The sequence below is a fragment of the Balaenoptera ricei genome, chromosome 7, assembly GCF_028023285.1.
Source record: "Balaenoptera ricei isolate mBalRic1 chromosome 7, mBalRic1.hap2, whole genome shotgun sequence".
NCBI lineage: Eukaryota > Metazoa > Chordata > Mammalia > Artiodactyla > Balaenopteridae > Balaenoptera > Balaenoptera ricei.
The window spans coordinates 5,262,125-6,415,557 of NC_082645.1; the positions used below are offsets into that span (position 1 = coordinate 5,262,125).

Sequence of the window (1,153,433 nt, forward strand, 5' to 3'; positions counted from 1 at the left end):
CTACCATAATATTGACCTGATATACATTTTTTTCCAATCAATGAATCTCTTGGTGATATTATTTCAATGGATCTTTTATAAAATTATTTTTATATTTGCAAGTTTGGATTTCAGTTCTGTAATAACTGCATATTCATACTTATTTATGTTAGCTTATTTTAAGTATTGTATTCTCTATGCAGTATTATTTCATTTTTATCTTCCTCATATTTTCTTGATTAAAACAAATTTTCCTCAATTTCAATTTATATGTTCTGGTTTTATTATCCTGCTTTATTCTCTCAACTTTTATAGCCCCATGCGTATGTTTATCTTTCCTTATTTGTTTACAAACATATTATTTATCTATATCTGTATATCTATATCATCTATTACCTATCTATCTATCTTTCATCCTTTTTCCTCCAATTAAGGAAAGTTTTTTGCATTTTTACCACTTATCCTCCTTCCTCTGCCTGTCGTCCTTATCCCCAAACAAGTTTTACTGGATATCTTCTTTTCATCATTGCTTTATTAACATTAAAATTTCATAAGTTATTTACTTTTTCATATTCCCCATGTTTCTTTGCTTTTCACTGCAGTAATTTCTTTAAAATTTTTTTCAAAGAGGATTTTAATCAGATGAAGTTTCTGAGCTTGTGTAACTCAGAAAACCTCTTTATTTTTAAAAAATAATAATTCTGATAGACATATATTTTTGTTCAAAGTCTTTTCTTTTTCCTGGCATGTACTTCTTTGTAGCTGTAAGCTTTCTTCCTCAAGAAGCTCTTAGAATTTTCTTTTGATATTGGATATTATTAAATTTAATTTTGTATGTTTCCAAGTCTTTCCCCCCACTCCTTATCTTTTTGGTTCAGTATTGTTAGAAAAACAAAATTCAACTCAGTAAATTTTAAAGGTCTTATTGGCTTTATTCAGTGATTCATGGGCAGCATCCCATCTAGCAGATAGAAAGGAGATCTGAGGAGTTGTACAAGATGAAATATTTTAAAGGCAGAAGGGAGCAGGACAAGGAAGTTATGCTAGCAAAAAGTGGATTCATTGTGGCACCGTTACTTTTCTTTAGGAACAAATGGGCAGGGGTCTGTCAGGAAGATTACCTCACTAGTGATTCCTGAATGACTGGTTTAAGATTCCATTTCTGGGAGAGGCCAAAACTGTAATTAACTCTTGGTTTGGTGATGTGGGGCTTAGCCTAAGTGACTCCATTTTGGGGTCTTTTGTTTTTAAAAGTGTATTGTGAACCCCTTTAATCTGATGTATTAGGCCTAAAAAAAATAATAAAAATAAAAAACTTGGTCATTATCTCTTCAAATATTCCTCTCTTTATTTTTTCTCTCCTGAGATGTTATTAAATAAATATTAACATTTCTATTCATATCCTTCATATCTCTTACCTTACCTTTTCTCTCATTATTTTTATTTCTTTATCTCTGCCTTCTGGAAGAATTCTTGGACTTAATTGTTCAGCTCACTAGTTTGTTCTTTAGTTAAATCCATCTGGCTACTTAGCCCTTCAACTAACTTTGTAATTTCATTACTTCTTTCTCCATACATAATGTTTCTATTTGTTTTTCTTCTTTAAAATTGTTTTATATTTCTAATATTATATTTCTAATATTACTCCTTTTCTCTATAAGCATATCTATAATGCTTCTGGTGGCTTTAGGAAGAGAGTTAAACACTTCAAGACAGAGAGCCCGAAATATCAAAATGTGAGCTGAACCATTTCCATTGTTTTCCCCGCAACCCATCATTGACAATCTATTTTCCTCAGGATTTTTTTTTTTTTTTTTTTGGACTACTCTATCAAGTACAGCTTTTCTTTCTGTGGAAAGAGACAGTTTTACTGGAAACATACCTGGTATACCTGTAGCTGTTGTTAACCCTTCCCACCCCAGGTGGGCTCTAGGGTTTCTCAAACTTGAGTGTTTGTCAGAAGTACCTGGTAGGCTTGTTAAAACATAAGTTATTTACACCACCCTCAGAGGTTTTGATTCACAAAGGCCCAAATTATTGGGGCCCGTATGTTTGCATTCTAATATCTTACCCCAAATTCTCAGGTTTGATTTGGGCTAGTCCTACTATTTTTTTTTAATTTTTAAATTTTTAAAATTTTATTATTATTTATTTATTTATTTTTGGCTGTGTTGGGTCTTCATTTCTGTGCGAGGGCTTTCTCTAGTTGCAGCAAGCGGGGGCCACTCTTCATCGCGGTGCGTGGGCCTCTCACTATCGTGACCCTCTCTTGTTGCGGAGCACAGGCTCCAGACGCGCAGCCTCAGTAGTTGTGGCTCATGGGCCCAGTTGCTCCGCAGCATGTGGGATCCTCCCAGACCAGGGCTCGAACCCATGTCCCCTGCATTAGCAGGCAGATTGTCAACCACTGCACCAACAGGGAAGCCCCAAGTCCTACTATTTTTGTTTCTGTTTGCTTTCTCTCTTTTAGTGCTGATGACAGAGGCATTGATTCACCAAGTGCAATGGTGAGTTGGGAGAGGGAGGAAACAATGTGAGAATTCTGCCCCAGCCTCAGCTCTGGACAACTGCATAGTTTCTCCCATGTTGACACTCATCCATCTTTAATCTCCCCAAAGGGCTTTTCACAGTTTTAATGTTAATGTCCATGATCCATCAAATTCCCTCTTTCGTGGCTTCTCCCTTTAGAGTAGATTTCAGGGTAGGAAGCCAGCAGTCTATGTTGGATCATCATCTTTTCAGAAATCTGAAGGTTAATGTAATGTAAAGAAAATCCTGAAAAAGCCATTGAACACTATGTTTATATCCATATGTTGTTCAATTACTTTAGTAACCACTTGAATTTAAAGTAACCTTTCTTAGCTATCTATAGCTAACATAAGGTAAATTCAACCCTATCTTGTCTACACCAAACAATGTATTTCAATGATATTATTTCTTTCAACATCCTTAAAAGCCTTTTGTCATTAATGTCAAATTGCCAGTATGACTGTTTTATGTAAGCAGAGAAATGATGATTTGAATATAGTTCTTTGAGCAATTTTTAGATTCTAACATCTGTACTATTTAGAGAACCTCTGAGTTTTCTATCCAAACAATGTGCATATAGCACACTATTTATTTACTTAGTTTCTAAAGGGACAATATTACCAAAAGAAAGATATGTTTTTCCAGAGCCTGAAAGATTTTGCCAAATCGGTGATAGGGTTTCAAAATAAAATGTTAGAGTCTTTTCAAAGCTGGAAAATAAATGACGTGGAAAAACAATATATGACAATGAGACAGATGTGAGCTCATATCTGGTAATGAGAATCCATAGACCACTTATTTGGTGGGTTGGAGTAACATTTACGTTTATGTCAATTCTATGGATTATAAGGAAAGCATCTCTTGTTGGGATGACAATAACGAGATACAATGCTAGAATGAAATCTAATCGTTATTAGCTATTGCACTGGAATGTCAATGAGGGGTTGCTTTGTTCAAAAGCAGGCATTGGTAAAGTTATTAAATTGGTTGGTTCATCAGGGAATACAGTACATTAGTGAACTATTCAGCCTTACTGAGTGTACATATTAGAAAGCAGGCCTTTGTAAGTTCCCAACACCATAAAGCAAGGTAAGATTTAGTCACAACACTCACAGGAAGGGGTGATTGTATATTTAAAAGTGTTAGCTCAAGTAAGCTAAACCTTCAATCATATTTGGGTAAATATTTTATTTTCATAATTTGCTTTATACTATTTGGTATATTTACTATATTTGGTTCTTGCACAGAAAGTTTAGAAGGAATGTGAACATGGTAACTGAGTGATAAAAAACAATCCCTGCAGATTTCTTTTGATTTTCCTCTGTGCTTAGTAAATAAATTGCACTTTTTTGACTTTTAATTATATATGCTTAAAAAGTGATTGTAATCAACCAACTCTGTGTTTATTTCCCAGGGTGATTCCATAAGTAATTACACTAGATTATTAGAAGTAAATCAAAATATTGTAAAATACCCCAAAGCTAGACTGAAAGTGAAGATTTTTAATAATGAGAGAACAGAATTTTTTAAGTAATAAAATAAGAATTTTATTTCTTATTTTATTTTCTTGTACTATTCCAGCTCAAATATCTCCTTCTTTGATCAAGTCTTCTCTGGTCTTTCCAATCTGAATTAACATCACAGGTTTGGTTTTACTAATTTGCTTTACATTTGTTAGAGCTCTTAACTCATTTGGCTCATATTAGACTTTTTCACGTACCATCTCCTTTACTGTGCTGTTTGCCTGCTGCGAGTAGGAAGCATACCTGAGTAATTTGAATACTACCTTCTCTTTCCCCTAATTACACTAACAGATATTTAAAGTCTCAATATACTTTGTAAGAAAATTAACATTTGTCTGATATTAAATATAGGACAATAAAATTTTATCAAATGCATGTTTTGGCTTAGCAATAATTATTACATTAAAACTGTATTCCTTAAATATTAACTAATATAAGTCATTTACTGTGATTAGAGATATAAACATATTAGTTGCCAAACTAGCTTACTAACATCTCAATAGAAGATATTTTGGGGGGATTATAAAATAATCTAAGTACATAGTCAATATACATTGTATATAATAAAGTTCCCATGCATACATTTATAAATATAAGTGCATATATAAAAATTATATTACATAAGCCCACATATGTATATAGAAATAATAGAAATACATTCACCAGAAACACTTATACACAAAACAGCCTTTTTTAGGTCCAGCAATATATTCCTATGCAAACACACATAAATACACCATTTCTATATTGTTTTCATGATAAAACATGAACATGTTAAAGACAATGTGATGTGTTAATGCAATAGCCATAAGATTTCAGAAATGAGTTCCAGTCTCAATTACAACAATAGTCATTTAGAAAATATTCTATTTTCTCCGGTCTTAGATATCCTGCCTCTAAAATCAGTGTATGAAACTCTCTGAATCTCTAAAATATCTGTGTCAAATGGAAGGGTCTGATCTGGTCCTAAATATGCCTCCAAGGCTACTGTGTTATTAGCACCATGCTAGAAGCTCTTGGTGTCTGGGTGTCTATGGACATGTGTGTGAGTACAGCATGGGAAAGGGGATGGTAAGATAGGAAATACACACGACGTACACTCTGTCCTTCAGGAACTACGATTTTGCTGACATAAGTGTAGGTGCATACTATTTGCCCAACAAGAAGTTGTGACATGCCCGGAGTTCTTTAGATTCTCTGGTCAAGCCTTTTGAGGATGTGTTTGCCATCTAAACTGAAACTTAAAGGATAGAAGGCATCACACCTGGGCACGAGGTAAAGCTCTTCTGGCAAATGAAACAGAGACTACAAGTATGTGAGGCAGAATAGAGCATACTGGGGTTTTTTATTTGTTATTATCTTGTCCTATATCTCTGTAGGTTATTGAGAGAGAATGTATCAGGCCCAATAATCCAAAAATCTTTTATAAATAACATTAAAATGCTAAGTAATGTATGCAAACTTTAACATTCCCATCTTGCTTAAGCTAATAAAACAATAAAATTTTAGAACTGCAATAAAATTTTACCGGCATAACTGAAGCCAGTGGTTTTCAAAGTCAGTACTATGGAACTCTAGGCACAGGGTAGCAATTACATAAAGCATTTAGTTAAAGTTATATTAACTTTATATTAACACTATCTATTTTTATTATATTTAAAATTGTAGTTTTTTAAAGGCACAACTTCAAATGAATTTTTTAAATTAATTTTTATTGGAGAATAGTTGATTTACAATGTTGTGTTAGTTTCTGCTGTACAGCAAAGTGAATCAGTTATACATGTACATATATCTACTCTTTTTTAGATTCTATTCCCATATAGGTTATTACAAAGTATTGAGTAGAGTTCCCTGTGCTATAAAGTAGGTTCTTATTAGTTATCTATTTTATAAATAGTAGTATGTACACGTCAATCCCAATCTCCCAATTTATCCCTCCCCGCCCCCTTTCCCCCTTGGTAACCATAAGTTTGTTTTCTACATCTGTGACTCTATTTCTGTTTTGTAAATAAGTTCATTTGTACCCTTTTTATTAGATTCCACATATAAGCGATATCATATGATATTTGTCTTTCTCTATCTGACTTATTTCACTCAGTACGACAATCTCTGACATATTGGGCACCATCAATATGACAACTTGTGCTCCAGTTTGACTTTTTTATTTTGTGAGTGTGAGAACATCAGAATAAAGCTTTTCCTGCTCTCCCACCTGTGTGCATGTTTGTGCGCCCATGTGTGTGTGTCATGTTTAGTACTAATTTTTATTTAGAAAGGTTGCAACTTGGTATTATTCTGAATCAAGGCCTACACATGTCTACTCCCATAAACTATGAGATAAATATCCTTTTATAGCATGAACATGTTATCTTTAATTGAACTCTAGGTAAAGTTTGGACGCAAATTTTTTGTATGTGCTATAATTACAGTTAATAAATTGTTCAACAAGTAAATTCAAAACATTGATTGTCTTAATGAGATAATATTTCAGAAAGTTCACAGTTTTAATGTTTATTTTTTGGTATACTTTGATTCTACTTTTGTTTTTATGATAAATAATGTGATTTTTTTTGGAAATTAAAAGCAGCAAAAGTTTCAAATTCTAGAATCATTTAATTGAAAAGGTACACTAATTACAAATCAAATTGTTTAACCATTTGCAACTATTTATTTGTATGGGTCAGGACTTTGTGGAATTGTTCAGTCAAACCAAAATGTAAAAATACAATAATTCATGATGATGCTGTTATGATTGTAACTTTAAATTTTGAATTGTTGTGATTCACAACTTTCTAAATTTTGAGGTTATTGGAATAGTCTCATTGTTTAGCTGAATGTTTTAAAATGAACAATTGTAATGACTTTGACATTATGAAATTAATTTGTAGTTTTAAAATATTACCTTCATGTATTTGAGTTTCATATAAGGAATGCTTTTTTAAATTTGCACAATTTGAGAAGATTGTAAATCGCTGAGCTAGACCACCCTACTCTTCCTCCCAACTATATTAGAGGTAAAGCAACTGATGTTCAGATGGGGAAAGAGACTCTCACAAAGACTTCTACAAGCTGGTTGGTTTGCTTTTTATTTAGCTGGTTAGGTAGTTATTTTTTTAACAATTTTATATACATATGATTGATATCCCATACAATTCACACATTTAAAGTGTACATTCCAATGGTTTTCAGTATATTCACAATCACTAATCTACTTCCTGCCTCTATGGATTATGGATTTGCCTATTCTGGATATTCATATAAGTGGAATCCCACAATATGTGACTTTTGTATCTGGTTTCTTTCAATTAGCATGATGTTTTCAAGGTTCATTTGTGTAGCATGTACCAATACTTCATTCCTGTTTATTGCCAAATGATATTCCATTGTTACTATATACCACATTTTATTTTTTCAGTTATCAATTGATGGGTATTTGGGGTTGTTCCCACTTTTATAAATAATGCTTCCGTAAAATTTATGTGTAAGTTTTATTTGGACATATGGTTTCATTTCTCTTGGGTCTATACCTAGGAGCAGAATTGCTGGGTCTTATGGTAACTCTACATTTAGCATTTTGAGGAATCGCCGAACTGTTTTACAGACTGGCTGCTACATTGTACACATCCCCACTGATTATGTATAAGGATTCCATTTTCTCCACATTTTTATCAACACATATTCTTCTCTGTTTCTTTTATTATTATTATTAGCATAACTATTCTAAGGAGTGTGTGGTGGTGTGCCATCTTGGCTGTGATATGAATTTCCCTAATTATTAATGATATCAAATACCTTTCACATGTTTATTGGCCATTTGTACATCTTCCTTGGAGAAATGTCTGTTCAGATCTTTTGCTCATTTTTAAATCAGATTAGTTATCTTTTTATTGTTGAGTTACAAGAGGAATATATGAGGGTTCTACAGACCAGTTTAAACCATGGTCATCATTTTGTGTAGCATGTGTACCCCATTTCTAATTAGGAAAAAAATTAATCAGACCTCTGGTGCTAAGAAATGTTCATCATCAATTGCTGATAGTACTGCCTGAAGATATATAAAACTTCATCTCCTTCCAAAAGGCAAGGTAATTATTGTTTTATGAATTTTCACTCTGAAAAAGAAGGAAGTTGAAAACAAAGATGTTGTTACTATAGCTCACATTAACAAAAGCCTATTTCCAAAAGAAAATGTTTGCAATGGATGATAGAGGAATATGCATTTAGTAAATACCTCCAGTGTCTCTGGATGTGCAGAATGTATTTTGTTCTTACACACTTTTGTTGGATGAGATATGACAAGTTATCTGTGGATGTAACTGATGGAAAACTAAGGTAATGGAATTTTCTTTGCAAAGTTAATATTTTTTACAGTTATTAATTTTACTCGTTTAAGAAAATTTAAACAATATTATCATGCATTTATTCCAAATAGCTGGGCCATGAGAAATCTAAAATATGATTTTGCATTTTTAGGTTATACAGGTGGAATCACATTTCATCTAGCCTTAAGACCATTTAAATGAATCAACCATTTAAATGAATGAACCATCACAGTGGTGATGGGTTATATCCATAGAGTTTCTGCTCCAGTGAAATCCCATTTTAAGAAAATACTGTTTTATATCGACACACTGGACATTCATTGTAATGGAATGTCAGTTGTATAACCAATATGAATTGTAACCTTCTGTCAAGTGGACATGTGTTGAAGACCAGGTGACTTTGAGAAAGATTCTGTACATGGTAGCTGACCAATGTGCTGGCTATACAACTCAAATAAGTTGGGTAGCAATGGTTGATATCCTATCAAAAAATGACAAGAATAAATTCTAATTAAAGTTTTGTCTAGATTTAAGTAGACAGTATCAAAATGCCAGAAAATATGTGACATCTGCCAAGCAATGACCTTCTGTGTACTCTTACAACACCTTATGAAATGTAATCAGAATACATATCACACGGTATTTGTATCTTTGTATATGTTGTGTGTTTGAGTGTGTGTGTGTGCGTGTGTGTGTTTCACAAAAACCTGAGAAATAATTAAGGGTATGGAATGTGTAGTTTATTTTCATTTTGCCAGTACGTAGTACACTCTCTGGCATACAAAATATACTCAATTCTAGCTCATGAATTGATTACTAAGCCTCTTATTTTTAGAAGGGCTGCTGTTGCTACTAATACTTTTCCTACTATTGGTAACTATTATTTTTTGAGTGCTGATTGTATGTTATGATCTGTGTACTTTATCTCATTTCATCCTCACGTGTATGTATAATATCAGTAATCTTGTTATCCCAATTTTATCAATGAAAAAAATGCAGCCAGAGAAAATAATGCTGAGAAGAGGTTAAACATCCTATTCTCAAGGTAGATTTTTTTGATTTGTTTTTATGTTTATGTATTGGTTTATTCGTGTTCTTTGCATATACAGTTTCTTCAGAACATGTGGAGGTAAGGAGTTAGGATCTAGCATGTGTTTCAAGAATAAGTTATAGTTAGTGAGACTTGACCACATGGGGAATTACTCTATCCCTCGTGTGTCACTAAGAGAAGGAGAAGGGGCATGTGATTTTTGGTTCAAGTGTCTAAAAGGAAAGATCACAACTTCTTTTATTTGCCTTTCTGCTCCAAATCCATATTACAAAGCTTGTCCAGAACGAATACTCACTAAATATTATTGATAGGCAGTCTGCCTGCCACACAATGTCTGTGTTAAGTGTATCATAATGAAAATGCTTTGGGTTATCATGTCTGCCCTTTGAGAGAAAGAGTATTTAAAGTAACCACAGCCAACCTCAGCCTGCTGGAGATATGAATCTCTCGGCACCTGTTAGCATAATCTACTTATGGAAGAGATGTAAACTTGGAGCTAAAGGCCTGCAGAATGATTTCCTGGGCACTATTGCTAAGCCCTAATTTAAATCACTTTTTTCTCTCAATTATTATTCCAAAGCCTCATCTGAATCCTTCTTATGCTAAATGTACTTTATAGAGACAATATACTTCCATAACTTACAAAATCTTTAATGTAAGATTTATATATCTTCAGTGAGATGGATAAGAATAATTACTGTGAGTCTTGGTAAGCTCCTTTGAGCGATCTCTGACAAATTTGTACAATAGAAGGAATTAAAATGTCATGCCAAGGGGGGAAAGTGGGGTGGGGGTGGGATGAACTGGGAGATTGGGATTGACATATATATACTAATATGTATAAAATAGATAACTAATAAGAACCTGCTGTATGAAAAAGAAATTAATTAAATTTAAAAAAAATGTCACAAGATGTATTTCTGAGTGTAACAACCTCAGCATTTACAAACATTCTTAAGCACAGTATTTTTAAAAACAAAATCCATGGATTATCTTTGTGTATATTTACACATGAGGACAGTAAGATTTTCTTGAAACTGTTACTTGACACCTAGGAATACTGAGACCCAGATTTTAGGTTCATTTTAAGCGTGATTACTTTACGTAGAAGCAAACATTTTACCATAGTCATAAGTGTACTGTAGTTTTAAACAAACATGAAATCATGCCATCAGTCTCTAGATAAGCTTGACAAGAATGGATGCAATTTCAGTATCTGGCAAAAGAAACACAATTCAAAATTCATGCCCTTTGTTAGTAGAATCACTTTTTTACTCAAAGAGAGAGTGTTTTATATCAAAGAAGGGCTTTCTTTAAGTGCTATCCTTCTCTAAATAAAGATGCTTAGACTTGCACGCCAGGAAAGAGGTACTAGTTCCATAACATGGTGTAATTGCATTTACAATGACGAAAGCAGCTAGAGTCAGAACTCTTCTTGGTGCTTCACCGAACATTCGGATCCTTGCTCAGCTACTGTCTTTAGAAATATACAAATTGTTATGCCTGATGTCAGTCTCATTTAACTTAAAAGTTCATTCATGGATTCATTGCATGTTTGTTAAGCACTTATAGCGTGTCAAACACTGATCTAAGTTCTGAGGGTACAACAGTGAACAAAAAAATACACAGATACCTGCCCTCCTAGACCTTATTTTCTAGCAAAGGACATAAGACAAACAGGTGAATCATGGTCCAGCATTTGGCCTTGACTCCAAGTGAAATAGTCTGATGAACCACTTTGAACAGAGGAGTGATACAATGTAACTCCATTCTAAAAGGTATTCTCTAATACAGACCAAAGGAGGAACTAGGAGGCTACTGCAATAATTCAGGTGAAGAGAGGATGGTGCCTTGGACCAGGATGGAGTAGTGCAAGTGGTGAGAAACAAATCAGGTTACTCATATGTTTTGATAGTAGAGACAGTAAATCTGAGTGTGGATCAGAACAATTATGTAAAGAATCAAGGGAGAAATATGCTTGCTTCATTTTCAACTTGCTTGATAGAAAATATTAAAATTTTCAGTATGGATTATTTTATTTACTAAGACAAAGATCAAGCTATGCATTCTACATGATAAGTGTCTAGGGAGCCTGAGATGTGTATGTTTTCATTTGCTCTTCAGCTTACATCTAACTGTTTCAGGTTGCGGGAACAAACATGACTTTGCGCGTGGCTTCACAGGTTATAGCCATTTTCGCACATTAGCAAGATAATGTTTTGAGTCCTGAGTAGAGTATATATTTTTTAAAATATATAAGCATGTTTGGGGAAAGCATATTAGTCTTTTCAAATTGAGGAAGAATGGTCAGGATTATTGTGTAGGTTAAAATTGTTTCAGGTTAGATTGGTTTGTGGTCTAATGATTCTGCTGTAAGTATATGTAAAGGGATAGTGTACAGTGTTGTTCAAGAAGAACACTCTGGCAACTCCTGGGTTTACATGGTACCCACACAATAAAGGAAGGGAAAGTCAACAGATTTCTGCAACTGCAGAGGTGAAGCAAGCTTTCATTACATAGTTCTCTCGAAGATAAGGGTCCAGGAGCACATGAGGTCAGATGTTGAGCAGAGGAGGGAAAAGCTACACAAGATTTGCTTTGACTCTTTTCCTCTCATTGGGGTTGTAAGAAAAATGGAGAATGAGCGACTATAACTTACATGACTCTTCCAAATGGAAAGGACTTGTCTTGCCCATGATCTATTAAAATAACAAAGTAGTAGCATTTCAGATATTAACGAAACATACTTGTTTCAAATGTCAAAGATTTTCATGACTTCATTCATTCATTCATTTATTTTTCCTCTAAAAGAAAGGACTAAAGAAAATGACCCGGATTCAAAACAGTGGTCTCTTTAGGAAGAATTCAACTTTAGAACATGAATAAAAGTTCATACAGCATTTATTATTTCAGCAGAATCAGATTTATAATGCAGTGTTGGACCACTCAGTGTTCAGTCAGAGAAGCAGAACCATGAAGAGATGTTATCTTTATCTATATATACATATACACATATATACACATGTATACACACATATATTATATATATATGATATATAGAGGTTAGATATATGGAATCTATATTTGGAATATATATGGGATATATATACATATACATATGGGATATATATACATATACATATATATGTTACATACAGAAGCTGGAGTCCTTTATGACAACCTAAGCTCACACCTGGCCCAGGGTTGAGGAAAGCTAAAGAAAGATTCAGGAGAAGGTAGAGCGGTTGTGAGACAGGCTAAGACCTGGGACCTGGGACTCTTTGCTGCAGTGCTTGCACCTGGCGAGCACCAGAATACAAAGAACCTATAAGGGACTAAAAATAACTGCGTGCGTGCCCAGTTAGGGAAAATTATGAAAAAGACCCAAAAAGACCAAAACTCCAACTGCCGCTTCTGAGGAGCCGGGAGCAAAAGCAGGGTCCTGCACATGCCCCCTGCACACAGCACCACCAAGGGAGTGGACAGACCCTCAAGCCACCCCTCTGGCCCGGGCCCTGGACCTGCCCCCTACGCTCACCCCAGTTAAGGGACCAGCTTACTCCCTCCCACCCCCTCAGGGAGCAAGGGAACCTGTGATTTGTTTGCGCGCCCCCCCTCTGCAGCACCAGTCCCAGTAAAGCCTTGCCTGAATGTCTGGTGTGCCCTCTTATCCATTTCTATTGATTAAAGGGTCCAAGACCTGATCGGTAACAGTTGTAGGCCCAGCCTCTTCCTCCCGCCAGCAAGGTGAACCAGGCGATCGGCGACACCATGCATGATCCTTAGCAGTGCTGCTTCTTGACTTCTGCTCTCCAATCTCCCACCAAAATTTCTCAGGTGGCCCCTTCAAACTGAAAAATGTGTAGGAAAGAGAATTCTGGAAAATGTAGTTCAGCCTCGTCACCACGAATACAGTGTTTGGGCACGTGGGCCCAAGAACAGAAAAATTAGGCTCAAGTCACAGCCCCGTAGGGGCTGAATGTAGGATTTGCCCAGAGTCATACTAACACTCTGTGCTTATTTCGTTAATCTGTAAAATCTGGTTAATAATGGATAGTTGTGAAGATTAATGTAGATGCTGTGTGTTAAGCACATTAAAACAGTGTCTCTGGCTGATTCTGACAAGTAAAAACACTGATTTTATTTATTCATTCCCTATGAAAAAGCAATGGACATAGTGTATTTCTTAGTTAACTTTTTAATAGTAAAAGAACATATTTCCAAACAATGTATAAACTGGAGTTAAACTATTCCTGAGACTCCTAAAATATCTCAGTTTCAAAGAAAATGAGTCTTTTATTAGTTAAAACATCAAATGAGAATTTTTTCAAAGTATAAATAATATCCAAACGCTTTTAGTAAATAGTTTTAAAATCACAATTTAGAAGCCATTGAAAGAATCCAGATTTATCATCTGTTTTGAAGAAAAAATAAGAAAGATAATTTAGGAAAAAAGAAAAAGCCCCGTGATCCAATCATTAGACTGAATATACAAGAGGGGGGAAAAAATAGTTTATGACACACATACAACCAGAGGTGTAAAATTTATATGGGGCACTAAAACACCACATTATAGATTCCCTTCTCTCCATAACCAGGCTGATGCTCTGGGCCAATGTAAATACTCTGTTATTAAAGCTCCTGGTGCAGCAAAAAGTAAAGGGATCCAGAGTAACTGCTGCCCTCAGCTCTCATCATGGCTGCCTCAGCGGGAGTTGGACTGAGCTTCGGCGTTTGCAGGAGTGACCTGAGACTTCCAAAAAAGCAAAGAGGAGGCAACTTTAACCAGACAGTCTTGTCACGAGGGATTTCCTAAAGATCAAATTCTGAGGACCCAGCAGAGCCCTAGAGATAACTGTGAAGTGGAGGGTTTAAAACAGAGACCTAGCAGAGCTGAACCAGGGCAGGGCTTTTCAGAGGTGAAATCTGCAGACAGCCCTTTGTCTTAGTCTGTTTGGGCTGCTATAACGAAATACCGCAGATTGGATAGCTTACAAATAACAGAGATTTATTTCTCTTAGTTCTGGAGGCTGAGAAGTCCAAGATCTAGATGCCGGCAGATTCTGTGTCTAGTGAGGGCCCGCCTCCTGGCTCACAGATGGCCATCTTTTGGCTGAGTTCCACGCTCCTGGAAGCAGGAGAACTAACAGAGTGTAGAGGCACGGGTGCCCTGAGCATGGATGTGGTGGGGAGAGCTTGTAGAGGCTCTCTGATGAGTGATTTTAGATTCTCAATGGAATATGAAGCTGAGAATAAGGCTGATACTGAGGGTTTAAGGACATAGCAGATAGTGTGAGAGTGAGAAAGAGGATGGACCAGAAGAACATAGTATGACTGCCCGACTGCACTATGGACCCAGTGGAAGTTAGTACTGGTAAAGTTAAAGTTTCCCCATCATCACTGCTTTGTGCTTTTCTCCAGTTAACTATTTTCAGCTGTGAAATGCAGGTACTGTATGGTCGGGGGACTGGGTTTAACCCCAGAGAATTGTATATCAAAGTAAATGCAATGATGTATTCAATACCTCATAATTACCTATAATGGAAAAGAATCTGGAAAAAAAATATATAAATATAACTGAATCACTTTGCTGTATAACTGAAACTAACACAATATTGTAAATCAACCCCAAAGCATCTAATTTACGTTTAATTATGCATGCATGTAGTCCTTGGTATTAATGAGGAAATACACTTTGAACATTACGGCTCATACATTTGATTAGCATTTTCAGTCATTCAATATGTTTGTGCTGTCACGTGGTATGAGGATTAATAAAGTAACATTTGTAAAGCAAAAAAATAAATAGGACTTCCCTGGTGGCGCAGTGGTTAAGAATCCGCCTGCCAATGCAGGGGACACGGGTTTGGGCCCTGGTCTGGGAAGATCCCACATGCCACAAACCAACTAAGCCTGTGTGCCGCAACTACTGAGCCCGTGTGCCACAACTACCGAAGCCCGCGCGCCTAGAGCCCGTGCTCTGCAACAAGAGAAGCCACCACGATGAGAAGCCCCCGCACCGCAACGAAGAATAGCCCCCGCTCGCCGCAACTAGAGAAAGCCCGCGTGCAGCAACGAAGACCCAACACAGCCAAAAATAAATAAATAAATAAATAAATAATAAAAATAAATTTCTAAATAAATTTAAAAATAAATAAATAATAAGTACAATGAAATGTGGGGTGGGGGGCAAGGCAGTGAGAATACATGCAAAAGGCTGATTATGACTAATCATTTAAGCAACATAAAAAAAAAGGGAGAAGTGAAGGGAGTGGGGGGTGAAAATGAAGGATAATGAAGAGCTGAGAGATTTGTGCATCCCAATGAGGTAGAAGAATTTTCTCTCTGTTTTCAAAGTTCCTACTCGTACCTGAGACCCGTCAGTCTTAGTTATTCCATCTGCTAAAACACCTTCAGCTTCTTTTTATCCTTATTGCCACTGTCTTATTTCAGGTTACCGTTATTATTCCTGGGGCATTTTCCTTGTCTCTAATCCAGTACTAATCAAGGTATGGTTCATAGACCAGCAGCATAAGCATCACTTAGGAGCTTATAAGAAATGCAAATTCTTGGGCCTCCATTTAGGGATACTGACTAAGAATCTCTCGGAGTGTGGCTCACATGATTCTTTACGCACAAAACATGGGAAAATTACTGCCCTGCTTCAATCCATTCTTGTCCAGCTACCCAGGGGATTTTTCAAATAAAGAAACCTCATTATGTTAGGCTGACTCAAAATTTTTCATCGGGTCCTCTTTACCTAATGCATAGTATATAAAATTCTTTCTGTAGTCTATTCCCTTACCTTCTACTCTAGTGTTTTTTTTGTTTTTTGTTTTTTTTCATATCTTCATGCCTTAACCTATACTACTCTGTTTGCTCTGAATGGTCTTTTCTGTCTTGCTACACAGACAGAAACAAATGCTACTACTCACTCTTCACATTTAGTCTGAGACCTCTCCTGGTTCTCCTAGGGTGGCTTAGGTGACCATCCTTCTTTGCTTCCATTGAACTTCATACAGACTTCTGTTTTTTTGTTTTTAACATCATTATTGGAGTATAATTGTTTAAAATGGTGTGTTAATTTCTGCTTTATAACAAAGTGAATCAGTTATATGTATACATATATCCCCATATCTCTTCCCTCTTGCGTCTCCCTCCCACCCTCCCTATCCCACCCCGCCGGGTGGTCACAGAACACTGAGCTGATCTCCCTGTGCTATGTAGCTGCTTCCCACTAGCTATCTATTTTAAATTTGGTAGTGTATATATGTCCATGCCACTCTCTCACTTTGTCCCAGCTTACCCTTCCCCCTCCCCATGTGCTCAGTCCATTCTCTACATCTGCATCTTTATTCCTGTCCTGCCCCTAGGTTCTTCAGAAACATTTTTCTGTTTTTAGATTCCATATATATGTGTTAGCATACGGTATTTGTTTCTCTCTTTCTGACTTACTTCACTCTGTATGAGAGACTCTAGGTCCATCCACCTCACTACAAATAACTGAATTTCATTTCTTTTTATAGCTGACTAATACTCCATTGTGTATATGTGCCACATATTCTTTATCCATTCATCTGTCAATGGACACTTAGGTTGCCTCCATATCCTGGCTATTGTAAATAGAGCTGCAATGAACATTGTGGTACATGACTCTTTTTGAATGATAGTTTTCTCAGGGTATATGCCCAGTAGTGGGATTGCTGGGTCATTTGATAGTTCTATTTTTAGTTTTTTAAGGAACCTCCATACTGTTCTTCATAGTGGCTCTATCAATTTACATTCCCACCAACAGTGCAAGAAGGTTCCCTTTTCTCCACACCCTCTCCAGCATTTATTGTTTATAGATTTTTTTGATGATGGCCATACTGACCAGTGTGAGGTGATATCTCATTGTAGTTTTGATTTGCATTTCTCTAATGATTAGTGATGTTGAGCATCCTTTCATGTGTTTGTTGGCAATCTGTATATCTTCTTTGGAGAAATGTCTATTTAGGTCTTCTGCCCATTTTTGGATTGGGTTGTTTCTTTGATACTGAGCTACATGAGCTGCTTGTAAAATTTGGAGATTAACCTTTGTCAGTTGCTTTATTTGCCAATATTTTCTTACATGCTGATGGTTGTCTTTTGGTCTTGTTTATGGTTTCCTTTGCTGTGCAAAAGCTGTTAAGTTTCATTAGGTCCCATTTGTTTACTTTTGTTTTTATTTCCATTTCTCTAGGAGGTGGGTCCAAAAGGATCTTGCTGTGATTTATGTCATAGAGTGTTCTGCCTAGGTTTTCCTCTAAGAGTTTGATAGTGTCTGGCATTACATTTAGGTCTTTAATCCATTTTGAGTTTATTTTTGTGTATGGTGTTAGGGATTGTTCTAATTTCACTCTTTTACATGTAGCTGTCCAGTTTTCCCAGCACCACTTATTGAAGAGGCTGTCTTTTCTCCGTTGTATATTCTTGCCTCCCTTATCAAAGATAAGGTGACCATATGTGCATGGGTTTATCTCTGGGCTTTGTATCCTGTTCCATTGATCTATATTTCTGTTTTTGTGCCAGTACCATACTGTCTTGATTATTGTAGCTTTGTAGTATAGTCTGAAGTGCAGGAGGCTGATTCCTCCAGCTCTGTTTTTCTTTCTCAAGATTGCTTTGGCTATTCGGGGTCTTTTGTGTTTCCATACAAATTGTGAAATTTTTTGTTCTACTTCTGTGAAAAATTCCATTGTTAGTTTGATAGGGATTGCATTGAATCTGTAGATTGCTTTGGGGAGTATAGTCATTTTCACAATGTTGATCCTTCCAATCCAAGAACATGGTATATCTCTCCATCTGTTTGTATCATCTTTAATTTCTTTCATCAGTGTCTTATAGTTTCCTGCATACAAGTCTTTTGTCTCCTTAGGAATGTTTATTCCTAGGTATTTTAATGTTTTTGTTAAAATGGTACATGGGTGTGTTTCCTTAATTTCTCTTTCAGATTTTTCATCATTAGTGTATATGAATGCACGAGGTTTCTGTGCATTACTTTTGTATCCTGCTACTTTACCAAATTCATTGGTTAGCTCTGGTAGTTTTCTAGTAACATCTTTAGGATTCTCCATGTATAGTATCATGTCATCTGCAAACAGTGACAGCTTTACTTCTTCTTTTCTGATTTGGATTCCTTTTACTTCTTTTTCTTCTCCAATTGCTATGGCTAAAACTTCGAAAACTATGTTGGATAATAGTGGTAAGAGTGGACAACCTTGTCTTGTTCCTGATCTTAGTGGAAATGGTTTCAGTTTTTCACCATTGAGAATGATGTTAGCTGTGGGTTTGTCATATATGGCCTTTATTATGTTAAGGTAAGTTCCCTCTATGCCTAGTTTCTGAAGGGTTTTTATCATAAATGGGTGTTTAATTTTGTCAAAAGCATTTTCTTCATCTATTGAGATGATCATATGGTTTTTCTCCTTCAATTGGTTAATATGGTTTATCACATTGATTGATTTGCGTATATTGAAGAATCCTTGCATTCCTGGGATAAACCCTGCTTGATCATGGTGTATCATCCTTTTAATATGCTATTGTGTTCTGTTTCCTAGTATTTTGTTGAGGATTTTTGCATCTATGTTCAACAGTGATATTGGCCTGTAGTTTTCTTTCTTTGTGACATCTTTGTCTGGTTTTGATATCAGGGTGGTGGTGGCCTCATGGAATGAGTTTGGGAGTGTTCCTCCCTCTGCTATATTTTGGAAGAGTTTGAGAAGCATAGGTGTTAGCTCTTCTCTAAATGTTTGATACAATTTGCCTGTGAAGCCATCTGGTCCTGGGCTTTTGTTTGTTGGAAGATTTTTAATCACAGTTTCAATTTCAGTGCTTGTGATTGGTCTGTTTATATTTTCTATTTCTTCCTGGTTCGGTCTCAGAAGGTTGTGCTTTTCTAAGAATTTGTCCATTTCTTCCAGGTTTTCCATTTTATTGGCATATAGTTGCTTGTAGTAATCTCTCATGATCCTTTGTATTTCTGCAGTGTCAGTTGTTACTTCTCCTTTTTCATTTCTAATTCTATTGATATGAGTCTTCTCCCTTTTTTTCTTGATGAGTCTGGCTAATGGTTTATCAATTTTGTTTATCTTCTCATAGAACCAGCTTTTAGTTTTATTGATCTTTGCTATTGTTTCCTTCATTTCTTTTTCATTTATTTCTGATCTGATCTTTATGATTTCTTTCCTTCTGCTAACTTTGGGGTTTTTTGTTCTCCTTTCTCTAATTGCTTTAGCTGTGAGGTTAGGTTTTTTATTTGAGATGTTTTTTGTTTCTTGAGGTAGGATTGTATTGCTATAAAGTTCCCTATTAGAACTGCTTTTGCTGCATCCCATAGGTTTTGGGTCATTGTGTTTCCGTTGTCATTTGTTTTTAGGTATTTTTTTATTTCCTCTTTGATTTCTTCAGTGATCTTTTGGTTATTCAGTAGTGTATTGTTTAGCCTCCATGTGTTTGTATTTTTTACAGATTTTTTCCTGTAATTGATATCTAGTCTCATAGTGTTGTGGTCGGAAAAGATGCTTGATATGATTTCAATTTTCTTAAATTTACCCAGGCTTGATTTGTGACCCAAGATATGATCTATCCTGGAGAATGTTCCATGAGCTCTTGAGAAGAAAGTGTATTCTATAGTTTTTGGGTGGAATGTCCTATAAATATCAATTAAGTCCATCTTGTTTAATGTGTCATTTAAAGCTTGTGTTTCCTTATTTATTTTCATTTCTGATGATCTGTCCATTGGTGAAAGTGGGGTGTTAAAGTCCCCTACTATGATTGTGTTACTATCGACTTCCCTTTTTATGGCTGTTAGGATTTGCCTTATGTATTGAGGTGTGCCTATGTTGGGTGCATAAATATGTACAATTATTATATCTTCTTCTTGGACTGATCCCTTGATCATTATGTAGCGTCCTTCATTACCTCTTGTAATAGTCGTTATTTTGAAGTGTATTTTGTCTGATATGAGAATTGCTACTCCAGCTTTCTTTTGATTTCCATTTGCATGGAATATCTTTTTTCACCCCCTCACTTTCAGTCTGTATGTGTCCCTAGGTCTGAAGTGGGTCTCTTGTAGACAGCATATATACGGATCTTGTTTTTGTATCCATTCAGCCAGTCTATATCTTTTGGTTGGAGCATTTAATCCATTTACTTTTAAGGTAGTTATTGATATGTATGTTCCTCTCACCATTTTCTTTATTGTTTTGGGTTTGTTATTTTAGGTCTTTTCCTTCTCTTGTGCTTCCTGCCTATAGAAGTTCCTTTAGCGTTTGTGGTAAAGCTGTTTTGGTGGTGCTGAATTCTCCTAGTTTTTGCTTGTCTGTGAAGGTTTTAATTTCTCCGTCAAATCTGAATGAGATCTTTGCTGGGTAGAGTAATCTTTGTTGTAGGTTTTACCCTTTCATCACTTTAAATATGTCCTGCCACTCCCTTCTGGCTTGCAGAATTTCTGCTGAAGGATCAGCTGTTAACCTTATGGGGATTCCCTTGTATATTATTTGTTGCTTTTCCCTCACTGCTTTTAATATTTTTTCTTTGTATTTAAGTTTTGGGAGTTTGATTAATATGTGTCTTGGTGTGTTTCTCCTTGGATTTATCCTGTATGGGACTCCCTATGCTTCCTGGACTTGATTGACCATTTCCTTTCCTACATTAGGGAAGTTTTCAACTATAATCTCTTCAGATATTTTCTCTGTCCCTTTTTTTTCCTTTTCTTCTTATGGGACCCCTATAATTTGAATGTTGGTGCATTTAATGTTGTCCCATAGGTCTCTGAGACTGTCCTCAGGTCTTTTCATTCTTTTTTCTTTATTCTGCTCTGCCGTAGTTATTTCCACTATTTTATCTTCCAGGTCACTTATCCGTTCTTCTCCCTCTGTTATTCTACTATTGATTCCTTCTAGAGAATTTTTAATTTCATTTATTGTGTTGTTCATCATTGTTTGTTTGCTCTTCAGTTCTTCTACGTCCTTGTTAAACGTTTCTGGTATTTTCTCCATTCTATTTCCAAGATTTTGGATCATCTTTACTATCATTACTCTGAATTCTTTTTCAGGTAGACTGCCTATTTCCTCTTCATTTGTTTGGTCTGGAGGGTTTTTACCTTGCTCCTTCATCTGTTGTGTGTTTCTCTGTCTTCTCATTTTGCTTAACTTACTGTGTTTGGGGTCTCCTTTTCGCAGGCTGCAGGTTCGTAGTTCCCGTTGTTTTTGGTTTCTGCCTCCAGTGGCTAAGGTTGGTTCAGGGGGTTGTGTAGGCTTCCTGGTGGAGGAGACTGGTGCCTGTGTTCTGGTGGATGAGGCTGGATCTTGTCTTTCTGGTGGGCAGGACAGCATCTGGTTGTGTGTTTTGGGGTGTCTGTGACCTTATTATGATTTTAGCAGCCTCTCTGTAATGGGTGGGGTTGTGTTCCTGTCTTGCTATTTGTTTGGCATAGGGTGTCCAGCAATGTACCTTGCTGGTCATTGAGTGGAGCTGGGTCTTAGCATTGAGATGGAGATCTCTGGGAGAACTTTTGCTGTTTGATATTACGTGGAGCCTGGAGGTCTCTGGTGGACCAATGTCCTGAACTCGGCTTTCCCACCTCAGAGGCACAGGCCTGACACCTGGCCAGAGCATCAAGACCCTGTCAGCCACATGGCTCAGAAGAAAAGGGAGAAAAAAAGAAAGAAAAAAAATAATAATTAGAAGAAAAAATAATTAAAAATAAAAATAATTAGAAAGTCATAAAAAAAGAAGAAAGAAACAGAAAGAAAGAGAGAGCAATCAAACCAAAAAACAAATCCACAAATGATAACAAGTGCTAAAAACTATACTAAAAAAATATATAGGACAGACAGAACCCTAGGACAAATGGTAAAAGCAAAGCTATATAGACAAAATCACACAAAGAAGCATAGACATACACACTCACAAAAGAGAAAAAGGAAATATATATATATATCTATATATATAAAAAAAAGGAAGAGAGCAACCAAATCAAAAAACAAGTCTACCAATTATAATAAACTCTAAATACTAAACTAAGACAAACATAAAACCAGAAACAAATTAGATGCACAAAGCAAACCCCAAGTCTATAGTTGCTCCCAAAGTCCACCACCTCAATTTTGGGATGATTCGTTGATTGGCCATGCCTCTGCCTGTAGGTCACCTGAGGGCGTCTGTTCTTTGCTCAGACAGGATGGGGTTAAAGGAGCAGCTGATTAGGGGGCTCTGGCTCACTCAGGCCAGGGGGAAAGAGGGGTACAGAATGTGGGGCCAGCCTGCGGCGTCAGAGGCCAGCGTGACGTTGCACCAGCCTGAGGCATGCCATGTGTTCTCCCGGCGAAGTTGTCCCTGGATCATGGGACCCTGGCAGTGGCGGGCTGCACAGGCTCCCGGGAGGGGAGCTGTGGAGAGTGACCTGTGCTCACACACAGGTTTCTTGGTGGCTGCAGCAGCAGGCTTAGCATTTCACACCTGTCTCTGGGGTCCCTGCTGATAGCCATGGCTCGCGCTGGTCTCTGGAGCTTGTTTAGGTGGCACTCTTAATCCCCTCTCCTCGCGCACCCCAAAACAATGGTCTCTTGCCTCTTAGGCAGGTCCAGACTTTTTCCCGGACTCCCTCCCGGCTAGCTGTGGCGCACTAGCCCCTTCAGGCTGTGTTCACGCCGCCAACCCCAGTCCTCTCCCTGGGATCTGACCTCCGAAGCCGGAGCCTCAGCTCCCAGCCCCGCCCGCCCCGGCGGGTGAGCAGAGAAGCCTCTCTGGCTGGTGAGTGCTGGTCGGCACCAATCCTCTGTGCGGGAATCTCTCCGCTTTGCCGTCTGCACCCCTGTGGCTGCGCTCTCCTCCGTGGCTCCGAAGCTTCCCCCCTCCTCCACCCGCAGTCTCCGCCTGTGAAGTGCCTTCCTAGTGTGTGGAAACCTTTCCTCCTTCACAGCTCCCTCCCACTGGTGCAGGTCCCGCCCCTATTCTTTTGTCTCTGTTTTTCCTTTTTTCTTTTGCCCTACCCAGGTATGTGGGGTGTTTCTTGCCTTTTGGGAAGTCTGAGGTCTTCTGCCAGCATTCAGTAGGTGTTCTGTAGGAGTTGTTCCACATGTAGATGTATTTCTGATGTATCTATGGGGAGGAAGGTGATCTCCACGTCTTACTCCTCCACCATCTTGAAGGTCCTCCTAGACTTCTGTTTTAATAGACATCTCATAATCTCATTATTTTTTGCATTTATTTCTCTTCACTAGATAGAAGGGTCCTTGATGGTAAGGATATTCTTCTTTTTTCTTTTACTCCAGATATTTTGCATTCACCATATGTTCTTGGAGGATGAGTGACTGAATAAGTTATTCCAGAGTAAAATGGTTTCTGAATTCAGATGCTATGCCATGTCGAAATCTGATTCACAACAATTTAGTACGTGTTGTACACAGCCAGAAATAATGAACAATCTGTTTATAGAATATCTTTCTTTGTACTGGGTCATTTATCGCTATATTAAATAATAAAATATTTACAATACTTTCATTCTTCATATGGTAAAACCAAACATTTACTATTTTTCAATAAGACTTTGTGATTTGAGTAAATTATTTTTCTTGAACTATGTAGAATATTTTCCAAGTATTCAGATTCTTTCCCCAAGTGTACCTTTTTGGTTCTTGAAAATATTTGCCTATTACTTTGTCAGGGCAGTACGCCTAGTGGTGTTGCGACAGGGCTTTCCAATTTGAACAATGACTGAAGTCTTAATAATTATCTCACAAATTACATGCTCTGGACCACTAAGCCAACCAGGCTCATTCAGATTTGTTAAGCCATTCATTTCTTGGGCTGTTCTAACCAACACTTCACAGTTAGTCTCCAACAGCTGGACCACGTGACACCTTTACCTAAATGATAAGATATTCTTGGGCAATGGAGATGTAAAATGATAGAACGATTAATTTGGGGATATCTATATCCAATAACATAGCTTCATTGTTGGTGTATTAATAGAACTGTCTGGCAGGTAAACCATCAGAGATTCAACAGTTCTGGCTCATGAAATATACTTTTCAAATAGCAATGCAGACTCATATTAGCCTTGCATTATTACAGCAAACGTGTGACTCCTTTAAGAAATCAAACTACGTAATACTCCTATTTTAAGGCAAATGTAAAGTATGGGACCATTACTTTTTAGGAAGAGGATTACTAACTGTACAAAGGGATTCACGCGGCTTCCTGAGTAGTATTTTTACAATATAATTTCACTGTTTAAATTTTGGTTTGCTTCCACTGTACAGAGATTACAGCTAGGATATACACACATACACATACACACTAAATTAAATGAACTTGGGGAGGAGCGTTTTACAAAGTTACATTGCCCTGAGATCGATCCTTCTGAGGATTATCTGCTTGACTTTTTGAGATATCACAGGTGGCAGATTATGTCAGTACTCACTGATAACTCCGTCGTTCCTCTTCCTGGGCACAAGCTCAGCCGGGTTTTCCAGCAGCCTGACAGTAATGTGTGGCCATATGATTGACATCTGGTCAATGTGATATGAGTGCAAGTGAAATGTGCCTCTTCCAGGCAAGGCTCAGAAAGCATCCCTAGCCCTCTTTTCCTGTTATCTGGCTAAATGTACAGAATTCCCAGGACCTAGGGGAAGCACCTGGCTCTGAACTGTTTCCATGGAAAACAACAGTCCACCCCTGGTCCCTATTGCATTGCAATGTGACTTTGAAATTTGAAGTTTTAAGTCACTCAGATTTTAGGATTTGTCCTTTATAGAAGCTAGTATTAGTTGCCTTAATTAACATCACTGGAATCTACTCTCTATGGCCCAAACTCAGTCTTCTCCCAGCCTTGACTTTACCTCAACTACAGTTGAATGTCCAGACTCGACTTGGCAAAGATGATTTAGACAATAAGAGAGCAAAACTGGGAACTTGGGCAGGGTCAAGGCAGAATATGGCCAAGCTTAACTTGGAGCATGTGCAAGCTTCTAACATGGTTGGTGGCAGGCTTAGTCACAGCCTATGGTGAAATGAGTGGAAGGTTAAAATAGGGAAATAAATCAGGACTCAGGAATCTAGATATGGCTTACATGAAGGTGAAGTCGGAGGCTAAAAGGAAAAACTGTTTCTCTACTCACAACACTTCTGACACCAAATGTGTGGAGTTTTTCCTCACACTAAGCAATTCTGACACTAACTACCCAGAGTTAGCCAGACCCCACAAGTTAAGGGCTCAGTCCTAGAAGACTGTCCCTCCATATCAGATGCCAACTTCAAGTAGAGGGTCCCCAGGGTACCCACACTTCTGTCCAGCTTGGCTACAAATCTGAGGTTCCCATGACTCCCTCTGAGGTTTGATTACTTGCTACAATGGATCATAGAACTCAGGGAAACACTTTACTTAACTATCACTGGATTATTATATAGGAGATTATAAAGGATATAAATAATCAGCCAGATGAAGAGGTATATGGGATGAGGTCTAGAAGGGTCCACAGAGGAGGAGTTTGGAGTACACCACCTTCTTGGCATGTGGAGATGTGTTTATCAACCCAGAGTCTCTTCAAACCTCTTTGTTTGGGTTTTGATGGAGGTTTCATTACATAAACGCAGTTAATTAAACCATTAGCCATTGATAAATAATCTCCAGCCTCTCTCCCTTCCCCAGAGTTCTGCGAGTGGAGTTGGAAGTTCCATCCCTGTAATCACATAGTTGTTTCTTCCAGCAACCAGCCCCCATCCTGAAGCTATTTGCGTCCACCAAGGGTCACCTCATTAGCATAAACTTAGAAATGGGTTTATTATAAATAACAAAATATGCCCTCTCACCCTTATCACTTGATAAATTTACAAGTGTTTTAGGAACACTGTGCTAAGAACTGGGGACAAAGACCAAATATATATTTCCTATGATATCACAGACGCAAAGATGAAAACTTTTTCTAGAGGTATTTGTACTACAAGGGTTTACTGATCAAAACAATTTAGTAGCTGGGGCCCTATGTACCTCAAACATATTTTAAAAGCCTCCCCTTTTAAAGGTGAAAACTATTTCCTATATTGATAGTGTTCTCATTTCTTAAATTCTTCCAGTATGCATTTGAGGAAAGTTATATGTTGTTTTGATATACTGAAGACAGACTGATGGTAGGGACACAACATAGGCAGGACAGATAGTGGCTAATCTCCTAGCACCTGGGATTATCATTATCAGATTATCTTCTCAGGACAAGGGATAAAGTTCCAGGCATCTGAGTTTTGCCTGAAACCGCGGCAGCTAAACAGAACTCCTTTCATTTAAAGTTTTTTGTTGTTGTTGTTAACTATTTATATTTAAAAATAATGTGTTCGTAGCTACAATGTATTAATGCAGCTTTGTTTATTTCACACCAAATTAAATTAGGAGTTAGCAACAAATTGATTCAATTTGTTTATTCTTTCCTCAAAGCCCCAAATTATTGATCTCTGGTAACTGGATCTCAGCCCTCAAGGAATTCAAAACTTAATGGAGTAGATCAGGAAGAGATGGATGACTGAGTTAAACACAGGCTATTAAGATAGCACATAGGGTGTGCTTCTAACCCAGATTAGGAAATTGAAGGATAGCAAAGAGAATTAGTTTGTTTAGGAGTCCTTAGCATACAAAGATAACCTAACCAGCTAATTCAGACAAATGTATTTTGCAAACGTCACCCAGACTTTGTGGCTCAATACATATTCAATTTAAATAAAAGAGTGAAATTTGAGCACCTTCTTTGTATCAGACACTGTGCTCGATATATTACTTGTAGTAACACATTTAGAGCTCATAGCAATTCCACAAAGTTGACATTCAGTATGAGAGATAAGGAAACATTCAAATTTTGAGTCATATTTGGATACCATAATTTATGGTATGCTAGCTACTTTAAGAAACTAAATTTTTACAGACATAATTTAACTTGCTACCTTACTTTATCTACCTTTTCACCTACTGAGATAAGAGATAAACTAGATTATAATCACATGGTACCATTAATGGTCCCCTGGAAGAGGGTTTTCACTACCACCTACTCACTTATAATTTGAATCTTCATTAGAAGGAATAAATCTTCCTTCTATTATTAGAACTATGGCTTTAAATGTAAAGTCACCACTGGAAGAAGAGACACAAATTTGATTCACACAGAGATAAATGAATGCCAAGCTTCATTCAGTTTGCTGTGACATAAACAAAATTATACTTTAGCTACGTTGTGACTAAAAAGTAAAAGTTGGAGAGAGGAAGTAGACAGTAAAGAAACAGAGAGAGAGATACCGTGAAGTTTTCCAGGAAACACAGGCAAAGAGGCAAGGGGCAGTGAATAAAAATCTGAGACTACTTTCCATTTTCCCTAAGGGACAACCTATTTAGATGTTTAATCTTTCATTGTTAAAGAAGATAAACAAACTTTAAAAATAGTTGTTTTTTTAGATTATTTTTATATCTATTTTTCATGTTGAGACAATCAGTTTTGCTCACTTACTTCCATACTAATAATCTGCAGTAGTAAAATGGCTGAGGGGCATTTCTGGTTTAGTCATGAACTACTATGAAAATCAATCCGGCAAACTTGAATTCACTCCTAAGAAGAGCACAATTAAAAACCAAGTTAGGGGCTTCCCTGGTGGCGCAGTGGTTGAGAATCCGCCTGCCAATGCGGGGGACACAGGTTCGAGCCCTGGTCCGGGAAGATCGCACATGCCACGGAGCAACTAAGCCCGTGCACCACAACTACTGAGCCTGCGCGTCTGGAGCCTGTGCTCCGCAACAAGAGAGGCCGCGACAGTGAGAGGCCCGCGCACCGCGATGAAGAGTGGCCCCCGCTTGCCGCAACTACAGAAAGCCCTCGCACAGAAACGAAGACCCAACACAGCCATAAATTAAAAAAAAAAAAAAAAAAAAAAAACCAAGTTAGACTACTATGAATAAGTTGGCTCTCCACAATTTATTCACTGTTTTTTTAAAATCCCATTTAGAATGAGATTGATTTAGATGGTAATCACAACTAATTGCTAACCGCTGATCACTCTTTGGGTTTCCGTTTTTATTATTGTCCTGGAGTGTCATCAGTCTGGAACTTGTTCTCATTCATTTTCCTAACAAGCGTTAGTTTGCCTAAAAATGGTTAAGTCCGCACTCACAGTCAGTTTGACTGAATTAATTTGAAGTTAGGGAAGCGTCTGATGAGTGTAAACCTCTAATTTTCACAGATTTGGTATTCAGTTTTGAAGATTCGCAAAGATTGAAGGTCCACGGCCTGAGGAGTTTGTGATTCTACTCAAGTACAAATTTGAGAATTGTGTGTTATTTAGGTAGTTAGAAGGATCGATGCTCTCAACTAATAAATGAATGTGTCAATGAGGGTGTTTTAGGTGTCCCATTAACACAGTTTCACACGCAAAAAGACTTATTTGCTCACCTGAAAGGAGTCCAGGAATACAGGAAGCCATGGGCTTGGCAGCTTCGTCAAGTCAGTGCCATTAAAATTGACCACATTTCTCCCCGCAGTGCCAGTTTTGTCCTGTATTGATCTTTCCATGGCTGAAGGATGGTTCCTTACTAGCAACTAGGACTATATGTTTCCTTGTATGTATCGAAAGGCTGAGGAAGAATGTTCCTGTCCAGTATTTTAATTAAGAAAAAGTTCTATGATGTGACCTGATTGGATTGCCTAAGTCACAGGTCCACACTTAATATTGACTGTGGTTGGGGGAATGAATTTGCTGACTGTATTTCTTTGCAGCTCTTGGGCTCCATGAAAGGGGAGGTCTTAGTGTTCTTCGGGAAGGAGGAAGGGATCAATTTGTGCTAATCCCACAACCAAAAGCACTACCCAGCATCCCAAATTCAGTCAGGATTTTCCTTCCATTGCGCTTTTGCTTTGTGTTTTGTGATTTTGTTTACTTATTTTTAATTTCATAGTCCACGAATAGTAATATGATGTTAGTAATATATATATATATATATATATATATAGTAAAACATAATATATGATAACAAAATATGGTAATAAAATGATAGGTACTTATGGAAAGATGAAGTAATGAAATATATTACTGAATATATTAACACTGTTAATATTTTTTTAGTGAATATAATTTCCAACCTCTTTCTATGCATATATATGCATATAGAAGAATGACTAACTAGATAGATATACATATATAATAAAAAAAGTAGAGCAAAGAAGTAATTTATAAGAATGAGGTCATACTTTACATTATGTTTCATAAGGAGTACAGTGGAGGCTTTCTACGTAGACATCCATTTAACTGGCTGTCTATGGGGTAATAGACGCTCATCATCAGTAAGCACCTCTCTAGTACAACCATACATTTAGGTTCCTATCAGTTGAGCTGTATGTTAAGAGTCAGATAGGTTTGTTCCTAAACCTGTTTATGCAGGTTATACTTGTTATTTCAATTTAATATTTTGACAAAATATTTTATAAGCTGATGAAACATGAAGTTGGAAAAATATGAGTTGTATTTATGAAACTAAATGGAATGCTTTTGAAAGACTTAAGTTTTTACATTTTTTTGCAAAATTAGTGTGAGAGAGGCAACTGTAAAACATATGGATAAGATTTAAGAAAAAAATCTGGAAAGATTTGCAATCAGTCTGTTTTGCAAACATTTTTAATGTTAACATCTTGCTCTTCTTTAAAGAAAATGAAATTGAAAATTGTAGAAAATATGTTGTGGTATGATTATTCTGAAAGGAAAATTTTGAACTTCAGTTAGTGGCCGTGTACTCAAAAAAGAAACATTTATCCTACGTCAGATAACTAGTGAATAGGGACTAGTGAAAATATCTTTTAGGTTAATATTGAAGTGTTGATATGCTTTTTGTTCCTTATTTAACTTAGTGTTTTTAAATTCGGTGACCAGTTGCTTTAAATGAGGGTACTTTAAATTAGAAAGTTTAAATAAATCTACAATAAATCAAGTAAATTTTACCTGATTTTAATGGAAGTAAAATAATTTGAAGTAAAATTGAAAAATTGCTGAACTTTTACATAAATGCTTTTTATTACATAAACTTCGGAAAAATTGCTCAGAAAATTTTTTTAAATTATGAAAATTATTAACATGATCAATTTAAACTACACATTGCATTTTTACAGTATCAGTTGATTCTTTGCTTTGAAAGACACAATTATTAACGCCTTTTCTCTCCTTGTTTCTTTCTCTCACCTTTCCTCCTAATTTTGTTTCTTTATTCAGCATTTATATACCAGTCTATGTCTATAATTTTCCTACCATTTTGTCTAAGTGTTATATTTAAGTAAATCCAAATCTTATCACTAGCTCTTCTACCATGGTGTCCCCATTTTTTAGTAATTTATTTTAATTTATCTCCTAGCTGAATTTCAGCATTGGGCAGTTTTTTTCTGAGAAAAACATGAGTGCAATATTTCCTGAAGGCTTATTCTGTTCACGTTTAAGCACAATATTTGAATATTCCCTGTTACCTTTTTTGCTTGAATGACAATATAGTTGGAAATAAAAGAGAATTACTAAATTATACTTTCCTTTTTGAACTTTCTGGATAGTATTTCATTGTCTTTTAGCATATAGTATTTCAGTGGAGAAGGTTGAAAGTAGCCTACTTTTTCTCCCTTGTGACTTGTTTTCTGCCTATAGAAGAGTAAAATTTCTTTATCCTTGAAGTTCAATAAAAAATTAACTAGGATATATATACATACTAGTTGTTCAGTAAATGTTTCTGTTATTTTATTTATTGTACCTATTTAGTCTGCAGGTTCAATGCTCCCTTATTTCAGGATATTTTTCCTTGTATTACCTTCCTCGGTACTATTTTCCACTCTATGTGTTGGATTTCTACTTTGAGAACATCAGTGATCTTTATGTTCAGTCTTCTTTGTCCACTTTCCATGTGTGTCATCTTCTAATTGTTTTGATGCCTCTGTTTATTTGCATTCACTCTGATTATTTCCCACCATGCTCTCTTTGGTTGCCACTTTTAGATGTTTATGTTCACATGCTTCTGGTGCATCTTGACAATTTCTTTTGGATTGGTTTTGTCATTTTTGCAAATCTGGGAGAGAGAGATTTTGCAATACTGCTTCCTTTTGACAGCTTGACCCAGAATTCTCTGGTCCTTAAAGTAATACTGATCATGACAAAAATGAAGTAAAGGGAAGAAAGTAAAAAAGTGAGGGTCTTAGAAATTTTGGAATAATTGAAAGTAGCATGATAAATTCAGCAGTTGTTTGGATTATTGCCATGATAGGCAATGTTATCCAATAGAAATCTTTATGATGATGGAAATGTTCTGTATCTTTACTCTCCAATATGGTAGCCACTAGCCAAATGTGGCTATTAAGCACTTGAAATATGACTAGTGTCATTGAAGAACTGAGTTATAATTAATTTAAATGTAAATCTAAATAGCCCTTCTGGCTAGTGGCTACCATATTGGAGAGCTCAGCTGATGGTTCTCACATTTTAGAATACATAACAAATCTGCATGAATTCCCAGGCTCCAAAATCAGTGATTATTGTTGAGTAGGTCTGGGATGTGGCTAGTGATGCCATAATAATCAGTGATTATCGTTGAGTAGGTCTGGGATGTGGCCAGTGATGCCATAATAATCAGGATTATCGTTGAGTAGGTCTGGGATGTGGCTAGTGATGCCATAATAATCAGTGATTATCATTCAGTAGGTCTGGGATGTGGCTAGTGATGCCATAATAATCAGTGATTATCGTTGAGTAGGTCTGGGATGTGGCTAGTGATGCCATAATAATCCGTGATTATCATTGAGTAGGTCTGGGATGTGGCTAGTGATGCCATAATAATCAGTGATTATCGTTCAGTAGGTCTGGGATGTGGCTAGTGATGCCGAAGCTGCCAGCCCAGGGTACCATACTTGGGAAAGCGCTACTTTAGATGACAAGTCTTTCTTTACAGATTAAGAACACACCATTCATAAAATTGTCACAGGGAAAGTACCAGTTGGTGCCAAATAGTGGTATTTTACTATATAGAGATTCTCAAGAAACTCAGAACATAGCCTCCAGTAAAAGACAAAACACTACTCTCTGTTCTTTCCTCATAGAAAATAACCACCTTGACTGTTCCCCAACCCTTTCAATTTCTACCTGGTGTCCTGTGATAACAGGGTCTCAATCTTCCAAGTCCTGGTTTGTGTCTTAGAAGACCTTTAAAAAGAAGAATTGGGTTAGTTTTCAAAGAGAAACTCATGATACTAACATATATACAAGTCCTCCATGACTTTGCTAGGCCATTTTATCAATAATAAAAGGCACATCTTTTGAGAATGGGGAATCTTTATTTTGTACATGTCCATCATCATCGACATTGTAGAGATTTCCTCCCCTCATATCTACCACTAATACACTGTTGACTTTTCCATGTTGCTGGACCATATAAATCAGTATGGTTCATCTCACACAATTAAGGACACTTTGTCACATTCATACACAGAGAAACACATAGCCCTGTATTTCCTAGATAAATAAAATTGGCAGCTTTTTCCTCCATTGAAATAATCTCATAATGTATTTTTATTGGTCCAACAAATTATAATTTTTCATAAATCAGTTGGATTTTGGAACCATTTTTCAGCAGTGTTTTGTGGAGATACGCTCCAGCTCTAATATTTAATGTAGGAAATTCCTTTATCTGACTTTATTAAAATGTTAACAAATGCACATGGGGAAAGAGAAGACGATGAGAACAGTATTTTAAATGTTTCATTTAGGAATTTTTATTTTTAATTATGTGACAGATCCCATCAGTTCTTTCTGCCAGTTTTGATGTTTCTTATCATCTGTATTGTTGTTTTGTTTCCTATCATGTTTGTTATTATTATATTTGAGTTTATTGTTTAGTAGGCTTTCCCTCTTCTACCTATGGATTTGTACTCAGTTATCATAGATTTCTATCACTAGTTGAGTGAAAGTACTTGATATTTAGAGGTGATTACTGAACAGTCTCTCATACTTAATAATGTGTAAATATTATGGATATGTAATCTCATAATTTGAAAGGTTTTTATTACAAAAGATACACTTTTAGCCCTGAAAGGAGTCATCAGGTGAGATTTATTTAAGGCTCATTCCAGATTTTTGCATGCATGAAATACTATAAAGAATAAATGATAAAAATTAATTAGTAAATATATAGTAATTAGTGGCAAAGGATCACTTAAAACATATAAAATACAATTTTAAATATCTAAACTGTGTTTAGATATATTTCTTTTATGATACAGGTGGGCACAATCAAATATTAATTTTCTGCCTTCTGGCACAAATGTCAATTAGTTTCTTCCTAAAAAAATTTTGTCAGTTTCTGTAGTCTTTTGTAATCACTTTATACCACCTAATGAGTTTTTTGTGTGTGCTAAATCTCCATTAATCAACTATAATGAGGATAATCTCCCTTAGAGTTTTTTGTTTGTTTGCTTGTTTTTCTAAGTAACTTTATTCCCTTACCTTCTATCATTTTTCTTGATTCTTCAATCAGAACACCCCTCTGAGGGCAGTGAAGTGAAGACAGTGTGTGTCTGTATGTCTGTTTTATTGCTTTATCCTCCGTATCTAGGAAAACACATGGAAGCAAGTGGAAAGCACAACATTATATGAGTAACTATGACCTGATCTTAGTTATCTTTTAATAATTAATATGTTCACAAATCTTACGCTTTCTAGTAATATCTGCAAATGACTCACAATACATCTTAAATGTCACTGTTAAATTACACTGGCACTAAAGGATATGGTTAAGAGGCATTATCCCACAGTTACCAAGATTCGGTAAACAAATATCAGGGACAAGTGATGAATCTGATAAAATTATTTGTAACCTATGTAAAATACAGAAGAAAAAAAGCCACACTTCATAAGGAGCCCCTAGAATTTGAAAAGTACAAAAGGATACTATAGAAAACAAAGGATATGATTAGGAAAATTCCTAAAATAGAAATCCAAAATGGCCCAAATTCAACAAAGAAATGCAAGTCTTAACAATGATGACATGGCAATTTTTAACCAAGACTGACGAAATGTAAAGATAAATGATACCTAATGTTTCAGAGAGCATGAGGGTAACAGGCAATATAATTTACTATTGATAGGAGAATAAATTGGCCCAACCATTTCAGAGAACAAATTGTCTATATTTCTCAAAAGTTTAAGTGCTCAGATTCATTAACTGATTAATCCTATATCTAAGAATCAGTTTTATAAAAACCTTCACTGGGGTTTCCCTGGTGGCGCAGTGGTTAGGAATCCACCTGCCAATGCAGGGGACACAGGTTCGAGCCCTGGTCCGGGAAGATCCCACATGCTGCAGAGCAACTAAGCCCGTGCACCTCGACTACTGAGCTTGTACTCTAGAGCCTGAGAGCCACAACTACTAAGCCTGTGTGCCACAACTACTGAAGCCCACACACCTAGAGCCTGAGAGCCACAACTACTAAGCCTGCGTGCCACAACTACTGAAGCCCACACACCTAGAGCCCATGCTCTGCAACAAGAGAAGCCACTGCAATGAGAAGCCCGTGCACCGCAACAAAGAGTAGCCCCTGCTCACCGCAAATAGAGAAAGCCCGTGCGCAGCAATGAAGACCCAACGCAGCCAAAAATAAATAAATTAAAAAAAAAAAAAAACCTTCACTGGCACTCAAACTTGTCTGTGCAAATGGCCCCTGAAACACTGTATGTAACAGTAAAATACTGGAAACAACCTCAGTGTTAATCTTTGGTAAAACAAATTGTGTAAAATCATTAAAAGAATTACTGGCAGCCATCAAAAAGTAAGAAAATTTATCTTTTACTGAAAAAAGCAAGTTGAAAGACAACAGATCTAGTTATAATTCTTTTTTTTACAGAAAAGATATATACATACATACACACATATTTATGTATAAACCCATATTTTTTATAAGTGAAAGGTCTAAAATGGTTCATTTCAAATTGTCAACTATGATAATGTTGGGGAGGAAACTTTTCCCTTCTTCCCTTATTTGTTCTTTGGCTGGTCTAATAATCAAACTGACCTAAAACAGAGTTACAAGAGAAAAAAAAAATGTAATTATATACGTACGGGAATCCTAAAGGTATGAGACTTACAGACAGTCAGGTAATTGAAGCTTATATGCCATCTTGAGCTAAGAAGCTAAGAAGAAGGGAAGGAAGACAATTCACAGGGAAGATGGGAAGAGCAAATGTTTGGTAAACAAATGTTTGCCATGAGGTACAGATAAGTCTTTCAAATGTAAAAAGTTATCTCTGGTATTAGCTCTCTTCCTGGTACAGGCCCTCTATCTAAAATTCTTTTAAGCAGTTAAGGGAGAGGTTAAAAAAAAAGCAACCTCTTCTTAACACTGTTAGGCCTTGATTGCCTTCATCTCAAAATAACCCCAATGCCAAAGTGGCATATTGTAGGGTCGCATATTCTGCTCTTCCTCAGTAACCTCTGGGAATTGGACCTGGGTAGCTAAGTGAGAGACTTTGACTTTTCTATTTATTATTATTTTTTTACAACGAGCTTGTGTTATATTTGCAATTTTTTATTTAACTTAATGCCAATAACATTTTATATTCATAGTGTAGAGCAATTCATTATTCTTACTGTTCTTTATTTCAAGAAAAACTAAATAAATGCAGTTTTTATCTAAACATCTAATGTCATTTTTTTTTGCTGTAACTGAATAACATTGTCAGTCAACTTGATTATATTGAATATTTGTCATATTAAGAAAAATTTCAATACCATGAAGCAAACTTTTCTTTGCAGGGGAGGGTAATATATTAATTTAAATGATTAATGTTGGGCTTCCCTGGTGGTGCAGTGGTTAAGAATCCACCTACCAATGCAGAGGACACAGGTTTGATCCCTGATCCGGGAAGATCCCACATGCTGCAGAGCAACTAAGCCCGTGCGCCACAACTACTGAGCCTGTGCCCTAGAGCCCGCCAGCCACAACTACTCAAGCCCATGAGCCTAGAGCCCGTGCTCTGCAAAAAGAGAAACCACTGCAGTGAGAAGCCTGCGCGCTGCAATGAAGAATAGCCCCCGCTTGCCGCAACTAGAGAAAGCCCACACGCAGCAACAAGGACCCAACACAGCCTAAATAAATAAATTTATTAAAGAAAATTATTAATGTTTCTTTAAGCATTGTAACTAAAATAGGTTTTAATTTATGCCATCGTAGACCATTAACATTTTCTATTGCTTATTTTGACCACTTATACCAATATGTTTTAGAGAGTCTTCAACTTTTCTTTCTCAACACAAAGTTTATAATTATCTATAAAAATCCATAGGCCCAGAACCAATAAACTGTGATAAAATCCTTTATCACCTTCCTTTGGTACCAATCTCACACATCTTATTGTTGTAGCAGTAGGGATGGTTGAAGTAAAATAGTGACTAATTGTAATTATTTTTTTACTTCAAATATAATTTTTCAAATTAAACTTTCAAATCTGAAAGATTATTTGTATTACTTAAGCATTATTGTCCTACTAAAATATTATTTCTATATATTAAGTATCCTCCAGTGATTTTAGGTTTGATATCAAAACCCATTTTCTTTGAAACAATATTAATGACATTCAGAGCTAATGGTACATTACACATTTGATTATTAATTTTGTGTTTGTTTTAAGTGAATGTCAAAATTGGATATAAAGAGAATGCCAGTGGTTTTCACTGTTGCAGAAATTTTCTTTCCATGAATCAGAGTTACTAGATGGTCCAATCTCTCCCTAGAAAGATTTAATTAGTTACACTTGTTGAAAAGTTTGCCCTAGATGCTTTATACTTAAGACTATTTTATAATTAAATGTCATGTTACAAAAGCTCTTCTTGCTTCTGAATTAACTTATTAATGGATATTGAATTAAATATCATAAAACTTAATACTAACTGGTGAATATTTCTTGAATCTTGACTAATAAACAGCATATGAACATCCTCATTGAAATATAGAACATTTTTACTAGTGAATACAATTTTCTATTTAAAAGTTTTTATGCTGATATAATATAATTGGTTCCATTAAGCCATTATAATATAAATTGCATTCCCCTAAGGTCATTTTAGCCTTTACACATGGTTAAGGGCTTTCATCAGTTATATAAAATTGAGAGCTGTCAAAGAATTTTACTATTGCCTGGGGGACTGCCCAGTAGACTGAATAACTAAAAAAATGGAGAAAAAGCAAAATAACGCAAAAAGTAGGTAAAACTTATATTGAGTTCACACCAGTCATGCACTTTTAAAATTGTCACATCCATATTAAATCATTTAATTCTCATTATAATCTAAGAATTTGAACCTATTATTATGCCCATATTAGAACTGAAGAAACTGAGGCTCAGAGAGGCTAGGTAATTTACCCGGTGCCATACAGGTAGTAAGGAATAAACCTAGTGTTTGAGCCCAGGTAGTATAGTTCAACAGGCCATGCTCTGACTTAACCATTAAGCTATACGACCTCGCTATACAAATTAGCTTTGGGTAACTGAAATGGGTACTTGGAACCACATGACATATAAAGCTGCAGACACAGAGGACCCAAGATTTCATAACTTTAATTTGCTGCCACAGACCCATTTGCCAGTACTTGGAAGTTCTGGTTTCTCTACTTATTTAATACTTTAATAGATTACACCAGTAAATCTGATTTGGTTCCATTTTGCTGCCACTCAGTATTAAACTATAAAAAGATGTACTTGCTTGCTTCTAAACTCCTGCCAGACAATTAATGCACAAAAGGATAAGCTTTCTCATCAAAATCACTGGTGCTTAGCCTCATTTTTCTCAGCCTTTTGCTAGAATATGTGTATTTCATTTTAAATACAAACCCTGGGCTGTGGAGTGGGGTAAGCCTGGTGCACATTTGTGACAGCTGCCTTTGGGTTCAAAAAGCCAGGTTGAACGAGGAGGAATATTACCTAAGGTAACTGTAGTTTGTAGCACATTTGAACAAAAAGAGAGAAAAAAAAGGAAAAGAAATTGTCATAGTTGCTAGTCAGCAGAGTGTGTCAATCCCATAGGCATGTTAAGAATGAAAACAGGAAAACTACTAGTAAAAAACCCAAAAGTTCACAGATAAAAATATGTGTTAATTGTAACAAAAAGATCTCCTAATTATCAGTAATACCAAATCCTTTTTTTTTTAAATTTTATTTATTTATTTATTCATTTATTTATGGCTGTGTTGGGTCTTCACTTCTGTGCAAGGGCTTTCTCTAGTTGCGGCAAGCGGGGTTCACTCTTCATCGCGGTGCGTGGGCCTCTCACTGTCGTGGCCTCTCTTGTTGCGGAGCACAGGCTCCAGACGCGCAGGCTCAGTAATTGTGGCTCACGGGCCCAGTTGCTCCGTGGCATGTGGGATCTTCCCAGACCAGGGCTCGAACCCGTGTCCCCTGCATTGGCAGGCAGATTCTCAACCACTACGCCACCAGGGAAGCCCCCAAATCCATTTTAAAAAGCTTTTGTATTGTCCAATGTATTTTTCTGCTAATATTCTTCTCAGTGACCAAAGAACGAAAGGGTGAAAAAGGAAAAAACAAAAAAAATAACCATCAGGCACTATTGCTCTTGTCAAAAACCTAGCATTATCTTAGTTTCTTCTTTCCCTCATTTCCCTACTCTTGACGTCAGAGCCATTTAGGAAGCCCTGAGGTTCACCATGAAAATAGAGTTAGAATGAAGCCGCTTCTCCCAATTTCCCTTCCACCAGCTTCGTAGTCAGCATGTGATCCTCTCTTACCTAGACCGCGGCCAAGGCCACTGCTGTGTGTGGATTTCCATGCTTCCACTCTGGCCCTCCCCCAAGCCCTAATGCATGACACACTCCAGAGAATTTTAAATTAGAAATGAGATCCTATCACTCTCCTACTTAAACCCTATTTTAGTGAAAAAAAGAAAAATCAGTGCTTTCATATAGGCCTTAGAATAAAATTTGGACTCCTTTTCAAAGCTCAATGACTGAATGATTTTGTCTTTCTCTAACCGCATCTCGTTTTTTCTCTCACTTCCCCTCCCTGCCCCATGCTAACTTATTTCCAGTTATACTCTTCTCCTTTTAGTTCTCCAGTTATTCCCTGAACTCTCTTGTCTCAGGGTCCTGGCACATTTTCCCCCTTCTGTGTACAATGCTCTTCCCAAGCCCTTCAAATGCCTGGCTCAGTCCCATTCGGGTCTCCACTCAGTATCACCTCCTCTGAGAAAGCTTTGCTATACAGCTGCTTGAAAGAGGGCCCCTAAATTACTTCCTATCACACCACCCTGTTTATTTTCTTCCTAGCAATTGTAAACAGTCTACATTTTCTTGCTTACTTATTTAATTATATACATGTTGTTTCTTCCACTAGACGGTAAACCTTACCCAAGGGGCGGGCCCATTCTACCTCCTTTGGACTGTGCTAAATAAATAAAAAGCCTGGTGTAGAGTAGGCATGAGATAAATGTCAACTGAAAGAATGAAACTGGTGGTGGATTAGGTCAAGGGAAAGAGTCCAGGACTGAGACCATGGATGATGAACATTTTCTTTGCATGTTTGTTAGAACAGAAAGACAGGCTGGAGGAGTCACACTGAGCCTCACCTCCCCAAATGTAGTAAATGAAGACGACATAGTAGAAGAATGACTGTCTTTATATATATATATATATATGTAATCAAACTGTATATGTGTCTAATATATAGTTTTATCCTTTCATGAAAATGTACATTGTATTTGATAGTCTTCAAATTTAATCATAACATGGCAATAATTAAAATAGGAAAATAGATTTATAAAATTAGTTAAAAAGATAAATGCACACACTCCTCAGTCTCCAGAAGTTGAAACATTTAAATAGGATGCCTTGATTCCCCAGTGTCAGATTAACCAATGAGATACTCTGTGATACGGCTGTCAAATTACATGGTTAAGTAGCCTTTGTAATTGAAATGCTTGCATGTAATTCACGTATCATAGTTTGAGACGATAAACCTACAGAAGCAAATGAAATAATTTTGATTAAAAGTGAACCTGTCTTTTTGGAAGTAAAAATGATAGAATAGTTAAAATACGACAGTTTAAGAAGTGTCATATTTACTCTTTATTTTCCTTTAATTGAAAGTCCAGTAAACCTATTCCAGAAATCTTTATTACACATCACAATGTGTAATAAATTGACATCAAAATGGCTATTATTTGTGAGTGTAGGTTTTCTTTTCGGTTTGGGCTGGACCTTGAGTTTATGGTAATTACCACAAAATTAAGGCTTAGGAAGCTTTTAAGGAGGTCATTGCATTCATGTTCTTTCCAGAATTCTCAGCAATATCATTTTCACCCCCTTCCCTGAGATTCCATCTCATAAACCCCTTCTGGATATAATTATGTAAGGAGTATAAGAATCTTTGCAAATTACTCCAAAAGCACGATCGTGACTTTAACTGCCACAACCAATCAGGTCTAAAGAGCAACTTATTTAATAAACACATGTCCATAAAAATAACAGTGAAATTACCAAACTTATCATTTAATAGCAGAAAGGTAAATAATACAAATAAATAGCATAATTAAGTAGTAAGAGGTAATGAGAATCTAGACGTTTAAGAGTATCTGCAAGTCTAAAGATGACTTTTACAAATGCGTTGCTGTAGGATAGATTTTCTAATTGCCATTAAGGGTCTTTGAAAAAAATTACATGTCAAAAACTCATTGAAGTGTATACTTCCCTGGATGAATTTTACATTATGCAAATTATACTTCAGTTAAGCTGCTAGAAAAGTTATATACCAGAGTTTTTTTTCTCTACTCCACATCTTCAACTTTTTTCACTCTATGTCAGAGACACTTTCTTCTATACTCATCATATCTTTCACTTCCCACCCTTCTCCCGAACCTAAATTTCATCACCTGTTTAAATAATTAATTCTTCTGGAGAGAGAAGTGTTATTCTGACTGGGCAGATTGGTGGGTGTTTTGTGTTTATTTTTCTCCTTTTTTTTTAAACATCACTGAGTTTTGAGTTAATCACATCTCTCAGTTTATGGAACATTATCAGTATGGATCTATGCAAGGCTCTCACACTTCATTTCTTTACTCCCTGTAACTTCACTCTCCACTGAGGAAAATTTTATAAAGGAGATCATAAATGACCTGGGTCCTGGGTGAATGGATTGGAAATCCACAGTCAGAGGAAGTATACGATGCTCCAAAGGAGAGAGAAGGAGAATGTGGGAGCTAAGAATCGATTGTTGGTTAAGTCTGGAGATAGTGATAGCATTATGTGTCTGGAAAGGTTGTTGTAGCCAAGTTGTAAAGGGCTTAGTATCTTGTGTTAATACAATCAGTAGCGTCATCAAAGGATTTTGAGCAGATAAGTAACTAGATCAGATAAGGTCATTCTAACACAGGTATAGAAAATCAATGTGAGAAACTGAGCTAGGGAAATCAGTTTGTACAAATAGCTTATTGAAATCATAGTCACAATTACAATTTAAGGCAGTGTTTCCCACTGGTACAGTGTTTAAAATAAAGCAGAGGTCTGCATGCAAGTAATCCTTTCTCGCATGCTGATATTATAGGCTTTATACTAAAATTCTTTTTAAAATACTCATGCTGTCCCTGTAAACATTTACCACTACTGGAGTTTTGGGCTGCCTTCATAAATATAAGAACAAACTTTACCTGTTTATGTGTTTCTAGCACTAAACCATAACGGATCATGTTGTAGAGTGGAAGATTCAACTTCCTTAACTTGCCATGTATCTTCCGTGACTTGTTTCCCTTCCTCCTCCTCCTCTTTCTCCCCACTCTCCTCTTTCTTCTCCTCCTTCTCTTCTGTTTCTTCACTTCATCAAAATCATTCTCATCATCCCTAGTAATGTGTTTCCCTGGTCTTTGTTTTCTTGTAAACTGTTTTTTTCTTCCTTTCTCTGAATTAGTTGCTATCAAGGTGAATAAACAATTAATTATTATTAATTATAATTATTAATGCTCCTTGTACCAAAGCTAATTAGTTTTCTTTTGTTGCACAATTTAAGTAGACTGAAGTCTTATAAAAAGAAACTGCTGCTTTCATGTAAAATTAACATGTGTGAACATATAATCATAGTTTGGGCATATCAACAATGCAGTTTTCAACACAATCACATAGAGAAACTGGAAATGGGGAGAAACTAAATCTTCTGTGATGCTATTCTATTAAAATCCAAATTGATATATAAGAAAAGTCCCTTGACTACATGTGTCTGTCTGTCTGTCTATATATCTAACTATCTGCCTATCTACCATCTCTTGTCAGCCTTCCATCTACCTATTTTACTGACTTTTCATTTGTTTGTGATTCTCCAGTTTCCTTTTTTCCATATGTTATATTTATCAGCAGCTGAGATTTGGGGCTTGAATTTGCTCTGATTTCTTTATTATTCTAAATACAATCTTTTGGTAACAATGGTTACCCCATAACTATCCTTCTATTAATATCCCTTCCCCATTCAAATATTTAAAGGAATATCCTTTTTCCTTTTTCCTCTTGGCATTTTTCTATGAAAGAGCTTTGACTACTTTCAGTTTGGGAATCTTTCTGGTCATAGTTCAGACACCCCTTTGAAGTTAACATCTTGTTTATTTCCTGAAGATAGTTTCAACTGCTTCCTCATATTATTTGACCTCAGACCAGCCTTCGATAATATATTAAGTTTGCTTTTTCTTGTACTGCTTCTGCTGCTATCCCATTGCTGTTTCTCTTGCTCTGTGGGGACTCAAACTTTTCTTCTCAAAACATTATAGCAGGCTTTTATTAGCACTTAACATTTATAAATAGCAAATAGCCAACCGCACTTCTGTTGCATGTGCTAGACAATAACCTTTCTATACAATACATTTGTAAAAGGATAAACTTTTATGATGTCTCTAACAAGTGAATAACAGTTAAGACCAAGTAATAGTTATACAAATTGTGTATATTTAGGAGTATTTAGATTATTTAGATACTTTTCAGAATGTTTCATATTTTTATCAGTAAATGTAGACTTGGCTATATACTGCAAGAAAATATCAACCCCCAAATATCAGTGTCATAAAGCAAGAAAATGTTACTTCTCTCCCACGTCTTCTATAGACCTGGCCAGCTGTCCAGGGAGGGGTCTTCTCAGTTGTGGTTCGGTAGTCCAGACTCCACAGTCATCAAGAAAGGAGTGGAGGGCTTCCCTGGTGGCGCAGTGGTTGAGAATCTGCCTGCCAATGCAGGGGACACGGGTTCGAGCCCCGGTCTGGGAAGATCCCACATGCCACGGAGCAACTGGGCCCGTGAGCCACAACTTCTGAGCCTGCGCGTCTGGAGCCTGTGCTCTGCAACGAGAGGCCGCGATAGTGAGAGGCCCGCGCACCGCGATGAAGAGTGGCCCCCGCTCTCCGCAACTGGAGAAAGCCCTCACACAGAAACGAAGACCCAGCACAGCCATAAATAAATAAATAAATAAATAAATTTATTAAAAAAAAAAAAAAAAGAAAGGAGTGGAGAGTTCTAGGTATTCACACCAATAATTTAAGGCATTGGCCTACAAGCGATGAAAGTTACTTCCACTGAAAAACCATTAGCCAAAATTATTTATAGGTTTTCACTTAAGTAAAAGGCAGAAAAGGACAAGGAAGAATAGTGTCCTTGAGTAGCCATATAAATTGAGAACCAGATATGGGTGCTGACTAGAAATTTCTACCACGTTATACAATGGACCTCTATCTTAGTGCTAGCACCATATTAGTTTTGTTTGTCCCCATGGCTACAAACCCCAAGGGGTAGATTGAATTACTAGCTAGTATTATGGGACAAAAGAGAGAAAATTTATTATGGCTGAGGCACTCCAGGCTTGATGAAATTAAATAAATTATATGGGACTAGAATAAATAATGCAAAGACAAGGAAAATAAAGTGGATATATTCACTGGTGGACAGAAATCATTTTGAGAGCTTTTTGGAGATCAGCCTGAGTAGATGGGAGAAATTCTATGGAGGCTTGGTGATAACTATTAAAAACACCAAAAGACAGTATCTGAATAAGCTCATCTTCAGGCAAGTCCACAGATGGGCAGGGACCTAGCCGGAGCAGAAAAAAAAGGATGGGCTGTGGAGGTATACGGGAACAGGTCACCAGCACCCCTGTGGAGCGAAAACCACGTTAGGTATAGCAGTTATGAAACCAAAATCAGTGGCCAGAAAGCTGACTCACGCCCTATAAGGCTATTGCAGAAGCTGGGGTGAATATGGAATTGTGGTTGAGGAAATGAAGAAGTATCTGGGAAAAGGGACTTTCTGAGGTCCTCATAAGACCACTATGAGTGTCCAGATTGAAAATATATTCTTCTGCACATCTGCTTACGGTTTCATCTGGCTTTCCTTGTTTATAGTCAATAGAATTTTAGGCATCTGCCTGATTCGTAAGATAGCCACCCCTGACTCCCTGTTAGAGCTCCCCAATGGGAAGTTGTTGAACCTGAGATACATTAATGTCAGCCTCCTACAGAGAACGTCTACAGACTCCTGCGCTGTGGCTTCTGGACCCAACCTAGGTCCTGCCTTACACCAGGCTGGTGTTTAACACTTACTCTGTAAAGGATTGACTCCAGTCAATCCTTTTTTTGAGTTATGTTAGCCAGAAGCAGTCTCTATTGTTTGCAACCAAAGAACCATAATTGACTGCCCTCTGTGCCCCACAAACAGCTGAGATTTCTGCACCCACGCAACTGAGGAGCATCTAAAAATAAATAGCAGGTTTCAGATCCTAGCCTAGACAGCAGAGCCAAGAGACAGTTGTAGGATGGTTTGAGGACTGAATTGTTTTAGTGGGGAAAACAATTAAAAAAGCAAAACTGCTAAAAAGAGGGCATCAGAAGAATGTGATACCATCAGTAATTACGGAGCATTAGCCCTGTGAACTATTTGTGGATAGTCAGTTGTATCTACAAATGAATACTTTATTTACTCCATAAACTTGGGTCTCGACAATTCCACAAGGTAAATGGGGCATATGGTTCCTTCCCTCTCCTGTACTGCTTTTCCTCATGGCCACTCTGCCAAGTACACCCAGCTGTTAGCAGTTCTCTGAATATGTCAGGCTCTTTAACATGCTTGCATCCGTGCCCAAGCTATTTCTCCCTTGTTGGCGTATCTTTCTTCTCCCGTGTTGGAGTGTTTTTCTCTCCCTTGTTTGTACTTTACTTTTTGGATCAATTGTCACTCTGGAATCTCAGAATCAACACCAAGAACAACTGAAGAAATAATTGCTCATTGCCGTTTTCCTACAGTTCCTGGAATATGTTCGTAATATTCCATTTGTGAAATCACTGTCTACCATTTAATGTGTCTGTTCTCTCTCCTCCACAGTGAGATTCTAGAAGTGGGGCTGTGACTTATTCTTCAGTGCATCCCTGGTATTTAGTATAGGTATTTGCTATAGTCAGAGTGAGTAATACTTTTTTAAAAAAAATTATTATTACATGGATGAATGAATAAATCGGTGATCTACCCCTGAGGTTTTTCTGATAACATGTACACAAAAATTTTTAAACCTTTAAAAAATCAAGTTTAAATAAAATCAATAAGCTGAAAATGGTACTATCTTGTTATATCTAGGCTGTCGATTCAGTGTGGATATTGGATGATTTCTTATTGTGTATTTCTGTAATGTGATTAATGCTTTAATATACATACCCATTTATTTTTACACAAAGCCAAATTTTATCCTATGCTTATAATTTGCATTGAATGCACGTACTTGCAAATAATTCACGTGATCTCTGTTTAATCTACTTGAAGGTTGTATGATCATCTGTGTGCATGCTGATGTGTGTGTGGGTACACATGTATGTGTGCATGTGGGTTTGCATAGGTAAGTGGATTTTAAAAACAGTTGCAAAACACAGTGGAGTCCAAATTGACTCTCCAAATGTTTCCATGACTACTGAGTCATCAATCTCACCATTTCCTCCTTGATGAGCCTCATCCCTCATCCCTGTCCTCTCAGGTGTTGCTTCATGTTCTTGATCTGCACCTTTATTCCCTCATCTTCTCTCCATTAAGTTTACTCTTCATGGGACTAACTTAGGCTTTATTTTAGGACAGTGATTTTATTTTCATTAAACCAAGCTAGAAAATACACTTCTAAAGATTCTGGCTTTTGTTGTTGTTGTTGTTAACTTCTGTTTTTGTTTTGGTTCTGCATAATCTAGTGGTTAGCATATATGTATGCAATATAAAAGGGCATTTTACATGCATTGAAAAAGTGCATTAAAACTCTGGGTAGAAGGTGTGTGTTAAGTGTAATTATTATGTAGAGTAGCACAGTAATCTCAAATTACATGAGAAAATTACCTAGGGAAAAATTCTTTATATATATTTTTAATTTAAAATGATCATGATCAGAACTAAATCTCAGAAATACTGTGAAGCAGTAGAATTTCTATTGGGCACTTCCATGGTTGCCTTTTTACATCCATCCCTCCCCTTTCCTGCAACTGGTGTCCTCTGGGTATCTCGCTCCTCCCTCTCTCCCCACCCTATTAGAACCTACTCTAAGGAGAATTACCCATCATGGAAATGGACATTCCCCAGGTACATTCTTCGGGGTCTGGCTCCCAGTTTCCTGTCTCAGATCCTCAACTGCCACTCTTCAGCACTCCTGCCGTCCTTGCCACCCACGTCTGCACTTGACATACTATCATATGCTGACCCTATAGTTCCACTTACCCATTATACTCTTTCCATATATTCAGTTCCCACATATTCGCAGTATCTGAAATGCCCTTACCTTCCCTGGGGGTCTGACAAATGACCATGTGTCTTTAAGTCTCAGATCTTCTGAGATTACGGGCTCCAGAAGCACTCCTCTAAGGACATAGCAGTTATACAAGTTGAGTTACATGTATTTGTCTACCTTATTAATTCTAATACTGTACTTACCACACTGCATTTATTTCTGAATATAGTGTTTGTGTTAGATTGAAAAGGTGCGAGATTGAAATGCATTACGCCTCCCTGTTTCCTTTTGTAATCTTGTTTTTAGTATCTGCTCACTGGACTTTGAGCTTGACCATAGTATCCAATTTGGCCAATGCGATGTTGGCAAATACAATGCAAATGGAGGCTTGAAAAGCACTTGCACACTGAGGCTTATTTGCTCTTGCCTTTTGCCATTGCCATGAGAACCTTCGCAGATTAGCCTGCTGAAGGATGAAGGACACACGGAGCAGAACTGGGTTGTCCCAGTTATCTCGGCCACGGCCACCTCAGACCAACCGACAACCAGCTGATCAGCAGATATGCTTGTTATACAACATTACTGTGACAAACATAACCATATGATTGCTTTGACTCCACTCTGAAATGCTACAGAGTGAGGACTCTATGCCATGATTAATTCTGTTTCTTTCATAGGTAGAACAGTAGTTGACCTAATATGTTTCGGTTGAACTGAACTTGATGAAAGCTATTATTTTCATTTTCTCAAAGGAAGTGATGTGTATCTTATTTCTAATAGGTAAATTTAAAAAAATAATTAAAAAACTTAGTCTCCTGCTTAAAGAGATTCTAAACAAAAATAAAGGTATTCAGAAGAGGATTGTATAATCTCCCTAAAGTAATTAACATATGCAGATGACTAATTCACCTACCACTATAGCCGATCTTAAGCTTGTCAAAGAGAGTATGTATTTTTCCTGAGTGGCCTTCAGGTAATGATCTGAATTTCTCTAAACATGATTGTGGTTAGGGAGGGACAGGGAGACCAGCTTTGAAAACAGCACCAGTGTTCTTTTTCCATCTTTCCTCTAGTGAACATATTTAGGCTCTGTCCATTTTCAATGTAAACTTCATGTATAAATTTTCTCTCCTGTTTCATGAGCTCCATAATGTACTATTTTTCATATTTAGAATAAAAAATTACTTGTAAATTTACAATTCTGGCAGGTGTAACCAAATAGGTAAATCTCTCACTTCATATAAATAATCAAAAACATACCCTCAAGATATGAATGCAGAAAGATTAGAAATTCTAGGATTCAGGCTGTTTGGAAAGATTGCTCTGATGCCCCTGCACAAAGGACTTTTCTTTCAAGCTTTGAAAGAATCAATCTATGTAAAGGTATTTCTCTAAGCTGCTAGTGTAAAAGTAGTAAACGTCAAGCTTACGGACAGGTGTGGAAACTGAATAGCTTTGCTTTTCTTCTAGGGATTTAACTTATTTTTAATATCACAGGTGGCTTGAGGCGAGGTGTAATCATCTGTCACGCTTCAGTTAAATGATGTCCCCTCACTTCTGAAATAGTCTTTGATCTCCCTACCTGGAAATCGCATTCTACTTTCTCTGTCATAGACTGCAGTATATAGATATAATAATGGCATTATAAATTGCTCAAGACTATGGGGAGTATATCCGTTTAAAAGATGACTGAGAGACAAAACACATGCAAACATCAATTCAGACATTCCCTTTTTTTACGTTTTTTTCTTCTTTTCTGACTTCAGTCGCCAGAAAATAGAAATTGTATGAAATACAGGTTGAAGACAGTTTTTAATTTCTTTAATTTAGAAGACACCAGATTTTTTCTTTTTTTTTTTGCTGGTTTTATATTTTAGCCAATATTAGCACCTTAAATCTGTAACTCTATGGTTTTGAATATACAGGTTTAAATATTCAGGTTATCAAGTGGGCAGAAAAAACTGAAGTTTTCTAGATACATACTACCATATAGTATATAGATATATATATAGATATAGAGATATATACTACCTCAGTATACTATGAATTTTACTTGTAGTAACATGTCTTAGTTCACAACATAATTCCTAAGAGAATCACTGGGAATTCTAGTCTATGTTAGGAAAAGTCATAAGTGGAACACTAGTTTTTGTTACTCCAATATAAAAGGGTATCTCTATTTTCCCTAGTCAGTGTAATCATTAAATAGTTTATAAGAAATTTAAATACTGCAAAAAAGATGTCAACTCTTTTGGATAAAGGTCAGAGATGGGGGACGCATTTTGAGAAACATCACCTTGCAAAAATTGTAACATTACGATTATAACGATACCCACATTTATATATATTTTACAAGAAACAAGAACTGGTAAAATGGAAAACAAAAGAAGTCAATATGAAAACAGTCTTGGCTAAATAAATCATAAATCCTGGAAATGGGAATGGTGGGAAGGAAGGAAAGGCTTCTATTAACATGAGGGAGGAGAGCTGGAGAGAAAAGGGAGAGTGATGTACAATCTTTGTCTGCTTTCAATCTTGAAGGTAACAGAATCTTGAATTTGGTATCGCCCTGCTGAGTGACTTTTAAATGATGGGGTTCCTTGTGTCAAGGCTCATTTCTTTTCTCTAATAGAAACAATAATCACTGACACAGAAAATTCGAAGTTTTGAACGGGTTCAGAACAACTCATTTATGAGAGTTTACAGAAAAGAACTGTAACACTGATCCAAACCAACAAAACTATATAGGAAGAGTGACATGAAGCAGCTTTTTAATTTCTAATATTTGATACAGTTAGGCTAAAACTGTGTCTATGTGTATACAATGATCCAACAGAATTCATCAGTTTGGTCAAGTCCTGGCTCTGGAAAGGAACCATATTACATGTTTTTGTCAAGTCCTTCCTTTGAGAATTCTTATTTATTATTTGTATGGCTGACTTTACCTACCTTGAAAACCACAAATCGGACAGAGTCTGGTATCTGCACGCCTCACAAGTTTTTATGGAATATACTTGAGAGTCTAGTAGGCAAAGCCTGCCCCAACTGAGCAGAAATTCTTTATGGACTCATAATACAAAAGCAACTTTAGCTCAAATCTGGGCTTAGAGATTACAGCCTTCTGGTGCTCACGTAAGGCAGTAGGAAGGTTCATAAAGCAAACCAAAATCTGTTGTCTTCCACAGGTTGTCTTATCTCAAGAATACCTAGCTTTGAGGTAGTACCATGTTTTGTTTTGTTTTGTTTTTGTCTTTTGAGCTTTGCAAGAACTTTATAAGGCAGTACTTAGGGCATGTAAAATTTATAAGTATTTTACAGATGACAGAACTAAGGCTGGTAGTCAGCTGCCTTGACCAAGGTAAGAAGTTGTTCTCTAGTCTATCACCAAGGCTCTGTTGAATAATGGCCTTCTCCCTCCATTGTCAACATCTAATTGGATAGAATACTGAGAACATAGTTTGCCAGTATCTGTAATGGTGGGTTACAAGAGACTCCTGAACTAAATGGTCAGCAAAAGACACAGTTTCCAGTTTTTTTGCAAACAGTACAACATTTTACATGGACAACGGGCTAGTCGCCAGGGCATATGCTAGAATATAGTGCTTTATCGTGCCCATTGGAGACATTCATGGTATTTTCAGGTTACTTTCTAATAAAATACTTCTTCTTCATTTAAATTCTGTCCTAATATTTATGTTGTGAGAATAAAAAAACAAATATATTAAAGGATGTAAGACTTTCAAAATAATTTTATTTGCATTTTTGATGGCTTATTTCTCTGAATACTATGAACTCTATTTCCTGATTCTTCACAGTACTTTTTGGTACATTGCTTCAGACTCTTAATCAAAAAACTGTTAATCTCTGGGTTAAACGGAATTTCTTGCTGTTTTGGGCATCATGCTTTTAGTTGGAAGTTTAAAAAAAAAAGATGAGAGAGCTAATTCGTGGTACCAACAAGGGATAGTGCAGGAAGTTATCACCACACTTAAGTCTGAAGAGGCAAGAACAGAGCAGGGAAATTCTAGAGGGAAGCTGCATGGGAGGACCCTCAACAACTAGAGGGACCTAGTCCTGCTGACCTCATTTTCCCTCCTACCCTCCTGTCTCCTGCCTGTTCCTCCCATTGGCTGAAACCAATCAGAAGCTGGTGGACCAGAGGTCCTACATCTGTAAGGGTCACCTTCCCAGGGCACAGAACTAAGGGGAAGCTTAGCTAAGGGAAAAGGGGGAAGAGTGATTTAGAGGCACAAACAAAAAATTCAATAGATTACAGCTATTATGAATTCATATGAATTCTTTTATATTTTATTATTTTATAATTAGTTATATTCTCCAACAATTCTAAATAAGACAGGCACTCATTTTATAATCAAGGGGAAAAACACTTTTTACTTACCCTGGATGAAGCATGAGCATAGACACAGAGAGCCAGGCTGAATTCCATATGTTCCCCACTTATCACCAGATCCCCAACCCAATCCCTCAACACACACACACACACACACGCACACACACACACACACACACACACGTTTCCTAGACATCTCTCATCTTCTCATCTCTTCTTAAGGGACGACTTCTCTGCTTTACAGAACTCTGGTCCCAGCTCTGCCAAATTGCTCAAGGACCATGTGTAAGCCGCTTAAAACCTAGGCTTCAATTTTCTCTTCTGTACAAAGAACAATCTTCTTTCAGTAAAACAATGACTGAACCAATCTCCCCGTAATGTCTTTTTTCAGGCACTAAGTTCCCTTTTTTGTTCCCATATCTGGAGTTTAGAAATTATCTTTGATTTCAATATTGTTCTATATCCATGAAACACATCAATCTTATAGTTTCCTAGGACACATTGCTTAACACAATAATTCCTCAAAGAAAACATACTTCCTAAGATGTCAGCTATTTAATATAAGTAACTTAATGTCCAAACTCAAGTAAAGTCAGTGATAGAGGAAAAGTATGGACACTGAAACCAGAGTTCACTAGGTTCAAATCCTAGCTTAGTCTCTTTACTGCCTCAAATGAGCACAGTAGCTTAAATCACTGAGCCTCCGTTTCCTCATCACTTAAAAAATGTAATCATAATCCTTGTGTTAGTTTCCTATTACTGCTGTAAAACAATTCCCACAAATTGAGTGACTTAAGCAACACAAATGTGTGTTCTGAAGATCAGAAGCCCAGTACAGGTCTCAACAGGCTAAAATCTACATGCTGGCAAGACTACATCCCCTTCTGGAGGCTCTAGGGGAGAATCCATTTCCTGTTCACTCAGTTCTTGGTGGGATTACTTCCATGCAGTTGTACAGCTGAAGTCTCTGTTTCCTTGCTAGCTGTCAGCTTCAGCTCCTAGAGACCTCTCTCTGGTCCTAACACATAGCCCCCAACGTCTCAGAACCAGAAACAGAACTACTTCTCAAGCTACCATTTCTCAGTCCTTTCTTCTGTTGTCACAGCTGTCTCTCGGACCACAAATGGGAAAAGTTCTCCACTTTTGAGGGTTCATGTGATTACACTGGGCCTACCTGGGTAACACAGGAAAATCTCACCATCTCAATACCTTTAACTTAATTACGTCTGCAAAGTCACTTTTGTTATGTAATATAATATAGTACCGGATTCTGGGGATTAGGATGTGGACATCTTTTGAGGAGTCATGATTCTGGCTACCCCTGTTCTGAATTTATTACATCATTGTAAGGATTAAATGAGCTAATGCATGTAAAACATTCAGGATAGTGCTTTGCAGAAAATAAATTGTCAATAAGTGTTGAAACTGTAACGGTACATGTAATGTTATGAGTAGGAAAGCAGTTAGTTAACCTACATGATATAATTTCAAGAAAGTAAAGTGTTTGTTTTTATTTTATTTATCTATATCTTATCCAAATATCCCACCCTTTGTCTTGGGGCTTGAAATGTCACCAAAAGTCATGTTTACCTTTAGGTCCTGGAATAACTAAGCACTGAAGCAGACATTTCGTAAAGTGTGAGGAAGTTAGTTGTACTATAAGGATGTCACAACCTCGGTGAGAGTGGAAATGGTTTTGCTTACTGCTGTATCCTCAGTGTTTATAAAAGGAGCAAAATAAATATTCGTTGAATGAATGAATGCATGTGTGAATGAATGAGTGCAGAGAGCAATCTTGAGAGAAATAGCTGTGCTCTTTGGGGAAGAGAGAGAGGCAGGCTTCAACAGTACAGCCGCTGCCTCTTCCAGAGACGCTCCTCTCTCTGCCAGATTGCTTCCAAGAGTCCGTCCGAGTCCTTCTGAATTGCACTCCTCTCCAATCCATTCCTCATTTTACAACTGGAATGAAATTCCTTTAGTCAGAGCCTATCACTCACGAACCTGGTTAAATTCCAAGTGAAGTTTCCTTTTGCCTGTTGAGTAAAACCAAGTTCCTGCAACACCCTTTAGAGATCTGGCCCTGGCCACCATTTTCCTCACGCTTCGTTCTGCAGCTGCATGAAAAATTTGCTCTTTCCTTGCTCACCTAGTGTCCCTACATGACCTAAGGTCTTTGTTCATGTCAATTCTTCTGTTTTATAGACTCCTCCCTCCATCTCAGGATGCCCTTTTCTGCTATCTTGCTTTAGTTTTAATACTCAACACAGCTGCTACGTCCTCGATGTTCCCTCCCCCTCTGGTGGGACCCAGACTTTTTTTTTTCTTTGAAAAGGAAATAACATGTTAAAATCAGATGTTTTTGCTATTTTTTAAAAATTTTGTATTTTTACACAATTTTTAAAGGTTACTTTACATTTACAGTTATTACAAAATATTGGCTATATTCCCTATGTTGTATAATACATCCTTGAGCCTGTCTCACACCCAATAGTTTGTACCTCCCACTCCCCCACCCCTATATTGCCCCCCCACCAACTGGTAACCACTACTTTGTTCTCTGTATCAGTAAGTCTGCTTCTTTTATGTTATATTCATTAGTTTGTTGTACTTTTCGATTCCACATATAAGCAATTCATACCATATTTATCTTTGTCTGACATATTTCACATAGTGTGATGCCCTCCAAGTCCATCCATGTGGCTGCAAATGGCAAAATTTCATTTCATTCTTTTTTATGGCTGAGTAGTATTCCATTGTATATATATACATGTATATAATTGTATGTGTATATATATCTCTTCTTATCACACCTTTTTAATCCACTCATCTGTTGATGGACACTCAGGTTGCTTCCATATCTTGGCAATTGTAAACAATGCTGCTATGAGCATTGGGGTGCATGTATCTTTTCAAATTAGTGTTTTCATTTTTCAGGTAAATACTTTTTTTTTTTTTTTTTTTTTGCTCTTTACCATTAAATGTGCCTGGAAACACATTTTAGAGTTTAATCTTATCTTTCCATTGTTATGGTTTATGGGCAAGCTAAGGTCGGCTCTAAAACGTTTGCTGGGGAACTTGGTCTAAAATGAACCACCTTCAAAAAGGATCACAAAAAAGGAAAGGGACGAGTGTGGCTAGTGGTACCCAAGTGGGTGGCACCAGAGTGCACAGTCTGCTTTGGCGTGCATTTCTACACGGAAACAGGACTAAAAGTGCCAGGACAAGTCTCAGATTACAATTTCGGGGACTTACCAAGTGCCACAGCCTCTAAGAAGCCCCCCTAGCACCTGAATGCCAAGGTTGCTCCTAGAACACCCTGTGTAGCTTTTTCCCACTCCAGAGGACGCCGCATGTAGTTACTTGGATAGTTACTGCTATCCACTTCCTTTCCAGGACAAAACTTTGTTTCTCATACTCCCTTTGTTCCTTTGCACTCAGCACATAGGAAGTGTCTAAACAAAAACATGCGTTCAAAACAACCAAACTACAGACATCTCACTTTGCATAAACAGACATTAAGAAAGCCAGACATTAAAAATATAAGAACTTAAAGGGCACATTTCTGCTTTGAGATAGCATACTGGTGCTCCCAGGAAACAGAAGTGAAGAAAAAGTGACAAAGATAAGTTTATCCTCCCTGTTTTGCCATTTTGTGACACCCACTAGCAGGCTTAACCTCCAGCTTCTTTCTCTTTGATATGTGTAAGGTGTTCCCCAGGAGGGGAAAAAAAAGAATCCAGTAACAAATGTTTCTTCTCTCCTCTCTCCCAGGATTCAGCACTATTTCCATTGGTGGGAAGAACCCTGAAGGGTTCTATAAAATCAGAAAATTTGACAGCCAAAGTTGGGAGAGGAAACATGTTCTAGAAAGCATGATATGGTCTAAGATTGTGAGATCCTTAAACGCAGATAACGATTCTTGTTTCTCTCTGTTGCCCGGGGCCTAACCTATGGCTGGTAAATGTTTTGAGCTTTGGTGTTCTCATTTGCCAAATGACGTTAATATCTAACTGCACAGAATTGTGATAGGATTATATGAGACAACAGCTAAGAAGTCCTAACTACCAGCTTCATATTATATGCATATAGCTCCTGAAATTTATTTTTAAGCAGCAAATTTACAAATGAGTAAATGCAAATAGATATTAAATCCATGAAAAGATTCTCAAACCTACCAGTCAGAAAAATGTAAATTAAAACAAATAGGAGATACTTTTTTTTGTCCTTCAGATATTCAGAATTTTTGAAGGTTGATATAATCTGGTGCTAATAAGAAAATTATACACAAAACAGTTAGTTATTGCTGGTGGGAACAGTATTGTGATATATCTTTTAAAAAAGCAGGCTTTCCAAAATTTTATTTGAAGATTCTGATACTTAACATTTTAAAAGATATACGAAGTTATCATCATGAGAAATCAGAGTTGTGTTGGATTTTCTTACATTTCTTTACTGTTAGTTTTGTTTTCATTTAAAGTTACATATGTGGCAGTAAGGGAAACGATAAGATTTTCAGTACCTAGAGTCCAAAGTCTCTTTAACTTTGGGTAAAAATTTAAGTTGCTATAATCTGGTGATATCAGTTATCATTATAAAATGTTCGGAATATTTTACCCAGAGATTCCAATTAGAAAACTATTTTATGGCTATACAAGCCTAAATAAATCATTTTACATAAAATACACTTGCTGCAGTATTGTTTGAGGACAAAAATCTGAAATTGGTGGCGGTGGGTGGAGGTGGTGGTGTGATGAATTGGGAGATTGGGATTGACATATATACACTAATATGTATAAAATAGATAACTAATAAGAACCTGCTGTATAAAAAATAAAATTAAATTATCCCCCCCCCGAAATCAGGCATATTTCATCAATTAAAAAAAGCTAATAAATTAAGGTAGGTACATCTATTTTTAAAAATGAGAATGCGTGAGCATTAATCTGGAGAGCTGTCCATGGTGTGCAATTCAGAGAAATGGAAAAGTAAAAGAAAGCAAATTGCATAGTAACGTAAATGGTAAAATCACATTTAAAGAAATACAGATTGTATATATGTGATAAGTGTTTAAATAAATACAGAGATAGGTTTGGAAAATTATACACATCAGACTTCTAATCTGGAGTAGTGGTGAGCCTAAGAGTACACTGTTAGAGGGAATATTATTAGCTTAAAAATTCAGTCAAGTTATATTTTCTAATTTCAGAAACATGTATTACTTTTTGATTAAAAAAATCTAATAAAGTTTAAAAACAAAGTTGAAAATGGTAAAACTTGCTACAGGTGGGAGTATTGACTGAAATGGGGAATGAGAAAAATCTCGAGGGTGACACAAATGTTCTTTATCTTGATTGTGGTAGAAGTTACACGGGTATATATATTTAGCAGAGCTTATCAAATTGTACCTTTAAAATGGGTGGATTTATGATATATATATTATACTTCAATAATTTAAAAAATGAATTGGGGAGGAGTTATAGGATTTTTTTTTTAATCCTCCACCCCCTTACTCACAAGTGCTCCCAAGGTTAGTTGAAAGTATTGTTCTCTGGCAAAAGAGTGAACAGAAGAGTATAACGTATTTATTACTCTTTCTACTAATTCAATCCAATTCCCTGAGGAAATGCTACATACATATGTATGTATGCATGTATTTTTCCTATTATTTTAAACAACAAATTTTTGGGGAATTAATTAGTCTCCCTTTTCCCCTTGATCATCCCTAAGCTCAGAATCAAATTTCCAGCTCAATTATATCGAATCTAGTGTACTTTATAGTCTTCCCACGTTTCTCTTCTAACTTCTCCATCTCCTCTATTCAAGAGCCTAATGTTGAGCACCCCTTTATAATTAGATTTTTCCTATTTTTATGTATCTATTGGTCATGTACTTTCTGAAAAATAAATTGCCTACAATTATTTGTAGATTCATCAAGCTTTAATTTAGTGCTTGTACATCTAAGACTGCTTGGGGCATAAAGAGAAAGAAATAGGCACCGACACACAAATTAGCAGACACAAATCCTAAGTTGAGAATTTTTGCTATCAACATTTTTCCTTTTTTGAGGATTAACAACTCGGGGTGGGGGGAAGCCTTCCAAAAGAACTGTATTCTGTAATGTAGAAAAGAAAAAGAAATATAATTAGTTCTTTCAGAAGATTTTTTAGTACCTGTAGTTAAGAATAAATTTGTATCTTTTATATTGGTTCCTTTGGTCATTACAGTAAATAGCCTTGTGTGGTTATAACCCACTCTATTGCTCATAAAACAGGTTTGATCTGTGTTTATCACTTGCTCTATGAGTAGCTCTTCATTTCTGTTTGTTGTTACTATGGTCATAAAATATACTACTATAACAGTTCTTAAATGCACACTAGCACTATAAAACAGTACCTCTGTTGCAATGGTAAATGGTAGTGTTTCCTTAATTTCTCTTTCTGATTTTTCACTGTTAGTGTATAGGAATTCAAGAGACTTCTGTGCATTAATTTTGTATCCTGCTAGTTTGCCAAATTCATTGATTAGCTCTAGTAGTTTTCTGGTGGCATCATTAGGATTTTCTTTATATAGAATCATGTCATCCACAAACAGTGACAGTTTTACTTCTTCTTTTCCAATTCGGATTCATTTTTCTTTTTCTTCTCTGATAGCCACTGCTAGGACTTCCAAAACTCTGTTGAATAAAAGTGGTGAGAGTGGACATCCTTATCTTGTTCCTGATCTTAGAAGAAATGCTTTCAGTTTTTCACCATTGAGAATGATCTTGGCTGTGGGTTTGTCATATATGGCTTTTATTATGTTGAGGTAGGTTCCCTCTATGCCCACTTTCCGGAGAGTTTTTATCATAAATGGGTGTTGAATTTGTCAAAAGCTTTTTCTGCATCTATTGAGATTATCATATGTTTTTTATCCTTCAGTTTGTTAATATGGTGTATCACATTGATTGATTTGCGTATATTGAAGAATCCTTGAAATCCTGGGATAAAGCCCACTTGATAATGGTGTATGATCCTTTTAATGTGCTGTTGGATTCTGTTTGCTAGTATTTTGTTGGGGATATTTGCATCTATGTTCATCGGTGATATTGGCCTGTAATTTTCTTTTTTTGTGACATCTTTGTCTGGTTTTGGTATCAGGGTGATGGTGGCCTCATAGAATGAGTTTGGAAGTGCTCCTCCCTCTGCTATATTTTGGAAGAGTTTGAGAAGGATGGGTGTTAGCTCTTCTCTAAATGTTTGATAGAATTTGCCTGTGAAGCCGTCTTGTCCTGGACTTTTGTTTGTTGGAAGATTTTAAATCACAGTTCAAATTTCAGTGCTTGTGATTGGTCTGTTCACATTTTCTATTTCTTCCTGGTTCATTCTTGGAAGGTTGTAATTTTCTAAGAAATTATCCATTTCTTCCAGGTTGTCCATTTTACTGGCATATAATTGTTTGTAGTAGTCTCTCATGATCCTTTGTATTTCTGCAGTGTCAGTTGTTACTTCTTTTTTATTTCGAATTCTGTTGATTTGAGTCTTCTCCCTTTTTTCCTGATGAGTCTGGCTAATGGTTTATCAATTTTGTTTATCTTCTGAAAGAACCAGCTTTTAGTTTTATTGATCTTTGCTACTGTTTCCTTCATTTCTTTTTCCCATTGCACCAAAAAAGAATAAAATACCTAAGATAAACCTACCTAAGGAGGCAAAAGACCTGTGTGCAGAAACTAGAAGATGAAAGACTTTCACTGATGAAAGAAATCAAAGACGATACAGACAGATGGAGAGATATACCATGTTCTTGGATTGGAAGAATCAACACTGTGAAAATGACTGTACTACCCAAAGCAATATACAGATTCCATGCAATCCCTATGAAATTACCAGTGGCATTTTTCACAGAACCAGAACAAAAAATTGTACAATTTGTGTGGAAACACAAAAGACCCCGAATAGCCAAAGCAATCTTGAGAAAGAAAAACAGAGCTGGAGGAATCAGGCTCCCTGACTTCAGACTATACTACAAAGCTACAGTAATCAAGACAGTATGGTACTGGCACAAAAACAGAAATATAGATCAATGGAGCAGGATAGAAAGCCCAGAGATAAACCCATGCACATATGGTCACCTTATCTTTGATAAAGGAAGCAAGAATATACAATGGAGAAAAGACAGCCTCTTCAATAAGTGGTGCTGGGAAAACTGGACAGCTACATGTAAAAGAATGAAATTAGAACACTTCCTGACACCATACGCAAAAATAAACTCAAAATGGATCAAACACCTAAATGTAAGGCCAGACACTATCAAACTCTTAGAGGAAAACCTAGGCAGAACACTCTATGACATAAATCATAGCAAGATCCTTTTTGACCCACCTCCTAGAGTGATGGAAATAAAAAAAATAAATAAACAAACAGGACCTAATGAAACTTAAAAGCTTTTGAGCAACAAAGGAAACCACGAACAAGACGAAAAGACAACACTCAGAATGGGAGAAAATATTTGCAAATGAAGCAACTGACAAAGGATTAATCTCCAAAATATAAAAGCAGCTCATGGAGCTCAATATCAAAAAAATAAACAACCCAATGAAAAAATAGGTGGAAGACCTAAATAGACATTTCTCCAAAGAAGATATACAGATTGCCAATAAACACATGAACGGATGCTCAACATCACTAATCATTAGAGAAATGCAAATCAAAACTACAGTGGGATATCACCTCACACCAGTCAGAATGGCCATCATCAAAAATGCTACAAACAATAAATGCTAGAGAGGGTGTGGAGAAAAGGGAACCCTCTTGCATTGTTGGTGGGAATGTCAATTGATACAGCCACTATGGAGAACAGTATGGAGGTTCCTTAAAGAACTAAAAATAGAACTACCATATGACCCAGCAATCCCACTACTGGGCATATACCCTGAAAAAAACATAATTCAAAAAGAGTCATATACCACAATGTTCACTGCAGCTCTATTTACAATAGCCAGGACATGGAAGCAACCTAAATGTCCATCGACCAATGAAAGGATAAAGAAGATGTGGCACATATATACAATGGAATATTACTCAGCCATAAAAGGAATGAAAACGAGTTATTTGTAATGAGGTGGATGGACCTAGAGTCTGTCATATGGAGTGAAGTAAGTCAGAAAGAGAAAAACAAATACCATATGCTAAAGCATATATATGGAATCTAAAAAAAGTACTGATGAACCTAGTGGCAGGGCAGGAATAAAGACGCAGATGTAGAGAATAGACTTGAGGACACTGAGGGGGAAGGGAAAGCTGGGACAAAGAGAGAGAGTAGCATTGACATATATACACTACCAAATGCTAAATGGATGGCTAGTGGGAAGCTGCTGCATAGCACAGGGAGATCAGCTAGGTGCTTTTTGATGACCTAGAGGGGTGGGATAGGGAGGGTGGGAGGGAGGCTCAAGAGGGAGGGGATATGGGGATACATGTATACATATAGCTGATGCACTTTGTTGTACAGCTGAAAATAACACAACGTTGTAAATCAGTTATACTTCAAGAAAGATATTTTAAAAAACCAGTATCTTTGGTAGATATTTAAACAATTTTAATGTTGAGGCAAAATAATTTAATTTCCCACCCATATGTTGAATGTTCTAAAAAGCATTTAAGAAACTAAAACCCTCATATCTGAAAATATCCCCAATTCTTCTCATCTTATGAGGCTTATGAGTAATTCCAAAACCGCTCAAAGCATTGTCATTATACAAAAGGAAAATGATTAATGCATAGTCACTTTCTCCGCTATACCTTGTTTCAGAGCTGAGAAAATGAATGCTTATTTCAGATCTTGGTTTTGTGACATGTTTGACTTTTAGGGAGCAAGACAGTAAGTAGAACCTATCAAATAAACTTTGAGATCCATTAATTTGTCATACTCTACCTCTCACATTTTCTATAGAGCTGTTAACATTCTTTGCATTGTTATATCAATAAAAATGTTATGTTGGGCTTCCCTGGTGGTGCAGTGGTTGAGAATCTGCCTGCCAATGCAGGGGACACGGGTTCGAGCCCTGGTCTGGGAAGATCCCACATGCCGCGGAGCAACTAGGCCCGTGAGCCACAATTACTGAGCCTGCGCGTCTGGAGCCTGTGCTCCGCAACAAGAGAGGCCGCGATAGTGAGAGGCCCGCGCACCGCGATGAAGAGTGGCCCCCGCTCGCCGCAACTAGAGAAAGCCCTCGCACAGAAACGAAGACCCAACACAGCCAAAAATAAATAAATAAATAAATAAAAATTAAAAAAAGAAAAAAGTTATGTCTACTTATATTCAAGATCTGCCTTTCTTCATTTTCAATGCTAACTATCAACATTTAAATAACTAATGTTAGATTTTGACATTTTTACCTATTTAAAAAAATTTTTTTAATGCCATTATTAAGTGAATTGTGTGACATCTTTAATTTGGAAGTTAAATATTTAACATAAGAATATGGAGCCATTATCAAAAAATCTAGAAACAATAAATGCTGGAGAGGGTGTGGAGAAAAGGGAACCCTCTTGCACTGTTGGTGGGAATGTAAATTGATACAGCCACTATGGAGAACAGTATGGAGGTTCCTTAAAGAACTAAAAATAGAACTACCATACGACCCAGCAATCCCACTACTGGGCATATACCCTGAGAAAACCATAATTCAAAAAGAGTCATGTACCAAAATGTTCATTGCAGCTCTATTTACAATAGCCAGGACATGGAAGCAACCTAAGTGTCCATCATCAGATGAATGGATAAAGAAGATGTGGCACATATATACAATGGAATATTACTCAGCCATAAAAAGAAATGAAATGGAGATATTTGTAATGAGGTGGATGGAGTTAGAGTCTGTCATACAGAGTGAAGTAAGTCAGAAAGAGAAAAACAAATACAGTATGCTAACACATATATATGGAATCTAAGGAAAAAAAAAAAAAAAGGTCATGAAGAACCTAGTGGCAAGACGGGAATAAAGACACAGACCTACTAGAGAATGGACTTGAGGATATGGGGAGGGGGAGAGGTGAGATGTGACAGGGTGAGAGAGTGTCATGGACATATATACACTACCAAATGTAAAATAGATAGCTAGTGGGAAGCAGCCGCATAGCACAGGGAGATCAGCTCGGTGCTTTGTGACCACCTAGAGGGGTGGGATAGGGAGGGTGGGAGGGAGGGAGATGCAAGAGGGAAGAGATATGGGAACATATGTATATGTATAACTGATTCACTTTGTTATAAAGCAGAAACTAACACACCATTGTAAAGCAATTATACTTCAATAAAGATGTTTAAAAAAAAAAAGAATATGGAGAGTTGTAGAACATTTACATCATTTATGTAACATGAGTAACTCACAAAAAATTTCAAAGCATACATAATTCTGAAAACAGCCACAAATTACTGAAAAAAATTAAACATTATATATTCATGTAGATTTTCACCAACATTTTCTCATTATGTAGGAATTGGTGAATAAACTTAGAACAAATTTTGGTAGCAATTATAGACCTTGCCAAAACTATAGACTTGTTTCCTTGTGTTATTGTAACAGTATTGTATTATTAATATATTACATCTTATTAGTCTATTCGTCAATTCAACAAATATTTTCTTTGCCCCTACTACATGTATGAAACTGTGCTAAGCACTGAGATTATAGAACTTAGCAAGGTTAGTTTTGGCCCTTCAGGAAATTTATTTTAAAGAAAATAAAATAGATATTTAGAATGCACTGTGATATTTACTTGGATAGTGAGTGGTAGGTCTTCCAAAACTTTCCAGTTTATCTATCTTCAGTTTACCCTCTACTTGATTTTGTTAAAATAAAACATCATTGAGTATCTTAGTATTTTTCTTGCTGATTTTGTCATTCGTGGTTGATTTCTGCAAGTAAATAACTTCATGACTTTCATAAATCTTATTTTAAAATTTCTATGCCCAACCAAGTAAAGGTAATTCAGAAACCTAAGGACCAAGCTTGTAATCGATGTGGTGGCACACTGTGAAAATGTGTACACATGTATGTAACAACAGAATCAAGTTTTAATTTATTCCTGCTGGTAGGTAATAACAGGAAGTCAAGCAGACTGATGTGTGATAGCTATTTATCCAGCTGTACGTTGTTTGTGCATAAGCACAACTCATGAGAGTTTCTTTGTGCCTCATTAAATAAGTTAATCATGTAAATCAGAGAGAAAATTTTTAGAAAATGCGGGTATAAGTTTAAACATAAATGTTGCATTTGTCATTGCTGAACATAAAAACAGATGTGACAATGCCCAGGTGTCAGTCACAAAATGTTATCATTCTTTAATATCTAATTTGAGTAAGAAATTAAAAGGTCAAATTGATAATATACTGCTATTTGTAGAGCATGGTCACCAATATAAATCATTCTGCATAATTAAAACAAGTCTAAAGGGCTGCAATGCAATGATAAGAATTTAAAATGAGATGAATATCATTTCTGTAAATTACATTGAGAGACTTTTTCAACAGAAGCTCCCCAAATCCATCATTTAGTCAATGAAAAATCCATTAATATATGTTTAGTGAGTTTATGGCAGTAAACGCAGCATGCCTGAATCCTTTTATTTTTCCCAGCCCCTCAATGTTCCATATGCCTTCTACTATTATAAGGAATAGTAGCCAGACAGGAGAGGCAACATCTAAAAAATTGATGGGGAGAAATGGAATGAATAGAGAAGAAAATGTAGAAACGGCCATTACAAGGTGCATAATTAAGGCAGTGTCTCTGGAGGCAAATATGGGCCTGAATTCACGTATATGTTATATTTTCATTTTCAGTCAGTTCAAACTATTTTCAAATTTCCCTTTTGATTTCTTGTTTGATTAGCAGTTTATTTAGACATATTTTATTCAGTTTCAAATATTTGGGGACTTTTCTGCAAATATTGTTACTCATTTTAAATTTAATCCCATTGTGGTCCAAGAACATATATTTTATGATTTTAAACATATTAGATTTATTGAGATTTGTTTTGTGGCTCAGAATATGGTCTATCTTGGTAAATGTTTTGTGTATACTTGAAGAGAGTATGCATTCTGCTTTTGTACAGTGTTCTATAAATGACATTTAAGGCACATTGATTGATAGTGTTATTCACATCTTTTATATTCTTACTACTTTTCTCTCTGTTCTGTCAGTTATTGAGAGAAAAGTCTTGAATTCCAAATGTAATTGAAATTAGTCTATTTCTAACTATACCTATATCATTTTTGCTTCATGTATTTTGCTTCATTACTAGGCATATAAACATTCAGGACTGTTATATTCTCCTGATAAATTGTGTCTCTGTAATTTTGCTAATATTCTTTGCTCTGAAATCCACTTTGTCTAATAGGAATATAGTCCCCCCAGCCTTCTTTGGTTTAGAGTTAGGATGTTATGTCTTTTTTTATTATCTTACTTGTAACCTACTTGCATATTTATATTTCAAGTGGGTTTCTTGTAGACAGTATATAGTTGAGTTTCAGTTTTAATCTGATTTGACAATCTCATCTTTACTTGGGATTTTTAGTTCATTTATGTATGATGTGGATATTAATATGCTTGCCATTTGCTTTCTATTTATTCTTTTTCTTTTTTCCTGTATTCCTATTTTCTGCCTTCTTTTGGATGAAATGATTTTTTAGTGATTTCTATTTATCTCCTTTTTTGACTTATAAGCTATAACTCTTTGGCTTATTATTATCATTATTATTATTATTATTATTATTATTATTATTATTATTGTGATTGCTTTAGGATTTATAGCATTCATACATCTTTACATTAATTTAATTCAAGTGATATACCTATTCACATATAGGATAAAAATATTCCAAATGTATGCTTCCATGTATACCATCCCAGCCTTTGTGCTATTGTTGTTATATATTTTATTTCAACAATATATTAAACTCTTCAATAAGTTATTGCTACTTTAGTTTGAACAGTTAACTGCCTTTTACAGAGAATTAAATAGTAAGAAACAAAGGCTTTTTATTTGTTCACATAGTTACTTTTTTTTTTTTTTTGGTGTTTTTCATTCTTTTGTGCAGATCCAGGTTTTCCTCTGGTATCATTTTCTTCTGCCTGAAGGGCTTCCTCTAATAGTTTTTCGAGTACAAGTCTGCTGGTTATGAAATTCAGCTTTGATATGTGTTAAAAATTCTTTTCATTTCACCTTAAATTTAAAATAAAAAAACCTCTTCAATTGATCTAGAACTCTTGCTTGACAGTTGTTTTTCTTTTTTTCTTCTCTCAGTATTTTAAATGTATTACTTAACTGCTTTCTGACTTTCATAGTTTCTGCTGAGAGGTTGGCTGTCATTCTTATTTTTGTTCCACTATGTATTGTTTTACTCTGGCTGCTTTTAAGATTTTATATTTATCAATGGTTTTAAGCAATTTAATTACGACATGCCTTGGTATATTTTTCTTCATACTTTGTTTGAAGTACTTTGAACCTCTTAGACCTGTGGGTTTACAGCTTTCATCAAATTTGGAAATGTTTTGGCCATTATTTCTTTAAAAGCTTTTTCTGTATCCACACTTCTCTCCATCAGAGACTCAAATTACATGTATATTTGGCTACTTGAAGTTGTTTCACAGTTCACTGATGCTCTGTTCATTTTTTTTTTCTAATCTTTTTCTCTTTGTGTTTCATTTTGGATAGCCTCTATTTGTCTTTATATTCACTAATCTATTTTTCTGTAGTGTTAATCTGTTTCTAATCCTACCTGGCATTTTTCTTCTCAAAATTGTTTTAATACCCTTGTAAACCATTTTATCACGGTGTTATTTCTGGGAATGTTTTAACTGATTTTTGTTCTCTTTATGAGTCATTATATTCCTGTTTCTTTGAATGTCTGATTTTTTTATTAGATGCCAGAGATTGTGAATTTTATCTATTTGGGGTGCTGGATATTTTTTCATTCATGTAAATATGATTAGGCTTTGTTTTGAGATTCAGTTAAACTTATTTGGAAACAGTTTAATCCCTTTGCATCTTGCTTTTAAGCTGTGTTTAGGGGACCAGAACAGTGTTTATTCTAGGTCTAAGTTTGCCCCACTACTGAGGCAAAATCCTCTGAGTACTCCACCCAATGCCCTGTATATTATGCATGGGTTTTTTTCCTAACTCAGGTAGTTTCTTCAGCTGAAAGCATAAAGCAGATCATTGGAGTGCTCTGTTTATACAGCCCACATCTTTGCAGTACTTTGTCACACAAGCTTATGCAGTCTTGGCTGTCCATGACTTTCAACAACTATTTTATCAATTCAGGGAGACCTCAGGGTTCTGCCTAATTTTTCTTCTTTGTACCATGCCTTGGAGTCTCTCTAGAAGGTAAGCTCAGGCAGTCTTAAGACTTAATTTACTTTACATTTTTCTGAATCACTATTCTTCATTGCCTGATATTCAGTGTCCTGAAAACCATTGTTTCATATATTTTGTCTGGTTTCTTGTTTTTACTTTTGTTTGGTTTTGTTTTCTGCTTTTAGTTGTTTCAGGCATGATGGTCAATCTGACCCCTGAAGTAGATATCTGAATTCATTGTGATATCATATTGACCTTAGGCTACATTTTAGCTCCTAGGGCAGGGTTTAGTTAAGAATATAATTTTCCAAAATAAGAGTCAATATATAATGCAAAGTATTATTCTCTAATATTTAATTAGGATATTTTTTCAGAATATAGTCTCACAATTCTTGGGATTCCATTGTCATTAAAAATCTTTTGACATATAGTCCCTGGCTGGAGGCTGCTTGGGTGTAAAGAAACTGCCATTTTTCTGACTTAAAAATTTCTTATTTGGAAGCAGTCTAAACACCATGCAACACACTACTTATATACTCAAAAGTCCAAAACTGTCTCATAACCTCTTTTTCTCCAGAAGAGTATGTCTCAAGATCTTTGACTTAGAAAAATCACTTAGGGAGAATGATTTCTCCTGTCAATTCAGTGTATATTTGGAAGGAGGGAAAAATAGCCTCAAATAACCTGGTGAAATAACGAAATCTGGACAGCATCTATTGGACATCATGGAACTGATTGCTGTATCTTTGTTGACACCTGATTCTTTCAAGATGTTCAGCTGGCTTCTCATAGAAGATGCCTAGAGTTTGGTTGGTTTAATTGTGTCCAATCAGGATGCATTTGCAATCTAATTAATTAATATTTTTCTCACTTCTGTTGACCTGTAAGGAAATAAACATAGGAGACTTCCTAGATCATTGAATTATTGCTTTCTCTAAACTGAAGTCATTCTTCTGCATGTAGATTGCATATTAAAAATACTCAGTTTTACAGATGATTAGAGTGCTGATAAAAGAAACAAATAAAAAAGATAAGAATTTGTTCTGTTTATCCTTTTCTCCAGTGATTTTTTACAAATCTTTATAAAAGCTCTTAAAAATACCTGAAGAATGGCTTCTTATAATGTGAACAATGCGGCTTTTGGCAGTTTAGCATTTCTAACCTTGCTATCTGACTTGGGAGAGAGGGAGAATCTCTTTGCTTTCTTCATGTCGGGTTTCTCATCTGAAATATAGCCATAATGTGTTTTGCTCTTGTATGGACTACATAAGTTAGTTGTAATATTCAATTTGAAAAACAGACTACCTATTACAAACATAATATACAACCACAGTAATATGTGTTATTGCTGAATTATTCTTCTGCAAATGCTTACTGTAATGGTAAAATGCAAAGTTTGAGTGTATCATATATAATTTTATTATAAAGAAGAGTCAAATAGGAGAACAAATTACTCTTTGACTTTGATGTACTCTGCATGAGAGTGAGAATAATGTGGTTAAAAACTAAAACAAATGGGCAATATTTGCGAACAATAGAAGGAAATATCTTGGAATCTGTTTTTCTTAGCAATGGGAAGAGGCCTTTTCAAATCATATTAACTCTGGAAATTACCTTTCTTCCTATTAAAATACCAAGAGTATCCATATAGCAGAGCAGAGACCATGCAAAGCAGAGAAATCATTCCCAGGGTATATCATTGTAACTGACATTTTGCAGAGGGATGAAGTAAAAACCTAAAATTTTAATATTATACATTTCTATGTAGATATTAGAAAGAGTTTATATGATTCTCTAAGTCTGTACCTTGAAACATTGCATAGACAAAGACTAAAAAAAACTCTGAAAAATAGTATTTGTGATTAGTGTGATTCAGAATAAGAAGATATTTCCCTTAGCAACAAATAACTGTGTTAATATTCCATATATATATATCATATCTTTATTCAACCATCAACAGGCATGTAGGTTGTTTCCATATCCTGACTATTGTAAATAATGCTGCAGTAAACATAAGGGTGCATGTATCTTTTCGAATTAGTATTTTTATGTTCTTCAGATAAATACCTAGACATGAAATAGCTGGATCATATGGAAATTCTTTTCTTAATATTTTGAGGAATCTCCATACCACTTTCCACAGGGACTGCACCAACTTACATTCCCACTGAAAGTGTATGGAGGTTCTCTTTTTTCCACATTCTCTTCCACATTTGTTATTTTTTGCCTTTTTGATAATAGCCATTTTAACAGGTGTGAAGTGATATTGTGGGTTTTGATTTGCATTTCCCTGATGATTAGTGTTGTTAAATATCTTTCAAGTGCCTGTTGGCCATCTGTTTGTCTTCTTTGGAAAAATGTCTTATTTTAAAATTAAGTTGTTTGTTTTTTTGTTGTTGAGTTGTATGAGTTCTTTATATACTTTATTAACCCCTTATCATATATATGACTTGCAAATATGTTCTACAATTCGGTAGGTTGTCATTTCATTCTGTTGCTTGTTTCCTTTGTTGTTCAAAAGCTTCTTAGTTTGATATAGTCCAATTTGCTTATTTTTGCTTTTGTTTCTCTGCCTGAGGAGACATATCCAGAAAGATATTGCTAAGACCCATGTCGAAGGGCATACTGCCTATGTATTCTTCTAGAAGTTTTATAGTTTCATGTCTTACATTCAAGTTTTTAATCCATTTTGAGCTAAATTGTGTGTATGGTGTAAGATAGTGGTCTAGTTTTATTCTTTTGCATATAGCTGTCCAGTTTTCCTAATACCATCTATCTTTTCTCCAATGTATGTTCTTTGCTCCTTTGCCATAAATTAATTGTCCATATACGTGTGGGTTAATTTCTGGGCTCTCAGTTCTGTTCCATTGATCTATGTGTCTGTTTTTCTGCCAGTACTGTGCTATTTTGATTACTGTAGCTTTGTAGTATAATTTGAAATCAGGGCATGTGATACTTCCAGCTGTGTTCTTTCTCAGGATTACTTTGGTTATCTGGGGTCTTCTGTAGTTCCATACAAATTTTAGGATGTTTTTGTTCTATTTCTATAAAAAAATGTCACTGGGGATTTTGATAGGGATTGCATTGAATCTATAGATTGCTTTAGGTAATGTAGTCATTTTAACAATGTTAATTCTTCCAAACCACGAGTACAGAATGTCTTTCCATTTCTTTGTGTTTTCTTCAATTTCTTTCAACAATGTCATAGTTTTCAGTGTATAGGTCTTTTGCCTCCTTGGTTAAATTGTATTCCTAGGTTCTTTTTGTTGCAATTCTAAATAGGATTGTTTTCTTAATTTCTCTTTTTGCTAGTTCACTGTTGGTGTATATAAACAACAGATTTTGTATATTGATTTTGTACCGTGCAACTTTCTGTATTCATTTATTATTTTTAGATTATTTTGGTAAAGTCTTGGTTTTCTATACATAAAATCGTGTCATCTGCAAATGGTGACAGTTTTATTTCTTTTCCAATTTGGATGACTTTTTTTTCTTACCTAATTTCTTGGCTAGGACTTCCAATACTATGTTGATTACAAGTGATGAGAGTGGACATCCTTGTCTTATTCCTGATCTTAGAGGGGTAGCTTTCAGTTTTTCACCATTGAGTATGATGTTAGCTCTAGGTTTGTCATATATAACCTTTACTGTGTTGAGGTATGTTTCTTCTATACCCAATTTATTGAGAGTTTTTATCATAAATAGGTGATTACAAATTTTCTTAATAGTTATGTCTTATTACTTTGCTTGTACTTTTTGAATATTATTATTTATCTGTAATGAAGAAGTAGAGCATTATTAAGGAAAGACATCATCATCATCATCATCATCATCTAAATTTATTGTGGAAAATCTTTGCAGACTCACATATATTACATACACATGCATGTGACAATTTTTTGTTTGTTTCCATCCACATTCTTTCTAAAATTTCAGATGAATTTCTGGCCTATTTATTCATTTTTCTTCTTTGATTTATAAAATTAATATACATTTAATAGCCACTAAGTTTCAGGGAATCTGCTAAGCATGAAAAACTAAAGGCAAATAAGACTGCTCTCAAGAGGTTTGTGTTTCTTGTTTAGTGATTTTCAAAGTGTAGTCCTTAGACCACCTACGTGAGAAGTACCTTGGGTATTTGTTAACTCTGAAGATATCTGATGTCACTCCAAATTATAATTTCTGTGTATGCGTTTCCAAAGTCTATATTTTTAACAAGCACCTCAGTTGATTCTTTTGCTCTTTAAAATATGCACACTGAACTACTGCAGTTCAGCATTTCCCGTTTGAGCATTTCCCACCCCCCATACCTTCTGAGTCTACATTTTAAGTTGTCATCAAGGGCTTTTTCCACTTTAAAGTCTGAGAAGCATTGGTATGGTCTATATGATTTCTGAAGCCAACCATACGATGAAGGTATGTGATATGATTGAAGAGTGATGTGGGAGACACCAACTAAATGTTCTCAGGAACTTGAATTTCACTGTTACCCATTATTCTATTTTTAACATTTCTCAGGTGAATCTGTTTACTACACTTTGCTTGGGTTTCTTGTTTGTTTGTTTAGGTTCCAATTGACACTGAAAATTTAAAGAGTAGTGATGCCCCGCTTGTGCTGATCAGTTAGTGTCTGGATACCTGTTATCAGCCTGATGCAGGGGCATGTGGACAATTAATATAGCTAGAAGGTCTGTATTACAAAACTAAGAGAAACCACAGATGTCAGAGTTAGTGCAACCTGTCTTCAATCATCCGTTCGTTAATTTTATTCAGCAAATACTTATTAAGCTTTTTCTACGAGCCAGGGATTTAAATAGCATTTAAAGTATGAAGAACAGCAAATATTTATAGACCAGTTTCACTGTGTATTAGTGACTCTTCTTAATTGTCACATGTGTTATCACATTTAATTGTCACAATCCTATAAAGGAGGGAATGTGATCTCTTCTGTTTTGCAAACCAAGAAGCTGAACCTAAGAAGAGTAACTTGCTTGAAGTCGCCCAGCTATAATAAATACATTTTATTGGGAACTTGAATCCACCTCTCTTCCCTTCGAGCCCTCCTTTTTAACCTCTGTGCTGTATTACTGCACCAGACGCTAGGAATTAGATCATCACAGTGCTTAGTTAGACACAAAGGTGAAAAAAAATATGACAAGCATGCTACATTTGAGGCATACTGGAGGTTCAAAGGAAGCATAAGATGAAATAAGAATTCATGGGGTCTACCTGTAGGAGTCAGAGAAGGCCAGAAGATGTTTCCTTGGTACATGCCAGGAGACGAAGGAGCAACATTCTGGGCGTATAGAGCAGTATGTATAACAGCACAAAACATTAGACAACGTGCCATGTTTAGGCAACTAAAATTTCTTGGTTTTGCTAAAGTGTATGTTTTGAGGTAGGAGAGAAGTGGGAAATGACAGAGTAGTAATGTGCCAGATATTAAAGATAATTATATGTCATGCCAAGAATCTCAGATTTATCTTATAGAAGATACAAATTGATTGGTTTTAAATAGATAAATCATTAGATTTCAGTTCAGAGAAATTAATTTTTAAAGAATGGTAATGAATAGTGTAAACTTTTAGGTAATAATGAATCCAAATATTTCGTTGCTATACTTCTTAGTCTTCTGAGAAATACATAAAAGAAACAGCGGTGTTGCTGAGAGAGTTGTAGGCATTCTGGCCCCAGGGAAAGGGTGAGCATAACATGATTTCTTTTTTTTTTTTTAATAAATTTATTTATTCTGTTTATTTATTTTTGGCTGTGTTGGGTCTTCATTGCTGTGCGCAGCTTTCTCTATTTGTGGTGAGCGGGGAATGCTTTTCCTTGCTGTGTGTGGGCTTCTCATTGTGGTGGCTTCTCTTGTTGTGGAGCATGGGCTCTAGGCGCTTGGGTTTCAGTAGTTGTGGCACCCAGGCTCAGTAGTTGTGGCTCATGGGCTCTAGAGCACAGGCTCAGTAGTTGTGGCGCACAGGCTTAGTTACTCCGCGGCATGTGGGATCTTCCCGGACCAAGGCTCAAACCCGTGTCCCCTGCATTGGCTGGCAGATTCTTAACCACTGCACCACCAGGGAAGCCCAACACAATTTCTTATACCAGAGGGCAAGACCTTCCCAGCAGTGTTTTTGACTTGGCAAATTATGTGTGCACACTTTTTTCCCATGACTTAGTGGGAGTTGTTATTCTTGTAGGTCAGGTGCATTAAAAAAAAAAAAAAATTATTTTCTGTTTACCTTCATGAGCATGCCTAATTTCTAAGGCATCATTTTTTGGGGATAATGCCTAGGTTGTTTGGTACTTTGGGATCCTAGAGGCTACATATTGTTGGACACAATAATTAATGGTGCTGGACTCTACTGAGGTACAAATGTACACCTCCATCGGCACGTGTGTATAGGGCAATTTTCAAGCAACGCCTTACTAACAACATCAGTTTCTAGTTACAAACCTTTCTCTGACAAAGCCATCCAAATAACCATTCAAAGATCTTGCAAATATCTTGCAGGGCAGGAATAGAGACGTAGACATAGAGAAGGGACATGTGGACATGGGGTGGGGGAGTAAGTGGAGTGTTGGACGAATTGGGAGATTAGGATTGACATTAAAAAAAAAAGATAATGCAAATATCAATATATCAATAGATGATGCTAGGATCCTATTTTTTCATCAGGTTCATTCAAGCCACACACACACACACACACACACACACACACACACACACACATGCATCTTCTTTCAGAAAAATAAATACTTTAAATGTTCCAATTTCAACCTGATTTTAAAATGGACTAACTTACAATTGACTAATTTTTTTTTTACTTGAGTAAATTTAGTCACAATTTCCGGTATAAACCAAGGGGAAAGGAGAAGACTTTACCAACACCCCAGTCACATCTATAGCAGATAGTCATTCTTTGTTTTTAGTATTCTGTGATCATCTGGCAAATGGAATAAAATTACTAACTGATGCAATCCTTTCCATTAAGTAAATTTCAGGGAATACCACTTCTGCTCCCACGGATATGATTTCCAGTATCTGGCACTTGTATCATATGTGACAAATAATCGTTGATTTCTTACTTTGAGTTTGGCCTGGCATTCACCCAGGAGTGAAGGGTTTTTCATCATTCTTCCTCACCATGAGATGTTGCTTATGTGATAGGATAAAACAGAGAACATCTCCAGCTCATCAATTTTTATGACCCAAGTCAGGATATGAACTTAAGGATCTCTGCCTTTATGCATTATTAGGCCATATTCTTTATACATTTTTTTATAGGAACAGTGATGTTTTTTGTTGTGTTTTTTATTTGTTTTTCTTGCTGTTTCTTTACTTTCCCTCTTTTTCTATCACAATGTACTTCACTCTGTTTATTCCACACAGTATATCTTTCTAGGTCACACCCTTGCTGCCTCAAGAATTTTAACGAGAATTATAAATCTACTGTGTCCACACACCTGGGAATCTCTTGCTGACCTTATCCTTCATCATTTTCCCATGAGGATTTGTTATGATTTTGAGTATGGTGTGTTTTAAGAAAACATATTATATAAGTAGGTGTTGCCCTTTGTTACACAGTGAGGATGCCACGAGTCTACTGGCCCTCTGTCAATAGGCCATTCCGTTGTTTGTTGGTTTTCCATCAGTAGAGTTGTCATTATGAGGCTCCCACCTCCTTTTTTCATAATTAAGCTGTGTCTTTCTTGCTGTTACTTCTCTCTCAATCAACAACCTATGATTTAGCTGCAGGAGCATTTAAAATAAAGAAAAGGCAGATTTGAATTCCGGCTTAGTCACCGACTTTATGTAATACAAGTAAAATGTTAATATTTTAGCTGTCCTAGAATAAATTCTCAAACACACCTAAGGTTGTTGCTGCTGTAATATTCTGAACACAAGTTACTCTTGACTGTTGACGCATGGAGTGTTGGAATTGAAACATTTCTTAATTTTTACCCTCATGTTGCAGATTAGGAAAACAAGGCATGGGAAGGATGTTGCTCAAAGAGCAGAGGGTACAAACAGAATGAGCTGTCATTCCCTTATCATGATACTTCAATTTCAAATCATGCCAGAGTCGATTTTACTACATCCCCATGTAGATGTTTTCCTACCAATAGCATTATTCCTCTTCTCACTTCATAGCATGTACTTGTGGACCATTCTGAATTTGAACCTAATCATCAACGACTCTGTCTAGTTCACTAGATTCTGTCTAATGTTTCATGTGAAACCCTTGGGTTTTGTGATATTTTTCATGTTAAATAATTTCATAATTTTAATAGTTTATTTCAATGATGATGTATGCAAAATTATTTCACTGAGGGGACATAGCAAGTTTCCCTGTCTCAATGTGCTGGAATATATTTAAACCTTGCTAGCCAAACTAATTAAAATATTTTGTTTAAGGAGTTCTGAGGGCCAACTACTTTTTGAGTCTCTAATGAATACTTCATGGGCTAACAGAGAAAAAAATATTGTGTTGATTTTTTTCTCCTTAAAATATAATGTGATGTTGCATGATTGGTTTAGCCAGACTTGAATATTAGAAAATGATGTACAATCACATGAATCTTGGAAAAGTCAGATTTAGTTAAAAAATAAGTTGATTGGATTTAAATAAACTCATTTTTCAAGATCACAAAATTTGAGAGACCTCACGGTTTTGCTAAGCTGTTATTTGTAAGAGTTCTTATCACAATATGTAGACATATAAATATTAACAAATTATGTAGTTCATTTAAAATTTCTTCCTCCACGGAAAGCACATCAAGTTTCATAATTTTAAGTTTCTAATACCTATCATATCTGACTACAAAATATAATATAGTGAATTCTTGATTATTCAGAGATTGACTAATCACTTGGTACATTAATCGGGTTTTTGATTTTTCCTTCTCTCTCCTTGCTGCATGCCTTTTGGTCACATCAGTATTCACTAGCAACTCAATTAGAATGAAGAAAAGAAACTAAAGAAAATCCAAATTTAAATATTATCCTTTGTTAACAAATTACCTTTTTAATTTAAAAATTATAGAGAAAACATTTGAAATATTGGCTTTTATTTGAAGTTTTTAGACTATCTGTATATTTAATATATCAAAACTCTTCCTCTTCACTATTTCTATGGTGTTCAAAGATATATTTTGGCCACATAAAAAATGGATGCAGATGATAATTTTGGTTTATCAATTCTGTTAGTTCATAGGTTTTTTTGTTTTGTTTTGTTTCGTTTCATTTCTTTTACTAATTGGATGAGTGATTATCTCAAGTTGTATATGCACAAGAGAGGCTTTTGGTGTGTGTTGAAAGACTGTGTGTGTGTGTGAGTGTGTGTGTATGCATGTGTGTATTTTGCTTAATGTTAATAAATTCAAACTATCAGTAATTTTGAGTTGGCCAGCTGTTTTCATGTAGAAGCAATGACAATAGACATTTTAGGTAAGATTAAAAAAGAAAAAAAAAGAACTTAAGCTTCTAGCAATCAATCAAAGTGTAAGCAACTTAAAATTGTCTCCATCTGTAAAACCATCATTTTCACAAATCATATTGTTTTAAAGCAATGACAGAATCCAGCTTTGGTTATAAAACATATAAATTCTTATCTAATGAAATAACGATAATTACTCCAAATCATACCATTTGAATTCCCAGAAACTTTAAAGCTTAACTATTGGATTCCTACTCTTCACACCCCATGGGCATTTTTAATAAGCCACATAGTATGATTCTAGGCTTGGGTGGGGAAATAAATTAGGAATCTCTCTCTAGAGGGTACTTATGTATATTACATACAATTAGGTTGTTTCTGTGAAATCATCCTAAATCATAGTGGATGATACAGTTTGTAATTTTCAACCACAAGATCCATCTTAGTTTATAACTTCAGTAGTCAATGTCTGGAAGCATATCGTATAGTATATAGGAGACATCTATCAAATACCTTGTAAACGCTGAAGACCAAAACATTCGGTTGTCCAAAAATACCAAGGAGAGAAGAACATATCCAAATATATTTAATGTAAACATACAATGATACTATATTTACAGAAAAATTTATTATTATTATTTCTCCAGTTCTTTTCAATCTTTGCATAAATTTACTATATATGAATGTTTATTATTTTCATTTATACTTTCTGTTCTTATGTCCTGTATTCTTTTAAATCAGAATTGCCATTTTAAAATATTATTACCGATTCAAATATGTGGCTATGTTTTGTATTTTAATTTTGTTTTTGTTTTATAAGCTCCATCAGCAAAACACCATCTGGTACATATTAAACATGAACCATATCCTCATTTAATCTGGTTGCTGTTTAGAAACCAAAGCTGAAGAGACGTCCCTCTACATTATTTTTTAATCACTTGTTATTTACTAGCATTTGAGAATTTACAATTTTAATATTACTAACGTGTGTATATCATTCCAATGAACAATTAAAGTACTCCTTGATTCATAGAACACACTGAAAACTTTACAAATTATAAATATGCTGAATAGATAGGTGACTTTCATGCCAATGTTGAGTAAATCAAATGTTTTATCATTCTCGTGATTCCTCCAGTTATCTGATTTCTACTAATATATTTACACTGTACCTTTTTAAGCCCATTCATAATGTCAATGCTGCTCTTTGCCAGCAATACGAATGTTAATTAAAATTTCATTATATCAATCACAATGACATTGTGACTGAAAAAATACTGTGTATTCAGTTTAATCTTAATGTTGCTCAATTTCAGAAAATATTTGTCTATGATCATATTTTCAATAGTAAGAATTATTTCCAACTGACTTTTAAACACTTCTCTTTCATTCTTTTAAATCAGTAAAACTTCCATATTATTCCTTCTTTCTTGTTTTATGAGTCTAAATGTAGAATAACAGTAATCAATGTGATTCATACACACATTTTAAAATGTAAAAAAAGGGCAGCAACCTTGACATTTGAGCAATAAATTAATAATGAAAGAATATTAGACATGAAAAGAAACACTCACCTGTATCTTTCAAATAAGATAGAATAAAAAATGAACACTTATTAATGACAGTTCCTAAAATTAGAAAATCTGAAAGTAATACATATTATAGATACCAGTAATTTAAGAGAAGCTAAAATATTTCTTACTGATCTTCAGTTACCACAAAGATTCCCTACCAGCCCCCAGTAAATTCCTCTATTCTCAAAATACCAATTACCCAAATCTGAGTTCTTGCTCACCAGATAAAATTTGGAAAATAGCAACATTGTTTTTGTGAAAAATTAGGCAGCAAAATAAGAATGTAATGGAACTTGCTCATTTTGATAAAGGGCATTTATGAAAAACCCACAGCTAACTTCAAACTAATGGTAAAAGATTGAAAGCTTTTACACTAACAGCAGGAATCAGCCAAAGGTGTCTGCTCTTACCACTTTTATTCAAAATTCCCTGGAAATTCTAGCCAGAGCAATTAGGCAAGGAAAACAAATAAAAGGTATCTGTCTTGAAAAGTAAGACACAAAACTATCTTTATTCACAGATGACATGATCTTATATACAGAAAATCTTAAACAATCAGCAGAAATACCTATTGGAGCTAACATGAGTTCAGTAAAATTGCAGGACATAATATTAATATACAAAAACTCAGTTGTATTTCTATACACTTGGAATAAACAATTTAAAAATGAAACTAAGAAAACATTTCCATACATAATAGCATTACAAAGAATAAAACACTTATGAATAAATTTAACCAAGGAAGTGAAAATTTGTATACCACAAAGCATTGTCAAAATAATTAATGATTTAAATAAATTGAAAGACATCCCATATTTATGGATTGGAAGATATAATATTGTTAAAATGGCAATACTCTCCAAATTGATCTGCAGATTCAATGCAATCCCTGTCGAAATTCCACCTTCCTTTTTTTCCAGAAATGGATAAATTTATTCTAAAATTTATATGTATTTGCAAAAGAACTCCAAATAGCCAAAACACTCTTAAAAAAGAACAAAGTTGGAGAATTCACAGTTCCTGATTTCAAAATTAACTTCAAGACTACAGTAATCAAAATAGTGTGCTACTGGAATAAAAACAGATATATAGATCAATGAAACAGAACCAAGAGTCCAGAAATAAATCCACATATCTATGGCTAGTTGATTTTTCAACAGGGTACCGAGACCACTCAATACGGAAAGAATAATTTTTTTTAATAAATAGTGCTGAGACAACTGGATATCCACAAGAAAAAGAATGAGTTTAGACCCCTAACTCATACCACATATTAAAATTAACTCAAAGTAGATTAAAGTCATAAATGTAAGACCTAAAGCTATAAAACTCTGAGAAGGAAACATAGCTGTAAGTTTTACTGTACTTGGATTAGGCAGTGGTTTCTTAATTATGACATCAGAGCACAAGCAACAAAAGAAAAAATAAATAAACTAAACTTAAATTTTAAAATTTATATTTCAAAGGACATTATCAAGAAAGTAAGGAGACAACCCATAGAATGAGAGATAATATTTGCAAACAGTGTATCTGATAAGGGTCTACTATCCAGAATATGTAAAGAACTCTCACAACTCAGCACCAAAAGATAAACGACACAATTGAAAAGTCGGCAATTGATCTGAATAGATATTTCTCCAAAGAAGATATACAAATGGCCAATAAACTCGTAAAAAGATGCTCAACACCATTAGTCATTAGGCAAAAGAAAAGCAAAACTCTAATGAGATATACTTCACACCAACTAGAATGGCTATAAAAAACCAAAAACAAAATGGGGAAGTTTACTAAGGAAGTGGAGAAATTGAGATCCTTGTACATTGTTAGTGATAGTATAAAATGACACGGCACTGCGGAGAAGAGTTTTACAGTTCATCCAAAACTTAAGCGTAGAGTCCAAAACATAAACATATGACCCAGCCGTTCCACTCCTAGGTATAACTAAGAGAATTGAAAATATATATTTGCACAAAAACTTGTACATGAATGTTCATAGCAGCATTATTCACAGCAGACAAAAGTTGGAAACAACCCAAAAGTCCACTCACTGACAAATGGGTAAAGAATATGTGGTATATTTGTGCGATGGAATATTACTCAGCTATGAAAAGGAACACAGTAGTGATATATGCATGAAACCTGAAGACATGATGCTAAGTGAAAGAAATCAGACACAAAAGGCTACACAAGATTCCATTAATATGAAATGTCCAGAATAAACAGGCAAGTTCATGAAGACATCAAGTATATTAGTGGTTGCAAGGGGCTGGGGGCTGGGGAGAATTGGTGGTGACTGCTTAAAGAGGATGGGTTTTCTTTGGAGGGTGATGAAAATATTTTAGAATTAGTGGTGATCATTGGACGACATTGTGATTTTACTCAAGATGACCAAATTATACATTTTAAAATGGTTAAAATCATAAATTTTATCTCAATTTTTTAAAATTAAAAAAAGCATTTCTAATAGACATTTTCAAAATGAATACAAATATGGAAATTAGAGTATATCTCATGGCCTATTGTACATTCAGTATAAGGTTTGGTTAAATGAAATCTTCATTCTCTTAAGACTTTTTCTCTGAAATATTTAGCATGTTATATCAGGGTTCCAGTATGTTTTTGTAGAAGATAGTGAAATGTGCTAACTCTCCTACTAGACTACATGCGCCTTGAGAACAGAAACAATTTTTCATTTAATTTAGTTTACTGTTTGCAACTAGCTAAGTCGCTTGTAACTGATTAACTGATGAGCACACCAATAGTTGTTGAATGACTTAATTAATTATTCTGGCTGAGAAGAAGGAAGTTAACATACTATCACTGGCGATGCCTTGCCTAATTCTTGCCTTCAGATCCAAGTACAGAAACCATGGTTTCTTGTCATTGCTGCAAATGGGATGGAGCGGCCATCGCATGTTAGTTTCAGGGAGATCACTCAGCTGATGACCATAATACTAAAATGTGCGTTAACTTAATTGTCTGGCACATTGCTTTATGTAAAAAATGCAATTTTCTGAAAACTTATTTTCGGTAGTATGATCAGTTATTATTATCTTTGGTTTCAATACTAAATGCTCTGTGGTCCCTCAAAGTCCTCAAATAATGTGAAAGAAGACAGGGAAGTGATTCACTTTCTACTCACTGAGAATTTCAAGCCGTTATATAGTTGACACTGATGAGCATTATATTTGACTGTTGCTTCGTAACTGCAGTTTTTAAAAGCATAAGTCTGTTGAACTCAGGTCTAGCCTCATTTCCATACATAGTGCTTCATTGCAAGTAACACAGCGGACTGTCACTTCAATAATATTCTTAAAAAAAAATGCAGTATTGAGTTCATTTTTGTAGTTTCTTGTAGCAACCTAAGTTAAACTGAAGTTTTAACTGAACAACTAAAGTTAAAATTCACTTTCTTAATTTGCTTTTGGTCTATGATATTCTTATGCCTGATCTTTATTAGAAATATGTATTATATTTGCTCTATACAACTTCTTCTTAAAATATCATGTGTTTGGTTTCCACATTTTAATGTATTTCTTTGCTAGCATATTCTTATTTTATTTCAGCATTCTTTTTGAATTGCCCACTCTCCTTTAATAACAGTGGTGCTATTTATTTTTGTGGTGCTTGAAAGAAAACTGTGCTATTGGTGCCTCTTCTGCCATTTCTCATCCAGCTTGTTTTCTTTCTGTGAGTCTAGCTTTTACTGAAACAAAAAGATGACACAAACTACTAATGTCTAGACTATTCCAAGCCTCTATAAACCGCATTTTCCATTATTCTCTTGAAATTCCATACAAACTGTCCTGGTTTTAATCTGTTTTTTATAAGTGGCAGAGCCATACAATTCAACACAGGAAGTAATACAAATTAAACTCACTCCAAAACTACCACTGGATATTTTTTGTTGTTTTGAACCTGACTGTAAGTGATCAATATAACAGGATTCCCAATAATATATCAATGTCATGATTGGAAAAGTGGCTTTCTTTTTCAAGGATGGTAGAACTCACTTTCTTGGACAAAATGTTTGGCAGAAGATAAACAACAAGCTAAGAACCACTTGAGCAGGTAATTTTTGAGGAGCTTTTCAAATTTGAAATAGTATTAATCTCCCAAGTTCAAAATTTTTATACTAAATCTCAAAAATAAAATGGGTATTTGATGAGCAAAGTACCTCAAAATGTTTATTTTCTGCCAGTTGTCCAAGAGTGATGTGAAGGTGACTCTTCACAGTTACTGGCAGAACTGGCATAATTTGTCTGCCACCCACTTCTAGAATGGAGGGCTGACTGCATCTTCATGCACCCAAGCCACTGTAAGGGAAATTTTGCTCATAATTTCATATGTTAATATTTTATACATTTTACTCTCATAAATATTTGCTATTATTTGGGCTTTCCTGTCATATAAAACATAGGGTTTTGTTGACATAATATTAAAAATGTATCATATTAGACTCACTCTTTTAAAAAGTAATGCCCCATGTAGCATTTAAGACATATAAAATTTATAAAGAATAAAATAAATAGCCATATCCCCTGCCCAGTTTAGTAAATAAAAGATTACCAAAAGTCAAATCTCCTTTGTTTCTTGCTCCCTGATCATCTCCTTTGGAAGTAAATATGATTCTGTATATGACTCTCTCGAATTTCCCTATATGTTTACTGTGGATATAGATATAGATCTACAAACAGCAGCCTGGGTTTGAAGGTTGGGGTATATAGGCTACAATTTACAGAAAGAATATATGAGTCAAGGGCACTGTGGTGTGGAGACCAACATCAGCAGAATAGATCTGAGTTGCTATCAAGATACTGTTATGTCCAGAGTCTGAAAAACATGGGTCATTCAGGAGTCCCATGGTTCTCAGGTCCTCAATAACCAAGAACCATGTCAATGTAAGTTCAGTGCTGCATATCTTCTCTCTCCAAATAGCCCAAAATGGAGGAGAAGGAGTAGGACACCAAGACAGAAGAGGATGAATGGGAGGAAGCGGAGGAACAGAGGGATCCAAATGGGACATCAACTCATAGTCATGCCTACCTTTCCAACAGCCCTAATCACTGAAGTGGCCTTCATCCCTTTGCCTCAAGAAAATTGCCTAAACCAGTTTATAACCAAGAATAGGGGATATGGTTTTATTTCATTACTTACCACTATGGCATCTAAAATTATGTGTCCACAAATGAAAGCAGATTGATGATAGAAACCACTTCATTCTCAAGGTTCATCTTCTCCATGTACCTTTAAAAGAAGAGTACCACCCCCAAAACAACAACAACAAGAAAATTGCATCTTCTTTAAATCTTTTCTACCAAAGCTCATATCTGGAGAGATGTTTACAACTGAAGCTGCTATTTCTTGACCCCATTAGACGTGAGATAATTGAAATATGCTTTATCCCAGCAGTACACCCTGACCCCCCCGTTCACCCACTCCATGTGCCAATCGACTCGTTCTGCTGTCTGAGTTGGGAGTAAAGTTTTGACTGCAAAATATCCCTTCTTCTTGCATTTGTTATAATTGAGAAAAAATGTTTTAGAGTTGAATGGTGGAATGGAGCAATTATAAAAACAAAGCTTTACATTTAACTAAGGTTTTATGAGTTCCTTGCTTTTTCACATTCAACATTTCAACTACAAAAATAGGCAGATGGACCAGACCCATTTATGAGATAAGGGAACCAGGAGTCAGTGACTTCCTACAAAGCTATAGAGGTGCTGTTTTTACTGGGTGAAATCATCTTTCTATGGAAGAAGACAGAAGGGACAGAGTTTTACTTTGTTCACTTTATTTTGGTTTTTAGTAAACGTGCATGTGTTTGCAAAGAACAAAACAGCAAGAATGCAAGGAAGTGGTAAATTATTCACTTTAGGACTTCAAAGAGCATAGATCAATAGATAATAGATCTGTATAGATCAATAGATAATGGGCATAAATAAGAATCATAGAATTTCTTGAGGTCATTCAGAGCAACACCTCCCAAGGGATGATATTGTTCCAACATCTCTGAGAAAAGGCCAGGCCTCCCACTCTGGCCTAAGTTTGAGTTTGGATAAGAATTTTCACTTGGACTCAGGGAAAGCTTGCTTTCTCTTTGGTTTCTCCACAAAGCAGCTAATAAGCAGTGCAAAAACCGTACAGGAGTTAAGAATGTGTTGGGTCTTAAACTTCTTGCTGTGATCACACAAGGGCAGTGTTCTCTTACTTGCACCTGCTCTAGACGGCTTGGGAGATTTCTTATTTTGTTCCATCAGGGCTTTCCATGGGCAGACTTGTTCATGACCGAACACAAGAAATAACTCAGACTCTGTGAGAACATCCCCCAAAGAGGTAGTTGACAACGTCATAGTGTTTTGTCTTCCAGTTTGGGAAGTACAGTTGTCAGCCTTTCTTCTACAGCTTTCATGTTGAAATCACGGCTGGGTTTGCAGCTTACACTGCTAAGAGATACAATCCTTAAAGACCTTCAGCTTCTACTGCTCTGTTAGCAACTTCTTCCTTTCATTGAGATAAGAAAGGCATCTCTTAAGTTTCCAGATCTTTTTACTGTTTTTTAGTCTGAAGGTGCACAGAAAAAGTCAACAACCTTTTCTGCAAGACAACCTTTCAAATATTTCAATAAATTACCTCCCCCTCCCCAGCTACTCCCAGGGTTGGTCGTAATATTAGTTTTTCTAGTCCCCAAATTCTGATCTGTCTCCTCCTAGAATATAGATTCTTTTGCCTTTGTGTGCTCTCACCAGAACATTCTCCAATGTGTCACATCCAGTTTTAAAATGTAGATCTCCTAGCAAACCCCAGCTGAGCCTCAATCATTCTCTACAAGGGATTCATTCATGTCAAGACTGGAAATCCTCTACTGTCAGTCATTCCACAGATTGCTCCATTTAAAGGTGGTAACAAAAGAGGGAGGGAAGGAGGGAAGGAAGGAAGGAAGGAAAGGAGGGAGGGAAGGAGGGAAGGAAGGAGGAAAGGGGAGGGAGAGAAAGAGAGAGAGAGGGAGAGAGAGAGAAAGGAGAGAGAGAAAGCGGGCAGGGAGGGAGGGAAAGAAAAAGACCCCACTGCTCCCAAATAAGAAAATGAGTCTGCTGTGGTCTGTTAAGTCATACAACTTGTAAAGAATTCCCTTCTCTTGTCCTCTAGGTTCACACAAAGTATTTGATAAACACTGCAGTAGATATTTGTTGTTTGCCTACATAATATCCATTCTCTCTTTTCTAATAAGAGTGCCTTCATTTCCTAATGGATCCATGCTCCCTCACTTCCCTGGAAAGTGGTTTAGGAGAGCTCTGTCTAATGTGGACTTCAACAGAACATGTGAGATTCTGGTCTGAACAATCAAAGCACTCTAGTCCTCCATCCATGATATCTGTTTCATGATATCTGACCCATTCAGAGCCAATAAGAACTAAACTCAGAATTTTTACCAAAAATACCAGAAAATAAATTATATTTCAACAAGATTTGGAAAAAAGCTTGGGGCTGCTCGAGGCTCCAGTAGGAAAAAAGAAGCCAAGGTAGGAAAAAAAAAAAAAGAGCCAGGAGATGGAAAGAGCTTCCTGATAACTTGGAAATACAGGGCACACACCATGCTAGAAGTCAGTTGTACCAGTGAACTTTTCAGTTACTGACACTTTTTGTTTAAGCCACTTTCAGCTGGGTTTCTTTTATTTGCCAGAGAAAGAGACATGAGGAATAACATTTATTTTCCCAAAGTAGACATCAAATTTTACCAGAGTTTCCAAAATTAATTATTTCCAATTACAAGCATGAGGATCACTTATTTTTTTAATCCTTACCCTTAATGTAATTTATTAATCATCTAATTATTTGTTTAGCAGCTCTCTCCTCCAATGTTATAAGCTACATGAGAGCAAGAAACATTGTATAAGACAAGTTATATGTCTAGCACAGTACCAAGCATTCAGTTAACACACAGTAAATACTAAGATAGATAGATAGATAGGTATAGATAGATATACATAGATGATAGATAGACATTATTACATGAAAATTCTGTCAACTCTCCCATTCTCTACAATTCAGCATTTGGTGGCATATGCTTTGGGAACTCATTCATAACACTTTCTATTATTCTAATAGCTTTGACCTTCTGATCACATGCTGTCCTAAAATCTTTTTCTCCCTTCTGATTTCATCCTGGATTATTAATTGTCCTATTTAAGGAATGTTCATCTTATGCTAATAATAAGCTGAGTTCAGAGAGGTGCCCCTCACGCTCTTTAAGCCTAGAAAATGTTCCAGGTAACATATGGAGATGGTGCTCATCCCATGTGGGAGAACAGATATAGTATTTCCACAACCATACATTTTATCATATCTCTGAGTGTCCATGCTTCCTGCTGCAGCCCAAGAATAATTAGAAATTCCTTGTGATGCCTTACTCTCTTTCAAACAATTAATCAGAATCTTTTTGATTACCTTGGAGACTCTTTTAAGACTCTTAAAATTCTATTTGTCTCCTCCCTAGCCATTACAGATACGAGGCTATGAATTACCACAATTAACAATATTGTTAAATGCTAGCAAACATTATTCAATCACATAAAAATAATAGACGAGCAAACACAGAGATTTCCTTCCTATTTAGGTACTTATTTAAGAAGCATCTGACCCCTGCAGGAGCTTCTGGGAAAACTTTTATACTTTGTCTATTTGTTATTAAAAATTCATAGAAAAATGCAGATGAAAATGACTCATTTACTTTTTTTCAGTCATGCCAAAATTAACCAAATGGCTTTTGAATCTGATAACTTCCAGTTGCTTTGTGCAATGGACAAGTGATACCACTTTACAGGGCTGGGGGAAAGCATTATGGTGGTATCTAATAATGCAATTTAGGTAACAATTTCCACACAAATAACACGTTGAGTACCCTCTATGCAAAAGCTAAGCCATCTGCAATTTGTAAATATAGATGACTTACATTGATTTCAAGCTTAAGAAATTTAAAAATGCATGCTAAGTAAATAAAACACATAGTATCTATAAATAGACAACATAATAATAATGATGACGATGATAATAATGACAATAGTTAGATAGCACTTATAAATTGATTTTTAGTTTTACAAGGGTACTAGGCACTTTTGTAAATGCTTTCTACAAATTTATCCATTTAATCCTCTCAAATACCATTTGAGGTAGGTAGTATGATTATCCTAGATGAGAACTGAGAAAAATGTTATGCAGATAAGGTAGTAAACAGCAAGTGCCAAGGGTCTGAGATGCGAATGAGCACAGCATGTTGGAGAACCCAAAAGAAGATCACATGTTGATAATTATTTTTCACATAATAATATTTTATAATTTCAGTTTTCATATTCTTTCTAGTATAAGAGTTATTTTTAAATATATTATAATTTCCAAGGAAAGGATATTTGTTATTCTTATGGCTATTTTTGACTGTTCCTTTTTTTTTTTTTTTTTTTTTTTAATGTCTGAAACATTTATATTAACATGTTTCCATACAAATAACCCAATGAAAGTTTAGTATTAGTTGTTTTGTTTGTTTTTTTATACTGCAGGTTCTTATTAGGCATCAGTTTTATACACATCAGTGTATACATGTCAATCCCAATCGCCCAATTCAGCACACCACCATCCCCACCCCACCGCAGTTTTCCCCCCTTGGTGTCCATATGTCCATTCTCTACATCTGTGTCTCAACTTCTGCCCTGCAAACTGGCTCATCTGTACCATTTTTCTAGGTTCCGCATACATGCATTAATATACGATATTTGTTTTTCTCTTTCTGACTTACTTCACTCTGTATGACAGTCTCTAGATCCATCCACGTCTCAACAAATGACTCAATTTCGTTCCTTTTTATGGCTGAGTAATATTCCATTGTATATATGTACCACATCTTCTTTATCCATTCGTCTGTTGATGGGCATTTAGGTTGCTTCCATGACCTGGCTATTGTAAATAGTGCTGCAATGAACATTCGGGTGCATGTGTCTTTTTGAATTACGGTTTTCTCTGGGTATATGCCCAGTAGTGGGATTGCTGGGTCATATGGTAATTCTATTTTTAGTTTTTTAAGGAACCTCCATATTGTTCTCCATAGTGGCTGTATCAATTTACATTCCCACCAACAGTGCAAGAGGGTTGCCTTTTCTCCACACCCTCTCCAGCATTTGTTGTTTGTAGATTTTCTGATGATGCCCATTCTAACAGGAGTGAGGTGATACCTCATTGTAGTTTTGATTTGCATTTCTCTAATAATTAGTGATGTTGAGCATCTTTTCATGTGCTTCGTGGCCGTCTGTATGTCTTCTTTGGAGAAATGTCTATTTAGGTCTTCTGCCCATTTTTGGATTGGGGTGTTTGTTTCTTTGATATTGTGCTGAATGAGCTGTTTATATATTTTGGAGATTAATCCTTTGTCCGTTGATTCATTTGCAAATATTTTCTCCCATTCTGAGGGTTGTCTTTTCGTCTTGTTTATGGTTTCCTTTGCTGTGCAAAAGCTTTGAAGTTTCATTAGGTCCCATTTGTTTATTTTTGTTTTTATTTCCATTACTCTAGGAGGTGGATCAAAAAAGATCTTGCTGTGATTTATGTCAAAGAGTGTTCTTCCTATGTTTTCCTCTAAGAGTTTTATAGTGTCCACTCTTATATTTAGGTCTCTAATCCATTTTGAGTTTATTTTTGTGTATGGTGTTAGGGAGTATTCTAATTTCATTCTTTTACATGTAGCTGTCCAGTTTTCCCAGCACCACTTATTGAAGAGACTGTCTTTTCTCCATTGTATATCTTTGCCTCCTTTGTCATAGATTAGTTGACCATAGGTGCGTGGGTTAATCTCTGGGCTTTCTATCTTGTTCCATTGATCTATGTTTCTGTTTTTGTGCCAGTACCATATTGTCTTGATTACTGTAGCTTTGTAGTATAGTCTGAAGTCAGGGAGTCTGATTCCTCCAGCTCCATTTTTTTGCCTCAAGACTGCTTTGCCTATTCGGGGTCTTTTGTGTCTCCATACAAATTTTAAGATGATTTGTTCTAGCTCCGTAAAAAATGCCATTGGTAATTTGATAGGGATTGCATTGAATCTGTAGATTGCTTTGGGTAGTATACTCATTTTCACAATGTTGATTCTTCCAATCCAAGAACATGGTATATCTCTCCATCTGTTGGTATCATCTTTAATTTCTTTCATCAGTGTCTTATAGTTTTCTGCATACAGGTCTTTTGTCTCCCTAGGTAGGTTTATTCCTAGGTATTTTATTCTTTTTGTTGCAATGGTAAATGGGAGTGTTTCCATAATTTCTCTTTCAGATTTTTCATCATTAGTGTATAGGAATGCAAGAGATTTCTGTGCATTAATTTTGTATCCTGCAACTTTACCATATTCATTAATTAGCTCTAGCAGTTTTCTGGTGGCAGTTTTAGGATTCTCTATGTATAGTATCATGTCATCCGCAAACAGTGACAGTTTTACTTCTTCTTTTCCAATTTGTATTCCTTTTATTTCTTTTTCTTCTCTGATTGCCGTGGCTAGGACTTCCAAAACTATGTTGAATAATAGTGGTGAGAGTGGACATCCTTGTCTCGTTCCTGATCTTAGAGGAAATGCTTTCAGTTTTTCACCATTGAGAATGATGTTTGCTGTGGGTTTGTCATATATGGCCTTTATTATGTTGAGGTAGGTTCCCTCTATGCCCACTTTCTGGAGAGTTTTTATCAGAAATGGGTGTTGAATTTTGTCAAAAGCTTTTTCTGCATCTATTGAGATGATCATATGGTTTTTATTCTTCAATTTGTTAATATGGTGTATCACATTGATTGATTTGCGTATATTGAAGAATCCTTGCATCCCTGGGATAAATCCCACTTGATCGTGGTGTATGATCCTTTTAATGTGTTGTTGGATTCTGTTTGCTAGTATTTTGTTGAGGATTTTTGCATCTATATTCATCAGTGATATTGGTCTGTAATTTTCTTTTTTTGTAGTGTCTTTGTCTGGTTTTGGTATCAGGGTGATGGTGGCCTCATAGAATGAGTTTGGGAGTGTTCCTTCCTCTGCAATTTTTTGGAAGAGTTTGAGAAGGATGGGTGTTAGCTCTTCTCTAAATGTTTGATAGAATTCACCTGTGAAGCCATCTGGTCCTGGACTTTTGTTTGTTGGAAGATTTTTAATCACAGTTTCAATTTCATTACTTGTGATTGGTCTGTTCATATTTTCTATTTCTTCCTGGTTCAGTCTTGGAAGGTTATACCTTTCTAAGAATTTGTCCATTTCTTCCAGGTTGTCCATTTTATTGGCATAAAGTTGCTTGTAGTAGTCTCTTAGGATGCTTTGTATTTCTGCAGTGTCTGTTGTAACTTCTCCTTTTTCATTTCTGATTTTATTGATTTGAGTCCTCTCCCTCTTTTTCTTGATGAGTCTGGCTAATGGTTTATCAATTTTGTTTATCTTCTCAAAGAACCAACTTTTAGTTTTATTGATCTTTGCTATTGTTTTCTTTGTTTCTATTTCATTTATTTCTGCTCTGATCTTTATGATTTCTTTCCTTCTGCTAACTTTGGGTTTTGTTTGTTCTTCTTTCTCTAGTTTCTTTAAGTGTAAGGTTAGATTGTTTACTTGAGCTTTTTCTTGTTTCTTTAGGTAGGCTTGTATAGCTATAAACTTCCCTCTTAGAACTGCTTTTGCTGCATCCCATAAGTTTTGGGTCGTCGTGTTTTCATTGTCATTTGTCTCTAGGTATTTTTTGATTTCCTCTTTGATTTCTTCAGTGATCTCTTGGTTATTTAGTAACGTATTGTTTAGCCTCCATGTGTTTGTCCTTTTTACGTTTTTTTCCCTGTAATTCATTTCTAATCTCATAGCGTTGTGGTCAGAAAAGATGCTTGATATGATTTCAATTTTCTTAAATTTACTGAGGCTTGATTTGTGACCCAAGATGTGATCTATCTTGGAGAATGTTCCGTGCGCACTTGAGAAGAACGTGTAATCTGCTGTTTTTGGATGGAATGTCCGATATATATCAATTAAATCTATCTGGTCTATTGTGTCATTTAAAGCTTCTGTTTCCTTATTTATTTTCATTTTGGATGATCTGTCCATTGGTGTAAGTGAGGTGTTAAAGTCCCCCACTATTATTGTGTTACTGTCGATTTCCTCTTTTATAGCTGTTAGCAGTTGCCTTATGTATTGAGGTGCTCCTATGTTGGGTGCATATATATTTATAATTGTTATATCTTCTTCTTGGATTGATCCCTGGATCATTATGTAGTGTCCTTCCTTGTCTCTTGTAACATTCTTTAATTTAAAGTCTGTTTTATCTGATATGAGTATAGCTACTCCAGCTTTCTTTTGATTTCCATTTGCATGGAATATCTTTTTCCATCCCATCACTTTCAGTCTGTATGTGTCCCTAGGTCTAAAGTGGGTCTCTTGTAGACAGCATATATATGGGTCTTGTTTTTGTATCCATTCAGCCAGTCTATGTCTTTTGGTTGGGGCATTTAATCCATTCACGTTTAAGGTAATTATCGATATGTATGTTCCTATGACCATTTTCTTAATTGTTTTGTGTTTGTTTTTGTAGGTCCTTTTCTTCTCTTGTGTTTCCCACTTAGAGAAGTTCCTTTAGCATTTGTTGTAGAGCTGGTTTGGTGGTGCTGAATTCTCTTAGCTTTTGCTTGTCTGTAAAGCTTTTGATTTCTCCATCAAATCTAAATGAGATCCTTGCCGGGTAGAGTAATCTTGGTTGTAGGTTCTTCCCTTTCATCACTTTAAGTATATCATGCCACTCCCTTCTGGCTTGCAGAGTTTCTGCTGAGAAATCAGCTGTTAACCTTATGGGAGTTCCCTTGTATGTTATTTGTCGTTTTTCCCTTGCTGCTTTCAATAACTTTTCTTTGTCTTTAATTTTTGCCACTTTGATTACTATGTGTCTCGGCGTGTTTCTCCTTGGGTTTATCCTGTATGGGACTCTCTGCGCTTCCTGGACTTGGGTGGCTATTTCCTTTCCCATGTTAGGGAAGTTTTCGACTATAATCTCTTCAAATATTTTCTCTGGTCCTTTCTCTCTCTCTTCTCCTTCTGGGACCCCTATAATGCGAATGTTGTTGCGTTTAATGTTATCCCAGAGGTCTCTTAGGCTGTCTTCATTTCTTTTCATTCTTTTTTCTTTAGTCTGTTCCACAGCAGTGAATTCCATCGTTCTGTCTTCCAGGTCACTTATCCGTTCTTCTGCCTCAGTTATTCTGCTATTGATTCCTTCTAGTGTAGTTTTCATTTCAGTTATTGTATTGGTCATCTCTGTTTGTTTGTTCTTTAATTCTTCTAGGTCTTTGTTAATCATTTCTTGCATCTTCTCAATCTTTGCCTCCATTCTTATTCCAAGGTCCTGGATCATCTTCACTATCATTATTCTGAATTCTTTTTCTGGAAGGTTGCCTATCTCCACTTCATTTAGTTGTTTTTCTGGGGTTTTTTCTTGTTCCTTCATCTGGTACATAGCCCTCTGCCTTTTCATCTTCTCTATCTTTCTGTAACTGTGGTTTTTGGTCCACAGGCTGCAGGATTATAGTTTTTCTTGCTTCTGTTGTCTGCCCTCTGGTGGTTGAGGCTATCTAAGAGGCTTGATGGGAGGCTCTGGTGGTGGGTAGAGCTGACTGTTGCTGTGGCGGTCAGAGCTCAGTAAAACCTTAATCCACTTGACTGTTGATGGGTGGGGCTGGGTTCCCTCCCTGTTGCTGTGGCGGTCAGAGCTCAGTAAAACCTTAATCCACTTGACTGTTGATGGGTGGGGCTGGGTTCCCTCCCTGTTGGCTGTTTTGCCTGAGGCAACCCAACACTGGAGCCTACCCGTGCTCTTTGGTGGGGTTAATGGCAGACTCTGGGAGGGCTCACGCCAAGGAGAACTTCCCAGAACCTCTGCTGCCAGTGTCCTTATCCCCACGGTGAAACAGAGCCACCACTCGCCTCTGCAGGAGACCCCCCAACACCAGCAGGTAGGTCTGGTTCAGTCTCCCCCAGGCTCACTGCTCCTTCCCCTGGGTCCTGATGCACACATTACTTTGTGTGTGCCCTCCAAGAGTGGGGTCTCTGTTTCCCCCAGTCCCGTCAAAGTCCTGCAATCCAACTCCCACTAGGCTTCAAAGTCTGATTCTCTAGGAATTCCTCCTCCCGTTGCCTGACCCCCAGGTTGGGAAGCCTGACGTGGGGCTCAGAACCTTTACTCCAGTGGGTGGACTTCTGTGGTATAAGTGTTCGCCAGTCTGGGAGTCACCCACCCAGCAGTTACGGGGTTTGATTTTACTCTGCTTGCGCCCCTCCTACCGTCTCACTGTGGCTTCTCCTCTGTCCTTGGACGTGGGGTATCCTCCTTGGTGAAGTCCAGGGTCTTCCTGTCAATGATGGTCCAGCAGTCAGTTGTGATTCTGGTGCTCTCGCAAGAGGGAGTGACAGCACGTCCTTCTACTCCGCCATCTTGGTTAATCGTAATTGATCTTGACTGTTCCTTTTTAATTTTACTTTTTAAATATTTTGTTCAGAGAATGTGGACTTCTGTTATATAATTTGTTCTGATTTTATTTGTGATCTACTACATGAAATTTTTAAATATCCTTTCATGAGTATTTGAAAAAAATGTAGTATAAGAGTGCAGCTCTCTCTCTTCCTGTCTCTCTCTCTGTACATATAACTATTAAATAAAATTGTTAATTGTTTGAATTTTACTATTCCTCTTTATTTTGAATCTATTCAATAGTATCGTCATCAAATACATTTGGAATGAAGTATCTTAAAGGCTCTAACATTTAAGGATAAGTTCTCCTTGTATTTCTATCAGGTTAGTTTTATATATGTAGCTTGATAATATATTTTAGGCATAAAAGGTTTCATGACTTTACTTTTACCAGTAAGACATATTTTTAGCTTGTCCCATTTATCATTTTGTTTTCTGCTATTATAATTGGTTTTACAGTGCTGGTGCAATGAGTGGTTCTTGTTGTTAAAATTTGCCGTATATACTTTTTCTATTATTTTATTATCATACTTTAGGTTATATTTTTAACTCTCTCATGCTCATACAGCATTAGCTAGATTTGAGATTGTTGTTAATCTGGTTTCTTTCTTTTATTATTTATTTATTTATTGCCTGATGTTAGGGACTTTGTTTTATAACAAGGAAATAAAACTTAGTTTTATTTGTTGTACCTACTAACTTAGTTAGCGTTCCTTACTTTGGGGTCCCCAGAAAGGAGACCCAGAAGCAAAGGCTTATGTGCTTCTGCTACATTAAAGAGTGTGATCCCAGGGAGAACAGTGAGGTCAAGAGGAGGAAAGAAGGGAGTCAGTAGAGAATGCTTATTGAGCTGATGCTTGACCTTCAGAACCACTCTTCCAGAAACTGTCTGACTCAGAACAGTATGCCCTAGGGAGAATGGGGTGAGAATTTATCCACTCGCTCCTGTTGCCCACTACTCAAAATTCTGGCTGATGGGATATTCATTCCCCCTTGCCCTGTATTTTGGCTGCATATAGATGGGCACTGAGCAAAAATCCTTAGCTTCCTGCACTTATATGCAAAAGACAAAATGCTGGGAATAGGAGGCAGGAATGAGGCACCAGGCAAGGGCATTGACTGCTGTGTGGTCACACCTGTAGAAGTTGGTCTACATCTACAGAGCCGGTCATCACAGAGGTGGCTGAGAGAAGAGCAGGTGGGTCTGAGGAGGTGAATGAATGGTACATACGAGGTTTTTAATACTATGGTCTTTAGCCTGATATCTGTTTGGGTTTCTTTAATTTTATTTTACTGGGTCAAATTGTCTTTTCCCATTTTTTCTAGTTTTAAGCATTGTGTATCATGTTTAACAGTTACTCACCACTGTTTAATACACATGTTTATACTATAATTTTGGAAGGATAATTTAAATTAGTATCTATTTAGAAAATGACCATGACATACCTTCACCGTCCTTGTACCCTGTGTATGTGTTCCATCTCCACCAGTCACCCTATGATGACATTCTCAGGGTTTAATTTAGTATTAATAAAATTTTTTGCAATATTCCTGGATTATTAAATCATAACTGTGTCACATATTTATTTTCTGCATCCCTGGGGGGAAAATCCATTTTTGAGCTCACTAGTTTCTTTTATAGCTCTATCCACTTCTCAAATCAACCCATCAATTGAGTTTTCTATTTTATTTCAATTGGAAATTAAAAGCTTAAAGCAAACTCTTGTTAGTGGCAACTGCTTGTTATAAACTGGGAAGAGATGAGGAAGCAGTGGCCCATCTACTCTAATAATTACGGTGATGAATGGCCAGGTGGCCTCTGGATTAGGATCAAGGAGGTCTCCTGAGCGCTACAACGTAAGCACAGGATTGATACACAAGTTTGGGGCTCTGGTTTCTTATGTTTGTTTTATTATCTTCATAGGTCTTTCTAATCTCCTTTCTAAATTCCAGGAATTCCTCCAAAAGTCTGGTATGCTAATGGCATCCTCCAATGTTTTAGTGCTCATTTGAAGATGTTTGGGCTTGTGTGTGTGTGTGTGTGTGTGTGTGTGTGTGTGTGTGTGTGTGTGTAGTCTCTTTTCCTAGTGGTACACCCTCCTGGTCTACTTCTCCCTCTTTCTCTCCCTCATCCTACTTTGCTTTCTGGGTTTTTCTCATTATGTGGAATTTTGAATAACAGCAGAGTGGAACTGTGTACTCAGTCTATTCTTTGTTTTGGTACAATCTCCAGGACACGTTCTAATTAAGTACACATTTTTGTTACTCTTAGTTTTCATTAAAACATATTTACCAAAAAAAAAAAAAGGAGATAATTGGGTTAGTATACCTGAGTTTATTTAGTGGATAATCTTTTAATTTTAAACTATGTTAACCTTAGCATGTGCACAGATATTGCCTGCCATCCTACATTCCGCTCAGTTTCTGAATCAAGGTAATACTTAAATGACACATTAATAAACAGCAAAGTTTTTGGACCTACCATCATTTTAAATTGCGTGACTTGACAAATCGCATGGTATTGCTTAAGATAAACATTAAATACATAAACATTTAAGGTAAAAACTGTATTAGTTTAATCTAGCAAAGACATCACAAATAAATCTTTATATATATATATATATATATAAATATATATATATATAAATGTCTCATTCTTTGTCAATCATTTTACAGATTATATGCCGTTAGGATTGAATACCAGTTGTAATTTTTGTCACAGCCATGGCTGCATGTGTGCCTACTTTATACCTGCACATGTACACATTTACATCTCTACATTATTTCATTACTATGGGTAATTCAAGGATATTCAAAATATGAGAGAAATACAAATAAAAATATGAAAGGAATTAATGTGGTTATTTGCACAACGTAAATATAGAATTAGAGCATGCTTTAGGGATCTAATAGGATCTTGGGATCCATTACTTGGCACGATTGCTTTAAAATTATAATGTCTCTCAAATTTTGAAACTTAGAAGTTACCCTCAACTTAAAGCAAATGATAATGGCAAGACATTACAATAACATATGGCACTAACCGATTGATTCTAAATGGCCATCTGTTCCTAATATCTATAATTTCCTCAACAGATAATTACTGAGTACCTGCTGCTCTGTGTTAGACACTACGAATATGAGGATGATTAAAAGAACAAAATAACAGCCCAGTATGATCCTTATTGTTTCCTCTCTCAAAAATATTGGCAAATTAAAGAGTAGTAGTATTGTTGTTTTGTTAAACATTGGGTTTCAAAATCCAAATAAAATAACAAACTCTCAAGGTAATTAATGGATGCCTAAAACAAGTTTTCCAAGCAGGTCCAGGAACCTTAGGGATCTGTGAAAATCACAGTGGGTATCCTGCAGACTCTTCAGTCATTTCCTTACAGAAATCAATGTTTTACTCTTAATATCTTTGATAAGATCACAAAGACTAACTAAAGGATCAGTATTTCTTTGCTTTTGTTGGAAATGTATGAACTCAGTTTAGCGTAGTGATAAGGTGATAAGTGATGGGTGATAAGGCTTTGACGTGACACAGAGCCAGATTCCAATTCTGGTCTCTTAAATTACAGGCTGGTGAATTTAGGCAAACTACTTCTTTGAAAAAAAAAATTTTTTTTTTCTCATTTGGCAAATGAGCATAATAATCAGCAATCTAATGATTATTTTGAGGAATATATATTTATATGCATATAAATATAGAGGAATATATATATAGAGAGAGGAATATATAAATATTATATACGGTTATTTTATGCTGAATAACCTATATATCTATATTTACATTTATATAATTCACCATAAAATAACCATACTTACTTGTAAGTGTTCAGTGTGGTGATTCTTAGTTAACAAACCTATGTGTGTGTTTATATAGTGTTCAAATTTAAATAAAATAGGATTGAACTTAAAACCCTGGTGGATAGATTTATATCATTGTAATCTATTGTTAATATGTGGATGCTCTAAAATAAAGAAACACAATGAAACCCCGCAGGCTTATAAAAGTATAATGAGAAATACATTCTGTGGTGATAAGAGATCATATGTCATGCAAATGTGGCATTGCATATCTCTTTGTGTTTATGAATATGTTCGTCAGCTATGCCAACGCTAGCCATCATTTCTTAACATACACTGGTCCTTAAACAACACACAGAAATGGGCTCTATATTTCACTCATTTAGTACATTGTAGTATTGTAATTTTTAGATAAAACTAAAAAGAATTAGATCACAGTACTATCTTTGATCAATGCTCAGGACAAATGTATGGCAGAGAATTATTAAACTGCACACTTTTTCCCAAGGGCAATAGATTATTCAGTACCGTGTCAAATCACATAAGCTAATTCAGATATAATAGATTACAGTAAAAAAGCATGCTGATGTTTTGTCCCTGAATTCTAATAATGAGTGTAAAACAGTGTTAACTCTAGTCAATCAGACATTTATTAACATGCTAACAAAGTGATTACTATAGTATTGGCTACCAAACAGGTAACAGTGTATGATTGTAAAAAAGATATCAACATTACTTACAATATGTGGCTTCATTTATTCTAGGAATAATAAGCATAAAGATAAGTGTAGAAAGACTAATTTGTTCATAAAATGTGTTTTAAATTCACAGTTGCTGACACTTACTGGCTGCTTCTCTTTGCCTCCCTGAATTTTAAATAAAAAGGGCCTTAAATAACTGAGAATTTTCTCCAATTCATCTATCAGTGTATTAGCCTCCACCTAATAAAAATATGTATTTGGTTTCAGCATGAAATTTCCCAGATAGTCCAAAGCAAATCTGCCAAATCGATGCCAATAATTTTCTAAGTATTTTGAAAATTAATATTTATAAAGGGTGAAAGTTTACTTTCCTAACTTTGCTATTAAATGAATATTTTCTCTTCATAAATAGAAATTAATGAATCAATGTTTATGTAATTGTCTGGTTGCCAATTAAACACTTTTCCTAGAATTCATAACCGTCTTTGTTCATCAAGGAGTCAGCAATAGAGAATTCTTTCTTTTTTCTCTCTTTTTTTTTAAAGATTTAATTTTATTTATTTTTGGCTGCGTTGAGTCTTCGTTGCGGTGCGCGGGCTTCTCATTGCGGTGGCTTCTCTTGTTGCGGAGTACAGGCTCTAGGCGCACGGGCTTCAGTAGCTGTGGCTCGCGGGCTCAGTAGTTGTGGCGCACAGGCTCAGTAGTTGTGGTGCTCAGGCTTAGTTGCTCCGCAGCATGTAGGATCTTCCCCGACCAGAGATCGAACCCGTGTCGCCTGCATTGGCAGGCGGGTTCTCATCCACTGAGCCACCAGAGATGTCCCTCTCTCTCTCTTTTTTTAATGACCTTTCTTCTGTCAACTTTTCCTTTATTCTTCATCCTAACAGTTTTTGCTCATCCTCTTTGTTTTTTACTCCTTGCCCTTTCCTTTTCTTCACCGTGCTCCATCTCCTGCGCAGTGAGGGTCTAGTGATGGCCTCGCGTGAAGCGAAGTGGGGAGCAGCAGGTAAGGGTGTGGCTGAGACACAGGAGGGAAGCGAGGTTCCTAAAGCTTCATCAGCCTTGTTTACAACATTTAGAAGCTGAGATGGAGGAAGTTTCCTGGCCCAGAATCTGGGGACTCAAAAAAAATTTTTTCCATTAGGTTTTTCTCAAATGAACAGAAGATTACATGTTCAGATTGTTCAGTGTCATTGGCAGTGATGCCGAGGAAATGCCAGAGAACGAAGAGCTAGAAAGAATAGGAACAGCAAGGAGGAACTGTCCAGTTGTGCACAGGAGAGAAGCTGAGTCCAAAGCTGAGATAATGAGTGTGGATCTGGAAGAGACAGGGACGATCGAGGGAATATAAAGAAGAGAGACCCTGGAGGATTCAGCAATCAGTTGCAGGAAGGACAGAAATAAGATTTCACATTTCACAGATTGGAAATGTAATAAATGCACATTTATGCGTTCTTTCCCAGCTGTTTTTTTTAAAAAAGCACATATATCACCTGATGGTTATCTGAACGAGAGCCCTGCTGAAGAGGGTGGCAATCAGACTAAGCCAAGCAGACAAGTTACTCCGCTATAGGGAACAGCCCTAGAAACAGATTTTACGATTTAGCATAGATATGTCTTTTTTCTTAAAAGAAACAATCTCGGCTTACATTTTATTCATAGAAGCCCTTCTTTATTCTATTGCCTTGAGTGATTTTGGTGATGAGTAGATGTGAGGGTAGTAGCTTTAAATGCACCTGTGCCCTTGAAACAGCAGCCTGCATAACATTCAACATTGTTACCCTGCTGCTATTCTGCCTTCTGTGTGAGCCCATCATGAATCTCCTCTTTTCAGAAAATTGTATTCTGGTGCTATTATTGAATTAACACTTTTGTTTAAATGTATACACACAGACACACTCACACACACTCTCACATCTCAAAGAGAAAGTGTAAATAACCGAAGGACAGCAAAAAGGCATACTCTCTATGAAGAGCTTTTAGAGTGCCTATAATGTCCTGCTTACCTTAGTTGCAAGAGAGATGTAGGGACTTATTAATAGCGAGTGGACATGTTCTATATTAAATAGGAAGTCAAAGTATATATTTGCTTTCAGATACCAAGCATAATGTTCCTGACTCGCTTCCCACATTAAAAAATAATTATTGTCTGTGTAAAACGTAATGTTCATTTGTACACTGAATTTAAAAAATGATGATAACATTTCTAAAAAAAATACGTGAGCTGTGCTTCCCAACGTTATCTGCACATCCAGATCCTCTGGAGAGGGGTAAAAATACTGAAACCTGAATTCCACCCTGAGAAATTCTGATTTTTAAAATTCCTCCTAGTCAACTTCATGCATAGCCAAAGTGGAGAATCCGTGTATTCGGGCCTGCCTGTGGCTGAAAAAAATAATCTCTCTCCTACCTACATAACAATAAAATAGGATGTTGGAGGAAACTTCCTTCTGAACCTTATATGTGAAATCCATCTCATCCAATTTACAATTCTGTCATTGAATTATCCTGGTAATGAGTTAACCTGGGTCTCCCTGCTTTGAGAGAAGACAGCCTATGAAGAAGAACAAGAATTTTGGAACAAGAGAGACTTCAGCTGGAATGTTGGGCCAGCCATTTACCTGCTGAGATACTTTGGAAAATGACTGAATCTCTTGTAAGTTTCCTCATCAATAAAGTAGAAGTGAGTAAAATATATGCTCAACTCAGAAGGTGTTTAAATTAAATGAAAGGTAATATGTATAAGACTTGCCACATAGGAAATATTCAGTCTGTGATTTCCTTCTCCTTTACTACTGAATTGTAACCTTTCCTGTTCTCTGGTGCTACTTTAGGATAAAATAGGCAAAGTCAAGTGAAAGTGATCAACATCAAGTCAGTCTGTTTACTGCTTTGGCAACAACTCTGTAAAGTCTGGGGTGAGGCACTTTTAAGGTTTAAGGAAGGGAAATGATTTTTTTTAAAAACACACAAAGCAGATATTTTTGTCTTAACAAGTACTATTCAACTTAAAATAGTTGGCTATGAGAACTCTGAGGTTATTACAAAGATACTGCTGCTGCTGAAAAAAATTCATACACACATGTGTGAAATTGTTTTCCAGGATTTAGGGCACTAGGGCAGGATGACAATATAATGCAATTACAGAGTTCTGGGGATACAGACCTGAGAAAAACAAGCTAGTTTTCTGACTCCCTGGTTTACCTTTTAGAGGAAGATGGATTTTGATCAAGTAATTCTATACATAACTGAAACAAGTAAAATGCTCCAGATAGGAGGGAAACAAATGTGGATAGGGCAAACCATTTACTAGGTATTGGAGGTTGTCCAGGTGAGAGAGATGGTGGTACCCTGGACTAGGGTGGGTGGTGGAGACAGAGAACAGATGATCTGTATGAACTATTTGGGAGAGAGAACCAACAGGATTTGCATATGGGGAGTATTTATTTAAGTACTGTTTTCTAAGTAAAATGAATAGGATATGAAAGAGAAGATTATGTGTGATACCTATATTTATCTATGACTTGAGCAGCCAGATGAATGATGCTACTATTCAATAAAATTGGGTGTACTAAATACATCTCTCATTTGGGATAGCAGATCATGTTCTGGACATGAGTTTGAGATTCCTTTGGAGTATCCAAGATGAGATGCCAGGTAAAGAGTTGGAGATGTCTCAGTCCCACAGAGGAAAGGTGTGGGAAGCAGATAGACACCTATGGGTTATCGACTATAGACGGTAAGGCAGCAAACGGAGTGATGACTGTGGAAGATCATATTGGGATAAAGAACACAAAGAGAAGAGTGCACATGTTTGTACTAAGAGCTTCCTGTGATAACACTACCTGCCAATCATGTTAGTGCTTTGTGTACAATAGCACAATCTAACCCATAGGTCCTCTTTCTTAGAAGTTGTTTGCAAGTGAAAACAAAGCTGCTCTTCAAGAAATGTTGCATATACAGTTGACTCTTGAACAACATGGGTTTGAACTGCGCAAGTCCACTTATATTTGGATTTTTTTCGATAGTAAATACTATAGTACTACATAACCCAAGGTTGGTTCAATACAAGGATGTGAAACTGTGAATACAGAGAAACCTTCGATACAGAAGAACTGCGGGTATGGAGGGCCACCTGTAAGTTATACACAGAGTTTTGACTTCAGGGTTTTGGCGCCCCACGTTGTTCAAAAGTCAACTGTACTTGGAAGCCCTCACAAGAAAAGCCAAAATTTCCAAATGGCCCTTGGATGCAGTCATTGTGTAGAAGGGTCAAGTAACAAAAGCAGACTGAGAATTTTGAAGATTGGCCATTTCAGTTTAGAATCCAGTCCAGAATCCTGAGATTGTTTTAAGTGACTAAAGAAATGGTTATCCATAGAGGTTTTGCCGAAATAGTCTCCTTAAGAAAGTGATTTTCATGTTTGTCATCTATAGTCTGCAATCTAAAATTTAATTAGGAATTCTAGATCTCTCTTGAACCTCTAATAGTCTTAGCAGTTGTAAAGACACTTGAAGCTTACTAGCTCTGCCCATCTTACTGCAGGGAAAAGAATGAGAACGCAATAATGAAGGATTTTTCCTGTGTTAGGCAACTCCTTCCCCTCCATATGCAGAGAGACACCTGCTTTTTAGTTAAAATTCTACTTCTATCCACCTTAGGCAGAGCAGTTAAATTCTTACTATTTGGGGACAGTGAATCAATTTAAAACTTTAACAAGTAAAATTTAGTCCACCGTTTCTTAAATGTAATCTCACCTTCCAGGGTCAAGAGTGCTTTAATAATTAGGGTTCCAAACAGAGTGCAGGAAGCAATTAAGGGCAGTGCTGTTGTGAATCATGCTTCGTGTTCAGAATCAAAAGACCCAGGTTTCTACTCACCCCACACAGCGCACAGGATGTGTTGTGAACTGAACTCGGGGCAGCAGAGAAAGGTTTTCCCTTTCCTAACTCTTTATCTTCCCTATAAAGATTTGGTCCTTTTTGTCGTTTTTGTTGTTGTTGGAATTTTAAATTTTACTGTGGAATATTTCAGACATTCAAGTAAGAATAAAGTGCCATAAAAAGTATTATAATCAGCGTTAGGCTTCATTAAGTGTTAAATTAGGAAATAATTATTTCTGATTTTTTTAAGAAATTGAACATTGCAGATAGAGTTGAGGTTCCTTTTGTACTCTTCCCCTGTATCGTTTCATTCCCTTCCTCCTTCAATTTCACTATTCAAAATTCAGTGCTCTTAAAAAGAATGTTTTTGTTTGTTGGTAATGACTGAAGGTCTCCCAGACCCTCACCTGTGTCTGTAGAGAGAGGTGATCAGAGAATGTACTAAATCTATATTTACCAGCCCTGTATATGTTAATAACAATTTCTATACATGTTATATTCTGTATCTCATTACATAGTTATGTATTCAAAAACTTATATATGTGGTTTGCAATTTTTGTTACCTTTATTTGAATAGTATTATACTACATATAACATTGTACGCCTTAATCTTAGTATTTTGTTTTTGAGTTTTATCTGTGTTGGTAGCAGTAACTCCATTTCATATGGGATCAGTACACGCTACTCCAAAATATGGCACCTTGGCATATTGACTATTTTAAGCTGAAGGAGTTTCAGAAAATAGCAGAGGCAGGAAGATCACTCTGACCTCCCCGCCTTCCCCTGAAACCTTCCTATACCTGGAGAAAAGGAGCCTCTTTTTCTCCAAAGACAAGATATTGAGCAGAGTCCGAACAAACAGGCTTTGCTAAGTTTCCCCCAGTTTACTCCACCTATGTCATACGCTTTGACCTATATCATATTTCTCCATGACTGTTGACTCCTCATCAAACCTAATATGCAATACTCACCATTTCTTTGAGGCTTTGTATCCTTATGAAGGATAATGCAAAACCTATATTAAATAAATATGTACATTTTTCTCCTGTTAGTCTGTCTTTATCAGTTTAATTTTCAGACCCAGCTAGGAAGCCTGAGGGTCAAGGAAGACTTCTATCTCCCCTACACTAATATTCCATTTATGAGCATATACAGTGTATTCTTCCATGTTCCCATAGATGAATGTTAGTTTGTTTATAATTCTATTATTATAAAAAATGAAGCACTGAGCATTATTGTTCTGGTACATGCCTTCTTGTGTTTCTATGTTAGAGTTTTATATGCAGGATATTGATTGTTTGATATAGGTTATAACATTATTAACCTTTATGTCACATTGCTAAATTGCTCTCTGAAGAGGTTGTAAGAATATATACTCCCAGGAACAGTGGGAATCCTCACTTCTTCATTTCTTTGCCAACACCTAGTATTTTCTTTTTTGTGTGTTGGCTCAATTTTATCTCAGACTTTTGTAACTAAGTCTATGAAAAATCTTCGTACCACCACCATTGTCATGGATATCCTCCCCATAGACACTACCAGCTCCCTGATTCTTTCATATGAGCAATTCTTAAGCACTTAGTTACGATGGAATGAGCCAAATACTTTGTGAGGTAATTTGCTGTTGTAATCAAATATATAACTGTGCCTAATCAAAACAACAGGAGTAAACTCTTCAATCTATTACATTCACCATATATTAGCTAAGTAGTGACAATGAGAATAATTGTAATTCTGATTTAATAATGAAAAGTAAAAGGATTACACAGTCATTGATGAGAACACACCAGATTCACCATGAACTTCAAGGAGAGATACTCAAGATTTTTATGCTCCTGCTTGGGTCAGATACATGCATTTTACGCCACTGATAAACTAGGAAATTGGTCAAATCATCAAATCCTTCTTTTGCTCCCTATATTCCCTATTCAAAATAAATTTGTATAATTTTGAATTAAAAAGAATATATTAACAGTTTTGTCCAAGCTCCTTAATTAATCTTTCTAAAGGATTTTTTCAAATTTTGAGGCCTTGATAAAGTCACATAACCATTAACCTTATTTACCTGACTTTTTGTCAACCTAGGGTCCTACAGTGTGGTGACCTGTCCAAACACACTGACTGTGAAGAGCAACTCAAATGATCAAGATTTTGCTGTCCCAGTTACTTACTGTAACATATCACCTATTTCGTCTCTATTATTTCAGGATTTTCCTCCTTGCTAACCAATCTGGTAACTAATTAACCAGTACCCACCATGGGTTAATGTCCTATCCACCCTGGAAAATATTTACCTTAGAGTGAAGTGTTTCATCTAGTTTCTTTCTAAGTCTCTCAAAATATTACTCTATAAGCATCAAACTACGCTTCTTAAATGTAGTGGGGGAACAAAAATAATCTTAGACTCTTTTTTATTTTAATTCACTTATGTACCCTTAAGAAAACTCCCACACCATCATCTACCTACCCCATAAAGGCCTGAGACAATCATGCTCTCCTTTTTTTTTAAAAATCATTTATTTATTTATTTATTTATTTATGGCTGTGTTGGGTCTTCGTTTCTGTGCGAGGGCTTTCTCTAGTTGCGGCAAGTGGGGGCCACTCTTCATCGCGGTGTGCGGGCCTCTCACTATCGCGGCCTCTCCTGTTGTGGAGCACAGACTCCAGACGCGCAGGCTCAGTAGTTGTGGCTCACGGGCCCAGTTGCTCCACAGCATGTGGGATCTTCCCAGACCAGGGCTCGAACCCGTGTTCCCTGCATTGGCAGGCAGATTCTCAACCACTGCGCCACCAGGGAAGCCCCCCATACTCTCCATTTAAATTCAGAACCATAAGCACTGCATGCTAATGGAACCAAGGCAAATATGTAGGTAACAGTTTATTTTTAATGCCTATTAAATATTGTCAAATTAAAATGAAACATTTAAGAAAATATAAGTGACATTCAAATGAACACCAAATGATTTCATTTCACACAAGTCAATATTAAATTAACTCCATATTACATGAAAACATTAGACTTTACTGAAATAAGCAATAAAAGAAAATTATGCTGTAACCCACAAACATATTATGGTTAGAAATTTGTTATTAAAAAATAATAATAAGGCTAATATTGTAGAACTGTTTTAAAGTCATTTATTTTTTTAAATAATTAAGGGAAAATAACATCACACCGGTAGTTCCACTATGTGTTTTAAATAAATGAACAAAAGAAGCACACTAAAATGTTGGCAGGCATAAACAAATTGCTATTTGTACCATGCAATGCCTACTAAAAGTTATGTAAGTAGTATCACAAAACTCTAAAAAGCATACAGGGTCTATAAATTCTAACATTTAGCATTATGTTTCAAAATTAAAAGTTGAAATAATTAACTAAAGGGATTGCTAACCTAAACCATCCTGAATTTGTAATATACACATATAATTGGTCAACTGATATGAACATTTAAATTGTTTCAGATTATGGGGTTGATAAAAAAGAAAAGTTTCTTTCATCTTTATACCCATTCCTATTATTTCCACATATTCATCCAAATTAAAGATGTATTTAAATATTAGAGATAATTTAAATTACTTAAGTGATTAGTAAAATTGCTCAAAGAGTTAACACCATAATTACTTTACAATAATATTTTGATTAATTTGACCTCTTGATAATCATACTCAATAGATATTTATGGGTTACTTGATTAATGGGTGATTTTGATTTAGATCTATTCTATGATAAACTGAAGGTTGTCCAGTTTGGGTGGGGTTTTTGGTTGTTGCTGTTATTCTTGTTTTTGCTTCAGGCAATAATTCTTTAAAATGCACACACACTTAATTGAGTGCCCACTCTACACCATGCTGGGACACAGAAATAAGAGATCCTCCAGGAAATCACAGCTTCATTTGACAAGCAAGAACACACTATGTGGCCTGCCATGCTGGGGGATGTTAGCAGAGAGCTGTGGGAGCCCAGAGTGCTGAATTTGGGGCACCATCACTTTTCGGAGCAAGCATTGCCTGGACTGAGTCTTATAAGACTAGCATTTGCCAGCTACACAAAGTGGGGATGAAGAGGGCAGTAAAAACAGCCCACGTGATCACACAGCAGCAGCTGGTACACCATACACAGGAGACCATGGTCCTCAATTTAAGTGGTGAGATGGGCTTGAATGGAGTGGGAGAGAAGTGGCTGGAGAGGAAAGGGAAACACCAGACCACAAGGACCCTCGTGTCATTGTAAGGAATTGGGGCTTGATAACCAGACAGAGAAGTCCTTAAAAAACATAAACAGGGAAATGGCATGAGCAGATTTGCCTTTCAGATAGCTCATTCTAGTTGCCTCATTGTTGCTGAACATTTCCTACAATTAGAAGAGTTAAGCGGAAACGAAAAGAAGCTGTGTAATAATCTCCAGGGCTTTCCCTGTGACTATAGAAGGAGGGCTCAGAGTCTGTGCTGAACTATGACTACTGGCCTTATATGTGTTAAACTACAACAGGAAAGGAAAGGATGTGAACTTATCAATATTTAGTCCTTAGCTGCTTCCTCCTCAGCCCGGGGGTAAACCCAAAGAGCTAAGGAATAGAGCTGTAAGTTCACTTAAGTGAGGGATCAGCAAACCATGGCCGGGCAGGCCACATCTGGCTCACTGCCCGTTTCTATAAACACAGTTTTATTGGAAACCAGTCACATTCTCATTCTTTTATATATTGTCTGTGGTTATTTTTGCACTACAACAGCAGGATACTCATGAAAGGGAGCATAGAGCATGCAAAGCCTACAATAGTTACACTCTGGACCCTGTATAGGAAAAGTTTGCCAACCCCTGACTTAAGAGATCACTCAGTCCCAAACATGTATTTTTTCCACGTAGTTCTACTTTCTTTGCTCTTTATTCTTTCTTTTTTTTTTTAATTTTTATTTTATTTTTGGCTGCGTTGGGTCTTCGTTGCTGCACATGGGCTTTATCTAGTTGTGGCGAGTGGGGGCTACTCTTCATTGCAGTGTGCATGCTTCTCATTGCAGTGGCTTCTTTTGTTGCAGAGCATGGGCTCTAAGTGCGTGGGCTTCAGTAGTTATGGCACGAGGGCTCAGTAGTCGTGGCTCGCAAGCTCAGTAGTGTGGCACACTGGCTCAGTAGTTGTGGCTCACAGGCTTAGTTGCTCCACGGCATGTGGGATCTTCCCGGACTGGGGCTCAAACCCGTGTCCCCCACGTTGGCAGGCGGATTCTTAACCACCGCGCCACCAGGGAAGAGCCTTTATTCTTTATACCTCAGACATATCTGGGATCATTTTCCTTCCGCCTTTAAATTTTCTTCTGTACAAATCTGCCATGCTGACCCCTCTCAGCCTTGTCTGACTGAAAACATCTTTAATCACCAACAGTCACAAAACGTTTTACACATTAAAGAGACGATTCCTCTATCATACTTTGTGGCTATTAAGAAGTCAACTGTCAGTCTAATTCTTGTTCCTTTGAAGATAAACTTTCTTTGTTGTTTGCCTCTGGCTTCTCTTAAGATTTTTCTCTAAGCCTTTTCTTCTTTTCTTTTCTTTTTTCCTGCAGTTTCAATATAATGTATTTAGTTGCAGGTTTCTCTTTAATTATCCTGCCTGGGATTTGTGGGGTTCTTGAATCTGCAGATTACTGTCTTTCAGAATAAAAAAAATTTCAACCACTATCTCTTCAGATATATCTGCTGTCCCACCACCCTTTTCTCTCCCCCTAGGACTCTGATGATATATCCAGACCTTGTTATGGTGTCATCCATGGTTATAAGTCTCTCTCATGTATAGTCCTCCTTTGGCCTTTCTGGATTGAACCCTAGATAATTCTTTTCAACCTGTGTCCATATAGACTGAGTCTGTCTTCAGCTCTCCTTGTGTGTTGTTAAGGCCCCTCACAGAGATTTTAATTTCTACTATGTATTTTCTCCAGAAGTTTTATTTGTTTCTTTTCAAAGCTGCTGTGTCACTTTTTACAGTTCCCAGTCCTCTGCAGATATCTTTAAGTTGGTTGTTCTTTTATTTAAATATGGTCAGCAGCGTTGTTTTATAGTTGATGTCTAATTATCTTAACATCTGATATCTTTGCCTTTTGCTGTGTTTCTGGTTTCCTTTTCTGCCTTTTCTGCTTATCTTCATAGAGTCTAGCATGTTATCTTTTTTATCATAACCTAGTTATCATTTTTGATGTGATAAACACTGTATTTGAAAAACTGTTTTAGGGCTAATATGACAGTTTTTCAAAGACAAAGTCTATCACTGCATCAGGCTCAAGACTTGATCCAGATAATTCAGTACATGACTATAATTCTTCCCAGACTCTGCCATTTCTCCTTCACCTTCACCCTTGGCCTGAGAGTAAATTCTTTAGGGTCTTGGCTTACCAAGAAGAAGGAGTCCTATCAGACTTCTCAGTTTAGTTGAATTCTAGGCTTTGATTTTAGTCCCATTCCCAGAAGCCCACTGCCAAGAAGTCAAACACCTTCAGGGCAAAATCAGTTTCTGCGCCAGCATAAATCTCTGGGTTTTCATTATTCCTACACTTTAGCCTGTTAATTCCTTACTGTCCTGCTGTCTGTGTGATGCTTTTAAGAAGCTCTTTTGTAATATTTTATACAGCTTTTCTCATTGTTTTCAGCAGGAGGGTACATGCCAGTAACCTTATCCTCCCATTACTGGAAACAAGAAGCCTTTTGAGCATGCATTTTAAAGGTGAGGATATTAGGTTAAATGAGGCCTTAACTTTCTGCTAAGAAGAACACTTCCTCTGCTGCCTTGGTGAAGCAGGGGAAGTTTCTCTCTTCTTAACATCCCGTGGACTTAAATAGTTACGGCAAGGCTTCGTGCTCTTTTTGCTCTGACATTATAAAAAGCTCATGCTAAAATAATTACTTGAGGCCATTTTTGTCCGTACCGGGCTGTGGCTCTGGCAGATAACCAGAATTCCAAGAACTCTTTGCTTGTGCCGACGGTAGATTGAGAAAATGGCAATTCACTGCAGCTTCTTCTATCAAGATGTGGAGTCTATTTCCCCACCCTTTGAATCTGAGCTGTTTTGTATCTTACTCTTTAGATACAATGCTACAGGAAGGATTTTCTATGTCTTCTGAGCAGGGCTTCGATAATCTTTGTGTACGTCCACTCTTACTTTTGGAACCCTGTGAACTTCACATGAGCAAGCCAGTGATAGATGCCTGGAGGATTTGAGACCACGTGGATAGATGCCCCACTCACACAAGCCAGGGGAGCTACCAGCTGACTACTGACCCATGAGCAATCTCACCTGAGATCAAGTGAGGTCAGTCAAGTCTGCCCAGACTAGATCAACCACTTAGCCAAGCCCAGCCAAGCTTGCCAACCTATGGATTCATGAGCTAAATAACTCGTTGTCTTAAGCAACTAAATCTAGAAGACATTTTGTTTGCAGGAAAAGCAAACTTGTATAGCTTATAAATGATATATTACTTAATTAAAAGTATTCTTTTAAAGTCACTAATAATCTCTTTTTTTTTTAATTAATTAATTTATTTTTTATATTTATTTTTGGCTGTGTTGGGTCTTCGTTTCTGTTCGAGGGCTTTCTCTAGTTGCGGCAAGTGGGGGCCACTCTTCATCGCGGTGCGCGGGCCTCTCACTATCGCGGCCTCTCTTGTTGCGGAGCACAGGCTCCAGACGCGCAGGCTCAGTAGTTGTGGCTCACGGGCCTAGTTGCTCCGTGGCATGTGGGATCCTCCCAGACCAGGGCTCGAACCTGTGTCCCCTGCATTGGCAGGCATACTCTCAACCACTGCGCCACCAGGGAAGCCCTAAAGTCACTAATAATCTCTTAATGGTCAAATCAATGAGCATTTTTCAGTTCTTATCTAACAAGATCATTTTGCGTCATCTAATGGTCTTGATAACTATTTAAAAATGTGTACTTTCTTGATTTCTATGACACCATACCTCTTGCTTCTACTAGAATTTCTGTACTGTTCTTTCTCTATTTCTTTTGTGAATTTTATTTTTTTGTTTGTTTGTTTCTATAAGTGTTAGCATTTGCCAGGTTTCAATCTTCTTCCCATTTCTCCATCCACAAACTCCCATGCTGGCTCTCCTCCATTTTTATTCTTTCAAAGTCCACCTGTGTGATTATGATAACATAATCTATATCTTCATAAAGTACCTCTTCCTGCATTACAGACCTGAATATATAATCTGACAGCTGACAGTAAGATATATGTCCCCAGACCTTAAGATTCAACATAACCCAAATTGTATAATCATGTTCTTCTCTGCTATCTGCTGGTTGGCTGGTTCTCCCCCATTTCACACAGTGTCATAACTCAGCATCCAGCAACATGCTTGAGAAACCTCGGCTTAACACTGGACTCTGCTAGACTCCATTCTCTTCATCATATTTGTGTCCTCTCTATTCCTATCTCACTGCCCCGGTTCAGGCCTTCCTTTTCTCTCTCTTGAAACACTAATAGATTCTTGACTAATCTCCCTAAATTTGTTCATCTCTCTTATAGTCATCTTAAACTCATCTGCCAAAATAAGTTATTATAAACAAACAAATAAAAAATAACTTTTAGAGGCTTAGTGCTTACTGTAAGAGATTTGGAAAATCATAAGCACATATGCTACCACAATTATTTTCTCTGCCTCTGACAGTCATCACTAAGTGATTTCTGCATTATTTTCATGTGAAGCCTAGAATCCAACTCTACACAGATGGCCATTACTATTGGATAGGAGATAGCTTTAAGACTGAAATCTTTTTGCCTTAGATTGTCAAAGATAAACAAAACTGGACACCAGTTAAAGTGGTAAGGGCAGATTTTAATTGGTAATATACTGTTGCGATAAATGGTATTACATGAGCTACGCTCAATTTCGATTGGTATGGAAGTGACTGGGCTTTTTAAAGGGAGAATGAGGAAGTAGGAAGAGGGACAAACAGGGGCTTAGTAGAATCAGGGAAGTGAAAACTTACAAAGAATTGGTCAGTGTAAATGCCAATTAGGCCAGCTGGGTCTGTTAGCTGGCAAATATGGAAGTTAGGATTCTGTCCTCCCACAGAGACTGGGAGACTGAGGCAACATCCTCGCTGATAATCACATTTTAAAGGGATGGCTTTCACGTCCTTGAGAAAGATACTCCTGAGTTGCAGCAGATACATATACATCTCAAAGGGACAGAGCAAAGAGTCACATTTGAAAGCCCTTTTCAGTAAATGCTCTAAGAAAGGGTCTTCTGGGCCTATCTTCAGATGTTGGCTAAAATAAACAGTAAATTATTTTGGGAGCCTTGAGTTTTCTCAGGCAGGCACTTTACAGGAGGCTAGAGTCATTCAAGGGATGAGGTCTTTTGTTCTGTGTTTAATGTGGGAGGAGGAGAGTGGACAATAGCATATGTGTTGAGAGTCTGTAGTTTTTATAGACCAAGGCTGAGACCTAGTCAGTAAGAGGGCTCAGAGGAGCCTGGCTAGAGTTTGGTCAAGAAGAGAATCTTTGTCAGGGTTAACATCTATACTCCATAACACTATATTTTAAGAATAGGGTATGCACTCAGTAAAGACTTAATGATTGTTCCAGTTAATTATATTGCTGCAGAGCAAATAGCCCTTAAGCTCAATGGCCTATAGCCACAATAATGATTTATTTCATTAAAAATTATACTTTGGGCAGGGCTCAGAGGTGAAGGCTCATCTCTGCTCCATACAGCACTAGCTGGGGCAGTTCAATTGGGGCTGGAAGATTTACTTCCAAAATGGTTCATTCACATGGCTGGCAAGATGGTGCTGGCTGTCTAGTCTGGGTTCTTAGCAGTAGGCGAGGAACTTCTGTTTCTCTCTATGTGAGTCTTTGTGTGGGGCTGCTTGGGCTTCCTCATAGCATGGTGGCTAAATTTTAAGAGTGAGGATTCTGAGAAGACTAGGCCATAAAACAATTTTTAGGACACAATCTGGGAAGTTCTAGAAAGTCACTTTCGTCATATTTTGTTGACCAAGCAAGTGTTAAGGCCAGCCGTAATTCAAGAGGACGGGATTCTACCTGTTGGTGAGAAGAATGTCAAAGAATATGTGACTATTTTTCATCTACTATGCTGAGTGCTTGAATGAATGGAGTCAGTGAAAGATTCTTTATTAGCTGTCCCCCGTCTATATCTTCTGAGTTAATGTTTAAATTCCTCTTAAACATATTATGCAAAAATAAACAAGGAAAAATCTAACCACTTGTTGCCATTCTCTTAAATCCTCCTTTCTTTGCCTCTGTGTCTCTACTGATGCCGGATCCTCAGTCAAGACTGTCCATCCTTTCTCCTACTATTCACTTTCTATATAACTACATCTCTTTTAAGAGTCAACTAAGTTTTCTTTCAGGTGTGCTTTTATGAAAGCATTCTAGATGCTCCTCCTTTGTGATTCTGTCCAACCCTGTATGGATCCTTCTAAATATATCTGCATACAGTTTTGCAGATTTTTAATGATGTATCCATTTATCTCATTAGAATTCTGTGATGCCAAGTACTGCATCTTAAATGTCTTTATATTTCCAACATTTAGCACAATTCCTGACAATTATAGCCCCTCAGTTGTTCTAAAATAAAAGACACTTAAAAGAAAACAATGACCTCTCCAAACTCCAACAATACTTGTGGACTCAAATCATCTGAGAAGTGCTCGTTCAGCCAGGATTATGAATCCAAAACAACTAAGGGCTCTAGGCAACATTTTCTCTTACCTCCGAGAAATCCTCAAGGAGTCTTACTCTTTGAAGACAAGTGTTGTTTGACAAAAAGTTGTGACATCAGGTTCACTGCTCTCTCAAATTCTGCCTGGTACTCTGATTACAGTGCCTTAGCAGCTTGAATTTCCTGGGCAAGAGTACACTATGCTGTAATAATTCAGAAGCTGTTTTTTGTTCTTGAAACATATGGTGTTAGCTCAGATTTATCTTGGGAAAAGCTGGTCAGGAAGAGAAACTGCTGAAGAGCTGAAATCTCTCCCAGCAGCTAAGGAAACGATGGAGGGGCACTGGCGTCCTTCCTTGGAGAGCTCGGGCTCTCTGCCAGTTTGTGGTCCATATGCTGAACCCAAAGAGCTGCTTCAGTTCTAATAATGATTGCCTCAAGTTGCATGGGGCTGTTATTACCCCAGAGGGCTCACAGTTTCAAGCACACTTAAATGCACTCTGCTAGAAAACAGAGCCTCAGAAAAATGGATTAGCACTTCTAAGAAAAGAGTTTATTTTTATTCTTCCTGCTTACAGAGTTACAAGTTGACTTGTTCAGAGAGAGTTCTGTTTTTGCTCCACACTGATATTCAGTTGGGTGCAACGTTTTCCCTGGGGACAGCACATAGCACAGAATGTGGTGATAGAGAAAATGCTGTTTCTTGGCTTATCTCTTGTAGAGAAGTTTTCAATGGGGCTAAGACCACCTGAGATGAATAACATCCTGAATATTCAATCTGTATCCACCCTGTGATTTACTATTTCATTATAATAGACTGAATTTGAGCCAATGGTTTGCTCAGGAAATTAAAAAAAAAAATCTTACTTGATTTGTTTTGTGTGCTCTTTTGAAATATTTGCTTCATCTACTCAAGTACCCCCTGCTCCCACTCTCCCTCCCCTGCCCCACCCTTCCCTCCTCTCCTCTTCTTTTATTCTCTTTTTCTGTATATGTGTGTCTGTGTTTGTATAAATTGAATATATAGTTACATGTATATATAACATACACTATTTGCATATATGCATATTCAGTACATGTGGTTGAATGAATACACTACACCTTATGACTTGAATATTATACACTCAGATTCCTTCCAGACAGAAGAGTAAAGGTTAGTTTCCTAGCACTCAGCAGAGAAAGATAGGCTAGTAAACATGTGGATACTCTGTACCCAGGGGAAAACGTTTTAAGAAAATATTGGCACTAGTAAAAGGCATATAGGAAGTTGGAGAAAACACCAAACTGAAAAAGGACAAAAAGATTTTGCTAAACTTTTATTAGGAGGAAGAGAGTTCTATGAATATTGCATCTTTAGTTATAATAATGGATTAACAATGGAGAATAGTTGGAATAAGAAAATAGTCTGATTAAATATTTAATATTTTTAAGTGGTTTTATTCTAATAAAGATAAATCATATTTAATGAAAGAGGCTGACAGAGTAAAGACTTGTTTTAATACATTCATAACACTAATTTGTACTTGGCTTCTCAGGGGATGCATGTTCTAGATAGGATACCCTGATTTCCTCTGTATGTAATACAGTTTTCATGTGTGTGTGCATGTGTGTTTGTGCGTGTGGGTGTCTGTTTGCATTCATTCTGGTATGATAACTGAGAGTGTGTCATTTGTTGGAGCAGGCTAAACATTTTCTTTTAAATATTAGTAAGTTTAGAAAACTCTCTTTCAGAAAGAATAAAAGTGATAATTTCAACTCAGTTTTTCCAAATTACAATAAATTAATCGGAATAACTGAATTTGTAGTACTATTTAGAAAAAAAATAGTTAAAAGGAAACATTCTAATAAAATTACAATTCACAAAATGCCAAATTTCAAATTGAAAAATCAAAAATAGCTGTAACCTGAATATCTGGCCAACACTATTAAGATATAAGTTAGGAAATCACACAGTTCCCCATCCACCTCACTCACCCACCCCCTTCAAAAAAAAAGTGTTTCTCCAAAAAATATTAAATCAGCCTTCCTAGCCCTGGCTCATTATAATACTTTATTTACATTTTATAAAATGTTTTATAAACAGCTAAAATATCTTACCTTACACCATATAAATAAATGTATTGCACACACATTTACACATATACACCCCTCCCCCCATACGCTATCTTCCAAGCTGTGCTTTCAACTCAGGAGAGCAAGCACTGCAGGGTGTGTAGCCTGTTCTAATTCCAGTCACGGGACAAATGTTCACAGCCAATAAGCACTTTGTGTTCCAAGTTGAGTGCCTTCTCTAATATATTTTATTTATTTTGCTGCTCTCTCTTGTGATGCCTCCATTTATTTTATTTTGTGGTAAACACTTTTGACCCATAATGGTTAAGAGAAACTGAATCTGCCAAACTGAAACACCTAGCTGAATATGCTCGATGTTAAAATGGCAGTGTTAGGTTGGCTATATGTAACTTCAAGGAATGGTTGAAGGAAGAGGTGGATATCAAAGATTGGTAGAAATATTTTAACGGTTTTATGGGTGTCAAAAAATACCACTTGATCAATTAGTATAAATCACTTGTAGAGCAGTGGTCCTCAAACTCAAGCATGCATCAGAATTACACAGCGGTCTGATTAACTACAGATTGCTGGCCCCATGTTCAGAGGTTTTGTTCTGTAAATCTGGGGTGGTGCTTGAGAATGCTCATTTGTAACAAGTTCTCAGGTGATACCGATGCTGTAAATTGGGGAGCACACTTTGAGAACCATTCTTCTAGAGCAACACCTAAAGGGTTCTTCAATCTCGATTTATCATAAGTACTGAAATATTATTTGAGAATTGTTTGAAAAAAGCAAAAATGGTGCTACTAACATAACTTCCACAGAAAGAATAAAAAACAACTATATATATATATATATATATATATATATATATATATATATGGTGAGGTTTATATTAATTCCATATTCCTTTTCCACTAAACAATTAGTGAAATATTGAGTGAAGCTTTAACCAAATTTAGCATGATCTGAATCTTCAGAGACAATATACATTTTTCAGTGCCCTCCCATTTTGGCTACTCACCCCCGGAGTAACACCCTGGAAAACGGTCATCATCCAAACCTGCTCTACCTCTTACATCTTAAATTCTGATCTGTCAGCTTCTTACAACTGTCTCAAAGTTTCCAGGCTCTCATTGCCGCTTTTTCTTTTCTCCCCCCTCTCTTCTCAATTTCTCAGTTCATTCTCTTCTGCCTTCTTGTTTTTCTGAACACACCTAGACCTCAAAACCAATCACCGCAATCATCAAGAAATGACCGTTTCTTTCTACTGTTAAAAACACCCTTGCTTTCTTGTCATTCTTCTCCATACGGCCAAAATCATCCAATCTAATCATCTTTTCCCCTTTGATTTACTGATCATCACTAGAAAAATTAATGGTAAAACCGCCATGGGTATTTGCAACTGAAATTGTCCAATATTAATTGGACAGTAGTCATACATGTCTTATTAGTCCTCTCTGCTGGTTTTCACAATCTCTATTTCAGATTCTCATCAATGAAGTCCCTTTCTCACCATCCTCTCCCTCACACTCTGGAAAAAGATTTTCCTTCCATATTAATAATAATAATAATGGCCACCAGTTAGTTTACACCTTCGACTTCCTTCACCCTTCCCTATGCCGGTGCTTGTGTCTTCTGTCATCTGTGCCTCATTGCTTCCTGCTTCAGAGGAAAACAAGAGTGGAAGCAAGAGCCAGCACACAGGTAGTGTGGGATAAGTACCCCATTTCCCTTTATATTTCTTACCACCAGAGTAGTGCCTGGGAAAGTAGGCAACACTTAAATCTTCAGAAACAAAGCCCATCTATCGCACTCTGCACTTACCATTAAAAACAGAAACAAAAACTCACTCTGTTGAAATCATTTCTTTCCTGAGTTGTCTCCTAAACTAGACTGTGAGGCTTTTCGTTCCCTGGAACTCCTACTCTTCACCTCCGTCTCCAACAGCTAGCTCAGTACCTGGCGCAGCACAGGGACTGCTCAGTCAATGAGTCAATGGGTCATCTGTCTGTTTTCATTGCCTCATTTCTGCTAATCCTCACTTTGGGCTCTTAGTTATCTCCCCTTAGTTTTCTCCTCTTCACAATTATTGATACTTTTTTGTATTATCTTTCATTTGCTTATCCAAATGTTTACATCTTGTTCTTTAAAATATAAGCAGGACATAAAAGTGCAAAGAAGAATCCGACTCATGTAACATGGACATATATACACTACCAAATGTAAAATAGATAGCTAGTGGGAAGCAGCTGCATAGCACAGGGAGATCAGCTCGGTGCTTTGTGACCACCTAGAGGGGTGGGATAGGGAGGGTAGGAGGGAGACGCAAGAGGGAGGGGATATGGGGATATACGTATGCCTATAGCTGATTCACTTTGTTATACAGCAGAAACTAGCACAACATTGTAAAGCAATTATATTCCAGTAAAGATGTTAAAAAAAAAAAAAAAGAATCCGACTCACCCAGAGGTAACCTTTGCTGGCATTTGTTAAGTGATATTCTGGATACAGCTCTATGCATATTTAAAATTTGCAGTCCCTGGGTATTTTACTGGTTTCTTTTGGTTTCTATTTCAATGGGGGAGGGGGTGGTGTGGTGTGGTGGTGAACTCTCCCTGGAGCAGCTATCTGAAGATGAACAGAGTGGGTATTAAGGTTGGGGGTGTCAGGGCTTGTCTTGGAACAGTCTAAAACTTCAGTGCCTGTTTATTGTTTCAAATACCCTCTCACAAAACCTGTTACGTCTTCCAGCTTAGGAGTAGCTCTGTGCTTAGCAGTGAAGTCCTGTGATGGGAATCAGATGATCTCTGCTTCCCTTCCCTTCTGGTTGTCTATGTCCAACCATCTCCCTGTGCTAAGAAGCAGGATTGAAGACAATAAGATGGCACATCAGCAGGATCCACTTTTAGGAGCCCCTCTCCTGTTCTGCGCTGTAAATTGGGCTCTGCACAGGGTCACTTTCCCGTCCTCCCTCACACCATGCACCCTTCTGTACCTTGGTAGTAGGGACACGCCTTTTCAGGACCACGTTACTCTTTTTCAGAGAAGTCTGTAGTTGTCCAAAGTCTGAGGAGATAAATATCAGCTTTAAGCACTTCCTCACTTTTGTCCAAATTTTAGTATATGATAGGGATTTTTTTTTTTTTTTTTTAGTTTTAGGTATGCAGTTAGGGTCCTTCCTTGCCACACTGAAACTAATTTGCTCCCCTTCCCCATGTGTATATATAAATATAAGTAATATAAATATAAATAATAATAGAAATATTTATATTTATATATACACATAGGGAAGGGGCAAAATATATATATACACACATATATCTATATATATCTATTTCTATATCTATCTATATATATGTATATATATTCAGTGATGCTTAAAGGACAAGGGTAGAATAAAGATTGCTTAACTCTGCTATTTTTCATTGGAAGCCCTACCAATTTACTTTGAAATTGTTTTTATGAGCAATGTAACAGAGAAGCAAAGTTAACAAAGAAAAAAAACCTGTTTGTCCTTATCCTTTGCTCTGGGAAAGGCTTCATTTTATTGCTGTTTGACCTCATCTCAGTTTCTCTCCTCTTTGAGGATAGCCCACCTGCCTCTGCGCTGTATTGTCTGGTGTTATAGCTTGTTTGCCCTTTAGTACTGAGGGAAACATTCTGTTAGAAGTGTAAGATCTGATGCTTTCTGGGCAAGGCTGTTACACAGTCACCCTGACGCCAGCATCTTGGGACATTACTGCTGTGGCCATTGAGTGCGTATGTTGAGGACATACGTCTTGCCAGGCACTCTGCTAAGGGCTCCTATACATTGTAATCACTTCCGCAGCCTGGGACCCACATTTTTAAAATAAAGAAATGGAACCTCATAAAACTCAAATAATTTGTGCTACTTCATCACACTAGTGGGCAGGGATTGCTCACTGTTTGACTCTAGTCTTGTCCATATTCTTGAACACTCTCCAAACTCACACCAAATAACTCACTTTCTAAACAATTTGTGTCCATTATCATGGGATTCACACATTATCACCTCATTAATTTGTTCATTTTATTGCTCATTTCCAGAATGGTCTTGCTGCTCCTTTTAACATAAAACATCTCACCTGTCTTAAGGAGCCAGTTTATAGTTCAACTTGCATCCTGTCCTTCCCCTGATTATCCCAGGAGGAAGTAATGTTTCTTCTACTATTACACTCAGGTGTGTTTGTTTCTAACACTTTTTTTTAAATTGAAGTATAGTTGATTTACAATGTTGTGTTAGTTTCAGGTGTACAGCAAAATGATTCAGATATATATGTATTTTATATATATATATATATATATATATATATATATATATATATATATATATATATAATTATATGTATATACTTTTTCAGATTCTTTTCCTTAAGGGTTATTACAAATTACTGAGTATAGTTCCCTGTGCTATGCAGGAGGTCCTTGTTTGTTCTCTATTTTATGTATGGTAGTGTATATATGTGAATCCCAAACTCCTAATTTATCCCCACCTGCACCCTTCCCCTTTAGTAACCATAAGTTTGTTTTCTATGTCCACACTTATTTTAAATGAATCAGTTCATGTCAGAAATACCTGTATCACCTTTAGTTCTCAGAATTGTAGTTTGCATCTCTCACGCTATCTGGTACAAGACTGCTTTTTTTTTTTTTAATTTTTGTTTTCAGTACTTGATTTCAATAAATAGAGTGAAAAGTGGAGGTTTGATCAAATGAAAAAATAGTGTAGCATTTACTATAAGAAGACTAAAGTCCAAAGTCCTAGCATTTGCTAGCTGTGTGATATTAGAAAATGCGACGGGGGCCCCTGGACCTCATTTTTGTCATCCAGAAAAATGGTAGTAATGATAAAACTACTTGTTTCACCTTTCATTGAGTTTTTAAGAGGGAATCAATACCATAATAGATATGGAAGTGTTTTATAACTCATAGAGTTCTATGTAACTCATAGAGTTCATGCCAAATAAATAAATTTATTTATTTAAAAAAGGAAAAAAAAAACTCAGTGGGAGACTTTTAAAACTCCCCTACTGTGTTGTAGGGGGGTGTCAATTAACTATGAAGTATGGAGTAGTGAACTGTGAATGATGGAGTTCATGTTTCTGTTAAATGTAAAGAGAAAAACATATAGTAGGTACTGTTCATATAGTAGGTTTACTGTTAACGTTACATAGTGATGTGCAAATCAAAATCGAGAAAGTGTCACTTAAATAGGTTTATTCTATTCAGAGTTAAAAATATGACAGCAGCTGACCTTTATTGTTCTGCTTTATTGCAACAAAAGCTTTTTGGATGTTACTCAGTTTCTAGTGTGAATTCACTAAAACTGATAAAAGAAGTCAAATATCTAGACAAGGGTATATATTTTGGGAGACAGAAAAATTACTTTCTTACCTTCAGCAAAATCTTTCGTTGATCACAAAAGGCAAAAGTCAATCCCCAATGTTCTAACTTACAACAATTGTAATACATAAAATATACTACTTCAGTGGTAATACATAAATGAAATGTAAAGGTCGTATTCTATGAGTAAAATGAAGAGATTCTACTAAATTGTGAGCTTCTTGTCTTATTAGCTTTTACATTTCCTGGACCTAGCATAATACCTATTTTGAAATAGAAGCTCCATGAGTGTTTATTGAAGTTAACAGAATTCAATTATATAAATTTAAACATAGTTGAATTACGTAAGCAATTAATTTAGCTTAAGTAGTTTTCTTAACTGACAGTGACAAAGATAGCATTAAAATGGGCACAGAATAAGTATACCAGAGTTTTGCAAGCATTTCCTGTAAAGGGCCGGATAGTGACTGTTTTAAGCTTAGAGTATCAAAAAGCAAAATCGAGGATATTATGTGGTATTTATATACTTATTTTAAAATGTTGGGCTTCCCTGGTGACGCAGTGGTTGAGAATCTGCCTGCTAATGCAGGGGACGCGGGTTCGAGCCCTGGTCTGGGAAGATCCCACATGCCGCGGAGCAACTAGGCCCGTGAGCCACAACTACTGAGCCTGCACGTCTGGAGCCTGTGCTCCGCAACAAGAGAGGCCGCGATAGTGAGAGGCCCGCGCATCGCGATGAAGAGTGGCCCCCGCTTGCCGCAACTAGAGAAAGCCCTCGCACAGAAACGAAGACCCAACATAGGCAAAAATAAATAAATTAATTAATTTTTTAAAAAAAGAAAACTTAAAAAAAAGTCTCTAAATACATTTAAAATATAAATGTAAAATAGAGTATAATATAAATATAAAAGTGTAAAAACCATTCTTAAATCATATGCAATACAAAAACAGGCACCAGGCACATTTGGTCCATGAGCTATAGTTTGCTGACCCCAGAAGGAGACCTTGTGCAATAAATTTGAAGATTTTTTTCACAAATTCGACCTAAATATTTCTGTAGATTTGGTCCTTCATGATGCAAATTTATAGACAAAATGGTAGTGCGGTGATGGATTGAAATCAATTTCTTGTGAATTTAAAGTAAACAGTTGCAATAAATGGTTTAATTATGCCTTTATTTTGCCACATAAGTTAGCAAAGTCTAGGAGCCTCATGGCTGATGTGGGTATTAGGGCTTAAATAAGTGTGGAGAGTCTACTGAGAATGACACCATCAGGAGAAAAAACACCAGTGGGGTTTAAAGTGCGCCTCAGAAAAAGAATGGATTTAGGTAAAGGGAAAATATCCTTCCCGGCAGTAGGAGGAGATTCATAAGCAAATGGGCTTCGTGAACAATGTGTGGGTGAGTTAGTGGGAGCAGGAGTAGCTGTTTGCTCTAGGGACATGTCAGGCCATTGTCCTTGAAGTCTGCCTTTTGACATAAGAGCATCTAGCATGGAAATATTAGACACAAGTGCGATCTATTTAGGAAACTGTGCTATCCTTTGCCGGAAGGAACTGTGCACCTCTAACAGGACAAAACATGCAATAAAACACACATGAGTAATGGAAATTAACTTTAATCAACTAATTTCTGTATTTTAAATGAGATTAGACTGTGGTCTATTAGTGTTGCCTTTTAAAAAGAGCCACATGCCATTTTCCAAACTATAAATTATCTTACATATAGTACCTTTGAGCAGCATCTTAGTAAAACTTAAAAGAAAAACTGAAAAATTATGAAGAAAGGCAAGGCCCTTAACCTTTCTGAGCCTTGGTTACCTCATGGGTCAGGTGAAGAAATTTTACCTAATGATTGCTAATGACCTACTTTTAAAATGCCAGGAAGGCATGAATTTTCTATAAGTTAAATATCTAAAATGCAAAATTACTCACTGAATCACCCAAGGTACAAAGATGTACACATACATACTATTTTAACACCTAGACTCATAGTTACCAAACTGTGTGTCAAAGTGACCCGGGGCACCACAGTGAACTCACAGAGACATCTGTCAGACTCTGTGCAAACTACTGGATGGTGGTAGATCAGTTTCAACTCTTTCCTTTTAACCATGTCACATCTTTCAGGAACTAGCTTTATGGGAGTTGCTGTGACGAATGGCAGGTACCATGTGAAAATCAGTGTGGAACAGGAAATGAGAGTGGTGGTGTACGATCTGAGTCTAAGGTTTGAGAAGTTGCCCAATGACCAACAGGTTGTAAGGACGTACACAAATATTGTTTTAAAAAACATAACTACATAATAAAAGGATGTTAGATATTTCATTTGTCTTGGTGGCATCATGAAAATATTACTAAGGCACTAAGCAGGCTGTGAGCCTAGAAAGTTTGGGAACCTCTGAGATTATCTATAAATCATTTCTGGGTCATGCCTTTCTAGTACATTTGATTTTTCTCAAGCTAATTAACCTAAATATTAAGTATCTCTGTCCTACTAATTGTCATTCAAAAACTCAATCACACTTGCTTTCAATCTGCAGTGTTCCAACCACAATTCCACATTGTTTACAAAACAACTCCTGACCCTTGAGAGATAAGGGTTCTTAGAGATACATGTGCATCCCTAAAACACAGTTTTTCCATAATAAGATGGTAATAGTGGTGTGGAAAGAGGAGGGAATTTTAGTCATACTCAGGAGACTTACATTTATTATAATCTTTAGTATTATCTGATATTTCCATGTATTCCTATGATACGACGAGAATTTAAAAGTTTGGGATCAGTGGTGGTTGGAGAAAGTGAGTGAGCAGAGGGGAATCTGAACAGGCTGTCTACTGGAAACTGTTAAAGTCATATTGGTGAATATAATTCCTGGCAAGGAGGTAATCAAGATGAGAAAATAGATGTGATCAGGGAGTAAACTGGCCTTTGCATGAAGGTATGGGCAATCTTTTCAAGGAAAGGGAAACGTCAGACTTCTCTTAATGTTGTCAAAGGCAAGACTGAGCTTCCTGCTGGAGAAAAATTTAACATCATAAATAATCGTACCCAGTATACAAGGGAAACTAAACTCAGCGCAAATTAAAATACGGACCAAAGTAGCAAATACAAAAAAACAAAAAGAAGAGTCATGGCTTTTCTAAGTGGACATAGAAAAATATCTTTTCAGTAGCATGATGCAATGCAATGGACAGGTGCAATGGAACAGACCATAATAAGCCACAGAAACAGAGAGATAAATTAGGAGTTCAGGATTTGCAGATACAAGCTACTATATATACATATATATGCATGTATAACCGAATCACTTTGCCATACACCAGAAACTAACACAGCATTGTAAATCAACCATACTTCAATAAAAGAAGAAAGAAAGAAAGAAAATCAAATCAACACGAGCAGAAAGGCTGGCGTCTTAAGAACTGATCTTTGCCATGTGCAGGAAGAGTCAGAGGAGCCCCATAGCAGGTAAATTTCTAGGGCATTAATAAGAGGAAATATAGTCCAGTGAGATCCAAGGAAAGGTTAATATAAACTGAGCTCCCAAATTAAAATGCCAAATAAACAGGATGGGCAGCAAGAATGAGTGGACATGGATTGCGTGAAAAACAGTGAAGTAGAGAATGTTACTTGGTTAAAACGTGTCAGCAACTTTCCAGTTGTTTTGGATGATTGTCAGGTGGGAAAGAGGTACATTTATTGTCAGATCTTCTAATTTTAGATAAGCCAGATATCAGATTTTTATGTGAAATCTACTAATCTTAATATATTGACAACTAATTAAAAATAAAATTTTGAAGACCATAGAGATCAAACAAACACGTGAAGACCAAAGTGAAATTTTGGTCTTGCATTTCTTTTGCTAAAATACTTCACCAAAACTAGTATGTAAAGATCAGTGTTTATTTGATACACAGGTTTTTTATTATACACAATATATATATATTGTGTGTGTGTATCTAGAAAGAGAGAGAGAGAGAGGAGTACAATTACCAGTTCATCACTAATACTTACTATTTTAGTCTCTTTGGGCTGCTATAACAAAATACCACAAACTGGGGAGCTTATAAACAACAGAAATTTACTTTTCACCGTTTTGCAGGCTGGAGGTCCAAGATGAACGTGCCATCACAGTCAGGCTCTGGTGTGGGCCCCCTTCTGAGATGCATTCTGCCAGCATTTTGCTCTGTCCTCACATGGTGGGAGGAATGAAGGGAGCTCTGTGGGGATCCCACAAATAAAGAGTCCACTCCAACCATCTAATCACCTCACAAAGTTCCTGTCTCCTAATACCATCACATTGGGCATTAGGATTTCAGCATATGAATTTTGAGGGAATGCAGACATTCAGACCACAGCAGGTAGAAAGTTTTGGTTTTCCAAATGTCTTCCAAGCTACCTCTTAAAGAGACATCAGTTTCACTGCTGGCCATGAACCCGGACCAACTCTTGTCTGAGAATTCTTGGTGACTTAATCAAATTAAATTGCACTGAAACTGAGTACTGTTCGGGGAAGGCTTTCATAAAGAAACTGTCCATTTTTGCTTTAAACCCAATCCTAACATTATTTTAAATGTAATTTTTCAGCCAATACCTAGAAGCAGAAAATTAGAAAGAGGAAATAAAATCTGAGGAGATTGCTAAACAATCATAGAATTTAGAAAGATCTGTTTGATCACTTGGTTTAGGAGCGACTGTTCCATATAACTACACGCATCAATAACCCCTGAGGTCATATAACTACACGCATCAATAACCCCTTAGGTCATATAACTACACACATCAATAACCCCTGAGGTCACTATTAGAGGCCTGTATAAATAACAGTAGAGAATGACAAAGCTATTAATCAATATAAGTTTAGTTATTATCAACATATTCTATATAGGAAGACAGGATAAAATTCCAGAGAGTAGTGAAAATTTTCTACCATAAACATTTGTAAGTTTTCATAGATTTGTACTTGAAGTCCTGGAAAGCATTTTTATATGGAACGTTTCATTTCCTGAAATTGCCAGGTAATATGCTACCAATGCAATGAACTGACTGCTCAAATGAGTGAGCCCAGGGAAGACGTGCAGAAGAACTAACCAAATAGACTGAGCCTGAAATGCCAACACTCAAGATTCGGAGCTAGTAAATGACTATTTTAATCCATGAAGTTTCAGGATGGTTAGTTACACAGTAAAAGGTAACTAATACAATGTGTATCTATTAGGGGTCAGCAAACTTTTCTTAAAAAGCCAGATAGTAATATTTTTTAGGCTTGTGAGTCATACAGTTTCTTACACAACTACTCAATTTTGCTCTTGTAAAACAAAAGCAGCCATAAACGATATGTAAGGAAATGAGCATGACTGTGTTCTAATAAAACTTTATTTACAAAAAGAGGTGGCTATCACACAAGTAGTTCTAGTTTGCCCAGCTCTGATATATATACATATATATTTGTATGTGCACATTGAATATGTGTGTTTATATGCTCTCAAGAAATCTACGAATATATGAAGTGTTTTGTGCTTTGTGAGTAAGATAGAAAAGTAGATACTTAGGTGCAGGATGGAGAGAAAGAAGACAGTAGGTAGATTAGAGATAGCCTGGATCAAAAAGAATGAAGACCACTAGTCAGAGCAAATAGCTTAATAAGTTCAGTGTATATATATTTATTGCATATATACTATTATATATTTATGTATTTATAAATATTATATAATATTTATATAAAATAGAAAACCATTATATAAAAGATAAAATATTCTATCATCTATAAATATTTATAAAATATTTCATATTTTACTTATATAGATACATTATATAATATATTATAATATACATTAAACTATTTTGTATTTATAATCTATATGTGTGTATTTATAAATACACATATATATACATGTATGGATTAATGTCAGTTTCTCTAAGAAACATTGCTAGCAAATTCATTCTTCATTTGTGTCAACTGCTCATTTCAGATATGATAGATATCTAGTTTATATTACTCTGAAACTTGTTTAGGAGAAATAAATCAATGAATGTCCATTTTAAACCTCTTTTTCAAGTTTAAACTCATTCCCTTGGTTCTATCTCTTAAGTAGTAATAAAAGGTTTTGCTCAAGTTGAGCCTGCCTAATCTAGACATTACACTCTTGTAAAAATAACCACTTTGATTGTAAGGAGACAGCTGGGCTGCTACAGATTCAACCGAGACAGCTATGTAACTGTGTGGCTGACATTCAATTGGCCATGTTATCAAGACCCAAGATGTTATAACAAATTTTTAATACAATTAAAGATGATGCTAGTAATAAGACTTGCAATCTGGCTAGCAGAGACCTTCAAAAAATCTTTTCTGCTTAAATAAATGTTTTTCTGACTTCATGTTAAAGATTGTGTCTCTGATCCCAGTTAAGGATCAAATTTTAAAAATATAGGTACTTCAGATCTGTATCTGTATTGAATTCTAATGGGAAGATCTTTGCTAGAATGCTTTGAAAGAGATTAGAAATATTGATTCTCCTTTAAGTACTCTTAGATCACCGAAATCTCACCAATGAAGAATTTCTTTAGCTAATGACCCCTACTGGCTAGTTAACAAACTATATCATGAACGTGTAATACATTAATCCCTCAGACATGACCTGAAATCGCTAAATGAGATATCGTTTGGGTGGGCACCCTGCTCTTGGAAGCTGGGTCCGCACAAACACCACCTTCAGGCTGCAAGCCTTGGTCTCCCCACCTTCTGGGCTGCAGCGATGCAGTGACCTTGACTCCCGCTGCCTCCAGCCCACTGCCCACGCTGCACCCCGCGCCCAGTATATGACTACGTTTATGGAAGTTTTGGCAATACAATTCTTTCAGAAACGTAGTAGGCATATTATCTATTTTATTCCAGTCATGTAATCACATCCAAAGTTTTTCCTAGACATATTTCTTAAGGCTGATTGACTTCTCTAATTGTTCACCTTCATACTTTATACCTCAGTTAATGGTGATGATTTTGGGGCTTTCTGGCATAACACTTTTGAGAGAGATGACCACAGCCTTAATCTGATCTCGGCTTCAGGGCTGCAAATGAATTGTCCTTTATCATTCAGAATTTCTTTTCTTCTTACGTGTTACTGTTAGTGGCCTAAACATAAGCTTTGATAACTATTTGGCACTCTCACATCTGTACTCTTTAATTCCTTTTTATTTCTTTTGGCAATTCAGCCAATTCTTTCCCAGAGAAACTTTTTATTATATTACTATCTCAATACACACGATTACTCTTACCCTTTCCAACCATTTTCTCTAGAGATATAGGCTCAGTGGGCCTACTATGAGTCTACTTCCTAAGTTACTGTGGACAACAATTTTACCAAATGGTTTACAGCTGCATAGCGTGTGTCTCCATCCAAACTGCTTCCAATATCAGTGCCTTTGCTGCTTGCTGCCCAAGCACTAAGCCACTGGAGTGTATTTTAGATTTTATAACAAGACCTTATTTCCTGGTACCAAAATCTCTGTTTTAGGCTTGTCGATATTACTTCTCACTCTGAGAAATAATCATGTTTATTTCTTGTGTTTTCTTGTTTATTACCTGCCCTTTCTTATTATTACATGAGTTTTATGAGTTTACTGTTTATCTTTCATCACTTTATCTCCTGCATCTAGAACACTGTCCGACTCACAGAACACACTCAATACATAACTCTTTAATATATGAATAAATAAGTAGTTTGTTTTGCTTGTTTCATAGCCAAGATTGTATTTCTAGACCTAAATAAATGTATTTCAAATGTTTTACATGACCATAGTATGAAATCTTGGAGCTATATATATACACACACATACAGTAGCAATCTATAGTATCCTTAGTAACAGTATATATGATCTCCTTGGTTCTTCACACTTTTACATAACACCAAAAATGTCTGATTAGCTAAATAAAAAATTTACTTAATCTTATCTTTTGTTAGAAAAGAATATGTTTTATAAAATGATCGACAGACATAGAGAATGGACTTGAGGACACAGGGAGGGGGAAGGGTAAGCTGGGACAAAGTGAGAGAGTAACAATGATGTATATTCACTACCAAATATAAGATAGATAGCTAGTGGGAAGCAGCTGTATAGCACAAGGAGATCAGCTCGGTGCTATGCGACCACCTAGAGGGGTGGGATAAGGAGGGTGGGAGGGAGATGCAGGAGGGAGATGCAAGAGGGAGGGGATATAGAGATATACGTATGCATACAGCTGATTCACTTTGTTATACAGCAGAAACTAGCACAATATTGTAAAGCAATTATACTCCAATAAAGATGTTAAAAAATAATAATAATAAATTAAATACAATGGTTGTCTAAATTTACTGCATTTCCCTGGAAAGAATCTAATTTGCCAAAAATGACTCAGAATTGATTTTATATTTTACCATTTGTCCTTAGCACCCACTCAGGCCTAGGTCTGCCTCTCTACTGACTGTGCTTTCTTATACTATTTCTCTTAGCAGACCACTGTGTGATTCTAAAAATCCACACAATGCAACACATCGAAATGTGCTAGCACAGTTATAGATCGTTGACTAGATGACTAAGTCTAATAAGTTAATATCAATCCTAGACAAACAAAAATTTATATTTTCTAACAAAATACGTGCTGAAATTGAGCACAGTCATCTGGTGAATCATTCATTCTTCTGTTTGTTGTTTCTTTTTAATTACACACATTTTCAGTGATTATATTGAAAAATACTCAGGCAAAGACTCCAAATAAATAAGTAAAAACCCTTGGAAGAGATACTACATACTGATGGCAACCCAAAGGTTAAAACCTTTGTGACTTAAAAAATTAATAATTAATTTTTATTTTTGTGTATGACTTAGCTGCTTTAAAACACAGGTCAAATTAACTACTGACATAATCCAGTTTTTTAAAGTCTGTTTTCTAGTTCTAAAGACATGAGCATACATATAATTTCCATCACTTAAAGCTATTTTGGCATCATTGTGATGGCCTGCTGTACTTCTGCAAATTCCTTTATCTTCCTTACTGTCCTGTGATTCTTCCTGTCAATGCCGTGTCTCTGATAATGTCACTTTGAACAGTGATTGTGTGAATGCTTGGAATTACTGATAATTTCCACAGGCAGCATCTCGTAGTAAAGCAGTAAGGAAATATTCTTCTATTCTGTGCAAGTGTCTTACAGTGACTGATTTCCTGCAAGACGGCTTTCTTCGTATCCAATGCAAGGACTCTCGTCCCAAGAGAGAACTGTATGCACAAATGAGAAACGGTTGAAAAAATTTCTTAAAATAGAACTGCATTGGAAGATGCATTCTCTCTTAACAAACTCCTGAATTTTTGTAATCCCTAATTAATAAGGATTATCATAATTCCAAACACAGAATTTTTTGAGGTGACAGACATGTAAAATCTTTCATCTTGATAATTTTTATAATACTTTATTGATTGTTATAACTTGAAGAGAATAGAAATTCCTTTCTATAGAAACTACCTATTTGACAATCTATTGCTTAGTCTAATTGTTTACAAAGCTGAATTACCTTAAAATATTAAAACTCTTAAGTTTAAAAATAAAATTCCTTAGTAAGAGAAAGGGGAAACAAGGGAGTTGATGGGAAATATAATAAAGAAGGAGCAATAAAAAGGGTTTTGCATTGGTTACAGCTTTTGTTTATTTTAATTTCATTTCTAAGTGCTATTTCAACCTTATTTTTTATAAGGTTGACTGTATGTCAGATAGCTAGAAACTTTAAGTCTATATGTTTAAAACCAGGCCCATAAATTTGGACAGATACTGTTTTAACAATGACTCAGATTAGCTAGACAGGTGCATAGACAGACAGGTATAGATAGATAGATAGATAGATAGATAGATAGATAGATAGATAGATAGATAGACATATATATACATTATGAGATATATATATATATATATATATATATATATATATATATATACAGTGCAACATCTTTTTCAGTTTAAGTCAAAATGCTCTTATGCATTACTATTTGATCATAAACTCAAAATGTACTCTAAAATGCTAATTTCTAGAAAATATAATGCCTAAGGCAATTTTACAGAACTTGTGATTTGTGCCATTACTTTCTTACTTATTATAATTTCACAAGATTTATAGAACATTTCTAGTCAGTCTTTTTAAGAAAACCTGAACACACACAGTTTAAAATAAGAATTTTCATTTTTTTAAAGAATATATTAATATATTTTCATCTCTGTTTAGAGGGGAAAGGAAATTGAAGGACATTTATTTTATTGAAAATTATACATATCTTGATTAATATAAGCTTTTGAGATTACTTCATACAAGATTAATCTTCTCATAATTATCACTGTTAATCTGATAATGCAGGGTAACATTGATTCACCCATTGTTTTTCATGGTGCTTGCTTTCTCTTTCACCAGGTTATTTCCCAGGGTGATACATGGGCCCTTTTTGAATATTGATCCCTGGAAAAAATAATCTAACCATTCCCAATATGTGTGTATCTTAGCTAATGTAGATGAAATATACAGAAGTAAATTGCAGATTTGTGAATCTGGAGTAGGATCAATGGGTCATAGCACTTATAGACTAGGGTTTTCAAACTTAGATGTCAACAGAGGCTTGGTAGGTAATGTCAATGGATTGAACAGGCAGGGTATAATCTGATAGACTGTTATGAATATGAAAGCCTATCTCCCCTCAAAAATAGAGACTATCTACTAAGGTGAAATAATTGTTTCCTTGCTGAAATGTAGACTAGATAGTGCAGCATAGGAAGAGAAGTCAGAAATCCATTTTTTGAATGTCTTCTCAATTCAATGTAGGTATCTAATTCAAATTATTGAACAATATACAAACCATACAAAATATATCTCTGTGAACTATCAACAGCCAGTTTTAAACCTATGTATAGATCATGTGTAAAGATGACAAACTTGCTATAACAGAAAGACATATGCAATATTTTAAATTGAATTTTAGTATTTTTCAACACTAGTTAGTCATGGGTCCTATCATTTCTTATTATCTTACCTGTCAGCTTTTAAAATTTATTTCCTTTTGGGCCTTTGAATACCCTTGAGATTATAACCAAGTTGGTGTCAAAATCCCTATGACAATGTCAGTGTGACCACTCATCAGTGGAAGAGAGGGTGGGTGTATGGTTGGGATGGGGGTGAGAGATTTAGGAGATTGTTTGACAGCTTGTATTGGGGAACTGAGGCAATTCCTCTTCCCTATCAAGCAAGGCACCTCTTCATCCATTTGGGTATCTCTAGCTATATGGAAAAAACACGAATTCATGTCACTAAGTGTGTTTTATGTTAAAATATCAAGAGAATTCTAATCTAAAATATTAGTCCTAGGACATTAAAAAAAAAAAAAAAAGAATTGAAACCATGTCCAAAATTTGGTTTGAGAAATTAAAAATTTTGAAGGCAATAATTAGCAGAAGAGGCAAATGAAAAATGGCCAGAAAATTGAGGTAGACAGAATTCGCCTACTGGTGGAACTATTTTTGCTCCTGCATTTCTCCTGAACTCATCCCCACCCCGACATGGGCTCTGCTCCTGGTTAACTTATGGAATAAATTGAGATGGTTTCAGGATGGAAAAAAACATCCTCAGGGGATAATCCTGACATGGCTAAAAATGTAACCTCTCCATGGAAAATCAAGTTTCGGCTTTATATCTGTTCCACCTCTGCTTCCTTGAACTGACCTTGTTAATGGTAAGCCATTTCTCAGTCACTGAGACTGATCCTGGAGACAAGTTGGCTTCTGGTAAATCCAGTCCCTTGGGAGACAGTTCTAAGCAAAGGTTCTGTGCCTCAGGCAATGAATCTCATCACACTGGTTTCTCATTTAGAGTCACTCACTCCAGTAAGTGATGCCTTGACCATTTTAATACTCAGCTGGCATGTCAGCTGTGTCCCATGCTGACAAACACATAGATGTCAGTAACTGAACAGCATTCTTTTCTAGCTTCTGGCCTGAGGGCCCAAACAAACCCACTTACAGGGCTGACAGTATTAGCAACCTTTGAAATCACTGAATGAAATGCCTTCACTTTTTTTATTCAGTTATATATTTACAATGTATATTCCACATAGTTTTGTTTCTAGCTAAAATCATATTTTAGGTTACAGGCAGCATTTTTTTTTAACATCTTTATTGGAGTATAATTGCTTTACAATGGTGTGTTAGTTTCTGCTGTATAATAAAGTGAATCAGCTATACATATACATATATTCCCATTTCTCCTCCCTCTTACATCTCCCTCCCACCCTCCCTATCCCACGCCTCTAGGTGGTCACAAAGCACCGAACTGATCTCCCTGTGCTATGTAGCTGCTTCCCACTAGCTATCTATTTTACATTTGGTAGTGTATGTATGTCCATGACACTCTCTCACTTCATCCCAGCTTACCCTTCCCCCTCCCCATATCCTCAAGTCCATTCTCTACATCTGTGTCTTTATTCCTGTCCTGCCCCTAGGTTCTTCAGAACCTTTTTTTTTTCTTTTTAGATTCCATATATATGTGTTAGCATACGGTATTTGTTTCTCTCTTTCTGACTTACTTCACTCTGTATGACAGTCTCTAGGTCCACCCACCTCGCTGCAAATAACTCAATTTCATTTCTTTTTATGGCTGACTAATATTCCATTGTATATATGTGCCACATCTTCTTTATCCATTCATCTGTCGATGGACATTTAGGTTGCTTCCACGTCCTGGCTATTGTAAATAGAGCTGCAGTGAACATTGTGGTACATGACTCTTTGAATTATGGTTTTCTCAGTGTATATGTCCAGTAGTGGGATTGCTGGGTCGTATGGTAGTTCTATTTTTAGTTTTTTAAGGAACCTCCATACTGTTCTCCATAGTGGCTGTATCAATTTACATTCCCACCAACAGTGCAAGAGTGTTGCCTTTTCTCCACACCCTCTCCAGCATTTACTGTTTGTAGATTTTTTGATGATGGCCATTCTGACTGGTGTGAGGTGATACCTCATTGTAGTTTTGATTTGCATTTCTCTAATGATTAGTGATGTTGAGCATACTTTCATGTGTTTGTTGGCAATCTGTATATCTTCTTTGGAAAAATGTCTATTTAGGTCTTCTGCCCATTTTTGGTTTGGGGTGTTTGTTCTTTTGATATTGAGCTGCATGAACTGCTTGTAAATTTTGGAGATTAATCCTTTGTCAGTTGCTTCATTTGCAAATATTTTCTCCCATGTTGAGGGTTGTCTTTTCATCTTGTTTATGGTTTCCTTTGCTAGGCAAAAGCATTTAAGTTTCATTAGGTCCCATTTGTTTACTTTTGTTTTTATTTCCATTTCTCTAGGAGGTGGGTCAAAAAGGATCTTGCTGTGATTTATGTCATAGAATGTTCTGCCTATGTTTTCCTCTAAGAGTTTTATAGTGTCTGGCCTTACATTTAGATCTTTAATCCATTTTGAGTTTATTTTTGTGTATGGTGATAGGGAGTGTTCTAATTTCATTCTTTTACATGTAGCTGTCCAGTTTTCCCAGCACTACTTATTGAAGAGGCTGTCTTTTCTCCGTTGTATATTCTTGCCTCCTTTATCAAAGATAAGGTGACCATATGTGCATGGGTTTATCTCTGGGCTTTCTATCCTGTTCCATTGATCTATATTTCTGTTTTTGTACCATACTGTCTTGATTATTGTAGCTTTGTAATATAGTCTGAAGTCAGGGAGGCTGATTCCTCCAGCTCCGCTTTTCTTTCTCAAGATTGCTTTGGCTATTCAGGGTCTTTTGTGTTTCCATACAAATGTGAAATTTTTTGTTCTAGTTCTGTGAAAAATGCCATTGGTAGTTTGATAGGGATTGCATTGAATCTGTAGATTGCTTTGGGTAATATAGTCATTTTCACGTTGTTGATTCTTCCAATCCAAGAACATGATATATCTCTCCATCTGTTTGCATCATCTTTAATTTCTTTCATCAGTGTCTTATAGTTTTCTGCATATAGGTCTTTTGTCTCCTTAGGTAGGTTTATTCCTAGGTATTTTATTCTTTTTGTTGCAATGGTAAATGGGAGTGTTTCCTTAATTTCTCTTTCAGATTTTTCATCATTAGTGTATAGGAATGCAAGAGATTTCTGTGCATTAATTTTGTATCCTGCTGCTTTACCAAATTAATTGATTACCTCTAGTAGTTTTCTGGTAGCATCTTTAGGATTCTCTATGTATAGTATCATGTCATCTGCAAACAGTGACAGCTTTACTTCTTCTTTTCTGATTTGGATTCCTTTTATTTCTTTTTCTTCTCCGATTGCTGTGGCTAAAACTTCCAAAACTATGTTGAATAATAGTGATAGAGTGGGCAACCTTGTCTTGTTCCTGATCTTAATGGAAATGGTTTCAGTTTTTCACCATTGAGAACAATTAAAGGCAGCATTTTGATTCTGTTCTAAATGGCAGAGACATCAAGACATTGGCATTTATTTTTTTGTTTTGCTTATGTTATTATGATGTCAAATAAAAACAAATCTGGATCTAGATAAAGAGAAACTTTATTGGAAAACATTATTGCAAAGGAACTGGGGGATGGACTTTTACAGTAGGAAGAAGGGGGCTATTGCAGTAGGAAGAACATGTAACCATGAGGTCTGCCAGCTTCTCAACGGTTGGTGGGAAAGGTTCTTCTCTTCATAAGGAGGAGTAAACAAAGCTACAAAAATACAGGTTTGCAGAAGTGAATAAGCAAGGGTGAGATGGAAGGATGGTAGAGCGGAGACTGTTTTATGTTGCTGTCTGAACTATTCTGAAGATGGGATCTTAAGGAGGGGTTGTATACAGGCTCAGGCTAAGGATGGATCAAAATACAGAGGCCTGGGTGAAGAAGAGAAACTTAACCAGAGTTTGGTTACAAGCATTTTGTTCTGATTGATCAGTGGGCACTCAACAGTTCATCTAATCATTTACAAGGCAAAGAATGAGAATTTGGAGGTTCTGCCTCTGACTTTGTCAGAGGCGAACAAGAGGAACATCTGTAGTCTTACCTAAATCATATGGGGATGGCTGGTTCCTTGCAACAATCTTTTACCTCAACACGAAGGGGTGGAGGGATTGCTTAACCATTGCTACTTTCCAGAATCACAGGGCTCAGATACGACTCAACATTGACAATAAGGATTTCACAGTTAGGCACAAAGGGAAAGTTTAAAATAGTCTGAACTCAAGAAACTAGAATCCCATTGGAGGGATGTTCCCTCACATAGCTTAAGAAGATAATCCATACCTGCAGGGCAGTGGTTCTCAGCTGGGGTTGATCCCTTCACCTTTCACCTTGTGGACACATGGAAATATTTCTGATTGTCCAAATGGAGGTAAGGATGCCACTGGCATCCAGTGGGTAGAAGCCAGGGATGCTGTTAAACATCCTACAATACACAGGAGAGTTCCACAAGAAAGATTTATCTAGACCAAACTTTCAGTAATGCTGAGGTTCAGAAACTCTGCTTAGGGAAAAAAAAAAAAATTGAGAACTGGATAATTCTCTGCCATTGTCTGGCTATGTAGACTCTCAAAAGTCAGTTAGCTAGTTTGAGCCTAAGTTTCCTTATATGTTACCTGGGAACAATGCTATTTATTTCATAAGGATTGTTGTAAGGATTAATGAAGGAAAATCTGTGTAAGCACCTACCACAGGATCTCGTAAATAAAAGTCAGATAGAAAATATTAATTACTTATCTATTTCCCAATTTTCCTTCCATCTACTTTTATCCATTTCTCATATTGGCTCCTCCAGACTAACTTTTTTTGTCATCATCCATGTCCCAGTGTTTGGGCAGAGAGGCTAACCTCAAGAACCTGGGGTTGGGAGGACAGAGAACAGAGCTTGAGTACCACCAGGATTAGCTTTATGAACTTAGGTAAAACAATTAACTTACTCTCTCTGTGTTTTAGTTTCCTTAACTGTCCAAAGGATAAAAAGACATTTTCCCTTACCTGTCTCAGGGATGAAAATAAATAAGTTAATAGGGAAAGCAATGGCTTGCCCAGAAGGGATCAATAAATGATTTTTTGCTTCAACAAGATGTGAAAGCACTTTCAGAAGTTATGAGCATTATCTAAATTGAGAGGTTTAAGTGGCCATTAAAATGTATTTCACTTATAATTTATTTACCATCTTTTGATTGTAAGTGTTCTTTAATTTTTTAAAGTTATATTTTAAATTAAATAACTATCTACAAAATTTTAAAAAATATGTATAGATAAATCTCAAATTAAGAGTACAAAATTCCTCACATACTCATATCCATTTCTACTCTGGATCATTAATTTCTTTTCATAATTTCCGAGTTTTATTTCTTTGGGTAGTTTCCTTTGTATATTTAAAATAAGTATTTTGATTTTTCATGATTTATTAATTTTAGACGGTATTATTTGATTCCATTCTTCAAAAGATTAATCATATAGTGACTTATCCAACTATATATGTCTCTTCTCCTTCCTCTCCTAAAGTTTATTGTTTATGTTATTATTTTAAAGTTTCAAAGTTTATAAACTTCACATTTGATATGTAAGTAGTGTGTTCCAGCTTTACTTTGGGTTGATTTCAAAAATAAGTGTGGTAAAAACAATATTTGCAGTTTTTCAATTATGTAAATATTTTAAATTATATAACTATGTAACCCCAAAAATGAAATTAAAACCATAGAGAAGGGAATGCAGTCCTATGAAACTGACATGCTAATGCTCAAAGGAGAATGTCCCAAGCATCTGCATCTAGTGATGCTTCCTTTGTATTCTTTTGAGCTTACATTTTTTCCCATACATTTTCAGTGACCACTAATTCGTAATCATCTTGTCATTTTCTTTCTTAAATGCTTTTTAAAAATATGTTGCTCTGTAGGTTTCTGTTGCAGGTTGGTTCCCCAGGTAGCAGACTGTGAGACAGAGATTTGTGTTCAGAAAACTTATTGAACCTTGCTCCTAAGGATCGACCTGGTGTGGGATGAGAGGAAGGGGGATGGGTTAAAAAAAAAAACAAGCAGGATTGGGTAAAAGGAAAGGCTGGGCTGTGAAACATAACAAAGTCTTCAACTGATCCCAGGAGGAGCTCCTGAGCTGAGATGCCCCTTCAGAATTTTCCCAAATTGGGCCAAGGGAGTAGGCGTCATCGGTGTGGGTTACAGCAAGGAAGGGGCATGATGTTGTGTACGGTGGGTGGTTCCCATCAGCAGGACAGTATTGGGGCGGTAGGTGGGGAGGATATCAGCTGCAACCTATCAGCCACCAGTAATCCCAGCAGCAGGGGGAATGCACGCTTCAGACCTGAAAGGGGTGACAGGGAGAGGAGGAACCTGGGCAGCACACAAGGGAATCCAAAACCGTCCCCAAGGAGTCATTTCTCATATGAGATCCTTGAACATGTGAAAATCTAGATTCGTCTTTTTCTTTATGCTTCACTGGTAATTTGTCTGAGTAGATATTCTTTTTGTCAGGTTGTTTTTTTATTGTCTTCTTAGCACACAGTGTTCGGATAAGTCAGTCTGCCCACCAGATGCTTGCTGTATGTTGTACCTATTTTTTTCTCTCTATGGCAGATTGAGGAATTTCTCTTCATTCTTGAAGTTCTGAAACTTCTCAGGAGATGGGTCTTTTTTCATTCTAATCAACATTTCTAAGTGTCTATGGTATGAAGATGTGTCCTTTTCTTTAGCTAAAGAAAATATTTGTAAATCATTTATTTCATTGTTTCTTTCCATTTGTCATCACAGTTCTTTTCATCTACAACACTTACTGAATAAGACCTAGAATCCTGGGTCTACCATGGCAAGAATCTTTCCTCAGACTATACTTCCTTTTGTCTTTTTTTCTCTTTTTGTCTTCTGAGGCATTTATCCAATTTTTATCTTCCACATCAGCTAGATTCTTAGCTTTATTTATTTTGCTTTTCATTCCATACGCTGACTTTTAAAAATATCTAGGTACTTTCTTTTTCTATTAATACCCCTTTTCTCTGGACAGCAATCTCTTTTTTAAATGAAATAAATGCTTGTTTTCCTCTGAATACACTAAATCTGTTTTGTAGATGTTCTTTTCTTCTGTGCGTCATTTCTATTTCTGCCAAGTCAGCTGTATGTTTCCTCACCCTGGTATTTGCTTTAATGTTTTGTTCACATGCTTGGTGATTCATGGTTCATTATTTCATGAATAAAAACACAACTAATTTGACTAGTATAGGTTGTTTTCATAGGTTTACTCTGCAGATACTTTTAAATCTGTTTCCCTAAGTGACTAAGTTACGTATGCATGGTGTGTGTGTGTGTGTGTATCACTGTGGACTACATTTTCAGTATAAGTATATGTATGTATATATACTTAATATATAATTGTATGTATTTATATTAAATATATATATTAGTTTGCATGTGTTTATATATACTATATATGTTGATATATATTTATATATGCTATATTTTGTCTTGTTTTATATATTTTACATGTTATGTTTTATATGATGTATATGTTTATATATATTACTTATATATAGTGTTGTAATATATATATATATATATAGCCACACTATGTATATGTGTCCTCTTCTTTTTTAATCTAAGTGACCTGAATGTTTTTTGCCTCCAAACATCTTCTCTAGTAGCCTCAAATGCTCATTATTTTCAAAACGTATATTTTTGGTCATATTTTCTGCCCTTTTCTTTCCATAAGCATCCTGGTTTTTACTCCTCAGTCCTAATCCCACACCTTGGCCCCAGGAAGATACTTTTAATCTGATTAGTCAGCAATGAAACCGTAATTAAGTCATTCTCACTAATGTTGAGTGTGCACTAAATCATACACATCTATCTTTTCTGCCTCTATTTTTCTTCTATCTCTTCTCTATTTCTGTGGTGCTTATATGTAGGTGGAAGAGCCACTAGTGTCTAGTTTTCCAAAACTGGCCATCTTATGCTCATTTCCTCTCTTCTTCCTTTATCAGTGTGACAGTCTGAGGGTGGTAAGTTCTTGAGGTAAAGACTTTTGGGCAAAATATAAAGTCCCACGTAGGCTACTCAAATCTAGACTCTACCAGAGCTGCATATTAAGATATCAGGCTTTTATGCAGCCCTTAAAATTGCGGTTTGGTTCTTCTATAGCTATTATTCCTTTTGTGTATTGCCCTATTGAAAACATAGACAAAAATATATATATATATATAACGGGCAAGCATTTGATTTAATGAAATCCTCACCCTAAATCCTAACAATACCCATTCATACGTTCTGCTATGTCTACATGAATCCATTTACAATGATATATATTTATGAAGAAAAAAACCCATTTATCAATCAGCATCCACCAATGTTTTTTTCTCAAAGGATTATATTCACAATCTAGATCCTCTTGTGCCGTCAGACCCCCCACCTTTGCTCCCCAACCTGCTCAGGAGACTGCTTTTTAATTATGATGCCACTCATTTCACTCCAACTAGGTAAAAATAAAAGCATATTTCAATAAAAAGTGAGTATTTTTATACTGATAACATTGATGAAAGTCTAATTTAACTAATAACATTTCCTTCACATAATCTTTGCATTTTATCTAATATTAGTATCTATTACTAGAATTAGTAACATTACTTTCGACATGCCTCTCTCCTTGTTGGAGGAGGTCATTGAGAGGACATGACCGCTGGTTGACCCTTGGAGCTGGACTCGGGACTCGGGCAATGGAGAATCCTTTCCTCCTCCGCTGTCCTTAGAAAATACGTTCTGCTCACTGTTGCTGCTCTAGGAGCTACTTCAAAGATGCAGCCTTAAGAGAGTCATATGTTAATAAGACCATGTGGACTGTATACAGGATAGCCCCATTAAAGCCTCTACATAAATTCTTAAAATTCTAGTGGGCCGGTGTGGTGATCTACCTGTCTTGAGGTCTCCCAAGACACGACTCATGTAAGTTCCCTTGCTCATAAAAACTGCCACCTACCAGTCTGGAGGGGTCTGCCTCTTTCTTTGGTTTCTCCTTGCCCACTGTGTATGGGGGTCAGTTTTAAATTTCACCTGGGCAGTTCCTGAGATTTAGGAAAACACTTCTGACTATGACATACCAATGTGTTTCTACTGATATTTTGAGACTTAGGAGTGTAGCATTAACACATTAGCATAGATTAATTCCTTGATTTAATCAGAAAGCTCAAACAAAGGAAGAGGGACATAAACGGTTTGTTAAGAAGGAAGAGGATCCAAAGCATTCCATTACCTGCAAAGGGTGTGCTTGCCTATGTATACTGTCGTGTGTGCACTGGGGACCTGGGCAGAGGGAGATTCGTAGGACATGTTATAAAAAATTGTCCCTTCTTCATAATTTTGCCAAGAGCTTTTGTTGATCCCCAAAGTCACTGTGTTCAGAGATAGTGAAACCGCAGAGCATTGTTTGAGGAAATGACAGAGCTCTGGGAAAAGTGTAAATGCCCCAGAGGACAGAAAGGTGTGAAGTGGCTTGCTTGGGCTTCAGAGTCTGTCACTCTGTTGCTGAGGCAACCAATGCTAGCGGAGAAATAAGATCCATGGTTACCTTTCTGGTCGTGTTGAGTTGTTGGGGAAAAATTTAAAAAGAATTTGGATCATCCGTTCCCTGGAGACCCATTTGAATCATCGAAGCTTAGTGTCATTTGTCTGTATTTCTTTCAGCTATGCATTCCACATATCAATTTGTTTAAATGGTGGGTGCCTATGCCAAATCTAATTATCCTTTATCTCACAGAGTCATTAATCATTTCTATCCATTATGCATTGACTACTGATAGCTACTCTAATCTTTAGTACATGAAACTTTAATATGCATTAGAATACCATGTTTATAAGTGGCATTTATCCCTGAAACGTACTGCATGGCATTTCTTAGTTAGATGAAAGATTTTGGCATGAAAACTGGTGGTGTGCTTTATGTTGCTCCTCTAATAATCTATACAAATAATAAAATAAAAACAGTATGCTAGAGACAGTTGCGAAGCTGCTGATAATTATTCATTATAATGTTAATTAGCACAGTAGAGTGAAAATATTATACAACCTAAATAGTATCCAAGAATCTCAAAACACAGCGAAAACAAATTATAAATTATCAAAAGCATCAGGGGGCGAACGATGTGAGGGGAATATTTTCCTAGTTAAAGTTTAAAAATAATGTAATACTAGGGGTAACTATAGCATTCTCTAGCTGTTCAGCATCTTCAATTGCTGCATTCTACACAATGCTTATTGCCCCATATGTATTTTGACTTTTTATTTTCCTCCAAAATATTTGGTAGTATTGAAATAGATGTAAACAATGATCAAGTTCAAAACATTTTTTTTTTCAGACACTTAGAGAGTCTATTGCACAGCAGAGATTTGAACTCAGATTTCATGACTCCAACCCATGGCTATTTCATCCACGGATAGTAAGGGATGTAACCAAAATTTTTCAGTGTCTCCTACATAACCAGTTACTATACACAGTACCATTACATATTATTTTCACTATTGAGAAGGCTAATTATTTATCTATACTGTATCTATATTTCCATCTGTAAATCTGTCATCTATCTATCTTCTTATTAACATATCTATCTATATAGAAAACAATGGATCTGCCAAGATTTGAATCCTAGTTTGTCATATTTAAATTGTAATTTGAGTATTTCCAAACACTCGACCTTTTTTAGTTTCATATAATGCTGGGGAAGTAAAAATAACATTTTCTCTATAATGAAAACTAACGTTAAATTAATGTTAAATGTCAAAGATTTCACAGAGACCTCTTAATCCAATTCCCCTATTTTAAAGGTGAGAAAATGGAGGTCCAGCAGAGGTTACTGCTTTGCACATTTATATGATTATTTTTACTGTTTCCTAACTTGTAATCTTGTTGATATATTTACTACACCATCTCACTTTGCTCTTGAGCTGCTCATAATTGGAATATCATCCCATATTTTCTTTCATTTTCTCTCCTTGTAGTGAAGATCTATATGTATTGTAAGATTGAGCTTGAAACCTTTGTCTTCCATAAATCCTTACAAAATTTCATTATTTAAAATTTATTTACTTATTTTTTTGGAGTTTCCTAAAAGTTTTATTTTTTTTAATTAATTTTTATTGGAGAATAGTTGCTTCACAATGTTGCATTAGTTTCTACTGTACAGCAAAGTGAATCAGCTATATGTATATATATATCCCCTCGTTTTTGGATTTCTTTCCCATTTAGGTCACCACAGAGCACTGAGTAGAGTTCCCTGTGCTATACAGTAGGTTCTCATTAGTTATCTATTTTATACATAGTATCAATAGTGTATATATGTCAATCCCAATCTCCCAATTCATCCCACCCCCCTTCCCCCTTTTCCTCCTTGGTATTCATACATTTTTTCTATGTCTGTGTCTTTATTTCTGCTTTGCAAATAAGATCATCAATACCATTTTTCTAGATTATACATATATGCATTAATATATGATATTTAGTTTTCTCTTTCTGACTTACTTCACTCTGTGTTATAGTCTCTAGGTCCATCCACATCTCTGCAAATCTACAAATGACCCAATTTGGTTCCTTTTTATGGCAAATATTCCGTTGTATATATGTACCATATCTTCTTTATCCATTCCTCTGTTGATGGACATTTAGTTTGCTTCCATGTCCTGGCTATTGTAAATAGTGCTGCAACGAACTTTGGGGTGCATGTGTCTTTTTGAATTATGGTTTTCTCAGGGTATATGCCCAGTAGTGGGATTGCTGGGTCATATGGTGGTTCTATTTTAGTTTTTTAAGGAACCTCCATACTGTTCTCCATAGTGGCTGTATCAATATACACTCCCACCAACAGTGCAAGAGGGTTCCCTTTTCTCCACACCCTCTCCATGATTTATTGTTTGTAGATTTTTTGATGATGACCATTCTGACTGGTGTGAGGTGTTACCTCATCATAGTTTTGATTTGCATTTCTCTAATAATTAGTGATGTTGAGCATCTTCTCATGTGCCTCTTGTCCATCTGTATGTCTTCTTTGGAGAAATGTCTATTTAGGTCTTCCACCTATTTTTTTTTTTGATTGGGTTGTTTGTTTTTTGATATTGAGCTGCAGAAGCTGCTCATATATTTTAGAGATTAATCCTTTGTCAGTTGCTTCGTTTGCAAGTATTTTCTCCCATTCTGAGGGTTGTATTTTTGTCTTGTTTATAGTTTCCTTTGCTGTGCAAAAGCTTTTAAGTTTCATTAGGTTCCATTTGTTTATTTTTGTTTTTATTTTCATTACTCTAAGAGATGGGTAAAAAAGATCTTGCTGCGATTTATGTCAAAGAGTGTCCTGCTCATGTTTTCCTCTAAGAGTTTTACAGTATCTGGCCTTACATTTAGGTCTTTGATCCATTTTGAGTTTATTTTTGTGTATGGTGTTAGGGAGTGTTCTAATTTCATTCTTTTACACGTAGCTGTCCAGTTTTCTCAGCACCACTTATTGAAGAGGCTGTCTTTTCTCCATTGTATATTCTTGCCTCCTTAGTCATAGATTAGGTGACCATAGGTGTGTGGGTTTATCTGTGGGCTTTCTCTCCTGTTCCATTGATCTATATTTCTGTTTTTATGCCAGTACCATACTGTCTTGATTACTGTAGCTTTGTAATATTGTCTGAAGTCAGGCAGCCTGATTCCTCCGGCTCCATTTTTCTTTCTCAAGACTGCTTTGGCTATTCGGGGTCTTTTGTGTTTCCATACAAATTGAAAAAATTTTTGTTCTAGTTCTGTGAAAAATGCCACTGGTAATTTAAGAGGGATTTCACTGAATCTGTATCTTGTTTTGGGTAGTATAGTCATTTTCACAATATTGATTCTTCCAATCAAGAACATGGTATATCTCTCCACCTGTTTGTATTGTCTTTGATTTCTTTCATCAGTATCTTATGGTTTTCTGCATACAGGTTTTTGCATCCTTAGGTAGGTTTATTCCTAGGTATTTTATTCTTTTTGTTGAAATGGTAAATAGGATTTTTTCCTTAATTTCTCTTTCTGGTCTTTCGTTTTTAGTGTATAGGAATGCAAGAGATTTCTGTGTATTAATTTTGTATCCTGCAACTTTACTAAATTCATTGATTAGCTCTAGTAGGTTTCTGGTGGCATCTTTAGGATTTTCTATATTATCATGTCATCTGTAAATAGTGACATTTTTACTTCTTCTTTTCCAATTTGGATTCCTTTTATTTCTTTTTCTTCTCTGATTACCGTGGCTAGGACTTTCAAAGCTATGTTGAACAGTAGTGGCGAGAGTGGACATGCTTGTCTTGTTCCTGATCTTAGAGGAAATGCTTTCAGTTTTTCACCATTGAGAATAATGTTTGCTGTGGGTTTGTCATATACGGCCTTTATTGTGTTGAGGTAGGTTCCCTCTATGCCCACTTTCTGGAGAGTTTTTTTAATCATAAATGGGTGTAGAATTTTTTGTTGAAAGCTTTTTCTGCATCTATTGAGATGATCATATGGTTTTTATTCTTCAATTTGTTAATATGGTGTATCACATTGATTGATTTGCATATATTGAAAATCCTTGCAGTTACAAAATTTCTAATGCATAAAATTTTTTTTTCTTGGAACTAAGAGAACATATATATGGTATAATTAACCTTTTCTTATTTACTCTATCTTTTTATTTATGCCTCCTTGTAATCATTCATCCTTTTTTTTATTTTTTGCTGAGACATGAAGAGAATTTTTATTTATCACATATGTTAATACTTATTTTTGCTTGTAGAACAGAGTCACAGATAGAAGAGTAGGCTGTTAGTAGGTATTAGTAGGGTTCCAGGGTCTAGCATAGCATTTAGTACACAATAGGTTGTTCAATAAGGATGAGTCATAGTTCTCAAATGCCAACTTCAGGTACTGTAAACTGTCAAACACTTTTTATGTAGATGCCTTGGATTGCTGATACACTACATTTTCTTCAATTAGGGATTAACTTTTTTTGTAGTGTTTTCTTTGTTTTGGGGGGTTTTGTTTGTTTTCAGTCATCTTTAGAAGTTAGGTGGTAGGGCCCCGTCTCCCCTTCTTTCCTCCACAGCAACAGAATAGTATTCTTATTAGAAGTTCCTAAGATGGGCAATTCCAGCATGCAAAGTGGGATGGGACATAGCCAGGAAGATGAGAAATTGAAGCCATCATCTAGGAGTAATATATTGCATCACTGTTGCTCCTTGCAGCCTGCATGTCTTCTTCACAGCCCTCTCCATTAAACCCATTAACATGCGGGATCTTTATTTGCTTCACAGTGGTGCTTTTACCAGATTCTCCAACACCCAACCCCCTGGTGTAGGGCAGGACTCTCGGAAAAAGAGAGAGAGAAAGAGAGAAAAGGGGGCGGGGCAAGAGAGCAGGCGGCCAGGGGAGGGAGACCCACACCTGGGTCGCCACAGCCCCGTGCCCCATTTTGGGCACCCAAGCCAGCTGAATCTTTCATCCTTTTTCAAACATGTTCATATATTGTCTCACCAGCTGGATAGAAAGTTCTGCGAGAGAAGCTTGTCCACTTTCTTGTAGCTCCTCCGACTTCCCAATGTATTGACTTTGCCCAGGTAGGCACTCAGTCAGTATTTGGTCATTACTTGATTGATGTTTGGTCATGACAGAGAGCAAATTGTTTGGTTTATTTCATTTACAAGGTACAGCAAAGTCAACTAATATGAACTTTTATCACTGAAAAGGGAAAAGAGAATTACAGACATTGGAAATTCACTGCCTGCTACCACGGAGGTGGGAAGTCAAAATAGCAATTTTTCCCACCAGCTTTTCCATTTGTGTGCTTCTAGGCCAATGAGCTCAATATTTTAACATGAACTGCCTAAAACTAACTGCCAGTGTCCCTATTTCAAAATGTGTCCATATTTCACCTTTGGAGCACTGACTCATCCATCAATTCCTGAAAAGCTTTTGTAAGCTCAATGTATACGATGCTGAAGACTGACCCAAACATGTTAAAAACATTGGTGGACATATAAAATAAATAGGTACAATTAGGCAAGGGAGATTAACAGAGGGAAAAAGAACTCAAATGCCCCCTTTCCACTTTGGTCCTCTCGTAATGTACCGATTGCCTCAAATACCTTCAGAGTAACCATGTTGGGGGCAAAGTGGGAGAACATGGAGAGACAAAATACTGGAATATTCAGTAAACATGATTCCCAAGTGCAAGAATCCTCTAGGGCAGCGGTCCCCAACCTTTTTGGCACTAGGGACTGGTTTCGTGGAAGACAGTTTTTCCACAGACAGGGTGGGGGATGGGGCGTAGGGTTTGTTCAGGTGGTAACGCAAGCAATGGAAGGGATGGTTCAGGCGGTAATGCGAGTGATGGGGAGTGATGGGGAGCGGCAGATGAAGCTTCACTCGCTCGCCCGCCACTTACCTCCTGCTGTGCGGCCTGGTTCCTAACAGGCCGAGGACTGTTATTGTCTGCGGACCAGGGGTTGGGGACCCCTGCTCTAGGGTAGCTTTTCAGAGATGATTTTGCATGATAATAACTTCTGCCTTAGCAAAAGCCTTCTTGACTAGACTTGTCTCTTCTCTGGAATAAGTTCCTATTTTGATAAATGGTCACCACCATCTACCCAGTTGCTCAAGCCCCAAACCTGGATGGTACCCTTTATCCTTTTCTCTTCCTCACCTGCTACATCCAATCAACCACCAATTGTTGTTGATTCTATCTCCTAAAAATCTCTTGATTTTTTCCACTTCTCTCTAATCTGTTACTATCACAATAGTCCGAACCAACACTCTCTCTCACCTAGATGATTTACTCCTTCAAACTAATTTCCATCCCTTTCTATTACCAAATAAATATAGAGGTTAAGACTGCTAGCTTTCAGATTGCTCACTGATTAGCTATGTTACATTGGGCAAATTGCTCAAGCTTTTTGTAAAGTGGAAATAATAATGTTTTCCACCTCTTTGAGTTGTTATGAATACTAATATTTGAATACATGTAACATCCCTAAAAAGATTTGGTTTATAGGAGGTCCTTATTGTTGCACTCAACAGACCTAGTGATATATAAAATGAATAGCTGATCATTCCCTTTTCCAGCTTAAAACCATTCAATGACTTCAAATTATTTTTGGAATAAATTCCAAAATTCTTAATATGGCTTCAAATGAGTTTCCTTGATTCACCCCTACACACATCTCCAGCCATATCTTTGCCATTCCTGTGTTCATTATCTGATCTCTAGCAGCACTGGTTTAATTCACATTTCTTAGACATCCAAGACTCATATTGGTCTAAATCTTCACACATACAGCTTTCTTTTACCTTCCTTGGGCTGGATCATCTCTCATCTTCCCTTGACTTCTGATGTTCTTTAAGAATCTAACTTAAAGAACACTTCCTTGGGGATACTTATTATGTGACATTATTGTGTGACTACTCAAGACTAGATCAAATCCTCCTTTATATGCAATTTCATACTGTCTAGAATTAGAACTAATTACTTGTGTAAGTGTATATTTTTGTTCCTTTCTGTGATGTAAATTTTATTACATTAAGTGTGTAGTGAAACAGGCAATGAAAGGATTAGAAAAATAATTGTAGAGTGACTCTTATTCTGTTCTTTGACTTTCTAGAGACTTCATCCTGTATCTACTTACCAGGAGGAGAGCCAGGGATGCCTTAGAGATAATTCATCATAACCTCTATTTTATAGATAAACCCACCAATTCCATGCAGCACTATGAAAGGCTCTCTCCACTTTTCTCCTGTCAAAAGTTCAATTGCTTCCCTATCTACTGTCACCATGGAAAAATTCCCAAATATTAACCTGGACATTAGTGGAGATTAGTTGGCTAATTTATAAAGCTGTGCATTGTAAAGAGTCCAAAATTTAAATGGTAGAACTAATGAGATCAGTAAAATATTGGTATTAAAAAAAGTCTTAGGACCATAAACAAGCACTCCCCCTATCTCATCTGATTAAAATCATTCCTGGGTATGAAATATAAACTGTGACAGATATTGTTAAAGATTTCTCAAACTACTTCTAAACAGGAAAAGACACGATAAAGGATAAAAACTTGAATTTTGGCAGGTGCCTTAAAACCTGACCTGTTATTGTTCTTGCCAATGTGGGAAAAAAATGACATCTCCAATCTGAAGAAAACCAAGCACATTAAATACAAACTGGGAAATCAGAAAAATTGGAAGTCAATTATAAGATTTAAACATATGTTTTATTTGTCTGTTTCTTTCAATAGTGAGACACTTAAGGGCAGTGGATCCATAGTTCAATTTTTTTTAATATTTCAATTAAACTTTTAAAAAGTCATATTATTAGAATCAATAAAAGGTACTTATTTCTGGATTGGAATTGCATCTATTTACAATGACCAAATACGAAGCTTTGTTGAAAGAGTTCCATTTGTTGAACATTTCTGTCTTATATAATTTTATGCTAGTCTACACCATCATTGCTATTGACTAAAATTATATAGCACTTCATACATTTCAAGTTATTTTGTGTTTTCTGTGCTTAGGCAATCTTGACTGAATATGAATGCTCTCTTTTTGTCAACCTGGAGTAGTTGAAGTATATTTATTTAAAAGCAATACTAATGACATAAATAGATACAAGTATGGTAACACCTGGATAGGCATTTTCAGGGAAGAGAAAAGTTTATATTTGAAGTGGAGGAGATACAGTATATATTTTATGAGTTGGTTTTTACACTTTAAGTTCAACTGTTCTTTTTGTTCTTGTTCTTCAGATGATCTCTCTCTTGTTCCTTTTCCTGTGTCACAGACATTTATATTCCTTTTTTCTTAATCTAACCTTTCCCTGATTACAGACATTGTGCTAATTACTCACCATGATTCCAAGGTTCCACACAGCCAGCTTTGTTCCCACTTCTGCAAAGGTACACAGTTGCATCAATATTCAGTAGGGAGTTCTTTAAAATAACCTAAGTGGCACCTGGGAATAGATCTTCCTCCAGTGGGTAAATACCTATTCAAATCAACAAAATATACATTCAGTAAGCGTATTTCTGAAATGTTACACTTTCCAAATGAGTCTTTTTACAATGAAAGATTCATAATATGCTAATACAGATGTAAATATTGTGCCAGGTCACATCTAAAGATGGAAAAGTCTAGTAAGTAAAAATGCCCATTACCCTGGGACTTCAAGATTTTTCTGCCCGAGGTGATGCACGGTAGTAGCATTCCCTAACTGCAAAGAACCAGGAAGTTTTGTTGCTGTTGTTTTGTTTTGTTTTGTGGGTTGTATCAGCAAAAGACACCAACTGTAGAGTGCTGAGTGTATTTTGTTTCTCTATAGAATTCTGACTCTCTTGTTAAAATGATTAATTCCTATTTTAAAAAAAATTCAGAAAATATCACGTAAGTACTGGATTTCTGTCTTCTCTTGAAAACCATGAAGATCTGCCAACTCTGGGCCCCATTTCTGCTCTGCTCAGCAGAATAGCCGCTGCCCAGTGGTACCCTTACCCTCAGAGGGAGCAGAGCTCTCCCATTCAGCACGCTTCAATGTCTGTCTTTGCCTCCCATACACTAAGGCCTAGAGTCAGGGTACCATGTATCTATTGTTCTCCTAATGTAAGAGTTAAAAACTATTTTTTTCTTTTATCTATATTTCCATCAAATGTGGTAAAATTAAAAACGGACCTATATGCCAGTATGTTTCAGATAAAAGGGGTGCAGTGTAAGGAGCTAGTATATTTCTTCGTGGAAGCAAAGAACATTCCATATATTTAATTTGTAACGGTGTCTCTGTGAAAGGCTGCATCTTTAACACCTCGCTACTCTCCCCTGCTGCACACATTTATATTAACTTACTTGCCTCTTAGGAGTTGAGTTTACAGCCACTATGACGTAGTGTGAGCTGATTTTTGTAAAATGAGTGTGTGAACATGTGTACACTTAGGAAGAATTGGCATAGGATACCCCCAGTGTCACTGCACTGTTTCTGGTCGATGGGGTTATGAGTGATTTTAAGTTTCCTCTGTTTATTTTTTTATGTTATGAATTTTTCACTGTGTGCTTGTGTTATTTTCAAAAACAAACAGTGAAATTTTTAAAAAATTACAAAGTGGTTTGGGATGTCCCTGGTGGCGCAGTGGTTAAGAATCCACCTGCCAATGCAGGGGACACGGGTTCGAGCCCTGGTCCGGGAAGATCCCTCATGCCGCAGAGCAACTAAGTCCATGCGCCACAGCTACTGAGCCTGCGCTCTAGAGCCCACGAGCCACAACTACTGAGCCAGTGCGCCTACAGCCCATGCTCTGCAACAAGAGAAGCCACCGCAATGAGAAGCCCACGCACCGCAACGAAGAGTAGCCCCTGCTCGCCGCAACTAGAGGAAGCCCATGTGCAGCAACGAAGACCCAACACAGCCAAAAATAAATAGATAAATAAATAAAATAAATTTAAAAAAATGGTTTGGTCAGAATGCTAGAGACCTATTCCCTATTTGTTCCCCTCTGGATGCAATTAATGCATATTTCAATCTTCATAGAACCTAACCCAAAATGCAAGGGTCTTTATAATCAGCCTTGCCAAATTGATTTTCACTAAATCAAAACCTTCCTCTCCAGGCATATTGATTTTCTCATTGTCATTTAAACACACCTGAACTCTGAACTGTTTCCTCCTCTACATTTTTATTTATTCTGCTAATCCTCTCAACTTGCATCCCAACCCAGAATATCTTATTTTGTCAATGCTCAAAGTACTCATATCATTCAATGCCAGCTCAAACTCCTCATTGACGCCTTCCCTAGATTTCTGAAGCGAAGTGATCATCTCCCTAATTGCAATTGTACTAAACTGACTTTTAATCTTTACAATAATATTCCCTTATTTGTCCTCTGAGGAATACTAAGTCCTTGAGATATGAACAGTTTTTATGATATAAAAAATCCAATGGTTTAAAAACAAAACCAAATTGTCAGAAACTTTGGTTTAAACAAAGTTAACCAGATTTATAACTGCAGTGATTCTCAGAATAATTAAAATATGCACGCTCTCCTACTTATATTGAAGAAATGAAGTTCTAATATATGGTATTTTACAAACTCTTATCAGCATCAGACTCCTTTTTTGTCTATATTTCCTAGAAGAATTTGACGGAAGACTATTTCTTCTGCAGAAGACTATTTGGGTGATGCTGGTTTATACTGTAGTTTTATGCTTATGCCTTTCTTCCAAATCAGCTAGAAAATTTCTAAAGACACTGAACTTGAACTTGAACTCTTAACTAATATTTTTGTGCTTCAGTCCTTGGATGGCTATGAGCGCCTGGTACGTGCTCAACCACCACAGGGTGGTAAGAATGGCACTCAGGATGCATTGTCCACTGGCTGAGATAGTGGAGGGACAGCAAAGGGGAAGTGGTGGTGAAGAGGAGGGGGACCCAGATTCTGTAAACAGGAGGACATGCCTAAAAAAGCACTAGGTAATCTCTGACCGTCTAACCTTGTATCTCTCTTCATGACAGTAACTCTTTGTGTCTCTTCTGTCTGGATCAAATAGTTTCAAATCCATGCTTCATGTGACTCTCCACTATAAAGAGGTTTAAAGAGATAGGATCCCTTCCATTCAAGGTGCAGCCTCATTTTCCCCTCTCCTATTTGCAAATTGATGGGAACTTTACATGTGTCATGTCTTCTTTTAAAGATGAACATAGGGAAGGTGGACGATAATGCACTCAATATTTATTTAGTTTCAAAATGAGCGGTAAGGTGAAAATCTTTCATGAAGTCTTGATCCAAAGAAATTAATTCAAAGAAATATTCGAGCTGTCTACCTACCCATCTCTAACAGGTTTTGACCACTGTTTATTTCTTTTTTTTTTTTAATTTAATTTTATTTATTTATTTTTGGCTGTGTTGGGTCTTCATTGCTGCACGCGGGCTTTCTCTAGTTGCGGCGAGCAAGGGGCTACTCTTTGTTGCAATGCGCGGGCTTCTCATTGCGGTGGCTTCTCTTGTAGTGGAGCACGGGCTCTAGGCACGTGAGCTTCAGTAGTTGTGGCACGCAGGCTCAGTAGGTGTGGCTCACGGGCTCTAGAGCACAGGCTCAGCAGCTGTGGCACACGGGCTTAGCTGCTCTGCGGCATGTGGGATCCTCCCAGACCAGGGATCGAACTGCTGTCCTCCGCATTGGCAGGTGGATTCTTAACCACTGTGCCACCAGGGAAGCCCGACCACTGTTTATTTCTGAAGCACTTACATGTCTATGTATTAATTAACATCCTTTTTGTTTATGTTTTCTTGTACATATCATAATATCCTTACACTATCTGAGACTGGACTTAACGTGCCTCGTTCTATGCTCTGCAAGGAGAGGCATATGCATATTAATTGAGAATTTAGTACATTCTTAATGAATACATGAACTATTCATAAAGTGCATTCTTGGTTGTTCCTCTTTGCCATGTTTAACCATCACGTTTTCTGTCTTTCATCAAACTATGTCCTTATTTTGCACGTATTCTGATTACACCCAAAAACCCATTTGCCTGAGTCTACATTCCTCTATGTCATTATTTCTCAAAGTTAAGTCAGAGAACCAGTAGTATTGGCATTACTTGACAGCTTGTTCAAAATGTAGAATCTTAGGTCCAACCCAGGCATAGTGAATCAGAATATTCATATAAACAAAGTCTCTTGGTAATTCTTTTTTTTTTTTAAGATTTTTTTTGATGTGGACCATTTTTAAAGTCTTCATTGAATTTGTTACAATATTGCTTCTGTTTTACATTTTGTTTTTTTGGCCACGAGGTCTGTGGGATCTTAGCTCCCCAACCAGGGATCGAACCCACACCCCCTGCACTGGAAGGCAATGTCTTAACCACTGGACCTCCAGGGAAGTCCCTCTTGGTAATTCTTATTATCCTTAAAGTTTGAGAAGCTGTGCTCTAAGTGTCTTCTGGATTTCCACTGTGGTCTCGGGTACTTAGCTTATAGACCTCTTTCTCTCTCACTGTTCCTGTTGTCCTGGGAGATTTCTCCAACTTTTCTCTCTCTCTCTTTTTTAGCAAGTCAACTTGCTTTGGGAGCTCTAAACCATCTTCATAATTCATCTTCTGCCCCGTCAAAACTCTCCTATCTATACATCCTCCACTCTCACTCCAAAGATAAAAAGTTTCCTTGAACCTGCCTTCCTTATAGCTAGCTAACTCAGATGGAATTTCATTCTCCTTCAGGTTTCTCTGAAGAGGCGACTACTCCACTTTCCAGGCATGCTTCGGCTCATTGTCTGCCTTCTGCTGCATAACTGTCTTAAAACTCCTTCAAATCACAATTACTTAAAGTTTCTGAAGATATTGAGCATTTCCCAAACTTCAGTTGATGTCTTACTGCTCAAAACTCTGTTTTCCCTCAGCTTCTGTGGCACAATCTTTTCTGATTCTACAATGACTCCGATCTTTCATTCTCATTTTCCTACCTTTGCTTTCTTATGAGATATATTGTCTACAGCCGCCATCCATCCTCAACTTTGCTCTTTTTCCTCCCTACAAATTGTCTACACATTTACACATTACCTCCTCTCAAGGATTGAACTCTCAAAGTCAGCGCTACTGACTCTTTCTGTCTCTGGCCATGCCTTCTCCTGGGCTCCAGACTCATGCCTGTCTCTGCCTGTTACACATCTCTCTTTGCCAGTGTGCCCCAAATTAAACTTATTTTCTCCTCCCTTTTTGCATTCTCTATTCCTTAGCTGGGTTGGTAGAATTGAAATGCCCTTCTCAACTCCTCCTTCCCTTTACCCTCTACATCCAGTCATCTCTGAGTTCCGCCAATTCCACTGCCTTAATCGCCCTCAAATGCATCCCATCTCCCTTATCACATTGTTACTGTCTCAGTCTAGCATTTCTTCGTTATTTCTTACTCACATTGTAATAACTGTCTCCTACTAGATTTTCTTGCTACTCACCTGCAGGGCTTCATCTTTCTCTCTTCCTCCGGAGTGAAAAAGCTTCCTTCCTCAGACTGTAGTCACCCCAGTGGGTTTCTGCTTGCATGTCCACAAAGGGCCAGGAAGGTCTCCTGAGGCTACGACAATGTGAAAGGGACAGGAAAGTAAACAACTCAAGTGAGATGTGGTTTCTTAGGCAACATTTCCTTCTATCATCTATGTATAAATGAAAATAAGGCAAAGGTTTAAATTGATTCTGGGTCAAGAACATGACTGCAAATTGTTTTTAAGACTTTTTCTCTTAGCCTTTGGCCAATGATTCTTAAAATAAACCCCACTAATTGCCCATCCAATTTAGATATGCTTCATAGATGTGAAACATCTTCCCCCATTTACGTCTCTGACTTATACCTAAAAACTCTACTCAGGGATAACCTTCTCTCATTTCCACATTCTTCACCCTCAGCTCCCTTTTTCTTTTCTCCAACCTACCTCTTCTGAAAGGGAGGCTGGAAACTATCCTATAGTTTGAATTCATCGGCTAGGATCAGGAAAAAGGAATTATTCCAGGAGTTTGTGAGGGATTCCAAAATCTGAACAGAGAGAAACTTCAAAAATCACCCATTTTATGAGCCAAAGATTGTGATCAGAATTACTGAAAATATCCTTCATGACATCAGTGCCAAAGCTAAGTCCTATGAAACCAGCAATCCAAGATGGTGGAAGACAAAGAGCATGTACAGGGAGAAAAGTCTGTGGCAATTGCTTGTAATTACTGTGCAACATTGTTTGGAATAGTGGCCTCTGCCTGGGACTGGCATTCACATTCAAGTACTTAGTGGGTACGGAGGTCAGCCTGCCATGTTTACCTGATCTGGACTTGGCAGGCGCCTTCCCCTACACCCTGGCAATGTGAAAGAAATGCCTTTCATTACCATTGTATGCCTTGTTCTACATTAGAAATGTGAGAAAGCCTGACCTAAATGAGGATGCCCATGGGGTTCTCGAGGTTACTAATAAGGGTGACAGCAATTCCAGGCAGAGGGCCTGACAGGTCCCTGAGATGAGGAACTATCTTATTCAAATCTGTGTTCCCAGGGTCTGTCACATAGTAGGCCCTCTAAATGCATTAATATGTGAGTCTAGAAATTTGCAATGAGCAATTCTATGTGTCTGCAATTAGCAAGTAACAAACATGGGATAAATGCTGAAACCAAACAAATGACCATGCAGTTGAAACAAATAGAACAAAGATGAAACTCATGTAGATTTGCCTATAGTTACTGTTCTGGTATTCATTTGGTTAGCAGGGCTTCCATGGATCAAAAATATTGCTTAATTGGATGCCATTTGGTAAATGGGAAAATTTCTAAATGCAACTGTGAACTATATACATCACCAATAGAAGAATAAGTAGCCAAACCTGAAATTTCTTACCTACTTGAACTATAAGAAACTTTCTGTCTATTCAAACCGGTAGATAATCAGATATTTTGAATACACACTCATTAAACCCTTCCATGTGGACAAATTTGGGACATGTTCAAAACAGCATCAGAGTCAGAAGAACTAGAAGCATTATTAAAGAATCCAGTAACATTTCCACAAAAGTCAATGTGCAGTGCATTACTTCCTTTGTATTCAAATACAGAAACTAACAAACAATCCATTAATGTTTTATTTTGCTTTCCTCAATGCCAACATGTAAACATAAGTTCACACATGAAAAGTGATATTAATGGATAATCCTTAAAAATACAGATTGACAAGGGACATGTCTCTTTAGGGACTTAAAGATCAGGGAACTGAATCAACACTGAATTCTTAGTAGATTCCAAGATCTGTTGTACACAGGCATTTAGGTAGGCTTTCTCAATTGATCTTCATAAAAACTCTATAAGTAGGTGTAATCAATAGAAAGAAAAAATGAGAAAAAATGAATTAAGTAGCAGCAACTTACTTAATGCCAAGAACTTTATTAGGCATGTGGGTATCTGTTATCTAAAGCTCATTTTGCTGATGAGGGACGCTGCTGAGATGATTGGTGACCTGCTTACAGAAATGCTACTCTTAAGTGGTAAAGCAGGGAGTACGAAGCTTTGCTTACTTGACTTCCCGGCCTGAGCTGCTTTTATTACAAACACCTACAGTTGTTAAGATAAGTGAAGACCTTCTGGGAAGCAAGTGAACTGAACTGCTTACCTATTTGTTTTTTAATCAGGTCTGTCTGCAAAGATGTCTGCCTGCTATTTTGTATTTGTCCACAATACCTAGCCCTGTGTTCTGTCATACTTGACAATCAATAAATGCTTGCCGAATTGATGGATGATCTTTTGTGTGCTGTTAAAGAACACTCATCAGACTCCAGGAACTGTTTGTCCCCATGTGAATGAACAACTGGTTATGATGAACCTTTTAAAGAAAATTAAATTATTCTCCTCCAAAAACACATACATTTAGTAAAAATGAGAATTTTATTATTATTTGGTATGATTTTGAGGGTATTGATCTTAAATTCAGTTAAATGGCTAGAAGAATGGGAAGAGGGTTATGAAAAAATTCCTTTATGAGCCATGATAAAGAAAAATAATTATTTGACATGTAGATTTAAGTACAAATTCACAGAAATCCTTATAAAATATAACTGATTTATTGTCCTATGCTTGAGTATACAATAAAATATCTCAATAGATAATTTGATATAAATGCTATACATATATAATAAGTATATACACTTACCCTAAGTAAGTATAACAATTTTAGCCCTATCCTCTAGACATCAGGAAAGGGGATGACATTTATCATGTCTGTTCTGCATTAAGCAGCTGGCTGGATAGTACACATCCTCCCTAATGAAGATGTTCAAAACAATCATATGAAATATATGTTATCGTAATCGCATTTAGATGGAGAAACGAAGTCAGGAAGACTTAGTTAGTTGCGCAACTCACCCACCTTACTTATTAAGGCCAGAGTTTAAACCTGCCTGTCTGATTTCAAAGTCTTTGTCTACTCTACTAATGGTACGCTAACCCCAGTAACTCAAAATACAAGGAAGACACAGTGATGCAAATAGAGCCTTCATCCAAAAGGATCAGAGTAAAAGGGTAATGGATAATAAAATATTTACAACATCTGCAGGGTCAAGGATAAGTGCATTCTGGGAAGAAAAAAAAAATGAATGGAAGGAAACACACCACAATGTGAATAGTGGTTTCATTGTGTTACATTTTGTTATTTTAGTAATGGAAAAATTTAAACTCATAATAAAGCAGGATGAGTGCATTGTAGGACAAGGCTTTATATCAAATTAAAGGAGAATTCTGGGAGAGGAGACTTGTGAAGCCATCGTGTAGACTGGGAAGGGGGAAGGAAACTTGCAAGCTTCTGCTTTGAATAAACACAGAGGAGAGCAGTCAGCACTCATTTGTGAAATTACACTTTCATTTCAAACCCAGGGTAAGAGCAGCAGTTGTGGCTGGGTGAGAATGTTGAGGAAGAGAACAGTGGTGAAGCCTTCTACTTGTCGTATAGGCAGGCAGGTACCAGACTGACCAGGCAAGCAGTATGCCAGGTGCTGGAGACAGAACGGTGAAGTCACGTAGGGAGGCTCAACACGCTGTGGGACAGATCGACCTGCTCCCTGAGGCTCCTACTCCTTTACAGCTCCCCTGGGAGGGGGTTCTTGGGCTACATCTCACTGTATTCATGTCCCTTCTCCCTACCATGTTGATGACGAAGCACCCTCCAGAGACTGTGGAGAGGAGAGGAGACTGGTAATGAGAGCAAATAGAACTTCGTGGTTTTTCTTCTTCCTTCTGCATAGCTTTTACTCCTTCCTTTCTTCCTTCCTTCATTCCTCCCTTCCTTCCAAATATGCGCATCCTGCAAGAATTCCCCATTTACCTCCTAGTACACTGGCCAGGTTTGGAGAAAGTATTGACTAAGGCTTTCTTTGACAATAGCACCCAACTCCTCTGTTTTATTTAAAATAAAAAAACACTCAGGTTTTATATTCCATTTTTAATGCCCCAAAAGAAAAGAAGTCTCCAGCATCGTGAGAGTGCTGCTAGATCGAATGGCCTGCCCCTTAAAACTGTTCGTGATTTACAACAGGACATTTTAAAGCCTGGTGAAATCATTTCTGGTCCCCAGTACAATGGACTTTTGTTCTCTCACCTCCTGAGGAGGTCGACCTGAACATACTAAATGAGGGTCCTTTTAGTTCTAGTGAATGTGAGTGGTGATATCGAGCCACCAACCTAGCCCAGGAGATAACTTCCTGTGAGTCTTTGAGGCTGGGTATTCAGTCTTTCATGTTTTACACATGATCCCAGACCATTCTGCAAAAAGGCTTCTTGACTTCCATTTCAACAATCAAAGGCAAGTTTTTCTCACGGTTGGTGATTCTTATGCCATAAATGAATGTGCGGGAAAGTCGCAAAGCTTTTCTCATTCCCCTCTTTACCTTGAGCAGTCAGGCTTGCTAATTTGACCTCCTACTGTCATTCAGAATCTTCCACCAGGAGAGTTTTTTAAGAAGCAAGAGGCTGAGCACTTAGGCATGGAAGATCATTTTAATTATCTATTTTTATGGAATGGAAAGGACTGAGAGAAAAAAAGAGATGTGTCCTTTTTTTTTTTTAATAAATTTATTTATTTTTGGCTGCATTGGGTCTTCATTGATGCGCGGGGCTTTCTCCAGTTGCAGCGAGAGGGGGCTGCTCTTCGTTGCAGTGTGTGGGCTTCTCATCGTGGCGGCTTCTCTTGTTGTGGAGCACGGGCTCTAGATGCGCGGGCTTCAGTAGTTGCAGCACGCGGGCTCAGTAGTTGTGGCTCGCGAGAGCTTAGTAGTTGTGGCACACGGGCTTAGTTGCTCAGCAGCATGTGGGATCTTCCCAGACCAGGGCTCGAACCTGTGTCCCCTGCATTGGCAGGCAGATTCTTAACCACTGCACCACCAAAGAAGCCCGAGAGATGTGTCTTTGAGGAGTATTTCACGGATGAGAAACGTTAGGGTACAAAACAGCAGCTACTTGGTTTATTCCGAAAAGAAAAAAAAAATGTGAACACAAATCACGATGCAGCAAAAACTCTTAAGGTGAATGCAATACATACCCAGATCCCTCTAAGCATACCTATGTGCGTTAGATTATCTCGCAGAGAAAATATGTTGGCGTTTATGACAGGAAAAGTGCACCTGTGTGAGTTCTGTCTTACTATTTCTGTGACAACGTAGATATGCCATGAAGTTATTTGGAACAAATGGCAATGTTTTTCTAGCTCTTATGTATTCTCAGAGTATTTGCAGGAACATGTCAACTGGGTAGAGTTGCAGCTATGAGCAAGAAAGTAAGGCCATAATATTTCAAAAATTATTCTCCCTAAAAGCTCACGTATACATTCTCAAGAGATGTCCTCAGCCACTCAGTCAGAACCAATGTATTTTTATGTTACGACCTATTCTACCAAACAAGGCTATCTCGTCTCCCAGGTCTAAACAGATTAAAAGAGAAAATGCTGCTAGCAATCAGCAAAGGCACAACATGCATGCAAAGGGATAGACGGCAAAACCATAAAGCAGATACAGGGATTTACAGAGCCAAATAATGTGAGGACACCTATTTCAGGAGCCAAAATCTATGCTAACAGTCTCTGGGGGCATAGCACAGAAACAGAGGTTCTGAATGTTGACCAAAGTCATCATATTTAAAATCCCCAGTGTAAGAAAGCAGAGAACAATGTAATAATTCTAGAAATCTGTCCACTCAAAATAGATGCTTAAATATTTTCATTTAAAGAGATTTTCCTTCTCAGTGATGTGGAATAAATTTGGTCCGAGGTTCAGTTAACTCAGCGTTTTTAGCATTAGGTGCAGGTGGTGTCTCCTGCCTTCCGTGGTCCGGATGACCTCACTCTCTTTCAACAAGACGGAGCCAGAGCAGTTGCCATGCATGCAAACCACATGCAGTGGGTGGGGGGGGGGGGGGTGGTGGAGAAGAGGAGGTCCTCTGTGCTAATGGAAAGTAAGCTCGAAGGGCATATCCGGCATCACCTTCATATGTGAGAGGCATCTATTCGGGTTTTCATTTTCTGATAGGGAGTGATAGAATTACAACTAATACAATAAATAAATAGAGCTTTAAGAAGTGCAACCAAAGCATCCCAACCCTGGCCAGTGATTTGATTTGCTCTAGCACATCTACCTGACTGAGCCATCTGGCAGGGAACCAGGGTTTCTGCACAGCAATGGGTTGGAGCCTCGAGGCAGGCTAGCCCCCTTAGCAAAGAGGATGGTGGGAGAGTGCAAGATGGGGCAGGACTGAGTGGCCGACTGCAGAGGCTCTCATCAGAGGAAGGGAAATGAGGGCTCCACACCACTTTGTCCAGTGTGTTTGGCCAGGCCAGGTGTTGGAAGGGGCCCCGAGATCAACATCAAGGAAGGTCTAACAGCAGGTGGGCCAGGCAAGGAAGGGAAGTTGGGTTTCAGTTAAGAAGACACTGACTGGCCCTGTAGTTTGGAGAGAAGTCCATTCACAGTGAAAGGAAAGGGGTCACTGGAGGAGGTAGAAAATTTCCCCAATGGGAAAGCCACTGATGGGACTCCAACTAAGAAGGCAGATCAAGGGACTGGAAATCCAGATAGGTAAATAAAGCACGGCTTAGAGAAGGTTGTGATTTAGAGCCGATACCAATTACATTCCAGACACAGCTGTGTATTAGACTATCAGACAAAGAACCAAGTCAAAGTTCTATTTAACTATGGGACTTCGGCTGCCCATTCTCTCCACAATGTCACATGGGGCTAGGCCAGACTTACACTGAGAGACGAGGGTCACCAGCATAGAGATACAGACGTTCAAAGCTTAAGAATAAAACTGTAGAGGATATAGTGTAGGGACTGACCGAGGCACGGGTATGCATTACACTGTGTTCAGATGGACCTTACGAAAATGGAACAAATAGGTTTTCTATTCTTATTTGCTTTTCCAAAAGTTATGTACTTAAATGCTTGCCTTGCTTCATTTCCCCTCTACATGGGGGGCTGGGGTGGCTATCTGGAGGAAAAAGAAAAAGGTTTATCAAATTTTTTTTTTAGTACTCTATTGAACACATCACTGCATTTTAATCTGGGGCAGAGGGTGGAAAATGGCATCTGGTTAATCAGAGGTTCATAGATTATTTGGTGATACAACTTAACTCTGTTGATGATGAAATGAAAAATTGTGTGTCTTCCCTAGAGCAGCATTATAAAGCATTCTGCTTGGTACTTAAAATTGATTGTGCATTATATTGGTTAAAGGGTGGCATTTTGAAAATAAAATTAAGGGTGATTTGCATTTGTGTTGAAACAGTTGCACGTGCATTTAGTACAAATAGTATTTTTCTTCTGGAACACACTTACAGTTTGCATTTATATTAACTCAGTGTTTTTACTCAACATTGTTTTAAAAGATAAGATGAATATGGATATAATCATTCACAAGGAAAATAACTCTTAATGTGTGAAATTGGTTGCTATATATTTCATTTAGAAAAATAAAATGCAAATGTATTTTTTATTAATTAGAGCACAAGCAATACCACAGTAAAAATACCAAGGTCATTTAATTTTTTTTAATTGAAAGTTTTCATAACGCAGTGGGAAGCATTATATATTATTACGTTTCACATCTAGAGTTGCATTTATAGATGCTATCAGAATCCTGGATTGATATCTGTTTATTAAGATTTAAGCTCCATGACTTTGGTGCATTATGTTTAATTTATGTGTATTTCCTTGATTCACCATCTACAGTAAATTCTTATTACTTGGATCTGGGCAAAATGTCTTTACAATTATCCATAACTTCCAGGTAGTAGAAAAAATGAATTTCATATTGGTGGTAAAGGAAAACAAACTGCTACCCATGCGTGATGCACACAGATTTATTATTTTTCTGTCTTTATTCCTCCTTCAAATATGATTGGGAGTTATATTTTTTCTAGAAAATTTCATTTTCCAAGAGGGTGTTTGCAAAGACATCAGAGTAGCAATTAAAATAGCAACTAGGCCAGTAATTGTAACAGAGAACTTGAAAATATATGCAAACACAACAGAACAACTATATTATTTAACTTATGGTATATTACGTTGTATTTGAAAAGGGACTGAGGAGACTTGGTGTTCAAAAATTTTAATCATATAAGTGAAAAATATACTGCTGTTATAAAATTTGTGTTATAAGATGGTGTCAGAGACAAAAATAATAGGGGGGAGGAGAGAAGATGGCGGAAGAGTAAGACGCGGAGATCACCTTCCTTCCCACAGATACAGTAGAAATACATCTACACGTGGAACTGCTCCTACAGAACACCCACTGAACGCTGGCAGAAAACGTCAGACCTCCCAAAAGGCAAGAAACTCCCCCCGTACTTGGGTAGGGCAAAAGAAAAAAGAAATAACAGAGACAAAAGAATAGGGACGGCACCTGCACCAGTGGGAGGGAGCTGTGAAGGAGGAAAGATTTCCACGCACTAGGAGCCCCTTCGCGGGCAGAGACTGCGGGTGGCAGAGGGGGGAAGCTTCGGAGCCACGGAGGAGAGCGCAGCCACAGGGGTGCGGAGGGCAAAGCGGAGAGATTCCCGCACTTCCCGCACGGAGGCTCGGCGCTGACCAGCACTCACCAGCCCGAGAGGCTTGTCTGCTCCCCCGCCGGGGCAGGTGGGGCTGGGAGCTGAGGCTCGGGCTTTGGTCGCAGGGAGAGGACTGGGGTTGGCGGCGTGAACACAGCCTGAAGGGGTTAGTGCGCCACAGCTAGCCGGGAGGGAGTCCGGGAAAAAGTCTGCAGCTGCCGAAGAGGCAAGAGACTTTTTCTTCCCTGTTTCCTGGTGCGCGAGGAGAGGGGATTCAGAGCGCCGCCTAAACGAGCTCCAGAGACGGGCGTGAGCCGCAGCTAACAGCGCGGATCCCACAGCAACAGGGGCGCAGAGGGAAAAACGGAGAGACTCCCGCACAGAGGCTCGGCGCCGAGCAGCGCTCACCAGCCCGAGAGGCTTGTCTGCTCCCCCGCCGGGGCGGGCGGGGCTGGGAGCGGAGGCTCGGGCTTCGGTCGGATCGCAGGGAGAGGACTGGGGTTGGCGGCGTGAACACAGCCTGAAGGGGTTAGCGCACCACAGCTGGCTGGGAGGGAGACCGGGAAAAAGTCTGCAGCTGCCGAAGAGGCAAGAGACTTTTTCTTGCCTCTTTGTTTCGCTGCGCGCAAGGAGAGGGGATTCAGAGCGCCGCCTAAACGAACTCCAGAAACTGGCGCGAGCCGCGGCGATCAGCGCGGACCCCAGAGACGGGCGTGAGACGCTGGGGCTGCTGCTGCCGCCTCCAAGAAGCCTGTGTGCGAGCACAGGTCACTCTCCACACCGCCCCTCCCGGGAGCCCGTGCAGCCCGCCACTGCCAGGGTCCCGTGATCCAGGGACAACATCCCCCGGGAGAACGCACTGCGCGCCTCGGGCTGCTGCAACGTCACGCCGGCCTCTGACACCGCAGGCTCGCCCCGCCTCCTCCGTACCCCTCCCTCCCCCCGGCCTGAGTGAGCCAGAGCCCCCGAAGCAGCTGCTCCTTTAACCCCGTCCTGTCTGGGCGGGGAACAGACGCCCTCAGGAGACCTACACGCAGAGGGGGGTCCAAATCCAAAGCTGATCCCCAGGAGCTGTGCGAACAGAGAAGAGGAGGGGAAATCTGTCCCAGTAGCCTCAGAAGAAGCGGATTAAAACTCCACAAACAACTTGATGTGCCTGCATCTGTTGAATACCTGAATAGACAACGAATCATCCCAAATTCAGGAGGTGGACTTTGGGAGCAGGATATATTAATTTTTCCCCTTTTCCTTTTTTTTTTGTGAGTGTATATGTATATGCTTCTGGGGGAGATTTTGTCTGTATAGCTTTGCTTTACAATAGCTTTATTTTACTTCACTATATTATAGCTTCTTTCTTTCTTTTCTTTCTTTCTTTCTTTCTTTCCTTCCTTCCTTCCTTCCTTCCTCCTTCCTTCCTTCCTTCCTTCCTTCCTTCCTTCCTTCCTTCCTTTCTTTCTTTCTTTCTTTCTATTTTTTCTCCCTTTTACTCTGAGCCGTGTGGACAAAAGGCTCTTGGTGCTTCAGCCAGGCATCAGGGCCGTACCTCGGAGGTGGGAGAGCCAACTTCAGGACACTGGTCCACAAGAGACCTCCCAGCTCCACGTAATACCAAACGGCAAAAATCTCTCAGAGATCTCCATCTCAACATCAAGACCCAGCATCACTCAATGACCAGCAAGCTACAGTGCTGAACACCCTATGCCAAACAACTAGCAAGACAGGAACACAGCCTCATCCATTAGCAGAGAGGCTGCCTAAAATCATAATAAGGCCACAGACACCCCAAAATACACCACCAGACGTGGACGTGCCCACCAGAAAGACAAGATCCAGCCTCATCCACCAGAGCTCAGGCACTAGTTCCCTCCACCAGGAAGCCTACACAACCCACTGAACCAACCTTAGCCACTGGGGACAGATACCAAAAACAACGGGAACTACAAACCTGCAACCTGTGATAAGGAGACCCCAAACACAGTAAGATAAGCAAAATGAGATGACAGAAAAACACACAGCAGATGAAGGAGCAGGGTCAAAACACACTAGACTTAACAAATGAAGAGGAAATAGGTAGTCTACCTGAAAAAGAATTCAGAATAATGATAGTAAGGATGATCCAAAATCTTGGAAATAGAATAGACAAAATGCAAGAAGCATTTAACAAGGACGTAGAAGAACTAAAGAGGAATCAAGCAATGATGAAAAACACAATAAATGAAATTAAAAATACTCTAGATGGGATCAATAGCAGAATAACTGAGGCAGAAGAAAGGATAAGTGACCTGGAAGATAAAATGGTGGAAATAACTACTGCAGAGCAGGATAAAGAAAAAAGAATGAAAAGAACTGAGGACAGTCTCAGAGACCTCTGGGACAGCATTAAACGCACCAACATTCGAATTATAGGGGTCCCAGAAGAAGAAGAGAAAAAGAAAGGGACTGAGAAAATATTTGAAGAGATTATAGTTGAAAACTTCCCTAATATGGGAAAGGAAATAGTTAATCAAGTCCAGGAAGCACAGAGAGTCCCATACAGGATAAACCCAAGGAGAAACACGCCAAGACACATATTAATCAAACTGTCAAAAATTAAATATAAGGAAAACATATTAAAGGCAGCAAGGGAAAAAAAACAAATAACACACAAGGGAATCCCCATAAGGTTAACATCTGATCTTTCAGCAGAAACTCTGCAAGCCAGAAGGGAGTGGCAGGATATACTTAAAGTGATGAAGGAGAAGAACCTACAACCAAGATTACTCTACCCAGCAAGGATCTCATTCAAATGTGATGGAGAAATTAAAACCTTTACAGACAAGCAAAAGCTGAGAGAGTTCAGCACTACCAAACCAGCTTTACAACAAATGCTAAAGGAACTTCTCTAGGCAAGAAACACAAGAGAAGGAAAACACCTACAATAACAAACCCAAAACATTTAAGAAAATGGGAATAGGAACATACATATCGATAATTACCTTGAATGTAAATGGATTAAATGCTCCCACCAAAAGACACAGGCTGGCCGAATGGATACAAAAACAAGACCCATATATATGCTGTCTACAAGAGACCCACTTCAGACCTAGAGACACATACAGACTGAAAGTGAGGGGATGGAAAAAGATATTCCATGCAAATGGAAATCAAAAGAAAGCTGGAGTAGCAATTCTCATATCAGACAAAATAGACTTTAAAATAAAGACTATCACAAGAGACAAAGAAGGACACTATATAATGATCAAGGGATCGATCCAAGAGGAAGGTATAACAATTGTAAATATTTATGCACCCAACATAGGAGCACCTCAATACATAAGGCAAGTACTAACAGCCATAAAAGGGGAAATCGACAGCAACACAATCATAGTAGGGGACTTTAACACCCCACTTTCACCAATGGACAGATCATCCAAAATGAAAATAAATAAGGAAACACAAGCTTTAAATGATACATTAAACAAGATGGACTTAATTGATATTTATAGGACATTCCACCCAAAAACAACAGAATACACATTTTTCTCAAGTGCTCATGGAACATTCTCCAGGATAGATCATATCTTGGGTCACAAATCAAACCTTGGTAAATTTAAGAAAATTGAAATTGTATCAAGTATCTTTTCCGACCACAACGCTATGAGACTAGATATCAATTACAGGAAAAGATCTGTAAAAAATACAAACACATGGAGGCTACACAATACATTACTTAATAATGAAGTGATTACTGAAGAAATCAAAGGGGAAATCAAAAAATACCTAGAAATAAATGACAATGGAGATACGACGACCCAAAACCTATGGGACGCAGCAAAAGCAGTGCTAAGAGGGAAGTTTATAGCAATACAAGCCTACCTCAAGAAATAGGAAACATCTCGAATAAACAACCTAACCTTGCACCTAAAGCAATTAGAGAAAGAAGAACAAAAAAACCCCAAAGCCAGCAGAAGGAAAGAAATTATAAAGATCAGGTCAGAAATAAATGAAAAAGAAATGAAGGAAACAATAGCAAAAATCAATGAAACTAAAAGCTGGTTCTTTGAGAAGATAAACAAAATTGATAAACCATTAGCCAGACTCATCAAGAGAAAAAGGGAGAAGACTCAGATCAATAGAATTAGAAATGAAAAAGGAGAAATAACCACTGACACTGCAGAAATACAAAAGATCATGAGAGATTACTACAAGCAACTCTATGCCAATAAAATGGACAATCTGGAAGAAATGGACAGATTCTTAGAAATGCACAAACTGCCGAGACTGAACCAGGAAGAAATAGAAAATATGAACAGACCAATCACAAGCACTGAAATTGAAACTGTGATTAAAAACCTTCCAACACACAAAAGCCCAGGACCAGATGGCTTCACAGGCGAATTCTATCAAACATTTAGAGAAGAGCTAACACCTATCCTTCTCAAACTCTTCCAAAATATTGCAGAGGGAGGAACACTCCCAAACTCATTCTACGAGGCCACCATCACCCTGATACCAAAACCAGACAAAGATGTCACAAAGAAAGAAAACTACAGGCCAATATCACTGATGAACATAGATGCAAAAATCCTCAACAAAATACTCGCAAACAGAATCCAACAGCACATTAAAAGGATCATACACCATGATCAAGTGGGGTTTATCCCAGGAATGCAAGGATTCTTCAATATACGCAAATCAATCAATGTGATACACCATATTAACAAATTGAAGGAGAAAAACCATATGATCATCTCAATAGATGCAGAGAAAGCTTTCGACAAAATTCAACACCCATTTATGATAAAAGCCCTGCAGAAAGTAGGCATAGAGGGAACTTTCCTCAACATAATAAAGGCCATATATGACAAACCCATAGCCAACATTGTCCTCAATGGTGAAAAACTGAAACCATTTCCACTAAGATCAGGAACAAGACAAGGTTGCCCACTCTCACCACTATTATTCAACATAGTTTTGGAAGTGTTAGCCACAGCAATCAGAGAAGACAAAGAAATAAAAGGAATCCAAATCGGAAAAGAAGAAGTAAAACTGTCACTATTTGCAGATGACATGATACTATACATAGAGAATCCTAAAGAGGCTACCAGAAAACTCCTAGAGCTAATCAATGAATTTGGTAAAGTAGCAGAATACAAAATTAATGCACAGAAATCGCTTGCATTTCTATACACTAATGACGAAAAATCTGAAAGTGAAATTAAGAAAACACTCCCGTTTACCATTGCAACAAAAAGAATAAGATATCTAGGAATAAACCTACCTAAGGAGACAAAAGACCTGTATGCAGAAAATTATAAGACACTGATGAAAGAAATTAAAGATGATACAAATAGATGGAGAGATATACCATGTTCCTGGATTGGAAGAATCAACATTGTGAAAATGACTCTACTACCCAAAGCAATCTACAGATTCAATGCAATCCCTATCAAACTACCACTGGCATTTTTCACAGAACTAGAACAAAAAATTTCACAATTTGTATGGAAACACAAAAGACCCCGAATAGCCAAAGCAATCTTGAGAACGAAAAATGGAGCTGGGGGAATCAGGCTCCCTGACTTCAGACTATATCACAAAGCTTCAGTAATCAAGACAGTTTGGTACTGGCACAAAAACAGAAATATAGATCAATGGAACAGGATAGAAAGCCCAGAGATAAACCCACACACATATGGTCACCTTATCTTTGATAAAGGAGGCAAGCATATACAGTGGAGAAAAGACAGCCTCTTCAATAAGTGGTGCTGGGAAAATTGGACAGGTACATGTAAAAGTATGAAATTAGAACACTCCCTGACACCATGCACAAAAATAAACTCAAAATGGATTAAAGACCTAAGTGTAAGGCCAGACACTATCAAACTCTTAGAGGAAAACATAGGCAGAACACTCTATGACATACATCACAGCAAGATTCTTTTTGACCCAGCTCCCAGAGAAATGGAAATAAGAACACAAATAAACAAATGGGACCTAATGAAACTTAAAAGCTTTTGCACAGCAAAGGAAACCATAAACAAGACCAAAAGACAACCCTTAGAATGGGAGAAAATATTTGCAAATGAAGCAACTGACAAAGGATTAATCTCCAAGATTTACAAGCAGCTCATGCAGCTCAATAACAAAAAAATGAACAACCCAATCCAAAAATGGGCAGAAGACCTAAATAGACATTTCTCCAAAGAAGATATACAGATGGCCTACAGACACATGAAAGAATGCTCAACATCATTAATCATTAGAGAAATGCAAATCAAAACTACAATGAGATATCATCTCACACCGGTCAGAATGGCCATCATCAAAAAATCTAGAAACAATAAATGCTGGAGAGGGTGTGGAGGAAAGGGAACACTCTTGCACTGTTGGTGGGAATGTAAATTGATACAGCCACTATGGAGAACAGTATGGAGGTTCCTTAAAAAACTACAAATAGAACTACCATACGACCCAGCAATCCCACTACTGGGCATATACCCTGAGAAAACCATAGGTCAAAAAGTGTCATGTACCACAATGTTCATTGCAGCTCTATTTACAATAGCCAGGACATGGAAGCAACCTAAATGTCCATCGACAGATGAATGGATAAAGAAGATGTGGCACATATATACAATGGAATATTACTCAGCCGTAAAAAGAAATGAAATGGAGGTATTTGTAATGAGGTGGATGGAGTTAGAGTCTGTCATACAGAGTGAAGTAAGTCAGAAAGAGAAAAACAAATACAGTATGCTAACACATATATACGGAATCTAAGGAAAAAAAAAAAAAAAAAAGGCCATGAAGAACCTAGTGGCAAGACGGGAATAAAGACACAGACCTACTAGAGAATGGACTTGAGGATATGGGGAGGGGGTGGGGTGAGATGTGACAGGGTAAGAGAGTGTCATGGACATATATACACTACCAAATGTAAAATAGATAGCTAGTGGGAAGCAGCCGCATAGCACAGGGAGATCAGCTCGGTGCTTTGTGACCACCTAGAGGGGTGGGATGGGGAGGGTGGGAGGGAGGGAGATGCAAGAGGGAAGAGAAATGGGAACATATTGTATATGTATAACTGATTCACTTTGTTATAAAGCAGAAGCTAACACACTATTGTAAGGCAATTATAATTCAATAAAGATGTTTAAAAAAAAAAAAATCTAAAAAAAAATTAAAAAAAAAAATAATAGGGAAGTTCATAGATTGTGTTTTCAAGTTTTAAGTTATTTAGTGTAAATAATCAAAGGACTCTAGGAAGACAGCCTCAGTTTCCCTCTCTCTCTCTCTCTCTCTCTCTCTCTCTCTCATATACACATACACAACCCCCTTAAAAGCTGCACCTTTTAAAAGGCCAGGCAAATGCTACTGTAAGACAGTGAAATATATAGTAAGCATCTGGTTGTAAATTTAGCCATAATCATCTAGAAAGTTTGGTTATAAAATGGACATTTTGGGCCGAGTATCAAAGGTTTAATAAATTAAGCTTTGTCAGGCAGGAGAAGGAATTGAGTTTCAAAGCAGCCCAGAGGTGAAAAGCAAGTGTGGGTAGATACATCTAAAGGTCTAACTGAATAGTCTTTAATTGGAAGATAAATCTGAGAAAATAATAAACAAGATCTTGAGACTATTTTATTACAAAATAACTTGATGATTCTGTGTTAATGATACAGTCATCAATCTCTGACCATCAAGACAGTGAGCTTGGTCAGTGAACTGGCTCTAATTTGAACCTCTTTGCCCCAGACAAATGGTTCTAGGCCAGAAAATCTAAGCTCCAGGACGCTGGATCCCACTGGAGAGATCAGAGCATTCGTGTATCATAATATATATTTATTAAATTCTTTGTAAGTGGCAGACCATATGCTGGGTACCTAGGGCATGGAAGTGAACAAAATAGACAAAGGCCTTGAGGTGTGCAGTTTGTTAGACCAGGAGAAGAGAGGTCATAAGCAGATAAACAAATAAATAAACACATTGCAGATGGTGATGGGTTTTTTTAATCGAAATAATGAATCAGAGTAAGTAACAGAGAGAGTAACAGGGTTGCTATTTTAGGGAAGATAGTCAGGAGAGATCCTCCTGGCCTTGCAGCATTTGACAGAGACCGGAAGGAAGTTAACAGCGAGCTCTATGGGTTTTAGAAAAAGTGTGCTCTGTGTAAAGGAAACAGCAGGGAATCTCGGGTCCTGTTTAAGGATCAGCAAGGCTGTGGAGGTACGAGCAGAGGCAGAATGATGGGAAATGATGGCTCAGAGGTAGTGACAGCAAAGCGGTCAGATCAGTGAGAGCCTTTGGGGTCACTGTAAGAAATCTGGCTTTTGCTTTCACTGAGACAAGAGGTCACTGAACAATTTTGAGTAGGAGAATGATATGGCCTGGCTTCTCTCTTAAATAGCTCATTTTGGCTGACCTGAGGAAATTGAAGAGAAGCAAGGTTGTAGGAAGGGATAAGGGCAAGTTTTTGCAACCATCCACACGAAAGATGATACTTGGACCAAGTTTCTACCAGTGGAAGTAATAAGAAGTGGCTGAATCCAGGATCTATTTAAAATGGTCAACAGGATCTGCCGATGGATTGGATATGGTGTGTGAGAGGAGAGAGAAGTGAAGAGAGGAGTAATTGATGACTCCAGGTTTTCTAATCCACGTAATTAGAAGGACAGAGCTGTCATGTACTGCAGTGGCGTAGATTATAAGAGGGAGATAAATCAGGAGTTCATTTTTGGGCATGATAATTTTGAGGTACCTATTGGACATTTGAGCACAAAGGAGAATTGAAGTATTTGTCTTTGCAAGTAGAGAATAAGTGGAATAGCAGAGTATTGTAAGATTACCAGATAGCCCTAAAAATCCACCAGAGATTGTGATTTTCCCCAATGGATTCTGATGTTCAGCTAAGAATGAAAACTGTTGAGTAGGACAAGAAAGTATGGATATTCAATGAAGTGATTAAGGATATCAAAATCCCTTGGAAATATTTTGCCGTCTACACATTACGGTGGTATTGGGTGGTGGGGGAAGGCTGGAAACTGGATGGCTTGGAAAAGTTCCTTAGACGATTCTCATAGGTCCTTTCCAACATGGAAATCACTAACGTAAATCAGAAGAGAATTGTTTTCTAGCTTCTTTCAGGAGCATTCTCAGACTAACACCCAGAAAGTTAACATTTATGAGGGAAGCAAAGGAAAATTCCAGAAGGCATGTTATGTCCCAGACACTGTATTTGCTGCTTTGTGCATATTATCTTAATTGACCCCTCCAGCATACTGTTGAGATGGAGACTCGGCTGTATTGTAGGGATGAGGAAAATAAGGTTAAATAACTACACCTAGGTGACAGGGGTCGAGGTAAGATTTTGCCTTACCTACAGTCATTTCTAGCTGAAGAAGTTGAAAGATGCTTCCAAGTATTTTGTTATAAGACAGGATTTTAATAACTTGTTTAAAAGCATACTATCTACACAGTAATATGTTAGATTCTGGAAAGAAACACTTAAGGATTGTAAGCTTGAAGATTGAGTCCACGATGTGCTGTATGCAGGTGTATTATTGTATTCCTTTATTCATCCAACATTCATTTAGAGCTTATGGTGGGTAAGGAGCTAAATAAGCTAAGTAACACATAGTTCTTGTTCTGAAGGATTTGCTATTCTATCAACAGACTCAGGTAATAGTGCATTGTTTCTGCTTTAAAGCCTGTGCTCCTCTAGCCTGTTTAATATTCATCAACTGCCTATAATCCTGGGCTTTGCAGAAATCATTCACTGCTTTCTGCAGTGATCAGTTAATCAAGCGGAGCCACAAAGGGGCTCAAGCAAGGGTGGTAGAAATCTAGATTCTAGAATTCAGGAAAAGCCTCTGCTAGCCAGAGCCCAAGGTTCTAAATACAGACCAAGTCAGAGGCTGGGAACAGAGCAGTGTGTGCTCATAGGTAGCCCGAACCCAAGGGATTAGGTATAGGAATGGAGACCAGATGGAAGCCAACACTGCTGGTTTCAATAGAGGCAGAGCAAGGTTAGAAATGCCAGCTCAGAAGGTCAGCTGTTTCAAAGAGGAGAGTTACTGCTGAAACGTGTGAACGAAAACGAGGGCTCAGAATCTCCCAGAGAAAGAGAGCTGGCTGGGGTGCCCCGCTCTGGATCCGTTACGTATCAGACCCTTCAGCGTGGGCTCTACAACCTTCTCTATCAGCGCTGCTCCGTGGGAGTACTGACTGCGCCACCATCAGGGAGAAGCAAAGCTACAGCCCTCCAGGTCCCTAATCTGAGTTCCTTGAGAGTCCTTGGTCTACTTCAGTAGAGGGGCAGCAGGCAGAGAGCTGCATCATTAATACTTACTAGGAGAGTCTTTCGCTAGCGCGTGGCTGGGCTCCTTTCAGAAGCTAGAGGTTGAGGTATTAGTTCTGAAACTAACGAATATATATATAAGGCAGCCGGAAGTGGTGGTTCATTATGATTATTAAACCACCACCAACAATGACACTTCCCAGGCTAAGGAGCTATTTAAGGTATTGTAAGATGCCTGGGTAGAACAGACTTGCTCAACAGAACTGAAAGAGTAATAAAATATGAGGTGAAATAAAGGCAGAAAATGAATGGATCTGATCAGTGAACAGAGCACTACCCAGGATACAGAGTAATTTCCACAAGGCTATGAATTCTAATGGTAAGGAAAGCGCAATAGGTTTAAAATGCACGGGGACCCTAAGTGTGCCAAATATGTTGCCAAATCCAATAGACTTGACCCTGCTGAGGATGGTCATGCCTCAGTAGAGTTTAGTCTTCTGAACTTCAGATCTCACTCATTTGATCTGAGGGCATAATGGTATGTGGCATCACAGGATCAGCACATTTTTGAACAATCTTCCCAGTTACCCAAGGGTCCCTGAGCACATCTCATTCTATTCTTTTATCACAGAACAAGTAAGCGGCAGAGGCCAGAGAGACAATCAGATGCTGCTTCTGGCAATCCAGAAATTCCTTCAGCACATCTTCACAAGTCTCAGGCAGATGGTCTTTGTTTCTCGTAGCCCAGTTCCAGATCCTTTTTGCATTTTATCAAGCAAAGTGGTGGGAAAAATGCAGAGACCCTTGAGGCTGAGACCCTTTCTGCTGCAAGAGACCAGAGAATCATAAGGGCTGTGTACAGCCTAGAGTAGAATCACTTGGTATATTTATTAACATTTAAAACAGTACAAGTTTTTAACATAAAGCTATTTGGCTCATTCAGTTATGTTCAGGAAAGTGAGAACCTCATTAAAATATTGTACAAGCCCTCACAATTCTGGGGGAACTCAAACATTTTCTTAAAAATACCAATGCAAAGGAAATAAACATTATTACCCTGGGACCAGTATACCTCACTCTGACCCATACTTCTAACACTGGGGTAATGACCTTGCCTCTTCCTATGATTTCTCTTTACTAGAATTGTATCTTATTCTTTGACCATTCTAATGTGGATGGACTGTTTCCTCCCCATGCACAGGTTAGGATTCAGAACAAGGAGTCACTTAGCTCTTGTTATGCAGAATGGTTAAGGGTCCAGAATCTTGACTTTTAAAAACTTTAATTTTCACCCTAGGCCAACACTCTTATCTGGGCTTTTTATTAAAAGCATAGCCAATTGATACTTGACTTTTTAAAAAAGCAAATTTTGACTCTTTATATATAGAAGAGGAAGAAAGAGTAATATGCAGTTGTTGAGTGTATGTCCCATAAATATTAATTAGGTCAATACGTTGATGCTATTTTTCAGCTCATCTCTGTCTTTACTGATTTTTTTGTCTAGTTCAATGAGTTGCTGAAAGAGGACTGGTAAAATCTCCAACTCAAATTTTATATTTCTCCCTTAAATTCTTTCAAATTTTGCTTCAGGTATTTTGAAATATGAGGCATTGTTAGGGGCTGAATTGTGTTCCCTCAAAATTCATATTTTGAAGTCCTCACCCCCAGTACTTCAGAATGTGACTATATGTGGAGATAGGGCCTTTAAAGAGGTCACTAAGGTAGAATTAGGTCAGATGGGTGGGATCTAACCCAATATGACTGGTATCCTTACAAGAAGAAGAGATAAGATAAGAACACAGACACACACAGAAGGAAGACCATATGAAGGTAAAGAGAGAAAGCTGCCATCTGCAAGCCAAGGAGAGAGCCCTCAAAAGAAATCAAACCTGCTGTCACCTTGATCTTGGCCTTCTAGCCTTCAGAACTGTGAGAAAAAATTTTCCCCTTTGGTTTAAACCACTCAGGCAGTAGTATTTTGTTACGGAAGCCCTAACAAATATAGCCATATATAAATTTATGATAGCTATGTCTTTGGTGAATTAAAACTTTATCAATATAAAATGCCCTTCTTCATCTCTGATAATATTTTTTTTAATAAATTTATTATTTATTTTTGGCTGCACTGGGTCTTCGCTGCTGTGTGCGGGCTTACTCTAGTTACGATGAGCGGGGGCTACTCTTCGCTGCGGTGCGCAGGCTTCTCATTGCGGAGGCTTCTCTTGTTGTGGAGCATAGGCTCTAGGTGCACGGGCTTCAGTAGTTGTGGCACGTTGGCTCAGTAGTTGTGGCTCACGGTCTCTAAAGTGCAAGATCAGTAGTTGTGGCGCACGGGCTTAGTTGCTCCACGGCATGTGGGATCTTCCCAGACCAGGGCTCAAACCCATGTCCCCTGCATTGGCAGGCAGATTCTTAACCACTGTGCCACCAGAGAAGTCCCTCTGATAATATTTTTAGTAATTGATATTAATCCGGGCACTCCAATCTTTATATGCTTACTGTTACCTTCAACCTGTTTGTGTTTTTATATCTAAAGTGTATCTTTTATAAACATAAAATAGTTGGGTATCTTAAACTCCATTTTGACTCTTTCTGCCTTTTAATCAAAAGGATTAGTCCATTGACATCTACTGTAATTATTGATATGGTTACTCACCATTATCTTTTATCCTCAAAATGTCACTTTTTTCTGTTTCTTCATATGCTAAATAATTTATTATATTCTGGAATTCTGGACACTGTGTAATGAAGACTCTGGAGTCTATTATATTCCTCCAAAGAACGTTGATATCTTGTTTGTTTTATGAAGGAACTAACTTAATTGGACTCCAACTGCAAATTCTGTTTGTTTGTTTGTTTTTTGGTAGAAGCTCAAAATTCAGTAAAGTCCTTATATTCTTAGGTCACCTGTTTGGAGTCTGCCCTAAATGTGTGTAGTCTATGGGTCAGCGAGAAAATTAAGCAGAGTTTTTAAATGCTGCTTTAACAGCTTTACAAGGTACAAGCTGAAGTCTTCCCTCAGACCAGATGCTCTGAAATGGAAAACTCACTCAGTGCTGCTCCCTTCTTCCAAGTGTTGACTCCCTTTCAGAATGTACCTGTTGTTGCTATTCTCCTCCCTTTAGGTGGTTGTTTTCCATAGCTGTTTTTCCAGAGTTTATAGTTATTATTTTTGGGAAGAGCAGTCCAATGGAAGCTTATTCAAGAAGTAAAATAAAGATAGCAAAAATGCATGGGAGAAGGGAAGAAAAAAGAAAAAAAGAAAGATTTCTAAGCACACAGTGGGTACACTGGAAAGACCTACGAGCAGGCGACTGAGATCCAGTCCATCAGAGCAAGTGACATGAAGAAACAGAATAACAATTTCATATGGACCTGAGCCAGATTGAAAAATGAGAAGAGATAGTGGGAAAGGGAGAACCCCAGACACTAGTAAGAGGTATGTGACAGACACACACAAGGATGACTTCTAATAATCAAGCCCTATGTAATGCCCTCCCCTTGAGTGTAGGTGGAACCCATGACTTATTTCTAACTCATGGAACACGGCAAAGGTGATGGAATCTCACACCCTTATTTATGTTGCATGATATTAGACTCCTGGTGAGCAAACCAGAGTGAGATATTCTCCTCCTGACCTTGAAGAAGCAAAGAACACTGCTGTAAACTGCCTATGAAGAAGGTCACGTGGCAGAGAGTAACTGTGGGTTGTCTCTAGGACCTGAGAGCAGCCTCCAGCCAAGAATCAGTTAGAAACCAATGTCCTCGTTCATACAGCTACAACAACATAAACTCTACCACAAACGGAGTGAGCTTGGAAGCAGATTTTTCTCCCAATCCCTTCTCCAGATGAGAACACAGCCCAGACAACGTCTTAATTTCTGCATTGTTAGATCCTAAGCTGAGGACCCAGCTAAATCATGCCTGGATCCCTAATACATGGAAGCTGTGAGATAATAGACGTGTTCTGAGATAATAGTTGTGTTCTAAGCCCCTAAGTTTGTAGTAATTTGTCACATAGCATGGACCACTAATATAGGGTATAAGCCAAAAAGCACTGTTCTTCAATGTTGAGTATCTCACAGGAAATCAGGGAAATGGCTATCTGAACAGGACATCCAGGAATAGGAGGAAGAAGGCACACATCAGAGAGACCAAGCAGGACCGACTCTGACTCAAGATTATACTGGCAAGATACCAGTAGAGGCTCTGGAGGTGACTTCGGTCAGAGATGGTGATTGGGAAAGTTCAGTATAAGAGGGGATAGAATTAGAGTGAAGTCAACAGGATTAAACTGGCCTTGATTTTATAGTAGAACTCATCAGGGGAAAAGAATGATAATGAAAAAAAAAATTTGGCTGTACATAAGAAAAGTAATGAAACCCACTACAAGAAAGTCAGGACATTGATGACTACCAAAGAGTCATGCTAATATTTGGAAGGACTATTGTATACTAGAAATTTTGCTAAGCATTTCATAGATGAGCACTGACCAGTAGAAATATAATGTGAGCCATATGTATAATTTTAAAAAAATTTTGTAGCCACACTAGAAAAGTAAAAAGGAAGATGTGAAATTAATTTTAATAATAGATTTTATTCAGTCCAACAAATTATTTCAATTAGTAATCAGTTATTAAATGTATTAATGAGACTGAAATAGGTTCCATTCTTTTCTTTCTTTTTATTTTTTCTTTGTACTAATTCTTCAAAATCTAGTTGTGTATTTTTCACTTAGAGCATTGTCTTGATTCAAAACTAGTGTTCTTATTTCAATTTCATGTTTTCATATTTAAGCACTCAAATAACACCTACATTTTTTGTTTGTTTTATTTTGTTTTGTAATTATTGAGTTTATTTTTAAACGCTTTTTTGTTTAACATCTTTATTGGAGTATAATTGCTTTACAGTGGTGTGTTAGTTTCTGCTTTATAACAAAGGGAATCAGCTATACATATACATATAACCCCATATCTCCTCCCTCTTGCGTCTCCCTCCCACCCTTCCTATCCCACCCTTCTAGGTGGTCACAAAGCACCGAGCTGATCTCCCTGTGCCATGCGGCTGCTTCCCACTAGCTATCTATTTTACATTTGGTAGTGTATATATGTCCATGCCACTCTCTCACTTCGTCCCAGCTTACCCTCCCCACTCCCCGTGTCCTCAAGTCCATTCTCTACACCTGTGTCTTTATTCTTGTCGTGCCTCTAGGTTCTTCAGAATCTTTTTTTTTTTTTTTAGATTCCATATATATGTGTTAGCATATGGTATTTGTTTTTCTCTTTCTGACTTACTTCACTCTGTATGACAGACTCTAGGTCCATCCACCTCATGACAAATAACTCAATTTCGTTTCTTTTTATGGCTGAGTAATATCCCATTGTATATAAGTGCCACATCTTCTTTATCCATTCATCTGTCAATGGACAGTTAGGTTGCTTCCATGTCCTGGCTATTGTAAATAGAGCTGCAATGAACATTGGGGTACATGACTCTTTTTGAATTATGGTTTTCTCAGGGTATATGCCCAGTAGTGGGATTGCTGGGTCGTGTGGTAGTTCTATTTTTAGTTTTTTAAGGAACCTCCATACTGTTCTCTATAGTGGCTGTATCAGTTTACATTCCCACCAACAGTGCAAGAGGGTTCCCTTTTCTCCACACCCTCTCCAGCATTTATTGTTTGTAGATTTTTTGATGATGGCCATTCTGACCGGTGTGAGGGGATACCTCATTGTAGTTTTTTTTTTTTTTTAAGATTTATTTATTTTATTTATTGATTGATTGATTGCTCTGTTGGGTCCTCGTTTCTGTGCTAGGGCTTTCTCTAGTTGCGGCAAGTGGGGGCCACTCTTCATCACGGTGCGCGGGCCTCTCACTATCGCGGCCTCTCTTGTTGCGGAGCACAGGCTCCAGACGCGCAGGCTCAGTAGTTGTGGCTCACGGGCCCAGTCACTCCGCGGCATGTGGGATCCTCCCAGACCAGGGCTCAAACCCGCGTCCCCTGCATTAGCAAGCAGACTCTCAACCACTGCGCCACCAGGGAAGCCCCTCATTGTAGTTTTGATTTGCATTTCTCTAATGATTAGTGATGTTGAGCATTCTTTCATGTGGTTGTTGGCTGTCTGTATGTCTTCTTTGGAGAAATGTCTATTTAGGTCTTCTGCCCATTTTTGGATTGGGTTGTTTGTTTTTTTGATATTGAGATGTATGAACTGCTTGTAAATTTTGAAGATTAATCCTTTGTCAGTTGCTTCATTTGCAAATATTTTCTCCCATTCTGAGGGTTGTCTTTTCGTCTTGTTTATGGTTTCCTTTGCTGTGCAAAAGCTTTTAAGTTTCATTAGGTCCCATTTGTTTATTTTTGTTTTTATTTCCATCACTCTAGGAGGTGGGTCCAAAAGGATCTTGCTGTGATTTATGTCACAGAGTGTTCTGCCTATGTTTTCCTCTAAGAGTTTTATAGTGTCTGGCCTTACACTTAGGTCTTTAATCCATTTTGAATTTATTTTTGTGTATGGTGTTAGGGAGTGTGCTAATTTCATTTTTAAGCTTACAGAAAAACTGATTGAAAAGTACATACAGTTCCCATATACCCCTCACCTGCCCCATATACATACAGTTCCCTCATTATTAATATTTTGCATTAGTGTAGTATATTTGTTACAACTGATCAGTCAATAATCGTATGTTATTATTAACTAACTTCCATAATTGACATTAGGGTGCTCTCTTTGTGTTGTATATACTATGGGTTTTGACAAATGTATAATGACATACACCCACTGTTGCAGTATCATGCAGAATAGTTTTACTGCCTTAAAAATCCCTGTTGCCCTCCTGTTCATTCCTCTCTCTGTCCTTCCCTGACCTCCTAACAACCACTGATAGTTTTTGTCTTTTCCAGAATGTCACATAATTAGAATTATACAGTATGTAGTCTTTTCAGATTGGCTTATTTCACTTAGCAATATGAATTTAAGGTTCCTCAATGTGTTTTCATGGCTTGATAGGTCATTTCTTTTTATCATTGAATAATATTCCATTGTATGGATATACCACAGTTTATTCATCCATTTTGCCTACTGAATGGCATCTTGGTTGTTTGCAAGTTTTGGCAATTATGAATAAAGCTGCTCTAAATATCTGGTGCAGGTTTTTGTGTGGACAAAAGTTTTCTACTCATTTGGGTTAATATTAAGGAGTGTGATCGCTGGATCATGTGGTAAGAGTATGTTTAGTTTCATAAGAAACTGTCAAACTGTCCCCAGAGTGATTGTGCCATTTTGTGTTCCCGCCAGCAATGAATGAGAGTTCCTGTTGGTCCACATTCTCACAAGCATTTGGTGTTGTCAGTGTTTTGGATTTTCATTATTCTAAAAATATGTATGTAGCGGTATCTCACTGTTTTCATTTGTAATTATCTAATGTCATATGACATTGAGGACACCTACATTTTAACAACTGCAAATACCACCACTACCATTACTTGCTAACACTTAATTATCACTTCCTATGTGCTAGACCAAGCACTTTTCACATACTTTCTCACATCATGTATCAGATACCATTATTTTTAGGCATTTTGCAGAAAAAGAAACTGAAGTTTAGAGAAGTTAAGTACATTGCTGGTCAATGTTGAATCTGAGACTCTCTGGATTTTCTGATTCCAAATTTCATCTCTTAAATACTAGTATCTGTTTTGCCCTCTCTCAAAGTGTGACCCCTGAATCTCTTACTTCAGAACCAACTAGGATGTGGATAAAAATTCAGACTCCCAGACACTACCCTATTACATCAGAATCTTCACAATGAGGATCTGGAGGGGGAGATTCTGAGGCACACCTGAGATTGAGAATCACTACACTATCATACAAAGATGATTCAAAGTCCAAATGGAAGTTTTGATATTTTGTTGTATCTTGCTTCATGTATTTCTCTTCGAAGCATATTTACAAAAATACAATTATTTATATAAAATAAAATATACTGGAAACAGTGAGAGAATATCTTCAACGTAAAGTCAATAAGTGGTTCACTGTGTCTCCTCATTAGAGAATACATGAAAAGTTTTCCCCACAGATTTCCAAGCTTGTAACTGAAAATTTCTACCAAAGATTCTTATTATTAGTATGAGCACTTGGGGACAGATTATAAAATACAGGACCTCTCACTTAGATACGGATTTTAAAATAATATATCTGAATGAGGAAGACTGAATAAAATGAATAGTTATAATAAGGATCATGGGAAGCATAGACATAATTTTGAGAAGAGAAAAATGTCCATTGAATAACTACTATGTATCCCTCTGTGCTAGATAAATTGGACAAAATCATACAAAATACTTCTAGTGTTATGATAGACTTATCTAACTATATGTCTATTTATTGCCTTTTTTATTGGGTATATATACATATTATACACACATGTACAGTTTATAGTATATTAAACAGCAGCTTCAGGCCAGGCAAAAATCAACATAGCAGGTACTCTATGAAAATTGTGAATTAAATTAAATAGACACATATTCCTTGTGGCTTTTGATCTGAGACAAGACATTATTAAGGATATTTGCAATAGGATTACCTGTGTTAAAATCCCTGTTTTGCCTCTAAATAGGTTTGGAACCTTGGATATCAAAAGACTTGGTCTACTTCATTCTAAATGGAGGTAGAGATACATCTACCCTGTAGAGTTGCTGCATTAAAACCATTAGACAGTGCCTGATTTACATTAAGCAGTCCATAAATGTGAGTTATTATCTTAACTATTATTATTAGTCACAGGAAAAATTCGAAAATGGGAATGGACTCAATAGAGTACTAGAGTGGAAAGATGCTATAATGCTAGCATGATAGCTAATGGTATCAGGAAATAAATGGTATGTGACAAATGCAGGATGTAGAAATTAAGTACTCTAGGAATGGAAAACAGAAGAAATCACTTTTCACTGGAGTGGGCAGGGATGGCTTCTTCAAGAAATCTAAATGAGTTTGCAAATGTTTTTAGGTGGAGAAAATGTGCATTTGGAGGGAGTGTCTTTTCGGGGATGTACAAATTCAGAGATTTTAGCACTTCTTCACAGATGGAAGAACTCCATTTGGACTCTCAGACACAGACCACTGTGCCAATATTTGGAACGTAAGCAGAGAGAGTTCCAAGGCAGGTGCTGCATAAGAAAGAAGCTTGGACCCAAGTGAGGAGAAGGCGTCTTTCTAATGCTAACTGCAGCTCACCTTGGATAGCAACTACACACCCATTTGTAGCTAGAAAATTGCGGGCTGAGGACAAAATAGCCCTTTAAACAAGCATGCCACTGAGTTTGGGAAGGGAAGAGGCAGAGCCACCTGAAGACACAAATCCTGCTAAGAAGAGCATTAATTGTTCTCTATATCACACAGACTTACTTCTGCAATCAATAAGACAGAGTGGGCTCGGACTGGGACTCATTGTTTTACCAGGTAAATTTGGAATTGAACAATAGACCTCAACCTCCAGTTTTCTCCATGGTGTGGAACACAAGCTAAACTGATACAGCATTTAACAATATGCAAATGAGTTAAATGGCCTTGCAAGGAAGATCCCAAAGAGGATCCCCAGCAAAAGATAAACGCCTTTCTCCTTGCAACCTCCTTTGTCTATCCTGGTGTTTGCTCACACTGAGGAGTTCAAAAAGCGTAAACAAAGTTAGCATTTCACTGTCAAGGCCATAAACACATTCATAAAGGCAGGAGCAATTTTGTAGCTGTACATACATTGAAGAGAGAGCATGCCACTGAGAGCTGGAGCTCTACCATCACTTAAAAAGAAAAACGAGACAACAACACAATTTGGAAGGAATTGTTCTAAATGCAGTCCTATCTTTTATTTTATATTCTTTTATAGCCACCCTTTATTGAGTGTTTACTAAGAGCCAAGAACTCTGTTAGGCATTTTTTAAACTTTATTTTAAAATAAAATACAAATACAGGAAATCACACAAAATTATTATAAAGCAAATACTATTTTAACCACCACCCACATGAAAGAATAAAACATTCTTTGAAACATTCAGTAGAAGCCTCTCCCTCCAAAAGAAGCTCTGTTCTCTCTCCCTCCAAAAGTAAACACTGCACTGACTTTTACAGTAATCCTTTCCTTATTTTTCTTTATGTTTTATCACTTAAGTGTGCACTGTAGCTTAGTCATCAATTTTCAAGTTGATATTTCCTTTAACTCCATTTTAATCAAGTCATCCCTTTCTCCTCCCCCCACCAAACTCCTCCTTTTGTCTTACTTAAAATGTATCTTTTCTTCTTGAGTTTGCTCCAGGGTGGAGTTGCTAATTGCATATTCATGGTGCAGCTTTTCAGGCTCTCTTTTCTGTATTGTGGGGAGCAGGACCCCTGGTCAGACTCAGCTTTGATGTCTTTGGCAAGGCTATCGGTGGTGCTGTGCTCTTTTTTCAGGAGACACACTGATGCTTAACACATCAATCCATTGTTTTATTAGAGATTCCAAAATGGTAACACTCACAGTTCTGTCTACTATTTTTATACATTTGCTTGAATAATTTTATGTATAAGGAGATGCTTCCTCTCATCTACAAGTTGGTTACCCAGTGGTATAGTTCCAAAAAAGGCAGAATCAATGTGTGATTCTTTTCTTTCATGTAGTTTTCATGAGAATAAATTGGTTTCCTATCATCCTCAGAAGGGGACCGATTAAGATTTAAACATATTTGGTGAATACCCATCCACTGTAATTTCTATCCTTATGGAAGTTCAACGTTTTCTTTGGCTAGGTAGAGCCATTTTAATGTTGACTTTTAATTCCTCTTAACGTTGTTCTAATAGTCTTTGATATCTTCCGTGTTAGCTTATGTCAAAATGTTCCAGGTTTATCTGGTACATTTCTTATCCCAGATTCAGTTCAGCTGTGTCTCTAAGAAGCTCTCGTTTCTTGTGTGATGACAATATGGGTATAGGTGATATTCACTGCTACTAAGGTTGCTAGATTTAGCAAATAAAAATACAGGACACTCAGTTAAATTTCAATTTCAAATAAACAACAAATACATTATAGTATAAGTATGTCCCCAAATCTACACAGGACAACTTGTACTAAAAAAGTATTTGTTGTTTATCTGAAATTCAAATTTAACTGGACAGCCTATATTTTATCTGACAACTGATTACAACTAGGTAGTCATCTCTAGACTGTATTAGTCCAGGCCCTCTGAGAAGCAGGTATGATTAGATGTGCAAGAGAGTTACTGGAAGAGATCCCTATGAGGGAACAAAGCCAGGGGTTTGAAAAGGCAGGGGAGCCCTCTGGGGTGACGGCAGGCTTGACTTCTGTGAAAGGCAGAGGGAAGAAAGGAGAATAAGATAAGCAGAGTCTCAAATTACAGTTCAATTCTAAGAAATATAAATATTTATAAATACATAAAAATCTCTGGCTCACATGTTATTTTCTTGAATATCTTAAGTATGTAACTTTATTTTCCCCCCTAAGATAAAGTGTTGTTGTGGAAAAATCGAATGATAATATAATATTATTTACTTTTTAAGTGGTTTTTTGCCTAGATGCCCCAATAAAGTTTTTTTTTCCTTTAAGATCCCTTAATTTTACTTGGTATTGACTGCGTTGTGTTAATAATCTCAGGCATACTATATGATTTTTGAATAAGTAGTTTAAATTGTTTTTTCAATATCCGGATCACTTTCTTAAATTATTGTTTTTAGTATTTCTTCCCCCTTACCCGCCCCTTGATTTGTTCTCCCACTCAGGAACTCCCATAATCTGTATGTTGGATCTTCCTTTCCATGTACAATATTTGTTGCTTTCTCTTGAACATCTTTCTTTTTTTCTTCACTTCTCTTTGGTTTTTATCATTTTTTCCTTCCCACCTGATTTTCCTTAGAGTATCATTTGCTGTGCTTAGTTGCTCTTATATTACTCCTAGAGTAGTCTTTATTTCTAATGACTTTTAAACAATTTCTAATTCTTTCTTGAGTTCTTCCCTTTATTTCAGAGTTTTAAAAATTCTGATTGTTATTTTTCATATATTGTATGATTTTCTTAATCTCTTTTAGCTCATTTTGCGATGGTGTGTTTTGAAAATTTTTTGAGCATGCCTTTTTTGGCAAACTTTCTTTGTCAATAGCAGAAGTTGGTGAAATTCCTGTAAAGTGCTAGAAAGTAAATATTTTACACTTTGTGGGTCATTTGTTCTCTGCCACAATGCTTTAACACTGTCATTGCAGCTTAAAAACAATCATAGGCTATGTATAAATGAATAAGCATGGCTATATTCCAATAAAACTTTATTTATGAAAATAGGAAGTGGGCTGGATTTGTTCAGTGAGCTATAGTTTGCCAGTCCTTGATCTGTTGGGATATTATTCCCTTTCTTTCTTGTAGGAAGTTTGTTTTTTAAGGCTAATCTTTAAATGGAATTTGATTGTGATAGTTTTTCATCTACTCATTTTTATATATGAATTTAGTTTTCTTGAACTTTTAGATAGTTAAAAGTTCAGACAGGTTTTCTAACTTCAAATTAAATCTTTTTTGTTTTCAGGTAGTGCTAAAAAAAAAAAATATATATATATATATATATATATATATATATATATATATATATATATATATAATGGCTTGTGCTCTTAGATTTCCTGGATCTGTTCACCTTTTGTCTGTATTTTCTCTTTCCTTCACCTGTATTATTTTTATTCTGCTCAATTTTGATTCCACTTCTAGTAATTTTTCCTTATCATGGGGTCCTGTATTGGAAAGAAGCCCTGGCAGGTCAACTTTAAAAGTTCAAAGGATCTAGGCTGCTCTAGCCACCTTCGACTTTGACCCTGGCTTGTTAAGAGCTATGAAGTGTCTGAGGTTTTACAAGGCTTACAAGCTAACAAGTTAACCTGCCAGTTTTATGGATATTTTCAAAAAATATGAGACTCTTGGGTCAGAGGCAAAGAACTTTACTACTTTAGTACAGCAAAGAGCATAAACATCATCATATTTGTGTGAGCTCTCTTTGTCCCCAAGTCCCATGGAGGTGAGTGATTGGACCCAGATGGATGTTGGTTCACACAGCGGGTTATAGTAGAGGAATCCTAAGCTTAAGAAAATCAAATCTCTTACAATGGGAAGAAAATATGCTTTCCCTTTGTTCCAGAGGGAGACACTGTTCCCTCTTTCCAGGATAATTGCTATACAAGTATTCTTTCAAAGATACTCTAGAACAAAAGACCATTTCTTGCTAGTGAGACCTGCAGAAAGGGGAGAGATCGATGGGAAATCGACTCCCAGCAGAGCCCCTTTCACTCACTATTGGAATGCACAAAACCTCTCCTAGTTATTTTTATATTGACACACTGTGCTTTCTGGTGAATATCCACTGACTATTTTGGGGCTCTCTCCTTGAATATTTTGGGATTGTAGGTATGTCATTTGCCCTACTGCTTCCCTCTGCTTTCTCCCATATAGATACCAAGGGCACTCAGGCTGTGTGGTTTTGGGTATTTAGGGATTAGTAGAGGTGTTTTCTGATCTGGATTTGTTGTAAATATTGTGCTTTTGGTTTTGATGTCTAGTTCTCATCCAGCCTAAACGCATGCGGGCATCACCACAGTCCATCTTCCCAAAGTAACCTTGTGTTTTAAAGAAAGTATGCCAAGCCAATTTTCCTTTTTTTTTTTTTTTGAATCCTCATTTTGACCATCAACTTTACTATGCTATAGTATGGTTATACTCTATGATCCTACTGAGTTGCAGAGGGATGCTTGCCCCTTTTTGCCTCCCCCCACAACACTAAATGGTACTAAGTTGTTCTATCATTTTAAGTGGAGGTCCAAATCTTTTCTTTTCTATTTATAAGGTTATATATTTTTCCCTTCTTGCTATTATTTGTGTATCTCACCCTATGGTAATTCCTATTACCCTCTTTTTAAATATGTGGTCCAAAGACTAGTAAATCAGACAAACAACCTTGTTTAAAATATGTGCAGAGGATGCAAAACAAAAATAAAAATGCTCTGAGATTGAGCATAATTCTAGAAGATTCTACCGACCTTGTGGTAGTTTTGGCATTATATGGAACAGGCTATAGAAATTCAAACTATATTAAGATGACAAAACATTGTATTCAATGTCAACATTTCCTCATAATTTTACCCAGTATAGCTCCTCCTTCCTCAAATTCAGTATAAGATTTATATCCTAGGGGGAAGATAGAATACCTTAAGTGCGGCATTGCCAATATAACGCTTATCTCCAAATTCATTTTTCCCTGTGAGTTCTTGGCACTGGAGGCTCAGCACTGTAAAATAGTATGTATTTTACAACACATAATATCCGCTCATAAGCAGTGGAAAATTCCAAGTTTATTTGTTAATGTTTTGAAACACAGCAATATCTGGTGAGCCTTTACCCATATCCAGACTCAGCAGATCAGAGGATTATCAAGATTATATAATTCCTACATGTTAAATAGAAAAAGGTAAAATATTCTGAGACAACAGGGAGACAGAGAAAAGATATTTTCCCTGGGTGACACTGTTCAATAAATTAAATAAAAAATAAGTTCATAGGAGATTCTGAGAGGGCTTAATATTGAAGTGGTGAGGAGAAGAATTATTTTTTTCAAAGTATATTTCCTCCAAGACCTCTTTTACTTAAGCAACGAGACTGATGTAGACTCCTACCCACAACCCCTGCACACACACAAACTGTACCTCTGCCCCCAACAGGATTTCTCCCCCTACCCCCGCAAATTACAGTGTAGTAGAAAGATAAAATGTCTCTTGTGACAATTAGAATGCTGAGCAAGCTGGTACAGAATAAAGGCATAAATTGTGCAGTGAGGTATACACTAGAAGAAGTGTTAACGAGGAGTGTCTCTGTGAAGTTGAGTTAGGAAAGGATGTGAGAGGAGCTGAGTCCTAATACATCAACTTCATTTGGGAAGATGGACAAGTGAGTGGATGGCTTCTCCATAAGGAGGGGTAGGAGACCACAAGAGAGACTGCCATCCATCCTGTGAGGCTATTTTGATGTCATCAAGTAGGATTAAACACTCATATGAACACTGCTGACTCAATAAACTAGCTAATTAAATGGTATTTCTCTAGTCATTGATTTGTATAAACTGTGATATTTGGTATAGATTCTCTCCACCTCCTCCACTGATGCGTGTAGTCAATTGTTAAGTGCAAAAATGATAAACATTACAAGAAAATAGGCTTGATATTGATTGAAAAATATCAAATATAAATCAACTAGAGAGGATAAGGAAATTAAAATTTGGACTATGCTTTCTAAAATTGTATGAATACATAAAATAAAACCAATGGCAGGAGCTATACTTAAGACCTAACCAAAAGGAATTCAGGTATTTCACAATTCTTATGAAAACATTAACAAAAATACAAAAGACTTAATATACCCATATATCCCTAATAGCTTTAGAAATCATCCTTTGGTCTTTTTCCCCTCTTTTTCTCTTCCCACTTTTCCTTGATCTCTTCTTCCTCTTTCTCCTTTTTAGATTTGAATAAAAATACATGGAGTTAATAAATATTTAAATTGATAAGATAGATATTAAGTGACTCAATTATCTTCCCAAATATTGATAGATATAGGTGACAGATAAATAGATGAGTATAAGGATATAAGAAGTGATCTACAAAAATAGCAGGCAACCCATCTAGGCTGATAGGTTAAACAGAGTTAAATAGTGGTTAGTAATGAGAGATGTATTTTATGTGTCTCATTTCAATAGAGGTCACACCCCAAGATATCCTGGAACTATATTTGTAAAATCTAAACAGATGACTCTGGGGTGAAAGGACTGGCTGGGAATCCAAGGACTTGGCCTCAATTTCCTTTGGAGATGATAGAAGAAGAATTTCTAGTGGTAGAAACTCTAGTGGTAGTAGTGGGAGAAGAATGCCAGGGGCCCTTTAATGTTAGTGGATCGTCTGGCGCCTTTTCACCTAAATCTTAGACTAGACTATCTTTTGTTTTCAGGAGGAAAATTCATAAGGGAGTTTGAATCTAGTGCTAAATTCTTAAAAATACATTGAGCATGGTGAAATTGGCACAAAAGATGGAAATTCTCTCTTCTCTCCAAAATTAGTCAAGATCTCACTGTAAAAGTTTTCTCTTTCAATTTATAAAATATTTCTCTGAATGGGAAATGTGCTTTGTGCTATTCTGGGAATTATATAAGGAAAGAAGTTAGGTAACCGTTATGAAGTCTGAGTGTAGGAGAAGTCTCAGTAATAATGTACTTTCCGAGGACAAAAGATAAAGAGGTAATTTTGAATCATTAGAAAATCAAGCCTTGGTTAGAAAGTGAGAAATAACAGGTTCAGAGAAATTTATCTATCACAGACACATTATCTGAAAAGAACAAATGTTATGCCAATGTTTCTAAGTACTCTTCCACATCTGATAATCTTTCTGTCATTTGTGGATAACATCTGATTCAGGAAAGTTGATTTCATTTCTAAAGAAATAGGAAGATCAGGAAAAAAATTATCAACAAAAAGAAAGAGAAGGTATTTTTTTACAATGCTAACAGCCAATTCATTAAATAATTACTCTTTAAAAAATCAAATAAATAAACACAGATCCCTTGTAAAGCATCTAGTAGGTAAAAATAATCATGATAACAGGTAAGTTCCCCACATTCTAGATGTTTTGGTGTTGTGACTCAGCTATACATTGGAGAGAAAATATTACATGGGAAAAGTCATGTTCATTGTTTTCCTGTCTTAATACCCTTATATATGATATGTCACAGAAGGGCTGTTGGGGGTAAAGGAAGATTCGAGGTGTGTTAATGTAACAACCAAGGGGACTGTACAGCGCTGGGTCTCAGTGCGAATGAGCAGTTTGTCAATATCTTCCGGTCTCCAGTGAGTAACAAGAATGGCTCTCAGGATATTGCAACTCTGTCTGCTTCCACCAGAGATCATAATTGGGCTATGAATTTTTACAACAGGAAAGTTCCTATCATAGACAGATACTGACAACAAGTTTAGTTAAATTAATGCCAAGAGCATCTTAGAATAGGATGAGCAGTGGGCATGGATATCACTCAAATACGTAGTGACGCTGCTTCTTTTTCTTTCTTTTTTATTAATATATTTTTGTGATAGTTTACTGGTTAGAGCTTCTAATATATATCTTATTTCTGAGGATTGGTCAGCATACTGGTTTTCTGCCCAATGACATGATACGCACTTTGGGGAATTCAAGAAGCCGACTGAGATGAGTAGAGATGATTTATAAATCGAAAGCAAATGATAGCGGAAGATGTGAACTAAAGCTATTTCTTGATCTCCGAAAAGCTAATTGGGCACGTTTCAGGCCAGGTCTCTGAAGGCACAGCTCATGAACTGTCTTTCTGATGCTGTGCTCATTATGGACACTCAATAGAGGACCGGCTAATGCTAGAGAAATCCCCATCAAACTGGCCTTTATGTGACATTGCAGATTTACTTCAGGAAAGAGAGAGAAGGAGAAAGAAGGGAGAGATTTCAGGCAATCAGCCCTTACAGAGTCCTATTTGCCTTAAGTAATTGATCTGAAACCGAAGAGTTTGTCTGTGAAAGCTACCCGGCTTCATAAATTCTCAAGGGACTTTGTCTTCTTCTAACATATCAGGGTTTAGCCAGGCTTTATTTGTTACTGGTTGTTGGAGGACATGTGGGATTTTATGGTCCTGGGTCTACTCTTTGAAATGGAGGACTGAATACAGCACACATGACCTAAGTATTCTGGAACAACCCATGTTTGCCACTGATGCTTAAGCGTTTTAGTGGTAATCTTCAGTGAATTTAATTATTATCTAAATCTCATAACCTATCCTCAATTATTCCTATTAATAATTCTAGGTAAAATGAAATGTACTGCATTGGCATCACACTTTTAAAGAATCAAATATCAAGGAAAGAAAGACATCACAAATGTTCACAATGCTGTATATGGAGAAAGTTTTTGAGCGACTTGGGAAATTTAAATCAATATGTTGAGGAAGCAACATAGTGGGTTATGTCTACATGGGAACCTGAAACTAGGATTTGAGGCAGTAAAAATTTTCAGAAGGGAATAGTGGAGTCTGAACCCTAGAAATCTTCCTGAATAATATGGCCGCATGTTGCAAGGTTTGGATATTTATAAAACAAAATAGAGGGGATTTTGCTGAGCAATCTCTTCAGGTTTTTGTAGTTATAAGAGTCTGATTCCATTCCACGAAATCTGCAGGAAAACCTTTATCATTGCCTGAGTGTTATAAAATGAGTAGTTGTCCATGAGCTAGCTCATCAAAGATAATATATGAAAAAACTACTCAAAAATTTATAAATCTGGGACTTCCCTGGCGGTCCAGTGGTTAAGACTCCGCCTTCCAATGAAGGGGGTGCGGATTCGATCCCTGGTCGGGGAGCCAAGATCCCACATGCTTTGTGGCCAAAAAACCAAAAACATAAAACAGCAGCAATATTGTAACAAATTCAATAAAGACTTTAAAAATGGTCCACATCAAAAATATTTTGTAAATCTCTATAAAACTCTCCTTTAATAGATCTTTACTTTTCAGAAATGATAATCTGTAAATAAATTAATTTTAATTTTCAGATTTCTAAAAATATTATCAAGACAAGAATTGTTACTATACACTTATGTGTAACTAGAGAGCAGGGGAAAGTTTGGTCGATATTAACGATCCTTTGTGAAGTAATTTACTTATCGACTGATTTTTTTTTTTGGTATTTGTATAAGTACTTAATTGTCTCACTAAGTTTTAAACATATATAATTTATCATTCCGATGATAGTCTTTTGCTCCATAAAATTAATATATAGTCAAAGAAATTTAGAGAAAGAAGACATTTTAATGGTCACCTAGTCTAAAGTTTTGAATTTTATCATATAAGGAAGCAGAGGCAGGACATAAGTGACTTTACCCTGGCCCATATCTCTATGTGTGATGGGGCTAGGGTGCAACTGCCAATCTGATAACATCTAATCTGGTACAGGTCCTCTTCTCTACACTGCACTAGAATTATACCTCTCTGAGTAGTTGTAAAACTTTGTAGATGTTTGATTGTAAATTAGTGTTTTATTTTTTTAGACGATAATCTATAATCAGAAATCATACAAAACTCAGCAGGAGACATTCTCAGAATGTAAGGTATTTTTTTTCTTCTTCTTGAACAGTAGACATTTTTCTTCAATAAGAAATGAAGTAGAAAATCCTACATTGTAATTCAAGGGCATCACATTTCAAAAAATAAGAGTATTTAAGTTGGGGACATCAGTTTATCTGTGATTAAGTTTTAATTAATGCCCTTAACTTAGATCCCAATAGCTACAAAATAATGTTCTTATCTTAGACAAAATAAGAACCCACCAAAAAGACACAGACTCAAATTAAATCAAAGAAGCTTTCCTTCAAAAAAAAATGGCACATGTACACAAATACACATTATACGTGAAACATACAACTAATATCTTGAATTGTGACCCAAGTGAACTTTATCTGAATACTGAAAATGGATGCAAGTTGAACATCTTAATTCAATCAAATAAGTAATCTTAAATAGAATGAGGATAATTCCCTCTGGTCTATACTTGTCCCATGTGGACAGAAATCTTTGCAGGTAACTAAATTCCTGCAAGTCAAGTCAATTGTCCGAAATAGAAACACATTCAGAGGATGAATACCCTGAAATAATAAACAGAAGAGCAAAATATAAAGACAGAAATACTTTTAATGTAGCTCCCTTTCTCTCAAAAGATTACGTGAGGGAAAATCTGGATTGTCAGATTTAATGGATGAATTGCCCAATAGCTATTTTACTATTGTTTCATTTGAAAATTTTGTTTTGTACTTTTACAACTAGCAGAGTTATTCCTATCGCAAAGTTATTTCTATCAAAATGGACCAACACACTATTACAGGTCACTAGTAATATGCACTTCACTATCTGTTTTTGAAAAGCAAGCTCTCTTTCCATTCAAATACTACCTTTTTTGTAGAGAAAGTCATTTTATTTTTATTCTCTAATCTACTCAAATCTGGTGAACACTGCTTTCTTCAAGAAAAAAAAAAACATCTTAAAGGCTTAGGACAGTTCATGCTTAGGACAAGTGTGACAATGCATATTTCAGGAATTAACAGGGCAGGAGCTCAATTCCTTTTATCCTACAACATTCCCTCAGCTAGGAGGTGGCTAGTTCTTGGACTTAAGTGACTCGGACAAGGATGGGGTTGGTCCTTAGCCAATAAAACATGACTCAAGGTTACTCCGTTCCCCTCCCCCCCCACATATGCTAGGTCCCTTCTGCTGAAAACTCCTCACGACCCATGTTCTAAGTCCAGCCATACCGGATATTTAACTCCTCCCGCCTTGTCTCTGGTCAGCCTGTGCCTGAGACTCAGAGAATGCTTTTTGTCCATCTGCTTTGGGCGGGTCTTTTCTAGCAGCCCGGGAAAGCCACGTGCTAGCGCATATGGATGAAACTGATGGACATTGTCTATTACACCCACAGGAATTCAGCCTCCAAAGAGCTACATTGACTCATTGATTTGTATCCATGCTCCGGGGTCCTGGTACCCACACCATAACGTAAACTCCCTGCTGGCGGGGAATTTGGAGAGTGTGTTTGGCACAGGATAGGTGCTCAATAAACAAACTTTGAAAGGGAGAGAGTTGTGTTGAGCGAAGGGAAGGCTGCAAAGGAACTTAAAATTTGAAGGGTTTTCTACGTGTCCAAAGAAAGAGGGAAAAAAAAGAAAAAAGTGTGAGTACAGAGTATCATCATTATTGTTTTTATTCAACCTTTAGGAATTCCACTGGCATTATTCACCAGAGAGCTAGCAGGGGAATCCAGGCTGGAGGCTAACGGACCCCTGTCCATTGACCCAAATCAGGAGGCGCAAAGCCTCGGGTCATAAGCTATGACACCCTCTTGGGTCCCGACAAGTGCTGGTGGCCCGGATGGGGCTCTGGACCCCCCAGTACCCCGCTGCCCCCTGCCTTCTCGGAGCGCTAGAGCATGCCCAGTGGCAGCGCTGGAGCCACCGAGGGCTTTGCACGCTGGCACTCCGCTTCTCCGGGTTTTAGCAGGAGCCTGCGGGGGGATGGGGGGGTGAGGGGACCCGTGGAGCCCGGCAGCCTTGGTCGCGCGCGTGGGGAGCTGGCGCGTGGCGCAGGGCTCTCTCCTGCGTTGCGGTTACTGGGGAGATGCTGGAGCGCGGCGCCCGGCTGCTCCACCTGGCGGGCTGAGCGCGGCGCGGGGAGCCCCGGGGGGCGGGCGGGGGGCGCGGACTGCGGTAGAATGCGAGCCGGGCTCCTCCGGGACTGCGAGACAAAGCTCGAGCGCGGTCAGGGGCCGCTCCCCCGCCGCTCGCCGCTCCGCTAACTTGTCTCTTGGTGGTGTCCGGTCTCCAAGGCTCTCAACGCTTTGGGGTGGTGAGGGGCGGGGTGGTGGGGGTGGGGAGTTAGAGGGTCTGCGGCAGCCGGAGGAGGGATCCTGCAAGGGGGGAGCCTGCCTGGTGCCGCTCTTCCTCCCTTCCCTGTCGCTCCCTTCCCCCCACTCCGTCGCTGCCGCTTTCCCTTCCGCCAATTCGGAGAGCGTCGGGCGCCTGTGACATGCGATCGCTGCCAAGTGACGGACCTCGAGTCTGAAGTGCCCGCGAGGAAGTGAGCCCCTACGCGGGCCGCCGGCGATGACAGCCATGAAGCCGGAGCAGCAGCCCACCCCGGGGGCCAGGGCGAGCCAGGCTCAGTCGGCGGACCAGGTGAGAGTTGGCAGCTGCGGCCAGGCCCGCCAGGGGAGGGAGGCTGCCAGCCGCGCTCCCCCCGCCCCTCCTCCCGGGCTCGGCTCCCACGCCTCCCTCTCCCCACCCTCCCCCCGCCCCAGTTCCAAGGCTCTCCTCAGCTCACGCATGGACTCCGCAGGAAGTTAGAGCATCTGAGCGCGCTCCGGGGCCGGGCGAGAGGATGCGCAAGGTGGAGAGCCGCGGGGAAGGGGGGAGAGAGGTAAAGGCTGGGGTGGCCCAGGGAACCCCAGCGGGAGGGCCCCCGAGGGAGGGAGGGAGAGGTGGCCGGGGCCAAGGAATGGGGGCCTCTTGGCTCCTAGTAACGCACGTTGGAGGAATTGCTGCGCGCCTGGAGGCGTCCACTTGCTGGGTTCGAGCCCTGTCTTCACGTAGCTCGTGAGACGAGCGCTGGCCAAAGCTACCCCAGTAGGCAAATGACCTTTAGGCCGGCAGAGTTTTTCCTTTCCTTTTTTTTTTTTTTTTTTTTTTCCTTTGAGGAGACGGGGACGGGGGCGCACAATGGGGGAAGAGAGTATACCACTCATCTGTGGTCTGCTTGGAACGGAGCTTGGAGCAAAAAGGCATAATTAGGGGGAACTGGGAAGATACTGGCTTTAGTGATTTGTTGGGTCCAGATGTGTTGTGTCTGCAGAGATGAGGTGCCCTGTGCTGACTGAGGGTTATTTTAATCGCTTTTCCGTCCTTCCGCTCCGGCCACCCCCTTTTTGTTTCGGTCTTTAGGGATCTGTAGCATAACCATATGGTGAATCTCCATCTCGTTTCTGCCCCTGGATTGGGGTGACTCGGGAGTTTGGTGTCGCTTTTTCCCAAAGTTGGAGGGTCGGGAGCGCCGAGGTGCCCTGGCAAAGAAGAGGGCGGCTGTGATAAGCCGGGTCGAGGTGCTGTCACGTTTACCTGAATTAGAGAGTCTGAACCTAGAGGGTTACACTGAGGTCAGCGGATAACTGCGGAGCTGGAGAACGGAGGCGCCGGGGTACAGAGATGGTCCCTTTGCCCCGAGTGCACTGTTGAAGGCCGCCCGACGCATTTCTGTCAGAGACACTCCTAGCTCATTGCTAGACATGGGTGAAGGGGGTGCAAACAGCGAGGCTCCAGTAGCGTCTCGGCTCTTCGCATATTCTAAGCATTGAGGAGCTAGGGAAGGGGAGCTGTCCAAATCGTCCTGAGTGTTGGGGAGGCAGAGGAGGCGACGCCAGGGCTGCTGTGATTAATATTCTAGTCCTGGTCATCGCTCCTGGCTAGTGGCCTCTCTCTTCTCCTTTTCTCTCCCCTTCTCATTTCCCTCACATACGTTTCACACAGGTGGTGAGGATTACTCAATGCCTTAAAGCTCCCCATCCCTTTACTGGGATGAATGTTGCAGTTTTTACAAAGCAGTTGTTTTCTTAAACATCCTCTTTGCTCCCTACCCTGAGATAAATATGAAAATATTAAAACATTTGTATTACATTATATGTCCCTTCCCCTCATACCTCTTTTCCCTGCTCCCTCCTGCACACACCACAAAGTAACAACTGGTTAGCAGATTATAAAAATAATTTCAGGAGAGGAACATGGATTTAATATCCTCTTTCAGACGGACAGCCCTTAAATTTCATTAACAAGCCACTGAGCCTCTCTTACTGCTCTTGGAGTGATGCTACCACTAAGAACGATTAGTCAGGCGAGAGTCCCCACGTGAAATCTTTGCTCACTAACCTGTGACACCAGCTGGTTACTTGAGGTGCTGCAAACAGGTCAGTGATGGTGGAGGTGGGGAAGAAGAAGCAAAGCAGAGCACACAGAAGCTGAAAATGTATATGTAAATGGTGGGCAAGCAGTATATGAACAGCAAAGCCTTTTGTCAGAACGAATCTGGTACTTAAAATTCATATAAAGACAGAGATTCAAGTTTGAATCCGTTGTTTCTCTTGTTAGTGTGCATTTTTGTTTATGGTCACTTCGAATAGTCAGGGAGTGGCCATTTGCAGAACTCTTGTTTTAATTGAGTTTTTTAAAGTGCCTTTCTGATACTGACATGTTTTTAAAATGTCAATGGTTTGCATATTACGCTTGAGTTAAAATGAAAGGGATTGATTTCTCAAGGGAAAAGGAAGACTGAAATATACATGGCAGCATCCCATTGGGGGTTTTCCAAGCACTCCCAGAAAATACCTATATGTAGTCTATTCTTTGTCTAAAGCTTGACATGTGAAACGATCACCAGATGATGTGGACAATTGCTGTTGAGTGCTTAAGCTATTTCTTCTAAGATTACTAAATTTTTATTAACAGTATTAGTCATTGTGATCTAATTCTGTGATTGTCAGACCACTCTCATGTGGTCCTAGATATAATACCTCCATATAGACATGACTGATTGTTCAAGTTTCTGTGATATTTCTGGAAAGAAAAAGATTCACAAATTAATCTAAAACTGTAGCTTTATGAAGTTCTACTTAATGGTTAAATAGGGGGCGTGTTCCAGCTAGTCACTTAGTAGGTATTGATTTTCAGTGATTTAAGCTTTTGAATGTTATCAGAAAGGTTCTTCGCTTTCTGTGGTAGAGACGTTTATGAAACCTCAAAGATGCCTTGTCCTGATGCCATCAAACGCCCATTTCCACTTACAGCGCCGTGGAAGACCATAGTCTTTCCTCTGGGTGAAATGGTTATGAGCCACATAATTTGGTTGTTGTTATGGTCCTTTAGAGAGCCGGACATCCCTGTTTCATCTTATCTGCTCTGGTACAGGGCGCCATGACCAGAGGCAGCCCTTCCTCTGGGAGCAGCTGTAGCAGGAATAACAGGAACTGAATATTTTTATTAATGTTCCAAATCATTGGAGATATTTTTATCATCTCAGTAGTCTTGCCTTTAAAGCTTCATTGATTAAATAAATGTTTATAACAGTTACTTCTGTTGTTTTTATAACACTCCATATTTACAAAATGTCTAAAAATAAATGCTTTGCTATTGGTAGAAACAGTCATTCCCACTTAGCGTATAATCAATATCCATTTTACATGAAGGGATACAAAATCTTGAGTGGCTAGTTGTAACTTATTATTAGGTTTGGAAATCACTTCCTGAATGCTTGCCAAGTGCCCAGTACGGTCCTCTGGGTTGATAAGGTAACATTCATTGAATGCATTTTTCTGTTTGATCCTCAAAGCAACTTTTTGAGTTAGGTCTTGTTGTTATTCCTGTTTTAGAGATGAAAAACAGAGGATTAAGGAAACTAAGCACCTTGATCAACCTTGACTTCATAAGTGGTAGAGATGAGACATAGCCCTAGTCTATGGCATTTAAGAAAAATAAGCTCATTTAAGTCTAAAGCTCCACCTTCTGGACTTCCCTGGTGGCAGAGTGGTTAAGAATCCACCTGCCAATGCAGGGGACACAGGTTCGAGCCCTGGCCCGGGAAGATCCCACATGCCACGGTGCAGCTAAGCCCATACGCCACAACTACTGAGCCTGCGCTCTAGAGCCCATGAGCCACAACTGCTGAAGCCTGTGCACCTAGATCCCATGCTCCTCAATAAGAGAAGCCACCACAATGAGAAGCCCGCGCACCATAACAAAGAGTAGCCCCCGCTTGCTACAACTAGAGAAAGCCTGCGAGCAGCAACAAAGACCCAATGCAGCCAAAGATAAAAAATATATAAAAAAAAAAAAAGCTACACCTTCTAATCTCTACACAGTTATAGTTCAACACACTCTGATTAGCATAATGCAGAAGAATTGCAAATATTATGTATGTGTGTGTACAAATTTACCGTGATTAAAGTAAAGAATTTGTTTAAAGCTTTAACTATAAATGTAAATAATATCTCTTGAAATTTAAAAGTTAACTTAATATCTCTTCTATTGATTAAAATAATATAAAAAGAACCAGATATACCCTGAAAAGTACATAGGAACTGAAAAAAAAATTTTGTATCATTTGCCCTTGGTAATGATGAGACTTTCAAGGCTTCTTAACCAAGTACATTTTTATAGTTAGACCTGGTTTAGAATTTGCCCACGTTGCCACCAGGTGGCACCCTTTTGCTGAGTCCAATGGGGAAAAGTATTTCCTAAAATGTTTGACAGTCCTCAGCTCCAAAAAACTGAAATCAAACAAAAACAAAAACAAAAACAAAACAAACAAGGAAAAAACCCATAACTTCAGTTTCTTAAGTATGACTAAAAAGTGTATTTTTATAAACAACTCTTTGTCTGTAGAGGCCGCATTAGTTATGCATAAAAAAATAAACAAACAACAACAACAACAAAACTCATTCTGGTAGAAATCCAGTCACTTACAGTTCAGCACATAGCAGCCTCTTGATGAAATAATTCATGGTCAAAATTGCGATTAAATATGTAATGTATAAAATGCCTTTTGTACAATACCGATGGTACTTTTGACTTTTATGTAATATTAACCTAAAATGTTTTCATAAAGAAATTAGAATTCACTATTTTTATTTCAACTTTGGTCTAGCAAACCTGATTAAAATTTTCAAATGTATGCTTAATGAACTCATAAAAAAGTTATTCTTCCTTTTTTCCCTTACTAATACATAAACATGTTATAATTTAGTTTATAAAGTATTGTTTTTAACGCAGAACCTCAAAAATAGCTTTTAGAAACCATGTTGAAAAACTTTATTTAATAGAAGGTTTATTACTTCTAAGCGTTCAACATAAAACATATAGTATCTTATTGGTGGAAGAATTCTATATGATTTGGTTATGAAAGACATTTGATGCAGGTGCTATGTAGAAGTCTTTATAACTTAGGAGATATTATACGTTTCCTACTATCCCTCAATTTCTTATTATATATATTTTACGTATATCTTATTGCATATATATGACATTGTATCTACTGAGTTTAGAAGATACCACAAAACATTCCTTGCTTATAAGCTTCTAATTTCTCTGTTTATTTTAAAGACTGAGCAAATTGCACATTTAAGAAAGATTAAACTATATTAAAAACAAGTTAAAGAAAATTGTATTATTAAATATTAATGCTGCATTATCTTATGAAGTGCATTCCGTTGGAAACAAAAACACTGAAACCAAATTTCTCCCAGTTTGAGTAAAAATAAAGCTATTTCCCAGTTTTCGTTCCTTGAATCAGTTATGATTATATAATGTTTTAAGCTTCTAGTACTTATAGGCATATTTTAGATTTATTTACAGTTTACCAACATACACAAAACTAGAATGTTGCAACTAAGACTGTGAGCTTTTGTGCCATCAACCAGGAGTATTTCTTTTTTTTTTAAATTTATTCATTTATTTATGGCTGTGTTGGGTCTTCGTTTCTGTGTGAGGGCTTTCTCTAGTTGTGGCAAGCGGGGGCCACTCTTCATCGCGGTGCGCGGGCCTCTCACTATCGTGGCCTCTCTTGTTGCGGAGCACAGGCTCCAGACGCGCAGGCTCAGTAATTGTGGCTCACGGGCTTGGTTGCTCCGCGGCATGTGGGATCTTCCCAGACCGGGCCTCGAACCTGTGTCCCCTGAATTGGCAGGCAGATTCTCAACCACTGCGCCACCAGGGAAGCCCTGAAAGATTTTTTTATACACATTTTTCTACAGTTATTCCTATGCAATATTTAAATACGCACAACATTTTTGATGTTGCGACTATTAAAATTACCTCCATATATTTTCCTACTTGCTGAGTGACTTCGTGTGTTCTAATCAAGTCCACGTCTTACTGAAATGTTATAACGGGGGTATGTACTAAGACATACGTCAACTAGCAAAGGGTGGAGCTCTTCCCATCTGAAGACCTGTAAAGGCTCCAAAAAAGGGCAAATTAATAATGGAGGGAATATAAACTTCTTCATAAACACGTCTTCATGTAAAGTTAGAAATGTTTCCACCCTCGTGTATGCTTCCTCGCTTTGAGAAGTCCTACAGCTCAGTGTTGATTATTCCCAGCACACTCTTGTGTTAAAGTTTATGCTTGACCTGATCCACAAGCTTTTTGGCAATAACTAATCTCCTTTTACTTTTCTCCATCTAGACAACACCTGTTTTCCAAGGCTTTTAAATTGTGCACCTGTCACCCCCACTCCCCGACCTGGTAGACATCCTTATCATTTGTTACGTATTAACTAAAGGAAGGCTTGTCATTTCCAGGATGGTAGAGAAAGCTGGGAAGTCGGCTCAGTGGAAAGAATGGGACACTTAAGAGAGAGCTCCTCTACTGTAGATTCATTTTAGTTAAGCTGTCCTAAATCTCCAAGGTTTCAAACATACCCATATGTGATGGTAAATATAACACCCACTGCCAGGCCAAATACAGAAAACTGACTTGTATCCAAAGCTGATTAAAATAAACATTTTATTTTAAACTGTAATTGATGTTAACAGCACTCTTGGTAATATCTTCTACAGAATAAAAAATGATTTTCATTTTCTTTCCAAGTTTGTCATCCCGTGGTTTATTTGAAAATTGTTAAAGCACTAATAATTTTTAAACCAACTTTCAGATAACATGCTTATTCCATTAACCAGAACAGTATATTTTATTGTACAATATATTTTGGAATTGCCAAATGATTTTCAGATTTAATCATATTCTGGGGAAGAAGGCAACATGAGGTAAGGTTGAAAACAGAGTCCAACAGATTGCAGGTTGAATCCTTCTTCTTCCCTTTATCATGCAATGTAGGGCACATGCTTTAACCCCTCTAAAACCTTTTCCTCACCTTTAGAGGAAGCAGATGGGGAGAGTGCAGCAAGGGTGAGAGACAGTCTGTATGAAGGGCTTGTACAATATCTGGCCCAAGGCAGCACTTAGTATTTTTATTCTTATCGCTACTATGCTTCTCAATCATCTGAGAAGATTATTTCATTCTTTTGCAAGGGTAATTTTGCATTTACCTTGATGAAAATGCTGAATATATATGTATGTGTGTGTGTGTACATTACCATATGTACACGCACCATGTACACGTACATACCTATGATCTAAATATACTGGGTGTTTTACAGTTGGTTTATTGTAAGGCATTAGGTAAAAAATTTTAACAACCTGACTGATTTCTACTGTTTTTAGCTGCTCACCTGTTTAGGATCTTCTTTGAAGTGCTCATGGTTTAATATTCTCTTTGCAAAAGTTTGGTTTCCAGAAACGATTGAATTTCCTTAGAAATTCTTTGCATATGGGAACCGATGATATGTTGAGTTGAAATTTAAGAAAAGTGCATAATCAAAACTGACTTCAGATCTGGAAGAGCCAAGTCAAGCTGCCTGTGTATTCTCTAGCCAAGGTGTATATTATCTGACTTGAATATTCTTGTAATTTATCATACTTATCAATTTTTCACAGGTCAATGCAAAAACCTATGTATCAGGTTACAAGAGAGCAAATGAAGAAAAGTGAGGAAACAAGCCATGTTGATTACCTTTATCCCCAGCCCCCTTTTGAGATCTAAATGAAGATTCAATTTCTTCTTCCATTTGAAAGTCTCTGCTCTGAAAACATAAATATGACAAATCTGAATTATATCACTGAGAACCTGAATGGCAGGCCCTCCTGTGATTTATTTTCAAATAATGGACCAGAGAGACCACTCGAAGTTGCATTAATAATGCTTGTACAGGGTAGAAGCAGGCCTTTCCTGTTACTGGTACATGAGTTTACTTTTTGCAAGAGGAATGGAGTAAGTGAAAATTCTGATACTCACGCTTCCATTAATCACATCTCACCTTCAGGAAAGGTTTTAATATGAGTTAATTAATGCAAGACATGGACTTCCTTTTTTTTTCATTTCACATACTTTGAAACAAGTGCTAGAAAGTCTTTGTTTTAAAATAAAGCAACCCTTTCAATCAATGTTTCATAAACTTGCATAATGATTCTTCTCACCTAGACACAGAATCCAGGATTAAGAATCAAGACACCTTTTGAATAGAGGTCAAAAATCTCTAGAAAAATCTGAAATTCATGTAGAATTTCTAAAATGTAGAAATAGGTCATTTGGTTTGCGAGGTTAGCATATAATTTACATTTCCTGGGATCTATGAATTTATGAATAGATTTTCCTATCTACTCCATTAGCTTTTAGTGATTTTAAGGAAAAAGACCATGCATTTCACTGGTTTGTTTCTTTTTAGAATACTACAAAACGTGTTTTAAGATATAAAGAAAATATAGTTTGAAGGTATATTCATCATCTTCATAAAGTTATTCCTTTTCTCTGATCCTATGAATTAAGCGTATTCTGTTTCTTGACAGTCATGTTGGCAGTGATAGGTAGGTGTGAATTGAACCTGGAGTTGGAATGGAAGAGACTCACCCTTATTCACATCTGTGGAGGTTGTTTATAATTATTCTAATTGAGGTTTACCGAACATTAGTGCCACAGTGGCATTACGGGTGTTTTCTTTTGCATCTGCCACTCCTTACAAATGTCTGTTTGCTGGCAGAATCAGTGCTTCTTATGTTACAGGATTGTCATTTTGATTCCTTTGTCTCCCTTTGCATCTGTGTCATCTCCAAATCCAAATCCAGTTTTTTCTACCTTTCTATATTTCTGAGATCCAGTCTCTGTCCAAGACTGATTCCCTGATGTCTAAACTACTGCGATGTCCATAGTGGCCTTGCTCTTCCAAATTCTTCCTTCAAATAGCCATAAAGTCATAAATGGTGATAACATTTTGAGAAACTGTTCTGATTGCTGAATCTAATGCCTTTGTTTTCAAATCAGGAGACAGTCAGTGCAGAGGTGAGTGGCCCGTCTCAGATCACACAGTTGGTTAGAATCAGAAGCAATAATTGACTTTGGGTCTTTTCAGCGATGGCCATTTTTCATGTGTCATGCTGCCAGAGTCAGCTATTGATACAGAGCCTTTGATAGTTTCTTGGTGGCACTTTCACCTTCCTTAGCATTTGATGTCAGAGTAAAATTTGTTTTTTAAATTAATGTTCTTAAAAGCTTTGAATCTGTAGGCAAAACTCACTTGACATTTCTTGGTTTCTCCAGTGTGATGTGTTGGTTCTAGGCCAGTGGTCCTTAGACTTTTGGCACTTGGTGGCAAAACTTCACAGAACCACATATGCATCTTCTCCAACTTGCCATGGCAAGAAGTCACCCCAGTGTCCTAAAGCCATCCTGAGAGTAAACTGTGAGATGCACTCTTCCAAGGAAATGACAGCATCTCTCACTGTACATGAAGACACAGGCATTCTTAAACCTCTTCTCTTCCTCTCAGCATGAAAGAGGACCCATTGATCGTCTTTCAGCAGTTGAAATTGCAATTCAGTGATGAATAGACGAGTGATTGGATGAATCCCTTTTTAAAGAAGGAGGGATGCACTTGGCACTCTAGAAAACACGAAGGTGAATTTTAGAGCTTTCTTGATAAGTTAATAGCAACAACAGGCCTCTGATTCGCTGGAGTTCTTGGAAGACAGGGCTGCTTCTAGAAGCTGTGGTAATTTTGTCAGAGTCCCAAGTTCTAATACCAGACCAGAGAAACTTTTATCTGCTAAATAAATAAACAAGAAGTAGTTTTTTTTTTTTTTTTTTAGGTTACAAATACAAATTGACTCTTTTTTTTTTTTTTAATTTTATTTATTTATTTATTTTTGGCTGCGTTGGGTCTTCGTTTCTATGCGAGGGCTTTCTCCAGTTGCGGCAAGTGGGGGCCACTCTTCATCGCGGTGCGCGGGCCTCTCACTATCGCGGCCTCTCTTGTTGCGGAGCACAGGCTCCAGACGCGCAGGCTCAGCAATTGTGGCTCACGGGCCCAGTTGCTCCGCGGCATGTGGGATCTTCCCAGACCAGGGCTCGAACCCGTGTCCCCTGCATTGGCAGGCAGATTCTCAACCACTGCGCCACCAAAGGAAGCCCCAAGAAGTAGTTTTGAGTCACACAGAATTCTTTTTAGTGGAAAGAACTACGGCTTTCTATTAATTTAACCTCAGTTTAAACTCTATTTACTAGTTTGAGCAAGTCACCCAGCCTCTCTCTGAATTTAATACTCCATCTGGAAATGGGATGGTGCTTACCATGCAGAATTGTTCTGAGGACTGGCAATGAGATAGGTTTATTCAGCAGGGGATGCTGAAAATGGCTGTGCTTTTTGTTGTTGTTGTTATTGATGTGTATTGTGTTGCTCTGCCAGACAGAGGCAAAGGGATGGGCAATCAAGCTTCACTGGATTGGAGGTTCCAGCTTTCAAGCTTTTTTCTCTGTTACTTTGATTAAACTTCAGAGCAACTTTAATACTGAGCTCTTGTTTTATTTTTTTTTTTTTTTTTTTTTTTTTTTTTTTTTTTTTAAGAAATTCACGTTCTTTTATTTATTTATTTATGGCTGTGTTGGGTCTTCGTTTCTGTGCGAGGGCTTTCTCTAGTTGTGGCAAGTGGGGACCACTCTTCATCGCGGTGCGCGGGCCTCTCACCATCGTGGCCTCTCTTGTTGCAGAGCACAGGCTCCAGACGCGCAGGCTCAGTAATTGTGGCTCACGGGCCCAGCTGCTCCGTGGCATGTGGGATCTTCCCAGACCAGGGCTCGAACCCGTGTCCCCTGCATTGGCAGGCAGATTCTCAACCACTGCGCCACCAGGGAAGCCCTCTTGTTTTATTTTGACATGGAGATTATATGGATTCATCCTGGCTCCAAAGCAAACGTGGATTAGGAGTTGGTCAGTAAAATGTATGGCATCCGTTTATTTTTATATTCCTTGTAAGTGCAGAAAAATCAACAAAGTTTGCATTCTGAAGCTAGAGAACTGAATGTGGATTTGCCTTTCCTGATTTCTTCCCTCCATTGCATGGTTAAAATCCTTCTCATGCTTCTGGTACATTCTACATTTGGAGTACTGTTTCATTCTTATTCAGAGCTAGTCCTTGAGCTGTAATGGCGAATCCAAAAAAAACTAATATAGAATCACAGACGGTGCAAATATTTGAAAGTAGGTAAATACAATCTAGGATTAGCTGCTTGGGCTCAGAAATGTCAGCTTCGTATTGCTTATTCGTCACACAAGGCAATTTTAGTTAAGGGGAAATCCAGGACAAAAGCATCATGATATAAAATTGCTGGTTTGGAGCTATGCAGCCCATAATTGTTATATAAACTCCACAATGAGTCACTCTGTAACAAGGAAAGGTGTTTCAGAGAGGTCACAAAGTACCAAGAGGCTATATAGGTGATAAAAAAATTAAGTAAATATGATAACATGGAACTGCTATCGTTACCGTCTGCTGAATTATATTTAAAGCCAATTTTTGAGGAGAAAATATCCATTCTTATGAGTATGCTGCAGTTTCATATTAAATGACCTGAGCATGGGAACCAATAGATTGCCAGCATAAAATCCGTACATGGTAATTATTAGTAACAAGCGCTATGTGTCCCTGTTTCTGACTCTGAGCGTTTTAAGCAATATAATCTAATTTTCCTTTAGTTCTGCCCCTATAAGAGATGTGATTCTTTGAGAAGAATCTTAGAACTAACTATGGTGATTAAGTCACCTGGTCTACTGATAAGACAACTGAGTATGATAAAGGCTAACTTGTTCAAGGTCATACCCACTGATGAATTTAGAAACCAGAGTAGATTAGAAACCAGAGCTCCTCACTTCTAGGTTGGGAGTTGGTAGAAGGAGACTCACTCAATCATGGGATCATGGAAGTCATTTCTGGTTGTCTGTGTTCTTGTCAGAGAGGTAAAGGTGGATGAGAATTAACATGGGAAGGTTCCAGCTTGTTTAAAAGTTCTTATTTTAATTTAAAAATTTTTTCTAGGCAGTAGGTTTAATAAGATTAGATCTATTATATATCAATCCTATCAGGAAGCATCAAAGAGCAGGTAGTCATGTGTGTAAAGATTGTGTGAAGCCTCGATTTTCTGCGGTTTCTCATTTCTCAGATGAAGTGGCAGAGAATGAGAAGAGATGCTGTAGATTATATACGACCTGTAAAGCAGCACTGATCCCTATCAAGTAAGAAATCCTGGATCTCATATAAATATACAGGGAACATTATGTCAAGGACTTAACTTATTAATAAAGGAACCATCAAGATGGTAAAGCTGGTTTACAAAGCATTTGAGGAAGAGAGATTTATATAGTCAGGAAAACAATAGCATACAAAGTTTGCAAAATTAGATAAAAAACTATTCCGTATTGGATATTAACCAAAACTGGTTAATATCCAATAGGGAATTTAAATGATAACCTTTGTGGTTATCTTTTATAGCAGACAGAGATTTTTTGTAACTTATCTATCTTCTACAATTAACATCTAACTTTACAGACTTTGGATCTATGTCAAAAGTAAATGGTAAGTCTAAGAAAGAGACATTCTCGTTAAATTGTATAATTCTTGTGTGGGCTGATTAGAAATTCCTCAGTCTTGACATTAGAAGGATGGACACGCAATCATAATTATGTTTTATTTCCAAGTTCTCAAAAATTTTCTTAACATCCTGACCTTACAAAAATGGTGCAGTCTGGGTCTACACTTGATGTTGCAACCAACTTCTTAAGCAATTTGATCATAGCTTTTTACAAGCCCTGTGGAGCTTCGAATGTCAGACCCGATTCACCAGCAACGAAGTTGCCAGTCAGCCAACATTGCTTGTCAGATTTGTCCCAACAAATTGGTCCAGGTGTTTTTGAAGGATGGAAGAGAAACAGTTTGATAATTTCAATAGCTCTCTGTGGAGAAGATGAAGTAGAATAATTGCACACAGGGAGGTGAAAAGCCATTCTCGACAATTTAGCAAAATAAAGTTCTGATCAAGTTGCATTGTGGTAGTGGTTCCTGGGAATGGCGGCTTTCAGAGCTGCCCTTTGTTTGTTTTTCTGTTTTTATGACGACTATGGTTATACTGCACTGTATATTTGAAAGTTGAAAGTTGCTGAAAATCTTAAAAGTTCTCATTACAAGAAAAACATTTGTAGCTATATAAGGTGATGAATGTTAACTAAACTTGCTGTGGGAATCATTTTGCAATAAATACATTTATCAAATCATTATGTTGGACATACACCTTAAACTCGTGCAATGTTACGTTGATTATATCTCACTAAAGCTAGAAAAAATTAATTTAAAAATGATACATTCTGGGTTTAATTTCAAGTTTGAAAATTCCTAGCCATGTGAGGTCTATTCAAATATTTTATTCTGAGCCTTTGTTTGCTTATCTGCAAAACCTGAGGCTCTAATTAAAAACAAATAAGCAAGCAAACAAACAAAACCGAGCTGCCCTTTGGAGGCGAGAGATACTGTAGCCCCCGACACAGTCTGATTTAAGATGTATCCTAAGTGTTTTTTCTCTTGTCACTCACTTTCCTGACTGCCAGTCAAGAGAAAGCTCTTCTCATCTGTCTGAATATATCTGAATTCCACCCTGACTCCCTTTGGTCTTTCAGCTTTAAGGCTGAGCAGGGGGTGGTCATGATTTAGGTCTAACTGTATTTATTTGATATGCCATGGTGACTTGGTAGGCTGTGTCTTGAGAACTGATATTCAGGGCAAGAGGAAATGAGGGCTTTATGAATGTGAGGGGGTGGTGACAGGAGGAAATAAACATAGAAATAGGGCTGGGAATCTCTGGAGAGAATGATCACCTGCACGTGGGGCAAGCCACTTCCCTTAACTGACCCTCAGTTTTCTAACCTGAGTGAAAAAAAACAAAAGGTAAGTTCAGATGAGTATTTTTGTGCTATGGATAAAGGCGTTTGGTGGAAAGTTAGGGGTTTAAACAATCTTATTGGATTACTAAGACTTATTTTCCTAAAATATCTTTTACTACCTATAGAAAAGTATCCTACCAAGTATTAAGAAAGATGCTCTAGATCAGTATTGTCCAATAGTACATTCTGGAATGGTAGAAAAGCTTGTATATGTGTGTTTTCCAATATCGTAGACACCAGCCACATGTGGTTATTGAACACTTGAATTGTGTCTAGTGTCACTGAGGAGCTGATTTTCAGTTTCATTTAATTTTAATTAAACTGAAATAGCCATATGTGACTAGGAGCTACTGTATTAGACAGTTATTTCTAGACCTTTGTTTTTTAAACATTAACATGCATATGAATCATTTGGAGATACTGCTATAAAGTCTAACCTGGTGAACCTAGAATGGGGTCCAAATTTTACATTTATAACATGATTCTAGTCTTTGGACCACACTCTATGTAAAACTTTATTTCCCAGCATCAGTGATTCTTGAATTCTAATTTATGGCTTTGCCCAGGCTGACATCTGTCATAGAAGATAAGTCTGATGGGCCTGTAGCAAAGTTACAAAGTAACTTTAGAATTATAAAAGGAAAATAATTTTAGTGATAAAATTATTGCATTTTTATTATCACTGACAGTGGCTAAAGTTTTGAGTACTATTCATATATACCATGCAGTGGTCAAGTGCCTATATCTCATTTAATCCTCACCATAATTCTATGTAATATATATTACTTTTATTCCAGCTTTGCAAATGAGAAGCTGCGGTTTGGAGGGTTAAGAGAGTTCCAAGGTAGCACAGATAGTAATTAGAGAAGCTATCTTTGGTCATATACAATCATATATATTATAATAAGTATCAGTTGCTTTCCTTTATCAAAATGAGGCTGTGATTTGCTGTGTGTGGACGATCAGTAAATCATATTTGATTCTTTTCCACAGATAATAGTAGTAGTAGTAGTAGTAGTAGTAGTAGTAGTAGTCGTAGTAGTAGTTTTACTCGTAGTTTCAGTAAAACTTCACAATTTAGAAAAACTTAAGATTGTCTCTCCTGTCTCTCACAGTAACCTTGAGCAACACATGGGCTTCATTATTTTAATGAATGAAAAGGTGAATGTTTTCACCCTGGTTATTCAGCAGCCGAAGTGTCAGATCTAAGCCTTATTTTGCAGAGTTCTCTTGTCATTTTGTTTAGTTCAATGACCAATGTTAACTGAGTCTAGTTTTGTATTTCCTGATTTTAAACAAGCCACACAATCCTCTTCATTAATTTCTGAATAACATATTCAGTTAGTTCAAACATCAAAATCAGTACATATACAGTGAGATGTCTCCCTCCTACAGTTGTTCCCCAGCTGCTCAATTTCTCATTCTATCATTTTCTTAATAGATCATCACTATTAATGTTTTCACTTTTTTCTTTTCTTTGCTCCAGAGACATTTGTGGTATATAAAAGCTATTCCAACTCTTTCGCCACCTCCCTTTTTACATAAATGGTGGCATACATGTTTGTTTTAAAATGCACGATATTTTTGTTATTTATGGGTATTATCAAAATAGATTCTTTAACAGTTGGCTTCTTTAACATATTTTCCTCTTTTATTCATGATGAATTAGAGCCCTTTGTGTCCCATAAACTGATAAGCAGTCTTGATGCATGTGTGTGCCTGTGCACTTGTGTGCATATAGACGGCAAGAACCATGATCTTGGAACTGCCTGAAATACAATATATACTCACTAAACACCTGAGAAATTGTCTAGTGGAGCACATAAGAGCATGAACTATAAAAGCAAATAGCCAATATGCTTTCCCAATCAGCCACATGAAGTAAATTATTTAATATCATTTATATCACTTAATATTGTTTAAATATTTAATAAATCATTTAACCTCAGTTTAATAAAGGTGAGCAGTTGATCGTTATTGTGATATGTATGATTGTATGTGACCAAAAAGACATTTTCTCTATTTACTAGCTGTGATACCTTGGGAATCTCTTAACCTCTCTGAATCTCTTAATCTCTTAATCTTAGCTCCTCCTTTGCAAAATTGGAATTAAAGTATTTAATTTGTTGGCATTCACTTTGGTGCTGCATATCTATGTATATGTATATTTTTATCTCTATAACCTTGGTCTATATATGTTAACTAGATTCTTGTAACACATTGAAAAGAGAATAGTGTCCTCCCCACCTTCAAGTATTAGACTCAGGAATAAGTGCCAGCAGCTGCATGTTCTAAAAATTTGCAAATAATTGTTGAGCATTTCCCAGTGGATAGATAAAAGGAAAGGGACATTTATTGTCATATGATCACAGACAGATTTATATCCAGTGAGTTACATCATGTTAAGGAAATAAGACAATATTTAGAAATTTTAATATAGCATTTTTAAAGTACCCTGGGTTTTCTGTAACAATAAGGAAGATTTTCTATTACTAGATGAATGAATGGGTACTGTAAAGCATAAAGTCTGCCAGTGGACAGGACCCAGTGCTGTGAAAATATTGTTTCCTGTAATTTTATTAAGTAATATGGACACTTTCAATACGTGATGATGAATACATGTCATGCTTGCATTTTCTTGCATCCTGGGGGGTTAATCTAATTTGTAAAATGGGAGACATCTCTTTAAGGAGTGTACTATACTTCATTTTCATCTCTTATTTAGCCTAAAAATGCTATATGTTGCCGTCAGCCACCGTTAACTTATTCTCCTAGTGAAGAGGAAAGAGAATAATCATAGTTGAGGGAGAGATGGAAGACCTTAGCCTTTGCAGAATCCTTTTTTATTTTCAAGATAAAATTACTTCAATAAATTATAAATTCATGACTTTTTATGTCCTTAGAACCTCATATAATGAAGAAGCTGAGAACCATTTCAAACTCAGAAATTATCTATTCGGTCAAAATATTCCCCTGTGTTCCACCAAGTAGTATTGAAAATTATTAAGAAACACACCAGGAAGAAAAATGGCAGTGAGGAAATGTTTTATTGATCCATTTAGGATGACCAGGTCTTCCAAGGCTCCATCACTTTCACAGAGGGAAGTTTTAGTTAAACGATTTTTAGCAATAGGGAAAACAAAGTTTTAAAATTTCTTTTAAGATTCCATAAAGATTACAGAGCTGTTTAAAATCAAATAACTCCTTTTCTCTGAAAAATTTTAAAGAAAAATCAATTCTTTACAATGCACTTCCTGAATTATGGCAGGTCATACTTGGTGGCAAGTAATCTTTAAACACTAAGAAAAAGCATTTCGTTTCTAGTGGTTTTGGAAAGTCAAGCTACTAAACGGGAGGCAGTTATTAGAGTTCAAAACAGGCACTAATTCTTGATGTTCTGCTTGGGATATTAGAATGGGGGCACTGTTTAGGGGGTACATTGATAGAAATCAAGTAGAGCTTTCATAATTCATTTTTCTTTTCTTTTTTTTTAATTTTTATTTATTTATTTATGGCTGTGTTGGGTCTTCGTTTCTGTGCGAGGGCTTTCTCTAGTTGCGGCGAGCGGGGACCACTCTTCATCGCGGTGCGCGGGTCTCTCACTATCGCGGCCTCTCTTGTTGCGGAGCACAGGCTCCAGTCGCGCAGGCTCAGTAGTTGTGGCTCACGGGCCCAGCTGCTCCGCGGCATGTGGGATCTTCCCAGACCAGGGCTCGAACCCGTGTCCCCTGCATTGGCAGGCAGATTCTCAACCACTGCGCCACCAGGGAAGCCTAATTCATTTTTCTTGATCTCTAAATAACCTAGTCAGAAAAGGTATATGAAGCAATGCCAGAAGAATTCCTGATTTTATACTAAGTGAATGAATATGACTTAAAAAAAATCTTAATGAGTTAATTATTACATATTCATACATGAAGACTGGGTAGTAGTACCATTTGATTTTATCATGAGGAATAAACCCTTCTGTGCATTTTAATCCAGCATCTTTTAAGGTAGATCTATTGCTTTTCCAAATTAACCTGGAAATCTTAGGTCAGATAATATGATTACAGTGAGACAGAGAAGTTTATCAGGAAGTCAGGGTTCTCCTGGTCCCCAGGATGTCACTGTGTTAGGTGGCACACCTAACTCTCTGTTTCCCTAGCTACCATGAGAATCTCATGACATAGCCAATAGATGAATTTTAAGTTTTGCCCCTGGCAAAATCTAACTTTATCATCCCATCAATAGAAATACGTATGTATGTAGACATCCAGGATTATGCTCCAAAAAAAGCTCTTCTGAATGGGGAATGTTTCTGCCTATTCACCTCAGTGTCTGTGGAGTTAAGTGTCTACTTTGGAAACTCTGAGGGTAACCCCAGGCACACTTCCTTACGCTAACCTACCGTCCTCCTTCCCTTTCTCCTTCCTTCTTTTCATCTTTTTTAAGTAAAGAGACAGGAGGGAATACAGAAGTAAATAAAAATGGTTCTCTTCTTGAACTTAACAGAAACTCCTCACCTTTGTTTTGATTTGTGAATATGCAACATTTCAACGCCATTTTCTAACATGAAACTGTTTTACATCAAGACCTTGCAAGGCACATCTGTTCTTTTTATCCTGGACCTTGAAAAATAATTTTCGGACAGACATTCTGCTACAAAAATATTCAAGTTAGCAAGTTTTATTTTTTTAAGTCACAAAGGAGAGTCTGGTGAATTATAGTGCTAACCTGGTGGTATTCAGAATGTATCTTAGGCAGATTCTGTTTTAATTGTCTATGATTTCATAACCCATCCCTCCATCACTTGGTGACTTAAAACAACAACTACTTTATTTCTCATGATTCTGCTGGTTAGGTATCCTGGCAGGGCTGGGTGGCAGCTCTCCTGTTCCCTGCGGTGTCACTAACTCGACTAGTAGCTAGGCTAGGCAGAAGGGCCAAGAAGGTGTCACTCATGCGTCTGGTACCTTGGGACTCGTTCACACGTCAGTTTTCTCTCTCCACACAGATAGCTTGGCCTTCTTGCCAGTCAGTTGTCTTCCAAAAGGGAACATTTCAAGCAGTGAAGGCAGCAATTAAGATCTCATAATGATCGACCTTAGAAGTTATAGAGCATCTCTTCTGCCACATTTTATTGGTTAAAGCAAGACACAGGGTCCACCCAAATAACAAAGGGAGAAAAAATCCTTATCTCCATTAGAGGTGTGTAAAGAATTTGCAATCATCTCAAAACTACCACATAATAATAATGTTGGTAAAACATAAAAATAATGTTGGTAAAAACTATAGACACATATCTGAGTATAAATATTCACTATATGACCATGGGGAGAATTTAAAGGTGTTTAAATGATGAAAAATATTATAAGAATAAAAGCGATACCATGAGATACAGAGAACAAGCTGGTGGTTGCCAGAGAGGAGGGGGAAGATGAGTGAAATAGGTGAGTGAGATTTATGAGGTATAAACTTCCAGTAGCAAAATAAATGAATCATGGGTATGAAAAGTAAAGTGTGGGGAAAATAGTCAAAAACCACGTACTGTCTTTGTATGGTGACAGATGGTAATTAGATTTATCATGGTGATCATTTTGTAATGCATGAAAATATCAAATCACTGTTATATACCTGAACCTAATATAAAAAAATTCATAATACCTCTTAATTTTTAGGGGATGAGGATCAAACTAGGAATTTGAAGAGAAGCTTCAGTGTCAATAAAAGTAAAAAAATAGTGATGCCATGGTGTCAATGCTGTATTTGGCCATAGTCCATCAATGTATGCCCCTTTAGAATGTGAAGGCAAGTTATAATTAATAGAAAACAGTGCTTCAAATGCAGTGATACTTAAAAGGATAAGAATTTATTATTTTCATTTTAAAATAGAAATAGATATTAAACAATCACCTTTATTGAGGTATAGTTATGAAATATATTTATTGGGGAATAAACTTAGTGGACTGTTTGTTTGAAAATGTGGTATGTTCCAAATAAACTTTTAACTCCAGGGAAATTATGACCATCTAGAGTAATTTGGTGCCATAAAGTAAAATATATATGTAGAGGTCTGAGAAGGTGCACATTATAGAGAGACAACATCGTGCACAGAAGTTGGTTATGATGGCTATAAAGGTACTTTAATTCTGAGATATCTAATAATTACTTTTAATGAATTCTGCCACCGTGAAATAGTTTATATTGCCACATTTCCTGCTGGAAGAAGCAGCTAAGCTGGGATTGGTGGGGTTCGAAAGATTTCACCTAAAGTGAGCTTTTTCAGATGCGGGGGACATGATCCAGGAACAAAAGCTTTGGGGTTCTCAGGAATGCAATATCATCCTCTATGGAGTATTTTTAAAAAACTGTTCCTGTCTCTCCTTAGACCTTAAAAGTGGAAAACACCCTCTTCTCAGTGGTGTAACTTTTAAAAATGTACTTCAGTGCAAGTGCAGATACACCTGTCCATGGTGTATGTCCCTACTTATGATACATTTCTCCTTTATTTACCCCATGGATCAAGCAAGAGTAATTTAACTAAGGGAGAAGGTGGGGAGGCCATCGCAGAAGACCCCTATTCAACCTGAGTGATGGAAAGTTCTTTCTTGTGCTCTCCACTCCTCCATACTACCTGTTCTGCTTTAAATACTGCTTTACATATCCACCTTCCTTCATTTTTCAGGGAGATGTGAATGTAGAAATCAAGATGACCTTAGTGGTAAACTGTACCACCCCAGAAGAGTAAGTAGTGTGGCTTATACCACATGGAAAAATTTACACACACACACCCACACACACACACACACACACACAGACTAGCGAAGGAAAAATAATAACTTACTTGAAGATTTCTCTTGGCATCATAACCTAAGTCCTGCAGAACTTGCTGTGATCACAATGTAAGCCACTCACTCTTTCTCACTCAGAGCAGAAAAGAAATAGAGGAAATTATCCACTGCTATAGTATAATGTTGTTCTACCCCCAAAATGCCATGTAAGAATTCCTTCATCTTTTAGAGATAGGTTCTTCCATTAGCACTCCAAACGCTATGGAAAAAAAAAAAAAAACCAAAATGTATTCTTTTAAATTGATGCTGACTTGTGGTTCTTGGGAATAAAGCTATATGTGGCATTTTAAGCATTCCTGTCTTGGTGGTTTCTGCTAAGTGGCCTCCAGTTATAATGCGAACCTTTCTCTCGACTCCATCATACTTTGAATTTACCTGTTTCCTGGTCTCTCTCCAAATAGCTACCTCTCTTAAGGGCAAGAACTGGGCTAATTTCGAATCATCAATGAGGAGGTTTCAAAAAACCTTTGTGAATTTGCATTTGTGGTAGAAATGCTCTGAAGAGAACAGAGTCTGGCATTTAGAAGAGGGCCCGCGGTAATCTTTATTAAGATGATTAGTATCTATAATAGCTCGCAGTTTGTGGGTACTAGGCAAGGTGGGCTAATGAAGCCTAGGAGAACTCACTTTGACAGGTGGAAGGAACATTCAGCCTTTTGTTATATAATCTCACAGGAAAAAGTCTAGAGTGAGACGATGCACAGCAGAAGGGCAAGAGCTCCAAAAGCTAGATCAAAAGAGTGTTAAAGAAACTTGGAAGAACAAGTCTGGAAGAAACAGAATCCAGAGGGTACCAGGCCGGGAGGGGGTTGTGCTGGAGACTTCCTGTGCAGCCAGGTGGCCTAGAGCATGAGCTAAACTGGTGAGTGAATTACATTAGTTTGAACTTCAAGTCCAATCAGTAGCTTTGGACTTGAGGTTCAGATAGGGGGAGAGAATAGGCAACTCAATGACTTTTCTGAATAAGCAAATGAAAGAAAGTCTATAAAACCTATTAAGAAGAATAGTGGCCCCAAGGGTAAGGCCTATCCTGAGGGACCTCAAGAGTCAGAATGGAAGCAGTACTTTAAACTCATGTCCAGTCATCAGAATGATGTAGTCTTTGGCCATTATTATTATTATTATTTTTCACTATAATATCGTTTATCAGGAGGAATCCTTATGTTGCCTGATGAAGATTAACTGTGCAGCTGAGCTGACTAGGCTGGATTGCATTGAATAGGGCAGAAGAAGAGGAAATTTCAAAAAGGAGGAAGGAGAGAAAAGTGTGAACATCTGTGGATGATGTGTGACATCAGATTTCTTCCGTTTCTTGGACTTTATAAAATGATGGCGGCAGCAACCAGGAACTTGATAAAGAGTAACATCCTCTTTGGAGGCTGCTCTCCAGGGATGCTCCCATTTATCACAACTGTACAGAAGTCACATATGGGAGAGCTATAACAGGCAAAGCCAAGCCAGCTGTAATTAATGGCTCAGGCCAATATTGGTCTTTGAAGTACTTGGATATTAATAAATGTTAGATAAGAAAGGCAGCTATTTATCTCTTCACCCAGTACAGTTTCAAACATTTGTACAAGAGATAGATATCCTAATGTAAACATTTGCAGCTTCTCATATTTTCGGAATCTCTGAATTGCAACAGGTGACAGCAGGTTACCTGAAGTATTGCAATGAAACAGAATAATCTAGTAGAAGCTATTATCCTAAGTAATATATTTTCTGCAAAACAGAGTTAAGAAAAATGAATAACGGTTTTTAGTAATGCACACTATGAAGTCAAAGAAGATATTGAAAACCTTAAAGGATGTTCTATTGCCAAGTTTCATCATTGCTTGAGAAAAATTAAATTTCATATAGTAGTCTTTTGCTGTATGTTAGTCAAATATTGAAATAAGTTATAGTAGGAAAATAAAATTGCTTGATATTTTTATTTTTAGAATTAGATCAGGATTATAAAATGAGGTACCTCACAGCTGGTTTATAACTTTTGAGTTCTGAACTCTTATAAACACTATAACATTGTTGTAAAAGTATCCCATGCTTAGAATTCACAGCAAGTTAACTGGCTTGTTCCGATGGCTTGCTTTTATATTTAGGTTTTGTTGTTGTTTGTTTGTTTGTTTTTTAACTCTTAGACTATAAGCACGCAGTGAATGACAGGAGCCTCTGACCTGCTTGAAAAACTTTGGAGCCTGAACTGCATTATATTAATGGGAGAGAAGTTAAAGTCAAGAATTTAAATTTGCAACACTCATTAACATATATGTAGAGCATTTCAACAAAGAAATAAATGAAATGACAGAAGTTTTAAAGTATTATGAAAGAGTCTGAACTAAAAAAGAACTCATTAAATATTAACTCACCATTTTATGAAATTCATTCTGCATAAAAATTATTGCTAGAGTCCTAAAAAATGATGGATATTTTCAAAAATAAAAAGTATGTAAAATTTAAGTTCTTAGCAAGAAATATTTTAAATTTATGTCAATTTATACTAAAGCTGCAAGTTTATAAATTTCTGAAGAAAATTGCATTAAGAATGCATGAAATATTTTAGAGTTATGATTAACAAACCAAGAGGAAAATAACATAAATATAGATATTTAATATTATCTAATTGGGCATAGATGGATGTGACTCTCAGTGTAGCAGGAACTCTAGGAAGCTAATTTTAACAAAAGGTTATAAATCTGGATGATATTACATATGCAGGTCACCGTATTTAGAGGTAATTAATGTAATTATAAACCTATTAGTATAGATTGTAATGCAAGGGTGTTCTACTGGAGTTCTCCAGGAATTGTCTGCTCTTCTATGGTGAAAAATATTAGAATTACTTTCAAGAATAAAGCTGACTACAGTATAAGAGAGCAACTCCACAGTACCGCTACCTCACAATAAATACACCCCATGATATATTGGTTATGAATTTCACAAAATTCATTAATTGGTTGAATTTCTTAAAAGTCTATTATATTAACTTAATTCTTTCTAACTCTTTTGCAAGTGAATAGAAAGTTTCTTTTATTTCTTCCCCTATTCTCTCTCTTACCACTCAGTAATTCCATTGTTTTTATTTTCTTCTTCATTCCTGGTCTTAGTTCTCCTTGCTTGGTTCTATTTCACCTGTAAACTCAGTTTTACATGAATATATTTCTACGTAGAGAAAATATAGTGTATTTTATACGCTTGGGACAACAAATACACACAGATAGAACCTTATGCACCAGGAACTGTGCTAATTACTGGATTTACAGTTTTTACATGATAGAGCTCTCAGAGCCTGAAGTGAAAAAAAGGCAGAAACAGACCAGTGCAATGGTTTGGTGAATGTAACAAAGTGTGCAGTGAATGCTGCAGGCCTCTTGTAAGAGTTTTGCTCAGCCCATCCTTTGGTGTGGTAGGTGGAAGGGAGTCAAGCAGAAAATATGCCCTTTGACTTGAGTCTTGAAACAGGAGCAGAGAGAGGATAAGAAGGGGGGATGGTAATCATTTCAAGAAGAAGGCAGCGTGATGCACAAATTGTATAGGTCCCGATTGGTACCTATGGGGGAATTACAAGCAATTGTATGTGATTGTCATGTAAATTTCAAGGAAGTGGTATGTGATGAGATTGGAGGATGGAGGAACCATGTCCTAGAAATGTCTTTACAGGATGCTCACAGCAACTTGGGCTATTCTCTAGAAGATGCAGAGACTATTGGAGGGCTTTAAGCAGGTGACTCTCATGGTCTATTTTAGATGTTTCATTTGGCAGCAGTATGTAGGATGGGCTTACAGTAGTAATACCCTAAGGTGAAGAGTCTAGCCAGGGGCCACCAACAAAGTTTAGATGAGTTAACAAAGCACCTGGGCTAAAATCAGGGTTGTAAGGAACCAACAGAGTAAAGAGTTTGAAAATACACATAGTTTCAATTTATCAGAGCTTGGGAGTCAATTAGGATGATACATCTTCAGGACTGGATATTTGAGTGTGGAGCTATTTTGAGGGAGTAGCATGAGTCCAGAATGCCTCCCAGGTTTTTCACTTTATTGACTCAGGGACGCGGTAGGAAGACTCTTAGAATACACGAAGAGAAACAAGTGCATCTGAGAAGTTCGTTTTTGATATATGAAGTTTGAGGTACTTTTGGGCATTGCTGAGCTGAGACTAAGTCTTGAAAAAGACAGGAAAGAAGACATAAATTTGGGAACTACCAGTATAGATACATATATTTGTGAAAATTATGAAAGTAGATGGAGAATTTTAGGTTTAGTGGATATAGTGGGCAAGTTGTGGTTAGTGAAAGACCCATAGGGAAAAAAATCTAGTGGGCAGATAGAATTAAAGAAGTCCACAAGGGCTGACAACAGCAAATGGCCAGAGAAGTAGGAGGAAAATTAGGATACTGGCATCATGGAACCCAAGTAAACATGAGATTTCAATAACAAGGGAGGAATTTCAGTGTTAAAGGCAGCAGTGAGGTCTGGAATTAGAATCAATGCATTTATGTAGCCTTTTGGGAAGTAAGGGTGGAAATGCAATGGGTTGAAGCAGGTGGGAAGTAAAACTTCAAAAGAATTTTGCTGAGCAAGGAAGGAAAAATACTAATATGAGTGGCGGAGGCATGGAATTCAGCAGTTTTTCTTGTTTTTTAAATTTTGTTCTCTATTATTTGTGTGAATTCTCATCTTATTTTTTAGGTTAGGGAGAATTAAAAATGTTTATAGGCTGCAGGCAAAGAGTCAGTTGAGACTAAGATTGGAGCTATGGGAGAAAAGGGATTATTAAGGAAGCAGGGTCTTGGGAGAATGTCAGGTAACTGGATCTTTCTGTGTAAAGAAAAGTGGGCTAATATCTAGAGACTACATTATGGCTGTTAAAATTTCATTGAATTTAACTAAAAAGAACCATGACTCAAGTAATTTTAAGCCTACAGAAATGTATTAAGGAAACAGGCAGCACTTTAATATCTCTTCAGAAAATTCATGGACCAAATCATAAAACATAGGAAATCCAAGATAGGTTGATGACAGAAAATGGGTAGAAAACAGAAATGCAAAAGCTTCCTAACTGTACATAAAGATGCTCATATTTTCTCATAAAAAAGAAACAAAAATTTAAATTACACTGTAATACCAATTATCACCTTTCAGATTGGCAAAAATCCAAAAGTTTGGTAATACATACTGTTGATGAGGCTTTGGGACTTGCTGGTGGAAATGCAAATGGAATAGTTTTATATGGAGAAGAATTTGGCAGTATCTAGTAAAATTATGTGTACTTTTGCCTGTTGACTCAGCAATCACACTTTTGGAAATCCGTTTAAAAATACGTTGGCAAAATATAAAAAAACAAACAGTACACCCAAGGCTATTCACTATAAGTCTATTTATAATAGCAAAAGACTGGAAACAATCCAAATTTCCTTTAATAGTATTGTGATACATCTATACAGATGCAGTATTTTACAGTTATAAAGATGATTAAGAGATATTTCTATTTAGTATCGTCATTATATATATTATATATATATATACACGTTAGAGAAAAACATTACACACACACACACACAAAGTAGAGAGAAGTGTGTATTGTATACTACCATTTTTTCAAGAGGGGCAGTATGTAACAGGAAGAGGGCAATGATGTGAAAGGTGACAGGAAAAGAAGTATATTTTTCTTTGAATATACATTATCTTGTAGAAGTGATTTTGGATCTCTATCAATAATTTACACAATTTACATAACGACAAACTAAATCAAGGAATCTTAAATATTAAAAATAAAAGCTACTAACATATCTAAATATGTATCCAGTAGATCACATAGTCGCACAGGAAAGAGCTATTCCAAGTGACTTTAAAAAACAGTAATTTGAATATTATATGCCTAGTGGAATATCCTTGGGTTAAAAAAAATTGTCAGAAAAATAATTCTTTAAGTTACCTTATTTTTGGAGTATTGCTATTGTTATTCTGAGACTGTGTGCGTAATGTGAGCAAGATATTATGATTCCTGGTGTGTGGATGATGAAACTGAGGTTTGGAGAAGTTTGTAAACTTGTCAAATGTTACACATTGGCTGAGCTGACATTCAGAAGGAGGTCTGATTTCCGACTAGGACATTCTAGGCTCTTCCACGCTGCTCTTGTAAGAGCCTGAAGTGATTTTCAAGCCATTGCTACCTGCTCCCTTTACAGCAGGCTGTGAACACTTGCTGTAATCTGGATGGCAGGGGATCAGAACGGTCATTTATGTGTGACGTTGAATACACTTATCTAAGATGTTCAATGCAATAGGAAATTCTCAGTGTTGCATATTCTTGTCAGTCTCAGCAGATGCAGTATCCCAGGTCCCCTCAGGAAGGCAGCACTTCCTGAAGAGCTTCCACTGTGTTATGCACAGAAGGAGAATTGCGTTGGTCAGCTTCCTAGTGTTGTTTTCGCCTGTCTGATAAATCTAAATTGGGACAGTGTCTGATGTAGATTTGGGGGTATGTTTTGGGCATTCAACACATGTTAGTCACTATCACTGACTGGGCAGACTTACCTGAAGAAGCAACATGTAATTAGAAGATGAGGGGCGCTCTGTAATTCAAAAGCCTATTTCACACTCGTGAGACATTGTCGGGGATTCTAATTCTGACTCTTGGTGGCTTTCAGGAAAGATGTGTCTTTAAGATCATGTGATCATTGTCCTGCTCATATTTTATCATCGCTGTGTACTCTTAAAGATGTTAGGAGTAAATGTGTTTTTATGTTCTAATATGCTGAAAAAGACTCCCCCCACCATACACACGTACCTGTAGACATGAATACTTTGTTGGGCTTGCAACTCCGGAAGGGAGAGGCTTATTTTGCATATGTGTCTCTTAGAACTGTGAATATATTTCTAGGTATTACTTTGAGCTTGTGCTTTAAAATCTACCCAGTTATTTACTTTGGCCCCCAAGGAGTCTGCACACGTTCACACTCTCATGTCTGCTTGCGTTAATGTGTTTATGCCATTGTTCTGTCATCATAAATATTGCTTTGGCTACATGTACCCAGAAATTATTATTACATTTTTTTTGATACTGAAAGTTGGATAACAGTTCAAACTTGTGGGACCTCGCTTGTTCGTTTAGAAGTGGTAGAAGCTTTTAACGCTTTGTCAGAATTCTTAACAGCTGCTTCTCCCTTGGTTTTGTGGCACAGTAATCCTTCGTTTAATGGTCCTTGCGGGGTATTTTGTGGCATTCCATCCTTAATAAACAAGCAGCTCTTCAGTGGGCACTGTAATTTTCTCTCACTTCTCTTCCACATTTACTGGTGTACCAACATACAGTACATGACTTATTTTATTACTTCCAGTTTGGTGAAAAAGTGGGTTTGACATGACAACCAAGTATTTAATGGAACAGAAGTGTAGATAAAGAACACGTCTTAAAAGAAATACAATAAGCAGTATTTCATGTCAATCTGAGGTGTTTTCAGCATTGAGGGGAAAAATATGTGCCATCGAAGTGCCATTTTTTCAGGGACCAGAGTTCATTTTATTTATTAATTGTGAACAATCCATAAAGCACAGCAGTATTTTCCCAGAGATTTCCTCCTGTGGTTTTCTAATTTATTTGAAATGTAGAAAAGAAAAATTTCAGCTGGGGCAGAAGAATTAGAGTTCAGCTTAAATGTATTTGATCATTGGAGCATATTCTTTCCTCAGATGACAAATGTTTAACAGAATATATTAACATCTGCCTTGCTTGAATCTCGGATTTGTGTGCTTCTCCTACTGGGGTTTGTTATGTTGACAGTGACCTACTAGATCAGTTATTCTTCTCCTCTATTCTATGAAAGCATATTTAAAACTTATTACTATAAGATTATATTTATAGTAAACACTCTCCAGTTAATTGGGGTTTCAAAGTTTTCTGTTTCAAAATATATTTATAATTTTGTTTTAGTTGTGCTGGTCCACAATAGCTGAAACTGAAGCTACATTTAAAAATATATATATACTAATATTTCCCTTCCTTCTAGTGCGTAGCTATCCCCATGAAAGATGACTTTTTTTAAAAGATTGACTTTTACTTTTCTTATACTGTAAGTAGAATCATGGTCAAGACCTCTGACCATGTCTTCCTAGTAAAGATTGACGTATCTTTACTGAGCTCTCTGCACCTCTCACTTTGCTAGAACATAAGAAGGTGTGAGTATGGTGTATGCAAAGTAACTGTCCTAAAGGAGCTTATCAGAGAACATGTAGAGGACAAAGCACAATAAAACTGAAGCATAAGGTTAAATATAATTACAAACTATGATGAAATATGTGGAGCTGAAAAGAGAAGGGCTTCCTATTGGGAGTTGCTTTATCGTAAAATTGGAACTTAAGTCACATCTTAAAATATGGATGGATAGACTTAGCCTGGTAGAAGTGAAATGATGGATAGTACTGGTAAATAAATACGATATGGGCAAAGGTTTAATCACAGAGTCTTGGGGAAACAGAAAGGAGACTGGGATAAATGGAGTTGGGAATATGGACTCATAAACTTACCTTCAGGAGTTGTCAAGATACCACTACTGGAAGCTGGGAAACTTCAACCATTTTCGTCGCTGTAATTTAGCTCAGAATTCAAATTGTAGGGTAAGAGATCTTATTGGCTGTATCTTCAAATCTTTGGAGGCTAACGTCTTATTTTATCTACTGCATTTAAAGTGCACCATAAACCCTAATAGATGACTTGATTCATAGCCAGGATTTGGGATGTTGGTAAATCTTGGCCATAACATTTGAGAGTTGGCTTATTTCACATACTGTTTGAATGAAGCAGCAGGACATTGGGGTCTTGAATTATGCTTAAGAAAATGAATATACTGTGGCATTTGTAGTTGGTGTGATTCAGAATTCAGCTGGGTAAACTGCATGTGTCTGTATTCTTTAGGATCTCATTACCAACTTTTGTAGCACCCTTCAAAGGGTAATTTTAGTAATTTGTGATGTACCTATGGTCATGATGAATGTTATTACTTCCCCATGACATGTACTAGCTCATCTACTCAGTGCTTTTCACTGTGAAATATTTACTGAGATTTGCTCATTGATTTAGTGCATTTTCTCTAAAACTTTTTCTGCATTCCTCATTCACTGTAATATCTCATTACAATTTAGTGATTATATCAACCCTATTTTCTTGGAAATGATTCGTATAACTGCATCAAGACTAATTAAAATAGATATGTCTGTCCTAAATGATTGGGCTAAGACTTAAATGAGCACTCCTCAGCTTAAAATCTTCCAATTTTTCCTCATCTTGCTCAGAGTAAAAGCCAAAGTTCTTTTAATGGTTTATGAGAACGCATGTAATTGAACACCCTGATACTTGTCGGAACTCCTCTTCTCCAACTCTCTCTTATGGCATTCACCTTGATGTACTGCTCTGGATTGTGGTGAAGGTACCAAATGAAATTGTGTGTGTGTGTGTGTGTGTGTAACTGTGTACTCTCACAGATGGAGGTTCTATCCCTTAGTATAACTGCATGTTGCTCCATATGTATACCCTGGATTTTTTGCTGTCCCTCAGTCATGCCTTTCCCCATGCTGTTCCATTAGTCTGGAATTTTCTCTCATATGTCTTCATGGAATACTCCTTCAACTTCTCAAAGACTGATCAAATTACTTCCTAATGAGTCTTTCCCTAGAAAGGTTTATTAAAAATTGCACCACTTTTTCTTCCAAGCACTCTTCTTCTGCACAACGGTTGCCACGTTCTAATATACTATATTTTTACTTATTTATTCTCTTTGTGGTCGGTATCCCCTCCCCATCCACAGAACATAAGTTCAGAGAGGATAAGGCGTTTCTTTGCTCCTTTTCACTAGTGAATCTCCAGCACCTAATTCAGTCTTGTGTGGAGTAAGCATTTAATAAATACACATTAAATAAATGACTGGAAGCTTCATCTAAATACGAGTCTAACATTACACCTCTCAAGAAGTAGATCTTGTGGTTGAAAAGGATGGAAAAGTTCTTCTTACTTTTTCTTCTAATCAGAAGACTTTTTCATGCTTGAAACATTAAATGGAACTAAATTTCTAGATTTATTTCTATTTATATCTCCAGGTGACATTGGCAATCCATCTAAAAACATGCCAGAGACTAATTATGATGACATGGATAATAATGTTAGAGTAGTAGTAACAATAATTATAGCTAATGTTTAATAAGAATTTATTAAATCTCAAGCACTATTTTTGTTCAATTTTTCCTGCCAATTTTATTAGGATATTATTGACATAGAGCACTGTGTAAGTTTCAGGTATACAGCATAATGATTTGACTTGCATACATCATGAAGTGATGACCACAATAAGTTTATTTATTATTTATTTATTTATTGTTTTGGCTGTGCTGTGTGGCATGTGGGTCTTAGTTTCCCAACCAGGGATTGAACCCACACCCCCTGCAGTGGAAGCACGGAGTCTTAACCACTGGACCGCCAGGGAAGTCCCACACAATAAGTTTATTGAACTTGCATCATCTTGTATAGATATGAGATTAAAGAAATAGAAAAAAATTTTTCCTTGTGATGAGAACCCTTAGAATTTACCCTCTGAACAACTTTAATATACAACATACTGCAGTATCAATTGTATTTATCATGTTGTACGTTACATCCCTAGTGCTTATTTATCTCATAACTGGAAGTTTGTACCTTCTGATATCTTTTTCTATGAGTTTGTTTCTTTGTTTTTGAAGTCTAATTGACCTGCAACACTGTGTTAATTTCTTTTAAACAACAGAGTGATGTAATATTTCTGTATATTTCAAAATAATCACCATGATAAGTTTAGTTATCATCTGTCACCAAAGATGTTACAAAATTATTGACGATATTCCTCACACTGTACATTTTATACTCATGACTCACTTATTTTTCAACTGGAAGTTTGTACCCCCTTAATTCCCCTCACCTATTTCCTCCCTCCACCCCCTCCCCTCTGGCAACCATTTGTTTCTTCTCTGTATCTATGACTCTGTTTCTGTGTTGTTATGTGTGTTCACTTGTTATGTTTTTTAGTTTCCACATGAAGTGAAATCTTACAGAATTTGTTTTTCTCTGTCTGACCTATTTCATTTAACATAATACCCTCTAGGTCCGTATCCATGTTCTCCCAAATGGGAAGATGTCATTAATTTTTATGACTGAATAATATTTCATTGTATGTATATATACCACATCTTCTATATCTGTTCATCTATTGATAGGCACTTAGGTTGCTTCTGTGTCTTGGCTGTCGTAAATAATGCTGCAATGAACATATGAGTGAATATATCTTCTTGAATGAGTGTTTTCATTTTCTCTGATAAATACCCAGGTGTGGAATTGCTGGATTATATGGTAGTTCTGTTTTTAATTTTTTAAGGAATCTCCACGTTGTTTTCCATAGTGGCTGTACCAATATACATTCCAATCAATAGTGCATGAGGGTTTCCTTTTCTCCACATCCTTGCCAACACTTGTTATTTGTTGTCTTGTGAATAATAGCCATTCTCACAGGGGTGAGGTGATATCTTTTTTGTGGTTTTGAGTTGCATTTGCCTGATGATTAGTGATGTTGAGCATCTTTTCATGTGCCTCTTGGCCATCTGTATGTCTTCTTTGGAAAGATGTCTATTCAGATCCTCTGCCCATTTTTAAATCAGGTTGTCTGTTTTTTTGATGTTGACTTGTATGAGTTCTTTGTATATTTTGGCTATTAACCCTTATCAGACATATCGTTTGCTTTTCCCATTCAGTAGGTGACCTTTTCATTTTGCTGATCATTTCCTTTGCTGTGCAAAAAGATTTTAGTTTGATGTAGTCCCATTTGCTCATTTTTGCTTTTGTTTCCCTTACCTGAGGAGACATATCCAAAAAATATCACTAATACTGATGTCAAAGAGTGTACTTCCTATGTTTTCTCCTAGAAGTTTTATGGTTTCAGGTCTTACATTTAAGTCTTTAATCCATTTTGAATTTATTTTTGTGCATGGTATGAGAAAGTAGTCCAGTTTGACTTTTTTGGATGTAGCTGTCCAGTTTTCCCAACACCATTTATTGAAGAGGCTGTCTTTTCCCCATTGTGTATTCTTGCCTCCTTTGTTGTAGGTTAATTGCCCATACAAGTGTGGGTTCATGTCTAGGTATTAAATTTTCTTAAATTTTCATTACATTTTGTTATTTTATTATATTTTATAGAGATTTTATTAAATTATTCAATAAAAGTCTTAAATTTTTAACAAACATTTTGATAAGCAGTGTAGGGCAATATTATGCCTGTTTTAAATATGATGGAAACCAACCATAGAAACTTAGAGTAACTTGCCCAGGGTTAGACCGCTGGTAAAGAATAGATTTCTCATACCAAACAAGGACCTGCCTCAGAGCCCATGCTTTAACCAGTGTGCTACAGAACACTATTAACCACTACTCTGTTTCCTGGAGTCTAGCTGTGTGGGTATACAGGAGTCTTTAATCTCTTTTCTATTTTAATTATTTGTTCATTTATGTATTTATTTATTAGTTGGTAATTTGTGTATATGTCGGTATATATTTTTTCTACTTGGGATTCATTGGATAGTTGTATGTGGGTTTTATGATAGCCATGTCTAGTTTGGAGAATATCAGGGTCAGGTGAATTCTGTGTTTTTGTTCTTATTTTTTGAAATCCATTGGTTTTTAAGCACTAGGAATCAAAAACTAATATAAATAACTATTAAGTTGTTTTTATCTGACTCTTCTGTTTTGGCTTGTTATACTAAGGGAATCATCCTTTATTAGTCGTTTGAACTTTTAGATCTTAGGTTTGAATGTAACAAATACTCAAGAGAAACTTTTTGTCCACACAGAGCCATGTAACTATATTTTAATATCATACTAACTTCCCAAAAGTATTTGAGAGGAAATTTGTGATTCGTTTAGGTTTTGACATTTTTTGGTTCTGGCGTTTGTTTTTTTCACCTTTTGTGTCCATACCCTCTTTTTATTCTTTATCTTTGTTCATAGCACTGTGTACATTTAAATTTGTATTTAGACTGAAAGGTGATTTAAGGAAGATAGTCTTTGTGTCATGATTTCCTTTCCATTCATTTTCTTCATGAGATGTTTTAAAATATCTGGATTTTACAAGACATAGTTTATAGGCTGTAGATCTGTTTGAATATATGTCAAATAGCATACGAAACTCTCTACTTGACACTTTTGAGATCAAACACTGTCCTAACACCCACAGTGGTTTAAAAGAAGGCAGGTGTCTGGCCTCCAGCATAGCTGACCTTTAATCAACAGGAAGTATATAAAATGTCTCTAGAGTGGAATGATGGTATTCCAAACGTAGATTATACAGAAATGACACCAACTCTGGGTCCCCTCACTATTTCTGTGCATCAGTTATTACATCCAAGAAGCAGAGTATTTTCTGTTTCCCTATAGTTCATCTAGTTTGAAGCAAGAAAATTTAAGAGTGCAGCAAAACAAACTGCCTTTTCCAGCTGAACTCTATCTTCTCTGACAGATGGTTTGGTTGGGCGTCTTTTCCATCCAGAGAAGTGCTGTATTTGAAGAATGAAAGCATTGAGAGAGATCATTTGTTTTATAGAAGCAGAGTTTCAAATAACCATTACTACTGCCAATCTCGGCTGTTAATTCTTGGTTTTTCACATAGGTGTACAAGAAGCCCTGGGGTGAGATTAAACTTTCAGGAAATGTGTTTTTTTTCCCAAAGTCATTAAGCACCTAGCATTTAATCTTTTCTATATGCAGATTAAAAATGAAGGTTGATTAACAACAAAGGAAGATTCATTCAGAAAAAAAACTGCAGCATATTTGTTGGTTTCTTTGGTGCCAGTGACTAATTTATTATGCAGAAGAATAAGACTTTGTAAGAATATTATTTCCCCAAGCAGGTATAGCCCTTGTGAAGGTTATGGAGTATCTGTTTACTCTGCTAACCTAATTCTCTGCCCATTTCTCTTGTCAATGCTTTTTTCCATTCTGACATAGAACAATCCACTTAGGACTATCCTGCTGCATATGCTTCAGGCGCTAGACCCTTCCTAATCTTGTTCTCATGTATCATGACTTGATCATTCTTTATACTTGTCTACTTGAGTCATTCCACGTAATGGGAACTTGCCTTTTATAACAATTTAGACTAAGATGCTATTGACTGACTTGCCGAATATATTTGCATTTTCCGAACGACTACAAAGCTTTATCCCAAAGAAAAATAACCCAAATAGAGGGGAAGCAAACGTGCTTGTCATTCATTAAGAAGGGGAGAAGCAGAAAATTAATATTTGGAAACAAGAGAGGCTTGTTTGTTCCTCAATTCATAGCACTTACCTAGTCCTATTTTAGGTTATCCTATGAGTGCTTTTAAGAACGTAAATGGGAACTCAGCCCACTATATAATCTAAAAGATTAAAAAAGCCCACTTACTTTGAAACCATATCGAATTTATCTCCACCTGAACACACCTCACAGTTTTCAGAATACGGAGCCATTTTGGTGGCCACTTTGGAGAAAGTTCATATTTTTCACATCACTTTTTTTTTTTTTTTAAATATGTTCAGTCTCATATATTGAATGAAAAAATTGAAACTGGTAATATAATATCATGTCTTACATATCAGATTGATCCAAATGAAAAATTTGGCAATATACAATGTTGTTAAGATATGGGGAAACATGAGTTATTAAGAGGTATACAAATTTATAGAAATTTTAGAAAGCAATTCAGCAGTATGTATCAAATTTAAAATAGGCATACTCTTTGAGACAACATTCACATTTAATACTATTCTACAAAAATTCTAGTACAAATGAACAAAAGAACAAAATATTTATTGTTTGTAATAATAAAATATTAAATATATTCATCCCACTAGTAATAATTAAATCATATATATTTGAGTTATTAAAAAATAAGGGAACCAATACGTACAAACAGGATAAGATTCATATCACTTTTAAACTAATTCAGTCTTACACAAGGATCTACTAGTTGTGTGTATGTGTAAACAGCAGAGGAGGTGAGTCCAAGAAAAGGAATCAAGAATGATTCCCTTGTAAGTAGACTATTTCTTTTGAAGAGCCCATGTTGTCCTTGAGGTGTATGGAGATCTTATTTTTTAATAGCTCCCCCTCTGCTCTGGACCCAGTTCCAGCCTTGCCTCCCCACCATGAAGCAGCAAGAAGAGAGTGACGCCTTGTTCAGGAGCAATATTTCTGTGTATTCAGAATTGCTACCCCATTAGGAAATCTTGAGGTTAAAAATCCTTATTTAAAGAGGGAAAATATTGGGAAATTATAGACAGTGAATGTCTTTCACTTCCTCATGTTAGTGTCTTTTTTTAAAATGCGGTGCTCTTATGTCTTGGGATGTCCTGTCTTACGAAGGATCCTAAGTTTTATGTTAAATTAGTGCTTGTGCTGTCTCAAAATGCTGATCACCAAGATTATTTTACTTTTGATCAAAACTCAGCCGCAGAGTCATAATTCATTTCCATTATTTAATTAATTACAAATTCGAGAAATAAGTGCTGCTGATTTGAAAGTCAAGAAGTTTGCTATGACCTAGCAACTTAAAGCACAACCTCCTCTGGTTTATCACTAAATGAAAAATACCTGTTAATTAAGAATGGGAAAATTGTGGTTTGGTGGAATTGAACTTATCTCAGTTTCCTGACTAAATGCCCTTGGAATTTTAAACTCATCTAATTCAGCTTCTTAAGGATGTTTTTTTAATTGCACAGCTTTGGTTTAAATACTTCCAGTGGACCTGTTTCCCTCTACTTATTTCCGTGAAAGTCTCTACATCTGACCGTTGTATTTATTTGAGAGATTATTTTAAGTCTAAATTGGATTCCTTATAATTTTACTTGCTTCTCAGAGCAATACTTTTTTTTAATGTTTGAATAGCAGTCTCTAATAGTGCTTTCTGTGATGATGAAATGTTCTATATATGTCCAATATGACTATGTGGCTATAGCCCTTGAAATGTGGCTAATATGATGGAAAAACTGAATTTTTAATCAAATTTTAACTAAATTAAATTAAAATACCCACCCATGGCTAGTGGCTGCAGTACTGGATATCTAGAAATATTGCTGTCATCAGGGCAGAGAGAAGAAAATAATCTCTTATATACTGCCTCACAGGTAATACACCACTCACACAATTTTCTTTCACAAACGTTTGAGAAAAGAACTTTTGGTGTTAATGCTATTTTTGCATAGAAATGAAGTCATAAGGAAAATGCAATATATGGTCAACTCAAGTTTAGAAAATAGCTCTACATGATAATCAATCAAGGGAGAGATGGGTAGGGAAGGCATAGAAGGGGGGATAGAAAGGGCAGTAGGACAACCAAACAGTGGCAATAATTCAACTGCATTGTCCAAGTTCATGTTTCCTGCAAGAATGGATGGGTCTTCAGTACAAGAAATAGGGTTAGCTTGCAGTCTATTGTTTTGTTTTGTTTTGTTTTTCCTAAGTAATAAGGTTTACTGAATATTTCAAGCCCACTCTGGAGAACTACTGCTCAGAAAAAAAAGATTCTTTCAAAATATTACTGCTCATTGACAATGCACCTTGTTTCCCAACAGCTCTTATGGAGATGTATGAGTTTAAAGTTGTTTTTATGCCCTAACACAACACCCATTCTGCAACCCATGGATCAAGGAGTAATTTCAACTTTCAAGTCTTATTATTGAAGAAATACACTTTCATAAGCCTATAGCTGCCATAGATAGTGATTTCTCTGATGGATCTAGGCAAAGTCAATTGAAAGCCTTCTGGAAAGGATTAACCATTCTAGATGCCTTTAAGAACATTTATAATTCATGGAAAGAGGTCCAAATATCAACACGAACAGGAGTTGGGGGGCAGTTGAGTCCAATGCTCACAGATGACTTTGAGGGTTTCAAGACTTCAGTTGAGGAAGTGGTGGAGCAGATGTGGTGGAAATAGAAAAAGAACTAGAATGAGAAGTGAAGTCCATTGCCAGGGTCTGGGGCGGTGGGGTAATCAGAAATTATTTTTTAATGGGCATAGATTTTCAGTGTTGCAAGATGAAGCATCTGTTGGAAATGGATAGTGGTGATAGTTTCTCACAGCAATATGAATGTGTTTAATACCAATGAATTCTACATTTAAAAATGGTAAAGGTAATAAATTTTATCTTATGTATATTTTAGCACAATTAAAAAGTTGAAAAACAATACATTCTAAATAAAAACATTAACAGATAAAAAAAAGAAGTGACGTCTGAAGATGTGACTGAATTGCCGTAATCTCATGGTAAAATTTTAACAGATGGGGAGTTGCTTCTTACGGATGAGCAAAGAAAATAGTTTCTTGAGGTGGAATCCATTCCTGGTGAAGATTCTGTGAAGACAGTTGAAATGACAACAAAGGATTTAGAATATTACATCAACTTACTTGATAAAGCAGCATCGAGGTTTGAGAGGATTGACTCCAGTTTTGAAAGAAGTTCTGCCATGGGTAAAATGCTATCAAATAGCACTGCATTCGACAGAAAAATTGTTCAGGAAAGGAAGAGTCAATGACGTGGCAAACTCCATTGTTGTCTTATTTTAAATAGAAATTGCTGCAGCGACCCTACCTTCAGCAATCACCACCCTGATCAGTCAGCAGCCATCCACATCGAGGCAAGACCCTCCACCAGCACAAAGATTCCAACTTGCTGAAGCTCAAATGATGGTTAGCATTTTTTAGCAGTATTTTTAAAATTGAGTTATGTACATTTTTTTTGACATAGTGCTAGCACTCTTAATAGACTACAATATAGTGTAAACATAACTTTCATATGCACTGGGAAACCAAAAAAATTGTGTGACTCACTTTACTGCAATATTCACTTCGTTATGGTGGTCTGGAACCAAACCCACAATATCTCCAAGATATTCCTGGGTTTTCATACAGCGTATCTTCCTCCTACTAGTGTTCATGTGTCTTTGTTTCTTACCAAGATGCCAATGTCTGGTGGCCAGGAAAGGAAGTAGAAATAGATCCTGAAGGAGAGAACGCTAGGCGTTAATAGAAAGTGGTAGGCCACTTCTGCAGGCCCAGATGACTCAGGGGTATTGGGATTTCAAGGTTTTCTAGTGCACTGACCCAGATGTCCCATCTGAAGCCTTAGGACCCCACTCCTTCTCCACCAGCGTTCTGACCTTTGTGCAGAAGTCTTGCTAAGCCTGGGAATTCAACCATCCCTAGAGCACTGTATGCTACCCTTGTAGTTAAATACCGGGCTCAATCTGCACCTTTTCTACTCTCCAGCTTCAGGAGAGTCTTTTTAAATGCTACCGTGTACCTGCTCTAACTTTTCACGCTTTGTTTTAAATTGATGATTAATCATCTCTGTCTTTCATTGCCCTTCTCAGCTTCTTAACTCCACTCAGCAACAGCCTTCCAATTTCATTGTCCTTTTAATTACCAGTTCCTCTGAACCTCTCAAGTGCCTGAGGATACTGAGCCCACCAGGGCATTTCCTTATATCCATATCCCATCTCAGTTCACCACTAGTGAAAGCTTTAATATTTGTACTACTACTGCATGCCAGCGCTCCCCGGGTTCCATCAGTGACTGGCGATGGGTTCTCATTGCCAGTCAACCAATATGTGATCCAGCTCCCAAGTCCCGTTTTAGAATCCGCCTCCTTAGACAAATCTTCACACCAATTCTCTTAGTTCACGTTCCCTGGGAAACAAACTCTCAGAGAAGGAGATTTGCGCACAGGAAATGCATGCTCTCAGGAACAGCACCTGTGAGGAAATAAGAATTAGACAGAGGGAGATGCTGAACTGTAGTACAGCACAACAGAGACCGTAAGCAATGCCAAGCGGTACTCTGAAGCTGGGATGGCCCTTCACAGGCCATCTTCCAGTATGGGACAAGGTAGGCAGGCTTTTGTACTTCCACGAGGAGCAGTCATTCAATATGGGCTATTTCCAGGGAGGAAGCATGAACAGTGCACAGACAGGAGTTCAGCTGTTAGGTTGTTAGCAACCTGGAAACTGGTGAAATGAGTGCCTCGTTTTTTCTTTTAAGTTTTTAATTTTTGGCTGCGTTGGGTCTTCATTGCTGTGCGTGGTCTTTCTCTAGTTGTGGCAAGCGGGGGCTACTCTTTGTTGTGGTGTGCAGGTTTCTCGTTGTGGTGGCTTCTCTTGCTGTGGAGCATGGGCTCTAGGCATGTGGGCTCCAGTAGTTGTGGCATGCGGGCTCAGTATCTGTGGCTTGCGGGCTCTAGAGTGCAGGCACAGTAGCTGTGGCACACGGGCTTAGTTGCTCTGCAAAATGTGGGAACTTCCCAGACCAGGGCTCGAACCCATGTCCCCTGTGCCACAAGGAGAGCACAATGCCAGTTGTTGTTTTTTTTAACAACTTTATTGGAGTATAATTGCTTTACAATGGTGTGTTAGTTTCTGCTTTATAACAAAGTGAATCAGCTCTACATATACATATATCCCTGTACCTCCTCCCTCTTGCATCTCCCTCCCACCTTCCCTATCCCACCCCTCTAGGTGGTCACAGAGCACAGAGCTGATCTCCCTGTGCTTTGTGGCTGCTTCCCACTAGCTATGTATTTTACATTTGGTAGTGTATATATGTCCATGCCACTCTCTCACTTCGTCCCAGCTTACCCTTCCCACTCCCCGTGTCCTCGAGTCCATTCTCTACGTCTGTGTCTTATTCCTGTCCTGCCCCTAATTTCTTCAGAACCATTTTTATTTTTTAGATTCCATATATATGTATTAGCATACGGTATTTGTTTTTCTTTTTCTGACTTACTTCACTCTGTATGACAGACTCTAATTCCATCCACCTCACTACAAATAACTCAGTTTCATTTCATTTTATGGCCAAGTAATATTCCATTGTATATATTTGCCACATCTTCTTTATCCATTCATCTGTAGGTGGACACTTAGGTTGCTTCCATGTTCAGGCTATTGTAAATAGTGCTGCAATGAGCATTGTGGTACATGACTCTTTTTGAATTATGCCTTTCTCAGGGTATATGCCCAGTAGTGGGATTGCTGGGTTGTGTGGTAGTTCTATTTTTAGTTTTTTAAGGAACCTCCATACTGTTCTCCATAGTGGCTATATCAATTTACATTCCCACCAACAGTGCAAGAGGGTTCCCTTTTCTCCACACCCTCTCCAGCATTTATCGTTTGTAGATTTTTGATGATGGCCATTCTAACTGGTGTAAGGTGATACCTCATTGTACTTTTGATTTGCATTTCTCTAATGATTAGTGATGTTGAGCATCGTTTCATGTGTTTGTTGGCAATCTGTATATCTTCTTTGGAGAAACTTCTATTTAGGTCTTCTGCCCATTTTTGGATTGGGTTGTTTGTTTTCTTGATATTGAGATGTATGAGCTGCTTGTAAATTTTGGAGATTAATGCTTTGTTAGTTGCTTCATTTGCAAACATTTTCTCCCATTCTGAGGGTTGTCTTTTCATCTTGTTTATGGTTTCCTTTGCTGTGCAAAGGCTTTTTTCATTAAGTCCGATTTGTTTATTTTGGTTTTTATTTCCCTTTCTCTAGGAGATGGGTGAAAATGGCTCTTGCTATGATTTGTGTCATAGAGCATTCTGCCTAAGTTTTCTTCCAAGAGTTTTATAGTGTCTAGCCTTATATTTAGGTCTTTAATCCATTTTGAGTTTATTTTTGTGTATGGTGTTAGGGAGTGTTCTAATTTCATTCTTTTACATGTAGCTGTCCAGTTTTCCCAGCACCATTTATTGAAGAGGCTGCCTTTTCTCCATTGTAGATTCTTGCCTCCTTTATCAAAGATAAGGTGACGATATGTGCGTGGGCTTATCTCTGGGCTTTCTATCCTGTTCCATTGATCTATATTTCTGTTTATGTGCCAGTACCATACTGCCTTGATTACTGTAGCTTTGTAGTATAGTCTGAAGTCCAGGAACCTGATACCTCCACCTCCGTTTTTCTTTCTCAAGATTGCTTTGGCTATTCGGGGTCTTTTGTGTTTCCATACAAATTGTGAAATTTTTTGTTCTAGTTCTGTGAAAAATGCCATTGGTAGTTTGATAGGGATTGCACTGAATCTGTAGATTGCTTTGGGTAGTATAGTCCTTTTCACAATGTTGATTCTTCTAATACAAGAACATGGTATATCTCTCCATCTGTTTGTATCATCTTTAATTTCTTTCATCAGTGTCTTATAGTTTTCTGCATACAGGTCCTTTGTCTCCTTAGGTAGGTTTATTCCTAGATATTTAATTCTTTTTGTTGCAATGGTAAATGGGAGTGTTTCCTTAAGTTCTCTTTCAGATTTTTCATCATTAGTGTGTAGGAATGCAAAAGATTTCTGTGCATTAATTTTGTATCCTGCTACTTTACGAAATTAATTGAATAGCTCTAGTAGTTTTCTGGTAGCATCTTTAGGATTCTCTATGTATAGTATCATGTCATCTGCAAACAGTGACAGCTTTACTTCTTCTTTTCTGATTTGGGTTCCTTTTATTTCTTTTTCTTCTCTGATTGCTGTGGCTAACATTTCCAAAACTATGTTGAATAATAGTGGTGAGAGAGGACAACCTTCTCTTGTTCCTGATCTTAGTGGAAATGGTTTCAGTTTTTCACCAATGAGAACGATGTTGGCTGTGGGTTTGGCATATATGGCCTTTATTATGTTGAGCTACATAATAAAGGCCATATATGCCTTTTTGCCTTAAAGCCCATATATACCCAGAAAGGTCCACTTTCTGGGGAGTTTTTATCATAAATAGGTGTTGAATTTTGTCGAAAGTTTTTTCTGCATCTATTGAGATGATCATATGGTTTTTCTCCTGCAGTTTGTTAATATGGTTTATCACATTGATTGATTTGCGTATGTTGAAGAATCCTTGCTTTCCTAGGATAAACCCCACTAGATCATGGTGTATGATCCTTTTAATGTGCTGTTGGATTCTTTTTGCTAGGATTTTGTTGAGGATTTTTGCAGCAATGTTCATCAGTGATATTGGCCTGTAGTTTTCTTCCTTTGTGACATCTTTGTCTGGTTTTGGTATCAGGCTGATGGTGGCCTCATAGAATGAGTTTGGGAGTGTTCCTCCCTCTGCTATATTTTGGAAGAGTTTGAGAAGGATAGGTGTTAAGTTTTCTCTAAATGTTTGATAGAATTCGCCTGTGAAGCCGTCTGGTCCTGGGCTTCTGTTTGTTGGAAGATTTTTAATCACAGTCTCAAATTCAGTGCTTGTGATTGGTCTGTTTATATTTTCTATTTCTTCCTGGTTCAGTCTCAGAAGGTTGTGCTTTTCTAAGAATTTGTCCATTTCTTCCAGGTTGTCCATTTTATTGGCATAGAGTTGCTTGTAGTAGTCTCTCATGACCCTTTGTATTTTTGCAGTGTCAGTTGTCACTTCTCCTTTTTAATTTCTAATTCTATTGACCTGAGTCTTCTCCCTTTTCTTCTTGATGAGGCTGGCTAATGGTTTATCAACTTTGTTTATCTTCTCAAAGAACCATCTTTTAGTTTTATTGATCTTTGCTATTGTTTCCTTCATTTGTTTTTCATTTCTTTCTGATCTGATCTTTCTGATTTCTTTCCTTCTGCTAACTTGAAGGGTTTTTTTTCCTTCTTTCTCTAATTGCTTTAGGTGTAAGGTTAGGTTGTTTATTTGAGATGTTTCTTGTTTCTTGAGGTAGGATTGTATTGCTGTATACTTCCCGCTTAGAACTGCTTTTGCTGCATCTAATAGGTTTTGGGCTGTTGTGTTTTCATTGTCATTTGTTTCTAAGTAGTTTTTGATTTCCTCTTTGATTTCTTCAGTGATCTCTTGGTTATTTAGTAGTGTATTGTTTAGCCTCCATGTGTTTCTATTTTTTACAGATTTTTCCCTGTAATTGATATATAGTCTCATAGCATTGTGGTTGGAAAAGGTACTTGATACGATTTCAATTTTCTTAAATTTACCAAGCCTTGATTTGTGACCCAAGATATGATCTATCCTGGAGAATGTTCCATGAGCACTTGAGAAGAAAGTGTATTCTGTTGTTTTTGGATGGAATGTCCTATAAATATCAATTAAGTCCATATTGTTTAATGTAGCATTTACAGCTTGTGTTTCCTTATTTATTTTCTTTTTGGATGATCTGTCCATTGTTGACAGTGAGGTGTTAAAGTCCCCTACTATGATTGTGCTACTGTCGATTTCCCCTTTTATGGCTGTTAGCATTTGCCTTATGTATCGAGGTGCTCCTATGTTGGGTGCATAAATATTTACAATTGTTATATCTTTTTTCTTGGATTGATCCCTTGATCATTATGTAGTATCCTTCTTTGCCTCTTGTAATAGTCTTTAAAGTCTATTTTTTCTGATATGAGCATTGCTACTCTAACTTTCTTTTGATTTCCATTTACATGGAATATCTTTTTCCATCCCCCCACTTTCAGTCTGTATGTGTCCCTAGGTCTGAAGTGGGTCTCTTATAGACAGCAATATATGGGTCTTGTTTTTGTATACATTCAGCCAGTCTCTGTCTTTTGGTTGGAGCATTTAATCCATTTACATTTCAGGTAGTTATCTATAAGTATGTTCCTAATACCATTATCTTAATTTTTTTGGATTTGTTTTTGTACGTCTTTTCTTTCTCTTGTGTTTCCTCCTTAGAGAAGTTCCTTTATCATTTGTTGTAAAGCTGGTTTGGTGGTGCTAAATTCTCTTAGCTTTTGCTTGTCTGCAAAGGTTTTAATTTCTCCATGGAATCTGAATGAGATCCTTTCTGGGTAGAGTAATCTTGGTTGTAGGTTTTTCCCTTTCATCACTTTAAATATGTCTTGCCACTCCCTTCTGGCTTGCAGAGTTTCTGCTGAAAGATCTGCTGTTAATCTTATGGGGATTCCCTTGTATGTTATTGGGTTTTTTTTCCCTTGCTGCTTTTAATATTTTTTCTTTGTATTTAATTTTTGATAGTTTGATTAATATGTGTCTTGGTGTGTTTCTCCTTGGATTTACCCTGCATGGGACTCTCTGTGCTTCCTGGACCTGATTGACTATTTCCTTTCCCATACTAAGGAAGTTTTCAACTATAATCTCTTCAAATATTTTCTCAGTCCCTTTCTTTTTCTCTTCTGGGACTCCAATAATTCGAATGTTGATGCGTTTAATGTTGTCCCAGAGGTCTCTGAGACTGTCCTCCATTTTTTTCATTCTTTTTTCTCTATTCTGCTCTGCGGTAGTTATTTCCTCTATTTTATCTTCCAGGTCACTTATCCGTTCTTCTGCCTCAATTATTCTGCTATTAATTCCTTCTAGAGAATTTTAATGTCATTTATGGTGTTGTTCATCATTTTTTGTTTGCTCTTTAGTTCTTCTAGGTCCTTGTTAAACTCTTCTTGTATTTTCTCCATTCTATTTCCAAGATTTTGGTTCATCTTTATTACCATTACTCTGAATTCTTTTTCAGGTAGACTGCCTGTTTCCTCTTCATTTGTTTGGTCTGGTGGGTTTTTAACCTTGCTCCTTTATCTGCTGTGTGTTTCTCTGTCTTCTCATTTTGCTTAACTTACTGTGTTTGAGGCCTCCTTTTATCAGGGTGTAGGTTCATAGTTCCTGTTGTTTTTGGTGTCTGCCCCCAGTAGCTGAGGTTGGGTCAGTGGGTTATGTAGGTTTCCTGGTGGAGGGGACTGGTGCCTGTGTTCTGGCTGGATCTTGTCTTTCTGGTGGGCAGGACTGCATCCAGTGGTGTGTTTTGGGGTTTCTGTGACCTTATTATGATTTTAGGCAGTCTCTCTGCTAATGGGTGGGGTTGTGTTTCTTTCTTGCTAGTTTTTTTGGCATAGGGTGTCCAGCACTGTAGCCTGCTGGTCGTTAAGTGCTGCTGGGTCTTCGCATTGAGATGGAGATCTCTGGGAGAGCTTTTGCCTTTTGATATTATGTGCAGGTGGGAGGTCTCTGGTGGACCAATGTCCTGAACTCTGCTCTCCCACCTCACAGGCAGAGGCCTGTCACCCAGCTGGAGCATGAAGACCTTGTCAGCCACACGGCTCCGGAGCAAAGGGAGAAAAAAAGAAAGAAGGAAAGAAACAAGATATATAATAAAGTTATTAAAATAAAAAAGTTATTAAAAATAAAAAAAGATTAAAAAGTAATAAAAAAAGGAAAAATAAGAAAGGAAAGAAAGAAGAGAACAACCAAACCAAAAAACAAATCCACCAACGATAATAAATGCTAAATACTGTACTGAAAACAAAGAAACAAAGTAAAAAACGGACAGACAGAACCCTAGGACAAATGGTAAAAACAAAGCTATACAGAGGAAATCACACAAAGAAGCATACACATACACACTCACAAAAAGGAAAAATATATATATATCTATGTATTGAAAAAAAAAAGGAAGAGAACAACCAAATCAATAAACAAATCTACCAATGATAACAAACTGTAAATACTAAACTAAGATAAACATAAAACCGGAAACAAATTAGATGCCGAAAGCAAACCCCAAGTCTACGGTTGCTCCCAAAGTCCACCGCCTCAATTTTGGGATGATTCGTTGTCTATTCAGGTATTCCACAGATGCAGGTAAATCAAGTTGATTGTGGAGATTTAATCCGCTGCCCCTGAGGCTGCTGGGAGAGATTTCCCTTTCTCTTCTTTGTTCGCACAGCTCCTGGGGTTCAGCTTTGGGTTTGGCCCCGCCTCTGCGTTTAGGTCACCTGAGGGCATCTGTTCTTCGCTCAGACAGGACGGGGTTAAAGGAGCAGCTGCTTCGGGGGCTCTGGCTCACTCAGGCCGCGGGGAGGGAGCGGTACGGATGCGGGGCGAGCCTGCACGGCAGAGGCCGGCGTGACATTGCAACAGCTTGAGGCGCGCCGTGCGTTCTCCCGGGGAAGTTGTCCCTGGATCACGGGACCCTGGCAGTGGCGGGCTGCACAGGCTCCCGGGAGGGGCGGTGTGGAGAGTGACCTGTGCTCGTACACAGGATTCTTGGTGGCAGCAGTAGCAGCCTTAGCACTTCATGCCCGTCTCTGGGGTCTGCGCTGATAGCCGCGGCTCGCGCCTGTCACTGGAGCTCGTTTAGGCAGCGCTCTGAATCCCGTCTCCTCACGCACCCTGAAACAATGGTCTCTTGCCTCTTAGGCAGGGCCAGACTTTTTCCCGGCTAGCCGTGGCGCACTAGCCCCTTCAGGCTGTGTTCACGCAGCCAACCCCTGTCCTCTCCCTGCGAGCCGACTGAAGCCCGAGCCTCAGCTCCCAGCCGCGCCCGCCCCGGCGGGGGAGCAGACAAACCTCTTGGGCTGGTGAGTGCTGCCCGGCACCGATCCTCTGCGGGAATCTCTCTGCTTTGCCCTCCGCACCCCTGTTGCTGCGCTCTCCTCCGTGGCTCCGAAGCTTCCCCCCTCCGCCACCCACAGTCTCCCCCCTCCACCACCCACAGTCTCCGCCCGCAAAGGTGCTTCCGAGTGTGTGGAAACCTTTCCTCCTTCACAGCTCCCTCCCACTGGTGCAGGTCCCATCCCTATTCTTTTGTTTCTGTTTTTTCTTTTTTCTTTTGCCCTACCCAGGTATGTGGGGAGTTTCTTACCTTTTGGGAAGTCTGAGGTCTTCTGCCAGCGTTCAGTAGGTGTTCTGTAGGAGTTGTTCCACATGTAGATGTATTTCTGATGTATTTGTGGGGAGGAAGGTGATCTCCATGTTTTACTCCTCTGCCATCTTGAAGGTCTCCTCTGAATGCCTCAGTTTTGAAGGAGGGATCTGAGCAGACACTACAGCACCCTGGAGGACATCCAAACTCCTTGAAATGCTCCAGGCACAGAGTCATAGGTATAAGTACTTAATTCTCAAGAGCAAAGCTGCAAGCAGGGCAGGCCTGCCTCTGAGTTGGGATCCAGATACCAAATCTTGTTTACCCCAAGTTGTTGAAGCTTCTTCAATTTTATCACATTTCCTGTTGGTCTTGGAGGGTCTCCTAGAGAGGTGAGGGGGCGGGGGTGACTGTTGCAGTCTATTCTTAAGGGTTTTTTTCTATTTATCCTTATTTTTTTCCCAAAGTTGTTTCCAGTGTGTATAAATCTTTGGCATTTCTCAAATCTTTACTGAAGGGTCAACTCTGTTATTTAGGTGAAGAGATGGAGAGTCATGCACATATATGCTTGTCTTTTATCCTTTGTATGATTGTTCTTCATTCTTAATTCCAGGGTGAACAGATTAGAGAGGGTGGTGCTAAGTTGCATCACATTGGGCAGAGCTGAATTGATCAGAGCTAAGGGTGGTAGCCTTCCAAATTATTACAATATTTTACTTTCAGACTCATCCAACTAGTGTAGTCGTTTTCCTGCTCTGGAAAAATAAAAAAGACAAACACACACGCATACACACGCGTGCACACACACACACACACACACACACCACCACCATGCAGTTGGCACTTTATCTTTGTTGGCCTCTTATTTCTCTTTTTGAATGTCTCTGTGACTTACCTCAATCTCCCTGTCCAATCACAGTATTCTTTATATCATACAGTATATTTTCTTATGTTCATCTCTTGTTAAACTTTTCCCTCCTCCCTGTCCAATCAAAACTCTTTCCCTGCCTATAGAAGTTTACCTAATTATCATACTAAAGCAATTCATACTCAGTTGTGAAGCAGTTCTCTAGGCTAGGAATAAATATAGAGAAGGTCTATTATTCAAATGAATCTAAGTGATGGAATCCTGCAGGGGTGAGTGACTGAGCAGAAAAGATTTCCCTTGCCTACTCTGAGTTGTCTTCAGTCATCCTGATCTGAGCTGATTTTAGGGTTTTTTGTAAAGAAAAAGAAAGCTAATTAGTGAAATTCTCTTCTGCAGTTAAAATTCCATTATGCCTTGTCTCCCTGCCTCTGCTATAAAGCTATGCATACACTGGTGGCCTCTGAAAACACTAAGTGACCACTTCTCATTAGGCAAGGTATAAAAACACAAGTAGAGAAGAGAGTGATTTAACTCTCTCCAGGGGAGTCATTCTCTACACAAGCATCAGGAACTGACCACGTGTCAGACATTGGCCTCAGCATTTGTGGAATAAAAAGACAAAGCCTCTAGCCCCTTGCATCGGACAGGAGTGATAGGTACCGTGCGGACCGGGTAGATCCAGCGTGCAATTGTGATGAATTCTCTGATAGTAACCGAGAAAAATCTCTTGAGCCTTTAGACAATGTCAGGACTTTACTAAGCAGTTTACTCACATAAACTCTAATCTGCCAACAACCCACAAAGCCCGCGTTACCACCTACATATTACAGATGAGAGTCCTGAGGCTCAGGGAAGTGGCCTCTGGATGAAACCTTGGGCCCCCGTCTGGGCTGCGTCCATGCTCTCAGGGCAAACAGGTCATCAGAGAACGAGGAAGCAGCTCAGTTTCTTTTCCCAGCCTCCCCTATCAGATAGAGACAGCTTCTTCTCTGGGGATCAGTGACTCAGTCAGTGACAGGAATCCAAAAAGGGAAGAAGCAGCTTCTTACTCCTGGAGGTTAGTGTACACGTTTTCTCACGGGAACATGAAGATGCGGAAATGTTTCCCTCTCACAGGTGACTGGCTGCTTTCTGCATGTATTCGTGAGGTGAATATGGTTGTGTGAGGTAATGTAGTAGATGCCTTAGGAAACCAATTTCATTTTTAAAAGAATCTACAACACCTTAAATGAGCATTTTCTGATATGCCTTCCACATCTGTTAATTACCATTCTCTGAACAAGAGTTTCATGAACAAAGAGGTAAATGTGGTCCATATTTATGGTTACATGTGGGAGAAACTTCCTACTAGATCCTTGATTTTGTTTAAAACATTCCTTCCCACATCTGACACTGGAACCATGTTGGGTTTTTTCCGTCTTCCAAAGTCAACCTACTAACATATTTCTGCAGAACACATTTGAAAAACGTTTCATTAAACTAAAGGAATAAATGATGTGGCAAATTCAGGCATACCAATAGGACTATGGAAACATTTTTGGCAGGGGGTGGGTTGTGGACAACCATTTTGTTACCCTATTCAGCTAGGTTTACACCTCCGTTTGGCGTCATCTGGTACTAAGAGGATATACTTAAGAGTTTTCCAGGGTAATAGAACCCATTGGTTTTGCTTGGATTCTGTAAATTCTAACCAATGTTAAATAATAATGCTAAGCCTGAGCATGTATATGCTCGATCCAGATGCAGGCTAGGCTCAAAGAATGATGTGACATGGGGGTGCTATCTCTTGAACAGTCTTCAAAGATGTGATCATAAGATTTATAGAACTAGAAAGAGACCATGACTAAACAAATATTGGAGATTTTTTTCCAACTGCCACCAAGTGTTTTGTTGACTGTTCCAGACTTTTAAAAGTGCTGTAACTTCAATATTCGAACCTCCTTTTTGTGTGCATAATAAACATTTCTGCTCTGTGTAATTTTAACTAGACTGAATGATGCTTGCACTTTCCAGATACCAGCTGTTGAAGCAGCAACTTTCAAATGATTTTGCAGATTGGCAAACACATTATATCATTGTGTGTTTTGCAGCTGTCTCTTCAGTTAGCCTTGCTTTGCTTTTTGCAGAGTAACTCGTGTACAGTGACAGAAGAGTATTTGTTTCCCTCTAACCATCTTAGCAATTAGTGCTTTCCTAGCTCCAGTTTTTCTTCCGTGTAACAGGTGCCCTGTACTGTGAACCATTTACAAACCAAGGTAATGACTTGTAGGATTTTTTTAAGAGCAATTATCATACAAAAATAAAGGAGAAAAAAGGAACACGCTTTGTCCTGACTTGAGTCACTTTAAGATTGTTTACTCAACAAATATTTGTGTGCCCGTTGTGTTGAAGGCACTCTGCTAAGTATTTTACAGCCATTGAACAGGAAATAGTATAAATTAGTTGGGTAAAGAGCAGAGGGGAAATTTGTTCTAAGGAACACCAAAAGTTTCGAAGTGATAGAGAACGTATCACTTTAGTGCAACAGAAGGAAACCCAGTGAGGCTAGAGCAAAGAGTCCAAAATCAGAATATCTTAAAGTAAAACTTGGTAAGCAGCATGTAGATTGTGGAAGGCCATGTTATAGAGCTTGGAATTGTGCCTGAGCTAATGGAAAGCCTTTGGAGGATTTTCAGTAGGGAGATACCAAGGTCGGATTTGTGTTTCTAGGCAAAGATGACTCAGTATCATATAGAGAATAAATTGGAAAGAGTCAGACTGGATGCTGGGAAACCCTAAGGATGTTATCACCTAGTTATTTAACAGCAGGATCGGCAAGAAGTGGGCAGTGGAAATGGAGGGTCCCAGTAGTTTTCTTATACATATCTGTTACCTGATGTATACAGTTATGAGCTAAAGGATGATAGAATTTTATGTTTTTTTTTTAAAATTGAAGTATAGTTGATTCACAATATTATATTAGTTTCAGGGGTACAGCATAGTAATTCAGTATTTTTGCAGATTATAATCCATTAAAAGTTATTAGAAGATAATGGCTCTCATTCTCTCTGCTATAAAAATGTAGTCTTGCTGCTTACTTATTTTATGCATTGTAGGTTGTATCTCTTAATTCCACATCCCTAATTTCCCTCTCCCCTTTGGTAACCGTAAGTTGGTTTTCTATATCTGTGAGTCTGTTTCTGTTTGGCACTGACATTTACTTGTATTATTTTTTAGATTCCACATAATAGTGATATCATACAGTATTTGTCTTTCTCTCTCTGACTTACTTCACTAAGAGGATGATAGAATTTTAGAGCTGAAAGAGCCACTAATCCAAGCCCTCGGTTTAAGATGTGGAGACCAAGTCTCAGGGCAATTAAATCACCTTGCTAAAACTTTTAAAGCTGGTTAGTAGCAAAGCTAGGATCAGAACCTATGTCTGTCTCTAGGGAATCTTGCTTTATATCACCTCTCCATTCTGATTTTATTTTGTATGTTATTACCTTCATTTAGCCTTAACGGCATAGCACTGAGTAAAAGAGTAATTTCTTTTAATATTATTATAAATTGCTAAAATGAGGTCTTGTAGCAGAGGGGGACTGTTTTTTTTAAAAATTATTTATTTATTTATTTATTTTAGTTGTGTTGGGTCTTCGTTTCTGTGCAAGGGCTTTCTCTAGTTGTGGCAAGCGGGGGCCACTCTTCATCGCGGTGCGCGGGTCTCTCACCATCGCGGCCTCTCTTGTTGCGGAGCACAGGCTCCAGACGCGCAGGCTCAGTAGTTGTGGCTCACGGGCCCACTTGCTCCGCGTCATGTGGGATCTTCCCAGACCAGGGCTCGAGCCCGCGTCCCCTGCATTGGCAGGCAGACTCTCAACCACTGCGCCACCAGGGAAGCCCCAAGAGGGGGGACTGTTTAATGGCAGCTGCCTCTGCCTGTGTCTCTTGCTACTTGACTTGGAGCAATGCATTCGTTTGGTTCCAATATCTACTTTATAATTTGTGACTCTACCAGTCTCACTTGTCTCCATCACTCAGTGAACAAGTATTGGTTGCCACCCATACTCCAGGGACCACAATAGGTGCTGGGTGTACATTTTGAGTAAAGCTCTGTCCTTGAGGCTTTGCAGCATAGGGCAAATACACAGGGCAACAGGACATCCAGCCCTTTCTGAGGAGTTCAGAATGGCTTCCTGGGCGTGAAACTTATTTGAGGGCAGGGCCAACGTCAGAGTTTCAAATTGCCTGAAGTGTACATTTAGGAGCAAATCTACAAAGCTGAAAAAATACTCTGCATATTTTGTTTTTGTACCGGACCCTTGTGATCGGTTGTGACATGTTTATTATTCTGAAACCCTTTCTGGAATTGGCCTTGTGGACAACAGATCAATTCTAAGACAAGAGTTGAGTCACTATAAACCGGTACCATATTGAATTACTTGGGCCAGCCCTCACTCTAGTGGTCATGGAAACAATACTCACCTCAAAGGCATCCCTTTCCTAACTTAGACTACACCATCTTGATCCTGAGGAGATATCCTTGGTTTTGAACACTTTCCCCAACTTCAAGCTCTGACTGAGTTATAAAAGTTAAACATTTTCATCTTAAGGAAAATGTCACTGCCCTCATAAAACCCACATTCTTTCCAAAAGGCCAGATATGCCTCTGTATGGAACGTGAGCATCTTAAGAAAATGAAGCTGTTTACAAAGCTTGTATTCTGTGCTCACTCACTCCTTAATTGTTTTTAGCAGACAGATTTGCTTAGCAAAATTTAAGATATGCACACTTGTTTTAATGTACGTTGTACACACACACATTTGCAATAGTCTGTAGCTAGGTTTAATCATGAAACGTTTCAGCATATGCAATTGCTATCATCTCATTCAGTTGCATTCTTTTTTTTTTTTTTATAAATTTTATTTATTTATTTATTTATTTGGCTGTGTTGGGTCTTCGTTTCTGTGCGAGGGCTTTCTCTAGTTGCGGCGAGCGGGGGCCACTCTTCATCGCGGTGCGCGGGCCTCTCACTATCGCGGCCTCTCTTGTCGCGGAGCACAGGCTCCAGACGCGCAGGCTCAGCAGTTGTGGCTCACGGGCCCGGCTGCTCCGCGGCATGTGGGATCTTCCCAGACCAGGGCTCGAACCCGTGTCCCCTGCATTGGCAGGCAGATTCTCAACCACTGCGCCACCAAGGAAGCCCTCAGTTGCATTCTTGCTAAAGGAGACTTCTTTCTGTGGGTTTTGTTTCCCTAGTATTGCTTGTCTACCAGTGTCCAGTCTCACTTTCTTCTTCTATGCCTTGCTCTACTCATTTTGCTTTCGCTGATTGCTCATCTCCAGAGCAGGCAAAGAAACCTCTGGGAAACGTGGCCTTGCAGCTCAGAACAGCAAAGAAAAAATAACGCAGTAACTATAAGGAAGGAACTGCGTTTCCTGAAGATGAATTTGTGCCAAAGCAGATGCAAGAAGCAACAGCTCTGGCAGAGACAGTGAAGAACTACAGATGTCTCAAGGTTGTAATTCCCAGATTTACTGCCACCGATAGTAATGCAGATAGAAAGCACTGCATTTCCACAATATAGTCATCATGGATGCTAAAGATACATAGAGGGAGATTGAATATAAATCCAAGCAGTACAAATAAGAAACACTCAAGGCATTTACATTTTAATGTAATTTGTTTATTTTGCAAACAGAAATCCACAACTGTTTGAGCAGTGGTATGAATCTGATTCCATTTTTGTATTGTACTTTAAAGATGAATATGTAGCTTGTCTTGAATAGTGCTATTTATTAATTTTAGCATTATTTTGCTAAATTTATGGGTGCTTTTCGGAAAGATGGGTTGCTTACTTAGTTTTTTTTTTGTTAATCTTATTTGTATTTTACTGTCCTTTTGTTTTTGTTTTAGACTATAAAATTTCCTATGAAACTATATTTTTGAAATGATAATTTATCAGTGGGTCACGAAACGCCTCAATTTGCCAACATATTAAGAAAGTTTGACTAATAAAATCAATGCCCTTTTCTTATTTATTTGACCTGGAAAATTTGACATTATATTTGACTTTTCCTAAAGCAATCTTTTTATTACCTCCTTTTTTTTTTTTGGAATTCATCATTCTTCTTTTTTACATTCGAGTAACCATATCTGCAATTGAATAATATAAACCAAACCACAGTCGAATAATTAGAGCCCATAAATTGATTTCTCTAAGTGTTCTTATTTATTCTAAACTCTGGATGAATGTGATATGTCAGCCAGAAAGATCCAGTTTGAATAAGAAAAATAACTAAATAAGTTTTATGGATTTGTTCTAAAATTTGCTAGAACACAGAACCGCCTGGTGTGGTAAGTGAAAGGATGGGCTCTGAAATGTGCCAGCCAAGAGGCCTGCCTGCTCCTTGCTGTGTGACGTTAGATAAATAAGGATAATAATACTAGGCAAGTTGGCCTCAGGCTTCTTATTTGTAAACTGGCACAAATACCAGTGCCCACGTGAGAAGACAGTTGTGAGACAACACAAGAAAATCATTTAGCAGAGCCAAGCCCTAGGAAGGACTGACTAAATGCCCTGGGTTAATAGTATCATTACCATTTCTATAAATTCTACTGGTTCTGTTTATGAGATTAGTCATACATCATCCATTGTCAATGCAGACAAATTTTGGATTTAATAACATTGGTTCATTTAGCCCATTGAATTATATTCAATATATAATATGATATATATATTAATTACATATGTATTTTATATATATATAATATATTTTTTATATATAATTCAAAGAATTCCTCCTTATGTTTTTTTTTTTCACCTTCAACTTAGATTATTGACTCCTGGGGGACTTTCACACTATGTTCTTTCATTTAATATGGCAGTAATATACCAACTATCAGTCAGTTATGTATATCATCAGAGGTAATAAAACCAATTATCACTTCAGTGCGTTCATATTTTGAAATATATTTTTCATATATTGCTTGGAATCTCTTCAAGAAACAAATGATATCAATAATCGCGTTAAACAGAGTGGGAAATGAACTGTTAGGTATTTACTTTTTTTTTTTTTTGGTGTGTGAGAGGCAGCAACTGCTTTATTTGAGACGTTGAAATGTTTTCCTATTCAATTTATTATTCTTTCCTTGATTAACGAGTGCTAGTTAAAGCTATTTGATGCTATGATTGTTTAGCTTTCTACCAAAAACGGGTCAAAATCACTTGATTTGTTAAGTATGCATGCGGCATTATGCAAGAGTAAAAACCCAGGATGCATGGCTTAGCTCTGACTTTCACCTGCAGTTACTTCTCAATGAAGCTCTGCTGATGCCTTTGTCAAGTACTTGTATGTTATCCACAAATTAGCTAATTTTCAAGTTGCAAGGTTAATCTTTATGTTACCTTTAAACTAAATACTTATTGTTTCCTTAAGCATGTTAGCACTTTAGAAAACAAGGAGTGAACCTTCTTGCCTGAATCTGTTAGGTCATGACCCTTCATTATGGGCTCTTTTGAAGATGTGAGGAAGTTTTATTTTAAGCCGAGATGATCAGAGCAGCCTGCTTTATTGGAAAGAATCGATCCAATATGCATGACATGTACTAGTGTTTACCCTCACCAAAGGGCATCCTCTAATTATTCAGATCAGAGACTACCTTTCATTGCTGTGGCCAAAATACTCCACTTTGATCTGCATCTTCTCAGATTCAACATAAACTTCTGTGGCGCATACCTTTGAAAAGTCCTTGCTGGCACTCAGCGGGTCACTGCATAGTGACCTTTTAACATACAAGACAAAACAATATTTTTGTGTTTGGTGGAATGATAATCTGTGTAACAGCATTGTGAAAACCAACTTTCATTAATTGCTGCCTATCTGAAGCACACACACATACGCTAAACTGTCTTTTACCTTGATATATTCTTTTCTTTAATAAATTTATTTATTTATTTTTGGCTGCATTGGATCTTCGTTGCTGTGCGTGGGCTTTCTCTAGTTGCGGCGAGCAGGGACTACTCTTCGTTGTGGTGTGCGGGCTTCTCATTGCGGTGGCTTCTCTTGTTGTAGGGCACGGGCTCTAGGCTCACGGGCTTCAGTAGTTGTGGCTCATGGGCTCTAGAGCGCAGGCTCAGTAGTTGTGGCGCACAGCTTAGTTGCTCCGTGGCATGTGGGATCTTCCTGGACCAGGGCTCGAACCAGCGTCCCCTGCATTGGCAGGTGGATTCCTAACCACTGTGCCACCAGGGAAGCCCCAATATAGTCAATGTGTAGATACATATTTGGATATATTTGTCCATAAATTCTTAAAGTGACATGTTTATACATGTTCTGTTTGAAATGAGTTCAGTGAGTTCAGTATTTCAATTTGAGAATTGCATATTCACATTGGGTTTATTATATATGGAATTGAAAGAGTCTATTTTACTTCTCTTTCAAAACCATGTAAGCAATTCATTTATCTAAGTACAAAACTGAGACATTCACATGACTTAACCATGTCCGTTAATAGTTAGTATTCACCACTCTGTTATCCTTTAAATGAGTTCTTACATAGTTCTATTTAACTGTAGGCCTTGTGAAGCCTATAGAATATAGTTGAAGGGGCGATCAGCAGTTATAGTGAGGAGAATTTCCAAGAGGATATTGGGAAAGTCTTCACTAAGGACTCGTTTTAGATAGCTGGGGTATATATATACACTCCTGGACTTGGCAGGATGCAGTGCCTTTTTATTTCACATATTTTGTTTCAGAATCAGTAAGAGATACCTTGGAGTAGGAAGCTGTGTTCTTGATGAGCATTAATTTAGAAAAGACTGGGATTGTAAACTCAAACATATTAAAGACCCATTTTGCCAATCTCTTGCTTATAAGAAACTCTTCGTGCTTTTACCACGCTTCACTTACCCACAGTGTGAAGGGATAATAAGAGTAATCAATACTCATCCTTAAGCCTTCAGGGCTTGTTTTATATCAGGTCTCCATGGATGTATTTGTGTTTACTTTATCTGTCTTCATCCTGACTGAGCATATACCACTTACCTTTCCTCTTTTCAGACTAAGAACTTATCATTTTTCTTATTTTCTTTACTTGTTACTCAAAGCAGTTCCTCTGACATTCTTGTTCTGACGTTGTTCGTTGACGATTTTTAGTAGGAAAGAGTAAGGTCTACGTTTTTTGTTTGTGAACTCTTCCTGATTATTCCTTGATTTTGTTTTTAGTTATATTGCTGCAAGTAATATTTATTTGCTAACATCCGTGTGTTTAATCTTAAACGAATAATAATGTGATGCATCACAGTGTACAATATTTCAAGATGATTGGCATATACCTGTGTCCTAAGTACTGTAATAGTAAGTTTAGGTCTAACGCACCTAGACTACTATTATTTCAGTACTTACTATAATCAGTAGATTTTTAGGCATATTTAAGAGCTTAATAAGCTTACTCAGGTCCCTAAAATACTGTTTGCTATACTGAAGTAAGGGCAGTATTTATAGATGGAAAAATATCAGCAAAAATTTTTTTAAAACAAAATAATTAGAGTAAAATGTATGTATTTTTAAAACAGCATTTAGCATTTGGAGAGAAATTCTGTGTTTGAGAAGCAAGCCTTCCATGAACAGGAGTTGGAAAGCAGACTTGAGACTGTAACATAATTTTCTGGCAAGTGTGGCCAGTGGGTTGGACAGTGCCATGCAAATTGAGAAAAGTTGTGGCTGTGGAATGAATGGAGGTTTGGTCTGGGTGCCAAGACAATGTGAGGAGCGCAAGCTACATCCCCTGAAGATGGTTTAGTGACAACCCGGGCTTTCAGCGAGTTGATGAAAAGCTTTATTATTCCAATTCTGCTTCACTTGCAGGCATCGTTTTGGGGGTTAAGCTTACCCAAGAGTATTACCTCATTTCCAAGTCTAAGCATCAGGTCCTGATAGATGGTATGAAATTGTTCAACCCTGTGGATTTTGAATGGCCTTTTGAAATCATCTGTATCAACAAAAGTGATGTTAAGATACACTGAGTTCATTTTTGATTAATTTCTACTTCAGCCTACTTTGAGAAGGAGCAGATAGGGAAATATTAATCAGTATTGCCGTGTGATGGGCATTTTCTATATGAAATAATTAATGTGTCACTGAACATGTGTTTGTCTGGAAGTCGTATGAGTGTCCCAATCCATCCTTCCTTCTGACTTCCCCCCCTCCTTTTTTTTTTGACCATGCAGCCCAACATGTGGAATCTTAGTTCCCTGACCAGGGATTGAACCCATGCCCCCTGCAGTGGAAGCATGGAGTTCTAACCATTGGACCGCCAGGAAATTGCCCTGACTTCCCTCTTTATTCAGTAACACTCAGTGGACCTACATTGGCCATAATTTGAGCTTGTCTTCTGGCTCTGGAGAAATGTCAGAGGTTTGCCGGGTTTTCTGTATCAACTCATCACTGGCACTATTATCCATTCCCATACCTCCCTCCTGACCTCCTGACTGCGTTGTTGCTTGCCTCACGGAATTGTGACTCCTTGCTTCCCTGTACCCTCAGGTTTCCATTCCACTCAGTCTGACTGTGCCCATATCTGGCCCTCATTTGTTTTCCCCACTCTCATCTTGTCTTACTGAGATTGCTGTCCTATTGTTAGCTAAACTACTTCCTGTGTTGTGGACATGACACAATTCGAAAGAGGCTGGGGCAAAAATTTTAACCCATTCCATTACCCAGTAGGTTTGGTTTTTAAAATCTGTTTTTATTCCAGACAAGACAATTTGTGTTATGATATACCTATATGGTAAGAATTTTGTGGATATTTTCAATGTCAATTATCCAGAATTGCCTCAAAACAAAGGTGTTGGTATAATTCTCTAGGTCGGTCAATATATTATGCTAGTATTAATGTGATGTCAAAGAGTGACTTGTTATAATATTGTACCAAATAAAGAAGCATCTTGTTTTGTGCTAATCTCAGCCTAGCGATAACCGATGTTGTGGCTGGGTTGACCCTTGTGGTTCTTGTGATTGCAAGACACTCTTCAGCAGTAAGCATCAGGAAGCTATGAAAAAATAAAAGCCTATGACTTAAAGGACCTGGAAATTACACAGCACACCCGGGGCTACACAGTGAGGTTGTGGGTAAAGAAAGAGAGGACGTGTACCTGCTGTTCTACTTTTATTGGTGTCGAAGGTGGGGACTTAGGATTTCCAGAGGCTCACTCTTTCTTGGTGAATTTAAAACACAAGAGTGGAAATTTAAAGCCGGAAGAGAAAAAACAAGTGGCCCAAATGGTCACTTATCGAAATCAACCAAGATCTCTGAAGCAAAGGAGACTCAATGAGGGGAGGTAGTCTGACTCTTTACCCAGTGTAGCTGGCAGTGTGTTTTTCTGAGATAGCCCTCTTTGAACTGGATGCCTCAGCAATCCAAGTCAGGTACTTGCACTGAAAAAAAGGAGAAAACCCAACTTTCAGGGCTTATACTATACGTCTTTATTCCCATCTAACAAGAAATTGCAAGATTTCTTTTGATAGTAAAATTTTTAAATTATTTGACCAATGTGATGAACATTTTAAGTTGCAATTTTAACTCTGAAAAGAGAAGGCTTTATAAAAGATGCTATATGATTTTATAAATCTGCAAAGTTTAGGAAATAAAACCTTAAATTTTAAAGTAGGCCACCTGTTGTTGTAGCTGATATATACATGCAAAAATGTAAATCCTCCAAGGTCTATGGAGAGACCACGAAACTTTAAAAATTTCAGTGATTGATTTTATACATATACATGTGTCTGATTTAACATAATCAAAAACATGCATTAAAATATTTGAGTTTTACTGCAGTATACCTTTATACCTACCGTCTGTTTGGATTTATTCCTTTATCTGTTCAATAAGCTTCTATTCATCCTCAAGTCCTAATTCACTTATTAATTTCCCATCTTCTCCCAGATGAATTGTTTTTACTTCGGGGTTCTACCAAGATACTTCATAATTAGGAGCAAGGAAGAAGCATCAAACAACTTAGTTTTGAATCCTAGATCTGCTCATTTGACCCTGGAAAAATTATTTAATGACTTTAAATCTTAATTTCTTCATCTATAATATGATACAAGGGTAGCTATTTAATAATAGTAACTGGCCCTCTTTTGTGAATTATAAATGACATAATGACATGGTAAACACATGTAGAGTGTTTGTCACATAAGGCTCATTTAATGTTAGTTCTGTTTCTGTGAGTGATGGTTATTATTTATTTAGGACTTTGGCTTTTTCGTTTAACTTTTTGCATGTCTGGCTACTTCCCCCATTATACTGGGACATTTTCCAGACAGTAATAACTTGGTATGTATTGGGTTTTCCTCAGTAGCTCGTGTGTCCTAAACATAATAAGTATTTCATTAATTTAGGGTGAATAAAGAAAGAATGCTTTACAAAATGCTGCCAGCGGAACTTCAGATACACCGTTGATCTTATTTTAATTCAGTGCCACCCATTACCCATCTTAAAGCATCTGATCTCCTACACATGAAAACCAAAGTCTTTTGAGAACTACTGAGGTTAGCTCTTGTTGCTTTGCCCAACACTCTTTATCCTGAACTATTTTGGCTCCTAAAACACATGACTAATTCACAAATCTTTTTGCCTTTGCCTTTGGTTACTTATGACTAGAATTGTCCTTGCCTTATTTACTTGTCTAACCTACTTATTCCATGACGCAACTCAGGCATCAACTTCTCTCAAATCTCTACTAGGTTTAGGTTTACTCCCACACCGACCCTATGCTCTGCTTTGCGTACTTGTCATATGTCACTTAACCCTTATTTTTATTGTTTTTGTCTCTCACCCATGTGATTATAGTCTTTTGTAAGGGCAGGCAAAGTTCCAGTGTCTTAATTAATTATGAATGTTTTGTCTGAGAGTTAGTTCTTAGTTTCTTAAAAGGACTCAGTAAACGTGTGTTGAGCTGAACTGAATATGTTATATAGAGTTATACTTTGAGGATACAGCTTCTTGACTTGGATTCAAAAGGACACCCTTTCTATTTTTGCACTTGCTGGTGTAAAATGTTTTGAGGCCCTTGTATCTTAGCTGTCAAATATACATTAAAAAATTGAACTCAAGAGATAAGTAGCTTTGAGGTTTTGGGAAAGGAGAGAAAAAAGGATTTGGTTGTTCTTGAAGCGTGATGTCTAGCCTTACATATCTTTCCTGTGACTTTAATCAGTGTGTAGCAAGAAAGTTCTGCTGGATCCTTACATTTTCTTGAAAAACTTTATTCCCTTACATGTACTTATACCTAACTTCCTTAGAGCGTGACATTCGAATGAAATGTGTACCTTAGGAAAATGTATTTCTTTTACCCTGTATGGTTTCCAGCTATTGTACTGGCATAAAATTCAAAGCAGTGGTCATGTCTAATTTTTGTTAAGAAAGAAAATATCCTATAATAAACCAGGAAATGCATTGATTTCTTAGAAGGTTTTCTGAAGCTCCTCCAAACAAAGAGCACAGAATAATGTAAGTAATTCTGATACTATAAAAACTCTGGTCTGCTTTTAATATTTTAATTGGAGACAGCAAGATCTTGTTCCCTTTCACTCCATTTGAACCGGACTGTATGTTCCATCTAAACTTTTTCTTTGAGAATGCTGTCAGTAAAATCTTTGGCTTACTTTCCATGCCAAGGAAATTCTCTACAGAGTAGTATCTACTGGAAATAATTATAATAAAATATGCTTCCAATTTCCCATGTCTAACATTTGGGTCTCTAATGTTTATGAACTACATATCAGTTTTGTGATGATTGTTTTTCTGACCATAATTTAAAGAGAAAATACTACTGAATTAAATTGTGTTTTAATTAGAAGAAACACAATGTAGATTTAAATTTTTTTCTCTCTCTTTTTTCTTGATAGATCTTTATTGGAGTATAATTGCTTCATAATACCATGTTAGTTTCTGTCCCACAACAAAGCAAATCACCAATATGCATACACATGTCCCCATATTCCCTCCCTCTTGAGCCTCCCTCCCACCCTCCCTATCCCATCCCTCTAGGTCATCGCAAAGCACCGAGCCAATCTCCCTGTGCTATGCTGCTGCTTCCCACCAGCCAACTATTTTACATTCGGTAGTGTATATATGTCGATGCTACTCTCACTTCGCCCCAGCTTCCCCCTCCCACCCCATGTCCTCACGTCCATTCTCTATGTCTGCCTCTTTATTCCTGCCCTGCAACTAGGTTCATTAGTACCATTTTTTTTTTTTTTAGATTCCATATATATTACATTTTTTTTTTTTTTACTAAAGCAGGCCAATATTGTATGTTCAAATTGAAGTCAATTTACTTATTGGTCTTAGAAGCACATTACACATTCTGATATCCATGATCATTGCCCACCAAAACACACTGAGTGCTTACTATACACTAGGATCTGTGATTAGTGATAATATGCATTATCTTATTTATCAAACTAAGATAACTGTTATTATCCCCATTTTATGGATGATAAACAAGGGCACAGAGAGTTCAAAGTAACATAGCTTTAAAAAGTGGAAGCAGGCCTTAATTCTTCAGCTAAGACAATAAACATTCATAACATAGGCTTGCATTTACCCATTCTTTTTTTTTTTTTTTATTTGGCTGCTTTGGATCTTCGTTGCTGTGCACGGGCTTTCTCTAGTTGTGGCGAGCGGGGGCTACTCTTTGTTGTGGTGCGCAGGCTTCTCATTGCGGTGGCTTCTCTTGTTGTGGAGCACGGGCTCTAGGCGCATGGGCTTCAGTAGTTGCAGCACGCGGGCTCAGTAGTTGTGGTGCACGGGCTCAGCTGCTCCGCGGCATGTGGGATCTTCCCGGACCAGGGATCGAACCTGTGTCCTCTGCATTGGCAGGCAGATTCTTAACCACTGCGCCACCAGGGAAGTCCTGCATTTACCTGTTTGTACTGGTAAAAGTTTGGGTAATTTTGGTTTCTAGACTGTGAAGTGAAATCCTTGAAAATGAGCAACATTATATTGTATTTATTTCCCCACTATTTATTACATAATAGGGATTCAGTTAATTTTTGTATCCAAGTCTTGAATATATGTTCATATTTATATGGTTCAATATTTCCAGCTCTAGTTCTGAGTACTTTCCCATATTTAGTTTACTTCTGTTTCAGACCACAAATACCAATACATACTTCCATTCTTATTACAGATCTTTCTCTGTCCATGGTCCTGAAGCCAGTGAGCTATCCATAAAGAATAATAACAGGGAATTCCCTGGCAGTCCAGTGTTTAGGTTAGGACTTGGCACTCTCACTGCTGGGCCCCCGTGGTCGGGGGACTAAAATCCCATAAGTCCCACGGTGTGGCAAAAAAAAGAATAATAACCATAAAAAGTTGCTGTATTCATCAACCATCAGATGATTGATGTTTATCATATGTATTACTGAGACATAACACAGGGAAGTTTGTATTTCTTGAACTACTACCCTAAATTCTTAATTTAGTAGTTCTGAAAACTTAGTAATAGGAAAATAAAATAACCTTAAATGTCATTAGCCAAACTCTGAGGAACAGAAACTTAAAGAAACTGACCAGAGTCTCACACTTAGCTTGGAATTGAGCTTGGAAGAAAACATAACTATACTGTTTTGTTCTTATGCCCTTTAATGATGCTACCTTGCCTTGGCTCTTATGTCAATAAAGAGAAAATCTGTCATAGAAAAATGTGAATTGTTGGACTTTTTCTCAGAATTTATCATCTGCGATCAACAACTAGAAATGTGTGAGCCAGTGAGCCCACTTAACTGTGGTAGAGTGATGGCAGAGATTATAATAAATGCCACCAATGATTAGCATTTATTGAGTGTTTGCTGTGATCTTTATAAGCATCATCCAATTTAATCTTCACTTCAACCTCATAGGAATTAAAATTTCTATTCTGAAGATGGAGATCCTGATCCTCAGGGAGATTTAATTGCTCATTTCCCTTGGCATTTTTGCAGGGTAAATGTTTGAAGCCAGGTTTTCTAACATCAAAGTCTATATTCTTAATCACTATTTATATTGCCTACTTTGTTTCATATACCATTGTATCTACCGGTTGCTATCAACATTGCAGACATTACCACTGCCAAAGACTGTCTTTATGAACTTGTTTGTGACAGTAAGAAAAAAAATAGTATGTTTCCAGTTAGTTACCTTTGTGTAGACTTCCCATGTGATCTTATGAAGGACACCTTGGATTTAATATTATTCTAAGAAAAATGCATTCAGGAAGAATTGTGTTACAAAGTCATCTGTTGGCAGAAGATTATGTATAGTCTAGACATAACCAATCCTTGATAGGGGAGCAATATCTCACCAACATAAATGAACTTGAGAAATTATTAGACCTGCCCTAACTTGGAGTTCATTTAATTATTATTTCTGAAAACAAAACACACTGTGCCTCTGATGAATCTTGAGAAGTTCAAAAGGGAATATAACAATAGTTCACTACTACTATACCACACACTGTACTATGTATTTTACATAATTACTTCTAATTATCATATCTATTCTTCAAAATATTGATCTATTTAATTATCTATCTATTTCTTGAAGAGGGATATGATAATTAGAAGTAAATGTGAAATACTACATAGTGCAGTACCTGATAGATAGGTAGATAGATAGATAATGTGCATAGATATATACATATAGATGTACATGGCAGTATCGCTTCCATCAAATCTCTAGTTATCAAGTATATCATCTGGCAGCATTGTAAGCTGTTATCAGAAAATGTCAGCAAAGCTTAAATTCAGTTTTACATACTCTTAAAGAAACAGAGCATATATGGTAAATATCTTGTCACTTAGAATACTGCTGTCATTTGTCTGGTTTGCAGATTTTGTTGTTATGATGCATTGAGCAAATTCTGGTAGTGGGTGGGTTAGACTGTCTAAGTATTATTTTCTATCACAATATGTTTATCGTGCTCTTTTTTGGTGCATTCTTTATTAAGAAACTTAATTACTTAGAGCTCTAACTACATATGCCTTGAGTTGTACATATGTGTGAATGTGTGCCCAACTGTTTTGTTGAATCTGACACATTTCTACAAAGACACTGTGAGAAAAAGAAGTCAATAAGATCTTCTACTTCCATTTTGAGTTAGAAAAGTTTCCATTTAGTCATCATGTGGTTATATTCTTCATTTTCATGAAAATCATTTGAAACATAGTAAACCTGTAGTTTTGAATTTGATACTTATAAACATACTGTCAGTTATCCACATGGAAAAATTAAACTTAACAAGCATGAACAAAATCTTTTAACTGTCATGTATTATTGTGTTAGGTAATCTTATTAAACTATGAAATACTTAATACTTTTGAAATGACACTTTACTGAACTCTTCTATCTATAACAAAGTTTATTAAAATGCTCATTTTGACTACTTAATAACTGTTGGATCTATTCAATATTTCCCATAGTAGTTAAAGAAAGCATAATTTAGTTAAATATCTGCAAGGAGGAAATTGAAATCAGAACAAAAGTCATTATTTCAAATTACTTATTTGGACTTCACGTTTTTCTTGTTAATGGAGTTTACCTTTGTATAACCAGTTGTAATAGGTTAAGCTTTCCATTTGGCATAATGTGTGTGTTCCTGTCTGAAGAACTACAAATTTCAAGTAAATCAAAACAAAACAAGAAATCACCAAACCACAGCACCAAAGCATTGACCGTAGACATCAAGGCACATTTCAAGTTTATACTAAACGCTGGAAACTCCATATAAATTGCCATGTCCCTAGGACATTCTTACAGTCTCTGAATGCAGGCAGACACTACATCTTGCATTATTTTGACATCAAGACATTTGGATGGGATTGAGCTTCTCAAGATTTAATTTTAAGTTGTTGTCTAGAGTTTCTAAGTACCCATATGCTTCCTTCTTCTTAGGTTACATAAAATAAAATGTTCTGTTCTGAATAGTCTGAATTATGTGAATATGTCAGATTCTAGGGACTTAATGAAATATAGAAATAGTATTTTCATTTCAGTGCAGACTGCTATTTTTAGCAAGAGATTATTTGTCAGAGTGAGGTCAGTTTTCAGAGTACCAGAAATCATTTAGAGATATTTACCTTGCAGTACAGGAATATACTGAATCTTCCAGTTGGAATCATGCTGTTTTGTTCTCTTTTTCTTTTGTCAGTTTTTTTTGAGATGTAATTTGCATACAGGATAAGTCACTCTTTTTTAGTGAACAGTTTGGAGTTTTGACAGCCACATAGAGTCATATAACTATTAGCACAACTAAGATACAGAAGTGTTCCCCCAAACTCCCTCTTGCCCCTCTTTAGTCACCCATCCTTGACTGTCAGCCCTTGGTAGGCACTGATATGTTTTTTGTCTCTATAGTTCTGCATATTCCAGATTTTCATATAAATACAGTTATACAATCTGTAGTCTTTAGGGACTGACTTCTTTAACTTAATGCATTTGAGATTCATTCCTGCTATTGTGTGCCTCAGTACTCCATTTCTTTTTATTGCTGAAGACCATCCCATTGTATGGATCTACCACAGCGTGTTCAGCCCTTTTACGCTTTCTTTTTATTTTCTAGGTAGGGTTTCTGCCATGAACACTTAGCATCTATTAGCACTTTGACTAATTATCATTTTATGTACAATTTGGGTACATTTATTTTCTTTTAGGATTTTTCAAATGAGCTCTCATGATTTTAGTCTTTGAAAACAGGGAGCTTTTTTTAATGTATTATATTATTTGTAAACATTTACATTTAAATAAGTATTGCATTTAATAAAAAATGAATCATATGATAAAAGATTCTTTTAAGACCTCAAGATTTGATAATGATTTATTTTTGTACTTTTTTGGGGTGCTTTTTTGGTATCAAATTAATTGTGAAAAAATTGAACTAAAGATACTTATAAAAGAATAAAAGGAGAAAAATCTATAGTATTCTAACATTGTTTATAGTTTGCTGGAAAAGAAATACAATCAATATTTTTTTTTAATCTCCAATGTCTGTAACCTTAATCTCAAAAATTGAGAACTATTGATTTACATTCAAGTTGGAAGGTTTTACAGTGAAACCAAAATTAGGTAATTTAGTTAACTTAGGAGCAGCAAGCTGAGTCTATGGAGTATGGATGGGGGAAAATGCTTCAGTGTTAAAAACATGAAAAAAAAGAAGAGAAAGAAAACTAATTTATTGTTTGAACTAACCTATATTCTTCCAGGGAGTTCCCTACTTTTATTAGCCCACGTATTTGGAGTAGAGTTAAAGCTCAGTTATCTAAAGTTCGGTAGCAGAAAACTAGTAGTATTGATTTATAGACTGAAAAAAAGAATTGCTTACACATAATTACCAATCTAAGATTATGAAGTATGGAAGAATAAGTCTAACTTTAATGTATTGAGACAAGAATGTGCATATTCCTTTACCTTTATCTCATTCTACATGAAAATAGAATAACATGCATTCTATTTATAAGCATGTATGCTTATCCTATGGTACATATATTTGTAATCTTTTTTTTGTTATTATAGTCCTCACATTTTCCCATGAAAAATTAAAAAAATTTTTTAATTGAAATATAGTTGATTTACGATATTGTGTTAATTACTGCTATACAGCAAAGTGACTCAGTTATACACACATACATATATATACACACATATATACACACACACATTCTGTTTCATATTCTTTTCCATTATGGTTTATCACAGGATATTGAATATAGTTCCATGTGCTATACATTAAGACCTTGTTGTTTATCCATTCTATATATAATAGTTTGCATTTGCTAATCCCAAATTCCCAATCCATCCCTCTCCCACCCTCCTCCCCCTTGGCAAACACCAGTCTATCCATGAAAATTTTTAAGTACCCATTTTACACTATGATTCATATTAATACTTAAGTTTTTTTTGTGTTATACCTAACATTTAGAGTTGGAAGGGACTTAAGTTGTCTTAGTCGAGGCACGTCATTTTTCTAGAGAAGAAACTCATGTCTTGAATGGTTTGTGAATAGAAAAGTTCCAAAAGATATGAGAGCCCCAAGTGTCAATTCAGGAGAATCTCCCATAGTTTTCATTTCATAGCTAATAGGAAGTGAATCCTACCAGAAATAATTTTTTAATTAATTTATTTTTATTTATTTATTTATTTTGGCTGTGTTGGGTCTTCGTTTCTGTGCGAGGGCTTTCTCTAGTTGCGGCAAGCGGGGCCACTCTTCATTGCGGTGCGCGGGCCTCTCCCTGTCGCCACCTCTCTTGTTGCGGAGCACAGGCTCCAGACGCGCAGGCTCAGTAGTTGTGGCTCACGGGCCCAGTTGCTCTGCGGCATGTGGGATCTTCCCAGACCAGAGCTCGAACCCGTGTCCCCTGCATTGGCAGGCAGATTCTCAACCACTGCGCCACCAGGGAAGCCCAGAAATAATTCTTTATACTTCTGTTTGGAACAAACTCCAGCCCCCAAATCTTTCATTCAAGAAGCAGAGACATGAAATAAGTCTAGTCTCGTAGGTCATTCTTTTTTGTGACTCCTCGCATGCTCCCTCCTCGTCCTCCTATGGCCTTGACTCCAGATCAGTCCCACATTACCTCTTGTCAGACCAACGTTTCTCAAACTTTGGTAGGTATGAAAATCATCTGGAGAGTTAACAGTGCACACAGCTGCCTAGGCTTGTTCAAACTGGGCCTTTAGATTTTTATCAAATTTTACATTTGACAATTGACATTGTCAGTTGACCTTGGTGCCCACTAGAGTTTAGAATCACGGGTGTAGAGTCCTGCCTAGGTTTCCACTGGAGCCCTCCCAGCCTTTCTCACTCTGCTGTAATCCAGAGAACAGACACTGGCTGGCACAAGTCTTCTTAATGCCTCGTCCATTTTTTTGTTCTAAGTCTATATCATTGGCATAAAAATATATTTTCTGCTCTCAGAGTCTTGAGTTAAACTCAGAGTTATTCCCCATAGAACTTTTCTGGGCCTCATCTTTTTTCTGGAAAACAAAAAACACAGAGCTTTTTTTATGAGCTTTGAATATAATGCCCATAAAACACTGAGCATAGGGAAGAAGGCATTGGCTTTGCTAATGGGACAGGTCACGTTGTCCCCTTTCTCCTTTAATTATTTTGCTTACGGTGTTTCACCTGACCCTCTCTCTTAAACTTGCACATCAATGTTCAGGTGTGATTTCACAGCCTCCCAGAAGCCTACTATGATTTTGCCAGGGTTTTGTGCTTTCTTCGTCCTCTGAACATGTGTACAATTGTCATGTAGCCACTGTTATGAAAGATATTCAGACGTATGAGTGTCAGCGTGCATTCTGATTATCTTCACACAAGACAAGGGAGCTAATTTGATTCCTTTTCATAATCACTGCGCATGACAAGCTCCCTAAAATGTGTATTGAATGGAGTGAATACACTCAGTTTGAGCTCTTAATCTTATGGCATTAATATTTCCTAGTAATCATAATAACAGCTGCTGTTTATTCCGCAGTTAATACGTACCAGCCTTGCTAAGTGTTTTATGCATGTGATTATCATTAGCTGTCATTACCACAACCAAGCCGAGAGGTAGCTTTGTTAACTCCTTTCACATCTGGAGCAAGGTGAGACTCAAGAAAATTAAGTAATATGTTGCAATAGCTAGTTAGGGACCAGAGCTGCCTCAAACATATAAACTGTTAGCAACTTTATTGACAGTGTCCATAATCATCTAGTCTTGACTGTAAATTGTCTTTTTTTTTTAAAAAAAAAAAAAGAATTTAAAGTGGCAAAGCAAAATAGGTGACTATCTTGTATTTTAAAGGCTTACAGTGACAGAATTTATTCTGTTTTACAGAATCAAAGGTGATCTTTCAAACAACTTAAAGAAGGTTGTAATTGTGTTGGAAGCATAAGTGCATGTGTGTGTGTGTGTGTGTGTGTGTGTGATATTTGTTTTCATGCAGTTCAAATGAAGCTAGATGAGTGGTATTATGTTCTCTAGTAACTGCTCCCACTGTGCTTTCTGAAAGAAAACAGCCTGATTGCATATTTGAGGTACTTTTCGTTATTTAAAGATTGTCATCTATTTTTAAAAAACGTGGTTCTGGAATGTAGTCTAAAGATACAGTCCCATGTGTGATTGTCCAACCTTGTCCCCAGTATAGACCAGATTTGACTCCATAGGCATCTTCTGGGTTGGAGAAGTCTGTTGGTTCCCCACCCCTTCCTCTGCTCTCTGATTTTCCTCCTGGTGTTTCGCTTTATCAGGAACATTACAGTGTGAGTTCTTTCTGAGGATGCATTTGATAGTTCTTCTTAGAGACTTTGGGTTTCCTGGCATGGAGACTCAGTTTCTGCAAAGAACAATCCACAGCATAGCCTGTCACGGATGGGAACTCGTCTCCTGGTTTGCAGTCAACTTGTGGGTGTGCACAGGATGCTGATCCCCAGGTAACTTCTACAGCATCCTCTGACTCATACGCCACTCACGTATCTTTGCCATATCGAATGCGAGGGGAGAGGCTCTGCTGCTCCCCCCACCCCATCTCTGTTCTCCTGTCTCCCTCCTGACCTTTCTGTTGCCCCAACTGTATCAGGTCGCTTTAAAACAGAATATTCCAGATATGAGATATAAACTGGTCCTCACATCGGTAGGAAGATTAGTGAAGGGAGTGGGGGAAATGCTTTTCAGCACTTCAATCTTAAAGAAAAGGGGAGGATTCTCTCGAGTATTAGGATGAAGTTGAAGTTGTCTTCTCTCAGATTCAGTTGTCCCCCAGTTTTATTATGAGGGTCAGTACTTATCATTTTTACCTCCAGCTCACAATAAGAAATACATTTTGCTCTCTGTCTCTCTCTCCCTCTCTCCCTCTCATACCTAAACACACACAGAAACACACACACCTTAAATATATTTTTAAATCCAATACTTATCTATACTACATGCCCTGCACTATAATTTCCTCTATTCAGTCCTATCAGTTTTCAGGACACTTGTTTCATGGCCCGCTAAACTGATTAGATAACCTTTGAATGGGTCAAGCCCACAGTTTATAAAACACTGCTGTAGAAGGTAAAGACTAATAAACATGTTGGCCTTTCTCTCCCTGATACTTTGGACTCTCAGATCAATAGCTGGACTTTCCTAAAATTGGCCCTGAAATTTTAGAATCTTAATTCTCAACAGGAGTTTTCTCTGCTGTAATCCGTGCACTACTGGGGAACATTTGGAGGCAAGAAAAAAGTACTCAGTATGTCACGGCACCTGCTCGTTGCATACAGTTTGACTAGAGGATAGCTGTGTGTGTGTGTGTGTGTGTGTGCATGAGCGTTTATATATATTAGACCAATTTTACTGTTTTCCCTGAATATGACAATAATACATGTAATACATGCTTGTTGTTTAAAAGATATTTTGAAATATGTAAGTAAAAAATTACCTGTTCTTTCTCACTCCTGCGGAGTAACGATTACTCCAGATCTTTTTCAGGCCTTACACAGTACACATATACACTCATTCACACTTATATTTTAGTAGTCTTGCATTTCTGCCAGGGCTTTACTTGTTCTAAAAGTTGATCATCATAGACAATGTGACCTTGGCATGGGAGTCAGCTCTTGCTCTAAAGTTTAAACTGGCACCTCCCTGTTGCCTGGAAGGGTGAATTTATGATCTCCCTGGGATGAGAACATGACCTTTAGACTCTGTTAGCTTTTCTTCAGCTTGTCTCTCATTTCCCATGAAAATGCTTAGGTTTTTCTTTTTAACTTTTCTTTTAGCTTTTATTGTACAATCGCTAAGTTTATTCTCAGTGTGACCTCTCAGATATCTACAGGGAAAGGCAAATTGCCCTAGAAAACCTCCATGCAAGGAAGTTCAGGAAATAGACTTCTCTTTGTAAGAATAATATGGGCTGGGAATGGTTTACTGGGGCACAAAAACTCTTCCACATACCAAGAGAGCAGGAGAGTAGAAATAAAGATCTGGATGGTAAAAGCAATAATGAAGACTTTTCCTCAATTACTTTTTTAAGTATTTGTCATCTAAGGTATTGACGTATTGGTCTCTGGTTTCAAATTTATGGAAATAAAGAACTGTGGATAGAAGGATACAATTTGTGGTACAGACTCATTTAAAACAATATAATTCTATTTTAAAATCACGTTGCCTTGGACTTTCCTGGTGGTGCAGTGGTTAAGAATCTGCCTGCCAATACAGGGGACATGGGTTCGAGCCCTGGTCCGGGAAGATCCCACGTGCCGCGGAGCAACTAAGCCCGTGCACCACAACTACTGAGCCTGCACTCTAGAGCCCGCAAGCCACAACTACTGAGCCCGCATGCCACAACTACTGAAGCCTGTGCGCCTAGAGCCCATGCTTCGCAGCAAGAGAAGCCACTGCAATGAGAAGCATGCACACCAAAAAGAAGATTAGCCCCCGATCGCCACAACTAGAGAAAGCCCGCGTGTAGCAAAGAAGACCCAATGCAGCCAAAAATAAATAAACAAATTTATTAAAAAAAAAAAATCACATTGCCTTACTTGGTTATTTCAAAGCTGAGCGTGTGATGCCATTTCCTGAAGTGCTCCAAATTATCCTAAAGTTGAAATTTGAGGCTATGACCCTAAGAAGTGCATTCTGTGGTTATGGGCTTTGTGCTTGAGTCTGCAGCATGGGCAATTTCTCAGTGAAATGTTTATAAATTGTTCTCTAAGCCCCAACCCTAGTTCCTCATCTCATGAGGAAAATCAAAGCTTTTTTCTTGAAAAAGGAGTGCAGGAAACAAACCAGAACAAAGCTTATATACACTCCCACACACACACACTCAAAGTTCTGTTTCATTGTATGATTGTAACCATCTACAGAGTGCTTTTTGGTGTGTGCCTGACACTCTCCTAAACATTGTTAAATCCTCAGAACAAAACTCTGAGGTAAATACTATCCCCTTTTGGTAAAATAAAAAAAGCCCAAGAACTTTCTTACTGATGTAACATCATGGTGGTAGAGCTTTTAACCCAAGTCCTTAAGAATATACTCTGGACATGGGTGTCAGTCAAATGTGCTTACGTAGAGTTGCCCTTTGTTATTTAATGATATAGGTACCCTAGGTACCCTTTCAGACATCTAGTGGGAATCCAGTAGCTGTCTTGTCTATTAATAGTGAAAATCCAGATGAAGAAATGTGTTCTCTTTGGTCCTCTTATTTCCAAGCAATATTTTTATGTTAGTAATAACTTCCCTAGTCAAACACCAGGGATTCTCATTTGCTTTCTTTTTCTATGGCAGACATTATTAACTGATCAGAGCATTCTCTCTGGTGGAACAAAGTCTGTCAGCACAATCATTCGCAAACAGCATTCTAGCCAACCACCACCAATCAATTGTTGAGGGCATCAAAATTGACACCGTTGTGGCCTTCTTCCTTCCCATGACCCTCCTCTTCTGATGATTGGAAAGACAATTTTGAATTTTTAACTCAAATCCATAAGAGATAGGTTGATTTGTAAGAAGCACTTATTAGGTACTATGCAGGGTGAGCTAGACTCCCAGCATACTCTCTGTCATGGAGTTAAGTTGGCTTTCCTTATTCATGAAAACAACTGTAACATCTTAGTGTTCCAGTGAGTTCAGAATTTTAAGGAAGGGCATTACATGTATACCCTAGATGTTGGAATTTGACTTGAATAACATGAATTCAAGATAAGGATCTTAAAAATCCTTGTTTTTTCCTGCAGCCCCTTAGTGTATAACAGCAACAACAATCACCACAATAAAAATAAACTTTTCTGCTTTCCTACTGTGAAGCTAAGCTTTATACCAGGTGAACTCTCTATGTTAAAATGCAATTTCTACAAAAAGTCTTGCAAACTAGTGCCATTTAAACATTTTTTTAACTTAAAAATTTTTTTTCTCCAGTTTTTTTTTTTTTAATTGAGGCGTAGTAGATTTACAGTATTCTATTTTCGTGTGTACAACATAGTGATTCACAATTTTTAAAGGTTAGACTCCATTTATAAATAGTTTTCTTTCAAATCAGGGAACATAAAACCTGAATCTGCCTTATAAAAACCTCATCTGTATCAGAAGTTGAGTATTCTAAAATTCTGTGCTTTATGAAATGCTTGAATGGCATTTCATAATGCCATTCTGTTAGCTCCTCTAGTAGATTAAATATATAATTCTCATTAAAATAATTTGATTCACAAGCAACATTCTAGAAACATATCCATTGTATAATGTGATATGAGGTACTACCTCTCATTACTTTATTTTTATAATTTTTATATATAACAATAGACAGTTTTTATTCTGTCTATACACCTTATTATCTATTTTATTTTTGTTAACATCTTTATTGGAGTATAATTGCTTTACAATGTTGTGTTAGTTTCAGCTATATAACAAAGTGAATCAGCTATATGCATACGTATATCCCTATATCCACTCCCTCTTGCGTCTCCCTCCCACCCTCCCTATCCCACCCCTCTAGGTGGTCACAAAGCACGAACTGATCTCCCTGTGCTATGCAGCTGCTTCCCACTAGCTCTCTGTTTTACGTTTGGTAGTGTATATATGTCAATGATACTCTTTCAATTCGTCCCAGCTTACACGTCCCCATGCCTGTGTCCTCAAGTCCATTCTCTACGTCTGCGTTTTTATTCCTGTCCTGCCCCTAGGTTCATCAGAACGATTTTTTTTTTTTATAGATTCCATATATATGTGTTAGCATACGGTATTTGTTTTTCTCTTTCTGACTTACTTCACTCTGTACGACAGACTCTAGGTCCATCCACCTCACTACAAATAACTCAATTTCATTTCTTTAAATGGCCGAGTAATATTCCATTGTATATATGTGCCACATTTTCTTTATCCTTTCATCTGTCAATGGACACTTAGGTTGCTTCCATGTCCTGGCTATTGTAAATAGTGCTGCAATGAACATTGTGGTACATGACTCTTTTTTTTTTTTTTTTAGTATATATGCTAGGTATTTTTTTTTTTTTAATTTTATTTATTTATGGCTGTGTTGGGTCTTCGTTTCTGTGCGAGGGCTTTCTCTAGTTGCGGCAAGCGGGGGCCACTCCTCATCGCGGTGCACGGGCCTCTCACTATCGCGTCCTCTCTTGTCGCGGAGCACAGGCTCCAGACGCGCAGGCTCAGTAGTTGTGGCTCACGGGCCTAGTTGCTCCGCGGCATGTGGGATCTTCCCAGACCAGGGCTCGAACCCATGTCCCCTGCATTGGCAGGCAGATTCTCAACCACTGCGCCACCAGGGAAGCCCCATGACTCTTTTTGAATTATGGTTTTCTCAGGGTACATGCCCAGTAGTGGGATTGCTGTGTCATATGGTAATTCTATTTTTAGTTCTTTAAGGAACCTCCATACTGTTCTCCATAGTGGCTGTATCAATTTACATTCCCACAAACAGAGCAAGAGGGTTCCCTTTTCTCCACACCCTCTCTAACGTTTATTGTTTGTAGATTTTTGGATGATGGCCATTCTGACCGGTGTGAGGTGATACCTCATTGTAGTTTTGGTTTGCATTTCTCTAATGATTAATGATGTTGAGCATTCTTTCATGTGTTTGTTGGCAATCTGTATATCTTCTTTGGAGAAATGTCTGTTTAGGTCTTCTGCCCATTTTTGGATTGGGTTGTTTGTTTTTTTGATATTGAGCTGCATGAGCTGCTTGTAACTTTTGGAGATTAGTCCTTTGTCAGTTGCTTCATTTGCAAATATTTTCTCCCATTCTGAGGGTTGTCTTTTGGTCTTGTTTATGGTTTGCTTTGCTGTGCAAAAGCTTTTAAGTTTCATTAGGTCCCATTTGTTTATTTTTGTTTTTATTTCCATTTCTCTAGGAGGTGGGTCCTAAAGGATTTTGCTGTGATTTATGTCATAGAGGGTTCTGCATATTTTTTTCTCTAAGTTTTATAATGTCTGGCCTTACATTTAGGTCTTTAATCCATTTTGAGTTTATTTTTGAGTATGGTGTTAGGGAGTGTTCTAATTTCATTCTTTTACATGTAGCTGTCCAGTTTTCCCAGCACCACTTATTGAAGAGGGTGTCTTTTCTCCATTGTATATTATTTCCTCCTTTATCAAGGATAAGGTGACCATATGTGTGTGGGTTTATCTCTGGGGTTTCTGTCCTGTTCCACTGGTCTATATTTCTGTTTCTGTGGCAGTACCATACTGCCTTGATTACTGTAGCTTTGTAGTATAGTCTGAAGTCCGGGAGCCTGATTCCTCCAGCTCCGTTTATCTTCCTCAGGATTGCTTTGGATATTCGGGGTCTTTTGTGCTTCCATACAAATTGTGAAACTTTTTGTTCTAGTTCTGTGAAAAATATCACTGGTAGCTTGATAGGGATTGCACTGAATCTGTAGATTGCTTTGGGTAGTATAGTCATTTTCACAATGTTGACTCCTCCAGTCGAAGAACATGGTATATCTCTTCATCTGTTTGTATCATCTTTAATTTCTTTCATCAGTGTCTTATAGTTTTCTGCATATAGGTCTTTTGTCTCCTTAGGAAGGTTTATTCCTAGGTATTTTATTCTTTTTGTTGCAATGATAAATGAGATTGTTTCCTTAATTTCTCTTTCAGATTTTTTGTTGTTAGTGTATAGGGATGCAGGAGATTTCTGTGCATTAATTTTGTATCCTGCTACTTTACAAATTCATTGAAGAGCTCTAGTAGTTTTCTGGTAGCATCTTTAGGATTATCAATATATAGTATCATGTCATCTGCAAATAGTGACAGTTTTACTTCTTCTTTTCCGATTTGCATTCCTTTTATTTCTTCTTCTTCTCTGATGGCTGAGGCTAAAACTTCCAAAACTATGTTGAATAATAGTGGTGAGAGTGGGCAACCTTGTCTTATTCCTGATCTTAATGGAAATGGTTTCAGTTTTTCACCATTGAGAATGATGTTGGCTGTGGGTTTGTCATATATGGCCTTTATTGTGTTGAGGTAAGTTCCCTCTTTGCCCACTTTCTGGTGAGTTTTTATCATAAATGGGTGTTGAATTTTGTCGGAGCTTTTTCTGCATCTGTTGAGATTATCATATGAATTTTCTCCTTTAGTTTGTCAATGTGGTGTATCACATTGATTGATTTGCATATATTGAAGAATCCTTACATTCCTGGGATAAATCCCCCTTTATCATGGTGTATGATCCTTTAAATGTGCCGTTGGATTCTGTTTGCTTGTATCTTGTTAGGATTTTTGCATCTATGTTCATCAGTGATATTGGTCTGTAGTTTTCTTTTTTTGTGACATCTTTGCCTGGTTTTGGTGTCAGGGTTATGGTGACCTCGTAGAATGAGTTTGGGAGTGTTCCTCCCTCTGCTTTATTTTGGAAGAGTTTGAGAAGGATAGGTGTTAACTCTTCTCTAAATGTTTGATAGAATTCATGTTTGAGGCCATCTGGTCTTGGGCTTTTGTTTGTTGGAAGATTTTTAATCACAGTTTCAATTTCAGTGCTTATGATTGGTCTGTTCATATTTTCTATTTCTTCCCAGGTCAGTCTTGGAAGGTTGTACTTTTCTAAGAATTCATCCATTTCTTCCAGGTTGTCCATTTTATTGCCATAGAGTTGCTTGTAGTAGTTGCTCATGATCCTTTGTATTTCTGCAGTGTCAGTTGTTAACTTCTTTTCCATTTCTAATTCTGGTGATTTGAGTCTTCTCCTCTGTTTTCTTGATGAGTCTGGCTAATGGTTTATCAATTTTGTTTATCTTCTCAAAGAACCAGCTTTTAGTTTTATTGATCTTTGCTATTGTTTCATTCATTTCTTTTTCATTTATTTCTGATCTGATCTTTATGATTTCTTTCCCTCTGCTAACTTTGGGTTTTTTTTGTTCTTCTTTCTCTAATTGCTTTAAGTATAAGGTTAGGTTGTTTAATTGAGATTTTTCTTTTTTCTTGAGGTAGGATTGTATTGCTATAAACTTCCCTCCTAGAACTGCTTTTGCTGCATCCCATAGGTTTTGGGCTGTTGTGTTTTCATTGTCATTTGTTTCTAGATATTTTTTGATTTCCTCTTTGATTTCTTCAGTGATCTCTTGGTTATTTGGTAGCATATTGTTCAGCCTCTATGTGTTTGTATTTTTTACACTGTTTTTTCCGGTAATTGATATCTAGTCTCATAGTGCTGTGGTCAGAAAAGATACTTGGTACGATTTCAGTTTCCTTATGTTTACCAAGGCTTGATTTGTGACCCAAGATATGATCTATCCTGAAGAATGTTCCATGAGCACTGGAGAATAAAGTGTGCTCTGTTGTTTTTGGATGGAAAATACCAATTAAATATCAATTAAGTCCATCTTTTTTAATGTGTCATTTAAAGCTTGTGTTTGCTTATTTATTTTCATTTTAGATGAACTGTCCATTGGTGAAAGTGAGGTGTTAAAGCTCCCTACTATGACTGTGTTACTGTCGATTTCCCTTTTTATGGCTGTTAGGATTTGCCTCATGTATGTAGGTGCGCCTATGTTGGGTGCATAAATATTTACAATCATTATATCTTCTTCTTGGATTGATCCCTTGATCATTATTAGTGTCCTTCTTTGTCTCTTGTAATAGTCTTTATTTTAAAGTCTATTTTTGTCTGATAATAAGAATTGCTACTCCAGCTTTCTTTTGATTTCCATTTGCATGGAATATATTTTTCCATTACCTCACTTTCAGTCTGTATGTGTCCCTAGGTCTGAAGTGGATCTCTTGTAGACAGCATATATACGGGTCTTGTTTTTGTATCCATTCAGCCAGTCTGTGTCTTTTGGTTGGAGGATTTAATCCTTTTACATTTAAGGTAATTTTCGATATGTATGTTCCTATTACAATTTTCTTAATTGTTTTTTGTTTGCTATTGTAGGTCTTTTCTTTCTCTTGTGTTTCCTGCCTAGAGAAGTTCCTTTAGCATTTGTTGTAAAGCTGGTTTCGTGGTGCTGAATTCTCTTAACTTTTGCTTGTCTGTAAAGATTTTAATTTCTCCTTCAAATCTGAATGAGAATCTTGCTGGGTAGAGTAATCTTGGTTGTAAGTTTTTCCCTTTCAGCACTTTAAATATGTCCTTTCACTCCCTTCTAGCTTGCAAAGTTTCTGCTGAAAGATCAGCTGTTAACCTTATGGGGTTTCCCTTGTATGTTATTTTTTGCTTTCCCCTGCTCTTTTAATAATTTTTCTTTGAATTTATTTTTTGAATGTTTGATTAATATGTGTCTTGGCATGTTTCTTCTTGGATTTATCCTGTATGGGGCTCTCTGCCCTTCCTGGACTTGATTGACTATTTCCTTTCCCATGTTAGGGAAGTTTTCAACTATAATCTCTTCAAGTATTTTCTCAGACCCTTTCTTTTTCTCTTCTTCTTCTGGGACCCCTATAATTCGAATGTTGGTGCATTTAATGTTGCCTCAGAGGTCTCTGAGACTGTCCTCAATTCTTTTCATTCTTTTTTCTTTATTCTGCTCTGTGGTAGTTATTTCCACTATTTTATCTTCCAGCTCACTTACCTGATCTTCTGCCTCAGTCATTTTGCTATTGATTCCTTCTAGAGTATTTTTAATTTCATTTTTTATGTTGTTCTTCATCGTTTCTTTGGTCTTTAGTTTTTCTAGGTCCATGTTAAACCTGTCTTGTATTTTCTGCATTCTTCTACCACGATTTTGGATCATCTTACTATCATTACTCTAAATTCTTTTTCAGGTAGACTTCCTATTTCTTCTTCATTTATTTGGTCTGGTGGGTTTTTACCTTGCTCCTTCATCTGCTGCATATTTCTGTGTTTTCTCATTTTGTTTAACTTACTGTGTTTGGGGTCTCCTTTTTGCAGGCTGCAGGTTCGTAGTTCCCGTTGTTTTTGGTGTCTGCCCCCAGTGGGTGAGGTTGGTTCAGTCAGTGGGTTGTGTAGGCTTCCTGGTGGAGGGGACTGGTGCCTGTGTTCTGGTGGGTGGGGATGTATCTTGTCCTTGTGGTAGGCAGGGCCATGTCCGGTAGTGTGTTTTGGAATGTCTGTAAACTTAGTATGACTTTAGGCAGCCTCTCTGCTAATGGGTGGGGTTGTGTTCCTGTCTTGCTAGTTGTTTGGCATGGGGTTCCCAGCACTGGAGCTTGCTGGTCGTTGGGTGGAGCTGGGTCTTAGTGTTGAGACAAAGATTTCTGGGAGACCTCTTGCTGATTGATATTACTTGGGGCCATGAAGTTTCTGGTGGTCCAATGTCGTGAGCTCGGCCCTCCCACCTCAGAGGCTCAGGCCCGACACTTGGCTGGAGCACCAAGACCCTGCCAGCCACACGGCTCAGAAGAAAAGGAAGAAAGAAAACAAAACAAAGCAAAATGAAACAAGAAAATTAACAGACAGAACCCTAGGACAAATAGTAAAAGCAAACCTATACAGACAAACTCATACAAAGAAGTATACACATACACACTCACAAAAAGAGAAAAAGGAGAAAAAAAATTTTTTTTTATATATATATATAAAAAGGAAGAGAGTAACCAAACCAATCTACAAGTCCACCAATGATAATAAACACTGAATACTAAACTAAGATAAACATAATCCAAGATACAAATTAGCCGCAGAAAGCAAACCCCAAGTCCACAGTTGCTCCCAAAGTCCACCGCCTCAATTTTGGGAACACTCATCGTCTATTTATGTATTCTTCAGATGCAGTGTTTATCAAGTTGACTGTGGGGATTTAATCTGCTGCTCCTGAGGCTGCACAGAGAAATTTCCCTTTCTCTTCTTTGTTCACACAGCTCCTGGGGTTCAGCTTTGGTTTTGGCCCTGCCTCTGTGTGTAGGCTGCCCTCAGGAGTCTGTTACCCACCCAGACAGGAGGGGGTTAAAGCAGCAGCTGATTAGGGCTCTCTTGCTCACTCAGGCTGGGGGGAGGGAGAGGTACTGTAGTCATAATTGGAGTGTGGGGTGGGCATGCAGCAGCAGAGGCCAGTGTGACGTTGCAACAGCCTGAGGCGCGCCGTGTGTTCACCTGGGGAAGTTGTCCCTGGATCACGGGACCCTGGCCATGACGGGCTGCACAGGCTCCCGGGAGGGGCGGTGTGGAGAGTGACCTGTGCTTGCACACAGGCTTCTTGGTGGCAGTGGTCGCAGCGTTAGCAGTTCATGCCCATCTCTTGGGTCCAAGCTGATAGCCACAGCTTGTGCCCGTCTCTGGAGATCGTTTAGGCAGTGCTATGCCTTCTGTGGGCACACTGGGAAGGAATCCCTTCTCCTCGCGCACCCTGAAAGAAAAGTCTCTTGCCCCACTGGCAGGTCCAGACTTTTTCCCGGATTCCTTCCCGGCTAGCTGTGGTGCACTAACCCCCTTCAGGCTGTGTTCACACCGCCAACCCCAGTCCTCTCCCTGCGATCCGACCTCTGAAGCCGGAGCCTCAGCTCCCAGCCCCTGCCGGCCCCGGCAGGTGAACAGACAAGCCTCTCGGTCTGTTGAGTGCTGGTCGGCGCCGATCCTCTTTGCGGGAGTCTCTCCGCTTTGCCCTCTGCACCCCTGTTGCTGCGCTCTCCTCTGTGGCTCCGAAGTTTCTCCCCCGCCCACCCCCCCAGTCTCCGCCAGTGAAGGGACTTCCAGTGTGTGGAAACTTCTCCTCCTTCACAGCTCCCTCCCACTGGTGCAGGTCCCGTCCCTATTCTTTGTCTCTGTTTTTTCTGTTTTCTTTTGCCCTACCCAGGTACGTGGGGAGTTTCTTGCCTTTTGGGAGGTCTGAGGTCTTCTGCCAGCGTTCAGCAGGTGTTCTGTAGGAGTTGTTCCACATGTAGATGTATTTTTGATGTATTTGTGGGGAGGAAGGGGATCTCCACGTCTTACTCCTCTGCCGTCTTGAAGGTCTCCCCTCCTTTTTTTAAAATAAAACAAAACCAAAAATAACTCTGATTCAGCCTTCAGTGACTTGCTCTTCAACAACACAGCCAATAACTGGAAAATCCACTGAATACCGGGTCTGCTTCTCTGTCTCTAAAGCTTTTTATCAAGCAATTGAATGATAGCAGTGACTCTAAATGGCAAATGTAAAAAATAAGTAATGTTTCTCTAAGACTAATTACAAACTTCATGTTTAGACATTTTGCTAAACTCAAATATTTTGATTGTCCGTGGTAGCTGTAAGTTTCCTATATTTTCTTTCTTTCTCCAAAATAACACAATCCATGCCATTTCCAGCATCATCAGAATCTTGCCTGTGCACAGATTACTGATATAAACCAGAAATGGTATTATTCATAAAATACAATATATCCTTAGATATTTTGATTTAAAATGAATCAGTAATAGTACATTGGTCTCCCTCCCCTCTACACTGGCTTTAGTGATGTTTTGCTAGGAATTCTACAGCCATGGCATCATAATGAAAGAAATATACAAGCTAGACTAGTGCTGTCAATCAAGTCACTTCCAGTTCTCCTAGACTTTTCATTTAGCTTATTTTGGCTTTGTATAAGACAAGTGTGAAGAAACACCTCATACTTTGGAGTAGAACTATACTGACTTGGGTTCAGTCTTCATCTTTGTTAATTGTTTGACTTTGGTCAAATAAGCCAATCCTTCTATACCTAAGAATTTTATGTTGAAAATGGGGATACATCTAAATCATAGTGTTGTCAAAAAGATTGTAATACACTCGTGAGACAGGCTGTTGAAATTGTGAGTGCTCATGGACGGTTATTACTGCAACAGGGGTTACTTTGAAGTAGATGACCCTTGGATGTATCATTTTTAAATAGTGGTTTAAAAAATAAGCCAAGATACAGTTCCATATTGTGAAAACAAGCTTAAAGGGAAAATATTTAATAGAAAAAAGAATATTAATATTTATAATGTAAATTCTTAATGTTATTTGGTAATGTTTCTGTTACCTCACATGAACTTTCCTTACTTCTCAAATAAATTCAAATAGTGGTCATATATAGGCATATATATGTACATATATGCATATACATATGTGGGTGTGCATAATATTTCTTGTATTTTACTAAGTACTGGCCATATATTTTTGCCATCCAATTTATTGTAAGTAAGAGTTTTACCAAAAGTATTATCTTGGCATAATATAGAAAATCATCTTGCCAGCCTCCAATACTAGTTTCTTGGTACCAGCTGTCTGACCGCTAGGCAATGACAACTATTTTTATTTTAATTGTGGCAGCATCCCACTTTCGGTACTAGTTTTGGTACAAGGTCAATTATGGTAGGCACATTAACCCTAGTGACAACATCTCAGTGACGGAACACATAAGGCTGAAAGTACTCTTTAATGTCTGAAAAGAAAACCATGCTTAGGTTAAGTAAATATATAAGCAAAAAATCTAATATTTATTTTTCTGTCTTTTCATTTCCTCACATTTTAATCTAATTATATATTATTTTGTAAGTATTAATTATAAAGACTATAAAACTAGTTACTTGCTAAAGAGTTGTATTTTGATAACACAGAGCAGCAGAGTAGAAAATCTCACCATGATCTTAGTTAATGTTAGGTATGGAAAACAATTTATATAAATTAAAAGGCCATAAGTCAAGCAACCACCAAGTATTTGATTTATCCAAATTTATCATAATTTCCATTGGCTCAAGATGTTAACTCCTCTTCTTTTTCCCCTTCATACTATTTTTCTTTTAACCATTTCTCTCCTCATAGCCACCAGAGAATGCTTATGGACAGTTAAGAGACATATTAGGTAGTGTTTTCAAACTATATCTATGCTTGTTTGAATGAGGTTTTATGCAAAAAGTGGTTAGATATATTGGCTAAAATGAATATTCTGCAGATCAAAATAATATTACAGTTTGGTAGATTACTTAGAGAATCTGTCTTATCATTATTTTGAAACCCAAAATTATTATTATTTTGTGTCATCTATCATCTTTTAGATCTAAGTCCTTTTGTGTGTTGGACATTTACTGATCTAGAGAAAGTGGCAACTTAAAGTAAGAATCTAAATGCCCATAACAATAAGTAGAATAAAACACTTTTTGACATTAGAAGGAAATTCTGTGACATTTATTTTTCTGTAAATTAATATCAAAATTGAAAATAAAGCCCTGACAGTCTATTAATATGTAAGTAACTTTTTTATATATATACATATATATATAGTAGAATTTATATATATATATGATAGTGACCTTTTTATACACTTTATACAATTGCTGTAATTAAGCCATAGTCTTAGCAAAATATTTCTCCAAGATGAAAGGAATATGAAAATGTTTCTGGCATTATAAAAATTGCAATGGAGAAGTTAGAAATCAAAACCAAAATAAATAGCTTACATAATTACAACAGTGCTTTGTGTGTGGTAAATGTTTTGGCTGGGTAATGTAAAATATCTCTTAATTCTTGAAAGTAATAATTGTGAACAGTTCATAAAATGATAGGGTGAGAGAGAATGCATTTTGTTTAAAAGCTGAAGAAATAAATAGAAACATATTGCATAGTAGAGTATTTTAAATTTTTATAACAATTCTGAATACATATTAATGGTAATAAAATAAATTAAAAATAAAGAATTAGAATAAACTATATGTATGCTATTTTCTCTAGTCTGTATCCCAAGACTACTTCTATCTTTAACATTGCTTTCAGATTTATTTTGCAGAGTTGTAAACATTATGTGAAGCAATAGGAGTAGCTGTTGTATTAAAACATGATAGGTTTTCTCTTCTAAAACCAATCACAAAAGGAATGATTCTTATAAGTATCTTAGTGAGACCAATAATGAATTCACAGTATCAATTAACTGAATCTTAGGTCTAAAACTATATGAATTATTTCAGATATAGTTTACAAGTTTTTTTTTTAATTGAATTTTGTAGTGATGTAAGTTTTTATTAGAAAAACATAGTCAATGAAATCTGAAAGTTATGCTCATGTGTTGTGACAAAAATCTGGATATTGATAGAGAAAATTGAAATGAAAGATGCACACCAAAAGAAAACTACTTTTGGAATAAAGAGATCCAATTTGTTGAACATGTAATAACCCTCAAAACCCACATCTCACTACATATTTTTTTGAGGCGAATGGCTGTGTGGGTCACTATTCCCAGTTATGCAGAATTGGTAAGGTTTATTTCAATTCATTGCACAGTTATAAAGCTTTCACTATTGCATAGATATTATGCTGCATGTTAGCTATACACAGATAATACATTTCATTCACAGTATAGTTGGGGACACAGATAATTTGCTGAACAATCTACCAGTGGAATTACCAATATGTTGTGGTAGCAGAGAGAAAGACTTCCTTATTCCTGGAGAGATCAATAGTGTTTTCCAGAAGAGGTGACTAACTCTTGGCTTAAGCCTTAGAAGAGTTGGTGGATCTTTCCAAGTATATATTTTGCTGAAAACACTCTAGACTGAATGATTAAACAAATGCACGGGGAATAGGTAGCCTGGCAGAAAAAGGGGAAATGACCAGCAGCTAGAAGCTTATAGCAATAGTCCGGGTAAAGGATGAAAAGAAAGAACCAGAAGAGTGGCAAGGAGGACAAAAAGAGACAATAGAAGAGATTTAAGACCTGGGATAGAGCTAATTTGATGCAGGGCATACACACAGATATTGCTGAATTGATGGATGTGATGTTGGATCTGGATTTGAAGTCTTAATTTTTTATAAGAGTATAATATATACTGTATATTGTACTTTAAATATATGTACTAAATACGTACTACATTTATAGTTATTTCACTTATTATTATATAATACTGTATAACCTGAAAGTGAAATGAGTATAACCACATCTATCATGTCTGTGTCAGGAAGACAGTTGAAGAGATCACATGACCTCCTAAGAGTTTCTTCTGAAACATGATGTAAACTAAGCCAGGTCGACTTTGCTCAGTGAGGGGGGCTACACGTGTCCAGCTGTGCACGTGAATGAATGGGTGAGACAAGAGCATTAGAAAGCCTGCTACTGCCAAAGACCTAAGCCAGCGTGACCAAACAGTTTTATCAGGAATAAAACTAATATCTGAATTCAAAAATGATAAAATGAGGGAAAACGTACACAGTTGTCATTATTATTAAGAATGGGTGACTAGAAGTAGGAAAAGGAGAGGGAGAGGTACAGACTTGCCCCAGTTCTTCATTTACATTGTTCGTTCATGGTAAGGCTATGAACGAGATAAAAAAATGGAGGAAGAAAATGAAGAGAAGGAGGGGAGTGATTTCAGAAAGTTTTCGCAGTTTGAGTGTGGAGTGTCCGCATGCCCTCACCATAGAGCTAACTTGTTTGGTTTGAAGTCACCATAGACACATAAACTAGGTCTATGATTTGGGGAATCATCAATGTACAGGAAACAATTACACTTATGGGAGGGGAAGTGATGTCCGAGACGGTGTGCTGACATATCATGTGTTAGAACTTTGAATACTGAAAGCAGAAAGCAAATAGGTGATGTTAGGTAAATTCACGAACAGTGTCTACCGAAGGGAACGATAAGACACTGAATGAGCTAAAAGAAGTTGATGGGCAAGTAAAGGGAACTATAGAAGAAAGAATGTGAAAAAAAATTTTAAAGGTGCAATAAGGTGAACGCCAGGTAGGAAATCAATAGGATGAGAACTGAAAAGAGGTGATTGATCTTGCTGCAAAAGAGCCAGTGGGGATTTGCTTTGAGTAGTGGAGTGGGAAGAGATGAAATCAGGTTGCAGGAGGTTAAAGAGTGCATGGAGGTAAGGGTAAAGAAACATAGTTTACTCTTTCAAGAAGGTTCTTGATGAAGGAAAGAAGGGAGATAGTGTTTGAGAAGAACACATAGTCCATGTAAGGTTTGCATGCAAAGACAACAAGCAAAAGTGTCTGAATTTTTCCTTGGGTCCTATTCCAACTAACTAATGGGGGCTCTGCGGTCTCCTTATATGACTCACTATTTAGTTCAAGTTGTTCCCAAGAAGGGTATTACATGGCAAATCACTGTGGATACCACGTCTCCTTTGCCAGTTTTCTTTATTCCAGTTCAGGGGGTTGTAATGATGTTCCATGTCATTGCCTGCAACAAAGGTACCAAAGATGTAAATGTGCCTTCCCCAGAGGTACTGATGCCTGCTGAATGGGTGATGCCATTTCCACGAGGAGACATTTCTGTAAAATCCCACTTCAGGCAGTATTTAGATTTGCCTTGTGCTTTCAGTCTCTGACAGATTTCTGTAAAGCAGCTTCCTAGTTATTTTTGTTATTTTTGTTTTTTTTAACATCTTTATTGGAGTATAATTGCTTTACAATGGTGTGTTAGTTTCTGCTTTATAACAAAGTGAATCAATTATACATATACATATGTTCCCATATCTCTTCCCTCTTGCGTCTCCCTCCCTCCCACTCTCCCTATCCCACCCCTCTAGGTAGACACAAAGCACCAAGCTGATCTCCCTGTGCTATGCGGCTGCTTCCCACTAGCTATCTGTTTTACATTTGGTAGTGTATATATGTCCATGCCACTCTCTCACCCTGTCACATCTTACCCCTCCCCCTCCCCATATCCTCAAGTCCATTCTCTAGCAGGTCTGTGTCTTTATTCCCATCTTGCCACTGGGTTCTTCATGACCTTTTTTTTTTTTTTTCTTAGATTCCATATATATGTGTTAGCATACGGTATTTGTTTTTCTCTTTCTGACTTACTTCACTCTGTATGACAGACTCTAACTCCATCCACCTCACTACAAATACCTCCATTTCGTTTCTTTTTATGGCTGAGTAATATTCCATTGTATATATATGCCACATCTTCTTTATGCATTCATCCGATGATGGACACTTAGGTTGCTTCCATGTCCTGGCTATTGTAAATAGAGCTGCAATGAACATTGTGGTACATGACTCTTTTTGAATTATGCCTTTCTCAGGGTATATGCCCAGTAGTGGGATTGCTGGGTCGTATGGTAGTTCTATTTTTAGTTTTTTAAGGAACCTCCATACTGTTCTCCATAGTGGCTGTATCAATTTACATTCCCACCAACAGTGCAAGAGGGTTCCCTTTTCTCCACACCCTCTCCAGCATTTATTGTTTCTAGATTTTTTGATGATGGCCATTCTGACCGGTGTGAGATGATATCTCATTGTAGTTTTGATTTGCATTTCTCTAATGATTAATGATGTTGAGCATTCTTTCATGTGTCTGTTGGCAATCTGTATATCTTCTTTGGAGAAATGTCTATTTATATACTCTTTTATGCTTGAATGCAATCCCCTCTCTCTAGGACTCAGGTATGAGTCCCACAGGAGAAGTGCTGGCACATGCGTTAAATGCCAGACCATGAGGTATGGTCCATCATTCCTCCAGTCAGACCTGACTCATGGTTTTGAACTAACTTGTAAACTACACTCCCCCTCTTCTCCCTTATGATTAGATTTTTTCAGTAGGGGCTTCTCTGACTCCACTTGCAGACTTCTCCTTTGTGGGTCAGTTCCACTTGTCCATCATGAATATGCAGGCATGAATGAATTAGCATGTACAGAGATTAGGCTGCCAACTGGGGTAAACTACTACATTAGTTATTACAGAGTGGATGGTGAAGTGGGTAAATTTGAAGTTGTTGTTACTCTCGTTTGACAGTGAATAAGAGTGGGAAGTAGAATAAGAAGGGAACAAAGCCTAATGATAATGAAAAGAAAGGGCAGTACTACTCTTATGTAGTTAAAGAGGAAAAGCATATACAGTTTTCTTTGTGCCGAAAGCAAATGAGTAGATAATATGACGACTATTAATACTATAAGGCACAAGAGTACAAATCATGCTTCTGTTCCTGAACCATGATCTGAGAGGATAAAAAAAAATATCAGATATATGATTAAATTAGTTAGAAGACCCAGTAAAAATCATGATGGTGGTTTGGTGAGATTTGGTGGGGGGGAACTTTAAAATATGTGCATACGTTTTTTTTTGCTGCACATGAACATCATAAAAGACATAAATTTGAAAATGGAAATTCTTACAAATCATACTGAAGTTTCGATAATATATTTTACTGGGAATAGATCAATAATTTTTGATGCCTTTATATGCTGGGGATTAAACCTAGTTGTTCATAAGTTCATTTTTTTTCATGGAATAGATAGCTTTTCAACATTTAATATGTAAAATAAATGTCACTACAAATAGTACACAGATGAATCTGACCATGTGTCTTTCCTGTTTATCAAATGTCTGAATATAAAATACACTGTGAGAAACATTAAGTATTATAAGAAGTAAATTATTAAGGGAGTTCAAACAGATTATGTCTATATGAAATGATTGGAAAATGTCTTGTAAAAGATAACATTTTAGCTGGACCTTAATAATAAGTATCACTTAGAAATACAGGGGGAAATATGGTGCATTCCAAGTAAAGGAAACTGCACAGACAAAATGAGAAAAGGCAGTGAGCAGTGAGCCTAGGAAGTGGCTTATTTTTTAAAATTTTTATTTTATATTGGAGTATAGTTGATTTACAATGTTGTGTTAGTTTCAGGTATACAGCAAAGTGATTTAGTTATACATGTACATATATCCATTCTTTTTCAAGTTCTTTTCCCATTTAGGTTATTACAGAATATTGAGTAGAGTTCCCTGTGCTATATGGTAGGTCCTTGCTGGTTATCTATTTTAAATATAGTAGTGTGTATATGTCAATCCCAAACTTCCAATTTATCCCTCCTCCTAAACCTTTCCCCTTTGGTAACCGTAAGTTTGTTTTCTATGTCTGTGCGTTGGTTTCTGTTTTGTAAATAAGTTCATTTGTATCCTTTTTTTTTTAGATTCCACATATAAGCGATATCATATGATATTTGTCTTTCTCTGACTGACTTACTTCACTTAGTATGATAATCTAATGGGTCAAGTGGTTTATGAGAAATGAGATTGAAAACGTAGTTAGAGGCCAAGTCATTGTGTACCATGTTGAGAAGTTTGAGTTTTATCTTAGGATATTTGAAGCCCAGTTGTTACATGATCTGATTTGGAACTTTAGAAATAAGTTCCTGAAGATATCAAGACTTTTGAGTTATGTATTTTTTTAAAACAACTTTTATAGAAGTAGGAGAATTCAAGTCCACGGACAAACCATCAAAGAGAAAGGAACTTTGCTTTTCTTCCTTGAAGAGCTAGTGGAAGTGAAAAAGGTCAACCTGGTTCCAAGAGAGGAACAATAAATCTCTGAGGTCAGGAAGGCTGCTGTGGTGAATGAATAGGTTCATAAAAAAGATCAAACAGTCCTTAGCGATGGTGGGATTATAGCTATTGTGTGTTATTATAATTATCTTGTTATTTATTGAATTTTTGCAATGAGTGAGTTACCAGACAGTAAAGAAATCTGTACAGTAGTAGATCAAACACTGAAAGGGCAACAGAAATGTGATGCTTTTGGCTTTTGAATTTACCATTTAAGTATTTCCAAAGGCACTAGGTTTTATTTTTTTGTTTGTTTGTTCATTTGTTTTTCTTCTTCTTACTGTCTTCTCACTGCCTTTGAATGGGATAGTTGCTTATGTTAGAATATATCACATGACCCACATCTTTTTTTATATACCTTCCCAGAAAGGTCTGAGTCTACAAGCAATGTCCCTTGTTTTATTCTTTTGTAAAATAAGATATATAGTGAGTGACTGCAGGGTGACAGACCTCATACCCCAAATCAGTGAATCCACTGCATGGCAACTGAGGGGGCAGCCTCTCTACCATGGATTCACCCAGACACAGATCGTGCCTTTTGTGGTAGAGGTTAAAATAGAAAGTGAGTAAGGAGAGAAGGTCATTGAACGATACACTGGACTACGTACAAGGTATGAGCAGAAGAATCTAGAAGAAAGGGAGAGAATGGACCAGAGGTGGGTGGGTGGGACATGTAGGGAAGAGGGAATCGAAGAGTATGAGCAGTGGGGGAAATTATGAGGCCATGGTATATGGTAGTGATAGCCTCAGCTCACAGGACGTCTATATTACACACTTGTCTTAGATTCCTGGAGAAGTTTCCCAGAAAAAAAATACTGTTGCTACGGAAGCCAACCAAATAACAGCTTATGTTCAAAATTGTGTTTGTATAGATAGTTATCAGAAGGTAAAAAAATCTTTACTTCTGAAAGACTACTATGTGGTATCGAGGTTTCCACACTGGCCTAGCAAAGTCTTCTCTTATAACTTACTTCTAGAATTATATTAATGAGTGGTGATAACTTACTATTTCAAAATGGTTTCTATGGGGAAATGTGTATTGAACTCCAGTGACATGCCAACATCCTATATGCCCAAATTGTGACAATCTTGTATGCTATTGGAAATGTTCCACAAGCTGGGGCTGCCTTCCATCAGCAGTGGAGAGGAGAAAGAAGGTGAGAGAGAGTCAGGCAGGGATCTGGTCTGAAAAAATGTTTCATGGCTTTTTCCCCCTGTGGCTTTGGAGGGATGTGCCACTGCAGTTATTGTGAGAAATACAATTGGAAATAAGCAACAGCGGCAGCTACCCAGGGCAGGTCCATGTACTTCGGAAATTGAAGTACTTGTATCTGCTTCTTTATCTCGCTTGGAATCTACAACAACTTGAAATACTTCCCCCCATTTCCAACAGCTTCACTAAGAAAGGCTCCACAGCTTTCTCTGCAAACAATTTTGAGAAGTAGCTGTGATTGGCCTAATTTTATTAATGATGGTTTTAAGGCATAGTGAGATTGAGGCTGTCTCTGCTAAACACAACACCTCTGTTCCCTAAACACAGTTCCTCGCACATACACACACGTCTCACTCTTCTGCTGCCTTTCTAGCTGCCTCCAATGTCTCTATCTATAAATTCAGTCACTAGGGAAGAGTGAGCCTAATGTAATATTCTTATTAGGAAGCTTTTACTTGAACCCCCAATCCCTGAAGTCTTAGCTCTAAGTCTCTTCAACAAATATCTACAGAGGCTAATTGAAGTGCAAAAGTATGAAAGAAAAAAAAAAAAACAAAAACAAACGAGAAATGGCAGCAAAATGGCAGCATAGGTATTTCTAGTGCTTGCAACCACCGTCCTCCTCCAGACAAAAAAAAATACCTTCCCAAGAGCTAAGGGTTGCAAGTGAGGGATTACGGCACCTGGGTGAAGCAGAGAAATAAGAAAAGATGCATTCAGGAGGGTAGGGAAGATAGATTTGCTTTGCCCCCATCACTCCTTCCCCAAGTGTGAGCAGCCCAGCATGGACAGAGACAGGTCCCTGGCCCACCTGGGTGCCAGCTAGTTCCTGTGGCCCCAGTCAGCTCCCAAGGCATCAGTAATCAGTGGACTCCTGTGAATGCAGGCTTCTGACACATCCCAGTTGCAGCTGGCTGCCACAGCCCCAGGTAGCTCCTGTGGCCACAGGCTCCCAATCAACCCTGAGGAGTTCAGGTTCCCCTCCATGCCAACTACCACAGACCTAGGCTTTCAACCCATCCCAGCACCAAGCCAGGTCCCATACACCCAGCACCTCGACCCAACCCAACAAGAGGCTAGCCCTCGTGATTCCTATAAATCAGACTGGATCCTACAGACTCACCCTTCTGGCCTACCGCATTGCCAGGCCAGTCTCCATGGCCCCAGCCTCATGTCTGGTTCCCATAGACTCAGGCTGTCAGCCTGACCCTGAGCTAGACTGGCCTCTGTAACCTACAGGCCAGGCTTCCAGGCCCCAGTTAACAGGCTTACTCCCATGACCTCAGGCTCTAGTCTCACCCTAGTGTCAGACAAGTCTTTGTTGCCCCTGTCTCCTGGCCAGCTCCCATGAAACCAGGCTCCCATCCCATCCTAGTACCAGGCTGGCCCCTGCAGACCCAGACATCAAGTCCACCCCAGTAGTCTCTCATGCATAGATGGCCTCTCCAGACCCAGGATCTACGTTTTCCCACATAGACATAGGTCCCAGACACATCACCATGTTTTCAAGTGTCTGGCCTGCCCCAGTAAACCCAGGGTCCAAGACACGGCTCCAAGCTGAATAACTGTAAGGACTGGAAGAGGTGCTTACTTTCTCAAATGCACAGACGCCAACAAAAGGCCATAAGGATTATGAATGATTAAGGAAACATGACACAAGTAAAGGAAACTGATAAAACATTTTCTTAAAGAAATGCAGTGAACTACAAGAAGACACACAGCTGGACAACTAAATAAAATTAGGAAAACAATACATGAACAAAATGAGAAGTTTAATGAAGAAATAGAAACATTTTGAAGAAAAATCCTAGAGTTATGAATGCAGTGACTGAAGTGAAGAATTTAATAGAGATCTTCAACAACAGGCTCAGAATCAGAAGAAAGAATTAGTGAACTAAAAGGTCATTTAAAATCATCTAATCAGAGGAGTAAAAAAAGGAAAAAGAATGAAATGTATAACAAACTAGTAGTAAAGGCAAGCAGATAGTCAGATTCAGAATACTCTAATACTCTAACGTGGTGGGAATCAAAGCATACCAGAAAAAATGAATAATGTGACATTAGTAAGTCTTTACCTGTTGATAATTACTTTAAATGTAAATGGATTAAATGATCAAGTCAAAAGACATAGAGTGGCTGAATGGATTAAAAGACACCCCAACTATATGCTGCCAACAAGAGACTCACTTCAGCTTTAAGGACAAGCACAGACTCAAAGTAAAGGGATGAAAAAAATATTTCATGCATATGTAAACCAAATAGAATAGGGTAGCTATATTTAGACAAAAGAGACTTTAAGTCAAAACTGTAACAAGACACAAAAAAGGTCCCCATATAATGATAAAAGGATCAATATATAAAGAGGATAACATAATTGTAAATAAATATGCACCCAACATCGGAGCATCTAGAAATACAAAACAAATAACAACAGATCCAAAGGGAAAAATAGACAATAATACATTAATAGCAGGTGATTTCAATACACCACTTTCAACAATGTATAGATTATTCAGTCAGAAAAATCAATAAGGAAATAATGAACTTGAATTATATTTTAGACCAAATGGACTTAATAGGCATACACAGAATATTCTACCAAACAGCAGCAGAATACACATTCTTCCAAAGCACACATAGAACATTTTCTAGGGCAGTCATATGTCAGGTCACAAAAACAAGCTGTAGCAAATTTAAGATTCAAATCATAGCAGGTATCTTTTCTGACCACAGTGATATGAAATTAGAAATCAGTAACAGGAAGAAAACTGGAAAATTCATAAATGTGTGGAAATTAAATAACATACTGCTGAATGACTGATGGGTCAAATAAAAAAAAGGGAAATAAAAATGTATCTCTAAATAAATGAAAATGGAAATACAACATAACAAAATTATAGGATACAGCAAAAGCGGTGCTAAGAGAGAAGTTTATAGCCATAAACACCTACATTAAGAAAAAAGATCACAAATAAACAATCAAACTTTATACCTTAAGGAAAAAGAAAAAGAAGAACAAAGTGTGAAGTTAGAAGATGAAAGACAAAAAACAAAGGTCAGAGCAGAAATAAATGAAATAGAGACCACGAAACTTTAGAAAAGATGAACAAAACTAAGAGATGATTTTTTGAAAAGATAAACGAATTTGACAACCATTAGTCCCTAAGAAAAAAGAGAGGAGTCTCAAATAAATACAATCAGAAAGAGGGGATGTTGCAGCTGACACCACAGAAACACAAAGGATCATAAGAGACTACAAGGAACAATTATATACCAACAAACTGGATAACCTAGAAGTAATGGATAAATTCCTAGAAACATACAACCTAACAAGACTGAATCATGAAGAAATAAAAAATCTGAACAGACCAGTAATCAAAAACCTTACAACAATGAAAAGTCCAGGACCAGATGGTTTCACTAGTGAGTTCTACCAAACATTTAAAGAAAATTAACATCAATCCTTCTCAGACTCTCCCACAAAATTGAAGGGGAGGGAACACCACCAATCTCATTTTATGAGGGCAGGATTATGCTGCTACGAAAGCCAGATAAAGATACTAAAAGAAAAGAAAATTCCAGGCTCATATCCTTGATAAACACAAATGCAACAATTTTCAAGAAAATGTAAATGTAAGTAAACCAAATTTAACAGCACAATGAAAGGATCATACACCATGATAAAGTGGGATTTGTCCCTGGAGTGCAAGAGTGGTTCAACATATGAAAATCAATAAATATGATACACCGCATTCATAGAATAAAAGATTAAAATTGCATGATCATCTCAATACATGTAGAAAAAGTATTTGATACAATTCAATATCATTTCATGATAAAAACTCTCAAAAAATTGGGTATAGTACCTAAACACAATAAAGGCCATATATGAGAAGCCTACAGTTAACACTAAATGGTAAAAGTTTGAAAGCTTTTCCACTAAGTTCAGGAACAGGATAAGGTTGCCCACTCTTACCACTCCTATTCAATATAGAACTAGAAGTACTTGTCAGAGCAATTGGGAAAAATAGAAGGCATCCAAAATGGGAAAGAAGAAGTAAAATTCTCTCTGTTTACAGATGATTATCTCATATATAGAAAGGCCTAAAGATTCCACCAAAAAACTGTTAGAACTAATATATGAATTGATTTAAGTGGCAGGATTCAAAATCTATACAGTCGTCCCTAGGTGTACATAGGGGATTGGTTCCAGGACCTACTGTGGATACCAAAATCTGCAGATGCTCAAGTCCCATAGCTGGCTCTCAGCAGTACCACGTCCATGGATTCAATTAAGTGTAGGTCATGTAGTGCTGTGCTATTTCTTGAAAAAAAATCCACTTGTAATTGGACCCATGCAGTTCAAACACTTGTTCAAGGGTCAACTGTATACAAAATGTAACTGCATTTCTATATGCTAACAATGACCCATTGGAAACAAAAATTAAGAAAACAATCCCATTTACAATAGCATCAAAAATAATAAAATACTTGGAATAATTTTATGCAAGAAGGTGAAAGATCTGTACACTCAAAAGTTATAAGATATTGAAGAAATAGAAAATACAAGATATTCCATGTTCATCTATCAGAAGAATTAATATTGTTAAAATGTCCATACTACTCAAAGTCATTTATATATTCAATACAATTCCTATCAAAATTCCAATGATATTTTTCTCAAAAAAATAGAAAAAAATTCTAAAATTCATATGGAACCACAGAAGATGCTCAAATAGCCAAGTCAATCCTAAAGAAGAAAATTAAAGCTGCAGATATCACACATTTGTAATAATGATTTCAAACATTATTGCAAGTTTATAGTAATTAAAACAGTGTAGTCCTAGAATAAAACAGACATATGGATCAATGGAACATCATCAAGAGCCCAGAAATAAACCTGCATTTGTATAGTCAGCTAATATTTGACAAGGGAGCCAAGAATAGGGAAAGAATAGTCTGTTCAATACATGGGGTTGGGAAAACTAGACATTCATATGCAAAAGACTGAAATGGGACCTCTGTCTTAACTCCACTCACAAAATTTAACTTAAAATGAATTAAAGACCTTAATGTACAACCTGAAAGTGTAAAACTGCTAGAAGAAAACATGGGGGAAAAAGCTTCTGGACATTGTTCTTGACAGTGATTTTTTAGATATGACCCCAAAAGCCCAAGCAACAAAAGCAAAAATAAACAAGTGGGACTATATCAAACTGAAAAGCTTCTGCATAAAAATAGGAACATTGAGCAAAATGAAAAGACAAGCTATGGAATGAGAGAACATACTTGCAAATCATCTATATGAAGAGGGGTTAGTATCCAAAATACATAAGAGAACAAATAATTCAATTTTTAAAAAATAGGCAGAGGACTTGAATGGACATTTCCCCCCTCCAAAAAAAAAAAAAAAGCATACAGATAGTGAACAGGTACATGAAGAAATGCCCAGCATCACTAATCATCAGGGAAATGAAAATCAAAACTGCAATGAGATACCACCTCCCACCTGGCTATTATTAAACAAAGAAGAGATAAGTTTTGGTGAGGATGTGGAGAAAAGGGAACTCTTCTGCACCGTTGGTGGGAATGTAAATTGTACAGCCACTATGGAAAACAGCATGGAGGTTCTTCAGAAGTTAAATATAGAACTACCATATGATGCAACAATCCCACTTCTGAGTTTATATTTGAAAAAAAAATGAAATCACTATCTTACAGGATATCTTCATCTCCATGTTCATTGTAGCATTATTTGTGATAGCCAAGACAGATAAATAACCAAAATGTCCATCTACAATTGAAAGGATAAAGAAAACGTGGAAAAGTGCATATACAATGTAATGTTATTCTGCCATGGGAAAGAAGGAAAAACTTTTGGACAACATGGATTGACCTTGAGGGCTTCAATCTAAGTGAATGAATCTACACAGAAAGACAAGTACTTATGTTTTCACTTATATGTGCAATCGAAACATAGTAACTCATACAAGTAAAGAGCAGAATGGTAGTTACTAGGGGCTGGAGAGTAGAGGAAATGGGGAAATATTGGTCAAAGGGTACAAACTTCTAGCTATAAGATGAATAAATTCTGGGGATCTAATAAGTACAGCATAGTAACTATAAATTAACAATACTTTATTATATACCTGACATTTGTTAAGAGAGTAGATCTTAAATGTTATCACCACAAAAAGAAATAATAATTATGTGATATCACATAAGAGTTAATTAACTTATTGTGGTAATAATTTCATAGTTTACATGAGTATAAAGTCAATGTTGTATGCCTTAAACTTTTATATGCTGTGTGTCAATAATACCCCTGTAAAGATGGGTTAAAAAAGAAAGGAAAAAATATTTGAGGAATTAATGGATGAATACTTGCCAAGATGTTGAACAAAATAGAAATCCATGAGTTTGTACTGAGAGAAAGAAAGGAAGGAAGGAGGGAAAGAAGGAAGGAAGGAAGGGAGGGAGGGGAGGAAGGAAGGGAGAAAGAAAAAAAAGAAAAGGAAGGAAGGACAGAAAGAAAGAAAGGAAGGAAGGAAGAAAGAAGGAAAGAAAGAAAGAGAAAGAAAAGAAAGAAAAGAGAAAAGAAAAAAGCTTTTCTTTGCTGTGGAAGGCAAAATACTATAAGTAGAAGGAATGATGGTTTTCAAAAATCAAGGGCTCAGACTATTAGGAGAAAGCTTAATGAGGAACGGTTACTTAGATAATCTCAAAGTATCTCCTCACATAATACTTTTTTTTTTAACATCTTTATTGGAGTGTAATTGCTCTACGATGTTGTATTAGTTTCTGCTGTATAACAAAGTGAATCAGCTATACATATACATATATCCCCATATCCCCTCCCTCTTGCGTCTCCCTTCCACCCTCCCTATCCCACCCCTCTAGGTGGTCACAGAGCACGGAGCTGATCTCCCTGCTATGCGGTTGCTTCCCACTAGCTATCTATTTTACATTTGGTAGTGTATGTATGTTCTTGCTACTATCTCATTTCGTCCCAGCTTACCCTTCCCACTCCCCACGTCCTCAAGTCCATTCTCTACATTTGCATCTTTATTCCTGTCTTGCCACTAGGTTCATCAGAACCATTTTTTTTTTTTTTTAAGATTCCATATATATGTGTTAGCATATGGTATTTGTTTTTCTCTTTCTGACTTACTTCACTCTGTGTGACAGACTCTAGGTCCATCCTCCTCATGACAACTCAGCTTTGTTTCTTTTTATGGCTGAGTGATATTCCATTGTCTATATGTGCCGCATCTTCTCTATCAATTCATCTGTCGATGGACACCTAGGTTGTTTCCATGTCCTGGTTATTGTAAATAGTGCTGCAGTGAACATTGTGGTACATGACTCTTTTTGAATTATGGTTTTCTCAGGGTACAAAACATAATACTTTTTTAATTACAAAGGAAACAATGCCAACTTTACAGAGGAGAAATCTGTTGATAGACATCACTTTAACCAAGTGATTCATGTTAACATCACCATAATTAGCATAAACTGATACAGTCTGCGTCCTGATATAATGTACCAAGAATGATATAGCATCATGCATGTGGCATTCCTACCAATTATATTTAACATGAATCTAAACATGAGAAAATATCACATCAATGTAGATTGAGAACATTTTACAAAATAGTTGACCTGTGCTCTTCAAAAATGTCAAGTTGAAGAAAGACAAAGAAAGGTTGTGGAACTGTTTCAGAATAAAAAAGACAAAGGAGATATGACAATTAAGTGCAATGTACAATATAGTATTGCATCTTGGCCTGAACAAAAATGAAAATCATAAAGGATGTTATTGGAAAATTGAGGAAATCTGAATTTTTTACTGTGGATTAGGTGATAATGTTTTATCTTTGATATGTTTTCTGAATTTTACAATATCTTGTGGCTTTTACTTATACTTCAGAAATATGAAGTATTTAGAGTTGAAAAATGAGGATGGTGGAAAATAATTAGTTACTAGGAAAAGGAATAGAATGTGAAAAATAATTATTTAATCTGTGAAGATTTACATACTTATTGAAGTCCAGTTTTTTTCAGTATCATTATTTGTTGAATATAAACCCCATGCAGAACCCATGTGAGGTAGTGAGGGGTCATAAATATAATAGGAATGGTTCTTACCTTCAAGATGGTTAAAAAGTGATGGACAAATATATATTTGTAAAATGTTCTAAGCTATTTATAAAGAGTTAGAATTGAGACTGTGGCAAAAGAACAACCTTTGAAAAAAGTTTTTAGATATATTGTCTTTGGGCAGTCCCATCCTCCCAGTATCAGTAAAGAAACCTATATGGAAAATTGGTACAAGACGATACACTTTCTTAACCATATCTAAAAAAATGCCCATGCCTATGAACTTTGCATTGTATCACATATTAATATGACACCCTGAAGCAGACTCCAGTAGAATCCCTTCAAACACACCACATCACCTTATAAATGAAAGAATTAATGTGTCTTAGGAAGGCAACTTTCTATTTGATCCAGAATGATTTTTTTCTAAAAATGTACTTAGACTAACAGATACTGTGGTCTGAACTTTGCCTCTAATATTAATTTGTTCGATAAAAGGTTGATTAAAATATATAAAGCATTTGGACATAATAGGGAACAGTTACAGAAAACTCATTTTTGCTTCCTGCAAGGGTCACTCCTCTTAATTATCTAAATAATTCCAATGAATGACTTTTATTTATTTTTTGGGTAATTGCTTCTGTTCAAACTTGACCCTCCATGGGCTGTCGACCTGTAAGCCCTGAGGATTACAGCTGAAATAATTGTTGAGGTTATTGTTTAGTTTAACGCTAGTTTAACTCAGAGATACTTATGCCTCATTATGTTTGTTAACTGTATTCTGATCCTTCTCATCTGATTAATCATGATTTATTGGGAGCAGCCTTTTTCCTCTCTGTGTTTACTTCAGTCCACAGAGCGTAAAGGAGGGGGGGCTCTGATGGATTTGATGCTTACTGTAACTGTTGGTCTCATACTTAATCAAGATTTTATTTTAAATTTGGTCCAAAAAATAAAGAGTTGTCAGATTTTTCTTTATGTACTCGAGTGAAGTTTGCCTAAATTCTTCAAATCAGTAAAATCTCAGATTAATTGGTTTCTCAGATGGATGTAATGCTTCTCTTTCCCAGTTGCATTCCTTGAAATGAAAATATTTTTTCTAACCTTCTAGCTGTAGGGAGTTTGCCAAAGTTGTTAACAAAGATTTTAATTTCTGACCTATGATTCCAACTTTCCTTTCATCTTAATATAGTTAATATGAATGCAATATGTCTCAATATGGCATTTTATATGTAAAGGGTGAAAAAAGTAGAAACCCTATTGTTTTCAAATAGGTGTTTTTTTCTAACTTAGATAAAATTACATAAAACTTTTTTTCTAAATTACATTAATCTATTCATATACACATGTTTGCTTTGATGATATAACCTGTGTCCTACTCAAGTTTAAACTTACTTAATAGGATGTTTTCAAGATAATAATGTCAATGGAATTGAATTTAAAGTTATAGAGAGTTCTAGAAGAGGTTTCTGTTCAGGGGAGTCAAAATGTGAAAAGAGAGAACCACATGGAATCTCAGTTGGAACTGAAAAACGTGTAGCCTGGCTTTTCTTTTTCTCTCTACTCTTATTATTAATTCTAATCCTGTCAAAACAGGATTAGCTGTCATTAAAACTCAGACAGGAAACAGCTGTCATTAAAACTCAGCCCTATTTCTTTTTAAAAAGCAAATACGATTTATTGATGCTAGAAACGTCAATAAAACAAAAGTACATTTGACCCTTGGGCAACATGGGTTTGAACTGCATGGTTCCACTTATACGTGGATTTTTTTCAATAAATACATACTCCACGATCTGAGGTTGGTTGAATCTGCAGATGCAGACCCACTGGTACAGACTGTAAAGTTATACACAGACTTACAACTGTACTGGGGAGTTAGAGCCCCTACCCCCAGGTTGTTCAAGGGTCAAATGTACTTCTAAATTAATTTTGTTATTGTCATGGTACACTGAAATTGGATTTATTCTAGTTTATGTATCTGAAATTACTGTATTAGACAAAAGGATTAGAAATGAAAGACTTAAGCAAGACGATGAAGATGCTGATGGTAGCTGATGTTATTTGAATACTCACTGGGTGCCAGCTACATGCATTTTTATCTCTTAATTTTCATGGCAACCCATTGATGGCAAAACTAGAGTTTAAATAACTGATTCAAAAACAAGAGAATAAAGACAAGACTCCAGGAATAACTCAAATTTGAAAAATGTCTAAATTAAACCTCAAAATTCAATTTGGCAAATTAAACCTCCATAATATTTAGTTAAATAAATTATAATTAGATTAAAGATGAAATTAAATTCAATATAGAATAATATTTAATAATAAATAAACACGTACTCAGCATTTTAAAGAAAACATAGATTTCATACTGCGGATAGAATTAGTCTACTTTTAAACATGTATATCACCACTGAAGTTTGCTTTCAGCCGCATTTATCAGAACACCACAAATAGCAGTGGCTTAGGCAAAGTTGGTCCTTATTTCTCTCTTTTACAAAAGAAATCCTGAGATTGGCATTCCGGGGCAGGTATGGGCAGCGGTCATCTATTTCCTGCACCCTGCTTATCTTATTTCCTGCACTTAATACTTACCTTCCAACTTGCTGCTGGAGTTCCAGTAACTGTGCCTGCGTTCCAGGTAGCAGAAGGGAGGAAAGACAGCAAAGGAAGTATGCTTCAGCTCCCTGTAACCTTTTAAAGAGTCTACTTGGAATCATCCTCAAAAAACTTTTGTTTACTGTTCATTGGCCAAGCACTTTATCACATGGCCACACTTAGTTACAAGAGATTCTAGGAAATACATAGTCTGTACCTGGACATATTTCTACCCTAAGTATAATTCTTTTTTCTTTTTCTCCTTTTTTACATTTTAAATGTATGCAGTTTATTGACCGTCAAATATGTTTCAGTAAGTATGTTTAAAAGAAAATAAAAAAGGGGGAAATAATCAAGCAAATATTAACAAGAGCAATAATGAAAAGATCACTTTCGGCTATATTACATGAGACAAAACAGACTCTAAGGTAAAAATAGTCATTAGTATCACTAAGGTAAATGTGTAATGATGAAAGTTCAATACCTGTTAGACATTGTATGCCTAATAATATAAACTTGCAAATACATATTGTAAGATATAAAAATATGAAGTTATACACACAGATAGTCTCAGAATATCTTTTAGCTCAAATTCCAAGGAATATTGACAAATCTCCCATTATAGTGGAATTTTTCAATATATCTCTCTCAATTATTGGCATGTTAAGTAGACATAAAATTAGTGAGGAATAGTACAATTCATATGGTTGATTTAATGGATGTAAATAGACTTACCTGCTCTAAGTATAATTTTTGGGTGTCCAAATAGCAGTCTCGGTCCTGGCATTGAATGTACAATGATGTTAAAAATACACATACACATATACACAAAAATGTATGTATTGTAATACATATGTAATAACTGTATATGTATGTGCATATTTCTATAGTTAGAATTGTTTAATTTAGTTACACTTTCTTTAGTGTATTCAGTAATGGTTATTTATCAGTGGAACATATGGTTTATTTTCTTTTTTTAGCTTATAATTTAAAAACATTTGATCTTATATAAGTATACATTTAAAAATAACAAGTAAGTTTTTTAAAATAATAATTTTGAAATTTATAATGTTTTTTAAAAATTAATTAATTAATTTTTTTCTTTTTTTTTGGCTGTGTTGGATCTTCGTTTCTGTGCAAGGGCTTTCTCTAGTTGCGGCGAGTGGGGGCCACTCTTCATTGCAGTGCGCGGGCCTCTCGCTGTCGCCACCTCTCTTGTTGCGGAGCACAGGCTCCAGACGCGCAGGCTCAGTAGTTGTGGCTCACGGGCCCAGTTGCTCCGCGGCATGTGGGATCTTCCCAGACCAGGGCTCGAACCCGTCTCCCCTGCATTGGCAGGCAGACTCTCAACCACTGTGCCACCAGGGAAGCCCTGAAATTTATAATGTTTATTCACTGTTTTTCCCTAGATTAACCGTTGTAGCATCAGTCACTATTTTTCGTAAACCATACGTGTTAAACGTTAAGGTATTATTTTCAGGTCTTTTGTCAATATCAGAATATCTTTAATGGCACTAAGAAGTTGGAAATATGTTCAAATCATTCTGTCAGTGTTACTTGGACTGACTTTCTCTTTTATGGTATGATAAGAATTGTTTCTTTGTTTGTTTTTATTATTCCTGAACCAAGAAACTTGGAGATCATATGAACGTACTCACTTTTCAGTTGAGAGTCAGATGTCCAACTTTAGGGATGAGATAAATCGATGTGTTCTAAAATGACCCCAAAACCCCAAGACACATGCCAGGAATAAGAGAGTAAATTTATGTTTCTCAAAATCTCAGTAACAATCGCTGTTGTTTTTTTGAGTATAAGGTACTCTTGTTCATGTTTTGTAGTTTATAGAACTGTACCTCAAATGTCTATCCTAACTAGTAATAGTGAGTGGTTACTGAGTCGAAAGGGATAGATACATAATTTTTAAAGCCCTTTTGTACAGCTGTTCTTTAGAATTTTAAATTTTCTTAGTGTGTTCTTCATAATATACCTTAATTGTAAATGTTCTTTTGAAAAATGAAACTAAAATTTGGGGAAGGGAAAGTACTTTTAAAGTCAGAGCCTCTTCTCGAGTTCACTAGTTTATTAAATTAGAAATTAAAAGGAGAGGAAACTGACAAGGGAATTGGGTCATACTATGGAATTACTTTCAAAGCTAAACACAAAAGTAAAACTGTGTCAAAATCATAATTAGTGTTTGCCCTTGAATTGTCCTTGTGAATAGAAGTGGAACAGTGGAAAGTACTGCATAGAAGCATTGGCTGGAAATAGTGCATTTCATAGCCTGTAAATCCCAACCACATTAGCAGAATATAATTAAGAGGAGGGTCTATAATCTCTGTGGTTTGAAAAAAAGAAAAGCACATCTTTTTCTGCATTTCTAAATTGCATCTTGGAATCAACTGGACCTATGTCATCCAGGATTTCATTGCTAGTAGTTAAAAGCTATATAGGAATTATTTTATTTTTTGAGTCTTCTAGATAGCCCAATTTTGTTGCGCATAAAAGGCGGTGGGTCATACTGTTACTTTGGTGGGTCATTTCCACTTTGGATATTTCTAGTGGGTACTTAGGAGCATTATAGGAAACCCTTGGTGAAGAAGTAGGGCTAAGTGGACCTAGAAGTTCAGAGATTTGCCTTGGAGTCATGGCAAATTCCTATTCAGCCTTGAGCATTTTTAAATATGATGGTTTTTCTGTCCCAACACTTTCTATAATCCAATTTATTTCTTGCCTTTTTCGTTGTTAAAAGAAAATAAATTTGCCACATTTCTTTTTTTTTAAACATCTTTATTGGAGTATAATTGCTTTACAACGTTGTGTTAGTTTCTGCTGTATAACAAAGTGAATCAGCTATATGCATACATATATCCCCATATCCCCTCCCTCTTGTGTCTCCCTTCCACCCTCCCTATCCCACCCCTCTAGGTGGTCACAAAGCATGGAGCTGATCTCCCTGTGCTATGCAGCTGCTTCCCACTAGCTATCTACTTTACATTTAGTAGTATATATATGTCAGTGCCACTCTCTCACTTCATCCCAGCTTACCCTTCCTCCTCCCCGTATCCTCAAGCCCTTTCTCTACATCTGCGTCTTTATTCCTTGTCCTGCCCCTAGGCTCATGAGAACCATTTTTTTTTTTTAGATTCTATATATATGTGTTAGCATACGGTATTTGTTTTTCTCTTTCTGACTTACTTCACTCTGTATGGCAGACTCTAGTTCCATCCACCTCACTACAAATAACTCAATTTCATTTCTTTTTATGGCCAAGTAATATTCCATTTTATATATGCACCACATCTTCTTTATCCATTCATCTGTTGGTGGCCACTTAGGTTGCTTCCACGTCCTGGCTATTGTAAATAGAGCTGCAATGAACATTGTGGTACATGACTCTTTTTGAATTATGATTTTCTCAGGGTACATGCCCAGTAGTGGGATTGCTTGGTCATATGGTAGTTCTATTTTTAGTTTTTTAAGGAATGTCCGTACTGTTCTCCATAGTGGCTGTATCAGTTTACATTCCCACCAACAGTGCAAGAGGGTTCCCTTTTCTCCACACCCTCTCCAGCATTTATTGTTTGTAGATTTTTTGATGATGGCCATTCTGACTGGTGTGAGGTGCCACATATTTCTTGAATGCACGTCTTGGAAAGGACTGGGGGGAGAGTTTATCGGTATGGAAGCCAACATTTTGTGTCTGTTGTAAAACCAGCAGCAAATGTTTAAAGGTTTGGAAGGTAGGTGATTCTCTTGTATTACAGCCAGTGATTATATAATGTTTGTCTCATTCTCTTTTTAACCTTTCCCATATTCTACTCATGATAAGGCAGAAGTATTTTACTTATCTCTGTATTGTCATATATTTTGCAACATTTAGTTATATTATTGTAACTCTTCTCAGAAGACCCAGGCATCCTCCCAAAACATGTTCTAATCGGGTTCTACTATACAGGTAGTGGCTGTCTTAACTTGACCCTGGATAAGCAGTGTATTGGAGTGTCTTATCAGTTTGGGATTTCAGCTATAGGCAATTGACAAAGGATTAGAGAGGACCTGGCAAGCAGCCTGCAGAACTAATGCTTGGGGAAATCTTTAGGAGAGCTTAAGTGATGAAGCTGAAATACAACTGTCTTATTGAAACATTGATCTGAACATGCTGAGCAGTAAGGTAGAAACCAGGTGTGAGACAAAGAAACCAAGACAGAACAAGTGGGTTTGGAATATAGATTTAGAAGCTGGAGCTAGGATGCCTTCCTTTTGGTGCCTAAATAACATGCATATATTTTCTCAGATGTAGAAAATAGACCTTAGGGTCACTGAGTTGATTTCAGTCATTTTTAGGGGAGATTGTAACCTCAGGAGTATAATTGCATTCTCCCATTTGACTTTGCTTGGAAACTAAATACCCAGAGCAAATCTAAATTTATGAACCACTGTAGTGAGGGAGTAGATCACACTGATCTTCAGTAGAGAGAACTCACAGAACTCCATTGAATTTAGAAAGAGTTCAAAGCCAGCAAGATATAAAGAGCTGATATTTTCCCCTTTATATTGGGAAAACGATGACCTATTTGGTCAGAGTTCCAGAGAAAATTGGTGACGCTGCATTCTTTTTTAATTTTAAATGAAACTCAGTTATAATTACCTTTCAAACCCTTCATACCCCTTCCATCCCCTTATTGGAAAATGTTGAAATAATGAAAGAAGCCAAACAGTACCCAGTAGAGTCATATTATCAGTTTTCTTTATTTTATAAAATTAAATTGTACTTAAATAATTTTCTTTATCATTAAAAAATGTATTTGGGAATAAAAGTTCAGGCAAGAGAAGGAGTTGTGTCGGAGGTGTTTACCTTAGTCTTAAAGCAGGTTGAAGGCAATAGTCTCCAAGTTTACTATGCAGTACTACATTTTGTTTAATTATTTGTCTAAACCGTTTTGGATATCTCATTGAACTAATGTGTGATGTTTTTATAGCAGAGCATTTGTGAATAGACAAGATTTATTTTACTGGTACTATGATACAAGAAAAAGTATTCCCTATCTTTATTTTCTATCTTCCCCTCTGCCACCTAACTTTTTGAATTGAATGCTTACTTGCTAATTTTAAATTTTATCATTTCTAAAATATGCGTTTAAGTAACTAAATTTACCTCTGAGTACCCCTTTAGCTGTGTTCTGAATGTTTGAAATGTGGTACTTTTGTTCTCCCTTAATTCTAAGTATTTCTAAATTTCCACTATTATTTCTTTCTTTGCCTACATATATTTCTAATGATTTAAAAAAAAATTCTGAATCAAGTTTTTTTCCTCCAGTTTTGTTTACTGGTTACTCACTTTAAGCAGCACAAGCAGAAATTGTTTTTTTGTTAATTATTTATATTTGATTAGAGTGAATATAAAATTAACCATATATTAGTTATTTTTATAAATTTTAAAGTCTATAATGTGTATATTTTAATAAATTTGGTGAAGATTATATGTATATATTGAATAAATAAGCTGTTTAAGGATGCTGCTCATATATTAAACATTTTTATTCTTTTATTTGAGCCCTTCATTCTTGCATTTTGAGTAAATAATTACCTTGCTTTCCTTTAGCTCACCACATACAGATATACCCCTAAAACTAATCACATTCATTTCCATACTTTTAACACATTCACATATATATTCAGTCTTTGTAACTTGCTTTTCAACATTATGTTCCTCAGATTTATTCATGTTGGTATGCAGCTGTAGTTTAATTTTTATTGCAATGGAGTATCCCATTGTATGAATGAATATACTACAATTTATTTTTCTATTATCCTTTTTTTGGACATTTAGATTATTTCCAGGTAATGCCAAACTATTTCATGAAAAGAATAAGAATTTCAATTGCCCTAATTTTTTGTCGACATTTGATAATGTCATACTCTTTCCCCCTAATCAGAAAGATGTATGCAATGTGTCTGGGATTTTGGTTCATATTTTTTTGTTGCTAATGAGGATGAATATATATATATGTGTGTGTGTATATATAGAATTGATTTTATTTTTGTTTTAAATTCAATTATTTGCTTGTTGCTGATTTTTAGAAATTGTTTTGTTTGTGTCTACAAACCCTGGAGCTGGTTAGAGATTCTCATAGATTCTAAAATTTCTGCTTCGTGTTTTTCTAAATATGAAGAATGTCATTTATGGATAGTGACAGTTTTGTTTTTTCCTTTCTAATCCCCTTACATTTTGTATGCATGTGTCTTATTATATAGAAGTGTCAATGGCTCTCATTCTTATGTATTTCCTGGTCTTAAAGGGAATTATTTAAGCATTTTCCAGTTAGGTGTGATGTTTGCTGTAGGTATGTGATAGAAACCATCTATCATATTAAAGTTCCATTCTATTTATATGTGTACATATACACAAACACATATATATATGTATGTATGTGTATATATATATATATATATATATATATATAAAATATATATATATATAATTTTACCAAATGCTTTCATTTATTTCTTGGAATGATTATTTTAAGAAAACATAATTAACAGAATGGATTATTTAATTGAATTTCTGATGTTAATCATGTTTACTTAGATTGAACACTACATTTATTTTACTAATATTTTGTTTAGGTTTTTGCATCTATGTTCATGTGTGAAATTGGCCTTTAATTTTTTTCTACTGTCATTAATTTTCGGGATCAAGGTTATATACTATTTTCATCAAATGAGTTGCAGTTTTGTCTCATTTATTGACTGATTGATTGACTGATTGCATTTTCTGAAAGAGTAATATTGGAATTACCTATCCTATTCGTTGAAAGTTTTGTTGAATTTATCTGTAAAACTGCGTGGATATTTTTAATTACTTACTTATTATTACTTATTTAGCTTATTTAATTGCTATAGGATTAGTCAGCTCTTGTGTTATTAAGTGATGCCCCATCTGCATATCTAGAATTATTTATTGCCTATAGGTCTTTTTTGTCCCATAATAATATGTCTCCATCAACTTTGGGTTGTTTTCTTCATTTTGCTGTTTCTGTCATTTTCTAAGATTTTACTTTTTTTTTTTTTAATTTTATTAATTTATTTATTTACTTATTTATTTTTGGCTGTGTTGGGTCTTCATTTCTGTGCGAGGGCTTTCTCTAGTTGCAGCAAGCGGGGGCCACTCTTCATCGCGGTGCGCGGGCCTCTCACTATCGTGGCCTCTCTTGTTGTGGAGCACAGGCTCCAGACGCGCAGGCTCAGTAGTTGTTGCTCATGGCATGTGGGATCTTCCCAGACCAGGCCTCGAACCCGTGTGCCCTGCATTAGCAGGCAGATTCTCAACCACTGCGCCACCAGGGAAGCCCTAAGATTTTACTTTTGATTGTTCTCTTTTTTGTTCTTATGTTTTAGGTATGCCTTTTGTAAACAATACTGGTAATAAAAGTAATATTAAAACCTCAGTCTCTAGCATATTTATGTAGTTTCCACACCCCACCTTAATCCCCTCCAAAAAAAGTCTTTAACTCCTGTTAAGAGTTAAAGATTTTCATTTTGAAGTTCCATTTTCATTTCCAGAATATGTAAATTTTCTTTCTTTGTAACCCAATTAGTTATTTCTAAAATATCTGATAAAAGATGCAGCTCACATTTCTATGCTTTTTTGCAGGAAAAGGGCACATATTATTTCAGTGTGTCAATTTGCCACAAATTGAAAACCCTAAGCTATTATTTCTTTAAATCATTGGTCATGATAAATGGAATATTTATAAATCTAATGGAATATTTATAAATTGAATATTTTCTGCCATATGTATAAACAAAGGATGTCACAGTCACCAATGGTTGCAGCCCTCCAACGTGAGCTGGTGAGCCCTGAGGAAACTCAGGGCTGAAAAGAATACCTGCCATCTAGCAGCCATCAGACTGCAGCCACTCCCTGCAGTGAGCCCTGAGGAAACTCAGGGTGTGAAAATACAGACCCCAGATAGCTAAGGTGCATATCAAAGGAATGATTTCAGTGAGCCCAGACTTCTGCATCTTCCCATACATAGAGAAGCGCTAAATTCCTTAACTTGAGATATCTGGTTTTCTTTATTTAACAATAATCTTTTAATGGTCCCAATTACCTGCTCTTTGTTGCAAAACTATTTATCTTGGCTCGTCCCATCGCCTCTTCAGGAGCAGTTTCTCAGAGTTACCTGAAACGCTGTCTCCCGGGCTGCAGTCCTCATTTTGCCCTCAATAAAACTTAATTCGCAACTCTCACGTTGTGCATTATTTTAAGTCAACAGTCATTGTAGATCTGTTTGGTTTAGCCCCTCATCTTTTGTCACCAGTCTCTCTCATTTTCTTCTAGTCTTCTTTCTCCAGATATCATTCATGTCACAACAGTTATTTTGTATTATCATTTTCCTTTACTCACCATTACTTTTACTTGTTTTTTAAAAATGTTCTCGGAAACCTAAAAACGTCAGTGGATATAGCTCAATATTTATTCATTTTGAGTATATGTTCAGAAAGTAACATAGTTTAGTTCAACTATTGATTATGATATGTACATCTTATGTTCTAACATAACATTGAAAAAAAATACGTATGCTTCCTTCTGTCTCAAATATATGTCTTGGTCAGTAATTGATATATTGAAAAATTCAATTAAAAAATTGCACTTATTAAAAGTTCGATAAAGTAATCTTAAAATTGAAAGCACTGATGGTTCTTGGATAAATTGTGTGCAGAGAAATTCACTTTAATAGAAGTGCCATATGTCATTCATCTTCTTTTTTCTGTACTAGCATATCCATGTTCATGGCTCTCATTAATTACTTTTTCCCCAGGCCCCTGTAAAGAAGATAAACTCATTATAATACATTGCACATTAATCCCCAAATTCCATGTATTTCCACAAGGGGGAAAATACAAGCCAAAATCATGGTGCATTTCTTTGGATGTAGCAGAATCATCCTACATTTATTCCTCATTCCCCTTTAAGTCACAGAGTGTGGCTTGTGCCTTCCACAGTAATGTTTAAATGGGTCAATAAAATATTAGCATTTGTTGTGCTGTCTCTGGAAATAATAGTTGTATCCTAGAGCAAATCATTTTATTTCCCTAGATGTAGTTTTTCATTCTACAAAATATTATATAGAGCTTACCTATAGCAGATGTCACACATCTCTTGTCTTACTAAAATGCCCATTTCAATAAGTAGCCCCGCCTTGGGCGCTGGGCCCAGAAGGATCTTTAAGGGTACATTTAGCCATGATATCTTTATTTAATGAATGCTTAGGGCTGCCTTTGTCCTGACTTTTTCACCCGAGCTTACGTAATCAAGAGTTGTCCTTTTTAAATACTTGATAGTTATTCGTGATATTCTGTATTTTGAAGATCTTCCCAGGGACAGACTTGGAATCTTCTGGACTTGAGGACACAGGGTGGGGAGGGGGTGGTGGTAGGGAAAGGGTAAGGTGGGACGAAGTGAGAGAGTGTCATGGACATATATACACTACCAAATGTAAAACAGATAGCTAGTGGGAAGCAGCCGCATAGCACAGGGAGATCAGCTTGGTGCTTTGTGACCACCTAGAGGGGTGGGATAGGAAGGGTGGGAGTGAGACGCAAGAGGGAGGAGATATGGGGATATATGTATGCATATAGCTGATTCACTTTGTTATACAGCAGAAACTAACACAACATTGTAAAGCAATTATACTCCAATAAAGATGTTAAAAAAATAATTGGTTGTGCTAATTTAACAGCTTTATCCTCTTAACAACTGCAAATCCGTAAAAATCCTATTCTTGTTTAAAAAAGGACATTCCAAAGAATCATTAATAAAGAGTACAGTTATGCATTAATAAGTTAGGAATTGCTTCATTGGTTTAGTATTTACTGCCACATGCTTTTCTCATATAATTTTTATATAGGTTTTTGTCTCTGAGACGAGATTCAAAACTTTATCTTTCCTTTGAAAAATGGTAGTGCAAAAATTCTAAAGGTGTTCAACATACACCCATGTGTACATACACACACACATACACACAAGCCCATTATTAAATACATTAGCTGGAAGCCAATAAGTCTGTATCTATTTCAATCTTTTACTGGTTGTTATATGTCCAAATTCAAGTAATTGTGAATTGCAACAGGTTTCATTTGAGATGACCAGGAGGGTGGGTTTTAATTCATAATGAGAATGGAAAGTAGTTAAAATGATCTCCATACTAAAGATTCAATAGGATTTTAAACAAAGAATAGTATATATACCAAGAAAATTATGCTGGAAAACTTAAACTATTGAGGTAATTCAAGAGTGCTAATGGATTTTTGTGATATATTTTTAGGAATTTATGTTATATTAAGGTATTCTGAATTATGAAATGTATTAATCAGGTTTCATTAAGATAATGCTGCAAAACAAGCTATCAAAAATCTCAGTGACTAACAACAACAAAATTTGTTTTTCACTGAAATGACTGAATGTTGGCTGGTGTGGTTCTGCTTCTGTGGTTAGGTTCACGTCTCTTTCAAGTGTCTCATATTCTGGGATTGATGCTTACCTGAGGAGTAATATTTGTAAGGTTTAAGGCAGGATTACATATACAAACCAAGCCATACATGCACATCTAAAGCCTGGTTGGGTATGATAAATTATATCAGCTCACGTGGCAATTGTTCAGGCAAGGCACATGGTCAAGCTCCAAGTCAGTGAAGAGGACAGGTATACACACATTGTATATACACCACAATGAAGCCATTTCAAGATGGAGAAGGAAGAAAGAATTGTGAACAAACAATACTATTGCCACATGAAATATGCTTAGTAATATTCTGTAACATTTTGTACACTTCACATAAGTTCAAACTATACTTTGAGAAATATAGCAGTAAAGATCCCATGTATTTTGGAATGATACTATTTAGACAGATGATGCTATTTCAGTTCTGTAAGCTGTTTAATGTTTATTTGTGTGTCATCTTTGTATTAAAATATAAAGATTTAATTTCATAGTGTATGTGAAAAGTAGATACCAAATTCTGGGCTGTGTAACAGAAGAATAAAGGAAATGGTCGTAAGAAAATCATGAATCTAGAAAACCACTGTTTATGGATTTTATTAAGGGTGCCAAATGTTCCACCTTACACATTGACGAGAAATTAGCTTTTCTTTTATATTGCTCAGTAGTACAACTTTCTGGTATTACAACCTGCTATAGATGACCCTTGAGTTTTAGGATGATTCCGTGATGTCCTCATTGAAGCATGGTAGTCAAAGTGTCACATAGTCTTGTGCCAAATCTGAAACAACTCCAGGCAGTACTGAAAATCAAATTTAACCATAGCAATTTCACATTCCCCATTTTTTTCATTCAGTATGTATTCATTGGTGCTCCCACTGTATCCATTCTGTCCCTTAGTTTTGGCTTCCCCTTGTGTGTATCTGATTTTCTCTTAATTTCATTCAGTCTCCTGTCCTAAGGATACAAATGCTCCCATTGTAAGCATTTATTTAATATAGAGTTCTTTATTAGACACTCTATATGTAAATAAGTAGGGGACATGGTCTTCTAGGACAGTGGTTTTCAAGCTTAAAAAAAAATAATGCGGTACTGTAAGAAATATTCATTGCAACCCGCTAAACACATAAATCCACACACATACAAAAGACAAAAATTTTATAGATAATAGTTACCCTTACTACATGTGATATGTTCTGATCTATTCTATTTCATTGGGGGTAAGGTCTGGTAGCAACTCACTAAATAGGTGTCAGTCCCACTGATATGTCTCATTTCACTGTAAAATGCTACTTTAAAATTTTTAGGTCCAACTGATGGTCAGACTTAAGGACAGTGGAAGAGACATCTATACACATCACACATTCTCTGGTATTATTAACTGCTAAATAAATGGTGCAGATCATAAGTACTAAACAAGTTTGGAAAAGGAGGAAGCTAATCTTGATTATAGTAGTGATACCAGACCTCATTAACGATGAAGAGGTGACACTTGGATTTCATATAGGTGTTTCAAAAGGATTAACATGAAAAAGTATTTTACTTGTTACATTGCCATGGCCATCAGCAGTATGAATTAGATGAGACGGATTAGGTGTAGGGGTCATTTTGAGAATCAATATGAAATAAACATGAAATGAAAGATTGATTCCAAATTATGTCTAAATATGAATTCCAGGCCAAGGATCTTAAAATTTATCCTTTGGGCAATGGGAAGTTTCTTTGAGTTTCTGATTTGGAGGCTGGAATGATGTAAAAAGTGTTTAAGAAGGTGAGTTTGATGGGTGACATATAGCATGGTCACTTAACTGCTATTGTCTTTTTGCAGGTTTTTTTAGATTTTCTGATAAACTCTTTGGTGTTGAGGTTGTTAATTGCTGAACAAGGTTAATCTATCACACTTTTCTGGGACTTGTTGGCATTTTGACAGGAGTTAAATTGGGTAGTGCTTTAACACTGGTGAAGACTTACTATTGAGAAAGTGTCCATGGGGATCTAATGCATTCATCTCTCATATTATATATTGTATCCTGAGAATTTTACATGTTCTTAAAAGCATTATCTCAAGTATCTGATATGTGCTGAATCTGCTCAGTACTATCCAGAATGGTTTTATCTTTATCTGTGGTCTTAATTTTTTTTAAGGACTGTGCAAATAAACTTCATATTTGAGAATGATAATAATTTGACCAACCTTTATGTTCTAAGAAATTAATTATCAAGAGTACTTAGAAAGACTAAATAGCATGAAATATTAGTGGAAAATAGTGAGACAGATGTTTCTATCCTCATAAGTTATTTTGCAGAGGGTACAAACAAAGCCCTTATGATTTTGTTTGTTTATTTGGAGGGGGAGAATTAGAGTTGTAATTATGTTTTAAGGTCCTGTTTTTTCTTTTATTATGGGCAGAAACATGTTCCTCCTTCAAATTGCTGGTCACTGTCAATGCCAGAGGGCTGCTGAGTTTGACTGCATATCAACCCCTATTGGGCTTTTCCTGGTTAAAAACATCTTAGCTGCCATATAAGTTAGTTTGAAAAACTTTGCTCTATAGTCTAAAAAGATGCTAATGTTTATACCATAGGAAAATCAAGGGATGTTTAGACGAAGGATTCCTATATATTTTAGATGATCATGTTGGAAGCAAATCATGTTTTCAATGAGATGTCCGTCAGTACCTATATCAGAGACAGAATATAAGGCTATGCTCTCATGGGGCTGACTACGTAGGAGAATTTAGCTCAACTCATTTCTAACATGTAAACATATATGTAGTATATTAAATAATAATTGCAGAAAGGCATGCCTCTGTGCCTTGAGAGATAATTATTGAGGACATTTCTAATTTCACAAATAGGAATACTTTGCAGTAGCAGAGAATTGTCTTTAGGGAGGAAATCTGATACACATTAGAGAGCACTATTATATCTAAAAGTGATTTCTCCAGACCTATAATGGATCAAATTCTTGAAAAATTTGGGCACCTTCATTATCATGTAACTGAATTTCCACAGTGTTTTTCACCCATCTGTGATGTACGCCCAGGAAACTTTCTTTTCTTTGTCTCTCTGCTCTTTCCTCCCTTCCTCTTTCTCTCACCGCCTCTATCTGTCTTTTAATCTTGTCACAATTGCTCTTCCAGCACTTTCCATCCTCAGGACATTTGCTCATATAGTTTCCTCTGCCTTGCATACCTCTTTTCTTCCTATTGGTAAATATAATTCCTAGCCATTAAAATCTATCTCAAATCACAGAATCTTCAAGAAGTTTCCCAAAACTTTCATCATATTTAATCTTATGTACCCATTTTCACTGTGGCTTGTTTTTTTAAAATTATAGCTAGCCTTCTTGTCCTTATTTAACAGTAGTTTATGTTATGTCCACTTATTCTTTTCATAATATTCTACTCTAGGTCAAGGGCTATGTCTTGCTCACACACATCATAGGCATTGAAATAGAAATTTGCAGAGAGTTGGCAATCAATAGGTATTTAAACTGAATTTTGATTCTGAATCACCTTTCAATTATCTGTGTGGGTTTAACCATACTTTATTGATGTTTTCATTTAATCAGAAGTCTCTCAAAAATGGTGTAACTTGTGCTGGTATTATGTCTCACTCATCTTTGTACCCCCGTGTATCTAACTATAATTTATTGAGTTCTCATTTTGTCCCAGACTCACTACTAGGTTCTTTGCGCTTTGACTCATCTTATTTAGTCTTCAGAATTAATAATTGATATAGTTGGCACTGATATCTCCAATTTATAGGGGAAACAAATAATGGGTCGGGGTTAATAATTCTTAAGGTCTAAGTGACAGACCAATAAGTCATAGAACCAAGATTAAAACTCAGAGAATTCTGATTGGAAAACTTTATTGCCTTCTGCAAACCCTGAACAATGTAATGAATCAACAAGCATGACTTCACAGTTATGATACATGTCCAGCAGGAGAGAGAAACTACTGTGTTGCTTCCTAAAATAGGATGCATTAATTCTATCCAACAAGCATTTGAGGAGTGCACTATGCTTAGTAGTTCTGTGAAGCATGATCTTGGGCTGTGTGAATTGTAGAGCTGCAGCCCCCGGAAAGAAAGACGCTGGTACTCTGTTCAGGAATCAATGAGAGACGAAGAAGTTGGTGGAAAAATGGAGTGTGAGAGAGGCAATGGGTCTGTTATTATATATTTAGGTGATTTAACATTATTTCTACGCTATAGATACTTAAAATTGTATTTTCCTGTTAATCTTTCAGTTTCCATGCTATTGTGACTTCATTCGTTATAATCATAAGGGCAAGATAGTTTATTCATCTTCATACCTGGTAGACTTGTACACATTGTCTTATATGACATGGATACTTACTAAATGTTATTTGGGAGAAAGCATTAGTTGGCTTAAAAGCTCAGTATCTTAAACTCAAGGTTGTGATTTAAAGAGTAACAGAAGGTACCATTTATTGAGTTCCTATTAAGGAATTGTAGGATACCAGTAGTAAGAATACAGAACACCTGTATTAGTTATTTATTGTTACATAACAAATTACCCCCAAATTTCTGGCTTAAAACAGCTAATGTTTATTATCTCACTATTTCTTTGATTAGGAATCCAGTGCCTCTGATTTAAGGTTTCTAGTGAGGTTGCAGTAAAGCTATCAGCAAGGGCTGCAGTCTCATCAGAAGACTAGGGGAGAATTACTTCCAAATTCACTCTTCTGAGTCTCAGTTTCTTGCTGGCTGTGGCCCAGAGCCCTCTCTCAGTTGTTTGGTTGTTTGCCCTATAGATTGCTCCACGGTGCTTTCTCATGACATGACGCAGTTTCCCCAAGCTGAGCAGTGAGAGTGAGAGAGAGAGACAGAGACAGGAGAGACAGACAGACAGAGAGACAGACAGGGAGACAGAGAGAGAGAGAGAGAGAGAGAGAGAGACACCAAGATGGAAGACCAGGTCTTTTTATAATCTAAATTGGAAGCGACATTCCATTATTTCTGCTACGTTCTATTGGTTTGAAGTAAGTCATAAAGTCCAGCCTACATTCAGGAAAGAGGGTTATAGATGGGCATAAATATAGGAAAGGGATTATGGGGTCCCATTTTACAGGCTATCTACCACAGTACTTACCCTGCCATCCTCTCTTCTCAAACCCAGTTCAATGTACTGAAAATGCCTAAGCTCTTTCCACTACATTGTAGTGCTTTCATATCACTTTATTGCTGCTTAAAGGGAATTTGCATTTTGTTATGCGTAAAGTATCAACAAATTGGTGTTACAGGTACAGCCAAATTTTTTACTCCTTAGAGGAAACTGATTTGCACAACATTAAGAGAGATATTAACCATATTCCATATTTGTGGACTGTTGCTGACAGTTTTAATACAGCAGGGTATTTTTTAGCTGATAAGGTTTTAGAATAAGGAAATCTTGACAGAAGTTTTGAATAGTGTATTCTTTATGCTTTCAAACTGTGAAAACTATGCATTTTCCTAAGCGTAGATTTTAAAGTCACACAGGGGATCAGGCTGGAAATTGATTTCTAGAGTCTTTGCTCTGCAGGTTGTTGCATTTTTTTCTTTACTGTTGAACACTCCCTTTTTCATGCTGCTGCTGCTTCTTTTTTTTTTTAACTGCTTTTAGAAATGTAGTGACAAGCTCTAAATTTTCACAGAAAGAGTAAGCAGTAAAGTTATTAGGTACCTTTGAACAGCCATGATGTCTTTTGAAAATATTTATCCAGGTGAACTAGAAACTTCAAAAGCTACCTGAAAGCTAAAATATAAGTTGTAAAACAAAAACAGGTTTAAATAAGTCATAGGTGAAAAACATTTGAGTAGGAAAATATGAAAAAAAAAAAGGTAAAAACTTTGGATGATAATTTGATGGCTTCAGTAGAAAAATTAATAGTGTAGGTTCTTTTTATTAAAATTTGACTATTAACAAAAATCTAAAAATGAAAATTAAAGATTGGTATTTAATTGAGAAAGATGAAGTTGAAATAATTTTTTTAAATTTCCATGAGTTCCGTTTGTGGTGAGAACAATATTTTTATTTTTATTTAATCAAATATATGTGCAAAATGTTATCTTGATCGTCCTTTTAGAGTTTTAATAAAAGATTCAATCAATGTAAGCATATATATTCAACCAACTAGTTATGTTCATGTGCTCTGGAAATAATCTGATAATGATGAAACATGAAAATACTAACATAATAAAATTGAACAGAAAATCTTCTCAAGTAAATTGATATTACTGTTGCACAGACATTTGGTATTGTTATAAATCATTCTTATTATATTATCTTGTTGTAAGTGTTTTCTGTGAAATGAATCAACTTCAGCATCTAGAACATATAGTAGAAGATTGACAACAGGTTGTTAGATGAAGAAGTGAACATCGGATTGCCATAGTAATTGGAATTCTTAGACTGACAGACATTTTAGTGCCTAAATGGGATATTCCAGTTTTTTCTTAGAAAAATAATCCTATTTGTAAGGCTTGTAGAAATATTACAAATGGACAGAAAAACTTTACTTTGACCTAGAATGTATGAGTTCATTAAAGAATAAGTATGTCAAGTCTGTGCTAATTTCAACTACCCTTTACCATGAGCTACTGAAGGGTAAAGAGCTTAGAGTCAAAGTTATTATGGATGTGAAACGCTTCATGATCCAAATATTTCTTATCTCAGATATGTACCCAAATGGTAATAGGAAATAAACATACCTGTCAGATTTGCACTGTGATATTGAAGTATCTGAAAGAGTGGGCTTGCTTTGCTCTAATATATTGTTGCTGCTTAGGTTTATTTGGTAAAAATGAAAAAACCTTTTATTTCAAAAAATTGTTTTCTTTTATATAAGATGGCATGTTTATAATAGATAGATAAATAGATACGGAGAGACAGAGAGAAAACTACCTTGTATGAAATTTAGCCTTTCCCTTGATTCTTTAGAAATGTTCGTCTTTCCCCCTTTAATGTAAATTGTTTGGATATCCAAGAGTGGAGTATATTTGTTTTCTAAAAGCATATTTTTTCCACTTTTACTTTTTTATTTATTCACCCTAAAGAGCCACTTGAATTTACTCTTAGTACTTTTCTGTCTGACCAAGATTATCTGTACTTTTTTTTCACATTTAGTTTGGACAGTCTGCTTTTAAAGAGGTCTCACAAACAACTGACGTTTATGACTACCTTCTGATTTCCAATGAGATATTTCAGAACATATTACTAGAGATTTGAAATCATGTTTTTAAAAATCATTAAAGTTATTGGTGTTTTTTTCTGAAGCTCAGTAGCAAACCTTTATTTTAAAGATTGCATTTGGAACCTGAGGCCAATTTGGTAGTTTCCCAAAACTGCTTTGAGTAGAAAACTAGTGCAGTGTTCTTTTATTAGGATTTCGTGGCCAAATAAATTTGGAGATTACAAAGTTAAAGCCTTGTAGCTGTCCTGTGGAGGACTTCAGCATCTTTACTAGGCTCAGATGCATCAAGTTATTTGCCAGTGTCTCGGAAAGCTAGCGTAATAAGGTGTGTCAGTTGATTGCATGGGCCAAGAACTCCTGCTTCCCTCTGTGTAACATCCCAAGGAACCTGTTTTCTTGCATATACACTTGGAATCCCCAGCTAGTTAAGATAGTTATTATGTTAGTCAGTCTTACCTTTGAACGATTACCTCATTTATTATACGTAACTGTATAACTATACTTCAAAATACAGTCTGACTGCTTTATCTAACCGTTTTATTTTTAAAGGTGATTTTAAAACTTGACTGTTATGAACACTGCTACTTCATGTGGAAGTTTTTAAACACTAGAACCTGCAGAATTAAGCCAACTCTGATAGGAAAACTGTTACATGGCTGTCACTTCTTTCTTTTTTCCTAAGTCTTAGGTGAAATTTGAGATCCGGTTTGTTATTGCTCTAGTGTGGTATGGCCAGAGTACTTTTTATTTCTTCTTTTTCTTCTTTTCATTTTTGTTTAATCTACAGAGAAGTTCTCAGACCCTCTGGAGCTCTGATGGGAAGAATTGTAGAGTGTATCCACTGCCAAAAGATCTAATAAAAAATTTACACACTGGAGGCCTTAGTTAAATGAATTATTCATTGACAGCTATCCATCAGGGCATTAGAAGTTTATGGCAATCTGAGCTGTGGAAAATAGAAAGAAAAGTTACCAATCACCAACTTTTTAAAATGGGAAAGTCAGAAATTCAGATAGAATCTGAATTTTAACCTATGCACATAGAAAGACACAATGCAAAATATTGAGAGAGCTTGCAAACTGTTAACCTCATTATCTGATAAACTTATAATTGGCTACCAATGAACAATTGTAGAACGTTTCTTCTTATCTTTCTGTCTCTTCATCAAGCATAATAATATGTGGAGAGAAAGCTTTTTCTGGTTTCTAGTGTTAACCTTCCCTCTAAGATTCCTCAGCACTTCAGGCAGGCAAAGCTGTATTCCCAAAATAGAATCCCATTTTATTTTCTTTTATATTAGAAACAGTCCATCGCATCTTGACAAGGTGTTTTGAATCAAAGAGGAGAGGTCAATGATTTAAACAAGCTTCAGTAAAAGCGTAGATATAGAAAGTTGTGTCTTGGCTTTCTGAAATGAATTTTAACAGCCACCTGTAATTGAAAGCACTTCATGCAGGACCCTTCACAAAACAGACATGCAGAAATTGCAAGTTGACCCGTGACTGCAGTAGAGTTGTTTTGTGCCTTTGAAAAGTTCCCTGGGATAAATCATGCACTGTCTATATTGAGTTCTCTGATTAAATAATAATCCCTGTCTCTTTTATCCCTCTCTAGCTAGCCATCCATCTATATATGTATCTATATATACACACACACTCAAATGTATTTTACATAATTTATCTATTGATGTATATTAACAAGTAACTCTTATGTATCCGGAAGTTGTTTAGGGCATGTGACTTCATGTACACTTGCAAAAATTTATGAGGAAAATAGTGTTGTTAATATTTCATATCTTCCAAACCAATGTTCAAAGAATTTAAGGAATTTTTCTATGTTGACCTAGTAAGGGAAAAAATTACTGTATATGCCACTTTAATAACAAATGCCACCCTTTCTTTTTTTTTCTGGATATTATATGAAAATTATGTAGACAAGTTTCTTTATAAACCCTTACCATAAGAACAACTCCTTGATTTCTCTCATATTCTTGGGGACAGAAACACCTTTCTTAAATCTCACCCAGAAGTGAATTGTATGCTCATTCCTTTCTCTTCGTGGATATGTGGAGACACCAATTACAGTTCACCTTTTCTCTTGGCTTTTAGCATAGTTACTGATAATGAGAAAATACTCAAATGGCAAGTTGCCAGTTGGAGAAGAGGGAATAAAGATACAGAGAACCTGGCCAATCCAAATTGGAGACAATCACCTTTTAAGAAATGGAGAGTTCGCTGAGGTTGGTAATGAGTGTTGTTACTTGTATCACTCAAGAGGATAATTTGTAAATGGCTGGTGGAGAATCACAGGCCAGAGCATACTCTCTTCTCTGAAAAGCACCAAACACATTGTATTGAGCTAATTTTCCCTGCATTTTTGTCTAAGAAAAAGATGCTTTCATAATTTCACACATGATTTTTTTTTTCTTCTGAATATGGGCTACATCCAAGAATCTGAAGCCACTCATACTAGGAACAGAACAATCCTGAGCCGAGTGTCCATGGGGGGACTGTCCCAGGAGTTGGCACATTAGTGAGAAAGGAGACATTACTTCAGAGGAACTTAATGGTGCCATTTATTTCCTGGTGTTCTGAGGCACAGCCCCCATTTAGAGGGATGACTCTGAGAATTCTGAAAGATACTCAGTGAGGTACAGTCACCTTTATTGGTGGCACTATAAAGCATGAGAGATTTTGGCAAGATCATCTTTCTTTCAGAGACATTTTTCTTTGTTTCTCTTTTATTGAGTCAGTGCTAATAATGTTTCTGATTCCCTGCTGTTATACCCCCAGGATTGCACTAAAGGATCATTTTCATAAAGCTTGTGACTTAGATGTCCTGCTTTTGACCTATGCCCCTCTATTTCTAGGGTGATCCAAGAGATATTTCAGCACAGAAGTACATGCCAACAGAAGTTTAAAGTTGACGTTTTTAAAAAGTCCTGTTTCTTTCTTGCTTTCCCAAAATAAATTCTAAAATGAATTTCTTGAAAAATTTCTGTAAGATGACAAAAAATAAAACCAGTAATATTAAGAAATACAAATTCTACTTTGTATAATTTTCCTAATACTTATAACTTAGATATTTAAAAAATCAAGAAGTAAATTCCTAAAGAAATAATATTTTTCCTGTCTCAGAATTGGGATAACAACCACCGTAAACTAAAATAGCTAATGCGTTCTCCATCCTCCACCAATAGGGAATCTTGGAGAATCTGACTGTCTGTTTCTTAGAGACCAGTGAAAGCTGTCAACGAGGCAGATAATCAAGTGCAATGTAATGAATAACCTTATAAAAGTTCTAGCCTTTAAGGGCAGTCAGTTTGGAATACTATGCTATCTTTTAGCGCAATGTACTTTTTGATGTTACTCCAGGGATCTGAGAGAATGAGAGATACTTAAATCCTCCCAGGTTTTTTTTTTTTTTTTCCTGTACTTAATAGCACTTTCCCTATACTCTATACATGACATTATCTTATAGGAGAAAATGTTTTATAGAAAAGTCATTTGGGCACTTCAGTCACTATGTACCCTTGGATACTTATAAAGAATAACTAGTTTTGTGATAAAGACCATTCTAGTGACATATGTATACTTTGTTGGATTCCTCCTATTTTTCTCTTTCAGCAGTTGAAAGTTCATGAAAATGTACCTTAAATTGAGAACAACTTCTGCAACAGTATTTCTTTTTAAATAAATTTAATTTTTTTATTATTCACCATACCACATAAACCAAATACTATGTATTATGTTTGTGGCCATTTTGAAATACTGACTTTTAACTTTCATAAAGTGTGTGTAATTGACATTGTAAGTTGCTACAACTTCTTTTGTGAACATTGTCATAAAAAATTAGGGTTGGCAGAGAAATAGGACAATATTGACTTTGCAGTCAGCCTCCGCTAGTGCTGTTGACCTGCATTTACAAACAGATGTTTTGTTGCTGTACAGTTTGATGAAGTGGTTAAGACCATAGCTTGGGAGACACACGGATTCGAATCCAGGTTCAAGCATCTCTATTTATGTACAACTTTGGGCATGCCACTTTTTCTTTCTGAGGCTCACTTCCCTCCTCTGTCAACGTAGAAATAATTCTTTCCTCATATTGTAAGGTTGCTGTGAGAATTTAGTGCAATCATACATGTGCAAAATAAAGTATTCCACATAACTAGATGTCATGATTGCTCCTTATGATAACGTCATTCAGAGCACAGGCTGCTTACTGCTTATGATGTGAAGCTGTCCTTGTGTGCTGTGTCTAGAGGCCGAGCTCTTCATTTCTGGAACAATTATTGATTACACCACTTATGTGTCTATTAAATTCATTGTTATAGATGCCTTTTGAGTAAGGCTAATCAGAAGACATTCTTTTTTTCTTAAACAACTTTAGAGATAATTTGTATACCACATAGTTAACTAGTTTAAAGCATGCAATCCAGTGTGTTTTACAGAGTCATGCTGCCGTCACCATAATGAAACTATAAAACCCTTAGAAGAAAACACAAGAGTAAATCTCTGTTACCTTGGGTTATACAGTGGTTTAGATTTGACACCAAAAGCACCAGCAATGAAATTAAAAAAAAAAACCAAGTAGGTGGGATTTCATCAAAATTAAAAACTTTGTGCTTCAGTGAACCCTACCAGTTCAGAAGCCATTCTTACATGTGACTGATCCACAGATTTACTTGATTAGTCTGGAAATGGACATTTAACCCATGGTATGGTAGGTTGACACAGCTTTTCTCATGTAAGACTTTGAGACAGACACAAGGAAATACCATGAAGGGAATCTCAATGAATCTATAACTTGTAAACTTTAGAAAACTTCATTTACCATATTTCACTCACTATGTGGAAAGAGAAGCCAGAAAGTCAGTGAAAAAGAGAAGAAGGAGGAAGAGGAAGAGGTGAGGTGAGATTGGTCTGGAAGAATGCTGCTCAAAGTGTTGCCTGTGAATCAGTACCAGGCCATGAATTGCTTGTAACTGGTTTCTATGTGGTAAGGAGCTTGTGCTGGAATGTAATAGTCCAGTAGCATTTCCATTTGGTAGCAAGAATTGCCCAATTAAAAAAAATTCACTTGATTACATTTTATGTAGTCTTATCAGGGACCAGCTTTTTGTGTGACAATCAACATAAAGCTTTTTGAAAGTATTCCTTGTATCCTTCCTACAATTTTATGTCCTGTGGTAGCAGGTTGCTTGCCCTAATCATGTTCGATGGGTATTGATTGAATTAATAGTGGAAGAGTGAATACAGTCGCAAGATCTTGAATTTGAGATTACATAATGTTTGAGAGAAAATAAAAGTGACATAGTGAAAGATGATGTGTTTTTAGGATCGGCAAGCCTGTGTGGAAATGGACATTTTTATTAGTCTTAGAAATAGTAACTAGTAATGGAGTCTTCATTGCTATTTTACTAAGATACGGACAAAAACTTAAAATCTATGTCTTCTACTTTTACGCATTGGTAAAAATGCAGAAAGACAATTTTATCTATTTAAAAATATATATACTCTGGAAGTCTTGAGTCTGAGGCTTAGGAATTCAGGCTCTTCCCAGGAAAACTGTGACTTCATGAAACATTTTATAAACAGGTCTCATGATTCATGTGTCACCTTTTATGATTTTTCACATATGACCAACATTATGCTGATTAGACACTCATGAAACAATTGGGAAACGATTTCAATGTAAAGCAAGATGTTATATTTGTTATTCTATATTCCACGTGTTGAGAAATTATCTCTTGATGATTTCTTTAGTTAACCTTGGACAATTAATCTTTGTTTCTAATGACGTTGAGGTATGTTCTCTCTGTGTCCACTTTCTGGAGAGTTTTTATCATAAATGGATGCTGAATTTTACCAAAAGCTTTTTCTGCATCTATTGAGATGATCATATGGTTTTTATTCATCAATTTGTTAATGTGGTGTATCACACTGGTTGATTTGCGGATATTGAAAAATCCTTGCATCCCTGGGACAAATCCCACTTGATCATGGTGTATGATCCTTTTAATGTATTGCTGTATTCAGTTTGCTAGTATTTTGTTGAGGTTTTCTGCATCTATGTTCATCAGTGATATTGGCCTGTAATTTTCTGTTTTTGTGGTATCTTTGTCTGGTTTTGGTATCAGGGTGATGGTGGCTTCATAGAATGAGTTCAGAAGTGTTTCTTCCTCTGCAATTTTTTGGAAGAGTTTCAGAAGGATAGGTGTTAACTCTTCTCTAAATGTTTCATAGAATTCGCCTGTGAAGTTGTCTGGTCCTGGACTTGTGTTTGTTGGGAGTTTTTAAAACTTAGATTCAATTTCATTACTTGTAATTGGTCTGTTCATATTTTCTATTTCTTCCTGGTTCAGTCTTGGGAGATTGTACCTTTCTAAGACTTTGTCCATTTCTTCTAGGTTGGCCACTTTATTGGCATATGCCTACTTGTAGTATTCAAGGTTTGAAAAACTATTTTCTCCACTTAATGTGTTCTGTTACAGATATCCTGCCTCCCTCTTGGATTTGTGAGAGAGAATTGCTATTTTCCTCCTGCTTTTCTAGGAAAGGTCATATGAAGGAGTGCCTTGAATATCCTGAATCTATGGCTAACATTATATTTTTTTCTCATCTGATTTCTTTCATACTCATTTAAATATGAGAATTCTATTCTATCTCCCACAAAAGCTATCATTGAAATAGCTATGCCCATAAAAAGTGGAAAGGTTAATCATATGGAGATGAAACTGGAACTCAGCCCCTATAAACAGTATTATGCACACTTTTTCTGTTTGCATTTTTTTTTTCTCAGCTAGACTATGAACAAGAGTTTTAAGTTTTTACTTTTTATCTGGTTGCTTCTAAACAGATTTTCATTACATCCCTTAAACTTCAGTTTTCTCTTACTGTTTTCACTCTTAGAATAAAGTGAAGTTCTTGCATTATTTCAATAGGAATGAGAAATAGATGCCTTAATGAGACAACTTCTGATTCCATTTCAGAACTGGGTAAAATTTTGGTTTTCCATTTCAGAAGCAAAGATAATCCCCTGTGCTTGCTGGTATGTGTTTCAGAGACTTTTTTTTTTTTTTTTCTGTTCCTACTAGTTAGAAATGAGACAGAATTCCCATAGAGTAATTGTTTCTGAGACACCACAAACATGAAAACTTCACAGAAAGGTATTCTTCTTCCTCAGTGGAGCTCATTCACTAATAGATGATATGCTACATGATTGATGCTGGTTTGAAACGGAAATGAGACAGAATTCCCATAGAGTAATTGTTTCTGAGACACCACAAACATGAAAACTTCACAGAAAAGTATTCTTCTTCCTCAGTGGAGCTCATTCACTAATAGATGATATGCTACATGATTGATGCTGGTTTGAAACGGAATAGCCAGTGTATCTGTGCCTCTTGGTAAAATCACATGAGCCCACCAGAAAAAGAATATGCCTGAAGGAGAAAACAGAACTTCTTATTTTTAAAAAGTACCTATGATCTTACAACTTCTGTTGTTTTAATTGTTATTGAAACTAATGATATTTTGTCTCTATCAGTGCCTAGCAAGAGAAGATATTCAACAAATATTATTTAAATTAACAAATACTTTAGTCCACACAGTACAAACAATAATATATAAATATACATCATCATTATTCCACAGCAAAAAACACTGGATATCTTAAAATATCAGAAAGTTAAATGTGGAAAATTTTTCCTGCACTTTATTATTATTATTTTTTTTTTCCTGCACTTTATTATTATAAAAGTAGGGTCTGGGACTTCCCTTGTGGCTCAGTGGTTAAGAATCCGCCTGCCAATGCAGGGGACACGGGTTCGGGCCCTGGTCTGGGAAGATCCCACATGCCGCGGAGCAACTAGGCCCGTGAGCCACAATTACTGAGCCTGCGCTCTAGGGCCCACGAGCCACAACTACTGAAGCCTGCGTGCCCAGAGCCCGTGCTCCGCAGCAAAGGGTAGCCCCCGCTCACCGCAACTGAAGAAAACTCGCACGCAGCAACAAAGACCCAATGCAGCCAAAAATAAATAAATAAATAAATAAAAAGTAGGGTCTGTTCACAATAAAATATTCAAAAATACCAAAATATTTATAGGGTAAGATGACATTTTAGGAATTCTAGAATTCGAACCCAGGAATATCTTTAAGTTGATTGTTGATTTTATATATGTGTTTAAAATTTAATGTTGTTGTTATCATTATATTATAAAGTGATTATTTGCAGTATGTTCTTCACTTTCAGTTGGGGGTGGGGAGATTCTTTCAAGGAGGAAGAGAATCCATTTTTGTACTTTCCTGCTAAAAAGTTTGTAAAAACAAGTGATAACCTGAATAACCTTAGTACTTGTTAAAAAAGAGATATGAGCCCTGCCAACTTGTAACATATACTTTAATAAGTGAGTTTAAAAAGATAAACACACATCAAACAATTGCATGATACATTTATGGTTAGCTTTATTGATGTATTTCTGTACAATAAAATTCACCCATTTAAATACACAATTTGATTAGTTTTGACAAACGTGTAGAATCATATAACCATGATAATATCATTAATAAAGCATTTCCATCATTCAAGGTTTTCTTCTAAAAGCTTTATAGTTTAGGTCTTTTATTTAAATCTATAATGCTTCCAAGTTAATATTTTTACATGGTATAAGGTCATGATGATGGATTATTGTTTTGCATATGGATAGCCAATTATTTCAGCATCATTTGTTGAAAAGATGATCCTTATTTTTCCATTGAATTACTTTGGCACTTCTGTTGAAAATCAGTTTGCCATGTTATGTGTGGATTTATTTTTTGCATTACATTCTGTTCCATTCAGTAACGTATCTGTCTTGACCCCAGTGCCATATTGTCTTGATTACTCTAGTTTTATAGCAAGTCTTGAAATCAGGTAGTGCAAATCCTCCAACTTCGTTCTCGTTTTTTAACATTGGTTTGACTATTTAGGTCCTTTGCATTTAAATATCAATTTTAGAACCAGCTTGCCAGCTTCCATAAAAAAAGCCTTCTTTTAACAGAGATTGCATTGAATCTATTGCTCAATATGGGAAGAAATGATATCTTAGTAATACTGTCTTCCCAATTGATAAACATGGCATATATCTCATTTATTTTGATACCCATTAATTTCTCTCTGAAAAGTAGTTGTCAGCTAACAAGTCTTGCATAAATTTCATTAAATCTATCCCTAAGTACTTCATATTTTTGATGCTATTGTAAATGGCAATATTTTTTAAACATATATATGTTGTATATATACATACACATATACACACATTACACAAACATACACACAACTGATTTTTATATAGTAATTGAATATCCTTTGACTTTGCTAAACCTACTTACTAGTTCTAGGATTTTTCTCTATATTCACTGGAATTGTTTTTCTATGTAGACAGTCATGTCATCTATAAATAAAGAGCTTTATATTTTCCTTTCTAATATCTGAATGGCTAGTATTAAAAATTGTTCCCTCAGTGGGTCATATTTGCTTTTGGTTTCTGAAAGTAGAATTAAAAACTCATGAAATCTTTTTTTCCCTGAATCCCACTCCAACTAATATTACAAAGCTATATTTATTATTTTATATTTATAGTGTCTTGCCTAAAAAAATTTTGTAGGCTAGGGCCCAGTTCTTTCATTTGGCATTTAGAGCCATGAGGGTTTGCTTCTCAGAGGATCTAATCTAGGAGGTAACCCTCATAGGCAACTGTAGTATCTCACCACCTAACTTTCCTTGAAATATACCAGAACCTAGTTAAATATCAAAGAAGAGGTTGGATATCCTCTGTTTGGAGATAGAAGATAACATCCACATTTAAGCTCTTTTTTTTAAACCAACAGCATTTATAGATTTTGAGATATTTTTTGGTTTAAGAAATCTCTTCAGCAAAATACCATTCCTGTCTTGTGTCTTATTCCCCTCTTTGACAGCAGAGCCTTGACTCAATCTTTAAATATGGACAGACTTTTTGTCCCTCTCCATGTTGGGATAAGGATTATATCTATATGTGCATTTACAATATGATATTGGCATTTGAATATTTTCTAACTTCTAATGAACCCCATTCATGTGCCTTTCTTGGACTGGATCCTGTAATCTGGCCATGTTTCTTCTCTTAGTCCTGTTACTAGCTCACTTCTTAATTCTAATCTCACTTCTGGTCCTGGCTTCTTTTCTAAGTGCAAAGTTAGTATAGCTTTCTATATCGTAGATAGTATAGCTTTCTACTATCGTAGTCTGCTCAGAGCTGATGCAGACTCAATTACAGTATTATAATAATCGTTTTGAAGCATGCAGTAATAATATCACCACCTTAATAACTTAAACTTTAATTTATAATCAGACTGAAATAAGTGAATGAAAAAATTTGTGATACAGAGCATTACATTTTTGGATGGACAGTTTTATTGAAATTCTAGCAGCTAGGAAGCGATATCTGCTTAAGGTATATGTTGGCTGACTCTCCTCATGCTAACTCTTTTAACTGTGTTTATTATTTACTGTTTTATATTGGTCACGTTTTTTTAAGTCTGAATAATAAGTAGTCACTCTTGGTAACTATTGCTTATTTATCTTACGTATGAAGTATATGATACAATTCTAGTAGAGGTTTTGTTGATTGATTAATCAATCTAATGAAATACTAATCTAAGTTCAGTGTTTAGTCTGAAGGTGACATTACTGGGTTGGGGAAGGTGCCATTACTGGGTTGGGACCAAATAACCAGCATTGACTTCTTCTTCTTCTTTTTTTTAACTTTTATTTTTATTTTGGAGTATAGCCAGTTAACAATGTTGTGACAGTTTCAGGTGCACAGGGAAGTGACTCAGCCATACATATACATGTATCCATTCTCCTCCAGACTCCCGTCCCATCCAGGCTGCCACATAACATTGAGCAGAGTTCCCTGTAACCAGCATTGATTTCTGATCAGTCTGACCATCGCTAGAAATGTGGTTCCCTGAGTGTGTGTACACATGATATTGGATTGTGATTGTTTTTTAAATTACAAGCAAAATAACTGTCAGTTTTCACTTCAATATCAAAGTCTTTAGCAATTCTAAGTAAAGAATTCACAGAAAGAAGGAGAATCTATATCAATGTGCTGAAAATTTTTGCATATTTTCTATGTAATCATGGCTGTTAACGACATACCCTATTCATTTTTGGTGACAAACGCAAATTACTTTCACAATAAGCCTGTTCTCTGTAACACCCTGATTTGTTTAACCTGGTCATGTTGCTATTAAAACAATTGAACAGAGAGGACCCATCAGCTTATACATAATGCATTATCTCTCAAAAGCCCTATTCATTTTTTGTTTATAACCTCTGAGTGGCCTCAGTAAGTCAAAACATGACCTCGTATTTTAACCTGTCAGACCTTTAGGCACCAAGTAATTTTTCCTGCACTTTTAATTAAGGGTACATGGTATTATCTGTGAAGGGACTATGTTAATCAGTTATGATCGAACAGGACAAAACTAGCTTTTGGCTCAGTGAGAAACAGAAAAGTAAATGTATTTTTGTTGTTGTTGTTGTTAGAATATAAACTATGTTACAATGTTGCTATAGGAAAATAGATGCTTCTGAAATAGGTTTCAAGGAAAAGGAAACCTACAAGTTAAAATGTATGATTATAAACCTGTACATCTAAGGTGTGTTGACTGAAGAAAATCATACAACCTAAAAGCTGAGAGTTCAGTTTTATTTGGGGATTATACTGAGAACTATATCTGGGAGATAACCTCTCAGATGGCTCTGAAGAGCTACTCTGAAGAGGTAACGGATGAGCCAGGATATATAGGAGTTTTTTGCTGGAAAAAAAAATGTAATTGGGCATCAAAAGATTACTGCTAATCACAAAGGACAGACATCTCAGGTTAATGATTTTAATACTTTTCTGTGTATGAGAAGATGCATGATTCTGGGCTCACTGAAGTTATTCCTTAGATGTTCATCTCAACTCTCTAGGGCAAGTATCCAAAGCACAGAATACTTCTTGTTTTTCTCCACGCTGAATTGCCCGAGGAGGCACCTTTTGTGGGCAGCGCAGTGGCTGACGACTTGATCCTTGTAGAACGGGGATGGCAGACAGCGTTCATATTTACTGGAATGGCAGGCAACATTCCCTGTCCACAGGTACCACACAGAAGAAGAGGCTTCAATTAGGACCAATGGGATCAATGGATTTAAGTCAATATCAGATTAATTTCTACTTTATTCTTTACATCATTTCTCTTTATACTTATTTCTTTTAAAATGTAGCATTCACTAAAACTGCAACAATTGCTCATTTATATCAAGTTCTCAGCATCTCGGTGGTGTTTCCTATCCATTGTGTTTTAACATCTGAAGTGTGGGTTTGTAACTAATTATCATAATAGCTAGTTAGCATTAATTGTATGTCCATAACATGCTTGGGTCTGTGCTAGGGGCTTGAAACTCGTTATCTCATTTAAACCCCATAGCAACACTCCGAAGTTGGTCCTCTTATGAACCCTGTGAATGAGGAAACCAAGCTTCAGGAATTTAGTCATAAATTTAGGCAAATGGCAGAGCAGGTCCAGGGCATGTGTCTTTTCACAGTGCCACCAGGTTCTTAACTCCTACTCTTTCACACATCACCTACTATATCTTTATTGTATTGTTTTTAAAAAGGTAATTAACACCTACTATTTAATAAGCTGAAAGATACATTGTCTTTAATATTAGAACTGTGATATCCAAATGCAGATATTAAAGAACATACAATAGGCAGTAAAAGTGAGGGTATAGTAGGAGGGATAATTATATATGTGTTGATTAATTTTAAAATTCTTTTAGTATATGTTAACACTTTGGAATGTGTGCAAGTTACACTAGTGACCTTTCTACATAGAAATCCACTGAGGAAAGGCATGCCATTGTTAGATGAAACACTTTTCATTTCAAGCAGGTAAGCAGCACCGCACTTGGTGGATTAAAGATGAGTTGATCTCAGCAAGCAAAGAACATTGTTAAATTGGTCAGTCCTCCTTTCTGGCTTTCTCTTTTTGCTAGGAATGGAAAAAGAGAGGGCCTTGCTCTGCACTACTGTCTCAGAGTCTTGTACCTAGAGCTACAATTGCTGCAAATAAAACCCAAGAACAATTTGTGTTGTGGTTTCCACACGTAATTACATTATAGCTGCTTCTCTTTGCGCTATGGTCACATTTGCAATTTGTGATTAAAATATTAGTGGACATAAAGTAATGACCCATTGTAGTTAATGAACATTTTCCTTATCTGTTGTTTCTTCATTGCCTTTATTTCTTTCTCACAGGTTAACATGTGTATGTTAATTTTTATGCATGCTCTATGCTGTACTTACGTTTCCATATATTATTTAGGGAAATTTTTACATTAGCTCTAATAAATGAACTGTTAAATTTTAAATCATTGTCTTTGCTCTACTTAATTTATTTGTCTTTGCTCTTTTTTCATTCCTCCAGGAGGAAACAGCTCCACTGTTTTATTTTTATAATAAAATACTCTGAGAAAGAGTTATTATGGGTTCTAACACTGGTCTGCAAACATCATTAAAGTTTACAAAGCAATGGCTTTTAATAACATTTGGAGAGATTTTTGGCTGATGCAGTTTTTGTGTTAATATTTTTGCTTCAATGTAAGAGAAACTGGATTTAATTCTTCCTAGGATCCTGTGTAGATTTAGACACATTTAACTAAATTTCTTTTTATAGTATACATGTAGAGCCACATCATTTTCACTTTGCAATTTTTTTTCTTCTTCTGGCTTTTATTATTTATTTATTTATTTGGTTGTGTTGGGTCTTTGTTTCTGTGCGAGGGCTTTCTCTAGTTGTGGCGAGCGGGGGTCACTCTTCATCGTGGTGCACGGGCCTCTCACTGTCGTGGCCTCTCTTGTTGTGGAGCACAGGCTCCAGACACGCAGGCTCAGTAGTTGTGGCTCACGGGCCTAGTTGCTCCGCGGCATGTGGGATCTTCCCAGACCAGAGCTCGAACCCGTGTCCCCTGCATTGGCAGGCAGATTCTCAACCACTGCGCCACCAGGGAAGCGCTGCAATTTTTAAATATGAGTTATTTTCCTGTGTTACATGGCCTGTAAGGTTTAAAGTGAAAAAATATATAAGTATTGAAAATTGAACTAGTATTGACACATTCTTGACAATGGCAATTGGAATAGGATTTGAGGAAAGGAACAGAGCGTGTGTGTGGAGGCGAGAGGTAAGGCTGTGGACCAGGGGTGGTGAGAGTGAGGTGACAGAGGAGAAGAAAGTGAAACTTATTGTTAAGCTCTATAGAAATGCTCATTATTTTGAATGGTCACTTTGTTGGTGTTTTTACTGTCCATTAAAAATGAATAAGATCACTGAGAAAGTAGCCAGTGTGGATGTGCTTCTGTTAGTGAAGAAATGATAACGCGCATATCCTTTTGAGGAAATTTCCTTACGTCACAGGACATTGATATATTACAAACCAGATGTGCAGTAGCAGCTTATCAAATTTACATTTCCTGCTTCTTCTGCGTGTGCAAGACCTCTATTTGAGAGTTTGCTAAAACCTTACTGAAATATTCGAGTACAAATTCAAGTGTGTATTTGTGAACTAGAAGAATTGATGAGATTTTAATAATTGGATTTCTTCACTCTGGAAAGGCAGAAAATGTAGGATTGTAAAGTCAGCATTCATGAAATGATTAGGGGTGTGTATACAGAGAGCAAGGATTAGCCAAGTCCTAGGGTATCAGAAAATGGGAGTAAGGGTGTGATCCATGAAAGTTTCACTGAAATTTGAGAGACAGATATCAAAACAAATGGAAAATAATGATACCTGATTAATTTGAGATTTGTACATTTTACTCTATGTAAATTTTACCTAAAAAACGTTACATATATAACAAAATAATAATTCTGGAATCTGGCTGCTGGGTAGTTAGATGTTCACTGTGCATTTTCCACTTTTCTGTATGTTTAAAATTTTTCATGATAAAATATTGGGTGAGAAAGTAAAACTACTGAGACAATGGTGAGAAAATTCATAATGCCTGTTTAGGTAACGATAGTTGAAAAGTAAATTATTTTAAAAACAGCATTTTGTTAATCATGAATCTTATAAACAATGCTCACCTCTGAAGTCCCCCGTGTTATTCTGACCTTGTTGGAATCCTGGACTAGATAACTGTGTGTTTGATCAAGAGTATCCTGTTTCAATATACTTTTTATACAAAAGGAATTGTAATTTGCAAATATTTGGCAGAAAATTTCCTGAAGTCACATGATCTACTGCAAATCAGTTGTGGAGTAGAAGTATTTAGTATTTAAGTTTCCTGCTTCTGGCCATACAGGACCTCTATGTGAAGATTGGCTCAAATCTTACTAAACCATTCAAGATTACAGATTGATGCATGTATTTGGGACCTAACCTAAAGCAGAGATGAGAACAAAGTTGAAAATAGCCTGTAAGACCATTGTCTTAAACCAAAAGATATCACTTATACAGGATTAGTCAGCATATCTCTAAGGTGATACAGTATATGTTTGGGGAAAGACATTTTTTTTCCCCTAAATCATGACATATCAATGATTAGGCACATGCAGTATGTTTGTCTCTGATTTCTTTAACACTCTCATATTACTTGTGGTGGAGACACTTCTTTCAGGCCAACAAAGTGAGCTCCTTTTTCCCCCTTAAAGGAGATGAAGATAAGACAAATCATCTTTTCAGTCTCTGAGGCAGACTAATCACCGCTAATCTGCCCATCTTTCCACCTCTAATACACAAAGGAGAGACCAATGTTTGTTATCTAACCATAGATCTGGGTTTGCCCCTTTATCAGGTATCACTTCTTCAATCTACCCCAGACCAAATATTTAGGGCTATTAATAAAATGTTATTAAATATAGATACATAAAAATTCTTGCCGTTAACCTTTATTAACCAACATTGCATGTTGCATTTTACTCACCACAAATTTCCAGTAGCCGGTAAATTAATGGTGTGTTTTGTTTTTCCTCTATAAATATTGGGTAAAGCACAATCTAGCTCTATACTGCTATCATAATACTTATGTTCCAGAACAACTTATATGCCCACTGTATCAATATATTTTATTTATTCATATATTTTTTTCCACTACTACCTTTATGTGAATGATGGATGTATGGACTCTTAAACCCATTTATCAGTAAGAATGAAATTACTACTACTTGGACACTTTTGTGAGTTATATAAGCATGAAAATTTCAGAACTGATCTTTTATGAGGATGAAATGGTCACTGATCAGATCTTCATTGTAGGCTCATTACTTTTCAACACATTCAGCAATACCAAGACCTTGATATGACTGGACTTTATGATCTATAGCACTGTGTCACTGTACATTCCCCCAAATCCATTACATAGTATAGACTTTTTCTCATTCTTAAAACGTGGGAAATTGATTGCCTTTCCTGTAAGTTTACATAACTGGAACAATCTAGAACTGGAAAGTGTTTTAAGTGGTCATTCAGGTCAAACATTGCTTCCTTATAGAATTTTTCTTTAACTATCCAAGACAGGCAGCATCAGGTCCTGTTGTAAAATATTTCTAGAGAGAATCTTTATTCCATTTAAATAATGCCATGTGTGTATCCCATTCTTCATTATGATCAGTTACTGGTCTAATTTCCCTTAGTGCTGTTTAAGTCTTTTTTTTAAACTTTTTATTTTATATTGGAGTATAGTTGACTAACAATGTTGTGATAGTTTCAGGTATACAGCAAAGTGATTCAGTTATACATATACATGTATCTATCCTTTTTCAAATTCTTTTCCCATTTAGGTTGTTACATAATATTGAGCAGAGTTCCCTGTGCTTGCAGCCAGTAGGACTTAGGTCACTCTGGTCAAGCCTTTCTGTCCTTATTGGCAGGCATTTCAAGGAAACTAAATGAACATCTAGAAGTTGCTTGATGAACATGGAATCAAAGTAAGGAAAATAAGTTTTACAATTAAGATATTTAATAGTCTTAGCCCTATGTTTCCTTATACGTTCATTTCTTCAATAGGAATTTGTGTGTATTGGGAATCAGAGTTGTTATGAACTAAAAGGCCACTGCTGACATTTACCTCCTTCTGATTGCTGAACAGTTTTTCTGCATATAAGACTGTAGTCAGGATATAGTCAGTGACTTTCTCTGTAAATTGAGACCAGTTCTGTTTCTTACGATTCAACTCGGAGAAAGCGGTGTTTCCTTTTATTCCCCAAATTTACTGTGGTACCATCATGTAGTACGACAATCTTCTGGTAAAAAAAGAATAAAGGGTAATGTTGAATTGTTCAGACACTGTGGGACTTAATAACACAGGCATCATTAGAGTAATGCATCTAGTAAATGGAGAGAGTTACAGTGGAGATTCAGAGATGATCTTTTGAAAAGAGAGAAAAAGGAGAGAAGAAGGACAGTTATGTTGGATTCATATATCCTGGGTGATCTTCTGAAAGTTCATATTTGATCACTGAAATCTGAATCAACACAGACATCTGTAAATCTCTGTTTGTGTTGAAGGAGCAAACCAAGACTTTCAGGAAGCACTTTGTTTTGATATGCTTTGTCTTCCCCTAACAGCCAAATCAAAGGAAAGAGATAAGCAATTTTTTAACATGGAAAACCACAACAAAAGAAACGTATTTTTCCTTGGGAGAAAATATTGGCAAATCCTAAATTTGATTAAGAATTAATACCCAAATTATGTGAGAAACTCATACAACTCTATAGCAAGCAAAACAAAGAAAACAAAACAAAAATCTGATTGAAAAATGGACAGAGGACCTGAATAGACATTTTTTCAAAGAAAACATACAAATAGCCAACAGGTACATTAAAAAGTGCTCAACAGCCCTAGTCATTAGGGGAACACAAGTCAAAACCAGATTGAGATATTATCTCACACATGTCAGAATGGCTATCATCAAAAAGACAAAGAATAATGAGTGTTGACGACGTAGAGAAATGGGAACCCTTGCGCACTGTCGGTGGGAATGTAAATCGGTATAGCCACTATGCAAAACAGTATGGAAGTTCATCAAAAAGTGTAAAACAGAACTACCGCATGATGCAACAATCCCACTTCTGGGAATATATGAAGGGACATGAAATCAGGATCTCAAAGAGTTGTTAATTGAAGCATTATTCACATTAGCCAAGATATGGAAACAACCGAAGTCTCCATCTATGGATGAATGGATAAGGAAGATGAGGTATATTTACGTATATACAATGGAATATTTTTCAACCAGGAGAAAGAAGGAAATCCTGCCATTTGCGACAATGTGGATGGACCTTGAGGGCATTATGCTAAGTGACATAAGTCAGAAAGAGAAAGGCAAATACTGTATGATATCACTTATATGTGGAATCTAAACAAGCCAAACTCATAGAAACAGAGAGGTTGCCAGGGGCAAGGGGGTGAGGAAATGGGGAGATGACTGTCAAAGAGTACAAACTTCCAGTTACAGGATGAATAAGTCGTAGTTAACAATACTGTATTGTATACTTGAAAGTTGCTAGGAGAGTAGATCTTAAATGTTCTCACAAAAAATAAATGCTCCTTTTATGAGGTGACAGAGGTGTTAACTGATTCTACTGTGGTAATTATTTCACAGTACCTAAGTGTATCAAATTATTGCTTCGTATACCTAAATCTTACACAATATTATGTCAGTTATATTTAAATAAAGTTAGAGGAAGAAATAAATATATATTTCCTGAGAAGGAAGACCCTCAATCTCACTAGTAGTGTGTATTCTAAGCCAGTCATCCCCCCTCATTCAATAAATATTTATTCATTAAAGTGATAGTCTAGTGGAAGAGACACAAAACTGGGCCATCAGATGCAGTTTAATAAGTGCTACCATGGGGGTAAGCCAAGGTGCCATGAACAGACTGGGAAAGGGGCCTCATGCAAACATGGGGGCATCAATGGATCATTCTAGAGAGGCCCACAAGGCCATCACATTGTACATTAACCAGGAGGTTGACCTATGAAAAAAATATACTTCTGGTTTTCGAGATTTACATATTTATTTACCAAATATACATTGAGATTCTGCTGTGCATCAGGTTCTGGTAGTACTATGGATAGAGTGAAAAAAGAAACAAGATTCATGGAGTTTGTATGCTAGTAGGTAGATTTTGTTTAGTTTGGATTAGGTTTTGTAAATTTAAATCTGGGAGAATTATTGTTTAGTTTTGTTCTCTCTCTCTCTGCCCTTCCCCCCTTTGTTTGTTGCTTTTTTGAGGAAGGGAGCCTCCAGTATAGTATTTACAGTTTTTCTGCTTTGAAGAACTGTTCTTAAACTTATCTTCACAAATCTCTTCTAAAAAACTTAACAAAATGAAAAATGACATGGGTCTCTATGGTAAGCTTATTACTTGTAACTATAAATTTGGGATCTTTACATCAATGTATTTTATGAGGAGAGAGCTTATGATTCGTTTGAGATAGCTATTAAGCATACCCAAATTCTCAGAATGCTTTTATTATGCTAGTAAATATCACCAGAAACTGAGCTGTTGATATCTATCATGTGGCCAAAGCAGTGATGATTTTCGGGAGGGACAGACAGGAAGTTGGTTATCTCTTCCTAGCAGGTGGTTTGTCACTCCCCATCTCCTCCTCCTCCACGCAGACATAAAGTTGATTGAATTTTATTTGTCTCTTGGGGAATGAAAATATAAGACATGCAAAAATTTTTTAAAAATTAGATTGAAACTCTCGAATAGTTCCAACAAAATGAACATTTAGAGCAAACCTCTTTTGAAAGATTGGGGGATGGTCAGTTTGTAACCAGCAGTTCTGAGGGGACATTCTTCTGACGGCTGCAGATACTGGCTACTGTATTCACAGACAGGGGAAAAAAAGACTCTCTCAGCAGATGAATAGAAACATTGACTGGCTTTGAGGCGAGTAATTGCCTTACTCATCCACACAAAAATTTCAGCCGGAGAAGTCCTCTTTTAAGCAGAGCACAAATGATGCATGATGCATACTTATGCAGGTGAAGTGCAATTTACCTTGGGTTTATTTAATATTCTTGGTCCATGGGGTTTCTGAAAAATAGCCAGGATACTATGTTACTGCAGATTTAAATAAAAGGTCCACATCTCTGTTAATTTCTTTTTTCTTCACTGCAGGGTGTGTATGTATAGCATGTATATGTTAGAATTGGTTATAACCATTACAGAGCAGTAGAGAAGTTAACATATTCTTTATATCTCCAATTAAAAGGAGCACAGGAATGTTGATTAGCACAGTGAAAATATAAATTATTTCTTTCCTTTTTAAATACCTGTATGATACTTATTAACATTTTTAATGGCAAAAGTGATAAAAATAATAAAAAGCCCATTTATTTCCTGTTCTGCTCCATTTCACTGATCTCCTTTTTTTTTTTTTTTTGAAGAAAAAGTTGTAAAATTGATGTCCTCGCTATAGGTGCCCTTTTATGATATTAAATTTCTGCATGTGGAGGAAGAACTAGAAAGATTTTCTCCTACACACATGCTGTGTTTTAATTTGAAAAAAAGAAAAGTGGCATACCTCCATTCCTGCTATTTAAAGGGCATTGTTGAAAATTTTAACAAAGAAATGCTTAATTTTCAAAGTTTATTACATTTTTTCTGGGTTAAAAATAATAGATGCTCAATAAATAAATGTGTGAAAAAAATAAAGTTTTGAGCTATGTCAGATGTGTCTATTTCTATTTCAATATTTTAGTGTCTACTCCTGAGAACCCCAAAGGCTTTTCTACTGAAAGAGAATTCTTCCGAGCCACCGACTTTTCCTCTGGTGAGCGCAACTGAAAAATGGCACTTCTTCCTGAGGAGGAGAGGGATTTCCAGATCCGACCCAGTGCTGACTTACTGGGAAGGTTTTTGGCTTAGGAGTTGGTAGTAGAGATGTAGAAAATAAGGAGATCTGGCGAATTGCCAAATTTGTCCCCAGATGCTCAGTATCATCTAAAGGTCAGTTGTATTATGAAGAGCAAATTAATAATGCTGGCTTTGAACTTGGCTTGTAGCAATAGCACCACATGTTCCTTTCAACCAGTCCTGCTTTGCCAATGGCTCTACTATTTTCTTAAGATTCTTTGGAATCTTATTTGACTCCTGGGCAATGGCAACCTTTAACTAACCACTAGAAAAGGAAGCAAATTAAACACACCTTGTTCAACTTGAGTTAACAAGGAATGCGGTTTCCCTCAGCCTGGGGTGAACTTCTTCTGTCTTTCACATATAAGCTCTTCCTGATCCAAGTCTTCTTTAACTAGGAAAGGGTCAATATAGATTTGGTCTTTAGCATAACTGAAATTTAACACCACCGGGGTTCTCTTCTCTTCTCTGGATTCCTATCACATTCAGCTTCTTACACTACAATGTTAATTTTTTAAGAATATTTTTTGTTTCTTTTTTCTTCTATTCTTTAATGATCTATTGATCTCTCCAACTAGACTGCTAGGATTGTCACTTATCTAATGACAATAAACTCATCTGGAGTCCTTCCCAATCTTTCCTTCCTTCCTTCCTTCCTCCCTTCCTTCCTCCTTCCATCCATCATCCAGTATAAGCTGACATCTATCTTTGCAACAGGCTGAGACTTCAAAAATGTATATGTTCATTAAGAGTTTACAAAAGTCTTACAAACCTGTCTGTTTCAAAGGAACTACTTTTCCTGACTCAATGACAGTTAATACTCATGAACAATTATATACATTTTTTTAATTCTTCAAATTTGAGAGAGATGGTTACAAAATTTAAATTAATACGGACTAAATAGTTTATGAACAGTTTTCACTTGCATTATTTCTTTCAAGGCTCACAGATATCATATGCAAATTGGTAATATCACTTCTATTGTGTATGTGAGCAAAGCAAAGCTGTTTTATCTAGGAGACAGAAAAGTGGGGATGGGTTTTGTGACATGCTGACTGCATCAGACAAGGTCCGACGGCATTATTTGGGCATATGCTGCTATTTCTGTTTGATGCCTAAGAAAATGAAAGCCTTATCTTAAGACACACAGGGAATGTATGTAGACCAGGTTGCTAGGTTTACTATTTTCTCTCTCTCTACAATGAATATTCCACATTAGACATGGATAATCTGTTGTCAAGTTAGTTTTATATCACATTTTGATATAAAAGTAGTTTTATATCTATTGATATAATAGTACTGAAAATTAAAAGTTGAAATTCTGAAAGTAACTGCAAGGTAAATATAAAGTATTATACAAAGCCCCCAAAATAGTTTCTTAGTCTGTTACAATCATATCATCAGTGAATGTGGATTGATGCACCATGTATCAAAAACTGTGCTGGGCATCGCAGATACAATGAGAAATGACTAGATTCCCTGACTTCCTCATAGGCAAGAGGTTAGTTTGCTAAAGTATTAGAACTCTGGGAAGACTTAGCGGAAGATAATGTTTTCAGCCTTCTCATCTGAAATCAAGCTCAAAGATGATGGTCTGGCTTGTAAGCAACTCATGCCGGCTAATGAACCCCAGAAATTTAGGCCTGTTGATCCAGTTTGTAGATCACTGAGATACTTTTAGTGCTCTTTAAACAACAAACATACAGCTCCTGAGATGAGTCGACAACTACTCTCCTGGGATGTCTTTTCTCTTTAGATTTCAAAGGCAGAGAGCTAGTTCATCCCCTTGTCCTCAAATGGCTGAGATGTATCCCTCAAGATTAAAGACCCTATTCTTTACTTTTAAAGCATAAAGCTGAGCATAGTGTGTCAGTCCAGATATTTTGTGAATACTTACTATGTGCTATACTAGGTGTCGGGGATGCAAAGATGAGTGTGAAATGGTCTCACATGCAATTGAGGTGGAACTCAATGGAGATTAAAGCTTGATTTGGTAAATAGCAAATACAGAGGAAGAGAATAAAAGTGACCACTGTGTCTCAGGCACTATCAGTTGGATTCATAATTTTAAAATATTAGGTCAACTGTATATGTAATAGACCTAGTAAGTATGTAATTGGAATTTAAAATCCAGAGGTACTGACCCCAAAGCTGCTAAGCCATAATGTGTTCACCAAATTTCACTGAAGCTGAATTGCATCATGTTAACAGTTCCAGAACTGTAGGAATTAATCTCTGCGATTGAGATTCTCAACTTTTAGTGTGCACAGGAATCATCTGGAAGCTTGTTAAAACAAAGACTGTTCAGGACCCAGAAACTCAGTAGGCCTGTGATGGTGCTGAATTATTTGCATTTATACGATCTCAGAGGTGACACTGACCATTCTTTGAGTAGCACTGACCTCGCGAATGTTTGTGAGACTTTAGCATACAGCTGAATCATCTGGACAGCTTGTTAAAAGACATTGTTGGGCCTGGCCTGACCATGGAGATTCGGAAGGTCTGGAATGAGGCTAAATAATTTTTATCTCAAGCATGCTTTCAGAAGACATTCAACGGCATCTAAAGGTCAGCTTTAGACTCTGCTGGTTCATGGACTGCACTGAGAGCTAAGGAACTGTCTAACTAGGTGGACGGAAACAACCTAATAAGAAACCCAATTGTGAGAACCGTAAAACCTTTGGTCAAAATACGTACTCTACTTAAGATGGAATTGTCATCCAAGAAGAGAAAAAAATATGGGAAACTGTGAATGGCATGCATCTGAGAAGCTGTAAGTACTACAAGTAACAAGTGATGATACAGTAAAAAAAAGGTGTTACACATATAGAGGGAGAGGGTAGGCTGCTCGAAGGATATAGTGATACCTTTAGCTATCTGTTTGCTTAGAGATCAGTTTGTTTTTATTTTTTAATATCTTGTCCATGCATTCATTTTAAACATTTAACATATAAAACTGATTAAAATGTTTCGAGTGATATAAAATGAGATTAAACACTATCCCTAGAAATAGTGTTCATGTAGAGAAAAAGGGTGGGCCCGAGCCAAGCCTGGGGGAACTCTGTAGTTTAGAGGTAAGCCTAAGAAGAAACCAGTAAAGAAAATGGAGAAGTGGTTAGCACTGCAGGATAAAAAACAGGAGAGTGTGGTGTCACAGGAAAGAGTTTCCCGGGAGGATGTATTGGTTAATGGATTAGAATGCTGCTGAGAATTCCTGTAAAATAATGGAAAAATTGGCTCTCTGATTTGGCACCATAGAGACCCTGAAATCACCTCATTGGAGTGTTGTGTGAAACCCCAATTGGCTTTCTGACAGAAAGAAGGTATAATGAGAAATTGGGATCAAAATATAAACAATTTGTCGATATATGTGTGCATGGAATTTTTTTGAAATATAGTTTTATTAATGTTTCCTTTCTTATTAATATTCCACAATTTTCATTAGCACAGATTTATATTAAATTTTAGTATCTGGCATCCATCATTATTTTTCTTTTTTCAAAGTCATTCTATCGCCATATGATTATTTTTCCAGATGAATTTCAAGATAATTTTATCAGTTCAAGGAAAAAGATGTTCTGTTAGGATTTTTATTGGAATTACTTAAAATTTTTAGATTAATCTAGGAAAATGACCATTTTTTTCCCATATTGAATCGTGCTTAACAGGAATGCAGTGATTCCCTATTTCCTTCAAGTGGTCTTAGAAATCCTCTGGTAAAGCTTTGTGGTTTTCTTCCTTTGGACACTAAAACTTTCTAAAGGCACTTAATATATCTGTTCCTATGATGAATGTTGCTATTATTTACATTTTTAAAATTGTGGCAAAATATGCATAACATAAAACTTACCATTTTAATAATTTTTAAGTGTACTCTCAGTGGTGTGAAGTACAGTCATACTGCTGTGCAACTATCATCACCATCCATCTCCAGAACCTTTTTCATCTTCTCAAACTGAAACTCCACACTCATTAAACAGTAACTCCCCACAAAGAGATGGATACAAAAACTGGACTCTTTTTTTTAGCTCCGTCCTTCCTACTTTATGTAAATGATGTTATAAATTACATCTTTATATTGTATACCCATTAACACAGACTTATAATTAATTTTTATGTTTTTGTTTCTTAAATTCTGTAGAAGAGTAAAATGTGGAGTTAGGAGCCAAAATTAAAGTAATGCTAATTTTTGTATTCATCCTCATATTTATCCTTATGGAATACTTTGCATTTTCATATGACTTAAGGTTATATCTAGCAATCTTTTCATTTCAACTTGAAGGACTCCCTTTAGCATTTCTTGTAGGGCAAGTCTAGGGGCAATGAGGTCTTTTATCTTTTATTTCTCTGGGGATGTCTTAATTTCTCCCTCGTTTTCAAAGAACATTTTTGCTGGACATAGATTTTTTTGGTTGACAGTTTTTTCTTTCAGTACCTTAAATATATTATCCCACTGCTTCTGGCCTGCAAAGGCTGAGAAATCCATTGCTAATCTTATTGCAGATACTTGTAGGTGATGAGTCACTTTTCTTTCAAGATTCTCTTTTTGTCTTTGACTTTTAATATATTGATTAAAATATGTCTCAGTGTGGATCTCTTTGGGTTGATCTTACTTGGAGTTCATCTTACTTGGAGTTCACTGAGCTTTTGGTGCTTTCATATAACCATATCTTTCTTCAGATTTGAAGTTTCCATCATTATTTCTTCAAATAAACTCTCAGACCCTTTCTCTCTCTTTTTCTTCTCCTTCTGAGATTCTCATGATCTGTACATTGCTCTATTTGGTGCTACGCAATAAGTCCCATAGGTTCTGTTTACTTTTCTTTATTCTTTTTTTCCCTTTTGCTCCTCAAACTTGATAATTTTAAAGGACCTGTCTTCCAGTTCACTGATTCTTTTTTCTACTGTTTGAGTCTGCTGTTAGGTTTTTAAATTCAGTTATTGTATTTTCCCACTCCAGAAATTCTGTGTGTGTGTGTGTGTTTTTTAATAATTTCTGTATTTTGGTTGATCATCTTTTGTTCATATATCATTTTCCTGATTTTCTTTAGTTCTTTGTCCATTTTTCCTTTTGCTCTTAGAGCATATTTCTGACAGCTGTTTTAAAGTCTCTCTCTAGTAGTCCAGAACCTTTGTTACTTTACAGTTAGTTTCTAGAGATATATTTTGTCCTCTGACTGGACCGTGTTTCCCTGTTTCTTTGTAAGCCTGTGATCTTTTGTTGAAAATAGGGCATTTGAAAAAATAGCCACTTCTTCCAGTTTTTGGAGACTGGCTCTGTTCACAGAAAGATGTTCTCTAATCAGTCCAGCAGGAAGCCTCAAGATATTCTCAGGATTTTTGCATTTGTCGTCCCTTGGCCTGTGTGTACGTGTTCCCCCCTCCCTTACCCCCAGTTCCCCTGTATACATGGCTGTTTTAAAATGTCTTGATTTCTTGAAGAGTATCACCCTGATTTTTCTTAAGGTCTTAAGTGTTCCACTGTGTTTCTAAGCAGGTAATCTCTGTCCTCAAATTCTGCTTGTTTTCAGTCCAGCAGTTTTCATGCACCATGGAAGATTCCACTGCTTTCCATGCCTTCTAACCCGAGATCGAAACTATGCTGCTATTTCTGTCAGGCAAGACAGAAACCCGTCCCGCAGGTAGCCCACAGATAGGCCAGAACATGCAAACAAGTTCCACTCATTTCTTCCATCTGAAGGAAGGAACTGGGAATTGAGTCACTTCCTTCTGAGCATGCTAAACTGTGCCAGGGAGGGAATGAGGGCATTCAAACATGCCATGAAATCTCCTGCCCTTTTTTTTTTTTTTAACATCTTTATTGGAGTATAATTGCTTTACAGTGGTGTGTTAGTTTCTGCTTTATAACAAAGTGAATCAGTTGTACATATACATATGTTCCCATATCTCTTCCCTCTTGCATCTCTCTCCCTCCCACCCTCCCTATCCTACCCCCCTAGGTGGTCACAAAGCACAGAGCTGATCTCCCTGTGCTATGCGGTTGCTTCCCACTAGCTATCTATTTTACATTTGGTAGTGTATATATGTCCATGCCACTCTCTCACTTCGTCCCAGCTTACCCTTCCCCCTCCCCATATCCTCAAGTCCATTCTCTAGTAGGGCTGTGTCTTTATTCCCGTCTTGCCCCTAAGTTCTTCATGACCTTTTTTTTTTCCCCTTAGATTCCATATATATGTGTTAGCATACTGTATTTGTTTTTCTCTTTCTGACTTACTTCACTCTGTATGACAGACTCTAATTCCATCCACTTCACTACAAATAACTCCACTTCATTTCTTTTTATGGCTGAGTAATATTCCATTGTATATATGTGCCACATCTTCTTTATCCATTCATCTGATGATGGACACTTAGGTTGCTTCCATGTCCTGGCTATTGTAAATAGAGCTGCAATGAACATTTTGGTACATGACTCTTTTTGAATTATGGTTTTCTCAGGGTATATGCCCAGTAGTGGGATTGCTGGGTCGTATGGTAGTTCTAATTTTAGTTTTTTAAGGAACCTCCATACTGTTCTCCATAGCGGCTGTATCAATTTACATTCCCACCAACAGTGCAAGAGTGTTCCCTTTTCTCCACACCCTCTCCAGCATTTATTGTTTCTAGATTTTTTGATGATGGCCATTCTGACCGGTGTGAGATGATATCTCAGTGTAGTTTTGATTTGCATTTCTCTAATGATTAATGATGTTGAGCATTCCTTCCTGTGTCTGTTGGCAATCTGTATATCTTCTTTGGAGAAATGTCTATTTAGGTCTTCTGCCCATTTTTGGATTGGGTTGTTTGTTTTTTTGTTATTGAGCTGCATGAGCTGCTTGTAAATCTTGGAGATTAATCCTTTGTCAGTTGCTTCATTTGCAAATATTTTCTCCCATTCTGAGGGTTATCTTTTGGTCTTGTTTATGGTTTCCTTTGCTGTGCAAAAGCTTTGAAGTTTCATTAGGTCCCATTTGTTTATTTTTGTTTTTATTTCCATTTCTCTAGGAGCTGGGTCAAAAAGGATCTTGCTGTGATTTATGTCATACAGTGTTCTGCCTGTGTTTTCCTCTAAGAGTTTGATAGTGTCTGGCCTTACATTTAGGTCTTTAATCCATTTTGAGTTTATTTTTGTGCATGGTGTCAGGGAGTGTTCTAATTTCATACTTTTACATGTACCTGTCCAGTATTCCCAGCACCACTTATTGAAGAGGCTGTCTTTTCTCCACTGTATATGCTTGCCTCCTTTATCAAAGATAAGGTGACCATATATGCTTGGGTTTATCTCTGGGCTTTCTATCCTGTTCCATTGATCTATGTTTCTGTTTTTGTGCCAGTACCATACTGTCTTGATTACTGTAGCTTTGTAGTAGAGTCTGAAGTCAGGGAGGCTGAATCCTCCAGCTCCATTTTTCGTTCTCAAGATTGTTTTGGCTATTCAGGGTCTTTTGTGTTTCCATATAAATTGTGAAATTTTTTGTTCTAGTTCTGTGAAAAATGCCAGTTGTAGTTTGATAGGGATTGCATTGAATCTGTAGATTGCTTTGGGTAGTAGAGTCATTTTCACAGTGTTGATTCTTCCAATCCAAGAACATGGTATATCTCTCCATCTATTTGTATCATATTTAATTTCTTTCATCAGTGTCTTATAATTTTCTGCATACAGGTCTTTTGTCTCCTTAGGTAGGTTTATTCCTAGATGTTTTATTCTTTTTGTGGCAATGGTAAATGGGAGTGTTTTCTTAATTTCACTTTCAGATTTTTCATCATTAGTGTATAGGAATGCAAGAGATTTCTGTGCATTAATTTTGTATCCTGCTACTTTACCAAATTCATTGATTAGCTCTAGTAGTTTTCTGGTAGCAGCTTTAGGATTCTCCATGTGTAGTATCATGTCATCTGCAAACAGTGACAGCTTTACTTCTTCTTTTCTGATTTGGATTCCCTTTATTTCTTTTTCTCCTCTGATTGCTGTGGCTAAAACTTCCAGAACTATGTTGAATAATAGTGGTGAGAGTGGGCAACCTTGTCTTGTTCCTGATCTTAGTGGAAATGGTTTCAGTTTTTCACCATTGAGGACAATGTTGGCTGTGGGTTTGTCATATATGGCCTTTATTATGTTGAGGAAAGTTTCCTCTATGCCTACTTTCTGCAGAGCTTTTATCATAAATGGGTGTTGAATTTTGTCAAAAGCTTTCTCTGCATCTCTTGAGATGATCATATGGTTTTTCTCCTTCAATTTGTTAATATGGTGTATCACGTTGATTGATTTGCATATATTGAAGAATCCTTGCATTCCTAGAATAAACCCCACTTGATAATCGTGTATGATCCTTTTAATGTGCTGTTGGATTCTGTTTGCTAGTATTTTGTTGAGGATTTTTGCATCTATGTTCATCAGTGATATTGGCTTGTAGTTTTCTTTCTTTGTGACACCTTTGTATGGTTTTGGTATCAGGGTGATGGTGGCCTCGTAGAATGAGTTTGGGAGTGTTCCTCCCTCTGCAATATTTTGGAAGAGTTTGAGAAGGATAGGTGTTAGCTCTTCTCTAAATATTTGGTAGAATTCACCTGTGAAGCCATCTGGTCCTGGGCTTTTGTGTGTTGGAAGATTTTTAATCACAGTTTCAATTTCAGTGCTTGTGATTGGTCTGTTCGTATTTTCTATTTCTTCCTGGTTCAGTCTCGGCAGGTTGTGCATTTCTAAGAGTTTGTCCATTTCTTCCAGATTGTGCATTTTATTGGCATAGAGTTGCTTATAGTAATCTCTCATGATCGTTTATATTTCTTCAGTGGCAGTTGTTACTTCTCCTTTTTCATTCCTAATTCTATTGATTTGAGTCTTCTCCCTTTTTTTCTTGATGAGTCTGGCTAATGGTTTATCAATTTTGTTTATCTTCTCAAAGAATCAGCTTTTAGTTTTATTGATCTTTGCTATTGTTTCCTTCATTTCTTTTTCATTTATTTCTGATCTGATCTTTATGATTTCTTTCCTTCTGCTAACTTTGGGGTTTTTTTGTTCTTCTTTCTCTAATTGCTTTTGGTGCAAGGTTAGGTTGTTTACTCGAGATGTTTCCTGTTTCTTGAGGTATGCTTGTATTGCTATAAACTTCCCTCTTAGAACTGCTTTTGCTGCATCCCATAGGTTTTGGGTCGTCGTGTCTCCATTGTCATTTGTTTGTATGTATTTTTTGATTTCCCCTTTGATTTCTTCAGTGATCACTTCGTTATTAAGTAGTGTATTGTTTGGCCTCCACGTGTTTGTATTTTTTACAGATCTTTTCCTGTAATTAATATCTAGTCTCATAGAGTTGTGGTTGGAAAAGATACTTGATACGATTTCAATTTTCTTAAATTTACCAAGGCTTGATTTGTGACCCAAGATATGATCTATCCTGGAGAATGTTCCATGAGCACTTGAGAAAAATGTGTATTCCATTGTTTTTGGGTGGAATGTCCTATAAATATCCATTAAGTCCATCTTGTTTAATGTATCATTTAAAGCTTGTGTTTCCTTATTTATTTTCATTTTGGATGATCTGTCCATTTGTGAAAGTGGGGTGTTAAAGTCCCCTACTATGATTGTGTTGCTGTCAATTTCACCTTTTATGGCTGTTAGTATGTGCCTTATGTATTGAGGTGCTCCTATGTTGGGTGCATAAATATTTACAATTGTTATATCTTCTTCTTGAATCGATCCCTTGATCATTATATAGTGTCCTTCTTTGTCTCTTGTAATAGTCTTTATTTTAAAGTCTATTTTGTCTGATATGAGAATTGCTACTCCAGCTTTCTTCTGATTTCCATTTGCATGGAATATCTTTTTCCATCCCCTCACTTTCAGTCTGTATGTGTCCCTAGGTCTGAAATGGGTCTCTTGTAGACAGCATATATATGGGTCTTGTTGTTGTATCCATTCAGCCAGTCTGTGTCTTTTGGTGGGAGCACTTAATCTATTTACATTTAAGGTAATTATTGATATGTATGTTCCTATTCCCATTTTCTTAAATGTTTTGTGTTTGTTGTTGTAGGTGTTTTCCTTCTCTTGTGTTTCTTGCCTAGAGAAGTTCCTTTAGTATTTGTTGTAAAGCTGGTTTGGTGGTGCTGAACTCTCTCAGCTTTTGCTTGTCTGTAAACGTTTTAATTTCTCCATCAAATCTGAATGAGATCGTTGCTGGGTAGAGTAATCTTGATTGTAGGTTTTTCTCCTTCATCACTTTAAGTATGTTCTGCCACTCCCTTCTGGCTTGCAGAGTTTCTGCTGAAAGATCAGCTGTTAACCTTATGGGGATTCCCTTGTGTGTTATTTGTTGTTTTTCCCTTTCTGCTTTTAATATGTTTTCTTTATATTTAATTTTTGACAGTTTGATTAATATGTGTCTTGGCGTGTTTCTCCTTGGATTTATCCTGTATGGGACTCTCTGTGCTTCCAGGACCTGATTAACTATTTCCTTTCCCATATTAGGGAAGTTTTCAACTATAATCTCTTCAAATATTTTCTCAGTCCCTTTCTTTTTCTCTTCTTCTTCTGGGACCCCTATAATTCGAATGTTGGTGCGTTTAATGTTGTCCCAGAGGTCTCTGAGACTGTCCTCAGTTCTTTTCATTCTTTTTTCTTTATTCTGCTCTGCAGCAGTTATTTCCACTATTTTATCTTCCAGGTCACTTATCCGTTCTTCTGCCTCAGTTATTCTGCTATTGATCCCATCTAGAGTATTTTTAATTTCATTTATTGTGTTTTTCATCATTGCTTGGTTCCTCTTTAGTTCTTCTAGGTCCTTGTTAAATGTCTCTTGCATTTTGTCTATTCTATTTCCAAGATTTTGGATCATCTCATCTTTACTATCATTATTCTGAATTCTTTTTCAGGTAGACTGCCTATTTCCTCTTCATTTGTTAGGTCTGGTGTCTTTTTACCTTGCTCCTTCATCTGCTATGTTTTTTTCTGTCTTCTCATTTTCCTTATCTTACCGTGTTTGGGGTCTCCTTTTCGCAGGCTGCAAGTTCGTAGTTCCTGTTGTTTTGGTGTCTGCTCCCAGTGGGTAAGTTTGGTTCAGTGGGTTGTGTAGGCTTCCTGGTGGAGGGGACTAGTGCCTGTGTTCTGGTGGATGAAGCTGGATCTTGTCTTTCTGGTGGGCAGGTCCACGTCTGGTGGTGTGTTTTGGGGTGTCTGTGGCCTTACTATGATTTTAGGCAGCCTCTCTGCTAATGGATGGGGCTGTGTTCCTGTCTTGCTAGTTGTTTGGCATAGGATGTCCAGCACTATAGCTTGCTGGTCGTTGAGTGAAGCTGGGTCTTGGTGTTGAGATGGAGATGTCTGGGAGATTTTCGTCGTTTGGTATTACGTGGAGCTGGGAGGTCTCTTGTGGACCAGTGTCCTGAATTTGGCTCTCCCACCTCAGAGGCACAGCCCTGATGCCTGGCTGGAGCACCAAGAGCCTTTCATCCACACGGCTCAGAATGAAAGGGATAAAAAACAGAAAGAAAAAAAGAAAGAGGAAAAAATAAATTAAAGTAAGAGAAAATAAAATAAAGTTATTGAAATAAAAAATAAAAAACAATTATTAAGAAAAAAAGAAAAATAATTTTTGAAGTTAAAAAAAAAAAAAAACGGACGGACAGAATCCTAGCACAAATGGTGAAAGCAAAGCTATACAGACAAAATCTCACACAGAAGCATACAGATACACACTCACAAAAAGAGGAAAAGGGGAAAAAATAATATATCTTGCTCCCTAAGTCCACCTCCTCAATTTGGGATGATTCGTTGTCTATTCAGGTATTCAACAGATGCAGGGTACATCAAGGTGACTGTGGAGATTTAATCTGCTGTTTCTGAGGCTGCTGGGAGAAATTTCCCTTTCTCTTCTTTGTTTGCACAGCTCCCGGGTTTCAGCTTTGGATTTGGACCCGCCTCTGCATGTAGGTCGCCTGAGGGCGTCTGTTCTTCGCTCAGACAGAACAGGGTTAAAGGAGCAGCTGCTTCGGGGGCTCTGGCTCACTCAGGCCGCGGGGAGGGAGGGGTACGGAGGAGGCGGGGCGAACCTGCAGCGTCAGAGGCCGGCGTGACGTTGCAGCAGCCTGAGGCATGCCGTGTGTTCTCCAGGGGAAGTTGTCCCTGGATCACGGGACCCTGGCCGTGGCGGGCTGCACGGGCTCCCGGGAGGGGCGGTGTGGAGAGTGTCCTGTGCTCGCACACAGGCTTCTTGGTGGCGGCAGCAGCAGCCTTAGCGTCTCATGCCCGTCTCTGGGGTCCGCGCTGATGGCTGCGGCTCGCGCCCCTCTCTGGAGCTCGTTTAGGCGGCGCTCTGAATCCCCTCTCCTCGCGCACCAGGAAACAAAGAGGCAAGAAAAAGTCTCTTGCCTCTTCGGCAGCTGCAGACCTTTTCCCGGACTCCCTCCCGGCTAGCCGTGGCGCATTAACCCCTTCAGGCTGTGTTCACGCCGCCAATCCCAGTCCTCTCCCTGCGATCCGACCGAAGCCCGAGCCTCAGCTCCCAGCCCCGCCCGCCCTGGCGGGCGAGCAGACAAGCCTCTTGGGCTGGTGAGTGCTGCTCGGCGCCGATCCTCTGTGTGGGAATCTCTCCGCTTTGCCCTCTGCACCCCTGTGGCTGCGCTCTCCTCCATGGCTCTGAAGCTCCCCCTCCGCCACCCGCAGTCTCCGCCCGCGAAGGGGCTCCTAGTGTGTGGACACCTTTCCTCCTTCACGGCTCCCTCCCACTGGTGCAGGTCCCGTCCCTATTCTTTTGTCTCTGTTATTTCTTTTTTCTTTTGCCCTACCCAAGTACGGGGGGAGTTTCTTGCCTTTTGGGAGGTCTGACCTCTTCTGCCAGCATTCAGTGGGTGTTCTGTACGTGCAGTTCCACGTGTAGATGTATTTCTGATGTATCTGTGGGGAGGAAGGTGATCTCCGCGTCTTACTCTTCCACCATCTTCTCCTCTCCTCCTCCTGCCTTTTTAAGTGTGACTTTTTCTTGATTGGCGTTTGCTTGGTTGCTGCATACCCTTCATTGGTTTTTGGAGCTCCCATACTGCTATTTTAATTACTCTATAGTTGTTTACTTGATGTTTTCATGAGGGAATGAGGGCCTGGGGCATCCTAGTCTGCCATCTTCCTGATATCAGATCTGTTTGTTTGCTTTTTTAATTGCTTCTTTTACAGTTTTAGTTGTGGTTTTGAAGCCTAAACAGGTTCAGAATCATAGATGATCAGCCAAACCTCTAAATCATGATAATAGAAATGTGAAACTATTACTGAAAAATATATTGATGATAGCTGTCTTCTTTGTTTTGTTTCTAATTTAATGGTGATCCATCTCACAGTGTTTCACAAACAAATAGAATTATCAGGGAGTTATAAATGACAAATTACAATTGAGATAATTGCTAGTTCTTTTATAAACAAATTAATGTTGACAGATAAAACCAAATCAGAATTTTTTTAAAAAAAGAATAGAGCAAATTGCAATAAAAGACTCTTGTCTTGCATTTCTTTTTTTTTTTTTATTTTTTTAATTTTTTTTTGTCTTGCATTTCTAATAAGCTCCCAGGTGATGTTGATGCTGCTGTCTATAGTTCATACTATGAGTAGCACTTATTCAGCACTGATAACACAAAACTGTAATAGATGTAATTTTGAAAAATGTATAACTTTCTGTATGAAATATGATCATTTACCAAAACTATGCACTTTATTTAGCATAGAGTCTTCTAATGATAAATGAGGAACTTGTGAGTGTCCACAAGTATGGGCAATTTTAAGAAGCGGTAGGTATTACAAGTATTAAACTGCAAATTAAATATGAAAAACAATCTCTATGATTATATTTTCTTTACTGATATCAGTAAATGTTGTAAGGAACTATGACTATATCTCCTAGTGGTGGAGATATCTCACAGTATTTAATTATTATTTATGTTGAGCTCCTACATTGAATTCATTAAAATTTTATTTAGTACTTTTGCATTTCTTTCTTTTTCTTAAATTGAGCTTAAATTTTTTTTTTATGTGCTTTCTATTTCAGACAATCAAGACAAGGTAAACATTAAAATTTTGGAATTTTCCTTCTTTCAGTATACTCTAAAATGTTTCAAATGGCACAGGAATTATTTGTGTCTTAGAGGCAAAATCTGTGACCTTGTCATTTTGTGGAGCTATATAAAAAATTGTCTCAATTTCTTTTATGTTTACTGGTCTATTCCTGGTTGTAAATATTGTCAATTATTATTTTTGCTAGAAAGAAAAAAATGCACACTTTGTTCCATTTTCCAGTACCTAAGTGTGTATTTTTATACACACTTTCCACCTATTTAAAAAAGAAAAAAATCCTCTGATTCCTTTTGTTTTTCCAGATTTTGTATATGTAATTCTATAATCCCACCACATTTAGCACCTTATTTCTTAGGAAATGCTGTATGAATGCTCAAAGAAAAAAAATTATATCAGTACAAGGAAGTTAATAACTTCTCCCCTCTTTCCCATAGAAAAATTCTGTGATTTGCTGGGTTACCTTTATTTATTCAACTTTGTACTATACTGGTGGTAAACAAAATCTTCATTAGTGTTTAAACTCACTGGGGACAGTTCTTATTTTAATTTGTATTCCCAGTTGCATGTAGTGTAATATTCTATATTCTAAAAGACTCCAGTGCATTTTGTTAAATAGAATTATTTAAAGAGAATTGGCCAACTGCTGAATACCCATATCTCAAGGTCTTTCAAGCCAGAGCTGGCTAAACATTTCTAAGAATGTTGTAAAAGGATTTTTTTAAATCAATTTTTTAATCATTATTTTACAGATGGCTTTAAAAGTCTTAACTTAATGCTATGCTTTTCTAATATCATGAAACAATATACAACATTTAAAAGTACCTTAAGTTCCTTTAAGATATTTTCCAATTATTAAGTGTAAATGCTTTGGACTGTTTCTTGACCTATTCACAGTTGAGACTATTCACATTTGTGAATTTGAACACCATGTGATGGAAAAAAATCTATTTTTATTAAAACACACCCTCATCCAATCTACAGACATAATTTCAATATCTCGATGATTTTTCCTCCTTGTATCTTCCTGTAAATGTTATTACTTTTTGATACAATTTTAATATGGAGGGATCATATTTCTTTTCATGATGCATATGGCAGATGAACATGGAGTTTTTTAAGGGGAACTGCAAGTGGAATATATATTTATATTTATTATATACATTTATATTCTTTTTCTTATTTTTAAGAAAATTGAATTTGTTGGTTCAGCTTTTTTCCTTATTTTGCCCAAGGAAATGATATATAAATCTTGGGTGTTTTCTGCTTATAATTTCTAGCATTTTTTTCCTTTGTATTTGAACAAATTAAAAATGCATTTGGATTTAGGTAAACTATGTGTGTCGTGAACATCCGTCTTATAAACTAAACTGTTCTCTAAAGGGTGGTGAGTAATTTGATTGGCAGTAAACACAACATAAATAACTAGGTTACAGATTGAGTTTAGTTTGGCCTGCAGCACCTAAATGTCTCTAGACAATCACAACACTGAACATCAGCTGCAGTTGGACACAAGTGTTTTCACCTATGCATCTATCCACTGGAGGACTGACTTTAAAAACAACTGGATATATGGATTCTTAAACATTTGTTCTTATACCTTCAAACCTCTCCAGGGAATTTAATATCCCAACGTTGACTCTCTGCTGCCTCCAAAGCATTCAGATGATGACATTGCAAGGTCAGGCTGCTGCCCAGCACAAACCTGTCCTGTGGGCCTGGCGTGTATGCTTTCAGGTGTTGGCTAGGAGGAAGTCATGGAAAAGCAGAGCCAATTAGAACCGCTTCCAGCAACAATAGAAATTATTGAGGTTGTCGAAGAAGAAGATAAACTGAAGAATGGCAACGGTATTTTGGGATCCAAGCATCAGATAAATGAAGCTAAAAATAATTGCAATCAAATTTATCTATAGCAAGTAGTTCCTTTTTAAAAAATTGCTATTAATGTGTATTTAACTAATGACACTGTAGCTCAATACCATTTCAGGTACCATTTATACCACTTAATTAACTGGGCAACTATTTTCTAAGCACCTATTAAAAGGACTAGAATTTGTTCAGTGGTCTAAGGAATATAAAGTTATCTAAGATGTGCTCCTTACTTTAAGGAGATAACTTTGACAGGGATATGATGGCTGTTTATACATGGCTTTAAGCATTACCATCACCACCATCATCATCACTATCATCAGAACTGCTATCATTCATTCATTCATTCATTTGTTTACTATCTGTAGCATACCTAGTATGTGCCAAACACTGTTCAAAATGCTAGGGATCTAGCAGAGAACAAGATGATCTAGGTTACTGACATCACAAAGCTTCTATTCTGGAGAGCTGAGACTGATAAAATGAACATTTAAACAACTTAATTTATATTATTATAGATATATGATTTAATATGACATAATATACTCAAAAATGATAATGATATGAAGAAAAATAAAGCTAATTGAAGGAATAAGAGTGGATATAGAATGTTATTTTGTAGAAGGTGGCCAGGCAAGGCTTCTCAAAGGAAGGAACATTTGAGATTGAGACCTGAAATGATGAGAGAGAGAGAAAGAGTGACATGTGCAAGTGTACTGAGGAAGAACATTCCAAGAAGTTCACTTAGTGTGAACTGTCTTATTGTACATTTAAGTAAGAGCTTTGTTTGAATAATTTGTTTTAATCCTTGTTACATTTAAAAATAATTATTGTTATTATTCCAGTTGTTCAGCTAAAAAAAAAAAGCCTGAGGCTTAGGAAATCGCAGAGGCATGTTGTTTGCAATCTCATAGCTATTAAGTAGCAGAGTTGGTCTCAAACCTATTGGTACAATGCATTTTAGGCATTTTTTTTTTTCAGAAGGAAAATTATATCTGGCTTGCATAATTGGGGGAAATTTTCAAGAGAAGAGACATTTGAGCAGGATGTTGGATGATTGACAATGTCTGTAATTGGATGCATATGAAAGGAATTGGAGAAAAAACTGGGAGTGGAATGGTTAGGTGAAGTTTGAAGCATCTGAGGCGTATGTTGGAAATGGTAATCAGAGCAGTATAGGGTAGTGTTCTTTCTCAAAAAAAAAAAAAAAAAAGATCAAGTTGGATGAGAAGACTGGAGCTTGGCTATAGACCATTGTTATTCTAGACTCACACATTTGCACTTAATTCTTTAGATAATGTAGAGACATTAAAGGACTTTGTGGAATAAAGTGATGTAAGTAAAACCGTGCTTTAGAAATATTATAATAGTGATGGAGTTTAAGATGGATGGAAAGGAGGGAATTATAGTAAGAGTTCATTAAGTCTGCAGTTCCTAAAACAGGGACTTGTAGATGCTTTTGGTATTGATGGGTCATTTTTAGAGGAGCCAGACATTCTCATGTGCATCACTTTATGAACAGAAAAGTATTTTGTACTCAAACGTGTTTTACCATTTTTTAAAATGGTGTATTTTTCCTAGTCTGCCATTCCTGGGAAAATATGAGTTTATTTGAAAGCATTACAGACTTCAGAAGAGCTTTTATAAAATTGTGAATTTTCTCAGATCAAAGGTATTAAAGTACAACTATTATTATGTAGGGGTTCAAATCATTCCTTGATTCATTGGCTTATTGATTGATTCAAGAAATAGCTCCTTTTAGAATAGCATATTATAGTGTGTGAGTGTGGTTTCTGAGGCTAGACTTTTATGGATTGGACCTTGAGACGTCCCACTTATTAGCAGTAAGCGGTTTGGTGTTTATCTCTCTAAATCCCATGTTTCTCACCTGCAGATTTGTCAAAATAATAGTAATCTCACCTAATTCTCATGAGGATTTTGTGAGATTGTGAATATAAAGTACTCAGTACAATTCAAGACACATAATAAGATATCTGTTATTGCTGTTAGACAATGCTTGGTAGACATTGCATAGTTACATCATATTCAAAAACTGAAAAACACACTCTGAACACATTTGTCTAATAATTTGTCTTGCGTTCCAGTGACAGTGAATCAAGATCAGAGTCAGTAGATTAAAAATTATCATTGCCCCTTGATTGCTTTACTGGACTGAGAAGTCAGTTATAATTGCTTACAATTATTCTTTTTCCTTTTTCTTACCTCCCTTTGAGTTAATAAAGATGGAAGGGTTTATGATTCTTGGTCCGGATACTCACTTCCTATTGTTTGTTGCCCTTCTTTCATTATCTCTTAGCTCTTGAGATGGGTGTTTCACAACTTTTTGCCCAGCATAGGCATCTACGTATAGCATTGCCTCTCTAATCTACCATTCTGGCTTCCGAGTAGTCTTTTTTTTTTTTTTTTTTTTAAAGAAATTCACGTTCTTTTATTTATTTATTTATTTATTTATGACTGTGTTGAGTCTTCATTTCTGTGCGAGGGCTTTCTCTAGTTGCGGCAAGTGGGGACCACTCTTCATCGCGGTGCGCGGGCCTCTCACCATCGCCTCTCTTGTTGCGGAGCACAGGCTCCAGACGCGCAGGCTCAGCGATTGTGGCCCACGGGCCCAGTTGCTCCGTGGCATGTGGGATCTTCCCAGACCAGGGCTCGAACCTGTGTCCCCTGCATTGGCAGGCAGATTCTCAACCACTGCGCCACCAGGGAAGCCCCCGAGTAGTCTTAAATAGAGCCTTAATATGGAGAATAACTGGTCATCACACCACACAGATTCTGACAAAGAAATTGCCCAAGAAACCTGCAGTCACGTTGCATTCCAGAAAAGGGTTTATGGTCTTAAGACAACTATTGCTTTTCTTGATGCTGTTACTTAAACGCTGATGATTTGCTAATCTACTGTTTCGATTTATGTGGAATAAGTTTATGAATGGAAATTCTAACCAAAATGCAGAAGGGATAGAGGTATTGGACAGTAAGCATTAATAAGCATGAAAATGAGGTATGAAGTGAGCCATTTTAGAAAAAAGATTGGAATTGATTTCTGCCGGATTTGGTTCATCAGAGTGAAAAACCTAAAGCTACTGATCTGAGAAGGGGAAAAACAAACAATAACAAAATACCTCCTATGCATGGTTTCTTCTTGCATTTATTTAGGACCTAGTTCTTTAAGTCCAAAGAGTTTATTGCAGAACTGAATGCCACTATCCCTATATGAAAATTGGCTTCAGTGCTTTAAACTGTGAGTCACAAAAAGCCATTTATAGTTTATCAAATGTTTGCTATTTTACTTATCTTTGTTTAAAGGAAGACTGTGGCTTCTTGAGTGATTTGTGCAAATACAGTGAACTGGAAACCTTTACGTTTTGTTTCATTTGTCCCCAAATCATTTGACTATTTCTGAATAAAGAAGGCTCTATTAGGACTGGAGGAAAAGAGGCTGGGGATTGGGGTAGGAAGAAAGAAACAAGAAGCTTAGTGTTTTATAAACTTTATTACAAAGAAAATCTGGCATTTATTTCAAACTAGTGTGGTCTGTGCTTTACTTTGGTGAATGATGCTCATATATTTCTAGTCAGCAGAATAGAACACAGATCATCTGAAAAATGAAAAGCTTTACTGTATGTATTGTAAGAGATGCTCAAGTTTATCCTACCCCATCAATCATACCTCCTTGCCAATATCATGCATGCTGCCCAGGGAGAGGATGTCGTAAACCATTGATACAGAAGCACTCATTTAATTTAGTTACTACATCCTGTTGATATTTATGAGTGGTAGGGGAACTGTTTAAAAAAAGGACTTTTTGAGTTGACAAATGTGCACTGCTCTGCAGTGAGGGGCATTTTGAATGATTTTCTCATCACTAATCTTTTTTCCCCTTACCAGTTAGAAAAGTAGTCTATAGTGCTTCAGGAATATTAATATTTAAATCTTTATTGTAGGTTCCAATGTAAATGGGCACACTTTATTTACATAATTATTTTGCAGAGTATTTTGGCTATCATCCTAGTGTTTATATTCAATGTATTTTAATGCCATCCACATTTTAGACAGCAGGCAGAAACCTTTGCTGCTTTATCTCTTGGAGAAATAAGATTGCCCCCCAAAAGATAGCCATTTATAATATATGCACCTTTGAATAATTAAATGAGCTACCGAAGAGGAAGAGGATTCTAGTCAGCTTTCAAACTGTGATTCTTCCATGCACTGAATCATTCCTTTATGAATACATTTCTCTTGGAGCATGTATAATTATGAAACTTCTTTTTTTTTTCTATCTCGGTAGGAACTGGGAAGTAACAGCCCTCCACAGAGAAACTGGAAGGGAATTGCTATTGCCCTGCTGGTGATTTTAGTTGTATGCTCACTCATCACTATGTCAGTCATCCTCTTAACCCCAGGTAATCTGTCTTTATTACTATCTTATGATGGTATTGTGGATGATAATTTCACATTCAAATGCCTTAAGAGGGTAGTCATATGTGGTATCTTAGGACACATTAGCATTGGTTGGAATAAAAAAATGAATAACCAGACATTTCTCAAATGGCACAGTCATTTTGTGGTTTAAATACCATGCAAGATATTTGGGAGAAGCTGAAATGTAAAATATATATATTGAGAATGCCAAGGAAATCTTTGGTCTCCAATGCTGTTTAGAGACTTGTTATGTTTGTCAATTTAATAAATGCGGGACACATTTGACTTTTATTGTGGGTGGAGATGAGGGAGTGGAGTCTGGAAGTTTCCATATATAGGAGACAGCCCAACTATAATGACAGTGGTAAGGGAGGATTTGACAGACAAAGAGGATTAGATCAAAAGAAAATGAGCTAAGCCTCTAAATGAGACACTTCCACTTTCTTTCTCTCGTCTTTCTCTGCAGTTTATACATTCCCAGTTTCTCTCTGTCTAAAGACCCTCTCCAGTTTGCTCTTGCACTACTCTTTAAATTGTGTTCTTTATGTTAAATAGTTGAAAACTACTATATAAATTATCAGTAAGTTTAATTGTTCTCTGCGGTTTATTTCAGTACTCAGAAGTTTTACTGCTCTTTGGTAGGTGATAACACAGAAGGCAGAGAAAGGCTGCTCACATTTTAAACTCCCAAACTGCCTGCCAGGAACAAAAAAGTTTGTCATGCTACTACAACCCACCCAACTAGCTTGCTCAAAAACTGATCACCATGTATGGCGGTGAGAAAAATGGTCATTTCTATGATAGGATTGAGCCAGTCCCCAAATCAACTCGTATGCCTGTTGTTAAAGGCTATAAATTTATAACCAGTTCCTGCCCCAGTTTTGTTATTTACAAGCCCCTTAAACATGTTGAATTTATTTCTTGAATTTATTTCCTCATGTACAACATTTGATTAACAAAAGCTCTCTTTCAGAGTCATTTAGTCAACTAATTATGGTGGCTAATTATACAAATTGCAATATCAGGTGTTCCAGTATGGTACTTTGTGACATATACCATCTTGGTAAAAACATTGGCTTTGAAATGTATAGATTTCCAAAGATATAGTTTGTAGTTGTTATTTAACATATGAAGAGATCGAGAAAGAAATTAAGGGAGTCGGGAGAGAGGAAACGGAAGAGAAGGAGACTTTAAAAAAAAAAAAGAAAGGAAAAAATTTCTCTTCTAAGAGGTGGATCATCCATCATTCTCTCAGGAACCGTCTCTTAACAGCCTCATTTGTACACCTGCAGTACAGTGTAATTGAGCAATGTGATGGCTGTGAGTTGCTGCCGATTGCCAAGAATCTTTGTTAAAGGAAAATGAGCTTATGTTCAGCATAGTGTTTCACTTAAACATAGGAATTTTGACATAATTCTTAAAAAAATGAATGACGTGGCTTCATTGCTTCTATTGATGACTATCAACCAGATGGAAGAGATTAGTATCAGAGAATACCTATGTGTTTCTCTTGAACTTTCTTCCATCTGATTCTAGTATCCTTTTCCCAGTGATTCAGTTTCTCAGGTTTTCTTGTGAACTCTCTGAGGCCATAGTGATACCTTGGTGTCTTTGGGAGTTTGGTATAACAAAGATCTTGGTCACTCAGTAAATTAAACCTCCTCTACCCAACCCTTACCAAGTTGCCCCAGTAATAAAAACACAGGATAGTTGCATTCATTTTGTCATGCACTTATTCATTTGTTAAAGCGAGGGTTTAAGCAAGATACACCTTGGTTTGAGTTATGGCTCTCACAGAACTAGTTTTGTGAAGTTGGCTAATAATTTAACCTTGCCTTCACTCATCTGTATTATGGATGCAACTCATAGTGCCAACTTTACAGTGTCGTTACTGACCCGGGTTCTTGGCCTCTTTAATCAATAGAAATTGATAAGAGGCCAGACAAGAAATTCAGGCAAGGCTTTATTGGGGCCCCTGCTGTAGCAGGGAGGAGCAAAAACAAGCAACAGGGTGGGGGGGTGAGCTGGATCCTTATATGGGGTGAGGGTAGGGGTGTGTCCAGGGGGTCAGGCGGGAGGGGGGGCCTTAGGTGGTTTGCCCACCCCTTTGGTGGTGGTGTGTGCAAGAGGCAAGCGCAGTGACCTCCTTTTGCTCCTGGCTCTTCAGAAGTGGCAGTTGGGATTTTTTTGGTCTTTTTGTATCTCGTTGTCCATAATTTGCCCCAACTGGGAACGCACGCAGTTATTTTTAGTCCTTTATAGTTCTTTGTATTTTGTTGCTCAAGAAGACGTTTGTCCAGGTGCAAGCACTGCAGCAAAGTGTCCCAGGTCCCAGCCTGTCTCAGTGTTACTATGAGGGATAAGTGAGATAATAAAATTGAGGTGTTTAGTACAGTCTGTAGAACTGCTGCTGGCATTCCTCTTATTATGTTTATTATTAAGTACTTATTGACCGCCAGACACGATGCCAAACACTGTGTTGTATGAGGGAGATTTCTAAGAAAAAGTATAAAGTCTTTCAGGAATATAGATCTTCTGTGATTTCAATTTTAAATTATGGCAGGTGGAAAAATACTAAATATTTAATCTGGCGTCAGTCTTTCAGTGGTCTGTTCATTCATTTATTCATACATCAATAGATAATTATGGAGTACAACTTTCTAGGTACTATCATAGTTGGCCTCACTATCTCCTGCTTTATATCTGTCACTTCCAATCTCCTTCTTCCCCAGCTACACAAGCACACAACAACCACATATCCCAACCCAAAGAGTTAATTTCATATGAAAGTCATCACACAAATGGAAGTGCAATTATTATTTAAATTTATAATTTAGTGTTTGTTTTACATACCACATGTTCAAATGTCTTTAGATTTCACTGTTATTTTTGGCAGGGATGTTATGAAATGAAAAATAAAAGTCAGTATGCTGGAGTGGAAAAAGTATTGTTACAGAAAACAACTTGTGTTCTACACTCTGTTTGTAAACTCAATGTCACCAGGGGTTGGAAGATGATATAAATTGATGAAGTGGACATAGGTAATGATGGTGGTTTAGGAATTTGCTCGAGTTATCAACGAGCAAATACCAACCTGGCTACTTGGCCTCCATGGTGGGCTCAAACCAAACAGCAGAGTAAAGTATAAGCTCAGAAGACTTACAGTTTGTGGCCTGAGTCCTAAGCCTAGAAGTACTCTTAGAAGTTATCTAGTCTTGCCTCCCTCGTTAGACAGGAAAAAAAAAAAACCAGAACTGAGTTTGTTTAACCTCTGGTTCTGAGGGCTAGAATGTGCATCGAGACCATTAGTGTGGCCTTTTGATTTAGCACATGTGTGCCTGTGCACGTGTGTGGTCAGACGCTAGTGCCCTGATTACACGGAGGCTTCCTTTTACCCTCAGCAGTGCTAGGATAGACCTGCGAGGGAAAACCTCCAACTGAGGGAATAACATGCAACAACCCCCTCTAACCTTTCCTTTGTTCACAAGTATGTCCCCAAGTCCCGGCTTTCTAGGTAAAGCCAGTCAGACAGATGGAAACTTTCAACCAGGAAGGGGAATCCATGACAGGAAGGGAAACTTCTGATTCTGAAATTACTCAGCAAGACACTTGACCTTTTAGGATAAAGAGCTGACTCTAGAACAATCCTTCCAGTAAGTGTTGGGGTCAGAAATTCGACACCTTTATAGCTACAGTAAGTCCCGTACATACGGACCTTCAAGTTGCAAACTTTCAAAGATTCGAATAGGCACGCATTCACCTGTCTAATCACGTAAGTTAGTTCACGTGTCCGGCGTACATTGCCACGTGCAGCTTGCCCTGCGTCTCTTACTGCTGACGATCGTTCAGCTCTACCATCTCCCACCTCCTCTCCCTCCTCCTGTCAGTAACTCTTCTTGCCTGTTCACGCGATGCCAGCCCCTGGATGCCAGCTGTTGTACTGTACTACTGTACTTTTCAAGGTACTGTACTGTAAGATTGAAAATGTTTTCTTTATTTTTTGTGTCTGTTTTTTATGTATTATTAGTGTGAAAAGTATTATAAACCTATTACACTATAGTACTATATAGCCGATTTGTTTAGTTGGGTACCTGGGCTAACTTTGTGGGACTTACAAACAAATTGGACTTATGAATGCGCTCTTGGAACAAAACTCGTTTGTATGTAGGGGACTTACAGTATACGACCTTGGGCAAATCACTTACCTCCTTTGATCCCAAGTGTTTTCTTGAAGAAAAGGGCATCTTTGGTTTGCCAGAAACTGAAGTGATTTCTTGAAGTTCATTACAGCTCTAATATCTGTGATCTAATAAAACAACAACAGCAATAATGGTGGCTTGCTTAGTAACAAGTATAGCAACAGACTAAATCTGGTGAGCTCTCTCACTAAGCCCCTTCTACCTTTAAATTATATTTAATTTTTTGGAGGGGGGTGGGTGAGGGAGAAAGGATACAAGGAATTATCTAGTCTAAGAAATGATTTAGAAACTGTTTTGCTCAAAATAGCATCACATTTTGCAGGTAAGTGCTAAGGAATGCAAGCCTATAACCAGAGAAACACATGTTCATTGTAATTTTGGTTTGATTGCAAATTTTATTACAGAAGTAATTTGACACAGGTGTCTTAATTTCCAAGGTTGTCAGCAACTTCCATGCCTTGTGAAAAGAAGTCCTAATTATTTTTGAAGAGTAGGTTAACAATTCAAGTATTTCTTTAATAAGTAACTATTTCCGAAAGAAAATTTTTTTTCGGATTAAAGGGCACTTTTTCGGATGTATTGGTCCAGCCCACATATTTGTTGTTGTTGTTTGTATTTAAGTCATTTAAAGAAAAAAGAGTATCCACATTTATTTTCAGAATAGGTAACAATAAGATCAGTAATTATACTCTACAAATATATGGGTGTACATTCACGCTTAAAGTTCTGGAAGCCAGTTTTAGGTAGCTATGCATTTACTCTGCAGTCTCATATTTATATTTAATATGCAGAATGACGGTGAACATGGTTAGGAAACATTTCACACAGAATACAGTTACCCATTTTGACCTGTTTGGAAAATAGAGAAGCGTATTTTATGAGTTACAATGTATTTGGTAGAGGATATTCATCAAGCTCTTAAGTCTGATTGCCATGTTGAAATGACCACCTATGCACTGCGTATATTCCACCAGTTCTTCAGCAGCAGTGGCCTGTTGCCCTTTGATTAATGTCTGTAATCAGTCAGTGTCAAAACAAAGTCATCAGGTTAATTTACTCTCATGGTTGACTAAAGACAACATTGTAAGGCACTGAAATTGTGTCTTCATCGTTAGCTCTAGCTCTTGCTTTTAGGCAATTCTTTATTCCTTTAGTGCCTTCTCTAGGTGAGCATTTGGGTTGATTGTCACAGTTCTATCAGAGTATAAAAGAAGTCAAGCACTCAGGTATAAGATACCAGAACTCTGCTTGATCTCAGTTAAACAATAATTTAATAAGGATTGTCCACTTCCACTATATAAATGTCTGTATTTTCCCTTAGAGATGTATCTCGAATAGTAAGAGTTTTACAGTAGATTCAGATTCCATTTTGGAAAATAATTTACCGAGGTTGAGATTGCCACTGTGATGTTGATGATTAGTTAAATCTTTAATGTCAGATGAGGATTTGATCCATGAAATTAGGTTCACGTAGTTCATTTGAGCCAAAATTTAGAACCAAGGAAGTAGAGAGAACCTGAGAAATTTGTGCAATCCTATCCTGAAAAATAAACAAAACAAAGACTGGAAGTTAACATTTAAGGATGTGTGCCTTCCTTCGAAGAAATACCAATTTACAGATATTTTCCAAAGGGAGTGAACAATCATCTCATTCATTCCTCATAACACCAATTTAAAGAAAGTAGAGTAGTTTTCTAGATAATACGTCTAAGGCCAGCAGAATTGGGATGACTTTAGGTACCTAGTTTGTGGACAGTGTACAGAAGATAGAGTGATTAAATTGACCTTTGTATCAGACTGACTTGAATTCATCACTTTGCCTTGATATGTGCCTGCAAATATGACTTTGAGGCAAAGAATTCTCTCTTACTATCGTCTTAGACACCAGATTTATTATTTATTTAACATCTCTATTGGAGTATAATTGCTTTACAATGTTGTGTTAGTTTCTGCTGTATAACAAAGTGAATCAGCTATAGGCATATGTATATCATCCCCATATCCCCTCGCTCTTGTGTCTCCCTCCCAGCCTCCTTATCCCACCCCTCTAGGTGGTAGCAAAGCACCAAGCTGATCTCCCTGTGCTATGCAGCTGCTTCCCACTAGCTATCTAGTTTACATTTGGTAGTGTATATATGTCAGTGTTACTCTTTCACTTCGTCCCAGCTTACCCTTCCCCCTCTCCATGTCCTCAAGTCCATTCTCTACATCTGTGTCTTTATTCCTGTCCTGCCCCTAGGTTCATCAGAACTTTTTTTTTTTTTTAGATTCCATATATATGTGTTAGCATACTGTATTTGTTTTTCTCTTTCAGACTTATTTCACTCTGTATGACAGACTCTAGGTCCATCCACTTCACGACAAATAACTCAATTTCGTTTCTTTTTATTGCTGAGTAATATTCCACTGTATACATGTGCCACATCTTCTTTATCCATTTGTCTGTTGATGGGCATTTAGGTTGCTTCCATGACCTGGCTATTGTAAATAGTGCTGCAATGAACATTGTGGTACATGACTCATTGAATTATGGTTTTCTCAGGGGATATGCCCAGTAGTGGGATTGCTGAGTCATATGGTAGTTCTATTTTTAGTTTTTTAAGGAACCTCCATACTGTTCTCCATAGTGGCTGTATCAATTTACATTCCCACCAACAGTGCAAGAGGGTTCCCTTTTCTCCACACCCTCCCCAGCATTTATTGTTTGTAGATTTTTTCATGATGGCCATTCTGACCGGTGTGAGGTGATACCTCATTGTAGTTTTGGTTTGCATTTCTCTAACGATTAGTGATGTTGAGCATCCTTTCATGTGTTTGTAGGCAATCTGTATATCTTCTTTGGAGAAATGTCCATTTAGGTCTTCTGCCCATTTTTGGAGTGGGTTGTTTGTGTTTTTAATATTGAGCTGCATGAGTTGCTTGTATATTTTGGAGATTAATCCTTTGTCAGTTGTTTCATTTGCAAATATTTTCTCCCATTCTGAGGGTTGTATACTCTTGCCTCCTTTATCAAAAATAAGGTGACCATATGTGTGTGGGTTTATCTCTGGGCTTTCTATCCTGCTCCATTGATCTGTTTTTGTGCCAGTACCATACTGTCTTGTTTACTGTAGCTTTGTAGTATAGTCTGAAGTCCAGGAGCCTGATTACTACAGCTCCGTTTCTCTTTCTCAAGATTGCTTTGGCTTTTCGGGGTCTTTTGTGTTTCCATATAAATTGCGAAATTTTTTGTTCCAGTTCTGTGAAAAATGCCAGTGGTAGTTTGATAGGGATTGCATTGAGTCTGTAGATTGCTTTGGGTAGTATAGTCATTTTCACAATGTTGATTCTTCCAATCCAAGAACATGGTATATCTCTCCATCTGTTTGTATCATCTTTAATTTCTTTCATCAGTGTCTTATAGTTTTCTGCATACAGGTCTTTTGTCTCCTTAAGTAGGTTTATTCCTAGGTATTTAATTCTTTTTGTTGCAATGGTAAATGGGAGTGTTTCCTTAATTTCTCTTTCAGATTTTTCATCATTAGTATATAGGAATGCAAGAGATTTCTGTGCATTAATTTTGCATCCTGCTACTCTACCAAATTCATTGATTAGCTCTAGTAGTTTTCTTGTAGCATCTTTAGGATTTTCTATGTATAGTATCATGTCGTTTGTAAACAGTGACAGCTTTACTTCTTTTCCGATTTGGATTCCTTTTATTTCTTTTTCTTCTCTGATTGCTATGGTTAAAACTTCCAAAACTATGTTGAATAATAGCAGTGAGAGTGGGAAACCTTGTCTTGTTCCTGATCTTAGTGGAAATGGTTTCACTTTTTCACCATTGAGAACGATGTTGGCTGTGAGTTTGTCATATATGGCCTTTATTATGTTGAGGTAAGTTCTCTCTATGCCTACATTCTGGAGAGTTTTTATCATAAATGGATGTTGCATTTTGTTGAAAGCTTTTTCTGCATTATTGAGATTATTGTATGGTTTTTATACTTCAGTTTGTTAATATGGTGTATCACATTGATTGATTTGCATATATTGAAGAATCCTTACATTCCTGGGATAAACCCCACTTGAACATGGTATATGATCCTTTTAATGTGCTGTTGGATTCTGTTTACTAGTATTTTGTTGAGGATTTTTGCATCTATGTTCAGAGATATTAGCCTGTATTTTCTTTTTTGTGACATCTTTGTCTGGTTTTGGTATCAGGGTGATGGTGGCCTCGTAGAATGAGTTTGGGAGTGTTCCTTCCTCTGCTATATTTTGGAAGAGTTTGAGAAGGACAGGTGTTAGCTCTTCTCTAAATGTTTGATAGAATTCTTCTGTGAAGCCATCTGGTCCTGGGCTGTTTGTTGGAAGATTTTAAATCACAGTTTCAATTTCAGTGCTTGTGATTGGTTTGTTTATATTTTCTATTTCTTCCTGGTTCATTCTTTGAAGGTTGTGCTTTTCTAAGAATTTGTCCATTTCTTCCAGGTTGTCCATTTTGTTGGCATATAGTTGCCTGTAGTAATCTCTATGATCCTTTCTTCTTCTGCAGTGTCAGTTGTTACTTCTCCTTTTTCATTTCTAATTCTATAGATTTGAGTCTTCTCTCTTTTATTCTTGATGAGTCTGGCTAATGGTTATCAATTTTGTTTGTCTTCTCAAAGAGTCAGCTTTTAATTTTATTGATCCTTGCTATCATTTCTTTTTCATTTATTTCTGATCTGATCTCTGTTTTCTTTCCTTCTGCGAACTTTGGGGTATTTTTGGTTCTTCTTTCTCTAATTGCTTTAGGTGTAATGTTGAGTTATTTAGTTGAGATTTTTCTTGGTTCTTGATGTAGAATTGTATTGCAATAAACTTCCCTGTTAGAACTGCTTTTGCTGCATGCCATAGGTTTGTTTCTAGGTATTTTTTGGTTTCCTCTTTGATTTCTTCAGCGATCTCTTGGTTATTTAGTAGTGTATTGTTTAGCCTCCATGTGTTTGTAATTACAGAAATTTTTTTCCTGTAATTGATATCTAGTCTCATAGCATTGTGGCCCGAAAAGACACTTGATACAATTTCAGTTTTCTTAAATTAACCAAGTCTTGATTTGTGACCAAGGTATGGTCTATCCTGGGGAATGTTCTTTGAGTTCTTGAGAAGAAAGTGTATTCTGTAGTTTTTGGATGGAATGTCCTGTAAATATCAATTAAGTCCATCTTGTTTAATGTATCATTTAAAGTTTATGTTTGCTTATTTATTTTCATTTTGGATGATGTGTCCATTGGTGAAAGTGGGGTGTTAAAGTCCCCTACTATGATTGTGTTGCTGTCGATTTCCCCTTTTATGGCTGTTAGTATTTGCCTTATGTATTGAGGTACTCCTATGTTGGGTGCATAAATATTTACAATTGTTATATCTTCTTCTTGGATTGATCCCTTAATCATTATGTAGTGTCCTTCTTTGTCTCTTGTAATAGTCTTTATTTTAAAGTCTAGTTTTCTGATATAAGCATTGCTACTCCAGCTTTCTTTTGATTTCCATTTGCATGGAATATCTTTTTCCATCCCCTCACTTTCAGTCTGTATGTGTCCCTAGGGTGAAATGGGTCTCTTGTAGACAGCATATGTATAGGTCCTGTTTTTGTGTTCATTCAGCCAGTCTGTGTCTTTTGGTTGGAGCATTTAATCCATTTACATTTTTGGTAATTATCAATATGTATCAATATGTATGTTCCTGTACCATTTTCTTAATTGTTTTGGGGTTTTTTTGTTTGTCTTTTCCTTCTCTTGTGTTTCCTGCCTATAGAAGTTCCTTTAGCATTTGTTGTAAAGCTGGTTTCGTGGTGCTGAATTCTCTTAACTTTTGCTTATCTCTAAAGGTTTTAATTTCTCCATCAAATCTGAATGAGAATCTTGGTGGGTAGAGTAATCATGGTTGTAGGTTTTTCCCTTTCATCACTTTAAATATGTCCTGTCACTCCCTTCTGGCTTGCAGAGTTTCTGCTGAAAAATGAGCTATTAACCTTATGGGGATTCCCTTGTATGTTATTTGTTGCTTTTCCCTTGCTGCTTTTAATATTTTTTCTTTGTATGTAAATTTTGATAGTTTGATTAATATGTGACTCAGCGTGTTTCTCTTTGGGTTTTTCTTGTATTAAACTCTCTGGGCTTCCTGGACTTGATTGACTATTTCCTTTCCCATGTTAGGGAAGTTTTCAACTATAATCTCTCCAAATATTTTTTCGGACCCTTTCTTTTTCTCTTCTTCTGGGACCCTTATAATTCAAATGTTGGTGCTTTTATGTTGTCCCAGAGGTCTCTGAGACTCTCCTCAATTCTTTTCATTCTTTTTTCTTTATTCTGCTCCCTGGCAGTTATTTCTACCATTTTATATTCCACCTCACTTATCCGTTCTTCTGCCTCTGTTATTCTGCTATTGATTCCTTCCAGAGTATTTTTAATTTCAGTAATTGTGTTTTTCATCACTGTTTGTTTGCTCTTTAGTTCTTCTAGATCCCTGTTAACTGTTTCTTGTATTTTCTCCATTTTGTTTCCGAGATTTTGGATCATCTTTACTATCATTACTCTGAATTCTTTTTCAGGTAGGTTGCCTATTTCTTCTTCATTTATTTGGTCTTGTAGGTTTTTACCTTGCATCTTTACTATCATTACTCTGAATTCTTTTTCAGGTATAACATATCTTTTGTAGTTTAATTTTTTTATTTTTGATGGGTGGTGCTTTATTCCTGTCTTACTGGTTGTTTGGCCTGAGACATCCAGCACTGGAGTTCGCAGGCAGTTCAATAGAGCTGGGTTTTGGTGCTGAGATGAGGACCTCCAGGAGGCCTCACTGTGATTAATCTTCCCTGGTGTCTGAGGTTCTCTGTTATTCCACCGGTTTGGACTCAGAGCTCCCATCACAGGAGCTTGGGCCCGACCTCTGGCCTGGGAACCAAGATGTTGTGAGCTTCATGGCACGGTTAAAAAGAAACAAAAAACAAAAAAAAAATGAAAGAAAGAAAAACAGGAGCAGTACAATATCAAAGAATAAAAAACAAAATGAAATTAGAAAGATAAAAATTATATTAGAAAAAATAAAACTATAATTGAAACAACCGGTCACTGGGGTACCTGCCATCCCCTTAGGTGTCCGTGGTCCCCCACCGTTGCCTGGTAGGTGCCCTAGTTTTGAGGAGACGCAAATTCTGCATCCTCCTAATATGCCATATTGACTCCGCCCCCCCACATTTTTTAAAGGAATGTCTTGACCCTTTCAAATTAGGCTTTAAAAATATTAATCTGTCCCTATTTATAAAAAAGATAATTTTCGAGAAAACAGTTGATAAAATTAAGTGCTTTATTGGACAGGTGACATCTGATTTGTTATTGTTATGCAAAAACTCAAAATGAATTTATTCTGGTTACTATTATATTCTGAGACAATAATAGCTCCTGGTTATAGTTAGTTAAAATGTCATGTTATATTATGTTTCAAGCAATCTCTTGGCAGCTCTAATTTAAAAGGTGTCATTTAAGCATCTGACCTGTGTTTTAAAATGTCAAAGCAGCGATTAAAATATCCCATTATGCTTTTATGAGGGGGAAATAATGTTTTACATATTTTGAAATTTGCATTACTCACTTGTAAACATCAACATCCACCAATATGCAAATCGTTTATTTTATTTTGTTGAATTAAAAAGAGAGATATGTTGTATTGATAGGCATAAGCTAAATTGTCTCTGCTTGTTGTTCCAAGAACAGCACAGATGAACACATTTTAATATGGTATTACCCAGGCATAATCAGGCTGCCAAAGAGAAAACAGTGACAGATTCTAACAGTTTCCCCCCAGATAACATGGACTGTGGTTGCTTTTCTACTAGATTTATCTCTTATGTTAAATAAAAAATAATTTTCTCTGTCACTAATAAAGTCAGAGTAGTTATATTTTTTGTCTTTGCTTTATAGTTGCATTTCTATTTTTAAGTCAGATTTGATTTCCTTACTTATTTTCATCTTTTTGTATTGTCCAATCAGATAAATAAGGGATTTAGTTTACATTATAATGTGTTCATTTTTATAAGAGTCAGAAGAGAATCTGTTTTAATAAGTAACATTTATTTATTATCTGCTTGTTACATTCCAGGTATTGTACTGAGTGCTTTAAATGTACTACTTTATTTATCATCGCACCCCTAACATGAAATAGATACTATTAATTTATTCATATTCTACATTATTTGGCTGAGTGTTACAAGTTACAGTAAATTGCCTGTCACACAGTTAGAATATGGGGAAGCTGGGTCCCTATCCCAGGCCATTTTGGTTCTAGCACCTGTCTTAACCTTTGAAATAAAAGTTAAGTTAAGCTCTATATTGTACCTATGCAAAGTATGGGCAAGAAACATTTGAGAAAAAAAAAAAGAGAGCAAAATGAACTGTGCTTTTATTCTGAGCCTTGATTTTTTTTTTTAAATGAGTGAATTAATTCTGTATATTTCCAAAAGGGAATGCAAAGCAAAGAAGGAATTAAGCTGGGGTGGCCAAGGGGTAGTTAGGGAAGAAGTGACAGAAGTAGGTGACTGGAAAGTGTACATGTAAATTCTTTCAGCTATCATATTTTTTTCTAAAACTTCAAACACTCATGATAAAATGTAAGTGAACCTTTTCTTTCGTAAACCACAGTGTATCAAAACTATTTACATGTCACTGTACAACTTTAAATATGTTGTCATATTTTTTTATTTGCCTTCTTTTAAAAGAAATACTTGCTTTAGGAATATGATAGCCTGGGGAAAAATGGGGGATCAAAATAGCCTGGTCTTTGAGAGGGAAAGTTTCCTTAAGTGAGGGTGTTGTATCCAATTGCCCCTCCTCATGGAAAAAAAAATTAGCGTACATTAGCCCCCTGTATTTTTGAAAGGGGATATTTTAATATGCAATTATTTGCCAGGGACTTTTAATATCCAGTTCCTTGGCCTTGAAGTGGCTTTGAAGTGTAACTGAAGCCACCTCATTCCAGAATTCATTCATTAGGTATGAGAAGATACAACATCTGTAAAAAGAAATTACCCTTAAGTTAAACAGTATTTTAAACTAAATAATATCCCACTCTCTGCCTTTGCTCTGCAAAATGAAAATTTATCTTGGAACAATTTCAGTGTTTGTTCATTGTTTTGGGTTATTTTTTTCACACTCTTTTCTCTTGGTCTAAGATTGTTCAATTGAATGTAAGTTCCAACTGAGAAAACTCTCTAGAAAAACTGGAATCAGTGAAGCTAGACTTGGGAAACATCCTTACTTAAATGGAAAATTGTGCCTTAAATCTGTGCGTAATAATTTGACTTTTGCATGGGGTGTAGAAGACCTCTGATCCTAGACTCACAGCCTACCCTGTTTTTTTCTAGAGAAACACCAGCAATTATACAATATTAGGGAAACAACGCCAATGAACTTACTTTTTTATATGGGTTATACCATATGGGTAATGCCATATACCATAAAATTATCCACTTTGAAGTGAACAGTTCAGTGGCATTTAGTATGTTCACAATGTGTGTAACCACTAACTCTATATAGTTCCAAAACATGTTATCACTCCAAAAGGAAACCCTGTGCCCATTAAGAAGTTACTCCCCATTTTCCACTTGCCCCAGCTCCTGACAGTCACCAGTCTAGCTCTGTCTCTACCAGTTTACCTATTCTGAATATTTCATACAAATGGGATCAAACAATATGTGACCTTTTTAGTTTGACTTCTTTCACTTAACATAATGTTTTAGAAGTTCATCCACGTTTTCACATATCAGCACTTCATTCCCTTTTATGGCTGAATAGTAGTCCATTGTATGTATGTATCACAATTTGTTTATCCATTCATTGATTCATCCATCCATCCATCCAATCACTGATGGAAATTTGGAATGTTTTCACCTTTTGGCTATTGGGAATAGAGCTGCTATGTACATGTGTGTACATGCATTGGGTTTTTTTTTGAGTTCTTGTTTTCAATTTTTTGATAAGTATATGTCCAGGAATGGAATTGCGGGGCTATGTGCTAATTCATGTTTAACTTTCTGAGTAACTACCAGACTATTTTCCACAGCAACTACACCGTCTTACATTTCCAACAGCAATATATACATTTACGAGTTTCTCCACATCCTCATCAACACTTGTTATTTTCCATTTATTTTATGATTGTCATCCAAGAGGTTTGAAGTGACATCTCATTTGGTTTTAATATGCATTTCCCGAATGATTAGTGTTGTTGAGCATCTTCTCATATGCTTATTGGCTGTTTGTGTATCTTCGTTTAAGAATGGTCTATTCAAGTCTTTTGCACATGTTTTAATTGAGTTGTTTGATTTATTGTTGTTGAGTTGTAGTTCTATATTCTGGATATTAATCTCTTGCTAGATATATGATTTGCAAATATTTTCTTCTATTCTGTAGGTTGTCTTCACTTTTTTGACACTGTCCTTTGATGCACAAAACTTCTTAATTTTTATGAAGCCCAGCTTATCTTTTTTGGTATTGTATCTAAGAATCCATTGCTAAATCCAGAGGCATGAAGATTTACCTGTATGTTTTTTAAAGAGGTTTATGGTTTTAGCTCATAGCATTAGGGCAGTGAATGATTTTGAGTTAATTTTTGGGTATGGTGTAAGGTGGGGAGTCCAACTTCATTTTTTGCATACATTTCACCTAGAAACATTTGTTGAAGAGACTGTTCTTTACCCATTGAATGTTTTTTTTTCCTCCCTTGTTGATTATCATTTATCATAGATAATATTGGCTTATTTGAGGACTTGCAATTGTAATCCATCAGTCTGCGTCTAACCTTATGCCAGTATCACGCCACTGTTTTGATTACTGTAGCTTTGTAGTAAATTTTGAAATTAGAAAATGTGAGTGCTCCAACTTTGTTTTCTTTTTTAGTTTTTTATTTTTTCCTATTCAGGGCCTTTTACAATTCCATATGAATTTGAGGATTGTCTTTTCCATTTCTGCAAAAAAAAAAAAAAAATGGCAGTTGGGATTTTGATATTGATGGCATTGAATCTGTGGATCACTTTGGGTAATATTGCCATCTTAGAAATATTCTTTCAATCATTAAACACTAGTTGTCTTTCCATTTATTTATATATTTAATTTCTTTCAGCAATGTTTTATAGTTTTAAATGTAAATTCTTTACCTCCTTGGTTAAATTTATTCCTAAGTATTTCATTCTTTTGAATGTGATTGTAGCTAGAATTAATTCCTTAATATCTTTTATTGATTGCTTATTGCTGGCGTATAGAAATACAACTAATTTTTGAGTGTTGATAAACACTCAAAACCCTTTATTCTAAATTTACTTATTAGCTGTAGAAGATTGTCGTAGATTCTTTGGGTTTTCTGTATATAGAAGACAATGGCATGTGTAAATAGAGATAGTTTTACACCTTCATTTCCAAATTGGCTGTCTTTTATTTATTTTTCTTCCCTGGCTAGAATTCTGGTTAGAATTTCCAGTATAATTATGTATAGCAATGGTGAAAGTGGACATCATTGTCTTGTTCTCGATCACAGAACAACATCTTTCAGTCTTTCATCACTGACTACCACCTTAGCTGTGGGCTTTTCATAAAGACCTTATTTCATGTTGAGGAAGTTTCTTTTCATTCCTAGTTTTTAAAATGTTTCTAAAAGAAAGAGTGATGGATTTGTCAAATGCATTTTATCATGAATTGAGATGATCATGTGTTTTTCCTCTTTTTTTCTATGAATGTGGTATATTACATTGGTTACCTCTTTTTTTTTTTTTTTTTTGGTCAGGTTACCCTTAAATTCCTGGAATAATCCTCTTTGTTAATAGTTCATAATCCTCTTGATATGCTGGAGAATTTGGTTGGCCAATTAAAAGAAGTCATTCTGCCATTTGCTACTTGTATTTCATTGAGGGTTTTTGCATATATATTCATTAGGAATGTTAACATTTTTTTCATGTGTTCTCTTTGGATTTGGATCAGAATAGTCTAACCTTATAAAGTGAGTTATTAAGCACTCCTTCCTCTTCTAGCTTTTGGAAGAGTTTGAGAAGAATTGGAGCTAATTCTTCTTTAAATGTTTGGTAGAATTTACAAGTGAAGTCATCTGTTCCTGCATTTTTCATTGTTGTGAGGTTTTTGTTTATGGTTCAATCTTCTTACTAATAATTGGTCTGTTTAGATTTTTTATTTCTTCTTGAGTCAGTTTGGTAGTTTACGTGTTTCTAGAAATGTGTCCATTTTATCTAAGTTATCTAATATTTTAGCATACAATTGTTCAAAGTATTCTCTCATGATCCTTTTAATTTCTATAAAATTTTAGCAATGCTCCCAGTTTCATAACTGACTTATTATATCTGCATCTTCTTTCTTTTTTATCGTAGTCAACTTAAGTAAAATTTGGTCAATTGTGTTGATCTTTTCAAAGAAAAAACTTTTGATTCTATTGATTCTTTCTACTGGTTTTCTATTCTCTAATTTCATTTATCATCACTCTAATATTTATTACTTTCTTCTACTAGATTTCAGTTAATTTCCTCTTCTTTTTTCTACTTATTTACATGTAAAGTTAGGTTATTGATTTGACATCTTTCTTTTTTAGGGGAGGTATTTATCTCTGTGAGTAATGCCTTCACTGAATCCTATCAGTTTTGGTATGTTGTATTTTCATTTTCATTTGTCCCAAAGTATTTCCTAATTTCCTTTGTGATTTCTTCTCTGAAATACTGCTTGTTTAAAGTGTCTTGTTTAACATCCTCATACAGGTGAATTTTCCAGTTTTCTTTCTGTTATTGATTTTTACTTTCATTCCATCTCATTCAGAGAGCATATTTTGAATAATTTCAATATTTTTAAATTTATTGAAACTTGTTTGGTGGCCTAACATATGGTCTATCCTGGAGAATGTTCCATGTAGTTGAAAAGAATGTATCCTGGTGTTGTTGGATGTAGTGATATATGGATAAATAGATAGATAGAGATATTGATATTGATGTATTGATTAGTTGATCAATATTGATATATCGATTTTGCAAAGTCAGTATCCTGTGTGATGTGTAGTCTCTGAAGTCTCTGTTCCTTTAGTTTATGTACAGCTCACGTTTTTACAAAGATTTCGTTGAATGTTAGGATTCAAGAGGTGGGGAGGGGCAGGGAGGAAAAGAAAGAAAAAAAAAAGCAGAATTTTTTTAAAAAGAGGGGACCACAAAACACTCTCATTCTTTTCAAATTAGTTCTGTGCTGGGACACTTATTCAGATCATCTGCAATTCTGTCTTAGCCTTCACTTCCTGCTTGTACTGAGCCTAAAGTTTAGCCAGAGGTGAAAACTTAGGGTCTTTTCAGACCTTTTTTGAGCATGCATCCTGCTCTGGGCATGAATGTGGCTTTCCAAATGTTCCAATATATGTAGGCATTTTGAATGCCTAATTTCCCAAAGAAACTCTTTTCCAGCTTTGCCTCCCAGCTTTGGGTTCCCTATATTATGTCTTAACTGTGTCTTTTTCCCCATGTAGCTGTGGCTCATTCATTTGCTTTATGATGTTTTTGAGGAATACCCATTGCTTTTCTGCCCTGATTGTTCTGGATCAGGTGTAACAAAAATAAATGCCTTGTGTCAGTTGAGACAGTTTAGAGCAGGCAAACACAACTCTTTGAGAATAAGATCTACTTTGCTCCCTCTAGAACCAGGACCATACTCCAAATGCAGGCTGCTGACTCAAAGATTGCCACCAAGACAGTGAGAGGATGGGGGTAATGGCAAATAAAAATTCCACAAGCCTTCCTATTATTTTTAAGTTGCCTTTTTCTTGATTCAGTGTTTGCTTGTGTTTTGTAAACATTTGACTGTTTTCCAGAATTCTGACAGTTTATTCTGACAATTTTGCTTGTATTTTTTTTTTTTTTTGATGTTACCGTGGGAAAACAGTCTCTTGGAGCAGTCTACTCCTTTATGTTCATTGATATCACTCTAATAACAGACTTTACTGATCCAATTTATATGCAGCTGGCTTCTGTCATTTGTGATCAACCTGAGTTCCTTGTTATATTTGAAACCATCAAGCATAGGTTTCATATCTTTACCATTTACACTGTTTCCTCCATTTATTGTATGATGCATAATAGTTTACACTATCAGTACAAACTAAGTTTTCACTAAATATTGACCAGTGACAAATTTATCTACTTATTCACTCTTGTATTAAAAATAGAGACTGTCAGAGAAATATTTCATGAAGTTCTTGATGATGAACATAACAAATAATAACATAATGTAGTATGATCATTAAATCTGATGTTATTACCAAATCGAGAAGAGAGTCCACATCTGTAGAGACCTAGAGTAATACTTACTATAACCTTAGCAGTTTGAAATGAGGGTAAAATAAACTTAATAAACTACACAATAAAGTATACATAGGAGAGCTTAGTGTGGGGACCTCTAACAAGTCATTGAGGGCACAAAAGTGCTTTTGGGCATTTGAATTATACCTATAAATATTTTCTGGATTAGAAATTAAAAATTACTTTCTCAGACTTTTTATAAAATATCTGTTAATTCATTTAAAATGGCAAAATAAAACTATTACATGTAAATATACATAATATATAATGAAAAATAGTTACCTTTTCAAAAATTGGTGAGAAGAATGTCATTATTTTATGTTTTTGCAAATATTTAATGTCTGCTCAATAGAAGACTACAGGATTCTCGTATGTACTCCTGTGTCAATTCTTTTGGAATCAGTTGCTTTGGTTAAAGCATGTGAAGGAATTCTGGCCTCATAAAGATACGTAGTTAGAAATGGAGGGAGTTTTTTAATAGCTTTTTCACATAATTGTAGATGCTCTTTCTTGATACTTCTTGAGAAGTTGATAAATGGTAGATCCTCAATGGTTAGTTGCATTGTGAAACCTGAAACCATATCCGTAAAATATCAGTACTCTGCTTTTAAAATCTATTGGTCCATCTAGCACTTTAAAAGGATCTTTTATCTATGCACGATTCTGTAACATTATGCATTGGTCATTTGGAAAATATTAGTTCACTGAGTTATACAGATCTTGCAAATGTTGGTAGAGTTTATTACACAATATTAAAAACAACAGTTAATATCACTGATGGTATAACTAGAAAAATCTCACTAGAAGAGTACTGGGAAGTAGTCAAACTCAAGATAGAGAACACAAGTTTTGCAAAATTCAATTTTTGTTTGAAAGCTTGAATTTTATAGTTTGTAACAAACAGTTGTGTTTTTAAATTTTTTTATGTATTATTTTTTAACAGTTATGATTTTTAAGTGAGAGGCTCATTTTATTTATTTTGAAGAAAACATTTGCCAAATCCTTAAGTCTAAGTAATCATAGTTTGTTATTCATTTTTTCCACTAAAAATAGTGTTCTAGGAAAAAAACTGTTAGTTCAGTACATAACTCAAGCAATTGCCCACATACATTTCCTTGGAACAAGTACCATGTCGATATGCAGGGGAAGTGATTTTGGGGCGGCAGAGGTGAGGAGGTATAACTCCCTTTTCACTACACAAATATTGAAAAGATCTCAAGGGTGGAGACTGAATAAAATGAACAATTTTTAGAACTGTGTTGAGGAAGTTCTTAACTGGAATAGGATTTTTCAAGCATTTTTTGAGCATTTATAAGACTAAAGAATAGAGACTATCGTATAGTTTTATGCCACAGTATTGACTCTCAGTGAGGTGTCTGTAATTGCATCCACCTTTGGTTTTGCTTCCAGGAGTGAGAATTTCAACCCAGTGTAAAAAAAGGACGATGTGCCTTAGTATTACTATGAATATAATTTTGACTTTTAGGACTGCTGTCCACAGTTGCTCACAGATTATGCTCTGCAATGCTCTCCTGTAGGGTAGTAGAGATATGGAACAAAAATTTGCTAATGGTAATGTGATTGAAATAAAAAGTATGCCTGAGGGAGGAACTCAAACTTGGTTATATAAGAGCTCATAGGCCCAAAGTAGAGCTATAACACATTAGGGTATAAAGAAGACATCATTCTAGCATGTGTGTGTGTGTGTGTGTAAGGTGTGTGTTATGTGTATATGTGTATCAGTCTATAATTTGCCTTTTCTACTCGCAATGTGAAAGGCCTTTGTGCAAGTACATTTCTCACATTTAGGTTTTCTACTCAAATTCAGGAGATTTAATTTGGAAAAAGTCTCAGGAAGAAGATTGAGTATGATTAGCACTTTGAATAATTGACTAATTTGACTAATTAAACCTATGAGTAAATCATAAAGCTCTTGATTTATTTATTCAAGAGATGACAAGTTTGAGGTAAAATTTAATAAGTCCTTCAGAACCTGAAAGTACATTCCTTATTTTGATGAGCACTTAAGAGTCTCTGCTGAAAATAAGGAGAACTAGTACAGAATATAACAGAAATTAGGGCATCTTACAGATGCAAGCTACTTTATGGGCCTTTGTGTGTGTTTGGGGAGGGGTACACCCAATAAAATTCTATATGAAGAAATCAAACATGTCAACAGCAGAGCTGTTCTGGTTGAAGAGTTTTAACCACATAATCCCTATCTACCCCTCTCCTTTCTCTGTCCTAAGAGAGCTTTAGAGTCTCTAGAACACAGCCAGCCACAGTGTAATTTAGTCCAACCCTTTCTCTTTACAAATGAGGAAACTTACTCCTGAATAGATGGACTGAACTAGCCAAGGGCCTATGCACTACTTAAGGGTTTAACTAGGATTAAAATATGAACTCCTAGCTCTGATTACTGTTATTTCAGCATTAATGCTTGTCCCTGTTCGAGTATAGGGAGTGGGAGTATAAGTTCATAACTGTCTGTGGGGAAACTTTGAGAAGATGAATGGATCGTAGAAGGCAAACTTCTTGTAATCTGTATTTCAGTATTTTGTATTCAGTGTACATTCCCTAAAAATTCTCCCCATGTATGGTGAAAAAAAAGGGCAGGGTTGGGAGAGGGAAGAAAGTGACAGTTAAATAAATATATAATACCCTATTTGCCAGCTGTCTTCATTCCATTCAGTACAGACCCAGCTTTAGTTACAATTTAGTAACTTTCCACATAGCTGAATTTTTAAATGACTTTTTATAATTAAAATGTGGCTTTCTATATGAAAGCTACATGCTGGAAATATACTTGAGAAAGAAAGAACATTCATTGGCAGATAATCTGATTTAGGAAGTAAATTCAATTTGAAGGGTATATATAATTTAGACTTTATAAGGTACAGGGTTAATCTGAGTCAAAAGTGGTTCTAGGTGATAGAATTGATGAAGATAAGGAATTGATTGGCCTTTTATTCAAGAAACTTAGCTGTTGCCACAACAAGATATTAGAGTAGGAAAAGGCAAAGGAAAGAGATAGAGGAAGGAAACTCCTGGCATACCAAGAGGAACAAAGGTAATTTTCTGGGACTATAAAACAGATGGCATACAGTGCACTAATTCCCTTTGTGCTTTTGCTTGAGTGGATGAATTGGTGTTCAAAATACTAAGTGACAAGCTGCTTCACTGACAAGACTGATTTATAATTTATTTGTGTGATCCATATATTTGACCTTACAAATTCAAAATAGCCAAATACTCTTCTTTCAAAAAGAGACTTCTGAGTGAATTTTACATTTCACTAACTTTTTCTACTAAAACATGCAACTCAATACTGTACTTCTGGTAGGGTACATCCAAGAACATAATGGAAATATTTGGGCTGAAGGGAACTATGAAAGAAACAAAAACTCCAAAGGAAGAGAAAACATTTTGTTTTGTGACTTTGAAATTTTAAAATTCACATTTGCTTTATATTGACCTATACATTTTAACATTTTAATAATAATAATGACAATGGCTGACATTAAATAAGCTGAGTACTTTGCCTAATGATTTCCATATATATCTTCATTTATAAATAAAAAAGAAAAGAGATGTAACTTGTACCAGAGCATACCTTGTAATTCTTCTGTTTCAGTGATATGTATTTTTATTCCCCAGTTTTACATTCCAAACTATGTGTAGCTCCTTAACTGGAGATAGTAACCCTTTGTTCATTTTCTTGGTGATAAATCAGGAAACATTAAAAAGAACTTGGTGTATTATATCTGATCTCAAATGACATAAATTTTGACAATATTCAGTCTGCTGTATTGTATTTCAGCATCCTAGTGAAAGAAAAGAATGGGAAAATGATGGAAAAAAGAAAGGAATTAGTGCTTTAGCTGTTAAGTAGTAAAACAAAACTTTAAAGTCTGACTAGGCAATGTACAATCAGCAAATATTTTGAAAAGATTTGGAATTTGGCTGTGACTGCTATGATTTGCATTCTATATTTTCATATATACAGTTATATAAGGTGGGGTGGCGGGGGTGCTACCCTTTCTATGAACTTTGAACAATCAATAATGTTTTAAAATGGAAATGCACTAGAAGACTAGCCTGTAGTGACACTAAACATGGGAAATGAGAATAACCTTTAAGCATAGAGATTTAAATGTAGCTGTGGGAAATAAAGGTGGTGGTACATTGGACATCCAGAGAAAAGAGAGAATCAAAGGAGCAGAAAGAGGAAATAGCCTTGTTCTTCTTGTGGGAATTCTGAATAACTACCTGATTAGATTTTTCTTTTCATTACTGTTTTAACAGGAAATTATTTCAAATAAGATTTAAATTAAAAGAAATATTTCTGAACCTCTGATGTCAAGAGTAAACCAGATAAAAAGTAACACAGTTTCAGTAAAGAGAAACCAAGTACTGAAAGTCACAGATTAGTTTTCCTTCAGTTCATTACTGAAGAATTTTCTTTTCTCTTCTAAGATTATGTGGCCAACTTATTTCAAAAGGCCATTTAAAAGCAAGATTGGATTTTTGGAAGAAAGCACAGAAATGCCAGTAGAAATCTATGATCTTAAATGATAGACTAGAACAGAGGAAAGAACATGGAGAGAATTATTTAATGTCAATTCTATTTCTACACTCCTGTTGCCAAAGCTGAAAGTTTTAGCTAAGATTCTATATCTTGTACAATTAAAAAAATAATTACTCTGTTTCCAGTTCTTTAAATACTTGGGGTCATTATTATACTGTGCATCTCATTGGATCCTTGTGCTGTTATTCATAATTATAACCATAATTGTAGGATCCTATTTGGTTAACAAATATTTAGCCTTTTAATAGAAACTATCGACAAGCCTCTTAGATAGCCGCATCCACCAAAGGGCAGACAGCAGAAGCAAGAAGAACTACAATCCTGCAGCCTGTGGAACAAAAACCACATTCACAGAAAGATAGACAAGATGAAAAGGCAGAAGGCTATGTACCAGATGAAGGAACAAGATAAAACCCCAGAAAAACAACTAAATGAAGTGGAGATAGGAAACATTCCAGAAAAAGAATTCAGCATAATGATAGTGAAGATGATCCAGGACCTCGGAAAAAGAATGGAGGCAAAGATCGAGAAGATGCAAGAAATGTTTAACAAAGACCTAGAAATTAAAAAACAAACACCTAGAAAAATTAAAGAACAAACAAATAGAGATGAACAATACAATAACGGAAATGAAAAATACCTAGAATGACTCAATAGCAGAATAACTGAGGCAGAAGAACGGATGAGTGACCTGGAAGACAGAATGGTGGAATTCACTGCCACAGAACAGAATAAAGAAAAAAAGAATGAAAAGAAATGAAGACAGCCTGAGAGACCTCTGGGAAAAAATTAAACACACCAACATTCGCATTATAGGGGTCCCAGAAGGAGAAGAGAGAGACAAAGGACCTGAGAAAATATTTGAAGAGATTATAGTCGAAAACTTCCCTAACATGGGAAAGGAAATAGCCACCCAAGTCCAGGAAGTGCAGAGAGTCCCAGGCAGGATAAACCCAAGGAGAAGCACACCAAGACACATAGTAATCAAACTGGCAAAAATTAAAGACAAAGAAAAATTATTGACAGCAACAATGGAAAAATGACAAATAATATACAAGGGAACTCCCATGAGGTTAACAGCTGATTTCTCAGCAGAAACTCTACAAGCCAGAAGGGAGTGGCATGATATATTTAAAGTGATGAAAGGGAAGAACCTACAATCAAGATTACTCTACTTGGCAAGGATCTCATTCAGATTCATCAGAGAAATCAAAAGCTTTACAGACAAGCAAAAGCTAAGAGAATTCAGCACCACCAAACCAGCTCTACAACAAATGCTAAAGGAACTTCTCTAAGTGGGAAATGCAAGAGAAGAAAAGGACCTACAAAAGCAAACCCATAACAATTAAGAAAATGGTAATAGGAACATACATATCGGTAATTACCTTAAATACGAATGGATTAAATGCTCCAACCAAAAGACACAGGCTCGCTGAATGGATACAAAAACAAGACCCATATATATGCTGTCTACAAGAGACCCACTTCAGACCTAGGGACACATACAGACTGAAAGTGAGGGGATGGAAAAAGATATTCCATGCAAATGAAAATCAAAAGAAAGCTAGAGTAGCAATACTCATATCAGATAAGATAGACTTTAAAATAAAGAATGTTACAAGACACAAGGAAAGACACTACATAATGATCAAGGGATCAATCCAAGAAGAAAATATAATAATTATAAATATATATGCATCCAACATAGGAGCACCTCAATACATAAGGCAACTGCTAACAGCTATAAAAGAGGAAATCGACAGTAACACAATAATAGTGGGGGACGTTAACACCTCACTTACACCAATGGACAGATCATCCAAACAGAAAATTAATAAGGAAACACAAGCTTTAAATGACACAATAGACCAGATAGATTTAATTGATGTTTATAGAACATTCCATCCAAAAACAGCAGATTACACTTTCTTCTCAAGTGCACACAGAACATTCTCCAGGATAGATCACATCTTGGGTCACAGATCAAGCCTCAGTAAATTTAAGAAAATTGAAATCATATCAAGCATCTTTTCTGACCACAACGCTATGAGATTAGGAGTCAATTACAGGGAAAAAAACTTAAAAAACACAGACACATGGAGGCTAAACAACACATTACTAAATAACCAAGAGATCACTGAAGAAATCAAAGAGGAAATCAAAAAGTACCTAGAGACAAATTACAATGAAAACACGGTGATTCAAAACCTATGGGATGCAGCAAAAGCAGTTCTAAGAGGGAAATTTATAGCAATACAGGCCTACCTAAAGAAACAAGAAAAATCTCAAATAAACAATCTAATGTTACACCTAAAGGAACTAGAGAAAGAAGAACAAACAAAACCCAAAGTTAGCAGAAGGAAAGAAATCATAAAGATCAGAGCAGAAATAAATGAAATAGAAACAAAGAAAACAATAGCAAAGATCAATAAAACTAAAAGCTGGTTCTTTGAGAAGATAAACAAAATTGATAATCCATTAGCCAGACTCATCAAGAAAAAGAGGGAGAGGACTCAAATCAATAAAATTAGAAATGAAAAAGGAGAAGTTACAACACACACTGCAGAAATACAAAGCATCCTAAGAGACTGCTACAAGCAACTCTATGCCAATAATATGGACAACCTGGAAGAAATGGACAAATTCTTAGAAAAGTGTAACCTTCCAAGACTGAACCAGGAAGAAATAAAAAATATGAAGAGACCAATCACAAGCAATTAAATTGAAACTGTGATTAAAAATCTTCCCACAAACAAAAGTCCAGGACCAGATGGCTTCACAGGTGAATTCTATCAAACATTTAGAGAAAAGCTGACACCCATCCTTCCCAAACTCTTCCAAAAAATAGCAGATGAACGAACACTCCCAAACTCATTCTATGAGGCCACCATCACCCTGATACCAAAACCAGACAAAGATACTACAAAAAAAGAAAATTACAGACCAATATCACTGATGAATATAGATGCAAAAATCCTCAACAAAATACTAGCAGACAGAATCCAACAACACATTAAAAGGATCATACACCATGATCAAGTGGGATTTATCCCATGGATGCAAGGATTCTTCAATATATGCAAATGAATCAATGTGATGCACCATATTAATAAATTGAAGAATGAAAACCATATGATCATCTCAATAGATACAGAAAAAGCTTTTGACAAAATTCAACACCCATTTACGATAAAAACTCTCCAGAAAGTGGGCATAGAGGGAACCTACCTCAATATAATAAAGGTCATATATGACAAAACCACAGCAAACATTAAAGAAAAAGAAATAGCAACTATCAACATATATTAGGTTTTCAGACTTTCACACATGTATCCACACATATATATATATACATATATATATGTACATATGCACACACATCAAAAGATATCTCATATTTATTTACAAAATAACTAGAGATGATATGTTACCCAGTACCATACTTGTGAAGGATAAAGTCTATGAGACGCAGTCAAGTGTTTGAGACTCAGTGCTTCCACTTCTGGGGGCACAGGTTGATCCCTAATCAGGGAACTAAGATCCCACAGGCCGTGAGGTGTGGCCAAAAAAAAAAGTAATATTATGTTGATATTAGGAAATAGGTATTGATTTCAGAATTTCTTCCTCTGAAGATTTGTAAGAAAGGAGCTTTACATGAGGAATCATCTCTTAAAATTATTTACAATCTAATACCAATTTCCTTCTTAAGCTACCTTCTCAGTGTTCGATGTGAGTGATTGGGATGAAGAAATGGTGCCCAGGATTCTCTGTTTGCTAAGTGGGGCCGTAGAGTCAAAATAGAGAGAACATTATTAAAATGTATCAAATATAAGATTTCTTCAGATGGTTCTAACATAAATTAAGTTCCTGAGAAACCAGGTTGCACCTGGGTTATAAATGTTTGCTGATGAGGTGTGATAGGTGATGCTACTAATATTAATACTAAATAGAGTGCAACAATGAGCAGAGGGTAAATTTGGAGTTTCAGGCTGACATTTTATAGACAATTTCTTGAAGAAAACAAACAAAAAGCTCCACTTTTTCATGAATGCTGTGACACTGCTCTATGTGAGAAAATAGAAAGACTGTGGCAATGGTACCTTCATGAGCAGGTTGGAGCAGAATGGGATGCTAATAAAGTCTGGAGAGGGTACAGGAGAAGGATTCTTGTGGCTAAAAGGAAATAAGAATATTCTTAAACTATCACTTATAAAATTGTACATTAAAAAAAAACTAATTAACACAATATTATAGAGAACGAGAAAAGAAAACTTATTTTGAGAGACAGTAGAGCTTAATAAGTTAGAGAGATGTAGGTTCCAATTTCAGTCCTGCCTCTTGCTAACCATGTGAACTTTGTCAAAATCTTTAAGTTTGCTGAGCCTAAGTTTCCCCTCCAAATGGATATCCCATTAGGGCTTGGGGAGGGGCATTTGGAAAAGGGATGATTGATTACAAAGGATGAACACTCCAAAAGACTGTGATGAGATGTGGAGATAAAAGGAGCTAGGGGATAAACAACCAACCTCCAAGGCTATTAAAACAGAAGCTTTATTATTCATTATATGTAGAAGGAAGAAGTCTCTTTTCTAGGACTGAAAAATTCAGGAGACCTCAGGGATAGTGCCTAGCAGCTAAGAAAAATTTAAAGAAATGAACAAAGAAATAAGGAAAAAAGAAACAACCAGAAAAAGGAATGAAGTAATGAAGTATATACAGTTCATTCAGTAATGAATGAAGACAAATAAATTAAACCTTAAGTTTTATCTGATTATTGTTTAAATTTAAAATTTAATCACAATAGTTTGAATTACTTTGATGAGTTGATTTTATAATAAAATCTAGGGGCAATTGGAGTTAAAAAAAATTCTTACTATTAAAATTATTGAATTATTTCAGATTATAGAAAATAAATGAAGTTCAGAATATTTAATAAAATTATTAAAATGTTAACTGATCGGTATAATACAAAATGAAAAAAATAATGGACCATTAGTTTAATTCATTAAAAAATCTAAACATTTAAATAAACATTTAACATATTAATCTAGCAGTAGAAAAGTAATAATAGTTTGCCATGACCAGTTGGATTTTGTTATAGAAGTAGAGGGTGGTTGGAAATAGGAAATTTCATTTATACAATTTTTATATCAACACATTAAAGGAGAAAATTATGTTTATATAAAAGGTTGGAAGCGTATCATGACAGTTATAATTTCAAATAAAAATTTGAAGTGACATAGGAATAAAAACAAATTACTTAAGCATGATACAGATTCCTTTCCAAAAAGCAAGAAAAAATATCTTATTAAATAATGAAATATTAAAGATGCTGCCATAGTAAAAGAAGACAGCAGGATTGTTATTTCATCATTATTATTCAACATTGTTTTGACACTCGAGCTAATGAAATAATTCACTAAAATGAAATAAATGCTTTTTAATGGTGCTGGAGCAATTGGTCATCCAATATGCAAAAAAACAAAAATAAAATATGAACCTCTAATTAATCCTCACATGATAGACAAAAAGTATCTCAAGATGATTCCGGGACTTATATGTAAAATATAAAACTATTACCCTTTTAGGAAAAAAGATAGGAGAAAAATCTTCTGGATTAGTTGAAGCATTCTTAGTCTTGACAATAAAAGTGTGATTTATAAAAGGAAAAAATGATAAACTGGATCTCATCAAAATTAAAAACTTTTCCTCTGCAGAAGTCCTTTTTAAAAGGATGAAAAGACAAGGTAGAGGGCTGGAGGAAATCTGAAGTTGACATATCAACAAATGATTTGCATCTAGAATAGAAGACTCTAAACTCAACAGTCACACAAACAAAACAATCCAATTAGAAAATGGGCAAATGACATGAACAGACATTTCACTTAAGAGGATATAAACATCACAAATAAGCACATTAAATGATGTTCATTAGCTATTAGGGTAATGAAAATTAAAACTACAACGACATATCATTACACATATATCAGAATGGCTTATTTCTTTTAAAAAACCACCAAATTCTTGCAAGAACACAGAAAAACTAGGTCATTTCTACATTGCTGGTGAGAATGTAAAATGGTACAACTACTCTAGAAAAGCATCCGATATTTTCTTACAAAACTAAATGTGCACCATGTGACCCAGCAATTGCATATTTTGGCATTTATCCCAAAGAAAGGAACATTTATGTTCACATAAAAACCTCTAACTAATGTTCATAGCAGCTTTATTCATAATAACCCCAAGCTACAAATGATAACCCAGATTTCCTTCAACAGATGGATAGTTTAACAAACTGATACATTCATGCCCTGGAATAGTACCAAGCAACAAAAAGGAACGGAGTATTGATACACTCAACAACTAAGATGGATCTCTACCAATCTCAAAATATTATATAATGCATGATTCCATTTACATAGCACTCTGGAAATTACAAAATCTTTAAGGTGGAAAATAGATTAGTGGTTGCCAAAGGTTGCAGAGGAAGGTTATGGCAATAAAAGGGCAACACAGGAGATTCTGGTGATGGAACTGTTCTCTGCCTTACTGGTGCTCATCATATTTGATACAATTGCATAGAACTAAAGACAGCCACATATACTCATATGTACACAACTGAATACATGCAGAACTGGTGAAGTCTGAATAGAGTTGGTGGAGGGTATCAATGTCAATTTCTTTTTGAGATATTGTTTATGCAAGATATCATATGTTATTGATGGAAACTGGAGGAAGTGTATAAAGGATTTGTCTTTCTGTATTATTTCTTACAACTGCATGTGAATCTGCAATACCTGAAAATTTTATGTATATATTATGTGTGTGTGTATATATACATATAAATGTATATATACACACATATATACATATAAATGCATATATATACACACACAGATATACATATAAATATATATACATATAAATTTAAACTTTAGGAAAAGGAGAAAATGTATTTTCAGATGATAGAATTGAATATGTAGAAAAATAAAAGATTTAATTTCCATTGGCATTTTAAAGAAAATGTGATATGGTGAATAATATAATTATTAACTCTGTGTGTGTGTATAAACTCATTTAGAATAACAATGGGAAATATTCTGTTCACAATAACAAACCATATATACTTACTAGTAAATATAATAGGAAATGTGAAGGATCTATATGAAAAATAGAAGATGAAACACAATTAATGTACCTAAAGTTTAAGGTTTTCCAATTCGCTGTGTATATATAATGCTGTTTTAATAAGATTCCCATTCTGGTGGATTTTAATATGATTTTTAAGCTCATATGAAAGAACAGACGTTTGAGAATTGCCAAAATAATATTTGAAAAAAGTATTTGAAAATAAGATTGTATGGTGTGCTGCATTTGCCTTACAAGGTGGTTTTTTGTTTGTTTTACATATGCCCAAAAGATACAGTAAACAAAATATGTGGAATTTACCTAGGAGCAAAAATATAGTTAATTTTTCAATTCAGTTGATAAGGATCATTTATTTAATAGATTGTGCTATCATAATCTACTTTCCCACTGAAAGTTAGACTCCTACCTCCTACCTTTACCTATATAAATTTCATTGAATCAACTAAATAAATTCATATCAAAGAGAGATGGTAAAATATAATCATCTAAGAATTAAAGGGATTGTATTGGACACATTAGGGTGCATTTATATAATCTCAGGAAACTTTAAATTGTGAAATCATGTCTATACCAAAATCTGGTCTTATTGAGATATCTCACAGAATAAATATATTTCTGAAATCCTGATAAAGTTAGCTCATCTGATTAAAATCCCAAACTCCTATGACAGAAAATTAATTCTAGCATCAAAGCTTTTTTGCTATGTCAAACAAAAAGCAGTCATTCTTTTTTCTAAAATGCTCTCAGCCCTTCACTTGTCCATGCCATTCCCTTTCTCTGTCTTTTGAAACCTGTAAGGCCCAGGTCATTTTAACTTTTAAAAATAAAAATGAATAGATTTTATTTTCAAGAGAAATGTTATGTTCACAGAAAAATTGAACAGAAGGTACAGGGATTTTCCATTTACCCTTACCTTCACATGGGTAAAACCTCCCCCATTGTCAACATCCCACACATGATATGTTTACTACAACTGATGAACCTACATTGACACATCATTATCACCCAAAGTCCATATTTTACTTTAGGGTTCACTCTTGCTGTTGTACATCCTATGGATTTGGACAACAGTATAATGACATGTATTCTAAGTACTAGTATCTTTAGAGTTTCCATAGTTTACATTTTTCAGCATGTTACATAGTTGGAATTATACAGTCGGGAGTCTTTTCAGACTGGCTTCTTTCAATTAATAATTTAAGGTTCCTCCATGTCTTTTCATGGTTGATAGCTCGTTTCTTTTTATCACTTCATAGTATCACAATGTCTGGACCACAGTTTATCCATTCACGTACTGAAGGACATCTTGGTTGCTTCCAAATTTTGGCAATTATGGATAAAGCTACTATAAACATCCATGTGCAGATTTTTGTGTGGCTGTAAGTTTTCAGCTCATTTGGGTAAATACCAGGGAGCACAATTGTTAGATTATATGTTTAGTTTTTAAAGAAACCACTAACCTGTCTTCCAAGTATCTGTACCATTCTTCATTCCCACCAGCAATGAATGATAGTTGGCCATTACATTTTTCACTGAAGCCTTTTCTGATTGTTTTCGCAAGATATTTTCCTTCCTTTCTCTGAGCTCATACAGTACTCTGTATCCTCATTCTGACAGCCATCATATTCTTTCTTGCTTTGTGTGAACCCCTCGGGGCAGGGCATAGATATGTCTCCTGCACCTTACAATACTTCACTTAACACCTTGAAAATTAAGAGCCCTACTATTCGTTGAATGAATAAGGTAAATTTAAATTTTGTTGTGTCAGACTGTCAAATGGGGCATTTTGTTTTGCAAATCTGTATATAATCATGTCTTATGCTAGGCTTGGGTCAAACAATTCTCACTAGTTCCACTTGTTATATTTTTTTCAGTTGTTTCTGAACAGTTATTTTGTGGGTTAACTACATGGTTGATTCATGTTGGAAGAAACTGCATTTGAAGTTATTGATTCTTTGCCCCAGCTTTTCAGCTGGAAGAAACAAAGCTCTTGCTGCAATAAGTACCGAACTTTTAAAAAAACAATATCTAATGAGGTTAGCATATATTGTTGACATTTTATTTTCAGCCAGAGTTAAGGTCACAGCTGAGAGGTCACAAAGATGATTTTATACAGTAAATAAACAATGATATTATTTTGCAAAGAAAATGAAATATCACAAACTTATCTGTAGCCTCTTTCGTCTAAAAGTATGCTTGCTATGCTTAATTTTGGTACTTAAACTGTGTTGTCCTTCCATTTCTTAGATTTTGGGATTTAAAAGGGAAGTGCACCTAGTTTATGTGTAGGGACTAATATAAACATGTGCTTTTCATTCATATTCTGGCATTATATTGAGTTTTTACATTTAACTCCTAAGTCCACTTAGTATTTGTTGGGTGGTAATTATTTGTGGAATTTTGGTATTTATTCTGTTTATTTGGTGAACTTCGTTTCAAGTTGGGAAGTTTTATTGACCATATTTGTTTGGAACCTTTACCTCTTCATCTTTGGTGTTTACAACAAAACTGTAAATTTATCATTAGAGAGAATATGTTGAAGTGATTTTGGAAAGTATTGGGCTGGATTATGGTTAAACAGTGAAAAATGTATGCTTTGGGGCACAATGCACAATAGAAATTATTAACTGCTTTCATATTATATATCACTATATAACAAGGGATTGATCTCTTAAATTTGTGGTAGCTCAAGACAATTTTAATATTGAAAAAAATTTAATGTATTGAAAAGTATCATGGAACAGACAAACTTCTAATGCCAAAAACCATTAAAATTTCCACTTTATATTGTCATCTAGTTAACATATTTTTAAAGCAAAGTAGTCCAAATAGTATAATTCATTAGTTTTTTTTTAAGACTTTTTAAAACTTTTTATTTTATGTTGGAGTATAGCCAATTAACAATGTTGATGATAGTTTCAGGTGCATACTAGAGGAACTCAGCCATACATATACATGTATCCATTCTCCCCCAAACTCTGCTCCCATCCAGGCTGCCACATAACATTGAGCAGAGTTCCCTGTGCTATACAGTAGGTCCTTCTTGGTTATCCATTTAAAATATAGCAGTGTGTACATGTCAATCCCAAACTCCCTAATTATCCCTTCCCCCCATCCTTCCCTCCTGGTAACTATAAGTTCATTCTCTAAGTCTGTGAGTCTGTTTCTGTTTTGTAAATAAATTCATTTGTATCATTTCTTTTTAGATTCCACATATAAGGGATATCATACGATATTTCTCTTTCTCTGTTTGACTTACTTCACTCAGTATGACAATCTCTAGGTCCTTCCATGTTGCTGCAAATGGCATTATTTCATTCTTTTTAATGGCTGAGTAATATTCCATTGTATATATGTACCACATCTCCTTTATCTGTTCCTCTGTCGATGGACATTTAGGTTGCTATTGTAAAGAGTGCTGCAACGAACACTGGGTTGCATGTATTCTTTCAGACTATGTTTTTCTCCAGATATATGCCCAAGAGTGGGATTGCAGAGTCATATGGTAGCTCTATTTTTAGTTTTTTAAGGAACCTCCACACTGTTCTCCATAGTGGCTGTACCAATTTACATTCCCACCAACAGTGTAGGTGGGTTCCCTTCTCTTCACACAATCTCCAGCATTTATTGTTTGTGGATTTTTTGATGATAGCCATTTTGACTGGTGTGAGGTGATATCTCACTGTAGTTTTGATTTGTATTTCTCTAATAATTAGCGGTGTTGAACATCTTTTCATATGCCTCTTGGCCATCTGTATGTCTTCTTTGGAGAATGTGTCTAACCTAAAATTTACTTTATTTTAGATGAACTCACAAATTCATCAGAAACCAGATTGTCTTTAGAAGACCTCTTCAGGAAAGAATTTGTGCTCCATGATCCAGAAGCTCGATGGATCAATGGTATGTGTATACGTTCTTATACATTATATTTATTTCAAGTTCTGTATAATTAAAATTAAATGGTGGTTTTGTTGACCACTGGTTGACCACCAGTGGTTATTTTAATTGGTGTTATGCTTCAATGATTACAGATACCATTTAATCAGAAATTTATACCTTGGCTCATGTGAGAGAAAACTAATTCCTAAGGTAGGTCATCAATAAAATTATCCCCCAAACATTAGATTGACTGCTCTGTATCTGCTCTTCCCTCATGAATCATTAGTTACGTGACTGCAAACACGTGTTACATCTCTAGCATGTCTCTGGCTAATTCTCCTTGGTGTAGAAGTATAGATTTTCGGAGCGTACATATAAGTGATTCAAATTTGGCAATCAGATTAATTTTCTTCTCTCTCTTTGTGGCTTTTCTTTTTAAGTTTAAGTGCCACAAACTAGGGAGACTCTCCAGTCTGAGAGTCTACAAAGTTGACTACAAAGTTGAAATGACAGAAAGGGCATGGGAACACATTGCATTTTTGCTTTTTGTGGCTTGGCAAAGAAATCGCCTCAGCTTTCCTTAGGTTATTTCTGATTTTGCTATTTTCAAAAAGTTTTAAAAAGAATTTAGATTACAAATACAATCAGTCAATCAATCAAAACCACTGAGTGACTCCATGGACTTTGGCTTGTTTTTGTGGGAGGTGGTAGGGGGAGTTATTGGGTAATCCAGTTATAAGAAATGTGTTGGTGAAAAGGAAGTCAGGTTTTCATTTCTGGAATATTACAATTTGCCTGACCATACTAATCACCATGGTTAGATAGCTGTTAATCTTTGCCCTTCATTTTATTTAGACATAATATCTTTGCTTGTTTTCAAGGCCTAGAGTAGGTTACATGTATGATAGCTAAAAAGAGCTTTGCCTTTGTATCTAATGAATAACGTCTCACTTACAGTCCATCCTTTCTTCTCTAATATCCTGATTAAATACATTTATGCCTGCAAATTAAATGTTTATTTATGGAAGCTATAAAAAGAATGTAACTTAATTCATGAGGGCAGGAGCCAAATCATACTTGTTTGCCTAGCACTGATACAGTTTCTGGAGGGCAGCAAGCACTTAAGATTTGTTTTTTTTGAATAAATGAATGAAATCCTTTAACAGAAGTTCAGTTTTATTTTTCTGTAAACTTAGGTTTCAGTTGAAATTGGTTGCAAGGTAAATATTATGCTGATGATGTTACAAATAGAGAAAACAAGATATCAGTTTTATTCCTTTATTTGTATATTTTCATTTTGAATTGTTCATAAATTTGGGTCTTGCCTTATTGTTGCCTTTGCACTATGATTATTTCAGAGGTACACTATGATTTATTTCAGATGAGTACTATTACTAAATTTAAAAAAAGGTATGGAATTACCTAGCATTGCTCTAATATGTGGATCTCCCACAAATCATTCTCCTAATGTGCCATTGTAATTTTGTAAGTCATCTTTTTACTTGCTAGCAAGTATTTTCTATTGAAGGAGATGAGCAAAAAAATTTGAGTCATTAGATTTGAAATGCTGAATAATATTCTGTTTTATTCATCATGATTTTGACCAAACTATAGAAATTTGTGCAGTTTTTGACTTTGGGAAGCAAGAAAAAAATCATGGGTCGCGTCCCCCTTCTCAGGTTAGCTTGAACTATTTAAAGAGGCATTTACTCCCGTGTGTAACTGACACTTTGATATCGAAGTACCAAAGGACTGGAGCAGTGTTTAAGCAGTGAACTGCATACTAAATTAAGTCACATTTCAATATCTAGGGCGTGCGTTCTACTCTAATGCTTCACAAGATATCAAAATAAAATTATTTGCAGTTAATCGTTTTAATCATTTTTTTTTCATAATTTCTTTACCAATCATTGGTAAAGCTGATTTTGAAAATATATCCTGGGACAAAGCTGCAGTGTTATTATCATACTATAAATAAAACCTAAGATCAAATATATTTATAAAAGAACTTGACATAAAACAACCTTTTAAACAGAATTAAACAAAATCTAAGCTCTTAGAGCCATGTGGTCTTTATAAATACCACTGAAAGAATTGACTCACTGTCAGTAGATTGTGTGCACTGGGTTGCTTTTCGAGCAGGGGGATAGATTTGTGCTCATTTTTTCCTCTCCAATCCAGATCACCTTTCTGGCAATCACTAGGTACTTGGCCTATTTACGTATTCCTCACGAAGCCAGATAATACAGTGGGGGCTATGCATACAATGTGTAACCCTGGCTTCATTGTCACAGATTATATCTAAATGTAAAATGTGAGCTTCTTATTTATTCTCATGACATGTCTCACCAGCTTTCTATAGTATATAAGTGGCTTGCAGGAGTCTAACTTAAGCTCATTTGGAAGCTTCATTTAGTTCTTGGAGGTCACTGTAGGAGCATTTAATGCATTACTGGTCAAGGAGAAGGAGGGCGTCTAGGTGGCCCTGACGTGTGTAGGCTGAAGTGTAGCAATGTCATTCATTATGCTGCTTCTCAAATAATATGTCTGTGAATGTCAGTGCAGCCTTGGATGGGTGCTCGTGTTCATGGTTAGCGTAACGACTGCCTTCCACCAAATCTGCTCAGATCCTTGAAATCTCCATTTTTATAGCATCTTCGTAGTTATGTCACCTTGAAACTCGGAAATCCATCTTCTTTAACATTATTCATCTCCCCACGTACATTTGAGGACCTATCAATCATCAAAGAAAAATCTAATATTAATTGAGTGCCTTCTACGCTAGGCTTTGTGCTGGATGCTTTATAGACATATTTCATAGATAGCATGTAAGTTATAACGATGAACCCCAGGAAACTGAGGCTAAAGCAAAACACTTATCCAAAAACACAGCTGATAAGAGGTGGAGCCTGCTTTAATCACTATGTTGAAGTATAAAACCTACCTTCTCCCAGTGTTTCACTCTGAGATGCCATTCCACATCTTTAACACATGCGTTAACTACCTCTGACAATCTCATGGGTACAGATCTCACAGTGACTAATCCTTTCATGTTGAATATTGCAATCATGTCATCTCCCCCAAGGACATCCATATAATGGTAACTTATGCAGTCACTAAAAAAATGTATAAGCATATTTACATGTTTATGGTATAAAAAAGTAAACAAAGGTGTCTTTAAAACAGAGTTGATAGTATGTGATTCACACTGTCTCTACTGTATACCAGTGACTGTTTCCAGATGGCTGGATTTTGACCTGATATATTTTTTTTTCTTTTTGCTTATTCATTTTTTCCTGAATTTTTTCCAATAAATATGTATGTTTATGTGATTTTATAACTATTTTTTGTAATTTAATTTTTATTTTATATTGGAGTATAGTTGATTTAAAATGTTGTGTTAGTTTCAGGTATACAGCAAAGTGATTTAGTTATACATATACATATATCCATTCTTTTTCAGATTCTTTTCCCATAGAGGTTATAACAGAATATTGGGTAGAGTTCCCTGTGCTATACAGTAGGTCCTTGTTGATTATCTGTTTTATATATAGCAGCATATATATGTTAATACCAAACTCCTTATTTAGTTTCATGGGTCTCCAATCCTCCAGCAGTCTCCTGCCAAATACAACTTTATAAGGCCCAGCTAAAAACTGTAAACACACTTCTCAACAACCATCAGAGGAACCCCTTTGCCAATTGAAAAAATCCCAAACTCCTCCCTTTGATTTCCAGACCTCTCAGAATCAAGCTTGGCCTCTATCCTACTATTCTACTTTACATTATGTTTCAGGGGTATTGAACTGCTTGATATTCTTCATAAGGCTCAAAAGCTCTTTTGACTCTCTGCCTTTGCCAATACTACTTTCTCTACTGGGCACCACCCCCCCCCCCCCAATCTGACAGCCCCAATTTTGTTCCACTGGAAACTTCATTCCCAGGTGCAAAGTTCTTTTTCCTGCCAGCAGTGAGGATCACCTTCTTCCTCTAAACCCCAGAGGTTGATTCTCTCATACAGAAATTTCTTCCTTGATTATAATTATAACATGTCTAATCTCCTCTAAGACAGTGCTTCTAAAACTATTGTGAAAGACCACTGTTTTAAAATTTAATACTTTGTATTTCCTGTTTGGCATGAATCAATGTTTTTGAAAAATACAATAAAATCAATTATTAGAAAAATAAAATAAGTAAATATTACAAATACAGCCCCTAAATTTAGCTCATTATAATTGTTTTAAAATTACATTGCAAAAATATATAATAAGTACCAACATAACATTGGAATAAAAGAGGAATTTCATATATTACTTTGAGAGAGGATATACAGGTGACTAATAGGATTGCTATTATATTCATAACTTTTTGTTATTGCTAAAAGAGAATTAAACAGATATTGAGAGAAATAGTGATTATTCACATTAAATGCCAATTCTCAGGTTTTGAACAGGAACTGGCATATCAATATTCAGAGGTTTTAATGTAGGAAATGAACTTGCTTCCTTCTTGTTAACTAATCTAGGTTAGATTGACAATGGCACCACTCTTAGGGGATAACGTATGTGTAGACTGTCTCTATTTTTGTTTTAATAATATTATTGGAGAGAAGAAATCAGTCTCCAAAATAAGGATGATGGTAATGCAAGGAGATTTTAAAGCAATTTTAACAATCTCGGGATGTTCATTTTAAGCTTTTATACAAAATGAATAAAGTGATACTGTATTTTTAAACGTTATCTTCAACTCTTTACCACTGGCTAATTTCAAAATTTATTCTGTAGATTATAAATCATGTATCTTTTCATCAAAAAACATATTTTGGATTTTAAGTACATCTGGGGTATACTGGAAAGACTAAGGTTGAATCACAACATCATGTAATGAGGTTCTTCTGCGTATAGTGAGTCTGTTGCTGGCTCACCCATGGGTGCATCTGCTCAGTTAAATTAGGCCACTTACCATGCATTTGGATCTGGCGGCACTGTCAAATTGCTACGAAAGCATCTAAATGCTTACCCTCAGCTCAGCTTATCGCACTGTGGACCAGTGGCCATCACTTCCCAACTGGCTGTAGTCTCCCAACATGACTCTTAGAGCAGCTCGGTTCCAAGAGACAGTAAACCCTGAGGAATAGGACTTGTGTCATATTTATGTTTGAGTCACCCCAGCAATTAGCACACTGTCTGGATCCAATTAAAACTCAAAATCGTTCGGTTAGCATAATGAGATGAACTATTATATTTCTTTGATATATTAAGGAGGGCCCACTTGATCCACGATCGGTAGAGGTTTCATTTCAGTTCTTTTCCTCAGGGTGTGCATAGATTTTTCTCTGATCTATACAAACTTGTCCTTCCCAATGTCCATCACGCATGTGAGTTGTTGCACCGTTATTTTTTTTTTGGAAAATGTCTAGCTGGGATGAATGATCACATGTGAGGCCCTGGATATAATTTTTTTTTTTTAACATCTTTATTGGAGTATATTTGCTTTACAATGGTGTGTTAGTTTCTGCTGTATCACAAAGTAAATCAGCTATACGTACACATATATCCCCATATCCCCTCCCTCTTGCATCTCCCTCCCACCCTCCCTATCTAGGTGGTCACAAAGCACTGAGCTGATCTCCCTGTGCTATGCAGCTGCTTCCCACTAGCTATCTATTTTACATTTGGTAGTGTATATATGTCCATGCCACTCTCTCACTTCATCCCAGCTTCCCCTTCCCCCTCCCCGTGTCCTCAAGTCCATTCTCTATGTCTGCGTCTGTACTCCTGTCCTGCCCCTAGGTTCTTCAGAACCACTTCTTTAATTTATTATTTTTTTTAGATTCTATATATACATGTTAGCATACGGTATTTGTTTTTCTCTTTCTGACTTACTTCACTCTGTATGACAGTCTCTAGGTCCATCCACCTCACTACAAATAACTCAATTTCGTTTCTTTTCATGGCTGAGTAATATTCCATTGTATATATGTGCCACTTCTTCTTTATCCATTCGTCTATCGATGGACATTTAGGTTGCTTCCATATCCTGGCTACTGTAAATAGTGTTGCAGTAAACATTGTGGTACATGACTCTTTTTGAATTATGGTTTTCTCCAGGTATATGCCCAGTAGTGGGATTGCTGGGTCATATGGTAGTTCTATTTTTAGTTTTTTTAAGGAATCTCTGTACTATTCTCCATAGTGGCTGTATCAATTTACATTCCCACCAACAGTGCAAGAGTGTTCCCTTTTCGCCACACCCTCTCCAGCATTTATTGTTTGAAGACTTTTTGATGATGGCCATTCTGACCGGTGTGTGGGGATACCTCATTTTAGTTTTGATTTGTATTTCTCTAATGATTAGTGATGTTGAGCATCCTTTCATGTATTTGTTGGCAATCTGTATATCTTCTTTGGAGAAATGTCTATTTAGGTCTTCTGCCCATTTTTGGATTGGGTTGTTTGTTTTTTTGATATTGAGCTGCATGAGCTGCTTGTAACTTTTGGAGATTAATCCTTTCTCAGTTGCTTCATTTGCAAATATTTTCTCTCATTCTGAGGGTTGTCTTTTGGTCTTGTTTATGGTTTGCTTTGCTGTGCAAAAGCTTTGAAGTTTCATTAGGTCCCATTTGTTTATTTTTGTTTTTATTTCCATTTCTCTAGGAGGTGGGTCCTAAAGGATCTTGCTGTGATATATGTCATAGAGTGTTCTGCATATTTTTTTCTCTAAGTTTTATAATGTCTGGCCTTACATTTAGGTCTTTAATCCATTTTGAGTTTATTTTTGAGTATGGTGTTAGGGAGTGTTCTAATTTCATTCTTTTACATGTAGCTGTCCAGTTTTCCCAGCACCACTTATTGAAGAGGCTGTCTTTTCTCCATTGTATATTCTTGCCTCCTTTATCAAAGATAAGGTGACCATATGTGTGTGGGTTTATCTCTGGGGTTTCTGTCCTGTTCCACTGGTCTATATTTCTGTTTCTGTGCCAGTACGATACTGTCTTGATTACTATAGCTTTGTAGTATAGTCTGAAGTCAGGGAGCCTGATTCCTCCAGCTCCGTTTTTCTTTCTCAAGATTGCTTTGCCTATTTGGGGTCGTTTGTGTTTCCATACAAATTGTGAAATTTTTTGTTCTAGTTCTGTGAAAAATGCCATTGGTATTTTGATAGGGATTGCATTAAATCTGTAGATTGCTTTGGGTAGTAGAGTCATTTTCACAATGTTGATTCTTCCAATCCAAGAACATGGTATATCTCTCCATCTGTTTGTATCATCTTTCTTTCATCAGTGTCTTATAATTTTCTGCATACAGGTCTTTTGTCTCCTTAGGTAGGTTTATTCCTAGGTATTTTATTCTTTTTGTTTCAGTGGTAAATGGGAGTGCTTTCCTAATTTCACTTTCAGGTTTTCATCATTAGTGTATACGAATGCAAGAGATTTCTGTGCATCAATTTTGTATCCTGCTACTTTACCAAATTCATTGATTAGCTCTAGTAGTTTTCTGGTAGCATCTTTAGGATTCTCTATGTATAGTATCATGTCATCTGCAAACAGTGACAGCTTTACTTCTTCTTTTCCGATTTGGATTCCTTTTATTTCTTTTTCTTCTCCAACTGCTGTGGCTAAAACTTCCAAAATTATGTTGAATAATAGGGGTGAGAGTGGGCAACCTTGTCTTGTTCCTGATCTTAGTGGAAATGGTTTCAGTTTTTCACCATTGAGGACGATGTTGGCTGTGGGGTTGTCATATATGGCCTTTATTACATTGAGGTAAGTTCCCTCCATGCCTACTTTCTTGAGGGTCTTTATCGTAAATGGGTGTTGAATTTTGTCAAAAGCTTTCTCTACATCTATTGAGATGATCATATGGTTTTTATCCTTCAATTTGTTAATATGGTGTATCACATTGATTGATTCACATATATTGAAGAATCCTTGCATTCCTGGGATAAATCCCACTTGATCATGTTGTATGATCCTTTTAATGTGCTGTTGGATTCTGTTTGCTAGTATTTTGTTGAGGATTTTTGCATCTATGTTCATCAGTGATGTTTGCCTGTAGTTTTCTGTCTTTGTGACAGTAGATGTATTTTTTTTAAATTTTATTTATTTATTTATTTATTTGTTTGTTTATTTATGGCTGTGTTTGGTCTTCGTTTCTGTGCGAGGGCTTTCTCTAGTTGTGGCAAGCAGGGGCCACTCTTCATCGCGGTGCGCGGGCCTCTCACTATCGCGGCCTCTCTTGTTGCGGGGCACAGGCTCCAGACGCGCAGGCTCAGTAATTGTGGCTCATGGGCCTAGCCGCTCTGCGGCATGTGGGATCTTCCCAGACCAGGGCTCGAACCCGTGTCCCCTGCATTAGCAGGCAGATACTCAACCCCTGCGCCACCAGGGAAGCCCAGTAGATGTATTTTTGATGTATTTATGGGGAGGAAGGTGATCTTCACTTCTTCCTCCTCTGCCATCTTGAAGGTTCTCCCCCTTGGATATAATCTTAATTTTATCGGACAATGTTGGAGACAACTGAACTCATCTACCATATGATATTCAAAAATAGATATTTAAACCTGTTATCTTTCAAACAGTGTGTTACAGTATGACATATTGAAATAGGAAAAGTCCTTAAACAGAGACAAACCAGAGTCTTGCAGCAATTTTTTAAAGTCTTCTGAGGCTTGGTTTCTTCATCTAAAGTGGGGATAATAGTTCCTGTAGGCAAAAAGCACAGTGAAAATTAAATAAGCAAAAATGCTCAAAAAGTAAAGGTAAAAAGGTAAAGGCAAAAAATAAAAGTTAAGAAAACATAAATAAAAAGCAAAAATCTTGAGCTGAATAGATCTTAGAATGGTTATTAGAATGTTATTCTGACAACAGCTTTTAGAGATGCTCTGGGCACCTGATAATTCTATATAAATGCCCTGGGAGCCTCATCCTGATGAATTATATCCAGGATATTGAATAGAAAGTGAAAAGCCATTGTTGTAATCTTCATGAAAAATAAAACAAATTACTGAAATAATATCAATAATATTTACTCATAATTAGGGAAATGAGACAAATGAATCTAGTTTGTTATTTTTTGGTTTGGCACTGTTTTATCATGCAAAGGCTTCCGTCCATCAGTTCAGTTTGGTTGTGTTGCAGAAACTGTTGGATTTCTTTGTGTGCAGGGAGCTACACTTCTGACAGCATTATCACTCCCAGCTCTGGGTCAGAATTTTAACTCTTTTAACTTATTTTTAATTTTTTCCCTAATTTTTTATAACCATCAACCAAGCTGATAGTTTAAAAAAGTTGAATTGAATTCATGACTATGAGGTATTGAGGGTAATTTATATTTTTATTGAAACATAATTTATAAGGACAAAATATTGAGTAGAGAGTAAATGTGCAAAAGTAGGTATGTGGTTAGATAAATTATTTTACATCCATTTAATGGAATATTATACAGCCATTGAAACTGATCTTTTGAAAAAAAATAATGACATTAGAACATGCTTGGAATAAAATATTAAGTGGAAAGGGTAGAATACAGAATAATATGCATAGTACATTCCCAATTGTATCACACACTTGTAGATGCAGCAAAAGTGATATCAGAATTAAATATGCTAACATATTAAATAATTTTCTATGATTGATTTAATGTTTTAAATGTTTTATCTTTTTATGTTGTTATCTTTATAACATGTAAAGATCTACTAAATTCTCCTTAAAATAAAAATGTTCTCAGAGCAGTTCTGGACTATCTTAAGAGGCACAGATTCTTATAATAGCACTCTTACTCCTTGTTTGTTGAGACAGAATATTCCCTGTAGTTTACTGTTTTTTTTCCCCCCTCCGAGTAATGTAAACACATAGAAGGTTATTGAAATTATGACATCTGTATTTCCTGACTCACAGCTCAAAGAATTGAAAATTAGGTTAAAATATAATTAATTGTTATCATGGCTGATCTTCTTTTTTAAAGTAATGTATGTCAAAGTATCTTACTATCAAGAGTAGATCATTTCCTGCCGAAACTAAAGAAGTGCTTACAGAAGTATATCATTAAAGCATATTTACTTTTCTGCAGATTACCAAAAATGTTCTCTTTATTGCTAAATGATTTACATGCTCCATATATTTTAACCAAAGTTTAAATTAATCTATATTAAAAGCACTTGAAATCAGAAACAAAATAAAAATATTTAGTATAAAAAAATCAAACTATGGTAACCTTACATACCACTGCAAATATTCATACTTTTGTTTGAAATTTAAATCTAAATAGTTTTTTAAGAAAATATTTTTAAGATTCCAGCTTATGTTAAAATGACTATATTTATACTAAATGCAAAGAGGGAGTAGGGAAAAGGATTTACTCATAAAATCCAGTGTTAGTATTTCGGGGGAAAAATTTAGGAAAATAATATTTCTATTTTAGGAATACAATGATTACTTAAGAGTATTTAAAGGGAGTTGGAAATATAAACCAAATTTTAGATTATGAGAGCTAAACTTTTATGTTACAACCTACTTTTTTTTTATAAATTTATTTGTTTTAATTTATTTATTTTTGGCTGCGTTGGGTCTTCATTGCTGCACACGGGCTTTCTCTAGTTGTGGCGAGCGGGGGCTGCTTTTCGTTGTGGTGCGTGGGCTTATCATTGCGGTGGCTTCTCTTGTTGTGGCACACAGGCTTCAGTGGTTGTGGCACGTGGGCTCAGTAGTTGTGGCTCGTGGTCTCTAGAGTGCAGGCTCAGTAGTTGTGGTGCACAGGCTTAGTTGCTCTGTGGCATGTGGGATCTTCCCAGACCGGGGCTCGAACCCATGTCCCCTGCATTGGCAGGTGGATTCTTAACCACTGCGCCACCAGGGAAGCCCACAACCGACTTTTTAAAGTAGAAAACTATAGTTTGACTTTTAAAAGGAAAAAATGTCTGCGTGAGTGGTATGAAACAGTTATGCTTAGATTCGTCAGCAAGCATTATTGAATTCCAGTTACATGCCCTGCACAGAGTTTTGTATATTCCAGGTAGGATCCGTTGACATTTAAAAGGTTTGCAGTAAAACAGACTGTGTACTTACAGTGCATTCCACACAATCATGGTTGGTGTTGGCTTTGTTGGCCCAGGAACTGGGTTTGTCAACACAAATAAAGATTAATAGATAACTTTGACATTGGCATCTATCTTTCCATCAATTTATTCATCTAATATTCCTTCAAGATATACTTACTGAGCATAGCCAAGCATTCTTCTAGATATAAAGTTTATAAAGATGACTGAACACAGTTCTTTTGCTCAGGAAAATTATGAATACGTTCCTCATTGTTCACAGTACCTTTTTTTGGTATACAGAGTTTGAAGAAGTAAAGTTAGTCATCAAAAGGCCGTGACTGGGGTAGGAAGTAGAGGTAATATGAGAGTTCAAGAAATACTCAATTCAGACCATGATGAGGTTTGATTAACCTTTTCCCCAGAAGCCAAAACACATCTGTTCCACACTTCTCTCCCCAACACCAGCACATTTTGCTTTTGGAACTCTTTTATTCTCTTTGACTCTCCTTTATTTGATACTGTTTTCTCTTATATGTGATAATAGTTATGACTAATATATACATATACCACTGACATGTTTAAAAGGAATAAAATATGATTATGGTACCCAGGGAATTTAGAAACTAGATGAAAATAACATACCTGAAATAATCAGACAACAATTCGGTGATACACTCCTGGGTTATTACTGAAGAAAAGACAAAAAAAAAGACAGAGATCAGTTTGAGCTAAGAATAACTGGAGTCATCTTTATGGAAAAGATGGAGTTCAGTCTCAGTGTAGAGGTCAGATGAGCCCAGGAGAAGAAAGAGGACATCACTGGGAGAGCAAGGAAGTATTATGACAGAGTCACAGGAATTAGCATAGTATGTAAGAGTATCTGTAATATTCTGTGTGTGCCTGTGTGTGTGTGTTTAAAATTAATGGTGAAAAAAGTCAATCAAGTCAGATTAGTATATACTTAGAATATTAATACTATTACTTTACTGTACTTGTTATACTTTGATCTCCTTTAGCAGAGTCATATTATTAGATTATGATTTTAAAACAGAAGAATTTGAAGTTGCTCTGATGGTTAGCAGCTGTGTTATTTTCCTTAGAATGGGAGATGTCAGTAACAGGAATTTCACCTAATATGTTTATAATAATTCATGTTTACATTTACTTTTCTACTTTTCTAGGATGTTTCAACGTATGTTACTTATTTGCATTTCTTTGAAAAACCTTGTTTTGCAGGTAGGGTGGACATTAATTTTGTGTCATAGATGAGTAAGTTGAGACACTAAGAGCTTTTCTGCACTTCTTCCCAATTCGACGTCAGTACTTAGCTCTGGCCAGAATCCAGGTTTTCCATGTTCAGTGTTGGGTAGGATACATCAGAGTAGAGAAAATGTCTTCAGTGAGTTTTTTGTGTTGTCCTTAAACTAACATTTAATAATGTTTATAAACCAATAAAAGCACATCTATGGCTTAAGGAAAGACATATTATGGGGAAGATAGATAATAATAAGGGAAGATTTCCTTTGACTCATCTCTGACTATATGAATTTGACTAGAATTTTTAGGTGATGTTGAGAAAATGTAAACATTTTTGTGTCATTGATTGTAACTGTTTCAAAAAAAAGTCTTGCAGCAAACCATAATGATAAAGTCACATTTTACACTACACATTAAGCTTTTAATTCAACTTGCTTTGCTTGAGTCATGTTTTCTGCTTGTGTGTGTGTGTGTGTGTGTGTGTGTGTGTGTGTGTGTGTGTTGGGGGGTGGTGTGCATTTCTTTCATAAGGCTAATTTTACTTAATCATGTTGGTCATGAAGTCAGTTTGTATGGGCCATTGGGACCTTTAGATGACACACAATCAACTATTCCACTATTTTATATTGGGTAAACAAATATTAAGCACGTAAGTACATTTCAGAAAGTCTTTAGTTAGAAGAATTGCTCAAGATAATTCTGTTTATCATTAAATGGCTAAGATTCTCTATAGTAAGTTATTTCATGCACAAGCATCTAGTTCCATCCTGTTCACAGTGGTCTGGTTTCATGTGAGCTCATAGAGGTACACACAATAGTATATCTAGCAGTTTAATTCTACTTCTTTTCTATATTTATCTTTTATTTTTGTTCTTGATAAAAATTAAATACTATTTTTATATAGTACCGCAGGGATGCAAAAAAAAGTTGTAATATCTGCTTTCATTAATTTATTATTAATGCCAGTAATAAAAGTTATGTTTTTTGGAGGTTATCTAATAGTAGCTAGGAACTGTGCTTGCATTTTTAATTTATCATACAAATGTTTCTAGTTCTCTAATTTAAGTAGAGATGTATTCATTTTATAAATTAACGAACTGAGCTTTAAAGTACATAGGTGACTTGTTCAAGTCCACACAGCTAGAAGGAGGCAGATTCAGACTTTAAGTTCACATATTCTACTGTTAACCTCAGTCAACAGTGAACATAGTAACTGTAAACAAATATAAGTCTAAGGAATACAATATCAAGAAAAGACACATAACACAGAGAAAACAGTTTTCAGATATAAGATTAAGCATAAGCTATATAATTAATGTAGGAAAAAGTGAAACTTCTCTAATCAATTTATACAAGAACTCTGAAATAAGATGCACACAGAACTTAATGTGGAATTTAAAATTTAATGTGGAATAGAAAGCAGAGTATTACACTGGGATTCAGGAGCCCTGGCTCAGTAACTGAATATTCACCTTGGGAAAACCTCACCACCATCAGTCTGCTGGACCCCGGGTTCTTAATCAGTGGGTTTGACTGAATGGCATATGAGGTCTCCCCAGTTTTCTTACTTGGAATTAACCAAATTTATGTGTGGTAGCACAACTGGCCCTAAAGCAATTGGCAATGTGGCTAGAATGCATACTTCTAAACTTCATATTACCTGGTTTAAGTGGAAGTTTTGCTATTATTATTATTTGTAATAGTAGTAGTAGAATTTTAAAGTTCTCTGCTATCACTTTCAAAACTTGATTCTCCTTTTCAATTTCTAACAGACTTGCTAAATGACACGAGTTAAGCTGATAAATCCAATTTATGCTGTCATGTAAGATGCCAACATTTTTATCATCAATAATGATAATGACTTAATGCCCTATGCATCTATTTTTGAGTTAAAATATTAGTTTTATCTTATTTCAAATGAGAATTGGGACTTTTGGGCAGTGTGGAAGGTCTGAGAAGAGGATATTCTGATTGTGCCATTTTTTATACATTAAGCCCCCTACATACGAACCTTCAAGTTGTGAACTTTCAAAGATGTGAATGTGCGCTTGCATGTCCAATCATGTAAGTTAGTTCACGTGTCTGGCATACATTGTCACGTGCATGCTACAAGTGGTTGTGCTTTTGTGTACTTTACTGTACAGTACTGTATAGAGTACAGTAGTGCAGTATCTTTATTTCAAGTCCAGGATGTCCGGAAGCAAGTGTAAAAGCAGCAGTGATGTAGCTGGTACCGTACTGTACTTTTCACGGTACTGTACTATAAGATTAAAAATGTTTTCTTTATTTTTGTGTTTGTTTTTATGTATCATTTGTGTGAAAAGTATTATAAACCTATTAAAGTACAGTACTATATAGCTGATTGTGTTAGTTGAGTGCCTAGGCTAACTCTGTTGGACCTAACGAACAAATTGGACTTACGAATGCGCTCTCGAACAGAACACGTTCATATGTAGGGGACTTACTGTACAACTTTCATAATTTAACTTTTTCCGTTATACATAAAAGTGAAAAGAATAGTATAATGAACCTCTAAGTAATTATGATCAATATGTGAATGATTACCAACATGTTATGGTAATTCTTCATCCAAGGATACAAATATGAGTGTGAAATACTAAAGGTTGGAAAAGTGAAAGGAATAAATCTAAATGAAGCAGAGAGAAAAAGGAGAGCAGTTGTTGGAGAGGTGCTGGAGTAGAGTATTCCATGCTGATCATAGCTGGTTTCTGGAATTGTGCTAATTCTGAATGATATAGCTTACCTTTAAGAGTAAACGCAAGGAGGTTAAAACCCAGAATTATGAGCTGGAATTCCTGAAATATGGTTGAAGAAAGTCAGACCTAGAGAAACAAGGAATTGGAGGTGTTATCCGAACCATCACTGGATATGAAAGGCCATCCTGTGAGTAAGGGGTTCGATTTTTCATGTAGACTTTAGAGTTACCTAAAATGAAAGTCCTCAGGGATGGATGTCTGCTCAACTGCAATATGTCACATGTAACAAGTGTAGTTTTCCATCTTTTGGCTAGGTTGGTTTAAGTAAAAAATAGTGATTTTTCCATTCCTTGCTAATAATATAGAGAGGTTGGGTGATCATGTGATAAGGATACCTTAGTGGGATTCATATAATTGATAGAAAATTGTAAAAGATGATCCCCGAGTGCAACTTTAGTTCTAAGATTTTGTCATTTTGTCTCCAAGTCAACAGAAAACCATGGTTTAACCCACTGTTTGAATAGTTCTTTGGTTTAGTTAGAAACCAGTTGGTACTCTGGTCTAAAACAGTCCCTAAGGAACGGTGTCAGCTTTCACAGAAATTCCTCTGCTTCTCCTTTCCACACAAGGAACCTCCAGTACATGACATAACACTCTTTTGTCTTTGTTTTGACTGGCCATATGGAGTTTCTGAAACATAATTTAAAAGCTGATCTCATTTTGCACTTTCAGTTGATAACACCTTGGCATACTCCTTTGTGCTGTCAATACCTGTGCCAGTTTTAATGAGCTTGAACATTCATTACTGGGGCTATGTACCCAAGCCATTAACCTGTCACTGCCATGGGCTTGCAAATAGCATCTTAAAGCAGGTAGCTTGCACCTACCTAGTCTCTGATGATATTCAATTTGTAAGTGAAAAAGATACACATATTAATTAGTTGTATGTGTTTCCCCCTCTTTCCTAGGAGTGTGAATGCTCACTTGATTTTCTGCCATGACCAGTTTTGCTAATTGTTTAATTTTCCTTTTTTCACCCCATGACAAAATATTTTTTATATTGCCCTCCTTAGGTTTTAATTTCACAAAGATGCTATTGTATTCAAAAATTATAAAAAAAATATAAAGCCTCTTAATTAGAAAAGTGAGTAAGGCCTTGTGTAGCATAAGTACTCCATAGTCTTTTCTGGCTGATGATTAATTGACTTTGCTGCTCTGTACTGTTCAGATGTGATGCTCTCTGAGGCCCTACCAACCATCAAGGTGGAGAAGCGTCCTGTCAGTATGTCAGATGGAGTGTCTGACAAGGGAGGGGTTAGGCCTCCAGAAATCAGAGCTTTAGTTCTGTCTCTGGTTGAGATGGTGGGCATGTCACTTGACTTCTCCAAGTCGCCATGTCATTACCCATAAGACTGAGAGGGTAATTCCTCTTATGCCTTCTTCCTAAAGTCATTGTGAGCATCACAAGGGATATAAATGCTCTAAAAGTGTTAAACCACTTAAAAAGTTTTGTCTCTATTCTTATTGAAGGAGAATTGATACTCACTAGACTGTATGGCCTTGCCCAAGTCAACCAATATGTTTGGCATTACTTTTGTCAAAGCCCCCTAATGAGAATCACAATACCTAATTACTGATTGGGTGTTGAATATTTGCCCATTGGGCTGTTTGTAATGTTCAACTTTATTTAATCTTCACAACTCTCTGAATTGTTTTTATGATCTCCACTTTACCACTGGAAAAACTAAACCCAGAGACCTTAGTAACTATCCCAGGCTCCCATAGCTAATAAGTAGCAGATCTGAAGGGAGATTCCTTAGGTTATTGGAGGAGGAGGGATTCAGGGTACAAAGATTCAGTTAAGCAAGACGAATAAATTCTGAGGATCTAACGTACAGCAATGTGACCATAGTTAACAATACTGTATTGTTATTCTTGAAATTTGCTAAGATGGTAGGCCAACCACACAAAAGAAAAAAAAGAAAATGGTAACTATGTGAGGTGATGGATATGTTAATTACTTTGATTGTGGTGCTTACTTCATAATGTATATGCGTATCTAAACATCAAGTTGGGGACTCCTCTGGTGGCACAGTGTTTGAGAATCCACCTGCCAATGCAGGGGACACGGGTTCGATCCCTGGTACGGGAAGATCCCACATGCTGCGGAGCAACTAAGCCTGTGCGCCACAGCTACTGAGCCTGCGCTCTAGAGCCCGCGTGCCACAACTACTGAGCCCATGCACCACAACTACTGAAGCCCTCGAACCTAGAGCCCGTGCTCCATAACAAGAGAACCCACCACAATGAGAAGCCCACACACCGCAACAAAGAGTAGCCCCTGCTCGCTCCAACTAGAGAAAGCCCGCACGCAGCAACGAAGGCCCAATGCAGCCAAAAATAAATAAATGAATAAATAAATGAATAAATAAACATCAAGTTGTATACCTTAAATATATACAGTTTATATTAGTCAATCATACCTTAATAAGGTTGCAAGAAAAAAGAAAACTTTTAAAAATTACTTAAAATTTAGTCCATAAAACTTTGCTTTGGTACAGGTTAGAAGAAAGTAAAAAGTAGAGAACAGAAAATCTGCTACTTTATTTTTGTGTTTTGCTTTGTTTTTGTTTAGGCCAAATTTGCCTAATAGCCTGCTTGCACAGTCCTTACCTGCTTTGAAATTCCAACTGCTGCTCTCACATTTGGGGACAATTTTGTCAGTTCTTATCGTTTAAAGATCCCGTAACTCAGTGAATGAGCTGGATAGCGCTGGTTACACACATCTGGCATTTTGCTCTCACCAAACTACCCCTTTCTACTCTCCAAGGTTTGTGAAACAAAAGAGTAGTGTTCAAACCATGGAAAGAGAACACATTGTTGCATGTACATGAGTTTATGTCCTCAAACCTACTTTCCTTTCTATACCAAAAGCGGAAACCTCAGTTCTGCTTTAAATTCAACCATGACTTTCCTAGGCTAATCTATTTTTTAAAAATCTCCCTGGACTAATTTATGCTCAGCCATGTTTGAGACCCACACTGGTAAACTCAGTTTCCTCACAGCAGGAATGTTACATTTTGTCTATATTTTCAGATTCAAAAAAAATGTCCTGCATGTAGTTATTTCCACAAATGAATTAGTACTTTGATGCCACAGACCCTCATTTTAATTTGAAAACAGACGTAATTGTGAGGGTAGAATTGATGTTTCCTTATAGTTTTAGATGAAATATATATAGTAGAGGACATTATTTCTTCTTTCAACAATTCAAAGAAAGAAAATCATTCAATTTGTTTAAAGCTTAACAAAGGAACTAAATTATTATGTTCCTTTGTGGGGTGTTATTACTGATGGGCAAACTCCTGTATGAAGTTACACATATATAAGAAGACTAATATTTTTTCTCTACAATTGCTGAGACAAGTTGTAAGGAGTAGACATATTTGTTTCTGTGGCATCCCTGAAATACTCATTTTCGTCATGGAACTACACTTGAGTAAACTAAATCTCTGGAACTACAGAAACTATGCTAGAATTCAATACATTGTTGGAGTATTGCATGCCAGTGGGGCAACAGATTTTGCTGAAGCCCGTCATTATCTAATTCCAGTTATGCCATAAAAGACAAATATGAGCATGGAGACTTTTAAAATATGAATAACTTGTACCCTTCAAGAGAGTAGTTTTGGGTTACTGGGTAGGTTGGCTCCTTAGAGCCATCCTGGATACCAAGAGCTGGAAGAGTCTGCAGACATCAGATGGGGATGATTCAAGTAATCAGGCGAAAATAGGTGAATTATTCAAAACAGATAGCTTCATAAGCATCTATAGAGTTTTCACGTTCAGAAATGTCTTTTTTTTTTATACTGGGTTTCTATGTATCAAGTTACCTTTTTCTCATTGATTTTTCAAATGTTTCAATACAATGGCAATTAATCCTAGATAGCCAAAACTGGAAGAGGTTTTAGAAGGTTGTTCCTCAGTTTACCATAAGATACTTGAGAGTGACAGCAATGTCGAGTTTATTGTAATCCTGTGGTGCCCAGGTCAGTGCCTGACACCTTTTAGGTGTTTAATAATTTTTAGTTGAACTGAACTGGATTCATATACATTACCTGACACCATCCACAGTCATCATACCAAGCCCTGTTTTAGACTAAAATGAAGTGAATCCTATGATGACTATGGGTTTTCTCAAGGTCATAAAGGACAGACAGTCGTATTTAAGATCAACCAAGTCATCTTTATTTTTGCTATAAATCAGTATTAATATATGACTGCCTTTTCTGACCTCTATAGTGAAAATTTCTGATTATAGGTTTATTGATTTCATGCCATCTAAAGGTCAGTGTTAAAGGAAGAGGACGCAGTGATTGGGAGTCAGTGCCTGCGGTTTTGCCGAGAAGTGACATTTTGATGATAGAATTATCTGGTTTCTGCCCAAAGAGACTTATCATGCTTAAGATGACTCTTTACTCTTAGTCTTTTTTACCTATTATCATATGTGTTATTACTTTCATCTCTTGACTAAGCTGCATATTCTAAGAGCTTCCCAAATTTACTTTCTACATTACTTTTTCTTCTTCTTTTAGGCTTCAGTACTACTCATGAATACTTCCAATGCTGCTATTGAAATTTTGGCTCCTTAAAGACAATTATATCTCCTCAATATCATTATATACTCTTTTAATTTCCATTTTATTCTTTACAGTTTTATTCTATGATTATATACAAAACACATTGTCATATTTCCTTTGAAGTTACTAAACAGATTTTTAAACTATTTTCATTTTCTTTTTAGAAAAATATCTAGTCTTCCACAAACAGGTATCAGTCATTATCTCTCCCTCTGAATCCTCAGGATGTTGTTCTGTAAGTTCTTATTCATATACATTGTTTTCCTGCTTATCTTTGGAGGAAGGACTGTCTGTTCCTATTGACTCTGCTGGGCTTCCCTGATCCGCAGACATAGGACACATGGGGCTGCATCCGCCTGGGTTTCTTCTCGGCATCTAAGCAGGCTCCATCTTAGTGACATCCTATGGGAACTGATATTGTATCTTTTCCCATCTCTTCAATTCTTGTCTCTCTGACACTTTAAACAGCGCTAATGAAAAAAATCACATTACATTCCCAAGAATACCCTTTTGGGAAGGTTCTTCTTACCTATACTCAGGCCTACAACACTTTCAGATTACAAACTATATGGGCTCCATCACTGTCTTCCCCAACACATCCTATATATCAAAGTATTGGTATAATATTTGCTAGAAGTTGACATTTCTAATGGATATTGTAAGAATGATACCGTAGGGAGAAGAGAGAAAGTAAAGCAAAGCATGTGAGATACTTCTAAGTTGCACCTAAGCAGCAGACAGATGGCTGGCCTAATTATCTGGTTAATACACTCACTTGAATTTTAGATCCAAGACAGACAATGGTAGCAAATGTAGACCCGTGTGTGTGTGTGTGTGTGTGTGTGTGTGTGTGTGTGTATGTGTGTTTTAACCTATTTTTTGACAACATAGTTTGGTGATCCAAATATTGTAGTTTTTAATCCAACTCCAGTGACATTATAGGTGATGGAAATTTTTCCCAGTTTCTCAGAGGCGGGCAGTTCTACTTTTTAGTATACTATGATATTTACTAAATACAACTATATTTGTTACCATGCATAATTTGGTAGAAATTTGGGAGAGCATGTGGAAAGTACTGGTAACAAGGTACCATTTAATATTAATAAACTTTTGACATTTTTTACTTTTTAAGTTCTGAATGCCGTTTTTTCTGACTGATTTTAAAGTTGTTCGAATCACCAAAACACTTCTAATAATTAAAAGGGAATTTAGGATCAATAAATCACTGAAACTTTGATGAGGTGCAGTATCAAAGCAGCCTTTTTCACCAGAAAGGAATTACAATTACTAATTAATAAGCACTAATGAGCCTCTACATCTTTATATGAATATATGCTTGATATTTCTTTGTTTTGAAGTTATGATAAAATTGAAATTCTATACAATAGCTAATAAAACTAGATTTTGATATTTGATAGAAGTTTTAATAGAAAACTTGAAATTATTCCATGTCTTGGATTGGATTTTAAGATTTCTAGTTGACTCCAGTTTAGAAATTAAAGAAACCTTGCCCTAGCTCTGCCTCCATCTGATGTGTAAATTTGGGAAATTTCTTAATCTCAGGGATCTCACTTAGTCGGAGGTCATCCATGAGTTCAACATACTGTTTTTTGGGCCTCACAGTATATTAAGGTCTGTGATCATTATTCAAGAAGTCCCTGAACTCCTTACAGCCTTGGTTTTCCATCTCTTTTTGTCATGAGACTTTGCTCTAACAAAAACATACATGAAAGGAGAGAGATAACTCCTCTGAATAAAGTTTAATTCTGGCAGGAGGTCTGGAATGTGCCAAATGTCTCCCCTTTCTTCCTGGCAGCCCCAGGAGGCCTTTGTGAAACCTTGAGGGCTTCAAGGAGCACAGGATGAACACCACAACACACAGTGTGGTTTTGAGATCAAAGGATATGTTGAAACACTTGTAGTGATATGCAAAGCCTACATATATAATGTTGATTATTATTTTATTCTTCTAGTGATTCATTTCTTTATAAAGTATCCATCATTTTTTCCAATTCATTATTTCTTTTAAACATTTGAATCAGTATATGATATCATACTTATTCTTAATTTTCTCTTTTTTGCAATGTTTAAATTAAGCCACTAATTTGAATTGAATTTGATCAAGAAGGATGAGAAGAAACACTAATTTTTAAAAATGTAATTGTCACAAGGTGAAAGTTTGGCAATTCCAGTCTTTTTATGGTCAAGTGGATATGATTTAATGCTATATGGTGTTTTTACTGAAGGTCTGCATGTTATGCATTTGTGCAGATGTGTGATGGTGCAAAGGTTGTTTCTCTTTTTGACTTGAAATAGTCAAAGTATTTTCTTTGAGTAAAATTAGAAACTATTATGGAAATTTACATGATTTTTACAAACTGCCTTTATATGGTAATATTACTGTATGGTTAGTTCATATCTCATTATTTCTGTGATTGCCAACTGGTCAAATAGATGCTTTTATTTGTTTTACTTGCTGATGAAAATGGACTGTTTTCACTAATTACAGAGGTTACTTTGAATAAGCATAGGATCTGCATATATTTATTAACAGAGAGTTGTTTGAGTTTGAACTTTCATTGAAATGGTTTCCTAAGAGTTGATTGCATAGCAGAGGGCGATTTTTTTTCTGAAGTAGCTGGATATTCACATTTCAGTATATCTGTAACTAACAGAAAATGATCAGACTACTATCCAGACAGTGTAATTTATCTGTAGCCTTGTTAGACTAAAAGTATAATCAGATAAGTCAAGGACAAAATTGATGAAAAGGAAATGTTCTCAAAAGTATTTCAAAAATCAAGATTATTTTATAAACTGATCTATATTATCACAATAAGGCAGAAAATTGAACTTTGGATTATTATGAACAACAAAAACAAAAATTTGCCTCTAGTATAATTTCACAGTTCTTTTTCTGTCTTTAAAAAATTTTACATGAATAATTGCCTTAATTTTCCTCTGCAGTTTTTTTTTTTTTTTCCCTCTGCAGTTTTTTTTTTTTTTTTTTTTTACTCTGAGTTAACAGAATCATGTTCTTTTTTTGTTGTGGAGCATGGGCTCTAGAGCGCGGGCTCAGCAGTTGTGGCGCACGGGCCCAGTCGCTCCGCAGCATGTGGGATCCTCCCGGACCAGGGATCGAACCCATGTCCCCTGCACTGGCAGGCGGACTCCCAACCACTGCACCACCAGGGAAGTCCCCCCTCTGCAGTTTTGATTAGTTAAATATACATTTATTGAGTGCCTATCATGTGCCAGCCACATCTAAATATGGTGTTGGAAATACAAAGACGAATGAGGGATTATATCTTAATTCAAGAGTGAAGTAGAGATGTAGGCAAATAATTCCAGTAAAATGTTTGGGTATCATGTAGTGTTATAAATTTTATTCAAGATAAAAATTATAGCAGAAGAAAGACTGACTTTTTGTGGTACAGCCTTTACAAAAGAAATAGAGCTTGTGTAGGGTTTTCAAGAATAAATGGAAGTTGCTAAATGAACAAAAATGGGTTAGAGAGCATTACCGGTTGAGGAAACAGTGATGTCTTTAACATGTAGAGATGCAGCCCAAATGCTTTTCTACTCAATATGTGAGAAATTTCTTGTTTCTCTCTTTTATTGTCTAGTCTATTGGCTGATTAGTTTACCCAAGCCAAAAAAAAAAAAAAAAACTTTCTGTTAGTGGTAATCTTTGTAAATCTATCTCACACAAAGGTATCCAGAGAAGAAAATGTTTTAGATAAAAGTTTTCAGACTTGACAATGCAAAAACCTGGGTTCCAGAGACCTGTCTCTGGAGCTATAGAAGGAGCAACTGCATGAAAAGCTTTTCTGATTCTCTGCTTTAACCAGAACAGTCTTGCATTCTATCACCAAAAGTAAATGCAAAAGCAAGATACATTTAACTAAAATTGTAGACTTAGATGATTTTTTCTTGTTTAATCTGTTTTAGGTGACAGGATAATTGAGAGCTTGTTTATAGACTTGGAAATACTCATCCTTTGAAATCTATATTTACTTACTTGCAGGTCACTCATTTTTGCCCCTTGATAATTTTAGAAAATGTCAGGGAAAAAGACACAGAAATTGATCATATTAGGATGGAGTTAATCCATGAAAAATTGAAAGCTTGATCTTGAAAACTGTAATGTAGGACAGTTTTCAGGGAAAGAAAAATAAGCACAGAGCAAAAGCTGTATAGTGTCAAGAACTGTATGCTGGTCCCAGTTCTACCCTGTGTAAACAAAGTAAACAATGGAAAGTTAAGTTTTAATTCCTGGATCATGTGATTTGTAAAATGAGAAGGTATATTTAAACAAGAAGATAAATTTAAACAACCAATATGTGTCCTGGAGCCCTTCATCTGTTTGTATCACATACTATAAACATATATGCTCAGGAAATATAAGATAAACCAAATATTAGAGTGTGTCAGAATCATCGGGAGGCCTTGTTAGAACGCAAATTGCTGGTTCTTATCCTCAGAGTTTCTGATTCAGTGGGTCTGGGTTAGGCCTGAGAATCTGCATCTCTAACAAGTGCAAGTGCCCAGTGATGCTGCTAGTTCCAGCACTACACTTAGAGAACCTCTAAGATAAACGGATCATCTGAGCTGGAACTCCTGAAATTCTACCTTCTTCAAATAAGAAAACAAAATAACGACCATGTTTTTGCCTATAGAGTTGTGGAGGTCTTTTTATTAATCAAATTTAATTAATTTTGTTCTGGAAATTAAGTTTAAAAAGTTTGCCTAAATGACTGCAACAATATCCATTACTCCTATTTTAACTCGATTTTTGGTTTCACTTTCTATTAATATTTTCCCCCAAATTTGAGCTATTTTAATCAAGACATAAGGTTAACTTATTCTATATTTTTTGCTTTCACAGTATACATATCATATGCATCTAAAATTTTACATTTAGATTTTCAGGATGAACTCAGTTGAACTCTTTATGTCCCTCAAATATTTTTTCCTGTAATTTGAGTATCTTGCTACCAGATGGCGGAAGTGATCTCTTAAATAAACATATGAAAATATTTGCAAGCTCATCTTTTTAAAAACAGCAAGCCAAGACTTTTCATTAAAAGACATGAACCTGAACTCTTTAAGAAATACCATTTAAAGATTATTGGTTTTCAAACAAAGTTTACTTTATCACATCTCTTTTCCTTTCCCTCAAGATTTCCAATGCTATAGGTTGTTTTACCCATTTCAGTATCATTATGTTTTTCTTGTGTTTTTCTTTACAAGTGTTCTTTTTCTGAGAATTATTATTTTGGCACAAACCCAAACTTACTAAGTTGTGTTATTTTTCTGAATATTATTATTTGAGCACAAACCCAAACTCACTAATAATTCTGTGATCTTCACAGTGGAAGAGAAATGTATTAAAGGGAGAATAATCTTGATACTCAGATATTTGAAGAAGTAACATTTGAAAAAGGATATAGATTTTGATGTAGCCTAGTGTCAAAGAGGGGAAGTTATAGGAAAACATATTTTAATGTAAGAGAAAACATCTAAACAAACAGAGTAGTAGAGCAGTTACATAATGTGCTGATGCTTTCCATAAATGTCTTCAAATTACGAGTGTATGCTTATAAGAAATATTGTACAAGAGGTTCTCAAGTAGTATGAGTGTTAGTATGAATGTTGTTCTGATTTCTTTATGCTCTAACAATGACCTTATTATAATTTAAGCTAGATTTTTTCCCCATAATGCTTGTTTTCTGTTAGTTTACTAACTTTTTAAGTCTTTTTAATATTAGTGTAGGTAAGAGTATAAAATTCCTTGGGGTCTTGCATTCTAAAGATTTTTTTAATCAATAGATGCAATTTTGTTAATCATATTGTTTAAACCATGATCTGTAAGTTGAAGAAATGCTATTCTCAACATGAATTATGGAAGAAAGACAACTGAAAAAAAAAGACCTTAGAAAGAAAGAAAAAAAGAGTGCATGTAAGATCTTTTGGGTTTAAAAATATGAACAACTGATTTCTGGTGGTAGTTTTCGAAAACTGCAATTCTTGTTTGGTTATTTCTTTAGCTTCTAGGTATCAGTTAAGATGGTGAATGAAAAGATAATCATTACCCTTCAGAGGTAAAAAAAAATCTCTGCAGGTTTTATAGAACTAACTTGATTTCAATAAGCATTAAAAGGTTTTGTAATTTTTGCACTGTCCCACATTCAGTGTAAGGCCAAGATTGATTCTGCTCTGAGCTCAGCAGGATGAAACTCTTAGCAAGTATGAAACTCTCTTAATAGGCCCATATCCTTTCAGTAATACTATTACACAGCCAGAGGCCATTATTTGTGATAACCCGCTATTGACTTCGCAACTGGACCAGGGAAACAGGTTGTTAATGAACCCTGATCAGAGACCAGATTAGTTGACCAGCCCTGGAGTTTATAATCCAGTATATGGAATAAACATAACCATCATTGAAGTCAGAGTAATTTAAGCACTATACCTGAGGCAGTACAGTGTATGAGGACTAAGTGTAGCACTGGGGTCAGGCTTGTTTTGGAATCCTAGCCTAGAGTTTTTCTTTGACATTATGCTAATTATTTAGCTTATTCTGGGCACTAGAAATATAAACACAATCAAGACATAGTATCTGCCTGCCTTCAAGAAATTTATTACTAGCATAGTTGTTAGTGCAGTCAAGTTATTGACGTTACAATATATAATATACACTGTGTATAATTATAATGCAGTATGACAATGCTATGATACGAGTGCTATAGTCAGCCCTTGGAAGCCACAGAAGGGTGCCTGACTACTTAAGGAGATCAGGGCAAGTTTCCTGGAGGAAGGAACAACTTGGCTAAAACCAGTAGGAAAAGTCGAAGTAATAGCGCTTCAGAAAATATTCATTGTGTCTCTATTTGACTAAAGCTCTGCTTAACAGTGAAATATTCCTACCTGTATTTCATACCTCTTCTCCATTGAAAGCTTATTCAGATGGGAGAGGAGACCTAATAATACGAACTAAATACAGACACAGCATTGGAAAGAAACCATTAGAACCAATGAGGGCTCATTAGTGAAGCTCAGGTTTGGAATGCCAGTCTGGAAGAGCAGAGCTAAAGAAAAAAAAAAAAGTGATAGACTGCCTCCTTGATAATATTTTAAATGCCAGTCTCTCTAATCTTTGAAAGGAATTCTGTGAAATCACACCGTCTCCTAACACTGAGGACAAAACTCAAAATACTTAAAGATGTTCACACCTAGAATTCACACATTTTATAACGCAACTTACCCCCATTCCCGTCAGAATTCACAAAATTTAGAACAAAATGGTGTAACAGTAACAAGTGATTTCTTTTAAAAGTCTCTAGTCTGCACACAAGCATTTGTTTTTTGTAAAAAAAAAAAAAAATATATATATATATATACACACACACACACACAGACACACACACATATATATTTTATATCTGTTTTAAATGTTCATCACATGTCCATGGCTCCTTCTACAGTTCCACCAATAAGTTTCTAGCAAGGGTGGGCTTCACTCCCTTCATCTTCTCCCTGTCTCAACATTCGCCCACCTATGCCTTCTTTTCAGGCTTTCACCCTCAACAGTCTAATGAATTTCTTTAATCAAACACTATTAGTAAATTACAAACTGCTGAATCCATAATAATTTTGTTATCTTTCTAACTATACTCTTTTTTTTTTTTTTTAATTTTATTTATTTATTTATGGCTGTGTTGGGTCTTCGTTTCTGTGCGAGGGCTTTCTCTAGTTGCGGCAAGTGGGGGCCACTCTTCATCGCGGTGCGCGGGCCTCTCACTATCGCGGCCTCTCTTGTTGCGGAGCACAGGCTCCGTAATTGTGGCTCACGGGCCCAGTTGCTCCGCGGCATGTGGGATCCTCCCGAACCGGGGCACGAACCCGTGTCCCCTGCATTGGCAGGCAGATTCCCAACCACTGTGCCACCAGGGAAGCCCCCTAACTATACTCTTTTGAAACATTCTTCCCATTTCTAGTTTCCCCAGTTATTTTTCTACAGGAGGGAGTTCCCCTGGTATAATGTTCAGATCTTTCACCCTCGTTCTACTATCAGTTAGCATTCTAATCAGTTTCCATAGCTTCCATACAATCTTTATAGAGAAGACTTGCAATTCTATTTGTCTAACACTGCACAATATTGCAAATGGATTGATAACATTTACTTCGTTTGGACTCCAAGCTCAGCTGCAACACGCTGTATGTAAACAATGATAATAATAAACTATAATCTCTCTACACATCTATGTTCTCATGTGGAGGAACAGGAATAAGATTTCACATATCATTGGGTTGTCCTACTAAACTAGTTAATTATTATGGATATTATGTGAGTGTCTGACTAATTTGCCATCTGGAAGAATTAAGGTCTACCATACAGGCAGGATTGAATATTAGGATTTATTAAATTTGTTTTTTTAATTTATTCTTAAATGTTTGTCATAATATAGAATAATTAGTGGTTAGACAAATGTATATACCTTATATTCATTACTTAAAATCTCCTAGGAAGTAAATTGTATTAGGCAAACTTTATAAAGGAGGCAAGGATCATTGAAATATTATTAATTAAAAGGATCAAATGAACATGATAAGCAGACTTCTTTGTTTCTTCTGCTCCAAGTAAAAGGAGAAAATTCTGTGTTACAGGATAAATTCCCTTTTAATATGTTTTTACCAATCAATAAATATTTATTGATTACATGTTAAGTTCTCAAAAAAAAAATCTATGGGAAAATACTAAAACGTGAAGGGCACAGTATAGCCCCTTAAAAAGTTTTAAATTCAACTGTGGAGTATATATATACACTTTACATATCTACATATATAACTTTATTTTCTTTTATTATTAAAACTTTCAAACATACAAAAAAGTAGACAGAAGAGTATACCGGAACTTCAGCAGTTCCGGGGTCTGCTGGTTTTACATGCATTCCACGCCTTTGCCTGCTCACCTCTGAGCTCTTTGCAGCAGCGGAAGGCGGACCCAGTGAGCTAGGGTTTTCAGCATTGTCCACCCCTCTCTTGACTCTAGCAGTGGGAGACATAAGGAATGGGACCAGAGAACCCCCAGGAGGTTTCTTCCCCTCCTCTCACACTTACTAGCTTCAAAGAACGCTAACATGTGGCCTTATTAGCTCCATCATTGGTTTTCTTAATTTAAAATAAACAAGAAACATCATGCTATTTTACCTGTGAATACCTCAATGTGCATCTGGAAAAATAAAGACGTTGTCTTCATAAGCAAACCATCATTATCACATCTAACTAAATTAGCAATTCATAGTGCCATTTTTTCTTTATAATTGATTTGTTTGAAACATGCTCCAGTGAAGATCCCCATGTTTTAGTATATCTCATGCAATACTTGAGGCATATTTGTGCCAAAATAGTATTTTTTGTTTATCTGAATTTCAAATTTAACTAGATGTTCTGTGTTTTTATTTGGTAAATTTAGCAGTCATACTCACATTTCATTTGGTTATTATGTTTTTATAGGTCACAAGTATTTGCCAAGCCCTGGTTCAGTTGCCAGTAGTAAATATGATGAGATAGTCAGGGTCTTACAGCACTTACATTATATAATTAAGAATGCTAATCAGGCAATAAACAATTGGAGGAACAAGATCTTGACAACCACCATGAAGAAAAAAAACAGAAAAGTGGTAGAATGTGATTGGAAGATGGGACTAATGCACACTCAGGGAAAATTTATCTGAGGGAATGACACTGACCTGACAGTGAAATTACAGAAAGCTTCCACGCATGTGCAAATACTAAGAAATTGTGTTTTTAGAAAAGAGGATTGACGATATAAACTTTCTGATGTGGGAAAAAAAATGATTTTTCTCCTGAAGACTGCAATAAGGTATTTGTTTCTGGAGTGTCTTGAATAAACTAAGAAGGTATTTTGAGATAAGTATCAAAGAAAAGGTGGAAAGGTGCCGCGTTATTTTAGAAGCTTTTGTGCCATGGGATAGCATTTTGGTTTTTATGCTTAAGTATGATGGGGAGCTTTAAAGTAGGAGAGGAGAACAACAAGAAATTATTTCCTGTGGAAGGAGGTCATTCTGGCTGCAGAGAACTGTCACAGGGCAAGGGTGGACCTTGTACTGGTTAGCAGGGGGTAAATATGGTAGGTCAGTAGGAGGTGGAAGTGGTTCAGAGGAGATTTGTAGCCGTGGAGACAGAGAACAGAGGATGTATTCTGAAAACCGCTTGGACAAATATTTCACGGCCCTGCAGGATGATTCAACTAGCTCTGCTTACCTCTTTCCTTACATTTCTAACAGGCTCATGAGTAAAACACCGTCACTGCTGTATTGAAATTCCCGATGATGCTGTATTCTCCTCTCCCAGACTATACACCTCCTGAGGATAGAATAAATGGTCTTTTTAATAGCTTCTTGCTCATATTCAGTGCTCGAATCATATTGCGGAGAGGAAATGATTTAATGGGAATTTGCTTCATATTCCATAAATGCTTTTTTAATGAATGTGGCTCCTGCGATTCAGTGAATTAAAAAACCCATATATATGATATAGACTATGGCTGTCATATAGGATAATTATTGTTATGTATGATATATGTTATACATAACATTTATATAAAATATATTGCTATATACATATATATGATATATAATCATAGCATTATAGAAACTTGAAAGCCTATTTCTTTTTTAACCCTTGAAAGCTAAACTTGGGAAAATATGTTTGTAAGCCTGTGGTCACAGCAAAAGTAATCAGACACACAAGTTTTTAGTCTCTTGAGAAAAACCAGATATAATTTCCTCAATTTTCCATGACCAAATTGTATGACTGGTATCTGAACTCATCTTTTCTCCTTTGTTCCTTCTGCATTGAAGGCCACTCCCAGTTATCTTGGTTAAAAAATATAATCTGTGACACCTTCACTCCTGTCAACTTAATGAAATCAGTTTTCAAAATGTTGCCACAATGAACAAAATGCAACCAGCTGCAACATTCCCCCGCCTGCAGTTAGGTGCCCTTACAATAATATCTCACACACACACATGCACACACACACACATTCATTCTACTGCATTTCAACTACATGAAGTTTACTACATCTCAGTTATGGCAAAGAACATAACTTCTTGGCTTTTTTACAATTATGATTAATAATTAATCATTTGCGTAATAACTTTAATTTTTATTTGCCTTTAACACTCTGGGAAGGAATCATTTCTATCTTGTTAAATTTTTTATCCACTTTGTCTCACATGAGCTTGAAGCTTGGAATTCAACGAGTTTATCATGAATGAGTAACTGACGAAAGGAACTAAATAATAGCCTTACTGAACCTAATGATATGAAGGCAAGTGTGGTTATCTCCCTAAGGATGTTGAGGAGGTAGGAGGGTAAGAAGAGTCCTGGTTAGGAAGTACCCATGAATTACAACACCCACTGCTAACAAAACAGCCCTCACCACGTTCCAGGGAAGCTCAACATAATGCATGAGGATTTTGGGAAATTCCTGAGAACATTATTCAGAAACGAGTAGTAGTCAATATATAAGTATTTATCTTAGGGCCTCTGTGTGAATACTTATTTGGTAAACATGGGAAATTTATAGAATTACCCAAGAAGGCTTCTCTATAACTAATTAGTATTTCATTATTTAGCTCAACCCGCTTGTTGTAAAACAACCTCTAATCTATCCTGCAACTAAGTTCTTATCACATCAAAGCTAATTTATACCTTATTCCCCATGGGCAGAATCTTGAGGGCATTAGGGAGAACTTGAGAATTCCTTTGTTAGTAATGGATAAAGTCCTTCTACATTCAGCAAGATTCTTTTCTAAACCCAGTCTCTCATTTTGTTATATATTTTTGCCTTTCTAGTTCTTATTTCAGTGACTGGAAACTTAGAGGTACCGAAGTACTACATGTCATATAAGTTGAATGAAGAGAACAGAACTTGAGTTGAAACTAGGACAAATGCACCTTTTAAGAGGTTGTGTTTATGCCCCCATGGATGCTTCTTGACTACACACAAACACCATGCTGAAGTATATTCATCCAAGGATATAAAGCTAAGCGGGGACAATTCCCACAAAGGCTATTTTTAGTCCCTAATAATTATATGTTAACCACCTGGTACTTTCTGCCAAAGGGGAGATGACATTTCTGTTGATGATAAGTTGCATGTTCTACTGCTGCATCTTCATGGCACAACAGCCTTTCGCTAAATTTCTCTGCAGTAGGGACTGACTATCAGATGATCTTGCTCTTTTTGTCACTGCTTTGTCTTTACGCTCTGCTTGATGTAAGTAGATGTACTGGACATTTCTCAAATGATCTTTATTCTATCTTTGCTTCAGCACACCAATTGTTCCCTTTAACACTCAGATTTAATGTTGAGAGAGAAATGAACTGTCTCCACCCCACCCCCTGCCAGTAAAAAAAAAAAAAGTTTTGATGGTTGTATTTAATGAGATTAACACCTTTTCCTTCTGAAGACTTTCTATAATTCACATGCTAAAATTTCACACAGTGTATCATGTGTATAGAAACATGTTAAACTGAATGCCAAAATTATCTAGACCTCAGTAAAAACTGGAATCTAAGTGCCTCCTTTTAGTAAAGAAATTTGAATTAGGAGAGATTAGATCATGTGTCTGAGTTCCAGAGCTAAGTCCCAGGATTACTGACTGCATCCCAGAGTTTTTCTCTTATCTTCATAGTTAATGTTATCTTATACTAGTTGCCTTTCTTCTCACATATAACCCACACATAAAATATTACGCTTCCTATCATTGCTTGAAATCCCAGTATTGATTTCATGAGGACATTAGACAAAAACACTTGTGTTGTTAGAAGGAAAAGCAGAGAAGACTATGGAAAAGGGAGCGCGTCTCAGGAGGGCTGGTTATGTGAGTTTTAGGAACCACATGAGGGTATTAGATTCTTTTGGAACTCAGAGTGGAAGTCAACATTTACTTAACATGTGACTTATACCACTATTATTTTTGATTAGCGTGCAGTATTTGGAAATATTTTACTAATCCAGAGTCTTTCAAAGCATGAATATACAATCGTGGAATAATGATTATCTACAAGGACCTCTCCATGCTTATATCAAAGTTTGTTATGAATCCAACAAATATAAAGGTCTTGCCATTGGATATAGATCAGGTGACCAGTGTAACATCCTTACATGATCATATTGATCATGGAGAGTGATTACATTCTGAAATAATTCTGCTTCATGACAGCTAAAATAGGGTGCATTCAAGGTGCTGTGAGAACATTCAGGGTGAATACTGGCATCCAGAAAGAAGGTATTTTTGAAATGGTATATGAAATGGCTAAGTTTTTTTTTTTTTTTTAAGTCATGGCTTTTTTTTTTTTTTTAAACTTTGTTTATTTATTTATTTTTGGCTGTGTTGGGTCTTTGTTTCTGTGCGAGGGCTTTCTCTAGTTGTGGCAAGCGGGGGCCACTCTTCATCGCGGTGCGCGGGCCTCTCACTATCGCGGCCTCTCTTGTTGCGGAGCACAGGCTCCAGACGCGCAGGCTCAGTACTTGTGGCTCACGGGCCCAGCCGCTCCGCGGCATGTGGGATCTTCCCAGACCAGGGCTCGAACCTGGGTCCCCTGCATTGGCAGGCAGATTCTTAACCACTGCGCCACCAGGGAAGCCCATGAAATGGCTAAGTTTTGATGTCGGACAGATCTACGTTTGAGACTTGAATCTTCATCTTAATAACTTTAGGAGCTTTATCAACTAACCTCTCTAAACTAGTTTCCAGATCTATACATCTGGGATACCAATACATAAACTATGATGATGCAATGAAATATGTGTAAAACAATGTGATTTCAGCACATATAAATAGTAAATAATCCTTTATCATAATTCTAAATATAGATCTCTAAATAATCAGTCCAACATTTATTTTATTAAACTGAGGCCAAAAGGAAAATACTAAAAAATTGTTTTTCTCCTCCAAAGGAATGGGAGAAAAGTACAAGGTGAATTGTGGAGGTGATATATGAGGAAATCAAAATGTCTTCACAGTTATACCAGTTCACTACTTCATTTCTCTTCTTTAATGTAAATGAATCTTAGTGAATTAAAGAGCTAGATAATAAGATTATCTCTTAGGAGAAACTTAAGTGTCGCAACAGAAATGGTATTGACCTAGAACACTGGGGACCCTGAGTTCTCCCAGTAAGTTCTCCCTATGTGACCCAGGACCACTCAGCTATTTGTGTGTCCATCTTCTCATCTGTATAATAGAGAGTGGGTCCTGGAGGTCATTAAGGTCACTTCTAGACATAAATTTCCACGGTTCTGTGAAAATCCATATTCTCTACTTGCTGATATAAAAAATGCCCCCTCCAATTTATTTATTCTTGTGTTGTCAAATGGGAAATAAACTCAAAGCCTCACAGTTTAATGCCATTTTGGATTATTTTTGTTTTCTTTCCCCTCAAGCCTAGACTTACTGGCAAGCTGTAGAAACACTGAAACATACTGAGTCTCTAATCTTCAGTGACCTTTTGTTTTATAAGCTGTGCTCGGTTTTATTGTCAGTAACTGGTTTCTTTTAAGGAGAGGTGGTCACTTTGATATCATGTTAGTAAAAAGGTGAAAAAAGTGTTAGCCTTAAAGAAATATATATATAAATTGTTGAGCTGTGTTTTGTTATTTTTAGTTTCCCATTTTCAATTTTTATACTTCACATAGAAAGCTGTGTGCTTTCAGTGAAAAAATACATAATTGCCCTCATAACGTCAGAATATTCTATATATCATATGTATAATATATATATAATTTACTTCAGGGTATGGGTGAAAAAATGCTATACCTAGTGATTTTAATCATATGGGATATTATTTTCAGGACAGTCTATTAGATGAGCAAGATAGTTACAGATCAGACTACATTTAATATCATTTGTTTTTAATTTTAGTGGTCATGATTTAAACTATAATGAATCCTAACATTTCCATACAGATACATTGTTTTATAGAGGTTCATTCTTTATATTCATAATCACCATTAAATGAGATTTTTCGTATAATGAAATCAACATTTATAACCCTTGAATTCCAGTTGCTGCTAGAAGGCCCATCACAGGGTAAATTGGGGCATGTGGAAAAAGGATCACATTGAATTCATTAATGGTCAGTTCAGTTTCTGGGCCTTTGTGCATCTTCAGTAAAAGAGAGAGACAGAGCTTTGAAACTTGTTATTTTTTTCAGGTCATGGGAGGCAGGCCTTTCTTTGGTCTGGCTTGGTTAAAGAGCTTAATTTAGAGGCAGATCAACCTCCCAGACCTGATCTGTCTGGCATCGTTTTTGAAGACAGCAAAATCCAAGCTGTGAAGCATGAATTGGAATTGTCCAGGCCAACTAAGTGAAGATGATATATCAATAGTATGGCACTTAAGCCAATGAAGTAGCATATACCATGTGTAGGGCCATAGATGAGAGTATATGGTATATTCTAGAACCTGAAAGAAGTTTGTAGTTAATGGTATATAGACATAAAGTTTATTAGATATAAGGGTTTGGGACTGACAGAGGGAAGTGGGATGAGGTTGGACCATTATACAGAGATTGACTCACTCAGAATTTCATTAAACGTGTAAAGAAATTCGGAATTGATTCTAAAAGCCATGAGGAGACAACAAAGTGTTTTAAGTGAAAAGCGACATGATCAAATTCCCATTTTAAAAATTGGAATTTAAAATGATTAGAGTCTTCATATCTCAGAACTTCTGAAGCTAGAGGACAAAAAATGGATTGCAGACATTTCAAGTACAGATACAGTCCTTGCCTCAGAATCACAGCGCTCTCGAAATGTAAGTGGAAGGACTGATGAAACCCACCCCACTGCTCTTGAAGATACTCTCTTGGGAATGTGGAAGATGTTAAAATTATTTTTTAATAAATAAAAAAATAACACTTTATTATAGGCTGCTGTGAGTAATTCATACTCATGAAAGAAAAAAAAAAGCCCCATTAAATGTTACTTCTCCATAAAACTAATGAAATGGTTGAATAATTTATTTGTGAAGCATTTATTCTAGCATGATACAATTTTCTACTATGAGAGCAAGTTAAAGATTTAAAACAACTGTCAAAATCGTTCATATCAGGTGAAATCACTTTTCCTGAATTACAAGACTATTATAAAATATGGGTCTAATCAAAGGGGTTTTTGAAGGTTAACCCTTGTTACCAACCCAGGCTCTTGGACTCTTTAACGAATGAAATTGATAAGCAGCCAGAAGAGAATTCCAGACAAGGATTTTTTAAAAACTGAAGTATAGTTGATTTACAATGTTGTGTTAATTACTGCTATACAGCAAAGTGATTCAGATATATATATATATATATATTCTTTTTTCTAATATTCTTTTTTATGGTTTATCATAGGATATTGAATATAGTTCTCTATGCTATACAGTAGGACCTTTATTGGCGCTCCTGGTGCAGCATAGGGGAGTAAAAGCAAGAAACAAGTACCCTTGACTAGTCTCCCAGCAGAGCAGATTGGGACCTTAAATGGAGTAAGGGTTGGGCAGGTCTCATGGGTTGTGCCAGAGGTGTGCCCTGGGCGGTCTGTTCCGCCCCTTCCCCTTCCAGGGTCCCCTGGGCAAGGGTCAGGGGCCTCACTTCAGACATGGTGACCGAGCTCTCTACCACCACCCTCGGAAGATGGAAGAGCGGTCAAAATTGCCCTCGTTGAGCATGCGCACTGCCGGGATGTCCCCAGCCACAGTGGTGGTCTCGTCTTTCAGTTTCTCCTGCCGGTCAGAAGCCTCCTGGTCTGCCTGTGGTGAGTCAGCTTCCTGTCTGTGAACAAACGGGAGGCATTCTCCAGATGCTACTGTTCTGGCAGGGTCCAGCCTCTCTGCTGTATTAGGTGCAGCAAAACTCTACCGGAGCAGGCAGCACGGTGAAGTGGGCTGTACCTTGAAGCACCGTTTTTGCTTTTACTTAATACCCCAAATTGAAGTTGACTAAGCACCAAATATTTCTACATTAGCCTTACACCCCATTTTCTCTAAGAGCCTCACCCGGGAAAACCTTCTGGCCCATAACCGGGGCCAGCTCCTCTGCGGCCCCTGGTCACTGACCCACGGGGAAGGCCATGTGGAGAGCCTGGGTTTGGGGGACAGTCACCGACCAAGGGGCGAAAAGGCCTGGCTCCTTCCTTCCCTGGCGCCCGGCAGGCAAAGGACCACCTAACCCCATCGCCCAGGAGCTCGCCTCCTGTTCCATCCGCGGAGACCGCCTCTCGAGACCCTGTCCCGGGCCTGACCCTGCACCGCCTGCCCGCCATGCTCACCTTCAACCATGTGCGCCTCCGGGCCTCCGCCCGCCCCGCACCTGCAGACCAGCGGGCGGTGCCAAGGGACCCTCCCACGTTCCCTTCACCTCACAGCCCCTGCCCCTCCGCCTTCCGCCTACCTCGGTCTGGGGTCCAGCCCACCCTCCGGGAGGACACGCTCCGCACGCTCACCTTCGTGCCCTCCTGTGTTGCCAGGAGCGGCCCCCGCAGCATGGTCGGCCCTGGGAGCCCCGCGCCGCCCGCGGCAGCTGCCTGCCCTCCCGGCTCCTCGTCCCGGGTTCCTGCGCCGCCCGCCTGGCCGCAGTCTCTGCTCGCGGCCGCTAGGGGCGCCCGCGTCTCGCAACCCGCACCCCGGACCCGCCTCCAGACCTGCCATCTTTAGGGCAGTCAACTTCCCAGCGTATCTCAACCTAATATATTTAACTTGACTGTGGGTCCATACATAATAACGGTGTTAGAATTCCCTGCTAAGAATAATGATCTCAGTGTTATCCAAAGACCAGAGTGTCTCAAGAGAGTTAAAGATCAAGAATGATTCTTTTGTCCAGGGAAAAATATTTTCATCCTTTGATCCAATTGCTTGCCTTCTATTTGTGTAGAAAGAAGTGCTCTCATGTTCTCAAAACTTCATGGAATAGACTCTTCACCTCTGAATTAATTTGCTAGGGCTGCCATAATCAAATACTACAGACTGGGTGGCTTAAACGAGAGAAATTTATTTTCTCATAGTTCTGGAGGCTGAAAGTGTAAGATCAGAGTGCTAGCTGACTTGGTTCCTTGAGGCCTCTCTCCTAGGCTTATAGACGGCTGCCCTCTTCCCTCTTCCTGTCTCGTTGTGGGGTTGTCCCTCTATGCATATGCTCCCTAGGGTCTATTTTTGCGTGTCCACATTTCCCCTTCTTGTAAAAACACCAGTCAGACTAGGTTAAATCTTACTCTAACGGCCTCATTTTAACTTCCTCTTTAAACACCTTATCCCCAAATATAGTTACATTCTGAAATACTGGGGGTTAGCACCTCAATGTATGAATTATGAGGGGACATAATTCAGCCCATGACAACTACCAAAGGTTTCAGTGACACCTCATTACCAATTCAGAAATACCTCGGATTTTCTACCTATTGCTTTAATTTACTAATTAAAGTATGCCCATCCTTGATATGAGCTTCTTTACCCAATAAAGGTCTATACCTTTAGTTTCCATTTCTCTAGATCCTACCTAGTACTGGCTTTTCAACTCAGCTCAGAATCTTCACAGATTCTTTTGTCGGTAAAAATCTTTGCCGTAGATAGAACTCATAGGTGGCTGGTACACAATTTTCCTCTTAATTGTGCATTCCTTTACATTGGATTCTCATTGTTCCATATATTTCCATTGTCTCCCTGTCTAGATTTTAGTTGATGAGGATGGAAATGGCACTTTATATTCACTTTATATCTTAATAATGTCAAGTAGAGTGTTGTGTCCATATCATATTCTCAGATAATCCTATTTGATTGAATTTCTGGTTAGTGAAGTATACAGCTACTTGAATCTGTTTGTTTTCAATGTTACCTTAATAGGCTTTGTGAATTCCCAGCACTTTCATTCTCCGTATTACTTTCTAATCATCTACAATGCTTGAGCGGGCTAACTGTTGAATGCTTTGGATAGCACTCTAGGCATGAGGGTTACCTCAGTGCACTGGAATACAGTGTGTACCTCAATGCACATCTATTACCTCATACATTGTCAAGCTTGATTTTATTGACATGGATGAATGGCTATCTAGATGTACTCATCATGTCTCACTTTTCTTTGTGTCCTTTCAAGAAAATGACCCTCCCCGATAGACAACTATTTCTTTTTAACCAAGGTTATATAGGCATCTGTGGATTTTTGTGATAATCTTAAAAGTCATGGACCCATTTGAACTATGTTTGGTGAAAGATTCATATTGACCTCCATGAATTACCAGTGTTTGTTTTCAGAACACTTGTGGAATAATGTTTGGGAATAAGTTGATACCTGAACCAAGTATCCAGTAACTCAAGCCAGTTCCCGATGTGATTTCTTAAAATGGAAATTCTAGCTCCTTCAACTTGGAATAATATACAAAACATCAATATGCATAAAGGGCTCTTGGAAATCATTGTTTATTTATTGTTTATTCTTTATTTTTGTGTAGTCATTCACCTAAAGAGAGAGAAATAGTGTGCAATGTCAACAGCTCCCACTGTGTTAGTCTTTTTACTGTCCCAACATATGTCCTAATATTTAAAAAGCAATAAAAGTTTGCTGCTTCCGCAGTCATTAGCTTTGGCTGTTGCAGTCAATCACCCATAGAAGTCAGAGCCATATTAGTTTTTTTTCTTCCTCATTGCACAATCTAGCCATTGTCCTCATTTATCGTTAAAGGAAAAATGAACTTAGGAAACTGCCCAGACACTAAAGTGCATTTGCAATGTGAGAAAACTCTCGTCAGTTTACTTGAGGAAAAGTACCTCCATCATATTGAATAAACAGTAAAAACATATGAGATTAACATTATTGATAGAAGTATTATCCCATCTTCTTTTAAGTGGATTGATAGTTTCTAGTTTTAAAATATGTGTTTATTCAAGAAAAAATGATATGACTATTTGACAGAAATACTTAGATAATTTTAGATGAAATTTACTCTTGTCTCAGTGACTTGATTACTTCTGCTTAGATCATAGTTAGGAATGCCAATAGGATTATTTCAACAGAACCTGATCAATCTATGAAATCAAGAAGTAAAAATATGAGTTGGTCATGTGTGAATGCATGTCCTTGGTGGGTTATGTAACCTTGAAACAATTTTGACTAGGTTAAGGACAGTAATTTTTTTCAATAAGCTCATTATGAAAAAATAAATTAGAAACATAGGCAATTTTACATTTACTTTTATCTTATTCTCTAAGTAAGATAAAAGTAAATATTATCTTTACTTCTGTTTCATTTGAACTCGAGCACTTTCACTGATAATAAATTGTGATTATTCCAGAGGCATATAATTATAAGCAACTTGAGTTAAATTTCAACTCTTCTGACATTCAGTTCAAATTATTATAATTGGGTTAAATATATATAAATTACAAAATATGGGTTTGGAAGTGAGCATCCAAACATGATCATGAAAACAATACATTGTATACAAGTACTCTTACTAACTATAAGTTGAAGCACTGCATGATTCATTGGTGAGAAAGGGAGGTGATGTGTTACTCAAGTTCAGCTTCCTCTTTAGTTTCTGACCAGTGCTGTCCAGAGTATTTTTCCTGTGCTTTTGGCCAGAGCTTTTTGATTATTCAAATAACTGGTCTTCCTCCTTTGAGATATGATTTTCAGGGTTAGTGTTTGTTAGGTTTGTATTTCCCTCACAAGTTTATTTGTTTTCTTAACCAATGGTCCTTGCTCCTATCCACATAGGAGCATGTTCAATCTCGGCTTTGTCACCTCAGCAAATTGCTGGGTTATTAGTGCGAGAGTTGATCTGGCAATACATAGAGCAAATGTTCATGACTGTTTTGTAATTTGATAAAGTGATGAAATTTATGGATACTTTCCTCACAGAGATGTTCATCACGCAAACAACTGCATATAATTTCAAGACTCATTTATGAACCTGATCTTAGAAGTCCTGGCTTAGAGGTCCCTCTGAATGCATTTCCTTGGATATTTTCATTATATGTGAATTTTTTTTTCTTGTTCTTTTTTCCCTTGGTTATATTAAGCTGCTTATTAATAGTAAGGAAAGCAGTACTTAAGAAACAAGAATATCTTTTTCTGTATGAATATGTGGCAAAATTTATTGCAACTATATATGATTTATTAAACTGAGCCAATCCTGAAGCAAATGCATTACTAAGTAGTTAAAAAATTCATGACATGTCCTTAACACAGTGAGTTTGCCTTAGAGGAGCTCATTCATCCAATAAATATGTGTTTAACAAAATTGCTTGAAATGAATCTCTTTTATGGGCTTTTGTAATTATTGTTCTTATTTAAGACTTAGATATATATATATATAGCATAAATAACGGAATCTATTTTTCACATAGGGTTGTGGTTTGTTTTTGAGTGCAAATAGCCACAGTCCTTTGTGAGTATGTAATAAAATGCTTTTTTGTATCATTAAAACTACTCAATAGGCTGTTGTGTGTGGTGTCCTAGAACATATTCTCTACATTGTATGTAGCTGCCTTTCTATTTTGAGATTTAAAGGAAGATTGCAATGGAAACCTTCTATGATTTCTTATTGTGGATGTTGGACTCTAAGCTCAATCATTTAGTTGCAGAATGAAGATCTTAAATTTTAACTTTTCTGAGTTTTCAGCCAATATGTTCAAAACTAAAGGGCTATGCAAAAATGTTGTTTCCTGTGTCATCTGAAATAGAGGTAGTTCTACTTACGTCACATTTTGAGGTATATCAAACAAGTGCAAGCCTCTTCAGTACCCCAGTGTAATTTCCCTATGGCTGCCATCACACAGAGAGTACAACTCTCTAAGAACTGCAGCTCTCCATTCTTTTAGCAATTATTTTATTTTATTTTTTTTAAAGGAATTCCTTTATTTTTATTTTATTTATTTATTTATTTATTTATTTTTGGCTGTGTTGGGTCTTCGTTTCTGTGCGAGGGCTTTCTCTAGTTGCGGCAAGCGGGGGCCACTCTTCACCTTCATCGCGGTGCGCGGGCCTCTCACTATCACGGCCTCTCTTGTTGCGGAGCACAGGCTCCAGACGCGCAGGCTCAGTAGTTGTGGCTCACGGACCTAGTTGCTCCGTGGCATGTGGGATCCTCCCAGACCAGGGCTCGAACCCGTGTCCCCTGCGTTGGCAGGCAGATTCTCAACCACTGCGCCACCATGGAAGCCCCCTCTTTTAGCAATTATTTATGTTTAGATTTGTGTTATTGCTAAAGCACTACATACTTTGACTCTATATTCTGAGTCAGTGTTCATGACCTTTTTATTGGTACCACCCCTACCTCATTACTGCTATTACTACTAGTACCATCATCACTAAAAATGACAATTTACTGAGTACTCACACTGTGACTGACATCAAGAAAAACACTTTGTTTAAACCATGTTGCAGATAAAGAAACAGGGATCCAGTGATTTTTAAATAACATGCACAAACGCACACACACAAAAATGTATTTGGAAGATAATTCTTTTTTTTTTTTTTTTTTTTTTAGTAATCCACATATGTAAACCAAAGATACACAATGATAGTATTATAATCTACTACCCATGTAAGGTAACTGTTCCCAAACTTGTGAAGTTAATGTGATTTTAAAAAAGAATGTAAATATTTAAATAATTCCTTATTCAGTGCTACAATAGAATAGCCCAATATCTATGTTCACTTTGGCTGATCTGGTAACTCTCAAGAGAAATTCACCATTATACATGGATTTCTCAGGGTCCCTATTTTTGGCATTCTCTATATAAGAGATAATCAAAGATGAAAATTAAGGAAAATAAACAAACTACTACCCAGACTCTCATTAATGGATGCTTATAATGCAATAGAACACATTATTTAGTTTTATGATTTATAACCTACCTAAACTGTTGGGATAATCTTAAAATTATTCTCTGCTTTCCAGCTACATTATTTGCCTCTGAAAGAATCTTGAAATTTTGCCTGAGAATCAATCCACATATTATTTGCTGCAGTTTTATGGATTTATTTATTTTTTATTTTAGAGTTTGTAGTATACTAATTTATATGCGTAAAGGCCTGTTTATGTATAGTCTTATATTTGAGTAAAAATATAACTTGAAGACAGGAAAGAAAATATTTGTTTCATCACAATTTCATCCAACTCCTTTACAAAAATTCTCAGATAATTCTCTTGACTGACTGAATTTACCAGATCAACTATGAATGGAAAGAAGTGAATGAATCCCATCTAATAAAGGGATTTCAGATTAATTATTTTAAGAAATTAGAAGTAAATACTCTTATTTAAATTACAATGGACTTTTGGTTATGGCAGCATGAAGATGTTGTCAAATTCTCCCACCTCTCCCACCCCCCAAATAAGTATAATATTAGAAAAAAATTGTCAAAAACAGCATTTCAGGGTACTGGATACCAACCAAAAGTGGACAAAAGGTTAGTAAGAATTTACTCTTGTAATTAACTCAAGAGCTGTAAGTTAGAAGACAGAGCTATCTATGGCTTTTTTGCCTAGGTTACTTCCCTCTTTACTTCACACCCCAATAGGGTTAGCAGAAACTGTTGTTTTAACAGTTGACGTTGAAAACCAACAGCTCTGAGGCTATAGGGAGCTGATTTAGTTTGGAGTTGTCAGTGAAAACCTATGGTTTTGGCAGCTAAAGTGGGAAATTAGATGGGAACAAATGGAAAAAAAAAAAAAAAAAGCTCCCATCTTTGTTAGTCCAGGGTCATCATCCTGATTGTGTGAGCAATAAACCAGCCAGAAATTTAATTGAGAGATCCTAGAAATGAGAGCCATAGAATGTCTGAGATAAGCTCTTTGCATATCACTGGCAGATGGAAAAGTTTGCACATTTGTCAGGGAAACCTGAGAGGGCTTTGAGAAATATAAATGATGATGGAGACTTGAGAACTAGCTGCAATTTTAAATGTGTTTCCCAAACCACTCACTAATCAAATTGAAGAGGGTACGCACCTTATGGGAACAAGGATTTAGAGCACATCCTTTGTCCAAATAATTAGATAACCACTACACTATAAAGACACAGGGGAGATTACTAGAAAACTAAGCATAAACATTATGAGAATAATAATAATAAGGAAAATAAGTAGAGAATCACAGGCTGCTCATCATGGGGGAGACAGATTCTACAATAAGATTAAGGAAGTTAACTTAAAAAATACAAAGACAACAACTCACAGAAATATAAAACATATTTCAGAGTTGATATGATATGTTCTCTAAAATGTTAAGTTTTCAACTGAAAATTATGAGACATTCAAAGAAACATGAAAGTGTGACCAATACTCAGAAGAGTACTGAATCAATAAAAACTGACTCTACATAGGACCAGGTGTAAAATTTAACAGGAAAAAAAAATTCAAAGCAGCTATTATAAATATTTTCAAAGAATTAAAGAAAACTGTGTTCAAAAAATAAAGGAGATATAATGGCAATGAATCAACAAATAGGAAATCTATACAAAGAGAAATATAATTAAAGTTTTAAAATGAACATAAAAATTGCATATTTGAAAAGTGCAGTGACTGAAATGAACAATTCATCAGATGGATGCAATAGCAGATCTGAAGTTGCAGGAGAAATATTCAGAAATTTGAAGATAAATAAATATAAAAATTTTAAATCTGAAGAACAAAGTGAGAAACAATTGAAGAAAAATAAAAAGAGACGCTGAAACAAGTGAGACAACATCAAATATCCCTAACGTAACATATAATGGAAGTGCGAGTGGGAAAGAGGAAAAAGAAAGGGGAAGAAACATTATTTGAAGAAATAATTCCTTAGAAGTTCCCAAATTAGATGAGGAAACAATAATCTGAAGGACCAAAAACTCAATAATCACCAAGTATGATAAACACAGAAATCCACACCTGGAAGCATCATAGTCAAGCTTCTGAAAGATAAAGAAAAAGAGGAAATGTTGAAAGCAATAAGAAAAATGCAATTTTTTTCACATCAGTGGTAGTCATTTCCTTAAGGAAGCACTGAAGAGCACTGTCAATGATAGCTATGTTGGTAAATATAAAAGACTCTGTGTGTGTGTGTATGTGTGTGTATGTTTATAAAATTCTTCTTTTATATCTTAAAAATAAGATCATTTAATGCAAGGATTATGACACTGCATTTTCAGAGTCAGATACTTGACTCTCTCTTTCTCTCCATATATATATATATATATATATATATATATTCATAACACAGGGCACTCTCAAAAATAGACCATCTAGGGAATGACACAACTTTCAATATTTTTAAGAGTGATGGAAATCATACAAAGTATGTTCTCTGGCCGCAACAGAATTCAGTTAGGAATCCACAACAAAAGAATGTTTGGAAAACCTTAAAAGTTTGAAAATTAAATTGTAATTTCCAAACTCATTGATCAAAAGAGATCTCATGAGGGATATTAGAAAAAATGTTGATATGAATGAAAATGAAAACAAAATAACAAAATTGATCGAATGCAGCTAAAGCAGTGCTTAGACAGGGATGGACTGCTTTAAACATATATATTAGAAAAGAAACAATATACAACATGATTATAAGCTTCCACCTCGAGAAACTAAAAGAAAACAAATCAAATCCAAAGCAATTAGAGGTAAATTATCCATAAATGTCACAGTAGATATTAATGGAAATGAAAGTAGATAAATGGAGAAAATCAATAATCAAAAAAATTTTTTAAAGGAAGAAAAAAGATAAATACTTAATTAGACTGATTAAAAAATAAAGTGAGAAAATCAAACTACCATATTTGGGAATAAAAAAGAGAACTCAGTATAAACTCTTCAGAAATTAAAAAAAGCACTATAAGAATATTATTCCAACAATTGTGAAAATGTAGGTGAAATGGATAAATTTGTGAAAGACTCAAACTACCAAAAGTAACTCCAAGGAAAAAAAAAAAATCTGGAGATCTAAGTCAAGTCAAAAAATAGAATTATTAAGTAATACTCTTTCCACAAAGAAAACCTTTATGTACATATGGATAAATTCTATCAAACATCTACAGAAGAATACAGAAGAATATATTAATGCTTCACAAGCTATTTCAGAAAATGAAGGAGAAGGAACACTTCTCAACTTACATTTTGAGACAATTATTACCCTGACACCAAAACTTGACAAAGATATCAAGATTTCAAGAAAATAAAATTACAGGCAAATATCCTTTGGGTACATAGACAGCAAAATTCTTAACGACGAGCTGGTAAACTGAATTTCACAACACATAAAAAAGATTATACAACTTGACCAAGTGGGGTTTATCCCAGGAATTCAAGATTAGTTTATCATCCAAAAATCAACTATTATAGTCTTAATAGAACAAATGACAATCATATAAATTTCTCTCAGTTGATGCAGAAAAAAAATTGATTATATCTAACACTTATTCATGGTAAAAACTATCAACAAAGTGGGATAGAAGAGAATATCCTCAAATTAATAATGAGCATTTATGAGAAAGTTACACCTAGTATAAAGGGTGAAAGAATGAATAATTTCACCATATGATTGGAAACAATGTAAGGATAGCTACAGTCATCACTTCTACTCAACATTGTTAGGGAGTTGTAGCGAATGCAATAAAACAAGAAACAAATTAAATACATAAAGATTAGAAAGCAGAAAGTAAAACGGTCTTTATTTTTAGATGACATGACATTGTATGTAGAAAATTCTAAAGAATGTACAAAACACTCAGTAAGATATAATAAGTTAATTCAGAAAAGTTGCAGAATTCAAGGTCAGTATACAAAAATAAAATTTTTTTTTTACTAGCAATATCTGACAATCTAAAACATGAAACAAAGAAAATCCCATCCACAGTTTTATAAAAAAGAAAATATTTATGAGTACATTTTAAGAAGTGTATGTTCTGTAGAATAAAAATTGCAAAGTGTTATTGAAGGAAATTAAAGAAGACCTAAATAAGTGAAGATATATGCCACGTTATTGAATTAGAAGACTCAATATGTTTCAGATGATGATTATCAACAAGTTAACTTGTGGATTAAATACAAATCTTGTCAAAATCCCAGCAGGCATTTTGTTGTAGAAATTGATTTACATGAAAATGCACAGGACCTAGAATTAAACAGTTTTGAAAACAGGAGAACAAATTTAGAGGACTTATACAACTGATTTTAAAAAATATTATAAAGCTACATAATCAAGACATTGAGATATTGGCATAAGGATAGACATATAGGTCAATGAAAAATTAAATGGACAATCTAGAAATAAACCTGGACATTTATGGTCAATTTAATTTTGACAAAGTTGCCAAGGTAATTCAGTGGGGAAAGGATAGTGTTTTCAACGTATGGTGCTGGAATAAGTTTATGTCCTCACTTTGCACAAAAATTAACTTGAAATGGATCATAGACCTAAATGTAAGAGCTAGAATTACAAAATTTCTTGAAAATGTCATAGAAGAAACTCTTTGTGATCTTGGGAAGAGTAAGTTTCTTTTTTTTAGAAATGGCACCAAAAGCACAATCAATAAATTATAAAAATGAAAAACTGGACTTCATAAAATTAAAAACATTTGCATTTTAAAATACATAAAGAATATGAAAAGGCAAGCAAGTTACTGGAAAAATATTTGCAAATCATATATCTAAAAAATACCTTTATTCATAATACCTAAGGAATTTTTGCAAATTAATGATTAGAAGCCAAAATGTTAGAAATGGACCAAACTTTTGAAGTCACTTCATTAAAGATGATACATGAAAAACAAACACATAAAATATGCTCAACTTTCTTAGTTATTAAACAAATAGAAGTAAGTTCTCATCCACATTAGATTTCACTTACCAGTTAATGGAGTGGTAATAAACAACCAGATTGACAATGTGAAGAGTTGGTGAAGATATGGAGAAACTGGAACCCTCACACATCTTTGGTGAGAATATAAAAACAAGGGAACCACTTAGGAAAACAGTGTAACAGTTTCTTAAAAAGTTAGGCATTTACTTACCACATGGCCCAGCATTTCCACTCCTAAGCATCTACCTAACAAAATAGAAACAAATGTCCATACAAAGACCAGTACACGAACGCTCATACAGTAATATTCATAATAGCCCCAAACTAGAAGCCAAATGTTCATCAATTGGTGAATGGTTAAACAAACCATTACATCATACAACAGAATACTAATCATTAATAAAAAGAAATTAGCTATTGCATTATGCAACACCATGGATGGACTAAAAAACATTATGTTAAGTGAAAGAAGCCAGATAAAAAAGCCTACATATTGTATGATTTAATTTGTATTAAATTTATTTATAAGGGAAAGTTATAGAAACAAAAATCAGTGTTTTCCAGAAGCTGTCTGTAGGATTGACTGAAAATTGATGCAAGGTAATATTTTGTAGTAATGGAAGTGTTTTAAAACTGGGTTGGGATGATGGTGAGAAAACAATATAAATTTACTAAAACTCCTCAAACTGCACAATTAAAATTAGTCAATTTTATGTTTTATAATTTATACCTCAGAAAAGGTCTTAAAAAATTTCAACTCATTTTCTTAAGATTTGTGCATGGCATGTTTGTTATACCTTAATATATTTTGAGTAAAAAAGTAAATCATAGCTAGTCAGTTATTCATAAATAAAAATAAGTTTTTATATTTTGTTAACTTGTTTCGGTTGGGTGTCATTTTTCCATGAGAATAAAATGATAAATGTTGGCTAATTTTTCAAATAGCCTAACAGTTTTATTTTAGGTCATGATGCCTTTTACGCTGAGTTTCCCTGCTTCCTGTAGGTTATAGTTTTTACTAGTTTCTGCATTATCCTTCAAGTGTTTATTTTTGGAAAAAAAAAAAGCAATTGCAGAAATAGGATTACTTTTCAGACATTTGTTAAATCTCATCACACATTTACATGACAATCTACTAGGAACCATGTGTTGTGCTGTGCTTTAGAGATAAAACTGATTTAAGAAAAAAACACAGCATTTTGTTCCATATAAAACCTCATTTTAAGATCCAAATTAGATTGCTAAAAGCACATGAACTGACTGAAAGAAGTTCTCAGGGACTGGTAAGGATTTGGGAGGAGAGAGAAGGACCTTTCTACTATGTTCTCATTTAATTGACTTTTTAAATTTTTTTTTAACATCTTTATTGGAGTGTAATTGCTTTACAATGGTGTGTTAGTTTCTGCTTTATAACAAAGTGAGTCAGTTATACGTATGTGCCCAGATCTCTTCCCTCTTGCATATCCCTCCCTCCCACCCTCCCTATCCCACCCCTCTAGGTGGTCACAAAGCACCAAGCTGATCTCCCTGTGCTATGCGGCTGCTTCCCATTAGCTATCTATTTTATGTTTGTTAGTGTATATATGTCCATGCCACTCTCTTACTTTGTCCCAGCTTACCCTTCCCCCTCCCCGTATCCTCAAGTCCATTCTCTAGTAGGTCTGCATCTTTATTCCCCTCTTGCCCCTAGGTTCTTCTGACCATTTTATTTTTCTTTCTTTCTTTTTTTTAGATTCCATATATATGTGTTAGCATATGGTATTGGTTTTTCTCTTTTTGACTTACTTCACCCTGTATGACAGTCTCTAGGTCCATCCACCTCACTACAAATAACTCAGTTTTGTTCCTTTTCATGGCTGAGTAATATTCCATTGTATATATGTGCCACATCTTCTTCATCCATTCATCTGTCGATGGACACTTAGGTTGCTTCCATGTCCTGGCTACTGTAAATAGAGCTGCAGTGAACATTGTGGTACATGACTCTTTTTGAATTATGGTTTTCTCAGGGTATATGCCCAGTAGTGGGATTGCTGGGTCATATGGTAGTTCTATTTTTAGTTTTTTAAGGAACCTCCATACTGTTCTCCATAGTGGCTGTATCAATTTACATTCCCACCAACAGTGCAAGAGGGTTCCCTTTTCTCCACACCCTCCCCAGCATTTATTGTTTGTAGATTTTTTGATGATGGCCATTCTGACCGGTGTGAGGGGATACCTCATTGTAGTTTTGATTTGCATTTCTCTAATTATTAGTGATGTTGAGCATTCTTTCATGTGTCTGTTGACAATCTGTATGTCTTCTTTGGAGAAATGTCTATTTAGATCTTCTGCCCATTTTTGGATTGGGTTGTTTGTTTTTTTGATATTGAGCTGCATGAGTTGCTTGTATGTTTTGGAGATTAATCCTTTGTCAGTTGCTTGATTTGCAAATATTTTCTCCCATTCTGAGGGTTGTCTTTTCGTCTTGTGTATGGTTTCCTTTGCTGTGCAAAAGCTTTGAAGTTTCATTAGGTCCCGTTTGTTTACTTTTGTTTTTATTTACATTTCTCTAGGAGGTGGGTCCAAAAGGATCTTGCTGTGATTTATGTAATTGACTATTTTTAAACAGCTGCAGCCTGCTTGATCAAATGACTATCTGTAAAGATTTTATTATTACATTGGAAAAAAATAAAAAGGATCATGATATAATATTTGCATCACTTTAAATCACCCATGAATTAAAATATAAATTCTAGATTTATGGAGAATAGATCATCTTTAGACTATTTGACTGAAAAGGGTAGACTTTGAGGAACAACAGCAAAAACAAAACACCCTGTAAATACAGGTGTGTACCTGGAGAGTCATTGAAATTTAAATTTCTTCTGAATTCTTCAAAATGAGTGTTGAATTAACATTTTCATCTGAATAATTAAAGCGTTAATGGTCTGTCCAGGGTTGACAGCAGTTGATTTTGTGATGATATGATGATCCTTTGTAGTGACTCTGGGTTTCTGTATGAGTTTTCCTTGACACAAGACTAAGCTCTTCTGATCTATTCACTGAAGTTCAAATACCTGAAAATATTCATGCTTTCCTACCCAATGTGTTATTAGGTTTTTCCTCTCACTTTTTTTTTTTTAACATGTTGTTTGGGAGAAATAAAGATCTTTAACTTTTATTGAGAGGGGAGATGAATTTTCTAATACTAGTATATGACCACTTGATGCCAATAAAATGGGTGCTTTCACTGTATTATTTAGGGGGATTCAGAGGGTCCCTGTCGTACCAGGGCACAATAGAGTATTCATGATTATTGGATTTTTTTTTTTTAATATGAATACCTTGAGTAATTGCCCATAGAGTAGTAATGCCATCAGGCCTTCTGCCACATGTAATTTCTCTTTTCTGGCATGTGTCCCTGTGTATGCCATGACCACACCCCATTTTCTGAGGGGTGGTTCCCTACAAACGGGCCTCCCCCCGCTTTGTGCCATGGAGCTCTCGCATTTGATACACCGCTAAATGGAACAGTGAAGGGCATCTGAGGAAGAGGCGGCTTTCAGTGGAGCAGCTAGGAGTTTGCAAGGTGGCCTGGTCCACAAGCTCTGTGCCACAACATTATTCTGCTGAATAGTAATTGGCAGTTATTCAGCTACTTTTTCTTTTGGCGTCTGAATGTATAGCATACGGAAAACAGATGAAAGGAGAGACAGAAACAGGAAAAGTCAGTAAACAGAGACCATGAATCAGTAAAGTTCATAAATTAGAGTTACGTGATTGTCAGAAGCAGAAAATACTGGCAGAGCCTCCACGGTGGTGGGACACTAGAATAGGTTATCTCTTCATAGTGAGGTTTGAGTGCATTGGATCTCTTTCTTTAGATTTTCTCGGTTCTTTAAATAGTCTGCAGTAAAGGAGTGTTACTTTCATGATCACGGCAATATATGCAAATAGCATAAATGTACCTAAAGTTTTGAAAAGAATTACTAGCTTGATTTAACTAGATTTTCCTTTGTTTATCATCATGACTCTGCCAAAGCTACTGCATCTGTTGCTTTATGAATGGAATCCTGATTGGGTGAACTAAAATACAGTTTTTTAGATCTCATATTTAGGCTGCTGTAAAAAGCCTAGTGTCTGAGTAAAAGCCAGACATAGGTTTCTACCACGTGTTTTCAGCTCAGGGACAGTTGGTGGACGATGGGGGGGTTTCAGCATGGTAGTGATCAAGTTTAATTCTCCAGCTGTCCCTTTAACCATCTGGCTTTGTCTGAGGAATGTAATTCTACACCTCTCAGTTATTTTTTTTCCACTTAGGTTTCTCTATCATAATGGATGTCTTTGACATTGTGACTGGAGCCGAAGGGATTCCATATATGCTTCTGATTCAGTGGTCCAAGGTGTTAGAGATACACATTTTTTTCTGAGGAAGAGCTGTGAGCTTTTTTCTCTCATTAGTATAAACTAGGTTTATGCCAGGTTTATCCAAATGCTACCAGATGATTAATAAGAACGTATAATCACAATGCTCAAAAATCTGCCAATGTGGGATGAGATTTCAGAAACTTACTTCAAACCTGGACTTTAAAAATAATTTAATCCAACTCTATTATTATAGAGATGAGTAAATGTTGTTCAAGACAAGTAAAGCCACTTGCCAAGATTATAGGAAAGTCGTGACACAGCAGATTCCAGATCTATATTCTCCTCTTTCTAGCCAGATGCTAGTTCTGCCATGATGTAAGAGAGACACATCCCATTCGTCTTTTATCCCAACATTTAATATAGTTCGTGACACATAGTGGGGGCTTAATTAATGTCATTTATATGCATCATTGAATACTGAGTACATTCTGTATCACATATCAGAGACATGTACAGTTTTTCTTTGGAGAAGCTTTTATTTCCACAGTATACATTGTTATGGCAATTTTTGAGGCTGATATATGTTTAACATCAAATAGCATTCATTAATATACACAATTGTGCCTGGCACTCTGCCAGGATCTGTCCAAAGAAAATAATATAAAATTAACCTTGTCTTTCTAAATATTTAATCTCTCACACAGTCCAGAAAGAGAGAGAGAGAGAGAGACTTCAAGAAAATGCTGAGCGCTTGAATACCTCAGGCAAAGCACGTATCAAAGACCAAAATACAGAACCACTATTTCCCAAGTCAGTGTTGAGAAATAACGCTGTCTTCAGGAAGACTCTGGGAAGAAACACACTGCTACTGACCCGAAATTTCCACTCACTGATAAGCCATGTTAGTTAAGATGGGGACAGATTTCTTTAAAGTGCTATCGCCAGTATCAACTTTGAGTCTTCCTGTGTCATCTGAAGGCTTCATCATTATCTAAGATGTTGGCTTTCTTGGTGCCCTCTTCTATTCTTGAACTCTCACTTGTGCCTGTGATCTATGATCCTGTTGTTGATTTATCTTTATTATTAGCCTGTTTTCCTAGAAGAGAGATGTTTAATTCTGCTCAAATTTCTCCTCTTGCATTCCTAACAGGCCTTACACTATCCTTCTGTTTATCATTATTCTCTTGGCCTCTGTTTGTCTAGCTGTACTTTGGCCAATTAAATGTACAGGGGCACAGATGCCAAAGATAGATAAAGACGCAGCTGTTAGTGTAAATGTCTGGTTTATGATGGGGTCATGGAATTGTCCAGTAAGGCTAGGTCTTGAACAATTCCATGACCCCATCATAAACCAGACATTTACGTTAACAGCTGCTTCTGTAACTACCTTTGAAATCTGTGCCCCTGTACATTATTATTCTTTCAGCAGTTGTTTCTAAAGGGTTAACCTCTAAAGTCCATCCTTGTATATATGATCTCTGGTTAAAATGAAAATAGAAAGTAGTATGGTCTGTATTAATTAAAAGGTCCTTTAAGGGATCAATGCCAAAAGCTGGATAGATGATAGCTTGCCAAATGCACAGGACCAGAAACTTAATTGCACCTTTCTATAGCAAGACTTCTATGGACTATCACACTCAAATGTATGACCTTCCCTTAATTTTGTGCTAATGCATAAAATGAGGGTCCTGTTTGTCTTTGTACTTAGCATTTGCATGGTATATATGCATGTGCCATAAGTGGAGTTTGTGTATGTATATGTGAAAATAGGGCTCCTAACCTGATGTCATTGGGAAATAAATCAGATGGTGTAGATGAGGCTGTCTGTATACTTGATATGTTTATGTAAATATATATGCATTCAAATTTATTTTAATGACCAGAATATTTGAGAATTACAATGAGTTTTTAACATAGTAGTATTCTAATTCTAGGATTGTTGCTATTTCTTTGTACAGCTTCAAAAGGAATCATTACACAAATCTGAAAACAAAACAGTCAAGTTGAAGTCATTTGTGTTTACTCTATCTTCTGAGACTATCAAGCTAATTAGACTGCTTAGGTATCCTTCCAAAATTGAAATTGTATTTTGCTGCTTGCAACTGCAGTGTACTACAAAATATGTGGCCATGGAATGACCAATCCAATGGCTACTGAACAGACATTTTTCTTTGCCAAGTCACAGAGAGAAATAATAAGGTGGATATAATGTTTATAAAGTGCAAAAGTCAATCAGTTTACAGTTCCTGGTTCCCTGGTATGCAGTGGAGTGCACACTGAGATTTTGAAAAAGAGCTAATTAGGGTTTCCTCCCTATCTTCTCATAGTTTGCCAATATTGGTTTCATGACTATTTCAAGTAGAAAACAAATCAGCTTTAAACTGGTAGCTTTTTCAGTAAGTAGCTAATACAGGTAGATAGTCAAAATTGAAATCATGGCTTAATCTAGCCAAAAGAGGTACATGGAAAATTGATAGTACATTCTGGAAGATCTTGAGCCATACTACTCTGAAGGATTTTCTTGCACTTACCCTTCCTTGTATCAAGTACTTAACTACTAACTTAGGTGTACAATGAAGAAGAGGAGCTTAGGAAATCTCTCCTAGACATGCATATACTCACAATGCCATTAATTGATTAATCAATTAATCAATTAAGTAAATCACAGTTTATTTGTGTGCCTTCCATGTGGCAAACATTTCAGTAGTTCTGGTTTTATAAGAGATAAACATGAGAAACCATTTATGTATGTCCACTGAGAGCTCAAAGGCTACTGTGAGAATGAGACCAATAAATGGACAATTGTAAGGCTGTGTTCCAGTTTCATGAATAGCATTTTACACAAGGAGACTGAAATCTGTGAGAAGATTTATAGAATTTAGATCTAGAAAGGGTTGTTCAAAGCAAGGGACTGCACCAGAGGGGGGTGCGTTACTTGCTATGTAACAGCTGCCTGGTGACATCTTACTGGTCTTTTTAATCTAATAACCTTTCAGAGGCTTGTTCTGTACTTTATATATAGGGAGCAAATTCTGTCATTTCCACTCATGCTTGCTGTATAAGACTGATATAATCTTGTGTCACCTTTTTCTATGAAGAATAGATACTGGACACCAGGGTATGTGTGTGAATTTAAGTGGTCTTTGGTACAAGTGTTTCAGAGCTCCCCAACATAGATCCAAGTCTTTCAATAATAATTTCTTGGTATCGTATATTGTAGGTTGTCCAGGGGCCACTAAATAAAAGATAAAATCAGTGGATTGAAACTCCCAAATAATGTGAAAATATCACCACTTCTGTCTCTCAGGTAGTGTTGTCAACTTCTTTCTAATGGATATGCTTATCATCGTGATGGGAGAAGAGACAATTTGGAAGGGATTGGGAAAGGATTCGCAGTTTGGAAAAGGGGTATAAAAATATACCCCTTTTATATAATTTATACCCTCATATAAAGTTTGGTAATAGTTTACTTCAATATTAATAATAAATATCCTAACAATATACTTAGTATAGCAAACTCTTCTATATCTAACCAGTATTCCTAGTGCTTAATGTATATTAATTCTTTTGCTCATTTTAACAAGGCTGTGATGTTCTTTTTGTATCACTCCATTTTATATGTAAGAAAATAGAGGCAAAAGGAGGTCAAGGTTATCTAGGACCACAGCGTCAGAGTCTGGTTCTAGGTATCAACTCTTCAACATTATACTTACTGCCTCTGAATTTATGATGCCCTGCTCTTTCTCCCATGCTGTGCTTGGTGTTTGTTGTAGTTATGTTAATTTTTCAGTAGAATCATCTGTTTTCCAGGTGTTCAGTCATGCCACCAATGTATTTTTATACCATTAATTTTTATTTTTCGCTCTCTAATTTATTGTTTTTATCTAATTATGTTGGCCAGTACCTCCAGAATAATAGTTGTGATAGTAGGCATTTTGCCAAAGTGAAATGCTTCAATTGTTTCTCCCAGTATGTGTGATGTTGGCTTTGAGGTCTAGGCAGCCAGACTGTAGAAAATTAAGGTTCATATGGGAAAGCAACTTCAGTAATCCAGGTGACAGTGTGAAGAGAAGTATTGAGAGTTTGACTCATTGTGAAGGTAGAGTTGATAGAACTTCCTGCTGAATTGGGTTTGGATTTGGTGTGCAAGAGAAAGAGAGGATTCAAGATTCAAGGATGACTCTTGTTTTGTTTTGTTTTGTTTTTTGTTTTTTGTTTTGTCTGAACAACAGAAAAGAAAAAAATGTATACTACCTACCAAGATGTGCAAAGTGTGGGAGGAGCAGGTTTGGTGGAAAGAACAGGAACTTTTTCTTTAACATATGCAGTAGTCAGGGTTCTCCAGAGAAACAGAATCAATAGGAGATGATAGATAGATGATAGATAGATAGATAGATAGATAGATAGATAGATGATAGATAGATGATAGATAGATACATAGATAGATAGATAGATACATAGATACATAGATACATAGATAGATAGATACATAGATTTTAAGAAATTGGCTCAAGGAATTGTAGGGCTGGCAAATCTAAAATTTTCAGGGCAGGCCAGTAGGCTGGAAGTTTCGGCAAGAGTTGATATTGCAGTGTTGAGTCTGAAGGCAGTCTAGAGGCAGAATTCCTTCCTTTTTGGAGAACCTCAGTCTTTCCTTTTAAGTCTTCAACTGACTGGATGAGGCCTATGCACTATATGAAGGATAATTTGCTTTCCTTAAAGTTTATTGATTTAAATACTAATCACTTCTAAAAAACATACCTTAACAACAACATCTAGACTGGCGTTTGACCAAACAAGTGGGCATTATAACCTAGCCAAGTTGACACGTATCATTAACCATCACAACATATTAAGTTTTAGATGCCTATTAGACATCCAAGTAGAAATGTCAAATAGCCAGTGAATGTGACCATCTAGTTATCAAGAGAGAAATCCAAGCAGGAGACATAAATTCCCCATTCATTACAACGTAGAAATCAATAAAGCCTTGCCACTGGATAAGAAAATCTTGTCCCAGAGTTCAAGTGGAGAAAGTGTTAATGCAGCTGATGTGTCTAGTAAAAGTTTGAAAATTAAACTGTTGGTTACAGTGTTATACAGATCATCATTGTCCTTGATAAGAGCAGTTTCCATGGGGAAGTAAAGGTATAAGATTGACTGAAGTGAAACCAAGGAAGAATGAGAGAAGACAAATTAGAAACAGCCCTTCCAAGCAATTTTGTTGTAAGGAAGAACATCCGGAAGAGACAGGAGCTATGGATGAAGGGAGACGTGGGATCAAATGATTTTTTTAAAATAAAATACATTGTAGCATGCTGTATATTGATGGGAATGATCTAGGAAAGAGGGAAAGATTGATGCAAGAAAAAGAAATGAAATTAATAGAGATTTGCCCTGCAGCTGAAAAGGATAGAATTTAGGTCTCAAAAGGAGGTATGATCAGAGAGTGGAACAAGGTAGTTGATCCACAATCACAGGGAAGACAGAGCACATAGGAACAGACAGGTACATAGACAGGGCTCTGGGAGAATGAGATAGCACTATTCTGATGGCTGATTTTCTCTGTGAAGGAATGCCATCTGGTGAAAGTAAAGACGAGGGAGGAGGTATTGCATATTTGAGGAAAGAGGAAAAAATATGAATTGTCTTAAGAGAGTGGTACATTTGTACAATCTAGAAACAGCTATTCCTTGAAAATGATGCTTTTCTGTCATCTGCCAGAAAATTGCTAAAATAAATAAACAAATCTACAATGACTGTGAATGTAAATGGCACCCTCTATAGTCGGGCAGTGCCCCACAAATACATGTTGATGCTAGTTTTAGGAAAATATAGTAGGAGATCCTAGTATTCTTTTGTTGAGTGAATGAATATAAAACATAATAATTGCCTTAAAAGGAAACTAATGAGATCTATTTAAGATGGATGATGAAGGTTATATGTATATTTTGGTCTTTGAGATATACCAAAACTCGGAATAGAATTGAGATAAAGCCCACCATTAGCTTCGTGATATAATGCTTTGCCCCATTTATCACAGTATCCAAATTATTAAAGTAAGCTTTCAAACGTCTATTTCAAAATAGGCCATCCTTTTCTATTCTTTATGACTTAAATAAGGTGAGTCCATTTTCCCCCAAAATGTATGTGCAGCTTATAGAAAAGAAAGAACTAAAATAAATTTTAAAAGTGTCTAAAGCCATTAAAATGTCCCCTGGTGATATTTAAAATGAGAAATAGGGCACTGCTTATTTAAGTAGTGTATTAATAATGTGGAAATGGGTTCAACCTTCTCCTCTTGGGGTTCTGGAACTTTCCTCTCGCAATTGTATATATCCCTAGATGACATATATTGTTGTTAACTGAGAGCTAAAGAATGTCTTATGGAAGTACTTTTGAGTCAGGTTAACATATTTTATGTAAAATGCCAAGTGCAAGTTATCAGAGGGAACGGTGAGGTTTTGGTGGTTTTCCAGATGATTTTGGTCCAGTACTTAGTAAACCCAGATCCTGTCCTGCTAATCATGACTCCTCCCCATGTAGGATCCTGTACCCCAATCCTGTACATGGAGAATCTGCACATTTAGGTATGAAAGTATCACTCGTACAATAGCCTTGTAAATGTTTTATCCAACAGTGCGTGTATCTGGACTAACAATGAGTTGGCACAACTGACCTAGACTCAAGGCTTGAGGATAACTTTCTATCTTATCTTTAATATGTGTATACACAAGCATGCTTGCAAGAAAGAGAATATGACTGAGTCAAAAAGAATCCACTCATATAGATGCCACAGAATAGAGTTGAAGTGGAAATGCAAGGGCAGGGAGGGAATGAATCATGGACAATTGATTATAAAGGCACTATTTTATCTCAGTAAATGCCTTATATTCTCACCAATGAGATTTGCAACTCATCCTTCACAGAAAGATCTGGAATAGACTGTGTAGAGCCAGGACTAGTTTGAGATGTATGCCAGAAGCCAAATGTAATGTCTTGAAGATCTTGGACCTCTTCACATTTTGACCTCAGTTGGTATTATTCGGAGAATGGCAATTACTTTGGAGGACATCTACTTTAACTCACTGATAGTATCAGTGAGGTAATGGAAATCCAGAGGGCTTAAATGTCTTGTCCAGAGTTTCAGAGAAATTTAATATAACCTGCACCAGAATTTGACTCTTCACTTGCGAATTTTTCTTATTGATACATTTCACGTATGAAATCTCTGACTGCTTTCATAGGATTCAGAAATGTCTGGCCAATTGGTGGGAATATACCACTAAGAGTCTATTTCACAGGAAATACTGAAATGTGTCCTGGGGGATAACTATACCAAAGGTGAATTCTTTTATGGTTTCATCCAATAACTAATACTGAGTTTGATAGAATCTTTTATAAAAGGGGGTGAGGTGAGGTCGAGAAGTGAATTATCCAAGCAGCTGAACATCTGTGATTCCCCTTTGTTGCTCTGACACAGCCCACATGTACTAGAGATCAAAGAACTAGAAATTATGTGTAAAGAGTGAAAAAACTGTTTTCACGAAAGATAGTTGAAGACATAGGGCTCAAAAGCTGTATTATTGGGTCTCTGTCAAACAGTTTAATGAAAACAGTAGGATTCTTTTCTTTTTGGCAATGAGACACCATGTTGCTTGGCCATGTTGAGGGCTCCCCAAGACATAGTGCAGTCATAACTTTGGCTTATCAAAGACAAGGGAATTAGAAGCTCTTGAAAGCAAGGCTGGGTGAACTCCTCTGAAATAGAAACCTCATCTGTGATCCAAAAGAAAGATGGTTCTCTCTCCTTTCCAGGCAACAGCGGTGATCAAGAGGAATCATCAAGGAGCTCTGTGGCAGCGGGAGTCTTGTGGGCAGACACCAGTAGGGAAGATCAGGCTAGAATACGGGGGAAAATATCAGATGACTAAGAAATGACTCAGAGAATACTAGGATATCAAAACAGTGTGTGGAAATATAAGTAATGAATTTTACTGTTAGTATGACCCAATTTGTCACCTTTCTCTCTGGGCTCATCTGAAATTGGAACTGGTGGCAAAAACACGGGTCTGTAGCTACCCCAACTCCAGGGGTCAGTATTCACACTTTTATTCTATAATGCAGTGGCCATACTTAAATTTGTTACTTCTTTTCTCAATCTCTCTCTCTCAATTGCATTTAATTCACCAATTATTTATTCAGTCCTTACCATGTTCTTATCATTAAGAACTTTTGTACCTGTATATATTCATAGAATGTCAAACCTGAAAATAATCTTCAGCAATGTCTGCTTATTTATATTAATCTGATTCAATTAGACTTAGGCAAATAGTGAATAATATAGGAGGGAATTCCATGAGGGAGTAAATTAAATATACATTTACAAACTTTTTACACCTATTAAAATGTAAGGATATCAAGTTCAAGGGCTGCTTTCTATTTCAAAGCTCCCTTCCATCTGTAAACAGGTTTATAGCACTCTCTCTCCAAAACCCTATATAGATTAGGTGATATAAATAGGTCCTTCAACTCTCTAGGTTTTATTCCTGGAACAGTTGAGAAGTGACTGCTCTGTGGTGAGACTCTATGGGAGATTCCTTAGCAAACTCAAATGGATTCCAGGGAGAAAATTGTCGATGCAAAGCTGTTTAATGAGTTGTGTTACTTTGACATGAGATCAGTCCTCCGAAGAATCATTCACTTTGAGAGGCAGAATGAAAATTTCCTTAATATTATAAATTGTTATATTGATATTTTATAAAAGCACAGGCAACATAGAGTTCCCAAGTTTGAGTTTTTTTTTGTTTTTTTGTTTGTCCTAATGAATGCATTTTGGTATTATTTACTTCAACGAGGGGTCTTTGAGAAAGCGATTTCATTTTAAGAAATTTTCTTAGCTTGACAGTTTAGGTTAAGAAGTCTGTGTGACTGTGCCAGTGGCATATTTCTTTGTGGTAAGAATGTGCATTATTCTGCTAAGCAAATGACAAAATTAGTTACCCTAGATAAGTCAAACTTGCTGGAAGATTGAAACTGCAGATGATGAAAGTTATACTAACCGTAGATCTTAAATTCCCATGACTTTCATTCTGTCCCTACATATTAGAGAGTGACTTGATATATTTTTAGTAAATAATCACAATTCATATTCCTAACCTTCATTTTTTTAAATGCTATGTTAACTTGGGTTGATAATAAGAATAAATCATTTCCAATGATGTCAGTTCTGATAGTGAGTTAGTTCAACTAAGGAGAATGAAATTAAAACTATAAAAATGTGTTTGTGTCCCTATGACTTTCTCAGTGTTGGGACCATTTGCTCAGATTCATTTACATATATGGAAAGCTTTTTAATGATTTAGTGTTGAAAGAGACAATGAAATTCCTGGAAATGCCATTTCCCAGCCATGTGTGGCCACTGTCCTGAAAATGTCCTAGCTGAGTTCACCCTAGAATCTTGCTATCCAATTGAACTATAACAAGAACTACGAATACAAACAAGAAGTTTAAATTGTCTAGTAACACACTGGATTAAATAAAACAAAACAAACTAATTTTAATAAAAGATGCCACTCAACGCAATATAAATTTAAGCATTTACATCATGTAATCAGTATAAGAATTATTCATGATATATTTTACATTTCTTTAAAATTGGGTTGTAATTTTTACTTACAGAACATTTCAACTCAGGCTAGCCATGTATGAAGCACTTGATAGTGAAATATGGCTAGGATGACTACTCTATTTGGAAAGAGAAGCTCTAGGGTATGTTTTCTTACGGATATATAAAACTATTATTTTGAGGAAGCATCTTAAGATATATGATTTTTTAAAATGTTAATTAAAAGTTCAACTGACACATGCCATCTTTTGTATAATATTATGTGAACAAAACAAAGTTACGTTTTTTATAGGGATTTTTTTTTGTATAGATAGCTGCCCCTGTCTGTGCAAAGTTTCTGCAGAAGAAAGAACTGAAATGTGAGGAAAAAGATGGCTTTGCCTAGGATAGTAGCAGAGAAAACTGTGGAAGGAAAAGGATGTCCCAATGCGAGCTAAAGCAAATTTTAGCTTAGACATTGGACATCATAACTTATATAAGGAACCTTTACTGATAAAAGTACTGTAATGTTACATTGTACAACAAAGTGGCAGTACCTTGTGCAAATGCTGAGACTAATTGATAAACAATATTTGAGAAGTATGATTGCTTTATTTTATGATAACTATATTCATGTGCTAGGACACTTTATATAGTGCCTGTTATATTTGCTTAGCCTTGTTTCATATTTAACTCACATGAATTAATCCTTAACAAATAAAGATGGAAGACTAGGAGGTCCCAAAGCTTGTCTCTGCCACAAAAACAACAAAAAATAAACAACTTAAAACTGATGATAATAACTCAGGGAAACTCTAGACTACAACAAAGTAGCAACAAGAACCCTGTGAACTCAAATACTGAAGATGATGGCATAGAAAAGTATAGGAAGCAGTTTATCTACACCACTCCATCCTCCAGTCCAGAGCAGCTTGATGCCAGGAGGGATACTTTTAGAGCAATTTCACCCCAAGGGGAAAAAGAAGAGCAGGAGAACACCAGCAAACCACTGTGGACGATTGCAGTCTTGGCTACTGAGGACTCCCACAAGCCCTGGGCTGGAGTTGTCTCTGCAGTGAGACCTTCCCCCAGGTACCCAAGTGCCAAGCTCTCTAGAGTTGCCATGCCATGGTGCCTTGTCATATATGGGACCAGAGCTACCACTGCTCTATGCCCCGTGCCAGGTTCCAGGTTCTGGCTTTGTCCTACCAATACTGGGGCAGCCACTGCTGCTCTGACCTCCCCTGCTTCCTGGCGTCCAGGTCACAGATTGTTGTGCTGACCCACCCTACTGATTTTCCAGTGTTCAGCAACAGGGCCCCTGGGTCCCAACACATGGCTTTACCAGGCAGCTGCAAGGGACATGCTACTGCTGTTCTTTAGCTGCCCTCTAGGGCAAGAGTTGGAACTTGGACTCACCATATCAGTCTGTGCTACTTTGCACCCTGTACCCTAGGCCCAAGCTGCTAATGTACCCTGTCATCCCAGAACTGCAGTCTGCACTGATGTTGACCTCAGCTGATGAAGATGCATGACTATTATGCTGTTGTGTGCTCCTGGGAGACAAAGACACTACACCCTTCCCAGCTGGCACCCTTCCAGCCACCTTCAGGTGAAAGTCTGTCCACACTGAAGCCAGTCTGAAAAGGCTGGAAGAGGTGACTCCTTCAGATGTACAGATATCCATGCAAAATCATCAGAAACATGAAAAAGCAAGGAAACATGACACCACAAAAGGAATGCAATCATTTCCTACTTGCAAACCCCAAGGAAATGGTGATATGTGAGTTACCTAAAAAAAAAAAAGAAAAAAACCCTCCAAGTGATTATTTTAAGGAAGCTCAGTGAGATTCAAGGGAATGGGATAGACAACTCAATGAACTTGGAAAAACAATACATGAAAAAAACAAGTTCAGGAAAGAGAGATAAATCATAAAAAAAAAGAATGAAACAAATTCTGGAGCTGACTAATACAATGAATGAAATGAAAAAAATACAATAGAGAGTTTCAACAACAAGCTTAAACAAGCAGAAGAGAATCTGTGAACTTGAAGACAGATACCTTGATATTATCCAGACAGAGGAGAAAAAAATATATTAGAATGAAAAACAGTGAGGAAAGCCTATGCAAATTATGGGACACCATTAGACAAAATAATATTCACATTATGGGAGTCCCAGAAGGAGAAGAGAGACAGAAAGGGACAAAAAACTTCTTTAAAGAAATAATAACTGAAAACTTACCAAATAAGGGAGAGACATGTCCCCAAAGAGAACTTAACCAAACTGATTCAACCAAAAAGAACTTAACATGTTATAATCAAGCTCTCAACCATCAAAGACAAAGAATTTTGAAAGCAGCAAGAAAGAAAAGACTCATCACATAGAAGGGAATTCTGTTAAGACTATTTTATTGATTTCTCAGCAGAAACCTTTCGGTCCAGGAGAGAGTGGAATGACGTATTCAAAGAACCCAAAGGAAAACAAAAACAAAAAACCCAAACTGGAATACTTTACTCAGCAAAGTTAACTTTCAGAAATGAATAGATAAAGACTCTCCCAAACAAACAAAGCTGTTGGAATTGATCATAACTAGAGCTCCCTGACAAGAAATTCCAGAAGGATATATTCAATCTGAAATGAAAGGACAATAATTAGTACCATGAAAACATATGGAAGTATAAAAGTTACTTCTAAAAGGAAATATATAATCAAATTCAATATACTCTAATATTGCAACAAAAATGTTTAAATCACTTTGAACTCTAGCATATAGATTAAAAGACAACAGTGTTAAAAGTAACTGTAGCTATAATATTTTGTTAATGGATGTAAAAAAGATGTAAATTGGGGCATTAACAATATAAATTGTTGGAAGAAAAGTAAATATACAGAACTTTTTTATGCAATTGAGGTTAAGTTATTACAAGTTTAAAATAGATTACTATAACTATAAGATGTATTATGAAACTTCATGGTAAACACAAAGCTAAAATCTATAATAGAAACACAGATGATAAAAGGAAAAGAATCAAAGCATATCACTGTAAAAAATTATCAATTCACAAAGAAAGACAGCAAGAGAGGGGGAAAGGACAAAGTAACTACAAAATAATTGGAAAATAATGAACAAAATGGTGATTTAAATCCTTACTTATGAGTAATTAATCTAAATGTATATGATTTAAATTATCTAATTAAAAGACAGAATGGCTGAATGGATACAGAAATAATACCCAACTATATGTTGCCTACAAGAGACTCACTTAAGCTTTAAGGACACTCTTAGTCTGAAAATCAAGGGATTGAAAAATATATTTCACACAAATGGAAATGAAAAGAAAACAGGGGACCTACATTATATCAGCAAAATAGACTTTAAGTCAAAAGCTGTCATGATAGGCAAAGAAGGTTATTCTATAAGGATAAAGGGGTCAATCCATCAAAGGAATAGAACAATTTATAAATATATACACACCCAATATTGGATCACCTAAATATATTAAACAACTTTTAACAGATCCAAAAGCAAAAATAGACAGCAGTGCAATAATAATAGGGCACTTCAGTAGTTACTTTCAACCATGGATATATCATTCAGACAGGAAACAAATAAGGGAATAATAGACTGAACTATACTTTAGACTAAGTGACCTAACAGATGTATCCAAACGTTCCATCCAGCTTCAGCAAAATACACATTCTTCTCAAGTGTACATGGAACATTCTCCAGGATAGATCATAAGATAGGACAGAAAATAAGTCTTATCAAATTTAAGTAGAGTGAAATCATATCAAGTATCTTTGTGACTACAATGGTATAAAACTAATAATGAAGGAGAAAAGCTTAAAAATTCACAAATATATGAAAATTAAATGGCACATTTTTGAACAATCAATGAGTCAAAAAATAAATTAAAAAGGAAGTAAAAATACCCTAAGATGAACAAAAATTGAAAAACAACATACCAAAATTATGGAATACAGCAAAAGTAGTTCTAAGAGGAAAGGTTATAGCAGTACACACCCTTATTAAGAAAAAAGAAAGGTTTGAAATAAACAACCTAACCTTATACCTTAAGGAACTAGAAAAGGAAGAAAAAACTAAGTCAAGTGTTAGCAAAAGGAAGGAAATAATAAAGATTAAAAAAGAAATGAATGAAATAGAGGCTAGAAATACAATACAAAAGATAAACAAAATTAAGATTTGGTTTTTTTTTGAAAAATTAAACAAAATTGGCAGACCTTAGCTAGACTAAGAAAAAAAGAGAGATGGCTCAAATTAATAAAATTATAAATTAAAGAGGAGACATTACAACTGATACCATAGAAATATGAAGGATCATAAGAACTACTATGAACAATTATATGCCATCAAAGTAGATAACTTAGAAGAAATGGCTAAATTCCTAGAAACATACAACTTACCAAGACAGAATCATGAAGTAACAGAAAATCTGAACAGACAAATAAGGAGCAAAGATATTGAATCAGTAATCAAAAATCTCCCAACAAATAAAACACAAGACCATATGGCTTCATAGGTGAATTCTACCAAACATTTAAAGAAGAATTGACATCTATCTTTCTCAAATTCTTCCAAAAAAAAGAAGAGGATACAACACTTCCAAACTCATTTTATGAGGCCATTTTATCAACCTGATACTGAAGCCAGACAAGGATATTACAAGACAAGAACATTACAAACCAATATCCCTAATGAACATAGATGTAAAATTCTCAACAAGATACTAGAAAACCATCGAAGAGCACATTAAGAGGATCATACAGCATGATCAAATGAGATTCATCCCTAGGATGCAAGGATGTTTCAATGTATAAAAATAAGTTAATGTGAACTTCCCTGGTGGTGCAGTGGTTAGGAGTCCGCCTGCCAATGCAGGGGACATCGGTTTGAGCCCTGGTCCGGGAAGATCCCACATGCCACGGAGCAGCTAAGCCCGTTTGCCGCAACTACTGAGCCTGTGCTCTAGAGCCTGTGAGCCACAACTGCTGAGCCCATGTGCCACAACTACTGAAGCCCGCGTGCCTAGAGCCTGTGCTCCACAACAAGGGAAGCCACCGCAATAAGAAGCCTGTGCACCACGACAAAGAGTAGCCCCCGCTCGCCGCAACTAGAGAAAGCCCGCACACAGCAACAAAGACCCAACACAGCCAAAAATAAATTAATAAAATAAATAAATAAATAATAAAAATAAATTTCTAAAAAAATATATATATATAAGTTAATGTGATATACTACATTAACCAAATAAAAGACAAATATAGATCGTTTCAATAGATGCAGGAAAAAGCAGTTGGTAAAATTCAACATCTTTTCATGATAAAAACTCTCAACAGATTTGGTATAGAAGGAATGTTCTTCAACATAATGAAGACCATATATGACAAGCCCACAGGTAACATAATACTCAGTGGTGAAAAATTAACAGCCTTCCCTCTAAAATCAGGAACAAGACAAGGATGCCCACTCATGCAATTTCTATTCCACCGAGTACTGGAAGTCCTACCCATAGCACTTAGGCAAGAAAAAGGAAAAAAATGCATCCAGATCAAAAAGAAAGGAGTAAAATTATTTCCATTTGCAGATGACATGATCTACTTAGAGACCCCTAAAGACTACACACACACACACACACACACACACACACACGCACACACACACACTCTTAGGAGATTCAATATATGAATTTAGTAAAGTTACAGAATACAAGATCAACATACAGAAATCAATTGTATTTCTGTACACTAACCACAAACCATCTGAAAGAGAAATTAAGAAAACAGTCCCGTTTACAATATCATCAAATAGGTGAAAGACCTGTATACTGAAACTGTAAGATAACTGACAAAAGAAATTAAAGAAGACACAAATAAATGGAAAGATATTCTATGTTCTTGGATTGGAAGAATAAATATTGTTAAAGTGTTCATCCTACCTAAATCATTCTACAGATTCAGAATAATCCCTATCAATATTCAAATGACATTTTTTTACAGTAATAGAAAAAAAATCTATCCTAATATTTGTATGGAACACCAAAGACCTCAAATAGCCAAAACAATCTTGAGAAAGAACAAAGCTAGAGAATTCACATTTCCTGATTTCAAATTATAAGTTTATAGTAATCAAGACTGTATAGTATTGGCATAAAACCATACACATAGATCAATGGAACAGAATAAAGAGCCCAGCCATAAGCTCACACATATATAGTAAACATATTTGACAAGGGCACCAAGAACACACAATGGAAAAAAGTTAGCCTCTTTAATAAATGACATTGGGAAAACTGGATATCCACATGCAAAATAATGACACTGGATCCCTATCTTGTACCCTTCACAAAAATTAACTTGAAATGGATCAGAGACTTAAATGTAAGGCCTGAAACCATAAAACTCCTAAAAGAAGACAAGGAAAAAGATCCATGACATTGGTCTTGGCATTGATTTCTTGAATAAGACATCAAAAACAGAGGCAACAGAACTTTAAATAATAAGTGGGATTACATCAAACTAAAGAGCTTCTGCACAGCAAAGGAAATGATCAAAAAATTGAAAAGGCAGTCTACAGAATGTAAGAAAATATACCTAATAAGAGGTTAATATCTAAAATATGTAAAACACTCATACAACTCAATAGCAAAAAATAAATAATACAATTTAAAACTGGGCAAAGACTTGAATATTCATTTTCCAAAAAAGATATATAAATGTCTAATAGGTACATGAAAAGGTGCTTGACATCACTAATCATCAGGGAAATGCAAATCAAAACCAAGATGAAGTATCATCTCATACCTATTAGGATAGCAATTATTAAAAAGACGAGATAAAAAATGTTGTTGAGAATGTGGAGAAAAAGGAACCTTTTAACACTGTTGGTGGAAATGTAAATTGGTACAGCCATTATGGAAAACAGTATGGTGGTTCCTCAAAAACATAAAAAATAGAACTACCTTATGATCTAGAAATTCCACTACTGGTTATATATTGGAAGAATTGAAATTAGTATCTTGAAGAGATTATCTGCACCTCCATGGCCACTGCAGCTTTATTCACAATATCCAAGATATGGAAACAACCTAAATGTCTTTCAGTGGATGAATGGATAAAGAAAATGTGATACACACACACACACACACACACACACACACACACACACACACACACAATGGAATATTATTCAGCCATGAAAAAGAAGGAAACCTGGCATGCATAAAACTGGAGGGCATTATGCTAAGTGAAATAAGCCAGACAGAGAAAGACACATATTTTATGGTATCACTTATATGTATTATCTTTTAAAAATAAAAGGCAATTTCATAGAAGCAAAGGGTAGAATTGTGGTTGCCAGAGGCTGGGGGTAGGGGGAAAATGGGTGAAGTAGATCAAAGGGTGTAAATTTTCAGTTATAAGAAAAATAAGTTCTGAAGGTCTAATAGCATAGTGACTCTAGTTAATAACATGGTATCGTGTACTTAAAAGTTGCTGAGAGTAGATCTTAAGCATTCTCACACACAAAAGAAAAGAGTTAACTATGTGAGTTGATGGATGTTTTAATTATACTGTTCTTGGTAATCATTCCACAGTGTATATGTATATCAAATCATCACATCATGCAGTTTAAAAATGTACATTTATATTTGTCACTTAGTCCTCAAAAAGTTTAAAATAAGAAAAAATAACTATTGACATGTCTCCTAGAAGTCTGTTTTTTCAAATTATTCTTTTCTAGTCACTTTGTTACCTTTGCCTCAATATTATATATTCTTTTTTTCTAGTAGGATATGTTTTTAAAATGCAAATGAATAAATAAGAAATATATATTAAAATTTAAAGTAGCTCAAAAGAATATATATAATCTCCAATAATATATACATATATATGTTAGCGATTCAAAAAATGTATTTTAATGACAAAAGTGCGTGGGTGATAACTAATTTATATCGTAATTAAGACCTTGTCATTGTCATCAGTCTCAAAGAAAGGGACATTAAGTATTGCTAAGGTCAATTTAAGTGATTTGAAGTTTTGACTAACAGGTTATAATCAATCATTTGTAGAAGGGGATTGTGTTGAGTCTGCACCAATGGGCTATTTACCAAGGGCACTCTACCTTGCCTAATGTGTCCGAAAGACAAAATATGTGCATATTCACCTGACTGGAAAAGAGAAGTGGGTTAGATGGGAATGAATGGAAGATGAAGTACTGTACTTTTCAAAATGCAGAGAACGCTTTGCAGGGAAGCAATTCCATGACTCAGTTCTAAGGAGAGCAGAGGCACAGCTGGAAGAAGGGCTCTAGAAGAAACTGCAGCTTGACAGGAGGTGCTGGCCCCTAAGAGTTTTATTCCAGTATCTATTTGACTGCTTTCAGAAGAGGAGTAATGAGTTTGCCAAATTGAATGAGATGACCAGTGACATATGGAAAGGGTTTTTAGATAAATATATGTTGGACAATTAGAAAAACTGATCCAGGTATTAAAAATGACTTTGAATTCAAATTCTTAAGATAATAAATGCCTAACATGGTGACTATCATTAAAGAACATCTTTCTTTCCCTGCTGAAACCTCTGTGGAAACTACATATTTGCTCAAGATTATTTACTCTTGCCTCTTAAAATAGTGTTGCCTAAAACTGAACTAAAGATTCTCTGTCTTGCATCAGTGCTAGTTTTATTCTTCCTTAAGTGTTTGAGAGAGAGGAATGGTGATGAAGGAGAGGGGGAATCGTTTCATCACCAGGGGCTTGCTGCAGGCCACATTTTTCCTGTGAGACTTTGATTAGGCTAAGCAATAAACATGGGAGGGACCTGAATATTTTCATCCATACAATGAGTTGTAGGAGAAGCTGAGGTGATACAAATTGTCTAGAAAGGGGAGCAGTGTAAGACTGATTTAGAATCCATAGTGGAGTGTGTATGATAAAAGATACTATTGTATACTCTTTGTGAAATTATAATTTTCACATTATTTTGGGGGGAAGAGTGGATGATGTAATATCGCAGTTTCTAACAATTTTAACATGCAGGCTTTTAACTAGCAATACCACTTCTAGGAACTTTCAAAATATTTCTTACAACATTATTTATAACAATGAAACAAAAGTAAAGTTCTACAAATGAGGAAGTCGCTAAAAAATTTAAGTAGTTCCTTAGAATATTTTGCCACTTTTAAAAAAGTGAACTAAATGTATGTAACAAGGTAAAAAGTAGTTCGGTCCATTTGTTTTTAAAAGATAGATGATTGATTGCTTGATAGATAGGTAGAAGAACTAAAGGGAAAGGCAGAAAGGATTGATGAATGTATAGACGGAAGAAAGGAAAGATGCATAAAAAAGAAATCGAAATGATACATGTTAAATTTTAACTGTGGTTATTTTTGTGAATAAAATTAGAGTGAATAAAGGAGGAATTTTTTTCTTTATACATTTAAGGTTTGTTTTCCTCCAAACTCCTCATATGACTTTTGAAATATGTTAGATAAGAAAAGCATCTGAATATGCTTTTCTTATTTGGGGCCTACTATTGTATTTAAATGGAATTATATTTATTAATATACCCCTCACTTTATTTGAAAAAACAACTTAAGGTTTACAAGGATACATAAAATTCAACAAGCTAACATAAATATAGTGTTTGGGAAAAATAAATGATAAGATGGGGTATGATCATAAAATAGAGTAGTAATGAGGCCTAAAAATGCATATAGCATACTGTCTAAGATGTGGTTCCATGTTGGCATATAAGAAGAGCTCAAAAGAGGAGAGATTTACTTTATGTGCATAATAATAAAAGCCAAATGCACTTCCCAGACACAATATCTGTAGTGTCTCCAGGACTTTAAAAAACGTATGCATATTTTGCAAATAGAATCAGCATTAAGTAAGAGACTGACTTATATGCCCACTTCCCTAGCATCAGATCTTGCCTGGAACCTTCACTTGGTCTACTTTGTCTTAATACATATAGAAACATAACCTTTTCCTCAGAAAAACAAACAGGTTGAGAGCATTAACAGTGTAAGGAAGGTAATGGAACAGACATTTATTAAGAGACATTTAGAATCTTGAATGACTCATGATTATCACACTCTACACTGTTGAAAAAGACATGCCCGTTAGTACTGGGTTCAGTTTTTGTTTTCATTTTTTGAATATGTATATAAACAACCTAGGCTGTATTCAGAGGCGCGTGTGTGACCAGAAGGGTAAAAGCAGTATATCTGACAAAGAGTTGAAGGAAGTGTTCTGTTGCGGAGGTCTTAAAAAATCTAAGAAAAGATTTTCTAAAGAGCAGATCTGCTCACTGGTGACATTAATTGCTTTAAAAAGCGATGTTTGCTATTTAGCTTTAACTGAATGGCTACAAGACCAGGTCTCAAATATTGGAAAAGTTCTGGAACTAGACAATTCTAAGATCTCTAAAATGTTGCCAGATCTATGGTCAGTTCTTTCTTTTTCTTATTTAGTAATTGAAGGATATGAAACTAATGTGAGACATTGTGAAACATTATGAAACAAACACACCTAAGACACAGCATAATATTTTTATCACTTAATGTAGCACAGGGAAAATGAGATTATTTAACACTGAAAAAATGGATAACAGTAACATTGTGATTTCTCTTCATCTACATAGATTTTTAAAGTCTTTGTCAATCAGAATTTTCAAGTACTTGTGGAATTCAGCTATTTACCAGAAATAGGGTAGACTGAGTAATACAGCAATAACAACAAACAAAGAAAAATTAATACATTCTAGGAGAAACAAATTAGAAAATAGCGCTCCTTTTACAGCGCGTATGAAGAGAAAGCTAAATTGATAATCCCACGTTTTTGCTTTCTACTGAATTTTCTAACTGAAAAGCCTCAGGCGGTCCTTTTACAAGAATGGGTTTTAATAAAGACAACACACTGGCAAGGTCCATGAAATGGTAGATAAGCAAATTGCTCTGTGTTTTACTGCTCACTCCACTGCTGCATTCCTAGTATTTGACAAGTAGGGCTTAAATGGGAGCACTTTTTCTTATCCTTTCTTTTTTTTTTCCTTAGGGAGGGCAGTTACTCTGAAAACTTAAATGAAACATTGGAGTAAGGTGGCATAAATTTCCCTCCTCATTTATTAAGATCCAATCTGTTTGCAAACTCTGCCAGGCACATTATATTAGGTTGGTTAAACAGATATTATACTAGCTCTTTAAGAGAAGGAAAATCAGACAATATCAAAGTAGAGACACAAAGCTACTATTCATGCCAGTGCACTGTAATTCTTCATGAACTAATATCTTGCAAAAGAAGAGGAATCCAGGGATGCTGTAATCAATATTAGACAGTCTGTTCTGACCAGAGATCTAAGGGATCAAGCTAGGCATGATAGACTTTCAGGAGCTTAGAGTACAAATCCATGAATCTCACTAGGTCAATGAGAAACAGACAAATACTAGCCACCTAGGTGTGGGTTCAGGCAACAAGAATAAAGGATGGAGTGAAGGGACCCAGGGTCAGTGACTATAATAGAGTCAGTGGCCCTATCACCACATCATGGAATCGGAGGGCCAACAAAAAATTCCCTGTATTAGGTCAGGATCTAGATTAGGTAACAGAGTACAAATGGACTGCAAAAATGAAGTTTGATTCTGAAGTTATGTAGGGATGGTGCTACCAAAACCTTTCTGAGGCCATTGCTTCTTCAGTGGGAATCACAAAAAGCAAATGGCTCTTTACAGCTTTAGGAGTGAGATTCTAAAATGATAGAGAAAAATCACAAGACATTCCTCACTCCTTCATGGGGCTTGGCCTCGCTGTTGGGCTAATCATATTCACTTCTGATCTCTAACACTTTGGTGGTCTAACCAGTTCACTTTCCTGTGTCTGTGACCCAACTTGTCTAAATGCACATACCTCCATTCTACACCCCAGCATTTTCTCTTCACTTCTTGGAGACCTGAGTATAAAAATAGGACAAGAGGGCACTTGTATCTGCCTAAATATTCATGTGAACTACATTCTGAACACTAGCATCCTGAATCTCCATTACTGCAGGATGTCTATAAAGTTGGATTTGGAATTTGATTAGAATAATGGCAGAATTATTGCTAATAAGGCAAATAAGCTGTTTTCAAAGCTGAGCAGGAAACCCATCTACTTTATTCTGAGAAAAATCATGTCAGTAAGCATACTAATCAAAGCTGTATAAATTACCCATACCCCAAATAGAAAAGCAGACAAGACACCATTAATAAAAAAAAGGGATTTCAGACAATATAGTCAACACTTATTCTCAGGTTTCTACCCTGAGATTCACTGTAATCTATCAGTTGCCTTTCCTCAGCCAACGTCAAGTCTACGGACAAGTACACTTAATTATGTTAGCTGGAATGTTCAGCTCCATGGCAGCCCTCATCAGTCCCCTGCTCTTTTATTTAAGCTACTACAGACTTTGCTAAAATCTGAATGAAAGTAGAGGCAGTTTATTCTAGGAAATAATGTTTGATTTTCAACAAGAATGGTATACATAAATAGAAAGGGTTAGTCTACTGGTTTTGCTACTGCCTATCTGAGGGGCTTTAGGCCAGCCTTCACTTCTAATATGGGTCTTAGCTTCCTCATCTGTGACATGAGAGGATTAGACTTGGTAATGTAGAGGACCATTCCTTTATGTTAGACTAGAGAATTACTGATGACTAAACAAAATGATTGGCTGACTGAAGTTCAATTTCGTATGTTTGTCATCATTTGAATTACTTTTGAGGGGTCCATGTTTAAAAGGCATATACAAGTGGGCATGTGTGTGTGTGTGTGTGTGTGTGTGTCTGTGTATTTTTGTCAGTGTTTATCAACTGGGGGCAGTTTTGCCCCTCAGTGGACTTTGAACAATGTTTCGTGACAATTTCAGAGGCACAAGATGGGCGTATTATCGTCTTCCAGTTGGAGAAGCCACAAATGCTGCTAAGTATTTTAATGTGCACAGTACAACCCTTCCAAAACAAATGGTAATTCAGTTAAAAATATTAATAGTGTCAAGGTTGAAAAATCTTGCAACTAGTTATGGCCTCGGTTGACAGCATACCCCATATTTCTGGATATTGTGACCAGTCCGGTTGTGGCTTATCATGTAAATTAGATGTAGCAGGATCTTTCCCTGCCCTCACTGAGAAAGGATTTCTCGGTCTTGTCTCAAGTACTAAGGGTTGGAGGCTAAGTTTGTTCCTTTGGTTGAGATTCCACCTTATTACGAGGTTGACAGTCATAATTAGCGAATTCTGTCTGTGTATTTCTTTTTATTATTAATTAATATATTCTTTGTGACCTTCCTAATGTACAATTTTTTAAAGGTTTCAAGGTCTATGAAAGAAATGTGTTCTCCATTTTCATGTTATGGCGTTAAATGTATTAATACAATTGATATTATGGATTGCCATTTAGGTTTTCTATACCGTTATAGCCAACTGAAAACCAATAAAGAGATTTTCATTGATTTCTGTAATTTTAATGATTTTCTATATGTAGGCAGAATTGATTTGGCTATTTGTGTGTATGTTGAAAGTTATATATATGCAAAAAACACATCTATAAATAAAAAACCTAAATTTTCTATTTCTACATCATTAATTCCATTAGCAAGATACTGTTTATGTGTAACACACATTTTTTTTTCCTAATTAAGATTGACATTTACTAAATGTTTTATATCCTCTTGATTTTACTTTAAAAATAGAACTTCAGGCTAACATATGGCTGTACTTCACACTAGATATACCTGCAGGGCCTCAGAAAATGAATACAGCCAGCATTTTGCTCCTGTTTCCTTTATTAACTCCATTTATTTCTTTATTCCCCTTAAACAAAAGAACTGGTATTTTCAAAGATGAAAGTGAGCTTCTCACTTAACTTTAATAAAGATTTGTCCTTCATGTATCATTCATATATCATGACTAATGTGTTCCTACCCAAATTCAACTTTTTGCTTTATGCGATTTCATAGGTTTCTGGTGACATGAATTCCAGCCTGGCTCTAACAGTCATTTTACATATCTTTAGATAAACAGCATCTATATACTGTGGCCCACTTTCTTCTTTAATAATCTGGTCATAGTTTTCTGCTCAATTTGCCTCAGAAATGGTGGGTTAATAAATATTAAGGCACTTTGAAAAATATTAATGGCTGTATACATGGGTAATGGTGGTAATATAATTTATACATTAGACAGCAGTAGCAAGAGCAACAAAAACATAAAGTCGACTAGGGCAAATTTAAAAAAAGCTATGATATAAAATAGTTCCTGGGTAATTTTACATTTAGATCATGATTCATCCATAATTGGAAATTTGAATAATTACTTCAAAAATCTCTATCACCAAAACTTCTGAAATATAGGCTCACTTCAAGGCCAAGTAAATTATGTCCTTTTTTTGTTAAACAAAGTTGAGTGAACACCTACGACATACCACATACTGAATTATGTCCTGGGAGATACCCGGCTTAATCAAATTGGTTCCTTGTCCTCAAGAAGCACCTTGACAGATGCAATAATAGAATCATATATAGCAGGAGTGGAACACAAGGAAGCATGGATAAGCTCTTCTTGGTAGGAGGGCTCAAGACAAGCTTCACAGTGGAGGGGATGTTTGAACTGGCACTTTATGTGTTTGTACTTGTCTTGGAGAAGGTATAAATATTTGGGGGAAATTTTTACTTTGAAGCTCTGGCCTGTTTTAAAGCGACGGTCTTTGGTAAGCGCTGTAGAAACTATTCATGGAGCAGGACTGCTTTTGCTAGTGCTGACTCTGGAAGAGTGGCATCTGCCAATGCTTTGTGGGCTGCGTGTTTACCTGTATCATCATTATGATCATGCACAATTTGAATAGCTGTACAAAAAGTCTTTAAGAGTTTTCTTGGGATTAGAGATTATGCATATTTAAAACAATTTAAATATTCTCTTTATGTTTAATGGTAAGTGAATTATTTTTGTTTTCTAAAGGACTATTTTATTCACCAAGAAAAGATGTTTTATTGTTATACACACACACACACACACACACACATACACACTTTAGTGACTGTATATTCTGTATTTCCCGAAAATATGTAGGAAATTTCAACTATTGTTTCCTTTTCCTTTTTTTTTTATAGAGGTGCATTTTTTTTTTTTTTAATTTATGGCTGTGTTGGGTCTTCGTTTCTATGCGAGGGCTTTCTCTAGTTGTGGCAAGTGGGGGCCACTGTTCATCGCGGTGCGCGGGCCTCTCATTATCGCGACCTCTCTTGTTGCGGAGCACAGGCTCCAGACGCGCAGGCTCAGTAATTGTGGCTCACGGGCCCAGTTGCTCCGCGGCATGTGGGATCCTCCCAGACCAGGGCTCGAACCCGCGTCCCCTGCATTGGCAGGCAGATTCTCAGCCACTGCACCACCAGGGAAGCCCCTCCTTTTCCTTTTAAGGTTATCAATGATATGAATAGAAATGTGACACATTTTGCCAATTAATGTTTTTTCCTTGTGTTTACTTCTGAACTGTTACACTGTTTGGAAATGTGTACCTTTTATAATTGCATGTTAAAATTCTTTTCCAAGTGCCTGAGTAAATCTGCTATCAACTTCAAAAGTGCAAAGTAATTCTTTTTACTTTATCATAAAAAAATAGAGTGCATAAAATGATATTTTTAGCAGATAAAAGCTCTTTGAAGATAATTGAAAATAAGGAAACATACTCTGCAAGTATAATATGAAATATCTGGGGCACTGTCTTATTCAGAGTCAAGAATATTGATTGGATTTCAGATCGCAGTCTATTTCTATGGCAGTGCAGCAGAGTGTTTACGAGCTCAGATTCTGACAGTGGATGGACCTACGTTTGAATTCCTGCCATGTCTGTGATTAACTGTGTGCTGGCATGGTGCTTAACTTGCCCATCTTTAGCAGGTCCCTCAATATTGTCAGACTAAAAATAATACCTTTTAAAAGGGTTGTTGAGACAATCCAACAAGATTGTGTGTGTGTGTATGTGTGTGTGTGCGTGTGCACGCTTAGCAGAGTGGCTGGTAAATAAGAAGCACTTGATTAGGGTTAACTATTATTATTGTATTATTGTTTCATTTTTATTATTATGGATTTGGGCTGAAATAATACATTGTAAAGGTTTCTCATTCTCTTCTCCAGATGTGTACAGATATCATTGTTGGAAACGAATATCCAGGATATTCCTGAAGGGAAGGATATAACAAAATAAAGATGAAATGATGTCCAAGAAGTGTGCAAGGAGGAAGGAGAGTAATTGCTGCTATTTGAAAGAGCAGAGCCAAATCTTTGTTCACGTGGCTTTCTCTCCCTGAAATGGCCTGCTTCTCTTTATCTATTGCTAGGTGCTAATTCGTTTTTCATGACTCTTCTCAGGGCCTTTTTCTTGATCAAACCTCTTTTTAACCTTTCATCCTCCTGCACCCTTCCTTCTATCCCCAGCCTTGTAGAGCTGACCAATCCTCCTCAACCCCACACTCTGCTATCTCTCTAGTGCACGCCTGGCATGTGCTAGATGGTGACTCGTAACTGGAGGCTTTAGTATATGTATATATTCTCTTAATAGGCTGTAAATCCTTCAGATTTTATTCCTAGATCTCCAGAACCTAGTAGTTTATAGGAGTTTCATACAATTTTGATGTGTGAATGAATATGATAGATTCTGTGTGTCATGAGAGACGGACAGAAGCTGTCTGATTGCTGTAGCATATCAAGTATCCTTGGGTTAGGAGAGTGGCCTCTATTGGCTGTACTACTGAGATATCTCTGCAATTGGAATCAACTGTCAGAAAGTATGTCATGATCACCTGATATGAGCCCAGCGGTCTCTTCTGTGGTCTTCAAAACCCAGTGGTATAAATTCATGTGAATGAACTAAAGTGAAACATTCTTCTGAAGGAAATAAATGGACCCTTCTGGGGATGCATCCATGACTGTAATTTCAGTACCACAGACAGCAATTCAGGGTCGCTTGCTCCATGGGCTTAGAGAGAGAATGGACATTTGTGTGCTTTGTTCAGCTACAGACATTGTCACTGCAGCATTTACCTGGGCCCTGTGGGAAAGGGATGTGAGTGGGGACAGGGAAAGTAATTTGCTCAGTGAAAGCCTTAGGAGTTCTCATGAATTTGAAACTTACAAATGGGTCAAGAAACCTAAGGATAGTTTCACAAAAGACAAATGTGTAGAGCAGGTTGATTTTGACATTGAGAGTAAAGTCATGCTGAACATCAATAATAGAAAGTTTGTTTTCATCTAGTCTTATTTCTCTTCTGTTCCTCTATTACCTCCCTGCCCGCAACAGTCTTCTATCATCACTCCCATCTTTGTAGAAGTATGGTTCTTTCTTCTTTCTAAAGCTTACTCATATCTGTTATCAGTTTTTTGTTCTTTAATTCCTCTAAATATCCATCCTCACTGTTATCAGTAAGCTTTACTCTTCTTAATCCCCTCTCCTTACTCCTTCTACACACTTGGAATGTCCTGCTATTTTTTGACCCTTCTCTCAAGTTTTGCTGTTTTTCTATTTCTTTACTAAAACAGTATTTAGCTAGTTATTTTACTATTTCAGTCCTCATTGATTGTCAAAACTTGTGTACAAGCTATCCAGCCTATCCAAGTGATTTCCAAATCCCACTGATCATCAAAGGCATTTAATCCTACAAAGTTTTAGACTACATTCGTGGAGATTAGATTTTGATAGCTCTAAGTTTGTTTCCAAGAATGTCTAACTAGATAAAACACTAACTTGTGTACAAGCTATCCAGCCTATCCAAGTGATTTCCAAATCCCACTGATCATCAGAAGCATTTAATCCTACAAAGTTTTAGACTACATTAGTGGAGATTAGATTTTGATAGCTCTAAGTTTGTTTCCAAGAATGTCTAACTAGATAAAACACTCCCTGTAATTTTGATGGTCAGCTGGGTTGATGATCAGAAAATACATACACTATATATTTTCTAGTTAACCACTGGCCTCATATCTAATACAGTTTAATTATATTTTGGCTCAGTTATTATTATTATTATTTTTTACATCTTTATTGGGGTATAATTGCTTTACAACGATGTGTTAGTTTCTGCTTTATAACAAAGTGAATCAGTTATACATATACATATGTTCCTATATCTCTTCCCTCTTGCGTCTCCCTCCCTCCCACCCTCCCTATCCCACCCCTCTAGGTGGTCACAAAGCACCATGGCTCAATTATGTAATGTTAATTGGTCATTTCTTCTAAGATCTATTAGAAATTCCTTAAGTATTAAGGCTGTGTATTACATTCTCTCTAACAATAGGTAATAATTAAAGCATTTTTAATTTAGCTAATTTTAAGGAAATAACTCTCAGGGTTTTAATTTTTTTACTGTTTATATCTTTAATTTAGTGGAAGAAAAAGTAAAATTTTAGCTCCTAGGGAGAGGCACCTGTTTAATGACAGGGGTTTTTGGATGGCGTGAATAAGAGGAAAGCAGCCTCACTGATGGTGTTTTGCATGAGTTAAGGAACATGAGGCTGGGGCAGAAAAGTCTCTGAAGTTTTACTTCCAAAAATAATACTTGCTAAGTAATTATCGTAGTACAAAACACAAAAAAATGTTAGAATGCATACACACATACAAATACACGCACACAAACACTCATACAGAATTAGACCTCTTTTTGCACAGTTCTGCTATGTATGAATTCACTTTCCATGGTTTAGCTAAATAGCATCAGTCCTCCAACGCTACGGTTCAAGTTTCAATTACTATGGTGTATTAGCTGTGTGTAATTTGCAAAACATACATTTTACTATGAGCTCATTGGTCCACAGATCACTATGTAAATAAAAGATGTGAATCATGATCAGTGACCAGTTATGTCCCTTCTTAAAAGCTTGTTTGTGATTAGTCAATAAGCATCTCTTATTTAGTTCACAGACAGCAAAGCATATAGTTGCATTGCTCCTTGTCTCAAATTAAGTCCATGTGACATTTTACAAAAAGGAATGACCAAAATAAGAAACTGCCAGCAAAGATAAAAGTGCATCAAACAAATGAAAAGTGATAATGCTGGAAGTGAAATTTGAGTAGAATGTAAATGAAATGGAATTAACGTGGGAATGTTAATACTGCTGCCATTCAAGAGTCTACATAGGCAGCCAGAGGAACTTAGTGAAGGGGAAACCTATGAACATAAGTGAGGAAAGTGCTTTTGACAAAATGGATGAAGATGTCACTCAGGAAGCGATGTGCCCTAAAAAACTTCACATTAAAGGAACTCTCAGAGATATTTCACGACATTTAATGCACAAAAGAGAAAATGTTAGAAGCAAATCTAAACATAAAAAGGAGTGTGACAATTCTCGAAGGCATAGAAAAGATGCTTTATATCATGAAGTTATATGATGAGAAAAAAAGACAGGCATAGTTTAAAATACTCAATAAATTTCTTACAAGAAACAAAATGTAAGCACTTTAAATTTCAATATTCCTAATGTTTTAGATTACATCATACTAAGTAAATATTAGTTTTACTACTTTTTTTCATTTCCCTATACATTTATAGCCAATGATAAGAGAGTTTTTTTTAACATTTTGAAAACATTTTTCAAGTGCCATGGAACAATCATAATTTTCCCATTGATTAAGACCACTTTGCACAATCAATTAAAGCTTTCATGAACATTTTTGCAGTCCCACATACTGCATGAAGAAAGGATTGCCTGGATATTCTTTACATGAAGTGATAGAACTTGCCAGAAAGTAAAGGTAATCCTTTGGACCAGCGAAAAACACATGTGCCAGACTATGTGTGTTAGTAATGATCCTAAACTTTGAGTTTTTATGGGGCAAGGGCATTCTAGACAAATGGACAAATATGAGAAAGGTATCACACCATTGTGGCTTGAGCAAAGGGATTGTTGGTGGTTAGAAAATAGAGGTAAAATTTTAAAAGGGATGAGATTCTAGGGCTCCTTTTATCTAGCAGATGAATCTAATTTTTCTTTAAGTAAAAGCATTTGGACAGATGTTATTGTGAGTGACAGTATCTTTTCGTGTTGTTTTTTGAAACAACTTCAGTAATAGATTAAGGCAAAAAGAATTTTTTCGGACCTATCAACAAAAAGTCTATTGCAGTGCAAAATAACATGAATATACTGGGTGTGGAATGGTGATAAAAATCTGGAATCTCAGTTAATAAGTGATCACCCTAAAATGACATGTTGAACATATTCTACCTGCCTACCTCTGTGTTCAATGCTGCATATAAACTAGGTGCGGTGGATAAAATTGATGGTATTTGGTTTAAATTCCTGTCTACAAATTTTGCTGTAAAAGCTTCAGGGTTTGATGTGATTAAATGTTCTTGATCTTGAGACAATATATTGTAAACTGATTATTTTAATTTATTGTTCCAAGATGTAATACAACTTACATAACTTACGTAAGTATTGTTTCAGAATGCTTGGGTGATATAAAGATTAAAACATTGACATAAGTGCTAGATTGTTGTTCTTATTTAGAAAACACCTGATGTCAGATAATTAATGGATTCTCCACACAGTCATCAGTGCTTGAATATTAAATGTAGTCTATCAACCGTTTTTAAACACCATTTATTGATGCCCATTTAGAGCCTTGGTGTGGTATTGATGTTTGGATACAGCAGAGGACAGATGAGTAGTAAAAAAAGACAATTATGACAAATGGAAAAGACATAAACTAAGACTTGGAAAGTTTTAAAAACATGGAAACCTAATTCGTCTGATTAGAAATTGTCTTGTTCTAGTTCTGAAACTTCATTCAGTTTGTGTGTACAACTATGTTTTGAAGTAAGGATTGAGGTTTTATTTCAAAATGACCCGTATTCAATTCAGTTAGTACTTTTGCTACCAAAATAATAATTAGTAATACATTCTATTAACAGTTAATACAAAATTTGGGTTTAATGATCTGTAAACTACAGCAGTTTTATAAAGTACAAGATACAATATTTCTCTAAAGGAAGCATAGAATCTCATTGGTGATTAATCACATGACTGCATGAAGGTAACTCAGAATATAATTTATTGATAATTATGTATCCTAAAATGCAGAGTTTTTAGAATCATAAGAGACTTCAAATGTCATTTAATCCAGCCCCCTACATAATTTCATCTGATGAGTGATTTCCATGGAGAAGATGGTGTTTGAATTGACCCAAAATGATGTCAAGATATTCTCTAACATTGATTGAGATTCTTTGTGAATTCTTTTTATCTGTTGTGAAGACCAAGCAGCAAACTGAACTCTCTGATTCAGCTGTGTAGCTCCTTTACAAATATAAACCACCCTTTGATTTGACCACTTAGAGAGGTTTTCAGCTGTAAAGAAGAAATATGTTTTACCAATATCTACACTTTTTAGGGCAGATTGAAGCTGCGACCCAGTGCTCTACCCACCTATATTTCATGCCCACTTTCTTCTGGAGCTGCTACTTACTTGTTTTTTTTTTTTCTTAATTAATTAATTAATTTTGGGCTGCGTTGGGTCTTTGTTGCTGTGCACAGGCTTTCTCTAGTTGCGGCGAGCGGGGGCTACTCTTTGTTGCTGTGCGCGGGCTTCTCGTTGTGGTGGCTTCTCTTGTTGCAGAGCACAGGCTCTAGGCGCGTGGGCTTCAGAAGTTGTGGCTCGTGGGCTCTAGAGCGCAGGCTCAGTAGTTGTGGCACACTGGCTTAGTTGCTCCGCGGCATGTGTGATCTTCCCGGACCAGGGCTCGAACCCGTGTCCCCTGCATTGGCAGGTGGATTCTTAACCACTGCACCACCAGGGAAGTCCCTATTTGTAATACACTATTTATTGGTCTAAGTAGCTGGAATCCATCTCAGTTCTTCCCTGGAGACTTCAATTCATAATATAGATTTTAAAAAAAAGGTGTTCAGGTTGATAAGCGCAGCTTTAGCATTAAGTTACTGATGACTGCAGTAATCTCAGATAAATGTCTCTATGGTGCTTTTAAAAATGGAAAGTGATGCAGGATAGGAAAGCAGATGGCAACTTAAATATTCATAATTCAGTGTTCCTCTACCTTAATTATGTAGTAAGCAATGGCTTGCACCACAGTGTATGAAACATATTAAGAATATAACTAATATGTTTAAGTTCACTCAGTAGGAAATAGGTGTGAATTTTGAAGGTGATAAATGACTCTCTTGGTGGTATTGTAAAAGCTGTCACTAAAAAATGAACAAGAATGATAAAGCATTTTTGTTGTGTCTAAATTTTCATTCAAACACAATTTATTTTATAACATGTATTTTATTTTATTAAATGTATTTTATGCAGTTCGTAGTGCCAAACAGGAGATATTCATGGACCTCAAGACTAAAAGTCATATTTGTTTTATAGTCTATATTAAAAATAATAAGTCCCTTTATATGACTAGGTGTTCAAATTGAAAAAAAAGAAGAGATAGGCCACATTAACGGATGGGATTTCAAATTAAATAAGAACTATGATAAAAAATAGTGGGAATAAGCACATGAAAAGATGCTAAACAACACTAATCAATAGAGAAATGCAAACCAAAACCACAGTGAAATGTCACTTCTCACTCATAAGGATGGCTATTATAAAAAATAAACAAACAAAAAATGGAAAATAACAAATGTTGTCAAGGATGTGGAGAAATTGGAACCTTTATACATTGCTGGTGGGAATGTAAACTGGCATAGCCACTATGGTAGACAGTATGGTGGTTCCTCAAAATATTAAACATAGAATTACCATATGATCCAGAAATTCCACTTCTAGTATATACCCAAAAGAATAGAAAGCAGAGCCTTGAGATACTTGTATACCAATATTCATAGTGGCATTATTCACAGTAGCCAAAATATACAAACAACTCAAATGTCCATCAGTAGATGAATGGATAAACAAAATGTGGTATAAACATGCCATGGACTATTATTTAGCCTTAAAAAGGAATAAAATTGTGATACATGTAACAAGATGAATAAAATTTGAAAATATTATGCTCACATTAAGCCAGACACAAAATGACACATATTGTATGATTTCACTTATAAGAGATATCTAAATCAGTCAAATTCAGAAGGTAGAATAGTAGTTACCAAGTCCTGGGGTGTAGGGAGGAATGGAGAACTATTGTTTAATGGGTACAGAGTTTCAGTTTGGGATGACGAAAAACTTCTAGAGATGAATAGTGGTCATGGTTGCCAACAGTGTGAAAGTACTTAGTGCCACTGGACTGTACCCTTAAAAATGGTTAAAATGGGGAAATTGATGTTATGTATATTTTACCACAATAAAAATGATGAAAATATTTTTATTTTGGAAACTATACTCTTCAAAACACAGCTAACAAAAGAATTTGAGAAACTTTTACTACATATGAATAAATGTTTTATTTGGAGTTTAAGGAATGGAATTCAATTTCTTTGACTCCAGATACCTTTGTCCTTCACCTAGGTGGCAGTTATCAGAAACAAATGAAATTTTTATTAAAATATTATCTGGCTTTCCATAGAGTTGGGAAGAATGATTTTACTAACTTTAAATAAAATATGAATCACAATGCATATATTGAACTGACATTGTTTTTCTCTTACACTGGTTTTCAGAAACTTCAACAGTACAATATATTCAGCTATATGAGCTCTATAGAGCTTCATTTATCTGTTTTATTCCTTTCTTCCTTTTTAAAAAGATATTCCTCTTTAATCTGTATTTTTCTTCTTTTTAATTTAGTGTTATGAATATTTTATTATTTCACAGTACAATTTCTTATTTTAACTCCAGCAAGAATTTGAGGGAACTGGTAAACCCAAATCCAATAAAGTAAAATGATAAAGCTAGTCACAAGATAAAATTGGAAAGATAATGTAGTGTTAAGAGCCAAAAGTGTAGTTGAATAATTGTGCTGTATGAATCCAGAGACAGGAACACACACTTCCAGCTGGGCTCTTCAGCATGCTGTGATTTATATGACTTAGATTTAGCTGCTTGATGTGGGACTTGAGAGTAGGTAAAGATTTTATTACATGAAGTTGTGAGGGATGAGTTGGAAAAGAATTTTGTATGTGACCAATATATGTCTATTTGCAATTTGAAGTCAGATGAACTATTATCTCCTTTAGGAAACTTTTCTGCTTCTGCCTGTTCATGCTTAGGATAGATGAATACTACGTTTTTTGAGGATGACCTATAGTTATGTTAGCAGGGTCACTTACCTATGTCATACTCCAGACCTGCAGCGTTCAATACAGTAGCCACTAGCCACATGTGGCTACTGAGCACTTGAAACATGGCTATTTCTTGGCTTTGAATTTCTGAAATCACACATAGTTAGTATAAATTTAGACTCGAAATTTGTTCAGGAACACAGACCTATTAATTTGATTTATCATGGGACGCTTATGGATTTTTTTTTTTTTAAATCCCTCTTAGACCCAGATCAAGAAAAGCTTCTTAGTTCCTTCTTGCTCTGGTAAGTGGAGATTTTTTTTCCACTAGGCTTGCACTCCTGTGAAGTCATAGATTTAATGCAGTAGTCTCAGTTCTGCCCTGTATGGACATCAAAATCCAATTCCTTTATCGTAACTAAGCCCAAAGATCCCGCCCCTACTCATCAGGGCTGTCACCAGTCAGACTGGCTGCCAACTACTCTAGATTTCTTTTTTTTCTTTCAGTCTTATATGCAAGTTGTACTATGGCTGTGACTCTGTGTGTGTGTATGAGTGTGTGTGTGTGTGTACATTTCATCCAGTATTTCTTGGTGTTATTGTGCGAGTGTTTCTGAGTTACCCTAATTCTTGATATTTTTGATAGTATTCAGTGTTCAGTGGAGCATTGCTTAAGATTTGTAAGAGAGAAAGGAGATCAAACTGGTGTTTTAGGAAGATTATTCTGGTTACTCACATGTGAGTATGTAAGTAGATTATAAAAGACAGTAACTCAAGAAACCATTTATTTAATGCCTTTGATAATTACTGAGATATATCAGGTTTTAAATGGAACACAAATCTAAAGAAACAAATTGATAAATGAAGTCTGTCCTTTTTGAATATATATAGAGTGGTTCCCCCTTGCGACTATATTAAAAACTATTATCACAGACATATTTTTCCTCAAGAGGGTTTCATAAGCGAAAGAAACATAAGGTGAAAAGAATGAGCATTTTAACACTTGCCAGAATTATCAATGTTTCGTCCCTCATCTATAGAAGAATGGCTGTCTTTAACAGTTATTTAAACCGTGTGCCTTTAGTTTTATCTGAGAATGCATGGTTAGAAAGCTAGGGACAGGGACAGCCGTGTCTGGCGAAGAAGGAAGGGTTTAACAAAGATCAAGCCTATCCATCTGGATTGTAAACTATTTTACTTATTTATCTATTTTTTATTTGCCTTTTTTATTTTATATTCATGCTGATAAAAAGCCTTTTTAAAAAATTTAACATTATGTTCTAGTAAGTCCTTTCTTTGATTTGGGTCTAAGTTATGAGACACATGACTTTCATTAGTATCAATGACTTGTATAATATTTTGTATAATATTGTATAATATTTTAAATTCTTTAATATTTTGAATTCTTCAAGGCTTAAAACTCTTCGAGCAGTTTTGTCAATACTTTCAACCTTCAAGGCAGAAAATAGGTGAGCAGTAGTAAATGCTCCCTCCCAGACTTTTATCTCTTAATGTTAAAAATCTATGCTTAACAAACATTTTGTTCTTGTTGCTCTTTAAAGAAAATGGGGTTCAAACTCTTAGACTTTGAAATTTTATAGCAATGATCTAAACACTTAAATTCAAGACTTTTTTATTCACTGGAAATTTAAGTGCCTATTTCGTGAATAAGCAGTAATGAGCTGAGCAGACACTGCCCTTGATCTAATTGAGCTTAGAATCTAGAAGCGAAGATGGATATTACACTTGTGATTAGAGATATGCTATATCTTATGGAAGAAGAAGTGTAAGATTTTATGAGTGGTAAGGTCAAAATGATTTAAGTCAAGATGGTGGTTCTCAAGATGCGGTTCCCAGACAAGCAGTATTAGCAACACCAAGACATTTCTAAGAAATTTAAGTTCTACGGCCCCAACCAAGACCTACTGAGTCAGAAACATCAGGGATGAATCTAGCAATCTGTGTTTTTTTTTTTTTTAAAGCAAGCATCTGCCTTTTTTTTTTTTTTTTTTAAATTAATTAATTTATTTTTGGCTGTGTTGGGTCTTCGTTTCTGTGCGAGGGTTTTCCCTAGTTGCGGCGAGTGGGGGCCACTCTTCATCGCAGCCTCTCTTGTTGCGGAGCACAGGCTCCAGACGCGCAGGCTCAGTAGTTGTGGCTCACGGGCCCAGTTGCTCCGCGGCATGTGGGATCTTCCCAGACCAGGGCTCGAACCCGTGTCCCCTGCACTGGCAGGCAGAGTCTCAACCACTGCGCCACCAGGGAAGCCCGCTAGCAATCTGTGTTTTTAACAAGTCCTCCAGGTGGTTCTAATAGCTAAAGTTTGAGAACAACTGATCTAGGTCTGGATTTCTCAACGTGGGCGCGATTGGTATCTAGGACAGATAATCCTCTGTTGTGTGAGCCTACCTTGTGCATTGTAGTCTGTTTAGCAGCACTCCTGGCCTCTAACTGCTAGATGCCAGTAGCGTCTCCCAGTCCTGTCAACCAAAAATGTCACCAGATGTTGTCAAATGTCCCCAAGGGACAAATTCTTGTTGCCAGCTCCCTTCCCCGCATCTCTCCTTCCACACACACCAGATAAGGTTCAAATAACATGCTCAACCCTTTATCCTGTAATTGTATAGTGTGTGGTGAAATGCTCTGAAACAAGTAAAAGGAACTCTACCATGTTTATTCAACATAGGAGTCCTAAATTAACTTGACCTCAAGTCTAAACAGAGAATCTAAGTTCTAGTCACTTGGGTCTCTCAGTTTTTTCTTGCTTTCAGCTTCTTTCTTTTTCTTCACAGTTTTTCCCTCTTCTGCCATCTGTATTTTTCTTCTCCCTCTCTTTTTTAAAGTGGGGAGTTAATAAACACTCTTATAGATTAGTCCTGTTTTGACCTTAAATAGTAACTCATTCTGTTTATGTTCTAAAGTTAGCAATATGATGAATCTCATGTAATTAAAATGGGGTTTATTTTCACATAAATTAGACTGAAGCACCTGCTCTTTCCTAAGGCTTTGAACATAAAAAAGCAAAGAAAGTGAAGCGTGCGATTTTCATTTTGTCCTGTATTAATAAAAAAATCAAAATATTCTCACTGATGAATTCTGTTATATAGAATCCTCTGCCAATCATAGATTACTTGGGAATTCATTTATTTTCAAGTCCCTTTTTTTTTTTTGTCTTTACTCATCCATTGTATTTCAAAATTTTTCCTAAGCCCTGGTTATGGAATAGGAAGATGTTTCAGTTTCTTATGTCTTTGAAGCAAACTCCAAAGTGTTTTAGTTTTCTGGTTTTCAGATCATAGGAAGTCCTATTTGAGGACAGGTTGCTAGGAGCCAAATAGATAAAAGTAGTTGCAGTGAAAAAGCAGAGATGTCTGCCAGTATAGCAGTAATGCATTTTGATAGGTTCACAAACATGTGTACACTTTCTGAAATAGTTAACAGACCCAGACCGATGGCATGTTTCCACAGGTTAGTTATGCTAGGAGACCCATAACAGGAGTTAATTCTCAGTAACGTTTGGCTGATACTAATTGATAAGGGTCAGAGAGGGTAAAGGATATTTTATCTCCACTAATAACATTCTTGAGCAGGATGGTAGTAATAAGTTGTATACCAAAAGATGTTGGAAATGATGATGATGATGGTGATCATAAATAATATATAGTTGGAAAAAGTTCAGACAGGTGTGGATCAAACAGCATCATCTGGATTTGTTTTCATTTTTAAGAGCTATTTGTTGATGGCAATGCAAAACCATGAAGGGAGGGCAGTGGCCGAGTACCAGCCAGCCCTAACCCCCTGGGGGTCAGGTATAAATTACAAAAATAGAATCACAAATAGAGATGGGGTGGGAGTTGGGAATTTAATAAATTGTGGTTGGCAGGGGTAGGCCCTGCTCACAGTCACACTAGCACCCTGAATTCTCAAAGATGCAGCTTGTAACCATCCGTGATCCCTCAGGCTTACTCACAAAAAGAAAATCTCATGTCCCTAGCTAGTGAATCCAGAGTCAGAAGACCGCTGGAGGGTCAGGGACGGTCAGAAAGGAGACAGAAGGAAATGGTCAGATAAAAATCAGCAGAGAAAAGACAGAGGGGGAGAGGCACTCGGGAAAGAGACAGCCAGAGATGGCTGGAAACAATCAGGAAAAAGAACTGGAGACAGTCAGATAGAGACGGTCAGAGAAAAGAGAGCCTGAGACAGGCAAACTGAAGTTTCCAGAAGCAGTGCTACCAGTTCAACAGCATGCTTGGGGGGCCAGCGTAGCCCAGGCTGAGGTTGGAGAAGCTCTCACACACTCACACACACCCACGTGTAATATATTTATTCATGCATAATGGATGCAGTGCCTCTCCGAAACCAGGAAAGGGATCAATAACTGCAACAGGGGTCTGGGTTCAGGGGGGAGCCTTGGCACCGGGCAGGTAAAATGTTTTCCGTGCAGCAGGGGGGCAGTGTAGGCCACCCGCCCCCATGTTAAAAACATCAATTTGCCTTGTAATAAAATTCTCAGGAGGTGAAACACAAGGAAAGGCGGGGTGGGGAAGCCAAAGCCCAGATTCGGGACTGGGGTAGATGGAGGAGGAGAAGCTGGGATAGTGGAAGCCGAGCCCCTTCGAGTTTGCCAGTCCAAAATTATCAGGGGTTGGGGGTCAAAGCCTCAGCCCTTAAATCTTCTCCACAAGAACGTCAAGCCCCCAGTAACCTCTTCTTGCGCTATTTTTAGAAAGGATGTGGGAGTACCAATGGGAGGGAGAAATTGGCGTCGTGGGCTGGGGAATGGTGACAGACCTTAAAGAAAAAGGCCAGGGCTTGGGGCTGGGAGTCCTGAGGAGAGAGGTCATGCAGATAGATAATTGACACCTCCTTCCTTGAGTCTGTCACTCCCTTGAGTCTAACTTATGTCGAGGGGAAGAAGGAGGCAGACGGTGGGGAGGCGAGACCAAGGAAAGGCTTTGGGAGGGATTCTGGAAGGATTCTGTCCCACTGGCCTCCACCCGCAGCCTGACCAGCTCCTTTCACAGATATTGTGCCTTTGGTTCCAGACCAGCGCTATTGCAAATGTCACAATACAGTTCACCCCTTAATTCAAAAATACTTTATTGCTAAACAATGCTAACCATCATCTGAGATTTCAGCAAGTCTTAGTAGTAACAGCAAAGGTTAATGATCACAGATCACCATAAAAAATACAGTAATAATGAACAATAATCTGAAATACTGGATTACCAAAATGTGACACGGGACACAACGTGAGAAAATGCTCTTGGAAAAATGGCACCGATAGACTTGATCGACACAGGCTTGACACAAAGCTTCAGTTTGTGAAAAACTCAGCATCTGGGAATCACAATAAGGCAATAAAAGAAGGACATCACAGCGCCCCCTGCTGCCTGAATGGGAGAGGCCCAACAAGGAAGGCCTGGAGGGGAGGCTGAAGGAGGGGCAGGAGTAACACTGAATCAGGAGGGAGGGCAGGGGCTGAATTTGGAGGGATCCTGAGGAGGTGAAACATTCAAATCGGGGCCGGTTTTGCTGGGAGGGAGCATCTGGACAGTCAGAGAAGTTCACATATCAGAATAAGCCTGGGTGGGGGGAATGAGATTATTTTAGGGGGCATCAACTGCCTTCCAAGGAGGGGCTCATTTCATAGGAGGATGTAACCACATGGAAATATTGGATAGATAAGCTAAGGTCAGGGCAGCAAGGAGAACTATCCTAGTCGCCCACCTGAAGGGCGGCCGTGGCAGACACGGTGGAGGGCTCTGGGGCATTTCCTCGTTGGGCTCTCCGGAGAGGACTCCAGCACACCTTTTCCTCCAGCCCAAAGGTGGGCATCACCCCTACCCACCCATCCCCCAGAGGTTGGGTTGAAGTGAGAGAGTCAACAGGCAGCTGGGGGCTGTCCATCTCCTCCCCACCTCCTGCCCCCAGTGTCCTCCCCGGGCCACAGAAACAGGAGACGGCACAGAACACGAGGAGGTCCTTATAGGAGGGAGGCCACAAGCCCACCTTGTCTCTCCCCCTTTCTCCCTTCCTCCTCCTCCTCTTCTTCCAAATCTTTCTCCTCTGTGCTGTTGTTGTTTTGTGTCTAAAGAGTTTACAGAGCAAGAAGGGAGGGTGAGTTCTGGGAGTCCGAAGGCTGGTTGCTGCCACAGCATTGGGCTCTGTGGAGCACAGAGACCTCCACCTCCAGGCAGGGGAGGACAAATGAAGGCAAGCAAGGCGTTATCAGCGAAGATAGAGTCCCCGAGGACTTGAAGTTGACTTTGTGTCAAGGGTGAAGCTGTCAGGTTGTGGGGAAGGCTGCGTCTTGGCTGGTCTGGAAGAGCAGTGGTGGTGGCAGGAGCAGTGGCAGCCATCTGAAGCCATCTTCCTTAGTGGATTCCGTCCCCCACAAATCTCTCACTGTTCACTCCAGGTAACCCTTCGCTTCTCCTTCTCCTCCTGAGCAAGAGTCTCCTCTTGGGGTCTCCTAGGCGGGGCTTGGGCTGGGCAGGCAGGCCCAAGTCCACTGGTATGTTTCAAAGAGTTGTAAGATGCGGCTGGTAGTGGAAGAGGCATAACATCATCTAGACTTTGGGCAGAAGAGATAATTCATCCTGAGTGGGAACACCGCGAACAGGTCTGCCACATGGTCTGCCATCAAATAATTGGCTACTGGGAAGGCAGAGGGTGATGACCTGGAAAATGCACAGGACAAGGAGTGGCAGACTTGAAAGATTCCATTCTAGGGGAGAAGGAAGCACAATGGAAAGTAAAGATGCCCCTTAGAGGCTTGGTGGGGTAAGGAAAGAAAAAAAATGGCCTAAGAAGAATAGGCCCTCTTTGAATAAAATGCCGTCAAAGAATAAGATGTCAGATAAATACAGGCCAGTGGCAACAACAGCAAAACAATAACAGCAAAAGTGGACCTGTATTAAAGAAACTGCGCAGCTAAACTTCAGTGTAGCACAAAGTACACGCACCTTTGCACTAAGGTGCCTAACGAGCCACCCCATCCTTCAAGTATTATCTGCTGTTGTTAGAGCAAAGCTAATTCAAGACATAATCCTGATCATAAAGAAGCTAGGACCCAACATTCGTAAAACTTACTGTGTGAAGAAAAGTATCACCTACTATTTCAGGACAAGGAAAGTTCAAGATAAGAAATCCTCATCATTAAAAAGGAACCCAATATTCACAAAAATTACTACATGAAGAAAAGGCACTCGATGAATATTTCTTGAATGGATTCCTCAGTTTTTCTTTCAGTTCAGAAATGCTCATGAAAATACATGGGTAAATTAAAAAATGCGAACTTCATTTCATTCAAGCTCTGCTGAACTGAGCCATCCACAGACATGCTTTCTCAGGCAACACTTTCTCACATAATTCTCCCCCATTACCCTCTTCATGGCAAATATCACTACCTGAGGTTTTACTGTATAGTTTTCATTGGTTTATTTTCTGTCTCTGCCGCTAGAATGAAAACACCATGTGGTCAGCAAATTCACTTGCTTTAATTTATCTCTCATACCTAAAATAGTGCTGGCCAAACAGAAGGCACTCAGTAAATACCTGTTGAATGGTTAAATGAATGAGTGAATCCATTAAATATTTTTGAAGGGATTTATATACAAAAGAAAAATGAAATGGTGGAATTTTCAGCAAATTCAATCATATATTTGAGATGGGGCTAATTCCTTTGCTTTAAGTTTGACTTATAAAAATATTGTGACTTTGTTTCAATAGTATAATTATAACAGGAGAAAAATATTTCTAAATGAGTCAGCTAGTACATTTTGGAAAACAGTTGGTACAAGAAGTACTGGGAGAGAGCCATGAGATCAGGCCAATTGAACATTCATTTTACTGTTGGAAATTTTAATAAAACAGTAAGATTGTTGATGTTGCTTCGTATTAGGAAGAATTATCAGAGCAACATATGCCGAGGGGATAAACAAGGACGAGGAGTATAAAGTCTAGTTGATCTTAGTAATTGAGGTAGTTCTCTTAACATTAGGAAGAGAAAAACAGTGCTCTGGTTTTAGCACTCACTGTACTCTGATCACTGATGCTGAACCTGGCACTTCTTATATTTGACATGGAGTGAGAGTGGTTTATCTTCATTTTCTCTCTTGGCTAGGGCCAGTTGAACGTTCTTCCTGCATCTGACACATGAATGCATAACACAGTAAAGTGTTATTGACTTTATTACATTGGATGTCAGATTTGAGGGGTCCTGTGATGAACACATGTCAGCTTCTGTCCTAAATGTTGAAATCAGAGTCATGTCTTTAATGGCCACTTGGCATTAAGCTCCACACCAATGGAGTCAAAATCATTCCCGAACTGCTGCAAAGGTGTAAGTCACAGACCCTCCATCAGATCCCCTGCACGCATGTAATACAGATTTGTGACTGTAAATCATGAGGCAGTCACAGAAGTTACATGAAAATTAATCTATATTATAGTCAAGAAATATGTATGGTAAAAATGATGATTAAATTCAGGGCACTTTAGGTCTGGAATTATGCTTTCATTATTCAGGAACAAATAAAATTAAAACCCAGAGGAGTGAATTTATTTTTCTGAAGCCCAAGGATTATTCATTAGCAGAATAAAGGCATAAACTGGGGCCTCTCGAATTCCAATTCTTTGGTACTTTCTAATATATGGCATTTAACATGCAGAAAGTCATCTGGAATCTGATTAAATAAAGCTTTCAGCTAAGATTTTTTTTAAAAACATAAAACTTTGATTTGAAAAAGCAATACAAAACAAAGAAACATTGAAATATAAGATACGAAGATTTAAGCCAATACTTAAGGTATAATAAAAAGAAAACTACCAATTAGACTCCAAGGCCAGGATATAGTCAGCATTACTCTTCTCTCTCTCTAGCACCTTGTTACTGAGATAATCAAGACAGGCAAAAAGGAGATCAAATATGCCATTCACTTGTTCTTCTTCGTAGCTCAGAATATCTGCTTTTTGTTTAACGCATGTCTTTTAGCTGGGAGAGGCTGCTAAGCCATTTAGACTATGTGTTCAGGCAATTGTTCTGAGTTCTGATGACACAGTCCTTCCCAAGTCATCCACCTCTGTTTGTCTGTCTTTCTTAACTATATATCTGTGCACATTTTTTGATTTTATTTGTTGTAATTTTCAAAATGCAAGATAATAAAGATATAGAATTTTCTAGTATATAAAATGTTGTTTCTCACTTAGTATCAAATCCTGTGCAATAGGGACCAGTGTTCTATGGTTGTCTTACTCATGAAGAATCTGAGGCTCATAGATTGTGGTTTGACACAAATGACAAACCCACTAAATGACAAAGCACGTAACAGGGATTTCTGACTCAGAAACCAGTGGTTTTCCTAGTGGAGCCCTCATACATTGCTGGTGGGAAAATTAAACAGTGCAGCACAATTTGACAGTTTTTTTAAAAGTTAAATATGTGTTTATTAGATGACATAGTATGTGCCCAAGCAAAATGAGACATATATTCACACAAAAACCTGTGTGAAAATGTTCATGAGAGCATTGTTTGTATGGGCAAACACTGTAACCAACCCAAAAGTTTATCAACTTGGTAAATGGATAAACAAAATATGTATATTTGTGCAGTAGAATACAAATCAACGATAAAACAGCCAAATTCTGATGTATGCTACAAAATGAATGAACCCCAAAAACATTATTGTATGAGTCCACTTATATGAAATGTCCAGAACAGACAAATTTATATATACAAACTGAAGATTATGTGGTGCTGAGGATTGGGTGAAATTACACCAAATGGACTCCAGAAAAATTTTAGGGGATGATGGAAATGATCTAAAACTGAATTATGGTGATTATTGTCCAACTCTGCAAATTCATTACAAATCTTTGAATTTTGTACTTATAATAGGTATATTTTAAAAATATACATTATACCCCCCCAAAATAAGAGGGGGACAGAGAGAGAGGGAGGGAGGGAAAACGGGAGGGAAAGAGAAACAGAGACATAGATAGACACTCAGAGGGTATCACCAACCCGAGGAACCATGGGAGCCCTTTCTAGATAATCTAATCCTCTTCACTTTACTGTACTAAGGATGATGTTGATTGGTTCATTGGAAGAAAGTTTTAGGAACATGATTATTTTACTGGTGACAGAAACAAGGGAATTTTAAAGAATTGAAAAAACATTTAACCCGTGATTCCATTTATGTGTTAAATTCATAGATAATTGTTCAGAAACTCTTTTGCTTGAAACAATGCATCTCGACTGTCTTTTTTTAAAAAATAAATAAATTTATTTATTTATCTATCTATCTATCTATTTATTTATTTTTGGCTGTGTTGGGTCTTTGTTGCTGCGCGCGGGCTTTCTCCAGTTGTGGTGAGCGGGGGCTACTCTTCATTGCGGTGCGCGGGCTTCTCATTGCGGTGGCTTCTCTTGTTGCGAAGCACGGGCTGTAGGCACGCGGGCTTCAATAGTTGTGGCTCATAGGCTCTAGAGCGCAGGCTCAGTAGTTGTGACCCACAGGCTTAGTTGCTCCGCAGCATGTGGGATCTTCCCGGACCAGGGATCGAACCCGTGTCCCTTTCATTGGCAGGTGGATTCTTAACCACTGCACTACCAGGGAAGTCCTCGGTTGTCTTTTTGGACTGAAAAAAAAAATGTAGAAAGCTTCATATAGTTGAATATAACCTTCAACCACTTCTTATATGCCTATCTCAACACTTAAAATGAAGGAAAGTGAAAAGGAAAATATGATGAGAGAAGAGATTTCATTCAACTAATTATTTTCACCTGGTACATTTTGGGTTCAGTAAAAGTCAAGATTTGATCAATATTTTGTATGTATATACATATTTATATATATTATGTATAATATAATATACATATGGTCCTATAAATGATAATTAATATTCAACATGGTAATTTTGAAGTATCATAAGAAATATATCAATGCTTACTTTTACTCAAGTCAAAACTGCAGTCTAATATTTATTTTAGAGAAATGCTTACCTTATATGTTTGAAATAGATTATGAGTTAATCAGAAAACTCAATCAGTATCTAATGTCACTCCACTTTCCTCCCTAGTTAAATAGTTAAATTGGAAAATTTGGTAAATTTGGTGATTTCTAGGGCAAAATAGTGCATTTTAACTTAATGACCAGTGGGGACCTACTGACTCACTGAGGAGTCCACATGTTTTTCTGAATTTTAGCCTTGCCATGGATGTCCTCCTGGCAGTTGTGTTCATTCCAGCACTAAGACTACATTCCTATATTGATAATGTTGTTAAATATTTAACTTCTCTCTCATTAATTTCAACATCTAAATTTTAAAACTACCTAGGAAAATAAAATTTTACGACCTCAACACTATGATTTATTTAGGCTTGTTTTCTTTTGTCTTGGAGAGTGTAAACTGAGATGTCCTCAAAGAGACAAACCACAATCAAAGTGTATTGATTGAGCATCGTGGCTTCAGTGTGTGTGTGTGTGTGTTTGTGTGTGTGTGTAATCAAGCTCTCTAATGATTAATTACATGCCAGTTTTGAGCATTTCTAGAATGTTGAGACTTGTGGAATTATCAGTCATATTGAAATAAACTATGATATAGAGGACTAGTAAAAAGAAAAATAACTTTCTAAAATGAAAAGAGATGAGGTGTATTTGTACTATGCTTACTTTACATATATGTAGCCTGTCTACAAATCTATTACTTGTCTGCCTATTTTAATCGAATATATGAACCCTCTAATAATGTTAAACGTAAAATATACATGCTAACAATGTATGCTTGGTTTATATTTTGCTGGGTTCTCCTCTAACCACAAGGAATTTTAACCTAATTGAGCCATAACCCTTTCCTTTTTGCCTTCATTCTGAAAGCAGAGACAGATAAAGAGACAACCTCTGTGACCCGTGTGTGCTATGGTAGAGGTAGAGGCTCACAATTGACAACTGCTGTTGCAAACAGTTAGCGTTGATGGGCACCTGTGTTAAATTCCTCTGAGGCCCCATTGGTGACTTGGGTGGGTATATGACAGTCAGTTATCAAAGTTTGGGGTAAGTCAGTTTTCATTTTCCAAGTTTGATTTTAAAGATTTCTAACCACATGAGAGGCAGTTTTCATGATTTCATCATCACGGTTATAATTGCTCTTTTTATTCCACACAGGCAGTGTTAACTTTATGAAATATAAAACATGTACTAAACTTAATTATCCTGGAGTGTCCACCAGCTCTTCCATTAACCGACTACTCTCTAGGGATGAAAAAGGCAATTTGAGGAAAGGTGGGCCTCAAAGAACTCTGTAAAGAGATCAACAAAAATAAAAATTTTGAGGAACAAAAACTGAATACAATATGAATCCAAATCAGAGAGTATATTTCTATGTAAATGTTACCCAACTTACAACAATTGAATAATTGGGATTATTTTTAACTTCTTAGATTTTAATTTTAGTCTCACAACTAGAGTTTAAAGAAAAAATTGGAAAGATATCCATATCATAAGTCCACCCTTAGGCATTATTACTTACAAGGCTTATATAAGGACATATATATACTGAACATCTTTGTTCAAATCACTGTGCTAAATGATGTGGATATAAAACAGAATAGAATATGGAATTTGTCCTCAAGGATAGAAAATGACATTAAATTTTGTTCTTTCTTCTCAGCATATAGCAATAAATGCAGTAATTTCCCTTTTTAAAATTAGTAACCACGGTATTCATTTGAATATTCAATGGTGATAAGAGTTTCAAATTTTAGCCTTTTAAGGACTTTCTAGTGACTGATATAATAGGTTTCAGAGGCTCATTAATGCTACCTGGTGTCCACATAAGTAATCACACACTCTGTTGTGTGAATGGATTACATTTTTCATAACGACCTGAAAATATAAAACCTGTCTTTCTCTCCCTATTAGTTATTCTCTTTTGGCACATAAGTAGAAGAGACATAATGCAGTACCAGGAGTTTTATCTATTTGAGCTCAAGTAATATCTCCCAAGGTGACATTCCATAGCTAAAGAGACAGTCTTCTTGGTTTTGTGTTTGAAAGCACACTTATTTAGATCGAGATTTAAGATGGTGCTTTTTTTTGCAGGAATTTTAAAATGCTTAACATACATACGTTTAATCATTTCTTTTTACAAGTATATTCAGGCTTCTGAAGTTCTCTAACGAGCTCTTCTTTTTGGCCAGTTGCCTGTACATTTCTCTAGAAAATTTGCATCATCGTGACAAAGTGGTAGTTACCTAATTGTGTCCTTACTGTTAGATTCTGGGTCTCTCTCGTGGCACCCTCTCAGAATCCTGGGAAGTGACAAAAGAAAGTCACTGCAAGGTTGCAGTGAACATAAATTTGATGTGGCCACTGCTAGGTTTTGTGAACAGGAAGAAAGAGTTGTGTACCGTGAGCAAGTTTTGTACCGTGGATTTGATCAGGAGATATTCCCTGGCCCCACCAAAGTCTGATTATACATGGGATTAACCCCACATGAGAGTAGGAACCTCTCACATAATGAGGTAGGGAAGTGACCATTTCAGATTAAATTTCAGAGTTATGGGGGATTAACTGTAGAGTACATTCTGACTACAGATCCAAAGGAAATATGAAATTAAATCCAATAGAGATGTACTCATGAATGCAAATTTCATTATTTAACCAATTTTTATTGATTAGCCCCTCTCTGCCTTCTGTATCAGGAGGATGAAAAGGAGAACAAAATGCATGTGTCCTTATGTCTTGTCATCTCAAAAGCTCCAAATATCCTGAAACATCGTAGTAATTATTTGTTTGTTTGTTTTGTTTTTCAGTAAAATTTACAACCCAGTGACTAAAAGGGAACTTCTTAGAGTAGTTGAGATGTCTCACTCCCTCCTTCCCTTTATGTCTCCCTCCCTCTTCCTTTCTTTCAACTACACAAGCAAAAAGCATTCTTTGGTAAAGAAATGCTCTTTCCTGTTGGCCTCTCAGACCCCATGTTACTTCAAAGTTTCTTTTATTCATTTATATCTTTCAGGAATTGAATAGTATTTTGAGAATTTAACACCTTGCTTTACTTTACTGCTTTTCTACTAAAGAACTGAGATTTTAGCTATCCACAGAGACACCTCAATCTCAACATGTTCAAAGTTGATTCACTATTATTCCTCGCTAACTCTTTCTGCTGTTTTCCAAACTATAAGAATGATAGCATCACCTGTCAATCATGTAGAACTCCTTCTTGACTCCCTTTCCTGATCCCTTACATCCAGATGGCACCCAATTTCAATCAGCTCTACCTCCTTACCACTTCCTCATCTCGTTCCCTTGTAGTCATCCTCTTGTTTCCACCTTAATTCAGACTTCATTCATCTTTTGCCTAGCCTACTTGTTCTTCTATGTGTTCTCCTTAAAATCTTGTCCCTCTTCAACCCATATACCTTGCAGGAGTAAGTTGATCATGAACATATCAAATCAGTTGTATCAGTTCCTGATTTAATCTTCTTTTCCTGACTTCTCATTACCTACTAGATTATAATCCAAGTTCCTTGGTGTGACATACAAGGTCCCCCATTATAGGGAGTCTGCCCACCACTTCAACAATTACAAAACCTTACCATATTTAATAGTTTGGTCCCTGATATAGACTGAATGTGTTCCTCCAGAATTCACCTATCCTAACCCTCCAATGTGATGGCATTAGGAGGTGGGACCTTTGGGAGTTAATTAAGTCATGAGGGTGGGGCCTCATGAATGGGATTAGTGCCCTTATAAAAAGAGACAAGAGAACTGCTCTCTCTATCTCTCTGCTCTTTGCCATGTAAGGAGAGACTAAGACAGTCATCTGCAAACCAGGAAGTGGGCTCTCACTTGATGCCAGTTGTGGTGGTACCTTGATCTTGGACCTCCCAACCTCCAGCACTGTGAGAAATAAATGTTTGTTGTTTAAGCCACCCAGCCTATGGTAATTTGTTATAGCAGCTTGAACTGACTAAGATGATCTCTAAACTATGATAAGTTGTCTAACTCCTTTGTATTGTTGTTCAAGCTATTCCTCTACCTTGAATGGCCTTCAAGGTAGATTAGTTCCAGACAGGTGTAATAGCTCCACTATAAACCACATTTGGAAATTATTCATATTCCTCTGAGAGAGAATTGAATGCTTTCTTATGCCTCCAACAGCATCCTATTTCTATCTATCTTTTCTTGTAATTTCTTTGAGGACAACATCTGTAACTAATTCATCCTTGAGATTCTTATACCCAGCTTTGCATCTGACACATGGTAAACGCCAAGTCTTGGCAAGGTACAGATAGCTATTTGTATTTTATGTGATTCATTTAGGCTGAAAGAATTAGGATGCTTCAAGTGTTTCAATACCAAGCTTTCAAGATCAATGAAATCCAAAAGAGATACTTGAAGAATCAGTTTCTGAGTTTTTTAGAATGGAAAGAACAATTAAGGCCATCTTGTTTAATGTATCATTAAAACTTGTGTTTCCTTATTTATTTTCATTTCGGATGATCTGTCCACTGGTGCAAGTGGGGTGTTAAAGTCCCCTACTACGATTGTGTTACTGTCGATTTCCCCTTTTATGGCTGTTAGTATTTGCCTTATGTATTGACGTGCTCCTATGTTGGGTGCATAAATATTTACAATTGTTATATCTTCTTCTTGGATTGATCCCTTGATCATTATGTAGTGTCCTTCTTTGTCTCTTGTAAGAGTCCTTGTTTTAAAGTCTATTTTGTCTGATATGAGAATTGCTACTCCAGCTTTCTTTTGATTTCCATTTGCATGGAAGATCTTTTTCCATCCCCTCACTTTCAGTCTGTATGTGTCCCTAGGTCTGAAGTGGGTCTCTTGTAGACAGCATATATACGGGTCTTGTTTTTGTATCCATTCAGCCAGTCTATGTCTTTTGGTGGGAGCATTTAATCCATTTACATTTAAGGTAATTATCGATATGTATGTTCCTATTCCCATTTTCTTAATTGTTTTGGGTTTGTTATTGTAGGTCTTTTCCTTCTCTTGTGTTTCCTGCCTAGAGAAATTCCTTTAGCATTTGTTGTAAAGCTGGTTTGGTTGTGCTGAATTCTCTTAGCTGTTGCTTGTCTGTAAAGGTTTTAATTTCTCTGTCAAATCTGAATGAGATCCTGGATAGAGTAATCTTCGTTGTAGGTTTTTCCCTTTCATCACTATAACTATGTCCTGCCACTCCCTTCTGGCTTGCAGAGTTTCTGCTGAAAGATCTGCTGTTAACCTTATGGGGATTCCTTTGTATGTTATTTGTTGTTTTTCCCTTGCTGCTTTTAATATTTGTTCTTTGTATTTAATTTTTGATAGTTTGACTAATATGTGTCTTTGACTAATATGTGTCTTGGTGTTTCTCCTTGGATTTTTCCTATATGGGACTCTCTGTGCTTCCTGGACTTAATTAGCTATTTCCTTACCCATATTAGGGAAGTTTTCAACTATAATCTCTTCAAATATTTTCTCAGTCCCTTTCTTTTTCTCTTCTTCTTCTGGGACCCCTATAATTCGAATGTCGGTGCATTTAATATTGTCCCAGAGGTCTCTGAGACTGTCCTCAATTCTCTTCATTCTTTTTTCTTTATTCTGCTCTGCAGTAGTTATTTCCACTGTTTTATCTTCCAGGTCACTTATCTGTTCTTCTGCCTCAGTTATTCTGCTATTGATCCCTTCTAGAGAATTTTTAATTTCATATATTGTGTTGTTCATGATTGTTTCTTTGCTCTTTAGTTCTTCTAGGTCCTTGTTAAACGTTTCCTGTATTTTCTCCATTCTATTTCCAAGATTTTGGATCATCTTTACTATCATTATCCTGAATTCTTTTTCAGGTAGACTGCCTATTTCCTCTTCATTTGTTAGGTCTGGTGGGTTTTTACCTTGCTCCTTCACCTGCTGTGTGTTTCTCTGTCTTCTCATTTTGCTTAACTTACTGTGTTTGGGGTCTCCTTTTCGCAGTCTGCAGGTTCATAGTTCCCATTGTTTTTGGTGTCTGCCCCCAGTGGCTAAGTTTGTTTCAGTGGGTTGTGTAGGCTTCCTGGTGGAGGGGGCTAGTGCCTGTGTTCTGGTGGATGAGGCTGGATCTTGTCTTTCTGGTGGGCAGGTCCATGTCTGGTGGTGTGTTTTTGGGTGTCTGTGACCTTATTATTATTTTAGGCAGCCTCTCTGCTAATGGGTGGGGTTTTGTTACTGTCTTGCTGGCTGTTTGGAATAGGGTGTCCAGCACTGTAGCTTGCTGGTCGTTGAGTGGAGCTGGATCTTGGCATTGAGATGGAGATCTCTGGGAGATTTTCACTGTTTGATATTACGTGGAGCTGGGAGGTCTCTGGTGGGCCAATGTCCTGATCTTGGCTCTCCCACCTCAGATGCACAGCCCTGATGCCTGGCTGGAGCACCAAGAGCCTGTCATCCACACGGCTCAGAATAAAAGGGAGAAAAAAAATAAATAAAGAAAGATAAAGTAAAATAAAATAAAATAAAAGTTATTAAAATAAAAAACAAAAAATAATCATTAAAAAAATTTTTTTAAGTAATTTTTAAAAAAAGAAAGAAGGGAACAACCAAACCAAAAAACAAATCCATCAATGATAACAAGTGCTGAAAACTATACTAAAAAAACCAAAAACGGACAGACAGAACCATAGGACAAATGGTAAAAGCAAAGCTATACAGACAAAATCACACACAGAAGCATACACATACACTCACAAAAAGTTAAAAAGAGAAAAAATATGTATATCGTTGCTCCCAAAGTCCACCTCCTCAATTTGGGATGATTCGTTGTCTATTCAGCAATTCCACAGATGCAGGTACATCAAGTTGATTGTGGAGCTTTAATCCGCTGCTCCTGAGGCTGCTGGTAGAGATTTCCCTTTCTCTTCTGTGTTCGCACAGCTCCCGGGGTTCAGCTTTGGATTTGGACCCGCCTCTGCGTGTAGGTTGCCTGAGGGCGTCTATTCCCCGCCCAGACAGAATGGGGTTAAAGGCGCAGCTGCTTCGGGGGCTCTGGCTCACTCAGGCCACGGGGAGGGAGCGGTACGGAGGAGGCGGGGCGAGCCTGCGACGTCAGAGGCGTCGTGACGTTGCAACAGCCTGAGGCACGCAGTGCGTTCTCCCGGGGAAGTTGTCCCCGGATCACGGGACCCTGGCCGTGGCGGGCTGCACAGGCTCCTGGGAGGGGCGGTGTGGAGAGTGACCTGTGCTCGCACACAGGCTTCTTGGTGGCGGCAGCAGCAGCCCCAGCGTCTCATGCCCGTCTCTGGGGTCCATGCTGATCGCCGTGGCTCGCTCCTGTCTCTGGAGCTCGTTTAGGCGGCGCTCTGAATCCCCTCTCCTCGCGCACCAGGAAACAAAGAGGTAAGAAAAAGTCTCTTGCCTCTTCGGCAGCTGCAGACTTTTTCCCGGACTCCCTCCCGGCTAGCTGTGGCGCGCTAACCCCTTCAGGCTGTGTTCACGCTGCCAACCCCAGTCCTCTCCCTGCGATCCGACCGAAGCCCGAGCCTCAGCTCCCAGCCCCGCCCGCCCCGGCGGGGGAGCAGACAAGCCTCTCGGGCTGGTGAGCGCTGCTCGGCGCCGAGCCTCCGTGCGGGAATCTCTCCGCTTTGCCCTCCGCACCCCTGTGGCTGCGCTCTCCTCCGTGGCTCCGAAGCTTCCCCCCTCCGCCACCCGCAGTCTCCGCCCGTGAAGGGGCTCCTAGTGTGTGGACACCTTTCCTCCTTCACAGCTCCCTCCCCCTGGTGCAGGTCCCGTCCCTATTCTTTTGTCTGTGTTATTTCTTTTTTCTTTTGCCCTACCCAGGTACGTGGGGAGTTTCTTGCCTTTTGAGAGGTCTGACGTCTTCTGCCAGCGTTCATTAGGTGTTCTGTAGGAGGTGTTCCACATGTAGATGTATTTCTGGTGTATTTGTGGGGAGGAAGGTGATCTCCGCGTCTTACTCTTCCGCCATCTAGAAGCTCCTTCAGTGTAAGAGTGATTTCTAAACAAATATTTATCCATGAGCAGTGATATCACAAAATTGTTAATACTTCTCTTTAAATATACAGAGAAAACGTAATTTTTTTTTCCTTTAACTGATTTGGTCATCCTTGTGAGTCATCACCTCTGTGTAGTGGGAAAACATACTTTATTTTGGTCTATTTATGTCTAATCTACTGCATTAACCTATAATGCACTAGATTCAGCTTCCCTTTAGGTAATTCTGACTCCCATGGTTAAACATGCTCAGTCTCATAGCTAGCCCCCATCTGTTGATTCTCATCATAAAATCGCATCTGGGGAAGCGTTGATTTCCTAACCTCATGCTGCTAAGATAATATTCACGCATTGTAATGCCCTCTGGCATCTCTGGACTCAGACGTTTTTATGCTATTTCCCTGTGGTTGCTGCTCTCTCTGTTGATCTTAATGGCTGAGTTCCTAAACTGGTAGAGCCCAGATTGACCTCACCCAACTGCATTGAATAGAAACTTGTGGTGTTCTCTTTTCTGCTCAGCCTGCCCTTGACTAATGATGTTTCTACAGAGTTCCTGAGTCATGACTTCAGCTTCCATCAGGTCCTCACTGTTAAACCTCCAGACCACTTTGCCTGTCCAGTTCTACTCACATTCCTCTCCAATGAGTCACATGATACAATGTGACTCTTCTCATTAACCAGAGTGCTGTGATCATATTGCTGAATCCTGGCCTCTGTACACCAGCACCCAATTGAATCTTGGAGACAGAGTTTTGGGCGAAGCAGAAAAGAATAGCTTTATTACTTTGCCAGGCAAAGGGGGCTACAGTGGGCTAATGCCCTCAAGAATGTGTGTCCTGTCCTGGAGGGGATAGTGAGGAGTATCAGAGTAATGGTTCAAGGAGCAGGGCATGATCAGCTCGTGGACATTCTTCTGATTGGTTGGTGGTGAGGTAATTGGGAGACAGCATCATCAACCTTCAGCTTCCAACCAGTCTAGGGTCTATGTGCTTGTGATCAGCAGTTTTCATCTGGTGGGGATCTACTTCCTGTAAAAACAACTTGGGAATCTGTGTCAGGCCTTTATCTATACCTTTCAGGGAACTGTGAGTTTGGTGATTCTGCTATGTGGTGGGTTTATAGTCTAAATTGTTACCAGTTCCCCAGCCCAACAGCTATTCTTTGTTTCTCCATCTTCACGTTTCCCTCATTAACTCTTGAGTCAGCCTTTTACTTCAAAAGACAAGGACACAGAGGCTTGTACATGGTTCCAATCAGAACAGGACCAGTCATAATGTCTTTGGGATCAGACTAAGAATAGAAAGAGAGATGCTAATGGACTGTTAAATAAAATACAGTCCAACCTGCTACCTGGGCAAAGATATCTCCCTAACCATCTGGAAAGTCAGGCTTGAATTGAGAATTATCTGACTCTAGATTTCTGCACCAAGTCTCCGTGGCACAGGAGAACCAGCACCTGGCATCTGGCCCTGTGTCCAACCTGTTTCCTTAGTGCCTTGAGGAGCCTCAAACAAATATGTGTGGATACCCCAGCCTGTATGTGGAGAATGTTTACGTGCTCCTACAAACAGTTATCCCCTGCTATTTGTCAGTCCCAGAGATGTCCACACAGGTAGTTTAATCAATCCTAAGGAGGAAAGACCCAAGGAATGAACTCTCGCAGGCTCTGGAATAGGGATTAGGTAAAAATTTCTAGAGTCCTGGGCAAGTATGAACTCCAGGTGTGTATATTACCAATAGATAACTATGGCATCCCCTTGGCCATACGGATTCCTTGCCCCATGAGTGGGAGTGTGGCTTGAAGAGGGATAGAGAAGTCCTACAAAGTGCAGGGGTTAAAGTGGCCTTTGTCTAAAGGCAGTGTTGATCAGTGCACAGGTGTTATTTTTCACAATCTCAAGGGGAAAAGGTATGTATGTGCTCCTACCCACCACCTTACTAAGCACTCTGTGGTCTTCTCTTGAACCATCCCGTGCTCTAGTTATCCTTTTATACTTCTCAAGAGGACAAGTCACCAATGCAGTACACCTGGGAACAATGTTTTTGGCCCCATCTTAGAGGAGAAAAGATCCAAGGAAAAAATATACATATAAATGTAATAGATATTGCTTAATATTTGCTGTACCTTTTCCCTGTCATGTATAAAAGAAATTGCACTTGACTCTTTCTAGGTTGCAGTAACACGCATTCATAAATTCAGCAGTTAACTCCTTTAGCTCTGCAAATAATGCTGTTGATTATTTCTTTAAAGAATATGGTTATCTTCTTGAGCAATGTGAACTTTGCAATAAAACTATATATTAAAATATGACTAAAAATGAGAACAGATAAAGGAAGTGGAAATGCCACATTTTAAAAGATCTAGTAAATTTTCCACACTGAGGGGAACAAAAGCTATTGAAATCAATTGTCCTGTGTTAAAATGTTAGTGTATATAATATAAGGGTTAATGACAATAGTTGAATATTCTTGCTCAACTATGGGAAATTATGTTTTAAGATTTGAGGAAATGCTAAATGTATTGAAATGGGAAGTGTGAAACAATGAGCAGAACATTTTGGTTATTTAGTTGATATATTCATAGGTTTTGAGTTTGCCATGAATCAAACACTATGGTTTCCCCAATTAGTTTATTTCATATTTAATTTGCTCCTTAAGAGACTTGATGCAAAATTCCATTATTGGTAACTATGGTTAACCTTATTTTTAAAAAATTCACCTTTGCTAACTATTTAAATAACTACTAATTTAAAAGTATGAAAAACATTGTTTGGGATGAATATCACCAAGATGTTCATCTGCAACTCCCAGATTGAATTATTTTCTTTCTCTAAAGAAATAATAGACCTATGCATTACAAGCTAATGTGGAAAAATAGCAATCCATACAGATCTTTGTCTATCAGGAAATTTTCAGTTTCTTTAAAATGCATTTTGAAATGTCTAAGATTGGAATGATAATGCAGTGATTCTGAACTTTTATGATCATGAAACCCATCATTTGGAGCACCAAGTTACATTTTGCAGAGCTAGTATTCTTCAGAACAGAGATTGATAAATATTTAATGGAAACATTTTTTTCTAAATAGAATATGTCTAGGAATATTAATATTTCCCAAATGATACTAAACTTCTACTCTTATTTGATGTATCAATAATAAAGAAATTTAAGTTATTTCAGTTTTTGAAGATTGTTGCCAAAGTTCCTTTCTATAATAGACTTTTTAATTTAGAATTTATTGTTATTATTTTTTAGGTGTGATTGTTTTCTTTTTATTTTTTTGGCTGCCCTGCGGCACGTGGGATCTTAGTTCCCTGACCAGGGATTGAACCCATGCCCCCTGTAATGGAAGCATGGAGTCTTAACCACTGGACCACCAGGGAAGTCCCTCCTGTAATATACTTAAAGTAGTCCCATCTATAGTGCTAATAATTTTTATAGTGAAATTAACATTTGAGATGATAGAATAATATAAATAGTATTATATTTGTGAAAAATTGAAAAGGCTATATACTTAAACCTTAGTTTTCTAAAATTCGGCTTTCTAACTATTTATATAATTACTAATTTATACAGAAGCTTGAAACATTATAATGCAACACTAAAGCATAGATATTCTTGTAGAAATGTAGTTCAATGTTGGTGTCTTCATTAATTATCAGTATAACTAAGGGCAGGTTACTAAATCTCTGTAGGTTTGTTTCCTGATCAATAGAATGGTGGTAATATTATCTTCCTAAAAGAGGTTGTGATATTAAAGAGATGACCTATATATGGAAAGTACCCAGCCCATAGGGGGAATGTTGATTACAGTTTACCTCTCTTCACCATCCATTTTCTTAAATTTCAATTATTATCCTGAGGAGGTATCTACCTTTGTTATAAAAGGTTGAAATTTCCTCAGAAACTTGGAAAGCCTAGGGAAAATTTACGTTGATGCTAAAGAAGAAAAGCAGAAGTATAAGAGCATTGGTGGCAATGAAGATAAAGTATAAATACACACACGCTCAGGTACACATGTGCATAATATGTCCACAAAACTCAAACCTAATCACAGATGAAATAAGTCATTAAAAAATCAGGAGAGACTAGACTCTTCTTATTTAATTTAATTTATTTATTTTTTAGATGGAAGCCACTGAATTTTTTAATCTTAATCTCAGAAATAATATCACTTTTGCCATATTTTGCCATATTTTAGTGCCCTGTTCTTGAGTGTGAACTAGACCTAGAGACTCACAATCTCTAGGTTTAGTTCACACTCAAGAACAGGGCATTACACGAAGTCATGAACACAGGGAAGTGGGAATCATTGAGAGGCTTTGTTGAAGTGCCTACCACACTGTGCTTTGTTGATTTTGACATCTGTTCTTCAACTGGCATTCAACTCTATATATTTTATAATTGGCCTAAGGATTATTATTTTATTTTTGATTTGACATTTTTTGATTTATTTTTTTATACAGCAGGTTCTTATTAGTTATCTATTTTATACATATTAGTGTATATATGTCAATCCCAATCTCCCAGTTCATCCCACCACCCACCCCCTGCTTTCCCCACTTGGTGTCCATATGTTTGTTCTCTACATCTGTGTCTCTATTTCTACCTTGCAAAGCTGTTCATCTGTAGCATTTTTCTAGATTCCACATATATGTGTTAATGTACGCTATTTGTTTTTCTCTTTCTGACTTACTTCACTCTGTATGACAGTCTCTAGGTCCATCCATGTCTCTACAAATGACCCAATTTCGTTCCTTTTAATGACTGAGTAGTATTCCATTGTATATATGTACCACATCTTCTTTATCCATTTGTCTGTCGATGGGCATTTAGGTTGCTTCCATGACCTGCCTATTGTAAAGAGTGCTGCAATGAACATTGGGGTGCATGTGTCTTTTTGAATTACGGTTTTCTCTGGGTATATGCCCAGTAGTGGGATTGCTGGGTCATATGGTCATTCTATTTTTAGTTTTTTAAGGAACCTCCATACTGTTCTCCATAGTGGCTGTATCAATTTACATTCCCACCAACAGTGCAAGAGGGTTCCATTTTCTCCATACCCTCTCCAACATTTGTTGTTTGTAGATTTTCTGATGATGCCCGTTCTAACCGGGTGAGGTGATACCTTATTGTAGTTTTGGTTTGCATTTCTCTAATAATTAGTGATGTTGAGCAGCTTTTCATGTGCCTCTTGGCCATCTGTATGTCTTCTTTGGAGAAATGTCTGTTTAGGTCTTCTGCCCATTTTTGGATTGGGTTGTTTCTTTTTTTAATATTGACCTGCATGAGCTGTTTATATATTTTGGAGATTAATGCTTTGTCTGTTGATTCGTTTGCAACTATTTTCTCCCATTCTGAGAGTTGTCTTTTCATCTTGTTTATAGTTTCCATTGCTGTGCAAAAGCTTTTAAGTTTCATTAGGTCCCATTTGTTTATTTTTGTTTTTATTTCCGTCACTCAAGGACGTGGGTCCAAAAAATCTTGCTGTGATTTATGTCAAAGAGTGTTCTTCCTATGTTTTCCTCTAAGAGTTTTATAGCGTCCGGTCTTACATTTAGGTCTTAAACCATTTTGAGTTTATTTTTGAGTATGGTGTTAGGGAGTGTTCTTATTTCATTCTTTTACATGTAGCTGTCCAGTTTTCCCAGCACCACTTATTGAAGAGACTGTCTTTTCTCCATTGTATATCCTTGCCTCCTTTGTCATAGATTAGTTGACTATATGTGCGTGGGTTTATCTCTGGGCTTTCTATCCTGTTCCATTGATCTGTATGTCTGTTTTTGTGCCAGTACCATATTGTCTTTATTACTGTACATTTGTAGTATAGTCTGAAGCCAGGGAGTCTGATTCCTTCAGCTCCGCTTTTTTCCCTCAAGATTGCTTTGGCTATTCGGGGTCTTTTGTGTCTCCATACAAATTTTAAGATTTTTTGTTCTAGTTCTGTAAAAAATGCCACTGGTGATTTGATAGGGATTGCATTGAATCTGTAGATTGTTTTGTGTAATATAGTCATTTTCACAATATTGGTTCTTCCAATCCAAGAACATGGTATATCTCTCCATCTGTTTTTTCATCTTTGATTTCTTTCATCAGTGTCTTATACTTTTCTGAGTATAGGTCTTTTACCTCCTTAGGTAGGTTTATTCCTAGATATATTATTCTTTTTGTTGCAGTGGTGAATGAGATTGTTTCCTTATTTTCTCCTTCTGATCTTTCATTGTTAGTGTATAGGAATGCAAGTGATTTCTGTGCATTAATTTTGTATCCTGTAACTTTACCAAATTCATTGATTAGCTCTAGTAGTTTTCTGGTGGCATCTTTAGGATTATCTATATATAGTATCATGCCATCTGCAAACAGTGACAGTTGTAATTCTTCTTTTCCAATTTGTATTCCTTTTATTTCTTTTTCTTCTCTGATTGCTGTGGCTAGGACTTCCAAAAATATGTTGCGTAGTAGTGGTGAGATTGGACATCCTTGTCTTGTTCCTGATATTAGAAGAAATGCTTTCAGTTTTTCACCATTGAGAATGATGTTTGCTGTGGGTTTGTTGTATATGGCCTTTATTATGTTGAGGTAGTTTCTCTCTATGCCCACTTTCTGGAGGGCTTTTATCATAAGTCAGTGTTGAATTTTGTCAAAAGCTTTTTCTGCATCTGTTGAGATGATTATATGGTTTTTATTTTTCAGTTTGTTAATATGGTGTATCACATTGATGGATTTGCATATATTGAAGAATCCTTGCATCCCTGGGATAAATCCCACTTGATCATGGTGTATGATCCTTTTAATGTGTTGTTGGATTCTGTTTGCTAGTATTTTATTGAGGATTTTTGTATCTATATTCATCAGTGATATTGGTCTGTAATTTTCTCTTTTTTTAGTATCTTTGCCTGGTTTTGGTATCAGGGTGATGGTGGCCTCATAGAATGAGTTTGGGAGTGTTCCTTCCTCTGCAACTTTTTGGAAGCGTTTGAGAAGGATGGGTGTCAGCTCTTCTCTAAATGTTTGACAGAATTCACCTGTGAAGCTATCTGGTCCTGGACTTTTGTTTGTTTGAAGATTTTTAATCACAGTTTCATTACTTGTGATTGGTCAGTTCATATTTTCTATTTCTTCCTGGTTCAGTCTTGGAAGGTTATACCTGTCTAAGAATTTGTCCATTTCTTCCATGTTGTTCATTTTATTGTCATAGAGTTGCTTGTAGTAGTCTCTTATGATGCTTTGTATTTGTGCAGTGTCCGTAGTAACTTCTCCTTTACCATTTCCAATTTTATTGATTTGAGTCCTCTCGCTCTTTTCCTTGATGAGTCTGGCTAAAGGTTTATCAATTTTGTTTATCTTATTAAAGAATCAGCTTTTAGTTTTATTGATCTTTGCTATTCTTTCTTTCTGTTTCTTTTATTTTTGCTCTGATCTTTATGATTTCTTTCCTTCTACTAACTTTGGGTTTTGTTTGTTCTTCTTTCTCTAGTTCCTTTAAGTGTAAGTTTAGATTGCTTTTTTGAGATTTTTCTTGTTTCTTGAGGTAGGATGGTATTGCTATAAACTTCCCTCTTAGAACTGCTTTTGCTGCCTCCCATAGGCTTTGGATCATCATGTTTTCGTTGTCATTTGTCTCTAGGTATTTTTTGATTTCCTCTTTGATTTCTTCAGTGATCTCTTGGTTATATTGTAACGCATTCTTTATCCACCATGTGTTTGTGTTTTTTACGTTTTTTCCCTTGTAATTTATTTCTAATCTCATAGTGTTGTGGTCTGAAAAGATGCTTGATATGATTTCAGTTTTCTTAAATTTACCGAGGCTTGATTTGTGACCCAAGGTATGATCCATCCTGGAGAATGTTTCGTGTGCACTTGAGAAGAAAGTGTAATCTGCTGTTTTTGGATGGAATGTCCTATAAATATCAATTAAATCTATCTGGTCTATTGTGTCATTTAAAGCTTGTGTTTCCTTATTAATTTTCTGTCTGGATGATCTGTCCATTGGTGTAAGTGAGGTGTTAAAGTCCCCCACTATTATTGTGTTACTGTCCATTTCCTCTTTTATAGTTGTTAGCATTTGCCTGATGCATTGAAATGCTCCAATGTTGGGTGGGTGTATATTTATAATTGTTATATCTTCTTCTTGGATTGATCCCTTGATCATTACATAGTGTCCGTCCTTGTCTCTTGTAACATTCTTTATTTCAAAGTCTATTTTATCAGATATGAGTATTGCTACTCCAGCTTTCTTTTGATTTCCATTTGCATGGAATAGCTTTTTCCATACCCTCACTTTCAGTCTGCATGTGTCCCTAGGTCTGAAGTGGATCTCTTGTAGACAGCATAAATATGGGTCCTGTTTTTGTATCCATTCAGCGAGCCTTTTGTGTCATTCAGTGTCTTTTGGTTGGAGCATTTAATCCATTCACATTTAAGGTAATTTTCCTATTACCATTTTCTTAATTTTTTTGGGTTTGTTTTTGTAGGCCTTTTTCTTCTCTTGTGTTTCCCACTTAGAGAAGTTCTAGCATTTGTTGTAGAGGTGGTTTGGTGGTACTGAATTCTCTTAGCTTTCACTTCTCTGTAAAGCTTTTGATTTCTCTATCGAATCTGAATGAGATCCTTGCCGGCTAGAGTAATCTTGGTTGTAGGTTCTTCCCTTTCATCACTTTAAATATATCGTGCCACTCCCTTCTGGCTTGTAGAGTTTCTGCTGAGAAATCAGCTGTTAACCTTATGGGACATCTCTTGTATGTTATTTGTCATTTTTCCCTTGTTGCTTTTAATAATTTTTCTTTGTCTTTAATTTTTGTCAATTTGATTACTACGTGTCTTGGCATGTTTCTCTTTGGGTTTATCCTGCCTGGGACTCTCTGAGCTTCCTGGACTTGGGTGGCTATTTCCTTTCCCATGTTAGAGACGTTTTCAACTATAATCTGTTCAAATATTTTCTTGGGTCCTTTCTCTCTCTTCTCCTTCTGGGACCCCTATAATGTGAATGTTGGTGCATTTAATGTTGTCCCAGAGGTCGTTTAGGCTGTTTTCATTTCTTTTCATTCTTGTTTCTTTATTCTGTTCCACAGCAGTGATTTCCACCATTCTGTTTTCCAGGTCATTTATCTGTTCTTCTGCCTCAGTTATTCTGCTATTGATTCCATCTAGTGTATTTTTCATTTCAGTTATTGTACTGTTCATCTCTGTTTATTTGTTCTTTAAGTCTTCTAGGTCTTTGTTAAACATATCTTGCATCTTCTCGATCTTTGCCTCCATTCTTTTTCCGAGGTCCTGGATCATCTTCACTATCATTATTCTGAATTCTTTTTCTGGAATGTTGCCTATCTCCACTTCTTTTAGTTGTTTTTCTGGGGTTTTATTTTGCTCTTTCACCTGGTACATATTCCTCTGACTTTTCATTTTGTCTATCTTTCTGTGAATGTGGTTTTCATTCCACAGGCTGCAGGATTGTAGTTCTTCTTTCTTCTGCTGCCTGCCCTCTGGTGGATGAGGCTATGTAAGAGGGTTGTGCAAGCTTCCTGATGTGAGGGACTGGTGGTTGGTAGAGCTGGGTGTTGCTTTGGTGAGCAGAGCTCAGTAAAACTTTAATGTGTTTGTCTCCTGGGTGAGGCTGAGTTCGCTTCCTACTGGTTGTTTGGAATGAGGCTACCCAGCACTGGAGCCTACAGGCTCTTTGCTGGGGCTAATGGTGGACTCAGGAGGGCTCATGCCAAGGAGTACTTCCCAGAACTTCTGCTGCCAGTGTCCTTGTCCCCACTGTGAGCCACAGCTGCCCCCCACCTCTGCAGGAGACCCTTCAACACCAGCAGGTACGTCTGGTTCAGTCTTCTATGGGGTCACTGCTCCTTCTCCTGGGTCCTGATGTGCACACTACTTTGTGTGTACCCTTTAAGCATGGAGTCTCTGTTTCCCCCTGTCCTGTCAAAGTCCTGCAATCAAATCCCACTAGCCTTCAAAGTCTGATTCTCTGGTAACTCCTTCTCCCGTTGCTGGACCCCCAGGTTGGGAAGCCTGACATAGGGCTCAGAACCTTCCCTCCAGTGGGTGGACTTCTGTGGTATACTTGTTCTTCAGTTTGTGAGTGACCCACCCAACGGTTATGGGATTTGATTTTATTGTGATTGCGCCCCTCCTACCATCTCATTGTGGCTTCTCCTTTGTCTTTGGATGTGGAGTAGCTTTTTTGGTGAGTTCCAGTGTCTTCCTGTCAGTGATTGTTCAGCAGCTAGTTGTGATTCTGCTGCTCTCGCAAGAGGGAGTGAGTGCACGTCCCTCTACCGAGACTAGATTCTGATACTCACTATTCTTCTGGGATTTATTGAACTGGACTGCCTGCATTTTAATGTGGCAAACTGAAGAACACAAGACATTTTTAATGCAATTTTAAAAATGATTATTGAATAATGACACTTGAGTGTTTACTTTTGACTTCTGTTGTAAGTGTCATTATGTAGAACAATTTGTACCCAGGCAGAGCCTTGTGAAACAAAGACTGTAACCCTTAGCAATCAGGAGAGATTATAAACATAAACTGAGACAGCAGAATCAGGGCCTTATCTGAATGCTGTGTTCCAGTTCTGCTCAGTGGATGTTGGAAGAATTTAAAGAAGGAGGAGAATCAAGAAAATTATGTAAAGAAAAAAGAAATGTAAATTTATTTTGTTTTAAATTAGAAGGGCATAAGGAAAGACTAAATCTATTTTCAAATTAAAATTATTCTAAAGTAAGTTTGTTTGTTTGTTTGTTTTTTAAAGAGCAATGTCCAGGAGTTTTTTTTATTGTTTGACTAACAGAAGAAAACCAGGCAGAGGAGTCCACAAGGGAATGATGGTCATGCTTCATTGCTGCTTGCCATTAGGTCCTTCATCTTCCTAGCACTTATTGTATTTCCTTTGAAAGATTTTAGACATTTATTTCATCACAAATGCAATCCAAGTATGAATAAATAAATGTATTATCTTTTAGGAACCCCCACCCCCATGTTCCTTTAAATAGAAGAAGATGCTAAATGTCTCTTCATAGTCTGTTTGGCCATAGTTGTCCCACCTATGGTTTGAAAAACAGTCTGAAATCCTTTCCTCACTCCGTTAAAGAAATCCTGGGAAAGAAGTCCTATTGATATTGTCCATAGTCTCCAAAAGGTGAGGGTGGTAACTGGGCCGAAGGCCGCTGCAAGGGGTCTTCAGCAAATGGAGGATAATTGGGAAATTGGGCAGAGGCAAATCTTGTCAAGGAGACACCAGCTCCTTCAATTAAAGCACAGAGAATGTCACCCATCGCAGCTGACCCAACCATGGCCACTGGTCTGTTTCTTGCTGCCAGTATGGCTCCTGTTAAGGCACCGCTCATGATGGAGTTCCAGGGATCTTCTTTCCCTCCGACTTGAACCATACTGCAGTCAGTCATGGAAAACAGACCTTCCCGAAACAGCGAAGCTACCTCTCAACTGCAGAGCCCTGGTTTTAATAGCTGTCAAACTCCTTCCTAGTCTGTGGTTTACTCCCACTGGAGAACTGCAAAAACCTTTGATTACCATCACCTATGGTTCTCATCTTAAAGGCCCCACCGCAGTCATCCACAATTCGCACACATACTCTTGTACCTTGACTCCATGGTCAAAATAATTTTTCAAATTCAGTTTAATCTAAGGACATTGTTGATTAAATTTTAGATGACAATTTGGTATCTGACTAAGATGAAGAAACCACATGACAGATTTACTGGTTGCTGTTTTGTACTTTGTGATTTTAGCCCATAGTCAGTTTTAAAGGTCTGCTAGTTAGAAGGTGCTGCCTCTCTATTACTGTGACTAAAACCTTTTTGACTTTAATTTTATCTCCGTTCAAAGAATTAATATCCTTTCAAAAGTTCTACAATCACACTGAAATTACTTTTAAAGAAAAGTTAGCTCTAGGTTTTACTTAAAAGACAGATCCTTAAACTTTTAGATATCAGTTAAGGTCTGTACATTTTATTGCATTTTATATGCATTGGATAAATTCAATTTTAAAATGTGACAAATCTTGTTTGAAGGGAAAGAACCCTCACTGAACAGAATTGTTGCACCCTAATGTGTACTTTAATTTGGAATTTTCAGAATATGAATTTGTTTAGCATTGCAACAAACAAACAGAATCCTTATCTATACAAGTCCCCCATCCTAAAGAAGAACTTTGAATTTGGGTATCTATGCACAAACAAAAAGAGAGGATTTGCCTGTTAGTCCTTTGATATAATGTGGTTATTAGCTGCTTGATTTTATTTTATTAAATTTTTAAATTTTTCGGCCGCACTGTGCAGTTAGCAGGATCTTAGTTCCCCAACCAGGGATTGAACCCGTGCCCTCAGCAGTGAAAGCCCAGAGTCTTAACCACTGGACTGCCAGAGAATTCCCTTAGCTGCTTGATTTTAAAACTTTATAGAAGCATGTGTTTTGGGGCAGACGTGTTGGTAAATCTGTTTCTGTTGCCAAGAATACAAGACGACAACCCAACCTTTCATCGTGGTGAACCTCATTTATCATCCTGTCACTGCACCATCTTTTTCCAGTTTCATCCTGGACCAGGATTTCATGGCACAGAAAGAAACCTGGGCATCAAACCATAGCATATGAACAAGTGGATGGCCCAAACGTTTGAGAGCATAAACATGCCTCTCTCACTGGGCACCAGTTGAGAGGGTTGAAGCCCATTCATTGTAATTGAAGTTCAGAGTAGAAGAAGAAGCTGTGTCCAGATGAGAAACAATTCGTATGTTTGTGTGGATTTGGATTTTAATAGCTCTGTCACGTTCCATCACTGTTTGCTTGAGCATTTCCCTGATACGTTCTCCCAACACTGAGGCCATTTCTACTTCCTTCTTGATATCACTCATTGTTTTCAAAATGTGGTTTTCCACGCTCTCTTCTCCAAACAGTCTCAGTTAGGTTTGCAATTTAATAAATGGTCAGTAAAAATATAGCCCCCTAGGAGCTTAAGTCCTGAAATAATATTAGAGATGATTTAGTGTAATATTTACTTACTGTAACATTTTTCTTTCCTTTTTAGTTCTTACTCATCTGAAGATGCATCTCAGTCTTAGCTAAAATTTTATGCTTTTCAAAATTAATATTGATAGTGTCACTAATTTCTAAACCTGAAGGACGCTAGGTACCATTTTCTTACATAAAGAAAACACATACGTGGAAGGAGTTTGTAATGTTGAGCCATGAACAACTGATAAATATAGTCTGTTAATGAGACTGTACAGGACGACACTACTGTCATGAGAGACAGAGTGTGCCTTACATAAGGACAAAACTGCTGGTTTTCCAGTGACACATTCAACACTGTGATGGGGTGTGACAAAGAGGTGGACATAGCAAACTTCGAGACATATGCTAATAACACAATACCGGAGAGATATTTAGGGTGGGTACCTACTGCTATATCATCAACTGGAAATGTGCACTTTGGTACTGTCGTAGAATGTTGGCATAGCCCTGCTGTTTGTATCTAGCTGTTTAAGACATTGAGGACGAAGCAGTGAATCTTACTAAGGGAGAAAACAAAGTGATGCAATCAAAATTAAAAGCTATTTCAGATACTATTGCTGGTTGCTAATTGTTATAGGTTATCCTATCACAAATTTAGTATATAGTATATATACATATATTTGTTCATTTCACTTTTTGATAATGTTACCTTATTCAACATATTTAAAATTTAATCCACCATAATTCCTTCCAGAAGAGCCTCCTGTCTTATTATTTTAATGCCCTTATGATATATCATTGTAACTACAATAAAATTAATTAAACAAGGAGGCTGTTAGCCTGAGGTGGCTCTAATGCCTCGGCAGCCTACTAAGCAAACCAAAACCTAAGCCAGAATCAGTGCACCAGAATCCGAAAAAAACCCCAAAAGAACAACCGATCACAAGTAGCCCTCTTTTCCAAACAGGGCAACTGCTTAAGTATAGCCAATCGAATAACGTGTTTGTTTTTCTTCTGCACCTTCTCTATGAAAACCTTTTCCCTAGCTTCTGTCATCAGGGAGCTCCTAACCATTTTTGGTTTGGTGCTGTCCAGTTTGCATCGGCTTGCGTAAATAAACCTTTGAAAAAATTTTATGTGCCTCAGTTTACCTTTTAACACTACCTATACCTCTAATACAAAAGGAACCTTTTCCTGACAGCTTTCAACTTTTTCTCTTTCACCTGGGAGGTAGATCTCTCTGACTCTGTTTTGTCCTTATAAGTTATAAAGAACCTATGAGTGTTGGTGTCTATCCATTACCGTAATAGAATCTGAGCATTAATATTTATTTTGGTGGGCATGCCCAATTTACAAAATCCAAAATTTATTTTCATAACCTAGCTTACAGCGGGTGTATTAAATGAGTACAAGCTTTAGAGGCTTGTTGGCTTAATAGGCTCAATTAGTAGAAAAGGATAACTGGATAGCTATCAAAAGCATCCTGCCTTAAGGGTTAGAGTGGGGAAGTAATACGCCTTACTACTCAGAAATTCTTTTATTAGTATCTTAGTAATCTCCTTCATGACATCACTTATTCCCATTTCATTTCTTCTCTTTGTGTATCTCCTTTGACTCTCCTAAAACAATATGGTTAATTTTATAGAGGGGATTCCTAATTTCATAAATTCTTTAAAATAGTATTGGGCAGTGTATTTACATGGCTTTTCTCACCTCTTCAGTCTCTCTTCCCACCGTGGCTTCAAAGAAGTCTGCAGTCCTACACGTTGAAAACCACTTTCAGTTCCTGGAATGGACCTTGGTTCTTTCAAGTTTTATGACTTTATTTATGTTGTCCCTATTCTTGGAAATACTCTTATCCTCCTATTACAATAGAATAGCTTTCTGACATTCTTTGAAGGTTTAGTGAAACCATTATTATTATTTTTTTCTTTTTGGAATTCTTCTTTGAGTTTACTTCTTCTGGCCTGAGATAGGTACTCTTTCTATGTGCCTACTTAATGCTTACATATTTAATAATAGTCACCTTTTAGATGTTTTGATTCACTTACTATCCCAACAACCCTATTGAGTAAACAACTATAATTGTTATCAGCCTCTTCTTATACATGAGGAAACTGAAGCAAAAAACAAGCAAACAAACTAGTACTTGCCTAAGGTCTTACAGCTAGTACGTGATACAATGAGTTTTGAAGACAAAAGGTCTAGCATCAGTATACAAACCGGCACTGTCCAATAGAAATCTGAGTTACAAATGTGACATAAATTCATAAATTTTCTAAAGAATACATTGAAAGAGTAAAAAGAAACTGGTGAGATTAGTTGTGTTAATACATTTTGTTTAATACAATATATCCCAAATAACATTTCAAGTATAATCAGTACAGTATTAAAAATTAGTATTAAAAATGAGGTATTTTATATTTTTTATACGAAGTCTTCAAAATGCGGTGTGTATTTTATACTTACAGGATATCTCAATTTGGGCTAGTGTTTTAAAGTACATGTGGCTAATTTCTACCTTTAGTTGATAACACAAGTCTTTACTCTTAATCACAGTACTGTACTCTTTGTATGGAAATAGTTTTATTTGCCTGTATCCCCCATTGAACTCTGAACTCCTTAATGAGTGAGGATGTTTTGTATCTCTAGCACATAGAATAGGTATTTCCTGATATATAGTACAAACTTAATGAATATTTATTGAATTTTGTTGCTGAAGTACATTGTTAAGTTGAAATTTCAAGAGATTCAAAATAAACGACCAAATGCATACATTTGCCACTCTTGAGCAGATCATGAGAGAAAATTGAGATGACATCCAGGAAGACAGTTGTATCTTTCAGGGCAACAGGATATACATAAGGTTCCATTTTAAGAATGTATGTAAATGCTGAATTTCACTAAAATCGTATTATAAAATAATAAATGAAAACATGGTCTAAAAGTGTCACAATTTTTAAATTATTATAGAATACTGTGTTTTGTTACAACTGTTTAGTGAAAAAGGGGTGTCAGAATTAACATTGTATCATCATGTTTGGTAAAATCATGAGTGGAATCATGCCTCATGCATTGTAGATACCTAATAAATACTTTCTAATCTGATTTTTTTGAGCCAGGGGTAGTAACCTCAACTCCTACAGATATTTATTTATTTATTTGAAATCCGATCCAACTTGCCATCAGTTTGGACAAGCTGGGACAGTTTCTCAAAATGAACTCTACTATAGTCAAATCGTTCCATCTGTTCTCCTCAAATGAAAGAAGCTTCCCTTGATGCTAGTCAAAGAGTGAGGGCTCCTTGACTCAGAACCAGATACAAGCTTAATACCAGCCTTCCATTTCAGCTCAATTACATTCTTGGCAGCCTATGAGGCTCATGGGGTAAACTTTTTTTATAACAGTTATCAATATCAGCCAATTTTTCAGAATGGGCAAGAGTAAACTTCAATAGCTCCAGGATGAGTTTTCAGTCTTCCAAAGGTTGTCTCTGGCTAACTGCCATGGAGAATATTGTAGGAGCATAAAAAGTGCAGTTTTAGGCAACACTCTAGAAATCAGTTAACTTTATGTTTACTTAGATTGCGAAGATTTTATCAAGCTGAATTAACTATTTAATGCTGTTTCAGGGTACTGTTTCTTTTTGTGAGATATGGAAAATGGTCATTTTCCCGTGATACTTTATATACAGGACTGCAGCTGTGTGTGTGTGTGTGTGTCTGTGTATATGAATATTATCTAGCAATGTTTAGAGGTTGGCCTATCATTGACTCTGTCATAAAACTATTATGGGCAAAAGAGAGAGAGCATCCTACTGATGGGCTACAGGCTCAGTAAGAACCCGGGACTTTTGGATGTGTCTATAGGGGTTGAAATTTTTGTTAGGAGTAGAATTGATATTCAGGGTGATTTGAAATGATATTAAGTCCTTGAACCCAGGAATGGCTAAATCCTGTCATTATCCAGCATTCTTTATATTTTGTAACATCAGGTACATCATTACACAAGGAACTATTAATTATAAACAGACACTGCTCTATTATTCACTGAATGTCCATAACCACAAAAGTGAAATTCTTTCTTCAATTGTAATAGGGCATTTAGATTTCTTTCAAAGTTTAAGTGAAAACTTTCCTTTCCTTAAAAGTGTAAATTTTAACACCATGCTGCTCTAAAAACTAAAGCAAATATTTTATATAAAAGAGAAGAGAGTGAGAAGCCATAAGTATCCTCTTGCCTCTCAGCCAGGCTCTAATGTGTTCAACCCATGGGGGCAGGAATTAAAAAAAGGCACCAGAGACCACATGGATTTGGCTTCTTAGGAATTCAACCACAGAGATTCTGGAAGCATAAGAAACAGCAATACCTCAACCATGACCTTTGAACATAGTGACCCCTCACATTAGTAATTGTTTAATTTGGTTTATACAAATATAGTTATTAAATATGGAGTGTCTTCAAGGAGCTAACACACCTCTTTCAATAAATACAAATTATAGTTCACAATATGCCCCAAGAGTAGTGCACCATCATTTTTATAAAATTTTAGTATATCCCCCCATTACTAGAAAAAAAGAAAAAATATGGTGGAAATAATCACAATTGAGGTTTTGTGAAATATTTCATCATAGTAAAATATCTGAATATCACTACAGTAAATGTAAACAGTCAAATATATTTAGCTTTGTTTAACAATCTCATAACTTTTTGCTGATGGATCAGTTTTAGTGAAATTTGTGTTAGAGTCTTTGAAGCATATTTTGAAATACAGCATATCTTTTAATCTTTCTGTGAATTGGTTTCATTTACTGACATTTGGAGGAGATCTCTTATTCTCAGGGAATCTGATGGGAATTCTGATGAGTGTTTGAAAAGTGGTAATTGTGGCACTTTGGGAAATGCTGGGAGAGGGCCAACCTGAGGGCCACAGGTGCTTTTCCCAGCCAGCAAGGAGGCTTAAGCAAGAAAGCTTTCTAGCACTGTGCCAGGAGTTGAGCTAGGGCCCTCAATAAAAGGGAATTGGATTTATCTGTAGATAAATATAACATTTCTTTGTTCTTTTCTATTTAAAAGATATACACGTTGTGATATATACCTCTAAAAAAACTCTATCAATCCTACAGAAAACGGGGTCCAGGGAACTCTTTCCACCTCCAGTTTATTAATAACTGCATTAAAAATGTGTATTACTTTTAAGAAATTTAAACATGACGATTAAAATACAGACATTAAACTTATAAACAATCAAAAATTATGCAAAAGAAATACAAATACTATGAAATTCTATTTCTGAAAAATCTTGGGTAACAATCTGAAGGTGGAAATCTTGATGATATACAACATTTAATGAAGTTTCAGAATCTATTTCTGCTACTGCAAAGAAATGTCATCATCAACAGTACAGAAATAAAAATTTAATAATTCGATGCATGTTGCATAAAGGAATATTTTGCAGCCATTAAAAAATGAAAAATAATATGAAAGAATCTAGCATAACCTTTTCTATCATTAGGGTTAAAACTGGTATACAAAAGTTTATCCAGTCTGATTTAAAATGCTTAATATAAAAAAAAAAGCTAATTGTATTATCTTTGTCAGGGTTTTCTAGAGATACAAGACCAATTTTCTTCCTATCTATCTATCTATCTATCTCTCTCTCTCTCTCTCTCTCTCTCTCTAACATCTGTCTCTCTATCTATCTATGTATCTATCTAGAGGGAGAAGGAGAGAGAAGGAGGGAGGGAAGGATGGAGAGGGAGAGAGAAAGAGAGAGAGGGAGGTTAATTTATTATAGAAATTGGCTCATACAGTGATGGAAGTCAAGAAGGCCCACAATCTTTCATCTGCAAGCTGGAGAACCAGGAAAACTAATGGGTTTCATTCAGTCTGAGTCCAAAGTGCCACAGGACCACTGATGTCTGAGGGTAGGAAAAGAATTGCCCCAACTCAAGCAAAAAGAGCAAATTCACTCTTCTCTTGCCTTTTTGTTCTATTCAGACCCCCATTTGAATGGATACTACCACCTACATTAGTGAGCTTCTTTACTCAGTCTTTCTCAAATGCTAATCTCTTCCGGAAACATCCTCACAGCCACACCAAGAAAAAATGTTCTACCACCTATTTGGGAATCCCTTTGCCCAGTCAAGGTGACACATAAAGCAAACGATCACAAGAACTCATAGAATTTTAATTTCCTTTTTAATATTTTCATTAATTTCTAAAGTAAGTTGTGTTACCATTTAAGTCATAAATACAGGGGAAGGATTCTTCAAAGATGGGTCTAGGTAGGAATTTATCTCCCTACCTAGACAACAATTGTACTGGCAGAATCTGTCTGATATAACTCTTTTGAAACTCTGGAGTCTGTTGAAGGTTTATAACTTCCAAGGGGAGGGTTTGGATAGCAAATTGCAGATAACAGTCAATTTCAACTCTTAGTACAGTACCAGTTACCCCTCCCTCACACCTCAATCTGGGAAAAGAGGCAGTGCACATGTTCCAGGAGAAGCTTGCAGGAGCCAGAGTGGACAAAAAGCACCCTATCTTCCTTTGGAGACCAGTGTTCTATTTGCTGATTGTTGTTTCTGATCACAGAGGTGCAGAGAAAGAGGTGGTGGTCATTGTTGTTATACCTAGCCCCACTGTTGTAAGGTCCTCTCCTTTTGGCTGAAGTGACTTCTAGTGATATTTAAAGGGCTAGCACCTTCCACCCCTGCCCTCTCCCTCTTTTTATTCTTTTTCTCCTTTCGGGAGCCAGACTTCGAAGACTGATACATTTAAAATCAACTGCATATATAGGGCAATTAGAAAGTCACTACACATGCCTAGGGAAAAGCACAGAATCAAAAAAGACCTGAAAACCCATAAGCTTATACCTCAGTGATCTTCAGCACAGAAACAGCCTACAGCAATCAAAAACAAAAAATAAAAAATAAAAAAACAGAAAACCCTGAGGAAGGAGGAGAATCTGGTTTCCAGAGTTACCACACTACTACATTTAAATGAACAATTTTCAACAAAAACTAAAAAGGCTTAAAAAGTATGGCCTATTCAAAGAGAACAAACGTAAATTTGTTAGGTCACAAATTTAGTCTCAGTGGATTTTAAAATGTAGATATGATACAAAGTATCTTCTCTGATCACAATGGGATAAAGTTAAAAATCAGTAACAGAAGAAACACTGGAAAATTCACAAATTTGTGGAAATGAGACAACACACTGTTTAAAAATTAATGGATCAAGGCAGAAATCACAAGGGAAAGTAAAATATACTTAGATATAAATGAAAATGAGAACACAGCATGCCTCTAAATATATTGGATGCAGTGAAAGCAGTGCTAGGGGAGAAGTTTATAAATATCAGCAGTTACATTAAGAAAAAAGAAAGCTTTCAGATCAACAACCTAATTTTATAACTTAATGAACTAGAAAAAGAAGAAAAAACTAAAACCAAAGCTAGAAGAAGGAAGGAAATCATAAAAGAGCAGAGAAAAACAAAATAAATAATAGAAAAAAAGTAGAAAAAACCCCAGTGAAACCAAAAGTTTATTCTTCTAAAAGATCAACAAAATGGACAAAGTTTTAGGGATTTCTCTGGCGGTCCAGCAGTTAAGACTTCATGCTTCCACTGCAGGGGGTATGGGTTCGATCCCTGGTTTGGGAAACAAGATCCCTCATGCCACGAGGCACAGTCAGAATAAAAAAAAGGACAAACCTTTAAATAGATGGACTATTTAGAAAGAAATAGAGAGAAAGATAGAGAAAATATTCAAATCACTAAAATCAAAATGAAAGTGGGGACATTACTAGTGGTTCTACAGAAATAAAAAAGGATTTAAGAGAGTACTATGAACTAGTTAGTGTACATCAACAAATTCGATAACCTAGATGAAATGTATAAATTCCTAGAAACATAAAACCTACCATTAATAAATGATGAAGAAATTAAAAATCTGAATAGAGCTATAACTAGTAAGAAGATTGAACCAGTAATCAAAAATCTCCTAACAAAGAAAAGCCCTGGATCTAAATGCTTCAATGGTCAATTCTACCAGACTTTAAAGAAGAAATAGCATGAATCCTTAAAGAAAATATGAATAAATGGAAAGATGTACCATATTTATGGATTGGAAGACTTATTAAGATGTAAGTACTACTCAAAGTAATCTATAGATTCAATGAAATCCTTACTAAAATCCCAGCAATGTTTTTTGCAGAAGAGAAAAAACCATCCTAAATTTCATACGGAATGAAAAGGGACCATGAATAGCCAAAAGAGTCCAGGACAAGGGAACAAATTTGGAAGACTCAAATTTCCTGATTTCAAAACTTACTACAAAGCTACAATAATCAAAACAGTGTAGTACTGGCATAAAGACAGACATATATAACAATGGAATAGAATAGAGAATCCATAAATAAACCTTAACATGTATGATCAAATGATTTTTGGCAAGAGTGCAGAAATATTCATTGGAGAAAGGACAATTTTTTTGACAAATGATGCTGGGAAAACTGGATATCAACATGCAAAATATTGAAGTTGGACATTTACCTAACACCATATACAAAAATTGTATATGGTGTTAGGTAAATGTATATGTTGATGTACACTAGTTCATAACTCAGAATGGAACCATGACCTAAATTGAAAACTTAACACTATAAAAGTCTTAGAAGAAAACAGTACAAAATCTTCACAACATTGGATTTGGCAATGATTTTTTGTGTATGACACCAAAATCACAGATGAACAAAAGGAAAAATAGACAAATTGGGCTTCATGAAAAAAATTTTAAATGTACATCAAAAGACACTATCAACCGAGTAATAGGCAGCCCACAGAATTGGAGAAAATATTTGAAAATCGTATATCTGATAAGGGATATCCAGAATGTTTAAAGAACTCCTAAGTCAAGCACAAAAACACCAAACAACCAGATTCAAAAATGGGCAAAGAACTTGAGTAGACACTTTTCTAAGGTATACAAATTGTCAATAAGCACGTGAAAAGATGCACAAAATCACTAAACACTAAGGACATGGACATGCAAGTCAAAACCACAATGCGATATCATCTCACATGCATTAGGATGGTTTCTGTACAAAACAAAACAAAACAAGCAAGCAAACAAACTCAGAAAATAATGAGAGTTGGCAAAGATGTGGAGAAATTGGAATCCTTGTGCACTAGTAGTGGGAATGTGAAATTGTACAGTCACTGTGGAAAACAGTATGGAGGTTCCTTAAAAAATTAAACATAGAATTACCGTACGATCCAGAAATTCCACTTCTGGGTATATCACCAAAAGAATTGCAAGCAGAGTCTTGAAAAGATATTTGTACATCTGTGTTCATAGCAGTATTATTCACAATTGCTAAAACATGGAAACATTTCAAGTTCCCACCGATGAATGCTATGTACATGCAATGAAGTAGTATTTATCTAAAAAGGAAGGAGACTCTGGCATTAGCTAGAACTTGAATGAATCTTGAAGTCATTATGCTAAGTAAAATAAACCAGTCACAAAAAGACCAATACTGTATGATCCCCCTTATATGAGTAGTGGAAATCATAGAGACAGAAAGTAGAATGGTGATTGCCAGGGACTGAAGGAAGAGGGATTAGTGAGTTACTGCTTAATGGATATAGAATTTCAGTTTTGCAAGATGAAAACAGGGTTCTGGAGATGGATAGTGGTAATGATTGCACACTGATATGAATGTACTTAATACTTCTGACTGTACCCTTATAAAGGTGGTAAATTTTATGAGTATTTTAACATAATAAAAAATTGAAAAAAGAACATAATTACTTTTTAAGTAAAAACACACATGTATTAATCTTTGATATGATGACATGGGGTCTAGTGTAAGAGTAGGAGGACTTGGTTAAGCTTCCTCCATTATCATGGTCTCCTTTCTACCCTTTAGAGGTTACCACTCCATCCTTGCTGAGCTTCAGAGGTGGGTCTGCCTGCACCAGTCAAGCTGGGACTAGCTCCATTGTTAGCCAGACGCTCCCTTGGTTTCTGACCAGATTCTGATAGCTGACACTGATAAAGCTGAGAGAAGCACCCTACAGAACAGACATGGAGGCATCTGCTCCTGATTTTGCCATGTTCAGATCTCAGTTACTTCCCATAATGGGACATTGCAAGGGCTTTCAGGAGTTACCCCTTCAACTCCTGCGTCTGTGTTCAGGACACCAGCCAGCACTGGGCAGGTTGTGTGCGGAAGGGGTTGGAGATCAGGTAGTAGCATCTTCTGGAGCAGCTATTTCAACTCTCATTGACAAATTGTACTTAAAATCTGTCCCCCATCAGAATTCTGACCCCACCATTCTCTTAATCGTCTAATGTTAGGTCCCGTTAACTAAGTTCCCTGAGGCTCAATTTTCTCTAATGTAACAAGAGCCATTACTGTGAGAATTAAATAAGTATAAATGCCTAATAAAATTCCTTTCTTATTGTGGAAGTTAATAAATGTTGTGTTTTAATATGCCACATAACTTTATTTTATCTTACTAACTAAATTTTAGTTGCCATTTTCTCCCCTTCATATTTCCAAGGAACATGGTAAACACTTAAGTAGTTGTTTGATTATTCTAACAATACATTGAAAAATTGTGTGTATTATTTTGTTAATTGTTTATCAGAATACTTGATAAGGACAAAAAATAGTGCGTGTTTTCTATATTATATCTCATCTGTAGACAAATTACATACTAGTTTGTCGTATTTTTTGCTTCCAGCTGTGCCCCAGAGCAAATGTTATGAGGGTGAAATGCAGGTGAAGTGGGGTAGGATTTACAGATGTGGCTCTTATCTGCTTAATGATGTCTATAATGTCATATTAGGAAGAGGGACAGGCAGTTTCATCTTTTTGAAGCAGAAACATAATTTTCAATGCAAGGTATATCATGTTTTCTAAAAGATCATGGGAGACAAAAAAGGTGAAATAAAATGCTTAAGGAGAGACATCTGTTCTCTCTGATTCTTTAACTCACTTTAAACTTGGAGAAACAAAGCAAAGTGACAGTTGACTCTTGTGTTTTGTCAGGCCTAGATCTTTAGCTCTTGTATAAAAGTAAGCAAGCAAGCTGCCATCTGTGCAAACAGGTGGCTTGAATGATGTGGAGTATTAAAAAAATCATATTTGGAGGAATGGCAAGGAATAGAGAATTTAAGAAAACTCGAGTTTCTTTAGTAAGATGAGAAATGTGACCCATTGATTGTGTCAGTGTTAGAAGATAAAATGTGGAAATATTTGTCCAAAAGGCTCTTCATGATCCACATATTCCCATAGTAATTCTATCATCAGTGCGCTTACCCCAAGCAGCAGATGTAGCACTATTACCCTTGTGGCCCCCTCAACAGACTAACTGAGGCCATCTCGGAAACAGTAGTAGGGAAGATGCCTTATGCCACAGCATAACTAAGGTATTGCTCACCCTTGACTTATTTATGACTTAGTAGTCACTCTCCTAGCTTCATAAAGAAGGTTCTTGAAGCCTGGAGGCTGAGTGGAAAGAAAAGAATACACAGACTGAAGGGTCAGCTTAAGAAACCAGTATAAGCATCAGTTATTAGTTAACAGACAGCCAGTGTTGCAGAAATTGGACTGGATTTGGAATCCTCATCCAGGAATTTAATTGCTAATTTCTCAGTGTTTTCCCCTAACTTCCTGTGGCTTTATTTTTGAGAAAATGAAGAGATTAGACAAGATGACCTCCTTGGTTCCTTCCAGCTCTTCAAAATATTTTAGAGCCAATTTGATTGGCAACATTATTTTTAGGACTCCTTTTATAGAAACAATCTGTGAAAATTACTGATAAAGCAATTAGGTACTCATATATCTGTATGACTAATGTTAAATATTCATAGTTTACTCACGATCTACTGTGTGTAGATCCCTGCATTAACAGAGGTGAGGTTGAGAAGGTTCAAAGTAAAGGAGAAGATGAATTATAGATAGCAACCATAACGCAGAAACAAACCATTTTTGTTTCAAAGATGCTGAAGAATTTAGCTTTATTTCAAATAGTGGGAACAAATACCAGGTAAAACATAGCACGCATATATTTTTTTTCTATTCTACCAACAGTTTTGTTTTTAAAGCCAAAATAAATCTAAAAATGTATATTTTAAACTTTTGGCATCTCAGCCGTCTCTTCTTTGGTCTTTACATTTTTTCTGATTTATTTACCTTTTAATAACAACTTTATTGAGATAAAATTCATGTACCATAAAATGCACCCCTTTAAAGTATACAATTATTGTTTTTTAATATATTCATAGAATTGTCCAACCATCGCCCCTATCTATTTCCAAAATATTTTCACTGCCCCCCATACTCATTAGCAGTCATTTCCCTTTTCCCTTTCCCCTTCTCCCCTGGCAACCACTAATCTACTTTCTATTTCTATGCGTTTTCCTACTTGGACATTTCCTATACATTGAATTATATAACATCTGGCTCTTTTAGATTTGCTTTCTTCAGTTCGATTGTTTCCAAGCTTCATCCCTCTTGTAGCATGTATCATCAGCTCCTTTATTGACAAATAATGTTCTGCTGTATATCACATTTTCTAATCTATTTATTAGTTTATGATATTAGTTGGTTTCCTTTATCATTGGCTTTAGATCTTAATATCATTTTATTTCTTATATTATTGAGTGAATAATTAACCCTTGGAACTTCCTTCTATTCTTCTTGCCTAGTTCTCATCAAATGTATATGGTGATTTTACAATGCACAAAATGGAAAGATTTAGAAATTAATTCAATGAGACACATAAACACCAACTGTATACTCAGTTCTATTCTAAGTAATGTGGTAAATAAGGAAATTTGAATATTTCCTTTTAGAAAGAGTATGTGCACTTTTTAATGATTAATGACAGTATCTGATAAGGATGGAATATAGGTCGAGTGAAGAATTATTTTTTAAAATGCTAGTTAAATCATCATAATCAGCTTTGCTACCTCCATCATCAACAAAGCCAGGATCACTCATTGGGCACATACGCTGTATAAGATATTGCATTTTTTTGCATACATTGGAGTGTTTTATATTCAGACAACTTAATTGGGACATGTTTTTTTCTTATTTCAAATTAGAAGAGTAAATTACAGATAGCTAATGTAACCAGACCCAAAATTAAATGCTTAGGAATAAGAAGAGTCAGATTTTATCCTAAATCTCTAAAACATGCTCCATATATATGTGTCTGTGTGTGTGTATATATATATATAAAACATAGTATTATACGATGTAATATATATTACACTATATATACTTATATATTGTACTATATAATATATATTACACTATGTATACTTATATACATACATGTACTATAAATATACAATATATACGTGTATTTTATATATTTATATCAATTATATACTTGAAAGGGAATCATGGTGGAGGGACGGACTTTGAACTTACCCATGATGTTTAGTTTCAAGATTTGGTTGATCAGAGTTGGGGTTGAGATCAGTGGTTTGAGGAAAAGAATCACAGTAATAAAAAGCATCCTTTCCACCGCAATGCTGTGGTACCACTAAATGATTTTAAATCGTATGTTTAGAGTTTATTCTTATTGGCAAGACTCATTTGTAATTTCAGGCCATTCCTTGGCAAATCTGGTCTCTCTTAACAACTCAACAAGAGAGTTGAAACTTTGATGGAGATTTGTGATTCTTCCAGGACATACACGTGCATCTCCTCAGCAGTCTCAGATTGATCTGTTGCCAACATGTTTTCTCCCCTCTCAGGAGAATGAATCTCTGACTACACATCCTGGCAAACCCACGCATTCCTCCTGGCAAGCTTCCCCAGTGGGCCACAAAAAGTCTTATGCTTTCAGACAAAATCATTTTTCTCTAAGGGAAGTGTGACTTGGGAATACGGCAAGGCCCCAAATAACCTGGAAAGTTTCCTCAGAATTTTAACAATTACTAAAATATAGTTCCTTTTATGGACCCATTTTTCTGCTACAAAGTACCCATTACTCACACACACATACACACACACACATAATCAATTGTGCTGCACTTTCCTGCATGATAAAATGCCGTTTTATGATAAGTTTAGAGAGGCATTGTTTTTGTTGTAAATAACACCCTTCATAAATAAAATCAGTCTTCATTAATGCACATACACTGTATAATAGATCTGTTACCTATTTCACTTATCCAAACTTGACCTTTATCTGGCATCCACAGAATGATTTCTTTTTTTAAAATCAACACATACCCAACACTCAGCAGGAGTGGACATGAGATTTAGTCCTGTGCCTGTTAGTACATCACATACCCCTAACACGCAGAGCAAGAATGTTTACCTGGCCCAATCAGGACCAGAGACAGCAGCGAATCTCTGATTGAGTATCCTAGGAAAAGAATCTTAATTTTTCCTGTTGGGCTTGAAAGTGAGAGGCCATGAGGTTCTAGTGATATTTGGATCATGAAAGGAAAGCCTGTCTGAATGGAGCCATCTGAAAGAAAACTATAAGATAGTACACTTGCCCTGATGACATTTGAGCCCTTGCATCAACTGGTACCTTGAAGCCAGACATACAATACAATACTTTTTAGACTTAAATCCATTTGGGTCAGGTCTTCCAATACTTGAAACAGAAATAATCCTTTACTCTTCTCCCAATTCCTACCCTTATATATAAAATAGTAACAACTTATCCATGTGTTCTTATTTGATCAGTCTTCTCCTAAGAACATGAATTAGTATAATAGCTGTTTATAGTTAGATAAATTTCATCTTAAGCGTATGACAGAATATGATTAAGTCCATTATACAACTTGGACTCATCAGCATTTTTCTTTAATCAACTGAGTTTTTCTAATGAACTTTAACAGTGTTTAAAAAAGAAAAAAACCCTAAAAAACTAAATATGCTTGGGAAGTGATTTAATCCAAACTCAAAAACCAAAATTATTGCCCAAAGTTATTGCCTCTGTCCACTAAACTTAGCCATAGAACTAACTAGAGTTTTCTTATATTGGTAAATATCCTATAAGTGTTTTAATATATTTTATATTTCTGTTATAATCCCCAGAGTCTGATTGTCTTTCAGTATGTGAATTTTTAAGCAGTACTTTTGTCACTTATTTCAATATTTTTTCTGTTTAAATCAATGCAGTACTTCCATTTTATTCAACTAAGTCAATTTCCTATTCAATTAAGTCTTACCTTATGGTTCAGTTATATACTACTTGGAGCGTAGTGATCAATTTTAATCTCTAGAGATTTAATTGAAAATGCAGAAATTGATAAAGGTATGCCATTATGCACTTTAAAAGTCACAGCATCTGTTGTTTAGATGTATGAATTAGTTGTACAACAAAAAAATTCCTCAGTGCTACTTTGTAAAAACTATGTTCAGGGCTAAAATATCTACATTTACTTTATTCTATTTTTAAATGTTGTCACTTTTTCTTTTCTTTATTTCCAACTATCAGGTTTTAATTTATTTTTCTTTATATAATGTCAGTTTGAGCTGAAAGTGTTAGGCATTTGAAATAGCCAATGGAGAATTTTTAATGATAACTATAATGCCTAATTTATAATTTTAAGAGAAGAAAAAGGGATACAAAACATGATGTACTTTGAGATCTCAACTGCATGTTTGTAAGGAAACACATTAAAATTTTCATAGTTATTTTTCCTTGTTATGTTGGCATTATACAAATTTTCTATGTTGCACGTATATTACTTTAAAATCAGAAAAGAAACAAAAGTTACTGCCTTTGATAACATATGTCTTTTTCTTTTGTTATCTTGAATGTTCTAATATTAAACATGACTAGAAAAACATTTTCATAGGATGAGACTCTGCCTAAGATAAGCTGGCACTAGATAGGGAAAGGTAACAGATTGATCTGTCCATTCAACTGGAAGACCAATTTCAAGACTTTGCATCTTGATAAGAAGGAATAGCCTTATCAAATATATTGGAGAGTAAACATGTTTGTCAGTGGAACAATGTCAGTTGTTAATGGAAATTGACTAAAGTGTATGGACTGGCCAGAAAGGATCCAAGTAGCTAAATCTGCACAGATATAAGTATTATAGATAGATAATTATATATATATGTATATATATATATACGTATATATATATATAAAATATTCTTTTTATATTATAGATAGATAACAGATAGATCTAAATAGTGGATTTCAGAACTTTAAATAGTGGATTTCAGAACTTTAAACACTTAAACAAGTGTTGCAAGATTAAAGCACAAATTGGATGTGTAGAGTTTTGGATGTGTAGAGTTAATGTTAATTTTGAGTCTCTAATTTACAAGTTTGGTGCAAGATTATTTGATTTATGATTAAGTTAATGAAATGTCACTATGCAATTTGAGACCGTATTATTAATGATGTAGAAATTAATATTAAAATTAAAACCTTGAGAGAAAAAGGGGAGGTGTTTAGAACTGAGGAAGGATAACTTGTAAATGAGTAACTGTGAATGATCTGAGATTTTACTCTCCTTGTCAACTAACATATATATATATATATATAAACATGAAGCCTTTGGATCAGAGACAAAGAGAGTTTATTACTCATAGCAACAGACAATCATCACAGGGCAATGTGGTGAGGGCCAGATGGTACCTTCTCATATAGTGAGGTGCCTTACAGGAATGGAACTCCATAATAAGAAAACACTTACCTTGCATAGGATTGCTGGTGACCTGCCCATCCTCCAAATCTTTGTTTGGAAGCTGAGATCAGCCCAGATTAATCTTTCCAGAATAAGGAAACATGGAGACAAGTTAGTGGCTAAAACAAAAACAAAATTAGAGAAGAGAGGAGTGATTTAGATATTTTCCTAGGCTCTTATTTTTTCTTTATATTTTGCAGTTTACATGTTACCTTAAAATAAGATCTATTCTTTGTATGTGTCACTGCCGTGTAGACTTCTAGACTTTTAAGATCATAGAAACACAACCAACATTTATGTTCATTTCACATGAGCTGCTCAGTGAAGAGAAGGCATGAATCTGTTTGTCTTCTTTTTGCCTGCTGACTACAGTAGACTGGACCACTCAAGCAGAGATAGTTGAGTATATGAGTCTGGAGTTAAGAAAGCTTTGGTAAAGCCCTAGTGATTTCTGATGGTTTTAACTGAAGAAAGTTAAGAACCAGTTACAAGTGGTATTTATGCTACTGCTGTGCAAACAAATCTTCTGGTGGTAGAGGTATTTGAAATTCTAGAGAGTGGTGTTTAATTTTTCTCTTATGTGATTTTTTGCAAATAATCTAAAGAATGAAATGATCCTATGAAAACTGCTGCTATTCACATTTTAGCTACAGATCAAAAAACATCATTTAGTTGAGTGGCCATCAAGTGGAAAGGGCTGTTTATCACAGAAGTTCCATTCATAAGATTGACATTTCCATATGAATTAATGATGATGACTTAGAATTACGACAACTTTTAAATGAAGATGGCGTTTATTCTGGTTATTTTTTAGAAAAATGCACTTATTTTGTACATCTATCTTTATCCTAAATATTTACCAGGAATGCAAATCATTTTAAGGTAAATATATCTCTCATGCCAGATTGGAAAGCAAAAATTCTTTCAAGTAAATAGATATTTTGGGGATCCAAAAGTAATTCTTCTAGTGACATTGCAGTGATTGGTGACTAAACTAACATTTCTAAATATGGTAAGTAAAAAATATGATCTTTGAATGAAGCAAACAACCAACACAGAAGTCAGCAGATTTTTCTTTAAAGGATCAGAGAGTAAATGTTTTAGGTTTTATGAGCTATATACTCTGTGTTGCAGCTACTAAAATCTGCCATTGTAGTGCAAAAGCAGCTACAATATGTAAATGAATAAACATGACTCTGGGCCAAATTTGGTGCACCTAAACTTAGGTTTGTAAGGTTGGGTTAAAGAAAAATTATTTTGCCACATGTTAAAATAGTAAGGAAGACCTCATTCAAGACTATTACAATAGAGGGTAGACTATTGTGATAGAGGGAAGACAACTAAACTCAACTCTAAATACAGCAAAGATACCTGGGGATTTATAGCCAAGAAGCAGAGTGTGAGGCAGAGTAGATGGGAAATTTCTAAGAGGACATATCAAGGGTAGTCACTAAGCTGACTTAGCAGGATTCTTGCTAGCAGTGAACAGTCACGGTCTAGTGAAGAAGAGGGGTCAGAGGTGCCTGACTAAATTTTGGTCAAGAAGGGAGTCTTTGTCAATAGTGCTAAATGCATTTCTAAATAAAGTTATAAATGGAAAAATAAAATATAATTGATAAATGTCGTGAAAAGACTTAATCTTGTACCAGAGAAAAATATTTGTTAAGGTCTTTCAATGGGATAGGTGCCATATTGTGTACTATAGAAGTTATAAACTGCTAATACTAGTTCCCCCAAATTACCACCGAGATAACCTGTTAAACATGATGAAGCACAGCTGAATTTGTTGCTTACTTTTGTAAAGATCACTTTCTTCACCAAGAATAAGCAGCATATTACCCAAAGGGAATGGTGAAAGAGGGATATTTATGAGGTTTGGGGGGGATCTGGTTTGACAGGTCTTTCAAGAAGTAGTATTGATTAGGATTGGTTGAAATGTCAGTTGTAAAAGTTGAGGATTGGTGAATTTAGGGAGGGGAGGGTTCGGGAGAGACTCTTGAATATTAAACAGTCATTTGGTTGAGTTATGTATTGTTCTGAGAAAGAGATGTTTACTTCAGTGAGCATTAGTTGAGTAGTCTATTTTTCAAATAAATGGGTTTTCAGAAAGTTCCTGAAAAAAAAAAAGGGATGAAGTTATTTGCAACCTCATCTTACCGGCAAGAATTTTCTGAAATATTAAAGCCGTATTAATGCAGACACTTGAATAGTAAATTCATGTTAATGTAGATTGTGGGATGTGTGGGTGTGGATAGTTTCAGTTCTGAAAGGAACAAGAAATAGGGCCTTTCTAGAATTTCTAATGTAATTGAAAACCCAAAACAAACACATGAAAAGTAAATAAAAATAGACAGTAAAATTATTTGAAAGAAATTATATGATTAAATATTAAATGACTGGTCGAAGAGCTCAGAAAGAGAGACACTGAGTGAGGACTTTAGAAGTGTCGGGAATCTAACAATGCTTTGGGAAAGATGGAAATTCTGGACAGGACCTGGCCATTGGTTACTGAGCATCATAAGCAAAATAGAGTGGGAGTGAAGTATGAGTTGTGTGGACAACTGTAAACAACAGATGATCAGAACTTTTTATAGGGTATCAGGAGATAATAAGTAGGGAAATACATGTTGAAACCGTGGAGTGAGTAACCTGAGTGTTATGATTGTTTTCAGAGCAAATGAGAGCATTCAAAGTGTTGTTCAGGATGTGTTAGACTATGTGATGGGAATAAACTAGAGGCATAGAGAACACTGAAAAAACTAAAACAATCTTCCAAATGAGAGGCTTTATAGCCTCTATATAGGAGATCTATATATATGTATATATATATCTCCATCTATATAGGAGATGAGATAGGAAGATGTAATGAACTTAAGCATATGTATATAGAACTTTGAGGGAGGGTGTAGCCAAAAATATAATGAGTTTAATTTTAGTCTACTGAGTTTTATGTATCTGCAAGTCATTTATGTCTTGAACTGGAAATATAAAACCAGCATACGGGAGAGGTCAGGGCTCAAAAGTTTAAGAATCAATATAGGTTCATTCTCTAAGTCTGTGAGTTTGTTCTGTTTTGCAAATAAGTTCATTTGTATCATTTTTTTAAGATTCTGCATATAAGCGATTATCATAGGATATTTGTCTTTGTCTGACTTACTTCACTTAGTCTGATCATCTCTGGGTCCATCCATATAGCTGCAAATGGCATTATTTCATTCTGTTTAATGGCTGAGTAATATTCCATTGTATACGTACCACATCTTCTTTATCCATTCATCTGTCCATGGACATTTAGAGAATGAACTCCTGGTTACCAGGGCGGGGGGAGGGTGGGGGAGGGATAGATAGGGAGTTTGGGATTGACGTGTACACACTGCTATATTTAAAATAGATAACCAACAATGACCTACTGTAAAAATAAATAAATAAATAAAATTTTTTAAAGTAAAAAAAAAAAAAAAAGAATCAATATAGGTAGGTCTGAGTAGAAATGACTAGTTAGAGAATAGCAGTTGGAAAAAAAAATCTCAGAATTGAGCTTTGGAGGATGTCTTTGTTTAGATAGCAATTGGATGCGTAGAACGTATAGAAATTTTTGAAGAAAGGATTCCAGGACAAGGTAATGCTTCAAAAGCAAGAAAAGATTTCAAAATTCTTCTGCTCATTGTAATTGTCACAGACTGCAAAGTTGAGTGTGGTGGGGATTAAGCATGTAGAAAGAGCACATTGGATTTGGTTATCACAGGTCAGTGTTGACGTTGGCAGTTTGCTATTTCAGGAGAGTGAGGACTGCACCTGTGCTTCAGGGAGATATGGAGAATTACATGTATGGTGGACACACAGGATAAGGCTGAAACCCCTTGTACAAAAGGTTTCCTGGGGCTTATTGTGAAAGGACAAAAGCCTGGGACAGAGCAAAAGAGCTGAATGAGGGTGATTATTATTATTATTATTTAATATAGAGAAAAAATATACAACATAAAAAGTACAAGTAAATGGCAAGAGGTAGATATTTAAGAAATATCAGAAATCAAAGATATTTAAAAGCACGGAGCATACTGATTTGGTTACAAAACAGCTTTTTTGCCTTTCAAGAGAGAAAGATCGCCTCTTTCCAGAAGGCTGGGGGAAAGGAAGAGTGTACATGGAATGAGATTTTGAGGTAGACAAAAAGGACAGCTAAGCCATTTCAGATGGCCTCAATTTTCTCGGGTAAATATATGGAGACTGGGGTTCCTTAAAAAGTGAGGAAAATTTCTATATAGTTGTGAGCAGTGTTTTAGGAGAGATGGCTAAAGGCCTGCTGTGTTTCAACTATGATTAGCTCATAGTCTAGATTTCCCACTGATATCTTTAAATAATGATTAAATCTTAACTTGATATTTAACAAATCCTTCCTAAATATATTTGAACATTTTCAGTGATTATCATTTCATTATTTTGTTTTACTGTTTGTTCTAATATTTTCAGTTTGAGTGTGAATTTTAAAAAATGGATGCTATAGAATTTTTATTTTAGATATGTTAAAAATAGGTTTTTCAGGCAAAAATCATATTTGTATTAAAATGTTTCAAACAACCAATTTGCCAAGATTTTTCCCACTTTTTGAAAATTCTCTCCACAGATAGATGATAGAGGGATAGATTTAATTTTGAAACATTAAAAGCAAATGTCTAAATTATGCATCATTACATTATCAATAATAACATTAAAAAATAAGGTGACTTTATACTGATATTCATGGAAGGTGAATGTTGTCAGCTGTCAACACCCAGAATAACCTGTTACGCAAAGCTGAATTTATTACCTATTGCAGTCAGGGAGCACAACATTTTGATAGTCTTAGTATGTCCAGAAGGAGAGGTTGGTGGGGTGGGTTGGGGGTTGTGTATAGGGCTGGAAATCTAGATGTGAATTGTTAAGACAGGTGTTTCAGTGTGAGGGTCTGATCGAAGATGGGTGCATTTCGTGAGGTAATGGCCTAGGAGGGGTGCACACAGAGAGGCAAGCATCTTGAGGTGACCCTTAAGTTAACAGTTGTTTGATAATTTACAAATTTGCTCAGTTGTAGGAGCTTATGGTTCAGATAAATTACTTTTCAGCAAGTTTATGAAAAACAAATTAAGTTTTGTACTGATTTATAGTCTCGTCTTCATGGGCAAGAACTAAAAGTAAAATCTTATGGATGTAGGTCCTGACAGTTGGGGTGGATGCAGAGGCCTCAGTTCTCAATTTCAACAGCAAACTGGAATGTGAAGTGCATTACTACCTGCTTTGAGTGGACTAGGTATAAAATAAAAGGTTGCCTTTACTGGAAAGAACTTAAACTAGGATATAGTACTGTTTTTCCTTTTGCTAGACAAATTATGGAAAAAAGAATTGGACAGAAATATTGGGAGTTTGGATGGTGGGGGGGCAGACACTAAAAGTATCATTACATTCTTACGGGTCAGGATGGAGGGGCACGACAGTAATTCTACCTTGTCACATCTTTTCATTTAAAAAAAAAAAAAACTGACTGAATATGTGTTCAGGATAATTGACTCTTAACGTTCAATGAGCTGAAAAGGAAGAAAGATTATTTAATCAAAGTACTGTATAGACATGCATAATACAGTGTTTTAAGAATGTTTCAAGTACACCTACCTTAATCTTCCTGTGTTAATGCACTTTACTCATTGATCTGATTCACTCATATTTCATTACCTAATATTAAACAAAATATGAGGTGACAGTTTTGAAATATATTTCCAGAAAGTAATTTATTAATGCAATATTAGGAGTTTCAAAACTGGGAGATTCCACTACTGATTATAAATCAAACAGTAAAGTAGGATAAATATGACACACAGAAGACCAGATTGTAAAGACCAGAAAAAATTAAAGAGAATTAATAAAGGCAGATATTAGATGCTTTTAAAATAATTCATGCAGAAATCTGTATTAAATATTAACCTGGAGAGTTACAGCTGTATTAAAACAAAAAAAGGTTTCTCCCACTAATGCAACATTGAAACTCTAATAGTAAAATTTGCAGGAGTACAGATCTAAAGGGATTTATAAATCTCAAATCTCTATAGATGTTTTTAAAGTCTAAATAATTATCCAATGAAATGTACTTTAAAAATATTAAATGTAAAGAGTTGAAGGAAAAACCTACAACCAAGATTATTCTACCCAGCAAGGATCTTATTCAGATCTGATGGAGAAATTAAAACCTTTACAGAAAACCAAAAGCTAAGAGAATTCAGCACCAGCACACCAGCTTTACAACAAATGCTAAAGGAACTTCTCTAGGCAGGAAACACAAGAGAAGGAAAAGACCTACAATAACAAACCCAAAACAATTAAGAAAATGGTAATAGGAACATACATATCGATAATTAACTTAAATGTAAATGGATTAAATGCTCCAACCAAAAGACATAGACTGGCTGAATGGATACAAAAACAAGACCCGCATATATGCTGTCTACAAGAGACCCACTTCAGACCTAGGGACACATACAGACTGAAAGTGAAGGGGTGGAAAAGGATATTCCATGAAAATGGAAATCAAAAGAAAACTGGAGTAGCAATTCTCATATCAGACAAAATAGACTCTAAAATAAAGACTATTACAAGACACAAAGAAGGACAGTACAAAATGATAAAGGGATCAATCCAAAAAGAAGGTATAACAATTGTATATATTTATGCACCCAAAATAGGAGCACATCAATACATAAGGCAAATGCTAAGAGCCATAAAAGGGGAAATTGACAGTAGCACAATCATTGTAGGGGACTTTAATACCCCACTTTCACCAATGGACAGATCATCCAAAATGAAAATAAATAAGGAAACACAAGCTTTAAATGATACATTAAACAAGGTGGACTTAATTGATATTTATAGGACATTCCATCCAAAAACAACGATTACACTTTCTTCTCAAGTGCTCATGGAACATTCTCCAGGATAGATCATATCTTGGGTCACAAACCAAGACTTGGTAAATTTAAGAAAATTGAAATTGTATCAAGTATCTTTTCAAACTACAATGCTATGAGACTAGATATCAATTACAGCAAAAATCTGTAAAAAATACAAACACATGGAGGGTAAAAAATACACTACTAAATAACCAAGAGATCACTGAAGAAATCAAAGAGGAAATCAAAAAATACCTAGAAAGAAATGACAATGAAAACACAACAACCCAAAACCTATGGGATGCAGCAAAAGCAGTTCTAAGAGGGCAGTTTATAGCAATACAATGCTACCTCAAGAAAAAAAAAAAAAATCTCCAATAAACAACCTAACCTTACACCTAAAGCAATTAGAGAAAGAAGAACAAAAGAACGCCAAAGTTAGCAGAAGGAAAGAAATCATAAAGATCAGATCAGAAATAAATGAAAAAGAAATGAAGGAAACAATAGTAAAACTAAAAGCTGGTTCTTTGAGAAGGTAAACAAAATGATGAACCATTAGCCAGCCTCATCAAGAAAAAAAGAGAGAAGACTCAAATCAACACAATTAACAATGAAAAAGGAGAAATAACAACTACAAGGGATTATGAGAGATTACTACAAGCAACTATATGCCAATCAAATGGACAACCTGGAAGACATGGACAACTTCTTAGAAGAGCACAACCTTCCAACACTGAACCAGGAAGAAATAGAAAATAGGAACCAACCAATCACAAGCACGGAAATTGAAACTGTGATTAAAAATCTTCCAACAAACGAAAGCTCAGGACCAGATGGCTTCACAGGCAAATTCTGTCAAACATTTAGAGAAGAGCTAACACCTATCCTTCTCAAACTATTCCAAAATATAGCAGAGGGACGAACACTCCCAAAGTCATTCTACGAGGCCACCATCACCCTGATACCAAAACCAGACAAAGATGTCACAAAGAAAGAAAACTACAGACCAATATCACTGATGAACATAGATGCAAAAATCCTCAACAAAATATTAGCAAACAGAATCCAACAGCTCATTAATAGGATCATACACCATGATAAAGTGGGGCTTATCCCAGGAATGCAAGGATTCTTCAATATATGCAAATCAATCAATGTGATAAGCCATATTAACAGATTGAAGGAGAAAAATCATATGATCATCTCAATAGATGCAGAAAAAGCTTTTGACAAAATTCAACATCCATTTATAATAAAAACCCTCCAGAAAGTAGGCATAGAGGGAACTTAACATGATAAAGGCCATATATGACAAACCCACAGCCAACATTGTTCTCAGTGGTGAAAAACTGAAGCCATTTCCTCTAAGATCGTGAACAAGACACAGTTGCCCACTCTCACCACTATTACTCAACATAATTTTGGAAGTTTTAGCCACAGCAATCAGAGAAGAGAAAGAAATAAAAGGACTCCAAATCGGAAAAGAAGAAGTAAAGCTGTCACTGTTTGCAGATGACATGATACTATACATAGAGAATCCTAAAGATGCTACCAGAATACTGCTAGAGCTAATCAATGAATTTAGTAAAGTAACAGAATACAAAATTAATGCACAGAAATCTCTTACATTCCTATACATTAATGATGAAAAATCTGAAAGAGAAATTAAGGAAACACTCCCATTTACCATTGCAACCAAAAGAATAAAATACCTAGGAATAAACCTACCTAAGGAGACAAAAGACCTGTATGCAGAAAATTATAAGACACTGATGAAAGAAATTAAAGATGATACAAACAGATGGAGAGATATACCATGTTCTTGGAGTGGAAGAATCAATGTGTGAAAATGACTATGCTACCCAAAGCAATCTACAGATTCAATACAATCCCTATCAAACTACCAATGGCACTTTTCACAGAACTAGAACAAAAAATTTCACAATTTGTATGGAAACACAGAAGATCCCAAATAGCCAAAGCAATCTTGAGAAAGAAAAATGGAGCTGGAGGTATCAGGCTTCCTGACTTCAGACTATACCACAAAGCAACAGTAATCAAGACAGTATGGTACTGGCACAAAAACAGAAACATAACTCAATGGAATAGGATAGAAAGCCCAGAGATAAACCCATGCACATATGGTCACCTTATTTTTGACAAAGGAGGCAAGAATATACAATGGAGAAAGGACAGCCTCTTCAATAAGTGGTGTTGGGAAAACTGGACAGCTACCTGTAAAAGAATGAAATTAGAACACTCCCTAACACCATACACAAAAATAAACTCAAAATGGATTAAAAGACCTAAATGTAAGGCCAGACACTATCAAACTCTTAGAGGAAAACATAGGCAGACATTGTATAACAAAAATCACAGCAAGATCCTTTTTGACCCACCTCCTAGAGAAATGGAAATAATAACAAAAATAAACAAATGGGACCTAATGAAACATAAAACCTTTTGCACAGCAAAGGAAACCATAAACAAGACGAAAAGACAACCCTCAGAATGGGAGAAAATATTTGCAAATAAGCAACTGACAAAGGATTAATCTCCAAAATTTACAAGCAGCTCATGCAGCTCAATATAAAAAAAACAAACAACCCCATCCAAAAATGGGCAGGAGACCTAAATAGACATTTCTCCAGAGAAGATATACAGTTTGCCCACAAACACATGAAAGGATGCTCAACATCACTAATCATTAGAGAAATACAAATCAAAACTACAATGAGGTATCCCCTCACACCGGTCAGAATGGCCATCATCAAAAAATCTACAAACAATAAATGCTGGAGAGGGTGTGGAGAAAAGAGAACCCTCTTGCACTGTTGGTGGGAATGTAAATTGATACAGCCACTATGGAGAACAACATGGAGATTCCTTAAAAAACTAAAAGTAGAGCTACCATGTGACCCAGCAATCCCACTACTGGGCATATACCCTGAGAAAACCATAATTCAAAAAGTGTCATGTACCACAGTGTTCATTGCAGCTCTATTTACAATAGCCAGGACATGGAAGCAACCTAAGTGTCCACCGACAGATGAATGGATAAAGAAGATGTGGCACATATATACAATGGAATATCACTCAGCCATAAAAGGAAACGAAACTGAGTTATTTGCAGTGAGGTGGATGGACCTAGAGTCTGTCATACAGAGTGAAGTAAGTCAGAAAGAGAAAAACAAATACCATATGCTAATACATATATATGGAATCTAAAAATAATAATAATAATAATTTCATGAAGAACCTATGGCCAGGATGGGAATAAAGACGCTGACCTACTAGCGAATGAATTTGAGGACATGGGGATGGGGAAGGGTAAGCTGGGACAAAGTGAGACAGTGGCATGTACATATATACACTATCAAATGTAAAACCGATAGCTAGTGGGAAGCAGTCGCATAGCACAGGGAGATCAGCTTGGTGCTTTGTGACCACCTAGAGTGGTGGGATAGGGAGGGTGGGAGGGATGGAGACACAAGAGGGAAGAGATATGGGGATATATGTATATGTATAGCTGACTCACTTTGTTATATAGTAGAAACTAACTCACCATTGTAAAGCAATTATACTCCAGTAAAGATGTTTAAAAAAAAAAGAGTATTTTACTGGAACTATTTTCTATGTTGAAAAATATTCAACAACAGGTGAGTGATAAAGAAATGATGTCATGTTCATGAATAGAACACTGTGCAACTGTTAAAAGAATGAGGTAAACACGTGTACTGACATGAAACATTCTTTAAGATTATTAAATTTAAAAAGAAGTGCATCATCAAAAAACAGACATCAGTGGAACAGAATAGAGAGCCCAGAAATAAATCCACATACTTATGGTCAATTAATCTATGACAAAGGAGGCAAGAATATACAATGGAGAAAAGACAATCTCTTCAATAAGTGGTGCTGGGAAAACTGGACAGCTATATGTAAAACAGTGAATTTAGAACATTTTCCCTCACTATATACAAAATTATATACAAAAATAAACTCAAGTGGATTAAAGACCTAAACATAAACATGACACCATGAAACTACTAGGAAAGTACATAGCAGAACACTCTTTGACATAAATCACAGCAATATTTTTTGGATCTGTCTCCTAAAGCAAAGAAAACAAAAGCAAAAATAAACAAATGGGACCTAATTAAACCTAGAAGCTTTAGCACAGCATAGGAAACCATCGACAAAACAAAATGACAGCCTACTGAATGGGATAAAACTTTTGCGAATGATATGACTTATAAGGGGTTAATATCCAAAACATATAAAGAACTCATACAACTCAATATTAAAAAAACAAACGATCCAATTAAAAAATAGGCAGAAGACCTGAATAGACATTTTTCCAAAGAAGACATACAGATGGCCAACGGGCACATGAAAAGATGCTCAACATCATTAATCATCAGAGAAATGCAAATTAAAACCACAGTGATATATCACCTCACACCTGTCAGAATGGCTATCATCAAAAAGTCAATAAATAACAAATGCTGGTGAGGACGTGGAGAAAAGGGAACCCTTGTACACTGTTGGTGGGTATGTAAATTGGTGCAGACATTGTGGAAAACAGTATGGAAGTTTCTCAAAAAAACTGAAAGTAGAACTGCCATATGATTCAGCAATTCCACTCCTGGGTATATATCTGAATAAACCAAAAACATCAATTTGAAAAGATACATGTACCCCAATGTTCATAGGAACATTATTTACAATTGCCAAGATATGGAAGCAACCTATATGTCCATCAACAGATGAAGGGATAAAGAAGATGTGGTATATACATGGATATACAGTATGTGGATATACAATGGAATACTACTTAGCCATGAAAAAAGAATGAAATTTTGCCATTTGCTGCAACGTGGATGGACTTGGAGAGCATTGTGCTAAGTGAAATAAGTCAGACAGAGAAAGAAAAATACTGTATGATACCACTTATATGTGGAATCTAAAAAATACAACAAACTAGTGAATATAACAAAAAAGAAACAGACTCACAAATATAGAGAACAAACCAGGGGTTACCAGCGAGGAGAGGGAAGGAAGGAGGGGCAAGATAGGGGTAGGGGATTAAGAGGTGCAAACTACTATCTATAAAATAAGCTACAAGAATATATTGTACAATACAGGGAATATAGCCAATATTTTATAGTAATTATGAAGGGAATATAACCTTTAAAACTGTAAATCACTATGTTGTATACCTGAAGCTTATGTAATATTGTACAATATACCTCAATTTTAAAAAAACATTAAAAAAAGTGCATCATAAAAAAAATTATGTGGCACACATATACAATGGAATATTACTCAGCCATAAAAAGAAATGAAACTGAGTTATTTGTATTGAAATGGATGGACCTAGAGTCTGTCATACAGAGTGAAGTAAGTCAGAAAGAGAAAAACAAATACCGTATGCTAACACATATATATGGAATCTAAAAAAAAAAAAAAAAAAAGATTCTGAAGAACCTAGGGGCAGGACAGGAATAAAGACGCAGACATAGAGAATGGACTTGAGGATGTGGGGCGGGGAAAAGGTAAGCTGGGATGAAGTGAGAGAGTGGCATGGACATATATACACTACCAAATGTAAAATAGCTAGTGGGAAGCAGCCGCATAGCACAGGGAGATCAGCTTCATGCTTTGTGACCACCTAGAGGGGTGGGATAGGGAGGGTGGGAGGGATGGAGATGCAAGAGGGAGGGGATATGGGGATATATGTATATGTATAGCTGATTCACTTTGTTATAAAGCAGAAACTAACACACAATTGTAAAGCAATTATACTCCAATAAAGATGTTTAAAAAAAATTAAGTGTAGTCTTTATCTTCTCAAACAAACTCCACTTCCTTCTATTTTGATTCTAAGGGAAATAAAAATTAATTTTCCTTCATCTATCCCAATATAATCCATCATCGGCTGCGGGTTTCCTCTTACTATGGGAGACAGTAAGGCCATATGTTACTTCATCTCTTCTGTTGAAGAAGAATCACTATTCATGCTCTCTGGGCTCCTCTTTCTCCCTAAGCCCTTAGATCCTCATCCCTATTTAGAATTCCGCAGTGTGCTGGTCCCCTGGGAAAAGAACCAGTCACTGATTGGCTTTTTGCTATATTTATTACCATGGTGCAGTAGAAGGGGAAAACCCTCCTTCTCTTAATTTATTGTGAAAATATTTTAAGGATGTTTGTTAAGACACGTTATTTATGCTAATCTGTGATGGCAGTGTCTATCCACATCAAGAGGTGGTCCAGAATTGAGAAAGTGAAGAAAAATAACAGAGGCGTCGGTTGAGCTTGGACTATAGATTAAAGCAAGCGTTGATGGAGAGCAGGAAGACAGGAGACCAGAGTCAGCTGGCAAGGCTGAATTGAGTAACACAGGGAACCAGTATTGCTCTTGAGCCTGTGATCATATATTTGGGATAGAAAGGAAAGGGAAGAGAGGTAAAGAATAGAAATCAAAATAAATATTTATTATGCGCGTAACCCTGTTACTTGTCTTACATCACTAGAAAGGTCAGCAGGTAAAGTTAATGATAAAAAGAACCCAACTTATCTGTAGATGATGAAAGAAATTCAGTAGGTGATACAAGGCCTTATTTTTAAGTTCACATAGGACCATCTTTCAGTACACCTAAGTACAACTCAGTAACTCGAAATCTTTGTTTCTTTTTCTCCTTTCTTAAAACGCTATTTGTCTTTCCTTGTGGCCCATGTCTTTCCAACATGTCACTGTCCCCATGTGACTAGGGTCAAGAAGAACCATTGGCCTTCTGTGCCATCCCTGACTCTAGTCGGAGAGTCATATTGGACTCTCAGTCTTCTGAATGAAACACGGAAGAAAGACAAACTTCATTTTTGCTAGTATTGATTGCTTCTCATCATAACTTCTGGGTGTTACTATTTATAATATTGAAATAACTAGAGAATGAGTCAGAAAACCTTGCTCTGCCAAAACTGTCAGACATTTCCACATAGTTTTCACAACCCACCATGCAGTATTTGTTTACCACTATTATGCAGATGAAGACAGGTTCTGAGAATTGTAAATTATATAACTTCATTTACTGTGAATCCAATCCAATCCAATCCCTCTCAATATTTCTTCCAAGAATGGGCAGGCGGTTAGGGGGATGCAATACCATGGAGAAGTTTAGAATTGGGTAAAACTGAAAAGGACATTATCAAAAGAAAGAAAGAAAGAAAGCACTCAAGACTGCTTTTATTTGGGTGTCTTCCCTTTTATCTAATCACATAAATATATGTATAATATGTCTATTATTTATATAGCTTTTATGTAGATACAGATATCTTTCTTTTTTTAACTTCTGAATATCCTTTCTGGCAGTTTGTCTCAGGTTGGTATTTTCAGTCTATGGTATTCTTAATATGAGTTAATTTCCTGATAAATGTGGCTGAATTTAACTCAAAAATATTTAAAATCAACAGCTGTGCAGACGAAATGCAATTATTTACACTGAAAACATCATTCTCTTTAAAGTTGAAAAAGTGGATACAATGGTACACATATAGTCTCAGAGATTTTGACCAGTGGTCACACAATCCAGACAAAATACCAGAGGCACAATTCCAAACCCAAGGGAGAAAGAGGTTGAGTGGCAATTGAGCAGTGGTAGGACTGGGTATGTGAAAAAGTCCGCATGAACGTGGTTCATATGATAGTCTCAGAATTGTGTCGAGTTATGTTTAACTGGCAGCCTCGTTGAAAGTTTACCTAGATCACTAATTAGCAACAGCTTCGGAAACGGGAGGCATTTCTCTTTGTCCCTTCTTTCTCATCTTAGCATGGGCAGCAGTTGCCCATGTTTTACTTACTTTTCATTTGTTCAACCAAGAATCTGAGTGACCCTCTCACTAACACTGTTTTCATTGCACAATAGACCATGTGCCGGGTGGGCTTCCTGAAGAGGATTAATGAGAGCCAAGTACAGAAATCTGCTCAGGTTATTAAAGGCTAACAGTGATGGTTCTAATGTGTCTGTTTATTATGCACATTATCTCCTCTACACTCATTATATTACCTAGTCAATGTGTTTGTCAATTGTTAATATCTTTCTGTTGCAGATACAGATGTGGTGTATAAAAGCGAGAATGGACATGTCATTAAACTGAATATAGAAACAAATACTACTACATTATTATTGGAAAACACAACTTTTGTAAGTAATGAATAATTAATTACTTTAATCATTTCAGTATTGTTTAGAATGCTCTCTTGGTATACATAATGGTCATTTTCTTCAGCTTCAGCACTTGCAAAGCTTTTCAGGTGAAAAGTTAAGGCTGGGATATTACTAGAATCAGTAGATCTATTGATAGAAAATACCCATGTGACCATCCGCTCTGTTTTCTCCCCATTTATCCTTTTTAGTAAATGAATAAGTGTTTCTAAGAATAATATTTTTTTAGAATGAATATTTATTCCAATATTTTCTATGTAAGTTTAGCCATACAAAGGCCAAAATTAAAAAAAAAAAGGTTAATCTAACCCAAGTCATCATAACTTTTTCTCCCCCTTTACTTTTCATTCTTCCTGACTTGTTTCTAATTGTGGTTTTGGAAATCAAGTAGAAAGCAGGCTTGGTAAAACTGGCCTTTAGTTGGAGTTGATATGCTTTACTTTTATAATTAAGCATTCTATCAGTATCATTTCTCTTCAACAGAATCATTGTTTGGCCTAACAATGATCCAAATAACTGAATGTATTTATTTTGCTCTCATAAATGTACATGAACTTTGGGGTAAATTCAGTCCTCTTAAGGTTAGATTTAGCTATGATTACCTATTGAGTAAGTGATAACGAATTGACTGCTTCAAATGTTCAAAATTTAGGATCCAACACCACTGAAAAATAGTTTAAAGTTATTTGCTCATGGTTTTATACAAAGGTTCAATGTATTGCCTATTAGATGAGTTCTTATGTTATAACACATGAACTTAGGCCTCAGAAGACCTCCTATACAAATTAAAGGAATAAGCAAACCATCAGATACTTTTTGTACTTATTGCTACTTGTACATTTGGAATAAACATTTGGTCTTCATGTTTGTAAGAGGGTGGCCAGGTGGAAGAGATGAAGTGAAAACTTCTGTTGTTCGTGTTTTTATTTAATAAGAGAAAAGTGGTTGTTGAAATCATGCAGTGATTATATATGTATACATTTGTTAGACTAAATTAAACCAACCAGCTGAGGTACTTCAGCAATTAGGTTATTAACTAACTAATAATGGCATTTCTATTTTTAAATGAATCAGTTAATTCACAGACATTAGAAGAGCAGATACTCTGAATGCAACGATTTATAGTACTTGTGGAATGCCAAGGAAATATAAGCCATATTGCTCACTTTCTTAGAATATGGATTTCCTTGGGGGAGATAATGCTTTCCTTCCTGAAAAAGTTTAACAAACAGCATAGAGCAGTATCTATTATTTCTTAATTGATTGGTCCTCGGGGATACTAGAGAAGAGGCTAAGGAATCATCGAGAGATGCTGAAATCAATGGGAAAGAAGCTCTCCATATGAGATAGGACAGGAGGTAGAAAGCAGGAATCAGTAATTATGACAGCTAATGATTGGCTGATTAAAGTCAATGCGAATTAAGTTCAATAAAACTAGTTTGGAGAACAAAATTAAATGAATTTTTGTATTTGTTTCCTTTATTATAAAGTAACATTTTTGATGGGGGGTATACACCTTTAGTGGTCAAGTATTTAAGTTAAGAATAGACACGTAGTACATGAATATCTGGTTATGTGACTGTTCCACACTGATGATCCTCTTACACAGGTTAATGAGGTCTTCTACTGGTCACTAATTATCTTTTATTTTTTTCCCAGCATTTATTCCTTGCTTTCTTAGTCTCTTTGGTACATCAGAAAAGGAAAAGAACAAACCTTTTCGGTTATTATTTCATTCTATTGTTGGTACTTCATACTTTACACCAACCCCATCTCATTGTAGTTTTCTCCATGTGCTGATTAATGCCATTTTATCTTTATGCTTGTATGTTTAATCTTTTAAAAATCCTTTTGAGGTCTATTTCTGCTCTTTTCTATATTGGCCATGACTCTTAATTACCACCGAGTCATATTTAACAAATATTCTAATTTACTGATCTTTTAAGATTCGTAGGCTCCCTGAAAACATTTATCTCACAACACAGATAATTAAGCAGTTTATAAGTCCTAGAGGCATCAGAATTCAGTGGAGGAGGGTGAGGATAAAGATTGGAATGCGACTTATGTTTCCAACTAGTTAACTCAGAACTGCAAACAAAAATTACAAATTAACACGAATCCAGATGAATTCAAAGGAACTTATTTAATCATTTTCTCCTTCTAGCTCCAAAATAGCATTATTAAACACACTTGTGTTTTAAAGATCTTGCTAAGCTAAAGTCTGGATATGCTTTCTCTCTCAGGCCATACTCTTGGGAAGAAAATCTCTTATCAGAGCATAAAATTTTTATTTATAGCGCAGTTTTTTTTTATTGAGCAATTAGCAATACTTTAATGACAATTATAATTAATTGGATTAGATCACTATAAGAAGCTTTGTAGTAAAGTGTACCAAGGCAATTGAGAAAAAAAATTATTACTTAAAATGTGATAACAGAATAGCCTATTGTATAATAAGACATATTTTGCAAAAAAAAGGGGCCTGCCAATTTATTTTAAAACTTAATATAACATCACATTGTCATTTCTCTGCTTACATACATTTTAAATATGAATGGTGGGCACTTTTAGCTATGTAATCATGGTTAGCAGATACTATGAGTAACGATAATATTGGCTGTGACTGTCAAAAATAAAACAAAAGTAAATAATTTTCCTGAAATAATTGGCTTATGTCTTAAGGCATTCTTTTGGAGTGAAGATAGGTGGACTTCTAATGAAGGAGAAAATTAAAGCGTATATAACTTTTTGAAGAGGAGTTACATGAAAGGAGTGATTTAGCCCCAAAACTGCTCTTAATCATTTTTAAGTGTTTGGAAAAGTTATCTCATAAAGCCACAACTATTTCAAACAAAAGCTCATTCACAGTGTCATAATGAGGAAAATGTTTCATAAGTATTAGCTGTATTCTTTCTACTGGAAATAATTTGAATATCACCAGTAGTCTTGGCAAAAAACACCAGCATTCATAAATAGTTCTATCAAATCTCTGAGATTAGAAAGGAATTGGAAACATGATTCTAAGCTATATGCTTAAACATTACTAAGATTTAAAAAAAAAAAAAAAAGCTCGTGTACTAATATGGAAAGGGAAACTAAATATCTGTAAGCTTTTAAAACTATGCTATAAAAATAGCCTAAAGCAGAGAAAGGAAATTAAAGGTAACATTCAAGGGAAATGTTACCTACATATGTTTTGGTCCAACTATTTATTTATAGGTCATTACAAAATAGTAGGTTTGACTAGAACCAAGGAATATTTATGGACTTATCATGCATAGAGATAGCAACAGTTGATTTGCATAACACTGCAGTATTTTTTTTTTAACATCTTTATTGGAGTATAGTTGCTTTACAATATTGCGTTAGTTTCTGCTGTATAACAACGTGAATCAGCTATACGTATACATATATCCCCATGTCCCCTCCCTCTTGCATCTCCCTCCCACCCTCCCTATCCCACCCCTCTAGGTGGTCACAAAGCACTGAGCTGATCTCCCTGTGCTGTGCGGCTGCTTCCCACTAGCTATCTGTTTTATATTTGGTAGTGTATATATGTCAATACCACTCTCTAACTTTGTCCCAGCTTACCCTTCCCCCTCCACGTGTCCTCAAGTCCATTCTCCTCTATATTTGCGTCTTTATTCCTGTCTTGCCCCTAGGTTCTTCAGAACCTTTTTTTTTTTACATTCCATATACATATGCCACCATACGGTATTTGTTTTTCTTTTTCTGACTTACTTCACTCTGTATGACAGACTCTTGGTCCATCCACCTCACTACAAATAACTCCATTTCATTTCTTTTTATGGCTGAGTAATATTCCATTGTATATATGTGCCACATCGTCTTTATCCCTTCATCTGTCAATGGACACTTAGGTTGCTTCCATGTCCTGGCTATTGTAAATAGAGCTGCAATGAACATTGTGGTACATGACTCTTTTTGAATTATGATTTTTCTCAGGGTACATGCCCAGTAGTGGGATTACTGGGTCATATGGTAGTTCTATTTTTAGTTTTTTAAGGAACCTCCATACTGTTCTCCATAGTGGCTGTATCAATTAACATTCCCACCAACAGTGCAAGAGGGTTCCCTTTTCTCCACACCCTCTCCAGCATTTATTATTTGTAGAGTTTTTGATGATGGCCATTCTGACTGGTGTCAGGTAATACCTAATTGTAGTTTTGATTTGCATTTCTGTAATGATTAGTGATTTTGAGCATCCTTTCATGTGTTTGTTGGCAATCTGTATATCTTCTTTGGAGAAATGACTATTTAGGTCTTCTGCCCATTTTTGGATTAGGTTGTTTGTTGTTTTTATATTGAGCTGCATGAGCTGCTTTAATATTTTGGAGATTAATCCTTTGTCAGTTGCTTTTTTTGCAAATATTTTCTCCCATGTTGAGGGTTGTCTTTTCATCTTGTTTATGGTTTCTTTTGCTTTGCAAAACTTTTAAGTTTCATTAGGTCCCATTTGTTTATTTTTGTTTTAATTTCCATTTCTCTAGGAGGTGGGTCAAAAAGGATCTTGCTGTGATTTATGTCATAGAGTGTTCTGCCTATGTTTTCTCTAGGAGTTTTATATGTCTGGCCTTACATTTAGGACTTTAATCCATTTGGAGTTTGTTTTTGTGTATGGTGTTAGGGACTGTTCTAATTTCATTCTTTTACATGTAGCTGTCCAGTTGTCCCAACACCACTTATTGAAGAGACTGTCTTTTCTCCATTGTATATTCTGATCTCCTTTATCAAAGATAAGGTGACCATATGTGCATGGGTTTATCTCTAGGCTTTCTATCCTGTTCCATTGATCTATGTTTCTGTTTTTGTGCCAGTACCATACTGTCTTGATTTCTGTAGCTTTGTAGTATAGTCTGAAGTCCAGGAGCCTGATTCCTCCAGCTCCGTTTTTCTTTCTCATGATTTCTTTGGCTATTTGGGGTCCTTTGTGTTTCCATACAAATTGTGAAATTTTTTGTTCTAGTTCTGTGAAAAATGCCATTGGTAGTTTGATAGGGATTGCAATGAATCTTTAGATTGCTTTGGGTAGTATGGTCATTTTCACAACGTTGAATCTTCCAGTCTGAGAACATGGTATATCTCTCCATCTGTTTGTGTCATCTTTAATTTCTTCCATCAGTGTCTTATAGTTTTCTGCATACAGGTCTTTTGTCTCCTTAGGTAGGTTTATTCCTAGGTATTTTATTCTTTTTGTTGCAGTGGTAAATGGGAGTGTTTCCTTAATTTCTCTTTCAGAGTTTTCATCATTAGTGTACAGGGATGCAAGAGATTTCTGTGCATTAATTTTGTATCCTGCCACTTTCCCAAATTAATTGATTAACTCTAGTAGTTTTCTGGTAGCATCTTTAGGGTTCTCCATGTATAGTATCATGTCATCTGCAAACAGTGACCGTTTTACTTCTTCTCTGGTTTGGATTCCTTTTATTTCTTTTTCTTCGCTGATTGCTGTGGCTAAAACTTCCAATAGTTTGTTGAATAATAGTGGTGAGAGCGGGCAACCTTGTCTTGTTCCTGATCTTAGTGGAAATGGTTTCAGTTTTTCACCATTGAGAACAATGTTGGCTGTGGGTTTGGCATATATGGCCTTTATTATGTTGAGGTAAATTCCCTCTATGCTTACTTTCTGCAAGGTTTTTATCATAAATGGGTGTTGAATATTGTCAAAAGCTTTTTCTGCATCTATTGAAATTATCATATGGTTTTTCTCCTTCAGTTTGTTAATATGGTTTATCACATTGATTGATTTGCGTATATTGAAGAATTCTTGCATTCCTGTGATAAACCCCACTTGATCATGGTGTATGATCCTTTTAATGTGCTGTTGGATTCTGTTTGCTAGTATTTTGTTGAGGATTTTTGCATCTATGTTCATCACTAATATTGGCCTGTAGTTTTCTTTCTTTGTGACATCTTTGTCTGGTTTTGGTACCAGGATGATGGTGGCCTCGTAGAATGAGTATGGACATGTTCCTTCCTCTGCTTTATTTTTGAAGAGTTTGAGAAGGATAGGTGTTAGCTCTTCTCTAAATGTTTGATAGAATTCGCCTCTGAAGCCATCTGGTTCTGGGCTTTCGTTTGTTGGAAGATTTTTAATTACAGTTTCAATTTCAGTGCTTGTGATTGGTTGTTTCATATTTTCTATTTCTTCCTGGTTCAGTGTCAGAAGGTTGTGCTCTTCTAAGAATTTGTCCATTCCTTCCAGGTTGTCCATTTGATTGGCATATAGTTGCTTGTAGTAATCTCTCATGATCCTTTTGTATTTCTGCAGTGTCAGTTGTTACTTCTCCTTTTTCATTTTTAATTCTGCTGAGCTGAGTCTTCTCCCTTTTTATCTTGATGAAGCTGACTAATGGTTTATCAATTTTGTTTATCTTCTCAAAGAACCAGATTTTAGTTTTATTGTTCTTTACTATCGTTTCCTTCATTTCTTTTTCATTTATTTCTGATCTGATCTTTACAATTTCTTTCCTTCTGCTAACTTTGGGGTTTTTTTTTGTTGTTGTTGTTCTTTCTCTAATTGCTTTAGGTGTAAGGTTAGGTTGTTTATCTGAGATTGTTCTTGTTTCTTGAAATAGGATGTATTGCTATAAACTTCCCTCTTAGAACTACTTTCGCTGCATCCCATAGGTTTTGGCTCGTCCTGTTTTCATTGTCATTTCTTTCTAGGTATTTTTTGATTTCCTCTTTGATTTCTTCAGTGATCTCTTGGTTATTTAGTAGTGTATTGTTTAGGCTCCATGTGTTTGTATTTTTTACAGTGTTTTTCCTGTAATTGATATCTAGTCTCATAACATTGTGGTTGGAAAAGATACTTGATATGATTTCAATTTTCTTAAATTTACCAAGGCTTGATTTGTGACCCACAATATCGTCTATCCTGGAGAAGGTTCCTTGAGCTCTTAAGAAGAAAGTGTATTCTGTAGTTTTTGGATGGAATGTCCTATAAATATCAATTGAGTCCATCTTGTTTAATGTGTCATTTAAAGCTTGTGTTTGCTTATTTATTTTCATGTTGGATGATCTGTCCGTTGGTGAAAGTGGAGTGTTAAAGTCCCCTACTGTGATTGTGTTACTGTCAATTTCCCCTTTTATGGCTGTTAGCATTTGCCTTATATACTGAGGTGCTCTCCTGTTGGGTGCATAAATATTTACAAATGTTATATCTTCTTCTTGGATTGATCCCTTGATCATTATGTAGTGTCCTTCTTTGTCTCTTGTAAGTCTTTATTTTAAAATCTATTTTTTCTGATATGAGAATTGCTACTCCAGCTTTCTTTTGATTTCCATTTGCATGGAATATCTTTTTCCATCCCCTCACTTTCAGTCTGTATGTGTTGCTAGGTCTGAAGTGGGTCTTTTGTAGACAGCATATATATAGGTCTTGTTTTTTTATCCATTCAGCCTGTCTATGACTTTTGGTTGGAGCATTTAATCCATTTACATTTAAGGTAATTATCAATATGTGTGTTCCTATTACCATTTTCTTAATAGTTTTGGGTTTGTTACTGTAGGTCTTTTCCTTCTCTTGTGTTTCCTGCCTAGAGAAATTCCTTTAGCATTTGTTGTAAATTTGTGGTACTGAATTCTCTTAGCTTTTGGTTGTCTGTAAAGGTTTTAATTTCTCTGTCAAATCTGAATAAGATCCTTGCTGGGTAGAGTAATCTTGGTTGTAGGTTTTTCCCTTTCATCACTTTAAATAGGTCCTGCCACTCCCTCTGGCTTGCAGGGTTTCTGCTGTTAGATCAGCTGTTAACCTTATGGGGATTCCCTTTTATGTTATTTGTTGCTTTTCCCTTGCCACTTTTAATATTTTTTCTTAGTATTTAATTTTTGATAGTTTGATTAATATGTGTCTTGGCGTGTTTCTCCTTGGTTTTATCCTGTATGGGACCCTCTGTGCTTCCTGGACTTGATTGACCTATCCTTTCCCATATTAGGAAAGTTTTCAACTATAATCTCTTCAAATATTTTCTCAGTCCCTTTCTTTTTCTCTTCTTCTTCTGGGACCCCTATATTTCAAATGTTGGTGCGTTTAATGTTGTTCTAGAGGTCTCTGAGGCTGTCCTCAATTCTTCTTATTCTTTTTTCTTTATTGTGCTCTGTGGTAATTATTTCCACTATTTTATCTTCCAGGTCACTTATCCATTCTTCTGCCTCAGTTATTCTGCTATTGATTCCTTTTAGAGAATTTTTAATTTCATTTATTGTGTTGTTCATCATTATTTGTTTGCTCTTTAGTTCTTCTAGGTCCTTGTTAAACGTGTCTTGTATTTTCTCCATTCTGTTTCCGCGATTTTGGATCATCTTTACCATCGTTACTCTGAATTCTTTTTCAGGTAGACTGCCTATTTCCTCTACATTTGTTTGTTCTGGTGGGTTTTTACTTTGCTCCTTCATCTGCTGTGTATTTCTCTGTCTTCTCATTTTGCTGAACTTACTGTTTTTGTGGCCTCCTTTTCGCATGCTGCAGGTTTGCAGTTCCCGTTGTTTTTGGTGTCTGCCCCCAGTGGGTAAGGTTGGCTCAGTGGGTTGTGTAGGCTTCCTGATGGAGGGGAGTGGTACCTGTGTTCTGGTGAATGAATCTTGTCTTTCTGGTGGGCAGGTCCACGTCTGGTGGTGTGTTTTGGGGTGTCTGTGAACTTAGTATGACTTTAGGCAGCCTCTCTGCTAATGGGTGGGGTTGTGTTCCTGTCTTGCTAGTTGTTTGGCATGGAGTGTCCGGCACTGGAGCTTGCTGGTCGTTGAGTGGAGCTGGGCCTTAGCCTTGAGACGGAGATCTCTGGGAGGGCTCTCGCCAATTGATATTGGTCTCTGGTTGTCCAATGTCTAGAACTCGGCTCTCCCACCTCAGAGTCTCAGCCCTGACTCCTGGCCAGAGCACCAAGACCCTGTCAGCCACATGGCTCAATAGGCCTGAAATTTAGGGACTTCGCTGGTGGTCCAGTGGTTAAGACTGCATGCTTCAACTGCAGGGGGCACAGGTTCGATCTCTGGTTGGGGTGTTAAGATACTTGGGTGTGTCGCGGGTTTTACTGTCTTTTTTAGGAAGAATGCACAGATAGGTAGAAAACTTGGGGCCAGTCGTGGCAGGCTGCCATTGCAGTATTTTTATTTGTTTAAATTTCACTATTCTGCCACTGAATATTTGGGGTGGGGGATAGATAAAAATCTTTTTACCACCAAGATATCAAGGAGCTTATTTTCTCATTTATGTTTGAGGAAAGAGCTGCGTGTTGAAAAAAAAAATAGAATGGCACAAGCAATTATTTTTTGGATAAAGACAACGAAAATTTCACCTCTTAAAATTTGAAATAAAGAAAGGTTGTCAGGGTTTTCTGACCACCCAGGTGTTTCACATGCTGGCTATCATCATGGAGGATTTATATGTTAAAAATCTGGCCTCAGACAGGGCATATAACGATGGCAGAGTAAGAAGACCCTGAACTCACCTCTCACGGGCATACCAAAATTACAACTATTTACAGAACAACTATTGATAAGAAAGATCAGAATCTACCAGAAAAGATCTTCCACAACTAAAGATATAAAGAACGAATCACAACAAGACAGCTGGGGGTGTGAGCAGAGTTATGGTATATTCAAGACCCATACCTCTGGGAGAGTGATCCACAAATGAGAAAATAATTACAACTGCAGAGGTTCTCCCCAAGGAGCAAGGGGTCTGAGTCCCATATTGGGCTCCCCAGCCGGGGTACAAGAGCAAGAAGTGGAGCCCCCAAAATGTATGGCTTTGAAGGCCAGAGGGGCTTACTTTCACGTGATCCAGAGGACTGTGGGAAATAGAGACTCCACTGTTAAAGGGTGCACACACAATCTCACACACTGTGGGACCCAGGGCAGAAGCAGTAGTTTGAAAGAACTCTGGGTCAGACCTACCTGCTGATCTTGGAGAAGCTCCTGGAGAGGCAGGAGGTAACTGGAGCTCACCCTGAGGATATAAATACTGGCAGCAGCCATTTTGGGGAGCTCCTTCTCCCATGTGGAAACTGATGCTGTCAAGGAATATTTTGGAATCCTCCCTCCTGCTTATTAAAGTCAGGACCCAGCCCTGCCACCCCCACCTTCCAGCCTGTAGGCACCAGTACTGGAATCAGGCCAAGCAACCAGCTGGGCAGGGACACAGCCCCACATACCAGCAGACAGGCTGCCTTAAGACCCCCTGAGCCCATACCTTCCCCTGGACCTGGCCGTGTCCACCAGAGGGTCCAGGACCGAGACCCACACACCAGTACACAGGCACTAGACCCAGGACCTCCAGGGCCCTGCAGCCAGAGACCCTGCGAACCACCTCCATCCACCAGTGGGCAGGAATGATCCGCAGAACCCCCTGGGTCCTGGCCACACCCACCAGCCAGCCAGCTCTAGCCTTGGGACCAGCCTCATCCACCAGCAGTCTAACACCAACTCTGGGACTCCTGGACCTAGGACCCAGCTCTGTCTGCCAGCAGGATGGCACTAGCCCCAGAACCTAACTTTACCCACTGGTGGGTGAGCACCTTGTACTCCTCTGCCTCGTTATATATCCCCACTCTCCAGTGAGCCAGCACCAGCTTTGGTATACCCTGGAACCTGCAGCCAGCCATGTAAGGAACCGGCCTAACCCACCAGCAGGCCAACACTAAATCCAAGATCTGAGCCCCAAAACCATCCACCCCAGAACCTAGCTCTGCCCCAGAGTGTGCCAGCACTAGCGCTGGGGCCCCCAGGGGTTCCACAGCCAGCTGCCTTGTGACCTGGTCCCACCAACCAGTGGCTGGCAATCTCCACACAAGGCAGGGGCTGACAGCCAACCAAACCAGGAGCCAGCCACACTTACCAGACTCTGTCCACAGTAGTTAGCCCTCCACAGCAGAAGAACCCACACAGCCCACATAGGGGCATCCCTAGAGCATATAGCTCTGGTGACCAGAGGGGAATATGGTGCTGAGATGCACAGGATGTCTCCTGCAAAAGACCACTTCTCCAAGGTTGAGAAACCTAACCAACATACAAGAAATAGAAACAGCAAATTAAGCAAAGTAAGGTAACAGAGAAACATGTTCCAAACAAAGGAACAAGATAAAACCCAATAAGAACTAAATAAAGTGGATAGAGATAGGTGATCTAACAGATAGAGTTCAAGGTAATAACAATAAAGATAATCAATGAACTTGAGAGAAGAATTGATGAGCAGAGTGAGAAGTTATAAGTTTTTAACAAAGAGTTAGAAAATATAAAGAAGAACCAAATAGAGATGAAGAATGCAGTACTGAAACAAAACAAAAGAAACAAACAAAAAAAAAACACTAGAAGGAATAAACAGTAGCTTAAATGATGCAGAGGAATGGTTCAGTGAGTTGGAAGACAGAGTAGTGGAAGTCACGAATGATGAACAGAAAAAAGAAAAAAAGAATAAAAAGAAATAAGGACAGCTTAAGAGGCCTCTGGGACAATATCAAGCATAGTAACATTGATATCATAGCGATTATAGAAGGAGAAGAGATAGAGAAAGGGGCAAAGAACGTATTTGAGGACATAATAGCTTAAAACTTCCCTAACCTGGGAAGGGAAGCAGACACTCAGGTCCAGGAAGCACAGAGAGTCTCAAACAGGATCAACCCAAAGAGAACCACACCAAGACACATTGAAATTAAAATGACAGAAGTTAAAGAGAGGAATATTAAAAGCAGCAAGGGAAAAGAGCAAGTTACCTACCAGGCAACTCCCATTAGGCTATTAGCTAACTTTTCAGCAGAAACTCTTCAGGCCAGAAAGGTGGCACAGTATATTTAAAGTAATGAAAGTGAAAAACCTACAACCAAGGAAACTACCCAGCAACACTTTCACTCGGATTTGAAGGAGAGTTCAAAAGTTTTACACACAAGCAAAAGTTAAGAGTTCAGCACCACCAAACCAGCTTTACAAGGGTGTTAATGGGACTACTCTAAGTGAAAAAGAAAAGGCCACAACCAGAAACCTGAATATTATGAAAGGAAAAAACTCATTGGTAAAGGCAAATATACAGTAAATATATTTTGGATATTAACCCCTTATCAGTCATATAATTTGCAAATATTTTCTCCCATTCAGTAGGTTGCCTTTTCATTTTGTCAGTGGTTTCATTTGCTGAGCAAAAGCTTTTAAGTTTAATTAGGTCCCATTTGTTTACTTTTGCTTTTGTTTCTTTTGTCTGAGGAGACAGATCCCCAAAAAATATTGCTACAATTTCTATCAAAGAGTGTTCTGCCTGTGTTGTCTTCTAGGAAGTTTTAGGTCTTACATTTAGGTCTTTAATTCATTTTGAGTTTATTTTTGTATATGGTGTGAGAAAATGTTCTAATTTCATTCTTTCACATGTAACTGTTCAGTTTTCCCAGCACCACTTATTGAAGAGACTGTTCTCCATTGCATATTCTTAGCTCCTTTGTTGTAGATTAATTGACCATAAGTGTGTGGGTTTATTTCTGGGCTCTGTATTCTGTTTCATGGATGTGTGCATCTGCTTTTGTGCCAGTACCATGTTATTTTGATTACTGTAGTTTTGTAGTATAGTCTGAAATCAGGGCACCTGATTCCTCCAGCTTTGTTCTTTTTTCTTAAGATTGCTTTGGCAATTTGTTTTCTTTTGTGGTTCCATATAAATTTTACAATTATATGTTTTGTTCTGTGAAAAATGTCATGGGTATTCTGATAGGGATTCCATTAAATCTGTAGATTACTTTGGATAATATGGGAATTTTAATGATATTAATTCTTCTGATCCACGAACATTGGATATCTTGCCATTTCTTTGTATCAGCTTCAGTTTTCTTCATCAATGTTTTATTGTTTTCACAGTATAGGTCTTTCACCTCCTTGGCTAAGTTTATTCCTAGGTATTATACTCATTTTGATGTGATTTTAAATGGGATTGTTTTCTTGCTTTCTCTTTCTGATAGTTCATAAGTAGTGTATAGAAAGGCAACAGATTTCTGTATATTATTCTTATATCCTGCAACCTTACTGAATTTATTTATTAGCACTAAACATTTTTGGTGGATACTTTAGGGTTTTCTATATATAGGCTCATGTCATCTGCAAATAGTGAGTTTTATTCCTTCCTTTCCAGTTTGGATGCCTTTTATTGCTTTTTCTTGTCTGATTGCTGTGGCTAGAACTTTCAATACTATGTTAAATATAAATGGTGAGTGTGGGCATCCTTGTCTTGTTCCTGATTTCAGATGAAGAGCTTTCAGCTTTTCACTGTTGAGCATGATGTTGGCTGTGGGTTTGTCATAAATAGCCTTTTTATGTTGAGATATGTTCCATCTACACATCCTATTCTTTATAAAAGAAATAGTAATTAAAGATTCATTTCATAGAGATAATCTTACATCTTTATACTGTGTATACACTTACATATTAAGTAAAAAAAAAACAAACAAATTCACATTGTAAGTTCTCTTTATTTGGAACAAAGCATTTATGTTTATAATCTCTCCTTCAGTTTAATGCTATTTTTACAATTCTGTGGCTTTCTTCTTTCTTATCATTTGTTATGTCCCATAATTTTTATATGTCCCTTATATATTAACATTTGAGATTTTATAAAATACAGTATAATTACAAATAGAAATATTACTCTTTTTTTTTTAACTTTTGGGTTTATTTATTTATTTATTTATGGCTGTGTTGGGTCTTCGTTTCTGTGCGAGAGCTTTCTCTAGTTGCGGCAAGTGGGGGCCACTCTTCATCGCTGTGCGCGGGCCTCTCATTATCGCGGCCTCTCTTGCTGCGGAGCACAGGCTCCAGATACGCAGGCTCAGTAATTGTGGCTCACGGGCCTAGTTGCTCCGTGGCATGTGGGATCTTCCCAGACCAGGGCTCGAACCCCTGTCCCCTGCATTGACAGGCAGATTCTCAACCACTGCACCACCAGGGAAGCCCCAGAAATATTATTCTTAATCTCCCTCATTGACATGTTTAAGAACAATATAGTGAAAACATGGTTGGAAAAAATATGTATAGTATATTGACCTATCCGATATGACAGTCACTAGCCACATATAGCTGTTTAAATTTATTTTAAATTAATTAAAATCATTTAAAATTTAAAACTCCATCTTTTAGTGACAACAGCCACATTTTAGACATTCAATATCCAAGTGTAACCAGTGGCTGCCACACCAGATGATGTTCATACAAAGCCTTTCCATTACCATAGGAAGTTCTTCTGCACAGTGCTGATATACATGTATATATAATAAAAATAAAAGTTTTCCTCCATATCACTCAGTACTCCATTTTGAGGGTAGCCATGTACATATTTCTGCTCATCAAAAATGACTCCAGAAATATGTCTGTGGGTCTTCTTACATCTGTACATGAACGATATATTTCAAAATATATGCACTCATGTGTGTGTGGGTATTTAATTTCAACAGCATGGATGGTCTCCCCTTTTCATCTACTTAATAATATGACCTGAAGGTCTTTTTATATGAATGCTTTTGTTTTTCTCTAATATCATTTAATGAGTACATAGAATTCCCTTGCATAATGCACTACCATATATTCATTTCTATTATATTCCTGTAAATACACTTGGCAACCATTTTTGAAATATATTTGTAGGCTAAATTCATAGCAGTACTATTTCTGGGTCAAAAGAAATGTCAATTTGAAATTTAATAGTATCAAATTGCATCAATCAGATCCACCAATAGTACATGATATTGCCTGTTAACTACTCTGGCCGTCACTAGTATTGCCAACATATTAACTAATATCAATTTGGCTGATGAAAAAATAATAAAATAATAAGTGTTATATTGATAATTATTGTTATATTATAATTTTTATATTGTTATATATATAGTTATATATATAACAATATATATTGTTATATATAATATATAGTTATAATAATAACTGTTATATTGATTTGTAATTATTTAATTATGAAGAGATTGAACATTATCTTGTCATATGTGCCTTGACAATTGGTTCATTTTTTTCTATGAATTCCTTTGCATAAGCTTTTATAATTGGGACTTTGCAAGTGAGACCCATGTGCAGCAGCATTTCATCTTCACATATTTCTACTTAGCTTGAATCTCACTGGAATCATTCATTCACTGCCATCTGCAAAGTCCAGTGAAAGATTTTTTTTGTATTTCAAATGTCTTATTAGACCTGTATCTATTATTAACTGGTGGAAGAAGGAACAAATAATGAGCGTTAGTGAAGGAGGAACAATGGGAGGATTTGTGAGTAAATGTCTGTAATGAACTCATTTAGCTTTAAATACCTATTTAATATAAGAAGAACCATCTGCCCTATAAAGTGTTAGAAATGTATCCCTTAATGTTTCCCTCAGTTTTCAAAGTGAAATAAAATTAATACTAAAAAAAAAAAGAAAAAAGAAGAGGGCAAACTAAAAACATTCTTCATGTCTTGGGGTTAATCTGACCTTTATCTGCCCATTTGAAAATGTGCAGAAAAAGGATTGATCTTAGCCTTCTATATATTTCATTAAAAAATATTGAAATCGTAACATTTCTGAGAAAGGGACAATGCAAGAAATAACTTTTGGCTTTGGGACACTAAAATGCAAAGATTAGTAAATGACAACTCAACTGAAACTAATTTGCCCTGGAAATGATTTTTATATCTATCCTTCCATTTTTGGTGAATGTCAAACAGAGCTCCTCAGTGCAGCTGAAGAGACCTGAAGTGTTTTCAACTGTGACTGTTAGACAAGAATAGAAGAACTGTTTTCTTACTTTAGAGCTGGGGATTTGGGCTCAAGACATTGGGTCTGGAGGCAGCCCCTGATTGTTCCTTATTGTCATTCCATTGGATTTGATGTGATTTTACAGGACCTCTTTCTTTCCCTAGTTAAGCAGAAAGTTCTGTGCCACCAGGGAAGTAAATCTGAAGTTACTTTTTTCTTTTACTATTGCCCTTTGCTTTGGCAGATAAGGGTCAGTTATAATATATCTGCTTATTAAATGGATAGTGACAAATGAGAAGGAAATGGAGAATCAACTTCTTTATGAGTCCTGAGCAGGAGGAGTACTAGTCTACCTGTTAATATACTCAAGAAACATTGATGGTCACAGCTGAAAACCTGAGTCTTGTTATTCTTTGGTTTGGTTCAGATTCTTCCTCTGAATTGTCACATCCTATAATTTTTTTGTTTGTATCTTGTATCTATTATAATCTCACGTTAAAATTAGAGTACACAGACAGATATTTTAGCATAGTAAAGAATGCCAAGTGGTAAATGATAAAGGCATGGTGAAAAGCATTAGTTAACTGAAAAATATTAGTGTGTAATTAATATAAAAAAACTCCAATTTTATTGAAAAATAAGCAAAAGATTTAAATACACTGTTCACAAAAGAAACACATCATTGATAAACAAATAAACAAATGCTTCACATAATTTACAAACAGAAAAATGATAGTCAACAAAGAGATAGTATTTTGCACCTATCCCACTGGCAAAGTTTAACTCTGACATTACCAAGAACTGGAAAGAATGTGGAGAACAGGACTTCTTACACATTGCTAGCAGGAGTGTAATTTGTGTTTTTACTTTGGGTAACAGTTTGTCATTTTGTGTGAAGTAGAACATTCACACACCCTACAACCCACAAACTTCTCCCTAGATATATACACCTTATGAAAATGGTTGCACATGTGCATCAGGAAAGAAGAACACAAAAGTTTATTCAGTCATAGTTGCAAACAACTGCTGTTCTCCTCAACTGAGCTTAGGATCTATTAATAGACATTTCTGATAAAGTGAACAATAAAGAATGACCTTTAGCTTTGGACCATTAAAATGCAAGTTTAGTAAATGACAACTCAACATTTAAACTAATTTGCTCTGGAAATTATTTTTTTATATCCTTGGGTTTCTGGTGAATGTCTAACTCAGTTTGGTTATGTATATGTTTGCCTAAATGACATATTTAGTTGGTTTTGAACTTCAAATAGAGGAACCGGGCTGTCCATGATCTTCATATATGTCCTTTTATCACAGCATTCTGTTACTGATTCATGCATATTTACATTTAGTTGTAGCTCACTAATTTTTATAGGATATTCCATACTTTTATGTTATTTTCACATTATTGTATGGTTTGTCATTATTTTCATAGATTATAGCATATTTGTTGTTTATCTGATATTCAAGTTTAATTGGGCATGTTATATTTTTATTGGCTAAATTTATTACAAATGACACTCTGTCAAGAGACAAAAGTTATTATTAATCTAATTCTGTGCATCCAAGGTCCATTAAGATGAAAACAACAAATAAATATTATACTCTATATAAATAGTTTTATCAAAGATAAAAATAAGAGAGAAGAAAGTAGATATCTAACCTGATATTATTGAAGAATATACCAGAATTTATTAAATATCAACAAATAAGTTTCTTTTTAGTTACTAACCTATGTTCTCTCTTGTTCTTTGGGATTATCAGTGGTAATGCTAAACTAATGATGTCATACCAACTTTAAATGGGTCTTTGATCCATAAGAAAAATCAATCACCTGTCAACCAAAATTTAATCTTTACAGCACTAGTATTTTCCTATTTTCCCCTCATTTTTAAAGAAGATTCAGCCAGGTTAAATTTTTTTATGAAGCAATATTGGTCATTATATTTTCTCTTCTTTTTAAAAATATGAAAATTTCAAAGTTCTTGGTAGCCGCTTCCTGGCCTATGAGAGATATAAAATCACATTACTGACACAAATTCTTGAAATGTCCATATCATGTTTTAAAATAGTAACTCTATTAATTAGGTTTTCTCTCTAATATTTATCTGATGGAATATCATTGCAAAAATGTACTTAAGTAATTTGCTACTGGAAAAATCCAGTCAACCTATCTGATAAGCATTGTATTGACCAAATTATATTAGGCCATGATTAGGAAAACTACCCAGAAATTCTAATGTGATATTTTTTGGACTTTCATAACTTTTAATTTCTTTCTATATGCTGTATTTTTTAGCATATTACATTTAGTGCATTACATTCTTTACCTGAATGTAATAACACCATTTAAGATAAATTATGTTTGAAATATTGTGATTAGAAAACATTAAGACAATTTGAAGAATCAGAGTAGCATAACTGAACTTCAAAGGAATAATTTGTGTTAGTATGCAGTTTACAATATTCCTTAACTTCCTTCTCCAGCCTAAGCTTTCCTAATTTGTTGTACTTTTGAGTGCAGAAATACTGACATTCTTCTCAAAGTCATCTTGTTGGCCCTTTTTTTAAAGTTATTAATAGAATTCAGAGACCATTAGTTTTACCTTCTATTAAAAATAAAAATTGTTTTTTAAATGTTTTAGTGTATGGACTATGATCCAAATCAATAAAATATTAATTTGACCGTTCACATTTATTGAGCAATAAAGATATATGTGAGGCATTCTACATGAGTTAGTAAGTACTGATTTAATAGTCTTAAAAACTACCTACTTGCACCATGGCATTTTCTGCCTTGAGTTTTTTAATAAAATATTCTAGAATCAATAAAATACATGGTGCCAAGAAAAAAAAATAGAGATGATCTATTATGTTCATACAACATGGATGTCCTAGGTATCACGAAGTAATATAATATAAACACTATACTAATTAATTGGGTAGCTACGAAAAGAGAACATTAAAAAAAATACAATAAAAGTTCTGATATTTAAAAAAATCTTTGCATATAAACACAGTTATGGCTATAACAAACAAACATGGCTTTATTTAGAGCTGCAAGATAAAAATAAAACAATCTCAAACATGGCTTTATTTAGAGCTGCAAGATAAAAAAAAAACAGTCTCTCTGCCTCTTCCTTGTTTCTTTCATTTGAAGCCAGATAGAGAAAGAGAGTGCATCTTTGGTATCACTTAATAGACTGCAATTTGGTTTGCCTTCTTTTCTGCCTTCTTTCGACCTTCTTTTCCTTTTTTATCAATTGTATAGTAACCATTTCCCTCTTGCCATCCACTTAAGTTCAACTGGCTTTTTAAAATCTTTCCTCATGCTTATTTCGTGATTATTTATAGACTGCATTGTAAAAGAAGCTTATTGACAATATATACTTAATCACATACTTGAAAAAATAATATTTTATTTTTCTAGAATAATAGATGACTTTTCTAAACATTTTTTGTCAGTTATCAATAAGCTAAAAATTAGATTAGGTAATGAGGGAAATTATAGCCAAATAAATTAAACATAAGGTGTGTGTGTTTGTGTGTGTGTGTGTGTGTGTGTGTGTGTGTGTGTAGGATTTTGGTTGGGTGAGGTGGAGAGAGCAGGAAAAAAAGACCATAGTGTCCTCAAAGACCTACTTTCTTGTTTTCGTCATTCTATCTCTGTTGAAAATGTACCCACCTACACTTTAAGACTTAGCGGATTCTCCAACTCAAGTTCTTGGACCAGTAATTTTTTTTTTTTTTGTAATAGAGGTGCCTATACATATTTTTATCACCAGCATGTTATAAGATCTAGAATAATACTCACCTGAATTGTACTGTTCTTATGCATCTGTCATTTCTCAATCTGAAGGCAACCAAGTCTTCCACCAGTTTTTGTTAATTTTAATCCAATCTCTTGTTCTTCTCCTCTTGCTCATTCTTTTCTCAGCCTTAAGTCATACAAATGCATATTTTATATGTTCTGGCACTTCTGACATTTACGTTTGTGTTTAATGATTTCTTGCCATGATATTCAATATCTGACATCTTGGAATACCATCATTATCTAGTTTTACCTCTAGTTATAATGTTTCTGAGAAGAATGAATCATTGCAATGGAGCCTCTTAATAGGGGCATTACTGTGGCAATAGATGTAAATTGAAGTTCCAAACAACCCAGAAGAGCAATAATGGAAGTGATCAGTGGTTAAATGAACTGCACGTATAATTGTATACATATGACTCAGACGAATCACTTGCACTGAAAAGGACAGAGAAGGCTTAAAGAGGGAGAATTAGAATGATATTTGAGAGAAATACAGCTTGAATAAAGAGCAGGGAGAGGTGAAGTTATTACAGCAGGTGGAGCACGTTTACTTATAAAAGTAATCGTAAACATTACTCATAATAACTGTATTGTTACTGATCCACTCATAGTAGAACATGTTGTTTGAGAGGTGTTTTTTTTTTAAAATTTATTTATTTAGTTATTTATTTTTGGCTGTGTTGGGTCTTTGTTTCTGTGCGAGGGCTTTCTCTAGTTGCGGCAAGCGGGGGCCGCTCTTCATCGCGGTGCGCGGGCCTCTCACCATCGCGGCCTCTCTTGTTGCGGAGCACAGGCTTCAGACGCGCAGGCTCAGTAGTTGTGGCTCACGGGCCTAGTTGCTCCGCGGCATGTGGGATCTTCCCAGACCAGGGCTCGAACCCGTGTCCCCTGCATTAGCAGGCAGATTCTAAACCACTGCGCCACCAGGGAAGCCCTGTTTGAGAGGTTTTGCTCCTTTTATCTGATGAGAATGAATTTACGTTGAATGTAAACTTTCATCTAATACTCCATAAAATCCCAGATATCTCTCTTAAACTCCAGGCTTATATACAAAAAGCTTGAATATCCCCTATTGGATATACCCCACTAGGATTAAAACCATAGCATATCTAAAATTGGTATGTCTAAAATTTTCCTCAAAATATGCCTGTTTTTTGCTTTTTCCCAAGTTTGGTTGCAGTAGCAACATTTACCCAGTGATAAAAACATGAAAACCCAAAATTGTTTTGTACACTTTCTTCTTTCTCAGTCTTCAGATCTAATCAATAAATTCTTTTGTTTTTATCAGCAATCTCCCTTGCAGATGTACCCTCCTGCCTATGCCCTTGCATCTTTCTTAACTTCTTGACATTGCTTATCTAGATTGTCATGAGAGCTTCTTACCAGATCTCATTGACCTCAGGATGTCATCAGATCCAACTCACCCAACTGCCAGAGGAATCATTCTAAATTCAAATCTGATTCTGTTGCTTCCTTGGCTTTAAATTTCACCATTCATGAAAACAGTGATTAGCTCGGCCATATTCATGTTGGTAATAATACACGTATAATGTTAACATTAAGCCATGGGGCTAGCCCCACCTCTCTGGGAATTTTTTAAAACTACATGTACATTTTTAAAGGTTGTTCTCATAATGCAGTCTATAATTTCATTTAACTGGAAAACGTGGGATCATGAAGTTTTCACTTACATTACCACCAAGTATATGAAAAATATACCACCTGTTTTTTAAATCTCATAGCATTGTTTCCGCCCCCCCCCCACCCTTAACCTTATGGCAATTTTTGCTTTACCAAAATTAAGCAAACTAGCATCTCCTAGGCAGAATCTGGTACACATATATGTTTCAAAGTATCGGGCTATAATTTAAGAATCATGAGATTGTAAATTAACAGCTTGATATCCATCTTATCTTGAAAAAAATTGGAAAGTTAGAAATACTGTATATAATTTCCTATAAGATAATGATTATTTGAAGGTGAGGGGCTACTGCCCCCTTTTGACAGCCTGAGAAAGGCAGAGAAACACAGTGCCTGTCTTATCCTGCCCAATATGAGATGGGAAAGATTCTAGTGACTTTGTTTTTCGACTTTGTAGCACCTTCAGTGTTTACCATGGTGTTCATCTTATTTTGAACGTTCAATAAGTTAGTTTTGGTATAGTTGAATGATACATACAAATGAGATGCTACAAAATCTCGCCAAGCTGCCTGAAAGCATGCAGTTGTTTCTCAACTTGATCAAATGTCTTGTCTCCCTTGTTAATTTGTTTAGTTAACCACCTGCATGTTTGTTTTCCTGTTTATCCCACCTAACTTGGCTTTAATCGAATGTTCCTAGCTGGCAGAGTTCATGCATTTTAATGCCCTTTTTTCAAAAATGCATTAGTAAGCATCATTGCTGAATAATACCGATAAACACATGCAGAAAATATTTCTGCATCCTTTTATTACAATAGTAATTAAGTGATTAAATATGTAGGTAACATAATAGCATTATTGGCAATAATAGACTTCCCAAAACACTAATTTGAGGCCATATCAAGTTGAGACTCAACTGGAACTATATTAATGTCTGTAATTAGGGTCAATGTAGACCAAGGGGTCTCCGGTGGCTGCTAGGAAGGATTAATCACCCAGATGCAACAGATTAATGACTTAGGTTAAGAGGGATTTGCCTGAGACTTCCCACGCCCCTTGACTAAGCGGCAAGGATGTGTTTCTTATACGTGTATCATCAGCAAGTCTCTTTGCAGCACAACTCTTAAGTTCGAAGTTTCAGCAGCTTGGGCCTCTGAAAAGGTATTTGGAAAGTTTCCCAGGTTGTATGCTGCAGAAGCTGAAGGCAGTATAGTGATAATGAATAAAGTGCCAGACTGGATAATTGTAGGAACTGTAAAAGATACTAAAAGGTCGTTACCAGAGGCTCAGATGCACCTGTGAACTTGTGAAGTTAATTTGCGTGAGCAACATTCCATGAGAGCGGATGGGGACAAGGGGGGTGAGATTTTCGTTAAATAATTCAGGCTTCAGACAGGGTAGCTCTCTAAAAAAAGAGAGAGAGAGAGAAAGAGAGAGAGGAAAGGGGAAGGGAGGAAGGGAGGAAGGGAGAAAAGAATCTCCTGTTGGCATAGGGCTTATGAAAGGAGTTCCTCCTGCATTCTTTCATTATGTATACTTCTCTGTGACCTTGACAAAAGTTTAAGAACTGTATTATTAGAGTTTTCTTATTCCCATAGGACTGGAATGATGGCATTGCCCTTTTAACCAATTTTTAAATAACAATAAACCTCCTCTTGTGTAACAGTATACCTCCTGATACTGCAATGTGCAACGCTGAGAGAGAGGACCTTGTGTTCTATATGTCACCCTAAATCCCACACAGGCTAATATCTATCAAGTTTCAATATACAATAAGTTAACGAGAAAAAAAGAAAGGATTAGAATGAAGATACCTCCCTCACAGCTTTGTCACGGGGCGGGAGGTGGGGGAATTATTGAGAACCACAGAATTCTAAGCAAGTTCAGAGCTTATGACAGATGATAGATCAATGGTAGCCCTACTGCTGTGATTGTTGTTTGTTGTTGTTATTTTCATTATTATTGAAGTGGCTTTTCGAAAAAATGAAAAATTCCTTGAGGTGAATTATTGCCGATGATTATTCTTATCTTCTTCTAAGTGGATGGTACAAGATGGATGTATGCAGGCAACACCTCTTCTAAATCAACGTTACCGTGTACAAGTATTTTCTCCCAGAGTACTCCATTCTCTTGCATATCTGGCTCAGAAATGAACAGACTGTGCTATTTCAACAACAGTTCTCTGGGTGACTTAACAATTCAATTCATTCTGATACTAACTACTCAGAGTTAGTGAAGACCCCACGGGTTAAGGACTCAGTGCCTGCCCTCATTTCAGATACCAGCTTCAAGTCCTGAGACCCCAGGCTACTTGCATTTTTATCGGACTTGGTTTACAGATTTGGTGGTTCTCACAATCTCCCTTCAGATTTGATAATTTGCTAGAATGACACAGAAAGAACTATACTTATGATTACTGGTTTATTATAAAGAATACAGATGAAAAGCCAGATGAAGAGGTAAATAGGGTGAATGGAGAAGGGTGCCAAGTACAGTCTCGGTGGAGTTGGGATATGTCCCCTCCAGCTACATTGATATGTTTACTAACAAGGAAGCTTCTGCAAATCTCATGGTTCAGAGGTTTTCTACTGAGGTTTTGTTACCTAGGCCTGATTGATTAAATCATCGGCCACGAGCTTGAACTTCAGCTTCAGTCCCACCACCCTCCCTGACCTCCAGGTAGGGTTCAAAGTTCTTGCTCTCTAATCAGGTGGCTGGTTCTTCTCCAGAAGCTATCTTGCCACTGTCCCCCCACCCCCAATCCTGGAGTCATCTCATTAACATAAACTGTGTGTGGTCAAAGAGGGCTAGTTATTAATTAACAAAAGACCCTTCTATCTATCGCTCAGGAAATTCCAAGCATTTTAGAAGCTCTGTGCCAGGAACCAGGTAAAAAGACCAAATATATTTTTTATTATACCATGCAAACTTTGCCAGATACTGGTTCTTCTGAGTTTCTTATCCTTTCCATTGTCTTTGGGAATTTCTAAGTACTAAAACCTTGACTTCACCCTTTTCTGTTTTTCTTGGAGACCAGTGTTGTTGAAACTGCCCAGACATAAAATGTATACAATTATTTATACCTGCATTTCTCTGCAAAAACCATACAAATTAGTTTGCTTAAAATCCATGTACAGTTTATTTTTTTGTTTGCGTTTTGTAGGCTTTTGATGCAGCAACTCAATTTGCTTGCCTTCTCTTTAGATATGAAATTACATGTAATCTCTATCCCAAATAAACCCATTTTCCCACTCTCAATGTATTTATCCTTCAGTTTATGTTCAAGTCTAACATTGGATTTATTCAATGGTAAAATAAAAAGCTCAAAATTAAACATGTATAGTGTATTTGTTTATATTTCTATACCATATATATATTGAGTATAATCAATTATGTATTTGTGTTTTAATCTGCCTCACTCTGGGAGTTTCCTTTAAGGAGATTTTGTCTTTAACATATGTCTTTTTAAAAATATAAATATACAACCTGTGAAAAAACAAAAGTGTAGAGACAGGAAATCATGACACCACAGAATGCTACTATTTCTTTTCCTTTTGATTAATCCAACATGCAAATATAGAAGCAATTTGGTTACTTAAGAAGCTCAATGACGTTTTGCTTTTTTATTCTTATAAATGAAAATATTAACTTAGTCTTTAAGTGATAACATGTAGGGGAGATACGTTAGCAAAATTTTTCTTAATGATGTGTCTAATATAGCCTCTCCAAGTTTCTGTATCCATCTGTAAGGTCATACATATGTACATGCCTGTGCGTACTTACAATACGAACGAGAAAGCCTATTTTACAATGTTATGAGGAGAATGGACATCTTTTTTTATACTTACATATCCAAATGAATGTTAATCTTTCTGTTATTAAACTCTTTAAAATAATTGTTTCTTTTTATTTCTAGGTAACCTTCAAAGCATCAAGACATTCAGTCTCACCAGATTTAAAATATGTTCTTCTGGCATATGATGTCAAACAGGTAAAGGAGTGATCTTTGAAAAAATTTTTTCGTTGTGTTGCATTCAAGTGACAGTTGATAGTTTTCCTTGGTCATCTACTCAACTAGAGAAAATTTGACATATCCAGTAGGTGCAGGTGAATACTGATAACTGATATTGCACAAGAGAGTTTTGGCAACAATGTCCTTTCTTCTACACCCAGCTAGCAAATAACTGGAACAATCTGCTAGGCGCCTGTGCTGGTCCAAGTCCATCTCTTTTAGAGGAGAGTGTGGCAGAGCTTAGCAAATCCAAAAAATGGGGGCTTTTGACAATTCCAGGATAAGCCTTAATATCTGCTTGTGTTGTGTGTATATGTAGGTTAAGGGGTTTCCTAATGGCTGTGCCTGAGCTGCAGTGTGTATTGTGGGAAGAGCTGGTGAAAACATTGATTCAGTTTATGGTCAATGGATTCTTTGTTGGTTTTTGAGCATAAGCCTTGTGGTTGTAGAAATTTCTAAAAGTGGGGCAAGGCAAAGAATCAATTCTGAACAAATAAAGTGTTCTAATTGCAATTAGTCTTTCATTATTCCATGTCAGCTCTATAGCACAGTTAGAGCAATATGTATGGTTGTGGAGTATTTTTACTCAGATATAATTTGCACTGTTAAAAAGCAAAGTAAATGTTGAAAAGGCAGTTCAGCAGATTAACTTCTGTAGAAAATAAATGATTTTGGAAATTATTCAGGAATGTTTTGTGTGCTTTAAGGCAGACAATAAAAATTTATAGACTTAAAGCAGGAAGCCTCATATAATGCGTTGAAACCCTTCGAGCACATGAAATTTTACTGTTCAAAGAACCTTCTACTTGATGGTTTTAGTCTTTTGAAATATACATGTGTTATATTTTTAGACAGGTTTATATTTCTTATTTAAAATAATTAATTTACACTACAAAAGGCGGGGGAGACTGTAATCAAAGACATCTTTTTCCTGTTATAAATTTTGGCCCTTTTCCTTTACCTTTGTTCTGTGTTCTCTCTACTCATTGAGATTTTGAAAAACATGTAATAGTAGGAAAAGTGCTTGAGCTTTATAACCAAACTATTACGCATCCTCAAGTTTTTAAAACAATATTTATCTAAAGAGTTTTAACTTAAAATGACTGCTATATTAAAATGATAATAAACTTTAAAAAAAATCAGGTTTCAGTAGCTACAATTTGTTTTATTCTGTTTCATTGATCTATGTGTCTGTCCTTCTGCTAGTTCCACATAGTCTTTGCTTATTTTGGATATTTTACATAAATGGAATCATCTAGTATATGACTGTTGTCTGGCTTCTTTCACTTCGTATAATGCTTTTTAGATTTATCCACATTATAATATGTATCAGTAATTCGTTCCTTTTTTATGGTTGAATACTATTTCATTGTATGTATGTACTACATTTATTCATTTATCCATTAAAGGATACTTGGGTTCTTTCCACCTTTTGACTGTTATGAATAGTGTTGTTGTAAACATTTGTGCACAAGCATTTTTTTGAGTACCTGTTTTCAACTTTGGAGATAAATATCGAGGTGTGGAATTGCTGGGTAATATGATAATTCTATGTTTATCTTTTTGAGAAACCACCAAACCACTTTCTAAAATGGCTGCACCATTTTACATTCCCACGGGCAATGTGCAAGTGTTTCAGTTTCTCTGTATCCTCACCAACAGTTGTTATTTTCCATTCTTCTTATTGTAGCTATCCTAATGTATATGAATTGATATCTCATTGTGGTTTTGGTGTATACCTCCCTAATTAGACTAATGATGTTAAGCATATTTTCATATGTTTGTTGGCCTTCTGTGTTTCTTCTTTGGAGAAATGTCTATTCAAGTCCATTGCGTTTTTTTTCTTTTTGTAGTTGAGTTTGAGAGCTGTTTAGATATTCTGGATAGAAGACCCTTATCAAATATATGATTTACAAATATTTTTTTCCACTCAGTAGATTGTCTTTTCACTTTTTTGATAATGTCCTTTGGTGCATAAATTTTTAAAATTCTGATGAAGTATGATTTATCTATTTTTGTCTCTTGTTACTCATGCTTTTGGTACCATATCTAAGAATACATTGCCAAATTCAAGGTCATGAAGTTGTACCCTTATGATTTCTTCTAATAGTTTTATAGTTTCAGTTCTTATATTTAGGTTGTTGATATATTTTGAATTATTACTTTTTATTGTTTGAGATAGCCTTAAAAACGTTTTAAGCCTCCTGTTATATATTGAAAAACTGTTCCAAAATGGTTTTGTTGGTTTATACTGCGCTTAGACAGTGCATAGCCTGTTATATTGACATATATACACTACCATGTGTAAAATAGATAGCTAGTGGGAAGCTGCTGCATAGCACAGGGAGACCAGCTCGGTGCTTTATGAAGACCTAGAGGGGTGGGATAGGGAGGGTGGGAGGGAGGCTCAAGAGGGAGGAGATATGGGGATATATGTATATGTATAGTTGATTCACTTTGTTGTACAGCAGAAACTAAAACACCATTGTAAAGAAATTATAGTCTAATAAAGATGAAAAAACAGTAATTATTAAATTGTTAGATTATATATAGCCTAACTACTAATTGAATGCTTACACAACCCCCCCAACACACATCACACACATACACACAATAAGTATTAGTTTTATATTACTATGTAATAAATTACCCCAAACTTAGTGACTTAAAAAAAAAAATTACTGTTATTCACAGTTTGTGTGTATCAGGAATTTAGGATTGGCTTAAGTGCGAGGTTCTGGCTTCAGTGATGTTGCAATCAGGTATCAGCTGGGGCTGCAGTCATCTGACAGCTTGACTGAGGCTGGAGGATAGACTTCCAAGGTAGATCTCTCACATGGATGGGTAATTGGTGCTTGCTGATGTCATGACGCCTCAGGTTTCTCCACATGAAACTCTCTACAGTGCTACTTGAGTGTCCTCATAACATGGTACTTGGATTATCCCAGAGTGAGTAATGCAGAGGATAAAGATGGAGATTTCAGTGCCTTGCCTGATCTCTCTTTGGAAGTAACCTGTTATTTTCACCATGTATGTATATTTTTTTGTCACACAAGTCAGCTCTAATTCAGTGTTGGAGGCGGCTACCAGAGGGTGAGGATTTGGGGAGAACATCTTAGAGGCTGACTAACATAGTCCCCAAATATTTCATATTCATCCTATGTGAAGTATACTCAAGGCCCCCCAAATTTTTATCCATTACAGTCCAGCATTTTAATCAAGCAGATCAATCTCCTTAGGCATGGTTTCTTGACTATAGTCCCTTGAGTATATTTATATATTCATATATAAAATTAAATATGCTCAATATATATCCATATGTTTGTATCCATATAAATACTGTAAAGATACACATATATTTTAATATGTATTTAAATACCAATTTGACTATTATTCTCAGGTTGTTTTTTTTTAGTTTTTATTGTGAATAACATTTATTTACTCCATTCATTTATCTTTCGTAGTCTTAGTATTTTTTTAAACATCTATGTGTATAATTCAATCATTAGTTTTATTGTCCTTTCTTTAAATATATCACTGATTTTTTGGTTTTAATTATTTTTTGACTTGGAGAAATTTTGAATTTTGTGAATTTTTATCTTTCACTTTGTTGTGTTTATTTTTGTTCTAGGCTTAGAGAAATGCCCACCAATATGATAAATATAAACTTGTATTTTTTTTTTATTTTTATATATTTTATGCGTAAACATTCATTCTATTTTAGTTGCAATTGTTTATGGTGACAGGTGATCAAAACCTCTCTTTCTAATGATCGTAGTAATAAAAAGACCTATCTTTCATATGAGTGAATGTAATCATGCGCAGTCTTCGGAGGGGTGAGACTCCAAAGGGACATTTTTGATGTATTATTGGAAAACCACCCAACACAATAAACTGTTTCATGAATGCCATACCTGTCCTCAGTTTTCCCATGACTATAATGAAGAGGGAAGAAATATGAATGCTTCTCAAACTTACTCAAATTTACTGTCCTGAAAAATTTCCTGGTCATGTGATAATAATCCTGCCTCTGAGATCCTGTGCAAGAGCCACTATACAGGATCTAGCACTGTTATTTTGGAGTCAGAGGAGCTTGCTGGGGAGAACTAATTTAGTTTTATTTCCCTACTGATGTTCTCAATTTGAATCAGATATCAATAATTTAGTGTAGGCCAAATTTAGAAAGTGTCTTTTAGGTCAACAACTGAGTTCTTCTGTGTGTAACCTGTGGGCTACCAATGTTGAATCACGCTAATCTGTGGGTTACCAATGTTGAATCATGCTAATCTGTGGGTTACCAATGTTGAATCACGCTAATCTGTGGGTTACAAATGTTGAAATGCTTTATTCAGAGCTTAAGTTGGCATCATCATCGTGTCTAAGCTATGAAGAGTATGATTCTGACTTTTTTCTTAGCTTTATTTTTATTTTTTTCTTAGCTTTTTACATGTTAACTATATTATTTTAACAAACACTACCATGAACTGCAATTATAGTACAGTAAGTTCCCCACATATGAACAAGTTCCGTTCCGAGAGTCCAGTTTGTTCATAAGTCCAACAAAGTTAGCCTAGGTACCCAACTAATACAATCGGCTATATAGTACTGTACTGTAATAGGTTTATAATACTTTTCACACAAATAATACATAAAAAACAAAAACAAAAAATAAAGAAAACATTTTTAATCTTATAGCACAGTACCTTGAAAAGTACAATAGTACAGTACAACAGCTGGCATACACGGGCTGGCATCAAGTGAACAGGCAAGAAGTGTTACTGACTGGAGGAGGGAGAGGAGGTGGGAGATGGTAGAGCTGAAGGGTCGTCAGCAATAGGAGACGGAGGGCAAGCTGCAATTTCACTCACACCTGATGTTAATGGCACAGGTTCTGGTTCCTTGCTGGATTGAATTCTATCTACCCTCTTGAAAAAACGATCCAGTGATGTCTGGGTAGTAGCTCTTTTTTTCTCATTATAGATGACAGGGTAGCACTGGATTGTATTCTCAACGGCTGCTGCAACCTTCATGTACCGTTCTACATTCGGGTATGGCTCAAAAACTCACAGTGCTTCCTCAAATAAAGAAAATCCCCTTGCCATTTCCTGCGTCCTGAATCTCTTCGGTTCTTCAGTTACTTCTTCCTCTTGTCCCTCTTTGTCTTTTCTCTGGGCCTCCAATTCCTGCTGCTTCTTAGCAGTACCAGCTACATCACCACTACTTTTACGCTTGCTTCAGGACATCCTGGGCTTAAAATAAAGATACTGTACTACTGTACTCTATACAGTACTATAAGTACACAAAAGCACAACCACTTGTAGAGGATGCATGCACACGACAGTGTACACCAGACACATGAACTAACTTAACGTGATTGGACATGGGAATGCATGTTAGCATCTTTGAAAGTTCACAGCTTGAAGGTTCTTATGTAGGGGACTAACTGTATCCATAGTCATAAAGCAATTACGATTACTAATATAAGGTTATGGACAGTTTTTGAAGATTCTGTATCAGGAGTTGCAAGGCAAGTAAATCATGGAAACTATAAGCCAATAATTTTTAGTCCTTTGCAAAGAAGCCAAAAGAATATTCATTTTTGTATCCATGTCAATTTTATTGAACTTAGGCTGAATCTTTTCTGTTGAGATGTACAACTATTAATTAATTCTAATATGATTAATATGAAGACTATTTCCCCCATGCAAATTATTTGTGTTCTACAGCATCAAAAAGGTAATCTGAACAAAGTGAGAAGTTGCTTTTCTTTTTCTGTCCAGATTAATGTTTCTCATATTTTGAGCCTATAGCATGGTTCCTAGGTTGTTGGCTCCGCAGAATTTGAGAATGTTTTGTGCTTGTTGTCTACAGGAATCTGTGGACAGATCAAGGTAAATGATATTCTCCTGTAAGACTCTTACAGTGTGGTAAAGGCTCTGGGATACATATTCCGCCAACTTATTACAAGGGAAAAAGAGGTAGATAAGAGGAAGAAAAGATCGTTTATGATTGGAAGGAAAGATGAGTCTTCCTGTAGGGAGGTAGAGACTGCTGCAGGGGCACTTTGGGGATGATCTTGTGATCCTTAAGACTGTAAGAGTGATATTTATTCCGTTTGCTGCAAAAGGAGAAGTCTGCTGGCAATGGTAGAGCTTAAGCCTGGCTGCCCTTGCTGAAGTGCTTTGCTTGCAGCTGGAAAGCTTCCTGATAGTTTGTTTTTTTATGCCCAGACTACTTGTCACAATTGCAGGAACTGTCAGACCCTTGTAGGCATATCGCTTGGTGACCCTGTTTACACAGAAGCTGACACCAAAGCAAAGCAAACTTCAAAACCTCCAGGTGATGTCCCAGAAATGCTGGAGAAAGGAGCAGGAAATAAGAGAATCTTTACCATTTTCCTCTTTTTTTAAAAGAAGATATTAAACTTGCCTAATCAAAGGGAAAATAAATCAACAAAACCAAAATAAATCTCACCTCATATATCCAGATTGTTGAGTTTATCCAACTATTTTTTAGGATGTAACAATATTTGAGAGACATATTTCTAAAATAAATGGCATATTTTCTGCATTATTAGACCAAGGAAAGAGAACTCACTAAATGCTTTTCTCCTTGGCTCATGGCTATCATTACGAACACTGATTACTCTGCAATAACTCAGCAGGAGTTTTCCTGCCTGGTTTCTTGCATCTGTGTCCTTGTCCGAAGGATGGGGTATAGAAGAATGAAGAGCCTGGAGAGAAAGGCAAGTACTGTATGGTATCACTTATATGTAGAATTTAAAAAATACAAACTTGTTAAAACAGAATAAAATGGTGGTTACCAGGGGATGGCGGGTGGGGGAACAGGACAGATGGTATTTTAGGGGACAAACTTACAAGGAGTAGTAAACAAGCACTAGAAATTATAATGCACAGTACAGTGAATATAGACAACAGTACTGTATGATAATCATCAAACTTGCTGAGACTAAAAATTATTGCAAATACCTAAAAAGAAAGTGTAATTACGTAACATGATAGAGATGCTAATTATTGCTACAGTGGCAGTCATATTACAATATATAAATGAACATGTACACATTAAACTTATACAATGTTATAGGTCAAAATATATTTCAATTTATAAAAATGGGGGAATAATGTGCTTGAGTCATCTCTTGTTGGAAGGAATGTCATAGCCCAGGTTCCCTTCAATCACTCCTCTTCCTTTTAATCAGTTTCCCACACTCAAGCTAAGCTGATCTTAAAAAAAAAAATCTGATTGTCATCCTCTGTTTAAAATCTTCCTAAGGCTTCTTGGGATAAAGAAGTCATAACAGCCTACAAGGCCCTGCCTGCCATTTTACCCTCACCTTCCACAAACCACCCCCCAGTTGTCCTCAGCGCTTCTGGGATTTCCTTCAGTTCTTCGAAACACCATGCCCCTCCCATCATCGGGCTTTCACTACTCTTTTGCCTGGAACAAGTTCCTACCCCTTTTCTTCATATTGATAATTTTTAACTATTCTTTAGATGCCAACTCAAGCATACGTGCCTTAAACATCAAGGCTGTTCCAGAGCTTCTCTGATTTGGTCAAATTTCCCTGTTATAAGTTTCATGGTACTCTCTCTCCCCACCGTAGAATTTATCACAACTATAATTGTGTCTAACACAATGCCTGACACGGTGTTACTCAAAAAAAAATAAAAAAGAATAAATAGAAACATAATTTATGAATTAATAAACAAGAACCTCCACCAAACTTTTCCTTAAAGTGCCAGGCAAGGGTCAGTTGCCCTCCTCTATGCCTTTATGGCATCTGGTACATACTTACATCTCAATATTTCTGTCATTGCATTGAACACGACCATTTATGTGTACATCTCCTTGACTAAACTATAAGACCCTTAAAGTCAAGAACTTTGCTTCATTCATTTTAATGCCCACAGGGTTTTCTGCAGCGAATGGCGCATAGTAAACACTTAGTCAATGTTTGTGAAACTAAAACAGTGATTATCAATCTTGGCTGCACATCAGAATCACCTGGAGAGTTTTAAAAATTATTGATGGTTAAGTTCCACCCTGCAGAAATCCTGATTTAATTGTTTTGGGATATAGCCCAAACACTGGAGTTTTAAAAACTCCCCAGGAGACTGTAATGTCAGCCAGGTTTACAGTCCAGTGAATTTAAGTGAACTGCTCTCTTCCACCTATTGAAGACTTTTCAGACTTCAGACAAAGGAAAGACAAGAAATAAAATACCTGCTTTGTAATACTGCACCTACTTGGTGCCAAAGACTGTACCTGTACATCTTCATTCCTTACCATTTCTCTTTAGAGTAGTTGATGTTATTTTATTAATGAAAATATAGAGACAAAGGAGATTCCTTTGCAAAATAAATTTGCATAATATGACTCAAGATTGAAACTTTTTTTTTCTGGAACAATAGTTCTCAATATATGGTCCCAGAATATCAGCACCAGGATCTCCTGAGAATTATTAGCAATGTAAGTTCTTGGGCTCTGCCCAGACCCAATGAAACAGGAACTCTGGAGATGGGACCCAAGATCTGTGGGTAACAAGCCCTCCAGGTGATTCTGATATAGCTCAAGATTGAGGGCCACCTATTCAGAGGAAAAGATTCCTTCAAATTCAAGAGCTCTACTTGGGAAAAGACCTAAGTAGCCACAACTTAACCATGTATATGGCAGTGATTTAGAGAAAATATCATTTACAATGGTAGAGAGTCTACCGTTTTCTCTTTAGTATTTCAAAATAATTTAATGCTGAATTTAATGTTCAGCTGTTCCTTTCTGACCTTGGCCATTGGTCTGGCCTCATTTACTCTTCAAGGTTGATGCTTAATCTGTCATATTATAATTAGATGTGACCTAGTAAGGAATGCATGGAATATGGAGAAAATAGGTGAGTTTATATTCAGATTATCCATACTTAAATTTTTTGTTGAAGTGTAGCATGCATACAGGAGCACACACATACTGTGAGGATAGTCTGATGAAGTTTTACAGCTGAGCATATCTCTGTAACTATCACCCAGATCGAGAAGCAAAACATTACTGTGCTCCTTTCCAGTCACTACCCACCTCAAGGGAGACCGCTGTTCAAGCTTTTAACAGCTTAGATTATTCTTTTCTATTTTTCTACATATATATATTCATACAGTGTGTGCTGTTTTGTGTATGTCTTCTTTTACTCAACGATGTTTGTGAAATATATCTATATTGTACAATAGTTGGATAGTACCTTGTTCATTTTCCCTACTATTATAGCATTCTACTGCAAATATCATTGTTTATCCATTTTACTGCCAATTGGACTATAAAAAAATATATATCTGAACAGTAGCTTTTTTGTGATGAATTATTTTCTCTGATCACTCCCTTTTCTATCTATTACCCTGCTGCTTTTTTGGCACCTGTTTCAAAAATGGATTTTAGTAGAGGGAACAAACTTTTGTTGAGTACTCAAATAATGCCTCTTATATGGGAAGTCTGTCAATTTAAACGTGCCAAAATCCTTGCTCCTGAGTCACTGATAACATACTTTACAAAGGTGGGAAGGTTAGAGATGCTAACTTACTTACTTAGGGTCCCACTTCCCAGTTGCAGAGCTCGGACTCAATCCCATCCTTCTAGCTCCAAAGCCCCTGCCATTTTTTGAAAGTTATTACATATCTCCATAGATTTATTCTGTAATCTGGCATAATTATTTTCCCATTCTTTTGCAATTATATCAACTGTATTCTAATTAAGTAATTAGAAGACAAATGGAACTTGTATTGCATATAATTATTTGCAGTACTCAGGTAGCATTTATTATATTTGTCCAGACTTACTGGTTATGCATTTTAATTTTCTGTTTGCTTCTTAGAAGTTGTTTCTCAAAAATAGCCAACTAAATAACTGTGGGTTGCAGTTTGATACCATTAATTTGAAAATATTCCTGAGGAAGAAAAAAGTATTCCAAAATATAATGCAGTCTAGATTGTATGAAATCTTGATTATCAGAATATTTGTGCTTAAGAATTGTCATCTAGTATTTGATATTTCCAATATCAAAGTTATTTTTTCCTTTATTCTGAGTTATGTTAAATCATAAATAGGTTTAACCATTTAAATCAAGTTTATTTTATATATTATTTCAATATGCTTAAAATTATTAGTCCATTTGAATTATTTAACAATTGCATTTTAAGCCATCTTTGAGAAGTCAATAGTGTAATATATGTATTAATATATACTTAAGACAAACGAAATAAGTAGACACAAGTATTTAAAAAAAACCTATTTAAACTAATATTTATAGTTTCCTTACTGTTTGGGTTAACAATGCACATTAAGTAGACTAATAAATAGCTAAATTAACTATTTACATCGCTGACATCCTTATTATGTCTTATGTTTGGGGTCAGAAACTTTAATTGCATTTACTGTTGCTTACGAATAATTAGAGCATAAATCTTCATGAGAATAAGCTCTTTCTAAAAAGAAAAGCAAAACCGAATGAATCTTTTAAACCGTGTCTAACAGAAGGAACAAATCAATTATACGTGTGCTACAGTTACTGTGTTGATGTCTGTCCTCCAAAGTTGATACTCTGCAGAAGAGTCGTCTTGTTATTCTCTAGAGTTACATGCATTCACTTCAGTTTACGTTTCTACTAGTCTGTAGCTCTGTAGACAAGACCTTCCTTATGATATTTTAACCAAGATGTAATTCACTGTACCATGAATCCTGCATGCACTACTGCCTAAAAAAGTAACTCTTCTCTAGTGAATTATCTAATTAAATTCTGAGCCTTAATTCTTCAGTGCTTTACAATTACAGACAAATATTTAAGAAGTCTGTGGGAGTACATGATCTGGTCATGGGATTATCTAAGCTATTAAGATTCATGCACTTGGGGAGCACTAATATTTCAAATAATCCTATTAATAATAAACTCAGAAAAATCACAGCCTAGGAAAGTGACTGTACTCAAATACATGGGACTTGGAGTTCACCTTGAGAGCCTCCTGCCTTCCAGTGCCCATAGAACACACCTTCTTGGTCCCATTGTAGCTGCTGCTGCTAAACGACCTTCCTAGTTAACCTCCTCCTTTCTAAAGAGAGATAATAAGGCATGAAAAAAATATTAACATCAATTTTGGATTTTTTTCCTTGGTTAAAGCAGAAGAATCCTAGGAGGAAAAAAAAGAAAGAAAGGAAGGAAGGAAGGAAGGGAGGGACCCTAAGTTTTGGCAGATAGAATTTACAACTTTTCCTTTTTGTAGTAGCTATTATTGTATTTATCAGTGTATCATTAATTCAACCACATAGCATTTGTTTTATTTTGATTTTGAAAATAATACGTTTAGTATAGAGAATTTGAAAACACTGAAAAACATGAAAGAGATGATTATAATGCTTGTATTTTTACCTCTTTTAGAGAACACCACTAGCAATACGTTGATTTATCTCATCCAAGTCTTGTCTTTGTCATAGATACATATATCTTGTTTCCATTTATAGACAAAATTATTAGAATACTTTGAGAAATAATGTATTAGCAAAATATTGTCATACTAGGCATTCCGATCTTGTTCAAGTAATCTAATGTTGTATAATTACTACAAACCTTTGTGGCATAAAACAGTAATTTATTATCATCGTGGATTTTGTGCGTTCTGAAAGGGCTCTGCTATGCCATTCCCACTTGCATTCTCGTTTGTGATTGCTGTCAGATGTTGTTTGGGGCTCCAGTCATCGGAAGACCTGACGGGATGGAGAATCTGCTTCCAAGGTGGCTCATTCACGTGGCTGGAAGTTAATACTGGCTGTTGACTGACAGCTCAGTATTTCTCCATGTGGACCTCTCCACGGGGTTACTTGATGTCCTCATGGCACGGTAGCTGGCCTCTCCCAGAATGGGTGATCCAAGGGAGCAAGGTGGAGTCTGCAATGCCTTTTTGGATCTAGTTTGGACCAGATAAGCCTCCATTACCACTATATTCTATTGGCCACACAGGGTCAGCTGTGATTCCAAGTAGGAGGGGAGTATACTAGGGCATGAAAATAAGGAGATGAGAATAATTATGTGTCACAGATCCCAATAGGAAGAAATCGAATTGCATGAAGGTTTTGGACAGTTCATCATGAAATCACTGTAGCATTAGTGGAGATTACATGCTGAATGCTGGTGAAGTCAGGTGGCTTTGAAGCTGGCTAACTACCAAGAGAGTTATGATTAATTAATATTATGTGTGAGCATCTCTATCAGTGTATTGCAGGCCTGTATTATTGTGATTGTTCTTTCCTATTCAATATGATTAAACCAGATTTAAATAGATAAAAAATGCTGATGAAAGTTTAGAATGAGAGTTGATTTAGTGGACTACAAAATCAAGATTACGGATAATCTAGAGGCGGGAATGCTAGCCCAAGTCAACACCATTAAATTTATTAATGGTTAGAATGAATTTAAGCATGTGTTTTATTTAAAAATCTGCTTCTTAAAATATAGGATGAAGAATAGTAACTGGTATCCCAACTTAGGTAATTTTATTGATCATAAACTCAGTATGGATTTAGACTCTCACATGAACTTTAAAAACATCAATATATTTTCCAAGATGAGTTAATAAAATTATACTACCTAGAACTGTGCTGTCCAATACTGTAGCCACTGGCCACACGGGCTGAATGAGCACTTGAAATGCAATTAGTCTAAGTTGAGGTGTGCTGTAAATGTAAAATACACACTCCAGATTTTGAAGGCTTAGTAAAAAAAAAAAAAAAAAAAAAAAAAAGTAAAACATTAATAATAGGTCATATTCAAGATAGGATAAAACAACATTTTTGTATATATTGGACTAAATACAATGTATTAGTAATTTTTAAACTTTTTTCTCTTTTTGTTATTAATAGGGCTATAAAAATTAAACTTACTTATGTAGTACTTGCATTATATTTCTCTTGCTCAGCGCTGCTCTAGAACACAGGAGGTAAATACCCCAATGTTTTAAGTGCCAGTTGGAAAGCACCTGGGATTCTGTACCCAACTGGAGACCATATGGAAGGAGACAATCATAATTCTCAAAGACTTAGAAACTGTAATGAAGGAATTAGATATGTAGCTATGAACAGAGAAAACTTGGCAAAATACAGGGATAATAATAGATATCTTGAGTGTTGCAGGGCTGTCAAAGAGAATAGAAGTCAGATGTATTTCTTAGTGTAAAACTAAGGCCAGTAAAAACAAATGGCAACAGGAAGGCATATTTGGCTCAGCATAAAGAAGGCCTCTCTAACAGTTACTTGTTCAATGATACAGGGGCCTACTTTCTTTAGAAATTTACAAATGGTGGATGGATAGCTCTTCATTGTAGGCACTGTGTAAAGGAAACTTGCACAGGTGAACTGTGTTGGAATAGTTAAATTTCAGTCTTTCGTTAATCCAAGAAAGACAACAGTTTCCCCTCTAAAATACATCATAGCATAAACACAGGAAGAAAGAGCTGTGTGACTCTCCTACTAATATGTCAAGTTTGAAGTCTTGCAGAATATATAGTCCTGAAATTTTCTTTCCATAAATGTCAACCAAAAGCAGTCTACTTTGCTTTATTTGCTCATATCTAGTTTGAAAAAGATCAAATATAGGACAACTTTTCAGAAAAAAATAACAGTAATAATTCTTACTAGAAATAGCAAACTCCAAGTTAAAAAAAAAAGTACACATGGAAAGAAATTCAGATGTAGTGTTTTCTGATTATACCAAGAGACGACAATGTTATGATTCCTAATTGGAGTTTACACTAATTAACTTGTAGTTGCTTTTATGTTGCCTATTTAAAAAAGAAAAAAAATGGTAAAGATTGTGTGTTAGTAAATTAACCAGCTCAAAGATAGTGTGTGGTATAAGGAGCCTCTTAATTTAGCCAAATGAAAAGGACCCGAGCATATCTGAATAAAGAGGGAGCAGAGAATGTAACTAGAGTAATGAGGCCATGCATTTTTTTTAAAAATTAATTAATTTATTTATTTTTGGCTGTGTTGGGTCTTCGTTTCTGTGCGAGGGCTTTCTCTAGTTGCGGCAAGTGGGGGCCACTCTTCATCGCGGTGCGCGGGCCTCTCACTGTCGCGGCCTCTCTTGTTGCGGGGCACAGGCTCCAGACGCGCAGGCTCAGTAGTTGTGGCTCACGGGCCTAGTTGCTCCGCAGGCCATGCATTTTTAAAAGAACTCAGCCAGAAAATGACAAGAGTCACTGTCAAAAAATTGAGACTTCGTTTTTAAAAGCACATTTTTTGTTTATATAGAAGATTTAATCCAGTGCACATGAAACATAACTAAATGTTGCATAATCATACTTAATTTTACTTATCTGTACTTAATTATGTCCAATTTACATTTTTACACATTTTTCTCCTCTTGTGCCTTTGAGATCATTTAAGGCTCTAACAAGGCCTTAATTGATGTGACATCCCCAACACCAAGTTCCATGCAACTGTGCACTATTGTCATTTGTTTCTTGAATAAGTGAATGACTCCACAAGGAGCGGGACAAAGATTCGCCACTCGGGGAGAGAGGACCTATTCCCTGCTGCTTCTGCTTAACAGCCTTTCAAAACCCTGTCTCAAAAAATAAGAGATACTTTACAGAGATGATGAAAAGCCAGTGGTATTGATGTGAAATTTGATCTTCATAAAAGAGATAAATTCAATAATCAAAGCTTTTCACATTAATTTTTCACCTTAAACTAGTTTTTGCACCTATAATTTTGCACTCATATTTATGAATATTGGCTGACTGACAATGATTTAATTGCTTTTCTTTTCAAACAGAAAAATATTTCTGCCTATAATATCTCAAATGCAAAAACATTAACAGTTTTCAATATAGGGCATCACTTTGTCGTTATTGCTTTTCCCTCTAAATGGAATTGAGGAGCAGATTTTTATTTTTTGCAGTTGAATTTCACTTAATATGTATGCCTATCATGCATAATAGCACATTCTGGGAGGAGGGCATTTTATTAATAACTGTATTTGCAAATTCAATATCATGAGACCAAAATAGTGATATGCATGCTCACTTACTCTTCCTTATAATTGACAAACAAAACTATTTGTGTATTTACTGGTGTAATGCAAAATACAGGTGTATTTGATGCTGTAGCTAGTCATGATGTTAATAAAGAATAGACATTTAAAACTGACCATAATTAAGTTATTGCAGATTAGATCTGTACTTAATTATTCATTCATAAAAGAAAATGTCTTTGTTTTCAGAAAAATACTCCAAATTACTGTACAATTCACCAAAAACACAAAGCCCTTTTTCCTGTTGTTGGATATTTAGCTTATTTCAAATTTCCTCTCTATTTAAATAATGTTGTGATGATCATCCTTACACTTAAAACTGTGTCCACATTTCTAATAAATCACTGAGTTGAATGATATTAATTTTGTAAGGGTTATTGAAACATATTACTGTACCTATTTCCAAGAAGTTTATCTCAACTAGCACTTCTACCATCTCTGAATTATTGTGTGTTCTTTTAATTTAACCTTTTAAGCATTATTAATATTTTTGATGAGAAAATTGAATAAAAAGTTAAAGAGATTTGATGAAGACCTACTAGCTAGATAACAGCAGAGCTGGGATCAGAATCAAAGGTCATGATATTAATCACAATGTTAAGATGGTTTTCCTTAATGTAAAATAGTATAGTCATCCAACATAAATTTATTCAATACCTATTCATGGAGCGCTTACTCTGTGCCTAGCGTTGTTTTATGCATCACGGATACAGCCCTGAACAAAAATGAGAATTTCTTGTCAACATGGAGTTTTCATACCAAATGAAAGAGAATAATGAAATAAAAGAGTAATTTATACAGCATGTTAGATGGTGCTAAGTTCTAGGGAATTTTTTTAATTTTACTTTTTATTTTTACTTTTATTTACTTTTAAACATAGATTCACAAGAAGTTTCAGCACAGCATGGAGATGTGTCTGTACCCATAACCAAGCTTCCTCCCGTGGTGACATCTTTCATAACAGTTGTGCATTATTAAAACCAGGGAGAGTGTATTTATCAAAAATTGTACAATAAAATTAAGTAGACTATAGATCTTTCTCACATATTACCATGTTTTGCATACACTCATTTTTTGGCATGTCCTGTGTATATTTCTGTTGCATTTTCTTACATATAACCAACATCACCACCATAATTGAGATACACATCTGTTCTGTCACCACGACGGAAATCTCTTATGCTTCTCCTTTGTAGTCACACCCTCCCTCCCCTTCTCTAATCTCTGGCAACAACTGTTCTCCATCTCTACAATTTTGTTATCTCTGGCATGGTATATAAATTGAATTATACAATATGTAACCTTTTGAGATTGACTTTTAGGTTTTTTATTTTTTCATTCAGTATAATGCTCTTAAGATCCATATAAATTGCCATGTGTATCAATAGTTTGTTCCCTTTTATTGCTGAGTAGTACAGAGAGATCTATAAAGCAGAAAAGAAAATGCCATTAATAAGGGTACAGTTGGCACAGCCTGCCGCCATCTTGAGTTGGGTGTCCTGTGAGGAGCTTCAGCGCACATCCCGAGCTGAGGTGTTGGCTCAGCCATTTCACGAGGAACTCTGGTCTGAAGGGCCGGGGGCAAGGCCTCTGCTTGGGGCCAGCTATGAGCAAGTGAAACAGACTAAGCACACAGGGAAAAAACGTGGATGGGCTAGGCCTGAAGTGAGATGGCCAGATTTATGTCCTTTCCAGATGAAATGTGGATCCTCTAGCAACAGGAGCCGTGTGGCTGACAGGGTCTTGGTGCTCCAGCCGGGTGTCAGGCCTCTGAGGTGGGAGAGCCAAGTTCAGGACATTGGACCACCAGAGACCTCCCAGACCCATGTAATATCAATCAGCAAGAGCTCTCGCAGAGATCTCTGTCTCAACGCTAAGACCCAGCGCCACTCAATGACAGTGCTGGACACCCTATGCCAAACAACTAGCAAGACAGGAACACAACCCCACCTATTAGCAAAGAAGCTGCCTAAAATCATAATAAGTACACAGACACCCCAAAACACACTACCAGATGTGGCCCTGCCCACCAGAAAGACAAGATCCAGCCTCATCCACCAGAACACAGGCACCAGTCCCCTCCACCAGGAAGCCTACACAACCCACTGAACCAACCTTAGCCACTGGGGGCAGACACCAAAAACAACAGGAACTATGAATCTGCAGCCTGCGAAAAGGAGACCCCAAACACAGTAAGTTCAGCAAAATAAGAAGACAGCGAAATACGCAGCAGATGAAGGAGCAAAGTAAAAACCCACCAGACCAAACAAATGAAGAGGAAATAGGCAGGCAGTATACCTGAAAATGATTTCAGAGTAATGATGGTAAAAATGATCCAAAATCTTGGAAATACAATGGAGAAAATACAAGAAACGTTTAACAAGGACCTAGAAGAACTAAAGAGCATACAAACAATGATGAACAACACAATAAATGAAATTAAAAATTCTCTAGAAAGAATCCATAGCAGAATAACTAAGGCAGAAGAACGGATAAGTGACCTGGAAGATAAAATAGTGGAAATAACTACTGCAGAGCAGAATAAAGAAAAAAGAATGAAAAGAATTGAGGACAGTCTCAGAGACCTCTGGGACAACATTAAACGCACCAACATTCGAATTATAGGGGTCGCAGAAGAAGAAGGGAAAAAGAAAGGGACTGAGAAAATATTTGAAGAGATTATAGTTGAAAACTTCCCTAATATGGGAAAGGAAATAATCAATCAAGTCCAGGAAGTGCAGAGAGTCCCATACAGGATAAATCCAAGGAGAAACACGCCAAGACACATACTAATCAAACTATCAAAAATTAAATACAAGGAAAAAATATTAAAAGCAGCAAGGGAAAAGCAACAAATAACACACAAGGGAATCCCCATAAGGTTAACAGCTGATCTTTCAGCAGAAACTCTGCAAGCCAGAAGGGAGTAGCAGGACATAGTTAAAGTGATGAAAGGGGGAAAAAAAAAAAGCGATGAAAGGGAAAAACCTACAACGAAGATTACTCTACCCAGCAAGGATCTCATTAGGATTCAATGGAGAAAGTAAAACCTTTACCGACAAGCAACAACTAAGAGAATTCAACACCAGCAAACCAACTTTACAACAAATGCTAAAGGAACTTCTCTAGGCAGGAAGCATAAGAGAAGTAAAAGACCTACAATAACAAACCCAAAACAATTAAGAAAATGGTAACAGGAACATACATATCGATAATTAACTTAAATGTAAATGGATTAAATGCTCCAACCAAAAGACATAGACTGGCTGAATGGATACAAAAACAAGACCTGTATACATGCTGTCTACAAGAGTCCCACTTCAGACCTAGGGACACATACAGACTGAAAGAGAGGGGATGGAAAAAGATATTCCATGCAAATGGAAATCAAAAGAAAGCTGGAGTAGCAATTCTCATATAAGACAAAATAGACTTTAAAATAAAAACTATTACAAGAGACAAAGAAGGACACTACATAATGATCAAGGGATCAATCCAAGAAGAAGATATAACAATTGTAAATATTTATGCACCCAACAGAGGAGCACCTCAATACATTAGGCAAATGCTAACAGCCATAAAAGGGGAATTTTATGGCTTGATTGGAATGTTATCTTTAAAAGGATTAAGTGAACTTTATTTTATTTTATTTTATTTATTTTTTTATACAGCAGGTTCTTATTAGTCATCAATTTTATACACATCAGTGTATACATGTCAATCCCAATCGTCCAATTCATCACACCACCACCCCCCCACCACCCCCCACCGCTTTCCCCCCTTCGTGTCCATATGTTTGTTCTCTACATCTGTGTCATAATTTCTGCCCTGCAAACTGGTTCATCTGTACCATTTTTCTAGGTTCCACATATATGTGTTAATATACGATATTTGTTTTTCTCTTTCTGACTTACTTCGCTTTCTATGACAGTCTCTAGATCCATCCTCGTCTCAACAAATGACCCAATTTTGTTCCTTTTTATGGCTGAGTAATATTCCATTGTATATATGTACCACACCTTCTTTATTCATTCGTCTGTCGGTGGGCATTTATGTTGCTTCCATGACCTGGCTATTGTAAATAGTGCTGCAATGAGCATTGGGGTGCATGTGTCTTTTTGAATTATGGTTTTCTCTGGGTATATGCCCAGTAGTGGGATTGCTGGATCATATGGTAATTCTATTTTTAGTTTTTTAAGGAACCTCCATACTGTTCTCCATAGTGGCTGTATCAATTTACATTCCTACCGACAGTGCAAGAGGGTTCCCTTTTCTCCACACCCTCTCCAGCATTTGTTGTTTGTAGATTTTCTGATGATGCCCATTCTAACTGGTGTGAGGTGATACCTCATTGTAGTTTTGATTTGCATTCCTCTAATAATTAGTGATGTTGAGCAGCTTTTCATGGGCTTCTTGGCCATCTGTATGTCTTCTTTGGAGAAATGTCTATTTAGGTCTTCTGCCCACTTTTGGATTGCGTTGTTTGTTTTTTTGATATGGAGCTGCATGAGCTGCTTGTAAATTTTGGAGATTAATCCTTTGTCAGTTGCTTCATTTGCAAATACTTTCTCACATTATGAGGGTTGTCTTTTTGTCTTGTTTATGGTTTCCTTTGCTGTGCAAAAGCTTTGAAGTTTCATTAGGTCCCATTTGTTTATTTTTGTTTTTATTTCCATTACTCTAGGAGATGGATCAAAAAAGATCTTGCTGTGATTTATGTCAAAGAGTGTTCTTCCTATGTTTTCCTCTAAGAGTTTTATAGTGTCTGGTCTTACATTTAGGTCTCTAATCCCTTTTGAGTTTATTTTTGTGTATGGTGTTAGGGACTGTTCTAATTTCATTCTTTTACATGTAGCTGTCTAGTTTTCCCAGCACCACTTATTGAAGAGACTGTATTTTCTCCATTGTATATCTTGCCTCCTTTGTCATAGATTAGTTGACCATAAGTGCATGGGTTTATCTCTGGGCTTTCTACCTTGTTCCATTGATCTATGTTTCTGTTTTTGTGCCAGTACCTTATTGTCTTGATTACTGTAGCCTTGTAGTATAGTCTGCAGTCAGGGAGTCTGATTCCTCCAGCTCTGTTTTTTTCCCTCAAGACTGCTTTGGCTATTCGAGGTCTTTTGTGTCTCCATACAAATTTTAAGATTTTTTGTTCTAGTTCTGTAGAAAATGCCATTGGTAATTTGATACGGATTGCATTGAATCTGTAGATTGCTTTGGGTTGTATAGTCAGTTTCACAATATTGATTCTTTAAAAGGATTAAGTGAACTTTATATTCTCTTTATGAAATGTTTGTGCCAGTTTTATCAAATTGTTTAAGTGACTTTGGCATGAAGTGGAAGGCACACATATTCTATTCCTTTGCATTGTTCATGACCCACCGGTGCTTTTAGACCTCACTCAGAGGGCAGAAAAGTCTTAAGAATTTACTGGAAGAACAGAGATGACATCTCCTGTGACTCAAAGGGCATTGAATCAGAGTGTGGTCTTCATCCCAGCAAAATCTCATGGAAGGAGAAATGAAGGTGAAGTCTTACCAGACAGTATCTGTGGTTTTTGTGGTCATGTCAGGTAGCAAACACTAAGTGGACCCACCCGAAAATCCAGTCCATTTGAAAAATTACACGAGCTGAGCCAAATCTTAGCCTTTCACCCTGTCAAAGAATAAGGGGTCCACTTTGTCCCTTTGACAGGTCTCAGAAGCAGCTCAGTAAATGAACAAAGCTCAGGAAGCCAAAGCTGTGGATATTCATGAAAATTCTGAATTGAACTGGTGTTGGGGAGAGCTGGCCATCATAATTTTGTTCACAAACATGCTGACAATAAACAATAAACTCTCAGGTAAAAACAGGCAGACACATAGAAGTTCACTCATTTCAGCTAAGTACAACTTCTCCAGGAAAACTTTCTCTCCTGTCTTCTGGACTATGCAATTGGAAACTTACCCCCACAGTATTAGACGCTGTATTTCCACCATCAAATATAAGCTCCCTGAAGACAGATACTATTTTTTTCTTTCATTTATTTTTCCTGCCATACCTAGAATGTAGTAGAAAGCAGTAGGCACTCTGTAAAAAGGATACATTTCTCTTACATCAAGGAACACAAGCTATGACTTGCAGGTGCACTTGGAAATGTGACTACTGCTGTAAACAGTTCTCGACATCCCTTCAGGGAGCATCAGTATCTGATTAATATCCTTTCTACTTAAAACAAAGAATTAAGAGATGAAACCTAACTGCCAAGAACCAGTAGGGGAAAGTAGTCACTGTGTTTATTTGAATGCCTGCTGTGCAAGTGACATATTAATATTAAATGGGTTTTTATTTAACAGTTGCATCGTCAAAGGGGAAAAAATTAATTATTTGAAAAAATCCAAAGCATTTACCCCCCACTGTGTAGGTAAAGAGGAAAAAAAAAAGTGAAGAAACAGTAACTCTCACATGCTTATTTTTTCCCTGAAAGTGTGAAATGGTGAAAACTGAGAAAGAAAGTATAATGTGCTTTTAAGTATTTATAATATTATGTCACAGAAACAATAATAAAAATAAAAATTCTTTTATGGGGTTCATTTACAGAATATTAAATAATCCTTAGGAAGTTATCAATATAGTCAGCTTTCTGGAATTACAGGTATTTGTTGTCATTGTTTTAATTTCTTATTTTTATATTTAAAATTCCTGGGCTACCTGGCACACAGGTGTTGATGATGAAGAACAACTGATGAAGATAAGAAATTGCTTATCTTTAGTGCTTAAGATTGTTGTTCGGGCTTCCCTGGTGGCGCAGTGGTTGAGAATCTGCCTGCCAATGCAGGGGACACGGGTTCGAGCCCTGGTCTGGGAAGATCCCACATGCCGCGGAGCAACTAGGCCCATGAGCCACAATTACTGAGCCTGCGCGTCTGGAGCCTGTGCTCCACAACAAGAGAGGCCGCAATAGTGAGAGGCCCGCGCACCATGATGAAGAGTGGCCCCCACTTGCTGCAACTAGAGAAAGCCCTCGCACAGAAATGAAGACCCAGCACAGCCATAAATAAATAAATAAATAAAGATATTTAAAAAAAAAAAAAAAAAAAGATTGTTGTTCATCTTCAACAAAAGATGAAGATAAACAATTGCTATTTCTATAGGTTCTTTAATGCTGACACCAAGTTTCCCATTTACTTCATATTAATTCCTAAGCACTCACATCTTTAAAATTTAGGTATGAGAGTGCAATCTCAAAAGAAGCAATAGGAAATACAAGACAACTTGGTCAAGCTTATAAACCTCACACAGGGGATTATTTTGTACTTGTCCCAGAATTCATTCTAGTGCAAAATTTAACCATACATCCAAAAACTATTTATTAAGACCTTTTCTCAAATCAAGTGTAGAACTCTGCTTAGAAGTTTTCAGCCTGGATCACTTTAGGTCTGGTTTATTTTCTGGATCAGAGCCAAATTAGGCCAAGTGTATTCAGACCAGTTCCTACTTAAGGGCAATGTAACGTGTGATATCCAAGCATATGACACCTTAAAGTTGGGGTTCCACATTTAAAGAGGTACAAAATGTTCTTCACCTGCTGCCAGAGGTGAATTGAATGGCGAAAATGGGAAGAGTTATCAAGAAGTCACAGCGTTTTTATGTTACAAAGGACTTAGAACACCCTGATTTATTGCTGGGAAATTGAGGCCCAGACAGTCAAATGACATAAAGCTATGTAGTAGCAGAGTTTGACCTAGATATTAGGTCTCTGAATTCTCAAGGACTTTTTTACATTATTCTTTAAAATATTCCATATCATTAGGAGAGGGAAAAATTATATTCCCTCCAAAAAATTTAAAAAGGACATATGTATCTTAGTCCCTTTCAAATACTAGTTATATTGCATTTTTCCCATACATCTACTCATTCATTTTCAAATAATTGAATATCAAGAAATGTGCTAGGAATTAAGAATAAAAATATTTGCATATAATTCCTGCTTTTCATTTGAAGTGTTCATACTCTAGAGGGGAAATTTGTATAATTAGAAGAATTATAATAAATGGAACAAGGATTGATCTTCAAGAGCCAAGATAGCTCAGAATTCCCAGAAAAGAACATCAAAACTGTACCTTGAAGGAATTTTCTAGGGTTTAAAAACTAAAGTGGGGAGATGCCTTAAGGCACATACAGAACGAGAGTCATGAAAGGTCCCAGCATGTGTACAGAGCAGTGAGATACTTGGTGTGGCAAGAATGTTGGAAAGTGGAGTGTGGAAGAGGTTCAGAAGGACTTAATCTGCTTGCTAGTTATTTTCAGTCTCTGAAGTTTGTTGTGTTGAAATAGAAGCATGAGTCCCCAAATCCTCAATCACTTGCAGGCTCACAAAGAGCACATGAGTTTTCGACATCAGGCAAAGCTGCCTATTTGTTACTGCCGAGTGTTTGCCTCTGTGTGGCACCTCTGGGACTAATGAGCTGGGCAAGATCACAGGAAACTACAGGGTCTCCTCTTCCCCCTCTAACCCAGGACTAGCCATGAAAGTTGGTGTCTTGATCTCCTATCTTCCATGTTCTCATACTTGGTACTCAGGGCTTTTCCAATCCATCTTGACCTTGCTAATACCCTTTTTATTTGCGAATGGAAAAAGGGGCAAAAAGAAGCTCTGAGTAATCCCTAACTTTAGGAATGACCTCTTAGACCTGCACTGGGGCTTGGTTTCATTTTTTTTCTTTAGGTTTTTTGCCACTTCTGAGAGGCAGTGGCACTGATGGGTTCCGTCCCCTCCCTTCCCAACTGATCACTGAAACATATCAAAGGTAAAACAGCCAGGACCTATCTGACTGGCTGTTTCCAATCAGATGAACATTTCTTTAGTTAAAATTGAAATAAGTAAATTGATTATCAAGCTCTGTTCTAAACCAATATTAAGTATGCATATTTTGTGTATATATGTATGTTTATATGTATTTTCATTCATGTAGGTAGAGCATCCTGAATTTGTATTTGTTAGGTGTCCTCAATCTGGATAAACTATTATAAAACCTTTAATGCATCCATGGTTCCCTTGTGATAGGATAGGAGATGTATTTCCTTCCCTCCCATTCATTTGGGGTTATCCACATCATTATTTTATTTTTTTTCTTTTCTCTTCAACATTCTTACTCCTCATTTATCTTGCATCCTGGCAGTGGTATAACTAAGAGGATTATCTACTCTCATTAAAATGAATGAAATAATCATGGTTCTGATAAAATATAGGTGGAGTGGTAGGATAAAAAGGAAGACACTGATAATTGAACCTCTTAAAGACTAGCAGAGTATCACTTGCATTCAACTCCTTTCTTTGCAGATAGTAAAGGGCTTGGAGAATGTTGTCTGAGGAACTAAAGGTCTAAATCTTTTGGAAGACCTGTCAAAGTGGGATGGTATAGCAGATAGCATGAAAATTTTGGGGAAGACAGATGTTTTACCTGTTTCACTATTGCAAGACTACAGGTCTTTCCCAGCTCTTCCTGTTCTGTTTGCAATGTTGCAGCTTCATCACATCTACATGCAATTTAATTTGAACATGAATTATTAGCTCTTACTAATATCTGCTAAACCTTATGGGAAATGATTATAAAGTCCTTGGAAAGTTTGACCCTAGCCTTTGAGAACCTTGTAATTTGATATTCTTTCCTTGACTCATTTTTAGTTCTGCATTCTACCCTTTATCCCTGACACCAAATGTCACCTCATAGCCATTTCCATCCCAGTATTGCCTTACAGAAAAACTCTAAGGAAGACATGAATGATAACATTCCCAGTGAGGTCATTCTTCATCTTTCATTTTGTTAAATAATTGGAGAACTATTTTAAAAGCTGTCTGGCTGTAACATATAAAGCCATTTTGGAAGGATGCTTTTGCAGAGTTACAGCACTGAAATCATTTTTATTAGAACTTGAAGATCTTTGAAAAAGTCCCTTTGTACATGAGAATATTTAAGGCTTCCATGATATATTAGTAGCTTATATTGAAAAGAAAACACAATGCCTTATCTCATTTGCCATTTCTAAATTTGTTTTGTAAGTCCACATCAGATATGCTTTTCTAAAAATGGCTTATAAATGATTTTATTAGGGAAAAATGTTAGGGGAGCAGGCATATTTTATATTTCTTTACATGTAAGAAAAGCACTCCCTTAATAGTCTTGAGTAGAAATGGCATCTTTACTTATTAGAATAAAATCTATTTCTTTTATGTTTCATTGTTCAAATGCATTTTACTTAATAACCCAATAAGTCTTGAAAACAGTACTTGAGTAAATAAGTCATTTTAACTTTTACACAATAAAATCTTGATTAGCTAGAACAAAACTAACAAGAAATATCAATTTACCAGAGTGAATAAATTATAAGGAAACTCAAAAGTACCTGGAATTTAGAAATCCATATTAGAAAATTTGGGGGAAAATGTGCTGAAGGTTATAATCATCTAATCTAATTCTTTTGCTCTTTATGGTTTTAAAATCACAATTTAGATATTTAGGTCTTCTTGGGTCCTTAAAGCAAGTTTTCTTCTGTACACTAGATTCTTCTTACAAACTAGGAAAGTGGAATAAAGTTATGATAATATAATCAACAAAGAATGAAAGAACAGCTTCCAATGATTCCTCAGGTAACTGGGGTCGACATAACTTCTTCTTTTGCTGGCATTGTGTTGAAAATACATACATGAAAGAGTTGAAAAAAGAGTTAGTCAAATAGACAAATTAGGACACAAAAACACAGAGAGAAAGACAACATTCTGGGGATATTCTTCAAACCTCAGTGTCAAAAAGTCAGTGATGCCATGAGGAGCTTTAGCTGCTTCCTCAACAAATCTCAAGACCTTTTTTATTACCAACATTAGTGACTCTAAAGAAGACACAATTCCTGTCCTCTAGGCATTTACCATCTAATGACGGAAAGTGGAGGGAGGTCAGTAATTAGACACATTTAAAATACTCACCATAAATGACATAACCATGGTGGATGTGTCCACAATATAAACACATGTGCACTTTAAAGTAACTATTATTCATTTAAAAACAGTGTTTGTTCCCATCTCAGTTACAATTAGTGTTGCTTGATTCTATGGAAACAAGGCAGTGACATCATATAACAAATTTATAATAGTTTTACAATTATCCTTTTCTTTTACCAAAATATTCTCTTAATTTTTCTGTTTCTGTTAACAGTATTATTACCCATCTAACTAACAAACCTTGAGGTTTCAGTTATCTTTGTATTCCTATCACCATCACTCATCCAGTTGTTTTGATATCAGCAAATCAACCTAATGCTTCCTCTGCATTTCCACTGCAAAGACTTACTAAGGCCCTTTTAATCCTTTCCTTAGCTGGGACTCGAGAAATTATTTCCCTACTACAGCCAGTTACATACTATTAAAGCATAGCTTTGTTTGGATAAATTGATTTCCTGAAAACCTTAAATGGTCCAATGCCTTCTGTTGAATAATGTACAAACAAGTCAACCAGGCATCAAGGCCAACACAATAAACCCAGATCTGACTTTCCGACACTGTTTTCTATGTCTGCATTAAATGTTCCCTTTGTGCGTAATTACTCTTCGAACTGCCCCAAACTATTAGTCTTTTCCTTTCTTACTAACTGTGCTTGCAGATGTTGCTTCTCTGATCTCCATCTCTTTTTATCAGACTTTTCTATCCTTCATTGTTTAGTTCAAAGATCTGATCTTCCATACATTCTTTCCTTATCCCTTCACTTCAAGATGACCTTTTCTGTTACTGAGATCTTACAAACTTATCCACCAGTCCTGTGATACGTTATAAATATTGACTTCTATGTGCCGCTGGACCACATCTATTAATTATATCCCTCCAATACCACACTCCTCAGAATCTCTATCATCTTTCACCTGTATTACTACAGTAGGCTCCTGATTGGTCTTTCTACTGCCAGGGCCTGCCAATTCCTCTCTTGTTCATTCTCCACACAGGAACTAAGATGATTTTTTTAAAAACCATAAATATGACCATTCCAATCATTAAAATCAATTAATGATACCACATTAGGACAAAGTCCAATCTTTTTCAAGATTTACGGTGATTCAAAAGCTCTGTGTTATGCCTCCATCTCTGGCTTTGTCTTTCTCCGCTGTCTTTCTTCGCTATCTATGCCCCAGGGACATTTGATGAAGTGTACCTTTGGGTACATCATACTCCTTCTTGCTGCAATCTTTACGTATACTCATCTCCCAACTGTAATGTTTTTTCCTACAACACACCATCCCTGAGCCAGGCACTGTGGTGATGTTCAGTATAACATCCTCTGCATGTCCTCTGTATGATGTACATAGAAATCAAGTCCATTCATGCAGCTTTGGTGGAATCAATCCCACTCAAATCATTTTAGTCATACAAAAAGTGGGAGAGAAAATTTTCTTGGGAAAGTCCAAATGCTATCAAGAAAATGAAAGAAAGAGAATAGATGCTAGTTAGGCAACAGTGAAACTCCACTGCACTAAGTAATGGCATGTGTGTATAATAATACATAATTACAGAGGCTTTTTACACAGTTGTGAATTACAGTTCATTAAATAGTGAGCTATGTGTAAAGATTAAAGAAAACCCATCATTGTATATAGTATGCATATCAATCCAATGGCTAAAGTTAGCTGACTTTATCCTTTGGCCCAGTTAGAAGTTTTCATTCTCATCACATCAATTTCTTTAACATCATTATTGTCATTGCACCTCTGAAACATTTTTCAGATCTGACAGCTATAATGAAATATATGATACACACAAAACGTGCTTAAAACCGTGCTTAGCGGAATATGCATAGCACATTACCGAAACAGATCAAGAGAGTCCCTACTGCACTTTACATCACAGAAATATCTGCTTCATTTTCTAACTGCTCTTCATGCAGAAACTGACCCCTATTTTTGCTTTTTATCCGTGAAGTTCTCACTAGCCGTCTGCTTAGCCTATGACCTATTTTATTTCTCAACTTTTCAGTTGAAATGAGAATCAACTTTAAAGCTTATTTAAAGGAATGTGAAAAAGCTAAATATGGGGTTGCAGCTGGTTCAGACTTTCTGTTGAACTTATTATGGCCTGCTATAATTTAAGATCTATTTATGTAGTTGTCTTGAACCAGGAAAAACGATCAAAGAAAGCTGCATGTTACATCACTTTGCCAAAGTGAGATATATCAAGAGTGACATTGTCTTTGTCTTCTTGTTTAAAGAATTTAACTCCAAAATAGTAATCTGGCCCACCCACAGATGTGTTAGGTTGACCCTCATGGTGTTGGTTCAAATATTGGCTAAAAAATTCAAAAACAAATTAGTTGTCACCATTTAACATACAAATGTTAAATGGTGACATAAAAATCCAAATTTAACATACAAATCCATACATTTTTCTCTTGAAAACTTGGAAGATCTGTCAATATTGGCATATTGAGATGGCATTTCCTCAGGCAAATGATGACTGGCCTTCATAGATACGTTATTCTCTCTTCAGTTAACCTTGGTACTCGTCATTTTTAATATTTTTTTTATTCTTGCATACTTCACTTATTTATACTACCTGCCAAACTTTTGTAGACCTTTCAGAGTGTAACAATTACTTATCACAATGAGAACCTCTGAAAGGATTTGACCAAGATGAACAGTACAAGGAGCTCAAGATGCAATATCAAGATCAATTTCAAGCTTAAGGACAAATCACTCAAGTGATGAACAAATTACAAAGTGAACAAACTAGAAATGCTTGCAGCTGCAAGTGAAAGAAAATCCAAATACAGTTGGTTAAAAAAATTGAGTTATTAGTTTCACATAAGAAGAGGTCCTAAAGTAGGCAGCTAATGTTATTTTTTCTACAATGGCTGGACTGGTATCTCTAAATGCTCTTAACTTTTTCCTTATGTTTGTACCTCTTTATCAATAAAGCAACATATTTCCATGAAATCCCACCTAGCTGACTTTAATTAAGGGAAAATCTCTGTTCAAGAGGAAAGTAATTGTAATGATTCATTTAGAATAATCATAATTTACCCCTTTAGGATAACATAGGGTTTGCCCTCCCTGAGATTAAGTTACCTCCTAGAATTTTCTTAGCACAGAATATGAAAATGAGGAGGAGACAGTTGTGTAGGCATTGATCAAAATCTATCACACAAGACTTCAATGCCCCCAGTCAATTTCAAAGGACTTCACTATAAATTTTGCCTTGTACTTTAGGAAAGCTCCTTCCAAAATAACCATTGTCTCACACTAACAGAATTATTATCAAACCAATCAATATTTTTTGATAGATGAGGCCACTGAGTCTTTCATTTGGAGGCTTCATACTTTTCACCTTTTATCTTGGATTGCAGTTGACCTTGGCAAGTGATATGTATTATGTCGAAGCAGGTGGAAGATATTCCCAGGCAGTACCGTTTTAGGGTGTAATAAGGTCAGGGGGCAAAAAATCGTTTTAAAAAGCTTTGTAGATTTAAGGAGCACCATGTAATAAGCATATTGAATAATCATTGATTAAAAAAATATTATTAGTTCACAAACTTCAAGATCATGTTTTCCAGTCCAGGAAGGTGTTAAAGAATGGATTAACCAGAAAGACAAGGTAGGGAAGAAACCAAAATTTCTTTATGACTTCTATCTTTTTAAAACATTCTTTCTCCTTTGATTTTAGGCAAGATGAGGTTACACAATTTATGCAAAAATTTACTTATACTTTAAATTCCTAGATTTGATGTTCTGAAATTTAAAACTAGGTCAACCCAGATAAAGAGAGTAGAAGACTCAGACCAAAACCTTCATAGAGTTGTTGTTGCCTGGCCTAAGGAATGAAAGGATTTAAAGGGCATTCACTATGGCAAAGGCAATTCAGATAAATTTAATGTGAACATTTCCACGTACACTCTTGCATTATTCATGTTATCCAGATATTATCATTTTATATGTAAGTCTATAGTCATTTGACTTTCAAAGCATATCCTGTAGATATCATAGGCCTGATATACTTGGTATAAATTATGAGAGTACAGGATAACATTACCATGAATCTTTATATTCAAAAGCAGATTATGTCTTTCTTCATAGCTATTCTTCTTGCTCATCTAAAAAATATGAAGCCAATATAAATTATATTTGTAAGTGGGAATTATCACTATTTTCATGATTAAAAAGTATATAAACATATATTAATAAATTATTTTCAAATCTGTAATTGTACACATTTATAGTTCTCCCTCAAAAAATGTATAACTTTTTCATTTTAACTTTGAATGGATAAATATGATGGCATATTAAATTACCGTAAAATATTTTGATTATTGAGTGTCATACATTTGCATGGGCTTCCTACAGGAAGAAATAAAACGATACTAATTGGATTGGGACATTGATTAAATACATTATTGAGTAAATTGAAGCTGGTATTTACTAAACAAATGGTGTATTTCACTTTGTACTATGATCTTTACAGCAAAATAATCTATTCTAATTCTTTTGTATAGACTACCCCATTAGCACATGATTTAGATTCATGACTGTGCTGGGAAGATGCTCTTACACATGCTATTTTGGCTCAAAAAATTACGCTGGGGTGTGCTTTTCCTTAGATGATTTTTATTATACCATTCAAGCAACTTCCTAAATAAGCCACTACAAACTGAATTGTTCAGTGTTTCAGGTGGAGTGAGTAGTAGAGAGATCCAGATCCAGGTTAGTTTCTCAGCTCTGACACCTCTTTCTTTTTCTCTTTCTCACACATACACACACGCACACACGCACATGTGTGCACACGGCAGAGGAACAGCTTTCTCTATCCACATCCATAAACATATTAACTGAAAAACTTTATTTTGGTTTAATGCCAGTGGTTATTTGTGTTGTTCTCAAGCCTACTATGCTATCTACCTAGAATTTTGACATGACATTTGCCAAAACTTGGGGAGTTAAAATTGATCATAATTGCTGAAATTTTATCACACGTGAGAAAATAGGATTTAAATCACAGATGTGCCCTCACATGAGTTTACTATTAAAAAAAGCAAATGGTGACAAGAGAATCAAGTTTCTGTTTTCAGTTGCATTATCATTTTTCACCACTAAGCCAGTCATTTATCATTTTTGAAAAGGACACCATCAGAGATGTTATTCCCTAGGTTTACAAGTAGAGAAAAGACTAATATTTGTTCTTGGGCAACAGCAATTTGAGTACCTACTGTGTGATGGGGAGATGAAATAAATACATCATATACATATGTTCCCAGCCCTCAATTACTACATGCATTGGTCAGAGTAGACTCTGTCTGTACTGATCTTAGGGGCTTAACATAATCTCATACCCCAGAGATAACAGTTGCTAATGGTTCCTCATGAGTCCTTTCAGAATCTTCTTTCTTCATAACAACATACATATTCAAGCACATACAGTCTTTTATACAAAGGAACTAGTATACTGCATGCTGTTTTGCAGGGGGCCTTATTTATATTTAACCATTCTTATAAAATATCTTTACATGAAAACCCACAAATACAGGCCTCTTCTTTTGCAGCGAATCATTTAAAAAGAATCATTTCCTTGGCTTGTATTATAATCTTTGCCTCTTGTGCAAATCCTGCCTATTTTACTATATATATCACCCACTACCCATTGAATTGAACTCTTTGTTGATGTTCTTTCCAGAAACTTTCCCCTCTAATACAGAGGCATCTCTGTATCTTCAGCTCCTGTTTGGTGCTGGGAGAAAATGTCTAATTCCTGTGCAAATACCCAGATTTTCACGCCTCTGAAACAGAGAGGAGAAGGCGACTGTGGCGGGACGTCAGTATCTCAATCCTGCTGCCCTTTCTTTGGTAACTGATGTTTGATATGGACATTGATGAGAGAATTTATTCCCCATCTAAAAATCAGAGGCAGAAATAAGTCTTCTCAAAGGCATTGCTTCCTGTCTTATGTACTATTCCCTGGAAGTTGGGAACACACGATTATGTTCCTTTTTCTTATCTAAAAACTATACCCCCTAACTCATCCTTGACCTTTTTCTACCTTCTTACATATTAGCACTTGAGGAAATAGTGAAAATGCTGAGGTTTGGAAGCCTGATATGTTGAAATGTGTACGTCCTTTTTGTTGTGAGTGTGTGTGTTTGCAGAGGGTGCGGGGAGAGGATGGGTTACCTGTGGGAGTTACCTCTGTAACTTCTAGTTTCTTCAAATATATTGCCAAAGTATATACTTCTTTCTGTATGTGTTCCCAAGTCATCATCAGTAGCATGTGCTAACTCTTGAATGGCCACTTGAGAACCTTCAGAATCTTTTATATCTTTGAAATAGGAAGAATTTTTCTGAGTATTAAAAGCATAACCTAAGGTTAACTTCCAGGTTATTTCTTTAGTATAACTTCAACTCAGGTGTACAAAAGAGGAGCAAACTTTGATTACTAGACCAATACTCTTTATAACATTAATGTGATTCTGGGAAAAATAAGAAAAGGAAATTAGCTAGAAGGTGAGAAAAGAGGCGCCATTACATTTAAAAGTGTGCCTTGCTTACACGTGACCCCAATATCAGAATACCAATTGTGCATTAAATAAAAGTATGATCAGAATCTTTCTGCTCTTAAAAATGGGTTTAGTTAGTGCTCACTTTCAAGTATTCATTCTATACATTACACATTCTCATATTGTTGTTTTAACCAATAAAAAAGTGTAATGCGTCCCATATCCATTTTTACAAGGACATTCTGGCTAAATTAGTTTAATCAAGGTGCTGAAATCTAATGTTTTCTCCTGCAAGGTAACAAAAGCATTTTAGAGCTACTTTCACTGCTTGGAATGGGTCAAAAATTGATACAACAGCTTTCTGTTTACCACTTGATACACTATGATGAAGTTATAAAATGTAAAGCTCACACAGTCTTGTGATATAAACATTTTTATACCATTTTTATATTGTATTGTATTAAAAGTTAGATTTCACCACATTAAGAACGTGTGTGTGTGTGGGGGGGTGTGTATGTGTGTGTGTGCTTAATTGCTTGATGTTTTTAAAATGCTGTCAAAAGAGTTCTAGATGCATCACAGTTTTTTTCAGCATGTCACTCCTGAAGAGAAAAAAAATGAGAGGTTTCTGTATAGCAGCAGGAAAGAAGTTGAAGCACCTTTTACAACATGTTACCAAACCAGCTGCCATTTTGACTCTGCATAAGACAATCATAGAATTATCCATCATTGAGGGTTTTGCCATCAAGCACTCTGCCCGTCACCTCTATAGAGATTGCAGATTGAAGGACTGCCTCTGTCAGAATCTTCCCTATTGCTCTAAACCTGACTTCTTGCAATTACCCTTCTAAGTTCCATAAGAACCTCCTTTTCTCAGAGTATAATTTTCTATAATCTGTTAAAATGGATTTAAGATTTGTGGACATATTGTAGAAATACTCAGAGATACCCAGAATATTTTTTCCAGATGTTTCAGAGGGCATAGATCCGTCATGGAGGCCTTTGGTGAAGAAAAATGGATCAAGGTCAGACAGAAAGCAGAATGGCCTGCTCCCATTTGTCACTGATTCTGAAATGCAGAGGCTTATGCTTAGGAAGGCATTTTTTCAGGGGCTGAGAGGACTCTTGTGATTTTATTCACTGTGAAGTTTTCAATTGTCAACTTAAATGCAGGATTAATGCTCAAAAAGAGGAAGCAACATTGTCTAGTGAAAAAAGCATGGACTTGGAGACTTAGAAGTCAGATGTTACTGGGCTTGTTCTTCATCTCCATCACTTAGTACCTGTGGGACGCTGGACAAGTTACTTAAATGAAGATGATGATATATGTACTTTATAAGACATTATATTGTATACATTATATATACACTATATTCTGTGTGTGCGTATGTGTGTGTGTATTCCTCCGTGACGCAGACCCAAGATGCAATTAGACATGCAAGAGATTTATTCAAGAAAAGCTTGAAAAAGATAGACATGAAAGAGCAGAAGTACAGACCTCAAATTTGACACTTATAGAAGTAAAGGGGCAATGAAGGAAGTTAGGAATTGTCTCAGACTACAGGGAGGACATAAGAAATTTTCAGGCAGGATTGTCTTAGGGACCCCCTACGCCAAAGTTGCCCTTCAGGGAATTCTATCTCCTGCAGGAATGGGCTTGCCTTTGTACCCTCCTGAGAGCAGCCCTCAGGGAGCATGGCCTCAATGCAAACTTGATAGTGAGTCCAGCGGGGCAGCAGATGGAAATACGAGTCAACCCTGCTCCCTCAGCAGGGTCTCTTACGGGAGATCTCAGTGGATCATGGTGTGTGAACTAGAAGTTGCACAGATAACTTAGGACAGTGAAAGACAACAGCTTTGTACATTATAAGAATTACTGTCTTTATTGAATAAATTGTAGGGGCAGTTTTTAATGAGGATCATCAGTCATAGGTTTTCAACTTTTAGGTTGCGTTAAGAGTACATTTCAGGGTTTAGCTAAAAACTGTAGTCCTCGTCTCAGAAATTATGATTCATTGGATAGGTATGAGGAAGAACAATGTGCATTTTGTGTGTGTGTGTGTGTGTGTGTGTGTGTGTGTGCGTGTTTGTTTTCTAACTTTATTTTATTTTGTATTTTTTCACAGCCTTTTTATTTTTTTTCAATATTATTGACTATATTCCCCATGCTGCATATTTCATTCCTATGACATATTTATTTTGTAACTGGAAGTTTCTACCACTTAATCTTCCTCCTCTATTTCACTCATCCCTCTATCCCCCTCCTAACTGGCAACCACCAGTTTGTTTTCTGTATATTTGAGTCTGTTATTGTTTGTTATGTTTGTTCATTTGTTTTGTTTTAGATTTCACATATAAGCGAAATCATATGGTATTTGTCTATCTCTGTCTGACTTATTTCACTTAGCATAATAAAGTCCATACATGTTGCTGCAAACTGCAAGATTTTATTCTTTCATATGACTGATATTCCATTACATATATATTATGTTATTATATATGTATGTGTGTATATATATATATACATATAACACATCTTTATCATTCATCTATCAATAGACACTTAGGTTGTTTCCATATCTTGGCTACTGTAAACAATGCTGCAGTGAACATAAGGGTGCATATATCATTTCCAATTAATGTTTTGTTTTTTTTGGATAATTACCCAGAAGTAGAATTGCTAAAGCTTAGGTATTTCTTTTTAATGAAATATTTTGAGGAAATTTGGTACTGTTTTCCATATTGGCTGTAGCAATTTATGTTTCACCTACAGTGTAAAAATGATCCCCTCCTCATGGACATTTGTTATTTGTTGTCTTTTTTTTTTTTTTTTTTTGATAATAACAATTCTGACAGGTGTGAGGTGGTATCGCATTGTGGTTTCAATTTGCATTTTCCTAATAATTAGATATGTTGAAGATTTTTTCATGTATCTATTGGCCATCTGTATATCTTACTTGGAAAAATGTCTGTTAAAGTCCTCTGTTCATTTTTTAATCTGATTTTTTTTTGATGTTGAGTTACACGAGTTCTTTGTATATTTTGTATTGTATATTAACCTCTTATCAGATATATTGTTTGTTAATATATTTTCTGATTCAATAGGCTGCCTTTTCATTTTGTGATAGTTTTTCTTCCTGTGCAAAAGCTTTTTAATTAGATATAGTCCCATTTATTTACTTTTGCTTTTGTTTCCCTTGCCTGAAGAGAGATGTCTAAAGAAATATCGCTAAGACTGATGACAGAGAGTGTACTGCCTGGTTTTCTTCTAGAAGTTTTACAGTTTCAGATTTACATTTAAATTTTTAATCCATTTGAGTTTATTTTTGTATATGGTATGAAAAAGTAGTCCAATTTGATTTTTTGGTATGTAACTGTCCAGTTTTCCCAGCACCATCTATTAAAGAAGCTGTCTTTTCCCCATTCTATATTTGTGACTCTTTTGTTGTAGATTAATGGACAAGTGTGGGTTTATTTCTGAGCTCTATTCTATTCCATTGATACCTATGTCAGTTTTTATGCCAGTACCATGTTGTTTTGATTACTGTAGCTTTGTAGTATAGTTTTAAATCTGGAAATGCGATACCTTCAGTTTTGTTTTTCTTTCTCAAAATTGTTTTGATTATTAGGGGTCTTTTGTGTTTCCATACTAATTTTAGAATATTTGTTCTAGTTCTGTGAAAAATGTCATTGTTATCTTGATAGGGATTGTGCTAAATATGTAGATTGGTGTGGGTAGTATGGTCATTTTAACAATTATACTTCTAAATCACAAGAACAGTATATCTTTCCATTTGTTTGTGTCATCTTCAATTTCTTTTTTCAGTATTTTATAGTTTCCAGAGTATAGGTCTTTTTCTTCTTTGGTTAGAATTATTCCTAGGTATTTTATTATTTTTGATGGATTTGTAAATGGGATTGTTTTCTTAATTTCTCTTTCTGGTAGTTCATTGTTAGTATATAGAAACACAACAGATTTCAGAGATTAATGTTATATTCTGTGACTTTACTGAGTTCGTTTATTAGCTATAATAGTTTTTTGATGACATCTTTAGAATTTTCTGTATATAGTATCATGTCATCTGCAAACAGTGACAGTTTTACTTCTTCCTTTCTAATTTGGATTTCTTTTATTTCTTTTTATTATCTGATTGCTGTACCTAGAATTTCCAATACTATGTTACATAGACTTGTCATACATGGCCTTTATTATGTTGAAGTAGGGTCCCTCTATACCCACTTTGTTGAGAGTTTTTATCATAAATGAATGCTGAATTTTGTCAAAGGATTTTTCTGCTTCTATTTAAATCATCATATGATTTTTATTCTTCAGTTTGGTAATGTTGTTTATCACACTGAATGATTTGCAGATAATGAAAAATCCTTGCATCCTTGAGATAAATCCCACTTGATCATGATGTATGATTCTCTTCATGTATTGTTAAATTCAGTTTGCTAGTATTTTGTTGAGGACTTTTGCACCTATGTTCATCAGTTATATTGGGCTGCAATTTCCTTTTTTTGTGGTGTCGTTGTCTAATTTGGGGCAGGGTGATGTTGGCTTCATAAAACGAGTTCAGAAATGTTCTAACAACCCTGAATTTTTACTTTCCCCTGACACTTAGTGTTTTCGATATCATATTTTATACCTTTCTGTTTTGTGTATCCCTTAACTACTTATTGTGGATATATTACTTTTCCTACTTTTTTTTTTAAACTTTCCTACTAGCTTTATAAGTGGTTTATATACTGCCTTTGCTGTATACTTGCCCTTACCATTGTGATTTTTTTCTTTTATAATTTTTATATTTCTAGTTGTGGTCTTTTCTTTCCCACTTATAGAAGTCCCTTTAACATTTCTTGTAAAGCTGGTTTAGTGGTTCTGTACTCTTAGCTTTTGCTTATCTGTAAAACATTTATCTCTCCTTCAAATATGAATGGTACCCTTGCCTATTAGAGTATTCTTGGTTATAGTTTTTTTTTTTTTCCTTTCAACAATTTAAATATATCTTGCCACTCCATTTTGGCATAGTTTCTTCTGAAAAGTCAGTTGTTTGTCTTATGGGAGTTCCCTTGTACTTAACTAGTTGCTTTTCCCTTGCTGCTTTTAAGATTCTATCTTCATCTTTAATTTTTGCTATTCTAATTACAGTGTGTCTTTGTGGTGACCTCTTTGGGTTGATCTTGTTTGGGACTTTTTGTGATTCCCAAATCTGGATGTCAATTTCCTTTCCCAAGTTAGGAAAGTTTTCAGCTACTAGTTCTTCAAATAAGTTTTCTGCCCCTTTCTCTCCCCTTTTGCCTTCCAGGAGCCTATAATGCAAATGTTAGTATGCTTGATGTTGTACCAGAGGTCTCTTAAACTATGCTAATTTTAATTTTTTTTTCTTTTTTCTGTTCAGTTTGAATGATTTCCATAACTCTGTCTTCAAGTTCACGGATCCATCCCTCTGTATCATCTAGTCTACTGTTGATTCCTTGTAGTATTCTTTATTTCTAGTATTCTTTATTTCAGTTATTATATTATTCAGCTTCTGTTTGGTTCCTCTTTATATTTTCTAATTTTTTGTTAAAATTCTCACTGTGTTCATCCATTCTTCCCTAGATTTGTTGAGTATCTTTATGATCATTACCATGAACTCTTTATTGGGTAAATTGCTTAACTTTCCATCACTTAGTTCTTCTGGTGTTTCATTTTGTTCCTTCATTTGTTCCTTCACATATTCCTCTGATGCCTCATTTTGCCTGAACTCTCTGTTTTTATTTGTATGTATTAGGTTTGGTGCTTCCTGATCTTGGAGAAGTGGCCTTGTGTAGGATATGTCCTATGGGTCCCAGCAGCACACTCGCATCTGGTCACCAGAGCTATATGCTCTAGAGGTGGCCCCTAAATGGGTTGTGTGGTCCCTTCTGTTGTGGCAGGGCCAACTAATGTAGGTGAGCTGGTAGGCAGGGCTTGACCCTGATCTGGTTGACTGCCAGGTCCTACTTCATACGGTGGCTGCTAGCCCACTGGAGGGTGGGACTGGGTCCCAGCACAGCTAGTGTTCTAGTCCAGAGAGTCCCAGGGCTGTTGCTTGCCTACTGATGGGTGGCAATGTATCCTGTGACAGCTGGCTATGGAGCTCTGGGGTTCCTGGGGCTGGTTCTCACTGGTTGGTGGGCACATAAGCCCCTAGCACTAATAGGCTAGTGGGAGGACTACAAAATGGCCTTTGCCAGCACCAGTGTCCTTGTGTTAGAACAAGCTCCCCAAAATGGCTGCCAACAGCATCTATTTTTGCAGGGGTATACCATTTACCTCTGTCCTCTCTGGGACACTCTCCAAAAGCAGTGAGTGGGTGTGATCCAGGATCCTTTCAAGTTACTCTCTCTGTGCTGAGTCTTGGAGAGTGTGAGGTTTTGCATTAGTTAAGGTTAGAGCCTCTGTTTCCTACAACCTTCTGGCTCTCCTGTATGCAAACCCCTCTGACCTTCAAAGCCAGAAATTCTGGGGACTTGTATTCCTGGTGTAGGACTCCAGGCTGGAGAGCCTGATTTGGAGCTCAGACCCCTCACTCCTTAAGGAGCATCTCTGCAATTATGATTATCATCCTGTTTGTGGGTTGTCCACCCAGGGGTGTGGTTCTTGACTATATTGTGTCTCCACTCCTCTTACCCATCTCATTGTGGTTCCTTCTTTATATCTTTAGCTGTAAAAATTTTTTTCTACTATCTTTAGGTAATTCTCATCAAGAGTTGCTCTATAAAAAGTTGTAATTTTGGTACGTTCATGGGAAGATGTGAATGCAGGGTCTTCTGACTCTGCCATCTTGGCCACTTCAATGATGTGTATTTTTAACAAACAACCAAGGGAGTCTGATGTTTGTATAGCACAGCCTGAAAAACACTGGCCTACCTAAGTCATATAGACTGTATAAACTACACTGATTATTGTATACCCTATTTAAAATTAGATACATTAGGTTTTTATATTTTAAAAATCTATGCTGGGGAATTAAGAGTTATTTTCATTTATTCAAAAAATTGTATTTGGTGTATGATATCATACAACTGAGGCATCAACAGATTAGTAATTTTTATGGAAGTTCACAAAAGCAGTATAGACTGGCAGCCATTTGGAGGACTTCAGTTTCCTTTCTCAGCTGCTATCTCTCTGCTACTCCAAGTACCATTATCTACTTTAATCGTAATGAATCACTGCATTTGTGAGTGACAGGTACTTACTTATGCAAATGAATTGGCCATACTGAGCTACTTTAGTTGATCAAGCTTTCTGGGTCAAGTAGGGCATTTCCCTAGATAAGACTAAGAAACAAGATAAATCTCTTGGGAGATAAAGAGAAAATCATTAGAGCATATCATCTATTTGGAATTTCAAGTAGTATTTTTGTCCTTAAATTGTTCCCCAATTATTGGTCAGATTCACTATAGACACTGTTTCTTGGAATATTCATTACCTTATTGAACTCTATCATTTTTCTGTTGTTCAACCTCACAAAAATGTACTCAAATGGGATAAGTATTCCAGTGGAAATATGAACATTATATGAAAGGCAGGTTCAGTATAAATGCAAATTGCTTCATAAAAGTATTGGAAAATACTCTGAAAGGGAGTAATTTCATGTGAACAAAACATTTTAAAGTGACTTTTAATGTTAATGTCCCTATAATTTTTCAATATCCTGAAAATAGTAATTAGTGACAAAATTATAATTTTATGACAATACCCTGCCTAGTGTGAGATCATTGAATGAGGTCATTCTTATTTGTTTTACAGTTTCATTTCCAATTTACAAACTTGAATAAGACTGCCTTCTTGGTGCTTAAGTTAATCTAGAATAATATAAATGATGCTAAACTGATACAATGGTACATTAGACTTCACTTTCTTTTCCATTAAAAATTAAAATTATTAGTTTGTGGCTGGTGTTTTTGTTTATATAACTGCATGAAAATAATTACACTTTTATTTTCCAAATAATGTACAACCTAGTAGAGGACCTCTGTCAACTTGATAACTGCAGTGCTCAGAGAGTACCTTGAAATTTATTTTACATATAACAAGATCAAATGAGAGGATGGGCAGGCCATTTAACAAATGTTACAGTTTGTTAAAACATTTTAATTTCTTGTGCAAAACCTTATATCAGATTATATGAGTTTGTGGTGATTCTCTGTTAGACATGGCATCTGCAAAGGGTGCATTGTTCTATGGTTTTAGAATCCTGACTTTGATCTACCTATGAGCATATATTCATGAATCTAAAAAGAAAACTTGTTTCTTCTGGATGAACTGGTCACAACTGTCCGCTTTGAATTTTCTCTCTTAGGCTTGAGGTCTCTGTTCAAAGAACTCATTGCTGCAAAAGGGTCCACAGTGTCTTCCTGCTTTTTAAAATAGTAAGGCAAGCTACCAATTGTCTTGTTGGAAATGTATTTACAGTCTTCAAGATTGTGTTGTTGTTGCCAATTACCTAACCAAAGAGCTCAAAGAAATCTAGCCCCCCAGATAGTTCTGTTTAGAGTAATATATTACCTAACCTCATCCCAAATATGGAGGTGGTTTGACCTGCTGAGACCTAGGATTATACAGAAAAAGATCAACCAAAATGACACCTGAGCATTTAAAGGAAAAAACAAATAAGAAATGAATATTTTAATGTTCATTGTTAAATTTGTCCTGCCATGGCCATTATGACCATTTACACTTCCATTCTAAAATGACTGGAATGTTTTTAAATGGATTACCAGGCCCTCTTTGAGTCAGTGATCTTGGTGTCTCATGATATGGACAACTCTGTTCATTTAGGTATCACCCCTACTCCACACCTCCCAGTGAAGTGAACAGAAGAAAGAGCAGGCCATCAATGGAGGTAGTTCTTTCTACACAAAGAGTATACATGTTTCAGTATTTTGTTCTTTTATAACAGGAGCCTTAAGGAAACTAGCCCATTACCCACACTGAGCTGATAGAATTTGCCTGCTAAAATCTCAATGGTGGAAGGACTGATCCACTGCCAAGTTAGCATGTCCAAAAACAGTGGGCATATTTACACATTGCTTTGAGGGAATTTAGGTCATTTTATAAAAAAGTCATTGTAACATGTATAAGAAGTATTTTTTTTAACGTTTTTATTGGAGTATAATTGCTTTACAATGGTGTGTTAGTTTCTGCTTTATAACTAAGTGAATCAGTTATACATATACATATATCCCCATATCTCTTCCCTCTTGCATCTCCCTCCCTCCCACCCTCCCTATCCCACCCTTCTAGCTGGTCACAAAGCACCGAGCTGATCTCCCTGTGTTATGTGACTGCTTCCCACTAGCTATCTATCTTACATTTGGTAATGTATATATGTCCATATATACTCTACCACTCCCTCACTTTGTCCCAGCTTACCCTTCCCCCTCCCCATGTCCTCAAGTACATTTTCTAGTAGGTCTACATCTTTATTCCCGTCTTGCCCCTAGGTTCTTCATGACCTTTTTTTTTTTTTTTAAGATTCCATATATATGTGTTAGCATACGGTATTTGTTTTTCTCTTTCTGACTTACTTCACTCTGTATGACAGACCCTAGGTCCATCCATCTCACTACAAATAGCTCAATTTTGTTCCTTTTTATGGCTGAGTAATATTCCATTGAATATATGTGCCACATCTTCTTTATCCATTCATCTGTCGATGGGCACTTAGGTTGCTTCCATGTCCTGGCTACTGTAAATAGAGCTGCAGTGAACATTGTGGTACATGACTCTTTTTGAATTATGGTTTTCTCAGGGTATATGCCCAGTAGTGGGGTTGCTGGGTCATATGGTAGTTCTATTTTTAGTTTTTTAAGGAACCTCCATACTGTTCTCCATAGTGGCTGTATCAATTTACATTCCCACCAACAGTGTGTGAGGGTTCCCTTTTCTCCACACCCTCTCCAGGATTTATTGTTTGTAGATTTTTTGATGATGGCCATTCTGACCGGTGTGAGATGATATCTCACTGTAGTTTTGATTTGCATTTCTCTAATGATTAATGATGTTGAGCATTCTTTCATGTGTTTGTTGGCAATCTGTATATCTTCTTTGGAGAAATGTCTATTTAGGTCGTCTGCCCATTTTTGGATTGGGTTGTTTGCTTTTATGATATTGAGCTGCATGAGCTGCTTGTAAATTTTGGAGATTAATCCTTTGTCAGTTGCTTCATTTGCAAATATTTTCTCCCATTCTGAGGGTTGTCTTTTTTGTCTTGTTTATGGTTTCCTTTGCTGTGCAAAAGCTTTTAAGTTTCATTAGGTCCTATTTGTTTACTTTTGTTTTTATTTCCATTCCTCTAGGAGGTGGGTCAAAAAGGATCTTGCTGTGATTTATATCATAGAGTGTTCTGCCTATGTTTTCCTCTAAGAGTTTGATAGTGTCTGGCCTTACATTTAGGTCTTTAATCCATTTTGAGTTTATTTTTGTGCATGGTGTTAGGGAGTGTTCTAATTTCATTCTTTTACATGTAGCTGTCCAGTTTTCCCAGCACCACTTATTGAAGAGACTGCCTTTTCTCCATTGTATATTCTTGCCTCCTTTATCAAAGATAAGGTGACCATATGTGTGTGGGTTTATCTCTGGGCTTTCTACCCTGTTCCATTGAACTATATTTGTGTGTTTGTGCCAGTACCATACTGTCTTGATTACTGTAGCTTTGTAGTACAGTCTGAAGTCCGGGAGCCTGATTCCTCCAGCTCCGTTTTTCTTTCTCAGGATTGCTTTGGCTATTCGGGGTCTTTTGTGTTTCCATACAAATTGTGAATTTTTTTGTTCTAGTTCTGTGAAAAATGCCGGTGGTAGTTTGATGGGGATTGCATTGAATCTGTAGATTGCTTTGGGGAGTATAGTCATTTTCACAATGTTGATTCTTCCAATCCAAGAACATGGTATATCTCTCCATCTATTTGTATCATCTTTAATTTCTTTCATCAGTGTCTTATAATTTTCTGCATGCAGGTGTTTTGTTTCCTTAGGTAGGTGTATTCCTAGGTATTTTATTCTTTTTGTTTCAATGGTAAATGGGAGTGTTTTCTGAATTTCACTTTCAGATTTTTCATCATTAGTGTATAAGAATGCAAGAGATTTCTGTGCATTAATTTTAGAAGTAAGTATTCAAATGGAGGAATAAATTAGACAAATATTTTATGTAAAATAAAGCCTTTTTAGAAATAAAATAATTAAACTACTTTAGATAATAAAGAATAACTATTTAAAATTTGGGTATTAAATTTCCCTTATGGAAAGAGAATATATAAACACACACTATTGATCTCTTTCTCAATCTTTTGAAGTTTTGGAGGTAATAATTTAGAAAAAAATAAATGTCTATATGAGGATTTCTTACATTAGGGTATTTAAATATAGGTTCTGAATCAATATGGAACTCTCAATCTTCCCCAAAACAAAACAAAACAAAAACCACTTCTGTGGTGTCTTTTAGAGTTACCTTTCTCTGATCCCCAAAACTGTCCTATATCTTTAAGTGCTTCTCTGAATATATTATTCCTTCTCTTCCTTTCTAAAATCTGAAAATTGTTTGTTGAAATCACAATCTCTAAAGCCTCTGCAGGGAACAACACATTTTTTTCTTCCATTCCTCCATGGGTTACAGAGCCAAGATATAGCATAGATATTTTATCAGCTCCTCGTTACCACCTCAAAATGATTTCTCACCTTTCCTCTTTTGAGAACCCAGATTCTGTAAAAAACTCAAGTCACCTAACTACACAGATCTCTCCCTTTCTCACAGTCATTATCAACAACATATTTGCGTATCAGTGCCATTTATCCATGGCTTTAGATTCAGGTTCACTCTTTCTCTTCATCTCTGCTCTAATCTACTTGTCAACATCAGAATGCTTCTAAAACCTTGGGCTTTTAATCCCTTGATTTGCCTGCTTCCAGAACCTTTTACTCTACCCTAAATCAATTTATCAGTTCAAGGCTCAAACTACATTTTTTCATCACCATTAAGCAGCACCCCTCTGTCATCCATCATGATTCAAAAAATTCCACACTCTAACATTTTTACCCCGCTAGATTATCCCCCATTGTTAATTATTTCTATCCCATTTCACTCTCCATCATCTCCTTCTGTTTTCACCTCTCTTTTTAAATTAGCATATATTCCAAAGTCCGTAATAATATCCACTTCCTTGCCAACAACCTCAATTATTTTGTCTCTTGCTGAATCATAGTCATCTGTCAGATCTGGGTTCTACTGAATCATTTGCTTAATTTCACCTTAAAAAACATCTCCCCAAATACACACCAATCTCACACAGATCTAATTCAATTTCCCACTTTCTAAGATGATTTCATATCTTCTATTTTCTATAAAGTTCTAAATTGTCTTTCTTAGATCAGAACTTGTGATCTGAATAGTCAAATAAGTTTCATAGCTGTCAATTTCAACTCATTAGTACTCAATCACCATCAGGAAGCTGAGTGATCAGAAATAATTTAATAAAATCATGCCAGTCATTAATGTATGAAGTCAGTTGACTATCTCTTTTCCTTTATGACATATATTTATGCAAAAGGTCATGAAATATTCAACTACCTTTTCTTAAATATAATATGTGAGTATATATCAAGAGTAACTTATTTCTCCTCTAATAAACACTGTAAGCAAAACATGAAAACATAGAACAATCTTCTCTTAAACATATCAATCAGCTATCATACTCATTTGAACTTTGGCATTATGACTGTTTCTGGAGCAGGTACTATTTGTATTTCATCATTATGCCTCTCAACATTATTCCTAACAAAATAATATATCATATATGTCTTCTGATAGGAAAAAGCAAAATCCCTCTCAAACCCAAGACAGCAGCTACAATCAAATGAGAATGAGTAAAGGCAAATAAAAGGACAAGAGACTCATTTAACCTTTAAGAACATTCATAAACTGAAAGTGAAGGGATGGAAAAGATATTTCATGCAAATCTAAACCAAGAGAGAATGGGGCTAGCTATACTTATACCATACAAAATAGACTTTAAGTAAAAAGCTGTAATGAGAGATAAAATAGGTCATTATATAGTGATAAAAGTGTCAATTCATCAAGAGTATATAACAATTATAAATCTATATGCACCCAATATTGGAGGAGCTAAATACCTTAAATAATTATTAGCAGATATGTAAACAAAAATAGACAGCAAACAATGAAATAATCGTAGGAGACGTCAATATCCCACTTTCAATAATGAATAGATCATTCAGACGGAAAATCAATAAGGAAATAATGGACTTGAACTATACTTTAGACCAAGTAGACCTAACACACATATACAGAACATTCCATCAAAAAACAATGGAATACACATTCTTCTCAAATGCACATGGAACATTCTCCAGTACAGTTGACATATTAGGCTACAAAACAAGTGTTAACAAATTTAAGCAGATTGAAATCATACCAGGTATCTCTTCTGACCACAATGGTATGACACTAGAAATCAAATAATAGGAGGAAAGATGAAAACTTCCCAAATATGTGGAAATTAAGCAACAATATATGTGAACATCAAATTGGTTAAAAAAAAGATGTCAAAAGAGAAATTAAAAAACAATATTGTGAGACAAATGGAAATGGAAACACAACATACCAAAACTTATGGGATGAAACAAACTTAGTTCTAAGAAAGAAGTCTATAGGATAAATGCCTACATTAAGAAAAAAGAAAGACTACAAATAAACAAATTAACCTTATCCCTCAAGGGACTAGAAAAAGAACAATCTAAGCCCAAGGTTAGAAGAAGGAAAGAAATAACAAAGATCAGAGCAGAAATAAACAAAATAAAGATTAAGAAAACAATAGAAAATATCAATGAAACTAAGAGCTGTTTTTATTTTTTAAAGATAAACAAAATAGGCAAACCTTTAGCTAGATTAACTAAAAAAAGAAGAGAGATGTCTCAATAAAATTATAAATTAAATAAATATTACAACTGATATCACAGAAACACAAAGGATCATAAGCGACTACTATGAACAACTATACACCAACAAATTTGATAATTTAGAAGAAATGGATAAATTGCTAGAAACAAACAACTAACCAAGACTGAATCATGAAGTAATAATAAAATATAAACAGACCAATAACAAGTAAGGAGATTAAATCAGTAATCAAAAATCTCTCAACAAATAAAATCACAGGACCAGATAGCTTCACTGGTGAATTCTACCAAATATTTAAAGAAGAATTAATATCAGTCCTTCTCAACACTTCCAAAAAATTGAAGAGGAAAGGAACCCTTCCAAATTCATTTTACAAGACCATTATTATCCTGATACTGGATACTACAAGAAAATTGCAAGCCAGTATCCCTGATGAACATAGATGCAGATGTCCTCAAAAAAATACTAGCAAACTGAATTTAAGAGAAAATTAAAAGGATCATTAACCATGATTAGTTGAGATTAATCCCTGTAATACAAGGATGTTTCAGCATATGCAAACTAATAGATGTGACACACCATATTAACAGAATGAAGGACAAATAGCATATGATCATTTTAATAGACGCAGAAAAATTATTTGACAAAATTTAATATTTTTCATGATAAAAACTCTCGACAAATTAGGTATAAAAGAAATATGCCACACATAATAGAAGCCATATATGATAAGGCCACAGTTAACATTATATCCAATGGTGAAAAGTTAAAAAACTTTCTTCTAATAACAGGAACAAGGCAAGGATGCCCACTCTCACCATTTCTAGTCAACATAACACTGGAAGTTCTAGCCAGGGCAATTAGGCAAGAAAAAGAAATAAAAGACATCAAATAAGAAGGAAGAAGTAAAACTGTCTCTATTTGCAGATGGCAAGATATTATATATGGAAAACTGTAAAAATTTCAACAAAAAAACTTCAAATTAATAAATGAATTCAGTAAATTTGTAGGATACAAAATCAACATAAAAATATCAGTTGCGTTTTTTATACATTAGCAACAAACCATCTGAAAGAGAAATTAAGAAAGCAATTTCATTTACAATAACATCAAAAATAATAACATACTTTGGAATACATTTGAACTGAACACCAAAAACTATAAGACATTGATGAAAGAAATTGAAGACACAAATAAATATAGACATCCTATGTTCCTGGATTGGAAGGCAGAATATTGTGAAAATGTCCATACTATCTAAAGTGATCTACAAATTCAATGTAATCCCTTTCAAAATTCCAATGACATTTTTCATAGAAGTAGAAAAAACCTAAAGTTTATATAGTACCACAAAAGACTGAATAGCCATAACAATCTTGAGAAAGAAGAACAAAGCTGGAGGCATCATACTTTCTGGTTTCAAGCTAAATTATAAATATGTAGTAATCAAACAGTATGGTACTGGCATAAAAACAGGCACATGGACCAGTGGAACAGAATGGAGAGCCCAGATATAAGCCCACACATATATGGTAAACTAATTTTTTGACAAAGATGCCAAAAACAAACAATGTGGAAAGGATAGTTTCTTCAATAAATGTTGTTGGAAAAACTGGATATTCACACGCAAATGGATAAATCAAGATCCCTGTCTTACACTACTCACAAAAATGAACTAGAAATGGGTCAAAGACTTAAGTATAAGACATGAAACCATAAAGACTTTGGGAAAGACAGTGGGAAAAAGAAGACATTGGGAAAAGATTTTGACAAAGGTCTTGGCAATAATTTTTTAGCTAAGACACCAAAAGCCCGGCAACAAGAAGCTAAAATAAACAATTGGGACAACAGCACACTAAAGAACTTCTGCAGAGCAATGAAAACAACAGTAAAATGAAAAGTCAAACTACAGAATAGGAGAAAATATTCACAAACCTTATATTTAATAAGGGGTTAATCTCCATATTATATAAAAACCTGATGTAATTCCATAGCAAAAAATCAAATTATTGGGGCTTCCCTGGTGGCGCAGTGGTTTAGAATCTGCCTGCCGATGCAGGGGACACGGGTTCGAGCCCTGGTCTGGGAGGATCCCACATGCCGCGGAGCGACTAGGCACGTGCGCCCCAACTACTGAGCCTGCGCGTCTGGAGCCTGTGCTCCGCAACAGGAGAGGCCGTGATGGTGAGAGGCCCGCGCACCGCAATGAAGAGTGGCCCCCACTTGCCGCAACTGGAGAGAGCCTTCGCACAGAAGCGAAGACCCAACACAGCCATAAATAAATTAATTAATTAATTAATTAATTTTTAAAAAAAAGAAAAAAGAAAAAAAAATCAAATTATTGTTTTTATGCAAAAATGGGCAAAGGACCTGAATGGACATTTTTCCAAAGAAGACATTCAGATGGCCAGTAGGCATTGACAAGTTGCTCAACATCGTTAAACAACAGGGAAATGCTAATCAAAACCACAGTGAGATGTCACCTCACACCTGTTACGATGGGTAATATCAAAAAGACAAGAGATAAGTGTTGGCAAGGATATGGAAAAAAGGGAACACTTTTACACTGTTGGAGGGAATGTAAATTGATACAGACATTATGGCAAATTATATGTTGTTTCCTCAAAAAAAAAATAGATCTACCCTATGATCCAGCAATACCACTTCTGAGCATATAAGAATCCCCCACTTTTTGAAAGTTTACGCTACTTCGCTTTTACAAAAGACCGACATTAGTTACTTGCTTTTGCTAACCTAAAGAAATCCAAAGAGGATTTTTCGCTTTTATGAAAGAAGGTGAAATTTAACTCCCAATTTAAATAACATTTTTGTTTTTTTGTTTTTTGTTTTTACTTATAGAAAAATTAAGTCTTAGTTGTGTTAGAGTGGGAAGAGCTGGAGTTCTAGAGGCAGATTCTGGACTTAGACTGGGTCTGTGAGAAACTAAGTGTATTTCCCTGTCTTCATTCAGACAGAATGGGTGGTAATCTGAATTTCCTTACTTTGATACCAAATGACCTACTTATTTTCTATGATACTGTGAGGACAACCATGAAAATGCATTATAACAGAAGCAGAAAGCAGAGAACTTTCTCCTACTCCCTGAAAAGCAGGAGGTAGCCAGCTCTGAACTTTGTGATTATGTGTGTGTGTGTATGTGTGTGTGTGTGTGTGTGTGTGTGTGTGCTTGCCTGCCTGCATGCAGCTGACCCTGAAAATACTTTTTTTTTTATATTTGAAAGCTGTTGAATTTGAAATAATTTCATATTTTTTAAAAGTTACAAGATTATTTAAAGAAATATTGTAACCCCTTCACCCAGATTCTTTCTTTCACTATGTGTGTATGTACATATACACTTTACACACAAACAGAGGCATTTTTTTCTGAACCATTTGAGAGTGATAATGTTCCTAAATACTTTAATTTTTATTTCTACAAAAAATGACATTCTCTTAGAAAACCCTAACATGATGATCAAATCAGGAAATTCATATAGATACAATATTATCAAATTTACAGACCATATTCAAATTTTGCCAATTGTTCTACTAATGGTTTTTAGGGTGGGAAAAAAAAATCCTGGTCCAAAATCCCATCTGGGAATCACAGATTACTTTTACTTGTCTGTTTTGTCTTCGTTTATCTGGAATATTTCCTCAATCTTTTTGTCTCTTATGTGCTTGACATTTTTAAGGAGTACAGGTCAGTTATTTTATAGATATTCCTTCATTTGGGTTTGTCTGATATTTTCTCATGATTAAGTTCAGGTGATGTATTTTGGGCAGTGGCAGTATGGAAGTGATTTTGTGTCCTTCACAGTGCAGCAAATCAGGAACTACATACTGTCTATTTGTCATTTTAATGGCAGTAGTTACTTTGATGATTGGGTTAAGATAATGTCACTTTGTAATTTATAAGTATCAATAATTTTCCAGAAGAGAATACTATGACTCTGTATCAATGGCATATTCTCTGTCAAACTTTTCTAATGCTTTAGCGTCCATGGAGTTTTCTTGCCTGAAACAATTATTACTGTGATATTTCTAAACTTTTTTTTAGTGATTTTTTTTCTTCCCTATATTTCTTCTACATTTATTAATTTGAATTCTACTATAAGGAAACACTTTCCATTCATCCCCATTCGTCTATTTTATCCTATGGGTTATAACACGTTGCCATTATGATTTATTTTGGTGATCCAATTTTCCAGATTTTGCAATGCGATCCACTTCAAGCTGGCCCTTTGCAAAATTTGAATATGGTCAGTATATTTAATGATAATATTGTATCTATATTAATTTCCTGTATTGGTTCAAAATATTTCCATCATTCTATAAACATTTCCTTACTTTTTGGTAGGGCATATTACTCTAGGCTCATCTTGAATGTTTCCTGCTCCAATTTAAGAATCAATCATTTGTCCAGTTTATCTCTTTTTATTAAAGAATGATATTTAGGAACCAAGACCTGGGCTTTAGGTGTGTTCATTATTACTGTAATGACAAATAAACACATGTATGTAATATGATTATAGACACTTTCCTATATCTATTTCTAGTTTTATATTAAAACTCATTAATTTATACTGATATTCCAATTCCAATTAACATTGCAGGGTTCATTTTAGCCTTGCCTTTTTCTATGTTCTTATATTCTTACTTAGACAGAGAGAAATTAGGATTCCATAAGTCATGCCATTGTGGAACGCAAAACTACTCACTACAGCCTCTCTCTCTCTATCTCTCTCTCTCTCTCTCTCTCTCTCTCTCTCTCACTCAACTCCAGATTTAAATAACATGTTTTTGGATTTTTTTTTTTTTAATTTAAAAATTTAAAAAATTGAGTCTTAGTTGCATTAACGTGGGAAGAGCTGGAATTCTAGAGACAGATTCTGGACTTGTTCTATGAGGCTTGATTTTGAGAAATTATATTTCCCTGTCTTCATTCAGACTGATTATCAGAAAAAATACGTTAATCTGAGGATATATGTCAAAATATCAATTTCAAATACTATTTGAATTATATTTTTTTCAGCATATCTATATTATTAATTTGAAATATGTCTTCCCCCACACTTGTAGAGTTTATGTATCTTTTTTGTATGTCCAACATTAAAATAATTGTGAAAGTTAAAATTGTACAAATATATATACTTAAGGTATTCTTACTGCCCTTGTCCCTTTCTATCATTTTCTAAACCACCAACCTGCCTACCAGTTCGCACTCACCCCTTATACATAACCAACGTCATTAGTTTGTGGATTATCTCTCCAGTGCTTCTTTTTTTAACAAATAAATGCACAGATACAAACAAATAAATGCCTTACCTCTTCTCTTTTACATGAAGCAGAGCATACCTTAGATAAACTTCTGTACTTTGCTTTTTTTTCATTTAACACTGTATCCTGGATATCACTCCATATCACACCTCTTAAGATCATCTCATTTTTTTACAACTAAATAGTGTGGATGTACACAAGTTTACCCACCTTCTCTCACCTATTGATGTTTGGCTTGTTTTCAATTTTATGTACAGGCATTTGGCTTGATTTCAAATTTTAGCAGTTAAAAAGACTGCTTCAAGGAGAATTTCTAGATGCTGACTTTCCGGGACAAAGATAAATGCATATGCAGTCCCATTAATTAAATGTTGCCAAATTCTCCCCTACAAAGTCAGCACCAATTTGCATTCACAGTAGCAATGTTTGAGAGCACCTGTTTCCCTTGAACTTCACCCAGAGAATGTTAACAGTATTTTAATTTTTTCCAATATGATTGGTAAGAAATGGTATCTCAGTGTATTTGCATTTGCATTTCTCTAATTACACTTGAGGCTGAATACTTTCCTTATGTTTAAAGGCTATTTTGGATTTTTTTGTGAACTGATTTTGTCTTTTGCTCATTTTTCTACAATGTAGTTTATCATTATTCCAAACCCAATCAAGTGGTAAGAGTGTGTGTGTGTATATGTATATATGTATATGTAGAATATCATATGTATGCTACATATTTATAATATATATAAGTATATAATATGTATTAAACATATATTAAATATAATATACTATATATGTTATATTATGTTATAAATATATTATTTATATTATATTTTATATTGTACATTATATAATATAAAATATATAATTATACATAGTATATAATATATATGATAAATAAAATATGATATATTTATATATTTATATGATATATACATATTAATAAATATATAATATAAATATATATTATTTATATTATATGTTATACAATATATAATATACCTTTCATATATAATACATTAATATGATATATATGCATAACATATTATATATTATATATGATAAATAAAATATAAGATATGATATATTCATATATTTATATTATATATTTATGAATATTATAAATATTTATAATATTCATAAATATATATTTTATATTATATTATGTTATATAATATACATAATATATACTTGTGTATAATATATATTATATAAATATATTAAACATATTTATAATATCATGTATAGATATTCACTCTTTATCTGTAATATAGTTTAAAAATATTTGCACTCAGTTTGTCAGTTGTCTTTTGAGTTTGTTTATGACATTTAGTTTATTTTCAAATGTAGTCACACTTACTAGTGTTTTGTTGTATCTGAACTTTGAACTATTTTCTCAAAACCTTTCTGTACAAACAGTACAAATAGGTGATAGAAGAATTCACATGTTTTCTTGTAATATGGTTTCATATTTTACATTTAAACCTCTGATTCATTTGAAGTTTATCCTCGTGTATATTGTGAGATACGGATATAATTTGATCCTTTTTGATAATTGGCTATTGTCAATTTATTTATTAAACTATTTATTTAAAAGTTCATCTTTGCTCGTATACCAAATTTGAGATGTCCCCCTTACCATATACCAATTTCCTATTTAGTATATATTTTGTTGCATGAAGGTTTTTTTTATTTGTTTATTTGTTTTAATTCTCCTCCATTATTGCCTTACTTTGTATGTTTTGGAGAAGTATAATGCCTGGTTAATTTCTTTGACCTTTTAAGTTATGTGATATAAAAAACCACGAAGGCATCAAGGATATTTTCTTTATCATAGATCAGTACATTTATACACATATGTCTTGCAGTTGCTCATTCTCAGGCAGTTTTTCCAGATATCCAGTGGCCCCTTACAGTATGCAAATTCAGATCTACAGTTTTCTAAAACTTGAATTTCAGTTTTAAACATTAATAATGTTCCATATTATATGTCTTTGCCTATGTTCAACTTCAGCCACTTTCTATTGATCTTTTTAAATTTATTTCGTCATCTAATTTTCATTTTGTTGGCATTTTTCTTGGCTTTTCTTTGACTCCTTATTAAATTTTCATTTAAGTCTATTACCCCTTGACATTTATTAAATTTAATCTTCAGGCTGGGATGATTTTTATCTTTTATTTCTATTTTTTTTCAGGCAAATTGTTTAATTTTTTAAAATAACTAATGGCAAATTAAAATATTTCCATCACATCATTTATTTTTGAGTTTAATCAACTTTTTAAAAACTTCTTCCTACTCACTGATTTTTTTTTTTTTTTTTACATTTTAATTTCTGAGTTAAGGTGTTTTTTCATATCCTCAGATATTTACCTCATTTTGAGGTGTTTGAGGTGTTCGATTTTCTTTTGCTTTGTGGTTGATTTTTGTAGTTATAGATGAGGAAGTGGGATTTCTTCAGCCTGGGTGCCTTAGTTCTCATTTTCTATTTTAATTGTGTTGTGTAGTGTTATATAGTTTTCATTTAATCATTTGAAATATTTTTGGTGTAGTAAAAGATTCAGGGCTTAACAGTATTCTCTTGTATTTCTTTATTTTTATTTTCGTTTTTATTTTTTGGAGAGGGAGGGGGATTGAATGACCTCTAATTTGCTACTTCTCTTTTTTACAGCAGGACCCTCAATTTCCCATTTGCTCATTTTTTTAAATCAACAATTTCTAAAAGCACCTCATCCCTCCTCTTTATCTTCTTTCCCAGACATATTATTGCTTTCAGACTGCAACCTCAAATGGCATGTGCTTTCCTGTAGGAAGTATTCTCAACCAACAAGTCTCTTTTCTAGGCTTTGTACACTTAGAGTGAACTTTCTTTCTCCTTTTGGCAGCAATTTTAGCTCAGTTATATACCTACCAGTGGCTTCCCTCTTCTCTCTTTCTCGCCATCTTTGCTCCTGGCAAAGATTTTCTGTAAGAGCATAAGTGATAGTTCACCATGGTTGGTCTTTTTCTTCTTTTTCTTTTCTTCTTCTACTTTTTCTTTTTTTTTAACCTAGAGGTAATTCGGGGTTTTTTCCCCCTATTTTTTAATCATGAGCAGTTTGGTGTATTTCTGTGGTTTCGCTTTTCTTGTTGTTATTTATTGTTTTTGGAGAACATGTCATTATTGTTCACTATTTGAAAGTCTTAAAAAATACACACACGCACACACACACACACACACATACATATATTTAGCAGTCGTTTAGTTTATTTTTCCTGGAACTCATGAAACCATGACTTTGCAAAACTGCTTAGAATAACATTTTTAACTGATATGCCTGGCTATAATCTCTTACTTTCTCCCTGTTCATTCTTACCAGAGGAAGCTTGGAGGCTCATTTTACTAATGTCACTTCCCTACTCAGAAGTCCTCAGTGGTATCACTATTCATCTTCAAATCAACTTGAAATTCTACACGAGTTGTGTGGGATCCCAGGTTGCCTACTTTTCTTCTGTGTGTCTCTGCTTATTCCCATGAAGCTAACCTGGGCTTGTTCTCCACTTAAACTTCACCCAGGCTAAGCTGTCCGTCAATTCATTCCATTCTGCTACCTTTTGGCTATCACCATTTCCTTTTCACCTAGAAAACAGTTTTCAAGAATAACCTTGAGTGATGATTACCAGAACAAACTGGCTCTGCACTGGCCACACTGGTTAATGAAAAGTCCCATTAATGCTTTGTGGCATTTTAATCCTTTCTCATGCTGTGTTTCTCTTTCCTTGGTATAAATATTTTAATATGGATACTTAGCAGTCTTCCTTAAGTCTTTCTACTGTGCATGCCATAAACAAAGGTCCTTCTTTTGGTAGATGTGCTCAAGAAATATCCTAAGTCCTTACGTACTATATCACTTATACTCTACAACAGCTATATGAGGTATGTACTTTCACTAAACCTTAGTTTACTGATAAGAAAAAGAAATCAAGTTACAGAGAGATGAAGTAACTGAGTTAATATAGCTAGCAATTTGTACAACCAGGTTTTGGACTCAGGTAGCCTGTTTTCAGAGCCTGAACTCAAAACCAGTAATCTGTATGTTGCATAGAATGAATGGATATCTTATTAATTTTGAAAATTTCAAGAAATATAATCCAGTATCCTAAGCTTTAAAATCAGAAAGGTTGCCTGACAATACAGTAGATAAATGAGGTATCTGATTTTGATGAAAAGAGCAATAGTATGCTGTAGTTCAGCTATTAGATAATTATAATTCTGTAATATCAGTGGTTTTGAAAATTAATTTATACTTAATGAGATATACCAAATATTAATTATACTTCAAGAAGGAGAGGGATTAATACAGAATTCATTAATAAGAGATTGCAATGATTTATTTTAAAATATACTTAGATTGTCTCTACATAATTGAGGGATATTTTTGGGTTTTTTGGTGTAAGAGTTGTATGATTCAACAAGAAGTGATCAGTAGGAAAGTACGCCTGATGAATTTACTTAACAGAAGTAATTATATTTAGCATGGACTACTATTAATATGTATTCAAAGCCACACCCTTGCACAGACTGCAGAGTACATGAACACCTACCCAGGCTGGGAACACTGCAAAGTCATCTGAGTCATAAATCAGGGAGAACCTAAAAGATCCAGTTGACACTGGGTCATGATCACAACTCTGTTTATTATTAACTAATTTTATCACAAATATGAAGTAAAATTAATTTAAAATAAAGTGGTAATATACCATGTATAAGTTCTAATTATTCAAAATTGAATGACTTAAAAGTAAGATAATCAGAAAACACATTTTCATATCAGCCATTTTTGTTTAAATGAGGTTCATCGCAATTGAAATTACCTTACAATGATCTGTGTGAAAAGAGACTGAGGTCTGTGGTCTGAGGAAAAAATTTTATGTAATGTATATCTTCTAACATTGAAGTGTTGCTTTCTGAAGAGTCTTTATTTCTGCAGAGAAATCAAGACAATTGGAAAACTCATCTTTCATGCCTGCTGTTTTCTTATTTTATGGAAGTGACATTCATCATAGGTTAGTTGATAGAAACTGAGCAGTAAATGACGTTCTGAGACCTCATCTGCAGAAGCAAAATAAGCAGCAGACCTTAAAATAATCCCATGTACTCAATATAGTCAAAACAGAATAAAGGAGGAAAATTCTAAATCCACATTTACCTAAAATGGCCCAACAGTTTCAATGACACACTTGTAAAAAGTCATTCTTTTCTGTGCTATATATTTTCCTTATATTTCATCAGGAGCAAAATACTTGATTGGAACGTCTAGTATTAAATGCTTTGGTATTTCAGATGGAGTCTACACTTCAGATCACACATAGAATCTATACCTACACTTCTCCCTCTATGCCCACGTTTCACGAGAACTTAAGAATCCGTTGTCAGAATTTCCTTGTAAAGAAATCACTCCTCTATCTGCCATCTTCTTACTTTGTCATCTTCAAATGCATGCCAAATATTTGTTCTGAGTTAGTGCTATGGTATAATTATTTTAACTTGTGAACAGGAAAGTGCCAATTAAAGGAGATAAAGGCCTGGAAATAAAGTTCTTTTGTTAAAAACATAGCTTTAGAAATGCTTTTAAGTATATTTATTAATCAATCTTCTGAAATGGATACAGTAATTATGCATGACCAAAGACTATATAATTTGAGCAGTAATATTAGTGTAAGTGTAATAATATAATAAAAGACAAAATTGTCCCTCAGGCTATCCGTGTCTCACATACCGCCTTGTGTCATTCTTTGCTCTTTGTTGACTCACTGACTCTCACCGGATGAGGGGAGCTGGTGGGTGTCGGCCACAGTGTGAACCAGGATTCGGGGATTCACTCCGTCACTTGCCCCAGGCACTCACACACCCACTTAACGTCCCAGGAAGCCAGGACTAATTCCCCTGTCACTACACTCTCAGCCTAGTTCCTTTTACTTGACTCACTAAAAAAGCCAAATAATTAGATCCTTTGAGACATAAAGTGTGAGTTTTTGCAATGAAATGCAAAAACTATCAAAGCATTCAGTTACTTATATCATCTTGAATGTTGGCAGTATCTTTAATCAAATATGCAATGTGTAGAAATATGTCAGGAAAGGCAGTGGACTGAAGATGGGCACTGATACCATGTCACTCCGCTCTCCCTTAATCACGAGGACCCTGCCTAAGGAGGTTTAGCCCTCTTTTGTTTCAAAACAACGTGTATAGTGGAAATCAAAAACCACTCATACCCAAAAAAGAACTCCTGAACAATTTTTGATATATTTTTTCTCCAAAATCTTTGTGTGCATCTGCATGTGTGCACATGTATGTATCTTTTATAGAGAAAAATGTGCACTCCCAAACGGGATATAAAGTAAATCATTTTTACCTTTCCAAACTAAACTGTTAAGGGCCATCCTTTTACTGAAAAATCATGTCACTCAATTTAAATAGAAAGTATTTTACCCAACTATTGTCTAAACAAACCAAAGTTGTATAATTACAGTATTATATATTATATTCTTTAAAAAGCCTGATATATTTACAGATCAAAGCATGTAGTGCAACACTTGGGTTGCTATAGAGATACTTAATTTTATCAAGATGAAAAAAATTGAACAACAAATCCATTTGTTTTATAAGTATTCTAAAGGCTTACCATAATCACCCACAAACATTTCTTTCATCAGTTTTATAGGACAATACAGGAATAAGATATTATGTGCCTTTTAATTAGCTACATTTTCCAATCTCATGTCTTTTATTTTTCTGATACATCCTCTCTACTGATATATTTCCTCAGTTTAGAATGATCAGTGAAAAAGTTATATTCTTCAAACTTTTTAAACCTGGACTGCCAAACTGATAATGTGAGTATGTATTATACATATATACATACGTACATACATATATCATATCTCTTTTTTTTCTCTATATGTGAACATAGCACTAGCATGGAGGTTCTTCTTATTTTTTTTTGTTAGCATGAAGATTCTTAAAGTATTCGTGGGACAGAATCAAGGTCATCTGATTACATAAGAGTCATCAGTCAGATTTATTTTTTTGAAATTGCCTGAGAGTTTAAGGAGGATATTTCCCTAGGGATTAGAACTTTAGCATTGCGGTTGTTGATTTAACAGGGTCTTTAAGAAATCATTCAATTATTAATGAGACCAAAACTTACTATTATTATTCTGTTATTTTTGAACTATCTTTGAAATACTTTGGGGTAACGTTGGGTCTTATGGGAAGTAACTGACTTGTGTTAACCATGACTATTTCATGTTGCCACCTGAAGGAAAAAGAGTGAAGAGGAGACTGGATCTAGAATTCCATCTGTAAAAAGAGCACAGAGAAGGTATATTGATTGTTGCTTAAGCTATGTCTAAATGCTGTGTTCGAGTCCTGAAAAAAAGCTGTCATCATCCTTTGTAGGTACTCACAGCAGAATTTGTTAGCCAGATTCCCAAGAAAGCAGAAATGTTAGAATGCTGAGATGAAATTCAGGGTAGAGAGTGAGAAGACCTATTTGTAGCGAATAGGAAATATACCAGTCGTCAGTGCATGGTAGAGTCATCTCAGTGGGCAGAGCTATAAAGTGAGGAGCTATAAATTCTTACAGCTGAAGTGCTAGCCCTGCCTGACATATAGCCTGCATGAAACCCATGTCTCCTGGGATTTCTGAGTTCCTAAATTTCCAGTGTGATTCTTATTTTCTTACTACTCTGTACATATCTTATAATAACCCCTCCCTTCACTTGAGCTAGCCTGTGTCTCTCTGTACACCTTGAACCATTGAAGCTTAACTAAAACTATGTCTTTACTAACCACAATTTATGCTAAGCATCATACTTTTCTTGAGTTATTGTAAGCTAATTCAGTCTCCAGCCATCCATTCATCCACAAAATCCAAGAACCTGGTAGTCATACTTCACTTTCCTCTCCACTTCACCTATGCTCCCTCTTCCCCCATCTACACTCCACACCTTGTCCTGCCACCTAATTCCCAGGATTAATTAACCTTCTTCCTCCTTAATACTACTGTCTCACCGGAGTAATATCTCTTCCCTGAACTATTGTTGAGAGTGTGGTAACTATTTCCCTCCCATCAATTTTGTTTCCCTATCATCCTCCACATTTTACTTAGGAAAATCCATATGGGACATGATGAGAGCCTTAGCACAGGCTTCTTGCCCTCTTGTACTAAGTTTTCTAATGACTTGGTTCTCTCTACCTCACCAGACTTTACCCCCTCCAGCACTTCCTGCTCTGTTGCCTCTGATTCAAATGCCTGCCCCATCTCTGTTTGCTCATCATCTCCACTTGCCCTTCAACACTTAACTCAACCATCATTTTCTACAGGAAGATTTTCTTAAACACAAAGATTAGACTCTCCGCTGAGCTTCCATAGCTGTGCTGCCTCCAACTGAGCACACAGCGTTGTCCGCTGAGTAAATATCTTAGTTGTCTGTGTTTTCACAAAGCTGTAAGTTTATTGATGCTGAGGACTGCCGTTATTACACCCCAAACCTGGAACAGGGCCTGGAATATGCCAGTGACCAATACACCTTTTTATGAATGTACTTACCCTTGGCCTTGCAATCGGTTGGATTTAGATGACCTCCAGGGCCCTCTCCCAGCCCACGTGATCCCAGTTTTCTCTGCAGCATGATTGGCAATGGCAGCTTGTTTACCTGCTGTGCCAAACCCAGTTTGTGGCCGGCACTGGGGCTTACAGGGGCTTAGAAGGAAGCCCCTGTAGAATGATTAGAACTCCTTAATGGTTTTCCTGAGAGCTGGGTTTACTGAAATCATCTCCCCCACCCCAGTTTTATTTTAAAGTACCTTCAACTTTACCTTCCTTGATTAACCATACTTCTAGAAGAAACTCTCAGTTTCTTCTTGCTTTCTTTGCCCTGCGATAAAAAGAAGAATCTGTCCTTTTAGAAAGGTATGTTTCGATACTAACAGAAGGGGCTGTACAGCCAGGACACAGTGCAGAGAAACAAGAGTCCCATCAGGCATCAGACTGCATAGTTGGATTTGGGGTAAACATAAATAATAACAATCATAAACCCTTGATCTTACTTCACCATATTTAGTTTTGATTTTTTTGGATAAAATATATCTTTTAACATCATCATAAGGAAATGAGAGTTTGTTACTGTTCTAGAGCTTCCACTTGGAAAAGATTTCAAGAGTGAGGAGTCCGTGTCCTCTGGAGACATTTCATAGGCACCATCATTAGTGTTAAGTGGGGCAGCCCTGTGGGCTTCTTTACGTTTATAGTCCTTGTTCCTAAAGGATCAAAAGTAGTTTTTCCTTGTACATACAGTAGCTAAGAGCTTGCCACTTCTTCAGAAAGTGCCAGCTCTGTGGCTGAATGCAGTTCGTGTTCAGAATTGCCTAAAGCGGAATTTCAGACCCCAGAACCAACACAGGATCTCATCCTTGTAATTACCCACAGTTGATGATTGTGGTGAGCAGAAAAATGGCCCCCCAAAATGTCCACATCCTAATCCCTGGGACTTGTGAATACATTGCATTATAAGGCAAAAGGGAATTAAGGTTGTGAATCAGTTGATCTCAAAGCAGGAAGATTATACTGGATTATGCAGGTGGGTCTAATGTAATCACACGAGCCCTTAAAAAAACAGAAGAAGAAGGAAGAAAAGTCACTCAAAGAAATGCCACAAAGGTGGAGGGAGGGCATGAGCCAGAGAATTCAAGAAACCTAGAAGCCACTAGAAACTGGTAAATACCCTCAGCTGACAGCCAGCAACATGGACTGTAGACCTACAGCTGCAAAGAACTAAATTCTGCCAACAACGTGAATAAGCAAGGAAAGGGATTCATCCCTAGAGCATCCAGAAACCTCCCTGCTCACACTTTGGTTCGATTCTACTAAACCTGTGTCAGACATTTGACCTACCAAACTATAAGGTAATAAATGTGTGTTGTTTTAAGCTACTGTGTTTGTGACAATTTGATATTACAACACAGAAAAGTAATACAGTGATCTATCAAACACTTACCCTTGGCAGGGACAAAACGCCTACAAGAAGATTGCAATTTAATTGTCAGGAAAGACATAAATACATGGAAATTTCAACAGTGATGCAAGAACAAGGCAATATTTTGAGACGGTAATTGGTTTAGTGGCATAAAACAGTGCTTGATAAATTGCCACATGAATTCTGCTGAGTTTTGAGTAGAGTCTTAATGGAGAGGTCGAAAGAAATGAGTCTCAGGTTCATGGTCGCAAGTATATATTAAGAGGCTGAGCACAGCGTTGGTAGATGACCTCACAAACATTGCTTTATTTAATGTAAATTGGCATTATATAATTAAGTTGAACATTTTATGACACTGAATGTAGGAATTCACAGTATTTGAAATTTTCAGGAAAATACTGAGAAAGAGACTGAACGGGAATCAAGCATGAGTGTCTAAGTAGGATTCATTTGGAAAAGGAGGTGAGAGAGAGGCTTTCCAGAAGAGAACAAATTGATCAGTGTTTCACAGTGGATGATGTCTGCATTACCTCATGGGACAATTGAGGATAATGCACATTTGCTGCAAAACACCCACAAAATCTGAGTGGGACCCCCTGCCCTAGGTACACAAACAATCACAAACACATACCTGCCTCACCTGAGCAGTTGGCAATACACAGTTTCTGAAAATGAGACAGAATAAAGAGTAATCTCTCAGGCATTCTCCATTAACCCAACAGAGACAGAGCCTCAGTTGTAAGAAAATTTAGATAAAGAAGCCACCAGTATTTTGGTTTCTAATCCCTTTCAAGTTGGGACTCAAAAAGTCATTGAAAGTCAGGAGAAGGGACTTCCCTGGTGGCACAGTGGTTAAGACCCCACCTGCCAATGCAGGGGACACGGGGTTGAGCCCTGGTCTGGGAAGATCCCACACGCCATGGAACAACTAAGCCCGTGAGCCATAGCTACTGAGCCTGCACTCTAGAGCCCGTGAGCCACAACTACTGAAGCCCGCGTGCTACAACTACTGAAGCCCACGCACCTAGAGCCCATGATCCGCAACAAGAGAAGCCACCGCAATGAGAAGCCCGTGCACTGCAACAAAGAGTAGCCCCCGCTCGCCACAACTAGAGAAAGCCCGCGTGCAGCAATGAAGACCCAATGCAGCCAAAAATAAATAAATAAATTTATTTTTAAAAAAAGATAAGAAAAAGCAGGAGAAATCCTCAGTTAATGCCACCCTTCCAGCCAAAGGTGAAAGTACTAAAGGAACAGGGAGTTTTTTTTTATGATGAGCACAGCTCTTGGGTAAGCCCCTAATGCTTCCTCTGTCCCAACAGGGTTGGTGACCAAGGCAGCGAGGGCCCCCAGTTGTCAGAAATTGTCCCTGCAGTTGCCCCAGCTGCTCACTGACTTCCAGACCTAAAGGGGTCAGTCTAGAGGTAGACACTGCATCTACTGTCTCCTCCTATCCGGAGACACATAGAGCCAAGATCCTGGGGAGCAGGTGACCCTGGAAGGCCAAGTAGAGAGTGTGATCCTTTTAGTAAGAAGACCTAGATGTAATTTGTGTCTTCCTTGCTAAGGAATAGTGGAACTTCATGCCAATCACCAAGCCTCTCTAGGCTTTAGTTTCTTCATTTGTAAAATGGCACTGATGATTGATGATATTAATGTGCCTCTCTCAGAGTAGGCATTCACATCCTTTTGTGTGTGTGTGTGTGTGTGTGTGTGTGAATTTTAATGAGATCATACAAATCTTTGGTAAAATATAAAGTGCTATGAAATGTTAGTACTGTTGTAGTTATTATTGTATTAGTTCTCTAAGGCTGCCATGACAACGTACCACAGACTGGGGGCTTAAACAACAGAAATTTATTTACACACAGTTGTGAAGGCTGGACAGCCAAGATGAAAGTGTCGACAGGGTTGGTTTCTTCTGAAACCTCTTTCCTTGGCTTGTAGATGGCCATCTTCTCCCTGTGTCTTCACATGGTCTGCCTTCTGTGACTCTATGTATCCAAATTTCCTCTCTATTATAAGGACACCAGTCACTGGATTGGGATCTCCTCTAATGACCTCATTTACTTCTTCAAAGAATCTATTACCAAATACGGTCACATTCTGAGATACTGGGTGTTAGGACCTCAACATAGAGAATTTGGGGAAACACAATTCAGCCCATAATAATTATTATTTGATGATGATGGTGATGATGATGATGATGATTAATGCCAGTTTAGTGGTTAAAATAATATTTTTTTTGTACTATGTCAGTTATGAACTTCATCTATAAAAACAGTGAATACCTATGTTGGGTCCCTTTGAGGCCTTAAGGTCACAAAGTCACTGCTTCTCAGGGGCAACAGAAGCTGGCAGTGTGGCTCCAGTGCCTCCTCTGGGCTCAAATACAGCAAGTCCCCTACATACGAACCTTCAAGTTGCAAACTTTGGAAGTGCGAACGTGCTACTACTCAGACATCACTGGATCGTTTTTTCAAGAGGGTGGATAGAATTGGATCCAGCGAGGAACCAGAACCTGTGCCATCCACGTCAGGCGTGAGTGACACTGCAGCTTGCCCTCAGTCTTCTATTGCTGACGATTCTTCGGCTCTACCATCTCCCACCTCCTCTCCCTCCTCCAGTCGTAACTCTTCTTGCCTGTTCATTCGATGCCAGCCCCTGGATGCCAGCTGTTGTACTGTACTATTGTACTTTTCAAGGTACTGTGCTATAAGATTGAAAATGTTTTCTTTATTTTTTGTGTTTGTTTTTTATGTATTATTTGTGTGAAAAGTATTATAAACCTATTACAGTACAGTACTAGGTAGCCGATTGTGTTAGTTGGGTACCTAGGCTAAATTTGTTGGACTTACGAACAAATTGGACTTACAAATGCACTCTCAGAACGGAACTCGTTAGTATGTAAGGGACTTACTGTAGACATGCCTTGAAGCCGGTGCCTAGGCCTCTGGGGGTTTTGTTACCTTTAACGGGACAAACTGTCCTCAAATTATAGTCTCATCTTTTGTACTTCGTAAAAGCATTCAGTTTAACTGTAGAAATTGACTTCAATAAATGTGGAAGCTAGCTACTTTTCTGCAGCAGCTCTAAATTCCCTTCTGGTAAAAAAAAATTGCTAAAATTATCATACTTCATTGGCATTTCCTATTAGAGCATTTCTCCACGATGCACAGAGACTAGACTGGGTAATTTAGGGAGAAGGGCTGTATCCCAAAGTACTCCAAACTCCCAGGAGGCCCATTTATATCCATTCCTCAGACAAGCAAAGATATGGGCAGTGAGCAACATTTATCCTGGGGAAACTGATCAAGGAAGAGAAGCCACCTGGAAAAAACAAGTCAAGGAAACCGGCAGACTTAGAACCATAATTTGAGATGCTAATCATTCCAGAAACATGTTTTATTGGTACACTTAATTTGATTTGGGGAGAAATTTCCCACATGGATTAGGGGATTTTTTAGACCTAAGATACTGACATAAAAAGTAAAGTTTGATTTACTGTATTAGCTGCCCTGGTGGAATCAGTTCCTCAAGCCTCCTAATAACTAAAGCAGTGGCTTTCAACCTTCAGTGTTTCTAAGAATTATCTGCAGAGCTTGTTAAAATGCTACAGGCTCAAGAGATTCTTATTCATCCAGTCATGAGTGGGACCCAGAAATTTGCATTGTATCAAGCCTTCCTTCCTGGAGGCAATTTTAATTTTTCTAACAAACACTTATATAATGTTTATTACATACCAGACACTGTTTTAAGCGTTTTATAAATGTTAACTTCTTACAAGTCAAACTACTACATTTTGTTACCTGTATTTTACAAGAGAGGAATGGGGGCAGAGTTGCTTGCCCAAGGACATAGTGCTAATAAGTGGCAGGCCTGGGATTTGAACCCAGGCGGTTTTGTTCTGGAGTCCATGCTCTTGGCTACTATGTTGTGCTACCACCTCATTTTAATGCAAATTTTCCAGCAGTCTCGTTATAAGAAACACCACAGTAAAGACCATTCACACAGACATAAGAACTGATCCCATAAGGCAAATGATGTCCATCATTCATGTGTACCTGTTTGGGGAAAAGAAAAACATAAGCATTTAGGTAATAACCTATTCTGTGCCAGAAGTTCTGAGAGCCATGCAAACATTACTAGAGAAATGATTTAAAAAATTCTAAATGGAAAAATTGTTCAACCGCACTGAGTTTCTCTGTGGTCCTAATGAATGATCAGGAAGCAACATAAAAGCCAGAGTTTGTTTCCAGATGCTCAAACTGCTGTTGGATGCAGGCTCTGGCTCCGTGCAACACATGACTTAGGAATTTGCCCCTGTTTTTTTGTCTTTTTCTTTTAAAAACAAGTATTATTTGGAAACAATTTCAAATTTACAGAGATGTTACAAGAATAAGAATCCTACAAAAGATCATCCCTCATATATCCTTCACCCTGGATATCCCATTATTAAAAAATCACCTCATTACTTCCTACATTTGTTCAGCCACTTCCTCCCTTCTTTCCCTCTTTCCCTTGGTGCATTCCTGTCTTCCAGCTCTGGAAAGTGTGCCTGAATCTGGAAGTCCTCAAGAAATATTTGTTGAACAAATATCCATTGGGCAGATAAGGAAAAGGAGGCCCAAAGAGGTTAAATCACTTGACCAAAGTCAAATTTCTGGAAGGTGACAAAGCAAAGATGTGTTGTAGAGCCCACATTCTTATATACTGTACATCTAATCATCTGAGAGAAATAAAAGCAAGGCTGAGGCTCATATTTTGGAGTTTTCAGTGGTGGAGCGTCTATCTTCTTAGTGGAAGAGCTGAATATTCTCACATAAATGTCCCTCTCTTCCTGTGATCGCTGTGCTCAGCTCAACTGCAGAAAATAATTTGACTCAAAAATAATAAGTACTCTTAGTAGTAGTGTTATAAAAGTGCTTTTCACTTGCAAATCTCTTCAGTATTTTCCTAGTGCTGTTATATGCATTATGTCATTTTACATCATAACGCGCCAATGAATCAGGGCTTATTATCAACTTTCTGTGAATGAAGAAGTTAAAACTCAAGGAGTTAATGATCTCCTCAAGGCCATATAGCAAAAATGTGATTGAGACCTGGGGCCCAGGTGCCCAGTTTCTGACCTGATCTTTTTAGTACCAAACTTCTTGCTCAGCCACATATGCTACTAAGCTCTGTTATACAAAACAACCCCGCTAAGCAGAACTCACAAACCACTGACCCACACAAAACTGTAGGTATGATAACAACAAGGTTCTCAGTGGTACCTGCAAATGACCATATTATGTGGAATAAATGTTACTCAGAAGTGCTAAAAGGCTCTAGGAAGTTGTGCAAGGCCATCTGGTCATTTGACGATAGACATTTAGTGGTAAATTGGACCTGAATCTTATTGTGACCCCAGAAGCTGGCTTCCTAAGTGACTAGGGGAGGTGGAATTCAAGGAACAAAACATCTTTTCTGTAGATACCACCGTTGTGCTCACCACAGATCCCAAGGACTTGAGACTGAAACATGGATCTAGAGGTTTTCAGTCCAGGGAAATAATAGACTCCTTGTCATCGTCAGTGACCATCACCAAAATTTCATACTTCCTAGTAGTTTTTAACTTCATAAACTTTGTTAATAGCAATTGACATATTTGAATCTCAATATAAATGACCAGCTTAGATTATTAGACAATGTAACAATCTCCCTCACTGTCAAATTCCAACAGAATTTCTTAGAGATATTAATGATTCATCTAATATCTCACTGTTCATATTACACAGTCTCCTGATGCTGAGTCTGTCCTCTTGTCACCAGTCTGCAAAGGAGAAGGAGAATAACTGGTACAGGCCTGCCATATACTACTCAGTCAACATTCCGTTTCTCTTTCTCATTCTCCCTGCTCTGTAATTGAAGTGTTTTATCATCTTACATCTCTGTGAGATGATCAGGTATTGTTACGTCCATTTTTTATCGATGAGAAACTGAACCTCAGAAAGCTTTTGCAATTGTTCCTAAATAGAAGAGAGATTTAAGTCCAAAAAGCAAAGAATAGGGAAATAGTACACTGAATATTTTCATTAGGTTTTATATGTTCCAAGTCACGTTCTAAACAAAGTGACCTCCCTCTTAGATTTCTCTGTTGTCAGGATTACGAAGAAGTTAGTTCCTTTGTAGCCTCTTTAGAATCATTTGTACCCAGAATTATTTCATTCTGTCCCAGTTATGTATCATTGTGTTGTGTAGTACCAGCTCCAAGGTTACTAGAATAAAATAACAGAATTGCATTATATGTTATGGTTTTATGGGTCAGGAATTTGAGTAAAGAGTTTATTCTCTTCCATTGGACATCAACAGGGATTACTTGATGGTACTCAGTTTACTTAATGGTATTCAGTTGTAAAAGCGCTGGCATCAAAGGTCCAAGAAGGCTTCTCCTTGGTGTCTTAGAGGAGATGACCTCTTGGAGTGGAAGGTGCCTTGGAGGAGATGGCTGGGAGGCTGGGTGCAGCTGAAACTATTGACCAAAGGCCACATGGTCACATATTGACACATGGCTTCTACAACATGATGGTCTCAGAGTAGTTGGATTTCTTACCTGCTTGCTCAGGACTTCTATAAGGAGTGTTCCAAGAGGCAGAAATCTGACAGTGCCTTAGGGCCTGAGAGCAAATGTAGCAGCATCAATTCTACTGTATTCTACTACTCAGAGCAGTCATAGGGCCTGTCCAGATTCAAGGGATAGGAGTATAGACACGCTGCTTCAATAGAAAAAATGGTACAGACTTTGTGACCCTCTTTAATCTTTATATCTTGTATATTTCTACATCATGATGGTGAGCATGCTGGCATCTGAACTGGTCAGGCTATGCAGCATAAGAAAGGGGGTAGGTGAAATGTGGAAAGTGAAAAGCATTAGAAGATGGTTCCTGCCTCTGAGGAGAAAGATTTCCCTAGGCAAAAACTGGAAAGGAGTTCAAGTTGGTCTTTGCGAGTCTCCTAACATTTTTGCTGTTAATCTTGTCGGTGGGGTGAATGTTTTGACAAGTATATTAAATACTGATTTTTTTTTTCCCATCAACCAATCCCTGCCAGAGCCATATCTATGGGGTTCCTAAGTCAATGGTTCCAAATTGCTGTAATTCTGTATCTTGCTGACCATTTTTTAAACCATATCAGACTTCTTGCAGTATTTTTTAACTTTAATTGAATCTATGAGACACACGCACACACACACGAACACACTGTTTACTATTACAGACATCTGACTTCGAGCCTGGAATTGGGCCAGAACATATATGAGTTGCAAGAATTACCTTTGTTCCTCTAGTATAAGACCAAGAACAGCATTCTCAAGTTGCAGCTTATGAAGAATTAGTATTCAGCAAGATGTTAATAAGTATTCTGGAAACAAACACAAAATGCAAAGTCTCCCAATACTTTGGGGAGTGCTTTGATTAACAACTCATTTTGAAAATTCACAATGTCCATATTAATATATAAAATATTATTATATAAAATTTTATAAATATTTATATAAATATTGTTATTTATATAAATATTTATATATATAGTTTATAAATATTTATAAATTTATAAATTGTTATATTGTTTATAAATATTTATAAATTTATAAATATTATTTATATATTATATAAATAATATAAAATTAAAAAATACTGCAAGAAGTCTGATATGGTTTAAAAAATGGTCAGCAAGGTACAAAATTACAGCAATTTGGAACCATTGACTTCGGAACCCCATAGATATGGCTCTGGCAGGGATTGGTTGACGGAAAAAAAAATCAGTATTTAAAAAATCAGTATTTATATAAAATTATATAAATATTTTATATTAATATAATATAAAATATTATATTAATATATAAAAGTCATTGAGAAAATCAGTTTAACTCAGTGTTTCCCAGACTGTTTGACCATAGGAACCTTTTACCACGGACTTCCCAAGTTTCATTCAACAAATATTTATTACATGCCTACCTTGTACCAAGTCTTGTGCTAGACTTTGGGAGTAGAGCGGTGACCAAGCAAATGTCAGCCCTTCTCTTAAAGATTATACAGTATAGTGAGAGAGCCTAATATTACCCAGATGGCATACAACCAAAATAAATATGCTAAGAATGAAAATCTTAAGAAGAAAATATACTGAGTATGATATATACATATAATATTTGGAGATCAAATTTAGTCAAGAGCAACCAACTAGATGAGAAACCACTTACTGGTGTAACCCACAGGCTATATGTAGTTTCAAAAACAAGATGGGAACATTATTTTGGAAAATGTTGGGCTTCTAATAGAACAGCTGCTAGCCATATGTGGCTAAATAAATGAATTAAAATTAAATAAATGTAAAAATTCAGTGCCTCCTTTGTACTCATCACATTTCAAGTGCTCAATAGCCGCATGTCCCTGTGGCTACTGTAAAGGAGAGTGCAGAATAAAACCCTTCTATTTTCAGAGAAATTTCCATTAGACAGCCTTGATCTAAAGCAAGTGTCAGGAAATTATGGCCCACTGGCCAAATCAGGCTGTGGCCTGTTTTTGCATGACTCCTGAACTAGGAATATTGTTAACATTTGCAAAGGGTTTTAGAAATAAAGAGGGGGGAGGGAGAGAGAGAAAGAAGAAAAAGAGGGATAAAGAGAAGAAGGGGAAGGAGGAGGAGAGGAGGGAAGGAACAGGGAGAAAGGGCAAGAAAGAGAGGAATGAGGAAAGAAACAGAACTTACATTGCCTGCAGAACCTAAAATATTTATTTCTACTATCTGGCCCCTTACAGAGAAAGTTTGCTACCCCGATCTAGAGCCCACAACTTCTAAATTTGTCCTTCTAATGCAGTATTATAAGCCTGTGTTTGCCACCTGCTTAAAAAGCTACATTTGACACTGCTTGGTGACCAGCAAAAAACCATGGCCCCATCCCATGGTGTCGAGTTGTAACTAACCAGCAGGTGTCCAGGCCATAGGTTACAATTCTGAGCCTTGCCTCATACCCTGACTTCTAGTGAGGCTATTAGAATAATTCTCACTAATGGAAGATAAGCGAAACTGATGGATGTTCATTTTGGGTTCAAGATGCTTAAATACTGGTTGTGTGATCCTCCACAATCTTTTTCATCTCTTGCCTTTGTCTGCCAGTTGGAATACTCTGTGTTTAAAGAAATAAGAGATTTTTCAGCCTGTACTATGGGATCTGATCAACAGTTGTCAGCCTTATAGACTAAACATAGTCATTAATTTGTATTGTGTCCCTTTGGCCATAATTATACCAAAATATCCACACTGATAGAGACATAGTAGCAATAGCCTTATTACAGAGTAACTATTATATGGGCTTCTATGCCATAGAAGTCAGCAGTTAAGGAAAAATACTGCTTTGAAGGCTACAGTGGCAACATATTGGTTATCAAATTCATTCCGGGAATATTTCCTAAATCCCTGAAGCAGGTGTGAGATGAAAAGTAAATTAATCAGTTAAGATTACTATTAAGTGAAATTCCAATGATTTTAATTTTAATAAATTTCAATGATTAACCCAGACATTAATTTCAGTTGCAGGCATAGGTAATCCAGATAAATGACATCCTGAGGAGTTATAACAGAAAATAACCCACACAGTACTGAAAAAATATATATGTATATACGAATATGATTCATTACTTAGCCAATCCATCAAGATTCTTGTTTACTATTGCTAATTGCAGTGCCTTCCATGTGCAAAACAATGCAGTTTCTCATGTGTGATATCACTTGAGCCTCAAGGTAAACAAATCAAATTTTATCTAGTTTTCTCTCCCCCCTTTCCCTCTCTTTCTTCTTTTCTTCTTCCTCTCTCTCTCTCTCTTTCCTCCCTCCCTCCTTCCTTCCTCCCTCCCTCCCTCTCTTTCTTTCTTTCTTTCTTTCTTTGTTCAAAACAACAAAGATGCATAGTGTAAAGCAGTTTGCCCACAGTCAAGTGAGAAATCCTAGCTTCCACTGCTGTCTTCCCCATCCTTTTCCTTCTCTCCTCCAATTGGTTAACCTTTTAATTCATTTTTGCTTTATATATCTAGTTTAGTTTGTTTTTAGTGTAAGCAAATATATGTGTGTAATCCGCCCATCTATCCATGTCCTCACTCCTTTACACGAAAGGTAGCACCCTAAACATGGTTCTGCTTTTCGGTTTTGCTTGTCTCTTTAATACTTAACTATATATCCTCCAGATCACTGCATAGCAATATACAAAAAAATTAAAAATAGAACTATCATATGATCCAGAAATCCCACTTTGGGGTATATATCCAAAGGAAACAAAATCAGTGTCTTGAAGCGATACCTGGGCTCCCATGTTCATTGCAGCATTATCCACAGTAGCCAGGATATGGAAACAACATATCCAACGCCTGTCAACAAATGAATGGATAAAGAAAATGTGGTACACATATACAATGGAATATGATTCACCTGCCATCTGCAACAACATGGATGGACCCAGAAGACGTTATGTCAAGTGAAATAAGAAAGACAAATACTGTGTTATCACACTTGTATGGGGAGCCTAAAAACACTGAACTCATAGAACTAGAGAGTTGAATGGTGATTACTAGGGGACGAGGGTGGAGGATATAGGGAGATGTTCACTGATACAAACTCAGTTATAAGATGAATAAGTTTTACGGATTTAACATACAGCATGGTGATTATAGCTAATAATACTACATGGTATATTTGGAATTTTCTAAAGGAGTAGATCTTAATTGTTCTCACCACACACACACACACACACACACACACACACACACACACACAAATGGTAACTGTGTGAAGTGATAGATTTGTTAATTAACTTGATTGTGGTAATTAGTTTATGATATATTAAATCATCACGTTGTAAACCTTAAAAATTATGTTGTACAACATAAATATATACAATTTGTATTTGTTAATCATATCTCAGTGAAGCTTGGGGGAATATTTTTTGAATACACTGTCTTGACTACTACTGCTTTACGGTAAATATTGGAACCAGTAGTGGTTACTCTTCAAACTCTGCTTTTTTAAAGATCACGTTAGCTATTCTTGATAATTTACATTTTCATAAAATTTTTGAATCACTTCTCAAAAACTAAAAAAAAAAAACTATTTGAATTTTTATTTTGTTTGCATTAAACTTAGAGATCAATTTGAAGGAACTGACATCCTGAGTATTGAGTTTTCCAGCCGGTGAACATGATATATCTCTTTATTTCATTTATTTTTAATCTTTCAGCAATTTTCTGTAGATTTCAGTGTACAGATCTTGCACATATTTTGTTTAATTTATTCATATATATTATTTTTGATGCTCTTGTAAACAATGATTTTTTTAATTTTATTTTTTATACTACTAGTATATAAAACTAGATTTTTTACTTTAACCTTAATATCCACTGACTTTGCTAAGTTTACTGTCAAAGTTGTTTTGCAGATTCCTGAGGATTTTCTATGTAAATAATCATGTCATCTGAAAAAGGAAATTTACTTCTTTCTTTGTTATGACTTTTTCCCCTTGCTTCATTGCAATGGCTAGAATTTTTAATATAATAATGAACAGCAATTGCAAGAATAGACATCCATGCCTTGTTTCTGATCTGAGGAGAAAAGTCTTTAACATTTTATTATTAAATATGATTTTAGCAGTAGAGATATTCTTTTATAGATGCTATTTATCAGCTTGAAGATGTTTTCTATTATTTATAGTTTGCTGAAAGTTTTCATCATGATGTTAAATGTTTTCAAATGTTTCTTCTACATCTTTTGAAAGATCACACGGATATTCTCCTTTGTTTTGTAAATATGATGGATTACAATGATTAATTTTTAGATATTAAATCAATCTTGCATTCTTGAGAAAATTTTCCAGGAATGATTTTTTAATAATCTGTTAAGAATATTTATGTACACGTTCATGTGCGCTATTAGCTTGTGTTTGTGTGTGCTGTTGCTTTTTGTTTGTTGTTATGTCTCTGTTTTTGGTAACTAGATAATGTCAAAGTCACAAAATGAGTTAAGAAGTGTTCTCTATTTTATGCAAGAGTTTGTGTATAATTGATTTATTTCTTTCTTAAATGTTTGGCAGAATTTACCCAGAAAGCCATCTGAACCTGTAATTTTTCTTTTAAGAAGGCGTTTAACTAATAAAAAGTTCAACTTATATAATTAATATAGGACTATCCAGGTTATCTATGTTTCCTTGAGTGGGCTTTCACAGTGCTTATCTTTAAAGAAATTTTTCATTACATCTAAAATGTCATTTTTGGCAGAAAGCTGTTTGTAATATAACCTCATTATTTTTTTTTAATATCTGAAGGACCTTTCATTTCTGATACTGGTGATTTATAGCTTCTCTATTATTTGTTGAATATTTTGACCTTAATTTTTTTCAATGAACAAGCTTTGGCATTAATTATTTTCTATACTGTTTGCATCTTTTCTATTTTGTTAATTTTTCTTTTAGCATTAATATGTCCTTTCTCTATTTACTTTGTGTTTACATTGATCTTTTTCTATACCCTTTAGATGGCATTTAAAACTAGAAATTACCCCCAAGTTCCCTCAGGCTCAGTCCATTTATTTTCATCTTTTTTTTTTCCCTCTCATATTTTGACTTAATGAAATCTATTGGTAGGTCTTCAAGTGCACTGGCCCTTTTCACTGTCATCTTTTTCTACTGTTAAGCTCATCTAGTGACTTTATTTCAGATGTTTATTTCAATTCTAACATTTCCTTTTATTTATTTTTGTGTTGTCTAATCTTTGTTGAGGTTTACTATTTTCATTCATTATGAAGGCGTATTCATTTACCTTACACAATATAATAGCTGTTTAACATCCCCATCTGATAATTCTAACCTTTGAGCCATCTGGTTGTCATCTGTTGATGATCCTTTACCTTAGAATTGAGTCACATTCTTGACCTTCATATACCTAGTCATTTTGGATTGTATCCTGGACATCGTGAGTGTTATGCTGTATAGACTCTGGATTCCATTTTATTTTTTCCCAAAGATTGTCTATATTTTTTTATTTTAGCAGGCAGTTTACTTGTTAAGACCCAAATTGCAGACCATCACACCTGCAGTGTGTAATGACTCACATTTTCCTTGTTTGGTAATTCTTATTTGTAAGTTGCTTTAATTCTGCTCACCACCTCCACTCCCCAGGAGTGATTCAGTGATCAACCAGAAACTTGGGCCGAGTTTGTGTATGAATTAATGTTTCCCCTCTCCAGCTTGCTCCTTTTTGCCCCTTACTCTTTGGCAGCCCTTGTTACCCCAGAGTTTCTTCTACTCGTTTCTCTGACCAGAAATCATTTTAGCTTATCTCCACTGAAACTGCATCTACTCTAAGGGTAAAGCGCCAATAAAATGGGGATCTACTATATGCTGGTCACTTTCTCCAAGTTTTAACTTCTGTCTTAGAAACTCCCTGTTTTGTTCAGCTTCCAAAGCTCTCAGCTAGTTGCTTTTTGTATTTTATCCAGAATTTAAAGCTCTTATTTATGTGAGAGAAGGTTTGTTAGGAGCTTACTTCTCCAACTCAAAAGTATAAACTTCATATTCAATAAATTTTAATAACTAAAAGAATAATGAAATTAAATTTCCCTTAAATGAAAGATACAGATTTTAATACATTTTGTCAGATTCATTAACATATATTTTGAAAAAGAACAATAACAATGGTGATTTTCTGAAATTTGTATTTATATATCAATCCTAATAAATGTGTTAGTTGATTTCAATATATGTATTGAAATGCACAGGACTAAAGTGTTCAGGTTATCTATTCTTGCACATCATTGGTGAAATGATTTCTGCTTGATTGCCTCTAAAGCATGGTCCATTCACATTTAATTAGCATAAGAATAGGCCACTTATAACATTAATCCACAAAGCTCAATTTATAATTGTAAGAGGTGGCAACTTTGAAATTGGCATTTCTTTTATATCAGTGAGATTGCAGCTGCAGATGAAGTGCAAATGGCATATTATGCAAAATAAAATTTTACTTATGAGAGAAAACTTCAGTTGAATATTCCTGTTTGATTAATAATCTATAAGCAGATACCATCTAATTTAACAGTGACATCAATCCGAGTCTCTTTCCCCCATTTTTTTGTGTATAGGCAAAGCTAGTAGTCACTTGGATGTAAACTGGCCATTTTAGAATTAATGTCTAGGGAATACAAAAACAATAAAGTTTTATTTTAAGCCATTCTATTTCATGCTCATTCACTTATTTATCTTGTAAATGTCCTTTTTTGGTGCTTATGAGACTGGAATATTTTTCAATTTGTCCCAGTTGCCTACTCTTAAAAGAGAAAAACATTCATTCATTCAAACTCTTTGAGCTGATATTCATGGGAATTGTTGTAGTTTGCCAGAGACCCTCTAAACCTGCTGACTAGAATTGAACACAGAACTTACTCACATAAAATATGATATATTTCACTTCCATCGTTATCTGGACTTCAAAATGATATTAACTTATTGTAAGATTTAATTAGTTTTTGGTTTTGTTTTTGTTTTATTTTAGTAGCCTTGCTCTTGTAACAGCAGAAATACAAACTACAAACACCAACTACCCAAGTATAAATTGATGACTAAAGGCTAAAGCTTTTCCACATTAAATGCTATTAAGTCTGATATTTGTAATACAAATACCTGAAATCTGTAATGCAGATAAATAACTTAAGTGTATTCCTATTAAAATTGATTTTACATATATATATATATATATATATATATATATTTTTTTTTTTTTTTACCATTTGGGAGTTCTATCTCATTAAATAGGAATCTATCCAGGCAAAAGAAAGAATTATTACTTGGGTTAATGAGCATTACACAGGGAGATAGAAAGTCTTATTCTTTACTAGTTGAACAACACTAATTGTATAACTTTGAAACCGGTCCGCCTAAAACTGAGTTCCTTTGCAGAATTTATGATTAATCTCTATATCCAAAATTTTATTCCCTTTCTTGTCCCACCCCTATTGTCCTCAGGATTGAGGAGTATCCAAGAAAAGGAGGGGGGGCAAGAAGTAGGACCTTGTCAGGCCTCCAAGGTAAAAAACCTCCTCTGTGTCTCCTGTTTCCTGTTTGTAGAAAAAAAGGTTTTAATCTCCTAGGCCTTCTCCGAGTTCCAAAGAGCAAATTCAAGCAGCTAATGTTTAGCTAAAGAGTAACAGGACTCCTAGTTCCTCTTGAAGGTTATAAATAACAATCTGGTGCATGTATTTGAGTTGTTCTGCAGAAACTAAGACCCCCAACCAGTGGAGGATGCTAACTACATGATGACCACAAGCATGTAAACTCAGACTGGTTGGAACCAGAAGGTTGATGATTGAGATTCCCAAAACATCACCCTGTCATCTCACCACCAATCAATCGGAAAAAGGTCCATGAGCTGAACAGGCATCCTGCGACCCTCTCTCCTAACACTGTTGTTAAACACCCTTGCCTTATAAGCCATCGAAGAGCTTGGGTCTTTTGAGCATGAGCTGCCCATTCTCCTTGCTTGGTGCCCTGCAAATAAAGACTGTACTTTCCTTCACCACAACCCAATGTCAGTAGATTGGCTTTGCTGCAAGCTGGGTGAGCAGACCCAGGCTTAGTTTGTTAACAACTTTAGGCAAATCATTTGACCTCCCAAGATCTCTGTTTCTTTAACTGTGGAATTAGATATATTTTGTATTAAATCATCTTTTAGTTTTGTTTTTCCCCCAAATTAACATTTCTATGAATAACAACCCTGAATGCATCAGGAATTTAACAGTCTTTAGGTAAAAGTCTGTTTGTCAAAAGGATGGAAGGCTCAAAGCAATGTTACTTCTCATAATCTTACTCACTTGTGTACTTTTTGAGGACTCAAAGATCTATTAGACATGGTCTCTGTCTGAAGGAGCTGCCTATTTTATGGAGTGACAGGGTTATATATAAGAAAACATAACGAATGTTTCAAGAAGTGCTACAGAAATGTATGTCTCCAAAGTCAATGTGTGTTGTTAACACAGAATCTTATAAAGACCTTTTAATCAGACTTACATGACATTGAATAGTTAATTTCAACCCCTTATTTTCTGTTTATCTTTACTTCTGTGTCTAGTGAAAGAGGTTATCTCATTCAATATTTAAAAGCATCTCTTCAAAAATACTTTCTGTATTTTGAGCCATATAAATTTTGCTTTTATTTTTTTTTCTACTTTTTCATGTGACATTGCAGATCTTATGAGACTGAGATTTTTATGAAAGAAAAGGGAGGTCTTCCTTGCAGGCAGATGATCTATGTGAAAAAAAAAAGCATGTGTTTGCAAGGTGACAGCTCTTTGAGGGGGTCGCTCACTGAGCAGCCAGGGTCCACACAGATCATATAACAATGGCTGAAAAAAAAAAAAAAAAAAACACAACAACAAAAAAAAACAATGGCTGTAGGGAAGTCAGAGCTTTGCAAATTGCTTTAATTGTATTTGCCAAGGATTCATTCAGTGCTCTGAAAAAGCCACTTAGTCACTGGCTATTTTAAATAATAGTGCAATGAATACATCTATACATAAATTCTTATGTCTCTTCTTATTTCCTTGAAGTAATTTCTGTGAAGTATAATTATTAATAAAAGCTTAAATGTAAGTAATTTAAGAGAAATGATTACTATTAAGATTCTTCATATACATTGATATATTATCCCCCAGAAAGTTGGTACATTGTCTATTTTACCTGGAATGTTTTTTGGTTTTTTGTTTTGTTTTTTCTTTTTATTGAAATATAGTTGATTTACAATGTTTGGATTACCTGGAATGTTTGAGTCATATCTGCTTTCATCCCTTTCAACATTCAGATATTATCACTTAAGAAATAAAATAATCCATATATAAATTTTCCCAGACTTCCCTGGTGGCGCAGTGATTAAGAATACGCCTGCCAATGCAGGGAACATGGGTTCGAGCCCTGGTCAGGGGAGGTCCCACATGCCGTGGAGCAACTAAGCCCATGCGCCACAACTACTGAGCCTGCGCTCTAAAGCCTGCGAGCCACAACTACTGAGCCCATGTGCCACAACTACTGAAGCCCACACGCCTAGAGCCCACCCATGCTCTGCAACAAGAGAAGCCACCGCAATGAGAAGCCTGCATACTGCAACAAAGAGTAGCCCCCACTCGCCGCAACTAGAGAAAGCCCACGTGCAGCAACGAAGACCCAATGCAGCCAAAAATAAATAAATTAATTAATTAATTTAAAAAATTTTCCCATATGATAATTTAATATATTCTATGGGAAAATAAAAGGCTAGATTTGCATCAAAATTTCCTGGTCAAAATACAGCCTGTCATTTTCTTATACTTTCTTTGGTTGGTGACAAGGGTACCATATTGTCTGTGAATTGTGATTTGGAAAAGGCACAAAAAGGAGTCCAGTCTCAACTCTGAGAGTGGCAGTGACCAGGAAAACAGAACAGATCTATTTTCTCAGCTTTCTCTGCTCTCCCCAGTGTTTGAAGAAGCAGGTAAGCTAGAGTGTAGGCTCATGCTCCTGTGTAACATTTGGGCATAACAAAGCTCAGCTGGAAGAACTTGACCTCCCTTCAGCTCTGTTTTTCTTTGGTTTCCTGACAACTATTACCATGTCAGCCAAGCAGCAGAGAAAAGGAGAAAGAGCCATCAGTCCTGCTATGTGCAGTGCTGGAATATTTTTAAAGTTGCACTTTGTGCAGAATAAATCTCAACCATTTCAGAGCAGTGATATTTCTTCATCAGAATTTGGATCTATGAACCAATTCTATCCACTGTCCAAGAGGTGCGATAAACACAAGGTTGATTTTTTTCTGAAAGATAAAGTATTTATGAAGTGATTTTTTTTTTTAATCAGGAGGCACTTATTAAGCAACACTCTTTTCAGACTATGCTTGGTGCAGACTGTCTATGCAAACTTAAACTAAGGTAAACACCTAGGAGTTTACTTCTTAAGAAAGACGTAAGGTGCGATAGCAACTGAATGCTGAATAAGAACATGCATTTATAAAGACTTGGTTTACAAAAGCAAAGAGGGAAATGTATCTTAGGTTGATGGAGGAAACACCAAGAAAGAGACAGCCACAATTTGAATAAACCTTCCTTCAAGCTATTTTATTTGACAATAGCAGCTTTAGAAACAGTGCAAACTTTCAGGATATAGAGATGCCCTTTCAAACACATTGATATTGTGTGACAAGACTGCTTCTTTCTGTAAAACGGGCTGAGGACAGCTGATTCTCAAGATTGTCCTCCTGAGAGGTTAGCCTGGGACCCTATTTTCAGATTTGTCAACTTTCTAGTCTTCCCTGTATATATCTCAGAAACTTCAGTCTCCTGGCATCCATCTTAAAACCATATATCTTATATAAGGAGTTATCTAACTTCTGATTTAAAATCAGCCCACCTAAGTGTAATCCTCATACCTGTCATTTTTTTCTGATCCCAGAGGAACTCTCTCAACCTAGACCACTCACCCACTCATTGCAACATAACAACACTCTCTGAGCCTGAACTGGTCACCCACAGTTGTTCTGTTCTGTCAAGGTAATTGCTATCATGATTCACAACCACTGTCTCTTTTCCCTCAAGGAAATGCCACTCAGATTTATCCTACCTCCTTCACCTTGAATACCATCACCTAAATCCAAGCCTTTTTCATATCATGACCCTACATCTGCAAGAATCTCTTAACTATCATCTCACTTTCTTCCAATGTGCCAATAGCAATATTATTGCCCATTATACTTTTTCATTAGGTCATTTATTTTTTGAAAACATTAAGTAACTGTTGCAGGAAGGGGGACCCCTTCCAGGGCCCGAGAGTGGACTCTTGTCTAATACTCGGAAATGAATTGTCCTAGGAGACACATGTGCTGACAAAGCAGAAGGGGCACCCAGGCAGAGAGCAGCAGGGTAAGGGAACACAGGAGAACTGCTCTGCCACGTGGCTCGCAGTCTTGGGTTTTATGGTAATGGGGTTGGTTTCTGGGTTGTCTCTGGCCAATCACTCTGACTCAGGGTCCTTCCTGGTGGCGTGTGCATCACTCAGCCAAGATGGATTCCAGCGAGAAGGATTCTGGGAGGTTGGTAAGACATATGGACTGGCGTCTCCTCTCTCTTTTTGACCTTTCCCGAATTCTTCTGGTTCTGCGTTCCTTACCAGGACCTCCTGTTGTAACATAACTCATGCAAGTGGTTACTATGGTGCCTGGCCAGGGCAGGTGGTTTCGGTCAGTGGTTCCCTTAGCATAACCACATTGTCAAAACCCCTTTATGAGACTGTTAAGGTCATTCATATCTGAAAGTTTCCAATTTCATCTCTCATTCTTTTTTTTTATATATATCTTTATTGGAGTATAATTGCTTTACAATGTTGTGTTAGTTTCTGCTGTATAACAAAGTGAATCAGCTATACGTATACATATATCTCCATATCCCCTCCCTCATCTCTCATTCTTATCACAAAAATTTGGGGAAACATTTATTACGCAGTGAATTATGCTATTTTTTCTTGCATTTTATTCTAATCTTTCAAATGCTTATTGTAATTTAATAAATGACTTCATAACCCACTACTAGTTTTTTATAACTTATTGCTTAAAGATGAATTCTATAAAGGTTTCCATGATCTTACAACAGAGTATGAGGATGAGTAGATGATAATGTGACAGAGAAAATTAATCACCAGTATTCACCTGCTTTACAGGACTGGGTCGTGGCTGTACTTTTGGAAACTAAAGGAATTTTGAGATTGTATTCTTGGGCAGATGATAATTAACAGGCATTTATTAGGTGTAATCTGTGTCTGAGACACCACATATGTTATGTCATTAAATCTGATAAGAAACATACTAGTTACATTGTTTCCCCAATTTTGAAGTTGGGAAGACTATGAGTTAGAGACTATGTGCTGTCAACTAAAAATATTCATCACCTAAAAGTGGAGAGTTATGTTTTATTCGGTGGACATACTGAGGACTTCAAGTCCGGGAGGCAGCGTCTCAAGTAACACTGAGAAAACTGCTCTGAGGAGGTGAGGGAGGAGCTAGGATATATAGGCGTTTTGCAGCAAAGAGCAAGTAGTAGGAACGAAAGATTACTGTTAATAAAAGAAAACTATATGTCTCAAGTTAAGGAATTTAGTGCTTTTCTATGTACAGGGAGATGCCAGAGTCTGGGCTGACTGAAATCGTTCCTTTGATATGCCCCTCAGCTATCTGGGGCCAGTATCCTGTGTTTTCACATCCTGAGTTCCCTCAGAGCTCACCAGCTCACTGTCTGTGGTGGCTGCAATCACTGTTGACTGTGGCATCCTTTGTTTACTGATATGGCAGGCAATATTTTATTTCTTGGTATCATAATTTTTCTAAGATGACACAATTTGTGAGCTAGGGGGTCAAAAATTTAAACTTTTCTATCACCCTATGCTATCTCCCTAAATGTTGAAGATAAATATTTTAAATACTGCCCTTGCTTCTCTAATAAACTCAATTTCTACTTCCTAATCTGTCCAAATTCTCATTAACTCCCAATTCCTAGGATCTAAGACATTTCTACTTTTGTCTCAATATAGCATTTAACTGTATAGTATGTATGTCAGTATTTACAAACTTATTAAGACATGGGAAATAGAATCTATTAGCACCTGGATAATTTTCTGTTGAACTTCTTCTGTAATGTTTCCAAACCAGAAAGGGTCAGTTCTTTCTTGCATTTAAATTTTGTAATCTGAGAGAAAAAACAAAGATGGAGGAAGAATTAGGAGGGGGAAAAACAAGAGGAAGAAAGGAGGGAAGAAAGAGAAAAGAAGGCAGTGAGGAAAAAAAGAAGAAAGAAACATGTTTTAATGTCATCACACAAGTAAAATCTTGGACTCTCCAATATTAACATTATTCCACTCTCAAATAGCCAGAGGTAAGCACGCTGAGTCCTGACAAGTTGTGTAAGGTATTGGTGAAAGTAGACAAACAAACCAGTAAACAACAACAAAACTGCACACAGTGTTAGTGCCTCCAAGCTCACTCTGCTTGTTGCACGACAGGCCAATAAATCAGTGATGAGGTGGTGAGGCAAGGAATACGACTTTATTTGGAAAGCTGGGCATCCGAGAAGATGGCAGACTAGCGTCCTAGAGTACCGTTTTATCAGGGTCAGGATGGTAGTTTCTTTTATAGAACAGAGAGAGGGAGGAGGTGAGGAAGTAAAGTAAAAAGGCCATAAGTCTTGCAAAATATCTCCTGGTTTTGGCCAGCCTCAGGGAGGGAATGTGTTTATTTCTTTCCTGCAGCCATTCACAGGTGGGCAGGATCAGGGTGTTTCCCTGTGAGCTGAACAAAGGCACTTTAGTTTAACACTAAGGCAGAGGGGCAGGGTTCCCCAAGGCAGGCCATTATGTATGCCTATAGCTATAGACTGCACAAAAGCAATGGAAAGCAAAGGTTAAAGTAAAAGAAACAGATCTAACATGGAGTCACATTTTGTTCTTCCCTGTTACAATAGCATCCTCTCTCACATGCTCCATACTCTCAGAAAAAAGTCCCACATTTCATTTATTTTCTGAATATCTAAATAGAAACTGAAGTTGGCAGATATGTAATTGAAAATTATGGAAAAATACCTAATTTGGGATTTATCATTTTCTAAACATTTTTTCTTGCCAAGAATCTTCTTAAATGTTATAGAATTTATAATAGATTTGTGTCTCTCGCCTGTGTCTGGGTCTTTCTCTTAATATTCTTTGCTTGTAGAAAATAGGTTGTATATTACTTGATTTTGGTAATTGTGTCTATGAAGTCCTACAAAATCCAGTGACTTAATCACACCACGTAGTAATTGAATAACCTTCCAAATTGTTAGTTAAGCTTTTTGTTTTAACCAAGAGCCTCAAACTCCAGTTTTCTTAGTTTCCTTTTATTTAATTTTTAGGTAAGTGTTTTCTCAATTTTGCATGATCTCTATCTTTTTTCATTTCATGATTCTGTTCATACTAAGGATAAATGTATTTTCCTTTCAAATTTAAGTGATGTACTTGGCATTTTCCTTAGTTTTCATTTTCCACCATATAGAGTAAACTGCAGATGAGAGAAATGTTGAGTGAAGAGGGAGAGAAAGCCAACAGATGAGCAAAGTTTTCACCAACTGTCAAATAATGACATTGTCCAGCCAAGAGTATTCCCATCTTGTGATCAAAGGAACTAAAATTCACCTAAGTAAATCATTTCAAAAACAGAAACATTTGCCTTGCATTTTAAACTCAAATTAAATCAACATTTATGGAGTACCTACTATGTGATAGGACCATCTTCTCTTTCATCCTCCCAACTATTCTCTGTATGGCAGTTAGTATGTTTACTATGCAGAATCAGCAACTAAGCTCTGAAGGTTAAGTATCTGATTAAAAGTCACACAGCGATTCAAACCCAGATCTCATGATTTAAAAGTTCCATGCCTTTGTTTTTTTAATATATATATCTTTAGATGATATTGCACCTGTCAAATTCATGGCGTATAGAGTTGGCAATATGAAGATCTCTAGCTAAAATTTAAATTGACATACAAGTTAATACACATGATTCTTAATGCAAAATTTTATTAGGCATTTTAATTGACATATATCTATTGATATTAGCTCACAAAATTAAATTTTTATTGTCTAAGAAATAATTGTTCAATAAGGGTATTTTTAAGCATTAGTAACAATTTGAGATGTAATCTTAATTCCTGAAAGAAAAAATACTTTTTAATATTCTACAGGGGAAACTCAAACATTAGACATTTATTTCTCAATGTGTACTTTCACACATTTTTTAAAATTTTTCATAACTGCAAAGAAAATAATATAATTAATAGAAGTTTTTATCAAGCATTTTATTTTAGCTAAAGGAGTAGATTCAAACTGAAAGTGTAAGTCTAGAAGACAAAACCAAGCTAAACCAAATAGCACTACTTAGAAATATAAGTAAGTCAAATGTGTTCTTATCTTTTCTCATCTACTTCATCCTGTGTAACCTGTCACTGGGTACTGATTAATTTCCTTTGAATTGTTTCTCTCACTTTCCTCTTGAGAGCTGGATTGTTGGATCTGGCAGCAGATCACAGCTACTCAAACACTTGGCTGATGGACTCTCAACCTGATAGTGAAGACTTTGAGTTCAAATGAGCGTAGGATTTCTGAAGGAATATCCTCAAGCAGTGATGGAAGAAGGTTCATCTCTGTTCATTAGACTCAGTCCTGCTGTAAAGATATCACAAAAGTCAAAGTTAAAAACACAGGATGTGAATGCCAGTGTTGATTTCCTGGGCTGGGCCTCAAGGAGGTTTCTGCTTGCCCAGTAAGAGGCTGATATAAGTGTTCCTGCAATAAAAATAGGGCCTGTGTATCTATTTTTTTTAAGTTCATAAAAATGCATGTCCTCTACCACTTTGAGAGATAAGTGATGAATAGTATATCAGGCAAAAAGAAGAGAAAGAATGAAAGCTTATAGTTTTCCTTTTCTGCCTCAATTAGAACTGTTCAAGTGCAGTCCAGCCCTTGACCAGCTCAGGTTGGGATGGCTCTTGAGTAGTCTGTGACTCCTCTGTCTAAAAGTGGGGGAGAAAGGAGTTCTAAGAAGGAAAACCAAAGGGTCACAGAAAATTAAAAAACAACAACAACAAAGCTAAAGTCTAAAGTTGATTAATGAAGTTATATTAGCCCAGATGGGTACTCATGGCTTTGCCCACCATCTCTTCCACCATCATGTCAATGACTTGAATACTAATGTCAGAGAAGGTATAATGTATGCAGGTGTGGTAGACTTGGCCATTTTACTTGAAAAGAAAAATGATACAAATTAATTCAAATATATTTCAATAGTGTAAGAAATTAGATTTTTCCGCACAACAGGAAATTTAATGTTAATAGGTACAAAAACTCACATTTAGTAAAAACAAATGAAAGCAAACATATTTACACAAATATACAGGGAGAGATTCTATTTAATGACTGTTTATATGAAAAAAATATACATGAGAATTTTAGTTGATTACCTTTAGCACAACATGAGTCAGTAGCATGTTGTGGCTGTTGAAAACATTCTTAAGTCATTTTCAGTAGCATGTTTAGAAGCAACGTGCAAAAATAAAAGCAGATGATCCTTCCATTGCATTGTCCCTTTCGTTTGTCCTTTAGTATTTGTTATAACCTAATATTATCAATTCATTTTTTTACATGTTTAATGTGTATCTTTTTCACTAGATTGTTAGCTCCACATCACACGTGTTTATAGCACATGGCCCAACATATATATTCAGTGTCTCATATATGGTAAATGAGGACACTTTAGTGGGTGGAATATAGAAAAGTTTGGTCCTGGGTAGATATATCTTATATTGCAACCCAGGAATCAGGCTCAGACTCAAAATGTAGAAATCATGGAGAGATTAATTTAAATTCAAAATCAATATATTTTATTTTAACTATTCTAAAACTTAGAGATGTTCCAAAATGGAGTAGTCTAGACTTCTAATTAAAGATGGTAGAATTAAAAACACAGTTGTGTATCTGGCCTTGGAGATGCCAAGTCAGCTGAAGGAACAAGTGCTTATTAAACAGCAGAAAGTGATACTTAGTCTATATCCTGAATGATGACACATCTCCCACTCCTCTCCCCAGCTGAAACTCTGGGGAGAGGCAAAAACTCTGCCTGCTAACTGTACTGCCTCATAAAACAATTTGGAAGACTCTCATCTGAAAGTGGAGAAATCTAAGAGAAAAGATGCACAGATATTGCCCCATAGTTTGTCGCAAATAAAATGACTCTGTCTGGTCACTCTGCAGTAAGAATCACCATTCCTCAAACTGTGTCTGTGATAAGAATTTCCAATCATCCTTTAGTGTCTTTTTATTAAATGTGAATGATTCTGTGGTGATCAGATAATGTGAGTAAGCTTCTACCACGAAAGAAACAATAATAAGCAAACTAGGTATATATAACGTGAAAATAATGGAGACATTGTGGGAAGCAGAAAAAATGAAAAACTATCATTAATATCTGCAGAGAAATTTTCTAAAATTTTTTGTTAGTGGGAAGATGCAGTGTTAAAGAACATTTGGAAAAGGAAAAACAAGTGTTGGAAATTTAAAAGAAATATGGATACAGTATTTTAAAAAGTAATACAAATTTTATTAAAGTTAAAGATGTTGAAAAATAATGTATATTATAATATATATAATATAAAAGAGAAAATTAAAACACATAGAAGACCAATCCATAAAGGCCAATATGAATTCCAGAAAGAGAGAAGAGAGAAAATGAAAAAGAAACTATTTTCAAAATAATTTTTAAAATTTTCTACATTTTAAAGATATGTATTTCTAGCCTAAGTACCAATAACAATGGATGGGGTTAAAAAGATTCAGACAAAGGCACATAATTATGAAATTATGGAATGTAGAAGAAAAAGAGAAGACCCTAAAGTTTTACAGAGGAGAAAATAGATTTGGCAATACAGAGGATGAAATATCAGAAAGATTCTTCTCAGTGGCAAAATTACATGTTAGAAGACATTGGGAAGTACTGAATACCTTCAAAATACTGAGGGAAAATTATTCCCAAGCTGGAGCTTCATACCTATTCAGTAGAGCATGATGTTAGAATGAAGGCATTTTCAGATCTACAAATCTCAAAAAACAATGACTTTCTCAGGAAACTACTAGACAATATGTTTCAGAAAAAAAAAAAAATAATGAAAATCACAAAGAAGGCATGAGATTGGTTTTCAGGAGTCATAGGATCTCTCATGGGAGACATGAAAAGTGAATTATCTGGTGGTAGTGAAAAGGTACCCCAGGATGCCATTTTAAAATCAAGAGAATGGTAAGCTCTCACACGATGAGTCCAAGTTGAAAATAAGTAAAAATAAATAAAAGCAAACACTCTGGTAGAATCCTAGAGCCTATTGTGTGGAACATTTACTATCTATTTGGAGAGTTTGGGGATAATTTAGTTTTTGTTACACAGAATACTTTAAAGAATGTTTTAAAGAATAAATTATTTACTTTAGTGAAACCAAAATTGTTTTGAGTAAAAATAAAATGTAGTTAATGGCTCAGCTCTGGAGAATATTGATGTGGTCCTTAATAGTGAAACTACTGAATATTTACTTATTATAATGATAGTATACCTATACTGGATGGAGAGATGGATGGATGGGGAATAATAAGTGGTTCATAGTGAGGTTGAGGGTGAATATATGAGAGCTACATCCTCGTCTTCTTTAGTGGGAAGTCAATAGAGAATATTTACTTTTTTTTTAATCAAGAAAATGCTGTATATTAGCCATCAATTGCTGCCCATTATCTAATGCCCATATATTTGCTGCCCAAAGCCCATTATCCGCCAATTTAGTAGCTTAAACATTAAAGAGTTACTATCTCACCTAGTTTCTGTGGATCAGGAATATGGGGGTAGCTTAACTGTGTGGGTCTCTAATAAGGTTAGAGTTAAGATGTTAGCCAGGGCTGCAGTCATAAGGCTTGACTGGTGCTTCCAAAATGATTCACTCCCATGGACGTCAGGTAGACCACTGGTGGGAGGTTTTCCCACATGGGTGTCTCTCATAGGGCTGTTTAAGGCTCAGGAATGGCAGCTGCCTTTCCCCAGAGTGAGTGCTTCAAGATAGAGCCTGCAGTAGAGGAAATGTCTTCTATGACTAGTCTCTTCAGTCACAAATGATTTCCACAATATGCTATTAGTTACTGAGATCAACTCCAAATTCATGGTTGGAGAGGACTTGATGTAAGAATACCAGGGGAGAAGCCCTTGGGGGCCGTCTTGGAGGCCAGCTACCACAAGCAGTGTAAGAGTGTGTGTGTGTGTGTGTGTGTGTGTGTGTGTGTGTGTTCAAGATGAGGTAAATTGTAGAACCAATCCCAACAAAGCTAACTAAGAGCTACATGGGTAGAGACCCCAGTATTTGAAAAATAACAAGTTTTGTAATTACCCATGTAAATAAAACAACACATCTTGGATCTTCTCTTCTTAAAATGCTTGTAAATATTCAGCAGCTTAATTATTGAAAGAGCTCTTCAGTTACCTGAGGATAAGCTATACGCATCCTTTAAATTCTATCTGCTACCCCACACCACTACCCTGGTGTAAGCAGGATATGCGTACTTGGAATTGGCTGATTTGTATTGTCTTTAAGAGAACTGAAAAACTGCAAGTACTTTGTATGATGGTAGAAAAAAGCAAAAAAAAAAAAAAAAAGAGAGAGAGAAAGAAAAAAAAAAGGGAAACAATATTAGCCAAAATAAATATCTTTAGAAAGCATACTTCTTAATAGAACATTGATATTCCTAGGCATGTCAGTAAATTAATCCACCCACTTGATAATGGTTGCAAATTAGTATATTAAGACATAAGTCTTTTCCCCTACATATCTATATTATATCAGGTCAATGTAGCTTGCATTCTCACAGCAAAAAGGAAATAGAATTTTAATAAAAGCTGGATTGTGTGACTAATATTCTTGAATTTTAGTGCATAAAAAACCTTCATGCAGGAAATGAAAGAGAAAAAAAAAATAAACAAGATCCTAACTTTTCAGTAGGGGAGTGAAATGTTAAATGATTATATAAAATAGATCATTTTCAAATTAGTGTAGAATACCAATTTGCTAATACTAATATGCTCGAGGGAAGAGCCTAGTTTTCTCCTGCATAAATTATGTGGGAACACATTTCAAAAACCCAATCTTAATCTAAGCAATGAACATTTCAAAAAGTAAATTAATATCTTCCAGGAAATGAAATATAGCATGTTAGGGAGGTGACTCCAGTGCCACAGAAATTATGGTTTTCCCAACATTTCTGTGAGAAGCCTGATTCTGAAACTTTATTTTTCCTACTCTCCCAGCCTTGTTGATGACAGAATTTAGTGTTGATCCCAGGCTCTGAATACAAAGCTGACCTATTTTTTCTTCTTCAAGTGAAACTCCTTTCTAACTTCTTCCAAAAAAAAATGTATGGTTTCAGATTTCTCTCATTTCATCTATTGCAGCTTACAGATATGAGAGTATCTCTTCATATCATAAAATGATTGAATTTTAGAGCTTTGGGATCATGTTGCTGAAGCCATATCATAAAGGCAAAGGAAACAGCCCATAAAATGTTTTTAAAAAGCACTAGTCTTGGAGTCAGCAGCCCTAACCCCTGTGTTAGCTTAGCTTTTTTTTAGTAGGGTTACCTTCAGTCAGTCACTTCATTTTCAGGAGTTTCTGGGTTTTGTTTTTTGTTTTTTTTATATCTGTAAGATGAGAGCACTGAACTTGATGGCCTCTAAGATCTCTCTGGGCTCTAATACTACTCAAGGTTGAATAGAGAATGAAGGTTTGAACCAAATGTAGAATACAAATATCTTGACTCTCAGCTTGGTATCTTCACAGATACTAGATTTATGATTTTTTTTTCTTTTTTTTCCTTTATTTGTTTCACTTGATTATTTTTATTTTAATATGAGAAGAACACTTACCGTGAGATCTACCCTCTTAAATGTTTAAGGGTACAATACGTTATTGTTGACTATAAGTAAAATGTTATACAGCAAATTCCTAAAACTTATTCATCTTTCTCATGCTTGTTGACGAGTAACTCCCCATTTCCCCCTCCCCCTATGAATCTGACTACGTTAGATGCTACACATAAGTGAAATCATACAGTATTGTCTTTCTGTGACAGGGCTTTTTCACTTGGCATACTGTCCTCAAGGTTCATTTATGCTGTCACATACTGCAGAGTTTCCTTCCTTTTTTAAGGCTGAAAAATATTCCGCTGTATGTATACTACATTTTCTTTTTTTTTTATTTGCCCATCAGTGGACATTTAGGTTTTCCACACCTTGGCTCTTGTGAACTATGAACGTGGGACTGCAGGTAGCTCTTTGAGATCCCGATTTCAATTATTTTAGACAAATATTCAGAAGTGGGATTGCTGGATCATATGGTAGGGAAAATGTAACTATTCAGAATACATTTCTAGGTATATGAGATATATTACAATATGGAAGGAAAACGATGCCCACTTGTGACACTTTTATGGCCCTAATCAGACAACTGTAGAAAAGTAGTGAAACATGCATCTGACCAAAATTTGTATTTTTATATCCCCATCAGCTTCTCCCTATGTCCTTGACTTCGTTTTAATATGATCAAATTAACATCTTTGTGAAACATAAAATATCCCAAATGGAATCTCGTTTACAAAAATAAGACCCAGTATTAAAAACACTTGGTGATATTTGCCATGATTTTTTCCCCTGGACCAAAGATGGAAAGCCATTCTGGAAACCAAGAGCATTTGATTAGAATATACCAGTGCTTCAGCTTAGTGTGATGATTATTCTTATGAGTCTCTAGTTGGGAGTATTTGCAGGGTTATTTTACAAATATAGATTGACTAAATGACTTCAAGTCTCAAGTTATATATTTCTGTGAAATCCACTAGAAAATGCATTATAATTTCATAACTATAATTTCAGTTACTCATATCTTCCATATGTATAGTGAAGTAGAATGTATCTCTCTAGTTCCCACCAGTAAGCTTCTCATATGCTGATATCTTCTGCCCAAATGTAGCAAGTGGGAAGTATGTGTTTTGCAGGCAGAAAGACCTGGGCTGTAATCTCATGTCTGCAATGCATAGTTATAGTGATCCTGGGAAAGTTACTTAATGTCTCTGAGCCTCAATTTCCTCCTTTGCAAAATGGGATTAATAGCACTTCTCTTATAAGGCTATGTATTGATATAATGATACATTCTAACTATATATACGAAATTATAAAACAGAGATATTGATACACCTAACACTGTTAGATGCATTAAAAATGCTGAACACATGTATTTTTTTTACCCCTTTTATAACTTTCCATTTAATCACAATGACAGTATCACAACTGGTAATATTAGGAGGAATCTTAACCACTAGGCAGGGTTGATAAATCAACTGTATAGAATGGGACATAAAACAAAGAATGTGTTTCTTCGTTTAATGATTGTAACTATGGCTGCTACATGACTTTCATACTTTGCTGCTGGGAGGATGCATATTTATCCAAGACCTCAAGGAATTACATTCTCAGAGTATTTAGTGGTTTGTTTCTGTGACTTGATGCTGAAGAGATTTCTAGGAGAGCCAGATATGTGGATGCTATTTTATATAGATAGAAAGTGAATCTTTCCTTTTTTGGGAAGTTCTTGGCATGGTACTCTCTCTTTTGATAGTTGGCCAAATAGGAGTCTCATTCATGAGTGAAGTTCAAGAAATCCCAATGCTTAGTCCGGTGTTCAATAAGCACTCAGAAAGTATGTGAAGGGTAACATTGCAATAATGTGTCTGTGGTTTCTGATTTATATATGCTGATAGAATATCTTTTGGTCCTTGTGTATGGAAACTCTTGTGTTATTTTATCATCAGAGCAGTTCTGTGTCTCAATGTCCATGAGTTCTTTATGGCTAAGTGCTTCTACTTGCTTATCTAATGTAGCTACTGCCCCTCCGTGGTGTAAAATCTGCACTGTGATTCAAAGTCATAGTCTGCATAGAACTGACTCAATATTCCATTGTTCTCCTCTCCTTTTTCCACTTCAGATCCCTAACATAAGCCTCCATTTTCAGCGAATCCATTCCTGACAGTTCGAACAAATACTGCTAAGACACGTCCCTTCTCTGAGCCTCTTTAATACTTACAGCTAATACATAATTGTCTCAGTTTGGACTCCCACAAAAGCAGACATAGGCATGGATTTCAGTAGAAGTAGATTACTGGGAGGTGATCTTAAGAAATCCCAGTGAGAAAGTAGGACTGGGAAGGAAAGGTACCGATAAAGGGTATATAGTCAAGCATCTTAGACTCCGGGCACATGGAGTTTAATCCTCTGAGGAGCTCTGGGAAATGATATTAGAGCAACACACTTCAGAGACATCACCATGCCTTCCCACAGGAGGGAGAAGTGTGGATTCAATCCTTGATTTAAAGGCTATCCCAGAGACATTCATTACCAACCACTTCTGTGGACTGCCGAAGGGGAGGCCCAAGAGATACTTGGAGCAGAGTAACAAAGGTATTATCAGATGGAATTCAGGGCATGCACTGAAATGGTCAGGGCCAAAGGGGATGAGCAGAAAACTGAAAGGTCTACCATCATCACTATAAAAACTCATCCCTTATGCAATTTTAGAATTGAATATAACTTTAGAGATCAGTTCTCAGCTTACGTCTCTTAAAAAAGTTGCCGAGAGAGTTTAGATGGGATAGTTCTTCATTGGGTGGAGCTGTGTATGCACATGGTCGGACCCGCTGTCTGGCGTCATTCAGGCACCCAGTTACTCAGACTGCATAAATCAATCCTGCACATTTCCAGGTACCTCCTGAGAGTAGCCTGACTGTTGATTGAAAATTCCTCTGAACTCCACAATTCTATAGGGAAAGGAATTCTCTCTTGGAGAGGTTAAGTGACTTGCTTTAAAGGCACTAGGCAGGGCTTCCCTGGTGGCGCAGTGGTTGAGAATCTGCCTGCCAATGCAGGGGAAACGGGTTCGAGCCCTGGTCTGGGAAGATCCCACATGCCGCGGAGCGACTAGGCCCGTGAGCCACAACTACTGAGCCTGCGTGTCTGGAGCCTGTGCTCCGCAACAAGAGAGGCCACGATAGTGAGAGGCCCGCGCACCGCGATGAAGAGTGGCCCCCACTTGCCGCAACTGGAGGAAGCCCTTGCACAGAAACGAAGACCCAACACAGCCATAAATAAATAAATAAAAATTAAAAAAAAAAAAAAAAGAATTTGGTCAACAACCTTTAATTTGGAAAAAAAAAAAAAAAAAGGCACTAGGCAACCAGAGTGCAAGTCTCACGCGGTGAGGACAGAGATCATCTTTTGAGGGAGATCAGGTAGGAGATTATTTTGGTACCTGGGTAGCAGTTATATAAGTATAAAATAATATTTGAGTGGATAATAAATATTAAATTATTATGTGGACTAGTCAGATAGCTTTACAATTCCCTATATAAAATTTTCTACCCCCTTTCTTAAGTATAAATATTATACATGCACAAAGGCAAAGGCAGAGTAAAGAGATAATCTATTGAAAATTATTGCAATTCAGAACAAATATATGCACATTAAAAACAGATATTTTGCTGGATTGTGACCAGTGAAGCTTACATGATACTTGCTGTAATTCCAGGATGTCATCACAAATAAGATGGTTGTTCACCTGAGTTGCTTCATCTCTAGCCAAACACTCTCCAAGTGCTCAGTGTTGTCAAGCTGATGAGTGGGTAATCTTTTTGTCCACAGATTCTTAAGCAAATGGAATCTAGTTGAGAAAAAAAAAGTGAGATAATGAGAATGTTTCCCTCCTCCTGGGGGCTTGTATTATCTATCTCTATTAGAGAAGTGCTTTCCGACTCATCAGTGGTTCTGAGAAGAAGTGATAAACTATTGGGTGTGTAAATTTTTTTTCTTTTTTTTCTTTTAATTGAAGTACAGTTGTTTTACAATGTTGTGCTAGTTTCTTGTGTACAGCAAAGTGATTCAGTTATACATATATATATATATGTATACATATTCTTTTTCATATTCTTTTCCATTATGGTTTATTACAGGATATTGAATATAGTTCCATGTGTTATACAGTAGGACCTTGCTGCTTATCGTTTTATATACAGTAGTTTGTATCTGCTGATCCCAAACTGCTGATTTATCCCTCCCCTACCCCATTTCCCCTTGTAAAAATTTTAAAAAATGGCTAAGAGCCATCAGGGTGGAGAATAACCCCAAAAATGGCTGGGGAAAATCAGGAATAAATAAAATTTTAAAGGAGGAATTAAGAACATGTCAGGATCAGAAAATTTTAAAGTAAAATTAAATAACTCTGATGTTACGCAAATGAGGAAAAATGAGAGCAAAAATTTCAAATTGTTTCTTTCCTCTGTGAAAAGGAACAAACCAAATTTGAAAAAAAGTTAACAGATACTGAAATTTATAAAAACTACCAAGAAAGGAATACAAAAGTAAACAAATATTTCGTAGTAAGATTATAGTTATAGAACTGGTTATATTTGTATTACATCTGAAAATTTGCTGGCCAATTACTATATTAATTCAGTCCATTTTAAACATGTGCATGTACATACACACATACATACGAATGCACATTTCTTTTTTCATTTCAGACTGTTTTACTTCTATAAAATAAAAGCACATATTTTGGGAAAAAAAAACATTATCTTATCTGATTGACTGATTATAAATTCTAGATTGGCATGGAGTTATAAGTTGCATCACATGTGACTCTATAGACTAGGTGAATACAAATTCCACTTATGTGATCACAGCATTACAAAGTAAATGTATTCTCAAAGTGTTGTAGTTATTTATGAAAATATAAACTCAAGCAGAAGAGTAATTGTTAAAGGAAAGGGCGGAGCAACATATATAATATTAAACAAAAATCTGGAAACCACTGCTTCTCCTTGGGAAAGCATATCTCTTTAAGGTTACTGCAATTATTTACGGGGATTAAGAAAATTAATGCCAAACCTAATGATCTGGAAAAATGGAGTCAATTATTTAACATGGAATTAGAAATTTCATCCTGAATTTCTATTCCTTTCTCTTTCCAGAGAGAATCTAAATGGAGATTATACTAGAGAATTGTTTGTACAATTAGAAGAAAGTAGCAAGTGTTAATTAAATAGAGGTGAGAGATATATGGAATTAATATTCTTGTTTGGGGGTGTACTTTTTCCTACAGTTCTATTTCTCACAGTTTTCTACCACTACCTTTATGCTATATCATAAAATTTCATGTTTCTGTTCCTCTAATATTCTTCCTTCTCTCTGTAATGACTTTTTTTGTCTGATTAGCTCCTGTTCATTCTTTGAACTTTAGCTCAGATATCACCTACATTAAGTAGCCTTCCCAAGACTAGATTAAATACCTGTATCGCAGCCCTGCTCACTTGTCTTTCAATCACTCATACCATTTATCATTCTAAAATTCAGGTCTGGACATATTAGCTCCCTGCTTAGAATACTTCATGTGCCCCCATTCTCTATAATAAAAACTCTAATGTTCTTAGCATGGCATTGCCTGTACTTCGTATCTTCCTACAGTGCTCTCATCCTTTTCATAAAAGGTCAATACGCAGGTACAGAGCAGTGCTAGTTTTCTGAACAGGTCCAGCAGTTTCTGACACTTTTGCTGTTACCCATGTTGACTCCTCTGTGTGATCGTCTGCTATTCTAGTCGTCTGCTCTCCTCTCGAGGCTCAGTCAAGTGTCACACTGTGAGCCTTTTGTTAACCCAGACATAGAACCGACGTCCTCAGTGTCCCTGTGTTACTGACCTTCCCGAGTCTGTCCCCAAAAAGGGTCCTTCTGCCCTGTGTCGCTCGTACCAATAGAAGGAGACCAGATTCGGTTCATAAGCAAAGGAAAGGTTTATCCTTTGATCGAAGAATGGAGAGGTGCGAGCTCGCTCTCTGGAGTGCCTGCGTTCTCCCCGAGGGACTGTGGGTGGGGCTACTTTGTGACGTTCTATCAGTGGGGAGGGGCGGGGGCAGAGTTCTCGCGGGATGGGCACGTGCGTGTTCTCGCGCTCCAGATCGCAGCATCTCTGCGCACGGCCTGCCCCCGCCATCTTGAATGGCAGTGTCGTGTGTAGCACTTCCGCACACGGTCCGGGAGCTGAGGTGTCGTTTCGTACCAGGAACTCTGGTCTGAAGTTCTGAGTGTGAGGCGTCTGCACGTGACACCCTATGAGCAAGTGAAGCTAGACGAAGCACAAGGGGGAAAAAAAGGTTAGACTTTATCACCCAGATTCTATTTTTATTCCCCAGGAATTGTGAATGGGCTTTGCTAGTGACACCTGCTTTATTCTGTGTGAATGTCTATCAAAACACCTGTTGTCATTTGAGTTCAGTCATTTCCTTTTCTGTTTTCTTCAATAAACTCACTGAAGATAGGACTTTGTTCTAACTTTGTTTTCCAACAACAGAGAGAATGGATACCTGAGAGTTGGTTACTATTTGATGGAGTAGATAAATGCGTAAATTGTAAAATTTGTAAAAGATATTGAAATGGGCTCCAGAGTTGAAAGTATATTCTTAATAAACATAAATTAAGAAAGGTTTATTCCATCTGTTCAGTTTTGCCCTCCAAGTGAAGTTGCTTTGCATTTCATAAAGAGCGTATTGGAATGTTATGCCACTGCTGCTTTACTGATGGGTATTCTCATCTCCTGAAATCTTTGCTCACTGCCACTGATTTACATCAGCTGTCCTCCAGGAGAATGGCAGTACTACCTGAAAATCAAGTCCTTGCTTCCCAAACAGAGCACAGGGCCAGGTTCGAACTTGGAATCTAGTCACCCATCATGTGCTAAACTAGCCTCCTTTCTTCCACTTTATCTCTTTGCTTTCTGCATGCAAACCCACACATATTTTATATTCAAAAGAATAATGTTATGTTTAAGTCTTAGCATACATAACGATGTTTTAAAGAGGTATGACGGTCCATCAGAAACTTGTAGGTACCAGCTTTTAGTTCCCCTACTGGAAGTATGGAGTAGGACTTATAGAACATCAGCCTGTCACTCTTTTCAGATTAAAATATCTTACATGGTCACCCAGAAGAATAAAAGAAACCAAAGGTAAAATGTTATGGTTAGAAAACAAACCTGCAAAACACTGTCAACTAGACAGAAAGTTTGTCATATTTTATGGAGAAACCATAATTTTTACCTGTCTGTATTAGCAATTCTGGTTGAGTTGATACTTTCGGACTGCTTAGAGAGTCATGATTTTCTATCCATTTGCTTAAGTATGCATTTTTAATTTTTTTATTTCTTCATATACAGTAATGATCAATAATGTCTTCTTTTCCAGAAACTTATAGTGTAATCAGAGCTCTGCCCAGTTATTTAGATAATTTCTATGGAAAATATGGTATTAGGGTAGAGTGGCCATATAATTCAAGTCACTTTTTCAGAATAAGGAAAGTTCTATTTATAATTGCACCAGCAGAGCAGGCAAAAATTGGAAAGTATGGTCAACTGACTCTATAAGGGTCATTTCTTATACGACGAAATTTTTCCAAATAATACAAATCATAAACACCTCCAGAGATATAAAGCCCATTCTGAAAACATAATTTGCCCTTTATATTTCAAAATGACATGGTTAGCATTTAGTGTAAAGAGATGGCAACAACACTGATATATGACATGAAATCCTTTCTTGTATTTAATCCCAATCTTTGAGTCCAAACATCAAATGCAGAAAAAAAAAAAAAAATGCACAGAACTATAGTGCTCAAGCATCTCTTTTTGGATTATAGAGTAACAATTAAATTTTACACTATTTTAGATACAATTTCCAACACTTTTTCAAAAATATTTGGGCTTTTTAAAACTTAAATGTCAGTGTTCAAAAGAAATGGAAATAAGCATAAATACTGCAACTAGCCTTCTATTATAAAATATTACATTTTTAATAATAGTAATTATTTCTAGCTATAAATCTTCAAATGCATGACGTTTTACTTGTCTTTGATAATAAATAGGCCATGCTTATTGATATACAGTTGACATGGGACCTTTTTAAGTAGGAAAAAAGGGAAGATGAGCCCCATTCATTTTAGAGATACATTATTTTTTCATTGACTTGTCTTTCTATTTCTGTAGGTTGTAAGCTTCATGGATGGTAAAACAGGGATTTTAAACGTGTAAGGAACATTTCTATAATGGAATTCTATAATATACAATCTAAAATGTAAATTGCAGGATGGAAAAAATAATTCTGAGGGTATATTCCCAATCTCAACACGATTCCTTAAGTGAACTTAGCACCATATGGGGTGCCATCTACTTGTAGTGGCTTGGTAAACACTGGAGATCAACTGACTCATAGTTTTTCCCTGAATTGGCTCTTGAGCACGCATAGATATTTTTTTCCTCATATTCCTTTACACCCCTAGTATTTATGGCCTTGGCCTTCTTTAGAAGAAAAGAGAATATATTCTATTTGTTTTGAGATATTTTCCTTTATACTCTATAAAGCTTATTCTAAAGAAACAAAGATCATTGCCAAAGATAATGAATACCTCTAAGACAGAGTGGTTTCTTTAACTGTCAGAATTTTTTTTGTTTGTTATTTTTTTCCGTTTTGGCATTAAGAAGACTTTCATTAAGTTTCTTATCTCTATTAAGGGCAAATTAATTTTAACTTTCTTGGATGACCTATAAATGATTTTGCATTCCTCACCTTTGAGTTAAAGCAGTGTTTCAAAGTATAATACAAAAATAACTGACTCTCTTTGTAAAAAAAAAAAAAAAAAAAAAAATAACTGACTCTCAAGGATTCCAAGGACAATCACGTTTAGGAAATGTTAAATGTGTTTTCATAATACCTATTAACGTTGCCTGGAACTGGTGTAACACAGAACACTTTTTGAGAAATACTGATTTAAAGGGACTGGGATCATTTTCAAAAATATCTCACAAAGGAAACCGTAGTAAAGGAACCAAACAATTACTCCTACCATTAAATGAGTGCATGGGGCTTTTAAAAAGCGGGTTATAGTCAAATGTCATTGTGTTGTTGGAACATGAATTCATTCCTCTCCTGAATCCTTTGTCTAAGTCATTCCAGACTAGCTGCCTGCAAATATATCCTGTTGATCATCAAGTCAACTGAAGAAAAATCCATTTCCACTGCAGGAAAAAAAATTTCCCAGTAGGTGTTGAATATAAGAGCTTGTTCTTTATATGTGGAGTATAGCATGACCTATTATCATTCAGTCAGTGTGTAGTGGTTACTTTTCATGCATTTAGTCTTTATGTTGTAATTGGCATCAGAAAAGGGTAAGATGAATTCCCTAAACTGCAAGCACGTTGTATTTTTTATCTTGATGTTGAAGGAGTTACAGTAGTTTGGTAAAATGATTCTTAATACTGCGGGTAGCCATAGGCCACTTTGGGAATCTGGTCAAACCATGGACCCAGCAAAATGCAAATAAGCACATAAACACAGATATTTGCATATAATTTCAGGGCTAACAACCCCTGTAGCTTATCCTGGGGTCCATGGTTTCCAGATTAAAACCCTTGCTACTATGAGGCTTGAGTCTCTTCTTCCAAGAATTCTTACTTGAATCATGCTTTTTAATACACTTATTTTAATAATATAAGTGGGCAGATTGTTCAGGAAATGTTTATGAAACACCAACCAAATGCCAAGCATCATTCTAGCAATGTGATTACAAAGATTATGGAACACCTGCCTTTAGCAGCTCACAATCTAGATATAATTATAATCTAAATGTGACTGAATATTTCCCTATAATTGGATTTCCCAGCCACATTCAGATGAGTCTATAATTACCCTTAAATTTATTTATTTTATTTATATATGTGTAAACTCATACACCTCACTTAAGCTAAAAGATACAAAGACAAATGAACAAAGACACATCTATGCAAAATAGTTACAGCAATCATTATACTGGATATTTATACGGCACTTTTTTTTAGAGTTCACACAGATCTTTCGCATGTATTTTGTGAGTTGGGTAGAAACATTTTTTATCATTCCATTTCATTTTGCTGACTGAGACTCAGATGGCACCAGCCGCATGTCAAAGGTCAGGATCCTAGAAGTTTTAAACTACATTAGAATCTTTCTAATTCTAAATGCTCTGCTCCTTTTACTTCCCTGGTTTCGATGTACATTTATTAAGAACAGAAGTTTTGAAAGGTACAGTGCCAAGTCCTGGAGACTACCTCAATGAACCAATCAGTCAGAGTCTTTCATGCTTAAAATCTAGAGGCCAATCCAGAAAATCACAAGAAAGACCCAAACAAGGAAGTATACGATGAGAATCAGGGGCAATGGCTAATTGAGGTTAACAGTTAAACCAATTGCTTCATTGTCAAAGGTCAGGAGTGTCACCGACCAGGGTTCTTGGCCTTCCCCAATCAATAGAAGTTGACTAGAGGCCAGACAAGAAATTCAAGCAAGGCTTTACTGGGGCCCCTGCTGCAGCAGGGGGCAGTGAGAACAAACAACAGGTTCCCTCGCTTGCTTGCTCCCTGAGTGGGGGGCAAGCTTGTTCCCTATACGGGGTAGGGGTGTGTCCAGGGGTCCGGACGGAGTGGTGGCTTAGGTGTTTTGCCCACCCCTTATGTGGTGTTGTGTGCAGGGGGCATGCTCAGTTCCCTGCTTTTGCTCCAGGCTCTTCAAAAGTGGCAGTTGGGTTTCTTTGGTCTCTTTATATTTTTTGTCCAGAATTTGTCTCAACTGCGCATGCAGGCAGTTATTTTTAGTCCCATACAGTTTCTTTGTATTTTGTTGCTCAAGGAGAGGTGTGTCCGGGTGCAAGCAGCACTGCAGCAAAGGGTCCCAGGTCCCAGCTTGTCTCAGGGGGGTGTATTTTATTTGCATCCAGATAGTTTCCAGAATTCATGCCTGTGGTTTGCCTGAAAAGTAGACCAAAAGCTTTTCATTGACTTTCATGTTCATGCAAATATGCATTCTCATTTTACTGAAATACTGAAACTTGGGTATTTTACTGAAATACTCAAACATCATGCATAACCCAGATTTTGGCAAATTGAATTATTTCTCTTGTAAAAGGAAGCATTATGAATCAATTAGAAAAGGGGTTGGAAACACTCTGCCGCTTTTTAAAAAGTGTGTTTTTAACTGCTGTATTTAGGTATGATTTACATGCCATAAAGTTGACTCATTTAAAATATACAATTCAATAGGTTTTAGTCTATTTACAGACCTGGGTGTCCATCTCCATAATCTAATTTTAGAACATTTTCATCATCCCCCAAAAGAAACCTTGAATACATGAGTAATCATCCCCCATTCCTTCCACTGTCCAACCCCTCAGCCAGGCCCCGTCCATAGACAACTACTCACCTACTTTATGTCTCCATATAGTTGACTATTCTACATATTTCATATAAATGGCATTTTATAATATGTGGTCATTTGTGTCTTCTTCTTTCACTTGGTATAATGTTTTTGAGGTCCCTATGTGTTGTTGTAGCATGTATAAAGACTTCATTCCTTCTTATTGCCTAATAATATTCCATTGCATGGGTATACCACATTTTATTTATTCATTCATCTGTTCATGGAAATTTGAGTTGTTTTCACTTTTGACCATTAATGCTGCTATTTATGCACACATTTTTGTTTGTTTATTTTGGATCTACATTTTCATTTCTCTTTTTAGAATTCTACCTAGGAGTGTAATTGCTGAGTCATATGTTAACTCTCTGTTTCACCTTTTGAGAAACTGTCAGACTGTTTTCCAAAGTGGCTGTACCATTCTACATTCCCACCAGCAATATCTGAGGGTTCCAATTTCTCCATATCCCTGCCAAGACTTGTCCAACTTTTTGTTTTTTTTTTTTTTAACATCTTTATTGGAGTATAATTGCTTTACAATGGTGTGTTAGTTTCTGCTTTATAACAAGGTGAATCAGTTATACATATACATATGTTCCCACTGTCCAACTTTTTTTTAATGTATTTTTAATGTATTTTAGTGTTTGGTTCTCAAAAGTTAGGAATATCTTTTATGCCTTTTTTTTCTTTCTAATGTTTTCCAACCTTGAGCAATTCATGGCTGTATAAAAGTCTCAAAAATACTTTCATAATCTCTTTGAGAGATTTTGTCAAATCTCTCAGAAACAACCCCCCAAAAGGCATTTTAGTGGGTGACTAGTGATATTGAGTATCTCTGACTGTTTGGATAAATAAAAATTTCTTGGACCACAGCCTCACCTATTCATTTATTCTTACTTCCTATGGCTGTTTCTGCAGTATAATGGCAAAGTTGAGTAGTTGCAACAGAATATATAATCTGCAAGGTTTAAAACATTTACTATCTGGACCTTTACAGAAGAAGTTTGCCAACCCCTACTTTATCAAATAAAAAATTCACATCCTTAACTATGTTTCATTTACAAGTGAATTTCCATACATAAGGGTGCTTAATGCCATATAGAGATACAAGTGTATCTAATTGTATATGGAGAGGAAGATTGAAATGACTTTGGATATACTTGTGAACTTGTGGTTGATGTTAAGTTTCTATGTATTCATTCACATATATTCATTAAAATATTCATTTATTTCATGTACTTATTAAAGTTTTACTATATGCCTGTAGCTGTGTTAGATTCTGGAGATATTGCAGGAAGGATGGACAATACCTCTGCCCTAATGGAGCTCGCAATTTATGTAAAGACTGCCTTTTACAGGGTGGAAGTGATGAGGTACAGTGGTGACAAGGGTGTGAGGGAAGATGGGAAATGAAAGTGGAAAAGGATTAGTGGAAGGAACTGTTAGAACAGTGTTCCCCAAAGTGTGAAAATATTTCTCAGTGTTGTGAGAGGAAAAAAAAAATCTCTGGTGCAATATCTTTGTGTCTGAAGAACAGATTTCTTTTTCTATATAATATCTCAGAAACTTTAATATGTAAATTGCAGATCTCTAGCAGGATTTCTCAATTTCCCAAGATCACCTTTGAGTTTGACAGAGCATTTTACAGGAGGTATGGCTCCCTGAAACATTTTCTCAGAAAAAAAGATTAGAACTTTGCTGTTCAGGAATTGAGTTGAAGATGGAAAAGATTCATACAAGCTCCAGGAAGCGAAATGAGATCACACACTCAACTTTGGTTTCCTAGTACGAGGTGACCTTTTTAGATCCTGAAACTTTCCCTTGTGTAGATATTAGGCCTGTAAATTAGTTATGGTAATGCCTCCTTCAAAGGGTCTTTGAAGTTAAGTTTTTCCTTTATTAAATACCTGTCTTTCATATGAGTTTTTCTAAAACACCTTGAAATCATAGAGAAGAAAGTTCAAGGAAAGATAATATAATAGACTATTCTTCCTTGAGCCCTAACACTTTTAAAAGAGTTATTTCTTACCTTTTCATTAAATTGACTTAGATAAATTTTTCAAAGTAAAGTGTTTGGTTCTCAAAAGCTAAGAATATCTTTTCATCCCTTTTTATTCTTTCTAATATTTTCCTTCTTTGACCAATTCATGGCTGGATAAGTCTCAAAAATACTGTCAAAATTCCCTTGCCAATTTTTTTGTCAAATCCTTTAGAAACAAGCTTCCAGAAAGCAAAAGCAAGCACTGTCAAGAAGCCTCAGTTTATCAGGATTAGAACTGCAGATAGCAAGTAACCTATGAGAGCACCTAAACTTTTGCTGTGTGCAGCCAATTATAATTCTGGACTGTGTGGAACTCAAGCTCAATTACTCACACTGCCATTTAGCACCTGTGTACTTGGAACAAATAACTGCCTTCCTTTGTAACTCAGTTTCCTCTTTTATATAATCAGGAGAGTTAATGATACTTATCTCAGTTTATTGTGAGATACCAAGTAGATAGTTGGCACGCAGTATGTGTAACTACCAATACAAAAATTGGTCTAACAAATGAAGAAACATCCGTTAGAACAACTTTTTTTTCCTTTGGTGAAAACATTGTTAGTGCCTTGAAGCAAAATTCATTTGCCGTATTGTGTCAGAGTTTGTGTAAAACTTGTGTCACTTTGTCACTACCTTAGGCTGGAGGGGATTGATAGTATGTTGGATAACCGAATGATGACCATATCATATTGACAGAGGTATGATGCATCTAATTTATTAGATAATATTAAAAATTAATAAATGGGAAAAAGACCTTTATTTGGATCAAACCTACAATGTTACAAAAAGTCTATGAAATGGAAAGGGTGAGTGTAGAAAATACTTAGGGGTTTAAAATGACTGTAAAATTATGTGATAAGGAGATGCATGTGCCCAAAAGAGTCCAATATAATAATAATTACCTCACATAGATTAAAAAGTATCTGTAACAATGGAGATTGTTGCCCTACTCAAATTTGGACTTGATTCTTAGAGTGTTAGATTCAGTTGTAGTCACTCCACACTGAGGGATAAAGATAAATGCTAATATAGTCAAGAAAAGTTAAGTGGTTGGTGGCAGCTGTTGATAAAAGGATTAAGATATTAGGGGCAGTCATGTAGATTGGAAAATCTAATACAAAATTATATAACTGAAAATAACTAACAAAACCACTTCACTCCAACAACCGCAAGTCTGTGAATTTACCATGAAGACAGTCCTCCACATGTGAAAGCAATGTATGTTCAAGGTTCTGAATCTGAGCATTAGTTGTAACTTGAAAAGACTGGAAACAACCTAAGGTGCTGGTTGAATAATTTATGTACAACCACTCAATGAAATAATATTTTTCCATAAAAAAGGATGAAGTAGTTTTCTATGAACTGATGTGATTTCTAGGGTATATAGTATAAAGAATGATTATAAGTTTCATTAGGTCCCATTTGTTTATTTTTGATTTTATTTCCATTTCTCTAGGAGGTAGATCCAAAAGGATCTTGCTGTGATTTATGTCATAGAGTGTTTTGCCTATGTTTTCCTATAAGAGTTTTATAGTGTCTGGCCTTACATTTAGGTCTTTAATCCATTTTGAGTTTCTTTTTGTGTATGGTGTTAAGGAGTGTTCTAATTTCATTCTTTTACATGTAGCTGTCCAGTTTTCCCAGCACCACTTACTGAAGAGGCTGTCTTTTCTCCATTGTATATTCTTGCCTCCTTTATCAAAGATAAGGTGACCATATGTGCGTGGGTTTATCTCTGGGCTTTCTATCCTGTTCCATTGATCTATATTTCTGTTTTTGTTCCAGTACCATACTCTCTTGATTACCGTAGCATTGTAGTATAGTCTGAAATCAGGGAGGCTGATTCCTCCAGCTCTGCTTTTCTTTCTCAAGATTGCTTTGGCTATTTGGGGTCTTTTGTGTTTCCATACAAATTGTGAAATATTTTGTTCTAGTTCTGTGAAAAATGCCATTGGTAGTTTGAGAAGGATTGCATTGAATCTGTAGATTGCTTTGGGTAGTAGAGTCATTTTCACAGTGTTGATTCTTCCAATCCAAGAACATGGTATATCTCTCCATCTGTTTGTATCATCTTCAATTTCTTCCATCAGTGTCTTATAGTTTTCTGCATACAGGTCTTTTGTCTCCTTAGGCAGGTTTATTCCTAGGTATTTTATTCTTTTTGTTGCAGTAGTAAATGGGAGTGTTTCCTTAATTTCTTTTTCAGAGTTTTCATCATTAATGTACAGGAATGCAAGAGATTTCTGTGCATTAATTTTGTATCCTGATACTTTACCAAATTCATTGATTAGCTCTAATAGTTTCCTGGTAGCATATTTAGGATTCTCTATGTATAGTACCATGTCATCTGCAAACAGTGACAGTTTTACTTCTTTTCCAATTTGGATTCCTTTTATTTCTTTTTCTTCTCTGATTGCTGTGGCTGAAACTTCCAAACCTATGTTGAATAATAGTGGTGAGAGTGGGGGACCTTGTCTTGTTCCCGATCTTAGTGGAAATGGTTTCAGTTTTTTACCATTGAGAACGATGTTGGCTGTGGATTTGTCACATATGGCCTTTATTATGTTGAGGTAAGTTCCCTCTATGCCTACCTCTGGAGGGTTTTTATCATAAATGGGTGTTGAATTTTGTCAAAAGCTTCTTCTGCATCTATTGAGATTATCATATGGTTTTTCTCCTTCAGTTTGTTAATATGGTGTATCACATTGATTGATTTGCGTATATTGAAGAATCCTTGCATTCCTGGGATAAACCCCCCATCTTTGCCTGGTTTTGATATCAGGGTGATGGTGGCCTCGTAGAATGAGTTTGGGAGTGTTCCTCCCTCTGCTATATTTTGGAAGAGTTTGAGAAAGATAGGTGTTAGCTCTTCTCTAAATGTTTGATAGAATTTGCCTCTGAAGCCATCTGGTCCTGGGCTTTTGTTTGTTGGAAGATTTTTAATCACAGTTTCAATTTCAGTGCTTGTGATTGGTCTGTTTATATTTTCTGTTTCTTCCTGGTTCAGTCTCGGAAGGTTGTGCTCTTCTAAGAATTTGTCCATTTCTTCCAGGTTGTCCATTTTATTGGCATGCAGTTGCTTGTAGTAATCTTTCGTGATCCTTTGTATTTCTGCAGTGTCAGTTGTTACTTCTCCTTTTTCATTGCTTCATTTTCAAATATTTTCTCCCATTCTGAAGGCTGTCTTTTCCCTTTGCACAGCAAAGGAAACCATAAACAAGATGAAAAGACAGCCCTCAGAATGGGAGAAAATATTTGAAAATGAAGCAACTGACAAAGGATTAATCTCCAAAATATACAAGCAGCTCAATATCAAAAAAACAAGCAACCCAATCCAAAAATGGGCAGAAGATCTAAATAGACATTTCTCCAAAGAAGATATACAGATTGCCTACAAACACATGGAAAGATGCTCAACGTCACTAATCATTAGAGAAATGCAAATCAAAACTACAATGAGATATACCCTCACACCGGTCAGAATGGCCATCATCAAAAAAATCTACAAACAATAAATGCTGGAGAGGGTGTGGAGAAAAGTAAAACCTCTTGCACTGTTGGTGGGAATGTAAATTGATACAGCCACTATGGAGAACAGTATGGAGGTTCCTTAAAAAACTAAAAATAGAACTACCACACGACCCAGCAATCCCACTACTGGGCATGTACCCTGAGAAAACCATAATTCAAAAAGAGTCATGTACCACAATGTTCATTGCAGCAGTATTTACAGTAGCCAGGATATGGAAGCAACCTAAGTGTCGATCGACAGATGAATGGATAAAGAAGATGTGGCACATATATACAATGGAATATTACTCAGCCATAAAAAGAAACGAAACTGAGTTATTTGTAGAGAGGTGGATGGACCTAGAGACTGTCATACAGAGTGAAGTAAGTCAGAAAGAGAAAAACAAATACCTTATGCTAACACATATATATGGAATCTAAAAAAAAAAATGGTTCTGAAGAACCTAGGGGCCAGATAGGAATAAATACTCAGATGTAGAGAATGGACTTGAGGACACAGGGAGCAGGAAGGGTAAGCTGGGACGAAGTGAGAGAGTGGCATGGACATATATACACTACCAAATGTAAAATAGATAGCTAGTGGGAAGCAGCCACATGGCACAGGGAGATCAGCTCGGTGCTTTGTGATCACCTAGAAGGGTGGGATAGGGAGGGAGGGAGGGAGACACAAGAGGGAGGAGAAATGGGGATTATATGTATGTGTATAGCTGGTTCATTTTGTTATAAAGCAGTAACTAACACACCATTGTAAAGTAATTATACTCTAATAAGTATGTTTAAAAAAAAGAATGATTATAGAATATTAACTTTTATATAACAAATAAGGGGAAGTAAGAACAATTGATTCTCTCTTTCATGAGATATCTATCTATCTGTTTATACTTTTTTGGCAAAAAGAAGCAAAGGAACACTAAATAGAAACTAATGAAAATAGTTATCTATAAGGAGTAGATGAAAATGAGAGAGAGGAAATAGGAATGGGAGTGTGACTGCTCTGCAGTTCCCTCTTAATAGAGTTTGATGTTTGAATTATAAAAATATTTTGTATATTCAAAAAATGAAATTAAATATAAAATAATGAAAAAATTAATTTAACCAAATAGAAATAAATGAGCCTAACTGAATATCCAATTAATAACTACCACACTAAGAAAATAATTAATTTAATTAACTTTTTCTTAAATATTTAATTAATTTACTAATGAATATAGTAACTACTTAAAATATTTATTTGTCATAATGTTATTCATAAAACACATGCTTAGAAAGATGTATTATGAAGTCCAAAACCATTGCACAAATGTGAACTTTTTTGGTAAGTTTGTTGTTGGTATTTGCCTTGGTGTGGTCATTCTGAAACTATACTGTGTCTGTAATGTAGGAAAAAAACCAAATGGGTAAATATATAGGTATTGTTGGGAGATAGGAGGTATAAACATGGAACAAGATAGTGTAGAAAAACACCGTAGTATTGCGTTTTATTAAGAAGTCTTGGTTATAACCACATTACACACACACACACACACGCACACACACATACCCCACATACATATACTTGATATGTCCTTCAAGCACAAGCACATATTCATCCATCTTGAATCAATCTAACTGTTCTATGTTCTAATAATATATTCTTCTCTTGGTTAAAGGACATGATGATATCTTTTTGTGCATCTAATGCCCAGATCATGATTTCTAAATACTATTCACCACATGCATATTAAAAACTGGGAAACTTAAACAAATGGCTGGTTTCAGGTCTGAACAGGAAAGAACAAGGTGAGTCTGATGCTCAAAGATTAATAGGGTAAGAGAGGGTACAGATATTGTGTATAGGGAATTTATTGACCTAGTTAGTAATATATAGCATCAATAAGAAAAATATAGAATAGCATGTAAAAAAAAAAAGCCATGCGTGTGCCCATAGTGATACAAGAGATACAGAAGAAAGAATAAAGGTGGGGGAGGGCTCTTTTTCAATAGAATAATGTGTTTTGCAGGATAACTGGTCTGGACTTTCCAAAGGATTCAGTATGAGAAGAATAGGGGAAATCAGATCAGTCATTCCAAATTAGAGAAGACTAAAATGGCATAACAGTCTAATATAATATATGAACTTGTATCCTGTATTAAATTATATATATATACATATATAATGTTTATATGACTACTGGTGAAATTTAAATATAGGTTCTGTGTTGGATAATGTTAAGCTTGATTTTTCTTGGGCATGGTATGGTGTTGTGGTCATATGTTCTTGACAGAGACATGCTGAAATATCATGATGTATGCAATCTACTTTACATTGCTTGACGAAACAGCTGTGTGTGTGTGTGTGTGTGTGTGTGTGTGTAGAAATAGAGATGAAGCAGATATAGCAACATCTTGTGAGTTTCTGAATCTGAGTTAGTAGTATTCAGGTCTTTATTATAGTGTTCTTTCAATTTTCTTTCAAGTTTGAAAAATCTGAAAATAAAAAATCATAATTAACTTACATTATACCTAAATGTGAAAGACAGATCGATCATTATCAAGAAATAACATAAGGGGGGAGACAGATTTCTATTTCCATGTCATATATATCATAAAAAAACTGCAAAATTCAAAAGAAAATGGGATCTTACTAGATTCCGGAGGAATGAAAGACTACAGTAGATGGGTAATTAATTAAACAGACCTCTCACCAACAACCAAGAGAAACCCCAAAATAGTGGAATAATATTTTCAGTGAGCTTACAGTTCTATACCCAGTAATATATCTTTCATGAGTATGGGTGAAAAAAAGATATTTTTAAGCATACAAGCTGAGATAAGCCAAAAGAAAAGTCTCTTTAATAAAAGAGAAGTCTCTTTAATAAAAGAAATTCTAAAGGTATAATTTAGGCAGAAGGAAAATCGTACAATATGGAAAGGTAGAGATGCAAGAAGAAATTATGAGCAATTATGTTGGTTAAATATGTGGTTAAAGCTAAACAAATGATGACTGTATAAGACAATAATAATTTGAAATTATGTGAAGAGAAAAAAATCTTCTTAGAACATAAAAAAAAAAAAAAAAACTCTGATGACAAAATCACCCACAGGAACATGAGTAAAGTATATGATAGTCCTTGCATGGTGTGGAAAGTGGGTAAGTTAATTACCCTTTTTAAGTTAAATTAGGATAACTACTGAAAGGATAAACATAAGGTACAAACACTCAAAACTAGAGGAGAAAAACAGAATAAAACCTCGAGAAACATGAAAAATGCAATGCAAGTGACAGAGGAAGACTGGGCAACAATGACATTATAAACATTGGGGAGTTTAGAAAACCAATGCAGTATATTACTGGGAGAGGATTTCTAACAGGTGAAGAAACTCAGCAGCTGCAAATTATGAATAAATGTTATGAGAACTAAGACTGAAAATATTGAATATACTAGACCAGAAATAGAACATGTTTCATAGGCATAAGACTGATTAAATTTCCCTTTCTCAAGGGAGGGGTGTTACTTACCTAAGCCAGGTCTAGACATGGCTCTCACCAGTTGACAGGAATGGTGATGATGCCGGTCAAACCAAACTTGTGTGAAGTCCAGTTAAGCCTGAATAGAGTGTGTGATCTCTAGTATAATTTGTATGACCACTGCATATATGGCATTCAATTGGTATAATTCAAAAATGTAATTTAAGAGTGAAGGCTTCAAATTGTGTAAAGTAAGAGGATGGCGTGTAGAATAATATCCAGAAATCTGATTCCATGTTACATTTAAGTGTAGGATATAGAAGTGAATCTGAAAGTTAATAAAATCTTTGGAATTCAAAGATTACTCTTCCACTGAATAAGCCTTGTGAAAATCTCTGATATATGCAGTTTCATATGCATCTGTGGTTCTGCCTAATTTTAATGGGTGCTGCTTTGCGATTCTTTGGAAAGAAAAGTATCATGAGACTGAAGTCTATCAGTTGATTGCACATTTCTTGTTCAGTCAAAACTTACTCAGAATTCTAAGTGTACATTTCCTAAGACTGTGCTTGAAGGGTTGGTAATGGGTGATTTAATTCTGGTGATGTTATATGTGATTGTAGTCTGGAAGGCTGAACTCTTTCGGTGATGGCCAACCATGCAGTAAGAAGGTTAACACGTCAGCCTTGGCATTTATCTCTAAGGGCAGATACAAGTGCATGTAAAGCAGAAGTCCAGGAGAGAGAATTCGGCTTTTCCTCTTTTAATTCTTGAATTCTAGGCCAAAATGTCAGGTAAAAGTTCTGTGACTAAAATATCAATATTGATTTCTAGGAATACAATAGGAATGACTGAAGGATTCTATGTATTTTTCCCTGTAGGTCACTCAAAATAACCTGGTATGCTACTTTGAAAAATATGTTAGGTTTCAGTTGTCCTGTGGAGTTTTCCTTTGATGTCCCCCCTCTGGACTGTAAAACGTGAAGGGTCTGGACTTAGTGTTGAGCTGGTTTAGTGTGTGTGTTCATCTGATTTCCGTCAACAAATCAGTGCTGCTTAAATCATTGTGCACATAGGGGTTTATTATAAGAATTACACTCCACATAAACGTGGGAGCAGCGGATGAGGTGGAAGTCTTTCATGGGGAATAAGAGGATTACAAAGAGAATCGCTAACAGATTTGTCTATAGCACTGGCCCAGGTACATAGGTAAGAGCTTGCAGACAAATGGAAGAAACCAAACATGTCTACCACCAAAGTGGAACTCTAAAGAGGGCACTTAAGGCAAAATCTATACGAAAATGTTTCTTTGGGGCGCTACCACCTCTGTGGGTCCACAGTCATGTGCTCAGTGATAGGTCTGAGGCTGCCATTGGTCAGCAAGACCAGCACCTGGAAAGAGGCTCTGGCTTCAAAGAGGAGAATGAGAATAAGCTGGGATATGCCATGTACCCCTATGTCTATCCATCAATGTGTCTTTCCTAAGGTGACCTTCTGAAAGTGGTGGCTTCTGTTTCTCTTCTACCTGCCATATCTAACAAATGTTTCTCTTCCGTCATCTCTTAACTGGAGCCATAAGGAAAAGGGTATTTTACAGACGCAGTACACAGTATTAACATGATAAAACAACTCTAGTGAGAAGCTGATGATGCCCATGTAATTTAGGATGATTAGGAGTCTAAAACAGTAGGCAAACTATCAAGAAAGAGACCAATAATAGTTACAGGGAAATAAGTCAGGTGCTATATACAAAGAATCTATCACCCAAAAGAGAGCAGACAGGAAAGAAAAGCGTCCAGACAGACAACTTCTGTCCTTATGTTTTATGTCATGCTAGTATGCAAAAGGTCAGGGATGAGATGATTTGTGCTCGGAGCCAAAGGAGAGTGAGACTTACCTCTGAGCTGATAAGAGGTCATAGATGAATGAAGGTCACATTTGCTGCAGTTTTCTTTTTTTTCTCCAAATATAATTAGCAGGAAATTAATTTCAGAAATTTTGTGGTATTTGTTAGAAATGTAGATTTCTAGAACTTCCTGATAGACCTAGGAATCAGAATTCTCTGGGGTTTGGATTCAAGAATTTGTCTTTTTAGCAAGATTCTTAGATGGTTCTTCTGGGCAGTGTAGTTTGGAAACTTACACTTGCAGAGTGCCTAATTCATCCCAGACATGTGCCAGGTCCTTTAGAGGCACTGCTGTATTTCCTCTTTGAGACCAGTGACTTAAATAGAGACATAGAAAAATATATTAAATTTTTTAAAAGCTAACTAATAAAAGAGATACTGCTATTTTTTAGGGAAGAGAAAAATTGAGGCAAGAGATGGCAAATAAATTATTTGTGTCACATATCTAGTAAGTGATCGAGTCCATACTAATTTAGATCTGTTTGGCTCCAAAGAGTATCCTTGAGCTGTTAAATGTGGTAAAAAGGTCAGGCTGGCTGAATTACGGTACCTTCTTGCTAAACAAACATGAGTGAGACCCCTCCAGGAAGAACGAGTAATATTGTTCTCCAATTAAGCTAAGTCTTTGTGGATTTCTAAGAAAAGTCCTAGAGGCTCAGATGCCTCAACCGCTCCCAAAACAAGCAAACAAGTAATAGACAAATGAAGAGTCTGAAAAAAGGCCTCCCAAGAAAAGAACCTCACACTTGCCCTGTTTCCTGTTCCATCTTCTCCTCCCTGTCTATGAACCCACCACATACAATGAAAAAGTCCTGCGTATGACTTATGCCCTATCTGTGTGTCCTTAGCACATGGAGCATTCACATTTCTTCTTCTAAAAAAAAATCTGGCTTGTTTAAATGATATTAATTGTACAGTTAATATACAAAACCTAACTTTCTTTACCTATCTTTTTGAGAGCAGTACTGTGGCCTCACTTTGGCTGAATTATTTGTATTGATATTTTTGAAGGAATAGGTGAGTGTGAGCGAGAAACCTGTGGAATCAGATTGCAGCCTTAGAGGTGAGCCTGGCTGTGGCAGCTGAAATGTGACCTGGAATCCCTGTATTCTAATTTAGACTCTGCTGCGAAGCTTTACAAGAACTACTAGTTTGCTGGGTAGCTTTCTAACAATCAGAGCTCGTCCGATTGTTTGAGTTGCCTTGGGAATTAGATAATTCTTCTACGTGAAAGATACTTTTGCAGGGGTTTGTCTTTACATGGGGATGTTATATACTGTTAATTTATAAACTACAAAGTTCAAGTCCCTCAACCTTAATTTTGTTGTATTACTATCCATTCACCAAATGATGGTAAAACTATCTTTCTTCTGCATCTTGCAGAATTCCTGCTAAGAATAACAAGATAAAAAATGTAGAATATCTTTGAAAATACGTAAAGTCATATATATTTTATGATGTACATACAGCATACAGGAAAGCACGCTTACATCAGCAACGATTTCATTGGTTCCAAATCTTCATGCTTTTTACTAGCTCTACTAGCCCAAGCATCATGGCTCATCGGCTCACTAATAGTATCCTAAATGATCTCCTTTTGTCCTGTCTGCTTCCTCAAGACTCCATTATCTATTCAGAGTAATTTAGAACCTGTCATTCCCTTGCAATGACAATGTATCAGTACAAGTTTTGCCATGGCTTCAAGGCCATACGTGATTTGTCCTCACCTGTTTTTCCAGGTCACATCTCCTACCAGTGTCCGTTTAGTTCTCTACATTCCAGCATCACAAACTTGCTTTCCTAACGTCAAATGTGCCCAGCTCATTCCTACTTTCATCTTTGCTCTTCCCATTTTGTTAAAGTATTACCTTTTCAGAGAAACCTTAAACCACCCTAAATCAATTAGCCTAAACTCCTTCTGTCTCCCATTGTCCTCTTTTATTTTCTTCATAGTACTTACCACTATCTAAATTTATTTGCTTACTAGTTTATAGGCTCATTATTAGTTTCCTGCTACTAAAGTGTAAGCTCAATAATGCTGATGCCTTTGTCATGTATCCCTAATTCCTAGAAGAGTGTCTGTCATATAAATGTGTCCGTCATTATAAAAAAATGAATAAGCAAATGGGAGGGACTCACTTATATGTGATAGCTCAGTAACTGGCCAGATTCAGGGAAATTATGGGATATAAGTGGCTCCAATGAAAACCTTTTTTTTATGCCATTCTATGTATCATAGTCTCATGAAACATTATGCATTTCAGCCACAGGGTCTGAAATAATGAAATAGAGCATACTAGTTGGCCTTGGAACCAACTTCTCCCTTAGGCACCTGGAGTAATGAGCAGAAAGCCCATGCAGAATTTAAGCTGATCACTTAAAAATAATCCTCTGCAGCACACAGAGAAAGGATGAATAGGGCATTAGTTTCCAAGTCATTGGCTTTTTGGTTGTTAGATAAAATAATTATAAATATGGTATTTGCATGTTATATTATTATAACTCTAATCAAAATATAGTTTTTGTTCTCAAGATGGGCACAAATTTAAATAGAAATGAGGCAATGCCTCATAAATACAATTTGATGATGTTTAACAGATAAGACACTGTGATGTTTAATTTTACAGGTTAACTTGGCTGGGCCATCGTGCCCAGATATTTGGTCAAACATTATTCTGGATGTTTTTGTGAAGGTGATTTTTTGGATGAGATTAATCAGTGGACTTTGAGAAGGTAGAGTGCTCGCCATGATGTAGGTGGGCCTCAAAGGCCTGATAGAACCAAGAGTGACCTCCTCTGAGCAGGAAGAAATTCTGCCAGCTGACTGCCTTTGGACTCCAACGGCATCTCTTCTTTGAGTCCCCAGACGGCCAGCCTACCCCATCAGATTTTGGACTTGGCAAGCTTCTACAATCATGTGAGCCAATTCCTTAAAATAAATATGTCATCAACAGGATGTTGATAAAACCAACGTGTTTTTTATCAACATCTGGCTGGTTCTGTTTTTCTGGAGAACACTGGCTAATACAGACATATTTCTGTTATGGGTTTAAAATATACTGTTGAGAAAAGTTTACATAACCTGTCCAAATATTTATTTGGTTATTCATTCAGTTATTGTATTGGCTGTATCTGTCACTTCAGAAAGCCTATTCATAGGTTGCTATTAAGAATCAAAAGATGGTATGTAATATCCCATGAAATATGAAGTCATTTAAATTATTTAACATACATTAAGGAAAAAGTGAACGAATAAACTCAACTTACTTCATTTCCTCTGACTTAGCAGTTAAAGTCAGTCTTGGCCCTAGCATCAAAATTATCTGAAAAAAAGGTAGGAAGAGCAAGTGTGCCATTGGTATGCAGTGAAATTGACGGCCATAGTGGGCTAGTCTCACATAAGCTGTTACAATACGTACAACTCGTCACTGTAGTTCAAAGTTACGGTCAGCGTAATTTTTCTTCTTAATTGCTCAAGACACTCCACTGTGACACTGGCTACTTTGGCTGCATAGAGAATTTAAAGAATCAATTCACTGTATTTTATAGTTAACATGATTGCTAATAAAGAACAGTAGTAACATGAAAATTTGCAGAGAGACAGTAAAATGGAAGCCTCAAAGGGTCTACCTGTGCAGATTGTAAAATACATATTTTGCCCAAAGATTTAAAAAGGGGAATAAAGATGAAACCATGATATCGTAGCTTAATACAAAAGGTAAGGTGTCTGACTTAGAATATAGGACAATATTAGGGGCATAGGGCACGTATGAAATTATATCAATAGAATTATTCTCCAAGGTCCTTTTAATTTTTATTTATTTATTTATTTATTTATTTATTTATATTTTTGGCTGCATTGGGTCTTCATTGCTGCATGTGGGCTTTCTCTGGTTGTGGCGAGCAGGGGCTACTCTTTGTTGTGGTGTGCGGGCTTCTCATTTCAGTGGCTTCTATTGTTGCAGAGCACAGGCTCTAGGCGTGCGGGCTTCAGTAGTTGTGGCACATGGACTCAGTAGTTGTGGCTCGTGGGTTCTAGAGCACAGGCCCAGTAGTTGTGGCTCACGGGCTTAGTTGCTCTGAGGCACGTGGAATCTTCCCGGACCAGGGCTCAAACCTGTGTCCCCTACATTGGCAGGCGGATTCTTAACCACTGCGCCACCAGGGAAGTCCCCTTTCTCCTTTTTAAGTTACAAGAATTACTTGTACTCTTCATAGCATATCTATATTCAGTACACTTTTAGAAATACTTATGAGTTCCTATTATGTACCAGACACTGATGGGCTTTTGGATTTGGTCATAGTTAGCTTTGGACAAGGCAGATCATCTTCTGAACACTCCAGTTTGGAATATTTGGTGAAAAAATGCATTAGAAGTCTATTTAAAGCTTCTTCACATAGTTCTTGTGCTCTTCTTTGCTGATGTTCTCCTGTCCGTGTCATAGTCACAAATCATCAGCACCTAACTGGCCAACCAGGTCAGTTGATTCTGGTGCTCTGCAATACACTCAACATTTCTAAATCCAGTTCCACACTGTAAACCAGCTGTAGTTAACCATCACATAAATTACAAAAACTTTACTGTGTCTAACCTACAGGAAAGAAACATATTCTTGGTTTAGCTATTTATTGACTAGGAGTGGTTATGTGGGGTTGAGTTTGGCAGCAAGTATAAGTCCTCATAATTTAATGCAGTTTGTGTAAATAATACTCACCAAAGGTGTAATTATTTATGTTGAAACACAAACATATCCAACAGCATAATTTGGTTCTACGTTTCTTTACAATGGTGAACAAGTCAGGCTCCAAAGGCAAACTGCACAGGAACTTGCCTTTTGGGCTTACAGCATTGCCCCTGTTACTTTAGGTGTTCACCCTGGTGATGCTGTGAAAATATCCTGTAGTGGAGTCAGATAGGAAGCCGAGACACAGGTTATTTGAGCTAAAAGGGTCCTGAAGATTGATAGCACTTTGAAGTATTAAAAACTCTTCTGAAAGGCCAAGTCCAATCCCCAGATGTGTTTTGCCAACTAATTAGTTACCAAATAAAATGAAAATGGTGAGTTTTGACACAAAAGATGGTAATTTTCAATTTATTTGGAAACTTTAGTAGATCTGATGCACATTCTTCATGATCTTAATCAGGTGGAGCTGAGAAGTTACTTCCCCTTTCAGGTGCATCCTTGATCCCCAGGGTTTCACAATCCCTCTCACCACTTTCTTTTTATTACATCATCTGTCTGGACTGTGTAATCATATGGGTTTACAATCCTTTGTTTAGTCTAAACTCTTCATTTTCATCATGTAAAAATTTGAGTTATGAAGGAGAAACAATTTACCTGAAATTGTGGAAAATGAAACTCACCTATACATAAAACATGTTATATGCCCTTATTCCTTACTATTAAAAACTTCATATAGTTCAGAGTGGCTATATGTCTAATTTTAAAAATAAAATAAAATAAAATCTTTTAAGTTTCCAGTCTCCCTTGCAAAAGGGTTCACCATATGACAGACTATGTTCCTACATTATATAAGCAGAAATCTATTGGGGATTTCTAGGAAAGATTTGCCAACTCTTTCTACCTCCTTTTTTCTTTTTCCTACATAAAATATTAAGGTAAAACTGGAGCATCCATGTCATGATATGAGGCAATAATTACTGGGACAAAAGGCACAGTATAGCTTTCAGAGTCAGGAAAGATAGAAGAACCTGACTGTGTTAAGCCACAATGGTTGGCTTTTGTTAAATGGAGCAAATATATAACCTATAACCCTGCCTAATAACTGATAAGCATATATATTTCCTTTCCCACCACACACACACACACACACACACACACACACTCTGCTCTCTTTCCGTCTTCCTATTTATGATTTTATTTAGTACTTATTATAAGTCAGTTACTGTACTGGTCCTGCTTCTGTCTGAAAGTAATGGAGACCAGACTGTGGCACACTGCTCCCTGGTCTAAAATGCTCGTGAAAACCAAGAAAGTCAGACAAAATAGCACAGTCTATTTAGATCCTTAAACATCATTAAAATGGGACTATTAGCACTGTGAATGGGAACACAGCCTACTGTTGGTAAGAAAAGGATTGAGGACTTAACCAATGGGAGATTTATAATACATCAGTAAAATTAACAGATAAAGGAACGAAAATCTACAAACAAAAAATAAAATTGATTCTCAGGAGATCTGTGATAATTCAGTCAATTCCATCTGCAATGTTACTTGTGCTGAAACACGAGTGTCCTATGCATGGGATGTAAGATGCAGTACCACTAAGACACAGGGTGAGAATGTGTCTGCGTGTGGTTTTTATGTGTGCGTGTATTTAACATACATTTAGATATTTCCTTTGCCCACCTCAGCTAATATCGTGGTAAGAGAATATCATGTAGGTGGCTATAATGAAAGATTTTGTTTGACATCACTTTAAAATATTCTTAGGTCTTCTGAGTGAATCTTACTATCAAAATATTTCACTTTGGCAATTTAGAAATTGTTTTCAAGCAAGTTTTGAGAAAGCTGAAACACTTTAACTTCAATTTCCTCCTCTCTGAATTGAAGATGTTGAATTGTACCATTACTAAGTTCCTTTCAGATCTAGCATTTTCAGAATTCTGTAAAATCTCTTCCTAATGCAGTTTTTTTTCTGCCACTGTGTGCACACTGCTTGCTCCTGGATCAGTCTCAACGGATGAGGGAGATCACTGTGTATAAACTAATCAAAAGCGGTAGGTCATGAATAGGAAGTAAGATACATTCCTTTTATAGTAGCCATGAAAAGTTATTCCCATCAAATTGAGATAAAGGAAAACCATTCACTTCACTCTGGAGACTAGAGATGTATTTATATATTTACAGTCTCTATGGGCTTCAGAAGTATGGACAGAAAGAAGAAAGAAGGCAACACAGAATTTGAAGGCACATCAGGACCTTTTCTTTCTTTGGTGTGGAGCAGTCAGAGGAGGAAGACCGCCCCTCTCATGGGTAGAACTGATTTGACATGCATTACTCATAGAAATGCACTTCTAATTCTAGAATTTAAGGTGCGGAAGTAACCAGTTGGGGATGAAATACTGGCATATGGGGGCAAGTTTTCTAAACCACTCTGAGCAGCTGTACAATTATTACACTCATTCATTAGTTCTTGTAACAGATAATAATTTAGGGGCCAGGTACTGTGGTAGCGACTTCAGATATAGTATTATACAAAGCAAGATCTTTGCTAGAGGGAGTGCAAATAATTAAAATGTAACAGGATAAATGCTGTGTTAGAAATAATACATGATAAAAATTTAATAAACACAGGACTGTGATAATTTGGATGAGGACGTGCCTAAATATACCCAGTGAAAACTCTCATCACTTCTGTCCTGTGCTAAGAAGGAAGAACTTATTTTATGCTGTTACTTTGTATGGCCAGAGTGATAGCAAGGGACCTCCCTCCCCCAGTCTAGCTTACCAAGGTAAATAAAAGCAATATCCCACTAAGGGATCGTAAGAAGGATCCAGCAGAGCGGGAAGTATGGTGAGCATTTATGATTCCTTTATTTAAAAGTAATCCAGTAGAACTTGGTGAAGCCTAGGATGTCCTAACTAATTTACATCAGTTTTACCAAGGGAGGGGAGAACCTCTATGAGAACTTATAAAAGCAAAGGTAGAGTGAGGTGAGAGTTCACAGATTAATGGAGTAGAGATTCCAACCCAGTTGGAAAGCAAAGAATAATTGAAATCACACGGATAGTCCTTACTATTCATCTTTGTTTTCTTAGTGCCTAGCAAAGGTAGAATGAGCCAAATTTAATAGATTAATGGGGTAGACACACCAACCCAGCTGGATAGCAAAGCAGTAATTAAGACCAGGCAGAGGTACTGGCATAGGTGAGCCCATGTTATTATGATTATTCTCCTAAAAATGTATCTTTCCAACATTAGTGGGAAGAAAACAGTAAAACCTAGAGAGAATTCAACAGCATGGGGAGAGAAGAGAGGAAGCAGTGCAACAGTAAGAATAAGAATATTAATGTATCGTTCCTTGGAAGACTTAGTGAATTAATGCTTATAAATGGCCAGAGTGTTTGGGTCAAACGTTCAGTATAAGTGAGAGGAGCTCTTATGTTACTTTTTCAGAGTTCATTAACAATCAAAGGGATTATAATGGACTTTGACAGAATTAAGTGACAATCAACAAAGTAAGGGAGTTTATTATTGAGAATATTATATTTCCTGCATAATATTAATTTCACAAAAGGCATTTTAGAAACTACAGCTTAAAATTTGCTATATTCATATTTTTGTATTTAAATCTTTATTCCTCCTTCAAAATACTCCTTATATAGGAACATGATTTTTTTGGGAAGTCATTGATCAGTATCTTCTTAATTTTCTCATTTTTTTATATTACCTTGTAAAATAAGATGTTGCTTTTAGACTGCTTTAAAATAAACTTTGGTGTCAACAGTGTTCTGCTTTCAATGGTAAAAGAGGAGAGAACTCAATTAAACTTTACATTCTCTCACCACATGGATTTTTAATTACCATGTGCTATGTTTTATGCCCTATACTATTTAATTTGAATGGAAATGTGCCTCAAATTTTCAGAGTACATATTCTTTAGTCATGCATATTAGTTCAAATAGTGAGAACATAAATATACTTCCATTCTTTTTCCTACACATTGGCTTCTAACCAGCCAGAGACTTTGTTTCCACCTTTAATACCTGACAAAAAATGCTGGCTGCTGCTAATGTCATCTGTCAAATATCACATTTCCTCCATTATGGGAGAACTAAAACATATCTTTGTTTATAGCATGTCAAATATATAAATTCAACGAACTTCTGATTTGTTGGCAGAAAGCAAAGACTAAAAAGCAGTGTATGATATTTTCATGTGGCATGTACTCATTTGTTGGCACAAATAATTTCTATATTATAAATGATACTCAACTTCCTCTTTGATGGCCTCACTTTAAGAGTAGATTTTGAACCAAAGATTTTAACCAGTTAGAATTTCTGTCACTGGGCTGTTTTATTCAGAAGTATTTGATACTCGAAAGTGCCTTTTATTCACTTCAGCTTGAATCCATGTGCTGCCAAAAGCTTTCCTATTAATGTGATTATTTCAGGGAACATCTTAAAGTTTTCCCTGAGTAACTTTTTTTGACATGACAACTTTTATCTCCTCGATCTTGAAAGATATGTGTCGTGACAAAGGTGCATGCTGGTGAAGGGTGGTGAGGGAGTAAGGCATTTGGCATTCAATAAGGATAATTGTATTTTTACTGATTTTTTAAATAATCGAAGTGTTTATTTATCAACCTGATTATGACTATAGTTTCTCTTTTTAATCCTTTCTACATATTGCTGCCAAAGCGATTGCTCTGTCTCATATATGTATATATTTTAACATCTTTATTGGAGTAAAATTGTTCTACAATGCTGTGATAGTTTCTGCTTTATAACAAAGTGAATCAGCTATGCATATACATATATCCCCATATCTCCTCCCTCTTGCTGTCTCATATATTTTGGCTTATAACCCATCTGCTGAAAAAATATAGGGTATCTTTGTATTGTTTTCAGAATTATTTTTTTCTCAGACTAGCACACTGATCCTTTGCATCATTGCCCCTACTTGGCCCCCAGCCTCATCTCTCTCTTCTTCTAATGGTGACTCCTGCTCTAGCAATGCTGATCTAGAGTCATCCTCACACACTCCCTGCTCCCCTGGGTGTCCTGCTTTTGACCATGGACTTCTACTTCTAGCAGCGCTTAAAAAAGAAGAAGAAAAAGAAGAAGGAAAGAAAGAACTCCTACTCATTTTATGAGACTCACCTCAAGTATCCCCTCCTCCTCAAACTTTCCCAGAGCCCCCTGACAGTGAGCCCTATTCCACCATCCATTGTACTGTGTCACCACCGAGGAAATTCATCCAGTTTTGTAAAGTATTTTCATGGTTTTCTTTTTCTTTTTATCTTACAGATGATTCAAAAGTTGAGAGAAGGGTCTGAGTCTTGTCTATCTCTGTGTCCCTCCATCACCTAGTAGTAAACAGGGATAAAACTTTTATTTGAAAGAAGGAATGAATGGAAACCACAAGTTTATATAAAAAAGAGAACAAAACAAACAAGCCAACAAAACAGTACTGGTTCACTCATCCCTATTTGTATAATAAAGTTGACATCTAAATTAGTCTTTCTAGTTGGTAAATTGGAAGAAAATTAACGATCCTGAAAATGAAAGGTAGGGTGTCCCATTATAAGCTTTCTTAGAATATAACTGGGAACTTTCATTCCTTCTGTTGTCCTCTTTTCCCTTTCCGCTCTGAATTATCTTCTAAATGGTTCACCCAAATAAAAAGTTAATTAATTTTTATTAAGCAATTAGAGGAAGAAAAGTAATTTTCATTTTCTAGTCGAAGAATTGGAAAGAGAGAGAGAAACTGACCGATTTTTTTAGCAATGGCTATCCTAGAGACCAAAATGTTGCCCACGTATAGCAAGATACGAAGGATGAATATGACGGGGATGATCCACGGGTCATGCAATACTGTCTTCCAGTGTGGAGAGAGATATATCTCTACATCAGCTTTGATCACACTGTGTAGGGATTAGTAAAAGAGAGAGATGGCATATTCCTTGAAACATATTCTCTAGCCTCCATTTATGCTGAAAATTTTGCTGTAAAGAGGATGAACAGATAACTTCCATGGTTGAACAGCTTTTTCAAATTTCACAAATTTTCAAACTTTCTATCAACAAATAGTGGCATACTCAATTCTTCAAGCTAACAGTGTTAAACTGAATCAGAGTTTAGGGTTTCTCTAGCTATAAAAGGTAATGATCCTTTCTCAAAGCCTCTCTGGAGTGCATCACTTCAGTGACATCTATAGGTTAAGAGCATGGCCTAACTCTCAGACATGTGAATGCAAATCTAGACCCTGTAATTGACTTTGTGATGTTGGACAATTTAATTTTCATCTTTGAAAGCTGATTTTCTCAGCTATAATATAAAGGGGGAGTATTGTGAGGATATAATGAATAACAAAAATAGCTAATATTAATTGAGTAGGCAGTATATGCCAGTCACTCTTGCAGGTGCTTTATACAAATTAATGCTTTTAAACAATCCCAGTAAATTTATTATTTATGTACAATTATTGTACCCCTTTTACAGAAGAAGAAACTGAGAACCAAGTAAATTATCAATTATTTGGTAAATGAAATATATAGCAGAGGGCCTGACATACAGTAAGCAAGCAATAGCTAGAAACAGATATTGCTTTTTTCTGTTATTCATGTGTTAGTCATATTCATACATGTGAATATATGTATGTGTATATCATATAAATATATGAGAGAGAGGAGAGATAGAGAGAGAGAAAAAGAGATTCATTATAAGGAAATTGTATGGACACTGAGAAGTCCAACAACTGCAGTCTCCAAGCTCAAGATCCAAGGGAGCCTATGGGATAGTTCTAGTCCGAGTCCAAAGGTCTGAGCACTGGGAAAGCCAGTGGTTTAAGTTCTAGTCCTAGCCTGAATCGAAAGGCAGGAGAAGAGCAATGTCCCAGTTTGAGAACAGTCAGGCAGAGATATCAAATTCTTCTTATTCTGCCTTTTGTTCTATTCAGGCCTTCGATGGATTGGATGAGGTTCACCCACGTTGAGGTGGGCAATCTGCTTTACTCAGTCTGTGATTCAAACGTGGCTCTCTTCCGGAAACACCCTCACAGACACAGTCAAACTAATGTTTAACCAAAGGTCTGAGCACCCATGGCCCAGTCAAGTTGACACACAAAATTGATCATCACAGTAAATTTCAAAGGAGGCAAATGTTTGTAGAATCACTTAGAAATGAATTCTCAAAATGAAGATTATAATTATGTTTTACAAATGGAAGCATGAATGAGAATGGACAATTTAGGAAAAGCAGAGCAAGTGAAATGATGGCAAAGGGTATATCCACATATCTCAAATAATTGAGATATCTATATATCTATATATAACTATATCTATATCTATATATAGATATATATATATGGGTTTTAGGAATCAGACAGTTGGACAAAACATGAAGTAGAATTTGTCTAATTCAAGTTGAAAAAATAATTTTAAAATATTCTTGGATTAACAAATGATGACTACACAGAAGAAATATCAAACTGTAGTTTCTCTGGCTGTACCCTATTTCAGTCTATCCTCATTAGTGCCAGTAGTTTGCTTTTAAAACTATGAATCTAATTGCCATCCACATGCTTAAAAATGTCTTAGGGAATCCCCACTGTCTAAATGGAATTCAAACTCCTTTGTATACCATAGATTCTCCTAACATTTGCCTTACTTTTCATTTCCAGACTCATTTCTTACCACTGTTCCCTCTGTATACATTGAATTTTATCTATAATTAGCTACTTATATCCTTCTCTTGCCTAAATGACTCTATCTTCCCTTTTTCAACTGATGAGCCCTATTCCTTGAAAAGAGAGTTTATGATGGTAATGACAATAATGGGAATGACATTATAATGGGGAAGAAGAGGAAGGTGGTGGTGATTATAGCTCTCTTTTACTGATTATTTCTGGCCAAGCCCTTTAAAGAATGTCTTAACTACCTTATTTCATTTAATGCTTACAACAAACCTTGGTTCTGTTATTCACAGTTTGTTGTGGAAATTATAGCTTAAAGAGATTGAGTGACTTGCTCAAGGCCACCCACTTAATAAGAAAAATTTTAATTTCATCTGAATACCAAATCCACTCAGCAAAATATCAAAATGGCTTTTCTAAAATTCCTTTTATTAATAATAAAATTTTAAAACTCATTAAGCTCTCCAATATGTTGCTTTTATATTGTATCTAATTATATAAGAATTATTTACATATCAGACTACTCAGTTGATTTGATTTCCTTAAGCCTAGGAATGAGTTCCATCAGTCTGCTTGCCCCATACCCTGCACAGTGTTAGGTTCATCATAAGCAGTTTATAATATTTTATTAATAAAATCAAATATAAAAAATAAATTCTAAATATACCCAAATGAAGGCCTACAACTCCAATAGTAAAAATAAAAAATCAAAGCAAATTGCCTTTGCTATTTTAAATGTGAGGGAGATAGAAACCTTATTAAAATTCCCCTCTACTAGAATGTCAATAGATAAACACATTGGATGAAAATAAGCACAAAGCTTAATTCTTTTTCTTAATTATTATCTGGGGAAAGTCTTTGAAAAGAGAAGTATCAAAGGATACAAAAACAGGAAGATCAAGAAATGTACCAAATTGGCACTGATTTTCTAAGCAAACGGAATAGTCTATAAAATCATTGTTTGGGGGTAGGGGTTGTTGCTTCAGTCACAAAAAGCATGAAAATTAAATTATTTGCTTTAAATAATCTTGTCATAAGGAAATTCAATATGCTTCTTCCTACATTAAATAAAAATGAATCCCTTGTGTGGTTGCCCATTATGAAGCAGGATAATGACTTTATTGTTGATAGACCAATCAATATCTTTCAATCCCAATGTGCAACCTGTCACCATCAGTACAGCAGAAGGCAAAAGAGGTGCAATAAATGTTAGCATAGACAAGATGAGTTAGCAGATAGACTCATTAGAGTAATTATCAGGGATAGAGAATTCTGTCTCCCGGCATTAATACCCACAACTTTAACCTTTTGATTGGATTTCTTCATAGAATTCAGCCTGACTTTTATAATTTTTTAAAAATCTACATTTATTCTCTAGTTTCTCTTGTGCTTTTCAGGATTTCTTTGTAAATATTCTCTATGAGTAAATATTTGGAGGGCAATTAATGTTTTTGTACAACTTTGTGGTTGTTTTGTAAATGCATTCAACTGGAGATAAATGCCCTCAACTTGAAATTTGGATCTCATTATCCCTTTTACTAAATTATATATTGCCGTTTTGTAATAGTTACGGTGTCCCAAATACATAACTTCTGTAGGCACCTTTAATTAGAAGTATTTGGCCAAATAAGCACAGTTGAAAGTTCTCACTGAGATTCTGGGACTCAAGTTTGCAGCAACACCAACTCAGTACACCCATAACATGTACTCTTTGTGTGCTACATGTTAAAAAGCACTTGCAAATAGTGTACGTGTATCAGAATAAAACATTTTTTGTTTTAATCAGACTATACCAAGTCCTTTAGAAAACGTTTTCCAACAAATGATGTAAACATTAAATCATACTATATAAATTTTGAATCTGTGAAAGTCACAATTTGTGCTTGCTCATTCACGATATTTATTTATCTTGTCTACTCCATCGTGTGTTTCCTTCTAGATGCCTCTATTGAGTGAGTGGTTCAGGTACATAGCAAGTCATATGGATCCTTGTTTTCTTCTTCCTTTGGTTATTTTCTTTCAAATTCTAATCCCTTACTTAAATCAATAACAGAATAAATAAATGTACAAACTATTAAGAGGTTGGTCATGTAATTGCTCAACACTTTCCTACTGAGTTGATTCTAGTTTTCAGATAATTAGTTCTTTATTCAAGACAAGTTTCTAGGGGAAGACTGGGAGAGAAGACTGAAAGATGAAGAGGTGATGATGGGTATTAATTGCTATGGGAGAGTCAGTAAGACTGTGATGCATTGCAAGATACTGTTCATATTTGTATTGCTTTTTATTAAGTCTTAAGTTTAAAATTTGGAGCTTACTCTTTTTTTAAAAAAAAAAATCTGGGGGAGTAAAAAACCGGAAGCTGCAGCTGCTTTGAAATACTACTAATATTAGACATATAGCTCTGAAGATATGAAAGAACTTTGTTTCCCTTTTTCTTGTATTTTTGCATAAAAAAGAAGAAAGATAAATCTGTGGGTATGAGAGAGGAAAATTATAAATTCTAGTTAGGGATTTATTCTTCAGTAAGTTTTCATCTCAATATTGCAAAAAAAGTACTTTTTACAGTTAGAGGTGTTCGTATTTAAAGTTCAGATAATATAGAATATGATAAAGAAGAAATTAAAAATTAACTGAAATGCCATGAGTTGAAGAAAATCACCATTATATTTGGCATATATTCCTCAAGAACATACATAAAATATATAAAAACACAACTAAAATGTTTACATGCTTATTTATTTATCTTATAGAAATGTAATCATTCTATATAAAAATTTACGAAATGTTTTTTTCACATAATTTATCATGACCATATTTCCATGATAATAATGGCAGAACCATGTTAAATTATAAATTTGCCTATCCTAAAATTAAATTAACATTATTTGCTCCTATTGGCTTCCTATTATGTATCAGAAATAAATTTAAGGTAAACCTCTTTTGTTTATTAAAAAAGATTGTATAAACCTAAAAGTAGATAAAGAGGGAATAATGGCAGCAATAGATTTTCCCAAAAGGCTTACATGCAAACCTGATTAATAGATGGTGACAATAATAGTGAAACAAACTTCTCATGACTTTAAAACCAACCATTTCAAAATCATACATCAAATTCAGTGTTTGTTGTAGTATGTGAATCTCAACAAGGGTATATTTCTTTTAATTTATGAAATGTTAAATATAGTTATTTTCTCTAGCTTTTTTCAAGACATTATTTAATCTGTATCTTTTCTTTTATTGAGTTTTTTTCTCCTTTTAGTCTTCATTACTCTCTCCTTTCTCTCAATCTGGTCCATTTGCTCTGCTTTTTTCTCCATTATGTTCTGCCTTGAATTCTCAACCACCATTTCTAAAAGGCTTCTTTTGAACTTCAATTAATGATGTGGGTGTACATTAATTATTACTTTTAGAAGTTCTTGTGTTTTTAAAAATGTTTTTGAGCAATCTAAATGCATGGAAGTTATATGATCACAAGATTTTTATAATGATAGGAATGTTTTCATTTACATTAGGTGCTTTATGTTCTTTCAACATTAATGGTTACTAGAAATAAATAGTATTAAATTCTCCTGGAGACTTTAAATATTTATGTCTAGTGTGTTTGAAGAGAACTCTCTTCAGTAGATCTCAATAGAGCATATGTTCAGGCTGCTCTTTTCTCTTTCAATATTTAAGGCATTATGTGTGGTATCTAAATTATATTACACCAAGACAATAAAACTAATGACTTTTTTTCCAGCAACTTAAAGCAACACACATTTTTTATCTCACAGTTTACATGCATCAGGGATCTAGGCATGGCTTAGCTGGGTCATCTGCTCAGGGTCTCACCAGGGTGCAATCAAGGTGTCAGCCAGAGCTGCAGTCTCATTTGACACTTGGGGTCATCTTCCAATTTTGTTGGTTATTGGCAGAATTGAGTTTCTTGAGGCTGTAGAACTGCAGCCCTCAGCCCCAGTCAGCCTGCTTTTTAGAGTCTGCCTGCCGTTCCCTCTCACATGACTCTCTACATAACATGACATTTTGCTTCTTCAAGGTCAATGGGAGAATTGAGTATCTGCTTCTTCCACTCCTGTCTCTGAATTCCAGTCCCAGTTTTAAAGGGCTCACCTGATTAGGTCAAGCCCACCCAGGGAAGTCTCCCTTTTAATTAACTTAAAGGCAACTTAATAGGGACTTAATAACATCTGCAGAATCCCTTCCCCTTTGCCATGTACATAGCGTACTCTCATACTCATGTGAATGAAATCCCGTTATATTGGTGAATACGTTGTTATATTGGGTTGGCCAAAATGTTCGTTCGGTTTTTTCCGTAAGATGGCTCTAGTAGCACTTAGCTGTCTTTAACTGCATTTGAAACAATTGCGTTAGATTGTATGTGACAGCTGTCATATTAGCATGCATTTAAAAAAAAATCAAAATTGGTGAATTTTTATGTAGCCATTTTAATATTGAAGATGGAAGAAAAAAACATTTTCAGCTTTGTATTTCAAGAAAGGTAAAAACGCAACTGAAACGCAAAAAAAGATTTGTGCAGTGTATGGAGAAGATGCTGTGACTGATCGAACACGTCAAAAGTGGTTTGCAAAGTTTCGTGCTGGAGATTTCTCGCTGGACAATGCTCCACAGTCCGGTAGACCAGTTGAAGTTGATAGCGATCAAATCGAGACATTAATTGAGAACAATCAACATTATACCACTTGGAAGATAGCCGACATATTCAAAATATCCAAATCAAATGCTGAAAACCATTTGCACCAGCTTGGTTTTGTTCATCGCTTTGATGTTTGGGTTCCACATAAGTTAAGCAAAACAAAACCTCCTTGACCGTATTTCCACATGTGATTCTCTACTGAAACGTAATGAAAACGTTCCGTTTTTAAAACAAATTGTGACGGGTGATGAAAAGTGGATACTGTACAGTAATGTGGAACGGAAGAGATCGTGGGGCAAGCGAAATGAACCACCACCAACCACACCAAAGGCCGGTCTTCATCCAAAGAAGGTGATGTTGTGTATATGGTGGGATTGGAAGACTATTTTGAGCTCCTTCTGGAAAACCAAACGATTCGTTCCAACAAGTGCTGCTCCTAGTTAGACCAACTGAAAGCAGCACTCGACGAAAAGCGTCCAGAATTAGTCAACAGAAAACACATAATCTTCCATCAGGATAACGCAAGACCGCACGTTTCTTTGATGACCAGGCAAAACCTGTTACAGCTTGGCTGGGAAGTTCTGATTCATCAGCTGTATTCACCAGACATTGCACCTTCGGATTTCCATTTATTTCTGTCTTCACAAAATTTTCTTAATGGAAAAAATTTCAGCTCCCTGGAAGACTGTAAAAGGCATCTGGAACAGTTCTTTGCTCAAAAAGATAAAAAGTTTTGGGAAGATGGGATTATGAAGTTGCCTGAAAAATGGTAGAAGGTAGTGGAACAAAAGGATAAATACGTTGTTCAATAAAGTTCTTGGTGAAAAGGAAAAATGTGTCTTTTATTTTTACCTAAAAACCGAAGGCACTTTTTGGCCAACCCAATATTTACAAGTCCTGACCACAACACTCAAGGTGAAAGGATTCTACAGGGTTTATAGGGCGTAATTGATGCTGATTGAATCAAATAAATGTGATGTTTGCAAAGTTATGACCTTGTCAGTTAACTTGGGTGCAACAAATCTTTTAGATCTATAAGAACTGAATCTAAAAGATAACTGAAAAAGGCAAATTTCCATTTATCAAAAAAAATGGCTTTTGTCTTTGAATGCTCCTTTATTTATAACATGGGATAGTCTAAAAGCTCTGCAAAAACAAACAAAACAAACAAAAAACATTACTAATCTCCCTCATGTGGAGTCACAGAGTAAATGAAAGTTGCTGGGAATATTAAACGTGAAAGTAAGCTTGCCCAACCTCCCGTTTTATAAATAAACTATGTGAGCGTTAAGAACCAGATAGGAGGAATTGTCCTAGGTCATATAGTGAGCCTTTAGCGAACTTGGGACCAGAACTCTGTTTTCCTCACTGACTCCACATTTCATCTCTCACAAAGTGCTTTTTCTTTTTTTCTACACTGAAAGTGATTTACAAAACATAATTTAGGATTAACTCTATTTCCAATTAGCTTCAAAATGCAAACAGAGTCCACTTTAATATGTATCTCTAAAAAGCTGCAATTCAGGCACGGCCCTAAGGCTGCATTATGAGAGGAAATAAAATTAGCATTAGTTTTGTTGATTTAGTCACAAGTTGGTGGTTTGTTTTAACCACTTTTTTTTTTTCCAAAATGTCTATGAACTTGATATTTAGACAGTATTTCCATAGCATGCACGTAAGTTCAAGGCTATGGCCTTAATAATAATATAATACTTACAATAGTAATAAGATAAATTGTTTATGTGTACTACACAGAGAAATATCCAAGGATATTGAGTCTGTCTGCTTGACGTAAGAAATTCAGTCAGTAACTGTTGCAAGAAAGAATTCATCAGTGTTCATTTCATTTGTCAGTTGTACCAGCCCCAGGCAAATTTCTTTCCGTTTTGGCTCTTTATTAATTAACCGTATCCTAAGTGCTAAAAGCAATGAGTCATTTCAAGAATTTATTTATTTTTTGTATGTCTTCATTTCTAGTTTGCCACTTTGTACTCACAAACAAGCCACAGATGGATTAGTCATTGTGTCATCTAAGGTTATAAATCCATGGCATGGAGGTTAATTTAAGAAATAGGTTGTCCTAGCATTTTACAATAGCCTTCGTTTATTGAAGCCCTGCTAGGGAACAGTCATTGGGCTGGGCTTTGTCCGTATATCACTGCGAATTTGTAACTGGCAACTACTTAAGGATTGTCTTTTTGAAATCTTTCCCTTTACACAATTGAGGCTCAACAAATTTGGGCATATTGCCAAAGGTTAAATGATTGGTGAATGAAAGAACAATCATTAGTTCTTGGCCTCTGAGTTCCGAATCTTATATTTTCACCTCTTCACCAGTCTGATTTTGTAGATCTGAGAATTTAGAGAGAGTGATTTTGGCTTTTGAAGTCATCAACCCCTTGACCAAAGTAATTGGACATATGAAAAATCATTTCAGTAGCTATTGTGATCATTCCTGAATATCAGGTTTCTTTATTGTCGCAAGTATTTTGACATCAAAGCTGATTTCCTCTTCCCGTGGTTTGAAATGGAACTTAATTAAATAAATGACTGAAGAAAATATAATGAGAGAAATACACCAGAGTAAATAATGCCAACAAAATCTAACTCTCAGGGTGGTAGTCAGACCAGCTACATAAATTGTGAGGCCCAGGGCAGGATGAAAAGGTGAGAGCTATCATTTAAGAAGCAGGAAGAAAGTACTATTAAAGATACCAAAACTTTTTTTTCTTTACTCCATGGTCTCTTTCTCTCAACTTGTCAAGGTGTTGGGGGTTTTATTATTATTGTTTGCAATTTAATGTCATTCTAAATAAAGAAAAATTAAAATTTAATTATCAGCATGGATTTTAGCATTTGTCCTTATATTGTGCAATGCCGATTGTAAATGAAAATATTAGTTCTTATTTTATATGTAGGACCAAAGCTACACAATTCATATTTCTTAGCTTGTATATGCAAAAGTATTCCTTTCTTACTTGACAGTGGAAACAAACTGAACAAACTGAATTTAGCTGTTTTTATTTCACTTTTTGACAAGCATATATTCTGCTAGCAATCTCCACCTTTGGCTTAAAGATGTGTAAGACAGAACATCAAAGGGAAAGGAATTATGGCTTTTCCTCCTGCTTCCTTCAGTGATATCATTTTCAGCTTAAGCAGTTGACTGACGTGGGGAAGTAACACACGTAAAAATAATATCATATGGTTCCTTGGTCATTTCATGTTTCTTTATTCCGCTAAGTTCTGGTTCAAACAGAGAGCGTGGCCTCTTGGGGCTCTTAGCATCCCTGCCTACTCAGTTGTAGACATGACACACACTCAATTTGAGTCTCGCTGAACTACCACACATTGTGAGTTTACCAGAATTTTGTGCCTATGGGACGTCATAGATACTGTATACGAACGCGATGGCAAGCAATGGCAGGCATTTCCATCGTGCATGTCTCCTTTGCTCGCATGCATGCTCTGCTGTCCCAAAGTACTTCCACTATAAAACACAAATTCAAAGATCTAACTGCTGAAATTTCAAGATGTTGAAAACCAAGCACAGGGCCTTTGTGTGTATGGGGTCCAGGCCACAGGCTCCACCTGCAGAGGTAAGAATATGCTGTTGAAAGAACACTCGTTATGTAAAGGGGAATTAAAGAAAGATTTTTTATTCAGAAGTGTTTTATTTTTTTAAACATAGTATTGGAAGTCTTAGCCACAGCGATCAGACAGAAGTTTGTTTGTTTGTTTCTTCCCTGCAAGAATGCCCCTTTGAAGTTGGAGAAATTTCAAGAAGTCAGGAAAACTGTTAAGAGAATACTTGGGAAACAAGACAATGTGCAAATTTTAACATCATTTTGTTGGGTGGCTCCGATGCTTCTAAGCTAGATCGAAATTTATGCTGTATTGGTCTTAGGAAAAAACACAAGGATTTTAGAATCAGAACACTTATGCTTCTACTCACTAGATAGATCAACATAAGTAAATCATATAACCTGACCTGTAAAATGGGAATGATTGTGCTCATCTCTTGGAGTTTTGTGAGAACCAACTCTGATAATACAGAGAGGCTTCTCATAAAAGTTCCAAGATGAATATGGAATTTGACATAATAGACATTTTATAGATTATAGTTATTTTTTAAAAAATTTTGGAGATATCATATGACACTTAAGGAAAAATCTCCTTATTAATATGCTCTGAGGGTCAAAAAATAATTTTGGAAGATAAATCAAAACTGGAACAGTATATATTGGAATTTTTGAAAGTACCACCAAAGATAAAAACAGAAAGTGAGAAAAAAAACAAAACTGAAATTTCATGATGAGTTGTTCAAAACTGCAAGGAAAGAATCAGACCAAAGAGAAAGCTACCCCAGAAAGAGAAAACTGTTCAAGGAGAAATGAGGAGTTTATTTTAGCAGTCTATTTGGAGGATGGTCCTGGGGTAGTAGTTCTATGAGGCCCTCTCTGCTTTCTGTAGCCTATATTAATCTTGTTTTTCTCAGAATCAACACCTTTCACTATATCACTTAATTCTGTGTTTCTTACATCATTCTATACTCCAGATGTCTGCTTCTCATGTTCGTTACTACGTTACAGATTTCTTGGTCATGAAAACCAACTATAGTAATTGTATATTTTTTTCTCTTTCACCTCCTCAGTGTATAGCACCATCAAGGTGAATTGTTTTTCAAGTGCTTGCCTTATTTTTCACATTTCTGTGACCATTTCTATAGTCATTACAGAATAATAATAATTCAAATATTTGGATATAAAATGAGTTGCTTAGACTAAATAAATTATAAAGTCCTTTCTGGGTCCAAAATTTTATTATACAAATGCCTCTGGAAAATGGGGAATTCTTTAGTGATAATAGAGTATTTGAGGCCTAACAATTCAGATTGCTTGTTTATATAACCTAATTTCCTTGGAAAGCAACTCTTCAATCTATTTAAAGTCCAAGAGCCAAATTACCATCTTATGCCAGGTCCTACTTCTTATGTCTTCGTTTCATTTTCTTCATTTTCTCTGTCTGCTTGTTTGTATCTTGTTTTCATATTTTATTTTTATGGTTGCATTGCGTGGAGGTGTATGTTTTGTTCTGTTCTGCTTTGCTTTGTTTTAACTATGAGAGTCTTTATGTCTATTTGGAATTAATAAAATGTACCCCATAAATAATAATATTATTTTTGTACCACATTTATAGACCAATTTCTTGACTAATTATTGGGCCAACAAGAGTTCTGAGACAGTTATTTAAAAACATGAGTTTTCTGTGTCATCGTATGAAAGTCAAGAATAATCATAACAAGAAATGTATGCAATCAGTTGATGATTCATTTGCTATAGACTCTAATTTTGTTTTATTTTTTACATGAAATGTTGTATTTCTAATTGGCTTTGTACTAGGTAACATAATTCAGTTGGTTTTCCAACATCTTTTGATCAGCCTTTCTTTAGTTACCATATTTCTGTGTACTCAACATGGAAATCTCCTAGAGTCAGGATGTAGGCATGTAACCTAGACTGCCAACCAACTGAACTTTAATTTGGAATTGATCAGTATGAGGAAGAAGGCTCTCTTTGGTGTTTCTAAGTTTTGCAAGGTTGGTGGTCACAGAAGTGTTTGGCTTTCATTTGTGTCAGTTGTTACAAGTCACGTTCCTAGCACTGAAGTGGCTTTTGTGGGGTGAAGAGGTGGAAGTTTTCCCTAGGCTCCATGCAACATCAGTGTTTCTTTTTTTATCACTAGTCAGTTTCTTTTTTTTTTTATGGTTAAAATGCCAAATTTTATTTATTTATTTTTCAATTTTATTTTATTTTTTTATACAGCAGGTTCTTATTAGTTATCTATTTTATACATATTAGTGTATACATGTCAATCCCAATCTCCCAATTCATCCCACCACCACCCCCAGTCAGTTTCATTGTGTAGTTTCACCTAACATTCCTAGAAACTTAGCCTCCACCCTGTTTTTTTTAAGTCCTCCCAACTATTCTGTGAGATCCATAATACATTTCTACTATATGCATTTTCCTTTACTTAGCTAAAATGCAATTCTGTTACTTGTAATCAAGAATTCTGGTAAAGCCTTCCTTAAGCCTTTATTCAGACAATGGAGACCTAAAGATATGTGACATAGCGTGATACCTGGAACATGCCTAAGAACACGTCAGGACTACTGCATCTTTGTGTTTAACAATGTGCTCTCTCTCCAGGTAGACAAGTTGTGAAAAGTTGTCCCTTCTGAGCACTTGCATCCATGAGCACACTGTTTGGCTAGGGCTGAGCAAGTTGTGTGGTGAAAAAGGTGCCTTTTCCTCTGGTAGCACACAGCTCTGACCAAGAAGATAACCAGAATTTAGGTTGGGTTTCAGTCCCCTCTTGTCTCTTCAGCTGGGTTGTTTTGTGTTGAGAACAAGCTACATAATCATATGAAATAGCCCTGATATATCTCATATAACACTTCCATGTATGCATTTATATACATGCACACATTATGCTGGTGATGGTATGTACATAAGACGTTTCAGTTAAGCTTGGTAAGTCCTTAAGTTTTACTGGGATTCAAATTAATATCTACTTCTTACATTTTAAACATGTGAAGACACTTTGGAAATAATCTGAATTTACTGATTATTTTATACTGGAAAACATTTTTATTTGTAAAACTTGTATAGCACAGTATATAATATATACAAGCACCAAAATATACTGGAAAATGACAAAGTAGAATAATCAAAAGTGATATAAAATATTGTTGAATACTGGTGACAAATTTTTGTTTTATCAGCAAGAAAGACTTTAACCTGTGTTTAATCTTAGTATGGATCTGGGTTATCGTCCCAAATCTTATTCTCATCGTTAGTTATTATGTATTTAAAAAATATAACTAATGATAAAGCTTAATCTGTATCTCACAATTTTATTTATACCAGCACATTGAGAAAAAATAAATAAATAAAATCGACGTTAGTAGAGATTTCTCTGCTAGGAAAGTAAATGCTTAATTTCACGAAAAATCAGGAAGCTTGTAAGATGTGAGAAAGGAGAAATGGTCGGTGTCCTTACTGCTGGGCTGTCTCCTGTGCTTATCACCTTCTTAATTGTTTCTCTCTTATCCCAACTAGGTTGATGAGGTAGGAGGCCATGGAGACCAAAGCAGCACTTTTACTTTCAGAGCTGTGTAGTAGGGCCGCCAACTGCTTGGTCCGTCTATCCTAATCTAAAAAATGCTCCAACCCAATGGCTAAGCCTGCACTGTGCACTACAAGGCTACTAGTTACATGTGGACATTTAAATTTAAATTAACGTTATAAAGTTACGTGTTTAATTCCTCAGTTGCACTAGCCACATTTCGAGTACTCTATATTCACATGTGGTTTGTGGCCAGTGCAGACTGAACACGTCCATCATTCCAGAAGGTTCTATTGACCATGCTGACCTAAGCACTTACTTACAAATTAGTTTTCATGTTTAACTTACAATTCCTTGGAATCTTGCTTTAAATACTCCAGTGTTATACTAAGTGTCTCAATCTCATGCTGATTGTGTTCTTCCATTTAGCAGTTGCCGTGAAGTAATTAGTAGTGTCTTGTGGGATGAAGGTCAGCAAAGCATAGCAGTCACGGCATTTTAGCCTTTAACCCTTTTGACAAAGATGTACTTCCCTTAACAAAACTTGTTTGCTAAAGGAGAATAATTACTGAATTTCATTGAATCTGAGATATCAACAATTGAAAGATGTAGCATTATTTTGTGTTCCAGCAAGCTATTCAATTATGATGTTCCCTTTGTATCAGAGTCATCTTAATTTCAAGGATGTTAAAATGTGAAAAAAATGCACATCTTGGATTTATTGAAATATGGTAAAATAAAAAGCCAAATCTTCCTTCCTTTACAAAATCATATCTTGCAACATAGAAAGAATAAGACAATTTAATCACAGAAAATTATACTTGATAGTGTATTAATGGATTGAGAGCTTTCTTAAAATACCCTTTTCTTTTATTCATCTTGTGTATCTGGCTTTATCTCTAATGACAAATAGCTCACTATACATTAAAATACAAGAAAATTCAATCTTTTTACTGTTCAGATCTGCAAGTTTTAATAACTGCCTATAGTCATGGAACCACCACCACAATCAAGGTATAGAGTAGTGCCATCACACTAAAAATTATCCCACATCACTCTATATTCAATCCTTCTCTTTAATTCCAGCCCATGGCAACTATTGATTTGCTTTTTTGTCTCCATAGTGTTACATTTTCTAGAATGTCATATAAATGGATTCATACAGTATGTAGCCTTTTAAATCTGGTTACTTTTAATTTGCATTATGCATTTGCGCTTCATGCATGCTGCTGTGTGTGTCAGGAGTTTGTTCCTTTTTTTATTGCTAAATAGTATTTGACTATATTGATATACCACAATTTATTCATTCCACAGTTGAAGGACATTTGTGTGGTTTCACGTTGTTGATAATTATCTCAGAAAGGAGTATAAACATTGAGACTCAAGTTTTTGTGTGAACATAGGTTTAAATTTCACTTTGATAAATACTTAAGAGTAGGAATTGCTGACGTATGGTAAACATACACCTACCTTTATAAGAGACTGTGAAACTATTTTCTGAACTACCACTTGACAGTCCCATCGGAAATGTTTGAAACTTCCAGTGGCTTCATATAATCAACGATTTGTACCTTCAGTACTGTTATTATATTGCCATTCTAATTAAGTGTGTAGTGGTATTTGAATTTCCCTAATGACTTATCGTCTTGAAAATTTTTTCATGTCCTTAATTGCTATCCATACATCTTCTTTAGATATATACTTGTTGAAATCTTTCCTCATTATTGGTGGGGGAGGGGATTGTTATTGTTTAATTTTAAGTTCTTTATTTCTTTTGGATGCAGGTCTTTTTTTTTTTTTCAGGAATTCCTTTTATTTTTATTTATTTATTTATTTTTGGCTGTGTTGGTTCTTCGTTTCTGTGCGAGGGCTTTCTCTAGTTGCGGCAAGCGGGGGGCCACTCTTCATCGCAGTGTGCGGGCCTCTCACTATCGTGGCCTCTCTTGTTGCGGAGCACAAGCTCCAGACGTGCAGGCTCAGTAGTTGTGGCTCACGGGCCTAGTTGCTCTGCGGCATGTGAGATCTTCCCAGACCAGGGCTCGAACCCATGTTCCCTGCATTGGCAGGCAGATTCTCAACCACTGCGCCACCAGGGAAGCCCCTGGATGCAGGTCTTTTATCATAAGTGATTTGCAAATATTTTCTTCAAGTCTGTGGTTAACCATTTCATTTTGATATAAGTGATTTTTTTGAAAATCATTCTTAATTTTTATGAAATCCAATTTAGCTTTTTTTCATTTATGCATGGTGCTTTTGGTTTTGTCTGTAGGAAATTTTGCCTAACCAAAACTCACAATGATTTTTCTTCAGTGTTATTTCCTTCTAGAAATTCTAGGTTATACATTGATGTCTATGATTCATTTCTGGTCAATTCTAATATATAATGCAAAATATGGATAAAGGTTTATTGTTTTGCATATGGATATTCAATTATTTCAGCACCGTTTGTTAAAAGTTTGATTTTCCTTTCTGTGTTGAATGGAGAGAAGGCTTGGTTAGAAAAGCAATGAATATATATGTATATTTATATCTATGTCTATTTCTGAACTTTATCTTATTTTGTGAGTTATATGTCTATCATTTATTTAACATCACATTGTTTTGATTACTGTAGCTTTATAAGAAAATAATTGTGAGTCCTCCAATTTTGTTCTTTTTAAAAATTGTTTTGGATTTCCTCTTTTGTTTTGTTTTGTTAGCCCTTCTGTATACATTATAGAATCAGTCTGTCAGTATATTTTTTGCTGGAATTTGAAGTGGAATAGTGTTAGATGCAGAAATCAGTTTTGGGAGACTTGACATCTTAAGTGTACAGAGTGTTCCAATCCATGAATACCATGTATGGCCATATACTTAGGTCTTCTTCTCTTTTCTCATCAGTGTTTGGTAGTTTTGATCCTGCACGTATTTTAAAAATATTTATATTTAAGTATTTAATCATTTTTGACACTATTACAAATGGCACTACTTTTTGGAATTTAATTCCCATTTGTTCATTGCTAGTGTATTACTTTTGGACTCATTTTTCTATGCTGACATTGTATTCTTTGGCATTACTATACTCATTTATCAATTCTAAAAATTACTGTAGATTTCTTGGATTTTCTACACACACAATTATGTCAGTTGAGGATAGAAACAGTTTTTTTCCTTTCCAATACATATGTATTTTATTTCATTTTCCTGCACTGAGTAGGAATTCCAGTAGGATGTTCAATAAGAGTGGTGAGAATGGAAATCCTTGCCTTGTTTCCAAGGGTTGTGTGTTTAACCTTTTGCCATAAAGTGTGACATTAGCTGTATGTTTTTGTTAATGCTATTTATCCCATTGAGGTTGTTTCCTTCTAGTTATGCTTGCTCAGAGTTTTTAATCATGACTGGATATTAAATGTCAAAAGATTTTTCTGCATCTATTAATATATAATGCAATTCTTACTTGGTCATTGGTAATGTGAAGTACTATAATAATTTATTTTCAAATATTGAATCAGTCTTGCATCTAGAATAAATTCCAATTGGTCATAATATATTCTCCTTTTATCTGGTATTGGATTTCCTAGAAATTTTTGAGGAGTTTTGCATCTGTGTTCACAAGTAATATTGATCAATTATATATATATATATATAAATATATATTAATATATATAATATATATATTAATACATATATTAATACATATATTAATGATTTCATCTGGTTTTGATATTAGGATAATACTGGCCTTATAAAATGAGTAAGGAAGTATTCTTTCTTCTGCTATAGTCTGGTAAAGTGTGTGTTGATTTAATATTCATCCTTCACTACATGCTTAATAAAGTACCAATGAAGCCATCTGGACCTATAGTTTTCTTTGCTTCAAATGTTGATTGGCTATTAATTTAATTTCTTTAACACATGAGGGACTATTTAAGTTACCTATTTAATATTTAGCAAAAGTCTGCGGTGTTGTATCTTTCAAGGAATTATTTCTAATATTTCTAATTTTGTCATTTTTTAATTTTTTGATCTGATTATAGCTTTATTGACGTTATTGATCATAGTTCATTGGTGTTTTAAGTGATTATTGATAGGTATCTACTTATTGCCATTTTGTTACTTATTTTTTGTTTTTGTTTGTTTGTTTTTTATAATTCTTCTCTGTTCTGTTTTTCTTCTTTTAGTGTCTTTCCATGTGGTTTAGTGACTTTGTAGTGGTATGCTTGTGTTCCTTTATCTTTGTTTTGGTATATCTGTTGCAGGTTTTAGATTTGTGGTTACCATGGGGTTTATATATGTTAACCTATAACTATATCTACTTGTTTTAAACTGTTAGTCATTTAAGTTCAGGCACAGTCTAAAAGATCAGGATTTTTTACTTCCTTCCCCCGCATTATGTGTTTTTGATGTCATACTTTACATCTTCATGTTTATCCCAATACTATTTATTATAGTTTTATTGATTTTACAATTTTTTTGTTTTTTAATTTTCAATTAAAAAATTAAATTAAAAATTTTTTAATACTAGCTTATTTAAGTGGTTGATCCTCAACCTTTACTATGCATTTGCCTTTACTAGAGGGATTTTCCTTTACTTTAGATACTTACTTCTTGTTGCCTTTTCCTTTCCACTTAGAGAAGACCCTTTAACATTTATTTTAGGGTGGGTTTAGTATTGATGAACTCTTTTAGTTTTTGCTTGTCTAAGAAGTTATTTATCTCTCCTTCAGTTCTAAATGAAAATCTTGCTGGGTAAAGTACCTAGGTTGCAGGGTTTTCCCTTTCATTGTTTTAAATATATCATGTCACTCTCTTCAAAGTTTCTGCAGAAAAATCAGCTGCTAGCCTTATGCAGGTCCCCCTGTATGTGACTCTTTTTTTCTCTTGCTGCCTTTAGAATTCTCTCTTTAACTTTTTTCATTTTAATTATGACGTGTCTTGGTATGGGTCTGTTTGGGTTCATTTTGTTTGTTAACCTCTATGCCTCGTGTACCTTGATATCTGTTTCCTTCTTCAGGTTCAGGAAGTTTTCAGCCATAATTTCATCAACCCCTTTCTCTCTTCTCCTTGTGGGACCCTTATAATGCAAATGTTGGTACATTTGATGTTATTTGATGTTTCTAACTGTTTATAAACAGTTATAAACTAATCTCATTTCTTTTTTAATTTGTTTTTCTTTTTGTTGTTTTGATTGGGTGATTTCCATTATTACATCTTCCAGATCATTTATGTTTTCTTCTGTATCACCAAGTCTGCTATTAATTCCTTCTAGCGTGTTTTTCCTTTTAGTTATTGTATTCTTCAGTTCCAATTGGTTCTTTATATATTTTCTAGTTCCTTGTTAAAATTCTCACTGTGTCCATCTATTATTTTCCCTGATTTAGTTCGCGTTTTTATTACTAATGCTTTGAACTATTTATCTGATAAATTATTTATTTCTGTTTCACAGTTGTTTTTTCTGGGGTTTTCTCTTTTTCTTTCTATTGAAACAAATCCCTCTGTCATCTCATTTTGTTTAACTTTCTCTGTCTCTATTAAATTTGGTGAAAGAGTTCGCTTTTGTGATCTTGAAGGGGTGTCCATGCATGGGAACCTTCTCATACAGTCTGTGTGTGCCTGGTGACTTTGGTGGGAGAGAGAGCTATAACATGAGCACAAGTTGTGTTTTAACCCAAGGTGTGCTATCACCTTGGTAGGAGGTGGGGCCTGAGATGGAGGAGCTAGATCCAGAGCCAGGTGTGAGCTGGGGCCTCCCCTATGCTCCATGGCCATCACTGCTCTATCAGGGGCAGGGTTGGGTCCCAAGTTGCTGGAGCAGAAGCCCTGAGGGGCAGGTCAATCTGGTTCTGTTCCCTCTAAGTGTGTGCTCTCCCCTCTTCCAGCACTGACACATTTGCCCCGGAGGGGATTAGTGCTGTAGCAAGAGGGCCTGGAGCAGACCCTTGGCATGGGTGTGGGCATGGGCTGTAGCAGTCCTGCTCCTAGTCAAAGTTCCCTGCTGCTTCTGATGTGCTGCTTCAGGGACTGCTAGTAATGGCTGCCCACACCTTGTTCAGATGCTGTTCTTTTTCTGAGCTGGCTCTGTCCCTCACAACTGAGCAGTCCCCTTACCCTTGCAGCCCTCACCCTAGTGTGGAGCTGCATTGTGAAGCAACCAGGACCAGAGTGGTACTCTACTCAGGCTGGGGTGTGCACCAGGGTAGTTGCAGGAAGCCTGCCAGTGTCCTGTACTATTTCAGTCTGCTTTCTCTCCCCTGTTTTGGGAGTAAGCAAGTGTGCACTTGCTCTTCACGAGTGAAGTCTAGATTTTTTACAGCCCTCCTGCTCGTGTAATCCCCCTCCTCTTCTGTGTCCCCTTGCAGGAGCACAGGTCCCACCCTGATTGCTCCTCTTCCCTTCCTCCCAGACTGTGTGTGGATCTTTCTTACAACCTTGGTGTATAGGAGTCTTTCTGCCAGTCTCCAGTTAGTTTTCAGTGAGAATGGTTCCATAGGTAGATGTATTTTTGATGCTTTGTGGTGGGAGGTGAGTTCCACATCGTCCCATTCCATCATTCTGATCTCTTCCAACTACCATAATATTGTAAGAGTTTAAGGAGTCAAAATGTGTCTAAGACTATCTAGATAATTGACTTACCTGAAAACTGTATAATTAAAAAACAATGTATAGACTCCTGGTGCAGTGTTTAAGAGTCTACCTGCCAATGCAGGGGACATAGGTTTGAGCCCTGGTCCGGGAAGATCCCACATGCCGCAGAACAACTAAGTCCGTGTGCCACAACTACTGAGCCTGCACTCTAGAGCCCGTGAGCCACAACTACTGAAGCCTGCACACCTAGAGCCCGTGCTCCACAACAAGAGAAGCCACTGCAATGAGAAGCCCACACACCGCAACAAAGAGTAGCCCCCACTCTCCGCAACTAGAGAAAGCCCGCACACAGCAGCGAAGACCCAATGCAGCCAAAAATAAATAAGTAAATAAAAATAAATTTATAAAACAAAAATGTAGTTTACAATGACTAAGGTAATTGGCAATGTGTAATAAAGGCTCTAAATAATTAATCATATAATTATTTCAAGCATGATATCCTAATAATAACAACAACAGCAACAGCAACAACAATAATAATAATGGTTATTGAATACTTAAGATATACTAAGGACTTCACAACCATTATCTCAGTTAATCTACACAACAAGCCTGCGAGGTAGGTTGCATTATCGTTCTTATTTTCCAGATATGGGACCTAAAACTCCCCCTGTCCAAAATGCAGCTCACTGGAATTTAAATGTAGTAGGCTGCTGAGCATAAATTCCAATAGCACATCAGTTCCCTTAACCACGTCATTGAGAAAATTATATTTTTTTTGTCCAATTTTTTGTCATCTACTTGTCCAGTATCTTCTGATACTTTCTTGAATTCCCCGTGCTATGTTCTCATAATCCTAGTCAAAACTGTGATTGTTTTCTCACATGTGGGCTCTTATATCTAATTCAGAAGTTCAAAGCCTCAATTAGGAATAATTCTTAAGTAAAGGAAAATACAGCACCTTCCTCAATGTTACTTAAAGGGGTCATTTTCCTTACACAGCTCAGTGTGTAATACCTGCTGTCAAGTATTTATTACCCTGAGCCTGGCTTCTTCTTTCTTTGAACCAGGAATGGTATTTAATACCTGTGTACTTCTATCAATAGATTCTGCTCACGATACAGCATTGGGAGGTGATTTTAAAACTTTCTACATTTGCTTATCAGAATAACTTCTTTAATGTAGTCTAAAGTGAACAGGATGATTAATTTCACATTAGGGAAGAACATTGACTCTGAAGCCCTTTTGTCATATTTTATAATGAAACTTCTACAGCCTCCAGTTTTTCTATTCAGTCACCTTGGCTGTAAACAATGGGAATTTTCATAGAGCAGAGCAGCATTTCCCAAACCTGCCTGACAAAAAGGAAGACTGGAGGCACACAGTAAAATGCAGATTTCAAGGTCTCTCCTAGGTGATTTCCTGGAATTCATACTTTTATAAAAATCTTCTAATGATTTTTATGATTCAGAAAATTTAAAGAACATCAGAATACTTTTTTTTTTAAAAGGGGAGAAGAGAAGGATAATTTGGATTATTAAGATACTAATTAGTCAAAGTGCAACACCGGGCTTCTGGAATCAAGCAAAAGTGCGCACAGAAGTGAAGAAAACAGACCCACATAGTTGATTTTTTTACAATTTGCCCTGATCTTCTGATTTTTGGTATAAATCATATGTACTAGCTCCCCTTTGCAAGTATTACATACTTACAGCATGTAGCTTGCTAAGAGGGAGAAAAGGTCTGTTCTTGAACGTTAGGCTCCGGTACGTACTCTACCTGATGGTTTCTGGATGATCTGTGTGGCATTTTCAAGGCTCAGTTGGTTTGGTTGACCTTCAGGGCTAAAGATTTGGCCCCTTCAGGAAGAAAGTTCTGCTTTTAGTAGTAATCAGATTGGCATGGGCCACTTGCCAGTCCAGATGAATACACATGAAGTGATTGAGATTGAAAGTCAATTCTTTATATATTTGATTTTCATGACATCAGAAATCTTACAAATAGAGGTGTCAGAGGGATTTTATGTTGAAAGTCAGTGGAGCATTACCTTTGCTATGTGGGATGACAACTTTCCTCAGATATTATTGTCACCATTAGAGTAATTGTTCTGTAAAGTTTTGTCTCAATTTCTGTTTCCTTTGAAAAATAAATATTTCCTATCAGCTTAGAATTCAGGTCATTTTTCGTAAGCAGCATATAAAAGCACATTAATTTTTTATGGATGTCTGCCTATATTTTTATCCCAGGGTTAGTTATTCTCAAATATTTTCAACCTACAACCTTTACCCTTAATAAGAGTTCTTCTCCATTAACACCTTCAGTAACTTCCCATCCTTTATTTTTTTAAAAATTTTATTGGAGTATAGTTGATTTACAGTGTTCTGTTAGTTTCAGGTGTACAGCAAAGTGATTCAGTTATAGATATACATATATTCATTCTTTTTCAGATTCTTTACCCATATAGGTTATTACAGAATATTGAGTAGAGTTCCCTGTGCTATACAGTCGGTCCTTGTTGGTTATCTTTTTATCTGTAGTAGTATATATACGTTAATCCCCAGCTCCTAATTTATCTCTCCCCGCCATGTTTCCTCTTTGGTAACCATAAATTTGTTTTTGAAATCTGTGGGTCTGTTTCTGTTTTGTAAATAAGTTAATTTGTATCATTTTTCAAAATTAGATTCCACATATGAGTGATATCATGTGATATTTGTCTTTCTTTATCTATCTGACTTACTTCACTTAGTATGATAATCTCTAGGTCCATCCATGTTGCTGCAGTTGGCATCATTTCATTCTTTATTTATGGCTGAGTAGTATTCCATTGTAGAAATGTACCACATCTTCTTTATCCATTCCTCTGTCAATGGACATTAATTTGCTTCTGTGTCTTGGCTATTGTAAATAGTGCTGCAGTGAACACTGGGGTGCATGTATCTTTTTGGATGGTGGTTTTCTCTGGATATATGCCCAGGAGTGGGATTGCTGGATCATATGGTAGTTCTGTTTTTAGTTTTTTAAGGAACCTCCATACTGTTCTCCATAGTGGCTGTATCAATTTACATTCCCACCAACAGTATAGGAGGGTTCCCTTTTCTCCACACCCTCTCCAGCATTTATTGTTTGTAGACTTTTAATGATGGCCATTCTGACTGGTGTGAGGTGACACCTTGGGGTTTTGATTTGCATTTTTCTGATAATTAGTGATGTTGAACATCTTTTCATGTGTTTTTTGGCCATCTGTATGTCTTCTTTGGAGAAATATCTATTTATTTAGATCTTCCACCTATTTTTTGATTGGATTGTTTCTTTGACATTGATCTGCATGAGCTGTTTATATATTTTGGAGATTAAACCTTTGTTGGTCACTTTATTGGCAAATATTTCCTCCCATTCTGTGGGTTGTCTTTTTGTGTTGTTTATGGTTTCCTTTACTGTGCAAAAGCTTTTAAGTTTAATTAGGTCCCATTTGTTTATTTTTGTTTTTTTGTTTTTTTTAATTTATTTATTTTTGGCTGTGTTGGGTCTTCGTTTCTGTGCGAGGGCTTTCTCTAGCTGCGGTGAGCGGGGGCCACTCTTCATCGCGGTGCGCGGGCCTCTCACTATCGTGGCCTTTCTTGTTGCGGAGCACAGGCTCCAGACGCGCAGGCTCAGTAATTCTGGCTCACGGGCCTAGTTGCTCCGCGGCATGTGGGATCTTCCCAGACCAGGGCTCGAACCCGTGTCCCCTGCATTAGCAGGCAGAGTGTCAACCACTGTGCCACCAGGGAAGCCCCTATTTTTGTTTTTATTTTCATTACTCTAGGAGAAAGATCCAAAAAGATATTGCTGCGATTTATGTCAAAGAGTGTTCTGCTTATATTTTCCTCTAAGAGTTTTATAGTGTCTGGCCTTACATTTAGGTCTTTGATTCATTTTGAGTTTATTTTTGTGTATGGTGTTAGAGAATGTTGTAACTTCATTCTTTTACATGTAGCTGTCCAGTTTTCCCAGCACCACTTATTGAAGAGACTGTCTTTTCTCCATTGTATATTCTTGCCTCTTTTGTCATAGATTAAATGACCATTGGTGCATGGGTTTATTTCTGGGCTTTCTTTCCTATAACTTCCCATCCTTTGAAAGAAAATCATTGATTTTTCTTGAAGATATTTCCGTCACTAGGAAACAGGCAAAGTTATGTCACTTACTCAAGTTTGCACAGTAAATGTTGAGCCAAACAAACAATTCACAGAGACACTTTAACACCCAACCCGCAGTCTTCACTATTTCACTACTCTGCATGCTTATGATGATAGAAGACATTAAATGAAAACATTAACAAGTAAATTATGTTCATGACCAATAAAAATATCTTTTAAGAAATGGACTCAAGAGTTTTTTGAAACTAATAAACAATAAAATTTTTATTTGACAATAATTAATTATCCTCTTGGTTTAACTAGAATTTAATCAAAAGACTAAACCTGCACTTAAATAGGCAGGATTTAGAGTGTATATATGTCATAAAAGAGATGAAATGAGCTAACCTTCTTGGATGTTAAAATGTACTTTAAAGTTGTATTACAGTGATTCTAGTCAGAAAAAAAGATCAAAGCTATATAAGGAATTTAGGAGGTACATTAAATAAAAAGATAAATTACAAATCAGTTATATTGGAGAACTACCTGGTTATTTGGGGAAGAAAAAAACAAAACTGAATTTATACTTCACCCCTTAAACAAAAAATAATTTTAGGTGGATTGAAGAGATCATAGACTTGAGAAGTACTAGAAAGAATATTGTTTAAAGTTTAAAATGTTGAGTTAGTGAAGCTTCTCTTGGCACCCTTCTAGGGTCTGAAATAGTAAATAGCTTTTAGAAATAATCACATAAAGATTTAAAATTTCTCTGTAGAAAACACACACAGGGAAAGAAAAGGCAAACTTTAGTTGGGTAAAATAATTATTGCATTCATGAAAATACATTTGCATTTTGTAATATAAAAAGAGCTTTTAGCTATCAACAAGGAACAGACAAACAATGCCATAGAAAAGCCATTGATAGATAAGTAACAAATGAAGAAGTACAGAGCATTAAGAGCTTATGACAAAATATTCAGGCTTAATCATAATTAGACTGCAAGTCTAAATAATGATGTTTGTTTTCGTTTTTGCCACTCAATCCAAATCAGCACAATGGGTAACATTATTTTATTGTGGCATTAAAGAAAAAATAAGATACTTGTGTAGCACATAGCACTATGAATTGTTTATAATCTTTCTAGAAAATGATTCGGTAATATGAAGCAAAATGTAAAATGTGCATATCTTCTGATCTACAAATTTTACTTCTGGGAATGTATCCTAAGGATATGTGTAACTATGCAATGAAAATAATCTCAGTATTTTGCATATGTGAAAAATCTCAACCTAAGTAGCTATTAATACGTAAATAATTACATAAATTATCATATATTCTTGAAAATTATATTTTTATAATTTTTGAAAAGAAAATTTGAAAATTTGAAAAAAGAAATTTGAAAATTTGAAAAGAATATTTTCTCTAATATTTTTAAATTATTCAACACAAATGATTCTTAATTACTTATGGGGGATAGTGTTGCAAAAAGTAACTAATAAAACTGCATACAATTAATTTTATGGTTGTTTTCCTTTCCTGCTTGATAGTAAGACTTTTATTAAAGAAATTTTAAAATTTCGATTACAATAGATTTGAGTTTTCCTGGTTTTGATTTGAGTTTCGGCTTAGCCTCATGGGATAACTGAATAATTTCCTTATGGTTTGTCTTATACTCTTTATTAGGAAACAGTTGGATATATCTTGCTTTCTCCATTTTCCTGATGAGTAAAGTAAAATTTTTAAGTAACCTGCTCAAGAAAACAGAAGCTAGGACTTGATCCCATTGAAATAAAGAAGGAACCTTTTCATCAAAGTTGTTGGGGAATGAAATGACGACTTTCCTGAGTTACATACTTGGTTCAATCAACAAGGGCCTGCAAATACCTTCAAGTATTGTTGAATCAATAATTTTAATCCTTGTCTTTCAAGTTCTAGTACTCAGTAGAAGAAGTTTGAGATTTTTGTCTCTCACACTGTCCTACTGCAATAATATATTTATTTCTTCATTGACATGCTATAGAGAAATCTATTGTATGGGTAGTTAGATGATATTTAAATTTATTGCAGTGCAAATTGAAAACCTACTTGCACTACTGTCAGCAGTTGACCCTTAAGTGCTATTCACATTATCAAACCAGATATTTTTAATATTGGGACATAGGAAATAGTTTAATGCCAGTTGGTGTGAAAGTAGCTTATTTGCATTAATTAATACAGAATGGTCTGGTACGGGAAAATATTTTATTACAAAGGATGGCACTGTCAATGAGGTTGGTACTTTAGTCAGCAGTATATTATGGTGAAAATTACATGTTAAGTATGGATAATTGAAAAACTGATGCTAGGGAGCTTCTTTGGAATGAAATTTTGTATTATAGGCAACATCTCGTGAACTACATTCTGAGAGCAATTCTAGGAGGTTTTTCTATGATGATCAGTTAATGTATTTAACAGGAAATATATCAGAAAATGATTTATTCCTCTCACTCAAAGATCTCTTGTATAATGAAGTATATTCTTCTCATGCTGGCTGCTTTTACTTTGCAAGTCATTGGGTTATATCCTGGACACAATAATCCTACACAAAATTGAAAAATGATGCCCAGGTAATTTTTGTCATCTGCTTTTAAGACTTGAGTCATTAGCCATCCATTTTCTTAAATAAAATAAATGTTTTAAATGAAACCATGTTTACCTTATATAATTTCTTATTAGGTTGTTCACTTTCATAGTATGCTGACAGTATCGTATTTCAACTCAGAGTGAATACACTATGAATACTAAAAACAAACAAAACAATATCCTATCTTTTCCAAATGGGAAGCCTGCTAGACTCAAATAAAGTAAGAAAAAGTCAAAATATTACTGTATATCCTGTGTGATGATGGCATCATGATGCCTATAGGCTAACAGAACGACTAAATTGGGTTTGTGGCAGATAGTCTGTTTTTTTTTTTAATTAGCAAATTTATTTTTATTTGTTTTATATAGATTTTGCCAAAATTAGAGCTGAATTAAACAACAGCTAAACTTTATCTTCTCTAGCATCATTTATATTTAGTCTCACCATCTTGAGTATTTTACTATGTCTGCCACTTACCATAATGGTGATACAATGAAAGAATCTTACATGGTTCTTCCATGTGGTAACACATTAAAACAATGCTTGCATGTTTGGAATGTGTAAGATCTTGGTTCCAATCATGGGTTTACCAATTGTGTATCCTGCATGGATAGTATTTTTTTTTTTTTTTTTTTTTTTTGTAGACAGGGTCCTTTATTTAACTTCTTCTTTTTTTTTTTTTACACACACACACACACTGTATTTTATTTTTACAAGAGGTAAATAGACTGACACCAAGCATTGTACTATTTAACTTCTTAAAGAAGAAAACATAGAAAACATTTTTATCCACTTTCAAATTGAGGATCAAGGGGAATGACATCAGTGAAAATGTCAGAGTAGGAAACTCTGGGGTGTGTCCATCCCCAGAAACACTGACATAGATGGTAAAACCTGTCAGTAATGATCTTATCAACATATGTAAGTTTTTAAAATTAATTTTTATTGGAGTATCGTTGATTTACAATGTTGTGTCAGTTTCTGCTGTACAGCAAAGTAAATCAGTTATACATATATCCACTGTTTTTTAGATTCTTTTCCCATATAGTTCACTACAGAATATTGAGTAGAGTTCCCTGTGCTATACGGTAGGTTCTTATTTGTTATCTATATTATATATATAGTAGTGTGTATATGTCAATCTTAAAGATTAAAGAAAGTAGACTAAAATATTGACAAATGTTACTTATACCTTAAATTCCCTCCCATATTTATTTTCCCTTTCTACCAATACTTGTTGTTCACAATGTTCACAAAACCTTTTTTAATACAATGTCTTAGAAGGATTTTTGTAGAGCTGCATCTTGTAATTTTTTGAACCGTATTTACTACATTAGAGTATCCTACCTGATGGTCTAGTTTTTCACTGCATAATAAAGATAAAAACTTCCAACAACAGAACCACTACTTACTCATCGTGAAAGGTATTCCATTATCCTAGAACAAACTTGGCATCATTATACCACTTACTTCCAAGAGAAACAAACACCCTTTTGTCTACATTATCTTTTCTCTCACTACCATTTTTTCATAAATACTATTTATTCAGAGACCTGCTTCCTCATAGTTTAGTTTTCCTAACTGTTTGAGTCAATGGCAAATCCATAATCCTATTTTAAATATTCTCAAGGCCATGAAAAAGTATGCTATTTATTCCAATTCGGCAGTTTAACTGCAGTGCAGAAAAGTTCGGCACCCAGAGATTTAAGCCTCTGTTTTAAGCATAAATTACTAAAGCACCCTGTTCTTTTTTCTTGTAAGTGTAACTCTCTTTGACATGAATCCCCATAGATGTCTTAGGCAATAAATGATATTCCAAGAAAATAATGTGAAAAAGCTAAAGGAGAAGGGGATTTACATTTTTAATTTGATATATTAGATCATCTTTCAATGAAATCTCTTAACTGTGATAATCACAATTAATTCATGCCTACTCGTGTCCATAAATCTTTGGGTGGTACCTTAAAAGGTCTTCCAGAAATAAATCTTTTGCAAAGCTGGAGTCATGCTTCCTGTCCCAGCTCCCTAACAGAGAGAGTACAGAGAGATTAAGTCATAATATGGGTTGTAATCTGACAGACGTAGGCTCAAATTGTGGCTCTGTCTCCTACTTAAACTTTCACTGCTTCCAGAGCCTATCACATGAATTATGAATTACAGTTTCTACTTCCTGAGGTCGATTTAAACATCAATGATATATGTTGAGCACTCAGCAGAGTCCAGTATATAGTAAATACTCAATTCAATAATTATATTAGTTCCTTCAATGCCAAAGTCAACTGTTATCTTCCCTATGATTGCAGGCTTGAAACAGATTACTAATTGCTTCTTGGAAAGCTTATGGTTTATAATCTGCAAGTTCTAATTTAACCAAGACCTGCAACTGGAGCCCTTTATACTAATAAAATATTTCCTAACTTTGTCACCCCAGATGGATCAAGAGCTCCTCGGGGGCAGGGGTCATGTTTATTACAGTCTTTGCATTTGGCAAGGTACTTAACTTACAAGCTTGCATATAATTAGTATTCAACACATGTTTATAAACTGACAGATAGACAACATACAGGAGTAAATAAAAATTATCAATTGATACTCTTTTGTATTTTACTCTCTTTTAAAAATGAGTTTTATCCCCATAATAATTTTTTTTTGGAATGGTACCTAGTGTAGTGCCTGTGTCAAAAAGATTGCTTAACAGACATTTGATAACTGAATGGATGTAGCTAGTTTTCATTTGCAGAACATGAGCACCACCACTATGGGTAACTGCTATATGTTTCTTGTGTTTAAGTTCTGGCAGGCCTTTCTTAAATATGCCTGTTTTTTTTTTTTCTTTCTTCCAGTAATATCTCATGCTGTTTATGTTATGTGTACAGGTAGTCTTCGTTTTTTAAGGATTCTGGAATTGCAAACATGCCTATTTTTTAAATTGTATTTGTAACTTCAAGATCCATACTTGCTGCATGTTCTCAGTCATTCACAAACATGTTCAGAACAGCAGAACATCTGCGTTGCCTGATGCACACTTTCCCAGCTGAGATCAAAGAAGGTGATGCAAGGCCTTCTTGTTCCAGCTTTCATACTGTAAATTAGTGTCCTTTTCATGGTCTTTTAGTGCTATTTTTTCAAAAATGTTTGTGCTTTTTGCTGATGATTTTGCTGTTTAAAATGTTCCCAAGCATAGTGCTGAAGTGCTGTCCAGTGTTATTAGGTGCAGGAAGGCTGTGATGTGCTTTACAGAGAAAGAACATGTGTTAGGTAAGCTTCATTCAGGCATGAGTTACAGTACTGTTGGCCATGAGCTCAATGCTAATGAATCAACAGTATTTAGTGTTAGATACAGTGTCTTCGCATAAAAAAACACGTGAAAAGATGGTATGTATTGATTGGTCGATGAAAATGTAACCAGAGACCCACAGGAACCTAACCCTATATTTCTCCCAGGAGCAATCATTCAGTATTTGCTAATTCAGTGTTTAAGATGACTTATAGAGCATAACTATAGCAAATAACGATAATCAGTTATACCACTCATGGTGATTAACATTTAGTAATCAGGCTCTTATTAGGGTCCTAAAGTAAGGTAGAGGTGGTGGGGATCAGATTGGTTTGCAGGATCTTATGATGCTTTCTGTACCTCCCAATACATTTTGGCATCATGAGACTGAATGTCATCTCAAGTCCAGCTTCCAGGAGTAAGCACTGATCAAGTTTTTACATAGTATATCTCAATTTTGCCCCACACCCACTACCTTTGCCATAACTATTCACGCTCTGTAACAAGCAGTGGAACATCATTTGCAGAGATGGGATGAATATGTAAGTTTTGACTGTGAAATGTCTTTGTGCCCAAGGATCTCATCAGATGTTCAGTTCATTATGCAACAGCCAATCATTATAGGAAAAAGACTGTTTCTAACATTAGGGACTCTAATTTTATCCTCTCATCGTAAAACAAGACCTACCTAGCCAATGTAGAAGAGGAACATAGGATAAAAGGAAATGAGGAGTGTTAAAAAAGAATAGAAATGCTATTCAAGGAAGGAAAGAGAGAGAGATGCAGATTAACACAGACTGAATTTAGCCCAATGTGCCTCAATACAGATGTTCAGTAAAGCTAAGTCTAATTCTCCTTGAAAATCTTTCAAAATCTCTGCAACACTTTGCAAACAAACATAAAGAAATGTCTACCTCTAACCCTGTTGAAAATCTCTCCTACCTTATACTCTTTACATTCTGTGGTGGACATACAATGGAATTTTAATTATGGAAAATTACAAAGTATTTGAGATCTTCTGGGAGTACACACGCTCACACACACACACACACACACACACACACGCGCCAAGGGACAGTGGATTTAGTGGAAAGAGTTCTAAGCTAAGAAAAAAGGGCTAGGTTCTAATTACCTGTAAATGGCAAGCTGCTGGCTTTGTAGGGAACCTATAGTTGAGGCTAAATCTCTGCAACTTGTTTGCTATGTGTTTGCAGGTTAGGCAGGATTAACTTTTTTTAAAATTAAAGTATAGTTGACTTGCAATATTATATTAGTTTCAGGTATACAACATAGTGATTCAATATTTTTATAGTTTATGCACATACAGTATTATTAACTATATTCTCTGTGCTGTACATTACGTCCCTGTGACTTATTTTATAACTGGTAGTTTATACCTCTTACTCCCTTTCACCTGTTTTGTTCATCTCTGACCCTCCTCCCTCTGGCAACCACTAGTTTGTTCTCTGTATCTGTGAGGTTAAATTCTTTATTGTGATCTTCCATCTCAGCATACCAGCTGAGAGAAACAAATGCTGTACTAGGCTAAGAACTACAAAGCAGAAAGTGGATTTATATATCCCTCTCTCTAAATCCCATCATTGGGAGACCGTCTAAGTTCTTTGGATTCATACATTGAGAAGAGCCAGCAACCTCTATAATTCTATATTATATAAATATGATAGAGACCAAAATTCAATGGTTATATCCATCCAGTTTTGTCTCAGTGGTTATTTTGGCTTGCTTTGACTAAAACAGTAGTGCACAGGAACTCTCTCTCAAGATGGATGTGAGCCTAGAATTCAGGTACAGTGTGTTAGGTGATTAACAGATGGGATGAATAGTTTCTTTTTACCCATAACATCATTGACACGTTTGTCTGCTTTGAAGACCAAGTGCTCACTTGGCAGTTTGCTTTGGCAGCAGAACTTTCTGAGTTGAAAAAAAATGTTTATAGAGGTGGTCACATTTCTCACCTCTTTGTCAGCTATAGTAGTAAATTCAAGATTTAAAATTTGTAGTCAAATATGGAATTTTATAGAACACAATATGAAAGCCAAAATAGACACCAGGAAAAATTATTTTCACTTCTTTGACTCTATAGTGAAGGCAATCTCAGATTTAATAGTTATTCCAAAAGAAATGTGGGAATAAAGCTTCATTGTAAAACACAATATTATAACAAATGGGGGAAGGATTGTAATTTCAATGCAAAGAGAGAACACTAGTATTGCTTTACAGAATATGTGGCCAATCATGTTTAATTGAAGCTATTGCAGTGAGAAGTAACAATTTGACTTCTAGGGAGTTTCAATTGACAGTATTATATATGTGCAACGTACATCCACTACAGGAATAAAAGAAACTTTTATAATTGCATGCTGAAAAATGGAAGTATCAACATAAGTTCTGTAAATCTTGCAAATAATAACTGAACATAGCTAGATGGAAAACATTTTCTTCACTAGATCCACATAGCTTAGAGAAAAATAATTTCATTGAAATGTCACATACTTATCATCTCTTTCCCTAACCCGTCTTTTGCAATTTTCCTCATTCCTCTGTATTCTACTATTCCACCATCTTTAATTAGTAAGAACCAAAATATAGGGATATCTTTGCATCATCCACTATGTTCCTTAATGTCACTCCATCATGGACGCGGTGATCCTAGGGAAGATGCCCTTTAAAAAGAAACAAGTCTCTTTATAAGATGGCACTGAAGTCTCTTGAAGATACATACTTGCAACCAACTATTTAACATATAATTTTCAACTATTTCTATGAAGTGATTGGGGTGTTACCCCATTTTGTCTCCACAAACACTTTAAGCTGCAAGAGTTTTTCCCCATCAGAATCATTACTCAACAAATATTGATTGCATGTTGCATGCAAACATGACGCCATATAAGGTAATGTGGAGGATGCAATGGTAATACGCACCTGGACCTGACAACATTTTAGTGGGAAAAAGAAACAAGTACTTAAAATATTTATCTAACTTACGTTACAGGGTGAGAACTGTCCTAAGAGTCGAAAGTAAACTGTGAGAGAGACAGATTTCTATTGAAGGCTATGCAGAGGCTATAATGGAAGGAGGGGAAATTTTCACCTGAGTGAGGGTAGGATGTCCTAAAAAAAAGAAAAAAAGAGAGAGAGAGAGAGATGCTCAGGATACTCAGGATATACAGAAGGAATTTGTCTAATGTAATTGAAGTGTAGACTAGGTGAAAGGAAGTAGTGGGTGATAAGGGTGGGAAAACGTGTAGGACCCAAAATACCAAAACCCTTGAATATCATTGAAGTGGTTTGAACTTTATTTTATAGGCAGTGAGGAATCACTGAATATTTTAAACAAGTTAGCAAAATATTCAGAATCATACTAAATATAGAGTGGATTGAATAAGGAATGGGATTGATGGTAGAAAGAAGGATTAGGAGGTTATTACAGTAAGGCTCAGAAAGGGTAATAAACTCCAGAACTAGAATATTTCACATTCTGAATTCTCTCTAAAACCAATTTTAGATTTCCTGGATTTTATCAAAAACATATATACCCATTAAGATGGAGCTTTTATTCCAAACTGGGGTCTATAACGTTTCTTTTTTTTTTCAGATTTTTCATTATTCGTATACTGCTTCATATGTGATTTACAATATACACACTAGGTAAGTTCTTTGATTTTCTGGTTTCCATGAGCAACTGTCCAACTCAATTGTTGGTGTAGGTGTCAATTTGTTCATGTAAAAATATTTACCTTTTTTCAAGGGAAGTTTGGGAGTTAAATCCTCCAGAAGTAGAGGACTCCATCTTGCAGTATGCGGCCTGGGGCGTCCAAGGGCAGCAGCTGGTAAGCACGGGCATTGGTATGCACTGAGTACTGTCAGCCAGGGCCCTATGGGAAACGCTTACAGAAGCCGCTCTCGTAAAAATTGTCCTGTTATACTGGATGATTTTCATTTACCTTAATACCTTTTATCTAGTATTTTAATTTAAGAATATATCAAATAGTACCAGTATAATGTTATCAATTAATTAAAAAGAAAAAAGTTTATAATGTGTGATTAAACTGCTAGTTAATAATGAAACCCGGAAGAGATCCAAGAATACTAAGGCCTAGTTCTGTAAAATTTCTGTTACATAAAGTTTTATTTATTCTTAAAGCACTGTTCATGGCAAAAATTTAAGACGGAAGTCGACACTTGACAATGTTCTCTTAAGACTTTTTTCTCATATATTTTGGAATTATCACAAACTCAAAAAGGGAATGATTGATGTGTAAAAGCAGTTTGAGCTTCACGATATTCTTGTGTCTCATGGGTGCCTGGATACAGACTTTAAGGGAAAATTGCTCAGGAAGTGGTATATTGCTTGCTTGTATGGCTTGAGCGTGCTCAAAAGTACTACACATGGCCAAACTGATTTCTAAATTGTTTGTGTGTTTATATGCCTACTAACAACAATGTGAGAATCCCCTTTGTTCCATATCCTCACGAACACCTAGTTTTTCCAGACTATTATTTGTTAATAATGACATTATTGCTTCTTCCATTCCAATTTTTATGCTTTCTAATTTATTAAATTCTTCTTGCACTAGCTACCCTATGAATGTGCCTTTTTATGGTGAGGTAGTTTCTTTTCTTGTGGGAAGATTTTTAAAAATGTATTCTATTATGATTATAACAGTAAGGTTTAGATTTATTTTTGAATAAGTTTTGGTAATTTATGCATTTCTCAGAGTTCATTTCACCTAAATTTTCAAATTTTTAGCATAATATTTTTATAACTTCTTAGTGTTCTTTTAATCTTAGCATTTGTTGCTGTATTTTTTCTTGTTTCCTAATATTATTTATAAGTATTTTATTTTCATGATCAACTTTGGTTGATATTTATAAATTTCACATTTGTCTTCTCAAAAAGCCAAATTTTAAATTTATTTGATCCTTTCTAGTATAATGTTAGTGTTCTCTTTTTCTTTTCCAATAAAACATGGAAGACTATAGAATTTTCTCTAAATGTTGCTTAATCTTGATCCAACAATTTGATAGTAATATTTTTAATAGTATTTAGTTAGAATATTTTTTTAAATTTATTGCATATTCTTATTTCAGGTGGGTTATTTTGATGTTTGTTTTTAAATTTACAAAAATGTGAAATTGGTTTTGAAACTACTTTATAAAGTTCAAAAGCAGAACTTTGTAATAGTCACTTAGAAAATGATAAGACTTGATTAATGGCTTAATATAAACTTTTATAAATGTTTTCCCTGTGATAGGTACAGTGTTTTATATGTGCCTATTAGGTCTATCTTAATACATAATTATGTTTTACATAATACATAAGTTAAAGTTAAATAAGTTAAAGTACATAAGACATTAACTCCTTAGTAGTGATGGTGGATATATGGTCTTTTTAGTGTTCTGTAGGTTTTACATTATATAATTTGAACTATGCTTTTAAGAATGAAGGGGGTTAAATGTTAAATACGTCTTTTAGTAAATTGAAATTCTTCATATTCTTATCAATATGTTCATCTTATTTGCCTTTAATAATTCTGATCAACCAACCCTAACCCTAACCTTTAACAGAAGTTAGAATCCTCTAGTTTTGTTTGTTTGCTTATATTTACTTAGAATTGCTGCTTCAGTAACAGCTGAGTGGGTTGAGGTATGTTTTTTAGTTTCCCATGACCATCATCTCATTACGATAATTTAGGAAATATAAATATTTTCCTTAACAAAGTGCATATTATTAGTTTTATTCCATTTTATAAATCTAAGAAATACTTTCTTAAACTAATTGGTGAAACAGATATTTCACATCACAATAAGGCTGTGGAATAATGTACTATAACTAAACAGTGCATCTTTTCATTAAAAAACTTCTGGACCCCGAAATATTCTAGACGTGAATATACCTGAGATAGAGTCTCGGCCAGTGGTTGGTTATGTGACTTTGACCAAATCATTTTTCCTCTCGGCACCTCATTTTCATCAGTAGTAAAATGAAAGCATTCGACTGTGCTTTTTGACCTCCTTTATATTACATTCTATATAACTCTAAATATTATATTCTATATTTAACTGGGATTATTTAAACCTTAAAGGTTTACCAATAACATTGAGAGAAACATATACAAAGTTGCCAGACATTAGACCTGAAGCTTCTTGAGCACTTTATGGTTACATTTTATAAAGAAATCCTATATAACACAGTGTATTCACTGCCTTATCCACACTAAATGGTTGAAGAATTGATTAAATTATTATGAAGAAAACAAGCCAGTAATTTAAAATGAAAAAATATTGCAATGGTTCAAATCCCATAGATTATAGACAGTATGTTTGCATTTATCCTGTGTCTATTTTAGACATTTAAAACCATGTGTTTAATATACCTATGTAGGGCTGTCTCTAGATCCATTCCATTATGATATTCCTGAAGAGTGGCAGCAGAAGCTGCATAAGATATGCTAGATATGAAGATGCAGGTCTGATTCAGAGAAGTCAAGGATCAGTGTATTGATGGACAGTGCTGGGTGGGCACCAGGAAGTGGGCAGGCGCTGTAGTTCTACTGCTTCACTCTGTTGCTGTCAACAAGAGAGCTGGTCCATTAGGCCAGAGGCAAATTCTAAGCACACAAAATGTTAGAACACAGAAACCCAAAATAACTTCATGTTCGTGTCACTGGAGTCCTTAGGAAAAATCTATAAAACTTTGATTAATTTTAAATGGCTCTTTTTCTCCAAGCCTGAGAGCAACCTACACCTGTGCCAAAATAAGTTTTATACCCTAAAGGAAGTAGTATTAGTTGTATGCATTTTCTTTAATGATTCCTATTTGTTATTGATTCCTTATTCTTTAATATATTTGAGAAAATCATAAAAATACTAAAAATTTACAAAAATCATAGATCCTCTCATGGGGGTCATTTTGCAGGTGATTGAATTCTCATCTATTACTTACTAGCTGTTGATTTTGAGACTATTACTTAATCTCTACATGCCTTAGTTTCCTTATCTTTAAAATGGTGACAATAGCAGTGCTTTACTAATAATGCTATTCTGGTATTTAATGTATAAATACAAAGCACTTTGAAAAGTATCTAGCATATAGTATTTTAGAGGTGTTAATTTTTATTGTTTTAAAAAGATTAAAAAAAATGTGTCATTTGAATTTTAACTTCTTCAGGAATTTTGGTGTTACTAGTTTTTTTGAGAAATAAGCCTAAGTTCTTTGTAATGGCATTTTCCAAAGTCATTTGGGAAAATTTTGGGATAAGTTCCATTCTTGTTGAGGTTATTTTTTGTGCAAGTAGACATAAACTCAATATAATTAAAGGGCATATCTCTGCAAATGGCTAACGGTCCATTTCATGTGAATATGACAGGCTTTGTCACTATTTGAAGCCATCAGCAAAAGTCAGCAATATGATTATACCAGAGATGAGCCACTGCAATACTTTAGTTTTGCATTAAATTAATGAGTCCTGTAGTGTTTATAAACTAAGGACAATTGATTTTTTCATCCTTAATTCTCACTCCCTAATTTTATTTGCTGTAAAATAAATCCCTGTCTATAGAGAAGAAAGGTAAGAGATTGGACATAATTTATAAAGAGGGTCTGAGTTAGAATTCAAAGGATGGAGAATTTTTTAGTAACACTAGGTGTAGGGGAAAACAGTTTGGTTGTGGCCAACTTTGTGGGAAAAAAACCTGACACAATACAGCATGTATTATTTAGAGAAGGCAGTGAGTAGACCACTTCAGCTGTACCAAATGTTTTATAAAAAGAAATGGTGGATACTGAAGCAGGAAGAAATATGTTAGTCATTCAATTGAAAAGAATTCTGGTTTAAGAGGGCATAGCCTTTTTCTTTCCAAAATAACTTCATCTTATAAAAGTTAAAATCACTCAATGTAGAACATTTGAAAAGTCATATAATTATATGAATTCATGTAAATTCATATATAAAAATTAAATATACCTTATCTATAATTTTACCATAAGAATTGAAAGCTTCTGAAAATCAGATGAAGTCTGAGCATAAGAAGGAAGAAACATTTCACTGATTAAAATACACTCTCTAGAATCAGAAAAAACTCGATTCAAGCTCAGATTCTGTTTTTTGTTTTGTGACTTATGGAAGGTTGAAAGCTTTAAGCTTAAACTTGCTCATTTTAAAAATGAAAGAAATAACTACTCCCAGTTTTGCTTGAGGTTTAAATGAGATAGGTAATGTGCACAAGTCAAGATTTTCCAGTAAACAGTATTAATAGTGTATATAGCTATATATGTATATGTGTATTCAGAGAGAGAGAGATTGAGAACCTGCCTCAAACAATTACGGAGGCAGTCCGGCTGTCTGGAAACTCTGATAAGATTTAATATCACAATCTTGAGCTGCAGTCCTGAGGCCTTCAACTCATTGGATAAAGACCAGCCACATTATTCCTTACTTAAAATGAACTGATTGTAAATGTTAATCATATCTGCAAACTGCTTTCACAGCCAGACTAGTATTTGACCAAACAGTCAGGCACCATAACTCAGCCAAATTTACACATAAAATTAGCCATCACAGCATAGTAAGCACTCAATAAATGATAGCTATTAATTTGATTCCCACTTGTCCTTTCATGTAATAACATAATTAATTCAGAATTTCATCATCGTTCCCCAAATAATTTTTGCAGCTTATTTTCTAATGTCCCTTCTTCAATTGCTAGCCATTCTAATTCACACCTGCAGAGATATGGTTAACAATGCAGATCCTTAGCAACTCCCACAAGGTTATGAAATGTCACTGAGATGACACACAATGTCATTGATGTGACACACAAGATGTGACTAAGGTGTCACATCATCTGACTTCTGACACTTCATCACAGAATACAGCACAGATTTTTTTCTACCTGAACCAAACTCTGTCATTTCCAGAGGGTGACACAGGGCTGCTTTGTGCTCCGAGTGATTCCCCTTCTATACCCATTGTTTTCTTTTCGTCAGAACTCTTTGTCAAATGCTTTCCCTCCTCTTCTCTGGTAATTTTTCCCCAACATTTCTACATCTAAGTGAATTGCTTACTTCTCAAGATTCTAATATTGGTCTATTTTATTTCAAATTTTTACAGTATTTTATATTATTTATTTACATTGCTATCTTCCACCACTGACCTATAGTCTTTTCCAGAGCAGACAGAACAAAGAATATGCTAAATGTCCCTCTCCTCTCTCTCTCTTTCTCTCTGTCTCCTTTTATCTCTCTCTCTCTCCCTGCCTCTGTCTTCCCCTCATCTTCCTCCCCCCTTCCTTCTTCATAAAATTCATCTTAGCACAAGGCAAAATGTAGATTTAATAAGAAATTAATGAAAGGCTAACTGTTGTTTGCATGGATAATGGAATGCCAAAGGAGGTTTTGAGGATGGCATAATATGAAAAGAAATCATTCCTGAAAATACAGGTCTGGCAGGAAAGTTTAAAATAGAGTGTAGGTAACTGAGTCTAAAGGCAGAGAGCTAGGTTTAGAGGCCATTAGATAATCTAGAACTGATTTGATAAATAACAATATATTTGAGATGAACACATCAAGTTTTAAACTGAGATCTAAAATTTGTTTGCAGCCCAACAATAAAAATTGTCTTATAAATACTTATTCAAGTAAATTAAATTATGCATATATTATATGTATATTTTTACATATTTTTGCAAATAATCTCATTTTAGACTCTTAATTTATTTAAACCACTTTATTGAGTACAAATAAAAGACTGACACATACAAAAGGCTGTACTTTGCATTGAATACATACAAAATACTGTACATATTTAATGTATAAAACTTGAGATGAAAATAAGTATACGCCCATGAAACCATCAGCACCTTCAATGGCATAAACACATCCATCACCTCCAAAAGATGTTTACTGCCCTCTTCAATTTTTTGTGTGATAAGAACACTTAACATAAATAGACTCCTTCTTTGATATTGCTAGTATTTTTTCAGTCTATTCAGGATAAAATAAAATCACCATACCCATTCTTCCAATGGCATAAAGCTTTAAAAATATCCAGTGTGCTACTTAATTTATCACAATTTAGGTGTTTAGAGAAATCACTTTTCTACATTTTATTATCTATATTTTTGAAGAACGTAATGTTTAGGTAATTCTCTAAATACAAATAAAAATTATCAAACTTTCCTATCATCACCTACATTTTTACTTACTAGAGATTTACCTTAAAATTGTATTAAAATCTTAAGTGATTAGCAATGGTTCATTGCCTCTAGGAGAGTTTCAATTTCTTTGGTGTCACTGCTTAAGTTTTCATTAAGATTTAATGAAAATTTAACTAATTAATTAATTTCATTAATTAATGTAAGCACTTTGAACAATTTTATTGACTTTTCCAGGGTGACTTTAATCCTTCTTCGTTTAAAAGCAGATGTTTAAGGTAGCATTTTTCAAACATGTTGTTGAAATCTCATGTCCCCTACTAAAAATCAATATGATTTTGCTTCATATGCCATTAAGTATGTCTTTCTCCAGTATAAAAGTAATCATTTTAATTGTCATTAAGATGTATTCAAGAAATACGTGATAAGCATTTGCAAATATAAGATATACATGTGCATACTCATACACACACTACACACACACATAGTCACACACACACACATTCACTCCCTGCTGCTGGTGTCATGCACGTTTGGAACGAAAGTCTGGGGTTTAGAGTCCTAGCATACCAACATACCAGAGGTGACATAGAAGTAAATAAAGAAAAGCAGCCATTGAGAGTCAAGGTCTATTTCCAGTCAGTTCTTCACTGTGGTGTGTGTGGTGTGGCACTCATTCCTAGGTAGTACATTGGTGCAGGAAAACTGCCAGAAAATTTATAGCTTAACATCCTCAAGTGTTTGTCATGATGACCTTTTCTCGTATAAATGAATTTGCACCTTTTTTAAAACTCCATTTATTTTCATTCGTGGTGATAAATGCAAACAAGGTTACTTTTTCATTTTACCCAGGACAAAATCTAATGATTGTATTTTTAGTTCCAGGAAATAATAAAAGCAATCCTTCTTACTATATTCTAGTATTAGACACACCTAAGGTCTAATGGGTCTCACTTCAAGTTTGGAATCAGGAAAATCAATATCAAGAAGTTAATATGTCTTCTATAATCAATATTTTGACTGGAGATAACTGATGAACCATAATAGAATAACTATGTTTGGGTTTAACAAAAATACCCTTAAAATATCTCAACCATTTTGACTGATACATTTGCATTGTATTCAGGTGTATATTTACATTAGTATATCATGTAGGCAAATGTGACAGGAAATACATTCTCATATAAGTAAAATGTGGTAACAGTATAAGTGTACATGTGTAAAGAAAAAATATGCAATTACAATGTACAATTTAAAAGAAAATTAATTTGCCTTGCTGTGCAATATAAATCTCTTAGTGTCTTGTAATGATTTAAACAGCATATTTATGACTTTTCTACCAAATTCAGATTTCCAAAAGAAATGGAAAATGAAATTACTATCCTTTATAAGCACACATTTCAGATTATTTCCCTCCAATTAAGTGTTGCTTATTTCAATGTAAGAAGAAAACTGAGCAACTTGCATACGGTTAGCTATACTCGTATTGCTTTTAAAGGCTTTGCACAGGCCTTATCAGAAGTCACTTGATAAGTATGTGTTGACTTGACTTTGATGACTGCCTTGGACTGTAAACAAACTCTCTGAAGGCAGGAGCTCAAATTCTGTAATTCTGATAGCATGTATAACTGTATATTGAACTATGCAGTTAGCAGGCATGGGTTTCCATTGAAAATTACAAAAGAGAAGCTGCTTAGAGAAGATGTTGTAACCTGTGCCAGCATATGCAAATGGAAGATACTTAGATGCTGACAGTTTCTAAGTGAGGTCAGCCCTGACCTAGATTTAGATCTAGAGAGTGATTAGAAATATTGCCAAGCTTTTATCCAGTAATAATAATAATAATATTAATAATTAAAAAGCAATAGAAGAAAATCATCAATTCACTGTATGCTATTTGAGAATGCCTGTTTCCTATGCTATGTTTGTAATGTTTTATTCAACATTTAGAAAAATCAGATGGAAACCAATACTGTCATATAAAGTACCAGTTTCAATGATGGAATGTCAGAAGTGTACTTATCTCTTCTGCGGGGAGGTGGTAGTCTTTATCCTGATTTAAAGTGCTTCATTTGGTTTAATCCAGCATGAAATATAAAATTTTATAGAGCTTCTAGCTAGGTCTTATGAACTTGTTACTTATTACGGGTATAAAAGGCACAATGTCTATTCCAGGAGTTCACAGAAAATAGACTTAAAGGTGAGAATACTCACCTTTGGGAACACCTACCACATGGACCTCACCTTGCAGGGGGAATCCTCTCTGAGGTGATGGAGCAGTTTCCTAGAGGAAGTAACCAACAAGTTGAGTTTTGGAGTTATATACTGGTGCAAGATTTGGACCTTTATTTAAAGGCATCCCTCTGAGTATAAGGAAGCTCTCAATATGAAAAGAAATAGAGTAGACTTGTATGCAATCACATGCTTTAATTCTTTTGTTTATACTTTTAATAATGGAAAACTATAACTTACTATTATATCCAAATGTGAAAAGATAATAAACAAGCTAGAAATATAAAATGTGTTAGCAGACTTGTACTAGAAAGAATAACCATAAAAACTCACTGTAATAAAACTCCCTATATTTCCCTTAACTTATATTTAAGCAATTTTGAGTTATTTAGTAATAATGAGGTAAATGCAACAGCCATATCTTTTTCCCTATTTTTTGTTTTCCAACATAAATAGCAATTTCTGCAGCTCTTCTTGTCTCATGCTGTTCCTAACATTGAATTAAATAATATATTGTGGAGTAAGAGCCAGAGAGATTCTAGGATTGCACATTTTTAAACTATAAATCTGGATCATACATAATCCAGTGTACTGAATACTTTGGAGAGTTCCTGCTAAGCAAACCATTTGAATGGAGTAACAACATAGGTGATGATCAGTGAAGGTTTCTACATATTAGACTCTTTCTGTTTCTTTGCAGCTAAGCTTTTGCGTATCTGTTATTCTTACTTTTAACCAAACAGGGTTATCCTACAGTGCTGTCAAGTCATAGTCCTTCAACGGTCTAAAGAAAAACTTTAAAAATAAGATTATAATAGTGCTTATTTTAAGATGTGAACCATGCTACACAACCCCTGAGGTATAAAGATTCCAATTAGGAAAAGTTTAGTATTCTAGTGATTTACTGTTTTTTAGTAAACGGCATGAAGAGAACTCTCTGAGAGAAACTGTGCTGTGCATTAATGTCAAGATTCCTCATGTAAGAAATAACTCCAGGCCTCCTTTACATGGTGTGGTAGAGGAGCTCTCCCTGTGCTCTCCTTCTTAAGAACAACAAAGAAACTGAACATGTGAAAAGAAACTCTATATTTTATGATATTTTGAATCGACCACAGCCTAAACTATAGTCTCTAAGAAACATGAAGTAATAATTCTCCAGAGCCAGGAAAAGATTGAACGCAAATATATACTTTAGTAGATTTCAGAAACTCAGAGAAATAGACAAATTGACAATTTTAGCTGGTAATTTCAACACTTGTCTTCCAGTTAAAGATAGAACAACTATACAGAAAATCAGTGAGGATATAAAAGATTTGATCAACACAATCAATCAACATGACATAATTGACATTTACAGAACATTATACCCCAAAATTACAGAATACAGGGCATTTTTAAGTGCTCACACTGGGTCATAAAACAAGCCTCAATACGTATAGAAGAATGGGCATCAAACAGAATATGTTCTTGGACCACAAAGGTATTAAATTAGAAATCAAAAATAAACATAAACTACACACACACATTCTTACTGGGCTACAAATATATCCAATAAGAAATATAGTACTATATAGCTAGCAATTCTAAATATAGAATTTATCCTGTGGATATATTGCACATAGATCCAAAGACATGAAAAGAAAATTCACTTGAATGTTATTTACAATTTAAAAAGCAGAATAGGGCTTCCCTGGTGGCGCAGTGGTTGGGAGTCTGCCTGCCAATGCAGGGGACACGGGTTCGAGCCCTGGTCTGGGAGGATCCCACATGCCGCGGAGCAACTGGGCCCGTGAGCCACAACTGCTGAGCCTGCGCGTCTGGAGCCTGTGCTCCGCAACAAGAGAGGCCGCGACGGTGAGAGGCCCGCACACCGCGATGAAGAGTGGCCCCCGCTCACCACAAAAGAGAAAGCCCTCGCACAGAAACGAAGACCCAACACAGCCAAAAATAAATAAATAAATAAATAAATTTAAAATAAAATAAAATAAAATAAAAAGCAGAATAAAAGAATAGAAACAACTTAAGTCATCATTATGAGACTAATAAAATATATTAGGGTGCATAAAATAATAAAATATTAAAAAGCCATTAAAATTAGTATGATTCTTCTACATGTGCAGATATGCAATGCCATCCACTAATAAAAGTCAGTATAATTAATCAGTATGCTCTCATTGTTGTAATAAGCAAAACAACAACTATATATATGTGTGTGTGTGTGTGTGTGTGTGTGTATATAATTTAAATATTTACAGAATTCACAAGACATTAAGAGTAGTTGTTCTCTGGGAGAGAACTGGGTTTTGAGAGAGATTTTTCATATTATTTGATTTAATATTTTTTCTTGAGCATGTCTTATATTTTAAATAAAATAAATTTTAAAAATTATTATGAATAACAAAACGAAGTTTAAAGAACAAACGTGATTGCTTTTAACACAGCATATAGAAAGTAAAGCACATCAGAAACTTCCAAAGTAGAGAAAAAAATGACAAAATACACACACACACACACATGTATATATGAACTGTATATCAGCAATGGTCATATAAAATGAGATTTCACCTGTGCTACAATATGAAACCTCATCAGGGACAAAGGTATCAAGGAGATATACTAAAGTAAAAAATAACTCCTTGTTTAGAGTAGCAGTATAATAGGTAATTTCATCTTTAAAATATATTTGATGTTATTATATTGTTTTAATGGTTAGAAGAGAAATAAATGTTTGAGAAGGAATGAAGGACGTAAAAGAATTACATATTTATAGCCAAGTAAAAAACAACCACGGCATGAATCTTCTATTATACTTGTTAGAAAAAAGTTGCTGATATTGAAGATGAATGTTAAAAGATTTTGGTCACTGCAAGCTTCCCCTACTATCCGAAAGTAGAGTGTTCTTATGAAACTCCTATTTAGGATCCAAATTGGTATAAATGAAGAAGCAGTTACCAGAGGACACATCTTTATAATGGATTCACAAAATAAACCGAGATAAAGCACAGATGCTCAAGCCCGTTTAGAGCTATGGTGGCTTGATTCTCACATGCTAGGTGTAGTTCCCAGGGAAGGAGCTTGGTGGTGCTACTCTCACTGATCACAGCGTGCACTGCCTTTGTAATGCCCTTGCTGCAAAGCAAAGGCTGAATGCTATTTGAGCTTTTTGATGTGTTTGGTTAAAACAAAAGTCCTCTTTGGATTTCTTTCGGTTAGCAAAAATAGGAACTGATGTAATAGGTCTTTGGTAAAAGTGAAGTGGCATAAAGCGAACTTTCTCAAAGTGTAGATATCTGCATCTAATGTACTATAGTATGAAAAGTAGAATGAAGGTAATTATATTAAAAATTGGTCCTCAAACCTTTATCCATTCAAAATTATCCTAATAATTACACTTTATGTCCCAGAACTAAACAAGAACATGGGGGTGAACATAGCCAAGTTTGGCTCCTCATTTAAGAGTGAAAAAGATTGTTTACTAATTTCTTTTACTTCTCTTTATGTTATCCAAATTGAATATTTTCCAAAATAACTTTTCCTTCGAAAACTTAGACTATCTTCTAACTAGTTTTAAGTCTCTTAAAAAAAAAAGCTTATCTTGTCCCTGGAAGCATAATGACATATATCTATTAATATATCAGATCTTTAAATGAATTCTTAGAACTAGGGTTGTCCTCAAATTTTTTTTTTAAATTTTTTATTTATTATTTATTTATTATTTTTATTTTTGACTGTGTTGGGTCTTCGTTTCTGTGCGAGGGCTTTCTCCAGTTGCGGCGAGTGGGGGCCACTCTTCATCGCGGTGCGCGGGCCTCTCACTATCGCGGCCTCTCTTGTTGCGGAGCACAGGCTCCAGACGCTCAGGCTCAGTAGTTGTGGCTCACGGGCCCAGTTGCTCCGCGGCATGTGGGATCTTCCCAGACCAGGGCTCGAACCCGTGTCCCCTGCATTGGCGGGCAGATTCTCAACCACTGCGCCACCAGGGAAGCCCTGTCCTCAGATTTAAACCACTATCGCTTTTTGAAATTATGTTATTTACCTGATATCAAGAAATTCAATTTGAAAAGGAAAAAAGATATTATACCAGCAATATGATAAATCTTATACTGGAAAATCACCTTCCATGTCCATGTCCAGAGCATTCTCCAATTAAAAGAACTTTGGCTAAAGTTGAATAAATAGTTTCTCAAACCTGATATGGAAGATTGAGAATTTGCTTCATGCAAATTCAACTATAAACTCTGGACAAAACATTTTAAAAAATGAAACAAAACTATCCGAGGATTCTGTAGCCTGAACAAAAGCAGGCAAATTTTGCAAGGGAGTAAACATTAATTGTAAAGTGACCCTCAAGGTGTAAACCCTTCATTTTGTGTGTTTTGTTTAGGGTTCTATCCTAAGGGCAGTGATATTTGAGGCAGAGGTGGATGTGTAGGGGGCTGAATCTCTGAAAGTAAACCCCACTGTCTTTTAGACAGGAACAGGAGGAAAAGCCCCTGGGTGACCTTGACTGCCAGAGAGTAAGGGGGAAACCCTGAGAGAGTCAGAGAAGAGGTATGACCAGTTGTGAGAATAAACTCAGCTAAGTCTCTGACTGAACGTGAACTACAGATGCAAGAATTTTCAAGCAAGGTCCTTAAAGTTGCTTTCTGTGTTCTGTGAGAGTCACAAAAATAAATGCATAAAGGAATGAAAAGATAGGATATATCAGCATAGAAATATATATATAAATATGTGTATATATATATATAATATGTAAAACCTGTGTATCTCCATCTTTCTATTTATTTAGCTATCATATATATTATATATATAATATTTTATACACATATGTACAAAAATCTTTAAAAGACTAAATGGACATTTTTAGAATTGCTAAACAACATCTAAAATAAAAAGTAACTGAATGAGATTTAAAGCAGAATGAAAATGACACAGTAGTGATACAGAGATCAATACATATCATTTAATCTGAAAAGATAGTGAGAAGATTAAAAGAAGAAAAAAAATAGAGCCTATTAACCAGCAGGAAAACTCAAAAAGTCAAATATGATGGTAACTGGAATTTTAAAAGGAGAAGAGAGAATGGGGCAGGAAAAATATTTGAAGAAACGATAACCAGAAATTCTAAAATTTAATTAAAAACATACATTTATATATTCAAGATGTTCAGTAACACCCCTCCCCTCTGAAAAAAAAAAAAGTAAATTCCAGGAGAACCATCCTGGGTACATATTAGTCAAACTACTGAAAACTGAAGATAAAGAGAAAATGTTGAAGCTGCCAGAGAAACACTGCAACATATAACATACAAAGGGACCACAATTAGAATGCCTACAAACTTCTTGTCAGACACCATGGAGAATCAAGGTGAAATAAAGACAATTTCAGATAAAAGAAAAATAAGTGAATTTATCTCCACCAGACCTATGCTTAAGAATGTTCTTCAGTTTGAAGAAAAATGATACCAGAGGGAAACTCAGATCTTCAGGAATGAAAGAAGAACATTGGAAATGTTAAATATATGAGTAAACACCAAGCGCTAAATTATCTCTTAATTTCTGTGTAAAACATCCTACTGTTAAAAGCAAAAAATGATGATATGCTTTGAGAGCTTATAATGTATGTATATGTGATGCTGTTGACAACTATTAACAATAAAAATGGTGGAGGAATGGGAAAACTGTACATTTACAACATTTCTGTATTTTGCATGAGCTTATTAATTTCCTCAGTGATAAAAATGAGGCACTTCAAGTTGTTAGTTGACTAATAAAAATCAGATTGTTGGTTAAATAATTTTAGAATTTAGGGGTATGTGGTAGTTTATTTACTGCCATCAGTCAGACAATTAGTAGAATCATGCTTTCATAAGAAAATGTTCATTTTTTTACACATCTTTGTTCCTAATTACATTTGAAAAGTTGAAACAAGTTTTTCTGAAGGTGCCATCTAAATGATTAATGATATATAATTGTTTCAACTTCTTTTTAAGTCATTGTAAATTTTTGAGACTTTGGTTCCTTTGGGTCTTATTTCTAAAACCAGGGTGTATTATCTTGGTAGCTCATCCAGTTTTAATCATAGGGTTAATAAAACATGTATTAAACAATTCAGTTAACATGAATTCAGTTCTGGTAGCATTTATTACTCCCAAATGTGATGACATTCAGGAATTTAGTTAGTAAAATGTAGAAAACATTTTCTATAAAAAAAAAAAAATAGCCACTTGAGTTTTTAAAGAATAAGAAGTTTGTCTTTAGAATCTGCTATGTTAGTCACTAGAGAATTCTGTTGGAGTGAAATTAAAGAACGGCTGAGACATTTAAAATCTAGAAGCAGAAGATGATAAATCAAGAAATACTTTGGACAAAACTACAATAGTTATAGCACAATAACATGCAGATAAGGCTAGTCGAATGCATACATTTTTTATTTTTTAAATGAGGGAAATAGTGGGTTTGTTTCTTTGGAATCATGATTTTTTTTTATTTGGAGGAGAGGGGATTTGAAAATGATGTGCATTTATTCTAAAAATAAAAAGAAATTTTACAGAAGAAAAAAGTTATTTGAAAAGACTTTGAAGGAAGATCTGATTTATTTGCTCTGGATGTTTGGCTTGTTGTATCAGAGAATCTAAAAGATGAAGAAAAACTAAATAAGGGATCTGCTGGGACAGAAAAGTGTTGGCTTGGTTGACCTAGAATGCTTTGGTGGCTAAATATTTGGTGGATTGTAAACGCTGTTTTTAAGAAAAATATGAAAATTTTGCTCTAAATCAATCAATTAATTCGAGTCAATCCTTGATGTTTAATTTCTCAGGATGAGTTTTGTTATTGCTACTGAAGTTTGCTGACAAAAAGTTTACCCATATCTTGGAGAAGTGTTAATGCAATTTGAAAGCTGTGAAAATAATAGATCTTTAAGAATACAATTAATGATACAGTTACCAGTTAATTTTTACTTAAGGTAACAAGACTTATTTTAAATTGCATTTTTTTAAAGTTTTAGAATATTTGGCCTGTAAGATGTTCTGATTTTTTTTTTTTAAAGCGTGGTCAACTGTATTTAGGAAACGTTATATAATATCGTGGATCTCAGTGTTTCAAAATGAAATTAGCAAACTTTGAAGGATCCTGAATTGAAAGAAAGAGAGGGAGGGAGGGAAGGAGAAAGGAAGGAAAAGAGAGAGAGAGGAAAGAAGGAAGGGAGGAAGGAAAGAAGAAAGGAAGGAGAGAGGAAGGAAGAAACTAATACTGTTTAATTCAGTATTTCTTAGTTGTTTACCCCAAATCAAGGGTCAGCAAACTTTTTCTGCAAGGGGCCAGATAGTAAATATTTTTGGTTTTGCAGGACAAAAGGCAAAATCAAGAGTATTATGTAAGTTTTAATATAACAAGACGGAAAAACACGTTGCCAGAAAATTCTATTGAGGTAATTCAAAGTAAAATAACAATTAAGTGTAGTGTTTTATAATACATATCTACCAAAAAGAAGAATGAGATTCTTTTTTGTGGGATAACTTTTCACCTAATTAGGATTCCATGTAAGTGTTCCCTCTCATCAAATTAATTACACATGTTGGTCTGCAAAAACCATTCTTAGTTCATGGGCCAGGCTAGATTTTGCTCATGCACCATAATTTACTGAACCCTTCCATAGACCATGAAACTTTTTTTTTTTCATATAATGCCTATCAGAGCTAGTATTTTTATAACTAGTGTTTTAGAATATTACTTTTCTACATTGAGAGCCAGAGAATGGTAACGCTGATTGGCATGAGCCTCATATGAAAAGGATTTTTTATAATGGGGTGGAAGAATTATGTTCTAAAGGAGCAAAAGGGAGCAATGAGCATCTTGAGGTATGAGATAATAAGCAGGGGTCACTAGAGAGGGTGTCTGGGTAATGATGTCCTCAAGGGAGACCAGGGTTCAGATATGGCAAAGAGGGAGAAGGAACCCTTAGAGAAGGAACAAAGTAGAGGGAAATAGGTTGGTTTTGGAGTGCCAGTTTTCAAATATAGAGTAAAAGGGCATGGAAGGTTGAGGGGGTAAAGGGCCAGGGAGTATTGAGTGTTATTATAGGGATGATGGCATGGTGGAGGATAAGTTGTTAGTGACAATAGTTAAAATCTGGAGATGTCTGATACAAACAGGAGGAAATGACATGAGAGATTTCACTGATAAAGTCTGTGTGAGGAAAGTGATCGCTAAGCCTGGGGCAAGGAGACTTAATTGCTTCAATGATGGGATCCATGAGAAGCTTGATGGTCTTCTTTGCTTGCACCCTGTGATGAAGGATTCTGGACAGCAGACTTACAGCCTATGCAGCCTAAATGATTTTGAGGAAATAAATTCTGGGTGTATTTCCTCAATTCTCATTCTCCTCCTCCTCTTTTTTTTTTTCCCCTCCTCCTCTTTTTCATCTTCCTTCTCCTTCTTATTACTTTTAAATTCCCAGAAAAGTCTTTTATTCAGGGACATTGTTTTGAAAGTTTAAGTCAAGCCGTCATTTTTTTCACCTTGTCTTATTCCATCCTCCATTTATAAACCCAAGAATGTATATGCACTGGTGATATTCCCCCTCCCCCTGCCCAGAATCACACTGTTCATTTGCTTCTCAGTCATATTATATCTCTTCAAGAGTTATGATACCAAGTTATCAGTGGAGGATGAATTTGGACTTTCCTAGTAAAGCATCTTGCTATCTGTTTAGACATTGATTTTCTATCTCTATTAGTCTTGGTTTTGTCTATTCTAACATTAAAGTATTATATGCATCGAACTTGGAAACACACCCACCTCCCACCAAAGGCTAATGTGAAAGGAGTCCATTTTAAGAGAGGGCATATTATTTGTCTACTATATTAATACCTGTAGAATCAGGAGACCCATATAGGAAAGGTGTTTGGAGGTTCAGTTTGAGATATCCTATGCCTTAGTTGTTAATAATACAATACCATTGAGATCATTGAGATTTCATTTCACTTCCTGCTTCTCCAAGAATAGAGGGTAATTATTTAAATTGACTCAAAATGAACTGAAAGATTCTATGATCATGATTAAAAAATTTTCAAGACACTTTATCCATCTTTGTATCTCCACAAATGGACCAATATTATTCTAGTCAGTTTTTAAATAGAACTGCTTTTCAGAATGACTAGTAAATGGATAATTTTTTAAAAAGATCTCATTCTTATCTCCTTATGTTTCCCTCACTTCTCTCCAGCTCTCCAACAAATCTTTAATATCTATAGTCTGGCTTCATTCACCCCCTAACACACATCTCTTTGCCTTGTCATTTCTCCCCCTATTCCTTCTGCTTTTTTCTATATAGTGTGTTTTCAACATCTGATCATTTAAACCCACCTTTTCTCATGCCATTTCCTCTACTTGAATTTTGTTTTACCTTTCTCTGCCTAGGAAAATCCACCTGAACTTGTAAGTTCAGCCAATATGTCATGCCTCATCTGAAACCTTTTCTGACCCTCCTATTCCTCAATCAGATTCAAGCTGTCTTGTGTCTTTATTCACATTCCACTAATGCTTTGTGCATCAATATGTCATAGAAGTACCATGTAGTTTGTTAATTACTTCTTGTTTTTCTTATCTTTCTTATTTTAAACTGTGAATTCATCAACAACAGGTACTAAGACTCAGTCAACATTGTCTCATAGACATGGTATGTAGTAGGAGTATAGTGAAATTGCAAATGAATAAGTGACCTGTATAACCATCATTCCTCCATGTGTACCCTCATACATATAGCTTGCCATCTTCTTTCATCTTTAAACTTTCTTCATTAAGAAACAAAAATATTTCAAGTAGTAAATATATATAATTATATGTGTCTTTAAATAATATGAAATGTCTGACATTAGCATTTTTAAAAAGTGGTATTTCACAAGGAAGTCTATGTTCTGTTCAAGGTAGATTTTTCTGTTTTGTGTGTCAGTGACTCCCCAAGAAAGAAGAAAATAAAACAAACACAGACAGAAACTGTACTATGTGATGGCAAGTGGATGAGATTTACTAGGGCAGAGATTGCCTTGTAGGTGGATTAGTACCTAAATCCTAACCAGTACAATTTGCTTAGAATTTTAGTGTAAAGAATTTAGCCTTTAGTCTTTATGGAATGCTGAAACTTTAATTGGACAATGTCGCAGTCAAAGCACTGACAGAAAGGGTCTGTTTTGTCCTTTTATTGGATGGATGCAAGTGAGGAGAACTGAAGAGAGGGAAGCAGTGAATAAACTACTGCAAACACCAAACATGAATTACTAAAAATCAGAAATGACTCTTTCAAACATCCTTTTACATTCTTTCATCCACAAAATAAAAAGTTATTAGGGTATATTGTGTTACAGTTACACATACATCAGAGATAGGGTTTAGTTATACCCCATTGTAGCAGACAGATAACTGAAGCACAAGGAATAATCATTTCTGTAGACTCTCACATGGGGAAAAAGAAGAAAGAGACAATAAGGAAGTATTTCAAGTGCTTTTTGTCCTGCATTCCAAGTTATGCTTGAATTTAAATGACTGTCATCCTCAGTTGATCATTATCTCAATTAAATTTAACTTTATAAGAACATTAACTAGAATAAACAAAGTAATTCTCGACATAAGACATTTCATTACTAAGTTGAATTTTTATGATTATTTTACTGATATCCAGTATTTGGGGAGGATACAGTAAAAATGTTTGGACATTCTTGTATTGAAAAAAACAGCCTGTATTTTTCATTCGTGCCCAGGGATGCCTTGAAATTGCCTGAAGTGGAATAAAGAGTCTAGAGCTGTGGGTAAAATGTGCATGGGAGATAGCCAAGGCTGGTTCCACCTTCTGCATTTTTCAATTTGTTTTCTTATCAACATGCCCATAAACTGGAAAGCATTAGGCACAGACACATTGATAAGCATATGAGAATTACTTCCAATCTCCCTCAATCCTCAGTCATAGAATCTCTTTTTAAAATTTTGGAGTCTCCATTTGAAATACAAGGAGTTACAATACAAATGTAAAATCAAATTGTTTTAACATCAGAGAATAAAGTGCATATGCACCATGCTTTTTGCTAATCCTGGGATGGATGAAAGCTGGAAAGAAACAGGGGTTAATTTAGCTTGCTCCCAACATAATTGACAGTGAAGGGCTTTCTTACCCATGAGGCTTTGAAGGTTAAGCTGCTGTGTGTCACCTGGTAATTAGGATTCCTGGAAGTAAGCGAGAGACATGGATTCACGTTCATTTCAACCGAAAATGAATTCATTAAATAGATTTCTGAAAGCTCTCAGAACCAATGAGAAAGTTGGAATTCCAGGACTGGAAAATGAACAGGAGCCATGAGGGGTCAGACATTGTTGAACATAGGATTTGTTTCGGAAAATTTGATTACAGTGCCACAGGAATCTGTGATTAGGATAACGCAACTGGCAGCTACATCAGTCTCACAAAGAGCACTGCCAGGATTAGATCCCATGTCTCTTTGATAGAAATCCCATTTTCTACACTTTTGCTTTTATTTTTGTTTTCCATTTCAAGTTCTACTGCTAATGACACATATTAGGCAGTAACATGTCCCGCTAAATTAATGTCTTCATACATTGGTTTTGTTTTTCTTTGCTGGCCACATCTACATTAATTTGTGTGTGCTTGTATTGGAATGCAGCATTAGATTGTAAGATGTCGTCCTTATATCCCCAAAACTTAGCACAGCGTCTAGCATGTAAACAGTTCCAGATACCTATTTGGCTAATGATAAAGGACTAGAGAAAAGGGTAATAAGACAAGAGATGGAGTGGTGAAGGAACAATGAAAAAGAAGAAAGTGGAGTAGAGGAAGAAATGGATACACAATGACTAGACAATACCATCCTGTAGCATTCTGACACATATAAATCAGCACATTAAGGTTTTTTTTTAAATAATATAATAATGTTGTTGATTGTCTTCAGTGTGTTGCAGTTTATTTCTTGGGGCTCATAAGTATTTTTAATTGATTTTTCAATTATCAAAATGATCAATTTATCATAAAGTCTTCTCTTACCCTAAATGAGTTTTAGGGAATGACACAGCCAAGAGATAGTCTGTTGTTACATTTCATTGATTGGAGTTGGTTTTCAATTATCTGTTTGCTTGCTTTTATCTGGTATCCATTTTTCTCCTAAAAAAAAAAAAAATGGATAAAAGGGCTTTGGAATTGGGGAGTGACTTACATAATTACGAATTTAAGACAAAAGGATATATTTCACTTCTTTGAGAATGCATAATGTTCTGTAAAGGTTTTAAGAAATAAGAACTCTTTGAAAGGGCTTCCTGATATGAATAATTGCAAATGTCAAGGGATGAGAGTTCTCTGATAGTGATTCTATCACTAGAATGTCAGGTACTAGTGCAAAGGTGACATGAATGATTTGAGTGCGTTATTCTATCCCAGAGATGGTTCTGCAGAGAAATGACAGCAGTATTCTATAACCCACAGACAGATTTATTCAAAGCTAAAATGTCAGAGGTAATCAAACTATTTAACTTGTGCTCATAGCTTTACTTTGCATTACATAAATGGGCTCTCAGAATTTATTACATACTGGCAAATTAAAGAAACAGAATTTTTATAAAGTTGAATGATATACTGTGACTTTCAGTAAAATATTGATAATCTTTAAGGTAGCATTTTCAATGAATTATGATTACTAATAAAATTCTGCATAATTTTTTCCTTTTTCTTTAAGTTAACATAATGCAGCAAATATGCAGAGCTGATTCTTGTGAACAATCCCATTTTCACAGTGACCAGAGTAGAAACAGAGCATCATTCATACACCAGAAGACCCCTGCTTTGCTTTTTACTAGTGCTACCAGACCAAACTTGGGTCTGCTCACCCACCACACAGCAAAGCTAATCTACTGACACTGGGTTGTGGTGAAGGCAAGTACACATTTATTTGCAGGGTGCCAAGCAGGGAGAATGGGTAGTTCATGCTCAAAAGACCCAAACTCCCTGATGGCTTTCAAGGAAGGGCTTTTAAAGGCAACATTTGGAGTGAGGGTTGCAGCTCATGGACTTTCTTCTGATTGGTTGGTGGTGAGGTAACAGGGTGATCTTTCAGGAACCTTAATCATCAACCTTCTGGTTCCAACCAGTCTTGGTTCTTTGTGCTTGTGGTCAGCATACAGTTACCATCTTCCACCTGGGTGGGGATCTTAGTTTTTGCATAACAACTTAAAGATATGTGTCCATTTGTTATGTATATTCCTTAAGAAGGAACTAGGACTCTGTTTTATCCCTAAACTATTGTTTCTTGACTGCTTTTCCTTTGTTTCTTCATTCCCTCACTTCCCTAATTATTAACTGCTTGAGTCTGTTCTTTGTAACTCAGGGAAGTCCTAGGAGACTAAAGCCTTTTTTCTACAAACAAGAAACTGGGGACACAGAAGGACTTTTATACCCAGTAGGGCCCCACAGTGTCCTGCTCAGTTTCACTAGCACTATTACCCACCAAGGGTAATTATTATCATAACTTACAACACCATTGTTGACTATTACAAATAGCACTGCTATGAGCATTCTCGTATATGTTCCTTGATATATTGGGTTCCCATATATGTCCATATATTGGATGTATATCCATATACATTTTTGTAATGGATATATATCCATATACATTTCCTTGGATGTAGTTGCTGAGTTTTACAGTTATATACATGTTCTGTTTTGGTAAAAACTGTTACAGATATTTACAAAGTGATTGTACCAATTCACTCTCCCACCAGAAGAGATGAAAGTTCCAGTTGCTTTACATCCTTGGCAACATTATTGTTGGCTCTCATTTTCACTTTAGCCATTCTAATTGTAAAATCAAAATACTCTGATTTTTTTTGTCTGCTTATATTCTTTCATGTTACCAAAAGAATCTGTTATATAAATCAAAATAAGGACCTTTTATTTATAAGTTTACACTTAAAGTCTTTAAAGACTAATTCCTCCAAGTGTTTCCTAGACTGAAATGTAGCATATTGCTTAAAAGGGAAAATTTTACTTCAAATCCAATGGAATCATATCTATTAATGGAATATGGCTTAAATATTTCAAACATTTTTATTTATTTAAAAAATATTTAAATGTCTTATGTATGTGATGGAGTTCAAGTTGGCTTATTGATAAAAAAGTATTATGTACATAATTATATGCTTTAATACTGTCCATATGACAAAATTGTCTTATTTATTGAAAAATGATAACATCTGAATCTAATAATGACTCTAAATCACTGCAAAATCTTTTTTGTGTCATTTATTTCCAAAGTAATATTACATGAAATTCACTTTATTAACATATATTTAGTTTAATATAAATTATTTAAGAAATTGATAAGCTGGAATAATTAAAAATTAAAATCTGTTCCTGGTAAAGCAAAAGGCAAAGATTCCATACAAATTTTGGAGCCACTATTGGATCAGGAAGTATGACGAAGTTGGAGTATGGTTAGTGGTCCAGGAGCCAAAAGAAGCAAGGATATGGTTGTCTGAATGTTCACATCTATTAGGGCAGGTTGAAAGATAAGAACTGCATAGATTTGAAGGGTATGAAACTATATATATACATATATATATATATATATATATATATGTATATATATATGTATATATATATATACTGCTACTTAGTCACTATTGTTGAAGCTGGCATGCAAAAGCCACTGCCAAAGGTAAATGTCTTCCAGTTCCTAACTAGCAGCTTTCTCATATTTGCAGAAAGTAACTAGAACCCATCAAGCAAAGAAGCTGAGAAGACTAGTTTGCAAGGGAATCTTAGAATTGTAGATTTCAGGTTTCTGATGACACAGTAATAGAAGACTATGGGGGGCGGGGGGCAGGTGTGGGGCTGAGTACCAAAAGACAACATTCAATGTATATCTGTTGGTGAGATCCCTGCTAGTGTAAGTTTGTATTAGTATTGTCATTGTCTGGTGCATAAAAATGGATTCATGTTGAAATAATTTTCTTGTTTTGTGGCTTTTGTCACTTGACAATATCTCAGTGAAACACCTCCAGGTCAACTCATGTAGCACTAATTTATTCTCCTCAAAGCCGAGTGTTACTACCTGATGTGGATGAATCATAATCCATCCAGGCAAGCACTTTGATGGGTTTTCACCTTGACTCTTCTTTTTGGCCATCATAAACACTGCAGAAATAAATATCACTCTTCATCATTCTGTACATATTGGTGGTTTTCTGTTTTTGTTTTGTTTTTCTTACAAGTCCCAGATTTGGGATTGCTGATGAGATGGAGTATGTTTTGTTTTTAGTTGCCATATTGCTTTTCAATACGCTTATCACATTTTATATTTTCACAATCAACATAGGAAAGGACCCCTTTCACCACATCCCTGCCAGTAATATATGTTATCTGGGATAGTTTCTTAATTACAACTTTTTCCCAGAAAGCAAGCCACAGTAGAAGGCAACCCAAATACTATCCCAACTTGGCTGTGACTTTGTAGATTCTCTTACACCATTACAACACATGGGGATTTTTGAATGATTTGTAGTTTTCTAATTTAAAATTATCATAAAAATCACTCAAATCAGTGAAGGTGGAATAGCTTTTCAGTAATATTTCAGCTAAAATAGATCTAACATTCAATTATATTTCTGTTTTATTCTGATGTTCTTTTTCAATTAAACTGGCTGAAAGTTCATAAGAGTTTGCTCTTATAAGTTTGTATTAGGCATTGTCTCTGGTTAAATCAGTCACAGTAGGGTAATTTACATTGTAATTGCTCTCAAACCTATAATCCTAATGACTTTTAACCTCAAATGTTCATTTATTGCCATATGTCCATCACAAGTTGGCTGGGGCTGGGGAAGGAGTTTGTTCCATACCTCTTCACCCAGCAATCCTGGCTGCTGGGGCATCCGTCATCTGAAGCATTACTGGAGCTGCAGCAGGGGAAGAGAAGGCAGAAAGTTGAAAATCGGCTGTTAAAGCCTCCTGCACGGCGATGACACATATTGTGTTTAATCATTGGTAATGAGTAATATCAATTAACACATTGATAGAATAATTTCCTGGGTCACTTACTACAAATTTCTCAGTTTGTCACAGCACATAGTATTTCAGCTGTCTTCCTGTTGCCTTTGTTGTGACTTTACCAATTTTGGATTATTTTGTAAGTGTACTAAGACCATGGATTTTGAAAAAGTGGGTAGTCAGCATGCTCTATTACCTGAAAAATTAAATGGTCAAATAGCTATCCATTTCTATTTGTTATACTGTGTAGGTGGCTCATTGAAGGAATTGATTGATGGCATCAAAAATATTATGACAGTTTAATCAGTAACATTAGGATAAATGGCATTAGTGTTTGCTGTATTTTCAGTGTGATTTAAATCTAGTCGTAGCCCTTGATCATTGCTATTTGGATCCAGCTTAATTTCATCAATGTGCCAAGATAGTACCTGGGAATATTTGCAGCTCCTATATTGCTAAAGTAGTGGTGAGAGTTTGTGACTATTATGTGAAGTTAATATAATTCAAGGAAAAACTTTGGTAATTTAAAAGGGTTTAAAAGATTATAAATGTATATTTTCATAAAGGCAGCCACTAATTTTTGGTCCACAGAAAAAAGATCTTGTGGATATCCCCTGATATTGCAGCTTTCAGCAAATGGCATTAAAATTCTGATTCCATATTGCTTGTTCTTTTACATTGAAACAGATGTCAGTTTCATGTGGATTTTGAACATCATCCAATCTGTTCTTCAAATACAAATGTAATTACTGGTCAATGGTTTTGGTATCCAAAACCATTTATACATCTGCTGAAATCGTGGAGGTTTTATTAATTGTTTTGACTTAGAGTTTGTTCCCCTCAAAAAGCTGAGGTTTATAAAGCAGAAGCTAACACACTATTGTAAGGCAATTATACTTCAATAAAGATGTTTAAAAAAAAAAAAAAAAAAAAGCTGAGGATTTGGAACAATATTACGTTGGGTTAAGTCACCCTTTTTATTTTTTTAAAAAGATTTATTATTTATTTATTTTTGGCTGCATCGGGTCTTCGTTCCGGCATGGGGGATCTTCACTGAGGCACGCGGGATCTTTCGTTGCGGTGTGCGGGCTTCTCTCTAGTTGTGGTGTGTGGTTTTCTCTTGTTGTGGCGTGCAGGCTCCAGGGTGGGTGAGCTCTGTAGTTGCAGCATGCAGTCTCTCTAGTTGAGGCACGCAAGCTCAGTAGTTGTGGCACGTGGGCTTAGTTGCTCTGTGGCATGTGGGATCTTAATTCCCTGACCAGGGATCGAACCCGGGTGCCCTGCATTGGAAGGCGGATTCTTTACCACTGGACCACCAGGGAAGTCTCAAGTCACCCTTACTTTTGATAATAGTCCCATGTGCTTATGTAGCATGAGTGTGGATGATCTGAATTTCTATTCACTTACAAGTCCTAATAGAAGATTATAGTACAAAAAGAGGATTCCCTCCAAGTAAAGCCGATTTTGTGTGCCTATTTCATATACTGTTTGTGAAAGGCAAAAGGAGGTAGTATACAAAACGCACAAAGTTTAAGCTTTAAATGGCTACAATAAAGTTAATATTATTTCTCAGTTATGAGGGGTTGTGAAAGTCATAAAAAAAAACACTTCCATCCAGTTTTAAGATACCTGAGATATAGTTCTCAAACTTTTGCCTAAGTGGGACCTGCATACTTTCAATATAAGTTTATTTCCTATATTCTTATCACTGGAAAACTTTCTAAATGAAGTGAAAGCAATGAATATCATTTGTTAATACCACCCCCTCTCCTCCTAATAGTACTACCCCTACTGCTATTACTATTCCACTAACTATTCCTAATATATAGTCGACATAATATAATCAACCTAATAGTCAATAGTTTGGGATAATTTACACATTGGCTGAAGCTGTAGAGGTTTTGTTTTGATTTAGATTCTGTAGCGCCTGCAAAAAGTTTAAGATTTTTGAACTAGATTATCTTGTGTGAAGTCAGCCCTGCTCCTAGCAATAGCCACATGTGTTACATGTTCTACATTCATCATCTCATTTATTCTTCACATCAGATCTCTAAAGTAGGTGTGAGACATCCACATCTTATAAAAGAGAGGATTGAGATATAGAAAGGTTAAACAAATTATCCAAGTTATTTGGATTTTAAATTTAGGCTGCCTGATTATAAACACATGTTTAAACACCTATTATATCTTTCTTACTCTCCACCCCCAACAATTCGTATTCTTATTGTCATCCTCACCTGTAATATAAACAACAGGTAGTAGTGGAATGGTTAACTAGATACACTCACTGTTAAGTGCTTGCCAAATCACCAGAATCAAAGTAGAATATCAATCAAATGTTCTGGATATTAAGATTGCCTTCATCATTGTGCACGTCAAGGTTTAAAATCTAGGACCTCATGGTTAATCAGACAATTATTTCAGAAGTTCTTGTGTTTGCTCTATCTGCTTTTGTGCAATGATCCTATAGCATGCTGGAACATATGGGCACTAGGCCATCTTTCACCTTCTTAGTAGAATGTCAATCTAAATAGCAATTTGGCTTTCATTGAACAATATTCTACTCCCCGCAACAAGTGGATGAAACATGGCTCTGTGACAGTTATATCACACAGACCAACAGTGTGAAATGTTTGGCATTAAAAATATTTTAAAGTGAATTATAAATAATTTTATCCTGAATTATCTCTATTAAAGATAGTTCATTTTTTGTGGACAGACACTGTTTAATTAATTTCTACTGCTGTTCCTGTATTGGGACTATTGTTGTTGCTGATGTTGATGTTGATATTATTTTGTAAGAGTCTGTAATGTATTCATATTAAAACTCTTTCTTGAATCCTCAAGCACAAGGTTATTATTACTGCTATGCTATTTAGGAAAGAATTACCAGGGAAGATTGAGGCATAGGAAGGTGTGTTCCACTTATCAATCTGAAGGAATTTTGCCAGTGTTTCCTTTCATTAGTGGGTCTGTGAGTTGAGCCGGAGAGAATCAGAGACATTCTCCAAAGATTATTTTATTGATCGCCAATGCATTTTTTGGTAAAAGACCCCAAATTGAGGTTTTTCGAGTTGTTTGCTGTTACTAAAATGGCATCTAGTACAGTTGTCAGTCTCTTAAGCCTGCAGAATGTTATCTCAAACCCAAACCAATCTTGTGGTATGAGAAAAAGATAATTAAGTAGATGAAACATAGTTGTTGAAAATATGGATTTAAAAGCTTCAATAGCTAGTACCATGTAATTTCTAAATGATAACTGGATATAATATGATAGAGAAAGAAACAGCCATTAATAATTGAAAGCAATAAAAAATATGCATTAAATAAAAACAAATTGAAAGCAGGCAAATAATAAAACACTTAGCTCTTCAGTTATTATTCTATAATATGAAAGTTTAAAAAAAGGCTTCCTAATATTTTTGGTTTTTTGGTTTGTTTGTTTTACATGTTTCCTGATCCAGATTTATATTTTTGAAAATAATATCTACTATCAACCTGATATAAAGAGTAGTTCATTGCGACTGACATCTTCTGGAAAAGAAGGAATTATTTTTAATGGAATTGCTGACTGGTTATATGAAGGTGAGTGAATAGATTTAGTTTCAAAAGAATACAAATGATATATTTTTACACAAAATCTATAAGAAAAATCTGTTCAATTATAACAATACTTACAGCACTATTTCTTCATCTCATTTCCTCTCAAAATTGCCTTCATGCTTTCATATCTTTGCATCTGCTCATGTTTTGACTGGTTATGATTTACATCTACTTATATAATTCCATGTTTGAGATAGATAGATAGATAGATATATATATATATGTAACATATACACATTTTGTTCAGGCTAAATAGATCTTATTTTTGGTGATGCTTAACTAATGAAAGTGAATAATCATCTTACATCACTCTGGAATTAGATGCTGAATTTTTCTGAGTCTGGGAAGGAATAAACAAAATCCTTTACTATTCAAAAAGTGCATGACAGCCACTTAATTATTAGTCATTTCCATTAAGAACATTCTGTCACATTTTAAAACCACTGTATAGGGACCAAAATATTCAATAAAACCTACCTAAAAAGTTATTTTTAATAACTATTGAATCAAGTTTTCATAATAGCTGAGAATATAAGAAGGAATCAGGTGATGAAAACCTCTATCCAATTTTATCATGTACCAATTATCAGCTAGTTATAGGTACAGATTGCCTAGGAAAAACTCAAAGTGTGAGTTTAAAACCTACATTTCAGACTCTACAACTGATCTTGGCAAAATACCTCAAAATTTAAACTAAGTTAGTCTATTAAATTAGAAATTATAAAGTAAGAATCTTCCAGAGAATAAATTTTACTCTTGAGCAGTACTGGCAAATGCAATCTTTCTAGCTCAGAGTTGCTACTTTTAATTATGTAAGAAAGTAAATCATTTAGCTTATTCATTCATTCATTTCATTCATTCATGCTCTCATTTGATAGATATTATTGAAGACCTACTATGTTCCAAGTACTTGTCTAAGTGCTGAGATACATCAGGAAACAAAACAAAGTTCTGCTCTCAGGACTTTACATTAAAAGGAAAATGTTGCTGGGTGGAACTATATTATTAAGGAAGAGACATTATAGCCCTCAAGATTTACACATATATGTGTACATGTGTATTAATATCTATAATATATTTTGTGTATAAGCTAGCATCAAACAGTAAAAGCCACAGTTTATTCTGAGGAGTAGGGGAACCTACTGTGGAAATATCAGTGATAATTATACTATGAAATTTTACAAAATGAAATGCACAAACAGATTAGTAGGGTTCTTTGGTTGAGAGTGTCAAAAACTGACTCTGGCTTTCTTATTTCAAAATGATGGATTATTAGAGGGGCCTGAGACGCCCCAAAGAATTGAAAAAACAGGTGAGGAACAAACTTGAAACCTTGGTAGTTCTGAGAATCTAGGTAGTAAGAATTAACCACCTCTTACCTAGAGGAGCTAGGAAAGACACACCTTTTATGTTCAAAATATTTTGGTACTGTAGGAGACCCTGAAAGATGAAGAAACCATGCCAGTGCAGTGTACTAAGTACTAAATGACAGTAAACACAGGATTCTATGAAAAAACAAAGGAGTCAGACTTAGCCCATTTTAGGGATTTGTAAATATTTTCTTAATGGAGAAACCCTCTGAGCTGAGCCTCAAAGAATAAGAAGTTTAACACAGAAGAAGAAACCAGGAAGGAAAAATCCAAGCAAGAGTTAAAAGCTTGAAGAAGCATAGAAGGGTTAAATAGCATAGTGTGTGCCCAGGGAACTAAAATCAGCTTGGTATTATTGAGGCATAAAATTTGAGAAAAGGAAGGCAACAAGAACCAAGAGGCAGTAACCCTGAAAATTTTCTGGGATTTCAATTATTTTTCCACTATTAAATGGGGAAACTAATACAGCTTTTCAGGAAAGGAAGTGTCAAGATTAGATCTTCCGCATAAATAGATCATTTTGGCTAGAGTGTAAAGCTGGAATTGAATAGTGAAAAGAACCAATGAGCAGCTATAAGGCTTGTTCTATGTTCTATCAAGAGATAATGAGCAAGAGGACTAGGGTTAAAGCAGGAAGAAGGAGGGAAGATTCTAAAATTGATGAGGCAGTAAAATAGGTAGATCTTAGTGTTCAAATGGACGAGATGGATTGAAGAAGTCAAGAATGACTCTTTGGCTTCTGGTTTGGATCACTAGTAAATAGTGGTGGCAGACACAGTGAGTAGACATCAGAAGGAACAGTAGACTCAAGGAGGAGAGGAATAATTTAGCGGGAACATTGGTGCTTCCCAGTGTGCTAATATGCTACATTGGGTGACAAAATGTGATCCTTAACATTCAAGAAATTTGGAATCAACTAGAGGTAAACCCAATGTAGAATGTACTGACTTGACACTGATCAAGATTTGGGCCTCTGTCCTTTAGGGAAGGCTTCATATAGTTTATGGAATTACATATTTGAGGAAATTATAAGGAGAGAAATTAAAGACCACTATTTGGGAAATAAGGTTATCTTCTTAATTAGAGAATAAAAACCTATATATTGGGGCTGAAACTGAACAGTGTGTTGAGGGATAAGCAGGACAAATGGGTAACAAAAACTTTTGTTTTGGGGATGACCCTGTAAGTCTGACACTTTCCAAAAAGGGGGAAATGGAAAAATTATGGTTTATGCCATTCAAATTAAATTCAATCCTTTGGGCTCATATGTTCTAGGTATACTAGGAAATTCCAGATATGCTATGTGAGTTAATTCTTATGATGCTGGTATATCTAATCACTTACTGAAGAAACCATGATTCAGGGAGGGTAGGTGACTTGGACATGACCTCAGCGTTCATGAGGGTAGGGCTGACACTTGAATGTGCGTCTTCAAAGTCAGTGCTTCGTCCTGGGCTACCCCACCTGTTACAGTGCAGGGCCTTTCGCTCTTCCCTAAGGGATGGCGTGCATTATGGACCTAAGGTGTTAGATTTCCCTGGTCTGTTTCATCAGCCAAAGACTCTGAACCCTAGTGTCCATGGACTTACCTCAATTCTTGCTTCATTTCCAAGAGAAGGGACGGACCTTACAAAGGGAATAAGTGCTAAGGTTTGGCAGAGGGATTTAGGCAATTCATACATCATTGATTTTCCCTCAGCATTTTGCTTGGCATCCCCAACCTATGGTTCAAAAGTCCCACACGGGCCTTAATCACTTACTATCACTTTGCGTGTCCAATGTGTCAGCACCTCCCAGAATCCAGACCTTCTCTTTTCCTTCAATATACTCATGAAAAGGCAGTACTACCTATTAGCAATGCATACGATCTCCAACAGTATATATGTGATACTCTAGTGTAGAGATTTCCTTTTTATTACTTTGCAGAAATCAGTTACAATATGAATTAGCATGTGTGGGAAACCCAAGAAGGAACATGTAACATTTCCACTTACTTTTTCTAAATTGAAATTTACCTTCTATAATTATCGTAGGAAAAGATTAGAAGAGTCACATAAAAGATAATAAAATGTTTTTATGGCAAATTTTAAGTGTGTTAGGGCTGGGCCAACCTGTGAGCGTGCCTGTTGCTCCCAACCGCAGTCACTGACGTGGAGTCTTTAAAGTCTTTTAAAAGTGTAATTGTTTCTATTTCTAGTATTACTCAATTCCTAAGGAAAGTAAAAGCAAATAAAATACACTGTGTTTTAAAGAGTTGGTGAAGTTCATGGGGAATTCCCTGGTGGTCCAATGGTTAGGACTCCACGCTGGCACTGCCAAGGGCCTGGGTTCAATCCCTGGTCTGGGAACTAAGATCCCACAAGTCACGCAGAGCCGCCCCCACCCCCCAAAAAAAGAGTTGGTGAAGTTCAGAAGAAAAATAAAACATCGTGCTCAAAATGAAACATTTTAAATATAATTTACACAAAGCACCTCAAATCTTATTCATATAAATTGGCATATTTAACGTGGTAACTTAACTAAACAAAATATCAGATCAATATTTTGTTTAAAAAAGGTAAAGTTCACAGCTGCCAAGTTTACAACTTTGAAAATCTCCACGAAGTATTGCATCTGTTAAATAGAAACAAGAAATGACTGTCACTTTCAGTTATTTGAATAATGGAACTGACATGCCTAAAAGATTTATAAATATATTTTAGAATCTCGTATTTTAAAGGAGTCCTTCTTTGAAATTCAATCTAACCGTTATTGAGCACATATATTTGTCAGACATTATCTGAGAGCAATACAATGAGGAATATGGGTTTCTATGCTTTGGGTATTTCCAACTTAATGGAGTGAAAAACTGTAAACAACTATTATATAATGAACCATTTGGAGCATGGTAAATAGAAATATAAATAGAACTACATGTCATCATATTAAATATATGTATAAATAGAATTAATTCTGATGCATTGGGGGAATATAGGGTGGTTTATAGAAGAAATGGTTTTTGCATTGAGCTTTAAGAATGACAAGAATAAAGAGGTGAGAGAAAAAAATTACAAGATAAACAATATGCTTATCAACAAATTGGGATTGTTGCTTTTTTGTTATTTGGTGAGAATAATGCAAATTGCCTGTATTCACTTTGTGCCTTCTCATAGACACAGGAAGTCACATTCATCCATTCATTGATTCAACAAATATTTACTGAGTACTTACTAAATCCCAGTAAAACTGAACTGTGACATATAAAAGAAAGAAAGATTAGAGGTGCAGCCATGGAAGGCAGAGGAAGATAGGGTGATAACAATGCTAAGTCTCAGGAGGTCAAACAAGCTGAGGATTCCAAAGTTACTGTTTGATTTGCTACCAGAATTTGACAGGAACAAAATCAGTCAATTGGTGGTGCCAGAAGCAAGCCTGCAGTGGATGGAGCTGTAAGTGGGAAGTGAGAAGGTTACGAACATAGACAATTCTTTCAAGAAAGTTGACAGTAAGATACAGGAAATAAGGGGGAAAAAATCAACCAAAACCCACAGGGCTGACAGTAGATCCTCAGGAAATCCTATCTAAGTTGATAAACTACAAACGGATAAAATCAGCTTACTTTTCGGAATTGCTTGTTAATCTGAACACAATGGTCATATATGAGTTAGTTTTCTGTGAGTGCTTTGTGTTGAGGCTATATTTTTAAGTGTCTGTGACATAAAACCACATGTGTTGAGAACTCCATGTGCTCTGCAGTGAGATTTTCTAAATCAGTGTAATAAAGACAATGAAGAGCCAAGCCTACATTGAAATGGAATGGAATGCAATTTGTAAAACTACATTGTTTGTAAATAATATAATTACAGGAAGTTTCAATCCATGAGTAAAAGTCCCTATTAGTTGCAATTAAAGAGTGTTTGCCTCGTTCAAGAGGACTTTTAAGCAAATGCATATTAAAGATTCTTTTATTTATCTACTTTCTATTCGGGTAGCTTTTTTTATATACCTGAAGGAAGTCACATAACTCTTTGTATATACTACTTTGCTATTTTATCATTTTTGTGAGGAACAACTTTAGGCATAAATCACTCTAAAATAAATAAAAGTAGATGATGTCCAGTTTCTATTGAATGGTGCCCTCAAATTGGGGCCATTCTTATTCTTGGGAAGTACTTGTGTACGCATACTTCAGCACCCAGGATAGAACCTGCTTCTTAGAAACCCTGAGTGTTGATTTTGGGCAACACAATCTGATCTCTCTGTACCTACAGGTCTTATAAGACTTAGAGTTTACGTGCACTCAATTAGCAGCATGTTTTTTCTTCAGTGTTGCGTGGCTCACTCATGTCTCCTCACCTGAATTTTAAGTTACTTGAATAAATCAGCGTCAGGATCACTACTGGAAAAAAATGGCACATTCAAAATAGTATTCAGCTTTATCTATGAAGGGGCCACTTGTAAAAGACAAGGAATATACAACCTGTGGCTAGTAATGGTTTAGCCATTAATACCTGAAGAGGGAAGGGGGGCAGCTGTTACTAGGGCCTAGAAGGAGGGAGCCCTGGAGTTTTCACAGTAATAGAAGCAGTGAGTTTTGGCTGAAGAAGACAGCGAAACCCACATGATTTCCATGGGTGGAAACCAACAAAATAAATACCATGCACTAACTTTTTTCTCTTTATTTGATTTGCCTGGTTTCATATTGGCCACACTTAAAAAAAACTCAGACACCATGGGAATGTTCTTATTATTCAAATGAAAAGTTTGTGGCCCCAGAAGAGGAGCACACAAAGTCTCATCTGCCACCATTTCACTGTAGAGGGACATTAGTCCAGTTATATACCTGTCTGAAATTTACAGCCAATATTTGTGTTTTTCATATAAGGTTTGGGGGAAAATGGCCCCATTAAGAAAAGAAGTAACTCATCATATGGCCTTAATTGGTAATCATAACTCCTTTCCTGAACTGTTCATTCCTGTTTCCATTTACCTTCAGTCAGCATTTTGACTAGATAGGTTATTTACCTGGTGCATCACACCAAAACTTTATTTCTGCCAAATCTTATTCCTTTGCTTCCTCTTCTTAATTAGGTTGCTACCATTTTAGTTTTCCATTGAAATGGAAATTGGCATGTAGAAATGTGGAATTGGAAAATGAGATGGAATTAGACAAAAGGGTATTTGTGAATCTGCTAAATTCCAAATATCTTCTTCCTTTTCCTTCTTTATATAGTAAAGGCACATTTTCTTCCTGGCAGATGATATTAATCATTGACCCAGCACAGTGACGATGTTTTCTGTCGGTTTATTTTTCCAGTCACACTGAGCCCAAAATGGTCAGGGAAAGATTTCAGCTTCTAATTCAGAGGAACAGAATTGTGACTATTTTCCTTGTTGGAGGCAATCCTCCCTTAGGTAGTAGGACTTCTACACCCACCAAGCCCATTATCATGAGGATAAGAAGCAATGTTGGGTCCAGTGGGTTACTGATGTGATAGTGAAAGAGAACACTACACTTCCACCCCTTAGCTCCTAGATCTGTGCTTCCTGGTTATGCAGGAGGACACAGAGCCTCCTCTGCTATGGATGTACTCTGGTGGACATTAAGGAGGACACTCATATCTGGAGGATAACATCCCAACTTCAAGGATGTTGTCAAAAAAATAGTGCCTAAGTCGTGGTAGAGCAGACTATTTTACTCTTCTATCAAGCCCGGCTAGTGGGGAGCATGATGAAATCAGTGAATGCCATTCTGAGTCCATTGCCTTCCTCTTGCTAGAAAATATTTGCTGTTTGGAGGTGACGTAGTGTGGGTTATTGCGGTAATGGATAAGTTATTCTGTAAGTCCATGAACAGCAGTGCTGAGAGGGCTACAGGCAGCAAAGACAAATCCATATCTAGAATATGTATCGATTTCTGTTATGGCAAAATTCTACGCTTTCTTCATGGAAGAGTTACCATGTAATCCACCTGTCACCAGGTAGTCCGCTGGGCCTGCTGGGAAATAATGCCATGTCAAGGGTTTAGTAATGATCACTATCATTGGCAGCCAGAGACAAGCTGGCATGCGCTCGGCGGTCATACTGTCCGTCTGGTCATTGAGAGCCTCCCCTGCTATGGATGTGCTCTGGTGGCCCTTAAGCAGGGCACTAATGTCTTCAAATTTTTTACATTTTTACCCCTCCTGACAAGTCCATGCACTTATTTTCCCTAGACTTCCTGCCACTAATTCTGTAATTTTACTTTTCCGTATCCCTGATCAGGTGGCCATTTATTAGTTACTATGCATGAGTCTGGGTGGACCTATGCTTCAAGCCAAGTCTCCTTCCGCAAGAAGTAGAGAACTAAATATCTTGTTTAAAAGTCTTCCAACTGGGGGCTTCCCTGGTGGCACAGTGGTTGAGAATCTGCCTGCCAATGCAGGGGACACGGGTTCGAGCCCTGGTCTGGGAAGATCCCACATGCCGCGGCGCGACTAAGCCCGTGAGCCACAATTACTGAGCCTGCGCGTCTGGAGCCTGTGCTCCGCAACAGGAGAGGCCGCGATAATGAGAGGCCCGTGCACCGCGATGAAGAGTGGCCCCCACTCGCCACAACTAGAGAAAGCCCTCACACAGAAACGAAGACCCAACACAGCCGTAAATAAATAAATAAATAAAATTTAAAAAAAAAAAAAAAGTATCCCTTGCTTAAAAACAAACAAACAAAAAAAGTCTTCCAACTGGGAGGATTTATGTTTATTATAGTCTTTTTATGCCACTCCTGGGTAAGATTATGGTGCAGAGCCTGTCCAGTTCCAGTGGGTTCAAGTACATCACGCAAACCTGCCCATAATCCAGGCCTACATTTACTCCTCCTCTGCCAGCTTATGTCAGGGTGTCAGAGGCATAGGCATCCTGAGGCATCGATGTGAAATGAAGGAGAAAGGATAAAGCAGAGGATGCAATACGATGGGCAGCTCACTTATACGTTCTAGTCCGGTTCCATATAAACCACTTCTATCTTACAGTGGGATATAGCTGTATGTGTTTAGTTTTATGATCAGTGAATCAGATAAGAGTCAGTTCATGATGGACAGTTTGGGTTGCATAGTCACTTGGTATCCCATGGTCAGGCTAATTATTTCTACCATAGCTCAGTAGAGAGCTGCTTTTGAATTGGGGAATATTTATCGGCACAGGAGAAAATGGCCTTTCCCTAAAGCTTGTAATGCCTGTGCTCTGATTGTCATATGGTGATTGCCAGAAGCTTCACACAACATCTCTGTTTGGGAAGGACACTTGGATTACCATCGTATCTGCTGGGTCACAGGGTGAAGATGGTAGGAAAGATTGGACCATGGCCTTGATCTGCTGCACAGCTGTCTCCTGCTCAGGTTCTTCTTAGAACTGGCAGTTTTACAGGTTACCTGGGAATAAAACAGGTCAGCACATGTGAATGTAGTTTACGGTGTTCTTCAAAATCCAGAGTACAGGCCCTCTTTACTTTCAAATAAATATAATCCCAACAAATTTTCTCACTTTTTAATAGATATTCCAGTGTATCCCAGGCTACTACATCTCTAACCTTTTCCCTAGGGATGCAGACTCTTAAAATTTACAGGAATTAATCTTTCACTCTGCCTTTATGCAGAGAAGGTCTAGCTCCCTTGTATAGAGGTTGCCTCAGTCAGCAAGAAGACTTGTGGAAATTTTGAGGTTCAAAGTCTTCAGCCGACATTCTACTATAAAATGTGTTATTTATGAGACTGGTCCAGAAAGCAGCAAGTGTACTGCACGCATCTACCCAAGCGTCCTGAGCCTGTTTGTCAGGCTCCCAATACTTCTCTACCAATATTGCTCTCTTAGCTTTAAAACACAAGTGAAGTTGAGACCCTCATTTGTGTTGCTCCTCTGCAACACTTTCTATGTTCTCTCGGACCTCAGCCACATCTGCCCTTCAACTACAGAAGAGAGGGACTCCAAAGTTGCCATGGTGACCTTTTGTGTTTTCCTAATTTAGTTGTCATGATTTCAGTTTCTGTTTATTCCTATGTAATCCCTCTGAGGTCTCATAAGAACTTCACTTATAATCTTTATCGTTGCCATTTTCGTAGCAACTGAGTGTCACAATCACTTGTCCTCCAAACAGTTTTCCTCTCTAGCTGCATTTTATTCTATGTCATCACCAGTGACAATTGATTATTCATGATTCCATCCCTTGCTATGGATTATCTATACCCCCAATTCCCCCCAGAAAGGTTATTATTACATCAAAGATCTCCAACCTAATCTCAAAATCTAATTTTGAAATCTAATTTTATTTACAAAAAGATAATTTACAGAGGTGAAGGTGCAGGGGATCCATAAATGACAGAACTATAATCTAGACTAGTAGCAACCAGCCAGTGTGCACCCCTATGATGATAGAAGTGAGCCATTATCAGATACAAAAAGAGAACATTGTGTAGATGAGGCTGCATTGATAGGAGGAGTGAAATCATTTAAAGCACACAACAAGCCTCAGGTGACATTTCAGGACAGAGCCAAGGGAATACATACGCTGACTTTACTCTCCTTCTAATCTCTTGCCAAGGTACCCTAGTGGCCATGCTCTAGAGAGCATGGGAGCCCTTTTGATATAGTTCATACAGGTTAATGTCCTGGGCCAGAAATCAGGTGTAGAAAAGTGGATAGTGGATCTGGGGTCACATGAAAGATATCCAGTATATTTTTTAGATTTTATTTCCTTAGAACTTAGAATAGTTTAACGAATCTAGTAGGTATTCCACTTGTTTGATGATGAGAGGATGGAAATATGATTGAATGCAGATATGAATGAAGAGCGACACGAATACGGTTTTATGCCATGTTTCAGTCTTCAATTACTGTTCTCATTCTTTTTACTCTGATAGTGCTTTCATCTCCTCTGTTCACATTGTTGACAATCCATGAAATCCTGACTTCCCTGCTTTATTCTTTCCTTCCTTTGCATCTTCTTTTCTTGGGATTAAAAGGGTAGCTCAGAAATAAAGAATTCTTCACGAAGTTGATAAAATCCACCACACTGTATAGAAAATATTTATGTACAATAAAGATTTCAAGGACAGATGTTTGTGGGTCACTGAACCCACATCTACAGTTGTTTTCAAATAACACTCGTTTATTCTAGAGGAACTTCTGCATTCTCACATCGCCCACTGGTGGTCACCAGATGGAGAAAGGCTTGCCTTCCTGATGATAAATGATTCCTTGGTGCCTAACATGGTTATCCCCCGGTTTACTGGAGCTTTGTATCCCAAAGGAAAGAAGTATCCATATCCTAAGGTAAGTAATGTGGAAGTGCTGTTTGTCCCCCTTCTCTGTGTGCCAGTGACTTGATTGATAGTATTCTCGGTTCATGAACAAGTTGTCTTTGGAGAATAAAATAAGCCCCCTTACCAGTCGACAGAGTCATCATTTTAAGAGCTTGCAGTGGTCTGTGCGCAGTGCTTGTGTATGAACAGCTAAAGGTGATTCAAGGGTGCAGGAACTTTTGCTGTATTTCTTTCACTTTGGTGGTCTCATTCTTTATCCCTCACCTTCCTAGTTGAAAAGAGGGTGAGAAAACATAAGAAGCAGCATTGATCCCAGGGCAAAAGTTTCTCCAAGGTATATTCTGTGAGCTGTTAATAGCTATTATACAGGAGCAAAAAGTGCCACAGTCAAATAAGTTGGGAATTCTCAGTTTTAAAAAAAAATCTAGCTTTTTTTCAGATGATTTCTTAGAGCACTTAATATACTGCTTGTTAATGTGTGTTATAAATCTCCTATAAAAAGTAGACAACATAAAGAATCTCTAGTAAGGAATAGACTAAGCATAAAGAATCTCAATAAAAAATAGACTAAACATAAAGAATCACCAATAAAGAATAGACTAAGCAGAGAGAATTTATTAGTATTAATATTAGCACCAGTATTATTTTGGCAGAGCATACTCTGGAACATACTTTATCAAATGCTGGGGTAGAACCATAGCCAGGCATGGCTGGAATAGATGGAATAGTTTTATTGAGTGAAGCGAATATGGAAACCCTGCCCAGATAGCAAAACTATTTTTAAGTGTTGGGTGAGGCCTCTGAAAGCAGGCTGTGGAAACATCTGGAGTGTATTGGTTTTTCTCTTATATGTCACTGCTAATTATTTAAGGTCTCTTGCTTTAAAGTTTATTTTCCCCATGTTTACAAAACAAAAAAAAGTGAGTCCCCCGCCCAAGCATTAATCATGTAAGGATGCCTTATAGAAAACTTTTAAAATTCAAGTTTATACATTTTAGCTCTTAATGAGGTAAGAGAAGGCTGCTGATTTCATTTAGAAGTCTTTATTAAGCCATTTCTTTAGTGAGTTGTACCTTGTGTTTCCAAAGTACAATAGGTTTTATACCCTTAAGTTTGTGCAGTACCTTAACTGGGCAGAGTACTGGAAAAACTACCCATCACGTGTATTATTCTACTCCTGCAATGAAGGCGTGGTCAGGGGGGATGACTTTCCTCATTTTCCGATCATCCACAAGACTCAAGTTATCCAAGGTGGGGACAGGAGGAAGGAAAGTAGTGAATACGGAGAGTCAGGGCTGCAAAGCCTGTTTCCTCAGGGAGATTCTGTGCTGTCTTTCTCCCCATCCTATCTTCCTTCCAATAGGTTGTAGTAACAGAGTGACTGATTGACAGCTACGGAAAACAGCAGGTTTGAGAAGAATCAAATTCCATGATTTTGAAATATTATTTTTATGGTCTTCTCTGGACATAGATCTGAAAGCACATATACTCAGTGCTCTTCAGGAAAAAGTGGCAATTTGACCTAACAACAAAATAATTATATTTCCCAAGACATTTGTATGGTACTCCAAGAAAAGTACTTATGTCTTCTCCAGTTGTAGATTTAGCCATGTTTTATGTATGACAGTTTGTGCGGGTACAGCATACCTGTACCTGTTTTTTTTTTTTCCAGAGAAAAAATTAAAAGATTTTTGAAATATATTCTCACCCCATTTGATTTACTTATAATAATGAAAGTTCACCTGACAATGTAAATACAAAATGAAGAATGGGTCCATACTGTGAAAAGCACATGTCAATAGGCAAGACAGTCACTCAGAGCTGTTCAGTGTGTACATTGCACAAAGGGAGTAAAATCAACCCCAGGGAGGGGACCACTTTCTATAATTCATTTTCCAAGGGGAGTGGGGATTTTAGGGTTCACACAGAAGAGCCATATGTAACAGCTGCATCTTCGAATTGCCTTCTCAGTTACAGACTCTTGGTGTATAGAGTCTGTATAAGTTACAGACTCTAGGCCTTATAATTTTATCAAGACTGAGGCAAACAAATGGACATTCAGAAACATCTGAGAAAATCTAAATAAGTCAGCAGTAAGTCAGAAGATACTGGGTTGACAAACCTAGACAATTTGTTTTTATTTAGTAAGTTATTATTTAATTAATTAATATTTCTTAATAGTAAAGCTAAGCATAAAATAATATTAATGTTTATTAAATGGGTAAATCATGTGTGCTAATAATATGCTATATATTTTCAGGGAGACTTTTCACTTTTTTTCTACATTCGGCCGTCTTCACAAGTGCCTCTGTTTTACAGTTGGGCCAACTAAGCTTCTAAAAGGCTAAGTCCTTTTATAAAAGTCATAGTTATTTAGAGAACAGAGAAATAACTCAAATTTATTGATTCTGTCTCTCTCTCTCTCTCTTTCTCTCTAAAACTACCAGAGGTTAACTTGTATCTCAGAAGATGTAGCTGGAATCAAAATATCTCGTCAAGTTAACGAATAGATGTGGAGCTCTCTTTGCTCCATTAACTACAAATGACTCAGCTCTGTATGAGTAACATTCTTAGCCTGTATATTTAGTAAGTGATGTATCTAATGCATGATGTACGTAATACAAAATGAAGGTCCTGAGTGTGTATTAATGACTACCATTGAGAAGTATTAAAAATAAAGACAAATATTATAGTGGCCAAAGAGAAAGAATCCCAAGTCCTCAGGTGGCTGTCAGTAGAAATATCTGCCCAGGTACTTAAGACAACAGGACTCAGAGAAACTAGGTCTGGGTTTTCATCCTTGTTCTCAGAATAAATTTCAGAATAATTTTGGGTCTATTACTTGAATTTTCAAAGTCTCATTATTTTCTACTCTGGTTTAAAAAAAATGTTTGTTAGTTTTTCCACTAACTAGTGTGTTATTTTGATTTGTTCTTACTTATGCGATAAACTTTCAGAAAGTGGTGCTTTAGACATCGAAGTAATGCATAGAGTTTACACTAAATTGTGCTTCAAATTAAACTAGATTAAGACGAGTGCAGCGAATACCCAATGTGGTCAGGTTTACTAATGAAATACTTACACTAAACAAATATATTTGTATTTTGCTTAATTCAGCATAATTCAGAATTCATAAAATACCCTATCATTAGCAATTCAGCACAAAAAAGATGCACAGTTCTATCTCAGCAACTCAGGTTAATCTTCGTAGTTAAAACATTATCTTGTTTAATGACAGTTTGGTTGCCAGCAAAATAAGGTTAAGTATTACTGAGGCTTGTGTTTCAGAATCATAGAGGAAGGATTCTATAGGTTTGCAGTCTTTGTAGCAAATTAGACTGTTAGAAATCGAATAGATTAACTCCTCTAATTTGCAACTATTGAAACAATTCAAATATTAAAGGGTACAAATGAACTTGCAATGTGCACTTAATTTCAAAACTCCAAGGAAAGAAATCAAATTGAGATTATAGAATGCTAGACAGCTGAATTTTGGAAACAGCTTAATGTTTGGTTTTTGTCTAAAACTGACCATAGGTGTACACAACTTTTTTTTTTAGATGTTTTCATTTCTTTACTTTCTTTCAGTTCCAGTAATTTCATACAGATTCAGAGGGAGATAACAAACTTGCATTGCCTTTGAACCAAACGGATGTTAAGTGGTTATGTTTTCATTTATCAGTGATCCTCTTGTTTAATGATGGCTCCAAACCTTTCTTTTATTTGAATCTGAAGGTATTTTAAATTCATATAATAAATTAGTTGGCATTTTTCATAAATGCTTTGTTATAGTAATGGCTTTCTAACTTTATCTTGTACTTGAATCATGGACTTTTAGACTCATGGTGTGTACACAACTTTTAATTTGTTTTCATGTGAAAGCTAATTGGGATACCAGTGATCCTGTACAGTCCTATAGACCTGAAAAAAACTGCCTTAATATGTGGTAATAACTGTGTATATCTTTGACAAAGTATGTCATAAAATTAGGCATCACTGATAAGAATTCATAAAAATTGATTAAATTTAATTTAATTTCTCTTTTTCTTTAATCAGTTTTTTGAAAGATAAAAAATATGAACAGTTTTTCACTCGCTAGAAAAATCAGTCTAACCATTATTTTTAATTCATGAGTTAATTAATTATGTAATTAAGTATATACTATTTTTTGGCACTTTTGAAAATCATCTTTTTTGTTAGTCCATATAACAAAAGTATGAGATGGTTTTTTCCACTGAAAGGAAAACTACTTTGGCTCAAAACTTCTGACTGTGACATATTCTCAGAGAAATGTCTCATTTTTGAGAATCAAATAAAATAATACTTGAGGATCTTTAACATCCTGTCCATGGTCCATATCCAATAAATAACAGTCAAAATTGAACCCAGATTTCTCTGATTCATAGATTAAACTGAACCAGTTCTCAAAATGTTGCCCTTTTACCATCAATATCAGCCTCATCTGGGAAATTATTAGAAATGTGAATTCTCATGTCCCATCTAGACATTAAAAATGCTGGCGGTAGGCCTCAGTGGTCAGTGGTTTAATCAGCTTTCCAGGCCCTCTGGATGATTTTCATGCAAGTTCACCTTTAATAACTGCTGAGCAGTACTATATATCTATATATAGATATATGCACATATATCAGTGTTTTAGCAACATTTGCATACTAATTATAATCATCTGGAAATCCTGTTACAACACAGATTTTTAGGTCCACACCCAAAGATTCTGATTCTGGGTTTGAATATAGGTCTGTCCGTTTGGGGCCCATGAATTTGTGTTTCTATGGTTCTAATTGATGCTGCTGGTTTAAAAAAAGCGCTTTGAATGACACTACTAAATACTCTGCCCCAGCTCTAAATTTTAACATACCTGATCAAGCTAGAGAAATGGTTAGACTCAAAAAATACAGAGAAAGACCAATACCTTCAGGGAGAAACATGGCAGTTGAATTAAAACAAAAGTGATGTGAAAGGGACCTCCTAAATGAGGTAGAAGGCTAAATTGCCCAAGACAGATGAACCCAAGCACTGGAGGGTTTTAGAGCAATAAAAAGCTTTACAAAATTTGACACCTGAGCCTTCTCTGTGAGGCAGGCTCATAGCTTATCTTCCAGGAAGCCCTTTATCATATGAACCATTTTCATAATCTCTCTTTATAGTCACTGCATCTCTAAAATGAAAGCCTTTCTGGACTCCTTTCTTTGGATCAAACTTCTGATGTGTGTGATACGCTCCCACAGATGTGCTAGTCATTGTTTTAATGAAGACTTTATTTTTTAAGGGCAGGTTAAGATTCATAGCAAACTTGAGGGGAAGGAAGTTATTTGTGCCATATACCCCCAGCTCCCACTTAGCGTCCCCCATCGGAGTTGTGTGTTTGATGTAATTGATGAAGCTCCATTGACACATCATAATCACCCAAAGTACAGAGTTTACATTCCAGTTCAATCTTGTTGTTGTGCGTTATGGTTTTGGACATATGTGTAATGAAACACACAGAGTGTTTGTCACTGCTCTACAAATCCTGTTACTTCGTCTATTCATCCCTCCTCCCTCCACTCCATGTCCGTTATTTTTAATAACTTCACAAAACATTCTTGAGGAGCGATTACTGATTATTGGTGGGATGCATTACGTTGCTTCTGCTCCTGATTTAACTCTGGGTTTTGTCAGTACCAGTTCCTAGAACATGAATCTTTCTTTGGTATCTTTAAATCAGTGTTATCATTCCCTTTAGATCTGTGTCAGGTCTTTTAATTCAACTCACTTTTAATTTCCTTGTCCTTCTCTGTATATCTGCCATGGTCTTCTCTTCACAAAGCAGCTACACCACAATGATACTGGTGTATTGTTTAGAAACACAATGAGCCACAAGTAGCCAATTCTGTTATTTATTCTGTTTATGTGAATGTTTATTCACATAAACATTCTTTCATTCATTCATCCTACCTGCTTGAGCTATATTGGCGTAAGTTCCCATTTCTGCTCCCTAAGAGTTCACAGTGTATTTAGAAAAACTTTGAAGGCCATTGCCTAGGAATGAACGGAAGCAAATCTAGAGCAGTTAAGAGCATCCTGGGGTTAAATACTAGCTCCCTCAGTTGCTGGATGTTTCACCCTGCACAATTTGCTAAGCTTCTCCATTTTCATCTGGAAAATGGTTATAAATAGGTCTTAGGACTGTAGTAGGAACATATAATAAGATAATTCATGTGATGCTTTAACACATAGTAGGAGCCAGAAGCATACAAACTGCTATACAGCCTAGTTATTATTTCATAAATTTTGATTTAATAAACTCAAATTACATTTTCTTACCACTGTCTTTCTAGTCTTCATGCCAGGTACACAGTGAGGGCATTCTGCTCCATGGCCCACATCCCAAGGGACATTTATACCTCATTTAGTATTCATTATAATTTAAAAGAAAACCTATGATGATTAATGCATGGAAGAAATTAGGTATTGTGGAATTTTAAACACGTGGCAGTGGGATTGGGTAGGTTTTCTTTTTCTTTCTTGTTCTTCTTTTTTTTTTTTTTTTTTTTAAATTAGCCAAGCTTTCTTTCCTTTGCTTTTCGTATCCTATAGTGTGAGCAGCTGCTTTATCTACTAGTTGTTTTGTAAAGCCAGCCCTTCTGGTGTCATTCTAGGGGAAGAACACACAGCATTGCCTAATGAGTAAAGTCATCATGATTTTCTGTCACCTTTAATTGTCTGACTAAAATGCTAGAGAAGCAGCAATCTACAAAAACAATTGAAAGCAATCAAGTTGTTGAATTTAAAATCATTTCTACTTCAGAGAAATTAAACTTTTTTCCCCATTCTAACACCAAATTGTAAAAGAATCAAAATGCATTTTCTTTTCTCTTTCTGACTTACTCATATATATAGAATGTAAAAAAAAAAAAATTGGTACTGATGAACCAGTGGCAGGGCAGGAATAAAGACGTAGACAGAGAATGGACTTGAGGACACGGTGTCAGGGGTGGGGGAGGGAAGCTGGGACAAAGTGAGAGTGGCATGGACATATATACACTACCAAATGTAAAATAGATAGCTAGTGGGAAGCAGCAGCATAGCACAGTGAGATTAGCTCGGTGCTTTGCCATGACCTAGAGGGGTGGGATAGGAGGGGGTGCAAGAGGGAGGGGATGGGGGATATATGTATGCATATGGCTGATTCACTTTGTTGTACAACAGAAACTAACACAGTATTGTGAAGCAATTATTCTCCAATAAAGATCTATTAAAAAATGCATTTTCTTTCTTTCTCAATATATTCTAATAATGTATTTGCATTGCAACTTTCATTTTCTCAAAGGCAGGTCAAGTGAACCCGACAATCAAATTATATGTTGTAAACCTATATGGACCAACTCATACTTTGGAACTCATGCCACCTGATAACTTTAAATCAAGGTATGTAATTTCAATTTCACTTTTACCGGAAGATAGATCTTTCAACTCCAATTATCATTTTGTTGCAATTTAGAGAGAGATGTGATCAGCTCAACAAATTCACTTGAAAATAAAACTGAGGTTGTGTCCATTAGTGCAGGAATGAACTCATTCTGGATCTCTTGTTGTTCCCAGGAAGCATTTAGAGTTTTGAGGTCATTACCAGCACCACAAAATGACTAAATATACTAAAACCAAGAATTAGCTCTTTGGCAGGAGATGTGACAGAGAGATGGGGACAAAGGATAATTTTCCACTGAATTTTCTTCCTGAAAATAGTCACTCAATGTTTTTAAATGGTCCTCTTTCAAAGAGTATAATCTTCCTAAAATGTGTGTAATTTTCCAACTTTTACCCTGTAACTTGCCCATCAATGTTTCCCTAGCTTTGTTTTCCACGCAGAGAAATTTAATGAGATTTTGTTTTGAAATATCCTGCATAAGAATCCTGCTTATTTAAGTCTGAGTGGGGAGAAAAGAAACACATTTTATGGGTCAGAAACATAATTTTAATATTAGCAAAATTTCCAATATTTGAACAACTAATCAAATGACCATGTGGATTGTGAAATCCAGAGTGGTCTCAGACTTCAAAGGTGATTCTTTCAAATATTTTAATCCTGTGAAAATTTACAGCAGTCCTGGAGATGGAATAGGCAGCTGATTTAGGAAAATAGTTTTATACTATATGGAATGGTATAAGGCTAAGCTTAGAGTTTGTTTTGATGACATCAAAAATAATCACAGGGTGACTGATTCAAGTAGAAATTCCATTCAGTGTTCCATTGACATATTTGGGAAAATTTCATCATATTTGGGATTTTCACAGATAGTGCAACCTTTAGCATGTAGAAATTTTTCCTACTTGAAAAGTTATTAAAAATATATGGAATGCTTACACTGGAAAGGCCCCCATTAATGATCTAATATAAACTGTTCCTATTATTGATGGAAAAGATGGGGCCCAAAGAAAAAGTATGCTTAAGATTAGTTGGTAGCAGAGGTAGAAAGTGAAGTAAAGCCTGTTTCAAGTTATAGAGCATTTCATCTAGGTTGTGATGAAAGATCTTACAGGGTCATTAAAATTGACATATAGAATACAGTACAGTTGACTAAATCAGTTGAAACTTCTACTTCTGAGCTTGGTTTACCAGTCATGAAACATTTGGACACAAATGAAGCAATTATGAAAATTATTAATATTTTATGTGATCCTTAAGGCTTATCTTTTTCTCTGATTTGTTCAGTGCTCTGAATTAACAATAAAGAGCACTAACCTGGAGTGTTTGAGTCACATCTCTATTACCACATTATTGTGTGACCTTGGATAAGTCACTATACCTCTCTCTAAGCCTGAATACCCTAATCTTAAAATAATAATTTCTCATTTTTATCAGGTTTTTAAATCTTTGAAATGGAAGTCAATTTTATAATATCCAGGTTTCTTTCTAATAGAAGGTAGTGATTCCTGACCTTGATGCTGTTACCTAAGAGTCTTTCTAATGAGTTCACCAGGTAGGACATAGCAGTGTCATCAAATACAAAGATTCATAAAGACAGAATCAATTGTCATTATTAGAGTATTAGTTAAGCATATATCTGTTTAATATTTGAGGTACAATGTGATCAAATTAGTCACCCATTGCGAAAAGATATCACATATCTTTAGATGTTGGAAATCCAGTACATAGAACAGTATACTAGATCCCTCTAAGAATGAGGAAGAATCCTGTGAAGAAAAAGTTCTTAACTGTAATTCAGGTATGCTGGTTTAGCAATGAACTTGGTCTACATTTGGGAGAGTCATGTAATACCTTATCTGCACAATGTATGTAACATGTTTCCTTTTTCTGCCTCGTAGTTATGTAAGTGCCGGTTGTGGCATGTGAAACCACAATTGGCACTTCTGGCACTTTTGGTGCACCAAAGTGTATGATTTACTCTTTTTGTTGGAAAACTCAAGACCAAAATTTACTTCAGAATGTTTTCTTCAATATTCCCCAGGAATATTCAGTTTTTATGTTTCCTTGCTCATTTGTTCCTGGTGAAAGCTTTAGTCCAATTTCCTATCGTCTGCATTTAACCTCTCTGAGCACCGGTATTACTTTGTTGGGCCTACAAACACACAAACGTGAACAAAATAGAGCTATCCATGGTGCAAATCAAACAGTGCTGCATTTATCTGCAGATCAAATGGAAACTAAACTCATACTTTTCCTTGATTTTGTTTTAGGATTATCAATATCTATAATATTTAACACTTAGTACTTTAGCCATATGGAAATTTGCTAGAAAACTATTGTGCCCTCCCTAGTTAGATAGACATTTGAGATCTAAAAGAGCATAACATTTTCCATAATTTATTGGTCAGGGTCCTGGAAATTAAAAACACTCAAGAGGGGTAATTGAAGTGCAGTTAATTAAGGGACTATTAACAAAGATATGCATGGGATTAAAAGGAAACTCACAAGGGATGGGAAAGCAACACAGAGTCTGCAATAGCAGAAAGCTTTTACTGCCCCAGGACTGAAGGAGCAAGGGCAGGCTCACTTAGGAAACCTGAAGAGGCTTGTAACTGAAGAACAGAATGGACCAACAGGACCTGTCCACAGGTAGAACAATTAAGTCATTGCCAAACCGGGCCCTAATAGGGAGTGGGTCCTGGCAATAAACACTCTGAACTGTCTCCTCTAAAGCTTTGAGTTCCTCCAGAAGTCTCTCTTGGGCTAGGGAGCCTCGTTGTAGAGGCCAGCCTCTGGAGACCGTGGGGGTGAGTGGTAAGGGGCAAATTCGAGAATAGATCTGGCAAATGGGGAATATTCAACAGACATGATTTAAGGATAATATTTGCCTGAAAATTTATCATTCTTATTACTTTAGGGATGTGTTGGAGATGTCCAGAAGAACACACAATAATTTCTCTGAAGCCATGTGAAAAGTGCTCTGTCTCTGTTTCTAGTTCTGTTTCTGTCCCTGTCTCTTTCTCTCTGCCTTTGTGTGTGTGTGGTGTGTGTCTTTCAATCTCTCTGTCTCTCTCTCTTTCTCCACACACACACACACACACATGCACACGCATCTATGGTTTACCTAAGTAATACTTGTACTTTTCCTGAAAACCTGCGATATTTTTCTCAAGTGCATTGTAGATTGTGTAACGAATCATGTTTCAACTGTTTGCATCAGCGTATTTTGGACATGGAGTTTACCCTTGGTGACACCTGGGTATCCCCTGTAACTTATTTTCCTTTATCTGTCTTCCTAATTTTATTTACCACAGTATTCTTAAATCATTCTAAGCTAACACAAATTCTTTTTCTTTTTTGAAAATGTTAGCTATATAAATATACAAATTAAATAGTTTGTTGGTACCAGTATTAACAGCAATTTTCCCATATTTATTAGTGACAGTATTCCCATAGGTATTGCAAGCCTATGTACCTTTATTGGAGAATTTAAGTATGAACTTAAAAATACATAGTTAACTTTTAGAGGAAATATTTTTATAATAATGAATCATGCAGATTTAGGGACTTGTCACATTGTTTTGGAGAAGTGGTTATCTCCTGTGTTCATTCATCTCCAGGCTGAAGAATAAAGACAGTGGTTTGTCTTTAGGTTCTCCTCACTCTCTGCCTTTGACATTTTACTTACCAGAAATCTTTCTTTAGTCATCCACCCTTTGTGACACATTGTTCTCATCCTGTTTCATTGATATGATACTGTCATATTGCCCCTGTCATTCTGGGCTTGAACTGCCATGGGTTTTCTTCCTATGTAATTGAAGTATGTCTAGTCTGTGTCTCTTATTCTGCCAGTGAATGTCTATACCTTCCAATAAAATCTAATTAATAAATTTATCTGTGTTGATGAAAGTGACCCTTCTTACAAGTAAAGCATGGATATTAACAGAGGTCTTTGGAGGACACGAGCTATGAGTTGGTCATGAATGTCATCACAATACACTTGTGGGCAGAGATCTTGGGTTATCTGGAAGAGAGTGAGCTCAGAGTAACCATATGTGCACAAAGACTGTTGTGAACAAAGAGCAGTGATTGGACAGGAAGCCAGTGAAAACACAGGTGTGACTGCTAATCTACCTGTCTGCTGGAGATGCTATTGCCTCCATTCCACATACCCTTGTGAACAATTAGATCTCTTGTGCCAGACCACCCAGCTAATAGAAAGTCTTTCTTGACTTGAGTGCAATCCCTCTAACCCGCTTGTCTCTGTCTCTGTGGCTCAAGAGGACCAGATCCTCGAGGACTTCCTGGGTAATCCAGAGCCATGGAGACTAGGAACAAGCAGGAAAGCCAGTTATAAGGAAGGGACACTTTCGCTGGCCACTGGTCATGGGACACCAGATCTAATGTGTTCATGAGATGGAGTTCCAGGAGGACAGCCACATCTGCAGCAGGCAGGCCAAAGAGTGTGGCGTTTTCAGGTAAGGGCACTTCCTTATTTCCTCATTCAGAGGAACCCTGAATACTTATAAGCAAACTGAACAAGTCATTATAAATCATAAGGAGATGTGCACCTAGGACCTTGGAACAAAGAAAGAATACAGGATGTAATTTAGTTAGTAAATATCTTTTCTCCCTTCTTACGTGCCAAGTTCTACTTATCTTTCATTTTGGATATTTCCAACACTTTATTATGGAAACCTCAATGGTTGGAAATTACCCCAGTGGACTTTACAAGTTCTATTTTGGGGAGATCTCTCATCCTTATGAATATATGTACTAAGATATCTCACATAAGACTAAATTTTGCTTATGAACATAAGATACTTTATGTACAAACACACAAAATCATATTATTTAATCAAAGAGAAATGTAAGTGGTATGACTATAAATAATTTTTGTTTGTTTTTCTTTTTTTTTGAAATTTTGAACTTTATTTTATTTATTTTTTTATACAGCAGGTTCTTATTAGTCATACATTTTATACACATCATTGTATACATGTCTATCCCAATCGCCCAATTCATCACACCACCCCCCCACCCCCCCACTGCTTTCCCCCCTTGGTGTCCATACGTTTGTTCTCTACATCTGTGTCTCACTTTCTGCCCTGCAAACCGATTCATCTGTACCATTTTTCTAGGTTCCACATATATGTGTTAATAAACGATATTTGTTTTTCTCTTTCTGACTTACTTCACTTTGTATGACAGTCTCTAGATACATCCACGTCTCTACAAATGACCCAATTTCATTCCTTTTTATGGCTGAGTAATATTCCATTGTATATATGTACCACTTCTTCTTTATCCATTCATCTGTCGATGGGCATTTAGGTTGCTTCCATGACCTGGCTATTGTTAGTAGTGCTGCAATGAATATTGGGGTGCATGTGTCTTTTTGAATTACGTTTTTCTCAGGGTATATGCCCAGTACTGGGATTGCTGGGTCGTATGGTAATTCTATTTTTAGTTTTTTAAGGAACCTCCATACTGTTCTCCATAGTGGCTGTATCAATCTACATTCCCACCAACAGTGCAAGAGTGTTCCCTGTTCTCCACACCCTCTCCAGCATTTGTTGTTTGTAGACTTTTCTGATGATGCCCATTCTAACTGGTGTGAGGTGATACCTCAGTGTGCTTTTGATTTGCATTTCTCTAATAATTAGTGACGTTGAGCAGCTTTTCATGTGCTTCTTGGCCATCTGTATGTCTTCTTTGGAGAAATGTCTATTTAGGTCTTCTGCCCATTTTTGGATTGGGGTGTTTGTTTTTTTAATATTGAGCTGCATGAGCTGTTTATATATATTTTGGAGATTAATCCTTTGTCCACTGATACGTTTGCAAATATTTTCTCCCATTCTGAGGGTTGTTTTTTCGTCTTGTTTATGGTTTCCTTTGCTGTGCAAAAGCTTTTAAGTTTCATTAGGTCCCATTTGTTTATTTTTGTTTTTATTGTCATTACTCTAGGAGGTGGATCAAAAAAGATCTTGCTGTGATTTATGTCAAAGAGTGTTCTTCCTATGTTTTCCTCTAAGAGTTTTATAGTGTCTGGTCTTACATTTAGGTCTCTAATCCATTTTGAATTTATTTTTGTTTATGGTGTTAGGGAGTGTTCTAATTTCATTCTTTTACATGTAGCTGTCCAGTTTTCCCAGCCCCACTTATTGAAGAGACTGTCTTTTCTCCACTGTATATCCTTAGCTCCTTTATCATAGATTAGTTGACCATAGGTGCGTGGGTTTATCTCTGGGCTTTCTATCTTGTTGCATTGATCTATATTTCTGTTTTTGTGCCAGTACCATATTGTCTTGATTACTGTAGCTTTGTAGTACAGTCTGAAGTCAGGGAGTCTGATTCTTCCAGCTCTGTTTTTTTCCCTCAAGACTGCTTTGGCTATTCGGGGTCTTTTGTGTCTCCATACAAATTTTAAGATTTTCTGTTCTAGTTCTGTCAAAAATGCCATTGGTAATTTGATAGGGATTGCATTGAAACTGTAGATTGCTTTGGGTAGTATAGTCATTTCCACAATATTGATTCTCCCAATCCAAGAACATGGTATATCTCTCCATCTACTGGTATCATCTTTAATTTCTTTCATCAGTGTCTTATAGTTTTCTGCCTACAAGTCTTTTGTCTCCCTAGGTAGGTTTATTCCTAGGTATTTTATTCTTTTTGTTGCAGTGGTAAATGGGAGTGTTTCCTTAATTTCTCTTTCAGATTTTTCATCATTAGTGTATAGGAATGCAAGAGATTTCTGTGCATTAATTTTGTATCCAGCAACTTTAACAAATTCACTGATTAACTCTAGTAGTTTTCTGGTGGCATCTATAGGATTCTCCATGTATAGTATCATGTCATCTGCAAACAGTGACAGTTTTGCTTCTTCTTTTCCAATTTGTATTCCTTTTATTTCTTTTTCTTCTCTGATTGCCGTGGCTAGGACTTCCAAAACTGTTTAATAATAGTGGTGAGAGTGGACATCCTTGTCTTGTTCCTGATCTTAGAGGAAGTGCTTTCAGTTTTTCACCATTGAGAATGATGTTTGCTGTGCGTTTGTCGTATATGGCCTTTATTAAGTTGAGGTAGGTTCCCTCTAAGACCACTTTCTGAAGAGTTTTTATCATAAATCGGTGTTGAATTTTGTCAAAAGCTTTTTCTGCAACTATTGAGATGATCATATGGTTTTTATTCTTCAATTCCTTAATATGGTGTATCACATTGATTGATTTGCATATATTGGAGAATCCTTGCATCCCTGGGATACATCCCACTTGATCATGGTGTATGATCCTTTTAATGTGTTGTTGGATTCTGTTTGCTAGTATTTTGTTGAGGATTTTTGCATCTATATTCATCAGTGATATTGGTCTGTAATTTTCTCTTTTTGTAGTATCGTTGTCTGGTTTTGGTATCAGGGTGATGGTGGCCTCATAGAATGAGTTTGGGAGTGTTCCTTCCTTTGCAATTTTTTGGAAGAGTTTGAGAAGGATGGGTGTTAGCTCTTCTCTAAATGATTGATAGAATTCACCTGTGAAGCCATCTGGTCCTGGGCTTTGTTTGTTGGAAGATTTTTAATCACAGTTTCAATTTCATTACTTGTGATTGGTCTGTTCAAATTTTCTATTTCTTCCTGGTTCAGTCTTGGAAGGTTATACCTTTGTAAACATTTGTCCATTTCTTCCAGGTTGTCCATTTTATTGGCATAGAGTTGCTTGTAGTAGTCTCTTAGGATGCTTTGCATTTCTGCGGTGTGTGTTGTAACTTCTCCTGTTTCATTTCTAATTTTACTGATTTGAGTCCTCTCCCTCTTTTTCTTGATGAGTCTGGCTAATGGTTTATCAATTTTGTTTATCTTCTCAAAGAACCAGCTTTTAGTTTTATTGATCTTTGCTATTGTTTTCTTTGTTTCTATTTCATTTATTTCTGCTCTGATCTCTATGATTTCTTTCCTTCTGCTAACTTTGGGTTTTATTTGTTCTTCTTTCTCTAGTTCCTTTAGGTGTAACGTTAGATTGTTTATTTGAGATTTTTCTTGTTTCTTGAGGTAGGATTGCATTGCTATACACTTTCCTATTAGAACTGCTTTTGCTGCATCCCATAGGTTTTGGATCATCATGTTTTCTTTGTCATTTGTCTCTAGGTATTTTTTGATTTCCTCTTTGATTTCTTCAGTGATCTCTTGGTTATTTAGTAACGTAGTGTTTAGCCTCCATATGTTTGTGTTTTTTACATTTTTTTCCTGTAATTGATTTCTAATCTAATAGCGTTGTGGTTAGAAAAGATGCTTGATATGATTTCTATTTTCTTAAATTTACTGAGGCTTCATTTGTGATCCAAGATGTGATCTATCCTGGAGAATGTTCCATGCACACTTGAGAAGAAGGTGTAATCTGCACTTTTTGGATGGAATGTCCTATAAATATCAATTAAATCTATCTAGTCTATTGTGTCATTTAAAGCTTGTGTTTCCTTATTAATTTTCTGTCTGGATGATCTGTCCATTGATGTAAGTGAGGTGTTAACGTCCCCAACTATTATTGTGTTACTGTTGATTTCTTCTTTTAGAGCTGTTAGCAGTTGCCTTATGTATTGAGGTGCTCCTATGTTGGGTGCGTATATATTTATAATTGTTATATCTTCTTCTTTGATTGATCCCTTGATCGTTATGCGGTATCCTTCCTTGTCTCTTGTAACATTCTTTATTTTAAAGTCTATCTTATCTGATATGAGTATTGCTACTCCAGCTTTCTTTTGATTTCCATTTGCATGGAATATCTTTTTCCATCCCCTCACTTTCAGTCTGTATGTGTCTGTAGGTCTGAAGTGGGTCTCTTGTAGACAGCATATAGATGGGTCTTGTTTTTGTATCCATTCAGCAAGCCTGTGTCTTTTGGTTGGAGCATTTAATCCATTCACGTTTAAGGTAATTATCAATATGTATGTTCCTATGACCATTTTCTTAATTGTTTTGGGTTTGTTTTTGTAGGTCCTTTTCTTCTCTTGTGTTTCCCACTTAGAGGAGTTCCTTTAGCATTTGTTGTATAGCTGGTTTGGTAGAGCTGAATTCTCTTAGATTTTGCTTGTCTCTAAAGGTTTTAATTTCTCTGTCGAATATGAATGAGATCTTTGCTGGGTAGAGTAATCTTGGTTGTAGGTCTTTCCCTTCCATCACTTTAAATATTTCCTGCCACTCCCTTCTGGCTTGCAGAGTTTCTGCTGAAAGGTCAGCTGTTAACCTTTTGGTGATTCCCTTGTATGTTTTTTGTTGCTTTTCCCTTGCTTCTTTTAATATTTTTTCTTTAATGTTTGATAGTTTGATTATTATGTGTCTTGACTGTAAACAATTTTTAACTTAATTTTATACCTAACTTAGTGTTCTCTTTAAAAACCATTTATTCACTAGATTTGCACCAGTTGAATTTTAATGTTTTTTAAGTATGAATTTTCTTTTAAATCAAGATTTTTCATCTTATGTAGTTAATATAATGTGTCAATGTCTGGGAAGACATTACAAAGATGTTCTTAAAACATTTCACCTGAGGGCTACTTTGAAAGGAAAACACTCAAAATTAATATTTAAATTTTGTTTGTTGTTCCTCTTGTTATTTATTTTAAAAACCATTCATATTAATTCTTCTCATTTGGCACAAAATATAATATTAGTCACTTTAGCTAAATGAGACAAATTTTTGATCAGGTTTGAAATTCTTCTATATGTCAGTTCTCTCCAGATTTTTCAATAAATATTGCCACCTTGATTTTGCAGTCTTTGGTCAGTTGTTTACAACAATCAAATTATTTTTTACTTCAATTTTGCACAACATTCATGCCAATTACTCAGAAATATATATTATCACAATTCAGCACTTTTTTCCTGATTAATTATAGTATCCACTATCATTTTTCTCCATGCTAAATCTTCTAGGTAAATTTCTTAGAAGTTAATGCCTATATATTCCCCTTTTTAATATTCACACTGCCCAATATGGTAATGCATGCAAAATAAATCAGTTTAAACAAAGCGCAGTGAAAGTGAACAAGACATAGATCTTTAAAGAATCACAAGGCCCATTGATTTGGCCGAAGATTAATCCTAAACCAGTAGCATATTTGATTCAAAGTTGCCTTGTTAACTTTATTTAGGTAACTTTATTTTATGATTTCACTGAGTTTCTAGGCAGTTTTCAAGTGGTACTCAGCTAGTTGTGAAAGGTGCTGGATAGCTTGAAGAGATTATTGAAGAAGATATGGCAGGTATCACTGTATGACAAGTTATGCTTGTCCTTCTGACATCTTTACTTTGATGGGCTAACCAGTTTTCGAGAGGAAGCACTAACTACTCAATAATGTTAGAAATGTGAGATTCAGGTAGCTGAATGTCTAACTCAGTGTGTCTAAGGAGAGGTGATTTGTATTACAAGGTTTTACTTTCATAGGTGATTTTTTTCAAAGTCACTTAAAAACCTGATGCATTCATTTTAAGACAATATTCATGGATGGCATTTTTCAAACCATTTGTAAATCATCTCATCTATTTTGAAACTGGGCAATTTTGTTGGAAATTTTTTTTTCTTTTTATCATAAATTGAATCAGTATTAATGATTGCATTTTGTTATGTGTGGGTTGGGGGGATTTGTGATATATTATGTAAATTTCCAGACATAGAATCTATAAAGAAAAAATATAAGCTTTCCCAATCTACAACCATTGTGAGGACATTATAGGCTCCACTAATTAGCATCCTCACTTTACCAAGAGTTCAGTAACCCTTCATATTGTTTAATTTGATTCCTTCTTTGTTTTAAACTTTTTCAAATAAATAAGATTAAAAAAATAATATTGTAAAAAATATTATGAATAAGATTATATTTCCATTGTCCTGTAATGGAAAAAGACCAAAGCAAACCGTTCATGGCTCTGTGGCTCAAGTCCTGTGAATAAAGTGAGATAAAATGGAAGTCATACATAAGAAATAAGTATTAAATCAATAATAAGATTTGCCTTTTAATTGATTGTTGAATGAATTTTTGAAAAAGTGAAATAGAATATAGCTTAGAAATTTTTTTCTTATTTTGCACATATGTTAACACTGTACTGATCGATAGAAAATAGCAAATTATTTATAAATGTCTATTATCTTGATTATTTTTATTTTTTCCAAAAATTTTCCTTCTGTGAAATCATTCACTTTCAAATTTATTCTCAGATTTTCTGTATATTTATGTATATATGTATATGTGCATGTGTTTACATACATACGCACACACATATATTTGTATTTATATATGTCAATATTTGAAGAAGCAGATGTGTATATATATATATATAAATGGAGATTAACATGATGTGACATCCTTATAGTGTTTCATTTATTCTGCATGTAAAATAACAAGTGTATATTATTGGTGCTGTACACGTTCTCTGGCTCTAAATGTAAATTTTAATTTTGTTTCTGAACTAGAGAATACTATATCACTATGGTTAAATGGGTAAGCAATACCAAGACGGTGGTCAGATGGTTAAATCGACCTCAGAACATCTCCATCCTCACAGTCTGTGAGACCACTACTGGTGCTTGTAGTAGAGTGAGTATAATTTACTTTCCTTTATGCTTAAAATAGAATAGTTTATGCTACCTTTCAAAGGAAAATTAAACAATTCTTTGTGCAAAGACTTCAATATTTTACTTCCAAAGCTATTAGGAGTGTATACTTTAATTCATAAATCTTCCATACTTTGAAGTAAGAAATATAGATGATAAACAGAAGAGAACAAATTAAAGTTTAAAACAATGAATTCTTATATAGTATAAAGGGTAGTCCAAGCCATGTTAGTTTCATTCTCAAATGTAGGCTTTCTCTCTACTTTTTGACAGTGATTAACTTGAGAATATGTGACATTTCTTTCCTGTCATTTTTAAACAATTCCAAAAATTCATCTTTTTTTCTGTAGTTCAGATTAGTCTTCTAAAATAAGTGTCTCTGTCTTTAAATTATCTAAAAATAGTAAAAAAAAAAAAAAAAAAATGATTCTTCAGCAACTATGTTTTGAAAGTAGGTTGTATTTCAATTTCTATAATCATATTTTATAAACTCTGCAATAGAGTCTATATGTGTAATTTTAAGGTTCTTAGTAAAGGGAATACTTTAATAAGTTTAAATTGTTATATTACATATTTGGTATTTGGTAAAGGGTTCTCAATTATTTAACAACAGAATTTTCAAACTTACGCTTCTGGACAAGATGGAGTAAATGTTACCAGCCTTGCATCTCTATAGTAATCAACTATAACACTTTACAAAATATATTAAACAACTATATTCAGACATTGGACAATAAGGCAGTCAAAACACAAATGGTCAAATGAAGCTATGGCTTCCTACTGGTGACACATTTGAGGCCACAGTGCAAGGAGATGGCATGCAAGAAAAGCACAAGTGTATCACTAATCCAAAAAGGCAGGGAGGATCAGAGTTTGAGGCTACTGTGGTGGCTGAATTTTGCAGGACAAGTACCACAGGATAGGAGCTATATATAAAAGAACTTCAGCAATATATGTAAAAGTCTCTTAAGTCTTTATCTCAGTGCTTAGCTGTGCAAGTAAAGGGCCTGCCTCAGAGAGGGAAGCAAATAGAGAATCTGCAAGTTGGACAATACTTGGAGACTTTGGAGTAATGAACAGCAAAAATGGAGATCTCTCACTGAAAACCCTAAGCATTCAACTCAGAGCCCAGAAAGAAAATGTATTAGGAATAGAACTATTCTAGACTCCTCCTAATAAATTTTTAAATCAAACCTTGAAAGAATTGAGTTCATCTGCCTGTAAACTAGCTGCCTGCCGGAACAAAGTTTACTCTTTAAAATAATTAAAAATTAATTCTCAAAAATGTGGCATTCACAATATCAGTCACACAATTAAAACATGCTATATATGTAGAGACATAGAAAATATAACTCACCCACCTCCCCCAAAATAAGAAGCAGACTTACAAAGGATATAGATACTGGAATTAACAAACAGACTGAAAAAAATTTTAAAAAACTTTTAGCTATTTTTGTTATTTAACAAATTAAAGGATTGCCATAATTAGTAAACAGATGAGAAGTTTCAGTAGCTAAATATAAACTACAAAAACAGAACAATGATGTTTCAGAAACTGAAAAATACAGTGTCTGAAATGAAAAATTGCCTGGATGAACTTAACAACAAATTGGACACTGTTGTAGTCAAGGAAATATAAATAATTCAAACAGAAGTCTTGAGGGAAAAAAGGCTGGGGGAAAAAGAAAAGAGCAAAGCCTTAACTACCTGTAGAACAATATAAACTGGTATATATGTAAAATTTTATATACAGAAGGCAAAATTTGAGATACCAGGGCAGAAAAAAAATGTAAAATGTAAAAATGTTACAATGATTTAAATAATCAAATTTGTTGAAAAACCATTAATCCATATATCCAAGAAGTTAGCAAATCTCAAACAGAATAAAGACAAAGAAAAAAATACGTCACCACATAGTACATAAATTAATGCAAACAAAAGATTAAGAGAGGAAATTTAAAGTAGCCTGAGAGAAAAACACATTACATATTGGGAAATATAATGATGAGAATTGCGGGCTGTGTTTCACCAGAAACAATGCAAACCAGAAAGCAGTGGAAGGAAGTCTTTATTAAAGGACTACATCCTATGAAAATATCTTTAAAAAATGAAGAACAAGGAAGATATTTTCAGATAAATTGGAACTGAGATAATTCATCAAAAGTAGATCTGCATAAGTAACAGGAAATGAAGTTATTCCAGCCAAAATAAATGACATCAGATAAAAACTCAGATCAAAATGAAGGAAATAAAGGTGCCAAATAAGGTAAATATGTGAATAAAATTAAATAATTTCTAGTACTTAAATTTTCAAAAAGGTAATTAAAGAAATTAAAGTAGTATACAATAGAGATATTAATAGAATAATTTCATAATGATACAGTGTGAATTGATTAGGAAGATATAACAATTCTAAGTACCTACGCTTCTAATAATAAAGTTTCTAAATATTTAAGCAAAAGCTGACAAAACTAAAGAAGAAATAGAAATATACTGAGACTTAAATATTATTTTCAGTGTATTTGATGAAGTAAGTAATCAAAAATCTGTAATGATAACAAAAGATCTGGACAGTACTATCAACAACTTAAACAAATTGATATTTAGGAAAAATTTCACTCAACAACTATATAATAAACAATCTTTTCAAGTGCAAGGGGAATACTCAAAAATCTCAAAGTGCAAAAAGTGAAATCAAGCAGAGTATATTGTTTGACTACAAGAGAATTAAATTAGAAATTAGCAACTAAAAGATATTTGGGAAATTGACAAATATTTGGAAAATTAAAAAAACATACTCCTAAATAATTCATAAGTTAAAGGACAAATCACAAAAGAAATTAAAAACAATTTTAAATTCAAACATAATGAAAACATAGCAGGTCCAAATATATGGGTGAAGCAAAATGATGTTTAAAATGAAGTTTATATCTTTAAATGCGTATATTAGAAAAGGAAAAAGGTATTGAATCAATGGTAAATCTCCAAGTTATGAAGCTAGAGAAAGAAGTACAAAATTAGCTCAAAATAATTAGAAGGATTGAAATATAAAAAGAAAAGCACAAATTAATAAAACACAAGACAATCTATAGAGAAAATAGTTGAAAGCAAAAATTATTTTAAAAGATGAATAAAATTGATAAATCCTTATTTGTACTGATGAAGAAAAAACACCCCACGAACTACCAATTTCAAGAATGAAAGGGTCCCTGTCAATATACTGATGGCATTTTTTACAGAACTAGAACAAATAATTTTAAAATTTGTGTGGAAACACAAAAGACTCTGAATAGCCAAAATAATTTTGAGAAAGAACAGAGCTGGAGGGACCACGCTCCCTGCCTTCAGACTGTACTACAAAACTACAATAATCAAACAAGTACAATATAGGCACAAAAACAGACATAGATCAATGGAACACAATAGATATCCTGGAAATAAACTCACACACTTATTGTCAATTAATTAATGACAAAGAAGGCAAGAATATACAATGGAGAAAAGACAGTCTTATCAATAAGTGGTGCTGGGAAAACTAGGCAGCTACATATAAAAAGATGAGATTAGAACATTTCCTCACACCATATATTGGGGTTGGCCAAAAATTTCATTTCGGTTTTTCCCTAAGATGTTATGGAAAAACCTAAATAAACTTTTTGGCCAGCCCAATACAAAAATAAATTCAAGATGGATTAAAGACCTAAATGCAAGACCTGAAAACATAAAACTCCTAGAAGGAAACATAGGCAGAACACTCTTTGACATAAATTGTAGCAATACTTTTTTTGAATCTGTCTCCTAAGGCAAAAGAAATAAAACCAAAAATTAAAAATGAGACCTAATCAAACTTAAAAGGTTTTGCACAACAAAGGAAACTATTGACAAAATGAAAGAATCTACTAAATGGACAACAACACGCTTCCACTACGCCACTCTGCTAAGCACAGGATAATCTACTAAATGGGAGAAAATATTTGCAAATGATATGAGCCATAAGGGATTAATATACAAAAGATATAAAGAGCTCATACAACTCAATATCTAAAAAGAAAGCCCAATTAAAAAATGGGCAGAAGACCTGAATAGACATTTTCCCAAAGAAAACCTTCAGATGGCCAACAGGCACATGAAAAGGTGCTCAACATCGCTAATCATCAGGGAAATGCAAATCAAAACAACAATGAGATATCACCTCACACCTGTCAGAATGTTATCAAAAAGATAACAAATAACAAATATTCAGGAGAATGTGGAGAAAAGCCAACCCTGTACACTGTAGGTAAAAATGTAAATTGTTGCAGCCACTTGGAAAACAGTATGGAGGTTCCTCAAAAAACTAAAAATAGAACTACCTTATGACTCAGCAATTCTACTTCTGGGTATACATCCAAAAAAAACCCCAAAAACACTAATTTGAAAAGATACATGCATTACAATATTCATTGTGGCATTATTTACAATAGCCAACATATGAAAGCAACCTAAGTGTCCATCAACAAATGAATGGATAAAGAAGAAGTGGTATACACACACACACACACACACACACACACACGCACACACACACATATATATAAAATGGAATTTTGATCAGCCATAAAAAAGAATGAAATTTTGCTATTTGCAATAATATGGATCGACCCAGTGCGTGTTATGCTTAGTAAAATAAGTCAGACAGAAAAAGACAAATACTGTATATTATCACTTACATGTGGACTCTAAAACATAAAACAAATGAATATAACAAAACAGAAACAGACTCACAGATATGGAGAACAAACTAGTGGTTACCAGTGAAGATAGGGGATTAAGAGGTACAAACTACTATATATAAAATAAATAAGCTGTAAGGATATATTTTACAGCACAGGGAATATAGTCAATATTTTATAATAAGTTTAAATGGAGTATAATCTATAAAGATTTTGAATCACTATGTTGTACACTTGAAAATAATATAATATTGTAAATCAACTATACCTCAACCAAAATAAGAATGAGAGGGGACATCACTGTAGAGTCTATAAATATTTAAATGGTAATAAAAGAGTTGTATGCCAATAAATTCTCAAGTATATGATATGAAAAAAAATTATTTGAGAGGTAAAAATGACCAAAAGTAGTGTATGAAGAGTAAAAACACTGGAATAGTTCTATACCAATTAGAGAAATTGAATTAATGATTACAAATCTTCCCACAACAAAAACTCCAGGACCCAGTGGCTTCAGTGATGGATTCCTTTAATGACTTAAGGAATAAAAGAGGTCACATGAGTCATCAAGGTGGCAAAAAATAAGGGGTTAATATCCAAAATATATAAAGAACCCATTTACCCAAAGTAAATACTAACAAAACTAAAAAGAGAAATAGACATCGATACAATAATAGTCGGAGAATTCAATACCCCACTCTCAGCAATGGGTATATCATCCAGAGAGAGAATCAAGGAAATAGTTGATTTTAACAACACTATAGGGCAAATGGAGCTAATAGACATATATAGAATACTCCCATACAACAGCAGCAGAATACACATTCTTCTCAAGCTCGCATGGAACTCTTTATAGGCTAGATTATATGTTAGGCCACAAATCAAGTCTCAGCAAATTGAAGATTGAAATCATACCAAGTTTTTTTTTCTGATCACAATGGTATGAAACTAGAAATCAATAACAGGAGGAAAATTGGAGAATTCAGAAATACATGGAAAGTAAACAAACACTCTTGAACAACCAGTGAATCAAATAAAAAATAAAACGGGAAATAGAAAAGTATCTTGAGACAAACAATAATGGAAACACAATATACCAAAAGATATGGGAATTATTTGAAGAAGGTCTAAGAGGAAAGTATATAGCTATTAATATATACATCAAGAAAATAGAAAGATGTCAGAAAACAACCTAATTCAATGTCTCAAGGAACTAGAAATAGAAGAACAAATTAAGCCCAAAATTAGCAGAAGGAAGGAAATAATAAAGATTAGAGGAGAAACAAATGAAATGGAGAGTTGGAAAACAATAGAAGCAATTCATAAAGCTAAGAGCTGGTTCTTTGAAAATATAAACAAAATTGGCAAACCTTAAGTAGATTGACCAAGAAAAAAAGAGACAGGACTAAAAGTTTTTAAACATTATAACTGAAAGAGAGAACATAACAACTGACATAGATATTGCAGAAATACAAAGGTTCTTAGAAAACAACTATGAACAATTATATGCCAACTAATTGGACAAGAAATGGATAAATGCCTAAGAACATTGAACCTACCAAGAATGAATCATGAAGAAATAGAAAATCTGAACAGACCAATTACTACTAAAGAGATTGAATCAGTAATCAAAATCCTCCCAACAAAGAAAAGCCCAGGACTGGATGGCTTCACTGGTGAAAATGACCAAGTATTTAAAGAATTAACACCAATCCGTTCCAAACACTTCCCAAATGTCAAAGAGGAGGGGACACTCTCATACTCATTTTATGTGGCAAGCATTACTCTTGATATTGCAGACAGACAAGGATGCTACAAGAATAGAAAATTAAGACCCATATCACTGGTGAATATAAATGTAAAAATTCTCAACAAAATACAAGCAATCTGAATTCAGAAGCATATTAGAAGGATCATATACGATGATCAAGTGGGATTCATCCCTCAGATGTAAAGGTGATTCAACATATGCAAGTCAATAAATGTGATACACCACATTAATAGAATGAAAGATAAAAATCATCTCAATAGATGCAGAAAAAAGCATTTGACAAAATTCAACATCCATTTATGAAAAAAACTCTCAACAAAGTGGCTATAAAAGGAACATATTGCAACACAATAAAGTCGATATATGACAAACTCATAGCTAACTTCATACTCAATGGTGAAAAGCTAAAAGCTTTTCCTCTAAGGTCAGGAACAAGACAAGGATGCCCACTCTCACCACTCTTATTCAACATAGTACTGAAAATTTTTCAGATAAGAGAAAGAAATAAAATCCATCAGAATTAGAAAGGAAGAAGTAAAATTGCCTCTATTTGTAGACAATATGATTTTATACATAGAAAATACTGAAGACTCCACCAAAAACCATTAGATCTAATCAATGAATTCAGTAAAGTTGCAGAACGCAAAATCAACATACATTATTCAGTACTGTTTATATATAATAAGAAATTATCTGAAAAAGAATAAAAGAAAATGATCCCATTTACAATAGAATCCAAAACAATAAAATATTTAGGAATGAATTTATCTTAGGAGGTGAAAGATACTGAAAACTATAGGACACTGACAAAAAAAATTGAGAAAGACAGAAAAAAAAGAAAAGATGTCTTGTGTTCATGGATTGGAAAAATTAGTGTTGTTAACATGTTCGTCTGTAGATTTAATGCAATACAAATCAGATTGCAGTGGCATTTTTTTACAGAAATAAATAAAATATTCTAAAATTTGTATGGAGCAACAAAATACCCTGAATAGCAAAAGCAATCATGTGAAAGAAAATCAAAACTGGAGGCATCATACTCCCAGATTTCAAACTATGCTAAAAAGCTATGTTAATTAAAACAGTATAATACTGGAATAAAAATAGACACATAGACCCATGGATCATAATAGAGAGCCCAGAAATAAACTGCCACATATATATCCAACTGCTATTTGATAAGGGAGCCAAGAACATGCAATGGGAAAAGGACAGTCTCTTCAAGAAATGGTACTGGGAAAACTGTATAACCACATACAGAAAAATGAAATTGGACCCCTATTTATACCATTCACAGAAATTAAACCTAAATGGATTAAAGACAAATAAAAGACATGAATCCATAAAAAATCCTTGAAGAAAACAAAGGGGAAAACTTTCTTGACTTTGGTCTTGGATTGGATTTTTGGATATAACATCTAAAGCACAAGCAACAAAATAAAACGTAAACTATGTCAAATTAAAAAGCCTCTGCACAGCAAAAAAACAGTCAACAAAATGAAAAACCAACCTACAGAATGGGAGAAAATAGCTGCAAATCGTATGTCTGATAAGGGGTTAATATCCAAAATATATAAAGAACCCATATACCTCAATAGCAAAAAAGTAATAATCCAATTAAAAAATGGGCAAATGACCTAAGGTAGACATTTTTCAAAGAAGATATTCAAATAACCAATGGTATATGAAAAGTGCCCAACATCTCTAATCATTAGGGAAATGCAAATCAAAACCATAATGAGATATCACCTCATACATGTTGGGCTGTTATCAAAAAGACAGAAAATAACAAGTGTTGGTGAGGAGGTGGAAAAAAATGAATCCTTGTGTTTTGTGGTGGGAATGTATATGGTATATCCACTATGGGAAACAGTAAGGCAGATACTCAAAAAATTAAAAACAGAACTACTATATGATTCAACAATTCAACTTCTGGGTATATATCTGAAGGAAATAAAATCACTATCTTGAAGAGATATTTGCAACCCCAATGTCATTGCAACATTATTTATAATAACCAAGACATGGGAAAAAACCTAAGTATTCATCAGTGGATGAATGGATAAATGAAATATGTCATATATATGCAATGTAATACTATTCAGTCATTAAAAAGGAAATTTTGCCATTTGTGACAACATAGATGGAACCTGAGGGCATGTATGCTAAGTGAAATAAGTCAGACAGCAAAAGACAAGTACTGTATGATCTCACTTATACATGAAATATAAAAAAGCAAACTTATAGAAACAAAGATTAGATTTGTGCTTTTTAGAGTCAGGAGTGGGGGTGGGAGAATTGGGTAAAGGTGTTTAAAAGGTACAATTTCAGTTAAAAGGTAATAAGTTCTGGGGAAGTAATGTACAACATGATGACTATAGTTAAATACTGTATTATATATTTAAAAATTGCTGAAAGAGTAAATCTTGAAAGTTCTCATGACAAGGAGAAAACTTGTTAGCTATATGAGATGATGGCTATTAACTAAACTTATTGTGGTGATCATTTCATAATATATACATGTATCACATCATTATGTTGTACACCTTATACTATGTTGTATGTCAATTATATCTCAATAAAACTGGGGAATAATGGAATAGTTTCTACCATTCCTACATTCTCTAGAAAGTGGAAAATGAGGAGAACTTCTCAACTTATTTTTATAAGGGTAACATTATCATGCTACCAAAACTAGACAAGGACATTACAAGAGAGACCATTTTAGACTGATATTTGTTATGAACATTGCATTCAAAAAATTTTTTATCATATTAATATATCATTCTGGACAACATTGAGAATAGTGCATCTTGACTAAATGGGGTTTTACCCTGGAATTTAAGATTAGTTTATATTGGAAATCAATGTAATTCACTGTTTCAACAGAAAAAAAATAGAAAAATAAATAAGCAATTATCTTAATAGATGAAGAAAAAGCAATTGACAAAAATCAACATTCATTCATGATGACTTTCAACGTAAATGAATAGAAAGTAACATCCCCAATATGATGAAGGATACCCACAAAGTAACCAATAAATATTATACTCAATAGTGAAACATTATCCTTGTTCACCTAAAGATCAACAATAAGGTAGGGATACACATTCTAACTCTGTTAAGCAAACTTATTAGAGACTCTAATCAGAGTAACTTTCAAAGAATAACTATCATGATGATTGGTAAGGAAGAAGTAAAATTATTTTTATTTGTAGATGATATTATTGTATAAATAAAATGTAAGAAATCTACCAAAAATACTAGAATAGATGACAATTCATAAGTCAAGGCACCAACTTCAATTGTTTTTTCCCTTTCCTGATTTTTATCATTTTACTGTAAAAAATATGTGAATATATAGGACACTACAATTTTCTTAAGAAATGCTCACTGAATTATTTAGGGGTAAATGGATACAATACTTCAGAATTGCTGTCAAATTGCTTAGAAAAAAAGTAAATTTCTAATTTTTAATTGATTTTGAAAAAAGAGACTTCTACCAGCCTCTCAAATAGTTTAGAAGCAGCGGAGAGAGATATATAATAATAAAGCAAATGAAGCACAATATAAATACATGAGGAATATGTCTAAAGGATATGCAGATGTTTCTTGAACTGATCTTTTAACTTCTCTGTAAGTTTGCACTTGTTTCAAAATAAAGATTTAAGAAGCAACAAAATATATTTCTAAGATTGGTAATATTATGATGGAAAATAAAAATACTATTAAAATCTTTAAAACATTAGGTACATAGGAATAAATTTAACAAAGAGTGGCAAAATCCTAATACTGAAAACTAAAACATTGCTGAAAGGCATTAAAGAAGACCTAAAGAAGAAGCTAAGCCACATTCCTGAATTGAAAGGCTTCATGTTGTAGATGTCAGTTCTACTCAAATTGTACTATAGTTTCAAAACAATATGAATTAAAATCTCAGCAGACTGTTTTTTTTTTTTGGTAGAAACAGACAAGATAGTTTTAAAATGCATATGGAACTACAAAAGACCCGACCAGCTAAATCAATACAGTAAAAAAAAAAAAGATAATTATTGGAGGAGTTGCACTACATGATTTCAGGAATAACCAGAAAGCCACAGAAACTTAGAGATTGTAGTGGAGGCAAAAGAACACACAAATAGATCAATTGAACTGAATAGTGTTTCCAGAAATAGATCTATATTTATATGATCAATTGATTTTCAACATAGGTGCCAAAGCAATTCAGTAGGGGGAAATGGCACTGGAACAATCAATAACCAGATGGAAAATACAATGATGGTTGACATTTCTTATACTATATTCTAAAATTAATCTGAGACACACTACAGCCTTAAATCTAAAAGCTAGTACTCTCAATCTTCTAGATGAAAAGATGGAATATAACTTCACTATATTGAATAGACAAAGTAGTCATTTATCATAAAAGAAAAAAATAAATTAGACATCATCAAAATTAGAAACTTCTCATCAAAGACCCTATTAGGAAATCGAACAGCTAACCACAGACTGGGAGAAAATATTTTTCAAAATGTGCATCTGACGAAGAAATATATTCATTTCAATAATAAAAGACAACCCAATGAAAAAGTCAAAATGTGTGAACAGAAACTTGTAAGGAAGTAACAAATTCATGAAAAAGTACTCAAAATTGTTAGACATTAGGAAAATATAGATTAAATCATAATGAGGTAACACTACATACCATTAAAATGAATAAAATTAAGACAACAACAAAAAGGGTGACAGTTTTAACTGCTGATGAGGATGTGGAGAATTGCAAATCTCATTCTTTGTGGGTAGAAGTGTGACTTTACTTTAAAAGAATGATTTGTAGTCTCAAAGAAAGTTAAACACAAATATATAAATATATATGTGTGTGCATATATATCTCAGGAACTCCATTCCTAGATATTTGCATGAGAAATAAAAACCTGTTTCCACCAAAGGATTTGTTTTAAAAAAGTGTTTTTTAGAGAAGCTTTATTCACAATAGCTAAAAACTGGAAACTATCCAACTGTCCATTAACAAGAAATGAATAAACAAAATGAGGCATATCAATACAGTGACATTCCACTCTGCAATTTAAAAAGAAACAGAATACTGATACACTGAACAATATGAATGAATCTCAAAAACGTGGTATGAAAGAAGCCCCACACAAAAGAGTACATAATACATGATTCCCATTATCTGAATTTCTAAAACAGGCAAAACTAATCTATGGAAAAAGGTATGGAAGAGTAGTTGCCTTTTTGGAAACTGTGAAGGGGCACGAGGAAATGTGTTTGGAAATGTAAAGGTCATATGTCTTGATGGGATGTAAATACATTTATCAAAACTCATCACATAAACTTACGATCTGTACATTTCACTATATGCAAATTACACTTCAATATTTTTAAACATAATTTTTAAATGGTCTGTAAAAGATAGCAATAAAGAGGAAAAAATTTCTCTGTGATTGGAATGATGAACATATATATGAAAACAAAGTTGATGCATCAGCCATTTACTTACTGGGTTTCGCTGACACTCTTTACATTTAGCTTGCATATATTAGAAAATTTATTTCAATTATCCTTTTTCTTCTGGCTGGCTTATAGATTGACCAGGATTTCATCATTTATTTGTTAAAGTGTTCTGGATGCTTTCTTACTGAGACAATTACAAAGTCATTTAAAAATTGTTCTTGCATATACGTATTCTAGTTAGAGAAAGCCTGCCATCTCTATATAGGGAAAATCTATATAGGTAAAGTGCTTCAATAGAAAAGATATAAGAACCCTATCATATTCTTGAATTGATACCTTATTGATATTCCATTATATTTCTATTCCATTTACGGAGTTTAAAATTTTTACTTTCTACAATAATAGAAATAATAAGACAGATAATTGCACGTGAAGTTTTGGACCCTCGTGGATTCTAACAGAACTTAGTGACACTAATGAGCAGTGGCACTGACATATTTTTGTGTGTGTCTGTGTTTTACAGATATCAAGGGTGATTATTGCTGAAGTGTGTCTAGAAAATCAAGGAATGATTTAGTTAGATGTTTTTCTGTTGTCTGTATATAGAGAAAATCTATTGGAAGAAAAAAGCCCTGAAAATGGAAAATGGTTAATTATAATGTAATAATAATATGGCTTTAAAAGAGGAAATTGGTAAAAAAAAAAAACCCTATAAATAAATAATAATCATTATTTACAATTTGAAATGCGTACTTTTGCATAGAGGTAAAATCTCTAACATATTATGATTTAGTTTTCTTCATTTTAATACTTTTATTATAGAGTCATTTTTTCCAGAGAACCACAAGATATTTCATAAGTTACTACATGTAAACAGCATTACTAAAATTTATTTTATCTACACATATTCAACTTGAGATGAAATTTGTCTAATTTTGCTTTTTGAAATATAATTTTGGTTCTGATCCTATGCAGGATTATTTTAAAGATACGTAAAATTTTGCCATTTCAAATGTTTAATTGTTTTCCCTAAGGGGAAAAAATGACTATGGTAAGAGTGGATCGAATGTTGACAAAATGTCCACTTTTAAATTTTATTCCTGGCTGTTTGCCCAGTTTTTTGGAAGGACTTAGTATTTGTTTCCTGATGATGCCTAGATGTGAAAAGAGACAGTGTCTAGTGGTTCAAAACAGTTTGAATGAAGTAATCAAACGGAGCCGGAAAATGATCTTCTGTCTCTGGTTAAATACAACTGAGAATTCTGAAGGAGTTCACCAAAGAAAAGACTATAATTAAAATATCATTTCATCCCAATTCTCTACTTATTCATTCAGTTTAAATCAATAATGGCAATGTGATCTCTCGTGGTATTTCACCAGCTGCAGGAAGGAAAAAAGTGCCTATAGGATAACAGTGTAAAAAAGCTTAAATTGATGCATGCTCATTTTGGTCTTTAGATGCTTCATGGAGTTAATTGTTTTGTTTCAGAAATATGAGATGACATCAGATACATGGCTATCTAAACAGGTATGGTATAGGTGGTCTCTTTATGTCACATTTTGTCCATCATGCCCATCCTGTTCACTCATTTGTTGTGTATAACTTTTTCTCAAAAGTTATTTCAGTAGTATGAATTTAAGGCTCTGTTATGTTTGAATAAATGAGTCTTTTTCATTAAAATATTTATAACTTTGGGTTCTATGACATCATTTGTGGAAAGATTACTTCTGTTTTTTGTAGGACATAAATTGTAGAATAACTACCAGGATCCATTTTCAGGACCATTCATATAAGTAAATGTTTGTATAGAAGAAAGAGAAAAAGATGTGACCCATTAAAACTACAAACCATCAGCATTGCTCAAATCACCCAGAAAATTGACTAAACCTCCACATAAATTGGTTATGTGGAGATTATTCAGGTGAACATTTCTTTCCTTAGATATATCCTAGCTCATAATGCTAGCTTGTGATATAAATGAAGCTGGAATCCAGATGATCACAGAAGAATAAACAGACATCTCCACAACATGCTTTCATACTGGACATTTCAGAAGGAAACACAAATAGATTATTCAAATATAGCTGAGCCCATTTTACTACTAATTTCATCACTACTTTTTGCAAAGGGAAGTCTTTTGTTTGGCTTGTTTGGTTTTGATTTGTTTTGTTCTTTACAGTGCTCTTTTATTTTATATTCTCTCCCTGGGTGTCATATACATCTGTGGTTTCAGTTAACCACCACCAAGTGTATAGCCCCAGGCAACTCACTTCTGAGTTCTGAAATATCCAAATTCATGCTTGGCATCTTCTCCTGAATCTATAAAAGTAACTGCACACTCCACAGGTGCAAACTGAACTCCTCTCTCTTCCAGTCAATCTGTCTTCTTATCATAGGAGTCAAGGACATATTTATCCATCCAGCTATCAAAATCATAAACCTAGTGGGGATTTTTAAACACTGTCTTATCCTTATCTGCATATGTTATTCATCACCAAGTTATTTTGATTTTACTCTCAAAGACCTCAAGTCAATTTACTTTTCTCCAATTCACAAACACCATACAGGATCAAACTACAGGCACTGCATTTCCTCCTTAACTGGTGAACTCTCAACCCCTTAGGGTTGAGAGTTCCCCCTTAGGAACCTGGCAATCTGTTCTCCACACCGCAGACTGGCTGAGTGATCTTTTCAAAATATGTATTTGATTGTCACTACCCACAACACTCATATTCTCTCACGACTAAAACAATTTTTATCTCCCCTTTGTTCTACAGATAAAGACCAACATCCTTAAAGGGTCTACAAAGGATTAAGTTGAAAGCCTTTCCAGCTCTGTGTCATACCATCTTTTCTCCCATTTTCTCCATTAGCCCTCATATTCCCAGGACCTTTATGTGAACTCTTCCTTCTGAACAGATTTCTCTCAACTACTTTCTTATGTGAAGGCTGCTCATTTGTCAAACCTCAGCCTAAATCACCTGCTTAAGAAGTCACCTCCTCCAACCACCCTAAACAAATCACATTCCCCAGTAAAAGTTAAAGTCAAGTGTAATCTTTATGTAACACTCATACAGTTAGTTCTGTGAGTTTTTTACTACATTCACAAGAGCAGGAAGGTTATTCATTTTTTGTTACCCACTGTAATACAAATGCTTAATATGGAGTCTGGTTATAAGAAGAGATCCATATATACTTGTTGAACAAATAAAGAAAAAGAATAAGAAGGATTGTGAATAGGCTAAACCTTTGCTTGTTCGAAGTATAGGCATGTCTATCTATCTATCTATCTATATCTATCTTATCTATCTATCATCCATCTATCATCTATCCATAGGTAACAATATGAACTATTTAATCTTAGTCAATGTACAAAATGAAATTGGGAAAAAAAACCTTGTTTTTTTAGCCAATAATGGGCTCTTACAAAATTAAATTAGATACTTAAAATAAAAATCATTGAAAACAATAACATAATATGGATTTATTCTAAATTGCCTGTGTTATTAAACCTATTTTGCTACCATTTTAATTGCTAGTGACATTCATAATAGTCTAACATACAACAACACAACGCATGCTCTTTTGGGATTATGTTATCTACATTTTAAGTCCCAAATTTATGACTAGTTAATAGAAACTTTTTAAAATAAAGAAACCAGTTATCAATTATTCAATAAGAAAATGCAGGGAGTAGTTTGTCATGGTTAACTTTTTCTCCAAAAGCTCTAAGGGAATTTCAGGAAATACTTAGAATTCAATGAAATTTAAAGGATGAGAATGTATAATGAGATGAAGCAAGTTTCCAAGAAAATTAGAAATTTAATGTAATACTCATATGCTTGTTTTCTGGATAGTGAGAAGAGCAGAGAGAAGTGGGCATGTTTGCCCTAGCTTTCAGGAGACTTATAGTTGGAATAACCGGTGTAAAAAATATTCGGCCAAGAGGTGGACTTTGTTATCCTCAGCTCATTATCCTGTGTGCCATAAATACTGCCTTGCTTAAGGTCATAAATGTAGACAGTTAGACTGGCTCTACTTTATTTGATTGCAGGAAAGGCTCTGCATAGAGCTGTATGTTTATAACTAGTTACGGTTCAATGGTGAAAGTTTTTAAACCTAGCAATGTATCGGAGATTATAATTCCCATCTACTCTTTAAAATGAACTATTTCTAAGGTACCAGAATTGGAGGAACAGGGACTAACATAAAAAGGACATTGCTCAGATATTCCCATACCTAATTTATTCTAGGAGCAAAGCACAGGAGGAGAATGTTGAATAAGGGAGAAGCCAATAGTTTGGAGTAAATGTGGTGGATAAAGTGATATATGTAACAAATATTTTTGCCCATTGTACACATGCATTCATCTGTTCAACTATAAGAAGGTCACCTACTGTGTCCTAGGCAATAGAGCTAAAAAAGATAAAATTACAAACTTAGTTTAATTATTACTTGCCTAGTGAAGGAAGCCAACTATATAATAGAGTGTACTGAAAGCCATGCTAGAGGTGAATACAGAGTACTATTCAGGATCTCTGAGGAGAGATTTCCTAACTAGAAGAGACTCTCTAACTAAGGAAATTTGGAAATGGTTTCTGTTCTGAGTTTAAGTAAAAAATGAGTAAGATTTAGCACAAAAAGGACGACTGAAACGTTAGGCCAGACAGAAGAAACCCCATGTGCAAAGGCAAACAGAGAAATATTCCACAGGGGCAAGAGATGGAACATAGTTGAACAATGTGATTCACTCAGTCAAGTGTCTTGTCAGTATTTATTATATGTCTTGTAATGCAATTTTCCCATCCTTGAATTGTATTACCTCAGAGTTTTAAATTTATTACACATATCATCTTATATTTTCATGAGTGTCCATGAAGTAGACAAGGAAAATAATATCTTTATGTTTCTATCATGGGATGTTATTACTGATAAAGCTAGAATCAGACTCGAGATTATTAAAATAGTTGTTAATTTACATATTCATTCAGTAAATGATTATTAAGTACAATTTATGTGACAGTCACTGTCCTGGGTGCTGGAGACAAAGCAGTGAAGAATGGAGCCTACATTCTAGAGGAACACCTCCTACCTCTCTATCTACCTACCTACCTATATGCACATATACACATATCCATTCATGTACAAACAAATGTATACATACATAAAATATGCATGGTGTTAGGTGGTACGGAAAATAGTAGGCAGTAGGCAAAAGTGGGATGAGGGATTCAGACACAGTTGGATGACCTGGCTTTCCTGATCACACTTTATATGGGGTAATCAGGAAACACCTCACTGATGACAGATACAAGAAAGAGATGAGATCAAAAAAGATCCTTTTGCAGCAACATGGATGCACCTAGAGATCGTCATACTGAGTGAAGTCAGAAAAAGACAAATATCACATAATATCGCTTATATGTGGAATCTAAAAAAAGGACACAAATAAACATTTCCAAAACAGAAATAGAGTCACAGATGTAGAAAACAAACTTATGGTTTCCAGGGGGGAAAGGGAGAGGGATAAATTGGGAGATTAGAATTGACATATACACATTACTATATATAAATAAATAACTAGTAAGGATCTACTGTATAGCACAGGGAACTCCACTCAATACTCTGTAATGGCCTATATGGGAAAAGAATCTAAAAAGGTGCATATATGTATATGTATAACTGATTCAGTTTGCTGTACAGCAGAAAGTAACACAACATTGTAAATCAACTATACTCCAGTAAAAATTTTTTAAAAAAGAAATAGGTTCCACCAAGAAAGGAAGGAAGGGAGGGAGGGAGGGAGGAAGGAAAAGAGAGAGAGATGAGAAAGAGCCAGACAAAGGGTAAAAAAAAAGTGCAAAGGCACTGGAGCAGGAAAATGCAGGAAGCAGGAGAAGGAAAGAAGAGGAGAGCAGGAAGAGAGTGGAGGGTCAGATCATCTAAAAATAGTTGTGAGGCATTCTGAAGACCTACTGAGGAAACCATACCAAAGCCTTTCTTTATACCATATGTATAATCACTCTCACTAATCCAAAAGAAAAAACTCGATGTTTTGTTACATAGACCGATTTTCTTAATGCTTCCCCTGGAGCAAAAGAAAGCAATCTATATGTATATCATCCATCATTTAATTTTAAAAAACAATTGTATTGATTTAACATGCTACTAGAGTTTAATTAAAAAATCATCAAATGGGCATCTGTTTTTGTGTGTTTGTGAAGGGGTGAGCAGTGAGGATGGGAAATTTGAATTAAATTATTTTCAATGGATTCCTTCCAATTTTGCAGCCTTTTCATTTTTGTATTTACAGTAAATTCATGTGTACATCATCAGAAATATATCTTCAATAACTTGAGTTGTTGAGTAAAAGATTTCAGAAAAATGTATTAAACATTATATGTTAGAAAATTTTCTAAACTAAAAAAATGATTTTGATAAACTGGTGCAGATGTTAATATTTTCTTTATTTTTGAAAGATAAATTTCTAAACACAATCATATCATATGTGAAGATATGAAAGTTCTTTTCTGAACCAATTTAAAAAGTGTCTTCAGTCTAATTGTAAATCATTTCTATCCAGTATGCAAGAAACTTTCCCATCCATCTCATCACTCAAACACACACATATGCCCAATGCATCATTGCGTTCACTTTAAAACATACTGTGATACTTTTATTTTTTAAAAAATTCGACAATTTGCCAAACTAACCTTAAATCAATTATTGGTCTATTCCATGCATGCATTAGCAATAGTTGGAAGTACAATTTTCAAATGCCCTTTTGAGATTGTTGCATGTGCTTCTATGTTTTAGAACGAGGAGCCCGTGTTTTCTAGAGATGGCAGCAAATTCTTTATGACAGTTCCTGTTAAGCAAGGGGGCCGTGGAGAATATAACCACGTAGCTATGTTCCTCGTCCAGGTGAGTGCTGGCTTCTTTCTGTGGTTTGGTTTCATTCCATCATGTTCATGAAGGTCCTTTTCGTGTGGTATTCTGCACCTACAGTTAATACCTGTGAAGTCCAGCCATATATCCAACTCGGATGTTTTAGGAAGAGGATCCCCATCCTTAGCCATAAATTCAAGCTATACACAAAACATTTTCAACACTCAATAAAATTTAGTGAACTACACATGTGTGCTATGAGTTGAGGGCCTTGGGATATAGAATTTAATAAATGGAAAGTACCCAACCCCTACTTTCCAAGACCTGAGGAAAATCGAGAGATGATTTTTCATTCAACAAATACATATCATCTATTTGGTACAAGTAATATTTTCAGTGTGTTATAAAAGTTTTAAATACCTGAAGCAATCTAAATGTCCATCAAAAATTGAATAGTTAGTAAGTTGTAGTATACCCACACAAGGAAATGCAGGGCAGATTTTAAAAACCAGGATAAAATAGATTTCTTATGTGTTGTCAAAGATAAAATCTGTGTTATATTTTTATGGACCGTTTGATAAAAAGAGGATAAAAGTTTATTTTTCCTCTACATTTCAAATGAATGTTAACCAGCTTATACAGTTTTACCCAATTATAAAAAGAATCAGTGAATTCACAATAAGTAATTTAAATATGGCAAGGTTAATGAGTCAATTTGAATCTAATTGACAATAAAAAATTCATGAGAAATAAAGTTTCCTTCAAAATCGAATAAACAGTCTAGTTTCACAGGTAAATGTTAGTTTATAAAGATAAAACATTGTGGATAAATTGGAATCTTTCTTGAGAGTGTTATAAACGAACTAGCCAAGAATCAATTTCATACTTACTAAGTATAGAATAAATATGAATGTGGCAAAAGATCCCTAAGCAACCTGACTACTTGTATGTTCTTAGAACCTTCAAGTCTTGTGCATATTCTCCAATTTTTACCATTATCCATATATGTATTTACATTGGGCAGCTCAGTACCTTGAATTTTTAAAATCTGTGTCAGTAGCTTAAGAGGAAACCCTTGTCCAAGATCTGTACTATTAAAGTAATTGTCATGATTTTAACTTTAATTTTAATCAAAGCTGAAATAAATAATTTGACCATACAGAATCTCCACAATAGCAATGCAGATTAATTTTCATAGTATATTGGAAAAATAAGTTATAGACTAATATGTAATGTGATCTCATTTATGTTTTAAATAAATGAAAGCATTTATATATGAATAAAAATTTTTGGTGATTCTGTATTCACCTATTAAATGATTGTATCAGACAGGTGATATTAAGGGAACATATTTTGGTTTTTACGTGAAGTGGAGGAAGTTTCACCAGCAAATTTCTTTACCTGATTAACTTTCGCTAGCTAATCATAAACTTCGTTATCATAAATACTGGGGAAATATTTCCGCCAAAAGAATAAATAACACTTTCCAAATCTTACAATTGACTGTGGTGACATCTTATTGCATTTTTAAATATCAGTATTTATATTCAAGAAGCTGTATAAAAACCCAGGTAGTCAAAATTACATACAAATTGTGACTATTTATAAGATATAGTGAAAGGCAGAGAAAGATGTATAATACATCTGTCTATATATATGTACTTCTGAGTTTATCTGTTCAACAAAAAATGAACAGAAATGTTGTCTTTTAAAAAGTGTGGGGTTGGCAGAGCGGTGGTAGGAGATGAAGATGTCGGCATGTAGAAATTGAGATATTTATGCACGTAACAAAAGTTTCTTTACAAGCCTTGGGCAGAAATACCTTCTGTCTCCCAATCAAACCAGTCTGAAATGCAGTCTAATTCATTATTTCTGAAATGTTCAGAAGAACAGCTTCATAGAGCAGATGTGTTTACTTTGTTCCTCTTCCATATGGAGATTATAACAAAGCTTCCATTGAAGTAGAAAACGTTTTGATCTATTCTGGCTACGGTTCAGAGAATTTGTGGTTTGCCTCACTGAGAAATAAACATGACTGCATGATTATTTACAGATATTTTGGCAATGTGGCTAAAATTAACTTACTTTGTTAATGAATCAGAGGTTAGTGCTTAGGTAAATACAATTTATTCTTAAGTTTATACAAACACACAATTTTAGTAAATAGTTTGAATCTCTTTGCCTCAATTTTTAAATAGCTAACAAAAAAAAGCTCTTTTATGAATTTTTTATGATTACCGTATTGATATATATATATATATGTATATATATATGTGTATATATATATATATATATATTTATACACTATAAAAATTTGTAAAATTCTAAACTGAGTAAACTAAACAAAAGATTATGTAAAATCAGGGACCTCCCTGGTGGTCGTAGCCAAAAAGTAAGAAAAAGAAAAAAGAGTATATAAAACCAAACACAATCTCATCACCCCAGACTTGCACACTGCAAATCAATTGTTGTATATATTTCCAATTTCTTTTTACATTAAAAATATATCACTTTTTCTTAAAGTGTGCAATCAAAGCATGCATATTGATTTGTAACATTTAAAGAGTAATTTATGAGCATTTTCTCACATCATTTAATTGCATTGTTAATATTTAATATTATTTGTAAACGTGATTTTAATAGCTATTCAACATTCTGTCTAGTAAACATATTACACTGTATTTAAATGAATTAATTTTCATCATCGTATTTATTTCTAGTTTTTATACCAAAAATGGTTCAGAGATAAATGTTCTTACCACACATATATATTTCTAGATGTCAAAAGTTACCTAGGCAAAGCATATGTGTACATATATGTATTTGTTTAGGTTTTGATATGGAATGTGAAACTGGCCCTCCAAAAACAGTGTACTAATTTACCATCTGAACAGTAGTGCGTAGCACCAGTGATGATTTTTTACCTCCTCTTCCTTCCCTTGATACACCAGAGGACTCCACCTAAATTGATGTGCCCAGGGAGTGAGAAATGACAGGAACAGAGAGCTTGGCAGCTGTCAGGAAGACCACCTTTGCAGTACTTGATGCTTAGCTATATTAGATAGCTTCCCCATCGACTGCAAATATATTCATCTGTTTGAAGTATCTTACCAAATGAAATTAGTAAATTTTTGCAAACATTTTTCTCTCTTACACAATCAGTAGGTAAACAAAAAACATTAATTAGAGACCAGGCTACAAAATTAGTGTTTCAGGATATTTTCAGTACATAGATTGGTGGTTGGCCTTACAAATATTTTAGTGGCTTTTTCCCCCTCATTTACAAGACTTATGCTTGTTAAAATAATTCCAAAAAATAAAAAATAGAAAAAAAATTGTGTTTTCCTCCAGTCTACTTTTAAACATGATTATAATTTTATGTAAAGTACAGTATTTTATCCTATTTGAATTTAAATTTTAAAGCATAATTTTCCCATAGTGCTAAACAATTTTGAAATGCAATTCTTTTGAATATTAATATTTAGTTGACTGGGTGTACCTAGTTAACCATTGTTGTTCAATGTTTAATTTAGTGGCAATTTACTGCAACTATAGATGTCACTATACATAAAGATTATTTTTATTATGAATTATTTCTTTAGTTGTGGTTAACAGAACTGGAATTCCTGAATCAAAAGTAAAATATTTCTAAGTCCATATATATTTATTTATATATATATATATTTCCAGATACTTTCTATATGAATATATGAAAGCAAAATTTATAAGTAGGGTTTATCTACTTTTATATATTCCATTAAAGATAATAATAAAAATTAAAACTGGCTCTTCCAAAACTCTTTATAGCTAAAATAAATTTCCTTCTGAGTAGAGTGTGGAGTATGCAGTATTGATATCAGTTTACATAGTTTCTGAATCAAACAATGATGCAAACCTCTTTTTACAGCAGACCACTTCAGATCACTTCAGATATTTCCCTCTCCCCTCTTCCCCCATAGAATTCTTTATGTAGACTTCTAACTCCTGAATTCCCATATTTGGAACCATAATATCCTATATCTTACAATGTAAGATGCAGTCAAGAGAAAGTTTTCTGTCAAATACATGGCCGCCTTTTTCCCTTCTAATATGGGATAAGCAGAGTTTCAGTCATGTTAAGTGGTTCAGATTTATAAGCATAAGCAATTGCCCTGTTATCTTCCAAAACTGTGTTAAATGAAAAATTATATATATTGGTGAATTCATTCACTTTTTCTATTCAGCAATACAAAGTTTTGCTAATGAGAGCTGATGATTTCACCTGGAACAATTTTAAATGCCATTATTCATTACAAATACTGTAGAAAATAGCATGCCACCAATCCACAATTCTATCACCCAATCAACCCAATACAATTTTTTCATTACATTTCACTGCTGTATCTGATTAGGACATTGTCTGAAAACAATTAGTTCACCTCACATGATGAATAGACAATAAATTAAAGCATGCTATTTTTAAGCACTGCAATATTTCCGTTATTTAGAAGCTGTAAAAGTTAAACAGAATTTACTATAAGAAATTTGAATGAACAGTGTATAATCAGGTGAAAAGCACATGCATCATTAAACTTTTACTGATACCAATATGTTTCCAACTTATAAATAGATACATAAAATTCATATTGAACTTGCTAAGTAAGATAAAATCTCTGCCAATCCAAGGAGAGGTGCCTGAGGTCTAATGTCCCAAATAAAAACACTTTATTTCCTAGATTTTCAGCTCTTTTGAAAATGAATGAAATCACTAGTTTTATTGCCGCCCTTCTAAAATTAAAAGTGAAATATGAGTTCAATTTAAAGTATATTGCCATGTTGCCCTTGTCAGTATTCCACAATGGTTTCATATTCATAATCAGTGTTTCTCTTCTACTAAGTGAATATAATAGAGATCATGGTGGCACAGAAAGAAAGAATTATTTCTGTTAAGTAAAATGATTATTCTTTCCTGCTTTGTTAAATTACCTTTCCTGTGATTATATTTCTGCTGAAGGTGGATGGAAAATTAATTGAGGTACAGACTAGTCAAGTCCCTTGACATTTATTTTGAATTTACTGTATTGTCATCTACCATATTGTGATTGGTATTGGGACAATTTACCTAGAGTCCAGATCAAACTTAATATGCTATTATTAGAAAATAGCTTACAAGTCTTATAACAACTATATAACTATAAAAGATAGTCTATGCTATTACATGTAAAATGGAGTGAAACTTATTCCCCAGCCCAGAGTTGCCCTGGTAGATATAAAGCAAGCAGAGAAATTACAGATGTTTGAAGTAAAGTCCAAAGGTTGTGAGGTTGTTATCATGGCTTCCAACAAGAGATCTTTTACTTCTACACTTAGAAACATATTTTGATCCGAGATGCATCATTGAATGTGTAATTTTTATTCTCTGTACACTGTGTTCAAACATTTTTCAAAGAATTGGATTTTTGCTCATGATCACTTTTAATGTGGCCACTCTTCTGTCCTTAAAAAACACACACAGACACCCCAAAATTCTCTGAAAAACAGAGAAAGTATAAGCAATCTAGAAATCTGTGAACAAAATGCATCTCCAGATATGTACAAATATTGATCAAAGTTTCTTTACTTTTTAATGTTTTGAGATTATGTTCATCTTGAAATTGGGCACTAAAGATGCACTAAAACCTGAGATCTTAATCCTGTCCTTGGTCCATTCAAAACAGGATCTGAAAATGAGTAAGTAGGACTATCTACTGGGTTGTTGTCCTGTGGGAATTTGGCAATAAAATGTATGACTTCAGAACTCCATGCCAGCCTTCAGGCTGTGCCTGTCTCAAATCTCAGAAATTTGGTTTCATCTTTGCATTTATACTTTTATTCAGCAAATACTTGTAAAGTGCCAGAATGCATCAGACAGCATATGAAGAAGTTAAAATAAAGAAGTCACATGCTTGTTGTTGACCTTGAGCAGCTAGAAGTCTAGAGAGCTCCCTTTAAGAATAAGGAATAGATGATTTAGGAAGATGCTGAAATACAGATGTGTACCAATAAGTCACTTATTGTTTTTTTGAAGGAAGATTCTAATACTACATATACATTATGGAATGACCTTTTAGTTTCTGCTTCCAGTAGTATAAGTAGATATTTAATAAAACTCTCCCACATCAAAAATCCTAGATTCTAGATATATTTATAACAAAAATGCATTTGAAGTATTATTTAGCTGATAGATTACACTCTCTGAAAACAATGCAATTGAATTAGAAGTGAATAACAACAATTATAACTTTTAAAAAGCCATATGTTTGAAAATAAAATATAATTTTTACATTTTTCATGGGTTAAATTATATATATATCTATTATTTATTATTTTATAATATAATTATACTATATTCATACATATATGTTCAAATGTAGAAGAAGGACATGAGAAACTCAGTAGTAGAATTTAATGCAATAGAAAGTAAAGATAAAATAAAGGGGTTTGGCCAAATAAACAGTTGGTTCTTTGAAAAAAAATAATTCACACTAGAATGTATAACAAACCTAATTTAAAAAGAGGACAAGCCCCTAAAGTATAAATAATAGAAAGAAGGCATAACTGCAAATTTTAAAATGTTTTTTAAAATGCTATGAATAACCTATGTCAACAAATTTGAAAGCTTGAGTGAAATGGATAAATTCTAGAAAAAAGAAATACCAGGTCTGATTTAAGAAACAGACAACCTGAATTGTCCCATAATATTGAGGAAATGGAATCAGTGTCTTAAAATGTATTCAAATCAGGCACAGGTAGTTTTTTAAAGGTGGGTTCTACCAAATATTCAAAAGCCTTAGAAATTTAAAAATAAAGGGAACTCCTTTAAGCTGACAAAGGCATTAATCAAAAGCTTAGATAATATAACATAATCTATAGTGGAAAATTAGTACATGTCTTTTAAAAATCAGCATTGAGAAAATGAATCAGAATGAAGTAACTTGAATATGCACAAAACCAAAGATGACAGTTTTTAAAAACTACCACCTAAGAAAGTAAAACAAGAAAAAAAACTTGATAGAGAGAGGCATCTCTTAGAATATTGTTGGTAAAAGAAAAGGTGAAAACTAGTGATAGAAATTAAGAACTCTACAGAAAAAACATATTATCCACTCCAAATGGTGTCTCATTAGGATGCTTCTCAGGATATTAGTTCTTAGGGAGCTGTTAATAGCACTCCTTAGAAACACTGCTCCTTTAGAATTCAAGGGAGTCACCTAATCCTTCACCATTCTTAAGCATCTATATACTGGAAAATCCAAGATACTTATAAAGAACAAAATATGGTTGGCAATAGATTTACAAAATTACTATATGAGGAAAACAGAAAGTAGAATAAAATTTTTCCAATACATAAAGACACTTTTCCTGAAGAAAAACAATGATGAGGCAGAAGAATTCTATAAAACAATACTCCAAAAAGAATGACTATTATTATCAAAAAGAATGAATTATTATCATTAAATAAGCATATGTAGACATAAAATTATCAAGTGAGAAATTCAAAACCTAGAAAAGGCTTCATAAAGTAGAAAGTAAAGTTGTAAACCAAAAAGTGACAGATTTCAGGAAGGAAATGGAAAAGATAATACAAAATAATAACAGAAATAATTAATTGAAAGATGACCACTGGTAAATAGATATTTCTGAAAATATACTAATGGATAGCAAGAAGACACATAAAAACAGCCAATAGAAAGAAATAAAGTAGAAAGGATCTAAGTTAGGTAAGACAAGGAAATAAGATCCACCTGATATTTAATTGGCATTTTTATAGAAGATAAGCAAAACATTGGAAGAGAGGTAACATTTAAAACCATAATCCAATGACAAACCAGAACAACAGCAAAATGTTCTAGAAACACAAAATATCTTTGGAAGGGGGTGGTAGTGGAAAAATATTATTAAAGGTATTAATATAAAGATGACATGTAAAGTTAAAATAAAACCTAACACTGGATTTCAAAACACTAAACAGACTACAGAAAGACTGCCTACAAAAAACTCATTAAACATAATATTCAAAATAAACATATAAAATATGATAGAGTTTTTAGAAGGGTATCAGTCATACCAATAAATGTAAATTGGCCTAACTTATGTCCTAAAATTTTAAGAATATTTTTTAGATTGGCTCATGAAACAGAATCCAGTTCAATCTTTTATGCAAAATATATATCTTAAACAAAATGATTCAGAAAGGCTAAAATCCTGATATCAAACAAGAAGAGCTGCTTTCATGTTACAAGGCATTAAGACCACCAAAAGAAGATGCTTTATAATGTTCAAGGCCACAAATCACAAGGAAGATATAATAGTCAATTGTCTGTATCTATGCCCCAGATAGATGGCTACCTTTATAAAACAGAAATGCCAGAAACTACTTAATATGTGGAAACCTTATTGTACCATTCATTCTCAGTTCAAACTGAGTCAAGTGGACAAAAAATTAAGGTTATAGATATAGCATATATAATGTGTGTATTTATGTATTTATGTTTGAACACATCTAAACAAGAGATATTATATATCTGTTTCAAATGTATGTGGAACTTTGTCAAAAGTTGAACATTCATCAGGTCATCCATCTAAAAAGATCAGTAAGTTCTACAAATTAGAAATTAAATAAAAGCATGCTATAATCACAAAGTGATGCACCTAGAAATCAATAATATATTTTAACAGATTTTCCAACTAAATCATTTTTAAAGTAAATCTAACTAAACAAATTTACTGGAGAGTTCAAGTCAAAATTCCAAAATTTAAAAAATAATGATAAGAAAAAGAATGGCAACACTTTATATCAGAATAAGTTGTCAGGAAAAAAATCATAACTTAGCAAACTTATAAAAATGAAAATGGAAAAATGAAATAAGTTGAATTTCCAACTCAAATAGAAAATTATCAGCAAAATGCAGCATACATTAGAAAAGGGGGAATGATTAAATTTGAAGCAGAAATGAAGTAGTTTATAAATAGAAAAAGGTAGAACTAATAAGTGAAAAAATAATGTTTACCCTTTGAAAACACGTGCACACACACACACACACACACACACACACACACACACACAGGAGACAAGACACATGCTCATCCAATCAAAGAAAAAAAGGGAGAAAGCAAACTGGTATAAAATTAGAAACGGCTAATGGGAAATAAACAAAGGGCATTTGAATAAATCGTAAGAGATAATTTTGCAGAACTCTATGTCAATTCGTTTGAAAATTTAGATGAAATGAAAAATTTCATGAAGAAATACACTTAGAACTGTCCCCAGGAGAGATGCAGAGCTTAAACTGATTAATGACGTAGAAGAAGCAGAATGTTGTCAAAGAACTACACCACAAGTGAGCACCAGGCCCACATGATTTCATAAAAGAATCTTATTAGACTTTCAAAGGCAATGCCAGTAAAATTTAAATTGTCTGTAGAATAGGTTTTCTTTATAGTTGCTGTAAAAGCCTTTTACAAAATTTAATACCCATTTCTGGTTAAAAAAAAAAAAAATATATATATATATATATATATATATAGGAATTGGGGATAATTTCTTAAAGTGAAAAAACATGTATACCTCAGCCCAAAAGCCAATCTGGTGTCATTCCCATCAAGGTCAGGAGCAAGGGAAGACGCACACTATCTCCACTATTATGTAATATGACTTTGGAGGTATTAGTTAATGAGACAAGGATAAACAACCAGCTGTAAGATTTGGAAAAGCATTTAGTGAGACAGCAGGATAGATATTTAGCATACAGAAATCAATAGCTTTCATATATGCAAACAATAACCAATTAGAAGGTATAGTGGAAGAGAGAGGCCTTTAGACAATAGCAGCAAAATATAAAATACTTAGTAATAAATATGAAAATGAAATTATATGAAATGTACAAAACCCATATGAGGACAACATTAAAACATTCTGGAAAGACATAAAGTAGACTTGAACAAATGGAAAAATATCTATGTTCTTCTAAAAAATAACTGAAGATCATAAGATCAGTATTAATTATAAAATTAATAGTATCCCAATAAGATATTCCAGTAAGTTTTTATTTGCTTGAACTAGATATGCTTATTTTTAAGCTTCTTTGGGAAAATAAAAATGTAGTATTATCTAGGGAAATCCTAAAAAAAAGAACAATGAGTGGGTGTGAGTCCTAAATAATACGGATGTTAAAAAAATCTATAAAATGTGTGGGGCGTGACTTAACAGAGATAAATGTAATAGTATAGACAGTACAGAAATAGACTCAGGTACATATGGAAATTTAATATATAATAAAGGTGGCATTTCAAACCACTGAAAAAATTAAGTTTTTATAAAATCATTTTAGGAAAACTGAATATCCCTTAGGAAAAGGTAAAAGTAGTTCCAGACTACCACCATAACTCTAAAATGACAAAGCTCTAACTTTAAAACTTAAATCTTACCTGTACTAGGAGAAAACATCAGTAAATTCTTTGTAACCTTAGTTTGCAGAAAGCCTTTAAACTACGCATCATTGCTTAGAAGTAATATAAGAATACGTTGGCAAACTTGATTTTATAAAGAACAGAAAAAAAAAGTTGGGGGAAAAATGCTATCATAACCAATGTCAACACAAAATGACAAACCAGGAGAATATGTTTGCAGCATATACCTCACATAAATGGATATAAAGACACAAAGAGCTCTTAAAAAATAAATAAGACCAGAATACAAAGAAATCTGATCGAATAGATAACAGAGACAAACATTAGCAGAGAGTCAGATAAAACAATTATGCAAATGGCTTATTATATATTATATATTATATGTATATATATAAGCATTTGTACATATATAGATAAATATAGATGCTCAACTTTTCTTCCAAGCGAAATGCAAGATGAAAATACACTAATATACCTGTCACAAGTTGAGTGTCACAGGAAGCCAACTGTGAAATAAAGATTAGCCTGCAGGCCAGTTATTACAGAGATCAGTAACTCTGGAAAGGAGGAAAAGAAAGCGACATGGGGCAGAAGAATTTGAGTGGCAGAGCCATCTGAATGAAGGTTTCAGCTAACCCCACAGAGAGTTCTGCACTGGGATAGCCCTTCAGAGAAGTCCCAAATTAGAGCAAGAGGGCCGGGCTTCTATATCCCAATATTGATCAGGTTGTCCTTTCAAGGGCTGTTGAAAAGAGGTATGATCTTGGGTGAGGCCATTTTCTTCAGTTCAGGCCGTCCCCGGACTGACAGCTGAGGGCCTTCTTCCAGCAGGACTTCTAGCCACTGGAGAGGTAGGTCCTTCCTTCTAGAAGGGAGTTCTGGTTGGCGTATCATAGCGTCTACCACAGCAACATTTCTCACTTGTCAGATTAGCAAAAGTTCAAACAGTGAACAATGTGTTCTGTAACATGTTCATGGGAAGACTGTACTTTCAGGGATCATTTCTGTAGGTCGTTATATGTCCATCGGAAAACAGGCACCTTATACATTACTGGTAGATGTGCAGAATGGTACTTTCCCTATGGAGGAATATATCCTGAAGATATTTCCCTACACATTAAACCACAAACAAACATATATACAGGGTTAATCACTAAAGCATTATTTGAGATAATAATCACTATAGATTATTTGCATTATTGGAGGCTAGTTGAATGAAGTATGGTACATCCACACAAGGCAGAACTATTTAAGAATTAAAAAGAAGATGATATATAACAATTGATATAGAGCACGTCCCACAATCTCTCTAATTTGTACATATATATGTAATTAGATTAGCATTTATATTTATAGTAATAAAATATTAATTTTTTAATTATAAAATGTACCCCCAGAAAAGGATAAATAAGAACCAAATGAAGAAAAGTTTTTTCTATGTGATGAGAATGGGGTGAGATCAAGACTTCTGTCAATGTATATATACACATATTTATACTTTATTTTTGACCATGTACATACTTTAAAATAAAAAGAATGAGGGCATCAAAGCTTAAATTGAAATACTAAGAGAAGATAATGCAGCTAAATGTAAATCAAACTGATATGAATTTTAACTGAGGTGTGACTAAGAACACACACATACACCTACACACAGAGAACATATGGACATCTGTCTGGCTGCCTATTTATCTCCTCTGCCTATCTATCTCCTCTGAAAAGGTCCAGAGCTAATAACATTAGAGTAGTAATGAGCACACCTAAGCCCAGATTTTATATCATAATCCAGTAGAAAATATTCATTGGAAAAATTATTGATTATGGATATGGGAGATAAGAAATGATCTTAGAACATCTTACTGTGCAGAAAACAAGGAAGTGCTCTAAAACTAACATAATCATTTCCAAAGAATAGAGGGGTTAGCTTGAAGGGGTCCCACTAACCAAATTTTGTCGATTTCAGCATCATAAAGAATGACAACAACAACAAAATAACAGTAATGGAATGTAACACATCAGATTAAAAATGTTCATAGTAGTATGAGGAAGAGGGAGATAAAGAGAATGGACACATGTGAGGGGAAAAAGTAGGGAAAGTTCTTTTTTTACAGAAGAATACCACCTAATAAATATAGAATGGATGTTAGAGTTAGAAAATCACTTCCAAATGATAATTTGCTCAGGGAAAGGTCATGAATGGATGCCAAAACTACTGAGTGGAAAGTCATGGAGGAAAAGCTATTCATGTAATGTGCAAGCATCATCCCACTTTTAACTACAGGGCAAAATGTACTTTACAATGGATACATATCAGTTACCTTGTAAACAGCATTGTTAAGAGTGGGAAGAAGTGTAATGGTGTGTTTCCTAATATGAAGCATAAGAGGTATCCAATATCACCTGTATTACATTCTTGCCAAAAATGTGAGCTTAAATTATATCATTAAAAAAAATCAGATAAATCCAAAATTCTCTACATATCAGACCACTGGACCAAGAGTCTTAAAAATGGTCAATGTGGACTTCCCTGGTGGTCCAGTGGTTAAGACTCCACCCTTCCAATGAAGGGAGCACGGGTTCAATCCCTGGTCAGGGAAGTTCCGCACGCCACATGCCGCAGCAATTCCCACCCCCAAAATGGTCAATGTTGTAGAACTCAAGAAAAGATAGGATAACTTTTACTTTAAAAGAGACTAAAGAGGTGACAACCCAAAGCAATTAGGTAGATAGATAGATATGTAGATAGATAGAAAGATAGATATAGATATATAGATATGGAGATATTTGGGTTACATAGGGCAGTGTGGAAATTAGAATACAGACTATATATTTAGATGATATTAATGTTGTTATTCATAGGTGTGATATGCAATTTGCTTATATGAGAAAATACTGTTAATTTTGAGAGATGTATACTGAAATATTTAGAGCTGAAATAGTCTGATGCTTTCAACTTCCTTTCATATGATTTAGCATATGAAGAAAGGGGGAGGGCAAATATTCAAAATGATGTTTGGTGAATCTAGGTAACGGTTTTATGGGTATTCATGTACTATGCATTAACCTTTCTGTAGATTTGAATATTTCTTTAAAAATGAAGTGAATGAGATACAATTTCACACTCATTAGTTTGACAAAAAATTAAATAGTCTGATGTAATTAACTGTTGGTGAGGAAGTGGAGAAAATGTGGAGCAACAGAAACTCACATTGCTAGTAGATTCTAAATCAGCACAACTTCGGAAAATAATGTCACTATTGAGCTAGGTAGGAGACATTTATCTTTTGACCAAGCAATCCCATTTATCAGTGTTCATCTCAAGAAAATCCTGCCACGTGCACCAGGAGACATTAATAAAACTGTTTATAGACAACTTGTTTTTAAGAGCAAAAATTTGGAAAAACTAAAATGTCAAAAAATAAATTTTACTGTGTTCGTACATACAATAAAATACCATATAGCAATGAAAATAAACTATGTCTACAAGGGTCAATGTGATCTCAGAAATAAACTATTGATGATCTCATCATCAATAATGATGATATTTAATGATCTCAGAAATAAATTATTGAGTGAAAATAGCAAATCATATAGCAATGCACATCTGTAAAGGTTAAAACAATATAACAGAACCTATTTGGAATGAAGTTTGTTTGAAATATTTTATTTAAAGCTTTCCAAACTGCATAGCTGTCGATCATTTAGATGAGAGTTAACAAGGTCCTGTGTCTACCAAATGCCCCGATGACTTCCTATGTCAAGATGATGACGCACACGTTATCCTCACCTGGAGATGTTTTCTGAATGGTTTTCCTACAGCATAGGAATAAAGGCACCATCTTACCTGCATCTGTGTTTATGCACATGCGGATATATTCTTGAGATTGAAAATGAGAAACTCAACATTAGCTGAGAACTAAAGAATTACAAGTGATACAGGCGGTTAGTACTTTTGTGCTGACCAGAGAGTTGCTGTTTAAATAAGAAGAAAATCAATATATTCTATTTCTTTGCAGAGTAAAAGTGAGCAAATTACCGTGCGGCATCTGACATCAGGAAACTGGGAAGTGATAAAGATCCTGGCATACGATGAAATGACGCAAAAAATGTGAGTGTTTTTGGTTCTCTAGTCAGGTTGGAAGTCACTGTTGTCAAATGCAATCTTTTCTGCTAGATTTATGTTTTGCTTACCATGGTCCTAATCCAAGTAGCCTGGCCATGTAAAGAACAACCTTTTCTTTAAGATTCTCCCTATACTTCACGCAGAGAGATACTTAGCTGCACAGACACATGCACACACGCACACATGCACACTCAGAGAGATTGAGAGAGATCATGGGAAACTGTTGACAATATTTTAAGAAAAAAATATGCGTTTCCCAAATGGATCAAGTCCTGCCGTTAAATAATAGAAGAGCTCTTGCCTGTTCTTTGACAGTGTGAAAATTCAGGTGAAAACTCGGTGTGGCAAAAATTGATTGATGCCTGATGTTTGTGTTGTTTTCTTTCATGGGCAGTTACTTTCTGAGCACCGAGTCGTCTCCCAGAGGGAGGCAGCTGTACAGGTAAGCAATGTGAGAGGATCTTCCTGCACAGGTTGATTCCTCAGGGGCCATCTACCCAGCATAATGATGGGATGGAGAAATCTGAAGTTTCATTTTTGGTATGGCTAGGAGAGAACCAACTCAGAATGACAAAACCTCACACTCTTGGCCCAGTCCCTCAGCTCTGGACCACTGTGAGCCTGAAGAGTTGGAACTGAAGTGGAGACCATCTTATTCCTCCTTTATTTTTTCCCTCATTTGTTTTTACAGTCTCAAAATATCTTTTTTTTTTTTTTTTGAGGCTTGCTTTTCTCAACTACCCACATCACAGACATTTACATATTTTCCCCAGTGGCTTTTCTTCTGCTACGCCTCATTTTAAATTTTCAGGGGATTAATATTGTACACATGTGATGTATTCCCAAACAAAATAAAAGCATTGTGAACATTTAGTAGAGTGGATCAAGTGGCAGTTTCTCTTCCCCCCCGCCCCCATAATGTGTATAATCCATTGATTGTTATTTAACCAGGAATGGTCCTTGCTTACTAAAATAAAGCAGTGGATTTTCATCTGTCCAACTTTCCCGGATGAAAAGTTATATTCATAAAAGGGGTTAAGGTCATACCTATTTAGTATTAAAAATGTCTCCTCACTCAGAAAACTTTCTCCAGGGCCTCCCAAGAATGACTTTTATTTTTGTCTGGCAAGCAACTTACAGTTATAGACTCATATACACTTTCTAATTTCACAGATCCATTTTTAAGGTGTCAAAACTGCCATGGCCTATTCTCAGTGGAAATTCATCATGTTTGAGGAAGTGTCACCAATGATTCTTACCAAGTAGCCTAGACTTTCCTTTGAGAGTAAAAATGCATGTTTCAAGTACCTTAACTCTCTCTAATTCATCCACACACTCTTACTTATGCATAAATTGTTTTCATCTGAAGTGAGCCTCTCCTTTTTATCACATATCCCAATATGTCATCTTCACACTCTTTGTTTTTTTCTCTTAGAGTCTGGAACACATGTTCTCAATTCTAATGGCTTCCAAAAGAAGAACAGCTGTTTATTTAAAGAGAATGATTCTAATTTTGGTTTAGAGGTCTTGATTAAAGTACTGGTCGCTTTCTCTTTGTGGTTACCTGAAGCTTATCTTTCTTGAAACTTATACTGTGGTTAATATTGGCAGTCAAGAACAAGCCTTTAGAGATGTGGAAATACTGGACCGATGTTTTATTTTTCTCATTTTGTAAAACTCTTAGCGAAAAATGACAGTGTCAGAAAATTAGACTTGGCTTCAGCTAGTAGAGATGCCTCATCCTCTCTCTCCTCCCTTTATTAGCCTAAAATGTGATTTGAATCACAGTGAGTTCTTAGATTTGTGTGCTTGTCTTATGTCCCCAGTGACTGAGGCAGAGCAGTACAAAAGTCAATATATCTATGACCTGTACTAGTGCAGAGGGCTGTGTTATAAAGAAAATATAATACCAATAAATCTCCCTTTAAATGGCTCATCAAGTGCCAGTTTGCTTGACTGTAAGATAATATTAGTGTTTGACCCAGAAAACTCAATCATTGTCTTGTCCAGGCCATAAAAATAATAATTGGTTGATTTAATTTATGGGATTAGATGCTTCTGCAGAATCAGAACTGCTAGCATATTCGGTGTCATTATTTTGTCTCAAGATGTGCTTTTCTCTATTTTAGTAATTTCATAATCTAAATAATGAGAAAGTACCAACAGAATTTTTAGGAAACTTGGATCTGAAAAATTATATGGAAGAGTAGAGAGAGAAAAGGTTTTAAATTCTAGTTATGTCACTAAATAGCTGTGACTAATAGTGACTGGCACACATTCATAGTTTCTGTGGTGATAGTTGTGCAACATTGTGACTGTAATTAATGACATTGAACCATATACTTGAAAAATGGTTAAAATGTTGAATGTTGTTTTACGTATATACCACAACTTAAAAGAAAAAAAATGGGTATGATTTGTCATAATGGTGAAACTAGCTAATGTGTTTAAGTGCCTAGTATATTAATCACCTTGACTAGAAAAGGAAAATTTTGGATTATAATGAGCCCAAAATGTTTCAAATGTGAAGCTGTGACTTTGTGAACTATACTATACTATGTGTTTTGTTCCAAAATGAAATTGAGAATATTTTGTCCAGCCAAGTTTTAAAAAATGTATCATCAAGAGTGTTCTCATTTAGCAGCATAGGTAATTTACAATTAATCTCTATTTACAAAATAAATGAATCTATACATGAAATTTAACTTTGGGTTAATATTTCAACCCCTCTCACCTTAAGCACCATTGTTTGTAAAATAAAGAGATGAGTGCTTTTCTCTTTATCTATCTCCTTGATGTCTCGAAGTATGTATGAGCATTAACATTATATATATTATCATTCAAAAATAGCTTTTCTTTTCCAAAAATTCAGTGCAAGTATTTAGTGGGGAAAATCTGGTACTAATACCAAAATCTAATGTTGAATTTAGGAAATCATGAGCTTTTTATATGTGTGTGACTTGTGAAAACATTAGTTCTTCCAACTAATATTATTGCTGGTGACTTTATGCTTGTCTCTGTGGGTAATTTCTTTTAAGACTTTACAAAGAAATGTCTATAAAAATATAAATAAGAATAAGTAATATTGTGTTCTGTGAAAATCAGTTTCTTTGTAAGCATATATACATATTACATATATATAGGTGTACATAATTTTAATTTTATTACAGAGAAGAAAAATGCATATGTCTTAACATTAGTAATGGGAATTGACTTTGTTTGCATTTCTATGGTAAGTCATAATTTACAAGGAACCTCAGCCAAGTAATGCTGTAGCTTCTTTGTTTATGTTAATATTTAAATATAGATACCACACATTCAAGGACCGGGAATAGTAGCATTTCTAACTTTCTTTTTCTTTCCCCAGTGCTTCTACTGAAGGATTATTGAATCGTCAATGCATTTCATGTAACTTTATGAAAGAACAATGTACATATTTTGGTGCCAGTTTTAGTCCCATGAATCAACATTTCTTATTACTCTGTAAAGGTAATAGATGATTTCTGATAAAATTTATTTTATTCATTTTATTTGATCAGTATCTATTACTATCATTAGTAATGATTATCCTAGCTGTATGATTTGATATTCTTAGTTTATGTAAGGTTTTGTTAAAAAGTTATAAATTAGGGGTTTATTGAGATGTAAATTGTATCCATTACTTTATTTAAAAGATAGAAATTGGGAGTAAGTCAATATGTGCACATACACATGATCAATAAGTGCTGTTTGACATGGACCTTTTAAAAAAGTGAATAAACATATTTACATCAGCAAAGTCAAGCTAGAATAATAAACTAATTTACCTAGACATTAGGAAAAACAATAGTTTCCTTATTAAAATAATGGCTTGGTTGTTAAGAAATTTAGGATCTACAGAGCTTTAATTCCCAGGGTCTAGTCCCCTTCAATTTTGAGAAATTATGTTCACCCCAATTATTTCTTCTATCTGGTAACAGTATGCTATAGCCTTACACAGTAGTATGGTATCTCTAGGTTATACTGATAGGAATCATTGTCCCTTTAATAGGATACTGTATTTCCCAGAGATGAAATGGGATATGTCCTCTTATAATGTGATGGATTGAGTGCTACTGCTTCAGCTGGTACCTTACACATTCGTGTTTTAAGACACCATGAGGAAGAGACCAATACTTTTTCTTTTTAGTTATTTTTCTCTTGACATCTGAAATAAGGTCATCAAAAAAGAGAAGTACTTGTTGGATGACACCAGAGAAAAACCATTAGACCCCTAGACAGAGTTCCTTAGAGAAGTGAAGTTTTAAGATAACATCTTATGGTTACACTTGAATTATCCAGTATATTTGAAATAATTAACAATTCCAGTTAATGTATTTTTAAAATTAATATGTAATTAGTTCCAATTTTTAATTTATCTTGTGGGTGAAATATTTCTCTTTTTTTTTGCTTTTATTTTTATTTTTTTGAATTTTTGAATTTTATTTTATTTATTTTTTTATACAGCAGGTTCTTATTAGTTATCTGTTTTATGCATATTAATGTATACATGTCAATCCCAATCTCCCAATTCATCCCACCACCGCCACCACCCCCGCCACTTTCCCCCCTTGGTGTCCATACGTTTGTTCTCTACATCTGTGTCTCTATTTCTGCCCTGCAAACCGGGCTCTAGAGCGCAGCCTCAGTAGTTGTGGTGCACGGGCTTGGTTACTCCACAGCATGTGGGATCTTCCCGGACCAGGGCTCGAACCCGTGTCCCCTGCATTGGCAGGTGGATTCTTAACCACTGTGCCAAAATATTTCTAATATACATGCATTCTTTCTTTCTTGGCTAAGTGGTAAATAGAATTTAATCTTGGATAAGTGGATGAGGGTTCACAAGGCTGTGAATCAACTTTCTGAACATCAGTGACGATTCTATAAAAGACTAGATAAAAAGAGAGTAAAGTGCATAAGATTGGCTAAAACCATAGAACTATAGAAGTATAGGACATTTTGGAGAAGGGAGAATTGTAACAGTAATCCTGCAAATAGTTTCTTTCCCCGTATATTCTTACTTCTCTGAATAAAATATCCATAGAAAGGAATGAAATCTAATAATCGGGTTTCTGTTTCATTCTGTTTTAACTATGAAATGCTTATATTTGGAAAAAAGAACTCTATCATGTAATCTTCCAGTAGTTATTACTTAGATGTCTTTAAAATGTTTATACATACATTTCTAAAATCTAGGTCCAGGGGTTCCAGTGGTCAGCCTACATGGCACGGACAACCCAGCAAGTAAGTACATGAAGACAACATCATGGTTGGCATTGGTCCTTAATATTATATTATTTATTCTGACTGTTGTACTCTATAGAGCCTTCTTCAAAGGAGGCCCCAGCCTGGGGAAAGTAGCATAGGCACCATCAACTTGACCTTGTGTGTGTAAGAGAAACATTAAAGCAAATGGTTTGAGCCATGTTACAATTGGAGTTGGTTCTTATATGCCTGAAATAGGCTATCTACTGTATCTTAATTGAATGAGGAGTGATTGATGAGACTCATTTAGATATATTTCAGCCTACTGGCCCCTTATACTCTGGTTCATTCTTTCTTGAGCCTCATATAGATTATTCCTCCAGAGCAACACATTTACTTTTGGGAAAAATTATTCAATTGTCCATCATCTGTTGAGCGAGGACTTACTTTATCAGGCAATATGACAGAGGCTGGGTGTTCATTGCTAGTAAGATGTGGTCAATGTGTTTAAGAACTTTAATAGGAGAGTGTATAAATACAAACATGGCTGAGCTGATCTTAAAAATGAATAGCCAGGTTGCTTCCTGCCTCCCTGTTTCCTTCCTTTCATCTATCCTTCTTTTCCTTCTTTCATTTAAAAACTTTATTTAATCAACACTCTCATGCTGTAATGATTTACCATAATCTAGTAAATGAGGCTTATATTTATTAACACATTTACTCCTCAGAATACCCCCTGATGTTGTTAATTTTATTATCCTTTTTTACAGATGAGGGAACTGAGCCACAAAGAGGTTAAAAAACTTGGCTAGAGGCACTCTAATATAATAGGTGGCAGCACCAGGAATCAAATAAGATCGTCTGACTCCAGAATAGGGTTTATTATCACTACCATACAATGGCAGCTCATTCTACTGTGTTTTTGTCTGTCTCATCACATACTTAGGTTTAAGTAGTAGTCTTACTTAAATGCTTTGACTTAAAGGAGAGGCAGGCATAAAAGTGAAATGTTGAATGACAAATATCATTTTTAGAGGACAGAGAAAGACCTTTTATACTCTTCAAATACCACCATATGGAGACTTCCTGCCTATTCTAGAGAAAGACAAAACTTCTAAATAGTTAATGGAGTTCTGTGTGGTTGGAAATCAGTTAGCACATCTTTTAGTTTCTACTTAGTGTAAATCCTAAAGCGGTTATGGTAAGCAAATTAAATCTGTTGAATACTATCACTAACGGCAACAATAATGATAATAAAGACAGTTTATTTGATAAAATAGAAAGAAGGCTGAATTTCACAGATAGAAAAATTAGTGTATAAAGTGAGTCCACCACATACCTTTTGTGGGTATAATCTCATAGAATCAATTTCCTTGTAAAAATATTAGCAAATGAATTTTCTGTGAGGATGAGATACATTTGCAACATAGGAGACACTCAATAAACAGCAACTATTTGTGTTACATTGCATATTCTGCCAAAATGATATATTTTTTAAAATCCCCAACCTGACTTTAATTAATTTTATTCTACTGTTAAAAGGCAATGTTGTTTTCTAATAACTTTTGTTGCAAATCATGACACACTTTCCTCTGAGGGAAACCTTTCTGATTTTCTCATTTATAAGTGAATTCTGAGTGAATTATCACTTAGTGATAGTCTCAGGATCAAGAAAAACAAAAAGGGACTGTGAACAGTGATCAGGTGCTTAATTTTCTTTTCAAAAGACAATTATTTATTGAGATAAAATTTGCATTTGATTGCAAGTAAATCTTTGGGTTAATGGATCTTCAGGTTAATCTTCATTAAACTAATGAATCAGTCATAACTCATTTTGGGGCCACACAAAGTAGAGTAAAGCATGAAAAGTATATTGAAAAAAGAAAAATGAAAATATTTAACAAACATGGAAAACCTTTAAACCACCAGTTATCAAAGAAATGCAAAGTAAAACACTGCCAAGTAATTTTTCCTAACAAATTAATAACATCAAAAAATTTACATTGCTAATGAGGATATAACGAGGCTCTCATAAATTGCTGGTAGAAATATAAATTACAGCAAATCTTTTGGAAAAAAATAACTCAACCATAAGCATTAAATCTTTTATATCTATTTACCCTATATTTTTCCTTTTAATGGCTTATACTGAAGAGATAATTCTGAAGAGAGAAAATTATAACCATGCTACTGATAGAAGTGAAAAAACATAATAAAAATAATAAAAGGGGGGATTTGTAAATAAACTTTAATAGAATACTGATTTGTGCCCTGAATATCTTCCATTTGTCTTTTCAGAGCCACTCTTAATTGTTTTGCTCTCCCATGGTTTCTACCCCAGCAGGAGTTTGTACTGATGACTTAAGTTCTGCTGCCATTTGGCTGCCAATTGGATCCAGCTAAAGTGAATCCTATAGGTGACTGAAGAGAGGCAGAAAAGTGACTTTGGAGTCTGTATTTCTCCAGTGCTATCCCTGTGGAGTCACCCAAGTAGCTCTGACTCTTGGGTGAAGGTCACTGTGGACCTTTCATGCAACCAACTCCAAGTAACTGCTCTCTCCCCTTGACCTGCAGGCCTAGCCCTGTCATAAGCCCTGGGTTATGGTACTACCCCTTATGACCTCCCTGCCCTTTGTCCTATATTTGTAAATAGTCCTTTATTAAAATTTCATCAAATTGTTCTAGATTTGCCACTAGTTCCCCACTAGGATTAAAAATAAAAATATGTTTTTAAAAGTCTATTCCTCAGAACTGTTTAAGCTATATTTCTTAGTGATTAAGGAGTTCAAATATTTATGCCACTTAAACAAAATTATTTGAAAATGCATATTAAATTTCCAGAAGACAATATTTGCAAACAGTAAAAGTCTTGTATTTGCCTAGCAACCTTGCAGATGATTTTTTGTTCTTTTTTCTTAAGTATTTTCCTAATGTTCTACAATGAACATATATTACCTTTATAATGAAAAAGAAACCCTTCATTAAAATGTTCAGTGACGAGATTGGTTCAAGATGGCGGAGTAGAAGGACATGCTCTCACTCCCCCTTTCGAGACCACCGGAATCACAACTAACTGCTGAACAATCATCGACAGGAAGACACTGGAACTCACCAAAAAATATACCCCACATGCAAAGACAAAGGAGAAGCCTCAGTGAGATGGTAGGAGGGGCGGAATCACAATAAAATCAAATCCCATAACTGCTGGGTGGGTGACTCACAAACTGGAGAACACTTATAGCACAGAAGTCCACCCGTTGGAGTGAAGGTTCTGAGCCCCACGTCAGGCTGCCCAACCTGGAGGTCCGGCAACGGGAGGAGGAATTCCTAGAGAATCAGACTTTGAAGGCAAGCGGGATTTGATGCAGGACTTTGACAGGACTGGGGGAAACAGAGACTCCACTCTTGGAGGGCACACACAAAGTAGTGTGTGCATTGGGACCCAGGGGAAGGAGCAGTGACCCCATAGGAGACTGAACCACACCAACCTGCTAGTGTTGGAGGGTCTCCTGCAGAGGCAGGGGGTGGCTGTGCCTCACTGTGAGGACAAGGACACTGGCAGCAGCAGTTCTGGGAAGTACTCCTTGGCATGAGCCCTCCCAGAGCCCACCATTAGCTCCACCAAACAGCCCTGCAAGGCTCCAGTGTTGCGTCGCCTCAGGCCAAACAACGAACAGGGAGGGAACCCAGCCCCACCCATCAGCAGACAAGCAGATTAAAGTTTTACTGAGCTCTGCCCCTCAGAGCAACAGCCAGCTCTACCCACCACCAGTCCCTCCCATCAGGAAACTTGCACAAGCCTCATAGATGGCCTCATCCACCAGAGGGCAGACAGAAGAATCAAGAAGAACTAGAATACTGCAGCCTGTGGAACAAAAACCACATCGCAGAAAGATAGAAAACATGAAAAGGCAGAGGGCTATGTACCAGATGAAGGAACAAGATAAAACCCCAGAAAAACAACTAAATGAAATGGAGATAGGCAATCTTCCAGAAAGAGAATTCAGAATAATGGTAGTGAAGATGATCCAGGACTTCGGAAAAAGAATGGAGGCAAAGATTGAGAAGATGCAAGAAATGTTTAACAAAGACCTAGAAGAATTAAAGAACAAACAAACAGAGATGAACAATACAATAACTGAAATGAAAAATACACTAGAAGGAATCAATAGCAGAATAATTGAGGCAGAAGAACGGATAAGTGACCTGGAAGACAGAATGGGGGAATTCACTGCTGTGGAACAGAATAAAGAAAAAAGAATGAAAAGAAATGAAGACAGCCTAAGAGACCCCTGGGACAACATTAAATGCAACAATGTTCGTGTTATAGGGGTCCCAGAAGGAGAAGAGAGAGAGAAAGAACCCAAGAAAATATTTGAAGAGATTATAGTGGAAAAGTTCCGTAATATGGGAAAGGAAATAGCCACCCAAGTCCAGGAAACGCAGGGAGTCCCATACAGGATGAACCCAAGGAGAAACACACTGAGACACATTGTAATCAAATGGGCAACAATTAAAGACAAAAATTATTGAAAGCAGCAAGGAAAAAACGACAAATAACATACAAGTGAACTCCCATAAGGTTAACAGCTGATTTCTCAGCAGAAACTCTACAAGCCAGAAGGGAGTGGCATGATTTACTTAAAGTGAGGAAAGGGAAGAACCTACAACCAAGATTACTCTACTTCAGATTCGATGGAGAAATCAAAAGCTTTACAGACAAGCAAAAGCTAAGAGAATTCAGCACCACCAAACCAGCTCTACAACAAATGCTAAAGGAACTTCTCTAAGTGGGAAACACAAGAGAAGAAAAGGACCTACAAAAACAAACCCAAAACAATTAAGAGAATGGTAATAGGAACATATGTATCGATAATTACCTTAAACGTGAATAGATTAAATGATCCAACCAAATGACACAGACTAGCTGAATGGATACAAAAACAAGACCCATATATATGCTGTCTACAAATGACCCACTTCAGACCTAGAGACACATACAGACTGAAAGTGAGGGGATGGAAAAAGATATTCCATGCAAATGGAAATCAAAAGAAAGCTGGAGTAGCAATTCTCATATCAGACAAAATAGACTTTAAAATAAAGACAATTACAAGAGACAAAGAAGGACACTATATAATGATCAAGGGATCGATCCAAGAGGAAGGTATAACAATTGTAAATATTTATGCACCCAACATAGGAGCACCTCAATACATAAGGCAAATACTAACAGCCATAAAAGGGGAAATCGACAGTAACACAATCATAGTAGGGGACTTTAACACCCCGCTTTCACCAATGGACAGATCATCCAAACAGAAAATTAATAAGGCAACACAAGCTTTAAATGACACAATAGACCAGATAGATTTAATTGATATTTATAGGACATTCCATCCAAAAACAGCAGATTATACTTTCTTCTCAAGTGTGCACGGAACATTCTCCAGGATAGATCATATCTTGGGTCACAAATCAAGCCTCAGTAAATTTAAGAAAATTGAAATCATATCAAGCATCTTTTCTGACCACAACACTATGAGATTAGAAATGAATTACAGGGAAAAAACCATAAAAAAACAAACACATGGAGGCTAAACAATACGTTACTAAATAACCAAGAGATCACTGAAGAAATCAAAGAGGAAATCAAAAAATACCTAGAGACAAGTGACAATGAAAACACGAAGATCCAAAACCTATGGGATGCAGCAAAAGCTGTTCTAAGAGGGAAGTTTATAGCTATACAAGCAACCTCAAGAAACAAGAAAAATCTCAAATAAATAATCTAATGTTACACCTAAAGGAACTAGAGAAAGAAGAACAAACAAAACCCAAAGTTAGCAGAAGGAAAGAAATCATAACGATCAGAGCAGAAATAAATGAAATAGAAACAAAGAAAACAATAGCAAAGATCAATAAAATTAAAAGCTGGTTCTTTGAGAAAAAAAACAAAATTGATAAACCATTAGCCAGACTCATCAAGAAAAAGAGGGAGAGGACTCAAATCAATAAAATTAGAAATGAAAAAGGAGAAGTTACAACAGACACTGCAGAAATACAGAGCATCCTAAGAGACTACTACAAGCAAATCTATGCCAATAAAATGGACAACCTGGAAGAAATGGACAAATTCTTAGAAAAGTATAACCTTCTAAGGCTGAAACAAGAAGAAATAGAAAATATGAACAGACCAATCACAAGTAATGAAATTGAAACTGTGATTAAAAATCTTCCAACAAACAAAAGCCCAGGACCAGATGGCTTCACAGGTGAATTCTGTCAAACATTTAGAGAAGAGCTAACACCCATCCTTCTCAAACTCTTCCAAAAAATTGCAGAGGAAGGAACACTCACAATCTCATTCTATGAGGCCACCATCACCCTGATACCAAAACCAAACAAAGACACTACAAAAAAAGAAAATTACAGACCAATATCACTGATGAATATAGATGCAAAAATCCTCAACAAAATACTAGCAAACAGAATCCAACAACACATTAAAAGGATCATACACCATGTTCAAGTGGGATTTATCCCAGGGATGCACGGATTCTTCAATATATGCAAATCAGTCAATGTGATACACCAAATTAACAAAAGGAATAAAAACCATATGATCATCTCAATAGATGCAGAAAAAGCTTTTGACAAAATTCAACACCGATTTATGATAAAAACTCTCCAGAAAGTGGGCATAGAGGGAACCTACCTCAACATAATAAAGGCCATATATGATGAACCCACAGCAAACATCATTCTCAATGGTGAAAAACTGAATGCATTTCCTCTAAGATCAGGAAGAAGACAAGGATGTCCACTCTCACCACTATTATTCAACATAGTTTTGGAAGTCCTAGCCACGGCAATCAGAGAAGAAAAAGAAATTAAAGGAATACAAATTGGAAAAGAAGAAGTAAAATTGTCACTGTTTGCAGATGGCATGATACTATACATGGAGAATCCTAAAGATGCCACCAGAAGACTTCTAGAGGTAATTAATGAATTTGGTAAAGTAGCAGGATACAAAATTAATGCGCAGAAATCTCTTGCATTCCTATACACAAATGATGAAAAATCTGAAAGAGAAATTAAGGAAACACTACCATTTACCATTGCAACAAAAAGAATAAAATACCTAGGAATAAACCTACCTAGGGAGACAAAAGACCTGTAAGCAGAAAACTATAAGACACTGATGAAAGAAATTAAAGACGATACCAGTAGATGGAGAGATATACCATGTTCTTGGATTGGGAGAATCAATATTGTGGAAATGACTATACTACGCAAAGCAATCTACAGGTTAAGTGCAATCCCTATCAAATTACCAATGGCATATTTTACAGAACAAAAACAGAAAATCTTAAAATTTGTATAGAGACACAAAAGACCCCAAATAGCCAAAGCAGTCTTGAGGGAAAAAAACGGAGCTGGAGGAATCAGACTCCCTGACTTCAGACTGTACTACAAAGCTACAGTAATCAAGACAATATGGTACTTGCGCAAAAACAGAAATACAGATCAATGGAACAGGATAGAAAGCCCAGAGGTAAACCCACGCACCTATGGTCAACTAATCTATGACAAAGGAGGCAATGACATACAATGGAGAAAAGACAGTCTCTTCAATAAGTGGCGCTGGGAAAACTGGACAGCTACATGTAAAAGAATAAAATTAGAACAGTCCCTAACACCATACACAAAAGTAAACTCAAAATGTATTAGAGACCTAAATGTAAGACCAGACACTATAAAACTCTTAGAGGAAAACATAGGAAGAACATTCATTGACATAAATCACAGCAAGATATTTTTTTTTTTTAATTTATTTATTTATGGCTGTGTTGGGTCTTCGTTTCTGTGCGAGGGCCCTCTCTAGTTGCGGCAAGTGGGGGCCACTCTTCATCATGGTGCACGGGCCTCTCACCATCGTGGCCTCTCTTGTTGCGGAGCACAGGCTCCAGACGCGCAGGCTCAATAATTGTGGCTCACGGGCCTAGCTGCTCCGTGGCATGTGGGATCTTCCCAGACCAGGGTTCGAACCCGTGTCCCCTGCATTGGCAGGCAGACTCTCAACCACTGCGCAACCAGGGAAGGCCCAAGATCTTTTTTGATCCATCTCCTAGAGTAATGGATATAAAAACAAAAATAAATGAATGGGACCTAATGAAACTTAAAAGCTTTTGTACAGCAAAGGGAACCATAAACAAGATGAAAAGACAACCCTCAGAATGGGAAAAAATATTTGCAAAAGAATCAATGGGGAAAGGATTAATCTCCAAAATATATAAACAGCTCATGCAGCTCAGTATTAAAGAAACAATCAACCCAGCCTAGAAATGGGCAGAAGATCTAAATAGACATTTCTCCAAAGAAGACATACAGGTGGCCAACAGACACATGAAAAGCTGCTCAACATCACTAATTGTTAGAGAAATGCAAATCAAAACTACAATGAGGTATCACCTCACACCGGTTAGAATGGGTATCATCAGAAAATCTACAAACAACAAATGATGGAGAGGGTGTGGAGAAAAGGGAATCCTCTTGCACTGTTGGTGGGAATGTAAATTGATACAGCCACTATGGAGAACAGTATGGAGGTTCCTTAAAAAACTAAAAATAGAATTACCATATGATCCAGCAATCCCACTACTGGGCATATACCCAGAGAAAACCATAATTCAAAAAACACACATGCACCCCAATGTTCATTGCAGCACTATTTACAATAGCCAGGTCATGGAAGCCACCTAAATGCCCATCGACAGTCAAATAGATAAAGAAGAAGTGGTACATATATACAATGGAATATTACTCAGCCATAAAAAGGAACGAAATTGGGTCATTAGTAGTGACGTGGATGCATCTAGAGACTGTCATACAGAGTGAAGCAAGTCAGAAAGAGAAAAACAAATACCTTATATTAACACATACATGTGGAACCTAGAAAATTATACAGATGAACTGGTTTGCAGAGCAGAAATTGAGACACAGAAGTAGAGAAAAAAATGTATGGACACCAAGGGGGGAAAGCGGCGGGGGGTTGGGGGTGGTGGTGTGATGAATTGGGAAATTGAGACTGACATGTATATACTGATGTGTATAAAATATATGACTAATAAGAACCTGCTGTATAAAAAAATAAAAAAAAAATGTTCAGTGACTAGGAGTTGATACATATATGTAAAATTTTACTTAGTATTTCAAAAGTCCTTTGTCTCATATTGCTATCTTTCCTTTTCCTCTTTTTATATATTCATTTTTTTCTTTCTCCTTAATTGTGTATATATGATTTCCTTTACTTTAATTCATTTTTAGTCTCTTCCCTTTCTTCCTTTCTCTCCCTTGCATCTCCTTCTCATCCCTCCTTATACTTCCTTTCTAATATTTTCTCTTCTCTCCCTTTCTTCCTTCTTCCTAATTTTCTGTTTTCACTTTAATCCTCTTTTCTTCCTCAATCCCACAATTAAAATCATGTCTTAATACTACCTTGTCTTCATAATGTTTCACAAAAAACTATGATTGAAACATATTTTCCGAATTTATCATGAAAAAATTTCCGTATGCTTTTGAAAATGGCTTTATTTTCTTCTGTATTTTTTTTCCTTAAATATAATTTTATTTCTCTGTGACCATGGGTTGATTTTTTTTTTTACCATGAGCAAATGAATACCTTTGATTTAGAAGTAAAAAAATTTCAAGTACCTCTTATCTCATGTAATTTATTTTTCCCATTCATTTTTGATAATGAAGAGAAGCCATGAGAAATTATTAGTATATTACTCTCATATTGGTGCCTCCAGCTCTATTTATTCATTCATTTATTTAGTTAACTAGTCACTGTAATACAATAAACTGTTGTTCACTTTTAAAAATATTTATCCAACAAGATGCTCTCTAGTAAGGTATAAAGGTAAAAATTTAATGGGCTTTAGTCTCTAAAAATTGCTGCCTATGTAATTAACAAATATCAGGTGATATTGGTTTCTAAATACAAAAAGAATGCTTTTATCCACAATTAAGTGCATTTTTATGACAAGTCTTACATTATAAATGCTGAATCCTTAATGAAAGTGTATAAAGTTGAAGTATTCACATTTTAAATTTTATAATTGAATATTTGGGATAGATTCTTTGAAAATATGCTATTGTTTAAATAATCTGAAATTTCTTGTATCAGGGAGATAGAAGAAATCTCTGAGAACATCTAATTTCCCAAATTTGTATTATAGAGGACGACACTTATTTACAAGAGAGGTGGTTTGGTGTGCCTGAAATCACACAGAATTCACAGTCCAAAGCAAGAATCAGAAAATTTAATGGTTATAATTGAATATGATAATTTCTCTGGTAGAAGTAGACACAGTTCAAAAAAAGAGGAAGTCAGTGGAAAGCATTTCTGGAAGAAAGAATGTGAATACACAATCATGAGGCATGAAACTATTTACACCTGCAAGATAAAAGTTGTTCATTGTGGCTGGAACAAAACATTTAAGATAAAAGCAAAGGTATAGGCTATAGGGCAGGCTGGAGCCAGATCATAAAAGCCTTTTGTTTCGTCCTAAGGAGTTTGTAATTAACAATAAAGTATCAATGATAAACCATTGACAATTAAAATAATATTCTTATTCTGGCCATGGAGTACCTGAAAGTAGACATGGCCTCTTGGCAAAAAGAAAGAAAAGAAAAGTGAAACAGAAAATAAAAGAATTTGTTTTCAAAAATAACTGGATAAAACACATGAAACAACACTTTTCAAGCATGGGACAAGAGTCACGATAGGCCTCTGATCCCTGAAAGAAGGGAAACAAGTCAGGTGAATGTTGTAATTGTCCTGGCTCTCTGGCTGGAATTATTTTTTGGATTCTAGGGTAAAGAGGAACAATTAAATAAGTGTATAAGGGTATCTCAGAGTCACAGTTGAGACAGAAATTGGTGTTCAGAAGGGTTGAAGATTCTGGAATGTTGGGAAGCTGGACAACACTGGAGCACAAGAAGAGACAGAGAGAAAGGATACCAGGAATCAGCATAGGGCTACAAGGGATCATCTTGCATCTGTTGCTGAAAATACCTAGCTGAGCATACGTAGGAAGATACTCTGAGCCTGGGAAAAGCCAGAGCTCACACAGTGCTGGGATATATTAAAGTTCCAAACAGTCAGAACACTGGAATGTTTAGGAGAGATCCCAGAAGAGTCATGCCTTAGTGTTAGAGCGTAACAAGTCATAGAGCAAAGGTCATTCAAACTCACACTAAATAAAATATTTTTTAAAGCTTTCAAATAATTAAGCTGACCTGCAAATAGCTTAAACATCTGCTATAACAAAGTCCAACAATTAATAAAAGGACAGAACGATGTCCAGAACTCAACAATGTAAACATCACAGTGGTTAGAGTCCAGTAAAACATTCCTGGCTACATATAGAAGCTAGAAAATATGACTCATAACTAGGAAAAGAAAGCCAGTGAATTGAGACAGATTCAGATATGAATCTGCAATTTATAAAAGGGTAATATATTATGACTATGTGGGGTTTACCTGAGGAATCCATGATTGCTATGATATTCAATAATTAATCAATGCAACTTACTATGTTATACTGTAAACTTAACAACTCAAAGGATTTAGAAAAAATATTTGATTAAAAATGAAAAACAACAATAATAAAGTAGTAATAATAACTGGGCAAGAAGAAAAAAAAATGATTTAACTTGATGAATGGTATGTACAAAAATACTACAATTGACATCATACTTAATGTTGAAGACAATGCATTTCCCCCAAAACTGGGAAAAAGTAAAAATGTCTGCTCTCACCACCTCTTTGCAACATTGTATTAGAGGACTTAGTGAAATGAGGCAAGAAAAAGAAATATAGGTAAAAAAAATTGCCTTTATTTGCAGAAGATATAAACAAAACAGAACCAAATAAACAAACAAAAAAAATGGAATCCACACACACTCATAATACTATTAGAAATAATGAGTGAATTTATCAGGGTTATTACAAGTATAGGTTAATATACAAAAATCAACTATTTTATATACTATAAGGCAATGCAAAATTTAAAAATAGTTAAAAATAACTACTTAAAGTAACATCTGAATCTATGTACTATATACTATAGTATACTATATACTATCCAATAATACATCTAATAGAAATGTGTCAGTCTCCTAAAATGAAAGCAAACATTTCTGGAAGAAATTAAAGACTCAAATGGATATATACATGCATACATATTTATGGACTAGAAAGTTCACTATTTTTAGTATATAAAAATCCCCAATAAATCTATATATTTAATATATCAATCAAAATTCCAGCAGTTCCTGATGTTTCTTTCCCTTCATGTTTTATCAGTTTTCTCTCTTTTTTTTTTTTTTTTTGGTTTTTATTAAAAAAACCATTTTAATATTTTCTATTGCTATATTGTTGAATTCATTAATCTTTTCTTCTGCAGTATCTAATATGTTGTTAATCCTATCCAGTATATTTTCATCTTAGATTTTATAGTTTTCATGTATCTCAAATTTTTCAGTTCATATTTTTAGAATTTTAACTTATTTGTTTTTAAAATGTCTTTCATATTTCTCCTTAATATCCTCAGGCTTTTTTTAAACTTAATGAACACATGGAATGTAATTATAATCTCTGTTTTAATGTCATTGTCTATCTATCATATGCATCTGTGTCATTTCTGGGTTCTTTCTATTGAATAAAATTTGTACTCATCATGGGTGATATTTTCCTGATTTTTTGTATGCTTGGTAACTTTGTATTAGAATTCAGGCATTGTGAATTTTAAATCACTGGGTGCTAGATAATTTTGTATTATTTAAAACATATTCTTAAGCATAACATTAACATGATCAGATTTACATTTTGAAAACGTAAATGCTAATTCCAAGTATAAGGGGCAACTGGAGACAATTTCACTGGAATAAAGAAGCTCAGTTAGAAAACTGTTGTAATAATCCAGAAGAGAATTTATGAGAGAGTAATCGGTGACTAGCACAGTGCCTGTCAAATGGTAATGATGGATAATTATTTGTGTTACACTGTTTCTTAATCAACACATAGAGATTATTTACACCATCCTTTTTGACTTATAGAATATTTTATATTGGAAAGCAATTCTATGCTGAAGGAAGCTATCCTGAAGAAGAAGATAGTAAAGTCAGAAATTAAAACGCTTCATATTGATGACTATGGTAAAGTTTTGTGCATGCTATGTTATTCAAAAAAAAAAAACTTTCTCTGCACCTTATAGTTTTACATATAAATGACTCTCCATCTTTAATATTTTGCTCTTTCTTTAAAAGAACTTCCTTTACAGTTGTCCTTTCCCAAAGATTTTACGGACCGAAACCAGTATGCTCTTCTGTTAATAATGTAAGTATTTTATTTGTTTTTGAAATAAAGGAACCTAAAGACTTTAGAATTTTTCTTATGTCTCACATGGCAGTATTCAGATTAAAAAACAACAGAAGAAATCCTGTATGTGTAGATAACTGGGACAGCTGTCAGTTGTATGAGCTCCTCAAGGACACCACCACTAAATAATATGGAGGGGTGTGCAATTGATTGTGCTTCTTGCATCCCAAATTGCACTCAATGTTACTCCTGGGAATAATGACACATATAGTTTGGTTTATGGATGTCTGTTTAGCAATTACTCAAGCTCTATGCTCCCTTTGTTTTCTTTCTTTCTTTCTTACTTTCTTTGTGATATATTTGTCATATCAAAGTTATACTAGATTTGTAAAAGCCATTTTTTTAAAATTGTGGTGAGAGCACTTAACATGAGATCTACCCTCTGGACAAAATTTTAGGTATCCAATACAGTGTTGTTAACTACAGGCGCAGTGCTGTATAGCAGATCTCTAGACCTTATTCATCTTGCATGACTGAAACTTTATACCCATTGAAAAGCAACTCCCCATCCCTCCTCTCTCCAGCCCTTGGCAACCACCATTCTACTCTATGCTTCTATGAATCTCACTATTTTAGATGCCTCATGTAAGTGGAATCATGCAGTATTTGCCCTTCTGTGACTGGTTTTTTCACTTAGCATGATGTTTTTAAAGTACATCCATGTTTTCACAGGTAAGCCTTATGTTTTCTATTAGTTCTTGATGCAGCATTGAGGAAACATTTATTTCCATTGTTGAAACAATTCGTTATATTTATATTACTCTTACCAGTTTTGCTTCCTGGATTTAAGATCAGCAGGGGGCCACTCCTGTCCTCAGAAAAACCTGACTCTTAGGTTTTTCCAACTTGGACTTGACTTTGGAATTGAATTCATTCATACTTTCTGTGCGATTATATTGTGACTATATACTACTGGGCACAGAGGCCTCTAACATCTATTGGTTAACTAACTTGATATTGATGTAGAATTGTATTCCTGAGAGTTATTAGTTATTTTCCTTATTAAGAACCCAGCCAACATATTGCTATGACAGTGTTTAAAATTGTCTACAATTGTTCAGAGCCTTTTTGGAAGAGTAGAATAGAAAATAACATTACTTGTTATGACTATTGAATGTGGACAGTAAGTATTCAGTCTGCAGAATCCAGCTGCCTGGCTTCAAATTCCAGTTTTGTCATTTACTAACAGTGTGTCCTTGAACAAGTGACTTAACCTCTTGTAAGGTTCAGCTTTTCCAAATATAAAATGAGCATTATAATCCAGCCTATGTTTTAAGGCTGCTTTTTAGATTAAATGAAATAGATTAAATGAAACAACATATAAAATGCCTAGCACATGTGAGTCTTATAATTATTGTGATTATAATTCATTCTTTTTAATATAGATTGCATTGATTTAGATCTTTTGATAAATAGAAACAATATGTCATTTCATTTTAATAAGCCAAATAATACAGAAAATACAATACTTAATATTTTCACTCACTCCAATGTTTATTCCTAACTCTAATACCTTGAGCTATCTTTGTTTCTCATGCCAGGACCTTTCTCCTTTGTCCCTAATAGCCAGAGGCCCTGAAATTTCTTGGTATCTTCCTGAGGAAGTTCTTATTTGCTCTTTTATCTTAACTCCTTCTCCTGTATCTTCTCTTTCACTTAGTTGTCTTTAGTGCTTTTATTTTAATTGAAGTATAATAAATTTTAATTGATTTACGTTTCAGGTATACAGCAAAGTGATTCAGTTAATCTATTTTATTTATATATATATATATATATATTTTATACATAGTGTATATATGTTTATCCCAAACTCCTAATTTATCCGTCCTCCCCCATTTCCCCTTTGGTAACCATAAGTTTGTTTTCTATGTCTGTGAGTCTATTTCTGTTTTGTAAATAAGTTCATTTTTATCATTTTTTAAGAATCCATGTATAAGTGATAGGGTATGATATTTGTCTTTCTCTGTCTGACTTACTTCATTTAGTATGATAATCTTTAGGTCCATCCGTGTTGTTGCACGTGGCATTATTTCATTCATTTTTGTGGGTGAGTATTCAATTCCTATTTGAACTGTATGTGTGATTTACTGGGGAAATATCTCAGGCACTAAAATGAGAAAAAACTGAAAAAAAAATTCTCAACCTCGTGTTCTGTCTCAGTCATATCTCCTTTTGGGAAAAGGGATTGTTCTTTTTATTCACTGAGAAATGAGGCTTCTCAGGGAAAGGAACCCTACTAGGCATCCTTCCTTGAAGCATGACTTACATAGGCAGTTGGATTTGTAGACGGTTCTTCCCATTCACATATCCACTGGCTCCAGAGTGTGTCAGACTTCGGGGGAAAAAGTAGACAAGAGTTCAAATTCTCTCTGTAGCCTTGAGTCAGAGAAGCCAACTGGCTTGTCCTGCCATCAGATTTGTGCTTTGGTCTGGGTGATTTTTAGTTCATAAGAGGAATATAAGGAATTGCACAAGACTCAACTCTCTTATTGGAAAGGAATAGTCAAGTGTTTTTTAGAGGCAGGAGAGTAGAGTAAAGGTACTGGCTTAGGAGTCAGGTAGGCCTGGGTTCAAATCTCAGCTCAAAGATTTACCAGTACATTGCTTAATTTTTCTAAGCTTCAGTTTCCTTATAAATAAATTGAAGACAATAACATGGAATAATATATATATAAACATGTCACCATAGTGTCTGGAAGAGCATAAATATTTGCAGTTGGTGTTTAATAAATTGTAACCATAAACATAGTTATTATTAGAAGTAGTAGTCATTTTAATATTTAAAAGTATCAATATAAACATTTAATAATATATTTTAGCATCCATAAAATTATTTAATAGACATTACTAAAGCAGATAAAATAATATAGTTAGGCCTATAGAGTTTAATTTGCCACTTTTTTTGTTGAAAAGAATAAAAGTGAGTACTAATTCATTAGTTTTCATTTGTTTTTATATGCTGATTATACTAAATATTAATTTAATTTATCCAAACTCCTTGATTTTTAGAGGTAAATTCTCAGCAGTTTCACAGAGTATGACTTACAAAGCCAAACTGAGGTTTTTTTTCTTTTTTGATTTTATATTTATAAAATGATCGATTGCGTTAAGCTACATGATCATTCCTAAAATATTTATGCTTGGAAACCCATATAGGTCAGAATGGCTTAAGTGTAAAGTGTCTTTTAACTGTTTTTTAGAAGGCTTATAATTTAAGGGCATTTTTTTTCTTAAGATTAAGTACTGTGTTCAGTTATAAGTGGACTCCACACTCGAAAAAAGAAAATAATAATAATTGCCTTTTTTTCCCTAAATGGACAATTTGACAGTGAAGAATAGTAAATAAAGTAACTAATATTTAAATGAGGCTAAGAGATGATTTAGTGATTTTGGTGTCACTACTTTATTGCTATTCTGTGCAGTGCATCTAGTACCTGACAGGCTGTGAGTCACTTCTTCATCTATAGAGATGGGTTTGCGTCCAGGAAATTCTATAGTGAATGCGTAAGTTGGAGACTGGCTGCAGCAATCTGAGGAGATGAAGGAAGATTGGCCTTGAAGAAAGTAGCCTCTGGCTATTAGGAATCATCTTTCTGCTAAATTTTCATTATGGAACCTCAGAAGAAATGGTCCTTTGAGGACCTCTCTGTGGCCATATTTTCTGAAACTCAAACCTAATTTCATGATATTGAAAGTACAGGTGAATCAATGGCAACCAAATATTTTACTGTAATAGAAAATCTAAGAAGCATTGCCACTACAAATGTTTCTCAGTGGCCTCAACTTACATTAGCCTCTGTGGGGTCGTGACCCCTTTTTCTTTTTTTTACTCCTATTGTCCTTCTAGATGCCTAATTGTCTTTCTCCAGTCTTTCTCCTTAATGTTATATTGAGTACTTAAGAACCCAGTAGTCTATATTCACATTCATACCTATTCTATATGCATCTAGTCTATAGTATATATATACTATATCCATCTATATCCATTTCAGCATGTATCTCCTTGAATTATTGTTTCTTATGTTATTCTTATTTTCTACTCCTATGTATGTAACTTAGTACAATACAAATTTCCCATGTTGCTTTTATGTGCAAGAAGCTGTGCTAATGGCTGAAATGGCATCTTGAAATCTGTAGTCATGTGTTTAGATTTGTGTTATCTCCACAATACGTAGCACACATAAAGGAACCTTATGAAACTTACTAACTAATCTGTAATTCTTTTAATAGTGCAAGACTGAAGATTACTTGAGAGAGAGCCTACAGTTATAGATGTTTACTTGATAAATTAATATAAATCTGAAGGCCTAGAGCCCGATAGGGAACAATCTAAACAGATATACTGTTATTAGAGATGAAAGATTTTTTCTCTGTTCACTGTGTTCCTGAAGACAAGCATATCAAGCTGAGGAGTTTCATTCAGTACCAAGGAATCATCATGTCTTCCCATTTTATACTCTTTCATGTTCAACTTATCCATGCCACCCTTGGCAAAGGTCTAACGCAGAGAGGCAGTGACTGTTCAACACATTACATTAATTTCCAGAATGCAGCATCCTTTATCATGCCCTTATGACTTAGTCCCATCTCGCTGAATTCATCTTCCTTGAAATCCTAATGAGTTCTTGATCATCCATCAAGTCTTATCTTCCTGAAGCTTTCTTTCACCCTCTTCATCAGCCCATCTATATCCTATAACAATCTCAAATCTATGCCTCCTCCTACAGTGACAGCCTTCTGTTCAAAGTCTTTCCATATATCTTGAATCATATTGATCATATTGTTACTTTTCCCACATTACCCTAATTTGGTGAGGATGTTTTTATATACTATTTAGGGAATTTCTGACTCCCACTAGATTTTGCACCAATGTTTCTGAAGGAAAAATCCACGGTCTAGAAGTGAGTATTTAGAGAAACAATTTATAGAATGGCTTATGAATATTTCAGCATCTTAAGAAAATAGAAATGTTAAAAATCTTTATTTTAATATAGTAATATATTCCATGTATTAAACAATGCCTTGTTTATTTATGTCTTCCTCACAGCAACTAGTTTTTGCAGAGTTGCTCCACAAATTTGTGTTGAGTGAAGAGATTGACAATGGCCAGAAATCAGATGAATATGGTTATTACTACAGTTTACTACAGTTTCCCACTGAGCCATTTTAACTGGAGAGCATTATTCATTTTTATCTAGATATTTTCATCATTTAGTCAATGTTATTCATATCAGAGTCCTAGGACTTGGTCATCTTAATGGAAGTAAGCTGTTTGCCACCTCTTTTTGTATAGTTATTCTGTTTAAAAGCAGGGTATAATTGGTACGTTCATAGTGAGCGAAATTATCCAGCTACTCATCTCCAGCAGTCAAGTTAACATCACTACTTTTTTCATACACACATTTTCCTTTCAAAAAACAATATGGATATTATTTAAAATGTTGAATAACATTAGGTTCTTGGGACCATAGTGTCTTGTCTTGACCTTTGAACCAATGGGATCCTCCAAGAGCCCACACCCTTCTTCAAGTCCCACACCAGGCATAGGGCATAACTGGACGAGTCAATTCTAATCTGTCACCCTGCTCTCTACCTACACTTCCTTTTCTGTAATGTATTGCTATATCCTCTCTCCTTCAGTTTCTTTTCCACTCTGCTGCTAGAGTGAACTTTGTGAGATCCATATCTGAAAATGTGGCTCTCCTGGGGAAAATCCTCTCATTATTATTCTCCAATTGATTAAAAGTTCACATTTCCTAACACAGCATACAAAAATCTTCATCTGTTTCCCACATATCTCTCCATCTTCATCTGGCTCCACCCACCCTCTAAAGAGACATTTAGTGCTCTAGATATTTTTTAGAACTGTTTTAAAAATGAAATACCAGCTTCTCAATCATTTCTCTGTGTCTTTTTCCACAGTCTCCCAGTACCTTTAGTTTCTATTAAGACTTCGAGATGTACTTTTACATAATTCTATACACACCTCTGTTATAACATGAAACCACACCAGATTACATACAATATTTGCTTTGCTGTCTCTTCTTTTAAACTATAAACTCATTGCTGATAACAACTCTTTTTGTATTGTTTTACCTTAACACAGTGCTTGGAGCATTGTTTATGTTCATAAAATATTCATAGAATGAATGAATAAATGAATGTATGAATGAGTGAATATATGAATGAAGGACTACATGAATGAATAAACAAAGAAATCAATCAACCCTGAGTTAGTCATCAGGAATGAGTTAAATCAAAGTAGAGAAAAAGAGAAGTAAATTATTTGAGAGTTTATAATGTGTTAAATCAGCCTTTAGGATGAGTCAATTTTTCTGCAGTTTAGTTTTCTTCTCAGAAAAACATGAGGTGAGTTTCTCATTTCTCTTACAATCTTTCTGGATAAAGCTAAATAATGATTGGTTTTCATGCTATCTTTTTACTGTTTCTCTTTTGCATTTGATTATTGAGATTATCTTCTTAAAATAATAGGATTTAATAATAGCTACCGTTTATTGAGTGTTTATTGTACAAGGGGCATCATGCTAAGGATGTATAAATGCCATCTTTAATTCTTACAGCGACCAAGTGAGGTAAATATCACTGTCCTCAGTTTAACACAAGGAAACTATGACTAAAATATGGCATGTATATTAACTCCAAGATCATGGGCAGGACAAAATTAGTGTTTGAACTCAAAAGTTTTTTCAATTTATTTTTCAGATCAAAAAGCTCTGCTCTTTCTATTACACAGTACTCTACTTACATATCCCATTGCATGATAATTATTATTGGAAGATTATCAAAAATGCTGTCCAGAATCAATAGGGACTTCTCTAAAACCAAATTCGTATAACCTTTCGTTCTTCCCACTTAACAGTTTGTGATAATCTCTAGAATGTAACATTTTCCACCTGTACCGTGTTAATGCTTTGGTGTAAAATAAAGATTATAAAGGACGAATTGTAGGACTGGGATTGACATATATACACTACTATGTATAAAATAGGTAACTAATGAGAACCTACTGTGTAGCACAGGGAATTCTACTCAATGCTCTGTGGTGACTTAAATGGGAAGGAAATCCAAAAGAGAGGGGTTATATGCATACGTATAGCTGATTCACTTTGCTGTACAGCTATTTCATAAAATTCCAAATTCTAATCAGAGGGTTCACTTTATGGGAAGTCTTTACTCTCTTCACTTACTATGTGGATTCATAGACTTTTGAGCAGATCACATTGTTAGAAGTAAGTTTGTTTTGTTTCCCAAGAGTAAAGACACACATATTCCAAAATTTCTATAACATTATTTGATTATCCACTTGTTCATGCCAAATACATACCCATTTCACTCTCAGTTTTTTACAAAGATAACACATTTGCTAGATGTAAATGGACAAGAGAGATAGCTACTACTTGTCTCAATGAGTCATTACTGCTTTGCCATGTAAGGAGGGTCAAACTTTAAATTTTAAGTTTCTGACTTTTCTCATTCTTGTTCATGTTGCTCATTTAAGTGAATGTAAAATGTACTCACACTGTAATACCCAGGAAATGATTAAGAAGAGAAAAGACAGTGGCATTTAATCTTGGTAATGGAAGGGGAGAAGGTGATCATTGCTTTTTATATTATTCTTGAACAGATTAGAGCTTGTTCTTTCACAATCTATAGATAATGCCTCTTAATGTCAGTATTAATTTCTTAGTACTGTTTAAAACTGTACACACTCAAAGTTGATGTATTAAGAAAATGTCACAGGGAAAAAAATTCTAAATTTACAAAAATGTGTATGTAATGTGTAAGACAGAATAATCTCTTGACTATTCTTTTAAATTGATAGATTTATGTACACATACTAGCATAAAAATATATAAAGTCACTTCTATGACTTACATATTTATACCATTTTAGCTCTTTTCCTCTCTTAATACAAGTCTCAGATATTAATGGTTTCCTACGAATGACATGAATGATGTGATATGGTTTCATATGAATAATGTCAATTGATTACCTATTTGAAACATACAAGTATATTCTATATTTAAAGATATGCTTCTGAGTGCTTTTCATAAGAAATGCTTCCTAATTTATTCTGGTTTTTTGGGTTTTTTTTGTTTTTGGTTTGGATGGTCACATATTAAGTCATAAATGTAAGGGTATGACTATATTAGATCATTCTTTTCTTCTCTTTTAATTATTTATTTTTTTCTGAAACCTATGATAGAAGAAAACATTAACTATTTTACTAATTTGACATGTCTTTGAAAGGTTAAACTAAGGATACTAAACATGGTGTTTTCTCCTTTGGTTGCTGGATTCAACAAAGCCCCAAGTTGAAGGAGTGCATCAGTGACATTATGTTACTTATTCATAGTTAGCACTATAGTTATTATTATTTCTGTTTAACTGACACAATAATGTAAGCTAAGATTAAAATTACCTGTGTTTATATAGCCACATTTTTCAGTTGATAAATTGACATTTGGAATCCAGCTAAAGGATTCTAGTTAGGAAAAATGTATTGTATAACCACCATGTATTATTGAAGGTGAATGATGCCCTGTCTATGATAAAATGAAGGTTCAAAGTTTGTATATAATTAGTATCCATCCCTATATTATAAATCCATTGCAATCCATGATATACATCCTATGTATTATATGCCTCAATGTTACACTCACAACATTCTCATGCTGAATTGTATTCTACTTTAGAAAATGAAGGGAGTTCTCTGGGGGTCTACTGGTTAGAACTCGGCACTTTCACTGCCTTGGCCCCGGGGTTCAACCCACGGTTGGGGCACTAAGATCCCACAAGCCATGCAGCACACACACCCACACAAAATGGAAAATGAAGAAATATGAGATTGTTGTGAAGATTGCCATCAGCTTCTTATTTTAATATACACATACTTAGGTCTATTTCTTTTGGAATATACCCATATTCCTTAAGCCAGCATGTAGAATATTTTCCATTATAATATCTAAAGCAGATCTTTTGCATAAAAGATTTACATAACAATTATATTCACATAAAGAATGAGGTAGAGTCTCCTGTTCTCGATCTGTTTATACAATGTGCTAAACTGTCTTTTGACTGTGAGTGATTTAGGTGTCAATGTCTCAAAGGCCAGGGGGTGGAGGAAGTGGTTTCTAGCTCAGTGATTACACAGCCATCCCCAGCAACTGAAAATAAAGATCAACAAACCCCTTTCTCTTTCGACCTCCTCAACCACTCTGTTAGAAATTATCCCAAATGGAAACTGGCCAACAAATAAGAATTCATGTAGTAAGACTTCGACGGTAGGGATGATTAGGAGATTGGAACTTCCATTTTATTGCACAATTTCTATCTACAAGACATCCCTGAGGCCCTTTTCTGTTGGTTCTCTTCTGATAATTTTATGTGCTGTCTAAGATGTTTATCCCGAGGTTAATTTTGTGTGGATAATACTAACAGTCCATTTTGGGGTTTTGTGGTTGGCTCATTAATATCCATGCTGTTTAACATTTCAACCTGTGTTCCGATAAGCTCTTCATTCTTTGGCTTCCTATATCAATATAAATAACTTGATTTAAAGAACTGAGTTTTGTTTTTTTTCATTGCTCTAATGATAGTTTTATGCAGTTTTTATATCATGCTAAGGAACAATCTCTAGCTTCTATTCAAGAGAAATCAAAGAGCAGAATAGAATTGAATTTCCTTCCAGAAAAGGAAGAATGCCTTTAGCAGACAGAAATTGACCCTGATATGTGGAAGGCTATTCTACTAAAAATCGAAGGAGGAAAAGAAGAGAAGTGAGAAGAGCAGTAGGGTAAAGATGAAAAAAGATGCAGTTTTATTAACACAAAATACCCTCCCAAATTTGAGATCAAAATTTGATCAAGAAAAAACATTAAATTTATTGTCTGAGCAGCTTCTTGAATATAAAGAAAACTTATTGAAAAAAAATAACGCCTCAAAAAAAAAAGACCTAATATCTATGTCATAAGTTCTATAAATCAGAAAGATATACGAGGGTAACATTCTCTTGTTTTAGTGGTTCCAGAAGAAGTATATATGTGTGGAAGCAAAAGAAAGAATTTACACATACAGAGACACACAAATTACACTCAGATGCATAATCACATGTGACTATGTGTAGAAAGAAATCAATTACACAGAAAAAAACAGAAATACATACATATTCATTCATTCTAAGTTAACTGAAAGACCCACCCACTGTGAAAAGTAGAACACTTTTACTGCAACTGAATTTTTCGTCCTTTGGACTGAGCCAAATAAGAAAAACTTGATTTTTATACTATAAAAGCTCAGGACTTATCACTGCAGAGTTGCCTAGGGATGGCCAGGTTTGGGAGCTCAGCTTCCTTGAGAGGAATGGAAGATGAGATAGTCAAGTCCCATAGCATTGACCAGAACATTGGGTTAATAATATTTAACAAACTACAAACTGGACACTTTGCTAAGCAATTTATATATATATTATTTTATTTGATATTTACCATAACTCTACTAGGTAGACACTATTATTATCATCTTCCACACCAAAGCAAACTTAGGCACTTGTCTAAAGCCACTGGGCCTGGGCTCAACTCATTTTGGTTTTACCAACGTATCATCTGAACCCTTTTCATGATAACACTCTCACATCACTATTAGGTTCAGGTCATTAATATAGGCAATATTTTCTAAAAAGTTTAACATGGGAAAGATCTATGAATGTAAGTATATGAACACAGGTGATGGAGAATAACACAACTTGAGAATTTGTTTGATAAGCCTAATTTTCTATGTATTATCAGGTAGACCACGGGGTCTGGTTAGAGGCATAAATAAACTTGTCCATATCAAACGCTTCCCTAGTTGTAACTCCGTGGAAATTAATTCAGCCAAAAATTGTATGTAAACAAATCAGGGATCAGAAATTTGCAGGTTATATTATATTATAATATTCCTAATGGAAGAAGATGGGGATGTGAACAAGAAACTGTTCTCTGACAGAAAAAAAAGAATGTTATTTCTTATATGATGTAGTATATATATGAGAAAACTTATTCCACCAATCTGCATGTAGGACAATCCTTCCATGAGAGGGAAGTCTATGGATAATAAAATGAGAAATAGAAGGAATTGGCCAAGAAGCCCTTGACCGATGTATGTATCTGCATGTATTGATATATATTGCTTGAAACAGGATAAATTTCATTAGCTTTTAGATGCACTTATGTTATAACTAAGTCATCGCTGACTATACATTTTTATAAATTTCAGATTAAGACAAGACAAATATTGTTTCACTCTACTCATGTCAAACTCATGTTCTATTGTGAAATGAGTTCTCTCCTAAAGAACAAAATCAAAAGCGCAGACGATTTATTTTCCTTAAGAATGTACTGTGATGCAGCTCTCTGCAACATAAGTTTCTTTTTCCTTATCTGGCCTTTCATTCTGTTTGCCACCCTTCTTTTCACACTCTTTTTTAGTTTACTATATCTAAAATAAAATTGTAGCACAGCTCTCCCTGAGTCTAGCTCTTATCTAGCACTTATGCAGCTGAAGTTGATCTATTCTAAGCCTAAAAAGAGCAAAGAACCAAGATGACAACAAGCAATTTTCTCTGTCCTCTCCTTCCACACCCAATAGACACAGATACCCAGCTGTAGTATAGCAGTTTTGAAATTCTGTCGTGTAGGAAAAAAAACATTCTGCCATTCAATAGATCACTCATGGAAAGTTCTCTCACTGGTAAATATGTTCCTTCTGTTTATCTAGCGAAAGTTTTCGTGGTAAGGAAAAGGCTTTTAAAAATGTACTGAACGTGATCTTAACTATTTACAACACATTATTCTATAATGAAAACAATAAATGAAGATAAAAAGAGCATATAATTGCCAGGGTAACTCAGCATATTGGTAACAAAGTCAAAACGTATCTCTTCTGAAGGTAAATCCAGCTCTTTTCATGAATTTAAATAGCATTTAGTGAACCTGACCAAACATGTACTCTGAACAAATCTCTTCACTTTAATTCAGTTTTTGACATAGATGATGTTTTGTTATGTCATAAAGAAGTGGCTTATTTTGTCATTTTAAAGGTCTATTGAATTTTGTGTGTTTTGCTCAGCCTTTTTTCTTTATTTCATTATTTGCTTATATCATGTTCTCTTCATCCACACAGAGACATTGAGTGTTCAAGGTATTAAAACAGATGTGAACTCTACCCTCAAAGACCTTAACTTCTAAGAAAAGTTTAGTCTTAATTTGATTTTGCTGCCTGTGTTAGGAAGTAGACACATTTCATATTGCTGTGGCCTTTTCATTGCTTAAAACACATGGAATTGTTCTTTTCATAAAACTTTCAACAAAATTGTGTGTCCCTATTCTCAACCTTGAAACACTGTTCTTTATATGTCCCCAGAGATTTCTGAGACAGAGAGAGTAAAGCAAAACCATGTCAAAAAAAGGATGAGGCAGACACTCAGAGAAAAACAAAGAGGAAGGAAATGAATGGGAGCTCACCAATTCTGCATGGCCAATACATACATGAATTGTGATACCCATTTATTATATGATGGATGATTTGGTTTACAGTACATTCCTTGTGGTCATCCCTACAGCCATATATCTTTTCCTACTTCATCAAATAAGTAATATTTTCTTGCCTTTATTTGTTGAAAAAATCTAGTAATTTCTGGCGAACACTTTGTGAAAAATCTCCCCGTTGCTTCTGCAAGTCTCTGGCTTGTTCCTTATACAGGCAATGCTTACCATCATAATCCATGTTCTTTTATAATTGATATTGAAATAGACATGCCTGTATTCTGCACCAAAAAAGAAAGAACAACACACCCAACTAGACAGAGAAATGTGTTAAAATTATTGGCTGATAATAGATTATAACATTTTGTGTTCTGACATTGAAAGCAGGTGAAGCAGAGCAAATGAAAGAAATTGTATTTTTTTCCTGGGTATTGCAAGCATGAGTAAGGAATTGAGTTTGCTTTGAAAAATCTACAATCACTTATTAATCATAAGTTTGAAAAATGTGCCTTATTTTAAACTATATTTTTTCTTTCTTTTCCTTTTTTTTATTGAAGTATAATTGATTTACAATATTGTGTTAGTTTCAGGTATATGGCATAGCAACTCAAGTTTTTTGCCAATTATGTATCATTATAAGTTATTGTAAGATATTGGGTATAATTCCCTGTGCTATACAGTAATTCCAGGTTGCTCATCTATTTTATGTATGGTAGTTTCTATCTGTTAATCCCATACTTCTAATTTGTCCCTCCCTCTCTCTCCCCTTTAGTAATCATAAGTTTGTTTTCTATGTCTGTGAGTCTATTTCTGTTTCATATATAGATTGATTTGTATTTTTTTTTAGATTCCAAATATAAGTGATATAACATAGGGTTTGTCTTTGTCTAACTTACTTCACTAAGCATAATATTTTCTAGGTCCATCCACGTTGCTGCAAATGGCAATATTTCATTCTTTTTTATGGCTGAGTAATATTGCATCATATATACAAACCACACCTTCTTAAGCCAATCAACTGCTGATGGGCACTTGGGTGGCTTCCATGCCTTGGCTATTGTAAATAGTGCTGTTATGAAAATTGGGGTGTGTGTATCTTTTGGAATTATGGTTTTCGTTGGATATATGCTCAGGAGTGGGATTGCTGGATGATATGGTAGTTCTATTTTTAGTTTTTTAAGGAACCTGTATACTATTTTCCATAGTGGCTGCACCAATTTACATTCCCACCAACAGTGTACAAGGGTTCTCTTTTCTTCACACACTCTCCAGCATTTATTGTTTGTAGATTTTTTGATGATGGCCATTCTGATTGGTGTGTGGTGATACCTCATTATGGTTTTGATTTGAATTTCTCTAATAATTAGTGATGTTGAGCATGTTTTCATGTGGCCTGTTAGCCATCTGTATGTCTTCTTTGGAAAAATGTCTAGTTAGGTCTTTTGCCCATTTTTTGATTGGGTTGTTTAGTTTTGGTTTTTGTTTTGATGTTGAGTTGTATGAGCTGTTTGTAGATGAACCCCTTGTCGGTTGCATTGTTTGCAAATATTTTCTCTCATTCAGTAGGTTGTCCTTTCATTTTGTTAAAGGTTGCCTTTGCTGTGGAGAAGCTTTTAAGCTTGATTAAGTCCCATTTGTTTATTTTTGCTTTTATTTCTTTTGCCTTGAGAGACTGATCTAAGAAAATATTGGTATGATTTATGTCAAAGCGTGTTTTGCTTATGTTCTCTTCCAGGAGTTTTATGGTGTCATGTCTTACATTTAGATCTTTAAACAATTTCAGGTTTATTTTTGTATATGGTATGAGGGAATATTCTAATTTCATTGTTTTACATGTAGCTGTCCAGCTTTCCCAACACCACATGTTGAAAAGACTGTCTTTTCTCAACTGTATATTCTTGCCTACTTTGTTGAAGATTAATTGACTATAGGTGCATGGGTTTATTTCTAGGCTCTCTTGCCTTAGTAACTAACAACACTCTGATAATTGCTCCAAAGGATCTGTTGATTGCACTTTTTAATTTTCTTATGAACCTTTGGTATCTTTGACCATCTAGAAAATGGAAGTCCCCTTGATATAACAGCTCCAACTACATGGTATAATATCTTGATCCATAGATATCGTGCAATTTAATTTCTGCACAACTGGCCAAAATCTTTTATATAGTTTTCCATTTTGAACTATAAGGAAATATGCTCGGTATAAGTAAAAGTGACTTCAAACAAAAGAGTAATACCTACAGTTTCTATTGTTCAGTAAATCTAATAATAATCTTATATTGCTTACTATATTTCACAAAGTATTTTCAAATACATTATGCCATTTAATGCTTACAAAACACTTTGAGGAAAACAAGACAGTGTTTTACCATTATTAAAGATAAGGAAACTGAGTCTTAGTGTTTTAGTATCTTCCCTATCTATGTTCAGAGTGAAATTGGGACTTAAACTGTCATATTTTTACTCAGCTTAAATGTTGAAGTTAATCCTTGTATCTTGTCCTTTGTGGACCATATTCTGTTTTCTAATATTTGCAATATATCCCCAAGCTTCAAAATACAGGATTTATTAAGCTTTTTAAGGTCCTTCCATTTTAAACTTCACCTGAGTCTACTTTCCCTGAAACTGTCTAGTTCAACAAGCATTCTCTATGTTCTCCATGCACCAGAAAGTGTGCCACGCATGGTGATTCATGCTATTTCTCAAATGGTACACAAGTTACATCAGTATCATCTGGGAATGTGGAAAAAATAGCAATTTCAGACTTCATTCTGAACTAGGCAATTGGAATTCTAGGCAGAAGCACATGGAAATGTGTAGTAACAATTCCTAATAATCTGATCAAGAGGTAAATGTGCAAAAACTAAAATAAATTAAAAATTAAATTTAAAAAAAGAGATAAAGATGGCAAACACAAAGGACAAAACGATTCTAGATTTGGAATCACAGGATCACCATTAAATGTGTGATTTAGGAAGGAATGGAGTAGGTCATTATTAAAACCCTTCCGTGGCACAATTTCTTTATTTACAATGTAGGAATAATAATACATGCAATAAGCCATGCGACAGACAACTTCCTCCCCAGAAAGGTTAAATAACTTTTGGTGGTGTATTGTAAATAAGATAAAGGATCTTAAGTGCTTAGATCATAGAAGGCCTTTGTATCAGTTTATTAGGGCTGACATAGAAAGATAACACAGACTAGGTATTTTAAACTACAGAAATTTATTTTCTCACAGTTCCAGAGGCTCAACATCCAAGAGCTAGATGTCAGCAGGCTTTATTTCTTCTGAGACCTCTCCTTGGCTTGCAGATCGTTGCCCTCTTGCTGCCTCTTCCCATGTTCTTTTCTCTGTGCATACACACCCCTAGGGTCTCTCTGTTGTCCGAATTTCCTCTTGCAAGGACACAGGTTGGATTGGATTAAGGTTCACTCTAATAGCCTCATTTCAACTTAATCACTACTGTAAAGGCATTGTCTCCAAATACAGATTCTGAGATAGTGGACATTGGAGATTCAACATATGGATTTTGAGAGACACAATTCGTTCCATAACAGCACTCAATAAATTTTAGTTGTCTGACATTTTGCCCTATTCCCTACCTCCTCCTTTACCCAACTCATTGGTCCCACACAACCTCTGTATCTGCTCAGTTCTATTTGCTGCCCAGAAGTTATTTCCTTTACCAAATCTGATAACCTAAAAGCTTGTTAATTATAATTAGTTTGTGTATTGGTATATTTTAGTGCTTCAAAGCAACACATCTGCATAAACTTGAAGGCAAGTTTGGTGTCTTCACAGGAGAGTGAGTAGTGTGAAGATTTCTAGTATGCAGCCCAACTAAAAATGGAGATCTTTTCAGAGAGTTAGATGATTTGATACTCTTAAAATCTATCACATGGACCACTGTGTTTTTGAACTGTACCTGGGTTTGGACCTAGATAATCTGTGTGATTTTATGAGAGTCTGCTTTTTTACCTGTTCTATACTCTGGAAAATAAATTATAAATACCATTGCAGTGTGACATTTTAAAATTGTGTCACCTTTTCCCTCTGGAAAGAATGTTCATGATTTATAATTTGTGTTTCCATCTTTACTTTTAGCTTTCAAATTTTTCAAACATATGCGTGTCTGCTTCCTTTTCTTGCTGTCAACTTTAGTGATAAAAAAGAATTTTTCCTCACTGTTGGCTTAAATTCTTCTCAGTGAGAATTACGTCACAAAAAACAATTCAGGAAATATTAATGCAGTATTTCTTTTTGAATCTGATGTGCTTTAGGATCGTACATTTCTTGTTAAATTATTATTATTAAGCTTCCATGACTGATTCCTCTCTCTGTCAGACCCTTTAGCCCTTGTATACCATCTGCAAAACATTTCTGAAACACACTGTCTGTAAGAAATCCAATAAAGTAGGGCCTGTATGTCAACTTGATGATCATTCTTTAGAAATGCCTATGGAAAGTGTGTGCTTTTTTCTTTATTTTTCTCTTTTTAAAATGGGTTAAATAATTTCTCATGAACAGTTTTAAATTCTGTTTCATATTTTAATTTCATTCAAAGAGCTTTTCATTTGAAAATTTACAAAGGAAAATGGTATTTATATTTTCAGGTTTAATATCAAGAATTAAGAGAAATTTTAATAGCCAACCTGGGTCTTTTCCATAATTTTTAACCAATAGGTGGGAACACTAAAATTTCGACCACATTGTCAGTTGTTCTTGTTTTGGTCAAATGTGTTGGTATTTGCAGGAATGAAGAACCAGGAGGCCAGCTAGTTACAGATAAGTTCCATTTTGACTGGGATTCAGTACTTGTTGACACGGGTAACGTCATCACAGCACGTTTTGATGGCAGAGGAAGTGGATTCCAGGGCCTGAAAATTTTGCAGGAGATTCATCGAAGGTTAGGCTCAGTGGAAATAAAGGACCAAATAGCAGCAGTGAAGTAAGTGAATGTACATTTTCTTATCGTTTTTCCTGTAATGAGAAACTAGGTATGTGATATATAATACTTAGCATTGGTAAATGCTAAGAGATTTATATTTTAATGATTAAACAATTTGCTAAGTTAATCATAAAGACTATTGTATTTTTTCAAGTATCTTTCACTCTCAGTGACATAATAAAAGAATTATCATACTTCCCCCTCTGGAATTAGAATCAACTTTGGACTTATGAAAATGGGAGAGACCTTAATTAAACTACTATATTATTTATTTACAATAATCCACAATGTCTATTATTGTCCCAGTTAATTACAGTTCTTGAACTTTCACAGATACCTTTCCCACACTGGCATGAAAAAGTGACCTGAGAAAACTAGTAGGTTCTTTAAAACAGTATACAGACATTAGCTAAGATATTGTTAAAATACAGATGTTGATTCAGTAGGCTGGTAATGGGCCCAAGACTCTGCATTTGTAACAAGTTAACAGGTGTTATACCCAAGCTACTGCACCACCACTCTGAATAGCAAGATTTTGGTATACAGGACCCTTCTACATGAATAGAGCTGCAACCACTTAAGCAGTCTCATTTGACCTCTGTTTTATTCTGTTTTGTTTTGTTTCTTGTTGTTAAGAATGAATTTCTATGGTTCATTTAACTCAAGAAGATATAGCTATAATTTTTTTTTTTTCATTTCAGATTTTTACTGAAACAGCCATACATTGACTCCAAAAGATTAAGCATTTTTGGAAAGGTAAATAGTAGAAATATGTGTGTGTACATTATGTGTTTGTGTATGTACTTACATAACTACTTTCCTCATTTTACTATAATTTCTCTGTATTATCCTTTAAAATATAATATTGTAATTAATATTATATACTTTCAGTTATTTATTAATTCAGCAACTCTTTACTGAGTATCTTTAATTGATGCATGGTGTTAGAAATAGAGCAACAATAGGACAAAAAAAAGGAATCGTTTTCATGAAGATTATCTTCTAAAGAGGAGAAAGAGAAAGTAAATGGATAAATGAAAAACACAGTTTCATCTGGTATTAAATCTTATAAGGAAAACAAACCAAGAAAACCTTGATGGATAAAAGATAACTACAGGAAGGGCCAATGTTATTAAATTGAGTGGTCAAATAAGGCCCCTCTGATTTAAGTGATATTTAGGCTGATACCTAAATAACAAGAGGGAGTCAGTCATAGTCAACTTGCTATTGAGGGAGCAAGTTCTCCAAAGAAGGAACAAGCACCACAGCCTTGGGGAAGACAACATGGCTTAGAAACTAAAAGGTGACCAGTATGCATAATTATGTCTTCCGTGCTCACTGCATGATATTTACTTCCTTTTAAAATTTTTTTATTAAAGTATAGTTGATTTACAATGTGGTGTTAGTTTCTGGTGTACAGCAAAGTGATTCAGTTATTCATATATATGTATGTATATATGTGTATTCTTTTTCATATTCTTTTCCATTGTGGTTATTTAGAAGATATTGAGTATCGTTCCCTGAGGATATTTACTTCTTATAGCAATAATTTTTATGTCAAGTTCAATATCATCTTCACAGTAGGAAATTAGACCCCATATAGATATTTATTGAGCACCTAGTTTATACATATCACTGGGCTAGACATTATAAAGATACTAAGATGACAAGAAACAGATTTTGTACTATTTTAGTTTAGAGACAAAGCAAATTCTTGGCCTTCATTGATTTAAACAAAATATGTTCTACTATTCATAATGAACCCAAAGACTCATGACAGCAAGTAACTGGTAGTTTTACTGGGGCATAAACTTTAGTGGTGTACACTGACAAGTAAGTCCATGAAAATCTACTTAACACATAGTAAAATATAAAACAACATGCATCACTACCATTCTCCCCCCACTTCAATCTGCAGTGCACCATGTTTTTTGCTATATTTAATTCTTGGTGTCAGTAATATTTAAGAGTTCAATAAAAATATTTTGTGAATAATGCTCCTCCCACATAAGTACAAACAAATAAATAAATAAAAGCCCATCACTAGCAGTAAAGATATTAGTGAAAAAATGATTATATCTAAGAAAGTGATCATTCCAAAGAAATGAAAACACTATAGATGCATCAGCAAGTGCATATAGTAAAGTCTTATCAGACGCTGCAGCATGGATGAAACTTGAAGACATGTGCTTGGTGAAGTGAGCCAGTTACAGAGAGACAAATACTGTTTTATTCAACTTACATAAAATATCTAGAGTAGTCAAGTTCATGGTGGTTGCCAAGGCTGGAGGGAGGAAAAAGGAAAGTTGTTTTTTAATGGGTGTAGCATTTCAGATTAATGTGAATACACTTGACACGACTGAGCACTTAAAAGTGGTTAAGATGGTAAATTTTACATTATGTGTTTCTTACCACAGCAAAAGATGCATATAGTAGAGAACATTTTACTCTTTAGTGGTCCTAATATATGTAATAATTTACAAAGGACTTAGACCTTATGTATTTCAGGGCTCTACTTGTATACACATTAATAAGTATAAAAGACCAAATGAGCTATACAAACATTTATGAATATGGAAATTTAACAAAGATTCGGAAAGTTGTAAAATGCCTTATGAAGACAGTGAAACATGAACAGGATGTTGAAAATCATTCAGCAAGTAGAGGGCAAGGAAAAGAGTTTCGTGTAAATGCACAGTGTCAGTGAGGAGAGCCTGTTTGGAGAACATGAAATAAAGTAATTGACTAAAATTAAGGCTCGCATAAGGAGGTGATAGTTGACAGCACTGAGAGGAAGCCTGGGCACAGATCTTAGTGAGTCCTCCATATAAACTAGAAAATTTAGATGTTCGTCTAGAAACATGGGGAAATAAAACCGGAGCCTTCAGATTTAGAATTTCAAAAATCTTATGTTTATCATTGTATTAGGGGCTGTAGCATTGTATTAGGGGACTGCTGAGTCTCAGGCAATTTACTCTGGCAATCTAAATATAGGATAGACTGACACAGGATATAAACAAACAAAAACATAACTAGATTTATTTTAAATGGAAAAATACTCCATTTCGATTTTTAAAAAAATATGCATATCTGTGACTAAGTTATAATTCAGAAGGTGGCTTTCTTAACATATAAAGGAATGTTGTTAGCTTTAAGACTTAGTAGGTCTTGTGATTTTTTTTAATGTACTTGTTTTATTTCAGTATCAAATTATGTTATGTTAAACTCACAAAATTTGCTGAGGAATTATGTTCTTTTTTTTATTGTCAGGAAAATCTTGCTTAGAATTGGAGTTAGATTGTAAAGTATCTGGGGCTATTGCTTTCTTTGTTAGAAAAAATTTAATTAATGTTTAAATGTATTTAATCAATACAGGATTATTACAATCTTTCCATTTCTTCTGGACTCAGTTTTAGTACTTTTTGTTTTTCTTCCAGTTTTATTGAGATAAAATTGACATACAGCACTGTATAAGTTTAAGATGTACAGCATAATAATTTGACTTACATACATCATGAAATGATTATCACAATAAGTTTAGTGAACAGCCATTATCTCATATAGATACAGCATTAAAGAAATAGAAAAAAAAAATTGTTTTCCTTGTGATGAGGACTCAAGATTTACTCTTTTAACAATGTTCATATATAACATACAGCAGTATTAATTATATTTATTATGTTGTACATTACACCCCTACTACTTATTTATCCTGTAACTAGAAGTTTCTACCTTTTGACTGCCTTCATCCAGTTCCCCCACTCCCCACCTCTACAACACTACGTTAGTTCCTGTTACACAGCATAGTGATTTGATATTTCTATACATTTCAAAATGATCACCAAGGTAAGTCTAGTTACGATAGGTTACCATACAAAGATATTGTGTAATTATTGACTATATTCCCCACACTGTACATTTTATACCTGTGACTCATTTATTTTGTAACTGGATGTTTGTACCTCTTAATTTGTGTTTTGTACTTTTAAAAGGATTCTTTCCATTTCATATATTGTTCAAGAGCATTCTCAAAGTGTAACATATTCTCTTATTACATGTTTAATCCTTTTACTAGTGGTGGCAGTGTCCCATTTGGACTCCCGGGTTGGCTTATTAGTGCCCTTTTGCTCTTGCTGAAGCACCTCTTCTGCTCTGGGCTGCCTGCACTCACTCTTGCACTTGCTCTTGACCCCCTGTCTTCTCCCTTTCATCTCTCCCTCTTTTTCCATGAACCATATTTTGGGCTTAATTTTTGTTCTCTATTTATCTTTGTTTTCTATTTCACTAACTTCTACTCCTCGTGTTATTACGTTTTCTTCTATTTTTTTATCCCATATTGTTTTTAAATTACTATGTTGAATGTCTAGCTTATTAGTTTTTAGCATTCTTCCTTTCAAATATAAGTCTTTGAGTTATGAAATCCCTTTGCAATACTCCCTTAGGTACTTCCCACTAGTACTAATGTAGTACTTTTAAAATTTAATGTAAGTATTTCTCAATTTCCAGCGTAAGTATGCCCTCTGAATTGTTTTTATTATTTTTATTCCAATATTTTTATAGGAGTTTTGGTAACTTTCTATAATTGACTTTGATTATAACTGAATTGTAATCATAGAATTGACTAGAATAACAGAAATCCTTTGAAACCTCAGTTGATTCATGACTTAGGAATGATTTATAAAATTTTCACCTCTGCTTAAAAGATTTAGTGTTACATATATGCCCGTTTAATCAAACTTGCCCATCATGATGTTCAAATCATAAATTTACTTTATGATTTATTTTGTCTCTAATTTCCAAGAAAGCTGTATTAAAATGTCACATTATAATGATGAATTATTCAGTTTCTCCTTAGTAGGTTAATTTAGTCTTCATATTTTAAGACTATTTTTATTCATTCCCTCCAAGTTCAGATTATTATATCTTCTCAGAGAACTGAATCTTTTATTGTTTTTCACCAATCCAGTTTATTTCTATTAATTTTTTGCTTTATGGATTTTTAAAAAATATTAAAATCACAACATTAGCATTCTTTTCAATAGTACACATTGTTTTTGCTTTTCTATCTTATCATTTTCAAACTTCATCCTCACAATTTAGGTATTTGAAGATTGCATTTATTTATATAAATTGTGATTACCGATACATTTAAATGTTATAATTTTCATTATTTCTGCCTACTATCTTATTTGTTCTATTTTTTTTCCTTTCTTCCATTCATCTTGATTAAGTTGTTTTTTTCTTTTTTCTCTTTTTTTCCTTTTTCTAAATATATTTTTTGTTTTGTTGTCTGCTTTTGCAAGGAATTGCCAAACATTTTCCAAAGTAGTTATATCATTTTATTTTACCAACTGCTGTATATGAGAGTTCCAGGTGCTCTACATCCTTACCAAGAGAGTATCATAAGTCTTTTTAATTTAAAAGTTCTCTGATGATTAATAATATTGATCATTTTTTCATGTGTTTATTGACATATATGTATATATTTTTAACACAACTGATTTATTGACCATTTATGTTGTGCAACAGACACTTTCGTTTTAAGGTTTACTAAATCAGAGGGAGTGTATTATAGTCACAAACCTGTCCCTCCCTTTTTTCAACTTTTAAATTGAGATACAATTGACATACTAAAATCATCATTATACAATAATATTGTATCTAGAAATGAGATAGTAGAAGTTCTTTCATCTTGTTCTTTTTCAGAGTTCTTTTATCTCATCTAGGTATTGTATTTCTTTATAAATTTTAGAATCATCTTTTGTAATTTTACTAAATAGACCATGGGGATTTTCATGGGAATTGTATTGAATTTGTAGATCACCTAGGGAGAACTGACATCTAAGAAATATTGACACTTTCATATTTTTAAAGATATTTTTCTTTGGTGTTTTATGCTTTCTCCAATATGTGTATAGTTATGGATATTTTTGTATTAATCATATTTGGGTTTTGATGGGTTCTCTGAATCTGTGCTTTGTCTTCCATCAGTTCCATCAAAATTGGAATTTTACATATGGAATTCTTTAAAGCTTATGTTGCATTTGTATTTCTGTATTTGTTTTTGTTTTTCTTTTAATTACACTTAGATGGTAAATTTGTTCTGCAAACACCAGTGTGGACTTAATGGCTCAAATTTTTAGTTAAGGTTAATTTTTTTTTTCGTTGATTCAGTACAAGTTCATGATAAGAATTAAAAACAAAATCATTTTCATCAATCCTTTTGTGCAGCATAATTATCTCTTGTCATCGTTAGACAACCCTTTAGGGGTCTAGCTTTGTGCAGTCTCCCTTTAGATCAGGGGTCCTGAACCCGTGGGCCATGGACAGGTACCAGTCTGTGGCCTGTTAGGAACTGGGCTGTACAGCAGGAGGTGAACGGCGGATGAGTGAACGAAGCTTCATCTGTATTTACAGCAGAGAGGGGATCAAGAATAAAGATGAGATAGCAATTTTCAATCATTAGAGAGGAACGATTTCACTAGGAGATCATGATTGGTCTAAAACAGGGAAATTTGAGGAGACAAGAGACATGGATATCTGGAGAAGGTAAAACAACTTTAAAAGTGCAATGAATATGGAAGCTTTTTAAAACTTAACCTATGGGGATAATTACTCATTATTTATAGTCTTAAGAGTCTCAACTGCGATAGCCTCATCCACCAGAGGGCAGACAGCAGAAGCAAGAAGAACTACAGTCCTGCAGCCTGTGGAACGAAAACCACATTCACAGAAACATAGACAAAATGAAAAGGCAGAGGACTATGTACCAGATGAAGGAACAAGATAAAACCACAGAAAAACAAATATATGAAGTGGAGATAGGCAACCTTCCAGAAAAAGAATTCAGAAGAATGATAGTGAAGATGATCCAGGACCTCGGAAAAAGAATGGAGGCAAAGATCGAGAAGATGCAAGAAATCTTTAACAAACACCTAGAAGAATTAAAGAACAAACAAATAGAGATGAATAATACAATAACTGAAATGAAAAATACACTAGAAGGAATCAATAGCAGAAAAACTGAGGCAGAAGAAAGGATAAGTAATCTGGAAGACAGAATGGTGGAATTCACTGCCATGAAACAGAATAAAGAAAAAAGAATGAAAAGAAAGGAAGAAAGCCTCAGAGACCTCTGGGGCAAGATTAAACACACCAACATTCGCATTTTAGGGGTCCCAGAAGGAGAAGAGAGAGAGAAAGGACCTGAGAAAATATTTGAACAGATTATAGTGGAAAGCTTCCCTAACATGGGAAAGGAAATAGCCACCCAAGTCCAGGACGTGCAGAGAGTCTCAGAGCAGGATAAACCCAAGGAGAAACAGGCTGCGACACATAGTAATCAAACTGACAAAAATTAAAGACAAAGAAAAATTATTAAAAGCAACAAGGGAAAAACGACAAATAACATACAAGGGAACTCTGATAAGGTTAACAGCTGATTTCTCAGCAGAAACTCGACAAGCCAGAAGGCAGGGGCATGATATATTTATAGTGATGAAACGGAAGAACCTACAACCCAGATTACTCTACCCAGCAAGGATTCGATGGAGAAATTAAAACCTTTACAGATAAGCAAAAGCTAAGAGAAAGCAACACCGCCAAACCAGCTCTACAACAAATGCTAAAGGAACTTCTCTAAGTGGGAAACACAAGAGAAAAAAAGGACCTAAAAAAACAAACCCAAAACAATTAAGAAAATTATAATAGGAACATACATAATCACCTTATATATGAATGGATTAAATGCTCCAACCAGACACAGGCTCACTGAATGGATACAAAAACAAGACCCATATATATGCTGTCTGCAAGAGACCCACTTCAGACCTAGGGACACATAAAGACTGAAAGTGAGGGGATAGAAAAAGATATTCCATGCAAATGGAAATCAAAAGAAAGCTGGAGTAGCAATACTCATATCAGATAAAATAGACGTTAAAATAAAGAATGTTACAAGAGACAAGGAAGGACACTACATAATGATCAAGGGATCAATCCAAGAAGAAGATATAAGAATTATAAATATATACACACCCAACATAGGAACACCTCAATTCATAAGGCAACTGCTAACAGCTCTAAAAGAGGAAATCAACAGTAACACAATAATAGTGGGGGACTTTAACACCTCACTTTAACCAATGGACAGATCATCCAGACAGAAAATTAATAAGGAAACACAAGCTTTAAATGACACAATAGACCAGATATATTTAATTGATATTTATAGGACGTTCCATCCGAAAACAGCAGATTACACTTTCTTCTCAAGTGAACATTCTCCAAGATAGATCACATCTTGGGTCACAAATCAAGCCTTGGTAAATTTAAGAAAATTGAAATCATGTCAAGTATCTTTTCTGACCACAACGCTATGAGATTAGAAATCAATTACAGGAAAAAAACGTAAAAAAACTCAAACAGATGGAGGCTAAACAATACGTTACTAAATAACCAAGAGATCACTGAAGAAATCAGAGGAAATTAAAAAATACCTAGAGACAAATGACAACAAAAACACGGCGATCCAAAACCTATGGGATACAGAAAAAGCAGTTCTAAGAGGGAAGTTTATAGCAATACAAACCTACCTCAAGAAACAAGAAAAATCTCAAATAAGCAATCTAACCTTACACCTAAAGGAACTAGAGAAAGAAGAACAAACAAAACCCAAAGTTAGTAGAAGGAAATAAATCATAAAGATCAGAGTAGAAATAAATGAAATAGAAACAAAGAAAACAATAGCAAAGATCAATAAAACTAAAAGCTGGTTCTTTGAGAAGATAAACAAAACTTATAAACCTTTAGCCAGACTCATCAAGAAAAAGAGGGAGAGGACTCAAATCAATAAAATTAGAAATGAAAAAGGAGAAGTTACAATGGACACTGCAGAAATACAAAGCATCACAAGAGACTACTACAAGCAACTATATGCCAATAAAATGGACAACCTGGAAGAAATGGACAAATGTTTAGAAAGGTATAACCTTCCAAGACTGAACCAGGAAGAAATAGAGAACATGAACAGACCAATCACAAGTAATGAAATTGAAACTGTAATTAAAAATCTTCCAACAAACAAAAGTCCAGAACCAGATGGCTTCACAGGTGAATTCTATCAAACATTTAGAGAAGAGCTAACACCCATCCTTCTCAAACTCTTCCAAAAAACTGCAGAGGAAGGAACACTCCCAAACTCATTATCTATGAGGCCACCATCACCCTGATACCAAAACCAAAGATACTACAAAAAAAGAAAATTACAGGCCAATATCACTGATGAATATAGATGCAAAAATCCTGAACAAAAACTAGCAAGCAGAACCCAACAACACATTAAAAGGATCATACACCATGATCAAGTGGGATTTATCCCAGGGTTGCAAGGATTCTTCAATATACTCAAATCATCCGTGTGACACACCATATTAACAAATTGAAGAGTAGAAATCATATGATCATCTCAATAAATGCGGAAAAAGCTTTTGACAAAATTCAACACCGATTTATGATAAAAACTCTCCAGAAAGTGGGCATAGAGGGAACCTACCTCAACATAATAAAGGCCATATATGATAAACCCACAGCAAACATCATTCTCAATGGTGAAAAACTGAAAGCATTTCCTCTAAAATCAGGAGCAAGACAAGGATGTCCACTGTCGCCACTATTATTCAACATAGTTTTGGAAGTCCTAGCCATGGCAATCAGAGAAGAAAAAGAAATAAAAGGAATACAAATTGGAAATGAAGAAGTAAAACTGTCACTGTTTGCAGATGACATGATACTATACATAGATTATCCTAAAGATGCCACCAGAAAACTACTAGAGCTAATCAATGAATTTGGTAAAGTTGCAGGATACAAAATTAATGCACAGAAATCTCTTGCATTACTATACACTGACAATGAAAGATCAGAAAGAGAAATTAATACAACAATAAATTTTGTTATTCATTACATATTTACAGTGTTTTTACTTCAAATTAATTCACTGTGTATTACAACTGATGTGGTTCAGAAAGAATCATACAAGTCAAAGGCTGTAGGAGAGACTTTTTTTTTCAGTTCTGTCAGTATATCTTTTTGACTGCAATCATGAACTCTTGAAAACTATCTCAAAAAGTCAGTTAATTATCTCAAAACCTGGGGCCCATGAAAACGTAAATCCTTAGTAAAATGGTATTACAGATTTCACCCCCTGTTTTTATAGTCCTTCTATCTATTGGATTCAGTTTCTTACACCACAGGTAAAATTTATTTTTTTAAAGAAATAAAATTATCTATATTTTAGGTCCATGGAATAAACTTTTAAAAATCTAGATAAATTTGTTAAAATTTTATAAGTAATGCTAAAATGCTTTGCAAATAGACGTGACATAACAATTGTAATGAATGGAACAGTCTGATCACTGAGAAACCAATAAAATGACAACACAACTGAAACATAGCAGCCTATACCAACTATTGACTATTGACATATATCAATGTCAATATATTGACAATATTGATATATATCAATATTGATATATATATCAATATATATCAATATATCAATATATTGACATATATCAATGTCAATATTGACAATATTGACAATAGTCAATATTGTCCTCTCATTGACAAGAGTCAATATGATGAACCCCAGTTTTTGGTATCTTCCTGATAGATACGAGTTGCTTTGGAAGTTAAAATCACCATTCTTTGTCTACTAGAATTTATATCTGATTTCTTATATCTGATTCCAATATTCTTGTGGAATATTATTTTTCCAAGAACTTTTTCATTATCCTTCTTGCATTCAGTGAATAAATATGAAATGATAAAGAAGAAGGAAAGCAATTAAAATTTATTTTAATTCCTGCCAGTGTTGATTTTCTTTTAAAAATAGAATTTATTACCTGAAATAAATCAGTTTAAAGCAGTATTTTGAATAAGATTTTTAAATGCTATAGAGAGAATTTTATTCAAAATTTTTTACTATCATTTAAAGAGTATTTACCATCATTAATCCCAAATCCTGGATTTTTTTTTTTTAAACAGTAAAATACAATGTCTTATGCAACAGCAATTTACAACCCTTCTTTCACTTAGAATCACATGGAGAGCTCCACGGCCCATTCTCCACATATTGATTCAATTGTTTTTGAAGGCATTGATACATAATTTTTTAAGTTCCACTGGTCAAGGGAATGCTGGCTAAAGCTAGGAAGATATTATGTTGGGAATCTTTACTACATTATTACACAATAAGAACTTTCTATTCAAAATATGGACCAGCAGTATAAACGTCTCCTGGGAGTTGGTTAAAAATGCAAAACCTTGGGCCCTATCCCAGATCTACTGTATTAGAATAGGCATTTTTAACAAGATTCCCAAATAATTTAAAAGAACTTTCAAGTGTTGTTCTGGAATCTGCCCCTCCTGTGGAAGACACCATTCTCCTTAGTTCCTGGAGATAATGACTCTGAGAATCATGTGAAGCTAAGGTAAAAAAACATTATACCAATTTATTAATTTATATTATTTAAATATGATATACAGTTATTCTCAGGATAGTAATCTTTAGCTAGTCTCTCAAAGTAGTTATGTAAATAACAGAATTGTTATCAGTTGAAAGATTGGTTGTTGTGGAATTAGAACCAGAAAAGTTATCAACTAAGATACATTTTTCACTATGAGAATATTGTTGCCCCTTGGGAAATATTTGAAACCTCTTGGCTACAACTCTCCATGATAGAGAGTTGGGTTGAGAGGCTCTCAGTCTCCATGATAGAGAACTAGAAACGATGTACTGGAAAGGCTCCTTGTAGGGACAGAATTTTCAAAGTCTCTCTACAGTTTTGCTCTATAATAGCTATTTATTTACTTGCTTTGCATGACTCATCCCACACCTTCACACTTCTGAAGGGAAGCAGAACATGCCATCCCAGAATATGCCTCTTTGGCATAAGGATTATTTTGAGCTGATTATTTTAAGAAACAGCATAAACAGGAGACACAGCATAAACAGGAGAAGCTTTAAAAACAAAGTAGAAGTTACCCTTTTGCAAGGGGCATTTACATTTATAAAGAAAACCTCTATTTGTGTCTCCCTCTCTTTACCAGGAAGGGAAGAATGACTAAATCATAAGAAACTTTTATCGCTGGAGAAGGCACTGACTTAAATCTACATAACAAACCTTACCCTTGTTTACAGTTCTTTTCCTGGTAACTTCCCATAACTGACTTTCCCCCAACACCTTTCTTCTGTCTTTAGTTGAAGATGGTATTTAAGGTGGTGATTTGGGCCATCTAGGGAGTTACTTAGTTTCCCTGCTAATCTCCATGCATAGGTGAGGTGTACACGTAAATAAACTATTTGTTTTTCTCTTGTTAATCTGTCTTTTATTGGAAGACATCTCAGCCAATAACTCAGAAAGATAAAAGGAAATTATTTTTCCTCCCTTCCACTTCTTTCTTCAGATATGTTAAGACATTTAAGCCTATTACATTTTCTTGTATTAATTTTGCTGACTTAAGGCTATTTTCATCCCTCTCAAAGAGACTAAGCTAAGGTACTCTGGGAGCTTACTTCTATAAGGGATAATTTTATTTCTCTCAGTTTCTAATTGTTGCAGAAGCTTTGCATAAATGTCTGGGTACTAGCTAAATATTGTACAAAATTGACATATATAGGGGAGGAAAAATAATTTCCCTCTACCCTTCTGAGTTCTTGGCTGAGATTCTCTTATAATAAAAGACAGATTAACAAGAGAAAAATGAACAGAAGTTTGTTGACATGTACACCTCATGTATACATGGGAGATACTCTGGGGAAAATGAGTAACTCTGTGAGGTGACTTAGAAATCAGTCTTAAATACCATCTTAATAGTGATGCTGAAAACTCGGCCTCTGTGCACCCGTGCTGAATCCAATCTCAGAGACAGAGTTTTGGGTGAAGTAGAAAAGAATATCTTCATTGCTTTGTCAGGCAAAGGGGGATGCAGCAGACCATTGCCCCTCAAAACTGTGTGTCTCAACCCAGAAGGATTTCATGAGGAGTTTTATAGCAATGGTTCAAGGGCAGGGTTGCTGATAAGGATTAGAGTGTGTGCAGGGGCTGCACTCCTTTAATCTGGTCTCAGGTGGTCTGTTGAGTTTCTGTGGTTACTTTAATCTGGCCTTAGGTGGTCTTTTGAAGAGCTTCTCTGGTTCCTTTAATCTGGAATGAAGAATGCTGACATCTTCCATTTGTTGGGGATTTAGTACTGTAAAGAGCTCAAAGATATAGTTATGTGTATCCTTTGAGGCAGAACCAGTACCCTGCCCCAAGGCTGCACTGTTGTTTCTTGACTACTCCTCCCTTGTCTCTGCATCCCCTCCCTTCCCTGATTAGCAACTGTTCGAATCGGCCCTTTGGGACTCAGGGAAGGTCATAGAGGCTGGAGTCTGTTTCCCACAAACAAGAAACGGAGCAGAAAAGCTTCTGTGTGCAGGAGCCCCACAGAGTTCTGCTCGCTTTCAACAGGGAAAGGGAAGAGGGGATACAGGCATTTTAAGAGAGAGTAAATTATTGTTAGGAAAGACAAATGGGGCTTTAGAAGAATAGATGGGAGGTATAGTTTGTGATATAGTCTCTCTGGCTGTGGTGTCAACTTCTAGCCTCCTTTCCTGTGGCAAGAGGCAATCTTCCCTGGCTGATGAAACTTCCAGGGAGGGGATCTAGAACGATTGATTTCTTTTTGGAGGATCTGCCTTTAGGAAGATATGGGGAGTTCAGAGAAAGCTTCTCTCTGCGTTTGCTGTTTTTTCCGGTGCCTATACCTCAAAATAATCAATATGCCAAGTGGCATACTTTGGGGTGGTGTATTCTGCTGCCCTTCACATATGTTCTGTCAGCCACTTCAGTGACATCTGATTGCATTTTGGACTTTCTAGTACCAATTTTTAAACGATGCTCCAAATAAGCATAAATGAAATTCTTTACTACTCATCTCAAGAGTTTAGAGAAAATAACAGGTTCCTATAGCACCGGACCACACTAGAATCATCTGGAAATCTTTCAAAAGTAGAGCCAATTGCATCAGAATTTCTGTGCTAAGGCCTGGGTATTAATATTTTTTTAATACCTACCAGGATACTCCATTGTCTGGCAAAGTGAAAAACAATGCCAAGAACACAGCAAGAATTAACGTCTAAAATGAACAGACAACTCAGTAGGTCATTCCCTTAGCCTAGCATTACTGTAGTTATTAAAATCTTTGGAAATTTTCTAGTCAGATCGTGGTCTACAAAAGAAAACTGGACACCTTGATTTATTTTTTTAAGAAGTTATAATTAAGTTTGTACAAAAGCATTTCAAGAGGATATTTAAAAATTAAATTTAAAAATAATCCAACTCATTGGATTAAAAATAATCCAATTAAATTTAAAAATAATCCAACTAGCAAAAGTATTTTTCTTATACCATTTCTTTCAAGTTTTTAGTAGTGTGGAATTGAAAGCAGAATCTATACTTGTGAAGATATATTTTAAATATTTAATTCCTCTTTCTTAATTCTTAATAATCATTATTATTAAATGTTTTATTAAATGAATATACTGTTTTATTAAATATATAGTGCCTAAAATGATATGATTTAATCAGTTCTGTATTTCCCTAATTTCAAATTGTTTGGAGCTATTCCCAGATATCAAATCAAAGAGCAAATATTTGACACTTGATATATAATTAATTTTATATTTTACCTAAAGTTATTAAAATAGCTTATTATATAAAAATTTAAATAACTCTTTTCAAAATTTTCATCTGTACATAGTGATGTTAGTATATTCTTTGCTCCAGTCTGGGACATTATGAGACATTCTGATATGTATATTACCAAACAGTAACCAAAAGCTAAAAAAATCTCTAGGAATATATATATATATGAAAACTTTCTTTTTTTTTTTTTGTCAGGGGTATGGTGGCTATATTGCATCAATGATATTAAAATCAGATGAAAACCTTTTTAAATGTGGATCAGTGATTGCACCCATTATAGACTTGAAGTTGTATGGTGAGTACTTCCTACAGACTGACCTAATATAATGTATTGATTCGTAGACAAGAAAGTTCCCATGTAGAGAAGCTCAGTTGAGTTCATTTATCATGTGTTATCAGAGATGTTTTCAGCTCTTTATCGCCTCTCTGATTCAATCAGTTTTAGTGGAGCATGACAATTAAATGTGAAATGTAGAAACTAAATAATGAAATACGCTAGTCAAATGATTTTTAGTTTACCCTTAAATTTCTGTTTTCTTGGGTCACAGCCTCAGCTTTCTCTGAAAGATATCTTGGTATGCCATCTAAAGAAGAAAGCACATACCAGGTAACTAATTTAAAACCAATGAAGAAAGAAGAGTGTTTTTGTTCTAAAAACCCAGTCAAAATGCAAATATAGGTAAATCTTTATATACAGATTTTTGTGTTTTTGTTTTTATAGGCTTCCAGTGTGCTACATAATATTCATGGCTTAAAAGAAGAAAATATATTAATAATTCATGGAACTGCTGACAGTAAGTATTATACTTGCTGCTACTGATTGATGTGGTCTGACCTTGAACAAAGGGGTACATCCAAGGACTTGCTTACAGGAGGCCCTGTAACCCTTCTGGGGAGGAGAACAGAGGAGAGGGGCACAAAGAATCTGATACCTGGTAGGAAGTGGGAAGAAGGACGTCAGGACTAAGAGGACAGGAGGCAATGAACCTCAGTGGCTGCACTGCCCAGTAAAACCCTCTGGGATGATGGAAATGTCATCTCTGTGCTGTTGAACACAGTAGCCACTGGCCACATGTGGCTCTCAAGCACTTGACATGTTTAGTATGACTGAGGAACTGAATTTTTACATTTTATTTCATTGTAATTAATTTAAATGTAAATAACCACATGTGGTTATTAGTCACTACTAGGACAGTGTTATTCAGCATACCTCAGATGGAAACTAACCTGAAAACAGCAGCATAGCAAATGGGTGCCAGCACTGAGATGATATTCTGATGAGGTTTACCACTTAAAACAAAAACCAAAAAAGCGCTTTCATATCACCTCTCATTTTTTATTATTTTAAACATTGGAGATGAATGTGATTGATAATACTAGTAATAAATAATATTTTATATTCACATGAATTGTTTGGTACTCAAAGAATTTTTTTTATTATTTTATGTGAAATCTTAAAACAGAGGGCTGAGTATTTATAGCCCCATTCACAGATGAGAAAAATCAATTTCAAGGAGGAAACTGATTTATCCAAGGCTACCTGGCAAGTGAACAAAGAGAAGCAAAGCCTTGAAGCAATATTTCCTAAATCTTAAACTTGTTTTTGTCAGTCCACTCTGCCCTGCCTCAGTATTTTTATCCCATTTTACATAGAATATCACTAAAAAGGCCTTATATCAAAGATAATACCAGCTGTCACTCAAACTTAACTTTGAGGCATGTCAGGTCACAGTTAAATTAGAGCTTAGATCAATATTGATATATACCATACATATATATATACACACACACATACATATAGTATATATTTGAATAAATAGGTAAATGAGGGAGAAGAGACAAATCTCCCTTAGGTAGATTTCCAAACCATTTATGTAGGTGCCCCAACTCAAGGAGACAAAGCTTAATTATCCTCCCTTCCCCCTTCACAGTGTGTTGCACTTAGTGATTTGCTTCAAAAGAGTACAGTATGGAATGGGGGGGAAAGAGTAACTTTCATGGCAGAGAAGCTTGATAAACTTCACCTCAGCCAGGTGATCAAGGTCAGCATTAACAGTGACAAGTCATGTAGATAGTATGTAACCTTGATGTGGCTTCATGAGAATGGCATTCTATCTCTATATGGTCTTGTCCCAAATACGCATAACCCCAGACAAAGCCAAATGAGGAACATCTTACCAAATTCCTGACCAGTATTCCTCAGAACTGCCAAAGTCATCAAAAGCAAAGAACGTTTGAGAAATCATCATAGACCAGAAGGGGTTAAGGAAACACTATGTCTAAATGTTTCTAAATGTACCATAATAATGTAAGATGTTAACAGTAGGGAAAGCTGTGTAAGGGATATACAGGAACTCTCTGTACTATCTTTGCAACTTTTCTGAAAATCTAAAACTTATTATAAATTTTTTTAAAAAGACTTAGATGATACCATACCTGTTGTAGATGAAACATGATGTAAGAGAACATAAACATTTTGAAGGACATTAGAATTTTGTTCTAAGGTATTAAGAACTTACATATACATTGATAGTAATAACAAATAGTGATTATTAAGTAATGACTGTATGTTAGGAAATGTGCTAAAAGCTTTTAATGTCATAGTATCTGTTTTTCACAAAAATACTGTGCAGTAGGTATTACTTCTCTTGTTATTTGACAAATTGGGAAAATGAATATTATGGAGTTTATATATCTTGCCGAAAATCACACAGCTATTGATTCACTAGAAAGGTGATTTGAAATAGGCATTGAGGCTCTTACTCACTTGGCTCTAAATCTTCAATTATGGGAATAAATTATATTCAAGGTTAAATTATTTTACATCTAGCCATCACACTGTAATATATTAATGTTATTCAGTTGTTTCTGTTAATATGTTGTAATTATTAAGGTAAATTATGTTGTTCCCTGACTCATCCAGTCATGGGCCTGGGACTTCACCTACCTGATAAAATGTAAGCAGACCTTCAGCACTCGTCACTTCAAAGAAAATACACCTGTGTGTTTGCACACACACATATACACACACAAATGTACTCACACACACCACACACACAAATGTACTCACATACACCACACACACATTCCACATGGGAGTGGTAGATTATAGATACTCAGTCAATACTACTATAATACTACCATTATTATTATCTTCCAAAATTATCAGCAAATCGGATAACTCAACCAACTAGACTTTTAATGCCCCCATTTAGTTTTAGGAAGGGGACAAATGGCAAATGTCAACAGGCTTTGCACTAGAAACTAAACAGAAAAAAAAATAATAACTGGAAAATCCATTTATGCATTTATCTTTTCAGCTGTATCCATGCAGCTGAATGATGGAGTCCTTTTCAATTTGTTTTCTGCAATAAACAAATGAGGTATATAAAGGATCATTTTATCTCAGTCATTGCCCTATTTATTAACATTTCTAGTAGCTTACATTTACAGAGCAATTTGCACAGTAATTTAGAAATGGCATGGTAATTTTCCCATTAAGTACAATAAGAGAATGTTGGAAAAGATTATAGGTAGACTTTTAAAAAGATATAAATGATTATTTGGAGTCTTTTATTGTCTGCTCTGTAGCAGGATTAATCAGTACCGTAGCATTAGAGCAATGAAGAAGCTTAAAATATTGATAAGGCTACCCTAGTTTTACACAGACAGTCAAAAAATGTGAGCTTAAAAGTTATTTACAGAAATTTGAAGATATACAGTATAGGAATGTATTGCCAAGGCAGCATATGAGCTAAGTGCTACACAAAAAAATTGAAGTGATTTGTCCAAGTCTTTATAGCTAGTTAGGGACAGTGCTACCACCCACACCCGGCTGCTGTGCTGCTTATTTCAGAGTTTTGGAACTGAGGTTCAGGGAGAAGGAAGCTAGAAGGAAAGAGGAGAAACCAGTATGGTCCACATTAAATATTTAGCCCTTGAGTAATGAGATGTGTATGCTGTTTTCTCAACATGAGGTATTCTTTTCTAATTTAATATAAGGCAGAATGCCAGTGTCTGAGAGTGGCCCTAGTAATCCTCAGAAAGGAATAGAAGGCTGGTTTGCTATTACTATCCAGACAGGCGTTCACTGTGTTAAAATTGTTATAATGGTATAAAATACATGAATAATTACAAATAATAAATGATATGCAATAAAATAAATCTAATCACCATTCTGTAAAGTAGAGACTTAGTCGAAACTGCTGTTTTAATTTATTTTTTTATAATGTGAAGCTCAAAGTTTTATTACCATTGTATCTACTGGCTTTCCAGGTAAAGCTAGGTATCAGTCTTTTAAATGTGCAGTGGATGTAAAGTAAAAATCCATAAATGGATTTTCCAGTTATTATTCTTTTTTCTGTTTAGTTTCTAGTGCAAAGCCTGTTGACATTTGCCATTTGTCCCCTTCCTAAAACTAAACGGGGACATTAAAAGTCTAATTGGTTGAGTTATCCGATTTGCTGATAATTTTGGAAAATAAATACGTAATCTCTTTGAAAAAATGATATAAAAATGTTCTGATTCTGAAAAATGTATTTCCTTCAAATATCATAATTTAATTTCTTGCAGCAAAAGTTCATTTCCAGCATTCAGCAGAATTAATCAAACACCTAATAAAAGCTGGAGTGAATTATACTATGCAGGTAAGCTAGTTTTTCAGAAAAATATGTTTTTCTACCTTGGTTTTTTAGTTGTAAGATACAGAACACAGCTTCTATATGACTCCATCTCCCACCCTTTCATTTTTACTGTTTCTTTCAGCTACCAAATTGTGTTCTTATTTCCTAATTACAATGAGAATGTGGATCACCTTATGTTTTATATGTGAATTGCATAAACTCTTTCAAAAATGGTTTTTTCTTCTCTGACTTTTATTCCTATCACTGATAATGAATTATTTTAAAATAATAATTTTTATTTTCCTTCTAGTTCCTTTGTCTTTTTGTCAGTTTCCATCACTCATCATTAAAGGTGGGGGAAAATAGTTTTGAGTAAATAACATGAGAAAAAAAGGAGAGGGCAAAACATCATTATGTCACTTACATCTCTGCATTCAACCATATTTAGTAAATATTTATCAAGGATTTATTTTACAGGGGTATCTATGCTAAATGGGTCAACAGGACATAACTTTACACATCAAGGAACTTCAGTCTGAAGGAGGAGTCGTGGAAGGGAAAAAAATTGTTTTACTTCCTCAGCATTTGGAAGAACTAAGAGTGGTTCAGTATATTTAAAACACAGGAACCAGGGTTAGAATGATGAAAGATGAAGATGTAGAGATAAACAGATGTAGGGTCATGGCACTGACAGTGTAAAGGATTGTGAGGCTTTACTCAGAGGGAAATGAGGCACCATCTAAAAACTTTACACTCAGGAATTGACATGACAGTATTTTCATTTATATTTTAGAAAACTCACTAATGTCGTTTATATTGGAAGGACATTGTCAAAGTAAAAATTGCATTGCACAAGATTAAACAAACAAGGAAAACTTTATCCAAGACTACTGCAATAGGGGAGAAAGATTAAACTCAACTTTGTTAAAACAAGAGGCTGGAGCATTTTTAAGAGCCCCAGTGGAGGGACTCATTGCCTTCTGTGTTTGATAATCAGCCTTAAGAAACATTTCTTTTATCTTTATGACAGGAAGTAGTTTTACAACTTGGAGACTGGGAGATAGGGGTCCTGTCTCTCTTTCAATGTTTACATTTCAAAGAGATGGTTTCCAAGTCCTTGAGAAAGAAATTTCCTGGGTTTTAAAACCGGCAAGAGTCTGAAAGAAGACTTACATACATTTCAAAGGGGCAGAGAAAGAACTTACAAAACTATCTAAAATTTAGTTAAGGTGATGTCAATGCCACCTTGTTCAATGTGAACATAGAAAGCTCTAACTTTCTGGCCAACAAGTCCTAATATAAATGCATAAAATTGTATTTTGTCTCAAATGTTGATTTTGATATGATTATAATAAAAAAGGAAAGTTTCGCATGAACAACTCAGAGTTGAATTACATGAGATTTCGGTCATATATTATTTTCCAAAGTTCCGTTGCCATGGGGCTAAAGTAATGAGTTCTGAGGAAGAAGACTTGCTTTGATAACTTTAAATCTCCTTTCCCTTCAATATCTTAGGTCTACCCAGATGAAGGCCATGACGTGTCTGAGAAGAGCAAATATCATCTCTACAGCACAGTCCTCAGATTCTTCAGTGATTGTTTAAAGGAAGAAATACCCATATTACCACAGGAACCAGAAGAAGATGAATAAAGGACCCTATTTATATAGAACTGAAGGGGATATTGAGGCTCAATGAAACCTAACCAAGAGACTGTAATATTGTAGATGCTCCAGAATTTCAAGGGCAGCTTAAGGAGATGACACTGGAACAGCACACTCAGAGACAATGAACTAGAATTTGAATACAGAAGTCCATGTCTACTGTGTTACCAAGGGTGCAGAACCTGTTTCTTTGTGTAAGAAAGGTCAAAGGGTTGGTTTCCTGGGAGAAATTAGTTTTGCATTAAAGTAGGAGTAGTGCATGTTTTCTTCTGTTATCCCCCTATTGGTTCTGTAATTAGTTGCTCTCATTTTAATTTCAATGGCCACCGTCATCTTTGCATATAATGCACAACTTATCAGTACTACAGTCCCTGATCTTTGATGTCTGAGCTGCAATCTAACACTTTACTGTACCTTTAAAATAAGTGCAATTCCTTCATTGTCTATTATTATGCTTAAGAAAAGATTCAGTTAATAAAAACCAGAGTATTTTATGTAATTTCTGTTTATAAAAAGACATTTTTAAATGGGTCACAGATCATGTAGAAATATGGGTTTCAGCACCTTCCAAAGTTCAACCAGTTATCAGTAGATACGATATCTTTAAATCAACACATGGGGTATGTCTCACAATATGTATACACACGTGTGCATATGAAGTCAATCTATCTTTACATGTATTCATGCTACAAAGGATAAACTTTTGAGGAATTAGAAGAAACGCTCTTTTACAGTCTGTAATGGATGCTTTGTTTAATAAGCCAAATATGATGAAACTTTTTTTTCCAATTCAAATTCTAGCTGTTGTTTTCCTATAAATGTTTGGGTTGTGTTTGGTATTGTTTTTAGTGGTTAATAGTTTTCTAGTTGCAATCTAATTTTTTGAATATGATACCTTGTCACATGTAAATTAGGTACTTAAATATTAAATTATAGTTTCTGATAAAGAAATTTTGTTAACACTGCAATGCCACTGAGTGCTATTTTGCTCTTTTGGTGGAGAAAGCTTTTTTAAAACACTGAGTCCTTTTACTTCTCTCAATGAAGAATCAATTCTCATTTTCATGGTTAAAGCAAAGAGCTGGATTATTTCATTTGCTAGTTCCTATTTAGTATTCCGTGCCTATCCAATTCATCTGTTACTATTTAATTTAAATCCTTCTGGTGAGATTTAGAAATGAAATACTTTTTATTCATTGGCCAAAAAGTTCACGAACAGCAGTGTTTACTATTTAAGGCACAAAATGCCTTAATTTCTGTGCTGTGTTGACTTGCAGTAGTGAGTAACTGAGAGTGTAGAATAAACTTGACTGTATGAAGTCAATTTAGGTCATGAGAATATTAACTTTGGTGATAAAGTCAAAGAGTATCTTCTCACTTCACTTGAGGTATCTTCCAGAAGAGATGTCCAAAAGTCAAGCTCAGAAGTTCAGATAAAGCTTGGGCAGCGGACTGTGTTTTTGTGGTTTTAAAAATTCCTTAGGATAGGCTGGATTGTCATGACATCAGAACACCAGGAGGAAACTTTAAAATGTCATGGAATTGCTCAGTAACCCTCTTGTTTTGTGAAAGCATCAACCCCAAAATCAGGGTTTTTGGAAACACGTAAATCGTTTTTTGGGTATTCTGCTTTTCTTCCAGATTCATTGGAATTGCATCTTCACTGCTCTGTTGGATTCAATTTAAAATGGGAAAAGCTCTTTTCTGAAAAAAAAAAAAGCTCATATCAGGTCTTTTTCAAGAATAGTAAACACGTTTTTTTAAAAAAATAAGTGTCACGTTTAAAAGGAAAGTTTTGCCTATTTTATTAAGATGGAAATTTCTTTTTAGGCTGAAGTCCAATTGAAGCTTTTTAATCAATATTTTAAATTTCAACAACTAGAGTTTTTTATGATGCAAATAATTATTATGTTGTCTGAAAGATGTGGTTTTATTGATTGTCTATTTGAGTAACATTTAAAAAGTATCTTCCTTTTTACTGTTCATCTTTTCTCTTGTTTTATTATTATTATCAATGTTTATTTTTCAGTTAATTTAATACAGCTTCTAACATGAAAGACATTTGTCTGGAACCCACTTTCACCTTTAAGGCTAAATAGATATTAAATGAAAACTACTGATTAGTAGGAAGGTGGAAAATTTTTATCTCTGTGATTATCTGAGTTTTAATAATTGGGCTATTTTGGATAAGGGGGGTGCTCACCAAAACACAGACACCAATTACTAAAGGAATCATGTAGCTGGATTTTGTCCTTAATACATTTGCCTTTGGTCATAACCTCACAATTTCATAATTTCGTGTGTTTATACATTCTAAGAGTTTCCTAGAACTTTGCAAGTGTTATTTCCAGGAGGAAACTTTCCAAGTGTTATTTCCCCCTTAAAGTTAAAAAAAAAAGACTCAAGATAAACTAAAAATTCCATAATAAAAAAAGGTAAGCAGTATTAAATCATCCACAGAGATAACCACATAATATTTTGAAACTATTTTATAATGGGAAAGCAGTTTTTCACTTTAATTGCCTCCACTGAGGTCTCTAAGTCAACACTTGGGACAAAGGAGACTGTATTGTTTGAGTTTCCTGACAGAACTTAGGGCAGAGGACTCACTTCAAAACAGGAATCTCAGCTCACCTGGAAAATGTGTCCTTTTTGATTGGATATTTAGCATAGAAATCACCATTGAGGGTCTTGTAGATACAAGCACAAGCTGTAGACCTACTAGAACAAGGTGAGAAACTTTGGTCTTTACTATAAAGAGAATTACTTAAGCCATTGTCCTCAAAGGGTGCGCTTTGAAACAGAGGTACCTGGGACTGAATTACTTTCAAATCTCAAGGGTCACTGAGGACACATGGCTGCTATAAAGAACCACGTGTGAAATACCGTTTGTGTCCTTCCTCACGTGGTTTGATCACCTGCACATCCTACAGCAACCAGCACTGCGTAAATAAACTGTGACACCTCAGCTGGGCTCTCTCTCACTTTCTCTTCTGGGAATTCTCTGCTGCTAATGTTGTTTCTCTACTTAGAACCAACAGTCTCACCACTTATATACTACAGACCTATATGACAATGTTAATGCCCCCATTGAAACCCAATTAATAGAAAACAGGAGCAAGTGACTATATGTTCCCCTTTTTCTCCCCTCAGACATTCTATTATACGTGGTTCTTGGAAGGCCCCATGAAACTCAGCTGTCACATCTGCGTGTCCTTCTGTGTCCTCTTCCTCGTTTCAGGCTTCTCAGTCCTATTTCCTAGAATCACTTCCCAAAATAAGTTACCCGTGCACCAACTGTCATCTCAGGTTTTACTTTCTGAGGAAACCCTTTCTTCCCACAAGAGCTTATCATTGTGAGTATTATAGGATGAAGAAATAAAATGAGAATAAAGAAGTGGTTTCCTTTCAGGTTTGAAGCTGTTTCTACTAAAAAGTTATTGGATCTTTACTAAGTGCCAAGCATGTAGTAAGTGCTTTATATTGATTATCAAATTGAATCTTTTCAACATCCCCTGAAATAACTATTATGATTCCCATTTTACAGATAAAGAAATTGAGTCTCAGATAAGTATGTAACTTGTCAGGTTTACGTAATTAATGAGTAAATAGCCCAAAACCCAGCTCCAGCCAACTTAGAAACCCATTCCGCTCTACAGTACTCCTGAAATGAGGAAAGTTTTAACCCACATTCACCTCAACTGAGAATGGATTCTGAATTTTTAAACATACAGTTCCAGATATTTTTGAGAATAATTTGATAGCAAAAATACTAAAAGGTAAATGATAGTCCAGTGCACAACCGTTGCCATGTTTGAAGTCACATGGATTCCCTAATGTCAAGAGGATGTATGTAATATTAAAACATGTTTTCTTTTTCTGTTGGAGATATGTAAGGTTGTTCCTATCCGTGGAGACCCTTGCTCAGAAGATCATAACTATATACCTGAGAAGTTGTAAGTAAATTCCCTTGCTCTGGCATTAGGCCTAGGACATTCCAAAATCACTCCAGGAGGTATTCAAAGCATTATGTTGATCAAAGCACCCAGGCTTATAAACATGGACACATGAAGACCTCATCTGGTCATGAAACACCCCAAATCCAGAAAGCACTTTGCAACATTTAGAGTCATAGCTGGTGTCCACCATCCTATTTGCAATCTGACTTAAGAAAAATGCATTATCTTCCACCTTCCTCTCACTACAGGCAGTAGATTTTGCTTACCACTGATCAGATCTGCTAACAATATTTTCATTTCATTTGACAATATTCCAGCAATTCTGGGGCAGAGAGTTTGTGAATTTAAAAATTTTCTCTTTCATCAAAGACAGTGCAGACAGGTTTTAAAGAAGAAACAAGTCATATAAAAGTACAATTTTGATTACTTTTTATATTTTTTAAAATTCCAGTTAAGTTTAACATAGCCTGATACAGGAGTCACAGGATTTTGATACAGCAGCTTGGTTACAAGGAAAGTCTCTGTGCTGATTGCCACAATCTGTATATTTCTATCAGACTTAGCACCAATTTAACTAAGCAATCTTCAGCATGAGTGAAGCTTGGCAATACAGAATTCCATACCACCAATAACATCATAGAAAACTCACATCTGTTCAAGACCTAGGCTTTTCATTACATAATCTCAACTAATCTTCAAGCCAAACATGTGAGACAGATGGCATTGTTCTCTGAAGAAACCAAGATTCACAGAGGTTACATAATTTTCCAATAGGGTCACACAGTGTGTAAATGACAGAACCAGGATTTAAATACAGACCATGATGACCTCAAAACTCTCACATGCCATAATCCTATCTATGCATTTTTTAGCTGATGAATCCCTAAGGTTTGTCATGCATATCTTTAGATTGGATTCAACTTTCAAGTCCCTCTCTATTCAGTGTTGCCATTTAGTATGCATGTGGCTTCAAGTAACTGAATACAAGCTTAAAAGTTGCCTAAATACTGGTGACAATATATAAGCAGCTTGGACATCACCTGAGTGTCTGTTAGAAATACAGACTCTCAGGCACCACCCCGGCCTTCCTGAATCAGAATCCAAATGTTAACAATATCCCCAAGTGATTTGCACACTCTGTAAAGTTTGAGAAGCACTGGCTTAAATGACAAGAAACCTTACTGACCACATCACAAGAGAGCTAAAGTTGGGTGCTTCTAAGAGCCATTTAACAGATCAAGAAGGAAATCAAATTCCAGTCTCCCTGTACCCTTTCCCTTCTCCAGCTTCAGTGTGCTGCTTGTCTGCTCTATTGGTTGCAGCTGCCTCAGGCAATACATTCTTTCACAGCAATGTCCAAGGATAGATAGGCAAAGAGTGACTATTGTTTTTAATAAGGAAAGATAATTCCCTCAAGTCCCATTGTCCAGCCTTTGGTTGCAAGTCCCCATCCTAGATATAAGAGAGGCTGGGAAGTTCTATATCTGAAATTGCAGTCTCCTTCATGAGGGTGCAACAAGTAAGAACAGTAGGAGAACAGATGAAAGATAGGTGCCCAATGTATGGCCCAGAAGAGGTAAGAACACCTTACTAATGACAACAAGATCCTTCGTCCTGGCATTTCAGCTAGAGGCATAGCTAAGGCGTTGAACAGTGAGGCTGGGTGTTTACACAGACCCTTCTCTTGAAGGTGTCTCACAAAGACCCTGAAGATCTGCTCCACCTTCTAAGAGTTAGTACACCTTCCCTAGCCAACATTTTCTCTTTTCTTCTCCTCATCAGCGACACATTGTCTCCTGCAGGCAGGCAGTTTTGAAATTTGATTGCTGTGCTAACAAACCCATTTTTCAGGCTTGATTTATTCTGACAGGATTTATGAGGGCTTGATTATCTCCGTATGGCCGGAATTGCTAGTCACACCATTGATTCTCCTGATTGATGGATTACATAAGGCATATTCCTATGGGAAAATAAAAGTCCTGACGAGCAAACACAGGTAACGGGGTCTCCCCATTCGTAGGCACTTTTTTTTCTTTTAGATTAAAAAAGAATTTTTAGAAAATTTTTTGTACCATTTAAAAGTTACTTTTTATTTACAGTTATTACAAAATATTGGCTACATTCCCTGTATTGGACAATATGTCCTTGAGCCTGTGTTACACCCAATAGATGGTGCCCCCCACTCTCCCACCCCTATATTGCCCCTCCCCCTTCCCTGGTAATGACTAGTTTGTTTTCTATATTTGTGAGTCTGCTTCTTTTTTGTTATATTCACTAGTTTGTTATATTTTTTATATTCCCTATATAAGTGATATCATATAGTATTTGTCTTTCTCTGTCTGACATGTGCACTTTTCATGGTTGTCATTCTTAATACTATCCACCTCTCTATTCCTTTAGCACAGCAAGTGTGACTTTTAAAAATCTGTATGGTGTAATTGAATTTTGAGTCTTTGGAAAAAGCAAAATTATTTTGCCCAGATACATGGAAAATTCCAACTTCAAAGTTGGCTTCAAATCACAAAATATCTCAAAGATTTTGTGCCTACTATGTTTCAGATACTGTGCTGCTTGATACAGCATTAGGATCCTATTTTACCATTTAATCTAATGAACATGTCTAATGTGTAAATGGATATCTTAGTTCAAATGTTTTATAGCTAACTGAGTCATCATTTACTAAAAACATCAGCATATTCAGCCACGTTTTGATTTTCTCTGAGTCTTCTGTAATGTTCCCCATATTGCATATGGTATTCCCTTGGAACCATCCCCTTTGAATAAATATCCCATAATGAATCTACTTGTTTTATCCAAGTCAGAAGAGCTCCATAGCCCACTGTCATACTGAAGAGCAGTTGTTCTGTGTACAGCTTTCTGTCCCACTCTCAATTTTAGGGAAATTTGTAGTAAAGCCCTGCTATTTTCTGACAATTATTTCTCAATCCAAAACACTCATGGCAGAAGGACATAGATTTTAAGAAGAAAAAAAAATTAGTTTAGTTTTGTTTTAATTTGTGGTGTATTAGCATTTTTTTTAACTGAAGGAAATAATTCACATCCTACGGAAAGATAAATATTTCTGGAGTATAAAAAATAGTAAATAAAATAACCTGCTGCCCCTAGCACACTACCTGCTTTGGATTTCAGCTGAGTCTCTGTTCATCTTGGACCCAGAACCAATCTTTTTCTCTGTGCTTTATTAACCTTCCAGTATGCTTTCCTCATTCCTCAGCCCAGGAAACCATATTATTTGCATGCTTTTCTTTTGTCCCCAAGTATATCAGTACTAGTGAAGGGAGTTCAAAGTTTTGGCATATGAAATTAATTTTTTAACTTCATCTGGACTCTGTACGATATTGGAAATTTTCTTTAGTTTATCCTTATTCACCTTTCTATCAAATTATAATTTATCTCTCTCAATTATTTTCAATTCACCTCAAACCCCCAATTCTCCCCTATTATTTTATCTTACTGAATATAACGCTCATTCATATACACTTTTTAACGTGTGCAATTTATATTATACCCTTACCTGTAATTAGCTAAGGAAATAAAAAGATAATAATAATAATCATAATAGTAGTAGTAATAATCATAAAAATAAAAATAGCTAACACTAACTCGTTCCTTAATTTTTTCCAGGTCCTAGGATAAGCTCATTAATGGACTTATTTATTTAACCTTAAAACAGCTGCATGAATTAAGTACAATCACTATCCCAATTTTTATGTGAGGTAACTGTAAGCTTAACAATTAATTGTGTTACTAAAAGTCACTGGATTATTCACAGTAAGACATATTAGTTAGTGCCATGAAATTTTTTAAAAATTAATTTCAGTATGTTAAGTAAATAAACCTTTAATTCTCACTCACATGATGTCATACATGGGTAAGTGAGAGCTATTTTACTCTCACCTGTCATCTGGAACACTTGCCTCTATGCTCTTACGTCAAGGGAAGAGAAGATTGAAGGAGACGCATAATACCAGTTACAATTGCCATCTCTCTGAAGTGACACCCATCACATCTGCTTGTGGCCCATTTTTCAGGTAGGCTCTCAGCATCCCAACAGAAAATAGATTGGAAAGTGCAGGGGAAAGAATGGAGAATTTAGAGAGCACTGACTGTCACGGGCACTGTCCACCATTCTGGACATCAAGAATTTCACTTGCTCCTTTGATTCCTCTCCACAGGGTGCAATCAACCCCACCCCAAGGGACACAACCTCAGCCCCTTCCAGCTCACAGCCCAGGATTGCTGAGTGATATATATTAGTCCATATAAGACTCCTTTTGGTCTGAAGATATTTGAACTTTAAAATGATCAGTTTTCTTTCCTCCAGGCTCCTAACATACAACAGTGGCACAGGAATGGGGATGATCAAAATAAATGGTCCCCTTTGGAATGGGAAAGAATAAGTCTGCTTCGGGGGGTAACACAACTTTCCTATTGCCAACAAATCTTTTCCTATCGAATATGTAGGAAAGGCAGGACAAATTGCCTCAGTTTTTCCCTTTATTTAAAAATTTTCTAAAAATGATGAATTGATTCCCTATTAGTCTCCAAATTTACTGAGGAAGATTTTTATTTTCAAAATTGTTATGAACTTATGAATTTAAACACATTTTATACATATTAGTTACTATCCTAACTGGCGCTCAATGCATGCCTTTGTTATACAGTTTCCGCATCTTTAAGTTGGTTCTTGAGTCCTTTTGGCATGATCTGTGTTGTCTGTGGAAGGTTCTAGGATTTTTCAGTGGACAGAGCTAGAAAATACATTTTAAAAATAACATATGTTATGAGTTCAGTTCTCACTTTACCTCTTAATGAAACTAAATATTTATTTATTTTAACCCATAATTAAATTTTACAGTCTCAGGGAAAATGTGCCAACCTTACTGCCAAGTAAATGATTACTATATCATATTATTAGATGAAGATTTCTTTTTTCCAGTCCTTGGACTGTGGAGGCAAATTACTGTATTTAGAAATCATTTGGAGAAAAAAAAATATTTTCCGTATGATAATACTTTATACTCAATATAAGGTTGAAGTTATTGGTTTTATTTTTCCTTAAATGTTTAAGATCTGTTTATTACACTCTGTTGTATAGTAATCTAAAATATTGATACTTACATGATTCCAAAATTAAATCTATAAAAAGGAATATAAACTAGATTCGATTTCTCTTCTCTCTACTCATTTTCTCCCCATACATATAGCACTTAAAAATATGCTTTATGTGTTCATTTGAAACTGTGATTTGACAGAACATGTGTATATTTGTACTTACCTCTAACTTCTCAAATAAACAGTGCCATATTGAGACACATTTCTCCACCTAAATTTTTCACTTAAAGATAAATCCCTAACTCCATAGGATTATCAGGATATAATCATCATGCTTTATTAATGCTGCATATTATAATGATCTAATAGTAATAATGCCCACTATTTGAGGCTTTGTATTGAATTTACATATTAACTTCAGGATTAATAATATATTATCATGCCGATCCTTCCTAAATAAGAACACAGCATGTGTTTGGATTTATGTTTTATTCAGAAGTGTTTCAAAATTTATCTCATATGGATTTACACTTCTCATTTTAACCTAGATATTTTCATTTTTGTTCTTTTTTGTAGTTGTAGTAATTAGGTTATTCTGTTTTTTTCTTTCTATACATGAAGGCTAATGATTTTTGTATGTTGTTTTCTGAGCCAGCTACTTTTTAAAATTCAATGAGTTTTCAGAATAGGCTTTCCTTGATTCCTTCAAGAAATTATCATATACATATATATATATATAATATATTATATACAAATAGAGGCACTTTTAACTTTTTCCCTCTAATTCTCATGCCTTTAATTGCTTTTCCTAGTCTGTTTTTATTGGCTGAAGATAGGATTTTTCCTTGACTTGTTCTTAATTTTAATGGTAAAGAACAAGTGTTTCCTCATAAGAAAGAGGCTAAATATTGGGTTAAGATATTTATTTTATCAAGTGCTGTTTAGCATGTGTGAAGGTTGAATTTTGTCAAATAACCCCATGGCATCTACGGAGAGGATCGAGTTTTTTTTCTTTTGTAGATATTTTAATATGATGAACTACATGACTAGATTTTCTAATGTTGAACACTCTTGAAACACTGGAATAACGTTGTGCCATTTTCAGATGTAATATCAAATTCTTCTTACTAATATTTTTGTATTGATATTTAAAAGTGAGATTAGTATATAGTTTTCTTTCCTGGGTGTGATTTTTCTGGTTTTTAAATCAATGGTATGCTTGTTTCATAAAGACATTGTAGATATTTTTCTTCATGTTTCTATGTTCTGGAATAGTTTACTCTGACAACACTGATCTTTAAAAGTTTTTTAGGAATTCCTTGAGCAAACATCTGAGACATACACTTTATTTTGGCTTTTTATTGGTGGGGGAGGAGAGGGGTTTCTTTATTCTATTTATTATCATTGTTCTCTAGTTTTTCTGTCTCTAATTGAAGTCAAATTTTTATAACCCACATTTAAAAAATTTTTCTATTTCATCTAGGACTTAAAATTTAGTTGAATAGATTTGATCACAGTAGCTTTTTATATTTTTGTTGTTTTGTTTTTACTTTCCATAATTTTGAACAATAATTTTATCCTTTCTGATTTTGTTTGTTTTTTTTGTAATTTTAAATTATATTATCTATATGTTTTTTCTCCCCTCTTAAAGAAAGAATATTTGGATTATTTATTTCTTCTATTGTTTTTCTGTTTTCTACCTCAATAATGTATCCCTTTATTTTATTAAATTATTTCTTATATTTTATTTCTGTGAACTTTAGTATTTTTCTCTGACTCTTGAATTGAGCATTTGTCATTCATTTTTATTTGGTTTTAATGCTGAGAATTTTCCTCTAAGCATTTTGCTCTATCTCATTGCTTCAATGTCATGTTGAGGTTTTTAAAAAAAATTTTTTTTCCATTATAATAGACATCTTTATTTGTAAAAATCCACATATAAAATGTGTTCTTTCAGTCTTTCCAAATTTTCCTTTTTTACAAAAACAAAAAGGTACTTAAAAACCTTCCCCAATGTCGTTCCCACAGACTGATGTTTCTCAGGCAGCCCTCACCCCTCCCCCATCATCTTTTTTTTTTAATGGAAGTATAGTAGCTGTATGATATTACATGTTACAAGGGTACAATAATAGTGAGTCACCATTTTTAAAGGTTATACTCCATTTATAGTTATTATAAAATATTGACTCTATTTCCTGTGTTGTACAATATATGCTTATAGCTTATTTTATATGTAATAGTTTGTACCTCTTAATTAATATCAATAAACTTCAAAATTTTAGCCTACTCTTAACTGGAATCCTTACCAATAATGTAAATAGTAGATTAACACATATTTTGCATGTTACATATATTATATACTGTAGTCTTACAATAAACTAGAAGAGAGAAAATGTTATTAAGAAAATCATAAGGAAGATTAACTATATTTACAGTACTGTACTATATTTATCCATACTGTAAGTTTGTGTGGTCTATCTACAAGATGAGGTCTATCAGTACCTATAGCAATATTATCTGATATGATACGAAACACTATAGATATTATACACAGTACTAACACTAGACATCAAAAATGAAAACATAATGTGAAAAAAATTCACATTTATTTACAGGTATAACGATACATGCATTGATAATGAAGCAGGAGCAATATAATTTCTTTATGATAGCCTAGTGTAATTGATACAATTACTTCATAGTGGCCCAGCCTATACACAAATGAATAAATCATTATAAAATTTTATGGCATACAGTATTACAGTAATATTTACAATACAGTATTGGGAACATTGTTACAATTAAAAAAAAAAAAAAACACTTGACCCATGATGATAAGCTGATATGGAGTTTGTCCAATTATGAGAGAAAGAGGCATACTCTACGGTAATGTAATTCTTTGAAAGCAAAGTTATAAAACATAAGAAACACATTATTAATTTTATATTAAATATCACTCCCCTATGCCTATGCGAAGATAGGCTATCCACTTCAATACACACATTGTTCTACACAAGGAATACCTAGGTGGTGATGATAATGGTGACACAAAAATGTCTCATACAGTTCTTGCTGTACAGTTATAAGATTTTTACAGGAATACACTCACACACACAGCAGATAAGTTTATTAACTGTACGGCAGGATGATTATTTCCTACTCATTAAATAGAAATGGATCATCATAAAGGTCTTCATCCTCATTGTCTTCACACTGTGTAGGCTGAGGAGGAGGAGGAAGAGGAGGGGTTGGTCTTGCTGTCTCAGGGACCACAGAGCCCAAAGGTGTGGAGAAGGTGGGAAGGGAGGCAGGAAAGGCAGGCACACTCTGTAACTCTGTGAAAATACATCATAATTTCTAGCTGATGATGTTTTCTTATCTCTCTAAAAATGTTTCTATGTGGTACAAATCCTTCTTCCACTGTTTGCCTTAGTTTCAGAGCCTGTATCATAGTAAGGTCCATATAAAAGAAGGCAAAAGAAGTCTTGAATAATCAAAACCCTTCTGCCAGATTGTCTAATGTCAATTTGTTTTCTGGCACTGCTTCTTCTACATCTTCTTCCTCATCGTCTGGCACAGTTTCAGAAGCATGCATCTCCATTAAGCCCACTTCTGTGAATTTTTTTGGTGTGGCATTTATTAGCTCCTGAACTTCTCCAAGACCCGTATCTTGGAACAATTTATCTCTCACCCTTTTTGCCATATCCACAATCTCTTTTATGATTTCTTTGATTGGCTCTGTCGTAAATCCTGTGAAGTCATGCATAACATCTAGACACAGTTTTCTCAAGCAGAAATTTGTTTTGAGCTTGATGGCTTTCTTGGCTTTTTCTCTAACAGTGATATCATCTTCAATGGTGTAATCCTTCCAGACTTTCATGAGGTTCTCTCTATCAGGATTTTCTTCCATAGCACTGACAATCAGTTTAACTGATGCTCTGAGATAACTTAAAACTAAATCTGGAGATATATACAGTACACTTTAAAGAAAAACTGAAGTCTAAAGATGATGGGATTTCATGGTCAAGATCACACCCTGAGAGCCAAAGGTTAGGCATCCAGGAATTTGGATAGGATCACTTGGGGAGAATTGAAAGTGCCTGAGGAGTTGGAGAATCCCAACACTCCCAAACTATACCAATCAGCTCTTAATTTATCCCTACAAGTAGAGCAAATGCAGTCAGAATGCCCTGTGGACTTGGGAACAAGGCCAAGAATCAGACTTTCAAAGGAAGAAATGGATTATGAGGAATTTTATAGTACATGTTATAGCCAGGAAAAAATTCAGTAAATATGAATTTTAAATCCTTCTGATGAAAAAACTCATCAAATAGGTAAATGTTACACTGAGATGATAAACTGCTTACTTGTTGGCGAAGAAGCATGGTGAGCATTTCCTTGTTTATACTATGTGCCATCATTCCTTGCCTCCACCACTAAACACACACACACACACACACACACACACACACACATTTGACCTTCTTGACTGTTATAAAAGGGAAAAAGGACTACAGATCCAGGCATGTTTTTCTGTAAGTTTATTTTTACCGTTGTGATTGAAAGTTGGCTTTTCTAACATTTCAACTTCCCAAATTTCTGACATTCCTCTGTTCCCTTTTCTTTCAAAGCCAATACAATGGGCTCTCCTTATCTGGGGGCTCCATATCTGTGGATACGCAGGACCAACTGTACTGTGCCATTTCATATAAGGGACCTGAGCATCCATGGATACTGGTATCTATGGGGAGTTCTGGAACCAACCCCCCACTGAATACCAATGGACAACTGTAGCCTTTCCCTAAGCTCGACTCTTTCCTGCAGTGCCTTCCTGATGCAACTGAAAATAAGCAAAGCCCACCACTAACATTCTTTGGCACTTTTTTTTTTTTCCAGAGCTAAAAGTTCATTAATACAAGTTCCCACAAATATTACCTAATATTTTGCCATTTTACTACCTGGATCACTACCTTTTCAGACTTCTATATTATTTTTCTCATTTTTGCTGTCATCTATGAAGCTTAACTGTTGAACTAAAACCTTACATTCTAAGCTTTTGCTTGTTTCTGCAAATTTTTTCCTTTTTTAAAAAAATTAACTAGGTTAGGAAAGGTTATGCTGTGATAACAAATAGCCCCCAAATATATCAGAGTATATCAGAAGCTTTACAAACAAACTGATACATGACATTTACGGTTGGTAAGGGAAACTTTTTCTTGCTTATGCTATGCTCCATCATTTTTTGCCTCCACCATTAAAACACAAACACACACACACAAACAAAAAACATTTGAACTCCTTGGTTGTCATAAAAGGGAAAACGAGACTGCAGAACCATGCATGTTTGTGTTCAAGTTTATTTTCACTGACTCAGCCCCACACTTTGCTTTTGTTCACAGCCCAATGGCCAGGCCTCATTACTCTGCAGAGAAGTTGAAATTTTAGGGGTGCAGATGCAATATTTGGTAAGCATTACATTCTCTCCCTCAGTGGACTCACATAGTACCTGTGAAGAGCCTGAAGGCTTGTGGTCCCAATCATGTGGCTAGGATACTTCGAATCCCTTTTAGTAACTAGACATATTATAGTAGATAAACTATACCCATAGCTCATCAGTTAGAATTGGCTTGCTATAAAAGATAATTAAGAAAGTAAATCCTCCCACTTGGAATATTTTAGTACATGACCACCACAAAAAGATCATAGCACTTTGGACAGAGAACAGTTCAAGGTCAAAAGAAAGGCATTTATAGGGGATCATTCAGCTAAAAGGAAGCCTTGTAAAATAGCTTTGCCCCAAAAGACCCTCAGTATTCTACTGTGACATGTTAGCCCAAAATTATTCTCTCTCGGGAGTTTTGAGTATGAATTGAAAAGAGAGAGCCTATCACCAGGAGAAGTAGAAGGATAGATAGACAGATAGATGATAGATAGATAGATAGATAGATGATAGATAGATAGATAGATTAAAAAGGTGACTCGAGGAGCCAATTGTCAAAACCCTAGAGCAAGGGACAAATATTTTCATGTTCAGTACTTTAAAAAACAAGGTCCCTAGAGCCTTGTATCCTGAGGTGTATCTTATAATAAATCTCCATTTACTGAGGTAAAGTGTCTCTATTCCTTGTGACTTGAAAGATCCTGACACATGCAAAGAGTGAATATGTGCATATTATAAACTAAATGGTGTCCCTCCAAAATTCAGATGTTGAAGTCTTAATCCCAAATGTGACTGTATTTGGCAATAGAGCCAATAAGGAGGTAATTAAATAAATTAATAAGGTTGGGGCCCTAATCCAATAAGATAGGTGTCTTTATAAGAGGAGGGGGAGACATCAGGTCTCTCTTTTTCTGCACATCCACACGCACACACACACACACACATGCACACAAAAGAAAAGCCACATGAGGACACGGTGAGAAGTCAAGAAGTTGGCTATCTACAAGCCAGGAAGAGAGGCCTCAGACAAAACCAGCCCTGACTGCACGTCCAGACTGTGAGAAAGTAAGTTTCTCTGATTTAAACCATCCAGTCTGTGGTATCTTTTAAATGACAGCCTGAGCAGACTAGTAATAGCGCATATTTAAAATAACTAATGTATCTTGGTATCAGCACACTATGCCTACTATTTTTTTTCCCTTTGTGTTAAGAACCTCTTTCCCCCAATTGTTTTGTTTCACGAAAGTATCACTGCTTTATTTCTTTTTACATTGACTTCACAGCTTATGGTAGTATAATGGTTAGAAGACAATACATGGGCTTTAAAATTAAAACACTAAACAAATGTGAATATTATTAGTATTTTAATAATCCTCATGGTTGCTGATATGGAAAATTGAAGTAATTATATGGACCAATGGCCCCTGATATTTACAATATATATAATTTTTTTTAGCTTTTGTCTAAAACAAACTATGTTTTTTTAAATAATAAAATTTTTCCTATTTTAATAATAGTTACTAATTCTGTACAACAAAGTTTGAGCCCTTATCATGTGTCTCATGGAGCTTGGCATGAAGAGCCAGGCAATAAATATTATAAATATGCTAAATATCTAGTATGCTACATGGTGATGTGCACTATCACGTTGGAAAGGGGATTTAAGTGGGAGGAACTCCAATTTAACCAAGCACGACATCTGAGTAGAAAACCTGAAGGAGATATAAGACAGTCATGCACGTATCTGAGGGGAAGGTCATTTCAGGCAGAGGAACAACAAATGCAAAGACCTGAACTGAGAGCATGCCAGTCAAGTAGCACGGAGGTCATGGTAGCTGGAGGAGTGTGATGAGGGGGAAGCAACAGAAGATGAGATCAGAAAGGCAGTCATGTGGGTCCTTGTCTATTGAAGGAGTTGCCTTTTGCCTTCAGTGAGATGCAAGCAGCTGAAGAGTTGAGCAAAGCAGTGACATGGCCTGACTCATATTTTAACAGATTCACTCTGGATGCCATTCTATGAAAATAGAAAGATGGAAAGAAGGCAAGGGAATAGACATGAGAACGGTGAGGAGGCTACCTCAGTAACCAAGGAGAGGAATGATGGTGGCTTGGATCAGAAGCATGGGGATGGAGGTATTGAGAAGTTGTTTGATTCTGAATATATTCTAAATATTGAGTCATTAGGATGTGGTGACATACTGGATATAACTGATGACAGGAAGAGAAGAGTTAAGGGTAACTCCAAGGGTTTTGTTTGTTTGTGAACAAAAGTAAAGAGGACTGGTCATTTACTGAGAGGAACTAGGTATGAGACAACACACACCTTGGAGGCAATTAGGATAATTAGCAGTTCCCTTTTGACAATGTAAAGTTTCAGATATCTAGTATGTATCTATGTTTAGATGTTAGGTAGGTAGGTAGATATCTAATTCCAGGATTGAGAGGATGGGACATAAACATCTGAGAGTGGTCAGTAAAGAGATGATAGTTAAATCTACCACACAAGATGGTATCACAAAGGGAGGGTGAGTAATGTAAAATAAAATCAAAGGAAAATAAAATAAATAAAAGGAAAAACTGGAGATTCTGATAAGATGCAACAACTGTTATGAAACTTATCAGTTATCATTCTCTTATCAATTCTTTATTCCAATGCTTTACTGATTTTATGAACTTTCTGAAGTGTACTTGTTTTGTACTTTTTCAGCCTTATTATTCCAGATTATTAAGTCTATTTTGTTATTTCTGAATATCATCGTGTGATAATCCATGATGACAGCAGTTTTCCAAACGAAACATAAGAGAAGGGGGTCCACATTCTAAGTCTTTGAAGCAAGAGTGTCTATCATTGTATATACACTGTGTATCTTTGTATAATTACAAAACCAACAGCAAGAAGACTGCTTGTTCATAATAGGCACAGAAATATCCTCATTAAATGAGTAAAGAAAGACAGAAAGGAAGAGAGACCCCGTGAATAAAGAAATGGACAGAGCTGGTAAGAGGTTGTTCCTATCTAATTAGAATTAATTGGAAAAGAAGAGACTGAATTAGTCAAGACCTAATTTTAGTTGGTGTTTAAAGAATAACCCTTTCTATTATAATTATATGAAAGAACTTGCAATAGGGTAACATTACAAGTGCTTCTATTCAGGAGAATACGTACAGGGCCCCATATTTTCTTAATTATGTCTGTAGACGTGTAGGGAGAAAATGTGGTTGAGCCTTCTGTGCAGGCTTTAGTCCAGTGTTTATTTGGTAACAAAGTCTAGCCAGCGTCAAACTTAATGTTACACACATTATCTTAACAAATAATTGGAAATATTACTAAAATGCCATGGATTCATTAATTAATTTATCCATCACATTTTTTTATTGAATGTCTTCTGTGTGCTCAACGATAGTTTAGATGCTAAGGACTTAGCAGTGAATAAGACATACAAAGTCCCTGTCCTTAAGAAGCTTGCATCTTAGTTAGCAATAAACAAAGAAATATATGAATAAATAATTTTAGATATGTTGTGTTTTAAAAAGAAAATACAAAAGGGTTAGAAAGAGTGACAGCAGTGGGTGATAGAGATCAGGAAAGTCCTCTCTAAGAAGATATTTGTACAATAGGTAATGATGAAAAAGATCTAGTGTATACACACACACACATAACATGTAAGATTATTACAGAAAAAGGGAACTGTTGCAATAAATGTATAAGTGTTCCTTGATTCATTTAGGAAACATGTACATAAAAGCTGCTAGATGACATAATTCAAATAGTATAGTCCCAATTATTGAAGATCTTCTTGTGTCCTGGTCTAATGAGCATTCTTATCAAGCTTTAATATTACCAGCAGTACCAGGAGCTGTACGTTGAGTTTGGAGCAACAGTTTTTCTTCATTAAGAACAAGTCTCAAGCTCATTAGGAATAGCTGGGTCATTGTCTCAATCCTACTCTTGTTTTTTATCCGTGCATTTCTGCTGCTTATCCTTATTATACAAGGACTTATATGATCTTTGTGGCATCTTTTCAGTGTCCAGTCGCCTCACTGATAGGGCACTGATGTTCTTTGCATTCATTTTATCCCCTTTGTACCTCCTGTACACTCTGAACCACATGCAGTTTTTGCATTTTCAATTCTCTTTCTTGTATACTTTCAGTTTCCTGCAGAATGTAACTCACTAACTTGTCTTTTCCTCAATGTCTTCATCTGTTTCTATGTCATGACCTATTTTTAAACAACCTTTTAATTTTAGAATACTTTTAGATTGACAAAAAGTTGTGAAGGTAGTAGAGAGAGTACTTATATACCCCACAACCAATTTCCCCTATAATAAACATATTGCATTAGTGTGGTACATTGGCAACAATTAATGAACTTATATTTATACATTGTTGCTAACTAAAGTCCACACTTTATTTACATTCCCTTAATTTTTACCTAATACATATCCTTATTCTCTTCCAGAATCCTCCGCCAGTATATCACATTACTTTTAATTGTCATGTCTCCTTAGGATTCTCTTGGCTGTTAGAATTTCTCAAACTTCCCTTGTTTTAATGACCTTGACAATTTTGAGACGTACTGATCAGACTTTCTGTATGATGTTCCTCAATTTGAGTCTGTCTGATATTTTTCTCATGATTAGATAGGGTAGAGATTTTGAGAGGAAGATCACAGAGGTAAGATGCCATTCTCATTATATCAAGGGTACATACTGTTGAGGTGACTTACCATTGCTGATGTTGACCTTGAGAACCTGGCTGAGCTAGTGTTTGTCAGGTTTCTCTACTGTAAAGTTACTCTTCCCCTCCCCTTTATATACTGTGCTCTGTGTATAAAGTTACCATGCGCAGCCCACGCTTAATGAGTGGGGAGTTGTGATCCGCCTACTTAAAGGCAAAGTTTGGAAAGTGAGAATAAAGAGTACTTTCTAAATTATTAGGAATTTCTACCTACAGTCTACTTAAATTATTAGGAATTTCTGCCTAAAGTCTACTTAAATTATTAGGAATTTCTGCCTAAAGTCTACTTAAATTATTAGGAATTTCTGCCTAAAGTCTACTTAAAGTATTAGGAATTTCTGCCTAAAGTCTACTTAAATTATTAGGAATTTCTGCCTAAAGTCTACTTAAATTATTAGGAATTTCTGCCTAAAGTCTACTTAAATTATTAGGAATTTCTGCCTAAAGTCTACTTAAAGTATTAGGAATTTCTCTAGACAGACTTGTCTCTATCTATCTACCCACCTATCATCTATCTATTATCTATCAATCAATCAATATATCTATTTATCTGTCTATATCTTTTCAATTGTTTATTTATGTTAATATGGGCTGGTGGATATTTATTTATTTTGCTGCTCAAACTATCTATTTTGTTTTATCATCTTGTCCCACTTCAAAAGCAAGGGAAAACTGCCTGCCTTTTTTCCTTTTTTAATTTGCCTTTTGTTTGTCAGAGGAAGCCAGCACACTGTTTTGAGGGCTCACTTTGCACTTTGGGGCACAGGGGCTGTTTTGAGCCATTTGTTCATTTTATGAGGGAGAAAGCCCTGCCGGTATTTTCTTTGGGGACCCCAAAAGAGCCCAAGTTGTGTGTTTTTTTTTTTTTTTTTTAACACACTGATGGCAGTACTTTTCATCATCTCACTGGTGCAGGAGAAGTAAATAACTGAATTAAGAGACAGAAGGAAAGCAAGCAGCACTGAGGTCCCAAGCCTGATAATTCCTTATTATCCAGCCTCATGGGTGGGCTAGCGTTTCAGTCCTGCAACTGTTTTTTCCCCCATCACATATTTAGAAAGCACTTTATTCTCATTTTCCAAATTTTTCATAATCTACTTACCCTGTAACCTCTTGAAATCTCGCATCCATTCCATCACTGCTCTAGAACAGATTCTAAAAGTTTAATGTTTCTTCCTGCCATATTGCCAAAAATCCAACATTTTAGCAACATACTTCATACAAATGATCCAAGTCCTTGGTAGGTTTTCTTTTTACTGGGAAGCCACTGTCTTCTTCACCAGAAATACTGGTTAGAGATGTATAAGGGGATCCTCTGTGAATCTCTTGGGCTCAAGAAAACTATACTTGCGTGTCAGAACAAACTGTCCTCTTGGTAATCAAGATTAATATCCTGGTCAGTATAGTGACTGCCTTTCTCTAAATTTTGGTCCAGTCGCATAAGGATTCCAGGCCAGCGGCGTTCTCAGCTTCATATTTAATGGAAATTTTCCTTAGTAATGCAGCACTATTCCAAAACCTGCAAATTTGCCAGTGAAATAAACTTTAAATCTTTAACCCCCAGAACTTTTATCTGAATCATTTTCACAATTGTTTATGTGTTACCTTGTATTTTAGACATCTGAGCATGTACCTTCTTTCCTTTAATAGTTGAGAAATTATTTAAAGCAGATTCTGTATTTTAAGTAACAGCGTGCTTTTCATGATATGAGGATCAATATACACTACTTTAATAGATCATGGAAATAAGTTATTTCCAGTTATGACATTTATTAATAGTTTTAAGAAAATCTCCTTCCTTCCTTTCTTCTTCCCTTTATTTTCAGGCAGAAAGTCATTAGGTAATTTATATAGATAGTCCACCTTCAAGAAGGTGGCTTATCACACCCCACTACTTAAGTGTGGCCTGCACAGAGTAAATTCTTTCCAAAGAGTACAGTATGGAAAGGTGTGTGTGGAGGTGGGGTGGAGGGAATAGTTTTACAGCAGAGAAACCTGGAAAACATTATTTCCTCTGGATGACTAAGGGTAACATCTATGGCAATAAGTCATGTTGATGGTATCTTCCCTTTGATATGATGTGATAATGATGGTACTTTATTTCTGTGATCTTCCTCCTAAACACCATGACTCCAGTATAAGCATGAGGAAAACATCAGATATACTCCAGTTGAGGATCATTCAACAAAATACCTGACCGATACTCCTGAAAACTACCAACTTCATCAAAAACAAGGGAAATCTGAGAAACTATTACAGCCAAGAAAAATCTAAGGAGACGTGATTGATGACTAAATGTAAACTGATACCCTAGATGAGATTCTAGTACAGCAATAACAACAACAATGGCAACAAAAGGACACTAAGTAAAAACTAAGGAGAACTCAAGAAAGTTTGAACTTTAGTTAATGATAATACATCAATATTAGTTCATTAATTGTTACAAAGGTACCATACTAATGTAAGCTATTAGTAATAGAGAAACTGAGTGTGAGGTATATGGGAACTCTTTACTATCTTCAAAAATTTATTTTAGGTAAATCTAAATCTATTCTAAAATGAAAACATCTTTATTTTAAAAGTTTTTAAAAAGCCATTAGACAACTGGGACCGGGTACTCAATGGTGGCCCAAGCAGGGACAATGTCAGAAAAAAAAAGCTGTGGCAGCTGGGATCTGCACCAGGGGGACTTCAGAGCAGAAAAAGAAGGCTTTCTAGAGATCGACCACAGTGAAGGGGATTGATCAAACAATTAGACACACATAGACAACAGGAACCAGGCTTCTCCTTTGTTGAAGAAGTGAGGTGCAAAGATGGAGGTGAGAAACAGAATGAAGACTATGGTGTTGGATTGGAATTGAAGGTGTTGGACAAGCTTACTTTGAGGGACATTCCATGAAATTACTGGTCTTTGATTTTTGAGAAAGTGAAGAATTATTTCACGGAAATCAAGAAAAAGACTTGAGAAACTCTTCCAGAGTAAAGGAGATCAGAAGGAAGTAGAGAAGGAGATCCAGATGTGGCATGAGATTCTTTTGCTCTAAAGAACATGACAATCAGCAATTCTTTGTTCTATTCTTGATATGTCTTCAAAAGAAAAAGAAAAAAAAAAAAGGAAATTAAAAAAGATTAAGTTCCACCTTTCAAAAATTATATTTTATACACATACACACGTGCACTTCTTTTTTCATAATAGACTAGAGAGAAATGTTAGCTCAGACTACATAAGAAATACTAAAAATTGCAAATTAATAGGATTGATATCATATGTTCCAGGGACATCTGAACTTTTTCCCCAGTTGTTCTGACTGAATGCATCTTTTCTTTAGTAATTCTTTATTTCTCCCTCACACTCTTTCTGCCTTAGTTAAATAATCTTTCTTCTTGCTGCCTAATAAATTGTTTACTTAAATTCAAACTCTTACCAAATTTAAACTGGACAAGGTCACTTGCATTTCAATGAAAACTGATCTTGGTCTGTACTTAGGTTCAACATTTTCATAAATTCTGTTCTTACAGAAATTATGTATTTTTCTTACAAGAACCACACTAATAAAAGTAGTATTGAGGTAACCCTATGTCATATGAAGTGTAAAAATTCTTTTTACTCTATTTTTTCTCTCTCTATTCTTTATATATCTTTTCCTCTTCCTTTCTCTTCTTTGTTTCTTTCTCTCTTTGTTTCTCTTTCTTTCTTTCTTTCAGAAGAGAACAGTCATATAATTTCTGTACTTCTTTCATGTGAAGGTAGTGACATTTACAATAACAATATAAAAGAAAATTACTTAAACAAGAAACTTCAAATTATTTCCTTTGGACTTAGTCATGGGGTTAAATGCAATGCTCGGGAAAATCTCCAAGGAAATACTCCATCCAAGATCTTTTGGGGTAGAGAAAGTAGAAATGATTTATGTTCCTTGTCCAGGAAGACTGACATCTTTGAAAATCAAGCAGTACATTTTATGATAAACTGATCAGCCAGAAGAAAATAAAGGATAATTTATTGGGGATTCATTTCTAGCTGGGGTGTATTTTAGAATATTGAGCGTTTAAGCAAAAATGGTTTTATGATGTCTTTTGCAGAGCACAGCTTAAGAGATTGAACCCTGCCCAATTTGGGTACTCTCTCAATGGCTGAGTGCACCCACAATTATAGAGACTCAGATTTATTCTATCTCTGCAGTCTAGAAGAAGCAGCTGGGAACTGGAGAGCAGGAGAACTGACCTTCTTATGCCTTCACCTTACACTTGACATTGCAGGCAGACACTTCTATTCTTTCTTCCAAAGCTACCACCGTCAACCACACCCTGGAGTTTATTTCTGACTTCCCCTTCCCTCCCATTCTGATAACCCTTAGTCTATAAGTACAATTTTTCCTCCTTTGAATAAATTCTCTGTTTTCCCTTTCTCAGTCTGTTTTTACTCACTCTGGGATCATCGTTGGAGCAGTCTACCCTCATTTCTGGAATACTGCAAAAGCTTTTTATTTCTATACTTACCTCCTTTTAAAACTTACTGAAAATTACTGTTTAGAGTAATTTTCCTAAGATACTGATTTTATTACAACTCAAAACTCACTAATGTCTACTGAAAATTTTTCAAATTTCTATGTGGCAAATCTAGTCAGTTATCAAACTGCCATCATTTCCTTTCCAGGTTTATTTTCTATTGCTCCCATATATGGACCTTCAATTCTAGTTAAAAAGTCTGTTTATGTCCCTCTACCCACCGTCCTATTTATCATGTCCACATCTTTGTCCACATTAGCTTCCTACCCATTACAAGTGCAACTAACACTTCTTTCCCACCTTACTCCCATCTCCTTATCAAAACTGGGTCAAACATTAATTTTCAATTTAAAATCACTTTTATGTTTGCCCTTCTTATATTGACCCAACCCAGAGAAACCTTCCATTCCTCAACACTTGTAAGAATTATAATCTGTGCTGTTCATTTCACTCATTTCTTAGTTTACGTGGTTCTTATTTCTCCATATATATTTTGGAAAGCTAAGGTCTTGCAGTTTTGTATACATCTGACCTTGCTGAACAGAAATTACATTTCCTAGAGCTACCTTTCTTTATTGTCCCACTTTTCCTAGTTCTGGGCAGGCACAAGTGTAGTTCGATAATGAACAGTCATCAGGCGGAGACAGATGCAGGTTTCAACTTGCCTTCATGATTTTCAGTTTATCTTTATGGATTCTATTTTTCCACATCTCCTCCACTTCACACCTAGCTCTCTTTTCTGTATGCTAATCCTGCTGACGCCTGTAGTCTTTAGGCCAAAAATGCAGAGGTAATAGTCTTGCATTGATGTCATCACTAGAAACCAAGATTGCAAACACCAGGACCATGAGTAAAAAAAAAAAGAAAAAAAAAGTATAATTGAAATGGTAAGAGAATAGAAAATGGAATAATATTAAATATTCAATTAAAACTTTAGAAAGCAGGTAAAGAGGGAAAACAAGAAAAAAAAGAAACATTACAATGAATAAAATACACCATTTAAAAGATGAGATTGTCAAGAGAGGATAAAAAACAAGACCCACCTACAGATAATTACAAAAAAAAAAAAATGCTTTAAATATAAGAACTCAGCTAGGTGAAAAGTAAAGATATGGAGAAAGATATACCGTACTAAGACAAATCAAAAGAAAGATGGAATAATTGCATTTATTTCAAAGCCAGCTATAGAACAGGGAAATTATCAGAGATAAAGAGGGGAAATATATAATGATAAAGGGGTCAATTCTCCAAGAAGACGAACAACTCTTAGTGTGTATATGCCTAATACCAGAACATCAAAGAATGTGGGACAAAAACTAATAAAGCAGCAAAAGGAAATGGACATATCCAGCATGTAAAAGCTAGTAAGGGCATAGTTCAACTCAATAGCACCAGTAATCAGCTGGATCTAATTGGCATTTATAGGATACTTTACCAAACAATAGCAGAACATACTTTCTCCTCAAGTTCCCATAAAGCATTTATACAGATAGACCACATTCTGGGTCATAGAACATACATTAACACATATAAAAGAATAGAATTTAAAACAATGCATTCTCACAGACCTCAATGGAATTAAGCTAGAAATCAATAAAAGGAAAATGGCTGAAATTTTACAAAAACACTTGGAGATTAAAAAACACACTTCTCAATAACACATGGGTCAAAGAAAATAAAATTTAAAATTTGAGCTAAATTACAATGAAAATACATCTTACCAAAATTTGTGAGATGCAAAGAAAGTACTGCTTTTTAAATTTTTACTTTTTTTAACTGTAAAAACTTCCTAATCAAGGTTTTAACATGGAACATATTTCTTGAATAAAATGGAAAGTTGAAATGTAAGTATAAATAACACTGAAATATAGATCACCATACATACAACACCTGGTAGGAAAAAACAAAATAGCAAGATTACACAATCCATGTAACATCCAAGGTCTTTTTATCAGACACCTCCTCCACCTTCCGAGTGTGTTCTGCTGGATACAAAGCTTACCGCAGCTACTGGAATCACATTCGGCCAAGGTTGCAGCCCAAAGAACAATCGTCTGGCTGGGCCTTGGCGGTGTTGGTTCTGCTCACAAGCAAAGCAGTCACCAGCACATCCAAACAATGCCAGCACATTCAAAACCAGCACATTCAAAACGATTGACATCCTTTAAGTTTGAAAGTTGGGAACAAGAAGGCAACATAATGATGTTATCAGAAAGATGTTAGCAAATAAGCACAGTTGTATGAAACTTGAGGCTGTAGAGTAGCTTGCCAGATCATTTCTGTGGCTTCTTGGGCAGTGCTTACTGAATACCAAAATATGAAGAAAATTACAGCATTGAATACATATAATAGAAAGGAACAAAAGTCCAAAATCAATAATCTAAGCTTCCACCTTAGAAAATTAAACTAAAATAGCAATTTGGCCTAAGGGAATCAGAATAAAATCAATAAAAATAAGAGTAAAAGATCAATAAAATGAAAACAGGAAAACAGTTGATAAAGTCAACAAAATCAAAATCTTGCTCTTTGAAGAGATCGATAAATTTGACAAAGCCAGGAAAACAAAAGAAAATACAAAATTGTAGGCCTAATAATGAGGGGAACCAGAGATGTAAGTTCCAGTCCAAAAGCTGGCAGAAACCCAGTTTGGGTCCAAAGGCAGGAAAAGTCTGATGTCCCAACTCAAAGCAGTCAGGCAGTAGTTATTTCTTACTCAGGTTTTTATTCTATTTGGGTTTCCAGTTGATTGAGTGAGGCCCACCCACATTAAGGAAAGCAATCTATGAAGATGTAAGTTTTGACAACAACAACATAAATAAGGTGTGGGAGTAGTTGTACTGGAGCAGAATTATTGAAATTAAGTTGGTATCAATTCAAACTAGATTGTTATAAATTCAGGATGTTAAATGCAATCTCCATGGTAATAAAAAAATCTAAAAATATATACAAAATAAATGAGAAAGGGATCAAAATATATAGTTCTCTACAAAAAGTCCTCTAAACACAAAAGAAAGCAATGAAGAAAATTGAAATTTAAAAACAAAATATATAAGGCATACCGAAAACAGATAACAAAATGGTAGAAGTAATTTCTTCCTAATTAGCAATTACTTTAAGTGTAGTTTACATTAAAAAAGAAGAAATATCCCAAATCAATAACCTAACTTTACATCTTGAGAAACTAGAAAAAATAAGAGGAAACTAACTCAAAGCTAGCAAAAGGGAAGAAATAATAAGTATTACAGAAAAAGATAAATAAAATAGAGAACAGAAAAATAATAGCAAAAATCAACAAAACCAAAAGTTGATTCTTTGAAAAGATTAATAAAACTGACAAATATTTAGCTAGAGTGACAAAGAAAAAAAGAGAGAAGACACTAATAACTAAAATCAGAAGTTGAAGTGAGAATTTTATTACTGACCTTAACACTAATTAAAATAATTATAAGACAGTACTATGAACAATTCCACACCAACAAATTATGTAACCTAGATGAAATGGAAACATTTCTAGACAAACAGATTACTTTAACCGAAGAAGAAATTTAAAAATCTCAACAGATCTATAAGAAGTAAAGATATTGAATAAGTATCAAAATCATCTTGACAAAAAAAAGTCCAAGATAGGTAACTTCACAGATGAAATTTACCAAATATTTAAAAAGAAACTAACACCAATCCTTCTCAAAATCCTCAAAAAAATGCACGAGGAGGGAACACTTCCTAACTCATTCTATTAGCCTAGCATTACCTTGATATCAAAGCCAAATAAAGGTGTCACATAAAAAAGAAAATTACAAAGGAATATTCTTTATTAACATACATACAAAAATCCTCAACAAAATACCAGCACACTGAATCCAAGAGTATATTAAAGGATTATACATCATGACCTAATGGGATTTATCCCGGAATGCAAGGGTCATTTAACATAAGAAAAACAGTGTAATACAGTACATTAACAGAACAACAACAGAAACACTATGATCATCTCATTTGATGTAGAATAGGCATTTGCCAAAATCCAACACCCTTCTCTAATAAAAATCCTCAGAAAACTGGAAATAGAAGGAAACTTCCTCAGCATGTTTCTTCTGTCTTTCTATTCCTGGAAACTGGAGCTTTCTCTTTCTTTTGAGTTCAGCTATGTGTTTAATTATTTACTGCTTTTGAGTTAAATTTCAAAGGACATGGTGATTTTTGTTTAGTATAGTACCAACCATTGAATAAATTCATAAACCGGGGAGAGGGGACAAATCTCCCATGCAGAAGTGTTACAAATTATGTAGACTCTCCCCCTAACAGTGGAGAAGCATAGCTCTCCACCCCTTCTACGTGAGCTGTGCAAAGTGACTTTCTCCCAAAGAGTACAGTATGGAAAGGAAGAAAAAAAATAACTTTACAGTAGAGAAATCTGACAAATGTTCCTTCAGCCAGGTGATCAAGGTCAATATCAACAGTTATAAATCATGATCATATCATCCTTGATACGATGGGATGTAAATGGCACTTTGCCTCTGTTTTCTTCCTCCCCAAACCCAATACCTTTGTTTCACCATGAGGAAAAACATCAGACAAATTCTAATAAAGGGACATCTTATAATATCCCTGACTAGTACTCTGTACTATTAAAAACTGTCAAGGCCATGAAAACCAAAAAAAAAAAAAAACTCTGAGAAACTGTCACACCCAGAGGGGCCTAAAGAAAGATGATGACTAAATATAATGTCATCATGGTGTCGATGAAGAATTAATCAGTCGACCTAAGAAAGGAATGGAGAATGTTATTCAAGCCAAATTGAGGATTATAACCCAGAACAGCCTCTCAGAAAGCTCTGAGAACTGTTCTGCCTGTTAGAGGTCAAAACACAGTTATATAAGTTTTTTTGAGACAGAGGGCTGTACATTAAATGACATATTATTGGCAGTTTACACAATTCAGATCTGTAAGTACAAAGTGATGGGTCATCATGACACCTTACAAGATCAAGAAGGAATGTTATCTTCCAAAGAGTTATCTGGCTGATACTAGGAGAACGTTTCTCTTTATGGTTGAGCAGGTATTTCTGCTGATGGGGGAAGTTTGGTCAATGTATCATGCAGATACACATTGCACAATAGCAGGGAGAGAGGGGCCAAAGGCAGAGAAAATTTTTTATGTTTAAATTTTTCTTGTCTTGCCAGAGAATACTAATTATTTTTCACACTGGACTAGAAAAAAGACATTAGGTAAAATCTAAGGAAATCTGAATAAACTATAGACTTTAATTAATTACAATGTATCGATATCAGTTAATTGCTATAAATGTACCCTACTAATATACAATGTTAATAATAGGGTAAACTATATGTAAGGGATATACTGGAACTCTGCACTATCTGCTCAATTTTTCTCTAAATCTAAAGCTTAAAAAAAAGTCTATAAATAAAACACACACACACAAGAATTGAGTCCTGCTTTTTTAGAGTTCAAGGTAAAAGAGCAGTTGCTTCAGGTAAAGAGGAGAGTTAATCTGACACTAGTAGTGGAAATACTGCTCCTTAGTCATCGGTAGTTCTTGGAAAGCTGGATGGTACTCCTTAAGTCAGCTCCTTCCCAAAGAAGAGCTAAGAACACACCCTGAGGGCAGAAGTAAAAGAAGGAGGAAAAAGGAGACAAATGCAAGGGTTAAATCAGTCCATCTTCTTACTTTTTCTCCTTTCCCTCTGTGTTCTCAATGCATTGACTTTGAACATGCCATCTTCTTCACCATCTGCCCCTGGCTGTGGTGTTTCCTCTGTTGGTCATAGCTTTCCATACTGGGGATATTTGGCCTGGATAGTTGAGAGAGTCCACTGCCTCAAGAGAACAGCAAGGACAGAGATTTTTGCAGGTGTTTGAACTCAAGCTACCCACTGGAGTGCAAATTTGAATTAGGTCTTCAAATAAGGTCTATGAAACTGTGTGTTCCCTTGTAATTTTCTTTAAATATGTTGATTACTTTCCAACAGGACAGGCAATGCACTCTGAGGCATTATGTTAATCGAGATTACATCTTTCCAGGCTTAGACGTGTGTTTTCTGTTACTCCCTGAAGATTTATTTTACACTTCTCTGAACTTTTGCCACATTATATTAGTGCATAGTAAGCAGAAACAACATAGTGGGTAATGAAAGATTTTTTATAAACAAAGAACACTATTGCATTTGATTTCTTTCCAGTGTTGCTTAAGCCTAATGTTTTGCTTGCCATTTTAGCTTCAGGATCATATTGGATTGAGACCCAAATGGTGGCTCTCATGTCTCACTCTTGAATTTAGGTAATTGCTTAGAGCCATAGTTTTATAAGCAGTTTTACATGACTTATTCTCATTTGCCTTGACTTTGATCTGTAGCTACCACTCTTCTTCCCTAAGAAATTCAATTAACCAGTACTTGTTGAGCAACCCACTCAGCACCAGACAATATTATTCTATAAAATGCTAGATCAGTAACAAGACTGATGAATTACCTGTTTTCAATGGACTTTACACTCTAGTGAGGTAGCGGACAAACAGTCACACATGTAAATATATAATACAATGTCAGAAACTACTATTAAGAAAGAAAAATCAGTTTTAGAAGATCAACTCAGAGCAACAGTTTATGCAGTTTTATACAGAGTCTCTAAGGAGACAACAATTGATCAAGGACCTGCATGAGAAATTTTAGTGAGCTACACAAATACCTCAATACATCCCAGGCAGAAAGAAACTCACAGAGACTCTAGTTAAGATCTTTCTTACACCTATGGCCACCTAATCTATGACAAAGGAGGCAAGGGTGTACAATGGAGAAAAGACAGCCTCTTCAATAAGTGGTGCTGGGAAAACTGGACAGCTACATGTAAAAGAATGAAATTAGAACACTCCCTGACACCATACACAAAAATAAACTCAAAATGGATTAAAGACCTAAGTGTAAGGGCAGACACTATAAAACTCTTAGAGGAAAACATAGGCAGAACACTCCTTGACATAAATTGCAGCAAGATCTTTTTTGACCCACGTCCTAGAGTAATGAAAATAAAAACATAAATAAACAAATGGGACCTAATTAAATTTAAAAGCTTTGGCATAGCAAAGGAAACCATAAACAAGACGAAAAGACAACCCTCAGAATGGCAGAAAATATTTGCAAATGAAGCAACTGACAAAGGATTAATCTCCAAAATATACAAATAGTTCATGCAGCTCAATATCAAAAAAACAAACAACCCAACCAAAAAATGGGCAGAAGACCTAAAATAGACATTTCTCCAAAGAAGACATACAGATGGCCAAGAGGCACACGAAAAGATGCTCAACATCACTAATTATTAGAGAAATGCAAATCAAAGCTGCAATGAGGAATCACCTCACACCAGTCAGAATGGCCATCATTAAAAAAATCTACAAACAACAAATGCTGGAGAGGGTGTGGAGAAAAGAGAACCCTCTTGCACTGTTGGTGGGAATGTAAATTGGTACAGCCACTATGGAGAACAGTTTTGGAGGTTCCTTAAAAAACTAAAAATAGAACTACCATATGACCCAGCAATCCCACTACTGGGCATATACCCAGAGAAAACCATAAGTCAAAAAGATACATGCACCCCAATGTTCATTGCAACACTATGTACAATAGCCAGGACATGGAAGCAACCTAAATGTCCATCAACAGAGGAATGGATAAAGAAGAGGTGGTGCATATATACAATGGAATATTACTCAGCCATAAAAAGGAACAAAATTGGGTCATTTGTAGAGATGTGGATGGACCTAGAGACTGTCATACAGAGTGAAGTTAGAAAGAGAAAAACAAATATTGCATATTAACGCATATATGTGGAATCTAGAAAAATGGTATAGATGATCTTATTTGCAAAGCAGAAATAGAGACACAGACAGAGAGAACAGACGTATGGATACCAAGGGGGAAATGATGGGGGTGGGATGAATTGGGAGATTGGGATTGACATATATACACTATTGATACTATGTATAAAATAGATAACTAATGAGAACCTGCTGTATAGCACTGGGAACTGTACTCAGTGCTCTGTGGTGACCTAAATGGGACAGAAATCCAAAAAAGAGGGGGTATATGTATACGTATAGCTGATTCACTTTGCTGCACAGTAGAAACTAACACAGCATTGTAAAGCAACTATACTCCAGTAAAAATTAATTAAAAAAAAAAAGGTCTTTGCTGATCCTTTTTTAAACAAAAGTATTTTGGAGCAAATAAAGTTGCAGATGAGGTAGCCATTGACTAGACCACAGAAGGACATGAACCACGATTGCATGCTCTCCAGTATTTAGATATCTTGTTCAATAATTGTGGGACCTTGGACTATCTCTTTGAGTCTCATGTTTATTACCTGTGAAATTAACTAAGTTTATGTATTCATTGTTATAAGTCAAGGATAAGAATGTGAAGTGGGTCTGGGTGCTGGTTATATTTTGTTCTTTGATTTAGGTGATGGCTACACTTTGTGTACACTTATGATTTACGCACATTACTGCATATATGTTAAAGTTCAACAGAAAGTTTAAAAGTACATAGCTATTTAGCTATGCTCTGGGAAAATAAAACCAAGATAAGTGTGTTTATAAAGTGTTAAGCAAAGTACTTGGTATCTAATGGTACATATCTCTTATCCTCTTTTTTTTCCTAGCCCAGCAATCCTAGAGATTTCAAACTCCTTCTTCTAGTTCACCTTTGACTCAAAAGAGCTGAATATAAAGTAAATAAAACATATTTTAGAAAAACAAAAGCAAAAATGACAATTGCTCAATGATAAAGAAAAAAATGAACTGAAATTTTACCTCTAGCCACTAACCTACTCCCACTCTTACCAAAACATTTCAACCTTCCTCTCCCTTTCCTACAGGACATTTCTTTTCTGTGAATAGTTCCATTTCATTTCTCAGTAACATTTATTTAGCTTTCCCACCTTCCTCTAATTATCTTTCCTATACATTCTTGGTCAGTTATTAAAAAAAAAATTAAAAAGGCAAAGGTAGCAATGAGAACACATGAAGAATCCTTCAAAGCAATGAAGGTTGGAAAAAGACATATTTAGAAGTTTTAATGTCCCTTTTGAATTTTTTTTAGCACTTTCTATATTCAATTCCTCAATGTTTCTGAACATCTACTTTAATTTTTTCCTAGCTATTGTAATATTGATCTGCATTTGCTTCTATCTTTAGACTTCTATTGTTTCAATGGAATTTAGAAAAGGAAAAATAAGCATGTGTAATTATGTGACATACCAAAGGGGAAGCACCATTTTTCTAATACATATTTTTAATATATATTCAGAAAAAGTTTTCCTATTAGTACATTATAACACTTTATTTTTCAGCTTTTGGGGTCAGAGTTACATTAACTTTTGAAAAATAGAGGTTTTTTTATCACTGTAATCATTCATCAACATAAGGACTATATACTCTCCCAATATGAAAGAGTTCTCTTAAGACAACATCTGGGCTGGCCATTTCATAAATTTCTAACTTTATTTCACAAATTTAGGTCTATTTATTTTTCTCATTTACCTCTTTTGAAATAAATATCAGTAATTTATATCTTCCTAGAAGTCATCTGGGACAAATTATTATCTTACATTTTTTAAATCTCTCCATTCTAATTTCTCCCTCCTTCCTTCCTTTCTTCTTTCCTTTTCTCCTTTCTCTCTCTTTTTCTTTTTTTCCCCCAGTTTTTGTAATGGTTTTACGTTTGGCTACCTTTTGATGTGACCTGTTTGGGATGTTTGTTTTGAATATAAAAGCAAACACCCTCACTAGTAATGCAGGACTGAAGAGGTATGATTGTAAGTTATGCAATCACAGCTACAGAATGGCTTTGACTTGCCTGAGGTGTCTTCTTCCAGAACTTCTCCTCACTTACAAACACCTTCATCTTAAGAACCAACCAATTCCTGAAGACTCTCCTTCTTATGTTATGTTACTTCAAGAAATTTTGAGTCCAACCCATAAGCAAGAAAAACTGTACACTCACTTCCCCTAAAATTATACCAATTTAGACTTGTCTGTGTGGTGTTATTCCTGCTACATGAAGTCAATGAACCTCTGTGTTGTTGTAACATGACAGGATACTTTTACAATTTGGAGGAGTCAGAAATGCACCTTAATGGCATGGGCTAGGACCTTTATCCAGACAACTTCTAGGAATATCTCTTGAGGTTGTTTTGTTTCTTCTGCTTGACAATCCTGATCTAAGCTGAATCTGAGTCCTGGTTTTATTAAACTTGTCAAACCATGAGTTTTATTCTGTCCCAGGAAAATTAGAATTCACCTGTCAGAGTATCTGTTATTTTTATCAGAATTGTCTGCTTAAAAATTCTCGGTGGCATTATGGACTTAACCTCATAGGAAATGTCTTACCTGCATCACCCCATTCCCCAGTCCAGAGCATCTTAGTGCCAAGAGGGATCTCCTCAGAGGAATTTCAGCACACAGGGGAAAGGAAAGCAGTAGGATCCAGATACCCTCATCACTGTTGTGGACATCTGTGGCGTTTGCTACTGAAGATCGCTGCAATCTTCACTGACACTGAACACAGCTGTCGGAGCCTACAGCCTCTGTCTCTGTGTCCTCTTCTCAGAGCTGGTGTGGTTGCTGGGCTGAGACCTGCCCCATGGACCCTAGTCACTGCTGTAGTCTGGAATCAAGACAGCAGGCATCTCACCATCCCTGGGAGGAGAGCTGCTCTCCCCTCCCCCAACCCAGGGCGTGAGTCCAGGCTTTGACCTGCCGTCCCCAGGGCTGCACCGCCTCTGTGCCCAACCCCTGGGGCCCAGGCACCGCTGCGACCTGTCAGCCCTGCCTGTGCTGCTGCTTCTCTGGGCGCAAAGTATCACAGTGAGATCCAGAGTCCCCAACCCTGGCTCCTCCGTGGACTCTGTACCCAATACCTGAGCCCGTTCCTCACACATCGGCGCCACCACCGCAGCCAGCACACCTGTGCGGGCAGCCCAGGTGCAAGTGCCCCGGAACAGTTCTTCTCATTGGCCAAGAAAGACTGAAAACGGTACCACAACCCTATCAGTTTCGGAATTACAACTGCAGAATGTTTTGTGACTCACGTCATGCTTGCTTTTTCACCCAGAACGTCTCTTCTCTTGTAACGATTCTTATCTTAAGAAATTAAGCCATCCAAAGTCACACCCTGGTTCTATAATTCGGCCTCAGGAACTTCGGAGCCCAAATCACAAGCGAAAACAAACTAATAAAAATATGCTCCTTTCCTTAAAAAAGAAACCTTTTCAGATTTGTCCATGTGGTACCCCCCTATTGCTGCATTAATTGATCACACTTTGCTTATATCACGGGTGTTTTAATTTGAAAGGGGGATTTTAGTTTCACACACACACAAGTAGTCTTGGGTTCAGCCATCAGTTCTCCTACCTTCCCACCCCACCCCAACGCAGTTAAATATGATTTTAACATTATTAATTCATTCTGCATTTTCTAAGGTTTTTGTTGTTGTTATTTTCAAATGTTTTAGTTTCGTGCATAATCTGTTCATAAATTGTGTTTAGATAACATGGTCTATGGTATCTCTATTTTTTGCAATGTGTTTATATGCATTATAGTATAATATATAGTCTATTCTGTAAATGTTTGATGGGTGCTTCAAAGTAAATATGTACTATCTTTCAAAAAGATCAATTTATATCTGCCCATCATCCATTCATATATATGTATTATCTATCTATCCAATCCATCTTAACAAAGTATGGTAAAAATCTGCAAAACACTGCATTTTAATAATTTCTTTTATAAATTTTCAGAATTTTTCATAAAGATTGATATAGTTATGAAATCAGAGGACAGGAGTCTATTTTGACCAGGCTTATTTTTTACTGAATTTGACTTTGCGATAGTTCTACTTTCTTTTACTGCATTTATCTACCGTATCTTTGCATAGCCACTATTTCCAGCATTACAGGCATATCTCATATATTGCAAGTTCAGTTCCAGACCACCAAAGTGAGTCACATAATTTTTTTGGTTTCCCAGTATGTATAAAAGGTTTGTTTACACTATAACATAATCCATTATGTGTGAAATAGCATTATGTCTAAAAAACAATGTACATACTTTAATTAAAAATAATTTATTGCTAAAATACGCTAACCTTCCTGTGAGCCTTCAAAGAGCAGTAATCTTTTTGCTGGTGGAGGGTTTGAAATATTGTGAGAATTACCAAAATGTGAAACAGAGACACAAAGTGAGCAAATGCTGTCAGAAAAATGGTACCAATAGACTTGCTTGACACACGGTTGCCACAATCTTTAATTTGTAAAAAGAAAAAAACGCCCCAAACACACAAAAAACCCCAAAACCCAATATTTGTGAAGGGTAATAAAGTGAAGAGCAATAAAACAAGATATGTCTGTATTAATGACAAGTTAATCTCATTGTTAGGTTTATTTAATTTATTCAGTTAAAAATGTTTCTGTAGGGGCTTCCCTGGTGGCGCAGTGGTTGGGAGTCTGCCTGCCAACGCAGGGGACACGGGTTCGAGCCCTGGTCTGGGAAGATCCCACGTGCCGCGGAACAACTGGGCCCGTGAGCCACAATTACTGAGCCTGCGCGTCTGGAGCCTGTGCTCCGCAACAAGAGAGGCCGCGATAGTGAGAGGCCCGCGCACCGCGATGAAGAGTGGCCCCCACTTGCCGTAACTAGAGAAAGCCCTCGCACAGAAACGAAGACCCAACACAGCCATAAATAAATAAATAAATAAATAAATGGATCATCACATTTAAAAAAAATAAAAAAAGTTTCTGTAGACATACCTGGTAGATAGCAAACCAACAAATATCCCATCTTTCTTCCTTGCTAAATAATCTAGATACTGTCAGGAATCAGGAAGTTGGTGTCCATTCCAGGGGATGCATTATAATTGATCTAAATCAATTGTGGTAATCTCATTCTCCTTTGCCAGTGCGCTTTAGGGACTGTTATGTGAACCAGTTTTCCAAATGAGATGAAAAGGGAAATCTGCTTGTTAAATTCCAGGAAAGTTTTTTCTCCTTGATTCAATTAAATAGACCTTTGATAAGCCCCTTCCTGGAATGCCCTCAACTAACATCATGGCCTTTTTCTTATTGAGTAATAACCTAATTCTTAGAGCTGTAGGAGCCGTATTGTTGCCATATGAGGAAAATCCAAGAAAATTGCAGAGAAGTTGAGCAACTGCCAAGAGACCATTTTATTGCTGAATTAACCAACTCTTGACTATCTACCTATGGACTTTTTATTGTTTGGAGATTTTGGTCCATGGTCTTATAATATAGACTTCTTGACCTCAGTTTTCTCATCTGAAATATGGATAATAAACATATCTACCTTCAAGAGGTATTGTGAGGGTGAGTAAAATAAAACAGGGAAAATGCTTAGAAAAATGCTTATTATATACAAAGTGCTCAAAAAAGCCAGCTGTTGTTATATTACTGTTGTCATAGTTAAATTTCTTTTACTAGTTGTGATATTTGCAGCCAGAGGCACACTACCTGTCACAACCACTGTATCCTTCACACGTGTAGCAGGGTTACCTGCTGGCAGGTATAAATACAGTCCCTTGGTATCAGCAGGGGATTGGTATCAGGATCCCCGCTGATGGCAAAATCCTCAGATGCTCAAGTCCCTTCTATAAAATGGCATAGTATTTGCATATAACCTATGCACATCTTCCCTTATACTTCAAGTCATATCTGGATTACTTACAATACCTAATACAGTGCACATGCTATGTAAATAGTTGCTGGCATGCAGCAATTTCAAATGTTGCTTTTTGGGACTTTCTGGAACTTTTTTTTAATATAAATTTTCAATACGAGTTTGTTTGAATCCACAGATGCAGGTCCCATGGATACAGAGGGCCTGACTGTGGTTAACAGCTTCACGGCGTATACTTGTAATGGGAGCTTAGGTTTAGATAGTTTTTCCTTCAATAACAACCAAGGTGATTTTCCATTTAGTCTCATGCATTTACATAACATAGTTTTCCTTATTCTTTCCTTATTCAAAAGCACTGAGAAACTAAGCGTACCCCATCACCCCTCTGGAAAAAAAAAAAAGCCAAGTAGAGCTAAGAAGAGACTTGACCTTGACCTCTCCCGGTCATTAATTTCTAATATTATACTGAAATTTCTGATATCGTTGCCAAGGTTTTAATCCCCATTCAAGAACATATGTTCATCTGATTTTTTTTTCTTTTGTCATCCAATTTAATTTGTTTTTATTATTAAAAGTATTTTTTGTAAATAAGCTCATTTGTGTCATATTTTAGATTCTACAAATAAGTGATATCATATGGTATTTGTCTTTCTCTTTCTGAAGTATTGCTCAGTATGATAAGCTCTAGATGCATCCATGTTGCTGCAAATGACATTATTTCGTTCTTTTTTATGGCTGAGTAGTATTCCAACAAGGTCCTATTGTATAGCACAGGGAACTATATTCAGTATCCTATGATAAACCATAACGTAAAAGAATATTTAAAAAAGAATGTATATATATATGTATAACAGAATCACTTTGCTGTACAGCAGACATTAACACAATGTTGTAAATCAACTGTATTTCAACTAAAAAAATAGGAAAAAAAAGTATTTTTGAAATAAAATAGCACCAGAGTATAAGGAGATTCAAGATGCTATCTGTGTCACTGTGATATCCCATGCCTGTGTACAAATCACCAGTACTCTCTCTCTTCCATTAGATCGTCTGGACTTGTCTGATTCACGCAGAGGCAATATAATCAGAACTAGTGAATGGAGGCGTGACTGTTACTTTGTTGTCAGCAAACACCCATTTTACTTTCTAAACTTCTTTTATTTTTTTTATTTTTTAAACATCTTTATTGGAGTATAATTGCTTTACAATGGTGTGTTAGTTTCTGCTTTATAACAAAGTGAATCAGTTATACATATACATATGTTCCCATATCTCTTCCCTCTTGCATCTCCCTCCCTCCCACCCTCCCTATCCCACCCCTCTAGGTGGTCACAAAGCACCAAGCTGATCTCCCTGTGCCATGCGGCTGCTTCCCACTAGCTATCTATTTTACATTTGGTAGTGTATATATGTCCATGACACTCTCTCATCCTGTCACATCTCACCCCTCCCCCTCCCCATATCCTCAAGTCCATTCTGTAGTAGGTTTGTGTCTTTATTCCCGTCTTGCCACTAGGTTCTTCATGACCTTTTTTTTTTTTTTTCCTTAGATGCCATATATATGTGTTAGCATACTGTATTTGTTTTTCTCTTTCTGACTTACTTCACTCTGTATGACAGACTCTAACTCCATCCACCTCATTACAAATACCTCCATTTCATTTCTTTTTATGGCTGAGTAATATTCCATTGTATATATGTGCCACATCTTCTTTATCCATTCATCCGATGATGGACACTTAGGTTGCTTCCATGTCCTGGCTATTGTAAATAGAGCTGCAATGAACATTTTGGTACATGACTCTTTTTGAATTATGGTTTTCTCAGGGTATATGCCCAGTAGTGGGATTGCTGGGTCATATGGTAGTTCTATTTTTAGTTTTTTAAGGAACCTCCATACTGTTCTCCATAGTGGCTGTATCAATTTACATTCCCACCAACAGTGCAAGAGGGTTCCCTTTTCTCCACACCCTCTCCAGCATTTATTGTTTCTAGATTTTTTGATGATGGCCATTCTGACCGGTGTGAGATGATACCTCATTGTAGTTTTGATTTGCATTTCTCTAATGATTAATGATGTTGAGCATTCTTTCATGTGTCTGTTGGCCATCCGTATATGTTTCTTGCATTTTGTCTATTCTATTTCCAAGATTTTGGATCATCTTTACTATCATTATTCTGAATTCTTTTTCAGGTAGACTGCCTATTTCCTCTTCATTTGTTAAGTCTGGTGTGTTTTGACCCTGCTCCTTTACCTGCTGTGTGTTTTTTTGTCTTCTCATTTTGCTTATCTTACTGTGTTTGGGGTCTCCTTTTCACAGGCTGCAGGTTCGTAGTTCCCGTTGTTTTTGGTATCTGTCCCCAGTGGCTAAGGTTCGTTCAGTGGGTTGTGTAGGCTTCCTAGTGGAGGGGACTAGTGCCTGTGTTCTGGTGGATGAGGTTGGATCTTGTCTTTCTGGTGGGCCCATCCATGTCTGGTGGTGTGTTTTGGGGTGTCTGTGGCCTTATTATGATTTTAGGCAGCCTCTCTGCTAATGGATGGGGCTGTGTTCCTGTCTTGCTAGTTGTTTGGCATAGGGTGTCCAGCACTGTAGCTTGCTGGTCGTTGAGTGAAGCTGGGTCTTGGTGTTGAGATGGAGATCTCTGAGAGATTTTCACCGTTTGGTATTATGTGGATCTGGGAGGTCTCTTGTGGACCGGTGTCCTGAAGTTGGCTCTCCCACCTCAGAGGCACAGCCCTGATGCCTGGCTGGAGCACCAAGAGCCTTTCATCCACACGGCTCAGAATAAAAGGGAGAAAAAAATAGAAAGAAAGAAAGAAAGAGGATAAAATAAAATAAAATAAAGCTATTATAATAAAAAATAAGAAAAACAATTATTAAGAATCAATTTATTAAGAAAAATTTTTTTTAATTTTTAAAAATAGATTTATTAATTTTTTATAATAAAAAATAAGAAAAAAATTATTAAGAAAAAATTTATTAAGAAAAATTTTTTTAATTTTTTAAAATAAAAAATACGAAAAAACTTATTAAACAAAATTTTTTAATTTCTAAAAATAGAAAATAAGGAAAAAATTATTAAGAAAACATTTATTTGGAAAAAAAATTTTTTTTAAGTAAAAAAAAAAAAAAAAAAAACGGACGGACCTAACCCTAGGACTAATGGTGAAAGCAAAGCTATACAGACAAAATCTCACCCAGAAGCATACACATATACACTCACAAAAAAAGGAAAAGGGGAAAAATTAATATATCCTGCTCCCAAAGTCCACTCCTGAATTTGGGATGATTCGTTGTCTATTCAGCAATTCCACAGATGCAGGCACATCAAGTTGATTGTGGAGTTTTAATCCGCTGCTCCTGAGGCTGCTGGGAGAGATTTCCCTTTCTCTTCTTTGTTTGCACAGCTCCCGGGGTTCAGCTTTGGATTTGGACCCGCCTCTGCGTGTAGGTCGCCTGAGGGCGTCTGTTCCCCGCCCAGACAGAATGGGGTTAAAGGCGCAGCTGCTTCGGGGGCTCTGGCTCACTCAGGCCGCGGGGAGGGAGGGGTACGGAGGAGGCGGGGCGAGCCTGCGGCGTCAGAGGCCGGCGTGACGTTGCAACAGCCTGAGGTGCGCAGTGCGTTCTCCCGGGGAAGTTGTCCCTGGATCACGGGACGCTGGCCGTGGCGGGCTGCACGGGCTCCCGGGAGGGGCGGTGTGGAGAGTGACCTGTGCTCGCACACAGGCTTCTTGGTGGCGGCAGCAGCAGCCCCAGCGTCTCACGCCCGTCTCTGGGGTCCACGCTGACAGCCGCGGCTCGTGTCTGTCTCTGGAGTTCGTTTAGGCGGCGCTCTGAATCCCCTCTCCTCGCGCACCAGGAAACAGGGAAGAAAAAGTCTCTTGCCTCTTCGGCAGCTGCAGACCTTTTCCCGGACTCCCTCCCGGCTAGCTGTGGTGCGCTAACCCCTTCAGGCTGTGTTCACGCCGCCAACCCCAGTCCTCTCCCTGCGATCCGACCGAAGCCCGAGCCTCAGCTCCCAGCCCCGCCCGCCCCGGCGGCTGAGCAGACAAGCCTCTTGGGCTGGTGAGTGCTGGTCGGCGCCGAGCCTCCGTGCAGGAATCTCTCCGCTTTGCCCTCCGCACCCCTGTGGCTGCGCTCTCCTCCGTGGCTCCGAAGCTTCCCCCCTCCGCCACCCGCAGTCTCCACCCGCAAAGGGGCTTCCTAGTGTGTGGACACCTTTCCTCCTTCACGGCTCCCTCCCACTGGCGCAGGTCCCGTCCCTATTCTTTTGTCTCTGTTATTTTTTTTTCTTTTGCCCTACCCAGGTACGGGGTACCTTGCCTTTTGGGAGGTCTGACGTCTTCTGCCAGCGTTCAGTGGGTGTTCTGTAGGAGCAGTTCCACGTGTAGATGTATTTCTACTGTATCTGTGGGAAGGAAGGTGATCTCCGCGTCTTACTCTTCCGCCATCTTGCCTCTTCCTCCAAACTTCTTTTAAAAAGGCAAACCACTTCCTTTCTCCTTCCCCACCTCCCACTCCACCACCATCCCATTCCCAATCTCTACTTAGTATGATTTTTACCTAACTTATGAAGGGAATAAAAGCATTCTTTTCAAGAATCACCCACTGAAGTCATGAAAGAGATCTGGAATTCAAGATGTAGTCAGAATATTTCAAGGCCATTACAGTGTACTACATGCCTCCTTCAGTCTTTCGGGCAGTAAAACTGTACCACGTTAAGTGTAGAAATAGAAACACTGTGGTGAAAATGGGTTACAATCTGCACAGTGTTATGATTTTTCATTGTTATCTTTCATTTAGCTTATAAAAATGAATAATTGCCTTAATAGGTTTTTTTTTCTTCTGAAGTCAGGCTATTCTTGGCATTACCCTGTATCTCTTCTCATCTCATATAAAAGTTTAATATCTTATAAGCAAATGGCTGTGATGAGGCAAACAAAAGGAGATCAAGCAATCAAGTCAAGTTATTATATTCCTTATACTACACAGCCTTTCAAAGAAAACTTGATTGCTTTGAGTGGTTTGTACATGTTCTTGCCAAAAACGCCAAGTGCCAAGAACCCACAAAATTTCTTTAGAGCATTAATTTCATATTTAATTTGATGGACAGTATAAAGCTCCATATCTACCATAGAAATGGCTGAAAAAACAAGAGATTAAATCAAATTTTTATAAAAATGATTGTAACAAGAATAAGATATGAGCCATTAATTTGATCTTGTTCAAAATAGAAGGCCAAAATGAGAAATTAATGGGGTGCAAATATCATGGAAAATCCGAAGACACATTAGAACCCATACTTGAGAGTAGAGGTAGTGAAGGTTCAGTTATCACACCCACACTAGGCTTCATCTTGGTGTTATTCCACCACATTCCCCTTTTCACAGACTTCAGTGTATAGCAAGCCGCATGAAATTTTGGATACTGGCAAATGCACGTGATTTTGCCCCCAGTTTTCTTTGTCCTTTTCCACCCCTGAAGCCTATCTTAATCTATGGTTTATACCTGCTGTGGATTAAATGATTGTCCTCCCCACATGTCTATGTTGAAGCCCTCATCACCAATGTGATGATGTTTGGAGGTAAGGTTTTGGGGAGGTAAGTGAGTTTAGATGAGTTCCTGAGGGCTGAGCCCTCGTGAGGGGGGTAGTGCTCTTATAAAAGAAGAAAGACATATAAGATCTATCTGCATGCTCGATCCAAGAAAAGAAAAATTTTGGCCCTGTGAGGACAAAATCAGAAAGAGAGCCCTAACCAAGAACCCTATCATGCTGGCACCCTGAACTTGGATTTTAGTCTCCAGACCATGAGAGATATCAGTCTATGGTATGTCATTATAGCGGCATGAACTAAGACGATGCCTAATATGACTTTTCTGATCCTCAGGGTCAGGGTTCCCAAGGGCCCCATGCACTTGAATGGGCTTAGAGCATTCTAAATAATTAGCGTTTCATAAATAAATTTTTCTTAGCTGAAGGCCATTTGAAATTCATTATTTTTGTATAAAAGATAATATTTCTGGGTGTTAAAAGCAATGTAAATAAATCTGACATCACAGCCTCTTGTACCACAAAAACTATGAATAATTTAGCTTATCAGATTCCTTAGTTGTCACATGAAAATCTGGTTTTTCGTGATGGAATGTGGGAGGGGGAGAAAGATTTTATACTGAGTGGAGGCATGACCACATAAATATCACTTAAGAATTAAAGCATTGTGGGTCCTCAGCACACTATGGAAATGAACATTGTCTCAGTATATTAATGATAATAACAGACTTCTCCCTCCTGATTTTGCAATGATCAGAAATTTATGTGAGAAGAGTGAAAAAATTTTATAACAATGTACTGATTTTTTTCTTTTTACTCTTTCTTCTCTTAAATCTTGTCACCAGCTATAAGTTGGTGCTACATATGGCCTCTATTTGGCAAAGAAAATTTCTCTAAAGCTGTGATGTCCCAAAGACAAAGACCAATAGTCACACGTGGCTCCCTAAATTAAATTAATTAAACAAATAAAATTAAAACTTTGCTTCCTGGGTTGCACTCACCACGTTTCAAGAGCTTCATAGACACAGCAGACAGTACAGAATAGAACATTACCACCATCATGGAAAGTTTTATCAGAGAACTGTGCTAAAGGTGGTTTTTAAGATATGGCTATAGCTGAGAAATATTTCTACATTATTTTAACTAATTTTAACCAAACTAGTCAGGTAAATTATGCCTTATTTATACAAATTCAAAAGCATCTATCCCTTCTGTGATCAGGATGTAATAATTTAGCGGTATACAAATCTACAACTATCTTCCTTGAAGATAAAATGTTCAAAGTATTCCCTTTGAGAAAAGGAACAATATAAAGTGGCCTACAATTATGACTGAGAACATTTTCTAGTTAACATTTTTGACTCACTAACAGATAGAATAAGGTAAGAAAAACAAATAAAGTAATGGGATTAGAAAGAGAAAAAAAACTAGTCATTATTCACATATAATAGGATATATATGAAAGAATATCTAAAGGATTCTATAGTTAAATACTATTTTTAGTAAGTTTGTGAAGAGTATTAAATCAATATATTAAAAAAATCTACTTGCTTCTGTATAAAAGGAAAAAAAAGAAACTAAAATATCTGATTTCCAGTAGCATCAAAATAAAAATACCTAGGACTAAATCTAAACAAAGATATAAAGAATTTTACCAAAACAAAATATTAAAATATTGAGGATCATTAAAGATTGAAATAAATGAAGGAGTATACAATGTTTCTGGGCTGGAAGACTCAGTAGTATAAAGATAGTTTTCCTCATGTTGGTATCTAGATATAAAGCAAAAACTCCAAAAATTGGTGTGTGCGAGCATGTGTGTGTGTGTGTTTGTGTGTGTTTATGTATTTAAACTTGCCATCTGAATTCCAACATTTCTTACAGAAGTGGAAAGGATCACTACTATCGAGATATATTTGAAGAAGAAAAAAATAGGAGAATTAACTAGTTGAAAAACATACTAAAACTGAAACAATTAAGATAAAATGGAATTATGAAGAAATATAAATTGAAAAATGTAACTGAACTGGACCTAGAAGCTGACCGACACAAAAATGGCACCTGGTAAGTCTATCACAGTCTTCCCTCTAGTCATCAAATATTTGACATACTGTCTCTCCCAGTGATAAAATATACTCACCTTAAATGTTCAGTCATATTAACAAACTCAAGCACCATTTTCCCTGAGTGAGCTATAGCATGAATTGCAGATATGAGTGCTACTGAACTAAAAGCACAAGTTATGTACACTCCATACACCTAATATATAATTGTGGTTTAGAAAAAGTCTAGCCACAACAAACAACACTATTTAGGAAAGAGAAAAATAAGGACCATACACAATTCATTAGTCTGTAGCAATTCTAAAATTGCGTCGAGCAGACATTCCAAAGGACACTTATTCTGAGATTACTGGGTAGCAATAAGCTTTTAAGGTCTGAATTTCACTCCATTTATTCCTCATTATATGATGTGTATTGTGTGTTGCCTTGACATATCCTCTATGGTCTTCTCTGTCAAAAACTGTGAAGGGTCTGAGATGCTACCATACTTACGACTAAACAAGTAGCCTGGTATAGTTTCATAGATGTTGATAGAAAACTGTGACTCCTGGAATAGAGGCAAAGAATTTTCTTATTCACAGCAACAGCACTAGCAAGAAAATCAGCATTTTCTTCTGCCTGTCCCCAGAGCCCCAAATTCCCACAGTGTGACACTCAGAGGGCCAGATGATCATTGAATATACAGTGGGTTGCATTACAAAAGAAAAAAAAAAAGAATTTAAAGGAACAAATGTCTTTAATAAGGGGCAGAAAGAATACCTGATTCAGAGGGAGACATTATCTTTATTATACGGGACAGTAAACATTCCAGATTTTTGCCTGAAGAAACATTATTTCTATTTTCCAAAGCTGTTCACCATGCAAACATCATTGCAAATAGAGTCCAGAACTATATATTCTCAACCCTTGCATTTTTATCCTTCTCCTTGGCCACTTCTGAAGTAGGCCTTGGAGAATAAGTCCTCCAGGGAAGGTAGGACAGTGGGTAAGGAAGACTTTTTAGCTTGTTTCTTGTTTGTAAATGATTTGGGTTCCAAAGGATTTTTGTAAATCTCACGCAGTCAGAAACATTTTTAGTTCAGGATTATCGTGTCTTTGGCAGACAAAATCTTCAAATCTTAGTTTCAAAAATGTTGCTTGTTACCTGTTTGATTGTATACAGCTCCATGTGTCATTAGCCTTATGCATAGACTAGACATTTCTCTTATCTGGTTTTATTGTGGATATTCTGAGCCTATCAGTTTGATGAGAGAGCAATACCCTTACCCTGAAAAAAAAAAATTACCGTTAAGATTACATGGTTATCTCAACCCATTCAGGCATTTTAACCATTGGTGTCTGGATTTACCCTGAATTTACTAGTTGCCATTATGCTGAGCTCTCATTGGCCTTGGTTGCTCATAGCAATTTCTCAATTTTGTCTTTTACTGTAAATCTCGAAGTCCCTAAATTCCTGAACTCTTTCTATTCCCTTTAACACCTTCTTCCAAATAGGAGATTTGGTTTTTTCTTAGAGTAACCATATCAAATGCAATCAAATGGAAGCCAATAGACAAACACTATTAACAGTCTGTTTTCAACCTCTATTCCTAAAAGCATAATATGTGTGAGGTATATTGTCTGCCTTTCAAATCACAGACGATAATATGACCTAGTATTTTGCCTCTTCATTTCATGGATTGCCATGTTTCCAACTCTCAAAAATAGTTTTCTTTCTGCCTGCAGCCAGTCATATAGTTTAGGCTTTTTTTTTTTTTTATTATTATGATAGTACCCTAATTCTAGGTACAAGTTTCTATAACACGTTCTGTAACAGTTTCTATAACAAGCAATCCTCAAAGTCTCAGTTGTTTAAAGAAAGATTCCTTTCTTACACATCACATATGTCTTTTGAGTGTAGGTAGGGATTCGCTGCTTCTAATAGTCTCTTAGCAACCTAAGCAGACAAATCAGCCTCCATTCTGAATGTTTCTGGACACTGAGCCAGAGGAAGAAAAAAGTAGTAGGGGGAGAGGGTCTTGCAGCAGCAATTAAATGTTCGAACCCGGGGGATACACAATTATTTTTCTCACAACTCATAATCTTGACTAGCTATATACCTCATTCAACCACAAAAGGCACGTATAATTGGTGCATTCAGCACGTATAATTGGTGCATGTGTTTAGATGGTAAATATTCTGAAATATCTGGTCAGCAAAATTCATAATAACTACCCTACCCTGCTGCAGTGGCTCTAAACTCAGAGCAATTTTGCCTCTCAGGGGCCATTTAGTGATGTGTAAAGATATTTTTGGTTCGCACAGTGAAAGAGGGCTATGCCTCTGGCATCTAATGGGTGGAGGCCAGGGATATTGCCAAACATCCTACAGTGCCCAGAGCAATTCCCACCCCCAACAAAAAGTGATCCAATCCCAAATAGTAGTGCTGAGGATGAGAAATCCTGCCCTAGAGAAACTCACCCACAGGCACACCTCACTTTAGTGTGCTTCATTTTATTCTGTTTCAATATATTGTTTTTCACAAATTGAAGGTTTGCGGCAACTTTGCATCAAGCAAGTGTATCAGCACCATTTTCCAAGAGCATTTGCTCACTTTGTGTGTCTGTGTTATGTTGTGGTAATTTTTGCAATATTTCAATCTTTTTCATAATTACTATATTTGTTATGGCCATCTGTGATCAGTGACCTTTGATGTTACTATTATAATTCTACACCACAAACCACGCCCATATAAGATGAAAATCTTGATAAATGTAGTGTGTGTTCTGACTGCTCCACTGATTGGCTGCCCTCCCCCCCCATCTCTCTCCCACTCCTCAGGCCTTCATATGCCCTGAGACACAACAGTACTGAGATTAGGGCAATCGATAACCCTACAAGGGTCTCTAAGTGTTCAAGTGAAAGGAAGAGTCACACATCTCTCCTTTAAATCGAAAGCTAGAAATGACGAAGCTTAGTGAGGAAGGCCTGTCAAAGCTGAGATAGGCTGAAACTAGGCCTCTTTCACCAAAAAGTTAGCGAATGCAAAGGATAAGTTCTTGAAGGAAATTAAAAGTGCTACTGCAGTGAAAACATGAATGATAAGAAAGTGAAACAGCCTTATTGTTGCTATGGAGAAAGTTTAGCGGTCTGGATAGATCAAACCAGCTACAACATCCCCTTAAGACACAACCTAATCCAACACAAGGCCTTAACTCTCTTCAATTCTATGAAAACTGAGAGAGATGAGGAAGCTGCAGAAAAAAAGTTTGAAGCTAGCAGAGGTTGGTACATGAGGTTTAAGAAAAGAAGCCACCTCCATAATATAAACGTGCAAGATGAAACAGTAAGCACTGATGTAGAAGCTGCAGCAACTTATCCAGAATACCTAGTTAAGATAATTAATGAAGAGCTACACTAAACAACAAATTTTCAATGCAGACGAAATAGCCTAGTGTTGGAAGGAGATGTCATCTAGGATTTTCATAGCTAGAGAGGAGAAATCAAACCCTTGCTTCAAAGCTTCAAAGGACAGGCTGACTATCTTGTTAGGGGCTAGTGCAATCGGTGAGTTTAAGTTGAAGCCAATACTCTTTACCATTCTGAAAATCCTAGGACCCTTTAGAATTATGCTAAATCTACTCTGCCTGGACTCTATAGATGGAACCACAAAACCTGAATGAGAACTCATCTGTTTACAACAAGGTTGAATAAATATTTTAAGCCCACTGTGGAGATCTACTGCTTAAAAAAGAAGAAAAAGATTCTTTTCAAAAGATTACTGCTCATTGACAATGCACCTGGTCACCCAGGTGCTATGATGGAGATATAAAATGAGATTAATGTTGTTTTCATGCCTGCTAACACAACATCTATTCTGAAGACATGGTTCAAAGAGTAATCTCAACTTTCAAGTCTTATTATTTAAAAAATACATTTTGTAAGGCTATAGCTGCCATAGAGAGTGATTCCTCTGATGGATCTGTGCAAAGTCAACTGAAACCTTCTGGAAAGAATTTATCATTCTAGATGCCATTAAGAACATTTAGGATTCGTGGGAGAGGTAAATAGATCAACATTGACAGGAGTTTGGAAGAAGTTGATTCCAACCCTCATGGATGACCTTGAGGGGCTCAGGACTTCAGTGGAGGGAGTAACTGCATATATGATGGAAATAGCAAGAGAAATAGAATCAGAAATGGAGCCTGAAGCTGTGACTGAATTGCTGCAATCTCATGGTAAAACTTTAATAAATGAAGAGTTGCTTCTTATAGATGAGTGAAGAAACTGTTTTCTTTTTTTTTTTTTTTAATTATTATTATTTTTTAATTTTTGGCTGTGTTGGGTCTTCGTTTCTGTGCGAGGGCTTTCTCCAGTTGCGGCGAGCGGGGGCCACTCTTCATCGCGGTGCGCGGGCCTCTCACCATCGCGGCCTCTCTTGTTGCGGGGCACAGGCTCCAGACGCGCAGGCTCAGTAGTCGTGGCTCACGGGCCTAGTTGCTCCGCGGCATGTGGGATCTTCCCAGACCAGGGCTCGAACCCGTGTCCCCTGCATTGGCAGGCAGATTCTCAACCACTGCGCCACCAGGGAAGCCCAAGAAAGTGTTTTCTTAAGATGGAATCTACTCCTGGTGAAGATACTGTGAAGATTGTTGAAATGACATCAAAGTATTTAGAATATTATATAAACTTAGTTGATAAAGCAGTGACAGGGTTTGAGAGGACTGACTTCAATTTTAGAAGTTCTACTGTGAAGTTCTAAAGGCTCTTAAATAGCCTTGCATGCCATAGAGAAATTGTTTGTGAAAGTAAGAGTCGATTAATGCAGCAAAATTTATTATTGTCTTATTTTAAGAAATTGCCACCTTAACCCTCAGAAACCACAGCCCTGATCAGTCAGCAGCCATCAACATCAAGGTAAGACCCTCCACCAGCAAAAACATTACAGCTCACTGAAGGCTTAAATGATGGTTAGCATTTTTTAGAAATAAAATACTTTTAAAAATTAAGGTAGGTCCCTTGTTTTTTAAGACATAATGTGATTCCTCACTTAATAGACTACCAGCTTAGTGTAATCATAACTTTTATATGCACTGGGAAAACAAAAATTCTGTGTGACTCATTTACTGCCCAAATCATTTTATTGCAGTTGTCTGGAACCAAACCCTCAATATCTCTGAGGTACGCCTGTACATATGGTATGTTCCATTTATACGTAGTTTAAAAGCAAGCAAAAGTAAAATATTAATTTTAAGGATTCACTTATAAGTGGAAAATGAGAACTAAATGATAGAAAATAATTATGATAAAAGTTGCAATGTTTCCAGTGGGTGGGGAAGAAAAAGCATATGATGTAGAAACAGTATATGGTAGGGGCTACTTCCAAAGTTCCAGGGAGTTCTGTGTCTTCATCCGGTAAATGGTTACATGGGTAGTCACTTAATAATGAAGGAGGGATAGACAAAGGAGGTTAGATCCAGTAAGTCCAGTGACGTACCCCTTTCAGAATGCACATGGGGCCTGATGACATGCACGTATCCGGTGGGTATGCTCTGCCACCTGTCAGACTGAATGATTAGCTGAATCCTGCCGCTAGAATATTGCTGCTTCTGCCACAGATGCTGAAGGCACTGTCGAGGCCTGAGTGGATACTTAAACAGAAAAGGAATAATAATAGGGAAGTTTGGGAATGGAGAGAGATAAGCTGAGGTGTCAGGAGTTGAGGATAATAGGGGGCTTAGGAGTTGACTTGAGATAAGGCATTCCGTGCCCCTTCCATATGGTTTCCTAAGCCATTAGGGGCAGGGGACAAGTGTGGCTGCCACACACTCTTCCTTTTACTCGTGTGGCATGTTTAGTCTACACAACAGAATTGGACACTTGACAACATCGCACAGAGAAAAATGAATTTATTTGGGGCTTGATAATCCTGTACTGGAATATCAGTTCTACTCTTTACTATCTATGTGAACTTTTAGAAAACAATTTAACAATATCTAAGTATTTTCTCTGTAAAGACTAGCGATGCTAATATTCAATTACTAGGGCTTTATGAGTTAATGATTAAGAAGCACCTGCTATGAAAACAATGAAGATACCACTATATACTTATTTAGAATAGCCATAATGTAGGACACCGACAACACCAAACATTGGTAGGCACTTTTATTCATTGCTGGTGGGAATGGTAAATGGTAGAGCCACTTTGGAAGACAGTTTGGCAGTTTCTTACGAAACTAAACAATTTTTGCCATACACCCAGCAATCACACTTCCTGGTATTTACCCAAATGGGTTGAAAACGTCTGTCCACACGAACACCTTCTCACAGATGTTTACAGCAGCTTTATTCATAACTAGCAAACCTTGGAAGCAGCCAAGATGCCCTTCAGTTGGTAAATGATGAGCAAACTGTGGTGCATCAGACAATGGAATATTATTCAGGAGTAAAAATCGATGAGCTATTTAGCCATAAAAAGACATGGAGGAACCTTAAATGCATACTATTAGGTGAAAGAAGCCACTCTAAAAAGGCTACATACTGTAGCCACTCTAAAAATACGACATATTTCAAGTACATGGAATCCTGAAAAGGGCAAAACTTCAGAGACTGGTAAAAGGATCAGTGGTCTCCAGAAGTTGGAGCTGGGAGTGAGGGTGAAGGAAGTGTTGGATAAGCAGAGCACAGATGATTTTGATGGTAAAACATGCTGTATGATACTATAATGGTAGACAAGCGTCTTTACACATTTGTATAAACCCATTGAATGTAAAACACCAAGCATGAACCATAATGTAAACCGAAGACTTTGAGAGATAATGATGTGTCAGTGTGGGCTTATGGCTGTACCCAGCGTGCACTGTCGTGGGGCAGGAAGTTCACGGCAAGTGAGGGTTTGTCGAAGCAAGGGTACATGGCAACTCTCTGTACTTTCTGCTCAATTTTGCTGTGAATCTAAAACCGCTCTAAAAAAGAAAGTTGATTAATTTGAAAAAAAAAAAAAAAAAAAAAAGGAGTACTTCCGTTAAGCTGAATTGCATTTGAAAAAATATATTAAAAAGTCTAGGTTACAAAAGAGTATTTGCTACCTTAATTAGTTGGAACTCTTTATTGATTCTCATGGCATGATATATAGGATAAACTGTTCCAGAGAAGAATCATACAATTAATCACAGGCAAATGAGGCAAACAGAAAGTTAATCTAACATTAAATTCTTTGAAATGTTCCCCGTTCCATGAAAGCAGGCTGAGGAACGCTGACATACACTCCATCTTTCTTCATCTTGCTTCTTTAGAGAGAGATGTGCATAATTAAATTCAAGTTGTCAGTATTTCCAGAAATATGTAGCTAACTAAGACGTTCATGTCACTTTGTTTTTCTGATAACTTCCTGGAAAGTTATTCAATTAAATAGGCGAACAGCCCGCTACAATGGGAGACGTCTCTACGTAAGTTGCTATAAAGCAGAGTGACTAAATCAGGCTGCTGTGCTGCCTCTGAGCCAAGTTTTGACAGGATTTCTGACTTCTCTTTTCTTTTTCCCCATGGAATTTTGGCTTGTTCAAAATGTGACAATGAAACAGAAAAGGCTGTAGCTAATTCTGTTCCATCAAAGGAAAACATCTGGAAGTGGGAAAATAGACCACGGAGCATGTCTGATCTACCTGATACGTGCTGTGCCAGGTAGAAATCATTGCCAGACGCCCCCTTCTTTGTCCTACTTAGCGATACAGTCATCCCTCAATATTAGCAGGGGATTCGTCCCAGGACTCCTGCGAATAATCTGCAGATGCTCAAGTCCCTTATAGAAAATGGCAGAGTGTTTGCGTATAACCTACGCCCATCTTCCCATATACTTTACCTCTAGATTACTTATAACACCTAATACAATGTAAATACTATGTAAATAGTTGTAAATACAATACAAATGTTTCCAGTGAGTAGCAAGTTCAAGTTTTGCTTTTTGGAACTTTCTGGAATTTTTTTCAAATATTTTTGATAGGAGGTTGGTTGAGTCCGGGGATGCAGAACCCACAGATTTGGAGCCTGACGGTACTGAAGCCTGTAGACTTTTCGCTTTTGCAGCTGTCTCAATGTTAGCTTTGTCACTAGAAAGAGCTGAAGGGGCCCTACAGGAAGGGCTTTCCTGCTTCTGATGTGCTGCTTTTGAGGGCATGAGAGCCAGCAAATCAGCTTACAGGAGGTCTGTACTGGCTTTAGGGTAGGCTAGCCATGGCTCTCAGCATCCAGAAAGTTTTCAGCCCCTGGCAGGCCACTGTTGCATATGAGCCTTGGGTTGCTCCCTCCGGCAAGTTTCTTCAGCCCTGGAAGACTGGTGTCCTAGTGGCAGCCGCACCCTCTCCAAAGAGATCTGAATTTAAGTTGTGGGTAGAAAGATATATTAAGTCTGTCCACTTCTTGTTCACATTTCCTGGGGTTCTTAGGAGAGCAGTAGCTGAGTTACGCATTTGCAACTTCTGTATACCTTATAGTTTTCTTTTAACCTTTAACCACTTAGTTAACAATTCTGTATGTAAAATTTTCTTCTTCAAATTCCTGATAGGTTTTATGTCTTCTAACTAGACTCTGATTGATACACACGTATTAAATATAGCTATTGTCAGCGAAAAAATGTTGCCTGCCATATCAGTAAACAAATGATGTTGCAGCCATCAAGCCATCACATTACAGCTGCCCCAATGATGAGCAGAACCCAGGATAGAAATAGGATGCCTGTCATAAAGGCATCAGCCCCTACGGCCACCCCCCCACTCCAAAGGTGCACCCTGAGGAGACTCAGGTTGAGAAAGCACGGGATACTGGCCCCAGATAGCTGAGGTGTCCATCCAAGGAAAGATTTCAGTGAGCCCAGACTCTTACATCTTCCCATACACAGAAAAGTGCTAAGCTCATTAACATGAGATGCCAGGTTTTCTTTCATTAACAGTAATCTTTTGATGTTCCGACTACCTGGTCTTTGTTGCAAAAACTCCTCTATATCCTGGCTCCTCCCTGACCTCTTTGGAACAATTTCTCTGAGAGGCTACATCCCAGCCTTTAAGTTCTCAGTTTTATCTGCCAAATAAAACATATTTCTCAACTTTTAAGCTATGCTTTTTTTTTTTTAGTTGACACTACCTAAATGCTTAGCAATAGGAAGTCCAAACATAGTGGTATGAATCAAATTATTTGTATGAGTGGAGGCTAGGGCAAAAAGTTTATTCTCCCATAATGTTGCTTTGTGACAATGAAACTATTTAAGTGGAGTATTCAAGCCATCAAAGAGAACTAATACAAAATTAGTATCTACTAGGAGATTTATTCCAACTGTTAATGAAGGGTGTGTGTGGATTTGTAATACAGGATCTCTGAAAACAAATGCACTACCTTTTCATAAAGATTTTATTTTATTTTTTGTAGTGTTACATGTGTTGTTAGATTTATTTATTTAATTCCCACTAACTTCTAATTTCTTGGAAAAATAATATATTCTGCTGTACTTACTTGCATAATTCTACTTCCCTTATTAGTAACATGTATAAAAGGAGATTATCCGGCCTCTACTACATACATACATTGTTTTATAATTGTCCACTTAATAGTCTCATTTTTTACCGGAATGAGCATTGCAATGAACTTCACATATAGAAGTTGAGCAATTTTGGAAAAGAAATGCATATCCTGTCTGATGGACAGGATAGATTGTAGAATTCTCAATACTTTTGCTGCTGCTTGTTCTACGTATATATTTTCCAAGGTAAAACCACTGATTATTTGTTAGAAGGATTGTAGTGTATTGGTATAAGTTTTCTGAAAGAAGAGAATTTTCCCAATAATTCTGCTTTATTTACCGCAGTGAAGGGTATCAAGTACCTGTCTGCTAAATGGTTTATCCTACTTAACTTAGCACTGTAAAAGGGGTATCTCAGTGATAGCAATACTTCAAAATTCAAATATCCTGAATTTGCTCTTATTATCTGTTACATATTACTCCATTCTTTTGACCTTCTTTAATTCTAACCCATTCTTTCATTTTACTCTACTTTAAATCACACATTACCTACCTTTTGAATTAATGTCCTTGTTATTGCCCTCACCCCACTGTATTCAATGACTTTAAAATTTTTCAGAGGACCATAATATATAATGGAAAAAAATCACTCTTCTATCTTTGTGTTCTGATATAGGTTTATATCATCGTGACTGACTCTTCTTTAACATATCATCTTGATCAGGTTACTTAAATGCTCTGCGCCTTTCTTTAGTTAACGATAATAATACGGTCTATGTGCTGTTTAATTATGTAATTATATTAGTCAGTGTTCTGCCAAGATAATGCTGTGTAACAAAGAGTTCCATAGTCTCAACAAGCATTTACTTATTGGTCAAATCTCTGAAGGTCTTCTGGGATAGTTCTACTTAGGATATGGTTCAGGTTCAAGTCAGTTTCATGTCTTTCATTCTGGGACCTGCAGCTACCCAGGCACAATCCTATTATGATAGATGCTAAAACCCAGGAGGCCATGCTAAACCAAATTTTAAATAAAATATTTAAAAGCTTTGTTTATATTACCTCCACTAATGTTTCTTGATTAAACCTCTATTTTGCTTCTTGTGAATAGGTCCCACTCCATTGTTCCCAACAACTCTTTGCTCTGCCCTATGAGACCATGTTTGTTACATAATGTGGTCTTCTACTGTATATTCATTACCTCAAGTTGCTCACTTCTACATTCAACCTTGCAAAAGAGCTTTCCTTGATAGCAGCTAGTGTAGAACACTAGCTACAAAAGAAATTGTGTGTCTGCATGTGCTTGTATGCATTGCAATAAGCCTGTGAAAATATTTACTTTCTCATAAATCCCCAGGAAAATGCAAACAAGCAAAAACATAAGAAATGTGATAACACTCTCACCTATCCATTTGTCAAAAATAGTTTATATTTGGTGTTGGAGAATTTGCAGGGAAACTGCCACTCACACAGTTGTAAAATGATGAGAGTGTAAATTGTTAAATCTTTAAGAGAGCAATTTGTCAGTATCCATAGTAAAAAGTAAGCATTCTTTGAATACTTCATAGGAATTTATCTACTGGATACACTGACAAAAAATGTCAAGTTATTTATCTGAAGTGTTTATTGCAGCATATTTACAATGACAAAAAAATTAAATAACCTAAATTTCCATTAACATATCATTGCTTAAATATAGTATGTTACGTACAAAAGAAACTTCAGCAATTATTGAAAGGAATTAAAAAGATCAGTGTTTACAGACATGAGAACAAGTCTGAGTTACATTCTTAAGTGGAAAAGAAAAAAGTGAAGGACAATATATAGTGGGTAATTTTTTATGTATTAAAAAAAATGTTCAAGCATTGGTTTTGTTGACTGATACACATGCTGTAATAGGGAAGAACAAATCTGACTCCATATTGGATCTGTTCCTGTTATTTTAGCATTTGTAGTCTACTGCTTTTGCTACAAGTTAATCACTAAAGGGCTGTTGCCTATAGCTTAAAGTATACATAATGGACCATCTCTGGGAATACTGCCTCCCATGCCTGAGAGTTCAGCTTTACCTTTGTTTATCTCACAGGAAACATCCAGACCAGGCCCACCTGGGAATGGCTGCAGGAAAGGAGAAATTAACACATCCCCATCTCTCCACCCTCAGTCTGACAGGAACCAGGAAATATTTGCAGCAACTTATCACCTTTTTTACTTTACCTCCTCATTTCCCCTTCTTTGTTCTATAAAAGAAACTAGCATCCAAACCCAGGCAAGATGGTTCTTAGGGACACTAGTCCACCATCTTCTCCGTCTATTGGCTTTCCGAATAAAGTCACCGTCCCTTGCCCCAACAACTCATCTCTCGATTTATTGGCCTGTTGTGCCACGAGCAGCATGAGCTTGGACTCGGTAACAATGTCACACAAACACACACATCCATGCTTTCGTTCCACTAGAAGGAAACACAAGGAAAAGTTAACAAGCTTTGGTTTTGGGGAGAATGCCTACTATTGTTTTTTTTATGACTTTCAGATTCTTTGAAACTTTTACAATGAGCAATGTTACTTAAAAATGAAAAAAGAAGCTAGAAAAGAAAGTTACTCTACCTATGAAGAGTTACTTAGTGATTAATGAAATATTTACTATGTGCCAAGTGAATATATAGTTACTAAGGCTTTCTAGGATAGGGTAGTAGATGTGAAATAGAACATCATGGAGAAGGCAGGCTCTAGGCTGAATACTACATGTTGAAGAGAATGATGTATCAGATGAAGAGATGGTGGTGACCATTCTATCCAGGGGCTTTCTATAAACTAAGCAGTTTGGCATAATGATTGGATGGGATACTTATGAAGTCAGTCAGTATGAGCTCAATTCTCAGCTCTAATATTTACTAGCTGTGTGACCTTGGGCATGATTTTTATTGTTTCTGTGACTCAATTTTCTCATCGATAAAATGCAGTTGGTGATATTAATACCTATCTCATAGAGGATTTATGAGAATTGAAATATACTACACAAAAGCCTTTTGGATAACCCCTGGCAAATAGAAAGCCATAAATAAAGGTTAGGTGATATTATTGTAATTAGCAAGATTGAAAGAAACATTAATGTGGCTAAAGCAGGTTGTCTTTTTAAGCATATCATTGACATGATAGGGTGATTGCATGAGGCTCAGTAGAATTCTATTGCATTTCTGATGGTTCTTTAAACATACTTCATTTGCAGCTCTTTCTTACCCATAAAGAGCCTTTCTTATTAGAATATCAAGAAGATAGAAACTGATCACCTCTGGCTGATCGGTCAGACTTTTTTTCCTGTCTTTCTAATGGAGATTCAATAAAAGTACATAATTCCTTTGTTAATACAACTGAAGAAAAATGTTAAGAATTTGGCTAACTACATCCAAGGAAAGTTTTTCTCCCTGAATCTTGACAGTTTGTTTTTGCTAGATAAGTAGATGAAATTACTGGTAAGAATTAGCATGTGAAAGCCCTTCTCACATCAATCTTAATACTAATTTGGAAAAATAATCCAATTTTTCATGTATGTTGATGGTGCATTATCATGGTTCCTAGCACGTAAAACCAAGCAAAGACAGGCTCAGTCACATTCAGGTTTACATTGCCTTTGTAATCCCTGTCTTTTCCTTATTCTTCCAAGTATATGCTTCAGCAGAATTACAATTCTGGCTTACAAGCCACACTTTTTGCTTCTACAATCATTGATATTTTGGGGGTCAGTCACCCTGTAGCACCCTGCCACATGCTGTACGGAAACTTTCTTATTCTCACATAAAAATAAAAGCTTAAACATAAGTAATAAATACACGTAGATCAGCAACTTCTTCACACATGGTCTGTTAAAAAAAAAAATTCCAGTCTTGGTTAGGAGAGACTTTATACTAAGGGAGGGAGGGAGTAATGCAGTAGGGTTAGATTTAGGGTTAGGGTTCTGACTATCAGAAAACGCAAATGTCTCAAAGATTCTGCAAAAAGTTTTTCCCTTATAGAGAGGAGTGAACAAGGCTACAAAGAACTGGGTGTGGGGAAGTGGAATGAAAAGGTATGATGTGATTGGACAGTAGATCCGATACTGCTTTACTCTGAGGCCGGTCTATTCTCAGGAGGGCCCTTTAATAAGAGGGGTTGGATGCTGTCTCAGGCTGAGGGTGGACCAAAGTCTAGAGTCCTGGGGAAAAGAAGTTTGGTTAACAAGCTGTGGAAGTAAACAAAGACCAATTAAATCAGATAAGCAAAGTTTATTTATTCAGAGCTTGCTGTGGCAAGGGAGTCAGCCACCATCATTTGGGTTTGGCCGAGAATCAAAAGCAGGTAGAGACGTGGGAAAGTTTTATAGTGGAAAAAGTCTTCAGGTGTGCCCTGATTGGAGGCTGTTGGCAAGCAGAAGCCACAGGGCAGGCTGACTAGAAGTGGGGTTTCCTATGTGATTGGTTAAGTGTGCATATCTGGCTTTTCTCTGCTTGGTCCTAAGTCGAAAACAGGAATAAAAATTAGGTATGTTATCATCTATTAACCAAGTCCTGGCCATTTGGGGGCTGATTTTTACAGAAGTTATTGTTTAGTTTCACAGACTGTCACTAGAGGCAGCAATCAGACTTAGAGTAGGCTGGCTTCCTGGGTTGTTTGTCGTAGACAGAGGGTTGGTTTCCTGAGCAGGTTGCTGCAGGTTGTGGGTCAAAGTTCTACATTTATATATGGTCTGGTCACTGTTCATTTGTATATTCCTCCTCTCAAGGCGTTTTGTTCTTATGAATCAGTAAGGACAAAAAAACTCAGCTGATCATTTATTAGGTTAAGAATGGGAATTTGAAGGGCCTCTGTTTGGGCTTGTCATAGGTAAACAAGGGAGATATCAGGGAATCTTAAGGGAATCTTATTTAAGTCATTTGGGAGAAGTGTGGTGGTTCTTTGCCATAAGCCATTTCCAGGAACATAAAACGGTGTGTGTGTGTGTGTGTGTGTGGTTCTTAATATTTATTGTTTTCCAGCATCCCAAGGCTCAGGTAAAAATCCGACATTCTCACCTCTGACCATTATTTATACAGCCATATCCATGCATATGTGGATATATATGTGTAATGATGGACACAGACACCTCAAGGAAGTTAATCTGAACATCTCTATTGTATTTATATGTTTAATTTTTCCATCTCAAAAGGCAAAATATTTCATTTTGAGTCTTTCATTTGTGTATCTGTTTTCTTGAAAAAGAGATTAAATAGTCAGGAGTATGCCTAGGGCTGTTCATTTTCCTCCCAATGATACATTAACGAGGTATTTGAAGAAATTTAGAAAATTTTACTTACCTAATGAGATATATGGCATTCTAAGATTGAGAATGTGTCTCAGGCCATCATGAATATAAAGACTCCTTCCATATTACCAAAATTAATAGGTATCTTATCCCATGTTGGCCGTAGATGTGCTTCCTCAGGCTTTGAGCCTCTTCCTCTTAGTGTGAAGGGCACTGACATCTTTTTAACTCAACCCTGAGTTTAGATGATCACCATGATACAGTCTTGTGAAACTTCAGGGAACAGTGCTTGAAACAGATATAACAGACATTATACTTTAGGATCTACCAAGATTGCATTTTGATTCAGAGCTAAAAAGAAATGCAGAAAAGTTTCATTCATAGAATTCTTTATTATCACTCCCATCAACTTCCTGAAATTTAACTCTATGTAGCCATAATGACTCACTAGAAGAGCCTCAGGAGATCTGAAAGGGTTGTTCAAAACAGAGTGATCACACTGGGCCTTGAGCACACCTGGCCCCACCGTGACAACGTCCTACCCGATTTCAGATACTCAGACTCCACCATTACTTTCACTTACATTGGCGGCCCCAGAAGATGGGCATGTCTAAAATATCTTGAGGAGGACCTTCAACATGGCGGAGGAGTAAAACGTGGAGATCACCATCCTCCCTACAAATACATCAAAAATACATATACATGTGGAACAACTCCTACAGCACACCTACTGAATGCTGGCAGAAGACCTCAGACTTACAAAAATCAATGAGCTGACAGGGTCTTGGTGTTCTGGCCTGGTGGCAGGCCTGAGCCTCTGAGGTGAGAGAGCTGAGTTCTGGACATTGGACCACCAGAGACGTCCTGCTCCCACGTAATACCAATTGGCAAGACCTCTCCCAGAGATCTCCGTCTCAACACTAAGACCCAGCTCCACTCAACGACCAGCAAGCTCCAGTGCTGGACACCCCATGTCAAACAACTAGCAAGAGAGGAGAACAACCCCACCCACTGACAGAGAGGCTGCCTAAAATCATAATAAGTTCAAAGACACCACAAAACACATCACTGGACGTGGCCCTGCCCACCAGAAAAACAAGATCTAGCCCCATCCACCAGAACACAGGCACCAGTCCCATCCACCAGGAAGACTACACAACCCACTGAAGCAAACTTACCCACTGGGGGCAGACACCAAAAACAACAGGAACTACCAACAGGCAGCCTGCACAAAGGAGACCCCAAACACAGTAAGTTAAACAAAATAAGAAGACAGAGAAATAGTCAGCAGATGAAGGAGCAAGGTAAAAACCCACCAAACAAATGAAGAGAAAATAGGCAGTCTACCAGAAAAAGAATTCAGAGTAAAGATAATAAAGAGGATCCAAAATCGTGGAAATAGAATGGAGAAAATACAAGAAACGTTTAACAAGGACCTAGAAGAACTAAAGAGCACACAAACAATGATGAACAACACAATAAATGAAATTAAAAATTCTCTAGAAGGAATCAATAGCAGAATAACTGAGGCAAAAGAAAAGATATGTGACCTGGAAGATAAAATAGTGGAAATAACTACTGCAGAGCAGATTAAAGAAAAAAGAATGTAAAGAATTGAGGACCGTCTCAGAGACAACTGGGACAACATTAAACACACTAACATAAGAATTATAGAGGTCCCAGAAGAAGATAAGAAAAATCAAGGGACTGAGAAAATATTTGAAGAGATTATAGTTGAAAATTTCCCTAACATGGGAAAGGAAATAGTCAACCAAGTCCAGGAAGCACAGAGAGTCCCATAAATGATAAATCCAAGGAGAAACACGCCAAGAGACATATTACTCAAACTATCAAAAATTGAAAACAAAAAAAATATATTAAAAGTAGCAGGGAAAAACAACAAATAACATGCAAGGGAATCCCCATAAGGTTAACAGCTGATCTTTCAGCAGAAACTCTGCAAGCCAGAAGGGAGTGGCAGGACATATTTAAAGTGATGAAAGGGAAAAACCTACAACCAAGATTACTCTACCCAGCAAGGATCTCATTCAGATTCGATGGAGAAATTAAAACCTTTACAGACAAGCAAAAGCTAAGAGAATTCAGCACCCCCAAACCAGCTTTACAACAAATGCTAAAGGAACTTCTCTAGGCAGGAAACACAAGAGAAGGAATACACAATACAAATAACAAATAAGAAACCCAAAACAATTAAGGAATGGTAATAGGAACATACATATCGATAATTACCTTAAACGTAAATGGATTAAAAGCTCTAACCAAAAGACACAGACTGGCTGAATGGATACAAAAACAAGACCCGTATATATGCTGTCTACAAGTGAGCCACTTCCGACCTAGGGACACATACAGACTGAAAATGAGGGGATAGAAAAAGATATTCCATGAAAATGGAAATCAAAAGAAAACAGGAGTAGCAATTCTCATATCAGACAAAATAGACTTTAAAATAAAGACTATTACAAGAGACAAAGAAGGACACTACATAATGATCAAGGGATCAATCCAAGAAGAAGATATAACAATCGTAAATATTAATGCACCCAACATAGGAGCACCTCAATACATAAGGCAAATGCTAATAGCCATAAAAGGGGAAATCGACAGTAACACAATAATAATAGGGGACTTTAACACCCCACTTTCACCAATGGACAGATCATCCAAAATGAAAATAAATAAGGAAAGACAAGCTTTAAATGATACATTAAACAAGATGGACTTAATTGATATTTATAGGACATTCCATCCAAAAACAAGAGAATACACTTTCTTCTCAAGTGCCCATGGAACATTCTCCAGGATAGATCATATCTTGGGTCACAAATCAAGCCTTGGTAAGTTTAAGAAAATGAAATCGTATCAAGTATCTTTTCTGATCACAACGCTATGAGACTAGACATCCATTACAGGAAAAATATCTGTAAAAAGTGCAAACACATGGAGTCTAAACAATACACTACTAAATAACCAAGAGATCACTGAAGAAATCAAAGGGGAAATCAAAAAATACCTAGAAACAAATGACTATGAAAATAACACAGCCCAAAACCTATGGGATGCAGCAAAAGCAGTTCTAAGAGGGAAGTTTATAGCAATACAATCCTACCTCAAGAAACAAGAAACATCTCAAATAAACAACCTAACCTTACACCTAAAGCAATTAGAGAAAGAAGAACAAAAAACCCCAAAGTTAGCAGAAGGAAAGAAATCACAAAGTTCAGATCACAAATAAATGAAAAAGAAATGAAGGAAACGATAGCAAAGATCAATAAAACTAAAAGCTGGTTCTTCGAGAAGATAAACAAAATTGTTAAACCATTAGCCAGACTCATCAAGAAAAAACGGGAAAAGACTCAAATCAACAGACTTAGAATGAAAAAGGAGAAGTAACAACTGACACTGCAAAAATACAAAGGATCATGAGAAATTACTACAAGCAACTCTATGCCAATAAAATGGACAACGTGGAAGAAATGGATAAATTCTTAGAAAAGCACAACTTTCCGAGACTGAACCAGGAAGAAATAGAAAATATGAACAGACCAATCACAAGCACTGAAATTGAAACTGTGATTAAAAATCTTCCAACAAACAAAAGCCCAGGACTAGATGGCTTCACAGGCAAATTCTATCAAACATTTAGAGAAGAGCTAACACCTATCCTTCTCAAACTCTTCCAAAATATACCAGAGGGGGGAACACTTGCAAACACATTCTACGAGGCCACCATCACCCTGATACCAAAACCAGACAACGATGTCACAAAGAAAGAAAACTACAGGCCAATATCACTGATGAACATAGATGCAAAAATCCTCAACAAAATACTAGCAAACAGAATCCAACAGCACATTAAAAGGATCATACACCATGATCAAGTGGGGTTTATCCCAGGCATGCAAGGATTCTTCAATATATGCAAATCAATCAATGTGATACACCATATTAACAAACTGAAGGATAAAAACGATATGATAATCTCCATAGATGCAGAAAAAACTTTTGACAAAATTCAACACCAATTTATGTTAAAAATCTTCCAGAAAGTAGGCATTGAGGGAACTTACCTTAACATAATAAAGGCCATATGTGACAAACCCACAGCCAACGTCATTCTCAATGGTGAAAAACTGAAACCATTTCCACTAAGATCAGGAACAAGACAATGTTGCCCACTCCCACCAGTATCATTCAACATAGTTTTGGAAGTTTTAGCCTCAGCAATCAGAGAAGAAGAAGAAATAAAATGAATCCAAATCAGAAAAGAAAAAGTAAAGCTGTCAGTGTTTGCAGATGACATGATACTATACATAGAGTATCCTAAAGATGTTACGAGAAAACTACTAGAGCTAATCAATGAATTTGGTAAAGTAGCAGGATACAAAATTAATGCACAGAAATCTCTTGCATTGCTATACACTAATGATGAAAAATCTGAAAGAAAAATTAAGGAAACACTCCCATTTACCACTGCAACATAAAGAGTAAAACACCTAGGAATATGAGAAAACCATAATTCAAAAAGAGTCATGCACCACAATGTTCATTGCAGCTCTATGTCGTACAGAGTGAAGTAAGTTAGAAAGAGAAAAACAAATACCGTATGCTAACACATATATATGGAATCTGAAAAAAAAATGGTTCTGAAGAACGTAGGGGCAGGGCAGGAATAAAGACACAGATGTAGAGAATGCGCTTGAGGACATGGGGAGGGGGAAGGGTAAGCTGGGAAGAAGTGAGAGAATGGCATGGACATATATACACTACCAAATGTGAAATAGATAGCAAGTGGGAAGCAGCCGCATAGCACAGGGAGATCTGCTTGGTGCCTTGTGACCACCTAGCAGGGTGGGATAGGGAGGGTGGGAGGAAGATGCAAGAAGGAGGGGATATGGGGATATATGTATACGTATAGCTGTTTCACTTTATTATAAAGCAAAAACTAACACAACAATGTTAAGCAATTATACTCCAATAAAGATGTTAAAAAACAAAACAAAACAAACAAAAAAACAGAGTGATTGCCTTGTTTGTGAGGACATCTCTTTTATCACCTAAAAGTGAAATAAATTAGAGCGTGCCATTTCCACTGTTGCTAACTCACTGCTTAACCTATATCAGAGCTGTATACACGTATCAATCTTTTTTTTTTTTTTTTTTACACGTATCAATCTTAACATGATGTGAGGCTTTCAAAATCGAGCCGTAAGTCATTTTGAAAAAAGGAATCCAATAAAAGGAAACAAAGATTTTTATATAGGAGGCAGCATTCTAAAATTTAATTTTGAAAGAATCTCATTTAGAAATGTGAGATGTAAAATGTGTGACATGAAAGAGCTAGTGGACAACACAATGTCATGTGAAAGCAAGTATGAGAGAAGTGGATTAAAGAAGTACATCCTGGTGTCCCCATGTGAAAGAGACCACTTACACCATGGCTAGAGAAGCTCCCAGTCTCCCCAAGAAATGTGACTAAGCCTGATTAAATGTTAAAGTGTTCCATGTATATATTTGAATCCTCAATTATAAATGGGAAAAATAACCGAGTGAGCAACTGTGCATCATTAATCTTTGCGTATGAAGAGTTTTTGCTTGTTTATTTTAGATCAGTAGGGATCCATAAAATGAGAAATATTTAGAGGAAGAAAATTTTATAAAAACATTGTAATGAATAGTCAAGGTCCAAATACCCAAATATGGGCATCTTTAGGATGAGATACAAGAGGGGGAAAAGCAGCAAATGGGTAAATGAGAGACACCAGATAAGTTTCACAAAATATAGCTCTGGCTGTAAATATTCAGAGGATTTTGTTATTAGTTTTGAATCAGATTCTAAAAGAAACCAAGGTTAATTGATTAGATTACTAGAAAGTTGAGAACTTTGAGAGCAAAGTCCAGTTTTAAAACATAAACAAACTTCAGCCATATGTTTCCTGTGTGGACAAGAAAGGGGAAGCAGAGATGAGACAAGTGGGATTGTAGCTAAATCTGTTCCAAATTTCCATTTATTCAATTTGCCTCTACAAATAAATGCATAGCAACTAGACTGACCTAGTGTATTCTTTACAAAGGCTCTGGGTTTGTTTTTATTTTTGTTTTGTGTTTAGTTTTAGTCATTTTTTTTTAATACCAAACATTCAGTTGTTCAGTTGAATAACAAAACTGTCACAGATGTTGTATGCGTCCCATCTATATCCCCTTATCATTACCAATTTGATGTAAAATCACCTGACTTCCAACTGCTAGAATCTGTATTCTTTTACTGAGATCTTTGTCTGGCTAGTGAGCAAGATTCACACCCTAAGCAAGAGACCATCTGTGCTGAGGAATTGGGAGCAGTGCTTAACCAATATCTAAAGGGAGGTGATGAAAAAATACACCCATCTCCTTGGTGTTTGGAGGCATGACCTTCACACTGGTCCTGGGGTTTCCGCAGCAGAATTAAACTTCAGTGATTCACAGTGGTAGCTGGCTTGATAATGTGCCTTCCCTCCATTTTCTCATTACCCAGCCCCTACAAACAGTTTCCTTCCCCTTTCACATAAACTAGCTGTTAGAGACCCTGGCCTCAAGATATACCTGGGGAACTCAAACTAAGGCAAAAATCAACAAAGCAAGTCATTTTATATAATGTAAATACTATATCTCAGTTAAATCTTCACACTACAAGAATGTTAGGACAAAAATAACCTGTTTGATGATTAATTGGATCTCTGAAATCTCTGGATCGAGAGAGAGCGAGCCTGAGCCCTTGGGTATTTTAGTGGATATGAGAAATAATACTCATTCTGGTGCAGCCATTTTCAAGAAGCAAGGGACGCTGTGGGCAGCAACTCATGGTTGAAGTTGTGATATTGGCACATGTACTGAGCCATCACTCTGGCCTCCTCTCCATATGCACTGCACAGCTGGCCGGGCTGCTGGAGGAGGCTTCTGTAGCAGGACAGCCTGCTGGGCTTGAGATAAAACACACCTGCTCCTCACTGTTTCCTTCTGGGACCGTCTATGCTAAATGGGATGATCTCTTTTTCAATAAACACTGGGCTCAGTTATGGGCATCCAGCAGGCAGTGTGCGCCAGGACTGAAAAAAATGGCAGGATCTGCAGAGGGAAATTGATAGGACATTGTTCTAGGTAAAAAGAGAGTTGCATCTGCCAATTTATATTGGTCTCATACCCACTAGCATTACTGAGACATCCACAATCCTTAAAAGACTTACAGGAGAAAAATAAGCTCCATTCTCAAAGGACCAGAGATTTTCATTTGGTTCCAGTGGTCCACTGCCAGTTTCATGGCTTGATATTGTGATCCTTCAAGCAAAAATGTAAGGAAGACCTACTGGAAATTTTAATTGCTCTATAAGTTGATCACCAGTGTCCTTAAAATTCAGAGTATACTTAAGCAGTATTTTTACCTATGAAAAATTAAAATAATCCAGCCACCAGTACTCTGTGGTTCAAACTATCCCAGATTTTTTTTTTTCTTGTGCATTTTCTGTTTATAGACTTAAGGATCAGAAATTACTACACAAAAAAGCTAGATGGCTCTTGAATAAATATGTAAGTTTTGCCTCATATAAACATTTCTAATAAATGCATTGTTTCATGGTGTCTCAGAAGCTGTTACTGAGAGTCCCAGACTCTTATAAACCAGAACAATCTGAAATTTAGGAGAGAGGACAGAGACCACATCCCTAAAATAGTTTGGGCTGGAGAGACCGTCCCCCTAGTTCACTTTCTCTGCTAGAGCCTCGTCCCAAAGGCTAGCTCACTGCCCCTATACTAGTAGAGACAACAGAACTCTTGCACAATCATTCTGACACGTGCACTGCAGGATTTGGGGTTTACAGAAACACTGAACTTGAGTTTTTTTGATCTCCTATAGCTAGTTATTCTTTACTCCCAGGTATCCTGATTTTCATTTGACTCACAAGCCTGGTTTACAAGAAGGCCATGTTTCGATAGAACAGAGCTGCAGTTCCCACACATTAGAAAACCAAATACAGGGAGGAGAGAGGCTTTCACAGTTTTCTTTAGGATCCTATGTTAGTCTTCAAGAAGTCATGACATGACAATGTTTCCTCCCCCTCATACTGAAAAGTGAAGAGCAATTTGCTAAATTCAGACCAAGGGAGAAGTGAAAAATTGTGTGACAATTAATAATAAGGTTAAGGAGCTCTAACCATTAGGTAATTATAGAGCTTTTGGTAAATTTTGCCAACTTTGTGTTTGCCAGTACTTTACTATAGCTCCTTCTGTTGATAACTTCAATCAGGGGTTGTTTTTAAATGTCTGTGTGCATCCTTTTGAGATAAAGAAACTCATGAAAGGATAGCTCAATTTCTCTCAGCAATATTCAGTAGAAATATAATGCAAGGCACATATGTGATTTCAGATGTTCTAGTTGCCACTTTAAATTTTTTAAAAAAGTAAAGTTAATTTGAATGATATATTTACCCCAATGCATCCACAATTGTTTTTCAAGATTTAATCAATATAAAAATTATTGAGATATTTTACTTTATTTTTTGTATTCAACTTCTGAAATCTGGTGTGTAACTTACAATTACAGCACATCCCAGCTTGGACTGGCCACATTTCAAGGGCTCAATAGTCACATGGGACTAGTGGCTATCACGTTGGACAGCAGGTCTACCTGGTATCTAGATACAAAATCCAAGAATGAAAAGTGCTGCTACTTTCAAGCCCAGTAAGACACTCAATTGCTCTGATGGCATTTTTGGGAAAGAAGGAAACTTATATAATACAGTGATGAAAACTCAACAGCAGATAATGCCTTTTTCCAAAATAAATAGCTCACATTTAAGAATTAGGTCTACTGCTCAGCACTGTATATCTTGGAATCATCTCAACTTATTCCTTGGCATCTGCAGAAGGATACAGTGACTTTTATTGCTTCTAGGACATGATTTGTTTGGCATTTGAAAAGTAAACAATGACAAAAAATATAGAAGGTAAAAATATCAAGGGATTTTTTCATTGTACATTTGGGAGTTTTTTGAAGAAGAACAGAGTAAGTTCTTTTTTTTCCCCTCCATACCAGAATCAGTTTGTTACGATAGCATCATGAGTACAAAGAATGCTACAAAATTATTTAACAGGGCATCTTCTCCCCTAACAAATTGCCTTTATAATCAGTGGGAAAAGAAAGTAGACGTCATTTGAATGGCACCATTTTTGTTGGTGTTGTTTTTCTACTCACTGCCCACCACAAAGAATGAAGAAGTGCGTTGGCTTCAATTTGGGTGCCCTGGGCATGAAACTGTCCTGCTTTGTATCCTGGAAAGAGAGCATTCCTAGTTAATCTGGTATAGCCATGAAGCACCAACAAAACATTTGAAACTAGAATGCTAGTTTCCATAATGCTTATAGAGATATAAAACATTTTGTCAGGATATTAATACCATTTATATATTTCTGACTATTTGCAGCAAAGATGTGAAGCTAATATAAGTTATTATGATTTTTTTCCATTTTCTTATTGGAGTAATCTAGTGTTTCTTTCTAAACCCTTGACTTCCTTCTTCATATTCCTTAAGGGTTTTGCTCAACAAAACAAAGTGTATTATCCTCTCCAGGAATGTTCCCACCAGCTTTGTTTCAATGGAAACTATAATTGGGGCATTCAATTTGTGAATATTTACTTCTTAGCTCAGCAGCTAATTTACTACTTAGCTCAATTTGTGAATATTTACTTCTTAGCTCATTTGAGATGTTCAAAGACCAGGGAAAGAGGCATGTACCAAAGGGTAGAGCAAACCAGCAAGAGGCACCTGAAATGAGGTAGTAACTTAATGCCCAGACAATGTCTGGCTGGTATGAATTTTACACGCATAAAGTAATACTGAAATGTCACTGTAGGGTTTAATTTATTTGCTCAGGTTTTATTTTCTTATTGTTTTGTAGCAGCTGTTAAAAATTCTTACAGATTCTCTGTATTCCATTGACACTAAACTTTGGCTACTTATCTGAGTGACCAGAAGAGCCTTAAAATGTACTGATGACTGGGTCCCTTCCCTAAGATTCCAGTTTAACTCTCCTGGGTGTAGTCTGGGCATCTGGAGTTTTGGAAACTCCTCCGCAGATTCCACTAGCATCAGTGGAGAGCTCCTGCATGTGTAAAACTGACCACAGCTGTGCTGCTCACGGGGGAGGGGAGTAGAACTGTGGCCACTGCTTATCTCCTCCCAAATCCAATGTAGCTTGTGAAGCAGAGTCCCCGGGGGATGTTTAAAAATACAGAAGCCTGGTCCCACTCCAAATCTATTGATTATGAATCTGAGTGTTGAAGGTAGGGCAGAGCATGAATGATTCTGATACACAAATCCTGTTTAAAATCCTCTGCCATACCTCCCCTTAAACCATAATTATTTTTTTAATTTAGAAAACATCTATTTAAAACTTTTATTTAAAAGGACACTTTACATCACATTCTTAAATGGAAATCAAAATCACTTGTCATACACGATAAAACATAATGTAAATAAAACAATGTTATTGAATTATACTGGAAACCGTTGCCTGTGAAAACTTTGAGCCCTGCTCTTGTTTTTTGTTTTTTTTTAATTGAAGTGTAGTTGATTTACAACGTTGTGTTTGTTTCAGGTATAGAGCAAAGTGATTCAGATATATATCTATAGATATATAGATATATATGGTTTTTTTCAGATTCTTTTCCATTACAGGTTATTACAGGTTATTGCCAGATATTGAATATAGTTCCCTGTGCTATACAGTAGATTCTTGTTGTTTATTTTATATAACAAATAACAAATGTGTATCTGTTAATCTCAAACTCCTAATTTATCCCTCGCCCCTTCTCCTTTGGTAATCATAAGTTTGTTTTCTATATCTGTGAGTCTATTTCTGTTTTAAAACATACTTTTTAAACCACTGTCACAAATAAAGATTTTTGACTTCTGCTGAGTTTCCAAGCTTTTTCTGAAAGATAATACTTTCACCTGCTTAGTTCTGATGATTCAGTGCTATTTGTTTCTAGCTCTATATTAGATAATAACTCTAATTACCATTAATGAAGAGTTATGTGGCAAGATATTGCTAGTCCCTGAAGATACCAAAAGAGTCAAGCCTTGGTCCTTATCCTTAATGATCCACCACCTAGTGGAGGAAAAACAAGTAAATATTTATGACATAGTGTGTAAGGGCTCTAAAAAACCTGGGAGGACCATGGGGGATGGGTACAGGTAAGGAGAAGGTCACCAACACCGCCCGAGGAGTCCAGGTGGAAAAGCTTCCTTGATGGGACACATCAGGAGGAAACTCTGGGTGGCTAGAGACAGAAAAGTAGTGTGTTAGAGAAGTAGGAAAAGAGGCCAATAAGCTAGGAAGTAGAAGACACTTTAACTCATGCAAATTTCAATATTTAATCAAGACATAAACTGCTGTCTCTGGGGGCTTCGTGATGTCTCTCAACTTCCTCTTCTCCTTTGGAGTTCTGACTAATGGAATATATGCATAGAGCTCTATTAGTTTGGCACAGGACACATAAAAGGATTCAAGAAACAAGTCAGTGCCTTTTAGGACCAGCATCTCTGCTTCCTAGTAGAAGAGGACCTAATTAATTTTAATTTTAATCTCTGGTCAAACATGATGGCTAATCCTCCCTCTTTGGGAAATGGATTGAAAGTGGGTGATGGGGCCCAGGAGAGGGGGCAGAGCAGAGATTTCTCTCCCAGTCCTCCTGTGACAAAGACCATGAGCTGCTTATTAATATTCATTCTCTCTTTCTTCCTTAGTAGCATAACCAACCCATATTTTGTTCAGACTGACAATGTGTCCAGTTTAGAAGCAACACTTGCCAGTCCTACTTGAGGCATTGATATCTATGGGACAGACTTCTGTCTTGTGTGGTGTTACTGGAGGTTGCTGGGTAGAGCTTGTGGAAATTTTCCTTGCAAGAGTGGCATACTCTAAGGATGTACTAACTTTTATAGTTGGCCTTGTTGCTTCCACGAACCTGGAACTCAGATGTGATGGCTGCAGGCACAGAACCATCATATAAGAACAAATATGAAGGTTAGTAGCCTGAGTCATCCATAGCGACATGAAGTACGATGCCAGTATTGAATAGTCTATCTTGAGACTTACCCTTACTAGAGGGAAATATAAATTCCCTAATTTGTTTAAGCCACTTTTTGGGGGGAAGGAGTGGTGGTGTCTCTGTTACTTGTAGGAGAATTATAATTCCTAACTGATACTCTTTTCCACAGGAGAAGAAATGACAAAAGTAAGTCCCCTTCTCCATCCATAAGGCAAGATTGAAAAGTTTGGTATGAAGGTACAAATGCTTTCTACTTAAGGATAGCATGTAAAATTTATTGCCTTATAAATTCGTGTGCTACACCAAACTCCAGACCAAACAATAGCTGGAAAAGCACTCTTTTTTTTTGGCCTTGCCCTGCAGCACACGTGATCTTAGTTCCCCAACCAGGGATCGAACCTGTGCCCCCTGCAGTGGAAGCGTGGAGTCTTAACCACCAGACCTTCAGGGAAGTCCCTGGAAAAAACACTCTTTATAACCTAAAGGAAGAAATGACATTACAAGATCCTCAAAAATCTGAATTAATTCTCGAAACAAGAGAAAAATGTCATTCTTAAATAATGCTGATAAGACTAGCTTACCATTTCATGTTAAGTCAACTCCTAAAATTATTTTGGAGAAAACTTCTTCCAGGTTTTCTCAATTATTATGTGACCAGTTTGCAAAAGGTTGCCTCAGGCAGTGTTCATGAGAAGATGTGTCAGTCCCTTAAATGGAAGTGACAGCTGCTGGATAATGTTGGAGTTCTGGCTTTTGCCTTCTGTCCACTCACTGTGACAAAGTCGTGACGAGTCACCTTATTCTATGAGCATAGACGCATCCCTTATGAGGAAGAATGAGAAAATTACCAACACTACTTCTCTTTTAAAATTGACTGAGCAATTGTAAGAAATCTGCACAATTACGCTCACAAGTTTTTTAAGGAGCTGTTCATCATTGTGGACATCTCAGGCTTTCTACGGTTCTGGTTTAAAGTGAATGATGATCCTTAAGCTCTAATGATCAACTTTACAATAATGTTTTGCACAGTGATTTAGGGATGCAACATTAGGCACTGAGCTGGCATTACTCAATGGTAACAATATCCCACCATAGAGACCGAATGCTCAAGGAAAACATCAACAAAAAGCAATTTTTATTAATGAGGAAAAGAAATGAAAAAGAAGGGTTGGGGGGCGGGAGGTGATGGTGGGACGAATTGGGAGATTGGGATTGACATGTATACACCAATATGTATAAAATAGATAACCAATAAGCACCTGCTGTATAAAAAAATAAAATAAAATAAAATTCAAATATAAAAAAAAGTGTTGTTTTCCCCATTGCTTCTTTTAATAAAGAATTCTAATTTATAATGTCTCTGATGTTCTGGTATAGCTCTCAGTCCCAAGAATACCTGGAGTTTGTGGACACAAGGGTTTAGAGTTCTTAAGTCAAAATAGTGGGTGCATATAGTGGGTTTGTAGTTCAGCTGTGAGATCCCAACCTCAGACTTGACAATTTTCAAAAACGCTTTTGCTAGAAGCAGTTGTGTAAACTTGGGGCGGCAGCCAAAACCGAATTTTTTTTTTTAATTTAGTGAAAAGTCAGTTTGCATCTCTCTCTCTATACTTAAGGGATGACATTTTGCAGATTATTTTTGTCTTTAAAGATGATAGCAATTAGAATATACTACTGAGCCCATATCCTTACTAAGTCTCCTGAGAAGTAAATTGAAGAATTTCACAACCACCTCCATGATATTTTGGATGAAGGTAGAAGTAGACTTAATATTTCTGGTGTTTTAACTGGGAAAACCACTGGATACATTTTATTACTCATAAACTCAGCATGGCTGGGGACAGGAGAATGACTAGGGGTGCCAAGACTGGTTTTCCACACTCTACTCATTTGATAGGGTTGTGTGGCCTTAGTTTCACACATCGGAACTATTAGGAGTATCAACAAAGCAGAAAATTCCAATCTTGTTCTGCCAGCCCTATTTACTCAAATATCAATTCTCCTCCATCAACAGGCACATTTGTGTTTCTATTTTTACCAAAGCTGAGTACAACGAAAACCCTTCTCTCCTTTTGCCACTCCCTTTATATCCATCTCTCTCCGTCTTATTATGACCGACTTTAGCTGGAGACTGTGCAATGCAGAGCCAGCACCAGGGATCAGGAAAATGCCAGTGTGTCAGAGATAGGTGGCTTGCACTAAACCCATTTCCCAGACTCCTTTGCAGTTAGACGTGTCATACACACCCTTCCCTTTCCACCAACTTGATGCAGGTGGGTTTGGTAACCTTGGGGGTCATGTTTTAAAAGATGATGAAGACCTGAGACAGAAGAAAACTGAGTCTCTAAGTTATCAACTGGAGGAAACCTGCCTGCCAATCAATGTATCCAAGAAATGAACTGTCATGTTTGAGCCTTGATATTTTGGGGAATTTGATTGTGACACCAGCTAAAATTACTTTAACTAAGTAAGCAGAAAAAGAATCATTAGTATTCTGTTATCTCAGTGATATCCTCTTCATTTTGAGGGTCTCTTTAGGGAACCTGTCTCTTCCTTTCTTAGTTATTTATATGAAATCTGCCCCCACCCTTGTCTGCCTATGATCAAGATTTACACACCTCTTCCAATAACCCCAAACTATTTCCTCTCTCAAAACTGACCTATTCCTACCTCATGTCTTCATGGACTTTTTTTTTTTTTTGGAAAAATAACTAACCCACTCAAGTGTGTAAATACCTAAATGTGATTGAAAACATTGTCCCTCAAGTGCTAACACCTTTACATTTTTAAAGTTTCAACCCACTAATTTAAATTCATGACTAATATTAGAAACATAAATCAAGTGACCAACTTTTGGAAGTCAACCTCGTTTAGGAAGATTTTTGGCCCTTCCAATCCACATCTTATAATGTGTTTCCTATATAGTAATGTGCAAGGTGAGCCCTCAGCCTGGCAATCAGTTGGTCGCACCAGGTTAGGGATTATATCCTCACTAGATCAATCATATCCTCACCACTGCCATCCTCCCATTTACTCACCACACCCCCTGACCAGCCATGAAATCTATATTTTCTAGAGATTTTGAAATTGCTATTCTTCCAGTACAACCATGAACTACCAACTTGTTTCCTCCTTCCTCACATACCCTGATGACCCATGAAGCAGGAAGCCAGGGTGATTTCATTGAGGGCTATGGATGGCTCTTCTGTCAATTTCCCAACTTACGAATCAGTTAGAAAATACTAAAGCCTACATTAGAATAAACTAAGGTATGCGACTTCATGGAGATTTACCAAATAATGCCCTGCCCTTAAACTTGTCTTGCTAAAGTGTACTTGATTTATTAGAGAGATATTCAGTTGAGAAAGTCAGGTCCATTAACACAGTAGGTCAAAAGCATTCATGTGCTCTTCTGAAAATCTGCCCACACAGCTGCATACAGAGTGGCTATCATGTTCCACATAGACAGCTGTCCGGATAGTGCAGTCTGAACAAAACAGAATCTATAACCCCAGAAATGCCCAATGGCCTGTATTATTCTGTCTGAATGCCTACATGGGTCTAAAAACCTGGCAATGTATTGGGTTGTTAAATGGATAACAGCTCAGGCTTCACTCTGTCCTTCTTAGAAAATACTTGGTCTGTTTCCCAGCAAGCTTGTGAAAGTACAGGGACTGAGAATGCTGGCCAAAAGGCCTCGTCTTATCAGGACCCCCAATATCTAATTCATTTGTATATGGCCCCCCTGTGCATTAGAGCAAATTGCTAAAAATGCCATAAAAAGAGTTATTGTAGGGCTACTGAAGTTCTGATAGGTGATTGATGCCTTAATTAGGCCTGTTAATAGGCTTCGTAGTGGTATGTTGTAATAACTAAACAGTCATGTTGGGATTTAGGGTCACTATATTAGTTTGTTGACTGCCACTAAATGAGTTTTCGTTTTCATAACCTAATTATAATTTTATAGCTAACTCGTAAACTTAACTCCGCTCAAATACTATTTAAAAGGCTCAGAGAGGTGCTTATTTACCAAGCTTTGAGCCACTAAGCTGTAAGCCGTAAAAATTGAGCTGCAGCTATTACAATTCTCAGTCTTGGTAATAACTCCCCTCTAAATAATGCCCTACATTTCATAAAAAAAGAAAAGGTAAATTACATAACACTAAAGAGAAAGTTGTAAGTATGCACATAGTAATATAAAATTACATTCATTATTTCTATCAATTAAAAGAGAAAAATTGATAAGTGCTTTCAGTTCTCAATGTTACTATGAGGTTAAGCCTAATTCCAGTAAGTAGTGAGAGATACCAAAAATATATTTGGTTTCAAAGGCTGTATAAGAAAAACAAAACCCTTAATAATTGAAATTTAATATGGGAGAAACTCCTTCACTCTTTTTTTAACCTATACTTATTTTATTATCTTATTTAATTCTGTATTTGACCTACATAGACTTCAACATTTATTACATTATTAACAAAAGAAACATTTTCTGCATATAAAAGAAAAGGAACCTGCTTAAATTCTGATCCCTGAATATTATACTTAAATATTCTGATTTTATTTTATCTTACTCCTAAAAGATGCTTTCTATGTGACCTTCCATATGTTACATCACTTGTACCAAACAGTACCAGTGGGCAGGTAGGGATGAGAGACAAAGAAATCCATGCTTATTTGTGTCAAAGGGCAAATCACTTGTAGACCCAGATGCCTTGATTCTGGGCATTAAACTTTTTTGAAATGAATCCTCATAGTATATTGATGAAGTGAGTGAACTAAATAGGAAGATGTAATTAAAAATGAAGTTTTACAAATATGGTCCCTCTGCTATAACAATGGAAGTAAGATGAAGATCAGGCCCCATCCAGGGGCCCCTGAGACCTAAGGTCAGTTTGGTGGTGGAATTCCTGGTACTTGTAGAGAACATGGATGCAGCTGGAAGACAGCATTCAATGGTGTGATACAGAGGCCGTGCTAACTTAAAATGGAGATGCTGAATCCAAACCAAAGAGCTTATCGGTCCAGAAAAAAAGCGGAGATAGGGAGGTGGGTAAGATAGGTTAGAAATGAAGCAAAACAAAAACCAAGAGAAAGAAGTTTCAGAGTAAGTGAATGATGGATGAGAAGGCTCATGAAATAGTACTCCTAAGTTTACAGTAGAGTTTTACATGCTCCCAACACATGCCTGCAACCAGATGGTACAAGAAGAATCCTCAGCGAGAGTATAGACCAGGCTGGTGGTTTCAGGATTGATGATTAGGATACCTCATAACCAGGATGTGCATAAGAAAGTCCCAAGTTGGCAATTAGAGAGGATAGTCACTTGGTCTGATAATCTGACAAAATATACGCTCAGTCTCTGTGTGTAGTACACTATTGTTTGCATACATTTTGCTCATTTTTAACAGCGGTTAATTTAAATCTTTCTGTGTTTAGATATTACAAAAATCTTGTGAACAACCTTGTTTTGGAGAATGACTGCTTAAGAGTTATTCATTTTCAAAATATGATGATTAATTAATGTGTTCCTTCATTCGTCAACAAAGATTTCTGAACACTGTGTGCCAAGCCTGGTAAAACACACGTGATATAGCATAATAGAGATGCTGCAATCAAATCCTGAATCCAACACTTACTTGATGAATGACCTCAGACAATTCTGAACCATTTGGTACCTTAGTTTCCTTATCTTTAAGATAGGAACAATATTAACTTCACAGGGTTGAATTGAGAATTTGTTAAAAGAAAAAGAAAATGAGCTGATTAGAACATAGCCTGGTACAGTGTAAATAATTTGGGGATCATTATTATTATGAAAGAAAATAAGCCATATTTCTTGCCCTCAAAGAAAATATAGTTTACGTGAAATAAAATAAGTTATATAATAGAGGCACAAAAACATTTTGGGAGGTGTGATGTACATAAGTGGTAGTATATGACATACTAGCTGGTTCAAATGAGTATGAATTCTAACAAATCATTCTCCCTCTCAAGTCAGCCATTGTGATGACAGGCAATGGCCTTGACTTCTATCCCAGCCCAAAGACCTGTGCCAGTGAAAGCATCAAGAATAACACATCAGAGAGGCAGTGAAGTTTAACTTCTAAACCTGGATTCTGATTCAGGAAGAAGATGGTATAGTGGAACGGACATGAACTCAGATATAGATTTCAGTTCTGGTTCTAAAATTATTGCCTGGTCAACCCAGAAAAATTTGATAAACTTTCTATACCTTCTTACTCAACTTTTGCTGGATATTAGTTATTCCCCACAAGATTTATTAACGTATTATAGATGGTCAGAAAATGGTAGCTGCTATATCTCATCATTATTTAATATAAAAATATACATGACGAATATGAAATTTAAACATTTCATTTCTTTGTTTATAGCCTTCAATATGTTTTTAAGACCTTTAAGACAAAATCTCAATCCCTAAGCATAGTCTTTAAAACCCCTTCTAGACCTCATCCCTCCTCATCTCCAGACTACTTTTATCACTCCCTCCCCACCCCAGAGCCCCTGCCCCATATTCTGCCATTTTGTCACCAAACTTGAAAATCGATACTGGAAAGAGGCAAATGCTGGTAGAAAGGAAAGTTGCTTTTAATCAGAATGCCAGCTATCTGGGGAGATGGTGAACTTAGTGTCCCCAAAAACCACTTCTGAAGATTCTGCTTGGCCGTGAAAGATTTTAAAAGGAAAAAGGGAAGTAATCTCAGTTAATCACTGAGATGGGGGTCAGAGTCTTCATCACCCCCACTGCGTGCAGACTTGTCAACTCCTTGTGATCTTTCTTTCATGTTGTCTTGTTCACACAGTTTGTTCGTGAGATTACTGAAGGGGAAGCTAGGGAAGCGATCTGGTCATCTATTAATTACTTGTTCTTCATTTCTACTTCTTTGATCTATGGAAAGAACCAACAGCTTAGACAAGGTACTGCGTGATCAAAAGACTTGAAAGGTGTGCTAGGGCCGGAGATGTGTAGAGCATGGGGGTGTGTGGTTTAAGCTTAGTGACAAGACAAAAGGGGCCCCCTGCAGAGAGCTCTTTCCTGCAAAGAGCTCTTTCCTGACAAAAGCTGCTTACAATTTCTCTGTGACTTTGCTCACATGCTGTTTTCTCTGATAGGAAGGTCCTCTTGCCCCCAAAGACTCATTCATGATTTATCTCTCTCAAGAAACTTTCACTCTCCCATCTCCACACAAAATGAAGTGAGTTCCCTTCTTCTTCACTTCAAAGTATTCATGAGCACATATGTCTTGGTGTTTTATTTCAGTTGTTTCTCTACTTTTCTCTTTCCTTGACTTGAATTCCTTAAGATAAAAGACTGCCTTTCATACCTGCCTCTTAAGAAACCTAGCACCAAACTGGCCACATAGAAGTTGCTCAATAAATGTTTGTGGAATGAATGAATCAGTGTCTTTGGAAAATGTAAAATATAAGAGTAGGCGAAATCAGATTATGAACTTAAAAGTCCCCTTAAGGTGCTCAAGGAATTTGACAAGAAGGCCCTCCCCTCCTGAGAAGGCTCTTATCGTTTTGGAAGTTTTTGCATTCAGAAATATCTGGCTAAAAATCCCAGTTAAAGTAAATGCATCTTTGGCTCTGGGGAACAGAGGGGGCTCTGAGGTAGGAGGTGTGTGTCTATCACCACCAATTAATTTTTACTTTGGTACTCTGAGCATTGGGCTTAATAAATTCTTACTTTTTGCAGACTCTTTTATTGTCAGGGAGATTTTAGCTTAACCCCAGTGAGATCTTTCTTAAATACAAATCTACTTCATAATACATCTAAGGACTTCTGATTCCAGATGTTTTTTTGAACTGGCATCCTCTGGGAAAATTAAATTTAATATGTAGGCAGTAGCCTGATTAATTAAACTTAGGAAAAAAACATAGTTTCTCTCTCTTCCTCTCTTTTCTTCTGGCCAAAATAATTCAGTGCTTTTAGTTGGAATTTCCCACACAATTGCTTCTCCTCCATTTTATCTGATGGAGGAAGCCTGACCACTGGCAGTTATTACCCGACCCACTTTCTTCATGGTCAGTGATCTTTTGGTTGAGAACAAGAATTCACTCAAATTAACTCTAGCAAAAAAGGAGGAATTGCTTATAAGAAAGAAAGGGCAATAAGTATACTCAGACTCTCAAAAGACTCGATTTGGGACCTGGAAAACGAGAAACAAAGCTGTTTCTCTCTTCGTCTTTTAAGAATGTATCATCATGTATTTCTGTCTTTATCTGGGAATTTATTAGTTCTTTTCTCAGCCAAATGCTTTTTTCCTGCTTTTCCATATAAGTAGTAGAATGCAGTTGCTTCACAACTTGTCAGTTTATGAATCTTCTCAATATCAAAAGAAATTAACTAGGTATCATCTTTCAATCCTAGTTTCAAATGTTTGGGAGAAAGAAACTAATTAGCCCAAATGGGTCAGTGGTCTACCTCAATCTGCTGTAATGACAGGATGGCCATGGTCATGGGGGATCCTACACATGGCAGGGTTAATCCTAGTCGAGTCTGGAGGCACATTACTCACATTTCTTAGGGTAGATCCAGGTGGAGCAACTGCCTACCACAAAGAACAGTATTTCTACCCGACATAAATTGGTAGTTTGTATTCTGTAATTACCCTGTATCGGTATATGTTCACCACAGTGAATCAAATGCAGGGAACGAGAATCAGACAGTCTGTATGACTTAGCCCTGAAAATTAGAGATAAGAAAGATTCTCTTCCTTTTCTTGGCCAGTGCTTTAGACTAACCCACTATGTCCTAATAAATGACAGCTTTCTAACCAACAATCAAATAGCTACAAAACAAGACATAGTCTCAGTACTCCTTGAATTTTCCATTTGAATAAACATTCTAGAACTCTCCTCAAGACAGTCTCTGTCTTTTATTTTCCTTAAAGTAACCTTTATTTATCTCTAGCAATAGGCGTTTTACTTGTAATCTATGCATTTAATTTTCATAAAAATCTGGGTTATGTATAATTTTATTTCATACCATTTTATATATAAGAAAACAAAAGCACAAAAAGGTTAAGTAATTTATGCAAATCATACAGTTAGTAAAGGACAAGGAGGGTGGTGAGGGGCTAAAATTAAAAATTGAGGCTGGCGTCGGAGCCCAAACTAGCACTACTGGGTATCTTCATCTGCCTTTATTATTCATCTTCAACTTCCAGCTAATTCAATAAGTAAAGTGTCTATGATAGAATTCTCTCTAATTGATCTCTTTTAACCAGTTCACTAAGTCAAATGTGCTTTTCATGTCTTAACAAAACAGAGTGACTAATGTATCTGTGTTTTTCTTCCTACTATTTGATGCATTCCTCTTTATGTCTGTTTGAACTCACAATTATGTAATTTCATTAACTAGTGTATAGACTGATTAACTAAGGTAATTAAAATAGTTATTTCTATAAAGAAGAAAAATATTTTGTGAGAACTTAAGAAAGATGAACTCTCATAATAATAGTATTTTAAAATAGGCTTAGAAAAGATAATATAAAAATTAGGAAAAATGTTAATTCCACAGAATAACGTGGTTAAGAGTAATTAACAAAAATCTTTAAATTCTTGCTACATTTTAAATATTTTATAACTGAGAAATGTATATGGTGTATTATTGATATAACTGTAAAAAAGCTGTTAATTTCAAATACATATGCAAAGAAAACATTTGAAGGAAGCATATATCTTTTTCAATTCTATCTTTTTAGTTATTTTTTCATGGAAAACCATTTATTGAGCACTAACGATTTGCCTCATGTACATTATATATTTTATTGTTTAAATGTATTTTTTAAAGTGTACAATTCACTGGATGTCAATTGTCAGTATTCACCACTAAGTCTAAAATATTTTTAACACCCCAAAATGAAGTCCTGTACTCATTCACAGTCACTTGTCTTTTCTACCTCACCTACTCCCCAGCAACCACTAATCTAGTTTTTTTTGTCTCTATAGATTTGTCTATTCTGGACATATAAATGAAATTATACAATATATAGCCTTTGGTGTCTGACTTCATTAGGTTATAATATTTGCAAGGTTCATCCATGTTGTTCCATGTGTCAGTACTTTACTGATTTATATGGTCACTATATGGTTATATCACATTTATTTATCCATTCACCAGTTGTTGGACATTGAATATGCTTCCACTTTTTTTTTTCTTTTGCTGTTATGAATGAGGCTGCTATGAACATTTATGTACAAGATTGTGTGTGAATATACGTTCCACTTATGTTGAGTGTGTGCATGGGAGAGAAACTGCTGGGTCATGTGGAATGATGGTTAGTTTCATATGTCTAATTGACTAGACTATAATATCCAATTATTCAATCAAATATTAATACAGGTATTACTGTGGAGGCATTTTGTAGATCTGGTTAGTATCTATAATCAAATGACTTAAGGTAAAGGAGATTATCCATGATAATGTGAGTAGGTCTCACTCAATCAAGCCATAGGAGAAAAATTGAGGTTTCTATAAAAAGAAGAAATTCTGCTTCAAAACAAAAATATCAGCCACTCTCTGAGAGTTTACAGCCTGCCAGATTGGCCCATTAGTTTTGGATTTGGCACCCTCCACAATCATGAAGCCAACTTCTTGAAGTAAATAAACCAAACATATATCAAAATGTTTGTGTTTCTCTGGAGAGTACTGACTGATTCAGACTTTGGTACTGAGAGTTGTTTTGAGGAACAAAATCTTTTTTTTTTTTTTTAATTGAAGCATAGTTGATTTACAATGTTGTGTTAATTTCTGCTGTACAGCAAAGTGACTCAGTTATACATATATATATATTCTTTTTCATATTCTTTTCCATTATGGTTTATCCCAAGATACTGGATATAGTTCTCTGTGCTATACAGGAGGACTTTGTTGTTTTTCCATTCTATATATAATAGTTTACATCTGCTAATCCTAAACTCCCAATCCTTCCCTCCCCTACCTGCCCTCGCCTTTGGCAACCGCAGGTCTGTTCTCTGTTAGTCTGTTTTGAGGAACAGAATATTAAGGACACGTTTTCTGCGTTGGTTCTGTTTTTTTGGAGTTGATTGTCTAATCTGATTAAATTTCAAGGCACTGATGACTATTTCCAGTGATAAAGAGAGCGCTAGCAGTCCACGTGGCAGTGGAGATGTGCAAAACGACACCATTTCCTACTTCTAATCAAACACTTAAAAAAGATAAGTTTCTGGGTGACCATGTATTTTATACTTCAGGGCATTTCTGTAAAACGAATGAGTATAATGATATTGGCTGGTTGCTCCTAACTTCTGGAGAAAGTAGGAGATATAAAGACGTTTAGGACTTCACATTCCCAGCTTAAGCTTTGCATAAATGACCTGAAATTTTCTGTCTACCCTGAAAGAATCCATTAAGTCCCACAGCTATAGGCCTGATATTTCTGAAAATCAAACCCAGACTCATTGTATAATTGGTTGAATCACAACACAAATTGAACTCCTAACCTCTCAAGGAGATTTCTGTTAAAGTGAAGTCATTAGTTGGGAAAAAGATGGGATCTTGAAAATTAGAATAAGGATATGTGGTCATATCCCATTGAAACTGGGGACATCAAACCTCTGAATTCCACTGTCTTTTTTGGCTGCAGTCTGGCACACCTTTCTGAGGAGTTCAGCCTCTTCCTGAGGAGTTTAAACCAGCTTTGCCTGAAGAAACCATAATGACCCCTCTTTTTTTCAAGACCTAAAGCTGGATTCATGTCCCAACAAACCCAGAAGGGTAAGGTCAGTGGTGAACTACAGAGAGATGATCTATACATCCAAAGAGCCATACAATCAATTTTTCCAAAGTATATGAACAGAAATCTGGGAAATATGTGTAGAAATTAATGTTAAGGGTGCAGAATAATAGCGGTGGAGAAAAAAAAAAAGTTGGATTAGACCAAGTTAATTCATATTGGACCACTAAGCAGAGAATCTGGATTCAATGTTGCAACTCAAGAGGTTAGAAAGTGCTCTAACATGGGTGAAACATGCACCAAGATGTGGTCTACACTAAAAGAAGCTGAAATGCCAAAACAGTCTTGGTATACCATAGAAAAGGGGTCCAAAAGCTTAGGGAGATTAAAATGGTAGAATGGATTTATCATGTAAGACCTGGTCACTAACGCTGGTAGGGTCCAGAAGACACACCTTTCACTATGACTCTGAAAAATAAATTCATAAAGGGTGTCCCAGGTTTCTTGAACATCTTTGTGGTTGTTCTTTCCTGTAGACCAGAAACTAAAGTGGAAACTGTTACCACTGAACTGGGGTTGTTAAATGCAGTAGGGGAATAAATGTATACCAGGATGGCAGGAGCCAGCGACCACACTTAATTGCCGAAGACAAGGCAGGCATGGTTGCCTTAATAGACAGAAGGTCAAAGCAGTTAAAACAATGTGACTCACAGAGACCTAAGACACTGGCCAGTTGATCATGGTGTTCATAGAAGAGAATTAAATGTACAGTCTACTAAATTCTTACTTGATCTTTATAAGCAGAAGACTTCTAGGTCAAGTGAACAGAAGTTCAACTTGAATCACCAAAATAAAGAGTCATGAACTCTCAATGATTTCCTAGATTGGATCCAGTTTACAGACCTAGACCCCTTGAGTAAAGGAAAGGCTGGACCTGCTTACAGAAGGATCTTATTTCCTTAAAATTGATAACTGATAATTTATTATACTGATTGTACTATTAATCTTCCTCTGGGCATTTTCCAAAAGGACCTACAGCCTTTTACTAGGATTACTATTCAGGGGCAAAAATAAATTGTCAGACTTGGGATTGCTAGACACTAGCTTTGAACTAACACTTATTCCAAGAGACTATCAGTGCAAAGGTTCATGGAGGTCAGGTGATCAATGGAGTTTTAGCTCATGTTTGCCTTATGGTGGGTCCACTGGGTCCCTGAACTCATTCTCTAGTTATTTTCACAGTCACAGTATGGATACTTTACATAGATGTACTCAGCAAATGGCAGAATCCACTTACATTTGAAATAATAAGAAGAACTTAATAATAAGTAAGAACTTACTATTGCCATTTTGTTAATTGTTTTTTGACTGTTTTGTAATTCCTTTGCTCCCTTCTTTCTCTTTTACTGTTTTCCTTTGTGGATTGATGACTTTTGGAGTGGTATGCTTTGATTCCTTTCTCTTTATCTTTTGTGTATCTACTATAGATTTTTGCTTTGTGGTTATAAGGCTTATAGAAAATATCTTATAGTTATAACAGTATATTTTAAGCTGATAACAACTTAGCTTCAATTGCATACAAAAACTTTTTCTTTCCCACCCAACATTTTATGTTTTTGATATCACAACTTATATTTTTATATTGTGTAACCATTAATAAAATATTATATTTATAGTTTTTTTAAATCCTTTTGTCTTTTAGCCTTTATACTAGAGTTAAAAGTGATTTCCACACCACCATTACATACATTAGATAATTCTGAATTTGACTATATATGTACCTTTACCAATGAATATTATACTTTCATATATTTACATGTTACTAATTAGCATGCAATTGTAAGCTTTTTGTAGGCATTCTTTTTCATTTTTAGGACTTTTTCTCTTCAATTCCTTTTTCTGAGAATTTTTATCATAAATTGATGTTGGAGTTTTAAAGCGTTTTCCTCTGTTAATTAACATAATTATAAGATTTTTCTTCTTTAGCTATTTGATATGGTGGATTTATTGTTTGTTTTTCAAATGTTCAACTAGCCTTGAAAACCTGAAATAATTTCACTTGGTCATGGTATTTAATTTTTTTGAATATTTTGGATTTTGCTTGCTAATATATTGTTGAGATATTTTGCATCTAGATTCATGGTAGTTATTGGTCTGTAGTCTATTTGTTGGGGGGCTGACTTCACTTACATTTGGTATCAGGATAATACTAGTTTTATAAAATGAATTGGACAATGTTCCTTTACCTTCTTTTCTGTAAAAGATTATGTAAAATTTGGTTAATTCTTCTTTACATATTTGGTATAATTTTCAAGTGAAATCATATGTGATTGGAAATTTATGTTTTGGGAGATTTTAAATTATGAATTTAATTTATTTTATGGTTATAGAGCCCTTCAGGTTGTCCATTTAATTTTGTTTGAGTTTTGGTAGTTTGTGGTTTTTGAGGGATAGATCCATTTCTTCTAAGTTGTCAAATTTATGAGTGCTAAGTTGTCTCAAGCTATCTTTAAAGGCTGCAGGATCTCTAGTGATATCCTCTATTTCATTTCTGATAATGGCAATTTTTGTCTCTTCTCCTTTTATATTGTCAGTCTTGATGGAGATATGTCTTCTTTCCCGGCTTTCAAGACTGCTATTTTAGGACGGTGCTTGGAAATGTTCACGGGATTAGCACAATATTCTTGTTTCCTCATTTTTCCCATAAATGTTTTGTATCCTTAGAGCACAAGCAGATAAATTGCATAGCATCGTGGAGCAAAGAATGGAAACAGGGGCTGAGTGATGGAAGCATTCAAGGATGCTAATGAGACTGTAGTTAAGAATTTGACAGTATTTGTCCAGACTACATAGAAAGGTGGGTAACTCTAAAAACAAAAGAAAAAAAAAGGAAAGAGAAAGAGGAAGAGTTAATGTGTCTGCCACATCAAATATCATTTTGGGTGTAGTTCACTGGAGTAACTCAGATAAGAATCAGATCGCTAGAGGTCCAGGTGGACATAGGTTGCAAAGAAGTACAGGCAGCAGATTCCCACAAGTTGATCCAAAAGTTAGAAATGAGAGCAAGAAGAGAATAATAGAGTAGGGGGGCTACTTATAAGAAAGTGAGTGAATTTTTTTCAGTATAGTAAAATGTGTGCATATATTCAGAATATTAAAGGGGATGACAAATTTCCAATGACAGATAATTAAGAGAACTACATATACTTTTGCTTAAAAAGTGGTTTCAGACATCTGTTTATACACCCTTTACTTTAATTCAGCTGGTTTTAAATACTAACATCAAATAAGTGAAATCAAAATCAAGGTATTTATTTTATCAACCTTTTGAAAATTTTACATGTACAGCTTTGGCAAATGTAACTCCAAACATCCCAACAAGAACATCATGCTAATGCGGGGACCATTTCCAAGCACTGTCCTACAATAGCAGTCTGGAAAACTGGGAAACAAGATTCTGTAGTCCCAATGAGGATAATGTTGTTGTCAAAGAGAATAAAAACAAATGATGTACAGGTGGCTTTAGGTCAGACAACCATGTGCTTGCATCTGGGAAGTATTACAAAGGACAGGTCCTAAAAAGAAACATAACATTGGCAATGGACAGGGTAATCAGGCAAGCTCTGTGATTCTAGACCACTTACAATTTAAAGCAACTCAAGTGAGAAACTCCAACAAAGAAACTACTGCAATAATAAAGCCATAATTATTAGCATTTAAAAAGAGAACATTAAAATTAAACTCAATGTACAGTATCCATTCTCTTTAAAAATGGGACACACTGTTTTTATTATACTCAGAGTAAAAAGTCATCCCCAGTATAATAAAAACAAAGTTATACTGGAAATCTGGAGGTCAGTTGAGGTATGGTAAAGTCATCTTACTTCAATATTTTGATATATTTAAAAAACATGGCTATTTGTTGCCTAAAAATGCACTCAGAGCATTTGGAGAAAGTAATCATATCTAGATTTCTTGGGATGCATTCTTTCTGTGTTAGTCAGCTCAGGCTGCCATAAGAAAATACCACTGACTAGGTGGCTTACACAACAGATATTTATTTCTCACAGTTCTGGAGGCTGGAAGTCCAAGAACAAGGTGCTGGCCAAGTAGGTTCCTGGTGAGAGCTCTCTTCCTGGCTTGCAGACGGCCTCCTTCTCACTGTGTCCTCACATGGCAGAGAGAGAGAGAAAGAGATTTTTCTTAGAAGGTCACCAATCCTATCGTATTAAGGTCCCACACTTATGATTTTATTTAACCTTAATTACTTCCTAAAACCCCTATCTCCAAATAGAGTCATATTGGGTGTTAGATCATTGATATACAAATTTGGGGGCGGGGTACACAATTCAGTCTGCCGTACATTCTAATGGTTTATTTGAGTAAAAGTCTTTAGCATGGCCTGGAATGCACGGGGCCTGGGGCTTGGGCTATGTCTCTAATTTTCTGTTCACTCTGTTTAAGCATCCTGACTTCTTGATGTTTCTCAAAATGCTAAATATATTTTTCTCTCTGCCTGCTCACACACTACTTTCTGTGCTTAGCTCATACCCTTCAATCAGATCTCTGCTCAAACATTGCCGCCTTATTTATTTTTTTAGGTACTTATTGTTTACTTTTATCACTGAACATTGTTTTGTTCACTGTTTATTGTACAGTAAGTACTAAATAAATGCTTGTTGAATGAATAAATAAATCCTGAATCAAATCCAGAAGAAAAGCATTTGGGAAACAACTCTATTTTGCTTGCATGCCAAGGAAGACCTGAATGTCTAGCCTTCTTCTTGGTTGTTCATATGTAAAAGTCTTACGGACTGAGAGCAGCCTCGTGAGAGAAGGTAAGCCATCTCTCTCCCTCTGGCCCTCCCAGCCCAGTACCCATTCATAAATATACATATCTAACTCTCCTTTGATATCCAATGTAATCAATAATTCATGAGAGTACAATTCTTCCTCATTCATATCTCCAGTTTGGGACATGCTTTCCCAAAAGTATTAAGGGATGTCATTACAGAGGAGTCTTTCAAAGGGAGCATCAACAATTACAGTCTCATCTCAGGAAATACAAAGTTCATTTACCAAACAGCTAAAAAAAGAAACATTCAATGATCTTGGTTGGGAAAAGCAAAGTTGACTGGTGTTAGTTTAAGTAAGGAATAATTTTCTGGAAACCTGTTAGTGAAAGTGAATCCACTGATGACCCATCCTAACCCTTTTGGAATGTGTCAACTTTCTTGGTGACAGCAAGGAGCAGTAAGAACAATCAAGGTAGCAGGTTGACATATTTATAGAAACCCCAGGCAATTACACAAATCACTGCCCTAGAGGGATGGCTCCATCGTCACCTAGCTCTAGCATTCTTTCCTGTGCTGCAGTCGTCAGGTATAACACGAGGTCATAGAAATAGTTGACACTACCCTATTTATGTTATCAGAATGCAATAACTATTCTTTTTTTTTTTTTTTTTTTTTTTGTGGCCATGCCGCGTGGCATGCAGGATCTTAATTCCTTCACCAGGGATCGAAACCATGGCCCCTGCAGTGGAAGGGCAGAGTCTTAACAATTGCACCTCCGAGGAAGTCCTGCAATAACCATTGTTAATTATCAAACTCAGCATACTTTCTTTGATTTATAATCAGACACTCATTCTCCTGTCATTTCTTGCTTATCCATTTCTCAAAAAAACCTTTCACAATTCTCTAGACTTCCCTTGGACATGTATGGGCAACCCAACCCAAACATGCTGGTTATTTCAGTTGCATGTGGCATATCTTCTAACAATATATTTGGCATGGAGGGGCAGTTATAAAAATGCACACTTAGAGCATCCTTTTCTAATTTGGCCAAGTTTGAACCCCATTTGAACACAAATGAGCCACCTTGTTTATCTCACATCTGTCAGTCAACTATATAAACTCATTTCTTTTCTTACTAGCCAAAGTAATTTCAACACAGTATTTAAAATCACCCAAAAACTTATGTACATATGACCATCTTGTGTAATGTTGCTAACTTTCAAATAAGTGACATTAACTTTTTAACTTATAAGATGACATTTATGTTTCACTAAGAATTACCATCAATTTTTACATAATACAGTTTTTTTTACATAATACTATCATCTCTTTAATGACAGGGGGACTAAGCACAGAGAGATTAAGTACCTTGCCCAGGGTTTCAAAGCAGGTTGGGGGTAGAATCAGTATTTGAAAGAGATCATACAACCCCAGAAATTCTCCTTTCATCACTATGCCTTTCTGCCTTTCAGTGAAGGCACTGATTGATTGAACAATTTGTCCAATACGTTTTCTTATGCACTTTATTTGATCTTATGAAGGACTTTACAGAATGCATGGGAGACAGAAAAAACAGACTTGGGAATAACAGGAACCTAAAATATCCCAGAAGTTTATAAAATTAAGGAAAGGCATAGCCAGGAAGTCACCACTTTGGTGACTTCAATGTTAATCCCAATATATTGTAACTTTTTTTCATTCTCAAAAGTGTCCTAGTTTGAATGTTAAATTGTATTATCAATGTTGTAATGAGACATCATGCTATTGAACTATTCATTAACTGGGTAAGTTTTACAAGATGAAAGATCTATACATGGGTAAGGAGTGCAGGTAACAACAGTGAGATCATTCATAATATCTAACTGACCTGTTAAAACACGTGTGAGCATAACTTAAGAATCTGCTCATTCTTTTTTCTGTTTTTCCCTTTGGGGAGAAATAGACGGGAGAAACTCTTGGAAATTGAAGTTGAAATTTTACCCGAGACTCCCTGGGGAGAAATTTAGACCCAGTACATCTCCTAGAGTATGTGTGATAAAATGTGTTAACAGAGAAAGGTTTAAATCCATTTCAAATGAAGTAGAAAATTTAATGCAGGGAATCACATGAAGCCTGAAAATGCCCCAGAAAATTGAATAAATAAGAAGAGATTTACAAATGGCCTTTGCAGTGGTCAAAAACCTGATCTAAAGAAATTGTTTTCTCATCTATATTTATGCACATAAAATTATTTCTATAGATGAAGTGGTCCCCAATGTTAGACCAAGCCAAGGAAGTATTTTCTGTGATGCTCCCACACAAATACAAGGAGAGGTAACAGAAGGCCAACTGGCTGCAGCTTCCCTTTCTGAGCTTAGGTTCAGAATGAAAGAGCTGCTTCCTCAAATCTGTGCCAGGAAACTTCTGTTATTATTTTTAGTTTCACTATTGTTGTCGTCATTCCAAAAAGAGTGGTAATTTGAGTTCTGTAGATCTTTGATAATGAAATACCCATATGAATTGTGTGGGTTCACTGTGAAGAACTCTTTAGCCAGAAGTGAGGTAAAACTAAAGCAAATTAGTTTGATAACAGAAAAATATGTATAATGGAAAAGATAATTATTTCTCTTTTTCTCTTTCTAGTATTCAATAATTTAGGATTGTTATCTTTGGTGTGAAATTTGTGGTTTCTCCACCAAGGCAAGAGATGGTTCTGCATATAAAATAGAAAAAACAATGGCCAGAATCGTAGCTTTTTTAATGTTTTGAATATTCAGGTTTCACTTTACTAAATTAAATACGAGCCATTTTTCTAACAATTTATCTGAAATGCTGTGAGACTGCCTCGATACTGGAAGATAAAAATTATTGTATACCTAGATATATAATATGTATACTTACTGAAGTGTGAAATAATACGGGTATGTGAATTATGGCAGCTTAGTATGTGAAAGGTCTTTTTTAAGGATGTTATTCCATAATCTTGTGATTTTTGGGGGGATTGGGGGTGTATGAAAATATTATAACATAAATGCAGCAAACATCTCAAAACAATCTTGCCAGGAGACAAGGAGGGGAAGGGAGAGACAGAGACAGGGAGAAAGAAAAAGAGATAGAGACAGACAAACAGAGACAGAGAGAGGAAAAAAGGCAAACAAATTCAACACTGAAGTCAAGGATTTTGAAAAGTAAATAATAGTAAAAGTGCAGGGAGAGAGGAAGGATGGAATTAATAAAGGACAAAATAGAGAACACATTGGAAACAAATGTAGTACTAATATGTATACCCAAATGTGATTCATTTCAAAAACAATAAAATCTAGCCTGATGAGGAAAAGATAAGGAAGGAAGCCTTAGACACAAAAGATTAGAGAGGAAATGGAAAAGAACCAAAGAGACAGAAGAAATTAAATGAATTAAATAATTCATCACTTTCTTCAAATCAATTTGAAAGCTGAATATAATAAATGAGGTTCTCAAAAATGCAAATTGCTAAAATGAACTCATGAACTGGCAGGAAACATTAGCAAACCAATTGCATGAGTGAAACTAAACATGTTCGAGAAGAAAACAGCATCCTCACCATTGCATCTCTAATCTCCTGTAAAAGGCCAAGAACCAGAGGTTATTACAGGTGAGTTTTATCAATATTTCAAGGAATTGATCATGCTGATGCTATTTAAACTTGTCCACAGCACTGAGAGCAAAGGAAAAGTTCAAAACTATTTTTAAAAATCAAACATATCCTTGATATCAAAACCAGACAAGTCGGTACAAAGAAAGAAAACTCATTTAAAAATATTGACTTAAAAGTCTCAAATAAAATAGACTCCAGCAAAAAAAATAAATTGGGAAATATAGAAAACTGGAGTTTGTTTCGAGAATAAAGACTCATTTAATACTAAAAAATATTTGCTTATAACACAGTGTGAAACATATACTAGCATTAAAACATATACAACATAGTATACAATTACTATAAAACATAAATATACAAAAACATATATAACTACTATCAAAACATATGTGAAAGCTAGATTGATGGCCAGAAGATATATGATAAAATGTAAAATATATTTTTGATTAAAATCACCTAACTTTCAATAAAATTGTGATTGCTAGATAATTTTAGTGAAATGTTTAATAGTGGAACATGGAAAAAATTATCATTACATTCAGAAAACATGAAGGATGTGTATTGCTGTCATGACTATTAACATTTTACCAGAAATACTAGCCAGAGTAAACATACAAGAGAAACCTATATGTGCATAAAACATCTTTGTTAAGGAAGAAGCAAATTTATCCTTAAAGATGATGAGAACATATAGCTGGTTATTCCACATATTTAAATTGAAAATCTATTAAAAACTCTAAATAAATTCATCAGGGGGAGAGGACCTTCAAGATGGCAGAGGAGCAGGACGTGGAGATCACCTTCCTCCCCACAAATACATCAAAAATACATCTACGTGTGGAAAAACTCCTACAGAACATGTACTGAACACTGGCAGAAGACCTCAGACTTCCCAAAAGGCAAGAAAATCCCCAGGAACTTCGCCGTGTGGCTGACAGGGTCTTGGTGCTCTGGCCGGGTGTCAGGACTGAGTCTCAGAGGTGGAAGAGCTGAGCTCAGGACATTGGACCACCAGAGACCTCCCGGCCCCATGTAATATCAATTGGCAAGAGCTCTCCCAGAGATCTCTATCTCAACGTTAAGACCCAGCTCCACTCAATGACCAGCAAGCTACAGTGCTGGACGCCCCATGCCAAGCAACTAGCAAGAGAGGAAGACAACCCCACCCATTGGCAGAGAGGCTGCCTAAAATCATAATAAGTTCACAGAAACCCCACCGGAGGTGGTCCTGCCCACCAGAAAGACAAGATCCAGCCTCATCCACCAGAACACAGGCACCAGTCCCCTCCACCAGGAAGCCTACACAAACCACTGAACCAACCTTAGCCACTGGGGGCAGACACCAAAAACAACGGGAACTACCAATGGGCAGCCTGCAAAAAGAAGACCCCAAACACAGTAAGTTAAACAAAATGAGAAGACAGAGAAATACGCAGCAGATGAAGGAGCAAAGCAAAAACCCACCAGACCAAACAAGTGAAGAGGAAATAGGCGGTCTACCTGAAAAACAATTCAGAGTAAGGATAGTAAAAATGATCCAAAATCTTGGAAATAGAATGGAGAAAATAGAAGAAACGTTTAACAAGGACCTAGAAGAACTAAAGCGCAAACAAACAATGATGCACAACACAATACGTGAAATTAAAAATTCTCTAGAAAGAATCCATAGCAGAATAACTGAGGCAGAAGAGTGAATAAGTGACCTGGAAGATAAAAAAGTGTACGTACGAATAAATATTTTTCTTCTTAATTTGTCCTTTGTAAGTTTAATTTATAGGTTCCAGGTACAGAATATAGGAGAGTAGAGGAAAAGGTTTTTTCCTCCCTGATACACTCAAGACACAAGGCCAGCCTCGGTTCAAGAGTTTGAAAAAATAGATTGCACCTCTTGATGGGAGAAGCTACAAAGAATTTGTGACCACTTTTAATTTACCATATTTACAAAGGGAGATAAAATAAGATACCTAAATAATCTTGTTCTTAGTCAATAAGAATAAATGTTATGAACATTTAAATTCCTTCAAAATTAATCTGTAATTTAATGGGGGTAATAAAATACTGGCAGATTATTTCGTTTCTTTGACACTTACTGTTAAACCTCATATATAAAAATATGTAAAGTAGGCATAAATAGTAATGATAAAAATAATGATGATAATGATAAAATAAATCATGATAAAATCAATAATAAACTTAATAATAAAATTTCTACAGATATTAAAACATATTGCAAAAACACAGAGATAGAAACTTTTGATGTTGCCACAGAAGTAAGCAGATAGATAAATGAAATGGGTTGAAGATTTCATAAAATATATTAAACATAGAATAAAGCTATCATTTAAAAACAATGAGAAATCCATGAATTAGCCATTAAAGAGTAATTGAAAAACTGATAATCCAAGTAAAAATAAAACAAATCTAGATCACTACATTTAAAAAAAAAATTATTTACTTATTTATTTTTGGCTGCGTTGGGTCTTTGTTGTTACACGTGGGCTTTCTCTAGTTACGGAGAGCGGGGGCTACTCTTTGTTGTGGTGCACAGGCTTCTCATTGTGGTGGCTTCTCTTGTTGTGGAGCACAGGCTCTAGGCATGTGGGCTTCAGTAGTTGTGGCATGTGGGCTCAGTAGTTGTGGCTCACAGGGCTCTAGAGCACAGGCTCAGTAGTTGTGGTGCACGGGCTTCATTGCTTCACAGCATGTGGGATCTTCCTGACCAGGGCTCAAACCCGTGTCCCCTGCATTGGCAGGCGGATTCTTAACCACTGTACCACCAGGGAAGTCCCAAGATTGCTACATTTTTTATACCACACTTCCCTCCAAACAAAGTTAGAAGCCAGTTTAGAGTTTTTGTTTTTGTTTAAACAACCTTGGAGAAGAAACATTTTGCTAAATAAAAAAGAAGAATCCAGAATTCACAAAATATATTTTATAAATTTGATTGTATACAATTAAAAATGTATGCATGAGAAAGGAATATCAGAAATCAAAATACTAAAGATAAACTGAGAAATACATAATAAGCAATTAAGAATCAATAAAAAAGATATGATAAACCCAATAGGAAATAAAATAGACAAAGGATATGAATAGGGGATGTGATGGTTAGTTTTATCTGTCAACTTGATTGGCCTAAGGAATGCCCAGATAACTGGTAAAATATTATTTCTGGATTTGTCTGTGTGGGTGTTTCTGGACGAGATTAGCCTTTGAGTAAATAGACCAAAGAAATCGATCTGTCTTCACCAGTGTGGGCATCATCCAATCCATTGGGGGCGAAATGGAGCAAAAAAGGCAAAGGAAGGGCGAATTCTCTCCTTAAGCTGGGAGATTCATCTTCTTCTGCCCATGGACATCAGAGCTTCTGGTTCTCCAGCCTTTCAACTCAGGGACTTACCTAGTGGCCCTCTGGTTCTCAGGTCTTTGGAATAAGATTGAATCCTAACACTGGCTTTCCTGGTTCTCTAACTTGCAGACAGCGGACTGTGGGACTTCTCAGCCTCCATGATCACTTGAGCCAATCCCAGTAATAAATATCTTCGCTCTTTCTCTCTCTCTCTCTCTCTCTCTCTCTCTCTCTCTCTCTCTATATATATATATATATATATATACCTTATTGGTTCTGTTTCTCTGGAGAAAGCTGACTAATATAGGGTGTTATAAAAACTAAAGGTCAAATGTGGCATAAATATATGAAACTATTCACTCATAATTAGAAAAAGCTGACTCATAAATAAAGCAAATTATGAACTCATATCACATTATATTAGCAAAAGTAAACTAAAAATAACGATATGTGATATTGCTGAGCTTACGAAGGAAAAAACTAAGTTTTATTAACTGTTAGTGGGAGGACAGATTAGTGAAAGCAATTTGGAGAACAATTTTGCAACATCTAACATAAAATGTAAATAACCATGTGCTTTGATCCAGTTTAGTTCAAAGTTTTTGACTTCCAACTTAAACAGAATTTAGCAAAAAGAGGGAACTATTAGCTCTGGTTCTGAAAAACGTCTTGGAGATAGACTAGCTTGATTTGGGGCCCAATTAGCTCTGCTTTTCTTTTTTGATCTCTCAGACAGACTTTTGCCACGAGAGAATGTTCATTGCAGCATTGCATTGTAACAACAAAATCTAGTCCTGTGTGTGTGTGTGTGTGTGTGTGCACGCATGTGTGTGTATCCCCATTAATAAGAGCTAGGCTAAACAAGATATGGTAAATGCATAGAATAGAATAATTTAAAAAGGTAAAGAAAAGAATTTAAGTTGATACACTGTGCCAAAATGGAAAGTTTCACCAAGGTGGTTGTTTGAAAAAAAAATTTAGTACCATGTCTACAATTGGCTTCAATTTGTTATTATTTTTAAAAAGTAAATAGATATATTTATACAAAGAAAATTTTTGGCAAGATAGGCAACTCCTAAGAGTACAATTTCTTAAGAGTTAAAGGTATGGTTTTTGCTGTGTGGTAGTTTATACGTGATGGTAAGATCTTCTGTGTTTGAAATATTTTACCTTGAACATATATTCTTTGAAAAAAAATATAACAATAGGTTTTACTGATCCTATTCGCAAATACTTCATAGTTTACTATGGGAGGGGTCAGATAGAAAAATGTCCTTATAGAGAAACAGAGATGTTTTTAATAAAATGCAGCATTTGAACTCTGGCTTAAGGCATATATAGAAGTTTTAGCTTAGATAAGTAGAGGGAAGTGGCATAAAACTCATGGCACTAAAGTGAATTATTCAATCTGGAATTGGCATAACATGTTTTTATTGTATATTCAGACAAATTTAGAGAATTTGCAGAAAAAAATTACAGAAAAACATTCTTCTTTATATAATTCCAAAGGACATAATTTCTACATGATTGTAATCAGCCAGGACTTTTTTTAGACATCTAACTTAAACAGAATTAAGCGAAAAGAGGGATCTATTTAGCTCATGTTCTGAAAATGTCCTGGAACTAGACTAACTAAACCCAGGGCCCCCAAACGATACAATTAGGATAAAAGTGCCCTTCATTTCTTAGCTCTGCTTTTCTTTTTCTGTCTTATTCTCAGATGGACTTTCTCCACGAGGTAGAATCCAACAATTCCAAGTTTATTATCCCAATTATATTTTAGGTTTCTCTGAGACAATTGTTAAAATTAATTGAATCCTTTTGTTTTACTGCAAAGGAGACTTATAACTTGAATTCACCACAGCATAAGTTCTGGGACAAGCCTTCCCATCTTAATGCAAAGAGAAGCAACTTTGCAGGGAGGATAGACCAGCACTGTGTTTGCAGCTGGGTTCTATCCTGTAGTATTACTCTGCGACTGAAGACAAGTCTGATCTTTCTTTTGAGTTGAGTTCCTTCTGTTTGTATAAAATAGAGGTAAGGACGTGTATCTCAAGGGCATTGTGAGAGCTGAATGAAGTTTAAACACAAAGGACTCATCATCTTTCTGGAATCACAGCTTTTGCTTAATATCTGTGTTAATTCCTTTCCCCCTCCCCTTGCAGATGCCTCGTCCTGTACTCTTTACTACCACTGCTAGTCTGACCTTTTTCTCAGCTTGAGTCTTTGATGACATGCTCAGTTTCCATTTTATAACCCAGCAGTTGTCTTTATTTGAGGAATTTCTAAATTCTTCTTTTCCAGAATGAAAGTTCATGCCACTCCAGACAGCTTCACTGGGGGTGCCCTCTGCACTCTCTCTTAACAGAGAACCCTGGAGGTCAGGCCTGAGGGAGGGAGTTCCTGCTGCGAATAGCAGGAATGTTGGATCGGAATGGACTATCAGCCATGCTGAATGTGCCAGCTGTCTTTGGGATTTAATACTGTACTTTGTAAATAACCTAGAACAACCATGATCCCGAAAGCCACGGGGCAAACCTAGTGAATATCCTTCTAGTAGGTGGAGGCAAAAGATCCTTACATCAGGGGTTATTGAAACCCAGCAGGACCCTGTGGGGCTCCTGGACACAAAAACCTTTCTATGTCCTCCATTTCCTGATTACAGGAAATAGGCTTCATTCAGCCTCCATGACCTTCCCTGAGTTCCAAGGAGCAGGTTCAAACAGTTGCTAATTAGGGAAGGGAAGGGATGTGGAGACATAGGAGGAACAGTCAAAGAACAATAGTGCAGCCTTGGGGCAGGGTCCTGGTGCCCCTTTAAGGGATACACATATATCAATATCTTTGAGCTGTTTTGCAGATACCAGGTGGAAGAAGTTAACTCTATGCTGCCCGCAAGCAGGCAGACCCAGACCGGTTGAAACAAGAAGGTTGATGATGTTGACTCCCACTTACCTCACCACCAACCAATCAGAAGAATGCCCACGAGCTGATCACGCCCTCTCTGAACCATGACTATAAAACTCCTCCCTACCCCCTCCAGGTGGGGACACACAGTTTTGAGGGCATTAGCCCCTGTGGTCCCCTTTGCCTGGCAAAGCAATAAAGTGGTTCTTTTCTACTTTACCCAAAACTCTGTGAGATTTAATTTAGTGTTGGGGTACAGAGGCTGGATTTGGCTTCATTATGTAGTTAGAGAACTCCCAGGGTCAGAGTAGAGAGGAGCTGGTCAAATAAGGGGGCACTAATGGGGAAAGGAGCTGGGGTTCACCACACACTTCACAATATGATTGCAAATGATTGCAACAGAACAAGTAAACTTGATTTTAATTACATGCTGAGACCTGAAACCAATGTATTTTTTATTCTTGTGCTAAACCATTCTGGGAGGGAAAGTATTGTCCTGCTTTTGTGCTAAATAACACTGGATCAGGCAAAAATAATTTAGCTGCTTGCTCCAGGAAATATATGATCTTGTGAACCACCTAAACAATTTATCAGAATCAACAATTTTCTCATCAAAACTCACTCTCCCTGCCTCATCTCAGCCAGGTCCCCACTTTCAAGACACCTTAAAATGACCCAGACCTGGCTACAAACCTGATGAAGACTAGATCCCAATTTTTGCCTTTTGGAGACACTGTTAAGAATTGGTCAAGATGGTATTCTCCCTTACTGCTCAGCTTTGCTTGAATAACAGATTTTACTGGAGGTCTTTTGGTGAGTTGAGATTTGAGTATATTAACAGAGACATTTGGGGAGATAGGTTAGAAAGCACCAGATGTTAAAATCAAGTGTTCTTAGGTTGGCAGTTAACCTTCTGATGGCTGCTACATATCTCATCCCCATTAACTAAACGATAATACTTGTTAGAGCTACAGTCTTTCAGTGTGCTCTTTCCTATATAGGAATGAGGAAACTGACACCTAAGGATGTTAAATAAATAGTTGACATTGATACATGGAATTAAAGATACAGTCAGGGCTAGAGACACAATTTATCAGCTTTCAAAATTAATTATTCCATTCCATTAAATAATGCCTATCTCTGAGGAAATCAATATATATTTTTTATAAAGTATAAGCCTTGACCTTTTTCCTTAAAATTCAAAATGTTGACTGAAGCACTTTTAAAACGGTACTATAGGTAAGAATATTTCCGACATGCAGTTCATTTATTTTAGGGATATGTGTAGAATTCTGGAGTAGAGTTTCTTAAACTTATCTGGCCATGAGAATTACTTAGAATTCTTGTTAATATTATATAGGCTTGGCCCCTCTTTGGTCTACTGAACGTTTTTACAGGAGGTACCTGAGAATTTGCTTCCTTATCAAGTTTTCACATCTTTCTTGGCCTAAGGTAAGTGTGGAAAATGGTGTATTCTAGACCACTGGTTTACAATTCTGTCTGTACTTTTGAGTCACCTGGGAAACATTTTTTTTAACCACTCATGCTTGCCTATACCCTAGATCAATTAAATTAAAATTGTTTAGGAAGAGACCCAGTTATGTGTGTTTTTATATCTCCCTGATCTCAGAGAGACAGCAGTGAGTGGTGGCTTGAAGTGAAATCTTAGTTCCCTGCCCAGGAATTGAACCTGAGTAGCCTGAGTGAAAACCAGGAATCCTAAACACTAGTCTACCAGGGGCTAGAGGCAAAGTTGCCCTGGCTCTTGCCCTGTTTGAAAAATGAATTTCTCAAGGAGGCAAAAACTGCAAAAACAGGTAACATGTGGGAGAGCACACAGAGAAACTGTTTATTTAAGACAGAAGCAAGGCAGTAATACACACCAGGAGAGAAAGAATGTGGGCATCCTCGTTAATGAAGACGACGGCCATAAAGAGGCAGCTAAATCATTTATGTAGTGGCAGTTCTTTAGGGTTTTTGTTTACCTTTGGCCAATTATCTTGTTTCTTTTCCACACCTGACCTGTCCTAGGGCTCTCCTCAATATCTATCCCAAGATAGATTCTAGCACAGAGGCCTGTGGAAGGTTTGACATCACTTATTATGGGGTGGCACTCCCTCCCTTTCAACCCCCCCAAGGAGCTTTTCTGTGCCTGTGGCGTTGGGGAGGTCTCCTTGACCTCAGGAGTGGTCACCCTGTCTCTTTACTCCAACAGAGCTCAACTCCTGCCACTAACTTGGTCTTTGGAATGTCTGGGAAAACAGAGCTCCAATTTACTCTACTTGGCCAACTCCAGCTGTCCAGCCAAGGGGCGCTTCTACCTCCTACCACATCCCTAAATTATGCTAATATGCACCTAGCACTGAGACCTAGTGTAACAAACCAGAGCTTCTCATTTATATGCAGACAGGTCTTAGAAAAATGCAAATTATGATTCAACAGATCTGGGGGTGGGGTATGAAGCACTGCATTTCTAAGAAGTTCCCAAAGTAGGTTGTAGCTGCAGCTCACAGGTCACACAATGAGTGGCAAGAAATTAGAATAGCAGTGCTCTGATTCCCAGACCAGTGGTATCAGCTTTACCTGGGAAAAACTGTAGACATGAAAATGCTTGGCCCCAGCCTAGACCTACTCAATCAGGAACGTTGGGCTAGAGCTTTGCCTTTACAATGCCCCACCATGTCCTCACAACAATAGCAGATTCACTGTCATTTATTCTACAAACTGAGCCTCCACTCATGGTTTTGCTCAGGAGTTCTGAAAGCAGCAATGAATAGATAAAGATTGGTACGTAGGTAGATAAGAAAACCTCACATTTTCCAGAAAAATTCTAGATTTGAAATCAGAAAAGCAAATAAGACATTGCAGCTCAATTTTCTCTTTGTTGTGTGAGCTTGGGTGAATAATGTAACCCTGGGCCTCAGATTTCTTAACTGAAAAAAACGCTAAAATGAATGCAAATACCTTCCTTGTCTGCTTTACATATTAGCTGTGAGGAACCAAGTTATTTTTATAGGTAATGGAAATATATACTTTGTAATGACAGATAGAGTGGGTAAAGAAATATAAAATTTAACTTGGTTGCAACTGCATAGACTTTCAATCAATTTAGAAACAAGAGTCAAATAATAAACAAGAAAAGCAAAGAGAAGCAAGAAGTTGCTGGAAGGAACAAAGGAAAGGATAGTAACATTTACCGAAGACCCATTGGGTGCTTTAATTATGACATTTCATTTTTTCAACTTACTAATAAATTACAAGTGAGGAAACTGGGATTGCAAATAAATTAAATGAATTGCCTTTGGGGCTAATTAACAGACTTTTGTATCAGAAGACCTAAATTTGAGTAACAAAGTTGTCAGTATGTGACAATCGATTAAAATTCTCTGCTTCACTACGTCTCTATAAAATGGAGATAATATCTGCCTTACCAAGTACTTAGTATCCATAAATTTAAAAAAGACGTGTGATTGCTATAAAAATTTTAAGGATTTTTAACAATGGAATTAAATTAGTTAAATAAGTGATTGTTATGCAAAAATAGCATGTAAGAAGTCCTATGATAAAGACTTCAATAATATTAATATTTTGCTAAATTTATTTCAGTTTCTCTGACACATACACAAAGCAGAGGCAATACTGAGTTGTAGAGTATACAAATCAACTTTCATTTCCACACTTTTTAATTTCATACGTTTTTTTAATGTATATTATTTATTCATTAATCACTTCAAGGTCTCTGAATATAATCATGTTGAAATTTTTTTTTTTTTGTCTCATTGCTGTGTCATTTCTTTTTGTCTGGAGGAAATTCATCTACTAACGCTGATTTTACCGATAACTTCTATAGTTCAATTGTGCTTTAAATATTCAGAGTTTTGTTTTGCTGCTCTTCGGGGGAAGGTCCCTCTCTCTCTCTCCATAAGATGCTCACTTTCTTGTGGTTTTGTAATTACTTCCAGCTGAGAGCTAGGCCTCCTGGATATGGCTCAGTTCCTACTCCATGGTGACTACAGATATTGCTGAATAATAACCGAGCCAGCAGGTGTGTCTCTATCCTTTTGCTTCTGAAGAAAGCAGAGCTATGTGAGCCGTGTTGCCAGCAGTCATTGGCAGAAACATTTTTTTAGCATTTTTGCTTTTATAAGCAAAGGTTCTTCATCATGCCCTGCTTTTAACACAGTGGAAAATGTTTATTCCTTGTAACCCCACGTGCATCAGCTGCTTCTGGATCTGGAGCCTGGAGTGCTCCTGGCTTCAGCTCTGCTCTGTTTTCTGGTTTTCAGAGGCTTTTTTTTTTTTTTTTTGCCACACCATGCGGCTTATGGGATCTCAGTTTCCCTACCTACCAGGGATTGAACCAGGGCCCTCAGCAGTGAGAGTGTGGAGTCCTAATCACTAGACCGCCAGGAATTCCCAGTGACACTTATTTATTAAATTTTACAGCTGGGCTCTATCTTTTAAAAATTGTCTTTTATCTATTATTATTATTATTATTGTATCTTCCAAGACAAGGAAGGTCCTCAGAGTCTTAACTTTGAATGTCAGCTTAACCAGAAATATGATGTCAATTTTATGCTCTGAGTGTTAGAGCTATCAGGGTCAGAAAAGTGAAGAAAGCATCACAAAAAAAGGGCCTGATAGAATCCATGAGGCAAAATGAGATTATTTCGTTAATTTCTGCATGTTTGCTCCGCAGGGACTGAGGTGCCCACCCAGCTTCAGCAATGTGGAAGCTGGGTCAATCTTTTTTCTTCTCCTGTTTGCCAGTTCATTGCTTTTCCTCCTCTGTTGGTCCCCGGGGAAGTGAGCTTGTTTGGTCTTTACAGCGCCTTTAAATTGGCCATTTTTCAGTTGACTTTCTCCCCAGCTTGCTGTGACTAAATCAGGTCAACCTTCTGCAGCTTGATGGATTGTTCTATCCTGCATCCTAAGGAAGGCTAAAAAAAAAAAAAAAAGAGTGACAGGAAAGTTGTCAATTTGTAGGCTTTTCCTAAGGGCATGTTTACTCGCCCCATTCCCTACTTGTAAAACTCACCTGTCCAGCACTAAGTTATAAAATACTTGAAAAATGATCAATTAAGAACCCTAAGTAGAATTTTTGTCACCTTTTCAATTGAATGGGTTATGTAAACTCTTGTATCATAATTGGGTAAAATTATGTTGTCATATTACCTTCTGGCTTTGTCTCAGTGGAGACACAGACCCCCTCGTCCCTGGGGAGCTTATCCTGAATAGTATCCCAAGATGACTCTAACATGAAAAAATTGCATTAAAAAATGTAAGCGGTTCATTCTCAGCATTACTACTGAGCTTCTGGATTTATCTTCATGAGAATGGGGAATGTGAGTAGGTTTAGAGATTTTTCCTTATTCAAAATGATCTGGAAGCATTTAGAAATCATGGCAATATAGTTTATCTAAATATAGATAGAATATTTACAGAAAATAAATATAAATAATTATAACATGCTTTTTCATTAGGGTGTACTTTTCTTTTTAACTGGCAATGTGGGAAAACAACTATCAACTATGTAACTGGTGAATTAATCAGTGCATAGATTAATGGTGATTAAAATTAGTAATAGTGTGTTGATGTTGAAAAAAAAGAAGAGAATATTAAATTCAACTTTTTTTTTCTCAAGTTAGCAGTATTAGCAGAGGTCTAACCATTAATGAAGGAGAGGGCAACAGATTGTTAAGCAAGTTTTCCAACCCTTATTTTATTCTGCTCCTGGGTAGAGCCCAACAATGAGAAATTCTTTGGAGAGTACAATCCATATGCAGTGTGTTTTCAGGGAGGATGGGAGTGAACTGGTTCAATTCTAGCCAGTTGAATTCAGGCTTAAATGTATGAATGCAGAAACTTATACTTGGTTCACTCCTGAAATAGCACCTGATTGCAGAACAGAAGAAATGGATCAAAGTGGAACGAAGCTGTTCTACCAAGAAGGAGTTAACATCTTGTTCCTCAAGGTTTAGGCATTGATCTTATGAAAAGATCTCATCTTGGAAGGGTCCACACCGGAGAGGATTAAGTACAAATGTGAGGTGTCCTCCAATAGAATTCCCTGAGTCTGTGGCTTATGGGCTGTTAGAAGCAGTCACCCAATTTACCCATCACTCATGACAGACAACTACAGGTAATAATGACCTAGTAATATGGGAAGGGGGGGTATTTGAAAAATTCACAGAAATTTCCATGGGAGAAAACATTTGAGGAACTTGATATCCTAAATGCACTGATGCCACATTACAACTCTAGCAATGAAATTATTTCTGAACTTCTCTCCCCTCACTCCAATTTTGGAGAAGCCAAATGTAGTATAGTAAGGAGAGGGTTATGAAGACTGCACATAGATAGGAAGTGATGGAAGGACTGAAAGATACCTAATATTCATGAGGCACCTGGATATTAAATATTCATTATACTCTAAATATGCATGATACTTAGTAGACACTACATATACAAGAGAGCCTCATTCAGAATACTTGAAATGAGGTCTTAATATGGCCACCTATTGGTCCCATCAATTTTGGTCCCATATATCCTCTGCCCAAGCACAAAAATCAAGCCCATGGCTGTTTATCAAGTTGACTGACAAGCTACAGTTCATGTGCCCAAGCATACTTGTCACCGTGTCTCTGATAGAACAAGAGAGCCATTGGCTCTGGCTATCTTCTGTCTGTGGACTCCTTTGCTTGAACCTCAACTCTGGTTCTCATAAAAATGTCATTAGTAAGAAAGGTGATGTGGGTGAGTGACAGACAGAACATAGAAATTAGTGGATACACAAGATTCAGGTAGGGTGGGTAGTGCAGCCCTCCCAGCCCACGTGTATTCTGTATATATTAAATTACCCTATCTCTTTCCCACTGCTCATTCCCATGTACTCTAAATACATTTTAATATACCATGTGATTCAAGCATTTTAATTTAGTTTGGGAGCAAATCTGTTCTTTGACCTCTTGGATTGCTTGCCTAGTAATGCACTTGTAGACCGTTGCCTCAAGATAATAGCCCATGTGATGGGTCCTCATGCTATAGTCTAGCTTTCATTCAAGGTTTGTAACAAAATATCTGTTTGCTTATTTCTTGATGTATTTTAAATACCATGAAGCCATGAAATATTTCTTCAGTGCCTCCTAGAATGCCCAGGATATACCAGGCATTCAATAAATATTTGTTGACTACATAGATGAATATTAGAAGGCAAGTAGGGGCTTTTTAAAAAAAAATTTGGAATATTTTAGACTTAAAGAAGAGTTGAGGAAATAGTAAGGAGTCCCAAATACCCTTCACCCAGCTTCCCTTAATGTTAAGATATAGTATTAACTAAACTACAGACTTTATTCATATTTCACCAGATTTCCACTAATGTTCTTTATCCATTTCAGGATCTAACCCAGGAAGCCAAATTGCATTAATTGTTGTGTCTCTTAGTTTACTAAGGACCAGTGACAGTTTCTGAGTATTCCCTTGTCTTAAATAATCTTGGTACTTTGAAGAATACTTTTCAAGTATTTTGTAGACTATTCCTTGATTTGTGTGTGCCTGATGCTTTCTTTTTATTGGATTGAGGTTATACATTTTTGGTTATGTGCCATTTCTAATAGGTCATATCAGATGATACAGAGTATCAAAGTCTTATTACTATTTATTACTCTTTAGCATAATGATCAGAGTTACTTTAAATCACTTATTAGCTAGTTTCTATATCTGTGTCATATATGAATCTAGCGCTGATGATTCTTTGTCTCTCAGGAGTGTATTGTTTTCTCTTGCCTTTTTTTAATGCTTATTCTTTTTTCCTGAAAGCCAGTTACACTGTGTAGCAGAGTTGAGACTGGGGTAAATAGATTTTTCAACCTAGAAATGGGCACACTTTTCCTTTTACTGGGTCTTTAGGGCAGGGGTTTGGGCTAATCTAATTAGAAATGGGACTGGATTTGTTTGACCTTTGTTATCCTTGCGGTTACTCTGTGTGCCACAGATGTTAAATTATCTAGGGGATACTTTGTGTTTTGTGTGGGAGCTGGTTTGCCAGATATTTTTTTCCAGTGCCTTTTTGTTCTCAGATTAGGGCTTTCCGTTCTGCTCCATCTCAGCAAGCCTCTGTCTTTTGCAAGTTACATATTATGAGATATTTGTTAGCATGGGGGTGGGGTGTTCAATGCGGAGGCTTTTTCTGTTGTTCTGACCAAAATCTCAGCCTCAGACACACCCCCCTGTTGTGTCACTGGGCCTCAAGGATGTAGACTTTTCATTACTCCCCTCACTCCCCACAATTCTAATTCTAGAAGCTATTCTTGATCCTCTCTCAGATTCAGAAGGATTTTTTAGATGCAATGGGTTCTCACTGGTACCTCCAGCTCTACCGTGTTTATTGCTTTCCTTGCACAGATTAAGGCTTTCACTTCATACAGGAAGTAGAAGTTCAGAGTCTTGTCTTAGTTTCCTGGCTTTCCTGAAGCAGAGGCTGTTCCCAGTTCTAGCTCTGAAATATGAGAGACGCTCTGATGATTCTCCTAATCTTTTCAGGAAATGTCTTATGGGGTTTGTGAAAAAAGGAAATCAAAAATAACAAAAAAGAGCCTTCCAGAAGGCCTGGACTCCAGTCTCTTCACAGTTCCCAGGGACTTCACCATCTTGCCATTGCTCATCAGCCAGCCTCCCCCAAGTCACCAGTGACCTCCATGGACTCTGTGTGTACAGCTGCATCTTGCACAGGTATGTCAGTGCTGCTATCTCCTCTGCTGCCAAAGTTACCTGTCTTCCTGTGTTGGATTTGTTGATTGCCCTGCAACCCCAGTACACTCAGGGATTCAGGAAGAGTCATGAACTTGCTGTCTGCTGGACCATTTCTGTAAGTGTGAAAGCAGTACTCTTTCCAGCCCTCTGTATCTCCAAAGGAAACCCAAAGTCTAAGACTCTCCCTGCCCCTCCAGACCTGTTTTTATGATGCTTTGCAACGTGAGAGCTGGTAAGGAGCAAAGACCGAAAAGGTGTAAAATTAAACCTTAAATTTTGTGATGTAGTAATAAAACCCCCAAAACTGAAGACTGAAGTTCAAGTTTCTTCCACACCACTTTCTCTTTTGGAACCTTGGGCAAGTTAGGCTCAGTGCCCTCATCTGTAACATAGTTACAAGTATATAGACCTCACACTGTATCTTTCCACTAGTCATTATCAAATCAGGATACTGTACAGCAAGCAAGTAACTAACATGAGAGTGGAAGCTGCCCTTCCCACCTTCAATTAAAGGGCCTCTGGCTTGTTTGACTTTGTGGATAAGATGTACCAGTGAGCTTTAATTTGAAGAGAAGATGACTAAGAAAACGAAAACCAGGGATGTATGAGTGTAAAACATAAAGTGCAAAATAATGTTTCTTGTTTTGGGTTTCAATTCAAGAAAATTAAGTACCATGAGGTCATAACAGTGAAAGGCAAACCTAGGAGTTTTGATAGTGGAAATCTCAATAAAACTACAAGGCTCTCAAAAGAATGGAAAGAGATAAGACTGAAAGCAAAGTCAAGGAGATGATAAAAGTAGATGTAGGGAGGTAGTGTGATATTTCTAAAGAGGGTAGAATTTGGAGTTTAGGAGAAGGCTCAGCTACTTATGTACTGAGTGACTTTTGGCAAATTATTTCATCCCTCTGTGCTCGGAGTACCCATTTGGGAGCAACCACTATAATCAGGTCCTTCTCCTTCAACTACTCCTTCAGATTCTGTGCTGCCTTCATACTTCACTGTTTGCTGTTTCCTTGGACACAGAAGGCTCATCTGTGTTTCCTGCCTCTGTGCTCACAGGTTCGTTTTCCCGATGTGTTCCCAAGGGGGCTCAGAGATCCAGGAGAGCAAGGACTGGATCTTCCTTCTTTATATCTCCAGAATTTCTCATAGCCACACATAGAATATCATTGGCTCTCAAGAGTGTCTTTAATTCATAAAAGAGGAAAGAAAGCAAGCAAGAAGGAATGAATGAAAAAAAATATGGTTTAGTATGGAGTCATTCATACCTAGTGGCCCGTTCAACTCTATAATTAGGGTCACACATGTAAAAGACAAATTCCACGAGAAACATGCAGTCTGTGAATAAGAAGCAGCGCGAGGTGTAGGGGGTGTGGGAAGGCAATAATGAAATAAAGTGCGGACGTGCTTCTCATTAACACAGACTTTCAAATCAGTGAGCTGATGAGCTTTCAGCCTGAGATGGAAAGAGAGGGAGAGGAAGGAGGGGAGCAAGGGGGAGAGAAGAAGCATGAATATAGGTTAGGAGAACGTGATTGTGATTTTGAGGTTGGGAACCCAAGCCGTGCTCTCCAAAATCGGCAATATTCACTACCAATCATTCTATAGTGACTTTTCACGTAACATCCGTGGTGATAAAAGATGGAAAAAAGATGGGCAGGCTAAACACCAGTACAACCCAGGCATCAGGTAAGGCAATGCTTTTTCTATTTGCTGACGTAACATTCAGCCAGGCAGTTACTGTTGAGACTTTTTGGCGTGCTGTATGGGTAACAAATTCCCCCCCAGTCGCTAACTCAGAATCTAGTCAAAGTGCTGGAGATACTCCAAGAGATATTCCCTTTCACCACCACTTATCAGAGCTAAGATACTGCAACTAGACAAAAATATCCATGTGATTTGACTCTGATTAAAGACCATTGTCCATCTCAAATTTCACCATTCCTCTAACTTCTCTTCCATTAAGCTACTCCTAATTGTCATAAGTCATACACACTCTCCCATATACACTCTTTAGCTGTTACTTAAATCAGTGACATTTAGACTCTCTGTTTGCAAAGGAGCTATTGGTTGATGTTGTAGTTCTTAATGCAGAATTTAGTATGGAACTTCAATGTGACAGAAGAGCTCTGGGAGAATGAGCTGAGAGGGAGCAGATTTGGGTCCCATTTTGATGCTGTTTTTATGCTAGTTCTGCAATAGCCACCTATTGGGGAAAGAAAAAAAAAAAAACAAGGAAAGTGATCAGAAAATAAATTTCTATTGTTAGCATCAAAAAGCTGTGTGAGCTTCATAAACTCAGCTCACCTACCTCACATCATTTAATATAAAAAAACAAGGGGATGGAAGAAGAATATTTCTCAGGTCCTTTCCAGTCATAAAATTATCTAGAGTGAAATTAATCTATTATATTGGTGATTTCAATCCTGATACATCCAAAAGTGGTTTTAGGCATCGAAGATTTAGGGGAAAATGTCAACAAAAATATTTTTTGAGGAGCATGGGTTCATGTGCCTTAATATTGTACAAAGAAGCCGTTCTTCATTTAGAGCATTGATTACTCATTAACGATGGAAGAGGAGAAATATCTATAATAAATGAAGAAATAGCTGTGAAATCCACATTCTTCAGTAAAGTGTTCATCCAGATTCCCATGTGTATATGTTATTTCTCTCCTTTATTTAACACCATTTGAACCAAATATTTCATTGTTATGCCCCAGACTACTCTGCTGGCTCAAATAAATATTGGGTTCCCAAGACATAAAAAGATTTTTCACCTTTCAGAGGGACTTGGTAAGGTTCCAGTGACCTGCTCCCTAGGCAAACAAAATGCCTTTTTCTGCACATAATTCTGAGTTGAGAGAAGGTAAATTGAAATGACATTTTAAAATTTTTAAATAGTTTTAGTAAATCCAATATTGACAGTTTACTCTGTGGGGACACCTGACACTTGAAAGATGAGAGATGTCTTCAGAGAAATCCTGCATTTCTGCCTCAAGAGGACTATTCATTTATTTCTTTTGGAGACTTTGAATGTGAAACTGGGCATCAGAAATAGCAAGCTGACAAAAATAGTATTGTGCTTTTTTTTTTTTTTACTTTTTCAAGTACTTCCATATGACTGCATTTGTCATAATTTTTGTAAACTTTTAAAGTGAAATATAATATAAAGTTAACTGCACAAATGAATTTGTTCAAATGTATACACATTTATAACGATCACCTAGGTAAAAGTAAAGAACATGATTAGCACATCAGAAACTTCCCTTGCTTCTTCTCCCAGTTAATTCCCATCCTGTAGATGTAACTTATTCTGTGACTTTTAACCATAAATTGGTATTGTCTGTTTTTGAATTTCACATAAGTAATTATATAGTATCCAACACTTTTCCAATGGGGTTCCTTAACTCAACATCATTTCCATCAGATTTATCCATGCTGCTGTGTGTATCAGAATTTCTTTATTTTTATTGCTGTATTATAGTCCGCTAATAAACATGCCACAATTTATTTATTCCAACATTCATAAACAATTGGATCATTGCTAGTTTGGGGCTATTATGAATAACACTGCTATCAACACTCATGTAAATATATTTTGGAAAATTTTAGAATAAAATTGTGTGTGTTTAGCTTTAGTAGTTACTTCCAAAAGTATTCCTGAGCAGTGGTTGCAGTAGTAACTTACATGCTCACCACCAGTACCAACACTAATTTCTTTTATCATATTATCAGTGTTTTTTTAATTAATAGTTTCCATTTGAATAGGTGTGAAGTGATAGCACATTTTGTTCTTAATTTTAATTTCTCTAATGTTAGTTATGTGAATATCTTTTTATATTCTTGTTCTATCAGACTTATCTCTTGAATTCTTAAATTTTGTTAATTTAGTTTCAGTTCTAGAATTTCCAGAATTCTTTTCAGTTTCCTGCTGGAATTCTTTGTCTTTTTCTGTATTTTCTAAACACATCAGACATAATTACTGTAAGGTTCTTTTCTGATATCTCTAATATCTGGATCACTCAGGTATTTTTCTATTATTTATTTTTACTCTTGATTTTTTTGGTTTTTTGATTCTGTTTCTTGGCATGCCTATTAAGTTTTCACTAAATATTGGATCTTCTATGCTTTGGACAAAGCTATCTTTTTCCAGAGGGTGTTTAATTTTACTCTGGCAGGTGGATAGAGTATAGATAAATCACTTTATTCCAGTGGAGTCTTTGTTTCCAGTTTTAATAGGGATGTCTGATTTTAGTTTGCTCTTACTCCTGGGGTGTAGCCCCACTCATAAAGTATAGCCCTTTTATGTATCACCTGAAAATCTTCCTCCCTTCCTTCCTCCCTCCCTCCCTCCCTCCCTCCCTCCCTTTCTCTCTTTTTCACTTTCATGGCCAGTCCTGAATTTTAACTTCTTTGTAGCTAGACAGCCAAATTATTTTCTAAGCTTTTTAGCTCTTCAGATACTGGTCTTCGCTTACTTTTTAGGAGTCTCAGCTTGAACACACACAGTGTAGGAATTGCACAATGCCCAAAATAGGACATTACCTGCAGTTCTAGGCTCATTTCTTTTTGGTTTCCTGCCTCTGGTGCTTTTGCCCCTTAAGTTTTTGCCATTCTAGGAACCCCAAACTCCAGACTGTCTCCCTTCCCCAGTTTGAGTGCCCATATCTCTAGGCTACCATGGCTTTCATTTCCCTAAAATGTGATTGGCAAATTTTCTAATACAAAAACAGAAGTGATTGGGGACTTACCTTGCTGTGCTTTCTTGCTCCTGCCTGCCCTGATTGCTCTCTGTAACATCAGATGGTTGTTTACATATTTTATCCATCCTTTATAGTTTCTCTCAGAGGTAGGATGAATCTCTTATATGTTCCATTATCATGGTTGAAAGTGAGAGACTATATATACATATATAGTGATAAGCATTATAGTTCTGATTTGAAAGATGGAAGAAATAAAAAGCGAAGAGGAAGTAAGCGTTTCCTGTGATCACATAGAAAGGCTTTTGTGGACCAGGAATTCTAATTTTAGTCTCAGAAACTTGTGATCCAAGCTTTATATTTCACACCCTTCAGACTTCAGATAAACTGAACTTCCATATTTCAATTTTTCTCAGATTATATTGAAGAGGAACATTAACAAGCTAATGATCTCAGCTTCTAACAGAATACAATCTTGGTATTCTGGTAGACAATATTCTTATGAATGCTGACTTAATTAAATATTACATTGAAGGAACGGGAAGAATTTTTCTTGAATTAGCAGCTACTGATGAAATCCACAATTAGAAGATAGCGTATAGACTACTGTAGAAATAAAAATGACTCCTGACTTCCCTCTACATGAATTCTATCACCATTACCTTGACCATTAAGTCATACAACAAATATGTTGATGTATTAAAATGTAGTCATAATATCCAAACCAGTGGCTGACAAGTGGACTTTTAAATGGAAAATTACATTTATTTTATGACACCTTATAATGCTTATAGTGATTTGCATTTACTATCTCATAAGTATTTTACAGTGATGCTATTTGGTAGTTCCATGTTACAGAGAAGAAAAAAAATGGATGCACAGATATGGTCACAAGAATTCACCAGGGCAATGAGGAATTTGTGACCAAATCAGATATGAGACAGGGATTTTGTCTCAACCTCAGCCTCAGTCCCCTTTTGCTGTATTGGAAAACCTGAGTATTTTATGGAAACATCCCAATAACCTTATTTTACCCTACACTTCTGGATCTACTCTCAGGCCTTTGAAAATGAAATGAACTCCAAGAAGAAAGGTTTCAGAAGCTTAGGATGAAAACATTGTTGGAAGCACCTGCTGTTTAAAGTGTAATTGGAATCTTTCTCTCTTTTGATTTCCATGTGCTCTCATAGGAACTCCAACCCTCTGCGTAGATCCTCTCTTGCCTCAGGAATTTAGAGAGTTCTCAATGGGAATTTCACCTGAGCACCAGGGACACCATTTACATAGATCTCAACATGAATGATACTCCCTGAGTTAGTGGTATTAGCCTTGGGGTCAGAGATTCTTCCATGATTCCCTTCCAGGTTCTACCAACAAAATTTCCAGCAATTTCCCTCCTTATAGTTGTCACTGCTTTTCCAGACACGACAAATCCTGAAAATGTTCTGCAACTATTCATGAGATTTTCTTTCATGTAAAATATTTATGAGCTGTTTGATGCCTCAAACAATTAGAATTTTACGATTTTATAAAAATCTGAATGGGAGAGTATGAATCTCTTCCTTGTGTGTTACACTCTGCCAGAGAAATCCCAAAGCAGTGATATTTAATCTTGTATGTGAGACAAAGTTTAATGAAAAGACCCTGCCCACCCAGCGGATATGAATTTTGTGACCCTTACCTTAGGAAATAAATACTATTGGCAAAAACAATGATGTGATTTACCTTTTCACTCTCTCTCTGATGGATAAGCCATCATTAAGTATAAAGCTCTTTGCTCAGAAGAGGTCCTCTTTCAATTGACTTTGCATTGTCATTTCAAGAAATTATCATCAGAGTAGCTCAACAATCTCTAAGACAGTTCCAAAATATCTGAATTTCTCAATATACAGTTGGAACATTCCACTACAGAAGTCATAATTGATTTCATCTATAAATTGAAAAGACTGGCTAGAAAACAACTGTAAAAAATAAATAAAATAAAATGCTTATGTCAAATCCATATTATTGATCATCAGTAATGATAGAAACAGGCATTTATGGATGGCATAGCCCTTCACCATATTATTAGACTATAATGATCCTCATTTTTCAATAACTGATTTATTTAGAGATAGCATTGCATTTTAGAGATTTGAGTCATTGATTTTTGAATTGAATAGTAATTTCTAATTTTTACTGAACTTAATTACACACTACATAGAATTTGGTAAAAATTGAGCTCTCTCTTTTAATAAAAGCTTTCTTTCTGAATCTTAGTGTGGAAAAATGGATTAAATTGTATTAGGAGGAACTTTTACAAGAGTAGGCTAAGAAAAAACTATTAAACACTTTACTTGAAACATATGAGTGTTCAGAGATTACCATTTCATAGATTTGCTAATTTTCCAAAAAAGAATGGTTCAGATAATTGCTATGATTTCTTTCCTTAGGTGTTATCACTTGTAGTTTGCTATTATTCCGTCACAGAATAAAAGGTGAAAAAAAAAAGCCTTTGGTAATTTCCTGAAATGAGCCTTCTTATTTTGCTTAAGAATTCAGAAAAGGGACTTCCCAGGCGGCTCAGTGGTTAAGAGTCTGTCTGCCAATGCAGGGAACATGGGTTCGGGCCCTGGTCCGGGAAGATCCCACATGCCGCGGAGCAAGTAAGCCCATGCGCCACAACTACTGAGCCTGCGTTCTAGAACTCGCAAGCCACAACTAGAGAAAGCCTGCGCGTAGCAACGAAGACCCAACGCAGCCAAAAATAAAAAAATAAAATAAATAAATTAAAAAAAAAAGAATTCAGAAAAGATCAGAATTTAATTAAATGCATTTTGTTCAGAAATGAAAATACTTGAGAATGGCGGAAAGGGAGAGAGTCAATTGGAGTTAAGTTTTTTACCAGCAAATGCTCACTTTGGGTTGAATAAATGTAGTTACCTATGAGCAACAGATGCTCAAGTGAGTTTGTGTTTCAATGCCAACTGCTTTAAATTGCTATATAACTTTTGAGATCTAAATCTCTGGATTTTCTTTTGTTTTTAGGCCAAGATAAATACTGCTAATTGAAAAACCTGTGAATCTGTGGCTTAGTGAACTCAAAATAGCAAATCAAATCATCTTGGTTACCATATTCAATGATGAAAGCTGATCAGAAAGAGATTATTCCATACGTATAACAGGAAATAATTCAATGTTTAGTGAGATAAACATTAGCTATCACTGCCTTTTAAACAAAACCAATCCATCTAACCCTGTATCCTGACAGGTCATCATTGCTCTTGAATGTGCAACATATTTGAGAAGAAAATGATAGAATTAATCAAGGCAATAATTAGTTTATTGTTGAGGTTGCTTTGATAAATACTGGCACGTTTTCAAGTAGGCAAGTATTTCTTAAAGTGTAGAAAGTGTTTCTTTAAGTATTTGAGAGCAAAGCTGCAGCAAAAGTTAATTTGATAGTAACTTCAGATACAGCTCAACTTAATAACACCCAGATAGCCATCATCTGATGAATGGTCATTTTTGGGTACATGACAACTTTTCTCCATGTTTTGTATACAGTCTGATGGCTGCTGTTGTGAGTGAACAAACTTTTTTGCTTTATGTGAAAAACTGCAGTGCCTGTCAATGGCTATTAGAGTACAGTCACAACCATGACCTCTGTGCTTGTGTTTCTAAGTACAGTCTAACCCTTCAGGGTTTCTTTATCAGTTTAGCTCCCATAGCTCAATTTCTTCTTTGTTAACATCCTCTCAATATTTTTACATTTGATTTCAATCATGATGATATGTTTTTGTGTATGAGTATTCTAGCTGGAGGGTACTTAGGCCTTCATACTGTCAGTGAGTCTCATGGAGGGGAATTACTTCCTCATAGTTTACCAAGGTAGAGTAGTTCAAGGCTGGAAGTAAAGTCTTATTTTTTGTTCTTTATATCAAGTTGAACGTTTATTTAAAATCTTTTTTAAAGACAATATGTATTATCACCTCAACTAGATTGTAAACTAGTTTCAGTGTCTTCTATGATTTCCACATTTCTCCTTGGTACCCAGTGAGAGAATTACGTATTTTTATTTAACATTACAATCAACCAACATAAGAATAATCAATGGAGAGATTATAAAATGTTATTAGTCTTTCTGATTCTTTAGTTAATACTTCTTTCATAGTAAAAAATTTCTCTGTATATTTATTCCATATATTCAGGTTTTATAGTATTGATTTAAAATCATTGTCAGATTATCTCATGTTAGAATTTCCTCTGCTATTTGAGGTTCTGAACTTTCTGTAATGCATGGGCTTATCAAAATCATCTTAATTCAGATGTTGTGGCCAGATGTTGGTGATCTGAGTTGTTCAATGGTGTAAATGTCAGAAGTAGGATATTCTCTTATCTTTCAACTGCCTAATACCTACAATAAGGTATTCATTCATTTCCCCTTTTTGTATCCATTTTTCTCTTTCCCTCCTTATCTTCATTCCAGCAATTATTTCTCAAAGGTCTATTATGCACTGGGAGGCAGAACATCCAAAGATGTTCTAACATAAACAAGGCTCAGACTTTCCAGAAGCTCAGAAGTTGGGGGGGGGTAGGGGGAACCAGCCCCTAAATCAAATCTGTAATGCAATGAAACTATCTCTCTGGTGTAGTGGTTTAGTGAAGGCTGTGTTACTTAATTCACTAGGAAATTGGAGAGGATTCTATTTAAAAGATGACACTTATAACAGGTCTTGAAAGATGAATAAGTTTACCTAGACTGGAGAAAGTATGGAATGTCTTCTAGGTAGGGACACAGCAATTACAAAGCCACAGAGACATGAAAGAACACAGGGCATTTAGGAACAGTAAGCCTCCATGGATTCATCTGCAGCTGTGATCCCTTTGTTCCCTTATCACAGTTAGGGAGTGGTGGGGGGATGACCCAAAAGAGGTGCCTGCCTGGGACAAATTAATAAAAGGTTACTCCTGCCATTGTGCTCTGAAATTGATTGGTTGAAAAATTTTTTCCTACAAATTGTACTGGGTACATTAAAAAAAAAAATCAGATTACCAAGTAAATAATTTAGAGAACAAGAATAACACAACCAGAAAACATAACTTCCAGGAGTGACATGCCATTGTTCATGTTAAAAGCAATCCTTTAAAATAAGTTAGAATATAGATTCATGTGGCCCTTTGAGGAAAGATGGCTCTGTGCTCCATATACCCATCAGACAGGATTAGTTAATCAAATATATGTTGCCCTGGTGAACATTCTTTTTCTTTTTTAATTGGTATCCTTTCTCTTAATATGTGTTCCATTACTGTCAGTCACTGTTCCTAGTCAATATGAAATGTTTGTCCTTGGCAGTCTGATTCCCTTAGAATACTGAAGGACCCATGGACTTCATTGACCCATTAGGATTAACATCTAAAGTGTCATGAATGGGTTGCATGTACATATGTACTTTCCTATTTTCTTCTACTTTTAGCAGTAGAATCTAATTAGAGAGCATCCTTTGAGTTCTAAGAAGAGCTCCAATGATGGTACTCATTGAGATAAAAGCCTTATGGTACTACGAATTCTTGTTGCTAGAGTGAATAAAATGTAATCTGAAGTGTCATAGTGAGTATATACACGTATGCTTCTCCAACTTCAGGAATATTTAGATCTGTGTCTCTTACATTTAAGTAGTACACTTTACCTACATGTCCAAAAAGATAAATATCTCTGTGTGTATGTGCATAAGTGCATGTACATATGTTTACAAAATGAGCACCTGGGAATAAAGGTGTCAAACCTAGCTTTAGAAATACTCCAGTAAAAGGTAAATGTTAACTATTGTTTCTGGCCACTATAGATAACAGACACTGGATTTACTATCCTCCAAAAACTAAAAACTAGATAACACACATAAAACAATGGTTTTCTGGCACTGAACCTTGGGCTGTGCAGGACAATGATATGTGAGACATAGGAGATAAATGAGGTGAGCCCAAGATTGTTCCAGTTTACTACCTAAGGAGTTTTCAAGCTAAAACATAGGTACTAGGAAACTAGGTAGATGCCAGACGTATCCCTGATTTAAAGAGATAGAGTTGAGAGTGGGGCTGGGGGAGGAGGCAAGGCAGGGGGATTTCACTATAGTACAAGAGAAGAGAGATCTGCAGAGGATTACCCTTAGTCTTAAACTGAGTAATGATCAGAGCATTCATGTAAAGAAATTAACAAAGTTGTGGGGAGAGCCACTCCAAAAACTTTAGAGGGAATAATTCTTTATTATTATTATCATTATCATTATTACTATTGAGTTGAAATTTACATATCATGAAATTAACAATTTTAGTATGAAAATTCAGTGCCATTTAGTACATTGACAATGTTGAACAATCACTACCTCTGTCTAGTTCCAAAATATTTTCATTGCCACAAAAAGAAACCCTATACACACAATAAGCAGTTGCTCCATATTCCCCCCACCCCCCCAAAACCAACAGTATGTTAATTGTTTAAGTACCTATTTTCAATTCTTTGGGGTATATACTTAGGCTTGGAATTTCTGGGTCATATGGTAATTCTGTGTAACTTTTTCAGGGTCTGTCAAACTGTTATCTACATATGCTAAACTACTTAACATTCCTACTAGCAATGTACCAGAATTTCACTTTCTCTACACCCTTTTCAGCACTCATTATTTTCCATTAAAAAATAGCCATCATAATTGGTGTGAAAGAGTACCTCTTGATTTTGAGCTGTAAGACTTTACACAGTTGGCCCTCTGTATCTGTGGGTTCCACTCCCTGGATTCAACTGATTGTGAATCAAAAATATCCAGAAAAAGACTTCAGAAATTTCCAAATAGCAAAACTTGAATGTGTCACATGCTGACAACTATTTACATAGCATTTATATTCTGTTAGGTATTATATGTAGTCTAGAGATGATTTAAAGTAAATGGGAGGATGTGCATAGATTATATGCAAATACCACACCATTTTATATAAGGGACTTAAGATCCATGGATTTGGTATCCACAGGGGGTCCTGGAACCAATCTACCCTGGATACCAAGTGACCTCTATACATTCTGGCTTTTAGACCCTTATCAGATGTATGATTTCCAAAATTTTCTCCCATTTTGTAGGGAGAAAACTTTTCATTTTCTTGATAATGTCCTTTGATGTACAAAAGTTTTAATTTTGATGAAGTGCAATTAATCTAATTTTCTTTTCGTTGCTCATGCTCTTAGTATAATATCCAAAGATCCATTGCCAAATCCAGGGTCATAAAGATTTACCTCTGTTTTCTTCTAAGAGTTTTATGGTTTTAGCTCTTATATTTACATCTTTGATCCATTTTGAGTTAATTTTTTTTTTTTTAATTTTTCCACTAGATGAGTCTTACTTTTCTTTTTTTTAAATTTATTTATTATTTATTTATTATTTATTTTTGGTTGTGTTGGGTCTTCGTTTCTGTGCGAGGGCTTTCTCTAGTTGCGGCAAGCGGGGGCCACTCTTCATCGCGATGCCCAGGCCTCTCTTGTTGCGGAGCACGGGCTCCAGATGCGCAGGCTCAGTAGTTGTGGCTCACGGGCCTAGTTGTTCCGGGGCATGTGGGATCTTCCCAGACCAGGGCTCGAACCCGTGTCCCCTGCATTGGCAGACAGATTCTCAACCACTGCACCACCAGGGAAGCCCGAGTTAATTTTTTAGAGGGAATAATTCTTAAAGCTCACATAGGGTAAGAAGTAATCTGTGTTTCCAATGACCAGAGTAGAAAACTTCATAATTCATGGGGTATGAAATACATTCCTTGGAATTATATTCAGTTGGGACAAAATTAGCCATAGACTTCTTTTAACAGAAGTTAAAAGAGAAGACTTGAAAGAATTAAACTGTTTCCAGCTGTATTTTTAGGAAATCAAAAATATTTAAAATCCAACAAAGCAAATTTCCCAAGGTCTAGCATGCAAAGAAGCAGGAAAATTAAACCCATAATGAAGAGGAAAATCAAACAGTATAAAGAGAGATTATGGAATTACTGGGTAAATGCATTAAAATAATTTTTATAAGTACATTTCTTATATTTACAAGTAGAAGAAAAATAGAAGATGATAGATACATGACAGTTATTTTTAAAAGACTAAATTCAAACTTTGGGATTGAAAAACTTCAATATCTGAGATGAAAAAGACACTAGATAGAATTGACACTAGATTTGACCAAGCAGAAAAAACAATTAGTGAATTTGAAGATACAGCATTTATGTAGATATTTACATTTTTTTTCATCAGTGTTTTGGAGCTTCACTATAAAGATCTTGCACAGATTTTCTAAGATTTATACCTAAGTGTTTCGTGGCTTTGGTACAATAATAACTGGATTTTTTAAAATTACAACTTCCAGTTTTTTGTTGCTGGTGTATAGAAATACAATTATTTGTGTATACTGACCTTGTATCCTGTGACCTTGCAACAATCACTTATTAATTCCTGTTATTTTGGTAGATTAGTTGGAATTTTCTAGGTTGATGACCATGTGGTTTGCAAATAAAAACAATTTTACTTCTTCTTTTCCAAACTAAACAACTTTTATTTCTTTTTCTTGCTTGATTGTCCTGGCTAGATCTTTTAACAAAATATTGCATAGGACTGATGAAAGAAAATACCCTTGCCCTGTTACCCGTCAGTGGAGAAAATCTTACAGTTTTTTATCTTTAAATATGATGTTAGTTGTAGCTTGTTTATTTGTAAATGCCTTTTATCAGGTTGAGGAATTTCTTTTCTATTGTCAATTTTTGAAGGCTTTTATAATGAATAAATGTTGAATTTTTGTAAAGGGCCTTTTCCTTAATCTTGTGAGATCACAAAGTTTTTCTTTAGGTTGTTAATATCATGAGTTGCAATGACTGGTTTTCTACTGTTGACCCAATTTTGCATTCCTGGGATAAACTCCATATTATTAGTGTTAGATTATCCTGAAAAGATTTTTAAAAAACTTACATAACTGCTGGACTGTAAAAACCACATCTAATCAGCTCTATTTTAGAAACAGTATTTTAGGTAGTATACTTTTCACTTATATAATTTTCACTGGTGTTAACTAATTGAGAAGTATTATTTTTAGCTTTCAAATAAGACTTAAGGAGATTTTTATTTCAGGCATTACTGGAAATTTAATATAATACAGATCAATAAATATTCAAAAAGGTAGAATTAAGGATTAAGTGCAGTGGTAACAATGGCAACAATGTAAGTGTATTAGAATTTGAGGTTAAAAGGTTATCATTGATGAATATGATTGAAGACTGGAATCTACATGACTGAAAAAGCCCAGGTGAATGTATATTTATATGGTGGAGAAGTGAAGTAGGACTTTTTGACAATAGAAAATACAATAATCAGAAGATGTCTATGTTTTGAACATAGCTATAATATACTAAATCAAATATACTACATAATATACTAAATATGGCTAAAATATACTAAATGTTATTATATGTTAAATAGTTGAGTTAATAGTTAATATTTTTTTGCATCTGTTGGTATTAAGATATTTAAAGTTTAAGTAATTTTCTGGATCACACAGTTAGTGAGTATTATGGCTAGAAATCAAACTCAATATTTTCTACCTTTATAGTCCATGATACTAAAACTTGACGCTAGAAGTTGAGCACCGAGATATAAGGTAGGGCAGATTGGTTGAGATCATATTGGAAAAACTCTTGCAACCTAAGCAATGGCTAATTATTTATAAGGGTTTGAGCTTGATGATCATAACGTATGAAACAATCAGAGAGAAAAAAAGAAAAAAACAACTGTGGAGTTTATAGGAATGTCATAGAAACTCACATAAAACAAATGTTCCAAAAGGAAGAAAAACATTCAAATGAGGCATCTTATTAGGATATTTAGTCCCAAGTTAATTTCTACTCACCTACTCTCAAAGATGTAGTATATTACCCTGGGTGGTTCCTAAAATAAAATCGGAAAATGGCCTTATGTTACAGTAGATTTACATGAACATTATATAAAGAACAACTTTCTCATGGTGATCATTTGGTAATGTATAGAGATATTGAATCACTCTGCTGTGCTTCAGGAACTAACCTAGTGTTGTAGGTCACTTAGAATTTAAAAACAAACAAAACAAACTCATAGAAAGAGAAATCAGACTTGTGGTTACCAAAGGTGGAAGTTGGGGGGGGGGGGCGGTTGAGGAGACGGGGAATTGGATGGAAAAAAAATAAAAGGAATAAGGGTTGGAGATAGATGGGCCCCAGGCTGAGCAACTGGAGTCTGTCCCCTATAGACAGATACTCCGATAATGACAGGGGCAAGGAGGAGCTGAGTCCTGCTTGCATAGAAGATAAAGAGACCACATATTTCTTATTCTCAGGTCAAGGAGACCTCCTTGACTACACATGCACAGAAAAGCTCCTCAGGGGTCAAAAAGGGACGGTGCACCACCCCATAATAGGTGGTGTCAACCTCCCCATAGGCCTCTGCGCTGGAATCCACCTTGGCAACAAATAGATGTGCACGCAAGTTGGGGAGGACCCTAGGACAGGTCAGGTGTGGAAAAGAAATGAAATCACTGGCCAAAAGTAAACAAAGACCTGGAAGAATTGTCCTATAATGTGACTTGAATCGCCTCTCTGGGGTGCTTCTCCTCATTAGGGAGGACGCCTACACCCTTTCTCTCTGGGTGTGTATCTCTGCCTTGCTTCTGTCTTAAATAAACAAACTGTTTCTCTGTGTGCTCTCCCTCTTTTTGTGCTGTGTTTCTAATAATAAACTTTTTACCTGTTTTTACAGTTTTTCCCTCCTTGAGAAATTTATTTTTCAATGGGGGCAAGAACCAGGGCAACTTTGCCTCTAGCCTCTAGCCCCTGGTGGCTAGGATTTCTGGTTTTCATTCAGTGGCTTTTGCTTCAAGCCACTGCTTAACTGTTGTCTCCTCCAGATCAGAATGACTTTCTCAAATTGATTGGTAAGAATAAACTTGTTTGCCTAGATCAGTGGTCCTCAAGTTCGAGTGCTTTAGAATCCCCTAGAGGTTTATTAAAATGGCTCTCTGGGCCCCATTCCCAGAGTTTTCAGTTCAGTAGGTCTGCAGTGTGGTCTAAAATTCTGCATTTCTAACAAGGTTCCAGATGATATTATGTTGCTGGTCCTGATATCACCCTTGACAACCACTAACATACCCTCGGTCATCTCAGTTGCAATCTTCTCTCTCCCGGGCTGGGAGTCAAGACACCTAATTCCTGGTTAGTTCTCTAACTACCTGTATGACCATGGGACAGATGCTGACCTCCCTAGATCTCATTTTCTTCATATCTAAAATATGGGTATGGATTAAGTGACTTTTAAAATTTCTTCCAGCTTTATAATCTTTTTTAATTTTATATAATTATTTTCATTTTTTATAACTGTTCATTTTATTTCATTTTTTATAATGACTTTTTTCATTTTATCTCAGAAGTCTGAATCTTTCCTGTAGCTCCTTACTACTACCTGATTTGAGAACAATTCATGTATTCATTAATTTATAAAATACTTATCATATCTACTTCCTGCCAGGCATCAGGTTGTAAAATGAAGAAATTCTTGCTTTTCAGGAACTATATCTAATGTTACAGATCTCCAACTTTACCATACATCAGAATCACTTTGTTAGAATTAAAAACAACTTGACCTTTCCCTGGGAGATTCTTATTCATTAAGTCTAGGCAGAGCATTTGTATCTGAAATTTTAATTAGCCTCACACATGATTACTCTAAGCAGCCAGTATTAGGAATTAGTGGTTTAGTGGAGGAGATAGGTACAGGAAAGAGGTGATCATAGAGTCAGTGATCGGCACCAAAAAAAAAAAAAAAAGCTTGCATAAGGTGAGGAAGTCAAGTGAAACAGCTCAGTTAGTTCCCTTTTTATTTTCTTTCTTTCCCCTTCTTCCCTTCCTTCCTTTCTTCCTTCCTTCTCCTTCTTTCCTTCTTACCTCTTAGCAGGTTAATCACCCTTTGCTAAGTGTGGAATCTTGAAGAAACTTGTGTAATCAGTCTGATGTTAGTGATACAGCCAACACACTGAAAGCAGTGCAAACTAGAAATCAAGGACTTGGTTTGGGGCCACTACTCTGCCATTATTCTTCTTAGATCCTGGGCAAATTGTTCCACCTCTTGTGGCTCAGTTTTCCCATCTGTGAAATGAGGGCATTGGGATTGACACAATTTGAGAGGCCTTTCATCTCTGCCTGGAGCTTTAGGAGCTAGGACTAAGCCTTGTAGACAAGTTAGATGGTTTCTAATGGCCAGCTTTTGAGATGTTTCTGAAGTGGACTTGTTTTCGACAGTTTTCTTATTTCTCCTGCAAGTGAATTCAGAGGAGGAAGAAGGGAGGCAATCCAGTGGCTTCCACTTCTGTTACATAGAATCTACTCATCAGTGCTTTTATTACTGGAAGAGAATACTGTGTATGTCTCTTCTTTGTGGTGCAATACCATGTCCTTTCATGATGTAGAATTTTCTTTGTAACAGTCTAAAATAATCAAATAACCACTTTCAAATCTATGCTTTCAAAGTATCATCCTGACTGGTAAGTACATTTAAAAACAAGAGAAACCGTTTAAGGAGTCGCCGTCTTGTGAGAGGCATGCTGAGAACCTTAAAAACTCAAAAGGATAACGTCAATTGAAATGCAAATGTTTTGGCTTAAGAAGGCAAAAAACTGCTCCCTATTTTGGTCTAGAAAAATGAAATTTAGTTTACTCTAGCAGAGCTCGCTGAGATATGCATTTCTCAGAGTGATTAATATCACTGACAGACCATTCTGCAGGCAATATGCAAGGAGAGTAATGCAATTCTGTTAGGCACGATTTTTCTCTTATAAAATATAAGTGAATGTTATGCCATTTTGTTAACTCTTTGGGTGTTTTAATGCAAAGAGTTATATTTTAGTTTTACCCTTGTCTTTAAAAAACAGGCACAGATGTCTAGCTTGTAAAACACTAAGGACAATGATTTCAAGTATGGGTGGGGACTGGCATTTGTTACAAAAAATAGGAAAATGATGAGGTAAAAAGCATATTTATCATATGATTAGAATTTCCAGTGGAATTTTATTTCAATATATTAGAGAAACATAGGGGACTTCTCTGGTGGCGCACTGGTTAAGAATCCACCTGCCAATGCAGGGGACATGGGTTCAATCCCTGGTCCAGGAAGATCCCACATGCTGCAGAGCAACTGAACCCGTGGGCCACAACTACTGAGCCTGCACTCTAGAGCCCGCGAGCCACAACTACTGAGCCCATGCAACACAGCTACTGAAGCCTGAGCTCCTAGAGCCCGTGCTCTGCAAGAGAAGCCACCGCTATGAGAGGCCTGTGCACGGCAATGAAGAGTAGCCCCTGCTCGCCGCAACTAGAGAAAGCCTGCGCACAGCAATGAAGACCCAACGCAGCCAAAAATAAACAAATAAAATAAATTAAAAAAAAAATTTTTTTTAAATTAGAGAAACATAGGTGAATTCCTATATGGTTTAAAAACAATTAATATTTATTATTGTTAATAGTATCATCACATTGCAAATGATGCCATAGAAGTGTATATGACTTTCCAGACCACTATAATCTGTTTATGCTATTTAACTTAACCACCCTAACAAACAAGGGGAATATAAATTATTGCACTTATTTTAAAGATAAAGAGAATGAAGCAAAGATAATTTAAGTTCTTCATTTAAGGTCATGAAGGTTATAAATAGGCTTCAAATTTAATTCTCCTATGCAACCACATCAGCCTACATTCTCTTCTGCCCATTTCCTGGAAAGCCCCTACCCGGCAACAGAGTTGGCAACAGTTTTACGTAGGCAGACCAGAGGCGCATCTTGCAGGGCTGGATGGTAAATAAACTACAACTGCAGCTTACGTGCTACGAAAAGAACATGAATGCTCCTGATCACACACTGAAGCCAGTGTTCACCAGGGCTGTGAGACACACCTGCCATTAGAGAAGAACTAGCTTGGGCACTGTTGACAAATGGAAAAAGGCTACTGGTGGCTTTTCTAAGCCCCACATGAGAGTCTGGTAGATTAAGAGTTATATGAAGAGCAAGCCCACACCCAGAACCCCATAAAGGCAATTAATTGTCTGAAGTTGTAAATGTAAAACATGTTCCGATGTATTGTCAAAGTTGATGATCATCTTACTAGTTAAATGTTTTCAGATGTGATCTTTCCTGTTAATAAGCATCACCTGTACCACCTACAAACAGAGAAATTATGAAAATTGTAAGCAGCTCAGAACAGGCCTTCTGGTTTTTCTGATGCCCTCTTGCACATGGAATATGTGCAGACCCCTCAGACTGGGGTAGAACTTCCTTTGCACACTGGCTGTCCTTTCTGTTATGTCTTGCTTCACTTCTACGTTCATGCTCTCAAACTAAGCTACCACTTACGAGCTATGTTAATATGTGGGAGAGCCTGCTGATTTCTATGAGCATAAATATTAAAAGCAACACATCCACTATGGCATTTCTATTTGTAGCAGGCTAATATAGAATTCTTTCTAGTAGCACCACAATTGCTGCTTATGTGATCTCCTTGCTTGCTCATTGCTGGGCTCCATCTCCATTGCTGGGCTCAATCTCCCTTACTGTTCTATTCAACACGATTCTTCATTCTATTCTAGTGTGTTCCTGGAGAGCCTAAAAGGATGACATTAACACAACACTATGACATGCTGATAGAGGTAATATTTGGGAGGCACCTGGTTGCCTTTTAGAGTTCTTCAAATGATAAAATAGGTCATGTCATGCCAACCTTCCTTTCAAAGGCTCCCAGAATGTCCCCATCCCCCAGTAAAAACCATCATCCTATCATTAGCCTCTAAGCCCCGTCTGAATCCTGCTAGCTTTCTGACCTTGAACTCCTTCTCCTCTCCCCGTGCTCACTTTTCTTTTAGCATATTGAGGCAGGAAAGACAGGTCTGGGCCAAAGGACTGCCTCCTCCTGCATAGGCATTAGGTAGAAGGCAAAGCCATCTCCTTGTTTAGCACTTAATGAGGCCAGGACACATGAAGGAATGGGATATAAAACAGAAACTCTGTCCATGAAAACGGTGGAGCATGTGCAATAAAAATGCACAGTTTGCTGATGACCATGTATGACCTTCCAAACAGCTCTTAGAGCAGGAGTACAGCGGCTTCAGGAGACAAATGCACAGGACTTGGAGCTGACGCAACCCGGTGCCATCCAGGCCACATCTCAACCCTCCCCTCAATGAATATTCCATCCCTAATCAAAAAGGCCCCACCCATTCAAAAGGCTAAAATTGAGATAAAAAGGGGGAGAAAAAACCCTGCTCCATGCCCTTCACTTGCGAGGATGCCCACCCGCCCTGCACTCTTCTCCTCTGTGTGCGTGACTTTTGCTTCTGCCCTAAATAAACTGCTTCTTTGTTCTCTTTGCTCTCAGCCTCAGCGTTATTTTTTTATTTTTTATTTTTTTTTCCTTTGTGTTTTGTGTTCCTCCTCCAAATTCTTTTGGAGGAGTGGAACAACAGCCTGGACTTTTGATAAAGCTTTTTTGGTATCAATATTGCCTTTTTTGGGCTCTTTGCACACACTCTTCTCTATGTCTGGAATGTTTGCCCCTGTACATCTACATGGGCTGATTCCCTTTCCTTCTTTTAAGTCTTTGCTTACATGACATTTGCACAGTGAGAAATTGCTTAAAAACCCTATTTAAACTGCAACACACACACAGACACTTCACATTCCTTTACCCCAGTAACTACTATATTTTTTTAGTGTGTCACTTAATTCATTTTGTTCTTTCTGTCTCCTCTTACTCAAATATGGCTCCTCTGAAGATTATATATGTAATATATATACTCTGTGTTAATGTTTTTGCTTTCGAACGAGTTCCCAGGGTCTTGACCAAATGACTGGCACATGATCTTTCAATAAATATGTGTTATATAAATGGTCATGTCTAGGTAGTTCCATATATAGATTGGACCCAGCCATTTTTCTTTGTCAGGAATAAAGGGGAACCAGATGAAACATAGGATTCTCCAATGATCTGGGTTAGGAAACCAGTTTTCACTGCAAGGTTTCTTTGGATTGCACATGATAGAACATTTTATTAATTGAGAAAGTGAACAACAACAAGCTGTTTTTAATTTAGCAACGTAAATCAATCTTCACTTTAATAATCACAAAAGACATGACACATAAACAAATTCTGTTTGCAGTATAATGTGTTCATACATTCTGAGACCACATGAGAAGTTTAAAAAACTTTCCTCCTTGAATTTTGGAATTGATTTTAGTACTTAGAAAAATAAATGTATTTTAATATATGGAATAAGTATACCTTTATCATAATAGCAAGTTTACTACTGCTTTTCATATTTTACTAGAGCCTACTCGGTTTTACAAATATGCAATGTATCATCAGAAAAATGCATATGTTGGAACTCCTGAAGTACAGTGAATTATAAAAATGGTAACAGAGACCACTTTTGCAAAGTTACAGATTTAAATTTTAATGTTATTAATGTTCTTCTACTTAAAACATGCTTGACTTTGGAAAATTATTTTTATTATATTTACTTAGCTACCTTTAATTCTTATAACGTTTTAAATTTTATTATTTTATATATAAAATATCAGTACTCAATGAGAGGTTTCTCACTCTATATTTAGGTAATAGATGGATGGATTTCTTCACATGAAACCTCCCTTGCATTTCTGGAATACATCTACATTCATTTTGTAGTATATTGTTATTTTTATACTTTATTGGAATGAGTTTGCTATTTACTTAGATTTTTTTGTATCCATATTCTTAAGTGTTCTGAACACCTGCAATTTACCTGCTGGTAAAGAGTATGCAATAACGAGTATGCAATGGCTGAGTACACGACACTAGGCACTAGACAGATGAGATAGTAGCAGTTTATTTGTCAAATATACTCACACCCTGGAGGAAGGGGACACACAGGACGTTCAGGGCCACACTGGCGTTGCACTCGGGAGCAAAGTGACCCAATAGGGACCAAGGGAGGCATGCTTCATAGTATCCAGAGGGTAGAATAACACCTGGTCCCATCAGGACTGTGTGATTGGCTTCTTTGAAAAGTTTCATGGGTTGGCAAGGAGGTGAAATCCAATCGGTTGAGAACAGGTAACGGCTGATCAGGGTACTAGCTGGCATGTGGGGTTGGGGGAGCATTTCCCACTGGGTGGGGTGCATATCTGGCAAAAGCAACTCACAATTAGGGTTTTATGGGGCCCTGTGGAGGCTCAAAAATGTCAAGGCAACCCTTGAAATTTTAGGTTTTACAATACAATAAGTGAGATTGATCTGGTGTGCAGTTGCAGCGCTCGGGCTTCTCTCTAGTTGTGGTGCGTGGGCTCCAGGGCGCATGGGCTCTGTAGTTTGTGACACGCTGGCTCTCTTGTTGAGGCGCATGAGCTCAGTTGTTGTGGTGTGTGCGGGCTTAGTTGCCCCGTGGCACGTGGGATCTTATTTCCCAGACCAGGGATCGAACCCGCATCCCCTGCATTGGAAGGCAGATTCTTTACAACTGGACCACCAGGGAAGTCCCTCTAGAACATTATTTCTAATATTAGAACATTATTTATAGAATATAAAATTTCTAGAATACTTAAAATATAATGGACTCAGCAATTCTTTAACAGAAATCAGTTGTAATGCCAGCTGATTCTGATAATTTTGAATCACGTTTGCAATCCCTTTTATGTCAAAATATTCTAATTATTCTTAGGTTATTAAAAATGTTTTAATTTTACTTATAAATAATTTACTCTAGGTTTTGATATTTTTGTTATAGATTTGCTCATGGTATCTTCTTATTTTTATTTCTCTTATATTTATGTATAACCACACAGGTATAAGAGAAATATGAAATGTTTCTTTTTTTATTCCTAATCTTGTTTTTTATTCTGTTTTAGTTAATCAAGTTCATAAAGGCTATTCTATTAATCTTTTCTAAAGATAAGTTTAGATTTATCTTTAAATATTTATTTCTTTTTATTTCATTAATTTCAGTATTTATTTTTAGTTCTAATATCCTGTATCATTGTGATTATATCATTTGTTTTCTAATGTCTTTAACAAATATAAAACGATTTATTTCTGGGAAAGTTTCAATTACTTAAATGCTGAAACTGAGATGTTAATTCCTGTGAAAGTGATTTATTAAGGGAGCAGGCTATAGGGGAAGACTTTAATACATCACTATTAAGTATAACATTAATTATAGGGTTTGCTAGATCTCCTCTATCAGATTAAGAAAGGTCTCTTCTATCCCTATGTCTGCATTTATTGAAGTGATCACATGTTTTATCTTTCTCTGTTCAAGTGGTGAATTACGATTGATTTTTGAATGTTCAACCAACTTTTGAAATCTGATATAAAGCCCACTTACTCATGGTATATTAATTTTTTCCTATTGTGGGATTTACATTGTAATTTTCTCCTCTAATCAAAAGCAGAACCTGATACTTTTAAGTAGGGGTAGTTGTTCCTCTTGTTACAGATGTCATTGTGCTTGTTACTGGAGGCTCCACCTGCCAGATTTTAAGCCTCAATTTATTTGGTATCGTTTCATATCTTACTGTTGGAGAGAAAGAAGTACAATTAACATTGGCTGTTTGGCTAACCATTTTTGTATGCTTGTGTGAGTGTGAGTGTGTCTGTGTGTGTCTGTGTGTGTGTGTGTGTGTGTGTGTGTGTGTGTAGCCAGAGCTAAAGGGAGAGGGAAATGAGGAATTATTGTTTAATGGGCATACAATTTCAGTTATGCAAGATATATACATTTTAATTTAACCTTTTCAAGTTACTATGAAAAGTTTTGTGCTTATTGAATACTTTTTCTTCTTATCCCAAAGCTTTCTATACTTTCAGCAAATAAAGTTGGCAACTTCAAATGTCTTAAATAAAGAAGATAAAAGTCAGAAGAATGATGATGTCTGGTATGTAAGGTTAGAGACAATGATTTTTAGGAATATTCTGTGTTTCATCTGCGTTAATTAGCAGCAACATATATTTATCATAGAAAGGCAAATATTGCTGCTTATATCTTAAGGGTATTAACAAGTCGTAGGAAATTTGCCTACAGCCTTTTCTATGTCAGATCATTGTTTTCATATACAGAAACATACAGTTTAAGGAGAGTTTATATTAAAGAGACAAATTGGTAAAACGTAGAGACAAAAATTGCCAATCAAACTACCAAATTTCTGTCTTGCCTAAATGGGGTTATTATACACTATTTTATATATTTTATTCAATTCTTAATAAGTATTTCATAAAGGTATATAAACTATATTGATAATATTTTATTAAAGGATATCATACCTTTGGCTACATAGAACAAAGATTAGAGATCACCGGTATCTTTTGGCTTTGCTGTCTGAGGAAGGATGTGTTTCTTTTACTCCATGGACTCAATATTTCAATGATCTTATTTTTTTTTTTTTTTATTGTGACAGTACTCAGGTACTCAGCGCTCATTATGACAATCTTTTATTATAAGTGCTAAAGGGTTTTTATTAAATAAAACTTATTACTTGGATATATCATAAAACTGCCCAATATCTGCTTAATGTAATGTTTAATTTAGTAATTGAAAATAGCTACCACAAAAAACCATTTATAAATGAATGATGACTGTACCCTTTTCCATGACATTTACACCTAAAAAGAGGTATATATCTCCTGAAATTGCATCATAGATCAGACGAACATGAGATTTATATTTTCAATTTCCGTATAATACACAATCTGATGATGAATGATACAAAGAGGTTGGTTGTCACATGAAGTAACTTTACGTATTTTGAAACATTTTTCTGTTCGTTTATATTTGTGGTCACAGCAGACTTGGGCGAACACTTTTTTTAGGCGGAATCTACCTGAGAATATGAATTGGCATGAGAGTATCAAGGCCTTTGCCTTCCAAGACCCTTAGCCGGTAAATGAGCAATATCTCAGAATCAGCTGAAAGGGAGCCAATTAGTTCAAAACCTTTGGAGCATTTCTGTCCCTGAGTATAGCAGAAAAAGGACAAGTTTCATGAAATTATTAAGACCCGGTGAAAACTCCTTTGTTATGTATTTTTAAAAGAATCTAAACATAGTAAGGGAGGATGTTAGCCTTATATTCTCTTATTGCTCTGTGGTGCTAACAAATACAATTGACTGACAATGATTATAAATCCTCCTCATTGTTCCTATTTATCTCATGTCTGTTCTGGCCCTAAGAACTACAATTTGAATTAGTCTCCCTACCACTTTTCAGGAGAGTCCATTTAACACTATTGTAGTTTTCTTGGAACAAGACCAAAATAGAAGAAATGATTCTTTCAGAGAACAGATGGATGAGAACATGGAGTGAGAGCTCCCTAGGACAGATTGTAGTCAGCTAAGCCAAATGAAAAAAGCCAATGAATGTTAAGAGATCTGGCCATAAAAAAGGGAAAAGGAGCTTATTTGCTGGATAAATAATTACAGAGTTTATTTATGAAAAACGAGTATTTTTGAAGACTCTTAAAAAGAGTGACTTAGAATTCCCATTTGGGCAGGTTATTTAGTTGCATCAGTAGAAAATAGATTTTAAATTTGGGTGGTAAAAGTTAAAAAATGACATTGAAAAGGAAAGGGTGTTAATATACAAATGTAAGATATACTTATAACAGTATGTATTTGACAGTTATTTGCACTTAAAAATGTATTGCTTCACAGCTCCCAATTCACCTTTATTACCTGCTCTATGATAATGGAGTGGGGTCCTGTAAACAATGCTCCTTTACAGCTGGCATAGCATTAAGCATTATCAGTAGAGCACACAGGAAGGAAACTGAAAAAGGAAGGTATTTCTCTTCCTGGGTTGGGTGTGCTTCTTTTGGCCTTTTCTTTCTCCTGTCATACAGCTGCACACCCAGGGAATGTTGTCCCTTGGTAATTTTGCAGCCCCGTTTCTGACCTGGATATCAGCTCACCACAGTCTTCCCAATAGGGACATTGTGCTACCCAGGCCTTATTCTATCCATTCAGTGAGCAGGATACTAAGGCCTTGACACTGGCTATGCACACACCTCTGAACCTTGGTCAAACTGAATCTCATATGTATGTCAAGAAACACCTAACACAGACACCACATATCTCAGGCCTCACACCACTAGCCACTTAGCAGCTCCTAAAACCCTGACCCATTTTTGTGGACCTTCCCACCAGGCATGGTCGCCTGCAGCCCAGAGGGGTTTTTCCTGCTTGAAAATCCCATCCACAATTTTTATCCACCTGTATTCTGCACAAGTGTTTCCTGTTTGCCTGAAAACTGTAAAATAGCTCTGACTCAGTTCAACCCTGAGAATTTTCCCACAAACTGGTGATCTGCCACCACATCTATTTCAACGGGGTCTGAAACCCTGTCTTGAAGAAGTGAATTAAGCCAGACAGAAAGACAAATATAATATGATATCACTTACATGAGGAATTAAAAAAAATGATACAAATAAACTTATATACAAAACAGAAATAGACCCTTTCACAAACTTATGGTTACCAAAGAGGAAATGGAGGGGGGGATAAATTAGGAGTTTGGGATTAACATATACACACAACTATATATAAAATAGATAACCAACAAGGATCTACTGTATATAGCACAGGGAACTATACTCAATGTTTTGCAATAACCTATAAGGGAAAATAATCTGAAAAAAATAGATATATATGTATGTATAAGTGAATCACTTTGCTGTACTCCTGAAACCAACACAACACTGTAAATTAACTGTACTTCAATTAAAAAAAAATTAATCCAAAAAATAAAAAGAAACTCCTCTGCTTCCAAGTTTGTTTTTTACTTTTGACACTCTCCTTCAGCAGTAGGGTATTTTTTAGAGTTGTCCTTGCCTTTTATTCCCCTGATATAGTCTTTATATTAAGTTTTCTCATTTCAAATTACTGTGTGGGTTCTGTCTCCTGATTGGATTTTAATTGACAAAGAACATGGTTGAATTAATTGTGAGCATGAAGAAGAGAGTGGGCAAGGGTGATTCTCAGATATGAACTGATTAATGGTGGCACTTTTGACTGATATATGAAGTCACCACAAGTACGGGAAGAAAATCAATTCCATTTTGAATCTGGACAATGTGAAGTACTTGTTGGGCATTCAGAGGTAATTGGCTCTCAGGCAATAAGATAGAATAACTGAAGTTTGGTGGAGAGAGGACAGATAGAAGAAATGGATTCATGAGTTATCAGCATTCAAAAGGAAGTTGAAATTATGAGCGTGGAAGTGATCACCTAAACTACCAAAGTATGATGAATGATAAAAAGCAGAGACTCAAGGACAGAAATCTATGGAAAATTAATATGTAATAATTCCCAAGAACAGCTTAGAAGTAGCCATGAGGGGAAAGTAGACATTTTCTCAAGTAAGGAGTGATTAGTGATGCTAAATATAACAGGAAATATTAATATAAGGTCGGGAAATTTTTCATTAAATTTGGCAACTCAATTCTATTAAGAAAAGTTTCAGTTCTTTTGTGAGATTAGGAACTAAATTATCATGACTTGAGAAATAAATTTTTAGTGAGATGACAGAGGGTAGTTTTTTCTTTGTGAAGTTTAAGTGAAAAGAGTAAAAGATTAAACAGTGTCTTGCAGGACACATAGCATAGAAGGCAAAGGATAATTTAGTTTTTAGGGTGAGAGAGTTTTTTTTTTTTTTAATTAATAGCAACTTTATTTATTTATTTATTTATTTATTTATTTATTTATTTATTTATTTATTTATTTATCTGTGTCGGGTCTTCGTTTCGTGCGAGGGCTTTCTCTAGTTGCCGCAAGCAGGGGCCACTCTTCATCGTGGTGCGGGGGCCTCTCACTATCGCGGCCTCTCTTGTTGCGGAGCACCGGCTCCAGATGCGCAGGCTCAGCAGTTGTGGCTCACGGGCCCAGTTGCTCCGCGGCATGTGGGATCTTCCCAGACCAGGGCTCGAACCCTTGTTGGCAGGCAGGTTCTCAACCACTGCGCCACCAGGGAAGCCCTGAGAGAATTTTAAGAATGATTAACAAAGGAAAAAAATTGTCAGAGGGAGAAATTAAAGGTAAAAAAAGCTGCAGTAATAATCAATAGAACTCAATCTCTGGGTCACAAAGTGTTGGACTTCAGAACACATGGAGGGGTTGGCTTCGAAATGAAGGTGGTATTTGTGACTTCAGGATGTTTTTGGTTGTGGAAAGTATGTAATATGGGGCAGGAGAAATCAAAGAAATTCATGCTTAATGACAAGTCTTCTCAGTGAAGTGATCTAATGAGATTGAAGAAGTGGGAGAAAATGTAAAGCTCCTTGGAGAAATTAGATGTAGAATATGTTGAGGAGGTTAGGTCAGGAATTTGTGATCCATTGATATAAAATAGTAACAATCAGTGGTAGAGTATTTGAGTTTGTTTGTGTGTATATATGTATCCAAAAGTGATTATTTGCTCATGTACGTAAGTAATATCTTTTTGCTCTTGCCAAAAATTTCCATAAATATTTACACCAATTGGCTTTTCAACTAGCAGGATATGAAAGAGACTATCTCACTGTGTAAGTAAACTTTAGATAGAATTCCATACAGTACTCAAAATCAATTGCAAATCTCTATTTTGGACAATTTTAGACCTAACATGGAATAGTGGAAAGAACATAGACTTGGTCTGAGAAAGTTCTGGATTCCACTACAGACTCTCCACTTTTCAAGCTGTAGGATATTGTTTCTTTCTGATCTTGGTACATCCAGATACATAATACATATTACTGTAATTCTTAAGTGTATATGTTCTTACATTTCTAGGAGGGTTCTCTAGAAGTTTATTTTCTTTCTGAGTCTGAGTTTTCTCATGTCTCAAATCAGGACAATCCTTACTCTGTAAAGTTGTTGTGAAGATCAGATGAACTAATTAATGTATATGAAGTCCATGGCTCATGGCATCTACAGAGATTTAAGTTAGTGATTGAAACAACAGAAAATGTAGATTTTCCTATTTACCCACACTGTCTTCCTTTCTTTAATCCAAATGTCTAAAGCAATTCACATACACATTAATTGTATTAACCACTTAATCTCTCTGATATTGACTTTTATTCTTCAAAACCAATATTAACTATTATTTAGGACATACACTTTTACTTAACAATTAATTGGTCGTAGTGGCAAGAATCACCTAAAAACAAACAGAAATAATTGAGGAGACATTCACTGAAAAATGAGTAGAGAATTTCCAAATTCGCAAATATAGATGAAGACTATATTTTTAGGATTATAGAAAATTAAATATCCCTCTTGGCACAAAAATAACTTGAAATCCCAGATAAAATGCAATAAATATCCTCATGAATACATAGCTGAGAGAGCAGGACCATATAGAGACCAAAAATGACAGAGGAGCTGAAACCAGCAAAGTAAACAAAACATGAGATAAAAGCTTTCTTACATGTATTTGCTTATACCATGAATTTAGTGCCTTGGATTTTAAGTGCTCTTCAGGAGACAGAAAAAAGCCATGGAGTTTGCACCAGGAGAAACCTTAAACAAGACCTTTTCAAAAAGTTAGGGACCTCATCTCCATGAAAGGTTGTGATAAAAAAAAAAAAAAATTGCCTTCACACAGTGTTTGAGGTTTGATTTTCAATGACCTTCATGGTCTGGGAAAACTCAAGTAGAGAATTTTTTAGTGCGTTTTTAGGCTAATATTACCCTAGATCCCTGCTACTCAACGTGTGATCCACAAACACCCAGCAGCATCTGGATCACCTGGAAATTTCCTAGAAATACAGAAACTCTCACTCTTTCCCAGGCCTACCATCAGATGCTTTTGTGTTATTAACAAGATCCCAAGGTGATTTGCATGCACATTGCCTTGGTTTCCTATTGCTGCTGTAACAAACTTAGTGGAACAAGCAAACTGATGTAACCACAAATTTAGTGGAAATCAACCCAAATTTATTATCTTCCTGGAGATCAGAAGTTCTAATATCAAGGTATTGGAAGTCCACATTTCTTCTGGAAGTTCTAGGGAAGAATCCATCCCCTTGCCTTTCTAGGTTCCTAGACGCTGCTTGCATTTCTCTGCTTGTAGCCTTTTTTTCATCTTCAGAGCCACCAGTATAACATTTTAAATCTCTTTCCTTCTCCCTTTCTGCCTTCTACTCTATTTCTAGCATCACATCTCATTCTCTCACTATGACCCTCCTGCCTTACTCTTATAAGACTCTCCTTGTGATTACATTGGGCACACTTGCATAATCCAATAACTCCATCTGCAAAGTCCCTTTGGCATAGAAGGTAACACATACTCAAGGTCTAGGAATTAAGAAATGAGCATTTTTGAAGGGCTTTTATTCTGTCTACCACACACAGTAAATACCGAGAGGCACTGCCTTAGAGACTCTGAAAGAGGTAAGTGGAAATACTCTCTAAAGAAACTCAAGCTCAACCTAGATACTGTGGGATTTCTATCAAATACAATTGGCTGAATGGGAGCTCACAAACAAATTAAAAATCAATTGAAACAATACGGCATGTGAGAGAGTCCACAGAAAGAACAAACAACAGAGACAACAAAATATAGTATTAGGACTGCAGATGCTTACAAATATTTATTTAAAGAAGTAATGTTCTGTATAAAAAACATGAACACAACTTTCAAAAACAAGTTGGCATATTTGAAAAACAACCAGTATATTACAAAACAAATTAAAAACAAAGTAAAAAAAGAGAATGAGTGCACTAACAAATATATATGGATAAATGATGCAGAATGCAACACAGAGCAAAAACAGAAGCTGTGAAAGAAGGTTTATACACATTGAGGATATAATAAAAAGATCCAATATACATCTAATTGGAATCCCAGAGGAATACAAAAGTGAAAAGGGGTAAGAAACATATTTGAAAAATATGTTGTGACACACAGTAATATACAGGAAGCATAATTCATTCCAAGAAGGATAAATAGCAAGAAATATATATTTAGGTATATCAGAATGAAATTAAACAACACCAAGTCAGCCAGGAGGAAAAAGACAGATTATGTACAAAGGATGATAGCTAACTACTCAATCACAATAGTAGAAGCTAGACACAGTAGAATATCTTTGTAGGACTGCAAGAAATAATTTAAAATATAGAATTGTATAATTAGCTAAGAGCTAGAGTTAAGTAAATCCTTTTTCTATATAATATCACATATTTCACAAGGATATATATATATATATATATATATATATGTAATAAAAGTATTTGAAATGTAGATAGACCCAACCAACTGGGATAAGCAGTCACATGCCAAAAGGAATTTTGAAAAGAGTAGACAGACAAATGACAGTTTTCCCCACCCTTTCATGCCAATACGAACATCTGAGTTTATATTAATCTAAAAATACCATATTTTATAAATGTGAGTTGCCTTTATTGCTCTACACCAAATCTCATGTGAGATTCTCTATCGTTCATAAAAATGAAGTCAAATTTAGAAGAGCTCTGAAAGCTCATGTAGCACTTCAAGTGTGGTCTGCAGATTGGTGCTAGTCAGTGAACTGTTAGAGTCATGACAATATGATACGAAAATTGAAGATGTTTTGAAAATGTTTATAGTAATTTAATGTTGCTGCACAATTCAAAGCACATGATCCAAGACTTGTCTCCCTGAACAGGAAACAGATCCATTTTGGTGCTGATGATCTTTTGTAATAAATTATATCATGTATGAATGAAGTATTACTCATGACATTTTAAGTTTAATCTGTTAAATGAAACCCAAAAGTATGAAAAATTTGAAAAAGCTTAAGCATTTAGTTACTGCATTACTTGTTTTTTATAAACATCTTTTCTTATCAAGGCTTTTAAAAATATATAGTTTTATAATATTATTTAAATCGGGAAAGCATAATTTCTGTTATTTATTTTTTCACCCTAATTTTAATATGTTGAAACAAGTGTGTTACATTTTGACAAGAATTATTATGAATTCTTTGGTTTGAAGCAGTAGTTGTAAGCCTAATGACAACTACGCAAGTGATTCTAAACAAAACCAAAATAGCTGATACTAATTTTACTCAAATGTATGATTGTACAAATATTGAGTTTACTTTTATAGGCATGATTCATAATGAGGTGCTAGAATAGCAGTAGGCTATTTATGAGGGATGTACTGACTAATGAAACAATGGTTCTATCACAATTTAAGTATCATTTATATGCAAAATAAAAGGAACACATTCAACCATAATTACATTTTAAAAGAAAATATACTGAATTAAAAACTCAAAAGAAGCTGATGTTCAATAATCCAAATATAAATGTCGGTTCATATAAGAGGGCTTCTTATAAAGTAACACATCAGGTTGAAGACTAAAGGACAACATACAATTGCTGAGACATTAGTGAAAGATGGTATCAAAGAAGGGCACCGATAAACGTTGGATAAATTGGTGGCAATGAAGGTAAGTCAAGTATCAGTTAACTGTTAAAATATTGACATTTTTAGGAGATGGTTAATGATACAGAACACCAAAACTTAGAACAACATAAAGCTATCAAAGTATTTTTTATTTCAACTTACAGAATGCCCAGGTATTGTTAAAACAGCAGTTCTTTGAATGTGATGACGATAAAAAGGAATGATTCCTTTGTTTAGCTTCACCACTATGAAACAGCCAGCTCTGAAGGGCATAACATTGTAGTTGTACATTGTGTGAGACTTCAGTTCCGAGGACCCAGCTACAAAGATAGGAAAACCTTATAGTTTAGTTGCCCAGTGTATCAGTTATCTGTTGTTCATAACAAATCACCCAGAACTTAATGGCTTAAAAAATCAAACATTTATTTGCTCACCATTTCCATGGGTCAGGAATGTGAGACGTCTGCATAGGTCATCTAGCATAGGTTACTTCATGAGGTTCTAGTCAAGCTGTTGACCAGAGCTGCAACCATCTGAAGACTCAGATGGAGCTGAAAGATCAGCTTCTAGAAACTCATATGGTTGTTGTCAGGCCTCAGTTGTCACTAGCTTTGACCATTTGATTGCCCTGGTGGTCTCTTCATAGAGGCTCATAGAATTACTTCTCCCAGGGTAAGTGACCCAAAAGAGAATGAGAAAAAGTGAGCACTCTCAAGACAGAAGCTGCAGTCTTAAATAATTTTACTTGAATATAATTACATACCATCATATCACCACATGCTGTTGGACACACAGATCAACCCTGACACAAAGGGAACTACCCAAGAGGTGTGGTTCGTTGGGGGCCATCTTGGAGGCTGGCTACCACATCCAGATTAAAAATGTTACGTAAATGTAAATCATATGCTGCTTCCTTTGTTGAGGAAGTATTGTTTCAAAACCCAAAACAAAACAATAAACAAAAAACAGAACCTCAGCTTCACTAAATAGTATTGTCAGTGTTTTATGAAGTACTGTGAGTTACCTAAAGAATGAGTGTTATATTTAGGATTACTCTCTTTTTTACATGATGATATCAAAACATCATAAATTTATTGCCTGCCAAGGTACGGCAGCTAATAAGGAGAAGAAGCATTTCAATGATGCCTGAATTATGGACAAACACATTTTTGTGTTGCTGCAAGGTAGGAGATCAGTTTAGTCTTGATATAAACATATACTTTGGACAGCCACTTATTGTTTATTATCATTATTTTTTAAAATGATTTTAGCATTTCCATGCAAAGAAGGAATGGATGTTTTTTAATAGCATGTGGGATAAAAGAGCCAAAACAAAGTTTAGAAACCGACAAGAACAGAGGTTTAAAAATTGTCATGATATTCCACAATTTAAGGATAATTACCAATTAATTAGGATCTTGATATTGTACATCTGTGAAAAGTTATCACCGAACACCTTAAAAATTTGGTAGAACATTATGAATTACATTTCTGTCAAGAAAGATCCATGCATAGGAGGTTTATGATCAAAACTGATTTCTTTAGTCAAAAGACAACTTAAATCTAAATTTATAAGATAAATTATTGGAACTAGCTATTGATGACACATTGAAAATGAATTTTAAAAATAGAGATTACTTGCTACCTTTTGGACAAAAGCTTAAATGAATAATCTGAACTCACTGAAGTTGCTTTAAAATCTCTTCTATTCGCATTAACACATCACTGTGACACTGGTTCGCTACAATGAATGTTATCAAAACAAGACATTGAAGCAGTTTAGCTACATAGTATTTCCTCTTAGTAGCACTATTGTTAATGCAACCTACATTAGTTAAGTTAATAAGTGAGAAGCAAGCTCATTTATCACATTAATATTTGATTGTTAATATAGGTGGTATTTATTTAAGTGTGCTTGCAGGTGTTTAATACGGAGAATCATTATATCCCTCATACGTTTCCATTTAGTTATAAATCTAGAATGACAGAAAAGTGTGTAATATTTTATAGTAATTGATTACTCACATTTGCAATGAATAATTCATATATTTAATTATTTCTTTTTGTTATGTTTGTTCCAATTGGATATTAAAATTTAATATGCCTGTTGGCTCTAATGGCTGAAAAACTTTGGGCTTGTATATTATACCTCTTTATTTATTTAGCATTTCATTTGAATTCTTTTAAGTGTTGGACCGTGACGTATTGGATCTTTAAAATTTTTTTTGTCAAAGATAGTTTGAGAAACGCTGACCTAGTGGATTTTAGTAAGTTAATTACAAGTTTATTATAAATACTTTGGTTTGGCCTCCGCAGAAAAGCAGTAATGGAGTCAAAGTTCACAACAGGTTTCCCCCACTATCTGAAAGCAGAATGTTCCTATGAAAGCTTTAGTAAGCCGAAACGGCGTAAAGTGAAGAAGCGGCCACCTCAGGACACACGTTGCTAACAAATGCACAAAATAAATTGAGATAAAGTGCAGGTGCTCTCAGACGCAGCTTAGAGCTATGGCGCTTGTTGATGCTGAGGTGTGAATGAATTCCTTAGGGAAGGAGCCTGGCCACGTTGGGGGCCTGGCCACCCCCTGCTCAGGTCCTCGTGGCCTCCATAGCAGCTTGTTGCTACAAAACAAACACTGAACCCAACTTCTGCTTTTCGCCTTTTTTCATAGAATGAAAATCCTCTTTGGATTTCTTTCGGTTGGCAAAACAGGTATTAATGTAGGTCTTTCATAAAAGCGAAGTGGTGTAAAGTGAACTTTCGAAAAGCGGAGGTTACCTGAATAGAAAGAGTTGTCTTGGGGGGAAGGGAGGGATAAATTAGGAGATTGGAATTAACATAGACACACTACTATATATAAAATAGATAACTAATAAGGGCCTACTGTATAGCACAGGGAACTCTACTCAATACTCTGTAATGGCCTATATGGGAAAAGAACCTAAGAAAGAGTGGATGTATGTGTATGTATAACTGATTCACTTTGCTGTACACCCGAAACTAACACAACATTGCAAATCAACTCTACTCCAATAAAAATTTAAAAAGAAAAATAAAAAAAAGAAAGAGTTGTATGGTTGTTTCTCAGGGAGGAAAGGTAAAACAAAAAAAATTAAAAAACAAGCAAAAAAACCCCACAGCATTTAGGCTATGGAACTGAAGTATGGAGAACCTTAATTTTTTTTCTTTGACAACCTAAAGAAAAAAGAGAAAAGGAGTAGATTTTAAAACAACACTTCAATTTTCTTTCACTTTTGCATAAGGGCTTTGCCGATAACATTGGTAAAAAACTTTGGTTCTTTAGAACAAGTGATATAGATTTTATCTGATTGCCTTGAAATGTTTTTCCTTTCCACTGAAATTATTCAGCGAGGATGTATAAATGTTGATTCTTCCATGTTATTTAGAGATCGGTATTTCTGTAGTACTAATGAAAACAATAACACTGATATACTTTTGAATTTGGCTGAAAAGATTTTAAAAATTCTCAAAATATTTATGAGAATGCTCGTCAAGTTTTTCTTTTGATGCTAATTTTATATATTTTTGTATATGAAAAATTACAATGAATCAGAAATCATTAGCCATGTGAGAGCTTTTTGTATGTTATGTATTTTACATTTGTTAAACTATTGCATGTGTTAGATGTTTTGTATGTATTTTCTCTAGTTTACACAAGAATTCTGCAGAATAAGTAGTGTGCCATCATTTATCAGATAGAAAAATTGAGGCACAGGAAAGTTAAATAATATGCCCAAATCCATTAAAGTAAATGATGTTAGTGATGAAATTTAAACCCAGCTCGTTCTGATTCCCTTCCTACTCTATTATTTCATTGCAATATTTATTCCCTGACATTATTTCACAAGTAACTTTATATTAAAGCAAAAAAATACATAAATTGAAAAAAACTATTAGGTAAAAATTACTAAATGAAGAAAAATCTCCATTTCAACTTGATTATTTGGAATTGTGTGTGTGTGTGTGTGTGTGTTTCATTGAAGCTGTTATGACACTTTTTTCTTAATGAAATTTGCAACATAAAACCAGATCAATATACACTACGATTTGGACAATTTGTATTTCAGTCTGCAATCATGAAACAAAATGTCAGTTACAGAACTCTACAAGGGGACATGTTTTCCAAAGTAGTAATTTATATGAATGAAAAATGATCTTTGTGCAAAGGTTATTTAGCTATGTGATTGTTCTGTGACTAAATAATTAAAAAATCATTTCTCAAACTACTCGTGAAATGATTCTATTTTCCATGTATCTTCTATTTATGTAATTTTCCTACCCATAAGGTGAGGTAGCTGCTTGTGGAGTATCTAATATATTTTGCCTTGTATCAAGAACCAAGTGGTATTTTTCAACTGATGTTCCTTTTCTTGCCCCATAATATGTATTATATGTCAACAGATAAGAAAGTGTGTTGATTCTTCCTTCCCACTCTCCATGACCTCCAGCAAGTCATTAAGACCCACCAATGTCACCTAGCTACTGCTTATCTGCTGGGACTGTAATCTTGCCCTTGAGGTATTAGAGCTAGCTTTTAGTTTTGATTGTCCAGTGTGAGTATCCTCTAGCTGCAGGTGATTAGTGAGTACTTGGAATCTGGCAGGTTCATACAGCGACTAGCTGAAAGCATAAAGTACGCACTGGAGTTGAAGATAGTATTTAAAAAGAGAATGCAGGGAATTCCCTGGCGGTCCAGTGGTTAGGATTGCACGTCTTCACTGCTGACAGCTTGGGTTTCATCCCTGGTTGGGGAACTAAGATCCCACAAGCTACAAGCTGTGTGGCCAAAAAAAAAAAAAAAAAAAAAAAAAGGAATGCAGACTATTTCATGTATAATTTTATAATGATTTTATATTAAATGACAATCTTTTGAATCTATTGTGTTAGATAAAATGTATTCCTAAAATTAATTTTACCTCTTTCATTTTACTTTTCTAATGTGGCTACTAGAAAAACTTGCTATGACCTAGGTGGATCTTATTATGTTTCTATTTTATTGTACTGCTCTAGTTGGTCTCTGGGGCTTCTGACTCAAATTCATTCCAATACTGAGCTACCAAAGGGGCCTGTCTAAAACACAATTCTAACCACTAAACAGACGCTTCCAGATGGTGTACAGAACAGCTTGATGCAGAAATTGTAACTGGGGTAGAATAATAAGACTTGCTTAGAGACAGTTATGTTAATGACACGGTAGCCCTTAAAAAGAGTTAAATATAGATCATTACCAATGGGTCCATTGTACAGTAGGCTGATGCTTTGAAATCACCATTGCATAACATGAGCTGAGAAAGTAAAACACCCTTTTACAAAGCATCAGCTTCTCTCTTTATCAACATATACTCACATATATGCCCTAAAAGCTCTCCAACGTTAACAAGTAAGAATTTTAGTTGCCATTAAAAGTAAAATCAATTAAGACCAATATTAAAAAACAAACTAGCTATTTCTGGGCATATTAGTATGGTTCCCTACTTCTTTATAATTTGTCTTCTCCACAAAATAAAATCATCTACTTCCCAAATCACAAATTTAAATGTAATAATATATAACATCAACATTTTTAATAGTACAGGGACAATATTACCTTGCAGCTGCCTTTTTTTTTTTCCTAATGAAATTTCAGGAGAAATGAAATGTATCATTTGACTCACGGTTTCTTTTTTTTTTTTGACTCATGTTTATGTTATTAGTGGAATATGTCAGTGCAAGGAGATTCAGGTTTAACAACTTTTCCCTTATGTAAAGCAAATCACCATAATGCCATTTTTAAGGGAATTTTTTCCTCAGAGATGAAAAATGCAATCTGACATTTGTTTGGAAAGCAGTTGGTGAGGGATACTGTTGTGGACTGTGGATACAGTATTGAACTAAGTTTAGCAGGTCAATGCAAGGATTGAATGGTAATCAGATTTCATTATCAGCCCAGTGATTCAAGTTCCTCAGCTAAATGGCCTCAAACAAAATGGAAATAATTAGGGAATGACTTTTAGGGTAGTGGAAGTGAGAAAACATCCTGGGGCGTTTCATTCTTATGTGGATGTTTGAATTTCACTAATGTGATTATGGTAAAAAGTATTTTTTATTTTTCAAATATGTCACAGTTTCAATAGTTCACATGAAAACAGTGACATAAGGCATGCAACATAAAGGAAGGCCCAAAAGGCTAGAAATGAAACCAACTAATTCTAATGAATTTTAGTAAATGTATTACAAAGGCTAAAATCCTACAGAGCATGTGTCATAGGAAACAGTACTTCTGTGTGTAGTAAAATGAAAAAAAAAAGATATGACAATGACTTCCAGAGAATCCACATTTTTTCTTCCTTTGAGAACACAAAGAAAACAAGACGTAAGTAGTATTTGCAACATCATGTTCAACATTTTCTTCTTTTTACAAAATATAATTGCAGATAAAATTAATAAAGAACTTGGAGTCTTTCAAAATAAAGAGGCAAAGGCTATCTGACTGCATTAAGAATTTGTTCCTATTTAAACATACATGAGGTAACTTTCATGAAAATTGATTTATCTATGTATTACATAGATGTATATTTTTTTATTGCTAATGTAACTATATCACGATGTGCCATTAAATTTAGCTGAACAGCTGTTAAAATATATCTTCAGATAATCTATATGAAACTTTATTTAGTTACACTGGTTTTACATACATTATCTGTAATTTATACAAGAATATAGTTGAGTAGATATAATACTATCAATTTACCGATGAGAAAACTGAGGCACAGAAAAGTTAATTATTTACCAAAAATCACACAGATTGACTCTGATGGGGCTGAAAATTGCATCCAACTCTCTTGATTCCAAAGCCCCTTATCTTTATGCTGTATTATTCTTATCTCACACATGAATGGAACTTTTGTGTAAGAAGTAGATTTTCATGGAAGTAAAATGTGCATAAATTGGAAAAACTGCATTATGTAAAAATTTGGAAAGTTGAGGAAAGTCTTTATGTCAGCTCTCAGTCATTTGGCATCTTGCTTATCTGTTGCATTGCCATTGTTATAGGATCAAACTGATGTTTAGGAGATTTCAAATGTAAAACAAAATTGGATCAGTATGCCCTATTAATTTGGTGATTGGTAGTTCTGTCTGCTATACAAAGTGGTAGTTAATGAAGCTTCCTATGGGGACATCCTTTCAGAAGGTTGTAACTTATCTGAATAAAATATGATCTCTGGGTAGAGGTTATAGAGATAGGCAGCTGTTCTGAATTACATAACCATTTCCAAAACTTCTAGGAAAGTGATTCAGCTTCCCATATATGTTTTATCTATGTGGGTGAGTTATTTTAGTTGTCGAAATAAATTTATAAATGGCTTTAAAATATACTTTAAAAATGCTAAATATATTTGTTTTGTGGAATGTGTAGTATATTTTTATTTACTTCAGGAGATACATAATATTCCTCTGATTCTCCACTTCTTATTCAATAATATTTGTTCTAATATTCTAATATCAACCTTTGAAAGTGATCTATCTGAACACAACTAGACCTATAGTATTTATAGTTTCTGTAATTATTATTCTTCAGTGGTCACTCTATCACCTAAATGGTAAAATCAAAGTTCTTAATTTATCTCACTAGGCCTTTCATAATATGATGATTATTAGTTTTCTGACCTGATTTCTCACCATCCCTCCCTTGCCTTTTATGCTCCAATAGCACTAAGTTCTTAGGCAGTGTGTTTCTGGCCTTTGGCCATTTGCTTAGGTTATTCATTTTCATTCCTTCATTAAAGACATTTATTGAACACCTCCTCTGAGAAGGACACTGGCGTGGTGTTTGGAAATTTAAAAAAGGAAAAATTTTTTTCTGCTCTAGAAAGAGCTCATCATTTAGTAAAGGAAAATCCTTTCAAAGAGCAACAACCAAAAAAAAAAAAAACATCTACTGTAATACAACACAGCAGGTTCTTAACATCCAAGAAAACTATTATACTGCTTCAATACCTTGACTCTTCCTTGTCCTCCACTTGCTTTTTATTCATCTCCAACTCAAGAAATCAGGTCACCATCCATTTTTAAGCATCCACCATGGCATGAACCCCACTAGGAGCTAATGGAAATATAGAATATACAGAAGATGCGGTGGTTCCTCTCAAAAAGTATGCATGGTATTATGAAGAGGCTTAAGTGAACTAACTAGAGATTGATTTAATTAGGGATCAATATACTTTTTCCATAAAAGGTTAGGTAGTAAATATTTGGGGCTTTGTGGGACATACAGGCTTCGATTTAATTACTCAACTCTATCCTTGTATCACAAAAGCAGCCACAGATACATGAATGGGCATGGCTGTGCTTCATAAAATTTTATTTATAAAAATAGGTGGCAGGCTGGATGTAGCCCTGCCAGAACTGCAGGCTGGAGACCCAGGTGAGTCAATGGTTTAGTTCTAGTCTGAGTTCTAAGGCCTGAAAACAAAGAGAAACAATGATGTGGTTCAACGCAAAGGTTAGCAAGCTTAAGACCCAGAAAAAACTGATGTTTCAGTTTGAGTTTGAAAACAGGAGTAAAAGCAGTTTTCCAGTTCAAAGGAAATCAGGCAGGAGGAATTCTTTTTTTATTTTAGGGAGGGTCAGCTTTTTGTTCTATTTAGACCTTCAGCTGATTGGACGAGGCCCACCCATATTTGGAGGACAATTTGTTTTACTCAGTCTATCAATTTAAATAATAAACTCATCTAAAAAATATCCTAACAAAAACATTCAGAATAATATTTAACATCTGGGCACCCCATGGTCCAATCAGGTTGACATATAAAATTAACACCGAGTAGGCTGATTTTTTTGAAGTCAATTTGCATAATAAGAGTCATGAAAGTCTAATTGCCTTTTACAAAGAACCACCTCCCCTTGCTCCATCACCACACATATATATCCTCTTCCCCAGTCTACCTAATCATGCCATAAGAAAACATACTTATCATTAAAAGTCATTTAATACCACTCTTTTTAAAAAGGTTCCATGGTAGTCAATTATAGTAATTAGCTTTTATGGTTTCACTACATTTTCTCTTCTCTATTCACACACACACAAATAATCTACTTGCAAAATAACAATTCCATGTAATGATATAGTACACCATCTCTTTTCTATAGTACAGAGTGCACATTGCCTTGTTGCCTCTGGCTTTGGGTAAAACAATGTGTGAGAGATGACATATGGCATTTCAACTTTTGTATTTTAGCATTTTATTAATTCAGTATGCTACTAGACCTCACCATAGAAGGTAGTAGGTATATTCTTAATGATTTTTTCCTTATTCAAATTTAGTGAGTAACATACCATTATCAAAATCTATTTTCTTTTAATTCTCTTTTAATTTTTAAAAAATTTTATTTATACTATTTACTCAAAAAACAAGCGTCAACATTCCATTGCTTAAGTAAAGATTAAAGCTGATTAGGAATTACTATCTGACACTGTCAAACATTGCTTTCTTTTACATCTCTTTATCTCTGTCCTGTGTTCCAGCTGTCACTATCCAGTTGCACTAAAGAAGCAAACATTGCATATTAGCATAAGGAACCAGGATGGAACTACCACGTTGTTATGGGATCCTTTTAGATTGTCACACATTTCTGAAACTGAATTTCTCTTGACATAACTCTTGAGTTGATTTAATTCTTAACGGATTGGAAGTTCCTTTGAGTCTTAGATTTGTAGCTTCATTTATATAAAAGTGACTGGCATCTATCTTCTGCAATCCTCTTTCCAACAAACAATATATAGTTGGGGGTTTGAAAAACAGCATTCCTTTACAGGATTTCTGATGAAACTATAACTTTATAGATTGAAGTATATCTGAAGTCATCAATTTCTGGTCCAGTTATAAATATGTCAAATGACATTCTTCCAAGTAAATAGCGAATATTATTTCTCTCTCCTTTTCACTCTCTTCCTTTGAAACCTCTGAAGCTGTTCTCAGAGCAAAGTAAGGTTTAAAGGAAAAAATACGGTTTGTAATTGAGATTTTCTGTTAACCTTCAGTCTGTAGCGGTTGTGTTCAATGCTTTTATTTTTCTTCTGGAAATAGTAGTAAATTAGTATGTTGGTGACATTTCAGAAATCCCAACTTGGAGTATGACTTATACTCTATATTGCATTATAAATACTGACTTGCTTCAAACCCCTTGTCTATCTCTTATGTAGAAACCAACTAGACAGTGAAGTCATTATTCAGTTTAATTTGCAACATTTATAACCCTTGCTGGATATGCATGTGTTAGTTATATTCACAACAAATGTCCTCTGGATTTTGAGGTATGCATTATGCTCTTAAAAAATTACTTACATATCATGCATTGTATTTTTTTTCTTTCTTCTTTGTGCCTAATGTTGTATTATAGAGAAAAATGTATATGTAATTGGGAATTAAGGTACTACATTTGATTTTAGAATATGATTCTCTCTGAATAGGAATCTTGTACATTGCTGTTCTGGATTTATCTATCCTATAAATTTAGGTAGAAAAAGAATTTTTTACTGTAAATTTATTATTAATCGTGTCTTAAATTTCCCATCCCATCCTTTTGATTTTCAAACCTTACTTATGTATTTTTCAAACCTTCCTTTGTTATTTGTATCTGTCTCTTCTTTTTGTCAATATTTATTCCTTACAGTGTTGGTAATAACACAGCTTTTGTCCTTTCCAATAAATAATTCAGTGCTCTGTTAAGGCCTCTAAGTTTATTGTTTAGGGTAAAACGAAGAGATGAATATAAAATTTCTACTTTTCCAAGGCATAACTTGAACAGCAACTATTTCTGTGAGCAAAGCAAGCCATTGGAGGTGTAACTGTTGGTTGGGCTCCACTGCAACAGTATAGTCTATCCTGGGGCAAAGTTTTTCTCCATCTGTGGACCTGTGAACCTAGAATACAAGTTATCTACTTCTTCCAAAATACAATTGTAGGACAGGCATAGAATAGATATTCCTATTCCAAAGGGAAAAATAGGAAGGAGAAAGGGGTGATTCAGATCCTAGCAAGTTCAAAACCCAACAGAGAAAATTTCATTAGGGTCCAAGGCCTGAGAATAATCCTCTGTGGCTTGAAGCTTTGTCCTCTGAGCTGTTGGTATGCCCCCTCCCCCAGTCCCCTCCCCTCCCCCCACGTTTGTGCTGCTCTCAGAGTCATTCTTCCTTTTTCTTGTATAGCAGTATGTGTTTGCAACCAAGTAGCTCTATGATTCCATTCTTGCCTGTAGAATTTTAGAAGTCCCCCAGTCTTTTGTCATTGTGTCCTGTTTCTGTCCCTTTCAATCTAAGATAGTAGTGTTTCTGCTGATTCTCGAAAACCATGTTGGTCTCCTGTGTATAACTCATTAGACAACAGTCCTCCACAAATCTTTTCTGTGTGATCTCATCTCTATTCCTCGTTTCTGCTGAGATACGTAATTGGATCCATGAGCCACTTCCCTGGTCCCTTCAGCAAAATGTTGTTCAGCCACACCTTTGACTTTCTCTTCAGAGCATGCTTTATGAACAGAAACTCTCCCAATGTGTTCTGACACTAATTTCTCTGACACCAACTAGGTGTCCTACAATTCAATTCTGACACTAACTATCCAGAATTTGTGTAGATGCCACAAGTTAAGGGCAAAGTCCTTCAATTCTAACTAACTCCTTAGGGTTAGTGTCAGATCTCACATGTTAAAGGGCAAGGTCCTTAACAAGACTGCTTTTGCTAGATGCCAGGCACAGGAGAGACCCCTGAACTACCTGCACTTCTGTCGGAGTTTGGTCACAAACATGGGGATTTCCACAATCCCCCTTCAAGTTCCTGGGCTTGTAGCTGCATATCTTCCATCTCTGACTCCATTTCCACATGGTCTTCTCCTCTATGTCTCTGTGTTTCTCCTGTTCTATAAGAATGTCTGTCATTGTATTTAGGGCCCACCCCAAATCCAGGAAAATCTCAAGATTTTTAATCTAATTATATGCCCAAAGACCTTTTTCCAAATAAGATCACATTCACAGGCTCCAGGTTGATATATCTTTTGGAGGGTTACAATTCAATTCACTATACCCTCCCATCTTTCTCCACTCTCTGTCTCATTCTCTCTCACTCTCACTCTTGCTTTCTCTTTTATAAATGATATCTTTTTGAAACCAGTGGTTATTAATGCAAAATTTTACTTATAACTAGTAGAGCCAGGCTAATATTTTCAAGGTTCATTTACTCCCTCCCCTATAGTTCAGACATTGATCATTTAAATTTTGTCCCTTAGGTCACCTCCTTAAGACATTAAAACATTTGCTTCTCTGACTGCTGCATTTATTAATATCCAATTTAAACTGATCATCTTTTTATTATACCTTATTTCCACTGTACCTTAAATTAACCTTGGTCACAATGCTTTAACCTGTGTGTTCATATGGTAAAAATAGCTTCCATTATATAATACCATTAAATTTCAATGGCAATCAAATTCAATTTGTTTATAGAACTCCTAATGTGTGCAGGGCCAAGTTGTACTGCTTGTCATACTATTACCCAGAGATCAGCTGATTTTAAAAGTCACTGAAAGAACTTGTTATACCAGCAGTTTATAGGTATAATCTCAGACATATGCTGTAGCTCTGAGCAAATACTCAAATATTAAATGATTAAAACATAGGGGCTTTCTACTCTATATTACTAATGCACTGTGTATACATGTATTATCATACTAATAATCAATACAATACAATGTATTATATATAGCTTAAAAGAGTGTTAGTGACAAGAACTGTGCCATATTCATCTCTATGGCACATATCATATAGCTGCACCTATCTCATTCATCTTTGAAGATTCTGTGGTATATGAGTCAAGAGCTAAAAGTAGGATTAATTTTTGTAAAGGGATAAGTATCAAGAGTTGTATGATGGTAAGCATAGTTGTCAAGATATTATGGGTGGGGCTTCCCTGGTGGCACAGTGGTCAGGAATCTGCCTGCCAGTGTAGGGGACACGGGTTCGAGCCCTGGTCTGGGAAGATCCCACATGCCGCGGAGCAGCTAGGCCCGTGAGCCACAACTACTGAGCCTGCGCGTCTGGAGCCTGTGCTCCGCAACAAGAGACGCTGCGATAGTGAGAGGCCCGTGCACCGCGATGAAGAGTGGCCCCCGCTTGCCACAACTGGAGAAAGCCCTCACACAGAAACGAAGACCCAACACCGCCAAAAATAAATAAATAAATAAATGTGGGGTTTAAAAAAAAAAAAAAAAAGAAGCTATTCTGGAGGCCCAGTTCCATCATATACTTTATATTGAATTGAACAACTACGTCCTCATTAATAAAGAAAATTTAAGGATCTTTCTCTGAAAAATTATTATGAGGAGTACATATATTAACTAACTAAAACAGCTTTCTTTATTAAATTTTGAATGAGTCAGTAAATGATATATACAACTATTCACAAAGAATTATGCAACATGGTTGCATCATAGACTTACTATTTCTGCCTTTTTCCTATATCATGAATCTCATGAAGGTGACATTTCTCAATAATGATAAAAATGATAACAACAGCAACACCAGTGGTTACTCTTTATTATCCACTAACTAAGTATCAGGAACTATACCAGGTTCTGTACCCATTATTTTTAATCCTCCCAGTATCTCCATGAAAAGCAAGTTGAAAATCATAAGATTACTCAAGAGCCAATGTCTCTCTCTAGCTTGCCCCAAATTCTTTAGTGTCCATATAGAAGTAGTGTCAATTCTCTACCTGGCAACATCATGCCTGACTTGCATATGAGACATTTTCTATAGTATCAGATGAATTAAGTTGACAAGAGTTTTCCAGGTAGAAAGCTTGTGGATGTAACAGGCAGAAATGTAGAAAATGTCATTGCAATTAAAACAACATGCTTCTCGGATTCTAAAGAAAAACTCTCCCTCTTCCCATCCAGGAAGAAGATAAGGAATCTAAATCTGTATTTTTAAAAAAACAATTTTTATTGGAGTAGAGTTGATTTACAATGCTGCGTTAGTTTCAGGTATACAGCAAAATGAATCAGTTATACATATACACATATACACTCTTTTTAGATTCTCTTCCCATATAGGTCATTACAGAGTATTGAGTAGAGTTCCCTGTGCTGTACAGTAGGTTCTTATTAATTATCTATTTTATACATAAGAGTGTGTATATATCAATCCCAATTGCCCAGTTTATCCCTACCCCCCGTCCCCCCTGGTAACCATAAATTTGTTTTCTACATCTGTGACTCTATTTCTGTTTTGTAAATAAGTTCATTTCTACCATTTTTTAAGATTCCACATGTAAGTGGTATCATATGGTACTTGACTTTTTCTGTCTGACTTACTTCACTCAGTATGACAATGTCTAGGTCCAAATGCCTGAAATTGTTGACGGTGGACACACTATATGGTCTTCTAAATAATCCCATGGAGTGAGTTTTTTTTTTTTTTTTGGCTGTGCTGTGTGGGTAGGTCCCCGACCAGGGATCGAACCCCAGCCCTTGGCAGTGAAAGCACTAAGTCCTAACCACTGGACCACCAGGGAAGTCCCCATGGAGTGAGTTTGATGGGTTTATTATGGCTAGTTTATAAATGAAGAAAGTGAGGATTTGGAGGGATATATATTTTCCTAAGCTACTGACAAGACCCTCTCCTTAATTAAACTTTAGTCAGGTGCCTCTAAGCCCTCTAGGCCTTGACCTTCCGCGTCTGTCCCTGTTTGGCCTGTATCACCCAATTTTAGCAAGAATCATGTGAATTCAGTTTAGAAAGAACCACCCATCTTTGATATCTGATCAAATTCCTCATCCTCTACAATCCCCCTAGTCACCTGATTATCCTGGCCCACCTTCAGCAAGAATCCTGTTAAGTCCATTTACCCAGAAATCCCCCTTTACCTCTGATATTTCCTCTTGGTAATTTTCTGTCCACCACCCCTACCCTACTCCTTGGCTATGAATCTCTACTTATCCATGCAGTATTTGGAATTGAGCTCAGTTCTATACTGAGGTCTCTATTCCCCTAATGTAATAGTCCCTGAGTAAAATCTATTGGAGGGGAAAAAGTGAGAGCTGTCTGGATGGTAAACCTACAAGCAACAGAGACAGATGATTTACGGAGAATGACATAAAGGAGGGATGACGCCACACTTTCTTGCCTACTTAAGGAAAGATTGGTGGTAACATTCACTGGTGCCATGGTAATAGGAGCAGATTTCAGGTGAAGATCAGAAAATTAATTTAGCTATATTGAATAAAAGTATTAATTTTAAAAATCCAATTTAAGGTGTCTAGTTGCAAGTTAGACATTTGAGTTTAACTCAGAGCTTAATTTTATTTTGTTCTTATCTCTTTTTGGAGTGAATAGTGGATGATCCTGGCCTTCTAACACTTGATGGTACTTTTCCTTATGATACAGTAGAAGAGAGAGCCATGTTTGTGAGAAACAATGTGTTATGACTTTTTTTTTCAATCCATAATGCCCTGGATGTTTATTACTGTGAATAACCAAAAACCCCACATTTACTTTAAAAAAGAGAGAGAGAGAATTTGTTGCCTTTATGGGTTAGTGGAAATGAAAAAGTTCGTGGGTAGGGCAGCCTCCAAGTGTAATTTGCTCAGTGCTCCAGTCCCATTCTCCTGAGATTTTCTTAACTCTTTTGTTCTAATCCTTCAGAGTCAGACTGGTATTGTTCATGGAAGAAAAAGGCTGCAGCAGTTTCAAACTTAACATCTGCAAGCTATGTTATCCAAAATAAGAGGATGGCCTCTCTATTATAAAATTTATAAGACGAGTCCTGGGATTAACTCTCTTAGAAAACATGAGCTGCTCCAGAAACTAAGGATGGAATCAGCTTGCCTAAACCACAGGGATTTTTTTTATACCTTGGGAGTTACAAAGGGTGAATGGATATTAGAGAAGAAACTGACAGCTACTCACAATAATCTATTTGACTGATGAATATCCACACCATCTCTATGTTCTTTTCCAATATACTCTTATCAACCTGGACTTTACTCATTTTCTTTACAAAAGTAGATAACAAAAGTCTCATACAGTTATACCATCTAGCTCTGATTTTTAGGTTCACTGGATGGTGTTCAGTACTCTTAATCAGGCACAGACATAGCTTCTCACAGCCCAGTACCTATTGTTAAATAAAAAATTATCCACTACGATATATAAACTCTAATAAAAATTACCATGCAGAATATTCTTTGACATTAGTCTTAACAATATATTTATAGATATGTCTCTTCAGGCAAGGGAAACAAAAGCAAAAATAAACAAATGGGACTACATCAAACTACAAAGCTTCTGCACAGTAAAGGGGACAATCAATAAAACTAAAAGACAACCTACCGAATAGAAGAGATATTTGCAAATGATATACCCGATAAGGTGTTAATATCTCCCTAATATACAGAACTCATATGACTCAACAACAACGACAACAAACCCCCAAAAAAATCCAATTAAAAAATGGGCAGAGGAGCTGAATAGACATTTTTCCAAAGAAGACATACAGATGGCCAATACACACATGAAAAGATGTTAAATATCGCTAATTATTAGGGAAATGTAAGTCAAAACCACAATGAGATATCACCTCACACCTGCCAGAATGGCTATTATAAAAAAGACAACAAATAAGTGTTGGTGAGAATGTTGAAAAAAAGGGAAACTCATATAGTATTTGTGGGAATGTAAATTGGTGCAGCCACTGTGGAGAACAGTATGGCGGTTCCTCAAAAAATTAAGAATAGAACTACCACATGATCCAGCTATCCCACTTCTGGCTATTCATCCAAAGAATATGGAAACAATAATTTGAAAAGATATATGAACCCCTATGTTCATCAAGGCATTACTTACAATAAACATGATATAGAAACAACTTAAGTGCCCATCAACAGATGAATAGATAAAGATGAGGTGTGGTGTATATACACAATGGAATACTACTCAGCCATAAAAAAGATGAAATCTTGCCATTTGCCACAACATGGATGGACCTTGAGGGTATTATGCTAAGTAAAATAAGTCAAACGAAGAAAGACAAATACCATATTATTTCACTCATGTGGAATATTTTAAAAACTAATAAACAAACAAACAAACAAAATAAATGATCAAATAAAACCAAACAAACACACACACATAGATATAGAGAACAGAGTAGTGGTTACCAGATAAGGAGGGTGGGCTGGGGGAGGGTGAAATGGGTAAAGGGGATCAAATGTATGGTGACAGGTGGAAACATTTTTGGTGGAAGCATGTTATAGAAATATAATGTTGTACACATGAAAATTATATAATGTTATAAATGAATGTTATCTCAATAAATATAAGCAAATAAATAAATAAAATATCACAAAGGAAAAAAAAATATCACTTGCACAAGGAATATCTAGAAACGAGAAACAGTGGTCACTTGTCCACAACACAGAGAATATCCTCTGGACAACAGTAACAAAATCTACCTGCCTGGAGAGGGGGCAAGATGGCGGAAGAGTAAGACGCGGAGATCACCTTCCTTCCCACAGATACAGCAGAAATACATCTACACGTGGAACTGCTCCTACAGAACACCCACTGAACGCTGGCAGAAGACGTCAGACCTCCCAAAAGGCAAGAAAATCCCCACGTACTTGGGTAGGGTAAAAAGAAAAAAGAAATAACAGAGACAAAAGAATAGGGACGGGACCTGCGCCAGTGGGAGGGAGTCGTGAAGGAGGAAAGGTTTCCAGGCACTAGGAAGCCCCTTTGCGGGCAGAGACTGCGGGTGGCAGAGGGGGGAAGCTTCGGAGCCGCGGAGGAGAGCGCAGCCACAGGGGTGCGGAGGGCAAAGCGGAGAGACTCCCGCACAGAGGCTCGGCGCCAACCAGGACTCACCAGCCCGAGAGGCTTGTCTGCTCACTCGCCAGGGCGGGCGGGGGCTGGGAGCTGAGGCTCGGGCTTTGGTGCTAGCCGGGAGGGAGTCCGGGAAAAAGTCTGCAGCTGCCGAAGAGGCAAGAGACTTTTTCTTGCCTCTTTGTTTCGCGGCGCGCAAGGAGAGGGGATTCAGAGCGCTGCCTAAACGAAATCCAGAGACGGGTGCGAGCCGCGCGGCTATCAGCGCGGATCCCACAGCAACAGGGGCGCAGAGGGAAAAACGGAGAGATTCCCGCACAGAGGCTCAGCGCCGAGCAGCGCTCACCAGCCCGAGAGGCTTGTCTGCTCACCCGCCGGGGCAGGCGGGGCTGGGAGCTGAGGTGCGGGCTTCGGTCGGATCGCAGGGAGAGGACTGGGGATGGCGGCGTGAACACAGCCTGAAGGGGTTGGCGTGCCGCGGCGAGCCGGGAGGGAGCCGGAGAGGAGGTCTGCAGCCGCCGAAGAGGCAAGAGACTTTTTCTTGCCTCTTTGTTTCGTGGCGCGCAAGGAGAGGGGATTCAGAGCGCCGCCTAGACGAACTCCAGAGGCGGGCGCGAGCCGCGGCTAACAGCGCGGACCCCAGAGACTGGTAGGAAACGCTAAGGCTGCTGCTGCCGCCACTAAGAAGCCTGTGTGCGAGCCCAGGTCACTCTCCACACCGCCCCTCCCGGGAGCCGGTGCAGCTCGCCACTGCCAGGTTCCCGTGATCCAGGGACAACTTCCCCGGGAGAACACACGGCGCGCCTCAGGCTGCTGCAACGTCACGACGCCTCTGACGCCGCAGGCTCGCCCCGCCTCCTCCCGCCTCCTCCGTACCGCTCCCTCCCCTGGCCTGAGTGAGCCAGAGCCCACGAAGCAGCTGCTCCTTTAACCCCGTTCTGTCTGGGCGGGGAACGGACGCCCTCAGGCAACGTACATGCAGAGGCGGGTCCAAATCCAAAGCTGAACGCTGGGAGCTGTAAGAACAAAGAAGAGAAAGGGAAATCTCCCCCAGCAGCCTCAGAAGCAGCTGATTAAAGCTCCACAAACAACTTGATGTGCCTGCATCTGTTGAATACCTGAATAGACAACGAATCATCCCAAATTCAAAAGGTGGACTTTAGGAGCAGGATATATTAATTTCCCCTTTTCCTTTTTTTGTGAGTGTATATGTGTATGCTTCTGGGTGAGATTTTGTCTGTATACCTTTGCTTTCACCATCAGTCCTAGGGTTAGGTCCGTCCATTTTTTTTTTTTTTTTTTTTTTTTTTTTTTTTTTTTTTACTTAAAAAAATTTTTTGTTTCCTAATATATGCTTTCTTAATAATTTTTTCCGTATTTTCTATTTTTAGAAATTAAAAATTTTTTTAATAAGTTTTTTCATATTTTTTATTTTAAAAAATTAAAAATTTTTTTTTAATAAATTTTTTTCTTAAAAATCTTTTTCTTATTTTTTACTATAAAAAAATTAATAAATCTATTTTTAAAAATTAAAAAAAAATTTTTCTGAATACATTTACTCTTAATAATTTTTTTTCTTATTTTTTATTATAATAGCTTTATTTTATTTTATTTTATCCTCTTTTTATCTTTCTATTTTTTTCTCCCTTATATTCTGAGCTGTGTGGATGAAAGGCTCTTGGTGCTCCAGCCAGGCATCAGGGCTGTGCCTCTGAGGTGGGAGAGCCAACCTCAGGACACTGGTCCACATGAGACCTACCAGCTCCACGTAATACCAAACGGCAAAAATCTCTCAGAGATCTCCATCTCAACATCAAGACCCAGCTTCACTCAACGACCAGCAAGCTACAGGGCTGGACACCCTATGCCAAACAACTAGCAAGACAGGAACACAGCCCCATCCATTAGCAGGGAGGCTGCCTAAAATCATAAGGCCACAGACACCCCAAAACACACCACCAGACGTGGACGTGCCCACCAGAAAGACAAGATTCAACCTCATCCACCAGAACACAGGCAATAGTCCCCTCCACCAGGAAGCCTACACAACCCACTGAACCAACCTTACCCACAGGGGACAGATACCAAAAACAACGGGAACTACGAACCTGCAGCCTGTGAAAAGGAGACCCCAAACACAGTAAGATAAGCAAAATGAGACGACAGAAAAACACACAGCAGATGAAGGAGCAGGGTCAAAACACACCAGACCTAACAAATGAAGAGGAAATAGGTAGTCTACCTGAAAAAGAATTCAGAATAATGATAGTAAGGATGATCCAAAATCTTGGAAATAGAATAGACAAAATGCAAGAAACATTTAACAAGGACGTAGAAGAACTAAAGAGGAACCAAGCAACGATGAAAAACACAATAAATGAAATTAAAAATACTCTAGATGGGATCAATAGCAGAATAACTGAGGCAGAAGAAAGGATAAGTGACCTGGAAGATAAAATGGTGGAAATAACTACTGCAGAGCAGGATAAAGAAAAAAGAATGAAAAGAACTGAGGACAGTCTCAGAGACCTCTGGGACAACATTAAACGCACCAACATTCGAATTATAGGGGTCCCAGAAGAAGAAGAGAAAAAGAAAGGGACTGAGAAAATATTTGAAGAGATTATAGTTGAAAACTTCCCTAATATGGGAAAGGAAATAGTTAATCAAGTCCAGGAAGCACAGAGAGTCCCATACAGGATAAACCCAAGGAGAAACACGCCAAGACACATATTAATCAAACTGTCAAAAATTAAATATAAAGAAAACATATTAAAAGCAGCAAGGGAAAAACAACAAATAACACACAAGGGAATCCCCATAAGGTTAACATCTGATCTTTCAGCAGAAACTCTGCAAGCCAGAAGGGAGTGGCAGGATATACTTAAAGTGATGAAGGAGAAAAACCTACAACCAAGATTACTCTACCCAGCAAGGATCTCATTCAGATTTGATGGAGAAATTAAAACCTTTACAGACAAGCAAAAGCTGAGAGAGTTCAGCACCACCAAACCAGCTTTACAACAAATGCTAAAGGAACTTCTCTAGGCAAGAAACACAAGAGAAGGAAAACACCTACAATAACAAACCCAAAACATTTAAGAAAATGGGAATGGGAACATACATATCGATAATTACCTTGAATGTAAATGGATTAAATGCTCCCACCAAAAGACACAGACTGGCTGAATGGATACAAAAACAAGACCCATATATATGCTGTCTACAAGAGACCCACTTCAGACCTAGAGACACATACAGACTGAAAGTGAGGGGATGGAAAAAGATATTCCATGCAAATGGAAATCAAAAGAAAGCTGGAGTAGCAATTCTCATATCAGACAAAATAGACTTTAAAATAAAGAATATTATAAGAGACAAAGAAGGACACTATATAATGATCAAGGGATCGATCCAAGAGGAAGGTATAACAATTGTAAATATTTATGCACCCAACATAGGAGCACCTCAATACATAAGGCAAACACTAACAGCCATAAAAGGGGAAATTGACAGCAACACAATCATAGTAGGGGACTTTAACACCCCACTTTCATCAATGGACAGATCATCCAAAATGAAAATAAATAAGGAAACACAAGCTTTAAATGATACATTAAACAAGATGGACTTAATTGATATTTATAGGACATTCCACCCAAAAACAACAGAATACACATTTTTCTCAAGTGCGCATGGAACATTCTCCAGGATAGATCATATCTTGGGTCACAAATCAAGCCTTGGTAAATTTAAGAAAATTGAAATCGTATCAAGTATCTTTTCCGACCACAACGCTATGAGACTAGATATCAATTACAGGAAAAGATCTGTAAAAAATACAAACACATGGAGGCTACACAATACACTACTTAATAATGAAGTGATCACTGAAGAAATCAAAGGGGAAATCAAAAAATACCTAGAAACAAATGACAATGGAGATACGACGACCCAAAACCTATGGGACGCAGCAAAAGCAGTGCTAAGAGGGAAGTTTATAGCAATACAAGCCTACCTCAAGAAACAGGAAACATCTCGAATAAACAACCTAACCTTGCACCTAAAGCAATTAGAGAAAGAAGAACAAAAAAACCCCAAAGCTAGCAGAAGGAAAGAAATCATAAAGATCAGGTCAGAAATAAATGAAAAAGAAATGAAGGAAACAATAGCAAAAATCAATAAAACTAAAAGCTGGTTCTTTGAGAAGATAAACAAAATTGATAAACCATTAGCCAGACTCATCAAGAGAAAAAGGGAGAGGACTCAAATCAATAGAATTAGAAATGAAAAAGGAGAAGTAACCACTGACACTGCAGAAATACAAAAGATCATGAGAGATTACTACAAGCAACTCTACGCCAATAAAATGGACAACCTGGAAGAAATGGACAGATTCTTAGAAATGCACAAACTGCCGAGACTGAACCAGGAAGAAATAGAAAATATGAACAGACCAATCACAAGCACTGAAATTGAAACTGTGATTAAAAATCTTCCAACAAACAAAAGCCCAGGACCAGATGGCTTCACAGGTGAATTCTATCAAACATTTAGAGAAGAGCTAACACCTATCCTTCTCAAACTCTTCCAAAATATTGCAGAGGGAGGAACACTCCCAAACTCATTCTACGAGGCCACCATCACCCTGATACCAAAACCAGACAAAGATGTCACAAAGAAAGAAAACTACAGGCCAATATCACTGATGAACATAGATGCAAAAATCCTCAACAAAATACTCGCAAACAGAATCCAACAGCACATTAAAAGGATCATACACCATGATCAAGTGGGGTTTATCCCAGGAATGCAAGGATTCTTCAATATACGTAAATCAATCAATGTGATACACCATATTAACAAATTGAAGGAGAAAAACCATATGATCATCTCAATAGATGCAGAGAAAGCTTTCGACAAAATTCAACACCCATTTATGATAAAAGTCCTGCAGAAAGTAGGCATAGAGGGAACTTTCCTCAACATAATAAAGGCCATATATGACAAACCCACAGCCAACATTGTCCTCAATGGTGAAAAACTGAAACCATTTCCACTAAGATCAGGAACAAGACAAGGTTGCCCACTCTCACCACTATTATTCAACATAGTTTTGGAAGTGTTAGCCACAGCAATCAGAGAAGACAAAGAAATAAAAGGAATCCAAATCGGAAAAGAAGAAGTAAAGCTGTCACTGTTTGCAGATGACATGATACTATACATAGAGAATCCTAAAGAGGCTACCAGAAAACTCCTAGAGCTAATCAATGAATTTGGTAAAGTAGCAGGATACAAAATTAATGCACAGAAATCTCTTGCATTTCTATACACTAATGACGAAAAATCTGAAAGTGAAATTAAGAAAACACTCCCGTTTACCATTGCAACAAAAAGAATAAAATATCTAGGAATAAACCTACCTAAGGAGACAAAAGACCTGTATGCAGAAAATTATAAGACACTGATGAAAGAAATTAAAGATGATACAAATAGGTGGAAAGATATACCATGTTCCTGGATTGGAAGAATCAACATTGTGAAAATGACTCTACTACCCAAAGCAATCTACAGATTCAATGCAATCCCTATCAAACTACCACTGGCATTTTTCACAGAACTAGAACAAAAACTTTCACAATTTGTATGGAAACACAAAAGACCCCGAATAGCCAAAGCAATCTTGAGAACGAAAAATGGAGCTGGGGGAATCAGGCTCCCTGACTTCAGACTATATTACAAAGCTACAGTAATCAAGACAGTTTGGTACTGGCACAAAAACAGAAATATAGATCAATGGAACAGGATAGAAAGCCCAGAGATAAACCCACGCACATATGGTCACCTTATCTTTGATAAAGGAGGCAAGCATATACAGTGGAGAAAAGACAGCCTCTTCAATAAGTGGTGCTGGGAAAATTGGACAGATACATGTAAAAGTATGAAATTAGAACACTCCCTGACACCATGCACAAAAATAAACTCAAAATGGATTAAAGACCTAAGTGTAAGACCAGACACTATCAAACTCTTAGAGGAAAACATAGGCAGAACATTCTATGACATACATCACAGCAAGATTCTTTTTGACCCAGCTCCCAGAGAAATGGAAATAAGAACACAAATAAACAAATGGGACCTAATGAAACTTAAAAGCTTTTGCACAGCAAAGGAAACCATAAACAAGACCAAAAGACAACCATCAGAATGGGAGAAAATATTTGCAAATGAAGCAACTGACAAAGGATTAATCTCCAAGATTTACAAGCAGCTCATGCAGCTCAATAACAAAAAAACGAACAACCCAATCCAAAAATGGGCAGAAGACCTAAATAGACATTTCTCCAAAGAAGATATACAGATGGCCAACAGACACATGAAAGAATGCTCAACATCATTAATCATTAGAGAAATGCAAATCAAAACTACAATGAGATATCATCTCACACCAGTCAGAATGGCCATCATCAAAAAATCTAGAAACAATAAATGCTGGAGAGGGTGTGGAGGAAAGGGAACTCTCTTGCACTGTTGGTGGGAATGTAAATTGATACAGCCACTATGGAGAACAGTATGGAGGTTCCTTAAAAAACTACAAATAGAACTACCATACGATCCAGCAATCCCACTACTGGGCATATACCCTGAGAAAACCATAGGTCAAAAAGAGTCATGTACCAAAATGTTCATTGCAGCTCTATTTACAATAGCCAGGACATGGAAGCAACCTAAATGTCCATCGACAGATGAATGGATAAAGAAGATGTGGCACATATATACAATGGAATATTACTCAGCCATAAAAAGAAATGAAATGGAGGTATTTGTAATGAGGTGGATGGAGTTAGAGTCTGTCATACAGAGTGAAGTAAGTCAGAAAGAGAAAAAGAAATACAGTATGCTAACACATATATACGGAATCTAAGGAAAAAAAAAAAAAAAAAAAAAGGCCATGAAGAACCTAGTGGCAAGACGGGAATAAAGACACAGACCTACTAGAGAATGGACTTGAGGATATGGGGAGGGGGTGGGGTGAGATGTGACAGGGTGAGAGAGTGTCATGGACATATATACACTACCAAATGTAAAATAGATAGCTAGTGGGAAGCAGCCGCATAGCACAGGGAGATCAGCTCGGTGCTTTGTGACCACCTAGAGGGGTGGGATGGGGAGGGTGGGAGGGAGGGAGATGCAAGAGGGAAGAGATATGGGAACATATTGTATATGTATAACTGATTCACTTTGTTATAAAGCAGAAGCTAACACACCATTGTAAGGCAATTATACTTCAATAAAGATGTTTAAAAAAAAAAAAAAAAAAAAAAAAAAAAAAAAATCTACCTGCCTTGTTGGAGAAGTGAGGTCTCAGTCCACCAGCTGAACCCAGGTTTTGCTCTTCAGAGTAAATGGTTCATGCCCATTTATCTCTTCTCCAGGATTGTATGTAACCTCCCTTTGGGGAAGTTGTCCTTCAAAATAGGAAATATTAAAAACCAGCCCGTTTCCATGTGGTGTAAACTCAGGGGCCTGGACCTTGCCCCACATTATAAGCCACTGGGAATCAGACTTGAGGTTTACTGGCAATACATCTTCTAAATTCTCAGTAGGCTTTAGGTCTGTTTCTGTCACACTTACAAAGGCTGGGAAGTCTCCCACCAAAAATTTGGGTTAGATGTTGAGACTGATGATGACACATGCACACCCAGAAGGTATGGAAAGGTTTATCACTTACATAATAATGGGGCTTTTCTGGGGATAGGTGGGCAGACTTCCCAAGCTGATCTGAAAATGGCTCGAGGAAGCAAAACAAAACAAAACAAAAAAAGAGTACTGGCTGACGAATGGATAAAGAAGATGTGGTACATATATACAATGGAATATTACTCAGCCATAAAAAGGAATGAAATTGGGTCATTTGTTGAGACGTGGATGGATCTAGAGACTGTCACACAGAGTGAAGTAAGTTAGAAAGAGAAAAACAAATATCGTATATTAATGCATATATGTGGAACCTAGAAAAATGGTACAGATGAACTGGTTTGCAGGGCAAAAATTGAGACACAGATGTAGTGACAAACGTATGGACACCAAGGGGGGAAAGCAGCAGGGAGTGGGGGTGGGGGTGGGATGAATTGGGAGATTGGGATTGACATGTATACACTGATGTGTATAAAATGGATGATTAATAAGAACCTGCTATATAAAAAAATGAAATAAAATTCAAAAATTCAAAAAAAAAAAAAAAGAGTACTGGCTTCGGGTGTTTATTGTGGTTAGAGATTGCACCTGTGGTGAGTATTCCCACACGTGGGTGAGGGTTTGTGTGGTTTGAATATCCAATGACCCCAGTGGAGGGAACACACAGATTTATTAGATTCCCCAGATGTCTGGCAGAAGGGGACGAAGGAGGAATAAAGCTTAAAAGATGTTTGCAGTCCCATATAAAAAATGGAGTCAGAGTCTTTATTTTCAAAATCTATATTTTCTAATAATTTCATGTCCCAGACGTCATGGAATCTTCTCTAACCAATGTTTGTGGCCAGTAATGAGCGTGAACATTTCTGTCCACTCTTAACAAGTATTTCTATCTTTTTAACCCTCAGTTTAAAATTCTCCTTGGATAAATTGACCAAAGTAGACTGGGGAGACAAGGTAAAGGTAAACTGTCCTTTTATCCCAGGCTGCATCCCAGCTCTACATTGAAGTGACTGTCCCCTTTTACAAACAAAAATTGCGCTACTGGAATTGTTTGGGGAGGCTTTGGGGATCAGGCTTTTCCTGGGTCCCAGTCTTAAAATCTGCCAAGGTTTTAACTTTACTATCTTTGTCAGAACTAGTGTTAGAATTCGAGATAGAAAATCTAACTTTCCAATTGTGAAATTATTCAATATTGAAGTCTTATCAACATGGATTGAAGTCCTTGAGCAGACAAGACCTCTCATAGCAAAACTGTAGATCTTCCTCTTCTTTCAGAGGACAGGACGGTTTCAAAGTAGCTTATTCCTATGATGAATAAACTTACTGAAGCTACAAGAAATAGCAATCAAATAACACCATCCTGATGTATTAGCCATGCCTCTAATGCTGTAGCATTGTTAGGCAAAGGATCCATGTCTAAATGTTAGACAGGCTACAAGTTAACAGCTATTTCACTAGTCTACAAAAATCATCTTCAATTTCTCACATGGGGTAGAGGAAAATGTGAAGGTGACCAATAGCTATCTACTGTAGCAGGTACTCAATAAAAATATGTGTTCAGTAAGAAGAGGGTACGTTTCCAGAATTTAAACATTTAATTGATTAGCATGTTAAGTGCCATGGGACATTACTCATCTCTCACTTTGTTCCTAGAGTTTAATTACCCAGGATCAACCTTTGTTAAGCACGTCTACCATCGTGGTCCTGAGGTGGCTTCCAGGGGGCCCTGAGATTTTCCTTTATGCTTGTTGGTAAAAACATCCCACCTGCCTGAAGATAAGCAGAACTGTATTAGGAAATTGAGTGGATGACCTGACGGTCTTCCCTGTCCATTTAGGGGCACGGATATCACCATCCATGTTATACACTAATGTCTGAAAAACTTGTCTTCTGTGCTTTCCCATGACAACTTTTCATATTGAGTCATAACATTTTAATTCAAGCTGCTTTTCTTTTATCAAACAGATTCTTCTAAAGAATTATACAAAGCTTTCAATTTTATAAGGTTGTGCATTTTAAAAAGATTTTTAAATAAAAATAGGAATGAAAGCCTTTGAAAGTTTACGCTAAATTTATGCCGTTCTGAAATGGAGTCTTTCTTCTCTTTAATGGTTCTCTCAGTGCTGAAATTAGAATAATTGCTCTGGTTAACTTTTGCACTTCTATGTTAAAGCCAACTGGATAAAATATCTTTTTTCTTTTTTCAAAAGCAAAACTTGTTCTTATGTAGCTTTTTTCCTGCTCCCTCATTTTGAAGTAATTTATTTTCTACCATAGCCAAGAAAATTAGTGACTTCATTTTTGCTACTTAATCCTCTCAGCTAAAAGTCACAATCAGCTGGATCCCTCTTAGGTATGTACCATAACAAGCATTCTATTTCTCCATTTCAAAAATATTTCTTTCCTATGTTATTTTCCTTCTGTCTCTGCTATCTGATAGGAATTATCTGAAGCACTGACTCAAGCAAAGGTATTAGGTTGACTCCTGCTCAAGGGAGCCACCAAGAAGGCCACTGGAAGTGGCTTCTTTTCCTCATTAGCAGAAAGGGGACATCTGCTCACCAAGCCGTGCATCAGTAGATTTGCATCTGTCCAGAATGGAAAGCCTTTTTCAGTTTGCAGAAATATCCCTTTTCCTAGAGTTTCAGGTCTAGTTGTGCAATTTATTAGCGCTCCATATCAGTCAGGGATTTTTATAGCAAGCAATAGAAATTTACTCTGGTTAACTTATGAAACAGAAATGGAATTTGTTTGTAAAGATACTGCAGTAGCTTATAGAATTATGGAGTACTAAGGCTTTCAGAAGGACAGACATCCGTGCACCCCTGCCGTGTCAGCAGCAGGAAAAATCGGACAACAGAATTAGCCAAGAGCTAATGTTTCCCTTCTGTTTTCATAACTCGAGTTTCGAATTCTCTTGGGAGAATATGGTTGACCTTGTTACCAAAAGAATTAGGAAGGAATGATGAGTAAATTAGAATACTAAATAGCCACTTGTGACAGACAGGAAGATATGCAGACTGCTTCTCCTTCACGTAAGGGCTTCATTGCCCAGCTGAGGAGTGTGGTTGGCAATCAGCACCCAGCTATGAATTATCACCTCCAGGTCTACCTCAGCTTATGAGCTGTCGTCACTCAGAAGTGGCCGTGATGTGAGGTGGCAAGCAAAAATCTTTCCAATGGGAAGAGTTTTGGGTGCTACATCTGAGCACCCACTTTATGTGGAAGAAGGGGCCCAGGATTAGAATATATACAGACTCAGGGAAAGTTACAATGTTCAGTCTGGCTGAACAGGGACCTAGAATAAAAAGACTGGAAGATCAGAGACAAAAAGGTCTTGAGTGGAGACATATGAATGCACTTATGGAAGGAGGCACAAATTGTGAAGGTCTTTATTTTACCTATCAGTACCTAGGAAAAAGCATCGACCAAAGAGACGCTACCAACTAAGTACACAACATGCCTTATTATTATGATGGGCCATCAGGTAGCTGCTTCTGATTGGTCCCACCTCATAGCAAAGGAGGAACAGGAGTGGGTCCATGACCTTGGGGTTCATTGGTTGTTTCATATACACCAATCAGAAGCAACATAATAATTGAAGAAACAACTGAAGTACCAGTTGGGAGGCAATACTCTGGGAGTGTGAAGTTCTGTCTTCCAGGAATCATAGGCCTCTCTATGGCATTGCGTCTCCAACAGGAAGAATACACAGGCATAGGAATCAAGGGACAGAAGCAGAAGTGGCCTCAGTTAGTATCATCTCCAATTCCTTGACACAGTAAGAGACTTTGTGCTTCTCATTCTCTCAACTCTTGGCTCTACAGGATTGGAGTTCCTGGTTCACAAAGAGGGTACACTCTTGCCATAGAAACAACAAGCTAAAAGCTATGACTACCACCTCATACTTTGGACTCCTGTGTCCAGGGACAAGCGGTCAGACTGCTAAGTCACCATCTTAGCAGACCACTGAACCTGATCAGCTGGAGAAAGTAGAACAGTTGTAGAACAGCTGTTATCCAACTGGGGCAGTAGGTAAGGAATATGTATGAAATATGAGTTATCCAGCTGGGTGACTCTTGGTACTTTCTTGCCCAAATACAACTGTGAATGAATAAGTACAGGACATTAACCTGAAAAAAATATGCTTGCCAGGAACTCAGATCCTTCAAGAATGAGGATTTGGGACACACCATGAAGTAAGCCACCCACTGAAATCAGCAAAGGTGATAGCTGAGGGGAACGAGGATTTGAAAGGGTGGAGGAGGAAAGAGATGGATGAGTTCCAGTTGCAGCCCTGGGATGGGAACAGGGAAGGGGGATGCAATTCCAGTCACTACCTTATTTTTCTAAACTTCTCTGCGCAAGTAGCTGCTCTCCAAATGCACATGGAGAAGTGAATCCACAGGGAACAAGGGCTGGAATGTGGCAGAAACAGAGAACTGGAACTCTCAAATCCCCCTTCAAGGAAAGACTTGTTGCCCAACTGAGAGGAGTGTGGTTTGCTGGCAACATCTTGCTGTTAATTTCTTCAGGTGTGCCTCAGCATTTGAGTCGAGGTCATGCTCTCTTTGGCTGACCTCAACCAATGACTGGGTGACCCTGTGATTCAAGGGTTCAGCAATTTCTGCTCACTACAGGATTAGTTTAATATTTGCTCCATGACCCCAGTTGGGTTCACAGAGATTTTATTATATTAGCATCACAGTCTCTTGAAGCCCATGCCCCACTCTGTTCCTCCCTTGTGCTTTCATATATGTTACTTTTGTATAAACGTGTTGCTGTACTAATTGTATCGAAATGTCAGCTTCTGTAGGACCCAACTAACATGACTCTAAAATTCTTTTTTTCTTCTTTTTAAAGAAAATTTCCACAAGCAGTGTATGAGTCAGAATAAGATAATGCTGTCTCCCAACAAACTGCAATTCTTATTAGAGTGCCACACATTCTGATCTTGTGCCTTGGTTTAGCTGGCAAACAATTTCACATTACTGCAAAATACGCCCTACAACTTTTAGGATTTAGCATAGTAGCATTATGTTCATTTCAAGTGTCCAGTGTATGTTTACAAACTCTACACACCCAATGAAAATATGAAAGGATCACATTTGTCAACCCACATTGCAGCATTGTCAATGTTCAAATGTGTGCCGACGTTTTCTTTTTCTCTGATCTTTTGAAAGTACTTTTTGAGAACATTTAAAATAAATTATTGCTTCCAAGCATGACTTAAGGCTGATTCTGAGTTATCTCACATCCTACAATACCCTTTGTTATAGTGGAAAGAACTCAAGATTTTAGTCAAAGTCACCTAGGTTGAACTCTGGATTTGTCTCCTATCCAGCATGTGATGTCAGGAAAGTTACTTAATCTGTTTTTTTTCTTAACTTTCTCATGTGTAAAATGGAACAATTATAATACCTTCCTTAAGTTTTTCCTTTGAGGATGAATAACGCATATAATGTAATCAGGGTATCTGGAACTCAATCAAGAAATAGTCTTTTCCAGAAGTTATAGTAGGTAAGTAAGGTGCAGAATCTGGAAAAGGGAATAAACTGTAATTTGTTTAGCGCCTGACATGGGTCATGTCCTTCATTATTTGTATTACGGCTATAATTTCACTTCTTTAATCCACATACAAGCTTGTGAATTAACCTTATATATTCTTATTTTATAGCTAGGAAAATATAGGACTCTGAAAGGTGAAACAACTAGCCCAGCACGATATGGTTCATAAGTAGCAAGGAGGGAGAAGTTATAGCATTTCCAACAGAGCCATTAATAAGAATTAAATGCCCAACGTGAATGATAACACTAGTGCTAGGTTAGAATGCTTTCTTTTTCTTTTCTTTTTTTTAACATCTTTATTGGAGTATAATTGCTTTACAATGGTGTGTTCATTTCTGCTTTATAACAAAGTGAATCAGCTATACATATACATATATCCCCATATCTCCTCCCTTTTGTGTCTCCCTCCCACCCTCCCTATCCCACCCCTCTAGGGGGACAAAAAGCACCGAGCTGATCTCCCTGTGCCATGCGGCCGCTTCCCACTAGCTAGCTATTTTACATTTGGTAGTGTATATATGTCCATGCCACTCTCTCACTTCGTCCCAGCTTACCCTTCCTCCTCCCTGTGTCCTCAAGTCCATTCTCTACATCTGCATCTTTATTCCTGTCCTGCCCCTAGGTTCATAAGACCCATTATTTTTTTTTTTAGATTCCATATATATGTGTTAGCATATGGTATTTATTTTTCTCTTTCTGACTTACTTCACTCTGTATGACAGTCTCTATGTCCCTTCACCTCACTACAAATAACTCAATTTCGTTTCTTTTTATGGCTGAGTAATATCCCATTGTATATAAGTGCCACATCTTCTTTATCCATTCATCTGTCGATGGACAGTCAGGTTGCTTCCATATCCTGGCTATTGTAAATAGAGCTGCAATGAACAATGTGGTACATGACCCTTTTTGAATTATGATTTTCTCAGGGTATATGCCCAGTAGAGGGATTGCTGGGTTGTATGGTAGCTCTTATCTCTTCTCTACCCTGCTGTTATGGTGAACCAATGCTTTCACAGTGTGTTTTCTTTGAGAAGTAGACTGAGCTTTTAACAGGCAACTAGCTTGTGGCTCTAAAGGTAATCGATTTGAGTGATTTTTTACAAAATGTGATTGCTTTTAAATATATACAAAGGATCAAAATAACATGAAAAGATGAATACATTGGAGATTTTACTGGGTTTACTTTCATGGTCAGATCGAACTTTTTGTTTTTAGCAAATAGCCTGTTAGAAATGGCTGATGGGGGGATGCTTCCTTCCTCACTGAAGTACTCACAGTTCCCAGAACATGCCAAGCTCAGTCAGACCTTTCCCTCTGTACGTGGCTCACATCTGTGACTTCTCATTGGAAAGACATTTTCTCGCTTACTTTCTCAGGCAGGACTCATTCCTACTTCAACACCAGCATCTGCACCTCTTAGAAATGTCCCCTGGAACACTAACTACCCTTCCCTGACTCCCCAAACCATCACTCAATCACAGTAATTGGAGCCAGTGCCTTTCTTGCAGCATTTTGATGATGGCATTTATTAAATTATGTACAATTTGATGGATGGTGCTGTTGGAGGACAGGGGAAGTCAGAGCTCAGTAGATGCTTATTAAAATGTATTGGGGAGGATGGGAGAATGGCCCATTACTACTAAAATTAGCTAAGACTGGCTGGACTATCATAGCCAATGATCTTGAACTACATTCTCTAGTGGACACTGTCAGTGTTCCACTCAGATCTCTGCAGATCTGTTTTCCATTTCTGTGTGTCCCTCCCCTCGTTTACTATTTTGTGTTTCTAAAGTCCTGCCCCTGCCCCTCTTCAGATGGTTGTTCCAGGGCTACTTTACCTGTATTACCAGTGACACAAAAACACGGGAATGTTGTGACCCTCTCATCTTCCTGCAGCATAGCTCTTAGCAGAGATAGACTGGACCCACTGGAAGGGGAAAGCCCAGCTCCCTTGCCTTTAGTCAGAACAAGGTCTTAGAGGACCAGCCGGTGGCTGAGACTTTCCCCTTAAATCACCCCATTTGGCTCTTTTCCTTCCTTGTCTAGCTCAGATGACTCTGTTATTGGTTTCTTCTGGGAACACTTCAGTTATAAAGCATTTGCACATGAAATATGTCTCAAGGTCTGCTTCTGGGAACTCCATCTTGAAGACGTTAAATGGCCATTTACATTTACTGTTTATTTTATCAAAACAGTTTTCACATAAAGACCACCACAACATGAAGTGGCTCATATTGTAAAGCAGCATGACCACCCCTTCCTTCCCCATTCCCTCCTCCTGGACACAATGGCTATCATTTTGGATTAGGCTTGATTTTATGGTATTTTCTTTCATATCACTAAATAATTACTGCTCTTATTTTATACATCAGATTTAGTTATGATTCTTTTCCTGGAAATTAGAAAAAAGATTAGGAAGTAGCTCACATGCTCATATGTGACCTCCCCATATGGGACCTTCATCCCCATCCTGCCAAGAGAGTTTTTTGTTTGTTCATTTTGTTTTTAATTCACGGTTCTATTTTGGTCAACTTCAAGCAAGGAACTTAAGCTGCCATCTCTCCATCTCTTAAAAATTTTCAAGACCTCCATTCATAGAACCCCCTTTCCTTCAAGAGAAATCCCTCCCAGACTCTCTTTCTTATGTTCTAATTTAGACTTTCAGGCCTGCTACACAGCTGTCATCAGAGGACTTACTTTTCTTGCCCTCTTGAGTCTACAGCTTCCTTTTAATTAATTAGATCAATCTCTTCTCTTACTAGAATATATCCTTGAGTAATTTCCTAAGTGTGAATAAAGATAATTCTTTGAGTCTTTTCATGATGAAAATGGCTTTATCCTGTCTTCTCACTTTATTGTAGCTTGCCAAAATGTTCTATTCTAGGTTGAAAATCTTTTTCTTTCATAATTCTGAAAGTATTTTTTTCATTGTCTTCCTACATTCATTGCTGCTAAGAAAAAGGCTGAGGTCACTCTACATTTCATAGCTTTTTAACTGACCTATTTTTTTTCCTGTTTTGACACTTTTAGAACCTTAACTTTATCCTGCAATTTAAAATCGATACATCTCGATTTCTGATTTTATTTTCATATGTCTTGCACTCATTACATACTTTTCATTCAAGTGACCATGTATTCTTTCAAATGTGAAAGTTTTTCTTGAATTGTTTCTTTATTAATTTTCTCCCCCATTATTTTGTTCTATTCTCTCTTTCTGGAACTTCCATATGTTCATCATCTGATCCTCTTTGTTTTTCATCTCTTCCTTTCTTTTCTATATAATTTTTGTTCTACTCTCTGGGACATTTCTTCACTTTAGTCTTCGTTCTCATCTACTGTTTGTTTTATTCTGACAACAATAATTTTAATATCTAGTTCTGTGATTTCTCTCTTTCCTAAGATCCTGTTCTTGTCTAAACATAAAATGTGTACATTTCCCTGAAGCTATTTTCTTTGGCTCTTTTTCTTTCATTCTGTTTAATTATCAGCCTATTTCATCTTACAGGATTTCTTGGAAATTCTACAGATCCTTCATTTTGGATTTATATGTATGTGCGCAGCAATAGAAAGACCAGGTCGCTCACTGTTTATAAATAGGCTGTTAACAGGCAGACTCAGGGGTGAAGCCAGCTGCTGTACTGGGAGAACTCTTAACATCAGGTTAAGGAGAGCTCTCCTTGGGGGGCCTTTGCTCTCCTCAGACACTAAGTGCATGTCTGTGCAGAAGAACATTTTTGTCTAGACATAGATATCAGACTTCAGGGTTTGCTCTGTGCGCTCACATGGAATGAATAATTTCCACCTAAGTGTGTTCTATTAGACGTGTGATTTAAGCCTGAGCCCTCGTTCTGGTCCACACTGTACCCTGATTTCTAAATGTAAAGTGTCTCTGAAGCTCTGCCAACAGGCGAGTACCCTCTTTGAATCTTTTCAGGCTGAAATTGTCTTTATCCTGTCTTCTCACTTTATTGTAGCTTGCCAAAGTGTTCTATTCCCCTGTGTTTATGGCCAAGGTTGAGGCTGCATTCCTCAATGCTCCTTCTCGCCCTTTCCATCTTCCAATAATTGTTGGAATTTCCTATCCATGGATCACTCTTTGCCCATTCTCTTTGCTATAGGTTTATGCCATGTTATGAATTTCTTTATTATCATTTTATGGAATAGGAGAGAGAGAGAGAGAGGGAGTGAGAGAAAGAGAGATTATGTGATGTTGCTTTCCTCTGCCTTCTTTTACTTCTAGAAATGTACAACTACTCCCATTTCTATTATTCCTAGTATTGATTCTAGTTTTGGTTCTACTATTAGCATGTAATTGGATCTAATATTTGTTTACAGTACCTTGTGACAGGAACCTTATTATGAGATTTGTGTATTTCATCATTTCACTTAATTATCACCTTATCTTTACAGGTATTACTATCTCCATTAAACATACAAGGAAATGGAGGGTCAAAAAATATCTTTCAGAACTTGAATTTTCAATTTGGTCTATCTGACCACAAAGGTCATAGTCATCCTATTATGTTAGGCTACAGCTACTCTCTGCCTTCCAACAGGTGGTGTTTATAGATTTGCTTATTTGTTTGCAATTTGTGGCATACTAAATGACATCATTTGCACAAAATGAAGGACATCTGTTGATCCAGTTTTTTCCAGATGTTATTATAGTTTTCTATGTAGTGACATTGTCCTTTTATATTTTACTTGGACTACATTTATATTAAATACCAACAAACTGGAATTATATTCTCTGTGGGAATATTTCACACCTGAAATGTAATATAAAATTCAAGGTGGAACTATATTTAACTAGCCTGAGTGTTCCAATTACTAATAAACAGAACTCTGTAAGGTGTCAGACACAAAGTTCTAAGGCAATTTTATGATTATTCCCCAGGCTGTAAATCTTACCAAAACACTCAGCAATAAGTATTTTGGCAAGATGTATTTTGAGAGTATTTTATGTATGTGTTTTCTAAAAACATTGGCTTATCTACTATCTAAATAGCAGATTCTTGCAATTTACTTGTTTTAGTTGGGTTTTCTTATACTGGCCCATCTTGGAGTCTTGTAATAAATGTGTAGTTCTTCTTATGAATAAATGTTGAACTGCAAAGCAAGAAGACAATTTCCATCCTTCTTTTGATGGTCTAGATTCATGAGAAAGAAAAGTAAAAGAAAAGCCTGAGGGACTATGCAAAATAATTTATCGTGAAACTTAAATTTAAATATTCTTCCTGTTTTTTTTCAAATCCTTAGCTGTGACCTTGTGAACTTTTTAATCTCTATGCATTTTCATACTTCTCATTTTTAAAATGAGAAAATTGGAATAGATTAATAGTTACAAAAATATTTTTTCAAAAACCTTTAGTTAAAAACATTATAATATAAAACAGATAATCAACAAGGACCTACTGTATTGCACGGGGAGCTCTACTTAATACTCTGTAATTACCTACATAGGAAAAGAATCCAAAAAAGGATAGACGTTTGTATATGTGTAACTAAATCACTTTGCTGCACACCTGAAAATAACACATTGTAAATCAAATATACTCCAATAAATAAATAAATAAATAAATAAATAATTTTAAAAAACTTTAAAAAACCCCCTATGTTATACAAAAGCCCAGTATATTTTAAAAATCAGATAAAAGCTGAGCATGTCTGGTAGAAACCCTGTGAGATAGAACCTGGAGAAGACTGGAGCCCTGCTCTTCAGCCTTCACCTCACTTCAAATGGCAGCTTCAGGGTACGTCTCCTGAACCTTTGGATGCTCAGGAAAACTGCTGACACACATGGCATCTAAAGATGCTTCAGTCTCAAAATTTACATTAACACTATGACACAGAGTGATGAATTTGGGGGAAAAGAGAGGACTTACCTTCAGTGGAAATAGAAAAGTACGAAAGTGATTGCTCATGCCTCATTTTCACTATTTTTTTTTTTTTTTGGAGCTTTCTGTAGTTAAATCTACCTGTATTTCTCATTACTGTATATAGCCATTTGTATAAGATGTTCTAGGACCAAGGAATTTATTGCATTTTTTCATAATGACATAAATAACAATTTTTATAGTTTCATATGCCATTTCAGAGAAATAAGCTCAAAGATCAGAAGCTCAAAGATGGAGTGCTTGGTCCCCCAAGAAGTCTATATTTTTGATTCTGAAATCATAGACAATATGAAGTTCAGTACCAGACCTATTTAGCAATAGATTTTCCATTCCACAGAAATCCTCTCACTCCTGATTTCCTTTTGCAGTTTTAATTGAGTCACTCAGGGGAACCTTAAATAGACCTTTCCTTAAAAGGCAAGGTGCTTCTCTAAACTTTTTGATGTCAGGTATCATACCTCTTTCTTTTTGAATTCTATGCAGTGTTTAGAGTAATACCTCATGCATCAAATGAGCTCAACCAGTATCTGTCTTTGTTGGAAGAAGAGGTGAGAGGGTATCATGGTTGACAGAACTGTTTCTGTATGGGGTTTCTAAACTTTTGGTTTATACTTAGATTTATTTTGAACTCAGCAATATGATCTGGATCATGAAAAAAATATCAGGTGAATGATGAATGGCAGAAAGTACAGTGATGAAGAATAAATTATAACAATTAATAGTTAAACTCATCTACTTTTCTAGTAGTGTTGCCCGAGCTATGATTATAGATTAAGACAGAAATGGTGAAATTGTAAGCACAGGAAAAAATATGAAACAATGAAGTTTTTTGAAATGTAGAAATGATTTTTAAAGTTCTCTGGCATGAAAATCTTCTTTTAAGTTCACATGAGACATTTTGTAAAACAGTGTTCAGTGTTTAAAAGTTGCATTTCATTGAGCATGAAAATACACGTTTCAGTTTGAAATGGTAGTGTGCTGGGTTGAGTCTTTGGGGATCAAAGATCAAAGGAGGCACAAATTTATTAAATGAAAAATGCAATAAAACCTCAGTATAAATATGAATATACCTTGATACACTTAATAAGTTCTGAGTCTTTTTGGGTTGCAAGAATTTTTCCAGTCTCTCAAAAATTCATGTTGCAGAAAGCAACTTTATCCAAATCATAAATCCCTACATCAACGTTTTAGAGTTCCCAATTATCCAAATATTCATTCCGCCAGAGATAATAATGTACAGTTGGTAAATGTTCGAAAGAATCCTATTTCAAAAGTTGCTTCTTAGAGGTGACAAAATAGTGGATAGAACATCTAATATCAATCATATCTCGATGCCAAAACAATGACTTTCAGAGCATTATGCACACTCAAGGATGAGCATCTCAAATCATACACCATAAAATGTATCATTAAGGTTTGTATTTTCATGGGAATGTCAGCCATCCTCCAGGTCTATATTGTCATAATAAGCTTGTCAGGGAGCTGCAAACTGAAACAGAAAATCCAGGGAAAGAAATAAGATTTTCTACAATTGTATTTTGTTATAAATTGAGCACTAAAAATGAGAGGTTATTTTTTTTCTTAGTCCCCAGGATGTTTTCCGAAAACGCAAATAAAACGTCAAGCCTTCCCCTCGCACCTTGTATGTTACATGACAATTCTCCACTCCTAGAAGAAATGGATCCCTGCCACCAACCACAAAGCTCACTCCTACTGTTTTCTCTTCTTTGTAAGATATTAGATGATCATAAGGAACCCAAGCTGGGTTTCCCCTAAAAGCAACACAAGAGGAATGTCCATCTATCCTTCTGTCAACACCCATGACCCTGACTTGGCCGGGGGCCGGGGGGAGGGGGAAGCTCTATCATTGGGAAGTTCTCCCCATTTCACTGTGGGTCTCAAGAATTCCTGGAGAAACAAAAGCGCTTCCTGGAAAAATACTAAGGAGCCTGCCCTCATTCCTAGGAATCATGAAAAACACTGTGCTGACAATTTGTTGCCTTAGGGCATTTATATCAATTTAGTCTATTGTTATCGGTTACCTATTAGTACTGCAATTTTTGTTCTACGTCTTTTTGCTGGAGTCGCTATTTTGTTCTGACACTAACTTGAATCGACTTCTCTCTCCATCTTTCTTTATTAAGTATTGTGAGCATTCTGAAGAGGAAAAGGTTGCTTCGAGAGGGAAAACATTTCATCTTTTCCAAAGAAGGTACCAAATCTACTGTACGCTAGGCAGTAAGGGTACAAGTAAAAACAAAACACCACTTTTCCTTCACAAGTGTTTAGTCTAGTTGGAATCAAGGAAGATTTAAGTATGAGAGAGCATCTGAGCTGAACCTAGATGGTATGTTTCCTAGGGCTGCTGTAACAAAGTATCACAAACAGGAAGAATAAAAGTAACAAATTTATTCTCTCACAGTTCAGGCTGTCAGTTCAAAATTAGGTCACCAGTTTAAAATAAAGGTATTGGCAAGGTTGGTTCCCTCTTGGGGGCTCAGAGGCAGAATCTGTCCCGTGCCTCTCTCCTAGCCTCTAGTGGCTGCTGGCATTCCTTGGTCTTTGGCAGCATAACTCCAAATTCTGTCTCCACCTGCAGCTGTCTTTTTCCAGAATTGGAGAGGAAATTGTGAGCTCTATCTAAGTGGGCAGAACATATCACTAGCAAGGTTCATTCTTGTTTTGGTGAATGATAAGCAATTAGGCATGAAAGTCTAACCTCCCAATACTTATATAAAGAAGGCCACGCTCTGAGTTTCCCGAACCCATCCCATGGTTTCTGGTATCTCTGCGCAAATAAGTCTATTTCTTTAGATAGTAAGTTTTCCAGAATTGTTCTACAACAGAATACCACTGTTTCTTGTCACTCTATATTTTTAGAGCATTATAGGGTGGGGGTAGTTAGGAGGGATTAACTGTCAAAGGTGTCACTAAACAACGTATTTCTCTCATTACTGTATGTCAACTTTGAACTCAGAAACTTTGAGGCTCAGTTGGGTGGGAAGGTTGGACCTGTCCCTCTGGATCTGCAGGATTTTCAGTGTATTTTTTTTTTAGTTGTCGTTTTCTCTCCTGAGAATCCCAATATGATTGCATATGATTTCTATGTTTAGAAGTTTGTTAATATTATTAATCTGCTGCTGCTTCCCGATGTTCCCAAGCTCCTGTTCTAAACACTGTTGTTATTATTGTTGTTGTTGTTTCTATACTAACACTTTAATATAATTTTGGGGAAATCGAAGTGTTCTGCCACCTTGAACTAGAAGCCTGTGTGTATTTTATGAATGCCTCAACTTGTCACCAACTTGAAAAATTTTCATGTGAAACTTTTGCTGCAACCATCTGACAAGGAACTTTAGGAAAGCTTCTATATATTCTTGTCAAACAGTCTTGCTTTAAGATTTTAAAACAGCTTCCTGTGGTGTTTATATGCTGAACATTGCAGATGGTAACTTCCAAACGAACTTTAATAATACTTTTCCAACCACTATCAGAAATGGGTGTTGACAATGCAGAATGCTAGGCGGTTTGGTGAACATTAAGGCGATCAGGACTTAGAAGTAGCAGTCGTACGTGTTGTAGTCTTTGCTCTCTCAATTACTGACTATTCAACCTTGGGTCCTAAGTTTTCTTATCTATAAATGAAATTGGACTAGAAGATTTCAGCCTTTTTTTCAGATCTGATGTTTCATTGTCTCATGGTTTTAAGATACTAGTAAATTCCAGTCAGTGTTATTCCCATAAGAAAGCAATTATACTCCAATAAAGATGTAAAAAAAAAAAAAAAAAGAAGAGATTCCAATACAGTTAGACACCCAGACTGGCTTACATTTTCAATGGATTTTTAACGTTGCAACAAAATCCTAGCGCTGTCACAGAAGGAGAGTGTTAGCACTTTCTGTCTTCATACTAGTTTTTCTCTGTTATAACTCTTTTAAAATAGAAATCCTTTGCACATTCTGTTACATAAGTTTCAAAGACTGTGTAGATGTAGAATAAAGTATGCAGAAGTCACTAAAGTGGGTCACACAAGTTAAGTCTAGTCTTAAATTTTGTACCCTGTCTCATTATTTATAACAAATTTCAAATGCCTTAACATTAGGTACAGAATTCTTTCTGATCACTTACAACCATATAAGTCCCTATTGATTTCCTCCCCGATCATCTTATCCCATCCATGCTGAAGCCACACTGAAATGCGTGAAATGTTCCAAACTTGCCCTACTCTCAAATGTGTGCCTTAGCACATACCGTTCACTGTGAGGGATGAACTTTCCCACTTTCATAATCAGATGATTCCTTGTTAAGTTTTCCACACATTTCCTTTAGGAAATTCTTCTGCTCCCAAGTCAACTCTACCATTAGCTGGACAGGTATCTTTCCTTTGTGTTCTTTGGTATACTGCGCTGTATGTATAAAAGAGCTTCAGAAGAGCATGACTTGTATCTGTACACCTTGGGTCCTCAGTATTTAGTACAACGCCTGGCCTATTATTTGATTATTAATATGCTTGTTGCATGGGTGAAAGTTAGGATTTCTAGCTACCCTCCCTACTCCTTCACCATCTTCCTCAAAGAGTATGAAACAATGTCCAAAATAAGCACATACCCAATAAAAGATAAACAGCTTTAGTCTTCCTCTTTTCTCCCCCATTTCCAGATTCCCATACTACTACTAATACTACTACTACCACTCTTACTACTATTACTACTAGCACTCTTACTACTACTACTACTGACCTCTTAATTGAATCTTTATACTTATTGGAATTGATCCTTGTGCTACAGTGGTACCTTCTGGTGCCTTTATCTTATTCGTAGCAAACTGATTGAGACACTTTGCATTTCCCCTTCAAGGTGCAGTGCCTCATGTCTTCTATAAGAATATATACTTTACTTTTTAACAGCATGATTTAGGTATAACTGAAACACAATAATTTGCACACATTTAAGGTTTACAATTTGATAAGTTTTGGTGTATTTATGTGAAACCATGAGCACAATCAATATAATGAACATATCTGTCACCCCCCAAAAGTTAAAGAAAATATATGTGTATATGGAATATGCTAGTGATGGACATTATTTCCATAATAAAATATTATTAAGGAGAATCAGGTTAGGCCCTCTTGTCAGGCATTAACCATGGAAGCTGTGATGACAGACTGCTTAGTGACACTCACTAGCAGTGTGACATAAGCAAGTGACTTAATCTCCGGGAATTTGTTTCTGCAAATGTAAAATTGATATAATAATAGTACTTATCTAGAGTTTATAATGAGGATTAAATAAGACGTTTCATGTAAAGTCCTCACCATCGTGGAAAACACTATACACCATGCAACGCACTTAATGATTACCCCCAAACATGCTGAATGATAGAAAAAAGGAAAAAAATGAAGTGGACCATTTGGCAGAGAACAAAGATCACTCTGGTACAAATAGCTACTTCCTAAAATCCTATCTGATCCCATTCAGGTATTCTGGTGAAGTGGTTCCTTTTTAACAGAGTTTCTTTTCGTTAACCACCAGATAAAATCTTAATGGTGACACTACTGTACTTTCTTGTACTATATTTGTTCTGATCACTGCCGGCGTATATTGAACCTACCTCACCTAAACTTAAAACCTGTACTGCTCCCAACACTGTCTCTAATGTCCTTACTGAAAAAATTACAAGTAATAGAGATTTTAAAAACTGTTTGCTTCAGAATTAAGTCCTTGAGTGAAATTTTGGTGTCACTAATATAATATAATAGAGTGTGTTATTAGCACTGAATTGTATGTGGAAGACTTCCTCTCTTTACTTCGATGTCCATTATCTCTAAAGGGCTGTCTACAATCTTGATGTCTATATACCAAACAGCCAAGTGGTTTCCCTAAGTTGTTTGTACCATTTTATTCCTGGAGCTGTTTTGTGGGCAGTTTTAAATGCATGGAATTTAATGGTACATAAAGCTCTGGGAGAGGAGAAAGGAGGAGAGGAAAGCAGTTTGACAAATAAAAAGAAATTGATGCTGTCCTTCTTCAACCCTACTATTTACTCTCTTTCAACGTAGACGTGGTGGAGAGAATTGCAAAATGACCTAAAAGACATTCTGATTTGTGATGACAGGTGAGAGCAGATGTGATGAGAAGGAAAAGAGAGAATATTTGAAGGCGTAGAAGTCCAAGTAGGGCCTTTGGAGGATGAGAAGAATCCGGGGAGGGCTATGAGTTGAATGTTGCCTGCCGTGATTTTGTGTATTAAATATAATAGATGAATAGATGCCAAATTACTAAACAAAAATATATTTAGGTGATGAAATTATGGGAGATGTTTTTCTTCCTTGGAAATTTTTATATTCTCAAATTTTTCTAAAATAAGTATGTATTACTTGTGAAATCAGAAAAAAATTAAAAATCATAGCTACCCTTTTTGCTTAAAAAAAAGCTTAGAACCAATTTCACAACCAATTTAACTTTAAAGTAACACTATTCTTAATTCCACAGTAAAAAAATATAATTTAAATCACATAGAGTTCAGAAAGAGACCCTTCTCTACTTTGTTAACTACAAGGACTTATTAGAATACATTATTGTGTAATTTCTAGTCTAGAAACGACATTGAGAGGTCGTCTACTTCATTTCCTTATCATCACATAAGATGCCTCTTAAATTATCCGAGGAAGATAAGAATTCATCTTATTTTAGACCTTTTGAGAAGTTACCATGTCTTCCTCTGCTGGTGCTTTTTAGGACTTAATATTTTGCTGACAGAATCATTAAATTCTATATTTAATGGTGGCCTAATGCAAAGTTATGAAAGAATGACTGCTTTGGAAAACCAGAGAGGACTCTTAGCAGTGACACATGATTCACAATTGTTTTTATCCTTCTCTAAAATCAAATGAAATTACTAAAAACACTAAATCATTTCTGGCTCCTTGAAAACAGTCTTTCTTCCATGACTGAAGTTTTCTCTCATTGAGGCGCCCTTGTTTCTATGGGATTAACATCCTTATTGGGATACATGGGAGACCCACGTGGCTAGAGCATCTACACTGCACCAAACACGCCAGGCTCAGTATTAGGGTCTTTCAGTCTGATCTTATTTAGTTCTCAAATAAGTCCCTGAGATGTATGGTTGTAATCCCATTCTACAAACTACTCAGAAAAGTTCCAATGAGGTCATAAGCTTCTTTTCTATGAAATGCTTTCATACTTCCTTATGGTCAACAGGAAATAAAAAGGTGTAATCTCATCAGCCTGACACGGGAGGTCCTTCCGCAGACTTGTCTCAGAGTCTCAGTTCTCACATGTTAGAACTTTCCCAATTGCTACTTCTGTCCACAGTCATTTTCCTTATCGGAAACTGTCAGAAGTTATGCATCTTTCAACACTTGGTGAAACACCACCTCTTCTGAGGAGCCATCACTGAAAATGCCTCATCACCCTGAAAAATTTTCATTTGTGAGACTGAGCAGGACCCTGTGGGGCTCCTGGGCACAAAAGCCTTTCTGTGTCTCCCATTTCTTGATTATAGGAGATAGGCTTCATTCAGCCTCCATGACCTTCCTTGAGGTCCAACGAGCAGGTTCAAATCGTTGCTAATTAGGGAAGGGAGGGAATGCAGAGACAGGGGAGGAACAGTCAAGAGAAACAATAGTGCAGCCTTGAGGCAGGGTCCTAGTTCCCCCTCAGGGGACATACATAACAATATCTTTGAGCTGTTTTGCAGACACTGAAACCTCCACCAGGTAGGAGAAGTTAACTGCTTGCTGCCAACAAGCACGTAGACCTCAGACTGGTTGGAACCAGAAGGTTGATGGTGTTGACTCCCACTTACCTACCTCACTACCAACCAATCAGAAGAATGTCCACGAGCTGATCACGCCCTCCTCTTTGAACAATTATTATAAAACTTCTCACTACCTCCTCCAGGTCTGGACACACAGTTTTGAGGGACATGAACCTGCTGTGGCCCCCTTTGTCTGGCAAAGCAATAAAGATATTTTTTCCTACTTCACCCAAAACTCTGTCTCCGAGATTTAATTCGGTTTTGGGGTACAGAGGCCAGATTCAGCTTCATTTGGGCCACCTCCTCAGCATACAGTTCTAATTTATAGATTGAAACATTAAACTTCAATTCCTTTTTGAGGGCTGGGGCTTTCAAATGTATACTTATAACTTTAGGGGCATATATATACTAGATGCTTAATAGATGTCGGTTGAATAAATGACGTGAAAAAGAGAAAAGTAGCTCCTGAGAGCTCGGGGCAGCCTTGCACTCACATCTAAGCCTTGCTGTTCTTCTACAGACATAATTGCACAGAACACCAGCACTAGACAGGGCCGCTCAGTAATTCTGATGAATCAAGACAAAAACATGACATTGTCCAAACTACAAAAATGGCCCATTATCCCTATGTCCCTGCTAATACGAGTCACTGACATTTCTTTTCCAATCATAGCTTTAGCCTCTCTTTGTTCTTCTTGATTTCTAGATAAGAATTAAGATATTACAGAATAACATAGAAGTGCCCCATTTCTTGACAGCATTCCATACAGAGCCAGGCCCTGCTTCTTCAACTCTTTCTCAAAATCACCTAACATAAACCCAATTCCTATTCTAAGCCCTCTCTAACACTCTTTTATGAGATGCCCATAATTCCCATTGTTCAGTACGTGTGTGTTCCTACAGGTCTTTGGTTAAGGGCTTGAAAAGAATGAATGAAGGAAGGAATGAATGAATAACAACTATAAGTTTTGTGTATTCAGAGGTGGCATCTTTTCCTTCCATCTCAAATGTCTAGATTTAAATAGTCACAAAATGAATGTGGAATGCATGCCATCACCTTGACTCTCTTGCTGCCTTTGTCACCCTCCTCTCTGCTGGGATCCCTTTGTGGAAGCTACAGCCTCTGCCATTGCCACCGTTGATTCCCCCAAACCAGCGCTGAGAACCCAGAACTGCAATGGTTATTTTCAATGACCGCAATGCCCTCTCAAGTCTAAGTTACAAACCTTTAACGTAATTGTGTTTTGTTTTTAGTTGGCCAGTATCCAAGAAAGTCCTTTGGGCTCAGGGAGTTTGCAGGGCAAGGTACATACACCTGTTTAAGTGTTGTTTTAATAACCTCAGTTTTTATCTTTATGGCCGGTCAGGTAAAGATCCCCTCTTTACCAGCTTCCTCACTCAGGTACTACATGTTCTTCACAATATTGAAAAATCCTGAAAATATAAGTAGAGTAAGCACCCGATTTCCTACTTATTTAGGGAAGATAGTGTCTAAGTCCTTTACGGAGGAATTCTTGGGAATTCCTAGTGAAACCGAGTTCCCTTAAAACCGAGTTCCTTGGCCAAGTTTATGGTTGACCTCTCTAACACCTGTTCCCCTCAAGATTGGGGAGAATCAAAGAAAAGTGGGGATTGAAACCAAGCAGCACTCTGTGTGGTCCTCCCAAGTACAAAGGCCTTTCTGTGTCCCCCATTTCTTGTTTGTAAGAAAAGGTTTGCAGTCTCTTAGACCTTCCCTGAGTTCCAAAGGGCTGATTCAAACAGTTAGTAATTAGACGAGTGAGGGGATGCAGAAAGAAACAATAGTGCAGCCTGGGGCCTGGTCCTGGTTCTTCCAGGGTGATGTGCAGGGGAGGATGTAACTTCAGGCTGAGCACAGCGCTTGGACTCCAGACTGGTTGGAACCAGAAAGCTGATGATTGGGATTCCTGGAACACCAACCCGTTACCTTATCACCAACCAATCAGAGGTATATTACACACCCTGCAGCTCTCCCCCCCCAAATTTTGCCTATAAAAACTTCTTCCCTGAAACCCATCAGGGAGTTCAGGCTTTTAGAGAATGAGCTACCCTGGACTCCTTGTCTGACTCCTTACAATAAATGCTGTTCTTTCCTTCACCACAACCTGGTGTCAGTAGATTGGTTTTACAGCAAGGGAGTGAGCAGACCCAAGTTTGGTTTGTTAACACTAGTTGAGAGAAGTATTTACTTCAAGCATACATGATGTTCTCAGCGGCTCCCTATTACCAATATATTATCAGGACAAAAAAGGCCCCTTGTGAATTAGCCCTTCCTATTAAGAATAGAATTATGAGGGATATAATTAACAAATAAAGGAGAATGGTTAAGTTTAACTACTGTTTCTGGCAAGAAAAAGATAGATTTAAATTACCAAATAAAAGCTTAAAAGAAAAGGAAAAAAAATTATCTCAGAATACAAGTATGATGCCGCATATGCCCATTTAGCAACTACTGATGTTTATTAACTCAGATCTGTTTTTTGTTATTTTTGTTTATTTTGCTTTCATTTTTGATACCTTGGATCTCAGCAGCCTGATGTGCTTTGCATATACTTTGGAAAAAAACCAAAAACAACTAGGATATCAAACCACTCCCAATAGCAGTGATGGCAGGGAAATACCAAGAAGTGGATATATGATCTTAAGAATATGAAATTGCAACTATTTAACTTTTTGTGGCCTACACAATTGATCTACAAAGTCCATATGATTCAACCTAACATAAGCCTAATTTGGTATATGTGTAGGCAGGATGTCAGCTTCCAGGGAGGCACTGGGAGAGAACTTGTGCAGTGTTAAAGATGATGAAAGAAAAGATACACTTTTAATTTTGTATGGTGTTGTGAGTCCCTGTATTTGTGTTTGACAACAGGGCAAGTTGTAATGCAAATCCCTGTTCTTCCCAGTGACCAGAAGGCCAGCCAGAGTGAATAAATCACTGGCATGATGCCTCAAGTCCTCTGCCTACTAGTGAGAACAAACAATTTATCATCCAACCTGGGGAACTTGTGAGAGCAAAGGGAGTGCTGTTGGGAGTGCAATTATACCTTGAAAATGCTCCAAAACCTGGACTGTCTGAAACACGTTATGTAGGGTGACCCTACTTTCCCGGGCACCACTGCAATGACTGATTATGAGACTTGCACTTGAGAGCCTGGAGTCTACTTCTTGGTCAGTCTTAATGAGTTTAATTGGGATGGGCAGAGCATGAGAGCATGTTACTAACTTTATAATTCTTGACCTTATCAGATACAAAAAACCCTTTACGATAAATATTTTAATACTCCTTTATGATCCTGATATTCATTAAAAACTATAACCAACCTATACAAGTTCTTTTGAAAATCAATGTAATGCTCTTACTGAATTATGGGAGAAAAATAAAAGAAAGTAATTGATAATAAAATAAGACATTATGCCATAAGTAAATGTTTGAAATATCTTCACTACAAAGTAAAGTGAAGGAGCCAAATGTTTGTAACTACATAGAAGAAATAAGTTTGGATTTAAGAAATGTAAGATAATATTCAACTGGATATTGTTATCATTTTTTGTTTTGACATTTAAAAATAAAGGCCAAGTAAATGCATTTTTTTCTACACATAGAATCACATAAATGCTATAGCTACAAATGCATACTATCATAGATTCATTGTTTGGCAAATCAAATGTCATGAGTAATGTTACAATTAGTGACACGATTTTCCAAATTGATGAACAAAACCTTGATAATATTCCTAAAAATGATGAACAACCTTACCTTAATATTCATGACTGTAGTAGTCCTGAAAATTTTCACGTATATTAAATCAATGAAAAATATTTTCTGTTTATTTGTACAATAGAGTCAGGTTCTAGGCTCTGATATTTATAAATAATTTTTTCTTCTATAGGAATGCCTGGTAGGGCATTCACATGTGTGCAGACTGTAGCATGGAGTCTTTATACAGACAAATCCGGCATGTTGCTGAGAATCTAGAATGTCTGGCACTTGCCCGTTGGATGCCTATGTGCCCCCAGTTTTGATGACAATTAGAACTGACCCTGCATATTTCTAAAATACTCCCCATGAACCTCACAATTTATAAAATATCTTAAATCTATGGACTCTCATTATCCCTTCTGGTCACCAAGGAAGAGTGAGATCAATAATAGGATATGATGAGAAGGGCACACATCTTCTGTGGTCTTCTTCCCCAAACCCTATAACCCCAGGCTGATTATTAAAAAAAAAAATCAGACAAATCCCAGTTGAGAGATAGACTACAAAATACTAACTGTAGTCCTCAGAACTGTCAAGGTCATGAAGACCATGCAGACACTGAAAAGTTGACGCAGATTGGAGGGGAATAAAGGCTACATGATAACTAAAAGGAATATGATTCCCTGGATTGGACTCTGGAACAGGAAAAGAACATTAGTGGAAAAACTGGTGAAACCCAAATTAAACCTATGGTCTGACTAAAAAAGTCAAAAGTGTTGCACCAATTTCTACTCCTAGTTTTAAGAACACTGATGTTAATTTAGATCTAAATGTGTATGAAATATGTCAAGCCAATCTAGCTTATTTACATTCATTTTACTTATTATTTAAAACATTGAAATATGTTTAATGCATAGCTACTAATTTCAATTTATGTTTTAATTCAGTATAGTAAATTTTCTTTTAATCCACTTAAAGTGACAAATTGGATATCTTTTGTTCAACAAATTTAAAAAATGCTCATAACTTCTTTTTTTGGAAGTATAAATTTCTACTGCCTCACATTCTTTAGTTTTGCTAAACTCACTTTCCCTTTCCTTGAACACTATCATTCTCTAATGATCTGAAATGATATTCCCTATTGGTAATCATCTCTAATTTCAGATCATATAGCCTGGTCCTTGTTTAATGCATTGATAATGATACATGATTGCTCTCTTCTATGATTTATTTATAAATATATTTATTTATAATTTATTTATAAATATATTTATATAAATTATATTTATTTATATCATCTCCTTGGGGCAAATTTTCAAATAGATTTTTGGTTTCCTTGGTGAGATTATCTCTGACAATCTCAGTTGGCTTTCATGTGAAATTAAGGGTTGTGATATCTACAAAACTCAATTTTATCAGCTAGCATTAGAAAACTACAAGGAGCACAACACACTGGGAAACCGGAGATGCTTGAGGGACACGAACAATTTTAAATGGCTAGTTCCATGGAGATATGGAGATACTATGAAGAAATATCCCACAGGAAATTGATCTGATTTCCTTGTGTGCACACATATTTATAAAGTATCGATGGCTTACAGAGGTCTTTCACATCAATTTTTAAATTTCATCTTCATAACCCTAAGAGATGCCAGTTCTTCTGTAGTTATACCATGGACGAATTTATTGTATGTGTTCTCTTAGAAAGAAGCAAACAATTTATGGAAATGTCACAATGGGACTATTAAAGGAACCCCTTAAAGACTCAGTGGATAGCTGCTTTCCTAAAATAACAAAACACCATCTGTCAGACAGAATTTGTGTGGGAAGAGAAGAATAATTTTTCATTTACTACATACACCAGGAGAACTGATAAATCTTTGACAGGTCATGGATGTTTTTTGGAATAGTTTCAATTTAAATTTTGTTTTGAAGATGGCCGTCAGGAGGCATGGCGGAGGCAGTCAGTGCTGTGTCTTCATGATGCCAGCTGTTCACAGCACACCATGGAAAGAAAGAAAGCTGACCATGTGAGACAGGGAAACTGGGCCAGAAGGCAAGGCCAGAAGTAGGGTTTGAGCCAATTTTCTTAAGGACCAAATTTTAGGGCTATTTTAGGAAAAAAAACATAAGGGAAAGAAATTGAGTGATGTCTAAATAAGGTTATATTTATCTTACTCTTTGCATTCTCTTCTGAACTCACAGTACTAACAACATGGACGAGTACAAATTGTTGATTATTTGTCCTCCGAGAGCTCAGTTCAACAGCAAAAATACTGAACATATATTATGAGCAAGGCAAAGGATTAGGTAATGGTGAGACTCGGATGAGTATGGTACGCTGTGTATCCTTGAGGTACTCACAGCTTCATGGTGGGAGCCAGGCAACACAAACAGGCAATTCCAAGGGAACTTATGATGTATATTCATAGAATCATATGTTCTGTGGGAGCATTGTAACCAGGAACTTTGAAGGACACTTTCTAGAAGAGATGATACCTGAACTGAATATGAAGAGCAAACATGATTAGAAGTGCGTTTTAGTCAGAGTTTTCCAGACAAAAAGGACCAGTAGATTATATATACATATATAAGGAGATTTATTATAAGAATTGGCTCATGCAATTATGGAGGCCAAGAGATCATATCATCTGCTGTCTGCAAGCTGGAGAACTAATTCAGGCTAGATCTGATAGCCTAAGAATCAGAGGGACTTGAATCTGAAGTCCCCAGAACCAGTAGTGCTGATGTTTGAGGGAAGGAGAAAATGGACGTCTCAGCTGGAGCAGAGAAAGCAAATTTGCCCTTCTTCCATCCTTGTGTGTGGCTATGTGTATGAATCATGTTTTGGTTCTTGTTATTTTTTAGCATGTCCATTGCAAAATTTAGGCAGTTAATCCAAATCACCCCAATAGAACTTATTTGTATAATCTCAGTTTTTACTTTTAATTTTATTTTAAAACTTTACTTTTCATCTTCTTTTTGTCTGTACTTCTTGTTAAGCTTTATTTCCAATTTCTGAATGTATTTAATATTAGAAAATTCCCATAAAATTCCATGTATATAAATCAAATATCTGGCTTAAGCCGTAACATAGGCAAAGATATTAGTGTTAGGCTGCACATTTGTGTTTCATTTATATCAGCATTTTCACATTAAGAATTAATAATAGATTGTAAAATAAATTTAGTAGATTTCTAATAGAAGTTTCAAAAAACAGAATATAGAACAAAAGTAATATAAAACAGAGTGTATCACACACAATAAGGGTGAATATTGTTTCAGGAAACATTTAAGTGTATGTGTGTGTGTATGTGTGTGTGTGTGTGTATGCATATACTGAATAGCAATATAAAATATATTTCTTCCTACAGATCATTATATCTGCCTGTATCCAGTCAGGAAACAGAAAACATACTAGTTACTTTAAAAGACAGAATTTTTAATAAAAGAATTGTTCACTGGACATTCAGGAAGTGAACAGGCGAAAGCAAAGACTTATTGCTCAGTTGGAGCTCCTGTTGCTGAGCTGGAAGGAGGGGCCCCATGGAGCTACCTCCAGACTCAGAGGAGGAACACCAGCTAATGGCACTGGTGTCTCAGGAGGGTGCCATGATGTTGAATCCGCAAGTGTTGGAAAGACTGCTCGCTGGGTTCAGCTGTGGCTACTTAAGGAAACTGCTTGGGCGACACTTGACAGGAACAGGAAGGCAACAACGAGAAAGAGGAAGAAAATGGAAAAGACCTTTCCAGTCACCCTCTCATACCTCCTTTTTGAAGACTCTTAAAGGGGATCAGATGGCAAAGGAGAAATGTAATTTTCAGGGTCTCGGCCCTAGCATCACAAAGCAGCCTGTAGAATGGTGGAATCAAAGCTAAGCAACTATAGCTTAAGAATGGACACAGTTGTTTCAAAAGGCCCTCTCTGGATATTTTTAAAATTTCTCTTCCCTTCCACAAATTATGAGGCCAATTCTATATGCTATACCAATGAAAATAAGTGGCACAATCTTCAGTTTTGTAGTAACTGCTTCAATTACATGTATCTACTAAAAATATAATTGACCACAATTAATTTACCTGATTGTCATGTTTTCTCATAGCCGTAGGTGTCCTCAGATCATTGCTTTCTAATTAAGTCATGCTCTCCAACCAGAAATGCTTTTGTCTGAATGAGAAAACAGAGGCAAAACTGGAGTCTAAATATTCAACACAAACAATAATAACAAAACAACAACAAAAATAAAACTTTGTGGAATCTTCTGTTTGAAAAGGACGTGGTCAGTTGACAGGCATTATGCTGAAAGTAGGCAGAACGGAGAGACCAAGTTTAGGGCCAAATATAAAGTCTGGTGATTAGACTATACTTAGGTTGCAGCATCTATGAATAGGAGCATTAAAAAGTAGTTAAATAAGTATAGCAATCAAGAAGTCAGTGGAAGAGGTACTGTAGAAATTTTCTGGGATTTGGTCTAGGATCTAATTTATGCAGATGACAATTTTCCCATTAAATCCTTCCTTTGAATAATTCCTTTTGGCATCAGGTGAGTGAACTTTGTAGCTGGTTTGTGAAGCAGTATTCTTTTTGATTAATTATTCTCTTATTTTTCTTATTCTTCTATTATATTAGATAATAATTTCAAGTTTTATACTAGATGAAAGATCTTCAAGTACAGTTTTAAGGCAGCCAATATTTCTTTTTCTAGGTCCATTTCATAAATGAATATTCCTCCCACTTACACGGTCACCTTTATAGATAACAGTGAATAGATCCATGCAAATGTTATATGGTTTCTTAATAAAGTGACTGATTGAAATGGCAGATAAAGTCAAAGAAAGTCTGGAGCACTTCTTTGGAATATCACCGATTAGAGATGCTTTGAGCTTGTCCAGCTTGTGAGTTCTCTAAGTCCAGCCTGGTGGTATAGAATTTAGAAAGTTAGTTATAAATGATAAGAATAATGGTTGGTATTGACATGGGAAGTAAAAAGCATAGGAGGAAAAGACATGTTTTGGGTGAGCATGCAGATGGAGTTAAGTTCAATTAAATGGCAGGTGGAAGGGTACTTCTATTTTCCACTGAATTACACGTTGTACTCTAGAAACTGGTGATTCATTCTCTCTCATTGACTGGATTAGGTACCCAGAAGAAAAATGGGTTGTTTGTGAAAACATACCAGTATCATTTTGAGACCTAGTAGAAAGCATGGGGAACATTGGTAAGTTCAATAAGTTAGGTAACAATAGTTATTTTTAGTACCATGGTGAGGTCCCTTTTGCTAAATAAAAAAATCTGGCTTTGAAGAGGGTATTTGCTGCCACCAAGATAATATATGATTTTAGGCCTAGAGAAGTCCTTTTTTGAAAATTAAGGAGATAGCTTAGGAGTAAATACTAGGGCTGTCAGTATTCTCTGTATGCCTTCTAATTTCCATGGACAGTTCTTTGCACAAGAGTAGACTGTATATGCCTAGTTAATGAACTTTTCCATACTGTGGTAGGACTGTCAGACATTAATTAAAGTGGTGAAAATAGATTTTACTCAATAACTACTGAGAGTAGGGGAAAGATCTGAGCTCTATTCTGATTTGCACAGAGGTGACTGGGCATTTTAAAGGAGAATAAGGGAATCGGGAAGGGGAGCCAGTAGGGGCTCAAGTAGAGTCAGGAAAGTGAAAAATTAAAAGTGTTGGTCAGTGTAAATCAATTAGGCCAGCTGGGTCTGTTTAGGTGGCAATATTGAAGTTCAGATTCTATCAGCTCACAGAGACTGAGAGGAGGCAGAAGCTCTATCCTTCCTGAGGATTACATTTTAAATGGATGACTTTCAGGTCCTTGAGAGAGATACTCCTGATTTGTAGGAGGTGCATCTCAAAAGGACAGAAGAAAGATTCACAATTGTGAGCCCATTTTAGTAAATGATCTAAGAAAGGGTGGTAGGAGGACAATTGTCAGGTGTTGGGTGGAACAAACAGTAAATTCTTTTGATAGTCCTGGGCTTTTCCAGATGGAAACTCAAAATGGGGTTGGGGGGGAGTCATCTCAAGGACGTGGCTTTGTGTTGCTGGAAATCATGTTACAGGTTGGTCAAGTCTCTTAGTAAAGAAATATGGATGAAGTCTTTAAGTACCAGGAGTTCTTGCAGTTATCATTCCAGGGTCATTTACACTTAGCAAATCAAGGAAAAGTGTTTTTGGGGGGCTCTAGGATCTGTCTCATAGAGCTTCATTCCAAAACTGGCCACTACAAACAAATATGTTTATGTGAGTAGGCTATATTGAAGATTTGAATTAAAGAAACTTCTGGGTGTGGGCACAGAGAACAGCTCATGGTAAGATATTAGACCTGAAATTCATTTTTCTCCAAATGTAAAGTTAAGGTTCTCATTCGTAGTAGGAGTCACTATTCTTGCCTGGCTGGATGTTTTATGAAATTATAGCCTTTGGAGAGAGAGAAATTTACTTTACTACTACTAAAAAATTATGGAATCTTGGAAATATATGTCCGGTTACAGAGAATGCCCATGAGATGAGAGTGATGATTATAGAGGGCCAAGGAGATGGGTTTATTGTCAAAGACTATCCATGTATTGTACCTAGAGTCACTGGACTTGCACTAGAGTAAATTTGCTTCTTATCTTTGGATCAGGGATGATATTTAAAATTTCTGGAGATACCAAAATACCAAGATTCATTCAACATCTTGAACAACTTTTTTTTTTTTTTAAACATCTTTATTGGCGTATAATTGCTTTACAATGGTGTTCGTTTCTGCTTTATAACAAAGTGAGAACAACTCTTTTCTCAATAGTGACTCACAAGATTTGTTTTTGACATGATAGTGGAATTTTAAAAAGGACACCTTGGTCAAGACACTCAATATTTCCATTACAATGAAACCAATTCATCATTTTCCTCTTTTATTATTTCTGGTCCTGGAATTTAGGAATTTGCTTTAAAAGTTTCTAGAAAATTGATACATCTATCTAAAGTATAGTGAATGAAGTTGGGCTGGAACCACATTGGGCTGGTATTAAACATCTTTTTAGGTGACTATCTTGGTTGAGTAAAAGAAATGGATTGTCTACCACTTCTCCATATTTAACCCTGTGTTATCCATTCTTTGGTTGGACTACTTCTGAGGGTTGTCTTGCATGAACCTAGGTTCCATCATGCCAAAGCAAAAAGGTGATCTTATAATTGTGAACTGAATCTTAGCCCATGTGAGGCAGAGGTCTCTGTTGCTCGGACATCTCTTCTTTCATAGTCTTCCAAATAGCTCATAGGAATTCCTGCAGGGAATCTTTATAATGACCTTTCACTGATTCCTTTCCTTTGCCAAGACCATGGTCCATTAAGTACATCTCATAGGACAAATAGTAAAGAGTATCACCTTATGAATATTGACAAATTTCTTATCTTTTTTGAAGTACAACTGAAATTGGGCCCTACACTAACCTATCAACTTACTCCTGATAGTTTAGGGAAACCACCCAGGGGTTAATGTGTGTACGTGGAGGGGAGAGTCTTAAGGAAGGGTTAAGAAATGTAAGAAGGAAAGAGCTACTGTGGAAGTCTTTCATGTTCAAAGCCCTAAGTTTCTACTGTAAGGTGTCAACATGAGGTTTCAAGGATGAATTTTAGTAAGTTAGCACCTGTATTGAGTGGGTAGCATTCTTAATAAAAGCTAATGTTCTCAGTCAAAAGGTTGTAAAAATTCTCCCCAAGTCATGCATTTCTCCTGAATAAAGTTTGGACAGGAAAAGGCACAGTATATATCTATATGTTAAAACTAACAAGTTTTATTTTGCCCAACAGGGCTGGGGATCAAAGCATTCTGAGATATTCTAGAGAGTAAGTTACAACCCTACCATGGAAGCCAGAGTTAAATGAGGTCTAGCAGATTCTGTTTCTGACATAACTCTTTTAGGTTTGGCCACATTACCATGACTTGCACCTTTGTCCTTCTATTGTCTCAAGCAATGATGCTTGATAACTTTTTTAAACCCTGTGTGGACCCTGAGACCACCTATGTTCCCCTTCATGTAGTCTTCTCTAGCTGTTCAGACTTTCTGTTGCTGTTACAATTCATTCCCAAATGATCCTTTCATGTGTTGATTTTGATTAAATGTGACAATGTACACAAACAGGCTTCTGGTCCTGTACAACCCAAGATCATTTTTATTAATAGAATATATACAATCAACTAACTCTTCAGCAAATTGTAAGCCTGTACTTCTCAAGGTCCATTCCTTGAAAACTTCCCCAAAAGATGTTCATAGGGAACAACTCTAAAAATTACATAGACTTTTTAAATACAGGATATCTCAGGTTCTTTAATATGCTACTGTGCATTCTGAATATACCATATGGGAGGTGATAGATAGATAGATAGATAGATAGATAAATATCTAAGAGTCTAATTCATAAATTTCATGGCCACAAGATGCTTTTTTTAGGAGTGATTTTTTTTCCCTTGGAGCACATTTTGATATATGTTGGGGTCTCTTTCTTGGTATTGAACACATTTGCTATCATTTCACTCATTGCACCTAGATACCCAATTAAGTTCCAAGTGATTATGGAACTAGAGGGACTGAGATAACATTTATTGAGTCTTAAATATGTACAATGTTTTCAGCTAAACACTTTATATATATAGACCTAGTAAATCTGTACCACCTTCCTATATTATCTTTAGTATTTATGCCATTATATGGTTGAAGAAACTAAATTCAAGGGGTAATTTGCCCAAGGTTGTGCATATGAGAGTTGTCAACATTTGGATGTAATCACAATTTATGAAATGTTCAGTAAACCTCTGCTTACTTTATCCCTATTATTATTTATGTCCCATAAACAGCCAGGTAGAACTTTAGTGGTTGTTGATTTTTCAGGTTTTGTATATATTTTATGAGTAGCATGAGAAAGGTTAGGTAATTAACCCATTTAAGCGACTTAACATGGACAAAACTCTATAGGAATTTTGTAATTGCTATTATAACTATCAATTTTGCAATTAAAAGGACTCATATCACTGCCTTATTTCCCATTTCGATATTTAGAGGCAATAAGAAGCACAAAAGATTTCCTGGGGATAAATGACCATCTGAAGTTAACTGTCCTCTACTCTGCCTTAGGCCCTCAACTCCTCCTTATTAGTAGTAGTTAATTCCTTAAAAATACCACATATTTGAATTGTTATTTCTTGAACAATAGCACTTTGACTCTGTTGGGTGATCACAGTACAGGAAGTCATTATTGAATCTTTTCATTTTTTTGTCTCCTCATTTGCATTACAATTAAAAGATGCCAAATCATGAGCTGACTTAGTCTTAATGACTAGATATTTGAGAAACATATTATTATTGATGTTTAGGACATTATATCATCCTAAGCATTTCCCCTAAAACTTTGTACTGCAGAAAAAAATATTCTGTTGATCTATTAATGGTCAGGTGATATGAATTTCCTCATCATAAACCACAGAACAGTTCTCCAATATAGATAGTACAGAGGGTATACTTAGCCTCCAAATAATAGCGTGTCTGGGAGTATTTGTTTCAGTAAACATTAGTATAAATTTATGTTCACAAGTGCAAAATCTTTTCTAGCAGAAGACAAATGCCCTTTGTGACCTAGCTGGCTTCCTATGGCAAGCTATATCTGATTTGTGGTTTTTATCTTTTGGTAAATTGTCTGAATGTGTCAGCGAGGGTTTTCAGTACTCTATAAACTCAGGCAGATAAGGCAGCAAGGAAAATATCAAGTCAGTTCATTCCTGGAAGCTGTTGACTGAGAGCTGAATATACCAATCTGGTAAAAATGATAGCTTAATGAACACTTTCTTGCTTATCTTTGAGAAAATCACTAAATAAAGAGGTGTGAGTAATGCCTTATTTGACCTAGACAGTTGATCTTTCTGATCTAGTTTATCCGGATTACCTTTTTTCATTCTAAACTGTTGACTTACCTTTTTTTATCACTACATATATCACAAGGCATAAAAAGTTTATGATGACTTCCCTGCAGTTTCCCATGGATGAGATGCGTTTTTATTGAAAACAAAAAATTAATGTTAAAATAACCCAGTTCATTGATGTCTGCTGAAAACCACCTAACTGATAATATCTTGCTTTTGCTTTCCATTTCATTGTTTACATAACCTTTAGCATTTAATATGAGAAGGCTGGTGCCTCACAGAAGGGAAAGAAAAGACATCTATTCCGTTCTGTCTTTAATCCATTTTGAAATCTCCCGATTATGGCCCCCTTTGTTATTATTCTTTCTTATGTAAAATGTATTCTATTACTTATCTAAACAATATGACTGTCACTCTTAATGCAACCTGCCTTCTTGCTTGCTTTGCAATTTGTGGTGAACAAAAAGGGTGATTTTGAGGTATTTAATTAGTTTGAATGGCAACTTCAATGTACAGACAAGGAAATTTTTTTTTAAATCCTGGAAAAAAAAAACCAGTTAAAGGGGAATACTTACTCACAATGTGCTGTTTGGTTGATATATTTGAAACTAACAAACATGATATTATTTGAGAATTTTTCTTTGTCTGCAATGCCTTATACACTACAAAGGGTATGACAAGCAGCTTGTTAGGTAGAATGTCTTACTATCAAGGATTCCCAATCCTTTGGTCAGATCAAGGCCATAAAGATTTCAGGCAAAAATCGTCATGGTTCCTAGAAACCGAGGAATGTGAACAAGGCACAACCATACTCAACTTCAGCTGGATTTGGAATAATAAACATATTCTGGGGATAGAAAATTGCCATGAGTTCATGGGAGACAAAATTCACTGTCATTTAGGTCATAGGCTCACCTTGCCAAAAAAGTAGAAGTGATATGTTGGGAAACTGAGGTCAGATCTTAATGACTGGAATCTCACGGCCCGCAAAGAGATAGTTTTGTGTGATTACCCCAGATAGCATGAATAAATCTACTAATTAGTGAGGCAGAGGTCTGGGAAACTTTCTCTTCTTATTAGGCTTACCTAACTAGGAACCACTAATGATCTTTGTGTGCTTATTCAAATGAGAGATCTACTACTTTTAGTTGTGTAATTATGGACAAGTTTATTTAACATCTCTGTGCCTCCATTTTTCTTTCTTTCTTTTTTTTTTAATCTGCAAACTGGGAATAATAGTAGTATTTACATCATAAGCTTACTGTGAAACTAAATTGGGTTATATACGTAAAAACCCTTAAAATGATGCCTGAAAGATGGTAAATCTGTTGTATTTGCTAATTTTATTACATTATTTTTCTATGTAGAGCTGACTTTTGCTAGAAGAAGGAGAAGATGGCAAGGCAAGGACATTTCATTGAATAATTTGGACAATGAAAAGACACAAGAATTAATAAATGAATGATTTTTCTGTGTGCTAAACAAGATTTTTAAAGTTTTCCTGAAGTCAAAAATTAGTAGATTCGTTACCGAATTGAGTCATCACTTAATTACCTTCATTCTCTTTCACACTCAGGCTTCTCCTACCCTACCTGCTCCCATATTCTATAAACCAATTCAGAGCCTCTGAATGGTGGTCCTCCTCTTGACTCCAGGGTCTTTCATAATCTGGGGTGATTTCATTTTGAAGCATCTTGGAGCATGACTTATTTTACATTCCTGACCTCCTTAGCTCCAATGACCTACATCTAACTCTACTTGAACATCCACTCCAATAGCCACAGCTTTGTCCTTGCCATCATGGACTCCTCCAAAACTGAAATCTTATATGAAAATACCTTAGTCTATGACTGTAACCTCATTCTCCCAATCTTCCTCTGCCTTTCCCAATTCACCTTTGCTTTGACTTCCTTGAGACCTGCCACTTCTGACTCCACTTCTTTTGTCTCATGATACTTCTGTCACATCTACCTGGGACATTCCAACATGAGATAGTTCTCACATTCTACCTTCTCCCCTTTCTTACAGGAGCTCCTAAGCAAGACCAAGGAAAATCTTCTGACTCCTCAGCTTTGTGCCTTACAGATTCCTACTAACAAGTCCCGCTGGGCATTCAATACTGTCCAGTAATTTTCTATAGTGGTGATTTCAGATCGTCTCTTTCCCATATTCTGCTTCTATCCCATTACCCTGCTATATATAAACAACAGAATTCTGAAGAGAGAATCTTATTTACCTCCTGCAGAAAATGAGTTTATATACAATACATTTATAATATATATATTTATATAACACTCAGAACCATGGAGGATACACCATAAGTGCCATGTAAATATTTAATTTTTTGTTTTGTTTTGTTTGTTTTTTTGGCTGTACCGGGTGGCTTGTGGGGTCTTAGTTCCCCAACCAGAGATTGAACCCAGGCCCTTGGCAGTGAAAGCGTGGATTTCTACCTACTGGACCACCAGCGAATTCCCAATATTTAATGTTTTTATTATCACTGTACTCATCAGTTGGTGAAAGTCCCTCAATATTTTATCCCTATACCTCCATCTACACAATCCTACTTGTCTCTCTCCACTGTCAAAAAGGAAAATATACAACAAACTCCTGTCTAAAGTGACATCTTTTCTTGTATTATGGACCCACGTAGATCTCCAATGATCATTTTTTCACTCTATTCTCAACTTTCCTTCTCTAACGATCTTTCCCATCGTTTAACATATTTTGACCTCCTCTATTCCTCTCTCCAACCATAAGTCCTTAATCCTATGATTTCTTTTCTTTCCTTTAAAGGGTTATAAAAAGGGAAGAAAAAAATTATAGAAAATGAGCTTTATTAAAACTCTTTTGACCTTTTGAGTTTCTACCTTCTCTTTTTCCATAAATTTCCCAACCCACAGCAAACTAGTTTTTGCTAGATCAACACTTAACAAAACCACCGTGGCAAAGAGCATCCTTACTCAGTTTCTTACAAAATCGTATGGATGCCTTTCATTTTTATAATTTTTGACAATTGTATTCTTCTGAAAACTCCTTTTTTGGGAGTAGTTTGTATTGAGTCCAACTCCCTGGTAGCAGCACATTTATAATCTCATTTATTGTTTCCTCTTATTTCTTTGTTCCAAATGTTGGTGTTCCTCCCTGATTCTCATCCCCATATGTGTGATTTCATTCACATCTGTAGTTGCAAGAACTGTGTGCATCTCTTTTTAACCACTATTTATTCCCCTGAATTAGTTCTAGATTGATAGAGCCAACTACTTACTGCATATGTATCAAACTCAAAATATGAAAACAGAAATCATCATGTCTTACTGGCCCACCCAAAATGTATTACTTTTTGTAATCACTATGCTAGTTATTAGCAATCAACTATTAATTAAAGAAGCAAAAAATTTTCTAGTCCATGTTGAATCTGCCTTTTACCCTTGCTTCCAAATCTAATCAATCCACTCAATGATTTTAAAAATTATACTTCCAAAATCTCTATCAAGTTTATCTTATTCTTCACTACTAGTACCAATACACTTTTTAAGGCCCCAGTTCTATTTGGTCCAAACCGTTCTCCACACAAACTCCACGATGATTGCTTTGAAATACAATCATGACAGCAGCATAAACTTATGTCAAGTCTCTGCTTGAGGTACTAGTAAGTAGTAAGCATTCAGGCAAGTTATTTGAATGGCACTTACTTATACTAAGTTCTTTTCCTACTTCCCTTTTGAATCTTTAACTTTGTTGGTGAAAACAAAATAGCCACACATACAAAGTAATTGAATTGTCAGAAACCCACCATCTCTCATCAAAATCATAACATTTTTGAACTTGAATTGACTCACAATGGCAGGTATTCCCAGAAGCAAAAAGTAAATTATTTCATTTATTAAACACGGATATTTGTACTAATAGATGTAATATTGTATTTAAAATGTAAAATTGATGAGTTTATAATGTGGAAAGGGAGATTTTATTTACCAAATTTAGCAATTCCTTTATTACTTTTAATATTTATGAATTAAGGGCTTCCCTGGTGGCGCAGTGGTTGAGAATCTGCCTGCCAATGCAGGGGACACGGGTTCGAGCCCTGGTCTGGGAAGATCCCACATGCCGCGGAGCAACTGGGCCCGTGAGCCACAACTACTGAGCCTGAGCGTCTGGAGCCTGTGCTCCGCAACAAGAGAGGCCGCGATAATGACAGGCCCGCGCACCGCGATGAAGAGTGGCCCCCGCTTGCCGCAACTAGAGAAAGCCCTCACACAGAAACGAAGACCCAACACAGCCAAAAATAAACATAATAAATAAATAATAAAAATTAAAAAAAAATATTTATGAATTAAAACTATCACTGTGATTTGTAGAGCCAGAACACCAAAATTGGCAATTTGATTATACTTTTTGTAAGTTAACTGAAAAAGATGGGCTAGCCTCTTTAATATAAATGAGACATCTCCTGTTAGAGCAGTGTTTTTATTGTTTAGTTGGAATTCTAGCTAACCAATATATACTACTTAATAAATGATAGTTGTATGAATGTCTAGTTTCAAAAGATTTTCTCTAGGCTGCACAGAAAAAAGTTCTTTTCAGGATGGCTGTTTAAATCTGCCTGAGTTATTTCTTGCCTACTACTACCGCACTTTTATTTATGATCATTCCTTGTCCTTAATCCATGCTTGCAATTTAATATTCATTTGTTGATATTGCACTAAAAAGTTTCCTTGAGATAGACTGCAACATTTCAACATTATGTTCTAATCAATGCCTTCACACAAACATCAGTGTTTATGAGACATAAATTAGAAAACAATGTTTTGTTTAGCACTATTTTAGTTTGTTTTTGCCTTTTCCAGTGATAAAATATGCTGCCTAAGAATTTGATTTTGGGACTATCAAAGACCATTTCTGAACACATCAGTACCATTTTAAATGAATTCAGGTTTCTTTAGTATAATTATAAAGACTAATTTACATAAAGCTGACTAGTATAAATTAAATCTTGAGATAGTTAAATTTTTACAGCCTAGTATTGGCAACCCAGTACTTTGTAAAGAGAGCTCAAATTTATTTAACTTTAATTATTTCTTCATTGAAAAAATTGCTTAATATTTATAACCAGTAGAAGGGCTAAGTTATGACTATTATGAAACTAGGCATTTTTGCCTTCATGGGTCCCTTTTTCTATAAAAAATATTAAAAATTATATTTTACAATTGTATTGGTATAACAATGAAGATAATCCAGGCTCAAATTACTATTATATCTTCATTGTTTTTATTATACTATTTATCTTTTCTTCTGATTTTAAAAGAAATTAAAATTGAGTCATTTCTGTGGGTCCCTACAATTATCATGGGCACTGTGCCTTCAGTCCCTAATGGATAAGCCAGTGGGTCAAATTAACGACCTCTTGTTTCGAATTTTGTTGTTTCTACTCCTCACCCTCCTGCTCAGATGGTTGGTTGAACACTGAATTTTGAATAACAAGTAGAAACAATTCATCTTGGTTTATTGGTTACTTACTCCTTTTAAGTGATCATTTAAAAATTGTTTTCAGTTCGTTAAGTTAGCGAGGGCAGAGAGAAAGTAACACTAATTCTGTGTTTGGAATTTAAATAATAGGCAAATGGGGCTGCCCTGGTGGCACACTGGTTAAGAATCTGCCTGCCAATGCAGGAGACACGGGTTCGAGCCCTGTTCTGGGAAGAGCCCACATGCCGCGGAGCAATTAAGCCTGTGCGCCACAACTACTGAAGCCAGCACACCTAGATCCTGTGCTCCGCAACAAGAGAAGCCACTGCAATGAGAAGCCCATGCACCGCAATGGAGAGTAGCCTCCACTCGCCACAACTAGAGAAAGCCCGCACACAGCAATGAAGACCCAACACAGCCAAAAATAAATAAAATAAATAAATTTAAAAAATAAAATTAAAAAAAAAAATAGGCAAATGGTATAGCAAAACACATGCCTCAGTTAAGATTTTGGGTGAAAAACTAACAGAAACTTCCTTTGTGAAGGTGTGAAGGAGTTATATTTTATTAAAAAATACTCTGGTTTATTCTGTATAATCAAAATCTGTACTAAAAACATTGAGGTCTACTAATTGATTTGGTATTATGATAATGATAAGAACAATCATAATGTGTTGTTGAAATTCTGATGGAAAGGAATTAAAGAAGCTAGCCCTATTAGATTGAACAAACTATGAAAATTAATGGTCTGTTAGTTCTTTCCTAATTTATTTGCTGACATTGGCAAACTTTGGATAACACAGAAAAATATAAAATATATTGATCTTCCTCTACTTCAGATGCTTCCTGTCCAATAGTTTACAACTGAACAGTAAAATGATTGTCAATTCATCATTTTTTCATTAATATAAAATGACAATTTTTATTTTTAATATTTTAAATTAATTTTTCTTGGCACATAGTTGATTTACAATGTTGTGTTAGTTTCTGCTGTACAGCAAAGTGAATCAGTTATACATATACATATATATATCCACTCTGTTTTAGATTCTTTTCCCGTATAGGTCATTACAGAGTATTGAGTAGAGTTCTCTCTGATATACAGTGGGTCCTTATTAGTTATCTATTTTATATGTAGTAGTGTGTATATGTCAGTCCCATAAAACAACAGTTTTTAAAAGTATAAAGTAAAGCTTGATTGAAATTTTCAGTGCATATAGATACATGAGCATGTTTATGTAAATATTAAGAAACCACAGCATAGTCTGTGCTTTCCTTAGTAAAAAAATCATTTTTCAGGAAATTTGCATTGATATAATTGCAAATGTACTATTGAATTCCAAAGTGAGACTTAGCAACTGACTGATTCAGTCAGCTATGCATTTGCAAGAGCTTTGAGATGAAAATTAGATGAGTTTTAACAGTAAATTGTGAAGTCTAAAGTGTTTATAGAAGTCCTACAGCTATGTATCATCATATTTCAACTGATTTCATTTGTAATACTCTCTGAACCTGGGCCACCTAAAAAAGTTTAGTTCTTTCAGAAGACATTGCTATTCATAATTGGTTTATATCATTGTTCCTCTGCTGAAAAATTGTACTTACTTAACATTCAAGCACTCCTGAAATTCTACTAACTAGAATTTTATATTTGAAAGGAGAAGGAAAGAGAATGGGCCTTGAGTTTAGACAACCCTGCTCTTGCAGTCTAGCTCAGCCAGTATTCAGCTGCAAGTAAGCTGTTTTCAGAATCTGTACTCTCAACCATCATTCTTGGTTATGTCTTGAAAACTGAGTCAAACTCTCCCGCATACCTATCAACAAAAGCAAGTAGAGGTGGAACTTTTTGTGCATTTTGAGTTGTGGATGGAATTTGGTAATGTGTTGAGGTTTCTCTATTTCGTTAAAAAAGTCACAGGGCACACAGTAAATATTTATTACTTATTCACACACACATACACACACACACAAGTAAACAAAAATGGTTACTCATGCAGCAATATGGATGGACCTAGAGATTATCATACTAAGTGAAGTAAGTCACACAGAGAAAGACAAATATCATATGATATCACTTTTATGTAGAATCTAAAATATGACACAAATGAATTTATCTAGGAAACAGAAAGAAACTCACAGACATAGAGAACAGACTTGTAGTTACCAAGGGGGAGGTCAGGTGGAGAGGAATCGATTGGGAGCTTGGGATTAGCAGAAGCAAACTATTATATATAGGACTGATAAACAACAGGGTCCTACTGTATAGCACAGAGAACTTTATTCAATATCCTATGATAAGACATAATAGAAAAGAATATGAAAAAGAATGTATATATACGTATAACTGAGCCATTTTGCTGTACAGTAGAAGTTAACACAACATTGTAAATCAACTCTACTTCACTAAAATAAATTTTACAAAAAGCTTTCCTATTTTTGGCAGAAGCATTTCCATTCACAATACTCAAGAATATATTAGTCTAAAGTGAATCATTAGCTGCTGTAACAAACAATCCCCAAATCTCAGCTGCTTGACACAATAAATGTTATTGCTCGCTTACTTAAAAAACATTCACAAGGAAGATATTTTTTCTTGGTTTTCCTTCAACCTTTAAAAGAATGTCAGGTCATTCTATCTTTAACCTCTTATTGCTCAAGGCATTGAAAGCTGTATTTTGCCTACATCCAAAGCAAGGCATCTGAAATATATAGGGCACTTCAGCTCTCCCATTCCAAAGAATGTTAGAATAAATTTATCTGCATACAGGGCTAAGATCTAATGTTGATCAGAGAGAAATTCTAGGCACTCATAGACCAAGAAACATACAAAGGTGGTAGGTGGGGGGAATTGTCAGTAGGAGTTGTCAGCCCAGCAAGAAGGAGTACTGCATCACTGATACTGCCAGTGTATGGTGATAATAAAATCAGACTGACTTTTAGTTAGTTTTGTTATTCATTTGATATTCTCTACAGACAATAAATCTTTTTATCATCTGTACTCAGAGCAGACATTTCCCTGATCCTGCTCTTGATATGCCACTGGAGACCCTCTAAACAAAATATTTTTCATTCTTAACAATTAAACCTTCATTTGAAGGACTGAGTTCAGATTCAGGCTCCCTACTCAGTACTCAAGTTTGCCATTACACTTGACGTTCACACTTAACCCTAGCTTTCTGTCCTGGGGTGGGGCTGAAATACCCTAAATACTGCATGCCATTTTGCATTCCAACTTGATTTCCAGTAGGTATTTAACAAAAGGTTTTTAAAAACCAAACCAAACCAAAACCAAACCCCCCAAATCTGTAGGTTACATCAACCTTTCTGCTTTTGACCTCTGCATTTATCCACATTCATAACACAAACCTAGATAATTTTCTTATTTAAATTAGAATATGCTCAGCTCTGGAACATTGGGGACTGCTGTGTTTTGTCTACAAGATTAGTGTTCTTTCTTCCATCACCAGTACCCTCTGCTGAACTGAACCATAACAAAATGTGACCTACTTTTAAGCATGAGCCCTGCACACATGGTTTTCCCCTTGAGTTTTGACTTTCTGTAGTTGAATCAGTTTCTCCAGACTCTTCTAGCCAACCTCATGTCTAGCTCTTGTCAGTATTGAGTAGAATACAGTTATTTCTAATCAAGACAGAAATATAAAGACAAACATTCTTTTCTTGCCAAATATAAAACTATGAAAAAAAATAACTAAGTAAAATCTGTATTTGAAAACTATATATTGTAAGTACTCTAAAGGCATTTTTCTTTAGCTTTTTAAAAATAATTTTCAAGGAACAAATCAAGATAATGAAAAGTTTTAAGGATTTTATCATGATCATTTCTAACGTGCCAGAAAAAATATATATTGATATTATGTATTACTTACTTTATACTTGTCATTTTGAAAAGCTTATTTTTGAGTATAGGAGGGAAATGATTATCTGTATTGGTGAGGAACCTGGCTTTTGTAGAAAAATGAAATTTTCAGATAATCCCCAAATTGGATTTTCTCCAGTATTTTAAATGTTAGCTTCTATCAAACATTTCATTTAAGCTTTTGGATTTTCTGTTATCTCTTGTGGAGACATAGAAATAGAAAATTTCAAAAGCCTGACAAGCACAAGAAAACAGAAGGAGCAAGGGGACTGCTTTGAATCATCCAAAGATAAAATAAATCCTGGTGTAACTGATCAACTGTACTTCATTCAGTAACGATTCAAGCCTTTTAGAAGAGAGAATTGGAAGAATAGATACTCTGGTAGTGTGCAGATGACAATAAAATTGCTGATCAATGAAGGGAAGAAAGTTAGACAGTATTCAGTAAATATTTTTACTAAAAAATAAAACAAACAAATGTATACAACAAAACAGAAATAGACTCACAGATGCAGAGAAAAAACCTAGTGGCTACCATTGAGGAAAGGGAAGGGGGAGGGGCAAGACAGGGGTATGGGATTAAGAAATATAAACTTTATTTTATTTTTTATTTTATTTCTTACTTATTTTATTTATGAAAAAGTTCCTTGGAAAACAAGTAATTGATTGCTTAAAAATTTAAAATAGAGAGATAAGACAAAATAGTTAATTTCATCTCAAATTTCTTTTTCATCATTACCTGATAGGGTTTAAAAAGAAAGAATAATTTGGAATATATCATCTGATCTGTTTTGTATGTTCCTTCTGAGTTTCTCTATCTTGACATCAGCATGAATACTATTACTCTCAATTTATTATTCAAAATTTTGACATTTTCCCTCCCTGAAAAATAAATTGGTAAACTCTTCACACTATATTAGTATTAGTTAGGGCTCTTCAGAAAAACAGAACCAATTGGATGTACATATAAAGAGAGACAAAGAAATTTATCATAAGGAATTAGCTCATGTGACTGTGGAGGCTGGGAAGTCTTGAGATCTATGGGGTAAGTCAACAAGCTGGAGACCCAATAGAGAGCAGAGGGTGTAGTTCCAGTCTGAAAACTAGCAGGCTTGAGACCCATGAAGAGCTGAGCTGATATTTCAGATTGAATCTGAAGGCAGGAAAAAGTCTGTCCTAGATGGAAGACCACCAGAGAAGAATTCTCTCTTATTCAGAAGGTCAATCTTTTTATTCTATTTAGGCCTACAACTGATTGGACAAGGCCCACCCACATTATGGAGGACAGTCTACTTTATTCCATCTATTAATTTATATGTTAATCTCATCCAAAAACAGCCTCATAGAAACACCAGAATAATGTTTGACCAAGTATCTGGGCACCCCATGGCCCAGTCAAGTTGACATAAAATTAACTATCATAAACACCAAAGGGAAGTGACTGATCAAAGAAGTATGTATTTTTCACTTAAGGGATATTTTACATTTAAAGGGCACTATTTGAATGCCCCTCACAAATGAAAACACCTCTTATCGAGAAAGTATATATAGCAAATCAAGTTGGTCAAGCACATAGTTCTAGTTGGGCCCCCTTCAAGTCTCTAACTCTGGGCAGTTATATGAAGTAGTCTACAGTAGATATACTGCCTTGTTATTTAAATTATAGTTGCAAGGCAATATACACGGTAGCATTATAGTACAAAGAAACAGAAGAGGAGACAGTTATAAAAACTGAAATTTAGATATTATATGTATGCATTTGTATAATATTAAATCCTAGAGTCACAGCATAATAGATACCAGCCAATAAGGAGACATGAGTGTTATTAAAGATGTTTATCTGAGATCCCTTTGTAGGAAAAAATGCCTCAACCACAAATCACTGCCAATACAGCAGTCATTTTATAGTCTGATTCACAGTGGGAGTAGTGAATATCATTTCTTAGTGCACAAATATCTGTCTCTTGTTGGGTAGTTTCCTTACATTTCATCTCTTTGTTCTTGACAAGTTGGAATTAGAGTTCTCAGTTTCAAAGTGATTGGTGTGAAGTGGTGTTATGATAAAAGCTGCTGTGATACCAAGAAAACCAAAACCAGAGCAAAACATAAGATATCCCTTAACAACACAAACTGTCAATAGAGAAATATTTTTGAAACACACACACAGAGACACATTCAGAAAGTACATTTCTTGTCATTTGCACTGCACAAGATAGTAATTTTTTTTTCAGTAACTTCTGAATATTTTCCAAAACTTATGTTTCTTTTGAATTTGTGTTAGCAAGTTTGTTTTCATCTGTTAAGGCTTATGGACTGTATTGGAGACCTCAATCTTCCTTCTACAAGTCAGAGGCTATTCATTATAAGAACCCCATAATTGAAGGGAGTGTCTCACTGTGAATAGGAGTCAGGTTTGCCTTGCACTTTTCTGATACCACCTGGATGGATACCTTCATTTTCTCATCTGCCACCAAATATCACCTATACAATGCTCCATCTTACTCCAATGTAAATAAAACCCATAGACAGATGAGTTTAGAGAGACTCCATATTCGGAAGGAAACTCAATGGAATCAATTCACATAGCTCAAGAGAAAGTAATGAGGAAAAGCAATTCAAGTGAATGGCTTGTTGCCAGAAATGGGAATAGATAATTCACATTCAACATCTAATTAGGTCAAATGTACTGCACAGCCTTGTAATGTTAAATTAACATAAATGAATGCATTCTGAAAGTCACTGGAAGATTCTGATAGGTCATTTTTCCTTAAGAATTATGATAGATACTTTCTATCATTTTGGGGGTAAGGGGAGAGCAGCCAAGATGATGGAGTAGAAATACACTGAGTTCTCCTCCTCTCACAAGCACACCAAAATCACAACTATCTGCAGAACAACCATTGATGAAAAAAACTGGAACCTACCAGAAAAGATCTTCTATAACTAAAGACATAGAGAAGAAACCACAATGAGATGGGTAGGAGGGGTGGACTCATGATATAATCAAATCCCATACCCCATGGGTGGGCAACCCACAAACTGGAAAATAATAATATTATAGACATTCTCCCACAGAAGTGAGAGTTCTGAGCCCCATGTCAGGCTCCCCAGCCTGGGGTACAGCCCCAGGAAGATAAGCCCCCAAAGCATTTGGCTTTGAAGGTCAGCAGGTCTTAACTGCAGGAGCACCACAGAACTGGGGGAAAGAGAGACTTCACTCTTAAAGGGTGTACACAAAATCTCACATGTACTGGGTCCCAGAGCAAAAGCAGTAATTTGATAGTATCCTAGGCCAGACCTACCTACTGGTCTTGGAGAGTCTCTGGGGGAGACGGGGGACAGCTTTGGCTAACCCTGGGGACATGGACACTGGTGACAGACGTATTTGGGAGCATTCAACCATGTGAGCACAGCTGTTGATGGCTGATATCTTGGCTCCTTTGTGTCAAGACCTGGCCCCATGCAACAGCCTTCAGGTGCCACTGCTGGGACGTCTCAGGTCAAACAACTAACTGGGTGGGTTCACAGCCCCACCCATAAGCAGACAGGCTGCCTAAAGACTAAAGAGCTCACAGCCACCTCTGAACACACCCCCTAGACCCCGCCCTGCCTACCAGAGGACGAAGACCCAGTTCCACCCACCAGAGGGCAGGCACCAGCCCCTCCTGCCAGGAAGCCTGCACAAACCTCTAAACCAGCCTCATCCACCAGGGGGCAGACACCAGAAGCGAGAAAACCATGATCCCATAGCCTGTGGACTGAGTCCAGCAACAGTAGGCCAAACCCTATCCTGGGACCAGCTGGGTCCTGGCCCTGCCCACTAGCAGGTCAATGCAATCTGCAGGACAGCCTGGACCCCATACCCAACTGTGTCAGGAACCGCTCCCCCCCCCACCAATGATCTGAAAGAGCTCTGGGATCCCTGGCCCTGCAGTCTGACTCCAGGAACCAGCTCTGCCTGACAGTCGTCTGGCACCAACCCCAGCATCTGGCTTCACCTGCCAGTCAGTGGGCAAAAGCCCCAGAGTCTTTGGGATCCTGACTCTGCCCACCAGTGAGCCAACACTAACCCTGTGGGGCTCCTTAGGGTTCCACAACCAGCTGCCTTGTGACCAGGCCCCACTAAAGAGCAAGCAGCAGCATGAGTACAAGGCAGGGTCTGGCAACCAACCAGACAAGGGCCCAACCAAGCCTACCAGACCACACACATAGTCAGCCCACCACAACAGAAGGACCCACGCAGCCCTCTCAGGGCGAACCCCTGGAGAAAATAGCTTGGTGTAAGACATTTTGTTAGGACAAAGCTCTATGAGATAAAAATTAAAACTAGTAAGAACGAATACAAATACACACATATACGTTGATAATGAATTATATATATAATCTTTATATATATATACATACATACATATATCATATATATTAAATCTAATTTCTAGATTAGACTGTGCTTTTATATGTAACATGTAAAAAGAAAATCTTAAGATTTGATAAGTGGTATCCTCCTTTCATGAAATTTAATCTATAAACCAGATGTTAGTACATTTATGTTTCCTCTTATCCTTTTATTTTAAAATTATTTAAAGAAATACATCAAAAAGGGGACAACATTTTTTAATGAAATAATGGATTTCAACATAACACCATCATGTTGGAGTACATTCTAACATGACTGTAATTTTTTTCAGATCATAATGATAGTTTTGATGCCTCCCTTCCTCCTCAGAGGAAAACACTACAAATAATTTACGCTTTATACCACATGTATATTTTCTGTTTTCCATTATGTGCACATGTGCATACACATTTATAATTGTATATTTATGCTGATTTGTTTGCATTATGTTTGAAATATATATATATATATACACATATGTATGTATACATATACATATATGTATATATATGTTTCAAACATAATGTAAACAAATATATATATGTATGTAGAGAGAGAGAGAGAGAGAGGAAGAGAGAGTCTGGTTCATTCACTGAATTAGTGTTCCATAAATTAAAATTAATTTTAATTTTTAAGATGAATATTTAATTTTAACATTTTATTTTTGAAATTCATTTATGTTGTTTCCAATTTCTTGAACTGTGTAACAATAAATATTCCTATAATTACATACTTGTGAATATAGGCTAGTTTTTAAAATATATCTGAGTGGAATTTCTGATATATTGCCAAATTTTTCTCCAGATTAGATTTACCAATTTATATACTCACCAATAGTTTGTAATTATTCTTATATTTTACATTCTTGGCAACATTTTGTATTCACAGACTTTTCAACTTTAGTGTAAATAGTCTGCATACTCCAGCTTTCAGGTGGCTACAAGTATCTGGGTATGCTGAAAAGGGCAGCTTAGCCAGCTCGACCTCAGTGAAAAACACCTTCTGTGTCCTTTCTAGTTGCTTTTGTTGCTAAACCTGGTCAAAGCAAATTAAGAGAGCCATCTAACCTGCAATATATGTTTCTCATTCATTTGTTTATCTCTTTTTTCTAATGTTTTTAATATTTTTCTTTTGATTTGTAGTTTTGTTCAGCTCACCTGAATACTAATTCTCTCTGTTATGTATATTGAAATTATTTTAAATATTTGTTTTACCTTCTTACTTTATGCGAAAATAATAATTTCAATGTAGATAATATCCTAAATATTTAATTTATATTTTATACTTTTTGAGTGCTCAAAAAATCATTCCCTACCCCAAATATCCATATTAAAGGCTTCAAGATACGCTTTTCAGTTTTGTGTCATTAATCTAATTCAGAATCGGTTTACATGTGTGGTGTACTATAGGGTACTATCATCTATCTATCATATTTATTTTCACATGCTTAATGAATCATCATTTATGTTATAATTTTAACATAGCTTACAAGAAGCCATGTTATTTGTTAGAGTCGAGTCCCACCTTGCTCTTCCTTAAGGGTTGTGTTAGTCTGCTCTGGGGCTGCCAAAACAAAATACCACAGACTGATATTTTGAGTTGGTTTCTGGTAAGGCTTCACATTTTGGATTGTAGATGCCTGCTATCATGCTGTGTCCTCACTTGGCCTGTCCTTTGTGTGCAAGCAGGGCGGGGCATGGCGGGGGCGGGGGGGTGGGGAGAGAGAGAGAGAGAGAGAGAGAGAGAGGCATACCGCTAGTGTCTCTTCCTCTTCTTAATAGAACATTAGTTCTATTGGATTAGAGCCCCACCCTTATGACCTTATTTAAATTTAATTACCTCTTTAAAGACCCTATTGCTGTGAACAGTCACATCAGGCACATTGGGGTTTAGGGCTTCAACATATGAATTTGGGGAGACACAATTAAGTCCACAACACAAGTTATTACTTGTGAATTTGAGAATCAACTAGCCAAGTATCTCAAAGACCTTTCTTGGGGTACTGATTATAATTATAATTAATGTATAAGTTAATTTTGGGAAAAGTAAATGTTTTATGATATTAAGCCTTCCAATACGAAAGCAGTGTATAATTTAACTCATGTTTTTTGGTTTCCTTCATTAGTATTTTATTTATTTATTTTTATTTTTATTTTTTATTCTTTTGGCTGTGCCCTGTGGCATGTGGGAATTTTAGTTCCCTGACCAGGGATCGAACTCACCCCCTGCATTGGAAGTGTGGAGTCTGAACTACTGGACTGCCAGGGAAGTCCCCATTAGTATTTTATAACTTTCTCTTTAAAGGATCTAATTATATTTATCTAGTTTCTTTCTGGGTAACATTTTTCGTTGGTTCTGTGCATAGAATAACTTTTTTCTGTTTTCTTTTTAGAGGGTTATCGATATTGAAGAACAAAACTATTGATTTATTCATGTTCATTTTAATTTAAGCAATTTAATATCTTATTGGCTCTAACTATTTGTTTGCATATATTCTGTACAATCACACCAATATAGAAAGTGAAAATAAAACTAAATGAATATATAAATATGCAGGAAAATAAAATAATTAAAAATAGTTCATTTCATTTTAATGTACTATCACAAGAAATAGTTGAAAACTTAAAATGTGGATAAAACTATACCTCTGTCTGGTTGTATTTTGGTCCACCGAACATCAATGTTCAACAAGTTGACCAATTCATTACAAAATTCAGTCAGAATGGGTAAAGAGTTGAAAACATGTTTTATGAAAGCAATCTTATGGGCTGCGATTTAATAAATTATAGGATTGTGGAATGCACAATGTTTACATTTTAAGAAAATGAGGGAAATTTTGACATGCCAAAGTAAAAAGTTGCAGAAATAAACAATTAAAATATTGGCTACATGAAGAAAGAAAGCCTGCAGAGTGGGACTGCTGTTGGTAGATGAAAGAGTAGAATGATACTTTGTCTAGTAATAAAACAGGAGAGGAAGGTTTCGTTTGCTGCTTTAATGATGTTATTATTTAGGACCACAAGAATGTAATAAAAGAATGTAGGTTGTAAAGAGGCTGGTGTGAATTTTCATAGAAAGAGGTGTCAGAGCAAAACCTGGAGTAAAACGCTAGAGAAGTGTTTCTCAAGCTGAGGTTCCTCACCAGAAGCACCGGCATCTGGCAACCTGTAGGAAATAAAATTCTCTGGCTCCACCCAGGTTCTACCAACCCAGAAACTCTGAAGAGGGCCCTGGCAATGCGTGTTTTAACAAATCCTCCAGGTGACTGTTATGCAGCTAAAGCTCGAGAACAACCAGCAGAGGAAATATGGTGAGTGCCCCTTACGTGTATTAACTTAGTTGCTTTACTCAGCCCACCAAAGTTCCATCCTTCACCACCACTGCTCTCCAGGGAAAGTCTGAGACTCTAGAATTTATTTCTAAAATTTCCTGCTGCTTTTTGATTTCTACCCAACCACTTAAATAACAGATGGTCAACATCATTAGTCATTAATCTGTATTTAGATCAAAACCATGGTGAGTTATTACTCCTAATCCGTTAGAATGGCTAACATCAAAAATACTGACACAGCCAAGTGTTGGTGTGATGACTAATTTTACGTGTCAACTTGGCTGAGCTAAGACATTAGCTTAAGACAATAGCTGGTGAGACATTTTTTCTGGATGTGTCTGTAAGGCTATTTCTGGGAGAAATTAGCATTTAAATCATTAGACTGTAAAGAAGATCACCCTCACCAGCGTAGCTTTGCATCATCCGATCCATTGAGGACCTGATAGAACAAAAAGGCAGAGGCAGGATAAATTTGCTCCCTGCTTTTGCTGGGATATCCATCTTGTCCTGTCCTTAGGTATTGGCACTCCTGGTTCTCAGGCCTTTGATCTTGGACAGGAACTCACACCATTGATACCCCATTCTTTGGCCTTTAGACTCAGACCAGGACTTATACTATTGCCTCAGTGGTTCTCAGGCCTTTGGGTATAGACTGGAACTATACCACTGGCTTTCCTGAGCCTCTAGCTTGCAGATAGCAGATCACAGGACTTCTCATTCTCCATAATCATGTGAGCCAATCCCTCATAATAAATCTCTTTCTAATACCTATGTATGTCCTATTGTCCTTTTTCTCTGGAGAACCTTAACACCACGGGTAAATTTGTGGAACAACTGGAATATCCAAACAGTACTGGTAGAAATGTAAAATTACCTATCACTTTGAAAAATTGTTTGGCAGTTTCTTATAAGATTAAATATATGTTTGTGAAACCAAGCAATATGACTCCTAGGTATTTACCTTAAAAAAAATTAAAAGCATATGCCATAATGTAAGAATGTTTCTAGCAACTCTATTTATAAGAGCATCAAACTAGATAAAGTCCAAATGTCCATCCACAGGAGACTGGATAAGCAAGTCTTGGTATATTTGTCCAAAAGAATACTGATCTGCAATAAAAATAAATGAACTAATGATGAATTAAATAACATGGATGGATCTCAGAAACAGTATACTGAGTGAAAGGAGCCTGAAATAAGAGTACACACTGTGTAATTTCATTTATGTGAAATTCTAGAAAAGACAAACAATCTATAGTGAAAGAAAGCTGATTCATGATTACCTGAGCATGGGGAAAGGGTTGACTTCAAAAGAGCACAAAGGAACTTTTAGAGGTTATACAGATACACATATTTGCCTAAACTTACAGATATCTATGCTTAGACTTATTGATTTATTATCCAGCAGTCCTATTAAATCCTTGTATTAATGTTTATTATGTATTTGTAATTTCTTTTGGAACTTTTACATACACAGTCATATAAACCACATATACAATGCCAATTTTCCTTCTCTAGAAACTCCTTAAACATTTTTCTTGTTCTTGCCTTACTCTACAAGATAGCATTGCCAGTAAACTGAATGAAAAGGGTTGGATATTATTGATTGCTTTCCAATTAAAAAGAAAAAGCTTTCTTTTTCCTTTTAAAGAAATATACATATACATATGCAGATGTACATACTTTCACACACATACATTTGTGTGTGTTTATAATTTTATATTATATATAAATGGTTAAAATGCTGGCATGTTTACATATATATGATATCATTCATACATGATTAAAATGTCTGTGCATATATACGTATATGTACATACATAGACACATTTAATCAGATTAAGAAAATATTCCTTCATGTCTAGTTTTCTAAGAGTTTATATCATGATGATGATTTTATATGTCTGAGATCATCATATAAATTACCTTTTATATTTACTAATATGGTGAATAACATTGATTAATCTGTAACTGTTAAAACAACTTTGCATTCCTGGGAAAATCTACCTTGTTCATAATGTATTACATTTTCATGTATTGTTAAAAACTTTTGCTAACATTTACATCTCTGTTTAAGAGTAAGATTAACCTATAATTAATCTTTTTTTCACTGTCCTTATCATGTTTTGATCTAGAGGTTCTGTCATCCTCATGAAATGAGTTGGGGAGTGGTTTCTTTTTTCTACTGTCTGGGAAAGCTTTTGGTCTAAAAAAATATCGTCTTTCTTCAATCTTCTGTAGAGCTCATTAATGAAGCCATCTGTACCTGATGTTTACTTTGTGAGAAGATCTTTGACTACTGACTGATTTTCTTTAAAGATATTACACAATTCAAATTTTCTGCTTCCAATATCCATAAGACATTTTTCTAAGAATTAACCACACTGTCTTAAGTATATTGGTATAATTTTCATATGTACTATTTTCATATGTAATATTTTCTTCATATGTACATTTTTCTAAGAATTAACCACACTGTTTAAATTTTTAAGTATATTGGTATAATTTTCATATGAACTATTTTCTTATCAGAAGCATCTGTAATGTTGTGCCCAGTTAAATTCCTGGTTCTGGGTATCTTTTTCTTCTTTCTTTCTTCTTTAATACTGTTACCAATGGTTGGTCAATTTTATTCTTTGAAAGAACCAGATTTGTATGGAGTTTTTTAAGTCAGTTATAATATTGACTCCAAACTCCTACAAGTTCAGTATGAGAATGAGAAATTATGTGCAATCTCATTAGTGACACAGATGTGAAAATTCAAAAAAATATATTAACAAACAAAATTGAACAAGGGGTAGAAGAGATAATCTATTTGGAACAAGTTGAGTTTATTCCAGAGACAAGGGTTCGTTTCAACATTAGAAAACTCTACTCATATACCATATTACCAGATTCAAGAGGAAATCTCCCTGCTCATCAAAGTGGCTGCAGAAATGCCATTTAATAAAATATATATTGATTTATGATAAAATTCATGCACAAATATGTATTTCATGTAGAAATAGAAATTGATATGCTATTACCCTCATAAAGGGCATACGTCTAAAATTAATATCAAATTAAATGTTGAAATACTAAAGCATTTCCATTAAATAAAAAACAAGGATACCTGGTATTGCACATTGCATAGAAATTATAGACAGCACCTCTATGAAATTTCAAAAAGTACAAACTGTTTTCTAATATTGTCTGAATTACCACAGTCAGATGGAGCCTCCTTAAGAAATTGGTGACAATATTAACATATCCATCTCTGTCTCGTATGATGTAGTAGGTAAAAATATTGTGAATGTCAAGATCATTAATAATAATTTTTGGGTTATTGGAAAGCAGGAACAATTACACAATTCAGCTTTGCCAAGATAGACTATATGAAAAATAAAAAGAGAGACAAAATCGATAGAAAAGGATACCCTATCAGATATTATTGCTGCCAACAAAATAATATTCAGTAAGACTTGAAAATATTAAGTGATGATAGATTCAGATAAATGTCATTAAAATGGTCAACTTCTATTATCTGTCAGTGGAAGGAATCATGGTACAAGTAACTAAAGTAAAAATTTTTATAACAGCTTTAAAAATGTTTATTTCATATTTAGCCACCTAAGATTCATTGTGAAGGGATATAAGAGGGAAAACGGTCAGCTTAGTTTGTAATGCTACACAATGCCATTTACTTAGCCTGCGTTCGACTAAGTTAATGAACCAAAAACATATTGATATTCTGTTAAAAACTAGCTTTTTATTTGAAATTTGCTGATTTTTATGGGATATTGGTAGTGATAGAGAAAAAAATGTATTTCAAGTATATGTTACATATTTAAAAGTTAATTTATTTATCTTATGTCTTACCTTGTTCCACATTGGATTCAAGGCAACAAGCAAAACAATGTGTAATGATTGGTAAAAATGAAATAGGAATAATTCAATTGTAATGATAAACTATACATAAAATAATAAAAATTAATCATGGTAATGTTGATAATAATGACTATGATTTACAGCCTTCCTTGTACTAAGCAACATTTAAGTAGTGTGCATATATATTATCTCATTTAATTTTTATCCAACCATGTCTGTTGTGTGAGTTATCTTCATTTTGCAGATGAGAAGATGGAGGCCTAGTGAGGATAAGAACATGTTCCAAGCTGAGCAGCTTGGGAAAGGCTAATGCTGAAATCAAGCTGAAGATTTTTTTTCTCCATTACTCAATATGCAGTGTCCAATGGATACACTTATTTAATCGTTAAGATGAATATCATTGTGATAGCTAATTTCAAATTTAGACTCAATTGCTAACCTCTTAAAGGCTGTATACACTATTATCAAAATATTAATTGCAAAGTAATAATTTCAGAAAAAAGAAAAGCATCACAGAAGAATTCAAAAAATTTTGAAAAATATGTTACTGGCGTAGGTAAATTTTAATATATATTTGGCATTTTCTAGATCCTGATAATTTAACAACTCTGGGATTTTGTACCAATATAATGTATAATTCTTATTTTAAGTATAAATATGAACAACTTTTAAAGGAGGAAGGTTTAGTTAATTTGGTAAATTAGCTGGCTAATTAATGCTTAAAAATGTGTTTGCAAGTTTAATGGGTGACAAAGTTAAATAAAAAACTTATCATAAAATAGGCTCAAATTCTGATACCCTCAATTAAAATGAATAACTGGTTCTTTGGAGCATATTATCTTTTTAGTTTATTCAATAAAAAAATAGCATACTTTGCCAAAATTTTGTATATATACAAAAAATTATCAGGTGAATAATTTCATTTATATTTATGACATTATTTACTGTTTCCAAAGAACCTCTTTAATTAGATGCAAACTCAATTCTAAAATTTTATAAAGATGACTTTCATATTGGAATGATTAATGACACACACACTGAATAGAAAACTGAAGATTTTTCTTCCAAGCTTATTTTGCCGTTGATTAATTTTCTTACTTTGCTTCATAAGATAGTGTGGATATTTATTGAGTTAGGCAATAAATTATAAGCTTATGAATGAACAGGGGTTTCTATACTGGGTCTAAATTGTAAAATTCTATACATACATACATATATACATATACACATATTTATATGTATCTATACAAATATGCATATGAACATGTATATATATATTTTAATTTTAAATTTCTTGTTCACTTAGTTAAAATGCTCAGTGTTTAACATAAAGCCTTAATATCTGTTTCAAATTTGTTCATGTCATTAATATGTTGGCTTTCTTTGTCTGGAAACTTGGTAATTAGAGGACCCCACAAAGTGAGAATATGTGTAATTCCTTTTTGGCCCATGGAGTAACTGATGAGATTCCCTATTGTGCTGGCTACAAATGTGGTAAATTGAGAATAGTATTAAAATTGGAATACATGGTAGGACTCCGCTTCCATTATTTATGTTATGTCTTAAAGCTTGTTATTGAATCTTTGTGGCACAGTTTTCTCCTCTTCTTTGTGTAGATATAAAACCTGTATTTCAAGGTTAATATATAGATTAAATGTGCTATTGTTTTTAAAGCATGGTGCTTTGCACAAAATGATATGTTTCTGAGATTTTAATAGAAGTAGTAGTTGTAGTCGATTTAAATAACAGTTGGCAATGGGATTAGACCAAGACAAATCCAGAAGCCAGACTTCAGGTTTTGGGGGTGAGGGGGTGAGGATTACATCAATCTCTAATTATTTCACTTAGTTTAAAGGGGAAAAGACTGGGTTCAGAAAAGTTAACTTATAGCAGGAAGGAGTAGGCAGGTATTAGAAGTCCAGATAAATAGAAACTGGAGTAGAGGACGTCAGTGACACTAATGAACAGGGAATAGTGAGGTTGGCCCAAAGTCTTGGAAAGGGAACATTTTCTCTGAGTTCTGTTTTATACACTCTTCTTGCCATGAGCTCTCTCTGACACACAGTTATTCAGTATAACCAAAAAGATGTCAGAAAACTGGAAGGCAACTGTTAAACAATTGCAGGCAGACAAATGGGTCACTAGCAAATTTTTCTAACTCCGCTGAAAAGATAAAGTATTCTAGCAATAAATGGGAAGTAAAAAAGAGAAAATTAAATATTTTGGGGTCTGCTGAATTACAATAAAAAATGCACAATCAAACCAGTTGTAAAACAATAAAGAGAACTGAAGAATTGGCACATATGGAAATATTCTCATTTAGTAAAACAAAAACAAAACAAATGAACACAGACAGGTTACAATGCACACCACAACAATTCAAGCCCCTTTGGAATCTATTGAATGAGTAGTTGAATTCTACTTGAAGATTGTCTTCTTCAGAATTGAATCAGTTTCTGTTTAATATTCAAAGCCATGAATGCTTAAAGGAAACCTTTTAAGAAGGGTCTAAGTAGCAAAGATTTCCATATACTTCCTTTCTCACATTGACTTTTCCATAGCTGTCTTCATTGAGGACCAATTCTGACGACTCACTTCTCATTAGCATTGCCAATAACACCAAGTCTTCAATCCATAAATTAATAAAGTTTTCAGTGATGATTGCTCATATCTCTCTCTTCATGTCTTTAAATATTCACTATATCTAGACACCTGGCTTAGCTTCCCCCATTAACATGCTTGTTTGGTAAGTCATAATATCTTCACTGGAAAATCTGTTTTTATATATTAATGCTTTATGTAAACAAGGAAGCTGCTACCTATGAATAGCTTAGGTCTCCACAGGCTATTAGTCTATTTGTTTGAAACCCCCAAGTCCAAATGTATTACTGATCATCATGCCATCTCATGGTAGCAAGCCAAGAAGGTAAACATTGTTCAAATCTATGACCAGTTATGAGCTACTATGAAGTGAATTCCATAGATATCTGTTTCAGTTCAATGATCTGCCTGAATATGTGTGAATTTCATTATTTTTGCTTTAAAATATATTTTATTATGTGGTAGGAAGAGTCAGCCATCTACTTTTATTTTTCATCTATAAGCTTTGTTTACTTTTTCAGATGAGGTTTTGAATAATTTATATCAGCCCCTAGAAAAGAATCTTATTGGTGTTTTATAGGAATTATAATGTCTATACACAATCAATTACAACTATCTAAATTTTTAAATTTTGAAACCTTTTCTAAATTGTACTTTCTCAATTTTAACTTCCATAAGAGATCAGTATATTTTCTTGAAGATGGTAGAAATGTAATATATGTTTGACCAATTTGGCATTTCAATTTTAAATTTCTCTTGTAAAGCTTTTGGATACTAGTCATATGTCCATGTACCTAAGCAAAACACTCTTTATTGGGGCTCAAAATCAATAATCCTAAACTTTTGTCAAGTTCTGTAATGATACATCCACCTGGCTATCTTCCTTTTCTTAATTCCACACTAATTATTGTCACCTAACAAAACAATGTTTAGCTGTTCTAGGAAATAAGCTCTGAGCTTTCCTTTGCCTTCATTTACTTAATTACATGAGCAGACGTTATGCTATTTTTCAGTTTTTGGAACACACACTCTAATAAAATAATAGGAAGGAAAGTTTCATTTTCCTTTGCTGTTTTGACTGTCTGATATTCAGTACTATTTGTTTTTGTCTCCTTTCCACACAACCCCAATTGAGCATAGCTATGCAAATCACATTTGCCCACCAAACTCCCACGTATATACACAACCAATAGGACCTCTATGGCACCTAGAACTCAAATGTCACTGGCCTTTTCCTTTTAAAACACCAAGAGTTGGAAAGTGTTTTCTTTTAAAATTTGCACTATAATACATTTTCCATAGGAATATCATATTATTACTGAGAGAACTGTCTTCGGGATATTTTGGAATTCATCTTTGTTTTGGGAGTGAAACATTAAAAAAATTATTAAGAAATCTTTTACAGAAAATCAATCTTTTCTTTCTTTCTTTCTTCCTTTCTTTCTCTTTCTTTCTTTCTTTCTTTCTTTCTTTCTTTCTTTCTTTCTTCTTTCTTTCTTTCTTTTTCCTTTCTTTATGCCAAATGTACTCTGTCTTTCCTAGGTAATGGAGCACAGGAAAATATATTTTCCCCAATATTCTTCTCTAATTTACCTCTGAGAATTTTTAGTAAAGAAGACTTGTAAACAAAGAGAAAACAATGTGCATGGAATAAAATTATTCAGAGACTCCACAATTGGGAGGAATGCAAACGTTCTTTTTGACACTTGGTAGCAAAGTATGTTGTGTTCCCTCCTGTAATTACTTTAGGATTCTTTACAATTTTTAAAGGTCATATTTATATTTGGATCTACTCATTGACTAACGCTTGGTCAAATTTTAAGCTGAATAATAATTTTTCTTACATAACAGATTGTTTCTTTCAACCTGGATTTTTAAATTTTCTAAGGATGCATTTGGTTAAGTTGTGGAGTACGCAGAGACAATTATAGACTTCATTTTGCAGAGAAGAAACTTAGATGGAAATATTTATTCAATGCTATGGAGACAGTTGGTAGCATAGCCAAGGACAAATCTCTGATTCTTATAGTTGGAATGTTCTATGAGCTTTCATTTTATTTATTTATTTATTTATTTATTTATTTATTTATTTATTCATGTGGTGAAGGAAAGTACAGCATTTATTGCAGGCACCAAGCGAGTATGTGTGGCTTATGCTCAAAAGACCCAAACTCCAAGCTTTATTTTATTAAGATTTAAAACCTGAAAACAATCACGCTTTTTACTTCCATTTCTGTAACAAATACCTTTTAAATACTTGATATATTCTGGACACTCTTTTAGGCAAGAGAAATAAAAGTTACCTTCTTCCCATTCCGAATATATGATGTGGCTGAAAATTTTAATATGCAAGAGCAGTTAACTAATAATAACCAGCAATAACAGATTGGTGTCACTGCCACAGGAGTTCAAATGTACAACTAGAATATTTTGTTCTGATTTTATCAAGAAACCTTCATGGAAGAGATCAAAGTAAAATTAAATATACAATGATGGTCAGAACCTGGTTAGGCAGAGCAGGGACTGTATTCCAGAAAAATGACAAGGTATATTATAATTACATGTGTTTGGAGAAATAAAATAAACTTGCTCCAGGGATATTACTGAGAGACCAACATTGTAGAGTTAGACTGGGGTCAAATTATGGAGAAGATGAAATGTCTGACTAGAGGTTTTGTAGAATTGGGAGTTTCTGCAAGCACTGGGAGTCATGTAAGTGTATGCACAAAGTTGTGACACAAAAACTGTGGTTATATTTATGCTTTTTATAATGAAAACTGCAACAAGGAGAGACAGCAGTGTTATAATTTGAAAACCTGGGCTTAAATACTTTTAACGTGTATTTTGTTGTTATTTGATTTTTGGTTGGGGGTGGGGTATGGAAGGATAATGCTCTGAAATAGTCAGTTAGAAAAAAGAAACAACTACCCGACTTCAGCACCACTGATATGAAGGATGTGAATATAAAAATAATCATCACTTGAGAGGATCAGAGTGGAAAAGTATCCTCAAGGTAGAAACATCTTTCAGATAGGGCAAGAAGAGGAAGAGAACTTTCAAAGAAGGTAAGAAAATTTTCCATTGTGGTGAAAATGAATAAGACTTTTTCTACAGTGGGACCATGTATTCCAGAGGTAGGGGGGAAGGTTAGGAAAGATAGAAAGAGTTGGAAAATGGATCATATTAGAAGATATAGAATGCCATATTGTCAAAGAATAGCAAAAGATGTTACACTTTTTGAATTGTTTGTGAGGCCAGCATAACCATCACCAAAACATGTTACAAGAAAAAAAAATATGTTTCAAGAAAAAAAAATTGAAAATGATTATCTTTCAAATGATTAAGATGCAAAGTATTATCAAATCAAATATATTAAAATATTTAAAAAATATTATAAAGCATGACAAGGTGGCACATTTTTTTCACATTCAAAAAATCAACACAATCATCACATTAACAGAATAAAAAAGAAAAATATATGATTATCTTAGCAGATGCAGAGAAAATCATTTGACCAAAATTCATGACCTATTTATGACAAAAATCTCAGCAACCTAGAAATAGAAATAAAAACTCTTATTCTTATGAAGAATGATTGCATGAAAGGCATAGCTAACATATTATGAAATGAAAAATATAAGTTAGGAATAAGGACATTTCTTTCTATTACTTCCATTTAAGATTTCACTAAAGGTAAGTGCAATAAGGAAGACTGTCATGGAATAAAAAATGGAAACGTGTTAATTCACAGATAATATGATTGGGTAAGTATGAAATCCAAAATAATATACAAAGGAATATTAGCACAAATAAGAAAATTCAGCAAGTTTGTGGCAAACTGAATCAATATCTCAAAAGTTATTATATTACTGTAAAGTCACAAGGAACCATTGGAAATGAAATCTAAAGAATATACCATTTATAATAACATTTAAAAAAATCAGATACCTTTCCATAAACTTAATGAAAAAGTTGCTGAAGGAAATTAAAGAAGACAAATAAATGGAGAAATATAAGATTTGGAAGACTCAATATTGTTAGGATAGAAATTTTCTGCAAACTTTTCAATTTTTTTGGTGGAAATTGGCAAGCTGAGTCCAAAATTTTATGTGAAAATGCAAAGGAACTAGAAGAGCCAAAATAATCTTAAAGAGGAAAAGAAATTTAGAAGAGTAATAGTACCATATTTCATAACTTATTATAAAATTATAGCAATAAAACAGACTAGTGGTGTAAGGATAGGCAAATAGATGCATGGGACAGACTAGAGAGTTCAGAAAAATATCTACACATATGAAGCAACTAGATTGATACCAAATGTTCTGTGAAATTCTGTGGGGAATGAACTGTCTTTTAATAAATGGTTCTAGAACATCATACTGCAGAATCACTTTATTAGACCTAAGAAAGAAAAGTAAAACACTAAAAATTAGAAAAATATTTTCATAACCTTGTAGTAGGCAACTATTTCTTAGATAAGATGTAAAGACAATAGTCCTAAAGAAAATGATTAAATTAATTTTATTAAATTTGAAAACCTCTGTTCATTAGAATATTTTATTAAAATAATTAAAAAGTGAGCCACAGATGAGAAGACAATGCAAATATTTGCAAAATACTTGCTACCCCAATATAAAAAAGACTTCACAAGTCAATAAAAATTATGAACAAGCATATTTTAAAGAATATAAAATTCTTGAGTAAGTATTTCATAAATAAAATGATTAATAAGCACATAAATAGATGCTCAGCTCTGTCAATCACCAGATGCAAGTTACAACCATAATGAGGAGTTCCATGTCGTGCAAGACAGCAAGAGGAGGTCTACAGATCCACTCCCCATTGAAGATTATTTTAAGAATTATTTTTAAAAGACCTAAGTTATCTCCTCTCCCCAAAATGCACGCAATGTTTACATTCTTTTAAAGATATATGATTGAATTGGAGGAGTGGGTGTAGAGAAGAAAAGAGGGATATGCATTGTATTATCTGCCTTTGCTATTTGAAAGCAGTGGGAAATTGAATGTAGTAGTATGTATATTCTTCAGTTGTCTTAATTGCCATTCTATTATCTGTAGTTTTTCTCATTTCTCCTTTGATATTTGTATCTTACATTCCCATGTATATTTGAAGATGCTTCTTATAAACTGAAAAAGAAAAGTCTTATTTTTGAAAAATTTATTTTCCCTTTAAACTCCCCTCACTGTATTTTTGATGGTCGGTTTAGTGCAAATTACTCCAAAACTTTCCAGTTTAAAACAACATGCATTTTTTTATCTCATTTTTTCTCTTGGTCAGAAGTCCAGTTATGGCTTAGCTGGGTCCTCTGCTTGAGAGTTTCTCACAAGGCTGTACTCAAGATGTACAGGGTTGCTGTACATCTTGGGTACATCTAGGGTTGCTGACATCTCCAGGTTCAACTAAAGAAGTGTCTGTTTCAGACTCATTTGTGGTTTTTGGTAGGAGTCAATTTTTCATGGACTACTAGACTGAGGGCATCTGTTATGTCCATACTAGCTGTTGGCCAGAGGTTATCCTTGGTACCTTGACATGTGGTCTTCTCCAATGTGGCAGCTTCATAAAAGTCAGCAAAAGGGAAAAAGAGTCTGTTAGCAAGATGGAAGTTTTCCATAACCAAATCTCAAACTTGGGATATTGCACTGGTTTGGGTTATCCATCCTGACAATGACAGAGAAATTCTATTGCCAATACACAATGGGAGCAGGGAGCAGCAAGTCTGGAGTGTAAAACGTCCCCTGGGAAACCTCTTAGTTATTACTGAGGTTGGAGTTGATGAGAAATGGATACCAGTTCTGGTAAGTATTGAGATTCCAATTTGTTTTTGTCTTCACTTCCCTGCTTTATTTCCATCTTTTCTTGCTGGTTGCTAGCCATATTGACCTATGCTGATTCAAGTTCACCATCACTAACCTTCCATGAATGTCTCCACCAGCTCCCACAATTATGTTGTATTTAATTCCCATAATAAATCCCTTGCCCATGACACTTAGTCCAGTTTTGTTTCCTTGATCAGACACTGGATAGAAGAAAGAAAGGAAAGAAAGAGGGAGGGAGGTTGGGAGAGAAGAAGAAAGGAAGGAGGAGAGGAAAAAGAAAAATTACAATTGCTAAGTATTAAAAATGATTAGTAGTAGTAAAAATTGTAACACATTTGTTGAACATCTGTTACATGCTAGACAATGTGATTTAAAGTTTTCTGGACTATCTAATTTAATCATCAGATATTTATTTTGTACTCACTATAACGTGCACTGACACATGTTTTAGGTGTGTACTGCTGTCAGCTCTATTTTACAGATAAGCAAACTGTAGAACCGAGCAGTTATGTAAATTTCCCTGGGTCACAGAACTAATAACTAAAAGGTCTCAAATTCAAACCCTAACAGTCTGGTTCTAGAGCTCACACATTTACACTTGATCTTGGCCAAAAGCCTGAGAAGCAGAAGAGAGCTCATGCTTGTTTCTCCATGTCTACCATCAACATCACAACATTGCAAATGACATAATCAAGGCTCAAAATTAAAGTAACTCTCTAAAGAACAAAGTGGAAGTAAAGGATGAACTGGGATTCAACCTGGGTCTGTCTGACACTAAAACGTGTATTCTTGACCAATATTAAGTTGGAAATGATATGACAGTTAGATTACTCTCTTTAAATGTATTTGGCTAAAGCTACATTCATAGTTTCATCATAATTCAATATTGTCATTCAAGAATGTATGAAAATTAGTGGAGTATTCAACACTATTTAGAAAAAGAACTCTAAACCTGAGGAAAGTTTGGAGAAATCTACACATATTTTAAAACAGTTAATTAAAACACAGAATAACCATAGATTTAAAAAACACACTCCAAAATTATTGTTTTGAAAAGACTAAAATAATGGGTCAGCATTTGTAAGCTAATCAAGAAAAAAACCTAATACATAATATTAAAAATGATAGAGGAGGTATAAAGAAGACTTTCAAAAATCTTTAGGACATACACAACATTCTGTTAATAAACTAGCGATTCTCAATGAAAGGATGATTTAAAGGAAAATGTAAGAACTGTAAAAGAGAGCAGTAGAAATAAATAGGAAAAACTGTGTCATCTGACTGGGTGTCAGACAATGTAGGGAATATTCAGACGTTGCTACATTTGATATCATGCTACGCAGGAAAGGGCTTAATATTTTTATCCTAAATACTGTCTCTCAAACCTTAAGCTCTAGTTGTGAAAGGAAGTACAGAACATTAGAATCGGCATGGACTAGACAACAAAGAATCTGCATTCTTGTCTCCACAACTTCCAACAATTATTTATCTCAACTGACCTCTGTTCTTCATCTATGAAATAAAGAGGTTGGACCCCAAGATACTTAAGACCCCTTCTGGCTATATAATTATGTAGAACGTCAGGTTTCTCTTTTGTAGGATGATAATTTAAGTTTACTGCTAACAAGACATGTTCCTTTGAGGTATGATATCACTTCATTATTATCCGTTACATGGAGAGGAGGTTTATTTTGCACAGAAAATGCTTCCTTTACTTGCAATTCAATCTTTTAAAAGCATGAAGGAACTAGAGGGAAAAAATTGCTGTAATATTTTAAAACAAATATTTAAATATTCAGATCACCACTGTCTCTCCAAATTACTGTTTTCTCTCTGGTACAAAGGTATAATTTGATGGATTGCCAGAAACAATTGTAGTGTACCCTAGTTATCCGGAATCACTCTCCCTTGTGAAGAGTCAGGGCTACTGAAGCATAGTAAGGAGGCAAATGCTTCCGTCTTTGTTCATCCAAAGCTCTTAAATTTGAGTTACCTTTTCCAGTGAAATAATTCCTAGAAATGAATCTATTCGAGCAGACCACATAATCTCATAGAATCATATTACTGAATAGTACCTTAGCAGTAATTTACCTTGTTTTGGCAGGAGTGGAAGGTACACAGAGAGGAAGATGTGTATTGGGGGTCACCATGTTAGAGCCAGGATTTGACCCAAGGGTTGGGTTTTCTGAGCTCTTGAACTCACTTGGATTTAAGGCTGGTTAACCCTCAACAACCTCCAACATATTTTATGCCACATGTTACAGTTATTTTTCTTTATTAAACATTGCTAAAATTTTTAAAATTATAGTAGGACAGGAATCAATAAATGTAGAAGAAATGATGGAGTTGGAAAGTCAACATTTTGCAGCAATTATGGTAACAAAGAATCATCAACAACTGTTAAAACTAGTAGATAAACCTTTAATGGGGATCCAAAATATCTCCCCATGAAGAGAGCGTGTGCGTGTTTGTGTGTGCATGTGTATACACAGAGACAGCATGCAGTGTGTTAATATATTAACAACTGATGAATCATGGTAAATAAGGGTGATCTGTGCTGTTCTTGCAAATTTACTACAAGTTTAAATTATTCCAGTAAAGACAAAAATTAACAAAACCTCTCAAATTTAAATAGTAATATGGTCTTTCTATAAGAAATGATATCTTCCAAAAATGTGTAAATAAAATTATTAACTTCTCTTTTACTGTCCCCCTCTATTCTTTTTCTACTGAACTAATAAATGTCAGCAGAAAATTTGCATCACTCCATCCCTTACTACATGCCCAACCAAATATATACTTGGTTGTTTACATAAATACACATGCATAAGATTTTTTGTTTGTTTTCACAAATAATTTATTGTTTGCATTCTGTAACTTGGATCAATACATCAAGAATATCTGTCCAGTTTAATACATATAGAAATAGCTATATGTATATGTTTCACTAGTTGCTCAATATCCTGTAGTATGGAACGTTCCACTCTTTGTTCAACCATTTCTCTAGTTGTTTGAAATTCAAGTTGTTATTCTTTTCCACAATTAGATATCATTGTGGATATATATATATATATATATATATATATATATATATATATATATATATTACACTGAATCTCAGGCTTTGGTTTCCAGCAGTATAAACACAGAGGTATTTGTTGTTGTTGTTGTCTGTTGTTTCTTTTTAATCACACAGATAAGACCTAGTTCATAAACTCTTGAAACAAAAGCTTTAGGGGTAAGACTGGGTCGTACTAAAGGTGGCCTTTATCATCTTAGGCTAAGTTTTCTACAGTAAGGTTTCTCAAGCTCTTTGTGAAGGAAGTTAGATTTTGGTTTTGATCTTAATTTTTAAGTTTCCAATTCATCAGGAACCAACACATTCTGTTCGTGCTACATGAGATTCAGCACATAAGTTCAACCATACCCGAACAGATCTAGAACTGGTGTATAAGGAGATTCATTTGGACATTGCCACATTGTACTTCTAAGGGCTTATTCTCAGTTTCTCTATTTTCTCGTTGTTGATACAGCAATTTGTGGACCAGCACTGGGGCCGCATACCACACTGGGAGTCAAGACTAAGAAGGATGATTAAATTGATACAATTTGTTAACTTAAATCCCTCTTTGCTTACTCTTAAATCTTTGCTTTCTGCCCTGCTTTTTGTCATCACCTACTGCATATTTTCCTATCCTTATTTTATCTCTTCTCACGTAATGCAGAACTTAGCAATTATATTTAAAATGGAAAAATGATAAGATAATACAGAAAATCAGAGTAGAAAACAACAGCAACTTCCAAACCCTGGAAATCATACCCCATACCAATGCCCCTCTACTGATGACAATAAATAACGTGAAGTGTTGGGTATTCTCTGGTTAGACATATGAATGAAACACCATTCAAAAGCTGAACGTATCCAACAATTAATGCATATAATTGATTTGTCAGGACTATAGGGACCAGGTATAATTGAAAGGGATGCATATCTGCAAGATTTTTCATCGAGTTTTTAGAATTACATTTTTTTAATAGAAACTGATTCTCTTGGTAAGACACTTGTATGACAAAGACACGCAAGGGGAAAATGTAGAATATAGGCGCATTATGGGACATTAGCCTTGCTCCACTAGAGTTGTAAAATTTAGCTGCTCAAAAAATAGCTGGCTTAAACTGTGATGTTCTCGGTATATGTAAATACTATTTTTTTCCTCCTTTATTTTAAAATCTCATATAAACATTTATATAGTTCCTAGTTTGCTGTGGATTCCTGGTGTCTGGAGGGCTGACTGAATATTTGTATAAGAGCACAAATACTTACTAAATGCTGTAGCAGATACCCATGGTTACCTATGGAACATTCTCCCCAACCTCTCGTTACCTAAACCCTAATTGTGTTGAGATATTTACCCTCAGAGAAGTGTAAGCCAATCATGGAAATTCCTTGAAAAAGCTTATTTTATGACGGGGCATGTGACCTAGTTACAGCCTATTATTACATGTGACAAAAAGAAGAAAACGTATTTTAGGGGGTTTCTAAGAAAGATTTACTAATTTGTAAAAAAGGACATCTGAGAAGAAGCAGATTATTTTTTCACTTGATATTAACACATCTGCAAGTGACACCTATAAATAAAATAGGCTTTTTTACCCATGAAGAAATCCAACATGCTTAGCATGGCAGAACAAAAAGGTGGCAGAAACCTGGATTTTTAACAACCTTACTTAGCCAATGAGCTAACCAACTCTAGAGATGCTTTATTCCTGGACTTTGGCTAAGGGAATTAACTTTTCATATTGTTTTGGTCATTTTTATTTATGTTGTAACTAAACTCATTTACATTCTTCACTGTGTTAGTCACTAATTATAAATATTTGAACTGGTATTACCTGGCTCTTCTGCAACTTGAATTCTTGTGCTGTTTCTCAGCACTTTCAGAATTAGGAAGGATCCACACTTCTTGATGTTAATCTTAAATTAAAAATTAAGATCTATAGATTAATAGTAAGGTAGGTTATATGAAAAGAGTTTATATTTTCAAACTATAATTTGGGGTTTGTTCACTCTTCCACAGGTCTGTAGTTTGGTCTAAATCTTTGTGGACTTTATGGACTGAGATGTCTTCCCTTACAGTTTCATCAAGCAGTTTGTTGCCCAAAGAGAGGAAACCAAGAATAGGTTTCAGCTCTTATTTCTGATGAATGCTGGCTATGTGAATTGATAATAATTTGCATCTATATACAACTCTCTTAAGATTGTAATGGAGCTGGAGATAGTCATAAGTAAACAAATTCTAACTTACTGTTGAAAGTGCTTTGGAAATGCCCAGTAATGCTAGGGTTAAGCTGCATTTTGAAAGAAATTTACTTATAATACCCTATAAGTGCATATTAATTAAAATAAAGATGTATATAAATATTGAATCACTGTGTTTTACACCTGAAACTAATATAACGTTGTATGTCAATTATATTTCAATGAAAAATAAGTAAATAAATATGACAAAAAAGAAATAAAATAAATAGAATGGACCAAATGTGCAATTAACATTAATCAAATGTAACATATTACAAAAGACATAATCCATTCCATGCATTGAGGAATGATTTAAGAATTCTAAATCTCCAAAAACACGCTTGCAAAGACAAGATAAAAAAAAAAAGTGTAGTGGTTTTAATATTGTTCTTTTTATTTAGACATATTGAAAGACAGTTGTCCAATCCTGAGTGATATCTGAAAGTAGATTTGTTATGTTGTTACAAATATTTTACATCATTGATTAGGAAGTTTACTGGTACTTACAAAGTATAAACCATCAGGATAGGTAAGAAAGTTGACATTGTATTTTTCTTAAAAAGAGCATAACATTTTAAAAGAATATGAAACACTAAAAACATTAAACAGATGTGGTGTGAAATAAAAGTTTTAATGAGATTCCTCCCAGGTAATTAGAATCATGGAATACTGTCAGGTGATATAGCTTCCCTGGTCTCAAAACTCTTAGAAAAATCTGATATTCCAGATAGGCTCCCTAAGCAAAATTATATCACAGTGTTTAATTAACAAGAAATATGCTTTTATATCCATATAGTTTCAAACTGAAAGAGACAATTTGGAATGCACATTCATTGTGTACTTTTGTTAAGTATAGGTGGTAAGCAATATTTGGCAATATGTGAACATCAGTTTCTCCTCCATAACCTCTTTCGCAGATTATAATGAAAGCAAGTTTCAGTCAAACTCTACTGCACATACACTGTATAACAAAGCAGGAAAAAGCCAATCACACAATCCCTTGTGTAAGCTCAGTGACCTGTGGTCTCCATTTTTTGGAGCTGCAAAACACTCTGCATGTCAGTTTGACCTGACGAAATGATGGTGTTCTCGTAGCAGTACTAGGGAGTCCAATAGTCAGACTGAGACATACAAAAGATGTTCCAAATGAGTAGCTCAACAAAAGGTCATTTATAGATCAACTAGTCAATATTGAAGAGGCTGTAGGAGTCTCATACACTATTCGTTTAAAGTCAGAGTGTCTATAAACTCTTTAAACACTCATCATATCTTGATTGTTACTGATTTCACCAAAAGAGAATCAAATTATAAGTTTTAAGCTATTTAATGAGTCATACACTTCTCCAATTTAAATTTTTTTTCTAATATTCATTGCATTCATTAGAAAGTCTTCTGGTATTGATATGAGTATAAAAGAAATGGTGTCCCAAACATAGTTTGGAAACTTCTTGGGGCCATGACTCACAACTTTCTTCTGAAAAGAAATTAGCATTTCTGATAAAATAAGTAAGTTTTGAAGAACTTCAGTGGGAATAGATTTGTTCTGAAAATTACGGAGAAACTATATTCCCACTTAGCTGGCTGTCACAAAACTATAGTGACTTTAACCAGGTTTTCTTTTCTTTCTCTTTCTGTCTAATAATGATTATTTCTCCTATAAAAATGTCCTAACAAGAATGAATCATTTTTTGAAGAATGAATTTGAAAAAGAACAGATACATGTATATGTATAACTGAATCACTCTGCTCTACACCTGAAACTAACACAATGTTGTTAATCGCCTATACTCCAATATAAAATAAAAGGTTAAAAAATATCTTCCTGCAATGTCTTGCACTAGGTTGGTGTTCAATAAATATTGGTTTGGATAATGAAATTAAAAAGAAAAGAATGAATCTTTTAGGTAGCCTACAAGGGCCCTTTTCTCCTTCTATGGAATATTATAATAAAAATTTAACACATGATCATAAATAAATAGCCTGAGAAGTTTTCTTTGCCAGAGATAATGATGGCTGAAGCCTTTGTAGCAGTTGCCCCTTAGAATGAGGTCTTTTCATTAAAACACCACCTTTGGAGTAAATGTTACTGATTAGAGCAACTGATTATCCTGAGCATGTTGCTTAATCTAGCTAATAAGTACAGACTCTTAGAGTGTTTATGTTATAACAGTTAATTATAAATGATATAGACTTCTGCTTCCAGAAAAATGGAAGAGATATATTTTTCTCCATACCTTCAGATAAGCACAATTAAAAACCCAGGGCATAAGAAAACTCTAAGAGGTGGAGAGGAAAAAAAAAAAAAGACTACTTAGTGGTCCTAGAATGGAAACAGCAATGGTGGTGAGTTTGCTGAGTTTTCTCTTTGCCTTATATGACTCAGATTTGGTGCTAAAGAAGATAACAACCTGGAAACACCAGTAGATACAGACCAAAAATGTGTGAACAAAAATCTGCTCTCTTGTCAAAGGACCAGGAAAAGTACAGCCTAAAAGAACTGAAAACATTTATAAAATAATGGTTTTAATCCATCCAAACACCACACACACACACACACACACACACACAAAATGAAAAATAACAAAACAGTGGTTCCACCACCAAATTGGTTCACCAGCAAAGGCCAATTGGAGAGCTTAAATTTCCACCCTCATAAGACTAGAGCAAGGCACGCATCCTGTGGTGTCAGTGGAGACCATGTGGGGAGCCTGGATTTCCACCTCCAACAGGCAGTAGAAAGGTGTCTGCTCCCTTTCCACTGGAGTGACGGGAGAGTCAGGACATTCAACACCACCCACCCAGGGGTGAAGTCATCTACTTTCTCGTGGTGGTAGTGAAAGTTACACGAGAACAGTAACAAAGCACCCTCCTACTCCCCAGCCAGAGGGCATCAGAAGAGACCTGGTTGGAAACGGAATTCCTATATCCATCCACCATTAAAGATGAACCACAACCTGGGTAACAATAGGGGTCAATTGGGGAACCTTGGCTTATACCCTCATTTGGCAGTTATGAGGTGGCATACTCCTTTCCTCTGTCAAAATGATGAGGGAGAAAGCCAGCTAAGACAGAAGAGTTACATCTCTGTAACAGAAGATCCAGAGTTCCATATTACACAAAATGTTCAGGTTTCAAACAAAGATTATTTGTCATGTTAAGAACCAGAAAGATCTCAAAATGAGTTTAAAAAGATAATCAAAACATGTCAACATTGAGATGATAGAGATATTAGAATTATCTGACAAAGAATTTATTGTAGCCACCATAAGGAAAACACTCAAAAACACTATAGATACATCAAAGTAGAATGATAAAATAAAATTTCAGGTAACCCACAGGAAGGAACCTATGCCATGCTGCATGAAAATTCATTCTTGGAAATAGCATACAGAAATCCGCAGTATTTTAGATGATAATCCAATTTGCCAGGAATCATCATTTGGACATCTTAATTAGATAATTATACTAAAGTTTAATTTCCAAAGAAAATAAAGCAGTGTGTATTCATGTACAAGAAAAAAACATGGCCGCACCTGGGTCAGTGAGGATTATGGGCATATTTACCTGGGGACTAAATTCCTGGACAGCAGGGATTTCTGAATTTTTTCACAAAGAGACAAAAGGTACATTATCAGGAGAGAAATATAGAGGATATATGCACATTTATTATGTGAGATATGCAAGTTGCTTACTGTCTTTGTGCCTTGATTTTCTTTTCTAAATTTTGGGGAATATTTGTGAGGATTAAAAGAGTTAATCACTCAGTCTTATCCATGATGATGTTTTATTAACATAATTTGCCTGTGTAGAGCATTTTAAAGTATTAGAAAATATTCAGTTTTAATTTTTTTCCATTTAAAAATTGCAACAAATTGGAAATTAAGAAACTCACAGGATGAAGGGAAATGGATAAGAAGAGATAGAAGAGTTTGTTTTTAATTCTACCTTCCTTGGTTTTATTCTGTCCTTTTATCCTTTTACGTACCCACCCATCTATACATCCATTCATCCTTACATAGCTATTTAGGGACAAATTCTGAATGCCATGTTTATGATGAGAAGGGTGTTAAGAATACCATGTAGTACATAGAATGTTTTTAATAAAATGTAACATAATAGATTGTTTTAAAACTCAGGCTTGACTGATGGTTGGATAGAGAGATAGATGAATAGAATATGTGATAAAGCAAATATAATAAAAACTTTTATGGTACAATTAGTTGTTGGGGTCCATAATCCTCTTCCTTGACCCAAGTGTAGCCATGTGTCATTATTCTTATTATTCTTATTATTCCTTGTGAAAACACAGTGCTTTATTTTCCTTCGAAATTAAAGTGTGGTAGTATTAGTAAATTAAGATGTCCAAATGATGATTCCTTACAAATTGTATTATCACCAAAAAATGCTGTTGATTTTGCATACTCTAGACATTCAAGCACGGATCTTCATACAGAATGACAATGGCTCCTTGCTTGGCTTATTTAACCCTAAACTTTACCTATAGCCCAAAACTCATTGCAGGGTAGCTTTCTTCCAAGAAAAAAAATAGTAAAAGAAAAGTGGAAGAAGTAGAGCTCCTGTTGGGAATAAGAAATTACGATGTACTGGGTAAACAAGTTTTTATCTTTCTACCTGAATCAAAGAGCAGATTTATCATATTTCCCTAAGGAAATTAACCTTAAATTTTGCACCTTTCACTTACTGGAATATTAATGGAGGTGCCTTGTAATAAAGAACTCATTCCTTAAACTCAGTAGTTTTTAGTTTTACCCTTATTATTTCCTGCCTTCAAATACTTAGGGTTAAGATGAAGAGAATAAAAGATAAAGTTTTGTAAATAGTTAGTATATGTATCAAAATGAAATTATTTTGAAAAATTCCGGTTAACCACAGGAAGTCAAAGAGTGAGAAAGAGAGAGAGAGAGAAAGAGAGAGAGAGACTTTCCAAAATAGAATGGCAGACTTAAGCCGTATATAGGGAAAGTAGGCTAAAATATATGATCCAAATTTATGTTGTCTGAATCTCTCTTCAAATATTGTAAGTAGACAGACTAAAGGATAGAAAAGATATGTCATGCCAACATTAATCAAAGGAAAGGAAGAGTGACTATATTTATACCAGATAAAAAAAGAACACAGAACAGCAACAACAAAAAATTATCAGAGAGAAGGTGGGACATTTCATAATGATAAAATAATCAATCTACCAAGAGCACATAGCAATCCTAAAACTATGCAACAAAAAACAGAGTTGCAAATACGTGGAGCAGAACTTGATGAAACTGAAAAGAAAGTAGACAAATCCACCATGGTTTTTGGAGAATTCAACATACTCTCTCAACAACTGGTAGGCCTATTTGGCAGAAAACCAGTCAAGATATTAAAAAAAAAAGGTAACAACACCACCAATTGAAGGGATCTGATGAACATCTATAGAATATTCATCATTTTTGGTGACTATATATGCTTTTTTGGTTTTTTTTTGGCTGTGCCACACGGCAACATGTGGGATCTTGGTTCCCCAACCAGGGATGGAACCTGTGTCGCCTGCAGTGGAAGAGCAGAGTCTTAACCACTGGACGACCAGAGAAGTCCTTATTTATTTATTTATTTTTGGCTATATGCTTTATTTTCAATTACCGCAAAACATATACAAACAAAGACCATATCATGGGCTGCAAAACAAATTTCAACAAATTAAAAGGAATTTAAATTCTATAGAGTGCAGTCTCTGACTACAAAGGACTCACACTAGAAACTAATAACAGAAAGATAGAAAAATCTCCAAAATATTGGAAACTAAACAACACACTCCAAAATAATCCATGGGCCAAAGAGGGAGACACTAAATAAATTAAAATATACACTGAACTGAATGAACATAAAGATATATCAAAATTTGTGGAAAACAGTTAAAACAGTGCTGCTGAGAGGGACATTTATAGCACTAAATTCATACGTTAGATAAGATGAAAAGACTCAAATCAACAATCTAAGCAATCACCTCAAGAGCCTAGAAAAAGAAATGAAAACAAACAAACAAAACTCTCAAAATAGGAAAAGAAAAAGAAGGAAAGAAAGATAAGAGGAGAAATGAATGAAATTGAAAACAAGAGAGAAACAAAATAAATGAAATAGAGCTATTTATGCAAAAAAAATCAATAAAATTGAACCAGAAATAGATCCACACAAATATGTCTAATGGATTTTTGACAAAGGTGCAAAAAAATTCAATGTAGGAAAGATAGCCTCTTCCACAAATGAAGAAAAAATAAAGAACCATAAAATGTTTTGAAAGAAAAAGTTGGGGAAAATCTTCAGAACTAGGATTAGGCAAAGAGTTAGACTTGTTACCAAAAGCATGATTCTTAAAAGGAAAACTTGTTAAACTGACTTCATTAAATTAAATATTTTTCTCTTCCTGGGACACTGTTAAGAGGATGAAAAGACAAGCTACAGATTATGATTATGATGTAATTCAGATGTCTGACAAGAGCTAATGCCAAGAACTTATAATGCACTCTAAATCTCTATAGTAAAGAAACAATCCAATTATAACATGACCAAAACACATGAAGAGACGTTTCAGAGCAGATATGCAGATAGCAAATAAGCCCATGAAGAATGTGTTCAACATCATTAGCCATTAGGGAAATGCCATCCAATTAGTATGATATTAGCTCTGGATTTTTTGTAGATGTACTTTACCATGTTGAAAAATTTTCTAGAATATTCCTATTTTACTGAGAGTTTTTATCACAAAAGGGTGTTGGATTTTGTCAAATGCTCTTTCTGCATCTATTGATATAGTCATGTCATTTATGATTTTTTTTGCCTTTTTTTTTAAAGAAGAAGGTTATCTGTGAATAGTTTAGCGCCAAGTTCCCCTAATAAGTGCCTTTAGCCTGTTGATGTGTTAGATTACATTAATTGATTTTCAAATGTTGAACCAGTCTTGTATACCTGGGATAAATTCCACTTGGTTGTGGTGTATAATATTTTTATACATGGTCTAATTCCACTTGCTAATATTTTGTTAGTACTTTTGAATTTTTGATCATGAGAGATATTGGTCTGTAGTTTTCTTTTCTTGTAATGTCTTTGATTTTGGTATTAGGATAATGCTGGCTTCAAAGAATGAGTAAGGAAGTACTCCCTTTGCTTCTATTCTCTGAAGGACATTGTAGAGAATTAGTACAATTTCTCTCTTAAATATTTGGTAAAATTCATGAGTAAATCCATCTGTGCATGGTACTCTGTATTTTGGAAGGTTATTAATTATAGATTCAACTTATCAAATAGATACAGGCTTATTCGGATTGTCTATTTCCTCTTGTGTGAGTTTTGGCAGATTATGTCTTCCAAGGAATTGGTGCATTTCAACTAGGTTATCAGTTTTGTGGGCCTAGAGTTGTTTATGGAATTCTTTTATTATCCTTTAATTGACATGGGATATGTAGTGATGCCCCATCTTTCATTTCTGATATGTCCTCTCTTTTTTTGTTAGTTTGCCAAGAAGCTGATCAATTGATTGCTATTTCTGAAGAACAAGCTTTTGGTTTCATTGATTTTCTCTATTGGTTTCTTATTTTTAATTTCATTGATTTCTGTTCTAATTCTTCTTATTATTTTCTTCTGCTTTATTTGGATTTAATTTGCTCTTCTTTGTCTAGTTTCTTACAGTAGATACTTAGATTATTTATTTTAAATTTTTCTTTACTTCTGATATATGCTATTAAAACTATAAATTTCCCTCTAAGTACTGCTTTTATTGTTTCTCATAAATTATATACATTGTGTTTTCATCATCAATTAGTTCAAAACATTTTAAAATTTCTCTTGAGATTTATTCTTAGACTCCTGTGTTATTTAGAAGTGTTGTTTAATTTCCACATTGTTTTCAATTATCTTCCTGTTATTGATTTCTAGTTTAATTTCATTGTGGTATGAAAGCAGACATTGTATGATTTCCTTTTGGTTAACTTTGTTAAGGTGTGTTTTCTGGCTCAGAATGTGGTCTAACTTGGTGAATGTTCCATATGAGCTTGAGTAAAATGTGTATTCTGCTATTGTTGGATGATGTATTCCTTGGGGTCAATTTTCCAAGGAGACAGTTCTTGTATGCATACAACCAAAAAACAGAGCACCAACCTACATCATGCGAAAAACGATAGAACACCAAGGAGAATAAATGAATCACTATCATAGTTGGGGACTTCAACACATCTCTTTCAAAAACAGACAGATCCAGGCAGAAAATTAGTTAGGACATAGGTGAATTCAACAACACCATTGAGGAACTAACTGACATATATAGAATATGTCATCCAACACTTTCTCAGAAAAATAAAAATTAAGCAAATTAGTTGCCAGTAGACCTGCCTTGTAACAAATGTTAAAAGAAATTCTTTAGAGAGTGAAAAAATAATATAGTTCAGATACTTGAACAGAAGAGCATCAAGGAAGGAACAAGCAGAGATAAAATTAAAAGTTTCATTTTTCTTATTCTTAAATGAGCTAACAGATGACAGTTTGTACAAAATAATAATAGCAACAATATAATTGATTATATATGCTTAGCACATGTATCTTATGTATATATATACATATATATACACTTATGTATGCTTATATATAAATGAAATGAATGAGAGCAAAAATACAGAAAACAAAAGGGAAGAATTAGAATTATTTTGTTGTTAGATGGTACTCACACTATCTGTGAAGTACCATAGTGTTATTTAAAAGTGGACTTGGATTAGTTATAAATGTATATTGCAAAGTCTAGGGAAACCTTTAAAAAAAGAGCTATAACTGATATGCTACAAAAGGAGAGAAAATAAAATCATTAAAAAATGTTCAATTAAACCACAAAAGACGGAAAAAGAGCAGACAACAAAAATAAGAACAAAGAGGACTTCCCTGGTGGTGCAGTGGTTGGGAATCCGCCTGCCAATGCAGGGGACACGGGTTCAATATCTGGTCTGGAAGGATCCCACATGCTGCAGAGCAACTAAGCCCGTGTGCCACAACTACTGAGCCTGCGCTCTAGAGCCCAGGAGCCACAACTACTGAGCCCTCGTGCCACAACTACTGAAGCCCACACGCCTAGAGCCAATGCTCCACACAAGAGAAGCCACTGCAGTGAGAAACCCATGCACCACAATGAAGAGTAGCCTCTGCTCGCTACAACTAGAGAAAGCCCCTGCGTGGCAACGAAGACCCAATGCAGCCAAAAATAAATAAATTTATTAATTAAAAAAAATAGGAACAAAGAACAAGGTCAACAAATAGCAAACAGTAACAAATATAGTAGATATTAATCTAAATATACCAATAATCACTTTGAAAGTCAATGGTCTAGACTCACCAATTAAAGGACAGAGATTTCATATTTGATCAAACCATACCACTCAATTACATGTTGTCTACAAAGAAACCCACTTTAATTATAAAGACACATATATGTTATAAGTAAATGGACAGAGAAAAATATATCAGGTTAACATTAATCATAAAAAAGCTACATTAATTTCACACAGAGCATACTTCAAAGTAAGGAAAGTTAGATTAAGAACAAGAGAAATAAAAGATGTTCTCTGGGTTTCCTGAATATGTAATTTGGTATCTGACATTAATCTGGGGGAAATTCTCAGTCATTACTGTTTCAAATATTTTTTTCTGTTTCTTTCTCTCTTCTTTTGGTATTCTCATTATGTGTATATTGCACATTTTGTAGTTGTTCCACAGTCCTTGGGTACTCTGTTCTGTACTGGGTAAAAGCAACTGCTGTAAATAGGCCTTTAGTAATGTGGTGGTGAGCTATGCATATGGGATGCTGTGGGAAGCATTCTATAGCCTGTGATTAGGTCTCCGTATTTTAATAAGCCTACACTTCTGGCCTGTGAACTTCCCAAGTGTTTCTCAGGGTTTTTTTGTTAAAATGGAGTGGCAACTTTCAACCTCACTGCATGATGGACCTGAAACCAGAATACTCCTTACTTATTCTTACTCAGAAAACAGATGAGCTTGTCTCAGAAGGCAGCTATAGGGGTATGAACACCAAAGCTAATCCTTCCCAATATTTCCAACTTACCTGAAGGAAGAGACAAAGGTATTGTCATTCGCTCAAGAGTTCAAAGTTTATAGTTCCATTGTCCCAGATATGAAAGCTAAATATCTATTTATTTGAGTAGGGTCTACATAGTTACCTGAATATTCACAAAGCAGAAATATTTCATTACATATTTATTTCCTATTAGAAGTATCATCAGAAAAACATTGAAATGCTTGCCACCTTTATGTGTTACTGCATAGCAACTTAGTTTTTGAGCCTGAAAACCTAGTGACTTAGCTCAACAATATATTATCTCCTTTCACAGTTCTGGAGGCTGACAGTGTTAGCTGGCTAGGATTGTTTGTTGAATGAATAAATGACCTTGAGTCAAACCAATACATTCCATATTGATTATTTCTTCCATTGTTTTTAGTGAAGTTATTTGGTAAGTATTTGCTGAATAAATAGATACATAAATGTACCTGCAGATAAATGGTTGTTGAAGTAGAAAAATCTTTCTACTGTCGATTATTTCTGTAGTAATCATAGTTCACAAGTAAACTAGTGATGTAAATCTCAAAGTTGCCTGCTCATTTAAAGAAAAGTCCATGAGCCTTGCTAACAACAGATATTTCTGTGCTATAATTAGATTGAATTGTCTGATTGAATTTTCAAAGGAAAAGCATAAACTTAATTATATTAGTTTTGTTTATAAATATTAGTCATTACTTACTTAGGGCTTACTATATTAAAGTTAACATGCAACATTTGGGGAGGTAAAAAAAAAAGTACTTAAAAATACTTAGAAAAGTATCTGTCATCATAAAACTTATGTCAAATATATTCTTCCTGAGTGAGGTTAGCAAGAAGAGAATTAGTCAAAGAAATGAGATTACTTCTCTAAATTTAATGTAATAATTGTCTTTAACAAAATAGTATAAATGATTGCCAGATATTCTTTGTTACGTATCTTGCTGTAGACCAGTGGTTACATCTTTTCACCTTCAACATCACATCTAGTGAATAATTACAACAAAAATCACAAAATTCTGGTAATGCTATACCAAACAAAACCGTAAAAGATCCATCATCAAATAACAGTAGAAATGTTGTCTGATTTTCAAGTGCACAGGCAGAAATTCTCCAATTACTTTTATCTTCAGAAGACACATTTTGTTAATTTAAAATTAGGATTTAAACATGAAGGACATTGTTTCCTCCAGGCTTTCTAAACCAAATTAATATGGGCAACTTAAACCTTCCTTCACCTGCTAATCTTTGAAAATATAACCAGGAAAATGTTTTTGTCTCAATATTATATTATCACATCAAAGATATCTTATTGCCAGTTTTCCTGCTATTCTAAGTTCAGTGACTTTTCTATTAAACTTAAGCAAAATGTTACTTACATGAGAACTTTTACTTTATAGTATCCCTAAATGACACTTGAAGTTGGTTTTGTAAAATGAAATAAATTATTTGGTATCATTTCCTGAAATAGCCTTCAAGTATATTAATTGTAACCTGATTCATTAATAAAATGTTTAATATATACTAGCCCTTCCCTGATTTCAGAATTCTCCTGAGAAATCCCTTGCTACTTCAGCATACTACATTATCTTGGAAAGATATGTATTAAAGTTAGGAAATGAAAATGAATGATTCACAAGGACCATCCTTTTATTTGCAGAAAGTGAGGTCATGAGAAATGATTTCAAAATATAATACTGTAAGTACTAATTTATAGAAGATGTATGTTTTAGTAGGTACCACATAGTTTATGGAAATTTTCTATGTGTATTTAAAAACTTAACAAATGTTATCTACACTTCTGTGTTTTTAATTTAAATAATCCTATATGATAAATGAAGACAGTATAAATGTAAGAATGTACAAATTCGCAAAGGGTTGTAAGAAATGTAGAAAGATTTTGATAAATAAACAAAATAATAATGACATTTGAAATATCAGTAAAGTTTAATTTCCCATTGATGGATATAATTTTTTGTTATTGTTGTTCAACATTATGGGACCTAATAACAATTGAAGTTCATGTATTCTGGACTTTGGGAGAAATAAAACACATGTAATGCTGATTTAGTCTCCTTTGTGGTTTTATGCTATCAAAGATTTTTAACACATAACACCTATTCATATGTATATCAATATCCTGCATATTGTGGGGAGCTGATATCTCAGAAAGCTGACTTAAATTTTAGTGGTCTACAATATATTGCTTTCTAAATTTACTATAAAGATGTCTTCATGGAATGAATGAATTAGATGTCCGAAAGTACCTTATCTTGTGTTTCTCTTTGCAAGGGAATTTATTACACAATTTAATTTATTCCTATGGTCTTTTGATGACCCCATATAATCCACAAATATGTCTTTACCACATTTATTCTTCTCATTGGGCTTATTTATTTCTATGTTTCTTTGACCTTCATTTGAGTATCTTCCAGCAACGCGTCCCCATTTATTCCTCTGCCATAGGACAGGATTCCCATGCTGGCATCCATATTCTCCCTAAAATAATGCAGAGTCTGCCACTTTCCTCATATTATCATAAGGGAGAGTGTTCCCAAAGTGCAGCGCTGTTAAGGACCACTGCTATAGGTGATAAAAGACTACAATGCAGTCTGGATGAAGATAGACATATCATTTCCTATTGCTGCCATAACAAATTACCACAAACTTGGGGGTTACAAACAGCACAAATTTAATATCTTACAGATCTAAATGTTAGAAATCTGACATGGCTCACATTGGGCAAATATCCAGGTGTTGGTAGGGCTGTGTTTGTTTCTGGAAGCTCTAGGGGAGAATCTCTTTCCCTGTCCTTTCCAGCCTTTAGAGGCCACCCATGTCCCTTGGCTCGTGGCCCCTTCCTCAATCTTTAAAACCAGCAAAGTTGCATCTTTCTGACTCTTCTTGCATAGTTACAATCTCCCTCTCAGACCAGCCTGAAAAGGTCACTGCTTTTAAGGACTCGTGATTAAATTTGGCCTAACTGGATAATCCAGTATAATCTCAACTTCTCAAACTCCAAACACTTAGTCTCATTTCCAAAGTCCCTTTTAGCAGGAAAGATAGCATATTATTTCACAGCTTCTGGGGATTATGGCACGAGTATTTGGGGGGGACTTGTATTCTGCTTACCATGAGCATCACACATTTTCACACAGTAAATTAGGAGTGAAAACTATACTTTGAGATATGAATTTATTTTCTCCTCATATTTCACTGATATCGCCCCCTCCCCCATGTTTAAGTGAAATCTCATTCAATTCTCACTTCTATCCTGGTTTCTTCAATTCCAACCATCTTAAACCCATCCCTATTTCCACAAATGGCCTCCACTTATCATTAATTTCTTATTGTATTCCTTTTCTTCCTCTAAGAATTATTTTAAAAGAATATTCCCAGGTGTGTGGCCTTCAATCCTACCTCATTCAGCTAGAGAACGCATAACAGTGCCCTCAGTAAACTGTACGGTGATAGGTTTTCACCCTTCAAGATGTGTTGGAGATTAAAAAAAAAAAGGTATAGATACTTCCTCATTTTTAACCTGGATCAGGGCTGAAATACATCATGTGCTACATTTACTGATTTAAACTTCTTCCCCTAAGTAGTTCTATGGAATCTTTTTCAGCTTTGGTGTCTAGTTTAGACTCAGTTGCCCTATTAGTAAGTTGATCTGACATGTAGGGTGATGTGGTTCAATAGTCCATTGATTTGTACATTAAAAAATATGATCAAGACTCATTACCAACTGTTTGAACACGGGCTATTTATTTAAACTGACTTATTCCCAGTTTCTTACTATAAAATAGAGTTGAAAATACCTGATACATTACATTAAAAGTTGATTTTGAAGAGCAGGTAAGAGCATAAAATATTCAAAATTGCATTATTAGAAACTGTGATTACATTGTTTAAAATAAATTCTGAAAAATAATTCTAATTCCAGCTACAGTTTGATTTATATTTAAGATAAAAATGAGGCAAAAAGATATATTTTATAACTTAACTTTACACTTTCTCTTTTTTCTTTTTCCTTGTACACCATATATTTATAGACATGCTGCATGCTGTAAACTGTGATTCCTATCATTAAGAAGGTTTTTTTAAAATTTACTTTATTCTTATTGTTAAAGAGAAAAAAACCCTTTCCTCATCCAGTTTATCATCTCAGTAGAAAGGCAAGACATTTACACATGGAACTCACCCACAGAAAGTATAAATACAAATTGAAAGAAAATGCAATAAGAACAGTCAGTGTCTATGCACAGAGGCTGACTTACCCAGAAATATGAAGAGATTACAAAGTCCAATATTTCTCATAATAGTGACACTTATTAGGTGCCCTATATGATAGGTGAATTACATATTAAGCAATATATAAAAGTTTCAATATTAAGACTCATACCAAGCCTGTGTTTAAAATATTTCTGACTCTATTTTCCGGATGAGAAACCTGAGACTCAGTAAAATTAAGTAAGATCCTTGAAGTTACACAGATATTATAAATGATGTGACAAGATGTAAATCCAGGTCAGGTTGATTTTGAAGCCTGAGCCCTTATTGACTGTGCTTCATGAAGAGGTCTGTGATGCAATGACGAGATTTGAAGGAATAGAGACTGGCAGACACTGAGACCCTTCAATGCTAGACCAGAATTAGACACACTGCTCAATGTGTTCTTCTTAGCAAATCTGACATCTTTATATAGCAAGAAGAAAGGATTAAATACTTGTAATCATTTGCTAAAAGCTATGGCTATAGCAAGAAACCTCCTTTGTCTAATTTTGCTGTGATTCTTTTTAAAAATAGGTACTTTTATTGTTTCTCAAAAATGAACCAAAACACCCTCTTAACTAGCTCTCAAATAAAAGACAATAATCATAAGACTAGACTCACATTACAGGGGAAAATATAAAACTCTTCAATTTCTAGTGCTCACTCCACAAAGGGTTGAAGTAGCTACTACTTAATTAATGTATGATTTTCTGTTTCATATTCATTTAGCTGACACTAATATAAATTGTCACCAAGTATGTGGCAAACTTGAAAATTATTAAAATTCTAGAGGAGAGATTCTAAGTTTGAATTCTAACTGTGACCCACAAATATCAGAGATTCACATTTCAGAAGCCTGTGTGCATGGCCTGATGTCTTCGATTTATTTTACATTAAATAAAATTACACATAAAGTGAAATTAATGCATTAACCATCATAACATTTGGCACCAAAAGGTATTTTTAACTTTGGAATATAATTGTTAAATTTCAAAATTATACCTTGAGCATTCCCTGCTTATAACATAACATAATGGAATTTCTTGCTTCAAATACTTTGAAAGATTTCCAAACTCTTAGAGTAAAACACAAAATTCTTATTATGATTCAAAAGACCCTCTAGGATATGACCCTAGATTACCTCTGCAGCCTGATGTTCTTGGTGTCTCTTGTCCAGCTATAAACATTTTCATTTAATTACATGAACTTTCGAAGTACTTCCTTGCCTCAAAATCTTTGTACACATAATTTCTCTAATCAGAATATTCTTCACTATATATGTGACTATCTAACTCTTACTTAGCCCAAATTCTCAACCAACCTCAGCATAATTTACTTTCACATAAAATTCAATTATTGAATGTTTCCTCATTCACATCACAATTCTGTACATATTGAGTGCTGATATGAGCCCGATGTTATCAACAAGGTTGAGACAGTGAACATGATTGTTCACAATCCCTTATCCATATGCTTAGTTATAATTACTGTACATCATTCAGAACAGCAAGCTCTGGTGATTATGAAACAGTAGGTTTATTTTATTTTCATAGATATTTTGATGGAATTCCTCCAAGAATTTTGTATACTAAAGATCTTAGCCAACATATAAGAACTTTACTCAGTGTAATCTGCTTAGAGAAAGCAATTTATGGAATTTATTGTATTATTAATTGTCCTCCAAATCAAAGAACATTTCATCTTGGAAGACTGCTTTGAACAATTTTACAATTACTGAGATCTGGAGAAAATGGTGCAATCTATCGAATTCCAACCCCACTCTTTGTTCTCTCAGTTATATCTTCATATCTGCACAATTCAGGTTTCCAAACACTCGCTGTATAAATTTTCATTTTGTGAACTTCCTTTTGCTATTGTACTTAATTTTTAAAATAACCTTACAATTATTCCTATCATCCCTATTTTTATGACTACACTTATAAATTACTGTTAATAATCACTGTTACAATATTGTTTTATAGCACCACGGAAGAGTCATTACTTTTTACAACCTTTTATTAAACCTACTTGCATGTCATCCCTGTGAAACTCTTAGAATAATTAGTTCTGTAAACTCATTGACAATTTTATCTGTCCTAAAAGTGTTACTTTATGCTTCTGACGTGTATGTAAGGGTCGATGGAGATTGGTGGGAGCAGAGATTAGATTATTTCAATGTCCTGAGATTTGAGTAACAAGTTGAGGTTCACATTCACTTTATCTATTTCACGAAAATATAGCTTTCATGCTGATCCTATTTAAATTTTTGTAATTACAGGAAGTCCCCTACATATGAATCTTCAAGTTGTGAACTTTCAAAGATATGAACGTGCATGTCCAATCACGTAAGTTAGTTCACGTGTCCGGTGTACTTTTCAAGGTACTGTACTGTAAGATTAAAAATGTTCTCTTAAAAAAAATAAAATAAAATAAAAAAATAAAATAAAAATGTTCTCTTTATTTTTTGTGTTTGTTTTTGATGTATTATTTGTGTGAAAAGTATTATAAACCTATTACAGTGCAGTACTATATGGCTGATTGTGTCAGTTGGGTACCTAGGCTAACTTTGTTGGACTTATAAACAAATTGGACTTAACGAACACACTCTCAGAACTGAACTCGTTTATATGTAGGGGACTTACTATATTAGTCTAGGGTAATAACATTTTTAGTCTAAATGCATGTAAATTCTACTCCATCATTTTTCTCACGTATACCTTTATTCAGGTGTGTCAACTACCTGCTAATTCAATCCCAAGTGCAAAATAATTAATTAACCCATTCATTTATTCAACAAATATTAATGGAATATTGACTCTGTACTTGTCCCTAGGGATTCAAATTCATAGACCACACCTTTGAAGAGTTTGTACCTAGTAGAATAACCAGAAAAGTAAATAAACAAATGAAACGTAAAAATGCCACAATACATGAAAATCCAGTGTGTTATGAGAGTATAGAGATATGACAAAAATGAAACTTTTCCCAGGAGTATTAGAAAAAGTTTCCTTTAACAGGCAATATTTGAGTTGAGTTTTGAAGAGTGAATAAGAGTTAATCACATGAAGATATGAGGAAATGTTTCAGGCAGAAGGAAGGGCATGCTCAAGAAGATGTGTCCACATGGTTCACCCAACATAAAATCTGTATTGTAAATGGAGTAGAGAAATGTGTAATTGATTAATTAATGAGAGGCTGAATAGGAAGGATGAGTAAAAAATTATAGACTTGTCAAACTACCATAGGAATTTGGACTTACAGATTCTGTAACAAAATTCCTCAGATGTATACCTTTTTTTAAATTGAAGTATAGTTGATTTACAATGTTGTGTTAGTTTCAGGTGTACAGCAAAGTGATTCAGCCATATATATATTCTTTTTCAGATTCTTTTCCCTTATAGATTATTACAAAATACTGAGTATATTTCCCTGTGCTACACAGTAGGTCCTTGTTGGTTATCTATTTTATGTATAGTAGTGTGTATGTGTTAATCCCAAACTCCTAATTTATCCCGCCCCCCTCCCAACTTTCTCCCCTTTGGTAACCATAAGTTTGTTTTCTATGTCTGTAGGTCTATTTCTTTTTTCATGTATAAGTTGATATTTATCATCTTTTTAATGTATACCTTAATTCTGGAGTTTAATTCCTATTCTCTGTAAAACCAGGACTGATATTCAGGAACACTAACAGTTTTCTGCCACCAAAAAACAACAAATAACTGTTTCCAATGCCATCGTGTGCTGTTTTATTTTTAACAATCCTAGCCCCTGCCCAAGTCTTCTTATTGTGTTCTGACTTACATTCTTCCTAACTCCTCAGAGATTTTTTTCTCCGAATTATTCCTTGCTCCTATATCTCTAACCCTTCCCATCTACTGGATCATCTCCAGCTCATCAAATTCACTTATTAAGATAAATTAACAAACAAATCAGTGTTAGAGAGCAATTACTCTTGACAAGAAGTCTGGGAAAGAAATGTGGATAGACATTGAAATGTGTGCAAGTGAAAGTATTTATGTGATCCCCTTCTCTCCTTGCTGGCATAATGAAGATTAAAAAATTCTTAACAAACTTGGAAAGACAGAAATTATACAATACAAATGAAACTATAAAAATTGTAACAAATATTAATGTCAAAGTAAGATAGTTACAAAAACTTATCCTAGCTGAAATGGGTGAAAAATCTGATTTCTCTTTCTTAGAACACATGAAAAAATTTCAGCGTTACATAGCAAGCTATAGGGTGGTGCCTAAAACTTTACTTGGAGTAAAAATAAAAGCTGTAAAATATTCAATAGGAAAGAATTTGGTATTCAACTCACTGTTTGAAAATTAAGGAAAAGAGGAAAGGTAAGTTAACTAAAGATGAAGTAGGATGCTAATGAATTAGAAAGCAACAATAAATAAAAGACAAAATTGCTTTAAAGTGCAAAAAAATTAAGGACATATAGGGAAAGAAAAAGTTTTCCTCAGTCCTCTTAGAGTCCCTGGCTGGGTCTGAAAATTAAACTGACAAAGGTAGATTAAGAAGAGAAAAGCATAAAAGTTTTATTAAATTTTTACATATACTTAGAACATTTAACAAGAGCATGAGGACCAAAGAAGAGACCAGAGCAGGACTCTTTTATACTTTTCAGACAAAGAAACAACAGATTTGTGAAAAATTGACGAAGTGGTTGGGGATAGGAGTAATAAGTGGTGCAGTAGTAACTAGGAAGATGATGGTTAGTTTAACAAAGTTTGTACAGATTTATCATCCCCAAATTTCCCATCTCTGGTGATAAGGAGGATGCCTTTCACATGGGAGTTTTACAACCTGTTACAGGGAAGAAGGGTGAAGGGGGTGAGGCCAGAGTTACCTCCTTGTTTCTGGCCTTTTCTCAAAGTCCTCCATCTTAAGAGAGTCAGTATACCAAGGTGCCATAGTTTGGGGTAGCATGTTCTAAACCTCATCAGAAACATCTAATCAAAATAAATGGGAGAGTATATGTATGTGTGTGATATGAATAAACAGACAAAAAACCAAATACATTAATAAAATGTTATTTGGAATTTGAAAGGGCACAAAGTCAAAATATTAAAAAAAATGTAATATAGAAGACAATGTTAGGGGCAAATCTTTGTTAATATATATGAAATAAAATTCCCTTGTATGCTTCTGGGATGATATATATTACCAAACCCAATGAAGAAGCAGTATACATTTAAATAAACCAATACCCATGAAATAAACTTCTAAATTTTTCAAAAAACTATATCCAGAAACAGCCACGGGCCCAGATGGTTTCTAAGAAGGCTATTTGCAAAACTTCTCTTTGTGATTTTTCTGAACTTACAGTTGTGATAAAAAGGCAAAGCTGGTTTGAGCTCACGTGTAAAGAAAATGTTCAGAGCAGATGGTTTTCCGCCTGTAAGAATTGTAACCAAAGTCCAAGATTGAAATTTTAAGTATTCAATATGTTTCACAGGCTAGGAAAACTTCATAATAGTCAAAAGGCCCAGTTCACAAGAATATTTTGGTATCTGACTTGTTTTTCTTATTAAGATTAAGAATTTAACCATATACATGAATGTTTATTCGATTCTTATTGTGTTCCATTGGTCTCCATATCTGTTTTTATGCCACTACTATACTGTTTTGCTTACTGTAGTTTTGTAATATGTTTTGAAATCTGAACATATGAGGCCTCTAGCCTTGTTCTTCTTTCATAAGATTGTTTTGGCTATTCCAGGTCCTCTTTAGGTTCACCCTAGTTGGAGTCCTTAGATCTTCTTGAATTTAGATGTCCATTTTCTTCCTCAGATTTAAATGTTTTGGGCCATTATTTCTTCACATAAGCTCTCTATTCCTTTTCTTCTATCTTCTCTTTCTGGGACTCCCATAATGCATATATTGGTCCACTTTATGGTACTGCATAAGTCCCTAAGGTTTTTTCACTTTTCTTCATTCTTTTTTCTTTTTATTCCTCTGACTCAACAAAGTCAAATGACCTGTCTCTGAGTTCTGATTGTTTTTCTTCTGTTTGATTATGTATTCTTTTGAACCCCTCTAGTGAAGTTTTCAATATAGTTATTGTATTCTTCAGATCCAGAATTTTGGTTTGTCTCTTTTTTATGGTTTCTATCTGTTGACATTCTCATTTTGTTTGTGCATCCTTTTCTTGATTTTGTTTAGTTGTCTATCTGCATTTTTTCTTTTCTTTTCTTGTTTTTTTGGTAGATCACTGAGCTTCTTTAAGACAATTGTTTTGAATTATATATACATATATTTTTTTAGGTAATTCATAGGTCTCTGTTTTGGGCAGTTGATTTCAAAAGATTTATTTTATTCCTTTGATTTGGCCATGTGTCCCTGTTTCTTTATATGTCTTTTGATTTTTTCTCAGTTGTATGAATTTGAAAAAATAGCCACCATTCTCAGTCTTTGTAAGCTGCCTTTGTGTAGGGCAATGCTCCTCTCAGCCTAGCTAGAGATTCAGGGAGCATCTGAAACATCTTTGGCAGACTGACAATCCTCTGAGTTTGTAAGTGTAATTTCCCAATTGGAGAGGTTTCCTGGTTTCTTTTTCAGGAGTTCATAATCTCTTGCTCCCTCTGCTGTCTGTCTGTGATACAGCAGGTTCTGTTGTGCTATGGCAGCAAGCCTCTCTGCTCTCTCTTTTTCTCAGTGGCCCAGGCATCCAAAATATGCCAGCTCCCTATTAGCACCCTGAGTCAGGTGAGACAAAATAGCACCCTGAGTCAGTTGAGACAAAAGTAAGTCCCTTGGGCAGCCCTCTGAAAAACCAGAATCCCAGATGCATACTCTACTCTTTTCCTTTCTTCCCCAAGGAGAAGTCATGAGTTGGGATCCTTCTCCCAATCATACTGAACCACACCCATCCTCTATCTGTGGCACTGCAGGCCCTCTGGTATCACAGCAAGCTGCCCCCACTCTCCCTTGCTTTCAGTGACCCCCCAGGCATCCAAACTATGCTGGTTTCATCAGTGCTCCGAGTCAGGCAGACAAAAATCAGTCCCTCAGACAGCTCTTCAAAAAGCTGGAGGATTGCCCACGTTTCCACCCTTCTCTTGCTCTCCCAAGGGAGAGGCTAGGAGCAGTCTTCTCTCCCAATGGCCTTGAGCTGTGTCAGCTTGTGGCTGGAGTGATTGAGGGTAAAGTGAAATGGCTTCTCTGACATTCTTGGCTTTGCACACACACGGAGTACTGTAACTTCTTACATGATTTCTGCAATTCTCATAAAGACATTTTGGTCCCTATATTATTGTAGGTTGTCTCTGTGAGGAAATGGTACCTGAGACTTCCTATTCCATCATATTTCTGACTAGTATATACTTCTTTAGCAATATTTATCCTGACAAATAAATGATTTAATGTTTTTGTGTTTAATTTAGGAAAAATAAGTATTTATATATATGAAGATAGTTAATCCTAAATTTGAACATTGCCAGTCTGTAAACTTGATTCTGCCAAGATGTCAAAGGTATATTTTAGCTTAGCAAAGCAAAGGTCATTATCAGTGGAGTTTATTCTTCCTAAGGGTTCCTGCACATCTGTTTCTATGTTCAGAAATAACAATGTAAAAATAACCAAAAGATACAAATTTTGTTTTTGCCCATAAGAAATGCTGATAAAGTTTTGTGAGATTCCTTGGCATGCTTTTATAATACCAAGAGATCTGGGAATCCATGTTAAGTGCTAAAATTGCCTTTTTAGGTTTGTGAGCATGGCTATTCAGCTGAATTTTTAGTTTCATACTTTTTATAATTTTAATTAAAATATATGCTAAAACAGTCATGGAAAATTAGACACCCATTGCTACAACAGAAGGAACAGGAATTTGCGAGTCACATTGGCCTGGTTTTAGATCCTTTATATGTTTTTCCTTCACTGTGGAGATTTAGTGAGTTACTTCAACTCTTTTAACCTCAGTTTTTACATGTGCAAAACATGAATAATGTTGTTTACCTCATATTATTATGAGAATTAAAATCAGATATCTTTACCTCGTATTGTTATGAGAACTGAAATCAGATAAAATGCCTTTACTCTACTTTCGATAAATCTTAAGCATTATCATGACAAAAATTATTTCCTTGAACTCATGGTTCAAACCTAATTCTTTTCATGAACTGTTTTTCGGAGGCTATGAGATGTGGCACAAAATAATGATAAGCATTCAATATAATACATTAAATGAAACTGAGTCTTAGAAAAATAAATCCAAACGTTTTGTGAATGTTGTTTAAAAGGTATCTCAGAGTTTTCTCATATTTTTTTAAATTTATGAAGATGCTATTAAGAGCATAATACTATTTGAAATGATCAAGTATTAAAAGAACTTTTATTACAAATCATCATATTACTTTAGTTATTTAAAGAATTCTATTTTTATATTAGATTTTGTCAGAATCTTTATGGCTAGCAGAAGTGTTTTCTAGTATCCATAAAACTTCCATATTTTCAATTGTATGCTGTTAAGTTATACTAAAATAGAATATTAATGAAAGCACAGTGTAATTATTAGGCTATCAACTATACAGTTATCAACTATATTGATAATTACTGTCAGGAAATTTTAGTATCAATATGTATACTTATATTTCAGATTTTGTTGATGCATAAAGGTGTTACTTCATTACAGACTAATGAAAACACACAGGGGGACTTCTCTGGCGGTCCAGCGGTTAAGACTGCACTTCTTCTACAAGGGGTACGGGTTCGATCCCTGGTCAGGAACTAAGATTCCCCATGCTCTGTGGTGTGGCCAAAAAAAAATAAGAAAACACACGGAGGCAGACTTACTGTAAAACAATCCATTTAAACTAGTTGAAGGACAAATAATCTGGGAACACTATAAATGAAGAAACTGTAGATCAAACAGAAGAAAATGGTGGGATTATAATCTGGTGCCTAACACTTGTACTAAAATGTCAGAGTAGAACCTGAATATCATCAGTCAGAACTCTGTTTGTGTCCACGCATATGTTCATAAAATATTATTGAGCCCCTAATGGCAGCAGTTTGATTTCAGCAAAATAATAGCATGTGTTATATTGAATTATTTTTTGCAATTTAAATTTAAGAGTTTATAGTTACATTTGTAGGTTTCTCTAGTTGTATAATAGTTATAAAGATGGTAACGTGGAGTTTACATTTATATAGTCAGTAATATGAAGACAAAAAAGATTTAAGGCAATAATTTTTTTTTCTCCCTTAAAAATGCTCCAAGCATCCACAGTCTGACAAACACTGATGGAGTGCACAGTGCTACCAAGGGCATGGTCCATTTCTGATGAACCCATAGGCTTCTTACTTCCAAAGACACAGACTATACTTCAGCTCTTTCTCGGTAAGACATGAGTAAGGGCTGATTGAGAGGGTGAGGTTGATGACTTATTGGAAGGCAGATATTATTATCACTTTATTCACCATAATAAAAGCTGAGGGAGATTCATTATAAGGGGCTTTTCACAGACAATAAGCAGGTGGGTAATTTAAACCATTGAGAATTTAAACCATTGTTTGTCTGATTGTAAAGTATCTCTAATAATACATACTCAAAACTGAAAATAAATAGTAAAATATTATCCCATCATAACTGAAGTTTCTTGTTAGAGATTTTTATTTGTTAAACACAAGAATTTGCTTTTCGAGGTGCAAAATAGTTTAATGTGCATTAACATGAAGATACAACATTATTATCAAAAGAGGCATTTAAAATTCTGCAAGGAATGATGTGGAAAATGTCAGTTCGTACTCTCAATGCTACCAAAGCATTTTTACTAGTGAATTTTTACTTGTACATTGAAATCATTGACTCTTTCAAAGAGAATAAGGGACTAGAATGCATGATCATACGTCTTACAGCTTTATGATTCCATTACGTTCTTGAGGCAACAATCTAGAGAAATGAACAATTTCAATATTTGGAATGTGTTCTGCTTTCTCCTGTAGTAAAATTTCCTATGTACCAAGATAGCCAGTTTCTTAGCATGGCATAAGATTTGCTTCATTATCTGGCTCCCAACTCCCTTCCCAAGGACTGTCTCCTAACACTTCCCTGGGTGCCATATGGACTGGCCACGCCCTTCTCATTAATATTTCCTGAAGACAGCAGGCACTTTTATGTTCCCACTTCACTGCATGTGCTGTTCCCTTTGCCCAGAACCTAGTCTGTTCGCACTTTATTCTTGATGAATCCTTCCTCTTCCTCCAAGTCTCTGCTCAATTTTAAACTCTTCTGAAAGGTGATTAGACTCATCCCATGCCTTGTGTACTCACTAGACTAGCTTACAACTTTGCCTGAGTCTTCAAATCACATCAGATGTTATGTTCTATGAGCAGTTACTCCCACATACCTTTTAAAATCATGACTTCTATTCTAAGCACTTATCTATGGCAAAAAAAAAAAAAAAAAAAAAAGCATGTCTTTCTTACCTTTATGTCTCTAGCACCCAGCTGGATCATTACATTATAGGTCATAAATAAGTCAGTAAGAATGGATTGATGTGGTTTATGTGAAATAACTATAATCAAGTCATCAATACAGGAGACAAATTACAACTTCCTTGTTTTCAAGAGAAGAAACAAAGTTTGATTTTAAAATAGCAATTCATAGTTGGGGCACTTGCCAAAGGAATGGAATTGTATCTTAAAAATAATGAAAGCAGAAGCTGATATGCAAGGCAAGGAGTTTTAATGTGGATTTTGTGTGTGGTGCTAAATAATTGATATGGATGTTTATATTTGATGCATTTGGTTTTAAAAATGTTATAAAATGACATATTGTACATTTAGAAAGCATGCAAAATACAGATAATTATTAAGAGTGTAGCACAATTTTTATAATCACACTGCATTGAATGCCTAATTTTGCTGTGAATTTCTTTCAACATTCACAGACATTTTAGGATGTCATTAAAAAAAATACATTATTTAAGCATTTATTACAGCTTAATATAGCCCACGCTAGGCCTTGAGAGATTCAGTGGTGAACAACATTAGAATCTTTGTCTTTGTTAAAGTAAATTAATCAAGATATTAATCAAATAATTTAAAAAATGTATAATTAAAAATAACATAGTGTGTTATAAAAGAAAGATATATAGCATCATGACAGCACATGCCATGGCTTCATGACCCAGAATGGGGTTAAGGAATATTTTTACTGAGGCAACAACACATAACTTGAGATTTGAGTGCTGAAATCTGATGATTTTCATAATATGTAGAAATGCTGAAAATGCAATGTCAAGTAAAATAAATATCTGATCATATCACTTTCCCTGGATAAATAAAATCCCTCAATAAATAACGAGTTTATCACAATGGAAATGGGAAACCATTGGAAGGGTTTTCACGTAGAGGAATTCATCAGGTATGGTCTATGATGTTTGGTTTTTGTTAAAAAATTAGCCACAAAACCTTATTTACAAAGCAACTTACACTTCAGTTTTATGAATAGGGACAAAAAAAGACAATGCCTCAGAGGCCAAAAGTATAATATTGGGGAGTGGGGGGAAGGCTCCTGTTCTCATTTAGTTCTATAGCCCCCCAAATAATTGTCACTCCTTCCAAAGAATGTTTAATTTACAGCCACCCAAACATAAGCGTGCACTATTTTTACAAAAGTCTCTTCAAACATAAATCCAATCATAAAAATAATTGGTAAATCTGTTTATGGAAGAACTTACCATAGACTTTCTTTATATGGAAATTTTGTGTCATGCATGTCATATGAGGTTTATAGATTTGTATTTACATTCAATTTATTTTTCAGAAATACAATTTCTGGAAAAACATACACTTTTTACCTTGGATCTAGCAGGTTTGAAATACAGCTTAGCCTTCTCTGATTCTTGATGGAATAACTAGGAGGGAACAAAAACTATAAAAATCTCTGCAATCTCTATCCTACATTCCATTGGTGTAGCAATATATTATAGTGTTCTATTTCGGTATGGAAACAAAGAAAAGAGAGTGATTCATGAGAACAGGGAGTGCTTTTGTGAGATATAAAATATATCTATAAATGTAAAAGAATATATATATATTTCTTTATCCTTGTCTCAAGCACATTTTGGCAGTGAATTTTATTTGTCTCCAACCCAGTGCAGAGGGAGATCACTTGACAGTGCCCAATGAGATGACACAGACAAGTTTAGGACCTTGTGGGCTTCAAACTATAAACACTAATGAATGCTCTGGAGTCTGAAATCCTCATTAGATACACTTCTGTGTGTTAAGCTCAACATTTTAAGAGCAGACAGACACAGTTTTGCATGCTGTTTCTGCTACTTATTCACTGTGTGCTTTCAGACAATTATGCAACCTCTCTGATCTACAAAATGAGAATAACAACATGTACCTGACAGGACCGTGGTTGGGAGAAGATAAGGTGCAGCAGAGAAAATGCTTGGCATAAAGAGGCTTGGGAGGACTGTGTCTCAGGAGATGGGTTGTAAATTAAAGGATAAGACACAAGTTTACCAAAACTTTATGTGTTTATATATATATATATATATATATATATATATATATATATATATATGTTTTTAACTTTTAATTGAAGTATAGTTGATAGCATTTTATATATTTATATAGCTAATTTGTGCATACACATAGACACACAGACACACAGACACACAGACACGCAGACACACACACACACACATATAAGAACAGTGCTAGATTTCCTTAGTAATGGCACTATGAAATGACAGATTTACCTTGAAGAACTATTGTGTCAAGAGGCATTTAGGCATTAATATCAGAGATGTTTTATCAGATGGACAATAGTACCTGAAAAGCATGTATCGCACAAAAATTGTGAAATGGTGTAGGGAAATAAATCCTGATGGTCTGACAGGAAAGTATAGATGAAATACACAATGTTTGTGTTTCTATTTTTTAGTTTAGAAAATGTATGCCTTTTCCAATTGTTTATTTCTTTTCATTCTTTCACCTTCCTTCCTCCCATTCATTCAGATTCTTACTGTCATCTATTTTTATCTGAATTCTTTACTACAGTTAACATTATTTTCCTTCATCCATTGGATGACTGACTTTTGCCCTGCTCAAGTGAATCAACCTCACTACAGAAACCTACCTTTATTATATATTGGATGGATATTATATATTGGATGGATAAACAACTGTGCTACTGTATAGCACAGAGAACCATATTCAATATCCCATGATAAACCATAAAGGAAAAGAATATGAAAATGAACGTAAATATATGCATAAGTGAATCACATTGCTGTACAGCAGAAATTAACACAACATTGTAAATCAGCTATACCTCAATAAAATACATTTTTTAAAAAGTCTACCTTTATATTCTTCAATAAGTGTCTGAAGATCTGTGAATCCATGTCCACCAATACAAATCAGAGGCAAGTGCAAGCAGGAACTGTTCTCAGGGAGAATTCATTTTCTTTTCACACACACACATACACTTAGAAATATAATAACATTTACCTTTGAGATTTGAAATGAAAGATTTTTTGCTCTTCTAGGTTTCTGACAAAGAACATGACTAAGATATTTTAAATAATCTATTTTTATTGGTATGAACTATGGGACCATATTTTAGTGTGGACACTTGTAAGGGTAGGAATGCAGTAAATCTAGTCAGAAAGTGTGGTGAATACAAACAATGTTGAGAGTGAGAAAGATATTTATGGATGAAACACCACGAATGCAGGTGTGTAAGAATATTTTTTGCATAATAAAAATTTGCATCTTTCCGTTCTCTCTTATTACTGTGAAATATGCTCACCTTAAAGTTTATAACTAAAAACAACAAATGGTGAAGGGAAAGGTAAAAGGAATAGGTTATTCAAGTGACCGAGTACCCTCTCAAAATTCCAGTAAAAAGATGCATTCCTGCATTATTTTACAAGATACACCTCAGAATAAAATACATAAAGCAAACACTTTCCTATTGATTCAAAAATATTTTACGCCATTTGTATCAATCTGAATTATCTCTGCTTTCTATCATTCATTGCTAGTTTTGTAAGAATGTTATTTAGGATGCTGATTTTATTAGTAATTAATAGTAAAATAATTAAATTTTTTACTGTTATTATGTATTATATACTTTGTATTTATCTAAGTAGTTTCTACCCGTATATTATTTATACTTAGAAAACTATTAATACTAATACGATAAACTAAATCACATTATGAATATCAACAAAAAAAGCTTCATCATATAAAAAAAAAGAGAAGAATTTTTTTGCATGCGTCTCTGAAAGTGGTTCAGAAAACAGTTTTTACATTGATTTTACCAAGAGAAATGAAATTTAAATATGTTTTCTGATTATAACAATAGCTTGACTTCAAAATACTTTTAAAATATGGGATATCTTTTCCTATCTCTCAGGTTTTAGTATATTTATATCTACTGCAATGGATAATTATTTAGAGCAAAAAAAAAAGAATCTCAGTTTAGAATCAAAAAAGAAAATGTCTTTCCTCACAATTTAATTACCAGAAAAGTTAAATCTTTTTCCTATGATAACAGAAGTCTTTATGATAGAGGGGTAGTGAGTTCTCTCTCTCTTTCCTTTTCTTTTTTCTTTCTTTTTTCATTTTTGTAGTTTTGTATTGCTCCTTAGAACCTGCAATAACAAGTATGACTCCTGAAGTGACTGTAATTTCACGGATAACAAAGGATTCTCTTACTGAAGTTAACATTTTCATATAAGAAAATATTGAGCACCCAAACAACTTATATTTGATTATATTGATGTTAGTGGGGAATTATGTAATCAATAATTTTCTTTTTAACATTTTACCTCACTATAAATTTTATCAAAAACAAAACTCTTATAAATACAAAATAAAATACTGGCAAAAAAAACCTCCAGTGAAATTTGGTTGCAAAATATTTCTATATAATATAGAGAAGCTAGATTTGTGCCCTTCAGAATAATTCTTTTATCGTATCCCCGTACATAATTCATAATGGGTTCAAAGTCTCCTGACTTTTGAATAAATATATAGACTTGAGGGAAATTGAAATAGAAGAAAAGACACCCTACCTGGGTAGAAATATAATACCTGGTTGTGTGTTGAAAATTTCAAAGATAAGGCCTTTATCATCAGGAAAAAAAAAAAATAGACAACCTTGGAAGTTTGAAAAAATTCCATTTTTTTAAATGAAATTCAATCAGAGCCATTGACATATAAACAAAACAGAATCAGAAATGATCCTTTGTTCAATACTGGTGACAAGAAAGAACAATATATTTGGCAATCACAGTTTAGAAGTTAGTGAAGTGAAGTGTCTTTAAAAACTTCTCTTCTACCCCCTATTCAACATTCACACGCTGTTTAATTTGGGAATGCTGTAATAAAATGTATAGAGCTCTCTGTTGGGAATCACGGAATCTCCCAGCCTTGCCATAAAAGTGAATTATTTAACTTCTTTGAGCCCCAGTATTTTTTACTTGAAAGTTAGAATTATAAATAACTTAAAATATCCTGTAAAATGAAGACTGAGACAAATTCATAGATATGCAAACTTACCAAAAAAAGTAAAACATCTCTTCTATCAGGAAAGTTTGGAATGAAGGTAATGAACTATTTTACAATAATACACATATCACACAATAAGAATTGGACAGATTTGTGGAAATGGAAAAATACAAGTCAGTGAGGCTTATTTTATCAGCATCCATCTTGTTTTTGCAGGAGTTATAGAATCTGTAGCCATTTGGTTTTGAGTATTATGGTTCTACACATCTTCAACAAGAGCTCAAGAACTCTTTTATAATCAAGTTGACTTCTTTAGTTCTTTCTTGATAATTATCAAATGTAGCATGGTTACGAGCACAGATTTAAAACCAGATTGGCTGGATTCAAATCTAAACTATGCTACTTATGAGCTATATGACTATGGGAAAGTAATATAGTATCTCTGTGCCTGCTATTTCTCATCTGTAAATGAATTGTTATAAAGACAAAAGTGGCTATTATTTGCAAAGTGCTTCAACAGTCTCTGACACATAGTGAGCATGCTATAAATGTTTGAAAGAAATAATAATGATTGGGCTTCCAATTTAGAAGTTCCAATTTATAACTTTTTCCTGAGAGAGAGATCACTTCTTTAGGGAAAAAAATGCTAGATTCCTGAATCTTCAAGTCCGAGGACTAGACTCAGGACTGTGATATATTCCCCAAAGTAATTGATGCTGACACAGGAAGGTACTTGGTATAGAGCTAATTAAGCAGTTATGGTGATACCTGACTTACCTTCTGGAAATGAAACTTCAATGTTAGGAATGCTTTAGAGACTTGGAAAATACAAATTAAAGATCACACTTTGAAAGAGCTGGGATGAAAAAGCTGAGATTCAACAATTGTTCTCTGACTCCATAGCCTGCGTTATGTCAGTCTAGTCTTTTTAACATTTTATTACGGATTATGAACTTCAAACATATACAATAAAAAAAAATTACAGTGTAATGAACCCCCATAAACCCATCATCCACTTCAACAGTTATCAGTTAAAGGCCAACTTTTTTTTTCATTTTCATTCTCATTATTTCCCCTTGTCCTATATTATTTTGAAGCAAATTCCTACATTTTATCTTATTCATGAGTATGAGAACTCTTTTAAAAAATCACAATTAAAGTAACACACTAAATAATTGACAATAATGTATTAATAAAATCAATTATCCAGTCTGTGTTCAAATTTCTAAGTTTCTTATAAATGTCATAATAAAAATTTTAATTTTCTCTACTTGAAATTACTGATATGACATTTAAAATCTTTAATTTAGTGGTTCCTACAACCCTTTTTTCCCTGTCCTGTAGAGTTTCCTGTAGTTTGGATTTTGGTAGTTGCCTCACAGCACACTACAGTGTAGTTTGACATGTTACTCTCTCCTCTGATTTCCTAAAAATTGATAATCAGGTCCACATATAGTGTTTTTTTTTTCCCAGAACTTCTTTATAGATAGTTGATTTAAAAAACCTTTTCATTCCATCAAGAAGCAATAATGTTCAGTTGAATCTTTTTTTGATTAGCAGTTATTAATGACATTGTTTAGATCAATTCAAAAAGAGTTGCAAAATGTTCATGTATTAATTACACTATGTCTTCATTTTTATTGAACTACTTCTTTAATGATAAACTTCCATTCATCTACTATTTGGCTCTCCAGGGGTTCAGTTTGCATAGAAAACATAGGATAAATGTATGCTTTTCCCTTTATTTACTAGTTTTCAAATAAAGAGCTGCTTCCCAAGTCTCTTCCAATTGGTCCAAAGCAGACCAATTAGTTTTATTATTTTTGCTTCCACATGAATTAATAAAATTAAACATTTTGGCTTTTTAACACACTTTAATATTTTAAATATTTTTAACATTTTTTGATAAAACTATATAACCTAAAGAAAAGTTGAAAAATGGTGTAGTGTACAGTCTATAATCACCAAGTAATTTTACAATTAACTTTTTACTATATTGCTTTATCACATATAATGTATTCATTTATCATATATTATATATATACATCTATTCATGTCTCTATCCATCAATCAAGCCCGAGTTTTTAACTACTCTACTATGCTTCCTTTTATTTATCATTAAAAACCATCTATGAAATACACAAGGTTCTTAGTATTCTTTTCCTCATAAATATGTCATTTGATTTGATCCCTAAATAGTGGTAATGGAGGAATGAATGGATGGATGGATGGATGGATACATGAAGGGATAAAGGGACAGAATGAAACCGAGAGGGGAGAAATTAAAACAAAACTTTTCTATCTCTTCTTCTCCATGTCCCTTAATTCTATGGATTTCTTACCATTCCAATTTATTGCAAATCTAAAATGGAAAAAAAAAATGGCTGTGTATTTTCCAATACTTCAAAATGCTATACATAGGCAAACTATGATGACAAAATATTACCATAATTATCATCATTGTTGAGATTTAGCCATCAACTCATTTAATCCTCACAAATATCCCCCAAATTGTAGAGAAGGAAATCAAGGCACAACAACATTAAGAAATTTATGTCTCATAAAAATGTGCATATATTCCTCTTCTGATAACTTAATTTTAGTCTCTTTGTGAAAACATCAGTAATCCCTGCTGTTCAGGAATTACAGTGGTCAGGTGGTTATACCCGTATTCTTTTCACTGACCAAGCATTGCCATGTGTTTTTTTTTTTTTTTCTTACTTGTGAAGGCACATTCATTTATTTTCCTTGGAATTACACTTTAGTGGTATTAGTGAGTTAAGATGTCCAAACGATGATTCCTTGCATATTGGATCATCATCTGAAAATACTACTGACTTCAGCATGCTCTGTACTTTCAAGCACAAATCTTCACACAACATGGCAATAGCTCCTAAACTTTACCTATAGCCCAAAACTCATTGTAGTGCAGGGTAGGTTTTTTCCAAGAAAATAAATAAAAGAAGTAGAGAGTATTTTGGGAATAAGAAATTATGATGTACTGAGTGAATAAGTTGTTCCCTTTTTGCTTGAATCAAAGAAAATGTTTGTCATGTTTCCCTGAGGAAATTAATCTTAAATTTTGTACCTTTCAGTTGCCAAAATAGTAATGGAGCTGAATTGTAATAAAAGACTCAATTCCTTGAACTTATTAGTTCTTACTCTTACTCTTTTCTCATTATCTTATTTAAGGATGAGATGAGAAAAAAAAAAGTTAGAGTTTATATGAATTAGCAAGTAGTGAGAAAATCCTAATATACGAATTAAATAGAAAGTAAAGGCTCACTGTGTGAGTTTCTTTAAGGTTTTACTCTTTTCAGACCAATTTGGCCAATTTTATTGATGGTTTCCATTTCTGAATCAGTAAAGAGAATCCATTATTAATTAAACTAAACAGCTTGGAAATCTAGATTCATTGCATATCTAACAAAAAGAAGAAAACAAAAAGCATAAACTGAGTTTGAAGTGTTGTGAGGTCAAATTGCATACATTCATGTTATTTTTCCAACTCAGTGTATACATATTGTAACGGGAAAGTCATATTACATACTTCCTCTCTGACTTCTTGGGCAAGATTGACATGAAATCATCTCTGTTCCTCTTTATGCTTTTCTTTCTTCAGCCTCTTCCACTTTCAGTCCTCCTGAATACTCCTTTCATATCTATTCCTCTTTTGCACTTATGACTTAGCTAAGAATCTTTCTTCCCCCCTGGAATGCCCTTATTACTCATGTCAATAGCACCTGTGTATCAAGCATAATTCAGCTAAAAGCCTTACCTCATCTCGTCAGGGGGTCCTAAAAATCCCCACTTCTATAGCTTTTATTAGGTTTCCTGCTTTGGAGATTCTTCTCTGTATTCCTACTCCTTACTTCTCTGTCGTCCCCCTTGGTGATTGGTATGGTCAAACTTCTGAATCGTTGCCACTCTAGTTGGTGTAAAATGGTGCACCTTTATGGTCTCGTTGGTATTTTTTTTTTTAATTTTTTCTCTTTTGAAAAGTGTATGTATTTTCTACCATGATAATCATTATGTTAACACTAATTGCTTAGTAATTTGACAGTTACTTTCGTGTTTTGTTTTTTTTTCCAAAATTGACTGGATACACCCTAAAGATCCAATCTCATTCATTCTTATCTCTTTGTCATGAATATCTGGCACAGAGGTACTCCTTTTCAAGGCATTCTATCAACTGTCAAAAGATAATCACTAGCTGTCACATTGCAGCCTTATATATTTAGAATGATTGAATATTAATGAAATCTAAGTATTTAAAATAATTTGAGACATTTATTTCTCACATTTATATGCAATTTATTTTAGTCTATAAACATTACTGTTTATTTTTCTTTCATAGTGGCATGTTATAAATACATGTAGAGGTTGGCCAGGTGATCTATCACACCACCAGCCTGTTAAGCAATATATTTTGGGTTTCTTAATTTTTGGTGGGGCAGATGTCTAAATGCGGGGGTTTTGTTTGTTTATATTCTTGTATTCCTTTCAGTGAAACTGTCCTTATAAACCAGAATCACTGTGTTCTCACCAACTGAAATTACAGAGAACATATCTCAGTTCTTGCCAGACTTAAAAAAAAAAAAAAAAAAATAGAGCTCTCTTTAAATAGGTCATAGAAATAAAAGTTAAAAAAAATAAAGTTTAGTAAGAAAATAAACTAGTCAATATCCTCCTATTACTCAACCCCTGTTCCAAAAGAGAGTATTTTCACAATCTGGTTATCTTAACTCATGATGGATATGGCTATTTAAAGATATAATGTAAAAATTTGCTTCTCTACCTCCCCCCTTACTCCACTGAGACTGAGAGTTGAGCTCCAGTTTTTTGGTTGCTTCACTTATTCCTGTGGGGGAAGATGATAAGGTTTAAGTTGAAGTCCAAAAATCACTTGAACAAGTAAATATTCAGAGGGCCTAGGCCCTACTGAGTCTCAGCCCTAGCCCTACCTCACTCCACTCAGCTCCACTGATTTGAGGTGGTGATAAGTTTGAGATTTCCTAATGCTTGTCCTCAAAGAGTATCATGTTAGAAGAGGGGAGATTTTCCTTCACTGATTTCTTACCCATAAGAAACATTTGGAGGAATTAATTCCAATTGTCTTAACTATTTTATTTTAATTAGGGAGACAAGATTTCTTAAAATAAGAATAAAAACATTTTACAGACCAGATCATGCCAGCCAACACAAAGTTATCTCTGTGTATTATTCATTGTATTATATTTACCAAAACCTGTATAGCATATGAACCTCGAAGATAAATCTGCACTTCTATTTTTCAAGAGGAGAAAAGGCACACAAACAGAGGAAATTTCTAAATGTACAAACTGACCCCTTTTTTCTTTTTTTAGCCCAGAAAATGTTAGAAATCCTAAACTAAAATTTGTAAAATGTACCCTAAACTTTGGTGGATAAAGTGTTACTTTAATCATGTTGCAACAAACATATTTAGAAAGAAAATTCATCCCTCCACTTCTAAGTAATTGGTATTTATAAAATAAGTTTTGAGTGTTTATTCAAATTGATCATACATTTGGTGAGATGTAAAAAAAAATAGGCAGGGATAATGTACAATGCCTGGTTGGTGCTATGATTGAGAGTGATGGAAAACACTAGAACAAGAGTATCTTCCAGAACATTGCTGGACATATCATCAGAGACATTCAAACTACAAAAGACGCTTCAACACTGACATCTAGAAATCTTCTCAATTGGCTACCCTCAGAACTCAAACCCTGGTTTATAATTTGCTCCAATTATTAACCATTGTTTTTGTTTGTTTGTCTTTTTGTCTCCATAGAAATTCCTCTTATTAAATACCTGGTTGCTTGCACCATAGGCCTGACTTTGAGAGCCCACCTGCATCACCATCTCCTGAAATGAGTTTAATTGAACTGACCTATTGTCTACACTAAGAGTCTCTGGGTCAAAGAGATGGAACAACCTACCAGCTTAACTTTTAATATGTGAAACTTCCAGGGAATTTTCAGAGGAGGAAACTGTAAAGGCCCAGGGTAAGCTGCCCCCAAATATGCCACAATGGATATTGATTATTTTGAAATAAAGCTACTTAAGAAACAGCCAGTACAAGAAGAACACTTTCACTCTTCTCTCTGTCTCCCCAAAAGCAAGAAGTAAATCTCTCATGTGAAAGATGACCTCACTGTACCAAGAGATAGAAAGACATCCTTATCACCAGAGATAGGGAATTCAGGGCCAAGAAGCCTATATCATCAAACCTTGTTTCTTCTTTACTAATGTACTACCCTAAGCTCAAACTTTGCTTAAATTCCTTACTATCAAGCACCCAAATCTAAATTTTATTGTCCTGTCAATTCCTCTCAAATTTATTGTTTGCCTAAAAAAATATAAAAGCTGCCTGCTTTAGCCACTTCTTAGGTTTTATTCCTGTGTGCACAAATTAAATTTGTTTCTTTTTCTCCTTTTACTCTGTCTTGTGTCAATTTTATTATTAGTCCAGCCACAAGGACTCAGGAAAGGTGGAGGGGAAAGTTCTCCCTCTCTAACAGCTGCAACTCATTTGGATGAAATAGGTAAAAACAAATGGAAATAAAGGAAGATAATTACACATGAGTAGCTCCTTTGTGGTGGGCTTATCTTGGTATTTTCAGGAAAAAAAAAAAAAGAATAGAAGGATTGTTTGACAAAGGTGACTACAGAGAATATCCACATTTACAATATTTAATGTCTTTATACCTTCTTTAGTTAATTTTAACTGCATATTTTAAAATTTAAGTGACATTTAACAATACTATTTAGCATTCATCCATGACTATCATTCTTTTTTTATATTTGCTGAATCTATATTCTTATTCTTTGCTTTAAAAAGTAGAAGGTACCAAAAAATTGGCATATAATATTCTTTAAAAATATGGAAGCTAGGCCCACATGTTCCATATTTATAGTTCCAGCTAGACTTGATTATATAGCATTCAGTTTCTTGGAAGAGAGCAAGGTAATTGATTACATTATTGTTTATATTAAATGCCAGTAAAATAATATTTTGAAAACCAGTTTGAACTGCCCCAACAATGCTGTACATAAAAAGACAATCCAAGAAGAAATCAATATAATTGAGTAAAAAGACAAATCTCAGTTGCCAGCAACCATATAAATAACACCCACTGCAGGCTGCTTGCCATTATTAACTACAGTCTTATATGCCTCACTGTAGCCAAATATGGAAGCAGGTGTGCATAGATATATCTAACTAATGGGGACATTGATTTTCTCTATTTCCTAAGGTAATATGACTTACAAATTTCTCTCTATCAGAGTTGCAAGTCTTAAGGCAAATGAGTGTTGAACTAAGCATTGAAAGAGATGCTCACCTTAAGATGAGGAAGGTGAAATATATCGTGGAGAGAGTGACATGAACAATAGCGTGGAATTATAGTGAGTAAGAATTTAGGGATAAATTAAGGATGTTGAATAGGGCAAAGAGGATCCACTACATTGGCACTCAACAAAAAATACAATTATATAGGTGTTTGGTTTAGGAGGAAGAAGAGGAGAAATAGAATAGGACTACTTTAAAGAGATTTTTGACTGACAGTAGGATAGATTCATAGAGAGAGGTACCATCCTACTATATATAAATGAAATGTTGCACTGATGATCATGAGCTAAAACTTGACAGTCACTGAGCTTGTGCTCAAAGTCTCTAAAAAGCTTGTTTTAAAATTGAGCATGTTTAAAACTTTAAAATATTAAGCTATAAATGATTGAGGTATTGTCTCTTATTTAAGCCATAGAGATCTAAGGCACTCTGTTGAAATGGTATAGCATCCAGTTACACTTATACTGATTTTATGGTATCAGGACAAAACTACAAAATAGTCACATGTTTCCCAACGGGTTAAGAACAATAACCACAGCCATTTGGAAGATAATAAGAAAAGTATGTTGATTACAAAAGCTATAATAATCACATTCCTTCAGTAGAATTGGTTTAAAAATAAATCAGACTATGTGTACATTGGGAAGAAAAATAATGTAACTAAATATAACGTTTACTGAATATGTTATAGATTATTTTAAAGTTTAACTTGTAAAGTGTCTTGTATTTTTAAATCACAATTATTAGAGTCTAGGGAATAAAGTTTTTCTGCAACTAAACTGATCTAAGCTAATACCCACACATAAATGCTATGATATTACGAGTCAAATATCTCAGTGGAATCAGAAAAATTAAGTTAGATTTATATATATTGCCTTTGGGATGCCAAGTATGTGGACAGTATATTTGAAAAATTTCATTTTATTTTCAGACTGTTGTGGTGACAGATAAATTGTTATAAATGGGTGAATAATTACAACCAAAAGGTTCCTAAGGAAATACTTTTTTAAAAATCACTCTTTATTCTAGCTATTAATCCTATTTTGTACTGTATCTAAAATATCTGGTACTGTATGTTTTGGAACAAGTTAATAACTCCAGGAATTAAGTGAATTATTTTACTAATTTTTCATTCAATCATTTATAAAACTATATATGCACAAATAAACTTTGGGTGTAAAATAAGTTTTTCCCCCTTTTCATATTAATAAAAATGAATATAATGAGAGGAAAATGTTGCATGTGCATCACGTGTGTATGTGCTGTGATATTTGGGAACTGAGAGTACATAAGATGAGTAAAATAGCCATTACTACATCTAAGGACCACAGAAGAATATTAATATTCCCCATCCATATGACCTATCCAATCAAGATTATAGACTGATAACAGAGTGATACTGATGTATGTCATTTACCCAAGGAGAATATATTCTAATCATATTTGTTCTACTTGTCAGGGAGGAAAATATTTTCCTCTACCCTTGTAGGTTCTTCTGGCTGGTCTAAGGATTAAATTGACATGAGACATTAACAGAGGAAAAACAAACAAAAGTTTAATAACATGGGAGAGATCCAGGAGAACTGAGTAACTCGACAAAATGGCTGAAACACTCACCTTAAATACAATCTTCAGCGAAAGACAAAAGAGGGTATTGGGGGTAGTGTTACTGAACCAAACTTGGGTCCACTTGCCCACACACAGCAAAGCCAGTCTACTGACACTGGGTCATGGTGAAGGAAATTACTGCATTTATTGCAGGGCACCAAGCAAGGAGAATGGGCAGCTCATGCTCAAAAGACCTGCACTCCCCAGTGGCTTTCAGGGAAGAGTTTTTAAAGGCAGTCAGTGTGAGGGAGGGGTCTTCAGGGTGTGTGATCAGCTCATGCACAATTCTTGGATTGGTTGGCATCAAGGTGAAGTTTCAAGCATCATCAGCTCCCTGGTTTCAACCAGTCTAGGGTCTATGTGCTTGTGGTCAACAGTTCTCATCTGGTGAGGCTCTGCTTCCTGTAAAAACAACTTGGGAATGTGAGTCTGGACTTTATCTGTACCTTTCAGGGAACTGAGAGTTCAGTGATTCTGCTATGTGGCCGATTTATAGTCTAAATCATTACCAGTTTCCTAGCCCAACAGCTATTCTTTGTCTATACATCTTCACATTCCTAATTATTAACTCCTGAGTCAGCCTTTTGAGACTCAGGAGAGGCCTGAGAGACTAAAGCAGAAGGCTTTTACTTCACAGGACAGGGACACAGGGGCTTGTATTTGGTTTAAGTCCTCCCTTTTCTCTGATACTCCTCAATCTTGAGGGGCACAGGTTCAGGAAAAGAAAGGGAGTAAAGTTCTGGATAGAGAGGTTAATCATAAACTCAGCAGAGGAACTCAGTTTTAGGGGACTTGGTGGTTTCAGTAGTGGATGGGACTTCCAAGGGGAGGGAGGAAATTGACATGGAGGTGGAAAAGCAAATGTTTGGTGAAAAATATTTGCTGGGCCAGGCAGAGACAATGGGACACAGATAGAAATTTTAAGACTTTGCTAGGTTCCTCCCTCTACTCATTGAGTTCATACTATAGTTACCTATGGTGATAGCTTCCTTCCTGGAACAAATCCTCTGTCTACATTCTTTAGGCAGTTAGGGGAAAGGTCAACGTTTTTCCTTGAGTCTTTTGGGTCTTGATTGTTTTCAGCTAGAAATAATCTGCATGTCAAAGAGACATTTTGGGGTGGGAAATTTTGCTCACCTACGTACTCTCTTCTTAATTCATGCAGTTTTATAGAAATGGCGATGTATTAATAATATGAGATAATATCTACTTTGTTTGGAGGATTTATTTGATATTCTCTTTAGGGTGAGAAGAAACCCTGAGGAGTAAATTTACTCCATTTTTACTCACTATATTGCTTTCTAATAATTGGTTTTTGGAGTGCTGAATGTGACATGCATGACATGAGAGAGATCTGAGTAGTTATGGTCAAGATAGGGAATATTAGAGGTAGGGGGGATAGATGATGGCTTTTCCATTTCTTTAAATGGGGAGACTGACTGATGTCGAGGGATTTTGGTCCAAATAAAAAATGAATTAAACACCTAAATTTAAGATAAATTTGGGCTAATGGTTTGTACATATCCTGTGTCTACCCAAGAAATCTTCAGTAAGTTTTTATATCGCTTCCTAGTGCACTGTGGAGTTGTTTTATTTGATCTGTAATCTACCAAATTCTGTCCCTTGATTTTACTTTATCTTTAAAATGCAGTGAGGTGAAATTTCAGAATTTGATATGGCGTAGGTGGAACTAAAGTTATTCATAGGAGGCCACCAAATTGGGGTGAGATAATTTTAGTTTTATATACTTCATAATGTTTGTTTTATACTTTTAATTACTAACTCAATTCTGTCATTCCCTCTATAGCATGTTTGATAGGTGCCCATGTATAATTTATTATTTAATTTCATATGTTTAATTATTGCATTGTAGTCATTGTGTACTCTGTAATCTGTGGACTTTATCTTCTCAGATAGATTCTGACATTTTTATGAGCAAGAAGAGTGTTTACCTCCCTTCATTTTCTTTACTCATTATAGATGATTGATTTATTTTATATTCTTTATAGACTATCAGTTCATTGTTTCATTTTTAAAACTTTTGTTTACTGCATTCTATGTGTTAGGGGCTATATTAGACACCAAAGTTACAAACACAACAAATTATAATCTCCAATGTTTATAACATGGAATGATAACTATAGCATATTGGTATTAGTCATGCCCTTTTTATTGCATATGAGCAAGATTTAAATCACATTGATGTTTAAGGATCCACTAAATAATACAAGCACTAATATAATATGTTAATTGGGGTTAAGGAAAGACAAAATTAAAAAAACAGAAGTGACTTGTGAATTCCAGACAGAAAGGGTTTAATATAGGAGTCATGGACGTATGTGAGTGTTGGAAGAGCTGAAGGGGTTGGAGTGACAGATGTTGCCATTGAAGATCATGGAATGTGTCAGTCGGGGTTTCATCAGAGAAACTGAATCACCAGCAGTGATATAGAATGAGAATTTTTATCATAAGGTTTGACCTTACACTATGTGGGAGCTGGCTGACCCGTTTATGTCCAGCTATTGCTTCTGTGTCAGGTTCAAGGCTGGGGTCAATAGGGCAGGCAGTCAAGAAGAAAGGATGAATGTAGAGGTGGAAGAGAGCAAGGACAAGTTGGAATGCATAGGGGCAAACTGTAAGCCATGAGGGTGAGCAGGAACCCATGTGGACCTCTCATGGCTTCTAACCTTCACTTCTGTGATATGTGGAATCTGAACTAGACGCTGGTGACCTGCATCCCAGAGCTAAAAGTGCATCTGTTTGTGGAGTCAGAGAAGCTGAAGAAGGAGATACTGAAGAAGCTGTAAGCTATCGACTGGTCTGCTGCTTCCTGCCCATAAAAGAGAAACAGTGAACCCATCAGAGCACAGGCTGATAAAGAGCCCGAGCCACCACTGACTTGTAAAGAATGTTCTTGAATGCAGCTTCACTTTCACCTTGCAAATCTCAGTGAATTTATCTTAGGGCCAACTTCATCCCAGAACTCAACAGAGGAGAGAACTCTGCAAAATAGAATTCCCAATTAGCTGATACTGAACCAAACCATTATATGGAGACTGCATAAGGCTCACTGAAGAGCAACCCTAAAGCACGAAAGCAGGACACCTCCAAAGTTTACTACAAAGCTGCTGTAATTCTCAGGAATCTCTAAGAAACTCTCACCAACAGTTTGAAGCAGCAAAGTGTGTGGTTCTTAGTAGTCACTGAATCTCCTGTCTGCCCCCACACATCTGACTACAATTGTACTAAGAGAATAATGGCTCTGTTGTCTTTCCTACCTTCCCAATTTCCAAAGCGTTTCTCTTATTGAAAAACCTCAAATCCAGAGTCATGAAGAGAAAGAGATTCTAAGAAATGCTGTTCCTGACTTCTCCCTTGCAATGCAGTAGAGCCCTTACGAGTGGAAGTCCTGGGGACGCTGAAATAGCCAAAAATAATCCAGAAAATACAAGTATTGAGTGAGTGATTTTATGCAGAGAAGGATCCTATAATGTATCCTGAGAGGATCAGGAAATGGCTATCAGAGGAGATGGTATATGAGCTGACTCTTAAGGAAAAATACAGATGTTCAAGCAGCGACTATAAAAGGAGAAAGTTGGGAAGGGAGGGCAGAGAAGACAGCTTAAGCAAAGGCACAGGTAGGTGGGAGCACACAGGCTACCCCGAGAACTCTGATAATTGAGCATAACAACAGCGCAGGGCCCATGAGGAATGGCAGGAAACGGATCTGGAAAGGCAGGCATAAGGGGTTTAAGGTTCCCTTGTGAGGGAACAAGATGATTAAGTACGCTTTGTAAACAACCAATAATAGTCAGGCAACAGGAAGGGAGAAGAGCTGAGAGCGTGATTGGACACAGAGAGTACAAACAGGTACTTATTTCAGAGAGTTTATATGAGAAATGATGGAAAATGACTGAAATATTGATAGTTGGACTAAAAATATAAAATAGAATTGAAAGATAATAAGATGACCAAATTAAAGAGTTTAGTGAGTTGGAGAGGTCTCCTGCAATCCTAGCTTCGGTGGCTGGTCTTCTGTCCATTGCTCTAGAGAAGACAGGAGAACTAGAGGAATCCAGAGGGAAATGGTAAGTTTGGTTAAAAGCCTATTGGTGTTGGTATTCTGTGAAATATTAACATTGTTTAGTGTGCAGTTGTAAATATGAACATTGAACCCATGGAAGAAACTCATGGTGGAAACATGTATTTGTTTAGAATAACACTAAAACATGGTTGAGTTACAGGCATGAATGAATGTTTGTTGAATAAACAAACAAAGTCATGGATAAGAAACCTCTGATTAAGTAGCTAATAAGGAGTCAGTACTATGTTTCAATTGTGTATTAAAAAAAAAGTGATTAATAAATTGTTCTTGCCCACAAACCAACAACAAATCTATTTATATGTATGTGTTTGGTTCAGATTTTAAACTTAAGGAGGTATAAGTAATGTACTCATAAGCAACTGAACATAAATAGTAAAAATAGTGCATATTTTACAATTATATTTTTTGTTGTACTCTCAGTGACAAATCTCACTATTTCTGTGATTTTAGCTTCAGTTTCTTCATCTGTGTAAAGTTGGGAGAAAATGAAATTAGAAAAGCATAAGTAATAAATTTTTGACATAACATTGAAATTCTATAGGTGCTTTCCAAGAAGAGCTGTGACTATATACATCAAAGTTAAAAGTCCAAAAGAAACATTTAGATATCCAGCCATCTAAATGTTTATAAATGTCCTGCAGTGGGATAGACCAGACATCCAGATAATTAACACTATGTTGCAATTTTCATGCAGATTTCAGTTTAATGTGGAGACAGTACCTAACCACACTAAATAAAAATATATTCTGTCCATGCTTACTTTGTCCAATATTTCTGGTAGTAGAATGTTTATTATTTGCTGGGAGAAATAGCAGTTGAGGTTTCATACTGTGATGATAACAAATGAAAACAGAAGTACTACTTTTCATAATCTCTGTCTTAAGGCACTGCTTGATTGTAGGCACTTCAGCTTTTCTCCAAGGTCTGAACCACTGGTAATAAATTTTAGGGGAAGTATAAACACATAATATAGACATATAGTCAGATATAGCCATCCCTCTAACTTCTTAAAAGGTCTCTGAGTGCCATTCTTTCCTCCTTAGTTTTCTGCATTCAATCATTCAAGAGAGGAGCTTAGACATGAATCATGGACAAAATGTTGTTCTCATGTACATATACTTATATCACTATACTAGAGTGGAAGAGGTCGGCTTTTGCTACAAGATAGGTTGGGATGAAAGTTTTATTTCTTTCTGGTTCTTCCTGTTTTTCCTCCCTCTCATGTGGCTAGATCATATCTGGAGGGTTAAATAGCACTACTGTGGAGCCCACTTGAAATGAAACATAAGTCAAAACTGCCTTAGGACTTGTCATTTAATTGCAAAAGTGCACAGATCAGCTCTGTCCTCATCTACAAATGTGCCAATGCTGGAAGATAGAGGGTGTGTGGTAATGGATAACTAGGTCCTCTCATTTTTTTTTTTTTTTTGTCTCATAGTTTAAGTCGGGGTTGACAAACTTCTCTGTAAAGGGTCAGATAGTAAATGTTTCAGTCTTTTTAAGTTATGAGGTCGCTGTTGCAACTGTTCAACTCTGCTATTACGGTACAAAAACAGCCATGACAATCTGTAAAGGAATGAAGAGGCAGTATTAAAGGACATTACAGTAAGGAATGCTGAGTGATATATTTCTGAGAAAAAAATTTAGAAGTTAAAAGACAAAAATTCTTGTCCTTGATAATATCCTTAAGTCGGTTGATTAGCCAAACACAGTGCCATCCTGTCTCTGATTTTTGTTGAGTAAGGCAATGAGTTTCCTCTTCTGTAAGCCATTTGCAGCTTGTTGTTGTTTCACTTGCAGCCTAATTTATCCTAAATGAATTAATTCCCTTCGGCCAAGTAAGTAATAAGATATCCAACCTTAGCAATTCATGCTTCAATAGATAAGTCATTTATGGAAATTGATTTTGATATTAACTTAGTGGTTAGTGCTAACTGAGCTAGATTATAGGTTTGATCCTCATGAGGTCATATACAATCATTTTACTTTATTATTATGGGCTCCCACTTTCTGGACATTTTCCACAGTTCAGTAAATTGTAAAAGCATAGCGAGTATCATTTTATTCATTTATTCAATAATACTTATTGGTCAGCTTCCACATGCAGGGACTGAACTTGCTACTGGGGATTTAATGGTAAGTAAAGCAGGTATGAACTTTGTATATATGCAGCATGCATTCTTGCTGGTGACAAAGACATTCATCGGATAAGCACAACACTATGTCTTGAAAAACTGTGATATGTGCTATAAATGACAAGTACAGAGAAGCATGAGAGTCATAATAGCGAGATATGATCTAATCTGAGGATTAAAAAAGATTTTCATGAGGAAACAATCCTTGAGTTGAGAGCTGAAGGATGTTTAGGAAAGAGAGAGGAGAGCTTAAGGCAAGGGGGACATTCACAGCAAGGCCCAAATCACAATGATTTGCTAACCCAGGATTTGAACACAGCAAAATGTATGAACAATTGTGAAAGACTCATATACAGTTTGTAGTGAGATTCTTGCAATGATACAGGTATAAATTAAGGAACTTCTACTCATTACTAGTTTTTTAGGTATTAGTTTAAAAATTATTTTTTCCATATAGAACTGAGAAGATTCATTAAATCTATTTAGCTTCAGTTTCTCATTGCAAGCCATTTTCCTTAATAGATTGTTTCTATCCTTATGTTTTATGAATCATACCACCAGTTGCAAGATTTCAGATGTATAGTACTCTGCTTTATAGAAAACTCCACTAAATAGGCATATCAAATGCCATATGTACCAAACAGAATACACTCTCTCTACCATTATCCTACTTCTAGCAGCCTTACCTCAAACTGGTTTCTCTCCTTCTATTTCCTGCCTTGGTTGATGATGACAAATTCTATCCTGCCCCCCAAGCCAGAAACGTAAGGAGAACAGGTGACCCACTCTCTCTTCCTCATCTCTCATATCCTATCCCGGTAGTCTCTGCCTCAAATACTCTTCTGTCTCCCCATCAGTTGATTTAAACAGACTTCCTTTATTTTTTGTCTGGATGAGGGAGTAACCCTATGATTTTCTCCAAATATGGAATAGGTGTACTCTCCCTATGGCTACAGAGCTAGCTTGGTTGTCTACCTACCACAGAAGCTTAATCTCCAATAGAGATTAAGTAAATCTCAATCTAGTAAATCTTTGTGATGGCCCTGAACCCAATCAGATCCAGATCCAATCAGGTCTGTGCCAGATGACCCTCTCCTCTTCTTGGAATGATTTCAATGTCTTAAGCAATTATCTATTAATAGAATCTGGGATAAACGCTGAAATGCCCAGAAATTCCTTAGACTTTCTCAGTTAGGGGCCTAACCCAATGTTTACATCTGGTGCTACACTCCACATATCCAACTACGTATGCCCATTTATTCCAATGTTTCAATTCTAATTAGTAGAATGGTTTGCACAATTTCTACTCATTTTGAGGTACATTAAAAGAAAACTATGCGTTATTTTCATTGACTTCTATTTCCTTGCATCTTAAACTCAGGAACTTTGTGGTTATGTTGATAGTGTATTATTGGTGCAGTACAACTATACAATGCGCGTCGAGTCCAAAATCCTACTTGGCAGTCCTCCAAAGTTAAAAAAAAAAACAAAACAAAGTAGGTGAACTTTAAGCCATTTACCAGTTTAATATTGCAACAAAGAGAAACACAAATCAAACTCAAAAACTAAAATTTGAAGATATATAAATTATTCAGTCACTTTAAAAAATTATATGAAAAAGGCTTATAGCAGAATACGCTGAAACATTTCCTTAATTTTTTTCATAAGTGTGTCTCCTAAAAGTCTTCTTAAAAATCTTTATCTTCATATAATTGTTCATAGAATCTTCCCTCTTGGACCCTAAATCCTGCTTTCCTCCACTCTTCTGCTGTTTATCATAAGCAGCCAACATCTATTCCTCCCACATCTATTCTCGCATGGAACAATTTGATTGATTCTCATTCTTGCCTTTCTACAGTCGTCTCATCAGTAAGAAGGCTGGAGAGGTTGCTTGATGATAAAAGAATTCTTCCCTTTTAGAAGATGGAGGGAAAGAGACAACCAATAAATATGTATAATCTAACTATTTTGTTTTCAGTTTAACTCAGTCAGAAACAGTTTATATATATGGTATATGATTATATGTTTAAGCTTATTGAACTATGTATACTTCAAGTGAGAGTAATATCACTTTTATTGGTAGAGAAATATGCCCAACACTTTTCTTTCTTTCTTTCTTTTTAACATCTTTATTGTAGTATAATTGCTTTACTATGTTGTGTTAGTTTCTGCTGTATAACAAACTGAATCTGCTATACGTATACATATATCCCCATACCCCCTCCCTCTTGCATCTCCCTCCCACCCTCCCTATCCCACCCCTCTAGGTGGTCACAAAGCACCAAGCTGATCTCCCTGTGCTATGCAGCTTCTTCCCACTTGCTATCTATTTTACATTTGGTAGTGTATATATATCCATGCCATTCTCTCAGTTTGTCCCAGCTTAACCTTCCCCCTCCCCGTGTCCTCAAGTCCATTCCCTAGGTCTGCATCTTTATTCCTACCCTGCCCCTAGGTTCTTCAGAACCACTTTTTTTTTTTTTTTAGATTCCATGTACATGTGTTAGCATATGGTATTTGTTTTTCTCTCTCTGACTTACTTCAATCTGTATGACAGACTCTAGGTCCATTCACCTCACTACAAATAACTCAATTTCATTTTTTTTGTGGCTGAGTAATATTCCATTGTATATATGTGCCACATCTTCTTTATCCATTCGTCTCTCGATGGACAGATGCTTCCATGTCCTGGCTATTGTAAATAGAGCTGCAATGAACATTGTGGTACATGACTCTTTTTGAATTATGGTTTTCTCAGGGTATATGCCCAGTAGTGGGTTTGCTGGGTCGTATGGTAGTTCTATTTTTAGTTTTTTAAGGAACCTCCATACTGTTTTCCATAGTGGCTGTATCAGTTTACATTCCCACCAACAGTGCAAGAGGGTTCCCTTTTCTCCACACCTTCTCCAGTATTTATTGTTTGTAGTTTTTTTGATGATGGCCATTCTGACTGTTGTGAGGTGATACCTCATTGTAGTTTTGATTTGCATTTCTCTAATGATTAGTGATGTTGAGCATCTTTTCATGTGTTTGTTGGCAATCTGTATTTCTTCTCTGGAGAAATGTCTGTCTAGGTCTTCTGCCCATTTTTGGATTGGGTTGCTTGCTTTTTTGATATTGAGCTGCATGAGCTGCATGAGCTGCTTGTATATTTTGGAGATTAATCCTTTGTCAGTTGCTTCGTTTGCAAATAACTTTTGTTCTAGTTCTGTGAAAAATACCATTGATAGTTTGATAGGGATTGCATTGAATCTGTAGATTGCTTTGGACAGTATAATCATTTTCACAATGTTTGTTTCTTCCAGTCCAAGAACACGGTATATCTCTCCATCTGTTTGTGTTGTCTTTAATTTCTTTCATCAGTGTCTTACAGTTTTCTGCATAGGGGTCTTTTGTCTCCTTAGGTAGGTTTATTCCTAGGTATTTTATTATTTGTGTTGCAATGGTAAATGGGACTGTTTCCTTAATTTCTCTTTCAGATTTTTCATCATTAGTGTATAAGAATGCAAGGGATTTCTGTGCATTAATTTTGTATCCTGCTACTTTACCAAATTCATTGATTAGCTCTAGTAGCTTTCTGGTAGCATCTTTAGGATTCTCTATGTATAGTATCATGTCATCTGCAAACAGTGACAGTTTTACTTTTTCTTTTCCGATTTGGATTCCTTTTGTTTCTTTTTCTTCTCTGATTGCTGTGGTTAAACTTCCAAAACTATATTGAATATTAGTGGTGAGAGCAGCAACCTTGTCTTGTTCCTGATCTTAGTGGAAATGGTTTCAGTTTTTCACCATTGAGAACGATGTTGGCTGTGGGTTTGTCATATATGGCCTTTATTATGTTGAGGTAAGTTCCCTCTATGCCTACTTTCTGGAGGGTTATTATCATAAATAGGTGTTGAATTTTGTCGAAAGCTTTTTTGCATCTATTGAGATTATCATATGGTGTTCATGCTTCAATTTTTTAATAAAGTTTATCACATTGATTGATTTGCATACATTGAAGAATCCTTGCATTTCTGGGGTAAACCCCACTTGATAATGGTGTATGATCCTTTTAATGTGCTGTTGGATTCTGTTTGCTAGTATTTAGTTGAGAATTTTTGCATCTATGTTCATCGGAGATAATGGCCTGTATTTTTCTTTTTTTGTGACATCTTTGTCTGGTTTTGGTATCAGGGTGATGGTGGCCTCGCAGAATGAGTTTGGGAGTGTTCCTCCCTCTGCAATATTTTGGAAGAGTTTGAGAAGGATAGGTGTTAGCTCTTCTCTAAATGTTCAGTAGAATTCACCTGTGAAGCCATCTGGTCCTGGGTTTTTGTCTGTTGGAAGATTTTTAATCACAGTCTCAATTTCAGTGCTTGTGATTGGTCTGCTTATATTTTCTATTTCTTCCTGGTTCAGTCTCAGAAGGTTGTGCTTTTCTAAGAATTTGTCCATTTCTTCCAGGTTGTCCATTTTATTGGCATATATGTTGTTTGTAGTAATCTGTCATGATCTCTATATTTCTGCAGTGTCAGTTGTTACTTCGCCTTTTTCATTTCTAATTCTGTTGATTTGAGTCTTCTCCCTTGTATTGTTGAGGAGTCTTGCTGGTGGTTTATCAATTTTGTTTATCTTCTCAAAGAACCATCTTTTAGTTTTATTGATCTTTGCTATTCTTTCCTTCATTTATTTTCATTTATTTCTGCTCTGATCTTTATGATTTCTTTCC

General features: G+C 36.0%; 1 protein-coding gene, 1 long non-coding RNA gene and 1 pseudogene across 2 annotated transcripts; 2 read left to right on the forward strand and 1 right to left on the reverse strand.

Moving 5' to 3' along the window:
- The first annotated feature begins 195,458 nt into the window (after window positions 1-195,458).
- On the forward strand, window positions 195,459-871,268 carry DPP10 (dipeptidyl peptidase like 10). The gene is made up of 26 exons (XM_059927100.1): window positions 195,459-195,530; window positions 356,474-356,588; window positions 390,692-390,787; window positions 540,124-540,218; window positions 565,349-565,423; window positions 722,566-722,618; window positions 722,719-722,800; window positions 750,863-750,983; window positions 761,502-761,656; window positions 768,977-769,074; window positions 780,538-780,661; window positions 794,126-794,164; window positions 799,454-799,561; window positions 813,970-814,061; window positions 814,471-814,518; window positions 817,444-817,565; window positions 819,291-819,338; window positions 832,428-832,526; window positions 832,638-832,707; window positions 850,052-850,246; window positions 850,948-851,002; window positions 865,192-865,291; window positions 865,545-865,603; window positions 865,718-865,790; window positions 869,569-869,642; window positions 871,134-871,268. The coding sequence occupies exons 1-26, from the start codon at window positions 195,459-195,461 to the stop codon at window positions 871,266-871,268; spliced, it is 2,403 nt and encodes an 800-aa protein (XP_059783083.1).
- LOC132368374 (mitochondrial import inner membrane translocase subunit Tim17-A-like) lies at window positions 506,543-508,303 on the reverse strand (annotated as a pseudogene).
- A 41,090-nt stretch (window positions 871,269-912,358) lies between the features above and the next one.
- LOC132368442 (uncharacterized) lies at window positions 912,359-920,047 on the forward strand. The gene is made up of 3 exons (XR_009504084.1): window positions 912,359-912,776; window positions 916,147-916,326; window positions 919,965-920,047. It is a non-coding gene; the product is annotated as an uncharacterized LOC132368442 (long non-coding RNA).
- The last annotated feature ends 233,386 nt before the right edge of the window (window positions 920,048-1,153,433 follow it).

Bases quoted from the DNA above. Each gene is read 5' to 3' on its own strand.
- DPP10 (XM_059927100.1), top strand. From the start codon at position 195,459: ATGACAGCCATGAAGCCGGAGCAGCAGCCCACCCCGGGGGCCAGGGCG. The intron at 722,619-722,718 runs GTAAGTTCTTTG...CCTTTTTTCAAG, and splicing joins ATTTACAATATACACACTAG to GGAAGTTTGGGAGTTAAATC. The intron at 794,165-799,453 runs GTATGGTATAGG...TCTATGTTTTAG, and splicing joins ATACATGGCTATCTAAACAG to AACGAGGAGCCCGTGTTTTC.